At 38.9% G+C, this 1,153,433-nt stretch overlaps 10 protein-coding genes, 2 long non-coding RNA genes and 4 other non-coding genes across 55 annotated transcripts; 6 read left to right on the forward strand and 10 right to left on the reverse strand.

Annotated features, from left to right (window-relative positions):
• Window positions 1-229: 229 nt before the first annotated feature.
• On the reverse strand, window positions 230-41,588 carry SCYL2 (SCY1 like pseudokinase 2). 3 transcript variants are annotated; one of them, XM_037388737.1, is made up of 19 exons: window positions 41,403-41,588; window positions 36,307-36,511; window positions 28,202-28,359; window positions 24,354-24,498; window positions 23,624-23,773; window positions 22,786-23,007; window positions 21,813-21,929; window positions 19,467-19,592; window positions 17,856-18,032; window positions 13,692-13,703; window positions 13,440-13,562; window positions 12,074-12,187; window positions 11,607-11,739; window positions 9,670-9,788; window positions 8,892-8,992; window positions 8,073-8,139; window positions 7,852-7,941; window positions 6,629-6,748; window positions 230-6,052 (listed from the first exon to the last, which is right to left on the reverse strand). In XM_037388737.1, exons 2-19 carry the CDS (start codon window positions 36,481-36,483, stop codon window positions 5,402-5,404), a joined length of 2,802 nt encoding a protein of 933 aa, XP_037244634.1. In that variant the 5' UTR covers window positions 36,484-36,511; window positions 41,403-41,588; the 3' UTR covers window positions 230-5,401. The 3 variants fall into 3 exon arrangements, with proteins under 3 accessions (XP_037244634.1, XP_037244636.1, XP_037244635.1); XM_037388739.1 differs by lacking the exon at window positions 28,202-28,359 and having other exon boundaries at window positions 41,403-41,587; XM_037388738.1 differs by lacking the exon at window positions 13,692-13,703 and having other exon boundaries at window positions 41,403-41,587.
• A 63-nt stretch (window positions 41,589-41,651) lies between these two features.
• Window positions 41,652-56,412, forward strand: DEPDC4 (DEP domain containing 4). Of its 2 annotated transcripts, none has more exons than XM_037389037.1 (9): window positions 41,652-41,768; window positions 42,736-43,162; window positions 43,694-43,845; window positions 44,366-44,552; window positions 46,825-47,051; window positions 49,738-49,880; window positions 50,104-50,229; window positions 51,669-51,747; window positions 54,160-56,412. In XM_037389037.1, exons 1-9 carry the CDS (start codon window positions 41,684-41,686, stop codon window positions 54,375-54,377), a joined length of 1,644 nt encoding a protein of 547 aa, XP_037244934.1. In that variant the 5' UTR covers window positions 41,652-41,683; the 3' UTR covers window positions 54,378-56,412. The 2 variants fall into 2 exon arrangements, with proteins under 2 accessions (XP_037244934.1, XP_037244936.1); XM_037389039.1 differs by lacking the exon at window positions 41,652-41,768 and adding an exon at window positions 41,878-42,165.
• Window positions 56,413-57,418: 1,006 nt separating this feature from the next.
• ACTR6 (actin related protein 6) lies at window positions 57,419-68,763 on the reverse strand. Of its 2 annotated transcripts, none has more exons than XM_037389041.1 (12): window positions 68,529-68,763; window positions 67,865-67,982; window positions 66,041-66,109; window positions 63,951-64,074; window positions 63,015-63,150; window positions 62,869-62,925; window positions 62,096-62,194; window positions 61,831-61,909; window positions 60,948-61,119; window positions 59,887-60,025; window positions 58,963-59,092; window positions 57,419-57,622 (listed from the first exon to the last, which is right to left on the reverse strand). In XM_037389041.1, exons 1-11 carry the CDS (start codon window positions 68,594-68,596, stop codon window positions 58,963-58,965), a joined length of 1,191 nt encoding a protein of 396 aa, XP_037244938.1. In that variant the 5' UTR covers window positions 68,597-68,763; the 3' UTR covers window positions 57,419-57,622. The 2 variants fall into 2 exon arrangements, with proteins under 2 accessions (XP_037244938.1, XP_037244937.1); XM_037389040.1 differs by lacking the exon at window positions 57,419-57,622 and adding an exon at window positions 58,561-58,719.
• A 4,035-nt stretch (window positions 68,764-72,798) lies between these two features.
• UHRF1BP1L (UHRF1 binding protein 1 like) lies at window positions 72,799-134,597 on the forward strand. Of its 5 annotated transcripts, none has more exons than XM_037388459.1 (22): window positions 72,873-73,146; window positions 90,615-90,777; window positions 91,851-91,889; window positions 94,957-95,048; window positions 96,578-96,767; window positions 99,096-99,236; window positions 99,806-99,976; window positions 101,223-101,403; window positions 102,716-102,799; window positions 109,164-109,346; window positions 109,449-109,567; window positions 111,396-111,537; window positions 112,332-112,525; window positions 114,460-115,949; window positions 116,378-116,553; window positions 117,911-118,047; window positions 119,602-119,752; window positions 125,770-126,026; window positions 128,231-128,339; window positions 131,012-131,181; window positions 131,883-132,051; window positions 134,357-134,597. In XM_037388459.1, exons 1-21 carry the CDS (start codon window positions 73,103-73,105, stop codon window positions 132,006-132,008), a joined length of 4,359 nt encoding a protein of 1,452 aa, XP_037244356.1. In that variant the 5' UTR covers window positions 72,873-73,102; the 3' UTR covers window positions 132,009-132,051; window positions 134,357-134,597. The 5 variants fall into 5 exon arrangements, with proteins under 5 accessions (XP_037244359.1, XP_037244356.1, XP_037244355.1 ...); XM_037388460.1 differs by lacking the exon at window positions 134,357-134,597 and adding an exon at window positions 80,632-80,778 and having other exon boundaries at window positions 72,878-73,146; window positions 131,883-133,946; XM_037388458.1 differs by lacking the exon at window positions 134,357-134,597 and having other exon boundaries at window positions 72,876-73,146; window positions 131,883-133,946.
• Window positions 134,598-148,746: 14,149 nt separating this feature from the next.
• Window positions 148,747-590,440, forward strand: ANKS1B (ankyrin repeat and sterile alpha motif domain containing 1B). Of its 9 annotated transcripts, none has more exons than XM_037390597.1 (26): window positions 148,747-149,225; window positions 198,455-198,535; window positions 202,175-202,331; window positions 213,359-213,655; window positions 221,393-221,468; window positions 223,396-223,497; window positions 232,181-232,291; window positions 235,354-235,529; window positions 257,138-257,278; window positions 278,975-279,140; window positions 306,285-306,421; window positions 318,806-318,986; window positions 364,698-365,275; window positions 367,166-367,238; window positions 390,446-390,552; window positions 418,439-418,537; window positions 431,659-431,811; window positions 537,295-537,402; window positions 542,738-542,917; window positions 555,969-556,043; window positions 562,058-562,186; window positions 566,163-566,234; window positions 576,136-576,222; window positions 580,827-580,964; window positions 587,131-587,298; window positions 588,507-590,440. In XM_037390597.1, exons 1-26 carry the CDS (start codon window positions 149,092-149,094, stop codon window positions 588,615-588,617), a joined length of 3,837 nt encoding a protein of 1,278 aa, XP_037246494.1. In that variant the 5' UTR covers window positions 148,747-149,091; the 3' UTR covers window positions 588,618-590,440. The 9 variants fall into 9 exon arrangements, with proteins under 9 accessions (XP_037246494.1, XP_037246497.1, XP_037246496.1 ...); XM_037390600.1 differs by having other exon boundaries at window positions 588,510-590,440; XM_037390599.1 differs by having other exon boundaries at window positions 576,139-576,222.
• Window positions 590,441-601,938: 11,498 nt separating this feature from the next.
• On the reverse strand, window positions 601,939-643,213 carry APAF1 (apoptotic peptidase activating factor 1). Of its 11 annotated transcripts, none has more exons than XM_037390610.1 (27): window positions 643,070-643,208; window positions 641,095-641,236; window positions 640,626-640,815; window positions 639,165-639,362; window positions 635,011-635,194; window positions 631,080-631,192; window positions 630,408-630,539; window positions 629,763-630,001; window positions 629,019-629,186; window positions 627,981-628,112; window positions 624,440-624,553; window positions 623,670-623,848; window positions 621,668-621,794; window positions 619,449-619,574; window positions 618,770-618,901; window positions 616,747-616,872; window positions 615,562-615,723; window positions 615,164-615,292; window positions 614,256-614,375; window positions 613,266-613,385; window positions 610,825-610,950; window positions 610,350-610,475; window positions 608,564-608,683; window positions 608,101-608,226; window positions 607,217-607,342; window positions 606,624-606,770; window positions 601,939-603,549 (listed from the first exon to the last, which is right to left on the reverse strand). In XM_037390610.1, the coding sequence occupies exons 2-27, from the start codon at window positions 641,230-641,232 to the stop codon at window positions 603,406-603,408; spliced, it is 3,744 nt and encodes a 1,247-aa protein (XP_037246507.1). In that variant the 5' UTR covers window positions 641,233-641,236; window positions 643,070-643,208; the 3' UTR covers window positions 601,939-603,405. The 11 variants fall into 11 exon arrangements, 8 of the variants coding, with proteins under 8 accessions (XP_037246507.1, XP_037246504.1, XP_037246505.1 ...); XM_037390607.1 differs by having other exon boundaries at window positions 614,250-614,375; window positions 643,070-643,207; XM_037390608.1 differs by lacking the exon at window positions 643,070-643,208 and adding an exon at window positions 642,807-642,908 and having other exon boundaries at window positions 614,250-614,375.
• Window positions 643,214-643,296: 83 nt separating this feature from the next.
• Window positions 643,297-650,626, forward strand: LOC119149400 (IKBKB interacting protein). 3 transcript variants are annotated; one of them, XM_037390630.1, is made up of 5 exons: window positions 643,297-643,526; window positions 644,172-644,376; window positions 645,250-645,476; window positions 647,108-647,225; window positions 648,114-650,626. In XM_037390630.1, exons 3-5 carry the CDS (start codon window positions 645,283-645,285, stop codon window positions 648,942-648,944), a joined length of 1,143 nt encoding a protein of 380 aa, XP_037246527.1. In that variant the 5' UTR covers window positions 643,297-643,526; window positions 644,172-644,376; window positions 645,250-645,282; the 3' UTR covers window positions 648,945-650,626. The 3 variants fall into 3 exon arrangements, with proteins under 3 accessions (XP_037246527.1, XP_037246525.1, XP_037246526.1); XM_037390628.1 differs by lacking the exon at window positions 644,172-644,376; XM_037390629.1 differs by lacking the exon at window positions 643,297-643,526 and having other exon boundaries at window positions 644,087-644,376.
• On the forward strand, window positions 650,486-656,134 carry LOC119149401 (inhibitor of nuclear factor kappa-B kinase-interacting protein-like). The gene is made up of 2 exons (XM_037390631.1): window positions 650,486-650,545; window positions 651,127-656,134. The coding sequence occupies exon 2, from the start codon at window positions 651,148-651,150 to the stop codon at window positions 651,829-651,831; it is 684 nt and encodes a 227-aa protein (XP_037246528.1). The 5' UTR covers window positions 650,486-650,545; window positions 651,127-651,147; the 3' UTR covers window positions 651,832-656,134.
• A 1,695-nt stretch (window positions 656,135-657,829) lies between these two features.
• SLC25A3 (solute carrier family 25 member 3) lies at window positions 657,830-667,442 on the reverse strand. Its single transcript, XM_037390632.1, has 8 exons — window positions 667,327-667,442; window positions 667,015-667,174; window positions 663,278-663,399; window positions 660,243-660,422; window positions 659,946-660,127; window positions 659,046-659,218; window positions 658,364-658,474; window positions 657,830-658,243 (listed from the first exon to the last, which is right to left on the reverse strand). Exons 2-8 carry the CDS (start codon window positions 667,166-667,168, stop codon window positions 658,083-658,085), a joined length of 1,083 nt encoding a protein of 360 aa, XP_037246529.1. The 5' UTR covers window positions 667,169-667,174; window positions 667,327-667,442; the 3' UTR covers window positions 657,830-658,082.
• Window positions 659,529-659,768, reverse strand: LOC119149491. Its single transcript, XR_005104724.1, has one exon. It is a non-coding gene; the product is annotated as a small nucleolar RNA SNORA53 (small nucleolar RNA).
• Window positions 667,443-672,241: 4,799 nt separating the features above from the next.
• On the reverse strand, window positions 672,242-700,409 carry TMPO (thymopoietin). 11 transcript variants are annotated; one of them, XM_037390618.1, is made up of 11 exons: window positions 697,765-698,233; window positions 687,954-688,080; window positions 686,164-686,238; window positions 682,530-682,630; window positions 677,643-677,762; window positions 677,445-677,540; window positions 676,777-676,887; window positions 675,809-675,913; window positions 675,640-675,732; window positions 675,413-675,507; window positions 672,242-674,198 (listed from the first exon to the last, which is right to left on the reverse strand). In XM_037390618.1, the coding sequence occupies exons 1-11, from the start codon at window positions 698,002-698,004 to the stop codon at window positions 673,907-673,909; spliced, it is 1,455 nt and encodes a 484-aa protein (XP_037246515.1). In that variant the 5' UTR covers window positions 698,005-698,233; the 3' UTR covers window positions 672,242-673,906. The 11 variants fall into 11 exon arrangements, with proteins under 11 accessions (XP_037246515.1, XP_037246517.1, XP_037246519.1 ...); XM_037390624.1 differs by lacking the exon at window positions 697,765-698,233 and adding an exon at window positions 700,313-700,409 and having other exon boundaries at window positions 672,325-674,198; window positions 686,164-686,322; XM_037390616.1 differs by having other exon boundaries at window positions 672,325-674,198; window positions 686,164-686,322; window positions 697,765-698,227.
• A 5,937-nt stretch (window positions 700,410-706,346) lies between these two features.
• TRNAW-CCA lies at window positions 706,347-706,418 on the reverse strand. The gene has a single exon. It is a non-coding gene; the product is annotated as a tRNA-Trp (tRNA).
• A 463-nt stretch (window positions 706,419-706,881) lies between these two features.
• TRNAD-GUC lies at window positions 706,882-706,953 on the forward strand. The gene has a single exon. It is a non-coding gene; the product is annotated as a tRNA-Asp (tRNA).
• Window positions 706,954-707,061: 108 nt separating this feature from the next.
• On the reverse strand, window positions 707,062-707,133 carry TRNAD-GUC. Its single transcript has one exon. It is a non-coding gene; the product is annotated as a tRNA-Asp (tRNA).
• Window positions 707,134-962,355: 255,222 nt separating this feature from the next.
• Window positions 962,356-965,550, reverse strand: LOC119149338. Its single transcript, XR_005104659.1, has 2 exons — window positions 965,415-965,550; window positions 962,356-962,674 (listed from the first exon to the last, which is right to left on the reverse strand). It is a non-coding gene; the product is annotated as an uncharacterized LOC119149338 (long non-coding RNA).
• Window positions 965,551-969,436: 3,886 nt separating this feature from the next.
• LOC119148730 lies at window positions 969,437-993,430 on the reverse strand. Of its 2 annotated transcripts, XR_005104472.1 has the most exons (5): window positions 993,197-993,430; window positions 991,800-991,925; window positions 984,717-991,491; window positions 983,946-984,000; window positions 969,437-971,584 (listed from the first exon to the last, which is right to left on the reverse strand). It is a non-coding gene; the product is annotated as an uncharacterized LOC119148730 (long non-coding RNA). The 2 variants fall into 2 exon arrangements; XR_005104471.1 differs by lacking the exon at window positions 969,437-971,584 and having other exon boundaries at window positions 982,639-984,000.
• Between the last annotated feature and the right edge of the window lie 160,003 nt (window positions 993,431-1,153,433).

Consider the following 1,153,433-nt stretch of genomic DNA (forward strand, 5'->3'; position numbering starts at 1 on the left):
TTATGGGACATCTAGCGCATCAGTTTTTCCCCAGGACTTTTATTCTTTGCATGAAGGCCATACTTGACCACATTTTACATATGTCTGGACATCAACCATTCTAAGAAATGGAACTCAAAATTACATGGGATAAAATGTATTTCAGACAAAATATACAGTGAGAAAGGTTTCCACATAAGTTACTATTAGTTACTTTTACGGAAATGTTAAATAAAAAGATCTTCCAACGTGAAAATATGAAAAGTTCATTTATTTCCATAGGCAACCTCATTCAGAGTACAAAGTGATATGAATTTCTCAAAACTGTTACTGTACCTTTTACATGTTTTTGAAATAACTGATCTAAAAGTTGATACAAGAATAAATTCGTTTTTGAAGAGCTGTCCAATAAATCTGATACACACTAATGCCATGCTATGACAGTTCTATTTATGAATCACAGCTGACACTACAGTAACATCACTCTATAATCTCATGAGAATCTGAATGTTTTACAATAAAACATAAAACTGCCACTAGTACAGAGACTGTACGATTAGACAAATAGACAAGTATTAAATACTTTGCACAAGGCCTGAGTTCACTATAACACGTTTTGATTTACAACTTCATCTCAGAAATCTGTACAGCAGTTAGGATTGTTTCAGAGAACTTAAAGACAATACAACTTCAGGGGTTTAATTATTCTGTTGATAGAAGTGTGAGGCCTGGAAGGCAAGAGGATCTGGTGTATGAATCCAAGGTTTTACTGCCTTGTGTAATTTCCTTGTGAAGCGGTAAAAAAACCTAATGGAAAGTAAGGTACAAGGCAGGACCTCACTTGAAAATCAGCTAACTCAACTGAAATTCTCCAGATAGGTTTCCTCGCAGCTATTTCAGAGTAAAAGTTCACAATGAGTATATAAAATGCAGCATATCTCTTAACAAAGACCAAAAAGCATCACATATACAACAGGGTATTATTTCTGTACTCCCCCTTCCTATATTTCTTTCATTGGAAATGGCACAAATCAGTGATATCCCACCCACCCACAATAAAAAACTCCTAATCAATAAACAAAGCTCACTCTAAAGTCCAAAAACTTCACCTGCAATGAGAGATCCAGTGTTCATAAACTTATGGTTTAAAAACTTTCCTTTTCTGCTCATGTCATGTAGATGACAGAAGCAGACTAAGCATGTAAATTTGTAATAGATAACAAAAGCATCATATAATTCTTAGCCTGTATGGAAGCCTTGTGGAATTTGATTCAATTCTACCTTCTCACTTAATCTTTGCTCTTTTGGTGCAATTGAACTGAAAAATCTAAAATCCTATGATCTATACACACACTCACTTACCCATCTAGAGATATACATAACATTGTAACAGGGGTTATAATACAAAAATTAACACACATTTTTCTTACTTTAAAAGGCCATTGGGGTATTTGTTTCATATAAATGTGAAACAGCTGTTGATAAAAAGACAAAACTCAACAGAAGAGGAATGTTTTAAATAATAAGGCTTGAAATGTTGTGCACCTATACATCAAAAAATTCATCCTTTTACTTGGGGTATTCAGCATCTGTACAGACCTGTAAGGCCCCAACTTTCCCACATTTCTAATTCACATCACCACGGAGAGAAGAAGACACAGTATCTTCATTAAAACAAACTAGGGTATTCCACCCATGTTCCTCATAAAATTTCTCTTCCTAGTTCCCAGATAACTGGTGGAATCCTTTACCTTTCAACAGACTCACTCTGGTACTCCTGTCCTGCACAAGCAGGTTCCACAGGCTGTTCTGTGCCTTATTCGCAACACTTGTGTGATGAAAAGGAACAGCAAATCTGCTCCCTCCTCCACCCTTGAAATGCCACTAGTGCCATTTCATTCCCTATTTCTCTCAAACCAAATGGAATCAACAGTTCTAATATGGAAAATGCTGCTGTCTTGGGTGCAGTCACGTTCCTTTAGCATACACCAGAGCAGTAAAAGCATAACTGATGCTTATACTTGAGATGTGCAGCTATTTCCACTTCTTTCCTCCTTTTTGTAGTAAATACAATAAATAAAAATCAATTAAAAAATAGGGACTTACTCCCTTACCTTTTCCTCTCCTTTAGTAATGAATATAAGTAAACCAGGTGGGCTGGGCAGTTCAGCCCAGACCCTGTTCTAACTTCCACAGCGGAACGAAGAGCTGCTTACAGTGGTTGCACAGAGTGGAAACTGTAAGGTGATGATATAATCTGCCAGGCTTCCTCTTTTCTATCTTTAAATTAGGTTGAATACAAAGGGCAGAAATCGTGTGTAATTTACAGTATTGTTCAAGGTATTGTAAAAAGAACTTATATCAGGTTACTTTTTCAGTAACAGAAATTGCAATTTCTTAATCAGATACCAATTTCAAACCTGTGTTTTCCATTTTGTTTTGCATTAGGGCTAGACAGTCCCTCTGCTTCAGGCCAAGCTAGATGCTAACACAGCTTTCCATCCAAGACCAGAAACAGAAGACAGCTGGAATGCTCACTCTTGTAACAATGTCCCTTCCTTTTACTCTTTCCCAAACAACAACTTGGATGCAAAGTACAACTGTTGCTCTCAAACAATGGTATTCCCTCTGGCCACAGCCTGAGTCTTCCAGCCTCTTGCAGGGCCTCAGAATGACGACTTGTAAGTGGAGAGATCAACTGGACAAGCTTCCTAAAGAAAAACTACTGTAGCAGGAGCCAAGTGACAAATGGCCTTGGTGACTTACCTCTTGCAACTCCTCCTTCCTTTAAGTTAAGAAGGAAGTATTAGAGAACTTCACAAACACCCTGTTTCCTGACACATGAAGTAGGAAGCATTGACAAGGAAGAGGGATTCAACCCTCTCATTTTAACTTATTTTTGCTTTTCTATTTTTCAATAACTGGAAAATTTTGTTATAACTTTTGTAAGCACCCTTTTCAGTTTTCCTTTTTAGAATGACCAGAATAGAGGAACAACAATTGCAGCAAATGAAACCAAAATGATATTCTGAAATATAAATAGGAAAAAAATCATATTACTTGAGCCAGATAAAGATCTTATTCCATAACATTACCACTGCATAGAAGAGCCTCTCTTGATTTGAACTAGTAGGATTTTTTTTACTTTGTTCTTACTAAATGCATTGTATTATCAGATAGCCCATGCCAAAAGCACATACCCCAAACCCCACAGTTTAGGAGGTCTAGTATATAAAATCAGATCAATTTATTTCACTTAATTCTCCCTCCAGTAGGTTAAATTAAAATCCAGTTCTGAAAAGCCCCCAGTCCAGGGGGATCAATGACTGAAACCCCAGATCAGGACACTGACATTTAAGACTGCCTTCACCATGAATATATTAATTTAATACATTGTAGAGTCCTAAAATATGTTATTTTTTAATATAAACTTATTTTCCAAATAATTTAGAGGAATACAGATTCAAGTAATTCTTCAAAGGCTTGCCTTAAGTTACCCTAACGAAACGCAGCTTTCAAAAGTTCACATAAGACATAAGTGTGATTGAGTGTATAGAGTACTAGTAACTGTATATTAACTTCATAAGTTTAACAGTTCTAGTACTGTACTTATGTGTACACAGATACCTTAAACATAACCTACAATGCTTACCATGAATATTAATAGTACATAAGCATCACAATGTGTTAGGTATTGTTTTCTAAACCACAACTTCACTGGTCCCAGGTATTTTAAAATGGTAGGACTAAGGCAGCAGCTATAATACATAAACAGTTATTCAAGAAATATGCTTAACGCTATTACCGCTTAGAACTGTGGAAATATAACAAAATACAAGTCACATTTACAGCATAAGGCCCTTTGGTTTCTTAAGCAGCAAATGAAAGAACAATTTCTTCAGTGAAAGGCTTTGAAAAATAAAGCATGTAGGCTTTCCATAAAAAAGGTGACTAGTTCTTTCCTTTTCAAAATAGCCAGCTATAGTCTTCAAAATATTATGTAAGAAAGCTCCTGAAATTCCTAGGAAAGAAAAAGTTAAAACCAACAGTAGTATCTGACAGAGTAGAGATTCTATCATGGGCAAGCTGAACATACACCTTCCGGGAAGTAGAAGAAACTACTGTTTGGATTTCTGGAGAGCTTTATTAAATTTGAAGTAATACAATAAAAAGGACCTGAAATACCTGTGTATTTACCATATATTCTAGAGCTTACAAATCCACATTTAAGAACTCACTTCATACTAATTTATCCTTCACGAGGACCCGAGTTAAAACAAAATTCAAATGAAACAGTTTATTCCAGTCAAGGCAATTTACGGCAGTTTGCTTTTTCACACAACTATGTGCAACTCGTATGAGGAAATCCTTTTCTATCTTCTCAATGGAGCCAAAAACTATAAAGTAATTAAAGATATTTCTGTGTAACTAAACAGTGTGTGATTAGTTACACAGAATTGTTTGGTTACACAGCTGGGGCAGTCAATGTGAATTTTACAGAAAACATTCTTTTTAGGAGGTTCCGTAACTACTCACAATCTTTTTTCCACACCTGTTAGATAGATACTGTTAGAAGCAGTATCAAATTAGCCAAAACACTGAAATATATAATAAATGCGATCAAGTCACCACATGTATTTTAAAATCTTAAAGTGGTATGTTGCTTTTGCTATGGGGCTGGTAACAGGGATCTGGCATTATGAAAGAGGTTGTAAAACCAGCATGACCATTTGAGCAGTGTTCTCACTCTGTCCAAAACTTGCAGAAAATTTTAAAACAATTTCTTATGCCTCCTGAATCTTGTTGTAGTTCACTGTCACATTGATGCTAACTATCTTATAAAAGAAGAAAGTAAAATTATTTTCTTTTCTTAGCCCCTTACACAGTTACCAGTTAGAGATCTTTCTATGTAACATGGCTATCAAAATTTTTGAGGGGAAAATGACAGTTTGCACCAAATTCAGGCAACACAAATCACCAATAAGAATTTAGCAGATACTGAAAGGACTGGGCTGCAGGGTTGCATTCACTAGCATTACCCCCTAAGGATTTTTAATGAACTTAAACAAAATTTTGTAGGAAATTTCATAGGAGTTGATTGATCACACTTCTGAATAATTGTGAAATACTTAACTTGTTCCTTTTCATCTGAATATGTGCATCCTACCTTCAGCGCTCTGATGTTCGGTAAAGAGACAGGAAATCTTTAGCACGTAAGATGACTTTGCACTTAATGCAATTCCACTGCAGTACCAGGTGAATGCAATCAATATCAGTCTTTTTTCCAGTGCAAAAGTCTTCACTGTGCTGGGTTGAAAGTTTCCCCAAGTCATGCTTTTACTAATCAAAAAAAGATGTTAATCAGCTTACCCATGATCCAAATTTCATCAATCTTTGAAAGAAGAAAACAAAACAAAACATTTTACCCAAAAAGATCTTTTAAGTCATTACTAGCTGAGCTGCTGTTTGCCATTGTGTTTGCTGGCTGTGCAAAGTTCTGAGGAGCAAAGAAAGGATTACCCTGTATACCAAAGCCAGGCTGTCCTATCATGTTCATCTGAGGCCCCAAGGCTGAACTGCTTGCATTTGGGGACCCTTGTGGGGGTACAAACTGATTAACCCACTGGCTTGATTTCTGTTGAGCCAACTGTTTCATGCTAACTTTGGGTTTCTGAGGACCAAAAAGGTTATCTAAAGGAGACATATCTGGGGGTCTGTTTTGTTGTGTCAGTGGACAGATTGCAGACGCAGCATTCATAGGACTGTAATTTGGCATATTGGCAGTTGGTACAATGTTCATCTTGGTTGTTCCTGCTGCACTTGGACCACTGAAGAAATTCTGAGTGGGGGGACCGGCTCCCATACTGAATCCAGCAGTCTGAAAACCCATATTAGTATTTAGTCCGTTTGTTATATTTCTCTTTGTGTTGTCAACAGCTGATGAAAATCCCATGCCAACACCCATAGAAGGGACAGAAGAGAAGCTGTTTGAAGATGCAACTTTAGCTTTGTTGATAGAATGGCTAGTCAAAGATGACATGTTATCTATCAAGGTATCTGTCAAGTCTCTTGTCTGCAAAATAGATAAAATGAAATTAAATACTTTTTCTGTATAACACTCTAGCAACAGTCTTTATCATTGTTCCTGCAGAAGTGGCATTCATTTTTCAGAAACTGGAATTTACTGCATGGAACTGGACACGAAATGTAATTATACACAAGAGAAATAGGTTATTTTTGTTCTTTGCTACTTAGAGCTGATTGCTATACAACTTTAATTTGACAACTAAGACTATACATGAAGTACTACCATAACCACTTGCTTACATACCCATTTCTATACCCCCTTCCCCTTTATATATTTAGTTAATAAACTCTTCAGAGCAAAACCTTTTCCAGTGTGTGTTCTTCCCTTCTTCTAGAATAATGGCCTTCCAATAATAATACTTTTGGAATCTCCTGAAATTTAAAAAGTGGGAAATATTGCTAACAATACAAATGGAAGGCAGATAAATATTTATTATAGTTTTCCCAGCTGTGCCATCGTACCACTAGTGAAAACAAGGGTGACTCACAGGAGGAAAAAAAATGCTAAATGCATATAGCACTTGAAAGAAAAAAGCATCACAGCTCCAGTGTTCTTTCTCACCTGCTTCACGGGAGGTGTTATTGCAGTTGCTTGTGGCTTAAGAGGTTGCTGACTTTTCAGTTTTTGCGCCTGCTCTTGCTCTTTAGCTAACTTTTGCTTCTCTTCAAGTGTAAGTGATGCCTTTAAAAGAGTAAGTACTGATACTAAGTTGCACAGAATGGTTATTCTTACATTGGTATTTTTATTTCATGCACAGCCCTGTCATTTCAATAATATGTGGTAGAACAATATATATTATTTATACAAAACAGAAATGGATGAGCACAAAATCTATTATAATATTAATTATATTGCTAAAAAGTACTTAAATAACTACAATATTAGAAGTAGCATAATGAGAAATATGGGCAGATCTTAAATAAAGAGGTATCACAACAAAACCATTTTAGCGTACTGTTCTTAATGCTGGGCATAAGAAAAAGTGTTCTTCACAGTTTTTGGTTTTATATGGTTACCAACTGGCACTTGATACAGAACTGCAACTGACCATGGAGCTGGAAAGGGAATTTTATTTTACTATTGCTTAAGAGGTTTTTCAGGATTTAAACTCTACTTTTTTTAATGATGAAGGATAAAATCATGAAATCATTCCCCCACAGTCTAAAATTAGCAAGAGGGTTCAGATAACTAGAAATGGAAATGGTAAAATGTAGAGATCCTGGGGAACCATTTACATAATTAGTATCATGAAAAGAATTTCACAATATTTATGCTTATGTTTAATATTCTGTCATGTCATGGTTCTTCTTTGCTTCTTGTATTTATCTGTATATTCATTTTCACTATAACTTTGAATTACATAGTAAATCTTAAGTCTGCTAACTACATGAAATTCTACATTTTATCTTCATCTCTGCAATTTTATAACAGTTGCCCATTTCCATTTTCCTATCGAAATCCACTGCTGAAGTTTCAGTTTCATTGAAATCTATAATTAAGGAGAAACAAAGTGACCAAAAATTTATAATCCTAACTGCTGCCTACTTTGTACAAAGCTATTTTCAAGGAAAAGCTTTCACAGAAATTCAAGGAAATGATTTGAAAATTTTTCAGTGGACCTTCATATGTGATTATATACAGTGCTGTGCTATACAAAAGTAGTTAGTTTTTCTTTTAAAGCTTTAAATACGATAAATACGTTCACATACTCTTTTTATGCAATTGTATCAGCCTTGTATTAAACACATGGATGCAACAGAATCCCAAAACAAAGTAAAACACACCTTTTTCTGTTTTGATGACATCTCATTCTCTTTACTATCAGATCCACTAGTTAGAAGATCAGTTCCACTAGTATTAAATACCTTGTCAATCTGTTTAAGTTCAAAGAAAGAAAATGTAGTTATTTGAAATGCTGTAACTTAACGTAACATAAATATTGACTAAGTAATTTTAAATTTGAGATTTCTGTATGTAAGTAATGCAATAAAATACTGTCACTTACCTGATTACCTGTACTACTAGATCTTGCCTCCTCAGACACACTCATTTGGTTAGCTATATCCAAAGATCTAAATAGTGCAGAGTATAAATATTATTAAAAGATAACTTTGCAGTCACATCCACAACACTAATTCAGCAGTGCAGATTATTTTTCTGCATTTAAACAATAACAAAAAATTGCATTATGAAAGCACTGCCATTTTTATAGAATGCCTGTAGGAGACTGCAAAATTATAATATTCTAAATTGTAAAGGTTTCCCAATGATTATTTCACATGGTCTTAGCTCCTCCTTTTGAACAAGGTGACACAGACTTTAGGTAGCCCAATTTAATTTGTCTCAGAAATATCAGCTTGTATCAGACTCCATAAAACAGCCCTCCACATCTTCAAATATCACAGCCTTCTAAAAGGCTGCAATGTTTATGTTTCTTCAGCATGGTTTATTTCTCAGCAATTACAGAAAAGCAACTTAACATATAGAAAGCAAGACATAAACTGTTCTAATGGAGCCCAGTATGAACTTTTATGTTTAATGAATTAAAAATTACTGACTCTAAAAGAATAAAGTGTGACTGAACTGTATAAAAGCAAAAGATTTTACTCTATAAAGCCACTAACATCACAACATTATTACCACTCTAGGACTTATAAATCTTCTGACAACTGTGCTCATCTGAGGAAATTCTTGACTGCTGAACTAAGAATTACCTAGATTTTTTTTTATTGTTATGGCTAGAGTTTTCTCACATTTGCTAAAAGCTAACTGACATTTATCTCTGCTCACTTGTTCCTTATCTAATACAAAAATAAACACTTACTTCTGTTGCTCTTGCATGACATGAAGTTGCTCAAGTTTTGTTTTATGCTCTGCCTCCAATCTATTAAGCATATCTTTTATCACACAAATAAAAGAATTGAACTGAAAAAGAAATATACAAGAAATTTGGATTTTGCAGTGATGGAATTCAGACACATGTAACTTAAAGGTAATACCTCAAAAAACTTACATTATACAATGCCAGATAAACTGCCGATTTTAAAATAATTTATAATCCACCTTCACTAACTTGCATTAGATACCCAAAACCGAGAAGAGTGTATACTGAAACAGTGAAAAATACGTATGTCTAAAGAAAAACAAAAAGTGGGGCAATGCAGACAAAAAACCCACAGAGATTAATATTACCAGATTCATTTAAAAAAAACCAAAACCTATTAGGTATTCCATTTCCTACTATTTCATAGCAACATGGCTGCAATTCTACATTACCTGCAATATTTACAAACAAAGGGAAGAAACATTAAGATTGTACTTTAGCTTTTAATTTGAATTGTAATTATGTTAGTAGCTAACTGCTTTTGCAGGATATTTGGAAGGTGACAGTATACATTTTGAAACTTTATACCAGTTCAGTTAAATCTACTGAAAAATAACAAGCATTAAACATGCAAATACAGTAATACTGGAAGGTTTTTTTTGTTTTGTTTGTTTTTACAACAGACATACAGCAATGTGTGACTTTTTCTCTGACAACAGTTTAAATTTATTCTCTGCCAATTATGAAGAAAAAGCATGCAAAACAGTCATGTTCCTACCTGATTGAGATTAAGATTGTTCTCAATACTAAGAGGAATCAGATGGGGTAATACTTTTCCTGCAAGTTGTTCTTTGGTAATTCCCAACTTCTTATGAGTAAATGTACATTTGTAAATACCTGGCATACAACATCAAAATAGCAAAAATTGTTTAGTAAACAATGTGAACAAACTCCCAGTAGCTTGCTCAAATATGTATTGATCATCTGAATGTACACCAGCACTGTGTGCAATAAGGGACAACCATGAGCAAGACAGTCGTAACAGCTAAGTACTCATCCACAGCACAAACATATTATAGTAAGAGGCTTTGCTACAGTTCAGAACAAGCGCAAGTCCAAAGTAACACTTGGCAGCTATGAAACCTGGTATTAGTCAATGTATTGTTCTGGTCAGTGATCTGAGAATATGCATCTTGGAACAGACCACGAGCAACTGAGTTACCACAAACTGACAAAGTGCCACTGAGAAACTAAGGGTAGTTCTCTCTCTCCTGGCACATTGAAGTGCCTAGGATTAACTATCACACTGCTCTCTGACTGCATTTTACAAAGACTCTTACCTAGAAGTTTGGGTCTGTGCTACACATAGGATCAGAAATCATGCAGTCTTTATCTGTTCTAAAGCCACTGAAAAAGAATACTGACAGGCATGAGGATTCCAGTGTTAAGCCTACAAGTTCTATAGTGTTTCTAACAGGAAGGTTCCTCTGCTGAAATAGTCCACCTCTGGTGGCAGACACTGAACATAGTAGCATAAAGGAAAAAGAGACTTTCCTTACTTTCTATGGTTAGTATTAGAACAGAGCTGTCAGCTGGCCAAAGAGGATACCACATACAAGATGGAAGGTATTATGATTCCAGAAAAAAGGAGAGCCTGAGTATATAAAATTGATTTCAGCCAATCATTTCCAAACTAGGGTTCACTTATCCACTGTATCCGAGTAGAATTCTGGAGTAATGCAACTAATGTAAAAGACACTATCCCTCATTCTCAGTCAGCAAATACAAATCAAAGCTGTAAGGATTAAGGGAAACAGGCAGCTTTAGATCGGTACCGACAGATGCCTTCTCACTGATTTTAAGCAAATCAAAATAATGCTGCCATCACATACTATTACAATGCTTAATGAAGGCTGTTGCTGGTACAGCTCAACTGTTACAAATGCCTTCTGTCTACTGCTTCAGCGTCAGTAAGAGAAAGGGTCAGTGTCTTCCAGACGGCCATGCAGGCACCTCTGTTTCTTGGCAGTGGCTCTGGTCACCTGGTCTCCTTGAGCCCATTCAAGTTATTGAAATCACACACCCTGAGTTAGGCGAGCACCTGAGTGGCACTAGGAAAGCACAACTGCGAGTAAGGCCTCCCCTCCCAGAAGTAACAAGCCATTAGGCATTTTTAGCTGTTTTGTGAAACCTCACCCAGACTACGCTCCATTTCAGTGCAAAGGCAGCCATGTTTGTTTACATGTCCAACAAAATGAGTCTAACAAAACCTGCAGTGAAGAGCAATAGATTTGTAGACAACCATTTATAGCATCTGACATGCAAGAGTGGTAAGAGAAGGCAACATAACACCTTAAAGTCTCCAGCAAGGTGCTCAGTATCTGAAAAGACGACAGATCATATACTCTTCTGAGGAAAACAGCCTCTCTGGTTGTGTGGACCATACAGACTATGAAAGTGTCACAGCCCAAGAACTGCAATGAGCAGTCAGAACTACACTGGGTCTTGAAGACCACAAATATAGGTACTAGTGTTCAGAAGTACCAGCAATACATAAGGTAACTGAACAGGGGCATACTGAAGAACCAGAAACAAGAAGTTTTTAATAGTCATTTGAGCAATACACTATGTAAACGTTATCAATGATAACACAGAAAGCTCTCAGATCTGCAACATCAAAGCAAAAAAGAGGAGAAAGTTAAAAGCATTAATTACCTAAAATTCCCATTAGCACTGCAGGTTCCTTGGATGGAATTTGTTGTAGAAAAGGTAAAATATCATCAAGCACAAACCATTTATCCAAGTACTCCAAAATCTTGCCTAAACACACTAGTGAGTTTACTCGGACCTGTGAAGTATCATAAGAATTAAACTTTACCATATTTTTGCCTAAGAACAAAAAAAACGTACAAAACTTACACTTAGAAGAAAGCAGGTGCTACTAAAACTACAACGGAACACAATTCAACAATTTCAAAATATTATTAAACAGAATAAGCTGTTAACAACTTTAAATGCTGTTAGACTAAAAAATTAAATGGTGCTTTTATATTTGTAAAGGGTAAAAAAAAGTCTCAAGAAGAAATCAGAGCACATTGATGGGCTTTTCTTTAAAGACAAAACAGAAAGCAAACATAAATAAAGGTAACATTCTGAGGAGATAAAATTATTAGGATACTTACAGCAAGAGAAGAAGTTTGCAAACATGCATTTTTAATTCTTGGAATTAATGAGTTTTTCATTGATGGGTAATCTATTAAATTGGCAAACGTGGGAATTATGTTTAGGCAAAGCTCCTATAAAAAAAAATTCCCCATAAGTTCAAAAAGAAACATGCATGTTTATTACAAAATTAGTATTATATTACTCAAGATCAACATTAGTTTAAAATGTCTTTTTAAGCCTTCCTTTTACAGAAATACTAAGGAAATATTATGTTCAACTAAGCTGACAACCTATCAGACTCATGTAAAACCAGCTAGAATAATAAAGCATCATGATATATATATAGAAGCTTGGAAATGGATTTCAGAAAGAGTATTCACAAATTTCTAATAAAGTATTTGGACAGCAAGAATACCTTGCATTTTCACAGAACACCTTTATATATAACTTTTATTACATCAAACTGTAACATTTTCCTGTATAAGTCAAGCAAACCTGAATAAGTACTACCAACACTGCAGCAGCACAATGATAAGCTGAGAGATAAAAGAGCGTATTCAAGATTAAACATACAAAAGCAACAGAGAAAAAAACCACACCGATTTCAGCTCAATCTCAAAAAATAAGAGACATATTAAGTATATGTTGCAAGTAAATACCTGAAAACCAAATTAATGATGCAGGAAAAAACCTCACACCAGATAATTAGAAACCAAAACCCTTCTCCATAATATTGCAAAGGTTTTGCAAAGGTAAAAGTCACACTGGATTATCCAAATCCTTAATAATTTATCTCCCCCTCCCATTCCTGACTGCCTTTGGGTAACTGGAAGTTAATTCCCATAGAAGAATGATTTAAAGAAAAAAACCACCCAAACCTTAGAAAGGTAGAGAAAGCACAAAGAGAAAAATTAAAATATAGATCCATAAAAATGTCACCAGAAGGTATATTAATATGATTTTACAGCAAATTAGGCCTTCCAAGGTAACTGTCAGCACATATTCTTACCAGCAGAACCTCAGAGTAAGCTACCCCTCAGTGATTGGTAAGGCATGCATGCCCACATAGTTTCATAGTTTCTGCTGCACAGGCAATGTAGTATAAATGCACATTCTACTTTTCTATGGTGGCTAGTAAGAATTTGGGATAAAAGCATGAGAACAACAGCCAAACAGTTAGTCTCTGGAAAATAAGGGAACCAAATTTTATTTTACTAAAACAAATTTTCTTTGTTAAAACATTCATCTGTTTCAACACTCAGGAACATTACACAGCTTTATAATTTTTTTCAAGTAAACAAACATATGAGTATAGAAAAAGTTGGCATAGCACCTTAAAGAAAAGAGAAAAAAAGTTTTAAGTAAAGGCTGCAATTACTATACCTGGATCTGAATTGAAGGTGCTTCCAAGGCTCTATAAACCATTGGTAAAACACTGTTCTTTATTTCATCTGGTGGAGTTTTGGTTAGAAGCAAGTCCATTTTTTGCAGGAAGATCAACAAGATCTATTAGAAGTACAATTCAACAGTCAGAAGTTTTACCTCCAGAAACATTAATTATAAGTTAAAGTGTGTTGTATCATATCATAAGAACTTCAGAAGTTTTCTTATAACTCATTAAATGTGATCACTTACCATGTTGCTTGCCTGAAGGCATGGAAGACAAAAAACACTTTGACATATTATTGAATTTTAAAAACAGCAAATACAAATCAAACAAAATATGCATGTTCTAGACTAATCCTTCTGAAATAAGAAATCATAATGGGTAAGGAATTCCTGTTTCTATTTACAACATGGTCTTTTTTTAAAATTCACCCACAGAAAATCTTTATACATGCATCACTATTGAAAAATCTAAACTTTCAAAAACCTATGGCTCAAATGCTGTCCTCAGAGCATTTGACCATACCTCCACAGATAAAAGCTGTAATCCCTCTGTATCTAGAATCAAAACAGGGATACAATGAAAAGAATATTATAGCTACTATATGCACACAAAATAATTTTATTCTATTTCACATGGGAATTGTGTATCATAAAATGAAAAATCCCAAACAAAAAAAAATCATATCATGTTAACCTAAAAAGCAACACTAGAATAACATATTTACACAGTGGGATTCACCTTGCTCAGGCTTAGCCATCTAAAAGTTAGCTGCTATTCCAAATTACTCATGCAGGCTCAGTCTCCAACAGAGCGAGCTATGTAACAACTCATGACACTGTCTTGATAGGTCAGACAACTTCCTACAGGTGACACTGACTATCCATTGATATCTAGACTCCTTCTCAAGAACAGGTTAGGCTAGATTGATAAACCGTGGTGAATGCTATCGCAATAATAATAAAGGGCCAAATATTTCATAGGAGGGAAAGATTTCAATTTTTAAGCCTAAAAATACATAGCAATCAGTGCTTGTATGCCAAATAAACAGAAGCATCAAAGTGTAGAAATACAAGTGTACCAAGACCACATTACAAGTCTCCCCCTTTCATTTGCTTTCCTTTACAGGGAAGAAAAATAAAATATTTTAAACCGTTGTTAATGTGTTTTCTTATAGCATATTTACAAGTACCTAAACTGTACACATACACACACAGATTCATTCATTCTGTGAACATTGATTCTGATGCAATATCCCCAAATTTGGGAAGATTAGGGTGAGATTGACCAAATCAGTTTTAAAGTTAGATTTTATAATTATTCTTCAATAAAGAATTTTATTTGTCCTAAACTTGGATTTTTGAAACCTACACCCGCTCATAACACTGTTCTCTTGTCTAGCAACCATGTAATACTGTGGCATGACAGTTTCTATGTTAGTTAAACATAACAGTTTTGGAGAAGGATCATTAGATTTGTTTTGCAAATTTGAAAAGGGCATGAATGAAACCTGACTTAACAACTAGTAAAGCTCCTTTAAAATAAGAACCAGATGTTTGAACATACAACAGACTGCTTTTAAGTTAAACATTGTACTACACAGTCATTTAGATTCCACAGAAGTATTTCTACTGTTTTCCACTGGCTGTCAATGCTTTTCAATTAAGGTAACACAAAGCTGAATTGGTTTTGGTATCTACCTGTCTAACTAGAATGTAGTTCACACTGTTCCAATAAACCCTTTTTAGTTTTGGCTTTTTAGGGTCATATTTGATACTTTAAATCTATTTAAATAGAAACTAAGATGTTACAGTCACAGATTCACACATATCATCTAATAAGCAGCAGCGACGGCACTCTAAACGATAATGCTAAAGTGTTTCATTCATTAACACAGAGCCCAGTACTTTTCAGGGTACACTTTGGCGTACTGAATTAGAAAATTAATTTACAGCACATCATATGCTAACTCTCTATGGATTCCCCTAGATATAAATTAAGGATTTGTCTACACTGGGAAGTTATATCAGACTAAGCCAGGATGTTAATTTACAGCTGCCCTGGTTTCAGCTGGGATAGCATTAATTTTCTTCATAGTAGCTGGTACAGCACTGTGTTTTGGATAGAGTATAAGAATAATGCTGATAACACATGGATGTTTAGTTGTTGCTAAGTAGTGCTTACTCTAAATAAAGGACTTTCCCAGTTTCCCACACTCTGCCAGTGACCAGGTGCACAGGAAGCTGGGAGGGAGCACAGCCAGGACAACTGATGGGAACTAGCCAAAGGGCTAGTCCATACCATAGAACATCATGCCCAGCATATAAACTGGGGGGGAGTTGGCTGGGGCTGGCTAATCGCTACATGGGGACTGGCTGGGCAGTGGTCAGCAGATGCTAAGCAATTGCATTGTGCATTTGGGGTTTTTTTCCCCTTTGAGTTTTATTACTCTCTCCTCTCTCCGTTTCATTACTATTACTATTGTTACTGTTACTATTACTATATTTTATTTCAATTCATAAATTGGTCTTAGCCCACAAGTTTTACTTTTTTCCCTGATTCTCCTCCCCATCCCGCTGGCAAGGGGTCAGGGGTGTGGGGGTCGAGGGAAGTGCGCAAGCGGCTTCGTGGTATCCAGCTGCCTGGGGTGAACCATGACAACAGCACACCTGCTACTCCATGCTAACTCCAATAGGATGATATGAATGAGTAGTTTAACTAAATATTCCATTCTCATACTATAAATCCCCTCACACAAAGACGTTGTGAACACTGGATAACAATTTCTTCATACTGAATTACAGCAGCTTCCCAACTCGAGTATCCTATGAAAGCTAAGGAACAGGCCCCTCATATAAATCTAAAACATCTTGAGAGAGCATTTGGAAGAAACACTAGCACCTTCCCTGTCCACCCCTCTCTGTGTGATACAAATACACATTGTTGCCTAGCGCAAGGAGGGTCAGATCTGGAATTCTGTCCTCTGGCATTTTGAACCTTTGCATTTTTTTCCGCAATTCCTGGTATATTAACTTCGAAAACCTGTCCTAGATTACTTAAACTTTGCTATACTAGTAAGACCCTAGAAGTAATAGTGGAATGAGCTATCTAGTACTTAGTGTGCATTAAAAATGTCAACATAAGAATGTAATACATAGTATCTAGAAAGCTACAGAAAAGCTTGGCAAAGCTCACTCTTTATGACCCCAAGTCTGTATTTTGCTCCTCTAATTTCTCAAGAAATAAACCAGCTTTTGTGCACATTATGCTCCAGATGCAACTTTGAGACAAACCTTTTGCAGTGAGGACTATCTCACAAGTCTGGTATTAAAGTTAGAAAAACACAATGTTACCTTTTATGATGAAACAGCACAAATAAGGTATTCACTGGCTTTCAGTTGGTTAGATGTTTAATTTTTTCAAGACAACAACAAAGCTAACATAAAGCCTCAGTATACCAAAGGTAAATGGCATTAAGTAGTTCTAATTTTCTGAGGTACTTTCAGTTAAATATTTGTCCCCTTTCCCCCTTCCCCAGTATGCAAGTTCTCTGATCTTGTTTTCTGAAACTCAGGTCTACTTTCGCACTCCTACATTTATCTTGCCCCTTAAGTGCTCTGCAGAGAAGTAACAGCATCCAGCAATAAAATAAGTTGAACTAGAACAAATGCGTAGCTGTCTTATCTGTGGAGGCACAATGCCTAACTTTGTCACAGAATTCTCAGGGATCATCATGCACGTAGCGTTGACAAAAGGATGTGTTTTTTCCTTTGCAGTAATGATAATGTCTTACTACTTTTACACATGTAAAAAACAGAAAAGGTGTATTTTATTTAGACAATATGTTTGTCAAATAAAATGATAAAAATTTCAAATATTCATGCACAGCCCTCAAATAAACACTATTTTATTATCAGCAATGAGAAGCACTTCAGAGTGTCAAAATTATAACTTTTCCACCTTGTGATCCCAGTGTCAGCAATCTGGATACAAGAAAAAAAAAATCATAGGTTCAGCTACTGGTAGAACATATGTAAATATTTTACTGTACCACCCTTCTCAGATTGCCTACATGAGTGATCAAATAGTTATAAATTTATCTTCTACAACCAACCAAAAATAAGAATTGAGTGATAAATTAAGTGTTTTCTTTTTTGCTAATCTAAACTCATCTATAAATGCAAATATTCCCTCAGAAAACCCATCTAAAGAAGCAGGGGTAGAGGCTTTGTGAATTTCCTGGAAAAAATCTATTTCATATGAATCAAGACTGACTGCCTGGACAACTACATGACAGGCTGGGCAATCTGTGTGAGCTGGAAAAGGGAAATAGAACAAATAGTAATTTTTCAGGGGAAAAAAAAAAACCAACCACACCAAAGAGAAAAACTGTAATCTGAATATTAACATACCTGGATTGGTTCTTGCTGCTTAAAAACAGGACCAAGATCAGGCAGAATGAGCCTGATATATTCTTCTTTGGTGCATTCTTCAGCAATTAGGAGAACGTTAGGCAATACAAAGGGTACCATATCAGGATTCACAAATTCAGAAGTCAAGCAAGGCAAAATTCGCTGAATTATAACACGCTAAAAGAAAAACAAAACCAAGCATGCATCACATTGTACTGCATTGCAGTAAGTTACCATTGTGACAGCTCAACAGCTTTCGTACTAACCTGATACTTGTAAAAAAGCAGGCAGATAACTTTCAGTTTTGAACTCTCATTTTCACCATATACTTTAGCTAATTCACACTGTGCTACTTTGCTTACTTTTCTTGCACTCGAAACGTAACTGGAGACTATAACAACTATGAAGGTGAACAAAACCCAATTAGCTGTACAGAAAATACAAGCTTCAGCCACATAGATGAATTATGAATACGTCATTCTACATGCTTTCTTAAAAAAAGACCCTAGCACCCCAAAAAATTAATCATTTTTTCAGTACCCCATTACTCACTAACCAAACACATAATCCCATAAAACTCCAGGTACATTTCCTAAACTGGATTTTGCTGACAAAATAAGTATGCAGTGATTGTCTAACTGTAGAGTCAGACATCCTTAAGTGCTTTTAAATTCAGTAAAGACAAATACACAGTTCAAGGGTACACTCCCTTCCCTCATAAAATATACTTTCATGATAGAAAAAAAAATTAATGCCTTAAAGATGATTAGGTCGATCAGTGGCTGTCTAAAGTTAGGTGAAACACATCCCATCTATTTCCAAATTCAAAGCATCGATGATTTCTGATCGAAGGAAAAAATTACTAAATTAAAAAGAAGACACTATTAAACATGAAGCCTGAATTTTGCACTGTGTAATTAAAAAAAGGATTAAAAATAAATTTAATGCAATGGTTGAGAAGCTCAGCTATTCTATTATGTATTAAACTAACCCTTTTTTTCTATTACATATGCTTTATGCTTTACATACATTAAAGAATACCACAAAAGGAAAAGGAGTCAGTCTAGATGTAGTGCCTAACGCTACACACAAAAAATCTGTATTGACAGACATTTGCTGATCAGGTTTCTGAGCACTGCTAGCACAAGAAAGCACTTAGTCTATTGAGGGAAGGCAGCTTTGCGTCATCCAATGTTAAGGTACTGCCTTGCTATAAAAAAACTTGAAGCAATCTTATTGGGAGAAAAGGTGGCAAGATGACTTCAAAGAGCTATGATAGCACCTGGAAACAAAAGGAAAGCTTTTTCAAGTGGAGAGAAGACAACTCCCTTTCAAAGTGGGATGAACTACAAGAGGACATGCAAAGATGGTTCCTTACATGTACTGATAGCACAATTTGGCATCTTCTATTTAAAGAATTATTGATAGCTGAGGAGTATTTCCACACCAACTATTTTCTAATCTCCCCGTCTCTTCTACTATGTTCTAACAGTCTCATGGCAGTCTGTTATGGTACAATGCCACATAAAGTCCAGCATTCCAGGATTCACACTGTTAATAGATATTCACATATTTTTTAACTCACTATTTCAAGACATCATACAGACATACCTTAGGTAGCTTTGGCAGAACCTTTGGTAGCCCTTTAAAAAACTGTGATTTCTGAAGGTTATCCCTTTGAAATAATGAATCAAAATACTGAAGTGTCATTGCTCCTACATCATCGAAGAATGGTATCTAAAAATAAGATCAAAAGCTTGTGATCTGGAGGGAGACAACATTGAAACTGTTACAAAGACTCCAAGATATAATCATCTATTTACCTTTTCAGTGTACTACAGTAAACCTTTACAATAACTTGCCTGCAACTAACAATTAGAAAAGTACATTTTTACATACTAAGTAGTATAATATTCTCAAATAAAGGTTGATTATTAAGATGTAATTTTCCTAGCATTTTGAAGAAAATCATGCATGTTATGTGCATCTAAGTTAACTTTTTGTTTACCAAAAAAGGAATTAAAAGTAAAAACCTTGATTAAAACTTCTCCTATGAATAATTATGCTATTTAATATTACAACAAAGCATTACCTATTAGGCCATCCAGACCTAGCTACCCCCCTCTGGAAACTTATAATGTATCAACAAGCATTTATAAGCAATAAATGTGTAATTACATACATTTCCCTCCAATGTTCAGACAACCTGTCCACTATAGTTTCTCCCATGTTTATATTACTTCAGCAAAGAGGGCATAGGCCTTCTTAAGAATTTTATAACAATGTATATATATAGACCAGGCTTATAAAAATGGCACCAGCAAAATACCAGGGGGTTTCATCTATAGCCATGGTATATCAAACTAATACTGATTGAACTGCTTCATCATTAATGAAAGATAAAAATGCGTGATGATAACAAGAGTGTTTATATAAAAATCCATCGCCATATATTCTGCTTTCAGTTAGCAGATGAACAAAAAAGACAGAAGAGTGTCTATCCCAGACCTACACAGACTGGAAAGAAAAGTTCTGCATTCAAAAACTTGCCTGGGTAAGATTCCTCCTTCCCGCTAGGGAGGGATATATTATACCTCATGGGCTTGCAACAGTTAAAAGACCAAGCATGGTCTCTCAAGACTATTTAGACACTAGGTTTTGGTTGAAAAATTTGTGCAAAAGAAAATATATAAAAGAATAAAAAAAATATAAAAGAAAATATAACAACCTTTAAAGAAGCTCTGCTGTAAGGCAGAAAAAGAAGCCAGTAAGAGTACGGCAATAAAGAAAAAAAGAATCAGAAAAGACTGGAGCAGGGCAAGATAGAAGAGAATAATCTATCAGCAAAGAATTCAAGCTAGATTGCACTGCAGACTTAAATCCTGTCTTCTAGATCATACACCAAAATGTATGTGATCATGGAATCCTACACAGGTTAACACAAACTAGTTAAAGCTAGCAAAGTAAACTTGCCCATGACAAGCTCAATTTTAGCTCACATCATGCTGGCCATAACTGCTTTTAGAACTGAAGCTCTAATATTCCTGCCCTACAATTCAGTCTGCAGTACAGATGTGGTAAAAAAAGGCTTAACATCTTTATAAAACCATACTGCTTAATACAACCATTTACAGATGTGTTTGTTGGTCCTTCAGACAAGTGAGTTGATACCCAAGTAGTATTTGCCAATTTCCTCACTTCCCATGTTTCAGCATATATGTTGGCAGAACCACCACCTGTTCCCCCTCCCTTCTTCACTCGCTATTTTCCTCCAACTGTCAAGATTATTAAGATTTCTCTCTCTGCATACAACATTTTTATATGACAGGAAAAGAAGAAAATTGTTTAGCTAAGCAAATCTGTAAGCAGGAACCTGAAAGGTTATCATACATGAGAAAATAGGGTATAAGACAAAGGAAGAATCATGTTTTTAAGTTCTACTTTCAGATAGGAAAGCTGAGGAAGAGTCTGTCGAATTAAAACTTAAATTATCCTACTTGCAATTAATTTTTGCTTTACTACGGCAAGTAAGCTCTGAATATATTTTAAGCTATTCTTCTGCATATTTAAGAATACACCAAAAATCATAAGCCAACAGTTAATCCTTACGCTTATTGCCCTTTAAAATTTTATGGCTTTAAAATCCTTCCAATACAGTTTTAAAGACTGAATTGTATAAAAACATAGCACAGAAAATACTTCCAGCTGTATTGGAAAGCAACAAAATAGTGTGGCATTGAAACATTCTAAATTCTGTCTCAGCAACCTTTTCTTCCATATTAATAAAGGTCAGCATAAGGACAACTTTTGGCATCAGCTAACATCATTATTTCAAAAACAGATAAAAAGTATTTAACATTTCAACTAAAGGAAAACACTTTAAAATAGATCTACTATTTCTACAAGTCCAACACTTTTCCCTCTTTCCTATGACTGCTGTATTTTCCATGAACTGACCTTAGTCATTTGATCTGCGTCTGGTCTGACTGCTGGAGCTACATTTAGGAGTAGCTTTACATGTTCACGCACCTCTTCTGGTATATTCTGAAGAGTACTGGAGCTTAAACGGCTCAGCTGCATAAGTAATTTAAGCACACGCACCATGAAGTCAGAAAATCCTGCATTTAACTATTTTCAATATACAACAGGACTATGTCCTCTTGATGGTCTCTCTACCCACGCCTTTGATATCCCTCTCCTCTCCCCTTTCATAACCCAATTGCTTCTGAACCCTCATAATCTTCTTTCTGTCTCCCAACAGCCTACCCACTTCAGGTCACACTCCCCTATTTCCAACTTCTTGTTGGGTTCAGTTTATCAGAGAACACACCCCCAGTATTTTAAGCCAGGTACATGTTATCATCTGAGATACTGTCTCTACACATTAAAACACAGTACACACTGTTAAGCAATGGGCACCCAAAGAAGTTACGAGAAAGGAAACTTGCATATGAACATACTTTATGGCAGCTGATCCAAGTAACTGTGTTCTGGTAATATTCATAGTCCACAAAGAATGTGAAATAGCTGATAGTTAAGTGGATACCAATTGCAATGTTAAATGATCAAATCACTCTAAACTCAGCCACCTTCAGCATCATAGGTCACTCACTGCCTTGCGTTTAATACTGTTCACCCAACAGGTAAAGAAAGTACTTACTCCACAAAACCAGCATTCAACAGGTTTACAGAGAAATCAAGCGAAAAATTAAATTTGTAGTTTATAAAGATAACACATGTAACCTTCTCTACACATATTTTTATTTTCCATATTTTGCTAAGATTCTTTTTTCTTATAAAGATAGCATGCAAGGTATCAGATTGTTTATGTTGGAGCACTGGTATTGTGTTCTAAATATTTAAACCTATTTTAAAACTAACTTTTCAAATATGAAAATCAATGAATAATAGCCACAAATAGAATAAATACCTGATCCAGCTGTCTACTAAAGCTTTTATAAATATCCTGCTTGTTGACCTCAAAAATTGGTTTCCCTTTATTAAACACTGCATACATAACAGCTCCTAGAGAGTACATATCACTGGCTGTCTCACAGCTCACGGAGAGAATATATTCTGGTGCCAGATATTCAGGATTTGGAAGACACAAGGATGGCAAGTTTGGATCCCATTCCTTACAAGGGAACCTTGGCTACAAGAGAAGTAAAAGGAAGTACATTTACTAGGGATTTTTAGAGAACATTTTAAAAAAGAAACTCAAGCCGCAAAAAATAATAAATCACTCAAAATCCATTTTGAATGAAACAGAAATGGAGTAATACAAAACTGCTAAGATTCTGTGTCCATATCTTAAGAGCGATTAGCTGATGCAGTTAAGTCTGAATATTAGAGCTGGGAAGTGTAATGTAAAATCAATGCACACTGTTAAGAGCAAACATGAGCTCTGATGGGAATTCATTTTAGGAGGCAGCAACCAGGCACTGAGTGGATGCAAAAGACTAAATTAGGTAGCCCACATGCAGGTGAGCAGAAGTGGCACAGGCTTCAGACTCTGTCTGAAACCATCATTAGTCTACTTGGACTCCACTGAGCCAACTCAGGTGCCTTTTTTCTGTGATGACCAAAGGCAGCACTTCAATCCAGACCTGTGCCAATTTATTAACACGTGCCAAAGTGTTCAGACTTCCTGCCAACAAAATATAGAGGTGAATATTAAGTAAATTATTCTGTACTGAAATGCAAGGTCATGAAACTGGTTTCATACAAAGATCTGATTTTGAAATTTAATGATTATGAAGATCTATTACCTCCTGTTCAGATGGATTTGTTGACTGGACACAAAAATCAAAGCCCATAATTTTCCAAGCTCCACTCTTATTCAGAATTATATTTTCAGGAGTAATATTTCCATGGACCATTTTCACACTGCTATGCAAAAATGACAAGCCTTCAGAAACCTGGTAATAAAAAAATCATCATTTCAGTTTAAATATTACCCCAAGTATCCTATAATACATTTACAAAAATTCTGTTCTTGTTATCATGGTTAAACTGGTAAGTTAACTAAGAAATAATTCTTCACCACTATTTTAGGCTATGTCTTAAAAATTATGTATGAATTAAATTCAACACAGATGGGTAATCAGCAGATGAGATTACTAATGTCAATTAACTATCACAGCATAAGAATAATAACGCTTTTCAAAGTTGACCAACGTATTCACCAAATAAAACCTGGGAGCTACTGCTCCTTCACAGAAGATAAAAAAAAGATTCACATATGGGAGAGACAGCTGTAGCATAGATATTTATATGGAAAATAAAAATTCATTTGATTTCATTTTATCCACATCAGAATATGCAAAAAGAGCCTCCAGGGTTCATCCTCTCTTATACAGTGATCAGGGCACTATCAACTCTCACTTCCAATTATCTGATTTACTATACACAGACAAAACTTTAGCAGTTTACAAACTTTATAAAACAATCATTAATACTAAAAGCACAAGAAAATTATACGGACAACCTATGTCATACCTGAAGCAAACCATATTTGGTCTCCACATCATAAAGTTTGTATTCTTTAATGTCAGATGGTAAAGGAGAAGGTAGGTTGTCCCAGCTGCCAAGAACATTAGCTAAACTTGCACAGACTGGTTCTGTACAAAATGCCAAGCAATCCCTGTACAGGAAATACATAATAACATTTCTTGTAAATAAATGTAATAAAACTCTTGACTGCAAATAAAGAACTACACAAACATAGTATTACACATTACCAGAGCACCAAGCTACCTAAAACCATGTTATATTTCAAGTTTGGAATTCTTAAAAGTAATACTATACTGAAGAGAAATATATGAATATCTGAAGTACTCAAAAAAATATTAGAAGTTATTTTATTTTCTAACATTCACATACATCACTAATGATGCACACAATGCTTCATAAAAAGTTTTAACAAAACAATGTTTTTCTTGCCCTGATCCAGGAATATCAAAGAAATAGTTCTTACTATTATCAAAACTTGTAAAAACAGGCTTTTAGCTGTGCCTAACTGACATGTCCCTGAGTGAAGCAATACTTAATGTGGTCAGATAACCATCTGATACAACATTAATAAAACATAAGGTAGCACCTGAATATTCTTTTACTTTGCAAATAAATAGAAAATAATAGCTGCAAACACAAAAACAGTTGTATGAACTGCAGTTTGCATGCTAAGTGACTGTTTTCTACATTATTTTATCTATTATTTATTTATCTTCATGAAAAACTACAAGTCTTTTTTAAGCATTTTTGTGTCAACAGTGATTGAAAAGCACAGATGAAGCAAACTTTCACCCATAAAGTGGACTGATTTTGAAACACGGTGTTACAATCTCCGATTTCAAAGTCCTGAAAACAATGTACTGTTATACATTATCCACATTATTTATTTGTCATTTTTCACATTCTTCATACTGGTTTGCACAGCGATGGAAGCTCTGAACAGGCATTGCACCTTACTTCTTACTTGTTTTAAAGTTTTCTTGAAGAAAGCATTATATGGATGGTAGGATACACTCCTGGTTTAAGGATGAGTAATTCATGAGAACACTAAATACTGCATCAGTATGAACAAAGAAAAGTGAGACTGAGTAACAGTAATAAAGATATATTTTTGAATATAAAGTTATAGGCAAGACGACAGAAGCCTAACTTCTTGTTCATTCCACAAAAATATCACAGAAGACATGATCCCTCAGCATGAATCTACCACACAGTAATTATGTATCTCAATAATTAACAAGCTTGCTCTTTGAAGTAAAGTAAGGCTGATGAAACATGAAAACCTCTTATTACTCATACAGATTTTAATTTTATTTTATTTTCATCTACGGTCTTTCTGAAGGAAAAACAACTGAAAATTAAAATATATTGAATCGTGTCAGCCAACCTGACAGAAATTCTTTGCTTGGTTTCCTCCCTAGCATTCTGTTAACACCATCCCTTTCATGTCTCTATTAACACAACCAGGACTATAAAACTTGTTTGTGTAGTAATTACAAGGAAGAATCAGAGCACAGAAAGACAAAGCCCTTAGCTTATACATTTAGTTAAGGTTAAGGCACAGATAACAGAAAATACCTAGGGAACAGTTAGTCCGTCATTTTCATAACATAAACACTCTGATTGCTGTTGTTTTGAGGGAATAAAAAGATGGCTGTTTATTTTTTACTTTAGGAGCTAATTAAACAAAAGGACCCAAACCAGAGTAACAGAAGGATGGGCCAAATCTAATTAAAGCAACTGAATACTGCAGAAGCTTATGTCTGCCATACAGTGCTGCTTCTTTAACAGTTCCCTGAATAATATCAAAATGAAATGCAGTGTAAGATAATAAAAAGAAAACAAGTTAAAAATAAAAGTGATGGCCAAAAATGTATATGCTTCAGGAAAAACAGCAACAGATGGAATGTCTGGCAAATTAAGTATCTGAGACTCTTCACACTACTACTGTTTTTAATGGGTAGTAATGACATCATGAGTGAACTTATAATTTGGCTTTTTTATCCTTTTCTCCAGTAACAAGTTAAATATAGAATAATATAGCTCATCTGTGCTGTTACTGGAATTCAAGACCAGTTATAAGTAAATTTATATTAAATATTTTGTATAAATAATTATTCATTATATAAATGCATGTAAAAATGTATATATATTTACACTAAATTATGGTGAGTACCAATAAGTTGGAGTAGAAATATTCTAATAGTGGAAAAGCTACACACTAGTTTCAGAAAGTTATGTCCTTTCTTTCTATATCTACTTCAGCTCTGCAGGTACACCAAGTGTCCCTTTGCCCCACAAAAAAGGAATAAAGGGTGAACTTAAGCAGTTTGAAACAACTGTATGTTACTTTGGAGACACAAAAAAAGACCAGGTACAGTCTAGCCAGAAGGAACACATGACAGATTTCTTCAAGAATAAGCACTCTGAAAAAAATGTGCAATTCTAAAGAAATCTTACAGCATGCTTGCACAAGGTTACACACACAAATATTCTAAGCAAATTTTTCATTTATGAACCCCCTCCAAAAACTGTTACATCAGTTTCTGGCACAGCAAGCAACTAGACAGGTTTTGTGCTGCCGGTGTTTCTACTAGGCATAGGGTACTACTACACCGTTAATTTTACTCAAAAGGCTTAAATTCTTCACAAGAACAGCATTAAAGCTTTCTTAACACTTCCAGGTATGAATCATAGCCTCTTCTTCTGAAGTGCAGAGTTCAGGGAAAAAATAATTACAGATACAGCTGCCGAGTCAATCGAAATCGTGTGACAATTTTTGGAAGAAGCCTGGAGAATACTCTTGGGATTCACTTGCATACACTATGACCAAGACGACCCTAGGCCATTTACCACGTAATAGTTTATTTACTGTTGTATAGTACTGAGAGCTGTCTTTAATTTACCTGATTAATCTTCCTTAGGCTTTTGTAAGGGGCATACTGAACCATACAGCCATGACAGCTTTGAACCCTTGCTAATGCGAAATGTGTTTAGTAGTGGAGGAAAGATATCTACGAATAGACAAGAAATCTTCCCCAAGGTAGGCATCACAAAGATGAAGAAGCATTCCTATAGTATAATCAGCTCCTAGAAGCCAGCACATTCGAAAAAATGCAGGTTAACAGACACAATCAAAAACGTAGAAGTTTGGAAAGAAACATAACGTGTATTGCTATTAGGCTACCATTTAGAAAAACTACTTTGGAAAAAAACTTTTGAAATGTCATCATCTTCCTCAGCAGGCTCAGTATCAGCTTTATATTGTAACATGAAAACGTTTTATTTGTAAGATTTTAGTGTGTTGTTATCATTACAGTTGAACAATGGATCTCTAAGACTAACCCATTATTGTGCCTAGTGACCACTTTACATAAACAAGCACTACAAAAACACACATTCTGTCTCCTTTGACTGGCATGTGAGGACCTTTTAAGCACGTATGTGGCCACAACACATACAATTTACCAAAAATCTCCAATCTCACATGCACTAAGTACATAGATCTCATAAATGGAATAAATGTATAAACAAAATTTTGGAAGAAAACCATACCACATTTTCATGTTGTAAGGGTCATGTGTAGCCTTATAGTTACAACTGGACTAAGATCGTGCAAGAGATTATTAATTAGATCAACTATATTCACACCAAAAATGCATCCTATGGCTTGGGGGGAAAAAAGTCTGAGAGTTGATGAATACCATTCTCACATGAGTAAATACAGTAAACTTGCATCTCATCAGATGTATGTGTTGAATGTTCCAGATATTTTAGGTCCAATAACAAAACAGTGATTAAGAAAGTCTGTTCTCAACTTTACTACAGTTTACCTGGATTCTTCCAATGGATGTTGAACAGTAAGTAGACGAGGGTGTCGAAGCCTGGTTAGCTGTTGAACACCTCGTTTTAAAGAATCTATTATCTGATCCTTTTCAAATTTTTGATACTTGTCTATTAGTTTCTTATCAAAGACAAAAACAGCCACTTCCTAGAAATAAACAACAAAATTAACTCAGTATGTAACACAGCCAAAAAAAAAAAGCCTATACACAATTACATAAAAACACACACACATTTTTTTGAATCAACAGTACAATCCCACCAATGCAATAAGTCTTTCAATGTATACATCAATACACGTTGTCCTTATTTTGTCCCAGTCATAATCACACAGGTTACTGTATATAACCTCTGGAATATCTATTTTAAGAGTTAAGGTACTACTGCTCCTTCTCTTACAAACAGTAATATGTAAACTACAACCCATATCTACACAGTGACACAGCAGCAGATCCACAGGACAGAAATCAGCTTGATTTTAAGTAGATGAAAGCATTTACATCAACTATGAACAATTAAAATATTCTGAGCATATCTGCATTCATTTGGCATTAAATATATCAAATGGTGCCTTAATAAATGAGACCCTGTCTCAGTATCCTGTGTCTCAGTGTCCTGCTCCAAATCAGTATGATCTATATTAAACTAGACATTCATGGAAGATAATTTAGAGTCACAGCACTCAATTAATCTGATCAGACCATTCACATGACACAATATTAAGAATTTTTTAATGCTTAAAGATGTGTAAAGAGAAGTCCCAGAAATACAGTAGATGTTAAAAACAGAGAAAATAGTTTTTCCAACCAATCTCTGCAAATGGAGTGGGACAAAATTAAGAAATTTATACAAAACTATGAAATTACAGAGATGGACGTGAAATAAAAAATTAGATTATTTCACCATCTTGGAAGTCATAAGATAAATAAATCAATCAAAGAAAAAGGAATTAAAATTTTACCGTGAAAGAGAGACTTCCTTATACTCCTGCAGCAGTATCATGAATAATAATAAAGGCTAGAAACCAGTAGAAAATTACATGAAAATTCAGTTTTTAGTCCCAAGAGGAAGTCTATGCTCTTGTACTGTGCATTTTATAACCATTATTCTAATTGAAATCTCACAAGAACAGTTACATTATTGATTTTTTTTAGAAAAAAAAGACTTCTAGAAATAGACTATATAAAAAATAAATTCAGTCTAACAGCAAAAAAACTGAGGTTTATTTTTTGGCAGATTCCTGTTTCACTAAGCCATCAGCAGCTGAACATCTATAACTCAATTAACTATGCTTTTCCTGCTCCTATCCATACCAGCTCCCTGCTCCAGCTCTTAGGTGTCATGGATCAAACATTAACATTGACACAAGGCAGGGAGGAACCAATGACAGGGGATGGAAGATATATACTATACCCACTATTTAAAAAAATCCAGTACAAAGTGTGAATGTATTGAGCAGTACATGATCAATAACAAAATTTCAAGCTAATACAGCACTTCTGAAAGCACTCTGTTCAATGACAAGTCAAAAGAATCAGAAAGTGAATGCTTAAATCAGATAGCATGGGACATCAGCAATGGTTTGATTTCACAATGCTTATAAATAAGTTCTGTTGGTGCTTGCTACAATCCTGCATTGTTTGTTTGAAGTTTGACAGAACTTTTACATATCCAAAATTAGCTCACACATAGACTTAGTTATTGTGAAGTGCCAAGAATCAAAATAATTTGAGCTGTGTGACAACTTGCTTTCAATACCTTCATTTTCATGTAATATGTCTGATACAAGAAGAAAGCATACAGCCACCTCTGCTCATGCACACTAAAATGTTAAATATGTTCTGATATTAATAATTCAAAATACAGCATTCTGAAATTCAATTTCATTGAACCAAAAATCAACATTGATTTTTATATGCGGAATTCTATATCAACAATATAATATCTTAACCCTCATAAGTCATCAGATACTGTGGTACAAATGGAGAGCCGAGTCATTGGCCATAGAACACACTCTCCATGCACAAAAAGTATTGAAACTATATAGTACACTTGAAAACATTTAAAAGCATGCAAGGTTTTATGCTGTGTGAACCAAATAACCCTCAAATTTTTGCTATGAACACATTATTTCTATTTTTCCTTTTCTGTTTTACAAGAACTGATACTCAACCCCCAAAAGGAGGGCTACTGACTGTAGCTGATAGTTTCCATGAAAGTAATTACAGGAAATAGAATCCCTTACTGAGATGAAAGCCTGCAAAGGCTTACATAGTAACTACTTCTTTCCACAGAAAGCTCTGAGAGCCTCCACTTTGTTTTTTTCACTTCACAGGTTTGAAGAGTAGCTTCCTCCTGCAGATCACTACTTGTTATTTAATTATGCAGTTGTGTCATAATTCTGACTTTGTGATATAAAAATAATTTTGACATAAAAAGACTAAAATATTTTTATTTTATATATTTTATATAATATAGAAATATATTTTTTAAAAATACACAGAAAGTGAAAAAGCAGAGACAAAACAACCCTTATCTTTAGCGACACAAATTTTCATTCATTATGTGATAGCAAGTATACACACCTTGCTCAACATGCTCTTGTGTCAACACAGTATACTGGTAATACTTGCATTTGGAAATACGGACAAGTATGTAGGAGACTAGACCGACCACTTGAGATCTAAGTGTAAATCGCAGTTCTGTCAACAAACATGAGGTAGCCCACACCTGTCTCACCTCCCATACGTTTAGGCCAAGCATTAACTTCAAAGTGGTGTTAGGTAAAGCTCAGTGATAACAATCAGACAGCTCTATGTTGTGTACCATGCAAGTGTCTGCCAGGATGAAGACTTTCAAGAAAATGTCAGTTGTTACTGCCAGCAATTCAGAATTTTTAACATGAATTGCTGAAAAGATCAGTGCTTAAGTTCTGCAATGCCTTTGCCAAGGAATTAAACACCACCTGTGCAAACAAGAGTAAGCATTGTTTACAACATGTAAGACACAGGACATGGTTTAACTGGACTATAATCATATTAACTCATCTAGAACACAACAGAAAAGTGTGTATCAGTTCTCTTTGACTGTGCCTGTGTATTTCAGGGGAATCCTGCTGACCATTAGCCAAAGTCCTGGTATTCACTGATACACCCCTTCATAAAGGTTCTTCTATCCTTACATTGTTAATCACTAAATGTCCCAATTTTCTTTTCCCAGCTTCTTTGAGCAGTTTTCCTTTGTATTGGGTCTGGCTGAGATGGAGTTACTTTCTTCATAGCAGCCCATATGGTGCTGTGTTTCAGATTTGTGGCTAAAACAATGTTGACAACACACCAGTGTTTGGGCAATTGCTGAATAGTCCTTGCACAGGGTCAAGGTTTTCTTTTTTCCCCCACTCTACCCACACACTGTGAGTGGGCCATGGGTAGGCAGGAGACTGGGATGGGGAACAGCCAGGACAGCCAGCCCAAACTGGCCAAAAGGCCATTCCAAATCACATAACGTCATGCTCAGTGATAAAAACTAGGGTAGCGGAAGAAGGCAGCTTCCAATGTGGCTGCTGTTTGGAGACTAGCTCGAATATTGGTCTGCCTGTGAGATGTAGCGAGCAATTTGCTTTGCTTAGCTTGTTTTCCCCGCCTGATTCTTTCACCTATTAAACTGTCTGGACCTTGACCTATGAGTTTTCTTGCTTTTCTTCTTCCTATTTTCTGTCCCCGTCCTGCTCCAGGTGGGGAAGTAGTTGTGTGGGTGCTTGGTTACTTGTCAGGTCAACCCACCGCATCTTCCACATCCATTTGCAATCCTGCAATCCTTACGAAACACGCACCAGTTTGAAACACGCACTGACAGTTTAAAATATGTCCTTATTTACCCACATAAACACTTTATAAAACAAAGAGAATGCAAAAATTCTGCCCCTGCCTTAGCCAATGCAATTGCTAGAAAAACTAAACAAAAATAACGGAAAGAGGAAAGAAGAGAGAAATAATTCTCCCTAACCAGAAAAAGGCAACCAAGCAACTAATGCATGTGATGCTTTCTGTCCTGCTCCCAAGAGGAAGAAGGCAAGACCTCAGAAAAACACTGTTGTCGAAAAAGATGCACACAAAACTACAAAACATTTCTAAATTAAAGACTCTAAAAGCTGTGGAAATAATGATAATGGAATAGCAATACCTCTTCCTATTCATCTCATTGCGTACTGAGAAAGCACGTTAACAACACCTGTAGAATGTTCAAGCACTATAATGATGAATGCTACAGAAACTGAAATCCTTCTGTTTTCAACGACATTTTGAACAATGTGGAGTAATAATGCCAGAGACTAAGCACAGAACAACAAGGAAGAAAAAAATCCACACAAAACATTTAATAACTACAGCTCCCCATCCATCCTGTGGACTGAATAATGTAGCGCTCTCGTGGAAAAAAATTAAATGTGATCACGTTAAAGACTAAGTCATGAATCTAAAAGCAAAGGAAATTTTAAGGTAGCAGTCAGAGTGCTTGATTTTAGAACATTTATGTTTGTTTTCCCTCTCATTTTTGTTCTCTATTTTAACCATATGCATGCATGCATTTTTTAATGAATAATCAAACGTAGCTCAATATGTAAATACATGATGTTTTAGCAAAGCCTCCCACTGTGCAAAGCAAAAGAGTCTCTGATCTAAAATACTGGAAAGCATTCCAGGATTACTCTGGGTTTTGCCAGAAAAAGATTTTCCTCCAGCTTTTGGGGGGCTTATTTTTAGAAGCTTGCCAATGTTTTTTTACAATTCTGTTCTCCCATTCATTTCATTCAGTCGTAAGGCATACAATACAACTACTTCAGTTTTAAAATGAAATAGCCTTTAAAGTTTGAATAGTAGAAAGCTTTCATTTCAAAGCTACTATATGCACAGCCAAAACAGCAGAAAGCTTACTTACCTACAATTAATATATTTAAGTATTACCACAATAAAAGTTAAACACAACGACAGTAGTCTTTCAGTGTAAACCATTATCTCCTTAATTCTGTTGGTGTTATGACTGAGCTGGCAACAAGAACATTAAGTGACGTTAACCTATTTCTTTATTTATGATTGCACTTTCTAAGCAGAAGAAAGGACAAGTGCCATATTGTACCGGAAAAAAATGTAAGTGCATACAGACAAAGTTAAATCCATAAGCAGAAACATATACTGTAAAATTACCACGTTACTTCATGTATACACATATTGCCAAAAAGACTCATAAATCTTTCAAACAAACAGCAGCAAATCAGCTATCAAATATTATCAGACAAACATATGTACACAGGTAAGTAATTGCCCCATATTCTGTCAGATTGTTATTCAGTCACCCACAAAGTAAGCAAGAAAAGACAAGACACATTAAAAAAAGTAACCATTCAGAAATCCAAGAAAACCAGCAAGGCAGGAACCAGGTGGAACTCTGAAAAGCGGAATAGAATCATACATTTCTACTCTCACCATATATGGAATATTTGTAACTGTCCACTGACTTAAAATAGGAAGCGAATCAACCCATATTTGAAAACTTAACTTCAGCTGACCAGCTTCTGTAAGACTACTGACTTCCATTTATCCTGAGAACAAATATTTCTGATCAGCTCTACTGCTATAATGCTAAAATTCAAAATTTAGCTATTTTATCTGGCTACAATAACTTAAAATTATTACTTGTGTTAATGTAAAGTGACAACAACATGGGCAAATAGGCCCTTAGATCCTGCTTGTCTGATTACAATACACATTTACTGTAAAAAAACTGTTTGTAGCTTCTAACTAGATACACACACTTCCAATACAGCAAATGTGTATCACTTCACAAAAATGACTGCTACCAGTTGGAAAATGACAGTCAACCACTTCCATATTGCCCAGCCAATATTCAAAAGGTACATGCAAAAGAAGTAAGAAATATTGTTAAAAAACAGATATATTGCAATAAAACACAACATAAAACTGTATTGCTGTGTAGTTTTATTCCGCAATGGCAAACTGAATGTTGACCTGGTGTTACCTCACTGGTAGTATTAATAATGAATGGTAATTGCATGTCAAATCACGAGCCATCTGAAATAGCCTGCAGTACAAGCGCTGTTCTATTTTTAATAACTAATGATGGCATACAAATGTACACGTTAGCCAGTGTTTACAGATATACTCCAGGACCACATGTGGTTAACACCTAACTAAACTGCAAAATCAGTGGCCATTCAAAGCTTGAAAAACATGATTGACAGGAACCAAGTTACATACACTCTGTCAATTAGGCAGTAAAAGAAACCACTACAACTCTCCAGACCTTAAAGCTGCACCTGCTACAGGTCAAATTCTTACTGGGCACAAAGATTGTATAAAACCTATCACAACTACCATACCTGCAATGCTATCACTTCTTTGTATAGTTAAATAAGATTTTTAACAAAATCCCAACTGGTACATTGGCTAAATTCAGAAAATACTACAGAGTTCTGCAACAGCTAGACAAATGCTTGAGAACATGAAAAAATACCTGCTTAACATTATTCAAATTCTGCTACAATCAGATCACACATTCTCCACAGATTATTTCATAGAATCTTAGAATGGTTCAGGTGGGAAGGGGCTTTAAAGATCATCTAGTTCCAACTCCCCTACCATAGCCAGAGACACCTTCCATTAGACCAGGTTGCTGAAAGCCCCGTTTCACCTGGCCTCTGAACACTTAGAGATGCGGCATCCACAGCTTCTCTGGGCAACCTGTTCCAGTGCCTCACCACCATCACAGTAAAAAATTTCTTCCATCTATCTAATTTAAATCTACCCTCTTCCAGCTTAAAGTCATCACTCCTTGTCCTATGACTACATGCCCTTGTAAAAAGTCCCTTTCCAGCCTTCTTGTAGGCCCCCTCTAGGTACTGGCAGGCTGCTATAAAGCTTCCCCAGATCCTTCTCTGTTCAGGCTGAACAATCCCAACTCTCTCAGCCTTTCCTAATAGGAGAGGAGCTCCAACCCTCTGATCATCTTTGTGGCCCTACTCTGGACCCACTCCAACAGGTCAACATCCTTCTTATGCCGCAGGCCCCAGAGCTAAACACAGTACTCCAGGTGAGGAGACAGTTCTGCATAGTATATTTCTTCTCTATTTGCTACAGTTTATTTTCCCACCATCTAACAGATTTGGTGTATGTTTTCCGAAGTTATTCCTTTCTGTCCATTTCTTTTTGGTTCATCTGTAGCAAGCTGATTCATTGTCTAAGTGACTCTACATCAAGTTTAACTGAAGGCTTTAAGTTATTAACACTTCTACTCATTGCAAGTTCTATTTACTCATTGAAAACTCTATTTCCTCTCCAAGTCTGAAAAGAGACTTTTCACATTTCTCCAGTACAACGAAATAATTTTGTATAATAACAGTTCTTAAGCTCTGTTTCTGGCAAACCTTCTTCCAAAGTCACAATCCCACTATCATATACACATGTGGCTTCAAGTGAGTCAGAAGTTTATATACTAGTGCTCTAAATTCTAATACTTCAAGGAAACTAAAAGGGAATAATACTGATCTGAAAGCAGCACAGGGAAGGCACGACTCACTTCCTCTACAACCTCCTCTATCTCATGACTTAACGTTTCTGACTCTTCAATTTCTGTATGGCAGCTGAGCAAAAAAAGAGTCCCTTTTGCTGAGAACAAGTGATGGCATACTTCATGATTACTTTAAACTGTAAGCCAACAGTTCTGCCAAAAAAAGCTGCAAGGTAAAACACATTCAGGAACTGATCCATATTAAAACAAACTTCTTCCTTCTTGTCAGATCACCTCTAACTCAGATTAATTCTTGATCTTGGTCTCAAACTGTATGCTCTGAATGCAGAACCACTTCCTTCTCCAGCAGTGAAGGTTTAAAGCAATTATCACCTATGTAGCTGAGAACATTATACTTAAATAATGTTGAGTTCTTCGTTTCATTTCACTTATAGTACTAGCTTTAGCGTTAGTCTGTCCAGTTGGATTTTGTTTTTAAATGCCACTTACCAATTGCTACCTATCAGTCTGTTATCTAATGCTTATAAACTTAGGTCTTTACTTGACAACCCACCTGTTTTGTTGATTTCTTAGTTCCATTGAATATCTTCCAAGCAAGACCATTACCACCACTGGCAATATGTCGGCCAACATCAAATTCCCTGGTAACAGGATTTCCCATGACTGCACTGGTGACATCAGCCGTTACCTTTGTAACGGTACTCTTCAATTTATTCAGCATGGACTCCATTGTCTCAACTGTGCACCAATGTATTATCCTACAAAGACAAGAAAAAAATGCTTCACAGACCTCTCACAATTTCTGTTAACATGAGACACATGTTGAAAGCTGTAACATCCAACCAAAGATCCAACAGGATACAGGAGTAGCCCACAAAAAGAATACTGAAATTTAACTTCCAGGGCTTTGCAGTTATACATATTCACATGCATACACATATCACATGCCATTGCTTCTACTCCTCGGAAACTTGATCACTGTTCATTAGATCTAATAAAGCAATTAAGGACTGAGAAATTCAATCATTTCTTGAAAATAGGTAACTGAATATCTATAAACTGCTCCCATGAAGTTAAAGGTTCACACCCTGTATATCCGTATCAGGCAATAAAGAGAACTAAATCCAAAGGAACCCTGAATTCTATTACTCATGAACTACAGGTTTTCTGAAGGGAAAGATTGCTTAAGATCCCAGACTAACAAAAGAATAGATGTGTATTATACAGAAGACGAGTCAAAAACACATTCTTTCCTACACTGTGCTTGACAAACTATAAGCTCAAAATTCAGTATTTTACCCATCAGATCGCTGACATTACTATTTGTATGACCTAAGTATTAATGACTCTAAGTATTAATAAGTTGCTGCAGGGGAAGGAAAAAAGAAACCATCTTCTCATGCTTTATTTTAACAAAATTGCACAAGGAAGATTTTTAAATCACCTTGCCAATTTAAAAGCTAAAAGACTGTGGCAGCTTACAATTTAGTTCCTCCTCCCCTGTAGTGTGTACTTCCACAGATTCCTGAGTTGTCATAATCAGTTCCAAAAAATCTGACTTGCCTATTCTGCCAGACAGAAGTTCTGAAGCCTATGTCCCATTTATGCAATTGTCTTTGATAATGGATACACAAGAAAGAATGAAGACAGGAAACAAACAGCAAATAAAAGACAGACGTTAATCTTCCTTATTGGTGTGAGAAAAGATGAAGAGAGAATGCACAAAGAAATGATTTCCTGAAATCAGTATTATGTGGTAGATTCAAAAGCAACACTTAAGGATATTTCTTCCTTCTGTCTTTCAAATAAGGTGTGAAGAGTACTATTCCTTCAACCTATAGCAAAATAAACTTAACATAGCACATCAGCAAATGTACTCAAATCTGCAGAAATACCGTTTGCAATTATGGTCTTATTTGTCATATACTCCATTTATTGGCATATAATTTGTGTAAAACTATTTCTTCGAGAACTAGAGAATATCATTCCCATTCAAATGGAAAGACAAGATCCTGCTGTGATGAAGATGTTTGGCAAGTCCCAGTAACAAGGAAAAAAGAAGCAAAAGACATTAACAAATAATCTAAGCACTGGAAAAAATAAGCCCTTCTGATTGGATGTGAGGTGCTTGCTTGTACACATTAAAGCTCTTCCCACTGTATTATATACATTGGCATATGTTCTTGTCTACATAGATTATCTGGCATCTGACAATACATGCATTTATGCCACAGCTTTTTCCAGATTCAAGACACAGATGGAGTCTGTTTCCTCTTCACAGCTACTTAATCTCACAAAACCTGTAGAAACTTATTTTTGACACCTGTATACCTCAATTAAACCTGACTGATATCAACCACACTCAAGTTATTTGGACATGCCCATGTTCTCCCCCTGGTACTATAGATCTGCTTCCACTAGGAATCAGGACAAATAATGTGATTAACATTAAATTAGAAAGATAGGCTTGTTTTCTAGAAGAGGTAATAAACATACTAAAAGAAGTCTAAAGAAGTTGTAGGAGTTACCCAACACTTCTTTCCAGTGTAGATGTGTGTAACTCTATTAACTTAGTCCTAAGCAAATGCTAGCACAGTGTTGGAAGCAACAGAGCTATGCCGCTCTACCTTGATTACTGTGGCAGCTACATCCCACCTTCAGTATTCTTCCACACTGATGCTAGCACAGTGTTGGAAGCAACAGAGCTATGCCGCTCTACCTTGATTACTGTGGCAGCTACATCCCACCTTCAGTATTCTTCCACACTGAAATGTAGAACTGCACTAATGCTGTGGCTCCGTAGCTGTTTCTCCAGTTTCCATGTCAGCTGAGTGACACAACTTTGTGCTACTAAATGAAGAACCAGACTAGGAGTTTTAAGAAAATATATTATAAAAAAGAAAGGTATCTGGCTGCACAGATCTCGATCTTGCAAATACTCAACTTTTAAAATCAGAAATAGCTATGGTTCCAACAGGACTACTACTCAGGAGCAGAACCAGATACGACTACAAGCATGTTCAGTGTGGAGCTGGTCAATTATGGGGACTGAGTTTTAGACACAAGAAGCTGAGTCTGAATACAATGAAATAATCTTAAGAGTAATGATGTACTTGCTTGGTATCTATTAACTGTTTTGTTGAGAACATAGCTGGAAATAAGTTATGGAAACAGAATTCCTTTATTAAGTAATTTTGCTACAGTACGTGACATTTTATTACAATATATTAATTTTACCTCATGAATTGCGCTATGGAAAAATGCATGCAATTCCTAATGTGCAGCCCTAAACCAAACTACTGTTAGCCAATGTCTAATACCCCTATATAAAGGAACTTTTCATTAACCTGATAAATACATAGAAACAAGGATCTCCGAGTATTCTAAATAAGAGCAACAGGTATTTCCAGCTCTCAGAGATTTTATTCTGCAGCTATTCCATGGGGCAAACTCTATATGCTAATGACTATAAAATCAATCCTAATAAGTTTGAGATAACAACAAATCTAATTTATTTGGTTTTAAATCTTGTGCTTTTTGCATTGTTTCATTCCCTTCATGCCATCAAACCTTCTCTAGTATCAGTGCAACACAATCCTGCGTTAGAACTCTCAAAACTAATGAGAGACTTCGCAAAATTAATTGTGGAGATATTATGAAGAAATCTGAAAGGGAGCTTCTCTATACAGGTAGTGGAAAAACGGTGCAGCATTGATCAAATCAGAAGTGCCCTCTACTGTGGGTGACAGACTGACTGCAGTGAGAAGCCTGGAAAAGCCACTAGGTGAGAATGTTAACAACATTCCAGTGTCTGAAGGGTTAGGATTTAAAAATCAAGCCTGGTAGACCCTGTCCAACCTGTTCCTCTCCAGCTTGACAATATGCAAACGACTGTTAAATTTAGCTACTGAGCAAGGACTACTGAGAAACTTACTTCTCAATAAGCAGCCTGGGTTTTAAGTTTACATCCATCTAACTGTAAATTTGTAGAATTCCTCATGTCAAAATTTGGACTGTAACCCAATATAGTGTATTTTGTTTTATAAAAATGAATGTTATTACATAAAAACGCAGTATGTATCAACAGGGACAATGTACCTAGAAAAACCATGCAAAAAACCTCATTTTGGGTATTATGTATAACACCACAAACCATGATGATTTAACCATATCTGAAATATGCAACTTCAGTTCTCAACTGCATGAAAACTGGTTTCTTCCGTTCTTTTAAGACTGAACTACTAATTATAGAAAAATGAACAACCACAGGACAATTAACTGTCACCCACAATGAAAGTTTCATTTCAAGTTAAAAGGTTAATAAATTAGAAAAGCATACGATCTTAAGAGTAACAGCATTCAGAAAAGCAACACAGGACACACAATAAACGTTTAAGAACTTTGATTTCTTCTTGTTTGAATTTCATGGGTAATATTAATGCTACTGATACTAGGTCCATAAAACCCGCAACTAATCCTAAAAATAAATGGTTGGTGTGTTGTTTTCATGAATTCCCCTCACAATCAGTAATGGTTTTTATGCTGATGTACATCAGCAACAATACCTCAGCACAATGACGACTTAATCATTTAGCAGGGTAAGAAGCAACAGTCAAGATAACAATAAGAAATGAAGTGAAACATTAAAATTGTTCAAATAAAGGTAAATCCAGTACAAAGATTCCTCACCATTTTTTCTCACTCATGTAAAACAACTGCATGATTTAAAAGTTATCCTTGAACTAATTTAAAGCTTCATCTGATGAATGTATATGGGCGCACACTGTACAGCTGCGCATCATACACTCTACCAGTATTTGGGCCTGTATCAAGCTGGGACTCCCCTTTGCAAACCAAAGCAACAGGCAGGCGCGTGGGTACTTCATGCCACCCAACTCAAACTTCCATCCCATCCATCTGACCCAAACAACGATGGATTCACAGAAGAAACAGGTGCTAGAACAACTGTGTTCCACCAAACAAAAGAAAAAAACCAAACCCGAACATTTTTCAGGCACAACCAAACTTTCGCACTTGTCACAAAAACAGGAGGATCAAACGCAACGACGCACTGCACAGGTACGGCATAGCTGCCCTCGCTGCAAGTCACCTTCTTGATTTTTATTCAGCGATGCATGCACGGGGGTCTGCCTGGCGCCTGCTAACAGGCAAAACCTAACCTATATACCGCACAAACCCCTGCACTGTCTCTTGCGGGCCGGTCCTCCCGGACAAAGCATTTATCGCTGTTTACGGTGAGACCGGGCTCGCACCGCTCCACCGAGAGAAACTGCCGCCAGCAGCGCGCAGGGACTCCCCGCTTCCCGCGGCCCCGAGGCCGGTGAGCGCTCCCTGCGCGGCGGGCGGGCGGGCGGGCGCCGGCCGCGCTCCGAGGCGAGCGGCGCTTGCGGGAAGGTTACTCGCGACCCGCCGGCCCGGGCCGCTCAGCGGTCCCGCCGGGCCCGACTCACGCCATCACGGCGCCCCTAGGACGGCCCCGTTCCCCTCCACCCCGCAGCGCCGGGCTCCTGGCACGCCAGGTCGCCGCCCCAGCTCCTCCGAAGCCAGCGGGCCCTGCCCTACCCGCGCAATGCCACTAGGCCACGGGCAGCCGCTCTCACCGCAGGGCGCGGGGGACAGGCCTCTTACCTGAGCCCGCGAGAAGCTGCCGGCGCAGCGCCCGGCTACGCGTCGCCCTGTCGGCCCGGCGGGACCGCCTGTCACGCCGGCTCCGTCTCTCGCTCCGGCCCCAGCGCCGCTCCAGCTACTCCATAGCGACAGCGGCAGGCACAGCGCCGGGGAGGGAGGCGGCCGCAGCGCGCCTCACTTCCGCCCCGGAGGGGCGGTGCTGGGGCGGTGGCCGGGGGAGGCGGAGGGGGGCGGGAAGTGATGCACGCTCCCGGCTTCCGCCAGCGGCGCCGGCCGCCCTTATGGCGGGATATTTGACTCCGCGGTTCAGGAGGCTCCGCAGCCAGAGCGAGTTGGAGCCGCGGCGTGGGAGCGGGCGGCGGCGAGGTGTGGGAGGACGGTCGTCCTCGTCTCGCCGCTGACGCGGCTCCTTGTTCCGCGGTGTCGTCGGGGTTGGCGGCGGCTCCGCGCCTCGCCGGGGGGCGGGGCGGCCCCTGAGGGGCCGGCGCGTGCCCGCCCGTTGCACCGGAGCTGCGGGGGCCGCCGGCCTGCGGGCGGGAAGGCGGGAGCTGGTGTGGGCGCCAGCAGCTGCTCCGGGGGAGAGGAGCCTCCTGAGGCTGTGCCCCAGCGGGCGGGGCGCGCTGGGCCCGGAGCGGCGCCTCGGTGTTCGGAGCGGGAGGTTGCGGGGCGCGCAGGTTTAGTGTGATGCAGTGTCGGTTTGGTGTCCGCCGAGCTGAGAGCGGTGTGTGGAGGAGAAACTGAGGGCTGGAGGAGCGTCCTCCGGGTGAGGCTGGGAGAGCTGGGACCGCTCAGTCTGGAGGAGGGACCGCTCGGGAGGTTCTCACCAGCGCCTGCGGGTAGAAGGCAGAGCGGGGACCCGGGCGCTCAGGGGTGCCCGGAGAGGTGGTGGCTGCGCCTCCTTTGGGGGTAACTCAGGAGCCGCCTGGGCCTGGGCGACCGACTCCGACAGCCAGCTCTGGGCAGCCCTGCTTGAGTAGGGGCGTCGGACCGGATGGACTCCGAAGGCCCCTGCCTCAGCCGCTCTGGGATTCTGTAATGAGCGAACGTGCGTGTGTACACACGTACAGCATGTGTGGTAATAACAAAGAAACCTTCCTCTTCTGTTTTTAGTGTATTTTCTTCTCTTGACTCTGCCCTAGGGGATTGAGTCAACTTACAAGAAAGACTGCTTCATGAAGTATTCTCTTTCTCTGTCCTTATAAAATTAAGCTGATTTCTGGATAATTTTTAAACATATATATATCTATAACTAATTTCACAGAGTAAAAATATTTTTTTTAAATCTTCAATTAGAGCTTTATAAACCTGTGAAACTTATATAAATATTTTGCAGATTTCGATGGTCCTTTCCAAGCAACTCAGCTGTGGAATGGTATTATTCATGCTCTACATAGTCAGGTGGAAATCAAAAGACGTAGACAACACCTGAAAACATATAAAAACTGTTTCACCGGCTCAAATGCTGTTGATGTGGTGCTGAGCCATCTTATGCAAAGCATGTACCTAAGCTGCAATGATATTTCTCGGCTGAAGGGAGTCCGTGTATGCCAAGCATTGATGGATCACAAGGTGTTTGAGCCAGTTGGAGCAAAGCTTGCTTTATTCAAGAACGAAAAAGAAACAGAGTTTGAAGACACAAACACTAGCCTCTATAAATTTGTAAATAGCAGTCTTACTCCTCTTCCTCCAAGAAAGAATAAAGGCAATGAGATCTTGTCTCCTGAGCAAATCTGCAAACAGAAGATAAAAAGACTTTCCAGGTGAGCTACTCTGAACTATTCTGATGTGGTTTTGTGGGTTTTTTTAAGTTAAGGTGGGTTAACTGTAGATGAGGTAATGGCTGTCTAACCCAGGTATGAGAGACTTCTGAAAACTACATGCCAGTTCTGAAAAATATGCCTAAATAGCAGACGCTACCTAATATTTCTTGGTAATGTTAAACTGCTTTGATCTTTTCCTTGTTATTTAGAGTAGAGTCTGGGACAGTAGCATAAGCCTAGGAATCATTTTCTTTTGCAGTCAGTTGTGCTGAAATCTGAGTATTAGCATGAATAGGCTACTTGCTAGAAGCTAGTAAAGAGAAATGGAAGTAATAATCAATATTTGGAATCAGTATGCTTCCCCTTTCCACAAAGCAGATGTGAATGATTGGTTTTCTAGCAGCAGGATAGACCCTAGATCCAGTGAAGCCCTAAAGTCCTGATTTAACAGCAGTTTAGGAAGTGACAGAAAGATAAATGTGTCCTGGTTGTATTTGTTATAAATCTATTTCTTTTTTCTCCCCTAAGCAGAACAAAGTGTGAAACAACACTTTCAAACCCCTTAGCATTAGAAGCAGCTGATAAAAAGAGGGTAGAGGAGCTTCTTCGATCAATAAGTGTTCATGCCTCTCTACCTCCAAAGATCATGGTTAATAAACAAACTCATCTGCTTTCAAAAAGAGGTGAGGATTTGATTTTTCTTTTTAAAACTTGATTGTTCTCCACTGGATGTAATTTGAGTATCTCATTTCTGTTACAGACTGCCCCTTAGAGTCCTAGATTTAACATGTCACTAATGACAAAACAGATAAATGATTGCTAAATGGGTAAATGTTCATAGTAAGTGAACTGAAGGAAACAACAACAGGATTATTTTTTTGCATGTGGGTGCTATTCCACTTATGCAAATACCACTTCAGAAGGAAATAGGTTTTAAGTTAAGTATATTTTCTGGTATGTATTACTTGTAAGAGTAGGTTATTGCTAATTCTAATATGATGGGGAGAGAGATGTTCTCTTTAAAGCCGCCTTCCTTAGCATTCCTATTTTGATCCCTTCTTTCCCAACATAGAAACTTCGCACTGCTGTTACCTATTTCTCTTTGAATGCTTAAAACATTCTTGAGTGAGTAAACCCAAAGGTTAGTGTTTTGCATAATATCTTATTTCTCGGGGTCTTTTTTTGTTTATTTTATGGTATCAGTAATAGAAGATGTCTGGAAACAGCAAACTCTACTACGACTGCTGCAGTTAATTGATGTTCCGATTCTAGAAAATATCTTAGTGTCTTCAGTGAAAACAAAACCAGAGGGATTTGGCAGAGAAGAAGACCTGATTATCTCAAATACGTTCCTGGACAGAGAGGTTACATGTATATTAAACTTGCCTGAGTAAGTTATACATCTATAAAATTGATTTGTTAGTAAATGTTTTATTTTACTCTTGATTTAAGATACGTGTTAAGTCAACAAAATAAACATCGTTACACTCGTATACTTGTAGACAGGGGAGCATTAATATACTTCCCTCTGACTTCTCGGAAGTGGTAAGGGAATTCACAGAAAGTATATGTTTAGGATTGGATGTTTGAGGGTTTTAAGATTACGTCAAAACCTTAACTTTCAGTGTCAAAAACACTCCTAGATTTCAGAGCAGGCACTTCACCATTAGGTCTCTATAACGGATGTTAGAACTTGAAAAAAAAATGATTCCAGGGCTTCTTGTTTGCTTGCTATAGTTCCTGGCAGTGGTGCTGTGGAGATACAAAGTCAGTAAGGCATCTACTGTTAGCAACAGAAAAGGAACAGCTAAGCTGTAACACTGAAGAATGCTTATATCATGAGAATAAAAAAGTGAAAGTGGCGTGGCTGTGTGTTGCCAATGCTCTTTTCCTTAAATGTTCTATTATTTTTGTAGTTTTCCAGTTGATCACACTTGGGCTGATCTCTATCTTGGCATGTACTTTTAATGAATGTGTCAGGGCATGTCTCCTCATGTGTGTGTCTTAGTAATGATTGTTTCTGTCAACTCAATACAATTTTTATCTGTTTGTAAGATTGAGGTTAATCCTTGTACCTAAAGACTTTCTTACGGTTTTTATGTATTCTTGCTTTAGGGAGAAAATATGATTTTTTTTTAATGTATGTTTAGAGTTTTATATAAGCTAATGGAACTCCTGATTCCAAACTAGGTTTATTGCTGGATAGCATCTTAACTCCGTGGATTTTTCCACCTGGAATGCGTTGATGAACACTCTTGGGGGGGGGGGGGGGGGCTTTATACTTCTGTTTTACTTGATTCTTGGGTGATTGGTGGGCTTGTGTCTTTTAAAATATCTTACATGTGGTTCTTACTCTGTATTAGTCTGTGTTAAGTGTGTCTAACATTCAGATCTTTGCTAACATATCAGATGAATGTGCATACCTCATTGCAACATTCTGCAATTTACTTAAGTGGGGGGCTGGAATAGCATCTTTTTAGGCAGCATCTTATTCAAGTCTGGCTTACAGCATGCCTGAGAAATGGAAAATTCCAGGTATAAAGAATAGCTACCAGTATTACAAGCAGTTGTAGGATTAATTGCCTCCAGTATGAAGGTGGGGGAGTGAGCATAATTTATATCTCAACTTTCCTGTTTCCAGTTTTCAAATAGCGTCATGTTGTACTTGAAAGCTGTAATCAAATCCTGCTTGCAGTGATCACCCTGTTCATGGAATTGCAACTAAAAGGAGGTCATGATCCTCTTTCTATTTTACTGTTTTACTTCTTTTATGCATCCAAGAGTTAACAATTATTGTTGGCCGCGGCAGTTCAAACAAAAGTTCATCTAGCTGTCCAGCAGCAATGTTTCTGCTCTCCATGATAAAAGTAAGATTCTGTAGGTCTTAAATACTTGTGAGAAGATGCAGACATTTATTGATTCAGCTCAAATTATTTTATATGTGGAGAGGCAGTCCCTCTGCCTTCCACAGTTAATATAATTTTAGATTTCTTCTGTACAACATGGTTGAGTTAGTGACTTTTTCCTCTGACCTTCCAGCCTCTCTAAACAATTGAGTTGTCTACCTAAATTTTAGGTAGATGTTTAGGTACATTTTCTCTCCCTAGTGAAGTCATACAGGCAACAAATGCTTAAGAAAATTCATGCCTTTGTAGTAGGTCATACAATAAACTGCTTCCAGTGTCTTCTGGGATTTAAACTTTTCTTATTTTTCTCAGTTTTCAAACTAATTGTTGTCTTTCTCTTCTGTGGAGATCCACTCGCTTGCTTTTTCACCCTGGTTAGCCCTGGTGGGTTTTCATTGTGTGTGTTGGAGCAGTAGTGTAGTGGTGCTTGGCTGTAAATGCTAGCGGAATCAGGCAAGTGCCCTGGGGTCAGTGGTAGTCTGGCATGATTGTAGCTTGTTTTGATCTGGGTGTAGCTCAGGTGTATTGTCTGTAGCATAGGAAAACCATGGAAGTTGCTTATTTTGGGCAGGACCTTGAACAACTACAGGGAAAGAAGTTAAATAAAACTACTTAATAAGCAACAAGTATAATGCTGGGGTTCAAATATGTGACTATATCTGCATGGCTATTTCTACCTAATTTTCTTTAAAGGATTAAATAAGAACAGACAGAGTGTTTTAAAGTAAGCACTAAAACTAACTTTTCCTTCTGCAGGCTTGACAAATGGCTCTATGCTGCAATTGAATGCTTGGAGTATTTCCCAGACCAATTCATAGTGATGGTTAGTCAGCAGTTACCTCAAAGCACTAACAAACCCGGCAGTCTGAATACATACAAGAAGATTCTCTTTGACATTATAATAAAGTATTATAGCCAAAAGAAGGACTCCCTTCTTGCCACTCAGGATCTCGATATTCATTCAGGAATTATAGAACTTATAGGTAAGAGCAACCTAGAACAAAAAATACAAGTGAAAGCAGTGTAAAGGGTGTAACTTATGAAGTGTTAATCAACTGAATCATAACACTATTTGCAATGCTGTTGGCGATGCACTTTAATTCATAGGTTGGAAGGGAATGCTTAAGGTCACTAGTCAGAACCTCTGCTTAAGGCAAAGACTAATTTCAAAGTTAGATCAAGTTGCTTAGGGCCTGGTCCAGCTGAATTTTGAAATTCTGCAAGGATATAATCACCAACTTCTGTGCGTAACCTCTTTTAGTGTGTAACTACCCTCATTGAGAAAGTGTTTTACCGCTAGTCAGAACTTCCTAATTGTGACTAGTAGCATAAAAGTAATATCATTGCTACAAAGTTTTCTTGTTAACCAGAATAAGCTTTTGTGAGTTCTGAGCTTAGGGCTTTTTTAGTAATCAAAGTTATTTAAAATGATAAAAGGGGCTGCTGAGATGGTGATTCAGGCTGTGATCCCCCTGCAAAAAACAACCCTGCATATGCTCGCAAGTAAAACAGAAGGGTTTAAATATAAGTTTAAGATTAATCCTACCCAAAATAGGCCCTGTTACTTCTTCAGTTCAGTAGAGTTTATGAGGTATTGTCAAAAGTTTCAGGTTTTGGAGAACTATGACAGGCTTACTGATATAGGAGAACAGTTGGCCTGTGTAAAAAAAATTGGAGCAGTGGTGGATCCTGTGGCCAAAACCTCATGGAAATAGAGGGCAATATTTATATTAGTAGTATTTTGCTAAGGAGAAAAAAAAATACTGGATTGTAATAGAAGTCATGTAAGGGAAACTATTGCAAAATTACATAACCCATCCACAAAAAAAGAATGCTAACTTGAAATAACTGATTTGGCTGCTGGTAACTTCTGCTAATTGTTCACTTAAATTAAAGAAGCCATAGTTCATATACACAACTTAAATACAAAACTGGTCTAAACCAATATTATAGCATATTACTAAATTAGAGAATCAAAATAGCCAAATCAGTAGGCAAGGGAAAAGACAGTGTCATAATTACGTTGAATTACTCAATGCTTTAGTTGCCTGTAGGTCTTAGTAAGTATCTGCTTGTTCTAAACTAATAACCTGGGAAATGTCCAGGGCTATTTTGCTTTCTTATTCTTGCTTTAGTTTTGTCATGTTTCCAACTTGAGTAAGACTATCTCACAAGCAGTTTCTAATGCTTTATTATTTTTATTAAGTGATAGCTGTAACTTTAGCGTCAGGAAATTCTGTGTTTGAATGTATTAGTTTGTGTTCTGGTGTCCTCAGCTGTGTTCCAGTTTATACTGGGTCGCTGTTAGGAGATTGTGCTTAACTATTTTACAACCATTTTTCCTTCTTGGTGCTATGGAATAGATTATGGTCATTAGTGAATAACAACTTGGATTCTAATAATAATAATTTTCAAATAGAATCCAGTGCAATTAACCTTACTTTGATAAAGTGCTGTTGTTCTGACTAATGCAAGAGAGCACTTGAACTAGCTGTGAATATCTACATATTTAAAACACTTCCAAAATTAGAGAAGTGCTGCAGTTAGCTAAAGTATGTCTTCATTTTGTTATCAACGTCTATATGATTTCAACTGTGTTTTCATCAGTTGTTAAACAGTCTGATTAAGATGGCTGAAAACACAGATCTGTTGTAAAGGCAAACATATTGCTGCACTTGTTGCCTTTAAAACGAACTGATCTAGAGTACTTACGTTACAGATGAATGCATCTGGTTAAACTAGTCCATGTGGTATATTGAATCCTTTTAGATTGGATTTTTTTCTTTTTCCTATATTCTTTTAAAGTAACTTAGTAAAACTTTAACCACAGATCAGAGAAACTCTTACACTCCAGAAATGACTGAACTTCCTGTCTTCCTATCTGTACTTCACGCCCTTTGGCAATTTGGCAATTCTTTCCTGCTTTGCTTTTTTTTTTTTTTTTTTTGGTCTGCCTTTCTTCTGGTAAAGGGTCACTTACTCTTTTCGTGGTGAAAATCCTGGGCTATTTCTTGTAAAATGTAACTTCTGTCCCACTAATAGGATAGAGGCCAGAAAATCATATGTAGGTTCTATTCCTGTACCTACCCTCATCTTGCTCTTGCCTTAGGAAAGTTACTTGACTTTTTGACTGTTCTTCACTTTCAAAATGAAGTTAGATAGAATTATCATCTAAAGAGGGTTTTATTGGAGATTATTTCCACCTGTAGGTAACAACTAACAAAAAAAACCAACAAAACAAAAAATAAACCTTCAAATACTCAAACAAAACAAACAAAAAAACCCCAAACCTCAAAATAATGAGGAAATTAGAATTGTTCAGCTCATTAATTACTTTGACATGAATCTTGGAATATAATACAAAGATCTATAAACAAACGGTGCAAACAGCACTTCAGTGTTCGCATATGGTACACAGAATATAGTAATGTCTCGTATATATTGTTTAAGCACATCTGTTCTCTGACTAGCTATGGGGCAAAGGCTTTAAGCTTATATTGACTAAATGCTGTATTGAGTCATGTCAGAAAGGCTTTTGAAGTCAGAGAACCTGCTTGCTTTGGAGGTAAAAAAACCCAAAGAATGGGATTAAAACTGGAATTTAAATGTGTATTCTTGATTATTGAAAATGAACAATTGGGCTGGATATGCTGTTTTGCTCCATTACAGAAAAAGGAAAAACAGATCAAGCTCTAGAAGCATCACAACTTTATTTAAAATTATTAGCACCAAATACCCGGGAAGAGCTACATAGACTCCTGACATTCATAGCCATTGCATCAGAATCTGAGGGCTACAAATTACAAAAACAAGTAAGTATCCATAATTTTTAGTGTGGGAAATGGCACTTTCCCATAGTAAAGCTAACTCTTCCTTTTGTCCAGAGTTAAAGTATCCTGTTTGCTGCCTTCCAACGGGATTTGTTTTAAAACAAGTATCAAGATGTTCTTCCCACTGATAGCAGCATGTTATACTTAGTCTTTGCTGACACTTCACAGGTAAATCTAATGCCAAATTGGAGTTCTCTTTTTCTAGTTTGAGAACAGATCGGTGATCATCAAGACTTGCACAAAGTTCATTTTGCAAAATAAGACATTGTCAAAACCACAGGCAGAACTGCTGACTCAGTTTCTGATGGACAATCACTCCGAGCTCTCCAAGGTAGCGTTTTCCTCTATCTCATTGGCTTTGTCATTTTAGATGTTTAAGTGCCATGAAGTGCCTTTTTGGAGATGGCAGGTCTGAGGAGCAAGGTTTAGTGTTCCATTTGTTACAGTTTAATGGTACAGTCAAGCAGGGTGAGAAGCTATTCCTCCTATATAGGAGAGACTATAGAAGACAGCTTTTTGCGAGCTTTGCAAGTCCTTTATATGTAATATCCTCTCTATTTGCATCATCTGTATTAAGAAAATATTTAAAGTGTTAAGAAATCCTCATAGAGGCTTTTTGGCACCTTATTTCTGGTGACTGCCTACTAAATTTTTAGACTCTTTGTCTTTCTCATTTAGAAGTGAGCTGACATACTCCGAGTGGTATATAAGATGACATGCTCTGGTGCCGTAGCATAGATACACAGCTTTGATAAGTTTTAAGAGTTCCTTTGGTATTTTGAAATGTTAGCTTCTGAATAAAAGAAGCTAAATAGAACCTCAAAATGCAATGGCTTTTCTACTTAACTTGATCAGTTATGTAAATATAAAGAAGACAAAATATGTCTGTATTTATGTTCTATCATACTGTCACACATGTGAAGAGATGCAGCCTTCCCTGACTCAATACTGACTTTCTGTATTCAGCCAGTGCCAGTGCAATAAAGTTGTCATGCTTCTCTACTGTTTTCTTCAATTACAAAATTCTGCATTAAAACATTAAACTATACGAATGAATTACCTCAGCTGTTGTAAGATAAGCAGTAGACATTTATTGTCTAGCTACATATAAGCCTAACAGTAACATTGATGTGGTTTCAGTAAAATATTACTTTTAATTCTTATACAACACATTGATTTTTCACTTCTGACCTCAACTGAAGAGACATGGGAGATTTTTTCTTTATTAGCTCCAGTTTAGTTTGAAAGTGTGAAGTTATTAGTGTGAATTTTGGATGTGTTAAATAAATAGTTTTGGCTGTACATTATTAAGGGTTCTGACATGACGGTTAGGGCTTTGATTCGTGGTTGGAGATTGAGCCAGCTCTGACAAATGGAGTGCCCACTGCTTCGTAGCAGTGACAGCAGAGTGGGTGGTGGCTCACTCTTTCACAGCTTCAGTTGAGAACCTTGCGTATTATATAAGCTGGAATCAGTTTACGATCTACACTACAATTTTAGCCATAGTTCATTGTAAAACAGCATCTAGAACACCTTCCTTATTTCTTTGGCCAGAAATATCAGAAATAAAAATACGCATTTTAGTAGAATTGCACTAAAAGACATAGTTTTATCAGAGACTTTGAATGTGTACCGAAGTAAGTGTAGGCATAGATTCTTCTGCAGTTAATTAGGGGGGTGGGGTGTAAACTGATTATCTGAAAACTGTAGATTTTCAAAATACAGAACTATTGCTTTTGTAACTTTTCCTTTGTTTGGTTGTATTTTCAGAGTCCTTTAACTCTTCTGGAACTAACTAGTAGAAGACTAGAGAGTTTGCTAGAAGGACAAGATCCGGATATCAATTCAGGTAGATGATGTGATACACACTTTTATATAAACCATTCTATACAAATTCGTTTACCATCAGTTGATTATAATTTGGAATAGGTTATGTTTTTTTCCTTTATTAGAAGTGAAGCATTAAAGTGATTAGTGGGTAATTTGCTAAATAATTTCATTATCTAAGCAAAATGCTGTTCTCTGAATATTGGAGAACAGTGATTCTATTAATTATCTGGTCTGAACACATTACGCGTGAGTTTTTTACCAAATAATTACTTCTGGAGAAATTAGTGCAAAATGTGCTTCCCAAAGTGCCGTGCTTATGATTTGGTTTGTGAATTTGATAGGATTTTATATTCAGGAACAGCATTCTTATATTTCTGCCACAAGATGCCTAAAAATTCTCATAGAGTTCAGTAGTTTGAGGTTCTGATAGATGTCTTGAGCAGAGAGTGATTTTTAGCGTTTTGAAGAACTTCTTCCTTTTCTGGGTAAGCACAAAAGTTTATTAAGAGCTTAAGATTTACAGAAAGGTAGAGTAGCCTAAAAGGCAGACATTTGTGTACATGGTATTAGTGTTTTCCAGCGTATTTCTTTTTCAAGCTAAAATTCTATTTGGCCTTGCTGCCAAAAGTATCTTTCAGCACTATGATTAAAATGGTTGGCTTAAATAACTGAATTTCTCTCTGACTCTTTACCCTTCTTCCTTTTGACTTCTGTATTGCATTATGTGCTTAAGCCATTAGGGAACTGAGTAACACTGTAAGATACTATGCTGTTTAACACAGCAGCTGCCTGAGAGGTAGTTTCATATACAGAGTCTTACCATTTGTGGTGGGTTCTAGAATGTGTCCAAATTGTTTTGGGTTCAGTGTTCTGAGTGTCGCATATTGTGTAGCCAAAGAATAACAGAGATGAGCAACAGAAAAAGGAATTGCCTGTCTGCAGCATTCTTGGAGCCTATGTGGTCTCCATCCATTAGCACATTGAACAGACATCTGAAGTACAAATCCCATACTATATTCTCCTTACTAAGTTTTGGAGTTTCAGTCTGTAAGTGCATATAGAGTCCATCTACTTGTTGAAATGGGTAGTTTGATCTGATTGTAAGCTCTCCAGCATGGCATATTCCTGCTTTCCTGTGTGCCTCATGTTCTGGTGTCATTTTTCCATTTTCTCATGGAGGAGACTGGAGAAAAATCTTTCCTGGGAGCTAGTGAGCATTATTAGCTGGTGAGCTTCCTGAAGAGTGAGTGGGAGCAGGAAGGAAGGCTGGGGGGGCCTGATAAGAAAAGAGATCTGTGTCCTGCAGGAGGGTAATCCTTAGGTTTGTTGTAAATACAAAGTACTAAAAACAGTGAGGGGACTCTGTGATGTGTGTTAAAACTTCAGGCTGAATCATTTAGCCCAGTAGTTTAAACTGGTTTACTAGATTAAGAGCTAATCTTTTTGCCAGAAGTTGTTAAGCTTTCCCTTTTGAAAGAGCTGTTCTTTCTTGACCCGAGTCTATGAAACAATAAAAAGTGTTTCACATCTGGTGTTTGACAGACTGTAAAAGGAGGGAAGGACATGTGCATGTCAAGATTCTGGCAGTTTAGGTTATTACCACTCTCTGTGTGAAGCCTTAAGAAGATGATGTTTGTACAGAAGGAATAGTAAGAATTTTTTCCCCTTTAGGCAATTGACAGTTGTTCAACCAACTTGCTGTCTAACATGCATAGAAGGAAAAAGTGTCTGTGGAGTAGCTGAATGCCAGTCCTTCCTCAGGCCAGAACTCACCTGCCCAGTGGTGGGGCTTGAATTCTTGCAGGGCAGTACTCTACTGCATAGGTTCACAACTTCTTTTATAGCTAAGTTGTGCCAGAGTTGTGTATCTCTCGGGGTCCAGTTCCTTGCTCTGCCATCACCCTGCACTGCTGCCTGTTAAATCACTCTGCTTCTGGTACACTAACCATGCTGAGCCATCTAGTCGCCTAGAAGTCCCTGAATTCTGTTCCTGATTTCAGAGGTGTGGTTCAGAGGCAACTGTTTCAAGTATTTGTTCACTTGCATTAGGTATTGGGCCTTGCTGCCGATCTGATAGACTCACAGGGAATCACTGGATAGTGACAACTGCAAGGTGCCATTCTTCTTGTGTAGCATTCTTTGTTATGGTTTCTGATTGCCAGAACTGTATTGGCTCTGTCTTGCAGGCCTGTTCACAATACAAAATCATCTGTGATACTGCACTTGTAACACTGCTTTTCAATTTTGTTTTTGCAATTTACATTTAGATGTTTATGCTTCGTGGAAGGCTGTATGTTTCACATAGTTTGTAGAGAACTGAAATCGCATCTAAACTGGAGTACCAGTATACCTATGTTTCTGATCAGATTTTTTTAATCAGGCTCTTACATGTTACGTTAAACTTAATCTGAACCTCTGATTTCTTACAAAGGCTTCACCTTCTGTCAGCGTGTGACAGCTAAAGTATATGAAGATCAAAAACAACAAACAAACCAGCATCTTCTCACATTGGTTCAAGAGATGGTCAATGACCCCACTATTCCTTTGAAGCAGAAGAAGAAATTAATTAAAGAATTCAGAAAACACCATTCTCTCACCTATTGTAGTGGTTGTAAAGCTACATGTGAATTTTGTATTCAAAATGGTTAGACTCAATTCAGCCATTTAATTTTTTTAAAAATGGGAGGGTGCATATGACAATTGTTCCCTGCAAACCATTTTCTTCTTATGTTCTTACACCTTCAGCTACAGAAAACTACAACTATCAAAATTACTATGCTGCTAAAAAGAATTAATCCTTATTAATGACTCTTTAAGCAAAATGTACTTAATTACTTGCACACTGCTTGTTCTGCTTTGAATTCAGGGTTTGGCACTTTTTTCCCTTCCATGTCCTCATGGCTTTCTGGCTGAGCCAAGTCTACATTCAGACCCACGCTTGGGTTGACAGTAAGGTTTTCAATATTTTCTATCTAATTCATACTGTAACCTAGTTTTAAACTGTTGATTATAATTCCTGGGAGTATTGTAGAAGTGTAATAAGTGTGTCAAAACCATTAGGAGCAGGTCAGTGGATTTTGAATCTGGCAGGCAGCATTTGTTAGGCAGGGAAGCTGTGTGTGCTTGCAGCCAGTAATCATAGCCTATTGCTCCTTCCCCACTCTGGCAGACTGAGCTGCTGCTAACTCAACAGTTATGCAAAAGCAAGTAAAAGGTTACATTTAAAAAAACTTGAGAAACAGTAATCTTGGTTTAGATCTCTTGGTGTACATAAGCAATTTATTTTAGCATGAGGATACTTGGATATTGTCCAGTTATTTATCATAAATACTTTGATAGCTTTTATGGATTCATAGGCCAAAGCTAGAAGGCATATTGGCTTGTCAACACATTGATGGTTAACTGTACATTGGCAAGGAAATGTTGATTGAAATCATAAATAAATATGCAATATAATGTTACAGGGTTTAAATTACTTCCTCCATCCTCATGACAGACATCTAATTAGGCATTGGACAGAAATGTAAAATCGAGGTTGGAAGGGACCTCTGGTCTAGTCCTACTGCCCAGCTCAAAGTGAAGTCAGTGCAGGCTGCTCAGGGCCTTCTCCAGTTGAATTTAGAGTATCTCACCTTTCAGGTGAGCCTGGTCCAGTGTTTGACCAGCCTCACAGTATGTAAACAAAAAAAAAACAACCCACAAAAAAATCATACTACCTTATGTTTGGGTAGAATTTCTTGAATTTCAGTTTGTACCCGTTACCTTCTGTCCTTCCACTGGGCACCACTGAGAAGCATCTGGCTCTGTCATCTTTACTTTTTCCCCTGAGCCGCCTTTTCTCAAGGCTAAATAACCACAGCTCACTCAGCTTCTTCCTTATGTGACAGGTGCTCCAATCCTTTGTAATTTTCTTGGCCCATTTGCTGGACTGGTTCTATATGACCATGATTTTTCACTGTGAATATGCTGCTTTAGGTGTCTACATCCTCCGCTGCTCTTCAAATGTGTGGTCAAGTTAGCAGGATACCAAAGCTTTCTAAAAACTAGTGCTCTTTGCTTTTATAAATTGAAATGGTTGCACTGTTAGATACAACCAGCTCTGTGTACAGGTAGTAGGTTGTGCAAAGTTGCATGTTTCAAGTAGCCTTATTTAAATGATCTGGCCTTATTAGAAGTCGGAGAATGTAGTTTAAATCTCTGTCCATGCAGCCCTGTTTATGCACTTGTTATTTGACAGGGACTGTACAATGTGAAAAAACTATTTCTGCAGGAAAAAAGACCAAGTTTCACCTTCCGGGGTGAATACCCTAATTACTAGATTTCAGGGCCTCATATTCTTTTTCTAGCCCTGGGGGTGGGGTGGTCATTCTCACAGAAAAGGGTACATGTACAGAAGTAGGTTATTGAGGACTATGAACAGGTATTTCCTGATCAAGTGCTTCTGGTGTCAAGTAGTGGGAGAAAGGGATTTGAGTTTGGTTTCGCTTTCCCCACCTCCCCTCCCAGTCCCTTTACAGGGTCTCACTCAACTGACTCTGGTAACAGTGAGGGATGATAACGTGGTAATTTCTCGGCTAGATAGACTGGGAAAACTGTATTAAAAAAAAATCTTGCACATTGTGACTTGATTAGAAGTTTCTTGTGATAATGTAAAGATGATAATAAAGCATTACATAAAAAGCGATGGATCTATCTTGTCATTTCATAGTGCTCTTGTAAGAAAGAGGGAGCTTAGTGGGTGTAGAGCCAGGTATCAAACAGCAAGGAAATGCTTCAAGTGGACAGGAGTTTATAGCTGCCAGGTGCTTTCTTCTGTTCATGGGACAAGAAGTCAAGATTGATCTAGTTCTGTAATGGAAAGTAAGACCTCTTTAGAGCTCTGTCTTATTCACCTACCCTGATAGGTGGGTTTACTAATTTTTAATCTTCTGTTGAAAGAAACATGGTTTACATTTAAGTGTAAGGGCCTGCAGAACAGAACAAGTTTGGTGAACTACAGATTACTGTTTTTTACATTGTTACGCTTTGTTACATTTCAAAATTAGGAAAACCTTAGGACTTTAAAAAGTTCTGTCACTTTAACAGTATTTGACACAGAATCATCTGGTAGGGATGCTGGACCTCTCACTCATTCCCATTTATGATTTCTAGCATACAGCTATCAAATTAATTGCCAATATGAATTTGTATTTGAAGTATAACATTTCCAGAGTGAAGTTTACTCTAGCGCTACTTTCCAGTGCAGTCTTAACAAAATAAAAATAATGCCACCTTCAAAGGAAGGAGGGCTTGTATTCAAACATAAATATTCATGTTTGCCTCTACAAAGGACGAGGTTACTTGTTGCTTTTATGGGAACAATGTGCATATTCCCTTATTTTAGGTCCCAACTAAAGCATGCGGACAATATTGTGAAGCAGTTATTTAAAAAACTAGATGTCAGACACAAGAGCCTTTACATGTGGCTATTAAAATAACAGTGTATTAGACTTATTCAGGTCCTGTATTTTCTTACAGAGTAACACAACAGCTGTATCCAGGAATTTGTAGGCAGTGTTCTGATGCATTAATATCCCAGCTGCCTCCTGTGTGGCTCATGTAGCTATTAATGGGAGGAGCAGGGTACCTCTTCCATTCCTTTCAGCAGGTTAGACTAGAGGAAAGCCACCATGACCTGGCAGTCCAAAGTTAAAAAAAAAAAAAAGTCAAGAAGAAAGATCATCCCAGGAAACTTTTTAACGGGGACAGCTCCTCATCAAGATCTCCCATTCTCTGGAGTGTTGGCTTCTCTTCTATGTTACCCTTATGCTGAGACCTCTGTGTAGCAACGGGAGCAGCTCATGAGAATCTGTAATGTTGATCAGAACAATGTGGATCCAACTCCAGGTGCTCATCTGAAGTAGAAAAGAAATGGAAGCCAGAGATGAAGGAATCTCTATCTTAATGCCATCAGTAAGGCCGGGGCTGGTGGTATGCCTTTGTTTCCCATGTTCACAGCTCTGACCATTCCACTACATCAATTACCCTTTGGTCACACATCATCACAAAGAACAATTTTTCAGAAGGCCGTAATTATCTGTTGTGATTCCAAGTGCCCCGCTCTGGAGCTTGCCAAGGACCACTAAAGGGACATGAAATCTAGTGAAGCTTCTGCTTAATCCCTGACAAGAGAGGGAATATGAGACTTCAGCTGAGAATAGGATATTCCTTTGCAAATTGGAGACCACTGAGTGTCACCAGCCCTACTAAAAGGGTGATACCCCTGTGGCCACAAGCTGCATCAGGTCAAAATCAGTGTCAGCATCTAGGCCTCCATTATCTCCCTCCCAGCAACCAAGCAAGCCAGGTGGGGTACCCTATACTAGCACAGCCCTCTGAGGCTTCTATCTGGCCAGGAGCATGTACTGTCGCTCTTTCCGTGCCTGCATGCAGTGCTGCACAGACTGATGGCACAGTAACAGAGCTTCTGATGCTACCTTTGCTCTACAAACAGAAATAATAAGCTGGGGCATTTGTGTTTTATCTAGAATGCCTGGATAGGGCCCAGCTGGGATTACCCAGGACACAAGCTGCAACCTTTGTTCACCTCTGACAGCTGCTGACTTCACCTTTTCAGAAAGGTGAGGGAGCATCAGGAAGCTTATTTGCTCAGCCATTGTTTCAAAACAAACAAACAAGACCACACCCTACTAACCCCAAACCCTTTTAAAAAGAAATTGTTCAAATTACTGCCTTCTCAAAGCAGAAGTATACTTTCAATAGCAGCAGTCCCATTTCAAGTATACTCCTCTCATGGCTATTCACTAAAATAACCAGAAATAAAACTTAGGTATTCCTTATGAGATGTGTTTAATGTCCATTCAATTGCGTGTGCAAATTAGAATAACATTAGTTTCTGGAGAAAAAAAATATTTGATTTCTTCTCACAATGTATTCATGTCACACCAGTACAAGCATTCAGTATTTTCACTGCCTCATACATTGAGGTTTTCTGCAATAAGAATACAATGAAACTATCAGTAGAAGATGAGAACATAATGAAATTACAATGAACATATATTATTTCATAGTATTAGGTTTGTAAAACTTTATTTTTAAACTCTGAAAATTAAGTTTTTCCCAACCTACTTAAATAGAGGAAAGCTAAAACACAATCCTAACTGAGAGATAACAGTTTGTAGTTCAAACAGTTCCATTCTGAGTAAAACAATGGAATAACAATGTATCAAACTACCTATATATCAAATTTCTCTTCACAGATATTGTGTCCATGTTCTTCATAATCTTCTCTAGTTACTACCATGTCTTCAAAATCATCGTTTTCAGAAATGAGCTTTCCCCCTTCCCAAGAATAAGTAATAGGGCTGAAAAAATAAACAAAGTTATTGTTACTCATCTGTAAATTCATTTAAAATAGAAGCGTGCAGTGATGATTTCTAAGACTTTTATTTAGCCATAACTATTTAAAAATATATTTCTGTTTGCTAAATCAAACCATCCAGCTCCACACAAGTTACAAGACACAAATTCTGAAATTCTGGCAGGGCTAACTGACTTTGCTTTGTTTAGAAAACAAGTGCTTCTTTGGAGGCAGGTGTGGAGAGGGCAGGAAGTGGAGATGACTTTGTATTTATACTCTGCACAGATAATGATTCTTTAACAACATTTTAAAATACTTTTTAATAATACTTTAAAAAAGTAAACATTTGTTTGGACTTTCAAGATATACTTGTTTGTCTCAGCTGCGTACTCTCTCTCTGCAAAGATGTTACCCCTTTCGAATCCCTGAAGTGGCTCCTTTAATAATGACATGGTAGCATTCAGGTGCTGAAAGTTCTTCTAAGTAAAAGTCTGGATTCTAATCTTGCATATTTATGTATCCACTTAATGACAATAGTGTCTTATTTATCTGTTACTGAAATCATTTACTTATATGCTTTATTAGCCAAAGTACAGGGCAAGCAAGTGGTCTTTAATTTATTTGGTTTGCCTGAAAATACACTGATTTAAAACATTCTTTTTTTGTACAATTTTGGTTCACTTCCTATTTAAATTAACTCCTTTACTCAATCTGTCTTTTTAATAAGGAAAAGAAATACTACTTTATAGTTTGTTCTGCTAGAAGGACAAAAGTTGTTCTGTACAGTTTAGAACTTACTTTTCAGGAAGAACAACAGAAACATCATAATCAGTTGGAGTAAGACATCGAACTTCAGAATAAACCCGATCTCTGAAGCCTGGAAAAAGGGTGTTTCCTCCAGTCAGAACTATGTTTTTGAAGAAATGAGGCTGCATTTCTGTAAAATATATAAGTAAATCTGTAGTTAGAGACTGAATATATATTTAAAGACTAAAAGTTTTTTTCCCAAAATTTGTTATGAATTGGAACAGAAGTAATAAATATGCATAGAAGGATTTCATGATCATCTAATGGTCACATCAGTTAAATAGCTTTACTGAGAAACACAAGAAAGCGACCAGTCACCCTCTGTTCTTCGTGATTTTTAGAATCTGGCTTCGAAAACTACTGTTTTCTGATGTTGTCTATTAACATTCATGTCTGCCAACACAATGCCCCTTTCAAAAGGGATTTTAGATGATACGTTTTTTTTAAGAGTACAAAATAGCCTCAATACTGCCATACTTATGTGGTATCATAAAACCTATGAAAGTCATCTTTGTAGTAATAACATTAATTACATGTACATCATCTATAAAATGAAAGCTTTAGTATTACTTCTGACAAACAGCAGTCAGAAATGTTTTATACTTTGATGCTTAAATTACTGAGTTTGGTCAGTTTCATTTTTCTCATCAGTTTGATTTTTCTCTTCAGTGAAGAAAGATACTTTAAAACACAAAACTTATTTCAACTATATCCCATCATCAGTGTCAAAGACAGATAGGTCACATTAGAAAAGGATGTTAAGAAGAATTTAGTCTACAATGATTATCTGAAACGAGTAGAAACCAATCAATGAATCACCACAAAACTGCTTTTACCTAACAGAGAATCTCGTAGACAATCAGTTCTACAGTATATGACACAAACCAGAAGACGGAACAGTTCACAACCACTTAGTAACTGGCATATTTAGAGTACTAGCTTCTTAAGACACTCTGGATGCTTAAAAAAACCAAAACCAACAAAACATACCAAACCAAACCAACACAACCCCACCAACCCCGCCTACTTTTCAAAATATTTGTAGTTTGTACCTTCAGGTAAATTCTGAATAGAATAAACAATGGCTTCAGGAATTCCCATCTCTTGAATACCAATATCCGAAGGATGGAAGAGTATTTCTGGAACTGCAAATCTTTCGTTTGTTAGACGAAGTATTTGTTCGCCAGTCTTGTATTTTCCACTTAACACCATCTCTTCCCTTGGCTAAATTAAAGACATGAATAGTAGCCACTGCTAAGAAAAGAAATCACATCCTACAGTATTCAGCTAATCTTTTTCATGTACTGCAGAGGTAGGCAGCATATTCTACATTAAGTCACATTATCAACAAAACTTTTAAGAATAATATGTACTCTGGTATTAAATCTGAAGTGACTTTGCTCTTATCAACTGCAGTTTTGCCTGAAGCAAAACAAAATAGGTATGCATGAGAGTGGCCTTAAAATACTGGGACTGCTTTTGAAACTATGGCCAGCTCAGTAAATGAGATAAAATTGTGACATTGTCTTCATTGATATGAAGACTTTTCAGGCTCTTCTACAACCTGACTTTGAACCTTCTACTTATTCGGGTATTTAAATGAAATTCAGAGAGACTTTCAAAAAAGCATCAAAGCACTTAATATCAAATCCCACTTAACTGAAAAACCCCAACAATAATGATATGGATAGGTTGTTTGACAGAGTACATGCATAGAAAGCTACAAGTATTAAATAATAGAACATAAAATGCTATGCTGGAAAAATAGTATTTAATTTTAATCTCAACTTCCTAAAGAAGACTTTACCAATTAATGCAGATCACAGAAAGATGTTACAATACAGCATTAGAAAAAAGAAATTCTTGTTAATGTCTCTACTAGACTTGTGCAGGGGAACAGTCCGAAAAATACTTCAAAAACCATACTATCATTACCTTACAAAATCCTTTTTTGATTGTGCTGAAGTCTGGCAAAACATAATCTACCATTACAGTATTTTCCTCTCCTTTCAATCTGAAAGAGAAGAATGTAAAATACCACAGAATAAGGAACAAGTTCTAAATTCCAACTATTTTATACTGAAAAGACTTCCTTTGACTTAACTGGCAAATTTTCTGACTAAGAGTATAGTTTTATTTGGTCATACAAATGGATTATTCAGAAGGACAACCTCTGACGTTGATACCATTATGTACGTACTTGGCAATGTCCATGTCCTTGTAAAAGTCTTGAGAAACGTAACACACATCTTCTTTCACTTGATTAATTACATGCGTTTCATCCATAACGTGTAGCTGCCTGTGAAAAATGAAAAAAAATCTAGAAGTGTGAGAATAATTAAGTCTTAGATAATTGACTACCTGTCAATTTTCCACTGGAGATGAGCAACCATAGTTTTCAAATCAGAGAAAGCTACTGTCACAATATCTAAAACTTGTATTCAATTTACAAAAGCATTCCTGGCCTAATGGAGTTTAGTATTTTCCTATTTCACAGTTCAATAAATACAAACATCTACCTGCATTTGCCCCCTGTCTTTGTAACAAGTATAGCCATAATCCTGCAATTAGCTTTACTAGCCAAGACCTTTACCTAGATAAAGTGCCAAGCTAAAGGATCCTAACAAAAAGTTGATCATATTGAATTTTATTTTTTGTACTGATGGAATCAGTTAGTAAACTGATTGATGATCTACTCAGACATCTCAGAAAGTATGTAAGGACTTGTATATTTGTGAGCACACAGGTAACCTCAGCAACTTCAAAAGTGCTGGCACTTTAAAAACTTAACAGCCTAGTTCTTCAAAGAGTTTAAGCTCATCTTAATTCATCTTGATCTTAAGCTTAAAATGGTAGCTAACAGATTATAACAAACAGCATTTAATCTAAAATTCACAGAAACAGTAAGAATATCCCCACAAACTTCTAGCTCATTTCATATCAGGTCTCAAGATGATGATCAGCATGCTTTACCTGTAAGAGATTATCTCCTTTAGATGGTTGGTTAAGAGTTTTCCTCCAACGTTAATCCTACAGAAAAGGACCAACAGAAGGAATTCTGTCATTATTAACTTTGCGCATAGCAAACAATTCTTCTTGAAATACAAGCTGCAGTTTACCTGATGATTGCTTCCTTCTTCTTTTTACTTCTACAATAAGGTACAATGTGTGTAAAAGAGTATCCACTATCCACAATGATACAACATAGCTCAGATGGATTATCCCGGAAATACCTGTGCGCACTAAGAGCTCCAGCTGAAATACAGAAAATTTCATTCAATTTTTACATGAATATACACTTTTAGAATTTACATCGATATGAAAATGTACTTGCTACATATATCAAATGCCTTTCACAGACTTCCAAGAGTGCAATACATAACACTACAGCCAACACATGAACTAATTCTGACAGCAGACAAAATTAAGTCTCATATATGCCCCCATTTCTTCTTTTTCAATAATTTCAGTCCATGTTCAGTTTCTTTTCCTAAAGTCCAAGCAGACTGATCACACCAATACTTATCAAACCTATCTAAAAGACTATCCCATGTCCAGGTATCTTTCAGAAGGGCTCTGATGTTATTTACACATTCCCTGTAAGATACATTTCATGATTGTAATGCTGCATTTTATTTGCTAATACAAACCCAAACCAAACCAAAGACCACTCCCACTCCCCCCCCCCAAAAAAAAAAAAAAAAAAAGGAAAGCTATTAAAGGCTTCATACAAGTTTTTGGTAGACTTTCTCAAATGCTATCCTGTTTCAAAATCTGTTATCTCTGCCATCCTGACTCTCCTTAAATTTCCCACTCTCACAAAAGTAATATAAGCGTATAGCTGGAATTTCTAAAAAAAAAAAAAAAAAGTTTAATCCAGTTTGAGTACACATAGCAGCATATTACTCAAGACCAGGAAGGAAATGAAGTAATTTCTTTACTATCTTTATATATACATGTGTGTGCATATACAGGCATGCACACAAGCATGCTTATTTATTTACAAGGTTAACTTTCAAAATACATAAATGTAAACTAATAGGAGACAGACTCACCATTTACTCTAAGAACTGCCTGAAACTGATATTCTTCAAATAGAATTTCATTCATGGATTCTTGTATTGAACTGAAGTTAAAATAAGGTTCAGTAATAATAATATTGGTATCTACAAAATCCACCTATGAAAATACATTAAGATTGTCATTACACAAAACTTAGAAATTAATACTTCATTACCATATTTTGCAGAAGTTGAAGATCATGTAAATTTGAAGACATCATCACCACTTGCCATATGTTCATAGAAGCTAGGCTTAGAAAGTTCTAGGGTTTTTTAAAGACTTAATAAACAGTGATGCAACTTTATGAAATTAATGAGTAAAAACATGACAGAAGGGAACACCTTCATATATATTCTGCTCCTGCTACCATCCTTACAAGTAGTAATCCAACTTTGTAAAGAGATACCCTTAAAGGAACATTACAATACTAATGTAAAATACCTTACACTAATCATGTCAACTACAGAAGATAAGTCTCTTCTACAGCTCAACACTTGCATCACAAAATCACTTATATAATAACAAAAGATGAAGTCCTGCACAAAGTTGAATCAATAATAAAAACTTCCAGTGACCTCTCATAATGCCAGCAAAAGATCCTGGACCTTGCACATTTACTGATATCTCCAACTCCTGTAGAGAGGATTTTATAGAGTTACTTCAGTCATAACTAGATATGGCCATAAATGTATTACCAGCTGTATCTTTCTGTAGTCTTCACTCATGTCCTCAAAACCATGACTAAATTGAATCTTGTTCCAAAACTAAAACAAAAGCTAAGTATTAAAAGCCAGCACTGTATATTTTTCTGTATGGAGACAAATATATTTTGAGGTATTACTTTAATTCTCAGTACCATTCTGCCTCCTAGGTGTTAGAAAAAACAAAATCTTTCAGAGTATATAATACTTCTTTAAAAGAAAAAATAAATGGGAAGCCTTACTACACTTCCTGTGCTAAATCTAGTTTGTGTGATAAATTAAAAAAATTAAGTATCAGATATTTATACATTTGTCATGGTTTAACCTCAGCTGGTAACTAAGTACCATGCAGCCACTCGCTCGCTCCCCCCTCACCCAGAGGCATGGGGAGAAGAATCAGAAAGGAATGTAAAACTCAAAGGTTGAGGTAAAAACAATTTAATATTTGAAATTAAAGAAACAAAAAGAACAATAATAATAATAACAACAGTAATGATTATAATGAAAAGGAGGGAGAAGAGGTGAGGAATTAAATCCAAAGGGAAGGGAGAAAAGAAAGCAAGTGATGCACAATGCAACTGCTCACCACCCACTGACCGATGTCCAGCCAGTCCCTGAGCAATGAAGAGCAGGCCCCAGCCAACCCCCCTGGTTTATATACCAAGCATGATGTCCCACAGTATGGAACAGCTCTTTGGCTAGTTCAGGCCAGCTGTCCTGACTGTGTCCCCACACCCCCCATTTCTTGTGCCACTCCAGCTTGTGGCTGGCAGGGCCTGGGAAACTAAAAAGTCCTTGACTTAGTGTAAACATTACCCAGCAACAACTAAAACCATCAGTGTGCCACCAGCATTGTTCTCACACCAAATAAAAACCACAGCACTGCACCAGCTACTAAGAAGAAAATTAACTCTGTCCTGGCCAAAACCAGGACAACATTCAATTTATTCATCGGTAGAAAATGGTTTGCCAAAGAGGGTTATTTAATGAGTATGTCTTTTGGCCTACTGATGTAGCTCATCACTCTTTCACATAAACAGTTTCTTGATCTCTACACCACATTGTACCTGTCTATAATTATTATTATTTTTCAAACTTGAACTCTTAATTATATCGATATGAATTTCTTAACATATGTGAACTGAACTCGATATGAATACACAGAAGACTAAAAAAAATAATTTTTTAAACTCATACACCAGAGATCAAAGCAAAAATTTTCTTCAGTTTGCAAAAAAATAAAACCTGTCATATCTAATTGAAGGCCCTTTCAAAGAGAACAGTAAGCTCACCAGCTCTATTTAATATTTGATGTACTTATGTTAATTCCACTAGACAGTATTTAACCTACACAAAATCTGTAATTACAAAAAGGCTTTTACCTGATACATTTCTTTTCCAAAAAGATAATCCCAAACCTGTCTCTGGACATCCCAGTTCACCAAGTAACCCTGTAGAAATTTACAAAAATATATACTGTTTAGAAAATAAAGTGATACTTAAAAACATATTACTAGAAATCAAGAAATGTCAACGGATTAATAGGCTGGCAAAACAAAAAAATCTGAATGTCTAAATTCACATTTCTATGCTAAGGAGTAAATGTTACATAGGATAATGAATGTTACAAATATTCCCCATCAATCTGTTAATTACTACACTATAAAAACAATGCAAATTTTGTTTCCTATATACATTATTCTCTTTGACAGAAGCCTGACTGAGGTTTGACCTCAGTGCTGGGGAAGGTTATGAAGCAGATGATCCTAAGTGCCACCACATAGCACGTATGGGACAACCAGGTGATCGATCCTAATCAGCATGGGTTTATGAAAGGCAGGTCCTGCTTGACTAACTGATCTTCTGTGACAAGGTGACCTGCTTAGTGGATGAGGGAAAGGCTGTGGATGTTGTCTACCTAGACTTTAATAAAGCCCTTAACGCCATTTCCCACAACATTCTCCTGGAGAAACTGGCTGCTCGTAGCTTGGACAAGCGTACTCTTCGCTGGGTCAAAAACTGGCTGGACGGCCGAGCCCAGAGAGTGGTGGTAAATGGAGTTCCATCCAGCTGGTGGCCAGTCACAAGTGGTGTTCCTCAGGGTTCAGTACTGGGGCCAGCTCTGTTCAGGATCTTTATCAATGATCTGGATGAGGGGATCGAGTGCACCCTCAGTAAGATTGCAGACAGCACCAAGTTGAGGGGGGATGTTGATCTGCTTGAGGGTAGGAAGGCCCTACAGAAAGATCTGGACAGGCTGGACTGATGGGCCGGGGCCAGTTGTGTAAGTTCAATACGGCTGAGTGCCAGGTCCTGCACCTGGGTCACAACAACCCCAGGCAACGCTACGACTGGGGGCAGAGTGGCTGGAAAGCTGCCTGGGGAAAAAGGACCTGGGGGTGCTGGTTGGTGGCGGGTTGAATATGAGCCCACGGTGTGCCCAGGTGGCCAAGGCGGCCAACAGCATCCTGGCTTGTATGAGAAGCAGTGTGGCCAGCAGGACCAGGGAAGGCATCGTCCCCCTGTACTCGGCACTGGTGAGGCTGCCCCTCAAATAGCGTGCTCAGTTTTGGGCCCTTCACTCCAAGAAAGACACTGAGGTGCTGGAACGTGTCCGCAGCAGGGCAGTGAAGCTGGTGAAGGGTCTAGAGAACAAGTCCTAATAGGAGCAGCTGAAGGAGCTGCGGTTGTTTAGCCTGGAGAAAAGGAGGCTCAGGGGGGACCTTGCTGCTCTCCACAGTTCCCTGAATGGAGGTTGCAGTGAGGTGGGCGTTGGTGTCTTCTCTCAAGTACCAAGTGACAGGGCAAGAGGAAATGGCCTCACGTGGCACCAGGGGAGCTTTAGATGGGCTATTTGGAAAAGTTTCTTCACTGAAAGTGTTTTTAAGCACTGGAACAGGCTGCCCAGGGAAGCGGTTGAGTCAGCATCCCTGGAGGTATTTGGAAGACGTGTAGATGTGGCACTGAGAGACATGGTTTAGTGGTGGACTTGGCAGTGCTGGGTTAATAGTTGGACATAATGATCTTAAAGGTCTTTTGCAACCTAAATGATTCTGTGATTCTGTAATTGTTAAACTTCACACTGCTGAATGTGATTCTTGTATGATACTACATATAACTTTGCAGTTGGGGCGCAGCGTGTGAAAACCATTCCTTAAAACAATTTACATTTGGCTATCATATTAAACTCAGCATATCTTACTTACTTTCTGGAAAGGGAGAATATAAAAAAGACCAGAGGGATCTTTAATTTCATCCAGTTGATTTGCTGTAAAGGTTTTCAAGCGTGCAGTCTTTGACCTGAACTGACAGTTGGGAATAACGCTGGAAAAGATTGAGAAGTTTCCTATTCATCATGAGACAAGACACTACTTCCACGAGCAGCACACCTTCCGTAACTTTTCCTGCCGTGCTTCGGGTTTAACCCATTTACTGGGGTCAGTTTTGGGGACCATCTCCCCACCTGACACCGCCGCGCAGGTAAGACACCACTGGGGAAAATCAAACACCCGGCCCCGCACTGAGCCCCCGCCGCCCCCCGCCGCCCGCACCACGAGGTGAGCGCCCGGCGCCCCGCCGCGTCCCAGCCCCCTCCCCCGAGCCGAGCCGCCGCCGCGGGCGGAGGGGACGGGGCGACCGTCCCGCCGGGCCGGCTGGCGCGCGCTGCAGGGGCGGGGCTGGGCCGGGCCTCTCCGCCGCAAGCGCAAGCGCGCTGCCGGCCCGGTCGCCGGCGAGGGGCCGAGGGAGAGGAGGGGCGGCCGGCGGGCCGGGCCGGGCCGGCGGCCCGAGGCGGGGCGGCGGGTGTGCCGGGGGGCGCTGGCGCAGCGATACGGGGCCGCCCGCCCCGCTCCGCCCCCCCCAGGCCCTCACCTGACGTTCGCGTGGCTGTAGCCGATCTTGGCGTTGTAGGCGCCGTTATCCAGCACCAGCGTCGCCATGTTCCCCACGGCGCCACGGCCGCCGCCGTCCCAGTATTGATCCGCCACCGCCGTGGGTCTCTATGGTTACCATAGAGTGGAGGAGCAGCGCGCGCGCGTGGCTTGATGGGACGCAGGAGTGCCGCGGCACCGCTTCCGGCTGCGCGCCCGCGCTCACGTGGCTGGTGACGCTGCCGGGCCGCGCAGGCTATTGGTCGAGCGGCACCCGGAAGCTCTCGGCAAAGACTCGGGCAGGGGGGGCGGCGCTGCCGTTCTCCGCGGTCCCCGCGCACCCGCCCCTTCCCCGCCGGGGCCGCGCCGCCGCCGCCGGTCACGCCCAGCGCTGCGGGGGCAGTAGCGAGGGTGGCGGCGGGGCCGCCCTCCCGGCCGCAGCACAGCGGGCACGGGGCCGTTAACGCCAGAGCCCGGTGCGGGGAGCGCGTATGAGGTTGGGGAGGCGGCGGCGGGGGCGCCCGGCCCTCGGATGGCAGCGGGGGGCGCCGCGCGTGTCCCGGGCAGTTCAGTGCAGCCGCTGCCGTCGTGCGGGAGCCCGGCGCACCGGGCGGGGACGCGATGAATGGAAACCGCTTCGCGTGAGGGCTGAGCGTGCGGCTGCCCGCCTTCGCTGCGTAAGGCCGTTAGTAGATGAAAGGGAAAAGACTCTTTAAATTCCAGCATCACCGTTATACTGTTGTTCTAAGTGTGCCGTAACTAGCATTCTTTAAATAGTATAAACCCCAGTGTTATTGCTGTTTGCTGTCACTGAGTGGCTTTTACTGAAGTCTGTCAAATACCACACACCTTTATAGAGTCACAGAACTGCAGAAGAGCCTAGGCTGCTGGAAGGGACCTCAACAGCTTATCTGGCCCAGCCTTCCATGGGAAAGGGACCCAAGATGAGATGATCTGCCACCCTGTCCAACTCCGTCTTGAAAACCTCCGATTATGGGGGCTCCACCATAACCCTGGGGAGGTTGTTGCAGTGATTTGATTCTTCTTGGTGTAAGTAAGTTCCTTGTATCAAGATGAAACCCATCCTGGTGCAACTTCTGCTTGTTGCCCTTTGTCTTCTCCTTGTGAAGACACTGCCCACATCCTCTTCGTAGCCACATTTCAAGTGCTGGAATACTGTGATAAGGTTACCCCCAAAGCCTTCTCTTCTCCAGGGAGAACAGACCTAACTCCTTCAGTCTTTCTTCACAGGGCACATTCTCCAGCCCTTTGATCATCTTCATGGTCTTCATTTGGACCCTCTCCAGTCTGTCCACGTTTTTTTGAATTGTGGGGACCAGAACTGGACACGCTACTCCAGGTGTGGCCTGACAAGTGCTGAGCAGGTTGGGATGGTCACATCTCTGTCCCTGCCAGTAATGCCCCTGCAGATGGAGCCCAGGATCCGATTTGCCTTCATTGCTGCAGGCGCACTGCTGACTCCTGTTGGGCTTGCTGTCCGCTGGCACCCCCAGGTCCCTTTCACCAAGACCACCACACATCCTAGCCCACACTGGGCTCTTTGGGTATGTCCGTCTCAGGTGCAGGATCTTGCACTTGTCTTTATGATTAATTTTGCTTCATATATATGTATTTTGCTTACCATCACTAGTATGTTTGTTGTTAACCAATAAACTAGAAAGTGCATTACAGTTTTGTATCTGTAGGTAATTGGCTTTCCTGGAAATATCAGAACTTAAAAATAACTACTACTGTATATGATGACTCTTTACCCTAACAAGCATCAAATGTCTTCCTATGAGCCAGGCTGTTTAGCAGAACACACAGCAATCTGACTTTAGACCAATCCTCTTTACCTGCTTGTCAGTATCTTAAGGACAGCATCCTTAATCCCTGCTCTAGCAGATACATTCTTTGGTTCTTGAGGAGAGGTCACAGGAATTATCAAAAGCCTGTTTTTCCAGTTCAGGAGTTTCTGAATTCTTTTAAAGTACACTGCAAAGTGTTGGTTGCTAAATGAAGAAATCCTACATAGCAATGTTTATAAGTGCAAAGTAGTCAAGAAGGCTAAGCCACTCTTTGCAGTTATCATATTAAGGTGACAACTGATGACACTCTGTTACAAAGTTCTTCAAAAGGGTTGCCTTCCTCTGTTCAGAGCAGGAATTGGTCTTTGGGACTTTGTATCAAACACCATTTTCACAATAGAGGCGGTCTAATTATCATCAACATGCAAGCAGAAATTCCTTTGCTGGCAAACATGCAGCTGTGATTTAGAGAATCAGTCCAAAGTCTTAATAAACATTGTCTGGGGCTATCCTGATACTAATTTACATCAGGTTCTAAGAAGATGTGTCAGATACTCTGCTCAAACCAAAGGATAAGCTGGGCTTATCAGATGCTCTTCTAATTCCCTGGGGTGGTGGTGAGGTTGATCTGTGAATTTTTCTCCATTTCTCCATTCAGTGTGCTTTAAGAGATGGGAGAGAACATGAGGTCATGATTCAGATCAACCCTGCCAGACAGGAATACTTCTGATTTCCAGTTCTGATGTCAGTGAAGAGCCTCTGGACTTTCTTTTTTCTGCCAGAGTTATGCTTGTGGGATGCTTGAAAACACACATCACAGGTCCTGCTTTCCTTGCCCTTCTATTTTCTGCTTGAAGAGAGGCAGATCCATCATGATTATGAACATCGTTTCTCCAAGATATTGGCAGAATTTTTTGTAGTTGAGAAAATTGAACTTAAACCAGGAATAAACGTGTTAGCTTTTTACGCTGCTCATTGCCACTTTATAAATCTCCTTTAAAGAATATAATGAGGTCAGTATTACACAACTGTCAGAATTTTAAATGCCTGGAAAAAGATCAATTGAAAATGTTCATCTCCTGACCTATTTTTTCTGTTACTGCTTCATGTTTCTGACTTAAAGGTCCTTAGGGTTTTGGTTCATTGCATGTAAATTATGCATCTGTTACGTACATGAGAAGCAAAGAAAACAGTATCTGATGTCTTTCCTCTGCAGCTCTAGACTATATTGTATAGCTGGGAAGGCATCATTCATAGAGAGGTCACACCTGAAAACCTTGTTAGTTTTAGAATTGTTATTTTTTTTCTTTTCCCAATTAATACTACAGTTTAGGGTATTTGGTTACCAGTAGTGAAATTCTTCAAGATACCTTTTATGAATGAGGGACCCCTCAGAGAAAGGGGTTACTGGATGAAAAAAGCCAATACAAGATATTTGGGTTTTTAACTGAGTTTTGAAATGTATTTATTTTTTAACTGAGAATGCTTTTTAACTAGCATAAGAAGCTATTATCTCAAAATTAAAATAACTTGTAGGCTTCATACTTGCCACAGATACCCAGTGACATGTAAGCACCGGGGGCACAACCTGTTTTACAAGTCTGTGCGTTGGAGTAATTGATGAGAAATTAATGTTAAGGGAAAATACATGTATTTTCGTATGAAATTATTGCCACATCATTATATGTTTCTGTCAGTATGCTTAACTTTTTTTTTTTTTTTTTTTTCTGGCCTTGTTCCGTTTATGTGGTGCTGTAGGAGCAGCAGGCATCCTGGCTTTCAGCTGGGCCGACATCAGGCTGTATGAGCACCTCTTCCACCTTCCTCTGGAGGAGTAGAAGGCAGTGTCTGCTTCATTGCTTCTGTGCTTGCTGGGTGTATCATTTTGGAATGATTTTGAGGACCCCAGGTAGAAGCAAATTTGAGGATTGCTTTTTGTAGCTGGCAATTAATATTAATTATAAAACAGAGGTATAAAAGGATAAACTTCTCACTTGGCTAATCAAGGTGAACGTATACAAGAGCTAGAGTAACAGAGTTATCTGGAAAACTAAAGCAACTCTAAATATCTCTCCTGTTTATCACCTCTGCAGGTCACTCGGGAAGAGCCGGGCGTGCAAGTGTTAATGGCACCTGCGGAGCTAACAGCACTTTATCAAAGAGGAATTCTTGCTAGGTAGGAGAACCAGGTGGGTTTTTTGTTACTCATAACGCCTTTTAGTGGCATTTTCTAACAGGTTTCCAACAAGCCTAACAACCGGTACCCCGGGCGCCCAAGGTGCCGGGGAGGCGGAGGCCGAGCCCCCTTGGGACACGCTCCGCAGGCGGGAGGAGGGACGGAGCCGCCGGCGGGGACGCACAGCGCCGCCGTGGCAGCCCGGGAGGCGGGAGAGCCGCAGCCGCTGGCGGAGGGAAGGCGGGCGGCGCGGCCCGCGGCGGGCAGAGGCTGCGGGGGCACGGCGGAGCCGCCCGGGCGGCAGTGGCGGACAGCGGGCCGCGAGCACACGGAGGGCGGGGAGGTGCTCCCGGTGCGGCCGCTCCCCGCGTGGGGCGGTGGCTCCGGCCCGGCCTCCCCGCTGCCGCCCCGCCCCCGCCCCGTCACTAGGCGATGCTGCAGCCAAGATGGCGGCGGGCGCCGAGTGAGCGCGAGCGGAGGCAGCGGCCCCGCTCCCGGCAGTCTCCCCGCCTCGGGCAGGGGGAGGCGGAGGGATGAGGCGCGTCCCCGGTTGCGGCTGGTCGTCGTGAGGGGCGCGGGCCGGCAGGCGCCATGGCGGGGATTATCAAGAAGCAGATCCTGAAGCATCTCTCCAGGTCAGTGGGGCGCCGTGCCCCGGCTAGGCTGGGAGGGGTGAGCGGGGGGCGGCGGCAGCTCCTCCCGGTTCTGCGCCCCCGGGCGGGATGCGGGGGGACCGGGCTTCGTTCAGCCAGTGGAGGGTGGAGCTGGAGCCGCCTCCTCGGGAGGGCTGCCGGAGGCGGCGGCCCGCCGCATGTGGGGGGCTGCCTGGCGGTGACAGCTGCACAGATGGCCCCCAGCCCCCCGGCTCGGTGCCCGGCGGCCCATTGGGGTGCGCGGGCGCCCGCCCGAGGAGAGGAGGGGGCTCGGCCTGCCTGGCGCAGCGGGAGTCACCGAGTGAGTCACCGCCGGGCTCCGGTCGCCCCCCCGGCGGGCAGACGGTGCCCGCCCCCACAGGCCGCCGTACGGCGCGGAGCCGGGGCTGCCGCGGCACCGGGCCCGCGTCCCCTCGGGCGGCGACGGCGCAGCCCCTCGGCTGGGGCGCTGACAGCCCCCCCGGCCCCGAGCAGCCCGTGGCGGCGAGGAGGTGTGTGAGGGGGAGGGTGGAAAAGAACGGGGGACGAGCGCACGCCCCGTCGGTGCTCAGGGGCGGCGGCGGGGGGGCCACACGAGCCGCCCCCGCTCACTGGCCGCCGGGGGAGCGGGCCCGGCCCGCGCAGCGCTGGGCGCCGTGACGGCCCCTCGCAGCCGCCGGCGGGGCCGCGCAGCGGGAGGTGCGGCCGGTTGCGAGCGGTAAGACAGCTTCTGGGTGATGGAGATCACATCTAACGTGCCTCGTGGGTTAAAACGAACAAAACCCAACCAACCAACCAAAAAACCCACTGTAAAATTTTGTGGTTGTCAACGTCGTGTGCTTGAAAGATGGAAAAACTGCAGAAAGTACACAGTCTGATTGATACGGTTTTCAAAAGCCACACTACATATGTCCCCTTTTCTGAAAAGACACAAAAACGTAGTAGGTACTTGATCTGTCCTGATACGTCAGCGTTGTTGTTCTTCAGAGCTTACTTTTATAAACCAAAAAACATAACCTGAAATATTGGTCCTTTATTTGCTTGGTTTTTTTCAAAATGTTTTGTTCTGGTTTTGTGTGATGTTTCTGAAAGGTGTTTATTTTCATCAGTGCTAATAAACAGAAAATCAACTGAGATGAAATGACAGCTTGTCATCTGACTAGTCTGTTGCTGATGCATGGGGAAAATGCAATTCTGATTCCAAATCCTTTGATATCTATTTGCTAAAGATGATGTATGAAGCAGTAATAGAATAATTTTTCTCCTTGACCCTACTCATGAGTTTTGTAGCAGGGAATGCTGGTAAAGAAATCTCGTCTTCACATGAAAATGACTGAGCACTGTACAAATGGAAATGCTGTTATGAAAATGTCACCAGCCTTGAGTCAGTTTTCTAATCAGAAATGTGCATGGAATCGCTGGACTTAATTGACTTACAGAGCTTACTTCCCATAGTGCTCTTTAGCAAGGTGTATGGAAAGAGAAGTGAACTCTAGTCTTTGTGCTACAGGTTAAAGTCTAAAATGTGTTTGGGAACCGGGCATGAGTAACATGAGCTATATTTTGTCTAGTTTTTCAAATAAACTAATGAATTGATTAGAATTAATCTTTTTAATGTTGATAAATTTTTTTGCTTCCTTGTGTGATAGGAGGGTGCTTATTCAACAAGACTACATCAAGCAATTGTGACAAATTTTAGCATTTAAAAAAAGATTAGGGGATGTATCTAACCGTCAGGTCTGCAAGTTAAAGTTGAGGCTCACGATCTGCACTATGTAGACATGGAAGGAGTGTATTTGCTACCTAAAACATAGAAAGTATTATTATTACACCCCATATTATGGGTGTTCTTAATCGCATGATCAGATAATATCTTTTTTTTTCCTGCAGAACTGGTGCTTCAGTGGTTGCGAAAGTTGGTTACGTCAGAAAACCAAATTCAAGTGACATGACCACCTGTAAATCTGGTGGCTTTTTAAATTTCAGGAACTTGGGTTTTCAACAAAAATGATGATGTGGTTCTTTATTTCAGGATTTTCTTTTAATATGTTTTATAAGAACATGGTTAGGGCAGGTTTCACACAGTTTTATTTCAGTGTGGAGCCAAATACGTAAGTAATTTCCTTTAATACAGAGGTGCCAAAGAACACTTTCACTTTGTACTCTAGTACTGTATTGGTTCCTGTTCTTCAGTTTTCATAGTTCCTCAAAACTGATGCCTGCTTGCCATCTTCAGCAAAGCAGGTATTAGTGGCAGGATGAAAATGAACTGGAAGAAGTCTGTATATAATAAAGGAAGAGTGGAAAGAATTACCCTGTTTACTCAATTTACTTTCATTTTTTTATGATTATATTTCTCTTGTATGTTTGTACGAAGCCAAACTTAATACGTACTTCAAAAAACAAATAGAACTTGAATCTTCAGTTACGTAGAAGTACTTAGCTTTTTTGCCGCAAATCACAGAATGGTTCAAGTTAGAAGGGGTGTCTGGAGGTCTTGTCCAGCTTCCCCAAGTCATCGTTGATTTAGCAATATTTGCCATGAAGATTGCTGCAGTATCTGTTACTACTGTGTTAGCAATTTTCAGCTATCTTACTATCTAGATTCTGTATATGTAAATTTATAAGCATTGTGTCATTCAGCAGTACAGTTTCCATTCAGCAGTTTACAGTGCTTTTAGATGAACTGATAGGAACACCGGTGTTGTGAAGGAGCCTTAGCTAGGGAAAATTTTTACGTAGGTATGAGTCTTTAAGGTCTAAGAACAAAATGAAGAGGAAGATCCAAACTGCATTTTGGAACAGTTTTGTTATCTGAATTACTTTTTACTTTTGTAAAAGGTTTTTCTTACTGCTGTGTCACAGCTTAAGAACAATGAAGGTAGTGGAGTTTATTTACTCAGTTTATAACAAACTTGTATATTATGTTAGGATCTGGTGATGAGTTTTTAGCTTTCTCAGTTTTTTTAAAAAACTTCAAAAATATAAGCAGCGTCCTCTGTCTTTAACATGTGTTGCTCCCCTCCAAAGCTGGGGAAAAGAATGGAAAGGAAGGCGGAGGATGCGGAACAAAATACCTCTATGTCGTTGTTCTTGTTCTTCAGATTACGTGGTGCTTGGCGTAGGATATGAAACTATATTTTTCTGCTAAGCTGAAGAGATGAATTTGTCATATGGAGGCTTGAATTTCTGTCAGCTCCATATTGTGTTAAGGTGTGTTCTTTCAAATGGGGTTGGTGGAGTGTCTTTATTTCATAATATATGTGCCCTAAAATGAAACAAGTATCTGGATAATGGCCTTATCCTTTAGAAAGGTGGGAATAAGACACTGTGTCTAGGAGTCTTTTGTGTAGTGTTGGGATTACTTACTCTTAATGTCAAGGTCTTCCCCAGTGAACTGAAACTTGTGTTGAATCTTCATTTTTGCTGTGACATGTTTTCACGGGTGAGAGATTTCTTGTTGGATAGTACCTTTTACTACAAGATTTTCTGTGCATTGCTTTGCTATGGTGATAGCAGATACCCTTCAGCATTACTTTTTCCTCAGACTGTAGGCGTGTATAAAACAATACTAAAGATTTCCAGCAGGACTCTAGACTGTACTACACAATAGTGTTTCTGTTACACTGTCTGTGGTTATAAGGGGATCATCTCCACCACAGGGGTTTGAATCTTGAGTTACTAGGATTCAAGACGCTGACAGAAATTGGGTGTTACTGACACAGACTTGTGTAAGGGTTTTTCAGGTGTTTTCCCATTTTGGCTTTTAGTTATCATTGACTGGAATTATCTTTTCTAGTTAATGAGTGGTCTAACTGAGTCTTCTGTGTAAGCATCTGCAATATCCACACCTTTCTGTGGGGAAAAAAAAAAATTGCTTATCAAAATTTGTCTAGGAAGCATGAAGGAAAGCTTACACACTGTGGCTCTACGTTGAGTTAAGTAGCCCCACTGAATACTACATTCTTCATCTCAATCAGATATTAACTCTTAAGTTTACCAATGAGAAGACTTTAAAAATTACATTCTTTGTTTGAATCTTGTTTGCTGTTTTCACAAAGAAAACAGTAAGAGGCTTAGAAGTATTTTATATGGCTGAAACCCGAATTGTCAGTTTGTGTCATTAATGTTCTGCCTGAACGTAGACGTTCTTTACTTTTACTTACCTGAAGTAATAGATGTGAAAACACTAATATTTCAATAGAAGAAAACTGCAGTAAATTTCATGACAGTTTTTTCACTTTGTAGTTCAGAAGTCATTCTAAAGTGCATATGAAGATTGATTTTACAGATTAGCATATTAATTGAATGGATGTCGGGAATCAGCTGATCCTGCTATAAACAGTGATATTCTACATCATCTGGGACAACTTTACTGCTACCGTGTCCTGCTTAAGTATTTGACCTGCATATCACCCTGCTTTTATACTATTAAGATGTGCGGTTTGGTGAGGGATGTTACCATCTCAAGAAATCTCAGATGACTCCTTTTGGAATCTACCAGTGTAACACCTTTATTTGGTCAGAATGGGCTCGTTCGTTCCTGTAACTAAATGACCAAAATTGTTTGGATGAACTTTGAAACTAATGCTACTAGCAGAAGTAGAATTTTTGCTTATTTTCAGTTTTGTGTATTCTACTTCTATCTCACTTGAATTTTGTGAAAATTTTCAAATTGTTTTAGCCAGCCAATGAACACGAAGTGCTTACTTTTTGTAGAATAAGTGTAAAACGACTTATCTCTTTGCTTGTACTGAAGATTTTATAGTTATTCTACACGACTGACTTTATTGGCTTGTGTAGTATGTGGGGAAAAAACACGTCACAAAACACAATGTAGATGTAACAATCTACATTATTCTGAATGAATCAATCTCTGTTGAATGCGAATGCTTACGGAAATCATTAGCATAATGTCTGTCTTAAATGCTGCACGTAGTGAAAGATGGAGTCTGAAAAAGGACAGGTAGTAAAGCAGAAGTGCTTGAGACAGCAGAGGAGAACAAAGAGAAAGAGCAATTTAAAGTTACATTATAATCCTGTATTAAACTCCCTTATGTTTGAAATTCAGTACTTTTTGTATTTAAGTGGAGACTTCATGCCAACAGTTTTGTCTTTGTGAGTGTGTTGGTAATGTTCTGATGAGCATAAAGGAATCAATAAATGTTTTTTTTTCAGCAAATGTAAAAACCCTTCACTTTATATTATTTTAGTAGCTTTGTGTCATATTTTACTTTAAGCTTTTGTAACAGATCATCTTGTACAAGGCCAAACTGAAATTGCTGTGGTGCTTTATGAAATTATGAAGGTATTTCTGAGATAAACGAGCAATAATGTATTTGCTGGTAGAATTCTTAAACATTATATTTAGTAAGATTTAATATTAAATCTTGTGTTATATCCCAGAAGATCGTTTGAAGTTTTCAGTAGCATTTCTGTTAATAAAATAAAACAAACTGAAAACTAGATATCAAATTCTGTTTATACTATTTTTGCAAATGTGTTATAAATCTGGATGCTGTTTCTGCAGATGTTTTATTTGTATAATGAAAGTTCTGCTGAACTACTTTGAAGTCAGACAACTTACGCATAAGTGATAACAATTAGTGCATTTGCAGAATCAACAGGAATTAGCAGCATTTTACTTGTGTAGTATACAGTCATTTTCTTTAAATGACTCTTAGTTTTACTGGGAAATAAGATTCAGAACGAAAATTATGTTGAGGATTACTTTGTGTTCAAGTAGCTGATGCACTAGTGTGGAGCGTTCTCAGGAAAAAGGGTATCTAAATAAAGCCTGTGAGGATTAAAATGGTGTCTGTCCTATGTTCAAATGATTATGGAGTATGTAAGAATCAAAACAAAGCCCCAGTTACATTTTTTGAAATTTGGTATTTCTACTGCCAAAGCCCTGTTGGGTTTTTTTTTATATCAAAGGTGGATAAAAGTATCTACTAAATACCTTTCACAGTGAGGTACTTGTTAAAGTGTATTTTGTTTTATTTTTTTCTTTCTTCTACAAGCAGATTGGGCAAAGGAAATTACATAATTTCTGATAAAACATTAATGGAATTATAAAGGCATTTATAAATTCTTGCAAATCGTGAGAATAATTGCTAATAAGTAGTTAGAACAACATATCTATGTTTTGGCTGCTTGTGGGGGAGCCCAGGTTTCTCAATCTGATAGCTCCTGCAGGATTTCTTCTGTACACCTTTGTGGAGTTGGTCCTAACCAGGGTTCAGATCCATTGTCTCCTCTTTTCATGAAAGGAAACAATAGGGGAAAGTAAGAAAAGCGCTATAGCTCAGGTGGTGGCTCTTAGTACTTCCAGGCTCCCCTGCATCCATGTATGAGCCTTGCTGTGTAAGGAATGCCCCCAGCACAGGTTTTGTGACAGCTCTGCCATGCAGCTTACTGTATAGCTTTAGAATACCAGAGCTTTTAGTTTCTCGGAGAAGTTGGCTGCTCCTGTTACCTGACTCCCAAGGAAGCAATCTTGGGATCCAGCTACCCAGGAATCTGGAAGTTACGTGGTTGCTTACTTCTGGAACAGTTTTCATGTAGTAGCTGCTCCCATTGCTGGGGATCTCAAGGCCTGAGAAAAATAATAATTTGTAACTAGGTATCTGTAATTCACTTGAGTGTAAATCTCTTAAACACTGGTCAAATATCCCAACAAACTGCCTATCAAGGGCACTGTCCAAACGCTTGCATTTTATTGTACTCCAAAGTGTAAAAGTGTAGGAATTAATTATATTTAGGCTGAGGCATCTTTTCAAAGTGAAAAGAGTTATCAGAAACTTTCTTTAGTTAAATTACTACATGCTTTGCCAAGTTAAAGATTTTAATTTTAAAATTATTAAGAAACTTAATGTACTAAAATTTCATAGCTTACAAGATCAGAATGTTAAAGGTGTGCAGGTCTTTGTGGCACCACTCCAAATTCCAAAACAAACCCAAGAAGTCCCCTTTCCTTACCTCTGTCTGTAGAGTCATGTTTTACTTTTGTGGATTTTGAATAGGTGAAGTTGAGACACGATGAACTCACAAATAATGTGGGCTGGGAAATCTCGAGCTAGGCAAAACAAAACAGTACAGTTGTCTCCCATTTCAAAATAAAATAAAAACATCTTATGCTGTGCCTCTGGGCTATCTTCCTTCACACGTTCCAAATACACTTACTGAGTAGCTCTGAAGCCAGTTTGCTGTATTATATGGACCTGTTCTGCCTGATTAAGATTTTCTCCATAAGCTGTTTATTTAAATAAACATGGCTGCAGTATTGTCGTATCAGACAGCATGGGGTATTCTAATGGGAATCTAGGATTTTACACGGGTCTGTTTCCTGTTCTATAATGTCATGATGTGTAACAAACTGTTGTAACTGCAGTTCTCTTTAGCTAAAACTCTCTTACATTATTGTATCACTCCTTTTTCCCTTTGAACTTGATCCCTTGTGTGTCCCCTGTGTCCCGTTCCCTGCAGCGATCCCAGCTGGCTCTGGTGGAGATTGGTTTGCTGTGAATATCCTTACTACCAAAATGAGTACCAGAAGCTTCTCGGAAGCCCTGGCAACTGACCACTTGCTTTCACCAGGAATAGGGGCCTTTTGTCTGAATACCTTGCCCTCAGGTAACTTCCCCTCTCCCACCTTTAGAGTAAGTGTAAGAGGTGGTATGCATTTATATAAGTTAAGGAGTGAAACTGAGCTCTGTAAAATGTTAACTGGGTTTTCTTTCTTGTTTGTTTTTTGCAACGTGATTCTGCAAAAAAGTAATTGCTTGCTATGCAACTGTGTTTTGGTTTGGGGTTTTTTTTCAAGTCCTAATCTAGATTTGCAAAACTGGTTTGTGAAGTAAATGAACAGTCCCATTATAAACATACCTTTGTGTATTTTTTAAATATAATCTTCTAGGTGTGTTTTTTCAATATCTTTAGACTATTTGACTTTGGCTGTTTATCATGTACACCTACTTAATTCCTTTCCATAACTTGATGTTTATTAATTCTGTATTGGTAGATATGTGAAGGATCCATCAGCGTTTTACCTAGTTTACATAAGAGAACAGCTGAATATTTTTTTTCAAATAGTCCTTATAGTTAATGTTGTATCAAAAAATCTTATTTTGTTATGAGATCTGATTAGTTAGCATTAAGATTATAATCTGCTAATGTCACATAAATAAATGATGCAGTTTCCAAATGGCAGATGATGTCATGTTTTTACAGTGCACCATTATTTCTTGATTATAAATCTATAAAATTATTTTGCATCGAATGGACTTTCTTTGTATTAGGTGCAGAATGTTGTATTTTGAGTAGGATTTAATCGTTTATCAGGTACAAGCAAATTCTCAAAATGTGAGGTGTTATTTTCTTTTGGCCTACAGTGTGCAAGTTGCGTATACCTTGCCACATATGGTTTAGTATATTAAGAATTTTATGTTACCTATTACTCAATGTATGCATTAAGGTCTGTCATGTATATATATAATTGTCATGTTTGAAACAAGATTTTTGGATTTGACAGTACTGACTATTTCTGTGCTTGTGTAAGTGGTATGCAAAAAGGCTCATGGAATGGAAAAGCTAATACCGATCTGTCTGAGGATTTACTGTAAATTAAAGAGAAATTGCTTGAGCAGTATTTTACTTACAAGATGATTATCGTGCAGCGTAAGCTCCTTGTTTATGCACAGTGCTTGGCTATGTCTGAGCAGATGTGCTGCATGACACATAATTAGATAATAGGCGTTGATGACAGCAGCTGTTTCAGTTCTGCCTGTACCCAAAGAGCAACCAATACAGTTTTTCCAAACAGAAAGAAGATAATTTCCTGTACGTATTATTACAGAATTAACTAGAGGAAGCTTAATACACTGTCAAGAGAGTTGGTGGGGCTGTCAGTGTTTCAGAAAGTACGGAATGGGTCTAAGGGGGTACTAAGCAGCCTTTAGAAAGTCAGCTGGAGTGGGAGTCCCTGCTGAAGTCCTTCTGTGTTGTGATGCAATTATTTGGAAGGCATCAGCACAGCAGTACTATTTATTGCTTCACCTTCTAGGATGGGAGAGGTAAGAGGGGTGGTGTGACACTGTACCAGACATGTTACACAGGTATGGGCTGGTTGTTGAGTCAGGGTCCTAATTAGCGATCTAAGGAAAGGAAGATCTGTCTTTATGATAAGTCAAAAGGCCTGGTAAGCGTTAGGTGATTCAGGTCCTGTATAGTGGCCTAGAAAGTCCCACCTGAAGCTGTAGGGCTGAAGGTAGAGTTTTGGACTTGTCTAGTCTGCTGTAACTTGTGGCCAGGTGAGAGCAGTAAGGCCGGGTGTGCAAACTGGGGAATGCCCTGTCCTGCTTCATAGGGTTGGCCCATGAGCACTTTTGCAAGGTGCTGTGCAGCAGATCATGCAGTTATCTCCATGCTGGACATCCAGGAGGCCATGCACGGTTCTCCATCTTGCACTCAACCACCAAATGCACACCTGACAATTCTACGGAAGTTCAAGGTGTGATTAAATAGAGTATGCAGGCATTTGTGTGGAGTGGCCACATTTCTCATGGGTAAAGGGGTGATACCCCTCTCCTGTACATATTGGTGTTGGAGGGTGTAAGAAGGTGCCAGGCAGGTATCATAGGTAGCAAGGGGTGTGCTTGAAAAGTCTGGTAACAGGTGTAGCTGCTGCAGTTGGTATTGCAATTTAGGAGTCCCCTGTGATTCTGTACAGCCGGCAGACTGAGAGAATGGTAGCCCTTGCAGTTCATCTACTGATAGAGGCTTCTTTGGAGGAAACTGCATGGTATTTGGGAATCCATGCAAAACAAAACATTGCTGATATGGATTACTTCCGGATAAAGGCTGGAGATAGCCTGTCAGACCACCAAAATGATGTCCACTGTATATTGCCACTGGCTGCTGACAGTGGTGGTGACATTTTACAGTGCTATGTTAGTGATCTCTTCCTGGTGCAGAATGTGAGTGCATCATTGTTTGTGGGAATTTTTTTGTCTAGAAATATTAAAGTTTTATCCTCACAAGTGTTTATTTGCAAATTAATGTACTGTCAATGTTCTTAAGTAAAGAACTTAGGTGTTTGTGTCGGAGTGCGTCGGGTTAATCCTGCTATGTCGTAGGCATAAAAGGTACTACCTCTCCCTACAAACCCTACAAGTGCCTTAGTTTTGTGGGTTTTTTTAATCCTTTTGAGCTTTTGATTTTGGTACTGTATTCTATCCTGATGTGTTTATGGGCCTTAAATGTTCTGCAGTGAGTGTTTCCTTTTATTGCCTTTAAATGTGTTCCCTTTTAGTTTTGTGTGTGTTTTTGTTATTATGTTAAGATAAACAAGCATCCAGTTAACTTTTTCTGCAGGGTTCATTACTTTGTCATTAATCTTTTTGTTTATCCTCTCTATATTAGTGTTAATATTTTCAGAAATTGATATAGCATCCAAGGTGAGGGCGTGCTATCATATTTTGTGGTGATGTTTAGTACTACTTACCATTTGTTTTTTTATATACATAGAAGCACCTTAACCTTCATGTATCCCAGGCAGTTTTTCAATTATCTCTTATCTTCCAGCTTTATTTCCTAAAAATGTATCTTTCATTTAGAACCTAGTAGTTTTCGTGAATTATATCTTCAGATATTCAGTATCTTGCATCATCAGTGAGCTAGCTGTTGCTGCAAAGCCATTTGCTGATATCTTGGGTTCCTCAGAAGGTCAGTTTTTGTGGACATGATTAATGCGACTTTAATGTTACGTGTCAACTTTTACACATTTTAACACAGCCTGCGGAGCTAAAAGTCATCTATTGCAAATCTTACATAAACTATAGCTAATGGTTTCTGGCTGTGTGAAATACTACTTTAATACATTGCATTAAAATTAGAACATCCCTAGGACAGCCAGGATTCACATAAAGGTTTCTGTTACTTCACAGTTCGCCAACTTTTTCTAGGTCATTACTAAATATATTAATTGCCTTTGGATTTCTGTGTGTCATTTGAACATACTAGATATCATTGCTCTTCTAGTTTTCTGACCAGTTTCTACTATCCTTAAGCCTTTACTGTATAGTTAATTTTTGTAGCAGCCTTTGTGATGGTTTTTGGTTGAAGTTTTTTAAAGTACCAGAAGAAGGTATCAGTTGCTTCATTCTAATCTTTTTTCATAGGTCTGAAGGCTTAAAATAGGCATCTTTTACAGATTATTTTTTTTTTAATTTTGTTCCATGGCTATAATATCCATGCAAAATTCTCATTAGTGCCTTACTGTTTCAATACAGGTCAATCACTTGCTGCATCTGTGAAGTTTGTCTTTAGTCTGTCTGCTGTTCATTTAATGGCAACTGAAGCTTTAGCCCTGTATGACTGTTGTCTGTCTCACCTTTTCTCTCCTATCATACCTGGATCAGGAAGGGAATGCTACTAAGAACTCTTCTGAATGTCATTGTGCTGAATATTACTGCTATGCAGAGTTGTTTTTTAATCTAGGGAGTCTGTCTCCTTCTCACCTAGGACTTTTTGCTCTCTAAATAGATCTAAACATCTTGGTAGTTTGGACTTAACTAGTGATGTGCTGCTGTGGGGAGAAGTATAGCAACACTCTTGAACTTAGTGTCTGCAGGTGATGAGGTTCCTGAGACGCTGATATTTCTTCTGGCTACTGGAAAGAAAGCATGAGAGAGGAAATTGTTCTGTTGCCTGCAGCATGCTATTTGGTGTGATATTTTTTTTTCTTATTTAAAAGTGAGAGGGATTTAGAATTTTGGGTTTTTTTCAGATCAAACCAGTTATCAAAAATGAGCTTTGGTTTGTGGTGTTACACTGGATGAGAGGAGCTCACTCATAACAATGCGCACCCTGGTTATCCCAGTGCTTTGTTTCTGTGGCAGATTTTGTCAAAGAATTAGTTCTGTTCCTCTTCTATTTAAACATAAAGTCTTAATATGAAGTGGTACGGTGAGCAGAATGATAGTAGCTCTCCTTCTCTCTGTTACCTGGAGTCGTGGGAAGCCAATACCTTCCTCAAACTCAATTGAAAAAAGACCATTTTTCTTGCTTCAGAAATCACATTGAGTTCCTTACTGATCTAATCACATGGTTCAGGCAGGTGAAACAGGGAAAAAGAAAAAACCAGTTGTCTTTCTGTTCCATTTCTGCTGTTTTGTTATTGATGCAGTTGCCAGTGCTTGGCAGGCCATGCTTCCCTTTTTCAGAGCCAGTTGTTGTGAATTGTACATCTTTATCCCAGCCAAAACCAGGACAACTCCTTAAAGAGTTAATTTTCTTTCTAGTAGCCAAAACCAGGACAGGAGTCCTAGTTCATAGCAAGGAGGTAAGCAAAACATGTGGCACATACTATGATTTAATAGTCTGTCATGATTAGGACAAACATGTAGGATCAAGTTGCTGAAAGAATTTTATTTAAAAAGCAGGGAAGGCATATGGTGGAGCCAGGTGGAAGAGACTGGATATTCAGTAGATGTGCAAAACAGCTGAGAATCCTGTGTCCAAATGTAATCCAGACTTCTGTTGTTTCTCTCTTAAATCCAGAGATGGAGTTTCTGTTGACGAATATGACAAGGCATCTGGTGTTCTCTCCAAACCTTTGTGGAGTGCTGCTCTAAGCTTCATGTGGTCTGTGGCCTTTGTTATACAAACCATAAGCTTGTGCTTTCAGAGAAGTGTTTTCCCCTGTCTTCTCAGCTGTTCTTGGTTATGTTTTGTTTCACTTCTTGGCCATCTTCTCTGCAAGCACAGTGGAGTGCTTTGTTCAGAGCTCAAAGCCTGCATTGTCACAAACAAAACTTTAGAAAAATAAGTATTTCAGGTAAGGAGAAAATGCATCTTCGGTGTAGATTTTTACTTGTTTTAGAGGAAAAAATAACTGTTGTGGTCCTGACAAAATACAATGATTGTAATTTACTACTCTACATATGATTCTTACTACTGTGCTGTTATTGTGCAGTCTTTCAAGCTTTCCGCTCAACTTAGTCTGTGTTGTGTAAATTGAAGTTGAACTGTCTATCTAATTGCATAGTAATATTTGGTGCGAGCGTGTGTGTGTGTGTGTGTATATGTATGTAACCAAGGGAGCTATGTCAGGCTGCTTGTGATGTTGATAACTTGCTATTTCTGGATTCTTGCATTTAAAGTGTGAAATATTTTATAGCGTTAATCTACCTTATAGAATTGAGTATTAAAACTGAAATGAAATTCATGGTGTCAGATATAGTAATTCAAATCTCAAATTATATGCCTTGAGAAAGGAAGGGTAGTTTGTGAAGCTGAAACAAAATCTTTGAAAACAGTTTTGCTAAGTATAACTTGTGGTATTAGCAAACCAAGTATGTATTGCCTCAATAACAGTGATGTCTTACTGCCACAGCAAAGCAATGTAACAGAAGGCTTTGGTGAACTCAGCCACGTCCTTTATGTCCATTCCTCTTGCCCTCCCCTTTTACTTTTTCCCTGTTCCGCTTTATTTACTTCTTGTACCAAGTACTGGGTATTAACACTTGGTCTGTTCCCTAGAAAAGAAAGATCTCTCAGGAGTTCATGGTATGTTGTGCAGGGAAATGCCCCTGTTATCCAGGCCTCCACTCCCAATTTGACCCAGTTTTTAATGAGTAATTAACTCATCCTAAGGAATGAGCACCAGGGTGAAAAAACAAATGGCAAGCTGGGGGAGAGCTGTTTGCATGTGCCAAGTCAGAGAGAAGAATGTGTGCATATTATGAAGTTGGTGATAATGTTAGTTCTGGGTAGTTATATGAAAAGCTCATTGAGAATGTTTAAATCACGGATCATGTCATGATGTTTCAAGATTTCTAATTATTACATATTCAGAATTCCATGATTCTACCCTAAATGGGAAGTACTTCTTCGCTTTACATAAAAGTTGTATCATAAATATGATAGCCTAATAAGTTCCCAAGTCCAAGCAATTAAGCATTTTAGGTTACCATACTGACACAGCAGTTCTTCAGATAAAGATAACTTGCAAACCTCCAAAGCCATGCTGCCTTCTCCTTTGATTTTTGCCTGGCAATAAATACTAAAAATGTCTCCAACACCAGACTATTAGCATAATATTAACATTTGTTAATAAAATCAAAAGTTAATAGTAACAATTTTGTCAGTGATGATTATACCAATTCATGGCAAGTTCACTAGAACTTGCACTAGACACACATCAGTGTCTGTGGTACGTATTCTCCCCGAGTCTCTGTTGACCAAGTGCAAAGCACACCAGAAAGGAAAGTCAAAGCTCTCTGGCTCACTGGGGCATGTCCTGCTTTGATGTACCATGGGATCCTAGAACAATACCATTTGGAGTATTGTGGTTGCCCCAGTGCTTTTTTAAATTTAATTTTTAATTCAAAATGCTGGGGGGTTTTTTTTTGTCATTTGTCTCTTCTTTTAATTTTGTGTATGAAGATCTGAATTCTTGTAAACTCTAACGGATATGATCACAATGTGTTTTGCAGGGCTAGCTGTCCAAATAGACAAACTTGTAATTTTTTTATTTTTTAAGTTGAGGCCACTGTATAAAACTAAAAGGTTTTCCTGTTATATCAAGTAGTATGAAATGTTTCTGAAGTGCTGAAAATCTTCAGCAAACAAAAGTGTATTCTGTAGAGCAAGGAACTGGCACAAAACCACAAAGTGTTGGCATCCTCAGTGGAAAATTGGTTCTGGACAAGCAGATAGACAAAGCAGATGCGGTTGTTGTGTATTATGAAGTTACTATGGGTTTTGAGGAAATGCCACAGTATCACTCAATTGAGTTCAAGCTGTGGAAGGAGAATGAAGAGATCTGCTGCTAGTGGTGTCTGCATGTGAAATACCTTCTCACAACTCACCTGTTAGAAGTTTCTTTCTTTAACTCTTGAAATGAAGGCTGTAGTCTTCCAGGTGGAGATCCTCTATGTCAGTCTATGTTGAATGAAGCAACATTCAGAGCATTTTTCCTTTTGCTGACTGCAGGAGAGATAACAAATTCAAAGCAACACTCTTGGAAGAATTAAAAGGGGGGGTAAGGTAGAAATGGTGGGGGAAATCATGATCCTTGTTGAGATTGCTTTCCCTGTCCTCCTCCTCCTCCTTGTTGGGAGGGACTGGCTTGTCAGTTTGAAGGATGTCAGAAGGAACTCAAGACTGGCTTTGCTGACTTCGTTCTCATCCTTAATGGTATTTTGGTGTATTTTTCTCTGTCAAGTTTGGAAACCCATTCCTGTAGATCCTCTGGGTTTCACTGTGATGTGTCTGCAGTTGAGACCAAGATGATGGTTAGATCTGTCTCCAAGTTGAGTGGCATTTCTGGTGTGACATAGCAACGGGGAACCCTGAGCAGGACTTGCTCCACAGACTCTGAGTCTCAGGAGATGTTTTGTGTGTAATGGCAGAATGTTTTGGCATTTGCTTGATAAATGTGACTTAAAACCCACAAATTGTTGTTAGTTTAATGTTGTCTCTCATCCAGAACGTCAAGGGTGAGAGGTACTATGATGTGACTGAAAACATTCAATGGCTACTTTTTTTCTTCTAAGTATTTGAACTGGGTGAGTCAGATGAGACTTGTCAATATGATTTCTGAGATAGGAGGCTTTATATTTTGCAGTTACTAATGGGATGTTTTACTGAGGCAGGTTATTCAGCTCTTCCCATTACTCTTTTCTTGTTAAAATGAACAAAGAAGGGTAACCAGAAAATTAAATAATTTTAAATCCTTTGATCTCCTCGTAATGTTTCTGAATGGAGAAGTACATTAGTTGTCAAGCAAAATATATTTGTCAATAGCCTTATCTTAATATATTTTTAGTACTGAAAATCTTCATGAACCAAAGCTCATTCTGGCTGGATTTTTTGTGCCTTGTAAGCAATAAAGAAATGACTGCAACACTTTTATCATAAGAAACAAGTCTAGTATTATTTGCAAATACGTTCTGAATAATTTCAGATGGTATAGTAAAAAAAAAAAAAAATCTGAACAAACTTCTTCCCCTGTGCACCTCCACCTCCAGATGTCTTGATCTTCGGGAGTTCCTTTTTGTGATTAAATCGACAGGTGATGAAACTGTAAGTTTATGATGTCTGGCTGAATGTTTCACAGGACTGTTAAAAATGAGTGTTTGCATTTTGTCAGGCTAGGTAAATGCATTTCCAAAGCTTACCATCACAAGAATGCAGTAAAGCAGCTGGACTGAGAAAATGCGTACCATGTTTCAAGCCACACTTGGAAACTGTTAAGAGGAAAAGCTTGCCAGCATTCTTTGCCTTCTTCACCTTCCACCATCTCCCCCTGAGTATCTGATGTAATAAGGACTTCATAGTTCAGTTAGAAATTGCTTTCTTGAATGGGAAGGAAATACTGGAGTTGCACTCCTTGGGGTATGGCTTCAGGGTGATGTTCCCTGATTTGGGTCAGACCAACCCCAGTGCTCTCTGCCTGCGGAACATCAGTGTGGGGAGATTTTGGTGGGAAGAGTCACAAAGCATAATGCAAATGGTAGTATTTTCTACTACCTAATCATGTAAAATAAGACCCAGTTTGTAAGCAGAAACAATTTTGCATGGCAGAACACAAGTGTGTTTGTGTAGCCTATGCTTCTGCTCGTGGTGAATATAATGCTACAGCTGTTGGTCTGGGGATAGAGTACCCATGATTTTTGTCATGTTATCTCACAAGGATGTGAACCATTTGACAGTCACATAGATTGTTCTGTTGTAGCAGTAAATCATAGTGACTTTGAAGTGTAATGAAACTTATTACATATGTACTCTTAAATAGTTACATTTTTTAGCCCTTGTGTATGAGATTGGCCTTTCAAATTTTCATCTACTATGTACACCATGCTGCTATGTATGTATGAATATGTATGTTTGTCTATTTCTAATTTATTACTAAATTCTAGGATTAAACTTCATGGACATTGTAAATAAAACTTTTACTTTCGAGATTTTAACTGTAAATATATATAGAAAGATACTATTCATAAGGAGTAGCTTTTAGTTACTCCTGCTGAGTGAATTCTAAGCCACTCCTGCTTGCTCTAAGAATGACAGTATAAGGTGTAGAGGGTTGGGATTTTTTTTTTCCCCCTTCCTTTGAAAAACTAAGGAAAAGTGAAATGGAATCAATTCTACCTTATACAGTTTAAAATAAATAGTTAATACTTTTAATCAAGGATTTGTTTTTCTGGGTGATGGACAGATTTCAAGATACCTCATAATATGTTTAATTTTGTTCATATATTTGTAAATGGAGTTAATGAGATGCAGAAATTTAGAGGGAGAAAGCAATTCCATGGTACCATTTCTTTTCAGGATGAAATTGTACCTAAGAACCTAAGATGATTTCCTCACCCCCAGACCATTCCTTTAAGTTAGAGTGGCAGCTATATGTGTGACAGCTGTGATGGCCTTGCGTGCATTTACTTAAGGTGCATGTTTGGTTTTAGGTTCACCAAAAATTTGTCACCTGACAAGATCAACCTGAGCACATTAAAGGGGGAAGGTCAACTGACCAATTTAGAGCTGGATCAAGAGGTGCTTCAGAACATGCTGGATCTTCCAACATGGCTTGCTATAAACAAGGTCTTTTGCAATAAAGCATCCATTAGGGTAAGTATTTTATTGTGCTCGAATAGTATTTAGCTAAGTCTTTCTTTTTTCTTTGTGTCTCTGTAAACTTTCAAGCAACTTTTGTATTAAGGGAAGATTGTGATGAGTGCTTGGTTAAAATTTTGGAGGAAAACCAAAGATGTTACCAGCAGTAATTTCTTACTAATTTCTGTTTCTCATGTGGAAACATGAAATATGTATGGAAGTGATGAAAATAAGTGGTGGTTTAAAAAATTTTTTTTCTTAGTAGAATTTATTTCTGCATGTTTTGAAATACGGGTAGAGATAAAAGCTTGTATTTGCCCATGGTAATTAGTCCACTATAATTATTATTCACTTTTTTGTTATTTCTTCTCTTTGCTCCTCTCTTTCTATTGCTTTACCTCTTGTTCTTTTACTGTTTCTAAGATTATATTTTTGAGGGGTTCTGGTCTCTGAGGGAAATGTGGAAACACTAAATCTAGTAGATACTGCTTTTGTGGTCCTTGTGGCTGCTAAGAATTGAAACAATGTATGACATCATTCCTAGAATATACTCATGAGAGTAGGAAGTGAAGCTGTGGCTTGTTTTTGACAGAAGTAATGATCTGGTCAAACCCTTGCACCTCTTCAGTCTTTTGGGTTTTTTTCATTTTGTTTTTTTTTTTAACTTCCCTCTAATGGGAGATTGTCCTGATTTTTCTGAACTTGATAGTTTGTTGCAGGTATCCAATTATTTGTAGGCCAACAGAGCAAATGTGGATTTTCTTTCCTTTTAAAGCAAAGAATGTGGAAGACAGTGGTTGCTTTTTCTGATGCTTGACAACTCACTATTAAAGAGACAGATTCTGTTTTGTCCCTCTGTTTTCTGCTCAGTGATAACGAGATTTTGAAGTTCTGTTAATGCCTAAAATTTCTGTGTATATAAATTTGCTATACGCTATTTTCAGATAAACTTGATATTTTGAAAGTAGTATTATTATGACTTCAGAAGTTACAAATTTGTATACATAAAACATTCTAAAAAAAATATGCTTTATTTCACTGTATTTTTAATATTTACTTTGCTTTTAGAATAATGTTTTCCCTTGCAGATACCATGGACAAAATTGAAAACACACCCCATCTCTTTGGTGAGTTCTGAGATCAACTCCTAAATATAGTCTGTGTAGCAGAATTTCTTAAATATTTGTATAGTTCTCTTGACTCTAGAAATAACTGAAACATTAACAGGCCTTTACTAAAGTGTCCTCTGGGTAGTGGCAGAACAAGACAAAATGCCTTAATGTTTTTGTTGTTAGGTTTGTTTTCTTAATCAGTGGCTTTGGGTGTCATCACTATAATGTTTGACCTTTAGCTAATATTTGTCAAGTTCTTCAGTCATTACATCTTAATTTGGGTTCACCTGAAGGGTACTTATTTGTCCAACTAACCTTTCTACAAGCTCCTGCCTGTCTTTTGGGGGTATCTTTTCTAAGGACTTTTCTGTTCTACCTCTGTGCTCTACCCAATGATCTCAGTTTACGGGGTTTCTGTAACAGCCTAGGATTCAGCCTGTATATAAATAGGATGTAAGATGTGTAGATAGGACTCAACAATTTAAGTAATGCTAATTCTTGCTTTTTTTTTTTTTCATTTTTTTTTACATATACTAAGAAATCTGGTGGCACCAGAAGTGATTTGCTTGACGATGACTAAACCTTTTTAATGTTTATTTGGGAATGAATATTCCTTTAACTGTTGTGCTTCCCAGTCTTGCAGTGAATTCCTGAATGTGCCTGTAATTCCTTAGTTCTGAGTCAGACTTGGGAAAGGCATGTTTTAAATACTTGATGCTTTTGCTAGTGACCCAGTTGTCATGTACTAATGCCTGTACTGCTTCTTCCTGACACAGAGAGCTTAGTGTGGTAATACTGAGATGGGATGATTCAACCTCTTGCCTGTAAGATGCAACTGCCAAATCAGGAAACCAGTTTAAGCCGTGCTATTCTTAAAGATTACATACTTTGACCTATGGTAGCGAGGCCAGATTGTTTGCTTTGCTCCTATTGAACTTATATGAGCAGTCTTTGAGGCTCAGGTAACTTTCAAGGTCACCTTTTTTACATAAGGCTTTCCTTGAACAAGTGCATTGAATTGATAACAAAAGTTTACTCTTCCGTGGTAGACTGTACAACAACCTTTTTTGCTTCTAAAAGAAGGTGGATTCAATGGCCTAAATGTCCAGCTTTAGACCTGTATTACATCACTGAACTTTCACTGTTCTGGTGGGGACATTTCTGCAGCTGAGAGTTTACTTAAATTGGAATAGCGTCCTCTGTTTGCATAGCTTAGGAGATAACTAGAACCCATTTATCTAGCCAAAGGTACCTTCATTGAGCCAGGCTGACCTTTGTGAAAGTCTGTCTGTTAACACAGTGGCAAATGCTAAGTTACCTTTACTCATAATCAATTTCTGTTTCTTTTTGATAAAAAAATCATTTTGAGGAGTGCTTTGGGGACCCAAGGATGCTCTGCAGCAGTTTTTCCTTTATCAAAGTACAGTAGTTGCCAGTGAGAAAAGAATAGACAGATATCTATGTCCAGGTGTTCTTTGTTACCTCCTATTTATATTATGCAAACTCCTTAAATCACTGCCCTACTGTTCTTTGTACTAGTCACATAGTGAAGGAAATTGTTGCAGAGGTCTTAATTTAAGAAACCTTAAAAGAATGGTCAAACACCCAAAAATGTTGGGATAACCAGGAGAAATCTTGGCTTCCTTGCTGCCATCCTCAAACTAAGGGATTGGGTTTTTTTCTTGGGTTTTTTTTTCCTCTGTTGTTGTTTTGCGAGGCAAGTTATTCATTGAGACAGCTAAGAAAATAATTTAAAGATGTCTAGATCTACTGTTAACAGCTCACACTTCCCTTTCAAGCATCAAAATGTAGTGAAATAAAAATAAATCCAGAGTAGAGAGTTTTATGAATTTGTAGGTAATAGTCAGGGCATTTCATGGGTAAGAGTAGCACAGAAGAATGTGTAGCAAGTGGATTATGAAGACAGGCATAATTAACACAATATAATAATAAAGCCCAGTAGGTAGTACAGGTTGAATTATGAAAAATCTAAAATAAAGAACAAAGCTTTTCAGTGTGGTTTGTGTGCCCTAAGAGCACGTATATGGAGGAATTCAGAAGGGGTGATATAAAGTCAGAAATAGACAAGGAAGTAATATTAGCTGTTGTGTTTTGAATGAGCTTCCAATGGGACAAGATTCAGAACTACAAGCCTCAAAGTAGGAGCCTTCTCAGGTTGTATGTTAAATTTAGGTCATAGGTCACAAACATTGTAAGTTAGGAGATTCTTGGATTAATTCGGTTGCTGGGAATAAGGTTCTGTATTTGGTTTGTTCCCCTTCTATTCACCCACGTTAACGCACATTATAGCTAATGCATACCATAGTTCTACTATTTAAATACAGCCTTCAGTTAAAATAGTATTTAGGTGTCTCATTCACTTATTCCCAGATTCTTTTGTAAGTGTCTCACCTCAAGTACAAAGAATGTAATAATAGCATACACTTTTACTATAATATGTGTTGTAAATTATAGTAGAATATATAATTTTAGAAATTAGTTGGTTTACTAGATCTACTGAAGATTCATATACACAAACAGTGTATACATAGTCATGTATGTATCAGATATATTCAGATTTTGTTTCAAAGATGCAGCACAAAACTTTATCTGCTATCACAAATTTTAGTGAACTATTTTGAAATATTTTTCCATTAAAATTTTCTGAATTTATTGAACCATTTGGGAAAACTCAGGAGGTATTAAGTATTCCACTGAAAGAACAACCATAGAGGAAGAAACCCCAGATAAGTATGCATTAAATCATGCCTCTTTTGAAAATGTGTGTGATGGATGAAAAATATTAGGGGATCAAGAATTCTGTAATCCAATATTTAAATGGGAAGGTCTGCTAGAATTCACAAAATTTAAAAATTTATATGAACAAATTTTAAAAAAAGATTATTCTAGTACGTTACAAATTAAGGGAAAATTGACCTTATAAGAAATATCAGAAAAAGATCCTCAAGTGATTTTTTTTGTTTTGGTTTTTTGCTCTTCATATGTCATCTATTTACTTTATCTCTTAGGTCTCCAGTTGCAAAACAATGTGCAAATGTTTTGTTTTCTTCTGTTTTTCAAGTCCTTGGATAAAGTTGTAATGGAAATGAGCACATGTGAAGAGCCACGTGCCCCTAACGGACCCTCTCCTATAGCAACTGCATCCGGACAGAGGTCAGTGACGATACATGCAATTGATCCAAAAAAGTTTGAATTACTCATTTTGAATTACTAGAAAAGTTAGATCCCCTGCAAATTTCCAGAAGTGTATGGGGTTGCAGCTTGCCGTTTCCATCTTTCCACATTTTTATTTTATTACTTGTGGGTGGAGTTATGTATGTATAGTGATAATGGAATTATCTAGACCCAAGCCTGGAAAGAACGTCTGAACTGTGTATGGAGTTTCCTAAGCATGTTTCATATGGGTGCAACTACTGCATCAAAAATTTACCAAGTTTAATTGATAGTAAGATTTTTCAAAAATTAAAGATACCTTCAATCTTTTTGGAAAATATATGTAATTTTATAATTGGGCTTGGTTTTGTTTTTTGTTTTTTGTTTTTTTTTTTAACTTTCCTTTTTTCTTTGTTTGGTCTAAAAAAAAATCCAGTGTTAAGGACTATTTGTTAGTGTTGTAAGTTCTGTTTCCTTATTGTAGCAGCCAAATTTTCATGAACTATTACATGTACACTGTGTAGCCCAAAACTCAAGTAATTTGGCAGGACAATATAGCATTACATCAGTGATTTCCTTTTTATGGACCCAAAACATTTTCCTGTAGGCATAGGAACCCATATACAGAGAATCAAATTTGATGATTCAATTGCTTTTCTTATTTTAACTGCTGCGTGATGTGTAGTTGTCCATGGGCCTCTGCATCTCCTAGGGTACAGCTTGAAAATCATTGCCATAGAAATTCTGTGTAGGCTGAAAGTTATAAAAAGGAAAAGGAATGACAAAACACATAAACTGTACTTTTAAAGCAAGAAGAAAAAAAACCCCAAAGGCAAAACATTTTAGATCTTAAAAGAATATTTAAAATGTATTTTTCCATTCACTAATCTAAAACACTCAGAACACGTAAGATTTTTATTAAAAATTAACTGCAACTGCGTTATCTTTTTTAGTACTGGAATCCACGTTGATTTGGTGTAGAAATGTAGCCACCATTTCTTTTACAGAATGAAGCAAAGCAAATACTTTATTCAATTTTACATATATGAAAAGTTACTAGTTTTAATGGATGGCATAATTTAGCTTATAGAGATAAACACTAACCAGATCGGAATTAAATAATTAATTTGACGTGAAATACTTCTTATGTATACATGAAGAAGAGTACAATTTCTATGTAATGCTGTAGGCTGCTATTCCTATGTTTGTATAATATAGATATATCTTATACATTTATTTATATATATATATATAAAATAACATGGAAAAATTGTATTAATTTTTCTACTTCGTGGAGATTTATCTTGATCCAAAATACGTTCTTTAATGACTGTTTTTTGAATTTAGGATCATAGAGTGGAAATTACTGTAAACTTGATCAAGTATATTTAGCAAAAAATCGTAACTGGACAATACATTACGAACTTATTTTATGGTTTGTTTCATACTGCATTTCAGCTGTTTAGTAAGTTTAATTTTGTGCCCTTTTATTAGGTTTGTATTTAATATGTTGGCATTTCACTTTTTAGTGAATATGGCTTTGCTGAAAAAGTGGTAGAAGGCATTTCGGTTTCTGTGAACTCCATTATAATAAGGATTGGTGCAAAAGCCTTTAATGCTTCATTTGAACTTTCCCAGCTGAGAATATATAGTGTAAATGCCAACTGGGAACATGCTGACCTCAGATTTACCAGAATACAAGAAGCTCAACGTGGAGAGGTAAAAATTATCTTTTGCTAACTTTTTTTCCTTGTTTTTATCGTAAAGGAGGAGGAATTGCAACCTTATACAGTCTAGAAAACATGCCGTTACTGGGAATGGAGACATTCTGTGCTCAGTAATTTCAGCTGTCCTCTAGGAACACAAGGATGTAAAAATGGTGGATGTAAGTCAGATCAAATGTCATGTCTCTAGTGGTGGCCAAAGTGGATGCTTAGGGAAGACTAGGGCAAGCATACGTACTGTTCCTCTCTTACATTCTCCTCTCCAAGCTTGTGACCGTTTAAAAGTGCAAACTAGACCAGACTTGAAGAGTACTGAAAGAAAAAAGAATGGTATGTTAAATGTGGAAGGATAAGGCATTGTGCTGGGTTTTATTATTATTTCTATTATTTTTAAAGGTTTAACTGGTTAGTTATTTGCTTGTGAGGGTTTGCCTAGTAAGTTTTTTTCTTTAGGTGGTTTTACTGAATTTTAACAAAGTTCCTGTGCAAGAATTTAATATTTTTCTTTGAATAACTAGATCATATGTATACAAAGAAATAATAGCAGTGAAGTGCATACTTTTTTCCTTTTGTCTGGGAGAACTTACAATGGAAGTCCTGGAATGGTGTACACCATTCTTTTGCTTTCTCACATGTAGCCAGGGTAAAATACATATTGAGTGCAAGGTTGATTCTAAATAGTGTGTTGTTTTGGGAGAGACTTATTTTAGCATGCATTTGGCCTTTAGATAAATAATAGGTGTTTCAAATTTTGCCCATTTAGAGATGATTCTTTCAGAACAGATTTTACTCAGAGTTAAGGAGCCTGGTAGTTTCTTTTTATGTAATAAAAGAAACACCAAGAGAATGTTAGTTAAAAATACCCCAAAAATCGTTAAGTTGAAAACTTACATTTTTTTCTCTTTCCTGCAGCTTATCTGTATGCTAATACTCTTGTTAATGAAGTCTAAAGAGGAAGAATTAAAGTTTGACTAGATGGAATTTTGCATTGCCATCTTTTTTGACTTTGTGCTTTTTAGGAAGAATAGTCACCCCATACACAACAGAGCTGTACTTGCGAAGCGTTACTTTTAGTGCAATGAATTCTGGAAACACAAATTTCTAGAAACTAGTGAATGATTTGATAGCAGTATATTACATGAACAAAACTGACGCTGTACTATAAAGATAACTTGCTAAACTACATTTTAAGGGAGTAAGCTTTTAGCTTTGCACTGTAGCTACACTCTTAATGGAATAGGGAATCGCCTTAGATATTTTTTTTAGAAGCTTCCATTCATGCTACATCTCCTGGATGAGGAGAGTAGGTACTCTGCTTATTCTGCAAACAGTGGTTTTTAGGCTCCTTTGCACTGTGCCTTTCCATCTGGCTTGCTTTGTTGTGTGTGTTCCTTCCCAAACACATCAGCTATATTTTACTTAAGTCTTTGCTTATATTTGCAGGATACAGGCTGTACAGTTTTCAAATTGACATGAGGAGAATGACAGCTGAAAAATAAAGACACATGCCAAACAAACACTTCCTTCTTCCACTTTTCTCATGGCTGTTTTTTTTTTTTTTCTTCAGAGTAATGTAGGAAGGAGTTTTAGAGAAACTAGAATTGATGGTTTTTTTCCTCTTGATGTCTGTTCATTTGCTGTTCTCCATGATGTTGCTGCTGGACAATCACTCATTTTCCTATATTTGATTTTCGATATCCAGCTGTACTTGCTGCTCTTGTATCATTATTCTGACATCATTATCCTAACATTTGCTTGCTGTGTCTTCTAGAAATCCATGCAAAGGATTCAGAGCTTGTGGGGTCTATATGGCATGCAATGTGCTTGATGTTTCACTTTCTTTTTTAATTGAAATAAAACACTCCAAAAACCTCTGCCATCCTGTAGCTTTGCTTCCCTCTCTGGTTGGTTTTTTTAGTTATACTAGGATTTAGCATTTTGAAACCAAACTACATAATCTTCTTTTCTTCCTCTACCAAAAGTAACCTAGTATGCAGTAATTGTAACCTTTATTTTCTTCTGAATATTTTAAATGCTGCTTCTAACCTCTGCCTGCTTGGAACTAGCTTAACATTTCTGTGACATTCTGGAGGTAGAGGGAAGGATCAGGGCTTTACATCCTGATACCTGTAAGTGGAATAACAAGTGACTTGTACTTGTTCATATGGCTTTGAATGAAGTATACATGTGTGTGTATGTGTGAGTATATATGTGTGTGTATATATGTACGAATATGTACATACACATGCACACACTTAGGTACAAATGAAACATGTCATATTGCATGAAGGTGCTGTTCTGTTTTTTTTCTTTCTTTTTAAAGGTTTTGACTTTTAAAGAAATCAACTGGCAGATGATCAGGATAGAGGCAGATGCAATCCAGAGTTCTAAGCATGAAATCATGAGTGCTCCAGTTCGACTGATCACTAACCAATCAAAAATTAGGGTCACGCTTAAAAGAAGGGTAAGCTTAAAAAGTTTGAATTTTTTTATTATTTCATGAATTGATTTTTAGCTCTTGCTCTTAATGCATTCATACACATAGCGAGGCTTTTAAAGTTAGGCCATATCAAATGAGAATTGGCTGATCAAAATTTTAAATATTATATGATTGGTAAGACTGTAGAGTTTACCAGAAATATTTCAGGCAGAATTTGAAGATGAAGACCTTGCACAGGTCCTACTAATGAAATTGCTTGATCTGCAGAGCCTTGTTTATGACGATGCATGTTTTCTTACCTCTCTAGATTCAGGCAATATTTACATTACTTACATTTAGAGAAATGCCTCAGTTTAATATCCAGTGCATACCAGATAAATAAAAAGCGAGGCATAAATATACTATATCTTAGGTACTTCTTAGTTAATGAGAGGAGTAAGATTTAAAATAAAAACTGTTTGCTATTTATGTGGAAGAAACTTCCTTTTTGGGAAGGGTGGTTTTGCATTCAACTTTTTTATTCCTTGCATTTAATATTAGAAATGTAAGTATATAATGAACCCATTTGACTTGTTTAAAATTTTATTTTACAGTTAAAGGATTGTAATGTCGTGGCATCAAAACTGGTTCTGATACTGGATGATTTGCTGTGGGTTTTGACCGATTCCCAGTTGAAAGCCATGGTGCAATATGCCAAATCTCTTAGCGAAGCCATAGAGAAGTCAACAGAACAGAGAAAAAGCTTGGCTTCTGAAACAACACAGGTATGATAATTGGTTGTCTCGCTATATCATTATTATATGTTCTAAAATGCAACACAGTGTGGTTAGTTGTGCTAATTTATTTTACAGAATGTTATATTTCCATTCATCTATATATTTTAAATTACATTGTGAATGATTCACAGTAGTATGAAATAGACTGTTTTACAAGATTTTATGTAGTGATGCTAATTTCAGGAAGGAACAAAGTTGTATTTGTCCATGTAAAGTATTTACTTAACAGTTGACTAACATGCTTAGTAAATCTGCTGTCCGAATGTTTTGTGTTTATGAATTAAAAAATAGTAATAAGGACATGCTAAGATAACCTTAGTGTGTGGATAGATATACTTACTATAATGATTTTACGCGCGTGCCATTTGGTTTCATGGTACTGAAAAATTAGCTTTCAGTAAGAGCTTTCCATCGTGCAGCTCTCTTGTTGGAATACATAGTGAAAAATAATTTTGCTTTTAACATGTTTCTGCTGGTGTAGATGTGATATTGCACCTAAGATAGTCTTACATTAACTCCTGGTCACCTTTCAGCATGTACAGCGGACTAGACCAGCTGGGCTGTGTGAGTGTTGGGGGAAAGGAACTTGCTGTCTCTGAAGAAGCAGCACAAACACCCCGATAAAAGATAGTCCTATAAAAATAAACCGTAACTTATTACTAAGACTGAGTAAAGTCATTTTTAAGAATCTCTTGCAATAAAGCTCCTGTATTGTAATGGAGAGTTTAGTTCTTGTGGTGGTCCTGATGATGTGATGTGATTTGATGGTTAGCTGTTACTGAGCAGGGAGGTCCTGATTCTTCAATTCCCTGTACTTGAATCTCACCAATTTCCTGATACTGTCACTAGCTCACGTTCAACCCTACTGTGATGTAGTTTGGGGAACTCAGAAATGACCCCAACAAAAACATGATTGTTTTAAGTTGGTTTAGTTCCCTGAACAGCTTGCAACAAAAGTTAGAAAAGTACTACTGGTGCAAGTGACAGGAGTGTAAAGAAGTGTGGGGAACAGGAGAATGAGGATGCACTGGCATTGCCTCTTTGTGACATCTAGCCATTAGTTCAACTTAATTTTGTTACAAACCAGCACATTTAAATCTCTGTAACATCCAAGGTGAATGCATGGGGTTCAGATTTTTTTCCTTATTTCGAAGGCTTGTTTTGAGTCAGTACAAGGATACTTGTGCTTGAAAGGAAGGATAAACTTTACAAATTGATGTAACTGTTTTTTCAGAGCTCTGCCCCTGCGCCCAGCTCTCAGCAGGTGAAAGCACACCAGACAACAGCAGCACCTGATCAAAATGATGCAATAGTAAAATTGTTTAATGATTTTGATGTTAAGGAAACTTCTCATCACTTAGTAATCTCCCATTTGGATCTACATATATGTGATGATATCCATTCTAAAGAAAAAGGTAATTTTTTTAAGTTGTGTGCCTGTGAACCATAATCATTAGAAGACATTTTTGGGATTACAGTAATGTTAATCAAGAGTCTTTATTTTAGAGAAATAATCAGAATTGTCTTCAGTGTCTGTGGACACATTTAAATTAGCTAGATGCCTCTGTCAAGACAAAATTTCATTATTAAATGGAATTATTTTAGAATAAATGCAATAAAAACTACGTTGAGTGCTAGTAGCTCAGTGTTTTCCTGTCCTAGAAACTGATGCTGTCCGGTCTGATTGTTACTGCTGTTTTGCTTTTATATTGTAAGTTAACTGGGTTATGAAGAATGCAGTGGCAACATTACTGAGGCTTGAAAGGGTTACTATACAATTTGCTTCTGTAATAGTATTATAAAATACAGACTAATAAAAGAGCAGTCCTCTTTGGTTACTAATTTAGAGAATTTTATATGCTCTGCAGCACACAAAGAATGGAGCGAGTGTTTTGTGGTTATAATTTTCTGTGCAATGCTTGTACTTTGCTTTTTTTTAAAAAAATTACAAGCTATTGCATATAGCTGAATTTAGAATCAGAAAAAAAGACAAATGACTCTTCTTTTACACCTTTTAAAAGTGATCAGGAGAGAATGACATCAGTGTATATCCAAGGAGCTGGCTAGTCACTGAAAAATTTAGAGGTGTACAAGGTCTTCCTGAAGAAAAAACTTAGGTTTTAGCAAAGACACTTGTAGACCAGCAGAGCATAAGGTTCACTGGCTAAAGACATATTTCCTTACATGTACTATATCTGCTGCAGTTGGGATTTGTCATTCTTAGTGGGATTTCTTTACTGGTCTTTTATTTTTGGCCATAAAGTTTGAATTTAGCAGTGGAAAATTCAGAACAGAGGACTTTCAGAAGACCTCTTCACTGCAATAAAATATGTCAAATAAAAAAAATTATATTTACAGTATTCTTGAAAGTAAATGACGACTTTGAATGACTGATCATAATCATATATTCAGTGTGGAAAGTTTTGTTTCAGGAAAAACTGCACTAATATGTGTTCAAAGAGTTGCCTTTACTTTTTAATAGCATTTAAAACAATATACAATTTTTTAGTAGTGATCAAGTACAGAACATGGAGTTCTTCAAGCTGATCTTTAGAAACCAGTGAAGACTACTTGAATGAAAATTTTGAGGGAAGATAATGAAGTTGGAAGGAGAGCCAGTGAAGGAAAGGAGGAAGTAGCTATTAGGTGTTCAAAGGAATGCAGCAATGTGAGAACTAACATGCTAAATACAATGTCTGCAGAGCTGAGCATTGTTTTATTTTACAGACCCAAATAGACGTGTTACAGGAGGGGCCATGCAGCTTTCCTTCAGCTATTTAACAGTGGACTATTATCCATTTCACAAAGCAGGTATGAAAGTGAGCATTTGTGAATTACCTGTGAATGTAACTACCTTGCTCAAATACTAAAAAGTGTGTGTGTGTGTGTATATGTATATAGCTTGGATAATAATGTTCTAAGCATTTGAAATACACACCTTTTCATTTCCTTCTGTATGCATACACAAATAACGGAAGTAATAATGTGGGAATCAATTTAATTTCTGTGAATGAGTTACTTCAGGCCAAACGCTTTTCCTTTTCACTGTACTGTTTGGTCAACAAAACGGCATTTACATATTTCTGACATGAATCATGTGTTGACAGAGGAAGACAGTATGGCAGACTGAGAATTCACTAACTGGGTATTGGCAAGAGTCAGTCTGCTAGATGTATTCCCCTATAGAAGCCTTACGTTTTATGTCCATTTCCAAGCGATGTTTACTTTTTTATTTCATTTTGCTAAACAGGAATCCAGCGTGTAGAGATTCAGTTGTATAGCCTTTTATTAAGGAATTGTTATTAAACTGGTGTTAGCAATTTCCAAAGAAGCATTTCTTACAGATAATCTCTAGTAAATATGTTTTTCGGAAATCTAGAAGAAGAGATAAAATAAGTTTTTGCTGTTGAATTGGAGATCAAAGGCAATCCATTACAGTGGGGGATTATGCTTTGTTGTGCTTTTTACTAACACAAACCAGTCAGTTTGGAGTGATTATCCATGTACGTTAAAGATGTGAATTGGCCATAGCTTGCCTCATGTCCTTCTTGTCACTCATGGTTGCAGATGGAATCCTGTAATTTCAGTCTCTTTCATGCATAAGTAGCAAGTATAGTTTTTGCATCTTAAAAAATCTGATTTAGTGTAGGTCAAATAAAAACACACAGCCCTAGAAAAGAATATGCTTAAGAAAACCAGTATTATTTCTTTGCTATAGATTGGTCTAATATGGTTTGAAATTTGTGATACTAGTTTCCTGCCCTATAAAAGTGGGACCTTAAGTTATAGAGGTTTAACACATGCCTGTCTTGTGACCCAGATGTTTTTCATTTACTGTCACTTCTGATGCAGACCCTCACTTAGGCATAGTAGGATCTATCTGTGATTTCTGTGAGCTTCCCTCAGAGAAATGTAGAGAACCAGGGAAATAAATAAAGTTCTTTCTTTTGGAAGGGTTCTTAGCCAGATAGAACCATGCACTGTAGGCTCTTGGATGAGCATGTTAAAAGCTCACTGAGAATGCTTTTGGGTAATGGTTACATGGGACGTAACTCCAACTACGTGAAAACAGAGATGGAAAAGATCATCTGCAGAACAAAGGTGGTGCCTCTAAAGGTAGTATTCTCCTGTGGTCTTAAACAGCGTGCCATACAAATACGTTTAAGTAAAAGGAATCTAGGTCTCACTAATAAGCTATGACAAAAATCTGCTAGAGGTGGTGGTGTTTGATCTAATAGGGTGTATGTGTGGAGGGACAAGGAACATGCCAGAAAGTTTCTTTTTCTGACTTAAGATGTCATAATTTTCTCACAGTTTCGTGGGTGTGGCAATTCTATGGGCAAACTATCATCACAGAGCAGAGAGTCCCTTTACTCAAAGTAAAAGCATATTCATCTTTATCTTCAAAGTTCGAAGGAAGTTCTCTAGCCATGTAGGTATCATGCCTCTATATACTGCTATATCAGGCTATCACCTGACATGCAGAGCATTCCTACCCTGCAGTCAAGGCTCTGCAATATTGCATACTGAAGGACACCGTATTAATATTCTGTAACAGTGGGCAAGGAGGTTGTTTTCTGGTGTTGTACCTTTCTGACCTATGCCATATTTAGAAATAGCTGTTTTGGTATAGTCTTCTTTGAAATTGCAATTAATACTTCAGGAAAAAGCTCTCGACAATTATTTTGCAGATTAAGTACTTGTGTCGTTTTTTTGTTTGTTTTTGTAACAGACCCCACCCAGAAAGACTCTAAAGAGAGTCTTGAGGTATAATTGCAGTGGGGTAAATTTCTAACCCATTGAAAAATCAAGCCTTCCAACAATAGCCTTTCATAGTACTTAACAAAAATTAAGCAGGTTTTATGTCTGTTGACTGCGATAACCCTAACATAAGCCAAACTTATTGGATGTTGTAAACCTGTCTGTAGAGCAGTCCATCACTTCACTTGTCCTCCAGACCAGCTCTCACAGAAACTTCTATCCAGATCCATTATCTGTGCAGCTGATGTGTTCCTGGATGATGATCAGAGAAAGCTGCTGCTGTGCCGTCATGCAGGACATTTTGCAGCACAGGAAATCCGTGGTTGTGCTGTTATATTGAGACAGTATGAGAAACTGGACAGCATTTTCTTCCTGGAAAACCAGCAATAAATTCACGTGATAGCAACATCAATTCCAGCTCCACTAAAATATTGTTTTCTTGTTACAATGTGGTCCACTCTTCATTTTTCACAGATAAATGTGGTAATGAAATCTCCATATATAGAATTGTAGAATAGTTGAGGGTGTAAGGCATCTCTGGAAACTGTCTTGTTCAACCCCTCTGATTAAAGTGGTGTCAATTAAAGTTAGCTTCCCAGGATTGTGCCCAGTTAGGTTTTGAATAGCTCCAAGGGTGAAGACTCTACATCCTCCCTGGGCAATTTAGTCCAATGTTAACCAACCTCACAGTAGAAAAAGCTTTTTCTTTTTAATGTTTCAATTTAATTTATTTCACTTTGTGCTTATGGCCTCTTGTCCTGTCACTGGGCACCACTGAGAAGAAACTGGCTTCCCTCTCTTTATTCCCCTGTCATACTCAGTCATTTATAACATTGATCCCTCTGAGCCTTCTCTTCTGCAGGCTAAATGATCCCAGCTATTTCAGCCTTTCCTTGAGCAGTGTTCTAGTCCCTTAAGTATCTTTGTGACCGTTAGCTGGACTCCCTCCAGTAGATCCATGGCCACCTTGTAGTGGGGAACCCAGAACAGGATGCAGCACTCCAAATATAGTCTTGCCAGCGTTCAGCAAAGGGCACAGATCACCTCTGTTGACCTTCTGGCAGTGCTTTTCCTAAGCAGCCAGCCCAAGGTGCTGTTGGCTTTCCTTGCATCAAGGACACATTGCTTGTTCATATTGAACTTACTGTCTCAGATTTGTGGGTTTTTTTCTGCAAAGCTGCTTCCCAACTGGTCAGCCTCTAGCCTGTACTCCAGATGCTGGACTTTGATTTCCCTTTGAAGTTCATGAGATTACTGTGGGGTCACTTTTCTAGCCTTTTGAGGAATGGTAGCACAACTGTCTGGTGTATCAACCATTCCTCCTAGTTTTGTACCATCTGCAGCAAAGCTTTTCAGGGTGCACTCTGTCCCATCATCCCGGTTATTAATGAAGATATATTGGCCCTGAAGATACACCACAGATGATTGCATCTAGCTGGAGTTAATATCGCTGATCCCAACCCTTGAAGACTAACGGTTTAGCCAATTTCCAGTCCACCTCGCTGTGTCCTTAACTAGTCAGTACTTCATCATTTTGTCATTGAGGATGTTACAGACACTGTTAAATCTCAGCAACATCCGATGCTCTCCCCTCATCCATCAAGCCAGTCATCTTACAGTAGAAAGCTGTGAAGTTCATCAGGCATGATGTCTCCATCATAAATCCATGCATGTGTACTCTCAATCACCTTCCTGTCGCAATCACCTTCCTGTCCTTAACGTATTTTGAAATGGTTTCCAGGATTATTTGCTCTGTTGCCCACTGTTACCTTCCTCCATTACCTCCTTTGAGGTGAAGCTGACTGGCTCCTTGTTTTCATCCTCCTTCTTGAAGATAGGAATGACATTTGCTTTCTTCCAGTCCTCAAGAGCCTTTCCTGATCACTATACAATGATAAACTTTCAAAGATAATTCATAGTGGCCTCCCCATGATATTGGCCAGTGCTCTCAGCACTCGTTCACATCTCATCAAGTTGACATGGACTGGTGTATATCTGATGTGTTTAAGTGTTTCCTGAGTTAATGCTCCTCAGCTGAGGGGAAGGTTTCCTTGCTCCAGACCTTCCAAAAGGTCTCAGGGACCTGGGAATTATGAAGACAAGTGTTACCAGTGAAGGCTGAGGCAAAGAAGACATTGAGTTACCTTGGTCTTCTCCATGTCATTTGTCACCAGGTCCCCTGTCCCATTCAGCAGCAAGCCCAAGCTTTCTCCTACTCTTTCTTTTGCTGGTGATACACCTGTAGAAACCTTTCTTGTCCTTAATGCACCTTGGTAGATTCAACTCCAGATGGACTTTGGCATTCCTAACACCATCCCCCATATTCTTTTTGGGTAACTTGATGCTATTTCCACATCTTGTGCACTTCCTTTTTATCTTTGAATTTAGACAGGAGCTCCTGGTTCATCCACACGGGCATCCTTCTATATCTGGTAATATCCTGCTTTTCAGGGTGGACTGTTCTTTGGGTTGGAGGTGATTCTTAAACATCAGCCAGCTCTCCTAGACTCCTCTTATATACCACAAGATTCTTTCAAGCAGGCCAAAGGCTGCTTTCCTGAAGGCCTGGGCTGTCATTCAGCTTTTTGCCTTGTTCCTTCACCTCAGAATCCTGAACTCCACCATGTCATGGTCACTGCAGCCAAGGCTGCCCATGACCTTCACATCCCTGATGAGTTCTCCCTATTTTTTTCATAAGAATCGGGTCCAGCAGAGCGTGTGCTCTTTTGACTGCCTCTGTTAAGAGGTGGTCATTGGTGCACTTTCAGAAACTGCATGGATTGCTTGTATCTTGCTGTGTTGTCCTTCCAGTAGATACTGGGGTGGCTGAAGTTTCTAATGAGGACCAGGGTCATGATACTTCTTCCATTTGTCTGAAGAAGACCTCATCATCTTCCTAATCAGATGATTTGTAGCAGACATTCACCACAATGTCATCCATATTTGAGTCTGCCCTCTAATCCCAACCTGTAAGCGCTCATCATTCATCCCAGGGCAGAGCTCCAGATGTTGCCACTGATCTCACTGAAGGGGCTATTCATCCTCCTTGCCTTCTTGGCCTGTGCTTCCCAAAGAGCTTGTGTCCATCCCTTGCAGCATTTCAGTTTTGTGTGCTATCTCACTATGTCTCTGTGATCCCAGTGAGATCATAGCTCTGCAACCGCATGCAGATCTCCAGTTTCTCCTGCTCCCACATGTTCCTACTGCTGCATGTGTTAGTAGTGTGCAAGCACTTCAGAGAGATACCTGCCCATACTGACTTCCCAGAAGGGGTATGAGAGCTTTCCCTATAATGCTGCTGTCCTGTAGGTACTTCAGAGTTTATGTGCTTGGGGTGATCCCACTTCAGCCCTGTTTTGGAGAATCCCAGCTTCATGGACTTGAATTTAATATATATTTGCCCTCTTGCTCTCTTCCTGTTTTCTTCCATGTTCCTTTCCCTTCTTCCTTAGCCTGAAGGATATGAATAACCATCAAAAGGCTGTGAGGCAGGAGGGTGGGGAAAAATGTCTCTTGTGATAGGCCCCTCCCTTAAAGCTTCTTCCATGCTGAAATTTAGACTTGATGATTAGTCACAATTTTTTCCCAAAACATTTTCCTATTTTAGTAACAACCATATCTACTCAGTCCCCAGTGTAAGTATCCAAAGCCTCATTAAGTCCCAAATAAAATAAGTTTTCACATGCTGGTATTTAAAGAATGATACACCACTTGACAGAAGTTATTTGTATTGCATCCTTATTATTGAACAGGTTGGTAGACAGTCTTTACGGGGACTGTTTGCAGAGATGTCACTTTCTCTCAGGGGTTTAAATGTTTGACTGACAGAAACATGCTAGGGATAAAAGAATTTTCACTGGGATTGATTTTTAAGGCTGTGTGCGCTGCAGCACTGACTGAATTTACCTTATTTTTTGTGTGCCATAAGAGGTGCTAGAGAGCCAAGACAAAGAGAATACATTTCTGGAAAGGGACCAGGAATTTCTTAGGACACAGTTCTGGAAGGAAAGATAAAGCTTGGAAAAAATGAGCATGAGAACATTGTGCTGTTACTTGGGTTCACTTTTTTTAATGGAACATTTTTTTTGCACATTCTCACATATGACATTAATGTGTCATCAAATTTCTGTGAACCAGAAGTATTCAATGAAGTTTTGAGCATTAGTAACTGGTGTTAAAAGGCGGGTGGCAATATTATATTGTTTTCTGAGTGATTTTGTGAAGCAGTGAGACTTGCTTTTATGTAATATGTAACTTCTGTTTTAACATCTGTTATAACTTCTGTTGTTCTATAATTACAGCATGCAGTGAGATTATGTTTTGAAGAAGAATTGTGAAATAGTATAAAATTGTTATCAGATTGCAAGCGAACTTCCAAGTGAGTTAATATTTCCCCCATTCCTCGTTTTTGCAGGAGACAGCTGTAATCACTGGATGCATTATAGTGATGCAACTAAAACCAGAAGTGGATGGGCCAAAGAATTACTAAATGAATTCAAAAGCAATGTTGAACTGCTTAAGCAGGCTGTTAAGGACCAGGTCACAGATTCTCCTCCCAAATCACCACCCGCTGTATCTCCTCAGAACCTACAAACAGGTACTTTGTTTGCATCACTAATGCTCTAATTCCATGAAATGTTAAAACTGTTCTAAAAAAGACTGTTCTTTTCAATGATTCCATCACTATTCTTTCCTACAGGCAAGGAACAGATACCGAAAGGAACACCTAGGGCTTCCTCTGTATCTTCCCAACAACCAAAGGGCAAACTGATGTCTAGTCCTATTGTGGTTAGACTTGCAGATTTCAATATATATCAGGTACATTTCTTCAAGTTAGTAAAACTGGGGCTATTTTGCCCTTGACTGTTACATAACTATGTTTTTTTAAGGGACGGTTCTGAAGCCCATGGAAATTAATAGAAGTCTTTCCATTCATTATTGGATTAGACCTTTATGGACCTGTTTCTGGTTTGTTAAAGTTTGTGGATATTTTATTACCTTTACATTAAATGATGATACACTATAACAATTATGTTTTTCATCCAAGCTCCCCAAACTGTCACATTTGAAATGTCATGGTTTCATTGTATTGTTAGGTACCCAGGGTTTTAATATGTGGTTTTGTGTTTCATGCTGTTGTTAATTATCTTTTTCAAAGTACATCACAATTTTTTTTTTTAATTATTCTTCCAGACCCTCCCTCCTCCAGTGATATTTTGAGTAGATACTTTATCCATTCTTCCTCCCCCGGCACACGTGCACACACCCTCACCCCCCCCACCTTGTCTGAATGAGTAGTTTTAGTTCTGGTTGTGGTCCAGGTTCACTCTTTGGTGTAAGTAGGAGGGAACTGGAATAAAGGAGGAGTATATCTCATAAGACAGATTATTAGTTATATGGGAGGATCTACTCTAAATTTCTAACAAAATGCTTAGTGTGTGCCTTTAGTCATTGTGACTTTTGCTTGTTCAGGTTCCAGATTTCAATGGCTTTTTGCCATGTTGATTCTGGTAGAGTGGGAGGTTGCAGCTTGCTGCTGGAAGCCTTCAGCTGTTTGAAGTGGTTTTATAATATCATTTTGTACTGTTAATGTTTTCATTTGCCTTCTACTCTTCAGATTCTTGTCTCCTCCTCCCTACACAAATTAATTTTCAATTTTTTAAATTGTCACTATTTCTATACAATTTACAAAAAGATATTTTTCTCAATAGAACTGTTATTACTTGAATTATTGTGTGTGTTAATACAGAGGTGTTTGCAGCTTGAATATGGCTATGTAGAGTGAAGCAGGCTCATAAAGGTTATATATTCATTGTTTCCAGTAAAGCGAATACAAGTAGACATCATTATATATTCAATATTAATACATTGGCTAATTTTGAACTAGCAGTCTGATCTACTAAGTGTTGGATGAAAGAGCTTTGTTTTGACAACATTTTGAAGTAGGGCACATTCCAAGAAATTTAAGGTGAAATGTATATCAAAAGACGATCTCTTTCATGCTTCATAATTTATGTTGGAAGGAAACAGAAATGGAGGATTACTGTTCTATAGTGTCTTGATTCTCCTGTGAAGTAGACCTTCGGGCATAGCTAAGCATATGTGTCTCTGTCAGGTGTGTGCTGTACACCTCACTTAGTATATCGTCGAGAGTCAGCCTGTGTACTGAAATCTGTCCTTAGGACTGTACAAAGACTTCCAAACACTTGTGTAATAAACTTACCTAGCTTATCTATCCCTTATCATCTAGATACGGGATCCTTTTGAACAGACAGTATGCAAATACACCATGTCCTAGCATAATTGCTTACACAGGAGCTGTAGTGTTTGCAGTAAAGATACCAGATCATTCTAGGCTTCTACTGAACACCTTTGAAAATGACTTGCTGCCTCCTGCCTTGCATCAAGGTAGGGGGATCTGGTGCTGTTAATACTGTATAGTTTTCTTGTGAAACTATTCTATGCAGATTGCTTCTACTACACGGCAACTAGGTGCGTCTCATTGTCAGCACTTGGTGTAGTTGGGGATCTACATCTGAGAGCAGTGGAGTGTTACCCTACTAGGGGCAGTGCTTTGCAGCTACAAATGCTTAATGTTTCATAAAAATGTAATGCATTAATGAAATTAATCTTTTATCTTTTACAGGTTTCAACAGCGGATCAGTGTCGTTCTTCCCCTAAAGCTCTGATCTCTTGCAATAAGAAGTCACTTTATCTTCCACCAGAAATGCCAGCTATTCATATTGAATTCACTGAATATTACTACCCAGACGGAAAAGACTTTCCTAGTAAGGCTTTTTTTTTTTTTTTCTACCAAACTATGAATTTTGTGTGCTACTTTCACCTTTATGAAGCTTATTACTGATTCCAGGTTGACAACTGGAAACAGGCAGTGGCTTTCTAAAATTGAAGGAACACAACACTGCTCCATTTCCACGGTCCTTGCTCCTGGCAAACTCCTGTAAATACTATTTTTTATAAACATGGCTTTTGAATCTGAAAAAAATCACAGAATTTTTATTGACACATACATGTATGCTGGAGAATGAATAATTTATTTTTTCTGCAGTTCTACTGTCTGGCTACATGAAAGAACTCAATGACTACGTAAAAGAACTCAGACTATTGCAGCAGTATCTAAGATGCAATGAAGGTCTGCTGGAGTTACTTTTATTAATGTGTTATGGGGCTGGCCCTGTTTTATCTACTGAAATGTCAGTGGATTTCTTGGGGATGGGACTTGAGGAAGGCAGATCTTCTTGGTCCTGCCCTTCCTGTGTAATGAGGACAGTCTCCCTCTCTCCTCAGACTTCATTCTATTCTAATACTAGCTTTTACATTCAAAAACTCAGTTACTTGCTTGGATTGAGAGGAAGAAGCACCACTTTAGGTATCCCCTAACAATTTATTCTTCTTTGGGACCGAAGGACTGGGTTTCCAGTCTTTCTCAGGCATAAAAAGTGGTGAAAATGTAAATCTGCACTTGTGTTTTGGTGGTTTTTTTTAAAAACAACAAAAACCCAAAACCAACCCCTAAATATTTTACTTATTCTCATGATTTTTTTTTTGTTTTCTTTTGTAGTTCCATGTCCAAATTTGTATGGCCAGTTGAATGCTCTACAGTTCACCCTGGATGAGAGAAGTATTCTTTGGCTAAATCAGTTTGTGTTGGATTTGAAGCAGAGTCTTATTCAGTTCATGGCCATGTACAAGTTAAATGACAATTCAAAATCAGATGAACATGTTGATGTTAGAGTTGATGGACTAATGTTAAAGGTATGCTGGCATTGAGGAGTGGTTTTATGGTTCTTTAGAAGAAAACCCTTTTTATCTTATTCTGAAAAGCTGTTAGCAAAGCAGCTTAAGGAATAAATGGAAAAATAAATGAACAACGCACCCACGCAATAAGCAACGCTGCTCTGGAAAACTATGCATCTGTCTTCCATACTTCATCTGTGTCCTAGGGGTATTTTGGTTTTGTGTTGAAGACTTGAATGGGAGTATTAACAAATGATTTCACTATGTTCAATGAAGCTGATGAAGCAGAAGGAAAAAAAAATCGAGCACTGAAGTAAAAATAACTAGCAAAAAATTCGTATTTGTACTCTATATTGATGCAAGGGCCCTCCCTTGTGCCTCTGGTTGTAGTATATCAAAACTTTTTCACTTTGTTAGTGAATGCCTGGAGTAAAGAAGGCAGTTCATCTGAAGGTTTATTTCCTTCTCCAAAACACATTCTCACCGTTTTGTTTCACACTGGCCCTTGGTGGTAGTTCAGGTACACAACTTCTCTGTATGTTTATTCCAGAGGAGTTGCATTTGCTAATACAGCTGAACATCACAGTTTTGCTTCCCTTGTCTCTTCCTCCTTTGGAGGAGAGAAGGATTATAGAGCAGACAATTTGCTCCTGTCCCCCTCAATTTGCATTAAACATTGGTTCAGAGGTAAACAAAACAGTGAGTCTTTTTGATGGTGCCTACAGGAGAGGTTTCAAGGGTTCTAAAAAGGTCAGTGTATGGAGAGATGGTTGTCTTCCTAAGGCTCTTTGTGGATTTTTAATGGAACTTTAAAAGGACATGGTTTGTACTGAATGCAATCAATTGAGAACTAACAACCAGGCAGCTACGAATACGGGCTGAGCTGATATTGAATTACTGCATGTGAATAGCCCACTACACTACAAGGAGATAAAACCGTTCTTAAATCCCTCAAACCTTGATTCATATTATTTCTTTCATCCCTGTATTAACTGCATAATTTTTATTTTAGTAAATGATGAATCTTTTATTATTGGTGTGCTTGATGGTTACATATTGTATAGTTAGTTATTGTATAGTTACATATTTGGTTATTTTGTTCTGAGTCCTTTTATTTACAAAAAAGATGGGAGTGATGAAGCTTTAAGTGTTCTTAGGATGAGTTTTTTACTCTGATCTTTCAGTGGTAGTGTCACTGATGCTAGCAAAACTAGTGTGCCAAGGTCCATATTTAACAACATCAGATACAGGATTTGGCATAAAATATATATTTCTTTTAAAATATAAAATTTATTTTTAACTTGCATTAAAGATACGCAAGTTAAACTAAGTCCAGTATACTGAACTATTTTGTTGGGTTTTTAGGAGTTGGAGTATATTTTTCCGATGAAAAAAATATTTATTATGATTACCAGATAATGGTCACAAAATAACTATTCTGTATTCTGCAATGTTAAGAATGTCAGCTGTGTTGGCACATTTAATCGTTTCCTTGTATCTTAACATAGAAATAAAAATATGGTAGTACTCAGTGTAGTGAAAAGCCCTATTTGACAAATCAGATTGAAAATCAGAGAATTATAATTTGGAGTTCAAAGTTGTAAATACTTGGAACACCTGAAGAAACTTTCTAAGAAGCTGTTTCTGAGTTGAAGAAATGAGACACTTCAGCCTAATTTAGCTGACATAATTCTAAATCCTTCAGATAAGAAAAGCCTGAGATTCTTACGTTTTTGTACAAACACTGGTTTAGATGCCACAGCATCCTTCTTAAAAATGAGAGGAAACACAAATGATGATCTGAGCCAGATTTATCCCTGTTCTGTGTTAGTATACTGGAGTTCTCATAAAATTATATTCATTTTAGCTGTCATGGTTATTACTTTGTTTCTTTAATTGTATACCTTCTTAATCTATATATTTCTAACTAGAAAAATACATTTCTCTTGCAGTTCATCATCCCATCTGAAAACAAACCTGAAATTCATAAAGATCAACCTCGTGCACTTTCCATTCAAAGTTCAGAGATGATTGCTACAAATACAAGATACTCGCCAAACTGCAGGCACTCTGATCTAGAGGCTTTGTTTCAGAACTTCAAAGACTGTGAATTTTTCAGTAGAACTTTCACCACTTTTCCTAAGTCCCAGAAGAATTTTAATCTTTTGCATCCAATCTTTCAGAGACATGCTCATGAACAAGATACTAAAATGCATGATGTTTATAAAGGTTATATCATCCCAAAATTGAATAAATATGCATTAAAGACATCTGCAGCTACTGATGTTTGGGCATTGCATTTTTCCCAGTTTTGGATAGATTATGAAGGAACGAAAAGTGGTAAAGGCAGACCAATAAGCTTTGTGGACTCATTCCCACTTTCACTTTGGATTTGCCAGCCAATAAGATTTGCAAAGTCACAAAAAGAGCTTGTATTGCATAATCAGACAGCTTTGAACATTCCAAAAAGTGAATCTAGTGATCTTGCTAATAGACTGCAACGTAAAAAACTTCTAAAGGAGTATTACAGCAGTGAGGCGGAGCCCTTGACCAATGGCATTCAAACATCAGAGGCTTCAGGAGTGCTTTCTGAAAGCTCTTCCTGTGATGCAGATGTACATGTGCTTGTCCACGTTCAAAAACATGTAAGCGTGCAGATCAATCATTACCAGTATCTTTTTTTGCTGTTTCTCCATGAATCTCTTGTATTGCTCCTGGAAAACTTAAGGAATGATGTAGAAGCAGTGACAGGGAAACCTGCAAAGCAAACAGATGTCTGCATTGGGATCCTACTGAAAAGTGCAGAGCTAGCCTTGCTGCTACACCCAGTGACTCAGGGAAACCCTTGTAAGTCTCCAGTTGTGGAAGAAGGAAGTCCCATGGCATCCCCTTTGGGAAATGGGGAAGCTCTTACTTCAGAGAGTAAATTTGTTGGCAATAAGATAGTGCAAACTGGTATTGCTAATTTTGATTATGTGAATGACTGCAAGCCTCTGAATGCTGAAGTTAATAAAGGAATTTTAATAGATCCTCTTTTGTTTAAATCGGACAGTAATATGGATTTTCAGAAAGGAATGTCATTTTCAGATGATGCTTCAGATAAAGGTTTGGGAGATACGAGTGAAGGAGGAAGCAGTGGACTTTTCAGCAGAAGTGACTCAGAGGAGGTCTGTGGACCTCTGAGTGAGAAAAGTAGCTTGCATCCTAGGGATTCAGCACCCTTTTTAAGTAAGAGAGAAGATTCTGCTGAGTTCTTCATTGATAAAGAGGATGACAAAAACATGCCCTCACGTAAGTTAAGTGAACAGGAAGGCACAACTGAAGGCTGCCCTAACCATGTCACTGACGTGGAAACAGAAATTGGCTTAGAGTCTGAAGAACCTGAAATCGGCAGAGACAAAGTGACTTCAGTTAGAATGTTTGCATCCCAGTCCTCATCAAGGTATAGAAGATTTAATACTAAAGCAATTTTCCTACTATTTGAAAATATTTATCAATCTTGTTGGCCACATACTTTCAGGAGTGGTTAATGGAAGTGAACACCTAGTAGATGAAAATTTTAAAAGTATATAAAGATACAGGATAAGCAGTATCCAGCATTCAATGAAAGCTAAAAGTAACTGTTAGTTAATTGATTTAAACTATAAACTTTCAGTTTAAATAGTATGAAATTTGAAAAAAATATTGATAAGTTTATCTACAGGAATGCATCTTGTTTCTATGCTTATGTCTTTTTCTTGCCAAAGGATTATTGAATAATCAGACATTTCTTGTATATCTTGCCTGGTTTAGAGAATTTTTTTAAAGTAATTTCTAGGTAATTCCTTTAATTTGAAATAATAATTTCCTAATATCTTTATATTTGAAAAGTGCAAAGCCTAAGGAACGCTGCCCGTCCAACCTCCCTGCATTCTCTGTTTCTTACAAGAACATGAAGAGAAGTCCATCACAGGTCTCTCTGGATACCATCTCTATTGATAGTATGATGCTAGAGGATCATTTGATAGAGAGTGATGGAAGTGACAGCCAAAGCTTTCTGGAGAAAGGTAAGTAGGTTTAACAAAGTATTTTTAAGCAATACATAAACATGTTGTTTGTTACTAAAATAATAGTGAAAAGGATGGTTGTGCAGCAAATCCTGGATACCTCACAGCGCTATTTGTGTTAGCTTCTCCAGTCACTAATATCGAGTGTATTCACACCACACCATTTCAGGGACAGCAATAAGGCTGAAGTAGTGCTACTTAATTAAATGCTACTTAATTTTCCTTTCTTAAGGAGACTAAAAGCATTGCTCTGCTATGTTGCAACTCTGAATTAAGCAGAACTGTTCCCTGCTTTGCATAAAAGCCATTGCCTTGGCCGTGTTTACAGGTTTGCACCCTGAATCGGTGTTATGCTTGAAGTGGTAAAGAGGCTTTAGTTTTAAAAGCAGATGAAAAAGAAATGAGTTTTCAGTAATACTTAACCACGCTAATTACCAGGCAGATAGATTTGGTAGTCACCTTACAGAGCAGTTCCTAGCTATTGACTTTCTAACAGCAGGTATTTGTCCCATTTTTGCTCATCTGTGCACGAGTGTCTGCTCCTGATCTGAGGGAGGAGTTCAGGCATGTGGTGATTATGACTGTGTAGTCTGTAGTATTGTGGACTTGTCATTTCTAATGTCATGAAATATGATATGACTTTATTGGTTCTGCTTTTGTGAGAAATTCTACTTTGAATAAAGAATGACTGTGTTTTTTCTGTAGGATTTATTTTCGGTCTAGAGCAGTAATGAGATGAATGCTTCACTTGCAAACCTGTTACATATTTGGATTGTAGGAGTATTCCTGCATGTGCTTATGTGGGAGAATGCCGTAAAATACATGTTCCATTTTAAATAACCCTTATATGTTTCTTCAGCTTGTTAAACAATACTTAACTGCAGGTTAAGTCTGCATGCTTTTTAGTTGTCAAGGAAACACTACCATGATTGTCCTAACATAAGTATATATAGCTTATTTCTCTAAACATAAAACCACAAACATTTGTGCTAAAGGCACTATGCAGTGTTTTGGATACATGGCTTGGAATCTTTAACCTGCGGGATCTATTTTATATTTTATTTGGAAGACTAAAATAGGTCCTTCACAATTTTTTAAGCAGCACATGTAGGGTGCCATTTTGGTTTTATCGCTATACCCTGCCTTACTTGCATAGCATCTAGAACTGTGAATTTCCTGTAAGAGGAATGGATTTGGCAGTTCAATCATAAATGTTTGTTTGATAAGCAGTTCAGCTCATCTTAAAAAATGAGTTAATATATGCATACAGTAACAGACGCTGACTATTCTTAATGTAGAAGTAATTCAAGTTATGCTGTACTAATTTTGTGGTTTTTCTGATGTGTATATATGGAAGGTATTACAGCCACAAACTATCAAAGTCCATCAGAAACTGCCCATGAAGGAGGCACAGTGACTGAAAATTGTGATGGGTCATCTCCAGATGCCATGAGTGCTGCTTCAGAGAATGCGCATGAGAATAGTGAAGAAATGGTAATACTGAATTTCATTAGAATATGTGCTTCAGTAAATTAAACCTTAAAATAGAGTGAAAATGAATGCTCATAGAGGTGATTTTTCAGCTAGTTCTGGAAGCTTTTGTTAGTGCATTATGTAAGCTTATACATTTAGCGCACCTGTATTAAGTACAAATGAAGATTAAAATCCAAGTTACGCTGAGCATTCACTGTCCTAATCTGCTCTATAGCCACTGTTGATAAATGACAGCGGCCATTTTAAAACGTCAGTAAATATTTCTGCTTTAATGCATATCATTTTTTTGTAATGCCATTGTGTTCTGTTGCTCTGTTGAACATAACATTTAAAATGAGGTTTTTAAACATCATTGAGTATAGATAAAAGAAGCACCATAACTGACATCTCTTACATGGAGTTGTTTCCTTAGCACTGCTAGCATTCTGTAGTATTTGCAAGTAGCAGCATAACAGCCGCCCTACTGGGTCAGATCAAAGATGCCTCTTGTCCAGGATTTTCAGGACAACGCCTATTATCTAGAGAAGATTAGAAGAATAGTGCGTGTACAGAGAGATTCCCTCCCTGAGACACCATGCAGAGTCCAGCTTCTTCCATCTGCCTATCTGCTTATTCTTTGCAGATCCTTGCCCTAATCTGTGCTTCTTAAATTATATTCTTATATCAGTTAAGGTCATGAACTGGAAAGCTGAGTATATGGGCCCAAAGTAAAACAGTGAATTTACTAAAATCTGTTGTGTGCTTGCTGACGTATTTTTTCTTTTTAGTAGTATTAGTCATGTAATCCTACCTTTGCTTTAAAACAGTTGTAGATCACCTTCATTAAAAAAAATATAAAAAAGGCAGATCACTTAAATGATTGAAAATTTATTTAAAAGGAACCAATCTGTGCATATAGGTAATATGGAAAACCAGAGATCAATGAGTGTTATGCAAATGCATGTTAACATTTTTTTTTCTGCTTGTAGAATATAACTCAAAAGTCATCAGAGAAATGAGCCCAAAATAATAGTAATGATGATGGAGATACGTCTTCTGATACCAAAGCTGAGTTTTGAAACTGGCTGCTACTTTTTTTGAAAGCTACTGCAATCCAGTAGGTAGAGGAAAAAGGGCTGACTACTATGCAGATAGCCAAAGTTCAGTAGCCTGTCCTGGTTCTTTACCCTGGTCTGATTCAGCACTGTGAATGCTTGGTTATGCTTATGATATGCATAAATTTGAATGCAACCTTAGAAAACTTCAGATGTCACATAGGTGGGGAAAGTCTGTCTCACTTTCATGGCTTTTCTGGCCAGTTCTGAATTGTATTAGTAGGTTATAACTACAAATGCCTGTCTTTGGACAGACAGTTGAGCAACCTGTTGTCAACCCAATGGGTACAAAAAGAAAAGAAGAAATGAGAAAACTTTGTGCTTTCCTGTGAGCAAGAGTAATGGATACAAAGTCTTTCCCTTTTGTTGGTGGAAAAAGTTTAGACAGAACTTAAAAAACAGTAATCACTGTAAACTCAATTTATAATCTTAAATTTTTTTATCTTGATTTTGTTGACAGATGTCTGTTGTAGTTTTCCAAATATTTGGTGTTAATGGTGAAATTGACATCAGAGGTGAAGACACAGAAATATGCCTCCAGGTCAACCAAGTGGTACCAAATCAGTTGGGAAATATCAGTGTTCGACACTATCTTTGCAACAGAACTGTTGGTAAGAACTAACAGTGATATCTCAGTGTTGTGAAACTGGAGTTTGAAACATTTATTCAAAGTAAATAAAAACACTGTATTAGCCCTAAAACAAAAAAGCAGTTTTATGTTAGTACAATAGCATCCTTTTTATGCTGGTTTAGAATATTTACTCTGATTTCTTTCCTGATTGCCATAGATTAAAAGGGAAGGAAGTAAAAATGGAACCATTTCTGATAGTGCAGGTAAAAACATGCATTGCATTGAGTTCTAGTCACTAGTTTGATTTAAAAAAGTCAAATAAGTTGCATTGCATTATGTTAATTGTTTTATGAAGATGGAACTCCCGTACTGTTCTAACAGTACTTTGCTTAAATGTACCTTGGTTGGAAGGGCTGTTTCTTTTCTTCAAGATCTATTTCTCTAGATTAAATTAACATCCACAGTTTAAACAGATTTATAATTATAATCTGCGGTTTAAGAAAAGTTAATTTGACTCTGTGTCAGAGAAGATGAGCTGCAAGGACAGCCTTTTTTTTTTTTTTCTTTTTTTTTTTTTTTTTTAGCTTGATAGGAACACAGGGTGTAGTTTCATGCCAGATACTGTACAAGTGGATCAACCAGTGTATTGTCAGAGCTGTTCTTGGGCATGAGTACATATGCATTCTCTGCCAGAAAACCTAGTTCACATACTGTGAGTTTTTTTTCTTGGCATGATGTATTGGCATGCCGCTTCATCTCACAGTATGCTTTGTTCTCCTCTGCCAGCCTTCCACATGGATTGCTGGATGCAGCTCTGTTGTGCTGTAGGGTTTTTGGGGCAGATCCTTGATGCACCTGCTTCCTGCTTCTGGTTCATCTTCTTTCCCAGGAAACAGCTACAGCAGCTGTTGGCTGCCGTTTATTCCCAACCTTCCAGCAGCATGGATTTTCGTCAGGAAGTTGTGCTTGGTGGTACAGCCTCTGATGCTCTAGGTAAAGAAACTATTTACTGGTAAGCTGAGCAGTTGCCAGCAGCTGCTGCCTGGGCAGCTGTTGCGTGGTGTTGCAGTTGGCGTTTAGGCATCTGAAGGCAAGAAGGAGGTCCAGCAGGGAAGGCTCATGGCTGACCTTCAGTTCATACAGCGGGCAAACTGATTTCTGTTTGTATCTGTCATATCCTCTGTAAAAGCAAGAGGGAGTAAATAGTAAGAACATGACACCTTCCTGCTCTCGTGTATCTAAAACTAGAACCTGCTTCTTCTGGTTCAGCTGATTGAGAGGCTTGTGCACTGGCTGATTATTTTATGGACGTAAGGTTATAATGTGATTGGAATCTCCAAATACTTCCACTTCGTATCTCTTCCTTTTTTTCTTTCTGGTGGGTATCTGGATGGGTGAGCCAACAATACTTTTTTTTGTTTTTTCTTTACGTCGCTGGTTACTCCCGTTCTTTAATGTGCATCTTTCCTTCTCTCCACTGTAGGGCTGTGCTTGCTGTACTGAGGAATCTGCTGCAGCCACTGCTGCTCCCCATCTCCCATGTTTATTCTAATAGAAAAACTAAGGGAGAAAACAGTTTAAAAAAAAAAAAAAAAGGAAAGAAACCATTTAAATGAGATAATGGTAACAAAATATAACTAAAAGACTGAGTGAGCAAAAGCTTAAGAAAATATCCTGGTAAAAGCAACCCCTCCCAAGAGACCTTTAATAAAACTTCGCCAAGTCCTGAATTAAGAATTGTAACCAGTAAACTGAGGAGCCATGCAGAGCAATGAAAAATCAAGTCATAATTACAGTCTACAAAGGTGTTCTGTGTAAAAATAACGATTTAAAACCTACTATACTGTTAATGCAGTAGGTGTAGAAATGGAAAAGTGTGCCTAATAGCTGGAATAAGTTTGAGGGCAATGTGGCAGCTGCTGTACTTCCTGCAGGGCTGGCTGCAGTATGATGCCTTTTATCAAATCTTACCTGGCAGCAGTAACAAAAGAGGAGAGCATGGAGTATGGCAGAGGTACTCTGGGAAGGACAGTGCTTTTGCTGAGACCTTGTCATGCTTGGAAGAGAAGGGAAGAGCAGCTCATAGCCACTTCTGAATTATTTAATGCAATTTTTATTCCATCCTCTCTTGAATTGTGCCTCTTTTAGTTATCTGTAAGATAACCACGATTGACTTGAGGGCTGAAGCTGAACATGTGAGCTTTTTTTCCCCACTGTTTTTCTACACTTCGGTGGATTCTTCTAGTAATGACACAGGCGCTCTTTTCTGGTCTGGAAATACTTAGGGCACATACTGCTTTTTTCTTTCTCTGTATTTGTGGGAAGACTATAGATCCTTGAGGGAAACAAAGTTTCCCAAACCAGTTGCAGAGATTTACTGGACAGAATGGTTGTTGTTCTCCCTTCTGGAGAGTTGCCCTTCCTCTCAAGGACTGTTGGTAGCTAATTATCTTCTGCCTGGACTAGAGCCACAAAAGGTAGCTGATACTTGCAGTGTGCCCTGCCGCCCCCCCCTGCCCGCCACCCCTTTTCTTCTTTTAATGTGAGATCTAGCACTTTTTAAACATTGGAAGGGTTGAATGATGGACTCATGGCTGTTAGTGTTGTGGAAACCTCTGTTCATAGAGGTAGCAAATGGAGAGGTTCTGGTTCACAACAGAGTCTGAAGATTCTCATGTTCATTTACACTTCTTCCCATTGGTCTTGTCAACCCAGACTGATGATCTGTTCGTCTACGCAGACTCAAGTGCCAATAGATATGTGCATATGCCCGGACTGTACTGCTGCACTAAGTCATCCATGAGAGGTGGGCACCATACAGAAAGAGGAACCCAATTAATTTACAGATAGCAAAACAAATTAATTACTCTGTCGGGCAGCTGTAGCTCCAGGCAGTGTCTGTCACATGCTATACTGAAAATTGAAATTACAGTTTTCAGACCTGTATTATATTCAGATTGAGGCAGTATTACCTGAATAAAGTTACTGTCTCTTGCTATATGTGTCTGATTGCACTTGGTCTAGAATGGTTGACTAGCCTGCATGTTTTCTGGGATGAATATAGAAAGTTAATTATCCTTCTCGCTCCTCCTCTTGTCCCACTTCTTTTTTTCTTTTTAAAACAGACATACAAAACAGAAACTGATAAGAGTTGCTCCTGACTGCTCAAAACCTGGTTCCCAGTACTCTTCTGGAGCAGTTTTCTTGGAGATGGCATGTTTAATTATACATGGTATCCATAAGCATTGCATGTGTCTGTTTTCCTTAGTTTGGCTCCCTCTCAGAGGAAGCACGTTGTCCAGGAACATAGGTGTTTAACTTTTCTAGGTACCATATCAGCATCCCCACTAGGGATGTGGCCCACTTCTCCAATTATTAGGAACCTGGACCAAACCCAGTTTTGCCCCAATGTCCTTTTCATCTTGTAGATTCTCTTTAGGCCCTTTATAAACCACAGCTGAAGGTTCCAGAGGCATCTCAGAGTGGCTGGGTCTTAAGTTTTTAAAAATAGTATCACATATTGCATAAGAGGAACTGAACAGGTAACATTCCCCTACTACTGTTTCCCAAGAGCAAACAGGAATTCCTCCTAGGTCTGGTGGAGAACTTGCTGCGACTGGTAACTAGCGGATCCCTGGGGCTTGACTCTAGGTCTGCTGGCCAGTGACTAGGCGAAGCGCATGTGGTACTTTTGCAGCTTTGCAACCACAGAAAGTCTGTCTGTCCATAAAGACAGCTTATGCTCTATGAGCCTGCCTGGAAAAGGATCTAGAGATCCTGATCTTGAGGACAAGAATTGGGGAGAATGCAAAAGGGATCGTTGCGAGGCTGCTGTAACTTAAGTGTGAACATGTTGCCTAATCTGCATAACTTTTATTCACTCAAAGCTGACCTAAGTTTCTGAATGAATCTGACCCAGCATGCTGTCGGTGTGACTTAGTGAATTGTCATCTACTTTGTAGGGGTTTGATCAGTGCTCAGTCTGGTTTAGCATATCAAGAACCTGAATCCTTGAATACTAATGCTGTGAACAGTTGTAATAGCATTGCAATAGTAATTAGCAATATACTAATGATACCTTTTAAAGACATGTTCACGTGCTGTAATGTCTTGTCTTTAACAGGATTCTTGAGTATATCTGTAGAGACTTGATGTATCAAAAAGCTTGTGTCTTGCAAATGTAAAGTGATCAGCAGTGACACCTAGAACTTTTAATTAAGTGCCTTGTATACCAAATGCGTAATTTCAGAAGGAATGCTGATTCTGTGAAATATGGTTTTCCTTTATGTAGAGACATCCAGAATAAGCTTTACTGAAGAGAACAAATGTAACTTGCAGCCCAAGGACTGCAAAAGAAAAACACAGTATGCTTACATCAGATTATTCAGAGTAGGCTCTCTGAAATGGAGGGGTAAAGTACACTGCATTTAATACATTGTGCATTATTACTTAACATTACAGTACACGGCAAAGAAGCCAACAGAGAGGAAACCTGCTCTTCATAGAATCACAGGATAATTGAGGGTAGAGGAGTGGAGGCGATGTCAAGATGGCTCTAGTCCAATCCTGCTCTTAAAGCAGAGTCAGCTCTGAGATCAGGCCAGGTTGCACAGGGCTTCATCCTGTCAGGCCTATGAAAGGACCTCCAAGGGCAGAGACTGCACAACCTCTATCGAAAGCCTGCACCACTGCTTTATTTTCCTCGCCTTACATTCAGTTTGAATCTCTCTTGTTGCCGTTTGAGCTGTTGTCTCTCAGCCTTCTGACAAGCACCACTACAAAGACGCTAGCTCTGGCATTGTAACCTCATCGCAGGTATTAGAAGGCTGCTAGTAGGCTTCCTGTACGCCTTCTCTTCAGCTGTCTGGTAATGGCTCATAGATGCACAAGCAGGGATCAAGAAGGGGAGATTACAGTAAACTGCATGTCAGTAATATGGGGAGAAGAGAAAGAGTAGTATTAGTGAAACAAAAATAGAAAAAGGAAGTCTTGCTTCATCGTTAAATTTATTTTTATCCACTTCTTTTTTTCCAATTTCTGAGCTTGTAAATGTTGGACTTTGCTGAGGGAACCAGAATTTAAACCAAGAAACGTTTTTTTGTTTGTTTAATTTTCTGAAATTTGTTAACAGTTAGATGCTCTACTAATATAAATTGACATAATTCAGTTGATTTTACTTGAGATACTTGGATTTCAGCTATCTTTCAAGTTTCAGTGTTTGCTTCTTAATATAGTTACTGTGAATTACTGTGAATATGCTTTTTGTCATACAGATGATTTCTGTAGGTCAGCCATCATAGTGACAAAATGACTTGAGAATCCCACAGGGTAATTATTTCTGGTGGTGAACCTTCCTTTTTCTACAACTAATGGATACTGGTTCTCCTGTCCCATGTCCCCAATTCCTGGTCTCTCCCCCAGATGTCTGGTTACCTTAAATATTGTATTTTATTTTTAGAACTGTTTAGTTGAATGTTGCAGTTGTTGTCCTTACTGGTTAAAGATACTGAAACTAACAAGAAACAGCTAGGGGTTTTTGAAGGTTCAAATCCACTGCTACCCAAATAATGGTGGTCATGTCCTTCCTCTTACTGCATTGCTGTTTATGTTCCTGCCTGTTACCAAGTAAGTTCCTGAGTCAGGAAATTCTGCCTTTCCAATACCCACTCTCCTGAGAGAGTGAACAGACTTAAATATTATTCTGAATTAAAATTGAAAGAGTTAGTGGACAAGTATGCAAAAATAATTGTTTTTCCATCATCAAGACGCTGAGAAAACAGATTTTTTTGTGGATGATGATACTTCTCCATTATCCTTTTCTGTTGTCATAGTGAGGTACTAGTCCTTGTCTGTACTGTTTATTTCTCTGTAGTACTTTGAAGTGATATACTTAGAAATTTGCTCTGAACTTTTTGCAACGCTGTAATTTGTGGATACTACTTCTGAAGTACTTTTGGAAGATCAGTTGGACAATAGAGGTAGAAGTAATTGCATTGTAATTGCCTTTTTGTACATTGCAAAAAAATCTAATGCAAATTTGTTTTCCTTTTGCAACAGGTTCTGACTGTAAGTCTGTGGCTGGACCATTTAATTCATCACCCGAGATTAGTTTGAGATGGGAAAGTGGGCCTAGTGCTGTCATACATTCTCTGCTGGCTGTAAAAAATGGTTTTCTTCAGTGTCATGTAGACAACTTCAGTGCTGAATTTCTAACATCTTCCCTCACAAACATTCAGCATTTTCTAGAAGATGAAACTGTTGCAGAAGTGATGCCTATGAAGATAAAAGTTTCTAATGCAAGGATTAATTTAAAAGTATGTTAACAATGGGCTATGTGGCTGCTTTAAAGAAATGGTGTTCTTGTTTCTTTGATGATAAACTACTAATCTGGATACAGCTAACTTCAAAGAAACTGCTATCGTGCTCTGGAAGGTCTTTAGATAACACTAAAACAATTTAAAAATCCATAGATTTGGTTAGCTCTGAGGTATGCCTAGCGGGGAGTTTTCTGCATGACCAAGCTATTTATATGAATTAATATTTTATACTTTTTTCCTCCTCTCCGAGTCTCTCTTGTAGAGTGACAGTGTGTGGGAGTTTTATAGGTAAGGTGTACCAAGTTCCTAGAGGCACAATGTGGGTTTTTCTGGTTGGGCTTTTTTTGCTTAGCATAGTAGTGGTTTTCTAATTGCAGAACACAGATTTTTGGAGGTTAATTCTCTCTCCTGTTTAGAGGATGGTTCTTGCAATGACAATTCAGTACAAAGAAGGAAAAAGGTTATGAGGATTCCAGTTCAAACCGCTTGAATACTGTTTCTTAGAACCCAGATTTCATGTTCTGCCCTACCTAGAAACAGATACTAAATAATGCAAGCTTTTCTCACTAGCATAACTTAAAATAGTAACATTAAGAGGACACTTCTGCTCAAGTGTCCTAGGGGATTTTCTTTCAGACATTTAAAGGAGATGGTGTGTTTCTGTGCTGCACAACCATTGAATATAAAGATAAGGATGCTTTTTGGGGCAGGGGTGGGTGGGTGGAGGGCTGGCACGACAGCAGCAGGACAGGATGGCACAACAAAAAACCAAATGTAAATATAATTATAACATTGCTTTGGAAATTAATAATCACCCATATCAACTTTGAACAAAGTGAGGACTGGAATGGCGGCTTCAATTCTGCATCTGGGGCTAAGACTTTGATTCTGCTAAGATCATTCTTGACTGGAAGGGCGGTTGTTTTCTCTATGGTGTTCTACTCAAATTGCATCAGTATTCCTTCCCTCCTGTGATGCGGCTTTTCCATCCCCTGAGGACTCTTAGGCACTGCTTTAAGGCTGTTTCTACTACAGGAGTAACACAAGCACTTTCTGTAAGAGCTGTAGATCTGTGCCTCAAGAGTTCAATGTATCACAAATGTGAATGCCTAAATGCAAGAATTAAAGTCTTAACATAGTCATTTCAATTTAAAACCAAGATTGTGCTGTTTTATGGGCAAGAAGGCAGACGTAAGACAAGTGTTCATGAGAAAGCAGCTGTTTGAGGTGGGGACTATACATTAATAAACTGGCAATAAGAGTCTGCTTGGCAGCGAAAGCACTGAAGTGCTCACTCAGCAGTGCGCACAAGTCATGGTGAAGTTGCTCATGATAGTTGACAAACTGCAAATTTGACATACAGAAGATTCAATTCTACAGAGTTGGGTAATAAAAGAGCAAGAAAATACGGTTCAGATTTACACTGCATTGCCTATTCAATGCAGTATATTCTTTTTTTTCTGTATGAGACTTGATGCAGTGTGTTTCATGGGGGACAAGAATTTAAGAAAGGTTATTTTACTTTTTGCATTTTCTACTGCAATCTCAGTACTATTTCAAGAAACTTTGGCAGTTGTATCTTAATGAGCTTTCTTGCTATATGCCTTAATGCTGATAATGTATAGTTTCTGATCATACTGGCTGTGCTATTCTCCTTGATAGGGATCATGAACTATGAAGACTTCCTGGGGAGACCCCAAAAGAAGTAATTTGTGAAGTTTCTCTTCTGTTGAGTACAGTAATATAACTGAACTGCAGCTGGTGTCATCCCATACTAAATTCTAAAAAGACAAAATCAGCTCAAGAATGATAGCTGTACCCATTCAGTCTTTAAATAGTTCAAGGGAAGATCAGATACTATATAGTGCAGGCTGCTTATCTCTGACTCTGAGAGCTCCTAAGCTAAAGAATGTCTTGAGTTGGGATATAATCTGAGATGTCTGTAAAAATACTTTGAAGTGCTGTAGTCAAACTGTATATATAGAGTTCAACAGACTTACTCCAGAGGTAAATTTGGGCCTTTAATATGATCACCAGGAAAAAAAAATGGAGCAGAAGTTTAGTGGAGATCCCATTAGAAAATTCTACTCTGAAATGTTCCCTTTCAAGTTTAATTAAATTCAATTATGTTTACTTGCACATCTTAAATTAGCTGGTTTGATTTGCTGTTAAACTGATTTTTGAATACTTGTATTTTTTAGGATGACAGTCCACGTGAAAATCTTAAGGCATCTGAGCTGGTACCCATAAAACTACATATTGACATACTCTGGATAGAAAGAAATGATGATGGCTCTTTTCTTATTAGAGGTTTGTATGTTCCTGCACCTTGATATTGTAATATTATAATTGTTATTAATACTTCCCTTTCTGCAGACATGTGGCTAATAATGAAAAGATAACTGATGATAATTTGCGTAAGTTGTGTTGCCATATACCTTAATTCATTAAGTGTAGTCACATAGAGGAAAGCTACATTTTTGAATAGTGTATTGGCTGTGATAACAACCCAGAGCTGAATCAATCTGAAAGAAATAAAAATATGCATATAATTTCATCAGGATCTGCTTCACCAGTGCATATCACTATGTCATGATAAGCCTAAGGTTCCTTTGACTACAAACCAAACAAAGCAATTGCCTTGTTTTATAGATGACCAAGGTGGTGGTTACCTGTTGTCTTTCTGGTTTTGTGTTACAGATAGTAATAGAGAATATTGTGAAACAAAAGACTGTTTGAGAAGTACAAGTAACAGTTTTTATTTCGTGTGTTTCGGTCGTGTCCTGGCAGATCATGGCTGGGATTGCTAAGACTTGTATTTTGACCAGTGATTTAACTTTGTAATTTTCATGAGACACATATACACTTAAATTTTTTTTCTACATGTGTGGGGAAATACTAAATACTTGTAACAAGGCAATACATTTGGAGCTGGAACTACTGTCATCTTTCACAGATATGTCAAAGAATCGTAGAGTTAATCTAGGTTGGAAGAAGCCTCTAGAGGTCATCTGGTCCTCCTTGCTCAAAGCAGGAGCAGATTAGATCAAGTTGCTCAGTGCCCTGTCCAGCCAAGTTGTAAGCATCAAAAAGGCAATACCACAACCTGCCCTAAATAATCTGTGCCAGTGTTTGGCCACCCTTATGGTTAATTTTTTGGTAATGTCTAATTGGAATTTCCTTTGTTGCAGCTTATGTCTATTGCCTCCTGTCCTGCCACCTCAAGACAGAGGTGCTTGAGCATTTGCCAAGCACCTCAGGGAAGTCTGGTCCATCTGCTCTTTACCCTTCCACTAGGTAGGCAAAGGCAGCATTAAGATTACCCCATAGCCTTCTTGTCTCCAGATTTGGCAAGTGCATCTCTCTGAGCCCCTCATTTGTACATCATGTCCTCGTGGCTGTGACTGTTTTGGTGGTCCTCTGCTTGTCAGTATCTTCCTCATACTAGGGAATCCACAACTGGATCCAGTATTCAGATGTGGTCTCACTGGTGCTGAGTATAGGGGCATAGCAATTTCCCTCATCTTGCTAGCTATACCCTTGCGAGTATGGCCTGTATGTGCCTGGTTTTTGCTGTCAGAGCTCGCTCCTGACTCATGACAAGTTGTCTTGTTGACCAGGGCCTACAGGTCATTTCCTGCAATGTTGCTTTCTGTCCAGTTGGTCCCCAGCCTGTAATGGAGCAAGAGGTTATTTACTCCCAGCTGCAGGATTTCACACTGGCTTCAGCTGAACTTAATGAGGCTCCAGTCAGCCCATTTCTCCAGCTTGTCCAGGTTCCTCTGAAACAGCCTTGTCCTCTCAGTGTGTTAGACACCCTTCAGTTTGGTAATGTTCACAGAATTGCAGAGGGTGCGCCCACCCTTTCATCCAAGTCCTGAATACATTACTCCAACAATATGTGATGTATTGTATGGCTTGAGGAAGAGGAGGGTTCAGGCTGATCTTAATGCCCTCTTGACCTACCTGGTGGGAAGGTATAGCAAAGATGGACCAGACTTCTCAGAGGTATGCTGTGGCATGATTCGCTTGTATTTTAATCTCTCAATATTATCTAATATGTTGTTCAACTGTTTAAAGATGTTCAATGCATTTTGGTCATATTTTTGTGCTAAACAAGAAGAAATAGTAATTTAGTGAGAAAATACAGAGTTTTAAGCTCTCTTTCAGCTCATATTTTTTCCTCTTTTTGCTGAAGTGCTTTGATCCCTACTCTTGTCACGGACTGCTCAGGTACAGTGACTTCAAAGACGTAGGTCAAGTGCTGTCTGCACAGTAGTGATTTATGTATCTGCAGTGCTACATTTTTGAGTCCTCACATATGTGTCTGTGGTGGGAGGAGGGGATAATGAACAGAAAACTCTTGTCTATAAGGAAATGTTTAGAAAAGAGAAAAAACAATCCAGAGCATTTTTAGACTAAGAACCATGACCCTTATTTTTCCCCTTGACGTTCAACAGTGTATTTCAACAGGTGTTACAGTTCAGTTATAAATTCTAGAAAGTTTCTTTAATGCAAGTCATTTAAGTTATTTTCTGATTTAAAAACTTGATCCTGCAGGTGTTTATCTCACTGTGTCTTCAAATGTAAATGCAATCTCCAGATTCCATTAGGACCTGGAGACAGTATATTAATAGCAATATTAATAGTTCTTAAACTTCTGATTATTCAAAATGCATATTCTCTGGTGATTATGTTGGTCGGTACAAAAATGTGATAATTTCCTTCAAGCTGGAAGCTACGTATTGCTGGTTCTCATGTCTCCTTTCCTTTCTCTCTTCCTCCAAGAGCGTATATGACTTTTAATATTTTTTTATTATTATTCAATTTGATTTTGGGAGATAAATATAAATGTACTTAATATTACAAGTATATTTGTTTAAGCGGTTTTAATTTTGTGCTGATGAGAATCAAACTTAAAAGAAAAAAAAAAAAAAGACAACTGCCTAAGCAGTACTCCTAAGTATCTTTCTGTGGTATAGACAATCAAAGACTAAATGATGTGTCAAAGATGAAGAATTCAAGTACTGCATTGCAGCAAGCAACTGGACCTGTTGGACATAAAACACAGGACCAAGCCACACAGACTACTTGTGAAATTCCTAGGCCTTCTAAATCAAGCAGGGACTCAGCCGACTTCCTTAAAAATGAGGTATTCAGAATTCCTTTTGACTTCCCCCCCAGTTATGTTACAATCATTAATCATCATAATTGTTAGATTATTTGGGAGTGGGCTTGGGGGTTACTTCTGTTTAGAAATCTGTTTGAGATGTGAAAAATAAGAATTAAGGATATTATAGTATGGTTCAGTACTTCAGCATGCAAAATAAATTTAATACTGCTTTCTAAAGACAGTAATAATACACTGTAGACTAAACCTTCTCCTTTATATCAGAGGGAGTTTTATGAAGGAGTAAATTCCTTCTCCCTCATCCCTGTACAACACAACTGCCAAAGACAAAGGACTAGATTGTTAAGTCAGGCTCTTGCTAATCTATTAGTCATACGTGGATTTTTAATTGATGGTGACAGAACCCACACATCAATTCGGCTGTTTTTTCCACTGCGTAAGAATTCATTCCTGGAGCTCAGAAGCTGGTGTCATTTCCAGTTCACTCTAGAATGGAAATGGCATAGCTAAAACATTGTGTATCTTGCCTCTTGAGCTAACTGCATCAACTCTCTCCATGTTCTACGCTCATTGACTGGGAACCAGTCGCAATTAACTCAGCCCCAACAAACCAGTACTCATCAATGGATGTGAGCATATGGTATTTTAAAAGTTATTTAATGGAGAAAGTTGTCAGTATGCAGGAGTACTAATAACGCTCTTTTCTCACCTGATCCTTTCAGCTTATTGAAGAAAATGAATGTCTTAAACAGGAACTAGCCAAAGCCAAAATGGCTCTTGCTGAGGTCCAAATGGAAAAAGATGCCCTGCTTCATCGTATAAAGATGATGAATGTTGATCATCAGTAGGACAGTGTTCTGCTGGCACAAGGCATCATCAATAGAACGTCAGGTGATGGTGGCATCTAAAATACTGTTTGTAAATTGCTGGAAGACACGGTTATTTTTTTTGTCACAGGGAAATTTTCTCATCGTGAACAAAATGTTTGTGAACTAGTTACTATTCTGAAATTATCATTAAACATTGTAACTTTTTTCAGCCCATTTTAAACTGAAATGACTTTGGAAAAATCAGTTTATACTGTACTTTATTAATTTACTGAAGAAAAAAAATCACATAATCTACTTTTAATATTATCAAAGGAGATGTTATTTTTTAAATGTTTTCAGAAAAAAGTGGATGGCTTAGCAATGAAAGAAGGTGCCTAGGTGCATAACTGAGTAGTATGTACCACACCTCATTAACAAATTGTACTTCTGTTTAAGGTTACATTGTTTTATTATTACTAGAAGGTATGTATGCAGGAGGTTACATTTGCACTATGATGATATGGGCTAGATCCTCTAGAATAGTATAGCTGCTGAAAATTAAAATACCAGCCCTAAACTGGCCCTAAATTCAGTGTAATTTGCCCACGGAGGATTTTAAGAATAATCCTTTGGTGCTATTAAGCTCCATATACCCTTTCCATATGAACTCCTAAAATGCAACAGTAAATGCTGGAGAATTTAAGAGGGCATACTGCTGGACCTTCTTTCTGCACGAAGGTCCACTCCATCTGTACAGCTGATGTAATTTAGACATTCACTTTTTTTTCCTCTCTCTGTGATGAGGATATAGCACTGCAGTAGGATCCAGCCCTTTGTGAAAGGTCAGCTTTGAATCATTTTGCATGCATGTCTGATTTCTGCACAACTCCTCAGACATGCCCAAGGATTTGGTCCAATGTGTTTAAATAAGTAATTTCAATGCTTGTGAGGGGGAAAAAATCCTACAGGGATTCATTAATTGTATATTCTTTTTTTGATAAAAAAGCTGTAGAGAATCATTTAATTACCCAATGAAATTGTGAGATTACATGAAATGTAATTATACAGTTTAGATCTTGGGTGATATGTACAAAGTGAACAATAATTTTCAGCTAAAAAATGGTACAGATGAATAAACTAAAAAAGCACAACACTGTAAAATAGAGAATATGAGTGTGCTTCTGAACAATTTAGGAAATGACGTACAAAACGATACATTCCTGTAAGAGATTGGTTTTGCTAGAAGTAAAAATGACCGAATAACTTAACTAGTGACCTTGAATCTGACAACTGAAAATCTTTTAATTGCTACCACGATTGTTTCTGCTCCATGGGATATTTGAGGGAAGTTTTGTTTGTAGACATGCAGACAAATCTCAAAAAATACTTAGTATCCTGTGGTTTGACTTTGCATATTCAGGCTGTCAAACTCGTTTTAATTAAAACGGTTTTCATTAAAACTTATTGAAGGACATATAATTTACCCTGCTGAAAACAGTTTTTGAAAATATGTAGATTTTAATCAAGAACTCTGTGGAAGAACTGGTTCAGGCACTATTTTAAAGCCTGTCTTATGAAATCCTAGTTGAAACTCCCTTTAATGCCCATGGAAATGTTTATCTTATTCTGAATAAGATGAAAAAATACACATACAACAGTTTCTAATAGAGAAATGAATTATATTTTAAAAGGTATTTAAGACAACACAGTATTAAGTATGAGTAGTCCAATTTCACACAAATAGAGTGTCAGATTCAGGGGAGGTTTCCAGATTCTCAACTGGTATAATTCTGATTGGTACTATTAAAGTCAGTAATTCTTACTCAGTTTATCCCTGCCAAGATCTAGTTAGAATTATTCTGAAGAAATGAATGTATAGAATGCTTAGTAGCATGTCGCTGGAATAATACATTGAGAATTGTTTAATTTTTAAAAAGAAATAAACAGCAATATGAAATGCCTGTCTTTATTACTGCACAAGCTAGTACCTGCTTCTTTTGACAAAAACCAAACCAACCCCAAACCAACAACCCAAATCAGCGAGTCAGATGTTGAAATTCAGGGTATCGCTTTTTAGCACTTCATTATAACTGGGTACATTTCTACTTCATGGCGGTTTTGCAGTTACGAGCATCAGTTCGGAAGAGATCAGTGTGTTTGGTTGTGGACTTGAGATTACCAAGTGATAGTACTGTGTTGCTCAGAAATGAGTTTTTCTATTGAAAAAATGCAGAGGGAGAGTTAGTTTATTGATGTTTGAAAGTACAAAGTTAAACTAAGCCTTAACAGGTTATACTAAACATAGCTATTAAAGGCCTCAGATTAAATAAAAACGCTTAATTAGTTCTCAGGGCTGTGTTAGTGTTCATAACCTCTTTAAATCCTAGATATGAAATGTGTACCGTCAGTAGAGCTTCTTGAATGAATCGCCGCTTTTATTCTGCAAAGATCTAAATGGAACAGCGTTTGGAGAATGTCAATATATGCAGAAAACTGACTCCAGAAGTCTCGCAGGCAAACTGTTACCAAGTTTTATTTTATATTTTCTGGGGAAACTTAAACTGGTCTACTCATTCAGCTGTTTAGGAATACTGTTTTAACGTCTAATAAAGCTTTCAACTTAGCTCACTTTGATGGGGCTGTGCCCTTTCCCAGGCAAGGCCATTGATTCATTATGGCATGAACTGTTCCATTTCTCGCAGTAACTGTTAACTTTGTTGGTAAGCGGCAATTTTAAATCTAAATTTCGTGGCCTTACGGAATTGTTTGTAAAAGGCTATTCCGGTCCCTGGATTAAACCCACCGTGGCTGTGGGCACAGGGCACCACGGTACTGGCTGGGAGGGAGCTGCCTTGGTTTTTTGGTGGGTTTGTTTTTTGGGGTTTTTTCTGCCTAAGTTCTTCTTTTCCTTGTCCCATGAGCCATGTCTGTTTGTATAGTCTCCCCTAGGAATTGCCTTGGAGTCTTAAACTGGGATCGTAATCGGTCTCTAAAGGATAATTGCTAGCTACAGAACACTTCCTAAGTCAGACATGATAATGGTTACCTTTATTCGTAATAAACGTAAGGGGAATGTGATGACTTTATCAAGACTATATCAAGCATCTACAATTCTAAGAGTACAAAGTGTGTGAATCTATTGCAGAAGCAAACTCCTTGCAGTGACCAGATTTCAGGTAAGTAACGGAGAAAATAGTTTCTATATAAAAAATGTGCTTGTATTGGTCTAGTTCGTAAAACATTCATCAAAAAATGCTTGAAGTAGATTTTCAGCTCACTGTTGCTATCTGCGAATTTTAGAGAGTACTTCAGATTTTGATTTGGCTGTTTATATAAATCAGTGTCTTTTTATCTATTGTAGGAACAGAAAATGACCTTGCTGCTATGTTAAGTAGGAAAGAAGTTGTGGGTACTTGCTGTGAAATCCACTAATTCATCCTTCCCAGTAGGGAAATTATTAATTTTTTTTGACACTACCTTACCTTTTTTTTTTTTTTTTTTTTTTTCCTTCCAACCTGTGCCATTTTTGCTGACTAGCTTTTGAAGCAGCCCCATTTTGTCTGCCTCAGTGAAGATACCTGTCACTGTGAACCTAGCAGCAGGCTTTGAAGTGCTGAAGCACATCTCTAATGTATTGAGGCAGACACGTGGCTTTGAATGGTGCCGGCCATCCGCACTAAGCTGCGTTCTGTGTAGTTTTGTGGTAACGTACCTCCTGATCTTGTGTTTCTTATTAACAAGATGGAATGCGAAAGAATGAGCCACACAAAGGTCATGCTAATCAGTATTAAGGGATGGAAAAAAGGTATAATAAAATGCTGTGAATTGTGTTGGAGGAGCAAAGCTGTGTTTCTCAATCAAATTAAGAAAAAGCATAAAGTTTAAGATCAATAGTAAATAGAAGCTGTGTAGTTACAGTTCTATGTATTTTTTTGCATTCTTATATAAAACCTTTAAACTCTCACATTTCTAAAATTATTTTCCATTTGAAATTTTAGTGAATTATTTAAATCTGATGGTCTCCTCATTGCATGTAGAGGGCCAATCCTGTCACTTTAGTCAAGTAATCATGGAGGTATGCAAGTTTCAAGCAGTTTAAATGGCTTAATGAGTATAAACAATGGTTAGACATTATGCCTTTGAATTGTCTGGTTACTAATATCTGCTTATTGGCTACTGTGTATTTTGGATATTAAAAAAATAACAATTTTAATTACGAAAGGTGTTTATGGAACACTTCAGTATGTAAAAATTTTTTGTAACTTCCAGCTTCTCAAATTCTATAGAACATCTTGCAAGCATCTGTCACACTACATGCTAGCGTAACAAGTTGCAGGAAGTGAGTCTTCAAAAATGAAATAAATTCTTGATAGACCTGTGTTCTCTCCCAAAGGGGAAACTTCTGCATCCCAAAGAGATGAATCTCTTGTATTGCCAGCTACTTCAATGGGTAAATATTAGCTTTGTTAAAAGGTCACTTTGGGTTTGTCTGTCATTCCCAAGTCATACCTAGCTAGTTACGTTAAAGTATCTGTATTTTGTTATTTCTTTGCTATCTCCTGCCTTTCTTTTTGTCATCATCACTCATTTTAATATGAGCAGAAACGGAGTATATGTATTTCCTAAAGCTTTCCCCATGTAATCTCAGTATTAAATCTTATGTTGTCTAAGAATTTGAGAGCATCATTTTGGAAGTAAAATTAAGATGCATCACAGCTAGGTAAGAAATCACTGAAAATGCTGATTGGTTTATAAGGTCTGTGAGATAAGGAGTAATGCTTGATCTTCTGTGAGAGTAAGCTGGTAGTGTGGGGAGCATGATGCATGAACTGGTTAATGCAGTTCTAGGTTAGAGTACATTTGAAACCACCATGATTTTATTTGAGTTAGCTACTTGACAAGTATTTTAAACGTTTGACAGAGATGCATGAACAAATGAGCACTTCAGAAGTGGTAGTCTCAGCCAGGAAGTGCTCAGTAAAGAAGTCTCTAAACAAGTTACCTGTGGAAAAAATCTGGATGTCTTCACATTGTTCTGCAAACTCAGTACGCTTACCGTGGAAGGTGCAACTGTCATAAATACTTGTGTCACGTGTAATTATATTGTTCTAGTAACTGTTGGAGGTTTTGAGCACTGGAAAATACCTTTGCAATGAGAATTATCATATTGAAGAATATGATCGTTAATGTTTTACTAATAAGAAAACCAGTGCGTAATCAGTTCTCAGAATTACGAATTGTTCAGTCATTTAAACGCGAATAAAACCACGGCGAGCAGGGCTGTCCGCTCCTCGCCGCCGCTAGATGGCAGCCCAAGAAGTCACTTGTGGCTTCAGTTCCTCGTGGCTACAGGTACGTCCTGCGCCTTCACTCATCCACAGTCCCATTAAACTAGAAAATGTCAGGATACAATTTGCAGTTTTTATAAACTTCTGATGATTCATTTCATAACACGATTTTAAATCACTATTTTTTCACTTTTAATTTAGATAGCTTATCTTTGTTCTACTGCCTTCTTTACAGCATATTAATTTTTCCTCTTTAAATAAATCATATGAACTGCCTGAACATTGTTGGAATAAAGATTCTGTTCCCTCTTTTAGGTTTAAGTAAATTCTAAAACCATATTTTTTTACAGACTGGCCCTTTTATAGTAAAATGTTTATTTGTTGTGCTTCATAATTATCTGTTAAAATAAAAACTTCAGGAAATTTTTCTGGCTTTCTGGAAATTTATCATTGCAGAGATAAACAACTCTACCTTGATATTACCAATGTATTTGTTCGATTTCCTTGGTAACTAGAAAAAAACTGATTTTATTCTACTCATTTTTAATAAAAGGACCATATATAGGGTTTTCCTGTGTATCTTTGGGAATAGCTAGAATTAATCCTTTACAAATGCTCTACCTTACCGACTTTCACCAGATGGTAATCTAATAAGATAGTTTATATTAACACTGTTAACACTATAGTGTGTGTGGTAAGTGATCTGGAATAATTTCTTTTCATATCCTGTTTGGCTATTAAAAATCTTACAGGCAGAATGACTAAGCAGAGAGAAGAGCAATCTATATAAAATTTACTGTAGGAATGGGGTCGTTTTATTTTTGTCAGATAGTTAGAGAAAATAGCATAGAAAGCAGGTATCTTTTCATTCCTCTGGAATCTTAATGTGGTTTATTCCTTCCACTTATTTTTTAATTTTATTTCTAATAGGAGACTGCTACTCAGGATAAGTGTGATGGAGAGGTTTTTTTAAGGTGTCATCCTCATCCTGTAATGCCACATACTAGAATGCATTGCAGAATTAGACAATATACTGGACACCAACAAAAGCACAGACATTTACCTGAACTGATTTTGGGATAGAAATGAGGCTTCTCTGGTGAAACTTAGCAGGAAGAGTTCTCAAAACATTTTTCCCTCATTTGCATCTAAAATATAAGATTCAATAGTTCTGCAGTATTTGCCAAAAAATAAATAAATCTATTTACAGACTTCTTGAGTACTTGAAAATATTTATACAACAGCTTTCTTAAAAAAATTATAAAAAATATATCATCTCCAGCATTTCATTACCTACCCAGGAGCAATGTAAGAAATATGGTAAGTTGCAAACAGTCACTGAGAATTTTTTTAAACCAGTATCAGAGTTAGTTGCTTTAACTGGATTCTAAATCCTTCCAAATCACTAACAGCTGGCGATATCTAATTCTCATGGAAAACTGCAAGTTAAATTTCCAGCTCTTACTCATCTGAAGATATATCTGAGAGTGGCCATGACCTGAGTGGTGAGGTTCTTAAACCTTCTTTTGCCATTATCAGAAGCATTTTCGACTTATGCAACAGAAGAGTATTCCTTTGAAGTCGTAATGTTAAGATTTAAAAAGACTCCTTGAAATGGAACTTGACAAAATGTTTCAGCAGGCAAAGACGATGTAGAGTTAATCTCCTTCACCTTCTGGCTGTGCGAAACATGTCCCCTATTTAGCTGCTGTAAGTCACTGCTGTCAGGGAAGAGGGACAAGGGAGAGTATTTGAAATAAGTGTAGGGAAAAACACTAGAACAAATTCTGAGCATCTTATTCACAAAAACTTGTTCCTATCTGGCTGAACAGCTTTCATCCTTAACAACACTGCTGCCTTTAAATCTACAGCTGGTGAGTCAAGAGCAAGATTTTTACCTAGCAGCAATTTGTGACTTCTAGGCAGTAACAGGTCCCTTCCCCTCCCTCCGCCCACCCCCCTTTTGGTGACAAAAGGTACATTGAGCAACACCGTAGTGCTAGTAGTAGTTGGTTATTAACTGACAAACTGCCATTAGAGTATCGCTGCCAGAATCTCCCACTTTGCTGATGTCCCTTCACTTTAAGGACACTCGGAAACTTTTTATGCCAATTAGGAGAACCTACATAAAGTGAGATTTATTAATAACAGAGGGCTTAGTTCTATCGGATATTGTGGGATCTCACCGTTCCTGAACTCCAGTGGAAACAGGCCTGCCAGAAGAATCTGGGACTGAAGCGCTGGAGGTGGAGATACTGGCTGAAGATAACTGAAGCCACACATACTTAAAAAAGGATGAGGCAGAGCTGTAACTCAAACGTGTCCTAAACATGATGTATGTTTTCACTACAGCCATCCTAACAGGGTAATCTTCCCTGTGAGAAATATGGAGTCATATTAAAGAGGAGAAGGAAGCAGAAAAGAAAGGTGAGGAGAATTTTTATGGAACAAAAAATTGTGGCAAGAAGTGCACAATAAATGAAGCCATGCTGGATACTAAATCAAGTGGTGTGAGTTTAGATGCCACGAAGATGTGGGTACACAATGTGTATTAGATCAAGTGCATTTTAAAATGTACCAAAAGATTCAAAATAACTGGGAAAGATGATTTGATGTAAGAAGTCCTACCTGAAAGAAAAGAAATTGACTTGGCTTCTACACCAAATCCGAATTGTTCCCTTGCTGAAGTGGTGGTGGTGATGAAACAAACCACATCATAAAAAGGTATTAGGCTAACACAGAGCAGTGTCTTCACCGGGATATTGCTTAGGGAAGCAGCAGTTTGATGAAATGTTAATATCAAACTAAAACTGGGCCGTTCCATATTTTGCTGTTTCAATTTTAAAAATGTTTTATGGTATCTTCACCATAAAAAGGAATGATGTGATAAAATAGTAGTGTCACAGAAGCTTACCAGTTTGCCATTACAAAACCTATTTTCAAGAAATTACAGCATGGGCAGGTTCAGGGGTGTGCAAGAAACAAATGTAAAAAAATTCATCACAGCAGTTATCAGATTTAGATGACTTAAGAATTTTCCTGGTTGAATTATTCATCTTAGTTTAGCGATTCACCCAGCTTTAATACAGTTTCCTGTACTTCTGTTACACTATCTCTTTATTGGAGGTTGATCTTTTTAGCTCCAGTTTATGGTATAGTTAATTATTGATTAAAGATTATTTTGCATTAATTATTGCATTTTTTTTCTAGGATGATGCCAACCTATTTGCATATCCGTAGCAGAGTATGTCTGTGTATTCTCTATCCTCTTAAGAGAATATGGAAATAGAACGTTTATCACAAATAGCTGTAAAGTTTTCTTCCTATAGAAAAGAATCTAAAGATTAATTCCTAAATGTACTTTGCTGAATCAGCTCCAGTTAAAAGTGTCATGTATATGCTGATATTCCTGTAATCCTCTTTGCTACCTTTGCTACTGATGCTCTGATGTAGGTCAATATGCTACTGTGTTCTTAAAACATCTGTCTTGCATTTAATATTTTTTTGTGTATGTTTCTGCCTCTGAGAGCTTTAACTTAGCTGGTGAATTAAAATTAACAGGGCTTTTTTAGTCATCTTTGGTTCAGATAAATGATAAGCATAAATCAAATGAATTTGCTGGTTTATCCATAGACTTCACCAATTATTATTTTTAACTGAAATCTATTGCATTGTCTGAAGGCTGCGAATGAGAGAGATGTCACATTAGCAAATGAATTACTTATGCTAATATTTTCCTCTGTAATCCAGTTACACAAGAGATAAATGAGATTTAGAAATTCACTGCATAAATGCATCCTCTCATGCAAAAAGTAATAATTTTCTTCCCTAGGCAGTACAGGACTAGCTTTCAAATTTTAATAAATACCCTAGAATGTTGTTTTGTGGGGCTTGGAGAAGTAATTAAGAATGAAGAACCTTTTTACTGTTGGGCTAACTGAATAAAATATGTCAGGAGCCCTAATCTTGTGCTAGCAGCCAAGTATCATCTTCACAAAATCGCAGTCTCTGGCAGATCTGGTATTAATTGTTCCTCTTGGCAGACAGCAAAAATACCCTTAACATCAGAATCGCTGTGTGGTTGTATATGTACATAGTAAGCAATTATCTCTGTATTTTAACTTACATATGAAGACTACATTAAACTACACTTGCAAAAGGCAGTATTCTGAGTTAAGATTGATTAGCAAGATGATGAGCAAAGCGTACGTATCTATTACTTTTACTGTGTTACTATCAGTGTGCATGTATAGGTAGCAGTCTCCATGCTAAAAGCCAATTTATCAGAGTAACAGCACACACAACTAAGTGTAATACAAAGCAATGCTAAGCCTATTCTAAATTAAAATGTTTGAATGGAAAAAATACATTAATGCGTTTAAAGCCTGTCCCCTGCCAATTTCATTGTATTTCCCTAGTTCTTGTTTAGGAAAAAATAATGGATAAGGGCTTTATATTTACCTTTTCCATACCGCTTACGATGCTTCTATTATATCTCTCTATGGTTATTTTTTTAAAGCTCAACTGGCCATGTCAATTTAGGCTATATCAAGGCTGTACTATAAACCTGATTATACCTCTTTTCCTTTATTGTGCTTAATTCTGATGTAGTCTTTTTGAAACAGGACAAACACAATGGTTTTATACATTGACATAATGATACTCATTTCCTTTCCTAATAATTTCCAACAGTTTTATTTGCCATTTTGATTACCATGTACCATTAAATGGACATTTTCGTAGAAATAGCCCAAATAACTCAAGATTAAGGAGATGTAACAGCAGGTTTGGAATTTTAAAGAGGAATCCCTCCTGTTTTGCAACATAAAATTATTGCTTTCTTTTGGCAATGTTGAATTCCACCTTCTATTTTACTATCTGCTAGAACAATGCCATGATGTACTCTTTCATAATCCGTTCTAGTTCAAGCTATTCTGAAACGTGTTCCTTCGCTAAAAAGCTCGTTACTTCACTTTCTATTTTCTTCAGAGATTCTTTATGAGTTTGCTGGACAGTGCAGGTCCTAAGAGAGATACACAGCTGTCCTGACAACCTCTCGCCACTGTGAAAACTGGCCGTTCTTCCATTTTACTTTCCCTCCTTTAACCAATTGTCCATTCGCAAGAGAATCATCCCTCTTACTTCATTACAGTTTAGTTTCTGTAAAGGTATTCAGTAAGGACCTTGTCAAAAGCTTTTTTGGAAAGTACATACAGTTTATTGATTGAATTGCCATTTTCCATATGCTCTTTGACTCCTCCGAAGCTCTAACAGATATACAAGATGTGATTTGCTTCTCCAAAACCTGTACTGAATCTTCACTATTGTATGTAGCCAGATGCCTACCAATTTGCCAGGCATGGAGACCGGACTCGGTAGTTCTCCAAAGTCCCCTTCAAGCCCCTTAATAGTTACTAGCATCATATTTACTACCTTCCGCTCATCTACTACCAAGGCCATCCGAAAAAATAGTGTGCACCTCACTGTTTTAATTTCATGAATGTTAGATTTTAGGTTCCTTCAGCCTCCTTGGGGAATTTAATCTGGTGCAGAGAAGCAGTTCTTATTTATGAGTTTGTTTAAAATAAAACCTTTTCTTATGCGACTGTAACTTGAATTAGCCTGTAAAGAAAGGCTCTGGTAGTTGAAATGTCACCCAGTTTTTCACCAGCAGTAGTTATGTTTACTCAAAAAAACTTGACCAGGCCCAAGATCCAGTGCAAACTCGGCTAGCTGTATCACTTCTGTTGAGAAAAATTATCTAAGTTAGAAATTGCAAGGATTTGGTAAATTACAGCTAGTACGAGAATCAGTGGAAGATTGTTCTTCATTGCGCATTTGACAGCACATTTCAAATACATTCTGTCTTGTTGGTCATCACGTTGTCTGCGTGATGTATCCAGAAGCATAAACATACCGGAAGGACGTATGATGTGGAAGTGTTTGCTCAACCATTTCTGTAAATTCTGAGGAGTGATTTGCCACTATATAATACAATAGCTATATAATAGCTGCTCTTGGTAGAGACACAAACTGAATGGAAACCCCTGGCAGAATATCTCCAGCTGTGGTATTGCCTTATAACACACCAGTCCCCCCACTGCGCATTCCTGTATGCTGCTGGTCAAGAGCCAAGGATAATGCTTGTGCTCGGTTCTGACAGCTGGCTTACTTTCAGTTGCAGCCCCTCATCACTAGAACGTTTCAGCTAAGACTTCTGTGATCTTCCTTTCAGGCAGTCAAAATCTGATGTGTAGGCAACGCTGCACATGTCTTAGAGAAAACAAGAAGAGGAAAATATTTTAAAGTCCAAAAGAGGTTGCAATGTATCAAAGGTAGAAACAAGTTATTTTTATTGCAACAAGCTGTGCATTGAGCAGTACGTACAGGGAAAGCTTTAATACTGTGTTCTGTCAGTACACGCTGGGTTGGGGCATCTAATCAGCATGCTGCTCTTACCAACTGGTATTCACGTTTGATTCTGCATTTCTCTCTAATGCATGAAAAATAGGCATATTTTGATAGCAAACTGATCTAAACCTACAACAGAGCAGAAGGATTGGATGAATAATGATACTGCTAATCCCACCTGCTGTCACACAAGTAATGCACGCAAAGAAATGTATAGATATACCAGTTAACCTTAGCATCTGCCATCAGAGCAAAATTGCAGTTGCACTGGAAATGGCATGGCTGATGGATTTGACTTACTGTCAGTGCCATCCCATGACTGGTTTCTGAAGGCCCAGCCCTCCAGTGTAGAAACAACCCGCAGCCTATATGTTCTTGAGAGTTTTGAGCAGTGGGATGTGACAGCCCTCTGGGGGATGCAGCACATTTCCCATGGTATGTTCAGCTGACTCTGTGGGTCAGTGTCTGCGTGACAGAATAATAGTTTAATTTCTTGCTGTTGTGTGTGTTCAGAGCACATGAGAATGATGTAGTGGGGTCGGTCAGTGCAAATGCTGAGACAGCATCTTGCTGCTGTGCAACATCACTAAGGGACCATTTCCTTCCATGTTCTTTTCCATTACAAATTTCCAGCATGACAACATGCCTGAAAGCAGGTAAGTGCCTACAGAAAATGTGATCTAGGCAGAACTGTATAGTCAGAGATAGGATTGTTGTGGATAAGTCACCAAAAATGGCTTCTTTTCTTACACATTACTTCATCTTCTACTTAATCTGATGAGTCCAAGCATTCATGCGCTTTTTTGAAAGCACAGCACTGTTGTCACTCTTCTTACATTTCTCATGAGTTAAGTTTAGTACCTTAAGTTTTTATCGCTTTTACAGTGCAGGAGGATTAAAGTCCTTTTGCATATTTCAATGCTAAACTAAGCAGAATGTGAGTATTACGGTGTGTCCTGGTTATCAAATTTAGGACCTGCCCACTCTGTCCATCTACGTTCTGAGCCCATCACTGAGGAAAGGCGGCCTTCAGAGGAAGGCTGATGTGCATCTGGGTTTCATCCTGACAGGGAACCAACACATGATGGGCATTCACACCTGGCCTCAAGAGCTCAGATGGGCTCCTGAGACCTCCAGTTTGGACTTGGCCTCCGAGCCTGATGTTTAGATATGTCCTAGATGAGCAGTGCAAACACGAGGCTAGTCATGGTGGTTTGAAGTTCACTGTGTCTTTTTTTACACTATATATATACTATAAAGAGCAAAGGACAATGCCAAGCCTGAAAAACTCTTGCCACCTGGGTGCATGAGAAATAGTATTTTCTCTTGGGTACTTTGCAGCCTTCATCTGTGACGTACCATGGGTGTACAAATATGAGAACAACAATTAGACCTATTTCATGCTAATTTATTTTCTACTGCCAAACTGATTGGATGGTTCATTCCAGCATTTTGAGCTTGCTCTCACAATATCCATCAGAATTCGTAATAGGGATCTTAAGACTTTCCTTATATCTTTACATGAGAGAATTGATAATAGACAGTCCTGAAATATGATGTTAGTATGTTTGCTGTTCTATACAACTATTTTTAATATCACAGATTTGGTTTTTTTCAATACTTGCAACTCAGTTTTTCATATCCCTTCCATGCTCCTGCAATAAAGAGTGGAAAGTCAAAGAATGTTAGAAAACACCCATTTAATTCGCCTTTAAGTATGGGAGGCTGCAGGAGGAGGAAATGAAGGAGTTGTCACCCTGAAATGAGAACAAAGCCAAGTGATAGCTGCATTGTAAAAATATTAAGTCCCTGCTTATTGCAGTCAATCCCAGTCCTTTCAAATGACAAACCAGTTAAAAGAATTTTTAGGTAGGCTAACTGCTTTCTCCGGTATTTTAGAAAATGGAAGGAAACAGAAGGTAAAGCATATGTACTGTTAAGAGAAATTCTGAGATTGAAGGTGTGATGCCACTTAGACACTGACAGCTGCAGTGGTCATAAAATGTCTTTGCAAATACTAAAATCATAGAATCAAAATTCTGCTGTAGTATGGAACAGCACAGCTCAAAAAGCATACAATGTTTTGAAAGATCTCCTGGCTGGTTTACAAATTATTTTTCTCATCTGTAACTGCTGCAAAATGTAAAGCTATGTTTCTACTTTCTATGTCTAGTTAATGTATTTATCGTACATACAATTTTTAACTCCACAGTGTTGTCTTGATACTACCAGGAAAAAAGAATGTAAGACATTTAAAAACACAAAAAACCCCATTTTTTTTTAAAATTTAAATTTAAAAAAACAGAGTTAATCTGATCTAATAGGTTTGACCATTTACATTCAACTCAGCCTTGGCGTGTTTTTCTTACTACAGTCCACTATCGATTTCATCTCTGGAAAGAGACCAACCCCTGTTCTGAATTCTTCACTTCAGTAGCCTTAGAATTTATCCATGTTTAACCCTTCCATTAAATAGTGCTGCTTAAATTCCTTTTTACTTTTCAGATTGACAGAATAGTTGTTTTCTGCTCTATTTGCTAATGAAATTAAATCCTCTGGCTCTTGCAGTTTTGTTTGGCACTAGGCTGATGGGTTTACTGGACTGTTTTGGGCCTCGCTACATTCATAACATCTTCCTGCATTTGCTGGGTACTGCATGTGTCTCCTCCAGTGATATTTCTATCCCAATTCTCTGTACAGTTCTTCAACAGCTTTCTGGATGATCTTTTCAATTAGAGCACAGTCTTGAGATTTTATTTTTGAGAATTATGTAACGTTTATACTGAGTCATATTTGCCATCTGCTGATCCAGCCACATAAAAAATACAAATTCTTAAAAACCTGAGTTTTCCTTAGTATCTGCTTCTAATTAATTTTTCACAAATGTGCAGGTTTACGCACACACCCTGCCTTCAGAGGATCTCAGCAAATTTGAAGAAATCTATTCATGCAGAGGATACATGTGAGATGCTACTTATCAGGCAATGCATGTGATCACATACAAAATCAAATACAAGGCAGAAAAAAAGGGAAACTACGGCTACCTTAACAGAGGACATCAAGAAGCTTCAGAATGCAGGAGTATTCTTAGTCTGTTATGGTTAACTTTTTCAGAACAAGTCAGTGCTCAAGTGGCTGGTAACAAGATACGTAACTTCTTACTCCAGCTTTAAATTACTCTTTTCCACTGTGACCCTGCTGTGACTAAGAATTTAAACTGTATAATCCCAATTCATGTGATTATAAATTTATTTATTTAAACTATAACGAAACACTTGTGATCACAGAATCAGACCTTCAAATTGCTGTTTGTATCAGACTTTTTCAATCGGAAACGCCACCGTTATAAAGTCTCTCCACCTAATAATTTTATGCCAGTGCTCCATGCCATGTTCTGTTGACAACATTGGAGAAGACATCATTTCTGTCTGAAGTCCTGAAAGTATGAAAGTATATTTCATGCCAAAGTACGTAAATTACATTTTCTAGCTAAAAAATACTGTTTTGCCGCTGTGGATGACTATTGAAACAATAGGTCTTCATGATAATTTTTTCTTTTGTAACAGAAAATCTGACCCCAGAAAGAAATTTCTAATGATTTTTAAGAGATTAAGGTTATTTATTTAGCTAATAAAAGTACGAGAACACCTGTAAAACTGTTACTGAGAGGGACTAAACCAAATCATTTGTGGCATCAACAAGGATCTTTCCATTGACTTGGAAGTACCATAGGTCTGGAGTAATTAACACACTCTATGAAAACATAACATGAAAACCCCGCCTGCCACAATGTCATTTTGCCATTGCTGTGCTTTATATCTTGTGAGCACAGGTCATGGGAGAATGCCACTGGTCTCAGTGGGGGAATGGTGAGGGATCTTACCCGAGTTGCCTGTTGTACCTATAGTTCTAGCTACATCAATTACTAGACCAGGAACACGGGGCTGTAACCTGGCTTTTCACATATGCACAGTATCAAGCGGTGCATTAAACAAGGACGTGCCTATGACCTGGCCAGCACTGAGCATTTTCAGCATAGCTTGTCAGAACCCAAAAATCATAAGGAACAATTAATTCTGGTGCCCTGAAAAAGTCCCCCAATTCAAAAGTTTACGTATCTGCAATCCATAACAGAACCAAGAGTACCAGGAGTACCAGAAGGGATGACTGGATCTGACACCAAAGGGATTGTTGTATTTCCTAACATTAAAAAGCCACGATCCCGGCGTCTGATGGGTGTGCAGTCCCTCCTGCCCGATTCGCCGAGCTACCAACTCAGTTTTGCTCCCGACCTCAGCGGAGCCCGGATTTTCCCTTTTGTCTACGCCGGGTTGCGCAACGAAGCCGGCTCGCATCTGCGCTGGTGCCCTGCCGCGTCCCCGCATGGGGTTAAATCCCTCTTCGGGGGGTCCCCGCACACGCGCACGCACCCCGCCGCGGCCCCCTCCGCCCCACCCCACCCGCAACCCGCTAATTCGCCTCGGGGGCGGGGCGGGCCCCTGTGTGCCTCAGCCCGGACCCCGGCCCGCCCGCGCCCCCCGGCCCGCCCGCCGCGGGGCAGCGCAGCCTCGCTCCTTGCCGCGCCCGGGGCGCGCGCGGCCGCCTCAGCGACGGGAGGACCCGCTCGGCCCCCCTCGCCCCGGCACCCGCGTCCCTCCCTTCCCCTTCCGCAGCGCGACGAGGCACCACCTCCCCGGCGCTGCCCCGGAGCACCTGCGGCGGGCGCCCCCGCCGCCCCGCACGGCGCCCCCGCCGCCGGGGCGATGCACCTGGCGGGGCGGGCGCGGCGGACGCCGCTCCCCGCGCGCGCGCCTCCCCCCGCCCGCAGCCACGGCCGGCCCGCGACACCGCAGTGGAGCGCGAGGCGCCGCCGCTGGCGAGGGGCGGGCGGGGCGGGGCCGCGCGGGCCGGAGGGCGGGGGCAGGCGGGGGGGGCGCCGAGCCCGGGCGGCCAGTGAGCGCGCGCCAGCCGCGTCTCCCCAGCAACGGGCCTGGCAAGTCAGGGCTGCGCCTCCTCCCCCCGCCCCGCCCTTCTCCCGCCCGTCGGCGGGGTCGTTATTCCCCTCAGCCCGGCCGGCCGCGGGCACGGGGGCTGGGGCTGCCCGCTCCCCCGCGCCGTCCGGCGGGCCGGGGCTGCGTGTGCATGGGAGCGGGGGGGTCGGTTCTTCGATGGCCTCGTCCGTCCTCCGTCCCCCCCCCGCGCCTTCTCCTCCACACTCCACCCAGAAATGATCCGGTGAAACTAGGAGGTGGTGATTCTCCTCCCTCCCGCTGCTGCTCTGGAAGGGACTGCAGGAATCTCTGCTCCGAGGCAGGGGCTGGGCAGAGGAGGGCGGTCTGTGGAGGGGGGGGGCCGCTGTGGCCCGCGGTGTAGCTCTCCCGGTGCGCGGCGGGGTGCGTGGGGGGCTGCTCGGTTCCTCGACCATGGGGAAGGACCAGGAACTGCTGGAAGCTGCTCGCACTGGGAATGTGGCTCTGGTGGAGAAACTCCTCTCTGGGAGGAAAGGAGGGATCCTGGGCAGTGGATCTGGAGCTATTCCCTTGTCCAGCTTACTGAGGTAGGGACGTCGTTCCCCATCCGATGCTGGGGTTATTGACCTCCACTTCCCTGCCATCATCATCGCCCCTCTCATCTTCATTTCCATTCCTGCATCCTTCATAGTAACAATAAATCGTTCACTCTCTCGCCAAGTACAAGTGTGCCTGCGTTTAAAGTCACAGGCAGTCATTTTATTAATACAGTGCTACTGAATTTCTTGCCTTCAATGCGTCTGTAAGGTACTTGTTCATTCTGTTACTAGCTGTGGTGCAGAACTTGTGTTTTTTAATGCTGGGCTGATACGCACAATATACTCATTACCCTTTCTTTGATATTTCATCTTCAAATTGCTGCTTTTAATCACAGATGGAAGTGTTAATCACAGACAAGGCGTTGCATTGTGGAATTTTGTGTAAAAAGCCATAGCTTCACCCTGTGCCCTCACCCATAGTTGCTACCCTCACTTGCAGAAGAAATTAGGCATGCCATAGGAATGAGCCTACAAAACAAAGAAAGGGAATGTATATATTATTATTTTTTAATGAGAAATCATAGAGGCAGAGGAGTAAAACTTATGGAGCAGGTTAGGTAAGAGCAGTATCACTTCCAAGGTACCTGGATTTTGTGTGGTGAAACTGGGTTACTGGCCATGTTGGGTGAAAGGACTTAACTTCAGCTATTAGTTGTATCTCAGGCAATCTACAGCATGGCTTTGATGTTAAGTTTCATCATCACAGGCGTTTATGACATTAGACAGTATTCAAGTAAGAGAAGGTCTGCAGCACACAGTGCAATGCTTGTGTTCAGTACTACACTAGGCATAGCAAAAGAATGAACTGAAACACTGTTGACCTAGAACTTGAATAAATGGGGTGTTTGGCTTGGCTTTTGGTGTGTTTTTGTTGGGTTGGTTTTGGTTTTTTGAACGAAAGAAAAGGCCTAGAGAAATGGAAATTGCTTAAATGAAAATCTATTTGTGATTGCGTTGCCAGTACCTCTTTGTCAGTGTATTCCAATTATTTCAGTATCCCCTCTCTGAGGAAATGTACTGTAACTGTCCAAATTAAACCCATTTAAATTCTGTTACAAAGTCTTGCTATTTTAAAGCTGGTTTTAGTGCTAAAAACAACAGTTCAGATACTCATAGTTTACCAAAGTTCTGTGATGCACCAGGTCAATTAGTTACTGCATCATTGTTGAATTACTAGCCCATTGACCAAAATCAAAACACACACTGTGTGATTGCTTTTTGTACTGTACTTGAACAGGTTGCTTAGCAAGAAGTACACCAGGTAATTGGCTGAATTTAAAGTATGAGTCTTCTTAAAATGTGATACACATTTTTCATAAAACAGAAGTTCACTTCAGTACAATGACTAGCCATTTATAATAGAGTTCTACTGTGTGATTTGTGTAGTGATTTTCTTCAGGGCTACTGCCTGTCCTATATTCTTGCACTGTTACTTTCATGTCATGTATCGTAAGTTCTGTACATCCAGAAGGAGTGTATTTGATTGTGTTTTTTATTAAACAGTGGTGTTTTTACTTTGTGTATACAGAACACATTAACCATGTGTTTTGTATATACAGATGGGTCATCTCAGTCATCCTTTGTTATTCAGAATGTAACTATTTTAGGTTGTAAACTCAACTGTAGTCTTTTATTTTGGAAGTGTACTTAGCTTAAAGAGAAATAAAGCAAGTAAAACGTACTGTTTTATTTATGGTATTTCTTACTAATGCTATCAAGAATGCTTATGGCTTCTGTAAACATAACTTCAAAAATTAAAAGTAAAAATTTATCATACAGCTGCTAACATATTTCTAATTTTAAGGAAGGTATTTGAATACATTTGAAAATAATTTTGTGATGGATTGGTGCATAAACATTCACAACCCAACACACAATTGAATGTAATGCTTTTTCGAGGGAATCTTAAGAATTTCATTGACTTCACCAGGAATGCCCAAAGTAGAAGCTACTATCTGTTGTAGAATGTGCTTTCAAGAAATAATTACATGTGCTAGGTATTTTAACATACTTTTTTTTTTTTTTTGAGATGTTGCATGATCTATCTGATGCCAGTAGTTATGAATTAAGTCCAAAATGACATGCACAATTAAGGTTGGATCTGTCTTGGTACACAGCATGTGGAAACAAAAGAAGGTACTAAAAGGGAGTCATACTAGCATCTTGAGCCTGTTTAGGAAATCAACACTTACTGAAAATAGCAAAGTTGTAGAAGAACCGTAATTGTACAGTATGAAAGTTTGATTTTGATGTTGGGGGGATCTGAAGATTTTTTTGATAGAAAATCAATTGAAGAAGCTTACTAGTAGAGCTATACTAGTATTTTTTGCATACAGTTTATTAGGCTAACAACTGCTTTTTAAAGTTATAATAAAGAGAAAGCAATAGAAAAAAAATAGGGACATGTTTTTCTTTTTATAGAATTTTAGGGGACATTGTGTTTGACAGTAACTCCTGGTGATTCATTGATCATAATTATTGCTCAGTTCCTAAAATGGTGCCCCAGAACTGTACCTGTCCCATTGTGCTGAGAAAGGTCCATGTTGTTTCATGCTTCTTCTAGTATTAAGTTGGAAAAGTCCAAGTCTTTCAGCATACAAACAGGCTAATACTGTGCCTGATGCGCTGGTCTGAGTAGCGGTACACTTTCCCTTTGGATTTCTTCTGTGTTGGAGACAACTCAGTTTATGTGGCTGAGCTCTCCATGGCTTGATGCCTTTTTTTGTGGAAATTTGCTTTGCATTAATTATATATCTTGTGAATGAAACCTAACAGTCATGAATTGACAAACATATATTGATTGTTACTTGAACCAAGGAACAAATTATCTGAGCTCTGATCTCCTATTTACATTTTTATAACTTTTTTTTTCTGACTCTTGGTGTATTTTATGGTACTTGAGGGAGAAAGAGGGCAAGCTTTTGTATGGTTGTTTTATGGCTGAACCTGCTGATGTTAATTGTAGAGTAAATGGTGTAATTTTTAAGGGGCTGACTTTTAAGTTATAAGTCATTATATTAAATTATGACAACAGTTCAGGAAAACAACACTGTTCTGGAAGGCTGTTTAAGCACTCATATAAATATATGAATTAATTCTTGTGAGGATTTAAACACATGCTTAAAGCAGAGTATGTGCAAATTGCATAAAAATGATATATGCTTAATTAAGAGGTGATACACACCCAGATACCTGTAATAGAAGCTATAGAAGACCTCATGCCCAAATTGATTTATCTAAAGGAATGACAAAATATCAGTGAGGTTTGGCTATGTGGACCCTATAATTTGTTTCAGTTCAAGAGAAGCATTAAAAAGCTCTGGGTCAGTTTGTGGACCCTACCTCAATCTCCATACTCTGTGCTGGAATGTAAAGATTGTGGGTGAATATACTATGAATTCCTCAGGTGCAAAGGTTAACATAAGGCATTGCAACGTACTAGAGCAAGTATAACCCTCAGTAAACACCTGGCATAGAGTAATTCACTTAAACCTGGGTATTTATTGGAATTTTAGATGCTCATGAGTTTCTGAGGCATCTGCGTGGTCTAATGGACTTTAACAAAGAACCATGGCCTGCGGATATACATCTAAATTCTAGGTGGGATACACTAGGACATCTAAAGCTGGGCTTCTGGGATTCCATTGCCTGGAATTGTAATACATTAGTATATTAACTATATTTCCTATATTAAAAAAGTATGGCTTTTAGATATGTAATAGATTGCAAAGAGAATTTTCACAGATTGTAAAATTATTTCACTGGCTTTTATATTGTTCCAGTATAAACACGAAAACTTGAGAGTAAAATCCCATAGTCCCTCTTAACAGAATGTATCATTCAGTTCCTGTATGCCAAATCCTTAAATGTGCATTAAATGGTTTAACACATTAAAAAAGTGTTTCTAAGAGAACCGGTATTTTTAATTTACTTAATTTCATTATCTGTATATACGTAACATGTTTTTATTGACCAATCAATTTTTCATTATTGGATAGAGACGGGCTTTGTTTCTTTTAAAGTGTTTTAGGAAAAATAACTTTGAAGATTTTCATGTATCTTAGAGACCTTACATCATTTTGCCACCTGAGGTCACGTGCATGCCTTTTTGCCCTACTAATATGTTGCAACCTAAAGAAAAATGCATAGTTCTTGATTAAATGCTAATTTTTAGTCTTTTTAAACTTTACATGTTAAAAAAGCTTTGTATTCTTAACAGGACTGTGGGATAAAATATGAATTAATGTGAACTGGCAGAGAGTAGTAGGGAAGGGTGAATTGGCCCCTTCTTGCTCTTTGTTGGCTGCTGGCATTACACAGCACGGGAGGGCGGAGCAGCCTGCGTGGAGCTGGTTTTTTCCCCTTCTACGCTTGGCAGACTGTGGCAGGGAATGGCTCCATTCTCTGCTTATCCTCCTTTAGCACAGCTATGCCATGTATAGGCCTGGCCCAAGATATTTCTCCTCTAAAGTATAGGAAACCCAGCAAGCAGATTGTCAATCTGTGAGCTGCAATCTGTTCCCTCGTCTGTTTCTCAGAGCAGTGTCTTGCTCATAGCAAAGCCACAGTTTAGCCTGATGGCCTTAGTGCACACTGAGAGCCACACAGACCTACATCTATCCTTGTGCAGAACCCTGTGATTCATTCAGCTTCCTGTGCAAAATCAGATCACACTTAGATATGACTTGTAGAGCAGGAAGTATTTTAAATACTGAAATACCTTATAAAGTTTTAATTAAAATTTTAACAAAGTTGTTTTCATGTTATAATTTAAATAACAGATGGATCACCTAATCAACAAAAATAAAGGTACTAGGTTTATTTTTTATTGAAAATAGTGTTGTTTAAAGTAAGAGAAACTTCCTTAGCTTGATCTTATAAAGAGATTGTATTATATGAGGCTTGCAGTACCGGGGTTCTGGGCTCACATGCTTCTGAGCTCACTTGTGTCTATGTTAGAAGGTATTTTAGACAACCAGTGCAGATAATAAAATGGCAAGTATTTGTTACGTGTAGGTCAATGGGGCATCCAGTTAGCCTATGCTTATTTCTAATCTTAGTTACACTAATTAATACATGGAAGTTTTCGTACTGATGTCCCAAGCAGAGACTCGCATTCCCAGATTCTTTATCCTGTTAGAGTAGGAAACTTAAGTCTTCCGGGGACATATTTAGTTTTATTTCCTTTTGTCTTTCAGTATGAAATGCAAATTAATGATCACCGCAACACTTAGTTTGTGCTGTTTGGTATCAGTGATAGTTAATTGATGCCCTGATTCTGCCTGTTTGCCCTTTCAAATTATGAGATTCTCTTAAAACTTAACCTTTGTTTTGTTATTTTCTACCTTTCTTGGACTTATTTTTATCCTTATTTCTGAGAAATGGTTTCAATCAAAGTTTAGACAAAATTTTCTCTATGGAATTCCTTAGATTTCTTTGCAAGTTTGAAACATTTACAATATGTGAAGTAGCAATACGGGCAGTATCCAGGACATCTGGTGGAAATCTTACTATTAAGGGCCAGGCAATTCACAAAGTTGGTGTAATAAATCTTTCCTAGGAGCTCAGTGTGGTCCTGGATTCACAGCTCTGTATTTAATTTCTGTGGATAAACTTCTTTCTTCTCCTTACTCCAGATCTTGTTTTCTGAGTATTGCTCAAGCATACATTCTATTAATTTTCTAAAATGTTAGACCAAATGTAAAAAATGACCAGCAAGAACTGCAGACCTAGTGTAAAATCTACCAAGGCCATATTATTTGCCCATAGATAGGATCAGGGTATGGGATACAGCAGTACTGGGAGGACTGATGGAGTCAGGAAGACTTGGAAGAGAAATTGTATAAACATGTTAAGAAGAAGGTAAGGAAAATCCCAAGAAAGATGATGCGGCTGTAACTTAAAAGAACTCTTTTAGAATTCTAGAATTCTTAGCCACCAGATGGCTAGCATCTAATGCTACAGAGAGCCATATAAATGCGTTTTGATCTCCATCTTGTTTTCCATCTTGTCTGACATTGATGGTTTTAGTAGTTTGGTAATTCAATAGAATTAATGCTTCTTTATACATTTTTAAAACTGATATATGACATTGCTGCATTTAAGTGACAGTGATATAGCAGAGCTGAGAGGGCTAATAGGTGAAATAAAGTGAATGATGATGTAATCTGAAAGGTCTGCTATCTTGTGATTTGTCAGGGTTGGAAATGTTACGATGAGCAAATGCAGATGCTTTTAAGACAAGCATTTTCACAGTTACTGCACTAGTGATCGAGAAGAACATAACCATGTTTCTAAAAATCTACGTGTAGATTCTTTTGTTTACCTTAGTTTCAGTTTGTATGGATATTCATGGGTAAGTCATTAAGGAGCTGCTTATAGCTCTAGCCCATTGTTTTATTGCCCTAACATAGGCAGTAGTTGAACCATCCTACAGACTGCTTTAATTTATGCTACTGCTATATAATCTCTTAAGGGACAATACAGTGTAGAGTGCAGTTATACTCCCTTTCCTTAGCAAGCTTAGCCTGCTCGCCTGGGGAGGTGACATATACATGAGTTCCACCGCTGGAATTCCGTTCTGCTGTGGAATTTTTCTGCTGGCCACTTTCAATCAGAGTATGCATCCTAATAATTTTTATTACTTAAAGGTAAAATATTTTGACAACTTCTAATGTTGAATGTGTAAGGCATAATAACCAGTGTTAATTCCTGCCTACTGATGTGACATTTTCATGTACATGGATCCTTTTGGGAAGTAGGGAATACATTTTGTTTGAACTTTATAGCCTTTATGGGAAGACTTTTATTACTTTTTAATTACTTTTTCCTGATAATCCTGATAGCATTTTCAGTATGTTCACTTTGCATTTAAGAAGTGATACAACAAGTCTTCTGTACCTAATTTAACACCCATGAATTTCTAATAAGGTACATGTATCTAATGTAAGAAAGGATCTGTGCGATTTAATTCCACGAGATTGTGCTTTTATTAAAATAATTTTACACTATTTCCCATTTATTGCACATACATTTTCTAAAGAAAGAAGAAATGCTAAAAATGACATCTTGAGTGTTATTTGTTTCCAATTTAAAACACCCAGTGGTAGCTATGTTTCTGTAGGTGTCGATGTCTGTGCTGGGTGTCTTAAGTTCCCATTATAGCCAATGGAGATCTAGTCGATACAGTTGGGGAACATATGGAGTGATTCAGCTCAACCTAAAGTAGATATTGTATGATTTTATTTCAAACTGAACCTAACTTAAATATTTTTGTAGGTAAAAATATTTCAGTGAAGAACAGGAGAACAATTCTAGTTGAAGGAAAATGTAGAATATATATAAATGACCACTTAAATAGTTAGGTTAAAACAAAATTAGGGTAGGAATTCTATCCTTGCATATTTTATAGCTGGTTTGGATGAATTCAGAAGTAGTAGACATTAGGTATTGAGGCAGAATCCACATGAGAAATACAGAAAATGCATAATGTTGTATCACATGACGTTTGTTGCAAATGTGCCAAGTGTGCAAGAATGGAATTAGAAAAGCCTTAGCTGGAGTTGAAACTAGTGAAGGATGGCAAAAGCATAACTACATTGACAGCCAAAAAAAAAAAAAAAGAAAAGAAAAAAAAAAAAGTAGAGATACTGCTCACTGGGGCAGGAGACCTAGTGAAAAAACACATGGAAAAGGCAAGGCATTCACTGCCTTTTCTACCTTTTTTTTTTTTTTTTTTTTTTGTCTCACAAGTTTGGCTTCCCATGTTCCTGAGCCTACTAGCAAAATTTGTGTGGCAATGAAACATTGCCTGCAGTAGAGGAAGATCAGGGGAACACTTAAATTCAAGGGATCGATGTTACTGTGAGGCCACTGTTATCTTTGGAAGATCATGTCAAGCATGAGAAGTTTCTGATGACTGGAAAAGGAAAATGTCACGTCCGTTTTCAGAAAGGGCAAGAGAAAGGTTCTGAGGTCATCACGCTCATCAGTCTAACCTAAAGTCCTAGGGAAAGTTACAGAGCATCTCCTCATGGAGGTAGTTTCCAGATACACCAAGGACAAGAATGTGACTGAGAACAGCCAGCATGGATTTACCGAGCTGAAATCATGCATGACCAACCTTAATTGCTTTCTATTAACTGCCTCTGTGGTCAAGGGGAGAGCCAGGAATGGTGTTTTAACTTTACTTTAGAGCAGTCTCTTTCAGTCAAAATGGTGAACTGTGGACTGATTAAGAGGATGATAAGATGGGTGGGAACTGGGTGGACTGCATGGCTGTGAGCGTTGTGATCAACAATAAAGAATGCAACTGTTCATGTCTACTAGAGGGTTTCCTCAGGATTCAAGGGCCAGTATTGATTGCAATATAGCAGTGTAACAGGTTTGTAGATGATGCCAAACTGGAGAGAAACAATTCATATGAAGAATTGCTATTAGGAGGGACATGGGCAGGCTGGAGAAAAGGGCTGGTGGGAGCCTTGTGAAATTCAGCCAAAGCCATTGTGAAGTCCCGCACCTGGGAGTGAATGACCTCTTGCACCGCTACAGGCTCTTATGCTGGAGTTGGATAATTTTTTGTGTTTTCTTCTTTTTCCATCATATTAGTCACTACAAGAACATCAATATCACATTTAGTCTTTGAGTTTGCACAGTAGTAACTTTCTCTTTTAAGAATGGTGTGATTGGTATGTGGATTTTTTCCTAACCCTTCATAGCCCAGACAAATGCTGAAATAGGTTAAGTTGTAAGGTATTCATGTTGTCACAGTATGAGAAGTGTACAAGAGAAAGATTTTTTTAGAGACAGTAAAAAAAGGAGTTTTGTAAATTAGAATTGGGAATATCATCTGGAATCGGTATTTTCCCTCTGCATATTGCCTGAATCTGAAACCTTTGTGGTGTAACTTTCTAGTGTGTTTGTTGCTGGTAGTTCTGAGAGTTAGCTGAGTGTAATGTTTTCCATATTTACTTGCTGACTTGTCAGGATCATTGTTTTCTATTTTTAGATGCCGCTAGATATGAGTTGTGAATCTGTGTGTCTAGTTTATTTTTGCAGATGAAAACACCCAACACATTAGTATTAGCGGTTAGATCCCAGAATCTCAATTAAGTCTTTGGTAAGGTTTCCTAAAAATGTAATTTACACTTATTTTTAGTTTTCAATTTTCTCAAGTAATTATTTATCCACTTCCATATCCTCCTTGTCATCTGTATAGCTAATTTGTCAGATTATGCTCATAAGTAATTTGCAATCACTCTGCTTCCTGCTTTGTGCACATTTATTGAAGAGCAGTATCTTGCATAACCAAGTAGTAATGATCTCCCATGGATCTTCTCACACAATGTGCACAAGTAAAATTTCAGAGAACCAAATATACCAAATGTAGAAATAAGGCATATGGTATATAGTGTATATATATGTTACAAATCTGTTGTTTGCCTGTCACAATAGTTAAATCTATCCCCTCTATTTTTAATTTTATGTAGACTGTGTAAGCCTTGATTTCAGAAGGATAGGAGTTATGACATAAGCAGAAAATTAAGTCTCTGAAAGAATGGAATAGGCATGTGTTCTGGGTGAGGAGATGTGGCTGGAAGACAGGTGGAGGGAGAGAGACCTGAATAAGGGTATTTGGAATGCTTTGGCAAGTAGGCTGTAGATAAAAATCTGAAAAGGCTGGAATGCTAGAAACGGTTGGTAAAGGAAATAAGTATAAGAATTGAGATGGAGTAAGAACTGAGGCTGATGACCATGGAGGTTAGCTCTGATGAGGAGCAGAAGCAGCAAGTTTAGGAGACAAGATACAAGGAACAGGGCTTACATTCAGAATAAAGAGAAAATGTGTAACTACTGAAATAGAGTTTTCATCCAAAGCCTGACATTTTCGTATTTCCTTGCTGTAACAAATATTTGTGTAATGCATTTGCAAACTGTCTCTTTTTCTTTTAGTGCTAAAATAGACAGTGGTTAATAACGTGCCATCGGTCATCTAAGTAGTTTAACTGGAAGAGGTTGTGATGGATAAGATGACACCACATGATGAAATTTCTGGAGTTTTAGTTTACTTTTTATTAATGGTAAAAATAAGATCACTGGTGCAGTTTTTATTTAGCCCCCTGAATGTAGGCATTATATATTTTTTTTAATGACGCAATCCTATAATGTTTTCTTTGGCAAGGTTCTTACCTCAGCTGCAGCCCAGGGTAGACAGTGCTCACTGCAGTTATTCAAGATTTTTTATCCTTAATATTCAGTGTTTAGCCCTGAGCCTTATTTACTGCACACAATTCAAACCCTTCTCTAGAAGAAGAATGATTAAGTTTTCTCCTGGGTTTTTCAGTGGTGTTTGTCACTGTAGTTATCTGACTGCTTCACATCATTAACGAGTTTACTGTCAAAGTACTTCTGTGACTGGATAAAGGTGTTAATATCTGCAGTTCACAAATGATAACTGAAGCACAGTTAGATTATGGTGAGACATACCCACTGACTTGGTGTTTCTAACTGGTGACTACAAGGTGCTCATTTTTCACAGTATTAATATAGTTTAAAAACGTAGGAACGGCTTTTCTTGATCAGAATGAAGGTCCTTCTAGCCAAGTATTCTTCTACAAACTCTCCTAACTGGGAGTTAGGCTGGTCTTAGAAGAACATAGTAGCAAAGCAAGCATATAGTAATACTTCCTCTCATGTACTCTCTCAGCTTCCAAGAATTTACAGCAGCTTTGAGACAGATGTGTTGTTTTTGTATTTAATAGCTCCAGTGGATTCTTCTTCTATGCATTTATTCAATTGCATTCTTTTAGCATTTGTAGCATGTCACAGCAAGGGTTTCACAACTTAATGCAGTATTATGTGAAGAACATTCTCTATAAATTAAATAGCGTTTTATATGTTCAAATGTATAAAGATCTGTTCAGAGGTTTGTTTCTGGAGTGCAGTTATGGGTAGAATCCAGTTCTGTGGTGCAGCATTAGACTGTTGTTCCTCTTCTTTGTTTAATAGATTTAGTAAATACCAATGCACCTTTTAATACCTTTGATTTTCAAAAAGAAGAGTTCTTACTCAGTCATTCCCATTATAGGGGGTACGCCTTCAGCTGTTCCAGGATCATCATTCATTGCACAAGGAAAAATAATATGGAATCATGTAACTGTTAAGGCTAATACATAATGTGTAAGCAGGATGACTTAGCACCAGCTAATAAATCCTTGCCTTTGCAACCTCAATAATTTTTTAATGCACTTTTCTATATATATTTCTATAAATATTTCCACAGAAAAATATGTATATTTTCAACAAAAAAAAGTGTATTTTGAGAATGTAGATATAGACTACTTGTGTGGTGATGAACAGAACATAATGAATTTGGAGATGCCTCTATTAATTTACAAAAACTATAACTCCTGATGGGTATCTAATATCCGCAAAAAATTATGTGGAATTAGAGGTGCTGGAGGATATTTCTTATTTTATTTTCTTTCTTCTTTTTTTTCTTTTTGGCAAGTAATGATATGCATTTAAATAACATTCCCATTATATTACCTGAAACAACAAAGGTGAGACAAGGAAAATCAAACTTTAATTGCTGAAGGTCATTTGTAAAGCTGGAAGTGAAACAGCTGCAGGTAGGGGAAGGATGCTACTTTCCTCTCTTTTTTTGTGGGAAATGGTTATTCAGGAAAGAGCAAGGTCATTCCCCAGTGATAAAATATTGTGTTTTATACATTGTACCTTAGAAAGGTATTCTGAGGCATAAATAGGATGTGTATCATTTCCCTACTTAAACTGGCAAATCATAATTACTTCAGGAGTAAACTTTACAGTAGATGAAGACGGTCCTGGTCACCAGTACTTACTATGTTGGTACTGCTTAACCAAAAAAGAGAAACTTCAGTATTCAGCCTCCATGTCTCTGTCATTCAGGCAAGAATAAATGAAAAAAGGTAAAATGAAAAGCTTATTGTACACTTGCAGGCTCAAGAATTTTGGCATAATGCCGGTGTTGGAGGGCACACCCATCTAGCATGGTCTGATTGAGAAAATAAGTGATTGATTTGGATCTGCCTGTAAGAGTCTAAAAATGTTAGTAATTCATTGTGACATTGTGATATTAGTTTTGTGCACTTCATGAATTATGTTGAAGATTGTCAGAGATGTCTCAAAGACGGAAGATTTGGGTCCAGATGCAGATTTTGCAGAAAATCCTGGAGAAACTGAGAGATACTCAGTATGATGCCATTGTTTGATCTCTTCTAAATACCGAGAAACTGAACTTGGGGAGCGCGTTCAGGCTCAGGCATCAGCTGGGTTTAGGGGTGGAGTGTAGAGGCAGAGGAATCGAGAGTCATGAGAAATGCAGTGAGGTCCTGAACCTCAGAGGCTAGGCTTCCTTTACTCGCCACTCATTATGATCTAGATCACATATGTCCATTATTTAAAAAAAAATACACTGCTCAAAAGGCAAATTTACTTTGAAGAACTGAAAGCATGTACTTAAAAAGCACCCATCTTAATGCTTTCTTCAGTTCAAGCATTGAAGTGGCAAATGTTTCATAAGGTTAAAGTTCCAGATGTTTGGTCAAGTGATCTGTATGTGTATTTTACAGCTGCTTCTACATTTAACAAGCCACTGCTTAATGAGTTGCCCCTAAAGAACAGTAGTTTATTTTTGGATAGTTGCTTCTCCTCTCTAAGTGTCCAGAGTGCCAAAATCTTCATATTAAGATGGAAGTATCTTGCACTAGATTTGAAAATATTGCAATCTTTCTTTTTAAAAAAAATAAATTCAATATATATTTCAAATAAATATAATAGCTTAAAACAGGTACACTTTTGCTGAAAGGAAAGACCTGGGAATGTATAAAATTAAAAGGGTCTCAACAAGACTCAAAAAATATTTAGATTTCAGAAATACTTCAAAGCTGTTAACTTGTGAAAAAAAGACTCAGCCATGCTGAAATAAGAACATTTTCTTTTTATCCTGTATTTTCCCTTGTTAAATGTGTCTCGTACAATCAGAAGAAGAATCTTTGGCTTGTATTGCTGACTGGTTCAACTAGACCAGTGACTTCTTCAGTTAGTGTTTAGGAATACGTTGTATTTGGTTGAATTTTTTAAATTTTTAAAACTGTTTCTCACAAAATACTAGATACTCAACTAATGGCTACACAAAATTGAGCCGGTTTGTGATGTGACTGTTTTAACAATCATAGATACTCAAACTCTTAGTTTTTCTCTTGCTGAGGGTTGTATAACGGAAAAATAGGCTTTTTATTGTCAGTTTCCAAAACATACGTGGGGTTGACTTTAATCATATGGTCTCTTCACTGTTTTGATCAAACTTGAGGGAACACAAGAACTCTGATATCTAGACACTTAGCAACAGTTTTGACAAAACTGGGCAGGAGTTACATAGGTATAAATGCTGGTAAAGGAGAAACGGAAACCTCGTGATCTATTTCCAATGCATAAATATATTTTACCACAAACTGTTGCAACATTTGCTACTCCTCTTGCTTTAAAGCTCACCTGGTTGTAACAGGGCACAGACTTGGGAAACAAGTTTTGAGAAAAGCAAATGAGGTTGCTAAGAAATGTCTGCTTTTTAAATAGCCAAGGGAACATCCTTCGTGTTAGGCTGTCTACTTCAGTAGACAACCTCCAAGGAATAAATCAGCTAATTATGATAGTGGTAAGAGACAAACAGAGCTTTCTTTCCCTTCTCTCAGTAACGAAATATTGTTTTCCTAGGATTTTTTTTCCTCATCATCCCTCCCCTTTCCCAATATAACTGTTTTTCTCCTCATCCTTTTTCTTACTGTGACACCCAGTTGAAAAGGGGGGGAAAGTTAGGAAGTGAAGAATCCTGAAGTTCCTTATGCCAACCTTGAAAAAGAAGACCTTGCTGCAGGTACTCACCCCAAGGCCAGGCAGTCTAGTATGAAAAAATTGATGATCTCAGTTAATGCTTTTGGTGAATGCAGAAGGCACTAGGTTTGACAATGACATGTAAAACTTGAACATAATCAGGACAGAATTCTTTGGGAAGTTTGAAAGAGCAGGCACAGTGATGGGCAAAATAGATAAGACCAGGGATACAGGATTGATTTGGGAAGTGGGGCATGATAAATTCCTGGACAGAGAGGTAGAGATCCACTTTGAGAACCTTCCTCAAAGACTGATGAACTAAGAAGTGTAAAATAAATTTATTTAGAGAGTGACAAGAAAATACATGTGAGTGGTTGGATATTGTCTGGTCTTTGCCCAACAGACCTGTAGCACATGTGAATGAGTATGCCTAGCTACTTGGGACAATGCCGGAACCAAAACCATCAGCTCTGAAAGAAGGCAGAAGGAAGAAGCTGAGTCCCTTTTGTGGTATTTCTGTTTAAATGTGTTCTTGGGTTAAAAAAAACCCTCAGGAGAGAATGAGACAGCAGGCCTCAGGATTACTCTTTAAAGAATGGAGCCAGAGTGTCTAGACCTCTTTGGAAGGAAGTGCACTACTTTGGCTGTTCTTCAATTCGTAGTAGCTAATTACCCAAATCACCTTTGAAAATGACATAAGATGTCACTATTTCTGGATAAGTTCCCAATAAAATCTGAAGAGGAATTAAGAACAATTATTCCAGAAGTCGGCTCATACCACATATCTCCCAAGTTTCACTTGACTTGTGAGGTGCTGTGGCATTGCCGGTAGTTTCAGCAACTGTCATGTAACATGCATTGTTATAGTCTGCTGGGATTCTTGGAAAAGTCCAGAATACAGCTGAAACTTTCCTAAGAAGAATGAATCTTTTGGTAAAATTGACAATTCATTATATTCCTGAAAATGATCTTTGGGTTTTTTGGGTCTTTGGGGATTTTCTTCCTCAGCTCCACAGAAAGCGATCTATATACCAGCTTCATTTCAGACTATTGCACTACCACATTTAATGGGCATCAGATTAGCCTCCTATAAAGCATATGAAACTTTGCAAAGGATTGCTTTATTTTCACTGTAACTAAAAGGCAGATGCTACCTTTCAAAGAAGTTGGATTGACAGTCCCACAGGGAGTTGTCAGGAACTATTTTAAATGAGTGCAGATTTATCAGAGCAGCAAAGAGGAATGTCCTGTCTGTGTTAGCACTGCTCATTGCATTCTTCTTGTAGTGGAATGAAGCTGGGTTAATTAGCATTGATAATACACAACTGTGGGTTGGCTCCAGGGGTGGTGGGTTGGCCGATGTAGATAGGGTGCAGCTGTGGCTGGTTCTGGTAAGTGGTTGAGAGCCAATGAAGAGGGAGCAGCCGAGGAAGAGAGAGGAGGAAGAAGCAGAGAGAAGAGAGAGAACATACGTGAGATGAGGAGAAGGCAGCAGAGGGACTGGCATGAAGAGTATACTGGTATGAGATGGTAAAAGACCTTGTTGCAGCTTGATAGTTTGGAGAGTGCTGCGACACTTCTAATCATACGTGATTTTAGTCTCACGGCCTAACATTCAGGTAATCACAGGTAAATTCACTATAGTTTTGATGACAAATCTCTGCCTTTGCAACTTTATTAGGGCACATTATTGCACATCTAAGCATATAGAACTTGACAATAATATGAATAATTAAATATTTTTTTCATTTAAATTTGGTATTTAAAACACTTGGTTAATGTGTGAATAGTTATTTTCTTTTTAAAAGCATTTTCAGTTTAGTTTTGATGGACGTCATGCAAAGAGTTTTTGGCTAGATTTGAAATTGCTGGAAGACCTGTAAACAAACATATTGCACTAAGATTAGTGATTTGTGACACACCTTAAAAACTGTCAGAAAAAGAAACGATAGCCTGACTTTAACTTCTCATGTGAAAGCTCTCTTAATTTGATACTGCATTGCTGTGCTGAAGTTGGCTGTATGTAATACAGTCCCTGATTTTTCCATTTGATTTTTGAACAGATTTTTTGGTCAGTAAACATATGCTCTGCGTAGCAATTACTGTACCAAAGAAAGGTTTGCCATGTATCCCTGAAAATGATTCTCAAGCTTAAACTGTGATCATTTATCTTTAGCATAACAGCTTAAGACTTGCACATGTAAATATTAATTCACGTTCCAAGTACCCAAAATACATTTTGTTCAACAGCAATGTATTCTGTATCTAGACACTGAATGTATTAATGATACTGTGTAACTGTTAACGCTGCCATTTGTGCTAAATATTACACATCTCAAGTTCTGCTAGTGCTTTGATCATTAGATTCTCTTTTCCATTTGAAACTACCAATTTGTGTTTATGTGTTTCACTGTTAATCAATAGTGAGCTAGCCTGTCAATTTCTCAATTGGTCAGTATTTTCCACTACAGCTTTAAAACTTAAATGTAAATAATTGTTCACTTTATTTTGATGCTCTTTTTCTGTTGAGGTTTGGTATTACCGTCCTCCAGAAAATAAAGCAAACAGGAGAAAACACACTGGAGAAATTTTGCAAATCAGTGAGTGATGGCAATGCCTATAGAGGAAACTTTGAAAAATCTGGAAATGAGCACAGTCACAGTTATAAAATGTGCCCATTTTATAGGTCTATGCTTCAGTGAAAAGAGCAAGCTCCTTTCCCTAGAGGCACACATTACTCAAATGATATAATAACACTGAAGGCTCATATCCTTTCTCCCCCCCACCGCCTGTCTTTTTTCCATAAAGGAGAGGTGTCTGTCTGTATATCTATACATATGCGTGAATGTGTGACATAGCCATGAAGAGCAGCTAGTCCTACTGAACTAGATAGTAAAACTAAAGTGGATAAAGATTTATTATTTTTTTTTTAACTAGCTTTAATGAAGAAATACCAGCTTTTTTCCTTGAACTGCACTAGTTTTTATGGTACTTGTAGTGATCTAAATTTCTCAACATAGAAATGACATGGAGTATAAAAGAATCCAGAGCAGTAGTTAAGCTGATAAACACTCACCTCTGACGGGGAGACTCAGGTTCAAGTGTCTAGTCTGTCATTATCCCAAGGTAGTTCACTAAACACTGGTTTACCCAACAAACACTTTTTCCCTAGTCCAAAGATTATATATAGTTGCATAAACATATTGAAATAGTTAAAAATGTTTTAAACCAAAACTTACAAGCAGTATTGGTCAGGGCACTGGCTTGGAAAACAACGATTTTTAAAGGCAAACCTTAATCTTCCTATCATAACCCAGCACTCTTGAGTTTTACATTCTGTTCTTTCTTGTTTAAAAAAGTAGAAACAATTAAAACCCACTTCAGAATGATTCCTAGTTTAAGTTTTACGTAGAAAATTGTAACCATCAAAAAGTGGAAGTCAAACACTTGGCTGGATTCTAAAGGCAATATGTTGCAAAGTAAGGGAGTGTTTTGTTTGTATTTTATTGAATGCTTTCTAAACTACACTTAGTTATTTTTTGTGATGACTTTTTTTGAATAAGAAATGTGTTAAAGCTTCAATGGTAGCTTCAGAAATGTTAGCACTGTTCGAAGTGAACTTGCAGTTTTCTCTGTGGCATGGACTTCAAAGAATTACAGAACTCTGAATTTCTCAAAGTATTATGACTATTTTTTTATAGACTTGGCAAGAATTATGCAATTATGCATGTATCAGTTATAGATTTGATTTTGTTAGGCTAGGCACTGAAAAAAAATTAAAACTGTTGCCTTTTCAGATGGGTATAGTCAGTCCATTTTTGTCCATAGTGAAGTTCTATGTACAATAATTTTAATCTGCTGGAGTAATTCCTGTTCATATATGACTTCTAGCTGAACTGTTTGGGGAAAAATGTGTTCATGAAAATATGACATTGCTAAAATATGTCAATTTAGAGCATAGAGGTCTCTCTTAAGTATCTCCTTTTCTTTCTCCCCCTTTCCCCCATCTCTCTGTTTCTCTGTCCATCTCTCTTCCCCCCCGTGCCTGCTCACTCTCTCTCTCTCTCTCCATTAATCTATCTTTCCATTCATTCACCTCTTTTTCCACCTCTTCCTCCTGTTTCACACCCACACACACCCGCCCCCCGTGCTTCCCTCTTCTCCTCTCTCTCTCTCCCAGTTTAAATCGTAAAGAGAATCACCTAAAACAAAATAATACAAGAACACAAATCAGGAAGCATTGCCTATTGAGCTGGAAATAGTTAGATGGAAGGATATAGTGACAAAAAGTAGTCTGAAAAGAGGGGAAGATGCCTTTGTTTTAAAAAAAAAGTTACGTTCCTCCCTGAGGATGACCCAATGACAAGTATGATTAGATTAAAGTACAAGTTACCCATAATCCCATCTAACATGGAAAAGCAAAAATGCGAAATAGAGAAGACATGTTTTACTTGGCATATGGAAATCTGAGACTTATAATAATAAGAATAGCAAATACCCTAAAAAATTGCTGGAGTATTTGACTGATTATACTCAAGGTCACCTGATAGGAACATGAAATACTTCAGACATTTAAGAAAAGAGCTTAAGATGAGAATGTCTGATACATTTTCAGAGATAATTTTGATGGCAGCTACAAGTCAAAACTAAAAAAGCTGTGACTGGGGATTACTAGCAGTAAAGAGGGAAAAGTTGTAGATTCATACACATTTAATTGACTTTGGTGACATTACTAGATTGTATTGGATGTCTATCATGTTCAGAAATGCCTTTCTTTTTAATGTATTGTAAACAATAGAATTCAACACTCAGATTCTTCAGATTTAAAATGGAGCTGCTTTGGAATAAGCAAGAACAACAAGATAATTAATGATTTGTATAGAAAAGCAAAAAAAGTGGGGAAAGGTACAGTGACTGGCTGTTTTAGTGGTTTATAACAAACCTGGGGAGATGATTTTGTTAGTTAAAGCGTAAGTATGGATGAGCATATTCTATTTACAAGAGATAAAGATATGGAAGGCAAGTTCTTTATGGCCAGTTTGCAGTTGTCTTGAGAAAGAGGTAATTCACATAATGGGTTAAAAAGCTGTCTTGCAGAGATCGAGGTCATGTAGTTCTGCACTCCACTTCCTGAGCCTCTCTCTTTCTGAAAGATCTTAAGCCTAGGCACAGAGCCATAGAAGTGGGGGGAGCACAGTTAGGGTCTCTTAGACCCAGAAGTACTAGGGAGCAGCATGAAGTAACACCTATATTATCTGTGGATGACGTTATCGGTGTCAGGGTGAACAGAGCCAGCTAACAGAATCACAGAATCATTTAGGTTAGAAAAGATCTTTGATATCATGAAATCCAACCGTTAACCCAGGACTGCCAAGTCCACCACTAAACCATGTCACTAAGCACTGCATCTATGTATTTTTTGAATACATACAGGAATGGGGATTCCACGACCTCCCTGGGCAGCCTGTTCCAGAGCTTAACCACCCTTTCAATGAAGTTTTTCCTAATGACCGATCCAAGTGTCCCCTGGCACAACTTGAGGCCATTTCCTCTTGTCCTATCATTTGTTACCTGGGGAAAGAGACCGACCTCCAACCTCACTACAACCTCCTTTCAGGTAGTTGTAGAGAGCAATAAGGTCTCCCCTGAGCCTCCTTTTCTGCAGGTTAAACAACCCCAGTTCCCTCAGCCGCTCCTGATAGGACTTCTTCTGTAGACCCTTCACCAGCTTCATCGTGCTTCTCTGGACACATTCCAGCACCTCTATGTCCCTCTTGAAGGAGGGACCCAAAACTGAACACAGTATTCAAGATGTAGCCTCATCAGTGCCGAGTACAGGGAGACAACCACTTCCTTTGTCCTGCTGGCCACACTGTTTCTGATACAAGTAATACGATAATCCACACATGGCTCTACTTAAATTTACGTATGTGGAGGAATGACACCCAGCCTCAATCTACACAGACCAAGCTTGGGTCTAGTGGGACTTCTTAGCCCAGGTTTAGTGGCATGCAAATGTGGCTACAATACTTCCAGATCTTGGCTAGCTTTGGAAGCATTATAACTGCATGCAATTGGTAAGAAGTGCTATTAGGTCCAAACTGGTATTATGCAGACAGTTTCTATGTCTCTGTACCCATGTTTGTCTGCAGATAGTCTACCCATGAACTGTGGCATTTGGACTGCATGTTAATGGCTTGTTGTATGTACCACTAAATGTTGTACATTATCACATGGTATTCTTCAGATAAAATTCACTCCCCTTTTATAGTACAGGATGGATGGCACTCCCACAGTTGCTGTTTAGTATTTTATTCTCTCATTGTTAGTGTAGGCTTATGCCTTTAGTGCATATTATGCAGATGTTTCTATAAAGAGAATTCTTTTTCTCATATGCTTCTCAGTAAAGTTTTGCAAACATTATGCATTTATTTTCAAAACTAATCTTGTTTGATGACAGGGCATTTATTACTCCATTTTACAAGTGGATATGTGAAATGCTGAGACATTAAGGTTGAATTATTGGGTAATTTTAGATACATAATTCAAAACGCCTAAAACCCAATCTCTGATTTTGAAGAATATTTGTCATTACATAGCATTTAAAAATGCAAAGCACAATTTCCTCTGACTACTAAGGCAACTGCAAATAGCACTTTTACAGTCAAAACTCAGGATGTGGAGTTGGGCACCCTGAAAGTTACATGCTTAATGACCATTCTTGCAAAGTTAGATTTAAAAGACTTTCCTACTGTAAAAAAAAAAAAAAAAAAAAAAAAGCAACTCTGTGGCAGAAAAAGTCTACATCTCTAGAGCAACGTTGCATTATCCTGCATACTAATTTCTTCCTTTTCCCCTCGCAGTCCTCTAGTTCATCCAGAATACATTCCCCTTTCTGTTAAATTCAACAGGTTCTGTTACCACAGAATCATGACCTACCTTTACAGTAGGTTACATAGGTTGAGGCAGATTTACTGAGGGGAAAAAAATGCATGCAATTAATAGATCATGGAATCAAAGATTATGCATACATAAGGAGGAACTGAAGTCAGATCATAAAGTCTTACTTGGGCTATTTCTTGACTTTTCAGTATGACTTGTTATGTTATTTTCACATAATTGTACCTGTGTAATTTCCTTTTCTTTTTTGTAAAAACAAACTGATAAATTAGAAATTCCATTATCTTTGTGGTATCAACACTCATATATACATTAGGCCTGTGCAATTTTGCATCACAGCTGACCAGCTGCATGGTAACAGCTCATGGGGCTAAGAACCTGAGTATTCATGGACAAAGTAGTAATCTTTGAGGCCTGGATCAAACTTGCAAGCCACTAACTAGAGGAACCTGATGTAGGCCAATAACAGAGATGGCACTTCAAGATGTGCTCCGCAGAACTCTGTGTGTTTTAGTGGAATGCTTGGTAGGAGTAGCCAGTGGTCACGTACATTATTATTTTGCCAAACATGTTGCTGTCATTTGCTTAGTTATCATGGGATTCAGTTTAGGAAAATGTGTTCTAGCAGAGTGTCCAGCATGTTTCTGCTCACTCAGTATAACTTGACTCTTCTACTCTGTCCAGCTGTCATTTTAGCTTTAGCTTTGACTCAAATATCTCGTGCATCTTTGTGTCCTTTCACAGCTCTTCCTTACTCTGGAGGCTGATGCTTGCAGTCCTTTAACTCAACTATTTTCATTCTTTCAGTTCTCTCTTTCCAGATTTCTGGTTTTGTCTGTACTAGTTCGGTCGTCTTTTCTGTCTTCTCATTTAGTTTTATTTTAATTTCCTGTGAATTTCCCTTCACATGCTCACATTTCCTGTCCTCAGATTTTCTCCTGTATTTTCTCCTGTGACTTTAGGACTCCTTTCTTAGAATTCTTTAGTCTGAGGTAGATGTCTGACATGAAATTCCAACTCAAATAAAGTAGTTGTAGTCATAAGCAAAGTAAAATGTGATTTTTACACTGGGGATTGGAGGTAATGCTTAATAGGCATTATTGCTAGGGCACTTGCTAAATTTACCATCCATAAAGAAGAAAAGTTAGCCAGAGAAAGAACTTCCTTGGATCTGTTTTTTACTGATGGACAGTAACTTTTTAGCATGGTTTATACAGGATATCATAATTTATTTAATTCTGCATGGTAAGATGAACAGATTCTTAGAATGCATTAGTGCATGAATAGTACACTCAAGGAACTTGGTCTTTATACAAGGCAATCTGATTATTATAGTAGAGTGTATGGAATGCTGTAATCGGGTAGTATGGAAATAGTTTGAGAAATGCTAAAATAAAATTTAAGAGACTTTTCAAAAAATCATGTATTAAAGTGCATGAAAATTTGTGGATTAAAAACCTGCTGGTTGAAAGAGTAAGAAAGGGCATTCATTTATATAAGTGTGTGTGTGTGTATATATATATATGTAAAAGGAAAAGCTAAACCCCTCAGTAGATGAAGTTAATTTTATTGTTTTAACTAGTTATTCTGGAAAGTAAATAGGAGAATTCCTTTCTGCCATTAAAACCAGCATTTTGCTCACATCCAGCATATATGTATGTTACACATACTATGTGTTTAAGTAGCACTGCTGTGCTGGTAACACATTCAAAGTAGAGAACAGAATCCCAGTACATGGAACACAGTCTTGACTATGAAAGATATATTCTCAAAGTATTTGATTGATAACTAATGAGGGAAAACCTTGTAAAATTTCTCAAGAAAAAAAATATTTCAGAATATGTGATACTGAAATACTTTTTTGTTATATAGGCTGGATGTTTTATTTTATTAAGGATATTAGCTTGAAAATGTTCTCCACATCCGAGAATTTTTTTTGAAAGAAAACTCTGAAAAACTGAACTCATTCCACAGTATGGTTTATAGTTTTCCAAAAGAAAAATAAGATGATAAATATTGCTCTCTATAAGTCTAATAGAATAATTTGCTATCATTTTACTTTGAATATGAAAAAAAATCATCAATTATCTAGAACCTGGGCAGAAAGCATTAATGATTCATGAATCACAATTTATAAAAAAACTCAGTTCCATTTTAAAATAGAATTACAAAGTTAGGTAATGAAAGGAATACAGAATATGCAACATTATTATTTTAAATGTATAATTGTATTCAAGTAAACCAAATGATACTGTGATTTAAAAACCCCCTTAATTATGAAAAAGCCCATTGTATTAGCTTGAATATAAATGATGTAATGGATTAAAGTTTTACTAGATAATAGACTTTACAAATAGAGACCATAAATGATAGTATATTCTATCCAATGTTAAGGTTAGTAGCTAGAAAGTTACTGTAACAGTAAAAGAAAGAGGAAGATGCATTTAAATGTGGCTGACTCCAAAACTAACCTCAAGAAAGTCTGGTATGAAAACTGTCGTGTTCCTCCAACCTGTTTGTTTCCTTTGTTTAGCGTCTTGAAATAAATTGCCACTTGGGGACACGCCAAAGTTTGATTCTGCTGAGTATTTTCATTTTGGAGGAAGAAACAAAAATTGCATTAGTCAAATTGACAGACGCTGAAAAACTGGAAACAATTGGGACATGATAAGACTGTAGTAAACCCTGGATAATCAGAAATGGGTTGGGCTCAATAAAACAGTTTGATAATTAAAGAATATTTATCAGAATGCAAATAAAATTATAAAGAAAAAGTATATAAAGAATACTGAGTATGCAGAAGTTGATACCAGATACTTTATAAAACCCCTCTATATATATACTTCCGTTTATGCTATCAAAAGAATTGAGATATCGCAAGAAAGCTGAGGGTACCTAAATTCTCCAGCAACATATAGTAAGAATACTCCTAATCCCAAACAGTTTACAATACAAAAACACAGGGAAACAAAAGTAATAGAAAAACCCCCAACATTTTATCTCAAATTTTTCTCAAGGCTACAAAAGAAGGGTGTGCCAGAATTATGGATTCTTTTCACATCTTTTAGTACGGGCAAGTGGTTTTTGCCTTTTTAGTGTAGAGTTCCTCAGATGTCTGCGTTTTGTTATTCAGTTCCTTTCAACTTCAGCTTGTCTACTTTCAGTCTTCCCCCAACCTCCCACCCCAACTCCCCTGCAGGAGTTGTTGCATCTTGGTATTTATTTTCCTCTTTGATGTCTGTAATAAACATAGTGTCACTTATGCAGTTGGTGCCTGGGACATGTCCTGGTGCCTGGTTCATTTTGTGTTGAAACACCCAAGGGAATTCATATCTGGCAGTACCTGCAGATAGCTGGGGCAAAATCTGTTTCTTCTCCATGTAGATGATCAAGCACAATATGCCAGGGTCTGTTTTTAACATCTCAAATAATGAACATTTTTTTACTTAAATGGTGTATAAAGACTAGCATGTTATCACTAGCATTAATTTGGACGTCTTTTCAATTTTTTTTTTAAATAATTTGAGGTTAAAGCAGATCCTCAGACTGGTGGAAATTTTCTCATGATAGTAGACTGCTGATATAATATGGGCTGCTTTCACTTGGTAAAATTATGTCCTGCATCTACAGGTTTGCCATTTTATTTACAGAAGCTGTATCAAACCTAATGATAATTTGACTTTCACTATAGTGAAAGTTAGTGACTATAGGCAGCACCTAACATGTTTGTTTATAACTTACGCTTCACATCTAGGTGCCCGTGTTTTGAAACAGTTCCTTATGTTTTATACTGGATTTGTAACAATTGTCCTCTGTCTTTCCGTATTGAAGATGCAATTTGCAATGAAGTTAGAAAAGTGCCTTCAGCTGGTGGTGTTTGAGGCTGAATCTGAGAACTAAAATGCTTCTATGAACCTCAAGAGATATGTTTTACTTTCAGGACCTTACCAAAGCTACTGAAGATAACAGGCTTTTAAACACATTCATAGTATTGCACTGACATTCTGAGAAGAGTATTGTATTTAATGGGCATGTCATGTATTAGTTTTTATTACATTATTCCATTGCAGGTGTATTAGGTTATTTCCTTTTCAGGTGTTTCTGAATATGTTTTGGTTTAGTGCATGATTCATACATCATACAGTTGACTGATATCAGGTTAAGCAAATACTTAAGCAGTCTTAATTTAAACAGCTCTAGCATTACCCAGCCCCCCCCCCCCCCAAACTTACATGCATGTAGTTCGCCTTCTGAAATGATTTTGTGGCAGTTGTTGTCAAAAAAACCCACAGCTTTTGTTTGTCAGGCTTAAGATTGGACAAAATTCAGAAGACAGTTTGAAATTATAATTAATTTCTTATTTTTAAATATATCAACTATTCATGTATTTTTGTTTAGGAATACATCTTGATAAGATTTGAGCAGTCCTATAAGGATAATAATTATTGTTAATGTTTGTCTTCTAGTTTGTGTTATTAATATAATATCATACCAAGTTTTATAAAATCACATTAATGGCAGTGTTTTCAATTGAACTCCAGTTTTAGTTTTAAAGATGAAAATATAAGGCTATCCATTAGTTTGAGCACAGAATTAAAGGTGTAGTAGTTGATTGGCAATTGTAGAATTCAAGATAAACCAAGAAAGCAAGAATTTAATTAAATCTGAACAAATTTCATATTTCGGTAGGCATCCAGAGTCATAGAATTAAGTATATGCGTAAACATCTGCAAGATGGAAGCTTCTATCAAAACTGATTTGTCATGGGCAGAAACAAAGTAGGAGGAAGAAAGTAAAGGTGGTAAGGATAGAAGTACTGAAATGTCATCTTTAAATCTGTAGATGTTCTTCAGGAGCGAGTGTGTAGTGTGAAATGGTAAAAGCAGGGAGGGTTGTTCAGTGAGAGCGAAAGAGTGTGTATGTGAGTAGCTAAGTGAGTATCTTCCTTGGCAGTGGTTGACCCTGTCTTTTGCACTTCATTTTAATTTAGGAAGATAACATTTTCTCTAGACTATTAAATTTACAACGGCATAGTAGGGACAGCTGGCTTCAGGATAATTGGTAAATTTGAACTCTGACAGACCAGGCTGACAGCACCGAGAATTTCTGTTGCATTAACCCTTTAATCCCGTAAGACAAGTGTCAGTCTTCAGAATTCTAATTTAATACAGCTTCCATACTTCTTCTCAGCTTTCTTTCATATGCTCTCACAGCATACTCTTACTTTTCTGTGAATGTTCTTTCCTTCTGAGAGATGCCTGCTGCTCTTTTCCTAGATAAAATCTACACAACTAAAAAGTTCAGCTCCACTCACTTTTTCTGCTCTCTTGATAAGCAAGCACCCTAATGCTGAAGTATTCTGGATCCTTTGACTGTTCTTCTGTCTTCCCTTTTGTCTCTGAGAGATGTGCATCCTTTCCTGCTTCCTGAAAGGAGGGCCAGCAGTAGCAGAACCTGGAATTAGTTGTTATTTGGGTCTGGAAGGATTTCAGATCATATGAAGTGTAGGATAATATTTGTTTTACCCTTTCTGTATGTAGTAATCTATCAGTGTTAAATCCAAGAAACAAGTAAATCATGAAAGTATGGTGCATTTCAAGAATAACTTCTGACATCTACTACAGGAAAAATTGAGATGTCATAATTTTCCTTTGGTGTGATTCCACTTTCTAAAAATAGATGTCTTGCCACAAACTGGTTAATCTAAAATCTATGTGTTACCTATCACATATGTATTGTCCTTTTCATAGTTCCAGGCCTTAGGAAATAGCAAAACTGGACTGCAAAACTGTTTAAATTTAATGAAAAAGAATTTCAGGTCATGGGAACCTGGATGCAAAGCACAGAAGATAGAAGCCTTTCAGCTTCAGCCAGATAATATTTGCTTACAATTTGTTATACCTTTCTTTTTAGAAGAAATCTGGGGAAATAAAAGGGCTTTGCAGCAGTGAATTGAAGCACAATATATAGGCTTCAGTCTATCAATAAGGAAGTAAGATCAAGATTTGAAAGCAAATCATGATGAGTATGGACTTCTATTAAACCATGTATAGAATAAAGAATATAAAATGATTATTCCTTTCTTGAACCATCTTCAGATACTTTAGTATCTTCAGCCCCATCAGGGTATCTGTATTTTCTTCAGGAGGCCGTGTCCAAGTACATGAAGGACAAAGAGGTTGAATGAAGGAATCATCATGGATTTACAGAGACTAAATGATACTTGGTTAACCTTACTGCCACCTGTGATACGAACCTGTGTGCCATCACAGCAGATAAGACTGACAGTGTGCATGGCCAGAAAGTTGAGGGAAGTATGTATTCACCTCTGTTCAGAGAGGTGTACTGTTTTAGACTCCACAATAGAAGACACCAACCGGAGAAAATCCAGCAGAGAGAGACCCCAAGGTCATTAGGAGGCTGGAGCACTGTTGTACAAGAAGTTGAAAGAGCTGTTTGTTTAGTCTGAAGAAGACTAAACAGGATCTTATTAAGGTCTCCTCAACTACTTCATTTGGTGCTGAGAAGAGCCAGATTCTTACCAGGTTTGCATAGCAAGGGGAAGAGGGGTACAGATACAATGCAACAAGAAAAGCTATGATTAGGTATTAGGGAGAAAAATCAAAGAGTAATCAAGCACTGGAAAAGATTGTCAAGAGAGGTGGTGAAATCTCCATGTCTAAAGATATTTAAAACTTGACTGCACAATCTCCCAACCAAACTGATCTAATGTCAAAATTAGCTCCAACTTTGTTTTCCCATTTCAGACAAAGTGGTTGAATCATATGATTCCAAAGGTCCATTTCATATACTCTGAGTCTTCACAGTTACATTCTGTGCATGTTATTTCCAAAATGTGCTTTCTGACCATAAGCATTCTGTCTTTTCTGGCAACAATATCTACAGCTGCCAAGTTCTTTTGGTTCTCATGCTCAGGCGTAAGATTGATCATGAGTAATCATGCCTTCTACTTGCTACTGTTACTCAGCTTCTTAAGCAGTGAGACTCTTGGACAAGAGGTGTTCTCCTCTCCAACTATCATTTTGACAGTCTTTTTTTCTCATTGACTAAGCTGCTTTAATTTAGAAACCTTCCTCATCTGTTACTTTCTCTATTAAGAGTTGATAGAGATGATTGCATGTTCCCTTTGTTTGCAGTCTGTCACTGTTAAAAGTGGCATTGTCCACAAATAATTTCACAGTACAGCAGTTCTGGTACCTAGAAGTTCCTTCAGCTGCTGAAAATTATTTTTCAGTGGGGTTGAGTTTCTGTTACTTCAGTCAGCCTGTTACCTACGTTGTCACAGACACTCTAAAAAGATGACATTGTTCAAATTGGCTTTCTGTCCAGACCACAAATACTTAGATTTTCAGGAGACAAGAAATAAGCATATTTGCAAGTTTGCTTGTGTATTGTCACGTATTGTGATCTTACTTTTGGTACATATCATTTGACCAACTATTAACCAGTCTTATAATTCTTATCCTAGTGATTAATGAGAGGGCTTTATAGCGGTACTAAATGCAGTTCAGCGTATCTTCTATGTTTCTCTCTAGGACGGCCAAAAGCAGCCTAGATGTTACTAATGCATATAGAAAGTATATGTAGGATGGGGTATGTGGTGCACCTGCCTTACATGTATTAGAAAGAAAAAAACCTCCTTGGTTTCAAATGACTGGATGTATTTACTCCATCATTACAATAGGAGAGTTAATCTTGCTGTAATCTGTGTACTGGTGTCTAGTTTTATCTTTTAGATGAAGTTCAGTATAGTTGAAGATGAGAATTTGAATTCTCTGGATTTGAAGAACAAGGAACAGATGCATTTTCTATTATGTGCACTTTTATGCATGGCTTCAAGAGGTGGACCTCTTAGTGGAAAAAAAAAAACCCAAGTAGAATACATCTTCATGTAAAATTCATTTACTGAATCACAGAACAATTGATGTTGGAAGGCACCCCTGGAGATTGTCTGCAGAGGCCAGCTAGAACAGGTTGCCCAGGACCATGTCCAGACAGATTCTGAGTATTTCCAGGGATGGAAACTCCACAACCTCTTGGGGCATCCCACTTGAGTGTTGAACCACCCTTATAGTAAAAAATTGTTTTCTTATTTTGAGACGGAATTTCATGTGTTGATATGTGATGCCTATTGCCTCTTGTCCTGTCACTGAGTATCACTAAGAAGAGTCTAGCTTTGTCTTCTTTACTCCCTCCCAGATACAATAAGGATTTGTAAAAAGCAGATACTTATTGAGAAGATCCCCCTCAAGCCTTCTGCAGCCTAAACAGTCCCAGCAGTCTCAGCCTCTACTCTTACAAAAGATACTCCAGTCCCTTAGTTTTGGAAGTTAAACAAATTATTTTTTTCTCTCGGTAACAATTGGGAACTAGCTATGCCAATGGTTTGGACTTAAATTTGTAAGATCTTTTTGTTTTGATTCCTTTTATCCTGAAAAAATAGCTTTCTTTAAATAAACTTTATCCCTTCACTAAAAAAAAAAAAATCAGGAAAAAAAATCACTAATTTATGTATTACACGACTATAACTTCCGTTTTCACTTTAACTACAAGAAAAAAGAAATAGCAATAGAATGAATAAAAATAGAACCAAATGGTGTTAGAAGCACTGATATGTGGAGAATTGCTGTTCTTTTATTGCCTAAATTATCAACAAAGCAACTTCACTCATTCATCTTCAAAATATTTTATGCATCATTTATGTTTGATAGGATAGTACCAAATGTTGTAAAATCTAACTGTATATTGCTGCCTTTACAATGCTGAAATTACGATGATTTGTAGAGTAACTATGTTGACTTTTGTATAATATTAATTCAAAGTTTGGGTTGATTTCAGTATAGTAATACTTTAAGTGGGCACCTTTATAAGGATAAAATCCATATATTATCTTTTGTAGAATATGAAACTTTTTTCCTCAGGTATGTTACAAATACGAGTTCCTCTTGATGTAGCTCAGTGTCCAAGTATGAAATTTTTTTCCAAAGAAGGGAAATGGCCTTGGGAAGAAATGAGTAATCATACTATATGCATACACTCATTTAGAAAAACCTCCACAGTATATAGCATTTAGAAGATTATTTTATCTTGTGTTTGTAGATTTCTGGCTTTGCTTTTAGCAATAACTGTATTTAAAAAATATTTCAATTTAAAGTAAGTTTACATTATACAGTGCGCCAAGAGATATGTAGCTTCTGACTGTAGATTGTATGTGTATGGATTATTGGTTTTTTATATTTCATTTGAGATCCATGCATTAGCATCTAAGAACTGTGTATTTCTTTTAATTCACAGTGAACTGCATCACTAGAAAGTGTAAACAAAGAGTAACAAAAGACTATTACATTTATACTATAACTAACTTTAGTTATTAGTAGTACTAATCTTGTGGTTGACCAGCACTCTGCGTGAGTAGGAGCAGTGCTATTTTTTTAATCTTTCCCTTCCCTTCTTTTGTATCATTATTCTTCTCTTATTAGCTTGCTTTTTTCTTTCTTTTTTCTCCTTACACAAGCAACACCAAATCTCATCTGTGAGGGCTTGACTTTTGTTCCCTTGTCTCATCGCTTAAGCACTTGTAAATATTATTCTTCCGAAATTTTGCTCCATGCTTGACTTCTGCACACATATGTCTATGCAACTGAAATCAGAACTCATTGTACATTGTGGATGTATGAATTACAGGCACTGCTGGTCAATGTAAAAAAGATGGTACAACCAGCTAAGTAGTCTTCATGTTCTTCTAATGCTTGTAATTACACGATTGAACCAGTAAGAGTTCAGTTCAAATAATTTAAATTTCTGATTTCTTTCTTCTGCTGCTGTTTTTAGTTTATTTCTAATACACAGTATAATTGCATTTAATTTCTTATAGGTGTTTTTGTTTGTACTTATAATATACTTTTTAGGGCTTTAAGTCATCAGAAGAGAAGGGAGAACTAAAAGGTTCAGCCCTTTCTGTTAGATGCTTTTTATTGGAACCAAGTAGTGACACCACAGTCTGGGAAGGAGTCTTTAGGAACATATTTCCAGTGTGCATGGAGGTCAGGACAGTGACCTCATCTTCTCTTATCAGATTCTCAGAGTTGTTGCAGCGTATAGAGGATACTGGAGAAAAGCAGTAAGAATCTTGGACTTACCATAGTTAATGCCAGGGCTGAGGGTGTCACAGCACTCATCTGTGTCCAAAAAAAGAGGTAAAAGTACTTCCAGTTTCTAGTTGTCGATGCCAGAAATGTTAACACTGGAGTTTTTCAGGGAATTATAATATTAAATGGATCATACTGTAGGTTATATGAATGATAACTGGTCTCATTAATTACAAAGCTCACAATCTAGAGAGTATCAGCACAAGAAAATGCTATATCAAGGAGAGCTCATAAGTCTGTAATGTTGCTCTTTAGTGCATGGGGTCAGGGTTCTGCCTCACTTTTCCAGGAAAATACCTGTACTGTTCTGTGCTACAAAGTTTGCTAGCAATTTGGCTACATGAGGAAGTATGCTGGAGAATAAGATTCCCGTGTAATTCTGTGCACATCCAAGCTGTGAACAATGTTTGAAGCATAAAATACTGCTGTGTGTTTAATATGCTAACAGACTGTCATACTTCCCCCCGCTCCCCCCCCCCCCCCCCACTTCCCCCAAACAGGGAGAAATAATAATATAATTCACTTTGAATTCATCAAAGTTATGTTTAGAATAGGGGGACTACTTTTTTGCATGCCTTCATACTGGACATCACTGACTGATTAAAGCATCCAGGTAAGTGTTTTCTCCCAGCCCCTTATTGTACAGAACCATTCTCACTTTCTTTCAGCTTTGGGTGACATATTGACAATAGCCAAGAAACCAGTTCCATTTTTTTGCATAGGAAACCAATGGTAAACAAGCTACTTGCAAGTTTGAAAGAAAACAAGAGATCCATCTTGGTCTTAAAGAAGAGTTCAAGTGGTTAAATAAAATGTAATTTACGTTTATATCAACAGGAGTGATTTGTATCTCTTGGTTTGTAAGATCCTTCTTTCCGTAGTGTGACTTATCCATAGGAAATATTTTTTACTTAAAATTGGTTATGACCAATTCCACTATACAATCCTGCAGTTTGGACTCTTCATGACTCCAAGGGCCTTCAGTGACAGTTTCCTGTTCTCAGGTGGACTGAGTCACTTTTTATCCTCGCTATGATGATTAGGTGCACAAAGATAGCTCTCATGAACTAGTATTAGGTTTTCATTTGCATTTTCTCTAATCTATTGAGTTGACTAGAGTTACTATGCAGAAATCTTACAAGAGTCCTAAAAAGTACGTTCCTCATAATTTCTAAAAATGAGGAAGCTTCTTACAGCTCTTGAAATTTCTGTCAGCTTGTGCTGACACTACCTGGTGTAATTTACTGACCTTTCCTGTCAGAATCCACAGACATTATACACTTGATTTTTGTTTGCTTGTGGTACTGAAAAGTACTTTAGAACTATTTGGACCATAATTTTGCCTGTAAGATTTAAATTTTCCATAACAGTGGCACGTCCCATTCAGTGGCTGTGAAAGGATGCTCTTTTATTCCAAATTCCTACCCATGTCTCTTTCTTTTCCTGGAGATGCCGCTAAGCCTTGCAGCAAAGACTCTCTGGTATTTATGGTAGGCATCTCTATATAAATATGCTGTTCAAATTATATGCCAAATATTTCTTTACCAAATCAAAAGATACAGGAACTTGCATATGGCACTGCCACAATGTGATAGATAAACAAGGAGATACGAAATTCTTCCTCCTGTATTGGGAGCTGGTTAATCTTTCAGATTGGTATACCCAGCGTAAGATTTGAATTCCTAGAAGCTCTGAATGCACTATCAGACAATTTGACCTATTTTAGGCCTGTGAACTGAGAGTGGGTGATTTAGGACAGCATTCTATAGTTTAATCTTATGACCTGAGCCTTCCAGAAGCTGACCTTTTTGTCTTAGAGATCAATAGAAAGTGTCCTCTGCTCTGCTTCAATTGTAGTTAGGGCTTGGAATCTCTACCATTGATTCCTTCTTTTATTAAATTGGCTGACTTACACTTTCATTTTTTTTCTGGGATTCTAGAGAAAGTATGACAGGCTGGCACTATGGAAGTGCCTAGTTCCAGGACATCGTTCATCACAGGTGTGGATATCCAACTCTCACTTTCATCCTTGACCTGTTCTCACAAGACAGACTTGGTCTCCCCAGAAAGAAGAACATCTAATTAGTTGCAGGAAATACTATCTCTGATAAGTAGGCCAAGTTTCCAATGTTTAGCTAGGTCCCTCTCACCTAAGGTGGCTTTTTTCTCCTTGGTTTATGATGACTGGGAAATTAGAAGTGAGAAATCTGTCAGTTTATTAAGGGCTTTGGCTGTCCTTAATTTCAGCTCATTTCGTGCTAATTGGAGTAATTCTTTTTTCCCACCCAGCCACTTCTAGGTTCCTCCTGTACAATTTGGGTGGGAGTTTTTTCTAAGAGCTCCCATTTCTCAATAGAACTTAAATTTGGGTATTTTCCGTGTGAGAATTTTTCAGGTCTACGCCCACCTTGTCTTTTCTGAACCATTTTCTAAAGACTGCTTTTTTTGGTAAGTATTCTTTCTGCTAAGAAGTTGAGGAAATTCATGCCACTGTAGCCATTAACAGTCTTTTCCTGGAATAAGGTCACTTGAGTCATTGTGGATTCTTTTCTTAGCTTGATACCAGAATGAGACTCCTAGACTGCCTTGCAGGTAAACTGTGCAATTACAGATGCACTGCTAGGAATTTCCCTCGATATAAGTGTGCATGTGAAAAAGGAAAAAACAAGAAAGAAGTTAACTTACCAGCAACAGTATATTGTTTGGGGTATTCATGTATACAACTTCCCTTCCCCTTCCCCTCTATCCCAGAGCCAGGCAAAGGGCTAAAGAAGAAGGTGGGGTCCATTTACCACTCCTCCCTTCTGTGCCCGTTGCTGGAAGGATCAAGGGCATAAAGTACAAATACGAGCCACGGACAGATGCTCATCAGATCTATCTGGACCCAAACTCAGAAAGTATTGCTCTTGTATCCTCTAAGCTGATAAATGCTGTTGTTGAGAGACAGACTTCTGCCAAACATATGACAGGAGTGTGAGGCCGCATCTAACTTCAACGTGCCAGGGAACATTTCTGGGTACTGGAATGTGCCATGTGGCATTCTCCCAAGGAATGAGCTACCAGGCACAGCTGAAGAATTAGTATGGGCCTAGAGCCTGATAGACAATCTGGATGCAGCTATTTTGTTTGGAAGATTTGAGTAGTGTAGGTGTGGAGCATTCTATGTCAGTATGACCTCTATGCCAGGAAACAGTTCCAAACATGTTTAATTTACGATTGCTGATGCAGCCCAAGTTCCTAGCTGGTTCAGACTGGAAGTGACAGGGGAACTAACATGACATTCAGACTCTGGCAGAATGGAGAATCCTAACCTGCATACAACCCATGACATAACTTCTGGAAGCCAAGCAGAGCTATAGTTTTAATGATCCAATTTGTACTACAACATCAACAGTATATAAACATTCTAGATTCCAGATTGCCCAGTGCCTTTTTGTAAATCAAAATGTGCAATGAGGACTAAAACAATTGTACCTCTGCTACATGGAAGACAAGTACACAAAACTCCACTACCTAAGCATGATTGTCTGGCAAATTTGGTATGGATTTTAGATTGTTCAGAGTGACTGGGGGATGTGTGAAAGTCTATCAGAAAAACAGTTTCTGTTTGCAAACTTAAAGAAACAGTGCAGTATCAGTTTACCTTTAGGTGAAGATTTTTGGAACCATAGTGGCTACAAAACTAAAGTTGTAAAATTCATCTTGCAATTTAAAAAAGCTTCCAAAACCATCCTGAAATGATTTCATTGTCTGGATTTGTTACTAAATTTTTGTCTCCTACGTGGCAGAACTGTAATCAACTAGGTTAAAATTTGTATTTCACTGTAATAAGAATCTATTCCTTCATTGGCTATTGGACTGTTGAAGTTTTCTGGTTTACAAAAAGGTCAGAAGTTTTGCTTCTGTGGATTTGATATAGTTTTAAAATGTCTACAACCATAAACTGTATCCTGGTGTTCTGTTTCTGTGCCCAAGGAGAAATTAGCCTTCCAGCTTTGTTTGATTAATCTTTTATTGAAGATGGTTACAGGTTGTCTGTGCATTCAGACTATGAACTGGCATGATCAAAGCCTGTATGGAATTATTTTGATCGTGGCTGGCAATTATTTAGGCTAGTAATGTACCCCAAATTAATTCAATGTCTCAGTTATCAATATTAAAGGAATACTGCTGTGGTACAATCTTTTTTCAAATCATAACTGTGTTATAAATGCAGGTATTTAATATAAATCTGGGATGAGCTCTCGTCCTTTAAGATGCCAAGTTTCTTCACATCACATGGCACTCGTTTCAGCTGGCTTCTTGAAAATCCAGAAGAGATGGATATTCTAGTGACTAGGTGTTTTTTAAACTTTTACCACACCTCCCAGACCCCCGCCCTGGGGAAGAAATGTTCCTGGAATTGCGCTAACTTAAGCTGCATCAGACACAGCAATATGAGGTTCTTTGCCTGGATAGTGAGACCAAGGGAGACCAGCCATGAACCAGCAACTAGTCAGGCCTTATATGAGCAGGGCAATTTAAGGAATGAATCTGTTTTTCTGTAGTTCTTGCTGGTTGCTGGATATCCAGCTACTCAGGAAAGCTGACCTGAACAAAGTCTTGGTTTAATTTAATATTTCCCTGGGTGAAGCCTCAGCCACTTTTAAAATTTAATTCCACTAGAAAGTTATGTATATTTTTTTGATGTGACTCCACGTATGCATAGGTGTGGTGCTTAGGGACATGGTTTTAGTGGTGGACTTGGCAGTCCTGGATTAACAGTTGGATTTGATAATCTTAAAGGTCTTTTCCAATCTAAATGATTCTATAATTGTATGACACATAGGTTTTTGGTCAACCTTCAGAACTTGGAGGAAAATGTCCCTCTTCCCACTGCTTGAAATCAGATTGTGCACCCTCTGATGAAATGATTGTTTCTTCATTCAACACAATAATTATACTGTCAAGATTGAACTAACAATCAAATCTACTTGTTGAAAGTGCCCTTAAAATGAGATGTAGAAAAAAATCTTTCTTTCCAAGATGAAACATAATCAAAATTTAAAGTTAATTCAGCATAAGGTAAATTCATAAAGGGCCTGTTTTTCCAGGGGGCATTGGGTCTGAATTCTTTTAAAAGTTAATATTAAGTAGCTTCGAGAGAACCTATGTTGCCAGCCTTAGTCTCCATCATTCTCTAAAATTTCACACCTTTCTAGAGTTTCCATAAACAAGGATCCCATCTTCTCTGCAAATGATCTGTTGAATGACTTAATGTAAACCAACAAAATATGATTTATACATATAATAATGGAAAGTAAGTTGGAATCTGAAGTCTCACAAGTGCACTTCATAACCTTTTTTGGTGTATCACTTCCCCGTTTTATGTTGTAGGCCAATATCCTCACATGTTACATTTATTTTAGTACCTGTGATATTTAGTCAGGGATTGTTCTTTTATTGCTGTATTATATGAAGAGCTAAGAATACAATTTGCATTAAACACAGCTGAACAAATCATAGTAACTATTTCATGAGTACTGCATGTACTGTGCTGCTAATAGTAGATTATAGGGAGAGTTGGGATGAATCATTTTGCATGATTTCCTATGTGGAACTGGGATATCTTCTCCCATGTTTTTCAAAATCTATGGTAGAGGAATATTTGCACCCAAATTTGGGTTCTCCAGATATCTCTTACCAAAGAGGCAGTTCAGAAAGAACATTAAATCATTCCTTAATGGCTGAGTCTTATATTTTACATGAAGGTATCTGCCAAAACAGATTTTCTGTGGAGTTATCCTATCAGTTCTATTTAAGGAGCAGAAAGATGACAAGATTATTCAGTTAACATTCTCAATTTTTTCCCCCCAAGTTTAGCGTTTTTATTTTAAGATTTCTGAAAAGTTCATAATCCATGGGGCTGCAACTGAACAGAGCACTTGCAATACTTACAGACTAGATGGCTGCTTCATTTTCTAGAAAACATGCCCCAGTAGAACTATTTGAGGTACAAAGAATGTTTAGTTTCTTTGTTAGTATTTCATTGTTTTTGTAGAATTAAGAAACATAGTGTTCACTTTGGATACATCTAGAAATAAGTGGGGGGTTTTGTTCTTTTTAAGCTGTTTCAAGCTCTACATCAGCCAGATTTTCCTTTGTAGTAGGAGCTTCTGTGTCATTTAAATCTCTTAGTCTTGGATTTCATTTCTACATTTGATAAGGCTTTTAAATAGAATAGAAACAATAACTCCTAATGGATTTGAATAGGGAATTCTAACATAAATAGACTGCAGATCTAGTGAATATTTTTACTGTAGTTACATTTTGCCTTCTAAGCTATGTGTAATAAATGTTTTTGTTTAATAAAAGGCATCATGTTGGATGAATTTATTTTTTCCGAGTGATCCAAGTGATTTCTAGTACATCTTACTAAATATTTTGCTGATGATGTGATGAATATGACCTTTGTAATTATTTCAGTAATGGTGTTCATGAAATTTTAAGTGGTGATATTCTTGTTACATACCCAAAAGCTTTGGAAGACCTTTGTAATATGTAAAGTTGCAAAACTTTACCCTCTCTAATTAAAGTATGCTATTTGTCTTTGTAGTAATTTTGATAAAGTAATTCCAATCATGATCATAGTAGTCCTTTGGATGCTCCTGAGGTAATTCTGACCTCTGTTGGCAAAGCACAGCAAACTAAATGCGTGCTCAGTAGCACAATTCTGTTTTGATATTATTTATTTCAGACATGACATTGCTGAGAGGAGAAATGAAGGTATTAATTCTATTTTTTTATTGTTGGAAAGCTTTTTTGTCCTACCATTTTTAGTAGCTTGAACATAGGATAGAGGATTTATGCTCAAACTGTCCTTAGTTAATAATATTTCCTGGTTTGGTAATTTTTGTACCAGAGAACACAGTTTCATCCAATGTCTTTCTTATCCAGATTTTCTATACTATGCCAACAACAATTAAACATGTCACATTATAATAGCTCTATGTTTTAAAGATTGGGTGTTGCAAAGAGTCCATTTTAGGTTATGCAGTATGTCTGATACAGGCACCATTTGAGTAACACAGTATTTAAGCCTCTGAGAAAATGTGATCAGTGGATTGGTTTTGCTCAGTTGTACTTACTGCAATAGCTAATTTCACACTAATCAACTTTCTTATTGAACGTGTTAATCCAGTTCAGTAAAGAAAGAAATACTGAATTGATGTAATCTAACAAGTGCTAAGTTGTTGTTTTTCCCTGTGCTGTAACTATAATTTCTATCATATGTTTGTCATAGTTATCTTTATTTTTCAAATGTCTTTCCCAGGTTGTGTTCTTGTTAACAAAGATAATACAATGCTGATGGAAAGAATGAGTGTTAGCCCTCTGATGGAGCCAGGTAACATGCAGATACTCTATGCCAGCACTCTAGCAAAGACATTAAGTGCACCTCAGTTTTGAAACTGTCTTAATCCAGAGAACAGACTCAAATTCTTTAATATTTTAGGTTATGTAGGAAGGTTTTCCAGTACCTTTTTGAATTCACTTTGATGTAGGTTGCTTTCAGTTACCTTATATCTTGCAAAAATAAACTCTTCTGATATTCTGATAGACTTCCGATGTTCCCTTTCTTTGTTCATTGTCTGCTTAGGGCTCTGGAGTCTGACTAATTGAGAAAGTATTCTACCTGAAAGCACAAATATGTGTATAAGTGTGTTATAGGTCATTGATAGACTTCAAGAACCTTAATACCTCAGGATTCATATTTTGGAAATCAGTTGCTGCAGCTTGCACTCTTTCACTGTTCTGAGTTTAGGTTAGGCTTATAGCAGGTTGTCCAAAAGGGTTGGACATTGTTGCTGCTGTTAGGAGGTGCAGATATGGAAGCTTTGGACTGAGAATATGGGAAATCATTTGAATAGCTGATGCAATACCTTGTGGATGTAAAGACAAAATATGAGGCTCCTATATCTGTTACATTCTCATATGTGAAGATAGCTAATGATTGATTTCATTGATGCACGGATTAACATCCGCTGTAGGTTGATTTCTGAATCTCCTTTTCAAATGTCGGCAAAAATTGCAGATGGAGTGTGGGATGGCCTTTAAGAATCAAGAGGAAATGGAATTGCATTTTTGCTGGTGTCTGGTAGAATGTACTTCTGAAGAAATCCAGATTAGGAAAGACTGTTCTGTGTGTCCTAGAGCTATAACAAAGAGTGTCATCTCAGGTTGGTTTCTAGGATGAGCAGTCTTTAATTCTGGAATAAGGTCATAGTTCTAACAGTATCCATATTTCAAAAATTTGTGATGTATATTGTTACTCTTCCCAGTGCTGCTTCCAGTGCCAGAACTTCAGGAATTTTTATTCCACTTAAACAAGTGTCAGTAAGTGTTCCAGGATGCATTATTAATCATTTAAAGGTTTTAAAATCTCCATTTATAATAAATATTGACTTTGCCTGTCTGTGATAAGAATGTGTTTAAAATTGCGAACACCATGATTGGTAGGAATACTGTGTTGGACCTCAAAAAATCTATTCTGGAAAAAGCCCTCTATAACTTTTCTTACTAAAGATTCAAGGTCAGTTGAATTAGGAAAAAGAACAGCTAAAGAAATAGCTGTCCTAAAAAAATCATGTCATCATATCTGCATTCATAAGAGAAAGAGAAATAAGACTTTGTTTCTGATATAATAAAAAAACCCCACTCTAACTTTTCTATTTCTTATTTTAGTGTCATCTAGTTTTTACAAAAGAAGAAGTTGGAGTGGTCTACCTGAGAGTTTGTTCTGTTTTTCCGAAGAAAATACTTATGTTATATACTATACTTCAGTGTATAGATATATCATAGGTATCTATATTCATGTGTCTTACAATCATGAGATAGGCAAGGGCTTTCAAAAACCTTCAGAAGATCCACTTCCATTGCTGTGTTTAAGAGAAAAGCAGCTATTGTTTATACAATGTCACTAAATCGCAGTTGTCTGGGAAGAGTTGAAAGACTGAGCATTTGTTTATAAAGAAAGTTTAATATATGTATGTACATACATATATAGGTATTATATATATACACTGAAAAAAGATATAGTCAGGTATGTCTGATTATTTGTCATTCTCTATTGTATGGCCTGTTACTTAACACAGTAGAGCCCTGTTCTTTGTTGATCTTGATCAATCTATAGATTTTATGCAAAGCATATAGGTCTGATTCATAACAAATGTGTAGAACCCATCTATCTCATATATGTAGGGAGCCCAAACTCCGTGATACAGTGTGTGGAGTTGCTCTCCATAGGAACAGTTAATCTGATACACTTTTCTCCTGCATTAACCACACGGGATCCCTGCAGATTGCTCGGATCACGTAAGATCATACATGACAACAGTTCTAAAACGTTGTTCGCATTGCTTAAACATGCATGATTTTACATATTAAAGATACTGCCTGCTGGTCTGGTTTTGGACTATTTTCGTAATTTAGGTAGTAGCTGTTCTCACAGTGTTCTTGTGCGGGATGATGCCAAATGTGAGTTAATATTTTTTCCTATTGAGATGACTGGATTCTCAAGGACAGAACTCTGGAGTGGATCCAAGGATCTGTCTGACTCATCATTGACAAGCTGGAGTTACTAAGGTTCATGATGAACTAAGCAAAACCCCAGCTTGTCCCTATAGACAACTGGAATGCAGAGGAACCCTGCTGTCATAACTGATGAAAGCTTGCTTTCTTTTAGCCACTCAGGCAAATTGGTCTTGACTGGAAGGATAAGGCAAAGCTAACCAGCATTAGTCAGAAACATATTGCTCTCTGAACATAGCCACAGTATTATGCAGTATACCCAGCCAGCCTAATTCCAGATGAGTAGTCTGTAAAGAATGGTGAAGCTAAGCTGTTAGCTAAAGATCAAATGCTAAGTGACCTTGTATGACAGATTCTTTTCATGAAACATGACTTATTTATTGTCTGTTTCTTTGTGTGACTTCCTGATGATGTCAAAGTGTTTCTCCTTTACATTTGGCATGTTACCTGATGTTTTTTAACATTTAAATGATATAATTATTAATTCTATCAGAATAGAATGGTATACTTTCAAATGAAGTTGATTCCAACACCAAGTAAATGGAGCTCTAGTTCAGTTAAACGTAGCACGTGTGACTTGTTCAGGTTTAGTTTTAGTTTTTCCCATACCAGGTACTTAACTAGAGAGATGGATTGCTCATCAACATGTTTTTCTATGTAGATGCTTTCCCAAACTGAATGTATCTAAATTTGCATGTACTAACATTTGCAGACTTTCTAATCTGCAGACTCCTAGAACACACCTCCCAGTGGCCTAAGTCTGCCATACAAGACCACTTATTTCTCGAGTGTTTTTAATATAGGTGTTCAAAGTTGGCTCAAAAGCCAAAATACTTTTTTGTGGCATCTGCAGAAGCCTACTGTTAATCTTTTTGATCTGAAAAAATTAACCTTCACCCTGGTCTCATGTGGCAGCCAGCTGCTTGTGTGGTCTCAACCTCAGGTACATGCAGACACAGCTGGCTCCCAGGCTGCTTCACCTACTTGCTGACTAGTTCAGCTTGATCTTCACTGGGAATCACAGTCTCACACACCCACAGTCCCTACAGTTGCAGTGTCCGTGGACACACAGGCCCTCTGACCTATGGTCCCACTCCGGTTCTCCAGTTTCTGGTGCCCAGACCCTCATTTGCTCCAGTTGCTAGCAACATAGACACACTAGCCCATCGTCTGACCCAGTTGCTGGCAGTTGAGCTTTCATGTACATACACACACACAGAACAGAGTCCCTCACCCAGGGAGTGCAAGATGTAGCGAGGCTATTGTACTGTAGAGCCAACTATATACAAGTGATCAGCCCTTGTCCCTCTATTTTCTCACGCTTATTCCTCCCCAAATCACCTGATTCCATCCCTTTCCCTGCCTTTGGTTCCTCACCTAAACATCCCGTGGGAAGTCTTGCTCAGTCCCATGCGTCCCATACGCCTAGATAGTAGCCCTTCTCAGCCTGAAATGTGCTCCAGCGTCACCTCGCCTTGATGTGTGTCACCCCTGGACAATGGGGTGGACGCTGTCACAAGACAGCCCTGGGAGGGACCCCAACAGTGTGTCTCTTCCTCCAAGTCTGTAATTTGGGTTCCTGCCCGCTGTTGTGTTGCTGTGCTCTGCTGGCCTGGTAGAGGTGGGCCTTTAATGCACTGACAGCTCTTCTGTGAATAGCTTGAGGATAGCTGGGCCAGGGCATTGCTTGATTCTCCCATCTGCTGTTATCTCTTTGTGCTCCTTTGCGGATGTACACAGGAGCTGTTTATCACATAACCTAACACTCGCGTGCATGAGATGTTGTATGGTTTCTATTTATCTCGGTACTGTTCTAGCTTGTTCTTTTGGTACTTTGTAATCACGACGTCCTCATATACAGGTTCTAGAATTTCTTGCCTCAGAAGTTCCTTGAGTTGCTTCTTACGTCCTAACTCTATCAAAATACACTTTTTTTCAGATCTTTTGTATTTCTTGCAATTGCAATTCTTTGTTTATCCTGAAGTTATTCAAAGGATAAGGCCACATTGACTCTGTGACACAAGGGTCACATTGATTATGTGAGACTCATCGTGGCTAAGGGTATTCTGGATATCCAGGACTTGTCTTTCTCTCTCTGTGTCTGGGATTCTGCCTCTCCCTCAGCCACGCACTGAACTTCTGTCATTTATAATCAGCCTTTTCTTGGTTCTTCTTACTGGAGAAAGTGTGGATGGCAGATTGGATTAATGACTGTACTGGCCTCATCCTTCTCCCAACCAAAAATATAGTTAGTAATAGCAAGAATGGTAATGGGCAAGTATACTAGGTTTTCTATTTGGCATTAAGGTTATTAGTATGTTTTTAAATGATGCCACCCTACTCCAAATTTTTGTCTGGGCAGATGTAGTCTGTTAAATCTGTCACTGTTCTTTTAGCAAAGATATTTCACAAAATTTGAAAAACAATAATTACAGGTAAGATACTGGGTTTTGACTCTTACGTTGTTGGACATGATGCCTTTGTTCTACATGCTTTTTTAAATTATCCTTTTTACTTCCATGCTTGTGTTATCACTTTAAGTGCTGATCCTGCTGTTTGTATATTTGGAAAAAGATCTAACCAACTGTTGTTGTAGCTTTTCATGGAGAAAAGAAGTGTGATCCACAGAAGATAAACGTAGCAGTAGTGCTAAATTCATAATGTGTGTTTATGAATTTTTTCTCTTTTTGTACTGCTTGATATCCATCTTTATGGATATTACTATTACTGCACATATAATTCCTTAGACAGGTTTTCAAAACGAAAACCAAATTCTGAATTCAATCACAACAGATATAGCAGGAATGCTCTGAGATGATGAGCATTATTAAGTAGTTATTGATGCTCATGTCTGAGATTAGATGAGAGTGAATGACACTTCTTTTTCTAATTTCGCATTTCTATTCCCAGTTAACATTCAGAATGGGTTATATGTATACTGGAGGCTTCTACAACAGCTGGGAGGAAGAAACCCTTCTTTGCCTTTCAGAGAGGCATAGAATCACAGATAGACACCCTGGAGGCATCCCAGTAGTATTTTTTGTGAATGTCTGCTCTGTATCCCTAATGGGGAATCAAATGGTTCTCTATATGCTCCTTTCTTAGCTTAGCCCAATTTGTTCTTCAGCTTTCCAAGTTAAAGTGCATAATTCCTTGATAGGAAGGGAATGGAGATATCTGAGCAGAATCTTTGTCTTACACATATCTTACACTTATGCTGCATGGAAAAATTTCCTTTACCTCCAGAAATCTTTATTGCCGAAGAAAGGGGGAGGCTGTATTTACCTTTAATTATTGCCTGCACTCCATTCCAATAGCAGTTTCATCTTACCATGATAAATCTTAAACTTATGGAATATAGGCCGTACCTGTAGTTCTTGTACAGGTAACTATCTTGTAAAACCCTGGCTTTTTGCTGAAATAAGATTCTTTGGATTAGCTTGATCATGCACCTATAAAGAGGAAGAGCAATCAATGGTTTGTCGTCTTCTCTGTTTTCATCATTTGCAATAAATCACATCATACTTGCAAAGAAATTCATTCGTGATAGCCAGCTATTAGGAGACTTCCAGGTAATAGTCTCTAGATACATGGAATCACAGTTTCTCACTGAGATAAGTAAGATTTTGAATAAGCTATTAAAGGAGGAAGTAGCTTATTGTACATAGCTCTACCTCTTGATGAAACCGCTGTGTAGGATTGGGACCTACTTGTATAGGAGCCACTCTAAGTATAGTAATAAGGAAATGTTTTGTAACAAATAATCAAACTCATAATATTTACTGTATTCAATATTTCATATTAAATAGAAATCACAAATGAACGGAATCAGTATAGAAATAAAATCAGTTTAGAGTTCCCCAGTTTTCCAGACTGACACTATTTATGGCCAAGACTGTAAACAGATCAAGGTTACAGAAAAGTAGTGGATTAAGCTGCTTTAGAGCCTGAACTTGAATAACATATTTATTCCATTAATTAGCTGACCATAAATTTTGTTGTGTTATTTATTCTGAGACAATAAACAGCAGGAATCAAAACAAAATAAGCACATTCCACACATTCAAAATGAAATGGTTTTGAGTCACATTTCACGCTGATACAATAAAAATAAATACTTAAAATAAATATTTAAATAAACAATTGGAATTATATATGCAATAAGTTTTAAAAATAGTTAATATTAATTGAATTGATACCCCCCTGCCCTTCTCCTTTTAATTTTTAAAAATTAAAATAGTAATAAAATGCTTATTATTTTAATTTTGAATTGTTAACTCTCAGTTGCTACATGTAACTGCTGTTTTTAATACTGAAAAGATCTGAGATAGCCTCACTCAAGACATCATCTACTTTTGTCAATTTAAGGCCTAAAGCTGCACTTAGTAAAAAAGAATCCTAAAATGCATTTTTTAATGTTGTTTTTCTGTGTACAACTTTTGAGTACTTTATTAATATTTATTAATTATTCATTATGCTTTAAAATATTACTTTCTAAAAGGGTTCTTTCCCCTACTGCCACTAAAAGCAAATATTTAAATTAATTAATTTAAATTAACTTGGCAAGATGATACTTACTATTTTTATTGTCCTGAAGAGCCAGGTGGTCTCTAAGAAGAGCTTCCAAAGATATTGAAGACCTGGGAAAGAAGATGGGGAGAGTAGTGGGAGGGGTGAGGACTAGGCATATGCTAAACCTCTCTCAGCCCTCAACAGGGTTCAGACCCTAAAATATGCAGGCATGAACACCATGCTTTATCCATCTCCTCTGGAGGAACTGATTCCATCCAGACAGTGTCATCTTCTTCATTGCTGCTTCATTTCAGAGAAGAAATAAATTCCAAAGAGAGTTACCAGTTAAGATAAGGTTTAAGTGAAACCAATGGGCAGAGAGATCCTGATGTCATCAGGCAGCTTTCTAGCACTTACAGAATCATAGAATCATTTAGGCTGGAAAAGACCTTTAGGATCATTGAGTCCAACTGTAAACCTCATGGATTTACCAAAATATTTTTCTTTCACCGTAGCAAAACTACCATGTAAAGAACATAAATATTAGTGCATGGATAACTAAATAATAATGAAATAGTATAATGAAAATGCACATATAGAGGGGGAAATATGGTAGAAACAGGTTAAAATTTTTGATGGATATTCTGTGCATGTACGCATGTTTCTTGTACTGTTGACAGGGAGTGTGCCTGTGTGATGATGGTTAGCTGAATTAATTTCTGCTTTCCTTGCTTTTGTGTTCGTAGGTGTGTAACAACAGCCACTTTACAATTGCTTTTTTCCATATAGCAAAAAGCATAACAAAACCCCATATCAATCAATTTACCATCTTTTTTTGTAGTCTCTCATTTCCGTATCACTTTTGAAATGCTACTCTTTGTATGTAATTATCTTCAGCTCATAAAAAGAAAAAAATGTTAATATTCTTACCAAGTAAAGAGTATTTTCAATTAATATTTGATAATCAAAAGGTCAACATTCTTTGCCCACAGTGAGAGTAAACTGTAATAAGGAGGTCTGTGCTTTTGGCAATAGTGTAACTTCAGTTTCTTCGTGCCTCACTTTGGCAAGATATAATGGAAGAAACTAATTGATGATCATGTTTTAATTCAGGGGTTTAATTTGTCATTGACTGAAAACTTATTTTTTACACAAGAAGTAGGTTAAATTACTTTCTTAAAATTCATTAAGTGATAGAAAGGTTTTCCTAATTTAATAATCAACATAGGAAAAAAACCCAACCTAACTTACTAATGCATGTAAAAATAAGAAGCTTGATGACTGACTGCATCAAAGTATTAGGAGAAGGATGTTTTTGAGAACGTTCAGTATTGGCCATAGTCTAAAGAGCTGCTAATCTTCTGTCAAGAAATATTTTTTTCTGGAACTTGAATGGCAGTTTGCTTTGTTCCAGGTTCTCCTTAGTGTTGCTTTCACAGTAACTTTTGAAATGTTTTAATACACAGATTAATATATTTGATAATTCCTTATATATTGCAGGTGTTTATGATGCCAAAGAAGGGCTTTTTCTCTTTCCCCACTCCACTTTGCTTTCAAGTCAGATGCTTTTTACAGAGGTAAAACACCACTAGACTTTTGCCCTGTTGTATTCTGATTACAAGAGAAGAGCTTTAGATTAACGATTCACCACAGCCAGGACTTCTAGGGTGTAAGAACTTCTGTTCACAGACTGTCCAATTTTAATTTGATTGTCAGTTCTTAAAGCATAAATACCCTGTGTATATACTGGACTTGTTTTAATTTTGTAGGAAATAATGTTGTAATACTGTAGCAATGCAAGACCTCCTAGGAGGGGACTTCTGCACTGGCCCAGGGGAAAAGAGATGCCTGTAGCCAAGTCATGCTCATGTCTCCTGTGTTCTTATTTTGATAACCAAGTTCTGATTTTGAGCATGTCTTTCTGTACCGTTCGGGAGCTGACAGCTATTAGTCCATCCATCCCGTCTCATCTTCTCTGAGTCATCTGGATTTAATCACTCTCCTTTGTCCTTTCCCTCCCAACCTGAGTGTGCCGAGGAGCTTCACATAGGTGCATTTGTTTACTCATTAATTAATTTCAAATTTGCATATTTATTTTTTTTTTAAAACCCACAGTATAGTTTCAGTTGAAAAATATTTCCTAAGACTAGAATCAGGAAGTACAACAGTGCATTAAAGAGTGCCTGGATTAAAGTAGAAAATTAGGGGAGAAAAGAACCAAGTTTCTGTTGGGTTGGTTTGGTTGGTTGGTTTTTGTTTTGTTGTTGGTTTTTTTTGGGGGGGTTGTTTTGTTTTGTTTAAAGGCATAATGCATCATGAATAATATATGAACTTACGGAACCTTTCCATTTTGAAAAAAACAACCAACGGGCAAATCCTAACAACTGTAAACTAAAGCAAGCAACCAAGCAAAACCAAGTAAATTAATATTCTGATCATTTATGTATTTGTTACTATTTGAAATATGACTTTCTGTACCACTTTTATTCCTGCTTCATTCTGCTATAAGATGGTACAAATCAAAGGGAGAAAGTAGAATCCAATAAATAAGAAAATAACTAATAAATTATTATGCAAAACTATAAAAGAGGTTATAGAATATCAATAGATAAGAACTTCTTCCAATAGATAAGGACAGCCTGTCTGCCATATAAATAACATCTGTCTATTATGGAGGAGCTATCATTTCAATGACTTGATTTTTATTACTTCATGAAGTTAAAATAATTTATTTTAATTGCAAAGATTAGAGTGACTTTCCTAGCTGGAAGTTGCCCCCTGTAGAAAAGGACATCTGTAGACTTCTGAGCAGATGAAGAAAAAAAATGACTCAATGTTTTGCTGCTTTGCACCCAAGAAAATATTTCAGTCCTGTTCTTCCAAGAAATTAACTTGCGGAGCGAGGTGAGGTACCCAGCACTATGTAGGATTATGCTCACTGCAGAACACAATGTATCATAGAAAAATAATTCTGTATGCATGCAGTATTACTTATGGGAAAACAGCTGCTTAAATTCATGAGCTAATTAATCACTGAAACACTGAAAAAACGATGAAAAGAGACCAGTCTACAACATCAGCATTCCATAGGTAATAAAATACAGGTTCAGTAGTAAAGGATTGTTAAAAAACATACGTTAAGCATAACATGTCATTTTATTGATGTAGATCATGAAAAACGTCAGTATGAAAACCACTGTTTACCTATTAGCTTCAGATTATTTTCTTTCAACTGCAGCACTTGATTCCAAGGTATGAAGTGAAGGGAAAATATGGCTGGCTAATGACTGTTTCACGCTGTATTAGAAGCTAAAGAAAACGGATGGTAATTCAGGACTCATAATCTTGTGTCCTGGAAGTTGCAGTACTAATGATTGAAAATTGTGTTACAGAATAAAAAAGTTGCTTCCACAAAGGATATAGTCAGCTTCAAATGCCACCAGTTAGAAAAAACTTGCTGGTACTCAGTATGCCTCTGGTATCCAATTTCCAGGGTTTGGGGTGGGGACTAGATTATTTTTGGTAGATCAGCAAACACATTTTTCTTCTTTGAAGCAAAAAATCTCACTTACTGTTTTGTGAAGCATCCATAATAGATCATGAAACTGGTTACATGGGGCATAAAATGAAGCTCACTGTAAAATAAGTGCTGTAAAATACAGAAAGGTAAACCACCCCCCCCACCCCCCCATTGCTTATTGAACTTTTGTTTTATATATATGCAATTTATTTAAAAATATAATTGGTAAAAATGGGAGCTTTAACATCAGGCCAAGTAAAAAGAATAAACTTACTGTCCCTTTAAAGGATATAATTGGTTCTTATTAATCTTACATTTGTATCAGTCTAGACTAACTGACCTAAAGTCAACAAATATATACTTGGGAAAAAAGTAGTGCAAAATCAGGTTGTAACCTCAGTGTAATTACCAAAGTAATATTGGGAGAACAGATCTAATTGAAATGAAAGGATAGTTATTAGTCTTTGAGACTGCCCTACATAAAGTTCATTACTGCTATAAAGATGGAACATGTAAAATTATTTTTATAAATAAATTATATTGTTATCAACATGACATTTGCTATTTTAAGTTCTTTTCAAGATAATTTGTCTCTTAAGTTTAATCGCACTTCTTGCAGAGATCTTCAGTACTTGCCAAGCTAAAAATCTGACTTTACAATTGTGCTTTATTTGCAGCATCTGGCGAGGACCAAATATAAACTGCACAGACAGTTCAGGTTACACTGCTTTACATCATGCAGCTTTAAACGGACACAAGTAAGTGCCTCAGTTTTTATGTAGAGTAGTATTTAACTGCATAACTTAAAAATATGTAGCATAGCACTGAGATTTTCACAGAAAGCTGACAAACCCTGACTTACTGAAATAATCCTGTTTCCCATGGGTTATATTAATATAACAATTTTTGACACTGTCATTGAGATCAGCATGTAGAAATGACAAATGGGAAATGCAGTTTGGAAGCTGTTGAGTCTATACTGGTTCTTCCAAATTCTTCCTTGATTTTGAGTTAGTTTATTTTTTTACTGCTGGTGATGGCTCTAGTATTTTTAGCTGGTGGGAAGTTGCAACATAAAATTTTGTAGCAGACTTGTGTGTGTATATACACAAGTATAGTGTGTTGAATGTTTAAGGAAGCAATAGTATAGATTAATCAGTATCAAAGTGAAAGTAGCATGATAAGAATATTTAGAAGCTATACACTTGAGAACAGAAAAAAATGGCTATTACCTTGTATGGGAATTTGTAGCTTCTCCCTGCTGTCCAATTAAGAGCGATTTGTGCTAACTTGAATGTGATTTTGGACTTTACATAAGGTAACATACAAATTCATAATAATAATATGTCTAGTTCACTCATTTCACAATTTTTGCATTCTTCCTTGGAAAAACTAAAACTTTAGGATGTGGTTTTAATTGTATTCTAGAAATCTGCATATTTTCTTTAGACCAGATTAATCTTTTGGTGCATACAGGTTATTCTGTTTTTTAATAAATAAATGAAGTTAAAATACTGTAAAAGTAGATACTGTGCATTTTCTAAAATTTCAGTTCTGTAGGAAGATTCAGAATCATCCGTTTATGTATTTTACCTTCATGGAATTAGGTCTAAGTCCTTAGTGTGGTCTATTAAACTCAACCTTTTTTAGAAAGAGAAAATCACATTTCTTTGGTTTATAGTTTATGGATTATAGTTTCTTCTGCCATTGCACGTTTTTGATTGACAAAACCCCAAGCCTTACCTTGCAAAGATTGTTGGTTTTAGATAGATGGAAATTGGTTTTAGAATGTTTAATACTGAATATAAACCGATAGTTACCCAGCAAAGTAAAAATACTGCTGTATGACTCTGAATGTATCAGAGATTTCAAGTGAGTCCTAGCAATATAAACTATCAAATCCCAAAACGTACATAAGTCAGATAGTGTTTTCAGACAGTGTTGGCCAAACTTCTGCTGAAGTCAGAGAGAACTTCAAGATGTGGACTAAGGTACTGCAGCTTTTGAAAAAGGCGTAATGGTTGCTGGCTGCTATGACCCCTTACCCTCACAGCAGGGTAAGTAACAGTTACTGACATCACATTTATAGCTCATTATATTAAAGTAAACTGAAATATATCATGGGGTATTACATGATAAGTCATGATGGTCCAAGCCATCATACTGATCCTGATGCAATGGTAGCACTGTCAGCAAAAGAATTGGACAGACACCTGGAGGATGTAATTTCATTAGTCGCGACAAATAAATGGCTTTATACTCTGTTTCAGATTTGAAACTTGGTATTCAAAATGAATGTGGGGTTCAATCTTTTGACACAAGGGCCTTCCCACTTAGGGGAAGTTCTTGTCCTTTGAAAACTTTTGGGGTTTTAACTTTTCACACTTTACCTTAAGATGAACTTGAGAGATTTCAAAGTTTTTCAGGGAAAGTGGGAACATAAGATTTAATGACCCTACTAATAATTTGTGGCTGGGATACTTGTTGGACACCAGTGTTCAAGTCCCCGCTCAATCATTGTATGTGTTGAATTCCCTCCTCCTTGGTTATTCTGGGGTAGTTCTGTTTCCTTTTCAAACTATTCTGCTTTATATAAGCAATTAAATCATATCTGGGCCAGGCACTTGAATCTCAGTCTCCCTAAGTAATTTTACTTATCCCAGTAATGTTACTGGGCTAAGGACTCTGTCTTCTCCTCTCTGAAATTTATTTCTACAAAATAAAAAGTTCTGACAGAATGCTAAAAAAGACTCACCCTAGAGAAGTGTGATGGGTCAGGGCATTCTTGAAGGGCGAAGGACACCTAGGTTCTATTTTGTAGCTTGAATCTTGCCACAGACTCTTTCCAATAGTTGCTGCATATTGTTATCTATAGATGTCATTTGCGGCGGGGGTTTTTTTGCTGGTTTTCCTCCACTTCAGTTTCTGTTTCCTTTGATTTGTGTCCCTTTCAAACTACTCTGTATCGCTAGCCTTCATTAGACCATCTACTGCAAGACCAGCTATGATTACATAAGTCTCTCAAGCCTTATTTGTTGTAAAAAGTTTCTATCGGGACTCACTTTTCTGAAACTTACTGTGTAACAAATGTCTTTCTGTAGTGGAACTGTTCTTTCTTGGGTTTTTTTTTTCATGTTATTTGACCTTGTCAGGAGTAAGCAAAGTCCGGTTTAAAGTCTCCCTCAAAGCTTAGATTTGATGACTCCAGTATCTCCATGATATCTTTTGAAGACAATTGGGAGTTTCTTTTGACCTGGATATTTTCACTCTCACTTGCCACATTTTTCTCTCAATAGGCAATTAAATGCTGTTCCATCAAGGCTGGGAGAACAATTGCCTTGGGATTTACCTTCTGTCTTAATTTTTTCAAGGGCTGCTTTTCAGACATAACTTAGGCTGCATTGAGCTCCCCCCAGCACCCCACACCCACCCCCCACCCCCCCCCCCCCATTTTTTTGAACCAGACCAGTAAGAGCCAGTGTTTCCATATTTAGCAAAATGCCTGTAAACTTGCCCACACTGGATCATAGATGCTATAAGTTAATAACTAACAAAGCCTGACTGTGTCAAACTGTGAGAAGACAAATGGAGAGATAAGACAGCATTTACTTTCTGACAGACTTGGTAAGATGATCATACAACACAGCTGTTCTTTACATTTAACTTCTGAAGTACAGGAGACTGCTTAAAAATCAGGGATGCAATATACCAGCTTATACTAACCTTTCATTTAATGTATGATAAGCCACACTGGAAATACTGAAAGGAATATAATAAGAATTAAAATAATAAAAGTCACTTTTTTCCTCACTGCTTTCACGAACCTGGATATAAGAAATGAAAATAGAAGCACTTATGCCCTAGAAGATAGTATATCTCTAACTAGATAATCATTAAATTTTCTTCCATCTTTGAGATAATGCTTTAAAGAAGAAAAACTGCAACTTAAGCCTTACTGCAAGAACTGTGTTCATAAAGCTACCCTCCCTTCTTCCTGCATCTGGAACTCAACAATGATGGTGACGAGTATTTCTCTGCCTTTAGTGCCTGGAAGGTTTGTCTTGAGGCACATGCCCATGGCCTGGACGGACAAATTCTAGAAATGATTTCTTGGCCAGGTGAACCTGTTGAAAGAAACAGATTCAGAGAATTGATCAGAATATTATTGATGGGTATTTGTAAGAAGTAAGAATCATTAAAATTAATAGTCTTTTGGCTATGTTTACTATCTATTTCATTCTTATAAGTGGTTGGTCTTCATTTTTTTAGCTGTTTCGCTTGAAGTACAGGTTTTTTTCTGTTACTCAGAGTAAAAAATTTTGTAATATGTATGTTCATGTGAAAATTTAATAAAGTAAGTTTTCTGACAATTTTTAGATTTACTTCCTGTTTTCCAGGGATATAGTTCTGAAATTACTTCAGTATGAAGCCTCAACTAACGTGGCAGATAATAAAGGTTATTTTCCTATTCACTTGGCTGCTTGGAGAGGCGATGTAGACATTGTGAAGATTCTCATCCATCATGGGCCATCACACTCCAGAGTGAATGAACAGGTGAAGTGATAAAAAAATTTGTGTACATCATCAGAAAGGAGCAACACATATTCTTTAGGTCTGGCAAATTTGTAGCCAAGTTAAAAAAAAAACAAACTGTTTTCCATTGTTTCAGTAATTTCTTCTCCAGGACTGATAAAATCTTCCAATATAAGCATACCAGATATCTTTCTTCTGGATGGCCACTGACCTAAAGGATATTAGATTTTAAAAGTACAAAAAAGCCTTCTGCTTGTTTCTGAAAAATCATATGAAGGCATATTCTAACTATGCATCTTATATATATTGATGTAAATTTGCATAAGCTGTGTATTTTTTTACTTTATTAGATAATAAATTCCTGAAAAACTTTGAGAGAAAAGTAATATTCTTAGTATATTTTGAGTGTACTGTAAGTGAACTGATATAGAGAGATAAATGGCAATCCAGATGGACTGCATGTATGCATATGCAGCATAAAGGACACAAAAATACCAGGAAAAAATTATGAGAGTAATACAGTGGGTAAGGGCAGGATAAATATGTTGCATTCTGTTGTCAAACATATGGCACACCTTCTGTTTTCATTCTGTATATTCTTATATGGTCCATTCATAGGGTTAGTGATATAGCAATAGAAAGAAAGAAGACAATTAAAAACTGACACCATCTATAGTCAGTTGAACCACTTGAGGACTGGAAGTAAGCTGTGAAATATGAGTAGTAACCATAAGCCATTGAGTTTGCTAGGTTAACCAGGATATTACTGGAATGTAAAGGTGGGAGTCGGCTCCAGATTCAGATCTAAATTGTAGTGTCAATGTTGCCTGTATACGCATTGTTTTATTTCACAGAGGTCTAGTCAGTGTAATCCCAGAAACCATCAGGGTTATTCAGGTGACCAAAAGTAAAGCAGCATTTATTGGACTAAACACAGAAATCCAGTACCTTCTAAGACCTTGCAGTAACAGAGACATGTGTGGGCTGGAAGGTATGAAGGAGGATACTCAGAATTTCCATGTCCTTGTGGAGTGGCTGATGGACTCCAGGTAGGGTACCCTACAGCACCTCAAATAGAAAAGTACAATCCAACAAATGAATTGCGCTCTTACTGTCTATATTAGTGTGGCTGGAAGGCAAACTGTGAGAAAATAAGAAATGTTAGACCTAAATTGCATACACTCAACCAGTGTAAGATGCCATTCCTTGAATAATCTATTTGATATTTGAGGTTATACACTTAGCCATTGGAATCCATACGGTAACTATGATATGAATATCAAGTATTAGTGCAGGAAATATAGGAAAATAAAGTAATAAAATACACCCATGTGACAGTCTTCTGGGAAATCCTATAAAATACTCTGACTCATTAAAAAAAAATGCAAACCACAAAATTTCTTGTTCAATGTAAAACGTGGTTTGCGTTGCAGATTAGGAATTTCTGAGTTTCTCATTCTTATCAGCTGCTGCATGTAGGATGAAACCAGTTGCATTGTAGATTAACTTTTGTCAAGGAGAAGGTTTTTTCCAGTTTTGTTTCTGCAACAAAGCAAAAAAGCAACTTTCTGATTGTATGTTATCCATTTGTGTGGAGAGATTCTTTATATTCTACTGATAAAAAACTGGAAGCTATGCAGAAACTTCAGAGAGAGAAATAGTGAAAAATTTCAGTAAGATCAGAAAGAGAAATGTAAATTTAAACCTACTTCTCTCCAAACCCATGTATACATCCAGACTTCAAGAATATTCTCGAGCTACATTAGGTGTGCTATACAGTCTCTGGTTTGACTGCTGGAGCAAATAAGCAGGGATACCTCTGATTCTATACCCCACTCACTCAAACCCAGTCTTGTCGTTAACTTTTCTGCTATTTAAGCATTTTGCCCGAAAATTTTATAATGAAAAATATGTGAGGAATCCCCACAAGAAATGTTTGCCCTTAAGTCATTTAAGGGAATCTTGCTCATATTAAACTTTGAAGTTAAACTGAAGCATACACATTTCTTCTGACCTTGTAAATCCCTTAATGTTCCATTCTAGACAGTGGCCAAACTTATTTTTCAAATTTATCCATTTATATATTTATTACTTTTAGTAAGTGGACCACTTTGCTGGCACTGACTTTCCCCTGCTAATTAGCAGTAGAAGAATAATATCCATATCATGGAATGAGGGAAACACCGTGTTGTTTTAAAGCCATCTCCACCCACGTATCTTCAAATAACACCAGAGTGGTATCCTCACCCTAATAACTATTGTACATTCTTATGAGCCTGTAGGTTTCTGAGGCTTTTGCTTATTTGCTGACATGCTCTATAAGGCAGGTGGTTCTTCATAGCTCTGATAGCTTCTTCCAGATTTGTGGAGCTGAAGCTACAACTTATAAGAAATCCTGGGTAATTTTTCTTCGTTGTTTTTGCTTCTGAGAGCTGGGGAGAAGGATAGCCATTTTCCCTGACACTTTTTCACCACAGCAACTAAAATACTTGTCAGACTTTTTTTTCCTTTTTTTTTTTTTTTGTTTTTGTTTAAGGATCACATTAAGAATGTATATACTTTAAGAAAATAATTTTGTTCATTATTTAAAGATTGTTGCAACTAATTTGTAATACACCTTTGCTTTTAATCTATTAAAATTCTATTTAAACCAAATGCTTCTGAAACTTTAAGTGAAAGTAGTGAGCAACACAACAAAGAAGTAAGCTCATGATGCATAAATATATATTACATGACTTAATGGATTTAATATGGTATACTGTAAATTAATTGAACTGCTTTCTACACATTTAAAATGCAGTTAACTAGCATTGTAGGAACATATCCAGCCATATCCAGCATCTAAAGCTCTGAATGCCCCCTACTGTTCCTATTACATAAAATTGAAAAAAATAGTAAAGAAGCAAACAGTTAAGTGACAATTATTTTATCGGGCTGGTGGAATGTAGAGTGGCAACTCTACACACAGTAAGTGCTTACAGCATAACAATTATGTAAGAATAATTCTATCATTGTTTAATGCAGGAGTCTAACAAGCATGATGTATGTTTTAAATTACAAAATATGGTGAAATTACAAAATGCGTTTTAACTTCATTGATGAAGACTTGAAAATATGTAAAGAATTTAATGAAGATCAAGTAGGTAGTATGAAATCAAGATTTGCTCATAAGTTAATACCAAATACAGTAAAAAGGTGTGCTGTTAACAGTCAAACTACTTACATAGTTACATGCAGTATGTAAGTTACATACTTGCATACTACATACATACTACATTACTACAAACTACTTATGTAAAGACATTGGGGTAGTACAAACATTTATTACAGCAACCCTCATTCTAAAATTCCGTAGTTGATATGATATCCTAATCTATGAAAAATAAATAACAGCCACACAGAGGTCAAGATGTAGTTGTTGGTACTAGTGCAGGAAATTGCATGCAATAAATGTGAATGAGATAATTTCAAGTTCAAAACAAATTTTAAAATATATATGTTCAGAATATACATTATAGTATAATAGTGAAAAATTTACAGCAAAAAATGTGGACACTTCTGAAATTTCTCAGTGGTAGTCTCTGTTTTGCAGTGCTGCCTGTTTTTCTTTATGCATGTGGCACATCTTTCTTTACATTTATATATTTAATATATTGTAAGATTTGCCTGTGCATAAAATTGTAGTTGTCGTCAAACCACTCACATTTCTTTAATGCTTTCTGACTCCTTCTGAAATGTGAGGGAAAAGAGTACAGGATGCATTCATAATATGTAAATACCCAACATCTAACATATTTACTGACTTCCCCAAATCATCAAAATGATGCACAGACATTATATGCTTCTCTCAGTGACACCTCAGGGACTTCCAGAAGTACGATCCAGCTACAAAGTAGCCTGCAGAAACAATACTTTTCAAGTTCTGCCTTTAATGTTCCCCCCCTTCCCTTAAATTGGAGACTCTGTGGATGGATTTCAGAATTTCCCTTGCAGTTCTTACTATATTCATTTTAGAAGAAAAAAATATGAAGAAGCAATCTTTGAGCCATTTGCAGCTATAAATTTGAAGAAAACATTTATTCAAAGTAGTCAACAAAATTACCAAATTGCTTTTTTATTAGGTTTCCACATAAGTAAAGGTGAATTTCAATGGGAAGTCAGTAGATTTGATTTTGATTCACACTGGGTAATTTTGAGGAGAAATTTTCCCAATACCTTTTACAAAAATTGTCTTTTTGAAGAAAATACTGCTATCTAAGCCCCTGTATTCTCTAAATCAAGGGATAATGGCATCTTTATTTGTCATCATACTGTTCTTATATATTAAAGATATCAATGAGAACATGTTCATAGCATCATGGAATAGTTTGGGTCAGAAGGGGCCTTCAAAGATCATCTATTCCAACCCCCATTCCATGGACAGGGATATCTTTCACTATATCAGGTTGCTCAAAGCCTCATCCAACCTGGCCTTGAACACTGTAGGGCATCTACAACTTCTCTGGGCAACCTGTTCCAGAGTCTCGCCATCTTCATCATAAAAAAATGTTGTCCTTATATCCAATCTAATTCTACCCTCTTTCAGTCTAAAACCATTGCCCCTTGTCCTGTCACTACAGGCCCTGGTAAAAGTCTCTCTCCATCTTTCTTACAAGCCCCCTTTATATATTGAAAGGCTGCAATAAGGTCTCCCTGCAGCCTTCTCCTCCAGGCTGAACAGCGCCAACTTTGTCAGTCTTTCTTTATAGAAGAGGTGTTCCAGCCCTCTGGCTATTTTCATGGCTGTCTCTGGACCTGCTCCAACAGCTCCATGGCTTTCTTGTATTGGGGGCACCAGAGCTGGATGCAGTACTACCTCAGGCTGTTGTCCACGATTTTTTTTTAGGCAGCCCAGGACAGGATTTGATTTCTGGGCTCAAGCACATATTGCCAGCTTGTGTCCAATTTTTCATCCACCAGTATCCCCAAATCCTCCTCTGCAGGGCTGCTCCCAATCATTTCACTGCCAAGTCTGTACTGATATTGGGCATTGCTCTGACCCAGGTGCAGTATTGCTCTTGGCCTTGTTCAGCGTCATGAGGTTCATATGGGCCCATTTCTCAAACATGTCAAGGTCCTTCTGAATGGCATCCCTTCCCTATAGAGAATCAACTGCACCACTCAGCTTGGTGTCATCCACAAACTTGCTGAGGGTACACTCAATTCAACTATCTGTGTCATTGGTGATCCTACCAAATATTATTGGTCCCAGTATACAGACCCTAGGGGGACACCACTCGTTACTGGAATGTTCGTTAGGGATTAGAATACAGAGGCTTAAACGGCACTGAGAGGAAAAAATTTGAAATGAAGCAGGGTAACATGCAGTAAAGAATTTCACCTCAGTATCCATTTGTTGCAGACTTAAAGAGAAACATAAAGAAACATAGTAATGTTATAGGGAGAAGGCAATGTCTAACTATGGTATATATTTCTCCTCTTATAACTGATGTTTCCCGTTTAAGTAAAATACTTTTATTTTTATTACATTTCTATTGCAAATAATTGTAAACTACTTGTAGCTCTTAAAATAGTTCTATAAACTGGTTTGGTTCTGCACATATTCTCTGGTATTATTAACTATATAATTTCAGCGTTCATACTACAGTGGGTGATACCCATATTTTTATACCCTTTGGAGCCATGTTCAGAATTTCATTCAGATTCCACTGAAAAAGATCACGTCTCCCCAAATGACTTTTAGTATTTGTTTGGTCTCATTAACGTTGCTTGGAAACATTTGTGCAAATGCAGTCCCTTTTCAAAACTACAGTTAAATCCATTCTTATTTCTGTGGTAAAAATCATCAGGGGTCTGCGTGTTAATAAATATTCCTAGACTTTTGGCAGACAACTTTAGGCATTGGTGGAATATTATTTTGTGACAGGACAAGACCTCATGAAAGAATAAATTCAATTAGGGGTAGTAGGCCTTAAAAAAACTCAAGTTAGCGAAACACATCCAGTTATACGATATAGATCAGGGGTCCTCAAACTTTTTAACCAGGGGGCAGTGGCAGGCAGTCACCTGCGGCTGCTTGGTTTCCCCCCCAACCCCTGGCGGGCGGGGCGGGGGGGTTCTGTAAATACTGGGGGCTGGATTGAGGACCCTGGGGGGCCGTATCTGGCCCGCGGGCCGTAGTTTGAGGACCCCTGATATGGAGGTTCTTTTAGATCCCTAATAAGTATGACCTCTCAGGTTTCTAAATTTTTGAATGTAAACAAAGTTGTGAATAACTTTTAATCAGAGTACAATTACAGTTGTAGCAGAAAAAAAAAAAGAGAATATTTAGTCTTGTCTTGAATGCTTTGATATTTAAATCAGTTTTGAAAATATATCTGGAAAATAAATCTGGAATTTAGGGATGCCTAAATTGTAATGCTTGGTTTTGTGTTTAATAGAATATTTTGTAAGGAAATTTATAGGCTTTTTATTTCTTTCATGACTTTCAAATTAGACAGGTTCATTGATGACGTGTGATAAGAAGGATGTCGTTAGGTTTTTTACCACAGAAACTGTAACAATCTGTGCACCATGTAAAGATCCATTTCCTTCCGCAAAAAGAATGGACAATAAGATCACAATTACGTTTGCAAGAGTTCTTCTCATTCTTGGCTGTGTTTCTGTTGTAACGTTGTTCAGCCTTTGCCCTAGACATCCAGGAAAGGACTTTAATTCCCACTGTAATTAAATACAAGCACATACTACTTGCTGAATCAGTCCGGCAAACTTCCATATTTTTTTCAGAATTATTAATTTATATTGGTGGAACTTCTCAGGAAACTGCTTTCCTGTTTTAATAGGTGAAGTAAGACCATCCTGAGATCATTCCTTTCTCTGTCTTGAATATATTGTTTCTTTTTTGTCTATTTCATTCTTTAGTCGTTAGCACCTTAGTGTATCTTTTAAATCTCTTTAGTTGACTGTTCTTGAGTATATTGAGCTTATAGACTTTTTCAGACTCTCCCGTTACTCCATTCTTCTTTAACTTAAACTATTTTATAACTGAGGCAATAGCACAAAGCTTTTCATAAAAAAAAAACCAACAAAGGCTTGTTCAGTTACTTAACATTGGGATTATATGAGAAATAAATGGCTCAGTGATTTAGAAAGCCTCCCTTTTCAAGTTCATCATGAAAATGCTTAGATAATAAAGGAGTTGAGCATTCTTTGGAAGGGTCTGTTGTAAAATCACTACTTGAGAGTCTTTATTGCTTGTACAGTACTTGCATGGACTTTAGAAGCTTTAAAATTTCCTTGGCAAAACTGAAGTACTACACAACTATGCAGTAAAAGTCCTAAATATACCCACTGTTTAATAGTGGCAACACAAGGACCTATATGATATTCATGAGAGCCATTTATTCTCTTGATATCTCCTGTACCTCTTTACTATCAGACTGCCAAGCTATAATAATTTTCTCTGTAATGTGTCTGGCAATCTGTCCTCTGATGAGTAGGTCTTAAGATACATTCTACATTTTGTGGTGGCATGCATTCTTAGAATTATGTAGTACAGCCTGTGGTATTGACCAGATGCAGTGCTGTGAAGGCACAATTCAGTTCACAGCAACAAAAGTCTAAGTTCTGGCTGTATGTGGAAGAGAACAGATTCAGAGAAAGTCTAGAAAATGACAGGACCATGCCCATGGAGAGACCCATGTAACAAATAATGAAGAAAATTACAAAGCATTAAAGACTGAATCATGATGCCTTCCTCATTTCTGAAAGAGGTTCATTGGGCCATATAAGTAACTGCTTGGTTAAAATATTATTAATTATGAATATTAGGAACTTATGTTTTACACTGGTTTTGCATAATATTGGTCTACTCCTTTTGTCCTACGTTTTGTATGTCTGGGTTCTGATTTCTAGATCTTTCTTGACTCCTTCAGTCTTGGGGTCTATCTTGTAGTTTCTAACATGAACAAAGTATCTGAAATTTCTGAAAGCATTCTAGTCTTTTTCTTCAGCACTATATGCATTATTTAGCCCTTGGATAAAACCTCAGTAAAACCTCTCTTCTTACCAAGGTGATTTATTTTGTGTAAGTAGTACTAAATTGTCAAAGTGGATAAATTCAGAGGACAGTTAAATTTTAATTCTCTATTGGAAAGTTAAAAATCATTCTGTCTTTTATACCTGAATTGAGTTGATTAATTTACATTTCAAAGAGGGAAGGATGTTGTATTAAGTTTTAATTATAGTATCTCTCAGGTCTGATAACAAAACATATACAATGCCAGTTCTGACTGCTTCTGACTGCATGTGTGTAGGTAATTTAATCATCATGTTTGTCCAGGTTGGATTCTGTTTTATTTCAGTGATACCTGGTTCTTTTTAACTTTGAATCTGTTTGATTTGTCATTAACTGAAATGTATCTTTAGTTTGGCAAATGCATAGAAACAAACAATACAAAAATGTTTAACAACTTTCATCTGAAAATCATAACGTCTGCTTCAGATTTACAGATGCTTTTATGCACCATGCTCTTTTAAAATATACTTTTCTTTAAATATGCCCTTGCATGAAAATTCAGGTGGATATTCTTTATTTAGAGAGAGCAAATTTCAGCTTGCTGCACAGCAGCAGTGATTTGGACTGGTTGGTTTCTATGTGTCTATATATCTGTGGCTGAAATTTTGTCCAGTCACCGCACTTTGAGAAAAAGCTGTAGCCAATTTTATGTCTCTCTGAAAATTTAATCAGAATATTTTTGAACTACAATATTACCATTGGCACAAGATTCCATATACTTTATGTAATATCCAGAAATGCTTGAAAAGGATTCAAACATAAGCAGATATTGGATTGATAGATGTTTGACAAATGTATAGTAAATGTGTATTTTGCTATTTACCTTACAGAATGTGGACATACTTACACATCTAATTTCTTTGTGTAACTATTTCCATTGGATATATAAATACAGTAACTGTAGGCAAAAATCACCATAATTGGCCATTTGATGTGCAATTACCTGATTTTCATACTTAATTGTGGTAATTTTACATAGAATTAGGCTGCAATTGCCTGTTCATCTATGCAGTTCTGTCCATGAAATACTGAACAGCTAAAAATAAATTCTAATAAACTATGCTTGTGATTTTGGGTATACCACTGTACATAAAAAAATTGCTTTGCCCAGTCCTGTATAAAGGATACTTTAGAAGTCACTAAAGCACAAAAAGTGTTATCTCGAGTAGTTGATAGAACATTGCAGCCATGTAGTATTGCAATAGTACATATTTTAACCTGAATTTATGGTCTGTGCAATAGAGAAAGACCATGTGGTGGTCTGAACAATGATTCAAAATAGTCATCAAGCCATGTCTGCCAATGGAAACTTCTCACTTTCTACCTGGCTCTTCTCCAGCTTCTGTCTTGCAGTTTAGCAGGAAACATATTCCAGTCTCTGGGATCTTGTGTGGTGTCGTAGACACCTGAAGAGCTTATCTGCAACATTAATTTGTCTCAATGTATTGATCTGTCTCTTCTGTCTCACAGGTTCAACTGAGCCATTTTAAATTACGAGATGAAATCAAAATGACAGCAATGTTGTTAAAACCACAAACCCAAGAATTAAGTTCTGGATTATAGAATTAGAAACACTGTTACCAAAAAGAAAAAAAAGTTTTTCCCCTTTCCACCTTTCTAGATATTACTGTGCAACATGCATTTTCTTAACTTAGCTAGCTTTTGAGTAAGAGGCCATTTCTCTGATTCTTTCACCCTTTCTGTCTTTTGAAAGACAAATCCTTTTTCTATTTTTAGTTCTATGTCCCCAGAATTTTCTTCAGTTGTTTCCTTGAGAAATACAGCCTATGGATTCAGATTTATTTCTTCTCCTTTCTTTAGAATTATATTTCTACCTTTCTTTAGTATTTTTTCTGCATTTACATTGATTTTTTATTTATTTAAATGACACATTAGATTTTTAGCTTTCTACTCTTTCAACATTTTCAACACTGTGACAACATTTTATAAATCATATGTCAGAAGAGGGATTCAGTGTGCATACTTTTAAAATTTATAGTGTCTAGCCTATTTTAAGGCTATTTTAAAGCTTCTTAGAGACTGCGTAAGATATATTAATAATATAGATGACATATAGAAATCAGAGAGCTCTATAAATTATTTCCTTCCTCCCTGCCTGAACTTATTTCTCTGTTTGGGATTGCAAGTATAGAGGCAGAACTGGAAGAAAACAATAAAAGAAGATACTGGTTATTCTCAATATTTATTTATTTATCTATCATTAGGGTTATTAAATAGTGTTTGGGGAGAGACTTGGGGGGCATTGCTTTATAAGGAAAAACTTATTAAATCCACAGCATAAAATACCCATATGCCTTAAAATGCACATGTACATCTTCCTGGAGCCCTGAGAATATGTAGCTGCTTACGTGATATGCCAAGTCTCTCTAATATCTACAGTTGCTATTTTGCCTACTTCTAACTTTTGGTTGTCATCTTGATAGTAACTTCTACGGTGATACAGGAAACTAGTCTTGTGCCTGATGCATTTCCATTACACAGTTTTTCTCTGTAATTTCTACTCTAAAGAAACTGCTATGATTTAAAACCAGTTAAACTGAGAAAAGAGACTTAAACTAAGTGTCAGAGTATTTCTAAGAGAAGGCCTCAACTATGATTTGAGGAACAGTTGAATTAAGGAGGGTTAAAGATTTCGGTATATCATGAGCCAACAGGGTTTTTTGGAGCATGTTATTAAAAATGGATTGGGAACCATGTAGACACACAGGGACCTGATCTGCTTGAAAGCCACAAAGCTGAAGTATTAATTAGTATTTTGTATTTTATTATTAATTAATTAATTAATAGTATAATTTTAATGGCATCATCTGAAGCATTTAACATACATTACCATACATTGTATTGCAAACCCTGCCTGTGTAGTGATTTCACGGAGGCAAAATATAGAAGCCGAGTAGTTCTATTGTGTGATCAAACATGAATTCCTGAAGCTTTTGTTTTGTTTTAACAGAACAATGAAAATGAAACAGCACTGCATTGTGCGGCTCAATATGGTCATTCAGAAGTAGTTGCTGTTCTGTTAGAAGAGCTGACAGACCCTACAATAAGGAACAACAAACTAGAAACACCTCTGGATCTTGCAGCACTTTATGGACGTCTACGTGTTGTAAAAATGATCATCAAAGCATATCCAAACCTGATGAATTGTAATACAAGAAAACACACTCCTTTGCATCTTGCTGCACGTAATGGTCACAAAGCTGTTGTACAGGTGCTTCTGGAGGCTGGAATGGATGTCAGCTGCCAAGTTAGTGTGTAATTTCTTTCTTCCCTTCACTAGATATCATTCAAATGAAATAGCTTCCATTTTTTCTTGTAAAATACACTTGCATTTACTTTGTTAGAAATGCTGTAAGGTGGTATATAATACAGATTTATTTTTTACAATCCAAATTACGTTTTCAAAGGGATAACTCAAGAAAAATGTGTCTTCAAAGCTGAGTGTATATTATAATGTTGTCTTGAGAAATGTATATACAAAAATCATATTAAGTCTCATGTAGATGTATATATATATTTTATTTTTTTTTTACAACGTTGGCTTTAATGATACTAAGCCGACTTTGCTGAAGCTGTGGTCCTTAATGGTCATAGCAAACTGAAACAATGTTTGACTGAAAACTCATTTTCCCAAGGTTATCCCATTCTAAACCCAAAGTTATTAAACAATAATTTTGAATTTTAGCTTTTCTAAACACTTGTGTAAATCTAAAAGAACACACTCTTGCAGCTACCAACTCCAACCTGTTAGCTGTTTGGTGCATCTAGTTCTATGCACAGTAAGTTATAATGGTGTAAAAGGGATAACTAAATAAAAGAGGCATAGATGGGAACAGATACAAGGTACAGCAGTCGTAAATTTTAGCTCCGATTCTTTGTAGTGGAGAGCGTACAAGCCTTTTAATTACAGAGGACCTGATTCTGTTATGTGTAAAGTCTTGCCTCAGTCTTATGATTTTTCTTTATTTGATTGATGGCACTGTGAGTTTTGAAGTGTATTTTATCTTCAGATTTAAAGTAGCCTTCTTTCTGTCTAGGTATACGTAATATGGTTTGAATTAAGGTTGTTCCAGCTTTATATCTATTTTCAGATAAACCAACCAACCAAACATAATTACATCTATTTTAGAGTCATCTCCAGGCATTCTTTACCAATAGGTGACTTAATAATTCTTGTGAACTTTGCCTAAACTTTGACTAAGTTTTATAACTATTTTAAGTTTTAGGTGCATTTAATAAAATGCCTTTATAGACATAATTCCATTTTATATAGAAAAATTACACCTGAATTCCATGCACTTTTGTTACTTCTGGATTCTTCCATCAAGGTCAAAGTTTTTCAACTTTTGAGAAAAAGAATGTGAAACGGGAAAGAAAGGATAGGTTAAAAAACCCCCACAACAACAGCAGAGCAAACCAAAAAATGTTAACATATTTTACAATTAAAAATGGATATTCTCAGATGCCTTGAAAATGAGGTAAAATTGTTTTGCTATTTTTACTAGGTCTAGTATACTTTGAGTTAACATTGTTACTTGCTTCAAACTTTCAAACTGAAACACTTTTTTTCCTCTGGTTTGCTGTTTTGCTTCCAATTCAATTTGGTATTGATTTTCCTTTCTACAAAGTGATATACTTGCATTATATCAAGTAATACAGGCAGGTAATACAGGCAGCTCTTTTGTTTCAATTGTCCTTTACTGTTACTACATCTTCAGTATTTTAGAAAAGTTTAATGCTAAAGCAACACATAACACAACACTTGAATACATGTTTCTTAGTGTGTAATTTCTCTTCTACCTCTAGCGAATGAATGAGGAAAAAATAAGAAACTGATGCCTGAACTGATGCTTAAGAAATCAAATAATTGAAGAAAAATAGTCTCTGTCATGGCAACTTACAGACTGAGGGTTATGTGAGGGTTGAATATTACACAATGCTTTTATGAAATGTGTTCCTCCTCTTATGTAATCTAGATAATTTTAGCACTGCTGTGAATTCTCCTAAGCCATTTCTATCTATAGTTTTGCTAAAAAGTTTTTCACTGGTCTTTTAAAAATACAGCGGCTGCAAATTTTGTACAATCGTCTTTTAAGAAATGAGAGATTTTTTTTAGTTATGCTAATCTGTTTGCCATCTATGCTAAAATTCGAGGACATTTTTTCTCTTTTTTAAAAAAAATCTAATTTGTTTTAAGTAATTTGTATTCTTATTTTCTCAATTATTCTTAGGCAAGGGGGATTTGATTTTATTTTATTTGAATTTGCACTGGGTAATCTTGTTTTTTCTATGTTTGTCCTACTTGCCATAAGGAAATATCATTTATTTATTTTCTCACCGGTATACATATTGTCCGTCAATATGTTCCCTTTCATTCAGCATCTTAGCATACTGGCAAGTTGACTCTGTACATATTGTTAACTTATTACTTCTATAACCTTGAAAAATTCTTTGTTGATGATTACTGGCAACTTAATAAACTGAGCAGAGCATACAATACCAGCCTGTTACTTAAAACTGAACTCAGCTCTTTTAATATTAATTAAATTGCTCTGCATCATTGATTGGGAAAGAGCAATATAAAAAGTTTAATCCCATGTGGTAAATAAAATTGTACACATTCATACATGTTAAATAAATTCAGCTTCTCAGCAGTAAAGAGCTCTCAGAATGTTGAGAGACAATTATATAAGTAGCCTATCAGCTATCACTCTGTAATTATAAATATTTATTTGTTTAAATGGGAAGTTTACTTTAGCCATGTTATCCTTCTCTTCTGTACTCCCTAAGCAGTTTTAATCATAGCAAATATTTGGACTAATAAACGACAGCATTTAATTTTTGATTGAATTAATCACACATTTTATTCATTTCCCAGGTCTATCCATTATTCTTCAATCTGACATTATTTAGAAGTGGGCAATACAAATCTGCTTCATCTCTTTATGCTTTGAAGTTTTCATTTAAATTGAAATATGAAAAATACACAGGTTTTGGTGAGTGATAGATTTTGGGCCCTCAGTAAAATAAGATACTGCACAGTTCAGTGTGTTTCATGTAAACAGTAGTTTTATAATTGTAAATACCTTAAAAACTTGGCCCCTTCTGCTCTACCAACTTTCAGCTGTCCCTGTTTGCCTTCCCTGTCTGTTCCAATAACGATGGCAATTTCCATTGCTTATCACTGTAGTTCTGCAAAGAGCTATGCCCCTTCCTTTTTGCTGTCACTATGTATGGAGGATATTCTGTGAATCAATTTGCAAAGCTACCATTGCATCCTGCAGATTATGTCTGAAATCCATATCAAAATGATAGTAAAATGCCTATGAATAAGGACTATACAAGTGACTTAATTATAAGCTCTTGCATATTTACATGTTTTAAAAAAATCTCCAATTAATAAAACACTTGATACTTTTAAGTGAGCCTGCAAATTGTACACCAAGTTGATTTGTGTATCCTGGTGTTCCTATTTACAATGTCCTTCTGTCCTTGCTTGCTTTGTGTGTCCAGCTGTGACATTGTACCTGTATTTAGCTGTAAGCTACTTGGGGCAGGGACTGTTTTATTATATGCTTAGTGCAATTTGTGCTATAGCTCTGTATATTTCATATACAGAAACCTTATGCCAGGGAATCTATATGTAATCCATTGTTGCAAACTCAAGCAGACTTTACCTCACTGCGTTCATAAAAACATACTAACAGTTTTTGCATTAAATATCACTGTGGAAGAATTTCCAAATATAATGGTAGTGTTCACTTTGCTAAGAAAATCTGATCCAAGGCAATGAAAGCTTCAGGAAGTAAAGCAGTGAATATTGTCTATAAATCTTAAATTTGCTTGCTGTAATATAGACAACAAGAGTATATTAGCGCGTAGGTACACCATTATAAGTGAGAAAGATCTACATAAAAACTCTAGCACATCTTAAATAACATATAGAAATTATTTGCAACTAAATTTTTTGATCCTTCCCCTTTGTGTAATGTGCTCTATTGCACAAGAAAAAAAAAAACACCCAACATTATTTCTGTCTTCAAGTAGTAGGCCACATGTACATTTACAAAGAGTTACATTATCTACTTAGCCAGTCCTGTGAGTTTCTCTTGGCCCTATTCATCCTGAGGCTTAGCATTTTCCCTATGTTAAAATGGAGTTTTGTAACTGAACTCTCTGGTAACAAGGACATTTCTGCCTTCTGGACAGTTTTTGGGTCGAGGGATCTGATTCACTCGTTAGTTATTCACTATTACCGTGAAATCCTGCCTAGGGCTTTCAAGATTTATGTCAGCATTCATCTTTGTGACATCTCATGCAGGATTACACATCTGCATCTTACAAGTGTGCTTTCAATCTCCATATTCCCAGGCTGATTTTAGTACAGTTTCGTGATGATATTTCCCTTCTTGCTCAGAAAATCACCTATGTAGTGGACAGGTAATTCCACTGTTTATATGGCGTGCCTTTCAAATTCCTCTTTTGAACACACTGTTTGTAATATGTATCTAATTTCTGGGATATGGCATTCAATAGCATTGTCTGATAGCTTGGAGTTTGTAAAGCAGAGACTGCCCCAGAATTCAGGGCGGTGCAGAATGCCTGTAAAGCATTACAGGATCATGTTTGGATATGACAGGAAATATCAGGGTAGAATAGACAAAGTGAGAAAGTATAAAATGAAAAAAATGACTTTTGGCTTTGGATTCCTCTCCCAACGCTATGAATTATGTGTGTAGGTGGCTTAAGTTTCTCAACTCCCTTTATGCGTAGCAGAGCTTTGGTTCATTATTACAGAACTATCTTCTAGCTCTTAATTTGTCTCCAGATAGATTTGTTTGCCTTGGACATCTACAGGAAATTTCCTCTTCTTATGTTAGTTTTCATTCCATTTCTTATGAGATGTATGCTTTCGTCGAAGAAAATATTACTTGCCTTTCCTCCAGTGGGGAATTCTGATCAATAGAAAGGACCGCTGCCAGTTCTGATAATTATCGTATCAGGATCTTTTCCATCCCCAAACTGAGTCTGAGAATAGATCCTCTTCCTTGTCATCAAAGCTGTTGATTCAGCATGCTGGAACATTAATCTTTCTGTCTTAAATCGTGCCACAGCAATGGATTCTGGATGGCTGTTGTCACTAAAGTATGCCTATTTTTTTCCATTGGAAAGGTTCCTTATATTGATATTAATACAAAATGATCTCTACAATTTTAGTTAAGGTGCAGCTGGTTTCTGTATCTGCAGTTCATCCTCAGTAGGACTAAAAGTTAGTGCCGAGGCCTCCTATAACATTTGAACTTCTGTGTATTTCACTGTTGGTGTATACATCACTAATTGTTATCCCTGGCAGAATCACAGAATGGTTGAGGTTGAAAGGGAACTCTGGGGTTCATCTTGTTCAACCCCAATGTCCAACCAGGTCACCTAGACAGGTTACCCAGGACCATGTTCAGTTAAGATTTTTAATATCTCTAGGGATTGAGGCTTTATAACCTTCCTGGGCAATCTGTACCAGAGCTCAGTCACCTGCACAGCAAAAAATATTTCTTTATGTTCAATCAGGACCTCCTGTGTTTCAGATTTTCCCCATTACCTCTTCTGTCACTGGATGCCACTGACCCTGGCTCAGTCTTCTTTATATCCTCCTTTCAGATATTTGTACACATTGATAAGATCCCCTGTGAACCTTCTCTTGTCCAAACTAAACAGTCTCAGCTCTCTCAGCCTTTCCTTACAGGAGAGATGCTTCGGTCTTTTCATCATCTTAATGACTCTCCCCAGTGGCTCCGTATCTGTCTTGTACTGGGGAGCCCAGAACTGGACAGAGTACCCTGGGACACCACCTCACCAGTGGTGAATAGAAGAGAAGGTCACCTCTCTTGACCTGCTGGCAACACTCCTCCTAGTGCAGCCCAGGATACCGTTAGCTTTTTTGCTGCAAGGACACATTGCTGGTACATATTCAAATACAACAGAATATGTTCAACTGTAGTGAGTATGTTCAAATATGAGAGAGACATTCCTCTTCCCTCAAAACAGTGAGTGATCAGCTGTGATTGAGCCCCTATTTTGGTGTTCTTTGGCAGGTTACCATGCCAAACTTCTCCCCAGTGGGGCTTTTGAATTTCATCACCTGTCTTTCTAAAGTCAAATATTTTGGAAGTCAAAGATGTACTTCACATCTGTGCTGACAGGGAGCTGTGTTAACAGTAGCAGGTCCACCCAATAGTCTTGAGATTTATTCACGTCAGTAAGTGAAACAAACCAAAGGAATTGCCATATCCACACAAATACTGAAGAGGATAATAGGTTGTATCAAAGCTTTTTTCAAGACTGCTGATGTCAAGCCTTTTCCAGTAATTAGACCTATAGCTGTCAGGGACTTTTCTGAGAATTGTTTTCATTCCCAGAAATTTCTGAGCTGCACCGTAAGCTCTGCATGTACTTTTGTGGTTGCACTATGTCATTGCAGAGTTATCCAGTGTTAAAGTCAATTGCAGTTACTGGAAAACTCCTGTAGATATTGTTTGAGTAAAGGATTCTGAAGCCATCTCCAAATAAATCCGAATATTTAGTCTTCTTGTTCAGAATAAGTCTGTGAATATTCATCTGCATTGCTTCTGAAAATGGAAAGATTAGAAATGGTTTTGAGATATGTATTTCATATGTATGTTCTCTTACTGATTTCCTTCTCCTCTCCATTATACTGTTAGTATACCTGATGTGCTGGATGTAAATGACATTGAGCATGCTCTACTTTATATGTCCATGTACTAAGTATGAGGAAAGATAAAAAGTGAGTGTTCCTATTATGGACATAACAAAGAGTTTTCAGGCTCAGTTTGTAGGACATATGTACACTTACTGTGTGCTCACATCCCATCTGAGGATCTCTGATCACTTATAAATAGCCTGTCATTGCATCACTGTAACAGTGGTGCATTCTGATACAACTAATAAATAATTACTCACTATTTTATTTCAGAGTGATTTTTTTTTTGCGTATTTTTAAAGTCTTTCCACCATAGCAAGCGCAACAGTGCATTTGGATAAAATGTAAAAAAACCCCAAATTCAAGCAGTAAAATCTTTTAACATTTGCCCACAAATAAAAACCACTCAGAATCTAATTTATTTTCAAAAAAAAACCCAGGGATGAACCAGAGATTCAGTGAGATTTAGCTAGTGCTAATATTATTGTATGGAAAGGCATCCTGTTCAGATTTTTCAGTAACAGCCAGCAGTATAAAGTACTAAGGAAAGTAGCTTGTTAAGAGAGGTAGTTTGGGTTTTGGTACTGTAAATGTTATTTGAGCGAAAGTCCATTCACAAAGAATTTTGTGTCACAGAAATTTTCAAAATCAGGTTCACAGACATCTAAGGTATAATTTAAATGATGTAAACACAGGCATCTAATGCTGTTGGAGGTGCCTTACGGTATCCAAGACAACTGTATGGGGCAGGTATGACGCAGGTCAATTGTGAGCATCAACTGAAGCATCAGCTGCAGGTCAGGTGGGGTATCCTAGGGCATCTCTCACCATGCAACTGAGTCGACCTTCTAGGATGTGATCAAGTTTCAGATTAAAACACCTAAGTGTAGATGTCCACATGTAAACTGGCTGACTGCAGAACAGCTATGTTTCATTGAAGGTATTGCCAAGATTTTCACTGCCTATAATAGGAGTTTAGAAATTTTACACAAATGCAGGGTTGTTAATTGGGAGTTGTGTTACTTCCCTACTATTTTTTTCTTATATAGCTATTAATTTTTACAGTAGAACTGATAGCATTTATATTGTTATCTTGAATAATAATAAAAAAATGATGGTAGTATTTGTTCTTGCCCATTCAGTGGTTTTTTTTGTTTATATGAAATAGAGGGGAAAAATAAATAGTTCTTTTCTAAATGTGTTCTTTTCAAAAGGATTCATTGGTATTTTAATTTGCATTTTAAATGTCACAACATTTTTTTTTTCTAGACAGAAAAAGGGAGTGCACTACATGAAGCAGCTCTATTTGGAAAGGTGGAGGTAGTACGCATTTTGCTTGAAACAGGTAAATCTGATTTACAGGAAACGCTGAACAGATACCAAATAACTGTTACCTTTCTCAGCCTTTGCAAATCTAATCACATGTACCCCTCCTTAAAACAGTGTTCTTTTAGAATAAGAAATTACTATACACAGAGAAGAAAAGGAATGTTTTTACTAAGACTCAGAAATTCCATATATGACACAGTATATGTCACGGTATTCTCAGGATTAATGTATTCTGAGAAAAAAATGGCTACATAAAATTTTGTTATTCGCTCTGGAAGACAGCCAAGAATATTCTTTGATCTAGAGGCCGGAAGACTCATGTTCATATTTATTTCCTTCACTTAGCTATTCCTAACAAACACATCATCCTGCTTCCTCCTTTATTTCCTGGATAAACTTTGAGTGCCCGTGAAGAGATGGGAAGGCACTGTATCTGCAGGAATTGTATTTTCCCTGAAAGGACAGGAGAACAGGTATATACAGTCCCAACAAACCCATCTAGTACTTGAGTTTCAGAATTGTTGCAGGTGAATTACTTACCTAAACAATGGTATTCTCAGATAAATGAGAAGACCAATGAAAATGAAAATCTCTAGAAATTACCTCTCTGATTTCTAGGGATTTACACTAAGGGATCATATTGATCTTTTTTATCAGTGCTTGTGGGGTTATATATTGCAAAAGAAGGTATGTCCTACTCACAGCTCCTCATTTGAATCTTAGCTAGTGCATACCTGATCTGAAATCTGTTTTCAGAAGAAAAAGTCCTTCCAAGATGCTCTCCTGTTTGAATGAACAAGGACATAGAAAGGGATCTTCACCTGCCCTCAAAAAGGCAGGGCCTTCTTATGCTAGTTCACCTAAAAGAGGAAGGTCTGGAGAACATCACACAAACATAGGAAGCCCTTAGACCCAGCTAAAGAGTACCTCTTCTAGATTAGTACACGTTATAGCCTCTGACAGAGTACAGTTGTACAAGACAGTGGAGGAGAATCTTCACTGTGAACTCCAGCCCCAAATGCTCTGCACTTCAGCAACACTCACAGCTTTCTGCCTTTTTTATCTAACAATCCCTTTTTATCTAGTTCTGCTTCAAAAAAGACTCAAAAGATGTTATAAGTAGCTACTGCAAAGGAAGGGATGTAAGTTTTGGTGTGTCTGGCCTCTGAAAATCATCTGCCACTGCTAATTAGCCCAGCAATATTTTGGCTTTATTGTTAGTGAGAAAACAGATAACTCTTTCACAAGACAAATACCAAAGTAGCCCCTACAAGGCAAAGGTGGAGAGTCATGCAGGATCATGTCCAACAGGTTCTCTGAGACCTGTAAAGGATTATCCTCAAACTTATTTATACTTACGTTCACAGTCTGAACAGTCTGTGAGAAAATGCTCTGGCTGTTCACAGAGCCCTTGTACTACATATGGGCATTCCAGTCTACTCAGATCATGAATTTTGAACATGTCACGATGAAATACAAAACTTTTAAGGTTAATAACTTTTTCAGTATTGCTTCCAAAACACATACTGGTACTATAGACTAGAAAGTCCCCAATGAATCAGAGCAGTTTGGGGAGGATTAGAATCCAGGAATGTAGGAAAAACATGTAGAGAATTTCTTCATTTTATAAAATATTATTTTCAGGATGGATGTTTCTTAGGAACAGCCTGTTAAAATAATCCCAAGTTTCATTTAAGAAGCTTACTTTATATCCCTATGGGTTACAGAAACATAAACCCAATCCATGTCAGCATGTGAATTTTAGGCTACTCAGGCTTTGAACAGAAATGGATGCTGTACTTCAACTATAACACAGCTGTTAATCTGCTACATTTGTAAAACTGCTTGCATTCAATTTGCCAGTTAATTGCATCTAATATGCCACATTTATAATCCAAAGCACTTGGGGTTAAAATTCCACCACAGATCATTTTCTTTTTCAGGAATTGATACCAACATAAAGGACAGTTTGGGTAGAACAGTTTTAGATATTCTTAAAGAACATCCATCTCAGCAGTCACTCCAAATTGCAGCTCTACTTCAAGGTAAGTCATATTCAGTTATACATTTGTTAGAGACAAATCAGAATAGCATGGAGGAACATTAAGGTATATAGTAATTCCTACTCTTTAAATATTTCATTATAGAGATTTTGAATTAAAATGACAGAATTCTTGCTTGCTAGATACAGAAAAATAAGTGGTTGAATATCTGAATTTCACAGTAAACCCTTTCTTTTTTGCGGACATTAGACATTAGCATGGCATATCACTTACAGTTCTTTGTACATTCTTCATTACAAAGTAACATTGTAATATTTCACTGCAGTTCCATTAAATTGTGATGTTAAACTACATTTGAAATGCTTGATTTGTTCATAAATAAAAACTATGAGTGAGATGGTGACAAATTTTCAAAACATTTTATTACATTTTTCTAATTTTCCTTAAATTACAAAAAAAACCCCCAAAACCAAAACAAAAACAAAAAACAAACCAGGCTGTAGCTCTTGTCATTATAGCAGAAATAATATAATTTTGTTGTACATACATTTATTCTCATTCCTCATCTTACTTTCATGGTGTAAAACTGATGGAAGTTCATTGTTTACCTCCAGTTTTTACTCTAGAAGACGGTGGTAAAGTGATGAAACATGAGCTAGTACATAACTCAGTGTTAAAATCATTCCTTCTCTGGAATTTGTTCCCTGCATTTGCAGATTAGTCTTTCATTAACTGTGTTTGACAGAGGAATTCCCTGCAGGTATCATTGCTACATCTCCACCTGTATTGATTATTCCCATCTTTAAATAAGCCATTTTAATCAGTTTAGTGTTGGTTCTACATATGAACAAGCTGATGCTTCAGTCTCTCACATGATTGTATTTCATAATAACATTTCCTAGAGAAAATGAGGTCACGTGGCCACACTTTGTCCCTCCAGTTTTAGTTTTTGAGTAGCTTCCAAACTTCCAAACAGCTCCAGTAAGGTTTTTCAGTGACATGATAGAGCAAAGATACAAAGCTTCTATAAGTATAATGAAAGTTTTGCAGGTTAGAGGAGAGGTATTCTTTTAAGGAGCTGATTCATATTATTGCTGAACTGAATTAACAGCTTGCCTTGAGGTCTTCCTCTCTCCCTCCTTCCTATTTCCTTTTTCCCTTTGCGCCATTCCCACACTTCCTCCTCCCCGACTTCCAGCTACATGGTTCACTTCCATATTCCGAGCTTACAGGAGATTGCAAAGTGATCTGATTCAGTTAATGAACCAGTAATATATAAATTATCTAATTTATGATAGTACTTTTATTTAATAGTATGTAACAGTAATAAAAAATAGGATTATAATTACATAAGTACACATTTGTTTTAATGAACTTGCCTCGTGTTTCAGGTCCCAGAGTTAGTTCTGTCCCAGGTAACTGGCAGAAATGTACATGCATCAAAAATTGCGGAGGAAGATATGGGTGAGGGAAGCAGAGCTTCCCCCTGTCAGCAGAAGGGAGTTCCTAATTTGACTCAGACTGTAGGGTGAAACATCAGCCTTTGTGTCCTCACTGAGCTGCAGTGTAAACATACCACTTTGTAGAGGAAAAGAGGGTTCAAATCATACTGAAACTTTTTCAGTGGCAGGAAAAGGGTCAGTCAGAGCTTCCACTTTCTCAGGTATCCAAATCAGTCATCCTTCAGATAATAGTCTCAGATTCATTATAATGTCCCATCACCAACTAAACTAATTTTCATTTTAGTATCTCTGTATTCCATTTTTTCCTTAGTGTGAGAACCTTGCAGTCTTATCCCCATTGATGATCAAAGTTTCTTCAAAGTACCCTTGCTCTATGAAAAATAGAGCACCCAAACCCCTCTCAAGGGTTTGTCATGTTAACGTACCTGTTCTTAGTTTTTACCACAAAAAAGAAACATATACATTTCAAGGCTTTTTGGTGTTTTGACACACAATCTTTTTCATGTGTACCTTGAAAATATAAAGATGACTGCTTAGGAGTTTCAGCTCATATTAGTATGATGAAACTGTGCTTGTAACAAGCAGCTCTTTCTTTGTGCTCTGTCTGCCTTATAGTCAGATGTGATGTGCAAGGATGAAAAACATTTACAAAGATGCCATTCTGAGTCCTAAGACAACTGAGGAACCCCTTCAGAACTCCCTTGTGTAACCCACTGAGATTCTCTTTCATCAACAAAGGATTCAGTGAAGGTTTAACCATCAAAGATAAAGTTTGAACTCTGAGCTGAAGTTGAAAAATAAAATCAGGAGTGGCAAGATTCAGTACTAGCACTGCTGGTGATGCAGTAGACCTAGCCTCCTCTAAAAAGCCAGCTGAGTGTACTCTTTGCTAAAGTGTAGGCATTTATCCTGTTGTAGCTGAAAAATCACTGAAGCACTGAGATTTTGGGAAAGCTGAATGTACTGTAATTGAGTTCAACTTCAGTGGGTAACGAATTCCATGCAAAGAAAGGGCAATTACTGAGAGTGTTAGTGGCTTCTGAATACATTCCTGTTTAAGTTCCTGTCTTCAGATGATTATCTCAAGAAGCTTACATGTCTCATTCATGTAGGCTTTAAGGAAAAAGAAATTAAATTAATGATGTCAGACAATTGCCAACCAGATTTTGTAAGTTTCTTCCTAATTTTTTTTCTTTATGCAGACACAATGGCATTGAATTGATCCTTTCATGTTGTTGCCAGGATAGAGTAAGAATTTATCACCTAGCATTCTCATTAATTTTTACCGTTTCCCCCTTGCATTGTTTTGAGTGTTACTGTACAGTTTATAGTATTAACATACTACAATCTTTGTCCCTGCCACAAGACATCAGTTTTAAAAATTTAAAACAAAGGCTAAAAAATGCATACAAATAGACTGGAAGAAATGGAGAAGGAAACAACGTGACTGGTATTACTGGTGGGCCTGATAGGTAGTGTTCTGCCTTAATTGCAGAGGGGTAACAGAGTTGTAAGAAAAGTTTTGAAAGAAAACCAGTTGAGTTTGAGGTTATTCATGAGAAACTTCGTTTCAGGAGAAGAGAGTAATTTATGTCTTTAGAAGCAGTTCATGGAGGCAGTAATACTAAATCTATTCAGCTGATACTAAGACCTACAGGACTGGCAGCCTCCTGCAGATGAGGCCTCCAGAATTTAAGGATTGTGAATAGAAGTTTATATTGCTGTTCTCCCTTTTTCTAAGAATATTTATAAAACTACTTTTTACAGATTATAGGTTAAAAAGAAACAAAACATTTTGCCAGTCAGGTTTCAGAAGTGATTTTTGTAATCTTTACTTTACATCTTTTCTCACTATCCTGAGAAAACAGTAATTGAAATGACTGCAAAAAATTTTTTTGTGTGTGTTTGCAAAGTCTGCTATCTTTTTGGAGATTTTGGTGTATTATCTTGTAGAGGAACGAAGGCAGTGGTTTGATCAGCATTGATAACATGCAGCTGTGGCCTTGCCTGGAAGGCAGCAGGTTGATTGGCATGGATGATGTGCAGCTGTAGCTCGTTCCTGCTAAGTAGTTAAATAGCCCTGAGGATGGTGGGAGAGGGGGTTGGATGGAGGAGGAGTGGTGTGGTCTGAATTCTGGAGGAAGGAGATACAACACAGGCAGTAGAATCTGACTGATGGTAAAAGCCTTGTTGTAGCCTACTGGTTTGTTTATGCTGCAGTGTTATCTGATAGAAGGAAAATAAATAACAAAGTCACTTTAAAGAGCAATGTGAAAAAGGCTAAGCTATACACCACCTGACTTTTTTTACTGCCTGTTGATAATAGATGGAGTTATTAGAAATGACAGTTCAATTTTGAATTCTTTGTCTTTTACACCAAAAAAAAAAAAAGGCCCATCATTTTCTGTGTCTTGCTCAGGTCTGAGTTGCACTGAACTCAACTAAAAATACTTATTACCTTTTAGATTCTTTATGTGGTAATGAGGAAGCAGCTGCTTAGGTATTATGTACTCAAAGAGCGGAGAATTAAGAGTGCTGTGCCAAGTAAGGCCAGCGTACTGAATGCATTTCATGGGTGCAGTGAAACAACAGCATTCAGTGCTGAAGCAGTTAACAGTATTGGCACTTAGGGCTTTATAATTAGACATTGAAGATAAAAGGGATGTTGCCAAGGCTAGTAGGCCTAAAATTAAACCAAACAGCTGTGTTTTAGTTTTAGCACATGTGAACATGACGCAGGTGCATGCTTATACCAACTCTTTCCCCACAGCCCACTATGCTCTCTATTAGAATCTTGCTCTTTTGCTATTTCTGGAAGCAGAATTTTTGTTACTATGAAAAAAAGATATAGTAGATAAACAGATGAAAAATGACACAAACCCTGGGAAGGCACAATAAGCTCTGCTGCATAGACAGTATGGAGGGAGATGTAATGGAAAGCTGCTTCCTTTCTCTTCTGCTGAAGCTGCTTAAGAACCTAACATTGTAGAAGTTACCATAATATTCATAAATGGAAAATGCATAAGCAGCTGCAAAACTAGGGCTCCTTTCTTCTCTCCTCTGCTTAAATAGCTTTGGTGTCATTAGCACTGGCTTTTGTGTATTCTCACTCTCTCTTTCTCTTCCTTGCTTTCCGTGGACAAGTAGATCTTCCATTCCCTTGAGTGCAGGAGGCAAGCCTCACTGGAGGGACAGAATAGGTGTCCAGTCAAGGATTTAATTACAGCTGTGTGGGATGAAAAGGACTGGGATCTCATTCCCCTTTTGTTGTTGGATTTTTCCCCAGAGACTTCTCCACTCCTTTTATAGGCTATTGTGCAAAAGCTATGTTTATGAATTAATTTAACTGCTGTTTCGGGGACTGAAAATTTAGCTGTGCCCTTACCCATCTCAGGATCATACCAGTACTTGAGAGCTTGCTGCTGTTTATTTTCCCTGAACACATGCACAAAAGTCTCCTTATGTGCCTATAACTTAAAGATCTACTGATTTTAGGTTTCTCTGGAATTAAGTTAAACTTGAGTCATTCAAAATTGTCTTCTGAAATTTAGGAGCCTGAAGTCAGCCCAGCCTCCACCTCTGCTCGTCTGTCACCTTAGTACATCTGATGGTAGCAGTTACCAGTTACAACAGTTACAGCTGCTGCCTGTAAAGAGAGGAGGAATTGGGTCATGAAGCCTCAGGTGGGGTCCTACTCAGGGGAGCAAGTGAGCTGTTTTGGGAGGAGCTTTTAGAGAGCTCAAGGGCCAGGGCAGGACTCGGTGAAGCTGCAGGATTCTCAGGTAGGTTCTGGGAGAGCCCTGGGGAGGGTGCTCTGAAGATGGCTGCCCTTTAGGAAGACAGAGTGAGGGAGGAGTCAGGATCCCCCTGAAGGAATATCGGCTGTGGAGAGGAGTGGTTTCTAAACTAGTTTTATTCCTCCAATCTAGTTACTTGGAGAGTTTCCTGTTTGAAAAGGTGAGTGTTCTGATTTTTATTCTAATCAGATTTAGCTTCTTTAGAGTTTGAAAATCCTTTTTGTCTCTTTAGGGGAAATTATTCTAGGGAGAAGCTTTATGTGAAGCTACCCCATGGCATGGCTGAAGTAGGCCCTAAAAACAGAAGGGATAGGAGTTCATACTTCATTTAAAAGTAACAAAAAAAGCTGTGTTTTTTTTTCTTTTCCATTAAAAGGAAACGTAAAAATTTCTCTGAGGCTAATGTAGCCATTACTCTAAAAGCCAAAGCTTATACATGAAGCAAAAATCTTGACCCTGTCACCTCACTGAGGAATTAAAACCTAGAGGAGCTGAAGATAAAGCAAGCTGTGCTCCAAAGCCTGAAGCTTTACGGCCCCTGGAAATTCAGCAGCAGCTCCAGCTGAGCTGGGCTGTGTTCTCTTCATGGCTGACCTTCTTGGTTCTGGCTGCTCTGTGGAGAGGCAGCTGAGCTTTCCTATGTGTGTGTTAATGCTTTCCCTTCGGCTTGGCTTTGGCCTAAATGATATTACAGAAACTGAGAAAGCTGGAGTTCTAGGTGTTTGAACTTGGCAGTGATCCTTTCTTAGGTTTATATTCCCCACTGCTCTTATTTCCACTGCTGTGTGACCGCTTTTATGCTATTACTTCTTGTGCACGTGGCCCTATTTAGATTGAGTGGGGCTGTTAAAATAAGATAACCATACGAAAGACTGCTACTAAGCAGGCAAAGTTTTTGAGATTCTTAGTATTAATCCTCACTAAACTGTAATCTGCCATTCAAGTCAAAAGAAGTGAAATACTGCATTCTTCCCAAAGCAACATGGTGAGGAACCATCTCTGAAGTGTGTATTAACATCTGGTTCCTTCACCCCTTACATACTAGTCATTCGAAACATGGAACGTGATGGCAGTAAGGTGGTGAAAGAAGGGTTATGAAACTGACAGATTGTGTCCGAAACAGCCTTTACTCTCCCCTGTCATGACAGGCTTTTCTCAAAACTCTGTGAGACCACAGCTGGGGGAACTGTTGTGGTCATTAAGTGGTATAATTGACCAAGCTTGGCTTTGTTCTGAATAATCTTAATTTTTTTGAGGAAAGTGATAGAATTCACAGCAGTCTCTCAAGTACACTGTACTCCGAGCAGTTGATGGTAACATTATAATCTTTTTCAGTAACTAGGCAGGCTTTGAAGATTAATTTCTTGCCAGCTGCAGGTGAATAGAATTTGGTTGCTGGTGAAAGCATCCACTGCTTATGTGTACTTTGTCTTTGGCCCTTGACACAGATCACCTGTTTGGTGTTTATTTCTTTGGTAATATTGTGGGTAAGTATACATCTGCCTGGACTATAACCCTCTCGCAGCTGAGTCCATGTCTTTATTCATCTCATACATATCTGGTAGAATTTTCAATAGTATAAAAGCAGGTTAGGAGTAGAAGTCCCACAGAAGTCCAAAATTTTAAGGGTTGCAGTCTTACAGGGTTGGCACACTGCTGGCCTGTTCTAAACCTCTAAACACTAGCCTGTACTGGAACTTTTGTAGAATTTTTAAAGTAAGTATTTATGAGACTTACATGGAACCTGGGATTCCCTCAGAACTAGCCTTCAGTAGGTAAGTGCATTGGTCTGAAAGTGGGGCCTGGCAGAGAATAAAAGTAGAGTACTACTCTAAAACTACAGCCTTCTATGAATATTGGACAGCAAGGCCAAAGTCCTCCACAGTCTCCCCTGCAGTTCCTTTCCTAATAATACCTGTATTGAATCAATAACTTTAACACTCCTACGTGGAACTCTATTTTGGGTTTGCTTTTGGACAGTTGCACAATTATCAAGCAAATATTTTCAGGCATGAATTCAATTTTCTCTTTTATTTTTCTTCGGATCTAGCTTCTTTTATTTCTCCTCCATCTTGCACATTAACTTGACAAATAATATAGCTGACAGAGCTGGAAAACATTGCAGGGCCTTTTGTCATGCTGATGATTTTCTCATGGTCTCTTACAGATAATCTTTGCTTCTTTGCTTTCAGCACTACACAAAAAAATAAAGTACCCATTTTCATATGAAGAAAAGTATGACAGATTATCCAGGGGACCATTGCCAGCCATCGAACTTAATATATGTCTTTTTCAAATCAAATGTTCTTTTAAAAAAACCTGTAACAACCTGCAAGCATTCTGAAACTGTATTTTGCTATTTCCAGGTTCATGTTCTTGGATGTCTATTGTATCGGAGATTGTATTTGGGTTTTGGGATTTGTTATGTAATAGGAATAACAGCAGGCTGAACAAGTGTGTTGTGGACTGTAGAAATTAAAGTGGGGAGATTTCACTTCCCAGAAACTCTTTAGTCCTTTAGTATGACATTAATGAAAGCAGTTACTGTAGTTTGCTTTTGTGTGTGTTGCAACATGTATTGTACTGTTGTGGTTAACTACCTGGTACCAAAAAGAACTTGTTTAAGCAGCTTCGGAAAAATCAAGAAAGTGCAGATGCAGAATAACTGACTGAACTAAGAACCAGTCACTCTGCTGGAAAAAAAGTGCCGCTATTGCATAAATTAATCTATAATGTATTATTTACTATTTGTCCTACAATAACCTTCCCTGAGGTTTTGGTGTTCCATTGCACTAGGCTGTGTACAAAATCACACGAAAAGAATTTATATATTTATACAAAAATAATAGTAATGGCATTGAAATTTAGCATATTCATCATTCCACGCTTTTCTGTTCTTATACGTATCATCATGAAGGTTTGATAAGGGAAGTTTTAAGGAGGAAAAGCACACAAATTTTAGACTACTGCTTTTTAGAGTGCTAGTTTTAACTAATTTTTTGGATTGCGTTCTTTTTTTCTCATGTAATGTCTCTGTGCTGCAAGCAGAATATTTGTTTTTCTTAACAGTATCAACGTATCTACTTTTTGAACTTCCTGAATATCTTGACTAAAAACTCTTCACAGATTTTGAACAAAAGAAGACTTTTTCATCAGTAATAATATAATAGAACAGTTACATACATATTTCAAGGAGACAGGAAAAATACAGGGATAGTTGCAACTCGTTATTCCTACAATGAGACTTCTGCAACAGTTTCAGCAGATGAAAGAACTGGCCATTATAGTATTTTATAATACTTTCAATGAATGATTGCCTTGCAGCAGTGTTTATGAATAACTACAAGGTTGTACTATGAAAAATTGGAAAGGCTTTAATGAGAAATGAAGTAGCTAATATGCTTTTGGTTGGAATAAACACCCTTGATTCAGCAGTTTAAGCGTATGTGTATCTTTAAATTGCAGAATATATGGAAACAGGAAATGCAAGTATTTCAGAGGAACGGCCACTGGAATGCACAGAACATCAGTCTTGCGTTTTGTCCCCAGAAGTTCCGCCGTCTCCAAAGGCTAAAAGTAAATACGTGTACTCTGTGGATACAGAAGCTGTACTGAACTTCTCTTTAGTACTAGAATTATATTGCTAAGACATTCATACAAACATACAAAATGAAAAAGAGATTAAGAAAGTTATTGATATTAGAGAAGGTTTTTTTCCACCATGAGTTACCTATCTTGACTACATACACGGTAATCCGTCATAGGAAAACAAACAACTGTATTCTCAGAAAGGTCAAGTCACTGAGGGATTAAAATACATTACATAAATTTAAAAGATTTAAGTTTAAATAGTCTGACCTTATACATTTAATGATCAACAAAAACAGAAGGATACTAGTTACGCTGAAATACTCAGCAGGCATTGTTCCCATTCAAGTTAAAGATTTAATCTACTTTTTCTTTCCCAGCAAGTACCTCTTCCAATTTTGTTACATTTGGATGCCTCTTTCAAAGATCATGTGTGTACTGCTCTTCCATTCATTTTCTAACGTATCTTCCATAAACCATGACTATCACTGTTATGTGCACGTGCTTTCATATAACGTTCTGATTCACTCTTCATGCACCACAGCCACTTAAATTGGGCGTTATCCGGCTCTTTCATGAAAACAATCCTTCTGTAGAACCAAACCTAACTTCTGTAATCATCCAATGTAAATGTAATTGGCTGCTGGCAAATAAGTAAGCCTCTCTTCTTTGTTGTGTTGGAATTTTTTTGTTGGTTTTTGGGAATTTTTTTTTAAATACTTTAACAGAGAGAGTTTTCATTCATGAGAGAACTAAGCTTACTGCTGCAGGCCATATTATGATCTTCATCATAGTAAACAAATAGTGATAGTAAATGAATGCGTTAGTTCCATTCCTGTTCCCCATTGGGGTATTTAACAGACATACAACGTAGGAAGATAAATAGCTCCTCTGAGATTAGTAGAATCATGAAGTCAACTACTGTATGCAATGAAAATGTCTGTCCTGAAATTGAGTAGTAAATATTTTTCAAATAGTTTTTACTACTTAATGATAAGTTCATGGTCTCATATTCCTTCTTTCCATTTTCAAGGTGTAAATACTGTAAAACATGTTAGCTGGTTTTTGCTTGTCTATTGTGTGATCTGATTGTAAAGGAAAGAAATTTTACTTGATTGTGTTTCCTATCCATCTGTCTGCCATTCTCTGACAATCGAATTTCAAATAATTTAAACCAAACTTGGAAGAGGGAGAGCAGTATCAGTTACCTTTCCTGAAAATAGGTAACTAGATAGAAGACAGAGACCTTAATTAGTACCTGCGCTGAAAGAAATAGGCAAAATGTTGTCTTTTATGTACTCCTGGTAGGAATCAGCCAGCCAGTTAGTGTACACTTACTCACAGGTCAGCCAGCACCCTCGCAGTTCCAGTTTTGTCACACAGAATTCTTTCCTGCCTGGTAAGAAATATTGCAGGCCATACATGGGAGAACATGGGACTGGGGACATGAACATAATTCTGTAGGAAATAGTAGTCCTCTTTCTTTTTAGAGCACTTTATCATGACTTTAGAATAGTTCTTAGTATTTAGGTATTTTGCTTACAATTTTTATTTATTTTAGTATTAATCTGGAATAATTAATTTTTTTTAAATTAAAAAGCATAATATAAATACAGTTTATTATATCTTTAATTTACAGGTTTTGTGTGAAGTTAACATTAAGAGTAACAAGAGTGTTGAATGCAAAATTTCTTTTACTTAGATATGAAAAGGCAATTAGATAGTTTTAATTAACAACTTCTGTGCTTGGCTCTGAAAATTTCAATCATAACTGGCCATACTTGTAGCTTAAAAATACTTCAGAATATTTATGTTTAACTAGCATGACAAACAGTGACTGTGAAGAAAAATGACCCAAAAAGACCTCTAGACCAAGCAGATACAATCTTATCTGGAAGTTCTTAAGTTATATAGGAATGTACGTATGTGTGTTGCATGTGTGCTGAGCTTAATTTGTTCAACTCTTTTTTTTTTTTTTTTTTTTCCCCCCGTTTTCAGCATTTTGTTTGCAAAGATGGAGTAGAATGGGTTTATCTCTGTATTTTACCAAGTCTAAGAACTGTAGTTTCCAACAACATGAGTCCTGTAAACCTAGTCAAGAGAAGGGTTTTCTTATTTGCACCTGGAAAAATTTGTCTTTTGCTCACATTTTCGTTCCTATTACTGAAGACAGCTGTGTAACACATGCAGTAGATTATCAGAACCTAATGCAGTTGTTCATAACAAGTAGCTTTTTACTCTGTGGAGGTCTTGCTGCTGCCAGTAGGCTACTTACAGAAAACTTAGCACTCAATGTGATTCTAGTACTTATTACTACTGGTATTTCTAATAGGGGCCCTCATTAAGTATAGACATAAAAAGCCCATTGTTTTACTAACCTGGCAGATTTCTTAACTAAAGATATCTGATAAATTAACACCACAACATGAAACACAATGCAGATGAACTAAACACGGGATTTTGATAGACTGGTGTAGAGAGGCATGTTTTAAACTTTTGCCCTGTATATCCTTCCACCATACCATGTAATCCTGTGAAGGTGAGAAAGAATTGTTTATGAAACATAGCTACTTTGATGGGACAGATGAGCATTCTCAGAGCCTCGGTTCCAACCTACTTGCAGTTTATGGAACCTAGGTAATGTATTGATCACAGCAGCAAATGTGAACTCAGTGCAGAGTGTGGGACACTGATTTTGTATGTTTGTAGAAACTTTCCTTTCCTGGATTAATTTTACATTCTTGGATACATTCTAGCTAATTTTCAGGATTAGAAAACAGAGAGAGGGTAAGTATATATTATAATTCATCCTAATTAAATGCAACGTGTAGGGGAATGCAGAGGCATGTAGGTTACATCCGGTGATTACCATTCTGGAATGAGATGCTGTTATTTTTGAGAGGAAAATCATGCATGAAGATCACTGTTTGGATGATAAGGCATGGAATATAATGGATACTCATAAAATTTAAAGAATGTACATTTCCTTTTTAGGCATAAGTTAGCCCTGGTATTCTAATTATTGACTAATGGTGTGTCTGTTTTTAAAGGTGAAGCTGTGACTGGAGAATTATCAAAGCTCTTAGATGAAATCAAATTGTGCCAAGAAAAGGAATACTCTTTTGAAGATCTGTCTCATACAATATCAGACCATTATCTGGACAATTTTAGTAAAGTATCAGAGGAAGAACTTATGACCAGTGGAAGCCAAACCAAGCTTAATGTAGTAAGTAAGCTGGGATACAAAGATAATATATTCAGTTATATCTGCTTTATTTATGGCACATTCAACAAAGAAATAGTACAAGAGTGAGAATAGTATGAGTCCAACATTATAATAGAAAAAAATTACAGCATGTGCTCCTTACAGATTTAGAATTTTATGTTTGTTTTACAAAGATACTGCTTACCACACCTCAGAATGGCTTTTTGTGGCACCGGTGATATGAGCACAAGTTCAGGGGAGTGCAAGGAAAGGTTTTTTTGAGAAATCAGCTGAAACCAGTATTCTCAGTACTATACTGAAGACTAAATGCTTGCAGAATCTGATCAGAAGTGCACCCAAAAAGAAGCAGCTAAATATCTCTAGTTACAATTCTTATACATTTTATTACTGTATAGCTTTCCCAGTAGACTAATAGTATTAAAGACTGAGTTTCTAATATTGAAAATTGTTGTGATTGTGATACATCAGTGATTTCCAACTGAAATTGAAAATATGTCTTAATTATTTCTAATCCTGTGAATAAAGCATTCTAGGATTCTTTTTTTCTGTAGTGTAGCAAGGCTTTTTTTTTTAAAAAAAAATTGAATTACCTTCCTCAAGAAGTAAAGTAAATGGGATTGCCCAGGGATAACACACAGAACAGAGGGAAAATGCTAAGTGCTAAATTTCCATTAATGTTGTTTGTAAGTTAAGAAAAAGTATGCTTTCATATGTGGGGAAAATCGTGGCAAGTTAAGTATTTTTAATTTCTAGAGGTTTTATTACAATATATGTAGACAGAATGATATTTAAGAAGATGGTTAGCTGCCTTGAAATGCAGTAGATACTTTTGTAAAGCCCTTCTAGATGTTTGAATGACTAAATACATAACCCTTATTGAAGGCAGTCTGAACAAGGTACTGATCCCATTTAAACATTTTTGTACATTTTTTTTCTAGTGTGTCTCTGTATTTAGGTGCTAACTGCTATTTAAATCTGTTCAGCCGCTGTTTTGCAGAAAATGTAATCTATGTAATTCTGTCTACTCAGATTGAAATTTTCACAGACCTAAATGAAATACATTGTGAATAGGAAGTACTCAAACACTAAATCTGTAATTTATGGGCAGCAGGCAAATACAAAGGTAAATTAGGTAATACATTTTTTGACATTTAATATATTTGTATATCGAACTAGATGTGAAATTAAATCTTCAGAAATGGGGACTGTTTAGAGCATGTTGTGGCGCTCTCCTGCTAGTGCACCCAGCTTTTCTTTCGAAGAAAACTAGACTCAAGATGATGGGTACACAATTCCAATGTGAAGTCAGGATGGAAGACAGAGCATGTTTTTCCCTAGAGTAAACCCAGCTATGCAGGCTTATATGGAGAGGATTCTTTGGTGTAATGTGGAATTTTCCTGTTTGATCTAAACCATCTATTTAATCAAGTATTTTAAGGTCACTCAGTCTGTTCAGTTGCTACCTGTCTGCTTTGCATCAAAAAAAGGAAGTTGCTCCCAGTTTTGACACAGTGTCTTTTAGTTTGGGAGAAGTGCTGCCTTCCCTTGGTGTACAGACTGCCTGTATAGTGCATGGGTGATATGAAAACCCACACACACTGTAAGGAGCCATCAAAGAACAATGAGGAAAAAGCACTACAATGAAGAGGTATGTTTAGCTCTGAAAATGGGTGCCAAGGTGAATGCTGCCAAACTACTTTGGGGACAGGACCAACAAGCATGGTGGTAGAAGGAGTGTGACAGTAGGGTGATGGTTGAAGAAACTTAAATGAATATTTATGTATAAGAACATGGAGAAACAGAAAGAAGGAGAGAAGCTGAGACATATATAGATATGGAGAGTCAGAAATAGATTCCTTGGGTAGGTATTAAAGAAGAGAAAGATTCTTACAGCTTCTTCTGTCTTCAGTTTTCTCCTCCCTGGGAAGCTTTCATAAAAATCTCAGTAGGGTAAGTGAGATCTTCTCTGCTGTGTGCATTCATTCAGCTTGCATTCATTGCTGCTGCACATCCCAAAATACTATGGAAGCAGGGGCATCACAGGAGTGTGGTAACACTGGAGCACAGAGTCTTTTCGGCCTGCAGGACAGTGTTGTTACCACCTCCAGCACAGGGCTGAGAAGTGCACCTGGTGTGCCTCTACAAGTGAGCAGTTACTTCAGGTTCAGATCAGCAGTTCCCCCCCCGGCTTTCATTGCTGACTGTGCCAGTGTCAGGTCTGAAGAGCTGTAGAAGTCAGATCCCTGTTGGTAATGTCAGATGATCTATTTCCTGGACAAATGTTGGTTTCAGAGATGACGACTGGTACAGGCTTTTCGATGACTTCTGTAGTCCAGTGATCTGAACAGGTTCCAAAACCCAGGTCAAGACACTTCATGACTCTTAGGAAGATTCTGCAAAGGAACTGGCTTCTCGGAGACATCTGCATTTCTTGTATTATGCCATTGCTCAGAGAAATAAGAAGCCAAGACTGGGGAATTTCTGTTTGGAATAGTAGCTTGTGGGTCAAAAACTTCTCAAATTGGAGCGAGGAGCATCAGGAGCCACCTCCTGAGGATGGCATAGGCATGTGAAAGAGAAAGCATCAGAAAGCAGAGTATTTCAAAGCGTTTATTTTAACAACTGGTTGTGGTACTGCTCTGGCTAAATAAGGTTTAGATTGATTTGAGACTGCAGAAGGAAGTGTCTGTCTATCTAGAATCCACAGCCTGGAATTCTCTCCTGAATCTAAGTGGCAGACTTTTATTTGGAAGAGCAGGGCTCACTGTTTAGTGTAAGAGTAGTGGGGATATTTGCTATTTAGTGTGGTAACTTCACAGTGACAGGCTTAATCTGGAAAGTGAAAGAACGGTGTTCAGTTCTCCCTGTGGCATAAGGGTGAGTTTTAGTGTGACTTTTATAGTCTCTCAAATTAAATCAACTGAGCATCGACCTGTTGATCCCCTCCAGTATTCTTTCTGGATTTTACAACCACTGGAAAAATACCAGTGCAATGCTGAGAGTAGGACTTGGGACTCTCTGTTCACTAGCAAATGCTATTCCTTTTCTGGCCTCAGATGTCTCACATTATTTGTTGCCCAGTGATAGAGCACCTGTAGAAAACCACATTTTCTTTTGAAGAAGTTGTGGGTTGGAACTGTCCTAGGTCAAGGACAGAATTTTATCTATTCTTCCATTTGCTAGGTTATTGGACAATTGCTCATCCAGCCACATAGCAAGTTGTTCTGCTATGTTTGGACCAAGGGACTTCCTTCTTTTCATCAAATTTTACCTTGGAAACACCATACACTTTATTACTTAATATATGTCTGTTGACCAGGTGTGTGATGTGTGACATAAGGCATTAAAAAAAAAAACAAAAAAACCCAGAGGTTTTTGTGCTTACAGTATTTTAAAGTCAAATAGGAAGTAGAGTTTGCACAACTGAGGTTGGGTGAAACTGAAAAAAATTTATGGATGAAAATTTTGGGTTTAGTCACCTTGATTCTAAATTACTAGTCATCTCTGTGTTGACTTTTAAGTTTCCTCAGGACGTGGAAAATATCAATAGGAAAATTGCAGGTAAGGATCATGAAGACGGAGGCATGAACATCTGGGAGGGGGAGGGTACAATGGAGCAGTAAATAAAAGTCAGGACAATAAGAATAGACACTGTGGTGTAGATGTGGCTAGGAACACATCTGGAGGAGAGTAAAAATGCCCCCACAGAACGCTTTTATTCCAAAAGCTGAAAAGGAAAGGGGGAATTCTTAGGTTCTGGAAAGGCAGACTGCGTTGGCTTCCTGAATGAGGAGAGCAATTAATGAAGAGGGTAAAAACTGTCTCTGCTTGTTTGCTGAACAGCACAAAGTCAGATGAGAAGTTAATGTGACCTTTTATTTGAAGAGTACATTATAAAGAATAAACAAAAGTCAACTTTAAGTGACACTGGAAACTTTAGCATTTCATTGCTTGATTTCACAACTCTGGCTGTGTTTCAATGTACTTCCGATATGCTGTCATGCAAAATAATTCCATGTTTCCTAGTCTGCCTTCACTGGTCATTAAAACATGTTTTATGAGACATCAGGCAGTAAGCCCCTGTTCGTTGCCTCCACAGAATTAAAGGGCAGATTGAACATAATTTTGCAACTGGAAATGTGGACTAGTATGCTACTTTGGAGAGAGATCTAAAAAGGCATTTATATGCCTAGGCATCATTTTAGTTTAGGAATTGCCTGTTTTTCTCAAAGGCTTATACACTAGGTGGGGTTGATGGTGGATTTGTAGATTTTTACTCCCAGTTTCTGTCTGCCTTTTTTCCCCGTTTTGGTCAATGTGACTTGAATAAACTCTTTAGTTCCCCTGTATATGCAAAGACATGGAAAACCCTGATAGCTGCTGCACAGGTGAGCTGGGAAAACTTTATGTATTGTTCGGTGCTGACATGGAATGGTTTTTCTGTGTTTGCTAAATACAAAACTTCCCCTCCAAATAACTAGGATCTGATTGTTCAGAAAGTCAGAAAAGTAGCTGTACTTCAAAACATGTTCCAGAAACATAAGGCGTGGAAAAAGATGTAGGAGAATCCTTGCATGTATCATAGTTTAGTTAACTTATAAAAAATTAAGCTGTCTTAAGTATGATTGCTAGCAAAATCAGCTTTTGACAATAACTTACAGTAGTTTCAATTAAAAAAAAAAAAAGTCTAATTTAAAAGATATTTATTTTCCAATAGATGGCAGTCTGGCTCAGTAATTTCAAGAACAAAAGCAGCCATCTTATGTAAGAATTTTCCATCTTTTTTTTCATTGCTACGCTAAAATCATGGATTTTTAACACAGTTGATAACACAAACAGCTTAAAAACAAACACCTGTAATTCTTGTAAGGGAAAAATTATTGAACATCATGGCATACATTTAAACTACAAACTAAAATATCAAGGCTAAAATTAGAGGTGTGTTATAACATGGAGTTTACACATAAAGTGTGTATTCAAAAACTCTGTGTGAATTCATGAGCAAGTAAGAAAATTTAAAAAGGTATAACATTCAAAGCAGGGATCCAGAAAATTTGTGGGTGTCCAGAACATGAACAGAAGAATGTCAGAGTGTATATTGTGAGGAATCTTCCTGAGCTCTTGCAAGTAAATTGCTCTAACTTAGATTCCTCTGTCTTTGGAGTACTAACATTGTTACGGTTTCTTGTCGGGTTTGAGGTTTCTGGGTATATACTCATGTAATTTGAACAAATTATTCTAAATATAATATTAAAACCAGAAATATGCTGTATTTATTGCAATGTATTTGCTGGTTGTTTATCTTAATTTAAAAAAATTTGGAAAATATAACTTGGGCTTTTTGTCCTTATAAGAAAAATTTTTTTCCTGTGGATATCAGAGAATGATATGTTACTTTTTATTTCCTTTGGACAGCCTGTGATTGCAAAAAAAAAAGGTTATTGATAACTTCTGCACTTTCATATGTGTGTGCATGAGTACATACATATTTGTAAGGTGTTTGTATTGGATATAATGCATCTCAGTCTTTTCCTTTCATAAGCTTGATATTTTGTTTTAATGATTTTTTTCTTATAACTGACTCTTAAAAGACATTCATCTTATTCTGTATTCAGAAGTTTATTCCAGTCCTTAAGAATGAATTTGAAAAGCATGTTTTCTTTTCACTTGGTAACAAGTATGATTCTCCATATTTTTTAGAAGTCATCAACATTTCTGAACTAAACCTAATTTTAAAATAAAAATCTGCCATAGAGACTTAATGAAGCTGAAGCTTCAAATTGAAGTATTTTCTTCAGATCAGTTCCTTTAATCTTGTGTAGTAGGTGGTTGCTTGCAATGTTTGTTTTAACATTTGCGCTGTTGTGTTCAGAAGCATAAATACATAAACTACATTAATGATTTGCAAGTGCAAATGCAGTATCTTACTGTCTTTGAATATGTGACATGAATTTAGATGAAAGACATCGTTCCAGAAAGTGCTTTTGTGCATTTACCACCATAGTATATGTTAAAGGATTTTACTTAATTACCTGGAATAAATCCTAAGAAACTTAAGTCATAAGGTGCCCCTGATTTTTTTGCTTACAGAGTAAAACTAAAGATAGTAAAACCATGTAGCATTATAGTGGCTGCACTACATAGGGATTTCAAGGAAGTGGCAGCAGTATATCTGGTTAAATTTAATGTGGTTATATAATAAAGGCTGGCAGCAGTAATTTAAATTTAAACATGAAGAAAAGTTCTGTGTAGTCTCAGGAAAAAGAATTGGATTTCATCACAGGCATATAAATGTCAATTTCCACTTACTTTTCTCATCTAGAAAGGGAAGTTGATACGTACATTAAGAGAGAGTGAAAAAACCCCACACTTTAAAACATCTTATATTAACATTGCTGAAAACAGTGATGCTACATAATCAAAGAGAAGATCTGCTTTATACTTTATGTCAGAATATCAAGAAGATGAGGGTATATAAAGGCAATAAAACTGTGGTTGTGTTTGGCTTATATGTAAGGGGAGATCTGAAAGCATAAAATTGTGTGTTTTTGAAAGATGGCTAAGAATTAATATATTGGAGGTGAATATAATTTATTCATGGTCCTTTATATAAGTCAGTTATTCAGATTCATTTTTTTTCTAAGGCAAAGAAAAATTATTTTTTATAAAAAGTGCACTTTTTAATTTTACAAAGTATCACTGGGATTTGTTGAAAAATATTGAGGTAAACTATTTAGTAAAATTATTCAATAATACTGTTGGTTTGGGTTTTTTTGACATAACATTTAAATGAATAATGGTTGGGCTAAAATATTGTAATGCATAAGAGTGGTCAAATATGCTGGAGTAAAGTGATTTACTATTTTGGATCAAATGGGGTAGCCTTTAACAGCCATACATTTGCATATAGGCATTATTGAGAGAGCAAGACAAAATTCTACATGACAATGATGGTGAGCAAGCCAGAAGTATATACAATGGGTGACTAATGAGGATACATTAAAAACACATTCAAGAACAATTTTGTTTAGTTATTCATTAGGGAATAGTAAGACAATCAGGCCTGATTATTTGGGACTCCATGGAGAGAAGCAGATAAATTTTATGTTATTTAATATAGTGACATTTATTGAATTTGATAATTCAGCTTTGCTGTATTTTGCAGGTATTTATGATGTGTATATATATAAAAAAAGATAATTATACTGAGTGTCAGTGTTTGGATTATTGTCACTTTACTTAATTTCCCCTTTATAATAATGATAGATAGTTTATGTATTGCCAAACTTCAATATTGCAAGAATTTTGTATTAAGTTGCTTTTTAACTCTTACATGTAATTCAGTTATGAATCTTATTTGGCAAGCATATACTGACTCTTATTTCTGTGAGAATTAAAAATATGAAGGCAATTTCTTCCAGGTTAGTCCAGTTTCTAATGTGCAGTGGTATTTCCCGCTGATTAGAACTGTTGTTGCTGCTGTTTTTTTCAATAAGACATTTATAAAGCAACATCCAGTACCAAACATCCACTTGGTCAACAGAATGATATACTTACTACAAGCCACTAAATTTCTAAATTCTATTTAAGCATGAGCTGGATATTGCAAAGAAACAGAGGGAAACATACTGACTTCATGTAAATTTTTTTCCCTTCTGTTAGGTAGTTTACCTAGCCAAGGGAAGTTCAGACATTTTTAATGTATCCTTTCCTGGCTTATGTCCTATAGCTATTCATATAGGTTATATTTTATATCTATGCGTTATGCTATGCTTCAGTACAGTGTTGTAAAGATTTCTGTTAGAGGGATCCTAACAGCAGCTGCATGGAACTTGACACAGAATAATTTTCCCAGTGGCATGTTTCACAGCCAACTAAATTAGCCTGCAGCTCCCTGCTGCTGCGATTTCTGGTAGAAGTATTTCTAAACAATCCTCCAGTGTGCAGCATAGACCTACCCTGTGAGATAGTCAGCACTTATTTAAGAATATAAAATCTTGAAACATGACAACACTTGGTATGATTCAAACTACATGGAGTAGAGTATAACTAGGGGAAGGTGCTGGCCTAGCCACCAGTTCATCTAATCTGCATTAAACAGTACCTACTCCTTTTCCACTGGAATGCTTTTCTGGAATATTTAACCAGTCTGTGCAATTATGTATGTGTGTGGCAAATTCCTTGACTATCAGATACTTGCAGGAAAATAGCTTACAGACAAATAAATCTCTCTGAATGCTGTTACGCATTTAGCTTGCACTGGTGAATCCTAAATGTATCTAATCCTTTTACTCCAATCTGTCACATTGTTTACTGCAATGACCCTGTATAACTGTGTTTTGCAGGACACATGCTCAATGTATAGACATCTTCTTTTATATGCTGAGTATATGCTTCCATTTATTCTTATACAGTAAAATTGGACGGAGTAGGAAAGAACAAATAGTTTGCGCACACCCACCATAACTTGCAATACTTCAGGCTTGTCCTTTATTAAAGCTTTCTTTTGCCTGACTAAGTAATCCTAGCATTTTCAAGTTTATTTTGTATGTAAATCTTGCCATGCTACCAACCACTTCACTTGCCCTGCTGCGGACTCTTTCGACTTAGCTAAATCTCTTTTACATAAGGATCTCAGATATGGGTGTAGCATTTTTTCCATATAAAGTAATTACATTCTAAGCTTTTCAGATCAAAGAGCTTGTTTGTCTTTATGGCTATAAAGCTGTATGTAAATTCGGGGTGCTCTGGAAATGATTAATAGTATTTTATCTACTCAAGAATCCTGTTGGACAGCTATGTTTTATTAAATTAACCATAGTAGATTTTTACGGTTTTTTTACAATTAACTGCAGAGACTGTCATATATTGTAGTACTGAGCACATACATAATTTGAAGACTAACCTCTGTTTCATTATGCTTAGATTAAGACCAAAGTAATCTACTAATCTCAACAGGATTAGCCAGGATCTGAGGTCTCTATCAGAACTGATCTTGAGATGATCTTCCCAATATGAAGTATATTTGTTTTAATGAAATATCTTTTTGTGTGTGTGTGTGTTATTCAGTGCTTCAGAGAACCTTCTTTTTCATCCCTGTTTGTGCCTTTTCTTTTTTAACATCCCTGAGCTGCCTGTGCCATCGTGGACACTATCGCCAGGCTTGCATAGCAGAACACTTGTCTCTTCCATTTCTTCTATACGCTCACTGCCCATCATCCTGTGAATATGTAGTATGTACAACATGACATCTGTTTTTAAGCTACGGTCTCCAACTTCATTCTTCTGAGTGAATTTCAGTCACTTCTGAAAAAGAGAGAGAAGATAATACCATGAGATTTCCACCCAGGCAGGTGATTTTATAATATTAAGCTCAACTCTCTGTCATATTATTACAAACCCAAATCATCAGGGGGGTGGATGACTTTTGCTGTTTCTAGAATATCGGTCACCAGAGCTGTTTCCCTCAAGCCCTGACCTTCCCTAGGCATCTGCCAAAAGTCTGTCATGGACTCCTGCTGGGTATTCACCTCAGGTTTCTCCTCTTCTCAGACTTTTCTCCAATGTTCCAGCCAGAATCAGGTTTTCAACTTCTCCCTCAGAAGAGAGCAAAAAGTTCTTCTCATCGTGATCTTACTTGGTTCTCTTAAAATTACTTTTCTCCCTGGCTAATCAGAGTATCACCAGTAGGGGTGCTGAAATTCCAAAGGTGGGATCCATGTATCTCATGTCTGTTGATGTGCAGGGTGCCTTTTGCATGGGGCTAACATGGTCGTGCCTTAAGGAGCAGCAGTTAAGTGTCAGCAGCTACCCTGTAGTATCTATGGTGCTGGATGCCTATGCTTGGCAGCGGAATCCCAGCTTGAAGCACTCAAGACAATTGCATACACGTAGGCATCTAGTGCTATTCTAGTCAGTAGCTGAGACACCTACGTGGGGCTGACAGATGTGACAGAGGATTTGGAAAGTCAGTTTTCTGGGGTGGCAGTTAGAGGCTAAGCAGAGTGCCCAAAGATAGACGCTGAACCTCAGTGTAGAGGTAGCTCAGTCAAGAACTAAGTGTCCCTCCAGTAGCTTGGCAGTGTTAACATTAAGAATTGAGAAATATTTGTGAAACTTTAATAATTACTTGGTTTATTGCATCTGAGCAATGGACCATGTAACAATTTGGTATGTGGTCTATATGGAATATGAAGGACTTCTCCAACGTTTAAGTATGATTAGATTTTAATTTCTGAACATATTTTTGCTCTCTTGAAAAATTACGTTTGATAGTTTGTAAAAGCTTGAGCTTGGATATGTGGGAGATTTATTTTCCACAGTCATATGTAGATATTTACTCTAGGGAAAAGATACCTGAGTTAAAGCATTCTTTTTCTTTCTTATTAAAATATACTCTTTTCTATCCTGCAATTTTAAACAAGGAATACATAATTCCAGAACTTTTTAGCTTTTTATTTTTCTGCATCATACAGAGGTAGGTATTTCTGTAATATTTCTAGAACTCTATCAATGTTGTCAGCAGGTACCCATGCAGATTTGATTGTATTTTTTTAATACATAGTGACCTTGGAAAAAATAAGTGTTCTACCTACACAGCAGGATACAAAAAGTAAAGGGGGAAAAAAATCTTTAATATCTTTTGAATATACCTGAAGTCAACACTGATTTCATGTCTACTCTATTAGTATAAGGATAAAGTCATTAAGCCTGGAATTGACAGTAAAGCCTGATGATCACCATCTGATAGGAAATGCATGAGAAGAGAACCATGTGGGCATGTGTCTGAGTTGTTTTCTGTAGTGAGGGGAACAGCACAGTTTTATCCCTGTGGTGTAAACAGAAAATGGAGCCTACTAATCCATCAGAGCTATGTGAACCCCTACAGGACCTATTAAAGGATAAGTGTAAATGTATGGTTTCACTATATTGTATTCTATGATTCTTTTGAAGTTGAATAAGTAGGTAGTCTCTTAGCAGCAGCAGCCCCAGTTTCCTTTCTTTGCTTCTTCTTAGTAAGAGGTATACAAATAGTGCTAATGGTAAGTATTCTGCCATATTTCACAGGGCAAAATGATCACCCATGATAAGCTAATACAAAAGAACGCTTTCTTTAAAGATTGTCTAGTAGCTGAAATTAGAATATTGGGCAACTTACTTGGACCACTTGTTTAATTTCATTCTGTCCTAATGACAACAGATACATTTATTTTATGATTGACATACAAAAAAGAGAGTATTTTTGTTCTTAAGTCTTGAAGTAGTTGACCTCTCATGACAAATCTTAATGGCATTCTGTTGGCAGATTTTTTCAGTCCCTGTGAATAAGCTCATCAAGTATAAAATGGATAGCAGAAAAATATATTAGACCAGATTCTTATACCTCTGTAAAATATAAGAAGAGGAGTAATTCAGAGTTAAGGGGCAACTGACTGATATTTACTATGCATTAGAAATGTTTGCCCATGGAATTAATACAGATCAACAGTGTGCTATAAATGCACCTCTTGTCTTTTCTGTAACTTCACTATACTGAAACCCTTGGCTGGGTTCAGTGGTATAAATTTTTACTTTGAGATTAGAAGCAGAAAGTAGGATTACTAGACCATGCATGCATCTGTTTTTACACCAGTTTCTTTACTTTTCTGGAGGGATGCAAGAACTGATTTACACCGTTTTTGATAATCTAATTTCTTTGCTCTTGGCATCTGTCATTCCTAAACTTATTTTAAGTTTCAGTTTAGTGCCATGAGGGAAAATCTCAGAAGAGTCTCTTCAGTTTTATTTGCTTCAGTAGTTATTTGAGATTGAGCAGTTTCTATTAATACTACTGCTATTATTTCTGTTGATATTGGTGCTCTGCCCAGTATCTATGGAATATGAACTGTTTACAGTTTGCAAAGAAAAGCAGCCTCAGGACTGCTTGTCAGTCTTGACAAAAGTAATATTAAAATGTAAAAATATTTTATTCCTATGCTGGTCTTTCTTTCAATTATTAATAGTTGATTCCTTATGGTTATTGGAGTATTTACTACCTTGTCTCTGTCCAAAATAGTACTTCCTTTAAGGAATCTCAATAATTTTTACAGATCACTTATTTAGCCATAAATACTTCATAAGAAATAGTGTATTACACAGAAGTTGTAGATGAAGGCATGTTACTGACAGAGTTGTTCATCTCTGTTTTACAGGACCCTTAGGACACTGTATGATGACTGGCTGAAGAAAGAATTTAATTATTAGCTATTCAGTTGTCTAGGAGTATGTCTGAAAAACAACAGAAAGGTGTGCTTGTATTCGGTAGATGTGTACATACTATGTTGAATCTACCACAGGTAAAAAGAACAATAGAGATGAGCTAGTACAGGAAGAGCAAACACTATCCTAAATCTTCTGGTTGTACTGGTTACTGAGATGACTGCAGTGTCTTAACTATATAAGACAGGAAAAAGCAGCAGCTTGCAATATGTGAACTTCACACTGGCACGTTTTCCTACCAGCCATAGCAATGCTTTTGCTTTCCTAGTGAAGATGATTTTGAATTCTGCTTCCATCTGCCACGTAAATCAGGCTTCCACCTACCATGTAAATCAGGCTGCATTGGGAGCTGTTGTCCACTTGATAGCATTCTGCATCTCTTACGGGGTGTGTGTGTGTGTGTGTGGGGGGGGTGATCCTTTTTTTCTAATACCTCTAGAAGTGTCTGGGCTCTTGCATGTTTTACTGAGGTCAAAAGGTAGGTTATTATTTGACTGATCTTTTCCAGTTAGGCTTTCAACTTCTATGCCCTGTCAAGATGTTTCAACTGCTTGTCAGCTATTCCACTGCATTGTTTTTGTATTCTATTTAGCACTTAGGTGACAGTATGGCAAACTACTAGTCGTTTCTTACTGATGGATCTGTCTAGTACAGACATTCTTCAAGGCCTTTTTGATTATCCACTCTTAACCAGCATTCATCTTCAGATTCTGTATATAGTTCCTCTTTAGATTGGCTTTTATTCAGATACAATTTTTCTCTTATGTTCTTCATTAAGCCAACAGCAACTTAATGGAATAACTGCATTTTCAGTAACAACCTTTTACTGAGAATATGTATGCTAAATAAAAAACTGCACTGGAGGAGTAATAAAGTGGTGACTTCTGCCTACTCACTTACCACCTGATTTCCCCCCTACTTTAATTTCTGGTCCTTCTGCTCTATTTCATGACAAATAATGTATTTTCTATAAGTTTCGTCATTCTGCCACCCACTTACCCACCCTCTCTTTCACAGCTTTAAAAAAAGAAAAATACATGGTTTACAGCTGATTTGCTTTGCAATTACATTGCACTGAGTCTTTCAAATGTTACATGGTAACATTCAGATAGTATAGGGATGGTAAATACAGAGATGCCTCTGTAGTTATTACTCCAAGCAGGATTTTCTTTCTGTGACATTTAAAGCCAAAAATGCTTGTCTTTACTTTGAGTTATATTTGTACCTTTATGCAAAAGTAAATATGCTTAAGCTTTTAATTTTAAGCTATTTAATATTCCTACAAATATTAATACTTGATTTTGCTTTTCTGTAGGCTCCTATACTCTTCATTATCAGACTCCTTTTTCAGCTGGTACATGAGTTTTTCACAATGAGTCACATTTTGGAATGAGTCATTGCATAGTGATTCGGGGAGACACATAAGCCTGTCATTAATATGAGAAATTCCATTAACATAATTGGAACTATTAATGTGCTTAAACTTCAAGAGTCAAAAAAAAGTTACCAAATTCCTGCATTTTTGCATGGTCTACGTGTGTGTATAGCCTTCATACGTACCAACTTAGGTCAAATCTACTATGCCTGTGGGATGGAAAGGCATCCCTAGAAATATATTCTTGTGGCACAGAGTGTCCTTGCAGTCAGTATGGCTTGCTGGGTTGAATTCTGTCTTGGGGCTTTATGCTTCAATGTGCTAAGTCCTTTTTTCCTTGGTCAAGCAAAACACTTGACATGCTTTGATACTAAGTGTTTAAAATTGATGCTAAGTGTGCAGATAGTCTGATCTGTGAATATTAGGTATGTGCTTAAAGTTAAACAAATGCTTAAAACAAAGGTTCACTTTATTTTACCTAATGTTAAGAGGGACAAATTCATTTGGAAGGCAATTCAGTCCTGTCCCAAACACAGATAGTAGGATGGAGTAAATTTGTTGTTGAAGTGCGTTAGAACTAGTTTAATCCCAAGATTAAACAATCCAGAAATTAGTTTAGTCCATAGATCAGGGGTCCTCAAACTTTTTAACCAGGGGGCCGGTGCACGGATGCAGTGGCAGGCAGTCACCTGCGGCTGCTTGGTTCCCCCCCCCCCAGCCCCCGGCGGGGGGTGCGGGGGTGTCTGTAAATACCGGGGGCCGGATTGAGGACCCTGGGGGACCATATCCAGCCCACGAGCTTAGCTTTCAAACAGTTACAACTAGTTTAAAAGAATGATGTTCTAAGTGCTTGTTTGAATCCGGACAGTGCATATTGCAGCTTCAGGCAGCTAATGCTTCATCCCATTAATTTCACACTGAAAAACAAATGCAGTATATGCTTCCCAAGATACTTAAAAATGAAACCCCTGTAGGCTGCATCTACTACATAATTCTTTACAAATACCTTTTTATTATTGTTAAGTTGTAATTAATAGAATAATTTAGTGTTCCATTTTCTGCAATTTTTCAAGTTATTGAATTCTTGAATTTTCTGTCATTTGAAAATCTTCACCTACATGACAAAATTAAACAGGAGTTAGCAAAGAGTGAGAACTCTTACTGAAATGCTTTGAGGTGTCTTTTGCTTTGCACTTATGATATACACACAGAATATCAGATCACTAAATATGACTGTCCTAGTAGTGGCTTTATATATAAGATGAAATGCTCTTTGTATTAAGATTACCACACTCAGTTCAAAACTCTTATGTTTAGTGAAAAATCAATTAGCCAACATCAACTTTTTTATGAATAAATGACACTCCATTGATGGGACTTTTTTTTTATGGTTATTTTTAGGAAATGAAAAGCTATCTTAAGCCTTGAAAAATACTAATTCCTTCATCAATGGAAGAAAATTTATCATTTTTAGTTTATGCCTGGGTTTTTCTGATTAATTAATAGCTTGATAGGTTTTAAAATCCTATGTATGCATCCTTTTATGAGAGTAGTGCAAAGATTTGGTATTGTATTGTTATTATTTGTTACATGCAAGAATTTAAAAATTCAAATATATGGGCCTGCTTTGAATACATATTCAGATATTCATTTTATAATCTCATTTTTACTTAAAGTTTTGACCTTATTCAGTGTGCATTGTACTTGCCATCTACTTCCAGGGTGTGTTTACTGCATACTGTCAGATCTTGCTTTGAAGACAGCTTGATTAATTTCTGGGCTGCTCGTCATGATAGGTGTCAGCAGCACATGCCCTCTGAGGGGCATCAACTATGCATTCATGTACTTTTCATCATGTATGTGAATTAACCATGTTTCCCTAAAGTTACTACATTTTACTGCTGTTACATATAGTCACCATGACTCTGCTGACTTCAAGTTACAGGAATTTCTTCCCAGGCTCAGAGGTTACTGTTCTTGAGTTCAAAGCATGTGACCACTTGAGACCAGTTGGGTTTTTTGTTTGTTTTTAACAGAGCCCCAGTCAGAAAATACGATCACATGCAGCTTGGCTGATGTGCAGTGGTGTAGAGGTCAAGATTCTCCCTTTCTGGGAGGGCTAGGGCTTGGATTTTCACAACACTTAAGTCTCACATACCACTGAAAATGATCACGGAATACGCTGATTCCTTATGTAGCCTGGCACTTCTGCAAACTTGCCTTCACAATTTCAATATGACCAGCAAATAAGGATACAAGCTTAGTGACCGTCTCAAAGAAGTTTAAATGCCGTGCCCAGCATCCCACAGGGATTATAGCAGAGGCAGGTAGAGAGTAACCTTCTCCAACATTCAGCTGCTTTAGGTACAAAACCATCCTTGTTCTCTTGGTATTCCCTTGCTGAATACAGGAGGTGCAATCAAACTCTAATGAGAGTCATAGTGAATGAAATTATGAAAGCAATGTAAACTAGGAACATATATGTGAAAGAATGGCTGCAGGTGTGCAGTGTAAGGTGAAGGACAAGATAATGAGGGTGGGAAATGGAAAAACACCAAGCGGGGAGAAGGCTGCTGGGGGATGTGGGAAAGGTGTGCCCAGGCCACCAACGCATTTTACTGTTGTTAGTCTGCAAGACATAGCATGTGTCTTGTAAATGAGGCTCCTTCTTGTCAACATCATTACTGAATCCCAGAAGGGTACATTTGGTTAATGTAGGGATGCTGCTGTGGAAAAATAGCAACTGATGGTGTTACATTTCATGTCCAAATGCTGCTTTTTTTTCTCTTCTGCATCTGTCAGGCATTTTCCTCTGGGAGCAGCCTGGGCAGCAGCAGGGGGAGCACTGAGAGCACAGGAACGCTGTCCCAGCTCCGCTGTCCCTGGCTTGGCTGCCACAGCTGTTGGGAATGACAGCAGCAGAGAACGACCTGCTCATCCTGATTTATAGAGGATATTCAGGGACAGTTTCCCTCTCTATTATTTCTTAGTATAAGTAAATCTAGAATATTAGACAACAGAACTGTATTTTTTCACTTGAATTTCACAACATAATTACATATCCTTTGGGCAAGGCAAAGGAGGGATAGAGGCACAGCTTTGTAATCCAGTGGTTAGGATCATATGAAGTATTTGCATGGTTTTATGTCTGAAAAATTATTTCTTTAGAAGAAACTACTTTGAAGTCCTACTGACTTCATTGTTCCAGACTGAGTGGTAGCATTTAGCTTATCAAATGTCTGGTTGCTTTCTACATTCCCTAAGCAGAAGGAGATTGCCTTCTGGATTTCATCTTTGCTGCTCCATTTTCAAAAAGCTTATTTTCTTAATCTGTGATATACTGCAAGATAAATGAAAAGTTAACATTAGTGTCTAAAACTATGATGCAATAGCAAATGGTATAGGTCCTATTGTTTTATATCTTTAACATTTTTGGTGGCGTTATCTTGCTCTAGTATATACTGTCTAAAAGGGTATTTGCGATACTTCTGTAAACAGATGATAATTATGATGAAACAGAGAGGCAAAAAGTAAAGAAAGATTTTGATGTTTTGTTTTAGATTTCACTGAACTACTACAAAAAAGTTTCCTCTGTATCCTGAAATGAGGGAATTAAATCACATTTTGCCTAGCAGTGGTGGCTTACAAATGTCAAGGGAGAAAGCAGACCAGTTTTCATTAAAAACTGAGAAAAAGAGGGAATGAAAGGAAATAAAACAGTTTGGATAATTTAATGTATTTGCAGAGAAAGCTTGTCTAGAAAATGAGGGCATATGGTAGTCAGGAAATTGTTAACATCTGTAAAAAGGAAGGCCAAAACTTTACATACATTTTATACACAGAATAAAGCTTCTTGAGCTGTGAACTTTATAGCTTTAAGTAATAGCTAAGATTAAAGGTGCTCTCTTTTTCTTTTCCTGTTGACTTTAAGAGCAGAACAGTCTTTCTCTGCTTTTTTTGTCTGTACTCATCATTTTGCCTGGTTTGTTCTCTTAGATCAGGAGAGAGATGTCAAGTTGTTGTGTACATACATACATATTCTGGGAGAACAACTAGCCTGTGTATAGAATAAAGTATCCTTCAGTCTAAAATATCCTACTGGGCAAACTTTGCCTTTTATGTAGTTGGGAGACATGAAGAGGAAGACTTCTATACCTAATTTTTCAAAGATATAATCTAAATGCTCATTAGACAATCAAAGGTGTTGTGTCAGGCTCAGTAGAGTCTGAATAAAAATTGGCACTAATTGTAATGGTCCAGTATCCTTATGCTGGATCTTACTGCTCCCATACTGCTATACTACTATTCTCTCTTTTATGTACTTGGAGAAATAATATAGTGTTAGTCTCTTACTGCTATAATAAATTTTTAATACTTAATTCAGCGTTCCAGGAAAACACAGAACTTTTATTAAAACTTTTGTTCTGTATCTATGTCTTGTGGCTTCCCTACCAAATTTTCCTTTATACGTATCATGTCTAATATCTTTTAACATTTTCTGTCTGGGTTTTTTTGGGGATGTATAGTGCTTATGCTCATGTTTCTTCTAGCTTTGGCAGTTGGCCTTTTTGAAGCTTAGTGTTACAGTTTATATTGACTTCACCGTTTCATAATGTCAAATTCAATTAATTGAGCAACTATGATCTAGGTGGCATTTTTTAACTGCATTTACTTTTTCTTTTTAATCAAAACAGGCATGAATAAAAGGTTCTCAGTTGTGTCTTATTTTTCTTTAGGTGACAGAAATCCCTTCCTCTCTATTTATTTATTTCTTTTTTGCTGAGAAGTGGGTATAAATAACTGTGGTTTTACTAAACCCCTCCCTACAGGGCTATTTCAAGGCTTTCCAGCATTATACACAAAATCAGATTTTCATGTCCAGAGGATCTCTAAGGAGGCAAAATTAAATTATACAACAACAGAAAAATGAGGGAGCTCTGGGAACGGAACAAAGACTAGGGGAGAATAACAGGAAACTGGGTGGTCTGGGTTGGGAGTTTTGTGGGCTTGTGTGACGGTTTGAAGTCCTTGAATCGATTGCAGATCTCTCTGTATCTCACCTGTCTCTTCCAGGTGCTTCCCTCTCCCCAGGGTATGCACACCCAGTCTACCCCATTTAGGGGACTTCTGACTCCCCTTTCTCTCATGCAGCTATTAACTCCTTCCCTCCTCTTTGCAAATGCAGCTTTCCCTGCAGCAACTCCCACTTATTCCTTTGTGCCTGTTGTCTGGGAAGAACTGGGCTTCTGGCAGCACGGCACGGATGGGTGAAAAGGGTGACAGCAATAACTCTTTCTTGACCCTTCACATACGTTTCTCCTAACGCTTCCTTTTTAGTGCTTTATCATAGCAGAAATCTGGGCAAAACAGAAATTTGTCATTCAGTATAAAAAGAGCCAACCCTACTCTGCAGTAGTTTGTAAACTAGCCGGTATCATGTTATTCATACCTGGATTGTCTGGTTGCATAAGAGTACTAGTCAATTTATTCCAGTAGGGTGTCTAATGAAGTCTAAAATTTACTGTTCCTTTTTTGAATGTGTAGATGATCTGACTGTCTAATATTTCCTGTTTCTTACTCATATTGATATTAATTCAAATTACTGTGATCCTCACTCTGTCTTAGGCTATTTATATAACATGCATCTAATAGAAATAATACAACTCCTTTTCGTTCTGCTTGTGTACATTTTCTGTTGTTCAATAATATCTTGGTATGATTTTTTTTGTACTCCGTTCCTGTAACGGCTAAATACTCATATGTTCTCCCTTGAATGATTCAAATGTATTCAGTTTCATTATTCATCTTCCTGTAGTTACGTTGAAAGTTTCTCTTTGGTATTATGCATATGTATTTTTTGCCTTTAGAAGGTGTATTGACATTTTTCTGTGACTTTTGTCTTCATTCACTTACACTGGTGTGTAAGGTCACAGCTAATGTGTGTTCCCTGCTCTCCTGTACCTCGCACTGCTGCAGTTCTTTGCCTTTTGCTCCAGGGGGCAAGAAGCACTTTATTCTCTGGTGCAACAATTCTGAGATGTAAAATATAAACGTAGGGCAACCACCATGGAAGATGGCATCATAAATATAGAATGGAAAGACCTGTGGTCTGCTTCCTTTGTCTATGCAAATGCATAGAAGTAATAGTTGTTCCCGACCTACACTCTGCAGAGTTAACCCAATCCTTTTAATAATCTGTCTAAGAATATTGGTTGCTATGGCAACACATTCTGTGTTACCACTTGACTGTCAAAATAACCTCATGAAATATCATGCTAAGAATGTTTCAGAAATCGACTTTTAAAATAAAAAGTAAATAAATCCACCTAAGTTTAGAAGATAGGGCTAGATTCATGAAGTCTGTAACAAGGGAACAACCATTTTCAAAGCGAGGGGAGTCAGAGTAGTGGAGATAGGCGTATTGTGTTTCTCCTCTTTGGTGAGTAAGCTGAAACAGAATTTAGAAATATTTTTTCCGTTTAACTTAATGGTATACCAGCCACATCTGTGTAGAAGAAGTTAGCACAAGAGTCAAAGGTTAAATGATCCTCAGATGTTACAGAATTTGAGTTACTGCCTGTCTGTGCCGTGCCTTTGCTTCTTTTACAGTTTCCATCAGCCTGTGTTCATCTTTAGAACTGCTGCTGTTTCTCTGCTTCTTTCCCCCTGCTACTTTTCCGTCACCTCTGCATTCCCTTTCTTGCAGCAGACTCCACACATGTCTTTATTCCATTGGCTAAAATAATCTGCAGCTAAGTGGGGGGGTTTCTTTATTTTTATATGGGCCTCATAGCAGTGCTTTAGAGCTAACATTACCACCAGATTAATAGATATGGTGAGCCATCGTCTTGGACAGCATTATGTTAGTCAAGCAAAAATCCAGCTTCTTCTGAAAAATTGTTTAATACCAACAAGCATTTCTAAAGACAGCATTTAGTACCTGAATATCAAGTAGGCTGTACAAACAAATGTCAAACAGGCTAGAACAGCTATTGCATATTCCAGTTTAAATATGGACAAAGAATTTAGATGTGAGTAAAATTTAATTTGGTTTTTTTGTTGTAATTTTTTAAACATGAAATTATAAAAATCATTCATTACTAGCTTAACTTTCCTCCTTCTCCTGAAATCAATAAAAGTTGCCACTGCAATTCATTCAGTTGGGGTGGACTAATCCTGTGTAGCAAAATAACATAAATAAATGGGAACTGTCCACTCTTCCTGTTTCTGGCTGTCATAGAAAATTAGGATACTGGTTTAAGCAACAATCAGCATTATTCCTTTCTCACAGATCAATATGGAAGCCTTAATGCTTGTATCTGAATGACTTCTCCTAGTACCTTTCATCCCTTCTAGCTGATGAAACAAAATAAGACCAGCATTTTTAAGTAAAATTTTTGTCTACAACATAAGCTAACACATTTATTGTTGGTAAATATAAAATAAAAATGGAAATCTCATATTTTGATTGAATTGATCTTTTTCTGAAAAAATCATGGACCGATCCAGGCAAATGTGATGCAGCTGTATTTTTCTTTTCTGACCATAACAGATGACCACTGAAGCAAGTTCCCCTTAGCTTATAGTATTTTCTTCTTGGGGTTATCTGGATATATTTTTTTAAATCTTAGTTTTATTCTCTGTAGGATATCCTAAACTTAATGAAGTTAAAGCAAATTGTAAAGTAAAATGAAGTAGAAATTGCCAATTACTTGATATTACATTAAAAATACGTATTTATTTTCTGTATATTATTATGTTCACTCATAGTTAAAGTATAATTGCAGATAGATCAATATGCATCTTCTTTACAAAGTGTGATTTTCATACAGCAGATTGAGTCAAATAGTTACTTTTTATTAAAATGGCAGTTTAACTTTTTGAATTTATAAATGGGAATCTGTTAATTTAGTAGAATGTTTCTTTACAGTGTATCACAGTGTTTAATTTGAATGTACTGTTTCTTTATGCACAGAGGCCCTCTTCAACACGTTTATCACCAAGAGAGGAAGAAGATGATGATGCAGATGAAAATACTTGTGGTCCTTCAGGTTTATGGGAGGCATTGACACCTTGTAATGGATGCAGCAACCTCGGATTTCCCATGCTTGCACAGGTATATGTTTACCTTTTCATCACAAAACTTGCTAACTGTAGAAGAGCTGCTTACTCTCTTTGCCTTACATTTTACAGTAATTTCTTTCTAATCTTGACTTATCACCTTCTGAACTGTTACCTTCTATCTTAATTTTAATGCCAAACCTGTTCTAAAATTAAATGTTGAGGTTTGGTCGTCCTGCTGTGATATTTATCCACATTGGGTTTAATACTGAGACTGTTTGAGGTTTATTACCATCACTTTAGACAAATAGTTTTTTTGTTGCATAGCCTTTTCTTCTGATTCTGTCTGGGAAGAAATTATTAAGTCACATAACTTCCTTTGGGATAAGTACTCTATTTTTGACCACTGTCTGATTAATATAATGACATCTTAGCTACATTCTTTATAGAATTAGGGACATCATGCATAACTCAACTGATGTAAGAATATAGCCAGACTACTCTTTGAAAATTATTTAAGTTGAAAAAACAAAAATGCCCAAACATTTTTAAATGCTCATGATAACACAGCAGAGAATAAAGAAAAATGGCTAATTTACTAGGGTCTAAGTCCCAACAGTTCTCTGAGCAGACCAGTCTGCAGTATGCACCAAGGAGCCTGAAGTATCCACCAAGGCATGCCAACAGCTGTGTCCTGTACAAGTGATATTGTATTGCTACAGAACAGGATGATGCTTATTGCTGCTTCTGGGTCTCCCTTCTTCTCTCCCCCCACTATAGTTTAGCGCACTCATTTCTGTAACATTTTTCCTGCGCTTTTCTTGTAGCATTGAATGAAGGCCTGCCAAACTTCTGTTTATAAATGTCTGGTTTTTTCAGTTGCATCCTTACTTGGCACTGCATTTAAACAGCTTTGTCAGATTCTGTGTACCAGATTAGAATTGCATATCCTGTCTCACCACACTTTATACACTGTTGCTTTCATACTGTGACTGTACGTTTTATTCCCTTTAGTCTCGTGGGACTTGCACCTGTTTGAAGTTAATGCTAAAGCTTCCACTGCAGTCAATGGAAGCAGGATATGGCAACTAAGGCACTTGAATAACAATGAGCACTGCCCTATCTTTTTATAAGGGGCTTTTGTGTTCCTTTTGCCTTTCAGTAGCTGTTTTCTACTTCATACTATCTATCATTTTAGACATTTGGCAAGGTGGAGAGCTGTTGGATTTATCCTTATTTACAGTAAGAGTGCCCTAGTTACAAAATCCTTGGGTTTAAGAGTTTTTTTCAAAAAATAATTCTTAAATGGAACTTTTCTTATTTAAGTATTTATCACTTATGGTTTAATTATTGTTAAACTTTCCTATGATGAACATATATGCCATTTTAGACTTTTTTCCTAATTAAAAAAAATAAACTTTTTTTGTTTCTTTTTAATGTAAGGTATATGTAAAGTATGTTACAAAATTGAGGCATGCATTTGATAAACAGAAGAAAGTTAGCTTTGCTGATTGGTGTCTTTTTCCTTTTCATAAAGAGATCCATTTCATGAAAACTAGAATTTTTAAAATAGTAACTCCTGAATTACTTTTATTCATTGTACTTAAATTTTAAACTCAACCTTACAATAGTTCAGATTTCTTTCTCTGAGAACTATTAAAATTTTTAATTATGCATACAAAAGAGTATATTCATCCTACGTTCATTCATGAAATGACAGATTGCCTTTCTACATTGTTTCTCTCCATAAAAAATTGAAGACAGAGGTAGTTTTGGGGTTTGGAAAATTTTCTCTTTATGGAAGAAAGGAAAGAGAAAGTAAGTTAAAAGAATTAAGAAAAAAACAAATTGCAAACTAGTGAATTCAGCTTATAAAGTGTTACCATCAGTGTATGCAATCTTTCAAGCTGTTCGCTAATCTGTTGGATCTTTCACATTTACTTCAGAATGCAGCAGAGAACATCTTGTTCTGAGGGATCAAGAACACAAAGTATTTATTTCAGTTTTTAGAGTAAGACCAGTATCTTGAATTGGTCTAACAAATTATGATAGATATAATCTGCAACAGCATGTTTTAGGTAGAAGTGCAAAAATGTGTTTCTGATACTCATGCCAGACTACTAATGTTTCAGTAAATGCAGACTTCATAATGAAAAAACAATAAGGGTACTTGACATTTGCCTTAAAATCCATATGCTACTAAAAGATCCCAAAATAGGGAGAGGGGACTATCAATTACTCTTGAACACAAAGGGCCAGTTCATTTTTTCACTTCTCTTGTAATTAAAAATAGATTTTACAGTTATGCAAATGTATTGTGTTTACACGTCAAAGGAGAACAAAGATTGATTCTTGGTTTATGTACACAGTTGGAGGTGCAATGGTAAAATGAAAGTGAATTTTAGGTGAGACTATGACACTGTCCATCTGTGACCTAATGAGCTAACAATTTTCAATGTGCCAAAGAAAAAGGCAGTTATCTCCTCAACAAACTTGATTTCTTTATTGCACTTAAGCAAAAAGGCTTGACTGGGAGGTACTTCTGATGTGCAGTATATAATTTCTGTCTGTACTGTGATGGGAAGTGTCATTTTAAAAGGTCTGTTATAGAAAGTTCTTTGTAAATTGTTCTGCAGATACCATTTAAAACCTAGAAGCAATACAGCAATTCTCAGAATAAGCAACTGTCTTTTACAGTCTAACAATTGGTGAAGTCCTGGAAGAGTTTGATGGAAAATCTTTGTGTCTTGTAAAAATTTCAGGGTTTTAGAAAGTAACCAATTCTACATCGAAATGGAGCCAGCCAACAGCTTCATCCACCCCAAAAAAAAATCCCCCTCCCCCCCCAACAAACAAACAGCAAGAATATCCAGTTGGATTTTGAGAGACTGAAAATTAAATGCTTTTTTCTGTTTTAGCAGAATGAATTCCATTTGTAGGTTATGATTTATAATTAATGTGGAGCTATTGCTTTTTTCCTGAAATTAATCTATCTTTTGGGGCAGAAATCCCGCCCTTTGTAAAACTGTTGCATATTTTTGTGAAAAATGTTGACTTTCACAAATGATTATTTTATATCTGAAAAAACCTTTCTTAGGAAATTCCTGGTTCTATATTTACTGTCAGTCAGTACAAAAGAAAAACCTTTTTTCCACCAGTATAACTAAATAACTATCTTCTACAGATTCCAGAACTTCCAATAGCCTTAAATAGCAGCATGAAAAAAGTTTTGAAAACTTTCACAGATGTAAACCCCAAAAAGTGCTTCTACAGCACTTTCAAATTCTAGCATTGCAGGCTTCATTGGAAACAATTTACTCTGCAATGACATGTCTGTTAAACTGATAGAAAGCTTTTACAAATGGTGTGATACTGCTAGACTCTCTTCCACGGATCTCCATTCTGAATGTAAAATCTGCCTACAGTAACTGCCAAGATTTCTGATGCTTTAATGGTTGCATTTCTGGCCATCATATAAATATGATACTAATGAACTTTCTTGCAAGAGCTGGAATAAAAGAATATGACATTTCATATATAGTTTTCTCTCAGAGTAGCCACAAGAATAGGAGTTATGTGACAAAGTATAACTTTTAGCTGGAGAGATCTCAATATGTTGTAGGTAAGTACTAGAAAGAAAACTGAAATGTGATCCTTAAAAAATATTTTTGAGCAATCCCTGCTAATTATAAAAAAAGCTGGAAGAATTGTAGTGTCATTGTTATTGACAATCTTAAATGAGGAAGCTTTAGTCAAGAGACTGATAATTCAAATAAATATCAAATAGGAAAGTTCAGAGGTAGAAATAGCATAATCAGCTTAATATGTACATGGTTGGCTTCTCCCCCTAATATTTTTTGGTAAAAGGAGTTTGAATTTTGGTCCCTGCTTAATGTTTGTGTGTGTTTATGATTTTGTGGAGTGCCATAAGCAGAAGACTACAGAGTTATGGTTATCTTTGGCTGCTGCTTTTTAATCTGGTCAAATTTCAACTTTTATCAAACTTTTTTCAGCGTAGTAAAAGGTTTAAAGATACCCCTCTATCAGAAAAGCCTATAATCTAGGAATAGATAGGGTCTGTGGGTGTGGATCTCTAAAACAGAAAAATGAAACTTGATCATATCTCCTGAGTACTCTAATTTCTGTATTATTTTGTGCAAGACAGGCACTTCTACCAGCCTGGATTAAAACCAAAAATAAATCTAAAACAACCCTTCAGAACATATCTAGCTGTTTCCACTATACTCTGGAAGAAGTCTCATCCAGTAGGGATGTGATCTGTTTTCTATGGACAGGAAGACCACCAATTCCCAGGGAAGGCAGCGTGCGTCTATCTAAATAGTGTATTTCTATCCAGACGGTTCACAAAGGTTCAAGGGCATGTTGGTCTACCTTGTTTTAGTGCAAACTGACACTGAGGCAAAGTCACTTAAGAGAACTTTGAGACATGCTGAGATAAAAAAGCTGGTCCCAGATTGCCCTAGTACAAGCAAAGACTGTGTTTTCTTTTATGTGTGTAGATGAGCTACACCAAGTTCTGCCCTTCAATAGAGGAGCATCCAGTGTGCACTGGTAAAAAGACAAGATGGAACAAAAACCACAGGGTGTGTTGGTTTCTGCTTTATTCAGAGGAAAAGGTTTTAGTATGTGGGTATCATCAGGGTGCACTGAGGACTGGTGACTCCATGGGGTGAGAGCATCAGGAGCCACAGGGGCTGCCTGTGGTGGTAGGGCAGGTCCTCACCAGCTGGAGCTTGTCCCACTGCCCCTGTGAGGGGGCCACCCTCAGCACAGCACATCAGGCAAGTTCATGGTGCTGAGGCAGGTCCAACGTCAAGCCAGAAAGTCAGTCCACACGTTGGAGTTGGGATCAGGCCTGGTGACATTAATCAGGCAGCAAGAGCAGATCACCAGCATGTCCATAGTGATAAGGCAGATCTGAAGTGAAGCTGGGAAGTCAGCCTGCGAGTCACGGCCTGCCAGACACGGGCACAGGTGTGGCACAGAGATGGTCATGCCTGCAGCTTTTCTCCAGTGGGAACTGAGGGCCCAGGGCTGAGCTGAAATGGGGCTGCTGGGCCTGTGGGCACAGGCATGGGTAGGGGCCCCCGGTGAGGCTCTGCAGGGACAGTAAGACCTGTTGCTGTACTCAGCACTGCCACAGATACTGGTAAAAGTGATAAAATATATAAAAAGGAAGCTGATTTGAAATGTGCTTGTTACTTGACCGGTTATTGCAGAAAAGAAGAGTAAGACCGAGAAGGAACACTTAACTGATATACTAGGTGGCTGTGCATGCACTTCATAGACAGGTTCTCCATGTATGTGTGTGAACATATTTCATCTGCATTTATATCTGCATGTCTTGGCTGGCATTTGTATAGACTGAGTATTCTACCACGGGATTTTTTCTTGAAGATTCCCAGTGCTGCACACTGCAAGAACAGATAGGGTTTGTAAAAACCTGTGTTTGTGTTCTTATAATGGTCTGTCTATGTGGTACCAAAGTCCAGGGACACAATACTGTTAGGAGTAGGGTCTGAACTATGAAGAGTGCTATGCATGTTTGTCTACTCCTGGCTCTCGCTTCTGCCTTACAGAGAAGACAGAACCTGAACTTCTGCAATCTCATTAGATTTAAATGTGAAATAGTCATTAAGAAACTTGGGTCTGGAGGTTAAGGTGCTGGAATACTTCAGCCATTTTTCCATAAAGCTTCTTTATGGCATAAGCTTAGAAGATTGAACAAGGGAGAGCTCTTCTCTCTCCCACTTTGCCTGAACATGATTTTTGGTAAAGTAGTAGGAAGCAATTTGAACAAAGACCAGTTTGGCGAGGGCATTTGTTTGCTTTATCAATTGGTTAAGGGGCACAAGGTAAGGAAGGGGTAAGGAATGTGATAAGGGTAGAACACTCTTGTGTACCAGTGATAGAATTGTTTCTTGGTCTTAATCTCCTATTTTGCAGTGTAGGTTAATTTACTAATCAGGTCCTAATAATATATTTATTTTACAAAGTTTATCAGTACCCACATACATACATACTCACATTTTCTTTGGAATGGAGCAGCTTAATCCAAATGTATGAAACTTTGTAGTTTTCATTTGATTTTCTTTTTCATGGATAATGTGCTTCGAGTATTTCTTTGCTAAGGGGCAAACGGGGCCTGATGTACAGCTATAAATAGAGTGCCATCTGCAATGTCAGAGAGATGTGTGGTGCAGTCCTGTGTGATCGTAGCAGTATTATCAGTTTAAAGCAAGCAGTCTGTACACCTTAATCTTGACAGCCCATGCCAGCATATTTTCCTAATTGTGTAAGTTTAGCTATGTCCCATTAAAAGATTCCGCTGGATCAGCTTGACTGCACTGTCTCTTGAATTAAGTGTTGTATGAATAAATTGAAAATCCTGACAGTTATTGCATATGTTTGTCATGACAGCTGACCAGGAACACTGTATTTGTCTAACTATTACAAAAGTAATATCTGTAGAGAGAACAGTGCAGTTGCTATGGAAAAACTGAACTTCGATTTAAAAGCCATAAGTATAAATCATGTTGCCAGTTGCCAGGAAGCACAGCAATTTGCAAAAATAAAACAGATATGGAAAGTTTACTTAAATATTTAAAGGAGCACTATGTTTCTGGCTTAATGTCAGATTTTCACCTTTTTAGAAGCAATGAACTTCTGAGATACCTTCACATTTACTTTTAAGACTGATCTATATTCTGCTTATACAACTCCAGGATTCCTAGAGGTAGGAACTCTAGCAACTTTGTCACAGGTTCTCCTATGGAAATGTCCCAATACAATGTCTTCTACTTAGAGGGAGGGAAATGAAAGTGAACTCCTGACTACAGTTTTGGGAGATAAACTGTATGTGATACTGTTTCTTTATCAGTTTAGGCTGTAATAGGCATATTTAGAGTTTGGACTTTGATGATGGACATCAGTTAATAGGGGTTTGAATTTCATGTCCAACTTCCAGAAGTCATCATGTCTGTCTGTACTTATTATATACTATTAAAAAGTAATTTTTAATGGGAAGGAATTTTGTATTGTGTTTGTATTGTAGAAGTGGGTTAAGGTTATTTTATAGAAAGCCTGACACTGAAAACTATTACGGTGCAATTATGTTCTGGATAATGAGAGATGAATGAGGAAATTAAGGAGCTAACTCAGTTCTCACATAGAGATCAAGTCTATTCTTGAAAAATCTCTGTAGTGATACTCTCTGGAGAGAGACAGCAAGACTCTATGTTGTCTCTTTCTGGAGAATTTTAATATTGGGAAATTTATTGGGCATTATTTTTCATTTTAACATATTCTTCCAGTTTGAACTCCTATTTTCAGTTGCCTCTAAATATGTTTTTAGATTTTAAGCTCAGTGTGAGTGTTACAGTAGTTTTTTTAACTCAGAGGAACGAGTATAAAAGAGGGAGTATTTCTTCTTTGCTCTTTAATAAAAACAGAGAAAAACAGAGAGTGTATTTTTAACTATACACTATTGGCTAAAATATTTTAACAACTTGGAGCCAAGAAATGGTGTCATCCTTCAATTCACTAAAAACTATACCTCTCAGTGCATTAAGTGGAAGTACATTTCAAATCAGCCTGCTAAAGAAACAGATTTGGCTAATATTGCTTGGTGTCGAAGTTCACCAAAATTAGAAATAGAAAGCCTTGTGGCATTATGTAATTTATGTGTTGCAGGGGAGGAAACCTGTTATCCTGTTTGGTGAGGTACTAAATTCATAGGTTATGATATGGACATGGTAGAGAGAGAATTATTTTCCAGGGCAGGCCAACATTAGCCAGGATAACTTTAGTATACGGTATACCTGGAACATGAATAGCCAGAGTAAGATAGTTAGATTATCGATAATATTTTCCTATTGTTTCTAACCTTCAGTGAAATATACGATTATTTTTTTTTTCCTCTTGATTTAGTGTATTAAATGATGAGTTTCCTTACATGGGGTTGACATGGAAAGCTATGTTACCCCTTAAAAGATGTTTCCGTTAAACTCTTGATTTGTGATGTTGTCTCTTCAGCAGTAAACTGTTTTATTGGTAATTTCAGGAATACACCACCCACCCACACTCTGAAACAGCTACTGAAAAGTGCAATATGTATTCTGTCTAGAAAGAATCAGCAGCTGATGATTATACCATGCTGAACAGTGATGGGAAATAACTGTACCGAAAAAAATTATGGCTAATTTTAGTGCTATGCTATATTTTCTGATTGTGTTTTAAGGAATGAAGCCGAGCATTTGGTTCTTGTATATAGGTATGTAGCTTCTTAATTTCCAATGTTAATTTACAGTTGCCCATGACTTCAGATGCCTTGTGGCAAACGCATTTTTACTGCAGTAGTTGTACAATGTGGACACCACTACACAGTATGCGATGTAACCAAAGATGTTGTAAACTGTTTATCCTTGGGTATTTTCAGAATTGACTGGACAAGGCCCAGAGTTACCTATTGGTTAAGATAGCTCGGCTTTGACTGAACATTTGGAAGAGATGACTTCTAGGGATCTCTTTCATATAACTATAAACATCTACATTCTATAATTCTCTAAAATTCTAGATATGTGACCTCAGATGAGCTGATTTCTTTAAAAATTGAGGACTGACTCCACGTTCCTCAGTTTGTAAATTACTGTTTGTGAAAGTATGGCTATCCCTGTCCAGCACTGTGTAAATCTGGGCATCACTGGTCTGTGTCATCTCTTGGTGTGATCGTGCAACAGCAAAATTAAATGGGATGAGAGAAAGAAGAGACATTTCAAACAATACTGAAATTGTTGATATACATCAGTAATCATCTGAAGTATTGATGACCATACTGGTTTTCAAGATGGACTTTACTATTAAAGATGTTCAAATTAACGTAGAAATTAATGTTGAATTGATCACTGTCACATTCCTAAATGAAATATGGTAGTGATCAACTGGGAGGATCTTAAATAGTATAAGTATGTTATATTTTGTTATTTTGTTGTTTGACATTTAGTGGTAACCATAACACACACTTTCAGGGACTGTTTTTGCTTTCAGTACTGCTTGACAAATTATGGGAAAATGGAAAAAAACCCCATCAGTTTGAATTGCGTAGCAAATGAATAGCAGTAATGCATAGCAAATAGTCTTGTATATGAAAGAAGTTCAACTTTGTATTAAAACCTTCATGTTTGAACTTCAGTTGCTTCAGAACAGAAATATTAAAGCAGTATGCTGAAACTTGAAAACCTATGTGGAAATTCCTGGTTAATCTGAGCAAGTTGGGTTTAGTGTTCAGTATTACATTTTGTGGAGGAAAAGCCATCATAGATACTTTATATTTGTTTTTTCTGTGATAGTGGCAGGAGGGAGAGTTTATGGACAAAAAGGCTGGTATTTGAGGTATGTGGAGTTAAGAGATCAGCTGGGTGGTGGTATCTGGGCGCTGTGATTACTACATGGATTTACTACATGGATTAGCTTTAAAGTCATGCTGTGGTAAGGTTGCAGTTCTGGGAAGGACTGTTTAAAGGTACTTGACATTTTGGGACTTTTTTGGGCCTAGCAACTTTTTTTTCTGGTTTGGGTTTGTTGGGTTTTTTTCTTATGATGGTGTATAAATATATTTGAGAGCCACTGACAAGCTAATGCTGGAAACTGTGAGGGATTTTTTGTTCTTTTTTTTCTTCATAGAGTAAGTCCTTGGAGAAGTCTGTAAAACTGATAAACCTGATTTCTTTCTGAAGCAAAGACCTGACTAACAATGGGGCATTTAAAAAGAACAACTTTGTAGTCTGTGACTGTGAATCCTCTTGCTGTACAAAATAAATAGCGTGTCTTGGCTTTAATGTCATGTTTGGCTGTTGTATTTCACTGAATACTTTTATTACCAGTACCTGTTATAAAGAGTCTGAAAATGAGATAAATCCTGATTCAACAAATTACTTAAGCCTACTTAAGCATAAGTATTAATGTGCTTAGTCCTGTTTGGGCTTCCATACATACAGATTTTTATCAGGAGACACTTAATGGGTTCACAAAAATCCAAACCCAGTCTAAGGCTAAGATTTTCTTGAAATCCAAAACTAATTGCTATGATTTTTTCACTATTAATAATTCATAATTAAGATGAACTCATGAATTGGAGGTCAAATAAAATGCAACTGAAGTTAAGGAGAGTCCATATTTGAGATACCAAAGCGAAATACGTAATTAATATGTAATACGTTGTCACATGTTTTCATGATAAGGTATTTTCCATTGATTTATTGATAGAAAATATGATCTGCCAATTCTAGTCAAATACATCTTTTCACTTGAAGGTCTCTCGAAGTCAATTCAGCTAGGAAATGAGAAACGTTGTTCTATGTTTTCCTACTTAGAATGATGTTAATAATTTGTATTGCTGTAGAATACAAATGCTCTATTCACTTAGCAGAAGCAATAAGAAGTCCTGATCCATAAAATGTCTCTATAATAAATAGAAATAACAGTAATACTACTAATAATATAGGGAATAATTGTGTTGCTTTAGAAAAAGGGGGAGAAAACTTGTAAAAACCCTTGTGTCTCTGTATAACCAGAACAGTCTACCAGGCATTTTGCAGAGTACTTCAACATAAAGGATCTAAGTGTGAAGACATTGAGGTAAATTAATAAATTGACAGTATGAAGTTGGCTATATTATTTTTGGAGGTGATATATATATATTTTTATATATATATATATCACCTGATATATATTTATATATATATATATACCTGATCTTTGATTCACAGCATTTTATACTGTGAAAAAGAGAGAAAATAAAATCTTTAGGCAATGTAAAGTCCAATTTAATTCTAACTAATTCTGAACTTAGCAAAATTGTGTCCATAATTCTCAGACAGTGTTTTAGCCTACCTAATTGTCTAAGTCCTTAGCTTTGTCTCTGATCAAGCCTTTATGTTTGGCAGATACTTAAGTTCCATATATACATAAAGCTTTTTGAGTAAACTGTTGTAATCTGTTTGTATGTGGCCAGGTGCCTAAATTCTGCCTTATTCAGATTGGTTTTATAGAGTTACTGGTTTTGCATTGTGATTAATAAATAACAATAGCAGAATGTTCATTCAGAAACCCATCTGGGTGCTGTGCTCCCTGTATCAATGAGAAAGTACGGATATCTCTGAAGATGTTCAATTGATTGCTCTTTTATGTTGAACTGGAAGCCAGCCAGTGTGAGACATGAAGTAGAGGGATGTGTCTTACTACATGCCTAGCTTTTGAGTTGAATTTGTGTGCAAACTAAACACCAGGGCACTTACAGAAGGTACACAGCTGACAAAGCAGAAAGCCTGCCTTCACTCCTTTCTGCCCACATCTGAAGTGGACAGATTTGAGTGTATCTTTCTTTTTCTTTTGAATGTGATAACATTATATTGTAAAGTAAGTGAAGAATTTTTGAGCTACTTCTTAAGAATAGCTTTATTAATATCTTTCTCCTAAGGACATCTATTTCTCATCAGGACTTTATGACCAAAGAAGAGCTGCAGACACTCTGCAGTTTGGATTGTAAGTGGCTAGAATCTCATTTTTGACCCAGAAAGACCCACTGCCAAGTGTTTCCTGTTGTCTGGCTTTAGGTGGTTCCACATGACATGCAGGCTTTCTGAGTAGCAGATTTGTTTCTGTGACCAGTTCTGTTTCCTCATCATGAAATTGTAAACAATCTTGAGTTTGCAAATTGCCTGAGTGTATGTTAACTTTAAGCATTTACATTGCTATTTTGATTTGTTGAAAAATAAGAAATTGAAGGAGAGCAATAGAATCAGTAGGCAAAGTTCTGTGTAATTTTTACCATCTTGTTTATGTGAAACACTGACAGTAGTTTGTTCACATATGAAGGAAGGTCACACAGCATTAGTAGAGAATATCTGTAGTAAAAGTATTACATACAGCTGGTATGACTGCAAATCTGGGGTGAGAGTCCTTAATGGTGGCCAAATAGACATATGATTCTGCGGTAGGTGTTCTGAAACTGGAATCTTGCAGTGAACCTATAGAAAGCTTTCTAAGTTCAAATTCCACTGCAAACGTGACATTGGTTCCCTTATAATCCTTATTCACTTCATTTTATTTAATCTCCACATTCTTGGTTTCCATTATGCAATAACTAAGGCTGAGTATTTGCAATAAGCAGATTATCATACCATAGAAATCATTACAGTAACAATTAAAGCAGTAGAGCTTTGACATAAAACAGTGGGATTCCTTATGTAAAGAGCCATAAGGAAGTAGCATGTTTATAAGCTGACTGTTTCTTTCCCCTTTGGTGATGAGTAGTGAGTTAAGTAACTGTGCTGATGTATTCTCCTTGTATTTCAGCCTTAGCTAACAGTTCAACATGGCCAAGTTGGTCCTCATAAGATTGCCGAGTATGTAGGCAGTATGATAAGATAGCACTGGGTGATGGAACTTCTTGTATCCATAAAGTTAAATATCTGTCTTACAAATGTTAGTGGATTTTGGTACATTTTTGACCAGGAAACAGCAGAGTTCATAGGGTCCAATTCAGAACTCTGGTTCTGAGCTGTGGTTTGAAATAGGAAATTACCAGGTTCTTTAAAAACATAGGAGATAAGGACAACATTTTATTAACATTTATTTACTACTATTGTGTGTATTTCTCCTGTTGTAATGGAATAATTTATTTTACAGGTTTAAAATACTGGTTCTAACTTACAGTATGAATTTACTTTCCCTCTGATTATGTCTTACTGTTAGGTTCAGTTTTCACACTGCTGAAATACCGTGCTTACGGTAGGCGAAAGTTATTTGGTCCTATTTGATTAGAAAGTACTAACTTTTACAAACTTCGCATGCATCCTGGGACCTGTAGAGAACGATTTCAAAATGTTCTCCTGTTGATTTTGTATCTCATTTTCTCTTCAGTTGTGTACCAGATAAAGGTGTGATTCACAACAAAGTTGATAATTTCTGATAATGTGACTCTCAATGGCTTTAATATTTGGAAGAACATTTTATTTTTTGTTCTGCTTTACTGTGGGAGCATGTGTTAGGAGGGATTTCTTTTAAGAGATTATTGGCTTACACTATTACAATAATAACTTTTATATCAAACATAATTAAATTTTTATTTCTTCAGTATCAAACCAGAAAACTTTTAAACATGGGAGATTCCCTTTCCTGCAATAGCAAATGTTTATTTGTAACTGGTTTTTATTGTGCAAATTTGTGAAAGTATTTACATGACTTCAGAACAAGATGCATAGGCATATAGAGAATATTTTCTAAAAATGCACAGATTATTCATGACAGATGATAGATTAACACACTTTAGTGGCAAAGATTTCTTTTCAATGAAAATGTCTCCCATAATGTCTCATTTTAGTGATGTTAGCTGCCCTCCAATCAAGTCAGTTTACAGTCCTAGGGTCCTTTTCTGCTATATGTTAATAGTGAAAATTACTATTCAAACAGATGACATCTTTTGCTTGCAGGTATTCAATTCCTTTCTTCTCTCCACAGCAACCCATGCATTTTTCATTTACTGGTACAGTAATTGGTAGAAATGAAGCTATAAAATGTGAGCAAATTTCAGGCTGTCTGCTTAACATAGTGTGTTAATTTTTTTCTGCAGTTGCTGTTTAGTAAATACTGGTACCACTTCAGGTTTTTTCAGTATCTAACATTTCCTATGGTTTTGGCCCTTATAATATGAGGGAATATTTTACTTCATGTTCACTGCTTCTATTGGAAACCCAAGACTGGTAGGTTTTTGTAGAGTAGGAGACAAAATTTGTTTCAGAGCTGGACCACACCTATAGGTGTCTCAGCTGGAGAGAAGCAGCATGAATGATTCACTGCCTTGTGGTCCAAAGGCAGAACTATAAATTCTCATTAAACTCTTCCTGTGCGTATTTCACACCTACTCTCAGGCACATTCAAAAATTTTAACACAAAGTGGAAAATTTCTTTTATTGGCTTAGGGGAAAATGATTTAATGGTGACTTTAAAAAAAATCTTGTGATGCTCAAAATGAATCTGTCAGTTGTTAGTCACATACTGTTGGGATCATTGGGATCCTTGTAAGTCAGGAGATCTGCCACTCTTTCTATAAAATTGTTGTGATCCTTTATTACAAATAAGAAAACCTTCTCTTTTTTTCTTTCTCCCCACCCTGCCCCGTGAAGAACTCTGATTAGTTAACAAACTGATATGCCTGTCAAAGCACACATGTATTTGCCAGTCTCTGGGAAAGTGGAAAGCAGTTTCTTTTCTCTGGCCACAGTCAATACCAGAACACCCTTCCTCCTGCTCTTCTGTGGTTTTTGAAGTTGACCCTTGAAACTGTGACACTCTCCTGAGCCTATTCATTCACTTTCTGAGACACCTTCTGGCCCAAACTTCTCACTTTCTAATGCATTATTTTCTCTCTTACTAGAGAAAGTGTTGTGTGAAAATAAATGTTTGTATGGACTCTCCTTCATATCTGAAGTTCTGGCTATGAAATAATACCAGAATATTTTGACAGAGATTAATTAGTGGTTTTATTATCATACTTAGTAATGCATAACATACTTTATTAAGTTTTTTTATCCTGATTTTTTTTATTTACCAAAATTTTCTGCATGTATTAAGCCAACTGCTGTGTGTGTGTTGTGTGCATGTCTGTTTAAAACCTAGGCGTTAGAGCATAAGCAACTGGCAATGAAGTATTGTTCCCATGGAGCTGAAGTTCCAGCTCATTTTATCTTTTTAATACAATAGCATTTATTTTAAATAGGCATTTTCCTATAGCTTGGTATTCAAACAAGGTGTTCTTTTGTTTAATCTTGTTCATGAAAACAGTGGGGAAAAATGGGAGGATATTTAACCTGGAAATTACTTTCTAGTTTATAATTGCGTTTTATTCAGCTAACCTAAGAATCGTTTGTTAAACCAGTTATTGTATTAGGCTGTATTGCTACACACAACCATTAACATTTGCATAAACCAGATTATGTAGACTTGTAGTATATTCTTTGTCACAGTGAGTTATTTATTAGAGGAAGCATCTGCTCTTTTTCATGGCCTGAATGTTGTATGCATGGGAAAGCATGTAACATGACTACAACAATCTAACTTCATTTGATATTCTGAGTATCTGCCAGATGGAATTATGAAAACGCCACATAAAATATAGTGATACGTTTCTGCTGCTGAGGTTAACGCTGCATTCGTTATTTACCCATGTTTTCGTACATTTATAGTTAAGGCTACATTAGTGAGTTTTGTATTGTAAAACTTTGTACGGACCTTTAGCTTTCAGGGGTTGACATCTCTAGAATTTTCATATGAAATTTTAGATTCTAAACAAGATATGTGAAAATATGCATTTGAAAAGGAGAAGATAAAACTACATTTGGGGTGCTATGTAAATAATGCTCATTTTTTCTCAAACACAAAGTTTGAAAAAGCAGATCTAACTTTTTTTAATGGTTTCTGAAGAATTATGCATCATCTTTATATTTCTAACAATATAAATATACAGAACAACAGATTTAGCATTTTTTTTCAAAATTAAACATTTTTTCTTAGCTCTGTGGAAGGCTTACTGAAAGGTTGTTTCAGGTGCTGGAGGAAAAAATTATTTCAGATAATTCTGTACATGTATTATTCCTACAACGGCAAGCCCACTATTTCTGATGCCTGGGGAGAGGGTAAAAGAGAATACCCTTTTAAAATCGATATTATAAATACTCTGTGCAGACCAGTGGAGATCCTCCAGTGTCATTACACTTAAATGAGATTATTGGGGATTTTCCAGATTCCGTAATGTATCATGAACCTTATTATCTGTTCTGTGACAAATTACATATTCAAGTGTTTCTAGCTGACATAACAATGAACATTTATCATAGCTTGACTCATGAAAAATTATTCTAATTACACAATACTATAAAAATTACTTTGGTTAAATTATTAGTAATAGATAAGTGGGTTTATTCGCCATAAAATTATAGTAATATTCCTAATTTCCTTCAGTGGAGAGGCAGTCAAAATAAATATTTCACCATCTAATTGTGTTTTTAGGTTATGACGACACAGGAAATACTTCTAATTGTTTTTGCCAAGTACATTATTGTGACAAACTCACACAATACCCTTCAGGTTCAGGCATTCTCCCCACCGCTTTGCTGCATGCCAAAAAACTATCCTAATTATCTTCAGTCGCCAGTTAGGACTTTTTTCTTGTTTGAGTTCTTGATTCCTCTCAGCAACTTCGGTTACTTATCATGAATATTTCAGTGTGAAGTGTCCCAATCCAACAATGTTATACATCAGTCTGCTTAAAAACATAGACAAGTATGTTTGATGCAAAGACACTCGGACTAGATATAAGGAAGAAATTTTTTATGATGAGGGCGGTGTAACACTGGCACAGGCTGCCCAGAGAGGTGGTAGATGCCTCATCCCTGGAAACATTCAAGGTCAGGCTGGATGGGGCTCTGAGCAACCTGATCTAGTTGAAGATGTCCGTGCTGGTTGCAAGGGGGGTTGGACTAGGTGGCCTTTAAAGGTGCCTTTCAACCCAGACTGTTCTATGATTTTATGACATAAATGGGATAAATGCAACAGTCATTGCTCACTCTCATGGTAATCATCAGCTTTGGGTGATGAAGCATTTAGGATCAATAATTCTCCTAAGTTTTATTAATAGAAGTATCAGAGCACTCTCCTGAAGAACAACTAGGCACACCTCCCACTGTGGTGGAGGAAGAGCCATAAAATCAATAATTATAGCCATAAAGTTTTCTTTAAAAGTTTATCTGAAAATGTAATTTAAGACCATTGAAACTGCCCCCTAATCATTCCATTTCTAAACCTGTGTCCTTAACTTATATTTTCAAGTATAAAAATGCCTAAGATCATTCTTGCTCCCCATACTTTCTAAAGAAGTGATTTAGGGCTAAAATAACTGTTTCTTTTATATGTTTATGATTCTTATTAGGTGTCTTACATAAATTGTGAGGACGGTTACTGTTTAATGACAAGGTAGTCATAGATCAAAAGAGAGACTTAAGCAAATCCAGACCTAGTAAGTTTTCAAATAACAGGATATGGTGTGGCCTTCAACTGTGAGTAGCCTAGGCTCCAAGAGATCAAAACAACTGTTAATAAATTTAAAATTTATAAATAAGTTAATCATTGTCTGGTGAGACACAACATACCTACATACTTTATCGCTGTGATGAATGAGTGTAACAGCACGTCTTTGAATAAGTTTTTCTTTGATTTGTTGGTCATCGGGCAGTCATGTCTGACTCTGATCTGTTGTCCCATGTTCCAAGAAAGTAATAAAACTTCAACTGACATGATTTCTACAGAAAGGAGATGGATAGTATGAAAAAAAAATCAGTTAAATACAAATTCTATCTTGTCAGAATGTCAGTTCAGATTAGATGCCTACTGAGCCTCTATCATTTTATTCTGAGGTCATATAAACATGAAGTCATATATACTGCTTATATCTCAGTCCTTGAGCATACAACATTCAGCTTGAGTCTTATAAGGAATGCAGGATTATCTAGAAAGCAGAAGCAAGAGTAGCTAGAAGCTTGGCAGAAACATGGAAAAAAGGTCTAACTTAACATCATGTAGTTTTTGAAGATATGTTATGGAATATTGTTTCACACTTGTATATAAGCATTTGCAATTCCCATATAGATATTTTAGAAGCAAATTCATTCCCACTGATCAACAATCACATCCTTCCCCTGCCCCTCCCCCCTCCACCCTGCCCCTTTCTATTTTCTAGTCCTGTTTAGGTTCGAGATTACACATGATAGTTATTTAAACATCAAGCAGATGCTCAGGAGAGACCCAGTTGGAGGTTTCTGAGTAAGGGCTATGTGTGTCCCTGGCATGTGCTCAGCAACTTTAATCTCACTTAGCTGTTTCTTTCTACAAGGCAAAAATCTAATTTATATTTTATTAGTATGGGCAACTGTTCTCTAATGCTTTCCCAGTGACTCACCCACACTCACTCCTCTTTTTCTGTCACTTCTATTGTGTATGTGCTTTTATCCTTTCCACAAAAATACTTGTTTTAATATACTGGCAGCCAGCACATTAATTTTATGAAGCTGTAATTTCAAATAAGAACTGATTCTGACTTGATAATTGTGGTCAGTTACATGTGTCATCTTCAGCTTTTTGGAATAGTTTACAGAAATTAAAGATTAATAATCTCAAATTTTAAAAAATAAACTCAGATTATTTTTTATTTTAGAACTAAATATTTTTCAACTATAGTTAAAAAGTGTTTCTTTAGACAGTTTTATTATGCAGATGAAAATATTGAGGACATGTAGGATTATTGTAGTTACTGCTCATGGCAGTGGGTGAGGTGAGACAACAGAACTGGTATTATTGAGAATGCTGAAGAGCTTTTAATCTTTGAAAAAAAACCAGAATCACATTGCTTGATGCCTGATACTTGAAGAAAATTTTATGTCATCTACTAACATATAACTTCCATTAGTTTAGAGTTTAAAAATTTGCTCGGCAACTGCAAAATGGAAAAACCAGAAGACTTTACATTGCTTTTTTCCATCAATGAGCAGTTTGGGTTTTTTTGCTACATATGCACTTTTTAATTGAGGCTTATCATCTTCATTTAATCAGTTGATAGAATTCCAGACTTTTAAAAGTTTTAACAATTATTTTTTTACTCCAGTTTATCTGTTTGGCAAACTATATGTTTGCTTTATTAGGGGGAGATTTAGGAAGAATTTACTTGTCAGTAATTTACATTCCAACCATTTTCTCAGTAACCCCATAATTTTATTTATTCTTCTCTGACATTTATATTCTTGCAGTGTTAATTGCACAATGTTGAATAACATTCAGAAAATCAGGTTGAATGTTAAGAGCAATTAGGAAAGGAGTAGAATACAAAAGAGGGAAAATCATTATGTCAGTATGAATACCTGGTAAGCCCTTATCTTGAATGCCATGTGAAAATCTGATCCCTGTAACATCACTGAAGACTGAGGGTGAGGGATGACAGGGATGGTCAAAATCCTGGAACAGCTGGGTGAGTAGATTAGAAGTTCTCATTCCATAAAGGAGCAGACAATGGAAGTATGAAAGTTCTGTGAAATCACAAGGAGAGGGTAAGTAAAGAACAAGAATTTGTCGCCTTCTGAAGTACAAGTATTAGGGATGCCAAACCTGGTGAGATAGTTTGCATGCATCCCATTTTGGTTTTAGCTGTAAAAAATGACACGCGCTCTCAAGGCAACCTAAGGAAGTAATTTTATTAAGTGTGGCTGGTGGACATGCAAAACAAAGTCAGCACCTTTTGATTATGAAGTGTGGAACCCACAAAGGGTTGTAGGAGTATAACTACATGGTCTTGTGCTGATCTCACTGTTCTCTGGGCCAGCACTGTTGGCTGTCTTTATAGACAGAAATTGGGTGGCATAGATACCAAGTATGATCCAATGTCTATTCTTACGTTTCATATATCAATTTTTTATGGTTTTTGAATGTAGCTGAATTTAGGAGCTGAGCAGTGTTTCACTTCAGTGTTTGGTGACAGTTTTAAAGCTGCAGTATTTGTCAGCTTCTCTAGCAGATTTACTAGGGTTTTGGCGTTCTGACTTACTTTTATAGAAACTTCCATGTACAAGGATTAAATTGAAGTCTGCTGTTTTAGTCATTGCTTTGGTAAATAAATTTTTGCCTCTGTCTTTTTACCGCAGGCTAAAATAGACAAGGTAGAAATTCCTCTTTTTTCAAGGCAGGAAGGAATCCTCCTCTTGTCTAGCAGTTGCACTTCTGCAGCTTCAATGACTCCACATTACATAGTGGTCTAGAGAGAAATATTTGCTATGTTTATTGTGATAAAAAGACAGGAATATAATACAGAGTTAATAGAACTGTTATTTTTAAGTTACAAAGTTTTTAAAGTCATCTTTAATTTAAACCTAAGTTTTCACCTTATGCACATTTATTCTAGTAATAAAACCATGTATTTGTATATTTCTTGATTTCAGTTGTACTGTTCCTAAGATCCATGTTTCATTTTATGCAAGTGTTATTTGCAGGATTTAAAAGAAATAACTTTTTTTTTTTAATATAGGATAATTTTCTGTTAACTTCATTTAAGGAATGAGATGGCTAATGTTAAAAAAAACTATTGGAAGCTGCATTAAGCCCACTTAACAAACTTTTCCAATTGCTTGTTACGTCTTTAGAGTCCACCAGCTGTAACTAGTTACTATTAGTATGTATCAGTAAGATTGCTAATGCAGAGACCTCATACTTGGACTAGACATAAACAGGAAAGGGCTGAAGAGGTAGAAACATAATCACATTCCTCTTTTAGGCATATTCTTTGAACACTGACAGGAATACAACTGATCTTGTATTGTTTGCTAGTACATACTCATTTTTTATTATAACTGCTTGTTAGTATTCTGTTTATTTTTTCTTTTTTGTATGATTTCTTTTCCCTATTCACTGTTTCCAGTATTCATTTGCAAGTTCTGTGTTCAGCGGTGGTTTAACCTAGGATTTAAAATTTGATTCTACTGAAGTAATCAAATAGAATTTTGAAGTGGAGCTCCTGTTGTTGCTATCTCAACCCTGTCCTTCGAGAGGCCTTGAATTATTACCAGTTTATGAACTCTCATAAAAAACAGGTCACAACACAATGAGCAGAAAAAACGGCAAGGATTTCAGTAGTGTAATGATCCGCTAACAGTATAATTTACCTAAAAAAGGGACAGTTATCTACAGCCATAGTTTACCTTAGATAATGTGAGCTGTTCTTTTTCAAGAAATTGTTATTCCACATCCTGTTTTAGTCGTCATAATTTTCAGTGATCTTCTGAGTAGCGCTATGATAATATCTGTCAGGGTTCTTTCTGGCCCTTTGCATTTTTTATATTTTATTTACTTGCAGTGCTTGACTTTCCCAGGCATCCATATGTCCATTGTAAGAAAGATGCGAGAATAATGTCTTTGCCTATGCAATTGGTTTCTTCTGGGATTAAAAAAAAAAAATCACAAATCAAGAAACTCTGGTGAAACTGTATGTTATCTTCTCGTTCATGTTCTAAATCAGAGACAATCTGCTTGATTAGACAGTTTAATGTCCTTTTTTCCCCTCCCTTCCTCCCTCAACATTCACTAATGATGGGAATTCTCTACATGTGTCACTGTTAAGAGACCTTGCACCATTATTGCTCTTCTGTCAAATACAGAGCAGTAATTCATCTTCATTCACAACCTGGGATTCTATCATCAAAACTGAGATCACATATCTTTAGCTTTCTTATATATAATATAAACAGTTTCATATATATATATATATGAAGTTAACGTAATTGTCATTTTCATGAGGTATAATTAAAAAATTTGAAGAGACATCCCCTGAATTAGAACCTAGCAAAGCAGATATGGCAAGAGCGGTTATGTTGGAGCTTTTGCTAAATACCAAGTTTGATGGATAAAGACATTTCTGTAACTAAACAAGAACTATATTACACAAAAATTTAAAGAAACAAGAAATGTAATCTTCTAGCATGCAAGTAATTCTTCCAGTCTGTTACAATTTGGTTTCAGTGGAATGTGGGTTTTAATTTGCTGAATTTTAAACCTTGCTAGCCAGAGTTGTTGAACTTAGTTCTTTTCCTGTGTCATCTGAGAAATATCTCTCTTACCAATTTAAACGTTTGCATTTCAGGAATCTTATACAAAGAAGAGAGGTCATGCATTGGAAGCAATACCTTCTGTACCTCTGGATGCAGTTCCTTCAGAAAATGACAGCAGTCTTTGTGATTCGATAGACATAGCAGTGACCAAAAAACCTTGTTCCCTAGAGATAGCAAGAGTTCCTTCCTCCAGACCAGGTAAATGACTAAATAATCCTTTACACAGTCTTTGGTGTAAGTGTAGTGTCATAGAAGATACAGAATTATATATAGAAGGTATAGGTTTATATTTTTTAAGAATACAGTACTCTGTTTAGTTATCACAGCATGATTGTAGTCTTCTGTTAGCTACCCTAAGAGCTTAATATCAGATTAAAGATTAATAGCAAAATGATGTAAAAGGGAAAACAAAGCAGAGGTTTAAATATTTTTCCAGATAAATGTAAGATTGCAAAAAGCTAAACTAGAAATAGAACGTCTTTAAGCCCAGCCTTTCACAGTAATCTATTTATCAACCTGTTTCTGTTCCTTAATGAAGTGCTTAGCAACATTATGCAACTAATTCAAAATTTAAATTACTCTGTATTTTATTTCTGTGTAAAGGAAGATCTGCTCTGTTTTTGACAATGAAACAGTAAATGAGAACTGATAGAAATATTAAATGACAGTTTGGTAGACAGCTTTTTGTATTGTACAGGTTTGAAGAGCAATGAGTTACAATAGTTAAAAAAACAAAAGAATTATGCTGAGTTAGATGAATGATATTTGTAAGCATTCTGTTTATATCCTCCAAAACTATATGTTCTCATCCATTATCTTTGTTTGAATTCTTCATTAGTTACCACCTGGTACAGGAATTTCAGAATATAATCATTCCGCTATAAGTAATTGGACTGGGAGTCTGCTTTGACAAATGACAATCGCAGCAGCAAGACCTATCTGAAACGGGCAATTGACTTTTTGACCTGTGCTATCTTGGTTATGAATCATGATTTAGGAAATATACAAGAATGATAGATGATTGTTGACTAACATCATGTTACCTATCTAGTCTGTGTAAGGGTAAGCACCTTCTTGATTACACAGCTGAGCTAGTATTGGAAGAGTGCCAGAACTATATCAAGCATTGTATGTAAGGGCCAGATGTTATGATACAGATTTGGAGTCTGCAAGGTGAGGTAGAGTGGGTCATAATTCCTACCTCCCCGTGAAATTTGGGCTGAAGAGGGAACCTGCATTATGAACAGTGATCTAAGAGGTGGAACAAAATACAATAGCATCTTTATAGCATAGTTGCACAGAGTTAACCAGACTCTGACTCAAACTTTAATGCTTCTACTCTTGTAACTGAAAATTTACTTTGTTGATTTTTTTTGGTTCTGGTAATCTAAAAAAATTAGCAGACTGTGCAGGACAATATTACAGGTTGTTCAGTAAAGGAAGAAAATGCAAAATTATCCTTGTTTTTCAGACTTCTACTTGATTAATCACCATAAACTTACTTAGTGCGATGGGAAGGCTGCCATACCCCTACCCCATAAATTGGCCAAGGGAGTTCATTATCTGCCTCAATGGTAATGTGGCTCAACTACAAAACTTTCCATTGTAATTACTATTAAAAAAAAAAAAAAAAAAAAAAAAGAGATAGACTTTTCACTAGTTCAAATACCAGGCTTTGGAAGCGTGCTGCCTGCTGAACATAGGCTTTTTTCTTAGATGTAGTAAGACCAGTATGAAAAACAGATCCTAGAGGATATTTTTAGGTCTTAATTTAAAAAGATGTTTTGTGTATTGTTAAATATGGTGTGTATCAGAGGCACAGAGAATAACCAAGGAAGCTGTAGAACATTCATGGGGGCACCCATAATCTTTGTAATATCTAACAAGGTCAATGAGTTGACAGTACAAATGTACTGTAATTCCTTCTGTCTTGGTTTTCCATATACCACTACGATCTTTTCCTTGGTATTTTATTGGGAAGAACATTTGGCTGTATAGATAAGCAGATTCCAAAATGTGATTTTATTTTAAGCTATAAATGTAGTAATTACCTAACTGGCCTGGTTTGTAAGCCATATTTGTAACCATGTTGGCTGTTATTTTATACTACAGAGGCCCCAAATGAAACAGCAATGTCACTCACAGTTATAAGGTACATAACACTATGCATAATTGTATGTGAATGTCAGCCTGCCACTTCACTTCATACAGATTTATTGCCTGAATAAGTTATGTATGATTACAGAGATCATTCGTTTAAACAAATATCTAATTTGCATACCTTTTTTTCCTGAATTTCCCTGTTTTTGTATCACTAAGACATGCTGACTTTGGGAATACTTTTCCGAATTGCTATACTATGTCATGTGTAGAGTTCATTTCAGAGCATGAGGCAGCACTCTGAACATAAAATTGCATCTGTCGCTCTCCTTTCCCTAGGTGGTAGGATATTCTGATCAACTCTCCCCACTGTCTGGGGCATTACTACCTCTTGGCAGTAGAAGTGTGACTGACTGCACTCAGTGATTGAAAATTCTCCTTTCCTGTATTGAGAGGAAAGGTCATTCTGGCTAGCCTTTCAAGCTGTAGGACTGCATGTTGTAACTATTATCTGCTCTGCCAGTAAACTCCTAACAGGTTGGGAATAGTCACCTTGCCAGTCATTGTTCTCTGATCTACTGGGAAAAAAACCAGACTGCTCTCTACTTCTCCATACTATTTTTAATTTCCTGAATCTTATCCTTAACTAGTAAGGAATAGCAGAGCGTGAGAACTCCATGCACCAAATGGTAAAAGATTGTTACATGTAAGGGAGAAAAAATGAACAGAAGGGGGGAAAAAAAGTCATTAAGTTTGTTACTTCCACTTCTGAAATCCTCTCTTGTGTAAGTTTTTATGTGTGCTTGCAAAAAATTAGGTTGATATAGGAAAAAATGTTACATTATAGGTTTATGCTGGTAGTTGAAACAATTGCTTCTAATTAGTACTGATCTAAGAGTAAAGAAGACTGCATGTATGTCTGAGTTCAAGTTAAGCTGCTCTTCGTTTCTGTGATAGATTAGTAGGACAGTTTGGCAGACTATCTTAACATCTCTGTCTCAGTATCTCTGCTTTTAAACTAACAGTTAAGACATAGTAAGAATATTCTGAAGTACTGCACTCTGAGACATAATTTTCTGTTAAGTAAAATACAAATTTGGATTTAAAATTTCATAAATCAATCCCATAAAATTAATTTCATAAATTAACTGATTCATGAATCAATCTTACTGTCCTTTCTGTTGGGCTATTCCAGAACAGTATCCTCCTTCCTGAAACTAGATGTTTTTCCTAGTTATGTTAACATTTAGACTACCCTTCAATTAAAAAAAGAAATCGCATGACATATTTAACCTTGGAAAATAACCATAAAATGTTACTAGTTCATAAAGCATACATTAGTATTGTCCTTTTGATCTTAAGGTTGTAATATTTTGTGAACTATAGCAACAAATCATGTCAAAAAAGGTGTAAATTTCTAATAAAAAGCTAAAGCTCAAGGCACTGGATAATTCTAATGGTAAAGTCGGTGTTGTCAAGTATCTCCATTAAATTAGTGTGGTTTTGATCAACTATCTGGTGTCTGCAATACTAGTAGCAGAAGTTTAGGTGCAGCACCATGCTGTATTTGGGCCTGTGCTGTTGAAGACCCTTAGAGACTTAATTTGCATCTTTGGTAGCTTGGACATTTTGTACCATACTCCATGGTACAAACCCTTGTCCTGGTTTCAGCTGGGATAGAGTTAACTTTCTTCCTAGTAGTTGGCATAATACTGTATTTTGGACTTAGGATGAGAATAATGTTGATAATGCACCGATGTTTTAGTTGTTGCTAAGCAGTGTTTACACTAAGCCAAGGACTTTTCAGCTCCTCATACAACACCACCATGGAGTAGTCTGGGGGCACAAGAAGCTAGGAGGAGACACAGCCAGGACAGCTGACCTAAACTGGCCAAAAGGATATTCCATACCATAGAATGTCATACTCAGTACGTAAACTGGGGGTAGTTGACTGGGAGGGGCCAATGGCAACTCAGGGACTGGCTGGGCATCGGTCGGTCGGTGGTGAGCAATTGCATTGTCTATCAGTTGTTTTATATATATTCTAATTCTTTTGTCGTCATTATTAATACTAGTATAATTATTTTCCTTTTATTTTCTGTCATATTAAAATGTGTTTATCTCAACCCATGAATTTTACTTTTTTTTCTTTTTTCCTAATTCTCTCCCCTGTCCTGCTGGGGTGAGACACGGGTGTGAGGGAGTGGCTACCTGCCACATGGTGTTTAGCTACCTGCCAGGTTAAACCATGACAATGTCATACACTTTATTTAGTAGAAATATTGAATGAAATCTGAGCTAAATTACAGAAGGCATTTTCTTCACTGGAGTTACGTGTGTGTCCATACCCAACAGAGAGATCAAATCTCTTTTGGTCTGCCTCTATAGTTTCTACTACAGAAACTCCCTAGGAGTGAGACCAGGTGGCAGTCTACATGGTAAATCTTTAATAATAATGAATGATGGCCAGTACTACTTAAAGTAACTTTAGGTCTTATTGAGTATCATTATGAATTAGAGAGGACTTTTCAAACTTTTTTTTCTTTGTGAATAACTTGGTGGGAAAAAAAATCCTCATTTGGGAAAGTTGATCTGTCCATGCTGATGAATGAAGGTTTTAACACAGTATCTCAATAACAGGAAGGGACATTGCTGTCTGTAAACTGTACAAAAATCATCCTTGATTAAGGGAGTGCTAGTTCAAGGACCTATTTTTTTTTCCAGTTATGTGCAGTGTGGGCTGTAAAATCCAGCTGAGAAATGAGGTAGATACTTAGTGACCTCACTTATGGTGAGCTCTCAGCCACCGCAGTCAGCAATTCCCAAGTCAGCAGTTTTAAAGATAGCTTTGGTACAACTACTCTACCCAGTTACATCTAAGATATGGCTTATGTCAAGGGGATAAAGATGGCCTTAGATATGTAATGTGTTGCCACTGGCCTGTAGCAGGCAAGCGCAAGGCGAGGAGTTGAAACATAAAGGAAGAGATACCTCAGCAGCTATACTGGTCATCTACCCAGCTAAATGTACACTGGAGAAAACTTGCTGTTGTCAGTCATGATGTTTTTTTATTTAGAAACATTACTTAATTTGCACTTAAATGCCAGTAACTTGTAAGGAGGATCATGCAAGATAATAAATCTGTAATTAATTATACCTTTTTTTTTTTACAGCCTCATAATCACAGCAGGGAAAGTAACAAAAAATGTTGGTCACTGAATTATTACAACATATAAAACTGTCCCCAAGCTGGCCTATCTACTGTAGCATTAGGGATTTTTTGCTTTCTCAGCCTGGCATTACAGTGAAAATGAGCCTGAAAATTTGCAGCCAGTGTGTCAGCTCACCTCTTGCATTCTTGTGTCTACTGTATAACACTGTGTTAGCAGTCTCATACAGATATCTAGGAGAGAGTCCTTTGGAAACCTGAATTGAAAAATAGCCTAGCTATGGTAACATTTTAATCAAAATTAAAATATGACTCTTTACATAGTTTCCAAAATCATTAAATACTTGGGTTGGTAAAATGCTATTTATCAGGTCATCAGTTTCTGATCAGCTTCAGTAATAAATCTTCACAGTACCTATTCTGAATATTTCGACATTTCGGTTATCCCGATTGAAACAAAGATAGCAAATGCATCTTTTCTTTAATGAATTTCTGCCTTTGCTTTTGTGCAGTTATTTTCTAGCTATAGGCAAACCATTGCAAAGTGACCACAAGAAGGAACCATCACACTGCCAGATAAACAAAATTGTCTGGATGAATGGAAATTCAAGAGGCTAGTCTTAGTCACCCATACTTCATCATTTTGAAACTATAATTGATCTGAAGGATCATGCACTAACCTTTCTGAAGTCCACTCACCCAAATTGCTTCAAGCAGAAGGACTGCTATTCATTTAAGCGCACTTTTTAAGCTGGAGATAGCAGGATACAGTGCACTTAAACACATGACCTACAGTCTAACTCCTCAGGTTTAAATACTTTCAGTGATCAAGAAAGGTTATCTTAGCTGTGCAGAGAGAAAAACATTATCAAGTAGGGAGTCTCTTATCAGAGTAACTGCAATATGTAACAGCTGGTCTAGAACTGTCCGAAAATAGCTAGAGTCTATGAAGTTTAGCCTAATTTGACACCAGTGTTTCTGAAGTAGTTGATTGTCCATGAAAGCTTTTGGTATTGTGGTTCATATTTAAAATCTTTACTACCTACCTGCCATGAGTGCTGAATTTCCTAAGTACTGAGTCTCAGGCCTGATGTATCAGGGATTGGGAGGCAGGAGCAAAGGGAGCTACCATGGCTGACAGGGCAGGGGCCTCACTAGTCAGGGCCCTATCTCACCACCCAATGAGCAGGGCAGAGCTAGAGATCGTGGCAAGGTTCAGCTAGGAGCCTTGATGTTCAAGCAATTTTGCACTCATGAGACAGATCTAAAGTCAAGCTAGAAAGTCAGTATGCAGGTCAGGATCAGGTCTGGTGATGGCCAGGAAGTCTCATGATGGCAAGACCAGGTCCAGGGTCAAGCTGAGAAGTCAGCCCATGAGTTGGGGTCTGGATGCACAGGCATAAGCCCAGGACAGGCACTCCGTCAGTATGTCTCAGGCAGGAGCCACAGGCCCTAGGCTGAGCTGAAATGGTGTCTTCAGGAAGAGGGATGTGATTGGAAACCTCAGAAGGCTGGTCAGGGTCATTATAAGCTTGTTAGTGCCTCAGGTCAAGGCATGATGTATGAATGACAATCTGTGTCTCTTATTCTTCTCTCTGTTACTCAAGGAGACAGTACCTCCAAAGAGTATAATTAATCTATACGTTGAGTGACAAATGAAGAGCCACTCGGAGCTTGTCAGTAAGGAACACAAAGCAAAGGTGTGTATTGTAATGTGAGCTACGCATCACTTTGGTGAAGTAGGTAACTAACAAAAGTGGCTTGTGTTTCCATAACAACCTAATAGCTGAAGTCTTTCTTAGGCAACAAGTGGTTTCTCTTCTAAGTGGTTTTTGGCCTTGGAGAAGTGCTCTCTATTAAGTAAAGTTTCCCAGTTGTCAGGGTGTTTTGTACAGTCTAATACCCCTTTAGCACAGGAAAAGATTCATAGGCCATGAGAATGAGTAAGAGTCTCACAGTGCCCTGACATGATGAGGGTACTCTCGTTAAAGGTAGAAAAGTTAGGTTCTAGCCTTTCTAGTTCCTTTAATAAACTTCTCAAGATACATCTTAAAAATGGCTGAGGTTTTGTGCCTGTTACTCAGAAGTCCATTTCTCCACTGATTTCTGTGCTGGTGATTAACAAGCCTCTTAATTTCCAACCTCATTGTATCCATGGCCAACTGAAGTCAAGACAGAGAAACTCTAACGTACTGCCTTTGGCTAAGTCAGGGCTCTCCAGCAACTCTTCAAGAAGCAATTCTGGGCAGCCTTGGAATGATTCTGAAAATCTCTTAGTGCCCTTATGCATATCTACATAGTACATAGTACTGCCTTGTCGTGGTGGCTAGAGGACTTCAAAGGGTGGTAAAGTGTTGCATAGAGGTCTTCCAAGGGTGTGTGGTCTTTATCACAGTATGTTCAAGTTATTTTGTCTTATTTGGATAGGTATGCATCCGTTTAGGTGTTGGACTTTATAGAAGTCTGGATGATATTATCTACATACTGTGCCCTAATATACTTAGCTTTTTCTGTGTAAGAAGAGGAGAGTGAAGTTACAAGGATTGTAAGATGACCTGAAGTGGTTGAACTGAAAAACAGATATATTTTTTCAATTAAATGTTATGTTTAGTCTATCTGGAAATATTTTTTTGGTTTGTTTTCCTGTTTATTTACCTGGGTTTTAGTAAAATGAACTTTAAAGTGAAAATTGAAAAATATCAAACAATTTTAGCTGTATTTTTCAGTCAGTACCTTACAGTGAAATAAGACGTCCAGCCTTAGTTATAAGACCTATACATACTTTTTCTCTGCTCTTCTTGTCTTCCTTTAACCTGTGTTGGGGCTATATGGAGAAAAATTGGCTATGGTACAAAATTTCTCAATTTACTTCTTTTAACAGGTTAATTTATAAAGATGTAAGGATGACATTCAGAGCTTCAAGACACAAATCTTTGCCAGAATACAGTGTATTGGAAACCAACCTAACCTTCTCCTGTTTCACTGATGACACATTTCTTATTTGTCATTCCTACTGCCACAGTATAGAGTTCACATGGCTTATCAGGAGCAATTTTGTCTAATGCACTAGCATATGTTTGCAGTTCGGATTTTTTAATTTCACGTGGCATTTTAATAAAGATTAAGGGAGTGCTAGTTGGAAAAAAATGTATAATAGCTCTTCATGCATTTTATTGGTTTTTCTTCTAGTACAACTAGTAATAGTTTTAAGCACCCTTCAAAAATATAAAAGAAAAAACTCTGAAAATTATGCCTGGAGATTTTTTGCTGATATAGTTGTTCCTATAATAGAAATTTTAAATTTATAGTTTATTTTCTATTTTTAAGTATTTTCTGGCTTTTTACAGTACATTTTATTTTCTCTATGTACAAATCCCCAAAATATGGGCAGCTTGGGAGTTCTGTTTCATCATAATAATGCTTTCACACTCATGTTCTGTATTTCTGTAGTTCTTGGAGTACAATTAGGATGCTTTATATTAGCTTTTTTAGTACTATATCTCTTAGAGGAGTACAGTTTACCTGTGCTTCTGGTCCTTGTTGATTAATGTTTTGTTGGCAGGTGTTATCAACCTGCTGATTTTATCAGCAGGCCTTCAAGTGATCTGAGTCTCGGGCTGGCATGTATTCCTAACCTCACTGATGTTAGGGCATGTTTTGTCATTGACTTCAGTTGTATTAGTTTTTACCGTGCATATCTTCTCCCAAAAGAAGGGTCATTGTTAAAATTAGGAATTAGTCAATTAATTATTGATATGACATCAGGAAAATTGTATGTCTTGTAGTATAAGATGAAAAATGAGATACTACCATGAGAATATTTGCCTTTTCTTCTGATTTCGTCTGAAATCAGGAGAGGATACCTCTTCAGGTATTATTACACTGTTGTAGTTGGAAGTGGCTGTAGATGGGTCAGGGTGGTGTGCATCTCTGATTTCTGCCCAGTTCGCTACCTCCCCCTAAAATCCCCTTCTGACAGCATGTGAAAACTATGACCCATTTTAATTATCTTTGGGTAGGTTTCAGGAAGTGAGACAGACAGCCTGAAAATTCTTTCTACAGTGAAGTTTGTTCCTAGATAGTTCAGGTGAGTCGGGTTTCCGATATCACCAGAGAAACAGATACAGGTGATCTATATATACTTTATGTATACAGGTCCTGTTCCATATTCTTTCCTGATTTGGCTGTAGGCTGCTGTTGGTAGAGGTACACCAACAGTGCATATATCCCCTATTTAACATTTAAAGAAGAAAACACATCCATGCTTTATTATTTCAATTTCTTGTACAATGTAGGAATTGGATGTCTTGATAGAAGTTACAAAGGGGGATGAAAAATAAAATTTAACTCCTGTGATGCAAAATAAGTGCTATTTTCATTTGGCTATGACTTGAATTATAAATGTATGAACAGAACAAATAAAAAAATGAGAGAAGATGAATGATAAAAGATTTCAATAATAGTTCATCCATTGTCTGCTTTCACTCTAAGCAGTCCTGGGCAGTGAGATAAAGCCACAGATTCCCCTTACACAGCTGCTCCCAGAGTTATTCTATATTTTAAACAGAACAATTTTGTGTTTAGACAAACCTCTGTTGTTATAAAATTCTTATATTAAACAATAACTAGAAAATTGGAACCCTCCAATTTTGCCATTACTTGAGTGGCAGACTAACTGGTAAACACTACGTTAAAAATTGATTCTTTGCTGTTTTGGGAATAAAAAAAAAAAGTCCTGCTTTTTTGTTTCATTTCACTTGTCTTTTGGAAAAAGCAGAATTTATGCAGCAAAGCAAAAATATAACTTCAGTATCACAAACTGGGAAGCAGGCAGTGAAAGCATTTGGTGATCATTGTTTCTAGTATACTTTCTTCACTGATTATTGCTCATTTAACTGGCAGCTTTCAGAATCCAAAGAAGAGAGTATTAAAAGTAACGAGGTTAATTCAGGCTTTTTGACCCTCCTCCCACCCCCAATGGTATTTGTGGGACAGATGGGTAAAACTGTTACCTTTTGGTTTTGTTTATGTAGTTTGGAAAGAGGAAATGAGTGATGTATACAGTGGATACTTCTCATGCACATACATACAGAATCATTCATTATTAACTTTTTAAAATTGCCTCAGTTGCAAACATGGACCACTTTGATAAAATTTATTAACACAAATGTAATAGTAACCCAAATGTATTATAAAAGTGAATATCAAATTAACCCTATTTACTTGTATTAAACTTATAATTTCACTTAAAAAAACAGGTTCACTAGTAAGATCCAGTTTCTCTGAAGCAATGCTAATATGCATGACCTGTCCCCCTTTTGTTTATCATTAATGGTGATCCATATCAGCTGTTCCATTATTCCTGTTGTCAGGCTGAAAGCCTGTAACTAAGGTTACTCCATTAGCTTCCTTTTAGCCTTCTTAAATCTTATTAATATTCCAAGAAACAGCACCATTTGTTGGGATGACTTCTTGTCAGATCTTTTTAAACTCTTGGATAAAAATTAAATAGATCTGTTGATTAAAAATTTACAGCTTTAGTAACTCTCATTTAACATTCCCTTTGCATATTTTCTTATGAGTTTGTTTGATATTTAAAGAAAATATTTTACATCTCTGTTCTTTTATAAATGTGGCAGGAGATATAATATTATAATGTGCCATAATTTCGTTTGTTCCATTGTCCATTTCTCCCACTTCTTTATGTCCTTGATGCAGCAGAGGTCTTGTGGAGAAACAGCATTATAATCATAATTAAATACTTCTTCAGAATGCATAAGCACAGGAAGCTTAATTGAGGTTGCCCAAGCCATGTCAATGCTTACATATCACAGCTCTAATGTACTTTCTTTTACAACCTTATCATCCCTCTAAGAGGTTTTTAGTATATAATTAAAGATAATTGCTCCCCATCATATGCTTGTCTGGATAACATCTCTGATAACATCCTTAACAATGAAATGCTATTCTTAAAAACACTCTTGTCATTTCTGAAGTTAAAGCACATGGGAATGACTGATACCATGTGACCAGTTTGTTACGAAAATACATGCAGGTCTCCACCCATCCAGTATATTCCAGTAAATATGTTTTTGTTGTTAAAGTATTTCCATTTTCCAAAGGATTAGCTTACATTTTTTTTGCAAAGTGAGAAAAAACAGGCTGCTGCTTGACATATGTTAAACAGTTCTGATGATTCATTACTTCTTATTATTGCTCATAAAGTACAGTTGAAAAAAATTAGCTTTCAGGGGAGTTTTGGGCAAGTTTTGCAAATCGGTGCTCATCAAATTGTATGTATTCTGACCTACACTCGGTTTCATCCATCCCGGTGTGATTATCATCTAGAATGATCTCATTATATACGTGACTACATGCTGTCAAACAAAACCCACTTTTCAAATCAAGACAATAATTCAAAGGAATGTCATTATTTTGAGTTATTTTGCATTTTAAAACCTGTTTGAAAATTTTATTTAGCACGATTTAAGGTTTTCTTTTTTAAATGACTATTAGTTGCAGCATCCTTTGGAAGTACTTTTGAGTCAGGGGTGAAATAGACCATATACAACATACTCCATTCTAGTAAGTAATGCTACTCTTCAAAATGCTGCTGAGATTGTTTTATAATTGAGCAGATGGAAGTGATAGTACCTTTTATAAGTGGCAAGAATTTAATAGATATATGAGGAATAATATTGCTATAAAACCCAAAAGATTGCTAATATCAGTGCTAATAGTATAGCTTAATCTTACCATTAATTTGTTTACATTTTGCATGCATCTGGTATATTCTAATATAACCTTGTGTAATGGGTATAGCACTGCATGGAGATGTTCAATAGGCATTTAGCTAATATTATATGTCTCCCGGTGCACTTGTAAATTTTCTACAAACCTTACATTTAATTTTCTACAAAGCTTTTCAAGTTGAATCTTACTCCAAATTAGAAGTTAGAAGGACCAGTTGACTTCATACTTTTTATTCTGTTGTACTCAAGACTTTACATATTGTCCTATTTTGCATTAAGATGAAACGGAGTCCTAAAACTCTAGAGATCCAGCGCTCAGGAGTTAGTGCTTCACTTGACTTAATGTCTATAATGCAATAAAGTTGAAGTACTATAAAAAAAGCCAAACTAGTTTACAGATACACTGGAAATGCGATATAGCTATGTCTTGAATCACACAAAGAACTCATCTGTCTTATGTGAAAGATTAATTTCTCCACTGTTTGGTCTCTCAATTTGAGATGATAAAGCTGCTCAGCTCTGAATGATTAATCATTAGACACTGTGAGATACATATCTTAGGATCATCGAGACATTCTCAGCTGTCACAGAAATTATGACATTAACAATGCCCCTGATCTCTCCTATTCCTTGTGTAATGTTTCAGGCTTTTTTGATACTTTGTATTAAAGGTTGCAAGTTTAATACAATTTATTAGGGAGTGTTTTGTGACTTGCTGTAGATGGTGAATAGATGTGTTGTCTACAGGTGCCTTGTAGCACAGTTAACGATTATGTGGTTGCCTTCAATTTAGGTATTTGATTTGATGAATTGAGCAATCCTCTCTATTTCTATGTCCCATATCAGGGCACTTATCTGGGATGTAGAGGATCAAGCTGAGAACCCTTAAGTACCAGGCTGTAATATGCGTGGCTAACCTGTATCACAGGATGTAAGAATTCTGTTCAGTGCTGGGCCCATGTTTCACATCCTGTCTGCGTCCCAGCTCCATGTCAGACCATGAAATAAGAACTCAGTCCCTGTCGCGCTCTGTCAGAATAGAATTGAGCTCCAGCAGAACCCAGGAACTGAATGATCAAAATACCAACTTTGTGGGATATCTGCCCTGCAGTCTTTGTCTCTTTTTTGCTATTAGTCTTTCTTCCTTGCAAACACATACCAGGGCTTCCATCCTGCTTTGAGAATTATTTCTGATTAAAATATCTGGAAAATTGAACATTTTGCCAAGAAAATCAGTTTGAATTAATCACTTTTTATATGGTGAAAATAATTTGTCGAAAGATTCACTACCAGCTATACACTGCATTCATACATTGGTTTGATGGCTCTGCTAACAGACAGATACTGAGGTCTCTGGATCATAGCTCTGCCTGCTTCCCCACCCTGCTGTCCGTCATTTCTTCTCTGTAGGGATCATCTATTGCCACACAGTTATTGTGCTTTTTCAAATACTGTAGTGAAGAGGCACTTGGTTTGATATGAATGCAATTAATAACCTTGCTCTCTTTTATATAGTTCTAGTAGACCTAGCATAGCAATAATTCCTCCCCATCTACTCACCACCAAGCAAACTGAAAAAGTTTTGCTGGTCCTTCTGACTGACAGATTTTAGGATAACTTATTTTTGTGTCTGACTGCATCAAAATTGGACTATGATTTTAGTTTATGAAATACAATTAACTGAATATGCATGCTAATAATTTTACTTCAGCATTGACCTGAATCAGATCTGAAAAGATTCTATCTTTTAGGATAAAAAAAAATCATACCCTATTTCTACTGCCTTTGCTGTCCAGTAAGTAACAAAATAAATGTGTTAGTTTTGTGAAAAAAATGTTACTGTATTTAATATTTCGGTACCTTTAAGTGTGTTCTACTGGGAGCTCACTTTTTGTGAAACTATATGTTTTATGAGGGTTTTTTTAATAAACTTTTCTACTAACTTTAGTACATTTGGAAAGCAGAAATCTTGGCGTAGCTTCCTCAATTTTTTTAAAATCAAAATATTTGTGAAAATATTTAAGCAATTACTAAAATAAACCATTTTTGTACATAATGAACAGATTTATTTGTTTTGTTCAGTGTCAGAGATGATTAAAAAATAGAAAAACATTGAATTCTAGAGAAGGTAATCAGTGTTGCATTCTGTAAAAAAAACAAAGATTTTCTCTCGTTCTATTTTAAGTTAAATAAAACCCAGTAATTTGCTTCCATTTTCTCAGCTTCTGTCTCCTTTTCTGCATCTGCTAGTCCTGATGGCAGTATGTAGCTGGCTGCCAAAATTTTTCCTTCTGTTTCTTTACAGACATTTCATTTTTGCCCTTTTTATACCTTTTTCATTTTTGTGCCACCTCAAAAGAAAATTTGAACTTAGCAAGAGATGTAGGATTTTGCTATATATAACAATAGGATGGGAATGCGTTTGTGTTGCCAATCCACAAACATAGAGATGCATCATATCTTTACTAGCAGCGCTAATAATAGAATAATTTTCTACTGTACCTTCTCTTTTCCTTCTTTTCTGATACACCTTCAAATATTGCAGATTGGGAAGAACTCATATGAAAGAATATTTTCACAGTTGCTTTATTGTTTTCAGAAAGCAAGAAAAGTCTTCAGAAGAACCATTTCATATTTTTTACTCAAGGGCAGGGTGTATTTTTCTTTCTATAATACAATGTCATTATATGCAGTAGTATCTGTTCTGGAAGAGGACATTAAAAACAGCTGTTAGTAAAAATATTCTTTCTGCTCTAGCTCCAGCTGTTCACTTCATGTCATTTTTCTTTTAGATATCATTCCCTTCCTGCTGGAAGGTACATAAATAATATGGCACAATTAAAACCAGTTCCTTACCAGTAGTTCTGGGATTGAAATGAAATTCTTCTCCAAGAGCATATCCATTATTTTTACATCTATTTCTCTCTCACATTATGATGAAAAAATATCAAAACTTTCTATTAATATTGTGTAAGTAAAATTTGCAAAAAATCCTTTTTTTTTCTGATCAGTTTTGTCTTTCAGAGTTTTTCTCATCCAGCCTGTAATAACTTCAGCAAGGATTTGCCATTGTTAAATTTAACCAAAGTGTTGAATGCCTTGTGAAACAATTGCAAACAAAGATGACATTTTATAAATTCTTTGCCCAATAGTAGATATTGGCCTGATAAACACAGTGTGGAATGAGTTTGTGACTTCTGTTCTAATAGAATAATAACATTTGCAATAGGAAGTTGTTAGTGGTTAGGAGTTCTGGCAGTAAGAATGACAGGAATTCTGTGAATCTTGCCTTTGATTTTGGCTAAATACCTGTATTCCACTGTAATTTAATTGTAATTCTTTGTTGTAGTTAAAGCTATTCAACATTTCTTAACTTCAAGTCTTAAAGCCATGTTTTTCTCCATAAAACTTGGCAAGAAAAGCATACTTTCACTTAATTCTGATCCCTCTTTTTGGTATTAGTGGCTGGATGGGATCAGCTACTTTGTTTCTGGCCCACTGTGTTGGAATATTCCTTCTTGTCTGAATATAGGGATCTGGCTCTGTCAAACAAATAGGTCAAAGCAGCATGGTCTAGAAATTGTGATTTATTTGTTTGGTATCAATAGCATACCTCTTCAATATATGTGAAGTTTTCTGCTATCTTTATCGTTCCTCTGTATAGTTAACTACAGCTCTTAGAAATTCCAAGGGTTTATCCAAACTCTGTATCTGTGGTCTCTGTAAGAAATGTAGTAGGTAGTGTTAGTGGGAATACTTAATACGAAGGATTTAAAGAAATCTGCAAAGCTAGTTTGTGGATCTTAGAGAACCCAAAACTAAAACAAGAGAAAACCACTGAGGCAAGCTGCACATTGTGGCGCTAAGTTAAATATGCTGAAGCATATAGAAGATTCTAAACAGTCAGAGCAGAAGTAAATCCTGCTTTGTCAGTCAGAAGGTAAACATAATAATGTGTAAATATGTAACTGTTGTAACATATTATGTCATCTAAATTGCAGCATATAGAAAATAATGCAGGAATATTAGTAAAAGGGATAGATTTTGAGTTTTTAAAAAGAAAATGTTAAATATAAATAAAAATATGTACAAATAATATATGCTATAATTGTTTGGGCATGTTAATTATAAAAAAAGATAAGTTGTAAATTAAAAAATTACAATCAAGTGTTTGGGCTTTTTTTAGTTACTAAAAACTCTAATGCTGTAGTGCCAGAAATTAGGTATTAATGGTTGGAAACTGGATTGTGTTATTCGAAAATGATCCGCAGTATTTCCTTTATCTTTCTCAAATCATTTGGACATTAACAGGACAGCAAATTGGACTAGATAGCTGGTCCATTCTGGTACAAATGTTTCCATATTGCTTTCAAAATAAACAGCAAAGGCTTTTAATATTCCCTGAATTCTGACTGTGTATTAGTAGTGTGCACTATCTGCTGGACAAACTATTTATGCTTAATAAGTGTACTGTTACACTGGATACAATATACATTTTGAGTTTGGAACAAAATACTTTTTTCCAGGTAAGTGTATATTAAATACAAAAATGTAAATTTTTAGAGTGAGTGTTGAGCTCTCTGGAGTCACTCAAAAATGTGGATAGTTTAAATAAGAATAACTACGTATTGAAACATTTTATAACAACATTTGTAGCTCTCTGGTTTTAAAATATTTTGGTTAGCTTTCTAACTTCAGTATTGTCATAAAGAGCTTTATTAACTAATTGATATTTCAGAAGAACTGAAGCCCATGAAAATATTTTTTTTTCCCCATAAATAAATTTCCATAAATTTCAAAATCATTGCAACAAAGGGTAGATGCATCTTGGAAAGTTTATCTTTAAGACTGCTTAAATTATTTATTAACTGAGCTTGATCCCGGAGGAGTATGGTTATCCTCAGTATTATGAGAGCACTTACTCTCATCACCTTTTGTGGTTTATATTCTAAGATTATTTGAAAATGTAGTCTAATTCACTAATCATCTATTGCATTTGCAATAGTAGAATACTTTGCACAGCACAGTTTGGTTATTCCCTTTGGATTATAGGAGAAGCCTTGTGAGATACTAAGGCATGCATATGATAGCATTCAGTGGCCTCTCACTGATGAGTTAAATTTAAAAATAAGCACAGACATCCCTAATATGTAACATTTGAAAGATTTTTTTTTACAAGACAACAAGGCATTCCAGTTTTTACTGAATGACTGAAATAAACAAAAATATTTTGGCACCTGTAAGGACACTCTATGCTTTTCACTGAACTTCCAGAAACATGATGACTACATGCTGAGACAAGGCAAATGTAGAAATTATAAAATATCTGTCATAAGCAAATGCAGTCATTTCACTACAAAGCTTTTAAACATGGAAAAGCCAACACACACACACAAAAAAGAACATTAAAAAAAAAAGTATATGGCAACTGTGTAGCTTTGTTTTTGAACGCTCAATTAGACATCAACAGCTTGCAGAGGCAGTCTCAAAAGGTTACTCAGGAAATGGTGGAAATCACCCATCATCTCTCATTAGTACTTAATGAGAGATGTTTTTCCAGACAGTTGCCTAGTATTACAAGGGTTATGCAAGCTTGAAGCAGTTCCAAAGTCTATTTGTGCAGGTGGGTGATTAGAGGAAACAAAAACTTGATAATAGTTATACCCAACACTCATGGATGATGCAGAAACAACTGAGCAGACCCCCTGCTGCCACTGGAAGGCACTTTACTGGTAATTAATTCCAAACACAATCCCGAAATACCTGCCATATCCAAGATTAGGCCAGTTATAGCTTCAAGTGCTTTCAACAAGACAGTTGCAAATATATATTTATAATCCTACTCAGAACAATGGTTATTCAGGTTTAAGTGTGTGGGAAACAAAACAAATTCAAAAGAGCGAATTCAAACGGTTTATTCCAACTGTTCTCTCTGTGCATCCAGTGTAGCTACCTACTGATTCTGTTATTCAGTATTCCATCTGCTCTTTTGGAATGCCTCTTGTAATGTTCATTCCTTGAAATCCTGAAGTACATGGTTGTCCTTATCTGTAGTTCCTAGATTTATGCCATGTTGGGTAGTCATGTAGGAGAGAAGATTTGCTTTGGGGATTTAGTCAAGTTAAAACAATTTTAAAGCTGAATCCTATACTATGGAAAATTGCCTAGTCCCTCAGTTGGGGCCACTATAATGTGAACATTTTTACTATCTGCCTGGCAAAAAGGAGATTTTATATTTTTTCCTGGATTTCTGTATGAACTGCAGCCTGGCTTAATTTACTGTATGCAATTGCTGTGAATCTTTGCAATGGGTCCACCACTGACAGGAGACATTAAATTTTATTCACACGTGCTCTCCAAGAAATCTTACACATGGCAGCTCTGTACCAAATCAGGGCAATTTGTACTGTTTTGTGACATACTCTGGTCAGTTTTGGATCTTTGTTAGTTTCTTCCTACTTGTTGGCTTGGGCTCCTGCCTTGTAAATGCACTGCTGGTGGAACCCAGCAGCCTAGATTGACCCATGATGAATGAACTTCACCTAGGTAGTGCTGTCTCCACACAAAATGTTCAGATGTATGGTTTTAAGACTTGCACTGAAATCTGTCTATGGGTATGTTTTAGTGTAATGGGGTGAATCTGCCTTAGAAAGGGTTAATAGTGTTTTAATGAGCAATCGGTAAGCTTCAGGAAGATCATGGTGCCCAAATTCTCTTTACCATAAGGAATAGGATTCAGATGATCCTTCGTGTGGGCCTGGGGTTCTCTCTCACTTTAGATTAAGATCAGCAAAAGTATTAAAGATTCCCTGAGGCATAATCTGAGCAAGTTTCTTGGTCTTCTGCTCAGCGTAAGGATACCAGCGTATCCCTGATAAAACTTCCATAACTTTGATTATCCCATGAATCAGAAAATACTGGTTTATATATCACTCTAGTGCAGTTATAAGTGGAAGCCTTCTTCCATTCCAGTTATGAAGTTTTTTAAAGGACTATATGATCATTCCCCCATTATTGAAGAGCACTAAAATGTACTCCTTATGGTCCCATCTGTGATGGGACCTACATTAACCTGTTCATTTCTTAGTCTGTCAATGAAACTAGCCCTCTGGGGGCTGTGACCTCTGCAAGGAGATGCATGTAAATTCAGTCACAGGTGACTGATCCTCCAGAAACAGTACTATTTCCATATTATCTTCCTTCTATTCTCTACTAAGATTTTGATTGTGGTTATGATTGCTTTCTGTCCGAGACAGGTGATTAGCATTGCCATGTTCTTTCCAGAGCTTTGTGCCTCCCCATAACACATTGGATGTTAAGAGGACATGTAAATTGTACAGACAAAGGCATTCCAACATTTTTTCTAAAGACAGATTGAAACCCATAGAAATTGCCAGACTGGTTAAATGTTTCTGTAGTAGTTTTCAAATAGTCTAGCAAATTAAGTCTGCTATAGCTGATCAAACTTAGGTCTGTCTTAATACCACACTAAAAAGCATTTTCATCTCAAGACAACACCAAGCCATCTGTAGCTTTATTCACATTGTTGCATTATCCTGATGGTGGGGTGTCCAAAACAGATGCAGGGTTTTGGCCTGCCTTCAAGTAGTTTGAAGATTTGCATGCAACCTTCCACACTGAGCAGAGCTTGAAGAATAAAATGAAGTTATTTACCAGTAATAGGGTGTCTTTGAAGTTGTTTTCTATATATATGCAGGTGCGTCTATATGTATATATGTGCACATTCATTTTCCACCCTTCTTTTTCTTCTCCCAGGGTTGCAGTGTACGAATCTATCCAGGCCCTGAGGTGATAGTATAAAGCTCTACAAGGTCATAATAATTAGACTTTGTGCTTTAAGTATTTTGTTCATATGTACTGTTATATTTTCAGAGGTTTTAGAATTTAGTGTGTGTATTTATACACACCATTAGATGTGTACCATATAATCTAGTTCTAGATTATTACTGGCCCATACCTCTAATATATGTTAAATATATGTTTCTTCCATTCTTATAGCAAGTTGTAAATCTGAGCATATATAGTATTTATGTGACTCCACAAATAAATGGAATGTGGAAATAGACTGAGTATACATTTGCATTTTGGTTCAGAGCACTGGATGTCAATTTGAAGTAAATCATTGTTCCCAGTTACTGTTCATTGCTTCAGTCACAGGCTGGTTTTGGAGTACAAACCAGACTCCTTTTTGATCTGAAGCTCCATTTCAGGTGGATACCAAAAGTATAGGGTCCTTCTGGAAACAGTGAGGTACATGTGTGGTGGGGGTGTTTGGCAGAATAAGATGCTATGTAGTGCTAAAAATTCAAACCCACATGTGTCGTAAATGGAGTGTTATGAGGATCAACTGCTTTGATCTGCTGATCCATTGCCATTACACTATGTTGTAGAAATAACGGATATAATAGGTAATACAGGTGTAACTGTAGATTTTGAAAAGGATGCTAGCATGTTTCTATAATGAAAGTGATAAAATACAGATTGACTGTGTGTTCCATTGTGAAGATTTATTTCTGAGGTGAAATCTAATTATAACTATATTTCTGGAATATGGACCGACTTTGGGCTTTTGATATTTTGCTTGCTGAGATGTGCTAGGAAGTGTCCTGGCTGGCCTACTTGGTATCTGCCCAACAGTCAATATTGTGGCATTAGATAGATATAAATATAGTGCCTTATTTTTGAGTACATTTATGAGAAAAATTATCTGCTAGAAAAGTTCCAGTGAGCAGTTTGTCCTCACAGTACATGGATAGCTGGATGAAAATTTTGATGAAGCACTTGTTGAACTGTGGCGATACAGTCTGTTACTATCCATAAGGGCATTTTTCTCTATGCAGCGTACCATATGAAAAAAGACAATCATCTGCTGAGTACTGATGTCACACAGCACAGTAAAAGACAAAGGTCCCAGTGCATGATTTTTTTATCATTTCAGTTAAACAGTTAACATTTTTATGGTTTTGTCTGACATCTTAGTAGAAGATAACAGTAAAAGAACACCATAGTTTCTTTGACAGTATATGAAAAGAAGAAAATACTCACTTTCATTTTACTCTCTCCAGACTGAAATCTGAGTGATCCTTGAAAGTGTAAAGCAGTCACTATATCCATGAACTGGAGCTCCTTGCACTTCTCTCTTTTGTTGACCTCCTGTTATCCTTTACACTTCAGAAAAAAATTTCTATCGTTTTTTACTGTGATGGTAGAAATAAATTACCATTTTCACGAAGATTTTTGGAAGCAATGGTTACAGTTTTAAAGAGTGTGAGTTGCAATTCATCCCTTAAAATTTTGGGACCCTGATTCAGTTGCCAATATATAGCTGTCTACTAACATTTGAAATGCTTTTGGGTGCCCCAAGGTGATGCTTTAGAAGGGCAGTGAAATTCCATAGTTCCTGAAAGCCTCTTGCAGATGCTTTGAATTTCCTTGGACCACTGAGATGGCATTAGTTAACAATGCTTACGTGGTAGAATCTTGCCCTTTATGTCTGCAATAGAAGTGTCTGAGCTAGCTATCTAGACTTTATTTAAAGCTAATGCATATCTTAGTATAATCAGTGAAGCTTAGGGCTTGTTCTTCTGACCTAGTATTTTTTCAGGATAATATATCTAAATATAGAACACATTCTAAATTCTAATTAACACTGTTTTAATGGGGTTTCATTGACTTAAAGAGGAGTTTAGCATGCCCACTAAAATGTGGCTCTATTTAGAGAAATCCCACTTGCAAGTCTGAAGATCAGTTTCTGAATCACTCAAGACTAAGAACAAATTAATGCCATTTCTTTGGATAGCAATTTAGTTGCTAGCGTATGAATACTGAAGTTTACCTTTAAGCCCTGCAATTTGATTCCAAAAATCAATCTTACTAGATAGACATGTATAACACATTACATAATATCATCTTCATTTTACATGGAAATCCTTTTCGTACTGAAAGACTGCATTGCAAATGAATCGCTGAGTACTTATAACGTCAGTGATAGCAGACCCAACTTTCCTTCCTATGAAAGGAATGGTTATAATGTTAATTCTTATATTTTTTGTGTGAGACATGAGGTTAGTGTATATTCATAGTTAAACATTTTTATGAACAAGATAACTATGCTTATATTAATTAGGCTTCAGTAATATTGAACTGTATAAGAGATAAAACTGAACACTGCACAAAAAAACATCTCTCTGTTTTGCAGTTGTATTATATATGACAGTGTGGTAAAAATAGATTTTGTGAGATGTTTGTCTTGCTCCTTTCCTTCTCTTAATGTTCTCATTAAAAGGTGCTGTAAAAATAAACATTGCCCATATGAAATGACTTAAAAACTCCTAAATTCTTAAAGTAAAAAAAGAAGAATTATGTGAATTAGTTCTTATTCAATGCTATTCAATTTCTTTTTATCATTTTGCTGTAAGAGTATATAAAATAACTGTTGGTGAAATACGGAATAACTGGAATAGATCAGTAAAAAACTAATCTGGATTTCTAGATTTGGTGGAGTTGACTCAGTATTAACAGGTTTTAGTGTAACCGAAATCAAGCCACTTGTCTATAATCAAAGGGTGTAGCTCTAATATAAATAATGCCAGTATGGCACGAGAGTAAAAATTTTGTAAATGGTGTTAGGAACAACCTGACTTTCAACTTCCAGGCAATGATGTCATCATTTGTGATTACAGTCTTTTGATGTATGCTGTCTAGTGCGCACAGGCAAGTTGTATGAAGCGCTAGTGTGACCATTCTTGTAAATTCTGAGTCTTGTTTCTACTGTAAATATTTCAAAAACTGGGAAAAGTAGCAAATAGAATTGTAGAAGTCATTGAGATTTGGAAATTAGGATGTGGAAACCTGTCTAATCCTGTGAGAAATTTAAAAATCACCATCTTTTTTCATATGTCCATGAGATGGTGAGTGGTAAACATGATCAAGATGGCATTGTAACACTTTCTGTCCTTTAAAACCTTGTATGCTGAGCCAATCAATCAACCAACCAACAAAGCAAATAGGTAAGATTTGCCAGGATATAAATAAGCATAGCTATTTTTATAGTCCCCACTAACAGAGCCCAGTTAATCCAAAACCTGAGTTTATCTAACAGTTTTAAAAATATTTTGGTTATTCCTGACATGGAAAACATAACGTAGTATATTTTCTTTATCCTACCCTATTCTATTTCCTTTGCCCTGAAACAAAGCGAGTGGAGGGTGGGAAGTCCTAGTAACCATTTTTAAAAGTCAGAATAAGCTCCAATTACATAATCCTTGTGACAGTTTCTCATATACGATGGAGACAGGAGGAAATATTGTTAGAGCATGCTGCAGTTCAGTAATTTTTAGCTGCCATATCATCCCTGGAGCCTAGTGTTATCTGACTTGTACAGAAGCATCTCAGCTTATTGCAACTTGAGCCAGGAACTAGAAGAGAATGACAGCCATAAATACTTCCCTGTCGGCCCCATCTATAGCACCGACCAGAAACTCAGCACGAGAGCTGATCTTTCCTAAGTAAATTTGGTAGGTTCGCAAGTTTCCAAGTTCTTTTTGCCAAGAACTGTTCCATTGAAACTGTTAGTATTATGATTACCTAAAGGGAAAAAAAATGTTTGCTTTAGTTTTGTTACCAGAGAGAAAAGAAAATTAAAACATAATTATTATGTAATTTAATTACAAAAGAAAATATATTCAAATAAATTCTTAATGTAATGATGAGTTTTGTATACATAAACAGAGAGGTTGCCCAAATTGGTTGCAGGAATTAATTTGATGGTGATATTCTCTCTCTGACAGAGCAGACCCAGGTAGTAAATCATTATTGGCTGCCTGATGAGAAGATCCTACTGTGAAAATAAACAGCTGTCCACAATAAAGAAGTTGTTTACAAGAAACCATTACATGTTAGACACTTTATTCCCTTGAGAAAGGCATGAAGGCATGAAATACTGAGCAGTTGGGGTTTTTTTCTGGGATGTTTATTTCAAAGAGAAATATTTTGGATTTTTTTGGCGAAGCTGTATTTTTAGATTCTAAAAGCATGATTCTTTTTTTTTTATTACCGCTTTATTTTGCTTGGAGGGAAAGGCTGTTGCTACTCTGTTTTGAGATTGCTGCATATTATGTATGTTCCTGAACTGATTATAGTATGCACACACTATAGCTGAAGAAGTTTTTCTCAGCCCTATCTAGTGGGGCATATAACAGCCCTGCCTCCCCTTATGAATATCTTCCAATAAATTTTCATTCCAAGAATGTCACTCCGTCATTTTGATGCTTCTTAGATGTGATTGTATGTAGGGGCAAACCCTAGGCTTCGGTGACCTGTCATTGAACAGGGTCAACAAGAAGTCTTTCCTATGGAAAGACCAAAATCTTGCTCATATAACTTGACCCTTTTGTTACCCTCTTCTGCATATTCAAAGTGTGCATAAACTAAGCTGAGGTGACTGTCAGGAGGGCCCTGAAACAGAATGAATTGGTGAGCAGAAACTGTATTCGTTACCATCAGCCCAATTTGTGTTTCTAACTGTCTGTCCTTTGAGTGATGCATATTTGAGATACTTCTACATCTGCGAAGCTTCCTGGTTTCACTTGCAAGGCTTTCATGTGCTAAATAGCTGAAGCACAGCTGTGCTTGAGCTTAAGTGCAGCCACACAGGCTTCATAGAGAGGACAGCGACACAAAGGCAGGGCTGCTGAACTGCCAGGGACTTTGTGCTCTTCATAGGTTTCACTGTTTGTCAGAGACAAGCGTTCTGTTTGTTTCTCCCATCAGTAAGAAAACAAGTGCACTAAGTGCACTTAGCTAGGCTGACATGAACATTTCACACTGGAGGTTATTAGCTTCCTAGGTGGTGCCTGGATTGCTGCATGCCTGGGCAGCAGGAGAGCCCCTGGTTTGGTATCTCCACAAACAGTGCAAGGCTGTCAAAGCATGTCTCTGATTCCTCAGCCAGGTAAGTTAGTTGATAATTATCTGTTGATGAGTCTGTCCATAGAGTGAAGGAAGATGATATTTAATATTTTGGAGCAGAAGAGAATGAGACTTTCAGCTCACTTAAGATGCTCCTAACCCTCATATTTAGCCTTCATCCTCACTATGAGATTTCCAAAGAGCAGGGCAAGGCCTTGGTGGGGTGTCTTCTTGTCAAATCACTGTCCCTCCTTTGATGAGCTAGGCTTTCAAATCACAGGATACTCATTCACATGCTGCATGTGAACAGTTTAGCAGTTAAATATCAAGTCAGACAGGAAAGCGTAAGAGTTAAGGCTTTCTGGAATGCCATCCAAGATCTTCTGTCAGGGATTTATCATGAGGAGTCACCTTAAGTTCCTTTCTAAGGCTGTGTAAAAGTTTGATTCATCATATTAACACATATGTATTACTTTCTGAATTAAATTAATTCAGACCCAAGATTTCTGTGCACACTTGTGATCATTCAGGAAGAGCCCTTCCATGTGTTAAGATTGCATACCTAAAGGACTGGAAGTCTTGATGAGATGTTTTTCAAAAAAGTTGGAATTGTCTGTTTCTGTCACAGGGAGGGTTCACTCTGTCAGATGTCAGGTTAACAGCTGAGGTTATCTACAGGGTTTCTCCTTTTTGGATATCTGCCAGACTGCCACCTGAACTTTTGTTTACACTTTCTTTAAGTGTAACAGTATTGCTGAAATATTCCAGCCTGATATTTGCTTTAGAACAACAGTTTGTTCGTCAATATTTGGCTAGAAACTTTAAGATCTCACGCTACAGTTGTGTAGTGTTTCTACAGGGAGTAATACTTAGCATCATCCATGCAATGAAAGTAAGTTGGAAAGGCCATGAAGTTTACATTCTTGCAACTATTCCTCTTTATCCTATGTTAGCTATGTGAATGTAACTGGGTATTTCCTTCCTTTTGATATCTCTGTTACGCTTCCAAGAATTCTTTCAGGTCAGTAGGGCTGTGAGGGAGAAGCTTCTGTCATTGCTTTCACGAAGGCATTTGTGCCTTGCACAGGTGGAGGAGTTTATGTATGTTCCTGCAGAATTTGGTTAGGCAAAACCTCCCCAGCTTGTAGCACTGAGGCTGCTTTCATTTGAGTTCGGGTTTTTTTCTGGAGTGGATTCAACCACTGAGCGAAAGCATGTATTGGAGATCTACCTCAATTACAAATAAATAGGCTTTCTTCTGTGAACTCTGCAGGCTGTCAGATGAGGCCCACAGACACGGGATTTGAATATAATCATTGTCTTAATGCAGTGCTGCAGGTGTTACCGCACATGTAGGAGCATGGAGCACATGTCTTTGTGACCCACAAAGAAAAGTACTCTGTAAATTCAAAGGCACTGTAAAGACCACCAAAACCATGCAAAGGCAATGATATTTCCCCTAGAATCTGAGGTAAAGCATTTCTTTAACAATACAATTCTAAAGGCATGAAGTAATGTGGAGCTTTTGGCCTCCTGCTAAGTCATTCTGGTGCTTGGTTACCATCACAGCTGGGAAGCTATGCCTTATTTCATAGTCCTCTTTATCCTCTGACCTGACTTTCACTAGCTTTAAATTGTTCAAACAGTGTTAAGAACATTTAGAGAAGGTAAGAGTGATATTTTAAGTCCTTGTAATGGTCCTTCACAGTGCCATAAAATGGCAATAGCATCACAAATGATGTCTGAACAGCAGTTCCCCCATGGACCTGCAAGCATGTAGACATTTTTTAAGCCAGCTGTAGGTTCTCTGGCTGAGATACTGCTAGAAAGGTAGCTACTGCAGTACAGAGCTCTATGGAGGATGCAAATGTCATCTGAGGAGCTGAGTATATTCTAATGTAATTGATCTTTGCTGATCAGTTACATTGCTCACTATGTGCAGGAAAGTTGTCAGTGATGGCTATTAGTGTGCTCTGAGTCAAGTATGTTTTTATATAACTTGTTGGACTGGTTCATATGTGTTAAGCTTTTCCAGGGTGAGATATGAGTTGCATTACAAAGCTCCCTTGCAAGTCACCCCTGTTACAGTGACAATACTTGGATTCACAATCAGTTAATTCAGGGTAATGAAAGTAAGTATGTGTTTGGCTTGTGCCTTATTTTACTTGAGTATTAAGAGAGTGCACTATCCTGCCTTAACATAGAAGAAACATATGAGCTGACAAAATAACTGCAGGTACGTAATATATTCCTTACCAAATACATGTAAATTATAATAGGTTTTGTAAGTTGAAATAGTGTTCTGAGTAGCATTCTGTTTTCAAAATAATTTTTGATTTTAAAATATGTGAAGTATTTGTAAGTTCACATAAATGCTATTTTTATTCACAGATAATGCACCTCAGGTAGCAATTACCGCACCAGGATCTGGTAACCATAGAAACAGCTCTACAGGCCCAACACCTGACTGCTCTCCTCCATCACCAGATACTGCACTTAAAAACATAGTGAAAGTTATACGTCCTCAGGTAGGTGATCACCATAAGCATCCTCTTATTATTTGTATTTTTCATTTTAAAAGCAGGCTATGATGCATGTATTCTAAAAGGATGTTATCACTGTACAAATATGAATAGGTCAAAGACAGATAAACAGAACACAAAATATTTTTTGTACTTAGGAAGCAATCTTGATAGCAGTAGAAGGTAGAATATTTTCTGAATGACTCCAGCAATGTACAGAGAGATATCAGCACTAATGATGAATCAAGTCTTTATGTAATGTATTTTCAAGTACTATTGGTTTTCTTTGAAGTTTATGTTCTGTTTTTATCAGTATTAATTCCCTGTTACTTTTTCAGGGTTTATTTCCTCTTTCTTTATGTCTACTTACATGGTCCCATTATGTTACTTCTTTAGTTTACCTTCTTGTATAGGATTGCTTCTTGACTTTCATATTTCTTAACTATATATATTTCTAATAGGTAAATAAGATGCCTAATGCATGGAAAACTTGAGCGCCCCTTGTAATTCTTTAAGGAGTACAGCCTTTTTAAAAAAGTTTTTAAATAATTAAATCTTAGTACTTGATTCAGTAGTATAGAAGTAATCAGCGTAGAGGAGTTCATTTTAGAATCACAGGATCATAGGATAACAGGTCAGGAGATTATCTAGTTCCCCTTAAAAAGGTGTGACATTAGGTGTGTCAAAGCTAGCTGTGACAACAACACACTGAACTGACTAACTGTGAAACATTTTTGGTGTGAATCAAAAGAACTTCTCTTCCTCTCCTACCAATCATTAGGTTCAAATGCAGCCATCTTTTCTTCATTCCTGAGCTGATCTCTGCAACTAAGTCACTTTACTGTTAGTGGATGCAGGCTTTGTATCATCAGTATGTTGATGGTATTTGTTTTACTTGAGAAGTAAGCTGATGGATACAGGGTATTTTGGTAAGAATTACATAGGACAGATTGTTTTGGTGTCACACAAGTGAGCATATTACAGTGATGGAGATAGTTCTCCCTTTCAGTACTTATTGGAGCACACAGTACAGAGGGTCTTTCAGAATTAAAGGTAATTACTAGGTACACCTCCCACCTCCCTTTTGTATCTAGGAGCCATTGGTTTCCTGTGGCTGACACTGTCAATGCACAGTAATTCTAATGACTGGCTGGTGCAGACCATCCTTCCGACACTACAGTAGTTTGGATTACACATCCTGGTTTAAATCTGGATTGAAGGGACTCTAAAATAACAGCTTCTTCTCCTTTTCTCTTTTTATAGTTCTTTCTTGTTTTACTTGTTCCTGTAGTCTCCCCGTCCCTCCCACCCTACATCAGTATAGCACTGAAATGCCTCCTTTCCTCTAAGATGTTTTTTATAGTAGGTGGCAAGCAAACAGAAAGGTATTGGAATTGTTGGAACAAGCTGTTGTGTGATAGCTTATTGAAAATAGCATTTAAAAAGCTGTTTCCATCATGATATTGCCAACAGATGGACCCAGAACAGAATGGTGATGTTCTCCTGCTAGTTAACTCTGAATGGATTCAGCAGATTCTGGGGAGCTATTTTCAAATTTACATCATACCATTTACTGACTCCCAGTATTCTCATCGTTCTGCAGAACAAAAGCTAGATGTGCAATATATATTATCAGAACTTTATCACATTTACTAAAATGTCTGTCACATGGCCCTACATGTGGCATACTTCCTATGCAGAAAACAACAGCAGAAAGGCACTTGTTCTTCATGTGTGTTGTAAATCCACGCACTAATACATGAGAAGTTGGATACAGTATAGCATTCGGATCCCATCATGCTTCTCCTTCCTCCATGTGCTTTATGCACATTCCTTCAGTATTCTTTTGGTTTTGTTGCTTAACTAATCACCTCTCCCCAAGATCTCGACCCAAGAATTTAGACAAAGAAATTGTAGGTGTTTGCAATGTGATGTTTACTAACCACGAGTGTTAATTCTGCCTGCATATTTAATTCCTTTATTCCATGCCTGCTGCATTCAATTACATGGCAAGCTCTTTGAAGGTTAACACAATGGGATTCTGTTCTTGACTGACCTGTCACCACTCATGTAAAACTAATGAATAGCGTTAAACAATGCGTGCAAAATAATTATTTTTCTGTTGTCTGCCAGAGCCCCTTTGCACTCTTCTAGAAAAAATAAACAGATTTTAAACAGATCTAAACCAGAGATCATGTAAATTTCCAAAACAGCTGTCATACCTTTCCCCTTTTCATGTCTTCTGCAGCTAGCACAGGAAGGCACCAGCAAAAAGCAGAATGGGAACTCTTCAGCAGTTAGTTTTGCACTAGGCAGGCTTTGATAGCTTGGATGAAACTGCCAGGGAAGTCTGGCCTTCCAACTCATACTGTTATTTTCATTTATAGCTTTACTTATTTTTCCTGGAGTATTGTACATATAACAGTTTACCCACAGTGAGGAGAAACACTGTGGTTCTGTGTAAGCAGCAGCAGAGGGGACCAAAGATTCCTTCCTCCCACCAGTCTGGTGAGGGCAGGCAGTGGCAGAGTGGAAAAAGAGAAACCTGGTGAGCTGAGTTTGAAGGCAGAGGTGGGGGTCATTCTGCCTCCTGTTTTGCTTGGCCTTTTCTTTCTAAGACTGCATACAAGCTCACATGACGGCAGTGTACATACATGCTTCAGCACATGACAGATTTTGAAGATGTTTGTATGAATGTGAGGTTTAGCACAGCACAGTAGCCTCTTCTCTCCTGTTCCAGATGCTCGTGTACCAAATGCAGCTGGCGGCAGGGGATGCAGTCAGCTACACCTGCTATGTGGGGTCCCTAAAAAGGAGGGAGGTTGTGATGCTGCACTGCCAGGCCATGGGTCTGAAAGTACCACAACTGGGATGTGAGAGACAGGAGCAATCTCATACATAAAATATGAATTCTGAGGGGCCTGGGTCATGGACAGTTAAGGGATTCCTCAGAGTTCAACCAAAAATTATTTTGTCTTTCTCCTTCTAGTTCTTTCTTAACCTGTCCCTAATTATTCTCCTTCTTGTATTACAAACATGCTATCACAAAATCTGGCTGGGAATTTCTATTTTCTTCCAAACCTTTTCTGTAAATTTATCCTTCAATTTAGTATGATGAATTTTGAGGTAAGAAACATACAGTTTGTTGTGACCCTGCCACTTGACCCTTATGAGATCTCATTGCTCTCTAAAATCTATCTAAAACTCTTTTTGGATACATCTCAACTATTCAGTTCAGTGTACTATTACTAAAGCTGAAGGCTATTTTAATTGAAATGTGTATCTCCCTGGCACAGTGCAGCACTCTAGAGAGATACTAACTCAGACCTCAGAAGCAGTATTAAGTTCAGTGCCACCCACCTCTACTGCTTCCAGTCCTGAAGAAGCTAGCAAACTCAACAGTAATTCAGGGTACTGTACGCTCTGTTTTCTGTGCACCTTAGCTATGGCTTGTACCTGTGATCTAGCATTTTGCAAATACATGTCTTGTTTTCAAATTTTCACAGGGTCAGTTTCTGAAATAGAAGTTTGGTTGAAAAGTTACGTATATGCAGATAAGAAACAAACAGAATTTAGTTCAGGGTTTGAATCACTTGATCATTTTTTTCTGGATTGTCCAGACAAGCCTTAGTAAGTTCTTAACTCATGAATTGCTAATTACTGAAGGCTTTGAGAAGGTAATACAGTTTCAAGGTAAAGAGATATGCCTCTGTGAAGTATACTAACAGCACATGAGAGAAAAAATGAGATGTGGTAGGAGAGCCAAGTAGTTTAATGAGTTAAGTAAAATCTTCTGAAATTTTAGTCTGTCTTTCAAGTTTTAACTTAGTTTTTTTTAGTACATATAGTAAAATATAACTTACCTAATCAGACTGGAATTTTAGAAAGTGGTAGTAAAACTGAGGTTGTTCTACCACAAATCCTATAGCTCTTGGTCTGGATGGAGGCTGAACAAAATTGGGCTTGCATGTGACACTTCATGTATTTTTTGTATTAGCCACTCAATTTAATAAGACTCTCCTTATTTATTTGTTCAGCTCCTTCTGAACAAACAAACTATATACATAGAGGGAGGAAGAGCACTTTTTTTCCTGAGAGACTGTTTCTTTTACCAGTGCTATTCACTTGTGCTTTATTGGCCAATTCTCATAAAATTGAATTCTGACTTCTCACCATTAAAATTCTTTATTAAATGTAATCCAGCATTTCCGTATTCTCTTCTTGTCTTTCTAAGATATATTTCAAATGGCTTACTGTAGGTACAGCTTTTGATGTCTACACGTGGATTATTTAAGTGACTCGGGACTTGGGTTTTATCTATCATGAATTAAGTGTTTTCCTCACTTTATGTGAATCACCCAACTCCCTAAGAGTGTTGTTTCAGTGATATAAAGAGAGCTTCTAGTAGAAAGACAAAGGAACAGAGAATTTCAGTGGTATGAGCATAATAAAATTTCATCATCTTGTTCTTGCTGGTTTTATTGCTAAGATCTGGATAATCTATTCATAATTTTTTTTCTTGTGGGTTTGGAAGTGCTGTCTGTACATTAGTCATCATTTTTTTTCTATTTATCTTTATTAACCCATTTAAACAAAGTTACAATTCCATCTGTAGTTCATGGTTCCTCTGGCTAAGACATCTAGCGATATAATAGAAGATAATAGTTTAAATGTTAGAGGACAAAAGAAATAGCCTCGTTTTTCTGCAAGTGGTAATAGAATCCTGCAGGACATCTGTAATTTCTGATAGACTTACCACATTTGTTTGGGCTACCAGGTGTGCCTTGCCTAATGTACAACTATTTTGTGCAGGCACAGTGAGCTGGTGTACCTATGTAGATGTAGTTTGTCTAGGCCTAGGGAAGGACAGAGACCATGACATTCCACCCCCTACAGGAGCCTGGACGTGAATGGACAGACCAACTACAGGAGACAGGTGCTCCAAGAGCCTCTCTGGTTGACCTAAAGAGTGATAGTAATGTACACTCAAGGAAATTATATCTCTTTTTGCAGCTAGGTGTAGGAATTTAAACAAGAACAGTAAATGACAGCTAAAAGGCAGCTCGGGAAAATCACAGTTCCAGAAAATACATTTTCAGAAGTGTTTGTTCCATAAACAGGACATTCAAGTGGATGCGTGTCACTTTTTCCCCATGGTGAAATAACCCTGGTTCCTCCTTTATGCAAACACCCTACTGCAGTACTCTTGGTTCTTCCCAAATGAAATGCACCCCTTGTCACACTTAGCTTGATTTGGCACATGCCTGTGTCTGCAAACTTGGTGAAATCCCCACTGAAGTCTGTTGCACCAGTGCACAAATGTGTGAGAACTCTGTGATGCATCTACTGAACTTGTTTTGCAACACTAAAAATCTGCTTTGTTACATTTTATCATAAAAAAAGGACGGCTGGAGAACACAGTTATGCAATAAATTTCACCACTCACTTTCTGAATGACAAGACAGCTGGGGTGTAAGGTTGTTCTTTCTCCTATGAACTGCTTTCTGTGCTCAGCCCAAGTTACAACGTGCTCAGCTAGGCAGGGAATAACCAGGAAAACCACCATGGAGAAATACTGTTCAGTCATACTATGCTTCCTGTTGGGGTACACACTTCTTTTTCTGGTGTGTTTTGGTGCTGGACTTTGTGCAACCATCTGCAGTGTCCATGCTTAGCACAAGAGACAAATAAAACCTTAAAAAGACTTTACTGAGTCTTACCTCCAGGGTAAAAGCCACCCCTGTGTACATGATTTTAAGTTCTGGCAGATGCTAAGCATTTGAAAGGTGCTGAGCATTCCCAAAATCCACTGAAATAAAGATGTATTCTGTGGCCCACGGATGGGCAGTTTTAGCCCTCATCATTAGTGTGTCTGGTCTGGAGATTTCTCCTATGTTGTGTAGTGTTTCCAAGGTTGCATACATCTGTCATGGCTGCAAGCACTTAAAATAGTGGACAGCAGTCAGTGGCCTTAATTCTTGGTATTGAGATATATTTCAGAAAATTCTCTATATATTTTTGTTTGTAAACCTTTAAAAGTCTATGCAAATCTACCACACACAGTTGCGATATCTTCTCATTCCAATGATGTTGTAATGAATGAACAAAGAAAGAGACAGATAAATAAAGCTCCTAAATAGCCCTTACAAAAAAGGAAAACATTCCATTTTCCGACTGTTTTACTGAAAATAACAGTTTTTTAATATCCAAAAAAACATTTTTATAGCTGAGGAAAAATGCATTCCTCTTATTTATCAAATTTATCTCTCAAAATCTGGAGCACATTTCAAGCATTGTTTTCCCAGGATAGGAATACTGGTGTATTTTCAAAATCCGGGCACATCCGACAAGGAGGGGAACAGCTACGAAGGTTTTTAGCATTCAGGACTGCTGTACCTCACGACCCACAGCTGCAATATAGTTGCAATTAACATGAAAGTAGAAACCAAGGAAAATGGAAACTGGGAGAAAATCTGTTTTCCCCCTTATTTATTCCCAGTCTGATTTATCATCTGAGGTAAGACCAGAGGGGGAAGATGAAAGGGGGCAGCAACCATCTGACCACTGACTGCAGTGGAGGACTCCTAAAGGAGTTAGTATAACACGCACGGAAGAGTACATAAAGCAGTATGGATATATGCTACCTAGAGTCACACTGCATGACTTCCTAATCACAGGGTACAGGAAAGAGCTATGTGTTTGTGCCGTCCTTGAGTGTGTCACTAACAGTGAAGTGATCAAAGTATGCTGATGGGCCATGAGATTACTGTAAGGAAGTACGCACTTGCTGCTCACCAGGACGCAAGAGGTGTCTTTCTCTAAATTAAAAATCAGTCAAACAGAAATTTCTAGGACTTTGGCACTATGATTCCATTAAAAATGAATTTCATTTTAAAACACATTATGCTTTTAGTAATGCAAAGGATCTACGGTTAAAAATCAGTGAAACCATTTATCTCTGGGGTTTTTTTCTTTTTTTTTTTTTTCTTTCTTTCATTTTTAAATTCCCATGATCTTGTAAGCTCCCTGTTGTGGCTGCTTGGGATATATTTATTGCCAGCCACTGTAATTTCTGCCCTCTGCTCTTGAACTCAATTAAGATGCTGGGAAGTAAAAACAAGAATGTCGAGATGGGTGCTGAAACTGCCTATGTTTTATTTTTAATTGTAGTCATAATTTAAGATAAGGTTCTATGAAATGAAAAGAGGGAAAATTATATTACCTTATTAAAAAGACTATGTCTTAAGCTTGTTTAACGTGGTATTTTGAGGCTTGACAGAATAATTGATTCAGGGATCTAGTAGTAGTTCAGTGCAGTCTTTCTGCACTGTATTAGGTAACATAGATGAATCAAACCAAATCCAATGTAATCTCCAGTTTTTGCAGTTTCAAGGTTACTTGATCATCGTATTTCAGATTCTATAAATCATGTAACTCTTGGCAGCAGCATTGACTGATAAGAATGTATCAGGCCTGCTGATTTCTGCAAATCTGGGTCGTGAGGTACAGCAGTCCTGAATGCTAAATTATGAATGTTAGGGGGTTTTATATAAGTCTGCATGAGCAAAAGAGACAAACATAGAAATGGAGATGAGATGTTGGGATGTTGAGGCAGAGGACAGAGACTAAGAAGCTGTAAAAGTGATGTGAGAGTTGTGTTTGAAAGGGAGGACAGAGGTTAAAATTGGATGCATTGAAGGACAATGAGAGGATTGTATTGAGTGACAGATATAAATCAGTGGGGGATGGGACCATTAGGGAGTTCATTTGAGAAATCTTGATGACAAAAACCACAAAGAAAGTAGAGAAGGAAATTTTGGAAGACCAAGTAGAACTGGAGCAGCTAGGATACTGTGAATGGTGTTGTAGAGTCAAATAAGTAGTTTTGGAGTGAATATAACAGTAGATAGGAGAAAACTGAGAAAAAGAAAGGAGTGAAAGGGAAAATGAGTGTGTAGAGGAGAATGAGATCTTAAGAAAGAAAGAAGCTGAAAGGAAAATTTCTGAGGAAGGAATGAGTTGATCAAAGAATGAGAAGAACGGAAATTATCTGGGCAGGTACCAAAATGAGGGATTTGTGCGGCCACATGGCTACACTCATACTGTGTTGTGTGCGTGAGATGAGCCTGGGCAAAGGGGCTACAGCTTCTTACTTTCTTTGATAAGTCTGTGTTTTGTGTGCTAGCTAGAATTTAAGAACGTAGGTTCAGTTCTCTATTCTGTCATTCATTTTCTGCATGGTATAGTGCAACTGAAACCTTTTTTTACATTATGTAGGGCAAGTGGAATTTGGCAGGATTTGCCAAATGAAGGATTTCCTCAGGGTCATTGGTTCTTGTTGATTTAATAAGCCACACATCTGTCCCTTGGGAGAGCTCTATACCCTAGTTCAGCATCTGTAAAATAGGGCTAATAGCTCTGGCATAGTGCAGATGAGTGTTGTGAGAATTACTTCCTTAAAGACTGTGATGGTGTGATGTACACAAATCCCAAAGATAAAAGAAGGTGGAGTCATGAGCTTGTATTGCAGAGTACTTCAAAGCCGAAGAAATATTTTGACGTGAAATTGAGAAAGGAATTTTGCCCTACTCCCTCTCCTAAATGCTGTGAGAAATATTTGAATGTTTCCTTGCATCCTCATAGTCTTACATGCTAGTCATGGTAGCTTTACAGGATTTGCATGCAACTTCCATTCATGGGAGGATTAAGTCCTTGTCTTCTTAATAAAAAGCAATTCAGTATGAGTATTTTGATGCCTTTCCTGTGTTTTGCAGTGTTCAGAGTGGTATCTTTCATTGATACGCATTCAGTACTGACTTCACAGGAAAATACTCTTCTTCTTAGACCTGATTTGAAAGCTATTTAAATATTCTTATTGCAATATTTTAGAAGATTTGTTATTGATATATTTTTGCTTTTACATTGATGATAAGGTTTCTTCATTAGCCTGATTTGGTATGCTGTTTTAGCATAGTCTAGGATTTTCTAGGTTGATATTATGACAACTGAAATAATAGTCACAAATAAACATTTTAAAGTAAACAAAAGCAGTCATTAAAGAGATTTACATGTACCAAGTATTTTAAATACATGAATGTAATGAATAAAGAAAATCTACTTAAGGACAAATCAGCATGTGGCTATGTAGCATACGTACTGGGGCGAAGTTAAGCCATTTAGTAAGGGTTATCTAAGTTTGTCCACACCTTTTGAGTAGTATGAGAAAGACAAAAAAGCTGGCTTTGATACAAAGAGTGAAGGATACATCATCTCTTTGGACAGAGTTTTGTGTTTGTACAATCTCCACAGCTATAAAACCTTGACCACCGACTACATTTCCTGGGCATTATGGTATTCCATGTAGTAAATAATCTTAGAATTATTCAGGGCCAGCCTCAAGAAGTCTTTGTAAATGTAATTTAGAAGTTGCTTTGGCAGATGCAACCCAGGAAACCAAGGTACAAGACTTCAGTGACTTGTATAATTGCTGCCTACACGTTCTGCCAGTGGGGCTGGAATTTGACTCCAGATTCTAACAAATGAAGTAAGGTTTCTAGAGTGTGTCTACGCATGAGCTAGAGGTGGGATTCAATCTGGGACTAAAACACCTATGCTTTCATCTCTATATAAGAATATCTGTCTGATTTGGATATCTAATCTCCCATCATGCTCATTTGAGGTGCCATAAAGGGGTCTTTGACATGCACATGGCTGCCAGATGTGATATGGGGCATACATGGGGGAGACCTGCACTCTTCTGAATGGCAGCTGAAGGCCAAGTGGGATGCCCCAGGGAATCTCCAGTGATAGTAGATACCTGCGTTAAGGCAAGTGAGCTAATATAATACCAAGGTGACAGGTGAGGTGACTTGTTCTCTGACTAGGTCTCAGTTGACTCTAAAGGGATCTTAAATACCTACTGTAGATGTTAATAGCTATGCTGCAAATTTAGTTATCTAATTCTGAAACTAAATTTTATCCTAATTTTTGTGCACGCTGTACTTTAGAGAGACACAGGCAGAGGGATACAGTCAACACAAACTACTGCATCTCCTAGCATGTATTAATGAATATTTAGCATACTTTAACAACGTAAAATTTTACGTGACCCAGCAAAGGTGAAAAAGGCTGCTCTAGTTAATACAAAAGCTCAGGGCTATATTCCTGTGTAACTATGTACAAAAATTACTGGCATATGTTGACAGATGCCAATATAATATAGCAGAAGGTTTATGCTGTAGAGCAGTAGTGGCTTTGTGAGGTTCTGTACAGAATTCATAGATTGTAAAGATGTACAAAACTGAGATACATTTCTTTGATGTAATAATAATGATGTCAAAGCCTAAAGTAATATAGGAGGTATTTTGTATCACCCAGGTTAGCAGATGGTTGCCTGTTATCATGAACAAAGAGAAAACATGTTTTCAACTTGGAGGTTGTAGTCCTGCAAAACCACAAAGACATTGCTTGGGAAAGGGCCATAAATATGTTTCTAAATGACTGGAGATCTTTTTCAGTTTTAGAAGTAATTAGGTCATTGATAAATTTGTTGTCTAGTGAAAGTGTGCAGTTTAGCTTTAATTAACACAAATGAATATTCTGGGTCTCATCAGAGAATTATTTTGGCTCAGGTCCCAAACAATGACTTGTAACCAGACTGTGATGCTGGAGTCTGTCCCTGTTCATTGAACTCTCCCATGAAATTACTAGCCCTGGGAGTCAGTCTTTCAAAGCAGAAGCTGTTTTTCATTATTAAAGAAACTAAATCCCCTCAACTGACCATAGATGAGTTCCAGATGAGTGCCCAAATTTACCCTTTGCAATTTTCCTCAGTTTTAACAGGACACAGTTAATTCACATGGTGCCCAACACAACTTTAAAAGCAATCAACATTACACAGATCTAAGTCTAATATTTTGTCTGACATTTCAGTAGAAAAAGTGATTTTTTTAGTGAAAACAGTCTGGTTCTGTATTTGTAACTCAAACTTTGCAGGACTTGTAACCTAAAATGAAATAGACCACAAACAAATTTGATAATTACTCCAATGGGATAGATTGCATTTTAACAGGTAGTTTTAAGTAAGGGTTGGTGAATAGCTTCATAGTCCAAGCTTATTGCTCCCAGAGTAACAATTTGGTCTTGACACTAATAAATAGCAAATTCTTGACCTTTACAAATATTCTGACCTTTTAAGCCTGACATGCAACAAGAAGAGTTAAAGCATCCTTTACTCTATTTTTCTGTTTACTTTTCCCAGCTTTATTTATCTAAGGCAGCAGTTCCTGAGAGGTTTTTGACTGTCGTGAAATAAAAGTACAGATAGCTATACACCTGGATGCAGAGCCTCTTCTGTTTTGGAAGAAATGATTAACGATTCAAGTTGTTGGTCTTGAAGCAGCAAGGAGCATCATGGAGTTAGGATATTTTGACTATGGAGCCAGATAAATGCTGCAACAGACTATGTAGCGTGACATTGCAAGCCATCATCAGTGGTCTGTGGCTTATAGTCCATGACATCGAGCACTAAGATTGTCTATATCAATAAGTAGTGCAGTGCAATAGAAACAGATCTGTGTGGTGAAAAAGTTGCTGCTGACCTGATGATTACACTATATAGATTTAATTGGTTTTAATCTGGGCTAGCTTCAGTGTGGTCCTGTGGTCAAAAGGCCGTAAAGGAACATTTTTTGTGCGATCCTGGAATGTACCTTAAAAAGGAATGTTTCTAATGCTCTGAAGCTGCTCTGCAATCCGAAGCACAGCCATTAAGTGGGTTCAGTTCAGAGGTTCACTTCAAAAGTAAATGTTTGATACAAACCAGTATCAAGTTTTTCACTATTCCACGAAAATTCACAAAGAAAGTTTGATTTTCATGTATGATTTTTAAGCTGACACTTTTTCCCTAAGCTCTTAGACATTTCAGTCTTTGAATACTTAAGGCAGCACTTCATAAATTGTAAACAGCAGAGGGTTGCTTTTGAGTGATGAGTGCTTGGTATTATTTTCTAAATTTCATTATACAGGCGTCAGCAGTCTAATTGTTTTGCAAGATGTACCCAGCAATGCAGCTGGTGAAGACTTCCCTTTCTTAACAAAAGATGATTACAATTATTATATGCAAGGCTGTAAAAGCCTATTTTATTTTGAATTAAGTTGATTAGAATGAAGACATGCATTTTTTCTAATAAAGATTAATCCAAATTTTGGAAGGAAACTCTCTCTACACACCATATTTTGTCATATTAAATGATTTTTACTAGTATAACCTTTGAGCAAAATAAAAACAGTAAAAAGAGAGAAGCCCTAGGTAAATTTATTAAATGCCAAGTAATGAAAACTGTGGAAAACGTCTGCATTTTTCACTCCAAATTTCTATTTTTCTTGTAGCCCAAGCAGCGCACATCAATAGTATCTTCTCTGGAATTTCATCGAATGAATCACAGCCACAATTATTTTGAAATCACCTCATCCGTTGGCTGTACAAGTTTTATTTCTACTCCTGCAATCAGTCCAGCTAATTATTCCCTTGGATCTCTGGAATACAGTGTTGAAGAGAGAGAGCTTCCAGGTATAGAAACAAAAGTTTACTTTGCCTATCACAAAGTTTTATAAAGCTATAGGTCTGCAGGTTTAAGCTGGTATTGCTGTTGTCTTTGGTAGTGAAATATGTTTATCATAAATACACAGAATTATTCCTGATTTTGTTTTTTGCTGCTCAACAAAGGGTTCTCATGTTTCCTGACCAATATTACTGAAATACACTTTTTCCTGAATGTTATTTTTTGAATGAAACAAACTTTGCTTTACAGAAATGCCTAGAATTTTGGTTTTGTAGTTTTTGAAATTGTGGTGATTCAGGTACACATCATCATTGTGTGGTCAGCATACTCTAATATGAATTTTAAGTTGGAAAAATGTAATGAGAAATCATTAGGTAACCGTCAGTAAAGATGAGGAAGGGAAGATTTCTAAGTAACCTGACATTGTTTCTGCAGTAGTAATGGGATTCATTAAAGTAAAACTTTAATATATTTGCTCTGATGATAAGAATTTAATAGACTGTGTGCTTGTAACTGTGAAGATTTTATCTGTATATAGCTGTTTACATAACAAAAATGCTTTAAAAAGGATTAAAATATTTTCTTCTTCACAGATCAAAACTTCAGGAGCAAGTAAGTGTCAGTAACCTATGCATTTAGCTACTTCTGTCCTTCACATTTCATATGCAAGATGCTTTATTTAGGATAAACTTGTAGCAGGAGGGTGTAGTATTTGGGGAAGCTGATATATTAAAACAAATATCTAATAGATAGTTTATGTGATCTGCAGATGGAGTTATTTCCTTTAAAGGGGTAATTAAGATATCAATGGAAGTAAATTACTGTAAAATAAAAAAGAATACAAATGTTGAATTTCAGTGTGAACTTATCAATTGGCTTCTGTAGCACTGGTCTGCAAATGAGATGAATCCTCTACATTTCTGGTTGGTAAGGTTTAAGAAAATTCTGAAAACTTCTGCTTTTAAATGATGAAAAAATACTTGGATCAAAGGAAAACTATATTGTAAAAGAACTGTTGTGAAATAAGTTAAAGAGTGAGAAATCCTGTCTGTTACGATGAAGAAAGAGTTAAAATGATCAGAAATTATTCATATTGTTTTTCTCAGACTGGTTGTCATTATCTTTGAAACTAAACCATTGTGCTTGTATTCTTGGATATAGCAAATCTTTTTGAGTCTAACTAGAATTAATTGTAATGGTATCTTTTATTCCTAGGTCTGTGGTCATTTGATTCTTTAGGGGTTTGAGTGGGTTTTGTTATTGTTTTTTCTACTGTAAATTCTCTTCAGTGACCACAATTTTATTCTGGGTAGTTAAATGATACTAAATATGTCTTGCTGTCTAAAAGTAAAAACAAGGAAACAGAACATTCATTGGACTTACATAATTAACTCCTCCAGATTTCTGCTATTGCACAGTTCTGGTTAAGTTCTTCACAATATCTAGATTTCCTTTACTTTTATCTTCTTTGGTTAAATTTACAATGGACTGTACTCAGAAACTTTTAATCACTGTATTTAATTTGTTCTGAAATTGGAACTATAATCATGCTTATTAGAACTGTGCATTTCTAATTTGTGGATGATTTGATTTATGGATTAAGTGGAAGCTGAATTTCCTCTTGTCTCTGCCTAGAAAGCTCAGAAAAAAGTTCTGGGTGGCTTCTACAAGTTTTTCTAGAATACAGTTTACCATAAGTAAATCTTTTAGTTTACCATCAATAAATGAAATAATTATAGTAATAGTGCAGTTCGCACCCCCCCCTTCTCAGATGTTTTCTATCCTAGAATTATTTAAGTAATATATAGGATCACAGATTAGACACAATCATAGTCTGAATGACAAAAATCAACATTTAATTTTGCTCATTAAGGTCCTTTCAACTCCTTAATGATAGATGAACTGTAATTCTGCAAGAGACAAGGAGTACTAATGTGTAAAGAAAATAACAACATACAGAAAGAACAGATCAGAATTGTCTCTCCTGGAAAAGTCTCTGAAGCTTGTCTCTTACCCAGATTATTAAAAGCTGAACCTTGAATAATGATGGCCAGCAAGAAGTAGCGGGAGCAGTGTTCTGCTACAGCTTTTTTTCTGCTTTAGCTAGTTGATGTTTCACTGAAAGGTTGCTTGTTCCTTTTCCAGATCTAGAGTAAGAACAGTCACAATTCATCATATGTCTTGATTATAATCCTCTGAATCGCCAACTTGTTCTGAAAATTGATGGAAGATCTACATCTTGAAAGGATGGTTAGTTCAGTAATAGTTGAGGATTTTTGCACATTTGAGTGTTTCCTTCTATATTATATTATTTGGCATTTATGTGTCTTTTTTTTTTAAAAAAAGCATCAGCAGCAAAAAGCAACAAATAATTTCATCATGCTTATTGAGGTCAAGGGTGTTCTGGCTGACTGGAAAGAAACAATACACAGAAGGAACCCATTTTCACAGTAACTGCAGATAGTAGTTTTCTGTTGCCGTCTTTGAAACAATCAGAATGCTTTTTACAGGAGTTCTAAATCAGGAACTGCCATCTAAATAAGGCATTAGTATTTCCTTACTAGATTTCAGTGCTTTTTATGTTTTCTTAAGGAAACCTGCAGTGGTTTGTTATCATTCAGATAGGAGTAGGAGATGAATACAACAAAATAATTATTCTAATTCTAAAATCTTTATCATTTCACCTCTGCCTCAATAGTCTGCTACCAAAAAAGAATCAACCTCTTGTAATTTTTAGTGGATTAGAGAAAACTCCTTTTTATGTTTGGGGATCACAGTTTTACTCTTGGCATTTGCTAATTCCCTACATCCCCTGATTTGAAACAGGGATCCTGATTTTCAAGAAGTGTGTTTCTGTCAAGTAGAAAACCACTGAACTCTACCACAGCACTGTATTAACCGACTGACAGCATATGGCAACATTTTCTGATTAATTAGCTGGAGATCAGTCCACATACAATGGTAAGTATGTACTTTAGCTTTGGGGTCAGATGGTCTTGTAGTGTTAGGCAAAACCATGTATGTTGCCTGCATGGATGGCAGAAAATACCTTAATATCAGGTTGCCTGCAACTGAAATGTAAGGATAAAGATTCTTTTATTTGTTTTGAACTTGAACTGGTGGAAGAACCTTTAGCGAGTTGATAGAAACTCTTCTCTCGCTCCAGTAATACACAGGGCAGACTCTGAGTGCAGCTGTGGCGTGTCCTACTTTCACAGCTTCATTTGCAGCAAAAACATTGACTTCATAGAAGTGTTATCAAATTCAGAGAGGATGATCATGCTTTTGTAGTATTGCACTTCACTTCAAGTTGGAGGTCAGTGGATCCAAATAATGTCGGCTACTGTCATTAAACTTTCTATATAAAAGTCCATGCCATTGCACGAGGAAGTAATTACTGTATGTAACTCTGTCATGGCAAGATGCTAGTCATTTTCTTGATCATCTGAATACGTATTTAGTATGTGTTATCATACCAAACACCAATGAAAAATTAAAGACTTGATAATCAGATGATAGTTTCGTTTGTGAGATGTTCCTCATGTAACTGACCGTGAGCAGACCTGTAGATGTGCAAGATCATTCCCTCCAGAAGAGGGCAGTCTGGGCTTTCAGACTGGGATCTCATCTCGTAGCTCTGTGCCTTGGTATGTGCCTCTCGGAAGATCTTTTGAAAATGTAAATCTTCAAGACTGAAGGCAGCAAAATTGTGGCCATCTTGGTAACGTCAGCTTGGTACAATCAACACTGCAACTGAAACTGTCATTCTGGATTATTTTATTTTTCATTTCTGCTTGATCACTTAAAATAATGGATCTTTCTCTAACCTGTATTAACTTCATTACGTCTTCATGTACCAAGCATAATTGGGCTGTGAAATGAAAAAGACAGTTCTGCAGATATTCTTGTTCTGTTTCAGATCAGAAAATAGATCTCTACTGAGATGCATGTATGCAGCAAAAATGTCAGCAGTTGTCTGTAGGTAATCTCACAGCAATCTTTATTTTCAGCCCATGAAAATATTTAAATTTTCAATAAATTCTCTATACCATTCATTGTAAAAGAGTATACAGTATTTCTCTCATCTTGTTGTGGTATCTAAAGGTATTCACTGAGTTTATATCTTAGTTATAAAGTCTGTCTCCACTGTAGGACCTTAATGTAGCTCTCCCTTTTTACATGTCTAGTTTTCTGGCAATGAGTAATGTTATTTCATTCATCTAAGAAGGCTACGGTGTTCCTTAAAACAACCCAGAATGTACAATTCAATAATTCAATCTTTAATATGTGGATTATAATTTTTTCTCTTCTAGAATGGAAAGGTAGTATTTGAGTCACACCTCAGTTTTCTTCTAGAAGTGTCTTCAGATCTTTCTTTAAAGTAAATATCTGATCAAATTGTTTTGTCTCACAAGCCCAATTTTTCTGAAGCAAAAGCAGTCCTGCATTTAAAGATCAGCTTGCAGGTTTGTCTTTCTCTTTTGAGAGAATCAAGATATTCAGCATATTACTGTGGCTGTTAGTAAGTATCAGAACCTTGGTTCAGAGGTCTGGTCTAAAATTCCTGGCTATGTTGCACTCTAGATACAATCAAAATTTATTCTTCTGGAGGAGTGTTCCTTTATGTGGCATTAGCAAAGCTGCTATTTGAAATAGGTCAACATTACTTTCTCATTCAAATATCTCATTTATTAGGATCTGATATGAAAAGATCAAACTGTGATGTTTATGTAGACTCTTCAAGCTCTCTTTCTTCAGTTATGAAAAGTTTTGGAATTACTGGAAGTGAAAAACAAAAGAAAAGGAATCCAAAGAAAAAACAAAATATTTTTTATTGCTAGAAGGTATTTTTAGGTATACTGTATGTAAGTTCATGGTACACTTTTTCTGTTAACCATACCTTGCTAATTATGAAAATAATGCATGGCTTTCCAGTGATAGAGAAAGGGGAAAATATTGGCATGTAATGAAATAAGCTAATCAACAAATGCTGGTAAATAAAGCATTCCCATCTCCTGTATATGGAAACCTGCATGTCTAGTGAGGGAACATTTGAAAAAACTGGTATTACAAGCCTGTACCAACCTATCATTGATTGAGAGCTCTTCTAGATGAAATGTCTGAGAAGGTCAAATTCAAGCCCTCTTTTCTCTGGTTTTTAATTTTCTTCATCATCTTCTTGATTACAATACAACAAAATCTGCCAAGACATTCTACAAACCAGGTTAATTTGAGCCTTTTCGTGTGTGAAGGTTATCTTTTTTTTTCCCTTCAATTTAAAGCCAAGTTCAACTGAGTGCAATTAGTGACATATTAGAGCTATTCCAGGAACTGCTACTGGGGATCATACTCAGTACTGTCTCAAACAATTTCTCTTTTGTTGTAATTAAGTTGTCCAGCAGATGTAGCATATTAAGGTCTCCTTATGTTGCCTTACTTTTTGCTGCTTCTAATTCCAGCCTTTGCATAGTTACCCAAGGCAAAGATAGTCTGTCCCACGGTAACAGAGAAATGTAGGGTTAATTAATATTACAAATTTGTATTTGTTAAGTGCTAATTGTCTTTTCACCTTCCAGTTTCAAAACAACATCATGCAGCTCATTGTAATTATATCTCACTGTTACAAATATGTCAACATGGAGTGTATGATATCCAAAAACCTGACAGCATAAAGACCCAAGTGAGGCGATTCCTGGAAAGCTGTAGATGAAACAGACTCCTGTCATTCCATTTGAAAACAATACATCTTTTTGCAAGAAACTGATCTTCTGTACTAGTGCTTTCATAAAATGTTAGATACAATAAACCCCTAGATCCCATGCCACCTGTACTTTAAAATAATCTTTTTGGAGATAGTTATATCTTTCCAACTTAAACTTTATGACAGTGTTACCTAGCTCTTCAGTAATGTTATCTTTCAGTCTTGTCTCAGGCTTAAATGAATTATCTCGGCTAAACCCATTTAGCAGCTGTTAGTTGAACCTGCTTTCCAAACATACTGTCTCACATGTCACTAAGTATGTGGACATTCTGATTGCTAAGTCAATAGTAAACTAGTATGAAAATAAAACAAGTTGAAGCAGGCATATTGAAGGAATAAAACTGCAGATGGGTGTCTAAGCTCTGTTGTCACATATAGCATTGGATGTGTTAATAAAACAAGAAATTACATGAACAGCTAATCTCTTTTCAAGTTAAATTCTAACCATCTGACCACATGTGGATAGGCACGTGTTGAGCAGTGTGCGTGCCTGTCTTTTATTCAAATGGCTATTCCTCAGAGGATTTGCTATTTTCCCCTGCATTATTTGCTTACTATGAATAAAGCCAGTTAGTGGTGGGCAATACAGGGGGAAAAAATCCCATGTAATGTACAATACATTTACTAATTTTGAAAGCCTATATTCTTAGGCCTCACTCTGGCAAGCAGTAAGGTAAGAAACAGAGCAGTGCTGTGATGATGCTGGAGATGAGAATTTCTTAGATCCTGTTCTAAACTTGGGGAAGATTTCCCTCAGGATCCTTAGGGACACTGCGTGTTACACTACAGTCAGTTTCAGATATTAGCTGTTTCTTCAACTCTTTCTTTGCCCCTCAAGTAAACGTAAAGTAATCTAGGCATGTTTGCGTACATGTCTATTTACACTATTCAAATCTATCACACTTCATTTAGTTGCACATGTCCTTTTCTTTTGTGAGATGACAGAACAGTCATGTAACAGTGGTTTGCCACAACAGAAAAATGTTTTCCTGAAGGAGCATCAGAGATTAAAATAGTAATCCTATAAAGGATCTTTAAAGAGCTTCTTTGGAGAAACAAGTTATGAATGAAATTGTTAGAAGCAATGCAATTTTTATTATATATATATCTGATGTGCATTTTTTCAGTTATAACAATTATCCTGACATGTAAGGTCAAAAGAAAAAATATTTTCTGTAACATTTCATTTACAATCCTTAGCCATTTCTAGAAGCACAGTAACTATAGGCAATACTCGTATTTGTCTGATTGTCATCTTAGTCAACTCTTTGCTGTTTTTGGTTTGTTTTGTTAGGTTTTTTTAATAAGCTGGAAGCAAAATAACTCCTTTACTTGTAGTGGGACCATTTGCAGAGATAGATTGTTTTATTCTTTAGGCTGTCAGCATGCCTTATATTGTTCCTTTATCTTTCCTTTGGACATTTTGTAAGTAAGATTGACCAAGCTGCAGAGGGACGCTCAGGAAAACTTTGTCAGAATTGCCATTGCAGGATATGAGCGCTATGAGAAAAGAGCACTAGGATGTTTCCGTCTTCAGTTCCTCACAGTGTTGTAGTACAGTTTTCTTGAACTCTGTGAATGAATTTAAACATTGTAACATTATTTAGAATATTCTATCCTACATTTAAGTCTATTTTTCCTTTCTTATTATCTTGTCCTCTTACTCATATTTAATCGCTTTTCTACTTCTCATTAGCAGAAAGTTTTATCTTTTAGAAAGCTTTCTGCTCACCAGATATATTTCTGAGCTGAGATGATTAGAATTGAAGGAAATGGCAAAAATGTGTTAAAAAAAAGTGGTTTTTTAAAAGAACTTTTAGTCCTCTGAGCATATTTTGTGATATCCTGTTCAAAAAAAACCCCAAAACCAATTACATACCAACCAGTAAGAAAGAATTTTATCTTTTTTCTTTTCTCCTAAAACCACTCAGAAATAAAAGACAATTTCTATTTCTCTTTCTTACTCTCTGTGCATCTAATTCAACTACATCTTTTTCTATTTGCTGTTTCTTGCTATCCAATTGTAATGCTACTGTCATTTGGTGTAATAGATCACTCTTTTTATGTTCCACACTGCATTTAAAAAATGGTCTATATGGGTGGGAAAACAAACTTTCTATACCTTTTGTGAATATCCAACAACTAGGTTAGGGTCAGTCTTACTCACTAGCTAATTAAGTAGGTATTTTAAAACCAGCTTGTGTTGAACAATGTAAAAAAGACACATTATCAGTGTACATTGCAGGTGGTAGTTTTCTTGTGGAAAATGAAATTTTGATGCCATTATAGTGAACAGAGAAAAGTGAACCCAGATCTCCCTCACTTTGGAATAGCTGGTATCATTTTGTCTAAAATGCAGGTGGCACTGTGAGTTCCATTATTTTTTTTCTAACCTTGAAAATCCTTTTTTCAGCAGGAATTAGTCAATAAATCTGACACGTTTTCATGAATGGTTTCAGAATGACCAAATAGATCTTACTATAAACCAAGGTGTAATATTTATGTCTCTTTCTTCCTGTGTTATTGAATAACTTCTATACAGTAGCTAGCTCGATAGTTCATCATTAGATAAGAATTCAAAAAGATACTGGCAAGTTTGAAAAAAAATTAAAATATTCCTTGCTCTGAGGAGCATTTCTGTGCTCTGGCAGAAATAAATAGTTGCACAAATTCAGGATATAACAAATAATATAAATTAAAATTTTCAAGAGATATGTTTGAAAATCTATAGAAACACTGCATGTTATACTTAATTTTGGACTTGTTCATACAAGTTCTGTATAGGAGTGTTCATTTTGTATTTCTAGTTGTAATGTAGCTCTAATTGTAAAGTTGTATAAATTGAAAGGATTTTTTTCCCCATTTCTATTTTTTACATAGAGAGAGAGTCATTACCTTCTTAGAGTTATGTAGAGGAAGCATTAAGATTTTGGACTTAATCAAATGAAGAAGATAGATGCAGATGGCCATGTCTGGGGAAGATACAAAACTGTACTCTGAAAATATGTCAGAACTGTCAGAGACCTAAATGAATAAATTCTCATAAGTGTAATAAAAACAGAAGGATATTTAAAAAAAAAAGCATTAGGAAGGTTGGCCTGAGTAAGACTAAAGTTTTCTCTACCCTGTATCGTATTTGACAATGACCAAACATGAATGCCTTTGGGGAATGTGTAATTGCAAAAAAAATGCAAAGTGACACCTCTTCAGAACATCATTACAGCTTTCAGCTATTCACAGGCCAAAGTCCTCCTAAGCCCAAGGTTCTCATGGATGTTTCCTAGGTATTACATAACCTTACGAGATTTTTTGTTCTACAGATTTATCCATTAAACCCATGTGTAATTTCTGTACACACAAAATATTGCAAGGAGTTTCACACTTAACTAAAATCTAATCCCCATGACAGGATTGCACTTTTTGTTCCAATCATTTAAAAAATCAAGCTTGACTAGTAAGTCCATTGTTTATGTTCCAGAGATTCATTTGTGTGACTTGCACCCAGCAGATTGTGACACCAGGTGATGCCAATTGTCTGCATTTCAGCAACACTGTTCGGAGAACTTAGATTCTCAATTCCTGAGACAGAATAATTTTCAGTTGTGGCTTTTTCCCCTAGTTATGGATATTTTTCTTATATTAAGAGAAGCCCTTTGTAAATAATTTGAAGGAAAAGTCTTATTCCCACTTTTGTTGATGTATTGTAGAGCTTATTAGTGGCTATTTACTGTTTGTACATTTACAAGAATGAAAATACTGAAGACTTATTCTGTAGTGGCATTATTTATGTATGTTATTTCCTAATATTTAAGTCATGATGAAGTACCCTGTTAAGAAAGGACTGTGGGTCAATCTTGTTCAGCTCACAAGGAATAATATTACTGATCTCCTAAGAATTTTTTTAAAAAAGAAAATAATTAAGAATTGCTGTCTCCAGACATACCTCATAGCAATGGCAGGACTCTCTATAATCTTCCCTCTCCAGAAGCCATATTGGCAACAGCAGAGGCAACACGCATCTCGTGTCATCAGAAAAATCAAACACAGACTTGTGCGTAGTCTTACCAAGCAGTTTGTGTCATGCTTCTTATGATCAATAATTTATAATGCTATCTGTAGTCTCTTTTTTAATGTATTGGATAGCTTGTAACTATGATAATAAGATCTGTGCTTCTGGTATCAGTCAGGCTGTAAATGGCTTTAGAGAAGTATGTCCTTGCACAATTGTTTGCAAGATCCTTATTTGTCAGGAAAGAAGAATCTCCATGCAAAACCTCAAGCTATATGTGAAAACCCAAACACACACAAAAAATAATTTCATTGTAGCATTTTTAGTGCTACTTTCATTAAAATTAGTTTAGATTAAATTCAACTTAGTTGAATTCTCTGGAGCCTAGTATGCTTGCTTTTTACATTAAAATTTAAGGTTTTCTTCAAATATAACGCTCCCCTGGCAGCTCTTAATTTATCAAGATATCAGGTACATGCATATATTCATGCTTGAGAGCTGTCGTACTGTTACACATAGCTTACATGAGCTGTAAGCAGGAGAAAGGTAGCTGTATAAAACTATATTCAGTAATAAAAGTATATTCAGTTTTAAAGTTTACTGGATTCCATGGAATTCTGTAAACCAAAACTATAATCCAATAATAATGCAATATTTCAATAACAATAATTCAGTGACAAATGATTGAAGCGTAATTTTTTTATCTAGTTTTGGTGTTTCCATAGCAGGACAGTGGGGTGGTTGTTGGGGATTTTTGTTTCTGATAAATGAGTTTGAATTATGAAAAAACTGTATTTACCTATGCAACAGTCCACTAAGAGGCAGTTTAATACCGTTATTACTAAGGCAAAAGTAAAAACCAGCTATCCTTCACATGAATCCTGTGTATCATTTACTTGCTGGATCTTAAAATACTGTCTTTGAATGTTTAGTGGCACCTTAAAAATGTTGGAAGAACAAACAGTGTATTTTCAAAAAAAAAAAAAGTCAAGAAAGGTATGGTGCTCACATTGAAGCCCATCTTCTCATTTGATTTCAGCCAGAAGGAATACAGCTCATGCACTCTGCGATTGCTCCAGGATGTGAACCAAAACACAGTAAATGGGAACTGTCAGATTTCCCAGCCAAACTAAAACACTAACATAGACAAACCAGAAAGCCTTCAGTACAAATCAGCTCCTATTAACCATGAAAGAATCAGAACAATGAAAATAATGAGAAAGGAGAGATTCTGAATATTTCAGCTATAGAAATAGCTCTAATTGTCTCTTTTACCACGTCGAATATCAGAAAGCCTGGCTGAGATACAGGATTTGTAAAACCAAGCTTATTGGTTTACTTTTCTGAGATAAATTCCAGGAAAGTCAATTGTTAAAACCTTAAATATTCAATTATTTGAATCACTTGCTGTTTATTCAAGCAGTTACAATTACCCTACCTGCTTGCTAGCTCGCTCGCATCCCTCTGAAGAAGTGAGATGATATGTATAATTGCCCTCTTGTCCCTCCTTCTGTAGAAGGTATCCTATGCCATCTTCGTAGGCAAGAGGAATGCAATGCTCAAAAAGAAAGAAATGGCATAACAAAACAAAGAAGAAACTATTAAAAATATAGATTCAGGGAACAGGGAAGGATGTTTTTCCCTGTATTACCAGGCATTTTTCACGAAGGTAAAAACATACATTATTTCTTTGGAGCAACATGGACTGCATGGACTATACTACCCCAAGCTTTTTTGTAGCTTAGGATGTAGTTTTATATCATGACCACAGAATAATAAATACTCATCATAAATTTCTTTTTCCTATTGTATAATGATATATGGTCTGGCCATCTTTTCTTTTTCTGAGTGATTGACTCCCCTGCAGAGGTTACCATACTCATGATTCCTATAGGCAAAACCCCCTGACAATCATTCCAAGTCAGTGGAACTGACAGCCCATATCTGCCTACATGGTGTGTCTGCATGTTGTCAGGGAAGTCCTTCTTGGACAGTGTATCAGATAATTTAGGCAGGCAGCTATGTTTTGATCATTTAACAAGTAGCTGGTCCTCACCTCATCTGCTGTATTTTGAAGCTCAAGTGACATGTTGCCCCTGATCATGTAGCTATTCTTCAGAAAAGGATGGGGAAAAGGAAACGTCACTAATCTCAATCAAGGATAAGGTGAGCAACACCAAAGTACTAAGTGCCTTGCTTAATTTTGAAGAAAAATTTTGGAACAGACCTTTTTAAAGTTCCAATCAAGTGTCATAGTTCATTTCAGGAAATAATCATACTTACAATTAATTACTTCAGGATTTTGGAAAATTCTTAACTGATACATTCTTTCTCTCGAGAACATCCTTCTACAGTATAGCAGCAATTGAAACATTATCTATAGCAACCGTAGCCATGGGGAAATATTTTTTTCTCCAGCACTGAAAGCAAACACTATTACAAAATATAGTACATACAATAATATCAAATCAAGAATATCTCATGATGGTGCTTACTTGGAATTTTGATGAAATATACACTCTTAATTAATATTTTAGTTTTTTAATGACACTTTGAATTTAATAATGTCATGTATTTTGATCTAGACTACTCTGCCTTTACTACTCTGTGGGTGATATTGGGTTGCCTTAAATACTTATCAACTACATAAATAATCAGCACAACTACTTTAAAAAGTCTCATATAGTTGTTTCCTTTCATCATCTTTCTGGATTTAAATAATCACAGATTATTATATCTTTAATATTTTTTTAACTTCTCATTATAATTAGATACCAGGTTGTGTTTTTCTTATGAGAGCTTTATTTCTTTTTATGGGAGCTATATGCACTCTTAGAACTTACAAACCAAGCTTGATTATTGGATATGCAGTTCCCTTCTCTTTTGTTCTTTTGTGTCACAATCAGTAAGACCACACATGTTACTAAACATCATATTCATATACTGATACTGAGCTACAAAATTTTGACCAAAGAAAAACCCGCCCTTCAGTCTGTATATAATTAAGTTTTGCCTCAGCAGCACAGACAACAGATCTTGTGTGATTAGCATCCTATCTAATTCAGCTTAGCAAATTCAGCTTAAAGAAAAGATTACTAAATATTGTCATTAAAATAGTATTGAGGAAAAGATACGCAAAATAGTAAAAAGAACATTAACTATATTTCATAGGTATTTGATATTAGTCCTATTTTTAGTCCTAAATCTTGATAACCCAAGGATAACAGTACTGACGATATAAAATAAATTAAAAAATTACATTTTTGAGCAAGTAATTTTTCTTCTAATAGAAATGTATTTCTTAACATTCATTATACCGTTCCCTGGAAACTTGAGAGCTAAGCTTTAAATAAACTAAAGATATGGTAGTAGGACCAGTGGTCCTCTTAAGTAAATGTCAGTGATATGATTATAACTAAATCTGATGAGTAATTTAAAAGTATTTTTTATTTTAATTTAGGAACACTGTCACCTGTCAAAACTGTGTGAGAAAGAACATGAAAAATGAGATAGGTCAAAAACAGAAGAGGAGGAGAAAGCAAATAGCGAACACCTTGGTGGTTAGAATACTTATTATCTATGCTTAAAATCCTTCTTTCAAGTACCTGGGCTGAGCAGGGATTTGAATCTCTGTTTTCCACCTCACCAACAAATACCTCAAACTCCTGGTCTTGTATGTTCATACATTCTCTATTTTCATCCAGAATTTTTCTTTAGCTAAGAAAACTTTTGCCAGTAAAGCATTACAGAAACCAACTACACCTTGTGAATCTTTTGTTAGATAATTAATATTTTCCACCAAAAAGAGCAGAAAGTTATGTGAAAAATTCCTAAATTATCCTTTTCTGTAACACCAAATAAATGCTGTTACACTATCTTACAAGACAGGTAAAATAAATGGCTACTGTTTTTAATAGATATAGTGAATTGTTCTGTATGCTACCACTCACTCATAACCTGAAAACCAAATTAGACTTTTTAGAAAGGAATTTTAATTACATGCTGGAGTTACATATTCTATATTATTCTTTGGAGTCACTGTATAGACCAAAATATGCAAATGTATTTTGCAAAATAAAATGTTTGGTAAGATATCTATGGTTATGACTGTCTTCAGAAGATGTTATAGAATATTTGATACTGACAATATAAGTAAGAAAATGTGTTTAAAATGCTGATTACCAGTTAAAATTATCCAGGGGACTGATCCAAAGCTTATTGGTATTACTGGAGATATTCATACTGAGTTTAGCAGATATCAGATAGAGTCAGAGTCCGACCCATTAAAAATTACTAGTGTGGAAGAGCTCTTTCTTTCTAAAAACACTGGAGGCAAATACATTAGTTCAAAACCAGTGGGATATCATTCTGAACTAAATCTATAGTTCTAAAGTAGAACATGTGCATGATAGGTCTGAACAGTGATTTAAAACAGATTTGAATTGGACTGGCATACTTAACTGACAGGACTTGGGATTACTGTGTGCTCTAAAAAAGCATTTAAATCTGCATGCTTCCTGTTTTTCTAAGGCTAGAGATCAATTTGGGACATTTTAGCACAGTACATCACTTATTTCTGTTTCAGATTCTAAAAATTGCTTTGAAGTGTATGCCAGGAGCAAAATTATTTCTGCCCATAAATGAAATAACTCATTCTCTGTGGCTTCCTCAGATGTGGAGTCAAATCTCGGCTGAGGAAAAATATCATTGTAAAAAATAGAAGAACATGTAACTCCTAATTTTAAGTTTAGCATTTAGCATTCAGAAAACATTATGGGCTAAACCGTGGTGCACAGTCACAAGCTCTTCTGACGGAGGTGCACCAAAGATGATCTGTCTCAGCTGGGCACAATCTGCTCTGGGAAGTAAGAGAAAGACGGTCTGTTGTCCATTGCACATTATGCCAATGAAGTTAACTTGAATCCTGCTGGATAGATGGTTATTAGAAAAGCATGGGGATCTTAGAAAAATTTGTGCCATATTTAGTATTTTTGGCCCTTTTCTTGAAAGTGCAAGTTCATGCAAAATAATTTGAACCTGTTACCTCCTTGCCTGATATTCTCAGATACGTAATGTATAACATGCCCAAAGAAAAGAGGATTGGTTTATCTCTTCTGTCTCTAGCATGAAAAGAGTTCAGGGAGAGTTGCTGTCTGCTGTTCTTGAACAGTTGCCTTGCTAGCTGGTGTAAGGTCTTACGGCAGGCTTTCACACATACACAGAAGATTAAGAGCAGTACACAGTCTGGACCTGTGTAGATTCAGAGCAGTATATAAATAGAAAATGTAGAATTATGTGGTACTTGAAAGAGACATCTAGTTCAGACCATCACAGCTATAGCCACGTTACTACTATCTGGTTTTCAGAATATTTTCTTACCAATTTCCTGATAACTCTTGAATTCTGAAATACTTATGAGATATCATTGCAATGGAGCGTAATGTCATCATCGCTGTTGCTGAGGCTTTCAGGGTCAATTTTATCTTCCTATGTTAGTACAGATCATAAGAAAATTTCATATAAAGTGAAGGCAGGGCATGTTATCATTAAAGATAGGGTCCATAAATCATGCTGGAGACAGTTCTAGAGTTGTCCAGGATACCAAAAGGATTTGATCAGTGGCTAAATGGATCTTTGAAGCTATTCATTTTGCCACCCTTCTATTCACAACCTTCCGAGATCTAGTGCCAACCCCACAATCCCTTCCTGACCTGAGGTTGGATGGGCATCTTTTCTTTTAATGACCCATCGCTGGAGCTTTTGTCTGCATAAGACATTAGTGAATTTGGTTGATGATATAAAATCTAAACTACAGTTGACAGTAAACATATTTAATATGTGGAAATTAATACAGCATTCTCTTCTAAGTGTCCAGATTTCTGGAATGATTAAACTGGATGTACAGATAAATGCTTTAGAATACAATGTATGAGAATGTGTAATAGGCAAGAAGATGCTTATCCAAAATTTGATTGTTTAATGATACTTGGCATAATGTTTGGGAAATGAAAGTATACAGAATATTCTCTTACGGGATTTATCTTTTGGTGACTTCGAAACTCTGTCTGGACCCAGAAGTGCACAGTAAATGTGAAGGCTCTTTTGAAAAGTATGGTTAACAATAGAAATTTACCTTCCCAATGAGGTATTTACTAAAGCTGTTTGAAGCTCAAAGCCTGAATAAGCAAAACAGATGCAAAAGTTGCCCCAATTACAGTTCAAGTGTGATTCTGCATATTTTTTTATATAATTAGATAGCATATTGGAATTATAGAATTGCGTTAAAGAAAGACTTGGTGAAAACTGTGCTGCCCTGATATTTTGCAGTTACTGAAAATAAGTTAAGTGTGAAGCATTTCCCAGATGGTAAAAATTCACTCCAAGGAATTTAAATTGATACTCAAAATGTTGCTGTGTTCACAAAGCTCCTTTTGCATCTTTAAAAAGAAAATTGCAATGTACTCTAATCACTGCCAATTGTACTATAATTTATTGCAAGGAAGATTAGATGAACATAAAAATTGCAGGTGGAAATTTGATCTCTCCCTGCATTACAGACTTGCAGTATATCATCATCTTTCAAGTTTTGACCTATTTTTGCTATATTATCATGAAACTGAGGTTTCTTCAGGGAAATATCAGTAAAACATCATGCCCTTATGAAACAACTGTCAGTGTTAATTTAGTTACAGAGTCATTTCCTCCAGTGTAAGCAAGATTTCTTATAATCTCTTGATGCAGTATTAGTTTCTAAAAATATTTTTAAACAAAGGATTCATTATTGTGTTTGAAATATTTGAGTCAGTTTAGGATAGCAATCTAATATAAACATTTCTTCAGACTCCTTAACAATGCAATAGTCTTACCACTTTAAATAGTTTTTATGTCTGAAGTACTGGACTTCTTTTTTTTCAAATTTTGTGTATAATTTTGTTATCTAACATTTTATATTTATGCAAACTGAGTCAATGCAAGTAGTGCTTCCTTGATTAAGGAACAGAAACATAAAGATATAATTTGGTATTATCAGCATAATAATCATAACTAATTCATATAATAAATGGAACCTTCTTTGTCAAATGTGACTTATATTTAAAAAATAATTAAGTACCTCCATAATTAAAATATGTATAAACTCAATGCTGAGAAAGATTCTTCTAAGTTACTCAAGTACTTACTTGTACATGCTTATGCATAGACATGTTTTCCCAGGATTTCCAACACAGAACTTCAGTGTTTTGTGGAAAACAAACGAGCAAAAGGACTTCAGCTGTGACTGATCCTAGTTCTCTCCTCGCTTATGCATCATTACAAAGGTGATCACAGTTTCATCCATATGGGTCACAATAGTTTGTCTATTTAAAATGCTAAGTAAGGGAAGTATATTGTTCAATTTCTATGGCAGAAAAATATGGGATGCTGCTCATAAGTCTGCTGAATAGTTTCTGTTGTGTTCTTCAGAGGTAGCTGCCTGTTAGTGGTAGTTAAAATGTGTTTTATTACTTGGATCAAAGCAGTCGTATGAATGACTGTTTCTACTTATTAATTTATTTCTGTGCATTTTTCAAGGAGAATTACTGCTTACATTTCTGTGTACAGCTAGTACAGCATTGTGAAAGCAAGGAATATAAGCCTTTCAGTTTGTGATACTGAGAAATTAAGGTGCTGTTTAAAGGAGATGGTTGTTCTGGTTTAGGGTTTTTTTGAAGCTGACAGAAATACTGGAGGAAAACCTGAAAACTGGAGAGGTAAATCCAATTAATTTTATAAAACAGCCAAAATGGGGCTCTGAGAACAACCATATTTTAAAACAAAAAATAATAATACAGAGGTATTAATTTCCATTTATCTCAAAAGTTGAAATACAGATCCAGACTTCTTGAGCATTTATATAAAATAAAGAGAGCAAGACAGGCATATATCCAACAGTAGAGGAATATGTCTGATTATAAGCTAACCTGTGACACAGCAGTAGACTAATATATGTTTTCTCTTTAAAGAGACATAAGTTCACATCTACATTAAGTATAAAATATGAAATACAGCCACTACAGTAGGAGACATTTATTATTAGATTTCTTAGTAGTTGAAAGCAGACATAAAAAATCAGGTAAGGATGCTTAGCATGTAGCTGAGAAACAGAGTTAAATGCTGATTTTTAGAATTTTACATTTAAACTAAGATATGCAAAGATAAGCTGTTAATGTCTTTGATATCTACTTTAATACTTGCCCCATTGCTATGATTTAGATTATTCTTTGGTGTTTTTTGTTTTGAAAATTACTTATTCTAAGACATAGTTGCTGGGAATTAATCAACTGTTTTCCTCACACCCTTAGCACTGATATCTGGTCTTTAGATGGAGCCACTCCCTTCTAAAACAGAAGGAATGACCATGCATCTGCTTTTTTTCTAATTCAATTGAATAGGCTAAATAGTGACCTCTTGACTGTGAACCTGTGTCGACTCTTCAATTGCTTGTGTTGTCCTTCTACCTTAACGCACCCTGACTGTTACTTCCTTCTGTGTCAAATGATACTCATTTGTTCAAAATAAATTCAGAGTATCTCTTTAAGATACAGCTATGGAATGATTGCTAAAATTAGAGCTAGCTTTATTGTAAATACTACTTTTAAAATACTACAAAGGAAGCAATATTAATGCTATAGTTAATATTCTTTACTCCATTACGAATACATATTGAAATAGTCAAAGTATATGTTACTGTTGGTTTTTTCTTTTTTGGTGAGACATCACCAGAACCACATCAGCAAAATGAAAGTTGCTACCAAGACTCTGCTGTGACTACCTTGATTTTGTACAATAGTACTAGTGTTTAGATTGCAGTGATTTTAGAAAGTCTGTGCTTCGCTGTTAACGTCAGCTGGGTAATTCAGCTCCAGAAGAGCTTACTTTAGTCTTACTGACTAAAACCTCCTGTGAAATTAATAAAAGAATGGCTTCCATAAATCTTGAATATATATCACAGAAATTAATCCAAAATAATGTTTTGCTTATTATGAAGATGTTGCTAAGTATCAGTGAGTATTTTTGTCTGAACAGTGAGTTTAAAATTCAGCTTCCTTAATGATTTGGTGCATTTTGGAAATAATATGAGTTGCTGATATTTGTTTTTGTCCAATTTTGCTGGGATAAAATATGCATCAAAACTAGACAGTTTCTGATCTTATGTAAAAACACACTACTTCATAAACAGGATACTGATTCTCAGTTAAGTGGGTTCCCATTCAGTGAGATCACTTTTTCCATGTTTTGTTGCATTGCAGCCGATCTGGGTTGCCTAAGCAACCAGTAGAATACCAGCACTGAAACGTGGCTGATGCTTTCTTCCTCACTTCTAGTCTGAATGCAGTCAGTGCTGTGCAGAGCTCCCCATCCTGAGTGTCCACATAAGGAAAGCATTGCCCATCACACTTCACAAAGCATCAAGTGAATACCTCCTGTGCACTAGGCAAAACCTGTGCAGTTTCATGTTGAAGAATCTCCTAGGAAATATGAAGCTGGAGCTGTTGTATTGGATGAGGTCAGAGAACCAAGGATGCGCTTCTGAGGACATGAAGCTTCATTAGCTCTGTTCTCATAGGGGAAGTTATTAGGGAGAAAATTAGAGCACTGAGAATTGCTGTGACCTGGTGGGAGCTGCACACAGGATATGCATAATGTAGAGATGTGCAGACAGTCACAGGCTCTTGTTATAGCTTCGTGTTCTCCGCATACAGCTCAAGTCTTGCCCAAAAGATGTGTAGCTCTGTGAAGCAGTGTTCCTGGGCAGAATATTTTCAGGATTCCTGTTGGTGATTGTCACATTTCAGCTACTGTTAGATAAAGACACATTTAAAGTGCTTCGCCTCTTGGATTAAACAGAAAGTGGACGGTAGACCAAATACTTAAACAAAATGTTATGGTCCAATTTGTTTTGCTGCAAATTGAAAACACCAAATTGTTTGAAGTACGTCTCCTACCTCTGCTTAATCTACAGCAAAATTTCATTGGTAGACTATGTTGAAATATGTGGAAGACCAGAAGTAACCATGTTATGTTCTTAATTTGTTCTTAAATGTATCAATTAGATAAAATACTCTTTAGATCAGATACTGCAATATGAAAAACACAGACATGATACGTGAAAAGAATGTGTGGGGTGTTGAGTTTATACAATGAGAAAAGTTGAAATTCTTACACTAGCAGTGCCTTTCTTGGCTTTAAGTACTTGATAGCTCACATTTATTTTTGAGGCAATTTTTGTCATGACATTATTTTTTTTTTTAATGAATATTTTCCGCAGGCTTGTAATAGCCAATCTTATTTACTTCATTTTCAGTAAAAATTGAGGCAATAAGAAGATATTTAAAGGTGCTTATATACAGTGAAAGGAAAAATGAACTCTTATTCCTTTTTTATTTCTTTTAGTGGTGAAGAAAACAAAATGTGAATTTAGTATAAATAAATGGAGTGTAACTTTCCTGCACATGCAGATAAGGAACTCTGACGCTTTTAGCTCATTTGTTTGAGAGCACAGTTCTGGTACCTGGAGGGAGAGATGATGGGTTTGAGGGTTCCATTATTCCATTCTTCATCTTCCATCAGCTACGATCCACAGAGAATATTTTGCAGTCCCCAGAACACTAAAACACTGTGAGAGGGGCTCTCTACAAGTTTTTCTTCCAGAGCCAGTTTGGGTGTGAGTATGAAAAAGCCATGTCTCTGTTCAACATGTCTCTGCTACTAAAGAACTGTGTACAAAGGCAATTTATTATTTGAGAACAGCCCTTTTGCTGAAGTACCTGATGATTTTGCTTTTTGCTTGTATAAACTATCTCTTCTTTGGGTGGGGTGGGGAGGTATGTCTTCTAAAATACTTAAAGCTAAACTGAAAATCCAGACCTGTGGCTATTTTAGTATTAGGAGAAAGTCTTTAGAGAGGCAGCAATCCATGTAGCAGTTCCATATGTGAGTGGCTTTGCTCACACACAAAGTTGAGATTGCCTGGTCAGCTTGAATGAATGAAGTTACTTATGTACATAATTAGGTACAAACCTGGTCTGTTTCTGGAAAAACTGTCAAAATACATTGCTTTTCCTTGAAAAAAAAATGTTTTGCCACAATTTAAGTTTTCTGAACACCAGTAATTAACATAGGAAAAGTCCAGCCTATTTAAGAGGTAATTGTTAGGATGTAGAATTGACTGCAAAATTAGTGCTGTTGGGTTTTTATCATATTACTAACCTCTTATACATGAGACTGAACAAATCAGTTTTATGCTCCTGATTGCTAATGAGAAATATTAATACACTTACTGTGGAGGAAAACACTGATTAATCACTTGCAGATCACATTGAAAAAAAGATCTATACTCAAATCAAATGTAAATACAAAAAAAAAAAATGTATGGCTTTAGTTTTCAATATTTAAAAACTTAATAAACTGCATTTAAATCGTGCACAGGTATGCATTCTGTTTCTGAACAGTTTCATTCTGTGATTTGCTTTTTAAAGACTTGTGTGTCTTCACAATGTGACTTAAGTAAATGTAATAAACAGAAAGCTTTGCATCCTGTTAAAACTCTACATATTAGTAATGTGAACAGAATAGAAAAATGTAGTTTAATATCATACTTTTTATAATACATACTTAATATAATAATACTACTACTTCCAAAATAAAGACTTAAATTGCTACATATCTATTGCTGAAAAATGCCAGAGAATTCTGGCGGTTATAATTGTGTATTTCTAGGAAAAAATTAGTTGCTTCTAAAAATACTTTGACAATCTATTTTATTTACTAGCTGTTAATTAAAGCCACGCATTTTAATTGTAATAAAAAGTATTAGCAATAAAATATTAAAAAAGAAAACCACAAAACCCACCAAACCTAAAGCAAATGGCCATGTTAAGAAATATAGTCCTTAAATTTCTTCTAAGGCAGTATCACATATTCATTGACCTCAGTAGGCTTTGTACAAGGCTTCACATGCCAAAGTTAATGGCAGATTATCACCATTTTATTTTCTCAGAAGCAGAATTATCAGAAAATCATTATCCCATAGTCATTCATGCTCTCTGTGAGAAACGTGGCACTTTGGAAATAATTAATATTATATTGAAAAGTGGCATGTGTTTGCACTATCTAGATTAGTCAGGAACTATTGTAACAGCTTCATGAATGTCAGGTATATTAGAGGATCCTCTGGTTATTTTCACCCAAAGAATTCTGTAGGGATGAAAGAGCCAAGGTCATCTGAAGTATTCTTGATCTGTCCTGCCAGTTTACTGCAGTGTAAGTTCTGGTTTTTTCTACTTTAAATTTTAAATTGTTTTGAGGAGCTGTTTTGGGACCTGTAGTTCACGGCATGTCTGCGGATGGTCTCTGAACATCAGTACTGATGTTCTGCAGCACCAGTGCCTGTTCTTGTGAAGGGCTAGATGCAGTGACCCTGTCCTGGGTTCCTCTGTGCAGCCTTTGATGGTGGTGTTCCTCCATCAGTGTCACATTCTCCTCTTGGAACTGAAATTAATGGATGGTAGTTAATATAAATGGATGGTAGTTAATATAAATGACATGTTTTGGTTCAGTGCAAGCATCTTCTCTGTAAAATTTTAGCCGCTATTGGAATAAGAAAAAATGAGTCCAGGAAACCCAGAAGACAAAGACCTGGGAATAAAAAGCAATCACTATGAGTTAATATAAGTGTTCTTTTTCCCTCAATCTAAAGACAAACAGATGGCGCTCAATAAAGAAAGGGCTTTGTAAGGTAGCTTGATAATCTTTAACACTAATGATAGGAGTAGTCATAAAAATATCTTGTTCTGAAATATGTATTTGTATTAATTGTTTCTTATACCATCTTACAAAGGTCAGTATTGTCGGCATTTTACAATATTTCTGTATTGTACAACAAACATGTGAAGGTAAAACCAGCTATTCAGGAACTAGAAGCAATTAATCTGTAGACCTCTGTGGGGACTAGTTAGTCCTGAAAGAGAGCACTAAATGGACAAAAAGCACTAAATAGACAAAAATTATATTGACAAACAGGACTGTATCTCAGACCTGAACTTTTGTTTTTGCATGACATTGCACTGTGCTATTAGGCTTACAATTGCATTCAGAGTCAGATAAAGCACATTACACAGCTGTGCAGCATTGGTGCTTGGTGTGCTTGGTAGGGATGTACATAAGTGTTAGAAAGCGTAGGGACTGAGTCAGTATCTGGGAAGATGAAATGTATAGGAGAGAGGAGGAGGCAGATGATATGGATTGTGATCATAATTTGGAGCAATGAGGGGAGACTGCATGGCACAGGGTTGATACCTTGTTTGGGAAGCTGGAGCTGTGCAGTGGGAGGGTTAAGAACAGTGTTTTAGATGGAAGCTTCATAGATGCATTGATAGTGTCTTGACTCTCATATTTTTCTAAGGTTAGCTCTTATAACAGAGTTGGGTATAAAACCTTAAATGAAGTGACCTTTTATGTGGAATTAAATTCTTTAGGTACTCAGGTGACCTTAAGTCATATCAGGCTCTAAGCAATAAGCTCAATGACAGCCTAGTTACCTAGATATGTGTATAAGAGATTTATAATGTTTTAAGACAGTTTCCTCAAAATCTCTCCTCTAAATAAATATTGCTTTGTTTTTTAGAAAGCTGCCTTGTCAGTGGTCAGCTTTGTCATAGTTCGTTAGTGAGGCAGCCACAGGTTCTGAAATAAGGTCATATCTGCTGAGATAATTTTGGGATTTTCAGGAGGACTTGGTTGCCAGCATTAAAGAACATAAATACAGTTTTTATTACAAAAATCTGATGATGAATAGAAGTCTGAAAGCTAAAGGTGTTGCTGTGGGAAAGATCATAAAAGGGTCAGATTTTTAACTGAACCTGGCAATCATGACAACATTGCAGACTCCTGGTACAATTTTTTCTCCATACTTTTCTGTGTGCAGCTGCTGTAAGCACAATGAATAAACTTTGAAATGAACACTGTATGTCTGGTTCCCCTTCCAGAAAAAATGGCTTTCAAGGGCGCTGTTTGTCTTAAACAGAACAAAACAGTAGATTGTCTGACATACCAGTCTTCTCTGTTGTAAGAATACTAGGTACCATCTGCTTCTGGTTATAATTCATTGTATCACACTGTGTGAAAAGTCGTATCTTGCAAAATAATATTTAATCATTTAAATCTTTTAAATTCATTCTATTAGTGTTGAACCTTAATCATGAAGCTTCACATTTTCTTTTGAAGTATATGTGCCTAGAATTAACACATCATTATTATAGCCAAAGGGCTTTATAAAACATTCTCTAATTTTTCAATTTACTATATATATAAAATAACACTTTGTATATTCTGTAGTTAAATTTATTTTCTCATATATTCAGTTTCTTTCATGTTAAAAAAGATTCCTACAAACATTAGCAAAGTATAAAAGCACAGTATAAGCATTTTTAAAGGACTTCTGAAAAAATCAGGATTTATGGTGAAGTCTGATAAGCATCTTAAAGGATGCTGATAACACTTAGCTCTCATATACTGCTGTTTTCATTAGTAGTCTTAAAGCCCTTTACAAGGATTGGTATTACTACAGAGAAGGAAATTCAGGTAAACTAATACTAAACTGCTTTTCCAAAGTCACCTGGTAAACTGCTGAAAAGGTTAGGAGTAACTCTTAAGTCATAATACGAAATTTTTACTTCCAGACTACAGTGTTTTATTCTGCATTCTGGTTTGCTTTAGTTAGACAGTCTTCCATTAAGAGAAATAGGTTGCTTTTAATAATTTGTAACATTATTCTCAAGCATGTTTGAAGTAAAAATATCAAAGGTTGGTATTTTTAAAGATATCTGAGCAAGCCAGGCAAATTGAGACAAAAATTAACTCCCTTAGTCCTTCTTGGAAGCCCCAGTATTTTACTTAAATTGTAGAAAATATTCCTACAAAAATTGCAATTGTGCCACCTTGCCTAGCTTGAGAACTGGTATTAAAATACAGCACAGCATAGGCTAATTTACTCTGGGGTTTGGAGCAAGTTTCACAGCCTGTTCTGTGCGCTGCAATGATACTGCCAGATTCCTGTAACTATGTGGGTGGGTTTTTTTAAACTACCTTGGTCTGTACAGTGCACTGTAGTTATTGTGAATGCAGTTTGGTCACATCTTGTCCCTTTAAGTAGCTTTGGTTTTACTCCTTTCTGTTGACTTTTCATATCACCTGTTCCTTTTCTCCCCTTATGATTCAGCTGCAATGTTAAATACTACTGAGAGAACTTGATGCAAACACAGATATTTAAGTTACAAAAAGTGATTTTTGTGGATTTTCTGTAGGCATGCAGGTATGCAGCCATTAAACAAGACCGTGTTGAAGTATTGATGTCTGCAGAGTTTTTGGCTAGTGTTGCTTATATTAATACTTAAGGCAGAGGTGTATTTTACAGAATTTCAATACATACCCATATTGTCATTAAATTAGTTTTCATCTTTTACACTTTTTCCATCATCCAGAGAGTCTTTCAGACAAGAAGCAAATTTGCCATTAAACTAGGTAATGAAAACATTGTCTATGTGTCATAAACAAGGTCTATGTATCCTCTTTTGTTTCTAAAAGGAGCAGTGTAAACTTATTTTCCCTCAGTGGAAGGGAAATTACTGCTTCAGGTAGTTCAGATTTTTCACTGGATACCACAATTTATGTGTGAAAGGGCCAATCTCTTAGTAGAATACTTTCAGTGAACAGCTGGCACACAGTAGCATTTTATACCATTACAGCTGTCTTTAAAGTGATTTTATGACTCAGCCTTAATTTGATACCAGGGCTAGAAGCTTAAATTATGTTCAATTTTTCTCCCTTCATTCTTCAAAAAATGTTTTCTTCAGAAATAAATTGCCGACATCTTAATGTCTTGATTTACATAATTCTTGACTGTATAAAATTCTAATAAATAACTGCTCTCTTTCAAGAAGTTCCTCTCCAGTGGCATATGTAAAATTCAAGTTTCTTGCTAAACATGTAAAATCTTTATTAAGGTGTTGATTTCATAGGTTTTGAACATTCTACTGTGAAAAAAATAAATCAATTGAACTACATTTTTATTCCAACACAAAATGGCTTCATATTGGTGAATGTAGTTGAATCATCACTATTACTCAGCTAGTCTGTGTCACGTGCAGATATCTTCCAAGAAAGCACCTTTGCCTTCCCAAATTCTCAAGCAAAAGCAGTTGTCACTTTGAAAACTACTCTTAAATTAGGGTAGTGGCAATTTGACATGATGGCAGATCTATGAGAGAAAAATTTACAATGTACTTACTGGTGTTACAGATTTGCAGTATGCCCACTGAATTTGTGAGAAGGGATTTTTTTTTTTGTAAGAAGATAGAAAACTTCAAGCTGGAGGCAGGATTATTAGAAACAGTGACTTGAAGGCCACTCTAGAGAGTGGTGCCTTTTGTGCCAGATGTGTCATTGGAGTGGAATGTGAGAGAAGATAAACTACATCTAAAAAATTATTGTTGGTGGCTCAGAGATCCCAGCTGTCGATTAAGTGCTCTTGATACTGTTGGAAATTCTACAGTAAAAGCTCTACAAGATATCTTTGTGTTAGTATTGTTTAGTCCCATAGAGGGTGTGCAAGGGATGATAGCAACATCTAGCACCCATTTATGGCTGATGCTTTCAAATCAATCATAGTGTTTATACATGAAATTAAGAAAGAAGTCTACCTAGTTCACCAGTTTCTTTTAAGAATATGTGGGAGCCTAATTGTATTAACAGTCTTTGAAGTTGTACAGGAATCAGAATAACAGTCTCAGGCATAACACTTCCAAACTTTTCTTGTCAGCGTTTCCATTTTCTAAAGAATGCAGCAGATAGGGTGTGCAATTTTGTAGCTCATCAAATAACCTTTTTGTCAAAAGGCTGAAAGGTGTTGTGAAAAGGCTAAAATTCATCCTTAGGTTTTGTAATAATCTTTAGAGTGATACTACCCAATGACTCCTTTACCTGATTAAACTGTTTTCCTTTTTTCCCTCCATCCCCATCTGTTTCTTTGGTGTAACCTCCATAAATACTTTTGTAGCCTCATGAGGATGTAAGATGAAACTTTACATTTTTAGATTGGAGTTCTCTCTGTAAAGTTAGCATAAGGAAAAGTAGGTTCTGTAAGCATACACATTATTATCTTCGAATTTACAATGTTTGTGGTGCCAGAAAATAAGTCTATGGAGTAATGGAGAATGTGAGGTTTTGTCCAGCATAGGCCACCTCTCACAAGGAAGTTATGGGTTCAAGAAACAGGTCAAAAATGCCTTTGGTATTCTGTTCCTTTACTTCGATTCCTTCTGTCTTTTCAGACTGTTGATTGGTTGAGCTTTGCCTCCTTTGCATTTAGTTTTTCAGATATTATTGGAATTCTTAAAGATCTTTCTTCAAGGGCCCAAAGTGGTGACTGCTCCTTGTGTTGGTCCAGAGATCAGCTATGGTATCGGTATCTGCTTCCAGTCATGCTGGAAGCTTGGCTTCTAGCTTTTTACTACCTGAGCTGTGTACTGTTTCTTTGGGTTTGGGATGTTGTTTCTTTGTTTGTTTTCATATGGGTTTGGAGACTTACAGTGACCAAAGGAGAAGACTTGGGACTGAAGATTTTGAGCTGAGGCCCATGAATACAGTAATATTTGTTCAGGAGTCGAAACACAGACCATACATAAGGTTGCACAGCAAAGGAATAAGCATATAAGGACTGAGAAGGTATTTCTCATAGCTTTGGAAAAATTTTGTCTTCATGACTGAAGGTTATCTTGGCTTCACTGTCTTTATAGCCTGGTTTACAACTCAGAACAGCATGTCTGGGCTTCCCACATGACATACCTGAAAGGATTGCTGAACGAATATGGAAAATGTTAAGAAAACTCACTGTTGACATAGCTAAACGTTTGAGGTAAATGAAGCTTTAATACAGAAAGACATCTGTTGTCTATGATAACAAAGAGAAACTACCTATCATAGAATAACTAAAAAGTATTTTGGGTTATTCTTTCATTTTTAATTGAGCCAATATATAGTTTTTGAAAGGTACTTTAGCTACTGTAGACTTGTCATTGATTTTTTTCATACGTTTTCCCATGATTGTTGTGATTGTGATACAACATTATTACGACTTAGTCCAGAAACCGTCTATGATAAATCTGTAGGTCTGATGAAAGCAGAAAAATCAAATGTAATACAAAAAATAACGTCATTGTTATTTGTGTGAGAAAAGTTTCATCTAAACTTGATTGACCTCTGGCAAGGAACACAGTAAAAATAATAACTCCATACAATTCACTTAATCTATACAGAGATAGCCAGCTGAGCAGCGTCCAATCAACGAGTATTTGAAAACTTCAGCTTGCACCTGAGCAGTAACTTAGATTTGCAGTGGCTGTGATAATATGGGAGAGGAACATGGCAGAAATGAAAGACAGAGAAATCTAATTTCAATATCTTGATCAACTGAGCTTCCTGACAGGGAGATACAGGTGTAGCAAGAAGACTGAAGGCACTTGCTGAGCAGTGCTATTCTCGTAACATGCACTATTCTTGAATATTTTTTATTTCTCAGGAATTTTAGCTCTTCTTTAAAATGCTCTCTTTTTTCTTTATTTTTTCCCCAAAAATCATCATGTAGCTTTTTTGTACATTCCATTAGGAATGCAATGTGAAATAAAAATTAAGTGAGATCATAAGGGCTTTGCCTTTTAAAAATATTTCAATAAACATTAATATGTGAAAGAATGATCCCAAGTTTAAAACAAAAAACTGATTTTCATATGTATTACCCTTGGAGTGGGGACACTAGCTGATCTGTACAATGTCTAAGGACTGAGTTAATCTTTTTTAACTCCTTTGTGTCTGCTACTGGGTGTGCAAATTGTTCAGGGACATGAGCCTCCTTATTCTATGCTCTTATACGCCGGTGTCCTTGTTTCAACTGGGATAGGGTTAATTTTCTTAATAGCTCGTGCAGTGCTGTGTTTTGGATTTGGTGTGAGAACAATGTTGATAGGATACTGATGTTTTTAGTTGTTGCTGGGTGATGTGTATACTAAATCAAGGACTTTTCGGTTTCTTGGGTGCTGCCAGTGAAAGGGCTGGAGAGGCATGGGAAATTGGGAGGGGACACAGCCAGGACAGGTGACCCGAACTAGCCAAAGAGGTATTCCACACCATGGGACATCATGCTGAGTATATGAACTGGGGGAGGAAGAAGGAAGGGGGGGACATCTGGCATTATGGCATTTGCCTTCCTGACTAACTGTTAACGCATGATGGAGCCCTGCTTCCCTGGGATGGCTGAGCACCTGCCTGCCTGTGGGAAGTGGTGAATGAATTCCGTTTTGCTTTGCTTGTGTGTGTGGCTGTTGCTTTACCTACTGAATTGTTCTTATCTCAACCCCTGAGTTTTACATTCCTTTCTGATTCTCCTCCCCATCCCTCTGGGTGAGGGGGAGTGAGCGAGCGGCTGCATGGTTCTTGGTTGCCAGCTGGGGTTAAATCACGACAGCAGGACAGGTACAAATGGCACTTTCTGACCTTAAGTTTATGATTTTGAGTTACCAGCTGCTGTGTGTGTGATCTTTTTAAAGACATTGTGCCATACATGGTAGCTTCAGGAGAAGACAGGCTATCACTGCCTTAAACTCTAGTCCACTTTAACCAGCTGAGAGCCTTTGTCTGATGCCTACCTTTAAAATTCATAGAATCATAGAATGGTTTGGGTTAGAAGGGATTTTTAAAGGTCACTTAGTCCAACACCACTGCAATGAGCAAGGACATCTTCAACTAGATCAGATTGCTCAAAGCCTCATCCAGCCTGACCTTGCACATATCCAGGGATGTGGCATCTGCAATCTCTCTCAGTGTTTCACTGCCCTCATCATAAAAAAATTATTCCTTATATCTAGTCTGAATCTACCTTCTTTTCATTTCAAACCATTACCCCTTGTTCTATTGCAACAGGCCCTACTAAAAAGTCTGTCTCTTTCTTATAAGCCCCTTTAAGTATTGAAAAGCCACTATAAGGTCTCCCTGGAGCCTGCTGTTCTCCACACTATCAACCCCAGCTCTCTCAGCCTGTCCATATAAGAGTTCCAGCTCTCTGATTATTTTCGTGGCCCTCCTCTGGACCCACTCCAACAGGTCCCTGTCCTTCCTGTGCTGAGGGCTCCAGAGCTGGAGGTAGTACTCCAGGTGGGGTCTCAACAGAGTGGAGTAGAGGGGCAAAATCACCTCCTCACTATTCATGTGTCACATCTTGTTATGCAGTGATATTTCCAAACCCATAATGAAGATGAAATATATTTACTTGCTCTGAGTCAGTCTCTCTGTCAAGATCCTGACACAGCTGGTGAGTGAGCCAACCAGGGGAGATGCCCTGCTGGACCTGCTGTTTACAAACAGGGTAGGACCGGTGGGAGATGTGGTGGTCAGAGGATGCCATGGCCATATAGTGATCATGAGATGATAGATTTTTTGATTCTTGAAAAAGTAAGGAAGGGGATCAGCTTTAATGAGACCAACCCCATTACTCTGGCTTCCAGAGGGCCAGCTTTGGCCTGTTTAAGTGCCTGGTCAACAGACTACCTTGGGAGACAGTCCTGAAGGGCCAAGGGGTCCAGGAAGGCTGAGCATTCTTCAAGAAGGAAGTCTTAAAGGTTCCAAGGCAGGCCATGCCCATGTGCTGAAAGACAAACCGGCAGGGAAGAAGACTGGCCTGGATGAACAGAGAGCTTTGGCTGGAAGTCAGGTTGAAAAAGGAGAGTTTATGACCTTTGGAAGAAGGGGCAGGCAACTCTGGAGGACTGTAAGGAAGTTGTGAGGTTATGCAGGGTGTAAGATCAGAGAGGCAAAAGCCCAGCTTTGAACTTAATCTGGCTACAGCTGTAAAAGATAACAAAAATTGGTTTTACAAATACATTAGAAACAAAATGAGGGAAAATGAGGGCCAAGGATAATCTCCGTCCTTTATTGGATTCTGGAGGGAACATTGCCACAAAGGATGAGGAAAAGTCTGAGATACTTAATGCTTTCCTTGTCTCAGTCTTTAACAGTAAGACCAGCTCCCCTCTGGGTACCCAGCCCTCTGAGATAGAAGACGAGGACAAGGAGCAGAATGAAGTCCCCACAGTCCAGGAGGAAACAGTCAGTGACCTGCTGCTCTGCTTAGACGCACACAAGTCTATGGGGCCAGATAGGATCCACCCGAGGGTAATGAGGGAGGTGGCGGAAGAGTCCTGGGTTAACAGTTGGACTTGATGATCTCAATTGTCTTTTCCAAGCTAAATGTTTATGTGATTCTAAGATAAATTAAGGAGAACTCATACCACAAAAAGGTTTAAAGTTCTTACCTGTCAACAGGAATTCTTAGAGGGTTAGCCATGTAGGGAGAAAAATCATATTGCTCTGCAATTCTTCACCTGAGAATTGCAAAGTAAAGTTGTACAAAGTGGTCTTTCTATTTTAATAGTCTTTATCAATGAATTGACTTCAAAAACTGGTAAAAATTACCAGAACTTAGAAATCAGTGATTTATGCTGAATCTTGTTTTTCATGTGGTAAAACATTGCTGTTTTGGCTTTAGGATAAAGTATGTTGTAGCTGAAGTAGAAGATTCCAATTTTAAGAAGCAGGCAGTTACTTTGATTCAGACTTCTGTACTGCTCTATGGTGATTACTGCATGTCTTGGGCTGCTATAAAATGATAAAAACAATTAAAGTTAAGATTGATTAGAGATGTTTGGAAGGCACTTGCAAATTACAGACTTATAGTCTTTTTATTGACAGCCAGACTGCAAGGTTAGGTGAACTTAAATCAAGTTTCACTTAAAATTTACTTTCATTCTTCACTGATCAATTTCATATCTCTCAAGTTAATTTTGGTTTAGAAACGCATAGCATATTTCCTCATGTACTTGTAGATGGGCTTTATTTCTTAAAGTTTGTCCAAGTTGTAATAAATATCCACAGAGAAATTTGGAAGAAAGGAAGTTGCTTTAAAAAAAAAGTTTATATGCTTCTTTTCTCTCCACAGATTCATTATTTACCAGTAGTGTACCTATCCCAATTACTTTAAATTTTGGTTCACCCTTTATTCTCTGAGCAGAGAAGATTTTAATTGCTTAATGCCATGTTTTCCATCTAAAGACTTGAAGAAAATTCCATTACCTGTTTAACTGGGCTAGCAAGAGGCCAGTATACGTATCCCAGTGGGTAGTTCACTCCTTGCACTTTTGGAAATACCTAATGCATGTCACTTATTCCCACCACCCTCATCAGCCCTGTTTCATTTAGGTTGGTGCATATAGGCAGAAAAATAACATAAGCTCAAGTGCTTATAATACTATAATTTTCAAGGTAACCTCTTCCAGGAGTGACCATCTTGACTTTTTTTGACTGTGCTTCTTTACTTTAGGTGCTTACATGAAAACGCTTTCAAGACACAAGCATTGGCTAAATACTTGGAATTTCATCTTTGTATCTTCATGAGATTTTTGAAAACTAGTAAAAATCATAAAACCCCTTTTCACATTAAAAAGTTTTTTATAATTTGAGAATCTCATTAGAATTTTCTAGGTTTAGAATATTTGGTCTTTCGGATGGCTCCTTTCTTTTCCTCTTATTCTCTTTTCCCTTCTCTGTTTTTTTTTTTCTTTTCTTTCCTGTTATTACAAAAGAAGAGCAATACAGTGTTTGCCCACTTTTAATCAGAAAAGTGATTTAAATGTTTTCATTTCTCATTATTTTGTATAATAAAAGCTTTCAAAAAAAAAAAAAAAGAAAAAATGTCTGCCAGGTTTTGTTCTGGTATCTGATACAGTGCTGTCTGATATGTTGAGCTGCTAGTGATGCTTGTTTGCTTTTTTTAAAGAAAGGTAAAAGTGACTTGTGTAAATTTCTCAGGAGACTGTGATCATTCAATTTCCAATCTATTCCAAATGAAGAATAGGGTAATCAAAACAATTGTAATATTGTTTCTGCAATTATTTGTTGATTATGATTGACTTAATGAACTCCTTCTGCATACTCAGTTCTTTCGAGTGTGTTTGGTAGGTTAGACAGTTTGCTGGAGCAGAACTTTATCAAAGAAAACACTGGAAGAATCAGTGTTACTTTAAAGCATGTTGATCCTGAACCTCCACCAATTTGTGTGGCAGCAACAGCAGGCTTCAGGCAATGCAGGAAATTGCCTTTTTCAGCAACGTAATGTATACCTATGTTAATTTTTCTACAGCTGTCAATGTAATTGAAATATACAGTTGTTTTACAATTCATTTGAATCATGAAATATTGGAACAATTAAATTCTGCTACATGACTTCTCAGCAGAAATAAAAATAAGAAAACAGTAATAATGGAGCATTGCCAGCACCTGAAAGACAGGAATTGATTATTTGATGACTTTGAATGTTTATTAAGAAATAATTTGTATGCCACAATTTACCTCAAAAGTAACAGTGAGAGCCAAAGCATGTAACACACTCAGCACAATGGACCAAGAAGGTGACTTTTTTAGAAAACTTCTCAAATGGGTTCAAGAGCAGAGGGGCTGAAGTTTAATAGACACAAGACAATGGTTTGGGTAGCACTGGGTGGGTGGAGGCCACAGTTTAGAAATACCCTGCAGAAAGACGTGTTGAGGTTTAAACACAATATCAATGTGTTAATCTATGGAAGTAAGAGACAACTTAGCACCCAGGTTACAGAACGATGCAGGCAAGAAAACAGTAGGTCTGTTCTTTCCTACTGTGTTTGTATGTCTGACTGATGAAGAACTTAGCCACTCTGTCATTTGTAATAACTCCTCTTTAATTTGGGGGTAAGAGGGGAAAGGAAAAGAGAAGGAGAGAGTGGAGACAGGAAACAGAGTGTGTGCAAGGAAGCTGAGTCCAAGAGCTCAGACCATTTTTCTGTAGTGACTGAAAACAAGTATTCCAGAATTGACAGTTTGAAGCAGGTCACTCACCAAAATTAATAGGTAACTGCTGACAGTGAGTCCCTTTCCAAAACAGAGACAAAAGAAAGAGACATCCTAAAAACTCAAAGGAGAAATGTGAAGCTTTTGACTATGACATCCAATACTGAGGAAGTGTTTGAAATCATTGTCTGGGGGATACCTCTATTACAAAAAATACTGAGGTTCGAAAGTTTGTTGTCATGTGAAATGAAAAAGCAACATTTCTAAGTTTTCAGTGAGACAGCTAAGAGAAATATAGTGTGTTCTTTCACTTTACCCATACAAACTTTTCAGTCGGGAACCACACCGTAAATAGGAAGAGCCATCTGCTTCTGACTGACCACAGCAATCAGAGCCAGAAGAATGGGGGACTGTTGTACCTAAAAGGCAAATGGTGGCTCGCATACCTTCATAAGCAGTATTTGACATGTACAAAACACTGGCGTGGCCAACAGACAAATCCATTGCTGCAGACAGAACTTCAATGTTTGCTGTTTTCATTACAAAGGAAGTCCAAGTATCTCCTATGGACCTCCCAGTAGAGGAAAGTCCTGATGATCCACTGGATTAGGAATAAAATGATTGATCCAAGGAGGTCAAATAGATTGTGATCTATCCATTGAAAAAAATTGCCATCTCTGTCATTTCCAGTCTCAGCTCCCCTGATCTTTGAAGGAGACAGGTGAGCTTACCAAATCGTTTCAAATATAAGTCTTCTGACTGTTGGTTCATTCTACAAAGATTTTTAGGATATTCTTCTAAAGAAGAATAAAAAACTTAGATGATGGTGATCCCCTAATTATTTCTCTGCATTCATACAAGTGTCTCCTTCATAGTATCCTGTCTGAAGAGCAGTCACAGTTGTACACAGCTTTTAGGAAATCTACTATTTTTTTGTTTCTCCTCTATCCCTGCTCTCTCAGCTATACAATCCTGCTTTATGTTATGTTATGACTTTAAACTGTTGCATGTTACAGTTCCTAAATATGGATCATTCCATGTTATTTTTGAGCTTTCCTAGTTGCAATTAGCTGCCATTTGTCAGAGTTCTCTCTCTTGAGAATCCGTTATGGCAAGTGACATCTTCCTCAGCTTCATCTGATATTTCCAATTGAAAATGCGAATCCCTAGTTATGAGAGAGGTGAATCAAGATAGAATTTACAGAGGTGAATCAAGATAGAATTTACAACTCTGTCTGCAGGAGGTGTATGTTTATGTATCAGATCACCTGGTATTTGCATGGGACTTCCCTGTTGATGCAGATTCTGCCCATCTACATATCTACATACAAGATCACAGTGATCCATTTTCTCCTCACCTGTTCCTCGGGTGAAATGTAAGGACACTTGCTTAAAGAATAGAAATACATATATGATCGGAAGACCAGATCTAACTGATCTGAGTCCTTAGTTCACAGTTAAACGTAATTATTTATGTTTGTCAGTCTTCCCCATGCTGAGTGAAACATAAGTAAATTAGAGCAGAATGAAGCAATAATAACATTGTAGGCCTATCTTGCTTCAGATGTTTCTGGTTTCAGGACCTGATGAACTCATTTTAACCTATCTCGAAGCATTTATTTTCTCTGACACTGTAGATAAGAACTAGTTAACTCTGAAAATTAGTTGCTAAGTCCAAAGTATCTAATTACACAGTAAAGAACTTTCATGTACTTATTAAAGATATGCCAACAACTGGATAGGGTTCTCTGATCAAGATTTTTCTACAACCTACTATTCCTGATATTCTGATCAGACTGTTACCTGAGCCAAATCTGGGCTGTCAATTATGGGCCTATAATAAGATAATGCCCACCAATATTAGTGTATTTTCTGATCCCTTAGACTCACATTGTGTTTTCATATTTACGGTTTCTAGACTCTTAAACTACTTTATTCATGCGTGTCTGTGAGCCTGGCGGATGTTTTTGAAAGCTATACTACTTTAAATCCTTTTAGCTTGGTAAATTAGTTTGCTTTATTAGACCATGCTAATATTTATAGTTGTCATGCACATTATTCCACCTAAGAAAATATTCTCAGTAGATGTAATCTATTTGAAAAGCAGAGATATTTGGTACCTTAGTGGGCGATCCACCTAATGTGTTTCAGAGAGGAAAGCTGACTCTTACATTGCAGAGAAGTTTCATCCTTTTGTGAATGGCGGAATTCTGTAGAACTAAAGATGTTACCAGCACCTCCTTGTCATTGCACTTCTTTCATAGGTGGCCACCCCTGGATCTAGCTTCAGCAGAAGGGCTTTGTGAGAAATTTCTAATCCATCTCAAGCAAAATAAACCAGATGAACTCAACTACACTACCCAAACTAGCACAGCCGATTTGCCTTAAGCAGAACAAAGGCCGTTCTTACAATGAATGATACCTTCTGCCTGAAGAGCAGTAGGGTGGGTGGTTGTGTTTTCTGTTGCCACAGCTATTCACTAAGTGAGACTGTGTCCTCTAACTTTCACATGATCCTAACAGAAGGTAAATAATTCAGAATTTCTATGTGCAGCACTTAAGTTGTGTGACTTTTCAACCAGTTATGTGAGGTTTTAATTGGATTAAACTGTGCCTCTGTATCAAATTCTGTCATTCAGAAACATGGATGGCAGACCCTCTGTTTCTAACCAAGAATACTGACCTATATGTTGAAATATCAAGGAAATGTCTTTGTGAGAGTTTCTGACCGGCAACCAGTAGATAATTCATACACATTTTTGTAATAATATTTGTTATTTTTCATTTATTTTTATTTATTTAGTAAGAGAGCTTAGTAAAAGTGTCATTTGTGATGGATTCTGGAAGTTGAAAATTGTCTTCTGAATTCATTCACTGCTCTACCATGTCTGACCTGTTGTAGTCTAATGCTTTTTTCCCCCTACAACTAAATCTGAACTTGAACAAGTGCTTTCCTGCTTCCTAGCTACATGTTGACTCTCCTAGCAGTCATAGTTAATTCATAGCAGGTTAATTCCATGTTCTGAATGAACATATGTTTCCAAAATGTCCTGAGTGGATATCTGAGGTCAGCCAACCTTTCATGATGTGTTCCACTTAGGTGATCCAGCTTCTTAACTTGATGGCTAATTTGGTAGAAGTATCCAACAACCATTACCTAAAATGCTAACAATTTTTCAGTTCCTATCCAAGGTAAGTGTATCTGAGTCATTTGAAGTGGGGTATATGCACGTACGCAATTATTTATTCCACAGTAATGGATTCTTTGAGATACATTGTCTACGTGGGTATTACCATCAGTGCTCATTGTCTTCTACCATTTGAACCTCTAAGAAACAATTCAAATGCCTAAAAAGAGATGTCTGGACCAATTTGGACACTCCAGATACTATTATTGACCTCTTGATACTTTTCCAGAAAGACTCAGGTTTCAAATAAGCTGTGTGTCACATCTGTCAGCCCTTGCAGTCACCTTGGGGTACCCTACTGTGTCTAAAATGGCCATATATGTCTGGGTTTAGTCACCCGAACCTCTTCACTTCTTTTCACAAAATCTGTTTTTAAGCATCCTGTGTGTGACATTTTTAAAGTAACTACAGTTATTTGTGAAAAGTAAACATCTTTTAGAGATTGTCAATCTGCCTAGAAAATCAGTATTCTTAGCTAAATTCTTTTGCACATAACAATTTAGATTTTTTTTAAGATCATTTATATTCTGTAAATACTTTTCAAAATAATTTATATGGTTTTTCTTTTATATTTGCAACCCCCAAATAAATCATTAGGGGAAAATAAATATAGAGAACCTATTTTTTATTCCTTCATTTTCCCCACCCAGTATTTATAACAAAGAAGAGGTTTTATAACAAAGAAGAGGTAGTGAGTTGCAAGCTTACTAAAAGACTATGAAAAAACTATGATTTTTAGTGATTATTTTAAAACCAGTTGCATATAAGTGATTATATAAAATTTCAGTAAGTGTTCCACATAGAGTTGAAAAACTGCAGTTATGGATGTAGTCTTCTATGACTGCATGTATCTACATCTAGAACTGGACTATAATTCTACAGCTAGAGGTATTGTCTAGAATTTTTTAATATGTATACATTTGATGTCCTTACAGCTTTGTTTCTACTGCCTAAGAAGCAATTTTGTAAAAGTTGAATGAGGCCATTTGGGATGGAGGGGGCTTTATTTTGCATTCTTTCTTGTAAAAACACTTATTCCATTCTTGCTGTCTTTGAAACATAATTCTAAGATGAAAGCGTAGATGGGCTTGTGGACTGAGAAGAGGCAAACTACTTTGTATCATCTTAAGTATCTTAAAAATACTGCTGAGACCAGAAATATATACTTTAACAATGTTAGGAAGAGATAGAAATGTATGATCAGTGCAAATACCAGAACATGTATTTTGTATACTTTCTGCTTTTGTCTCATGCTTGTTTTTACTTAGGCAAATTAATTTAGTTGTTACTTAGACAAATCCTTCTTTCCAAATAAAAGTGTTGAAATTGTTGAGCAGTATCTCTTTTTGGAAACAGCATTCTAAAACCCATCCATTATTTTTCCAGTCACTTTTGCTTTGACAGTAAGTTTTGTTCCCAGTTGGTGGAGGACTTTGTCATTCCTTCTTTGCATGTGGTGTGTGAAATATCAGGAGTAGAACAATTAACAAGATTTCATTAGAGTCTTCAACAAAAAGGATATGGTTTGAGGAGCTCATCTGTCACATTCATATTGCTTTGCACTGATTTTGGTTAAGTGTCACCAAATTTTCCTCTTCTGTTACCCTTCCCTGCTGTACTACATTGTCAAATTAACATATACTTTCTGAGCACAGCCACAGCCCACTCAACTGCTAGCTCTCTCCTGCAAGAAGAGCTTACCACAGAATTTCTCAATGCAATTATATGTGATCTTTCTGCAAAATTACATTTCACATGAATTTCCATTCACTTCTCAGAATTTCTTATGAAAGGTTGCTTCTGTGTTATAAAGAAATACCAGTGGTTTTTTTTCCTTTTGCTGCTTGGTAGAGTTGAAATATTCTAGTAGAATTTTAGCTTGAAAACGGATGTTGAATTAATCCAGTGTTTCACCTAGAGGATGTTGAGCATTGTTTCTCTGCCTGAAATATTTAGTCAGTAAACATGTTAACGTCTCAGTTTTCTGAAGGATTCTTATTTTGATGAGCAGGTATAAGGCAGATTCTTGTGCTGTAAATGTGGTGGTTCATGAGAGGCTGTCTGTCATTAAGACATCTAGGAACCGTGCCTTATATAGTCACACAAAAAGAAATCCTCATGGAAACAGCATTATGGAGGTGGCAGCTGCAGCTCTGTATTTTTGTCTAGGTTGAATTTTGCAGTTAAAGATTAACCCTTTATGTGATCTATGTAAAAATTACATTATGTCTCTCTCACATACAGAATACACTCTACAAGTATCAAAACAAATTTCTGAAAATGTATGGGAGAGTCACTACATTTCTATAAGAGTGAAAATTAACTCTGTTTGCACCAGATTACACTGCTATTGCTGAAATTTTGAGCAAGAACTATATTTCAGTATTATAATGTAGTTAGAACTAGCAATAATTACCAACTAATATCCTTCCTCACTGAAACCTTTTTTCTTCATTAGAGGCTGGCAAGCAACGTTCAGAAAACTTCACGGAATTGTTTTTCCCCAAAAATCTTTCTTACCTTTTGTAGTTCCTGATGGGTCATTGTGAAACGATGAATAAAATGTGGACAGTGAAACTACCAAGTTAGTGATAGTGAGGCAGTAAAATCCTTCAGTACGCAGTCAAGGGCAGACTGCAATGTTAAGGGGTTGGATTGGCAGTTAGGAAGCTGGTAAGAGCAAACACATAATCCACAGAGACTTTTACTGTGATGTGTAAGGGACTGTGCGTCTTTGAGAAGCTGGTAATGGGACCTGGGCACAAAGCCTGGAGACTGCAGGCACCAAACTTGCAAACCTTCTGGTGGTTTCTTTAGATTTGGGAGGAAGCAGAAGCAGAAACAATAATCTGCCTGGACACCGTTGCTCCTTTTCTGTGTTGTTGCTGGTGACAGCAGAAGCCTTTATTAGTTGCTTAGTAATAGTGTTGTTATGTCTCCCACACAGGTCCATGGTACCTCGCTATAACATTTACTAGAGTGAGAAAACATTGCGTTGCCTCATCAAAGATATCTGCAGCCAACATGCTGCCATCACAGAGCTGGAGCTTAGTCAGAGCACCACATTGTTTGCTGTGTGAAATAATGCCTTCCTGAATATTGCTACTTAAGTTTTTAAATAATACGAAATTTCTGTCTTACGTCTTTTCTTGCTGATCATCTCATTTTATGATATCACTTTGGCCATACAACCGATAATCATCACTCCTGAATGTATTCTGGTGTGTCCAAAGCAATCTTTACCATGAAAATAAGATGACTTCTTTGCTAACCACTCTTGTATGAGAGGGAACTCTCCAAATATTACTCAACTGTGACTGTTAGTTTTATCAATCAACTGAGTGTGTGGAAAAGGGAGTTGAGAATACATTTTTTGGCAAATATTACACATGTGCAGAGTGTGTTGCTAAAAACATCCCTCTGGATCAAATGAAAACAGAACTTGAATAGAATAATAGTGCAGGTGTCACAATACAGTTGTTACCATAGCTATAGAACAAATTTCTAGTAGATTTTTTACATTAGAAACTTGTTCCATGGCAACAGCAATGCCTATTAAAGATGTAACTCTGTCGTTATAATTTATCTGTTACAGCTCTTTTCATTACTATTATTAACAACTGTTTTTCTCCTGAATGTACTTTAGTTTTGAACATGAAATCTCTTGAGATGCAAATCCGAATAACCTGATTTCCAACTTAAAATTCACAGTATTTAGTGTGCTCCTGATTTTCTTAATGTGCTCTGCAGCCTTGGTGTCAGATTCAGAAAATAGATATATGAGCTTGATGAAGCATCTGTAAATTGTAATTCTTAAATACTGAAAGTGAGAAATGATATTCCACAGAGTTCTATATATGTACCACAAGCAACTGTGCTGGTGTGCACCAGTGTGTAAATAAGTAGCTGACTGAATTGCAATCTGCTGCCTAAATGCCACTTTGGTTGTATATAAACTGGTGATAATAGCAATATGTATCTGTGGCTTTGAGATTATGACAGAACTGAATTTATTTGTGGTTCCAAATGTGAATGTTTTCCATGCAACATACACACGCAGCACTATCACTGTGATATTCAGAAGTAATCCGCTCAGGTGGGTGAACTGTACATGCACTTGTAATATCACTAAAGATCAGTAGAAATGACATATGTTTATGATTTAGTGTTTAGGATACTATTTACAAGTAAAAAGATAAGGTGATAAGAAAAGCAGTATTTGGTGAGGAAGCAAGATCTCTTTCTGTTTGTTTGTGGGTTTTTTTTGTTTTGGGTTTTGAGGGGTTTTTTTAAGATTACAAAAATAAATGTCCTTGCAAAAAGATAAAAGTAATTTATCATAATCAGAAAACTCTCTCCATTGGGATTCAATCCAGGAACTTGAACTTCTCCACCTATTCTCTCTCTGTGGTATCCCCATGCTCTTTCTCAAAGTCTGTTCTCAGAAGGCTTACTCAAAGTCTATGAGAAATCAAAGCTGGTATCATCAACCTACTGTTGATGAGTATAGATCTATGCAATGTAATTTCCTATCATGTCGTTTCTTAGTGCCAGTTAAATTGGTTGAAATAAACAAAAATAAAGCATCTAATGAAAAGGTTCAAAAGCATATGATAAAGTTAGGGGATAGAACACGATAGGAATGGAAAGTCTGAATTTCTCAGATGTATCAGTAGATTTAAGATTAATTCTAACCACACAGGACATTGATCATCATTATAGACAATTAGAGGGTTTTTTTTCAATGCATAGCAGTATTCAAAACAACAATAATTTTGATATGGTTCAAACCAGAAAATAATACATAAAATATCACATTTTGTGCATCACTACCAAGCCTCAGAAGAAATAGTGATTTCAGTATTGGTTGTCTTAAAATTTATGGAAGAAATATGCAACAATAAAAAGACAGCAATCTCAGATATGGGCAATTACTTAAATATTGTTCCTTAGCTTTTAATAAAATAGCCTATTTTAGCAAGGATATTGAAGTGTCCTTCTAAAAGGAAGTAAGTACCCTTCATTAACTGCATTATGAAACTAAAATAATAATACAAATCTGTATTAAAAGAGCCTTTAGACTTAACAGTTACCAATTCAGAAGTCAAAAGTTTCAGACTTATAATTGGATCATCAGAGTGTTGGTTGGAAGGGATGTCTGGAGGTCACCTAGTCCATCCTCCTGTTTGGACCAGGACTGTCATCATGAGATCAGGCATGACTTTTCCCAGCCAGGCCTTGAAAACCTCCAAGGATGGAGGTGCCACCTGTCTGGATAACCTGTTCTAGGGCTGCAGTGCAGCATGCAAGGCAGCTTGCTTTTTCACCGTTATCATGACCACATACTTTTTTCCCCAGTCTTTTTCATTGCCAATATAGATGTGGTTTGCATTGCTCAAAATCATGGGGTGAAGGTGGCATAGCTATGAGACCTTTGCTTTCTTTGTCATATAATTAACAAAGCTCTTAGTTAAAGCAAAAGTTATCAAAGAAGAGAACTGACAGCTGAGGCAGTTGAATGTGGCAGGTAACACTCTCTCTGCCAGAGCTTTTGTTATCCTGATTAAGACAGACCAAACTTTATCCAAGTAGGCAATAGCAGTGGTCCTTGTTTTTTTGAATGCTGAATTTGAGACATTAGGGGTCTGACTTATAGAACTACTGAAGTCAATAGCAAGTGTGCCTTGAAAATACTTATACAATGCTCAGTACTCTGAACAAAGCAAATCTTAATTGGATGACCAAAATTTGTGGACATTTTCAGCGTTATCTCCTTGTGCCTTATCTTCCATTTATCAAATTAGGATGTTTATCACATTACAGCCTCACCCTGTAGAGATACATGAGTTTGTATTTGTAAACTCCTTAGGTAATGGGCATCATAAAAATTCTGAGGAGCTGCTGAATAGCTTGATCTTGAAAGAATAATGTGAATGCTCTGTAGTAAATAGGTAGTAGGATCACTCTTTTTGAGTAAGGAGAATGTAAAATGTTGAAGATTTTCTTCTCCACTGACCAAACTTCATTATGAGTACTAAATGAAACAGGCAGATGGTTTTTTTTAAAAATGAAGGTGATGATATAAAAAGTGAAATACAATGCTGCTAATACATAAGAAGACTAAAGGTTGCACAGGGAACCTTTGTTTTCATCTTTCCTGGCTTCTTTAAAGTGTTTCTGCGGGTAGTTTAAGCATGAGTTATACTTGTATTAGAATATGTGTACTTACACATGCACAACAATAACTGTACTGAACAATGAAGCTGAAAAGGTTCATACAGTATACTTAGTCTTTGCATACATTGCGAACTTCTGCCACTTCAACTAACAAAATAACCAAAAGTAATGTTTTGATGTTATCACTGCACCATTGCTAGAAAGTCACACACACTCTTTCTAGTGGTCACTACATGTATTTACTGATCACAGAAATGGAGTTCTCAGAAACAACATCTTTTATTTACAGCAGCAAACTGAACAAAATCAGGGCATAAGACAACATTGGTGCTTGGCAATCTGCACTGTTAAACTGTTCTGTGGGTTTAGGTAAAGTTTGGCTGGTACTGAATAGTACCCACCCAGACAGTACCCAGACATCGCACAAGTTCTAGCTGGGGCCAGAGACCATTCCCAGTAATTGTTTGGATGGGCCAGCTCTGTCTTGAGAATGAGGAGAGTTTGGCTTAAAGGACATGAACCTAGCAAATTCCTTTAGATCCTAATAGTTGTTGGGCAATTTCATCTAGTAGTATACATGTAGGAAAGATATTGATGATATTGTAGATATTAGTGCAATTCTTGCAGCCCAGGTAAGCTTTTCTTTTTCCTGATTTATTCTTCTCTCCTGTCTTGTCATGACAAAAACATTGAACTCTTACATGAGTTCGATAGACAGCTGTAAGACACATCCCTGGAATAGCACAACAGGATTCAGTTCATGATTACGACATCTAAATGTAGGTGTCTGAATGCAAACTGGATGCTGTCTCCCGTTATAGTCACGAGCAGTCTAGTCAACACAGTTAACGGAGTACAGGGAGTGATTCAGCTGACCAGCCACAACATACAGCAAGGGGCATCACTCTCTAGGATCCACCGACTTTCTCAATCTCATCCCTGGCTATGCTGGGAGCTTACATACTTCTTACCCATGTAGATACATAAAATGAGATGTCAACCTGGATCAAGAATCCCAGCTACTGCGTTTTTCATGTAAGGCTAAAACACCAAAGGAAATCCTTATTTGCATAATTATTTTCTCATTTTAAGTTTACCTTCAAAATTGCTGGCATGCAATTAATTTAGCAACTTTCAGAAAGCAAAGAAAGTGAGAATGTTCCATGGCTTCCTTTTCCCCTGCCTTTTTTTCCCCAAACCAACCTTTCTGATGTTACTGATTCCTTAAGCTCTGCCATGTCTCACATTCAACCTTTTGCCGTAACACCCCTCATCTTTCTAGCTGCAAAATGGGTTAAGTCTATATTCTAGTCAGTTGTTTCCCAAAGAAGAAAAGTAAATTTTCTTAGGTTGCGCTTCTAATCTTGATTAGAAATTGTATCATGATATTTTGATTAATAAGAAGAATATGTAGTTTTACATTTTTAAGCTGCGGACTAGTAAAAGAGCTGATGGTGTTTTGAAGTACACACCAAAATCTTTCTTCTGTCATTCATATAATCAAATACTATCTCTTTTTAGAAGTGATATTTTGAGATTTGTGGGGTTTTTTTACTAGTAGACATTTTAGCAAATAGGAGGAACCTGCTCAATTTCATTGCAGATTATGACATGATGCTATGTTTGATTCCTTCTGGTAGCTAGTGCTGTGCGTACAGTCCTGCAGTTAGAGTCTACATATGAACATACAAATTCTAGCAAAAATGAGATTAATGTATTTAATGGGGTAGTTATAGAAATGCAACTGTTCGTCGGGACACAGTTATTCTGAGTAGAATATGGTAACTCAGTGCCATGTGGATAGAGTGATAATACCTACAGCAATACCTTAAATGAAGCAGCACAGGTAGAAAAAGGTGTGTCTATTTTTTTTTTCTTCCTCCTAGTCCTTACAGCAACAGGCATAAGAAAACCTATAAATTTCTAATAATCCACTCTGAATTGTGCCAAAAAGTCCATTTTTATGCAGTTCCTTTTGTGTGTGTGTGTGTGCTAAATTGCACATAAAACTTGTTTCAGAAAGACTTTGATTTCCTGTTCTTTTTCTCCAATGTTTACAATTACTCTGCATCTATTCTCAAAAGTTCCCAGAAATAAAAACAACACTCAGATCTATTCTTTAAAGACTGTCAGTAAAAAGGCATCATAGTGTAAACTCACTATTATTATAATGACTATAAAAAGAAAGATTACTAACAATACTCCTGACAATACTAGTTCTTCATGTGTTTTACTACCTACAAACTAGCTTGCTAATTCATCATACTAAACTGTATAATTTGTACACATTTCAGCTCAATAACAAATTAAAAGAGACACCATCAAGTTGATGGAATAGCAGTGACCTACTTTATTTTATAAATTTGTTTTTTCCTGGGATTTATGCGTAGCGCTAAGTGGTTTTGGCTGTTTTTCAACCAGTCAGGATAAAACAGTCAAGTTTAAGGAGAGAATTGTTTTTTAAGAGACTAACAAATCAATTCATGGCATAAGTATCTTTTGTTTCTGTACATAAGAAAAAACCAAGTAGCATACAAAAATGTTTTTGCAGAGAGTGTGGGTTTTGTTGTTTGCAGTATTTTATTGCCCTGTTTTTTTACAAGGTACTCTCTTGTTTCAGGATATCTGTGCCAGGGAGAAACATCCACTGAAAGTGAGCTTCCTGAAGGACACCCTGCTGAACAGTTTGCAGGTTTACTTCATGGATCGTCGCCTGCGTGTGACCCACCTGATAATCCACTCCAGCTGTACAGCAAAGCAAACCAGTGCAGTGGTCCACTAGAGAACAGCATTTTGAGCAAGAACACAGTGCAGCAGCTACGAAAGGAAGGCAACACGGATCCTCCCGTTAAGAAAAAAAAGCCACCAGTTGTGAACAGAACCATATTCCATACTAAAACTAAACCAGCAGAAAATCATACCTTGGTTGGCCCATCAACAAGGATAAGTGAACAATGGGTTATTACCACTGGGGGATTTGTGGAGCGAGCATGTACACTTGGGAGAATACGATCTTTACCAAAGACTTTGCTTGAAATGCATTTGTGCAAAAATGTTTCAAAATCTGATTCTAATCTTATCACCCATCCGCCAAATGACAAAAAGGCACGAAGCAACTGGAGTGAACCCACACCAAGCCAACAGTGCTCCAAAGGGAATTCGGAGAGAACACCTTCCTTCACATCAGAATGGGAAGAAGTAAGTTTTGTTCATTATTAAGTACAAGCGAATATATGGTATTGTGAAAATGCTGTTACCGTTTTCCGTTTCAGACATGAAATAGCAAGTGACTCTTCCACACTGCAAATCCTCAGATGTAGTGCATGATGGTTTGACAGCTGGCACAAACTGCAATGCATTTCTGTTCAAAATGCTGCACACATAATGAAGTCTATTGTTTCTATAGTGAATGAGGTTAATCAGAAGTAATTCTCAATTTGTTGTGGCATTGAAATTATTTTCTACTAAATTTTTCAGTACTGACACTAATAAAATTTGTAAATGGTAAATTCTTTGTAGCTATGCCCATTATTTACATATTTGCTAAGTATTTCCCACCATGGCAATGCCTGCCAGCAAGAGACAAGAGAAAATAACAGGGATGGAGAGTCTTAAGATTTTTAGGTTGATCATGCATTCTACAAGCCCTCCCTATGTAACATATCTTCTAACTGGTATGTAGTCTTTGTACAGAATGCTTGGCATATACCTGACCCTTGTGTGAAGTGGGAATACACTTATAGCTACAATGAATTTGGGACTCTGAAAAGAAATGTCCACACTGAGTTTGTAGTGCCCATGCTTGCTCATACAGAACACTCTTTTAGTTTTAGAACCAGATTTAAAACAATTTTTAGAGACCTTATTTTAAATAATAATGTGCTAAATTTCAAGAATGTAAATGATTCTTCATAGATAAAAAGCTCCCATCTTACTGAGATATATTAAGAGTGACAAACGTTTAGATCTTTACTGCTATTACAGAGAAGCAAACATTGCTATTTAAAACAACTGCTATGGGGAAATGTATATATCTCCAGAGTGCTATATTATTTCAGAAGGATCCCAGGGCTTGTTTGTGTAATTATTTTTCTAGAAAAAGTTTCCAGCTCATCTAAACGTCTGGTGTGATAGGGCATCTGAAGGTAGTTTTTGTTATAAAGCAGATACTTTCCCAGTGGAGAGGTACTTAGGATCCAATTTTGGTCTTAATAACTTGGATACATTATTATGAAATCCTGATACAAGTCAGGTCTAAGTTTGCCTCTTTAGGGGGACATCAAGGTTTGATTGTTTTGAATATAAAAAAAATAAATTAGTTTATTTAGAAAAAGAGGGTAAGAATCCTAAATCTGCAGATTCTGACATAATCGCCAGATTTTCTTCTGTCATCCGTGACTAATACATAGTTTCTAAAAAGGACACAGATTTTCTACTATTTCTAATAATAAGGTCAGTAAAACCTGGTTCTCTGTGTCTGCCTTCTCAGACACAACCAGCCCATTGATTTATTTTTTGTTTTGTCCCCTTCTTATGGGAAATAAAATAAGTATAATAGTTTGACATAGCAAGTTCAATGTAATTTAGAAATGTGCAAATGAGTTTTGGGATCAATGTAGTGCTGTTTCACAAACTGTATCATTCTGTGGTATGTGGGGACACAGCTATGCTTCATACCTATTCAGTGGCCTTGGGGCAGGTGGAAAAAAGGGACCTAGGAAAATCTCTTGAAATCTTAATTGAATAATTGGTTTTTTACTTTTATAACACAAAACCCAATATTCTTATGCATTAATATTATTGCTTAAATAGACATCTAGTGATTATACCAATCATCAGTATGAAAGGAACCATACTGTAGAAAAAGAAATACTAGTCTCAGGCTTTAGCTTTTGCTAGCATATAAACATTGCAAAATAAAAATCAAAGTGGAGAAATTAATTGTCTACCTTTTATTTTTGCACTTTGCAACCTTGACTGTTGTTTTCCTAATGAGAGTAATAATACCATAAATTTATGCATGAAAAACTGAAGCAAAATGACAAAGATGCAGCCCATCAATTGTTTTCAATGTTCTCTTTTCTGCAGATTGATAAAATCATGAGTTCAATAGATGCTGGAATTAATACTGGATTGGGGGAGATGAATGATCACAATACAAGTAAGGGAAAAAGAACTAACTTTTTTAATTTTGACTTAACTGTCTATAGGGAAACTGTGGATAAGATATTGCTAAGTAACCCACTGTGTTGAAAACCTTTGTATGTATTTGGATAACCATGAACAGAATCAATGTTGTTTACTGTTAGAGATGCATTAGGCGCAGTATCCTGGAGCTGTTACTTTAAATAGCATATTGGAGTCATTAATGTTGTTCTGAAATCTTACCAGAAAAAATATTCCATTAATGTCTTCATACTGAAGCCTTTCTACTAGGGGGATATTTTCAGTCTTTTTCAGCTGAGATTTTGTTTGGAATGATAGGACCCTGAGTATATATAACCCAATAGCTGCTGACGGTTTTTAAAGCATTATATTATCTAATTCTGCTTTGATCAAATATTTCTGACAGCCAGTGACTGGTGTTAGCAATGATGGGAAAATTTGCAAACCTTCCCTACTGGTGAATTCTAAGAACTCTTAAGTCATGCCTACCCTCTTGGTATGTCAGCATAACCCTGTGCAGCTGTGCTGATAAGAACTTTGGAACTATTTTACTATGTTTTCTTCCTAACTCATGGAAAGAAAACTGACTTGTATGTCTGAATTATTTGGTCTTAAGGCAGAGCTATGTTAAGTCACCTGTACTGGTACAACCCTGCTAGAAATTGCATGCAGTTACTTGGGTTTATGTATTGGGCAGGAGACTACATACCTTATCACTTTTTAAAATTTTGTTTTAAAATTTATTAATAGTTTTTATTTTTATTTTATTTTAATAATTTCAAATTCAAATTTTAAAAATTGTTTTATTTTATTAATTTTTTAAAAAGTATTTTAACAAGCGTCCATTTCATGGAGCATTATATTTGTACAGGACAAAACTGTGTCTTACCAACTGAATAGTTCACACAACTATTTTAACGGTAGCTGGACAGTGAGAAGGGAATCTAGGAAAAAGAAAAAATAACTGATCTGAATATCAATATAATTGCAGATAAGACAAGCCGATTCAGATACTTTTTTCTAAAACAGTAAGGGACAATATCATGCAAAGTGCCAGACATTATCCTGGCAGGCTATTTTTTCTTTCTGAAGCTTGCTGTGTTAAAAGAGAGAATTATTCATAGAGAAACTCTAGGTTACAAGATAGTTACTTTCTGAAGCTAATTTAAGTAAGTCGGGATTTGCTGCTTACTATTTTTTATCATGGTAGTCATATTTGGTCTGGTTGAGACAGAGCTAATTTTCCTCATATGTTTTGGCTACTGCTGGGCAGTGCTCACAAAGCATCAAGGCTGTCTCTCCAACATTCTTCCTTCATCTGTAGGCTGGGGGTGGGCAAGATCTTGGGAAGGGACATAGCCAGAACAGCTGACCCCAGCTGACCAAAGGGATATTCCATACCATATGATGTCTGCTCAGCAATAAAAACTAAGAGAAAGGAGGAGGAGGCGGGCATTCTTTATTACCACATTTGTCTTCTGGAGCAACCACTATGCATACTAAAGTCCTGCTTCCTAGGAAGTGGCTGAACATTGCCTGCTGATGGGAAGCAGAGAATAAATCTGTTTTCCTTTGCTTGCCTGTGCAGCCTTTGCTTTTGCTTTATTGAACTGCCTTTATTTTGACCCATGAGAGTTTTTTCCATCTTATTTTTTCCCCTCATTTCCTGCTGAGGAGGGGAGTGATACAGTGGCTTGGTGGGCACCTGCCATCCAGCCAAGGCCAACCCACCACAGTCGTTTCTGGCACCCAAGTTGGGGCTCCAGGAATTCGAGATAAAGATAGTGACTGGGAGAGGTAACAGGCAGAACATGGACTGAACAATGTTAGTGAGTGGAATGATTGTGGGGAATTTCTATTGTTGTAATTGTGGTGAATGGAGGAGGGGTGGATTCTGTGTAAATTGTCTGCTTTCCTTTGGTGTTGTGATGATTTTATTTTGATTTTGGTGTGGGGAATTAATTTATTTTTTAGTGAAGTTTGTGAAGAGTGATGAATGTGGATTTTCATGGTAATTTTTAAATATGTGATTCAGAGAGGCAAGGAGTGGAATTTATTTGGTTTGTGTGGCAATGTTTTGGTAGCAGAGGGGGGCTACAATGGTGGCTTCTGTGACAAGCTGCTAGAAGCTTCCCCTGTGTCTGGTTGAGCCAATGCCAGCACGCTCCAAGAGAGACCCGCCGCTGGCCAAGGCCAAGCTCATCAGTGACGGTGGTAGCACCTCTGGGATAACATTTTAAAAAGGGAAAAACACTGCTGCAGAACAGCAGCCAGAGAGAGGAGTGAGAATATGTGAGAGAAACAACTCTACAGACAGCCAGGTCAGTGAAGAAGGAGGGGCAGGAGGTGCTCCAGGAGCCAGAGCAGACTCCCCTGCAGCCTATGGTGATGAAGACCATGGTGAGGCAGCTGTGCCTCTGCAGTCCATGGAGGTCCACTGTGGAGCACTTAACCACCTGCAGCCCATGGAGGACCCCACACGGGAGCAGGTGGGTGACCAAAACAGGCTGTGGCCCCGTTGGAAGCCTGCACTAGAGCAGGCTTCTGGCAGGACTTGTGGACCCATGGAGAGAGGAGACCATGGCTGGAGCAGGTTTGCTGGCAGGACTTGTAACCCTGTGGTGGACCCACACTGGAGCAGTTAAAGAACTGCATGCAACCCATGGGAAGGACTCATGTTGGAGAAGTTCATGGAGGACTGTCTCCCATGGGAGGGACCCCATGCTTGAACAGGGGAAGAGTGTGAGGAGTCCTTCCTCTGAGGAGGAAGGAGCAGCAGAAACAACATGTGATGAATAGACTGAAATCCCCATACCCTCTCTCTCTGTGCCACTGGCAGGGGCAGAGGTAGAGAATCTGGGAGAGAGGTTGAGCCTGGGAGGAAGGGAGGGGTGGGGGGCAGGTGTTTTTAAGATTTAGGTTTTATTTCTCATTACGCTACTCTGGTTGGTAATAAATTTAACTAATTTCCCCAAGTTAAGTCTGTTTTGCCCATGACAGTAATTGGTGAGTGATTCATCCCTGTCCTTATCTTGACCCACAAGCCTTTCATTTCATTTTCTCTCCCCTGTCCAGCTGAGGAGGGGAGTGACAGAGCGGCTTTGGTGGGCACCTGGTGTCCAGCTGGGGTCAACCCACCACAGCAGTACACAGGCACAAAATGCAAAACCAGGCATCCACTAAGATGTTCAACAGCAAGGAAGAGCTATGAAAAGGAGACAAAAGCAACAGTATATGTATGCAAATTTGCATAACTTGGTGATGTACAAGTACTACTCTGTCCTTTCCTATGAATGACCACTGCTTTTTCTGTTTTTTTCTTTTAAGAGAAGAAAATATCTCACAACTCTTCTCATCAGCCATTTTGTGGCTTCTACTGCATGCATTATTTTTCTTGGCATTCAAATGTGGCATTTGGTTTTTCAGCTCTTTCATTTGGCACGAGTTCCACTCTTTTCTTTGCTGCTTTTCCCAGAGGGGACTCTTGAGTCCCAACTTCTTTTCTGTTCGGTGTGCAGCTTCCTACAAACCAACATTTTTTTTTCTTTCTGTCAACTCCTTAAGGGTCTTTAGCTAGTGTAGAATGATAATCTGATTTTTCCTTTAATGAAGAAATCAAGCTATGTGCTGTTAATCAAAATACAACTACAAAATACAATGTTTTAAATCAATTTTGCTGTACATGCAGACTGCAGTAAAGACATTTCATTCTGCTATAGAGCTGGCTATATGCAGCTTCACATGTATGTTTTCCACTTTTCATTCCTTTATGCCTTTTCCAGGTTCAGTCAAGCGTAGTTTAGGCAGCAAAGAGAAGTGAATTATTATAATAACAAATGCATTACATGACATCAAACATGTTATACTTCAAGTACATTCTTATATTTTTATTAAAAATGTAATAGGGTTATCGAGCAGAAAATCTCAGTGTTAACATACTGGAGTAACCAATCAAGTGGAGCCTTATTACAGTGTTATTTATATTTTTAACAACAGATTTTACTTAAGATTTTAGCTTGTGTTAATTACCACTTATTAACTACCACAAGGCAATACACAGGTTTTTCTTACTGATAATACAACCTAAGACATTTTTTGATAGGTCTTTATCCCCAAGGAAGGGGCTGCTTTGAAGTTATCTGCAGCAAATCAGCTTTGTGTGTATGTGTGTGTGTGCTGCTTCTATTTAAGCTCCTATAGTTTATTGGCAAGAAGCATCTCAGGTGCCTTGGTGTTCCTCAGGGATACCTCACATAGCCCCCGTCTAATTACTGTCTGGATCTCTGTGTGTTTAACTTACAGTTTTATCTGCCCAAGTGTTTAGTACTGAGGCCCTAAATTCCATCTCAGAACTTCTTATTCCCCTTTACTCTTCTTCCTGGCTCCACACTAAGCCAAATGTAAAGATCTACTCTATGCTTCGGAATAAAAATTAAGTAGTATGGTATCAGGAAATATAATTTTGAAATACTTCATCAGTGTTTATATATATAAATATATGAGGTTTGTTAGTTTTATATGAATATATGTACAAAAATATTGTACAATAGAGACGAAAAATAATGTATTTAATGATCAACGTGTACAAGTCAGACATTTTTCTTAGAGTTGAACCGAAAGCATCTAGATTATGGAGTACTATATTCAGGAAACCACTTTTATTGTCTAGTAAATTTTTAGCAAACAGTAAAATTTGTGATAATACTGAAAAGCAAATGTAGCTTGATACGGAATCCTTCATTTTAGTATTTACTTAGTCCTGTATGTCATACTATACTTCCATGGTTTTATGAGCTGTTAGTAAAAACAAAAATACATTAATTCAAGCACAAATATTCTTAATCTACCAGGCATGAAGAGCTTTTTATGCTACATAGTATCTCATTCTCAGTGAAAAATATTTGAGAGGAAGTATTTCATACATAGTTAATTCAATAGCTCTATTTAGTATTAGACAATGACATCTTGTGATGAAATCCTTGAATGGATTTACAGGAACTTTGGCCTGTATTTTCCTATTGGTGAAATCTGGAAAGACTTCTTTTAGATCTCCAGGGGAATCTGTTAAGAAGCAATTAGAGGAGCAGTGAAAGGAGAGAATCAAAACTGGCTGAGTGTGGTCATGAGAACTTTATCCACAGTGTGCTTTTGGAAACAAAAAAAAAATAAAGCAGAGCTTTCAGTTTGGTAGCAGTACAGGTACCGGAGGAGTGAACTTGAAACTAGAGAGAGGAAGATGGCTGCCAATGTCCTCTGAGGGCATGGGGCATTCAACATCTGAACAGCTTACCACTGAAATCAAAAGCAGGAGTGCTGACCAGGGAGCAAGTAAGAACTAATCTCAATGATAAAAGACAATTAAAAAAAACACACTAGCCCAAAGCATACAAAACCTCTGTTACCAATTGGAAATAGAATACGGTGCTGGCAAGTGACCTTCTGCTCAAAGTGATGTGGAGACATCTGCACCACCTCGCACTTACGTTATAGCTGGTGTGCCTCTTCACAAAAGTCCAAACTTGCCAAGTTGCAAAGGATTCTACTGATCACTATTATATGATAAAGGATACTAATGATACTGGCAAGAATGATTCTAAGCAAATCAAAAGTGCTTATAAGGTTCTGTGGCAGTGGATTAAGAGGTTGAAGAGTCAAGAAATGTTGTCTCTCCTCTCACATCCAAGTCAAGCAACAGTCAGAAACACCCTAAATATAACTATGTGGCTTCTATTCTGAGAAAAGAGAACTTTAAATTAAGAACCATGGGGTAAGGACAAAAGTCTTCATCTTAAATAATGCAAATTGGACATAGGTCTAACGCCCGAGAAAGACAGGATTGTTTAAAACAATATTAAAGAAGTGACTAGACAAAGAGTCATGGGTCAGTTCACCAGATGTCTTAGCTATCTGTATGCTAATGGTAGATGAAAGAGGAACAGAGAAGAATTAACAGAAGTATTAATCAGGAATAGACAAGAATTAATTGAAGATTATGGCAAAATTGGCACTGTAGAGAATTTATCATATATATTACACTGGTAATCCCGTCATGTAGAGGATATAACTTCTTTAGTAAGAAGAAGAGGGGAAACATTGGCTTTATTTCAAAAAATATAATGGTTGCTTTGAGATCTCAAGAGTAGGATTAGTTAGTGCTGTTAAATATCTGTTGGTATCCAGGAAAGCAGAAAAGGACATGGTTGTTCTTGATAGGTCTCCAAAGCCTTTGGACTTTATTGTAATTGGAGATTTTCATTACTACGGTATTTGATGGAAAAGAAATTATATTGACAGACTTGCAAGTGAAGAAAATTCTGAAGAAGGTAGATGTCAATAAATTCGGATAATTTATTTTAAAAAATCTCTACAGTGCAAGTTAAAGAGAAATCTGTGCATTCTTCAACAGAAAACTACTAAAGACTATAGTACAAGCTTCATCAATGTGAAGAAAAGGAAGTGTAAAAGAGCAGCTTAGCTAAATTTTCATTTTTTTTCTTTCACCTTCAGACATAAAGAGGGAAATTTGAAATTTCTCTCTTTAATAAGCATGGTAGAATAACACACATGTAAAGACAAGTCAGAAGTGCTGAAACACTCAGTGACATGCAACTAGCAAAAGAAATTAAGATTTAACATAACATAACTATATTTGTACATTAATAGGTAGAAGAAGAACAAAGAAATCTTTGGTACCTAGCGAGGTTATGCAGGAAAGGAAAAGCTGCCCATAGTAGGTGCAGAGAAGGCAAAAATGTACAATGACTGTTAATCACACATTTACTGAAAAGGTCATCGGTGAGCATATGGCATGTACAGCTAATTCTAGGGCTAGAAACTCAATTGTGTATAAGGAAAGAACAGGTTATATAGGTTAGGTATCTTAAAATTGATTTAATGAAATGTATTTTGTGTTACATAACTGTCTGAAAAACTTTGACCTGGTAGTAAGTCTCTGTGAGAATTCTTGGAGAATGGATGAGGTATCAACAGACTAAAAGAGAATGATGTAGAACTTATCTTTAAAAGGGGAAGGAGAATGTGGGGAATTATTTTCAATTCATAGAAAAGTCACTGAACAGAGAAATTACTAAAAGTAGCTAGAAAATAGCAAAGAAATAAGAGACAACATGGATTTGCCAAAAGCAAACCTATTAAAGCAATCTAATTCTCTGCTAGGAGCAGATACCGGATTTTGTAGGTAAGGAAAGAGCACGAGATGCCCCATATTTGGACTTCAGTTAAGGTTTTGACATTGTCTCATGTGTTTTGCTTGTAAGCAGATTAAGGAAACATGGGCTTGGTGAAAATAATGGTAGGTCAGACATGAATCTTATTCTTAACGTCTAAATTCAGACTTCTGCAGTGTAGACTGCATTGAACCACTAATAATGAGTTAGATATGCAGGCACTTCTTAGCTCTTGTTTATCATCTCTAAATGTCTGAAGCATGGCAAATGGGACTAGAAGTATGGATAATGAGGGCCTAGAGGACCTTCTCAGATGTAGCTGTCTAAAACTAGCTGAAGTGAATCTCACCCCCTTCTCCCCAGGACAAAATTATAAAGGCAATATAGTGAAGTATCCAAACAGATTACTAGGGACATTATAAACCCATTACATTCAGCGGTGTCTTAAAGAATCCTGGCTATTTTCCAGAATGAAAAAACTAATGGTCAGTATATAAGTGACCTTGGCTTGGGTCAGTTGAATGGATTAGGTCACTGGTTTAATTCACTTTGAGTCTGTTTTGTAATGATTCTGTGACTACTGAAGTAACATGATTTAAGTCAACCTGTCTACAAGATAGAGTAGTCAAGTAAAAAGAAGAAATACTTCAATTTCATATATTCTTTGCCTAATTATAAACAATTCTAAAATAAAAATGTCTTTCAAGGCATGCATAGCAGTATTTGTGTGTTAGTTGGAGCCCAGCAGCTGTTCTGAGGTGTGTGATTCAGAGTTCACTTATATTTGCAAGTCTTTTGAAAAAGAATAATAAGAAAAATAATCTACTTGAGAGATTTTTTTAAACATGAGTAATGGGTATCATATCATCATCATGATTAAAGCAAGAATTGTTTCAAGTCAGAGAAATCAGAATAATGACAAGGAAAATAATTGTTGAAGGTCATTCTATATCAAAATAACGTGCTGGACATTTGAAAGAACCACTTTTCAAATATGTTCTACCACATGGAGGGTGATTTACAGTTTTTTAATTGTGCTAATCATGAATTCTTTTTTGAATGCTTTCCATAATGCACTATCGAGTTGCTGTGTGCATACAAGTTGATATTTCTTTGGTCAGCTGAGCTGAGCATGTACCTGTCCTCAAATACCCTCATTGTTCCACCTAGAGGCCTACAGGGTACAGTTTACTGAATTATTTTTAGTTTCTTGATCTACGGTTTTGGCTTGGAACATAATATACTGGCAAGCATTTTTCTTGCAGCTGAAATAAGCAAATTTCTTATTGCATCTATCAAGTTTGGATTTTAAAAAGTTTGTCTGTTGCCCTTTTGTGAGAACAGTGTCTTTCCCTGTGCCTGAGATAATCTTAGCATCACATTCAGCATCAATGTCTAAATATCACTATGAAGGCTCCAGACTTTGCTCAATGAAGCTACCTGAGTGAGTGCCTTTCAGAGATTAATGCTGCTTGTTATTGGAAGAGGTATATGCAAAAGAATTATACTGTGTAAAAAAAACCCAAAACACACTTTCAAGGAAGCTAGCAAATCTTCTGAAATATGTGCTTTGACAGTATGTACTATGTCTACAACTTCAGAGACATCTATGTGTTGGCTTTTCTAGAGCTACTTTGGAACCAGAAGGACTCTGGAACACTGACAGCTATGCCTGAATCAACTCAGCATGAGCCTTATCTCATCTGAAAGTAGCAGAACTGCGGTGGGTTGTTCTGTATTCAGAATAAACCCTACAACTCCACTGTATGTCAAGTGTTTCCACAAACAAGACGTTATTGCTTCTGTGTGTGCCCACTACATATGCATGTTTCTGTGTCACGTATTACACATTTAAGGCCAGGGACTGACACTAGGTAATGGAGCACTGGATTAGAATACATTTTGTAATGTACTTTCTCTGAGCTTTTATATCGGTCTGAAAGCTGTAGGCAGTCATCATACAAAAGTTATTTTATTTTGCCTAGTTTACTGATATGACTGAGGCTGTTGTTATCAAGGACTCCTTCACAGTACGGGGTAAATTGCAAGAAATTTTTCTCTTCAGATTTGTGAGGGCACATGAGTTTGAGCACAAAGGTTGGGAAAGTAAAATAGACATTAAGTTCAGCAGACTAGGAAAAGATGGAATGAGGTGGGGCCACAGCCCATAGCTACATGCAGGGAGTAAGAGTTAACAGTGTGCCCTGTACAGCTGTAATGTAATTGAAATTGTGTAGACCTTTGACTGCCAGAAGCTACATGCTCAGTTTCCTCTCTCTTCCATCTGTTCCACTGCCACTACTCAGACATGAAGCCTTCCTCTTCCCTATGGTTCTGCCTATATTTTCACTCAGAAGTCAAACTTTCTTTTAACAAATGAAGCCTTCTTAGGCTGGCCCTTTTCTTTTTGCTGCCATATGGTTGCAGTTTTGGCAAAGTGGTTTTCCTCTAAAGCTGTTAATATCCTCCCTCCCTCAAGGGCAGAAAACAGATAAAATATAAGTATTTAATTAAGGCAGAATTTTAATTAGATATGTGTAGGCATGTTGCCATAAGGCAGTTTTCACAGTGGTAAGTTATACACTTCAAAGTATATACTTTAATTGTGATTTAGTGTCTGTTTTGCAGCAGTTACTTCCCTTTTTTAAATCTCCTTGTGGTTAAACTAAGCACTTTATCGAAGTGGATTTGATTCATAGATTTTAATAAAATGAGCCGTGCAGCCTCTTACAAAGTGGGAGACCTCAGGCTTACAGTTTTGAACGCACAACTCTAATTTTGCAATAGCCAACCACAACGATCAGACTGTAAAATAAGTATCACTTTCCTCCCAAATCCCACCTTCCCATTGAAGCTGTGCAAAAAGACCAAGATATCTGTAGCTTCATAAAGAGGGGGAAAAAAAGAAAAGGCAGAGGGAACCTGAATCTGTTGCTGATGGAAGACGGACCCGATGAGAGGAGACAGTTCTAGCAGCTGGTATCTGCTCCCAGTGCTGTTTGATGCCTCCTCAATAGGAAATGCATATGCAGTTTGAAATTTTTCAACTGTAAGTCTATGAAATCTTCACTGTCAATTGTAGGACAGCACTGTAGGGAATAGAGCCACACATTTGGGTTTGATTCTGCACTTCCTTGCATCTTATTAGCAACTGAAAAGTCAACATGGAAGTTTTAAGTTGCAATGGCAGAACTGCTGGGGGATATTTGTGTAATTGAAGTCAATATGAGACGTTGTGAAAGGCAAAGGTGATTCTTGCTTCAGGCAAAACTCTTTTGAGCTATTCATGTTCTCATACGAATGTCACTCACACTCAGTACCCAAAAGCACAAGATATGTATGCATGTATGGCCAAGTTTTCTGTCCGTGGTCACTTGTGTGTGACATGGAAGGCTGAGGATTGCATTCTCATTGTATCTGTTGGATTCCTTTTGATTAGCAGTAGTGAACTAGGTTTTTTGATAGATGTTTAGGAGTCAACAGTTGCTATGGTATGGTCTTTTTGATCCAAAAATTTATTTACTTCAGTAGTGCTCATTGGTTTTGCATCCTTATCTTGGATATTTTAGGGCTAGAGTCTGTCTTCCTTCTGGAGTAACAGGAAGATGAATGCCTAATGCAATGTACTGTAATTTTGTTGCTGCCCTGTGTTGTGTAGGGTCTTCTGCTGATAAATCATCTGTCCTGTCCTTTTATTAGAGCACACCCCTTCTTGTCTTGATAGAAACACATTCCTTAGTGTTTTACCACTGTCAGCTGTGTTCTTGGTTATCAATACAGACCGTACCTTTAACCCCTCATAGCACTGTTTCTTCTGGTGCTTTCACACATGCATTTCTTTTAATGCGTTATTCCTACCAATCTTCATATTTCTTATAGAGATCTCTGCATTTCAAATTATTTCAATGGTAATTTCAATGTATGTAATTGCCTAGATTAAAAAGTAGTGGAGAACAGAAACCATATGCCTGTAAAATACATGGAAGTATTTTGGGCATTTATATACTGAGAACATGATAGTCATAACACATTGCATGCCACTGAACTTACCCCAAAGATCATATGAATTCTACAGAAAAAAATCACAAGTAATTGGATTAATGTTGTGTTGACTTCTGTATTGTACAAAGCTAAACAAGAGATAAAGATGTGTCTATTTTAATGATTCATTGAATCCCAAAACAAAACTTACAGAAGAATAGGCAAACTGCAAGATTTTAGCTATGTTTTATAATAAACACAATGGGAGTTGGATGAAAAAAGCTGCAAGCATGTATTTTATTTGCAGTTATTTTTGTATTCCTATTATATTGGCAATTTTACCCTGTAGCATCATAAATGTAATATACAGCTATATGCTCTTCATACACCACTTAATCAGAGCTGTGTTTGAAACAAAAACAAATGAAGACACAGACTAAACTGAAAATACAGTAAAAATGTAAGTCATCAGACCATATCTACCCATGTAGTCTATAACTCTGATGCATTTTCTTTTTACATTTCCACTCTCTTTGTAAGTACCTGTTGACACATACCTTTTATCTCTGTCCATGCGTTTTGTGTTCAGTGTTAGGCTTCTTTTTCCAAAACTGTTTGCAAAGTAATTCCATCATTATACCCACAGACTTGAATAAATTATTTCTGGCATACGTTTTCTAGAAGGAATAGTGAAGATTGACAGCAAACAGAGGGACTTAAGAAAATGGAGCTATAATATCATAAATATTGACATCCATCAGTGAGTAAATGTATAGCCTAATTCTTGTCAATTTTTTGTAGTCTACTTGTGACCGTCAGATCTTGTCATGCTAAATTCAGATACTCTGCAATAGGACTGCTTGAGCAAAGAAATCTTATATAAACTCTCTTTTAATTGGAGGATTAACATGTAATTTTGATTATTGGAGGATTAATATGTAATTTTGACTGACTTAATATACTGAGACTTTTCAGAGGTATTTCCCCACATCAGATAATAACATTTTAGTGAAATAGCATAGGAGATTCAGACCCAATTCTGGTACTGGTATTTTTTCTTTTGGAAAAATTTTAAAACTTGTCAGTCTGGTTAGTTGTACTGTTATTTCTGAGTAACCAAACCATATGTTTTCTCACAGAATTAATACAAAATTTGTATTCTTCCTTGGAAAGCATATAGTAAAATATTTGTCATACCTAAAGATACTTTTTTTTTTTTTTTTTTTACTTTGGAGAAAGAGTTAATCTCAGAAAGAGGAGTATGCATACTAAATCCCAACCATCTCTTCTTTCATTTTGTTATTAACCTAATATCCGATCATTACATTCTGCTGTCAAGTATGGTTAGAATAGCGGTCTATATGACCACATACATGAACAATTTATGTGCAGTTTGAATATACTACTCAAGTCTATGAAAATTGCAATATTGTACTTAACACTGTTCCTAGAGCCTTGTTTCAGTATTTGTAAAAAATTCTCACATTAAATAATTACCCTTTTAAGGAGTGAGAGCTATTGAGTTATAAAGAAGGCATGCATGTTAATAAGTACATATGGCACGAGAAAGACCTGTACCATACTTACATACGTAATATTTGTTTTGAGACAGACTGCAGAATGGTATGAATACACAGAATGCAAAACTTAGAAAATCAAATTTTCATTGACTTCCAAGAGCATGAAGCTCAGAAATATTGACAAATAATAGTAAAATGGAGAGTTAAGTATATGATGTTTAAGCATGTTTGGGGACAATGCTAAGAAGAACCATATGCATTACAGTACAGAAAATCAAATTCAGTGAATAAAAGTTATTCTTACATTTTAAGTTTGGATATACCTGTCTATGACCTAGCCTTACAAGAGTGCACCGATACAAACAAAACCAGGTCAGAACTCAAATTCATTGGTTGTGAAAGTTGCTTAAAAATAGTATTACTCAAATTACTTCCTGGATTCTATTGGTAGTAAATGACTCCCTAACTCTTTAAGTGGATTTGAAAACAGTTCTGAAGATGATAATATTAATGCTACATTCTACTCTTCCTGATCAATTCTCTCCTCTGTCAGGTCTATCCCTGAAGTCACAGAGCTATTCATACTGTATCTTTTTGCACCATGGGGTTGAACATTGTTGAGCTGTGTCCATCTAGATAGGAGATAAAAGGATCGACAGAGGTAGACTGCAGTCTACAGAACTTGAAAAAAAAAAAAAAGGATTAAAACATTTTTCAAAGTTACTCCCAGTAGGAATGAGGTCTTGCCTGTTTCTCCACTGAACCACAACAGTCCAGGGGGAGTACTAATCTGTCATCTCTACAAGGACAGTTTGGCTGTATTTCACAAAGTTAATGCCAGGGTGTTTGTTGATGTGCCTAAAAAGTGACAGCCTAATTGTGCCCTCATTCTATAATGCTTTCATAATAATCCAACTGTAATTTCAGAGGTTAAGAGATATTTTTTCAAACCATGATAAATGCCACGAAAAGAGTGATTATTACTTCAAAGTTTTAGAAGTCACTTGCTTAGGTTCAGCTTCTTCCTTGCAGCTTAATCTGAACCTTACAACTTTGAAATCATTTATATCCATGTATATTAATATTTTCTTCAATTGATGTCACTAAATAGAACAGCATTTATTCCTTAAAGCAAAATCAAGTTCAGTGCCAGGTTAAAATGTATGCAGAATAGGAATTAGCACCTCACTAGATTTAAAAGTATACGATGAAAGATGAGGCTTTCACAACCAGTAGCCAGGAAATACTTTAAAGAGAGCAGAGAGTTCCTGAATTCTAAAATAGACTATATGAAAACCATAATGTGATTACTAAGGGCAAATCTCTAACACTTTGTTCAATATCTCTAGTGGTTTTGAATAAGATGATATAGGTACTACTCTTACAAATGTGTTAGGGTTAGCAAGTGAGACTATGATGAAATTTATCTTTCATAAATTATGTAGAGATCTAAGTCTACTAAAAGTGAATTAATAATGGTTTCTTGAAAGTTTGGCTGATTCACTAATGTTTCCTCCTTAAACTAGTAGTCTTCAGACTTAAATAGATATGAATCCTTGGAAGCTCACATTTCTAGTAATCACAAGAAAATCACATGCTAGTTAAAAATCTTTGGCTTGTTAATAGAATTTACAGCACACAGAGTTGTTTCTAGTTTTAGTTCCACCTACAGAAAATGAAGTAATTTTGAATATTGAACTAACTGAAGTGTATTCATTTGCTTTCTAACTCAGACTGTTAACCTGAGTTCATGATCATAACACTAGAATCAGTGTTTTCTTATTTCATTGCCCTGTATTGAATAAGATATTGTATTTGAATGCCTGCAAATCCTTCAAAAATATTTACTATTGACTACTTACCACACCTACTTCATAACCCATGATACCAGTAACTTCCCAAAATTTTTCTACTTTTATCCACTGCTGCCTTTAGCTCTTTATTTTATATTATAGCGCTATTACAAATCTGAGATGACTGAGGTTAAATTATCAATTGCTAACATGAATTTCCATTAAATGCTAATAATAGCATTTAGTGTAACATTGTGAATTGTTCTGGTACCTAAATAGATAAATATTTTTTTTTATGAACTCTGCAATTTGACTGTTTTTCTATTTATGGGATGTGGTGGACTGTCTCAGTTACTTAGTGCTACTTCTGATTTCTGGTAGCCTATTTGAAATGCTTTATAGAGCATAATTCCAAAGAATAAATTATCTTGTCAGTACACAAATCACCTTATTTGCATATGAATATGAGATTCATATATAGACCAGCCATTCTTTTCAAATTTATGCAACCAAAAATCCATGTTAATGGGAGTTTTTAAACAGTGAATAGCAAGGAACGTAGCTAAGCAGCTCTAGACCAGAATTTAACAAAGTAACTGTAGGTGTTGGGTTTGTTAAACCAGCTCTAGTTTTGAGCTTTTTTGTAGTATAGGAAATAATCATTAACACGTTAAAAAACATTAATGAAACCAGTCTGACAAGTACATTTTCAGCTAACCTGTACCTGTAGGACCAGTTGAGCTCTTGTTGAAATCAATCAGCCGTGACAAAGGAACGATGGAAGGAATGGTTCCTGGATTACAGTTTATTAAACTTGACTGGAAAGTTGCATTTCTATCATTCTGATTTCTAAAATAAAAAGCCATTCAGGGCAACACCATGAAAGGTGTTTGCACTCTCTGTAGGCATCAATGCGGGTTCCTGAAACAGGATCCTAGGCTCTGTCTGTGGGTAGGGGAGGCCGGTTCAGAGCTCAAGCTCCAGAGGTGGGAGAATGAGGGTTGAGCAGTCGACATGAGGGAGCTCACAGACAGGATGAACAGGGTTTATATAACCATATCCATATGCAAACAGTCCAGCGAGTTGCCAGAGCTGTGCCAGCATGCCACCCACTCAAGTTACATCTTTATTATTCATTGAAAGATGCCGCAGTTTTCTTTTGGTGCTGCAGAGCCTGTGTTAGCAGGGAATGAGTATTACAGGAGGTGTTTATAGAGTTTTTATGTAATAAAGCAAGTTCCTATTGAGAACCTGACTTTTTTGTCAGGGAGCAGAGAGCTGGCTGTTCCCTAATGGCAGTGAGCCGTGCCTTCACCTACAAGGTGCAGTCCCATGGATCTACACCCAGTGGGCAGAGCCAGGTACTGGTAACATGCTCCATTGACTGCTTCAGACAGGCCCCTGAGAGACGACTCATATCCAGGGTCCATTGAGGGAGCCAACCAGGAGCAAAAGGAGATTGGGTCAGAGATAGGAATAGAGACAAAGCTGTAACATGGGTTTGTAGTCTAGGCAGGGCTGAAGATAGGGCTGGGAAAAAAGCCGCTATGTATGTCTGAGGGGTCCATCCAGGAGACAAACAGGGTAGATCCAGCATCCGTCCAGTAGTTAGGGCCAGAGGCAGGGCTGGGGACTGGCACTGCTGGGGCATTGCTGGGGCAGGGACTGATGGCCCCAGGCTGAGCTGAAATGGGGTCATGGGCAGGGTGAGGGAGGCCTTGGGAGGTGCTGGGCATGGACAGCAAGGCCCACTGGTGCCCTCAGAGCCCTGACACCTCTGGTTTTTATCCTTTATTATACTTTTGTCTGATCATATCAGTTAAACGTGGTAAATTGTGTCTGATTTTTATTATCTATATTTATATACTGTATTACTGTTTTCTGAGAGTTTGAGTGTTCTAGGAAAGAAATAGGTGAGGGGTAGTTCAGTGTTATTTTACAGTAAAGAGCTTCAAGTTATCTTTGCTCCCATTTAAACATACTTTTCCCAGTGCAGATTCAGAGTATCATCTTTACAATTAGCTGCTGGCTAACACTGAAGAGCTAATGCAGGTAGCAGGTACTGTCCTGTATCTAATCTATAAAAATGTTGAAGTAGTTAGGATTATCTCAAATGCCTAAATCCAACCTAGTCTCAAATCTAGGCAAATCTCAGGGGGGTAATTCAGTTTCATATGAGTAATTTAATTTTAAAATTAACATTTTTTACCTGTTTTAAAAGGCTTGACAGGGGAAGTGAGAGGAAAAAATAAGGAAAAGGGAAAAGGCAGATGTGAAACAAAACAACAGATTTTTGTAGCTGCAGATAAAGGATGACAAAAGAGGAAATGATCAGAACTTACAAGAAGAATAAGTAGAAGTGAGATAAATAGGGAGTAGAGAACAGGAATTATAAAACGAAGCTAGAGAGAAGAGGAAGGAGAGAAAGGAATTCACCTGATCAGCCGTTCAAAGGAGGAGTTCAGTCTAAAATCTGGTTCACTGGGGGCAAGGGAGCCTCTGAGCCCAACTAGGCAGAAGAAAAAAGAAGACAAATTGCCACACTGTCTCAGGTTGAATCTGATTTGTAAAATAACCCCAGGAGAAATCCTTAACCTTCCAACATGTATACTTTCAAGATTTGTAACTTCAAAGATGTGATAGTTTACTGCAGTGTTAGCACAGGTGTCTTGTCTTCACAGCTCTCCACAGGACCTTGCAGCAGTTACCAAATCTAAAAAATTACAGTTACCATTTAACAGCTGTATTTAGCTTCTTGAGATACCTCTGTGCAGTGAGTGTTCTTTCAAACCTTTTTCTAGACCAGTTTCTTCAAATATTTCGCTGTTACCCAGTTCTGCTTGTTTGCTAGTCCGGTGTTGCTTAGCACAAAGCTGTACAAAGATTTGTTCAAATATAAAATTATGTAAATTTGTTTTTGTGGTGCCAGGAATTATAGCATAAAGGGTTCAGCTTGCGTAGTATTTTTAGCAAGACTATGTAGTATACATTTATATATATACACGCTTCGTATACTAGTTTTAACAGTAGTCTAAAATCTTTGCTGAATTAAATGAAATATTTTATTGGTCATGGTGTCATGTAAATTTTGAAGTTTAATTTTTTCTTGCTAGATGAAAACAGTGAAAATGATTACTCATAGGTGGTGAGTGTAGTGTTACTATTATCCTGTAAAAGTTCCTGAGGCAAGCAGAGAAATGGCTCTAGAAAACTAACTCCTTTTTTCAGAAATGTTAACTTTCATTGAAGCCACAATAAGGATGTACACATTTACCCATTGGATGTCAAAATGATTCCTGAAAAAATGGCATATATATATTGCTCAGCATCGTAGCAATGACAGTCTTGAATAGAGCAAGGTGCCCCGAGTCCTGGTCCAGTGGCTGTGCTCTAGAAAACAGATCTTTTAATTTCCCAGTAAGATCTGTCCCTCATTCACTGAACAGGATGGTTTCTGAAGAAGACTAAATCAAAGTTGCCAAAGTAATCATCTGAACATGAAAAATATCCTAACTTTGAAGGGTCTGTAATAAATGTATGTTTCATGGTGGAGTGGAATACATTGACTGAGCTGTTCCTGGGTAAATAATACATCAACAGTCAGAAACACAAACTCAGAGGCCAATGGGGTTCACAAGGTACAGTTCGCTGTTGACAAATCATCTGTCAAATAAAATGAATTGTCTTTGCTGACTTTGTAGTCATTATAGATACTGTTATTGTACTTCCATAGTGGTAGAGTTGTAATAAATATTGGTATAAAAATCAGAAAAGAACTGCGAAGATGATTTTCCTAGTCAATGAAGGTTGTTCCATTACCTTGCATTAGCTGTGGTCTGAAAATTATTTTTGTGCATTCTGAGCCACAGGTAAGCAATGGAATGCAACCTTTAGATTACAGATACTAGATAGTGTTATTTAAATTCAAGCTGTTTCTATTGATTTTGTTTTATTTCTGTATATGCCATGAAAAATGTCTCTAAAAGTACTTTCAGGAAAATATTCAGCATCACCAAACATGATCATCCAAAATGGCATCATCATTGAAAGAGCTAGGCTGCTGACAGAAGTTACAGATTTTATATGTCATAAGTTTTTTAGAGTTTTATGAAAAAGATCATTTAAAAACTAAGCATTTTGAGTAGCCTAATAATATAACTGAAATGCGTAAGATAAAGCAGAACCTTCCACACACTTCTTGGAACCTGGTATACTTCTCCCTTAATAAACTTTCTTTAATTATTTTGGTCTGCTGGATGTTAGGCATAGTTTTTCTCATACAACATCTTGTTCCTAGCTATTCTTATCTCCTCTCCAGGAATACATGTCGTTAGATTAGTTTATTCACTGGAACACACAGTCACAGTAACTCTGCTGCTGTAGCACAAGTTCTGTCATAATGTCAAGAGATAACTTTTTTACCCAGCTGAAATCATAAATACAAAGAGGAAAATTATATCCCATTTAGTGTTGGACAAAGTTGAAAGCTTTAATTAAAAAAAAAAAAAGTGTTTACAGTACTTGCTCTAGCATCAATTTCTTCTCCAGCTCTGCTAAACTGGCTGCCAATTTACTTAAAAGGTTCATCCTTTCCTATTGTGGTTTAGTCTCCACTCAGAAATTTCTTGGTCAATAGCTACTAAAATTATCCAGGGTTTGATTGCGTAACACCAGATGTGTTTAGTCATGTTCACCTAAAAAAATGGTTTATAATAATCTATTCATGATAACTGGGAAAGTACCTCCTCTACAAATAATCACTGCATTTCTTTCTTTTCCTCACTCAAAAAATAAAGAAAAATCAAGAAAGAAAAATTCACATTGTTAATAGTAGAGACAATAAAATAGAGACCTTAAATTCCATTGCATTTAGAGCAAATTTGTCTTACAGCATGTTTGAAATTGTATGCTCTCTGGTATCGCAGATTCAGTCAATTCCAAACGCCACAATAAAGATATTCTGATTCTCATTGGGAACGAGAAGTCTTGTAGAAATTATTGTATAGCATACCAGATGGCATCTTTTTGCAGACATTATTTCACTGTGCTTCTTCTATTGCCTTGGAGAAGAGAAAACCAAGTATTGCCATCTCTGAAAGAGACTTATGTGTCAGTTTCCCATACAGGAATAGGTACATCTTTTTTGATTGTGGTATCACAGAAGAATTATCATGGGATATATGTTCTTTGAAATCATAGGAAAGCACAGTAGGATGTGACTGTGTGGCAGGTGAGACCATCTCATACAGGCTGCATGACATTTTTCTTTATCAGGACTCGCTTTAGGCATAGGCAAAGTAGGCATTGCCTGCAGCAGCACGCTGCTGGGGCCGGCACTGAATCACAGGCTAGCAAAATGAAGAGATAGCCTTCTAGTCTCAAAGCAATAGCACCTCCTCCAGGTTCCACTTGCACTGGCTCAGAAAAACTGTCCTAGAAGCCCCCCTAAGGTAAGAGTCCTAGACTGGCAAAGAACAAGGAAATCTAAAGAGCTGCAAGTTCCCATAAGGAAAGACTTGCCCCTAATCCCTGCATTCCTGGCTCTGCTCTGGGCCTTCCTTTGCCTTCCCTACTGCCTTTGGTGGAAGGAGGAGGGAAAAGAAGTCTTGCAGATAACAGGATAATTTAGCAATGAGATGATAGGGATGAGGACAAGGCAGCAAGCTGACTGTGTTTCTCCTTATTTTCTTTCCCCTTGCTGAGCAACCGTATGTTTTGTTGATGGGTTCAGACATGCAGTTACACTGGCAGAGGACAGAGTTGGAGCAGAGTGTGCAGTAGGACCTGCAGTGCTATAATCATCCAGTGCTGAGGCCATGGAGATAGTTAGACATAGCACCAACAGCTACATGAGGAAATGTGTCTGGGGAGCCACTCAAAAACATAATTTGCCTACACTGTTGCTAGGCATTGAGCCAAGCACTTCTTATCACTGGCAGCATAACCCATGCTTTTTATAGTAAGGTAAGGAAAAAGCAGTTTGACCATGAAAGTGGTATATTGATTATTGGCTGTGCCTTATTGTGGACTTTTTTGTTGGTGGGGTCACAAGATGGAGAGACATTTGTGTCTATGCATGTATGGGAGATACAGGAGCCAAACATGCATAAACCTTTCAGAAACTGGGATTATGCTTCGGCAGGTCTTCTTCTGATACCATTTTTTCTGCTTGTGGGGGAAAGGGGAAGAAGTCAGGAATCCTTTTCAAAGAAAAATTCATGATTTTTCAGTCAACTAAGAAAAATTCAGCAAGGATTTAATTCTCATCTTGTTTAAGATAATTTTGTTCTCAATTTGTTCTCAGAAGTGCTTGCCTAACCTTTCAAATTTGCTTACCCACGAAAAGTCTACTATATTTCAGCTAAACAGCCTACCTTACAGTCTTGCTACTGACTGGGCACAACCCTGAAGGGGTTATGCTCCATCTATGTACAAAGATAGTGATTCACAGTAGAAAACACTCTGCAAAATGGGGAGGATTTACAGACAGGTGTGAACAAATGAATTATTATCATGAGACCTAGATTCCTACCAATTTGGTATATCTACTTTCGCTGAGGAAAAATTAATTGCCCATTAATCCATTTGAAGTACATTTAACTATTTGTGCACGCTGTACTCATGACAAATATGTGTTCTATATTGCATATATTCACATGGTATTGTTATTAAATACTTGAGAAAATTCCTAAACATTTCTTCAGTAATTACAGATTTACCAGCACCTGATAAGACTTCAGTACTTTTATTAGAAACCTAATGAACCTTTCATACTCCATTAGTAATGTATCAAATCAGTAAGAAGACCTGGAGTAATGTAAGATCTCATAAAAGACCTGCCTTAGGCAACTTGCCAACATCATGAAAGATCTTCTATGGCTCAAGTAAAATTATTCTACAAAATCATTATGAACTTCAGTTTACATGAGATGTTCCACAGATCCAAGCAGCAGTATTAGAGTGAAGGATTTAGTTTTAGTCCAAGGACTAGTCAGGTTGGAGTTGAAACTCTTACAATATTGTTAATTTTAATCATCCAGCTAAGTTTAGAGCCTTTTCGGCGACTGCTCAGGGATCCTCAATGTGTCATTTGCAGAGACTTTGTATTATAATGTGTCGGTCAGACTGTAGGTTTGGATTTCTATGAGACAGTTTTCTGCCATGGTATCATCAATTCCAAATTATGCCCTTGACATATTTATAATTTCCTTATGCCTAGAATTAAAATCCTCCTTAGAAATGGTCATTTCTTGAGATTCACATTGAAAAAAAAGAAGTAAATAATGTGTTCAATAAATGAAGTTCTACTGGACAGTATTCTTTTTCCCGAATATACCCATTTTCTGCCAAGTCCTTTGATCCTGTTATGAAAAGCAAAAGTTTAGTAAACATTCCTCTCAGAACAAAGGTGTAAAATATTTCCATCTTCAGAGAAACTGTCTCAAAAATGGAATATTGATGGAAAATACAATGTTAGGTATTTGGTTTCTTGTGCAGAAAATGAACCTTGCTTTCATTTTAAATTCATCTTTTATTAATTTTTTTCAGTTATAGTTGATAAATATACATTCTCACTAGAAATCATGCAAATCTTATATGTCTGCCAGCTATCATTCACATTTTCGTAAGAAAAGGATGTAAATTTAAAATTTTATTTAGTAAAATATTATTTTAATTATTCAGTTGAAATGGTGACCTTTTCAAGTTGAATTATTTTATGTTGGCATGAAGGTTTTCTTGTGTCTTTTAATATTTTATGGTTGAAGAAATCATGCAGATAATCTAATTACTTTGACTAAAATTGTTGTGTGTTTATGTCTTTTGCTGTACTACAGGAGAGAAACTGTGAAATGTATTCATTATCGATTCATTAAAGGGTTTTGCTATTCTATAAGCAGTGATGCAGACCACTACCTATCTTGTATTAAAAGGGGAAAAGGCAAGGCATAGTAAACCATGCCATAGGCTATGGTTTATATATTGCACATCTGAATGTCTTGTGAAACATAAAAATCTACAACAAACAGATATGTAAAGCGTAACGGGTATGAAGATTCTATTCAGATTTAAGTGCTCTAGGTTGCTTTTGAATCTTGCTATTTTCTGCATTTGTTTTGACTGCTCTCATCATTCAAGATTGACGCTTGGATGGGTGTGTAGGAGGAAGCAGCAGCAGCAGGCTTACAGCTTGCAGACAAAAAAAAAAATCTGCCTTATCTGATGGCTATTATTGAAAATGCGAGGTGTAGCCTAGGCTGGGTAATGAAGGGGAGCGAGCGAGGGGGAGCAAGGAGCATGGAGCTGCATACTGATGAGTGTAGGAGTACTTGATAAAAAGAATTCTTGCTGCTGGCAGTGCATTGCTCATTGTGGAGTATTCCAACAATCACATATAACGGAGAACAGCTTAGCTGACAGCTTGATATGCTTTTTTTTTTTTTTTTTCCTACTGTATGACGTACTGGTCGGTAGTAAAGATTAATAACTAAGACATGTAGAGCTAGGATCAGATCTTATGCTATATACTGCCCTGTAAACTATGTTTTACTTCTGACTTTTCTGCTTGCTGAAAACATTAATCTGTCAAGCTGGCGGGCTCCTTTGATACCAACTTTCCCAGGAACACGATGTGGCAATGCCACCTCTCAGCCCAGGACTACCGCTATTATCCAGTGGATGGTTATTCGTTGCTTAAACGCCTCCCTCTTCACCCTCCTACAGGACCCCGATGCCCTGTCCAGACAGTGGGACAATGGTTGGAAAATATTGGGCTACCTCAGTATGAAAACCACTTGCTGGCTAATGGATTTGACAATGTGCAATTTATGGTAAGAAAGCTTCTGTGTATAGCTGTGTATATACACTGTGGCTGCCTTTTTTGTCTGTCTCATGTACTCATAAAAACCTTAGAGCTATTCTGCATTGCACTAAGATCTGTTTAGTGTTTCACTCTTCTATGTGTAGCTAAATTAATACATAAGCTGTCCTTTTACAAACTTTCAAACTGTACACGTTGCAAAATATTCTAGCCAGAAATATAGTAAAAGAAAAACTGAATATTAAGGTTCTTTCTCCCTCTCATCAATCTTCAGATAAAAAAAGAAAAATGCACAGTTCTTTTAATCCATTGCAGGATTTTCACAGTATGTAAAAGCTGTAAACAACTCTACCTGCAATACATCACATTATTATTTTTATTTAAACATTAACATCATTGTAATAATAATTAAATAGCATGCAATGTCATTCTTGCATTGAGAGGTATTTTGATAACAGAAAATTATTTAATGAAGTGTACTCTCTATGCAAGTGATTCTGGATGTGTCAGTTAAAAGATTTTGCACCTTAGATAATCAGGCTATGGGATTCACTTGTTGAAACTTACGGCCTGTGTGGAAAAGTAATGCATTCATTTTAATAATTCCATTTTCATATTTTAACTCTAAGCATTTATCAGGAACATATGAATGAAATAAAATTTTATGTACTTCATGGTTTACAGTATTACCATGTGGTGTAAAGTAACAGAGACCTGTCATGCACAAACTTTCCATTGAAATGAATATTGACAGTAAAGAGAGGAGCTTACTTGTGAGGTTGTTACATAATCACTTTTCTACCTGCTTCAGTATTCCCATTACCTGAACCTCTAGCAAAAATCCTGACCACATTTCTGATAAAAGTATCAGAGCTTAAAATATTATTAATCACCTCTTTTAAAAGATATTTTTAGTACCCATGTATATCTTGGAACAGTTCTAACTTTTCATAGCTTACATCTGCATATTAGAAACAGAAGTGAAACAGCATGACTATTATGACTATAAAATCATCACATGGGTTGTGGTTTTCCTATTTAGTTTATTTTACCAATATCATTATATGCTTTTGCGTACCTGATTGGGAATTTAAGGCACAGACCTCGTCCACTTCCACATTATAATAGTGTAGTTTTCTTCCTGTTTTTACATGGCTGCCGTGTGATCTTTTGCTTATATCAGTAAAAATCATTTGAATCTTTACCTTTAAATTTACTTGAAAACAAAACTGCAATGGTGTGCTGTCAGCCCAGCAATGTAAAAAAATCAAAAGTGTGTTTCAAGCTACAGTTTCCCGAAATGTAACTGCATATTCTTATATATGTTGTAGCATTAATTACATAAGTAAGTGATTGTGTAGTCTTAAAGAGATTACAGAAGGAAATTGTTCACAAGAGGCTGTAGGTGGCATAACAAATGCAGATGGGCACACCTACCACAGGTACAAGATGAGCACCAGAGGAGCCAAAGAAACTGCCCGGGAGGGCTTTCCAGTCATCCCCTGGCTGTGAAGGGGCCTGAAACACATTCTGGGGAAATCTATCAGATTTTAATTTCCTACATCTTTTGTACGTATACTTACGTAAACATACACATTATATATGAGATACTAATATTCAATATGCAAATCAAACTTTTCAGGTATCAGGCAGATTAAGTTATGCCTGTATGCTTGTGTGTTAGCTAATATTTTCCTTTCTGAAGCCTTTTCTGAAGTGGTTTGTTTTTAAATATATATTGAAGGTAAAATACATAATTACTCTTTATATTAGTTGGGGTAGCATGCAAATGTGGATGCAAATTTGACTCTTAAATGCAATTATTAAGTAAGAGGCTGGAAAATTGCCTAGTAATAAAAAATGTATAATTTCAATAATTTAGTAATTCATAATTTATTGATTTTACACTGTTCATCATGCTACTACATACTTCAGGTTTTGTTTGTAGCATAAATTGAATAGTTCCCATATTTTCTTGGAGATAAAAATTATCAGAAGACACCAAATTATTTTTATATTATTAACATATCAGCATTATGTAAGGGAATTCTCTCCTGAAAATTTAAATGACTGTTTCAAAAAATATTTTCCATTCTAGCCAAAATGTTAAAGAGGAAATTAAACTTGGAAGTATATAGGACTATGAAAGAAGAAAGACCTGCTATGCTAAGAGAAAAATTCAGATTACTCCAAACTTACATGTGTGGTAGTCTTCCTTAATATGAGAGAACTGCTTTACACTTATTAAAGGGGTTTACATATTAGGCTGGTTTTTACAATCTTATTAAATTAAGTGTTTCAGATAGGTTAGCTACTTTACACTGAAGAACTCTAACACTTCAATGCAGTAAAAATCAGTTAGACATATTTCTTCTTCATTCTGTACCATATTCCTGCTTTTGTTTTTCTGGAAGCACATTCTGACCTGCATTTATTCATTCTGTTGCCTAAGCAACAACCATCACACTCCGATTAAGTATGATTTAGTAGTACAGTTCTTACTAGATGTTCAGAACAGGAGAGGGAATATCACAATGATATAATTAATGTCCACGGAATAACATACATCTGAGAACAAATATATCTTCTTTATTCTACTCTCAACAGCAGAATTCTATTAATTACATTAGCATTCTAATAAAAAGGTATTTGTCAGATAAAAAGATTTCATGGTTAATCATTTGTTATATTGATTAGTAGAAAATAACTCCTTGTGTTTAGTCCCCCTTGGCCATTAGGAAAGTTATTCACTAGACGACTTAGAATTAGGAAGATTTATTTATATTAGATGAAGTGTGTGGACTTTGTGGCAAGAAACAGGCTATTTCCTATTAACTTTACAGTATGAATATCTTTCCATAGCTCATTGATATATATGTATTAAAAATATGTTGAAACACAGTATTAAGATATTAGTTGTGTTTTCATGAACTATATTTCTACAAGTGCAATTCCTACCCACTATTAGTGTTGTGCAGGAATGACACTTGCATAATATTAGTAGACCCAAGGCAGATGCAGTCCCAAGACTTGGTTCCTGTGTGCTTGGAGGAGTAGAATCATACTTGAATATGTGTGTGTATGTATAAATATATATATATATGCAATCATTATTAACTTTGATTTGTTGTGTAATAGGCTGCAGTCTCCTTCAGATGTAAAAATTTGTAGTGACTTTGTGCAGAGATACTCTGTATTTGAAGATGCAGATGATCTTGCAGTTTCATAATGTGAAGGCTATATTCCAGTTAAACTAACTCTAAAGCACAGCAATTAGATCAATAAATAGCAGTGTATAAACTAGTTATAAATAAGGAATCGAATCAGTGAACATCTTTTTGATGGATAGGTCCCACGGATGTCCCTGGGACAAGTTATAATCTTTATGCAGACTTGCAGGCCTACATAACTTGGTATGCTGAGAAAAAAAGTTAAATTGAAGAGAAACAGATGAAAATATACAAATGTGCGAGGTCACTAGATCCTTGCATGCATCTTTCTAAAACTCTGCAGTTTCATCAAAGACTCCATTCTGGATTCACAGAGATAAAAGCAGTTCAATCAAATCACTGCCCAGTGGGGACTGGTTCTGATTAAGGACTGCATATGACTATCTATTTATAGGTTGTTCTAATAATTTAAGATATTGTGAAATGTTATCACTTGCTTAATATTGCAATTTAACGAAGATAGTATCTCTTAAAAAGATTTATAAAACATTGTATGAGAGAAACAGGGACAGGCAACCAAAACTTAACAGAAACATATGAAGCATTTTATTATATTTTTTGGCATCCCAAAATACTGTTCACTAGTAACAGTTAACCTGAATTGGCATTAGATACTGGACTTTCACTGCTGCAATGAACTTACAAATATGCACTTCTACCCCTTCAGGTACTTAAATGGCTAGCACTGCCTGAGGATCTGAGTATTACCTAAGTATTTTTTAAAATCCTCTGGTTTCCACCGTCGGGAAACTGAGGCACAGAGTGACTGCAGGGTGGAATTTAAAACTGCTTATACATTTGAGATAAGAGGCACTAGTTCTTAAAATAGCTGCTAACATAGTGTTTAGCAGATCAACAGTTGCTTAAACATAGGTATCTAGTACCAATTGAGATACTGTAGGGAATCCAGGAAATCCAGACAGAGGTGACAGATATTACTGAGGACCAGAGACAGCCAGGCCTTTCATGATTAGCAGTTGGATTCCAGGTGGGATGCCACCGAGTATCTCAGATGGCTCTAGAGTCCTGAATCTTATGCAGCTGAAATGAATCTTAAATGTTGTAGGTCACACAGCACTTGTGTCATGTCTAGAAACTAAATATAGATGTCTTGAGTTTCCACCTAGTATCTTAGCTGCATATGCATTTCTTTTCCTTCTCATAATTTTCAGTATTTGTATTCGTCCTGTGAATTACCTGCACAAGTATTTACCTAGTTTCACAGTCCTGGGCTTGGACTACCTTCTCAGCTACCCTTAGCTGCCTGTTTTGGATATAGTTTTGAGTTAAGCTGTGACTTTTCTTTCTCCTTCCCACCCTCTCTTTCTTTGTTTGTTTCTTTTATTTCATTTTTCACTAGGTCTGGAGGTTTATTAGTCAGCTGAAGTTTGTCTGGAGACTATCCTCTCATGTGTCATTGCTGGGATTTGCTGTCCTGGAATACCCAGTAAATCTTCTTGCCTTTAATCTCCCTGGAGGATCTTAAAGTCTGTATCAAATATAAAGAACAGAAGAAATTTTATTTCTTTAGAGTGAAATCCACCTGAAAGAAATTCTCTGTGTGCATTGTCTCCAAGTCCTGCACTTGAAGAGACCATCACAGCTTTTATCCAAAAATACCTGGTACAGAGACTGATGATTTGGGCATTAGATGAAAGCTTGAAAGAGTGAGTCAGTCTGCCAACACCTTTCTTTAAATTAGCCATACTGCAGATGATGAAAAAGGGGCCAATGTCTGACAGGGGTTCTAGTCTGTAGTGACTTCGGTGACTTTCAGAAGCCAACTCCCAATGTGCTTAGGAGAGCGGATTTACCTTTGCAGCATCCAGACTCTGAGCTATCCATGCCCATAATGGCTACTGCAAAGACTCATCAGGGCACTCATGCATCATCTGAAGCATAAGAAGATTTAACAAGCATTGGCTGTGTGTAGCTTACCCAGAAATTAAGAACTGTTTATGGCAACTTTAAAACTGGCAGTCAATGATATGCAGCAAGCCAAATTTTTAGCAGGGTGGAAGGAATGTTAGTACCACTGATGCTAGAATAAGCTGTGGGTTTAAGATTTTCTGTACATCTAGTAAAATCTTAGGATATATACCTGGAACCAGCTTCAATCCCTTCATCTTCACCTCACTTGCAGACTGCAGGATGTACTTTTAGTTTTGTGGCAGATCTGTAGAACTTGACACTAAAACTGTGGAGCTCCTGTCACTGCCAGTACGGCCGTGGCTTCTTCCCTGAACAAAGTGGTTCTTTGTTACTCTTCTCTCTTCTGAGTCTTCATCTCCTTCATCTCAGTAACCTTTTGCAACTGCGGCTCCTGAGGCAGGCCAACTCTTCCCTTAGTCCAGCCTGTTAGCCAAACATAGAGTGGGGCAGAGATAAAGTTCAGGTATAGACATCTACATGTGTACCAGGCAACGGATGTTTAGGGCTCAGTTCAGTTGACCACGTGTCAGAATCACTTGAGATGTTTTAAGACATCTGTGTATGCCTGGAATATATGATACAGGATCTATGGAAAACCCATACCAGTCTGGAGCTTCAGCTGGGTTCCGGGCAATGTACATGTTCAGCACCTCAAATGAGTCTAAACTCGTATCTGTGGGCAACTAGATAAGCACCTAATCAGCCATTAAAGCCAATGGAGCATAGAATGCAATTTAGCTGACTGGCTGACTATTAGGTTATTTATTTTAGGATAAATTAAAGTAAATGTATCTGGTCAGCTAAATCACTGTCTAGGCTGTATTGATTTTTTTTTTTTTACTAGGTCTTCTTAAGCTATCTTGTAGACACAGAAATTTTGATGGCTCAATTTGGGCTACAACCCATACAGGGTTCACCAAAAAAGGAACATTTTTTTTTATTTATTCAAGCTTTTTCTCCTCCCTCAGAACATCCAGCCCTGAGGCTTCAAGATCTTTTTCATCCTAGTAGGGATTCTTGCTGTAAAACCTGCAAATTAGAGCTCAGGTGGGTGCCGAAGATGAAGGTTGTGCCTGTCATCCTGCAACAGTAACAGCTCTAACAAATAATCCCATTCCATGTGCTCCAGTCAATGCTTCCACCATGGTATTCCTCAAGCTGGTCAAGAGACAGAAGGGCTTATTAATGTAGTCCTCCATATCACATGTGTAAATAATAACTTGCTCTGCCTTTCTGTCTTGAGATCTCAGAGCATTCTTCATCATCCTGTGTGAGTGCATGCAGATCTGTAGAGGCAGTTCTCGTTCCCCAGTGGAAAGGGATTTTAGAGGAATCTTCCTCATGTTTATATATCTGTATATATCGCATGTGTGTGAAAAACACAGGCACTGTAAGCTGGTGACTGATCCTACACTTGACAAAGGACTTTATGGGAAGTTGGCAGTAATGATTGCTCAACAGAGGAAAGAAAAACAAGATAGAATTTTTTGTATTTCACTTGAAGAATTGATTCATAAGAAATCCATGTCCAAACAGACTGTTGACTTAATTAAGACATCCTGGGTATGGTGGATTTCTTGAGAGTCAGAGGGAGTATGTTTTAATCTAAACCTGTCTCAACAATTGTATCTTGAAGGTATAATCAGGGATGGATCCATCTGCCAGTCTGCAAGGTTCTGCTAAGTTAACCTTTAGGTGAGGGTTTTCTGGTTGTCTGGAATACTTGGCCATCTCTATTTAGTTGTTCCACACAAGGTTGTACATACAAGGCATATAGACAGGGCTTCAGTCTGTACACTTGGTAGACAATCCAGGTGCCAGTATATGCGCTGGAATGTCGTTCCACTCACCTCTGCCGTTCAGGTTAGTGATATCCAGTGTATATGTGCCTCTCTGGGAAGCTCACTCTACTGTAGTTTGAGGAAAGAGCTTGTCCAATGTACTTATCAATGTAGTGGGTTCAGTCTAACCCTCACTAAGAACAGAGGGCCAAATCCAGATGTTGAAAGCCATTGTATGTAGTCACCACTAAAAGTGAAACCATTTCATGATACATAGCTGTGAGTACGGTACTTGAGGACTGGAATTAGTCCCATCTGTTCTAAAAATATGTTAAATATTAATGTTAAATGTTGTGCTTGAACTAAAAGACTGCCTAGCGCAGAGGCTGGCTTTCATGCTGATGTACAAAGCCTGATGAACTGTATTCTGAGACAATTCTGAGGAATTGTCTGTTGGCCCTGAATACAAGTTTTAGAGAAACTAGTAGCAGATATATCATCTGAAATTTAGATTGTTAAAGCAGATTAAAATTTTAATGATCAGTATAAAGCATGACATTTTAATAACTCATAAAATAAGAGATGCAATGCCGATACAATGTTCTTGCTATGTATCTATTTAAGGCTAAAACCTTCCAGCTGATTTTGTTAGCAAAGCAAACAATGCTAAATCTTCAAGAATTAGAAATGTCTGTGTATAGAATGATGTGTATAATGCTATTCTTCATTACTAATGAAAGATATGAAAAACACGGCAATATGTAAAGGTCATTAAAAGTAACAAAGTTTACGTGTTAAGAGAGGCGAAAAATCTGAGGTTTTGCTCTTCAGAGTAAAAAAATGAAGATTCAAAGGACAATTAGTTTATAATTGTATTTACATTGTAGGTGCATAGTGGAAACCTTTACAATGGAAGGTGATGGTAGACATAAAAGAGTGGCCTGTGTGTAACAGCTTCTGTAATGAGCTTACTAATAACCTGTATGTTACAGGTTATTCTTAGTTATTTCATATGGGAATGTATCTTAATAATTAAAAAAATAATAATAAAAGGAGTTTTTAAAGGAACACATTATACAGTTGTGTATACTACTGTTTTAGAACAGCATTGTCTGACAAGAAACAATTAAATGAAAACTGGACCACTAGACAAATTAATCTCAATGACAGACTTCCCTGACTAAGTTAAATATGTTTGAAGGACACAGCAGTACAGAGGAGCTTGATTACAGATACTTATATGGATTCAGGAGGAGTTACCAGGTAAAGATTAATGGCTACTAAACAGATGACTGGAAATAATCAAAAGATTCTTGGACCTGTTATCCTTTATGAAGGAAGACTAGATGATGAAAGAAAAGCTGAGGTAGTTATAAGATCAAGTATTAATGCAGATGAAAAAAATAGAAAAAATCTAAAATAAAGAGAAAATACATCATGAAAGAATAGATAAATAACAAAAATACAAAAAGGAATAAAAATGAGGAGAGAAAATGACATTTCATTAACTATATCAGTAGAATACATTCAGGTAAGGGTTTATCAATATGTTGTAGCTAAAAGGATCTTGACATTAAGTTATGACTACCACTAGAAGTCAGATAAAACCCATTTTATATTTAGAAAGAACAAAGTATGAGAATTAGTGAAATACTGTGTTAATGAAGACCATTGAGATATTAGAGAGAGAGGGAGAGAAAGAAAAATATACTTCAAGCAGATAAAAAGAGTGCTTGGTTAATTAAAATATCTGAATCATCTAGGTTAGGTGGTGTTTGATTAAGAGTCTTAAGAAACTGAAGAGGACATACTAGATCATCTTTAAAAACTCCTGGAGAATGAATGAATTATTAGAGGATAAATAAAATACAAATGTAGTACCAATATCTATTTCAGATCACAGGATTTGCCCTCAGTATAGATTTCCAGTCTCCTGACCCCTTTGTCTTCAACCATGCAACTAATGTCTTATTTCTGTCTTTCACCATGTAACGAATGTCTTAGGAAGGAAGGAAATGGATGGTGATGTTATTAGCAATAGTTACTGTCATCAGTAATGAGTCTGGTAAGGAGAAAGTGGGGAACAGCATATCGCAATGGGATATAATGGGAAGAGAATAAAGCTAAATGAAGTAACTGTGCAGTTGGGAGATGAACAAATTATTTAAGGGAAACCAGTAAAGAAACAGTTTTATTGTACAACATACTGTACCTCTCATCGTGTAGATGAGAAGTTTTCCTTCCCTCAAAAATAATGAAAATTTTGACAAGAGAGACAGGCTTAATTTTGCTGGTAAAACTACAGCTACCTTTTAAAAGCTCTTCTAGAATGATGTACCAGAATAGCCATGCAAGCAAGCCATTCTAAATTTCCTGGGCACCTAAATTTTCTCTCCTTCAGTTTAGAGATCTTCCATTTTCCCATACACTGGTGAAAATGTTTCCTTCTCACACACACCATGTCCATATATTTTTTTATGGTACCAATACCCCAACATCAGTTTTAACCTTCGGAATGACAAAAGCAATGAAACCTGTGAAGCCCTTATCAATATGCTATCCATTCTGCCTCCCCATCACAACACGCTGTCTGTTCTGCCTATTCACACATGCACTCACACACACACACACACACACGCACACACACATTCAGACATTAAACAAAAAGGGAATTAACTAAGGTGAAAAATTCCATGTGCTCAGAAATAAAGAGCTGGAGAGTTGCAGTACCTGTGCAACCTCAGTTCAGCCCTCACTTTCATATGCCTTATGATATAGTGTTCAGTCACAGGTTTCTTGACTAATTTTTTCCCTCAAAATTCCTTCCTCATTTAGCGTACTGAGATTTTAGTATGCACAAGCATACATTTCAAAGCACTAACAGTTAAAAATAAAACTTGTTTTTATTTTTTCTAATGTTGCATTGCCTAATGATTTTACAACCTTAACCCAATGGTTGTGTAAAACAATGATGAGACCCCTAAACTGCCTTCTCCTCTCGTTCAGCAGTGGCTTACACTTATCTAGTATTGTTTGTCTGGAATATTAGAACTGAGTTAACCCTCTAAATCACTTACACATCTAAACATGCTTTTCATTTGCATTTATGTTTTAGAAACTGGGTTATAAAGAGTTAGGAAAGATAAAAGGGTAACACTTCAGATTATAACTTTAGACAATTAAAAAATGATATATTTTGTTAGAAACAATTTTTTCATGATTTTTCAGAAGCAGAGGTCACCTCCAAAAACTTTGCCCAGGTGTTTTACATGGGTCTAAGCACAGGTTCAGTTCTAAGAATGTTTGATGTTCTTGACACTCAATGGGAAAAAAGATACACTCTTCAATGGCTGAAAGCAAGGTAAAGGCCTAGTACAAACAAAGCAAACTGCCTTCTCTTAACTATGATTCTATTCCACATAAGCATGATTGGTTGAATTAATAAGCTTTTATTCGTCTTAAATACAAGGTCACACAATGAAATTCAAACCCTGTCTCTGGTCTTCTTGGTCCACTCCTGACTGAAATGTATTTTCAGGAAAACAAGTAATATAAATGCCACTTTACTTCCCAAATAATTTACTTCTGTAGACTCTAAAACACTAAATTAAAGATTTCAAACATTTTATTCACTATGGAATGTATTACATTCTGTATCTTTTGGTGTCCCTCATTAAGCTCCAATCATTGTGCATATGGGATAAAATCACCATGCAACAATACATTGTATTTGTTTTAGACAGGCTAGCGCTGATGAAACTAAGAGTATAAACACTTGTTGTACATACAACCCATGACTTAAATGAAATCTTGTGTTTCAGACATTTATTAGTATTATTTTATGCAGTATTTTCTTGAATTATTGGAAACTGAATTATTTAATAACATTATTGAAGGGAACAACAATATGTTAAATTTGCAAGATGTACCATAGCTGCTCTAGATTTGTGTTGAAGGTCTTTCACTGGATAATAATTCTTTGAAAAATTTGATCTAGATGGAAGTTTTGAAGTATAAAAGCCAAAGTATTTGCCCAGGTGGCGAATGTGTAGGGATAAGGTTACTGTGGATTCAAATGCTAACAGTCAAGTTTAAATAGTGAAAACTGGAATAGCACAAATAAAAATAGGCTGGATAAACACCTATCAAATGACCTTTCTGATATAAGTTGAAAACGGTATATTTTTCTGACTGCCTAGTTAGCAGCCATGAATTGGTAAAGAGTGGCCTTCTCTGCACAACCCGCTTTTGCAGTTAGGGAGAGGGGGAAAAAAATCTGCAACTTATTCACTTGACTCTTACTGCTTACTCTAAAACCAAATACATGTGCATCTTAAAATCTCTGAAATGATTGATAGCTTCTATTCTTCAGTAGCCACATTATTTAACAGCTTTTTCAATGTTTCAGGTATGCTCTCTCCAAACAGTTCTCTTTTTAATTACATAGAAAGCCCACTTCTTGAAGTAAGTTAAGATGGCGTTTATAAAGAAATAATAATTCTTAGCTGCTATGCTGCGTTAGGATAAAAGATTGCACAATACTGAGTTGGTTTTTAGCCTTGATCCATTTTTAAATATAGTATGAATATTATAGTTCTGTTAGCTTCTCTGAACTCCCTAGGCATCCCTCTTGTTGCCAGAAAGGAATTGTAAATTGACAATGCAAGTTATTTTATTTCATTTTCCATCTCTCTTGGAATTTGGAAATGTGTCTGTTCTGTCTATGAACTTTTTATTTCCTGACATTCTGATTTCTCAAGTACTTGTTTTATTGCCTGTAGAAATAGTAGATCTTCACTTTCTGCCCAGAAAAATAACTTTATGCAGCAAGAGTGGAATATTATGCCAAAGAACCCAGATACAAACAAATCTTTGTTTCCCTGTAATATCAGGCTTTTTGTCAGCAAATTCTGCTGTCCTTGCTTGTATGGTTTGATTTCTCTCTGTCTCCTGACTCTGCTATGTCTGTAATACCATCTTGCTTCATATATGTATTTGCTTAAAATCCATGCTGTTTCCTTCGTGAACAATAGGAAATGGAGACTCGGGGGAAGAGAATAAAGGAAACACTTGCTAGCACATGCAGAAGAAGCCTTGTCCAGGGGGAACGCATAGGACAGTATATCTGTCTTTTCTGAGGTCCACCTTTTGATTTGAATTATGAGTTTGGGGAAGACATTTCTCTGTTCCCTTAATAATCTAGCTAGGAATTTATGTAATATTGCTGGCCCACATATATGAAATCAAGAGAGGATCCTGGTATAGAAGTATCTGTATATTAAGAGCTAGTTTGTGCTTGTGCCTGTCCTTTGATAGGTTTCTAAGTACCTGTAGTTGGAAAGCACAGTTTCTCAGGAGTGAAACAGAGGTATCTAGATTGTCTCAGTAATCTCACTGAGTACCTTCATTTAAGTTCTGAATAAATTCAGTAGCAAAGGGTAGACTCAAGCTCAAAATAGTGCAGAAAAACAGAACAAGTATTTAATACTTATTAATATGTTTATTTCTCCCCCCCCCCCAATGTATTAGGAACATTTTCTGTGTATGAGGTAGGTATATGCAATTTATCATTACTTTAATGTTCAAGTCATGCATTTTATTACTTCTACAAGCCAAAGTCATGGCAGAAGCTGTTTCTTAGTGTTCTACTTGTCTCTCCTGGAGCTATCCAGGTGCCGCGGTTCCTTTATCTTTATTTCTGATTCTTTGTGTCTGACCCTCTCCCCCGAAATGCATTTGTGTTTCTGAGCTCTCTCCCTGCCCCATCACCCCTGCAGGCTAGACTCTTCTTGTGCTCCCCATGTCCTCCTTTTCTCCATTTCTTCTTTCCTCAGTAGAAATTACTTGTATCTTTTTTGTCTCCAAATCCAAGGAAGGAAGGGAAGAAAGGAAGAAAGGAGGGGGATAAAAGAAAAGAGAGGGGCAAAGGATATGTGCTTCACACCTGAGTTTTACTGACTTAAAACATTTTAAAATGTTTTAGGGAGTCCTGAACAAAAGCAGAGGGGCACGTAACGAGATGGTTTTCACAGAGGTGTTCTTGTAATTCTTTGAGAGACAGCCCTGGCCCAACAGAGCTGGTGCTGAGTGAGAGCTGGTTTGCTTGGCTGGGCCTAAGCTAAGCTGACTTCTTGCAGAAAGCTGGCTGTGCTCTCCAGCATGATCTGTAGTACCATATTATTCAGACTTTGCCACTTTCCAAGGTGTCTCATGCTTCTGAATTACCTGGACACCTAGCTACAAGTTGTGGTGAGCTTTTCCGATAAAAATGTTACACTGAAACCCTTTGATGCTTGTGTGCAAGGGAAGGGATGGAATTTGGATTTGCTGAAGTGTGAGTGCTCGCAGCTAAAACTGAATTTGGCTGCTGTTGTCCTTTGAATACATATGTAGACCGATACTATATATTCAATGAAATGGAAGAAAACAACCCCTGCATTTAGGCACTGAGAACTAACAGATTAAAAAAAAAAAATTAATTCTTTATTAGTGCTACTTTAATTCTCTATCTGTATAATGGATATAAAAATGCTACCTTGCCTTGAAGGAGTCTTATAAAATACATTAATTCCTAGTTTGGAGCTGTCTAATATTATTTCAATCCATGTCTAAAAAAAGTCTGAAGAAAGTGAGTCATTCTTACTGGTGAGGTCTTCAATGGAAAACTATATATAAGACATGGACCCACACACAGAATGATAAAGGCTAAAAAAAGAAATATCAGCAATCTTATTTTGTAAGTACCATCCATCCCCCTGCACTGAATTAATGGATTATTCAGAAATGTAATTATACTGTGTGTATGATGACAGGTAGAACATGTATCCTGGGGTGAAGGGTGGGTAGCCAGTGTTGAACAGTCTTCATCCTGGTATTTTGTAGCTTTGTGACTTTGCAGCATTCCTTTAATGTGTAGTGATCAGCAGCTATTTTCTATTTTATGCATTAAAGTAACTTTTCCTTTTAAGAAGGGGTACTGAAATCTAGAAATTATATCAAGTGAAGTTACAGTCTTCCACAATCTTGTGTCACTAGATCAGAAACATACAGTTTTATTACCCAGTTTGTTGGTAGCACTTGTCTGATTTGGACCCAATAGTAGAGGAAAAAGAGACCAGTGAGCCTCACAACTGTGCACCAAGATCATTAGGAGCATTTTTTATCCAAAAAAAAAAAAAAATTTTGCTTACAAGGAAATCTGCAAAGCATCAGTAAAAGAACTGCTTTAATTTGGATAGGGACAGGCCCAGAAGACTCCTTAAACGTTAGTTGTTAAATGCAGTGTCCTTCTATACGAAGGGGATTGGTGGAAGTGCTCTTCACAGTAGCATCAGGAAGAAGGATGCCAGACCAGCTGGGCTGACTTGCCTGAAGGTTTCCTTAGGACTGAAGGAAATGAAATAATAGAGCATCAGATTATTGGACTCTGACAGTAGATATCCTAACATGAGTACTTGGAAAATCAGCTGTGTAGCAACATTCCAGAATCCCTTCCATAGTGTTTTGGGGCTGGATCAGTCTGTGTATGGTATTACTACCCTAAAAATATATCAAGCTGTCCTCTTATTAATTTTGAACATTGCTAATTCAGATTTTTAAGAAAATGCAGTACATCTATGGGAATAATCAATCTCTCAGACAAAGAAAAACAGAACAAGTTTACCTTTGTATAGAAGATTCGCGAAACCAAATACTATGTGATATGCAGCAGGGATAATTCAGAGTTCTATATAAAGGTGTTAGGACTGTCTGTATGAGACCAATATGTGACTTTTAAGTTTCACAGCTAGTACTTCCTTTGGCTGGAGACAAGTTACAGTTCAATTTCTGAGAGCAGGCTTCTTCAAATGCATGGATTATTTTTCTTATATTCACTGGTAAAAAAAGATCATGCCTGCCATTATATATGTCAGTAATTTATGAATTGGTATTAAAATATCATGTTGTGTGAGTATTTGTAAGTTCTGACTGCTCAGTTACAGGCAGAAAACACAGCACTATGGTGGTCTAATTACTGCTTTTGTGTTGTATCTGAGATAAACAATACAAGAATATTTGCAAAAGAGTGAAAAATGTGTAAATAGGGCAGAGAATATGAACAGAAAGAAAGGTCACAGTATTAGAACTGTATCTGAATACAATATGTGGATTGGGAATAAATTCCACAGGGGGAATAAACAGATATGAAGGGATGAAGGGAACAGAAAGTAGAGAGTTTATGGTTTGGCTCACAGAGCCAGAAATCTAATTTTGCATTTTTTGGTTTATTTATTCAATGTGTTTGTTTATTTTTACATTACAGAATTATAAATGTTATTGTTCAACGGCCAGATACTTTAAAATTGTGGGCAAACTGTTTTGATGCCTGTGGTAATTAGTATTTTATATGAGATCCAGTCAATAGCTACACGGGACTTTTTTTAGGTTTGGGGTCACGGTATTATTGGTGACATAGCTAGACCATGCTACATGAAATGCGATTGTTTAATGCTATAAATATATCGCCATGGGTTGACAAGGATATATTAAGAAATGTAGTGATTGAGTGATTGTATCAGTGGCTACCCAGTTGTTTTTGAAAATGGAACCTTTAATTTTTAGACAAATTTAGCATAAATAGAATGTCTTTCCCTCATTTTTTGGGCTTGTTGTCCAGTTATACCTCATTCAAGTGTTTTAGAGATCAGTCAGTAAAGGACAGAGATTGAAATACCCCTTCATGCATAGAAGGTATGCTATTCATAGGGACCTTGACAGGCTTGAAAAGTGGGTCCAGTGAACCTCATGCAGTTCAACAAAGCCCAGTGCAAGGTTCTGCACATGGACTGGGGCAATCCCCAATATCAGTACAGACTGGAGGAGGAATTAGGAGCAGCCCTGCAGAGAAGGACTTGACTTAGGGATACTGATAGATGAAAAATTGGGTAAGAGCCAGCAATGCACACTTGCAGCTTAGAAAGCCAATCCTGTCCTGGGCTGCATCAAAAGAAGCGTAGTCAGCAGGTCAAGGGGGGGCAGTTCTCCCACTCTGCTCCACTCTAGTGAGACCCCACCTGCACACAGCTTTGGAGTCGCCAGCACAAGGAAGACCTGGAGCTGTTGGGAGTGGGTCCAGAGGAGGGCCATGAAAATGATCAGAGGGCTGGAGCATCCCTCCTATAAAGACAGGCCGAGAGAGTTGGGGTTGTGCAACCTGGAGAAGAGAAGGCTGCAAGGACACCTCATTGCAACCTTCAAATATATAAAAAGGAGGCTTATAGGAAAGATGGAGGGAGACTTTTTACCAAGGCCTGTAGTCACAGGATAAGGGGCAATGGTTTTAAACTGAAAGAGGGTAGATTCAAACTGGATATAAAGGAGAATGCTTTTTAAAATGTGTGTGGTGGGACACTGGAAAAGGTTGCCCACAGAAGTTGTGGATGCCTCATCACTGGAAGTGTTCAAGATCAGGTTGGCAACATGAAAGATGTCCCTGCCTATGGCAGGGGGGCTTGACTAGATGATCTTTGAAGATCCCTTCTGACCCAAACCATCTGTGAATCTGATTCTATAGAATCATAGAATCACAGAATCATTTAGGTTGTAAAAGACCTTTATGGTCATTGAGTCCAACCATAAACTTAAGGCTGCCAAGTTTACCCCTAAACCATGTCTCTCAGTGCCACATCTTTTAAATACCTCCAGGGATGGTGACTCAACCACTTCCCCACGCAGCCTGTTCCAGTGCTTGATAACCTTTTCAGTGAAGAAATTTTTTCCTAATATCCCATCTAAACCTCCCCTGGTGTAACTTGAGGCCATTTTCTCTCATCTTAGCACTTGCTACTTGGGAAAAGAGACTGACACCCACCTGGCTACAACCTCCTTTCAGGTAGTTGTCAAGAGTGATAATGTCTCCCCCCAGCCTCCTTTTCTCCAGACTAAACAACCCCAGTTCCTTCAACCACTCCTGAAAGGATTTGTTCTCTGGACCCTTCACCAGCTTCATTGCCTTCTTTGGACACGCTCCAGCACCTTCAGTGTCTTTCTTGTATTTAGGGGCCCAAAACAGGACACAGTAGTCGAGGTGCAGCCTCCCCAGTGCCGAATACGGGGGGATGATTCTAAGTATCCTTTCTTCCACATAGTCTGTGAACTTCAGCCTGTCATCATAATACAGTTTTGAAGGTATTATAAAGCTCTTACTTTATTTCTTGTGGAATATATCATCCCAAAGTTTATTTCTAAGGCTCGTCCAATGCTTCTGCCATCTCTGCAACGCATAAAAAGAAATAAACTTTGCAGTTCAGAGATGACTTGCTACAATCTAGAAAAGGATGGTAAATCAGCTTCCTCAGTTGCTAAAGAGCAGCTGAGTCTTACGTATCCATTGAAATCTATGGTGGATTTGTATTTAGCAAAATCAGGTCTTCTGCCTGCTATATATCCAGCACTTAGTCTCTAGTGTAGCTAAATGCCCATATGCTTAACTTTAAATTAGGCCAAAGATGAGACTGAAAAAAATTATATAAGACAAATTATTTATGTATTTTGCTTTTCTGGGCACTTTTGGCCACTAGCAGAGTCACTGAACTGGTGAGTTAGAGAGACCTTTGATCCCACCTAGTATGGTCATCCTGATGATTCTTGAGAACTACAGCCTTGGTTCAGATTCTCTAGCATGTTTCTGAGGAGTGTCTGCCTGCTGCTGAGCATAGGCTTCATGGTGCAAACTAGTCATTCTTGAAGTTGCTACATATGAAGCAAAATGCACCCTGATATGATGCCGTAGTCCCTGCATGACACACAAGATGACCAGATGAATGATAATTAGTCCTTTATGAAAATAGGAAAACACATCTCCCAAATCATTACCAGAGAACAATAGCACATGTAGTGACATAAAGCGCATGGGATCACATCACAGCGATCTGCTGGTTGCCATGGTGACGGGAGTGGGCCTGCAAAGCCAGCCACCCGGCTGCTGAATTGGAAGGGATAAGAAAAACACAGCCCACTTCCCATGCAAAATGAATTACAAGAACAAGCAAAGGAAGAAAAGAAAATTGTCAACCCTTAATCAAATGTTCTTTTATTTTTAGAAAGGGTTTGAAGAAAATGGATTCCATCTCTGCTTACCTTTTGGGCTTCAGAGACCTGGCTAGTAGTAACTCTGCACATACTATGGAAATAAATCACAACGGTTTGTATAAGAAAAATCATATGTAACAGAAATCTCATCTATGTGCAGTGGGAGATGACAATACCTTATTCGATCCTATTCGTTGGGCCTGCCTTAGCAACCAAAATCTGTACAAATACATTAAAATAGGTCTCAACGTAACAACTGTATTTAGCAGACAAGCCTGACTGCATATTTTCCCCACACACTTTCAATTTTGACCTAGAGAAAGTTAGTATATTCCAGTTCCTTATTAGCTTACAAGCTCTCTTACCTTTTACTCTTTCTTCAGCACTACAGATCCAAAGCAGCATGGTGGAACATGAAATGCATTTAAACATAGCAAATCAGTGACACCTAGAAAACACCCTTCATTTTTCCACTATTTCTCATTTGGGGAGCTGCTTCATATTTTATTATATTTAGTAATATTAAAGAAAGCAGCAAGTTCCATTGACCTACCAGCCTCCGTTTACTAGCAGCTAGGTGCTGAAAATACTGTGGGCACCTTAAAGTTGGGTAGTGCCTTCATTTAGCAGCACACAGAGTGGACTCCAAACAGCCAGATAAGGCCTCAAGACCATATTAAAAATGCAGTTAGGTGCAGCAGTGGTGAGCATCACCACGCTTGGCTCTACAGTTCCTGCCTCTGGGAGTGGTATCCCCGCAGCTGAACTAGGCACACAAGACCCTGCATAACCTAATAGGAAGAGAAAGGCAATTCAGAAAGGGGTTTACAATGCTAAGCGGAGGAAGCCTGTAAGGTGCTCCAAACCAGGCATTATATCTGAAAGTTTTGTCCTCCCTTTGAAGCCTTGCATTAGACACCATTTGGAGGATGGATTTCCCATGCTGCTCCCTGGATCTTGACATCCCAGTCATCACATTAGGATGAAAACAGCTGGCTCACTGTTTTATTTCAAGTTACAGTATGCACATGAGTCTGTAGCTCAGAAGTTAGGATACTTGGTTGAAATAAATAGAAAGTCCTGAATTTTTTAGCTTTTTCCCCTGCTTTTTATATTTGGCAGCCACTGCATGTAAACCAGAAACATTTCTAGCAACAGCACAAGACTGATTTACCACAGCCAGCTGTCACTGGTCTAAAGGATAATATTCCTTTCTGGCTTACTGACTAAACTTCACAGCAATTTAGTTTCAGCAGGACAAGTGAATGATTCCTCATTATTCCCAGAGTGCCCTTTCATATCAGTTGTTGCATAGCTTGCCATCTTTTAAGGAAATTCAAGTTTGAGAAAGATAATGCGAATCGGATCTCCTGTCTTCTGCATGAATCCCCTAATAGCTGGACTGTGCTATGGGAAAGAAAGATAAAGCCATTCTTCCTCATTCCGTCACATTTTTAAGAAAAAAACATCTGCCAATTTGTGCTGTGCCTCTGTGTTTCTGCCTTGGGCATGCTCTGAGACTTCCTACCAGATCAAGCTCTGATGGCATCTAAGAGGATGAGCCTGCTTTCTAGACTCACTCAAAGGTCTGGCATGGTTCCTAAGCTTCTCTGTCTGCTCAGAACAGACAGCTCGAACACTGGGCAGCCCAAAGGTAAAGCTGCTGGTGTGAGCCATGCTCAGCTACAGGCAGGAGATGAACAAGCACTTCCAAGACCTCAGCTGTAATTTTGAGGCATAAGTGTGTGAAGGCTTAAGCATTTTCTTGAGCATGTGTTTTCCTTGCTGGTATTTCACAGACTCTTTCTGTGAATAAACTATTTTTAAGACATGGATCCTGCTCAGAATTTTGCAGTCAAAGTCTTTGACTCTGTGTTTTGTACTCTCCAGGCTGGTTTGGATGGCTGGCATTTTAAACAACGTGACTAGGGTTGATAAAAATGTGAGCTAAGAGATACTTCTCTGTGACACTCTAGGAGGTGAATAGTTTTTACATTTATTTCAAAACCATTGGTGTTAGCTCCAAGGTTATATAGAATTCCATGTTAGATGCAGAGCAGGTATTCAGCATTTTTGTTATGTCTGAAAATATCATGTTTGCCCATTTCTGCACTCCCCAAATTTACACACTTAATGCAGAAAGGAATATTTTGCTGAGAATTTAGAAGTCTGTTAATTAGCTCACAGTAATATTGATTTTAAAGTGGGTCCCTTGAGAAATTTGGCATCTAAGCTAACTAACATTTATCTCAAGTAATCTGAATAATGGTACAATATAGACTGTCTGGAATTTTCATTACTTGAAGTGAAATTATCTTCACAATATACATTTAAGAGATTAAGATGTAATTTAGGTAAGAATTAATAATTATTTTATTGAATTGTTATGACTAAATAAGCAGACAGAGTTGGGTCAACAGTGTTAGTAATTAAGCAGGCCAAATGCGACATCAGAGGTAATTTTTTCAATTGCCACCTTATCTGTGCAGCTAATTTGCATGTGACAATTGTGTTGGTTGTAATGAATCAGTGCTACAAGGAAGATGGGATAAAAATAGCAGGAATTCTTCCTACAAGGATCCTTTTCCCAGCTATCAGTATTATTTAATTGTCACCATATTTTAATTAACTATTACTGTTGTGTGAAAGGTCTCTGACTACATGCTTATTTGAATATCAATATTTGAAAAGCTTTTGATGGCACTGGTTACTTCAGGTTCACTTCTGAAACAGCTGAATGTGAACCAGAGAGAGATCTTTAAAACTTCAGTAGAGTGGGACTCCAGTCAGTTTAAAATTCACCTTCTATCTTTATGCATAGTTTGCAAATGAGGGCTCTGAATTGGATGTCTAGGAGTGAAGTGGCCTTTTTTTAGTTAACATTTCAATAATAGTTTATTATTACCTCCTGACTAACTGACAGTAACCTGGAAAACTTTCTTCCAGTTTTCTCTTTGTTTTTGAGGGGGTTTTAATTGCTAAAAAAGTCATAAATATAAAGGCTGACAATAGAGCAAGGTGTGGATTGAGAATGAGTGTGAGTATCACTAGTTTAAAAGCAAATTAATTTTGGAAAAACATATCAAATTATTATTTTGTAGCATGCTTGGTCCTTTCTTCCTAACATTTTATAATCAATTGTTTTCCCCCAAGGCAAGATTTCATGCTTCTGCAGAGGATTTTTGTAACATAGTCTTATCAGGTTTGTAGGTGAAATAACAATTTCTGCAGTATCTCCAGGAATCTGATAAATCTTGCTGACCTGAAAGTACAACTTAGGCATTTCACTCAATAATCATTCTTACAGATCTTGTTTTCATGTTAACAGTGGCAATACTAGTGAGAGGCAACCTTTCCACTCATACCGAAGCTTGCTGAATTCTGGTCGTTTGCCAGTTCTTGTTTGGAAATGAAACATGTGACACATTGCCTGAAATTTTTGCACTAACAAGAGGCAGTGTTCATTACTGAAAGCTACATTTCTTCTGTCATTTCTTCCAAGTCTCTAAGAACTAAGGTCTTTTTCTTTGTGGAAAAGCTATGTTGCAGTGAAAATTTATAAACCTTCTGGCATATGATTTAGACGATGAAAAAGAAAAGTTCTGGTTATGCAATGTGTCCTTAACCACATTGTGAGATGCCTGTACTTTGTTCCCAGCCAGCCAGTTTAGATGTCAACTATTCCAAGGGAATCCAGTTTGGAAGGATATTAGGATTAGGTGGGTGAGCTGCAAAGTAATTCAGACTGAGGAGGGGGCTGTTTTAAGGGAGCTGTTGAGGATGTGCTTATAACAGTCCTTGTTCCCATTAGTACCAGGTGCTTGATCTCTTCCTTCCCAGTGGAAGGTGGTAAGAAAGAACAGAGTTCTGCAGTGCTGTTGGTCTATTTTCTATCTCTGACTTCAGTCTCCAAGCATGTATAATGGAAGAACATTCCCATCTGCTCCTACCCTGCTCCCTCCTCTCTTATATCTGAGAGAGCAGAGAATAATGGTGCTCTCGGATACTGCAGCTAAGTGTACCATCTTCCATATTCCCTTTTTTCCTTTCTGTGCCAGGTCATATTTCCAGCAGACCTGTAAGCCCAAGTGTGAGGCCTGTTGCCACAACTGCATTCAGATCCCCCCAGCTGTGCTCCTACAGCGTCAAGTTCCATTCAGCGAGGGTGAGATTCAGTGCAGTTCACGTTGGTAGAGATACTGGCAAGGCACTTTTGAACACCCACCAGGCCTTGTCTGTGATACACCGTGATCCTACCCATTGCTATGTGTTAGGTGCCACTTGTACCACCAGGATCCCTACTGATCTCATTATGTTGATGATGTGGCAGATTACTACATGGGTGGCTGGGAGAGGGCAAAGGAGAGCATAAAGTGCTCCATGCAACAGGAGTGATGCAAGCAGCAATGCTGCCCCATCAACACTATACTCACCTCAGAAGTCATCTTTCCCTTACCCACACCAACCCTGTTCTTGGGCAAAGCAATTTCCGGTACACCAGAAGCACAAAAAAATTAAGTTGTTGCCACCTCGCATAGCACTTGGCACCTCCAGCTGAACTTGGTCTCAATAATGGCTGCACAGCAAATTAATTCAACTTAACCTGGTGAGCAGCAGCTCTGGCACCAGATGTACTGCTTTTCCTCTGCTAGCTGACTTAGCTGAGCATAGAAAAAGCTGGTTCAGTTGGCATTGCCAGCCTTTAGCCAGAACTCTCCCCAATCTTTTGCTTCTTACTTATTCTTATTTCTTCTATTTCTTCAATCTTTTCTTTGTAAGGGAGAAAAAAACCTTGAATGCAAAATTAATTTGTACTGTGTCTTTTTTCAGTCAGTTTTTACTCCATTTACATAAAGTGATGCATATGCATTTGCCTCCCTGTTGAGGGTTTTTTCCCAGAACTTTGCAATGAAAGTGTATGAAATCACTCTCTAACCTTTATCCTTTATTCGGTTTTCAATCTGTCAACCAAGATGAAGAATAATAATAAGACCAAAAAGCATATGCAGGTGGTTTGTTGCCCACAGTCCATCTCTTCCAACTTCAGTGGTTGAGTTTTCAGATAAGTCTAGTGATTAGTGATATACCTGCCAGCTGGTTTAAAGCTTCTCTACTATTTTACTTAAGTGAGAGAATCAGGCATTGGAATTTTTCACCACAGGTCTCCAGCACAGAAAATATATGAAGGAAGATTACAAACATAGATACAAAAAGGAGGCAATGAGAAACATACAGTCGTGCCTGCTATCCTATATGTTCTTCTAATCACTAAAGTTTATCTTCAGGGTTAAATCTTCAAACCACTTTTGTTCCTGCAGAATGTAGGATGCGCATTGGTCTTTTTTTTTTTTTTTAAGAATTTTAAAAATTGTTCTCATTTGATAGTAGATGAATTTGTCAGTAAGTTTATGAATCTTTTGCTTTGATGGGATTTTAGAGGTTCTTTGAGCTGTTTAATGTATTAAAATTAGACTATTTTTATTAGATTTTTTTTTGCTCTAGATCTGACATATCCCAGATTAAATTGTTTTCTAAAGATTCCATATACATCTATCTGTACTCACATACATTTGGAATCTAGTATTAGTCTAATCCAGCAATTTTGGGAAATAACGTATTAACTTTAGGGCAACTGTATTTAACTTTATTGTTGACTGTATTTAACTTTAGGGCAACAAAGCTGGTGAAGGGTCTGGAGCACAAGTCTTATGAGGAAGAGCTGAGGGAACTGGGGTTGTTTGATTTGGAGAGGAGGAGACTCAGGGGGGACCTTATTGCTCTGTGCAACTACCTGAAAGGAGGCTGTAGGCAGGTGGGGGTAGGTCTCTTCTCCTAGATAGCAAGCGACAGGACAAGAGGAAACCAGGGGAGGTTTATGTTGGATATGAAGAAAAATTTCTTCACTGAAAGTGTGGTCAGGCATTGGAACAGGCTGCGCAGGAAGGCGGTGGAATCACCATTCCTGGAGATATTTAAAAACCACACAATTGTGCTGCTTCAAGACATGGTTTAGTGGTGGACTTGGAAGTCCTGGGTTAATGGTTGGATTTGATCTCAAAGGTCTTTTCCAGCCTAAATGATTCTGTTATTCTCTGATTCTATAACTTCAGGTGGAGAGTGCCAGAGGTGATTTTGTGTGGAACAACCCAAAAAAATGCCAATGAAGTATTTCTCTCATAGAGTACCATTATGTACTTTGTTCTGAACCTATTTATAGGAACTATCTCAGATTTTGGCAACATTTCTGGTTTTTTAAAATTGTGTTGTTTTTCATATGCCTCCAGTCTCCCACATGCAGAGTCATTTTTCCTTCCTTCTTGAGCCCAACTGTTCTGTGAAACTACTGCCTCCTTACTCAGGAGATTGGCTTCCTGTATTGCTTACAAGGAAAAAAGATGATATTCCTGAGAGCAGTGCAGAACCACAAAACCCACGGTGGGTGGGAGTGGGGGGGTAGGGGGGAGTGGGTCAGCTACCCTTTTTCCTAACTGGAGCTTCAGAAGCAGGTTCTTTCTAATTCATAAGTAATACTTATGAACTAACAAGACAGGAATTTCAACATTGTAATCTGAATCTGTCCTAGTATAAGCAATTTTTATATATTCTTACTGCTTTAATTTCAAGAAGTTTTCCTTCCAAAGGAAAGAATATTGCATATAGCCTGAAGTTTTCCTATAGACTTAAGAAACTACAATATCACAAAGCTTCTTATGATTTTATTACATAATAAAAGCATAATAACCCCAGTAGAGATTGCTGGCCCATATTTCCCGTTATAAGAACCTGTTTTGTATGTAAACGAATCGAAGATAAATCTTTAGCTCAAATTCTCTAGGCATCTACTAGAATAATTTCTTTTTGGTGAGTTTTCAGCTAATGTAGCTCAGCTATTTTTAAAGCTGAAATAACGTGAAAAGACAACCTTGCATTCATATTAATTGTAATTACATTTACTATGTCATCTCTGTAAAGTTAATTGAGGTTAAATTTGGCCCAGCTTATAATAAAAGTGTGCATAGCAGCTAAAAGCAGGGAGAGAATTTCTCCTCGTCTCTGTTCTGCCACAGAGGGAAGGTAGGTTTTCCTCACTCGCAATGTAGGAGCCTGTGGAAGGAGACTAGAGTAGCACAAGAAGAGTAATCAGGTAAATAAAGAATCAAGGACTAGGATTAAGGGGAGAATGGAAGCTGACACCAAGGAGGTAGGAATATGGGGGGACTGTTTCTTTCTTTTCACAGATATGACTGCAAAACAGAAGCAGCTTTCTACTACTATCAGTTTACTCCTCTATGTTAAGCAATAGTGGATTATAGTGAGTATCTAAAGTTTCCTGGTTTGCTCGTGTGGAAACATGAAGAGCTGGTTCAGCTCCATGGCAGGAGACAATGAAGTCTGATTTACAGGAGAGATAAGTGTCTGCTGCTGACTCTGACGGGAACACACAGCAAAAGCTCCAAAACCTGAACACATTGAAAGACCAGGTTGTTGACTACTTAGGCTGGGAACAATGACGCAACATCAATTCCGGACTTCCCAGAGTTTTAAATATTTGATTTTGTAACCTTGGCATACTTTTAAAAATATGTAATATCAACTGCAAAGAAAAAAAAAAGTAGTAATATATAAGGAAAAAACATCAGTAAAGAATTAATAAAATAACACTTTCTCTACTATGCAGCAACTATGGGCAAATAGACGGGATTATTCCTGTGCTAAGTGTTAGTTGGATTGGGTTTTAAACATTGCAATATTTGAAACTGGATGTCAAGGTTACTGGCACCAGTAAACAGTGTGAGGTTGCCCAGTGACAAGTACACCATGACTGTGCGTAAACATCATGCAGCGATGAAAGGTGAAATCTGAAAAACAGTAAGATGAGGTGAAAGCAATAGCTGTAAAGACAATAATTGCATTTGTTAAAATTAATAAAAATGTATAGCCTTTGTTTTGGACTGGATCCTAAGTTGGCTCAGTTTCCTTAAGTCCATTTATGCTAGCTATTTCCAGCAGCTGAAGAATCCAGCCCAAAATGGAAGAATTTTTTCCCCAGTTCTTCCCATAAGTTTACAGCCTCCCTTAGGTCATTTAAAGGAGAAAGGAAGAAAGGGGAAGTTATATTTTGTATGTATTTACCAGGGGGATGAAGGAGGTATTAACCCCACCTCATCTCTATCACAGTTTGCACAGCCTGTGCTGCGCGCACTCTTACACCATGTGATCTACTTAAACTGGCATGATTGCACAGCTTCTCCCTTTAGAGCAGGTCTCTGTCTGCCCCTGTTCTGAATGCTGCAAACAAATTCTTTCAGGATATGATTTGCAGACTTGTAGCCTTAAATTATACCACTTACCATGAAATATAATTTTAAATGTAATAGCTTTGCAAAGTTTGACTTAAAAAGATATCCCCTAGATTTTGCAGGATGCTGTACAGAGTAGCTCTTGACAGTCCTCAAGAGTACATCTGTAAACTAATCGGTCCATCTGAAGTAAGTGAAGATTTAGCAGCTGAACAGGGTGAGGTATTGCATATTCCAGCGTGCTTTTGAAAGCAAGCCATGTTGCTGTGGGACGGGAGATTTGATATTCAGAAAGAATTTGTTATTAAGCCCTGATTCAGCAAAGTATTTAAGCATGTTCTGTTATGTGCCTATTAGCTTTTCATTTTGCTGCTGCTTAAGAGCTTCACTGAGTCAGAAGCAGCAAGCCAAATGGAAAGGTGGAGTGAAGTTTTTGTGGTTTTGCTCACATAAAGCCTGTTCCAGGAAGATGTTAAATCAGTACAAATAATAATTCTTCCTTCTAGCAAACTGATGTCATGAGACTCCAACAGAGGTAAGGGTTCAAGAAAGGTCATCTGTTTTTTTGCAGATTTTGTTTGCAATTGTAGTAGTTAGAAGCTTTTTAACAGTATTTGTTGTTTTTTTTTTAAGTGAGGTTTTCTCTGAAATGAGGTATTCTAGAAAATGGAATACAAGTTTGCCAGCCTACTTTGAACTATCTTGATTTGATCCCTGGCTGAAATTCCCTTTTTTGAGCTACTGTTGTGCTTCATGTGATTCCAAATAATCACTGCCTGATAATCAAGTAACTCAACCTTCAAATGCTGAACTTACTATCTAGGTAGTGTCAAACTGCTTGAATTTAGGAGTCATATTATGCTGTTTGTGTAACTATAGGTCCTCTCCTACTGCTAACAACTCCTAAGAATAGAGGCTTAAATTGTGGGGGCTCATTTTATAGAACTTTTTGGGCCACTATTTTATGTATTGTTTGAACAAGTGGTCTTTTTCAGCTGTTTGCTTGTTAGGAATTATTTGACCTGCCCACAAGCAGGGATGTAAGAGCAGTGACTTTACCTGTTAGGATTACAAAGTTTAGGGGCATGGGGACTGTATGGGGTTTGTTGACAGCGTTCCCTTTCTTCACCTTTTCTAACAAGGAACTAAATAATTTTATCCTCAATGACTCTTCTCATCTTATTCAGTGTTAAGTATTTTCCAGTCTGGAGAAAAACAAACATCATGTGTAGCTTGGTGAGGTAGGAGCAGAATTGAGGAGCTTCTGAACATTTCTATAGTCTTGTCCTTCGTTTCAGTTAAATGAACAAAGGTTCACATCTGGTATTTAGCTTGCATGAGAACTCCAATTTCTCCACTGGCAGTGCTGCCAGCAGTATGGTAATTGCCCCTGACTTCAAGCATCTTCCACCATATTTTGTCATCATGAGAATGAATGCAATCATCAGTAGTTTATGATTCTTATCAGATACTATAAGTTAAGAAAAGTGTTTTCTTTTAAATGCAGCAGAAGGACTTGTTTCAGGCTATTGAAGGCATCTGTTATCTTTTCATTTTTATTTCACTTCTTTTTTCATTTTTAGGGAAGCAACGTAATGGAAGACCAGGATCTCCTGGAAATAGGAATCCTTAACTCTGGACACAGACAGAGAATACTCCAAGCAATCCAGCTTCTCCCAAAGGTATAGTTTCTGTCATTATCCAAGCATGGGAACTAACAGTTATGGCTTTCATGTTATTTAAAACACTTTTTTGAATGGAGGTAAACATCTCTCTACTGTTTTTGTAGACATGTTTTTTGCATATGCAAATGTGGTATAAAGTAATGTCATTGCATTGGACTCACTTTATATAGATGTAATAGACAAAGTGAAGGAGAATAAAATACATAATTTGAAGTGATGGCTGTTTAGAATTTATTTTAATTATTTTTGGCTTTTCAGTCTGTTTTTGGACTGTCATTGCATATGTGTGAATGGGGTTGTCAATGAATCCCAGATGTTTGTCTTTACATAGCAGTTGGCCGGGAAACACTTTGCCCCTTATGTAAGTACTCTTAAAAGCCTTGAATGAAACGTTGTTTTCCTAATACCTTCATTTCATGTAAGATGCAGAGGCTTCTTGCAGTTTCTGTGTTTGATTTGCTACTGTGTACATGAATTTTGCTTCTCAGCTGTGGACAGAGTACATTGCAGTCATTTTTCCGATCATTTTTGGTGCTAGACAATTTAAACTATAAATCAGTGATAGAAAGGGATTCTTCTTACATTTTGCACACCAGAATATATCAGTGGAGGCTTCTACTAGCATTCCAAACAAGAAAGATAGTGGGCCTAGCATGAAAACTTACTGTTTGATTTTGGAAAACTGTTTAAAGAGAGTGAATGAGGGGAAATAGACACCAGTAAGGCTTAGAGGGCTGCCACATGTAATGCAGATACTTAATGCAAGATATTAGGGCAGAATAAAACCTAGTGAAAAGTACGTGGAATGTTCTGGAAGCAGCATGTGTAGAATGGTTGAGGTAAATAGAGATTAGTCTGCTTGCAGTTTGTTAATACTGGAGAATGAGCATGAAGCTGACATTGCTGCAAGAGGCTTTTTGACGCATTAAGGCTTACTGGATGGATCACTTGTAAAAGACAGCAAGGGATTTTTGTATGGGAAAAACATGAAGTTGTGAACAATTTCCCTGACAGGATGCATTGGTCAATCCATATACACTACAATATGAGTCTTTGCTCTGAAACACCAAAGATAATTAAAGACAATAATATTCCACATACCTTATTAGACAAGTGAGATAAATGGTAGAAGTCATAGGTATATAAAAGTAGCATTTGATGAATTACAAGAGATATTCAAGGTTTAACTATAAAGTTATTACTTTTTCAGCAATGCTGTTATTCAAACAGAATTTTTTAATCTTAATCCCTGCTCTTAGCCAATGATAGATTTTCTCTATTTTTCATACTTCTTAGAGATCAGCTTTCTTGTATTCTTGTTTAAATTTTTCAAAATTAATAAATAGATTGTTAATATATCATAGTTTTAGCACTATCTGCACTCTAACTGATGTTTATGAAAACATTGTTAATAACACCTGCTTTTGTGAAGTATACTAATGCTGAGACCAGATTCTGACTTAAAATTCCAACTGAGGTCTTTTTAAAATGTGCTTAATGTGAGAAAAGAGGACAGAATCAAGATTTAGAGATACTCCTGAAACCAACTGAGGACAAGATGGTTATGCAGTTACTTGGAAGAATCACTATCTTTGGAACCAAAGATAATTAATAAAGAATGGCTTGACGCATGGGCTGAATTTTAGCAGCTTCCCCACTGAGCTAGAGAAAACGGTCCTTAAGGACCACATTTTTAACATGTCTTTGATGCAACAATGTTACACCAAAACACAAGCAGTCAAAGCTGAAGCTGTGTGTCACATTTCTTCGCTTAAATGACTCAGCAAGGCAAGAGAGCTTACACAGTAAAATACATAATTTCCTATTCAAAACTGAGTTCTTTTGAAGGCACAGCTGTCAGAATAGTTATGGGGCCCAAAAACTGGGATCATGGTAAGTTTTATCTGATGTAACCAACACTTGCTGTATTCACAACAGCTTGCTGAAGATCTAAAAAAATTTTCACATCCTGCATGGAACCATGAAACATTTCTGGATATCTGTGGATAAGTTCAGCTCTGTCATCATGCATTCAAAATAGTGAATACCATCTAAATATTTTAAGATCTCAAACCGTAATTGGATTCTCACTAATTTGAATTTCATATAGATAAAAATTCTTTTAGTTAGTTTTGAACATCTACCTGTTTTCTGTTCCTCATGTAATTTAAAACTTGATGACTCCTTGTGTTTTAGTACTTAATAACATTGCTGATGATGTTATTTTTTAGTTTTACTATTTATGTTTTGTGTCTGTGATACTTTTTAACTCAGATTTTGAGGTGGAAATAAAGTGCATTAAAAAACAACTATGGAACAACACTTCCTTAGAGCCATATACTCAGACAGTATTGAATAAGTTGAGGGTAAAAATGAAGTAACAAATCTATTGTCAAGGTTTTTAAATACTCTTTTTTTAAAAGCTTTTTTTGTTATTCTCATCAATATTCATCTCTGCAGCTGAAAATGCAACAGGCATTTAGTGGCTGAAAAGAAAGACTTTTTTTCACTGGTAATTGCTGGCTTCCTAAAGAGTGATGAATTTCTATATTTCAAACATGCATAGCCTATTTAAGAACGACTTTCTAGAGCTCGAAGGAGTCTTAAATAGGAAAGAACCCCACATATCTGTCCAAATATAGATGAATTAATCATTGTAGTTTCTATGAACTGTTTAGCCAGTGTAGATAGGTATGTTTACCCAGATTTCTCAAAATATTTTTCATTGCTGATTCTTTATTTGAGAAGGTAAACCTGTATGTTTGTAAAAGTTCATCAAAATCAAAATCTTTCAGTTAGATTTCTGCTTTTCAAAATACCCTTTATTCTTGTTGGATTAGAGCTAGTAGCCCAAATGCTCATCTTGCACTAATGCAATTTAAGTTATTCAAGTTTCACATTAATATTAACTACAGCACTTTATGGCTTATTATTATTAGATAAGGCTAAGACACTCCAGTAGAAATATCATTTGTAAAGTTAATTCTTGAAATGGAAATACTTTACACATGACATCACTCTTAGAGCATATTTCGTAGCAGAGATTGATACTGCATTTAAGATTTTATTGTGTGAAAAGAAGTAAATCAATAAATGTTTAGAGAAGGATTTTATGTGTTTTATTAAAAGGAAGTTCAGACACATTGGGAGGTAGAGATAATGTCTAAAAACTTACTGAATTTGCAAGTACGAGGACTTGAGAAAAAAAATTGATACTGAGGAAAAGAATGTGTGCAGGGTATGCTTCATTGTCTAAGAAAACAGTAGCAGTCACAACCTTAATTTTAGCCACACTTAAGTGACATAGGAAACCTAAGGAGCATTGTCAGTTTATTTTGGCATCCAAAACCTATGTGCAAGTGATTTCTCAATGGGTTCCTCAAAAACTAAAAAGGTTTTGAAAATGAGAATCATCCTAGCTTATCTGAGAACTTAGATAAGAAAAAAGATCTGGTTTGTGTGGGATGCTCAGTGTATGGCTCCTTCTCCCAGCACATAATGGGAACACATTCTCTCATTTGACAGATGGAAGAAGGATGTTAGCTGAAAGCAGGTTTCTCCTGGTTTCACAGCTATTCTTAAAGTGTGCAGCTTGTTCCTCCCTGCAGTGCTTCCTTCTTGTAGCAGTGGTGTGCAGGCAGCCAGCCTCACCAGCCAACAAGTAAGATATGAGCAGGCTATAAGCCTGTGCTCTCTGTGAGTAGTGTTATATGAGCAGTAAAGCTGTGCTTCCAAAAGTGTGGGATCTATTACTCATATGTAACACTTTTGTGCAAGCACAGTAAGTCTGGCATTTAGGAAAACAGAACTACCAGGCATGTGCACATTAACTGTGCTGTGTATGTAACAGAGAAAGACCACATCATATGTTTGCTAGTGATATATTGCTATTGGCTTAGACATCCCAGAGCTTAGCAAGCTGGTTTGAATCCTGGTGTTTAATTCTGTCATTTAGCACAGGTAAAAGGTAGATCATTCTAACTTGCATTACTAAAGACAGTGTCAAAACTAAAAGATGCTGCAAAGTGGTACCATAATGTTTATGAGTCTGGTTGTGACTCCTTGGTTCTGTTCTGCTGGCAGTGAAGATGAAAAACAGCATTGATAGGAAGTGCTTTCTACCCTGCTTCCTGATACCTCTGGGAATTATTTTCCTGGTTTGGAAGGAGGCTGCTCACTTGCTCATTACACTGCTGATAAGACCTTTGACCATGAGGACAGAAAAAGGTGTTAGAATCTGGCATAATACATGAATTTTTCAACTCTGAAACACAAACGTGTAGTCTACGTTATGTAAGTAATGCAGCAAAATAGGAATGGATCAGTAAGACACAACAGTTAGATACATCCATGCTATACTTTGGGGTGTTTACTTCAGTACTTCAGACTAGCTTTAAACTAGCCCTATAGACCAAATATCCCCTCCATGCATGTGCTTCAAAAATGTCTTATGAAAGCAGTCTCACTAACATATTCCTTCTTAACTGACCCTACCAGTGAGCCTGTCTAGATATGATGTCCTGTCATTTATCTGTATCATGTAGATAACAAGTAGCATGTCACTGGTCCTGCCACCATTGCCCATACAGTAAGTCTTACTTCTTTTCCTGCTTCTTTTATACTTTCTTATTTGGATTGGCTCCACAATCCCTATTGGCTGCTCTAAGAATAGCAGGCAAGGAAATATGCTATGTGAGAGGAAGCACTATCCTCTTTCTATGGCAACTAGACTAAGAGGACAACCTGAATGAGCTGTCTTAGACTTTCTGCACATCCTTTTGTCTGAGAAAGAAGACATGGACAATTGCTTTCTGGGAGTCTTTGCTGGTGTGGCTGTTCTGCCCCAGGTCTTCACCCTTCATATATTCATGGGTTCCATAAGGGCCACTGATAGGATCCACATTCCCATCTGCAACCTGTGCAGAGGCAGCTATAAACTACAAAGACTACCACTCAGTTGTCCCACCTCTTTACTCATTGAGGCATGTCTATGAACATATTTTCAGGTCATCAGAAGGACTTCTGATACACATATGGTCCATAATTCCAGTGCTGGATTCAGAGGAACAGTAGCATCTTCTCTATGGGCAGCAATAGCATTAGCAGCATCCGGGTACCACCTGCATCATAGGAAGTGCTATGCACCCACTGCATCACCAGTCATGAGACCATACATGACTCGAGCAAGCACCCAGTTTAACTGTAACTCTGTCACATGCTGTGTAAAAGGAAACTGGGGCTTTTGCCATCTGCCTCCAAGATAGCAGGCTGCATGGCAGACTGGACACAAGTATTTCCAATGTTTTCCCGAAGTACAGGTCTGGGCTGTGCAGAGCACAGCTCCTGTGAGGACACAGTGAAGTCTTTTTAACTTTTTATGAGACTGAAATAGCAAAGAGCAGTTTCTTCGACACCTGTAAGCACGGCCCTCTGTTCTCTTTGAATCTTCTCAGAGCATCAAGGATGGCACTTATCTCCAGGCTGTTGCACATTCACAGATGAAGGGAAGACCAATGAGGATTGACTGGAGTAGGGCAAGGAAAATATGACTAACTCTGAATGTCTTTTGCAGTGTTTCAAATGTAATGGGAAGATTACAAGGAAATTGATCTCTGTTTCCTTGTGTCATTGAATTTCTAGGCCCACTCCTACCTCCACACAAAGGGAGTGAAGATGTCTTTATGGCCTCTGAGGCTTACTGGCTTCACCTATTCACTCCTCAATGGCACTGGGTTGATAGATGTGTTTATTCTGCCTGCTGTTGTGTGGCTGTTAATTTCTGTCCCCAGTGCTATCTGGAAACTACGCAGGCCGTTTCACTATAAAAACAATTCCAGTTGGAGTTGCTAGAAGACAGTTGGTGAGATGGGAGGAATGAAAGGCTAACAAGGCCTGTGTAAGTGACTGCCTCGACTTGGGGAGGAAGGAGGAGTAAGACCTAAACACAGCTGAAGAGTCAGGGCTGACTAGGTCAGAGGGACTTTTCTATGTTCCCTCTTGCCAAGAAACCCTCCTCTATGTCCTCCTCCCCCTCCTCCAGAGAGAAAAGAGCTTTTGTTCCATCCTCTCCCACTCTTCATCTTCATGATTCATCTCTCTCTGCCTTTGGTTGACACAAACCATTCAGAGAATGACTCTCCCCTTTCAGTCTTACAATGGGCTGTTAGTACCTTGTATTCAAGACATTGTGCCCCAGAGGGTCCCCAGCTGGACCTCTTCAGTCTCAGAAACTATCTCTGCCTGCACAGCATGCTGTGGTCAAGTTCTTTATAGCTGTCCACATGCAGATGTTCAAAGGTCTCCAGAGAGGCACCAAGGTGGCCTCTGGAGATGCCATGAGCAGCCCATGGTTTATAATCCCTGCTACCCAGCCCCAGAAAACAGGTTTGCTAGGGGAGACATCCAGCATTAAACAAAAGCTAAATATTGTAGCGACCAATAACACAAACATTTTCCTGAGGGCTGGTACAGCCCACCATGGACTAGCAATGACAGAAACTGGCTGGTGTGGCCTATCAAAACAGGCAGGAGCAGCACTTGCAGTTGTGGGAAGAACAGAAGAGGTTCCAGCAGTCACCACAGTCTCTTGCAACTTGAATATCTAGAAAGGGTCTGCAAGAATGAGATGCATGAATGCCTAGCCACAGAAGCAGCATTTCTTCTCAGGATTAGCCCTGCCTCCTTCTTCATCTGTTTCTGGTTGCTTCTGCAGCTAACCTACCAGTCACTGCACTGAAGCATATTTAGACACCTCTGGACTCCTCACAGCAGTCATCCTGATACTGACACCAGATTATCTTGCTATCAGGAAGCTTTCAACTTTCTTACAGCACAGGTTGATGAGCAGCATCATTTCCTTGGGGCTCTAGTTAACACCCTATGGGATTTGCTGTGAAGCTGAAGAGACTGATGGGGTTTTTGACCAGCACAAAAGGTAACATTAGTAAAAGATGGATGATAATAAAATCATTGTAGAAGCAAAAAGAAATTCAGCAAACAGTGTTTTGAACAAGACAACAGAAAGTGAGGCAATTAAACCAGAAAAAGTATCAAGGAAGGAAAGGATGCAAGTCATGAAGAGTTAAGGGCAGATGTCAGCAAATACAAAGATATATCTCCACATTTTGTTGTGTGTTCTCTCCCACTGAAAGACTCGGTGGTAAAGTTGTCAACCGCTTGATTCAGATCTTTGTGTCCCTGTTAGGGGTTGAAATGTGTTTGGTGCATGACTGGTGCACCAAATCTTATGGTCTATGTTGCAAAATAGAGACAATCATCAAGTTACTTTTAAATCTGTGGCACCAAACCATAGTACAGTTGGGCCAAAAAGGTCACCACTAGTTCAACCCCTGAGTGGGATAAACAACTAAAGGTGCAGTTGATAGCATCTCATCTAAAGTAAACCAGGCAGAGCTACTCAGGATCCAGCACAGGATGAAAGTTTAACTTTGGAGATGTCAGTCTGTGGTAATATCCAGTTTTTGAAAGCATGCCTGTCAATCTGTAACTCTATGCACTGAAGTACCAACAAATATCCACAGGACTGCTTTTAGGAATTATACTCATAGAAACTCATGAGATCAAAGGCCATAGCTTCCACCAAGTCCACAAATTCCAGATTTAGTTCTTCTTAAGATTACAATACATGCAACAGAACTGTCCTGAATTGCATAGACCATCCTCAGTAACACTGAATGAGACCTGTTCTTCCCTGGTCCCAGACATTTTGTCTGTTGAAGAACTAGGAAGTCTTTGCAGTCTTCTGGATTTAGATCTGTTTAAATTTTTACAGAAAATAAATGTGCGTGTGCATCTATTTGCCTTTAAATTCAGAAGACAGATTCCAACTGCAAAAAACATAGAAAGAGTACCTATTGCAATGCTTGCAATCTTAGGTAGGAAACTCTGAACCCAGTTAGTGGTATTCTGGATTCACCATCAGGGCAGGATTCTGAATCAAGCAACACTGTGAAGTGTACATGCCTGTACTGTCTTTTTATAGACTTTCTATATACTTCCACAAGAAGACGGAAGGCTTTTGATTAGCAGAAAGAAAAGTCAAACATTAATAGAACACAAGCTTCAATAGTTAACTTATTAAATGCGTGACAAGGTAGACAGATTAGAAAACCAAAAGCTTTATATACAGCTCTTCCTCACCCATTGCGTCTTGCAGGCAGGTCCCTGCTTTCACTCAGTGCCTTTCTCAACGGGAGCAAATGCAAAGTCTTCTCAGCTCCTTAGGGAGTTGTGCCCATCCCCTGTGAGAGCTGCCTCTCTTCTGCTGACTGCAAGCTCAATTTCTGCACAGGTGCTGCAGGCACCAGCTCTGTGTGGTGCCCCTGTGCCAGCCAGGCCCTCTGGTCTTCAGAAGTGTCACTCTTCTAAACCCTTTATTTCACTGCTGCAGAGGAGGAATGAGGCCCTCTTCCAACAACGTGGGTCCAACTGATCACATTTGTAAAGTACATAATATATAACAGACAACTCACAAAGACAGGGAAAAAAGAACTGATAACTTCCCCATTACAATCCAGAATTATTTAGATTGGTAGTTGATAGTTCCATACAAGTTTCCAAAAGTGCTGCTTAAATCTCTTCGATAAGACAGCAATTTAAAAGCAAGCAAGGTCTTTTACAACCAAAATGATTCTATGATTCTATTATATGCTTGCTAAGAAGGTCTTTCTTGCAAAGCAACACAAGTGTAAATTCACTGTAATCATAGCCATCACTTAAAAAGCTGTGAAAGTCAAGTCATGTCTTTTTCCTTATACAGCAGATAAAAAGTTTGATTCTAACACACACAGTGTTAAGATCCACCAGATAGCAATATTACCTGTAGAGAAAATAGCATTAGTTCCCCATCTGTCTGAGAGTATCAGGGAAAACCAGTAATAGTTTGTGTTACTGAATTCACCTTGATGCTTCTTGTGCATATGTAATTACTTTGGAGCTCCGTTCATGTTTATTTGACTATCTTTCAGAGACAAAAACTCAGGTACCTTTTATCCTAATGTGAAATACTGTATAATTGTAGCAGTGATGCACCTGTAAAAAGTCTATGTACACACTCTCTTGTAAAGGATTTCTCAACCCGTTAGAATGCTACTTGACTCTACTATTTTATTATGAGAAACAGCTCTTTCTAGCTTCTGCTTTCTATTCATTCCGAAGGAACTGATACTAGTGATAGATCAATAGGACCCTGGAGAGAAATCTCCTATGGTTTGTGTCTTCTTCCATGCCTCGTTTATATAATATTTCCTTAAACATTTCTCTTTCTCTAAGTCCTATGGGCTCTATTCCTAACCTTTTCCATAGTCAGCATGCTGAAATTGTCTGCAGTGAAACAGCTAACATTGATACTGTTCTTTAACGATAACAACTGAATGAACTAGTAGCAGTGTCTGCGGAAGAACAATACTGCCCCTGTTTAGGAGCAGTTACTACTTGAAATCTGTAATGACTTGAAGCTTAGAGATTTTATACTGCTCTGCATCAAATAGTATGCATGTAGCTGCTTAGACGTTTGACACCACTGGTGCATGTGTGGTAGCTGGTGCAAAATGATTGAAATATTGTACATGGAAGTGAAGTCAGTAGGTAGGAAAAAAATCAATCAGCAAATAACATCAGCAAGAAAGGCTACAGGGTGCTAATGATCTGTGAAAGAAGTCTAAGATCATGGAGCAGTATAAAAATTAAAAAAAAAAAAAAAATAGTTCAAGAGCCATGACCTGTTAATCCGGACCGGGATAAGATGCAGTTAAACTGGATCTCTAGCAGCACATCCAGACAGCTACTTCAAAGTGGTCTGGGTTTTTTTTATTTAAAAACTACATAACATTTTATATGAAAAGCAGATACTATTAATGATACTATCACATCTAGATTACCAATCTGTCTGTCAATAAATATTTGAAAGGAAAACATTCAGCCAGCTATGAATGACAGTTAGTAAACCAGTTGATGTTATTAACAGACAGGACAAAACTTTCCATACAGGAGGATGGATTCTGAAAGTTTATTAATTTTCATATATTAGACACATTTTAGAAAATCTGTTTTAGATAGAGAGTGGTTCTTGGTTCATGACAAAAAAAATACTGGTTTTGTGCTGAAACTGCTTGCAGATACTCTAGTTCTAGGATTAATTTTCTGTGATAGGAGCAGCAGGAGGGGGCTGTCCCTCCAGGGCAGGTGGGCTGGGAGCTGAGGGGAGGCAAGTGGGGCAGGCAGGGAGCACCAGCACAGGGTGGGTGGCCAGGGATGGTGGCAGTGTTCGTGAACAGCCACAAATCCAGGGCAAATCCACAGGGACGAGGGTGGGACAAGGTCAGTTCAGGAGGGTGAGCCGGTAGGTGAGGATCAGCAAGGTGCATGTCCAGGCACAGATGTACCTACAGCATAGCTTGAGCAAGTGTCAGGGACCTGGATCTGAGTTTACATGCAGCTCCGGTGGAAGGTGGGGTGGCCTTAACCAGGCTTTTCACTGCTCTTTCTTACACAGGTCTGGTCCAAGGCTATGCAGCTTCACGATCCCCGTTGTGGCCTTGAACACAGGGAGCCAGATCTCTGGGACAGGGAAAGGGAAAATGCTTGTAGAGCCTGCTGCTGCCCAGCAACAGGCCTGTGCATTTCATGTAGGCTGTTGAATGACCTGATGACAATTTTATCTACTGGCACCAAATCCAAAGAGTGAAATTTTCACGTTTCATCTCTTCTGAGCCTCTTGCTTACTGGATTGTTCACCTGTGCTTGCTTGCCTGCCGCCCTTTGCAACACACAGTAGTAGAGTGACATCTATTTTAACAACCCTTTTGACAGAGATCTCCAGTGGGAATTGAGAATTCAGAAACTTCCCATGCTGTGTTTGCTTTTCACAAAGGCTGATGGGTTACCAGAATTACAGACCAGACTGCACAAGTTTTCTCAATCAGCAGGGTAAAAAACAAACAAACATGTTAAAATCAGGATTTATTAAACAGAAAGATCAAATAGTAATAAACAAAAGAAATTATTTGCATAATGTGCCCCTTCTGGATACGCTGAAAATTGTTTTGAAGGTGCTTCACTTTTCTATGTTAGGGAAAGGAAACAAAAAATACCTTCTATCTTTCATAAGTCATGAGTTCCCTGTGGGATCTGTACACCTTCTTCATGTCTCCTCTGTATTACATTTTTTTGTTCTTCAGTTTATTGGATCCTTTCTTTTCAAATGCCTGTTGTTTAAACATACCTAATTTCGAATCAGTTCTTGAAATAAGCTTCCCAGGAGTCAGTGCTCCGAGGGTCCTACAATGTTTTTGCAGTCTGCTGGACAGACTAGTGTCAGTCTAAAATTTGAAGTAAGTCTGAAGGACAATGAAAGAAGAATTTGCCATGCTTTTCACATCTTAAGAATTTCATTCTAAATTAGGATGAAACTAAATTTCAAAATGTTAAGTTCAACAACAAATTGAACTCTCACTTTCTAGTGACTCCTTTGTTACAGAACTGACCTGAAAGGTGATGATTCCCATTGTTAATTATGTGATTTATCTTGTCTCTCTTTTATGATTTAAGATAATGATTTCACTATATCATCTAAATATTTCCATTAAGATTTTATATCCAACATCTGCAGCAAAAGAGCAAAGAGTAAACTATCATATCCACAATGCAGTGTGCCTGCATCTCTCTCTCCGATACTGCAGGAAACCAAGATCAAGATCATGACATGCTGGCTTTCTGCATTTGAACAGACAGATCAACGAACACTACTGCAGTTTTCAAATGCAGACTATATTTTTTTTCCTCTGCTTTGAATTCAAATTGTATTTCAAATAAACTCTGATAAATAAATCGGTTCAGGCAAGATACTAAGATCAGAATTCTCTCCTTTTTAAATTACTTTGTCAGTCACTTCAAACAAGCTCAAATCATGACATTTCTGCCACACTTCCTTTGTTTCTCAAAAAGCAGGAATGTACATAAGCCGGCTTTCACCATGAACGGTGTCTCCCTTGCACCATCAGGAGATGCAATGCAAAACACAAGGTTTCTAAACCTCTAAAGCTTAACAGTTTACCAGTTCAGTGTATTACCAACTTAGCAATAGTTACACTTCTTCAGAAAGATGATATGCTTATACTACTATTGCAAATTGAGGCTATAATTTTTTCTACCTCTACTACTATTGCAAATTAAAATTCATAAAAACAGTAGCGCATAACAGGCTGTACAGGCAGAGGCTTTAAACATTTTTATCTTTAATGGCTAGCTTGAAAATCTTCACTTGTGTCTCTCTGCACTGAGAGGCAAATGTGAAAGACAAACTGCAGCTCTTTACTTCTTAGTAGCTTAACAAAATTCAGAAAAATAAGATGCCAGTGGTATTTCTTAGTTTTTTATTTTTGTTATTATGCTTTCTGTGCTGATGTTGCTATATAAATGCAAGTAATACGCTTCTGTGTATGTCATTTTGTCAATTCCATTCCAATAATATTTGGTTCAATTGTCCAATCTTAAGCAAACTTTGAGACAGAGCAATCTAAAATGTTAAATTCCCAGGAGTTCCATAAAAAATATGGCCAGGTGGAGGAAAGAGACTTTTTTAAACATCCCCTGAGGAAGGAAAAATATAGTGCAACTTCAACCATTATGAAATATCTGGTAACCTAGTAGGAGAGGTAAATTAGGAATAATAAAACCAAGGCAATATGTTTCACTTGCATTCTGATACCAGAAGATACATTCCTCAGACTAATTTTTTCTCCTTCTATGAAATCTTAGTGCAAATCTGACATTTTTGTGCAGTCGGGATACTAATAATGTCTCTTTCACCCTTTTGCCTTCCCTCACTTAATGGATTCTCTGATGTCTCATAAGAACTGAACTCCAGCTACAGTCTTAATATACTCTGGTTTAAAAGGCAAACATCTATAAGAATCCATTGAAAATTTAAGTTTTATTAGTGCTTTTGCTCACAGAATTGCTTCATGTACTAATCATTAAAAGAATGTTGATCAGAGAATAAGATCACTCTGACCCAAAGAAAATAATACACATAACTGCTGTTCTGGAAAACATTTAATGAGTATCATCAGTAATTCTTACATGTTCTTGTTTTTCAGATGAAGCAGATCGGTCATGATGGCTACAACCCCACATCTGTAGCTGAATGGCTGGATTCCATTGAACTGGGTGACTATACCAAATCCTTTCTAATTAATGGCTATACATCGATGGACCTTGTGAAAAAAATCTGGGAGATTGAATTAATTAATGTAAGTTGATCAATTTATAGCAGTAGTTCCTCCTAAATATGTTACAGTACTTGTCCTTACATATCAAAGAGAAAAAACAAAAGCGAATTGCACTACAAATACTGTCATCAAGTACTGTTACTGATTACAGCTTTAATGCTTATACCTGGGTTGACTGTACCGTTTGCTTCCATTTGCTTTGCCATTGTAGTATTCAATCAGCATGATTGTGTCTGCTTTCAGGATGCTGAATGACATTTAAGAATGTATTTTGGCAGTTTAGGGCTACAAAGCATAAATCTTTGCTTTTAAAGTGCATAGCAACAGTACTTCTTGTAAAGATACTTACAGTTCACTTTTCCACATGCTTTAGCTAAATTAAACATAAAGAAGACATAAATATAGTTAATAAGTTATGCTAAAGGAAGAAAATATTTTATTTAATAATCACTTTTATTTGAAACTTTATTTACATGTATCAGTTAGATTAGATGCCCACATATGGGCAATGAAAAACTTAATGTGGACTGCACTGCAGAGTAATTTGGAATGAGATGAAATTTGCACTGTTACAGTGAAGACATTGACAGTACAACTTTGCCAGTGGAATTCTCATGTAAGTTATGCATCTGAAACTGAGTTGTTTCCTTTTATAAAAGAGAGTTGATTATAGCTTTGGATCTGCTGTGGCTTTTGCAATCAACTGTGTTGTCAGTTTATCTGAACTTTAGGGCTATCTCTCCATGCAGAAAAGCCCAGTATCATATTTTATTGGCTCTTCACAGACAAAAGGCTGTGCTTTTCCTTACATTATAGGAGATACTGCATCTTTGCCTCTAATTAGTACCTAACTCCCAGAACAGTCAAAGGGCTACCAGTAACCATAAGCAATCAAGCATAAGATAAAGCATCTGATAACAGCTTTATACCGGGAAACAGTTTCCAGTGTGTCCCAGGCTGGAGAAATTGAGAACATAATGATAGTGTGAAGCTGTGTTTCAACACAGTAACTTGTGCATGATGCGCAAGCAGGTATAGCCCAATACCAGCATTTAAAGGAAAGGGGAAAAAAAAACAAAAAACAAAAAGAAAAAGAAAAAGAAAAAAAAAGGTGGTATTTCATATTACCTGGAAGACAAAACCATTGCATGTTAGAATTTCTTTTCTTGCTGTCACATTAATTGTAATGTTGACTAGCACAAAAATGTAGAAGAGTAAAGACCAAACCCTTACATGTTATGTCTGTTGTATTCAATGTATGTTGTAGGTGTATAATTGAAATCAGGATATGATTGATGCTATTATGGGTGTCTGCTGCTAAACTATTTATAACAGATTTTTTTTTTCTGTAAGTGGCTGGAATTTTAATAACTGGGGACCCTTTGCTCCAGAAGCTAATATAGATTAACAGCTAGCAATGAGGAAAAAACTGGAAGACTGTACTCATATTGTTTTTGTAACTTAATTTTGCATCCCAAACATTTTGCCACAATCAATTCAGAAACAAATTACCCTTTAGCTCCCCCAAGTGGATCATTAAAACCTCATTAAAGGCTTGTGGTTTGATTCCAAAGGGAAGTACCTGCACTGCAGTTAAGAATACACTTCTGTGAAATCAGTATAAACCAGACCAGTATATATTCCTCTAATTTTAAAGCTTAATATCATGTTCTTTTTGAAGGCCTGCACCTCTTGGGAAAACACTCCCTTTTGCCATGAGTTGCAAAAAAAAGCTGTTAAATAGTTGTTTAAGTATTTGTATAGATACAGATACCTATAGAGATAAATATTTCTCCCACATGATATAATATTGGATTATATTGCTCAAGAGCATAGCAAATAAAAAAGTTTTACATTCTCAGAATTTCTATTTTAGTGCAGTCAGTAGGTATTTGATTCCCACCAATCAGTAGTAGCTAACTATAATGATATAATGTTCACTGAGAAAATATGTAGCTTAGAAAAGTATTTACTGTTATTTCGCTGTTTCAGTTGAGGGGAATCTTTCAGAAATGGACAAGAAATTGGTTTGAAATATTGTGCAGTTCTGGCAGAACTAGATACTTATCCCTGACAAGCAAGCCTGCTGCCTGAAATCAATTTCAGAGGTCTCATTTCCCATTCAGGTGATGGCAAACAAGAACTTACTACAGAAAGTTTTTCATAAAGGAATGCATAAAGGTCACAGCCACTAACTCTGGAATAGGACTCCTATCTTGAGTAGGTCAGAATGCAGGTACTTGAAAAATAAGAAGAAAAACAGACTCAGCATCCTGGGAAGAATTCAGAGTACCCTTGGTATGGAGGCTCTTGGTGTTTAAGTTATAGATGGAGCAAGAAGTTTCGTTTGCACTTATGCCAAATACACAATAAAAATGTATAAAAGGCTACAGATATGGTAACTTTTGTCATTTTAGCCATCATTTTAAACAGGTGCAGCCACTGAATTTGACATAAAAGCCATTCCTGTTTTGGTGCAAGAAATCCCTTAGTTCATATTTGGTGCTTCTTCTGTTAAGCCATTGGGTAATCATCCATGGCTTCTGAAGGGTTAGAAACAGATTTGAAAATAGAGATAATATCTTCTGTTAGGTAAACTAGCATAGCTGAAAGGACAGAGGAGAGAAGGGGTCATTTAATTTTTCACAAGTCCTTCTTTACATCTTAAAAAATGAAAATTCTTTACTATTTTCTTTCTACACTTTTTGTGATCATTAACCTACATGCCTGTTGATGAATTTCATGAAGTTTTAGATTTTTTCTCCTAGATCTAAACTAGTAACAAGGTCATCCTTTATCATAATGTGTCTTAATATACTTTGAGTATTACTTGTCACATGACTCTGTATTACTTGTCACATGACTCTGAACTTCCATGTGTGATGCTGACCAGGATACTTTTCTTCTACTAATCTATTCAATTAAATTATTAAAGCAAACTGATCATTTTTTGAAAGACAGAAAAAAGAAAGCACATTCTGAAAGTCTCCCTGCAGCTGAATGAAGCTAGCCTCCCTAAATTCCCTTTATAAACTGTAAAGTATGGTTAAAGAAAGGATCAGCCAGAGGGTGATTCCGAATGGTTAAATTATGGTTAATTATCTGGATTGCTTCCGAGGGGACTTTGTCTCTCCTTACTGGCACACAGAGGTGCTGAGATTAGCTTTAGTGCGAGTGTTGATCTGCTTGAAGGTAGAAAGGCTCTGGACAGGCTGGGTCGATGGGCCAAAGCCAGTTGTGTGACATTCAACAAGGCTAAGTGCTGGGTCCTGCACTTGGGTCATAACAATGCCATGCAGCACTACCTGCTTAGGGGAGCATGGCTGGAAAGCTGCCTGGTGGGAAGGGACCTGGGGGTGTTGGTCAGCAGCTGCCTGAACATGAGCCAGCAGTGTGCCCAGGTGGCCAAGAAGGCCAACAGCATCATGGCTTGTATCAGAAGCAGTGTGGCCAGCAGGACGAGGGAAGTAATCGTCCCCCTGTACTTGGCCCTAGTAAGGCCGCATCTTGAATCCAGTGTTCAGTTTTGGGCCCCTCACTCAAGAAGGACACTGAGGTGCTGGAGCGTGTCCAAAGAAGGCAATGAAGCTGGTGAAGGGTCCAGAGAACAAATCCTTTCAGGAGTGGTTGAAGGAACTGGGGTTGTTTAGTCTGGAGAAAAGGAGGCTGGGGGGAGACATTATCACTCTTGACAACTACCTGAAAGGAGGTTGTAGCCAGGTGGGTGTCAGTCTCTTTTCCCAAGTAGCAAGTGCTAAGATGAGAGAAAATGGCCTCAAGTTACACCAGGGGAGGTTTAGATGGGATATTAGGAAAAAATTTCTTCACTGAAAAGGTTATCAAGCACTGGAACAGGCTGCGTGGGGAAGTGGTTGAGTCACCATCCCTGGAGGTGTTTAAAAGATGTGTAGATGTGGCACTGAGAGACATGGTTTAGGGGCAAACTTGGCAGCCTTAGGTGTGTATAGTTGGACTCAATGACCGTAAAGGTCTTTTACAACCTAAATGATTCTGTGATTCTATGATTCTATGGTTCCATGATTACAGTTAACCTTTGTGAGTTACCTCTTACTCCCATAGGACACTGGAATGAGCAGAGCTTTTAATCTTCTTATCTACCTAAAAAAACCTGTTCTTACTCTATTTCCAACACTTTTTAAACATCCTTGGAAGTTACCATCTAGGCAAGCACATTTAAAAGAAACTGCGAGGAGAATATGAGAGGGGGAGAAGGTCTAGGACACCAGTAGTAAAGGCCAACTTCCCTCAGCTTCTCTGGTTCTTCAGCTACCTTATTGGCATTAAGAAACAAATTTAATACACATTTTCCTGCAATTTGTTGCGAATTACTCTAGCAAGGTAATGTCTGCTCTATCTTAAGTACTAGTTTCTTTCAGACTTTAGGTATACGTATATAGTGTGCGTGTTTCTTTAAGTACAAACAAGCAGCAGTTACTTAAAGCATTTGAATTGGAAGAGTCATTTTAAAAAGTTATTCGTGTTTCTTGCAAGCTTCCACCAGCATTCTCAGTCCTTTTTTAACAAGCCAGCTTTGAAATTTAGATTCTGTTTTACTAATTCATTTATCATTTAGATCAAGAATTTTCCCAGATCCATTTGCTTCATTATTTTCTCATGTTTGAGCTTCCTGGGAAGATTTCTTCTTATTTCCTTATGCTGGGATTGTAAGTATTCAGAATGCCTTCTCCCAGGATTGGCTTTCCCAATGCTTCTGGTTTTGTCTCCCAGGTTTCTTGGCTCATTAGAGAGATCAGATTCTGTACCCAAATTCAGATATCATTTATATGACTCTGTAGCTACATGGAACTTTTCTGAAATAGATATAATCTGCTGAAAAAAAAGTCCACTATGTTCTGAAATCCCCTAATTCATCCAAAGTGTGCACCTGTGCTTTAAAGTATAAATGTTCTTCTACATGACTAATCATATTATTCTTGTCTGTTATACTGTATTACTTATGTAACCCTCCCCCTCGGGGAGTCACTCTGTTCAGGGAACTTTCACCAAAAAGATTCTTCAGGCAAGATATAAACAGCTTAAAAGCACAAAGCTAGTTATTTATCGTCTAACACACACAATACATTGTAGGACTAATGAACTAGGCATTAAATCAACCCCCACCAAATGAGTCACTAAGTCTAATGGGCAAATAGTCATCACTCAGGTAGGGGGGGGCTCGCCTCTGTTGCTCCCTGGAACAGGCTGATCTATGATGTTGCTGAGTTGCTGTCTTCTGATTTCCCTTTTTTTCCTTGGGATTTTATACCTTTTCATGTGAGTGCTGTTATGCTTGAATCCTTGAGGTGCCAGTTTCCCCTGTCCCAACAATCTTACGTCTCCAACTTTACCTTTCTTACCTCGCATGCTTCCACCCTGTGCACTCTCTCACAGTTCCTTCTCATGCCCTAGCAATTTTCTCAGAAGAAAACTGAGAATGGTTGCACAGCTGTGCTGTACTGAAACAAGGCCTTGAATCACAGATAGCCAAAGTCCTGGGAGAAGGGTTACATGTAAGTGGCCTGGTTTACGTTTCTTCTCAATTAGTTTATCCTGCATTGTGAGCTTTTGTTTCTGTACATCCATCTTTCACATGGATGATTCAGTCTTTGTCTTCTGTGAAATTAACGTTTACCAAATGTTTTCTTGAACTCAATTACTGTCCAGATTTTCAGGTTTTGGGGAAGTGTTTTTGATACTTTCTCACAAATTGCATTCCTGGTTCACTTTAGGATATAATGATTGCTGTTCAGGATCACATCAAAGATACTAGAAAGATAAAATAGCTACCAATGGACTGCCTTCCATTAGTTTATGAATAAACACTTTGGACTCTCTACAACATCACTGACAAGTTCCACAATTTATTATTTACTGTGTGAAAAAGTGATTGTTTAATTTTATTTAAAGCTGCTACATGATTCACTGCAGTCTACTAGATTTTGTACTGCAGGAGTGAAAAAGCATGAAAATGGCCACGCTGAAACAGATCAGAGGCTCTACACAGCCCACTGTGATGTCTATAAAAATGACCCTAAATAGATGGCCAGGGAAGGCTACATGGATAGGACAAGCATATTGTGAGTTATCTGCGTAGCATTTTTCTTATCATTAATATTTTTTGGCTTAGGGGCTTCTTGAATTGGGCCAGTTCTTCCCAAGTGGTCCTTGTCTTTTTTTACCTCAAATGATTTATTATCGTCATTGAGTTTTGTGATCTTAATGCTAGTCTTCTTTCCTACAGAATTTATAAATATACTGAACAGCAGAGGTCCATTCACAGATCACTTCAGGAACTCACTGGAAACCTTCTTCCACTCTGAGAGCTACAGTTTCCTGGTTTAACCAGCTATTTATCCATGAAAGAACCCTTTCTTATGGCTTAATACCATGACTTGGGGGGGGGGGGGGGGGTGTGTGTCTTAAAAGGCCTTTAAGAGTGGATTCATCAAAAGACTTCAGAAATCCAGGCAAACAAGCAGATCGTCAACCTTCTCTACATATTTTTTGAGTGTTTCAGAGAACACCAATAGTCTTTTGAGGTGTGAGGTGCCTTTACATGCAGTCACTTTAACTCTTCCTGGTTATATTTATCCATGTGTCCACTACTAGCATGCATTATTAAATTCCTACTGATTTGCCTGGGAAAGGCTGAGAGGCCAATATTTTCATGAATCTTCCATGAAATTCTTCAAAAATTGGCATCAATTATGTCATGCTCAGGTCATCAGATAAGAAGAAGGTTTTAGGGGGAAAATTACACATCATTGCTAGCAATTCAGGAAGTTCATCCTTGAATTCCTTCTCTATCTCTTTTGTGCTGTAGTTCATTATACACGCTTCTATCATTTCTCCTTTTAGCCATCTCATTTGCAAACTGAAGAGCCTTAGTCCATTTAGCCATATCATACTTCCAGAAATCCTTGTTCTGTATCTTTCTAGTCCTTCTCTGTACAGCTCCAACATGCAGAATGCCAGCCGTGTCTAATTTCAAAGTCAGAGTTACTTTATACATACTTAGTTTGAGCCTATAGCTCTAATAGAAACCACTGTATTAGTTCTGAAAACTCTCATGAGTCCTTAGCCAGCTAATGCACCTACGATGTCAGTACAACTTACAGTCTCTGCTTAAAGAACATCAAAATGGACCACATACTACATTCAGATTCCTTGACCAGGTTAGTGTCTACCTTACCAGCCTTTCCATCTGCTCCAGCAAAGCAGACAGCAACCTCACAGCTTGACTGGGTAATACATACCAAATGGATATATTTTGTACAGTGCTCACTTGACAGCTTAATTTCCCATGCTCCATAGCATGAAAAGATGTCTTTTTCTTAGGAGGGCTGTCCTTCAGATTCTGTTTGACAAATTACTCTGCAACTCTTCTTCTCTTGTTACTTCTTAATTTTTAAAGTGTGCCACTTTGCAGATGTGGTTTTTGAAGAGGAATGAAACATTACATCTCAGTAACATATTTTCAGACATTGCAACTGCAAACCTGCAGTTCCTGTTCCTTTTCCTCTCTACCTCAGAGCCTAAGCTAGCTTTCAGATCACTGAAAAGAATTAAGAGTGCTTGGAGCCACCATCCTTTCTAATCTCCCAGAGATACTGCTGACTGATAAAAATGCCCATAGCTCTGCCGGTAGTTGCTTTCTAAATGGCTCCAACAATTCTGATAATCAGAAGAACTTTCAAGACCATGAGTCTGCATTAGCAATCAGCTGTGGGATCTCAAGTTATTGGGTAGTGGTAAAAATAACTTCTATAGTTGTTGAGTTTAGAAAAATCTCTGTATGACCTTCTTTGTTCGCTCTTTCCAAACATTCAGGAGCATATTACTAGTGTACTTGATTAAGAAAGTACTTGAAGTTAATTATGTGAACAAATACTTTTAAAACAGCCATGCACATGTGTGTATGTATGTATTTATATATAAATGTGTATAATTGAACATAAAGAATTCACCAAGCTAAGTGATGGATTATCACATTTCTAATGCAAATGCCACTTCTGTAGAGACAACCGTGTTGATGTACTTGTGCAAAACTAGAAGCCTTGTATTTCACAGTTTCTAGGTAACATAAAATGCTTGAGAATGTTTCTGATATCCTGCAAAAACAAATGTGCCGGTTGTACTGAGGAACAGATATTTCTAGCCTTTGAATTTTTTATGGGAATTTTTAAAATTCTCTGCCAGGCAGACTGAACTTTGGGTCTTCTCCCTCATTAGTAAAGTAGTAGTCTATATATAAGATACATTAAGACATTTAAGTAAATCTTGTGTACTACTGTATGGGGGGGGGTGGTGTTACATAACTACACGTTTTGAAATGCTTATTGCACAACCTTGACTGGTGTGAGGAAATATGAAAGAAACTTTCAATATCAAATTCTTTGGCTCTTCTGTTTACAAAACTACCCTAATTAATATAAATAATAGGACCAAATATTAAACATTTTTTGACAACAGGATCTTATAAGTTTCTGTATTTCAAATCAAATACTCTGAAGATGGGTCTGGAACTGAATAGCTTTCATCACGATGCATTATTTCTTCATGAGGTAAGACGTATATGGATTTGCTCAGTTGCTTCTACATTAGAACGATGCTGCAAATTACATTAATGTGTCAGCTGCTACAGTTGTAAATACAAAGGATAACTCTCTAAATGACTCTATTTCCCTTTGAAATGGGATCAGTAGGTTCATTGCATGTACAGGAAAAGTTATGTGATATGCAAATAGCAAATTTTTTCCTTTCACAATAGTTGCATAGATTTCATCCAGGGCACCCACAAAGGTCTCAAAAGGGTTTCAATAATGCACATCTTTGTTTCATTTGCAAGAATTAAATTTTTACCTGTTGCAATCATACAGTAAATTTGTTCCATTGGATCTTGCATTTGAAAATTATTCTTTTTTCAGTCAGATTCTTTATGTTTTAAATACTGGTAGCAGCTCCATCAGTCAGCTCCTAAAAGAATGTGGATGTAACTGATCATTTAGAAACTGTTATGTTGTCATATTGCAGTGGCTGTTTCTAGAATTCTCATTCCTCAACAAATACATGTGCTAGTATTGTAACTTTATAACATGTTTAACTTTTAGGTACAGTTTCCGTCTGTAACATTTTGCATAGGTGGTAATCACATAGCCTTTGAGTGATTTGATGTGCAAAGTTCCATCTTTTCCTTATGGTAATGGAAAATACTTTTTAAATGCATCATCCTCTTTCCTCTATACTGTTACTTAAAAAAGATCAGGACACACCATAAACCATGGCGACTTCTTCAAACCATCCACTCTGCCTCTTACCACTCCCACCTTGGATCGTGACAGTGCTCAGACTAAGGAGAAGTGGGAGGAAAAACATTTCTTTTAGTTAAAATACAGTACTGTATTCAGTTTACAATACAACATGGTAAAGAAAGAAAGAGAAAACATTTGCACTGTGAACATTCTCAAAGCATGTATTTTTTGGTAGCATAATGATCCTTTTGTAATCCATCTGGTGTCATTTTGCACTAGAGTTTATTTAAATAGAAGACATTATATAAGTACTTTGAAATAATTTCCCTAATTATGTATTTATATTTCCTTCTGTTATGGAAATAATAAAAAAAGAGTGTTTTCTGATGAAAAAGTGATAGTAAAATAACCGTGTTTGATGAGTAAATCTAGCCATTGAAATTTGCCGATTTTTGTCAGTTTCCCATTTCCTTCCTTTATTTTTAAATGTAAGGATTTTAGTAATATCAAAATGGTATTATTTATCACTTTTACCTCTTTTCTGAAGTAAATCTTTGCTCTTATGTTAGAATTCTTAAAAACAGAGCCTTTTTCCCTTTCTTTTTCTCTTTTTTCTTTCCTTCTGCCCCACGCTCTCTCTTCAAAACAAATTATAATCAGGTAGTGATTGGCAGAAATTTTTAGCACCAATAATCAAAGCTGAGCAGTTTTAGCACCTATTGTGTTCCACCTGCAGGATCATTTTCTTGTCCTATAACACACTAGGTAGCACAAATGATTGATTTAATAAAAAAATTATCTTGCATTATAAAGCAGCCTATTCTGCCTAGTGCTGGGGAGGGTACTGTCTCTGAAGTATCCTAACAAAACCACTCTCCATTCATGCAGCAAATAAATTGCCTTATCATCTGATTTTCTGTCTAAAATCTTAGTAATCTATAAGAAGGTTCATATTTCAAGTTTCAGAATGTGTTCTCCTTTCCAGGGAGTACAGCAGAAGCAGCCCAATGCAAGACTTTTATTTCCTTTAAAAAAGCTAGGAAATAACCTCTCCTCCCAGCCCACAAGTTCTCTGCAAAAACAGGTGAAATAAATAGTCACTAAATATTTTGTTGTCCTAGGCAACAACTTGTTCTGCCTTCAGTAGCTTAGAAAAGCCCTAGACAAAGAGTTGTATTCTACCAGCTTAACATTTTCAGTGCTGGTGAGCCAGCAAGAAAATTGGATTTCTGTTTTAAAATAATGTCCCTTTACAGATCCTTTAATCTGAGATTAATTTAAAAATTTTATGTACATCCTATTTTGAATGTGGAGTCCCAAACGTGCAGTCTTAGGATAGCATCCTTCATTACAGTAATAATTGTAGATTATAGTAAAAAGTAGTTCCTCTAAAATAATTTCATTATGATTTAATTTTTCTTTTCTAGACAGTATTTGTGCTAGTTTTGCTGAAATAAATTGCTTGTTTTGAATGCCTGCATTTGCTGCCCCCAAAACCTACCTCACATAGTTCTATTTTATGGCTTTTTAAAACAGATTATGTCAATTGAAGGTCAGTGAAAAATACCTGAAGTTCATGGTAGATAAGAACAAAGAGGAACACAGTGATGTTAATGTTGTAAAGCAATACTTTGAAGAAATTTGCAGTGATAAAAATCATAAAGAAGTATCCTCTGTTTGTGAAGAAATAAAGCTGCAGAATTTATTACATAATGTTATCAAGGACTGCAGTACTATTTTGATTCTTTTAAAAGAATACTGTGTTTTTCAACTCACTCTCCCGTTCAACAGTGTGCAAGGCAGAAATCATTCCTCTTTAAAATGTTTTAAATCTTATTTTTTTTTACGTCTGTGTACTCGTTGCTTTATAGGACATTGTAAGGAGTTGGTATTTCCAATAAAAATCCCCAAGAGTGTATCAGTTCTTGACTAGCATAATTTCTCTTCTGTTCGCGGCCGGGTTTAGTAGTTAAAGGTATAGAGGACTGAATGGCAGTCATTTTAGCTATAAGGTTGTTGAAGATCAGAAACATCTTCCCTGTACATCAGATTTTGTAACATTCTCAGGTGTAAAAGCAAGTGCAGTGCTGTGCTATATAGACCTATCAGAGTGATTAGTGTGCCAGAAATAGGACAGCAGCATTATCACAGGTCTTCTGCTTGATTCTTCTTTCTCACATTGTTCAGAGCTAGCTTGGACATTTGCTGCATTTGTATTGTACAGATGCAGTCCTGGATGTCAAAAAAGAGTGAAAAAAGGCATAATGAGATTATTAATAGAAGTAAGGTCAGAATTTTTGCACACAATGAAAATGAGGGGAAGTAAACAGTTATAAAAGGTTCTGTTGCAGCCTACAGCTAATAGAGGTTGAGTCCTTCAAGTCGTCTTCAAGGATTTTGTCCTTCATTTTTAACTTTCAAAGGAATAAGGTTTCAGTCACTTTTCATAAAGGGCAATTCAAAATTCTAATAGCTAGTGGTGCCGAACAACCTTTCATATCCAGTCTGTGTTATTTCAAAATTATATAACATTATCTCCAGTTACCAATTTTCTACAGATGTAAATAACATATTGGCGGCCCCAGTGTTTACACCGCTGAAACAGTTCTTGACAGATATTTGTGATCCCTTTCATAATGATCAAGTCATTGCAAGGTTATCTACATTTAACTCCTGATTTATATTCCTACCTCAGTTTGTACTTTTTCTTATTCATTACTTATTTTAAAGACTGTTCTTCATATCATGTAGAGATCTTAAAAACGCGGTATTCATCCAAAAGTAGTATGTTGTATGTAATTTGAAAAATAATTTGAGAAAATGCAGTTAAAGAGGTTTTTATGTGCAATGATGTTCAAAATGGTATTCAGATGATGAATTGCAATATAGCTGTCGCAAACCTGTTACTCTGTTAACAGAAAATGAGAGATCTTTCTAGATTTATGGAGTTCAAAACAGAAAGTCAGTTTCAAAAACTATTACAGTGTTTTATCTGTGTTTTTTCATTGATGAATCAAGCATCTGATTCAGATGCACTTATGACAGAAGCTACTGAAAAAATATAGTTAGACCTTACTTATACTTTTGTTCAAGTACTGAAAGCCTGACCAGAACCTGTCTGAGCCAGAGTCAGGTTACATGAACATACTAATCAGGAAAGGACATACATCAGTTTTCCAAATAGCAATTTTTATCATTCTAGAGGAGTCAGCCCAAGCTCCTGGCCATCGTCATTTTCTCAGGCTCTAGGCTCCATGCTACCATTTAAAGCAAGAAAATCAATAATCATAATAATGTGTAGTTGCAGAGGAGCTAATGACTGTCTGGCAGTCTCTATCATTAAAAGTTTTCTCATCATCCCCTCTTCCACGTGCATGATCTGCTTGGAGATGGAAAACACAGTCATAAGGTCTTCCTTTAAAACACTTTACATCTCCAGTAAGCCACAAAGAAATACATATGCACTCACATGCACACATAAAGCAAAAGAACAATTATGCAGAGCTAAGTATTTTAAAGCATTTGTGTTCCCACATGCAATATGGTTCTACTGTGTTTTCAGTGAACATAACCAAACACAAGGTAGTTTGTGCTTTCTGTCTTATGAGTTAGATTTATGTAAGATTTATGTAAGCAATAGATAAACATCAAAGCCATAGCTGAGGAGGATGGATGGCAAAACACTGGGCTAGTTCATAAATTTACATTTTTAAAGAGTAGTGATAGATCTACACTTTAGAAGCTGAGCAGCAATTTGCAAGCAGAAATAATTCTTCTTACCTGGTTTCAATAGCAAAGTATACAGTAGCACCAGTATGTGACATTCACCAAAAAAAAATTAATTATCTTGGATTATCTAGTCTGATCTGTGAACAATTTTTTTTTGTTGTTAATTTGTGGCTCCCTGGGAAGCAGAAGCATATTATGTGACTTAATGTGTGAGAAAAAAAATATTACAGCAGTTTAATATGCCTCTAAGCATATGGAGTTGTTGGCTTTGGAAATTCACTAGAACTGAAGCATGGAAAACAGGCACTGAGAACTGAAGAGAGTTAGAAGTAAATGAGGGAGTAATATGTAAGGATGAGATGGCAAGAGTGGGAAAAAAACTGCCATTAGATGCTAATGGATTTAGCAAGACATAATGAAGTAACGTACACAGAACATATAAGTAACATATAAACCAGAAAAATATTAAGTCCTTTATGTCTGTCTAAAATGTAAAGAAATTACTACATAGCTATAGAAAGAGTTGCAAATATTCAAAAGTATTTTCACAATTGGGTTTTCTATGTTTTCCTTTAGTCTTGAAATGAACTTGCTGGCTCTTAGTGGCAGGGAGTCATCTTTATGGAGTGATAGAGACCTCCTATAACACTCTCTAAAATATGATCTAAAATTATAGTTTATCTCAGTATTTTGACTACTGTTATTAATAAACAATTACAGGATATCAAAATTATAATTTACAGAAAATACGAAAGATGACCACATATATATTATAAAAGAAATAAAACACTGGATAGTATTTCAGGTAAGAAGATTTGTGTCAAGAATACCTTGATGTGAGAAAGAGTTTAAAAAAGATTCTTTGAAGATGTTTCATTTAAGCTAAGGTTCAGGGCAAAACATTTTCCTGGGGATTTTGGTATAATGTACTTCAGCTTTTCACCATAAGATTTCTAATGGTCTCTGGAATTCAGATAAGGAAAAGAAGCAAACTGGCTGCTATCTTCTCTGCATTTCCCCGGGGGTTTAATACAGATTATTCCAATGTGTCAAGGATAAAACCCCTTCACTGTTTTGCAGGAGACACCGTTAAGCAAAATGGATGAGATTTTGTGTTTATTGCTGACAATTGTTTATATTTCCACAAGCAATGGCATTTTAGCATTCCATGGTTTTGTTCTCATACAGGTTTTTTTTCTGTGTAAGTATACAATGAGCTACTGTATTTTTCTTCTCAGAATCAAAGAAGATATTGCTTATAATTTAGTACAGACCCATTAATAGGGAAGTGAAGAATTTTATTTGGTCCTGGAATTCACTTACTTTGTATAACTGTGCATGTAGCAATTATCAAGACAGTAAATGTACTCAGAGGGTCTGGAATATAAATCTGATGGGGAAATGTCAAGGTAAGTTTAAATGAGTAAGAGAGTCAGAAGTGTGTTTACTAATACTGCAAAAATGTGCCATCAGAATCAAAACGGACATAATTCTGAGTATCTGAAGTCTTGTACTTGGATTCAATCTTTGTCTTGAAAGTAGCAATTTTTAAAAAAAAAATTAATACCTTTCCCAATTATCTGTCAGAGTGAGTGTAGGATGATGCAGTAAAGGAGATATCTCTGTCTAACAAATCATTTAAATGAATTGTAAAAGAGATTAGTATTACTGATAATACCTATAGTCAGTTTTTACGTGCAACTAGTAAAATAATAATAAGAATGTAGTATGCTTTATTTTTCTCAGAAGCTAGCTGACACTTGGCTTTGGAAAATACTATGTGGAATCAATTCTTATTGTTCATTTCTTCTGTTTCATCCTTTCTATCTCAAGGGCAGTTTTCATGAAAATGCTTCAGAGCTCTGTTTGCTCTCACTGTGAGTTTCCCACCTGAGTTCCTAATCCTGTTTAGCTAACGTACTGAAAGTAAGTTGTCATGGTCCATAAAGAACAAACACTGGTCAGCGCAATGTGCATTCTGGGGCGTATCTGGAGGCTTTGTACCTTTGGTGCTTTCACCAAAGCAGTCTTGCAAGCAGCTGAGAACTTGGTTTGGCAGTACGTATGTCGGTGTGCATGTGTGCATGTGTGCCTGTAAAGTTCTGGAGGAGTTCTGTATCTCCTCATAAAACTTACTTTATTTACTTGTATTTTAGTAACCCAGCATGCTTATTCAGTCCATTGTTTGTCATGAGGCTCTTGAGGATGTTTTAAATGTGTGGACTGAAGTGACTGTTGCCATAAGGTGCAGTGAAGTGTTTACATACATAAAGCTGTATACATAGTAATATAAAAAAAGAAGCATTACACAATTATTTAATAGGTTGATATGATTTAATATATACATATCCAATCTGCTTCATGTGTTATGTTTAACTTGCTTGTGTCATTCCTCCTCTGGCTTTTATTATTTAAGACTTTTCCTTTGCCAGCCTTCGTATGGTACTACAGCACAAGCAAAAAAAAAAAAAACGCAAGAGCAATTATATTCTCACAGTGGTTTGACCCAATCAGTTTCTCTCTTCCCATGAACAAACAGAAGGAACTTCAGTTATATTTTTCAGTATTTTAGAGTGCATCATCTAACCAACCATTCCCAAAATGCTTAAAGTTTCTGAAAAGGGTTTTGAAGAGCATCTTTACTAAATTATGCCAAAAAAAGAGCCATGTTGGGCAAAATTCATAACTGTGTCTTTCACCTATGCATTAGATTAATTAGTCATTTTACATATTCCACTCATTAAGTGGATGGAAGTGTAGTAGTGTAGTGCATTTTTGGAAGAGCCTATGCTTTTCATATATATGTGTTAATTTTTAAGTTCCTTGCAATGATTGGTGTTACAGTACTCAATCATGGATATACTGGAAACTTCTCAGATTATGTTCTTTACGCTAAAACAAATTGGCTTAAGAAACAGACACTGTTTTTCGTAACAGTATCACAGTTCTGAAAAGAAAATTTTGAAATAAATTTTTCAAAATTTTAAATTCAAATTATAAAAAAAAGTCACATTTAAAAATTAAAGTATACAAATGTATAATCTTGAAAATATATTTCCTATAGCTAGATGATCACTTGAAATTTTAGAATTTGAAAAAAGTCATTAGTGTTTTCTTTGACCTGTATTGAACATGCTAGGTCATATTCTACTTTAGTGAAAGATGGACCTAGGAAGGGATAAAATTTCTGTTGCTGGTTTTATCAGTGAAGTTCATATTTATGACTCAGACATAGTCATAGGAGATACATGCTTAGTTTTTTGCTATAATCATTGAAGATATGCAGTCATTTCTTTGATATGATTCATGTCGTCCTGAAGTAAATGCTTAAATTGCACCAAATGAGTCATGCCTTAAAGGTGCTTATTTCTTTCTGCTAAATTAAAAGGAGCCTTATGTGAGTACTGAGGTCTATTGTGGATATTTTATATTCCGTAAGATGAATATCACTCTAAATCTGGACATGGCTTCATACATGAGAAAACGCAATAGAAATTATTGACTAAAAATGTGATACCCAGGAAAAATAATAAGCTATAGTCAGGGGAAAAGAACAGTCCCAGTATTGAAACTTCTGAGATTAAACTTTTTATGCTTAGAAATCTGTTTCTCAGTTGTGGAAACATACTGGAAAGTCTTGGTATACTCGGAGAAATTTATTGTAGCACACCATCATATACCAACACATTTTATCATTACCAACCACTCGATGTACCAGACTGCTAAATACTACCTACTCCTTATGAACATCATGTATCATACATCTGGATTTTTTTCAGTCCTGCAACTATATCCTTCATTTACTTCTGTGGCATTTGTACCATGACTTCTGTGGCATTTGTATCACAAAACAGAACAACTTTTACCATATCCTTTTAAACCCACACTCTTAGCTATATATTGAAAACACAGCCAAAGTAAATAAATTATTTTTTTCTGAGATTTTTGTAAAAAAGTCTAGAATAATCCCATATGAAACAGATTTTCAGGTGCTCTTTTTAAATTCCTTTGTTCTATCCAGGGCTTGTGTTTCTTATTCAGGCACAGTAAGTCCCATCCAAATAGCACCAACCCTGATTTTCTAACAGCTGTGCTCTTTACAGCTATGCCTACAGATTTGAACCTGTGTGCATTTCCTAAGGATAAGTTTCATGTAAGATGATATTTTGTAAACTTCATTGCAAGATAATAAAAATTAATTCTCTCTTTGGCAGTTAAACCAAGAACATGATGAAAATATAGCTCTTTATATCTCCCAGGTTCAACTAATATATCTGCTTTACATTTGAAACCTAGAAAGCTCTTACATTTTTCTAGTGTTTTCTTAGAAAATGTGTATGTATATGGCAAAGAAGGAATGAAATTTGACAATGCTTTCCTACTCACGGAAAACAGAGGAGCCATACATGCAGAATCACCAACTCCTGCCCATATTGTTGAGATTAGTTTGGAATACAAAAAAGTTTGAATATGATTCTACAGTTATAAAAAGACATGTTGTCAAAACATATTTCAAATTGTCCTTGATATTTCTGTGCATCATTTTTGTACAGTTTTGGACATATCACAAGAAGGATACTAAGATGTGCTTGTAGGAACTGAGAGAAGAAAAAACAAAAAGCTCACCAGACAGTTGAGAAAGCCAATTTAGAAGATACCAATAAAAGGATTGAATAATGTTACCAATACGGCTATGGAGTACTGGAGGAACATGACGGAACTTTATAGGTTTGAAGTGCAAAAACAGAAGGGTGTCAGAGTAATGTATTCAAATGTTAAAAAAACCAAGATTACATTAAAAAGACACTTTTAAATGAATTAAAGGGAAAAAATTGTGACATATGAAAAGATAGAAAAATGTCTATCAGCATAAGCAGTGTAAACATCATCCTTTGATTCATTTAAAGCAGATGAAAAACAGTGTACAATAGAGTAATATCCCTGCATGACAGGAGGACAAGTCAGAAACCTAGCAGGAGTCCCCCCAGCCCTAACTGCCGTGATTCAGTGGCGATACCACATATTAACTTTCCTGTAAAACAGTATATATTGCTATACGGCTTACAAGATGGCATTTTAGAGTCATTGTAATAAATGAAAATTCCACTAGGTGGTTCTGGTGCTCTTCTAGCAAGGATCGAGAATGTTAGTGCGCAGCAATTCTATGTTCTTTTTTTTTTGCATTTTTTCTTCTTTTGTTTTCCTAACTATTCTGATTATGTCAGAATACAAACATTTAGTTATATTCTGAATGGTGGTATTAATAACATAGTTCTTGATGGAGGATAAAAAACCCTTGGTCAAATAAGACCAAGGTAAGAGACTTTAATATGACTTTAATATTGTGTAATTCCTTTGGTAGTTAGTATTTATCAGTTAAACTGCTAGAGCGATGTTTTACTTTAGCCTTCGAAATTAACTTACTGAACTTGTGAACTTGAACTGTAATCACAATGGACTTGTAATTAGGGTGGGTTTTTTTATATAAGGCATCATCAATCTAGTAGAATTATAAATGAGTAAGTTTATGGCATGTAAAACATGGTTATCATCTAAGGTGGTGTGTCACAACAGAAAATGAACAACTGTGCAGTCATGGGAACTTTTTTTGTATAGGCTGTTGCTTAAGGTAGGATATTAATTTAATCACATCTCTGCTCTAGAGCTCTGCTATGGCCCAGTGCAGCCACTCACATTTTTATTAAAATCAGCTTATATTTATCACCTTTTCCCTTTGCAATTTCTCTGTTTCACAGATACCAACTACTCTTTCTCTCAGCTGGCCTGAGATATGCAACTCGAATATGCAGCTTGCATATTCTTAGCTTCTATTCATCTTTAAAGGCTGCTCTTGCTACTTTAGACCTAGAAAAAGGCCTTTGTGGTCAAATGCCTGTATCTCCCAAATGTGTCAATCTGGTCTGGTAAAAGGTGTTATTCATTACTACAGATCTTGCCCTTTTGAGTAGGTTTAGACTGTGGTGCTGGTTCTACAAAACAGGGGGTGTGGGGGGGGTGGGGGTGTTATTAAAAAAGAGCATGAGAAGTTTTTCAGTCTTTTTTTCCATTTCTGGTGTCACATGTTATTTTTGCTACCGTGTTATTAATGCTAGGTAACTACTCCAAATATTTCCACAAACAGACTACAGAACTCATTTGCTTCAGCTGTGTTTGCATTTTTCCTAATACACTAATGAATGAGTTTCATAGGAGCGTTCATGGGAGAAATTGACAGTATATTATGGAGAATATGACAGAAAATAAAACAGAACAGGTATCATAAATTCCAAGTCTGCCCACCAGAAAAACAATTCTAATAATTAATGTTTTTTAAACTACCTTAGTATATGTGCTCACATGTAGGCTTGTATGCAGCATATATAAGCCTATGGACAACAGCCCTGCTGAGCCATTAGAAATCATTGACCCACAGCTCCACAATACTACACAAACTCCCATCAGACCAGAAATGAGAGCTTATATCATGCACTACAGACAATTATAATTAATCTGCCATTGTTTTTCCAATTTAAATGTTTAGTGCTCAAAAATAAGTCTTTTTAAAAAACCCTAGATCAAATTTCACAAAAAGTGGGAAGCAAGAGGCAAGAACGTTTCATAAATTCTTCCATTTCTTCTGCCCTTTCTAGTTCTTGAACTTACTTTTTGGAAGAGAAGGCCAGGTTGGATGGAGCTTTGAGCAACCTAGTCTAGTGGAACGTGTCCCTGCCCATGGCAGAGGAGTTGGAACTAGATGGTTTTTAAGGTCCCTTTCAACCCAAACCATTCTATGATTCTTTGATTTTACAGTTTCTATAATACAATCACTGCTAATTTGTGCTTGGGCCACACTTATCTGAGCTCATGTTTGTGCTGGTTTGTATCTAGGGTTTAATCGCACTCCTTCAAGTAACATGATCATCATCTCCGGAACTTATGGATACTTTCTACAGGTGAAGTTTTTATTTCTTTAACCCACTGTTAAGAAAGCTCGTAAAATCAGGCTGTGCATTTGCTATTAAAGTTGCAGAACATCTACTCATCAGCTGTATTCATCTGATGCCATGCCACACAATGTATGCGGAGAACTTAAAGTGGATTGGTACCCTACTTTACCAGAATAACCTTCTTTCTTCTTTTCATGGTAGGTGTAGAATGGGATCTACTTCAGTTATTGAAGACTAGAACTAGAGGTATTTCCTTGTACACAAGGACCTCCAAAGACTGCAACAGCAAACACATCCAAAAAACATTCATCAAGAAGAGTAAACCAGTTTGAAAAGCGTTATGACATGTTTAAAAATGCTCTGATTTGTCTGGCAGGCATAGAAAGCTCCATCTTTCTATATAAAGGAAGAAGGTACCTTAGCAAAATGTTTATCAGAATAAGTGGTACACTTTTGCTAAAACTCATACTCATTCTTTCATCTTGTCATAGACAACCATCCATATCAGAAGTATGGTAAAGGTATGATGTAAATATTTTTAAAGCTCTGGAAAGCTCATCTAAAAATGCCACGCAAATAGAAGAACAAATGTGTGATGAATTGTGATTGGTTTAAACACCCTTGTGACCTCTGTTACTCTAGACAGACATAAGACGACTTAGAACTAGATACTACAACACAGAAATGTGTATATGGAGAGAAATTAATTCTTTTTGGAACCAAGCGTTTAATGTAATGTAATTAAGCACTGAATAGCCAGTTCTGGGTGCAGGAATGTGTGGATTTGCGACATTTATTTCTGCCAGAATTTGTTAGTGAAGCTGGAACAGATGTGCCTTTGAAATACCAAAAAAACCCCTACTCAGTCTTCATGATTAAACCCCAGAATCTCATGAGTTAACAACTAGTGGAAGTTTACTTTTCAAATGTTTTGAATACTGTTGCTTGACATACCCAGGGGCTATCATTGTAACCAATCCAAAGGCTTTTGTGGGTGTGAAGAACTAGCAAGGAGCATTCTCTTTTTTTTTTTTTTTTTTTTCCCAAGCAGTACAATAGGTGAAGCAACACTACTATGCTTCAGTTCTGCCCACAAGCCCTACCTTAAACAAAGAAATAGTACATACTTTTAGAATGTCATTATTCATGGTCAATGAAATTTACATGTTATGTGAAAACAAAATAATTTTCTGCCAAATCTGGACATTTCAAGCTTGTCTTATTCCTCAAGATAAAGAAACAGAGGTGAGTTATGTTGGCACGAATAACTTTTTCATATGGTTCATAAACGGTATTACCAGAATTGATCTCAAAATCAGAAGCCTTAAAGTACATTTCTTTCTCTTGGTATTTCAAAAGAATTTTTCTATTATATCTTAAACAATGTTTGTCATTATGCACTTTATTTCTAGAGTAACCTCTTATGGTATATTGTTTCTCAGGAGAACACATCAAATGGGACAGGTCAGCCTGGCAGATTTAGAATTGTCTTGTTAGTTCTTTACACACCAAGACACCTTAGCACAGCACTAGAGTCAGAAAACTTTCAAGAATGGTTTTGACTAGAATTCCAATTTCACACATGTTTTGCAAAGGCATTATTGTATGCATTTCCATCGGGAGCACCCAGGGTATTACCTCTTAAATTCCACATAAGCTTCTGTTACTCCTGGTGGGTTTGTACTAGCTGTAATAACCAGCAAGTAACTGACATAGCCTCTCTGGCTTATGGTACATTACCAAATTAATTGTGACTTCAGGGCAATGAATTCCCCAGCTATGTCCATATTAGTAAATCAATCAGCGTCCAAAAAGTGTGTCCAGACACTAGAGCACACATTCAGAAGGACCCAAGTACCCTTTTGATGTGTACCAACTAGAATTGTTCCCAGTTCCCAGACATGGTTCTGGAGCTAGGATGTTTTAGAGGCCACTCCCACAGCAATGCAGCCCCTCAGCTTCGCAGAGTCAGAATTTACTAACACCAGTGCAGCCCATTTCATACAATTTCATCTTGATATAAAGGAACATTCCTGGACATATTTAATTTATTGCTATGCCTGTAGATCCACACATCAGTCTCAGAGGGTATCTCAACCCTGACAAGGGTGTGAACTTATATGGATGCTGTCAGCCTGAAAATTATATTTTTCAAATATATATATATATATATTTTTTTTTTTAGAATATTGTCCTTTTTTGGTTAATTTGACTGTAATTTTGGTTTTTATGCTATCTCATTTTTAACAGTTTGCTAAATGTTCTTAGACCACCATAAAGAGGCTGGAAACTTCCTAACACAAAGGAGGTATTTAAAAACAATTACCAGTAATTTAGTAGGAAAGGTCAACAATGGTATGTGAACAACTACACTTTTCCACTACACAGTCTTCTCAAGCCTAGTTCTTAGAATATTTTTTGTGAAGAACTGCTTGAAAAAAATGAAGATGCTTTTTTGCTTCTTCCTCTATTTTTCCACTCATTGCATTGTGTCCTAGTATTCCAGAAAAGGCAGGAACATTTGTTTCTTCAGCATGATTTTTACCCTGATATAAGGTATATACATTCCTTAAACCACCTTAAAAATCTCCTGTGCTATCTGCAGTGACAAACGTGTATATTTAACTCCCAGTCCTTTTTGTCTCATTAATAGCAAAACTCATCTTGATTACTGTCTTGCCATAACAACACTTCATATGAAATTCTAAAGACTTGGATCTCAACAGGGAGTTTTAATTAGTGCCAAAAGTACTCCATTTCTGTCTTTCTCACAATACTGTCATACAAGCAGCAGATGAAAGGTTTAAATTTTAATGTGTACTCTAGCCTACCCCTTTGATTTGTGCTGTAAATACTATTTGGCAGCCTGCTCTTATTACTGTGTTTTACTTTATTATTATACATAACTAAAAAATTACTATAAAAGTTGATACAAAGTATGGGCAAGAATGACCTAGATATTTGCTGTGATATACATCTTCCATTATCGTCTTGTTTCTTTCCAACATTTTTGCTCTTTTTTTGGCAAGTTCACATTCTACGATATCTAGGTTTTTGGATTGCTTTCTAAATTTGACATCAACTGTAAATTAAAGCCTGCTACTTCTTCCATTGCTCACTCTGTAGACATTACTATATTAATATTGTAAACTCCTCAGAGCAGGGATCACCTCATTGTCTGTGCAGTGCTTAGCACAGTGACTTCCTGACTCATGATGAGGGTTTCTGTCCACTCTAGCAGAAGAAAAATTAGCTATGTCTGTATTTTATTGTGGGTGATTTACATTTTATTTCCATTTGGTCAGGTAAAAAGCAAGGAAGCCAGACTCTCCCTGCTGTCCCGCATCAACAGGGGGGCTCTGATTATCCGCACAGCAGTGCACAGATGTGATTTCAGGGGTCTCACACATCCTGGCTTACCTGGTGGAAGCTGGTTTATCCTTTAGAACTAAATAGTTTAATCCCAAGTTTTACCCAGGGGTATACCTGTTAAAATCCATCGTATCACAGGTGTGTGTGTTGCTGTCAGTAACTGCGCTACCCAGGTATGGCAGCACAGGCTGCGGTCACGTCTGGGTAACTGTTTAGTTGGTGCTTACATACGTCTCAGCCCGTGAGTGACTTCCATCAGGAATCTTTTGCCAGTCTCATGGTATGGCAGGTATGGCACAGGGAATCCTGGCACCGCGCTGGCTGTGCCATGGCGCTTCAGCCACCAGCTGTGCCTCACGGGTGGGCAGCAGGGTGCCATGCGGGCAGCACCCCCCTTATCGCCACCGCAGCGCCTTTCCCTGCTACTGGCAGCGCCTCAGCTGGGAGTGACACAACTTTTCTGTAAGATGCTGAAGGAAGTTTAAAATCGTAGCAAAGCCAAACTAAGCTGACGTGTAATGCATGCCACAGAGATCCATAGACTGTTTCAGGGAGTCACTTTGCAGAAGATTTAAAGCAGTGTCTTACCATTTCTGATGCAAAGGAAATAATGGATCTTGATAATAGAGAAACAACAAGATTTAGCAAGAGTCCAGAAGTGTGGGGTCCCAAAGGCCGGGGGCTCGCTGGGACCAGGGTGCCAGGGGCTCCCCAGGGTAGGGCCTGGAGCCCAGGTGCATCCCACCACCACAGCCAGGGGCAGGGCAGCGGGCGGGGGGGGGGGGGGGGGGGGGGGGGGGCAGGGCAGCCCCAGGCACCAGGCACCTCCCTGGGGACAGGAGAAGGCCGAGGGTAGATTGGCGTGTTGGCCCATGGGTGGGTGTCAGGATCAGGCACAGTGGGAGGACAGAGGTCAGACGTGGCCTCAGGATGGTTGTGCAGGGCCTCACTACAGCAGTGTCGGGGGGCCTCCATGAGCCCCTGACACCAGAGGGGACGTGCTGTGGGCCCTTGTCAAATGTGTGGAGATAACTGAATGCCACAGGACAGTGGCATGGTGCATAGGGACTCCTTTTCTTGCTCCAGTTATTAAAATCTTCTAGAACGTAATAACCTTGCTGCTTACATAGTTTAGAATATATCAATAATTTTATTTAGTGTTTCCAGATGGTTTAGATCTTTTGACAGGTTCCTGTATTTAGATGCAGCGGTCTACTTGCTTATGTCCTTTCTGACAACATCTGGGTATAACAGGATCACTTTACTGAGGATCACTGGTGCATAGATACAGCAGGTTACCTTTTTCTATTGATTCTTTATGATATAGGTAATGATACAGGAACATTTCAAGTGTTTCTACTCAGAGTAATTTCTAGGATATCTGACTTCTACTTGTCTTCTTTGTGTGTGACAGTTTAAGTCTTTTAACAGAGTTGTATATGAAGCATGGTGATTTGGTTCTTGTTTGTTTAGTCTACACTTCTGTAAATTAATTTCAAACTTAGTCATAGGTTTCTAGATATTAAGTTGATCAGACTATGCTTGCTGGTAGAAAGCTGACACTTTCCACAAAATATTACGTCCTTACCATTTTGTTATTTTTCAGTTTCAAGTATGAGAAAATAAACTATGTCAGATGAAATCTTGTGTTTGTTGTTAACAAAGCAAGATATTTGTTAGTTATCGTAATATTTAAGTTCATGAAAATGTAGATAGATGATTTGGTAATTTTAATCTTTGATATCCTTGCTACTTTGTAGGCACTCTCCAAAGTTGGTGGAGGGAAACAGGTACCTCCCGTGACTAATTATACTATGCTAAACTGGTGGTTTATTTTGAGATGGTGCTTTTGGCCTCTACTGTTCAAAGGCTACCATATGATGGGGAATAAAAATTGCACTAATATCCAGATTCTGTGTTACTGAGCTTTGTCCTGATGAAAAATTACCTCTTTGCCTCTGGTATTGATCTCTTTTGCAGTGGTTGGGGATGAGAGCAATGTTTGCATCATAGCAGTGACCAAGTGTTGAGTAATATGCCAGAAAAGTTCTGAGCTTTGTGAGTAATCAAACCTGAGGGGTGTGGAGATCCTCTGGGCTGATTTGGGGGGAGGGCAGGAAGCATTTTAGAATGTTTCTGATCATGCCTATAATCAGCTTGAAGTGATCCAGGAGCCTCTTGTAATCAAGTTTCTACTACATTACATGCATCATATATGTTGAAGAAAGGAATGTTCTTACCCACTAACAGAAGCAAGCAACAGCCAGAGAAGTCAGAATCTATGCTTTTGGAGGCTGAGTTTCCAAGGGTTTTGATTCAAGGGGTAATTCAGAGGGCAGGAATTTTCTTCTAAAATGATTTGAAAACAGCTTATCTTATTTATGAAGGAAAATACTTTCACTCAGGAAAAGGTCGTGTATACTGAAGTTGTGGAGAAGTTTCTGAATTTGAAAATTGATACATACTCCAAAAAATGTTGTACCATTTGATATTTCTGCAACTTTCATGCTGACAGTATATAAAAAGTTTGTGGAAATCCTCTGGTCAACACTTCTTGCTATTAAGTAGTATTTACAACTTTGAAGCTTGAATATTTTTCCTTCCTATTTTCAGCTCCCTGAAGAACATTGACACACTAGCAGAGTATATGATCTTTTTAAGGATTTAAGGAAAGCAGTTAAGTCCTGTGTGTGATAAAATAGTATATAGCAATTAGAAAGCCATCAAGGCCATTCTCAGCTGATGGACTTAGATTGGGTAAGGTAGGTACAGGTAAGGTTAGAGATTATTTAAAGGAAGATTTTTGAGAAGGCTAGTCATACAGAGGCTGAGTTAGACTGCTAACTAAACATGGTTAGGGACTCTTCTGGTGGGCTTTGAAATTAAGTGGCATGAGCTGACTGTTCAGCAAAAATCTCATTCTTACCCCCCCAAAAAACCAAGTAATCATGTCTTAACTAGCTAGTGAGAATGGTGCCTGGAGCAGGCTGTCCTGTGAACTATGCCTCAGAGAGTGCTAATTGGCCATCCCAGGAAGAAGTCTACCAGTTAATTAAGGTGGATGATCAGCAGTGTGGTGCCTGGGCTCACTCCCTGGCTCTGCTCCACTGAGCAGTTTAGCCATAAACAGAAGTATCCTTTCTGGAGTGAGCAGCTTTTCTCTGCAGGCTTCAGGCTCACTAATGGGCATTGCTGATTGATCCAAAGGCAAGTTGTGATTTAGTCTCATTCAGTGGGTTGTTTGTCTGCTTGTCTTGCTTTGCTTTGTAACACAAATTGATGGGGCCCCTCTGTTGGAGCATTGGCAGAACCTGGTACCTGACATGGCAGGTAAAAGACCAGCTTACCTCACTCTCTTTCATCCAGTCTTACTGCATTTCTGTTACTAGGTAAAGACAACTTCTGAGCAACCTAGCCAAGTAATCTGGTTCTGTGTGTACAGAAAAATTCCCTGGCACAAAGTCACAAGTCCCATCATACTGGAAGAAAAAAAAAAAAAAAAAGTAAATTAAATCTTTGAATATGTATACAGCAGCTTATCAAATCCAGATCTCTGATCTTCTTCTCTTGGGTGCAATGGGTGAATTAGATTTCCAGCAGTCTGTATTTGTTTTTATGAGAACTATAATTCTTACTTTCCCTGCTGCACAAAAAGGATTATTTCCCCAGAAGAGCTTAGAGAAAAACACCAGGCAAATATAAAGCTGTAGTCCCAGACCTTAGCTTTTGTTCAGACTTTGCCCCACTTCACTTTTCTGTGCTATAGTACTAGTTCCAGGACAATATGACTCTTCCGGCATCTGGATGGTTTACAGCAACAGGTCCTTCCAGAGCCAGGAGGAGGCAAATGCTTACCTCTTGAGGCTTAATGATTTCATTCTAATTAATTAGCTGAGTTTTGCAACCTGTATTATCAGTATTTGTAGATAAGATTGTTTCCTTTTTACCAAAAGGCCTATTTACATGTCAGTAATGACTATATAAGCCAGTTTTACTAAAATCCTCAACCAACCAACCAGAAGATGCACTGGCTCTCTTGCATCCTGGCGGAACATTAGGAAACACAAATTCTCATTTTGATTATTCCAAGCATTCATCAGGTATCACTCAGAAGTTGGTCACAGCAACAACCGATGGGACTGAATACTAAGCCCTGTCTTTCCAGGTTTGGAAAAAAAACCCTAATCTCTGTGGTAGGATGATACATCTGCTTTTTCCTAAATGATTTGGAATAGATTGTGAAGTTTTTTGCATTTGCAGAGCCTACTATGTTATTGAACAGCACCAAAGAACAATCTCCTGTATAATGAGGGGAGGGCAGGTATTACAAAAAGCATTCAAAAGGTGATCAAGAGAAAGAGCACACCTGTTCTGGAAGGGAAAGCACCTCTCTGGACCTGCAGGAGAGCTTACTATAAGAAGTGAAACAGAGAGCTATCGAAAAAAAATGAAGCCACCAGACAAGGTATTTTGCTTTTTAATGTCACAGCTCTTACGGTGTGTGGTTTTTGTGGGAATAGATGCTATATTTTATAACTTCAGCAGACAGAATCCAGGACAAGATATATTGGTTCATTAATGTCTCTACCAGTCACCCACATAAGTCAATTACGATATCCTTGATAGAACATTTCATTGTTTTAAATTTCACTTTAAGAAGCTGCTGGTTTTTTTAATATGCAGTTCTGGTGTAAGAAGTATGCTGGCCCCCAAAATGAAAATTGAATCACATTGTTACTGTGAAAGATACATGCCTTGCAGAATGTGGTTATTCCAGAGAAGAAACAGAAAACATTAAATCCATTTACTAGAAAGTAACTAGCCTACTTAATTATTTGTGGCCTATCTACTATTTACTATTAATGAATTTACCAACATGTTTAGATGATGGCACTGGAATAGCTGCATATCCAGTTTTCAGTCTGTAATTGCTTAGTTGGCTGCTTGACGTTATTAAGATTTTTTCACTGTGCTGGTTTAGTAAGTTTGACTCTTGTTAACTGAATTTACAAATACTGAAAACTAAAGCTCGCAAGGCCAAGAGGTCGTCCACATCTTTTGTGACTGATACTAACCAGTGCAAACAGGACCTTCTGGATTAGGACTGAGTGTGCAGGTTTGCAGTATCTGGTGCTGTACTCTGATTTGGTCATCTAAAAAGGAGTATTTCCCTAGAGGTGATTTATCAGTATTAAGGTTGAGGTCCTCAGAGGGTCTAAATTAGTGTTGCTTCACTGCCAACTTATCTTTCACATATCGCATATATAAAACTTGATGAGAAATGGAGTACACAATATCACCGCTAACCCCCTCATACCTTTCTTTTTTTTTTCAAGATGTTGCAGTTGAGAGTGAGAAGACATTCCCTATGGTCATACAACACAAAGAGGCCAGAGGAGATGTCAGCTGCATAGCAATTGAACTTTTGGAAGAACAGAAGGCTGAGGGACCATGTCTTCCTCCTTTTATACAAGGAATCATGAAGATAGCCTGAATTGTGAAAGCTCAGGAGAATAAGGAAGGGGAAGAGAGTAAGCAAGAATAGGATGTGAACCCCTTTGACTTTCCATAAAGATTGCATGTTCAGCATATCAAAACAGTACTGAAAAAAAAAAAGAGGATCAATAACAACAAAAAGAAATATTGCAGAAGACAGTAAGATAGAGAAAATAATCTCCTAGGAATTTTTTTTTTTTTAAAGAATGAAGACACTTAGCAAAATACTTAGCCAAGTTGTCAATTTTCTTGGATTGTCAATATCCCTGATCACGTGTGTTGTACATCAGATCTGAATTAGCAGAGAAGCAGAACACTTCTGTCCCCTGTAAAAGTGGTAGGAAAAAAGAAAAAGCAAAGGTGGAAAAAGATTTTCTTTAAAACCAAAGTGCCTGTTTTCCAGCATAATATGGAAAAATAACATGCATAACAGTCCTTCCTTCTACAATGTGTGATGTTCCATGAGTATCATGGTTCAGCTTTTTGAGACTAAAAAGCTCTGAGAACCTTCTGGAGGAATCTGTACCCTCCAGAAGGCAAAGTCCTCCAAACTCCTGTAACATTTCCTTAGTGGCTTCTCTCATTAGAAACAAAAATACAACCAACAAACTTCTTTCTTTCCTGCTCTCACATGAACATAGGTGCCTGTGTTTTAAGTCATTCAGGTTGCTGTAATATATCTAGATTTTTGCTCTTTAGAGAATGGTATCCATGTTTGTCTCCACACTGTGCTTTTCTGTCGGCATGCCAGTCTGAAGCAGCATATGCCTGCCTGTTTACCATGCATTCAGCATAGTGTGGCTGGTCTTTCTTCGGGGAATAAAAGTAAATCTTTCAAGACATCCTGAACTTTCAGTTCTTGGTAATCTTACTCACCTATGACTTTAGGAGAGGTAAGCACAGACATACTCTTTTTGTCTGAGTTATGTCAGGACCATAACAAAACATGAAGAGGGAATCACAGTTAGTGAGCAAAGACTAGTTTTACTTTGAAACCATTTCTTTGTTTCCATAGGCTGCTTGCCCTTCATGTTATCCTTCTATCTTATCTTGGAGAAGTAAGGGTGAATGAGGAGAAGTAACCTATTGGCAAATTTTCATGTTATTATTTATGTCCATTGGTGAATCATGAAACTGAATTACAGGACAGCCCTGAATTACAGACATAATCAGTTTTCACATTTGACAACATCCATTTTAATAATTTAGCTCATTAATGAGTGCCATCTTTGCAGTGCATTGCAGTGCTCTCTCTGTCTCTCTCTCTTTCTCTTTATGTTTTACTCTACAAAGTAAAAATCTGCCTGTGTGAGATACCTGATACTGTCTCCTTTCTTCCTGCATTACTGTCTCTCTCAGGCCATCCTCAGAGTGATCTACTTGAATTATGGCTGTGAATTTAAAAATTGCAAGTGCTGAAGTAAAGATTACTCAAAGAAATTGTTTTTAATGACTACTAATGCAGTTGTTCTACCTTGAATTTAATGTAATTTGTGTTTTGTAGACTTGAGGGAGAGCAGTCTCCTTACAGTTTCATGGGTAGAGAGAGAAAATATTCAAAAGCCCTACTGTGGGCCATCATCCCCAAAGTTCAAACTGCGGTCCTGGCTCTCATAACAACTTTCCTCTTTCCTCTGGAGCAAATCTTAAATACATTTCTTCTGGGGGAATTCGCAGCTCTTTCTCAAAGCACTATCACATTAGCCATTTGTTATTGATTAGATGCAGAAATATTAGCACATCTCCAATTTAAAGGCTGCTTTTCTCACTCAGGTTTCTTTCTGTCTCTAGTGACTACCCAGCGTCAGGAAACAGTCTTAGTGGAGGTTAAGTGTTCCATGCCCAGACTACTTCACTGATTGTAGGTCTAAAGCCATACTGTTGGGTTGTTGGAGCATATCTGCTTGGGCTTGTGTTATGATTTAAGGCTTCATGCTAAATTAACAGTTTTAAAAGTTACAAGTAATTTTTCTGCACATTGATTCAACAAAGTAAGCTTTTCTTTTGATGCTTCATGATCTGTTTTCATAGAGGTGTGTGACCCTATTGTTTATCCAAATATATAGTGCATATTGATTATATGCAAATAATCACTTTGTCTTTTTTTTTTTAACAAGAAATTACCAGAAAGCTAAAGCAAAAACATTCTTACAATAAAGTACGTTAATGGCACAAAGTTAATTTTCTTCTGTTTGTATTGTAAGTTCATCCAGCATGCTTCCAGAAGTTGTAACAATGCTGAGCTCTTTAAAAAAAAAAAAAAATAAAAATGGAAGACACTGTAAAAATGACTGATTGTATTCTGTCATACCTAAAAATATATGTAAATAATATAATTGTGAGGAAGGGTCTGAATGTGGCTACTGTGAGTGATACTATTCTTTCTTTAAAATATTTTTACTCTTGGTTCATAAGCTTGGTATCTGATATTGGTGATGACTAGAAGTTTCATATAATTCATGGTGAATAATGGATTTAATTAGGTTTAGCTCTGTTTCTGCATGTGATTTTGTCATGAACATCTTATAATTTTCTCAAATGTATTCAGGAGATAATTTCTCTGAGTAAGTTTTAGTGTATATATTGTTCACAACTGCAAATATTTGAAATTCAACATCTAAGATGTTTAAAGAGCTTTGATTGGATGTATGAGTCATGCAGTATTTTTCTGTTCCAGGACTGGTTAAAAGAAACTTATACTTTTTTATGACTAGTCAAATTTACAAGTTCAAAATTTGCTGTGTTCTTATTCTTTAATATTAATTTCTAAAGGTCCTTTTCTGTGAACTATTCTATTTGACTCCTTTGCCTGAATAGGTACACAGAATTTCCCTCAAAATGAGTCCAAACACAGCCATGGTAAAGGCAACATTATTCCAAGTAAATATTTCTGGGAATTCTACTCAGGTAGATATGTCTCTCGTCAACTGGCCATTTCACATGTGCTTTGACATACTTTGTTTGAAGTGATTTTATGACTGCAGTATTTAGGCCTTGAAAACTGGAGGGAGGGAGGAAGGTAGAAAAGATCATTTGCAATTCTTAGGTATTTTGTGCTGTGGTTAAGGGAAGGCATTTAGTGGTCCTTAGTGTCAGAGTTCATATAATCAACTCTGAATACTAGTTCAAAATGGCTCAATGCAACTATATACTCATTTTTTTCTACTCACAGTTGCCCACTCTGATACAACTAGAGGAAATAGCCCTTGAACTGATACTTGATTCTAGAATAGGCTTAAGAGGTATATGTGTTTCTCTTACTCTTAAGTTCTGTAACTAAATCGAAAGTGTATTTCTGACATATGAGTAATTATATGTAGTGATTAAAATTCAAAGCTCTGAGCCACTAATACCCTAAGGCAGCTGTTCTATTTTGCTGATACATCATGCTGAATTAAGCTGGTCACTTTTGGCCTGCTCACCTAATTCATAGTCCCTAATGGAATGAAATACTTTATTACATTTTGGTTGACCATCCCTTTACCTCTAATAATTTGTGGAAGAGATAAAAACAAACAAAATCTATTGATTACATAGTCCACAGCTGTGTGGTGGTCAGTATAATTTAAAAAGAAAGTTATGCATTCATTATTATAGATTCATACCCCTGACATCATTAGAGTCACATCCAGAATGGCATTTAATGTCATGTACACCTGTAATTAAATTTATAAAGATGACTTCAGTGAGACTAATTCAAAATTCCAAATATGCCTAAATTCTTTCTTGACTTGAAATATATAAGAATTGAAAATAGTCGTGATATCCACTATGGCTCTTCCTGCTATGTGGTAACTAAAACAAGCATATACTAGTCTAACCAGAGGAAATTACCTATTTTACAGCAAGCTTTTAAGTGTTTCAAAGAGTTCATTCAACCCAATCCAACGTTCTGTAAGTTTGATACATCAGAACCATTTATTCATACATCTTAATTGCCAGCGATCTTAAAGACTGTTTTCAAATAGCATTTCAGGGCTACTATCCGCAGAACAATTCATAAAGTGGTGTCTTAAGTAATATCAGTCGGGTTTACTGAAGTTGGTGTATTTTAACCTCCATTTTCATTTACTTCTATAGTCTCAGGTAGAAATTAACACTGTGTTTCCAAAACATATAGCAAATACCACTTTCAGTCATATATTCTCATTTCAAAGTAACTGTTAGCTTTCTGAAGAGTTACTCTGGAACTGCAGAAAGGTAAGAGAGGGCAGAGTACGGCTAGAGCTTCCACAAACTACTATCCCTCTCTTATCTGTATATCTTAGTTGCCTGGTTTTTATTTCAAGTAGTTAACAGATGCTCCTTCTGGCAACCTTACACAAAACTATGAAGCTGTTCCTAGTAGATAAATTATTGTCTTGAATATGCAGTAGATACAATTAAATTTGTGTTATTTTTCCAGAGCTATTCCACCACTTAGAACAGGTAATGCTCTGACAACAAACACTATCTTTAGAACCAGATGATCTTTTATAATTTGCCCTTTGTAGAGATGTGCTTAAAATCAGCAACACTAGCAACCAAAAAGAGTAATTATACCTTTCTCCTTCTCTAACTATGTCAATTCATTTAACAAAATAAACACAAGGATATCCCTTATGTTTTATGATGGCTTGTTCTTCTGCCTTTTTTTCACGCAGAGGGACAACCATACCTTACATAGGATCCCAGCAGGAAAAACCCTAGAAATTACCGGAAGCCCTGCCATCTGTTGGAGCATAGCAGAATGGGAGCTCTCATATATATAGGAGGTTTGGGTCCATCACCTCTTCTGCACTTTCTGTAAAGAACAGAAGATAACACACAGCCCTCCATTTGAATTTTGGGTAAGCCTCTTTAACATAATTCTTATACAAGGATGTTGCTGGCTTACCTTACCAAACTGAGATCACCAGTCTGTGATCACCATTATTTTATTATATTAAGTAAAAATGAAGTAGTGAAGATGTAGCAGACTAACTGGCACCAAATGAACACAGGTTTTGCAATTTTTTTTCATGTATGAGCTTCATATTCTGAGACAATAGGTAAAGATCATTGTTGTTTACCACTGTACAAATTTGGTAGTACAAAAGGAATACAAAGATTATTTCCTCAGTTAATGGCTTTTCAGAGATAGTATCCCGCTGACAAGCCTTCAACGAATAGAGCTTTATCCAGTATTCCTGGCCTTCCACAAAAATACTGTGTCTGCTTATTTTTTGCTTTTTAAAAACAAAGATGGAGCAGATACCATAGGCAGAATTAAATGACAGAAAAGTGTTTCCTGTGCAGTCCCTTTCACTGTACTACTTTAAACAGACTTATCATAGATATCAAGATAACCACTCTCTTTTTCAGTCTGTGTAAAGAGGGCGATAAGGCATATTTGTTATGAAGGAACATACAGATCAAAAAATAATCTTCTGGCAAACAGTGAAATAAGAGCACAGTGAAATAAGAGCAAAAAGGTCACATTAGACAGCATCTGGGTGGATTGTGACAAGGAAGAAATGGAGATGAATGACTAGACTTAGATAAAAGATTCTCAGAAGTGTCTTACAGTAGAGTGATCATCATTGCAAAGGTGATTAAAATAGCACACTTAGTCATGTTGTATCCACTAATCTGCAGATAGAACATTATTATACAGCACTTATTCACGCATGTAGTGCATGAAGGCAGAATTTTAAAATGGTACATTCCATTTGGCTTGTGAGTCAAGCAAAGATTATGGAACACCCATTTAATTGCCTCTGTAATGCCACAGCTGCAGTATGTGTATTTCTGCATTCAAATATTAGAAGCTACTTTCCTAGCTATTTTAGCTCATTTTACCTTCATTCTCTTCACTTCCCTGCTAAATCAAGCAGCCCAAGGCCTACCGTAAAAAATGGCTTTCTGCAGCCTTCCAGAGGGAGGTGCATCCTGCACCCAGCTGGTCTGCAATAAATTAGAAACCTCCAACATTTCTTCTTGAAAAGGAAAAAGCTTCCATATTCTGGCTGAAGAAAACATTGCTGACATTCTTAAATGATAAACAGACACTGATCTGCTCATGAAATCTTCCTAAAATATTTTCATCAAATTTTACTTAGCAGTTATGCTATCTAGTCTGTCCAACCATCTCTTATAATTCATGGAATTAATTCCTCTGATTCTTAATCAGATGAATGATCTGAAAATTCCTGCATGCAGCCTGCATCCTGGAAACCTTAGACTACTAAGAAAACTTAGACACCGTTGCATTAGTTGTAGTTTATCTTTTTTCACATCAGTTTTCGAAAAAGATTCTTCATTTGTGATTGTTACTGGTTGTTCTCCTTTAAAGGCAAGGTGACCCTGAATATCCTGCAGCCTCTGAGAAATCTAAGAAAATAGTTAAGTATTAAAAGAGATCTTGTCCAAATGTCTCCAAGGTGAATAAACTATCCCATGTACACCTTCTTTATGCACTTTATGCTAATATTTTATTGTGCACATGGAGACTGATTAAGGATGACAAGATAGTCATTTAACTGAAAATATTACCATCATAAGTAACTTATTTAGAATCTGAGGATGAGAATGTAAAACATAGCAAGACTATCTTATCCTTGATACATTAAATTTGAGAATTATTTCAAAACTAGAAGAAATAATTGACATTATTATTGAAAAAATATCTATAAAAATATAAAAATTAGATACAAAAATATGTGAATTTTCCTAAGTTCAATACTTCTGTTTCTTGAAAAATCAAGGTAGTAGTTAAACATGGAACATAATCTTAGAGGGAGCTGCAGTCCCTGATGTAGATGGCTCTGTGAAGCCCTAACTTCTAGGGTATTTGAAAGACACTGTGGCAACTTACCTAGTGAGAAGCAATATAGTTGCGTTATTGCACTCTGCTTGCTTTAATTTGTTCTGCCAAGAGTTGTGTATGTTGGACAAGGCACGTGCTGTCTCTGGTGTGACTATGATGCTGCTAGCCACCAGTCTGTTGTGTGCTGAATTGCGCTGCATAGCCATAATTTAAAAGATTTCTTCCTGGATAAAAATATAAAGATAAGCAATTATAAAAGATTTTCTTATTTCATACTTTATTCTGAGTAATATTACCTGTTCCTCATTCTAGTCTTCTTTTTTCCTCACATAGAGGAAATTCTGGTGTAGTGCCTGGGAAAATGATGTCAGGTGTCATCACTCCCAAATCCCCTGTGATACCCAGAAGATTTTTCAAGATTATCTTGCATAATTTCACTAATAAGGGACAGCTGCCTACAGAACACAAGTATAAAAATTAGTCCTAAGCTTGTATATACTTTAATATGTTTCAAGAAGTCTTTTAATTGATCCAGTTTTTACTATAGATATTGATTAATTACAAATCCAAATATTTTATGGGTTAGACTCAGATAGTCATGTCCTTTTGACCAAAGAAATGGAACTATTACTGATATTCGCTAGTCCAGAGATGACAGCCCACTGTAGGGAGCTATGCCAAACTGCTTTCCCTAACTGACAACATCCAAGGTAAAGAGGCAAGATCTTTTTCTCTCTTCTTCCTCCTCTTCATCTGTGAAATGTATTCAACTCAAACAAGAGATTGGCCCCTTCCCAGGGGATCCAGAACTTAATTTCCCTAGAAGCTAATATTCCTCTCTGTTCTGCAGCAGAATCATGAGTATTATTCAAGAGTCAAGATACTGTCTGTTCTGCCAGAGAAAAGGAGTTTTTTGCCAAATCTTAATCATGAACCATATAACCTAATAGTCTATGTTTAGAAACTTCTCTTCCAGATGGTGCACATTTCCTTTTCTCATCTTAGGATTTCTGCTACTCAGTTGGACTGTTTATGTTATTCCTTCCTGGTTTTCCCTTGGTTTCTCTCCAAATAAGACTCAGAATTAGTCAATACAGTGCCTGAAAAAATTCAAAGTAATTCTCAAAGTCTCTCATTTGCAATACGTAGTCTGCCTCAGACTAAAAAGCAGTATTTTTAGATACTGTAGTGCCATTTTCCCCCGATGACTCCAAAACTATATCTGAAATTATAAGTACTCTGAATGTTCTGTCATTTCCTTTTATTTGAGGTGGCAGTAATTTTGATGGATTCACATTGCAAGGTTACATTTTGGACTTCCTTGCACTGATAGAAAACAGTAAAGTTTTGAAAATGAGAAGTTTGAAAGGCATTGTTCCTTAGAGACTGGACTGGCAAGAAAAGAAATGATAAATCACTATTGCGTAATAGGAGCATACAGGAAAAGAGAAAAAAAGTTCAATAAAACTCCAAGATTACTAAAAAATGTTCATTGGAAAGGCAGGAGAGAGCTTTTTTTATTGTTGTTTTCATGGAAGAAAACATTCTATTCTCTTTCAGAGGTGTAGAATTTCTCCTAGAAAAAAATAACCAAGAAGCAGGCAAATGAGCACAAATACTGCCATATATACAGTGGGGCACATGCTTTTTTCTCTTGGGTAAGTTAACCCACCTCAGACTTGTGAAGGTGCACTTGATCACATGGTAGCAATGCTGGGATGCTGATGAGAGCCTTTACTGCTGTCTCTTTGCCAAAGGGAAAGTGCTGTTGTACAGGAGCACAGCACAAATAGCTTTACTTCACTGTCACTCTAGAAGCTTTAAGAACGGTGGTACACTGAGCATCTGAGAAATAAGAGTGAAAAGTAAACATAGACATAAAGATAAGCAAAACAATATTTCAAGAGAGAAGTGGCAGCAGGAGTCAACATGAAGTCCAACAAAACATCCTTAGTAAAACCTCCATCTATTCCATTGCTTTGGCGTCTACTTATAAAAGTGAAAGAGGGTTGCTTAATGTTAGAGTGTTATTGCTGTTTCCAGTCCCTTTTTAATGCTTAGGACTTACAGCAAGATATTCTGATATGACAGATAATTGTAGAAAATGGCTCATGGAGCACAGCACAGTAGATAAGGATTATTAGTATCTTAGAAGAGCATCATCAAATTAGTAATGAACTATATAACTTGATGCTCTCTTGATAAAAATGGTAACAAAAATGAATCATGGTAGCCTTAAGTTATCACAGTTCTATTAAATCTTTGGACAGAGTCACCAAGGATTTAGGTTGCCATAGGTGGGATTTTTCTCTCTCCCCCTCCTACTGTCCAGCCAGTCTGATCGCAGTGGAAACCACCATATGGTGAAGGCTGAAGTTATTGATGTTTGTATGCTGTCATATTACTCTCCTCCTACACTCCTTTACTGGGATATTGGATCCTAACTGGTTTTCACTCTGTCTCTTCTGGGGCTTTACAACACCAGCTCACAGCTGCTTCAGCATTTGTGAGGGAGAGGGAGGGACACAGCAGGCTGTGGGAAACGGTATATTTCAGGCATTTTATATCCCTTCTGTAGGGTAACTATGGAGGTAGCGTCTCCCCAGCTTTCAGGAAACATTGTATTAAGAGGTCGAAGGAGCAAAAGCAGATGAACAGTATTGGACTAGAGAGTACTGTACAGAAAGAACCAAGAACAAGATTCATGTTGTGGTGACTGTGATGCTACAGTAATATCAGTGCCTAATAATTCTGGTGCAGTTTGGTAATGCATCCTTTTAAAACCTGAGTGTTGTTAGTTCTGTAGTATGGTAATATAAGATGACGTTATGTCTACACTGATGAGGATATTGGGTTTTTGAGCAGCAAGGAAGAGTGAACTCCTTTTAGGTCATACATACACATTCCCATTTTCTTGCAGCTAGATGAACTGAGGAATTAGGAGCATCATACGGAGCCTGTTCTTTCTTTTTGGATCTGCAATCCTTGAAAGCTGACACAAGCTGTTAATACCAAGTTGTTAATACTGTCATTTGATGACTCTGGAGTGGACTACGTGAAATGTATTTCATGGCTGCCATTCTAGCATCTGTATTTGCCACAAATTGTCAGTGTTGTTGGTTAAAGACTTTGTGTACTCAAAGGCAAAATTATTCGCATGTCTGTGGAGCCGATGCTTCCAAAAATGGTTTGAAGAGTGCTGGCAGGGCTGTGGGGAAGTTTGCAATGGGAACTGATACGCTGATCTGGTGGAGGAATGTGAGCTTGAGAGAATGAGTAAAATGACCAAAAAAGGTCTGAAGAAATACATAGACTGTTGGAAGCAGTTAAAGGAGAAAAGCCGAGTTGAGTGTGAACACGAACAGAAAAGGAAAATATAATAATAAACTGAATAATAATTACTATAGGAAAAATCAGAAATAACAATTCACAGGACAATTAATAATGAATAGGATCAAAAGAAGGAAATTTTCAAAATTACTATATAATTAATTGCTATTTACGCCCCTGAGAGAATATTATTTTAAACTTTATTTTCTTCTCTAAGCTAGTTACTGACAGATACTGTATACCTAGATAGATGGATCATATTTTTTTCATTTTTATGGTACCTAGCAAAATATATTTGAAGTATATTTTAACTATTACAGATAGTTTTTCAACTTTCCACTTATTATTTGACAACCAAATATTATTTTTAAAAGGGTATCTTTTCTGGCCACAAAAGTCTGTTTACTTATTTTTTAACCTATTAATAAGGTGATAGTGATAAATCAGTAGCTGTTGATAAGATTCTGGTATGGCGCATGACTTTTTCTATTATTAAGGACAGATCAAGTTTCATATTATAAAAAACATTTTCACATGTTCATAAATTCACACTTAAAATCAGCAATACTTTATTTAAAGGACATCCAGCAAGAATCCTTTTTTTTTTTTTTTTGAATGAACCTAGTTTTACTAAGTTTCAACTTTTGCAGGCAGTTCTTCTCCTCTCATTAGAAATTATGATGTTAGGAAGCTGGTATCTCCTGAAGAGTGCCTTGAAGAACAAATATGTAATGTTCCGGACAGATTGACACATTAAGGGATTTTTCCATGGTGAATATTGAGATATCTACTGAATAAAATTCCTGAAATTGCGATCAAACTCCACTGATTCCTTCATTCTTTCCCCTTAGCTAGCAGTATTTTCAAGTTATTTCACAACAAATTTCAAAACATTATTTCAAAATTATGTTAAACAGCAAGAGGGAACATCATTAATTAACACTGCAATTGATATGAACAGGTTGCCTGGATAGATTTGCAGTCATCATGACTGATGACGTTGGAAAGCATGGAAGATCACTAGAACCTTCATGCATCAAGAAGTGAATGGAGGTGAGACCAGGCGTTATTTATACAAGATATTTTTCTGAAGTGGCTTTAGCTGATGGGACAAGACTATATTTTTGACAATTCAGAACACAGAAGTATGAACACAGAACATGGGCCTGGCAACCTAGATGAAGCTGTAGCTTGAGCTGTAATAGGAGCACATTTTGTATCTGAAGTGTGAAAAGTGTTTAGCCGATGCCATCTAGAAACCTGCTGCTTTTCCAATTGCATCAGCCTATAGTCAGCCATTTTAATGTTTGTAAATCAACCACTAAAGGTGTTTTAATAAGGGCAGATACTCTGATAAGTCAAAATATGTCTGCACTGGCCATAGAACTTGGAGTAAAAAAGGTGAATTACAGGTTTTAGTCTTATATAGTCATACATAGCTAATATTATCCCTCTCCCCACTAATATTTGCAAAAGACACTGCAAGTTCTAGCTGATTAGGTATGACTGATCCATTAATATTAAAAAATATCTGAAAAGTCCCATTGTTCCATGACATTTTGAAATTTCACCCCGCTCCACACAATGAAAAATAAAACTCTTGCCTGGTACGGTTGTTAATGGTGCTATAGTTCCAGACCTTATTCTAAAAGATCCGCCTTGTTTCATGCTTCCCTGTTTCAGAAAAATTAGTGCTATTTGTATGCTGAAAGGTGCTACTTGCATCCAAATTATGGAGTGATATTCATTTCATATGCTAGATGTTTGTTGTGTTTGTATATCAGAAAGATGTTTACACAGAGGTGATGGATGGGGTCCAGATACAGAGAGTCTTTCAGAATGCTCTCAATAGGCTGCAAAGCTGTTTCTTCAGACATCCTCTTGGGCTTTAAGGTCATGACCAAGTGAACACTATGCGTTATTTGTAAAGCAGATTTTATGTTGTGAATGGTTAATGTTGTGTATGAAATTATTACACAGTACTGTATCTACTTCGGTTTTGTTAGTAAAATACATTATTAGGGAGATACGTAATTTACTGGCATTTTTCAGTTAGATGGATTTATAGAGTAATCAAACCATAGCTCTACTATAACAACATAGTAGACTGGAACACTAAAGTAACATAGAAATAGTCAATGTGCAGGATGAATGCGTATTTGTGCAGCTGTGGACCACAACAATTTGTAGGGGGGACCATAGCTTTTCTTGTTAACATGGAGAAGGTCTGTCTGTCCCATGCAACTAGAAGAATGAAAAGGCTTTCAGTGGCTGTGTTCTCAGCAGGCTTCAGGGCAGGGTTAGATAGGCCAATACACTTATGCATTGTCAACCACTATTCTTCAGTGAGCTCACCTTCGTTGCATCATACCCAGCATCCATTCCTGAATACAACTTTTTCTGTCTAGTTTTACTTTTCTTCACTATTTCTGGCATTTTTCTAGTTCTTCTCACTCATTCTTCTCATCTAATGTAAGTCTTCTTTTTTGCTATTGCTCAGCTGCTGACTTGGAGGCGTAGCTGGGTTTTGTTAAAGCAACACAATTCTCCTCCTTCATTCCCTTTCTCATCCCTTGGAGATGTAGCAAGGTATTAACTACTGATACGAGTTTTTCCCCCCTCATGTTGTGCTGTGATTGGTACCAAAAAAAGAAAAATTTTTAATTCCCTTTCTGTAGTGTATTTTCCAGGAAGAAAAGTAAGATTTTAAAGTGTTTTTTTCCATTCTCGTATGTTTTCCCTGCAATATAGTCTAGCAATAGCCTTTCAATGACTACCACACATCTTCCTAAGCAGAGGCAAAAGATTAAAAAGTAGTAACTTCACTTTTAACCCATCTAAGACAGGATGTCCTTACATTTAAGGCAGCACCTGCCAGCATACCTCCAGAATTAAAGTATGCTCTTAACAAAAAAAAAGCACAAATGGGAAAGATGCACTGCATTTATACTGTTTGAGTGTCCTCTGTACAATAATAGTCACGGGATGCACCATCCAAAAAAGACTCTGTTAGTTCCTACAAATTCATTCCAGCTCTTCCTTTAAAGTTCTTCAGTGCTCTGAGAAGAAGGATTTAGCAAATGGCATCCTCAAGGATGACCAATGAGTGTTAAGCAACATTTTCCTGCCTTTTGTAGGCAAGGATAATGGCATAGAGGATCAAGTCAGCAGGGAACAACACATATGCATGAATAGGCTCAAAGAGATCTAGTTCAATGAGATATATTTAACCTTTTCTTCAGCCCAAAACTGCCAAAGATAAGCTGCCATTATCAGATTCTTCTGAACTGCGGGAAAATACATTGCACTGGAGAAATGCTTCTTCCTTTTAAACACATGATTAGGTATCTTACGGTATTGCTAATTGATTCTCTATGAACAAGATAAGAGATACGTGAAATTTTTTCGTTTCTTCAGCTGTGTTCTGCCAGTGATACCAGATGCAGTTCATAAACAGGACAAGAAAATTTATCACCCAGGCTCTGTTATTATACAGGGGATAAAGGATTTAAATGGTCCTTGAAAAACCTTTCTCTTTGAGATGTTAGAATGATTTATTCCAGAAAGATACTATGGGAGCTAAACGTTTAAAGTAGACCCTGCCCAGCATCTTGATCCCATGTGAGTGCTAGTGCAAATGCATTTCTGCATATTTACTTTATTTAAAGGGTCCAGACAAATTTCTAGCATCTGTCAGAATATCACTGAGCAGCTGCAGCACATTATAGCCCCACAGACAATAAATTTACTTTTGCACATGATATAGTTTAAAAATGTATGAAAGGTCTTGTTAATTTGCACTTACCAGTAAAAGATGAAGTTTTGTCGTGGGAATTTAATTTGGCAAGGATATACCCTGGATTCATTTGAAAACATCGTGGAATATTTTTTATTTCATTGATCTATTTTTTAACAGCTTTCGTAAGACTCATGACATCTGCAAGGTTAGAGGAATTTGCGAGCTATGGTGGCAGCTGCTCTTTTTTGAAGAGTAAAACTCTGCTAGAATTTTTTTGATAAGGCAGACCCTGACTATCATATTAGTCTCACCAAGTTATTTGCAATTTATATTTCTAAGACTGCCTTTTCATAAAAGAGACTATAAATATACATTTCAGGTTAATCAACAGTTAATTAACAATATGAATAAGAGAAGTTTCTAAAACAACCTAGATATGTATTTCTTACAATTATGTTTTATCTCCTGTTCTTACGGACAACTATAGAAAGATACTGTATCTCAGTCATTATATAGGTGGATTAGTCAGGATATAGAAAAAGGATATAGGGCAGTATCGCTTCTTCCTTCTCCAAGAATTTGGATTAAACTGATGACAGCAGCAGTGGACATATAGTTAGCATGTCTCTGACATATTCCTGTTCTTGAAGGATATTTATTCATACTGTACAAAACAGTGTTAATTATATCTGGCTTCTAGGTCAGCTCCTTAGTTTGGCAGAATTGTATTTCAACACCCGTCCAAGAGTGATTGAAATATACTGTGATTGGCAGTGTATGGAGAGGACACCTGAAGAAGGAACACGTTACGTATTCATGTACTTTCAGGTTCCCCTGACCTTACCTTTTTCGGGTGGGAGGGAAAGGGATTCTGGCCAGAATGTTAGTAAGGTCAAAAGAGGTCCCCAAAGTGAAAAAGAGCTGAGACATTGGAAATACCATGGCCTTCCTTTAGTGGCCTGGCTTTCAAGATAGACATAAATTCAGAGAGGAGGGCTAATAGGGGCACACAAGGCTGTTAAAAGGAAGTCCTGGAGTATCTCTTAACTGATTGAACACTCTAGAAACAACCTCCATTTTCACAAGATGGTGGTGAAATAGGAGAAAGACTACCTATGGAGCATGCAGCCAACCTCTAGATCTCCTTGCTTGAACTTTTTTTTTTTTACAGCCCAAGCTCCAAAGCAAAGTAGCAATTATTTCATTATCATGATGTATATATATCCTGGCACAAATCTAAGTGTTATTTACAAGTGAATTAATACAAGTTTTATTTACATGTTTGTTGAAAAAAACATTTATATTCCTTGCTATAATAATATCTTGTGCCTTTATATGGTTTTTAAAAGAAAGCTTAAAATAATTTAACCTCAAGTGTGCAGTTTAGTTTCATTTTATATGTAAGAAAATCTTATTATCTGTATAAGTTCAGGGCTGCACCAAATTCATGACCTTATGTTGATTTTCTACGGTATATTTCTTGGACTTCTTTTCTTTTGTTTTAATATATGGCCATGGTAAGTTCAAGGGCATTAGTATTTACTTCTGAATGTGTTACATTGCCAAGTGGAAAAATGAGGATCCGAAGCAGTTATAAGATAGGACATAGTCAAGCAAATCAGAAAAGAAGGGAGAAGTAGTAAATTTTGATTTACAGAGAAGGGATTAAAATATGTAGTGGGGAAAAAATGTCACCATTTTTACTGCTCTGTTTTCTTGCTTGAATAACACTCTGAATGTGCTTTAGCATTAGGAAAAAAACCTGAGCAGCTGAAGGACTTAAGGGCATTGGAGTCTTGGATATATCTGTTTTCTGTACTGTCATTACTTACAAAACATGGCGGTAGCACAGAAGTTTTCAAATGCTATTCAGCAAGCACTAATGGAAGACTTAATTATTTTAAAGCATTTTGTACATACTGGATTAGAGACTTTTTGCAGTATTGTTACTTGGCTTTCTCATAGGCTATCTGATGTTGGGACTCTCACCAGGCTGAGGACAGCTGAAAGTAGTTATTCTCTTGGCTGGGCTCTCTGATGGCTTACATGATCTCAGAGACATGTTTGATGTATTGCAGGTCAGACCCAAAATATTCTGCACACATCATGGTTCTGTGGTGACTGCCACGTAGAAATCTGGTCCAACGTCTCATGCAGTGCATATGGAAATATATTGGTGCACTGAGAAAGGGTATTTTTTCTTTGGTGTTTGGTGATTCACCCTGAACACTTTGACAAGGAACTTGCCAGTTGGAAACAGGATTTCTGTGTTTGCTCCATTAGCTGTAAGTGCTAGGACATACATGAAACAGAGTTAAGGATGTGCCTCTTCTCAAAGGGATGAAACACCAGGATCTTGTGTCATGGCTGTTTAGAAGCACAGGACTTCTGCATGCAGAAGTGCAGAATGATTTGCCATTGAAGAGTTTGTCATGAGCTAGAATTACCAACTGCCAGGTTTTGAATATGTCTACATTTAAATAAGTGGTGTGGGACAGAGGATGAAGGGATTATAGAATTAAAGAGAACACAGTTCTCTAAGCAGAGCAGACCAGATGTGGAGCAATGCAGTTTGTGATAATAGTGGTGAGGATTACTTGAAGAGATAATTGAAATAGTTATAATAACCTACCTCAGGATGAAATAGACCAAGGTAGGACACAATTTTACAAAAGGCAAAAATGACCACTTTGTTTTATGAAAATCTTCAATGGATAAAGAAGACCTGCATTTTGATAGAAAAGACTCCATTTGCTGAAAGGCTTACTTTTAACTTGTAAGGGGGTTAAAAAAACCCCACCACTCTATAGGTTTTGTGTAATCAAATACACTGTCTGGGGTAGAGTTAATTCTGGCTGGGATTAAACCATGACAGTGCATAACAGACATTCAGGTTTTGTTAAAACTTCACAATTCAGTATAATCATTCGGGAGAAGCCAGCAAAAGCACTTCCACAACAACTTCAAAAGCATCTCTTAAATCTGGAGGAACTAGCTATTAAAGAGTGTCAGCTAAAGCACTAACATAATACTGTCAATTCAAGTCATGATCCAAATAAAAAATAATGTTTCACTTTAGAGCACTTTAAAATAGTTCCTCCTTCCTCACACTGGATATACTATCTGATTAGCAGAAAACTGTTTACAGAACAGTTCTTTATTCCAGTAGTTAATCAAATAATATGAAAATTTTCAGCAATAAGTACCACTGTTGGGGTTTTTTTTTATAATTCAATATAGGCATCATCCAAAGCCCATGGCAGCAGGAAGAAAAAGTAATGATATCTTCCTGAAACCCATCAGCTCATTATGGAATTAGTCTCCCTGGAGATGACATCTGAACCCCTTTCTACTGAGTTTTCTATTGCAAGCATAAAGTGAGGGTGATAATAAATATAGCTGTTAAAGAAATTGGTCTGCTTTATCAAATGCAAGTTTGTTTACTTTTAATTAGAAAAGGGTTTCTGAAGAAAATAGGTCTGTTTATTCTTTGTACATCATCAATTTTTTTTTGTTAATTAGTCTCCATTAGCATGCTCTGTCTAGTTTCTCAGCTAACTCTTGTCATGCTAGCAACAGAATGTTTCTTTTTGAAGATGTTTGTTATTGCTGAAATTTCTGCAAGAAGCCATAGTAGTGTATATTTTACTGTGAAAGGCTGCCATCCCTAGACCTTGAGCTAACAGGTGAAACTATTGAAGTTCTTTCCAGTGATATTCTGCCCAGTACGTGCCCTGGAACTCTTTCTGGAATTAGAGAAAGACCCACTAAAACATTACTGTTATTCTATATCCATAAAAAACACAGTTCTTCTTAAAAATCAGTATTAAATAGAAAAAAAATTCTGATTATGAACTGAACTAACAGTCAAATAAAGAAGAATTCTTCTGCCTGCTTTAATAACTTTTCTTTTCTTCTTATTTTTTAGGTTATTGTTTTCCTGCTTCAGGACAGTCCTCCCCTCCCCTTAATGTACCAGAATTGCAGGGCTTAGTCATCTCTTCCCCTTCCTCTCCTCCCCCAGTAACAGAACTTTTCATTTATGCTTTCATCCTTTCAAAAAACTAAAGCAACATTTGTGTTCTCCTCGTGATTTATCTGTAATCCCCTGAAGTTCAAGGAAAACTTGAGCAGAGTATTTTTCAGAATATATGGGTAATAAAATGAGCCTCTGAAGAGCTTCTCAGGTTCCCAATTTAAAATCCTTGCTTCACTTTTTCTGCTGTTGTGGACAAGACCCTAAATAACTTTTTAATGTTGATCACTGACTCCTGATCTAGGAAAACAGGATTCTCTTGAGAACCCATTAACACCATGTAGTTACCTGGAAGAATTACTGCTGGGCAATACAGACACCTCCTCACCTGTAGGGATTAAGCATTTTGGCATCTGCAGGCCCATCTGTCTTTAAATTGAGAAACGTAGGCATGAGGTTGATGCTAAATCTTCATGATAAGGCAAAGAAAGTAATTATCAGTGGGCCATGGGAGCAACTGTCAACTTTTTTGGTTTTTTAATGGCATGTGCATGGTTTCAGGTAAAAGCAAACAGTAGCTTGAAGATTTTCATTTGTTCAAAAACGTTACCAGACTAAAGCCATTGATCGTATATTTTAGAATGCTGCCGCTCAATTTAAGCTATTTTAGAGGATCCTTGCCCTTGGGATGTCCAATCCAGGTATCATTAAATCCAAGTGTCATTAAAATGTAATGAATTAGAACTCACTGACCATCCTTTTAAAAGCAGTAAAACAATTAAACGAAGCTGCTTAGAGTTTGGTCCAAAAGACAGGAACTCAGGGTCACTGGCTTCTCCACAGGTATTGATGGAGGGGGACTGGACCTTTGTTCTAGTGTGATGGGAGGTGGATCCCTTAGACATTTAAATCACTGTTTCCCCACAAAATATTGCTGTTTTCACTTAACAGTTATGTAAGAATAAACATTTCCTATAGTAAAGAGAGATAATGTGGCAGAAATTCAAAACCCAGCTACAACGAAAAAGAAATTATCAAAAACAGTTTGATTTAAACTCAGTATGCCACATATCACTGTTGGCAGCGCAGATGTATTCTGTAGGGATGAGCAGCCATTCTTCATAATGTCAGAGTGCTTGCCCTGGGAACTCTAAAGATTTCAGTTCTGCAAAGCGCTAAGCAATTCCCTAAGTTCCTGTGGCTCCCCCTGGCTTGCTTTAGGTCACCACATTCAGAGGTATAAACCCAGAGAGAGATACTGTGCCCCTGCTGAAACTGAGACTGTAAAAGACAGATAATAAGAAAAAGTGACTGCTAAACAGAGTGTGGAGAGGAACTGATAATGCTTTCTACCGTAGGAAATTATCTGTTTTACTTGGTATGTTTTATATTTAGTATGCGTCCTGGTGTTTTGACTGCTTCCCTTTTATGGGATGTATTTGGTTTGTAAAGGGTGTCAGTTACTCCCTACGCATTTGGAAGCATAAATGCGAGATGTTTCTGATTACATATAGGTTATCATTGATTAATGTGTTCACTGAAGGATCAAATAATAATACTTTACATTTATTAGTTTACAAAATACGATCATTGTGGCATACTAGTGGATGCATCAGAAATAACTTCTAGCATCCTTTAAATTTGCACTTCACACAACTCATCAATTTGTGCCATTGGATGCACTGATTTTTTTCAGCCTGACTTTCAAAGTGTTTGTGGTCACTGGCTAAATTACTATTTCTTCTGAACAGCATTTCCTTTCCAGAACTTGAATTTTATTTCACAAAACCTAAAAGCTGTGTGGAAAATAAATATATGAAATATAAGCAAAACAATGCAGCAAGCCTACCTATGTTTGCACAGAGTACTTAAAAGAAATTCTTAATTTGATGTTTTGAGAGTTATGAATAGCAGTTTGCCTCTAGTATTTAACTCTGTCAAATGAAGAAAAAGGGAAGTGAAGGAGTACAATCTGAAGGTTACAAATCTTATCTGAACAGCAGCTCATTATTGGTACAGGTATTTGGACTTAGGAATTACTTCTGCTTTTTACTGTCATTCAAAAGGAATGAGGTCCTTCTGAGCCTTACCAGGAATAAGGTAGACCAGTGGTAATTGGCAGAGGACAGAGAACACACATGAACATCATTTAAGAGTACCTTCTGCTGAAAGTATCCTATTACTTTGTTTCCCCATGCATAGAGACTGGGAGAGTCAGGTTTTTTCCCCCCATATTTCTTTACTGCCGTGAAAGTATTTGAATTACACACATTGGTAGAATTATCACAGTAAATTTGAGATTAAATTTATACATTACTGAAATGGGGAAAGAAAATAATGAAGTGAGTTATCTATTCAGATAGGAGCATTTGGGCTTTAATGATTTATTCTGACATATCCAGGACTTGCCTAAACGTCACTGGCAAAGGCAAATCCCTTAGATTTGTGGGGTTTGTTGTGTTGAATGTGGGGTGTTTGTGTTCTGTAACAGACCTGGACATCATCCCTGCTTAGATTCAAATACCCCATCTGCCATTTGGGCATGAGTCCTTGAGGCATGCCTGCCTTAATGCATGACGGCAATACATTCGCCAGAATTTTCACAAGATTAAGTGTGCTGATTAGAAGGGCGCTGTAGCTGTTCTCAGAGTGATTTATAGTTAAAGAATAACATCTTAAATGAGCAACATTAATTTCTGGTAATTATTGTGCAATAACAATGCAATGTGGCAAACATTTCGTCATTAACTAGGGTAGTTGTTATTGCATATTAGAGTTTGCTTGAGATTTTGTATAACTTACTGATAGGCAAACATTCACGTGTTCATATAGAAATTACAATATAATTAACATAAATGTACTGTATAATGCTCACATCTAATTGCAAATACTAAAAGGAACAGCAATTTCAGAATAATATGATTGCAAATTGTCAAATAAGGTTTTTCCATTAAGTTAAAATAACTTTTTTGAACTATATTTTTTTCTATTTTGAGAAGCCTTTCAAAGTTACCTTCTGCCTTTCTCGGTTACGATGAGCTGAATTTCTCTTTAAATGGTAATTTAATTTTTTAAAATGGTAAATTAAAATGAAATCCTTCTAAGTAAATGCATCAGTGTCTGAAATAATTTACTTATTAAAAGACACTATATAAACACCCCAGAATGAATTGGCCTGGTGGCACTCCATGTTTACTGAACTATTTTATATCCTGCTTAGCAAGTTCCAGAGTCTGAAGGAGTCAGTGGGGAAGTAACTGGGTAGCTGAGCACAGAACTTGGCTCGCATAAATTCATCATTCAAATAGAGAAATTCACCTCAATACCAGCTGTGAACATTGAAGGTAGAGTTTATTTTTTAACTTAGAATTAACACCAAAATATCTGCAGGTCTTATTTCCTTGGAACTTGCATGCTGCCTTGTCTCTTTCTTAGAATCACAAGTAATTAAAGTTGGAAGGAACCTCTGGAAGCCATCTGGGCCAAATGTCTGCTCAAAGCAGAGCCAAGTTAGATCAGCTTGCTCAGGGCCTTCACCAGTCAAGTATAAATATCTCCAGGGATGGAGATTCAACTTGAGCTTCTCTTGGTAACTGTTCCAGTATTCTTTTACTCTCATTGTGAACATTTTTTTTCTGTTATCTAGTATTTTTAGTATTGCGACCTGTTTCTGTTGGCCCCTTATCTTATCACTGTGCACCTCCAAGAAGTGTCAGGTTAAATCTGCTCTATACGCTCCTATTAGGTTGCTGAAGACAGCAATAGCATCCCCACTTACCCTTCCCTTCCCGGGACTGAAGAAGCACACTGAACAAGTTCTCTTGGCATCTGCTTTAGGGAGGGTTGATGTGCGAGTGTAACTGCTTGAGGCTTACATGCAGCTTTACTGACAGCTCCTAAGTGTGGACACTGTCCAGCTCCTTCCTTCCTTCCTTCTCAGTTATGTTGGTTGAGAGGCTTGGAAAGAAACAGGACCAGAAACATGTTTTCAAATACTGAAGTCCTCAGATACAACTGGGAATATACATTAGAACCTGAGGTTTAATGTGTCACTGCACCATTTATGTTCAATGGTATACTTCTTTTACCATAAAACAACCATTTCATATTAAAAGAGATTACTTTCATAAAGAAAGACAAAAAAAGCTTTTTTGAACTTGTGTACAGTTTCACAAATATATCAGATTTCTTCCTAAGCATTTAAAAAGCACTGTGTTACTATGCTATCCATGCACTAGCGTAAAGAGATGTAATCTAATTTAAAAGCTTAAGTCTAGCAGTTTGTGCACTTGGGTAGTAAAACTCTTCTCAGCAATGGCTCGTGCAGATGAGCAGTTCTGCTTTCAGGTCAGGATTTTACAGGTATCTGCTGGAGGTTATTTTTCCTGCTCAACTTTCTTTGGTTAGTTTTGGGCTACCATAGAAGTTTGTGCTTATATGTGGTTTCTTTAGTTGTCTATCTGACCCCACTACAGCAGTAACATGTACAATACAGCAAATGTCGTATTGGAAGCAGTTCTGCTCTAAAGACAACAACTTTTCTTTCCTTCAGTCCTTCCAGTGACTTCAGCAAAGGCTCAAGGAAAATTATATCCTTCTGCTTTTATTTCTCCTATCATCTTAATAAGAAAGGAATTAAACAAAAACCCAGGATGGTTTCTGTTACAATTGCCTCAAAAGTTTAGATTGTGATTTTTTTGGTAACTACCTCCAGCACTTTGTCTTTCTGTGTCCTCTCCAATTTGGGGAAAATCCCAAGGATTTTCTTCAATATGACGAACAGGTGAATACCATTCCTTCCCTTCTATAGCTAGCATAAGGAGTGAAGTGACTTCCTCAGATTATGCAGAGTCTCTGGCAGTATAAAAAGTTACAAGACTTGTCAAAAGTGGCTGCTCCATTTGGTGTTGTCAAACAGCAGCCTCTGCCATGAGTATCAGCACAATTTGTCGTGTTCTGGCAGGAAATAAGCTGGGGGTAGTAATTAAACACCACAAAGTAGCAAATTGCTGTGTCTGCATTTCTTTTCTCATTTGCTTTTCCTCAACTGTCCACTACATGTCAAAAATAACTCACTTTCAGACTAGTCTATTAAGCTTCATTATTATTATCATCCAGGCTAGCTAATTTGTACCAATTCCCTTCCTTGTCTTCCTTTTCAGAACATTAAAAACACTCCATTTCACAATGACATACATTTTCTGCTTTGCCCTTTGTGCAGCCACAGTTTACCCTGGGCAAAGAGAATTTCTCTTTGCTCACAAGCAAAATTTTGGGAAGGGGAAGAAGAACAGGGAAGAGAACATGGGAATAGGAGCGGGAAGGGGACACATAAATGAATATGGGACTTTAAGGAGAACAGCCATGACAGGTGCCTTCTGTGTCCAGAAAACCCTCAACAAATAGTCAGTGTGCAATGTGATTTTATTTAAATGTCTGCTTTTCCTGCTGCAGAGATGAATATCAGAAATTGACATGATCCTATTGTGTGTAGCATACTTATTAAGCACTATTGTCTACTTCTTCCTTTTTGTCTTCCTGCTCCGGCTCTATAACTCTATAACCATTTGCATTGGAAGCATCTGGTTATATTCACTTTCTAGTCTTATCTTCTGCCGTAATTCTGTTGTAATTTCTTCAGCAGTAATTCCCAGTGGCTGTAGCGGTTGGCTAGGTGTTAGGTTTTGTCTTTTGTTCCTCATGTTGTTGTATTTATTGGTCAATCTGATAAAATAGTGGCTTCACTCAGCTTTATAAATGCTTTATTTAAACCAAATCAAAAATTTTATTAGACTATAGCATGGATTCTGTCTGACTTTGAACCATCTCTATAGAAATGGGATGCCAAAATGATATCAAGCTTTATTATGAGAACAACATTGTCAGAGAAATAACAAAAAAACTATGGCAGAGCAAATAAACCTTGGGCTTGAGAGACTAAATACAAAAATTATAAAGCATTAAGCATATCTGGTTTTACTAAGGGCACAAATTTTAGGAATATTTGTGTAACTTTTCATGCATTAGTGGTAACATCATAGTTTGCAAATTACTTAAATAACAAAGAAGAATAATTTTCTTCACAAATGAATAAAAGCCAGCAAAGGCATACAGTATCAGTGAGGTAAAGTATCATTGTGCTACTGTGTATAAGACTGTTGTGGAAACAGACAAAACTTTCTCATTTGGAAGTTTTTAATCTACACTGGACAAGAACTAGGAGGAACAGCCTTGTATTTGCAGAGAGTTAATGGGACATGAATAAATATTTTCTCCAGCTATTACTTCTATGAATGAATTTACTGCAGGAAAGTCCAAAATGTTAATGAGAAAATGACAAATTGTTGACAGAAAATGACAAAAGAGATAATGCTTCAAATGGTCACAGATACAGACACTGATCGTAAAAAAAAAAATAAATATGATGTTAGAAACCTAAAGCCATTGATGCAATATCTCATAGTGGTTAGGAAAGTAAACGAATTACAGCGATGTGTCAGCAGAGCACAGGAGCAATAACCAGAAGAAGCTACTACACAGAGATCCAGTAAGACAACCCTAAAGTACTTTGCTTGGCCAGTGGCACTATATTATAGACAGAAATTAGGCTTGTAAAGATGAACAAGCTCTTACCTATGAGAGCATATTGTTATGCTGATGTTCCTTAGGAAAAAAAAATCAAGAACATTCCCTGTTATAAAATTTTTATACAAAAAATGTAAGCATGTTCAATTCCAGTTTGCAAAATTTGTCTCTTAAGTGTCTTAATTTGAAAGTCTAGTCTCCATTTGGGACACTAATTTATGGACCTCAAATGACTGCTGTTTGGGCTTCCATGAACATCACCTTTTTAGGGTTCCTACCATGAAATTTAGGACAGAAAATGACTGTATCTTGGATGCCAGTCTTCCTCACTGTTTACAAACTCCTTTTCACATTTCCAATTTATACTAAATCTTGAGATACTGTTCCAGAGGTGATGTTACTGTAACTCTTGCTCATATTTACCATGATTGCTCTTTTATCCCAGAGCCACTTTTTAATCCTTTGTTTTGTAATACAATTTGTCTTGTTTATTTCAGATGTTAAAAGGGTGTGTTATATTGTAATTTTTACTGTATTCTATCATGTTTTTAATAACATCCAGAAACTCTACATTTATCAGGGGAGTTCTCATTTGGCAGTTAAATTATTTTTATCATAAAGTGGATATTATCAGACTCTTTGAGAGGAAGCATGTGACTAAAATAATAGGACAAAGATCAAAGCCAGCAGCTACACAGAGTTTCTTGAGAGGTATCCTAACTGGAAAAGAGAAGCTGGCTGACAGCATTTTTTTGTACAACTAATGAAAATTTCCCAAGAGGTTAAACCTTCTAATGGTTTGGAAGATGTAATAAAAATGCATTTCAGACTAATACAGAGTTCCCAGCAATATTTCATATGTATTCAGTTTCCCTTTACTGCTGGTACTTTTTCACCACCTTAAGCTTCTGTCCTGCAACCATGCACAGAATCAGTCCTGTTTATTTCAGTGCTTATTCCCAGAAAAACTATAAAGTAGGGTCTCATTGCTGCTGGTTTTTCTCCAACCTTTTTTATTTAGATGCTCTGATCCTTTTAACAGTATTTTTGTATTTTATCACTACTGAAATTTAATGTCAAAGTGTTTGCTTAATATGATAGGATAACTACCTGTGAGTGTCCATATTCCTTTACTAAAATGCTTCTAGACAAATGTATTAATTAAAATTCCAGTAAATTAGTATAACTGGTAAAATCTTAGTACATTTTCACCAAAATTCTTGATATCTCATTAGGAGCTTTCATAAATTCTGACTTGTAATTAAGATCAAGTGCTTCATACAATTATCTGGAATATACTCACCTCATATGTATTTTAACATTACTACAAACTGATTATTTTTTAAAAATTAAAATAACTTTTCAAAAGAAGTTTTAAGTGCAGATCAGAGAATGTAAGATACAGAAAACAAATGTGGCGAATAGGCAGAAAAAGAAGGGTAAGTAACAAAAAATCTGATAATGATTAAAGAGTTAGTGATGTATCAAATTAAAAAAGTATAAGAATTACACAATTTAGGTAATTTAGTGAATAAAGTGAATCAAATTATCAAAACTAAGAGTCAGTCAGCAAATTTTATCTGCTTTCTGGGAAAGTTTTAAAAAAAGTTATTTTTCCCCTTACGACTCCAAGTAATTAAGTATAATGTTTATATAATACGGCCTGTGGTTTGTATTCTAATTTGTTATTTACTCACAAGGAAGAGCACCATTCATTAAACAACCAAAAGCATTTTGTGCAGTGTTATGGGTTTTCCTTACAGGAGATCCATCACAATAAAGAGGACTGCAATTATTAAGATCTGACAACTACACAGTCCAAGTGATAAATTTAAAAGCTGTTTAACTATGATTCCAGTAGACCATAACCTGCAATAATCTGTAAAAATATAAAACACTTCAACATTTTCATCCTGTATGGTCAGTTCTGAATGCATATGGATTTTCAGAAATCTTTAGAGGCCTATCAGGAAGGTACATATTACCCCAAATACATGTGATAGATTTCTCAGTTTCTTGTTTTTCTGAGTGCAGTGAGGGATGGCTGCTCTGTAAAGGAGGGGGTCCGAGGGGGAGAAATAGAATACCAAAAAAAGAATATTTTTGTTCTGAACTGTGAAATCTCCTTACTCATGCTGCAGCAGAGTGTAGGCTGTCATCTGGGCCAGTCTTAGCACCCTTTTCCCTGATATTCAGAAGAAAAGATCACATAAAAACTGAGGCAAGGATATTGAAAAAGTCTGTTGTGTATGAAGTTGGCATCAGCTGTTTTCTAACTGCTTTGACGCTCATGGTTTTGGTGGGGTTTCTGTGTCATTAAATCAGTGCTTTATAGCGCTAAGAAATATGCAACTGTGGCCTCAGATTGAGTCACCATTTCCAGGACCAACCATGTTCAGATACTTAGAAGCCGAGTGACATTTTCAGCACAGAGAGACAAAAGTGTTGAGCAGCTAACTGGTCTGTAAGAAAACGATGCTCAGGCGACACTCATTTAGATGTGCTGGGGAGTTCCTTGTCATTTAACACACCCAAAATGTCTTACAGTAGTATTTGTGCTATCTTACTGATCCAGTCTTTCCATCAGGGTCAGGAACTTCTTTTTCAGGGAAGCTTCTTACTGGAAATTCATTCTGGGTGTAAGATTTTTTTCCTTTCTTATCTCAAAACTGGCCTTCATTGGAGAACCATGACAACAATTAGTTAACTCATCTGAATCACTTTTTCCTCAGCAGTCTTGCCTGGGGAATAAGAACCGTAAATAGTTCTTGTGACTACCTTCATTTATCCAAACATGATAAACCAAAGTATTTCCATGAAAATGAATCATCCAGTTTCTCTTTCTAACTGAATTACTTTTCTCCTGGAAAGGCAATCTTCTGCTTCATGAAGACTACCCTGACCCCAGCCTGGACTTCTGGCTTTTGGCAACTCTTTGCCCAGATCTTAGAGTTGGGCAATATTATTAGCCTTTGCTGCTCTGTCATTGCTTAAGACCTAGTTTAAAGTATCCCATGCTGACCACAAGTTTTTCATTTAGACAGAATCTTATCCTGATGCTTTCATCCTTTTCTTTATTTCTTTTTTACCCACTACAAGGCTGCTTTACTTGTTACAGCTTTGGGGATTTTTTGCCTGTTTGGCAGTAGGCCTAGCTAGAGAAATACGTGAAGTCTGCCACTAGACACTACTGTAATGGAGGTAATGAAGAATACAGGGAAAGGAGGAAAAGAAACTTAATGTTTTGTCCTGGAATATGAAAAATATGGAGCAACAAATGAATTTTTCAAGTTTGAAAGATTACTGGGCTTCCATTCTGCTAAAAGAGGTAAGGAAATATACTTTATTTTATATTTCTAAAATATCAGCAAAAGTTAGTTTTTCATATGAGAACTGTAATTCTGGAAACCAGCTATTATAGTTAGGTCTGAGTATACCTGTGGAAAAAGCTAACGTAAGTTTTCACCCAGTAACATACAGGATATTTCATTCCACTAATCACTATTTCAGCTGCTGCTAACATAAGGAAGAGAAAATGTAGAGATATTGATTTATCCACTGTTGATTATGCAACAGCGGATGCAAAAAATAATTACAGATAACACAACAGTTTGTGTTTTTATAAAACGGTATGCAAAAATAGTAAAGCTGAACTAATTTCTACATAAATCCCAAGAAAGCAGTAACTTCTAAAGAAAAGCTAAAAAGAAAGTAAGTAGATTTGTAGGAACAAGTTTTCTTCACCTTAATTGTCTATCAAAAACAGATTGAGCATCTTTACTGAGGTATTAGCATATTTTCCCTTTTATTTTTACCCAGGAAGGTTCTGTTCCTCTCTAGGTTCAGACCTACGAAAAGTGTTTTGCTTTTGAATAATCCTGTAGTTGTGGTAGGTTGCTCCAGTGGCATGGCCCACTTGCTTTAATCACTATGCCACACTGCAGATTGGTAAAAAGTAATTTTATTTTTTTCTGTAATTCCATTATTCTTTATTTGCTAAGATCTGTAGTGGTGTGCATACAGCAAAAATGCAAGGTATTAGGAAAAAGAAATAGAAAAAATAGGTTCCAAATTTGAAAGTATTATGAATGTTATTAAGATTTTCTATTTGAACTCAATATGTTTATTTAAGATTTTCTTTCATTAGGTTCTTTAGCAGAAGTCAATAAATTGTTAAAATTGATTTCATGTTATAATTGGCTTTAGTGATTTGGCCTCTAAAAGATGTCACTTACTTGATAAGACACAGTGTTTTACTTGAGTAAGTACCAGTTGATATATCTGTTACTTAAATACTGCAGAAGGTTATAAACATTATATTTATTTATCAACAACAAAACTGCCTGTATCAATGGTAAACAGAAGCAGCTTGATTTCATGCTCCAGATTGGAAAACAACTTCAAAATGCTGATTATCCCGGAGTTACCTTTTCTGATGCCGTGAAAGCTAATGTTTCATTATCACCACCTGCCATTGCTATTATAGATTCATAGGTGAAGATAAAAATTGTAACCAGTGAATCTTCCCATATTCTAATGAAAAAATAACTATCAAAATTGTGCACTATTGAAGAAAAAAATAATTTAGCAGGGTTTCTTTCTGGTATGCCCAGGTTCCGCTAAGTATAACAAAAGCAGTATCCATTCAAGATTCGCTGATATTTTGCCCCATTCCACCTGAAACAACATGAAAGCAACAGAATGTCTGAGAAAAACTTGTACAAAAAGGAACTCAAACCTTTTTGCTGTAGGTGAGGTTGTATTGGACCCCAAAGGTATAGGTAGACTTCAGGCTGTTGGACAAAAAAACTTTCAGACTAAACTGTCCAGAAAGATGGATTACCAAAGAGTTACATTTTGCTGTGCTTATACTTAAGAGTTTGCAGTTTGTTTTGTGCTCATATTTTAATATAGATACTGGTACCATTAAAAACTGGTGAATCAAGCTAAGTCATGCAGCCAGCTGAACTCCTCTCTCTTTTCTTTCTAATTGCGGGGGGCGGGGCAGGGGGGATACTTTATCATCTGACAGAATTTTGCTAACAAAACTCTGAATTGACCTGGCTGCCTTGCTTATGTCTCCTTCTGGGTAGCCAAATCCATTTTCTAAAAACTCCAGCCTCCGATATGTCCATTCATCCCATCACAAATGGACGAATAGAAAATTATGTCACATCTCCTCCTGAGAGATTTCTGTCTTTGAGGCCCTTTCTACATCCCTACTGCCATGCACACCATGGAGTGCTGATGTAATGCTGAAACCATATTCATAAAAACTATCAGACCTTCAGATTTAATTAACAGCTAATTAACAGCCCTTCTGGCCTTTGTAGTTAATACTACTCCAAATTAAATAAATAATTTGAATAGGTAATTATGAATGGTATTTAAAAATGATGAGTTGAAGCATCTATAAGATTTTACCTTGACAAAAATGTGATTGCTAAAATTGACACCACCTAACACATATTTGGGAGGAACAAGTAGCACCTAAAGAGAAAAAAAGTGTATTCCCATTGTCCACAAAAGCTCATTAGAAAAGAGAAGGAAATTGGAAAGGTCTCCAAAGAAAAGAATATGAAATGGAAGAAGGAAAGAAGTAATTTCTTACAAATGTTTTTAATGGATGAAAATATGCAACAACCAATGCCAGTTCCCAGGGACTGGCCTTTGCAGGCATGCTGGGAGTGATTGTCCCACCACAATGTGTATTACAAGGTTGGGAACTAAGTAGACACTATCATGAGCAATTCAATGTTATAGCACTTTATATTTAATTTGTACAGCCTTTCAAAACTTGTTATTTAAGAACCCAAATGTATTCTTTCATAATTTGCCTTTTTGGTCTGCTTTTCATTTGCTCATGCCCATAAATCACCATTTTCTGTTTATAAGGTTACACAAATGTCCTTATTATAACAGTACTTGAAGCAAAACATTTATGAAAATGAATGGTTTGCATACATAGTTGTAAATATATATAAGTACCTAGAGGGTGGTTAAAATACAGTATAATTGTATACAATACAAAGGTGTAAATCAGTCACATTTTTGTTGCCTTTTAACTAAAGTTGTAGGTTATTGAGACTACAGAGTTGCTTGGGCTTGAGGTGACCTCTAGGGGTCACCTGATACTTTCTCTTATAAAGCACTGGGTTTATTTCTAAATTATTTCTAAATCACCCCAAGAAATCAACGACTCCTTGAACAGTTTTTCGCTTCAAGCTAGTGATGGCAGACTCTGTTTTGCATATGAACACTTACTTGTTCAGATATTACGGACTTTCCTAATGTGTAACCTGAATTTTACCTTCTACATGTTAAATGAGTTCCTCGGTCTTCTTTGATTAATCCAAAAAATGGCCTACTTTATGACATGATTTAATTATTTGTAGACAGTTCCTGTTATGTCATTTTCCTTCGCATGGCACCTCCTTAACTCTATAATCCCACATAGATCTTGTTTTCCTAAACATCTCCGTTCAGCTACAGTCTACTCAGCTTCCTTGGCCAGAGCACATCCTTTTAAATACTGTGTCCCTAGACACTTCTCTGATCTTTGATCACTGTCGAGTACCGCATAGCCATCTTGCTCAGTATTTGGGTTGTGCTTTTGCAGAGCGAGTGAAAAATAACATCTGAGCCTAAAGGGAACCCTACAAATGAGGAGGAAGAAAATGCCAATATAAGGAGAAAATTAAGAGTGATGTTAGGAGGGGCAGCAGCCGGGAGAGCTCTGAAATTCACTCCCCTGGCTTACTCGTGTCAGTCAGGTGTAACCACAGAACAGCAAGAGCTGATCTTGTTCTGAGGAGCTCAGAAGTGTGCATATTAACCCCCTTCTTGCATACAGGTGTTCCCATAATCAGAGGCAGGTTCCTTAGATCATCCTCTTTGCCATAAATTGTCTTATGGTATGACATTCCAGTATCTTAATATAGAAAAATTACACATTTCTCTCTTTTGCAGTGGTGTGAAATATTACCATGGGATCAATCTATATTTGATCCTGGGAAAAGAATTAAAGGTCATTGTACATTTGCTTTGCATTTGTTATGTAGCAATCCCTTCTGGCCCTAAAAGATATGAAATTTCTGAATCATTAATGTGGGTGTGTATTTTTACAATGTTTTGTTTTGTCTTTGATTACTTCCTAAAATTTAAATAGATTTTTTTTCTTACAATTATAAAATTAAGATTTTTATCTGGTGAATATTATGTAACTTTAAATTGTCTTTTAACTCTGATTCATGGCAAGAAACTGAAATCACAAAATATGTAATGGGGAAAATATTCTGAAATATTTTTTGGACATACCCAGATGTTTGTTTTGATTTTTCAGTCAAAACAGAATAATAGCATTGTACTTTGAAAGCCTCTCGCATTCATTTTCACGTGGGATCAGTCTTTATAGACATACTTTGTAATAATTCGTCGCCTAGTGACTCCTCTGATTCACCATGGTACTTGTTCAGAAGGAATCTCGTACTGTAGTGAAACACAGACCTTGAGGGACTCTACTCTTCTGGGAAAAGTAGAAATCTTAATTATAGATCCTGTGAGAAAGTCACTGGTTCGGAAAGATAGTCAATGTTTTTTTGACTCAGAAAAAAAAAGGAAGTTATTAAAATGGAGTATTTAATTTTATTTTACTTATTCAAAACACCATTCCAGGAAGAAACTCTTTGACTAGATTTTCCAAATAAAAACTCAGTATTTTAAGAAACTGCATTTATCAATATATTAGGATATCCAGATAGGCTACATACTATGATACTGTGTGTCTTTTGATTAACTTCTGACTTTTTTCTGATCAGTTTACTTCGTAATCCATCTATCAATCTGTTAATAATAAATCGACAAATTTTACACTGCAGAGTCTCAGAAATAGACCGTTTGTATCTTATATTTGAACAGCACAAATACATTATGGCCACCATTACAATACAGTAATTATTTGCAGCATGGCCTTTGACACCAATACCAATATTCAGTATTTCAATATTTTAAATATGCATATGCATTTTACATTGCCATTAAATATACATTTGAAGCCATATATTCAGTGTTGTTATGCATTCTGCATGCACACACGTACATTTATAAAGTCTAGGAAAGTTTCCTTTCTCTTCAAAGTTGATCATCTCATGGTATTTTCAGACTAACCGTACTGTCCAGCTCAAAATTAGTTTTCTCAACTAGCCTTCTCTCTCTAACTCTCTGTGAACCACTTATTCCTTCCTCTGTGACTTACAAGTTTTAAAAATAGTACCTTTACAAGAGGAATAATAGAACAAAACAATTTTTATGATTTCATGCTTGCTTTTTCCAAACAAAGACCACCAACTGGCCAAGCCAGGCGTCTCTTTACTTCAGTTCAATACTTCATTATTGCTTCCTTCCTCCCAATAAAAACATGAACAGTAACATTCACATACATTCAATTCATGGGTCCCTGTATAGTTATCTGATTATATATAATGCTCTGTTCTATAATTCCAAGGTAATATTCCACTTTATACATTTCTTAGTCAGGATTAACAGCAGATTTTCACTCTTTTTCATTGCTTTGCTTTCTGATCACACATTAGATTATACATGTTCATTCTTCTCTTTATTTTCTTTTCTAGTTAGTCAAAAGTAGAAAAACCATTGTGATCACAAGAATAAAATGGATCTAGGTACTTTTCCTAAATTTCCTTGTTTCTTTTGAACATTTCAGGAATCACTAATCAACATGCAACCAGATTATACTTTATGGATATTCCATATGGAAGATTAAAGACCCTTCAAACTAGATTCTGTACAGTGTTTTAGAAACTATTTTTGTATATTTTTGCATCAATTTGAGCTGCAATGCCTCCTCACTTCTGGGGTCCTTTTAGTGAAATAAACAGAAACAGCCTCAAACCTGTACTATCTGAAGCACTTCCTTGTGCTGTCTTCTGCTTCAGAGAAACTGTCTTTACAAATATTCCATGTTTATAACCACCACACCATCAGTAATTGCCCAGCTCAGTTCTTGAGACTTTATTCAAAGGCAGGTTAAGGTGGTTTGTAGTTACTGCATTCTTTGGCGCTCTGGTACTAGTACTCAGCAAGCAAGAACCAGACGTGTGAGTCTGTATGAGAGACACACCTCTATTTGCCCATTTGGGTGATCTTCAGAGACTAAATTTCTTCTTTGATGGATGTTTAAGTTGTTTTAAAAGACACAGGAGATTGTCCGGGGGGACGGTAGGAAGCATAATATATTTTTGCCCGTGAGAATTCCCCACCAAACCCTGGTGCACCGCAGCACCTGCAGAGACTCCAGCAATTCCAGAAGATAGCTCCAGTTATCTGTTTGGGTTTGGGTCCTGCAATAACTGCACGCCCACACAACTTTATTTGGACTTACTATTTCCAAAGAGACTGTATTGTCCAAATTTATCACCTTCTTTGGACTCCTCTCCACCATTGGACAGTTTTAAGAATAAAAATCAAAGTTAATTCTGAATTATTGCTGAATTAAATGTTGAAACATAGGCTCTTGAGCTTCTTCTAATGATGAGATTGGAATTAAAAGAAATGTATGAAGAAAACCCTGGTTTTAGTATAATAGCTAGATTTCTTTCTAGTTCTTAACTTTTCTCCGCTAGGATATTTAAGCTATCAGAAGTGTTTGTCCTATACAGCAAGATCCCATCCTCTGAGTGCTGACCCAGAGCTGAAAATAAAGCCAGCTTGCAGGACTGGCAGTAAATTCCCCATGAGATTTCCCTGTTTGAAACAGCATTCTGTTAGCGTTCTGTGTTCAAAAGATGACAACTTCCTTTCTCTTCCCCACTTTAAACTTCGAGGCCCTGCTTCTTACCCAAGCCAACACAGCTTCTTCATCTATCTTCAATAAGCGTATTCCCTTTGTCTTGATTTGTTACAGCACTGTCGGAAGTGTTGCAGTCTCTGTCAAGTTATATATCATGAGAATTATGTACATATATTTTACCAAGTGCATAGTCTTCATTGTGTTCTTAACTTTCCTTAAGGACCATGTATAGCACATAACTAATAACAGACTTCTGTTTGCAGCTCTCCCTCTCCCCTGAGTCCTTTTTCACCTGTATACTCACCCTTAGCCAGCTGTTAGGGTCTTTTGACATCTCATTTTGGCAAGTATAATTTACCAGTAAAAATTTCTATAACTTTTTTGTTTATCTATTGGATTCACAATATGATTTTGCTTGCTCAGTAAACATACCTAAACAATTATTTTAGCTCAGTATCTGAATGCTGTTGCATTTATGTGTGTTTATAATAACCTACGGTATGAAGTCGATCTGCTCAGTCTGTAGTCAGAAAATTCAAAGTCAGTGTATTTGGTTCTAAGAAAGGATTGTAAAACCAGTCCTATTAATTATTTTAAATCATTTTATCTTGCTCTTTACTAAAGATCACTTCCCTATATGCAAACAAGAATGAATTTTGTCTTGTTCTGACTTTCTAGATCCCTTGATAGATTATCAGCCATTAAAGGGTATGGATATCAGCCAAGCAGTTCAAATTAGCAAATCTTTATCTCTAACAAAGAGTCAAGTTATTATAACACAGAACTTTTCAGCTGTACAGAAGTTACTTGAACAATCGGGATATAATATTTTTAAATTTTACTAAAAAGAAGCTGCTTCAATTTATTTTCAAAAATAACTTAATTGCTGAAGGACAATAATTTTCTATTACTAAAAATTCCCAGTATGAAGCTGTGTTTATTATCAATGAATTTTAAGTAGAAAAAAATTCCTTCTTTTGTTCCAACAGTTTTCATTTTCCATGAAAGGATGTGTAACATTGTTAGTCAATAGGAAAAGTAACTGTTAGGGGCCATTTTGTTTAAAATCTATGTCTGTTTTGACTTGTTCATCAAAGAGCAGTATGGTGATACCCATTGTTTGAGCGTGGGAAATCTGGGCTGTAATTCACTCTATGGATGTGATAACTGACTTCTTTATTTAAAATGGTGTTTTATTCTATAGAGTAAGATGATCCTTTTCCAGAAATAATCTAACCCTCCGATTTCTGAAATCTATCTGTATAAGACATTTCTGTTGCTTTCACATGGAGGTGACTCAGGTCTAGAGTCTGTAATCATGAATGTTTATGCCTACAGGTGTTTCCACAATAATGAGAAGTGCCCCAAAGTACCTGAATTTAAGGTACCTATAGATAGAAATACAAGTATAGGAAACCAGATCCAGTTCTAGCCATCCTCTAGGAATGGAGACTTCCTCATTGTGCTACCCCACCGGTCAGATATTTTTTTGATTTAGGCAAATATGACAATGGTAGTCTTTTCCCATAAGGCTAGTTAACAACTAGCCCTGCTCACCTGAAATCACGTAATACACCCTAGCTGAACCCCTGCAGCTCAGCCTAAGCCACTGCCAGGTTAGGAGAATCACATGGTACCTACTGTTCTCCCACTTTTAGGATTTAGGAGTTTCCCTCTAGCATCACATCAGCTAAGAGAACTAGGACCACAAATCAACTGCAATGGATGAAGCTTGCAGGAAAGTATAGTGGCACCCAAAAAATTCCAAAGCCGTACACAAGAACAAGCAATTTGACAGGATTTCCCAATTGCTGTAAAAGAGAAAGCAAGCTGCTTAATTCCTTACAAGAATCGTGGCCACCAGAGTAGCTCCTCATAGTCATCTACACAGATGTACGGATAAATGAAGTGTTGGACCAAGCTTTGATCACTGTGATCAGCACATCAGCATACTTTGCTGATCAGTTCAATGAAAAACACAGGGAATTTTTAAGAAAAAAAAAATATATTTCTGATCTGAGCAGATCCATCCACTGACAGTCTGGCCTCAACATACACATCTAAGATTTTGAGGCTTTCAAAAATATTTGCTAAAACTCATTAAATGCATCCCTGTACCTTCTAACTGGATCTGCATTGCTAAAATAAATTGTTAATCTGCCTGCAGGACAAGACCACCACATTTGTTGAAACGCCCAGTGGCCCACGCAGCCCTCAAACCAGGACTGCAGCACGTCAACAGTCCCCACGTCTCACACCCCATTTCTGCCCAATCTGTAACATCCACAAGAACATTAACTGAAAAAAACGGCCTGTTCATGGCCATGAGGGAGGCAAAATTTTTCTCTTTATAGTAACAGATCTCCCTGACAGAACAGATTGTGGAGTATCCTAACATACATTCCTGCTATGACAGAGGTGAATGGTCCAGCACTTCATTTATTTTTATCTTTACTTACCTGGTCCTGTCAGGACGCAGGGTAGCCATTGTTCTCTTGGATTCCCTAACAAGAGCAGGGTGAGAGCATCAGGTACAGCTGTCTTGGCTGATGACCGCATGCATGATGACTGCATGCAGGTGCAGGTATGTCTCACTTGCTGCTGACACAGCCTTGACACCCACACAGCTACAGGTGGTCAGACCTTAGGGTCTGGAAAGGCATCCAGGCAAGATGCAGGTGGAGTGACTGAGCGGGCGATGTACCTCGTGCTGAAATCATGCAGATCTTCTCTGTCAAAACAGTACAGCAACCTGGGTTCACGTTTGCCTCCTCATCGAGCTTCTAAATTTCTAAAAATGCCCTTTCTGTCACCACCTTGCTAGAAACCTTCATCCTTTCCTGGGACTTCTTAGTTGTTACACACTTGCTTCCTTCATGCAGAGCTGCTATAGTCTGCAATATGTTACAATCAATGGAAGTAATGAGGTTTACGGCAGGTATAGAAAACAGCTGGCACTTCTACCACGCTCTGCCAGCATCACATTGGGCTCATGCTGACATCCCTAACTTGTTCCTCCTCTGGCTTAGCAATTCCATTAAAGTATCGGTCCTAACTCAGAAAGCTGTTAATGGATCACATCCCACCTATACTAAAGATCTTCCAATTTACAAAGCAGATCACAAATCCACAACAAAGTGAGTTGGAACTGCAGAAAGTCTTGTTAGCTGGAGGGATAGAGATGTGGAGATCCAAGGTATTGGGAAAGTTTGGTCAAATGCATAAACATTTGACATTTCAAGGAAATACTGCCAAAATGTCGGCTTTGAAAAGATCTGTTGATGTCAGAACACAAACGACACTGACCATTTAGGTGTAATATTTTATACTGCATTAACATGTTTTGAAAAGTTGAAAAAGAAATGTTTTGAAATGGCAATTTTCATATTTACAGTCTAAATCTTTGGAATTCTATTTAGGAAACATTGCAAAATGTTTGTTTTCTCCTCATCAGGATGAAACTAAACTTTTGTATTCTGTTCAGTCCTTTTCCATATGGGCTACATCACATCTATGTAAATACCAGACTGCATCTATAAGATTTTATTGAAAAAAAATGAGCCATGCAAAGCAGCAGAGAGTATTTCGTTAAAATAACTTTCCAAACCTCATCCTAAGATGTGCTTTTGAATTAACGCTTAGAGTTCCCTGACATTAATTTGGCAGGGCTAATTAATTAAAATCAGTTATGTTACAGAAAACTGTATCTCTTGGAGCTTGCATTACTACTTTAAGCATTCAGCTCTTAAATACTCAACAGTTGCTCTTAGTGATTCATAGAAAAACTTACTCTACTGCCTTTACTCACACGGGTACTGGCGCATTCACTATGTTATGGCTGTCTTGAGTCAATCCAGCTGACCCGTTACACACATCGCTGAGCTCGGTGGCCATGTGCATGTCCCAGCTGTGCTTTTTGTAGAGAAAGGGTGTTACCAACGCTGTTTATAACCAAGAGAACCATTTATGAATGTGGTCATTTACTTCTTGAAAGATTTGCTTTTGAAAAAATGCAGCCCCACACTAGTTTAAGACCTAATTAACGCTCTCAGGGACATACACTCAGAGCCTCAAATAGGATTTATTTTGGTGCCTGAAGCCATCTATGCTTGACGTTCTGTATAAGCACATGCAGTTGGACATGCCAAACAAAAGGGCTGGTGAATTAGGTTTCTACATTTAATTAACGTGAGGTCTCCGAGAAGTTTAGACTGTGGGCTCCTATGTGTGCTTGGGAGGTTTGCCTTGCTGGTGTTCAGCTGCAGCTTCTGCATCATTCAGCCGTGTTCTTCCTCTCGCAGAGGCTGGAAATCACTGTGAATTTCAGCACTGTGAACTGGCTGTGTAAAACCGTGTCAAGAGAGTGACAATTTTTTCTTTCACTTTTTTATTTAGCCTCTTTATTCCAGGGAAGACAGAAAAGCTCCTTGAGACCTGGTAGCTCCAAAGGCAGGACCAGGGCCCGGAGCACCCCACCAGCTGGCTTCTTGGACAGGTCTGTGGGAGCAGGCCAGAGACACGCCGGCTGCTTTAGGAACTGGCTGCTCCCCATCACTTTGGCTGCTCCCCATCACTTTACCTGCCGTAAGAGAGTGGGATTTTTTGACACGGTAAAACGTTCCTTCCAGGCTCCGCTGGCTGAGCCTGTCAGATAACGTGCTCAGCCATCAAGTGTGTAACTTCCTCGGGGGAGCGGAGTAAGAGATAAGAGCCACCATGGGGGACCGAAAGTGCAACTCTGTCCTCTGACATTTTGTAAAGTTAAATTGCAGGGGCGTTATCTTTTGTATTTTATTCCCCTGATGAGACAGCGCGGGTGCTGCTTAATGGGATGCAGTTACCGAAGTAAACAATCCTGTGGGATGCTTGTTTGTTCGTATTAACGCACGGATCTGAGCTCGGCAAAGATTTATTTAGACGCTAGTGTTAAAAAAGGAAAAAAGTGGTTGTGTCGAGGGACCAAGGGAAGGCGTTCGCCAGCCGGCGGCAGGGACGGAGTTTCGCCGGTGGCTCCCGCGGCCCCCAAGACACCCCGGCCCCGCACCGCGGCCCCCGCCAGGCCCGGGGCAGCGGCGCCCTGCGGAGCGCCCCGCCGCGCTGCCGGCCCGCCTGCGCGGGTGGGCGCGGAGGAGAGGCAGGGCCCATATCCATAGTAACGGCGGGGGCAGAGGGGAGGCGCCGCGGCAGTTCCCCGCCCGCCGCAGCCCGCGCGGCGCCGGGACCGCACCGAGCCGCGGTGAGCGCGCGCGCGCCCCCGCCCCGCTCCGCGCTTCCCCGCGCCCCGCCCCCCCTCCCCCCCGCGGGCTGCGCGGCCCGGAGCGCAGGCGCGCGCCCCCGCGGAAGGCGGGGAGGGGGGAGGGGGGTGCCGGCGGGGGCGCGCGCGGCGGCGGCTGGACGGGGAGGGCGGCGGGGGCTCCGGTGTGCGCGGCTCCGCGGCGCTCTCCCTGCCTGACTCACCGCGGGGCGCGGGGAAAGATGCTCAGCGCGGAGGGGTAGCGGCTGCGGAGCAGACGTCGGGGCCCCCTCCCTCCCCGCCCCCGCCGGGCTCGGCAGCTCAGCCCGCCGCCGCTCCTAGGTGAGACCGGGAGGCAGGGGAGGGCCGGGCGAGGAAGGGGGGCCGGGCACGGGGCCACCGGGCGCCGCCCCCGCCCCGCCGTGCGGCCCGGAGCGGGGTCCGGGGCCGGGAGCACGGAGCGGGTCCCCCTCCCGGGAGGAGACGGGCCGGCAGCGGACCCCGGGGGGCGGGCGGGAGCCGGCGGCGCCTGCGGTTGCCGCTTTCGCAGGATTATGTCAGCCCTTGCCTCGCCGGAGCCCCCTCCGCCGGCGCTGGGGCGGGCGGCGGCGGCGGCTCCCGCCCGGCGGCGCTGCGGGGCGCCGCGCTCCCGGGGCGGGCGGGGGGGCGGCGGCGGGCAGCGCGGCGGCCGGAGTCCCAGACGCCTGACGGAGCCGGTGCTGTGGGCTGGTGAGTTGCCACCGGGCCGGCGGGGCGGGGGGCGGAAGGCGCGGCGGGCAGCCGTGCCTGCCCCGTGTGCTCCCGCAGCGCGCTGCCGAGCGGAGATGAACACCGGGGGTGGGGGAGAAGCGCGCATCCACGGCGGGGGCTGCCCCCGGGGGAGCGGCAGCGCGGAGCCCGCAGCTGCTGCTTTCGGGGGGCTGTGTCACTGTTGGCGTTGCAAACCTCGGTTTCCTTAGGTCTTGTAACTTGGCCGCGACGTGCCCTGGTCTAAAACTTGTCGAGCGGGGTCTCGGCTTCAAGGTATCGCTCCTTGCCCTTTCGGTTATTGAAGGAACGCTAGTTGAGCGAAGTGCTACGGTTGTTTCAAAAAAAAAACCCCAAAACCACAACAAAACCCCAAACCCCAATAAAGGAGGAAAAGCAGAAGTGTGTAAAGGTCAGAATGATGGTGTTTGCTTCAGTGTCTCCGAAAAGGCTCATGTCCAAAAAATGCGTCTTAACGAACAGTTATTTTACCTTGTAGCGAGAAGGCAGTGTTGGTATGGGGAGAGAAAAAAATTCTACCTGAGCATTTCGTTTGGAACTCAATTTGCTGCACACGTGCAGTAATGGTTTTCCTGAGGATTTTTAGCATGTGGGCTGATGCATGTTGCCATGTGCCTTGCAAAATTCCTTCTGCTCCGTGAGCAGTGGCAATGTATGCCCACATGCACAAAATCAAGGTGTGCTCCATGCCATTCTCAACAGCAACGGCATTAATGAGGAAAACTACAGCGTCCATCTGTGGCAGGATTGCTGATATCGTAATGGTTCCTTAAACAACATTTTAACTTATTCCACAAACTAGCGTTGGAAGTAAACCCTGACATGATGGATAGTAACTTCTTATTTGAATGTGTGTTAGGAACGAATTTGTGCCATCTTCTGCATATGCCAAAATATAAAATATAATAATCGGCTAAAAAAGAAACCCAAACAACTCAGGGGAAGTTTGTGTGTGGCAATAGGGACATTTCTTCCTGAATAAATATGAATACAAGTAAGCATTCATGTAAAGTTGGTACTTGTTTGCCAAGTACAAAACCTTGATCCTGCGGTGGGTAATTACCATAACGAGTTAAAACTCCTTTCTGATGGCATCCTAAAAATTGCCATGATACCCCAAAAATAATGGGGAGTCAGTGGTTTTAGCTGATGAATTTTGGTCTGGTGACAGTTTTCACTAAGAGCCCCATTCTTCTTGATACGTGTATGTTGCTCATACAATGTGCAGTCGCTCGCAGACCCTCTTAACCTTACACACCTGAGAATTTACACTGCAAGAATTTGTGCAAGTGGTTGACACATGGTAGGTAGATGAGAACTGGAACTCACGGATGTATTCAAAGTAAGCTCTGCTTTCTGCAATATTGGTGAGCTCCTTTTTATTTTTTTTTCCCCAGAGAAAGGAGATGTGGTAGTCAGGAAGAGATAAATTTATCCAGTAGAAGGCAAATTAAAATATACTATACATATTCATTCTACTTAGAAGGCATTTAAATGCAGTACCCCAAAATTAATTCAGAAAGCTGAGGGCCTGATGCTTTTTCTCTTAGCGGTTTTGGGGTTTTTTTGGGGGGCGAGGGGGACAGGGGGATGACACCTCTAACTGGAAGTGGGTACAAGAGTTAAGGAGGGAAGGCAGAGAATGTGAAAATTAGGAACGGAGCTGTCAATGAAGCTGCCATCAAAGAAGGCTGCACTGAACTAAGAAACTAAAGGAGATCGGCTCTAGGTAAGAGTTTTGCTACTGAGGAATTTGAGGAGGGAGCTGTGACCCAGGGCAGTCATGATTCGGCTTACATTCCAAGAGCAAGACATTTCAATGTCAGAGGAATCAGAATTCCATGTTGGAAATGCTCATTTTAATTTACTTCCATCAATTGCGAGGGTGCCGATTTTGCTTTGTTTTAACATTGAACAGCTGGCATTTTGGTAAGGATCTTTGTATTTATTTATTAAATCTTAGTGATAGGCATAATGAATAATATTCTTCCCAAATAGTAAGCTTCCGCCTTGCTTTCAGCAGACTGAGAAACTGCCAAGCCTTGGACTTAAGCTCTCTTGGCTGTTGGTCCTGAGAGAGCTGCTCTGCATGCAGACTGGAAGTTAAAGCAGAGATGAGAGAGAGTGGCATAATTCTGGGTCCAATCTTATGCATTTGCCAAATACCAAGCGTGACTATATTACATTTATAAGACTGGACTTTTTCCTGATGATCCTATGATCAGAATGCATTGCTTACTAAATGCTGAAAAATTATATTAGTCTTCGAAATCAACAATCGCTGTGATGAACTGGCGAGTTTTCATTCTGACAGATATGATTTGGGATTGTTTTCACATTTGGGAACATGTTGGTTTATACTAGTTCACATTTTCAATGTTGTCTTCACAGTTACATGAGCTATAAGCTTATTTTTAAGAAATCACAGTCAGATTCTAGAGAATAACACCTTCAGAAAATTGTATCAGCCTGGCACTCTTCGCAACCCAATGTAATTGTTCCCTTTGTGTAGGCAATAACAGAGGGCTGCTTGTACTTGATCTTTTAGTTCATGTGCCAACTGTGCCAGCTTGTCTACAAGACAGTAGTCTTGGCTCCAAGTATCAAAGGGTTATGCTTCAGATAAACCTGACTTTGACAAGGTAATCAAGCTAGGGAAAGCATTTCATTGTCACAGTTTGATTGCTGTCTCTTTCCGTATTCTTTCTGTATTTTTTGCCTTTGCGGAGAAAAGCTTCCAAATGTGGTAATTTCAGTAGAGTGTTTGAGTGTGTTAAACTGAGAATTCTGAGCACTGAGATTCAAAGATGCAGGTCTTCACATGCTTTATCCTCAACAGTTTAGCTCTGTGTGTTACCAGTCTGCTCTCTTGTTCGAATTGATCTCAGAGATCATCGTGGTTTATGGATTACATATAAAGACAGTGGGGTGTTTTGGGGAGAGCTTTGGTGGTCATACTGCTTTTGACATGGAGTTATGTGCTGCTCAGTGATCTGGGAGAAGAGGAGATACCTGATGATGGGGTTTTTTCCTACCTGTTTGCATACTCTGGAGCAATAGAATTTTTCTAAATGTCCTTCAGTCAGCTAGGAAACATTTTTTCATCTCACCAAAGATTCTTCTTTTAAATAAGCCTCAAATTTGGGCTGGGTTCCCTCTCACAAGCTTGAGCATGGTGTTAAGGAAAGGAAAAGATATTGCTGACATTGTCATCCCCCAGTGAATTTCTCTGAAGTATCTTGCAACATTGCAAATGTGCCCAACTTCATGTTAGCTGCAGGTAGCAATTGTTTTATCTAGCGTAAGGGAGTGATGATACTACTGTTGAAGAAACCTTAACCAAAGGAGAATCATCAGAGAGATAGCCTTTCCTCCTTGGTAAAAGAATATTGATTTTTGGTTGAGAAGCACTGGCAGACCTCCTGAAGGTCTCTCTCCTTGGATCACAGAGTGAAACAAGTTGTTGTCATCAAAATGTTCAAGTGCAAAGGAAAAAATCTGTGACCATCTCTGGTCTTCTTCCGTCCCCTCCTTACTGCCATTAGCCTCCTACTAGTGGGATATTTCTAACTCAGTTGACTGAGCAACATCTTAGAGAATTTTGCAGTGTCTTTCTTAAAGACATGATATTTGCACAGTCCTTTAATGGCCCATTCCTGTGGGGTTGCGTAGTGTCTTTGTGATACCTCTAGAGAAATCACAAGAACATACAGGATGCTGTGTTATCGGTGTAACGATGATACCCAGCATTTGTCTCTTTTTTCATTAGGACTCAAATCCTAATATATCTGTGCACTGAGAACTGAGACTGGGTTTAAGTCAAATGGCTGAAACTCAGTTGGATTGAGACAACGAGGTAATGAGCAAGGACAGTGTATCTAGGGATCTTCTAAAGTCTCTGGCTGTTCCATCACTTGAGGGCACTTGCTCAACATTCTCAAGTGGTCTTCAATGCTTGGACACATTCACTCCAGATGGTTAAGATTTGTACTTTTTTTCCCCCTTGTGGACGTTCATATCTTGTTTCCAGGACTTGCATGATCCTTTGCTGAACAATTACAAAGAAGGACAGTTTTCCTTTGAGAAAACCAATTGGAAATTCCAGCTGGTCCAGAACTAAGTAACTGTTACCATCCTGTTTTTTTCTAAATGTAGCGCACATGCTATATGCTTGTCAGAGGTGCCTGAAATAAGTGTCGGGGGGGGGGGGGGGGGGGGCGGCGGGGGGGAAGCCTTAGGAAGCTTGAGTTAGAAGTTCTTTCTCCCAGGCATTGCCTTTGCAGTTTGCTCTTTCTAGAAACATGAAACTGGGATGTGTTAAGTAAAGATCTCTCTCTTTGCTTATGTTTTTCCAGCTTTTTGATGCAGGAAATCCAAGGTGATTTGTATGAGGTTTGTAACATGTAATGGGTTTGCTGTTCTTCATTCTGTCCCTGGTTCCTGCAATCAGCAAACATCCAAAGAGGTTTTTCTGCTATTTAGAGTATTTTCAGTTCTGGTGCTGTAAAAAGGGTAAATGTGATAACAGATGCAGTAATAGCAGATTAAGTCAGCAGGGAATTTTGCCTGTGTGACAGCAGTTTTTAGCCCATTGTTTAATTTCTGAAACACTTTTTCTGAAAGGTACTTCTCCAGAATGGAGAATAAACATTTTGTTTTTCAGGACATTTAAACATGGTGAAACATGAAGGTGATAAACACTTGTTTTGCTTGTCTGACTGTTGATGATCATTTAAACTCTTCATTGAGATGGCTCTTCCTCCAGACTGCAGAGTGGAGTCAGACCTTTAATGCTTCTGGGCATTTACATGTATGCCGCCTTGGCTGGTTCTGTGTACTTTGAAGTAAAGCTTTTGCAAAGATGTCAGTAAGAATATATGTCTCTTTTACCAAGGGTATACTGAAGATAATTTCTTTCATGTATCTGTTTGGTGAAAAACACTATTACACATAATATCTTTTGTTTCTAAGTGTTGTGAGTGATGGTAAAAGCCACTGGTAAATTGGTAAGCCACAAAAATAGTTGGATGTAATTATTCCTAATACAGGGAAACGAACAGTCAATTCCAACGTTCACTAAGATTTACATGATGCTAAAATGTGTGTGTATGTGTATACATGTATAATAGGAATAACTTTAATTATAAAAATTTCACTGCTGTAATGCGTGATCATCTCACTGTTTTAGGCTTCGTCTTACCCTATTGAAATTGATGTTAAGGTTCTCATAATTTTAAATAGATTCATAAAAACTGCTTGTAGAAATAATTAGCAACTTTGTACTGTTTTATAAAGTCTTAGATAATGTCACTTATTGCATAAACAAGCATGCTGGGTAAATGTCCGTTTGCAAATAGTTAAAACACTTAAATTAGACAATTTTTGGTTATCTCCTGAAGGATCCTGTAATCAAAGAGCTGTTATACCATTGTCATGCTTTGTTAATGCTTTTATTTTCCAGGTATGTTTTCAGAAGTAATTCTAAAATCTAGGAAAAGTGTTGCTTTGTTAATAGTGCAGTCATCTGGAAAGCTCATTATTAATAAGTACTAAATTGGTTTGTGAAACACCTGCATTATTATTATATGATCAAAATACGTAGAACTTCAACATTCTGTACTAATATTTATAAACCACCACAGAGGTAAGTGGCTATTGGAGTGAATTGTCACACAGAAAAATACTTTAACAAAACCTAAGGGATGTATTGTGTGACTCATTTGTATATTTTACTGAAGCCATTACAAAACTGAATGCAAGTTATTATTTTTCTTTAAAATCTGAATGTGGTGGCATTCCAGCTCTTAGCACTAGCAAGAAACAAGAATTCAAGAATTTTCACAGACCTTTGTGAGTACTTCTCAATCCTAATCCATGTTATGCCCAGTTCAGGTATCTCAGAAGTGAAGACTGGCTCTACAGGAGGCACATCATAAAAAGATTTCCAATCCTTATCTTCATTTAAAAACTCACAGTAAAAGTATTAAGTTTAACCAGTGCTCACAGGTTTAAAAATCTGTTGCACTAACCTTTTCCTAGAGTTTTCCCCACTGCTTATTAGTTTAATTAATGGACTGTGCATGTGATTTTTACATACTCATGCAAAATGGCAATGAATCTTTAATATTGTCTGAATACGGCACAGCTGCACTTCTTGAAGCACGAAAGTATGGGATGAGTGCTAAATACTATGACTATTTCCTGCTTGGATTCTTTTGACTCTAATTTTTGTTGTTTGAAAGAGTATCTTTATGACCCGTGTGAGAGGTTCACAGGCCCTGTGCCTTAGCACAAGATACTGATTTTGGGTTCATCATGTGGTGCCATCACTTGAGCGTTTCCAAACTGCTGCCTGCACCCAGCAATGTCAGCACACAGCCAAACAGCTCCATACTTGTCCTTTAAATACTTTGTGTATCTGTTAGTCACGATCACAGCACAGTAATAACAAGTATTTATTTAGTGCTACCTACATCATGTTCATTTCATAAGCATCCAACCACCAGTGCAGGATAATTTTGGGGCTTGTCCTGGATGAAATATGCCCTTTAGCACTTGGCTGCACCCATTCCTGCTCTCTTTTTAAGGCTTGCTGTCACCATTTTTGCTCTTTACGGACCTGTTTGGGACTAAGTGGTAGCTCTGCAGTGGTGATACACACAAGGAAGCATAGGGCAGACCTCAGAAGGTTTCACTCAGAGATTTTTGAACAATGTTCTCTGCTGATGTAAATTGTCAGAGCCCCATTGTTTTCATTGACTGCACAGACTGAAGATCATGTCTCACGTACTTTTGTCTGGTGTAGTCTTCCTGGATACTAGGAAGAAGGACAAGCAATAGAATATGTTCAGTTAAACTGCAGTGAAGAGGTATTTGGGCAGCTCCTGTCACACTTCTCTGAAGGTAGTAAACATTCCCCTATTGCTATCATTGTCCTGAGAGCCCCAACACGAATAGAAGTCCCATGGACTCTTGCTAAAGATGCCATCTTTTAATGTGATTTTTATTTTCTTTATTTACTTTTACTTCATTTGCATTGACCAATTAATTGACTGAAACTTCAGAGAAAATGAGATGTCTAAGAGGAAAGCTTGCGACCAATATTTTACATCTTTGTGACCTAAAAAATTAGGCTCTAAACTTCGTAATTCAGTATGTGTTTTTTCAAAGGGAAAGGTGCCTTTAGAGGAAGCGTTAGTGTAATTGATACTCTCTGTAAATGCCCAGTTGTGGAAATGGGAAACTAATGTTAGGCAGTCCTAAGCTGGAAAGCGTGGCTGTAGAGTGTTAGGTTTCCCTTTGAACTGTATTTCATTAAATATGCCATGTTCTATATATACAAGCAAGTGCCCTTCCTAGGTTGAGCGTTTTGTTGAAATCCTTTGATCTTGGTATTTAAGGATAGTGCTGTAGGACTCTATTTCTGTAATAAGAGTGCTGGTAATATTAATTAAGAAATAAATGAAATGTAAAACATAAGCTAAAGAGCAAGTCATGTCCCCCCAAAAAAGCATTTTTTTCCTGTTTAAATAGTTGACTGCATTGATACTATATTTTCTTTGTTATGTATACTGAAGACTGCTCCAGTCAACAGAAAGTTGGGAAGCTTCTTTATTTTTGAACCAAGTTTCCGAATTATTTTCATAAGTAAAGAAAAGCTACTGCTTGCTTCTGCTGACTCTTGGTACGGGGCAGCATTGTACGTGTGTGGTTCCTGAGGACTTGGCAATGCCCTACTGAGGACAGTGAGTTGGTCAGACTGGGAAGTGATTCCCCAGCTTGCTTCTCTGTGGTGTCAGGTGGGTAATCTATGCTGGGACCTTTGGGAGAGAGGAATCCCTTTTTGTCTGCAGGGTATAGCACAGGATTTGTTTTAAAAAATGCCTTTCTTGCCTTATGGTCTAAGAACTTAGACTTTGTATGAGAAAATTTGTTTCACAAAACCAGTTTAGAACAGAATTACTGTAAAAGAAACAGTCTAAATTAGAAGCAGTGAATAAACACAAAACAGCAGTCATCTTTCCATGTTGTTCTTACGTTGACATACACCCTATTTTAAGTTATGTAACTTAAGTAATAGGATTGTTATTTGATTGTTATTCATCATCTCATTATATCACTGGAGGTACAAATACTCATGTAAAATAAAATTTCTTCTTTTCTAACCAATGTTCACTTTTAGTTCTCTGTATGTGATGATGATTTTATACTTTAATGTAAAACGATTCATGGAAATAATCCTGTGTTCATACATTATACAGAAGCTACAGTTGCTATTGCTAGGGGCTGATGCGTCGCATTTTATAAATCTTATTTTTAGAATATCTTATTTCAGCCACCACAACCTGTTCTGTTTAAAACCCTGTTATGTTGATCCTAATGCAGTGATGACATAACTGAGAGGGTGAGGATGCTAGTTAAAAGACTAGTAACATTCCTGATGTATTGATGTATTACTTCATTAGGAATGTAGGAAAACATCACAAGTCAGGTGCTCTTGAAGAGGTGGTAATAGCAAGAAAACAGTCAATTTGAACACATAAATTCAGTTGAATTTAGCACTTTTAGTTTATCTTATGTTTTCTTCCTCTCACCTCTCCCCTGGTTCTTTAGTCTGAAGTTTATATTTTTATATTATGCATCTTATGCTTCATTATTCACATCTACCATTTCCAAAACCGAACTCCTAACCTTTTGTCCTGGTGCCTTTGTGCTTCGTGGGCAAAGGAGAGGTGGAGCTGCCCCACTGGAGCGTGTGTGGAGAATCCCTTTGACTTGCGGTCTCCAAGGTGGATCTTGCCATCCAGCTTCCCATCATTCTTCCTGTTCCTGCTCTCCCACCTCAGCATAGGGCCCCGCTGAAGAGGATGAGATGATGGTCTAGATCTCCCAGCGCGTGGAAGAGAGTGGGTGGTTGAAGCTTAGCTCAGCCTTGAGGCATCCCCACGTCCTACAGCTTCCCACTGAGGATTAGGGGATTGCAGTGTAACTTGCTCAAGTTCCTCTGTCACACGTTGCTGCAGTGAGCACAGGGTCTGGTCCAACAATATGAAAATTGACATAACTGAGTTAAGTCTGAAGGTTTTCGTGTTGCTGCGGTCACATATAAAGCCGTTGTCTGAGTTTGGCTCAAACTTTGATGGTGTGAGTGAGTCTGTGTAATCAAATTTGAAGGTATTTATGTAATTACTGAATTACCGTAAGTATTAAGAGAGCTGTCATGCATTACTATGCTATAAAACCTGATACCTTTTGTAGGCTGTGACACATGGAGTGTGTTTGTTTATACTTCTGACATATTACAAAAGATTGTGTGATGCATTCAGAAATTACATTGACACTATAGCAATCTCTGCCTCCCTTTTCTACACGGCACTTCCTAAGAAGAACGTCAGCCATGGTTTTCTGTAATCTGAAAAGGGATAAATGTTGAGGTAGTTCATCATAAATAAAAAACTTTGATACAGTTTTTTCTATTTCTTGAAGCTCTGACGAAGTGGACTCCCTCCTAACTCTGCAGTACTTTTTCAGGCTGTGAAACTTGGAAGTTGGGGACGGTAAGCTTGTTAAATTGTGGACAGGAGTAGCTGAAAATGGCAATTTTAATGTTCCCTGTTTGTGTTCCAGAAAAGATAGTGATGGCAGAAGAGAATAGAAGCGTCAGGTCTGCAGGAGAGATTCTAGATACTGTAGTAATTGGACTAATCAAGGCTTAAATGATTACAGTTTTTATTTGTATTCTGCTGTTCTCTTCCACGGACCAGAATGTGGTAGGCATATTCTAATGTAGAGTTTGGTAGGGCTGCTTTGAAACATCATATTGCCTCTTAATGGTGGGGTGGGGTGGTTTTACTTTTCAGGATACAAGACTTGCTGAGCTGTATTTGTGAGGATTCTGCAAATATGTTACTTTCTATTATACTCCAGGTGTAGGCTTGGGAGTTTGTCATGTAATCCAAGGACTCTGAATAGGGCTTTAGTCCACCCTCCCTAATGCGTCTGGGAGATATTTTTATACCTATGTATGTTTTTCTTGGGTGTGTAAGATACTTCAACGTAACAGGGAGTGTGCATATTAGATCAAAGTTTTTTCAGTGTGTGTCCCTTCTGTGTCCTGACACCAACTTGAAAGTGCAATATTCCTATTATTTAGCTGAACATCCACAAATTCCTGGAACTGCTGTGTTTTGTATTGCATACATGCCCATAGCATTGCAGTGCTTGGTCAATGAGAACATTCTGGTAGATGCCACTTGGCAGAAAACTTGCCCAAATGGCACGAAGCATGAGTGGCTCAAGGCAGGTGATAAACATGGCCCATCACTAGCCCTGTGTTGCCACAAAAGACATTGCAAAGTCGTATCTGTTTTTTCAGCAGGAGCGAGTGAAAGAGAGGGTCTCAGAGATGTGTGCTCAACTAAAGCAAATGCTCCTTCGTGAAATCACTCTGGTTGCTCTTATTCCCAGCTTTCTGTAGAAGATTAGAAAAGATTATGCTAGTCTGCTACAAATAATCCCAGTATCAGTCCACAGGTTTTGATTTTCTTAGAGCAGCAATTCAAATACTTCTGCTCACTGTAGTGGATCATCTGTCTGAGGCAAGGATGTTTTCTACCAACCAAACCAAGGCTCTGTCAGCAATAGGGTTGATTGCTCTTCCAGAGTATAACAAAACCCACCGGAAAGCAAGAATACTTTCACTAGGAGCACTTGGTCCGTGATGAAAGTGGAAATGGTTTTCTGGATGAAGTAGATAAGAAATTGAGTGATGCTAGTTTCAAACACTTTTATGCTAAACTACTGACCTCCTCTTAAGTAGTCCTGAATTTCTGTCAGCTCAGTAAGAGCCCAGGACTTTCATCTGTCTGTTTAGGATAATACTATGAGTACGATTATTCCACAGTTAAGAAGTTTTTGAGGGATTTATTCCCTGTGCTTGCTCTGCTGCCTGAACCGTACCTATCCTAGGAGTTGATTGCAGTATTTATCAAAGCTATGGAGCCCCCATTTGAGCCATCTGTAGGTGGTGGTTGTGCCATCTGTCACTAAAGACTGCCTTCCAGAGGGAGAGACAGTATGCGCAGACTTCGTCATGCAAAGCCTGTAGGGTATGGTCTTTGATGTTTGCTTTATCCTTGTAAGATGTATAAGTTGTAGTGTTTCACTAACTTCTAAAATTTTTATTGCAAGAGGCTTCTGAATGCCATAGTAGCTGATACTTTATCCTCACCCATCTGTATGCATTACGCATTTTACTGAGCTCCACTCGTTCCTCTGGGAGGTGAGCTATGGTACCTAGTTGTTAAAGTCTGCAGGAATGTAAAAAAAAAATCAGCAAAACCAAGCTGCAAAAGATTTCAAACTATTATAGTGCTTGGAGATAATGATAAGAGCCACACAAAGTGAGGTGCCTTTGGGTGCAAGCATATCACTTTCCAAATATTTTTGCTATGAATTATCAAGGATTACAGCAGCAGCAGCAGATGTTCAAGGCAGCATGATATAGATTGTGTATGCTTTTGTGTTATGATTAACTGAGCCAATATCCTTGTATACTAAGAGATAGGTGACTTCAAAAAGTTTCAAGAGAACATTTAACAGCATGTTTTGGGAATACTTTCACTACAGATGTTGCTACCGGTAGCAGCATTCAAAATTTTTGCGTGGTGTTTAGTGATTGTCTAATTTATGATTAGCAGTGGTGGATTGTGATTAGCCACTACATTTGAAGTGAAATTTGTATTGTCTTCAGATGTATTTTATGTTGGATCTGGGGGTGGTGTGATGACCTAGACAATAGTGAATGTGTGAACAGCTACCTACTATGAAAACTGTGGGCCTTCAGGACAGCAATTTTCATGACTTCATATTCTCTCTATTGCACAAGCTTATTGGCAGTCCTTGTCGCAGTGAAGGGTACGTCTTCATACTGTGTGGCCATGGGGCTGTGAATCCTTCTGCTGCCTTTTTCACATTGGAGTAACGCGTGGACCAGACGTGCTGGTAACCAGAGCGTTCAGAGGCTGCTGCTGAATTTGTGTGTTGCCTGGGACAGTAGCTCGTCCATGCAAGTAGGACTCCTGAGCTACCCTTGCTCACTGTGACCCACACGGTGTTGGCAATCTGTCAGAAACAGACATAAACAATGAAGTGGTGGGTTTCATAATACATATGGGTTCTTTTAATGCAACACAAGGAATAATTTGTACAAATGAGAGAACCCTAGAAAGAGACATTGCATCAGTAAGAGGTGATACTGTGCATTGCTACGTTAAACAGGAAAGGAGCTGATTTAGCATAAGCAAACGGACTTTTAAAAAAGCCCCGTGATAGCTATTCCTATTCTAGCGCAGATCAGATGTAGCATTAAGTGTCTGTCATGACTTGTATGTGTAATGTCTGTGTACTTACATATGCATTAATAAAATATTCCAAAAAATGCATAGAGAGAACATTACATTGTCAGTAAGAGGTAATGCATGTTTAATCTAGACCTGGCTTCTGAAGATACTCATGAAACGTAGAGGATCAAACATTTTATTTAAATATTGTATTTCAGGGCATCTGAGTGGATTGTTCTTTGTTCTTTATGGATGTTCTCTCAACATGAAACCAAGGGGATATATAAATATATATATATATTTCCGTTTTTTCCTTTTTTTTTTTTTTGGCAGTGTAGCAGGGACTTGCTCAGTTGCTAGGTAACAAGGTATTGCTTTATTTGCAGGAGCAGTAGCTGAGTTGATAGAGGAGGCAATGATTTATCCAAAATATATTAATATATACTATGGCAGTAATAATGATTATTGAAATGGCTTATTGTTATGTGCTCCGTGCCATGGAAAAAAATATAATCACTTCATTAGAATATTTTCTCTGCTGTGTGTAGGAAACCTGTTTAATTACTAAGAATGTCCAGTTATTTAGTGAAGCAGTAGAATCTGTATCATTTAGTGTCTTAAAATGAGTTATAGAAAAAAAAATACTCCCAGAAGTAAAGTGTTAATGGAAAAAGGGGATTTATGAGGAGCAGTTATTTCCCTAAATTGTCCATTCATACCTTTTTTTGGCCTTTCACAAACAGGCTTGCTTTTCCAGCAGCAATACGTTTTTCTCCAGGGACCAAGACCAAACCTGTCAGTCACCAGGGCAGAAGCTGGCTCCTTCCCAGTGGCAGGCTGCCATCTCAGTTCTGCCTCCAAGACGACCAGCAGGTGGTCTGCAGGCCGCTCCACCGCCTCCTTTCTCATACAAGTCTGGAAATTCAGAATGGTCAGAGTTGCCTTCAGGGCAAATGCTAATGCCACCTGCTTCCACTGCTGGCACTGTGACTGGCTAGGTGGTGCTGGATGCTGTGTCCGTGACCAAAAATGTCACTGCTGTTCATCTTGTTTGGTTTTGCTGTTACTTGGGAGAGGGAAGCATACATAGATAGTCCTAGTGGATTCCCCATCATCTTGATGCTCTTCTTAGGTCAGGTTATTCTTAGCCAGGTAACACCTTCACCCCTGTCTTTTATGTGAGATGTTTTAGCCAGGTCTCACTGCTGTTCATGGATCCAGGAAGACTACGTTTGAGTGTGTGGAGCAGGATTTCTGTGGTCATGTTGAAGAAGAACAGTTGTTCTTTCAGGATGATGGAAGCCATATTGGCTTAGAAGAAAGTTGTCATCGGTATTAGCCAAATTAACGAATGTTGTATGGCTACATTTTTTAGTATTGTTCAAGTCATCCCTGCCTAAATCGTCGACGCCTTTCCTCCTTGCAGGGACTGAAGTTTAATAATACATCACATGTATAATTCTGCTGGTTTTAGAGCAAACATTGACCTTTTCCCCACTTCAGTCTGTTTTTAGCACTTGCAAATCTTTTTAACCCACAAACTCACCTGCTGGACTCTGAACTTGGTTCTCAGACTTCCACGTATTGCTCCAGAAATTTGCAGTTCACCTCCACTTAGGTGTTATTCCTCATACGGATTTTATAATCCTAGTGGATTTACCTTTCCAAAGGCTATTATCTATAGTCCTGGTCATTCAGTTTGTTTTTTTTTTACAGAGGAAGATCCTGCTTTATTTAGGGAGAATTAAAGTGTTGTTTATCAGTCTGTGATGGAGAGCAAGATTCATCTACAAGCAACAGTTGATGGGCAGGCAAGAACAGGATAATAAAGATGGCAAAGTTGATCTCAGTGTGCCTCACCTGTGCTAACAAACATTTGCAGCTGTGGATAACATTATACTGCTGCTTGAAAACCGATTTGTAGCTTTTATTTTCTATCATACATGATGTTATCCCTTAGACCTCTGATGACTTCTAACACAGTCATTCACATAGTTCATAAGTAAATAGCTGCAGGCTTGGTCACTGTTTTAAAGAACTGAAGTATTCCTGATCCTTTGCCTTTCATTTCAGGAAAAGAAATGAATTAGATTAAATAAAAAGATAAATAAAAAGAGGCAAAATGGCACTCTCACAGTATCTGGCTTCTTAAAAAGTTGCAGAAAATAGAGAAGAGCCAAAGCACAAGAGAGTTAAAAAGAATAAAAGTTAGAAAGCTATTTCTGTATCTATAAATTTAGAAGATTAAAAGAAATAAAAGGAAAACAGAAAGGACAGATTAGAGAAAATGGGTGCAGCAATAAAAAAAGTGCAGCAATTACGCTTCAGCGTGAGTCAAAAGGACACACAAGGATGGTACTCTTCTGTGAATCATCAAAGGGAAGGTATGTGGAGCCATTGCAGGATGAGGTCTTCAGAATATAAAATTCTGTTGTCTTGACGTTAGAGGAAATAATTTTTTTACATTTTCACGTACTATCATGTGCAAGCTGTGCATTAAGGAAGCTTATGCATCCAGGGCCAGTCACAACCTGTCTGCTTATCCTCGCCTTCACTTTCAGAACATTCACCTCTTATGACAGCACCTACAGCTGCAGCTTGTTGGTGCTTGGTGTGAAGCTGCCTTGGGTGCTTTATCTTGGCAGTGGGAGCATCCAGAGAGTCCTTGGATCGTTATCATCACACAGAGGCATACTAACCTTGGCTATAGGACTCCCTTAACTCCCCAGATACAGTGAGCTTTGTGTACTTCATGTCACGGCTGTTTAAAATTCCTCGGTTGTAACAATCAGATTCAGAGAGGACAACATTTGCTTGCTTGATGTTTTCATTATATGAACATTCAGGGTCATGACTTGGTTCTTCCCTGAACAGATGATTATCTGTATGACTGTTTTGATAAAAATGCTTTCCTTTTTGGATAAACCATCAAAGAACTGGATTGTTTCTTGTTTCAAAATGCTTTAATATGATTATATGGGTGTGTTATAAGTTTAGAAACCAATCTGATGCTTGCTTGTCCTAAGCAGCAGAGTTCTCTTTCCAATCTCAGTTGAAGGAATCCTGTGTAGAAAATCTGGATGTGCATGCTTAGGTGAGAGAAATCACTGAAGACAGTTGCTTAATTAATCACTGTTCTGACATGAGTGTGGAGTGACATTCACTCTACATGAACATGATGTCATTTATGTGGACACAAATGCACAGCCTAGGTTTGTTTCGCCCAGTTATGTTTATGACTGCTGAAGGACAGAACTGAGTCTAAATTTGGTGTGCTTTAACTTTTCTGTATGTAGCAAAAGAGTATTGAGGGTAGCATGCTCCTCTTATTTTATGAGGAGAACAATGATTAAATAACTGCAGTTATGTTGAAGTTACATAAGGAACAAGATATGAGTGTCTTGCTCTGAACTATTACTATTATTAAAAGACATGTATTTTGGAATTTTTGATCACTGATTTACTCCATTGAAGTTCCCTTTGGGGGAATACTTTTTAACCTAAAGAAGTATGGGTTTGCAATTGCAACATCAGTCTTTTGAAATTCCAAATGGATTGGGCATTTGAGCTGGAAGAATGGTTTATTTCAGAGATACTAAGTTCCCACAACTGTCATGAAAGTGAGTAGAGGCAACCCTTGTGATAAATAACCCTTGTTGTGGTGGGAGTATCATGTCTTACAGTTCTGGGGCTATGAAAAACTGCAGGTAAGCAAGTAGTAGAGCCATGATGGGAAGCTGGAAATAAATATGGAGGGGAAAGGGGTACAGAGAAAGGAGAAGTTCGGTCTGGGTCAAGGGAAGGATTGTGGAGATGTAGGTGAAAATCTGCAGGAAAATTTATTGTTACTCATGCTACCGGTGGCACATGTCAGTCACCAGATGCTTCTTTAAATAAGTCGCTGTGTGATGAGTGGCATGCTGGCTTAAGTAAAAGCACTTGCTGGGTTGCGGGTAGCTTCTCATACTGTTCTCACTGTGCCAAGTGCCCTCTGGTAGTGCGATGTGAGTGATAAGGGCCATGAGCACCGAGCGCTCTCGTCTTCTGCCCAGGGGAAATGTGTATGCCACAGGGTAGCTGGATATTTAGCAGAACGTTAGTGTTTGTGGGAAGGGTTTTCTCAGTGTATGTGTTGCTATGTAGTGGCTAGAGAAAGCAAAGGCAGAGAAATACACCTTCCACCCGGAATGGAAGGTAGCAGAGTGGCATGATAGATGGCTGTGTTAAAAATTCACTTTTGCTTTCTCGTCTCCTTTTAATCAGATGTTTTACTGTTTTACAAGGATTAACATTTGCTAATCCTTGATTGGAAAAAGAGTACATATTTTTATAACGTTTTTTTCCTTTGTATTTGTGATCAGCAAATGCAATGTCACTTACGTAATCATAATAATTTTTCACTTAACCTAGTGGTCCATGAGAAAGTGTTGTGATTTTCATAGATATTGCCATTAGTTTATGAGAACAAAGATCACTATAAGGAGACAATGTGGAACATCTGATTTTAGGCTTGCAGAGAGTGAAGACTCTGAAACACGTCTTACAGTGCCTGGCCGGACTGCACACAGGGTGGATGTTTTTTATGGCTCTTATTTCACCTGTTCTGGTTGTGTGGATACAGCAAGTAAGGCCAGGATGATTCTGTGAATAAAGCATGGCATTAGGATTTAGGAGAGGGGGGTTTCATTTCTATTAGTATGCCAAGTTTTATCTGCAGCCTTAAGTTTATCGGTTAATCCACATGTACTTCAGGTTTTCATTTGTTAAAAAGGAAAGAGAAAATCAAGTTAGCTGGTTTTTTTTTCCTCTCCTGCACTGATAAAAGCATACAGTTATATTGTTCAATAACTCAAGGGCCACACTATCAGCAGTAAAGAATGAAGTGACCACATTGCAACAGGGAAAGTTGAGTCTATATAAAATTAAAGTCGATGCATTAAAACATAGGTTTATAATCTGATGTTTAAACTATGGTAAGACTCACTGGAGTACAATAAAGCTTGATCATATGCAATGTAGTATAGGGGATTAAATTTCATAATTGCTAATAATAAGTAATCCTTCTGCCTCCAGGGCATATAGAAGGTTGAAAGGCAGCCAAACCACTGCATTTTCATTGTGTCAGTCTCCTTGGCAGTTCTCTATGGAAGCATGTTGATGGGCGGGAGGGAGGTTAGGAAGACCCTGTGGGTATGTATGGCATTATTGTCACGCTCATAAATTACGCAAGTCCTCTGAAAAGTGGGTGCACAGTAGCACATGCTATATATCCTCCTGGGACAGTTCAACGTGGCATTCTGCTGGCTCAGGGGATTCAGTTATTTGCTGCTCTCTCCCTCTCTTAATTTCATTTGTGAGCTTATTTCACAGGGGTCTATTCTACTCTTAATGCTTCTGCGTAATTTTCCTGAATACTGGAAGTATATAAAAGCAATGAGAAGAGACTAGACCCCTGAGCCTGGACTGTGTTTTCACTGTGCTAAATTCTTGGTTTACCATTTATAAGCTCTCACTCTATAAAACCTGTGCTGCTGCGCTAAGATAAAATGTGTAGGTTTGGATTTCATTTTTCTAAGAAGCAGGATAATAGGCATAGAAATGATGCATACAGCAGCATATCAGAATGGTTCTGTGTTATATTGCTGTATTTGAAAGTAAAGCTAAAAGAACAAGTCTGCTTTTCACGTTTCTTTAATCATTTTTTAGCATGCTGTGAAATAAAACATACTCTGTCATGTAATTTTCTTCTTAAATCACATTCTCAATGCTGTTCTTAATTCTGTAGTGAAGCATGAGTCCGTGTACTTTGCTCCCTGCTTTCTGCAGTCCCAAACTCATTTGATGTTCAGTTTACAGCACTTTTTAATTTCACCTTGCTGGACTGTATCTTCTCTTGTACTTTGGCATAGAGCGGTGGAAGTCCTGGATGCCTGAGATGCAAGGACAAATCTTACCGAATCGGATGCATCAGGTTCCCTTCGCTGCACCATGGGCACTGTTTTTAAGACATGGGCTGCTTTAGCTCTGTGTAGGGCTCTGCTCTAGTAAAACACAGGTGTTAACAAAGCAGGCTGGAAAGTTTGAGAGTTGACAACATAGGATCAAGAGCAGCCATTAGGAGAAGTAGCTACATCTGATGCATCTTAAGCTAGTGTATCACTAACATCAGACCAGCAGATCTGCAGTTCTTGTTTACCACCGACACCAACAGCCTGGGGGGGGGGGGGGTGTGTGTCCTGTAGGGTTAAGAGGAAGGAGAGACATATCAAAACGGTAGGTTGTGCCCAGCTTGTGTCAGGTCAGCCTTAGTTTTACAGGCTGCATCAGTGGGTTGGGAGGAGAGGATTGGCACCAACGACAGTGTCCTTTACACCTGATTCTCAACAGAGTTCTTCACAGAGCACAGCCAGGGAGAAATACTGCCATACAACTTCTCATTAATCTTTGCATGTGGTTTTTGGGTTTAGTAGTTTGATTACAGTTGGGTTGTGTCCAAGCCTTTCTTTGCATCCGATTATAAATTTCTTTTACCTAAGTGAAAATTAGAATCTTTCATGACACGGTGCTGTGAAAAGCTGAAGATACATTGAAGGGTAACAAAGTGCCATGTTCATTTTATCTTAGGGACCACAAGGTAAAAATTGTCAAGTTTTGAAATAAAAGATTTCTCCTAACTACAGGATACATGTTGCCTGCAAGTCTAAGCTGGTGTCTGAAAGGCTGCCTTGCTCGCTTTCGCATGGTAGAAAGGATTCTGCAGGCAGTATTTATAGTAGGGCTGCTCCAGCTTGTGCAGGCTGTTCCTGTGTGTAGAATTTATAAGTTCAGTTGTCCTTTAATTAGCGATTATATAGATGATGAAAAGCTAGTCACCTCAGGGCTTCAAATATCATAGGAAAATTAAGATGCGGAGTTTTTTTGCTCCCCACCCAAAATGATAATTTCAAAGCTTTCTATGCAGTCATGGGGCTTACGCATTTGTCTTCCTAACATAAGCCAAAATTCAAAAGTTTGTGGTTTTGGGAGGAAGATAGACTTTACTGAGACTCATGATGAAATCACATGAGTGAGAGACTATATAAACAGGATCTGCTTACTTTCACCATAAATGTGCCGTCTCTGAAATGGAAATAAAAAGAAATCTTAGTATTTTTTTCTAGCTGTGAGAATAAGGAGCTATGAGATCGAATATATTTGTAGGGTAGGTCTGCTGAATAAGAAAATACTATTTTTACACAGCTTTCATTCTAGCATTTCATTTTAACTATGCCCATCCTTTTCAGTTCTGCAATGCAGTGTAATCCCTATTTTATTGGAATACAGCGTGTCCAAGTGAGACACTGGCTTCATTGCAGTCAATGGTATTTTGCCATTGACATCAAGAAAACCAGGTTCCCATTGTTACCAGTAAGTGGTGAATGAAAGAGACTCTTTCACTGGCATTAGATCATTGCAGGCAGGTAATTTATAGACTTGTGGAAAGTATTTTAAATAGTATCAAAACCCTAATGTGTGTATGCTTATTAAGTTATTAAACAGTGTTAAGCTGATATTCAGTGCTCATTCAGAAATTAAAGCTTAGGTTCCTTTGGGAACAAGGGACTTGGACCAAGAACACAACTGTAAATCTACACAAAAGGTAAAGTGTTAGCTAGGAAATAAACATGGGCAATTTCAACAGAGAATTCAGGCAGTGAAGCCCCAGATGTCTAGCGCCCTGGTACTTCTGGCAATCTGAGAAGGATTCTTGGTGGGTTCTGCTGCCCCGGACAAGTATATAGGTCCATAGGCAAGAGGAGAGAAAAAAAACCCCACTAACAAACAAAAAAAAAGGTATTTTTATTCTGCTTGGAGGATTTTGTTGTTAATATTTAAGTTAATGAAATGTCTGACCCATTGAATTATTTTTCTAACCATTTATCTAACTTTAAAATGCATGAAAAATTCAATACCCTTAACATAGCAAAAATTATTTAAATATTGTGTGTTCACTGAGTGCATAATAATCTGCAGTATATAGATAACTTTTCAGTTTGCTGCACAGAGATTTAGCTGTGCAACTTTGAGCTAAGTTAAAATAATGATGTACATTTTCCCATTTAATTTTAGATCCTAGTTTTCAGTATATGGGTCAGCTCCTTAACTCAGTCCTGCATAAGTCTTGTTGCACAGAGCAGTCAGAACTATGATCAGGTCTTCCATGTTTTCATTTCTTTAAAACACTAAACTGTAAATTGAGTGTTTATATGCAGAAATATAGATGTGTCCAACAGCAGTTATTGTCTTGCTATCTGCACAACAAAATTTATGTTTACCCTCTGAAACAAATTATTTTTACTAGTGATTCTTCTGCTGATAAACCTCTGCAGTTTTTTTAACCTTTCAGGAATTAGAGTTTAGAGAGAAAATGGTTGCTTTCTTCTCATCTTAATCTCAGTTGTAAAGTTTAACAGGTTTTGCTATCTCATTTGCCCATGTACCTTCTCTGCCATTGTGAGGAACGTTTTAGCACACTAGCTTGTGCCTGCATTTTTGCTTGCCTTGATTTTGAACTTGAAATAGACAGTGTGAGCCTCTGTGAGCACATCTGAATAAGTAACTCTTCAGTTGCACACCCCAGGAATACAAGGCTTAGCTCCCAGTTTGCTCTGGTGTGGAGCAGTTTGCTGCTAATCAAATCCAGGCCTTGGTGGTCACTGTTCTTCAGGCATGTTGTGGCTAGCGTGATGCCTGCTACCATCTTTGTACACGCAGGTGTGAATGGAAAGCAGCAAAGAAAAATGCCCTGCAGCAGTCTGAGGGTTCCTTTGGACATTTTCCTTTCCAGCTTTCTATTCATGTGTGTGCGTACAAAGACGGTAACACACGTCATGTCTTTTTACATGTCCACATACGCACTTCCATGTACTTGCACACCAAGTATTTGGAATCTACTCAACGAATCATGCCAATTCAAGTTTTGTTACACTCTCCATTTCATGCCTTAAAACTACACCTTTATGAGGAGGTTTTTCTTGAAGATATGTCAACATGGGTCACTGGAAGGTACTGCTGAGGGATACCAGCCCAGGTCCTGCACACAAAGTGCTATATATTGAGGGGGTTTGTACTATTTATACATGGAAATTCCTCTTGCCCTCAATTTATATTTGATGCAGGCTTTGTTAATACACATTTTTTTTATTGCACATACAGAGTAAAAATGTGGCTGAAGTAACAAGAATGAGTGACCGCCCTTGCACAAATAGAAGCCTGTATATATATATGTGAATGTATATACTCAGTACACATCACCTGGCCCTTAATCTTAACAGATGGTATGAAGTGGTGAGCTGCTAGGTGAATATTACCCTTTTCCCTTTCCTGATTTTAGGAGATACATGTGGGGGAAAAAAATTGGCTAGTGTAGGCTTTTGGCTATTTAGTGTCCATTGAAAAATAATTCCATGCAGATCTTATGGTAGACACTCTTCATTGTGCTTGTCAATTGTTTCACAGCTTTACACATTTTAAATGAGATAGCTGGACTATGCTGCTTTAGCATTTAAATGAAGCCAAATTAGTATTCTGTCAGCAAGCAGAAGGGGGTTTTATGCTAGAAAGGTGTAGGAGGGAGATGGATAATGACGGATTAAACTTGCTGATACAAACACATGCCATATTTTCTTAAAAATATGAAATTCTGAACCACTGAAGCTTGTAAATTGTGAAAGCTGACCCTAGATGATTTTAATATATATGCCAATTCCTGGGGGCTTACAGAATCTATTAGCAAAACATTACAATGGTAACATACAGAAGTAATTTTTTATATTTTCCAAGTATTTATTACATCATGATGCTGTAATCTTTTTCAGTTTAAACAGTAAAAAAAAATTATCCTAGTGAAGAGATTTCATGAGATTTTAAACAGCTAAAAAATAAATGCACAATTAAAAAAAAATCCGTAGCAGGAGCCCATGTTCATAAAATCACTTCTTTCTTCAAAATATTATGAAATAGCTATTCTGCAGAATGCTTCCTATTGGTAAAACATTTGTTTTCTCTATGAGTTTTATCTCAATAAAGAATTAAACAACCATACCATGCCTGGTAGTATACCAAGTTGTCCTAGGTCACAGCTGATGAGGCGAGCTCCTTGCAGGGCTCCTAGCAGCACCACTTGTACAGAAGACTCACTGTACAGACTACGAAAGAATAGAAACCTATGTGGGTGTTTGTTCTCTTCGTTTCAACGGTATCCTAGAGGTGCAAAATAAGGACAGAGATTGCTGAAGAATGAGGCGGTCTTTTCCTGCAGTCTTGGGTGCTTATCCCATAAATGACATGCATAATAGACATTAAATATACATTAAAAATGTTTATTACATGGATATTTCACTGCTTATGGAGGAGAGCAGATGCTGTTATATCAAATCTGATTTTATTATCAATCCAACAGCTTCCTTTCCACTTTTCCCCGGGCTTTTTACCTTAGTCATTGGTCAGCAGTTTTTGCTTTTTCTTTTGTTGTCATTTCTTCCCGTCACCTCTGTAGTGGTCAGCTGGACAAGGTGGGAGTATGGTTGCAAATGCTGATTAAATTGCTGAGCTAGGTGGGAGGCAGTAAAGAAATAAAGGGGGCCTGGCGCAAAGCTGCAAGGGGAAAAGCAATTTGGGGTCTGTTGAGCTGAAAAGAAAGCTGTGAAGAGAGAGAGGGAGAAGGCTGACAGATGAGAGGGAAGAAAGTTGGATTTGCAAAGGAGAAAATAGGAAAGTTATCTGAACAGCCACAACAGACAGACAAAATAATCTACTCTGGTTTATCACAAATGTCTTGTGGATATCACCTACTGGTATCTTTCAAATAGTTACCTTTTAATTTTACTGTAAAATGTAAATCCTTCCATTAGCTGTTTCTCATCTGATTACTATAATGACCCGTTTTCTGGTCTTTCTATTCTTCTCCTGTGTTATTCATCTGCTGAAAATTTCTGGCACTCATTTTATCTTTGATAGGTTCCAAATTCCCATTTTACTTTATTATTTCAGGAGCTTGCATTGGTTGTATCCACAGTTAAGAAGTGGATTAATAAAACTTAACATTTGCATTTTGAATTCTCAACAGATGTAATTCCTTGTACAGTTGGGACTTGCTTGTAGCTCGTGGTGTCTCCCACCGTCTTGTTTTATGATTTGCACATGGTGTTTTGTCATTTATTTGTTTTCCCCTTTGCTCCCTGACCATGGATGCGGAGGAATCCTGTGTGAGGTCTTCGTTCGTGCTGTCTGTAGCACAAATGTAGATTGTCGTTTTATATAGTTGTAGCTCTCTCTGAAGGTGTTTGTTGCTGCCTGTGTGTCCTGGTGACAAAGCATGCAGTGATGCGTTCAGTTTGACTCCCAGCAGCGCTGGTCTGCAGCATTGGGGCTGCGGGAAGCTGCGAGGCAGCTCCGAATGGGAAGGGCACGCCAGGGCGGCAGCGTGTTAAAGCGTCCCGCCATGCTTCAAACACAGGGAAATACGTGTGTTAAAGCGTCCCGCCATGCTTCAAACACAGGGAAATACGTGTGTTAAAGCGTCCCGCCATGCTTCAAACACGGGGAAATGCGTGTGTTAAAGCGTCCCGCCATGCTTCAAACACGGGGAAATGCGTGTGTTAAAGCGTCCCGCCATGCTTCAAACACGGGGAAATGCGTGTGTTAAAGCGTCCCGCCATGCTTCAAACACGGGGAAATGCGTGTGTTAAAGCGTCCCGCCATGCTTCAAACACGGGGAAATGCGCGTGTTAAAGCGTCCCGCCATGCTTCAAACTCCTCCATCCCACAGCCTCCCAGCACGCTGGTTTGGAACTGGCACTTGTGTCAATCCCCAGAGGGTCTGCCAGCAGAGACACATGTTCTGGGAATACATTTCCAAATTTCAGGGTGCTAGTGAGTGCACCATGCTCTGCTCTCTGTTTTCCAAACTGTGATACGGATTTTTTATCTCCTGGGCAGCTCTGAAGCACCAGTACATTTAGTGTTTTCTTTTAAAATGTTTTGTTAACTTCACATATTGTTCTAAATCTTCAAGCATGAAGAATCCGGAGAATTTTTCCTAGTCCATCTGTGCTGCACTTTGATGGGAAAAGCTGACTGCACGGCTCTCATGCTGGTTCTGTCCTCTGGGCCCATGGCCAGGGAGGGCACCCATGTCCTGGGGGCTTGGTGGAACACCAGCACTTGGTAAATTCCTTGTGATAGGTACTAATTCAGAAAAGATCAGCTGTCCCTATCTTGGACCAAATTAGGGTGAAACACAGAAAGTTCGTGAAAATTAAGAAATTGGCTGCAGCTGTGTAAGCCAGTGCTATGTGTTACAGAAATATAACATTTCAAAAGCATATTTTAACCTTTTCCTTAAGTGTTTTTCTTTCCTACTACTGAAGTAACACAGTCTTTACTTTCGGTTGTGTGCAGAAATTTGGTTTACTGACGCTGTTGTGTATCTGTGAGAAATCTGTTAGATAAAATATGAACGCAAATCATGAATGGAAAATGTCCTATGATTCAAAGGTTCATGTTACAGCAGAAGCAAGTAAGTTTCAATGTCAGTGTTGTTAAAATGAGAAAAGCCTTATGCTTCTCTGCGTCCAGATCTGGATCACAAACACAGGAAGAATAAAAAAATCCCCAGATAAACAAGGTGTGTACTTGAATGGTAGAGTTTCTGAAACTTTACTTAATTAACAGGGACTAAATTTAGGCTTACTTATTCATTTGAAAAACCCAAAATGTTAGTTAATTCTTTAGTACAACTCAGAAATATATTTGAAGTTTAAATCAGTCGTGTGAAGATATCCTTAGTGGCTACACTTGAGACCATAGCAAATACATAAGTTACATTATTATCTAGTTGTCCGTAGCAAGAGGGTTTTTTCTTTTGTTATTCATATAAATCTACTCTTCTGATTCATTATTAATCGTAGTTCATGTGGTGACTTGGTGTATAAAGTTCATGTCAAGATTTCTTACGTTATAGTGAGTTAATGTGATCTGTACTGCAGTGCATTTTTGTGACAAGATGATGTAGAAACTTACTTGGCTTCACAATAATGCTGCTGGCTATTATGGCTAATACTATAAATTAATAGATATAAATAAATATACATATAAAATAATCTCTTTTCTGCTTTAACATTTCAAGCTCTAACAAAATTAAAGGTCTGCAAACTTGTCGTCCCAAACAAATGTGTGTTTTCATGGCATTATTTCTCATCTGAAGGGTGGTTATTTAATGTTGTAGTAACATTTGTAAAATAGGATTAAAATAGAGTATGATCTTCCTATCGCATAAATGGACGGAATTAGTTATATAAGATTTAATTGAAGAAACATGAAAGTTATTTCTTTTGGAAGTACAGATCACATGAAAGAATGGAACGAGCTCTGAGTATGTTACTGAACAGCAGTGCTGGGTGAATAATCTGGGCAGGAGGAGTAGAGCTGCTGGATATGTGACTGACCATCAGTCAACAGCGTAGCACAAAAAAAGACAGTGATATGGTATTGTTGTGCATACTAACAAGAGGAGTGTGTATAAAAACTTGTAGATTTCTGTCCCCTGGTGTGGTTCTCTTAAGTCTCAGATGGGATAATGTGCTTATACATTGGATTCTTCATGTCCGGTTGAAACAGATTTAGGAGGGAGAGTTATTCTTGGTAGAAGAGTTTTGCAAAATTGCTTGTATGTTATAAATGACTCACAAAAGAAGACTTCTTTTTTTCTGGTTTACGTTCTTTATTTTTAAAGCAAAAATGTTATGTGTTTATATTGCTTTTTAGATGAGGGGAAAAGGGATTGTTGGCTTTTTTCTGCTCATGTTGTGCATTAGAAATCATGGCTGTGTCTGAGCTTGTATCCAGTTACCTAGTGTAATGAGCATGTTCCTTCTAGGGGGAACAAGACTGAGAGCATACGTAACTTTCTGCCAAGATGTAAGTGGATGTTATAAAGGAGATACTGATGAATTATTTTCATAAATCAGTGAGGACAGAACAAGAGCAAGAGAAGAGGCAATTTAGGTTAAATATTAACAAAATAATAATTCAAGAATCAGAATTGTTGATCATTGGATTAAGGATATTTCCTAAATTGCAATATTTAGAACTATAAAAAGGTGTAACTAGACATTGGGGAGTTTCTTGACAATATTAAGAGTGGTGTGGGAATTACAGATGTGATTCAGGGCCTCTGACTTGTTGTGCCGTGGGGCTGCTGTCCTGCAGTTAGCTGCATCCACAGGTCTGCTAAGTCATTTCAGTTTTATGCAGGTCCAAAAATCCCCTTGTGTAATGCTGTGCAAAATAGACTGCTGGTGTTACTGCTGCTGATGGAAAAAGTGGGGAACGAACTCCTTGGCACGATCTTTTCTTCTTTCAACTTTATTGCATGGGTTGGATGGGCCTAAGATAGAGAACAAGAAAAGCAAAGCCTGAGCCATGGGAAATGAGGTTTATCCTCTTTTTGACACTCTGAAGACAACTTTCCTTTTTCAGGAACTTTTGATAAAGCTAAAGAAAAAAAAGAGCAGAAGAGCAGAGGTGAAGAAAACATGCTACACTGCCCTCTACGAGGAGTCCTGTGCAGCCCTTCTCACTGAGAAAATTCAAATAGAATTTATAGCAAGCCTTTCCCATGCTAACCCATTCACTGGTGGGTCTTGCCAGAATGCTTCATTAATAAAGCGTCATCTGCCCAAACTGTGGAATTCAAAAAGATACACACATCTCTATTCTTTTTAGTTTATAAAATAACTTTTAAGGACAGCAAGTTTGAGATGACTAAAGCTTTGCTGGTTTTCACTGTTAATATGAAGTTCAGTTTATCTTTTTTTTAACTATAGTACAAAATCAGCCTCCTGTTTGGAGAGCTCTTCAGTACAGCTTGCCCACTTGCTTTATTCTAATTTGGTTATGTACAAAAATGTTTCTTCCTTAAGACAGACTATAGTTGAATGTTTAATGAAGGAATCTGCATAAGAAGATGCGTACGATCTGAATGGCCTTGTGGTTTCAGTTTTATCTCAAATCATGCAGACAATAATCTTTTATGTCTGAATTTGTCATGTTGCTCAGAGCCACAAGGGAAGAACTTACTTGAGCTGTTGACGGATGAGTATTTTTGCCACTTTATTTGTATCCTTTTGTAACCCCACTTTTTGATGGTGTTCCTTCCTGCTCTTACCTCAAGGCATGAAAGAAAAGATATTTTGAGAAATGCTTTTGCTATCCCCTTGCTGCCCCTGGCAGAGTTAATCCAGCCATCCTGCTGTGTTTATAGAGCGTGTTCTCTCCCACCCACAGTGCTTCCTCCTCACAGATTAAGAGTCAAAGTACAGCATGATGCCGGCTCTGCCTATGATGTATGATTCTGCTCTGCCATGGTGGCCATTGCCTTTTTTTAAGATAGTAGTAGCATTGCTACAGTTGTGATGAGATAGAGGATATAAATGAAGCAAGGATATAAGGGAGAGCTAATAGCTTTTTTCAAAGTCGTATCATGTAGTTGGAAAATGGACAAGATTTGATGTTCAGAATCTGACAAGCAACATCACAATCCAAACCAAATGTGGGTTAGACAAAATTGCTCTTAATGTATTTTAATTATGCTAATCAATCAGACTACCTGAAAGAAAACAGTATATTACTATAGCTGCAGTTGAGATTAATTGATAGCTTTTACATATGTAGTAGCTTCTTCCATTTGATGTTAAAGGATGAGATCGCTGAAGGCGGAGGGGGGTGTGAAACCTGGGGAGAGGGACTGGTGCCATTTATTTCAAGCCTTGATTTTCTTCTAGAACCTGTAGTAATTGTTTTAATTAGTTTAATTAAATTGTTTAATGAGAAGATTGTAAACCAGGATAGTATAAGATAACGGTGAAAGTAAGTTGATGGAGGATCTTCTCATTTATTATTTTTATGCTATGGTTGTATGTCATGCCATAACCTATACTGAGGTTATCGGTCATTCAAAGTTTATTCTTTTGGGGAGTGCCTTGCTGAAAGAAAATTGATGAAACTGGTCAGGTAGCTGTTGCTGCAGAGCAGGCAGAGCAATGATTGAGGACCCTCTTCACATCACGGTGTATATGTAGGTGCATATTTTCCGTAAAGTAATGAAATTAAGATCTCAATAGAGGTGACATTCCTGGACAGCATAACACATGGTACCCAAAATAGAGTCAACAGCCCCTATACTAGCACATCACAAAATGTGTTTTACTTCATCCAGTGGGCCACACGCTGACAAATAAAGCAGTGTGGCTGAGGCTGAGCAGCCACGCTGCAGTAGGGTGAATCCGTAGCAATTACTGGTAAGACAGAAAAAGTTACGAGAAGAAATATACCTTTCATAAAATGGCTACTCTGTCTGTGACAGGTTTTTTGCAGTCCTCAGGGAGAAAATGGCAGACATCTGATAGACAAACTAGAAAACTAAATTTAGTAACTGCTGAATACTAAAAAGCATAGGCTCATAGATGGTGGTTTCTGTTAAAATGCTGGCTTTAGGGTTCTTTACAGATTTTTATTTTTTAAAATATTTTGGTTTTTTGCTAATTGCCCTCTTTTTTTTTTTTTTGGGGGGGGGGGTGTATGTGAAAGAAGCTCCAGTTTCACTATGGGGGGTGCATTCCATGTTTGGCTTGTACCACTGTAAGCAAAGGCAGCTGCTGAAAATGAGATTTACACCTCTCCCTCTTCCCTCCATCCTTGGTTGTACTTTCCTGCCCATTTGCTGGTGCCAGTGTTAGTTTTTCTGTGGTCAGGTCAGGAAGTAGGTGAGGAGCTGGCAGTGTAGAGAACTGCTCCCTGCCCACCTCCTAGGTCCATTTTTAAGGGGATCCCTGGAGCGAGACCCCTGGGAGGTTGCTCTGCTGCAGCTGCTCCCACTGTGCACCCCAGCACCCCTTCTGCTGGACTGAACCCTGGTATTTTTTTCTGCAGATCTTATTTCTCTAAGGAAGTATTTTCATGCAGTTTGGCAAGACTTATAGGACAATTTACCTGTACTTGGCAGCGAATTGGGATGGGTTGTGTTCTTAGCATTATTCTATCAGTTCATACTAGTAGAGCATTGGCATTGCCAGCGATGGCTCTTGTATCAAAGGCTACAAACACTTTTCACTTTTTATCTTTACAATACTTTTACAGCTCTTTCCTTTAAAAAGTGGATAAATATTAATGCTAGCAGTAGAACAATAATGCATGATCAAGTCTGTAACTCTGGGATATTTAATACTTTAGGGGATAAGCGTATTTTGGATTGCTGTGTGTGGTGGTCTGTGAAAACTGCTCCATAGCACAGCCTGAATGCAAGCCATGGGCAGCCTCTGTGCATAGATTTGGCTTGAACTGGATATTCAAGGGTGGAGCCCATGCTTTAAATGTGGACATTTTGCAATACAGAAAAACAATTTTACTAAACTGGAAATACTTTAATGCAATAATAGGTTTTCTTGCATACAGCTGGTAACTTGCAAATACACTAGGAAACTGAACGTGTTCTGAATAACATCTCTTAACCACATTTGTTCTGATCCTTAGTCCAGGTTCTCCTGTCCGGTATTTGGCTTTTCTTTGTGTATGTTGAAGACATTCCATCTGCAGTCATTGTGTACCTGAAAGATGTTGATGATTTAAAAAAAAAAAAATGCATAGAAGGACCTCCATTAAATTTTAGTATTAGAAGGAGATATTTTAACACCATCTTAGGTTTTTCATTACTTTTATTGGCATTTTTATCAGACAATATAATTGCATGATATCTAAATAAACAATTAATTTTCAATTCTGGTATATTAATGTCTGTATCATTAACAGATTTCATTCTCATACTACAGAGTTTACATTTTAATGACTGCATTGGTTATAACTGTGAGCTAAAGTAATCTGCATTTTTACTCCAAGCAGCAAATGACTGTTTGCTGCTTCTGTTATTATGAAAACATTCATTACTGTATGTTTTTAGAAGGCTTTAAAAAAAAAGCTATTTATTTAGTAGGCAAATGTCCTGTTCTTTAAAAGGGCTTCAGTGTGGGGTTTTTTTTTTTTCTTTGGCTTGGAATTAAGTCTGTGATGAAATTGAAACAAGATCAGAAGGATCGGTTTTAGAGCTGTTAAAATTTTCTATAGAGATTTGTATTTTATCTCCTATTTCTCATTACACTACCTTTATTTCATACTTGTGTACATCTATCTAATGTGCTTTGCTGATAATTGTATACTTAAAAATAGATAAATTATTAGCTCGTTATGAAAAGTGTTGTAGTACCAATAACTTTAATTATAATTTATCTGCTATGTAAATTATCCTGCAAAATATTGTGGGATAACACATTGGTATTGCAATTGTTCTTGTAGTACTACATGATTAACATTGAAGACCTCAAGGAGGTTGGCTGGGAATAATACTCCTGGTCTCTGACCACACATTTTCCAAATCTGATCTAAATCAGTGGCTGGACCTGTCATTAGCTCCACACAGAGGTGGAGATGAAAGTCACCAGTGGAAAGAACAGTCTTAAGAAGTCCATCCTCCAGTACTCGATTTGTGAATGTATTCCACCGTTCAAACTGTCCAATATTTTTTCCACTTACTGCCTGTGAAAAATAGGAGGAATATTTTCACTTTTTGTACAGACCTGCTTAGTGCTTGCTGTTTTTCACATGAATAATATTTTCAGCCTTGTCTAGTAGAAAAGGTAATCATTATTGTAATAACCTTTTAGTTTGTATGTATAATGGACTTTTAGGATTTCTGATCTATGGGTTTTTGAGCCTCATGTAATAAAAATGCACATATGTAATATTTTTCATTACATCTGAGGCTTGCAAAGTCATTAAACTGTGACTATTTTTTAAAAAAGGCCATAAATTTAACTTCTATTTTATTAAAAAATTGCTTTTAAAAAGCAGTTCAGCATGTAGCCTGAGGAGCATGTATCCGCAGGAGGTAAAGTGGCCAGGTCTCAGTATTGGCCAGGTCTTGCTTCACTGTATTTTCCTGATTTTTATTAATGAAAAATTAACGAGTATTTTTCCACTGAAATATTGAGGGTTATTGATTACAAGCACAAAATTACTATTATTTTCTTTTATCTTTAGTACAGCCAGAAGTACTCATGCCTGGTATTTTCAGCCAGCCATTTCTTAAACTAACGAGAATTTGAAAAACCATTTAATGACAGAAATAGCTTGTCTGGCGAAGTCAGGACAAAACTTCCAGCATTCTCGGCAGTACCAAAGGCTGCCCTGAGAACTTCTGCAAAAAATGATAAATTCTCACCCACCCGAGTCTGACCTGGGATGGCAGCAGCAGAACAGCATTGTAACACCGCTGCTCTGGCAGCAGGTGATGTGCAGCCATGCATCTCAGATGGGTGTAACAGCCTGGGGACCAAAATTACCTTTACTTGGAAAAGACTTTTGGCCTTTGGCTTCTCAGTACCATTAAACTGGAGATCTGCAACTAAATTATATATTGGAGGGGGGGGCAGGGCAAAAAACCCTCAGTTGTTCTTGATAATGTATAGAAATGGGACTTAACTAGGCAGCCATCTGTCTTTGTGAAATGCTGTCACCAAGACAACTGACATCTGTTTCCAGTTTGGTAATTAATTCAGGGGGATAATGGTGCATATTTCATATCATCATGCTATGAAAACTTAAGTCTCTTACAAGTGTCTTCACAGGTGTAAGAAACAATTGCTTCCACTGCAGGTGTTGAAACCAGAGAAGTCACGCACCTAGCAGAGGTGCTTCAGAGCCTCCTGGTCTCCACATGCCTGTGCTTTGCTGGGCAGTCAGGGCTCTACAGGAAAAGCCCTGCACTGTTAAAAATAGCAAGGGTTTGCAATAATTTAGGGTTGGGAGGAATCAGCAACTGTAATCAGGATGAGAAAGAGCATAAAATATCCCTATGTGAAAAATGCAACAGTTTAATGTAGGTGGGACTGGATTTGGCCGTGTCTGGTATTGGTAGACCACCAGTCATTCAATATCACAGCTGACGCAGGCATATTTATCTTTCAAAATACACCAGTTACTACACTGTGTAATCTTGCTCAGTATGTGGGGTATGGGGGGTTTTTGCCCTTTTTTTGGATAGTCTTTTGGTTGTTTTATTTGTTTGTTTTAACTGTTAATCACTGACGGCAGTCCTGTATTTAGCGTTTGTAAAATTTTGAACAGTTGTCCATGCTGGGGATTTGTATAGCAAGTGTATTTAAACCTTTTCCAAATTTTCAGTTAAACCAGTCATGGTGATCAGATGAGCTGTACTGTTTGGGCTGGGCTCACTTCCTGGGTGTTCTGGGCACACGTGTCGTGTGCCACTGGGCACAGGATTAGCCCTGTGGGGTGGCATTGTGGCAGGAAAGTGGTAATAATCAATTCATCCATCACCTGCAATTCCAGATAGCCTGGAGTTTATTCCAGTATGACTAGCAGTGAAATGGTTAATAAAATTGAATTTAGTTAGCATTTGTGGCCGTTCAGAAATAGGAAGATCACACCTTGTTGGCTTGCATTTACCATCTTTTCTTCTTAAATTCTGGAGTGTCTGATGCTGCTACCAGAGAATCACTAGTACTATTCTGACCACTCTTTGGTCTTTCACTTTGTAGCTAGTTCCTAGTGTCTGATTGCTGCTACACATTTAGTCCAGACCGCATGTGCTATTATGGTACTAATTTTAGCCCATACAGTAACTTTTCAGATTATTCCAAAAGAAAGGGAATTGATTACTTGAATTTCAAGAATCTTTATAATACTCATTTAAAAAAAGGAAAAATGGAATTATAAAAATACAGTATTGAATCATATTGTTCAATCAGAATAAAAGATCAGGCAGAAGAATGTTGCAGAAATAATGCTCAGTTTTAGATTGAGTAATTTGTTAATTCCAGCATCTGCACATACACAGTCATCGGGGAGTTATTGGGCTACATGTGGTTGTTTTTTAAAACATCTGTCAACTAAGTCAGAAATGTAAATGCAGAGTGTTACATTGGTTACATTTGTGGGTTTCTTACATTTCTTAGTGGAATTTCATTTTGTGTTGGAGACTACAGAGGTAAAAACAAGATTAAATTTGTGTGCACGTATAATTTCTTCAGACAAATGACTTGCGCCATTCTCTTTTAATTGTGTTACAGCTTCAAATATAAGCAAATGTATGAGATGGAGTTGTATTATTTTTGTCTCAGATATACTGATGGTGGTGTGGAAAGATGCATGTTATATACATGCTTTTTTTTTTTTTTTCTTCTTTTTTTTTTCCCCAGTAATGAAGTAATAGGCTGTGGAGGGCCTTAAGTTACTCTGGACAGTTTTGTGACACGTTGTAGCTGATTCCTGCAGTCATGCTGCAAAGCTCATTTCATTGTCCTATATGAAGTAAGCGACAATCCACTTGACAAAATGCTTCACTGTATAGCACTTAGGTGCATTGTATTGACTGTCCCTGCAGTTCAGTGTTACTGTGTTCACTGTTACCTGATATATGGAAAATATTCATGGGGAACTAACTTTTGGCTAAATAAGTGTAAGATTGTTATCTGATACACAACATTAACATATTTCTAAGATACTGCTTTAGGCAAATTTGCCATTGCATACTGTTGACCTATATTTGTGATATTTGACATTTTTGATAGGTACTGTCAAGGATAATCTATCACAGAACAAGCTTTCAGAGTTTTAGGGTGTGTGTGTTAAACTCTTGTAAATCAGATAGTGTTTCAGAAAATGGTATTTTATATTTATAAGTCGAGTAACAGTTTTTCCAAGTAAGAAAATTACTAGGGAGTCCATTTCCAGAAAAATGCAGCTGTCTTCAGTTAACAGAGTATGTGGTCCGAATAAGATTGGGTTACAGCTGCCTACTGGCTGAGGACCATACATTTCTGTGGGTTTCATCTTTAAATCCCTACATACTTCAGCTTTGGTGTGACCACCATTTTAATGGAGAAACAAAATGTGGAATAAGCTTAGCAGAGTTTATGGTGTTTAAAGATCTGTATTGCTTTCAAATTGAGCACAGTTTTTGAAATAATATAACCATTTATACCTGTCTGCTCATCTCTTACGTGTGAAGTCCCTCAAGACTCGTGTCCTTTTCTCTCCTGTTGTTCAAGAGCTCTGTGAAGTCAAAGAGAATTGCTTTGTGTGGTTTGTTATAGCTAATAAGTCAGTCAGAGCACTGAGGACCTCGAAACAACCCAAGAAATATAGCTTGACTCAAAAATCTCAGGGTAAATGCTCTTGATTATGGGGAAGCATTATGAAAAAAGCAAGTTCACTGAAGTGCGTTACCTGAGTAATCCTTAAAGCAGCTGTAGTGTGTTCACGTTTCATATAGTTAAATACAGAGATAAACAGTGCACCCTTCTGTTTAACATTCAATGTAAACTGAATACATAACTAAGTCTTCTGCATGCCTCTGGCATTTTTGTGTGTGCTGTGCTATCTCAGCTTCACTCGTGCTTCACCAGATTTAGACTAATAGGGTAGCACATAGCAGGCTTGTGGGACTCTGCAGCTTGGAGCTGCATGGAGCAGCAGGGGCTGCAGCACCCTGAGAGCTGCCTCGCAGAGGAAGCCCTTGATCTGTTTCATGTCATAGCCCATCGGTTTGTAGATCCAGGCAAACAAGATGTTCTTGATGTTCCACAATATCAGATAGCACAGATGTCCAACAGAGGACATGTGGACAAATTCACATGCCCATGGATAGCAGGCAGGAGTTGACCCACCAGAATGATGACGGTGGATTGCTGTGCCGTATCCCAAGATACTGGATCTAAGAGATGTTGTAGGGGAGTTGATGGGGTCTGGGTTCTGTTTGGTTTGTTCTCATGAATGGTAGCTCTTAGTGGTACTGCTTAAACTGAAGTAGCTGATCACTTAGGAGGTAGAATTTTCAGGGCTTTTGGGGGACTATTACTTTTCCTAGGTTGAGTGAGAAATTCCTCTCGACTGAAGGGTGTTGACATGTGGTGGTCCTAAATATAGTGGGAAACGCTGTCTCCTGAGAGGGAATGGCGGCAGCTCTGGTATATGAAACTATATATACATTCTGGAAGAGTTACGTGAGGACACTGCTGATTGCAGAGCAGAGGCTTGCTTCCACAGTTAGGGCCGTGTTACACTTTGAAGTCATTGTAGCCATTAAAGAATAGCCTCAAAATAAGACTTTTGGTTTTTGGGTTTTTTTTTTTTTTTTTTCCTCCACTAATGCTCAAGTTTCCAACTTGCTGCTTTGCCTGCTCTGTTTTCCTGAGGGCAGCGGTGGTTGTGTATGTGGCACGGACACAGATAGATACAAGTAGGGAGTAGTTGCAGTAAATTTGGAACACCTTTTTGGCAGTATTATTGGAGTTTGGGCAAGGACCAGGTATTTGAACCTATACGCTGTTGGTCACATCTGTGTGCAACAGAGGATATATCCATTGTATTTGATACAAGTAATAGGCCTCCAGGACAAAGTCTGTCCATCCTGTGTTTCTTACGCAAGGATGAATCTACATGATAATGCAAACTGTATGAGGCATTTGGAGATCACCTGTGGGATGATGAATAGATTTAAAAGTGGTATTTATTCATTGTGTAGTTCCTTTCCTCCCTTTTTGCCACACACACACACACACACCCTCAAGCATTCCCTGGCTGCTCTTTACTCTCTTCCTCATCCATTCCATGAATCCCTTTAATCCACATCACTTACTGTTTGCCTGCACCTCTACGTTTCCTTCTCCAGTCTTCTCCTCCCCTTCCTTGTTTTCACCCCCACTCTGCTGCCTTCTCTTCCTGTTTCATTTTCCTTTTCTCCTTACTCATTTATAAGCCTTTTTTTCCCCCTCACATGTATACCTGCTTCAGTTTCTTCCTTCATTTTACAGGGGTTTTCCTGTTTGATCCCACCTCTCATTTTCTCTGCTGATTGTTTGCCTCGCACTGTTCTCTACCTGCTTAACGCACCTAGTGGACTAACTTGTTAAAACGTTTAAAGAGAAAATGGCTTCGCTCTGAATGGGTTTTCATTTAATGATTGCAATGTGTTCTTTTCAGTTAGGCATTTTTGTTATTATTTCAGGTCTTAAAAATCAGCTTGATTGGCCACCGGAAGCGCGTTCTGGCCTCTTTGGGAGACAGGCTTCACGAAGATCCTCCTCAGAAACCACCTCGGTCAATAACCCTCAGGGTGAGTCCCCATGAAAATTTGTTTGTGTTTCTCAGAAAGGCAGCAAGTGTTTTATAACATCCACATGAAAACAACAGCCGTTTCAAGTGGGGTTCAACTTACCTCACTTCAGAAGTTTACAGTGTGGATGCCCTAGGCTGACCTGCTCAGTCACACCTCCCCGTATAGTCAGCGGAGATAAATGGACATTTTTACAGGATGATTCATCTGACCTGTTTCAGATGTCTACCTTAGGATGAGATAAGTAATATCTTAGAAGTACCAGCTTATCTTCTTTGCTCAAGAAACTAGCTCAGGACCAGGTGTGTACAAACTGCACGTCTACCATTTGCCCCCAGGAGTCCCAGCCCAGCTGATCAGTATTGCGGAAGGAGAGTTACCATTTTCCTTTCATGTTTTCAAATGCTTGCACTTACTTTTCAGACATATGCTTTATGCTTTCTTCAAGGAAAGCCTCTTGAAATTGCGAGATATAAATGCCATTAAGATGTTTCTGTCTCAAAAACTTCTGTCCTGTTTATAATTTTCATTGTATTCCCTCTTTCACAAACCTTGTTGCAATGTCCCTGGGGTTTTTGTGCACTTGGCCAGATTTAATCTCCTCTCATTTCAGCACCTTCACTTGGTTTCCCCGATCCAATGCCTTTGCTCCCTTGCACTCTGTTACCCTTATCAAGTTGTGGTCTGATGACCCGTTCCTGCTGTGTTCTCTCCAAGGGAGTTCATATCAAGACTTTTGATATTTTAGGTCACACCTTTTGCATTTGATTGGATCTGGTTATTTTCATGGGACTGCATTTCTGACTGGAGTATCATTTGGGACTAAATTTTCAAATGTCAGAGAGTGTCTGTGCATCCAAGTTAGATTTCCTTGTGTAAAAAGAAATAGAGAAAGACAGAATGAGGGCTTATTTTTGCATACACCTAAAATTTCTGTGACCAGCCTGTTTTCACCCTGCTTATTCTCAGATACCACGTATAGACATTTTAGTTCCCCTCCTCCAATTCAACCTATTCCTAATGACATGTTGAAAAAGGTCTCACAAGTCTCTAACATCCTGCTCTAAGGCACATTGTGCAAATGTGGGGATATTTTTCTTGTATTTTATTTTTTATGTATTATGTGAATGATTCCTGATACATGGCAGGTGTTAAAACACTCCCAGGAAAGAGGAATCATTTGAAAGTCACACATTTTTTTCTCAATACTTTCAGTGAGTTGAACTGGGGAATTAGTTCCTCTTCAGAGGGTGGAAAATTTGCCTTAGCCCATGGTGTTGGTTAGGACTGCATATTCTCAGTTAATACTGTAAAGAAAGCTGGATGTCCTCCATCTGTAGTCAAAATGATAAAAAGTAGTCTGCTGCTCCACAGCTAGGTCTACGGATGTGGGCAAGTGCTAAGTGTCATTCATCACCTCATGGTATTGGAGTCTTCACAGAGAATCCCGTAGAGGAGGACATGAGTTTGGATTAAGGTTTTCCTTCTCATCAACTGCTACTATGCCATTTCATATGAAATGAAGACATAGTATTTAGTCTGTAGTTTGCAATAATTTTTAGCTTGAAAATTGATTTAAATAAATCGCTGCTACTGGAAGATCAATTTAAATAGAATCATGGAATGGTTCGAGTTGGAAGGGACCTTAAAGATCATCTAGTTCCAACCCACCTGCCATGGGCAAGGATGGCTTCCACTAGACCAGGTTGCTCTGGATCAGTAGAAAAGATAGCTTGTTGTTTAAAGAGTCTACTTTTAAGGTCCCAAGGTCAACCTAAGCATGGTTAGCACTTCATCTTTTTCAACTCTTTTTGTATTAGCCTTTAACCATTTTTTCCCTCTGAAATATTTTAAATATTGAAGGGGAAAAAAAGCAACAAACATTAAAAATATCCACAAAATATGTTACTGCCGTAGTAACTGTGTACTAAGGAAAAGTTATTTTGATTTCAAAGTCAAAAAACTTCAAAGTTAGAAAATGCTTGATCTCAGGTTACTGCTGTAATCTTGCTTTCCTTCCTTGACTGCATTACAATCTTTAATTAGGGGACCAGTTTCCATGTTAGTCATGGAACCCCCATCCTGACCTGGTCAGCATGGGAGGCTGGAATTTAAACTGAAGGAACAACTTTAGGCTGAAAATTTGGAGAAGCAGTGCTACAATAGCAATGACAGTTTAACACGAGAATTAAATCACTGGAGAGAATTCCTCGTTTTAGGAACTGGTTAGACAAACATCTGTGGGACATGAGACGTACCTAGGCAGCCCGGGGAAGGATCTCTTAAGCTCCCTTCCAGCACTGACCTGCATGTGGTTCCGGCTTTATGCGACCGGCAGGACTGAGAGGTAGGGATGAAGCAAATTTCAATAGTGAAATATGTGATCAGATGTCCCTGCAGGGCATGTATCCATGGATCCATAACAGGGTGGGAACATGATACGAATGCCTTGTGACTAACAGTAGCACGGTACTGAGGCCATGGTAGCACCTGCACAAGCATCCGTGGCTGGTCTGCAGATTTATTAGGGAGATCAGAAAGTAGGTATGGAGTTAGGAAGAGGAAGGAAGGAAGAATGGGAGAAAGATTCATGATTAAGGGAATAGCTGTAGCTATGAAAATACAGATTTATACCTGCTTTTGCCACAAAGCCCTTGGATAACACTTGGTAAGTTATTTAGGCAATTGCCTCATAAACAGTCACTAATTGTACGTTACCGACATTCTGCGTATTTGACTGGAGTCTGGAGTCTGATTTATCCATGGGCTGAGCACACGCTGCTGCAAATTAGATCAATAGATGTGGAGTTTTGAATATAAGCACTTACAAAATCGGTAATAGAAATCGTAATTGGACGGCCAAAGTGACTGATATTTTTTAACCTTTGTCTGTTTGCCTCAGGTCCCCCACACTAAAGTAGCGATTACAAAATGCCAGAAGTCACAGGGTGTGGTGAAAATGAATTGATTGACATTTGTAAAGCACATGAGTGTCATGAAAATGACGATATTAGTCATCCTATCTTCAGAGCAGGATTTGAATAGAGTTTAGGGAAGGGGCTTGGGGCCACAAAACAAGGTGAGAATAAAATACTGACTACACAATAACTGGTGATAACACAGTGCTGAGTATATGACAACATGCTGCACAGTTGAAGATCCATCTGTGCTGTGAAGAACAACTTTGAGAAAACAGTGTAGAATCATGCAATTACATACTATTCCATAATGCAGAGGCACCATATTTCTTTTATTTCTTGACTTTGTAATGCTTGTCTTTATTGCCTTGCCAGCAGTCTTCCAGTTTAGATCTCTGAGTGAACTTCTGCTTTATATGCAGTTTGATAAAACGTGAAAAGCTTCATGAGAGCTGGAATCTGTGTGTCCGTTGCACGGTCATCTGTCACTTTGGCGTGCTGATGGCCCTGTCAGTCTGCTAACAGTGGGTGAACAGCGATTCAGAGCAGAGGTTGCTACCTGGCTGAAGCAGCAGGTAGCAGTCAGTAGACAGGATCTTGTTTGGTGCCCCTGTACTCGGGTTATTTTCAGGGCAGAGGTGTGTGCACATCTAGGCAGAGTTGGGCCCATGGAGGGTGGGTTTTAGAGATTATGCCTCACCAAACCTTCTGAGCATGGGCAGACGACAGCTTTTCAGAAGCTTTTAACTGGGCCAAATGTAGGTGGATTTTGTGAAGGAGGGAAAAAACCTATTCCTAAGAGGAAAACACGCTTTTTTTTTTTTGCCCTGGGAAACATCAAGTGCTTGTCTCAAATCATAGGAAAGCTAAAGAATTAAAAACCAAAAATAATCCCAGTTAATTAAATGTTGCTAAACAACTATATATCCCTGACTCACTGACTTTAGTCAGCCAACATAAAAAATACTAATCTGTTACCGTGATTGCAAGGAATAATGTCACATAGACTGCTACGCTTCAGCTGTTAACATCGGATGTTACTATTACTTGACCACATACAGAGAATTGCAACTTTCCTTTCCATTTGGAATAGATTACAGCTCTCTGATTTCTTACACCAGGTCTTGTTTCTGAACAGCAATGGAGTAAAGTACCTTGATGCTTTTCAGAATTAGGTTTGCTTCAATGTAGTCATGCATGAAATGCCCACTTTGCTTGTCTAAATAAAAAGGCAGGTGTTTTTACCATCCAGGCACACTGAAGCAGGTCTTTGCTTCCTCTGATATCTTCAGGTCCCTTCTTGTTGTGCAGTATTACAGTAATAGGTAATTTAAACAAGGTCTGCACTGTGCAAACACATTCCTGGGTATTTTCCCTCCAAAGAACTTATTATCAGAGAAATCTCTAGTGTCAGATAAATTGAGCCCAGTAACCTAAATCACGAGAGAGGAACATGTTTCCCTATCCAGTTGCTATGACAGTGTTTTACAGTCCACACTGGGGTGCTGTGTGTGCAGGCTGGCTGGCCAGTACACTGTAGCACTGCCTCTGCTGGTTGCAGGCTCCAAGGCAGGGCTGAACGGTGTGGCTGGGCACCAGTGTTTGTAATTGGTGTTTGAACAAGTGATGTGATGTGCATGAGAATAGGTGTGCCCAGACATACATATAGTGGCTGTCTGCGAGCAGTGTGATGGCAGATGCTGGTAAAATGTATGATTGAGAGGACACATGTTGCCATTTATTAGATGGAGTTCACGTATCAGTTCGCTGTAGTATTTGCACACTGACTGATAAAGGTCACAGTTCAGCACAGATTACAAGCCTGGTAAAGTATTTGTATTCTGATGCTTTCATGCATTCTAGGAATTATTATTTAGCTTGTGTCTGATATCCAGTACTTCAGGTTAAACGGATGTTTGGCAAGACCTATAAAAATTGCAAAAGAAGTGTCTATATTTTGTAAATGTTCATGCATTTCTTTTTTCCAGCAAGAGATGTTGCTAGAGTTCAAATCACTTTCAAATCATTTTCACTGCTCAAGAGTGGCTGCTCAGAAGTGGTGAGAATGTATTTCATCTTACAAATAGCTAGTCCTAAATCATGGGCTTTATTTGGGCCTTGACAAGAAGTAACTTACTGTTTTATCTCTCCAGCAGTCCTAAAAGAGAGTATGTATTACACAAGGAGGTTTTGGAGAGGGAATTTGCCACTAGTTCATGTAAATAATGAAATTATTTTTCCTTCCATATAGGCTCTCCACCTTAGCAAATCTCAAAAGTTTGTCCACAGTAACCTCTACTTCAGGAATTGTTCCTTAATTTTTTTAGTATGAATAATTAACACGGACTTTTAAATGGGTGGTTTGGAGTCAGCAATATGCTGTTCTTCTTACACTGCATTTTTTCCTCTCTGTCCAGGAACCCAGTGGTAACCACACTCCTCCTCAGTTGTCTCCATCACTTAGCCAAAGCACTTTCACTACTGGTGGCTCCCTGGACGTTCCCCACATTATCATGCAGGGCGATGCAAGGAGAAGAAGAAATGAAAACTATTTTGATGATATTCCCCGGTCAAAGCTGGAGAGGCAGATGGCACAGGTAGGGTTAAAATTATGCCGTTAAAAGGCTGCGCCTTGCTGCAGTTGGCTACAGAACTAATCCTAACCATAGCTGTGGGTCATATATGAAGGCTGAAATGTAAACTGCAAAGACTGACAATTTTTCCAAGTTGTCTGTTCCAGTTCTGTATATTTCAAATAGTGTAAGTTGGTGTGCAGTTTCTCCCCTCTGAGGTAGAGTTTTGGGGGTGTTCAGGTGCCTGGAGGCCGAGCTGAAGGTGCCTCCTCCACACCAGAGCATGCAGACTTCCACTGGCACTGACTCTGCCTCTTGCTTCTGTAGGAAGGTGCGGGTTCCTCAGTTTCTGAGCAACCTAGATAGAAATAAGCTGACGTCAGTTCACTGCCAGAAACTCGGAGGACTTGGGGGATGGTGATTGCTGCATTTATTAATGGAGAGGGTCAGCATTCTGCTAAACTCAGTGATCTGGGGATATATCTTGAGTGTTTAAAAAAAGATTTAACTGTGCAACAACTCATTTGATTATCACAACAGAACTAGACTCAACTGGATGTTAAATCAAACTGTTCATGAAAGAAAGCCTAAAGTAGTCTCCATCTCTAAATTTTTTCAGCCAGGCACAATAAGAACCGCAGTAAGAGTACTGATAATTTTAAGTCAAGCAAATGTTGACTGGAGTGATGTCTTGTACCATTCTAAAGGGCGGTAAAGTTAAGCTTGGACAGCTTGTTGGCAAAAATGCTTTAGGATTAATTCGACTGTTTTTTGATGGTACATCTGATGGAAGACAGACAGGTCTGAAGCCATGTGGTGCTTTGCGGCATGTGTTGGAAACAGGGCTTTGACTTACCGTCAGAAGCAGATGGGCAGCCAGGGCAGTTCCTGGAGCGACTCACTCCACAAAGGAGCAGGTCGCTGCGTGCTGCCCTGTGTGAGGCTGCCCAGCAGTTCTCTGCCTGCCACAGCCCAAAACAGAGCCGCTATCCAAAACTCAGACTCAAAATGGCAACAGCTATGCAAATAACTGTGTTACAGTTAACATAATGAACAAAAGGCTGCAGTCTGTCAGCTAATTGCATGAACAAGAAGTAATTAGATAAACAAGCAAACCAAGGTGCTGTTGTTACCTGGGAACACAGAAACAAATTGGATTCCATTTGTTCAGAGGACGTTTCTCGGGAAGTGAAATTGCATTTGGTTGGGTGGGTCTGTTTCCTTGCCTTTTTTTAATCTCCTAATTTTCTACTATATAATCTTATTGTACAGAATAAAGGGGAAAGTTGCCTAGTGAATGAGCTTGTTTTCAAACCAAAGTCTGCAGGGTTTGTTGTGTTTTTTTGCAAGAACAAGGTTGAGTTGAAATCCAGCAAGGAAAAGCCCAGTTCTTAACATGGAAATATTTCTTTGAAGGTCATGAAATTTGGTGGTAGAGCGTGAAATGCACACTTGCTCATGGCTGAGTAGACTGGTTCATCTACTTAGTTGATTTTATCACTTGGTTCACAAATCCCTGTTCTCACTTCCTTTTTTAGTCACCAGCATTGGGGGAAAAAAACTCAACAAAACAACCCCAGAAAAACATACTAGCAATTCTTCCTGTCTCCTTTTGACTCTTTTCTTTTCCTGCTTGAAGTCCTGATTTTTCTAAGAGGTATGATACGCTGTCATATATGGCACCTGGAGATTTTCTTTGTGCTGTTAAAAATAGCTTTTGCAGGGCTGTGATATGTTGCATATCCAAAGGGAAAACTGAGCAGTTAGCACTCACACCACTCCAAACTGCTTTAAAACCAATTAAGTGCTGAGATTTTTTTTTTTTTTTTTTTTTGAGTATGTACTCACTGAGTGACTTCAGTGCCTTCTCTCTAACTTTCACTGTGGAATATAGCAGTCATCCTTTGGGACTCCAAAGAGGAAAATGAAGTCAGATGAAATCCATAAAACAGCATTTTGTGTTAGTCCCTGAACTCCAATCTGTTTGGAGTCTTTCTCAGCTGTGCCCCGAAATTCTGCGCGCCTGATGTATGTAAAGTTCCCTTTGACTTTAATGGGAAAGTCAATGACTCCCTCTGGTGATCATTCTCACTAAATTGGACTCACCCCATTAAGAGGCTAATCAGGGATTTCTTGAACCATTCTAGCCTCTAGATTTTTAAATTTATTTTTTGCAATATGTGCTTTGCTAAAAGGAATTCTATTTCCTTCAGTCTTTTTCCCCCAAACCCTTTTGACATTAAAGGTAAAATATTTTTTTCTGGAAAATAAAGGAGATTCAACTGATTCTTAACATGAGCTCCATGGTTGTTTTTTTTATCTAGCAACTTCCTCCTTGCAGTTTGCAGGTTCCTTTGCTTATGTCAGCTCACCAGCAACTTCTGAGATACTAGTCCAGCTTTCCAGCTAGAATACTTCTCAAAACAGAATGATGTAGAGGAACTGTTGGAATTGCTTTGAGGATATTCTTTGTCTTAACCCTTTCTTTGCTAGGCTGTTTGCATGCTGCTGTATGTATCTGCATGTTTATTGGATGCTATAGTAGACAGATGTGCATAAAGACATCTTTGATGGCTGTGATATTTTTTTAAGGGTTTTAGGTGTGTGTTCATCATGATGAGATTAATGGGTATTTTTATGGCCTTGAAGAGAGGTGCCAACATGGTATTGAGAGCTTATTCATGGCATTGCTTTCATGAACTTAATTTTATTTCAGAAATGTTAGGATGAGGCCGGTTTTAGCCTCAATTTAAAATCTAAGAGAAAATGGTGAGATCTGATGTTTCCATCTTCACTATGGCCTGTGTTTTCACTAAACTTTACATGGGAGTCGTTAAGCATGTTGATCTTTGCATCAGGTATCAACCAGTGTTTGTTAAAACAATGTGCACATCAGTTTAAATCTGTTTTCCTTTGATCTGCTAAATAAGCTTAAACAATTCTCTAAACCATAATCAAATCTGCTTGTAAGCAATACAACACTGTTTCCTGGAGGAAGCACTGATTTAAATTTACTTAATGTGGGTGGTTTTGTCTCAAGGCCAGCATGTACCTTCATTCACAGTTCCCTAGCAGACTGTTCGTGACCTAAGAGGGGAAAATCCTAATATAAACAATGAGTCTACCCAATTTAGATTCCCCACTGCAATGGGTTTGGTCATCCAGCTCTGCAGTTGGTCATCCCACTTGGAAAGTCTTTGACGTCTGTTTGGATAAAACACAACTGCCGAAAAGGTAATACAGAAGGTTGTGAGATGGTTTGTTTCCCCCCCCAAAAAATGGGGGGGCAGGGAAATCCGGAAAAGGTTGAGTAGTCTGAGTCATCTTTGACTGTGGATGTTGAATTCTGAGCCTGCAAACTGTAGATTGGTACGATCAAATTAACGTAGCTTAAAATAGCTGAGGTTGTTCCTAAGATTGCCTGTACCTTTAAAATAGAACTGAAATCATGCAGGCAAAGCCTAAGGACTTTGGAACCAGAACCAATAGGAGAAGTCCTGTTGAGGGGACTGGGCTCTTCATTCACCCCTGAAATCACGGAGAGGAAGAAACAGATATTTGCGGGGAAAAGCTGTGGAGGTTAAAAGGAAGCATAGCTAAGTTCATTAAAATACACCAATTAAAATGTCAGGTCTTTGGGATCTGTAATTCTCCAGGCAGCGCAGAAGCTTTAGGTACTAGCTGCAAGCATATCCCAGACTGCTAGCCCTGAGGCTATTGCTATTTATTGCCTCAGCCGGTGACATACGGTGCTTTTTGCCACAGTGGTCCATAAGGCCTCTTGTGGTGGTGCCCAGAGCGCTGCAGCCTGGGGCGAGGGCAGAGGGCATCCTCCCCACAGCGGGTGGGCAGGGAGGTGTGGGGAGCACCTCTGCCCACGCTGCTTCTTGCAGAAGCAGAGCTGGGTGAGGCATCACCCCAATGCTGATGCACGCTCTCCCCAGAGGACTGAACCCGCAGTGCACCCCGAGATGAGGGAGATCTGTCATTTCAGGAGGCGGTGGGTGGGTGCCTCGTTAGGGCTCAGGGGAAGGCTCCGGGCTGTGTCTGCCTCTGGGAGGAAAAACCAGTAATGAGTCAGAGTAAGCTTCCTGGTAGGATAAACCTGGTTGCGGCCCATATGGGGGGGCACCCTAGTGGGCTGTGGTGGAAGGAAGAGAATCCTTTAAGATCTCAGGGAGATGCAAAAGTTACTCACAAAGGCTGGCGGGAGAAGTTCGTTCCCAGAGATGCTGAAGCCAGACTTAATTTTGAAACCTTTCTGGATTCTTCAGTCCCATGGACTGAGGGCTCTTGCTGTGTTTTTTTTTCCCCTAAAACACAATTACTGAAATGTGTTTTGTCATTGTAATGACTGGGTAGTAAGTTTGAAGTAAAACTACCCCAATTATTGGGATTCTGCCTTGTAGCATTATTTTGTGAGATACAATAATTCATTGCGGGATTAGGACTGGTAAGCAGGAGACAGTCATTCAAACAGAGATCGTACCAGAGATCCTTTCTCTACAATAGAGAAAAAGTGTAATAAACACAAGAGATAGAATTAGCGGAGGCAGATTTATATGAAATAATTCTGCTGCTTTGTGAAATAATACCTTCAACGTAATAATATCTTCAAAATACTTCACAAATACTAATGCATTTATATTTCCAGTCCACTGTGGGTCTATAAGGTTTAAAATTATGTCTTTCATTGTACAGCCAAGAAAAATGAGGCGCAGGGATGTTTCAGGTTGGCTAAGATGACACAGGAAGTTTGAAGGAGCCAAAAATAAAATTCTTGTCTTGTAAGACCCACCCTTTGGGTTTCTAACTTTCGATCACAGTATGACGTTTTTTTATTTACTTGTTTGCTATTTTCCTGTCTCCTTCTCTGCTTCAGAAGGATTGAAAGGTTACAATGAATGAAGGAAAATAAGGGTGCTTAAAATGAGATTATCTAAGAAGCAATGAAGAATGGGTTTTATCAGTGGTTGAAATTACTGGTGAAATAACAGAATTCTTTACTAGTAGATTTAAGAAGCAATAAATACAAAAACATGCTTGCCTAGATTATTTCATTCTGTTACTTCTAAGTTTTCTTACTTCTGTTTTTTATAAGCATGAGATAGCATATGAACAGCCAGCCATTTTAAAGACAAGTATGTAAAATCCAAACAAATTGCTCTAAGGTTCATATTTTTAGGTGCATTTTATTTTTAATACAGAAGGATGACTGAACTGTGAAGACCTTGAATTTAACATCAAAAGGAAAATGCTTAACTGAATCTATTTTTATTGAGTGGTATAGATGTTACTGACAGTTGTCTTTTTAATTCATATAGATATTAATGCCATAGACGGCTGTTATCTTGGAACTGTAAATTTCAGTGAACTTTCATTTGTGAATCCCTTGAGTATTGTGTATTTAATGGACAAGTAAACTGATAAAGACATTATGGAAAATCTAAGTAATTTCTGCCTGAATAGAAAGATACAGTTTTTTCAAGAATGTTACAGAAGCTAAGATTTTAGAAATAAAGTCATGGGATGTGGATCATACCTACATGCTGCTTCAGCATATGAAATTAAGGAAGCTGCTTCTATATTTGGTATTAATGATCCCAACTAAAGCCATAAATGCTACACCAGGAAGGGGACAAATATTCTTTCAAGATGAGGACAGATGCTGTATATTAATTTACTGGTTTTCACACCCAGTCTTGTGAGCTGGAAGCTCTACATTGGAAAGATTGTATGAAAGCTGAACTTGGATATCTAACATTTACATTTTTGAGCTGCTAGAAAAAGCTTGAACCTAGAATTTGGGGTGCTCATCTGAAAGATCCAAGTCTGTTGTTGTTGGGGTTTTTTTGCTAAAATGTAGATACCTCTACCTAATGTTGAGGGACCAAAGTCTCATGATTTTTATCGGTGGTATTCGTCCAGAAGTTTGTATCCTCTATGCAGGGCTAAAAGGCTGGGGTGCACTTGCAGCTGGCAGCGCTAGCAGAAGGGATGTTGTCACTCAGAAGAGGCTCGGCTGCTCGGCAGTGGTCACAGGGCCAGAGCTGCGGCTGGAAAGCTTCACCTCCAGGTGCTGTGCAGGGCAGCCGCAGCCCTGGCAAAACCCCTGGGGAGACCCTCCATCGGGCCTCCCCAGCAGGAGCCCAGCTCCTGGGTTGCTGGATTGAAATAAAATGAAAACTGTGTATCAGAGGAGATCACCGTCACATGAAGGAGGGTGTCGGCTGGCTAGGGAGAAGCGCAGCTGTGTTGTTGGTCTTCTGTCACCAGAGAAACATGTGTGACGTATGGCCCTGCATGTGGCGGGAGGTGGAGGTGCGTGGCACCTGGAGCACCGACCCTGGTGTGGGAGGAGGCTCCTCTCCCCCTGCTGCGGGCTGGAGGGGACAGTCCTCGCAGGCTCCCTGTGGTCCTGGGCTGGTTGTCTCCCTGCCTGGGGTGTGCTGGCCATGGCGCACACCTTCTTCCGAGACCTGGCTGGGTGCACTGACCTGGAGCGTGCTCACACCGGTCACCCGCCGCCTGCCTCCAGGAAAATCGTTCCAAGATGGCTGGTGATTTTCTGGAAATCTTCATATGAAGCATTTTTCAGGAGAAGCAAAAGAAATAGACCAATGCAAAGCATATGTACTTAATCTAGTAAGAAGTGTTATTTCTAGTTTCTGCTTCTCTGAAAGTACTAATTTCAAATTTCACTCTCTGTTTCTGAAGATCTTGTTTTCCAAGGAGGATCTGTGGTTATTCTTGCTGTTAAGACAGGCTCTCCCCAGAGCTTTGGGAACCCTGAGGGAAGCAGCATCTATTGAGATGGCACAACTGCTCTCCCACGGTTCTGAAACATTTGGAGTGATGATTAAAAAAGGGGCCAGGCAGCCCCCTTCATCCAATTTTCATTTGTTTCTTTCAGCTGTTGCACCTTTAAAGGTTGCTCACCATGCCAAGAGTGATTTTTCTGGGATTTGATCCAAAATTCTCCTTGTTTCTGGAGCAAGACAGAATTATAGTTAGCAAGTTAAATAATGTGCATCAGAGGGCGTGGGGCTTGCTGCTGTTTCTCTCTTTCCCTTCTGCACCTTGCTGGAGCTGCAGCACCAGGAGATGGGAGTGATTTCCCGAGGCACAGCCCTGCAGTGAGACACAGAGGATGAGGCAGTGGGGGAATAAGCCAGGAGGTGATGATTGGCACCTCCCCTTCTCCACATGAGCCGCCTCTGTGACATAGAAGTGCAAGAGAGGGTGACCTTGCTGAGGATTGGTGGAGAGGGCAGCAGGACATCAGGAGTCACCAACAACCTCTACTCAGACCAGCTCAGAGGTGAACAGACCATCGGGGCTCACGTTTACCTAACCAGGGCCATGCCCTTCTGTTTTCGAGATGTCTGCTTATTGTTGTTACTCTCTCCTGGATTCCCTCGGTGTGCCTCCATCCTTCCTGAAGTGCAGCAGCTAAAATTGGATGCCACCAGCCTTCACTGGTTGCTGCCTTGTATGGCACAAAAGTTCCTTCCCATGTCTTACAATATGCTGCTTTTATTAAATACATGGCGGGGGGGTGTATTTAGGAGAAGGAAATTTGGCAAAGGGCCACCAGGATGGTCGAGGGCTGGAGCAGTTGCCCTCTGAGGAGACTGGGCAGTCAGGGCTGGCTGGAGAAGAGGCGGCTTTGGGTACTAAAACCAAAATTGGAGAGGCACTGACTGGAGGCCAAGAGAAACTTCTCCATGATGACAGGCAAGCAGGGGGACAGGCTGCTCACAGAAGCTGTCCAGTCACTGTCCTTGGAGGTTTTCAAGACCTGGCTGGATGAAGTTCTGAGCAACCTGGTCCCATCTCACAGCTGATCCTGCTTTGAGCTGAGGTTGGAGTGGAAACTTCCTGAGCTCCCTTGCAGCCTGAATTGTCATGTGATTTATTTGCTTTTTCTTTTGCAAGACTGCTGTATATAATTTGAAGTATACTAAAACTTCCAGGTCCTCTTCTCTCCCCACCTCTGTGTTAAATTGCTCTGCTAATTTCTTTGCTATTTTATTTGTGTATATAATCTTATATTCCCAAGGAATGCTCTTTATCTTGTTGAACTTCATCCAACTGATTCCTGTAGTTCATCAAATCCATTTTCAGTTCTTACCCCATTCTGACAAGTCCCTCGTGTCTGGGTGCTCCCTAGAGACCCTGAGCGCTCCTCCAAGCCAAGCATGGAGCAGGTCATTGCAAATTGCCTTGTCTTGTTCCAGGCCAGTTGTGCTTAAGTACAGGTAATTATCTAAATGGTGCATTTCAACTTCTTGTGCAATCACTGCATTTTGAGTCAGACTAGTTTGTGTATGGGGCATGTCATGTGTTGCCACATCAGGAGTCACACAGTCGTTTTCTAGGTCCTGCTGTGCTTCTCTTTGCTGCTGCTGATTTAGTTGTCCAGTTTTCCAATAAAGGAAGGAAATCTGATCAGAGATGATTCATACTGAACAACCTCATTATAAACATCTTCCATTTTTCTTGGCCTGCAGAAACTGTCTTGGGGAGCACATGGCAGGCAATATTGTTCTTTTTCTCTGTTATTCTCAATAATATGTACATAGATACAGATACACACATATGTGCACATATTCCTAAGTGTTTATTTTGGGTGGCCAGGAGCAATGGCAGAAGGTCTCATAGACTTTGAGGACCAAAGGATGGTGACTGAATTTTTAAACATTTCTAGTAACTTACTGGTCCCTGGAGTTAGGCTGGCTGTTACTTCCCAAAACATCCTTTCCTCCCATCTTAAATATTCTTTTAGACCTTCCAGGGTCCTTTCAGTATCTTCTGTGACTTTCTGAGGATAATTGCTTCTAGTTTAGGTAAACCTTTAACAACTCCTAAAGTGCTGTCGAGTGAAGTTCATTAAGCTGTGTGGAGCAGTCACAGCCTGACTGCCTTCCAGCCAGCTCCTGCTCCTTCTGCATATGCTGTCCAGGTGTTCTTTTCTGTTGCTTTCCTCCTTTCCTCTCCTTAGAAAGTATATAATTTCCATGATCAATCTTACAGATTTGTGATCACTTTCAGTACAATTACTTTCTGTCTTCAGATTATCAACCAAGTCTTCCCTGTTATAGGGCTGAAGCCTAAGTTAAGTTCTCCTTAGAGAACTTTGTTCACCTTGTGAAACACTAAGTTGTCTCCAACACAGCCCACTACCTTAAAGACTTATATATGTACTGTCCTACAGCTTTTCCAGTAAGTATGTGAGTAATCAGAAAGACTCAAAGCAGATGGAAGTGTGCAAACGCTTTGGAACACAATTAGCTACTGACTTTACTACAGGTGTCTGAAGTAATTATGCCCTATTTTCTCCTGTCTTGGAGGAAGCTAGCAAGAACAGTAAGAACTATTATTAAGCAGGTTAAATTAAATAAACAGGATAAGTGAAAATGTCCTTTAACAATTATTTTAAAAGACAGTCATAGAGTGGTAAGGAGACCATGGCAGAACTGCGATTGCTGGGAAGGGAGGAGGATGAGTGGAGACCAGGTAACACGGCGCCTCACCTCTCTACCTCCCTCTCACACCAGTAACCAGCCACCTGTATCATGGGTAGCCGATGGCAGGAGCTGTGCAGCTCAGGCCATTCCCTTTCTCCCATCCTTTGTCCCTCCTGCCCGCCAGAGTTGTCTCCCACGGTGACTAGGCATGGAAGTCTTTTATGCATGGGACATCTACACCTATCACAAAAATGGTACCATGACAGCAGTCTTGTTGCAATTTAAGCATTTATCTTTTGGGAAGAATAGGATAAGTGCATGTTTTGATGCTGGTTTTTTGCTGCTCTTTACCATATTGCTTAGGAAAATGTTCTTTATTAAACTCCTAGAACCTCTGTGTCAGTGGTATTAAGTGCCCAAGTGTGTTTATTATGGTGGAAGCAGATGCACAGATTGAATTTTTCCTTCTTTTTGAGGGCATATGTTTTTTGGAAGCTGAAAATCGCGAGTGTTTGAAGCCTAATCCCTGTTCTCCCTCCTACTGCCTATTTTCTGGCCTCAAATACTCATTTAACCTTTTTCCTTTCTTTGGTTCCTTGCTCTTCAGCACAGGGGTATGCAACTTTAAATGCTTCTGGGGATTTTGTAATTCATTAAAAAATTTCAGCACTTTGAAGACATAAAATATGTATAAAGTAAATGCTAAATATTTTTACAGTGGTGCAAGGAAAAGGTTGGTTTCTGAATTTGAATTCATTACCTTCCATAAAATTAATGTTCCTTCAGTACTGCATTTCAGTACCTTAGTCATTCAAACGTTAATGAGAGCAGAACAGAGTAATGAGTTTTGCACTGCTGCCCTTCTGACTGGGCATTCATACAGTTGTGGGAAATTCTTGGTCTCTGCTGGTCCTCTTCATTAATTGTTGATTTAATAAATCAAGTCACCTCTGTTTAAAGATGATTTACCTTAAGCCTACATCCTCCAAACCTGTAGTTCTGGAGGTAGGTAGGTCTGCGTGATGGGGGCAGTTCCCTTAAACAGTCTTTGGAGCAAGCAGAGACCTGGACCCAGAACTTGTTTCTTGCAGGTGAGTGCTCCAAACATCTGCTTTTATGCACTCTCTCCAAATAATTAAAAATAGTAAGAAGGGCTTCCCTTCATTTATAAAAGGGGTTGAAGACAGCATATCTTCTGCTGCTTTAACCTGTGAAAGAGGAAGGTGAAATACATAGATGTGAATTCCCACAGTCAGAAAAAGGCATCAGATTAAGACCTCCCAAATCTTACAGGGAATACACTAACCCCTGAGTTTTTTGTTTGGGAGAAGATGAGCTGGGGAGGGGGGAGAAGGGTGGGTACCATTGGTATGTATAGGAAAGGATTGATTCCCTGCCCTCATTTTAAATGGAGCAACTTAAAGATTGCGTACACACAGTGTCACGTTACCTGTTCCTGAGTTAGCACCAAAGCAGCCGGTAGATGTATCCAGTGTATTTATGCATTCAGGTGCTGCAGCACAGTAGGGTGGCTGTTGCAGCCTCACTGTCAGCACAGCAGCCCTGTCGCTCTGTCGGGTGAGCCCCACACGCCTCTGTTGCATGGGGACAGGCACCAGCTCCTGGCTGATCCAGCCAAGGCACCACACCACTCCCTAAAGGCAAGTCCGCAGGAGGGGCAGGATTTAAGGATGCACCTTTGTCTCCAGACTATCGAGATGGTGAGAATCGGCTGCACAATATGATGGCATCATGGCAGCCCCATGCCAGCGCTGGGGAGAAATAAAACACCTGCTAGCGTATGGTGCTGTGCTGCCTTACTTTGCTGCTTTCAAGACCTCAGTGAGTGTGTCCAAATAGCACTGCAGTATGTTTTCTTGATTACCATATGCTGGGGGATGCTGCACCTGGCATGGAAATGCCTTCTCTTTTACCCTTCTTCTGCAAAGCAGGGGCACAACCTCGTGTCATGGATGCCCATTTACCAGACTGCCCCCGGCAAGCAAACGTTGGCATCACAGTGAGGGGCATGGCCAGAGCATCCAGAGGTTGCTTGACATACAGAAAAAAAGGTCGTTAGTGCAGTGTCCTAATAACGGCACTGCAGAAGTAGCTGGAGCGGTGTTTGCTACTGGCCTTGCACTGAGAATATGTGTTCACCCACATGGAGGAGGGCTGTTCTGTAGCAAGTTGCAGAGATGAGGTAAAAGACTCTGAACCAAAGTCAAGGTTTTTATTAGCTAATGCTATCAAAATGCAGAGCCCTGCACATCATGAAGGAGAAGCAAATAACTTTGAGAACAAGATGAAGGAGAAGAAATTAACAGATACGGGAAAGTTTTAAGTTACTGAAGCTAGAGGAAGGGATGTATGCTCTTGCATTTCTGATCATGAAGGAAATAGGGACAATCAACAACATTAGGCAGCCTGCCTGGCAGCATTTGGTAGTCAATCATGAGAGGATGCCAGCCTGCCCTGACAGTAACCAAGCGATAACCTTGTCTGTCACCAGTCAAGCAGCCAGGTTTCAGGCTACAAAAGGTAAGAGCAGGAGCCATATTTCTAAGAAGAGTTGCAATTCTTTGGGTTGTTTTGAGTATTGGTGCTAAATTCCCGCTGCTGCTGCTGACAAGAACCAGCAATGCACATTCTTGCTGTTGTTAAATTACTGATACATTAATTGCTATCTATTCTGGATGCTGCAGTTGCATTTTTCATGCGTGTTTATTGCCTTTTGTTGCAGCCTGCCAAAGATACTGTGGGCAGATCCTACATCTGATGCTTTGTTTTAGTTGCCTGGCTACTGTAAAATGTTATCTTAGCTCTTGCTGAGGTGTCACAGATGCTTTCTTGATGAGTGTCCAAACAAGGAAATATGTAAAAGATGCTGGTGAATGCTGTGCTTGCCTAGTTCTGATGCTTTTGCTAGAGATGCTACAGTATGCTTACTTTGCTTTGCTACTATCTGTATGATAGTGTAGAAGGTAGACTGAAACCTTTAATTTACGCAGCAGGGTCATGGTCAGTACCAAAGGTAGTATTATCTGTATCTTTGTGTGCAAAGGAACTGCCGTTGGAAGGAGGTGGCGGGCAACTGCTTCAATTAATTGCAATGCATTCTTTTCTGGTAATTGTTACAAAGAAAATGTATTTTTCCTGTTGACTGTATTGCCAGTTTTTCCCCTTCCTGTTTCCCTGTGAGAGTCTCCAACAGAGAGAGATTCACATCTTAAAACTTAATTGGGATGTTGACTTCAAGTTTCTTTCCTGCCAGAAACTGAAAGTAACCAATATTTCTTCTGCTCTCTGCATTTTCTGTTTATGCCTGCATAACTTTATCTCTTTACATCACCAGCCAGCACTTCTGACCAAATTGTTTTCTTGTACTCAGTCTGAAACCTCTTCTGAAGTCTCTGAATAAACCATGTTTCCTTCCAGTCAGTCCGAAAATATTCTGTCAGCAAATAAATAAAAAATTACTTTTAACAGCTGTTTTACTTCCTTCTTTAATGTTATTGCAAGCCTTTTCTTAATGATTCTTGCCTTTTGGCAGTTGTGGTGCATTAATATTTACAAGATGAGATGTAGTTTTCTGTTTATATTAGCAGTCCTCTGTCTGTGAGATCTGGACCAACCAGAATGCAGGATATCCTTTCTCATCGATTCATCAGGTTCATAATGTAAGATACAGTGATAAATGGCTATGTTGTCACTCTATGGATGTACAGTCTGTTGCCATGGTGTTATCTACGGGTGTCATGTCGCTGAAATGACAAAAAAAGTTTGTAACTTGTCTGCCCTCTTTCGGGATTATGTGTGCGCGCATTCGTGTATCGTGCCATGTGGTTAGCATATGTTGGCTGTATGGTGCACATACAGGACATGGGGGGATTGCCAGCAGCAGTCTCGCTCAGGGGGAGCTTTGACTTCTGTTCCTGATGTTTTTGTTTGCTCACTTTTCCAAAGCAAGAAACCGTGTAAACAGCTCGATTTGCACAGTTTCACCCCCACAATGTGTTGTGCTGCCCTTTCTGTGTTAACCTATAGGCTTTGCCTAGCTGTGGAACGTGCCACGGTGTGTGCAGAGGCACTTTTGGGGAATTAGAGGTAACACTGATGGTGCTTTGAATTTTCATCGCTTGTGTGACAGTCACATGTGCTGTGCACATGAGAGCAAACTGGCTGATCTGTACTGCAGTGTGGTAAGGACAACAGCCCGTCGTTCAGAGTAGGATTTCAGAGGAGCTGTAGATTTCTCCTGATTTCTGTCATATAACTGCCTCCGTGGAGCATTTCTGCCACAGAGGGGCCATTTTGGCTACCGAGCTTTAGAAGCTTTTAAAACGTAAGTACGCCATAAACCTGTTTCCATTATTTCAAGTTCCAAAGGTATAAGGTGCTAAAAAGATTTCTCTCACTCTAGGAATTCAAATGTATGCAAACAATGAGGATTTGGCTGGTCCACAGAACATTTAAAATTATTACAGGGAGAAAATTATTAATTTTTCAGCCAGAACCATTGTATCTATGTGTGCTCAAATTCATTATTGTCATGGTGACTAATGCATGTTACAACTAGGCATTAGGCTTTAACAGTTGAAAAGTTGTAAGATGTGGTCCCTGTTAAAAATGACTGCATTCAAGCCACTCAAAACCAGGCCCTTTTTTTTTCCCCTGTAGCATGGAGGGTGTTTAACTTGACATTTTTATAAAAAGATGATGCGGGTGTTAGAATTTATAGAAGTTGTATTGAGATTACTTCTTACCTGAGTCTACCTCTGCATACAGGTGCCTTTAATATGAATGAAATACAGTTCTCAGGGAATGGAATGAGATAGGAAAATCTGCAACAATTGTAAAAAATTACCTAATAGTAGTAATCTGCTTCTTTAGCGGTTCTGACATTAAGCATCTGACCCTTTCTACAGCACTGAGATGTGCACATCTGCCTATTTTCAGGGTTGTGAAGCATTGCAAGAGCATGAAATACTGGTCTTTAAGGCTATGACCTTAATGGTTAAAAGTTGTCACTGTAAGATGATTGAATCTTTACCACTCTGGCACCTGACTTGAGACCGTTTTGTGATTCTTTGTAAGATAAGTTCTTTATCTGCAAAATATGGAGGAAAAAAAAAAAACTTCTTTCTCAAGGTGACTGAGGCCTGAGAGAGGAAAGATGCTGGTTAAAGGCATGGGGAGGTTAGAATACTAAAACATAGGCAATACAGCAAAAGCCACGTGATAAATTGCACAGCTGTCTGATGAGCTGTGAAGTTAGATGAAGAATAAATTATCTCTTGCCTTTCTACTTCATCAAAGAGATAAAAATCTCCATACATATATTGTGTCATAAAAAATACATAAGCTTAAATGTTTATTTCTTGTAATTGCAAATTAAATATTCAAACCAGGAAATCCTTATCCTATCAAACCTATTTTTAAAAATTAAATCAAACATCATAGTTGGTTCTGCACAGCAATTTACAAATATTTCTATACTGCTTGGAAGTGGTTTAGGTGCTTATTGAAGGTCCTGAATCTCAGTATATCACCCATGAGTTGTTCCGCACCAATTCCTCAGGTACAGAACTACTAGTAATTCACATCTCTCTACCCTAGACTTGAGGCTTGTTGTTTCAAGTCTTCTCTAGGTCAAAGAAGTTTCTACTTTGTATTTTACGTGAAGCTAATTGCCGTCATCGCATCCTAAATCTCACAGCTGCTGACTAGAGTCAGTCAGCTGAGGAGCTCCTGTTCTTGCTGTAGAGATGTTTAGGCCCAGATTTATGAAAGCAGTTAGCAGTCTAAATCTTGTTTAAAAGCCCTTCTTACCCCACCCCACCCCTTTTTTTGTTTGTTTGTTTAAAGAAAAGTTAAAAAAAAAAAAGGAAATGAAAGGAAATTGCTTGGGGAATATGTAATAGGAATTACACTTTTAAACATCTTCACAGATCTGGGCTTTGGAGACTACCCTTTTATAACTCAGTTTAAATAGGTGAATGAATACTTGCAATAGTGTGGTTTAAAAATCTAAGGAGTTTTGTAAGAAACAAAAGGAAAGGAGACCAGAAGCCACTTCTGCTGAATATTAAAAAAAACCACTTATGATACAATTACAAAAGAAAATTTTATGACTGTGTATAACATGTCACCTTCATCCATCCTAATAATCTATACCTACAATGTTTAATTTTATGCAGCTTTTCTTAGTAGCTGCTCCCTTTGCAAGACACGTTGAAATACACGAAAGGTCTTCAGGTGCAGTGGTTGGTCAGCAACAGCAGAAATCTTGTATCTCTGTGGTCCCCTAACCTCAGCTGTATTATCACAGAATCATAGAATATCTCCAGTTGGAAGGGACTCTCCTATAAGGATCATCAAGTCCAACTCCCTGCTCCTCGCAGGACTACCTGAAGCTAAACCATGTGGCCAAGAGTGTCGTCCAGATTCTCCTTGATCTATGACACGTTTGGTGCCATGATCTCATGTTCAGATCATCCTAGAGACATGTATGGCAATCTTACCAATTCTGTTTTGTCTGATTTAAGAGGACTAAGTACTAGGATGTTTGTATATGTTGGATATAAATGAGTGGTCTCCACACAGTCCCTCTCTCTGTGTCTAATATGCTAGTTGTATTAGCCTGGTTGAAGATTATTTCTCATTTCCTTGTGATTGTTGCTTCCTAGCTCCTTTATAAAACAACCAATATGAGAGGGAATCACTTTTCCTCTTGTTACTGCCCTTCATTTGCAGACAGAAACAATGCAGTTCTCCATGCTTTTAGTATCTTCCATGCAAAAGGGAGTCAGACCATAAAATGATGTACTTATTGTACTCCTCATGTACCCTGCTACCCGTTTCCTGCATGTGAGGAAAGTCACGTGCAGAGCAGCACAACGAAAGGTTTTGGAGCACTACTCAGCATCACTTATTCCATAGAAATTTTGGTCCTGTCTGGTCAAAAGATGTAATTCTGTAGCTTGTCTGTCCTGGATTTACTCCAGTTCCATCATAGTAACCTTTTGCTGAATGAATAAGATGTACCTCCTGAGATGTGCTTCCTTACACAGAACATGCAGGAGTGTATCTTTATTAGGAAAAAAAAAGGAGGACTGTTTCAAGTGGTCTGTTAGCTATGACCTTGGATAGTTCATAAGAGACAGATGAGCACACTGTGAGCATTTGTGATTGGTACAATCCATCTTGTAGTCAAATACGAACTCCACTAATAAGGATGCAGATCCTTGCCCCTTGTAATATGATGGAAACTGTATTTTATAAGGAGAACTGATTCATTTCCCCCCAAAAAAAGTGGGAATCAAATTCACACTTCAGATTAAATATGATAGAGGGTTTTTATACGTTAGTGGTCAGAAGGATTCATTTCTGTGGATACGGAATGCCAAAAATTGGAGCAATTGCTCCTGGCTGTTTTCCTTTAAAAAACTGGTCTTATCCATAGCATATAGGCAACTTTAACTAGGCAAAACAGAAATTACAATACTGTATAATTTGTAGATGTGCTAAGAGTGCCAACATTAACTAGGTTTGACTTGTTTTATGATGTTCACTTGCTTGAAGTTACCATATTGGCAGGGTAATGTTGATGTTTCCAGATTTATCTCTTGCTTTTCATTGCAGAGTTGTGCAAATGCGTGTCATTTCATTATTTTGTGACACATGAAAATGATGTACTTGTTTTGTTTACTCTGTCCTGATTTAATTAGTGCGCTGTGATAGTTTGCCAGACTTTTGAATGTCTTCGATAAGATACTTCTCATGTGGTTTTGATGCTTAACTTCTTTTTGCTTTAGAAATCTTAACTTCTAGCCATATTCTATGTGAAATGCTGATGACAATTTGTCATGGTTTAACCCCAGCCAGCAACTAAGCACTACACAGCCGCTCGCTCTCTCCCCCGCTTCCTTCTTCCTTCAGCTTTATATGCTAAACATGATGTCATATGGTATGGAATGCCCCTTTGGTCAGTTGGGGTCACCTGTCCCGGCTGTGCCCCCTCCCAGCTTCTTGTGCCCCCCAGCTGCTGGCTGGTGGGGTGGGGTGAGAGGCAGAACAGGCCTGGGCTCTGTGTAAGCCCTGCTCAGCAGCAACTAAAACATCCCTGTGTGTCAGCACTGTTTCCAGCACAAATCCAAAATATAGCCCATGCTAGCTGCTGTGAAGGAAGTTAACTTTCTCCCAGTCAAAACCAGCACGTTTTCTACCCCTTATTCCATACCATTTATGTCATGCTCCAGTACCACACTATCCAATACAGCCTCATTAACCATCCCCTGCCCGCCTTCCCATCCTTTGACATAACACACAAATATCGTTCCCATAGACTGTGCATCACCCCTGTAAATTGTGTAACCAGCACACAATTCCTTGCCAGCTTCAACACGTAGTTTAACAGTATGACATGCATAGAAAATACACAGAGGTAAGTGCAGGTGAAGAAAGAAGTAATGTAATCCAAATTGAAATAATCATATAGGAGAGGGTAAAATAGTTTGAGAGAGAACAAGCAGGGTATGAAGGAGGATCAGGAAGCAGAAATCTGATTCCCAAAAGACACAGAGGGAAAGAGAGGGAAATTCAGAGACGGGCCAGACCAGACAGGGTAGGGGAGCAGTGGAGCTGGTGACAGATGGAAGAGGAGGATGACTCCATCCATGGGTCATTTTCCGTTAAAGTGAGCTGACACTGGTTTGGTAGCGTCCCTGGTGTTGAGGACATGGGTAGCATGGGCACATGTGACCCAAAAGTAGGAGAGATCAGAGTTAAAAAATAACCAACCTCAAAATAAGACATTTTTTTGCATGGACCTGCAAGGTGGAATTTGCCCCCGAGGGCCCAGAGGTCAGTCCAGGTCCGATAAAGCCATGTCAGAAAATACGCAATGGCAGGTGAGGCCCAGACCAGCACTGCCATGCTGGGGACATTCCTGTACCAATGTCAGCATTGGCTTTTTTTGGAGGGGGGAAGATTGTCCTGTGACAGGATTTGGCAGCAAACTGCTATCCTTCCGGTGTTCTCTGAGGACTTTGAGGAAAGAGGAGCGATGACAGCTCAGGAAGGCAATCACCTATATCAATGAGAATGGTAAAGGTAGAAGGGCAATGTTAGTAACTCTACAATGAGACATCAAGAGATGATGATCAAAGTAAATATTCGTAAAGAGATTAAAGAATGCCTCATACATTTGAAGAATATATAATAAGTCTTCAGATCAAAGCCAAGTCTCCGTTATTTAGCCATTTAGGAAAGTTAGTTATTGGTTATATGTGCTGGATAATGGAAGACTTACTGGCTATGTAGAAAAGCTTGTAAAACACATAGTGGAATTTGTGAATGGCATCTTTGTGCATCTTGTGATTTTTTTTTCAAGTACTGTCATCCTCATATATGTATTCTAAACAGTTATTTTTAAGGAACATTTCTGGTGCCTAATGATTTTATTCTCCAAACAAATAGATTTAATTAAAGCCTCATTAAGCACTACAGTAGATGACTTTGGATTATAAAGTAAATCATGAAAAATGTTGTAGGAGTTGTATTCCCTTACTTTAATAACATGGTTCTATGTGTAGAAAATAAATTACTGTTAATTGAGCACAACAGTGGGGGGCTACTTTATGGCAAATTTGCTTGCAACTTCACTTATATCTGGAACAACTGTGATTTTCAGACAGGAGACTGGGGAGAGCCTTCAATTACCTTGCGACCTCCAAATGAAGCCACAGCATCAACGCCGGTACAATATTGGCAACATCATCCAGAGAAACTCATCTTCCAGTCATGTGATTATAAAGCATTTGTAAGTATCGATAAGTGTAGTGGTTTGATCTGGGGTAGATAAATTAATCTTAGATCCTGATTTTTTTTCATTTATAATATTTTTTCAGTCACTATTAATGGGATAGGATCTTCTGAATACTGTAGTTGTAATAAATGAGAAACAAGGATGCACAGTACTTTTTCTATGAATTTTGTGATGTATTGCAATCCATGTAGCCATAGTATCAGAGAAATTACTCTATGAGTGAGTGGCTCAGTGTTGTAGGAGTGGCGGTGAGAGCAAATGCCCCTATTTCTCATCTGTCATCACAAATCCCTGTCTAGTACTTACAAGAAAATAATAAAACATAGTATGGGGTCCTCATGCCTACATTAATGCTTTGTTCCCATTAGTTACAGTAATATTGCCTTGCCTGAATTTCATATACCTCTTTTTGGGGGAAGGGAGCTAGGGAAGATGGAGATCAGGGTCCTGAAGCACAGTGTTCTCTGGGTGTTACAAAGGCTTGTGAGGGAGAGGAAGGTCTCCTGAAGTACAGCAAGTCATATTGGAAGAGTTTTTTATGTTTTTTTTAAAAGAAAACCACTGTTCTGAAGCCTTGAGTTCCCTGTCAACAGGCAGGGGGACTGGTGCTTCTGGGGAGCTGAAGAGGTGCCTCAGCCCACCTATTTAAACTCCTTACCTTTTCTGACTTTGCTGGAAAGCACTGTTACAGTTGCTGAAGGTGCTTCCCAGACCACTGTGTCCTCTTTGGAGGCGGCCACCTAGTGAAGTAAGGCTGGCTGACATCACAAAGGGGCTCAGTAGTTGTAGTGCCTTTAGCATAATAGCTGGGGGTTAACCATGTAGCCAGGACATGGGGTTTAGATCCTTTTCACCTGAAGGGGCTTGGATCCTTAGTGCTTTTTAGCATAACGCTCTGTTCACCAAACGCCAGCCCATTTTGGGGGAGAGCTGAGCGAGGGCTGCTGGACTTGATTTAAAGCATATCTGGAAAGGTAGGAATTGGAGACTAAGTGAGACAGAGCCTGGTTCCTGCTGAGGAGGAGCAGAAGGGGTGTTACTGGCCTGTCTTGCTTAAGCACATCAGTATTTTCCGTCAGACCTTCCTGGGGCAGAAATTGCTTTGAATGCAGTGATTGTCCCTCAACAGTGACTGGAACTTCTGCCTTCCTCAGCTAGCCACAGTCAAGGTCCAGCTCACTTGCTCTCGCTCTTGCTCTCCTCCTATGCAGCACCTCAAAATGAAAAGGAAGCTCAGTGACTTCTAGTTCTTTAAATATTTTTTATAGTTTTCAGTGAAGTGAACAAGTTTATCTCAAGAGTGCCTCTTGTGTCATTACTTGATCCAGCAGTAAATTCATAATCAGATGTAACCTCTGCAGTAAATAGGAAGATGTGTGGATCATTAAAGAAATGAAGCTGGGATGACCAGGAATATCCAACTTACTGGTGATTAAGAAATCACCAAATCAAAATATCCAAGTTACTGGTGATTAAGGAAACGCCTTGCGTTCCTGAGGACCATGCATCACTGCATTATCTCAGCACCCTGAGCTGTATTGACCTCAGCTTTATAGAGTAAAACGCTGACTTGGAAGTTGTAATGGGGGCAGCTTTCATTGCATGCCACAGCTCTCAGCTGAACTGTTGGATGTGCTCTGCATCACTCCCACATGCTCTGGGTCTTTGAGAAGGAATATTTCCAAAAGCACAGCCAAGTGAAAGGAAAGCAAAATTCCCTCCTAGAATTTAAAATTTTCCTGACAACTAAATTGGACAGTACTTCTGTCATTTGCATGTCTGTTCCACAGTCCACCCTGGGAAGCATTTCTGAATGCCTGCAGCTGAGGATTTTTTGCTGCTATGCAGATGGGACAGGAGCTGCCCATCTCTTATCTTTCTTCTCTTGTTCTGCCGTGAGCAGAAGAGCACTGTTTTTTTTCCCTGATGCGTGACCAGCTGGTAGCTTAGTCCATAAAAAAATAATAAAATAATGTAAAAAACTAAATTAATCGCATCCTTCCCAGACAAGGCTAAGGATACCAAACGTGTCAGACAGCAGGATCCAGAGAAAGATACAGTTGAACTCTATATTTTTGTTTAATTTTGTAAGTTCAGAGCTTGCTTTAAATTATTTGCTTTTTTGCAAGGGTGATATCAAGCCGTCCCATCAAATTAATGCCCAAAGCCCTATTCACGTCACCATCAAGCCCCCAGCTGGACTTGCAGCTGCTTGGTTTATGAATCTTTCACATCTGCAGTCCTCCAGGAATGCCCTTCATTTGTTCCTTTCTGCTTGTGCTTATCTGGTAGTGTTGGTGTTGCTCACCCTTCCATTTATAATGCCCTGTAAAGTGTTTCTCACTAATTACTCAGTTGGCTGCTGTCTGCATTGAAATATTCATGCATTTTCTTGCAGGTCAAAGATTCCTGTGGTACACAGTGTGAACTGAAGGCTTTAAAGAAAATATCTCTTGTTTAGGTCAGGAGACCAGAAAGTTGACCAGCACACTTTCTGTTCAGTTCCAGCTTGCGTTCAGCTGTAACTGAAGCTATTTTTGATGAGTTGTTGTTTAACATGAAGCTGGTTCGCTATCTGGTTAGGACAGCTTAGGCTGTTTCCAAGGGGAGTCAGTGCAATAGAATGAAAGGGGTCAGGCAGCGGTGGTGGGCTGCAGCATCCTCTGAGAAAAGGCTCCTGCCCATGGCGTGCACTCTCCTCCTGCAGCTTACCTGCCCTGTTCTCAACCAGTGGCGTGACTCCTCTTCAGCTCTGGTGTTGCTCTGACTTAGAACTGAAGACAAGAGAAGCCATGGTGGTGTGCTGCAGTGAAGGAGGATGCAAAGGGAGACATCTCTATGCCTGGGGAGAAGATGTAGGGTGGCTTGCTGTCCTCCTCCCCGTTAAGCCAGGCTTCCATGTGACACCATATAGAAATACAGAAGCATCCGGTTTGCACAGAGCGATTCGGACATGTGCACGTCCACAAATGCACACGCCTGTGGCATCTATAGGAGAAATGCAGAGCATGGCTCTCACGCAGCTCTGTTAGCTGTGACAAGACTGCTCACTGCTAGGTGACAACAGCAGGGACGAGCAGCCAGCTCCATATCCCTGGAGGAGCAGTGTCATTCAAATGTGGGGTAGACATGTACTGAGACCACAGAGGAACAAATCCAGAGGAGCAGAGCCTGCTGTCAGGGTGCAGGAGGGCTCAAACTGTCCTTGCCAGCAAGTGGCATTGTGAGGAAGAGGCAGGTAGGAAAGGAGCTGTGTCAGTGAGGCACTCTGCCTTGTGTCCCCTTGGAGGTGAGCAAGCTCTTCTGAGAGTGCGGTGGCTTCTGAGAGTGAGCTGCACCAGGACCCAGCACCAGCACCCTGCTGCCTCCCCTCACCCAGCCCCTCTTCACGTCAGTAAAGGCTTCAAAATAATAGTTCAGGGTCAGCCTTTTCTTAGGAAGAAATAATGGTTTAAACTACTTTTCAGTTCAGATTTATTTACTGTTTGCTGACATCGGGCTCTGCTATTTGCTCATAAATTAGTTACAGATTGAGTACACAGAGGTTAACATCGCTGCTGGCCTTCACGTCCACGTGATTGCACACATAGCAATATGAGTTTGGCAGATGGCAGCTAAAAAAAGCAGATTCTCTATTTTTTAATCAAATGGCTTTTTTAAGATGAAATCTGTAGTATTTTCTTGTTGTTTGAGTGACTAAGGTGATAAGCTAGAAGACTTTCAAATATTGTTTCAAAAAGCTGCATCTGATTCAGTACACTTGTAGCTGTGCGTTCCTGTTTCATAGGCTGATTAACACACTGGTTCAAATGATTTATCAGAGAACTGCAGAGCTAAAAAAACCTCTAAAGCAATATAGTAAGTTGACTGCTACCACTATGGGTTTTTTAGGCATATTTAGTGCATTTCTGCAGATGTTTGTCTGTTCTGGAATTTCAGTTAAATTAAATTTAATGGATTTTTATTTTAGTATTTAGGTTCTATGCTGGTAAAAGAGTTAAGAGGCACAGAGTCAACACAGGATGCGTGTGCAAAGATGAGGGTAAGTTAGTAAACTTAGTTTCTCTATCATCATAATATTAAATCATAACAACTTCTGAGTACTTTTACTGTGCCCTTTTGGCTTTTATAATGTTCTGTTACCCATTTGTTTTCCATTGCTTTTGCACTTACATTGGTATTCAGTAGGAAGTCTGTTCTGTCTTTTAACTTAATTTCAAGTAATGCCAAAATGTAAAGGTAGGTCTTTATTTTGCACATTGTATCTCAAAAAAACCCAAATGTATGCATTATGTTTTCTCTTGGATCTTCATTTCAAAGTACTTCACAAGCGCTTTTAAATGTGCCCATACCATATTGCTTTTATGAACAGAATTTAGAGCTCATGTATGATAATCTAGATTGAATTTACTACGTGAAAATATATACTAGTAAATATATTAGCATGTTACCAAAGCCATTGCTTTTTGCATATGGTCTAATCCTACAGTCACATAAACCTATGGATGCTTTTACTCACATGACTATTCCTGTGAATTATGAGTTACTTACATGCTTATTGATTGATTGAAGGATGAAAAGGGATCTAATTCAGTTTCACTTGATGGTGGAAAAGCAGTTAGGTTTCCTTCAAACTGGTAAGAATATGTTTTCTTGTGGCTCTTTGGCCTGATACTGGTTTGTAGAAAATTAGTGAGGCTCAGTCTATCTCCAAGAAACATACTGCTGCTGGAAACTCAAAACACGCCACAGGCCGACTACACGATTTATTCCCAACTGCAGTTGTAATAAGAGTGCACCTGTTCATAGAGATGGAGAACATATCATGGTCTGGTGTGATTAATTAATGAAGAATATAATTGTTTGGTAATCTGTCAAACATGTAAAATTACATAGGCGAATGAGTGAAATCCTTTCTTCTGTGGATTGTAAGTCTCTTATGCAAGGTGCCTCTGAGCACTAGATGAGGCATTCGGATCAGTTAGAAAGCTGGAGATGCGTAAAATTCATGCAATCAGACAACCATTTCCTATTGGTTACATATCTGCAGCACACAGACTTTTGTACAAGCTGTTTTAGCTAAGGGCTGGCAGTAATTCACGCTTACTGGATTGCCTGAAGATCTGTGGCTTTTCAGCTAATTACATGCTCATCATTCCTTACCTGGGCTTAAGCTCCTCTGAAAAAAACCCAACAACTTGACACAGTCACATACACGTGTTCTGGGGAATTAATTGAGACTGCAAGCATACCATCTTGCAATGCACTCGTTTTCAAACTGTCAGGCTTAGCAGTTCAATTTTTTAGGCATATGCCTGTGCAGATCTTTGGGCAGAATTTGACACCGTAGTAGCATATGACCACGTCAGTAAGTTGACTGAACTAGGAAGCTTACCATCAAAAAAGTCTCTCTAAATACTTTATAGCCACTTTAGGATTTTTTTAAAGTAATTTGGCAATTTTAAATTATATACCTGAGAAATTAAGTGTTTGAAAACAAATTTAATTCAAAGTACAATTTTTCTGTAAAAATAATGGAGTTGCACTAGTAGTCTATAGTGCCATACAGGGCACATATAGTACAGTGACAGGTTTTATATACATTTATTTTTTACATTGTCTTTTGAAATCATTGTGCTGTGAGAATGTTTGTTTTCTGGTTTGAGGTGTTTTTTTATTGCAAAGAACTTTGAATATAACAGTTTTTAATCAGGATTTCATCTGTTCTTTCTACGTAGTCCTTTTAATCATATTCCTATTCAAGTCAGAAGTGAAAAACATTGACTTAATGGGAACAGATTATTATTTTAGCATAAGTTTCTCAGTGAAAAAAAATGTATCTTTTTTCCAAAACGTTCTCTCTCTGGTTGCGTTCTGAAAGTTGGTGTCTGTGAATTGGGAGTCCAGATTGTCCTGTCATCCTGAAGTTTTGCTGTGATATTCATTATTGTATTTAAGTACCACTGAGTTGTCATTGAAAATGTGGCTTCTTTTATAGTAACATTTTACTTTGTATGTACTGAAAGGGACATTTCACTTACAAATCAGTGAAAAGCTAGATATATTATTTGACTAATATATCATAGATTATTTGACTGCTTCTCAGGTACTGAATTCTGTCCGCTTGTCTAGTGTCTTTAGAGTCAGTACGATTTTTACATAGGGTTGTACTGACGTGACAGCAACATTTTTTAATTTTAGTATTTTATTTGGTTTTCCATTTATATATTGCAAATCTATAGCATGCTGCAATCTGAAACATGTTATGGGGAGTACATCACATATAACCTTGTACAATGTTGAGGTCCTTCCCTGCAATTTTTTAGTCTTTCTGGAGTCAGCCACATACTGGTTTTTAAGAAGTATATATGAAAATCAGGTACCTAATTTTTCCGTCATTGTGGCTTTAGATTCTCCATCTTTAACCTAATGCTGCTCAAAAAAGTTTTAATATTCACTGGATGTCTTCCAGTCGGCAGATGCACAAGGACAAAAGAAGCCTATCAGTGAAAAAATATCTTAGTCTTCCTTAATTATTCATAGATACAGAGAAACAAAAATGACATGTATGCTGACTGCAGATCCCTCACTGTTAGTTGTAGATGCTTCCCGTGCTTTCAGTTATTGCAGTTGATGGTTTTGTTTCTTAAGCGAAGCGTCATGTGGATATCCCTCATGTCCCTCCACAGAGGGGCTTACAGCAGCCTTCTCCTCTTACAGCTTAAGAGTGAAGGGAGATCCTAAATCTTCTATAATGTAGTAAAAAAACCCACACAAAACACCCAAACCAAACAAAAAGAACCCCAAAACCTACGAACCTCTGACTTAATAACTCTTCTTGGCTATCCACAGTGCTTCTCAGCATTGTGTAGCAGTGTGCTCCAGGAGCAGGGCAGATGATGGATTTGTTTGGGGAAAATCCTGCAGATGAATAGATTGAGCTCAGCATGGGGGTCAAGGTTATACATGCGTTTTGTTCCCACCCAAATTGCCGGCTCTTGCAGCCATCCAAAATTATGAGTATTTGGCAAGGACTCTGCCTATTAGAGGAATTATATTTTATTTTTCCATTCACATATTTGCACTCTAAGGATGGATTTATATTTTATGGTTTCCTATTTGTTTCCAGCTATTTTCTCTCACAAACTCCCTCTGCAGTCGACAGCACTGTCTCCTTATCTCCATTCCCCACCTGCTGTAAACTGACCTTTGCTACTTGGAGATTAAATCTTGCTGTCCTGGCCAGAATAGATTTATTAATTATATTTGAGAGATACCTGCAAGAACTTAAGAGTTTTCATCTTTCTCAGCATGAAATAAGAAATATTGGAAGTTGTGTTTTCAATCAGATTATTTCAAATCACCATAGGAACACAAAAGTGAGAATAAAATTAGTTTACATCAAAATTAAAAAAAGTTTAACGTTTAATTTGAATTAAGAAGAGACTTGTTCTCCATGGTGGACTCCATCTGGCATTAACACATCTGAATTCTTTGACCAGGTAGGAAGGGGCCACTTTTACTGGCATGAGCACAGCAGAGCAGCAAGGTAGACTTTTTTCTTTGCAGTGATGTTAAATCACTGATGTTGCATACACCAGTTGCATCAAACCAATCAGATATTTATTGCAGCAGTAGACAACTTAGATTTTGTTCTTGAATCCTGCCAACTTCCTGAATATTAATCTTTCTTAAAGGTTTTCTTGTTAGAAAAGAGGTTCTTACATTTCAAGTCAAAGTTCTGGGGAAACAGCAACGTAATTCTGTTCACAAAGCAGGTGTTTAAATGTCTTGCTGACTTAAGACCAAAATGTCAAAGTTGGAATTGTTACAAAATCTGCTTCTCATATGTCAAGAGAGGAAGATGAAGCAGAGTTGAGTCTTTCACTGAAAACAGGCAGGATCTGGGGCATTCCTTCCTCATTTCTTCTTACATAAAGACAGCAGACCTGGATAAAGATGGCAGTCTCCCTTTCTACTTTTCAATCTCCATTTAATTTCTCCCGCAAAAGCAGAAGTGTCCTCCACAGGCCCGCTAGTGAAACTAGTCGGGCAAATACCATGTCAGGATCAAATACTGTATGTGAGAATTTAGATTCTTTGGTCTCTGTTCTCTTGGGACTTGTAGCTCTGCCTCTCTCACTGACCACGGCTCTGGGAGGGCCTGCAGTGGAACGGGCATGTGGATATTACTCCAAAGGAAAACGAAGTGGTGGGAGGTCTTAAAAATGTTCAGTACTTACGCACATGCACATCCACATCATGTCATCCCTTGTTCTTCAGAGAGTTGCGTGCGTGTCCTTGAACTCTGTCTGAAAGGAATCCGGAGTGCAGAAGGGATGTGCTGGCCTTTCAGCAGCAGATGTGTGTGTACAGATACTGCAAAAGCAAAAAACCTCTCATTCTCAAGTAGATGAGTTGCAGGTGCATCCCCAGTGCAATGTTCATATTAATGATGTAGCTTGGAGGCATCCACTAATTGTAGAGAAGTAAACAGTCTTGTACCACAGGGATTACAGATGCTTTCTTATTCCAAGAAGTATTAAATTATGTCAGTGATGCATTTTTAAGCCTTTTTGACTGAGAGAAGTTAGTAAATATTTGTTACAAGGCAGATTGTAGTTTCAAAATCGGCTTCAGAGCTAACTGGTCAAATGTGAACTTTGACTTTTTATTTCAATTTCATCTCATGCATGATATAGTTAAAGGGATTCACTCAAAAAGAACTGTTTAATGAGGCTTTGTACACCTTAAATAAGTAACAGACTTACAGGTATGATAGTAGGTGGTGCCAGTACCTGTTTTGAAATGTGCAGTCTGATGCTATTTGGGATTAGTTGCTACTGGTGTGGGAAAATGTTCGGATTCTCATAGTAAAGTGGATTCTAGTACATAATTGAATAGTAATATTGCCAGCCACAGTCTTTAGAGAGCTATTAAAAAGCAGTATAGGACAGAATTAGCAGATTAATTTGGAAAAGTAAAAAGCAACATGAAAACTTAAGATTTTACAGGCTCATAAACTTGTGCTCAGAATTTATATACGGAATTGTTAGTGACTTGTCATAGTTGAGTAATGTCTTTTTACTGTGTATTTGCAAGATCAAGTATAATTACATATGCAGTTAAACCTAAAAATGAATGATTTCATTTTGGCCACTGTATGAAAGCTGAGTTATCCAGTTATAAAGGTGTATACATAAGTACATTAAAAATGGTCAGCGTGGCAAAGTAGAAGTCCAGTGTATCCTATTTCCTCTTGCCAGGAGATAAATAGATGAGATTAAAGCATTTTGAGGGGGCTGAATTACACCACGTGCTATAGTATATCAACAGAGTTTGTGAAGCTTCTTACTTGGACGCCATTATACATGTGCTCCTGAATTTCTTACTCAGCCATTTTGTGTGTGCACACTGCAGGGGTATTCAAAAGTGTTGGACTAGTGCTCTCAGTTCTGCACAGAACAAGGTATTGCAGTAGAATCCTGTCTTGAAAAGGTTAAAGGCCCTTTAGGGTTATAGGTTTTTTATTTGCATGCATTTGCTTTTTAAAACTGAACAGCTAGTCTATATTGCTTTATTCATAGAACAAAGTCCACTGCCTCTTCAGCCATTGTTACTTAACTTGATTTGTTGGGCACACTGGCTGGATAGATCTCAAATTAGTTGGATTTTAGTTTATATTCTAATTAAATGTCTAGCAGTTCTACACAGCCTTTAACTGAAAATCAAAATACAGGTGGAAATGCTTTACCCACTTAAGAAAATTTGTAGTACTATACTGTGGAAATCTGGTTAGAGTCCGCTTGCAAGTATAGTGCTTTTTCAGTGAAACTAAAGAAAAAGCATAAACAAGATGAGAAGCAAGCTTGCACCCTCTCCCTCTCTATCTCTCTGGCACCATTGCTCTTGCATTCCTTTACAACCAGTTTCAAAAGGCAGAATTGGGAGCAGCCCTGTCCAAGGCTGTTCAGGGCTTTGGCACAGTCCTGCTTAATGGCAGCAGTGGGTTTAGATGCAAATTCAGAAGGGTATTAAATCCAGACCTTTTCTGTAAAAACAAGCACTGTAATAACTAGGCAATTATGCAGAAGGTGCCTTCCACCTCCTTCCACTGGATGGGTCTCCATTCTGGATGCTGAGGGCATGAACCAGCTCCATCACAGAAGCTGCAACAGAACACAGGCAAGGCTGCTCTTCCTGATATTCTGAAGAAGAGGCGGCTCTATGTCTTTTGGGGGAATCTGGGGAAGCTGAACTTATGTCACATTAGATTGAGGATGGTGATGCTTTCTTCCATCTTCCTGTTGTCTGCAGTCAAGCCTGCCTTATGGTTCTTGAATGATACATGGCCTACTTTCACATAGTCATCTACCTGTCTGGTAGGAAGTATTTCAAAAGTGGGACCAAAGCTCAGACTCTCTAGCATTGCAGACTGTGCAGCATTAAGACTCCTCGCTACAGGAGTAGTGCACTTGAGACAGGGCCTGCACATCTGTCCTTATGTAGGTGACCAGCTGATGAGAGACAGGCACTGGCAACGAGCCTAGAATATGCTTGCTGTTCATCCAGATGATTCTCCTGAAGAAGTGTATTAAAACAGAGCCAAAGTTACAGTCAGAAATGATGGAGTTCATAGGAACTACGACCAGTTCCAGGCTAGTGAGCACTTGCCCAAAGACAGGGTCCTGTCACTGTGATTGCTTCTACATGAGATAAAATCTAATCCTGCTACTATGGCATGAACATGCCTTGGAGCATTAGACCATATGTCGGCATGCACATGACATCCAATGCCAGCCTTCAGCTGTGGCTCCTATGACTTTGGCTCAAGTCCATACGCTTCCCATAGAGGCACCAGATGGACAAGAATATTTTGTCATCTCATCATGTCCTCACAGAGCTGATATGGTGGCTAGAGCCTGAAAAGCCCAAGGAAAGGGAATACTGACTCCTGCGTCCCATCTTCTTCTCAGATTCTGGGCACAGGCACAGGCAGAGATGCCCACTTGGCTTGCACACAGGTGTGAAATGTCTGACCATGAAAGCTGTGGGACTTAATCTCAACATCCTAGAATGTAGAGCCAAAGCACTTACAGTGCCCAAGCGAATGGTATTCATACAGTATCTCTGAAAACTTACGTTACACATTCTGGCAGCCACCTCCTCCATTAAAAAGAAAGGAATGACAAGCAAATAGTATGAGCTCACCACGACAACTCAGAACAGTTGAAGTCTGGAAAATGCTTGGAAATAATAGTCATATAATGGACTTCAGGTACTGTATCACTGAGGGTCAAGCAGGGAGAATCAAGCTGTGTGTTTTTCATGATGGCACTATCATAATAACAAAGGGTGTTATTCCATTGCCCAAGTGTTTGTTCCAGTGGGGGTACAAGTGCAGAATTGTTTCCCCAAATCATGTTTCTGCACGAGACTGCAGATTCCGGAATAACTTTGCACAAATCCTGGGGTTGGTATGGATTGCAGCCTGATAAGGGACATCTGCTCCTTACCAGCTGAGACAGTTTGGCTTAATAAATTACAAATGTCCATCAGTCTCTGATTCATTTCCTAATTTGCCAGCTGTAATTCAATAGTATCTTGATTAGTTATTTCACTCAGATACAGTCTTCTGGCAGGTCACGACCTCGATTAAATACTAAAGGTCAAGTCTGCTCTAGACAAACCCAGATGAACATGGAGCAGATAAGGAAGATGATTAAATTACAAACTACTGGTCTAGATGAAAGAGGACTCCCAGATAGTGCAAAGCAGCCTTGCCACCAGGAAGCTTCACCTTTATGGCAAGTGGAAAACAATGCAAATTAGACCAAAAAAGCTAAAATAAATGAACTTATAGCCATGTTTGCATAGTGTGTTGGAGGAGGAGAGGAATTCTGCTGCTAAGGAGGCGAGGAAGGAGATAATTACAATAATCAAAATGGGAGACAAAGAGCTCCTGAGATAGCTGTTGGGATAGAAAGAAAGGACAAAGCTTGGATGATTGCTGGGTTGGCAGATGATTAAAGTGATGTTGTCATATTTGTGAATATTTTGTGTGGTTATGAGCATATGTGAGGTATATTGCTTGTTATTCTGATAGTTGTATGTACTGCAGCTTCCATACAGTCACTGTCATGCTTTCTGTGCATTGAACTTGAATTTTATGAGAAGGCTTATCTGAGATCCGTTATAGTGACACACACCCAGAGGTATGTACGTGCTCTGCCTGTGGCAGGGATACTGTTTCTTTCTCCAGTCAGTTCAGAGACATGCAGATCGGTTTAGTGTCTTTCTTCAGATTTTGTTAGATTCTTCAGGATGTTTTACCATCCTTTTTTTAAAAGTGCCTAGCATTCTGGGTGAAAGAAGCTTTCTTGGGATAAATTGACACTTGATTGTCATCATGAGTCTCTTGACATTTGATACTGGGAGACGCAACAGTCCTGTCTGTACACGGGTGGGTGGGGCTCCACTGGAAACTTTAATTATAAGTTTTAGCCTTTGTGGCACGGACACTAATTGCAGAACATAGCTGGATCTGTAGCTTCAAATTTTATGCTGGCAAAAATGGAGTCTCATTTTATTTTGGAAGGAACAAGATCTGATAAGGGGACTTGATTATGGGGGGTTTTCTTTTAAGCTTTTGGTTTGTTCCCACGGGTTAGCATTACCTATTTTTCAGACATATTTTTTCAGATGCAGCCTGTGTTTTCAAGCTTGTGTCTGTACTGTTTTGTTTTTCTTGAAGAATACAAACCCACCACTGCTACTTTTGTTCAGCTGCTCTAATTACCTTTCTAGGTGCCAGTTCTGGGCCTTTCAGTGTGTTTACACTCTCACTCTGTGTGCTGATATTTCTTCATATTTAGCTATAACTGAACTTACTCCTTTCAAAAAATATTTGACTGATCTCTGCGATTGTTTGCAGATACTCCCATGAACGGGTGTTCTCTGGATGTTACCTACTTTATTTATCTACAATAGGTTTGTATAGGATAATCTAGTACGTCATGGCCTTCTGCCTTAAAAGAATTCAGATCAGCTATAGACTGTTACACCATATTTGGGGTTTTGTTTGGTTGGTTTTGTGGTGGTTTTACTAAATTTAATCTGTAAACTAATCAACAGGTTTTCCTGCAGAAAACTTAAATCTGTCCCAAATATTCGTGCAGTCTGTTCAGCAGGAAGTCTCTTTGCTGCAGCCATCACACTGAAGGCACACAGAAGTAGACTAGCGTAAAGGAAAAAAATAGCCTCATAGGAAGACACGAACTGTAGGTAGGAGAACCTGGCACTGAGGGAATACAGAATAAGCCTCCGTGCTAATTCATGTGTAACGCAGCCTCTAGTAGCAGCTGCACTCGAAGAAGTGCAGACGGTCAGACATGACAAGATACAGCGTTGGACTGACAGATTGACTGGCAGGCCTAGAGGGCTGCAGAGATACCTCATGTTCACAAATACAACTGCAAGAAGGGGAGAGTGTGAAATATTTCTAAATAACAACTAATTGCAGCAAAGAAACAGTATGATGAGAAGTACCACACTGTTGCTTTTTACAGCTGGGAAGGGAAGGGCAGCAAGAGGGGGGGGGCAGCAATGAATGGGGCATTTCAGATAGATGTGTGTCTTAAACACGCATGCTTTGGGAAACTCCTGGTCTTTTTAAGCCTGGCAAACTTATTTCATTCTCTTACCATTATGCTAGGAAAAAGGAGAATTTTTTCCATCCTCACAACAAACTGTAAAGCTCCTTTTAGTTTTGTAACTACAAGGCAGCTATTTCAAAAGCCCAGAGTATAGTCAGCTCAAGAAAAGGTCAAATATTTGGATAAGTACCTTTTGTTTAATTTACATATTTTGTCAGAAGAAGAAGAGAGAGAGCACTGTTCTTGCAATGCAACACAACTCTAATAACGTCTTTATTTTGATTTCAGAAGTCTACAGAACAAATGAAGAAAGTACCAACCATTGTCCTGTCTGTCTCTTACAAGGGAGTTAAATTTATTGATGCAACAAATAAGGTATGTGCGATTCTTCAATATTAGCTTTTATTTCTCACAAATAGGAATACCTATGAGGCTGACTCTGTTAAGAGCACCAGACCAGAGAAGGGACAGAGATGCACCTTGTGTTTTCCTCTTTTTTCTCTTCTCTCCAAAATGCATGTAATGTCATTGTCATTCTCCAGAAACTCTTTAAGTGAAGCAGCTTTAATGACTCATTTGGAGAACATTGTGTCCAACCTTCTGCCATTAGAAGGCGAGCTTATCACAAAAGACATTTGGCAGGGAGCCTCTGTGGAATCCTTTACCATATTCTTCCTTATTCAGTTCCTTAAATATGCAGAATATAGATATAGATACAGATATCTGTTCATTAATACAATTTTGGCCCCAAAAAAATTAGATGTCTCAATGAAGAATAAAGGTGTAAGGTTTTATCCAGGGCCAGCCATTGTAAGAATAAGAAACAAGAGCCTTGAATATCCTTTTCAAATGTCATAGCCTCTCTGAGAGCTGTTTTCCTGGTACTAGCCATTTGAGTCCCTGAATTGCAGCAGCTTCTTAACAGTTGCTATTCCATATTTTTTTCATCTTCCTGTGTGGCAATGTCCTGTGCTTTGTTTCTTACATTTTAAAATACATCCAACATCTATTTAAAAAAAAATAAAATTAAAAAAAGCAGAAATTGAGAGATCTGAGAACACAGTGATGGATAGAGCAATGGGTTATTGCTTGGCCAAAGTAGAACGTACAAGCTGTGTGAGCAGGAGTAAAGTAATGCATGAATTTCTCTTCTTTGGAAGTCTAAAATGGCAAAATGCAGTCCATACTAATGCTTGCATATGAATAAGAAACCAAATTTTCTGTTATGTGACTAAAACTCTCTAAGCAATATAAAAAATAAATCTGACAACCCAGCTACTTGACCAGGTTAATAATGGATATAACTGCTTTGTGTTGCTGAACATTCAGACCACATGATGCATTTAACTCAGGATCCATCAAACTTGCCAAATCAGTGACATTTTAAAGGCATTTAACTAGAACTGGCTTTTAAGTGAAGGAACGAAAGCAGATTTTTGAGCTTCTGCTAGAGGTTGGAAGCCATATCTAGGGTTACAAGATGGCATGAAAGAAAACCAGAGGTGAAATTACTGTTATGTCACGTCTGGCATATTTGCCAGAGCAGAGAGGCCAGGGGTTCCTGTCAGCTCATTTCACTTCCGTTGATTCAAAACTGAGCTTTTACAACCGTCAGTTCCTTTATGTTCTTTGATGGGCATAAATCAGGACATGGTAATGCTATGAACTCTTAACTTGGATAAGGATGTTTTCAGCCCTTAAATCTCCTCTGTAGGGCAAAGAATGTAACTGCAATGTCCTTAGGTTTACCAAAATAATCAGGAAAACAAAAGGAGCTTCCAGTATCTCGTTGTACAGTGCATGTAATCTTACTTAAGATGGAAACTTGAAAAAAGTTTGTCAAATTGCATTAGGTGGCTCTAGACCAGTCCCACTGAAATCTTATGCCTAGTAGTGCAATAGATGTATTTGATGGAGGTAAATAATGCCACAGTCCTGTGTTTTTTCTCAAGTGGTAGATTGCTTTCTCTCCAGTTCAAATCTGCACTGCCTTTCCCTTCTGTAAAAACCAGGTAATAGCCTGCAACTCTCCCAGGAGCATTGTTTTCATCCTTGTCCACAGTGTGCTGTACCCAATTCCTTCAAGACCCAAAACAGATTAGCACTAAGGTGAGATCCTGTTCAGACTTGCACTGCTTCCGTATAAGCTTATAGTTGACAGCGCTGGGCACCACTTAGCAATAAATGCATACTTTTTAATGACAAAAATAGCTAGCAGTTTTGTGCTTGAAAACTCAGCTCTCATGGCTGTTCATCCTTTTCCTTTATGCCACCAAGCTAAGAATTTGTATTCCAAGTCGTAGCAGGCAAAGCTTCAGGTGACAAAGGGGCCCTGGCCTCATTCCACAACAGCTCTTTCAGTGGCACCTTGAAGCTTGGCATGACACCACTTTGACATGACGCCATTTCTTTGCAAGTGAGGCCAGAAAGAAATTGCTGCTTAGGAAGAAGCAGACTTGCAGAATTTTCTCGTGGGTCACAGATAACCCTGACTTTGGGATGATTTCTGTCGAGGGGGGCGGGACTGGCTGACAGAAGATAGGCAAGCAGAAGAAAGGCTGCTTAGCAAAAAACTGATTTCTCCAAGGTATTCCCTTGGCAGAACCAGAACCAACTTTCAGCTTCCCTGCTTTTTAAGAAGCGCCGGAGGTTTCTCTCGCCAAACGGAGTGACAGTTTTTAGAATGACGAGTGTACAGTGTTAAGTCAGCGCCTGAGGAGCGTACCCAGAACAGCAAGCTGATTCATAGTAGTGTAATTTGTACAGAATAAGACTATGGGTCGACTGGAGTAGTGACCCTAGGAAACAGTAAACACATGCACTTGAAAACACATTAATTTTTAAAGGAGATCACAGAGGATATCCTATAAAAGTTAGGGAAAACATGTTTAATTTCACTACTAATTTTCATCCAGAAGATTTAGTTTAGGTATACTTTATTTTATTCAAAACAAACTTGATATGGGAATGTTTCCAAACTTCACTTGGTTTAAAGTTAAAACATTAAAATAATCTCTGTGAGTATTGTCTCAAGTGCAGAGCTCCGTGTCAACCCCAGGTCACCTAGGGTTCAGAATAGCAGAGTTCTTCTCACATACACTGCATAAATTCAGGTGATTACTTTGTGGCTCATGATTTGGCATAAATACTTCACATGATTTTAAGATGTTCCAAGCTTTAATTCTTTGTGCTTTCTAAACTACAGTGTTGCCAGTACAACATCAATGACTGTATTACAGCTGTATCTGTGGATATCTAAATCCCTGCGTTTGGTATAATTGTAATTCTCATCAAAATCTTTATTGAGGGTAAAGGTTATCAATTTGGGAATAAAGAAAATAAAACGCTTAAAATAATGTAAAAAGCCAGTGGTTGTTAAGTAGAGATTATATGTGTCATTAAACATTGGCATATATTGAAACATAAGTACTGGTTTTGTCATTTTTATGAATAGTGCATTAAACAGAACTAATCAAGTATGTTGCAACAATTTAAGATTAAGAGGATTATTTCATTTCTTCAGTAACAGTTTCCTTATCTTGGTTTTTCCATAATTTGCAATTTGGAATGCTTTTTATTAAGATTTTTCCTAAGCCATGATTTCTTCAATTACATATATTAATATGTCTTTTTGAAAACTTGACACATGCATGCAAAGGGGAAGTTTGCCACTTAGCGAATGAAAGAAGATATGGCAAAGCATCTTAAGTGACTTAGTTGCATATATTTCCTGTTCTTTAAAAAAAAAAAAGGGGGGGGGGGGAAGGAAAGGAAGTGGGAAGGAAAAGAGAACGGTGAGGGAAAACCGGCGATGCTCAGAGACTGTTTTAGCTTGTACAGATGCCACTGAGGCAGCAGCAAACGGCAGCTCTGTGAGGGAGACTGGGACCTACAGGTGTCACGTGTTCTGTGGTGCAGTAGCAATGTTACGCTGCAGCAGGCTCGTTCACTTCAGGGTTTTGTGGAAAAGCCAGAGCTACAGCCAGCAGGGCCACAATTCAGAAAAGCGTATAAGCTAACGGCTAAGTAAATTCATATTCAATGAATCATTCTTCTGTTTAAATAAATGATTTGAAATGCGTGTGTTGCTGAAGCAAGGCCTAATCATAAGCCACTCTGCAGTGTCTTCTTCTCTGGCTTCATGGTTCCTTTGGCCTGAACACAATAATTACATGTCAGCAATTTATGTAATGAATATTCATAATTTTCTCCAAAGCTTTAAGACAGCTTTTTTTTATTTCATTGGACAGACATGCGCCACCTTTCTCTCAATTGTATGCTATAGCTTACATTGGCTGTTGCAAGTAGTGTTGCTCGGTGCATGAATGGTTTCATTCTTCTACATCTCTCTTACAGGGTGCTGTGGTCATTAAGTGGAGAAAAGTTGCCAGATCCTCCTGTAGTTACCTTTTTACTAAGCAGAAGCCTTTCAAGAGCTCAGGGTTTCAATTATAAGTGATGTTTGATGGGTTTTTTTCTCTTGAAGAAGTGTAGCTGAAATTTGTCAAACACCACATGCAAAAGCCTGGATATTGAGCCTGTTGGATTTCACCAAATCCTGTCTGGCAGTAGACTGAAACATTGTCATGTAGTGATCATTATACAGAAAACCAGCAGCATCGTAAGATGCTTGTATAGTGCTTTGAAACTGTATTTGTAGCTGTATTCCAGGAAAGATGTCTCTTTGTCATAGGATGCTGAATAAACTGTACAGAACTCAAGCAGACTGACAGAGAAGACTCTAGAATGTCATCGTTTCCTACCAGATTATTGGCAATTTTAAATATCATTGGAGAGGATCAAAATTCCAATAACCTGTGTAAGACCACACACATGGGATGTATTAAATCTCTTCTTACTAAGAAACTTCAGAAATACTTCAGTACAGCTGATGAACATAAATGCAAATCTAAACCCACACCTTTTATGGCTCTTCTAAATTTAATTCAGAAACTGACTGAAATATTTTTTTTAAACAGAATATTATTGCTGAACATGAAATCCGTAACATTTCCTGTGCTGCACAAGACCCTGAAGACCTTTCTACATTTGCGTACATCACTAAAGACTTGAAGACTAATCACCACTACTGCCACGTATTCACTGCGTTTGATGTGGTCAGTTTATAGAAGATTCTTCATTTAATAGTTCATTGTAATAGTAATAGTTCTTTAGTTCTGTTAGAACGTTTTCAGCGTATATATGGTGATGAAGGAAAGGTATCGTTCATTTACCACATGAAAAGACTAATCTACTATGGGATACTAAAAGGATATTTCTGTAGAAGAGCAAAGATTTTCTTTGTAATTATCTCATTTCCCATCTGAAATAACTCACCTCTGTACTCTTAAGCTGTTGCCTATAAACTTAGCAAGTAGCTTTTCATACAAGTCTTGGCATGTAATTCTTCTAAGGTAAGCTATAGCCTTCCACGAAGTTTGTAACAAGTTTGGCCACCCATTTTGAAGTCTCGGCGCACACCAAATAAGCAAATCAGAACTTCATTAATATGCATTACATACAGTGCTCAATCCTGGTAAGAGGTAGGTTCAGGAAACAGCTTCAACGAAGTCTGCAAGGCATCCTGCATTTTTGACTGCATTGTAGTGCCTGTGCAGTCAAGGAAGGATGGATTTGGTGATGTCCAGCCTTTTGGCTTTCACCCTCGTGTGTCCGTCCAGTGCCAGGCAACAAGGGATGAGAGGGCTGGACAGTACCTTGTTGGGGGGCCCTTTGAGCCTGGACACATCCCACCTTCATGAAGCAAATGTGGGCTGCTTTTTGGACCAGAGGTCAGATGTTACCACCAGAAGTGATTTCTTCAGTTTTCTTACCCTGCTGTTCCATGACTTTTAGTGTTTCAGTGTTAAACTGGATCAGTCCCAATAACTTAAACATTTCTCTAAATATTGTTTAGACTTCAATACATTGTATTACATAAACTGGAAAACTGAAGCTTCCTGTGCAAATGTGTAGAGAATGCATGAAAAGTTTTGTATTTACTTTAACCAGAGAACCAAAAGACTTACAGACCTGACAGAGACCACACAGGTAGCTAGTTACAAATCTCAGGAGGTCCTAGGAATATTTGGCTACCACACTGAATCTGAAAGATTTGAATCATCTGTGATAACAGAGATCTGTGCATTGTCCTTCCTGTGTTCCTGTGTAAGAGTTTACCCCTGTAATAGTCAACAGATTATTATTACTAGATGGTCCCTCTGTTCTGCTCTGTTCTCCTCTCTGTCACATCAGTGGGAGTTTTAGTTGAACAAATAATGCAGATATGGAATTTGGGGAAATTTTATTTTAGCAGCACCTGTACCTTTTCAAAAAGATTGCCTTTATTTTGAAAATAGCAAATTAATGCTTTCATTCTTACTTGTTCCAATTTTCTTCTCTAAAAATCTCAAGAATGTTATTTCAGACAAGTCCTTGCGGCTCCTGTTATTTTGGTGGGAAATGACTAAGTTCTTCCTATATTTATGCTTCTCAGATGGTAAAGCACAGACTACTAGTGTTTCAAGAAATCATGACCACGTATCAATTCATTAGTCATGCTGTTTTCAGCTAAATTTGGTGAAATAATAAGTAGTGGTTCCAATGTTTAGGACTAAGAGAGCTTATTGTCCAGAACTGTCACAAGTACTTGCCCTTTAAGCACAAGAGAAATTTAAGATGCTATTAAAACTTAAAGAGTAGTTAAAGAACAAATATTTTAACATAATGTGTATGAATTCTTGAAACATGCTTACATTAATATAAATAAGTTAAAAAGAGGTGTCGTAACTGAGGCATTGTATTTGGAACTGGGGAAGTAGTCAACATTGCAGAACAATAGCACGTAGAGTTTAAATAACAAGATGTACAGGAAGGTAAGTTAGAAGGAATTTTAGCATTTTGGTTCAGTGGTTCTGTTGTATAGATTCTCTGCTGACATTTTAGTGTCCACAGGGAGTAAAAAAAAAAATTCAAAATTCTGTTAAAAATAGATAGACCATGGTCAACAAGATGTTACATTGTATAGATTTTAGTGATAAGTGAATCAACTGAAATTAGACTGAGTGAGGCTATTATTTCTCCCAATCCATTTAAATACTTCTTAATGGCTTCAAAGTACTGCAGTTTCATTTATAGTTTTAATAATCAAGCACAGACATAGACCCAGGTACAGCAGATGAAATTAATTTTCTCTTTGCTTTGCAAAGAAAGAACAGTGAACCAGGAATAATTACAACATTTTGCTCACTTCTCATATCTTAGGAGGATAGTTTCATACTCCAAACACTTTAAAATGAATGTTTTAAGCAATACAGAAACTTTAATGTCTAACCGTCTTAACTTAGTTTTCTTCTGCACCATAATCCTCAGCGGGGTGTTACCTACTCAGATATTCTTTTTTTGTGTTGCGTTATTTCTCAGGATTGAGCATTTTTGATGCAAGTACAAGCTTCATAAAAAATAGCTGGTTATTCAGAACGTAGGCATAGAGTAAATCAAATTTTCTATTTGAAGTCTAACACTTATATTAGTCTGATCTTGCTAATAGAAACAATCCTGCCCGTTTGTCAGTGGACAGAAGCCCAGTCGTTTAAGCAAAATAACATTTAAAATGTAGAAACCCACAATAAGGTGTAAAAAAGGTGTATCTTAGATCATACATATTATGATAATGCAATATATGCAATGGTATGCCAAAAATTTTGCTCTTTTATGGCCTTCAGTTTCTCATGAAATGTGAGCAAGAACAATTTTTTGCAGATAGGAAAGCGTTTTAGTGTAGCGACATGTCAACTAGCAACATTACTGATACTATTTAGGAGTGACCGTACATGTAACTTGTCTACTCAGAGTTAAAATTCTATAATCAATATTGCAAAAACATGAGAATTAATTAAAGAATATTGAAGGGGACAAGATTTGGGGGAAAAAAAAGAGTATTTATTGCTCAATATTTGAAATTCACTTCACTCTCATTCACTTATAAAGCAGCCCTAAAATTACCAGTGAAGGATTCCCTCTGGAGAAACAAACCATCATAACAGTTCCTATACCAAATTCTAGTTGGTATAGGGGAGACATTCAAAGTCATCTCCATCAGATATTCCTTCATTGCCCAATGCACCTTTGAACAGAAGACAACTAGCAGTAAAAAGAGTCAGTTAAAATGTAAGAAAACAATTCGCCACTTTAATAGGTTGGCTGAGTTAAAGCAGCTAAAGAATCCTGACTCAGACTTGCACCGAGGCATTGAATTGTAACATTACATGGCAAACAAGGCAATTGACCTCAATTTTTCATCTCCCAGAAATTGTTGCTTAAAGGCATTAGCTTACTTGCTTTCCTTCTCTGCTGTGCCAAGCAAGGAATGGGATTGTAGCAGCCTCAGAAGCACCGTGGTCCTAAAGAGTTTTGCCTCCTTCCTAAGGAGCTTGATGGGGCACTGTAAGGGTCTATGTCTTCTGCAGTGACCAGGGGGTCTACAACTTTTGTGCTAAGCATCTTTTAGGGAGGCTAACCCGTTTCCTCCCTTTTGTGCCACATGTAAAAAAAGTCAAATAGTCTCCTCGCTCGGTCAGAAGAATTTCTACGACTGATCTTGTAGTTTGGTTTTCCACCCCCATCCCCAAGGAAATCCTGCTCTTACCTCTCCATTATAGCTCCGGCAAGAATCCATACCAACTCTAATCCTCATAGTCCTCTCCCAGTAATACAGGTGAGAACTCCCTCACACCAAACTACTTTACTTCTGGCTTTTTTTGAAATACAGTTTTTCATGTAGCTTTTATTAAATTTTACAAGGTACCATTTTAAAGCCCTCCTTGCCTCCATTTGCAGACTTCACTGAGGCTCTACCGCAGTACACAATGTATGACATTTATGTACAAATTACGGTTCAGTTTATATTTTGAATATTGAACAGAATAGTAAATGTTTTGGTTTATTTGCTATATTTCAAATATTTAATAACCATGGAAACATTTACGTGTTTCCCATGGCTGTCAGGCTCCTGGCAGGCGTATATTTTTTCATTATACAGACCACAAAAGAAAACAAATTATCGTGGCTTCAGACAGGGTGCAGGACCCAGACTAGATTTATGGCTCAGCATGGCAAACCCTTTGCTTGTCTCCATCCTTATCTCAGAGCTTTTCAGGCCTGTCTCTCGGTGACATTTTGTATGCCACACTGGATGGTGCATTTTGTCAGTCCCACTGGTATGACAGTCTGCATTTTCTCCAAGTCATTACTACACTCTGTCCTGTTGATGTATTCCTTAGTAATAATAATATCCACTGTAGACAATCCCATGATGATGTAGTACACTATCTTACTGTCACGACAGCTGATTAAGATGCCTTTAGAATAATATGCTTGTCCTACTAATAGGCATGCTCTGTTTCAAATAATACTATTCTGTACATTTTTAACAATTACATTCTGTTGGTCTCAATTCCATAACCAGCGTTCTGCTGCAAGCAGGGCACTTCGTAATAGTCTCTTTAGTCTTTCATTTATTACTCCACTGGCAAACTGCATCTTCAAGTGTTTCTCGGTCCTGGCCAGTTCCTTTAAGCTAAAGGGGAGACAATGTGGAGACTACTGCTATCAAATCAGGCAGACATTTTTATTGGGGAAGCTATGAAACCTTGGCTAGCTTGCTGTTGTGACTGCAGTCATACCAGCTGAGAGCGTATCCCCAGTGGGGGAGTATTGTTTTCTGTCTGACCTAACACAGACCAGAGCTGGCACCTTTATAAGAAGCTCTTACAATGAGCCAAATATGCTGAATTTAGCCTGTACTATCTCCACATACATATGTGATAACAAAGGGATGGAATTTCTTCATGACTACAGTGAAATTATTGGGTAGGGCATGAAATAAAATGCTTATCCTTTTAACTGTATTTTAACAATTGAAGGGCAGATAATGTACTTTCAAGTGTCTTGCATTGCTTTTTGGCTTATTGCAAGCTCAGTAGTTAGACTTGACTAGCTAAAGAGGTATCTTATTTAAAATCATATTAGAAACATGGGAGTTTTAAGGGATCACCTAGTTTTAAAGCAATGCAGGATTGCTTCCATCTATGGGCTATAGAGGTTGAGGAAGGAGCGGGTAACTTCTGAATCACATCAAACACTTATGAATTATTCTAAGGAGACTTTAGGACGTGAGGAGGCAAACCTGCAGGCTTGCGTTTGGTCTGCAGGTGTTTAAAACATTATTGCAAAGTTAGCAGCCTAGAAATAGGCTCTGGTAGGAGCCTAGAAATAAATATACCAAAACAAACCCACAAACCTGAAGAAAAATTACCATAGAAATTCACTTGCAGTTTAGGTTAAGGTCAAATTTGAAATTCACCGCTGCTTCTTCATTGACTGTACTGAAAAAGAATACTTATAAATGAGGAACCAGGGGGTCAGTATGTTTTATAAGTGTTTTGACAGGTTTTTCTTCCACATATGCAATGAGAACTTATACCACCAAACTGGTCTTAGTCTTAAGAGCCTGACTTCTTTGGTCACACACACTACCCCACCCCACCCCCCAGCTTACAGGAGTATTCTGACATGCCGGTTTAAGCTCATTTTTACTTCTAGAAAACAAAAGCATGAGAAGGTTTCCCCAGCACTTGAAACATGTATCTAAGTGGAGCACTGACTCACCATGCATAGGTGCACTGCATCTGTGAAGCAGAGCATGCACCTGTGACATTCACTTTTTGTCCTTCTGGAAGCTGCGCATCAATGCTGCATCCTCTTTCCATGCTGTTTGATGAGAGCACAGAGCATCCCAAGGTGCACGCCTGGGGAAGCAGCACATCAGGCTGCTAGCTCTGGAGGAGGACAGGTCAGCAGAAGAGTTCTGAAATAGAGCAAGGCTGAATGTCAAATAGGTGTAGTAGTGCAAAATGGGTGGGATCTTGAGAGTAGCAGGTACAGGGTGAGCTGGGAAAGGAGGGGGGTGGGTGGCAGTTAATGTACTACTTCTAAAAAGAGGTGACACATACTCAACCACTGCTGTTTTCATGTTTAGTGAGACAAGGTTTTCAAGGTTGTTAGAAGTCATTACTTTCAGTACAGTAAATTACATTTAGATTGTTCTTAATCAATAAGAAATCAAATGACGGATATAAATATTACAGAGACTAAGGAAGTTATTAAGCTGTGTGATTGTAATTTTATACATTACAAATCACTTCTGTAGAGTACTACCCCACTTCATGTATTTGACAGTAATTCAATCTCACTCCAGTTTTAACTGTTTTTGTTTTGTTCCAGAATTTAGCTTATGAAATCATTCTTACACTAGGACAAGCATTTGAGGTGGCCTATCAGCTCGCACTACAAGCAAGAAAAGGGGGCCATTCTTCAACCCTCCCAGAAAGTTTTGAAAATAAACCCTCCAAACCTATTCCCAAACCACGTGTTAGTATTCGGAAGTCAGTGGTAAGTGGAAGGTAGTCATGCATGCAAAAAACCAAAATTCAGCTATACAGTTAAGAGCTGATATACTAGAAGCTGTATGAATAAATATACGTGTTGACTCAGAAATGCTCCATGTCCCACATGTGCCATCTCTGCTCCTCAGCCAGTCGGGCTGCCTCACTGATGCACAGGCAGCCGTTTTGAACAACGGCTCATTTCAGATTCCTCCAGTTTAAGATGTTGCTTGGTTAGTGGTGTGCATATGTCTTTTATAGCAATTGAGGAGCTTTAATTGATTCAGTCTAATTCCAGCGTACTCTGCTTTTCTTAAGTGCTGAGGATCACAGCCAATGCATCCCTCTCAAACTCTCCGGTTCCATGGACTTTCCTGATCTCTTATTGAGAAATAAAATCTTAACCAAACTTGTTTGGTACACGATCACTACATATGTATCCTAATCAAATTACAAATCCAAATCAATTTACAATTATCTTGTCAGACCAAGCAACTTCTTTTCTTACCTTTTTTTTGGTTTTGCCCCTCCGCAGACCCTCCTGTTCCAAAACTAGTGTTCAATATATGTTTTCAGTATCTTCTTTGGAATCCCAAACTCCAAAGAATCCAGGCTTATTGGAGCCTACATATTGAGTGTCTTTAAAGTGCCCTCCTGAATTGCATAGATGATAAATATTATTTTATGGTAGAGCTTTAAAAAAAAAAAAAAAAATCACGAAAACTGTTTTAAGTCAAATGAGAATACAAGCACAGAGTGATCTGGGAGGGAAAGGGGAAAAATGATCACACACTGTATCATACTCACTGGCTATAAAGTGAGCAGCATACTCTGTGGTACTTAATTTTATCGGATGAGAGGAAGGGGAAAAAAATGTATGACTGTACACTTTGTCATCCATTGCCACAGAATCTTCCTCCATAAAATTTTAAGAGCATTTCCTGATGCCATCATCTGTCTCAGTAGCAAAAGGACGTCGCAGGATCAAGCATGGCTTTGACGAACTATGATGCCCTGTAGCCTGGGGGTAGACACAGCTCTGGTCTAAACAGGAAAAAAGGGCAACCACGAGTACATGGGAGTGTAGACCACTGTTGTAGGACTTTGTTGATACAGGATTTGTTCTGTCTTCTGTTAGTTTAAAGAAAAAACTTCTGCTAGAAATGCTGTGCACAGAGATGGTAACCCGTCTGCGTGTTTGCATTTGTCTTAAAGCAGATAGATCCATCTGAACAAAAGACTCTTGCGAATCTACCATGGATTGTTGAACCTGGACAAGAAGCCAAAAGAGGCATTAATACCAAGTATGAAACTACAATTTTCTGATACAAAACTGTCCCCCTGTTCCTTGTTGTGCCTTGCACGCCAAGCAGTCACAGCACAGCCTTTCCTTTATGGCAACATTTCAATCCAGCAGAGAGGAAGACTGCACTGTATGAGTGGCCTTGTAACTAACAAAAAAGGCTGACAGTCATTTCTGGTGATGTTCTTCTTCCTGCAGCACTGACAGAAGAATGACACTATATGAAGACTTTTAAAATTACTGTCCACAAGAGGAGTGAGAAACCTTATTTTTCACACAGTTCTCCCTTGTGACTCTGCCACAGTGCTTTCTTTGATTTCTTATTTTAGAATTCTACTTTTTAAAAAAAAAAACAAAAAACAACGAAAGGTCTCTAAACTAACACTAATGCTGCCTATGAGTAGAATATTTGATTGGTTTTTTTATTTAAATCTTGGCAGTTTTTAATTAAAATAGAACCAGAATTAATAAATAGAGTATTTGTGAAACCACTGAATTGATTAGTAATTCCTGTGTTGAATAAAGAACTCATTAAAGTGACAAGAAATTAGGCACCCTGATTTCTGTGTGCGCTGGTTTTATATGTAATCATTGGTGTCCTTTGATCCTCTACAGAAATAGGAACCTCTTGCATTGCAACAAAGGATCTGTTTTATGAATGGTTAGAAAAAGGTATTAATAATGCACAGAAAACATTTATTAGATATTTTTATGGAAGAGAAGTACTATAGGAAAACATATGAATATTTATGGAAGGAAGCCAGATTAATTATGACAAATATTGTTTATTTTAAAGTTAAGTAAACCACTGCTATTGCAGCATTATGAAAATCATGCGCGTTGCAGCATCAGTGCACTAGATGTTCTGTGTGATCAGTCTGGAATGAAAGTGGAATGGTCGTTCTACTACACCTACATATAGTTTATGCAGTTCAACATTGCTATAGCCATGAATTCTACTAGTATTTTTAAAAATAAATCTCAGTGGTTCTTAAAAAAAAAAAAAGTCAAACCCATGGATTTTGCTTTCGAAATTTCTGTCACAGAAAGCTTGTTTGGAAGTGTGTTGATAAAATTCTACTGCAAAACATTTTCTACATAAAAACAGTGAGTAAAAGAAAAAAATTCCAAAGTAATAAAAATGTTTTCATGGAACAAAATAGTTAAGCATTTGTTTAATACTTGATTAAATAAGATTTACTTACATTTTCTTTGAAGTGTTTTAATTTTTTTTAATGTCTGTGGAGTATTTGTATAATACCATGATGTATATTTATGTAGAACTGAAATTATAACAGTACAAATATCACTATAGGAGAAAAATGACATTTTAACGTATATTGTTCTATCCAGTCAAATTGTGAATCATTTTGAAGTTCATTATAGAGATATTGATAAATTGTGTGGTTGTCTTAATGTTTTTTTAATTATTATTTCATATCCAGCTGAGGTTTTCCGTTAGAATCATCAGCTGGTAAATTCCAAAAAATGGATAATTGAACTTGGTTTAAACCTGATAATTGTATATGGTTTAGTTAAACCTAATCATAGCGCTGAGTGATGACATACTTTTAATACAGTATTCAATTTACTTGAACAAAATAGTTCCTTGTACATATTTTTGCCTATTCACTGTTGATATGTACGTAGTCAACTGACAGTAAAAAAATAACACTAAAAATATGGTACCAAAAGGAAAATTGTATAGGAGAACAGTAAATAGTAGCCTCACTGCAACAAATACTTATGTAAATATGCTTGGGCTTCCAGTTATAAATTTTGTAATTTTGTCATTTATTTATATCCTATAAAAGCACACAAAATAAAATGAAGTTGTACAGTCCCAGTACTCTGTGCATCATTTTATCGTTGCTAAAGGAAATGAGTGGCTTGATCCAAAGGATACTGAAATCAGTGAAAGGTCCTCCCCTCCCCTTTCCCTGATTTCATTGGGCGTTGGAACTTGCCCTGTGCAAACCCAGGCACTGCTGTGGAGACAGTTTTCATTTAGAATGCAGATTTTGTTTACAGCTGGTAAATACTTCATACTTCAAAGTCCTCAATTAACTGGTTCTTTGGTGAACTACTGAACTGCTGACTTCCCAGGTTTAATTGCACCTTGTAAAGACTCGCACAGGGAGTTATGTTAAAACACATTCACTTCAGGCACCAAAAGTACAAAGTAGCCAGATTTTCAGGCTATAAAACTGGGGCACCTCTTTCGTAGCTGAGTGACCCCTAAAATTAAAGGATGAGATGGGAGCTGCAGCACAACTCTAAGCATAAGTGAGGGAAAGGAGTGAAACAACAAGAACTGGCAACTTTCAGGAAGAATTTGATCTAGGTTCATCAGAAGTGGCAAGCAGGCAAGGTGGCACAGTAAGCAGCTGAACTTGTTTGGGAGAGATAATTGGGGCAAAATAGACTGAGGATAGCTAGCAAGACTGATGAAAGATGAGACAGATGAAAGACTGGTGGGGCAGGGAATGAATATGAAGGGAAAAGTTTTGGGACACAGTGAGGCAGTGAAAAATTGAAGCCCCCACAGAGACATAAATTGAAACTGGAAGGAGCAATAAGAAGGCATAAGGCATTTCTGTATTTGCAGAAACCTGGGACTTAGCAGGACACATTTCCCTCACTAACTGATACCAGTGTAATCCAGTTGGAGAGAAGTCCATGGGGTCCCCTCTGGCATGGGACAGCGGTCCAGTATTCCTTTCTTCAGATCCAAAATGACCTCTACAAACCCACACTAACCCAAAGCCGTTGCCACTTGATCTTTCTTCCTGTTTGGTCAAGGTGACTTTCCATTCAAGTTCCTAGTACACTAGAAGTGTGTAGGCAGTAAGGGGACAATGGTCACTCTTAAAAGTGAGGGTAGGGAAAAAGCCAGGCACCTTCAAAAGATCAGATAGTGAGGAAAATTGCTATTCTTGACCTCTAACTCAAGGTAAGATGGCAGCAGAGACAGTGAAGGAGAGTATGTGAAGAAACTGGAGCTGCTGGATGTTGCAAAACCAAGAGTTAATTGCAACAACTGCCTTACAGCGGGAGGGTGGCGAATGGGCAAAAGAAGAGATGACACAAAAGTAGATTGCATTTGACATTAGAAGATGGGGAAATTAGAATCAAAGTGAGGTAAGTGTGTGTGACAAAGGATTTTGAGAATTCTTTGGGTAGCGAGGTGTCTAATAGGCAAGGTACAAAAGCTGCTGCTGGAAGGAGGCTTAAAGACTGAAGAAACTCCTGAGGAAACAACAGGGAAATTCTGTGTTGCGGAGGTGGAGGGTTTCCTAAAGCAGATGTGGCATTTCAGACTGGACATGGTGACTCCTCCAGCCTAGCCTGGTGTTCATTAAAAGCCAGAGGAGCTAGCAGCTAGCAGGAAGAGACACTCAGCGTATCTGGTTCCGGGATTCTGCCAGTAAGTTTATGAGAGGTTGCTTCTGTGGCAGAACCACACACGTGCTGTGCCATCTCTAGCCAACATCTCGGCGTCGACAACTGGCATGGCCATAAAATGGTGACCATTAGGAAGAGAATTAGCAGGTTGTGAAGAAGGTTGTGTCTGTCCTTTGGAAAAGAAAGCAGCATGCTAGACAACTAATAAACTTTCACACCCAACTATGAAATAATTTATAGCATCCATTCTAGATTAAAACAGGCACTTTGTGCCATGTGCAGAATTATCATGTAATTTTGCCCTAGATTTCTTTCAGCGTGTGCTGTTCAGCTGTCCTGCTTCACACTTCACTGGAGGAGGATGTCTAAGATGTCATCAAGAGAACAGTCTAGAAATAGTAACTGCAACTGCCTCCAAACTACCAGTCCAAAGAACAATTGGCTCTATGGAGGAACTGTGTGGCAGTGACAAGCATGTAAGTGCAAGACATGGCATGAAGATTAAAGACAATATTTAGATGTGGGCACTTGCCTAAGAAGAGGGCTATTTGTTACCTCATGTAAAAAGACTAGCTGAAGAAAGTGGGAGGAAAAGAGGACTCATACTTCCTGGAAACGTTGGCAGGATTTTCAGCTCATTGGAAAGCACAGAGGGATAATGCTCGGGCTTCTACTGAAAAGCTCTGTAACTGTGTAGCACACTCTAACTTGTTTAAGCGAACCAACTTACTTGATAACTGCCCCTACTGCTGTCAAGTCTGCCCTTGAATACACTGGTTCTAGTTAACCTTCACACCTGTGAGCTGATAACCCAGGCTGGACAGAGGTTGATCACAAGCTCAGCTATCTGAAGCAAACACGTAAGATTCACTAGTAGCCAGTTTACACTAGGACGTAGATTTTGTAGAACTGGTGGATGATTCCTAATGACTCAACAGTCACACTCATTATCGTCATTCACCAGTCCAAGCACCGCTGTCCTACTGACGAGGCAGAAAAAGCAAATCAGGGAAATGGCCTTCGGTCCTTGCCTTTCAGGAAGGACACGCTCCAAATGCAGGAACAGAGAACAGTACCTCCGCGCCTGGCTCCTGCTCTTGTCCGACACCACAAGCAAATTTCTCTTCAGTCCTGCTTGACATTTATATGCATTTGCTAGTGCCACATCTTTCACCCTTCCACTGTGGAAGTCAGGTACCTGGGTTATCTTTAAGAATGTGGATCTGGGTAAAGTGGTAACAACCAGATAGACAAAAATGCTATCGGGATGTAAACAAAACAAAATTTTCTCTCTGCTTGCCACCAAGAGCTTCGAAAAGAAAACTACTTTTCCTATCAATCAAGAAAGCTGAATTCAAAACACTTCACAATGACATAAGAAAAAGCGAAGCTTAGACAGAAACCAAGGGCCTTAGACTTCTTCCTCATGCACAGGAAATATATCACAGATGTAACATCATAAGCTCAATTGTAAGATACACGCCTTTTTGTAAATTTTTTTTTAATGGCAATTCCTACCTTCAAGTTGTTAAAAGAACTGCTGAAATTCTCCAGATCCTTATCCAAAGCTAAATTTATTCTAACATTAAATCCTTTTAAAAAAGAAAATGAAAAATACACACACAATGTTAAGATGTTAAGAACGGGTCAGTGCTTGAGAGAACACGTCCAAACTTGAAGGCAGTATATTTATTATCATCTTTTCTAAACATGTAATAGAAAACTCAGAAAGTCAGAGTGAGAGAAAGGAAATGGAAATACGCTCCAGTACAGACAATATCCAAAGAGCATTAACTTTATCGTGTAGTGACACCATGAGGAAAAAAGAAACAGACTACACTAATTTTAAAAATGCATTAGATGCAGTGCAGTCTTCATTCTTCTACTTGTAATTATTGGATAATGATAATTGCTAGGCTGCAGAATTAAAGACTGGGGCATGTCCTAAGCAAAAATATCCTAGTGTATATAATTGAGGCTAGCACTACTTAGTTCTTGAGTTTATGCTGTAAAAAAGATTAATGTTTTTTTTCTTTAAGTTACCTTTATATATTTACACTGTTGTACACTGTCTGGGAGGTATCAGTGATGGATTAGGTGAACAATTCTGCATTGGAATTCTATGAATCTACTGAAACTTCCAAGTATCTTGGACCACTGTGGGTGGGTAGAGGTTAATATGAAAAGATGTTAGATCATTCACCACGTCTTTCTCTCTCTCACAGCCATTACATTTCACTCAGCTATACTTTTACAAGTAAAGCTTCAAGAATCACCTAGGCCAAATACTTCAAAAACCTAGAAAATTAAACTGATTGCTACAAGAAGAGACTACTAAGGTGCCATCATCATCCCCAGTCCCTGATGTGGCAGGAAAGCCCTTAGGCAAGAAATACCTAAATAATCTCAGCTGGTGACACATACAGCCTGCCCCCTACACCACACAAAAAGATCAGGAAAAAAATCCCTGCCAATCTGACTTCGGGGAAACCTGTTTCCCAGTCAGAAGTCTAGTCATTACATGATGCGGTCTGCAAAGAAACTGCACTAGGAAAACAAACAAAAACAAAACAACAAAAACAAACAAACAAAAAAACCCTGTTGCACCTGAAGGCACAGATCACCTTTGTTCAATACTGCACCTCCTAAAGCAGCCAGTTTCAAAGGAAGGTGAAAAAATTTAAAGGTCAAATTTTACAGTACAAGAATCAAGCTCTTGCTGATCCACAGCTGACCAACAAAAAGTGTTTCATTACAGTCACTCTCCTAGCACAGGCTATGCAGACCTGAGGCAAGGAACATTATCAGAGGGTCTCCTAAATTCCTTTCTGTACCTGTTTTTAGGTGAAACGTGAAAATCAAGGGAATTAAGATCTTAGCTTTATAATAACCCATAACATTTGAAGCATACAGAACAGCTGGGAGCATTTAAGTAGAAACAGAATGTTTTTCTGAGATGTTTGCTTAGACTCAGTTTTGCATACAGATGTAGAAATTAATAACTAATTCTCTTGCTTTACATGATTTTACAAGTTTGTTTTCCTTCCAGCCAACAGAACTCCTTGTTCATTTTGCCAGCCAGGCTGACATATCCTGCCTCTCTCCCACACATCACAAATACATCACTTCTCAGCTTTCTCTCCAATTTAACAAAACAAACTCAAACTTTATACTGCAAGACTTTTGGCCAGCCCATGGATCCCTTTTTGTCATCCTCTTCTAAATTTTGGTTGAATTCATTTTGTCCCTGAAATGTCAATACCAGGGCTATATGCACTACTCCAGCTGAGGTCTTGTTAATGAAGTGCACAGATCACTTCCTCACGCCTTCCAGACAGATCCTTTTCACATACTGACAGGCCCTGCTGACATACCTCTGCAGACACTTTGGGGCTTGTGTGGATGATACCATCCCCTTTCATTCCCACACCACCATTTTCAAGATACTGTCACTGGCATTCTAAAGTCCACTATGTATGACAAAGCTATACCTCATCCATAAGGTAACAAAAACATTCTGTTGGATATTGAAAGCAGACATGCATCATATTTTGATATCTACTTATTCTTGCAAATCACCCTTTAGCCAATTCGTATCATCTGCAGCTTTATCATCGAAGGTTTTACAGATCATGGACAAAAACATTACATAACGTTGTACCAATAATACAATCCATATTTTAATCCATCTACTAAGTTCTCTACTAGTGCTATAGAATAGAAGCTCCTCTAAATCTAAACTTGGTGTGATAACAAATCAAATTCCCTAAAGAAATCCAAAGCTCATGTATTTACACTGATGAGTTTAAAAAAAAAATCACAAGCAAAACAATTAGAAATCTGCCAGTGACATTTGCCAAAACCAGTCTCTCATAAAACCACAACAATTAGCAACACCTAGAAAAATCCTTTGGTGTTCAGACTAGACTGTTTCTCCAAATCTGCCATCCACTGTCTTACTCAGGACTGTCTTCAGGTCAATAGCTGCCTTGCTCACCTCTTCCAAAACACCAGAATTGTCATGATTCACAATCCTTTAGAAATTTCTCATTTTTTCAAGGTGTGATGAATTTCACCAGGCGTGATTCAAAGGACACTTCATCTTATCCATCTCAGACATTTGGCTATTTTTTGTTTGGACTTGCCGATTCAGAATTACCTGGTTTGAACAAATGCATCCTTGCCACCTGTTCTGTTAAGAACACAGATTTCCTGTCCCTGTGATTAATATATTCCAAATATTCTGTCTTTCCAACATCATATTTCACAACTGTGTCACTGTGATCAATGGAATAAGCTGCTTTTTGTTAATTGTATAGGTTTAATACTAAATGACCTCTCATTTACTTTGGTTATTGATATTTCGTTTGGTGGTGTACAAAGGCCTATTGGTTTCTCTTATATTTTACTTTGTAATTTGTACTCTAAAATAACATAAACATCTGATATATTTATCTGTGTTTCATTGCAGCTTCTACACCTCTTTTTAAGGGATGTCATGTAAGATAGCATCTCATTCAGTGGGTTTTGTTGTGTGGTTTGCTCGTATTTTTTCCACATCTCTGGAACTGTGATTCCTTAAACCCCTTTCAATGATTCCCAGCTTTAACACATCCTACATTACATCAATGTTCCCAGCTCCACCAAAAATTGTTTTGCTGGAATGATTCCAAATCTGTAATTCCCCAAGCAAGGTTACAGCCTGGTATACATGGAACATACAAGCAGAGTACAATCAGTGACACCTGGAAAACATGATTTTTTATACCTTGAAATCTGATTTCATAATTTGATTTCATAATAAAGATTTTATAAAGGTTTGCTTTTCAAGAATGTCACCACTGATCCAAAGCCAAATGTGTGGGTGTTTTTCATCTTGCTATAGTTGATTTAACTTGTAAAAAGGAGACTTAACTTCCTCTTTATAGTTTCTTTGAATTACATAAACATTCCTGTGAGCAAGTCAGTAAGAATTTATGACAGATTTAGAGCTGCCTGGTGATAATTTATGAGTACTTTATGTTGGCCTGATTACCAAAATGTTTGTTACATGGCTTCACTTGTTTAACGTAGCAAGAATCTGTTGGGAAAAAACAACTCTGAAAGGGAAGGATAGATTGAGGTACCCAGTTTTCAAACTCTGCTCAGTTCTTAAGGAAAAATGCCAGAATTATTTGAATATCCTATTCAAAACAGCCTCTAAAACTGCCTTAGGGGAAGAAAAGCAAAGTCCAAGAATCTGCAAGAGCAAAACTTGAATTTCAAATGGAAAGCAAAAAGTGGTTAACTGTTTCTGTCAGTCACTGTACAAACACCATCACTACAGTTCACCTTTAACATGCCACTTCTACTGGATTAGCTGTGCTACTCATGTCTGACTGCAGTCACTTAAATTTTGCCTTTACTTCCTCTGGGAAAGAATTTTTGCAGCCCTCCCATTTGGACCAAGTGTTTGGGTTATAATACCTAATTCTTCTGTTCTCGCTTTGAAGTTTTGACTATGTTTAAGAACTTCTAGTTTTTCCCTTCAATGAATCTCATCAGACACAAATGGACAGTCACCTTAGGAATAGCAAAAAATATTTGAGTGTGGTCATTTCAATAGGGAAACCCACTTCGTTAAATGCTGCACAAAACACATTCAAAACAGAAGACAACCAAGCTCGAAGCCCCTCACTACTTACAGTTATCAATTCCAATTTAGACATCCAAACTTTGCTTTTGTGAGAAAGAAGAAAAAAAAAAAATCAAAAGGTAAGAAGTCTTGTATTTGCTGCTAACTGCTCAAAGTATTCACTGTGATCAAATTCTCATTTTCTGGATAGGTTCCATCTTAACAAAACACACACATTGACAGATGCATTGTATTATTCTAAAATAAGTTCTAAAATTATTAAATATAATAAAGCCATGACAGAACTCAAATAAGGAATAAAATGAGTAATGCAAAATGGAGGTAGAAGCTGCATCAGTTGGAGGCACCATGGTTTAATTTTTTAAAAGCAGGAGATGTAATTTGTATGCAAACTAAAAATGATCTATACCTACATCATTCATCTATACTAAAATGAAAAACAAAACCCACACTGTTAAGACGACAAAACTCTAAGCATTTCTAAATCTCACATTAAAAATATGCCATTCCTCTCATGCACTATTGCAGTCCTGTTAAACCAAAATTGTATTTTTCAGTGTTTCCTTAACATTTTTTCCTACACTACTGCTGCCAAGGGGCTTATAAACAACAGCCAATACTGATCATGGTATTAAAAGATGAATTTAAGTGGTTCTGACTGGGAAGCACAGAAAGAAATGTCCCTGACATTGTGTCTCTGGGACTGTAAAACTTGGTGTGAAAACATGACAAGACTAAGATTTCTTAGCACTGGAGTAAGAGTTCAAACCAGCAGGCTACAAAGTCTTAGCACACATAAACCTGAATATTGACTCTGCTGAGGAAGAGGAGCATGGACCAGTTATTATCATCTTTGGAGAATACTGCAGACAAATAATGTGATTTTTAGAACTACAGAAAATCCCTCTTCTCATGTGCTAGAAAATGCAAGTTATCTATAGAAACAAAATTTGCTATACAGCTAGTAGAGAACAATTGAAAGAGCCTATTGCTTTAGAAAAGTGAGTAATGTAAAATACCATTTTTTAAAAGTATTTTAAATATTAAGCATACTTTGTGTGCATTTATGCATTTAGAAATAACACATGCTTTACCTAAGTACTGTTGTATTTGCTTTTACCCAGCTAGCTTGCGTAAATTTGTCTTTGCCTCGTTTTGCGTATTTTAAACATCGTGATTTTCAAAATTCATCCGAGTTCATATGTTATTAGAGAAGCTGGACAAAGCTAAAGAAATAATCACAAAGGGACACAAATTAACTGAAAGAAGTAAATACGAGAAGAAATGAAAAATATACACATGAACACAGAGTCTGACTGTGGCATCCCAAGTAAATACTCAGATGAGCACAGAACACAAATCCTCTTTAGCCTGGAGGACTTGAGTCTAACCATTCTTGGAGCACTTGTCATACATACAATATATGGTTTGTTAAATGGAAACAAGCACAGGAAGCTAATTTGTTCTGTAAACAGTCAGGCCCCAAGAGAGAAACTGCCTATTGAAACACTTTTATGATACTTTAGCTTACTCCTCCTTCTGAATAAGCACACACACGCTACTTAAATAGTTCGGCTAGTCCATCACACTGTTGTGCCATACCCCACAAGTGTAACTGTAGGAGATGGCACAGGAGGTGCTGAAGCTGCCAGTAACACATCCAGACTGAAAACCATACTCCTTTATACTCACTGGATCTTTCAGGATGCATCCCAACAGCCCTAGCCTAGGCCCCTGTTAAATGCAGCTGCAAGGTTTCTCATAAAAAGCCCCCTTCGAAGAAAGGTGTGCAGTGGGTTAATTTGGAAATTTAATTGAGTTAAGACCCAGGAAAATCCAACACCCCTCCTCCAAACCCACCACTCCCCACCCCTTCGAAAAACCCCACAGCAACACGCAGAGGCATGGGCCACAGCTTCGGAAGCGCTGAAAAACACGGCTCAGCCTGCGGCAGAGCTCAGAAACAAGCCCAGTCTCAGCTTAACATCTTACTGCACATTGGCAGAGCTGGTGATGGTGTGCCAGTCCTAGCTTGAAAAAGCAAAGTGAAACAGCACAAAAATCACACTGAAAGTGTTCTGAGTACCTGGCACGCTCCCTGTTCTCCAAACGGTAAGGTTCATTTGGCTTCTGCTCTTCTTGCAATCACAACAGAAATACGGCGTTCCAAGTCCTCAGAGCTCTTGGAAGCTCTCTCCATCACCACCATCTATGAGCCCAAATAGAACCGTGTCTTTATAGTACAAAAGGAGGAAAGCAAAATACAGAGAAATAAACCTGAGCATGTGCCATCCGAGGGAAATACCAGACAGCACCCTAGCCACCAGGCTGACGTTGGCACTCCTTGGCATTGCCATGGCACCTGTACTTGCCATGAGGGAGAAAGGGCAACCAAACAGTTTGGTAAGAGGGTCATGTCCTACTAGCAATTGCAAAATCATACCTGAATTCTCCGTGACCTACTAGTATTCTGGATTTACTGGCTTCTTGAAGGGCAGAGTGACCTCCCAGCAACATTCTGTTCTGGGAGAGCAGAAGGAACTACCTGAGTCAAACTGCTTTCTCAGCCTGGCGTTCCCCTGAAACCTGCAAAGGCATCAACTCCTGTACAACTCCTCAGGAGAGCAGACACAAGGACACAAACTGTTGTAGCTAGACACAACCTGGGGAACTGGGTCCCATAGAGAGGCTTCACTAAAAAAATCAGGGGGAAAAAATAATCAGCAATTTGCACAGCATTCTGTAATAGGGAGTTTAACTGCATCATTTTCTAGGGGAGGCAGAATAATTTTGGAGTGGAGGACATTCCTTTACTGGCAACCGGTTACCAGTTCCAGCTCTACCCACACACTCCAGCACTACAAGAAATCCATAAACCTTTACATAGAAAAAACCTCAGGCAACTAACTCTACAGTTCCATTTCAACGACTGTTTAAGATAGGAGGGGCGGAAGGGGAACACTGTAGTTAAAGGAATGGTACAAATCAGGGTAATATAAAGCATCCTCTTGAGCAGCTCTGCTGCATGTGGGTACAATTCCTTGTTGATAAAGGAAAGAGAGAAAGAGAGATTTGTGAAGGGAGCTGTAGGTCCAATTGCTAAAGTGAAGAGACTCAAAACTTCTACAGAATCTGATAGGCATCATTACTAGGAAATATACCTAAAAACTGTTTACACAAAAGCATATAATTTCAGTTAAAGAACCAGATAAAATTGGCAATGCTCATTAGTTAGATCTGAATGCAGACTGATTAAATTTGATCTGGCATTACAAGAGATAATGGAAGCATTGATGTTCCATCTACATAAAAATTGCTTCCGGCCAAACTTTCTTTTGTTTCCTTTAAAATACATAAAACATCAAAGAGAACAGCTAAATCTGATGACACAGCAGGACTATTTTTTATTACAGTAAACTGCCTTAACCTTAAATATTTTAATTAAGAAGTTGCTGTCTTGGTTGGCTCCTATTTTAATACTTTTTCATTTAAGTTTTGTCACCTTCTTCCTGCGAATCATATCTGTTCTTTGGCTCTTCACTTTCTCACCATTATTTCTCTTCTACCTCAGCTACAAAGACTTAAAGCCCACTCCATACGTTTGCACATAAATGCAACCATCCTGACTCTGTTAATACCTCCTTCTATGAAGTACAGCCTCCTCAATTCCAGCAACAAGTATAATGCTTCTGTGTTGTCATTCTTGCAGAATAATTCAAGAAGGCACCATTTACCTCATTCAGGCTTCTGTGCTACTTGCTTCCTACCACTTCAAAACCGAAATCATCTATGAACTCTGCTCATCCACCATTCACTTTCTTCATTAAACCATGCTCCTCCTATCATCACAGTTTCATTAGCATTGTCACAAACGACAACTTTCTGCCCTGATTCCTCATGTGAAACATTTATCCCATATCTTTTTACCTGTTTGGGACCCACATGGTCCTGTGCAACAAGGACAGTACGGCCTATGCAATCAAGGAACACTGGCTGAGAAGAGCTTCTGGTTCCTTGAATCTTCAGCTACCCAGGGAGGGTACTGATGAGGTCTGTACAAACTAGACAGTAGAAGCAACTCTGTCCTGAACATTGCAGGACATGCTGCAAGACTTCAGTTTCTTTTTGTTCACTTTTTCCTCCATCCTCATACTGAATACTGTTGCTTACCTGTCAAACTATTTTTCATGTAGTTTGTAAAGCAGCATTATGTTTAGATTGAAAACAAAACCACAATAACACATGATAAAAGAGGCAGCAATCCCAACCCCCACTCCATAAAAAAACCACCAAAACATTCAAGATTTCAAATTGATTTACAATTTTGGCCAGTATTGCCTGGATTATCTTTATTCAATGCTGTACATACTTAGAATACAAAACATCATGTTTTTTCTATTGAATTTCATCGCTTTACATTTCTGCCAGCAGTATTTTGATTATACTGACCCGTACTCAATGGCACCTTAGAAATGGTGGAATTTCAAGTTTAAAAAAAGAGGAAAAACTGATGATTGTCAAAACCAGGAAAATACTAAGAACATGTATCAAATCTTCTGAATTGCATGTTAAAAAAATTACTAAAAGTGAGAAATCCATTATTCAGTATCAGTTGAGACACTTGCTAATGTACTTTTTACAATCAAGTACTTAGATGAAAATCACCATATTAATGCTTGTGCAGTTGCTCAGAGCAGTTGAGAGGCAATTCACTAGAACAACGCTTACATACCTAAGAAAAATTGTTATCTGGTTATTCACAAAAGATAGGTCAAGTATAATCAGTACAAAACATCAACATTTCTACCCTATATGGAATCTATAACTAGAAGATTAAAAAAATAATAATAACAACATGTTACCAGGCAGGAGATCCCTGTGCATAGAACCCCATGTAAACAAAGCCGATGACAGTAAAATGTCTCCACAGTACAAAGCGAATGCTGATTCCAAAAGGATAAATAACTAAAATTCACATCTTATATTTCTCAATATATACCCTTTTAAATCATTTCCATCCTCAGTTTAGCTGGTTAGCTGCATTCATCCTTTAACTGGAAATGTGGCACAATCTCATCCACTTCAATTGCAATACCCTTTCAGATCTTGCCTTGAGAAAACGAAGGCTCAAGATGTTCCCCTTAATAGGAATAGCTTATATGTGTTACAATGTGCTTTACCTCAAGGTTAGAAGCACGAAGGTTCTTACTGCCAGTGGGAAGCACTGCTGCTGTAAACTGAACAGCTACTTGATTTGTTTTGAACATCAAGCACGAAGATAGCTAGTTGCATTTTTCAAATGAATGATGTCCCTGATTCTTTCCATTCTGTACTAAAGGAAAATCTTTGCATCACAGTAAAAAAACCCACTTTTTTTTGCATCTGTACAGTTGTGTTCGTGGCTAGAGAGCATTTAGCCATCAGCCTTAGCCCAAGATACAAATTCAAAGTATTATATTCCTCTTATTTCTTCACTGCCATTAATATTAACTTCAACTACTTTGAATAAATCTTAATATAATTTCCTTACAAAACTTAAAGCAACACACTTAAGATGCAAATAGAAACTTGATTATAATAATGCTTACTAAAAACAAGATTAAATGCAAGTTCATTTGAAAAAACACGCATAAATGTACATACACATGAAAACATCATGAATACAACAACGAAATATAATTCACAGCTTAACAAGTTCACACAAACATTTAGCAGAATTTTTTCTCCAGCTTAAAAAAATTAATTATCTTTTAAGCTGTTGAGCACATTAATCATAACCTCTGTAATACATAAAGAATGCCAAGATTATCTACAGTCACATACACTTTGAAATTAGGAGATACATGTATTGACTTGAGGTTTGTTCCGTTTGTGTAGAAGGTTTGTAAGGACTCTCCAGTAGTTACATTCCACCACTATAAAAAATAACACACTTTCAGTTAGTTGAGGGAAGCTTAGAATACATTCTATAAACAGGCTTAGCATGACAAGCCCAGTTGACGGCCTTCCCAAAGAGAATTAAAAATACAAGCAATCGTAAGTAGAAAATGTTTAGGACCAGTTACCAGAGGTATAAGATTCCCAGATGAAAACAAACTTCAAAAAGATTGAAGCTGTTCAATTTCAAGAAAGCATACAAAATAGTAAATTCAGGTACTGTCCCTTACCGCATTACAAAGTGCAATCAATAGACGTAAACTGTAACATGTCCAAAATTGAAAAGACTATGTATTTTTATATAACCAAATGAACACACAAAACACATAGCCAATTGAAACTATACCTGCATCAAGAAACTTAGCTGGACTCACAAGATCAGTCACATATTTGAAACCATTTGCAGTTTTTTTTAGCAGGACACTTTTTTTTCAGTGAGATTAGATTTTTTTTTTTTTTTTTAGAAAATACACTAAGTACTAATAACAAAGATATGAAGAAACCTTTGACCATCAGTTTACTCCATGAACACAGACTGAAATTTCTCATTTATCAGAAAAACTGTAAGCCAATGCAAAACTGAACCAAACGCAATCCAGCACAAAGCTGTTACCTGACTATTCCAATATGAAGTCTGCCCTCTATTCTTGCAACATTTAAGTGCAGTAGCAAAATATCAAAACAGATTACCTTCAGCTTTGATCATCTATAAAAGGTAGTATTCCTACTTTTTAGCTTACTCATCTCATGAAATATGTAACATTACAGGTAATGTCTGCATAATACATGTTTGCAACTACACAGCTACAATGTTCATATTAAAAACACCTTTCCTAAAGTGTCTATTATTTGATGAAGACCTGGGGGGGGACTGGGGCTGGGACACAATGCCAAAATCAAAAAAAAACCACATCACAAAATCCAAAAACTGATCTTAACTAACTCTTGAATCTTTGTTGTTGGATACATGATCAGGTGCTGGGCCAGTGGATACCACTCACACAGCAAGTTGAACAGTACATAGCCAGATGCACCCCATCTATGAATGACTCATTTGTTTAAAGGTAACTTCCATGTAACTCTACAATCCAAACTGCGTACAGTTTTTAGAGGTCCACTTCCGAAATGTTTTACATTTTCACTGACTGGCATGTCCCTACAAAAAGGGTACGTGTGTGCGTTTTCGTGCACATCATACAAATGTAGATCTTGCAAGAAAAGCAGAAGTACAACACTTTGAGAAGACATGGTGATTGAATCTATTCCCAATAACTGGAAAAAGGCAAACACCATACCCATTTTCACAGAGGACAAAGATGATGCTGGGAACTACAGGCCAGTAATTTTCACTCCACTATCCGGGATTATTACAGAACAATTTTTCTGGAAGCCATTTCAAGTCATGTGACAGACAAGAAGGTGATCGTGAACAACTAGCACATATTTACCAAAGGTAAATCATGCTGAACCACACAGCTGACTTCCACTGGCAATAATGGTGGCTCTGCAAACAGCATGGCAGAAGCAGTGAATGTGATTACCTCTCCAGTTTGACTACAGGAACAGTATAAGAGAATGTGTTGAAGGCTTGGCTAAAGTCAGAGTTAAAGACCGGATGGGTGGAATACAAGGTAGATGACAGAGTGAACTGCTAGATTCAAAAACTAGCAGTCAGCAGTCCAGGCACTGTGTTGAGCCCTACCCTAGTACAAGAAATACACTGAGAAACTGAAGCAAGTCCAGCATATGGTCATTGAGATGGCTGGACACCTAAAACAGATGTCACAGAAGAAAGAGAGAGCAATGAATTTGTTCAGCCTGAAGAGAAGGCGGCTAAATGCTGCCCAACTACCAAAAAGAGGGTTACAGACGACAGTCAGACTCTCCTCTCAAGGCCCTGAGGCACCCCTGTTGGAGCAGGGGACAAAACTTGATGGGGGACAGCCCTAAACAATTTTACCTAACCGTGCAAACTACTTCTAGCAAGGGGCTGGACTAGATGAGTTCCAGAATCTGCCAACATCCTAAACCATTCTATGACTCTAAGAAGCATCACAACACCATACTGCATAACCACAAGACAAAATGGGAAGGAAGCTAGAAACAAGATGCATGTCTTGTTCTTTAATATGAAAAGAAAGATGTTTTTGATCTCCTATGTCAGAAGACGTTTTCAATGCTAAATTAGAAAATTCAACAATCTTTGTTAAATGGTTACTAACTGACTTCAAAGGATTAGTCTGGTAGCACATTCAATGGCTGAACACTGACTAATAATCACCTAGCCTACAGCACTCTGTGAGATGAGAAGTCCACAACCTGTCATTTCACATACAAAGTTTCTAACAGGTATTAGCTATTACACGAGGGGAAAAAAATAAACTCCTGAAATTTACAATTATGAAGAACACATCCACAGGCTGAAAGACCGACAACCTCTTCCCCTTCCCCAAAAATATATCTGCCCAGTAGATATATGAACCAATGAGATTGATGAAAAGACTGATTTCCTCAGTTTCAACATGCCCTCTTCCAAAGATTACTTATATAATGTCTTTCAGGGTAGAAAATTATCACCTGGAATTCCTTCTGAATCTCTCTTTACAAAAAAATTTAACGCTTAGTATCTTTTAAAGAAAGAAAAAAAAAAAAGAAAAGAAAAAAAAGAAAGTCTGACAGATCATTTTTCTGCTCATTATAAAGAACACAACTGCTGCTGAAATTCAGTGGATATTAAGGCAGACAAAAATTACTGGGATCTTTCATATGAAAGTTGTTAATGAAAGACATTGCTAATAAAAATGGAATATAAGGAGTTCAAAAACAAACTCCAAGTCTGAAGCCTGAATTCTTATGAAACCTTTTTCAGGGGGCTCTCAGATTTGAGAAGAAAGAAGTGAAAAGTGCTAGACATCCATGAAAATGGAGCAGCTTTGTGTTACGTAAAATGTTTCAGGTCTTTCTTTGAATTGGTCTGCATTTTCCTTTAGAATTATGAGAGTATTGCCATTTAATTAGGTATGTTAGGATATTTTATTATTTCAAGGCTTACCTTAAGATAGCCTCCAGATGAAACAAGCATTTTACTGTCAGGAGAAAATGAGAGGTCTGTTACCCAACCACCATGTGTTGGTTCTCCCTCATCCACAGTAACAGGGGAGCATAAGTGAAGTAATGCACCTGTTAAAATGTCCCAAATCTAAAAAGAGAGGGAAGATTATTGTATAAGTAAACTTAAAGGGGGAAAAAAAAAACACTCTCAAGTAAGGAAGGCTCAAATATATTTTTCTATATTAGAGAAAAAAAACATTGTAAATAAGCATTCTACTTGAAGTGACAGAATAATACAAAAAATTAATTCTCCTCTTAGAACTGTATCATACAAGGAGAATTTAATTACATATGCAATTCACAGTAGAATTACTAGTAAATCATGTGAATCAGTTCTGCAGCATTCATGGAACATAAATCTATCAATACGGTTACTAACTACTGTCTCATGTGGCAAACTGCTATTTTCAACTTCCCGATGTTCACTACAACGCTAACAAATTAGACATGCAGAACACAAAATATGAGAATTTTTCTCTCTGTGAACTGACTATCAACTGAATTATAAAATAAACAGCAAAGTAAAAGCAGTACCCTTATTTCTCCTTTGTCATCTCCAGTGGCCAATAATTTGCTATTAGGAGAGAAAGTACAGCACCGCACACAGGCTTCGTGACCTTTCAGCTCATGAAGAACAGATGAACTTTCAAAGCTCCATATCTAAATGTAAAACATTACAGAAGAGTGAAAGATAAGTTCAAAAACTATTATGACTTCTTTCTAAAACGGCACCAGCACGTGTGCACATTTATAGACGTATTATACTGTAGTCTGTTTTTCTTTTCATCTGAGTCACACAGGAATGCATTTGCTACAAGTTACTGAACCAACTGCAAGTATATATTTTTTTTTCCTTAGGAGATACTCTTTAATGAAACCAATTCATTTACAAGGAAGTTTAAAACTGTTCATAGAAATATGATTCAATCAATTAATTTAAAGCTATTTTTAAAAAAATCTAATGGGATGCTTTAAAAATCTAATGGGGCAGCACCAAAATATTAAACAGTTCACTTCTTTTTGCACCTTGCTTCTGAACAGGAATACCAGAACCTCTGGACAGCACTTTCACCAGAAGTTTCAGAAATTTTTCTTAGCTTAGGTTTCCAAGTTCAGATTGTTAGGCTATTAACAAATCAATACAGACAACTAAACAAAGTGTTCTGCACAAACTTGTGCATTAAATGTGTATTTTATTTATACAGTCACCAGGACAGTCTCCAGTTATATCCAAAAATCAATGGTGAATGACTATAACAGCTTTAGAAACATGTTCACAGATGCAGGAAATTTAATACTAGAAATACAACATGATAATATGCATAATCACTAGTTAACTCAGAATAAAAAAAAAAAAACAGCATACATTTCAGGACAAATAAGGCATTGTTTTTATCTTTGCACAAAACGTAACCTACCTTTGCAGTTTTGTCAGCAGAAGTAGATGAAAATTTACTACCATCAGGTGAAACAGCACAGGAAAGAACAGTACCTTCATGGCAAGCAAAATCTTTTTCTGTGTTTCCAGTGGTGATACTCCAAACCTACCAAATACACAGGAAAAACAGGTTACTTTGTAACACTGTGAATAACACTGTGAAAAGGTTAAAACACCCGTGTCTTACACAACAATATATAAAACTCAGCTACATAGTTCTAATATGGCCAACATTTTGTTATACTTAGTCATACAGTTAAAATACAACAAGAGTGTAAAACTTACTAGGAACAGAATAATCAAATGTGACTTAAAAGTCAGCTTATGCTTTAGGATCAATTCAATAAAATGTGCGCCAACAAAAAGTGCAGGAAATAGCAAATGTTAGAAGAGACAGTAAAATGTATTTTATGCGATTTATCAATTCACAGCCTTTTATTTACCTTAACGGTTCCATCAAATGACCAAGAAAGAAGTTTTGAATTTTCCAGAATTCTGAAATCCTTGATTGCTTCCTTGTGCCCTCTTAGAAACACACATTCATTCAACTGCCAATTCCATACCTAATCATAAAGTTGGAATACTTTTAAAGAAAAGAACTTAATGGCAAACACAAGAAGAATAAATTAACTGGTTGATTTTTAAATCACAGGAGTAGTAAAAAGTTCTTATGGAGGTGTCAACTAATTAAAAGGTTAAATATTGAAGATATCCATAGTAGAGATACTGGAGATTGAGGATGTCATAGTATTTAATAGTCAACCTATGACAGAGTTCCCTATAATACACACATTATCTGATTTTCAAAGTGAATGCGATGCTTAAAATTCACTGGTAATTTGAAAAGAAAAACAGTAATTTTCTAGGCATCCCAGAAGTTTTGGGTTTTAAACCTTTGATTATTGCAACAAATAGACTTCCGTCATCTGATAGACCTCATGTTTTCCATAGTTAAATTAACTTTCTTTTATATTTTGAAGCATATTTTTAATCAAATGCCATTTTGCTTTGGATTTTTATAACAAAATGACACTCCTATTATTAATTCAACCACTCCCTGAAAACTGAAGTAGTGTCATTTCATTTTACAGAAGCTATTAAGCATCGATTTAAATGACAATAATTTAATAGTTTTCAAATTAATAGATTTTCAGCATCAAAGAAAGAACAGAAAGTGAGGTGTTCAGATGAGAATCCTGGAGCTTTAACTGAGGCGCTGTCCACTAGAGGGAGCCGAGGACCCAGAAAAGCTACCCACTTTAGACCTGAAGGAAGGATCCAAAAGCCCATAAACTTGTGACTTGTCTGGACTGCTTACTTGACCACAGAGACAGCACTCACCCTGGTTTCAGATCGAAACAAACACCAAAGTGGGATGCTGCATAGGTTACGTGTGTATCAGCAAGTAGGTAGAACACTGATGCTGGAACAGATTTGCTGAGCAAAACTGGGCTGAAGACCAGCACCCATACGTGTTTTGGAGGTTTTATTTCAAACCAGTTCAAGTTTGGTTGTGTGGACTTAATGCTCATTAGTAGCTGGAGCATGTGCTCTCCTTAGTCATCCTGTCAGCATGCCTGCAACTGCTCTGTAGTGCAAACTAAAGCACAGTAAGCATAAATGACCAGGACGTTCACTTGAAAAGAGCATCCCTGAGGTGAGCTAAAATGTTAATACAGACACACCTGAATCCTTCCCCAGAGCCAGTCTTCCTTGCTGAGAGGCAGAACTTACTAATCTGAGACTACATTAGTGTAGCCATTCTGTTTTCAGCTAGCATCTGCATTCAGCACTGTACTGGACTAGTTGGACACATCAGGCTGCTCAGAGATTGGTCTTTTTACCTCATTTCAGACAATTTACTTACATTTCAGACAATGTAAGCAAGCCCACTGACAGACCTACCACATGTGACCCAGAACTGGCTATATCTTGAACCTTCCCTTATGCAATCAGAACTGTTATCTTCTTTGAAAGTTAATGTTCCTTTCACCCATCTTTAAGGAATTGTTGCTTTTCTATCATCCACAGTATTAAAAACAGAAATTGTGTAATATTCATTATCATGTAAGTTATACGTAGAGTCTACACCTCCTACAGTCCCTTGGCCCAAGATGGAGCAATAGAGAATACAGTAGTCATTTACTGAGTTTACGCTATCCATAGTATAAAAGATCATTTAAAATAAACCCTATGTTACAACGTAGTATTTTTCAGTATCTTCCAAACCTGTATAACTGAATCATGAGCACTTGAAATGAGAGTCTGACAATCAGATGTAAATTGACAATGCTGCACGGATGTCCTGTAGGTGTTCTGCGACTTCAGGACTTTCCCATCCAACAACTGTAATACCTTTAAAACAAAGAATGAAATGATTATTTTTTTTTACATAATTGAGAAAAAGGAAGAAAAGAACACGCAAATTCTTTTTCAAATAACACGAGATTGTAAATACATAACTCTCAGTCAATGGACTGGAACAACCAATAATTCGTATGAACTTAGTCCTTGGTAAAATGAAATTCAGAGATACATTATTTGCTCTACCCTTAAATTATTGTCATTTAGGCATCCCTAACAAATGTAAAAACTTTAAAGTACTATGTTGAAGTATATTATTGTAAAAAGTCATTCAAATGACAGGGTGTTTAAGATTTAATAATTTAATTTAGGATTAATAATTTAATTTAGAATTTAATACCTTTATTGTTCCATTCTCCTGTCCAAAAGCTGCAAATTTAAGATCTTCACTTAAGCAACAGCAGGAAATGGGGGATTCTTGAGCCGCTGTCTGCATAATAACACTGTCTGTATTTCCACTGATAAGCTGCAAGATAGTAAATTAATGAAGTTATTACTACATTTTAAAATTTAAACTTAAATTACAATACCTAATTTTATTTATTTATTTATTTATTGTAAAAATACAATACCTAATAAAGCTAAGAAAGAGAAGACTGTACAAGTTTCAAACGGTAAAGATCAGTTATTTTCATAAACCAATTACTCTGAAGGTCAGTATAATGACCTTCATTGAATGCTCCCTGAACAGGACAGGTTTGCAGAAGGAAACTAATCTTGGTGTTAGAAGGCTTTTTACAGTTTGTCTGACTACAGGAAACAGTAATTCAAAATGCTGCTACCAAATTTCAAAAGCCACAGAGTGAGCTCCATGTTCAAATTTACCTTGCTCACTAGATTATACAGCTCATACCAAATGGAGCACAAAATATTTTAAGTGCATCCTCTAAGAATGATTTTAAACTTATTAGCACACAGAATATACCAAATCTCAACTCAGTATCACCCTCAAATCAATTCCTTAGGGGAAAAATTAAAATCTCTAGAACAAAATTATTTACAAAGTTTAAGTTTAGAAAGATACAGTGTGAAGTGTTTAAAAATTAACATACTGCACATCAAAAGGTGACCAGGACCCCAATTCTGAGATACGACAAATTAGAAAGGGTATAACAGCACAGCTGCAAGAAAAACGTTTAGAGATGTGATAGCAGAGATATACTGTTAAATTACAGTACACATCCGTAATTACAATTTGTCTTTTCAGTCAATTTCTCTTCTTGCTTTCTAAGTCTTTGATTACTACCAGAGAGTCTTTTCACATGACTGCACATCTACAGGACATCAGAGTATTGTATTTACAACAAAAAATCTAAGCACTAGGAAACGGTTCATGTAAAGTTACCACAGAAATAGCAATCATAGATAAATAGATCAGGTCTACTGATTCAAATGAGAACCAGGCTACACCATTACACAGTAGTCACTACAGATTTTACAATTCAGGAAGATTTAAGAGTAGCTGTTACTCTAAACTGCTCCCCACACATAAACAGGCATAACTCCATTTGCTGTGGTTTCTCTCCTCTCCTCACTACAACAGATGCAGCTTATTTTTTCTCACATATTTGTTCACATAGATGTTATTTCAACAATGACCACTTTCTGTTGGCTCAAAGTCTGAAATCTTTTTATCGCCAAGGCCCCACTGAAGACACTTCAGCTATTACCACATCCACATTCACCACTGTTCAAATACCACCACTATTCCACTTAAGGTTTTTTTAATAGGACTTTTAGGTAAGGTAAGAAATGGCTAACTTGTTGACAGGACAGATAAAAGAAGTAGCAGCCTAGGAAAAGCTGAGCATCTCTAGGACTAGAAATAAAGGCAATGGCCACACTGATTAGCCAGGATTACATAATTTATGTGTTTGCCTTCGGCCACATTAGGAGAAAGGACATGACCCTACATAAAAAGATTATCTGCACAGTGTCCTTCAGTGCAGGGCAGCAGAATCTATTGCAACACTCATCTACCTATACATCCAGGAATAAGAATTCACTGTTTTCACAGCCCAGAACAAAGTCATTCCTATTTGGATGCTGCTTTAGGCTGAACACCTGAAATCGCTACCTCACGCCCAGAGATATGGCACTGCCTGTTTTGTGGGTTAACATGCAACGGGTTTGTGTAAGGAGCATGCTGCAACAAATAGGAAAGTGTTCCCACTTTTAAACAGTTACAGTCAAGTAGAAGCATAATCCGAATCATTTTGCTATCATGAAACAGAAACATATTCTGGCTGTTGGGGTACTTACTATTTGGTGGAGGGGTCCAGAGTAATAAGCGTATCCACTATCAGTATTTTCTTTCTATAAAAGACCCCACACTCTCCTAAGGCTACAGACAAACCTAGGTTCACACCTTTCATTCCCCCAGTTTGAGATGATTCCTTTAGTTATTACACAGGAGTTCCAATGCATTATGTACATACGCTGTGTAACACCTGGTCTATACATGCTGCACACACTACACACTGTTGTGCACATCTAAGCCACCGAGAGCCCACAGACTCCCCAGTCATGAAGAGAAAGCAGTTTTGTTCCTCTATCCAGCTTCACTTTTAACATATGTGGAAATTTCCCCAAAAAATTGACGGTTTGCTTACTAGGCAGAGTTTCTAGATATAAACATGTTATCATACATTAAGAGTCATCTGCTACACATTTGACTGTCGAAAGCCATGGATAAGCAGCTCTTTCAGTGCTTCCTCTGCTTCCTAATGAGATTTGTTGATAACATTCAAAAGTACTAACAGACTGACAAATACAGCTTACTTGTAAATGCTTCTGATTGTAAATTGCTAAAATCATCACTTCACCATTGTGAAATACAACATCTAGTTCACTTTTTAGTACAGCATCAGAAGACTTGCACACCTTCTTTGTTTCCCAAATCTGTTGAAAAACACAGTATTTAATTAGTTTTATTAAAGGACATGCTATAAAATTTGCTGAGTATGAGTACCTGTAAACCAAAGTCTTACAAACTTGCAAGTAACACTAGTTTTTTTAAAATCAGTGAAAATTATGCTTCTGCTATTTTTATTTACTAGGGAAGATTGTACAATTACTACAGTGATTCCAACAGATGAAACAGAACTAACTTCTTCCAGGCTGCCTAGTAGACTCCCCTGTGTTTAGAGTTGTAGCTATGAAGTCCAGAATTTTCTAATCCAAAGAAAAGTGTTAAAATTGAATTACAAAAAATTACAAGTACAGATTTCTATACTTCAATTGCTTTCAATATTTCAAGAATATGTTAACTTGGGAGAAAAGGAAAGGTTACCTTGGTAAACTATAGTTCTACTTTCACAGGTTTTAATAAGGCAGTACAATTATAGAAATCTATCCGAAGTATTGACACACAAATATCTCTAAAAATGAAATTAATATCAAGCCCGCTAGAATCCACAAAAAACTTCACAATTCCTGATTCAGAAAAAATCTAAAACAAAATAGAAGGTTACAATTACTCTTTAACAGCTACCAGAGTTAAAAAAAAAATCACATACGGTACATCTAGATAAATAGTAAATAAAGTAAAAAAAGCCAGGTCATTTTACTGTATACCTGAATAATTTTACAATTTTATAACAACTTTTTAAATTTATATTGGCTATAAATATATGTAACTACTAGATACATAATATAACTATAGTATATATATAATTTTAGAATAAGGAGTTCCTTAAATGAGTAATTTCATATTATATATATATACACATACAATTTTTTAAAAAAAGAAAGATGTCACCTTACACGTACTGTCTGGTCATCAGACGCTGTCAGAAATAAAGATCCATCCGGCGAAAATGTCACACAATGGACCCAGCTCATGTGTCCCCTGCAATATGCCACTTTTGATAAAGACTTAATATTCCATAACTACAATAAAAATTCCAAAGAAAAACTCAAATGGATTTTGATTGCATTTACAGGGAAAATAGTACAAAACAAAAAAAGGAGTATACTTAAATTATTATTTCTTCTAGTATTTTCTTACTTCTCATTTTGAAAACTGATGTAACAAGAACTGTGCCTGCTTATCACATTTCGATGGTCAGGGAAAGTTAATCAGCAGCCTCTTTGACTGCTACAATTTTAAAAGACAAAGGGGAGGGGGGGGAAATATCACTCACAGTATAAAAAAAAACAAAACAGAGTTCTTTGATCAATAGTTGCAAAACCAAAAAAAACCCACCACCAAACAAACAAAAAAAAAAACCACAACCAAACCACTCCCAAACTGATACTTTACAGGCTTACTCTATCCATGCTAGTCCCAAAGTTATTCTAGCAGTTTCATGCCTTTTTAGTGAGTTGCCACATTCTGCAGCACCATATAGAAGGAAGAGAGGGTTTGGTTTGTTTGGAGTTAAGCAACGCTCCTGAGAATGACAAAAGTAACTTTAAATAAATTTAATAGAATAGTCTCTTTATATAAATGTGAGTTCTGTTGACCAAAATGAATGTGTAACTTTAAAATGTTATTCCCAAATGGTATTTTACATTTCAGAAGCAAACGAAAATTAAACAGAATGAAGCACATTGAAAGCCTGCTAAAATAGCTACATTTGTTTTACCTCTGCACACAAGAAACTATTAAGACAAATGTAATATTTTATATTGCAAGTAGTCTTCCCTGGTATACTGTAGCAAAAACAATCACTTACTTCAACAGAACAGTGAGACAACGCGACTGCTACTAACTCATCACCAGGACAAAAGTCACAGTATTGGATGGTACTGTGATGGCTTACGATGACTTGTGTTAACAAATCACATGTTTTAACATCAAAAAGCTGTGAACACATAATTTACCATAGTTAGCACCCAGTTTGAATGACTTCACTATAGACATATAGTTTATATGCTCAACAGTGCACATTCTTGAATTCTGAAAGGACTTCCCTCAGTCAAGAAGTTTGTCACCCACATATTTTTACTTTTCACACACTTGAAACCATGCATCTTTTATCTGAAACATCTTAATGTCCTCAAATTTTAATCATAATTTCTACCTACATTTTAATATGCTACCCCCAGAAAATTACTGAAGTGAGGTACTTACCAAAAGTTTATTTTTAGCTACCACCAAAATCATGTCACCATTTCTGGACCAAGAACAACATTTTACCAAAACCTCCACATCATCTGCTTGCTCATCTGCATTTTTGAAGAAATCTTTTATGTCAATACTTTTCACTTCATTTCCTGAGCGTGTTTCCCAAAGCTGCAATAGAAAGTAAAGGAAATACACAAAACCTCTTTTTACTAAGTGGAAACAGAATACAACAGGAGAGTCCTAATTCCAAATTACTTCTAGGAAAGACAACAGGTCAAGGGTACAATACCAAAAAGCCTTTGCTACTTTCCCTGCTCAAGAAATAGCATTAGAATATTCACAAGGCTGGATGGCTTAGACAAAAAGAAAAAAAAAAAAAAAACACAAAACCAGCCACCCAAACTAAAAAAAAAAACCCAACAAAAATAAAAGATTACGCTATAGCAGAACCCTTTCCCTGGGTTTTTCCCTCATATCATTGCTGTCTTAACTTATATTTAGCAGAAGTATAAAATCAAAAATAATATCTGCTCTTCAACTTTATTAAAAGTACACTCATCATGAGAAATCTGGTATACATCTGCTTTGCACCTTAATTCACTGAGGGACCTGTCAAAAATCTATGGAATATCTCTGTTCCCTCCACCAGTTTTCCTTCTGAACTTGCATAGTTCTACTGCAATCAAAGGCAATAAGAATAATGCATTCTGAGGAAAAACATAAACCTCTCAATTCTCTTCTAGTGCATACAGGAAAAACAGCACATAGAAACCGCTTTTAATTTTTATGTCTAGTGATGATTCATTTTCAGAGATGACAGAACTTTGAATTAACCTAAAAACTTACTAGTCTTTTCTTAAACAAGTTTCACCACCTCTCCTCAGGTTTTTTTAACATTAGTGGGAGGAAAAAAAAAAAAAGATGGTGAAAAGGACTCAAAATGAGGCTAGCTAGAATTAATTTGCAACTACAGGCATCCAAGTTGTTTTTTTTTTTTTCCTGGTACTAGACAAGCCATTTCAAAACCTTGCATCAAAAACTGGACCAATAATCAACTGCTCCAGGACTTAATCCATTAAAGTTGATCATGCAGACACAAAGTCTTCTTATACATATTTTAAATTCTACTTTAAAAAAAAAAATCATTATCATCATCAAAACAAACAGTTGATTTAAAAATACACTGTGTACCTTTACTGTTCCATCTGTTGAGCAGCTAGCAACATATTCATCCTTTGGTGAAAATCTACAGTGACTGACGGAATTTTCATGACCTATCATCGTGTTTCTACAATACTCTTTGTTCAAATCCCAAAGCTGCATGAGAAATAAATATGTAAGTACCATCATATTAATGAACTATTCTAAGACAGATTGTTCATGATCTTTCAAAATCATGCACTGGCAACCACAATCTCAAATTTCTTTTTCTTAGTTTTACCCACATGCTCAGGGACTTGATGCTATGCCTCAAGCTACACCACAATTTACCTCCATCTGCCAATGTGCATGAAAACTATTAACATCAGAATTACACAGAACTACTTAAACTTTCTGTACAGTGCAGACAAGGCCCTTGGTTACTGAAAGTTACTCAGTTTCCTCAGACTGAGGAAGAAACTTCCTCTTGCTTTTTTCCCTTCCACCTCTGAAGTTCAGAATTATGTAACTTGCACATAATAACAAAAACAAAATCTCAGGTTAACCTTGGACAGCCTAAACATCATCCTTGCCACATCCATACTAACAAAGTTAAAAGAACATTCCATATGTTTTTTTGTTTAGGGCTCCCCCTCCCCACCCCTCTCATCACACACAGTTTTCCAGGCCTACAGCCCACACTTCCTTTCTCTGTTTCCCAATTTCTTCCCTTTCTCCTACATATATATATTTTAAAAAAAAATAACAAAACACACACCATCTATTTGACTGTTCAAGTGAGAGCTTGGACAGTGTCCTCAGGGAAAAAAAAAAAAAAAAAATCAAGCCCTTTTGATTACTGTGCATACTTCAGCTCTGTTATTCATTACTCATGAAAGTGTTCAACTGTCTTCGGTCTTGATCACTTTTTTTACTGTAATTGTGGGTATTTTAAACAAGTCCCTTCTAAATCTACCTGTTCCAAGGTGTCAGTTTCAGACAGCAAATACATCTCCTGAGACATCCAGGAGGTCAGCACAAAAACCTTTTCTTTCCACCTTGACGTCAGGTTGTATCTGTATTTTACCTTCAGTTTACACAAACTGAAGCTCTTGCAAGAACTCTTCCAATGAGACTTCATGTTGCAATTAAAACACCTCACATCCTACCAGCTACAGCTGGAAGTGATAGCTGTCCCTCCCACTAACAATTTCACTCCTTGCTGTCTACTCCCAACAGGTCTCTTGCACTAGAACTGGGCAACTGAGTCACTACAGGGAACTGAACAAGCAGAAAACCAATCCCACCAAACAGAAATTTTTGCAGTTGACTCCTTGAATGATACCACTGCAGAATAAGATCAGCACATACACTGCAACAAAAACAAGAACATACAGCCAGGGCATCTTCAGTGCCAGTTAACTATATGATTTACCTAGTTGCACTGTGCAATTGCACTCTTATTTGCCACAGTCTAGGTCTTACTTGATCTGGTTTCCCCCCTCCCTCAAGATGCAGACTTCAGTTGCCCAGTTTCTGCTCTTTCTGTGTATACATACCGCCTCCCAGTCTGAACAGTGCCAGCTGGTTAACCTGACAAACCTCTTGCTTTGATTACTGTTCCTGTGTTGGCTTCCACCTTCGTTTCTTTACTATGCCTGAACAATTTAATCAAAAAATGCATCTGCTGCACTTCCATAATGCTACCCTTTTTCCCCCCATTCTTTCAGCATCCGGTTTTTTACATTATTAACGTTTTCAATCCTAAATTTCTGCCTTAATTTTTCTTATGCTGTTCCCCTCCCAACCTCTGAAAGTCTTGCCAAAGCCCTCATTTTCATGCCCTACCAATAGAGGACTTGCCCATTCTCCTTTGCTGAGCATAAACACTCATGTACTGCCTTGATGAAATCTGATTACAGAAATGTAGTTGGTACTCTTAATTTGTTGCCGTCTCTCTTATACCAGGCCCAATAAAAAACCTGTAATTTGTGCTGTTTAAATACATTTATACATCAACAATTATTCTGTTAAGACAAGCAGCATGAGAATAATCTCAACCTTTTCCACTTACTTTGATGAAACTGTCATGTGAGCAGGTAGCTAAAAGATACTGACCACTTCTGTTATTGAACTGGCAGCAGTTGACCTGCTCTGAGTGTTCTTCGTATACACGCCTACACTGGCCTGTTCTTGAGTTCCAGATCTAGAGAGAATTGAAGGATGAAAAACTTTTAAATATATTTAAAGCAATTCATTTAAAAAAAAAAAAAAAAATCTGTAAACGATGCTGAAATACAGATAAAGTCCTAAAACACTCTTAATAACACCTCTATGATTCAGATTAGAATCTGATAAATACTGGAATTTCACCAAGGTTTTGCTACAATACTGAGGAATTAAAAATTCCAAGTCAGTCACATGTAACAGAAAAATAACATGAAAAAAAGAATTACAGATACACTCATGGAGAAGTGTATTATGGAGAAGACTGGACTCACACATTACATTCTACTTAAAAAGAATCATCTCACATTACAAGTAAAATAAGTGGTAATTCTGTAAGCATGATGTTATCTTTTACGTTATATAACAAGTGGGGCTCTTCTGTTTGGTAAGTAGTGAATTATCCACACAAGATTTACAACAGTTCAAAAAAATTTAGTCTTAACAATCTGCTCTGCCTGAGTTGGTTGAAACTGAAATTAGAATCATAAATTTGAAAAAAAATTGTCTACTTTCCATTTCCTTACCTTCACTTTTTTATCAGCTGAACAAGTTGCTACAAATTCACCATCTGCAGAGAAAGCGCAACAAAGTATTTCATCATCATGGGCACTGATCTCCAGAAGTCTCTCGCCACTTTCCGCTTTAAACACCTAAAACAAGAAATAATAAAATCTTGTAACTTGCATATAATTTTAAATCACAAATATGGGGTTTTTTTCCTCTCGAACAGCTCTCTATATAACCTTTTCATGAAATCGGGTTTATTTTTGAAAGCATTTATAATTTCAGGTAAAATTATAAAAATATTCAATTGGAGCTTCAAATTTGTAAGGATAGTAGAATTTGTTACGGAGAGAAACAGTGAAAACTGGCTTTAAAAAAGATTTGTTTGTAACATGTGTCTCAATTATTTTTTCCACCATTACTCTTTAAGCCTAAATCCATGTCCTTTCCCAGTATTTTTTTTAACAGTAACTACAAAACACTGTATCCATTAAAAAAAATCTATTCTTACAACAACAAATTCTAGGTTTGGCTTTTTTTTTTTCATTTTATTTACATATATATATAAAAATAAATAAAACAAACATATACATTATATCCTTGTGTGGAAAGTAAGAATTTCAGCAGCAACTGATGATTTGAGGAACAAAAAGTAAAGAAGAAGTAGTGAAAAATCACACAGGATAACAGAAGTCTCAGTCCTGAGCTAGTCATAGGCAACAAAAGGACAGTTGGGAAAAAGTGTCATATTTATCAATTTCCCAAAATGCTGGGGTTTAACTGTACAATGGTGGTGGGAGGAAAAGAAAAAAAAAAAAAAAAAAAAAATCAGGTCTCCCCTTATATTCTTAATTATTAACACAAATCACAAGGCATTTTTTACAGCAGCAATAGGACTTCCCCACTTTTTCCTTTACTTTTTCATTGGTATTTCTGTTCGATGACAATTAAATGGTTGGTATTTGCTCAAAAATAGAACACAAATACCGAAGCAACAGGAAATCTACATTTACAGTAAATTCTATAGAATATCTGTTCTTAATCTAGCAATTATTATTTTTTATTTTACAGAACGATTAGAAGCAGCCTTGAAACTGAAAAGCTCAGGCCACTATTAGAAAAAAACATGAATAAAATTAAACAATGAAAAAGGAATTATTGTTAATTTTCCTATTACTTCTTCAACAAAAGTTCAGTTGAAATGCAATTGCAATCCAGAGATTTTAATTTTTTGGGTGGAAATGAAGAGAAAAATAAGCAATCTGCATTCTCAATAATGAAGCCATTAAGTACAGAAGCCCAGCACAGTAACGTCAGCACAGCATAAAATGAGTACATCCACCAGCCACCTCCTATAGTTGATGTCATGATCATAATATTATAGAAGCCAGCAAACAAAATAAATAAATAAAACCACAGTAACAACACATTAAGTAGCCAAATGAACAGCAACTAAGCACCACTAATGTTATTACTTTAGTACTCAACTTATCAAGCATCCAAAACAACAGCAAAGGCTTGCAGAAAAGTTGTTCTTTTCCCTTACCTTTGGCTGTCTGGAATATGGATACTTTAGCAGGTTACTGGCTGGCTGATTGCTAGTTTTCTTGAGAGCTGGTTGGCTCCCCTCCAGGCAGACTGCTGGCAAATTTATATTAGTCATTTCCCTCTCTGTCTCACCTAATCCACTTCAGGCCCATTTCCAATCCAATACTGTCTTCAGCTTCAGGGGTTCATTTTTCTCCCCAGATTTATTACTATTGCATAAGACAATTTACTAAATAAACACCAAAGTAGAATAATGTCCATTATCATCCCATAGAAATACTAAAACGTCTTACCGTTTCTCATTCTGTAGGTCCACAGTGAATAGAAATAACATTTTTGCACGCAAATATTAAATGTGCTGGGGTACATTACTTAGGCTGCAAACTTTTCTGTATCATTAAAAGGCATCTCACATTCATGTATTACAGCAGTAAGGATAGAAGCCCTGAAACCACACAGTTTAGCTTTCGATCTAGAAAGTGATGCTTACTACTCTAAACATGCAATTTGATGTTTATGTAATAATACTGGAGACAAATGATTGAAAAGGATGTATGTTTTAGATCCCTAATATCTCCACATAACAGGGAACAAAAAAAAAAAAAAAAAAGAAAAAAGGCAACAAGACTGTTAACAAATGTTATCAAAATGGTAAACAGCATCTGTTTTCACTCATGCATAGGTATCTTACCTGAAGTGTTTTATCAGCTCCACATGATGCTATTCTTTGTTTATCCTTAGAAAAGCAGGCATGGTAAACCGCATCTCTATGTGGACGAACAACCAGGCGGTAAAGGTTTTTCAAGGATTTTTTATTTCTACAGGGTAAGACAGCTGATTTTAGAGGAGTAGGATTTCCTAGTGCCTTTTTACTATTCAAAATCCTCTATAAAAAGATAACACTTTTTCACACATCTTGAAGAGCAAGCTTTATAACAAACCATCCAACCAACCCACTATACCTTACCTCTCGCTCTTCATGCTGAAGTAGTAAGGGAAACATGAATTCCAACAGCCACTCAAGAGTTTTTATTGCCCTCTAATAATAACAGCTTAGAGATCAAGAAACATAGCATGTGCATGAAAAACTAACATGCTACTTTATAGGCAAAGCTGTTGCACAGCAAGACACAGTCTCCCTAATGACATTTCATGATCTGCTTTTTTACAAATACAAATGTCTTCCTGAGAATTCTCGTTCTCCTGCAGGATCCTTTTCTAGCTTATTCAAAAACATCTGTAAATTTTTAGTAAATTTATTCAATTTTCACAGCAAAAACTCAATTCTTATCACTATATATTTGAATAAAATCTATGACTATCACTGCATTTCAATCAGAGATTAAGTACAGAATCTAACACACCTTATATGACTCCTGACTCACTTTAACAAAAAATTAGAATTGGTAGCAACCATAATCATCCTGTTTAGCCTAATCATAATACAGAAAGCTGTCACTGTAATAAGATATTTCTGGTGTTGAACAGATTGTTACAAGATTAATTTTTTTCTAAAGTCAAATGAATCAATGTACTTCAAGTTTTTATCATTAACTGTTTTCAACCTTCAGGCTTAGCATTCAAATAACAGGTAAAACATCTCAAAACAAAGTAGCTGCACTGTAGAATGAAAGCAATTTTTCACTGCAAAATACTGACTCATCTAAGCCAACATTTTTTTCTTTTGCTTATTTTAATAAAGGTAAAATTGCTGGTCAAAAGAGCAGTGTATTCACCTACACATCCTAAAACCCACTTTTAGAACCTTACTCTAGGATGGGAGACATCTGTCTCTAGTTCTGCTGATTTCAGTCATGTTCTTCAGCCTAAGTCTCCCACATCCAAAGTGAAAGCCCTGAACTACCTGGAAACAGACTCTTCTGAATTATGCCAGCTTCCAAGAGTTTTTGTTAGAATCTGTCAGCTATGCAAAATGAAACAACCAAATATTGAAAGAGAAGACCTAAATTAAAGTATGCCTGGATTAACCTTCCTGGTTATTCCATAATTACTTGACACAGGATCATTCTGTTTTGTAACCACCGAGGACTGCAGACACCAGAAGAGCAACATCAAACAGAAGAATCTAACAGAGACAGTCACATGGTCAGATAACTACTGGACTATGCTGGAAAAATGTTTAGATATGTATACTTTTTCCTTAAACAACTTCCAAAATATGAAAACAAAAAAAAATTATTTAAATAGAAGAAATGTGAAGACTGGGTAGAGATTACAAAGCATTTCGCTATTGTCCATCTAATTTCAAAAACTTTGCAAGTTAGCACAAATGCTCTCCTTTTTACAGTGTACATTTTACTAGAAAACCTAAAAACATACTGTAACATACCCAATACTTGCACTACCATTTTAAAAAAATAAATATTTAGAGACGGTTCAAAGTATCTTACACTCATCTTTGTACAGTTATTTAAAAGGAAAAACCATTGAGTACAGAGTAAATCTACTGCTCTATTTATTTCCATGTAATTATTACTAATTTGTGGCCTTACATATCCAGAGTTCCCCTCCTCCCACAAGTTCTTGAAAATTGTTTCACCTTCTTTCCCCAGAAAAAACACAGCAGTTCTTAAAGGTCTTTATATTAGCCATATATTGTATTTAGTTGTACATTACATCATTTTCTTGGATCAAGAGACCAGCATATCAGTAGATGAACTGCAGCTACTTACGTCCATTCCAAATAAAATGTTCCTGTTTCTCTTTGAGCATGTAGCTTGGCTTGTTGATACACCTCTGATGTCTCTGGTTGGCAAAGACCCAGCTGTATAATGTCAGGAAATGGCTGTCGTCCAAGAAGGTGCCCATTTAAAGACAGAAATTCCTGGAAGTTCTCACGTATTGTGCTATCCTGTGTACAAAGCAGACAGTATTTCATAACATAGAAAGTGGATTTATTTCCTAAGTGCCCTTTGCTTTTTTGATTTTCTATACAGCTAATATTCTTACAAAAGCACTTAGTTCTATTTTTTTTTTAGTTCTATTAGCAAGTATGCATGATAGACTGAAATATTTCATTATCCTATTCAAGAAAGCATATTATCCTTATTTTTCAAATAAAAGATAATGGCAACAGTGACTTATTCACTGCACATTGACTGCTTATTATCAGAAAGACTATTCCAAGCCACCAACAAAATTCCATACCTCCTGAAAAGCAGAGTACTACACGTACCCACCATTAGGTATTGTTGCTCACCTCAGTTACTGAGTTCTACAGTCGATTACTTTGGCACATACTGAAGTTACAACTAAAACTGAAAACTAAGTTTTCTTCATTTTTTCCTTCTCCAGGTTAAAGTTTAACTTAGTACTGGTTTTAAGTTTCAGGTTTTTAAGCTTTCTATTTATCTCTCATATATACACACATCCAACAAAATGCAATTGCAAAACAGAAAAATATGTTTGGAACAGACCGATCATTTACCTTTTAGCATCATACCTTTTGATCCAGGACTGAACTATACTCTACATATTCATGAATCAGATGAGCAGGCCCTACCAATTCTGTTTTAGCTTTAATCCAATCTAAAGAAAACATAAGATCACGAAGTTCCTACAAGAAATAAAAATTTAAGTTCAGAGTGTAAGTTTCACAACAGAATCTACTTACGGGGAAAAAGAAAAGCACAGGAAATATATTAGGTATTTAATAGGCTTCAGTGCAATTGTCTGTAGATAAAAACTTAGGCAATTTCCTGTTTGCTGCGTCTTACTCTATAAGGTATGAAAATTCTGGATATAGAAGGCCAAGCTTGCTATTTTAATGCAAAAGACCACTCTTTGATACAGCTAGTCGGAGAAGGGATAGGAATACAAACCAAACCTTGACTTCTATAGCACACAAGACCTGGTTTAAGATACAACTCTGAAAAAGCTTCTTCTGGTCCAGTCTAGCAAAGATCATTCTGCTAATAGCGATCTGCTGTTCTTCCTAACAGTTGCTGAATTTGAATGAAAGCAAAAAATCTGTTATAGTTACATGTAATTAAAATGAGAAGGCTACTTAAAAGGCAATCAGAAACTGCAAACAGAATTATTAGAATAGAATATTTCTGTTGGAAGGAACTTACAATTACCATCTAGCCAAATTGCCTGACCTATTCTAGTCTGACCAAAAGCTAAAGCATGTTAAGGGCATTGTTGAAATGCCTCTTGAACACTGACAGGCTTGGGGATCAACCACCAAACTGTTCCAGTGTTTGACAACCCTCTCGGTAAAGAAACACTTCCTCATGTCCAGTCTAAACCTCCCTTGACACAGCTTTGCTCCATTCCCACATATCCTATCACTGGATGCCAGGGAGAAGAGATCAGCACCTCCCTCCCTCTCCACTTCCCTTCTCAGGAAGCTGTAGGAGGCAATGAGGTCGGTTGCCCCTCAGCCTCCTTTTCTCTGAACTAACCAAATACAAAGTCCTTACTGCTCCTCGCAGAACATTCCTTCCAGCCTTTTCACCAGCTTTGTTGCCCTCCTCTGGACACAGTCAAGGTACCTTAACATCCTTCTTAAATTGTGGGGCCCAGAGCTGCACATAGTCCTTGAGGTGAGGCTGCACCAACACTCAATATAGCAGGATAATCGCCTCTTGTGACTGGCTGGTTATACTGTGGTTGATGCACCCCAGGATGCCATTTGTCCTCCAGGCTGCCAGGGCACACTGCTGACTCACATTGAGCCTGCTGTTGGCCAGCACCCCTAAATGAGCCCTTTCGGCAGGGCTGCTCTCCAGCCACTCCTCTCACAATTTATACTTGCGCCTGGCATTACTCCATCCCAGGTGCAGAATCTGGCATTTGGACTTGCTAAGTTTCATCCCATTAATCACTGTCCAATGCTCTCCAATCTATCTAGATCCTTCTGCAAGGCCTCTTGCCCCTTAAGAGGTTCAAAAGCACTTCCCAGTCTGGTATCATCAGCAACCCTGTCAATGGTGCGTTCAACTCCTGCATCTAGATCACTGATAAATATGTTGAAAAGGACTGGCCCCAGAATTGAACCCTGAGGAACACTGCTGGTGACCAGTCACCAGCCAGATGTAGTCCCATCCACAACAATCCTCTAAGCCCTGCTGTTTACCCAGTTCTTCACCCTGAACACCATGTGCCTGCTCATCTTGCAGATGGACAACTGGTCCAGAAGGACGCTGTGAGGGACAGTATTAAAATCCAGAAAAATACATCCAACCGCCTTCCCTTCATCCACTAGACAGGTGACCTTATCATAGGAGGATAGCAAAGTAGTTACACAGGACTTTCCCTTTGTGAATGCACGCTGACTGTGCCTGATGACCGCATTATTCTTTAAACTCTTTTCAATAGTATGCGGTATAATCTTCTCCGTAATTTTTTCAGGAACTGAGGTTAGACTAACAGACCTGTAGTTCCCTGGGTCTTCCTCAGGCCCTTTGTGGACTGGAATAATCCTGGCTAGCTTCCAGTCAGCAGGGAACTCCCCAGACTCGCAAGACCTTTAGTAGCTGATCGAGAGAGATCCCACCATAACATCCGCTAGTTCCCTAGTACTCTGGGATGAATCCCATCAGGCCCTATGGACTTGTGAACATTCAGCTGATACTGCTGGTTCCTTAGAATTTTGCTATCCGCAAATGGAAAGTCACTGCTACCACGCTCGTGGTCCTTCAACTCAGGGGGACGGGTAGTCCAAAGTCTGTCAGTATTATTAAAGACTGAGGCAAAAAAAGCATTTTTTCTTCATCCCTATTAGTCAGATGACCATTTTCAAGTATTGATCCAATGTTTTCTTTAGACCAACTCTTGCTATTAACATATTTTTAAAAAGCCGTTCTTGTTAAAAAAAGTACTGGCTGGGATCAGAAAAACCACTTAGAGACAACGTTTCACAGGCTCAAAGTATATTCCAATTTAAAATCAGTAAATACCGCAAGGATTAAAAGATTATCATGGTTAAACAAAGAAAAAGAATACCTCACATATTTGTTAGCTTTCCAATAAATAGAAATCATGCCTAAGTAATGAGAAATAAGCAATACAAAGAGCATAAATTCTAAGAAGCATAGAGTCATAATGAGACAGGCTAAAGAAACTCTAAGAAGCTTATTCTACAAAATATAGAGAAGGTATGTTTCATTTTTCCAATAGGTTGAAATTAAAGAGACTGAGATAATAAAGTAAACATGATCCAAAAAACCCTAGATTTATAGGAACCTTCATAATTAATGCGGACTACAAATTGTGAATATACAAAGTGTATTTTATATGACTAGTCAGATGAATCATCTCAAAAGACGTTCAACTGAAAAAGTTTGAGTACACATGAAATAAAGCAATCAGCAACCAGGACCAAATGCTATTCAGGGCAAGAACTCTATAGATGTTCAAGTGAAACTACTAAAAGTATTAGTCTTCCTGCATGATCTGCATCTTATACTAGCTCAGTATCTAAAGAACAGCAATTTTTTAAAGGCACCAAGGCAATCTTGGAAACAAGAGATCTGCCCATCTAACTCTTTCTGGATATTTTGTGGCTGTTGAAATCTGGTAATACAAAGAATGAACCTTTACACACAAATTAGTATGACATAAGAGGAAAAACCTCACGACTTCTTTGAAAAAAAGTATCTAATTAATCACATTCTCTGAAGAAATCAATTTACTTCTACTATCATACCATAAAGCAAGCCTGGGTTTTCAAAAAGCTTTAGAGAATATTTCTTATCAAAGCTTCTTAAAAAGAAGAAGAAAAACACAAGCTATTATGATACAAAATAAGAAATCTTCTCAAGAATTGGCTGGAAACATGAAACACAGGGTAGAAATAAAGTCTTTTTCTTAACAGACAGTGATTATCAGTGGAGCCTCTAAAGGACTCTGTATTGAATGTTCACCTGTCTGGACAAAAGCCTGAGAGAAGAGAGGTTCAGGTGGGGAAAAAGCCTGAGGGGAAAGGCAGTGGTAATGGTGGGCAAGGAAGGAAACAGATGACACAAGTCAGAACTCACCTTCTGCATGTTGGCACCAGCCATGTGATACGCTAGAAAGTTATACCAGTACATGCAATCCTCTTGAGATGAAACAGGCATGTTAAGTTTGTAATGTTTCTTGTACTGATTTACTATGTTTTTATGTAGCTCCTGCAATGTGAATCAAAACACACTTTCAGTTAACGCTGTACCAAGGTACGGGCTGGTTTCAGTATCAAGGAATTAGAATTATTATTATTATATTGTATGTAGTCTTAAGGAATACTATTACTATTATTTCTCAATCATAATACGTCAACAAACGAAATAAGGAAAGCTTACCTTCCAAAATTGTGCATTTAACCTAACTTATTGATTAAGACTTCACCAGAAACATTTTCTGGATATTAAAAGACAGAAAAACAAGCTGTTAACCTTCCTTCTTAGACTGAGAACAGCTATCAGATCACTCTCCACATTAAATGTGTGTAGCTAACAAAAAAATACCCTTACATATGTAGATCTAAAGCAAGTCTAAAAACTTGCCTTTTCTTTTTATCTATGCTTTCTGTCCTGTCCTTCAGAACTGATAAATTTATTTGGCCCAACTTACAGGTCCTCTCCCTGCAAGTATTGCCCTAAATTGAAAAAAAAGGAGTAAAAAGCACTCCTCTGTATTAAAGAAAACACATCCTGTTCTGGTAGAATTTTGATGGCTTTGGAATCATCAATGGAACATTCCGTCTCCTGCTGGAAACATCTTTGACAAAGAAATAATAGATATAGAGTCTTCTCTCAGGTTAGCTTCTTAGCTCCAAGTGGAAGCATCATGAAATCACTCCATAGTTTCAAGTTGAAAATAAACGGTTTTAATTTTAACTTTTATTGTTATATATATAAATATATAATTAATTTAATAAATTAAATAAATGTAAGAAGAAAAATACTAAGTTTAACTACATTATGAACCTATTCTATGAAGGTTCTGTGGACAATGTTTAACAAAGGAACATTTTCTGAAGAATGCCCAGCTTCAGAGAATGAAGTTAAAAGTAAGTTGATTATTCAATATCCTACCTGAAGCTGGTTGCGATTCTTCTCTGTGAGAAAGTCAAGTTGAAGATCATGTAAATAATAATGGAATGATTTCCCATTACGATCACAAAACAATAGCGATTTGTTAACAAATTCCTGTAGTATATCTTCGACTTCTTCAGTTTCCATATCCCAAAGAATACAAAGAACCTAAAAAAGCACATTAAAAGAGAAAAGAATCAGAACTAAAGGATAACATGACTTGTATGAATATCATAAAAGGCTACCAATTAACTGACAACAACACACATTTTAACAAATAGACATATTACAAACATTACAAATGGTCATATTACAAATATTACAAATGGTAATAAATTAATTTTATTAATAATACAAATTCTTCCATACCAAACTACAGGACAGATAACTTGTATTATCTCATCTTTTGTCTATTTTTGCTGATTTATGCTGATCATACCTTTATCTTAAAGGAGACAAATTTCACACAACAGCTTTTAAGCCTTCAGAGAGCTTAATTACAATCTAATTAAAGAATTGAATATGGAATGCATATTAAACATTATGAATACATTTATTCAGTTACGATTTTTTACTTTCAGTACTGACAATAAGTCATGATACAATAATGGACCCAATCTAGCAATTGCTATTAAGGTATGTACAGCATAAGTTATATGCAAAAATTATAAATTTTATGAATTCTTTAAAGTTATTGTTTGTATCTCACTAAAAATGATGAGATTTCTGCATTGCTGTTATTACCTTAGTAGGTACTTTAACATCTTTTGGGAGGATAGAGAGGTCTTTATAGTAGTCTTTGTAATTGTCATTCAGTTGCTCAACACTTATGGACATTGCTTCATCAAGAGCTTCATAATCATAAGAAGAAGATTTTCTTATTCTTTTGAACTGCTTATTCTGCAGCTGTTTGAGATAGTATTCCCAACGATTAGGGAAGTCTCGTAATAATGCACCTATTAAGGATATCACAAGAGGAGAACCTGAAGGAAAAGATTAATTTCATCTTAGAGGTTTTCAAGGAACACAATCCAATAATTTAGTCAAGTGGTTTAATACATCAGGTAATTTTCCCAATACATTGATTAAATTTTTGAGGTGTAGCAAACCGACAAACAGAACATGTCATCCATGTAGACACCAGCAAACTCACCAAATTTAAGTGTAATAGGGGGGTGGGCAGAAGATACAATTAAGAAAACTACTCAAAAATCAACATGAGACACTTCAATTTAGTTCAAAAAAAACAAAAAGCATTTAACAAACACTTGTGTTTTACTTAATCTGTACAGTATTAAAGAATGTTCCCTCCTCTATTTGTAAGTCAAAACCTAGAAGAAAAAAAATCCATTCAGTGGTAAACAGTATGTTAAAGAGTGGCAAGTATACCTTTGCATTCCCTTACAAGGCAGTTAGCTTGCTCTGGCAGTTCTGATATTTTCATATTCACAAATAAAGATAAAATCTCCAATCCTTTCTCATGTGCTAGTCCACTTTCCACATGAACCTCATATTTATTGCCTAGACACAGAAACATTGGAAAAATGTAAAAGAACATTAAAAACCCTACGGAAATTGTGAGTATTTTCCAAGTAAAATTTTGAGCAAAGGACCTGGTTCATTGTTTTTTGTGTGTAGTATTTTATATGCTTAGTACCGAGAAGAGTATAAATTCTACTTTAGCAGAATCAAGCTTGCATTAGAGAGACAAAAAAATTAGACTATGACCTAATAATTACAACTGCACTATGGGCATGTCATAGTAGTGACTGCTCAATAGTGTCGAGATAATCAGTCTAACAGCAGCAGTGTCACAAAGATTAATTTATCCTTTTAAGGATCATTGCACTCTTCAATGTAGACATACAATTTTCAGGATAACATGTAACATTTATTGCACAAAGAATATAACATCTTACAGAGCAGAATTCTAAAACTTTGCCATTTGTGCACAAGCTGATAGACATAGATTCGATCAGATTCTTTCTGAAAGTTCGCAAGAACAAAATGCATACATATGCACACATAATCTGTGGTGCAGGAAAGGAAACTGTTCCTTACCAGACACAGCATCTGTTATGCTCCTGTCCCTGCTGGTGATAAGAACCTGACATTGATTATCAAATGCTTTTAATACCCAGGAATCCCAGATGTCATCCAGGATCAAAAGAGATCTAGCGCAAAAAGAAATATTGTAGATTTCAGATCAACTATTAGTGCTAAAATACAGCATTTAATTTTAATAATGAAGTAACGGTTTCAGAATTTACAATGTATCACTACATAAGTTTTTATATTAATACGCAAAATATTTTAAGATGGCATTAAACACTATGCAAGAAAGCTGAATGCAAGTATCTCAAAAAATCAAGATTTTACCATTTATTATTTTATAGCTATAACTGAAATGAAAACAATAGTTTTGAGAAATATTTCCATTAGTAGATGCCAAGAAAAATAGAAATATTTACTGTTTTCCAAGTCATCAGATATCATAAATGAAGAAAAAAGTTGTCCAGGACTAGATAACAACTCTGCTTGACACAGGCCAGTGATAAGCTTTGTGGGAGAAACCATTTCAGTTTCCTTCCAATTCAAGAGTTTTCAGGTTTGTTCTTTCATCTTCAGAAAGCTCTATGAGACTAATCCTCTAGTGAAGGAACTGTCTTGGATGATGAGGCTCTTTTTACATATACAACATTTTTGTACCTACATATTTGAAACTTAAGGCTAGTCACATTTGCAGGTGACTACATGGAATCTCACCAGAGTAACGTATAGTAGACTTGCCCACACCTGCCTATTTCTGACAAAGAAGTTACTGCAAACTGTTTTTAAAAGGTTGGTTCCAAGGGAGCAAGAAGTCGAAAAGACTGGCTGGCAAACAGATTTATAAAAAGAAATAACAGTTATTTGTGTGTTTTGTGGAGGAAACAAAGTTCCTGAAACACAATCCTACAAACAGATTACATTTGCTGACTTTTTTTTTTTTAAAGGGATGGAATTTTCAGCTACACTAGTCATTGGTTAAATTGCCCAGTTAACACTGAAGCATGACAAGAGTCCCCCGTTTTTTTTCAGCTAAATGACGCTTATGCCATCAATGCCTATAAATAAGGATTTTGTCCTTCATAAATATGTGCATACACATCATACCACATTTTCAATGTTTTATGTGAGTCTTAGATACCCATATGTCATTTTTATACAATTCCTCTATTAACACCCATTTGATAAATGCGAGGGTTTTCAAGAATACTATCATAGCCATATATTACTAATTTTATGGTACTTTCACACTTGAAAATATGCTGGGCAGCATGAATAACAGCTTGATTTTATTTTCTAATTAATCTGAGAATTTCAAAGTCCTCCTAATCTTTTGATGCCAGTGACTTTCTTCCTCAACCACACACACAGATTTTAAGCTCTAATTAGAATTATTAAAAAAATTAAACAAAAACAATAAACCCAAAACACTCTGAAAACAATCACAGGAGACTTAATTCTGAAATATTTCTTTAAAGAATACCATAGTTTCAATTTCTTAATTCCAACGAAATAAATAATGCTATTTTGCTCAGAAAGTTTCCATTCAACTAATATTTTAATCACAAGAAACGTACTGGATTCACAGTTTGAATCCTTTGACTAATACTTTATTCCCAAGAGATATAGTGGGTTGACTATTTGAATCCAGAAATAGATGAAGTGACTTTCTGTCACCAAAGAGAAGTTCAGTGCACAGCAAGCTCCCCCACAAGCTGCAGATCTTGTGAAGCTTTGTTTTCAATACACTTGCACCCTACACACCTCACTCCCTAGTACGTTCCCCTTTACCTCCTCCCATGCTCACTATGATTTCTGAGATAACCCATCATCATCAAGACTTTCAGTTTGTTTTTATGACATTCTCACATATACCTAGCAGCAGGATGCAGCACAGGCTGTGTAGCATGTTCCCAGCTCACGTGTCCATGCTGCACAGTTAGCAAGACAACAAAATGTCTCCCTTCAATTAATTCTGTATACCCCTTTTCACCACTGAAGGCACCTACTTGGATTTCTTTTCTTTATCCAACTGACAATTTTCATGAACTTACACAATTTTCAAGGATATGATTCCTACAGTTCCTACCTTTACAGCAATTTTGGCAATACGCTCAAAGGGTTTAGGATAGAGGAGAAGGGAAAGAGCAAACGGGACTAAGATGAACACTATGAGAAAAGTTTTATAATCAGTTCTTGTCCCTGCAGTCCCTGCACTTGAGGTACAATCATTCTCTGCAATACTCCTAACATCTGTTACTTTATCTTGAAACACATTAATGAACATTCCCAGGTGAATAGCATCCTACATGAGATAGCTGGCAGTCTATAAGGAATACACTGCCACAGCTGCATTGAAATGCCCTCCAATAAAACCAAGTGCCTAACTGTTTCCAAAGCTGTAATTTTCTCTTTTCCCCTCAGTTTCCACAGAATACAGATGCTCTTTTGACAAAACACAGAAAGTACCTCTTAAATGAGTCACTTTGTGCAGTACAAACAATATAGCACAGCATAGTGTATCAACCATGTTAGGTTGTCATGTTACTTGACTGTAGAGTAGCTGCCAACTTCTGCAACAGCTCATTGCCATAGCGACACATACACCCTAAAAGAAAGTAACACAGTTCTCCACTCAGAAGGAACTGTGATGTTTTGCATAAATTGAACATCCAAATTTTTCTGTATTGAAGAGATTTGTTTTGTTTGTTAATGAATAAAAAATAACAAGAATTGTATCAATGGAGACAACCAATTAACATACTTCAGGGAAACCTGTACTTTCAGTTTAAAGTGTCTTGTTTGCACTTTTCATATAAGACTTCCACAAAAATTAAAAAATTTCTTGTGGAAGACCTGGCAGCGTTTTTCAAATCTTTTCCTCCTGAGAATATTTTTTTTCTTGTACAAAAATGCCAGTATTCTTCTACTCTATGTCATCTATAAAGATAATAACGTTGGAATATTATTCCTGATACATTTCACTCACATGCAGGCTTGTTTAGTTTAGTACAGATCTTCCCAGAGAGTAATGAAATCCTCAACTAATAACTACAGCTATTGCTCAAAGATGAAAGAAGTTGTGCAGTGACTGAGACACTGCTTGATTAAATCAAGTCACTTCTCCTGAAGTTTGAAAGCAACTGGTTTCTTGGCAACCAATTATTGATCATATCATGAAAACATGCTTTCATTTTGATAAATCTAGACCAAATCCTTTAAAATGATATCGCCTGTTCCGGAAAGAAAAAAAATTTTCTGCAGTGATACACACCCTTTTACTGCTGTATGATCCTTACACATCAGCGAAGCGTTCTATGTACATGAAGAGAACATTGAAAGTTAGAGCAATTCTTATTTCCAACTGTTTGTTCCCAACTTCCATTATTAAACAACTCGTATTTTTTCAAGCAAATGTGACTCCAGCACAGCTGGTTAACATATTTCACTAGCAGAAGCCTTATTAGCCTACGACATATATACATATCCAGGACAAGACTACAATGTGTCCCTTAAGTTACTCCATTAAAAAAATACATCTAAACAGGAACAGACTTACACTACATGTGTTACACATCTGCCTCTAACATCAATTTATCCTTCAGGTTTTGTACGCTTATCTGGACCTACTTATACTTTTATCAGCAAGTCAGTAATTTAGAAAATTCTAAATTTAGAAAATTTAGAAAATTCTAAAAGTATTGTTAGCTTCACCTTGAACAACACTTCATAATTATCTACAGTAAAACAGAAAAAAGAGGAAGCAAGAAGTGAAAGAGTTAGGAAGCAGGTTTACAAAAAAAAAACCACACAAACAACAAACCACAAACTACATGCCACAGACACATGTAACCACAACACAGACACCACAATGATTAGACCGAAGTTAGTTGGCAAAGTTTTATCAGTTAAAAAAAACAGTGTTCCATTTTACTGACATTACCTGGAATATTTACGTAGCATCAGCAAACGAAGACGATCTTTAGCCTCCTCAATGTTAAGTGGTGGCCTTTGTGAGAGGGTAGAGTCATGCTCTAATCTACTACAGAGATTCTGAAGTTTTATTAGGAGCCCTGCTTTGTCCTGTTTTCCAACAGAGATCCAGTGAACTCCTCCTGGAAAGTAATCTAACAAAAAAAGCAATATTAATCATGCCATACATTTAAAATCAGAAATCAACTAGCAGTTTACGACAGCAATCAATAACTCAATTTCAATTAAAATATAAAACTGTAAAGTCTGTTGCAAGCCAGCCTTGCAACTGTACCATTAACACCGAAGGATGGTTCTAGAAGATCACTACTTTTTTATTTTTAAAGGAACAGGCTCTGTAGGGCAAGTTCCAATGAAGAATTCGCACTGCCACTGACGCTGTCATCCCTCCTCCCTACATGCCTTCCTACCTGTCCCTCACCAACCCCTTCTGCATCCATCTTCTTGCTAGTCTGACTTAGCATTTACTTTTTCAACTTTGCACTACTGTAAGAGTTCAGAGTTTAGGATGTGAAAATTATCCCAAATCAGTGAACAAGAAGGCATCTAGAAAAGTCAGCTGTAGCAGAGAATGCTGTAGTCACTATCTCTAGATCACATTTTCTAATGTCCAAGTCCTGCTTTCTCCATCAAGTGCCCTATGCAGGAGGAAAAAAATAATAATCATTAAATGGTTTCATTTATCTTAGAATCGTTTAGGTTGGAAAAGACATTTAAGATCATCGAGTCCAACCATTAACCTGGCACTGCCAAGTCCACTCCTAAACCATGTCCCTAAGTGCCACATCCACACATCTTTTAAGTATTTCCAGGGATGATGACTCAACCACTTCCCTGAGCAGCCTGTTCCAATGCTTGACAGCACTTTCAGTGAGGAAATTTTTCCCAGTGTTCAATCTAAACCTCCTGCGGTACAACCTGAGGCCATTTCCTCTTATCCTATTGCTTGTTACTTGAGAAATGAGACTAACACCCACCTCACTATAACCTCCTTTCAGGTGGGTGAGAGCTCTAAGGTCTCCCCTCAGCCCCTTTTTCTCCTGTTTCCCTCAGCTGCCCATTGAAGGCCTTGCTCTCTAGACCCTTCCCCAGCTCCGTTGCCCATCTCTGGACACGCTCCAGCACCTCAGTGTCCTTCTTGCAGTGAGGGGCCCAAAACTGAACACTGGATTTGAGATGCGGCCTCACCAGTGCCACGTGCAGGGGGACGATCCCTTCCCTTGTCCTGCTGGCCACACTGCTTCTGATCTGATACAAGTCAAGATATTGTTGGCCTTCTTGGCCACCTGGGCACACTGCTGGCTCACGTTCAGCCGGCTGCCGACCAGCACACCCAGGTCCTTTTCTGCCAGGCAGCTTTCCAGTCACTCTTCCCAAGACTGTATCACGGCATGGGCTTGTTGTGACCCAAGTGCAGGACACGGCACTTCTTGCTGACCCTCTTACAACTGACCTCGGCGCAGATCCAGTCCAGATCCCTCTGTAGGGCCTTCCTACCCTCAAGCAGATCAACATCCCACCTCCAACTTGCTGTAGTCTGCAAACTTACTGAGGGTGCACTCAATCTCCTCATCCAGATCATTAATAAAGACACTAAACCGAGTATGTTTATGAGAGCCCTGAGGAACACCACCTGTGATGGGCCACCAGCTGGATGGAACTCCACTTACCACCACTCTCTGGGCTCAGCTGTCCAGCCAGTTTTTGACCCAGCAAAGAGTACACTTGTCCAGGCCATGAGCAGCCAGTTTCTCCGGGAGAATGTTGTGGGAAATGGTGTCAAAAGCTTTATTAAAGTCTAGGTAGACAACATCCACAGCCTTTCCCTCATCCACTAAGCAGGTCACCTTGTCACAGAAGGAGATCAGTTAGTCAAGCAGGACCTGCCTTTCATAAACCCATGCTGACTGATCACCTGATTGTCCTGCACGTGCCACGTGATGGTATTCAGGATCATCTGCTCCATAACTCCCAGCACTGAGGTCAGACTGATAGGCCTGTAGTTCCCCAGATCCTCCTTCAGGCCCTCCTGGTAGACGGGCATCACATTTGCTAACTTCCAGTCAACTGGGACCTCCCAGATTAGCCAGACTGCTGATAAATGGTTGAAAATGGCTCAGTGAGCACTTCTGCCAGCTCCCTTGGTACCCTTGGGTGGATCCCATCTGGCCCCATAGACTTGTGTGTGTGTCTAAGTGGTGTGTCTAATCCATTTCCCATTGGATTATGGGGGCTTCATTCTGCTCCTTGCCCCCATCTTCCACCGCAGGGGGCTGGGTAACCAGAGAACAACTGGTCTTACTGGTAAAGGTGGCATTAAGTTCCTCAGCCTTTTCCTCATCCTGTGTCAGTACGTTTCCTCCTCCTCCTCTTTTTGTTGCTAATGTATTTATACAAACATTTTTAATTGTCTTTTACAGCAGTAGCCAGGTTAAGTTCTAGTTGGGCTTTGGCCCTTCGAATTTTCTCCCTGCATAACCTCACAACTTCCTTATAGTCCTCCAGAGTTGCCTGCCCCTTCTTCCAAAGGTCATAAACTCTCCTGGTTTTATGGAGTTCCAGCCAAAGCTCTCTGTTCAGCCAGGCCGACCCTCTTCCCCACTGGCTTGTCTTTTGGCACATGGGGATGGCCTGCTCCTACACCTGTAAGATTTCCTTCTTAAAGATTGCCTGGCCTTCCTGAGCTCCTTTGCCCTTCAGGACTGCCTCCCAAGGGACTCTCTCAACCAGTCTCCTGAACAGGCCAGGCTCTGCCCTCCCAAAGTCCAACCCAGCATTTCTGCTGCCTCCCCCTCCTCACTTCTCCGAGAATCAAAACCTCTATCAATTTTGTGATCACTATGCCCAAGATGGCCTCCAGCCATCACACCACCCACAAGTCCTTCTCTGTTCACAAACAGGCCCAGTGGGGCACCTTCCCCCGCTGGCTCCCTCACCAGCTGTGCCAGGAAGTTACCTTCCACACACTCCAGGAACCTCACAGACTGTTTCCTCTCTGCTGCACTGTATTTCCAGAGACATCTGCTAAATTGAAGACACCCCCCCCCCATGAGAACAAGGTCTCTCCCAGCTGCTTATAGAATATTTCATCTGCCTCTTCATCCTGGTTGGGCGGTCTGTAACAGACTTCCACCATGATATCAGCCTTGTTGGCCTTCGCTCTGATTCTTACCCATAAATACTCAACCCTATCATCACCCTCATTAAGCTCTAGACAATCATAGCACAGTCCCTAACGTACAGGGCTAATCCACCGCCTCTCCTTCCTTGCCTATCCCTTCTGAAGAGTTTAGAGCCATCCATTGCAGCACGCACTTGTGCAAGTCATCCCACCATGCTTCCATGATGGCAACTATGTTTCACACTTGTGTCATTGTTGCGGGCTGTGCAATGGCTTCCAGCTGCTCCTGTTTATTGCCCGTGCTCCATGCATTGCTGTAGGTGTGCTTCATTTGGGCTGTTGACCCCACCACCTTTCGCGAGGAGAAGCCCTAAATCCTACGTGACCATTCTCAGGCTTCTGTGGTTTCTAACGTATCAATAACCCTTGTGTCTTTGCTGCCACATAGATCTCCATTCCCTACCTCCAGTGAGATGGCACACTGAAGGACCTCACTAGCACATGACCTGCTTTAAGCTAGTGGATACTAGTGTAATCACTCCACAAATGCCTGCCATCATTAAAATACATGCAAAAGTTAAAGCAAGATTTTTTAAACTCACATAGCAAGGAGAAGAGTCTGAGGACTTAACAAGCAACGCCCAAAAGGAATATAAACTAGATATGATTTTTTTTCTGTTAGTGCAAAATAACTTCAAGTTAATTAAGGATGCACCTCCTCTCATAAACCAAAGCAGATTCCAAGGTGAAAAGCTATTCACAATCTTTTTCCATAAATTAATAAAATACTTAGTGGTCCTAGAGCATTCAATGGTTATGATAAACTGTAAGTCACAAGTAAGTATTTCAGAGGCAACTATGAAATTTATAAACCTAAATCCCAAATTACTTTCAAGATGACATAAGACACTTTACCATGTATGTCCAATATGCATATACCTGTAGTAATTTTTATTAAAATACAGATGTTTTTCTAAAAGTACCTTCCAAGAGTTGATGATCCCTTAAAGCTTCTGCTGTTAGAACTGTCTTCCCACAGCCTGCCATTCCATAAACCGTGACCCATCCTGGATCACTTCCCAAGCAGCACAGTTTCTGTTTAATAGCATCTACCAGTTCTGGCCGAGTGACAAACACAACTGGTCTCTGTGGTACACCTCCTTCGCAGAGAACTGTCTTAACTAAAGTTAAAACCAAGAAACACACAAAAAAAGTAGTCATTTCTAAATGTGATGCCTCATCAAAATAAACCAAACAAGTCCCCAACCCAAATAACTAGTGGGCTCCCCCCGACCTCATGTCCTGCACAACTGCTCTAAAAAGTACTAGACTCACACCACCAAACAGTGAAAAAATATTGCTTTTTAGAAATAAATTACTTAACAGGTAACTAGCCTCCCACATACAATACTGTTCCAATTAAGAACCACATAGGAGGCAAGCTAGTTACATCAGTCCCTAAAAGTGAGAAGATAATTAACAGCTCGAGAAGAAACTACGGCAAACACAGCTCAACATTACTATACGCAACAATCAAGTCACTTTCTCAGCCAGAAGTTATCACCCCATGGATGCAGCAGAAAAAGAAAAAAAAAGCATGCTGTGTAAGGCTTTTACTTTGTAGTTACTTTGTAGTTACAGCACAGTATTGTGGTTTAAGCAAGACTTCCTTTGATTTGAACTAAGATGGCATGACTTGCAATAGGGCAGGTAAAACACAGCAGGAAAGGAAACGTGCACTTTACCTGTCCACTGCTGGCCACAAAGCAGCTGTATTATATTGATAACTTTGAAATTTGAATTTTGAAATTTTGCAAATTCCACATGCCTATGACACTTCTTAAAACACAGAGTGCCAGTAAATATGGCAGTCAGTCATATGCAGTTAGAAGGTTCTTCCCATTAGAAAACACCCATTTATTTAATGTCACTCAAAGATGATACTGATGACAATGTAGGTAAAAGGATCTTATGTAGCGTAACTGAAAGCTCTGGTGAAGAGAATTAAGCAACCTGATTTTATCAGCTATTGGAATGTAGTCTGGGAGATTACAGATTACTCTTCAAGATAAACGTCAGAATTTTGGAGGCTACAACTCTTTATGTTAGATTCAACTTCTTTAATATATACAACTAAGTCTTTCACGTACAACAAAAATGTTACAATTTAGAGAAAACTGTGAGAGCCTCAGGTTTCCCATCTTTTAAAACAAACATTACTTATGAACATTTTTAAAGATGACCTACAAAACTTGTAACTGTTGTAACTCTCCTGCCATAATAAATATATGAAATACAGGAATACCGACTACTACACTACCAAAACAAGTGAATACACCAGTATTCCTTTTTCATTGGAACAGGTATTACAGATAGTCACTTGGAAATAAAAAAGGCAACTTGTCTTTTCTTTCAGGCACAGGGATTTCTGTATTTACACTGACCGTGTGAAGTCATTCCATCCATTGAACTCTTCCTGTTACCAGAAGAGACAGCAGGGATGCCATCCTGAAGAAGCGCAGCGAGATCTCTGTACCCTTCATGAAGTAGTGCATTATAAAAGGATCTATATGAATTATTATCTTTTGTAAGAATAATGTTTATTAGCATAGCTGCTCGCTCCTTCTGTGTACTCTAGAAAAAAATATTAAAAGGTATGTTATACAAAACTGAGACCTTTAGAAAGCATCTAATTATCACTCTGTCAATTAGACTGTTTACAGTTACAGAAACAGCCTTCAACTTGACCAAGCCCTTATCTCAACCTTATGAAGTGCAATAAAAACTGCATGCTAATCATTCACTTAAGAATTTGCTGAATCCAGGAATGAGATATACAGAAATTACTACTTTTAAAAACGATGAAAAAATATGCAAGTAGACTAGGAAGATAAATAACAGAGACAATTCTACCTGTTGTTTCACTCTCTCCTCCTCCTGTAATGTTAGTACTTCATCAGAAATCATATGATCCATAATATAAGAAGTCTTGATGTCTTTTTCCAATGCTTGGCGATTCATAAGTAAATATTTTTTACTCTTGGCATCCATATTTCTTCAGTGTGAAAAGAAAAGGGGGGGGGAGTAAAGTCAGAACCAGAACATAACTTACAAGGAAAAAAGTTTTAAAATAGCTTATGAATCTTAGTTTTAGTCAGAAAAAGTAACAGAGCAGCTGCATTAGTGTGAATTAATGGAAAACACAGTGATTCTTCAGGCAAGCTCACACTATAAACTGTAGAAAGATAAAAAATGTAAGGTTTTTTCACTTCCTCTCTTGAGAAAGAGACCGTTAAATTAATTTAGTTATACCATTTATGATTCAGTAGTCTAGCTTGGCTGGACAGTACAGCAGCATCAAGAAAACACTAGGGAAATCTAATATGCCTTTTCAGCAGAGTAAAAAAAAGGCATATTGATCGTAAAGTTGTAACAGGCCACAAGCATTCCACAAGTGAATATGAAGAGTATTCTTGAGATATTGTTTAGATGCCACATACTATTACATTTAATAAAACCATCCAGCTAGGCATTATTATAATTAATCTGACTACAGTATTTCTTGGATTGCTCCACCTGGAGGCATATGAAGCAGGTATAAAAAGAATTTCAATCTTTAACAATTAATTAGACTCATATTAAAACTTTTGTGCTCACTACATGAAGTTTTCATTAAAAAAGCAGGTATGTACTGCTAATTCTGGAAAAGAAAAAACCAAGTAGTCCTTTTCCACATTTCTATGATTTTATGTTTATGAACACTTGCAGAACTAAAGAATCACTGCACAAGCTTCTCATGTACTAGGAACTTGGTAAACGTCTCTATGAAAAGGTCTTCACCCCACCCACTAACTACATCGCTCAAATTTTTTAAGTCCTTGGATCACACGATTGGGACAACAGAATGAGAACGTGAACCGATCTCACGGCTGACAGCACTGGGCAGAAATACAACAGAAAATAAAACCCCCGTGCACCAAACGGCTCGAGAACTCGATGTTGCCTCCAAGTTCAGGCCTCCATACAAGCACGCTCGGATCTCCTCTCGTGAGGGAAGCTGGAGCCCCCCGGAACGCCAACAGCCGAGCTATGCCTCCTCGTGTCCGACACACGACCACCAACCCGCGTTCTCCCTCGGTCATGAAACCAACTGCAGAAGGGCAGAAGGTGAAAACTCCTGCCTGCTGCATACACGTTTTCCATACCCCTCAGCTGCCCCCGACAGCCCCAAACGATCAAAGCGCTCTCTCCGGTCGCACTCCGGCGCAAGGACCGAAGGCTCCGACGGGGACCGCGCGCCCCTCCGGGAGCGGCTCCGCAGCGGCGCGCGGGAGCGCTCCCCCCTCCCCCCGCGGCGGCCGGGGGCGCGCGGGACACGGCGGGGGCGGGGGCCGCGCCGAGCGCCTCTTCCGCCGCACTCACCGAATTTCGTATTTCCACTGACACTCAGGCGGTTAGGGAAGTCTGCCACCCTACCTACCTTTTACCCCACCGCACCGGTTCGGAAAGGGGACGTCAGCCGAAAAAATGTCCAGGTTTAAAAAAAAAAATAAATCGATCCGCACGCGAAGCAAATACAAAAGGAAAGCGCCCCCGCCCCGCCAGCACACAGCACAAAGGGTTACCTCACACCTGGGCGCGCCTCGCCGGAGCCGCCGCGACCAGCCGCAGGGAGAACGAAACAGAAACCGGAGCGCTCAGAGGAGCCGCCCGCCACCAACCCCCACGCCCGGGCTCGGCCCGGCCCCGGCCGGTTCCCCCCGAGGCAGGGGGCCAGGCCGCCACCGCCGGAGCCGCGGGCTGAAGTCAGCCCCAGGGACGCCGCGGCCAAACCGCCCAGGCTGGGCCCTTCCCAGTCCGTCCCACCCGCTTCCCTCTCCCTGCTCACCCGGCGGGCAGCGCGGGGCCGTCGGGAGCCGCCGGCAACAAGTTCTCGCCCGGCCCCGAGGAGGAGCCGCCACCCCGCACGGAGCAGGCAGCGCGCTGCCAGCGCTTCCTGCCTCGGGGCCCGGGGGTGGGAGCCGGCCCGCCCCGCCCCACCCCGCCCCGCTGGCCTCCCCGGCGGCAGCTCGGCCCCGGCCAGCCCCGCGCGGAACAAAGCCCGGCGTCCCCGCGCCGGCGCAGAGCCGCGGGCCCGGCAGTGCCGACCGCAGCCGCTCCACTGCCTCAGCGGGCGCGCGCCTGACGTGGCGCCTCGCGGGCGGGGGGAGCGGCCGCGGCCGCAGCGGGCGAGGGAGCAGCGCTGGCCCGGGCCGGAGGCGGGGCCCCGGGGCGGGCGGACGCGGCAGCGGCGGGGCAGGCTGGTCCTCCCCGCCTGGCAGTCGAGGCCGGAGGCAGCGCCGAGGGTAGGGAGGGCTCGCCGGCGGGGGTGCCCGGCTGCGAGGGAGGGAGAAGGGCGGGAGCGGTGGGAAGGGGAGTGGCGCCGCGGCCGGGCGGTGCCCCGCAGGCCTGCGCCGAGGGTGGGCGAGGGGCTCCTGGGCTGGGGGGGTTCCTAGGAGCCCGGAGGGCGCAGGGGACGCGGCAGTGCCCTGGAGGGGAGGAGCAGACGGTCACTTTCGGTCCCCCGGGCCGAGCGCGGACAGGGCTGAGGCGGCGGCCGCGGTGAGGGGGTCCGGCAGGGTATGGGGGGGCTGCGGTGAGGGGGTCCGGCGGGGGGGGGGGGGGGGGGGGGCTGCGGTAAGGGGGTCCGGCAGGGTATGGGCGGGGGCTGCGGGGGGGGGGTCCGGCGGGGGGGGGGGGGGGTGCGGTGAGGGGGTCCGGCGGGGGGGGGGGGGCTGCGGTGAGGGGGTCCGGCGGGGGGGGGGGGGGGGGCTGCGGTAAGGGTGTCCGGCAGGGTATGGGGGGGGGCTGCGGTGAGGGGGTCCGGCGGGGGGGGGGGGGGGGGGGCTGCTCTCCGAAGCTGCTCTGTTCAAGTCGAGTTGCTGTTCCTCTATTAAACGCTTTCCCTGACTACTATTCATCTCGCTCTCTTGTTTTATAATTTTAACTAGATGATACGTACTCTGCCTCCCAAAGCTGTTTTAAGTTACAAAATACCATTTTTGCTAATTTTAAAAATTTTTTTGAGAACAAGAAGGGGTTTTTTATCCTACGTACTTCAACCTCGGAGTGTGGTTTCTGGTACTGTGACTTCCAGACAGCGCTAAGCTTCGTGTTTCTCTGACAAACTAGGTTTTAAATAATGTAGGTGACTGTGTAAATATCTCTAATACTTAAATACTTAGACATTTGCCTACGTGGCAACACTGCCGAAAGAAGCAGAGGATTTTTTGTCTCAAATAGTGCTAAACCAAATCCACCAGGGATCCAGTCTATTTTGAGCAATATGGTGGAAAGATTTTAGGCTTGAAAATACCACTCTTACTTCCACTTGGATGGTTAGAGTATGAGCTTTTGTACTGTTCAGAACTGGGGATTCATATTGCCTGAATCTATTTGGACCTTGGGTTTAGTAAAGAGGAAATTACACCTTTATCTAGACACATTATTTCATTATTCTTAGTATTTTTTCTGGTAATGGCTTTGTGTTAACTGATGTCTATGGCTTTACAGATTACATGAAATCATTGCAACAGAACTGTTTCTAAATTAAAGCTTGATTTGCAGTTCCATTTTTAAAAAATGAAAAAATTAATTTTCTTCTTTAATGTGGAGTAGGTAATTAAAAAAAAAAAAAAACAGAATAGTGAAATTGCTGATGAAATTGTGACAGTAATCAGCTATAAAAAGAAATACCATGCTTTTAGTCCCTGTGATTTCAAATATATCTTCAAAATGGCTTATTGTACAACCAATGAAGGATTTCTGGAACAGTGAAATTAGCTAAAGTTTGAAGTGTCGGTTCAGTTTGAGACAATATGAAAGCAGTGCTCTATAGTACAGAAAAAAATTCACAAAGTCTTATGAAAGTATTATACTTTACAAAAGTTCACGTAACTGGAAAACTACATAGTAAACACTGAAGGAAACATTTTTGGGGGTGTATTTGTGTAGCAAAATGGGCAAAAGGTTATATTTGATGATGTTTGTAAGTAAGCGGTCCTTTTTTGGTCTTGTTTTTTTTCCTAGCATACTCTTGCTTCTGCTTTTTAAAAACACAAAATGTCTGAAGTTAAGCAAAGGAAAAAAGGTGTTTCTTTGTCCAAGACCAATGAAGGTTCACAGAAGGCTGAGAAACACAGTAATTGTGGGAAGCTGGCAAGTCCCAGGACCAGCAATAATCGGAGCTCCTTTTGGATGGACTTGCGGACAAGCTTAAGCATAATTTCTCTTGCTGTTTGCCTGATGCTGACCTGGTAGGTAACCCTCTAAAGTGCACTTTAATTATTTTTTTAAATATTCTATACTGTATTCAATCACTGGCAATATGATTAGTTACCTTTGAATACAGTGGGTTAAGTGACTATAGAAAACTGTTAAAGCTAGAAGGATCAAGAAAAGAATAGCAGTATTCACAAGTGTGGAAACATGGGTATACAGTGAGGGATTACAGAAGCTCGATCTGTTCTGTCATGTTGAAAGTTTTAAAAGGTGCCTTGCTCATGAATTGTAAATACCTGCTTTGGAGACCACATCTAACTGTGAAGAGCAACTTAATCTGACAATAAAGGATAACAAGGCTTATTTGGCAGGTAATAAATAATTCAGCAGTGGCAGTGAAGCTTTTCTGTAAATAATTTGCTCAGCAGTGTGGTAAATTGTTCATCAGGTGGAGTCTTCAAGTAAAGGTCAGATACCTTTTGTGAAAGATGTTTTACAGTATCTTAGCAGCATCAGGACCTTAATTCCTTCAGAAACTGAGCTTCATGCAGAAACGATACGATGAAACTCTCGGAGCTCTAGTGCAAGAAATTGGTCCAGATAATTACACTCTAGAGATCTATCTGAAAACAAAGGTAGAGTTTGTTCTTATTTTTACATCACCTAGATTTCACTATCTAAGTCTTTGAGAAGCAGAACAACATAACAGAACAAAATCATTAGCAATGCTTCTGCACTCTGTTTTATGTATATCTGTTTTGCATTTATCTCTAGCAAGCATTTCAGTTTTTATTGCCTAACTTAGTCTGTATAGAATATTGTAGATCTTTTGAAACTTCTAATTGCTATTCAATATACTAATAAATGTCAATTTAAGAAAGCACAAGTATTTTAAACTCTGTTGTTCTCAATAAAATTGTTCTTACTGAGAGGACCCGTGCACAGCCTACAATAAACCTTGTTTTGGGATTAATAAACATCCAGCAAAATTCAAGCGGTTTTGCTTGGTTGTGTCATTTCCTTTTTAACTGGACAAAGTGCTTACAGTTCAGAAACCTCCCAGGTTCATAGTAAATGAATCTAGAATGTATGTAAAGTACAGGACTGAGACCTCTACTGTCTGTTAAAGCTAGCATTGTTGTAATAGTAACTACGCAAACTTTGCCACAATTCACCAAAGGTTTCTGGATGGTTACAATTAAACAGTGTCAGAGATAACCAGCCTTTCTAAATCCAAAGGGTTTTATGCATGATTTTGTGATGCTTTGCAAGAAAGTCCAAATTATTTTGGGGTTTTTTTTCCCCACCAGTTAAATAATACTTTATCAATAAAATATATTGTGAGGCAATGCATTATAAGCGTGTAATGGCCTCCCCACATCAGCAGTCTTATCAGACATTTTTCCTTTTTGAGTGGTGTACAATGTAAAAAAGAAGTACATCTATGGACATTTCCTTATTTTTCTGCCTCTGTTGGAAGGTGACTCAAGTATGAAGACAAATCAACTTCATTAAATCCCAACATTTTTTCCCCCTCATATTGATCTAACAAATCCTGTGAACATAAATCCCTGCAGTAACAGATTGACGTGAATCAGGTCCTAGAACCCTTAATATATGCTAATTATGTAGTTACATTTACTATTTATTTACTTGCAATTTGCAGGTTCCTATTTCAGCAGTCAGGTCAATTTGCTGATATGGAAAAAAAGTACAAGTTCTTACAGCAAGAAGCTGTAAAATTCCTGGATGTGGAAAACAAAGTTAACTTAATTTCTGAAAAGGTAATTATTAACATCTTAATTGGATAGTCTCTGGTGAACATTTGCTGCTGTTTTACTTTGTTGTCATTTAGTTAAATTGAACTGATTTTTAAAATAAGTTTTCATAATGTGTTCTACTTGTGTGTGAATAGGCCTTTGGTGAATATTTCATATCAATCCATGCCATTCTTCAAGTGTGTGAATATAGTGGTTCTATCTGTGTTATTTTTAGATGCTAAACTATTTCCAAAAGCTTATTTTATGTACATACTTCATTCTGCCAGTACAGTTCTGTGTCTAATTCTAATATACATTGATTTGAGGAAAATTTACAGGTGTTTTTACATAGTAGAACTGTTCAAATAATATGAAGACATAAGGAAGTAATAGTAATATTTATTGATTGCTATTTTATTCTTAACTGTGTGACATTATCAAGTAAAAAACTTGGGCCTGGCTGCCAAATTGTCCCTTATATCTTACAGATAATGATGAGAGAATAGCATGGCTTATGCCAGTGATGTTGGAGCACTGATCTCAATGATATCATTTATACATGATTTAATTTGGGTATTTATATACTGCACTTCAGATTGCAAGATGTTGCATAGGATTTACATAGTGTGATATATTAAAAAAACAAACAAAACCACCATGAAAAATAAGGAGTTGACAGCAAATAAAATAGCATGTATTCTATAGAAATTCAACAACAAACATACCTTTTTCCGTGACTTTTTCATGCTAGGTTTATCAACAGTATCTTAAAGATGAAATATGAAAACAACTCCTATAGGAGCTTTGTAACAAGTAAAGTGATTTCTAAGGGACTTTAATGTCTGTTAAATAAATGCAAATGGTTTTGTTTCGTTAAGTAGACATGGACATTGTTTTGTGTTATAAATGCAGCTTGAGTCTTCTGAAAGTATCCTACAAGAAGCTGCCTCATCCATCTTTGTGATGACTGAGTTTGAGCAGGAAGTGTCTTCTCTTCATAACATCATAAATGACATTCAGAACAATGAACAGACTCTCTCTATAAAGATGCAGAACATTAATGAGAAGTTAAAAAATGTTACAAATTCCTGGAGAAGAAGCTTGGATGAAATGAACACAAACACTAGCGATTTAAAATCTGAAGCAAAGTTCATACATACAGAAGTTACTTCCCAAATTAATGAAGTTGACCAAAGAGTTAAATCCCTTTCAGAAAGAGTAAGAGATTTGGAAGACAGTACAGCCAGAAATATTAAAACACTAAAAAGGCAAGAAGATGATGAATTCTCTAGAGTTGAACAAAAGTTGGACTTGCATGCAAAGGCAGTTGAAAAGCTAGAAGAAGAACAGACTAGTCTGGTAGCCAAGGACACAGACCTGAATCACAAACTTGCAAACTATGAACCTAAAGTTGAGGAGTGTAAGACCCATTTGCCAACAATTGAAAATGCTATTCACTCTATTCTTAGATTATCAAGTGAATTGCTAAGTAAGGAGAAAAAGATAGAGGACTTGGCAACACAGCTATATACTGTGGAAAATAATATGCTGAAAACTGTTTCTGATACAATGGTGATGCAAAAGGTTCTTGAAGGCATACAGTACAACAGCAGCATAATGAAAATGCAAAATGAAATAGTGGTTTTAGACGAAGCAGTGCACGACATAATAGTATCTTCAAAATCAAAAGAAACAAATTTAGAAAGCTGTAACTTAGGAAATGACCAGAACGGGGATAAGTGAATTTGGATGTAGAAATTGTTCTACATCTCTTTCTACATGCTCTTTCATTGTTGAAAGAGCACTTTTATTATAAATAATGTGACTCTAACACATGTGAAGGATGCCTGAAATACTGTCATTAATTTATTTGAACAAGCATTGGATCAGACTGAAAGGCAGACTTAAAATAAAGAGGCTAGAGAGCAAGAAATACTGCATTGAAGGAGGAGTTATTTTCTTAAATCTAGGATTATTTTCAGCTTATTTATTAACAGTTCATTTTTATTAAAAAGGAATTTGAAGCGAAGTATTTAGATTTAAGGGGGAAAAAAGTCAAAACTGGAGACATCAGATTACAATTTATATTTAATTTTCACTACTTAGTTTTTTATATTGTTACTTAGTGTATTATATTCCATGGACTTGTAGCTCAGTGAAGAATTCCGTTTGTATTGCTAGGTAGATGTAGATTTGCCTTGCTTTTAATGCATTATATACCATAATGTTTTTGTGCTTATGGTACACACATGGCTCAAGGTCAAGAGTTGTTACTGGGATTTATGTATTTTATTATGTGCAGGAAAGCACCAAGTACATTTCTAACATCTGAAGCTTAGGTACAACAGCGTTACAGAGAACACTAGTAAAGTACCCCTTACCAAGAACCTTGTCTTGTACTGGTATTTATAAGCAGGGGATTACATAGCAGCTGGTATTACCTTTTACTTCTTTGACCCCATGCAGATAGCCTGCTTAGACCTTATTTCTGGCTTTTTCAAACTTCTTAAAATCACTGGCATAGTTTTTGTTCTGCCATTGAATGCGTCAGACTACATATAGCCTGATATTAACAGATATTCTTGTTAGATTCTTCTTCCATCACGTAATTTGCAAGTTCAGCATGATCAGTCACTGTATTAGTTTGGGGATATTTTTCTTTTTTTTGTGGCTTTGTTTGCTTGTTTTGGTGCTGTTAGAAACAATTTTAACCTTTTCTTCTATAGAGTGTTCTCTGTTAGGCATTACATGACAGGTATGGTATTGCTTTGCATTTCAAAGGGGGGGGGGAACCAAACCCAGAACTTAAGTGTCACTGACATTGACTGGCATTGTTTCCCAAAGCTGGGTGAACCAAGAGCTGCAAAAGCAAGTTAATGAAAGCCACGGAGTTATCTGCTTGGGGCAGGGACTATCTAATTCACCCATGGAACTAAATAGATACCCCATAGGCCTGATAGCTGTTCATTGAAACTGGATATCAGGACCACCATAAAGTTGTGTCAACAGACTTATGTCTTGTTAATTTCCTATTTCTGAAGTTAATAAAGGAGATTGCTTAGTAGACACTATGAACACACAACACTTAAAACCTAAGCCTGATAAAGTTAATTTATTCTGGTTTTGTATATTCGTTTATCTTGAACTCTCATGAAACCTTCATGAAACGGTCCATTCAAGAGACTATTACATTTCTCAGTGTTACAAAGTCTACCAGTTTCATATATTTATTCCTTCTGTATAGATTTGTATGTTTACAGTCATATTCAATAAAAATATATTGTAGTGGGCTGCCCTGACCTGGTGCATGATCTAATTCAAAATAGACTGCTCTTCCAGAACAGGTATGGAATAAATAATTCAATGTTGCATTAAAAAATACTATTCTGTATGGAAATTTTTTTAAAATACTTTCCACAAGTGTATTCCAGTGTGTTTCTACTCTGTACATTTTTGGGGAAGGGTGGCTAAGTTACTAGTAGTATGCTCCCCAATTTCAAATCTTTCATCAACCTCAACCCTATTGAAAACTGAATATACGCTAGGTTGAACAGGAAATGCTGATCCTTAGAGGGCATTAACTAAGAAACCAGCACAACTTTCTACAACCTAAATGTTGGTATTTTGTTCTTAAGCAGACAGCTCTGTGCTAGTGAGGACTGACCAACACCAATCAAAAAGTTAAAAATACTTGTGTCTTTGGTGAATTTTTTACTACTAGTGTCAAGAAAATGATTAGTATGAAACTAATTATAGCCTCAGAATATGTTTCAGCTTGCCTGTTTGGTGGATATTTTGGTCTCAAAGTTCTACACTGATGTATTTGGGACTGCAGAAGATAGTATCACTCAGGTATTTTCCCTTCTTTTGATGCAAGTTGTTAAGCTAGAAATCTTGTCAAATATTTTTATTTGTATCCCTCTAGTGTGAAAAGACTTGGAACTTAATGGAACAGCTGGAAGATCTTCAAATAATTTCTCACATTAAACATCTGCAAGAAGATATTTATACAATGAAAACATGGTGTAGCAGCATAATTAAAAAACAAGAAGAACTGCAAAACAATTTAACAACCCTTTTTCATGCAGTTTCAAGTGTTGAACAGAATGCAGCTTCTGTAGCAAAAAACATAACCTTGATGATTGTGACAGTAAAAACTGACATAAGGCGCATTTCAGGCCTGGTCTCAGAAATGACTGCACTGACAGATTCTTTGCAAACACTAGAAGATAAAGTAGAAAAAGGTGAAAAGGCAACAGTAAAAAATATAGGTGACCTGCTTACCAGTAGCATCGATCGAAGCACAAAACTACAAAACTTGGCATCCAGTAACGCAAGAAAAATCGAGCAAATTAAGACATCATTATCAGAGTTAAGGAGTGATTTCAACAAGCATTCAGATAGACTTTTGAATCTTGAAGGTGACAGAGCAAAAGTTCTAAAGACTGTTACATTTGCAAATGACTTAAAACCCAAGATGTACAAAATTAAAAAGGATTTTGTCACCTTGGAGCCATTAATAAATGACCTAACACTGAGAATAGGAAGATTAGTGGAGGATGTATTAAGACAGGAGAAGGAGATTGCTTTACTGAATGAGAAACTGGCCAATTTAACAAGTTCAAACTGAGATCAAAGATATGAAAGATGAAATAACCAAGATTTCAGACATGAATTTAACACTGTGAAATGCCACTGCCTAAGGAATAGTAGTGTTTGAGGAGTATTAACTCCATCATATGCAGTACTAAACCAGACAATATTTAAAGGCTTCTTTTAGAAGCACATGAAAACTTAACGAGGTTTTTCCTCTTTTGAGAAGGACAGAAAAAGTCATACTGATTTCAAGGGACAAGCTACAAATGTGCGCAAAACCCATGTGTCTGTGCATGTATTTGTCTTTCTGAAGGATGACAGGTGCTGTATTTAATAAATTGCTTTTTTGTACAATAAAACAATGTTAAAGCATAAAATGTTCTTACTTTTAGAGCTTGCTTTCATGAAGAAAGCAGGACCCAAGACTGACAGATCTTCAGCTTTCGTTTCCTGCACCAAAGGAATAAAATTGTTTCCAGATAGTTAAGCAAGGGTTAGTAAAACTGCAGTAGCCATTTAATATGTCTCAATATATTCACTCTGTGATTTTTGTACACTATAGCACTTTCCTTTTTGTTTTTAAATAAGCAGTATTTTGAGGTAAATGCAGTGAAGCAAGCAGTGCCCAGAAACATTGCTGATGCCTTGCAAAAAGTTTGTCACACATTTAGATGGAATAATTTTTATAAGGTTTTATGTGAAGTTTTGTAATTTTAAATCGTAATTAGCATGCACCACTGTTACGTCTTTGAAACACAGAACTCTATATGGGGACAATGCTTTGAAAGACCTACTAAACCCTACTGATGGCTTTCTCCCAGTGTCACGGTATCTGTTCAGGAATCCTAACTGGTTTCTTAGTCTGTAGAATACTAGAGCGAGCAGCAGAATTAACAAAGAGAAGCTACTTATGTCCAAAAAGGTTAGACTGATATGAGCCACTGGCAGTATTTCTGTGGCAAAGAGCAAGAGTTTAAGACATGTGGAAATGCAGCACACTGAAGTAACAAAATATTGGGAATGAGTTTAGTAGAGGGAAAAGGGAGGAAAGTACATTAAAAAGGAATAAAAATCGCTATTAAAAATAATTAGAGATACAGCAATACAGAAAACCCCTATAAATGAAACTATATAAAGAAGTCTAAGAACACAGTAAAGCCTTTACAACTTCTCAGTTGTTGAGTTGGTCATACCTGAACATGCTGCAGCTACTAGACTCTTATTGTATGGAAGATACAACTATTCCTCTCCCTCACTATTCTCATCGTCATTCAGCGCTCTGCCTTTTGGCCTGCTTCAGGTTGCTGGTTTTCCATACCTTGCTCGCTTCATCGCCCCCAGTCAACCTCAAATGCTTTTGTTTCATCAGGTTTTCCTCTTTTTGGTATACGTCCATTCCTACCTCTCAATTTTCTTTTACCCTTTTCTAGTCCATCTGACAGACAGCTAGAATAAACCTGCCAAAAGACAAGTTTTCCTGGAAAGCATCCAGAGACACTACTTACCAGCCAGTGTCCCTTTGCTCTTTCACACTTAAGCAAGCCCTGAAAATAACCAAATTGCATTTGAAGGAGACAGAAAAATTAAAGAATATCCAGAACTATCAGCCATACTAAAGCATGTGTTGTGTATCATACCTGAGTGTATATATATATATATACACACACACGCCCACTTACATACCCCGTTAAGAGTTTGGGTGTTACATAATACATATATCTCATTTGTATATTAAACCTGATACTCACTAACTCACCAGTCCTGGGGTGTGGGGTTTTTTGTGTGCAACCTCATGTTAGCCCTGTGAAGGAGAGCACTTGGTGCAACAGACATGGCTACCCAAACACTGATACGGCGGTGTTAGAAACCGACCCTATGTCTCTCACTATGGCCCAGTTGATGCAGTTAACGGCTACCAGTGGATTAATTGCATCTCATGGGCTACAGTAATTTTTTTTTTTTTTTTCACTTTTATGAATGAATCATTTGTGGTCGGTAGCCAGTAAAAAAAAAAATCTGGAGGCAGAACTGGAGAACCAGTAAAGCACTATCTACACAAGTGAACTGGAAAACATATTCCAACTGCACAGCCTTTCTGGACGGAAAGGGCACACACTCTCTTTGGAACAGGAGACGGAAAGTAAGCCAGGAAAAACAACTGTTGATTTCACTTTCAATCCCTAGATGAATAACCTCCAAATTTTAGAGCACATCTATCAGTGGAAACCGAGCACACAGTCCTGTTCATGGTCTCCATGAGAAGTTAAGCATGCAAAAAACATTACAGAACCATTAATTCCACTTTGGCTATAGATGTATGCAGACCACCCACCCTTCCTTCCCAGGAAGGGCAGGTCCAAAGCATTATGATCCTTTCAGAAATGTTGTTGCTACAAGCAAGAGAGAAAAGGTTTGTCACTGAGCTCCTTTACTTGAAAAAAATAATTAAAAAAAAAAAATATCTGTGCCTGAAGTTGTCCTCAGAAGTAAGGTGAGTGATCAGTAGTTCTCCCACAATCTGCACAGGTACTACAAATCTCCATTTGCCCCTCAAGCACACACCTCACTGCGCTAAAAAAAAAAAAAAAGTTTTAGAGTGGCTTTGTAATTACACTGGTCTAAGGACAGAGGCAAAGCTCTTTCTACAGCAGAAAAGATGCGGCACAGAGTGAGGTATTCGTCATAAATTTAAAGCAGACTACTAACCTCACCTCCTTGGTTTAGTACTGTGTAGTGAAGAGTATCCGCTCAGTAAAACTACATTCCCTTACTTCATGACTTGGTTCATTTCTAGGTGCATTCAATCATACTCTCTACAATTTTATTAAGTGATTAAGAGATTCAGGTAATAATGAAAATTGCAGCTATGCTATTTAAAGCATATAATCCCATGCAGCCCAACCTGTAGTGATAGTCAGGGTATCTTTGCTTTTAACTTAGTACACAGGTATAGAACTAGCCCATTATATTCTTGCCATGTACTATATTCTTGGGAGACAGATTCTTGGGGGAGGAATCAAAAAAAAACCCAGCAGTAGCATTACATGATCAATGCTGAAAAATGAATGAGCAAAGTAATTCCAACACATTGAATCTACTTTTAGACACCAGAATATGAGCTCAACCAAGAGTCTTCTGGAGCAACATCCTCCCACATCACTTGGAGTTACATAAAACATATTCTGTAACAAGGCCATGTAGCTACAAAGGTCAGCTATTCAAGGTACTCCATATTTGCTATAAAAAAAGCAGGATTTTTATTGTTTTCACTGTGAACTACATCATTTCTATGTAGAAATGTAAATGAATTACAACTATTTGTATTATTACAGCCCGCTTTAAAATGATATGCAACAAACATTTCAGCAAGTATCAGAACATTTGATCTGTAGTACAACCTGATACAAACACAGGGTGTGAATGGAGCTGTTATTTATTATATAGACAGTAGGCTTTAAACCAGAAAGCCGATCTCGGCTCCAGTTAATAGCATGAAAGGATGTTTCTCCTTCATAAAACAATATACACAAGCAGCATATACATAATCCATGTTTTACAAAGCACTTTGGGAGTTTAGTGACTTGTCTGGAGTTACCAGAGTTCAAAATGGAGTGCTCCTTTTCAATACAGGGCTTTCCTTCCAATGAAAGCACAAGTCCATCAAAAGCACCACTGCTCCCCTGCCCCATCTTCTCAACTTTCAGAAAACGTATACCACATATTACATTTAAAGCAGTTACCAATGCCAAAGTTGACCTTTTCTATGCAGTTTAATACAAAAGTTTTCCCACTGAAGCTTATTTAAAGTACCAGTGAGTGGCTCTTTAAGCAACAGCATTCTGTATGTTAACCTCATTTATCTCAATCATCCAAACAAGCCTATGGCTAGAAGCCTATGGCTGAACGTCAACAAAGTCAGCAGCTGCAAGGCAATTCTCTTCCCCTCTTGGGTTTCCCACTGAAACACAACACTAGAAGTAGCACTTAGGATATTTTCCCTTTCTCTGTTACAGAAGAAAAGGGGAACAGCTAGCTGCCCCTTGTATTCTTAGCTCAGATTTACCTGTGATAAAATTATCTGAGCATCTTTAAAAAGTTTCAGGTCTACCCTTGAGCAATGAGAACATGGATTTAAGATTCCCTTATTACTGCACATATTTAAAACTGCATGTAAGTGACCCAATTCTAGAGAAAAATTGTGCGATTTTGCTCCACATACAGAACGACACAAAACAGTCTTGATAAATTTAGTGACTACCTCACTGCATGAACCAAGTGTGTCTCACTTTTCTGACAGCCTTAAAATTTGACAAAGATGCTCCACTTTCCCAGGACTAGAAGGAACTTGAGATGTTTTCCAGCAAACAGAGTCTACCAAGTTAAAAGATGCTTTTAAAGAAACTATGATACTCAGTACACAAAAGCAGCACTTTTTTTTTCCCCAACAAGCTGAACCACATACAAAAGTTAACTTCAAAAGCTGATTTAATGTCAATGGTCTTAATACAAGGTCAAGTCATAGTTAATGCTCCTCTGCAAGGAAACTCTTAGGAGCATTTAATGGTTTCTTAAGTAATTTCTAAGTTTCCCAGTCACAACAGGGCAACAAGATCTATGTACTTGTATCACGAAATAGGTTCAATTCAACACCAAAGTACTTGTACAGATGTTTTAGACTTGGAGTTTGACTTCGCTGTATAATGCAGTTAGACACCAACCACTCTTAAGAATTTGTTTACTGTCATGGTAACAGAACATAGAGCAGTTTTAGATTAGGTTTTACTCCGCATTTTCAAAGGCAGCAATCCAAAGTAAGGCTCAGTTTGCTTATTTAGCATAACCATCCAAAACGTTAAGTTGGAGGGTTTTCCCAGCGGTAAAGAAACCCAATGCTATGTAAAATGGTAGCAGGAATATCAGACTCCAGTAAGATGCAGCAGTCTGTATATTTATGCTACTCCAATTGCTCTTTTGACTCTGAAGGACACAAGTAAAGAGGAAGGAGCAGTGCAACGTACGTGAATGCCAAGCTAAGTTCAATATCAGCTCATGTGCTGAAAGGCAGCATACCCAAACACTTTTGCACAGAAGACGCTTAAGCTCCAGTTCTACTAAGATATCCATACTGGATACAGTGAACCCTTTACGTACACTATTGGGCAGTTTCTGGATTTTTGTCAGAGCTGGTTCTTGAACAGGCAAAACACAGAAGGCAGCATGCTCATCTTTCTGAAAGACTGGGAAAAACAGATTAATTGCCTTAAAACCTTGGTGTGGGTATGTCCTCTTGCATGCCTAGGAGCCTGTATTTCTTCACACCAAGTAACATCCAAAAAAATTGGTATGACTTCTTGCACCACAGAAGTGAATGGTTCAGCCAAAACTTGGCATTAAACTAACTGGGGGGGGGAGGCACGTGCAGAACCAAACTACAGGAGTACCAAGAGTAGGGAAAAAGCTGGTAAGTTTGTCAAACTCAACACTATAAGGCAAGCCATTTTTATTTTACTGTAAAGCTGTAGTAAGCTTTTAGTGTTGGCTATCTTGAGAATTTTATTAAGATCAGCATTTCTTTTGTTAAGGTAGCAGCTACTGTTTAATGCCACAGTACAACCAAAACAACTGAGTTCTTTGGTGTGGTTCAAAGCCCACAGAAGCAGAAATTAGTCAAGTAAGTGTAAGATATGTTGGGATGACCACCCCAAAGCAGAAACAGCTCTATTATGTGTAAAGTTCCTTTTACGTCTACAGAGAACACTGGTATTGTGACTAGGACACCCCATCAGACTGCAGTCTCATCTCAGCCATTCAGCTATTCTACAGTAACAGCTTATTATAGGCGAATAAAATAGTGGACTCAAGGTGCACAGAACCGCAGTTAAGTTTCTGCAGTTCTGCAAGGATAGGTTCTTGGCACTTCTCTGTCAACAGTGAAAGCCTATTATAGTTCCAATTGTTTCACAATTCTCTAGCTCCTAAAGTGTAGAATAGGTTAATTTTTTAATTTTTAATATTTTTTTGGGGGGGGGTGGGGTGGGAGGGGAGAATATTTGAGGTATTTGCTGCTATGAAATGAAGCTTACGTATGCAGTAGTAAACAGACACTAAGCACTCTGTTTCTCATTTATTTCAGGCAATGACAGTGGTAGAATTTAAACCCTCCTGCGGAATGAGGGCACAGCCAATAATGACATCATATAGAGTTTGTTTTCTACATAGTCAAATATATAAAAGTTTCATGAAACTCATCACTGGGACAGCCAGCACAGTCAGTCCATGAGTTGTCTATTCAGTTAGACCAAGCTTCTTCTTCAGAGATTCTGGCATTTCAGGTGGAGGTGGACGAGGCAGTCTGAAATAAACCTTCACAGAATCGTAGATGAACCACTGTAGTGCAGTCAGCGTACCAATCATAATGATACGGGCAAACAGACCCTTCCATACACCTGTAGAGCAGAACATAAAGCATAAGTAGTGTAAGAAGCCAGGAAAAAACCAACAAATCCTCCCCCAAACACAGAACAGAAAAAACACTTGATCCAAAATACATGAAAGTAAGGACGTACCTTTGAATCCAAGCCTCTTAAGAACCTGTGAAGCAGAACTGCCCTTTTCTTTGTTCAACACAGACACCACAGAGTCAGCAGGATGGGAAACAATTGCACAGAACACACCAGCTGAAAGAATAATTTGACATTAGTTCTGTGGTGTTTTAGCTGTACCATTACTCTGTACACTAAGTACAATCAGCTGAAACCACACTTTCTAATAAACTGCTAATAAATTGCACAGAAGCTCTATCAAGCCTCCTGGTATCCTAAAAGGCCAGCAAGAACATACTTATAATGTGACATGAATATCTGAAAACACTCCAGTTCTGCTCTTGCAGCACCTCTTCTTCTAAAACAGTGTCTTTGGATATTGAAAAGCCCCTTTCCATCTAGATTTCTTTCCTCTTCCTTCAACCTTCCCCAGCCTAGCAAAGATTCAAGTTTTTTTCCACTTATATCAGCTGCAGTTTCCAACCCTGGACATTAACATTGGTAATACATAGGAACAATTAAGAGTATCGTCCTGCTACAGACCCATTTTCTACTTAGCGACTGAATATAGTTTTTTCCCCTGCACATTTTGAAGTTACAAGTAAATTCTGCCATTCTAGTTACATCTATTTGATATTCTGAAAAGGGACAGGCTTCTAGGGTCAGGGAGGTCCACTAATAAAGTGTAGGATTAAAGACTGCTTACCAATATAGCCTGCAACAAATGTGACTACCAGCTGTTCTCCTTTTGTACATTCACTTCGTGGCTTGGGAACAACGTACTTGTAGAGGGCTTCAACAGTACGTTCAAAGCAAGCAAATTTCATCATTGTATATGGAATCTGTCTCATCCATAGCGGAGCAACACCTTTATAGAAACTTAACCAGAGAAGGGACAAACTCAGTTTCATTTTCTCCAGTGTTTAAGGTGCATTTTTAACTTGGAAAAAAAAAAAAGCTAGCTTATTGTTGCTACTGAGAATATAACTTCTAAATACTGTAAGGCCCAAGTGTCTCAACAGCTACAGCACAGAAATGTGTTTTATTAGTTCCCAAGTACTAACTTAAAAACCGCAACACAAATTAGAACGTACCCGACCCCTACGCTGCACAGCTGTTTTTGTAATCACTTTTCAGATTACAATGCATTGCAGTAATGCAGCACTGCTACTACAAGTGCAGCAAGGCTCATGTCTGCATACCAGCCAAGTCCCGATAGTGATAAATGACTCGTATATTTACAGCCACTTCTATCAGAACAGAAAGCTAACATGCAGTTATGTTACTCTTACATGCCAATGACTCAAGCATCTTTGACTGTACAACCAAAAAGTTGCTGAGTATCTCTGACTGGAACTGCTAGAAACTGAAGTTATCCAGCAGAACTCAGCACAAAGATACTCACAAAGATGGATCTAAGGAGCATGTGAAATTAACTGCCAGTTCAGCACAAATTCCCTGAAGTATGTTAAGTTGTTATCATGAAATACAAAGGTCAAAAAATACAAAAAAGCAAAAGCCACAATTAGTTTTAGCAACAGTTCTTCATAAGGAAAAACTACTCAACAAAGAATCTGAATAAAAATTAAAATCAAGAGATACTCACGCCCAGATGCCTTCTTCTCCAAACATTTTAGGTACAGCCTGCCGCAGGGTGTTAGCATATCCAGGCTGTGTCTGAATACGAACTTTAGCAGCTTCCATTGGAGCCAGAGCAATGTCAGCAAAAAACTCTGCACTGGCAGATGCGGCTAAATATAGCGAAGTACGCCACAAATATGCGTTCTCCTGAATTGAATTTAAACACACATTTTTATTAATAAATCTTGCTTTTGTGATTACTCTGCATTACTCATACTATTATGTTGCAGATATATAGCTTCGTGTAAACCACTAGGCTTACCTCTCCCAGCATGTTGCCATACAGAATTTTGAAAACTTCATAGAAACCAAATTTACAAAGCCCCTGCATGGAATATCCAATAAAGGTTGGAGCCCATCCCTTAGCCAAGCCACGAACGCCATCTTCTTTGACTGTCACTGAAAATCCATTGAAGATGCTCTTGTATTTTTGTGGATCAACCTAAACAGAATAGGCAGTTAATTGCTTGATATAGCTTAGTATTTTCCCTTGTCACACCCCCATCTGAAATACAGAAATCTTAAAATTCCTCATACAGCTGGCTTCCTAAGGTTCCCTGGACAAACAACGTACTCACCACAAGCTTACATGAATGTAACTGTAATCATTACTTGCTAGTCTCAAACCCTTATTTTAACAGCCAATACGCTACTCAATACTCGGGAACCACCAAACTGTCTTAATTTTGCTTTGCATTTATTCTCTGGATCAACAATATGACCTTCTTTAATGAAAAGATTTACTGAAATCACAATCTTAACGCTGTCAGTAGTATACTGCTATAATTATGTTTAGATCAGAGTCTTTAAAAATTTGATAGCTTCTGTCAGCAATCTCATCCACTCTGCACATCACACCTATGTACACTCCAATGTCACCACAAACCAAGCCTGATGAGTCACCTGATTCTTAACAAGAAAAGGTTATTTGTCCACTGTTAGCTTGGTCCCTCCACACAGTCAGACTAAGATGGGAGCAAAGCAGATCAAAGAGCACTCAAGAACTTCTACACTTGTACTCTGACTTCACAGTAAAGGCTACATATAAATTACTTCCTGCACACAAAACTGAGTGAGATTTCATTAATAACTTATCAGAAATTTAAAAAAGACCAACTTGAGTAATTCTGTTTCATGTGAAAGGAAATCCTTTAACAGAAATTCTTAAAACAGGTCATTCTGACAAATTTCAAGTCACATCACAATGGCATTTTTCGTATTTGACAACATCCAACATCTCCTCAGAGGATAAGGAGGAAGATTAACAAATTAGCAGTCAACCAAAGCTTTCAAAAAGAGCTATGAGACATGCATGCCAACTGCAGTGACTGATATTTGTCTTGCAGTCTGGCAACAAACTACTTGAAAACTAGTTCACCTAAACATGTCAATTTTAAGAGAGTCATGATTTCTGAAAATTTGATATTCAATCAGGCACTGTAAAATGAGACTACGTTCATGTCAGAATCACGCTTAATCATCACCTATGTAGAAAGTGACCCCACTTTTTAAAAAGACACGAGAGGGCAGGCAACAAGTTTCTTCCTGGAGAATCTAGGAAGAATTACTAACACTCTCTGTACTGGATCCGTAAAGATATAAATGCTGACAGGTTTGACAAGGTCGAACCTGGATTTTACATGAACCTTCCTCTTGCACCTTCTTCTTTAGTACTAGAGAAGAAGTGGAAGTATCACCAGCCTTACTACGTAAGCAGCCCAGGACTGGTAGCACAAGCCAAGCATACCCACCAAGCAGCTGAAGCCTGGGAGGTATGCGGCCTTGTGTAGTGCTTAGGCCTTCTGCCCATTAACCCAATCTGCAGTCAGATTAAGAACTGTTCAAGATGCTACATCGTCTTTAACCACGATCAATCTCCTTCTCAGGAAACTCAGCCTGAGGAATCAGTATGATCTTGGACTTTCAAGTCCACCACAGCAGAAAAGTGCATTTAAGCTGCATTTCTAGAAATGGAAATCACAGCTACAGCTATTCCCTCCTAGTAGACATATGGAATTCCTAACCAGTTAGCCTGGTCTCAATGCAAATTTTGTAGAAAGCAACATTTTGCCCTCATTTGATGCAGCCTGTTTGTCTGAGTGTTTACAGAATTACTAGTTTGAGACCAGAAGTGTTCTCAAGCATGTGAAAAAGCCCCTCTTGTAAAGAATGCTAAACACAGGCTTTCCACAACACATTTTTAAAAGAATATCACATGCAGTACTCCAAATGTGACTAGCAGGGCTGACCAATTCATAGTTCCCTCCTAATTCCAGTAGTTGCACAATTACAAAATCACCGCTTTATATAAATAATCAGTTGACAGCCTATGCAACAAGGAAGTCATTAACTACTCTTATTTCCAGGAATTTTTAAGTGTGCTTAATTTGCTCTATTCCTAAGGCACAGATTTGCCTGAAGAAATCCACTAGGCTGTCACTAGATGATTTTAATGTGGAAGCTGGTATTGCAAATTAAGTGCAATGTGATGACACTCAGTTCAATCAAGAACCACTTCAAGGAAACTAGCCATGAGCACTGATGGCCTTACCAATACCACATAAAGTTTTACCCATTCTTTTCAAAGTGACATCATTAATAAGTATCCAATCTGTAAGCCGTGCATTGATATCCACAATGTTAATGGATCAAATTGTACATGCATGTCACTCCAGGCTAAAACCCATAGATCTTCAAAACAACAAACACATTATTTCCTTTCTCTAAAAGCACACGAATAGTGCTGGACAACCCACCACCCAGCAAAGACTAACATGGTGGTGGGTACCTTTTAACAAATATAGTCAGTTAAACGTGCCTTAATAGTAATAAAAAATAGTTTGTCCAGATTATCCTAAATGCCTCTGCTTTTCTTGAAAGTGGTGCAGTAGACTTGATAAAGCAGCATTCAAGTTTACTCACTTCCTGTCATCCAGAAGAGACTGCATCCCTACTGTAAACTCTTAACATGCTGGCTACACAGAGAAACAGTTTAGGAAACGTTTAAGTTAAGACAAACCTGCATACGACAATTTCACTAAATCCAGAGGTACAACAGCAGTATGTGTCAGGCCACAACTTAGGACCCCACCAACGCCACAGAGAGCATAAAACTTGAGCGAGCCATATTCACAACTGTATTCTGCAGCAAAAAATAAAGACACACCATGCTTTTACATGCAGTGTTGGACAATGAGGTCCAGGGGGTAGTTTATGCCTCCATTTCATTAGTAGATTAAATACACCACACTAAACGTGCTTTGTCAGTGTCACCACATATCAACATGCAGAACAAACCTGCATTCTGCATTTAACCAGGTCTAGAGGAACCAGTGCTGTATGTGTTGTTCCACAGCTAATAATCCCACCAAGGCCACAAAGCATAAAGAATCTGCCTGAGCCATATGCACAGCTGTAGTCTAATTAATTGGGGAAAAAAAATGCATATATATATGATCAATCACAAATGGTAATAAAGATCAGGAAAGAAACAAAATCGACTCAGTGCTACCTTCTCAAAAGTATTAAACTGAAATAATCCCCATACTATGTTATTCAACTGTGTGTTATACTCAAAAATAATTATTTTGCTTTAAATTAACACCTTTTGGACTGACAAGATTTGATTCTAAGCCTTCAAAATTGAGTTTGTTCCTTTAAAGAAAGCAATACCAGTCAAGTTTTAGCTCACAGCACACAAACCACAGAAATTAGAACCAGAAGCTGCTAGCAGAAATTATGACAGAGTTGCAACATCCAACATTTTCTTATATCAAGGAATTAAGCAAGAACAGCATTTCTCTATATTCTGGAGACAAAGTTTTTTGGTTAAATATTCTGACAGTGCAACTTCTGTATTTAAGTAGAAACCATATAGATCTATGAGATCAGTGTCAGATTTTTCTTTATGCAGATATATTTTCAGGCATTTTTCAGTTTCTTCACATAGATTTTATTTTCTTCCAAATACAGAATCTCACATTTATACAACTTATGTTTAATGAAATTGCAGAATATTACTAAATTAGTCATCACATTCAAAGCTCATAAACAAGGTTCATTAAAGAATCCTTCAGATCATTTTTAATCAAAGGATACTTCAGTTGCACTGTTCCATACAGTACTGTGTATAAAAGCATGAAGTCTTGAAAGAAGAAGTTACTAGTTTTCACAAATTCCAATTGAGCAAAATCACTGGAACTGAAAAACAAGAATCAGTTTCCCTCTTTTTTTTTTTTTTTTTTGAAGAGGCTACAGAGGATATGATTACATTAAACATTCAGGTTTACAATTACAGTAAGAAACAAGCATAATGTGGCAGCACAGTTCTGCTACTATGCTTAGCATTTAAAATATATAAGCAAAACCAAAACTTATAAACTGAATAAGCATATAGAGAACAAGAGACTATGTAGAAAATATTCCCCAGAGTAGGAAGGGTTAATATCTACGTTCTTTTGCTATTAGATCTAGTGGTGTTACTTCAATACAATGGAACAGACATTAAAGTGTTACACCAACTCAGTAAGAACCATATCCAGAAAAACACTAATGAAAAAAGACAACAGAACCCTATCTTATTCAGAGCTTCTTTGCCCTGTCTTTTTGCTTCTGAAATAAATTCCTTTATAAATGTCAACAAAAAATTAAGTTACATTCAACAGAGCATCAGTTAAGCCTGGTAGTGTTATCCAGCTCGTAACTTTGTTATTGTAAAGGAACTTCTTCCCCAAAACATTCCAGATTTTACGTTACATGTCACATTCACGTGTCCTCACCTTAGTCCTCAAAATTAATCATCAAGACAATAAAAATGTTGGGTTTTCTTTATTCTAAAATAACAATACCAAATCATAGACACTGTATTAAGCTTAAACTTAAAGCAAGAGATCAGTTAACAGTCAGAATAATGCATAATGTATTTTTTTTAATTGAGATACTGCTTAAGGGTGTAAGTATGCTGGTCTTAAACTTACATGTACCTCTGAAATGGTCTGGATATGCTAGCAGATTTGCCAACAGCAGTAATATTCTGTCTACAACTTGCCAGAACAACTGGTTAAACAAACACAAACAGGCTTGCTATGCAGGTGTGATCAGAGAACAGGCTCTGGGTCTGTATTAAGGGGCAGCTCTGTCTGTATCTTTGGGTCTGCAGCAGCACCAGTCCTGCAGTAGTTACCATGCTGACCAGATACCAGAAGTGTTTGTTCACACTTTGTCACAACAATTTATTGTTAGAAGCCATACTCCTCAAATGACAAAGACAGACATTTGTAGAAGCTACAGAAAAGCAGAACTTTATCCGCTTTATTACAATGCTATTCAGACTGACCTGTCAGCTAGGTATTTGAAAGCAGTAATTAAGAAAAGCAAGCCAGTATCAATTAGGCTTGAGCTCTTTACAGGTACTTAAGTTCATAGTGGTATAGCAGTATTAGAAAAAAAAAAAGGTATAGTAGATCCCAAACTTTCTATTTCAGAGAAGTCAAATCTCCTGAAAATTGTTACCTGAAAAGAGAATCAGCTAAACACGTAATACAGAAGGCAAGAAAGTTACTCTAACATACACAGACACTAACTTAAAATACCTTGAAGCTACTCAAATGTAAATATACAGTACAAAACCATGTCTACTCTGTTAAGACAGCTACATCAGAACCATGTTATTTCTCTGATTCTGATCTGACACATTTACAAGGACAAATTCCAAGAGCAGATCATAAAATGCTTTGTCTCCAAGCTGCATTATGACTGATGCCCTGAGCTGAACTCAACAGGTCTTGTGGTTTGTGCTGACTTTGTGTGACCTTGCACAAGCTCAGTTATCTTCTGCAACATGTTATTCTCCCAACACAAAGGCTAGAGAAACAACTGGTATGTGAAATAATGAATGCAGCAGAAAAGCCTGCAAAGATGAAGAAACTCTGGTCACCTTCACCGCATCTGCCTAAAAACAGGATGAAGATTAAGCATAACACTTCTAAGAAAGAAGTGCGCCTACTGAATATAATTAGTATACCAACGCACGACTTAGGGCCTTAGCTAGCTAGCAACAAGATTACTACACTGAAAGCCAGAAGTACTTTCTTGAAACTTCATAAAATCCAACACCAAGTTTTCTCTTCACCTATTGCATGAAAGGTCATTCAAGAGCACTAACATGCTTCTTCTAAAGTACTGTGATTATTGAAGTATCTTAAGGAAAGTACTTTATTTTTTAAAAATACAGACAGAGATGCTTGTTAAGTTATTAACAGCTTGGAAGAATTAGAATATTAACATCTACCTCCGCTATTAGAAGTATCACCAAGGTCTGACCTTTGGAAGTCACAAAAGTGATCAGGAAACACACAGGAAGTACTTGCATTGAAGTCTAAAATACATCACTATCTTCGACAGCAAAGCTACCTGGTGTATGCCCTGCAACTACAAAGGAAGGGGGGGGAAGGGGGAGGGGAACCAAACCCCAAAACAGAACTACTGCAGGCACCTCTAATGTATGTGGATGTTCAGCTGTGAATAAAAGGAAAAAAAATAGAACCAAAAACATGAAAGGAAACAAGAATGGGAGAGATGGTCTTTCAAACCCATCCAGATTCACATGCTGCTCTTTTCCACCGAAGAAAGAAGCACCGGCCTACAGCCTCAGTCCCCGAGGCTGCAGGCCCAGCAGAGCCAGAAAAAGCACTCTCATCCCCAAGACAGTCTCCATCGGGGATCTCTGTAATTACTCGGAACTAGAACCTTCTCGTGTCCTTTCCCGGTAACACCGCGTCCCTGCTGCCACTCAGCACACCACCGCACGGGGAGCGGAAGAGGCTGCCAGCGCCTCCCCTGCCCGTGCCCTTCCTCGTCCTCCAAGCGGGCGCGTAGGCCCAGCACCGGCTCTCCCTCAGCCCGACCGAGCCCAGCCGAGCGCTAACCCTCCCTCCACCGCCCCGACAGGCACAGGCCCGCGGGAGCGGGGACAGCGCGGGGACCGGTGCCCGCACCGCCCGCAGGCCCGGCCTGCGCCGCGACCCTCCCTCCGCTCTCACCTTCAGCGGCGGCCGCGGCCGCCAAGCTCCGCCGCGTGGTAGGCGCCTCCGCCGGCTCCGCGCGCTTCCTCACCCCATCCTGGGCCGGCTGGAAGTGCGGCGCGTAGAAGGGGTTGAGCCGAGCGAGCGGCGCGATGGACGAGAACATGGCGACCTGAGGCGGGCGAGAAGAGCAGAGCGGCGTGGGTCTGGGAGGCCCGCCAGGGGCCCGGCCCCGGCCCCGCACCCGCCGGGCGGCCCGTCGCCCCCGGGGCGAGCAGCGGGTCCCGCCGGGCGGGCGGGCGGCCCCCACGCCGCCCCAACTCCCTCCTAAGATGGCGGCAGCTCGGCGCGGAGGCTGACCGCGGGCCCGGCTCCGTCACTTTGTCCTTCGCCGGCGCACGGGCGGAGCCGCAGCCCAAGAAGCTGCAGGGCGATTGGCGGAGGCGCGCTGCCAACCCGCGCGGCGGCGCACGCCGGCCGAGCCCAACGCCCTCCCGCCCCGCGCCGGGGGAGGGGGCGGTACCGCCCGTCCCCGGGGGCGGGCAGGCGGGTCCCGGCGGGCGGAGGCCCGGGCAGCGGGGGGAGCGCGCCGGCTGCGTCTCGCGGCTGCCCGTCGGCGCGCGGCCCGGGGGCCGGCCGCCCTCCGGAGGTCGGGCTGGCGCCGCCGCTGCGGCCGGCCCGAGACACGCGGTGGCTGGTGGCTGACGGGCCGCCGGCAGGGAGCCGTGTCTTCTCGGGCGGGCGGGGCGCCCCCCCGCGGCAGCCCTGTGCCTGAGCTTCCCCTCCCACAGCCCGCCCGCGGGAGCTCGCTGCAGCCGCCTTACAGCCCAGGGCGGTGCCACACGGAGACAACCCCCAGCTCCCGCTCTGCGGGCACGGCACCGCGCACGGCCCCGGCGGGCCAGCCTCGATGCTGCTCTGCGGCAGCTCCAACCGCACCCGGCGTTTAGGATTAGTTTAAAGAAGCCCTCGCCATCGCCCCCGGTTCCAGTTCTGTTACTCGCACCGCGCAGCGCCGTCTAACCGCAGCCCAGCCGAGCCGCGAGAGGCGGCTCCCTCGGCAGAAGGCGCCGCTCACCGGCGCGGTCGGGGGGACCGCCGGCAGCCGCCGTTGGCCTTTGCAGGGCAGCCTTGCCGGGCACCTCGGCACAGCCGATGCTTCAGCAGCCGCAGCCGCTTGCAGAAGAAGTGCTAGTTACCGGTGTGTTAAAAGTAGAATGATACTTAACACAGCACGCATGCTCGGCCTTAGCTAACTTCAGCTATTCCTTTTCTAACACAGCACGATTTCACTCATTTTAGTGGATTTACATAGTGCAAAACTGGCGCAGCACAGTTCAGCTCTCCAGTTACTGGAGTGAAGAATGCCCAAGTTTTCACCGTCTTGATCACGTCCCTTCCATTTATAGTGCTCTTAACACGTCTGCACAGAATACAGCAAAGCAGGAGGCACGCACTGAGTATCCCAGCCACTACACTTCTGGGCACAGAGCCGTAACGCAACTGATGGCACATCTACACACCCACACTGGAGAAACACCCCTTCGGTCAGCTCAGCGGCTCCTGACAAACTTCCCTGGAGGACAAACTGCTACACCAACCTTCGGACTTGGCTCTACTTGCTCTATTTCACAACAGTTGATCCAGGCAGACTGTCACCAAGAGGCAAAAATGACACAAGCCTAATAGCACACTCACAGAAGTCTAGGTTGGCCAAGTTCCTCTTGAGTAAACTAGACTCCAGCTGCTGAGTAGGAAAAATGCATTCTTTAAATACTTACATTCAGCAACCCAGCGAGAGCCTGAAGTGCTGTTCCCTTCACAGCTACTTGGCAGCAATCAGTACAGGCCAGAACTGTTCGTGTTGCCATTGCTTGTCCTACTCTACTCACCTGCACCTAAATGACTTGTTTTTTTCTAAAAGCCAAACACTAATACTTGTTTTTAATTATGTAACCTCTAAACACAACTGAGGCTTGGGCTCTTATCTTGGAATTACATGTAAACGATTGCAATTCTTGCAGACTTCTAACTTTTAATGCATCTAAAACCTCTGCGCCTTCCAGTTATGAAGAATGAACACATGACTTTTTAATATATTTATATACATATTATGGCAATTTGTGTGCACAACTAGTGCTGACACTTAAGAGGTAGTCTGTGGAACAATCCGTTTCTTTGATTTCAGCTGACAACTAACAGCTGTACTATTAACAAGTACTATTCAACAGCAGTCTTAACATATTCCCATGAAAATACAGAGATAATCTATGTTCCTGCTGAATGCACGTCATTTTATATAGCAAATATCTTCAGCTTTTCCCAGATGTGAAAGAATAAAGTAGCAATAGCCTGTAATTCAAACCATATAGATTGATCCGATTTCTGACACACACTGAAGGTAGTAATGAAGACTTGAAAGACATCACCTTTTGGTGTCCACCTCTGTCAAGATTCCCAGTAAGAAGAGCTACTGTAAATTAAATCCATCTTTTTCATCAGTAGCATTTCAAATTTTGGGAGTTTAGTAGGAAAACGTCAGTTTGGCAACTCAAAAGTTTTCCTAATTACATCTATCCTTCCATTATTAACACCCATCACCCAGCCTCTCCATTCCCAGCCCAGCAGCATACAATCAAAAAAATCGTAAATTACTTCCTGTCTTACAATAACTTTTCACAGTTCTAACATTTTGGTGACACCTTTAAGCAAAATCAAAGCTCTTACAAGCTTGTACACCAGGTGACTTACTATTTTCAAAAATACACAATGAGATAGTGAGATAACCATCCCACACCTTTGATGAGCAGGTTAGCACAACAGCATCTGCTTACGTACTCACTCACTGTAGCACTACCAGACCATGATTCTAGGGAATCAGTAACAGATCACTTCAACGCTCTAAGTAGGTTTCACAGCCCTAAGGGAAGCCTTAACACTGCAGCATCTCCCTTTAACCGGATCCAAACTAACTAGGTTGAACAACAGCAGGTCACCTCCTCTGAACACTGGAAGCAGTGAAACCTCTCCTATTCTTATTAGCCACTGCCTCATCTGATAATCTCTTTTAGCCTAAATTCTCCCCAGACAACTACGTTTTTTTCCCTCATAAACATATTTTTTCCCCTAAATAACAGATAAAGAAGGCAACACAGACAGAATTTTTAACCACAAATTACCAATGCTGACAAAGAATTTCAAAGTGAGGTAGGACAGAAAACATGAAGAATTAATTCTTTTCAATCTATACATAGTACTTGTAGGTGTATATGCCAATTTAGGACTATTTTGCAAGTTCCATCAATCTGTGAACCCTATGCTGTATGAACACATGCATGTATGTATACATATGTCACAGTTTGCTCTTGCACTGGTGCAAAGCAGCCTGGTATGCTCCCTGAGGAAAAAGAAAAGCAAAATTCATAGTGAAGCTTTAGACAAAGATAGGAAGACTTACCAAACATACAGTTAAAGCTATATTAACACAACAAAGGGTATGCTGAAGCACCAAAGTTTGTAAACATAAGATTTAAAATTATACATCACAACCCACCCCTGTATCTGTTTTGATCAGATGAAGTTTGAAAAATTTTTAAAAAGCTTTTCAGCCCAATATGCAACTTCAGCCATCACAAAGCAAGTCAAATACACCACACACAAGACATGCCACACAAGGTTCATTTGCAAGTATCCATTCTTTCTGCTGAGCAGCCTCCTTCGGACACGCTACTAAAGGCATTCTTTTTGTACTCAGCTTACTGATATAACTCTGCACCAAACTTGTTAACATTTTTTTTAAAAGACACTGTGTCCACAGAACCATCTGAGAAGGTAACTAGTAGGAACTGAAGATTTTAACACCATGATTGCCCTAAGCTGTGCCACAAGAAGCAAGCAAAAACACATAGAAGCAGCCTAGGAGAGACCCGAAAGCATTCTGTAGGGCAGTACTGAGCGTACTGCTAACAAGCAAACTTGGAGAAGAAAAAATTCCATCACACTTTCTCCTACTTAAATACAAATCAATACAGACTCCTCAGACTGGATGCGTGTTGAAAGATTAACACACAATTTAGAGGGAACGGCACAAACTCTGCATTAGCTCTAATTCAAACAAGACAATTCAAGATCTGCCATGTTTTCAGCACATCATTCTAAGCAGCAACCAAAACCAAGAAACATTTGTCATGCCTATTAACTTACACAGGCTTTTTTTCCATACTTTTTTTATCCCTAGCTCTAAGAGGGACTTAAGCAATATCTACTATGTTAGAATTCAAGAGATTTTTGCAGCTGGGATTTGGATACCACTACCAGTCCATATAACTGCTCTATTTTGTGATTGGTTTCCGAAAGTTTAACCTGGCTCTGTCTAGAAGCCAAGATAAACTAATGGAACAAAAGCCAGATTATTTATAAAAAAAAACCCAAAAAAACAAAGAAAAACACACACCCCACAACATGCAGCTCCTATTGCTTTAGCACTTTGCTACAAAGACTACAGCATACTCCAGTGTAACTTATACAGCAGCATTTAGAAGGTTTTAAGCACATGTAACTATTCAGCTAGTAGCACCATTACTACATGTGTTACTCTTACAACATTAAAGCTTTAGAAATGCAGGTAAATTCATATTCGGGGCTGGTGAAGGAAGAGAGGGAATAAAGAAGGAACAGATTATTCTCAGGGCTATCTCACACCATTAAATGCCTCAGGTATAAGCAGCTCATTCATGTCTTGAAGATGCATTATCTTCCAACTACAACTAAGCTACATGTAAGTTACTTTGACAAACGTATAAAAGTCTTTACCTTCTGTGAAGTAACACTGAAGTTGACAGGGTTCTCCAAAAACAGTGCATAAATGAAAGAATGATGACATTTAATTGCATTGCAGTTCAGTTTGGGGTTTGGTTGGTTGGGTTTGGGTTTTTTTGGGGTTTTTTTGTCTTTTTTAATGACGCTAATAGTATCCCTGAAGGAGATCAACTGAAAATATTTCATGTAACTAGAAGAGAAAGACATATTTCATGTTAAAACATATAGCAAAGTGAGGTAAAAAAATAATTTCAAGTGAAAAGGAAGTTCCTTAAGCACTGGAAACCAAATGAAGACTAGCTTCTCCCCCCACCCAAATTAAAGGTCTAACACAGGCTAAAGGATTATGGTGCAAAACTATTATTATAGTGTAAGTATGACGAATATTCCTCACATGAAGTGTTGACACAAACCACTCTGGTTTCACAATTGGATTTTTTTTTATTTTAAGATGGAAGATTGTAGCAGCAACAGACACCACCACTGATACATCAGTTGTCTTGCTTTTGCTGCTTTTCAGCAATGCATTTATTTTGATAAGGAAAATCCACACACTTTAAAATCATTTTTTATTTTTCTGTATTTTGACACTAAAAGTGAATGTATTATGTTACAATTTTCTATAGGATTGACACAAGTTTAGCTATTTGGATTACTCAAAAAAGCAGATTAAAAGAAAAAAAAACATTAATCTTAACAGAGAAAAAAACTATTGCTTTGCTACAAATTACCATGTTTGTCCCAAAGTTCACAGAAAGTAAAGCTTCCTCATAGCTATAGTCTATACAATAATTGTACCTAGAGTAAAAAGATGCTGAATATTAACTAATATTCTCAGCTTTTTGTAAGTAGCACTTTAAGAATAAGTAGTATGATTTATTGCGATTTTGTACCAAGCAATAAGACTGAACATCTGTAGGCTGCAGGTTTAAGCACACCAAAGTGTATACATTCGCTTTAAAAAAATTGTTGCTTATCGCTCTTCACTGGTAGTAGTAAAGTCAGCTGCCTGCTCAACTAAGTTACACAATAGTGTTTCAGCATGCTTCCACTGAGAAAAATATTCAACTGCATAAAAGTAGTATATCTCACCTTAGAAGATGAAACTGTAGCAGAAAATGCAGCAATGCCCTCTTCATACAAGAATAAAACTTCATATGGAATTTTCACACTTTGAGAATACTTCTCTACATGAATATTCAAAGATAATCACATAAAGCTGTGTTGGAAAGACCTCGTTTTTAAAGAAAAAAGACGACAGCTAAAGTCAGAATTTAGACTACTTCAGATAACAACCTTGACCCAAAAAAGTATTTTAGTAGCAAATTATATTGATGCAATTTTTATTTTCCACGCATATTACTAATAAATAAGTTCCTCTAAGACATCTCTTGCCAATTAAGATTTGTATTCAGCTCCTACAACACTAAGCACTAAAATGAAGGGATACATGTAAACGATGTTACGCTTAAACAGAGTTACTAATGATACTAAGACTTTTACAGAAATGCAAACAGGTTTACAGTTACATTTACTAAAGTTACAGTAACCTACAGAAAAGGTTTGTCATTGTACTCTCCCTACATCCTAAGATACCCAATTCTGTTACACTGTTACTGAAAAAAATGCATACAAAGATGCATTTCCCTTTGTCACGTGTTAAAATCCTCCTCCACAATAATCTATAGAGACAAGTACAACTTCTTTTCTGTACAAAGGAAAAGCTTTAAAAACACAGCTTCACATTTTACTACATTTTTGCCCTCTCAGCTTCCAAGTTCTTGCAAAAACAAATATACAGTTTCTCAAAAATGAATTTAAAGGATGTCCACATTAAAAAAAATAAAGCCTACAAAAAAGTTTGAAGATCTAAAAAAAACTGTATTCCTATGGCAAAGTGATCTCCTACTAGTCCGAAGTCCACAAAGTTACTGATGTCCATTTAATATTACCTTTCTTCATTTATCCAATTTATCAGGTTCCAATCACATTATTTGTAAGAAGTCCTTGAGCCGATGAGAGGGCAGAAGAGTTCTCTACAATTAGAAACAGGAGATCAAATTGGGTGTGCCTTTCAGAAAGATACTCATTTGGCACCACCCCGAGAGACCATATTCAGGTATTTAGAGAAAGGATTTCCTTGATTAGTTTCCATAGACTGATAAACCAAAACCAAGAAGACTGAAATAACAACAAAAAGAAGAACTTTTATCCACAGGGGATGGAGCGTTTCTTTTTTTGTTGGTGGTTTCTCCGACTTGATGTCAGTTGAGGTACCATATTTTGGAGCATACTTAGAGAAACTTTCCTCCATTCTGAAGTCACTGTGCTCTATAGGTCGGCTAGCAGCTCCCTTGATTGGTCTGCGGCAGCTAGCACTGTTAGTAAAAAAAAAAAAGTTGAAATATTGCATATTTGGAAGAGCAATCTAAGGTACACAGGAAAGCTTTAGTGTAAAGAACTACAATTTCTTTCTACTGAATGCAGTCCCCGAAATATCCATCTCAAAACTCCAACATGTCTATCTTTACTAGTTGTAAGGTTAATCATTCAGTATTCAAACAATCATTTAACAAAAAAACACCTCAAATGTCACTTCACCCTACCCACATAATCAATGGATCGTAACTGGCAATAGAACTCTACGGAAGTGTCTCTCTCTAGTTTCATCTTTATAACTTATGCAGCACCCACTGGGATTTCTAAACCTAAGATTGTTCCTGGCCATTAACATATCTACTGATGGCTAAGCCAATACACAGAGCCAGGAGGCAAAGTAGTAAGGGTTTGCCAAGTAAGTAGACATTGCCAAGTCCCTACATACGAAAGAGTACACATGCATGTTTTTTATTAAAAAAAAACAGTATAGATTTGAAAAAGACTGGATAGACCTCAAAACAAGACAGAAGAAAGCTGAGTGGTGAGCAGATACACCACAGTAGTAGTAACCGGTACATATGTTTTCCTGAGGGTAAAATTTTATGCATTGCAGTTTAAATTGAAGCTATAATGTAACATGCTGGAAACACTAGAGTTAATCTCAACTTTTTCTCATATTCTTTAAAACAGGACAAAGTTTTGTGAATCACTTAACTAGCCAGAAGGTTGCTTCAATTTTTGGTTTAAATACCAAGTTGCAAAGGAAAAATGGAATAGCCCTTCCTAGTTGCCATCCTTATTCATGCTTAGAGTACTCTTTGACCACAACAGGATTGCTACTTAAAATTAAAAAAATAGGGTATCTGAAATTCTTTCCTAATTTAACAGCAAGCCTAAAGGCATTTACATCTAGCCAAAAAACTTAAATATTATGAGCCATTAGAGAAGCCCCTTCCATTTAACTTCCAGCATCCAGAAATTCAGTAATGATTCCTACTATATTACCACCCTGTTCTCCCATCCCCAATTTAAATAAAGAGGAGACTCTTGGATTCAATCCTATGTACCTAGAACAGAAGAGCTAGGCGGTCATCTCAACTGTCTTGGGCCAGAGTGCAAAAATTTTTCCTCAGAAATCTACCAATATAAAGATACTCTTCTGCCTAAATAGGTTTCTCAGTTGTAAACAAGCCCCCATAAACCTTAGAAATACCTAATTCCTGTAGGTGTTGATACTTCATAAGGGAACATTTCCTTAAGAATATCTCTTTCTACTCTTCCTTCTTCTGTATGAGTTCTCTCCAGCACCTAGGAAATGAAAAACAGTTATAGGCCTAACAGACCACAACACAACAATCTCCTGCACAGATTCTCAGTGACCACAACCACGTGCAATTTGTAAGAATGAGTAAGTCACCCAGTGACATTCAAGAAGCTTACTTCTTGGGTTTTAGAAGTTAGTTTAAACTTTCTTAGTGGCAGCTGTCTGGTCACTTTTGGTGTCTTAAAGCACTCCGTGCTCTCCGCAGTTTCCTTTAAGATAAACAATATGCTGCATAAATACACCTGCCAGCCAATGATGCAGATGATCAAAAGAACTAACCATCACCTCCATCATGGCTGTGTTGAGTAGATCACAGGATTGGTTGTGGCCAACATGATTAAAAAAGCATCGACGTGGGCAATCTGTCTCTTCTTGCTGTAATAAACAATGCTACAGTACAGTAATATACTAACTAAAAAAAACTTAAGCAGTTAAAATAAAACACCAAGTTTTCCCACAACTTTCCACTTGACAACTAAGTCTACATTCCAGTCACATAAAAAAAAAAATAAAGCAAGCTATTTCATAAGCCCCAGACCCACTAGTAGAACAGGCTTCACAAGTATTAATACAAGTTTTATCTAAAGTAACTACACAAAGAAATGAACTCCACTTAAATTCAGCCAAGTAATGTAAAATTCAACAATAGTACAGTACTATATTAATACAATTACATTATACTGGCAAGTGCTTTAGTTTTCCAAGAGAGACTTAATTTTGACAGCTTAATAGGTTAACAGAAAAAGAATTCTTTCTTTCCTGGTAAGGACAGGAATGTACAGATGCGTTTAAAATTCAGTATTTTGGTCTAAAGTAATCCTACTATTTGATAACCTAAATTAAGGAACTTGTGGTTTTTCAGGATAGGCTGATTTACAAGATCAAGGTAGACAAACCCAGTTCAGTTCTACATTTGAGTTATTCAAAGAATTTAAAAGAAAGAAAAAAATTTCTACATTTTGCTTAGAAAACAGCAGCACAAGGAGAAATAACACACCAAAAACATATCTGGCTTAGGCAAAAAAGAAAACAGCAGGATTTCCACTCTCCCACCACCACCTGCCAAAATCTGAAAGGGGCAGATAAAATTAAGGTTTATTTCTCATCCTCTATGCCATGTACAACACTATTGTTACTAGAGCCACCTGGGCAATGCATCCTCCATCCATTCTTACTAGAGGGGTAAGCACATACACACAAGAATCTTGTTCACAGAGAGTAAGCAAGAGCAATCTAAGTTTTAATTTATTTACTTCAGCTGTCATCAAGGGTTTCTTTGGTGTTCTTCTGGGCATTTCTGAGAGTTCACTGATTGACAGTGTAGGAGCTGCATGCTTGAAATTTCCAGGCACCCTATTGACAACCTGCCGAGATTCAAAATTGTTCAAACTCAGAATCAGCCAAAATACAAAAAAATAAGGGGGTGGGGGGAAAGGTGGCAGAAGCAAACAACAAAACCTTTATGTGCATTGCATATATGCATGTTAGGAGTTAACTCAAGAAGGTTATCTAACAGATACTCTGAAATAAGCACAGCAAACACATTGCTTATCATTCCAAGTAGTTTCTTTTAAGCCATTTAGAAACATAAAAGCTATTTAGCTCACAAGAAAAGCCAACCTTAAAAGCAGATATTCTGCATGTACTTAAAAAAAAAATCTAAACTTTTAAAGCGGTTCTTTCAACCCTCCCCACAAACAGATATCAGATGGGACCCAGATGTCTACTCAGTCCCATCTCAAAGTGAACAGCATTAGGTACTTATACAGATAAAAAAATATGTGGTTTCAAAGACTACCAAATAGTCTTACTTTCCTTAAAAGTCTATCTGTTCACAACAGAATGATTCTGTCAGTAAAGGTATATTACAGAAGAATACCACTTGCATGATTTATTAAACGTATTTACTAAGCATATTTACTAGGGTCTCGTTGCTTGCAGTCAATATAGTTTCAGCTATGGGAGTACTCTCTGATATTACAGCATCATCTACAGGCAACTGTGCTGTAGCATCCACCTGTTTGTTTAAAACAAACAAAAGAAAACAATTGAATAAAATAGCCACTGGGACCCTAACAGTGAGAAAAAAGCTTGTCTATTATAATAAGCCTCTCATCACCCTTTTCCTTGGTGTTCTTCTTGACACTCTTGTAGACTCCCTAGAAAATGCCTGCAGAGGTCCACTTTTTGAAGATCCACTTGTCCAGACAGTCTCAGTAACTCCATCTTGAGAAAAGGTCTATTCAAGCATCAAACACATTATCAAATACATGAAAGCCAGCTCTCAATATTGGATACCCACAACCAAAAGCCAGAATAGCATGCATACTCCAGAAGCAGTGTGTCCACAATCAAAATATAAAAATAGTGCATCCTAATATATTCAGTAATGAATAGCTAACTAGATTATTAGTGTTGACCACAATACTTACATTAAGAGCACGTTATTGTTCAAATACAGAATTGACTAAATAATGCCCAACAGTAAAAAGTGGTGATTCATTCACTTCAGAGTGAGCTAACTAATGCTACAAGTAGTTACATCAAGTCATGGACAGCAGATATAATTTCCAGCCCATTACATTACCTGCCTACACACACACAAAAAAAATTAATCTATGAGCATAAGCAGAAAGCATCACCTTGGCCTCTACCCAGACAGGGGGCTATTCTCTCAAGCGGTGATGGGAATAGTTTAGCAGAGCCACCTATATTTCAACAGAAACTAATCTCCAGCCACAGGGGACAGCAGGAGATATTTTATAATCTTAAAAATTTCACAGAGATGAAACTCACAATTTCCACGTAACAGTAGGTTTAACTGACCAAGCATGGCACAGATCTTTACAAATATAAGTAGCAACATGAAACGTGAAACTTAAAGGCTGACCACTCCCTACGCCTTATTGCAAGTTTTATGCTCACAGAAAAAATCCTCCTCAAAACTAACTTCAAACATAGACCAGGAGAGAAAGGGAGGTAGAGGCCTGGTTCTTCTAGATTATATACAAGATTCTCCTTTTCACTTGGTTAAGTTTAAAAGTAAAAATTACTGCTTTGTTAATACTGAAAACTTTGCACATTAACACTTCATGCATTGATGCATTACCAAGTTTTTGGAGGTCATGCTCAGTGCCAATGAAGTTATACAGACTAGCGCAACTGTGTCACTGACAGGTCTAACAGCAGAAATAACTTCACTGGGACAGTATTAGCCCTGAAACATGTTAAGAGAGCAGGCTGGAAAGTGGCGCGGGGCGGGGGGGGGGCGGTGAGAAGTCTAACAATGCCCTTATCCACTCCCCACTTGTATCTTAAAGATACTCCCGTGAAACTAGAAGCTGAGCAGCTTCACAATTCTTAACATCAGTTCTGTATTACAGCCACTGACATACCCAGCAGAGGGAGCACAAGTGTTTTGCTTTACATCAAAGCCACTGAAATACTTTGAAAACCACATGATATGTATTTCTTCTACACAGACTAAGACCAAACAGATTCAGATGTTTTGTATAGAATTGCAGATTTCAGCTTAAGTCTCCAATATTCGTTTCAATTCAAACGGCATTCTAATGAAGGATCTCCCAACACCAGACACCAGCCTCCCTATTAAGAAAAGTTTAACCTGCAACCTTCCCACCTCACTCTTGTACACTTTCTCTTTGAGAGGGGTTTTTCTTCAGCTTAGAGAAAAACACAAATTTCAGAGTGGTTCCACTCAAACAAGCTGTAAGGCAATGCTCTCACCCTACTAATGGAGGGCTCCCCTGCCCCAGGCTGTTTGACTAGGAACTAGTTCTATTCTAATAAAAAGTTAGAAGTACTTCAATAACAGCCTCTCTCCTTAGTTCTTCAGATGTTTGTCAGTCTTGTGTTTTAAGTACCAAGTTTCAAGTTTTTTTTGCATGAAGTCTAGAAAAAAAAAAACCCAGTCTACTGCATTAGACCCATCCAGACCTCAGCAGAGTATACTCAACAGACAAAATTAAAAAATAAAGTTGTCTACAGTTTACAGTTATCCTCATTGTCAATTAAGCAGGCTCTGTCTGCTTATCCCAGATACCTGAACTAAAAAAGCCCTATTAGAATGTAATACTCATGTTTAGGTACACTAGCACTCTATATAAGCCAATAAAGGTATGACAGTGTGGGGTACCTAAGTACTAGTCTGCACATGCTTTTAACTGTCACATTACCCACAAGCAGTGAAGCTATAGATTGAGTCTACCTCAGCTATCACCTACCAAATTTATTTGGTGTAGGCCACATGAAATTTGTATGCCTGCAGCTGCAACACTGCATGCTTTTATTTTTAAGAAGCCCAGCTATCCAGGTAGTCAAAAAACCGCAGGGAGGCGTAGCAGAACATCACTACACAAAGTCTGACTTTATGTTGTTCAGCCTCTCTCTCCAGTGCCATTCACCATGGGGCCTTAGGCTCAGTTTTGAACTGTAACTGTATGTTCACCTACCTGAATGGAAGGGGACATTAAAATTAGGGTTGTTTTCCAACTCCTCCAGTTCTCCACTATTAGGAGGCGATTAAACACAAACAGCAGAGCTCAAATTCATCTAGCCCTCCACTGCTAACTGACTGGTAAGACCCGTAAGCCTGCTCAACCTCCCCACCCAATTCCTTCTGTGCCAGCCTGCTTAAAGACTATTTGCATTCTCTCTTTAAGAAAACAGCAACGTCCATCCATGCGAAATGACAATCTTTTCAGCTGTGTACATCTGGACTAAGACTAGTGGTGCACAGGACCCAGAAATGACTAGCAAGTCTGCTCACACCACGATACCAACCAATTCAGTCCCACCACTCCTCAGAGCCACCACAGTCTTTGAGCCAATGCCACGCAGTGCACAACAATTGCATGTAATTTTGCAGAATGAGTACGGTCACTTGACACATTAGCTGCAAACTTAAGATTCCAATTTCACAGGAAGAAGAAAAGAAAAAAAGACATCTTCCCAATCTTACACTTTTATTCTCAGCAAAATATATGACTACACACATTTGCTGGCCAAAAACACTGAGTTCTCCTTGGCTTCAAGCAGCTGTAAATTTTTGTTGGGAATGGGTGGGGTTGGTTTGGGGGTTGGTTTATTGGGTGGGGTTTTTTTGTTGGTTTTTTGTTTGTGGTTTTGTTGTTGGTGGTTTTTTTTTTTTAAACACAGCAGTCAGGAGTTGAAAGGTTTAACAAGCTAGAGTTAGAACTCCTGAAGAATTTGGCATCATTTTGAAATCAGATAATTTTTTGATTAATCAGGCAATATTCCTTTGATTAACTACTGGTAATTAAAATATTTAAGTCACAAAATATTGCATATGCACTGCAGACGCAAAAGACTTCAAGACAAAACACAGTAATGACCTAATGCTATTACAATTAAATTGGGATGACAAAAAAATGAGTAAGCACTCATCACTTGAAAATGCCACATTGCTCTATCTCTTCCCTTTTATTCTGTAAATGGGTTCCTGAAGACTAGGAAGCTTTGCTTGTTGATAGCTGCATTAAATACCTCTGTTACACTGAGGCTGGCAGGGATTTCTGGGTAAACAGCAATTTAGAAAAAATTAATCCTTAAAATAGAAGAACCTAAGCTTCAGATGCCCATTATAAAGACCATCATGAGCAAAAGTCACATGACTAGATTAAGGAGTATTTTGTGTGTTGAACTACATATTTTGATTTGTAGAAGTGAAGTCCATTCAGCTTGTTCTCTGAAAATCCAAATAAAAATAAGCAGAACTAGTTACATATCTCCATAACTGTGTTGTATTGCCCAAACTCACATAGCAGCGTGTTACCTGCTCTATGCATAAACATGCTTTTGCTATGCATGTGTCTTACATCCACACACATACAATCTCAGTCGGAAATACTGGCATTTACCATAAATCAGTGAGTGGGGAAAGTCACTGAGCTGCTAACGTACATCAAGCTACTAACAGGTCAGATTTTGAGTCACTGAACATTTTCTGTGCAAGTCCTTTATTGTAGCACACGACCACTGCTTACTGGTCAGACAAATAACACTGTAAAGATCCTAAGTCACCTAAGCTGGAGAACAGGGTATTTAGTGACGTTGCCACATCACAAGGACAGATGAGCTACCAACTAACAAATCCAGTATTCAGCCCGCAATTTGAAAGCCTGAGGTGCTTCAGAAAACCCCTCTTTCACCAAGACAACAGAACCAGTACTATTTTAAGTAAAGGGTAAGTGGTACACACAGCAAAATTTAAACTTGCTATTTTTCTTCTTAGGAGAAGCTTTCCATCAAATTAACATCTACTCTAGTACAGCTGCTACAAGCATAGCTGAGGAAAAAAAATAATATAGATAACTAGTGCATGTGTGTATGCACATACACTTCTGTATATGACCATATTTTTATACATATATAGAAGTACATTACCTTCTGTATTACGTTTAAATGACTATGTTTAAGTGATTAAACGTAAGTATTTAAAATGCATACATGTATCTATAGCTATCAAACAAGACAAATATGTATGTATATGTATTTAAAACATTTCTAAAATAAACCAACCAAAAAAATAATAATCAAAACACCCAAAACTTTTTCAAACTTTTTTTTTTTTAAAAAAACTGCTTCTTTTAGTAAATCAAGTTGTTTACAAACAACCAACCGGATGACATCAGCCCATCTGACTTAAAAACCTGTGAGGTTTCCAAAACCAAACATGTTAAGGCTGCCTATTACTTTTCTCTAAGAGATGCTACAGCAGCTGGCAAGTCAGACAAACAGCCTTTAGCAGACCATAACTTTGAAAGTTATCAGACAGGCTAAACACAGCAGCTATAGTTAATTCAAAAGATTTTCATGCTGTATTAGAATGGGCTTTCTGAAAGAACTTCTAAGAAACAGCACAGCCCACTTAGCTGAATGTGATTATGTTAAAAGTAGTAAGGTGTTTAGTGAGCATATCACCTGCAGTTAGTAGCTATTCCAGATGCCACTAAATTAAACATACCTGGTTGTGTTCAACAACTCTTCTTTGTTTGAGTGCTACTGGAGTCTTCGTCCTGGCTTTCAATGGTTCTCTCTTCTCAAGCCTCAGTTCAGTCTTTGGCTCTGTAACCAGTTTTAATATAACTAGTTTCTGTAATACTACTGGTTGTTGTACTAGTTTAAACCAATTGTATTTTAATAAAAATTCATTTTAAGAGGCAACATAACTCTGTTATTACTTACCATTTCCTTAAAAAGTCATGAGACAGTTTCTTAACTGAATGTAGAAGAACAAAGACTTTTGAAGAACAACTTTAAAAACTGTTTTAAAACACTGACCCAAGTATTTCAGTTTTGTCCTAAAAGTCCTACACTTCAGAAAAGCTTTGACCAATCCAACAGTTCCGTTTAGGAACTTGTATCAAGCTGCAATTACTTCAACCAAAGTACCATTATACTATTGATTGTAGTAAGGGTATTGAAGCTTTTCAACATTGTTTAGGCTGTTATGTTTCATCTCCTTTAAAATAGGTCCTCTTATATACAACTCCTTTTTGATGAAGAAGGGTGAGTGGCTAGCAATCATTTTACCAGTAAGAGGATGTATTATGGTCACCCCCTCTTCTAAAATTCTAATAGCATTATACCAACTTAAGAGTACATTTATAGAAACCTGTTCGGTTTTGGGGGGGTTTGTTGGTTTGGGGGGGTGGGGGGGTGTGTTTGACTTTTTGGTTTTTGGCAGGGGCAGAGTGTATGTTTATCCCCCCCCCCCCCATCTTAACAGTAATTAGAAGAAGCACATGTAAGTGTAAGGAGATAGCTGTCAGTTGTGACTGGGCTCTTGACTGTCTTGAAAATAAATAATAATTCTCTAACACCCCTTTTCCCCCTGACAGTGCAAGATATTAAAGCTCAGAAACAAGTCCAAATATGCAAGGGAGAACCATCAAGTTCTTGGTTCTAGTTTAACCCTTTCTGTCCTATCTCCATAGATGTTCCTGTAAAAACAGAAAAGTAAACCACCCCCAAAACCAAACCACACAAAATAAGCATCTTCTAACTTTCCATTCAAGACACTCTTTAAAGCCTACAGTTTTTACTTTCTGTAAGCTGTATGGTGTGGTTTAGGTTCCATTTCCGCCACCCCTATACTTTTTCAATATAAGTTTGATATCAAAACTGCAAAAACTGCACCCAATACTAATCTATCAACCAGCCTAAAGTAAGTCCGTAAGGAACAGAGCATAAAAGGGATTGAGTAATACACGATAGACATTAAGCAAAAAACTACAGAAGTTTAATACACAAACATTCATACACCTTCCTATAGTAAATAACTACTGTGAGCACCATAAGACAAAACTGCACTGAAACATAAAAACGCAAAGAACACTAGAACACTTAATATGGAATTCTACCTATGAGATTTCCAGGCTCCAGTCTGGGCAAAGTGGACTAAAGAGAACAGTTTAGTAGCAAAGAGTTTCTTTTTCCAGAACAAGCACCTGGATCGCTGTGCTAGCACTGCATGACCAATATGGGACATGAAGGGTTTGAGACAATAACAGATTTGATTGGAATGTGCTAGTTTGAATTTATAGCTGTTATTGCTGTTTAGCTGTTAAGGGGCAGGTTTCTGTGCTTATCATGGGGCTTGCTTGCCTTACTGTGTATTAGTCTAGTGCTTGTTAGTGGCTGCTGCTTGCTTTCGCTGCTTGCTGTATTATCATCTTACTGTGCTGTGCCCAGGAACATTCTGTTAACAGCAATGGTGATGTGCTGGGGCTGCCAGGTGGCCAGGGCATCGCTGCTGTTCCTGTGCTGCTGTACTGGACAGGCTGGAACTCCAGTGTGTACTCAAGTCAAAGGCACTATGACCTGTGGATGAGTTCATGTGGGAGTAGGACACCCCAAAGCCCCTGCAGCCGTGACTAAGTCCATGCCTGAGCAGGTATATCTCAGAGTGTCTGTGGCCATGGTTATGGCTGTGCTGCAGCAGGTATGCCTCTGAAGGAATTCTGGCCCAAGGACAAGTCCGTATTGGAGAAGGTACACCTCAAAGCATCTGTGGCTGTGGATGAGTCAGTGCTGCAGTAGGTACACACTGAAGCATCAGTGGCTGTGCGTAAGGTCATGCTGGAGCACCTCAAACTGTGTGGCCATGGATAAGCCCATGACAGAGCAGGTACAGCCCTGAAGGGATTGTGGCTAAGGATAAGGCCACGCTGGAGCTGATTTACTTCTGAAAGGACTATGGCTGTGGGTAAGGCCACATTGGAGCAGGTCTACGGTGATGGCCCATGGATAAGGCCATGTTGGAACAGGCGCACCTTGAAGTGACTGTGGCTGTGGAGGAGTCTGTGCTGCAGCAGGTATACCCCCGCAGAGACTGTGGCTCATCGCTGAGGCTCCACTTGGATTTATCCACAGACTGCAACCTGCTCCAAGCCAAAGCAGGGGCAAGGGGAAGAGTTCATTGCAATGTTAAACCCTACGGGGTAGTCCGAGGGGTCCAGGGGTGGAGCCTGTAATGGATATACCTTTAAATTGTTGTAACCCATGATTTGAGTTTCATGTTATAGGAATGACTGTAGCAGCAACCACCTGAACCACTAGAGGACAAGCCTTACAAGAAGCAGTGCAAGTGCAACAGTGACCTCACTTGAGCTGGCTTTGATGCCCAATAACCCCATACAACCTCTATTCTCCTGAGTGACCGCCATAAGAGATCACGTTTATGGAATAAATGAACTCAATGGACATTTTGTGGACATTTTATAGACATTTCTATAGGGGTGGTGCATAGACTAGGGGAATGATGTTTGTGTATTGTATCAAAGGATGGGAAGGGTGATAGTGGTTAATGAGGTTGTATTAAAAAATGTGTGGCATGACGTAAATGGTATGGAATAAGGGGTGGATACTGTCCTGATTTCAGCTGGGATAGAGTTAATTTTCTTCTTAGTACAGTGCTCTGTTTTGGCTCTGATGTAAGAATAATGTTGATAGGACACTGATGTTTTTAGTATAAACATCAGCCAGCAACAACGAAGTCAGGATTTTTCAGTTTCTCAGGCCCTGCCAGCCAGAGGGCTGGAGAGGCACAGGAAATTGGGAGGGGACACAGCCAGGACAGGTGACCCAAGATAGCCAAAGAGGTATTCCATACCATATGACATCATGCTAATTATATAAACTGGGGGAAGAAGAAGGAAGGGGGGTACATTTGGTATCATGGCATTTGTCTTCCTGAGTAACCGTTACGTGTGATGGAGCCATGCTTTCCTAGGAATGGCCAAACACCTGCCTGCCCATGGGAATAGCGAATGAATTCCTTGCTTTGCTTGAATGTACGGCTCCTGCTTTACCTATTAAATTGTTCTTATCTCACCCCTTGAGTTTACATTCTTTTCCGATCCTCCTTCTCATCCCGGGTTGGGGGGGTGTGTGTGTGTGTGGAGTGAGCAAGCAGCTGGCTGCATGGTGCTTGGCTGCTGGCCGGGGTTAAACCATGACAATGACTCACATGGTCTACAGCAGTATCTCAAAGCCTAACCTAAAAGCAAGATCATGCCCTCTTTAGATATTTCTTCTGCAACCATTACTGATACATGGTTTGAATAGTTGACATGCAAGTTCCGCTTAAGTCTTACCTTCTTCGTTGTCACTGTACTGGTCAGAATCATTACTTCCATTCTGTCTGGTGTTCTCAGGAGCTGAAGAAATCTCTGGGAAAGGCACGGGTGCCTTTAGTTCTGGACCTTGCTCCATCAGTTTCAACAGTTTTTTCTCATAAAGTTTCCTAGTAGTAGCTATAACAAGGAGGGATATATGCTAAAGACATAGTTTTCATCTTTCCTGACATGATTGCTAGAACTTGGCTGTTATATATTCCTTGGGAATCTCTAAACTTGTGGGTTGTTTTTTTTATTTTTAATTAGTCTGTATGGTCTAAAGCATATACCTCTAGGTATATAATTCTCTACAGCTTCTAACTTTTTGGTTTAAGAGAATTCTTAAAATAAACTTAGACCTGTTACCACACTGAAAATTACAAGCATTTATCTACAGAAAGGGAACTTGCTTCTTTAGATGTTCCGTTTCATATGCTGCAAAACACGAGTTGTTACGCCTTCACAAAAAATTTAGTGAGGTTGATATTGCAAGGGCAACAGTTTCCATGCAGATCCCACTGTTAAGCCTATTACTCCCTTCACCTTGGGATTAACATCCCTTCCCTCTTAGTTTAACCTTTGCCCTGTTGGCAAGTTCAGTCCAATAAGCATCAGAGGCAGTGCAAGAAAGCAGCAACTACAAAACTTCCTGTTCGCTGCATCTGGCCGTCAGGTTGGCTCACTTGATCAAAGACAGCTGTTAAAAGCTCAAAGGCATCAAGTCTAGCACACACTTCCATGTCAGGACTGTGTTGGCAAAAACATGTAGAGGTGACTGAGCTGTTATCTGCAGAGAAGTCTAACCTCAGAAGATTTCAGATAAGAGGAAGCCACTCTTAAAAAAAAGAAGTGGCAGACTCAAAAGAAACAGAATCCAATCCCTCTGAGGCTTTTACTTAGACAAAATTTGAACATCTTTCCAGTGGACTGCATAGGTACTTGAATTTTTCAGAAGACTTGAGCAGTATCCAAGAGGAATAGGTTGAATGGGAAGGCATACAGAAACAGCTAACAGAAAAGACTATGCATAAGACTGAATATACACAGGACTCCAGGCTCCATCATTGACACTTCCATCCACACAGGGTTTCAAGAGCGTTCCACAGAAGGCTCAGCACACTAAGGCAACCATCTTTTTTTGAAGAGTTGTGAAATGGAAGTCCCCTGCCATTAGGACAGTGCACAATCTGAAAGGCAAGGCGCTTTGATCCCGCTTCACAGGTGAGTGCCCAAGCCAGGAGATTAAGCTGGGTTCAGGACTTCTCCTGACATAAGTTAACATGCAAGATAGAACACTACACTCAAGGAGCCAGAAAAAAAAAAAAAAAAAAGCAAAGGAAAACATTACTGCACAATGCAGTCAGTAGGGAATGCTCTAGGGAAGGGGAAGTTCCATGCTCTCATTCTGCTCTCAATGCTATTAGGTTATTATGTAAGATGTATTTCCTATGTAAGCAGGCCCCAGATCTCAACCCTAGTATCAGAAGATATACTTACCCCAGCACTAATTACGCAGTTTCAGAACAGAAGTTGGAACATCTCCAGCTGGCCAAGTACACCAGAGGAACAAACAGTGGACTTGCCTACACTGCAATCCTTCAAGCCTTCTCAATATAACTACTTCAATGAAAACAAAGCGGGAAATAGGACTGTAATAGTATTGGTACTAAACTTAGTACCTGTATCAGAGAAGCTTAAGAGTGCTCAGAACTGAGGTTTAGTGAAAAATTTGTTGAACAGGTAAGTATTTGCTAGTTCAGTTGACCTACCTACAATCGGGCCAGGATTTAGTCCATACTTCACAAGTTGCTCTTGAAGATCTTCATTACTCATCTCTGTTACATCTAGGTCATCCTTCTCCTCTGGCCTGGGTTTGTCAGTTTTCTTTGTGGCTTTCTGTAAGTGTGGGAGGGAGAAACAGCATTTTCAGTTAATAAAACATCTTTTTCTTCTAAGGGAACAGGAAGATAGCAGAGTCCTAAATACAAACCCACAAAAAGTAATTATACTCCCCCTCTACACCATTAAAGCCTATGTGAAACCATTCAAACATTTACACCTACTAAACAAACATGCACGGTTCTCCTACCTATATAAGGAAATACCCATTACAAGCCTCCTATAAAGCGAAAAAAAACCCAAACAAAACCTGCTCATTCTAATCCTGTTTTTTAATATGAAATCCAAGTATATAACAGGATAGGACTTCTTTCCTATGACTGGAGAAGCAAGTTTCTAGCTGTTTCACCATCACTACACTAGGTTACAAATATTTATGTTCCATTGGGATTTCTTCTCATTACTCTCCTACCTAGTAGGTCAACACTTCTTCCTCTAACGATAAAAGAAAGTTCTTCAGTATCTACACGCTCTCAAGTAAATTCTCAAAATCCCCATTCCACTTACCCTGATAATCTCTGTAAGATTACCCAATGTTACAGAGTGAGTGCAAGAAAGGCAAAACCATAAACAATCTCCAATTTTCAAAATCCTGCCTGTCTGCTTAGGCCTCTGCTACTGTAGCTCTAACGAATCCCAAACCCAACTCTGGCAACACTACTTGAACAGTTGGCAACACACTACCACCACATACAGATGGTTATCAAAATAATCTGCCAAGATGCTACTCCTAAATTAGCAGTTTCCACTATATCCTAACAGAGTGATCATAACATTTGTTCAACTTGGGAAGCCTCAGTTACTACAATAGGCATTTCAAGCTCCAAGATCTGCAAGAGTGAGGAGCTAAGACAGTAAAAAAATATGCTTAGGATCTGCTTGCTCTCAACTAAGAGAGATACTGATAATACTTTGAAATAAGTTATATTCTACAACTTAGAGATACAAACACAAACAGATACAACTTCTAAACTTAACATTTTGTTCAACTTAGCTGCCCAGAAGACCTATCTGGGTTTTCTGGTACTTATCCAAGACTAAAATTCCAAATACAAATGTTGTAACAGTCACAATTAACAGTTTTCTTCTTGCTGTATTTAGTAAGGTATCACTAAAAAACTGTAAGATGACTGACATGAGTCAAAAGTATCTAGCTAGCCATTAATGCCAGTTCAATATTGGTTTGCATGCAAGCTTGGTCTGGCCTCAAGTCTCTCAATATTTTAAAGCTGAACAAGGACTGTTTGAGGATTTCCCAAATGTAACTGACCCCCTAATTATATCAGATTTTCCTCTAACTCCTGGATTGTGAAAATCCCAGCATGATGACTTAAAATCAGCTGCTAAAAAGCAACAGAATTGCAAGAGCTCATGCTATTTCTTAATTCTAATAAACACGACTCCAAGCAGTCTGAAGAAAGAACAGGGTCACTCAAGTGGCAGATTTGACTAATGACAGATAACTCTACCAATCATTCCATTCCTTTATCACATAAAAATCTAATTAGTTTTTGAAGCAATTGAGCCTACTTCTGTAGTACACAAAAAACAACCAGCCTACAGCTATAGGAGACATGTTTACTTTCAAATGCATTGGTCATAACACTGTTTCAAGTATCATGTTAACAAGAATTTCATATTTAGTGATTTTTTTTTTCTTGAATGACTGAACTACCCAACCAGTGGAAGGAAGTTCTAAAACACATGCTGTGTTTTCTTGTTGGGATCTGTACTGACAGCTCTGGTGTTTGCACACATCAGCAAGCAGATTAATTAAGATGCTACTTCCATATTTCAGAAGAAAACAACTACCCTGGTACAGGAAATCAGCATTCCAATGGCACTTTCAAGAAACTGGAAACCTAATTTAACATGTCTCTACCTTGGCATCACTTTCAAACCATAGAAGAGACTATAACAATATACACTGGAAGAACTACATCATATTCTACTAGACGTGTTACAGAAATCTTAGCCACAAGAAATCTAACTGCAACTAATGAGTAATACAGTCCTCTAACACCAGTAAAACTCAAATCTCATAATATCTTTATGGAGCTTTTTTCCTTCCAAGTACCATTTAACTTTTTCCTACAGGATTACCACACATTGAGACCATCAGAATAGTCAGCTTCAGAACAGAAGAGGGGCAGGGAGGGGATGAAAAGTTGAAGGTAACGTGTTCTTCAGTAATATGGCCAGATGCATTTATTACCCTGTGTTCTGTGAGGTCTTCAACTTCTACTTTTTAATAGCTATTGTCCTTAAAGCAGAAGCAAAATGACATCACTTGTACAAGTAGAAAGCTGTCATTTAACAACTCACTGGTCCAATAAGATCAGTCCCTAGAAGCACCAGGCAGAATAGAAGAATTTCTCTCATCCTTTGGCTGTGGTATGACAGCATTAAACTCAGCAATGACATTACCTGTAATTACTACTGCTGTGCATCATCACAGCTTATCCATAGGACTACCCCCGAGACAGATCAAAAGAGCTAGCTTTAAAATTATCATTTCAAATTAAAACAAAACAAAGAACCCAAACAAACAAAAACCCACCCACATTTTCCTGGTCTGGTGACCATAAGTGAAGTTTAAGTTGTCTTACTGTGGTACAGAGGTAAAGTGTTTAAAATGAAATTGCAGCAAACATTAGGATTTACTGAAGTAAGGTGGTGCGGCTGACCACTTTGCACATAATGTAAATATTCCTGCAACATTATACCCAGACCAGTAAAACATTATCTGAAGTCTTTCTCATTTCATCCAGTGCTAGCAGCATTAAAAAAAATATTTCTAGTCATTGCCATTTTCTAAAACACAGAAGATGGAAGAAGATCTGCGTACTTCATTTAACAGATTTGTTCACACCAAAGAGATGGCAATTTGGTAGTGGTATCTGTCAGGCTCAGCTTCAGAGTAACTAGGACCCAACCCTTCTAAAAAGTACTGAAGTTAATTATAAGCATGGGGCTCCCACACAGCATTCTCAGTTCCAGGGCCACAGGAAAACACTAGCATAGAAGTTGTTCACCATCTCAGTGTCACCTCTTGATAGCAAAAAGCTTTCACCTTCTCTCACTAATGAGAGGAACAGAAAATGCAAGCGATGAGAAGCTATCCCTTACATTATCTTTGGCATTCCCAATGAATAGAAATCCAACAGACACAGACCAGTTTATCAGAAAAACTGTATGGGTACCTCTACTAGTTCTAGCACTACTCTGCCAAAGACAAATCCAAGTAACATCTTGAAGAAGCCATTAAATAATATAACAGACAACTATGGGACATCATCAAAAGAAGCATTTTCAAATCCCAAGTTAAATGGCACCTACATTAGGATACTGAAGGACTTTAATCCTAAACAGGTGCAGCTTCATCACCAGAAGCAGAACGGCTCAGGGCTTCTTTACTATTTCTCTGAATGAGGTTAAGACAGGCTTTTGTACAGTGTCCTCTCTGGTAACAAACAACTGTATTTCTCTCAGGGGAGGGAAAGATAAGGAACTGCACATGCCAAGTCTCAACAATAGACTTATACTGTGAAATACAGAGGTCTCCATTCCCCTTGTACTTTTTATTCTATCACACACAAACATTTCCTGCAGTAGGATATTATTTTTTTTAAACCAAGTCCTACTGAAATTTTTAACCTGAAATGCCTGGAGATAGTATTTACCAAGAGCTACAGGACAGACAAAAAACAATGGAAAGGAAATTATGCATAAGTAATTCAGAGATACTGATAACACACAAGTTTTAGAATTCTCTACATGTTAACCTTAGTTAGTAAGTGCCAGACTTAGAATTTCCAAGCCTATGTATGGTAACAGTCCAAAATTATAAGAGTAGGGACTACTCAACCCTTCCAAGCCCCTTCTCTCCTCAGACACGAAATTCCATGTTACCCAGTGAAGGAAACATACCCACTCTGAAAGAAGATGAATGCTGCATAGTAAAGAGTTGCTTCCAGAGAATCTAAGTGAAAGAGTGAAAACTGAAAACAAAAAACAAATCAAGAAACCAAACTAACAGATGGTATCATGGCTCACAGTCAACTGAATGCTGATCTGAAGATGTGGCTTGTTTATGTGTCCCTGCTGAACAATTGACATGCACTGCTAGACAAAAATTACTTCAACAGGATTATATTATTTAAATAACCACTGTTATCACACCAGCACTCTTAACAAGCAGATTTCCCTGGCTGGTAAGTCTAGAACTGCAGAAAGTCTGAAGGTGTAGAACAACATGGCAGGACTTCTCACTGCAGTGGGAATTACTCACCTCACCCCTACTGCTCACAGCTCAGACATCAGATGAGTGCCATTTAAAAGGCCACAAAGTTGTTAATCTATATTCTAGGTCACATATGTACAGCACATAAAAATTAAGAGATGCAGCCACACAGGGAACATTCTTCTCTTCCTTCACCAGGTAGCATATATACTTTAGATTCTCTCACCCACACAAGCATGCACTTTCACCTTCCACGTTCCTAGTCTTCCTGAACTTCCTTTTACACTAGGGAAGGGGGTTGAAACCATACAGTTACCTCTGCTACAGATATTATCATTACGACACCATTCTGACCACAAAGAGCTGAAGCTAGCTCTTGGCTTGCTTGCCTTTTTTTTTGTTTGTTTTTGGAGGTTTTTTTGCTGTTGATTGAAACAAAAAACACATCTTTACCTGATAGGCCTCTTCTATAAGCTTTCAAACAGGCTCCTCAGGCCCAGATGCCCTCCTCATACCTTCATTAACAAAAGTAATGAGGAGACATCTAACTGATCTTTTTCAACTCATGACTTTAAAAGTCAAAAATATCAGAGTGTTTCAGAAGAGATTCTTCCAGGACATTAAATGCACCAATAAGCCAAGTCATAAAAACCTACACATTCTAAGCTCTGCACAGCCCTTGTTTGGCAACAGTGTCAAGATGATATTTTTGGTATGTGCTTTAAAACAATACTCCTAAAGAGGCAAAAACACCATTTCATTGTTATTTCTCCTTTGAGCTATCTGTCCTGACATTCAGCCCATAACTAACCAGGACCAGGAGCATTCAGATGCAGATGATTCCCTCCCCGCAGCAAAAAGGTGTCTTGCATACCAACCACTGTCCCGACATACCACTATGCTAAACAGGCTTAGGAAAAAGTTGCTCAAAAATATTACTGGAGCTGGAGAAGCTGACTCCTCCAAACAATATTGTCAGATTGAGGCCCAAACAAGCATGATTAAGTGTCTCCTCTCCTGGTAAGAGTAGATGGGCAAAGTGAGCCTTCTGCGTGCACCCCACCCCACAAAAGTATTCACTTCTTTAAGTGCCCATATTTAAAATTACACTTTTAAATATATCACAATAAAGACCTTTCAAAAAAAATTGGCTAACATTTAATTTTACTTTTAGTGAATTTAATGTATTTGACAGCCTTTGAAATCACCTTCTACAAACCGGACTGCATTTTACACAATTGGAGGGGGGTTGCTGCACTGCATTACAAAGTGTGAAAATGCTGAGTTTCACGGAGGGGAAGTAAGATCTTACTAGATTAAGAGTCCAATTCATAACTTTGGGTGCCAGGAAAAAAAAAAATGCTAACTGCCTAGAGTTTGCTGTCCCAAAGCATGATGGTTTCAAGGCCTGAAAACAATGCAGTCAAAATAAAACCCCGTAAGTTCTGATCTGCTCATACATACATGTTAATCATCTGTATCAGAATAAAAACCCCTATCAAAATAAACCCACATGAATATAAAAGAAACAGAAACAGCATCACTATGTATGCATGACACTTGTCTCACAATATCTGAACTTCACATCACCAGCATATTAAGATTTTTATTTGTTCTGAGAAAGGTATAGGTCGGATGTAGTATTGATAAAGCTGTGCTGGAAAAGTGATGGATTTAGAAGACTTAATTTGTGGTAGACCTAAAACTGGTGTATCGTCTCATTGCTGCATAGCTTTTATCAACACAAAACGTGCACCTAAATGCACTAGCAAATGTCCAGAACTTAGAAAACAAGAACACTAAAGTGACAGCGTAGACAGTTTAAAATAACAAATTACTACAGCGACATCAAAACATTGTCAATATCAAGAGACCTGGTTTAGCTTTACCATCTTTGAATAGCCCTGTTGCGGTCATTGGAGAGTACTCCTCTGAACTTGTCTCTCACACCCATCTTAAGGTAAACAGCCCTCGCCCCGCCTTCAGCACCCGTAAGCCTGCGGGCGGATCGAGGTAGGTAGAGGTTCAAACAGCAGCAACCGCCGCTTCCCCCTCACACCGAGACCCGCGGCGCCCCGCGCGCCCCCTGGCGGCCACTCCGGCCGGCAGCCCCGCCCCTCACCCGGGCACCGGCGGGCTCGGGGAGGGGGTGTATGGCGCTTGGCATTACAGCGCAGTGCGAGCGGACCCAGAGCGGGGGGGGGGGGGGCTCAGCGACCGGCAAATCCCTCCAGTGCCTGACAAGACAGGCCCACCCTTATTCAGGCCAATATAGTAACCCGATTACAATAATTTTTTCACACTAAAAGCGATATAAACAATATATTTCGTACATCTTTGAGAGTCTATGCCCATCAAGTAAGGACAGACTGCTTTCCGACTGTGATCCCAACCTTTCAGACGACTTGAGCAATAGAAAGGGATTGTAAACTTAAGTCGTTTGGGCTTCTGCAGGCAGACACAAAGTTAAGCACTTGCAACTCCTTCGTTGGTATTACCACTGAGTAAGCACAAACTTAACGAGACTGCACCTCTCACTTGTGTCGCTCTTCTCTATTCAAAAGTACCCATTTCTGTGCTCGAAGAATTATTCTGGCCCTCTCCGACGCCTCTCCCTCTACACATTCATTCATTTCATCCTGACAGGGAGAGCAACTCTTCACTACCAGACCAGTTTGCTTGGTTGGTTTTTTGATTGTTGGTTTGTGGGTTGTTTTTTGTTTTTTTTAAAGGACTGTAGATTATTAAGCTATATCCAAAGCAATATCAAAAAGTAAAGAACAGCAGAAAGCACAGTGGGACAGAACCTTCCAAAACGCAAACCTATGTTAAGTGCTCTTTCAAGTGTTTTTGCAAGTTAATACTAGCCTTGACTGAGTCACCTGAAGAGACTTTTGCAATTTTCAAGTTAAGCAGTATTCAAATTTTTAGTGATACAGGAAACACTGAATAGTACAGCCCAAAGTTTTTAATCCCGCAGAAGATACCTTTGTCATACAGTCAAGCATTTTGGGGCTCTAGAAACACTGCATAGCTGAACCCCTGTAAGTTTGAAACTGTTGGTTTCCCATACCCCCCTCAACGTACACAAACCAATACTACAACTTCCAAGACATGCAATATACATAAAAATTGAACTAATAAAGCATTGCAATTCTGTTACTCAGATATCAACCTAATAACAGAAAGGGCCATGTTATTATACCAGTACATTTTAGAGTACTTTTATTTCTTTATGCACCCGGTGCAAATTGCTTCCTGGTCCTTTTAAATATACACTTAAAAGCAATACCTAAGATAAAATAACAAAGTTACACAGAGGAGTAAGACAGAGGTTGCTGAATCCACCTTTGTTTCCAGAGCCTACAAGGTGACTTAGAAGAAGTAAGCGATTCCTTTATTATATTCCTCCTTTCTGTTTAGCCTTGCAGTCCCAGCTTCTTCCCTTTCACCCCTTATTTCTCATTTCTTCTCTTTCATAGGTCTGAGTGCTTTCCCTCCTGTCCTTCCCTTATGATTTCCCTTTGTTTCCATACCAGAATCCCACTCCGCTGGATGTAAACTTCCTCTCCCTTTCAACCGTTTTGGGGCAAGTTACTCTTGAGAAGCATACGCTACTCTTGGAAGGACAGCTGATCAGGGAAGCACCCTTATGCCAGAAGGCATTAACAGGGACAACAGCTACTCAAAATACAAGCAGTTTCAGAACTACCTAAGCTGTGCTAAATAGACAACGAGCAGACATCAACCATCTTCCCCCCCCCCTTTTTCTTTTTTGGGGGGGGGGGGGCGCGCACAACAGACCCAAATTCAAGCAACTGTCACTAGACTATCTGCTGAAGTTTTGGAAGTTATGAGGATACAGTGCTCTAACATTAGCACACAAAATTAGCAGAAATAGCACAGAACCTTCCAGACAATGTTAACGAAGTGTAGGAGTACCACCCATTCTGCAAACAAAGTCACCCATAACTGTTTATGCTTAAGCACTGCAGAAGGGAAAAGAAAAATCAGATCTACAAACTTCAGCAGTTATGTGACTTTCCTTCTCCTTCAAGTGTGAAACGTCAGATTCAAGCTCGTCCTATTCTACTCAAAAGCACCTCACGAATGCTACAGGCAGACCATTATCTGTAAATCAAAGAAGTGTCCAATTCACTGTAAGGTTTGTCCAGTTAATGACAGTTAAGTGTTTGAAGCAGACAGATGTTAAAAAGAGGTAAATAATTTGGTCAGAAATCTCTTCCTCTTTCAGTCACATTTTTCAGTTTCTTAATTCAAGAACCATTTGTTGGGGTTTTTTAAAAGGTTTAAAGTATGAAAGACCTTCAAAGGAGTCCCCTTCTCTGCAACCTTTTTACAAATTAGCTTTGAAAGACAGTATTTGAGATACAATTAAATAGATGTAGTATCACATACATTACAACTCCAGTAGTTGGCAATCGTTATTCAAGCCTTTTATGTGAAAACAGACACCTCTGAATTACAATCATGTTAGAATTACGAATTAAGATTGCTTTCCCAATATATGCAAATTTACAGACTGCTTATTAAAAAATTAAAAGGGAAATCACATTTTCCGCAAAGGGAAAAATTACAAATGGCACCCACTCCCCTCCTCTTTCCTTACATGATAGAAGGAAGTCTAAGCAGCAGCGGCACTTTGTATGAAAAAATACGCTTACAGGTGTAAGAGAGACACCTACATTAAGCAGACTCTAAACAGTCCGCTTCATTAGACAAAATAATCAAGCTGTTCCCTCACAGCTTCATCCTTTCAGCTGGAGATATTTACAGAGAGTACCGCTGCTTCAGTACAACCGAGACAGCTGACGGGAGTCGTCTTAAGTAACCTGCAGCCTCGTGCAGAGTTTCTCCTGCTTTATTCCTCCAACACCCAAGTATTTAACTTACGAGACCGCCCGCCAAATGGCAGTAAAGGCTTTCCAGTTTACGGGGGGGGGGGGGGGGGGGGCGGGGGTGTTGTGTCGCGCTCCACGCGCGACCGAACCGCCCGCCCCCGGCTTGGAGGAGCGCCCCGCCGCCCCGACACCGCCGCCCCCGAGAAGCGCACAGGCGGGGGCGACCCGGCGGCTGCCCCGGTCCCGACCCCGCGCGTCCCAGTTCGCCTCCCGGTGCCGTGCGGCCGCCTGGCAGCGCGCCCCGGCCCTGCCGCCCCAGCCGGTAGGGACCGTCCCCGCCAGGCACGGTCGCGCCCTCAGCCAAGCCGGGCCGCGCCTCAAGTAAGGCGAGGGGGAGCGCAGGCGGGAGGACCAGCGAGGAGCCGCAGCGCCTCACGCCGGCCCCCGAGCCGCGGGCGGCAGGTGGGGGCGGACAGACCCGTTCGGGCGGGAAAGCGGGCCCGAAGCCGCCGGGAAGCCGAAAGAGCGCGGGCGGGGGCCGGGATCCCGGCGCGCCAGCGGGGTGGCGGTACTCACCCGCCCGACGGCAGCGCCGCGGTTCCTGGCGCCGAGAGGCGTGAGCTCCCGCTCCTCGTCGCTGGAGAAATCGGGCTGCGCGGCGGCGGGCGGGTTGCGGGCGGTAAGGTGCTGCAGGTAGAGCTGCACATACACGTCCTTGCGCTGCTCGCCGCCCGGCAGGCTCACATTGTTAGCGATCAGCTCGCTCTTCAGCTTCTCCTTGGTCAGCACCGACGGATCCGCCAGGAACTCGGACATCGCCGCCGCCCTCCCAGGAGAGGCACCAACAAAGCGCGGGGAGAAGGGGCGGGGGGGGGGGGGAGGGAGGAGAACTCGCCTGCCCCGCGCTAAGGACCCAGCTCCACCGCGGGCGGGAGCGCACACCGAGCGCTTCTCCCAGCCAGCAATAAACCGCGCCCCGATTGGCAGAGGGGAGAACAAAGCGGCCCTACCATTGGTTGTCGGGCAGAAAAGGGGAGAGGCGCGCGGGACGCACCAGCGTTAGTGCTTTGCGCGAGGGATAGTAACGCAGTTTAAATTCGGCTCAGGCGGGAGAGGCGAAGGGGGTGGTGCTCGCGCGGGGCGGGGCGGGAGCACGGAGGGGGTTCTCCCTCAGCTTCAGGCGGCGGCTGCTACCAGCGCTTGAGGTGGGCGCCTCACAACAGTGCAGCTCCCTTTAACGCTGCCGCGGGCTCTCCCCGGGGTCTCGCCCTTTCCAGCGACAGGCCGTTCTCCCCCGACGGGACAAAGGGGTGGGAGCGCCCCGCTGGGCTGGCGGTCCAGGCCCAGCCTCGCGCCTTTCGTGAGGAGCAGGGGAGGCGGTGAAGGAGATCCCTGTAAGCTGCGGTGATCCCTGTGACCTGCGGTGACATCTGCTACCGGCTCTGCCCCCGCCGCGGCTCCTGGGGCACCGGCTTCCCCGGCGCAATCCGCCCGCCCAGCTCGCCGCTGCCCTGCGGCTTTGTGCAGCGGCGGCCCCGCCGGCACCCGGGGCAGCTGTCAGCCCGGGGAGCGGAGCCTGCCGCCGTCGCTCGCCAAGTGCTTAACCTCACGCAGTACGTTAGCTACCAGGCCTCAGGAGAAATCCGGCTAACCGGTAGCGAACCTGTTAGCATAACTATTCTTTTGAAAACTCACGTGAAGGTGCTGAGGGTTATTTTTGTGGAAGGTAGTTTCGAGGCACATCAGGGACTCGCACTGATGCTTCTAACTGAGGAATTGGCGTGGTGAAACAAAGTAATTAATACAAGGGAGAAGCTTAGCTCAGGGAATTTTATTTACCTTGTAGTGCAAGTAGTGATATGAGGTAGCCATCATCTGCAGTTCATTATAATTTATATCTGAAAGTATTTGGTTCTTGGTGTTGTATATATTTAACATGTTCAGTTTGTTAGACAATAAGGATGAAAGATGGGTAGAAACTTCTTCCATTGATAGCATACACATACAAAGCCAATATTCATATACCAATGTGGATTGACCACTATCACTTACTTTTAAGCCTGAATAAAACAAATTAGATTATTCTAATTTTTTTTCTCAGCATACCTTACCCAAAGTTTTTCCTGGAATATGGTATCACATGACAAGTGTTTCAGAAATGATTAAAAGAAAATTTAATTCCTCTCCCAATTTGATAGTAACAATTTAAATTATAGATAGTATGTTTCACCTTGAAAAGCCTCTAGATGCCTTGTAAAATAATTTTTCCCTCACTTTTAAGAATTTACATCTTATTCAGCTATGAAACCATTTGCAGACTGATACAGCATAGTTCAGAAAGGCAGCAGCAGAGAGATTCTTCAGCTATCATACTGAACTAAAAAAGGAACAACCTCAATTGATATCAAGTCTAAAATGTTTTAAAGCAGGGAATGTTTAAAATGTTTAAAGGGGGCAACTGGGTCTGGGAAATTTTAACCAAAGTTAACAGTGGAAATACGATCTAAAAAAATGGTACAGACATCATCTAATAGCCCCACAGACAATAGTAGTACTATAGGCCTGAAGCTTGTTTTCTGACAACACTTCTTACAGGAGTGCAGCTGACATTTGCAACTCATTGTACTTGTTGCATTAAACGGGGTGGAGTAATTTGGCAGAAAATAAACCCCCTTGCCTTCTAACTCTCCTCACCGAGGTGGGAGGTTAGACATGGCTAGGTTTAAATTCTGAGTGATATCCAATTTACCATTATCAGTCCAGTTGCATTTAATATGTATATTAAAATACCATGGTTCTGGATACACTAATAGCAGTCTGTACCGCCAGTCCAGTCGTGCTCATGAACTAGCATGACCACACTCTAGGGTTCGGTCACATTCAATGAGAAACTGCGACAACTAGCTACTTAAACAGTGCAGTTTTATTTGTGCAACAGAAATACAGGTTTTTGGATTGCTGGTGATAGTGACTGTCTGCAAGAAAGCACGTGCGGATAAAATGTTATTAAGTATAAAACACACAGAAAAGTTACAAACAATACAGCCTGGCTATAAATGTCAAAGGGTAACTCTCTAATAGGTCTTTCTAAGTTTCCCAAAGAAATGCTTAGTTTAAGTCTCACCCAAGGCGTCCCAAGGAGGGGAGAAGAAAGGCTCAACCCATCAGCCGATCCCAGGAGTCAGTCTCAATGGTGTCTTCCCCCCTTCTCCCCTCATTCAATCACTTTTTATACTTTTCTTTGCTCTCAGGTGGAGCTTGAGTGACTCTAGCCATACATTCCTTTACTATGATTGGTGCAAAGTTCTCTCGCTTTCACTTAAAGATACAGTTCATTTTAAATTTACTACGCATGCTCCCTGAGCGGGGGATTCATCCTCTTCGGGGGGGCCATTTGAGTAGGAGGTCACAATCTCCCACTACCACAACTATTTTACCCTAGTCAGAAGGCTCCTTATTTACATTCTTGTTGAGCTCATCTACATCTGTGCTAACCGTCCCTTCCTGAAGTGCTGAGTGGGCTGAGCTCCCGACCTTCTCTCATAGATAATGAGGCTCCTGCTTGTGTCTTCACCACAGTCGTTGGCCCAGCAACAGTCATCTTCTCATGGCAGCTGCTATGCAGCTTATCAGCTGTGTGGTATCATCAGGTTCCCAATCCTGCAGGGAGTACAGCAGAGCCTGGCCACAATGTCTCCACTCCTCTCCACCCTCCACTGTTCCTCCAGGATAGCAAGTTGCGTTGCTTAGGGAACTGTGGTGATCTAGATTCCGTGCATGCCAACCATCCTGAAGGTGATAGCTGTATTTTACTCTAAAAAGCTTTCTGTAATACTACACTTCTATTAGGACCCAATTTTTCTCTAATTCCTCCCCTCAAGGTGATTTTCCCACAGTACTGTTCAAAATATACAATACAGTTGGTGCTTTTCTTATGAATGACCCTTAGGAATGGAAGGAACAAACTCTTGAGACTGAAGTCAGTTTACACCTTTCAATCTAAGAACACTGATGGTAAGTCTGGTTTTAATGCATTAAGTGCAGTTAAAAAATGCAACAGCAATATGGTATGAAGTACCAAATCACTACAGTTATGCTCTCAGTTCAGCTTTGGTCACAAAAAATGGATGGCTTAACTGGCTTTATCTTGGATCTGTATTTTTTGCCTTTTTGCTGTCAGGCAAAACTGGCATACAAGGATAAAGACAGCAGAAACTCAGCATCATGTGTTTGGGCTACTTGTTCAAAATCCAGTACAGTGGTTGTGGAGCCGCACCCTCAGATTAACATTACAGTTCATATTTACAGTCCTTTTATGTTTTGAAAGTTATTTACCCAACTGTAGAGATATATATTATCTTCTGTGAATGATTTTTCTCCATTACATTGTTACACTGATATAACTCCCTTGCATGGACACTGGATTCTTTTATTGTCTCACATTTAGCTGCTTTCAAAGAGACAAAAGCTAAAAAAGCATCAATAAGACTTTAGTGTGACTGTTTCAGAGAAGTAGGCTTCTCTGGGAAGCCAAGTCCACAAAAAATCCTTGGCACAAAACTGTCCTTTATTTCCTGGTTCTACACTTTCCATTGTTGCTCCTTGGGAACAACAGGCATTCTCCAGGCAAGATAAAGACAGGGGCATTATACGAGATTATACGAAATTAATATGAAAAGGCACCAAAATGTGCACATACATAATGATTAGTACTGAAACCTGCAACTATCACCACAATTAGACCTGGATACAGCAGAGAATCTGCAACTTTATTGTTTGGTTTTTTTTGAAGGAAAGAAAGCTTGCATTTTGTAGCATAAGGCATCAGTCAAGGGGGATAAGGGAATGAGTTCATTATGAACAAACTCAAAACACCTTTCTAATGTTTTTACAGAAAACAAACACCCCAAAACAACAGTGGTCCATATACCTATTAGACCAGTTGTGTCTTAAAGGTTGGAGGTCAAAACTGTTGTTTTGCCGTGCCTTCTGTGAAGTAAGATCAAGTTCTGTATTTTAAAGACCAGAATACCCGCTCTACCTGAGAAGTAGTGACATTTTAGCTCTTGTCAGTATAGATGGTGACAAAAGTGAAGTTTAGGAAAAAAGTGCAAATGGTATGAGACTATGGCCATTTTCAGTGGTTGAAAAACTGCTGTAAAACTTGCAGTTGTAAAACTTGCCTAAAAATGTAAAGTATGCTGAAAGCAGAAGCCAGAAATCCTTCCTTTGTAGGACCCTCCCAAGTGTCTGGAATTTGTTAGCTTTCCTGAGCGTGAGAAAGAGATTTTCAGTCATACAGTCATCTTTGACATGAAAACACTTAATGCCTTCTGAACTATCTCAGATTTCTAGCTCTGAGTTACCCCAAGTTTATGATTCTTAACCTCTAATACCACCCATAAAAATGAGATGTTTTATTTTGCACTGCACTGAAAAAATGAATTTTCTGTATCTGTGTTTTAAAAAAAGTATCCTAAATTCATTGGAGGGTTGGGATAACATGTAATCCGTGATGAAGTATGGATGTACAGTTTGCATTTGCATGTAACATTTGCCTCATGATACATAATAACGTTGTGAAGGCTATAAATCCATGAATGGCAAAGGCATTTAAGGAAGTGTTAGTGATGTGTCCTTGTCTTAGACTGAGCTGATAGGGATAGCTTCTTAGCTAAAGGAAATGTAAAAAACCTATATGAAGTATTAACTCAGTGTTGATGCACAGCGGCTTTCACAATGAAAATAATACTTCCTCTGGGAAAGGCGATAGAAACTGGAAAGCATTACTATAAATAAGCAGTTGACTAATCATTATGGCACAGTGTAACTGTACTTTCTAGAACCGTTCATTTCTTCTCCATGTTCTTGATTAATTTAGAAAAAATCGGTGGCTTTTTAATAACCCTAGCTTTCTTATCAGAAACATCTTTTTTTAAGTATACTCCAAATAGAAATGGCACAGTGGTAAGAAAAAAATGTGCCTTACTCTAATGGAGCACATCGCTCTAGAGCAATTCTCTTACAGAAGTTGTATGTCCTCCTGAACTTGCCAGTGGATGTAGTTTCACTAGGGGGACAGGCCAGATGACTGCTCACTGGCATCCGCGGGGGAACGCTGCTGTATCCGTGTTTCCTGACTTGGTAAGCAGAGGGGTTGTTGCCCTTGTTGTGAATACAGGGGTGCCCAGCACTGTGGGTGGTCTGTACAACCATGCCCAGGCAGGGAAAGGAATGTGTACAACTGAGTGGTAGAACTGTTTTAACGCTTCTTACTGCTGACACTGTTGATAGGCAAAGGCCTGTACCAACAAAGATTGAAAACTGAAGTATCAGCTCCTACTGAAGTATCAGCTCCTACTGAAGTACACTGACAGAAATAAAATGAACAGGACAATTTACAGGGCAGTTTCCCACACTGAATCATTTCCAAACAAGAATTATTTGGAGATCTATTTCTATCATATACAGAGATAGTGCAGAAGCTGTATTCACCATATGTAAGCTATTACCTTAGCTCCAAGATTTTTGAACCTTATGTGGGTTTAAATTATTGCCTATATTTAGCTAGTATCAATTTTGTAAGAGAAAACATCTGTTAAAAGATCACTGAGGTTACAAAATGAAGTATTTCAAAGTCAGAAAGGGACAAAAGCCCAGAAGCACACGTACTGTAGAAATGCTGGTGAAAGACAAATACTCAGCAGTGTACTTCGGTGCCTTGGGATTAACGGAGTCAACTCGACAAAAGAGCTGTGAGAGTAAAGAGAATTATTATCCCCATTTTACCAATAGGAAATCGAGAGGGAGAATTTGCACATAGCTAAGGTGCATCTGATTCTTTCATTTAGTTTTGAAATGTCACTAGATTATTTTTATTTAGGGACAGTTGGCTCTCCCTCCAAAGAACAACTGACGAAAAATTTAACGGAGCCATTGGTTGCTGTTGAGAGGGATTATTCTGCCTTCCATCCTGTCCCAGACCCTGCACTCCTGACACGCTCCTTGTGTTAGATCTAGTAGTTGTGCCACCAGATCTGCATGCTGAGCCAGCAGCTGCTGCTGCACAGTGTGATCCAAGTGGGACAGGGGAAACATGCAGGCAGGGATGGACAGGGCAGAACAAGACTGTTTTGTGACAGACTGCACTCATGTTACGTTAGGTATATTAGTGTGAAGCCACACCCTGAAAACTGAAAACTTCAGCTCCTATTAATAGATCTTCTGTGTTGTCATTAGATGCTGCAAGCCAGAGATGCTGTCTGGCAACGATCTGGAATGCTTAGAGCAATGCACCTGCTTTGGCAGCTGTACAGGAGTGCAAGCAGATCGCCACCGCTTATTACATCCAGCTCTCTGATGGATGATGAGGCAGTGGCATAAGATATTTTGGGGGGCCAGGGAAACATCTGATAGATCATGCATCAGATTATGCATTAAAAAAAAATAATAAAAGGACTAACCACATAAATGGAAGTCTAGTCAGCATAGCATGTGAGGTAGTCCTCCTCTTCTGTTTAGATCTGGTAAAATCTGAATCAGCTGAAATACTGTGACCAGTTCTGGGCATTTAAAAATGCAGCTCATTTAGAAAGACTCCAGAGGCGAGCGATACAAATTACCAGAGGCCCAGCAAACACAGTCTATTACTCTAGAACAGCTATGGAGAGGCGTAACAAATTCCAAATAAGTAAGAAGTACCTATAAAAGGGGAAGGGAACAAACTGTTCTTCAGTGTAATAGCACGAGGGCTGGACTTAAGTTATGGCAAAAGAGGCATGAAGGTTAAACTACATATAGTCGCGTCTGTAGTAAGGGGTAGCAAAGCAGTGGAACAGAGGACTTAAGGAAGACGCAGAATTTCTGTATTTGAAAGGTTTTAAGGGTATCTGGAATAAATATTAGCCTGTAAAACCGAAAGTATTTATCTTTAAAACCCCCACATAATTTGATGACTCTGCTGAGTCTGGTTCTAAGACTTCTGTATTCTCTTCCTTTCCTGCCACGGTTTACAACACAATTCTAACAAACTTAGAATTAATTGTATCTCGGGTGTATTTTTCTCTGTCCCTCAAACTCAGGCCCTTGGACAAACTACTGTTTCCCTCCTAATTAAATTTCATTAAGTGTCAAACTTTTCAGTCCATCCAAATCACTAAAGCATTACCTCTAGACTCACCATCTCATACCTAGATCAAAATCAAGCGCCTTCTGAGCGCTTCTGCCTCTGGCACCTCAGCAGCCTCTGGCACCTCAGCACGTGGAAATGGCTGCTCCGAGAAAACTTCTGCCCCACAGACTAAGCCCACCACCCCCCAGGCTCGCCCCAGGCTCCCTCCCCTCACGCCCCATCAGGGTTTTGTTTGCCTTCAGGGTTCTTAACATCTGCCTGAGCTCCTGCCCTGCCCGCCTGCCTCCCCGGCTGCACTTCCACGCCTCGTGGGAACTTGTGTATTGAAAACAGATCTCCCTGCCATGCTTTCGGCCTCTGTCTCATGTACAATTTAAAGTTACGCTTTCCATACCTCTGACTTTATCTCATTATTTCCATACTGCCTGTTGTCTTACAAACTCAAAGTAGATCTTTGACACGTTCTTGCTTTTGGTGTTTCAGCATGATGCTAGAAAGCCCTGCACACACAACCACCACACGCAAAGGCACGTCTATTTTGTGCAATGGCATCTTTGCCGTTACACGGACACGGCACTAACCGTAAGCCACCACCCCCGCTCCGCCCCGCTCAGCGCACGCCCGTGTCCCGCGGGGGCCGCCGCTGCCCCGGGCCCCGGCTCCGCCAAGGCGGGAGGCGACTCCCGGCCCCTCCGCCTGCCCCGCTGCAGGCAGCCGCGGTGCCCACGGCCGGGACGGCGGGCAGCGTCCTCCATTCCGTTCCCCTCGATGCGCTGCCTCGCCCCAGCGCTTCTCCCAAACCGCGGCTGTCGAAAGCGAGAGGCTTTCCTGGCACCTGTTCCTCGTGTTTCTCTCGGCAGGCTGCCTCGTCGCTGACACCGCTGAGACGGCCCTCCTCTATAGTTCTGTTTTCCCTCTCAGGCTCAAGCAAGAAGAGGAGAGCCTAAACTTTAGGGAAAAAAAAAATAATAACATCCCGCCGTTTCTTCCGAGGTGAAGCCTGTGAAAGCAGATAGAAAAAGAGAAATGACCCCGACGTGATTCGAACACGCAGCCTTCTGATCTGGAGTCAGACGCGCTACCGTTGCGCCACGAGGTCCTGCTGGGCACTGGCACCCAGAGCATTAGAACTCGCCCACAATGGGCCGCCGTCCTCCGCCCCGCAGATACGGAGCTGGGGCCGGGGCAGGGGCGGAAGACGACCCTTCTCACCCGCAATGGCAACGGCATCGATTCAGTCGCGCCCCCCCGCGCCGGCCCCTCTCCTCCGCCACTGCTTCGCTTTCCGCCTTCCCACGCAGTTACGTTAACCCTCCCCACGCCCGCCCCACTGCTGGCCCCAGGCTGCAGGGCCTCCCGCCACCCCGGTGGCGCCGAGCTGGCTCCCGCCACATTGCCGCTGTATGCAGGCTCGTGGGTACCGGTTCCCGCTGCTCGGAGATAGTTCCGTCCGCCCTTCTGCCGAAACCCCTCCGATGCCATCACCCACCAGCAGGGAGGGGTGGGTGGCCGTGTGGGCTTGTGCATAAGAGGTGTGTCGCGAAATGACCCATCAAGACAGTTCCTCGTTAGTATAGTGGTGAGTATCCCCGCCTGTCACGCGGGAGACCGGGGTTCGATTCCCCGACGGGGAGGTCGCTCGTTTTCCTGGGCGGGCGCATTTTGGCGCGCGGGCCAGCGCCATCTCCCGCCGAGGAATTCGGGGAAACAAAAAAAAAAAATACATACGCGCGAGCGCACCTCTCCCCGTCGGGGAATCGAACCCCGGTCTCCCGCGTGACAGGCGGGGATACTCACCACTATACTAACGAGGAGCCGCGGGGCTCCCGGGCCCCGTCGCAGCCGCTCCGCGGGGAGGGGGGTCCGCCCCGGCTCCGCCCAGAGCCCCAGGGTGGCGCTCGGGGGGCACCGCAGCCCGCGATACCGCCCGCCATCGCCGTGAGCTGTGCGCCGCCGCCCCCGCAGCGGAGGGGGCTGTGCCGGGCGCTGCGGGGTCCCGACGGGGGGTCGGCGGGAGGAGAAAGGCTGCCCCGTGGCTCGTGTCCGCGTTTTTGCGCACCTTTCGTGCCGGCGCGGGGGGTGTGGGTGTGTGGGTGTCCCTGTGTCCCACCCGTGGGCTCTCCTCTTCCCTCCCGCCCCACGACGGAGCCGTCTGGGGACCTGCGCGCGCGGCCCCCCGAGCAGTGCAGCGCCAGGGAAGCGCCCGGCTGCAGGCGGTGCGGGGCCGGGCGGCAGCTCGGGTGTCTGGGCATTTTTGCATCTCGTTCACGCAGACAGTTTCTTTTTACGGGAACCTGAGAAGCCCTACCGTCAGCAGTCCTTGGAGTGAAGGGGCTCCAGCACCTGCTTCTGACCTACCTAAAAAGGGAACGAGAGAAATGGAAACCAATTCCTTTGAGATTTGAGCGTAAAAGGCAGAAGGACACGCACTGACCATATGGCTTGATACTGACTCAGTCAGCAGTAGCATGGTTGTGAGTTTGAATCACGGTGACATTAGACAGGAAACTATTTAATTTGCTGGGTTGTTAGATGCAATGCCATATAATAAACAAGCGAGTGGAACAACCAGTGTTCTTTTTTGATGTCTCTGCTACTGCTCGTTTTCTCTTTGGACAAAAAGACCCCAGCTTAGGTTTTTCAGACAAGCATAGCTAAAGAACAAACAGCTGTCTGTATGTAAACATCTAAATACAAGTGACCTGTAAATGAAGCATTTTTAAAAACTGGCCTAGTCATTTAAGGATTTGAATATAAACTTGTTTCTCAGTGGATGCAACAGATTCAAATTTTGTCCTGACAAGTGAAAAATAACAACTGAAGCCTCATAATAATTTCATTACTTTAGAGGCAGTGTAATGAGATGGCCTGGTAGGGCTGTGATCAGGTGATAGGCTTTAAACCACCCACAGCTGGATCGGGACCAGTGTTGCTAGGCTGGTCTAAACCTGCTGTGCAGGTTCAAATTTTATTCAAAAGCTGTTGATGGTTAACTTCAAGTTAGGAGACTTTCTGGTGGATCAAACATTGCCTGTTTGCATTTTGAGGGACCACTCGCACTTCTTGTATTACCACCTGTTTGCATTTTGAGGGACACTCGAACTCTCAGTTCCTGCTGTTCCCTGATCCCTGCCGTCAGGTAGCTGAGGTGTGACCACCTGTATAAGCAGTGGTGCTTGCTGCAGTCAGACCTGCCTTAGCTGCTGCTCTTTGCCTCAGAGCTGGTTTTGCCTCGGGTTCCTGCACAGACCTCTCCTTGGGCTGTCTTCTCTTGGAACAAGACTTCCACTGTCTCCATAACATCTCATGCAAATTCTTGGCATTGCTAAGCACTTTCAGAATACCGGAGCTAGGCTCACAACAAGTTGTGCGGCCATTTTGTTGTACTCTTCGGTTTGTTCATGGGCGGCAGAAGCAGGTCTGGCTGGGAGTTCTGGACACGCTGGAGATATGGGAAAAGCCTATGGTGCAACAGACTCTTGAAGCACCATTTGGAATGGCTCAGTACATTGCTGTGGGTGTTTTTATTAGAGAGCAGCTAGTTCAGTAACAAGAGTTCTTGGTCATACCTCAACTCACCGCTGTGCTTCTGCACACCCACTCCCGTTTTAGGACAGCTACTTCTGACTGCACCAGCCATCTCATACATTCTTCACACTTTCTTCCAAGCAGGGCAACCCTGAACCAAGTGTGCCAGTCAATATGCCGGCACATACTCTTGCACAGCCTCCTCCCACTCCCCATTTGGCAGGGAAAGTGAGCATACCTACTAAAAATACTTACTATGGCCTGAGCTGGTGATGGCAGTTCTTAACCCTAAAGAAAGGTTGACCAACTGTCCTGCTATGGCGAAAACGATGATCACCTTTGTTTTCTCAGTGAAAACTCTATGTACTTCTGAAGCTAGTCTTTTAAAGATATCCTTGTGTATCCAAAGCAAGAATATGACTTATGCAAAGCTGTTTAAGAAGGGGAGCAAGAAGAGACACTGAGGTATGAGTCAGCACAACAGAAGTGCTGTTTTGAACTGGATGGAGTATTCAAAGGCTGCAATGACTTGCAGTTACAGAACAAATGCATTCCCTGTTGATTTGTCACAGGGACACGTAAACACAAAGCAGAACAGGCACTAGGAACTAGTATCAATGTTCCAAAGTCTGTGAAGCACCTGCCTTCTTCTCAGAATCTGCATACAGCTATGCCACGTGTCTGGTCCTAACAATCTTGTTCCATGCTTTCGTTATCATTGCACCAGCTTTGTGTTCAGCACCCACTAGAGATTTGCTCCCTGGAGCAACAGCTGTATGCAAGAGGCCTTTTATGACCATAAGCAGGCGTTGGGCAGGGATCTAGCACTGGAAGCTAGCGGCTTACTTAGCTGAACCTCTGCTTGCAACTTAGCCAGCTGAGTTTGGAATATCATCATGGATGCGAGATTCCACAATCTCTTTGCCACAACAGCTTGTCTACCCTCACTGTGAAGAATTCCTACCCACCCCACCAGACACCTCCCCACCCTGACCCTTACATCTGCTTGGAATTTGCCATGTTGTAACTTGATCAGTTGCCTTTTGTCATTTTGCTGTGCACCTCCAAGAGGAGTCTGGCTCCATTCTCTCTATTCCCTCCCACTGGGTAGCTGAAGGCAACAGTTAGGTTGTCCTGTAGGCGTCTCTTCAGGCTGAACAAACCCATCTTCAGCCGCGTCTCCTTGTCTGTCACGTGCTCCAGCTCCCTATTCTCTTGGCGACCCTCCATCGGACTCGTTCTAGTTTGTTGATATCTTTCTTGTATTGCAGTGCCCCAGGCTGTGCACAGGTAGCCTCACAAGTGCCAGACGGGAGTGAGGGCAGTAGTCACTTCCTTTGATCTGCTGGCTATGCTGTTACTAATGCAGCCCAGTATAGGATTAGCTTTCATTGCTATGAGAGCAATTGCTCACTCAAGTCCATCCTTGTTGTTCACTGGGACTCCCCAGGACCTTTTCTGCAAAGCTGCTGTTTACCCGGTTAGCTCCTGGCTGTTGTATGGGTTTATTATATCCAAGGTGCAGGACTTTACATTTGCCTTTGTTGAATTGGAAGACATTCATGTTGGCCCATTTCTTCAGCCTTTCGAAGTCCTGCTGAATGACAGCCCTGGACTTGAGCGTATCATTTGCTCCCCTCAATTTGATGTCATCCACCTGTGTCACCTGCTGATATTTACTTGCCTTAACAAGGAACGTATATTGTTACTGGCACACTGAGATTCAGCACAGCTGATACCATCCTTGGCAGTGTGATCTGGGATGGATCCATGCTATGGCAGCTGCTCCTACTTCTCCTGCCATGTAGAACTACCCGTGCTTCTAGCACTATGGTTGCCTAAGTGCAATGCTGAGACTGTGGTTTCCTTTTGCAGATCTCAGATGCAAACTGTGAAGTGCAGCAGTGCTGCTTTGGAGGCACTGTCTGGTCCCCCAGGCAGAAGGCTTGGCTGAACAAAATATCCTCACAGTGCAGCTGTGCAGGCATCCCGGAGTCCAAAAGCAGTGGATGTGACACAGTGCAATGCAGGATACCAGCAACATGGTCGTGGGTGCTACAAAGTCAAGATACTGTCTCTAATTTTAAGTAGCCACTTAAAATTTGGCCATGTAATAGTGTCTTGAACTAGATCAAGCCTTTTACATGGGGCATCTCTCAGTATAAACTCTTTGTTGAACCATACTCTGAAAATGATGCCTTCTATTAAATATTGTAAGCTTTCTTTTTAACATAAACAACTGTATGGATGACTGTATTTTATTTGATTACTGTGATTACTTTCAATTTTCTTGAGATAGCTTTTGGTTAGCTTCATATATATGCATACTTACAAATATATCTACTTCAGATTAGTCAAGGTGAATACCGAGTGACACCTGCTCAGTGTCACCTCCAAAACACTACAGCCTTCTGAAGAACTCCCCTGATACTGAAGAGTAATATGGGGTTTTGAAACTAGAGTCGATGAAAGAAGCTAGGAAAACAAATCAGTTGTCATTTGGTTTAGATTTGTTGTACAGAGGTCTATTTAGAAAAAAGTTAGAGGTTCAAACTGATGAAAAGTAAAAAAGCTGCAGAAGTGGTTTTGCCTCTTCAGCGTTTTATGGAGTGATCTGGAAAGTGTCAGCAGGGGGAATGGGCGAAGTCTAAGATGAAATGTTGTCAGAGCAGCTCCTTGCACCAGCAGTTCCCTCCAGCTGTAGTTGCCACAATGAGCTGGGTGGCCGGAAAGAAATGAGGACAGTCCTCAGGACCAGCAGTTGCTGACAGGTAAGTTCTGTGAGCAGTTAGTTAGGCACTCATCTCCTTGCCAGACTGTAAAATGGCACAAGTCAGTGCCATTCAGCCCAATGACTGTAATTTTATATTCAGTGGGGGGAATAAAAGAGTGTTCTATAGCTGCAGAAATTAATGCTTCTAAATCGGTGTACAAACATAAAACTTAGATGAGAAGTGGAGCTCTTCACTGGTGTGTGGTCTTTAGGATGCCCTGATCCAGAAGAGCAGCTGCAAATTGAATACATTTGATTCTGATTAATCTTCATAGTTATCTAGTACTCTTATTGCTGCCCATTCACACACATCCAATGCTTCATCTGCTCTATGTGTTCTGTTTTCCATTTAATTTTTGCCTGTACCCTCACTTTGTGAAGTTCGCAGCACGGGACTTGAGCTTTTCAGTAAGAATGTATGAATTATCAGATGGCGTATTAATTTACAGTACTTCTTTCTGTATTTTTTGGCCTTGTACAATTTCTGTCTGGTGTAATGGATTTGTTGTGCAAACTGTATGACTCAGTGATGTCTTTTTGTGCTAATGTATTTTGATCAAGGCTAAACTGAAGTTTTAGAAGTTATTAGAAAAATCAATTTACATCACTTGAGGGAATGAGTGAACAGTCATCCCATGTACAATCAATGGCTGAAGAGCTGAATTCAAGGTAAAGGGGACTATGAGATTGTATGTCAGTGCCTGGAGGATTACTGGGAGGAAGGACTTAAGGGGCTTTCCCCTATTAGCATGCCTATTATAGTTTATACAGTACTAAATACAGCCACACAGCTGGGCAGCTTCCTCTCCGTGTTGCATCATGTGAACTGTCTAATAAATGGAGCCTTTTAAAAACTTGTTGGAGGAATCTCAGGGCCTGAAAATTTATGTCCTGAGAACTGCAAAATAAGATAGACAAGAAGTGCCCATGCAGAACTGCATTTTCTGTTTAAGTAAAAAGCACTCTGAAAGAAAAGCTGAATAGTTGAATCTAGCCATTTCTATTCCTATGGCATGGTTTGAATCCAATGGATACTCCCAATAAGAATAGACTCCTCAGAGGGAATCTGCATTCTAATCACTTTTGCCCTCAAAAGGGGTTGCCAAGCAAATGTACTGATGAAATACCGTAAAAAATTGGAAAATTAAAACCAAGAAAAGTGGAGGCTGGCTGGTTTTAATTAATAATTTCAACTTCAGAAGAGTAAAAACCCTGAGAGATGTCCTGCTTAGAAATCAGAGGATAGGACTCAGTAATTAAAAGGAAGAAGATCGATCAAGTTTGTATGCAGAATGCATCTCTTTTGGTGTATGAGATGTATTGTTTCAGAGTAGTCTCAAAAGAATGTTTATGCAGTAAAGCCTTTAGAGATGTATCAGGACACTCCAAAACCCGAATAGATTGTGTACTAATGTAAGTATTCCTGTGTAATGCCATTCGGGGTACTAGAATATGCCTACCATATGGCTACAACAATAGTCAAAACTTTCTAGCTGTGCTGAAAGACTGCAGTGGACCAAAACAATTCCACTGTTGGTCTGACTTGGTCTGAAATATGGCATTTCTTACAATCTTGAAATTGTCAATAATTCGCTTCAAAATAGACCAATTATGTAGTGTCTAAGAAGGAAATTTCTACAGACAAAAATGAAAAAAATCAAATACTGTCATATGCAGCTATAATATAACTATCAGGTCTGACTCTTACATATCAGTTCTAGGAATAAAGAGCTGTCATTCAAAAAGAGAAAAGGAATTATGAACCTAATAAAGCAAAACATAGACATAGGAAAAGCATAGGATAGCAAAACCCACAGAAAAATAATACAGGAAAAGCACCATAGACTGAAGTTAGGTATCCAAAACAAAGACGTCATGAGGTAAAGGCATCACAGAAAGCAATTAACTATACTGCGAAGAGCATGGGGAGTTTTTTAAAGGTATTGGCTTTACAAAATTGTAAATGAGGGAATATGCAATGAATTTAACTTCATCTTAGAAAGCTGATTATCACAAAAATGCATTCCAATGCTCACCCAATATAGTTAATACAGACAAGTACAGGCCAAGTGAATACTATGGGGAAACTGGACATCAAAACCAAAGATGAGCATAGAGAGGAGGTGTTATTAAAACCGAAACCTCTGTCCTTGCTTAAGGTATTAAATTAGAAATACACAAAGATCCTGCAGGAGACTTGAAAAAAAGTTGTATGCTCCCACATCAGAATTCACTAATGTCCCAAACCTTGAACAGTGCTTGCTGTGCCCTAAAGTTGACAGATTGTATTGCTGTAGTACTGAAAAATCAGTGGGTTAAAAAAAAAAAGAAGTCAGTGTGCTGAGCCAAGAATGAATAGAATTCAGTTCAGTTTTTGTCTAGTAGTTAACACAAGAGAAACTGACCTCACCTTGAAAACACCATCAGAACATGTCATGGAAATATAAAGGGAAATTTATTTATGTTTTGCCACTTTTATAAAGATTTTGAGAAATTTCAGCATGACAAACAGATATACGTCACTGAAATTGACTCACAAAAAATACTGAGGACTCACAAAATCCAGAGTTTAGAAAACACTGTAGTTGAAAGAAAAAGCAGCATTGTGAGCAGATATTGAAACGTCATAGTGCATCATCAAGGTGCATTTCGTCTGTGAAGGTATTTGGTATTAAGTAAAAAGCATAACAAATGACAGTTTGGAATCTTCTAAATGCCATCTGAGCTTATATGAATGGAGCTTATATGAACTATATAATATCTGTTAGCAATCTTTCTCTAAGAGTTCAATTAGAGAAGACATTCAGAGCTTGATGAATGTTTTGGAAAAAAAGTATGATAAATGTTATAAACTCAAAAGTGCTAAGAATAGTCTCAGCAAAAGACAAAGTTGACAACTCATTTATTTTAACAATCAAGCACTAGGTCATAGCTACAAGCACTCTAGTGATTTGTAGTGCTGGCTTCACTGTGCGTTCCTGGCCCTCTGGTCACCACATACTTCACTGCATTTACTATTTCATTGCATTGTGCATGGGGAACAGAAGAATAGCTCCTTTTCTGGACAAAACTATTGCTTGAGGGGGTCATAGTTTCCTCGCTTCTCCTTTCCTTAGGATACAAGGGCTACATGGCATGGAAACCACATTCTTCTTTTCCTTACTCAGGGGTGTGCTCCAATGATTGCAGTAATCCATGTGCACAAGGAGACCCTGGGAAATCACAAGTGGTCCTCATGACTGATAAAAAACATTAAGGCTTAATTCTCATTTCAGTAGTTGGGTTTTTATCCTTGTCATGTGTTGTTCTATTGCTCTCACTTCAGGCTTCTCCACTCTGCAGTCTTTCTGTCCTCCTTTTCACTATTCTCACCAACCCCTACCCCCGCCCTCCCTTTTGTTTTACTCTTTCTGCTTAACAAGAAGTGCAATGCCCCATGTCTTGTCCCATGGGACTGCAAAATTGCAACTTGAAGGCTGGAGGAAACTTCTTGTTCTGTTCAGCCATGCCAGGAGAAGATCCTGGGATTGGCTTCTTTTTTGACACAATTTTCAGTCGCTGGTTGAGAAATGGAAGGGAAGCAGATAGGCTTTTAGATTTAGCAGATGAAAGAAGGAAGATGGTATAAAATAAAACATTAAAAAGCCCTTACAGAAATTAATTGCCATTTCCAATGTTATTCGTAATAGAGAAAAGCAAATGTGCACATTCACCAGAGATTGTTCAAGATGTGATGGATGGTTAACCATCTTGCTCAGTTGTAAAAGCCTGACACTTAAAAAAAGACACAGAAATGAATCACAGTGCACTTTAAAGTTGAAACAAGAGATGAATATTTAAAGTCAGTTGAATAGCCAAAGCTAAAAATGAAGAACTGTTGAGAATGATGTGCTTAGAGCACAGCTGCTTGAAGTAAGAGCTTAACACTACTCAGTATCTGCAATACATTGCCTGACAATCACCAAATTACTCTTAATCCTAGTAAAATCAACGAAAAAGCAGCAAGAGGAAAAAAAATACTGGATGCATTGCTAGGTAGAGTCAGATTCAGAGAACACAGGACATTTTACAGCTTTCTCACAGCTGATATGGATGGGAGATGGTTATCTGCAATCACTGGTTTGGGGATGTCAGTTCAAAGAGATGAGAAAAAGGCTGGGGAACTGGTGTGGGTTAAAATGTGAAGGGAGACATTGTCAAAGTGACAATAAACAATGAAGGTAAGGGGTTACTAAAGTGAAGTGCAATGCAAAATAATTCATCTATTCCTGGGAAAAAAACATATAAGCAAGGGTTTTTTTTTCATTTATATCAACGTTCCTCATTGTGTGTGATTGGAATGTGGGGATTTTTACTTCAAAAAGCACAAACACTGTGCTTCAGAACAATAATCTTTATTTCTTTGTTGTCTGCTATTTTGCAGGATAATGATCTTTCCATGCTTTTTTTTTTTTTTTGCAGAAACCGGAGAATTTCTAGTTCGTAATTGCATTGGCTCCCTCTGGTGGCATTCTGAAATGCTCTGCTTTATAGTCCAGTAAAATTACTGATGCAAAATTAGTTCGATAGCAGAAATTTGAGGTTACTATTTGATGTAATTGTTATATTAAAAATACGAAAAAGAAATAACCATATCTCTTAAATCCTATTCATCTTACACAAAATCAGCTCATAAAATGAAATTCTAGCAATCTGGGTCAAAATGGCTGGCAAAAACATCATTTCCCCTCCCTCACATTCTCTGAACTGAATTAATCAATAGCATTTTGCTAGTATGTGTTTGGAAAGGAGAGGAGTTACAACAATGTCTTAACTATGGGACTGGCTTGTTTCACTTGGCAGCAAAAATCAATCAGGCTCTTACAGAAAGTTTAATATGAGAATTTTCATTTTGAAATTAAGGCGCTTGGCAGCTGTTGCCACTGGCATCCTGAGAGTTCTTGCCAGAGCTGAACCAGATGTGCAGTTAATGCCTGTTTTTGTCCATTTGTTATTAATAATGAATATAGAAAAGTCAGAAAAGAAAAAAGTAAAGAGGAGTAGGAAATGGGGAAGCAGTTAGATCATTTCCCTTGTTTGTGCATGTGGGAAGGACCCACATTTTGGGAATTTTGCAAAAGATTAAATTAGCCAATTTGCCTAGAGTTAGGTAACTCTGCAGTTGCTCAGTGTAGCCAGGCTGACTGAAAGGAACAAAATTATTATAGTTGTATCATTACTCCATCCCAGTCCCCTGTCTCTGCAGTGTAAGTCCTAATTAACAAATGTGGTTTCCCAAATGAGTGAATGCTCCTGCCCCTTCTTTTACTTAATAATAACTGAGAGTTCAAGGACTATTGCTTGGAACCAGAGATGGAGAGTATTTATTCATCAGTTTGACTCTGCTTTATGAACATTCTTGGGTTGATACACTGATACACTTTTAATTATAGCACTTCAGAAACTATGGAAAGAAGAGAGGAAATGGCTAAGTTTTTCTGTGGATTAACTACTGATACTGGAAGAAATTGTGTAAACTCTTTAAATCCATGTTTAATGGATGAGGGGGCCACAAACTGACGTAGTTTAAGAAAATTAAGAAAAAGAGAAATGCTAAAGATATATTTTAGAACCATTTTTTTTCTAAATGGCATGAAGGCTAAACCTTTTGAAAGGACTTCAGTGCTAAATACAAATAATATTTTGCATATCTGACAAAATTCAGCAGAAGATATTAAATTTTTGCCCAGTCTGACATGGGCAAAGCCCTCATCCTACAAACTCTTCTGCTTAAGCAAAAGAATTTAAACAAACTTATTAGATAACTTGCTAATGAATTTATTACTCTACTGAATCTGAAATTTGAGCTTTTCCGAATTTTTTCAGACAGTTTATTTGGGTTTTCAAAAAACCCCACAACCAACAATACTATGAGTAAGAGCTGTACATTTGTGAAGAGTGTATACATATATGTCTACCACAAAATGAATAATTTCTATGATTCACTTACTAGTATATTTAAGCAAAATAGTCTGGTATTCTTAAGGCCTATTTACATAATTCTGCACATCTGCAAGTTCTTGGAATATTTCTTTAACCTGTAACACACACACCATCAGATAAGCAATATATTGCATGTGTCAGCATGTTATTCTAAAATATTTAATACGAACTTTAGTATTAGTAATTCTTGTTTCTTCAGATGAGGAAGTCCTGTGTTATTCAGCAACTTTTTTTCCTGACATTTCCACAATGTTCATTTGTTTTACATCTACAAAACCCAGCAGTTTTGGACGATGACCTTTTCTTTTTAAAATCAATTGAACCAGTAGTAAGTTACCAAATTTTAAATAAAGCTAGCTTCTGAGCCAAGAAAGAATATAAGAAATTTCAGCCATGTTTAAAAGGCAAAAATGGCTGAAACTGTGCATTAAGAATGGAAAGTCATTCATAACTTCATCATATGATTAAAAGCTGAGCTTGACTATTTATAGCTAAGCACTGGCAACAGCAACATGTGCTGATGAGAGAGCCTAACTGTTAGTACATTCCTAGATTAGTTGCATGTTAATGAGGCCTGTACAGTGCAAGAAAAGGGATGACAAATGAAGATACATTTAGAAGCCAAAAAACATGTTTAAATTGCTTATATACACAAAATAGTAAAACTGGGGGAGAAGGAATTAAGTAGGTAAAAATTTCACTATTTGTAAAGCAACTCTGCTTCCTATAGATACTTAAAAATGTACTCATAAAACTTTGAAAATTTACTTCTAACCAGTAATTATATTACCGGGTTTAGTAGTAGTTAATTACTGTTAATGAATAACCCCCTTGTTAAAGAAATAATGATTAATGCATTTAGAGTGTATATATTCCTGAAGGTGCTTTTTTAAACAAAGGAGAGAAAGCAATCGCTTTGCAGAAGGGCTCTGTTCCAATACAGTGCTGAAACCAAGCTTTTTAGTTTCACTTCTGTCTTAATCTGGGTTATATTAAGGATAACATCAGGATAACTGGCAAGCACCAAGGCATTAGACTGTTGTGGGTGTGTCAATCCTTAAACCTGGCTAAGGAATAATTTTTACAGTGCCCATCATGCTTCTAGGGTACAGTTCCCTAGAAGATTTCAAAGCTGATGGGATGTAGCTTTGCAAGACTATTTAGATCAGTCTGGGAATCTGACCGAAATATATGTATTCAGGGCAGAAGATATATTAGAAGACAGATGCACTAATCGACCAATCTTCTGGTCATCACTTCCATTTAGAAAAAAATCCTTAGGATGCATGGGAGAGAGTTCCTAATGTCTGACCAATCCTGTAGCATAACATCACATTTTCATAGGATGAAAGATTAAAATACCAAAATGAAACAGTTTTTTTTAGGTAAATGAATTGTGGATATCCTATTACAACATACATTCTTATGATATGCTACTTCCTGTAACTGCAGAGTGTAGCAATGTTTTCCCTATATGTGGAAGTGAAAGAACAACTGTACTCAAAAATGGTCACTACAGGGCCAATTAATACTATCCCTGTTCTCTTAACCAGAGACACGCTTGTGTGTAAGGTTTAGATCTAGATCTGAGTTTGCCTACAATTTAGGGAGGGACAGAAGAGCATTGCAGCTCTGCAGACCGGATGCAGAACTTCAGCCGAGATATTTGGGAGAAGGATGTTGTGAATAGATACATATCTCAGATTCAAATACCTTTGTGTTTCAGGATGCATTTAGAATTTGGGTGTTGCCTTGTGCTAGTTCCACATTTAAACTTCCTCTGTGGTAAAACAATTACTTGGTTTGAGATTTTGCTGAGTGAAATAAAGAGAATTCATAGCTTTTGAAAAGACAGAGTAGTGAAAGCTATGTTTATAGAGAGGAAAAAACACACAGAACTCATTGAAAGAGGTTATTAAATTTGGAAGGTCGCGACTACAGTTTCTGCAGCCCATAAGCCACATTTCCTTCATGTGTTCAAACGATACAGCCAAGAGACAGTCGTTGTGCAGTGTGCTCTCTCCCTTTGCCAGGTCACTTTCTGAAAGGGAAAACAGCATGAAGTTACACATCAAGAACGGCAGTTCCATGGCTGGATACGGTACAAAGAAAGGATGGGGATAGGTGGCGGTATCGGGGCGTCCAACAACAGCAGGCATACCATGCACATTGTCAAAAGTTCACTGTCAGAGATCTCAGCAGGTTGACAGGCTTTTGCACCTACATTAATCTTCTCACCCTGCATGCACATAACAGCAACACCCGAATTGCAATCACTTACCTCCTAGCTCCTAACTGCAATACTTAATGAGAATACTGTGAACACGCCCTCCCTATGTAGGCAGTTGTATGGGTTTTGGCTGGGATAGAGTCAATTTTCTTCATAGTAGCTACTATGGGCTATGTTTTGGATTTGTGCTGGAAACGGTGTTCGTAATACAGAGGTGGTTTAGTTACTGCTGAGCAGTGCTTACACACTCAAGGCCTTTTCTGCTTCTCACACCACCGAGCAGGTAGGCTGGGGGTGCACAAAAAGTTGGGAGGGGACACAGCTGGGACAGCTGACCCCAAGTAACCAAAGGGATATTCCATACTGCATGATGTCATGCTTAGCAATATAAATGCTGGGGGAAGAAGAAGGAAGGGGAGGGGGGGAAACACACGGACGGACGGGGGGACACATTGAGAGTGATGGCAGTTGTCTTGCCAAGAAGCCATTACATGTTATTGTCATGGTTTAACCCCAACTGGCCACTAAGCACCACAGAGCCTCTCACTCACTGCCCCCCCAGAAGGATGAGGGAGAGAATCAGAAAAGTGAGAAAACTCGTGCATGGAGATAAAGACAGTTTAATGGGACAGAAAAGGAAGAAAATAACAATAATGATAAAAGAATTAGAATATAGAAAACAAGTGATGCACAATGCAGCTGCTCACCACTTGCTGACCAATGCCCAGCCAGTTCCCAAACAGCACCCCCCAGACAGCTTTACCCCTGGTTTATATACTGAGCATGACATCGTATGGTATGGAATATCCCTTTGATCAGTTGGGGTCAGCTGTCCTGGCTGAGTCCCCTCCCAACTTCTTGTGCCCCTCCAGCCTTCTCACTGGCAGGGCCCGAGAAACTGAAAAGTCCTTGATTTAGTATAAACATGACCCAGCAACCGCTAAAACATCAGTGTGTTATCGACATGATTCTCATACTAAATCTAAAACACAGCACTATAGCAGCTACTAGGAAGAAAATTAACTATCCCAGCTGAAACCAGGACAGTATCCATCCCTTACTCTATACCATCTATGTCATGTTCAGGTCCCATACTTTCCAATATATCCCAATTGATCACATCACTTCTCCTGTCTTTTGGTATATACACACAGGTGTTATTCCCTTAGTCTATGGGCCTTCCCTTTAAACTGTTCATTGAGTTAATTTAGTCCATGACTTTGGGTTCTGTCTGTCATAGTAGTCCTTCAGGGCAGGAGAGATGGTGTGTGGTGTTGGACTGTTGCATGCTGAAGCCAGTTCTAGTTCCATCACCACTTTGCTTGTCCAGTTCTATCATCAAAACTCATTCATTAATCTGGGTAATTCTACTATAACACCATTTATGGCATATAGCAACCATAGTAGTGATGACATATAGTATTATATAGCAATTAACATCATACAATTCAAATCATTGGCCATTCTCACCCAGCATCAAAACCCTTTGAGGTACACATTGGACTTCCCTATCCTTCCACATTACCCACCAAGTGCACCCAGGTCCTTGAGGAAAAAAAAAACCATGAATGGGTTCGCCTTTGTCCGAGGCAGGAATAACCCACACTGTCTTCCCTATCATATTCTTTATGTGCACTACAGAAACTTTATCCCCTGGTCCATTACAGGAAAGTTTTGGTTGGGCAGGGCCAGCCCGATCGGTAGATTCTCTAGTGTAGACTAACCAGGTGGCTTTTGCTAAATGTGTATCCCAATGTTTGAAAGTCCCACCACCCATTGCTCTCAGTGTAGTGTTTAACAGTCCATTGAATTGTTTGATTTTCCTGGAGGATGGTGCGTGTTAGGGGGTGTGCTATACCCACTCAATGCCGTACTTTTTGGCCTAGGTGTCTATGAGGTTGTTTCAGAAACGAGTCTTATTGTCTGACCCAACTCTTTCTGGGGTACCGAGTCACTGTAAGACTTGCTTTTCAAGGCCCAGGTTAGTGTTCTGGGCAGTTCCATGGAGCACAGGACATATTTCTAGCCATCCGGTAGTTCTGTCCATCATTGTAAGCACATCGCACTTGCCTTGGTGGGTTTGTGGGAGTGTGATATAGGCAATCTGCCAGGCCTCCCCCTATTTATATTTCAGCCATCATCCTCCATACCAGAGAGGCTTTAACCACTTGGCTTGCTTGATTGCAGTGCATGGTTCACATTCATGGGTAACTTGTGCGTCCATGGTCAGGTACACCCCTCAACGACAAGCCCATCTATACGGTGCATTCTTTACTGGGAGGGTGGTGAGGCACTGGCACAGGTTTCCCAGAGAAGCTGTGGATGCCCCAATCCTGGAAGTGCTCAAGGCCAGGCTGGATGGGGCTTTGAGCACCCTGATCTAGTGGATGGTGTCCCTGCCCATGGCAGGGGGGTTGGAACTAGATGGTCTTTAAGGTCCCTTCTAAGCCAAACCATTCTAAGATTCTATGATTCTATCTCTTTCTTGATGGCCTCAGGTGTCATGGGCCCACTGTGCTTAATTCACCCTAATTTTGCCAATTCATATCCGAGTCACTTCCATCTTAGCAGCCTGATCCACCTGCTGGTTGTTTTGATGTTCTTCAGTGGCCCGCCTCATGGGTACATGAGAACCTACATGACAGACTTTTACAACCAGGTTGTCTACCCAAGTAGAAATACCTTGCCACAATGCAGCAGCCCAGATGGGTTTATCTCTGTGCTGCCAGCTGCTCTGCTTCTGTTGCTGCAACCACTCCCACAGGGCATTTGCCACCATCCATGAGTCAGTATAGAGACAGAGCTTTAGCTTTTCTTGGTCAGTAATGTCTAAAGCTAACTGGACAGCTTTCACCTCTGCAAATTGGCTTGACTGACCTTCTCCTTCAGCAGTTTCTGTGACTTGTTTCATAGGACTCCATACAGCAGTGTTCCACCTCTGAAGCTTTCCCGCAATATGGCAGGACCCATTAGTGAACAGAGCATATTGCTTCTCATTTTCTGGCAATTATACAGTGGGGCCTCTTCAGCAGGTGTCACCTCCTCCTCTGATGACATTCTGAAATCTTTGCCTTATGGCAAGTCCACGATCACTTCCAAGATTCCTGGGTGACTGGGGTTTCCTATTCAAGCCCGTTGTGTAACCCACTTACTCCATGTAGCATCAGTTGCATGACGCACAAAGGAGACCCTCCCTTTGAACATCCAGCTGAGCACTGGCAGTCAGGGTGCTAAGAGGAGCTATGCTTCATTACCGACCACTTCCAAAGCAGCTGGATCTCCTTCATATGCTGCCAATGTCTTTTTCAGTTGGATCAGCACAGTCTGGATCAGTCCATGGCAAATGGTAGGGCTGTGTTTCCACCCCTGAGGCAGTCGATTCCAGGTGTATTGGGCACCCGTCCAGGTGAAATCAAACTGTGTCCTGCACTCTGCTGCCAAAGGAATTGAGAAAAATGCATTAGCAATATCAGTTGTGGCATACCACTTCTGCCTTTGACTCCAGTTTGTGTTGAAGTTCTACGATGTCCATCATGGCTACACTCAGTAGTGGCATGACTTTATTCAGATCACAATAGTCTACTGTTAGTTTCCACTCTCCATTAGACTTTCACACTGGCCATATGGAACTGTTAAAGGGTGAGTGGGTTCTGCTGGTTCTGCTTATCACTCCTTGGCTCTCCAGTTGATGAGCTTATGGATGGGAATTGGGGAGTTGGTGTGATATTGCCACCAGTGCACCACTGTGGTAGTGGTCTGCACCTGTTGTTCTTTGACCTTCAGCCACACCACAACAGAAGGGTCTTCTGAGAGATGGGGCAAGGCAGACAGCTGCTTGATCTCCTCCATCTCCAAGGCAGCTATACCAAAAGCCCACCAGTACCCTTTTGGGTCCTTGAAATACACTCTCCTGATGTAGTCTATGGCAAGGATGCACAGACCCTCTGGGCCAGTTAGGGTGCTTTTGCCACTTGTTCCCAGTCAGGCTTACTTCAGTCTCCAACACAGTTAGCTGTTGTGATCCTCCTGTCCCTCCAAAAATACAAATGGATTCTGCCTCTTTATAGCTTGAGGGCATTAGGGTACACTGTGCACCCATGTCCACTAGAGCCTTATAGTCCTGTGGGCCTGATGTACCGGGCCATTGAATCCACACAGGCCAGTAAATCCAGTTGTCCCCCTTCCCCACCTGGCTGGGTGGAGTAGTATTCCCTACTCACTTCTAAATACAAATCAGAAGTCTTTCGTTAAGATCTGGAGTAAGATCAGTCCTTTTTCTTTGTCTGGGGCACTGTCCAATGAAGACCGGAGCAGCAGTTTTTATGGAAGAACCCCCTTTTGTCATGTACTTGTGCCTCTAGGATCAAGGTAGATTTTCCACCCGACTTCCTCATGTCCTCTTTGTGGTCCTGCAGGTAAAACCACAGGGTGGCCTGTGGTGTGTACCCACTGTATCCTCTCTCTTGAGCAGAGGAATGCCTACTCCCAATAGCTGAGACACTGCTCCATATAGGTGGGGAGTAGGACCTCTCCTCTTTGAGTTGCTGCACCAGTTTGTCCACAGCTGAGATGTAGGCCCGCAGGGAGGAAGAGAGGCTTTGTACTGTTGGAGTTGGCCAGCCAATTCATCCACTGTTAGTCCCTCTCAATCTTTCCAGGTCATTAACGCCAATAAAGTTGGCATATGATGATGGTGTGCTCCATACAAACTTCTGCCACATAGGTCATATACACTTGACTTTATGTGGGTCTTTGGACAACTGTTCATTGTCCAGGTCATCATAAATCACCTCTGGCATGGCTAACTCTCTCAGGTACTAGACACCTCTCTTCATGGTGGTCCACTTGCCTGGGTGACTTGTAACATCTTCCTTGAAGGGATACCTTTCCTTCACACCTGACAGAAGCTGCTGCCAGAGGCTGAGCTTGTGCCCCTTTTCCAATCGCTTTGTCAATGCCTCCTTCCCTAGAAAGGGTTCCCAGCTGCTTGGCTTCCCTACCTTCTAATTCCAGGCTACTGGCCTCATTATCCCAGCATTGGAGCAGCCAGGTAACAATGTGCTAGCCTGGATGATGGCTGAAATTTTTCTGCATATCTGGCAGCTCACTTATGGATAGAGATCAGGTGGTTCTTTCATGGGTTCTGCCTTTTTTCCTCCTCTTCTTGTCATGGCCTTACTTCTTCACCCCTTACAAAACAAGCTGACCTTTGTATGTATTTCTTCTTGTGTATAGGGGTGACTGATGCTGGCATTGGTTGGTTCTGTGCTTCAGCTGCAATGCCTGTTGCAGGAGCTGGAGTAGTTGCAGTGTCTGTCACAGGGTTTGGAGTAGCTGTAGTACCATCAAGGTTGGAGTAGCTGCAGTGCATGTCATTTTGTTAGTAGATCCAAAGACCTTATTTTCCCCTTGAGGGTACTTAACAGTGTTGAACAGGGCTTGGTAGCCATGGGCTAGGCCTCAGCACATTGCAGTGATCTGTGTCTCTCTGGAATTGCCAGGGTTACAGCATACTTTTCCAAACATTTTACTGTTTTTTCCAGATTCTGCACTTGTCACCGAAATCTCGGAATGAAGAACTTATCAACACCAGTGTGATGTAGGTAAGCAGACACTTCTTTATTAACGGCCAGGTGCGTGAGTGAGTTCTCTCACGATCAACGCACACCAAGTTTCAAAACCATACACCATACATAGAACTTATTCATGCATATTCTTTAAGTATTCATGCATAATCATAGTATTTCCCAAAACCCATTAACATACTCTCCTCCCATATCCGGTTCTGTGCAGTAAAGGTTAGAAAGGTCCAGAAATGGGTCTGGGGTACGATTTGGGTAGGTAGTATGTGAGTCGGTGGTGGCCATCTCCCCCTGCCGGAATTACCTTTTACTAAAGTTCACGGTTTCTTGGCAGGTAACTACAAGTTGTTCCAGTTGACTCTCCCCAGTTCCCATTAGTTCTGTATTCTGACATTTCAATACACTTTCTACATACAGAAGACTAGTCAAATACAAAGAAATCTGTAAAATCCCAAATTTGTTACCTAAGTTTTAAACAATGATTCTAGCCCATTCTTCTGCCCTTGGTACAGGGCTGTACAAAGGATTTCATAGCAGCTTTTGCTGTGCAACTACAAGTTTCATTAAAATATATTTCTTATTCCAAATGATTTTATAAAATCAAATAAAGTCAATTAATTCTAACTTATTAGCAGATCTGTAACACACTTGTTCAGGGATGAAGTTCCAAGACATTGAAGGTTCCCGCTGTCCTAAATACTTGCCCATACTATCCCCCACACCCTGACACTCATAACTATCTGGCCTTGGGGCAGATCTCTTGGTGGTATTAAATAGTTGTTTAACCTTAAACAAGACCTGGAACATGTTCAGAAGATACAGCAATAAGATCATGCCGTTTTGAAAATCCCAAGGATATTCAAAATCTCAAGAGCTATTGTAATTAGCCTGGAGGAGAAAGGAGATGTCTCTTTCATGGATTGGGTCTCTGAGGAGAAAAGGCAAAAGCTTTAATTATTATTAGTTTCCAATAGATGGCTCCCGAAGTACAGAGATGACAGCAGTGCTGAGAACAAGTACCAGATTAATTTCATGATGAGCAATTCTATTATATCATAAGCCAGTGTTACAAAATACAACAACCTTAGCCCAGTTCCCATGGGTGATAAACAGCACAACAGGGAACATGAACTGCAAGTAAAGTGTTACATAATGCAACTTCAAGAACAAGCACACCAACTCTGAGAGCAAATAAATCAACATTGTGACCAGTGACTATTAAGCTAATATAATGAATGCTTATAATGAATCTGTTCTAATGAATTCTAGTCAGATTTGTCATATCGCAAGCTGTTGTGCCCCATGTTGAGTGCCAAAAAAGGACTGTGTGGTTTAACCCCAGCTGGCAGCTAAGCACCACAGAGCCTCTCACTCACTTCCCCGATCCACAGTTGGATGGAGGAGAAAATCAGAAGAGAAAAAGTGAGAAAACTCATGCATGGAGATAAAGACAGTTTAATGGGACAGAAAAGGAAGAAAATAACAATAATGATAAAAGAATTAGAATATAGAAAACAAGTGATGCACAATGCAACTGCTCACCACTTGCTGACCAATGCCCAGCCAGTTCCCAAACAGCACCCCCCAGACAACTTTACCCCTGATTTATATACTGAGCATGACATCGTATGGTATGGAATATCCCTTTGATCAGTTAGGGTCAGCTGTCCTGGCCGAGTCCCCTCCCAACTTCTTGTGCCCCTCCAGCCTTCTCACTGGCAGGGCCCGAGAAACTGAAAAGTCCTTGATTTAGTATAAACATGACCCAGCAACCGCTAAAACATCAGTATGTTATCGACATGATTCTCATACTAAATCTAAAACACAGCACTATAGCAGCTACTAGGAAGAAAATTAACTATCCCAGCTGAAACCAGGACAGTGATGGAGCCCTGCTTTCCTGGAGATGGATGAACATCTGCCTGCCAATTGGAAGCAGTGAATGAATTCCTTGTTTTGTTTAGGTTGCATGCGTAGCTTCTGCTTTACTTATTAAACTTTCTTTATCTCAACCCATGTGTATTCTCACTTTTACTCGTCTGATTCTCTCCCCATGCTGCTGTGGAGGAGTGAGTGAGTGGCTCATGTTGCTTATTGCTGTCTGGGGTTAAACCTTGACACAAGAGAGACAGGGGCAGCATTTCAGTGTTAGGCTAGCAGAGTGTTATTCTGGGCTGCCTACAGTGTCCAAGGTCAGGTGGGATAAAGGTAAGCTTGTTTTACTGAGAAATTGTTATTTCTACTTGTTTCATATCCCCCTCCTTGTCCCAGGAAGTTAATTCCTAAAGTTTTTCATTATTTCAGCAACACAGAAATATTATCTACCTTGACCCATTTTTTTCTTTCTTTAAATGTGTCTACAGGAAGATGGTCATGCACGAAAGCTTTATATTCTTGGTGTATTATTACTAAGGAGATGGTTACACTGGGAATGAAGATTGTTTTATATTGAAATATGTTTCATTAGGTAATTTAATTGATAGATTTGGTGCTACCACAAGGCAACTCCCAAGAAGAGGGAATATTTTAACTGAATATACTATGTATAAACACCTTCCAAGCCTGTATGGTAATTGCTCATCATTATGTCTGAAGCAATGGTCTTTTGGCAGGAACTTAATGACTGTTATTCCATTGGGTAAACTAAGGCTCTGGTATTCACTTACTGAGTTATTGTCTTAATTCTTTGTGTCTGGATGATCACAGAGAATGTTATTAATAATAGATTGGAAATGAATAAGAGGGTCTATTCATCAAAGACCTTATCCAAAGGACATATGAACTCTGGCTTGCTGGACTGATTGTTTTATGCAAGTGATAGTGTCATTTGTATAGCAGATGCCTAACAGGAGTCACTGAAGAGTCACTGAATCCCATTGTTCTCGGAGAGATGTACGCATCTTACTATCTTTGCAAACTATAAAAATGAATTTATAGAGTACAAATACCTTTTCAAAGATGAGACCTCTTTTCATAGATGAGACTGCTTTCAAGCAACTAAAGATGTGATATGGCTTGATTTCATTACATGACTATCCCTTGCTTTCTCAATGCAGATAAAGTGGAATAGAGAAAAAGTTTGCAGCAGAAGGTAAGAACATGAGAAGAAAGACTCTAAAAGGGCTTGGAATTATTGGTATTATGAAAAGTTCTTCTATCATGCACCTAGCTATGGTACCTAGATTTTTCTGAAGGGAATAGATTTCTTGTTGTCTTTTGAAGTGCCTTAAAATTGTTGACCTTTTATGTACTCACTATATGCTTTTCTACAGCCTGCAATGGGGGAGGGGTTTTTTGTTGGTCTTCAGACAGCATAATTTTCTCCTAGACATAGCCATTTATGATGAACTCGCAGGTGGAGTGCATCTTACAGAAGGAGAGGTTTGGAGGAAGGCATGGGAAAGTCAGACCATTGGTGTGCTGCAAGTGTTCCCCATTTACAGTGTTTCTTTAAGAAGTCCTATAAACCGTTTCTCATTTTCTGGAGACCCAGTGTGTTAAACTCCAGGGTGGTATGTAATGGATTGCTCAGGGATGTAAACACAGGACATAGGGCATGTGCTGGGTATATTGGTCATTTTGCAGAGGAAGAGCTGAGGTGCTGCTTTTGCCAGTGTTTGTTAGGGCCTAATTTCAATGCAGAGACAAGGAAGATAAGAGCTACAATGCAATGCTGTTGCATCTTTTTTTTCCAGGACCTCAGTCCTGAAATACAGCTCATACAGAGACTGTTGACAAACTGCATTTACTTACATGAATGCAGAAGGTGAGAAAGGTTGTAGCACTATATTGACAGTGAAATTCAGGCACTAAGGTAAGACCTAACAAATAAGCAAACCTCATGCAAATATTTAACAGTTCTACAGTTCAGTTTTAAGAGCCTTTAATTTTAAGGGCTCCTCATGATATTAGCTTGCAGAGTGCATGAACTCCTGGGACTGTACTCTGTCTTGTGAAGCCAGCAGCAAGTAGGAGAACAGTAAAGCAGTATTTGCTAACAGAAGAGCAGAGAAGTGTGGTGGGACTCAGACCACCAACAGTGTTGGATTTACAGCAGCAAATGGCATGAATAGCAGTTGATTTTGTATTTGGAAATGGCCATGGAGAATTAAGATGAGAAGATGACAGTAAATACGTTTTACTGCCATTCACAGTATTTGCAGTGGCTGAGGGCATATATGCTTCCATTGAACCTGAAACTTCCATCAAATGTGAAATTTGTATCCAAAGACTAAACGTGCAGAACAGGAACTCAATCATTCAGTCAGCCAGATTGTGGATTCCATGGAAAAGCCATCCCTGCAATATATATCAGTAGCTGTATTTGATTGGATATAGATATATAAACGAGATAATATAGGTAAGAAGCTATGAGTGGATATTGTCCTTGCTGCACAAGGGCAGGTGGCTCCCTGGAGCTGGGGTGCCAGGGGCTCCCCATGGAGGTTGGGATGTGGCAGGACAGGGCTTGGCAGCCTAGGCGTGTCCCACCGCCCCAGCCCGGAGCAGGGCAGCCAGGGGGGCACTGCCACATCCCCAGCCTTGGGCACTGTGTACCTCTGTGGGATGGGCTGAGGCCATGCTGGGGCATCAGCCAATGGATGTGGGTCAGGATCAGTCCTGGTGAGGAGCTCTGGTGTCAGACACATGCCTGGGATGGCTGGCCAGGACATCTCCATGGCACTGTCTGGGGGCCTCTCTCCTGGTGGGAAGGGGCTGTGCTAGCTCTGTCTTGGGCCCCGAGCCCTCCTGCCAGATCACCGGACAGTGGGAGGATGCACTCGGGACCCTTTGAGATCTATTCAGTAAAGGCACTACAGAACAAGTGGGGGAACAGTGTCAGCAGGAAACAGAGTTTATCACAGGATTTATAACAATTAACAGGTAGGAACCATACCCTATGGCAGGGTCAGGAAGGCTGTATAAGAGCTGCAGAGCAGGTGAGGAGACATTGTCAACTGGGCCCATTGCTCGAGTAATTAAATGTTATTAAACGTAAAGCAAATTACATCTAGCAAGGTAAAGACATGCTTCCACGTCATGAGCATGTCTCTGTAACTTGTCCCTCCCTCTCTGCAGCTAATACATCTGAAATGGACAGTTTCTGTTAGCTCTGTTTCAGCCACTGAAGGGGAAAACACCAGGACTGAAAAGAAATAGCATCATTACATCTGCTTAAACTAGCACAGGGCTAGTCAATGGCTAATAGTAGGCAAAAAGTACAGAGAAATCAAGGACATCAGGATGGGGTCCAACACGCTAGTCAAACTATCCAGCCCCTCCCCTTGGGTGAATACTGCTTGATCTGAATGATTATGTGATTTTCTGATGTAGATTCCTGGTCTTCAAGTACAACTGATGACATTCTTTTCATAGGAGAGAGAAAGATTAAGAAAGGACTGATTTAAGAACATGATTGCAAGTTTCAATTATTTCTAAGCAGCACTATTGCAGAATATTGACTTGAAACAAGAGACTGAGGAGATCTGAGGCCTGAGTCTCAATAGTCAATGATGTGAATGAAATACACTCAACTTGTCATTAAATGTGAATACCATCATCAGGCAACAACATAGTGTCTTATGCAAACACAATTTCAGACTAAAAGAAAGGCTTACATTGTCTGAAAAGTCTCATTTTTTTCCAGCTATATGAATCGCAAAAATAAAAGATGTTATCTTTATTACAAACCATGACACCTTGAGGTCTCATAAGAAAATTATCTATGATTGAAATACTGGTTAGGAATATTTTGTGGAATTTATTCTCCTGCTAGCCATTGATTTTTAATTGTATTGCCACAGTACTTCTGAAATGAAAATATTAGGGAGATAGTTCTCTGTAAATATGAATTTCAGCTCCCCAAATCTTCTGCATCATTGTCGTGACATACCTGGGAGAGGCTAAGCTGATGGTTAATGAGAAGAAAGAGGTGTATGAACCAGAGTATTGACAAAAATCATTGACAAATGGCCTCTAGTCAGAGCTCTTGAGGGGTCACGACAAAGTTGAAGTGTTAGTCCATGATACTGAAATAAACATCACAAGACTGAAGTGATCAGAAAATACAGCATCTTGCTTGTTTCCTTAAGAATGAGCTCAGCATCTCCTCAAGTAATTTTACTGATTTCTCAGTCCTCGGTGCAGGACTCCACCTACTTACAATGCTATAAATCTGCAGAAAACCAGCTGCAAAATATGTCAACCCTCAGAAAAACAGCTGCATCATCCTGCCATGCCCCCTTGTACACGTAGCTCTTAGGAATCCCAAATATAATAATTAGATACGTATAATCTCCAAGTCTAAGCTCTTATTTCAGTCTCATGGCTTTTCTTCACAGCTTTCCCAGCATCATCTTTCCATCTTCATTTCCAGCCATGTCCTCAGATTGTGTTTCTAGAGTTGTAGAGTGAACAGAATGCATCCTCATTGAATTTGCATATCACAGCAGATCAAGGGGGCTGTTCAATACCCTTGAGGACTGGACTGCTGTTCTGACAGGCTGGAGGGATGGACCAACAGGAACCTTATGAACCTCAACATGACAAGTGCAAAGTCCTACACCTGAGAAGGACCAGCCACTGGCAATGATACAAGCGGGGGACTGGCAGGCTGGGAGGAGCTCACTGCAGAAGGACCTGAAGGTACTGACAGTCAGAAGGCTGAACATGAGCCAGTGATATGCCCTAACATCAGGGAAAGCATCCTGAGCTGTAGTAACAGGAGTACAGCTTGCAGACTGAAGAAAGTCTTTATCTATCTCTACCAGCATTTGTTAGATCACACCTGGATAGTACATGTTTTGGGCTCCTCAAAACGAAAGACTTTCATAAACTTGAGCAAGTTCAGCAAAATGTCACCATGGCAGTCAGGCTGGAGGACCTGCCCTGTGAGTGGAAGCTGAAGGAATGGGGCTTGTTCAGCCTAGGGAAGAGATGACTTCAGGGGACCTAAGAGCAGCCTTCCCATACCTACAAGGAGGTGATTGAGGAGGTGGAGCCAGGATCTTCATAGCAGTGGATTGTGGGAAGCCAGGAGACAAGGGATGTCCATTGAACTGAGAGAGGTTCAGATTGGATGTAAAGAAAGCCATTTTCCCTATGAAGACAGCCAAGAAGTAGGACAGGAGCCCAGGGAGGCTGTGCAGTCATCACCCTTGGAGGTTTTCAAGATCTGACTGAATAAACACCTGAGCAATGTGGTCTGATCTCATAGCTGACCCTTGATTAATCAAGAGGTTGGACTAGAGAACTTCTGAAGGTCCTTTCCAACCTGCATTATCCTCTGATCTTGTGAAATCATTCCTGAAAACTCTCCTTTTCCCTCCCCTCCATGGGTGACTTGAAGAGGGTTTAAGGCAGGCTACAAAAAGACGTGTGGCATAGGAAGAAACTAATGCTTTATTTCAGGAAATTACGTTAAAATCTTATGATTAGGTAAATGGAGGTGGAAATAGAAGAAACCACAGGAAGAAAACGCATGCGGCAAAGTATTTTGGAACAGAGTCTGTAAACAGTTATTCATGTGAGCAAGGACTAATAGACAGCCCTGATTAGTGTACAATTGTAATGGGACTTCATGCTGTACAAGATCAGAATAGTAAAGTGTTCCATTATGGCAATTATCTATCAAAGGGTGAAAGCACAATAGATGAAGTTGCTAAAATACTTCTGTGTTCATTAGCCTCATTATGTTGCAAATGTGTTATAGGGCACTATATGCTAATGCTGTTCCTGACAAACAGAAAATGTTAATGGAAATGATAGAAAGACGAAGTATAAGGAAACCAGTCTATGTTCAGCCATTATAAATCCAAGTACATATTCAGCCCACAAATGCTTACCAGTGGGTCTGTGGTCAACTTCCAAAACCTTTTCATCTGAGCCAAGTTATGAGGGGATTATGGTCATGCAGCATCTTTCTTGTGATATGATAGATCAATAATATTCTAGTTAGAGCCAGGACTGAACAATTTTGATTTCTAATTTAGGGAAACTAATAGCTCTTAATTTGACCTTGAAGATTATTGGAAGGCAAACAAATGATCAAGCATGGTCAAGCATTCTTTTAGGAAAAGCTCTTTGTAATTCAAGATTTGTAAACTGAAAGAGCCAAATAACTTGGATTGAACTGAACTGCAGCTTTTTAGCAAGGGAACTTAAAAATATGTCACCTATGTGCAAGGATATGGGTCCTTGTTTTCTATCAGAAATATGTCTTAAGGTTTTGCATTTAATTATGTTTTATATATTATATGCATTATGTAACATTTTATGAAAGTAATTACTTTTGGTTTGGTTCAGGAAATAAGCCTTTAACTCATCAGGTACCAGTGGATTCAGATATGTTTTAAGAATTTCACCATTGTCCTGTACAGCTGAGTCAGGATTTCAATATTTACCCATGTGTCTCGGGACAACAGGAGGTACGTATAAAACCTTACCAGCATGGAACACATTCCTTCCATAGTGCTACTAGTTAACAAGCCAAAGGGAGAAAGGACTATTCCCCAGCAATTTCTCAAATCCTTCCAGGGAACTCCTTCCAAAGCTCTAGAGAGACCTTCAACACTTATATTCAGAAGATCTAAGGGTTCTAATTATAACCAGTTCTTCATCACTAACACGGATGAGGCAGAGAAAATGAGATCTCAGTGTGTTCCTTCTGTTTTTTATTCACCTGCAGTGAGTGTCAGAGAGATAAGTGGCTTCTATTGATTGCATATGGCGCCACTGTCTCAGGACACTAGGAAAATGTTATATGAACAGTTGATTTGTGTAACCGATTTGTTCTAAATTTGGTGCTCATTTCTGGATTAAAGTCTCAGAACACAGATCTGCATGTGCAAACTCTCTGGAGTTATTACATTTATGTCAGGAATCAAGCACAGTAGTTGGAGTGGAATAAAACCACAACAGGATAAAAGTGCATAACAACAGGAAAAAATGAAGAGGTAAAAAGGAATCGGTTGGTTTTGAGGTTAGGGGAATGGGACTCTATGGCTAAACCCAGCTGGCCAGGAGGAAGAGAAAAATAAGAGAAATAAAAATACGTAGGAAAGAAGTATTGCCAATTAAGTTTTAATATGATTTGGGCAAGAAAGTAGCAATGTTTAATAGAATCTAATTAAGCTTGAGTGTATTAACTGGCAGGGGTAAAGATATGTAAGGAGGCAAGTTCTCAAATAAGTAGCACATATATTTGCTGTTCTCAACAATGTATTTTCTTCAAGGATAATTTCAAAATCCAGCACTGTAATTCCAGCAGTCCTCCCATTTCCTGGACCAGATTTTCTTCCCTTTTTTGTATCTCTGCATGCTTTAATAGCTTCAAAAATGTTGCAGAGGGGATAGTTAAACTGTTCAGTGGTTACACCTGCAGACAGTAGTTAGGAGAGATTTTCAAGCTGGGAGAAAGAAAACCAAATTTCTGAATAAAGAAAGAAAAAATAGCAACAGAGATCAAAGTATGCTTTGGGGCAGGCTGTTTTTTATGATTGCAGCAGGTGCAGCAAGTGATGCAGCTTTGCTGTGCAATGAGGGTAAAATAGGCTACTGTGCACAATCCCAAAGGGCCTTGGCATATGAGTGTCACCTAAGCAGCACACACTGACTTGCCATAACTTACAGGGATTGCAGAAGATAGTCTTGTGACAAAACTGAGGATGATGGGGGTCAGAGAGGCTTATCAAATTCCCTTGAGCTTTTCCTAAAGAAATAATATCACCAAAGTGACTACTCCGGCCTTTAAACCAGTGCAGCTTCTGTGAGTAGGCTGAACCACTGGATAGTTTGGGACAGAAAATTTCTCCTGTCCTTTGCCTAGTGTTCAGCTGAGAAATTCCTCATTAGTGAGTACTAACACTGGTGGCTTAAGATCCCAAACTCCTCATAATACATATTCTCTGTCCAGAATGTCCAAATGTGATTTTTCAGCCTTGGCCAGCTCATGCACTATTGAAGTTGCTCTGCTGCTGCTGTGGCGAGTGATGGAGCAGCACTGGCAATGAATCTGTGTGGTGATCTGAACCAGCCACCGGAGCAATGTGGTGGGACGGACAATCCTGGGCCAGGGCACAGAAGGATTCAGCTGTCTGTCTGTCTAACCCAGCCTCAACTGGGAGAAGGAGGTGGTGGAGCTTTGTGGATCTACTGTAATGACCTGTCTGTGGACCAGTGCTGGATGTCCCTTCTCTTCAGCTATCATGGGGGTTGTGCATTGCGATATGGAGATCTTGGTATGCTGCTTGTAGGCTCTGAAAGATTATGCACATTGAATAATGTATGTGTTACATTTGATTAAGAAATCCTCATATGATATTGCCAAATTCCATTTTAATTGCATTTATTTTGAAACTAAAAACAGTTTAAAATGTTGGATGATTAGGATGCACTTAGAAGAGCAGACTCTTGAATATTATCCAAACAGAAAATGCTAGCACTTGGGACGTAGTCAGTTAGCTGCACAACTTGCAGTTATGAGATCAGAGCAGTTCAGAGAAATATTTCAGAGTTTATAAATCTATACTCCAATCACTGCTCTAGCAGCACTCTCTCTATGTTCACAGTCAGAGGAGCATATATGCCTAACCTACACTTTTTGAGCCAATACGATGCTAGTGCAGTTTCATATACTCTCAGCATCGGTGTCTATTGGAGCCAAGGGCTGCAGTGGCTTTGACTGTGCTCCCTGTTCTGTTCAGGGCTGCATAAAACTGGGGGGAATCAGGATCAGATATTCAGCTGCTCTTGATGCATTTTTCCCTACCTTATATTCATGATGTTAAGAACATAATCCACATAGTGGCCAGGTGGCATGAACATTAAACCTTTCAGGTGTCCTTTTAACTAAGACAAATAGCTTGTCAGTTTTGCAAGAAACATGCTCAAAGAAGGCATACAAAGAAACCATTTTAGTTGAAACTGGAGAGGAAGATGCTATGAATTTGAAAGTTCACTTTTAAGGATCAAAATAGTATGATAAAAGCATTTACAATGTAATTGTCCAAGCCAAAGCACATTCTTTGGGAAACAAGACAAAACACTGCTCTAGCTTATTACTCAGGACTGACTGTTACACGTTTTTAGTGTGACTGTAATGGATCCTTTGTCATTAGCAGCCACATGTGCAGAATATGAACACAGCAACCTGGGAGATAATTAACAGGAACAGAACACAACATGACCAAAACCTGATCCCTCTCTGCTGTATTGTATCATCCCTTCTGGAAGGCATACGATGTGGTAATATCAACAAGTATTAAACTAGGGCTTAATCTCAAGCCTTAGGCTCTGCCACCTTCTGCACTGATCTATAAATCATCCTTTCTGCTTAGCAGAGCTTGCTTGGATATTAAGAGGATGTTTATATCTAAGCTTCAAAGTCAGCACTCACTGATAAAATTAACTAATCTACATCTCTCAAAGCTGAAGCTAGTTGTTTATTTTTAGATAGAACTATTTTTCATCTGAAGATGCTGATTTATCAAAACTGAAGTGTTTTATGGGAAGATGTTTTAGCAAAAATTGAATAGAGCTGTCTGCTGCAGAGGCACGTGTGAGAACCTGCCAGTTTGACTAAGCAAGGGGCAATGGCAAGTTGAGACCACGCAGTCCTGGAGCCAGGCATGTAGCTCCTTGAAAACTCAGCTTCTATGTTCTCAGTTTTAAGTATCTTGCCTCAGGGCTGCCAAGAGCCAGCAACAGGGAAATTCTCAGTGTTCAGCCCTGAGCTGCCCAGCCATCCCAAACACTGGTGTAGCATGGCTTGGCGAATGTGAAGGAACTTTGTGGAAAGGTAAAACCACAAAGAGATCTGGACTTTTGAAAGCCACGATTTTGGAATTTCTTTGATGTGATAACTTGAGTTTTTAGTCTGAAAAAGAAGAGGCTTTTCTACATTCTCTCAGCAGAAAAACTCCTGTCTCTAGACAATATTATCTGCAAATGTATGTATACAGCATTAGCTTCCCATTTCCTAAGTTGTTTCCACAGGGCTTCTTAAACCCTACCTGTTTCAAACATGGAAGTACAGGTTCTGAGACACACAGCAGCAGTCACGAAGCAAACATGCTAAGACAGCAGCGTGGTATGAACTAGCTAAATAGAAGTCCCACATTGCAGTTACACTGCTTTATGAAAGGAGTCTAAGAATGCATGCATTAGTAGATGCCATTCTCAGGAATTTTGGAGTACATACACACCCCAGTCCCACTCTTTCCAGCTCTGGGTTGCTGCATTTAAAACTTGCATTTTCACCTCATTCTATTTGCCTTTGGACAAAGCACAAACTGAGAGCATCTGCTCTGTTCCCTTGAACAGTGACTCTAAAGATCTAGGGTCAGAAGCTATGAAATAACTACTCTCAATCCCCTGAACAAGCTTGCTATTGAACTGACTGCTTTGTTCTTACCCAGGGAGAGTACTCATCCTTCTAATTTGCTTGGCAGCCAAGCCACAACCTCCTCCTATTCAACATACTCTGAAACTATAAAACATTGGTTTGAATAGTGTTTTATAGTGAGGAGTTATATAAAAGAAGAGAGACACTGACAAAAGCAACCTAAGTATTTGTCTACATAATTGCACTAGTATAATTACACTGTTAAGATAATACTTGTATAACTTACCCAGGATGAGTGTCTTTTTTCTTTTTTTCCCCTGCAGCTTTGTATCTCTATTAAAGCAACATGATGATGTAAGTCTTGGCTAGACTACAATATTGTGCCTGCTAGGACCCGAAACTTTCATTATTTAGGTACTCTAACTATTTAGGTAAAGAATGAAAATTTGATGCATCAGTGTCTCCTCTCAGATCTGTCCTCCTGTCTTTACAAGCATTTCCCATGGTGTTCAGCCTGATCTGCTTGCTGTCTTGGTGTCTATATTCAAGATGCTTCAGAACCTGGCCCTAATTTATCTAAAACATCCTATAAAGTGCAAGGAGGATGACTGCAGTGAGCAACCTCAGGAGAGTAGCAACAAGTATCAAGAGGGGGCTGTTCACTTTCCTGAGGCTGCTGGCCGTTGGTTTACTCTAACCTCATATTGCTTTCCCAGTCATCACACAGTCATACTGAAAAGTCTGCCATGATTATCAGACGTTCCTTGAAGTATGCTGGGAAATAACATATGGATTTTCTTTCTTGATTGGCCCAAATATGCTGGTTTGAACAGTGGCAAATTGGAAGGAATGTGAGAAAAATGTTTATGAAGAATTCTAATTCCTAGTACATGCTCCTGGCTTCTGATAATCTGAAGTTTATGAATGTCTAAAGAAAGAGTTTTTATGGTATCTGTGTTTCAAATGAGCAGTATTCCTATCTTTTTATCAAACTAGAAGCCTGACTGGAGAAGTGGAAGAGTATACAGGGATTCTTCACTTTTGGTCTATATTTTGCTTCTTTAATAGGAATCAAGTTTTCCATAGTCCATGTCAGGTTGTGAGGTTCTTTCTTCTCTCAACCAGGATTTTGGAAAGCTCGTATTCAGGAAATATTTTACTGTCCTTAAAGGTTAATTATATATGGAATTTAATACTGACATAGCAGGAACTAGGATTAACCCCTTTAAAGTTCAAAGGTGAATTTTAGATTTTATAACTTCCCTTTCTATCTTTCTAGTAATTAAATGATTCATTTTCATACTGCCCATGATACTTTTACATCTGTGTAAGCGTTGCTTCTACTGGACTCTACAGCTGAAATAGTGTCAGTTGTATTTCAATTCCTGTTTAAATCTGGGATAATGACACCACATTTCTGCATTTTCCTCAATAGTGAAAGATATTTGACTCCCAAATTATAAAACAGTTGGTCAAATTTTACTATTTCAGTATCACCTATAGTCCGTTTTATATCCTTGAATATAAATATGTTTTTAAAGAAAGCGATCACTGTGAATGTCATGTAACGACACATGAACTTAGTACTGGAGCTAAATCTAATGTGGCAGTATTTCCACAGCTGTGGGAGAAACATCTAAAAAGTTGAGGCAGAACTACCTTTTTTTGTTGTTTGAGTACATGAAGTTGAGTAGTTCACAGTCAGTGGATGTCATCCATTTTGGGCTTGGACTCATTGGACTATATCCAAAAATAACTGACTTACTTTCCTCCACCTACTTGTATCTGCCAGCGGGGACAGAAAAGTCTGGCTGCTGAGTGCAGAACCTGAGCACTGTTAGCTTAAAACTAACTGGAATTTAAAACAGATGGTGACCTATGTTGACACTGACCCTCAGCACGCTCTCGTTACTTTTCTTGTCGTTCTTATGTGGTGGTTGTGATATGACCCAATGTACAGAAACGTTGCGTTTCTTTATTTTGTGCTGTCCCCCCTGCCCATCACATGTTGCCTCTGGTTTTATACTGAATTTTCAATCTTTCTGGTTAGGGCTGGGACTGTCGGAACAGGCAGGAAGATGGGTATGAATCGAAATCAAGAGTTAATTAATGACACAATTAACACTTTTCCAAAATTTCAGTACGGCAAATGCACTATTTGATCTATCATTTTTAGTATAAAGCCTTTCTTTTATCTGATTACATGTGCAAAGCCTTGCGGCCCTGCTCCAGTGAGCGATGGCACCTGAGGTATGGTGGGAGTGTGCGGTCCCGGTGACAGGGCCTGCGACCTGCCAGCTAGAGGCTGCCGTGCTTTCAGCGCACGCAAACCCAAACTGGACCACGGTGGGGGAAAAGCAAACCATCACAGCTATTAAGCTGCAGAGTTAGTCTAGCCCTAAGGCGATTCTGCGCGCTGCGCGCCCCTGCGCGAAAGCCTCTTTCAGGCCGGCGTTTTGGCGCGGCGCCGCAGAGCTTGCGCTGGGGCAGCGAGGACATCTTGCGGTCGGCGTGGAAAACTCGCCCTCCCCCGGGAGGCTGGGAGCCCTCGGCTCCTCCCGGGAGCGAGGCACCGGCCGGGCCCCGCCTGGCCGTTCCGACCCCCGGAATGCGCTCAGCCGCGTTTGGCAGAGCGGAGCGGCCCCCCCGACCCGCCAGTGGCGTCCGTGCGGTGCAGCGGGGCCGGAGGGAGGCGAGCTGGGAATCCCTGGCCCCAGCTGGGGCTGGGGAGCTGCGGGCACCCCGGGCTTCAGAAAAAACGCGTTTCTGAGGTCGACGTTCATTGGCAGGGATTTCTTCTCTCCTGGATATACACCTGGGAGCTGCAGCCACCAGCCTGAACAAAGTCACTCCATGCGTGGGGCATTTTGTGTCGACAGGGAAGCATGCAGTCCTGCAGCTCGCACCAGGACACCGGGGTAGAAACTCACCTTGAAAACGTATCAGAGGCAGAGGAGTGGGACAAAGTCTCTGAGGGTGCTGTTTGGCATTCCATAATCACGGTGTGATTAGTGGGATTATAGCTGTGAGCTCAGAGTGGGGCCTGCAGTGTGGTTACACCGACCTGAGCCAGGCTGGCCTTGCAGGGCAGCGAGCCAGGCAGGCCAAAAGGGGACCAGGGCGAAAGGGGACTGTCACAGCACTCTCCAAACTATCAAGCTGCAACAAGGCCTTTTACCATCTCATACCACCATACTCTTCAGGCCAGTCCCTCTGCTGCCTTCTCCTCATCTCACCTCATCCTGGGCATGTGTTCTCTCTCTCCCTCAGCTGCTCCCTCTTCATTGGCTCTCAACCTCTCACCAGAACCAGCCACAGCTGCACCTTATCTACATCGGCCAACCCACCTCCTCTGAAGCCAGCCCACAGCTGTATGTTATCAATGATAAGTAACCCAGCTTCATCCCTCTACAGGGGACCAGAGCAAAAGGGGACCAGGCCAAACGGGCCCATTCACATGCTGTAGAAGTCACTGGGTGCAGGAGGCAGCGGGGGTGCCCTGAGAGCAGTGCGGTTTGGTGGGCTGGCTGAGAAGGGCTGAGCAGCGAGCCCCTGGGGCTGCCTGCCTCCTGCAAAGTCCAGTCAGAGCTAATGGTGTTGCCAGTCCTGCATCCATCCTGCTTGCCCTCACACCGACACACATTAGACGCTTGGAAGAAAAAGGCAATAATTTATCAGGGATGGGACTGTCCTGTGTCTGCCTGGGATGTCCTCTGCAGAAAGCGGTTTGCAGGTGCTGTTACTACTCATGTCAGACATGCCGAACATGTGCTGCACAGACATTGCACAGGGACCAGAACAGTACACTCATACTATGGGAAATCACTGAGATTTCTACTCACAGCTTTCCTTTTGGACCATGTGCAACACTGTGCCACCCCATTCTGTCTACCCAGACACATGGAAATCCCAAACAAATACAGCAAATCCTCAAAATCCACTGGGTAATTATGTCCAGAGGGAAGAGGAGAATCTGGGGAAACACAGGTGTCTGTCAGTTTTAGTCAGGGCTACAGAAGGATGGAGGAAAAAAGCAAAATGGAGAGCAGTGAAAAGCATGCTGGGCATTTCTGAGAGCAGGTAATAAAAGCCCTGCTCTGTGTATTAAAAGGTATTAGCTAAACCTGCACTTAACTGTCTGTATGCTTTCTCCCCATTCTTCATAAGCCCGTTTGGCTCAAGGAGTATCTGCATTGTGTTTCTGCAAAGTCTACTATAACGACACTGATTTTTATCGATTTTACATCTAGTTCTAAGAATAGATTGAGAACTATCAGCTGCCACATTGTGACACTATAGTGTAGAAGTAGTGATGCTTCTGCTGACTGAACTTGGTAAAGTCTGCTTTGTATGGATCTGACAAAAACAAACATGGAAAAAATGTAGAGCCTTGTGTTTTAGCTCAGTTTAAGTCTGTATATGGGGTAAGCAGATGGACATGTGACTGTTTTAATCACAGCAATCAAACAATTATTTTGATATATCAGCTCAATATAATAGAGATAAATCTGTTGGAATGATGCTACATTAGGTCATTTGTTGTCCAAAGGTATTTCATTTAAACTTCTACGCCACAATCCTGTTTTCTTTGCTGCAAATCCCACAGTGGATGGTCAGACATCCAATGTGCTGCGCACAGCTTTCATTTCAGTGATTACTACCATCTAAACAATTCCTTCCACTCCCCTGTGGCACCATCTGTATTATCATGATGTAAACACCTGACCATCTAATTTTCATATTCTTATAGAATACATAATGCAATGAGTTCCCTACCTCTGGCATTACCTCAGCAGGGCAGAAATAATTACAGTAACACCAGTAATATACTTACTGGCCACAAATTTTGCTGACATGATTTGGCCATAGCAGCATGTCCAGCTCCTACTGCGTTGTGCAGCTGAAAATTGTGGACAGAAACTGGAAGTCAGTCTTCTGATGGAGATTTCTGCTTTCTAAGAGGCCACCTCGAAATCTTCATCCTTGCAGCTTAAAATAACTTGAATATTTATTTAGAATTCTGTACAGATGCAGCTTAGCTGCTGAAGAAGTAGGAGCTATTATTAATCTGTCTTCAAAAATATGCACAGTAATACCAATGAAAAGGAATTTTCTGGTCAGCCCACTTCCATGCAGGATTCAGTTTCAATAAATAGTACTGGCCTAAGGGAGACAACTTTTGCCTCTGATACCGGTATGCATACAGGAACACGAGCAATTTTGTTTTGTAACTGCATTTTCTTCCATTTCTTGTTTCATTTTTTTTTAATATTATACCCATTTGCTACTGTTAGAACTCCTCATATGACATGGAAATGCAACATTTTCTTGGTTTGTCTTTGACCTTTGAATATTAAGTTTTGAGTTGAGTTTTTAAAATTAGAATAGTTTTGCTTATTTTGCAGGTGGAAAGACTATCCTACTAACAAGCCTGTTGGCCTTATTTCAGTTCTAGTCCTCTATGTTTATCATTCACAAGGCTCCCCAAGACCATGTGTGTTTTTCTCCATGATCAGAAACAATTTAAATTCCAGGACTATTTTTAGTTTCTTTTTCTAATTTCTGTATTTTAAATTTTTTTTTCTCAGTCTGCACAGTTTGCTTCTAGAGTGGATTGTATACATTTCTCTCCTCAAGAGTGAGATATTGTGTATTTCATTATGAGACAAAATAAGAGTAATCTGCAGGTGATCTTTTACCAAGGCAAGAATGGCAACCATAGAAGCTGGAAAAGCAAATGTGAAACCAAAGTGCAACAAAACAAAAGTTCTTCCAGTTGCAGAGAACAGTAGCTTCTCTAATAGTCTGTTATTGTCCAACTTGCTAACATACAGAGCATATCTATCAATATCCACATATTTAACATGTCTAATAACATTTGCAACAGAAATTTTGTTTTGCACAGTCATGCCCCAAATGTATCTTTAGGTATATCCTATATCCGTCCCACTAAGTTTGGGAATGGCTTTCTTTGTACATCGTGCATTTAAACTAAAAGGAACACTTGAAATTTGACAGTTCTGTCTCAGATTTTGCATAACAGATCCTGTGTATTTTGTAATGTATTTGGCCTAGGATTCAAAACTAGACAGCAGTCGAATGTCTGCAGTGTACAATTGTATGTAGTTTGAGTCTATGTGCTTTCACAGGAAAAAATGGTGTTTCATACTATACTGCTAATCCCCTACAGGTAGGGAAATAGTTACACTGGTTTAGCTCACCTGTAACATGACTTCCATTATATCCATCCTATAGCTATCACCACAACTTTCCACCATAACAGCACAAGAGTCTAAAGCACGAAGTGGTATCGGTGCGTGGCAGACACAGCTGTTGCAGTTCTTTCAGAAGCATTGCCTGGGGCTGTCTGCTTTGCCCATCCAATGTGGGAGCTGCTGTAGCCGTTGCATTAGTGGGCTCGGTGTAGCTCAGAATATGGTACATTATAGCTTCCCAGCTGACATAGTTCATAGCCTGATACATCAGTTTGCACAGTTTTAGTTAAATGATAGGAATAGTTTAAGCTGCTATACTGGAGTCTGGAGTACAATAGCTAACAGCCATTGTACAGCTGCTTCTGTTGCCTCACCTGTGGGCAAGAATCTTCCAGAAAACTATGGGACAGAGATCTGCAAGAATGGAACTCCCCATATATTGCAAATCAGAGCCCTTTGGCATATTTGAACCTGCATGATGATTTTTCAGAAAATGGTTGCCACCACTGCTGGTCGCAGAGTCTGCCTACGTGAGTACTGGTGGCTGGAGCAGACCACTGACCAGGCTCTTCTCATCCATCGGTGGTGTTAATGATGTGTCATCAGAACTGTCTGAGACTGTTTTGTAACAAGCCACTGCACTTTAATACATTTTTTTTTTATTTCTCTGTATTAAAAAAATTGATTTTTGGAATCAAAGCTTGTAGGCTATTCCCCCATAATGTAAATGAATCACTTTGGTATTCCTTTTTAGATGAATCCAGCAGTTGTGATAATGACATTTTTGAAAGTGGCTGCTGCCTAATGCTGTGTAATTATTTTTAATAACGATTGATCCATAAAATAAAATTAATACCATTCTTAATACACATCCTAACTAGAAGCAGTGATGATGTGTGTGCAGAGCATGCATATCAAGAAGTGTCTGAGTCTTGTTTCATGGGGCATATCAAGCCCCTGGCTGGTGCAAAAGTAAGTATTCTTCTTTGGCAGCACTGGAATTTCAGCTGGTTATCAGTGGCAGAGAATTCAATGATCCAAACAAGAGTCAGACTCCAAAGCATACTATAGAAAATAAAAAGTAGAACAGTATTATGTGTGGATATTTTACTTTTATCCTAAAGAGTGATTGAAAGGAAGTCACAAGGAACTGAAATAGTGCTGGAAATCCTCTGTAACCAGAGATGTTCTCTGCAATAAAGCAAAACGCAGTTCTGGATAGTTTTTCATGTGTAGGATCTTAGGCCAGTATAACATAGTCCAAAAAGACTAAATTATGGCACATTTTATAAATGAAAGGAAACATGTGCATAACTTTTTATTTATAAATTGTCTTAAGAAAATGAATACTGCACCCACTTGGTCAAACACACTTGGCTCAAGTACTTAGGTACAGGACATACCTGAAGGAAGCTATTATTAAAGACAATGCAAGGAGGTTAGGATGAGTCAGAAGAGAAAGAAGTCATCTCTTTAGTCCTGAGTGGGCATAGATCAAATGTAGTAAGTACCTAATTAAGCAGTATCTTTTTTTGCTATGGGGTGGAGAAAGAACAATCCTTTCAGCACTGTGAAATATTCATGTCACCTGCTATGACATGGTATCTGTGCAGGCATTTTATTAAGCAGCTTCACCACTGGGACAGTAATCTAGGCTGATTCCTGCCTGTTACTGTAGTATTCAACTTGTGTCTTTTCACAAAGTCCAAGAATATTTCTTTCTGTTGTTGCTCTTTGATGGAAGCTCTATTCTCCTAGAATCCAAAGATCTGCTGAATACAGGCATTGGTATTCTTTTTAATTTATGCATCTACTGGTTTATACTCTTCTAAAAAGCATTGTACATTAACTTTAATTTGGTATCAGGTCTTAACAAGAGTCGTATTTTAAAAGCAACCTGTTCTACTCATGAGTACAATAAAGTGTGCTCTCAAGAGCTGACAGGTGCATTGGTTACAAAGACTTTCCTGGCCTATGACATTATCTTGCATTAGTGTGTGAACTGCTCCCAGAGGCTGCCAGTTAAAAGGGATCAGTTCAGCTGTGACCTACTGAGCACGCACAGGACCCAGCCCTTTGTTTGCAGCCATATGCTGATATCTGAAAGACCAAAGCACTTGAGGGATATTGCCAGCAGAAGAAAGAAGGTGGGGTTTGTACGGGTTTTTTTCTTTCTTTCTTTGCTTTTTTTTTTTTTTGTTAGAGGTGCAACGAAAGGAAACTAATACAGTGATAGAAAGTGTTGCATCTTTAACATTACCGATAGTTCTCCTCTGCAAACTTTTGGCGGCCTTCCTTAATGAGGTACCCTAGTGCTGGAGAGTTCCACTCCAGCCATGGTCCTCCTTTGTTGGGACACTTGCTGAGAAGCAGAGTTTCTACGAGTAAAAACACTACCTGCATCTGTAATTGGTGGCTTTATACCAACTGGAGAACCAGCCTGAGTGGAGAAAATCAGAATCTAAAGTCAACAATGTGTAGTTTAGGAGAAGTGAATGTATAAGGTGATAATAAGGGGAAATCAAGCACAAAATGGCCAATGCCTGGCATGGTAGCAGAGCTGCAGAACAAGGTCTGAGGCTTCTACTGGCTCACAAACTGAAAAAAAATCAGTCAGGGAGACACTATTGCATAGAAAATCAGTCTCCCTCTGGGATGTATTAGCAAGAGTGTCACTGAACTGAGCAGAATTTACTCTCTGCGGTGCTGGTGTGACATCATTTGAAGAGGTCAAAGCACCACACATTAAAAAGAAGACATTCCCCAAAAGAGCAATGAGAATAGTCAGAGGCAATGAAAGAACATTATTTGTGAGAAATGAAAGAGGAAAGGATTTGTTGCTTTCAGAAAAGAGATAACTGTGATTGGGGACAGGTAATGCTGATAAACTTTCAACCTTGTAAAATTTAAAAGATTATTATGAAGAGGGCAGTGGTCAATCATTCTCTCTGCTCATCAGCACAGACCAGATCAGGAAAATAACAGCTGAAGTTTCAACAAACACTACTTTGGTGAAAAGTTAGGAAAAAAGTCTAGCTACAAAGGTGTCAATGCTCTGGAACAGGCTATTGAGGGATGTTATGTCTTCTACCAAAATTTTTCAGAGTAGCTATATAAATGCATGCCTTTTCATAACAGGAGGCTTTACTGAATGTCATCAGATCCTTTCCAAGCCTACAATAGGAATGCCAGTAAAAACTGCAGGCTTACCTCTGTGAAAAAAAGCCTTTTCAAACTGTTAAACTACATCAGCGGATAGCGTTATCAGGTCCTCATCTTGATATGGCCCACTGCACTGTATGCAGGAATACCTTCATGTTATGAAGTTTTAATATCCTTGGCAGTTGTGAAGGTTTTTCAAACTACCAGGTCAGTTCCCATGATAAGCAGAACCTACAAAGAGCTGCTTGCGTGACACCCCACTTCACTCTGAGACATGGATCAAGATATGGACTTGCAGGACCTGGAACAAACCTGTGAAAACTGGGACTGCCAGTGAATGTAACCATTGTTTCCCAAGTTTGTCTGCAACCTGACTCCTTTTGAAAGCCTGAATCTATTTTCCTGCCTCCTGGGCTGTGTCTGAATTAAATAGAGATGAGCTGAAGGACTTAAGGCTGGCAGCTTGGAAGGCAAATAATTCTGTGCCTGGGACTGTAACCAGGCAGCTAGTCAATATCAACTTTAGTAAATAAGTAACACTCACTGCTCTCAGCAAAAAAATTACTTCTTTCTCTAAAAGAGCACATTCTTGGAAATCTATACACAGAAACTCATTTAGGAACTTTTGAGACAATTAATGTACATCCAGCTTCCCTCCCCAGCTGATTACAAAATTTGAGCTGCTCAGAAGACTGCTGCAGCAATTGCAGCAGGAAGAGTCAACATCACTAGAAATCTGTACATAGCACATTGCACGCCTTTTTTTTTTTTTTTTAGCTGGGGACAGAGGAATATGCAGTGCTGTTTTGATAGGACAATGTATATATGAGAATAATTCGTATGTGATGGAAAACAGGCTCTCTTATCTGTTATAACTCTTGTTTCTTTGGCAGGCATAAAAGGATGAGGGGTGCTGGAAGGTACAAGCAAAGAAGAGGTTCGGATGCATATTCTAAATGGTGTGATGGAAATGGCAGGAGAGTCTTGTTCTGCAGGGGCTCTTCAGGTAAAAGGTGACTGTTTAAAAGTCATTGTCCACACTTCTGCTGTCACCTGGGGATCCCAGGGCAAGTAAACTCTAATCTTTGTCTGACTCTTTAAAACGTATTGCTAGAAACTGAAACACACTATTTCATGCAAGAAAGGTTTCCCACATTTTGGATTTAGAGAGTCTGATTGCTGAAAGGCTGCTTTCATACAGCCTTCTCTTCTAAAAATTGGTTTTCCCCAAATGATTCCAAACTTTCTGAAATAACCTGACAAATCCTAATTCCTGTAGAACTTTTTTCTCATTTTTGGTGTTATCATTGGTAAACATACCTCTAGGCTGGTATTAAGTGGCAAACTTTTGACGTACTTCTAATAACTTCAACACCTGCCTTTTTTTTTTCACAGGAGAGTAAATCCTGCTGAAAAATGTTTATAGTGATCATCATTTCAGATGCCTCTACAATAAGTCCAGAGGACTTGAGAAAAAATGTTGATCTTTTCTGTTGGCCTCTGTAACTGCAGCGAGTCTGACTGCAGTAAGTCACAGCTCCCAAAAGGGCTTTGATTATATAGATTCAAATGCAGAGAGAGCAAAGATAAGCCCAGGAGTTAGAACCCACTGATTCCTGCCTTAAAATTAACAATCACAAAAGCTGTACCTATTTAGAGCTTTGATTTGACTAAGTCTCTGAAAGCACAGATCAATCATAGGCACTGTAAGGAAGCCAATCACTATAATGTCTAAGTGAGGATAGTTAGCCCAGTCTCATTGTTCCCTGCATTAGTCTAGGGATACAGTAGGATCAAGCTCTCCTGTTAGACTCTCAGCCATTCCTCCCTTTGTATCTACAAATGACAGACAAGGGACAGAAACAGATATGTCTTACAGTCCACAACAGCATATCAATATCCCAATCTGCATAGCACACAACACGGGTCACCTTGCAGATGGATTAGTGTGCCAGCTCCTTGTTGCAGCTAGGTAATACAATGAGTTATGTAAAAGTTAATTAGCAAAGCAAAGAAAGCAGAGAGCCTAGAAAGGCTCTGATGATTTGTATAAATACTATAATCCTCTGATGCTCTGCAGATTTACAGAAAGACTCATGGATTCCCCTTTATGGCAGAATGTAGGGAACGGGTCACTGCTTAGTGAATTTGACTCTTTAGATTCATAGCTGAATAATCTATAAGGCGTACTGATATTGTAAAGTTGGTCATGGGGAAAAACCCTCAGACTTGATTTGAAGTTTTAGAAAGCAGGCATTCTTTATTACAGCGCTGGGAGCATGGAGGAATGTTTCCTCTGAGCGTGCTTACCAAGTTACTCGAGGGCACACATTATATACAGTAGAGTACTTGCACATTCATAGCATATTACACATTCATTTTCATTCACGTACAGGATTGGTTACAAGTTTCTTGCTTCTAATGCAAACTAGTGCGCATCCTCAGATAGCACGACTGAAGTTTTTTTATCAACTATACATGCTCCTGAAGCGGGGTTTTGCCCTCTTTCAAGGGGGCTATTTGAGTTGGGGTTACGATCTCCCACTGCTACAATAACCTCTGTCCTACTTTCAACTAATTTTTTGTGTGTTACAACACTTTATCATCTTGTCTCCTCTTGTGGCCAGAACTTTCTCACTTGGAGGCTTCTTTCTGCATAATCTAGATAACAGTGTTCTTATCATTATCTGGTCTTTGTTTTGCAAGGTTGACTCCCTTGATTAGAAGTCTGTTCATCATTTTTGACAACTTGACAGTCAGCTTGGCCTAAACTTTGTGCACAGATTTGTTTAACACTAGCAACCTTCCCTTAACAGAATGACATAAATGTATGTACAGTGGTATCTCTAAAGTGGTATCAATACTTTTAAGACAGGGTAAAGCTTCATGAATCAGTCCCAGAGCTAATATGTTATTTAGTGTGTTTTTGATTTATTCCATGAAGATAACATTTTACAGCATGGTCAGACTGCTCCTGAGTTGGGCTAGGCAGGGCAGATCTCCAAAAGGAAAAACATGAAACAGTTTGGGAGTACAGGCCTATTTAAAGGCTTTTAATTTCTTTGTTTTACTTGCCTTAGTATTGCAATCCTCTAGTTTTATTTTTAACAAAATAAACTACATTATTGTACTAACTCTTTTATTGTAGTAATGTGTGACCTTTAACTTAGCTGCCATACACAATCCAGCATGATACCACAGACAGAGCAAATATGTGTCCTCAAGGTCTTGTGTCCTTTGGAGGGGTACCATGCAGTCCAAATGCTGCCACTCTATAGAGCAGAGGAATAAGCTTTAATCTTACCCTACAAGGACTGCTTTGCAGCTTGGTGAGATGAAGACTGTACTTGTGGGCATCTGTTTCCCTTCATGGGGGTCAGGACTTCCTTGTCACAGGATTCCAGACATAACAGTGTGATGACTGTGTAGGATGAGAAAACAGGTCTACACAATCTGGTGGAGATTAGATGAATGTGGTGATAAGAAGAAAGTAGAACAAGGTGGTTTACGGACCTGGGAGAAGAGCAGAGCTGCTTAAGTTCTACCCAGCATGGCCTATGACTCAAAGGAACTGAATCATAGTAATAACCAATAGTTTTTCTCAATCTCTTTTCCTATGGATTAGCACTTCCATTGCAAAGATGCAACTACTGCTGCTGATGCTTTTATTAACAACCAGCAGTGTTCGCCACAGAAATTAAGACCTTGGTTAAATTTCTGCAGCTGTGCTTCTAATTTCCTCTGTCTGAAAATCCCAGGGTAGCTCCACAGAGGAACAGGGGACTTACTAGAGATAACGATCAAATGTGGTCCCTCCACATCAGTGCTGTGCGTGGGTGACAAAGTTGCAGAAGGAAAGTCACTATCTGCCCATGCTCTAGATGTCCTCTGCTTTACAGGGGAGTTAGTTCCCAGGGGCAGTATGTGCAGCTTTCAAAAGATTCAGTCCTCTATAAGAGGGAAAAATCAGTGGTGGAATGGGATAAAGGGGAGTGAGCTTAACGTTCAGCTAGAAAATGAGGTTTCAGTGTCATTTCATGATGCATGGTCTTTGGCTGGCCACTTTAGCTGATTTACTTCACTCTTTTGGGCTTTCACCCCTCAGTTGCAAACTCCTCTTTTGAAAGACACACTGTAGATGCAGAAGTGAAATTTTTTTTCCGAGACCTAAATGACAGTACAATTAATTGTTACAAGAAATGAATGTTTACTTAAAATGTGCACAACTTTAAAGAACTACAGACCCTCGGTATTTGAACTTTCTGTCTAGAATTTTGGTACTAATGCAGAGACCACTGTGGTTTCATAAAAGAGGAATGCTATAATCCGTAACATTTTTCTCTCGTACAATTTTTTTGTGGTAGGGTTGGAAATTGTACCAGCAGCCACTGGATGGCAATGTTTCACACGCAATTTCAGTCTCAATGGTTTAACAAGACTCAGAGTGCAGGTGCTCATCTGATTAAAACTTTCATCCAAATCCTAGTATAACACATTTCAATTCCATGTTTATATCGCTGACAAAAATTGAACTGACAGTTGTATTATTGAGAGGCTACTGGCTCTGCATAGCCAAGGTTGAAACTTGTTTTCCATTATAAACTCAGTCTTGGCCTCACCTCTGAAATTCTCATTAAAGACCATTCCTCTTTCGCGTATTGGGCCCACAATGAGTAGCAAAGAGAGTTGTTTTGTTCACATTTCAGATAAGTTAGGCAAGCTATCCATTTGGTCCAGGAATATGGACACCCAGGTGTTGAAATATGTTTCAAGGCTTTTTTGCCACACTGCAGTGTCTCCTCCGTGAAGCTTCCTATGAAATTCAGGACCCTGACAACACCATGTGCTGGGGCTGAAAGGCTCAACAGATAAAATGGGAGGTGAAGCTCTTCCAGCTGAATTCACCCTTCTTTCCTTATGTTTGCCTGCAGTGGAAATTCACCTAACATTTCTGCACATTCTCAGAAAATGAAAACCTAGTGACAAGTAACACAGTGACAGGTGCAGGTATTCTCAGGAAGCAATTTTTTACACTCATCTGTCAGTATTCGTGCTGACATCCAGCACTCACACCTGGATTCAGCTAGGAAACAAGCACAGCGCAAATTGGGTGACTTGGCTGGCAAATTACAGCTGACCAACATGGCTCTGGAAGGAAATGCTGAATGCTTAGAGAACTAAGGCAATGTATTCATCTACTTTTTTTTCTTTTTTCTCTTTTAAAAAGAAAAATGTAATGCTTTGTGAGACAATATGAAATAAATTAAAGAATCCTGACCATTAGAAGTATTTATGGTGAAAAAGCAAAACAAAAAATCACTGATGATATTGTTTACTTTGCTTCACTTACCACGTAACAAAAGCCACCTTTCTGTCTATACACCTGCTCTTATTATCTATTGCTGACCAGCACATACCTGACAGGTATGTCATATGCCAGGCAAGAAAACAGAAAATCACTGTTCAAAGGTTCTTGTTTCAGTAGTAATTGTGGGAATCATGTTTACGGTACATTCCTTCCTGTCTGAGCCAATTTAATATGGTGTTTACTGGGTCTGAGGAAACCAACTCCCTCAGAGGAAGATTGTCTCTTGAGATGTTTATTGATGCTGCAGTCCTCCAGGAATGGATGCACTTTCTATTTTGCCACCGATTTTGAGCAACAAGCTTTTCATACCTGTGAGAATTTGGAATTGCTCTATATGGGAAAAATCCAATCTTATTCCTATATTGGCACAGCCTTTGAATCTTCTGCTTTACTTCTAAAGATCATAGAGAATGCTCCTAGCAGATTAGGTGTAAGAGAGAAAAAGGTACACAGAGAGGAGGACTGAAAGCCTGATGTTGCTGTGGAAGAGAGCTAAGGTTAGAACTACACTTGAAGATCATTTCCACTTTCAAGTATTGTCAGTCTAGCCTTACAATGTGTTCCCTAACTTTGTAATAGCTCTCTCAAATTTTACTTCTCTGATACTGGCAGGCACTTTCACGCTGTACACAAGCTTGTGCCTGGGAAGTACAACACTTTTTTTCTTTGCTGCTGTGTAGAGCTAAATTCAGAAGGTGAATCTGTGTTTGATCAAGCCATTACAAACTTGGCACTTCCACCTTTTTTGATCATGGACGATGACATGCCACAGAAGTACATAAACTGTTATAACACAGAACTAAGGTATGGCCAGGCAGTAAGGCAGAAAATAAATTAGACTTACATTGCCTAGACCTTGCTGAGAAAATGGTGTAACCTAGTCCTAGCAGTAGCATAGTGATACCATTTGCGTCACTGAAATTCATTAATAAGGTCACCATTTCCCAAAGGAACTATTGCTTCAAGTGTTAGTAATCTGAGTGTGAATATTTGTTTTGACAGGACTTTAATCAGTTTGCATATATTTAAATCAATTATTTCAAAAGGGAAATATTTTAAAAATAATTATAATGGTTCACGCAATTAAAGCAGATTGTTAAAACCCTGAACGCTTTACCCAAGTATGTTTTACAGGCTATATCATAAAGGAGTTTTTGTTAACAAGCATCTGTTGACTGCCTAGGAGCTTGGCTTCTTGGCTGATGCAGTAGGTCAGTCATACAGAAAAGGTAACTCTCAACAGCACTCAACGGCCGTTTGCATAACCTGCTCAAAATACCCAGGGTCTGACTTTAAGTGTATGATTTTATTGAAATGAGCGAGTTCAAGCCATAGGTCTAATATACAGCTGCAGCTATGCATGCAGATCTGGCCCTGGGAATTCATGTTACACATTCTGTATATATGAAACATGCAAATAAAGATCACCTGTTAACATTGTAGTCTAAATGCCCTGCCCAGCATCAAGCAGGACCTCTTTGACAGGGACAAGGGAATGCTCTGTGCTACTGAAATAACAAAAGATTTCAGTAACTTTTTTTCCCCTTTTCACAAAACATCAAAGTTTGCCTGTCTGGATCAAGAGGGAATATTTTATTTTGGGACCTTGAATCAGGACAGACTGCATATTGACACATATGGGTGCAAATCATAATGAGAGTTGTCCCAGTGAATCCCTTCAAGTACTGAATAGTTCCCAAATTAACTATGCATATGCTTGAAGCTAATCATGCAGATTTAAGTCTTCATCATCAAGCTTATGTGTCGACACAGGAGTTCTTTCAGTGTGTTGTGGTGGGCTCAGATTAGGCAGAATTCCAAAATATGGTACCTTCCATTTTACATTTTAGCAAACCTCTTACCGAAGTCATCAGGACTTTTCCTGCATAAAGAGTGTAAGATTTCCCCACTATTTGTGGTAAGGCAAACAAACTAGTAATTTTCTCCTGCCATCAAAAAATACATTTCTAAAATATGCTCCCCACAGAAATGCATAGTCAGCTCTTAACAAGAAAATGAAATTAAGAAAATGCAGAGAACAAAGAACAATACTTTCACAAGTAAAACTTGGAGGTGACTTTAGGACAGAAAGGAGGGTACTTAAAAGATAGTCTGGAAAACATTTTTACTCACTTATGAGAAGCTTCTGGATACAAGCACTGTATTTCCTATGGAATTACAAAAAACTTCTGGAAGTTAATGCCCCAGTATAAATATTCTAAGAGGCAGTAGTCAGAGTTTCTTAGAATGAAACTTTCTGTAATACATTGTTGCAGCACTCTCCAAACTATCAAGCTGCAAGAAGGTCTTTTACCACCACATAGCAACATACCCTTCATGCCAGTCCCTCTGCTGCCTTCTCCTCACCTCACCCAGGGCACATGCAGGCAAGCTAGCACGCACTCTCTCTCCCCTCTTTGCTTCTTCCACCTCTCTTCCTCAGCTGCTCTCTCTTCATTGGCTGCCCAGCCTCTTACCAGAACCAGCCACAGCTGCACCTTGTCCACATCAGCCAACCCACCACCCCTGAAGCCAGCCCACAGCTGTATGTTATCAATGAGAATTAATCCAGCTTCATCCCTCTACAATACATTATCGCCTAATACAGAAGTGGTCCAGAGACACTGAAACAGTACACCAAATGAGACTGGAATTTTTCAGTGTCATAACTTTTATTATGCTATGAAGTCAACTACATGTGAGAAAGATAGACTGATTTGAAAATGCAGTGAATTCATCATATAAATTGTCACTATTGACATTTTTTGCCAATATTAATGACATCAAAGTGACTTGAGAGATTGCATTTATTTCCTATCAAATATGACAATATCCTGATACTTCCTCCACATCAGATTTGTTAATTTTCTATGTACTGACACCTGTTTAGAGATAATAGTTGTCAAATCCAAGAGCTCATCAAATAATGGGAAAAGGAGAAGGAAGAACAGGACTGCATGGGAAGACATGTAAGACCTATAAGATACTGTTTAGTGCTGTGTGCTTGTAGAGCTGGGTGGACAGAAGGATTGCCAGGATGGAGATTCGACTATTCCAGGACCTGAGGCTTTGAGGGAAACATCAAGAAATGTGATAATCAGGGAACGACTGACCTTTTAGACAAACGTCTTACTTTGCTTCATCAGCTGTTGGTTCCTCAGCTCTGCACAAAGATTGAGATTAGAAGACAGTTAAACTCTTTAATGCAGGACTGGTGTTTCCCCTCCAGGCTGCTTTAGGAAAATGGCACTTCTCTCCTCAACATGCGACACCTGTGGGTGTCAGGGATGTTGACACCAGTATCTTGTACAAAGGCCTTTTAATGGAAGAGCCAACTGAATGGAAGTGTCACTAATGAATGCAAGCCTAGTCCTCTTGGTTTGAGACTGAGCAAGGGCTGGAAGACACCAGCAGGACTCTGGGCCTATGGTCCTTCAAAGCTGGGGAGCAATGGCTCCTCTGCTGGCTCCCCTGGGCTGCTCTATACCTTCATCCCATGTGTGATGCCACCACCACAAGGCGCTCTGTCCCACCAACCACTCAGTGTCAAACTGATGCAAAGATACAAGTGCTTCTGCAGCTTTTCTTCTCTTTGACCAGAAAGGGAGGCTGTGGGCAATAGAAGTGTGTCAGAAATACATCCCTTCCCAGCCTTGTGACAGCTGTGAGAGGAACAAGAAGACCACCTCGCAAGAAGATGGGGAGGACAAAAATCCTTGTGAACAGAGGAGCAAAAGGGTGGAATTTGAAACCTTGTGCCCCCTGAGGTCAGAGGCAAATTTCCCAGGAAATCCCATGAGACCAGTCCTTCTGCATCAAGAACAGGAGTCAGAGAGACCCAGAAGCTTGAAAGTGTTTACAAGGAAGCTGCCTTTTTGTTTTCTTAGTTGCACTGCAAATTAAATGTGGAAAATATCAAATATTTTGTGCCTTGGCAGAAGCTTGTTTTTCCCCATGGGAAAGAAAAAAGAGAAGGATTCCTTAGAAAACTTTTAAAACTGAGAGGATGCTTTCAGGTTTTGTAAGCCAAAGACCAAATGTCTTGAAGGCTGAAAGGGAATATTTTTGGATTTGGTTATTTTGTCAGCAGCAACCATGTGTTTTATTAGAAAACAAAAGCCTTCATAGCTATTTTATGCACCTTCATTTCCTAGCAAAATGTTTTCATCCATTTCTTTTCATACCCTTGCAACAGTCTCCATTAAACTCTGCTTTATTTTGTTGTTTCCTGCTTTCATTATTTTAGTCCACACACTTTTGCAAAGTGGAGCTACAGAAATGTTTTTTTGGCAGAGAACCTCTATCAGATTTATAAAGAAGGTGGCTCAAGCGGTTTCTCTCTAGTGTCAGAGAATCAAACACTAAATGGTTGTGTCCCCTCTCTCACTGCTGCTCTCCTGCTTATATCTGTGACTTTGGATTTGCATCCAGCTTTCAGAGGAGACAAGATTTCTGATTGCTATCTTACTTTGCTATAGTGTATCTCCAGCTGTGGCATAATCTCTAGCTGTGATACCACTTAGCAGTTCATATTTTTTAAAACAATTCCCCAAATTTTAATCCAGTTAATGGCTTCTCTTAAATATCCAGGAGAATTGTACTGTTTCCTAGCTTTGTTTGACAACATCTTGAAAAAACCTTTAGCTGTAAATCTATAAAGAAAGCCTAATTTCCACCTGAATTCTAGACTCAACGGAATAAAAAGAAGACTGTATACCTGTTTTACTGATGACATGGGAGAGACTTGAAGAAGATAACCATTGCAGAGACTGATTCTGCAGCTTCAGCAACTTTGAAAGTAAGTAGGAGGTTTAAAATCACCAGCTTCAGCATTTTCGGAATCTAAAAAACTGTGAAAAACATCTTTCAGTCTGGAGCTACAGGGGACAGCATCTGTTACATTATGATTTATGAATGATGATAAGAGAAGAAAGAACAAGCAAAGAGGTTCATATATTTGAGAAGGCTTTATTTTAGATCTGAGGAACTATTTCTCATATGAAAGAAAGGAAAATTACTGTGTCATGTCCAAGAAATGTGTTTGTTATAATACACCCGGTTATTTTTATAAAAGAAGAGTAAATTTTTTTCTTAAACCAGAGGATACACTCTTTGGAGAACCAGTATGGAGACATACTCAGCGTACACAATCACAGCCTGCTTTTGGTTGCAACAGAATTTGAATTGATGCCCTGGGAGAGCCAGAGTATAGCACTGCAGTGGTTCCTGAAAGCTCCATCAGCAAGAATCTCAATCTTTTGATTCGATTTTCTTTTCTGTGAGGTGCCACATGCCTGTTGTGCTGCATAAACAGACAAAACACCTTCACTGATCGGGACAGTGAGAGGTAAAAATGCATGATGATAACACTGAAATGCTCAAACAAGTTTTCTTTTGCATTACCAGCATTAGCTTGTCTGAAGAGGCAAAGCATTGAGAGGCAAAAGCTTCTAATGATTAGTCCTACTCTGTGTAAGGAATTTACATCTTGGTTCTTGATAGCAATTCAATCTTTTTCTACAAAATTATGCTGATGATGGATTTGCCAGCAGGTCTGTTGAAGCCACTGGGGATTGCCTGGATAACTCTCTAGGGCAGCTCTGGTAATCATACTTGAGTTGTGTGATTGTTAGGGAATTATCATTTTAAAATGTAATTTAAAAAATTCTAGACAGGAAAAAGACAATATTGTTTAGTGAGTCCAGACCTCTACTATGTCTTGCTTGTCCTTTTCCTACATTTCTGAGTTTTCCATCCAAACTACAATGCACATCACCACCATTACTTTTAGTAGTTACTTTATTTGTATGCTGGAAACTGAGAAGGGGTATCAGTGTGTGTCTTATTGCCCCACTAAAACATTGCCTTTGTATCAGCATGCCTGGAGTTTGGTGGGTCTGGGGATGGTTGATCATCAGACATTTGCACACCTTGTTAGCAGTTCCGTAAGAGCCTCACAGGAGAGATAAATGGTTTTGAGGTATTTTTCATGAGAAAAATAACAGATCACTGTGACTATAGTCACGCTAAGGTGCTCCAAAGACGGCTGAGTCCTCATACCAATATGTGGTCCATGCTGGCTTTGCAGGGAAACCCTTTGATGCCTGTAATTAATAGCTCTTTTTTCCAGCAAAGGGTTGGAACAACATTCACCCGCCAACACTGGAGAGAGGATAGGTGAAAACTGCTTATGCACAGCACCTTTTCTTCTCAGCAACATTTTTTTTTTCATATTCAAAGCTACCAACTGAAACAGAGCCATACACTCTGGAGCCTGTTGGATTGCTTTGCCAAGGGACTCTCTTGTTTGTATAATGGGACCAGCTGGTCATGGCAGGTTATGTGATGCTGGCAGCTGCGTCTTTTCAAACAGCTTTAGTGGCTCATAGCCCCTGCCAATTGCAAGGTTGAGACACAGGGTCCCTTGGGAGTTCAGTCTTTATTAAGCAACATGGAGAAACCCTGTTGTTTTAAAAATTTTGAAGCAAATTAGAAGGGTGATTGACTACTTTGTGGCTAGCTCTACCAGCATTTCTGTTAATCCGGAGAAACATCAGTGAACAAAAGGGAACAAAGTGGGGTCTACTTTTCATATGTTTTTAATAGTTAAGAATTTCTTCCCAAAATCTTTTCTGCATTGGGTAGCTTACAAAGAGGTGTTGCAAACATTTACTACTTTCCAGCCTAGTGTTAATTATGTAATTCGCATGCATTGTTTCTGCTCTCTTATTGAGTGACTTAGGTAATCAACCATGTCAATGAAAATTATAACAATCAAACTTAAATGTGGGGTTTTTTTGCTTGTTTTCTGAATATCTTAGAATTCAAAGGTGAAAATCAATGTTTTGAACATCAGTGGAAGTGAAGCTTGACTGCATGAATATTTACTGACAGCAAAGTTGTCAGATTGGCAAATCATATGAATGAAATTTGGGTTTGCTTGTTACTGTTTTTAATAATAACTGGTTGTGTGACAGTATTACTTAAAATTCTTTCAGTGTTCAAAATATAGAGAAAGCATACAACCAAGTGATAGCTTGAACTTCAAAGAAATTACAATACAACCATAAAACACAGGGGGTTTATTGGCTTTGGAACAAACGGTTACAGAATTTCCCTCTTTTCTCCCTGTCTCCTGTCTCTCTCTTAGGCAAATACACTCATTTCCCAATTACAAGAACCACTGTAAAAAAACTGATTTAATGTTACCACTATGTATTCCTCAAGATAGGACTGCATAAAGCTTTTAATAAAGCTTTTAGTTTCTCTAACTTCTACAAGTGATTTGTTTTAGACTGAGGAGAGGAATCAAATCACACTGATCACATTTCTGTGATCTCAAAAGATTCAGTTATATTTCTGATATGCTCCAATAATTCATTCTGTAGATGGATCTACGAAAAAAAAATGTCCTCTCTCAGAGCCAGCATGGAAATCTATCATCTCTAATAGTAGTATTGGTACTTTATATAGCTAAAAGGGTTGGGTAAATATCCGTAAAACTTTTCCATGTATATTAACAACCTTACTGTTCAACTCTAAACTGTGTTTAAAACCTTCCAGCTGGAATAATCACTCAAAATTGAAACTTTGGCCACTGAACTTTCTGGCAAGGTTGCTTATTGAAAGCTCATATTTTGAGTCAATTTTCATAAACTAATAAATTCATAAGTAACAAAAGTACTGAATTTAAAAAAAATGTGAGCTTTTAAAATAGAAATATTAGTCAAATTTTATCATATGTAATCAGGGCATAAAAACATGCCAAGAAAACTATATGCTTAATCCAAAGGGTTAGAACAGACTTTTCAAACAGTGAATCCCTTACGGATTATTCAAGCATAAACTGCAGACAGGGAATTATTTTTAAGAAAGTTTTCAATATAGTGTTTGAAATAATGCATATGTTAAAGAAATACATGGTCAAGTAATAACAAGGGCAACAATTGTATATATCTTCTCCTCTTAGGAGAATAATTTGGCACTCAGAGGCAGGATCACCCTCAGAATTACCAGCAAAGTGAAAGAAAGCTTCAACAACCTTTGCTAGTAGTGGCTAGCAAAATGCATGCTCCTACATTACCTGATGTGGTTATGTTACCTTTCATTTAGAGCCAAGGTTGTTTCCATCCACGCAAGGATCAGTTTAATTTTTTTTTTTTTCACCTAGTAGTTGAAGACACTCATGACACAGGCATGCACTAACTGCAGTGTTAGAAAAAAGTGAAGTTCATAACCCCTAGCAAGATCACAGTAATGAACCATATGAAATCAGAGTGAGAAGAGACAGATGATATGGAGCCTGGTCAAAAGCCAAAGGAAATCGATGGCAGACCGTCTACAGGCTTCAGTGGCTGGGATTGAAACCAGGCCATCTAATCTCAAGTCTGATCCTCACTTTGTCTGTAAACTTGGGCAAGTTATTTCTACTTTATTGCCTTTGTTTCTTTCTGAAATGGTTGTGATGCTTCAGTTAGTGTTTCAGAAGAGTATCAAACCCCCAGATGAAAATATGGACAATTCCAGAAATATGAACCGATACCCACACCACAAACATACGGGCTTTTTATTTTAATTGAAAAGAAGTAGCAGCAAGATGATGATATGTATAAAGTGTACTGTAAGTGCAGTTAAAATTCCAATTTACAGATTCAATTAGGAAGAGTATTGCAGGAGTATAGATGAAATATCTAAGAGTACCAAAAAAAAGCAATAAATCATCCAAACCGGCCAAATGCCTGCCATTTGAAAACTTTACCCCATATATGCAGAAACCCCACAGGTACTGAATATATTGGCAAAACAAAGGGAGAGGCATATTTCAAAGCAAGCAGGTGCTTGCAAAAATAAAACCATTCAGGGAATCTTGATGAATAACAATACGACTACTTATCAATTACATAATGAAGGAAACATTTTTGCCAAGGGCTCAGTACTAGTGCAACTTAGCAAAACTGTGACCTAAGAAAAAGGAGCATTGTCAAGATGCACATCAAAAGATTACCGGTTTTCATATTAGGATATTAAAAACTTCCCTTTCTGAGTCTGAATCATCTGTATTTCTGGCTCCACAAGAGTGCTCTACTAACAGCTAATTAATCCTTCTGGTTGTTCAAATATATATATATAACTGCACCTTTTTGCATAATTTTAGCCTTACCATTTTTGCAAATGAGGAATAATTTACTGATAGAGATTAAGCCAAAAGGACATTTTCATTGAATTAGGATGATTCTTAAAACTGTGGTTTAGAATTGTACTGATATTGGGCAAAGCATTGCTCTGCAGTTAGAAAAAATTCTGTTATCTAGTATTGATATCATATGCTGAAATGACAGTTTTCTTCAAGCTTTTCTGTGTTCCTGAACCATCTGTTTTCAGGCATGTTCTTAGGTGCTCTCACTGTCTTGTGTTTGCTACATGCAAAATATTCTTGGGCCAGTAGGTACATTTTTCACAAGTGTATTTCTGCCAAGTATTTCCATGCAGGCAGAAGTACATGTCTTTTTGTCCAGTAACTGCAGGACTGTACACGTTCAAAGCTATTTTTATACAGAGCAATTATCGCTATATTTTAATAATTTGTATTTTAAGAATTAGTTAAAAAATCTAATTTTAAAGTTACAATTTTTTATATATATAAATTTTATAATGTAAGATAGATCTATAAAGCTACACTGATGTGAGCTAAAGCCATTGTGGTATTTTACTAACATTATTTGACAGCTACATAATGAAAAGTATGTATGATAACATTTAATTTTTTTAAAAGGGTGGAATTCTCTATATGTTAATGAAATCCTGAAAAATGTGATTCATTTATTTGGATTTCACATGGACAGAGGCTGATTTATCCATGATAATGTTGTAAAACCCAGAAGGATCCCATCTGACAGCTGTTGAATAGCGTACATAAAAGACGGGACATGGGAGCAGTGAAGTCCATTACAACCTATATTGATGCTCCCCTTTGGCAATTTTACTATAGAAATCACGACTTAGTGCACCTGAAGATAATTACCTTCTCACTAGAGATAGTCCTTCTGTACTGGGACAATGCTATACAGACAATGGCTACAGGACTGCTTTTGTCGAGCTCCTCATGCAATCTGTTATTTGACTGACAAAGAAATTCAAGAGCAAAAGTTCAGGTTTTTACAAGTGCTAGTTGTAAACCCACAAGTTAAAATTCTCTTCTCATATGTGTCAAGATACTCCGTTCTCCCTCATAGAATCATCGAATGGTTTGGGTTGGAAGGGACCTTAAAGATCATCTGGTCCCAACCCCCTTGCTATGGGCAGGGACATGTGTGAGCCATCTCAGAAGGTGAGTAGCAAAGAATAATGACTATGAGAGCAGTGATGTGGCTTTGAGATGAGACTTTTGCTGTGAGAACACTCAGTTCATTTAAACAGAAAAGGACTCGTTATCCTGCCACCTGTGACAAAACTTTAAAGGCTAATTTCATTTCAGTCCTTTTGTCTGCCTGTGGAAAACTAACCGTTCTAATTCCCATTGCTCTCATTTGCCTGAACAGGGTAATTTCAGGCTCTCCATTTTCAGATTTTAAAAACAATTAGACCTTTGGGCATTGCTGAAGCGGCAAACCTCTGCTGGCAAGTTTTACAGCTAAACTTTCATACTTGAAGGGTTGTGGAAGCCTACAAAAATAAAAACTATCCAGCATCTTCCCCCATGTGGGGTATTGCTTAACTTACTGCTGTTACAACACTCCCTGCCCTGATGCACATGTTCTAGATTTGCTTTTTCTCCTTCTGGAAGAACAGAGTGTGAGAAGGAGTTTGTCAGGAAAATGTAGGGCTCCAAAGCCCAGTGTGGGATCAGAAGTTTCCTGCAGGCACACACAGGCCAGGCTCTTTGCCTCCCCTGAGCTCCATAAACCATCTCCAATACTCTATAACAAACTTCAGTAGAAAGAGCAGAAGCCTCAGAAGCTACTTTTTGGCCCTGGAAGGGAGCAGGCACATCAGCACTGATGTGCATTTTTCCAAAACAAAGGAGTTTGTCAGGTGAGAATGTCTCAATGGTCCTGAAAGAGGTCTATCCCCAGCAGTACTAAGGGAAGTAAAAAATAAAGTATGTCACGTTTTATCTCCATGCCACTTTGTCTCACCCTGGTTTTAGAGTAATACAGTCCCTTGATCTTTTCAAATGCTGAAATATTTTGATAATCTCATCTGGCTCCCAACAGACACAACTGCACGTCTCAGCAGGCAAACTTGGGACTGAGCAACTGAGTACAGTGAATGGAGCTCTCACTCCGGAGAGGTGCCGGCATTGGAGCTGGTGTCATGTTCTTGATGGGGTGTGGGAGTGAGATTGGGTACCAGCTATGCTAGCTGAGACTCTCTCTGGCCTCGGGTCATATTCACTAGGGTCGTATTTTCGGAAATGCTTTGCACCTGTCACTGGGACCTGTTTTTTAGATGTGCTTCCAGGTGAGCACTAAGAAAAGCAGGTAGACTTCAAAAAGGCGCAAACTCCTGGGCTGAATTCTTCTGAAATTCTGGCTGCATTTGTGGGTGTGATTATTTGCAGATCTTGCTCTGAGAGCTTTTGAAAGATGACTCCGACTCTTGCCGTAAAATAAGAATAACAGCTGAGTTTAATTTTTGCACATCTAAGGAACAGTACAGGCAGGTGCTGCCTGAAATCTTTCCTTTCTTATCCTGTTGATGTCTTTACTCAAAAGTAATATGAAAGTTGGTCTACCTGTGCTTATTTCATCCATTAAAGCAAGCCATATCTTAAGATGGTCTGCTCAGATAGGATCTAAGCTGATAGCTCAAAGCCTCTCGGGAAGTTACGTGCCATTTTTATTCTGTTCTGTAAACACATGCATGAGACAGCTCCTGGAGGAGTAACTTGTTAGCTACACATGAATTGTCATTTTGGTCTTGTCTGGGTCAATAAAAAATTCTGAGAGATCTGCTAATACACTGCAAAACCTGTTAGTTGAAGATAGTAATTCTGGAGTGTCCCCTCTGGGTACTCTTCTGGTTCCTGGATAGAAGGGAATCAGTCACACAGGAAGATATTAACAAAAATGAGAGACCAATAAATGCACCTGTCAGTGTTCAGCAACAGCTAAAATTAATTCACAAATCCAAACAATCTGCAGAAAACTGAACACAATTATATAAGAAATTAAGTTATACAGTTGCCATGACCTTTAATCAATCATTCCAGCTGTTAATGTTAATTTTGTGATCTGAAAATCATAGTTCTATTTGCATTTTAATGGCTGTTAAATGAGAGTCATCAGGAAGAAATAGTGGCAGCTTGGCCTTTTGATACCAAGTTCTTCCTTCCTAATGTGATTTGGAAGATTTGGAATTCCTGTTCAGAAGAGGTTTTGTTTCAAACTGCAGCAGGCATAGGGAGCCAATTTTGCAGAGGGAAACCAGGCAATTCAAAGCAAAATCCCTTTTTAATCCAACTGTAACTACGAACAGATCATAACAACAGGTAAAAAAAGCTATAAAAGCAACTTCAGTACCCCCATACTAACAAAAACTCTAGTATCTTTTGAAAACCCTTTCACAGACATATGCTGTTTTAATATTTTTTCCATCAGCAGGGTCTTTGTACTTAACTAAGACAAATTTTTGTCAAATGGAAAATGAAGCAAGACCCAGCAAATGCAATAAAACCACTAAATAAACAGGCATATTAGGTTTAGTTCAGTTAGTTTATTTTGTATTTACTTGGCCAAAGTGTTGCATAGAGGGCTGTCTTACAACATAAATACTACTGATTGGCTTATTTTACAGATAAAGATGTTAGTGGTATTGCATTAGATCAAAATTCTATTTAAATCAGAATCCCACTCTGGAATAACTGTAAACTTGTTGATTGCTTTAATTTTTAATAAGATCTAAATATCTGACAGCCTCTTGTGCTAGTATTTTCCATTTTAACATTAATACATTTTCTTATTAATAGAAAGACCGTCATTGTTACATGACAAATTATTTGTATGCAAAGTGCACAAATCTGATTAAAATGTTATGTTCTGCTTAAATCTTCATCTAAATCTCCTAGGAGACAGTCCCCAGGTGGATCTTCTTTGGTTAAAAAAGGAGGTCTCGGAACTACATGTTCAGAAAGGAAAGCAGTGAGCTGCAGACAGATTTCAGCAATTGCAAAGCAAACTCGGTATTAACAATGAAAGAAGAAAATGGTTTAGCTCTATCCAAAGTCCTTTTTATTTAAAACAGGTAACTTGTAAGAGGAAGAAAGTTTCAGCAGATGTTTTCAGGCTGAGTTTCATAAAGGATTGAATAGCAATAGGAAAGAGGAACATTGATAAATGCCCTGCCTTTTATCACACAAGTAGGACTTCTGTCCATAAAGGCAGTCTAATTTGAATGCATTGAACAGCACACCCTCTTCTTTCCCCAAGCAGAGAACCTATGCATTTTCTGCTGCTACATTACTTCTTCAAATAAAACGTGTACAGGTGGTATGCATGCTAATGGGGCTGATCTCTCAAGTCAGAGCACCAGCTGCTGAAGGGAATTGTTGTGGGGCAGGACGACTCCCATCCTTACTGTGACAAGCCCTGCCTGTGCTCTTATGCAGGCATACTGTTGCCCTTCAAGCCTCCCATTTTAAAAGCTAACCAGGAAACAAGGCAGCTCCTAGCTTTGGCTGAAACATAAATCAAAAGTAACAGTTTCAGGATGCCAATGTTTTGGTTTTCCTGGACTTCAGGAAATTTGCTGCTTCAGAAACCCAAGGATTTTTCTCTCTGGCCAGTAATGTTCTAGTCCATAGTATGGCTTTGTACAAAGTCAGTGCAGCTGTGTGTGCGTATGTGCGTATGTGTGTAAATGTGAGTAAGCAGCAGCATGCTCTGCACAAATGGGGATAGAGATCCCTAGTCTGAAATTCTGGTTCCCCAGAAGCTGGTGAGAGATTTGCCACCAGTTTTGGTGGAACCAGGCAGTCACCCTGCAGTCTGAAGTCTTAGTCCAGACTAAGAATGGGTGAAGTTCAGGGGTCTGAGGGCTTCTCCACACTGGACAGACTTAAGAATGCTTGGTGTGAAATGTCTGTTGCAGGCCTTGTTGCTTTAAAATAGAAATAAACAAATCTCCAAAGCTTTAGAGGTTGGTTTGGCCAGGTGTTCAGGAGGTCTATGGCTAATTCTAAATCTCAGCTCTGCATCTCTTCAGTTAACACACCAGTTCACAGTTCTCCTGAGTACAAGCTGTGTCATAGCATTCCTAGTAATTCCAGTTCCAATCAGGTTAGAAATAAAAGAACCTCGCCCCCCTCCCCCCCCCCCCCCCCCCCCCGCCCCATACTTTAGGATTTCTGTGCACATCAAATAAATGGATACTAAATATTTTTCAAGAAGAATGGCATGTGGAAGGGATTCACCTACATTTTTTCCTAAAGAATCAGGCTGCTTCTTTTTTACCCAACCATACACATCTGTCCTGAATTTTCATTGCTGGATTAAAGGCATTAAAGAAATCCCAACAGAGTGATATTTTCCACCTGTTGATAATCCTTGGCATTTAAAATGTCATTATTTTATTTCTGAGACAGAGCTTTCTCAGGAAACCCTCTATGTGGTGTTTATCATGCAATACATATCATGTTCCTCAACAAACTTCAGGAATCAAGCCAGCAGATTAGCTCTAGGAGAACAGACAAATCTCAAAGGTATCTTTATAGCTATATTGCAGGTCAGAAGCCCAGTGCAAATGGGACCCATTTTGTTGCTCACAAAATGCTGAATTACAGGAAATGTCTGCATTAATATCCTAAACAAATATATTCTTCCTGTTATTCTTGATCATATCTTATTTGTATTGCCTTTTAAAAGTCTAGATAATTTATTGTTAAACTGAAATGGTTTCCTCAAATCAGACCCTGGAGTACTATAGGGCTGGTTTCACCACTCCCCCCCCCCCCCCCCCCCCCCCCCCCCCCAGTAATCAGGACTTTAATTCTCTTTTGTTCTCTGATTTCACCATTTTTTCTGCACCCATCAAAATAGCTACCTGCCCCTTTCAGACATATTAAAGTTTAGGAAAACCAGATATCTTTCAAGATATTTTTATCATGATTTAAGACATTTCTAACACTTGTAAGTCAGGTTTATTTGTAATGATCTAGCCTGGGGACTAATGCATAATGCTGGCTGAAAAATCTTTACGCAAAAATAAGCCCATTTTCAATTTCCTTTCTGAAAGTGTACCAGAAGCAATGAGAGATGGTGCACAGTCTGGGTGTCATGTACCTTCCTCCTGTTCACGAATATGCTTTTTTTTTCCTTGAGAAAACTCTGACCAGCCTTGTTCCATCTGATTGTATCTGTTTTTTAGAAGCCTTACATCATTAAAATGCACAGATAGGAGTTGTGTCCAGTTCCCCAGACTGCTGGCAGTAGTGCTAAAATACACACAAAGGCCATCTGGCCCACAGAAGATAGTTTCCGTAGAAATAGATTTATGCTGAAAGATTTATGTATACGAAGATAACTAAGAAGATTGTTGAGACTGAAGGACAAAGCTCTTCTTGGTGGAATACTGACTACTGGAGGCTTTATTGTGACAGCAGAACTGAGTTTCCTCATGTTCCCTTTGGGAAGACAGGTTGGTTGTACTCCTGATTCCGTATTGCTGTCCTAAAGGGAAAAGAGGAGAGATTTGGGGATGGGTGTCTTCCTGGTCAGGCAGGAACTGGAGAATGATGATGGCAGAGCATGAACAGAGCCTTCTGCTTGCACTCTTGTAGCAAAGAGCAGAATCATGGCCAAACCCTGAAGGCAGTATTGCTGAGACAGCTGACCCTACATCCAGAAGTGAAAGACAAGAACTGGCCTTTTGGCTGATGGGCAGCTGCCTCCAAAACTGGTATGGGGAAGCTCTGTTGCAGAATCCTTGCTGGATTCATTAACTCTCAGCTTCTCACTCTCCTCACTTTACCCAAGAAGTGCTCTTGGGCTCTCAGCAGTGATTATTTACAAAGTTAGTAACCTTACCTGTTATGATAATTATGAAAAATGAGTAAATAGTAGATGTTTAACCTGGGCCATGCTACCAGATCCCCCAAAGTGGAGGTAACCATTTTCTTAGTCACTTGGAAGAGTTTATCACATCTTGTTCAAGTTGTATGTCTGGAATGGCTCTTCGTGTCCTCACTGAATGACTTTCCAGATGACAGGATTTCTCATTTGCCTCAGGAATGAGTCTTTGAAGATGGGTTTGGAGTGTTAGGCTTTGCAGACTTAATGGTAATAGAAAAAAACTGGAAAACAGTGTAATAAAGTGAATGAACAACAAAGTAAATGACAGTCAAATAAGTGAAATAAATCTCTGAAGAGAAATGATGTCTCAGCAGAGAACCAAATTTAATGGAGGAGAGAAATTTATTGGGAACTTAAACAGAATCTGCAGGAAGGAAGGTTAAAGCGAACTGATCAATAAACGTTTAGAAAGTTGCCATTTCCCCAAGTCTCCTAACACTCACAAAGTCCTAATCCCTGTTTCTTAAGCTGTATAGCAGAGCTGAGGTGGCAGGACAAGATAGTATATCTGGTCTTGCGCTGGCAGACTTAAACAAAGTTCCCTATATTTTCTTCATCCCTGGGACCTGCAAGTAGGCTAAACTGATTTACCAGAGCTGAACTTCTGACAGAGTAGCCCCAGAGGCTATAAAACAAGCTTGGGTTTAGCACTGTTATTCAGAAAACTGCATTTAATAATTTAGGATGCAGATTATTTCAACTAGAGGTATATTTTAAATAGCTTTCCTGATTTTAGTTTTAGACTAATGGATAGGAGCGTATCACAAAATTGTAATAAATATAACTCTGCATTACATGAAGCACTATTCATAAGTTGCTTCTAGTGACAATCTTATTGCTCCTTATAGGTGAGACCATACTACAGGTGTCACAGGTAATTTCTGAAAAAAATGTTCAGAATATTTACTGATAAACCCGATAGGATTATTGTTTTGGATGGTAAAAGTCAGAAATAGTCTCTCTTCCAAATCTTATATGACTGATCATAAAGTGGTTAAAATCCTCCATCACTACAGAAATATTTACAGTGAGGTGCAAGTTTATCAGCACAAGAATAAATAAAATCCATTTTAAATGAGGCTAACATACAACACCATGTATGTGAGTATTCCTGTTTCGGAAGCTTTTGCAGTATGATTACTCTCCTGTTACACAATCTGGAACATAAATAGACAGCATTAGGAGGAGCTTTTCATTCATTGGCGTAATAGTTCAACCTGTTATGGAAATAACTTAGATTCATTTGTATTCAAGGGCTTTGGAAGGACTTTTATGTAGAATGGTGCTCAAATGCAAATTTCCAACATATCCGAATTCACTTGACATATTTTTCTCTTAAAATGAATTATCAAACACTAGGTTAATATTAGGGGGGAAAATGCATGTTTTAACCAGCAGCAGTCATGTTATTGTGGAATGGTATTCACATACATCCTATTACCATGAAAATGTCAGATATTTTCTGTATTTATTTTGCATATACCCAAGGATATGTGTGTGTTTTGTTGAACATGTATCATTTAAAGCTTTAGTCCTGCAGCAGGGCAGTGGCAAACAGCTCCATGCTTAAATCTGAGGGTAGCCTGTTGACAGACAACTTCTGAAAGTGATCTGAAATCCAAAATGCTTATGTGAACCATCCTGAGAGCTGCTGCATCTCATGAGGATGTGGGACATAATTCGGCATCCAAAGCAGAAGTCATAAGAGGTTGCTTTGCCGGAAGATGAGTGGGTGCCAATTAACATGTCCTCTGAAGTGCCTTTATTTTTGCCATTATCTGATGCCCAGAAAAGGAGGATGGACAGCTACAAAGTCACTCAGGTCAACAGATCCAGGCTGTTGTCAGATGTAAAAATTAAGTGTAATGTTGATTCCTTGTTCAACCCCTATGCTTCATTGCCATCAGGAAGCAGTAGAGCCCAGGAGTCACAGCTTCCAGTCTCTATTGATACAAAGCCATGCTTTCATCCATTCAGAAATCTTAGAAGACGTTAACTGCTGAAGTTATCTTGGCTCTTCCAAGTCAGAGATCACAGAAAACAACAGCTGAATAAAAAAACCTGCCTGTAGAGAAGACTAGGGCTTGTATTTTCTTTACTGGGAAGCTTTCAAGAAGTATCGACAGATGCACCAAATGAAGATATCTTCTTTTCATTGTAACAAGCTTCTGGTCACCCAGAATGTCAGAAACTAAAACCGTCATAGGATACAAAACAATGTGATGGTAGGTTGGAGGATTTACTACACTGCCAACAGTAGTGCGTTCATCCATCATGGCCTTAAATCTACAGTGGATTATCTGAATTGGCTTCTTGGCTCATTTCTTTTGGAGATTTCTGAGGGTTTACTAAAATATCATTGCTTGTGTACATTCACAGAAGAGTCCAGTATTTCTGTGAAGCTCATTAAAGGCACATGGGGCTCTATATAAAGAAATAAAAAATGTAAATGTGAAGTTGAGGACCTGCTTCAGTCAAGTAACCACAGAGAATAGTGGAGGAAAACATAATAAGGCTCTGAAAATCCCACTGCAGAAGAGCTGACATACAGCCAGGACAGGGGAAAGGAATGAATTCTAAATTTCTTTTTTCTGCATGCTGAAATATTTTCAACGTGAGTCTAAAATAAGCCTTTAAACTAAATTTTAAAATACCACTAAATAGTTCAAGGAAGTTTCTGTGAATATAACAGATCATACTGAGGATCCAAAGTGTCAAAATCAATCCGTGAGTCTGTGCTGCCACCACTGCAGCTCAAACAGTAACGTCCCTCAGGCACTAGCTGTGTCTTGGTCATACCCTACCTATAGAGTGCCAGCTACCAAACCCCAATATATAGACGGCCGAGGAAACAAACATGGTCAGCACTTTGAACAGTTGCCTCTTAGAGGGCACAATAGCCTACCCAGGAACCTCCAAACCACCATTTTCTGGAGATCTCAGAAGGACTCAGATTCCGAGGAAGCCGAATACACCCTGTTTACCCCAGCAGCACAGAAGCTGTGTGCAGCGGCACTGAGTTGTCACCTGCCATGTTTATTCTTTTATTCTTGCTCTGCTTGTGCTGCTCAGGCTCAATGTCATGTATCCTTTGGGATCCAAAAACTAGAAGATTTAATTGCCATAGATTTGATGTGCCTCTGCTGAGAAGGCAGCCTTTCTGCTCTCTTTTGTGCGAGAAGCAGCAAAGATTGCAAGGAAGGGAGGAAAGGAAAGCCCTTTTCTCCCAAAAGGGGGTTGGTTGACTGAATGCCGTAGTCTTCCCCACAGCTCTGTCTCACCATCTTTCCCTTCTCATGATTAGTCCCTGATCCCTCTCTACACAGCTGCCTTGGGGCTTCCTACAAGTTCTCCCATTGCCTGCTTATGCAGGATGTCAGGCATTACACGCTTTCCACAGTTTCTCAGGGGATGCTTCTAACCACAAGCGGTTTATAGTTGAATGTGTATTTGCAAATTGATAATTTTGCATCATGTTGCAAGAGGCTGCTTAGCCCTGGGCAGTGCTGTATTAGGAATGGCAGTAATTCCCCAATGAGCTCCTGAGCAGGAACTACAAAGACTGCAAGTAGAGCAGAGAGCCAGTGTTGGCAGCCTCGGAGGGAGCTGCTGACAGCCCAGAGCAGCAGAGCAGGACTTGGGGTCCTGGGGCATGATGGACGAGTTACTGTAGCCGACTGAGACATTCCCTTTCTTCCCATGCACTGCCTAATGAAAGGAAGAGTCTGACCTCTGGGACTGAAGCCTCTCCTGAGGGTGCAGACAACCACACTGCAGTCTCCCAGCCTTACTCTCAGTAGAGAAGTCCAGCGTACCACGCGTGTTCTGTGCACAACATTCAGTCTCAGCAGGAAAGCACAGCTATTAGCTTTCCCCTGTGCCAACGACAGCTTTGCTGTCAGGTAACCTCCCAAAACTTGCAAGTGGGGACATAGGTAACTCTTCCCCGCCAGCTATAGAGCTGCTTTCCCACAGCAGCAATCATGCCTGAGGGCTGCAGTGCTACTTTCCCCCTGGACAAGAAAATATAGGAAGAAAGGGGAAGGAGATAGTCTAATTAGGGAAGCAACTAGGACGGTGTGAAAGATGAAGGATACTAGGAAGGAAAATGTAGTCTTAAGAAGTCTCGTTTGTGTTAAACAGTCCTGGAGCTGCCTGGGAAGGGAAGAAATTGAATAGTTCATGCATCAGTACTAGCTGGATAGTTATTGTGCAAAAGGACTTGGAAATTCTCATTGATGAGAGGAGGTCTGATGTAATTGTCATTGCAGAGCATTAACAGGGTGATTCACGTGAGTGAAATCTTCGAAATCAACGTGTAGTTCTTGCAAGAAGGACTGAGGGGGACGGATGGCACCCTGCACCAGCCTCTTTAATGTCATCAGTAGCTGGAGGAGTGTGAAAACATGTAAATGATAAACTCCAGAAGGGATGTTGGAGGAGTGAGAGGGAATGAAGAGATGATGTTTGCTACAAAACACTGAATCAAACCAGAAAGTAGGACGAATTGCTCCTAAAGCATCTGTCTGCACTGCAGAGTGAAAACTGCGTTATTGTAGGGAACTTAACTTTGGAAGACCTCATGCAGCTGGTAGTAAGACTTTACGAGTTTCAGAGACTTAATATTTCTCCACACCGCCCCCCCCCCTTTTTTTTTTTCCTGTCCACATAAGGAGTTTGCACTTGACAGCTATTTGGAGACTTACTCTAACACATTAATTCTAGGACTACAAGTTGTTATTACCTAAGGCTTACAGGGTCTGGCTACATTCATTATGAACGAAGGATGGTCCTAACTAGCAATATTTATATTTGGAGCTTCACAGAACTGGACTTTTCATCTTTAAGGAATATTAAGAGAATTTGACTGGAGAGTGGATACAAGGCAGAAAAAAATGCCTGAAAATTTGGAGCTGTTTACGAAGTTTGCTAGTTGGGCAAAAAGCCATGGCCTAGAGTCAAGAACAAGGACAACCTTGGCAGAAGGCTCAGAATGGCTGAGAGACAAAGCCCGTGACAACAGGTTTCTTAAGCACAAAGGGCTGTAAAGGGGCAGTGAACTGTTGCATGGAGACAACCACAAAATATGGCTTCTAGCACAGCACATGGATGTCCTTGGATATTGGCAATTTTTCAACAGCCCATCAGGCCTTTCAGAGGGATCTGCTGCAGAAGTCCATCTTCTAGGAGGATGACCCTGGCTGAATGGCAACGGTAGCCCATGCAGCAGCAGTGTAGGGCTGGCCTCAAAGACTTAACAGCTGCCTTCAGCCTGACATCCAAATTCTGACACTGGGAAAAACAAGTATCTTCTTTGGTATCCCTACAGAAAGTAAACTTTCCCCTTTGTGAACCGTGAACCTGTGTTTGAAGTAAAAACAATTTTAACAGGAGGAGGAAAGGAGTATTAATTTAGGGGAAAAAAACCCAACCCCGAACAGCAGTGGTGAGTCAGCGGTTCAGCTGTACAAATAACATGTGAAACATCTGCCTACGCAGTAACCTCCAGCAGTCTTTTGTCTCCCTCTCCTCAGCAGCCTGATTGACCAACACACGCCTGCCCTTTCACAGGCCACTTTCCTCCCACACTGCTTTTTGACGCCCCACTCTTGGTCTAGCATCATTTGCTGACAAAGTCTGTCATCGGGACTCAGGCAGGCTCATCTAGAAATGGTATTGTGTTTCTGTGACGGGGTCCTATGCTGTTTGTCCCTGAATGGTGATTTTCCAGGTGACTGTCATTACAGAAGCTACCCTCTGCTAGCCTGGTCCAGTCCTGCGCACCAGCTGCTGCCCGTAGCAGCGGACTGCAGCAATACAGCAGCTCTGCAGGGCTGCGCTGCCTTCTGCAGCCCCACGGCCCGCAGTGGCCCTGCTCTGTTCCCATCCCAGTCCAGAGGGGGGATGCGCTACGCAGGACTCGCTATGATCAGGTTATTAGGTTGCATGGTGGGACCATGTTTTCCCAAACCTGTCCCTACTCTGCTTGTAGGGACTCTGTCTATTTAAAATTATTTTCTAGCCTGGCAAAAAACATCCAAACCAGGTTAGTTGTTAAATCACCTTTTGGGGCCCAGTTTGTGCTGGCCACACGAGGCTGCCATTCTGAAGGGTTCGCTGTGGGGCTGTGCACAGCTGGCAGCTGGAGACCCGCTCGTTACCCCAAACTGCGACCAGCCACGCAGGCGGAACTACAAAGCCTAGCGACGCTGAAGCAACTTGCACCGGTGCGGTACTCCCCACCGCAGAGAGCCCCGAGGAGCTGAGACACCTCGGCGGAACCTGTCGGAGCTCAGCCTTAACTCACCGGAAAGTTGGGTCAGGAGAGGGGGAACAGGCTTCGGCGCGGCGCCGACCCGCGGGGGTACCGCCAGCCCGGCCGCCGGCCCCGCCGCCCCCCCCCACCGCCGGGCGGCAGCGGCGCGGGGGCCGGGGCGCCGCTCGGTCACTAGGGGGCGCTGCCCGCTCAGCCGCCGCGCCCGCCCCGCCCGCAGCCTCCCGCGCTGGGCAGCGCCGTGGTGCTGGTGCCCGTGGAAAGGGAAAAAAACCCAAACGAAGCACCCCCCCACCCCCCCACCCCCAACGGAAACATCCTGCTCATGTAATGCGGCAGCCCGCAGCCCCGTAAAGCCCAGCTCGCTTCCTGGTCTTCGACAGGGAACCTAGCACATCCGTTTTTCTCCCTCCGAAGCTGGAGGAGCCTTTCAGGGAAGAGCCTCGGGTGTGATCTCTGTGGGGTTTAGGGACTGGTTTCTTGCAGTCCCTAATAGGAAATGAGAAACAAGATATTTCACTTTGCATCAGCGTGCACTTGCATCAGCTTCTCCCATGTGGCTACTGCCAAGATGGACTAAAACTTCACACACATGCATGTTCACCGGGGTTTCAGCTGTGTCTAGAACAGAGCCAGGATCCTCCACGTCTCCTAGTTCAGGGTCTGATCAGGCATTTGACATACAGAGACTTTCACACCCTACTCCCTGCCCTCTTGGGTGAAAACTATGTCTGGTTTATATGAACTTCTTTATGCTCATCAATAATACCCCTTATAAATACCCCTTTCTTAAAGAGGAAATTGTCCTCCGTATAGCTGTTTTTCTCCATATAGTTGTTTTTCTTATTTATTTTTTTTAAAGATTTATTATATATGGAATACTGAAACCTTATGAGTGTGTACAATGATGTGAATAAATTGTTATTGTTTTGGTTTTTTTTTAGTAGAGGTTAAAAAACTGGCAAATTCCATTAGCATGCCTTTGTTTCAGATGTGCTTGCTCCCTTTCCATTTTCCTTGTTTGAATACTCTATGATACATATTAGCTAGCAAGACTGATAGGTGAAACAAGTGACATTTTGAATGATTACAAGAGAATTCTCATCGGAAGTAATTTTGGAATTAAAAAGCATTAGAGTTGGCATTGGAAAACTCTTACTGTAAGAATGTCATCTAATCATGGAACAGAAAACTATCATCTGATATGCACTATCAATCAATACTAACCAATACAGCTCAACAAAGAATGTTGAATGCTGTTGTAAATTTCTCTTGAACAAACTATAAATCAAGAGTATATGCCTAAATTATATGACAAATAAATTCTAGCAGCGAATTGCACTGAGGTAAAAAACTTTTATATTGTTTACCAACAATTCACAGAACAACAGCTAAAGTCATGTACTCATTGTGAAAAAAAAACCCAGTCCTAACTTTTTGTAAATAGTTTTGCAATTGCAATTACTTTTCCTGAAACACAGTATCCATTTTTGGAGATAAGTAATTCTGATTTGATGAGATTCAAAGTAAAAGCCCTCTATTCTTCTAAAAATGATTGTTGTGTGCATGGTAATGTTGCAGAGTTTTGATAACTGCCTCACTGAATGCATATTGCATGAATATTAATATAACAATATATACTGGTGGTTGTGTGGGTCTAGAAATTATCACCTTCTCATATAGATAGGAAAAATGAAATATAAAAAAGTTTTCCAGCTTTTGCTGAAGTTGGGAAAACATGAAAAGACATAACATTGACAAACTTTAGAAACACTGTAAGAAGTACTTCTGGTGCCAAAAGGTGTGCTTGGGGATCACAGCCTTGCTCCTAGTCACCTTGTAACATCCTCAACAACTGTGTTAGCCTCCCTATACAGCAGATGCATAAAAGTGCTTGCCTTGAGATAGAGTCCAAAGAACTGCTCTGCTGTGACAAGGTGAAGATAAGCACCAGCAAACACTAGCAAATAGTGCACCGTATTGGGTCTGGCTGAGCCCCCCAGCAGCCCTCATAGCGCTGTGCTTGTATTGGCAGCTAGAAAGGGGGTGACCGCACACCAGGGTTTTGGCTGCTGCTGGGCAGCACTCACACGGCATTGAGGCTGTTTCTCCAGCCTTCTCCCTGTCCTCACCAGCAGGCTGGGGGTGGGCAAGATCTTGTGAGACATAGCCAGGACAGCTGACCCAAACTGACCAAACAGATATTCTGTACCATATGATGTCTGCTCAGATGTAAAAGCTAAGAGAAAGGAGGAGGAAGGGGAAGCATTCATTATTTACGTTTGTCTTCTGGAGCAACTGCTATGCATACTGAAGCCCTGCTTCCCGGGAAGTGGCCAAACATCACCTGCTGATGGAAAGTAGAGAATAACATCTTTTGTTTTCCTTTGCTTCCATGTGTGCAACTTTTGCTATTGCTTCATTAGACTGCCTTTATCTTGACCCACAAGTTTTTTTCATTTTATTTTCTACCCCCATGTCCCCGTTCTGCCGAGGAGGGGAGTGATAGAGTGGGTTGGTGGGTACCTGGCATCCAGCCAGGGTCAACCCACCACATGCACATGTCTAAAGCCTGTTCCTCTCTTGGGCTTGAATATTCAGGAAGGCCCTTCCTTTCTGGAAATAGGCTGTTGAATCTCCCCTGTTTGTGAAAACCACATGCAAACTTCTGAATAGCAGGATGCTCTGACTAGCTTGCTCCCGAGCTTTCCATTGGATACTGGCTACTAAATACTTCACGACTAACCGGGACCTCAGACCACATATTTTCTGTTTTCAAAAAAAAACCAACCTGAAGCACACAAAGAAAGCATCAAGTGTAGCCTTTTCCTCTCCCATTTCCAACAAGTATTTGATTATGCTGTATGGAGCGGAACATGCCCAGAGCAGAATTAGTCCAAACCCAGCCTGAGAGACAGTCCAAAATGCCTGTGGTTAGGGCAGCCTTGGGGCTGCAGGCAGCGCAATGGCTTAATTCCTTCTGGTACAGATGAGGGATAGCAGCAACCCAGCTGAATCCCTGAAACAGGGCATTGGTGCCGGTAAAAAAAGCACCCTGGGAGACCTCCACTGTGGCAAGTCTTGCAGAAAAGCACAGCCTCTGCTTTGGGGGTTCCAGCTGTGCCCTTGTCTGAGATGAAGTTGAGCCACTCACTGGTGCTGGGAGAGAGGCTTCTCTGGGATGAGGCAGTCAGATACTGGACTAGAAAAAGGTGGTGTTCAAACAATAAAAAGTACAGCCTTCAGGTGCTTCCAGTGTAAAGGGAATGAGACTTTGGAAGACCTGAGTTTTGGAAGCAACATGTCAGTGCGTGGGTGGATCTAGCCCTCTGCTTTCAGGGAAATAAAATGATTTTTTTGTTTGAATGCAGGGGTAACTTATTAATGGAAACATGACCTTGATCTTACAACTGAAAACAAAGGAATGAAGAAAGGGTTTGATGGTTTGGAGTCCCGTTTATACCTGGGCCACTCCTAACTGGGGCAAATATTGTCAGACTTCAGGCAGGATGAGAAAAATGCATAGGGAACAGCTTAACCTTCTTACAGCCACCGAGTAGGTGAAAAGATTTAACAGAGGGAGCCAGTCTAAGTACGTTTAGCTCCTTGTGCAGTCAAGGCATTCTAGTTTTATTCCCCCCCAAAAAGTTTACATACCAGTCAGAGATGACTTGTCATCCCCCACCCCACTTTGGCTGAACCAAATTGCTTTAGGGTATATCAAAGCTGTTGTTCATGATAGCTGTGCTGCCCGTACGGGTGCATGCCGTTAATAAATGCGCTAATAAATACATCAAGCACTAAGGTTTCCTTAGCTAAATGAAACAAACTTCACAGAAAAAAGCTTCTTCAAACATTTTTATCTTCACGACACTGAAACAGAGCCTATTTAAAAGTGTTTCAAAAACAGAATTGATGACTCAAAAGTGGTTTTGAGATACCATGTTAAATGTTTTTCCTGCACAAGTGCTTTAATGGGCATACAAATAGTGATGGGACAGGGCCATAATATTTTATACAATAAAAATTCGTTTTGCAATTCATGGAAATTTTGGCCTGAGCAGTCTAAGGGAAAAAAATACAGAAGAAATTTTAGCTTATACTGGGAAAGAACAGGGTATCTCTTCCTCTGTTGTGTGGGCCTCTCATATCAGGATATCTTTTCCCCTATGGGCTCCTCATATCGCTGGCTGAAGGAGGGAGCAGAGCAACTCCCTCATCAGGGCTCTGCACAGGGGCTGGGGGGAGAAGGGAATTTGATCTGGATTGCTGCTACATGGCCACTAACGCTGCTGGTCTGGGAGGGGAAATCCTCTTCACTGCTTCCAGGACTGGCCCAAGGTCTCTCTGCTTGAAAGAAAAGACAGAGGGAACTGATCTGAGATTATCTGAGTCACAGTGTTGCTATTCCACATACCTGAGTTAAGACTTCAGTGCCCTCAGAGGCAAAGGGTTAGGTAAACCCTCACCTGATAGCCTTCAGAGAATTTAGATATATTCAAAATTTCATAAATTATTTTAAATATGAATATAGAAGCTAAAATACAGCAGATAAAATAGAACCATAGGTATCTGTCTGGGCCAATCTGTTTTTCTGTACACACACATGGCAAATGCAGATATTTTAAAACATACATGTGGTTAAAATGAGTGTTTTCAATGTATTTTAACTAGATTTGTACAAGAAGAGATTTGCTGTTAAGACAACACAGGAAAGCTCAGTTGCTAGACACTGCCTCTAGCTTAACAAAGCTTTTATGACAGTTTCAATTCTGAAGCAAAATTCTACCCCTTTTTAAAGAGCTTTTATAAAAAGGAAATGAAAGTCTTAACAGCAAGCAGCTATTAGCTCCTGTGACAAGGGCTTAAACACTGATGATGTTTTATCTTTGCAACTGATAATGACATTGGAAAGTGCCAAGGGTGTGTTGGTGTGCGCATCCTGTGGCCTTCTCCACACCTACTAAGAGAAGGAGCACCGGAGTTTTCAAGAGCCTGGCAGTATCCACTAAACATCCCAGTGAACCCAGACAGTGCTTATTATTTTAGGCATGTCATCTTTCCATGTGGGAGTTGTCACTGCAGGCATTTATGGCTCTTCTGTCATTAGACACCATCATCAGATGGGAGAGTCTCCTGCACAACTGCTGGTGGGTTTGCATTAGACTTTTTAAACATACAAGTCCCCCATGTGATTATTCAGATGAGCAATCAGGTGATTCATTTCCTGTTTTAGGCACCTACATACAGAGCAGAGCATCCAGACTGTTGCTGATATTTGTGTTTGCAGCTGCTTGTAACGGGCTCACTCATTAGGGCTTGTGCAGTGCCGTTAGCAGGCAGATTGTATTACTGACACAAAGACACCCTTGCCTCAAGGAGCCTACAGTCAAAAGCAGACACCAAGATAGTGAAGGCTACAAATATTCAAAAAGTACAGGAATGAGAGAACGAGGGCTATAACACTGAAAGATTATGAGATATGCTTGTTATGTTCACCTCTTGCTAGCGCCTTGTTGTTTCAGTCTATGCTGACACCTAACCTGAACAATCTTGTGGAAGAATCATGTTCTGAATTCATATAGCTTCTTGTGATAAGCTGTTGATGTGCTAGTGGTATTTTTAAGACACAGAGGAGAAATGTCAGAGAAATGGGAGCCCGATTGCACTGCAGATAGAATATTCTAATCAGCGAGCAGCTTATCAGCATACTTATGGGCAGCAAATGCTTTACAAATCCCGGGGAACGCCAGCTGAAAATCCCCATCATTACTGACATAACTTTCTCGGTAAGCCTTCTCAACAATATGAACTGTTGTTTATACTGAGAAGCACTGCTGAGGTTCAGTGGAAAGGTGTGCAGAGCTTTTTCCCCCAAACAAATGAAGCGCTGGATTCATGGGTGGGAAGCAGACCTGCTGGCAGTCACAGCTCTTTATTTTATTCAATGGTCACAGCAAATGACACCCTTTCATTTTCCCTTCCTGCCCTTCATAGTACAAAAGAAAAACTTAAACCTAAACGAGCTATTTTTATTTTTGATTAAATCTTTCTTTCCCCTCTCCAGATGGTACATGCAGGGGCAAACATTAACCCGAAACAAAAATGAGCAACCAGAAGCAAGTGTGCCATTAGCTCAGCTCAGTGTCTGATGTGTTTATTTTTAGTGGATCTGTGAAACAGACTGACAAGCAAAATCTTTTGCTTCACATATCACTTACAGAGCTCCAGTGAGCAAGCACCATATGAAACAGCCACTGAAAAAAGCTTCAGCGAGGCATGGCTATGGGGTTTTTTTCTTTTTAGGCACAGATACAGTCGATCAAAATCTTGATCAATGAAAGAGACTGATCAGAGACAAAATTAAGATAATTGCATTGTAACTAAAAATTGTCATAAGAGATGTTTTATGACACAGTTTAGCTGAATTAGACACTATTGACCTCAGAGTGGTTTATCAAGGCAGGAGAAAAAATGAAGAGATACAAGTACTGTGCATATAAATGGTAAGCTGCGTTTTCCAACTTCTTTCCAATTTCTTCAAGATCAGGTAGGATGCTTTGATTTACAGTCACCAAAATGCAAATTTCAGACTTTCCAGCTACCGTCATGTGTGAGCACAGCAGAGCCAGGAGGTTCATAAAGAGATATTATATGTCTTTGTCTATGCCCGTGGACCAGGGCAGGGCATGGGTCTGTGTGTTGGCCTGGGATCATTCCATACTGGAAGCTGTGTAGCAAGGTCCCTGACACGGTTTTGGCCTGTGCTAGTTAGCATCCCTCCCAGGTTTCAGATGCAGCCTGAGGGTAGGCACAGGCTAAGGACCTGCACAACTGCAGGCCAGATGTGGTCCCTTGTTTTGAAAAAGGAATTTAGCCATACAGATGAGAGCAGTGCTGTGGCAGTGGACCTCTGGGCCAGAGAACGATCCCTATTTACTAATATGGATATGCCTTGCAATATCAGACAGAGAAGGGAAACACACTGTCTTCTGCACCAAAACCAATGTTCCAGTAATTAGTGTTGGTAAATGGACTTTCTGGCTATTTCGTGGTGGCTACGTTAGCGCGCTCCACTGTGATAAACCATCTCAGCAGGTGTGGCCAATTTGAAAATACTGGCTTCCTTTGGGCTAGTTCCTGAACTGGACATGCAGAAGGATGCAACATACAGAGGGATGCACACTCGTCCGATGCGAGCCACCTCACATCCAGAGATGGTGCGGGTATGCCATGGTGCTGCAGCTCACGGGAACAATCTTAGTATCCCTGTGTGGAGGTTTTGGCTTGGGACTCTGCTAGCTGGGGGAAATGGCTCTGTCGTGCAGTGTCCCACCAGCAGATCCTTTCCCAGGCTTTCTGTGTCAGCTGGGAAGTGACTTCTCTTAGGTACTTGCACACTGAAGAGCACCGGGGTGAGAGGGGGCAGATGAGAGGCTTTAGCTTCTATTGAAGTAATAGATAACAGGAGTCACTAAGAATGCAAATTAACTGAGCATCAATCAACATGAAAGTCCTACTCACCTTGAGAAATCATACCTCAAACACAGGCAAAACTGAGATGTTCTCTGCCACCTATGACTTCATTAAACCAGTGAGGTTTTCCACTGTATTTGGCAAATACACCACAAACCCTTACTGAGTTCTCTGCTGCTTTCAAAAAGTGACACCTCTTGGGACCTGGAGTCTGCTGACACAGATGTTACAAAAGACTTTTTGTAGGATTGATGGCAAATAAAATATTCTGCTGCTTATTGCAAGCCTTTTGACGGCATAATTATGGGTATCCTTGCTCCAGGCTTCCTGACTGATTCCCACCTGACAGACAGCCTCACAGATTTTATGCATCCAATGAATGCATTGGCACTTTCCCCCATATTTCAGCATAAATCCAGGAATGGAACAGGCACCAGGCGACTGTCTGTTTTTAATCTGTTGTACAGCTTTAAACATTCCTGTCTCTTCTGTGTTGTTACAGAAGGTCTCACTCTTGCCTCTCAGCTTTCTGAAACAGAAATAAAGGGCTGCGTCACAAACATCAGAAACAAAAGACAAGAATAATGGCTGAACCAGGGTGCTGTATGTGTACATCAGGGTGAACAATTCAACATGATGTTTTTAGTAAAGCTAGCTTAAAAGGCAGTGGAGAGAAACTAGAAAACCAGGGTCTTCTGTTCACAGCACCTAAAACTTCCATTAGCTTTCTAAAGGCCTCCATTTCTTTTAGGTTCAAGGTGCTCTGGGAACAAAAAGCACTTAAGAGAAACATGCTGCTTTTTAAATGGCAGTGGCCAATGACAGACAATAACAATTTGAGGAAGGACAAGGAGCACTTTTCTGCAAAAAGACAAGAGCACCTCTGAAAAAAACAGGACAACCTGATTTTTCTGTGCTTATTTTAGCAGGTTGTTCCAGAGCAGACCTATTAAAAATCTCCACTAAATCTTATTTCCATGGAGGAGCGGTATCATTTGTGATCATGAACACCATCTTTAGCTTTGACTTGAAGCACTCTAAGCTACTTTTACCTTATCCTTTGTGACTTTAATTGTGCAATAAAGTATTGTTAGTCTCCTCATGTGGCACTATGCTAGGAGATAGCTTTCTGCTTACATCCCTCTTTTATTACATCTTCAGCTTTTCTTTATCTTATCTTTCTATAGCTATTGCATCTTGATACCACTCTCATTTGTTGTGGCAACTCTCTAGCTCAGCTTTCAAAAATCCCTCTCTTTTCAAAATAATTTTCATGCCTTGTCTAATCATCACTTCCCACAGGTTCCATTTGGAGGAACAAATTTCAGTGCTAATGTGCAGAGCGCAACGCTCAGCTGCCTGTTACACTTGTGCAACCTGTTGAGATCTGAGGAAGGTGTACTGATGTAACAAAGGCAAGTTCAGCTCCTTATGCTTGCAGTCCCCAAAGCCTCCTTGCTATTTCTCCAAAGTGTGTATCCTCAGACATCTGTTTTTCTCCCACATGCCATGGAGCCCCAGGGAGCGATCCTTTAGCGTGGGTGCTGCTTAAAGTCAGCAGCTGAGGACGCAATGAAGAGTAGAGGCTTTTCTTCTTCTGATCTTGTCCTTAATACAACTTATACCTCTGCATTTGTTGTTACTTTCTCCTGGGTAATGTAAAGCCTGATAACCAAGTCTGTAGTTGAGACCATCTAGTAGGTTTAAAAAATAATGCTGCTACACTAATGTTACTTTTAATGTAACTGTCATACAAAAGACAAAATATTTTAATTTTACCTCCTAAGCCTTCAGAGATCAGGGCTTCATCCCCTTAAATCACACTGAAATTTGTAATGTTAGCATAAAGAAGGTGGAAACATTCAGCTTAATTTTGACCTTTCAGAAACCAATGGAGAAGCTAAAGAACTGCCTGAATACATGGCCTGGAGGTGACAAGTAACATGTAATTAATAGTTCCCAGTTTATTTCTTTCCACTGTACTGTGTGGTACTTGTTGATATAGCTGAACAGCTCTCTTCCCATAAAGAATGTTATTTAGGAGAGGTGCTGTCTAAGCATGGTTCAGAAAGCCCTGAACTCATGCCTCACATACGGCTATGGAAGAGGGCTTTACCCATGCTATTGCAGCTACATTCATGCAAACAAGGGCCATAACAATCCCTTACTTTCATCACGAGGGAACACATCACTCCATGAGGTTGAAAAGGGATAAACTGTTATTTGAGATTTCTTCTGTTATTCTTCATCTTCCACATTCTAATTTTTCTTCACCTTCCTAGTTGTCAGAAAAGCTTTCTGTTTTGTAAAGAGGGGAAATGCACAGGTGCAGCAGGAGGATATTTAAGAGAATTACAGCGTTCCACTTGGCATAGTGCTACTGCAATTTTAATTTCCTATACAGGACTTGGGCATAACAGCTCAGAACTCTCGATACCCAGGACTGAAACCTGCCTAATCACAGTGATACCTGTGCATTACACTCCCTGTGAGAGCTCTGCTTTCCCAGGAGCATGTTCCTGACTCTGAAAGATTTGAAAAGAAGCCCACATTTCTGCATTTTAAAGAACTCCACCATACCCCCACGGAAATAGCACTGCCATGCAGTAAGGCAAAGGTGGTGTGATAGGATGTATCTCTGCTCCAAGGCTCCAATATTTCATTCAAGAAATGTGGTACATTGTGAGTGCTGGCTAAGGAACATGGTGGATTTCACACTGAACAAAGGACCAAAGGAGCAGAATAAAAGTCAGTGACAGAAGACTAAAGTGCTTTGCCAGGTTGTAGTTACCACCAGTAAGGCACTGAGTGGTAGTCCAGTAGGTAGAGCAAACAGTAGCAATTTTTCCAGTTTTCACTGCCTGATACAATGCAATGAGGAATAACTGCAAACTGTTGTGTGAGAAGTGATACTGCTTCTTAAGACCAATAGTGCATGATTTTTTTAGAGCATTGAAGTACATTTGTACAGCGGGGCTGCAATGCAACATCTGGAAAGAGCCACCACAGGGGTTGTCAGAAGCCGGCTCCCTTGCAGAGGGAACACCCAGGTGCTGCAGTGAGAAAAGCCAAAACTAGTTACATCATTGTCTCCATGGAAGTCCTAACCCTGGAAAGACTCCCCTGTACAGGACCTCTGATGTGATGTCCCAGCACTGCTGGCTACCAGGCCTAGCAGGTGTTTGCCACGAATGGGGAGTTTCTTGGGCGGAGAGTCAAAATTAAAAGGCAAAGCACATATCAGCATGTACAGCCTACCATAAACATTGACACTTTTCAAAACTGATGAGACAAGGAGACAGCAGGGAAAAAAGTTGTAAATGTAGCACATTTTGGAGGGAAGCAGCAATGGCCAGAACACAGTGGCTAGCGCTGAGCTCTTTCTTCAGAAGCGGAAAGACCCGGTGAAGAGCAAAATCACAAATGTTCAATCCCGTTAAGTGAGCTCACAGCAGGAGTAATTTTTAAAATGAAAAGCATGCCCACTGTTCAGAGATACAAGTAGGAGAATGGCAGGGGAATCTACAAAAGGAGAGAGGTGATGAAGAAAGACAGCAGGAAATCAAACTCCGCTCAGAACAGCAAACTGCAAAGTTCCAGCGCAGTCCAGCCTGAAAAATAACAAATAAATTCTCCCCAAGGTGAATAAACTGCTAAATGCATTGGGAGAAAAAGAATGAGTTGTACCTACAGGTGCCTTGTGGCCCTTTGAAATGGTAACAGTTAGAAGTCTGAATGTAATACAACCCTCCTTTTCTTTCGCTAATTCACATTATACATGCTTTTGCTATAGCAACATATGGAATAAGGAGTTTAGCAACTTGGAAAAATCATTATATCTCAAACAACCTACATTGCATTTCATTTTCTTCTGATATATTAAACCTCTGCAGGAGGGGGTACCAATTATAGACCCAAATAACTGTAAATCAGATGTTCTTGCACTACATTTATACTTAGGTGTAGTAAGTGAAGCCAGAAAACAGTGTATTCTCTACCTTAATCAGAAGTTGTCTACTTAAGAAAATATTCTTGATTTGTAGGTGCTCCCATTGTCCACTTTCATTACTCATGTGCAGAAATTGCTCTATTGCTTTAGCATGGAATATTAGCTTTCTGATAAGAAATCTTGCAATGAGTTGTCTATATTTTACCTTTGAAATTTCTGTGTCATTTGTGTTAGGAATATCAAGAATTGTTTCAGGTAGATAAAGTAAGCAGATTTGTTTTGGATTTTTTTTCAACTTTATTGCCTTCACCAAGTTCAGATATAGCTATCATACCCTTTTTCAAAGTTTGAGATGGTCTAAACTCATTAGAGATAGGAGCTTTGATTGGTCAGGCATGGTACATGGCCGTGAGGACTCAATTAGGAATGCAAAGCCACTGCTCAAAACAAGAAAGATGGGGTGATTTCATTAGTATTGACAGGCAGGTCATGGAGAAGTTCGCCACAGGAAGAACTCATTTAGATAATAAATCCTCACTGGTGTTTACAAGGTAAGCTTTAATTCCTGTCAAAAAGAAAAAGGAAGGTTTTCTTCTTTTTCCAATACTGAAAGCGACTTTAGGATTTAATGCAAACATATTTGGATTATGGGATGGTCAGCAGTTTCACCAGGAAACTGGACAAACCTATCTAGGCAGTAATTTTCAGTAAGTACAGCACTGCCGTGTCACTTGTGCTTCAAGTCCTAGATATTTCAGTACTGAAGAGAACATCACGATTGCAAGGCAGGTATGTGCTTGCTACAGGTATTTGTGAATTCTTCCTGACCAAATGGCTTGACTTGATTCAATAGCAGAAAATCACATCTAACTTACTGCCTTCAATTAACCTGTACAAATTGCTTAATAATCCTAAATCATTAAAATGTTCAAAATGATGACTTTGAATTTATATTTCGGGCCATTTTCATTAATACCATTTCATGTATGGCCAGTTAGAGAATTCTGGCAAGGAAAAATTTGTTTTGGGATGGTATTTTCTCAGTTCCCACAGGTGTGGTACTTTTGGTTGGTGTATGTCTGTAGGTGTCCTCTTCCACTGTGGGCAGCGGACTGAGGATGTGCCCATAGTGTGTAGGGTGGTCACTAATGAGGTACTCAGCAGCACATTAACCAGGATTCTGCAGAGCTGACAGAAATGAGGTCTGGTCAAGAATAAATCCCCTCTCAGCAACTTGTGAAACCCAGCAAAGCCACTGTGGCAGTGACTGTAAATAGTCAATGCTTTACTGATTTTTGGTCAGTAGAGCTACATATTTCAGGACCCTTGCAGGCACTTTTGGATTCTTACTTCAGACTGCCCCCCTTCATGTTGCTGCTGCCTTAGCTACAATAGCTGGCAGTTTTCTGATGCAGATGGCTAATCTACTGCTGCTGCCCTGCAGCAAAACCCAGAGGAGAGCTGAATTTCTCCCAAGACTGATTTTCCAAGTAACTAAAAGGAGCACCCAAACTTGAGGAATTTTTAGGAGGGTTGCAAACACAATCTGTTGAGGTAGTTTCAATTACAAAGGATGAACTGTCTCTACAGCTGAAAGTGATTGTCCTGGTGGTCTTCAGCGTGCTGAAATTAAAAGTTATGCTGAACTTCAAAACTACTGGCATTAACAACTGTGCACCCAAGGATATTCATGACAGTTGCATCAATTTGGTGTGTGATCAAGATTTTGAGATTGCTATGATAATTAGGTTGGTAAGTATATGCCCAGGCACGTAATATGTCTGGCTTTGAAAGTAGGCTGAACATGCAAAATAAGCACTCTTGTTAATCCCTTACTTTGTTTAAAGCACTGGAGATCACTAGCTGTACTGTTCACTTTAGTAGGTCGAGTAGTGCCCTCTACTCCCTCCCTTCCTCCCTCTCTCCTTCTTCCTTCCTTCCTTCCTGATAGGAGTAAGTTGTAGGCAATATTTTTTTCCAGAATGAGGTGAAAGCCAAATCAGGGAAGTAAGTGTGCATGCATACCTGTATTTATACACACCACAAGGCATATACATATATCGTGTTCAAAAATACACATGGAAAGGACATGGTTCTTTACAAAAGCAAGCCCTTAGAACTTAGGAAATACCAGAATCAAGTTTGCCTGTGCATGTTTAATTGAGTTCTGTTCTGTTTTTGCATTACGAGGAGTGCTTGGTCGTATGGCTACACTGCTTTTACCCACAGGTGCCTGGGATGGATTAAGATCACTTGCTGGGCAGCTTTTCAATATTCTGTTTTATCTTCATAGTTCAGCATGTGGCCCAGTGTCTTGGGGACTGCACTCTATTCAAGCTGTGTTCTGGATACAAAATTATTAATTTTAGCAGCAGCTTTTTTGGTGGCAGTCACTGCTATTGTTTTCCAGTGGCTTGTGAGCAGTAAGATGAGGAGACATTGTTATCCTAATTTTTCAGGTGGAACAAAAGGATGTAGGAAGATTAAAGTCCAGAGTTTCCACTAATTTCAGCCACCAAAGATCTCTGCTAATTACCCTTGTGGAAAGCTGATAGTGTTAGCAATAGTCTTCATGTGGTCCAGGGCTAACGAAGCCTCGCTAGCAGCCACCATAGCTATCTGCTGATGGGGGAGGTGCTGGAGCCCTGGGTGCCACTCAAACTCTTGGAGGCAAATGTGCCATAGATGGACACAGACTCATTTGCTCAGCCCCTCCACAGGAAATGATTCCTGGGCACCCAGCTCCCCCACTCCCCATCCTCGCCTGCAGCTGAAAAGGGCAGCTTCGTCCCCCTGCCACTGAGAGCCAGCCAAGCGGGGGCTGTGCTGCTGGCCCTGGTGACCATCTCCAGCTGAGCGGCAGCAGCCTGGGCAGCGGCTGTTGGGCGATGCAAAGGCACCCCAGTGGGGACTGCGCCCACAAAGCACAGTGTCTTTGGGAAATTTAACTACCTTCCTGTGCTAAGCATGCTCAGACTGTGACCTTAGGAAGGTGCGTAACATGGACACGTTTGGGCTCATTTGCACTGGAGCAGCAAATGGCCTGTTAACCTTTCAAGAAGATGAGGTATATATTTTCCCTTAAACTTGTTCTTAGAAAAAAAAGAACAGCCTGGAGTTGGAGATTTCCTTAAGTATATAGTTTTCAGGAAAATCTGCCTGAAACGCTTCAGCCCAACAGGTTAAAGTCTAGCAAAATTTTTAGCAGATGAAGCAGGGAAATCCTGGATGACTTTAATATTGAGTCGTTCTTATACTGGCCTTGCTGCTAATAAGAAGGTGTATACACACACACGTATGCTCCCACACACAGACTACATGAGTATAGACAAGCACAATAATTAGCAGGATGCTGGATGCCCTCTCATTTACTTTACTTGTTCTTTTCTGTAGAGCTTAATCTTGGAGACAGTTTGCTTTAATCCTGAGCGGATGGAAACGGCAGGAGTTTGTATAAAATTGGTGGAAGTTTTCAGCCACTGAGAAGGGAACTCATCAGAAAGCAATGCTGAATAAATCCAGAGGAATACCATGGCATTAATTGTGCACCGTGCTGAGCATACCTACTGCGGCAGAAGGTGACTCCCACCCCAGTGATGGATGGGATCCTGAATGAACTAGGACCTCCTCATGTTTCACCAATGCAGAATTGCTTAAAGCTTCATGACATGGACTAATTCAAATTAATTGAATTTAAATGGTAAACATAGAATCATACAAACTACTGAAGTACAAAACAAAGGAACGCACTACAGTCTCTCTTTTTTTGGAAGCATGGTAAGACCTTCAGAGGAAAAATCATGAGACATGGAGGGAAAAAATAATCATTTGCCTATGGAAAAAAAAAAAAAAAGGTGTTAGGTCTTTTAGAAAAGTGACCTGCCAGATGTTTTGTATATTAATTTTATCTTTATACATAATCTAGGTGGGGGTAATGCATGTACCAGTAAGGGCTCAAATTCACAAGGAGTCTGAAACAATAATTTAATCCTCCTGAGATACGTTGTCAATGTCAGGCCTATGCTTTTTATACACATGTAAAATTCAGTGGAAACCACCTTAACTGTTTTCCTGCTTATTAAACAGTCTTCCAAAATCTATAATTCAGTGAGACATTAAGCAGTTGGCATTTGTTGCTATACAATCCCATTCCACAAGCCCCACTGTGAATTCAGCAGGGCATTCGGTGCTAGCCAGCTTTTGTTATCAGTAACTCTACATGAAGTAACTTGCATTTTCCTGCTAATGAAACAAACCCAAGAATAATAAACTTGTTCAGTATTTTAAAACATTAGTTTGGATTACAGCTTTGAGATTTCAGTGCGGAGAACTGTTGAGATGCTCTCAAATTCAAGTGTCTCTCATTCCTAAGTGCCTGTATGCTTTTATGTCCTGCAGATGAACATATACAAGTTAAAGCAATGTTTAGGCATCAGTAAGATAATATCACTAAATTCTGATAGGGGATCTCAAATATTCAATGAGCTGTATGTATATTAGGGAATTAAAAGTTCAAAAGGTAGACTAGACCCTTGGGTCTGAAGATGGTGAGAAATACAGTCTGCAAATGCAAGGTAGAAAGATCAGATCCTAACACAACACCTCCCCTTATCTTCCTAGTGTGATCATTGCTTTTTAGGAGCCTTATTTTTGCAGAATGATAAAAGTTTTTGCCCCTTATGCAGTTTATTGACTGGTAAGCCTGCCAGCTGTGCGCTGGTCACAGGCACTGACTTCAAAAGCCTCTTTGGACTTAGAGTATGCTGAGGTCCTGACATCTCCTTTATGGCCACCCATGAGTTTTGTGGTGCCTGCCACTGCCTCCCCTGCCAGCTGGGCTGAAGGAGCCAAGTTTTGTTCAGCGAAGCAGTTGGCATTGCTCCTGAGATGACCAAAGTGCAAGGGATGCAAGTTGCTTGGACACAAAGCATCTGGGCTGGAGGTGGTGGCATGGGGCTGCAGCGCTTGGGAGCGCCTGGCACAGTGGGGATCATGCTGGGTTGTCACTGGGCATTCCTGGGCAAGTCCACCTGGCTTCTGGAAAGCTCATAACGGGGATGATGAAATGAGCCAAAGGTGTTTTAAATTGTAGCTTCTGGCTTAACTTAGTCCTGTGCTTTTGAGGGCATCCTTGTACTGTCACTGTGCCCAAGGTGGGTCTCTTCATCCTTTTTTTTCTTTTTGTTTGTTTTCTTTTTGGTTACTTGCCTGAAGAACAGTGTATTAACCCTCTACAATGACACGTAAAACCTGACTCATTTCTCAGATTATCACAAAGCAAAGGGATACAACATAGTTTTTGGAAAACCACAGCTCTATCCCACTTCCTTGGATTTTGTTGTCCAGCTGACTCCATCCTGCCCCACGGAAGAAGGGAATTAACTGGATTTGTCAGCATGGTTGAAGTAACATGTGATGTCCCATTAAGCTAGATAAATTCTTTCAAATGGGAAGAATTTCAATTTAGCAGTTAAAATACTGTTTTGGGGAAGCAACTGCTCTGAGTTTGGACTCTGTTAGTGGAGGAGAGCCTGTATCCCACAATCAGTTATATTAGCTGAGTTTCTACTGCTGAAACCAGGACAATTTTTGCTGCTTATCTACAGATGGGCAGGCCAGAGACTTTTGCTTTTCTGTACTTATATTTTTCAGCTTTTTTGACTAGATGAATTGCCCAAAAAATGCTGCTGAAATCATTGTCAAGAACCAACTGCATGTATCTGCCATTTACAGGAAAATGCTCCATCTCCCTCCTTTCTGCACCCACAAATGTGAGATATCTTATCTGCTCTTTTTGTCAAAGGACATCAAATCAGAGGTAGGAGCACAGTTTTTCAGGGGGAGGGAAGAACTAGTCAGCAAAGTTACAGAAGCTGTTGCATGGGGTTTATTTTGCCTAGCACAACATTGTGCAGCAGAAGGTTTCCAGGCTGTGCAAAAATACGCAACACATTAATGAATCTGATGTTTAATGAATTTTAAAATTAATTTGTGCTGGTGCAATCAGTTTTTTTATGGTATTTGTGTTCACAGTTTGTTGTGGAAGTACAATGACAGGCATGCAGATAAAAGCTGGATTTAAACCAGCACCTTCCAATTAAATATTTGTCTGGTGACTACACAACAACCCTGTTGTCAGGAAAGATCAGACAGGTGTCTGAGGACATGGTGTAAAGGCAGCTTGAGGGTTGAAGTTCTGCACTCTGATGCATGTGAGGAGAGCTGGATCTTCTCACTGTGAAAACCTAGACTGTGGTGGATGGGAAGCAAGGAAAAAGGCCATGGACTTCTGACAGTGAAGGGCTGCAAGGACTCTAAATATGCCAAGGCAGCAGGGTCTCTAGACCTCAGGTTTGTCCCTTGGTCTAGAAAATGAGGGTTTGTTCCCATTATGGAATACCATGGACACAGATTGTCAGCCCCTGTGTGCAATAATTGTAACTTTAAACTATCCCGTTTGGATGAGATTCCTTAGAAAGCAGGTTATTAACTGTATGTATTGCTCCAGCTGAGGACAAAGAAGAGAGCTGTATTTTAGGAGATGTTCCTGAATGTTAGGGCATAGGAAGGTGTCACCCGTTGCCTCAGGAAACGTCAGGATCACTGTGCTATTATTTGCATTATCTTATTTGGTTTGGTTTGGTTTTTTATTTTGCAACATACAAGGATGAGGAGTAGTTGCTGATTTTTAGACTTCTTCGGGGAAGACTATCAGATTCTTCTTATCCTTTGAAATTGCCCTGTTGTATGGCAATTTCTGATATTAAAAACATGGAGTAAATTTTTCATTTGCCAAAATTCTTTTGCTGGTCTCTTTTTGTAGATCATTTGGCAATGCATGGATAAGATATGTGCAATACATCCCATCAGTCTGCCTGCCATGTGTGGGCTAAAGTGCAATTGTCCATCAGGAGACCCATCTCTGTGGTAACCTTCAGGACAGTGCAGCAGCTTTGAATAACCTTCAGCCATGCTATCATTGTTGTTGTGTGTTGGAGAAGAGTTCCTAAGCTTCCTGAATTTGTGGATATGTGGGACAATCAAAGTGTCTTTCTCTGTGAATTGTAGGCACCTCACAGAGACCCTCCTTTCCTTCATGCTCTTGGCCACCAGCAGCTGTGCAGAGGGATGAATGAGGACCCCCAAGTCACTTCCCAAGTCACTTTCCCAAGTTTCTGCCATTGCAGAAGGGGACTAGGAAAACCCTTTGTGAGTGCTTAGTGCTGAAAGAAATTCTTCCCTGGGTTGCTGAGTGTGAAGGCATAGGTCATTCCCATGAGAATGATCTTATTTCCTAGCCCATGAGATAGAGTTTCCTAAGTTTATTATAAATCTTGGGGAAAAAAATGGAGAAAGCGCCGTAGACATTGAGGGAGAGAAAAGAGTCCTTCTGCTTGCCCATCCAGCCCCAGACTCCTTACAGACAGCATGAACATTGCAGGACTAGGAGATATCCAATACAGCGAAAACACGGGCCAAACCTTTTCATGTCTGTCTATGTTCTCATCTATGTGTAGCCAGCTGAAGACACAAAAAGCGGATATTTTTATTATTTCCTCAAAGAGGAGTCTGTTTCTTGGCAGGGAAAACACATGCTGAGACACAGTAAGACAGAGTCCACCCATGCCAGGAGCAGCAAGGAGATGGGCTTGGAGCAATGTCCACATCCAGCAGTGAACATCTGTCTGAGCCACTGGTGCTGCAGGGATGGGAGGGTAAGTGGAGGGGCTGCCTGTGGGCTTGGTGCTGGGCAGGAGACCTGCCATCTGCTGCCTCTCTATAGCTGGTGCCCCAGGCAGCCCAGTTCTGCTCCAGGGGTTCACAGACCTCCCAGTGCTGGGATGAGAGACTGCAAAGGGGTCTTGTCCTCTATTATCCTTTGAAACAGGGATTATCAGTGCTAAACATGCACAGCTATACTTCTGAGCAGCTTCACTATTCCCATTTTATTGCCTCTCTGTGGAGGAGGCTGCCCAGCCCTGATGCAGTTGCTGGAGTGACTGTGGTTGTCTGACTTGTTAATTTTGCCAAGGGCTAAAGGGAGATTGATCAGAAAGAATTAAGTCACGAGGTTGATGATACAGACTGGATGGCATGGAATTGGCATGGTGTGAAAAGAACAGAACAGAACTAAGCAGAACAGAGTATATTTTTAAAGCTGATAGCTGCTTCACCATCCTATTCCCTGGCCTCCTGATCCTGAGGCCGACTTCTCTGCCGTGGCAGAAAGAGCAAGAGAGGTTAACTGTGGAATTAACCACTCCTCATACAACCAGCACAGTTTCTGCACCAGAGAGACATGCAGAGAGCAGCAAAATGAGCGATTTTTAAGGAAAAGTGCTAGTGTGGATTCCTGGCAGGGTGGGGGAAAAAAAGGGATTTTAGTCCTCTTAGACTCTGGGCTACTGTTAAGTGGCTTTGGGGCACCTAGTCCATGCAAACAGGAAGACTTGAGATATGCAGGGGCAGCTCAGGATGTATTATTTAAATGTCAGAATTGCATGACAACTAAACAGTTAGTTTGTTATCTAAATAAAACCGCAACACCCTGATTTTAAGAGCATCCCCTGTCTCAGGTGGCTAGCCAAAGAGCGCTTTTCTCATGAAGCTTGTGAAAGCATTGTGGAGACTTACTTGTCAAACAATCACACAACTGACAATGGTATCACAATAACCAGACTTCTATGGCGCTTTGAGGTCCTCCCCGAGGACCCTGCTGCAGGGCAGAGGGGACGTGGCTGGGGGCAAGTCGCCCATTCATGAAAAATTTTCTGTGGTTTAAAAATTTTGTTGGTGAAGAAAAATGGACCAAGACACTACTAAACCTATTCTATATGCACAAGGCTATAAAAATCAGCTCTGTACTTGCTTTGCATTGCCTGTCTTTCCCCCCATCCCTCTTTGTCATTCAAAGTATGCTCATAGGAAACTTCAAGAGAAGCTGCCAACAACATTATCAACATCAGGAGAGACAGACAAACCAATGACACAGGATGTAAGTGAAAGGATACCACTTGAGAAAAGCTACACAGATGGTTTTATAGATTAAAAAAGCTGGCATTTCTAAAGCTCAGGATTGTTAAAAACAGAGACAGATAGAGGGGGAGAGGGCGAGAGAGAGGAGTAACTTATTCAATCCTTCTGGTTTGATATTTCTGTAAGGCCCATCTGTACTTTGCAAGAATGGGTTTGTGCTTTTGGTTGCACTCCCAGCTTGTTCTTCTTGGTGTTTATAGACTATCCCATATGTCAAGTTCTTCTTTGCAAAGCAAGTTGATAGCTCCTCGCAGCAAGAATTGTTCTGTTCTGGGACTGTGCCAAGGTATTTTGCATTTATAAAGTGATTTACAGTCCAGAGAAGTCCTGCAAGGAATGACTTTTTGTTCCTAAGGCAGAGGAGCACTAGGTCTCTCTCCAGGCCTGCCTGCTTTTTAACTAGAATGAGTTCTTAATTATAGCCATTGTTTGTTCATTTCCTCTTTGCTTAAAATTAAATCACTTATTCTAGCAGTTACCAAACCATGGTCTCTTGTATCACATCAAACAGTGCTTTCTAGGGTGCTTTCCACTGAAGGCTTTGGGAAGGGAATGTGTTCTGAGAAATTTGGGTAGTGATATATTTGAACAAAAGTTCTAGAAAAACAAACTGACTGTCTCTTTCACAAGATTTCTGGTATTACCAGCAGTGATATTTCAAAAAGCAGATAAAAATTGTAAGAGGACCCCATGAGCCTTCTAGAATATTTGCCCAAAGTTGCAAGGTTTCAGGAATTCTGACTTCTGAAGAAACTACCTCAAAAGGGCCATCTCCTTCCTGCTAAGTAATTTACGTCAAATTGGTGTTACTTCCAGGCACCCATTCAGTCAGCACCTACTGGTCCCATCCCTCCTCCAGGCTCTCCTGCCAAGCGCTGCACCCACACATCCCCCAGCTTCGCCACACAGACCTAGTGTCTCGCCTACGGTCTCAGCCAACAAGAAGGCAATAAAGAGATCGAGAAATAATTTCTTCTATCTCAGTCCCCTGGCTAGTTTGGCTTGTGCTGAAGTATCACTTTTCCATATATATGACATTTGTGAAAGTAATAAAATTGCTGCTGACACTAGAGCACTCAAGGAGTCACTGCAGGCACAAACTGTCCTTGGGTGACCTGCAGCATCTTGCACAAAAGAGGGGCCATCCCAGGCAGCCATTCGTGGTACTCTGTTTCATAACCCAAGCCAAAGTAATGCTGCATCTCTGTCAGTGTCTCTGTTCAAATGTTTGAGATCATGGCAAGTGTTTGGTGCAAAAAAACACTTCCAAGTGAACAAATGTTATTTTCTTTCTGAGGACTAGAATGGAACGAACTTCTGAGAAGTAAACAGACAGAAATGTATAGATAGACAAATGGGTGGATGATAAAATTGGTCCTTTACTCTGATCTGTTTCTAACGTATTTAAAAATAGCAGCTTTGGAAGATGGCACTTCCTTTTACAGTCCTTTTCAGAAGTAATAAATGTAGTTTGCTAGAATTTTGATCTAACTATTTAATCACTACATTACCTTTTAGCAAAGGTTTGACTCTCATCATTAAGTAATTCACTCAAGGTAACAAGTGAAGTAAAACCAGAGTGATAGAGTAGTCTCAGATGTAAGCCTTACTTTACAATAAGGAACAGTGTGGTTAGGCTTTCTTCAGAGGTTATTTTTTGGTGTGTTTCTTGCTTTGCTACAGCTTGCAGAAAGCAGAGATTACAGTACCTATCTGCTGATCAATATTAAACTAGTGGAATAAAGTGTCAAGGAGAAAAAAAAAAATTGAAATCATACTACATTTCAACACCAACAGAGAAAATCCCAGCACTGTTAAATGGCAGCAATAAAACTAGCAACTGTTATTTAGTTTTAAGTAATGAACCAAATAAAAAATACAAAACTTGCTACATTGCTTCCCAAATGAAGCTTATTATACTGCTGCTTGAATGTTTGTACAACCTTTAATTTAAACATTTTGTCTTCAGGTCTTAATAATAGGCATGGGTAGTTGCAATTTACTCCCTCTTCAAAGGCAAAAAATGAAAGAGGAAAACAAAATGCCTTTAACAGCTCACATGTGAACAGAAGTGGCTCATTCAGCCAGAGGAGGTTGGTAGGGTTGAAAGTCAGAGAATTTCACCCCATGATTTATCTTTCAGCCAGGTAAGGGCAGGATAAGCATGTGGGCTTTCCAGAGCTACTCCCCCAGTGAGAAGGAAGAGCCATTCATCACTGTTTACTGGGCCTTTGTTCTGCTGCAAACCCTTTCACAGAAATATAAAGAGTAATTTGTGTTTCTCAAAAGGAGACCAACATGCATTCTCATAGATGCTTCAAGGATTTTTTTTTTTATTATTATATTTTAATACATAAGCAACCAAGGAAAGCATTTAGAGGTGAATGTTAATATATTCCACTCCTCGTGGCCCACAGGATTCTCAATTCTCAGTTCATTTTTTTCATTATGCATCCTTTGTTTCAGGAATTACTGTGATAGTTTACTGGTTTGAAGGATTTTAGAGCTGCAGTCATAAATAGGAGCAAATCTTACCCTTGAAACTTGAATGACAAAATAATCCTATTTGAAACAACTTCTGAGTGGCACATGGAGGAGAAAGAAAGAAATTAATCCCCTTTTTTCCTGTACATGACTACCTTGAGCTCAAGCTGCTGTTTCAAATTGATCAACTGATAAAATACCAAATTTTAAAATGCCTGGCTTTGATTTTTTTAATGAAGGAACAGAGGTGGGCTGGGGTATTTATTCCTGGCCTTGGGACCTGTTGGATGCATGACAGTCTGTTTCCCCCCTCCCTTTGGGGCACTAGTGTTTATAGCTCCACATGCAGACAGAAATAATTTTGAAAAGTTTGGGTTCAGATGCTCACCTGCAAGGTAAATAAGGAAATTTTCCTCTTGGGTGACTTTTGATTTCTTTAAATATTTTTGTTTGGTTTCTGGTGTGCCTTTGTAGTGAAGCATGGCTCGTTATTCATCCTGCTGTGCTGGAGGCAGGACCCGAATTGAGGTGATGCTGCTTCGCAGGGATGCACAGCCACCCTCCAGGCACCCGCTCGCTCCCCTGGGTGGCTGTGATGGCCAGGTCAAGCCTGGGAAGGAGTATTTTGGGGAGGCTGGAGGAGCCAGGCACCCCCCCCCCCCTTTACGGCCTGGGACTTGGCTCAGCCATGGCTATGAGGGTTTTTCTCTGAATCCATCCTTGCTCTTGCTAGTCCTGGGCAGCCAGGAGATCTCAGCCACTTCCCTCTGTGACCCACAGCCTGGCTTTTGGTGTGATATGTAAAGCTAGAGTCTATGAGCTTTTTACAAAATACTGGAGTGACATTTAATAGGTCACAACATACAGAAAGACAGATTAGAAAGCATTGTATAGCTTTTAGTGTTAATTTTTATTGTACCTATAACCTTTATCCTTCCATATAGGAAACTTTCCCTCCTGATGGTCCCATCTGTACTAAAAGTAGAAAAAAAAATAGAGTGTCCTTAGTACAGTAAAGTAAATCTGACACAACATGATACCATGAAAGAAGATGTTTACATAGTCAGGCCCTGACTTGCTGCACCTCAGCAGCGTGCAGAGAAGTCATGAAGCGACTCGCCCTTCTGCAGGGCCGCCAAGGACGCTCTGCACAAACCTGATGCCACTTGGGCTGAGATCCCAGTACACCCCCCGAGTATTTACATCTACATTAAGGGGTCCTCTGGAGCATGCTGGGACAATGCCCATGCTTCAGACTTTGATATCCTTTTCCAGGTGTGCAGAAACCTTCAGGACAGGACAGGACAGATTTCCCACTGGAGCCCGTGACAACGACACCTGGAAAATGCATCCTGAAATGATCTTCAGAAGAATTTGGATTTGTTTGCTTTTGCAAGGGAAACTGAGAGAGAATATGTGTTTAGTAATGAGATATTATGGCAAGGAATGCATTAGAAGCCTAGCACAGCTATATAGTGCCTGAGGTAAGAGAATATTGCTGGAACGTTATCAGTATTTGCACATATATAACGCTTTCCATCCTCTAGGATCTGTTTCAGATAGACTCATATAACCACTGTAAAATATATAGATGTTACAGTTTTTTCCCCAGCTAATGTAGGAAACAGCTGAGAACACAGTATGCATTTCTGTCTTCTTTATTTGTTGCATTGAGAAGTTCTAACACTTTCAAACTATCGGTCAACCAGTAATGTGTAAGCTGCAAGAGGCTGGCCATAAGAAGTTAGGATAGGAAATTATTTTTGAAATTATGCTACATTTTTTTTCCCTCAATCGAATTTAATTTAAAGGAAAAATGTAATTAGAAGGATATTATTTAACCCTGAGTGTATACAAGGCAAAGAGATGGTTCTTGCTGCCAGCAAAAAGACTCTTGGGATCTATCAAACATCAAATGTTAAAGATAGACTCTTTAAAAACTAGGACCAATTAAATATCCAGACAGACTACAGTTTAAAAGAAACCATACATTTCAATCATGTATGAAAATTTAAAAAAGGTTACCTATAGTTATGCGGACACAATTCATTGCTGCTTAGGCTGAGGGACGGAGACGTTGAAGAAAAAATGCCAGGTCTTTATGGCAGATCAAGAAATGTAAACCCTAAATCTAACCGGTTATCTAATGAAGTTCAGAAGTATTATGTGATTGTAGATAGTCAGAAGAGAGCATTATAATACTACTAAACCTCAAGTGCTTACTGTTCTGAGAGGGAATCTGCCTTAGGGAAAAAATAACATATACACACACACATTTATGTACTTCTACATTTCTGCACAAAGCACAGGAAACTTTAATGATAATCCAACATTAATGTGGAAGACCTGCAGCCACATCAAGTAACCAGGAGTGTGTGGTCCACAGCTGGAGGTACTAAGCCAGGCTGCAGTCATCATAATTTTCCTAGTAATTCATTGCTTCTTGTTAACCAAGGACTGTTGCATACCTTCATAAACCTGGGGGCCAGCACAGCCTTGTTCTGGTCACCCAGCACAACACCAGTACATAAGCCAGGGAATTTCAGGCAGTACTTTCTACACCTTAAGATCCTTCTTCCTTACCTTAGAGCAGGGGATATCCTTGGGACCTCCAGCAAACAAAGTAAGCACTCACCTATGCAATGATTTTAGGAGATGTTAGCACCTCCCCCCAAAGGGAAACAAAGTCGATCTATCTTATTAGTAACTGCATAAGCAATATAAAAAAAAAAAAAAAAAAAAAAAAAAAAGAGAATTTCAGTACAGTTGATAAAATTGAAGAGTCTTCTATCTTTTGGGAAGTGTTTCTGAGTGTGGCTCAGATCAACCATGATCAAAATACATTTTTATCCTCGGAAGGCAAGAGAATGCTTTTGTCTCGGGCCTTTGCTCGATGACAAAGGTTAGGTTTTTGCATCTACAGATCTGACCTGAGGCTGCAAAAATGCTCAAACAGGAGAATGGGGAAAGCAAGGAGGAATTATCTGCAGCTAAAAGGCAAGCCTCTCAACATGGGTTAAAGCTTTTTTGCTTTCAGCTGCTGTCTCTCATCTCATGTTGTCTGATCTAGCATCTACCTGACAGTCAAACACCCTGCAAAATGAGGTATAACAAAGCCAGGAGACAGAGGGGAATTGCTTCCCTCTACATCGGTGGCTTATGCTCGGTGAATGCTGGGGAGGAGAGGAAGGCATGGGAGTGCAGTCTGAAGGCTTTGTGCCTTGCTAGGTGAAAAAGGAAGAGCCTGAAGTTGGCAGCCTTGAGGAAAAAGTCCAATATTTATAGGGGCCACAGAATAGGAAGGGAAATTACATATTGTGAAGGAAGAGACCCGCTGTTTAAACCAGGAGAAAGGCAGAAATGTAATCTTGAATGAAGGATTTCCTTGGAAGGAAAAAGCAGAAGATGGTATCCCTGTTTAGAAGATAGGACCAACAATAAAGGCACACCAAGAAAGAGTTGCTTAGTTAGGGGGAGTAAAATAATCACAGCGGGAGAAATGATGTAGTTTGCACCTTAACAGCAAGCACTAAATATAGAAGGTAAATGAAACTTTTTAAGAGGGACAGTGGGACTCAGTACTTGTTACAGCTAATGCTAAGCAATATTGATTTACCCCACCGGGTATTAGTGAGTATTAATATTATGTTGTTAGCAAGCCTTCAGTACCACTGGCAGGACGTAATGCTTTTTCTGGGATAAAATAAAAGCACTCAATTTCTAGCCCTACTAATTTTATATATTCTATGAACAACACATTCACTTTTAAAAATAAAACACAGCATGTAAAAGTAGTAATTTACAGCTAAAGCAACTATTTTCTGGTGTTCTCATTAAGCCTATTTTATGCACCTGTCTTCTATTCACTCTTTTGAAATTGTAGACCACAAATAAGTGTACTGGGAGTGAGTAATTAACCATAATTATTGTGTCTTTGTAATAGTTTGGGATGTTGAGAAGATTTCTTACATGAGGATGTCCTCTGTGAGGAGAGAAATATTCACAGTGATACTGAAGCTTATTACTTGAACTGCATGTCAACAGCAGCCTGCAGTAAGGAGAGCTAGAAAGAAATAAAGACGGGTGCTTGTGACAGTAGGTTTCACCAAGGACAAATCCCAATATGGTTTAATCACTACTCAGTTTTAAATAATTTTCATGAAGTACTTGCATTTTTGTGTCTGCTAAAGGCTTTGATAGTTACAAGCTCTTTGATTTCCTAAATTTGCTATAACGGTGTGTATGTTTAAATACATCTGTATGTATAATGATCTTTAATGTCACTGATCCTCTGTGTAATGAATTAGACTTTTCACTGTTGTAAACAGGACTGATGCGAGATTAATAAACCAAGCCAAAGAGTATTGATACACAGAATTGATGTAAAGCAGGTTAGAGGAGAAGCTAATTAACATGCTTGAGTGATTTACAGTCTAATCCTATACAAAACATTAGAAAACAAACTTGTGAGCACTGAAACAATGAATCCCAGCTGAAGTATTAAAAGCAATGTTTCAAATTCTGCCATGGTTTGTCCCCTCAACACTCCTTAATATTACACTAGGTATGATTTTGCAGACTAAATATAAGCATTGGTATCTATTTTAAAATTGGATTTAATGTGAAATCTGTTCTTCAGAAGGATTTTTTTAAGAAATGAGTGGATTTCCCCATCAATTTGCAAATCTAAACTATTCAATTCAAACAGTAAGTGCAACAGTGTGAAAAGCTATTTACAGGTCTGCAGCCATCTCTGGTTTCATCAATTTGTGTTTCAGTCTTTGTTGTTATTTCTTGTTTCTTATGGACCTCCTGGGACAGCTTCTTGCTTGAGGAGAGAATGTCAATAGCTCATTCGTCCTCCAGGATGTTTCCTCATAACAATGAGAATATTCCCCAAATTTAATCTATCTCTTTTGCATATATTCTGTAAAATCAAGGAACATAAAAAAAGATATTTCAGGAAATGTGAACATCATCTGTATAAGGTTGCTGAGTAATAATAGTATGCTTTTGCTTGGTTTGTATAAAGGGATATTAAAATAGATTATAACTTTCAAAAATCCATTAGTGGAATTCCAGACCGTTTGAGACACTGACTTTGGAGTAGTGTAGATGCTAGACAAAGTTCATCTGAGGAGGGCTTTTTGCTTGGGTTTGTTGTTTAATTCACCAGCATATTCATCAAACTTGCAATTAAACCTTGTGTACCTGTAGGTTAGTCTGCTGGAATATCTATTTAAGAACTAGTTTATATTTTCCTGGTTCCATAAGATACTTATAGCCCATGCAATATGAGGATGCACTGTCTTGTTTGTAGCATTGTTTTAAAAACAACAGTAAGGGAGTATGAGCATGAATGCAGACAGGTATTTGTATTCTAGTTGGGTTCTAGAGACATAAACTTGAGTTAGGTGGAAAGCTTAATTCTTCCAAGATATAATATATGGAAAAAGCACCTGTTCTTTGTCTCTTTACCTGCAATTGATAAGAAAAGATAATTTCTTTTGTTTAGGGCATGTCTACCAGGGGAAATTAACTACGATAGCTATTCTGGATTAATTCTCCACACAGATGTGAGGTTAATATCAAAGAGAAAAAGGGCATTCTTATATCAGAATTAGAGTGTATACATAAGGGAAATAGTCTTGCAGAGTTTTCCACTTTTTGTTCGTGCCTGAATTTAATCCAGATTACTTTCCTTACAGGCATCCTGAAAAAAACCCATTCTTTTTGTCTTTAGGAAAAGAACTTAGAATCATAGAATAGTTTGGGTTTGAAGGGGCTTCAAAGACCATCTAGCTCCAACCCCTCTGGCATGGGCAGGGACATGTTTCACTAGACCAGGTTGCTCAAAGCCACATCCAACCTGGCCCTCAACACTTCCAGGGATGGGGTATCCCCAGTTTCTCTGGGCAGCCTGTTCCAGTGCCTCACCACCCCCATAGTGAAGAATTTCTTCCTAATAGCTGATCTAAATCTACCTTCTTTCAGTTTAAAGCTATTACCCCTTGTCCTATCACTACATGCCCTTGTAAAAAGTCCCTCACCAGCTTTCCTATAGGCCTCCTCTGGGTACTGGAAGGCTACTGTAAGGCATCCATGCAGCCTTCTCTTCTCCAGGCTGAACAGCCCCAACTCTCTCAGCCTGTCCTTCACAGGAGAGGTGCTCCAGCCCTCTGATCATCTTTGTGGCCCTCCTCTGGACTTGTTCCAACAGGTCTATATCCTTCTTATGCTGGGGGCTCCAGAGCTGAGTACAGTGCTCCAGATGGGGTCTCACGAGAATTGAGTAGAGAGGGAGCATCACCTCCTTTGACCTGCTGGCCATGCTTCTTTTGATGCACCCCAGGATATGGTTGGCTTTCCGGGCAGCAAGCACACATTTCCAGGCCATGTTGAGCTTCTCATCCACCAACACTCCCTGTTCCTTCTCCTCAGGGCTGCTCTCCATCCATTCTCTGCCCAACCTGTATTTGTGCCTCGACCCAGGTTCAGGATCTTGCACTTGGCCTTGTTGAACTTCATGAGGTTCACACAAGCCCAACTCTCAAGCCAGTTGAGGTCCCTCTGGATGGTGTCCCTTCCCTCCGGCATGTTGACCACACCACTCAGCTTGGTGTCATCAGCAAACTTGCTGAGGGTGCACTCCATCCCACTGTCCATGTTGCTGATAAAGATGTTAAACAGCAGTGGTCCCAATACTGACCCCTGAGAAGCACAACTCATCACTGGTCTCCACTTGGACATTGAGATGTAGACCACAACTCTTTGAGTGCAACCATCCAGCCAATTCGTTATCCACCGAGTGATCCATCTATCAAAATCATGTCTCTCTAATTTAGAGACAAGGATGTTGTGTGGTACAGTATCAAATGCTTTGCACAAGTCCAGGTAGATGACATCGTTTGCTGTTCTCTTATCCATCAACGCTTATCTGGTGGATAAGGCCACCAGATCTGTCAGGCATGATTTGCCCTTAGTGAAATGATGTTGGCTGTCACCAGTCTCCTCCTTAGTTTCCATGTGTCTTAGCATAGTTTCCAGGAGGATCTGCTCCATGGTTTTGCCAGGCATAGAGGTGAGACTGAGCAGCCTGAAGTTCCCCAGATCTTCCTTTTTTCCCCTTTTAAAAATGGGGATTATGTTTCCCCTTTTCCAGTCCATGGGAACTTCACCAGACTGCCTTGACTTCTCAAATATGATGGATAGTGGCTTAGCCACTTCATCCACCTGTTCCCTCAGGACCTGTGGATGAATCTTACCAGGTTCCATGGACTTGTGCACCTTCAGGTTCCTTAGATAGTCTCGAACTTGATCTTTTCCTACAGTGGGCAGGGCAGTTCTTCATTCTTCCAGCCCCTGCCTTTGCATTCTGCAACTTGGACGGTGTGGCTGGAGCACTTGCCAGTGAAGACCGAGGCAAAAAAGTCATTGAGTGTCTCAGCCTTCTCCATGTCCCAGGTAACCAAGTCTTCTGTTTCCTTCCAGAGAGGGCCCATGTTTTCCCTAGTTTTCCTTTTATCACTGATGTACCTACAGAAGCTTTTCTTGTTGCCATTGACATCCCTGGCCAGATTCTACCAGGGCTTTAGCTTTCCTAACCTGATCCCTGGCTGCTCTGACAATTTCTCTGTATTCCTCCCAGGCTGCCTGTCCTTGCTTCCGCTAACTGTAGACTTCCTTTTTGTGTCTGAGTTTGTCCAGGAGCTCCTTGTTCATCCATGCAGGCCTTCTGGCATTTTTGTCTGACTTCCTCTTTGTTGGAAATGCTTTGCCTCTGAGCTTGCAGGAGGTAGTCCTTGAATATTAAGCAGCTTTCTTGGGCCTCTCTTCCCTCCAGAGCTTTACCCCATGGTACTCTACCAAGCAGATCTGTGAAGAGGTCAAAGTCTCTTCTTCTGAAGCCCAGGGCAGTGAGCTTGCTGTGTGCCCTCCTAGCTGCCCCAAGGATCTTGAAGTCCACCATTTCATGGCCACTGCAGCCAAGGCTGCCCTTGAACTTCACATTCACTACCAGACCCTCCTGTTGGTGAAAACAAGGTCCAGCATAGCACCTCGCTGTAGAGGAATTATAGAGGAACGAAGGCAGGTTAATTATCATTGATAACATACAGCTGTGGGCTGGCTTCAGGGGTGGTGGGTTGGCTGACGTGGATAATGTACAGCTGTGGCTGGTTCCTGCTAAATAGTTATATAGCTCTAAGGGAGCACATGAAGAGAGATCTGGAAGAAGCAGCCCGAGAAGAGAGAGCACCCTGGGTATAGGAGAGACATAGAGAGGCCCTGGGAGAAGCAGGTGGCCTGGATGAGGAGAGGCTGGCTGGAAGAGTAGCCTAGAGAAGGAAGATTCCAAACACAGCAGAGGCAAGAAGCAGGGTGGACTGGCTTGAAGAGGATGAAGAAACAGCACAGACAGTAGATGAACTTTTGAAACCTTGTGGGGGATTGGTGGCTGTGCTGTGGCAAGGCATGGGAACTATTTTTTGAAGTTAACCTGGTATGGGATGGTAAAAGCTTCGTTGAAACTGGCTAGTTTTGCTAGTGCTGCAACACCTTGACTTGTTGCCCCCTTTATCACTTGGAGGGGGGAGTTGTAGTCAGTGCATTCCAGCAACCTCCTGGATTGCTTACATCCTACTGTGCTGTCCCTCCAACAGATATTGGGGTGGTTGAAGTCCCCCATGAGGACTAGGCGTGTGAATGTGAGTAAGCTCCTATCTGCCTATAGAGGGCCTCATCTACTCAGTGTTCCTGGTCGGGTGGCCTATAGCAGACCCTCACTACAGTGTCACCTGTCCCTTCCGTCCCTAATCCTGGCCTATAAGCTCTTGGTCAGCTCCTCATCCATCCCCAGGCATTGCTCCATGCATTCCATCTGGTCATTGATGCAGAGGGCAATGCCCCCTCCGCATCTCCCCTGCCTGTCCTTCTTAAAGAACCTGTTTGCTTGTATTCCAATACTCCGGAAGTAGGAGCCATCCCACCATGTCTCTGTGATGCCAATAAGATCATAGCCTGCCAGCATGCACATCTCTAACTCCTCTTGTTTATTTCCTATGCTACATGCATTTGCATAGAAGCATTTAAGCTGGGCTCCCAGTGAAGCTGAGTGAGTGGCTGCAATTCCTTTGTGTTGCTCTTCAGGTGCTCTCTTGCTGACCTGTGATTCCCCTCCAGTCTTGGGCATCTGTTGCTGGCACTAGCATCAAACTGGTAGGAGTAGGATGGATTGAGCTTCCCCTCCCCCAGCAACTTTAGTTTAAAGCCCAATTCACCAGCTTCATAGTAGTTCCTCTAATCCTGAGTCTGAACTGTGAGAAAAGGAGAATTATCTGTAAACTTATTGCCTTTACTTGCTACTTCAGTTCTTATCTGTTGGAGTTATTGAGCATCAGGATGCTTGGAACTGCATGCAACAGACATAAACTCTGTGCTGAACTCAAAAGAAAAAAAAAGTGAAAACAATAAAATTATGTTCCCTGGAACAGATCTATAACAAAATAATATTGAAGTCATAGCTGAGGTTTGGTGTTATAGTAATGCATAGCAACTGAGACTGTGACTTCCCTGTCCACATCTGTACATATTTGTAAAATCCATGAAATTGCTGAACCTTTTATCTTCTGATACTTTGACAGGTTCTTTCTGTCTTTCTTAACATAAACGTCTGCTTGGCAGAGAGACCAGATTCTCATATTAGTTACATGATTATCAGATAGCTTATTGTAGCTCAACCCAACTTTCCAGCCCCCTTTCCCCTGAAACAAAAAGCCTCTAAAAACCTATGGGAAATCAGGTGAGAAACTGTATTAGAGAAAATCAGTTCATATATATATGGACCAACAACCTTTTGACCTTACTTGCCAGAATACACACAATAAGGGCAATTGCCAGCACTGTTATTTGTTCTCATTTTATTAAGCCTGTTTTTACAATAGGTGTTAGAGATAAGTACTCTGATGGCTATTTCTCCATATGTCTGGTTTAAATGTACAATAAAACATACTAGATGGTGTATCCATTAACACCATATAGTGACGAGAGTAGCAGATTAATGTTAAACACTGTGTTAAAGGAGAAAATGTTTCTAAAGGGCGTTTGCTTGGGTTAGTGACAGCAACTGGAAATAGTAAAGAATGAAACAATTAAAGAGATTCCCTTCTATTGACATATTTTCTTTTCTTCCTTTTCTTTAATTTCAGGATGCTTTTGGAGTCAGAATAGTCAGGTTTGGTGCTTCTGGTGCTATGCAATGGAGTTAATTTGTTTGTGCTTCCAGAGCTGGAACGGAATCACAGATATTCTGTCTCTACACCCTCCTCACTCCCTCATTATGTAGAGACACTCTCTGCCCTTGCACATTAGTTTATTTTATACACAAGGTAGATGCACAACACCACGACAGCTGCACATAGTTGTCAAAAAAAATCAAGAGTTTTTCTGTGTTTTCAGTATTGCTGCTCCAAATTTTTGCCATTGAAAGACTCTTATGTATCCCAAACCTAACTGTTGGACCTACGCTGCAGAGAAACAAGTCAGCCTTTAAGCCCCTGGAAAGAGTCAATAGTCTTTAATTCTAAGAACCCATGACGGTTTTTATGAAGCACACTTTTATATTTTCTACTAGACATTCTCTCTCCTTTTTTTCTCTCCCAACAAAACACTAAACACTATTGTTTCTGTGTGCATTACTTTTTTGCCGTCACCACGATCCTGGTTATGCCTTTCAGCTTTGGTGTTCTGCCTTGCCTTTTTCTATAACTCCTAAAAAATAGTCTCTAGCTACTTATTCTTTTTTCTTTTTTTTTTTACCCCTTTCTTGGATAATTTCTTCTTTCTGTCTCTTCTACCAAGTATTTTGCAACAACAACAGTATCTGATTAGTCCCTGTGATTTCCTTTCCTAGTAACTTGTATAGAGAAAACATACTTTGACAGATACTTCAGGCAGATAATGAGGATTTTGGTGGTGGGTGGTCATGTGGTGCTTGAAATCCCCACTGTAATGAATAACAGCCTTTCCCCAACTGGATGTGTTCCATTTCACTTTGTTTAAATGTCTGTCTCAGCTTTACAGACTATAGAGTAAGACCGAGTTCCTCTGAAAGGTTTTCAATTAGCACTGTGTTCCCAAACTATCAAAGCAAAAACGTATCAGAAGGGGCGGGCGAGGGGAAGCAAACAATTAACAATTTTATTTCAAAAGCCTTAAACCGCTTTGGTTGCTTAGCATAGCAAGAAACATCATTTGAATGGAGCCTAATGAACTAATTTTGACAGTCCTGTGCTTGTCAAGCATTGTTTTTTTTACCCTTTAAATTGATACAACGCATTACTTTTATTTCTAAGCAGTGAGCAGAAATAAGTGAAACATTTTAATTGAAAACTGAGCTCGTATATTCAGCATAAGAAAAAAAAAAACCCACAGAAGAAAATGTTTCCTTTACAACAGCAGATGATGAAAAGTTTTCTCCTCTTCTGTGAGAACATGACTTGATTTTTGTTCCTTGGTGTCAGTGTATTGCATTCACTCACAATGCTCCAGAAATTTTTTTTTTTTTAAATCAATTTCAGATGCTTACATTCTTTTTAAATCTCAGGGCATGGGATGGTAGCACAACACCTGCCACACAGGAGGCTGGCCTCTGGATTTAAATTACTTGATGAAGTGGGAGCTCCTGGCACAAGAAGGGTAATTATATTGATTGAAATACAGCCCTGTGAGACCGGATGACTGACAACTGCCTGATTGTGGCTTTAGGAGATGGCCTTCTGCAGTGTCCCATCAGGTGGGACCAGGAGTGGGCACTGCTTCACTGAAAGAAGAGACTTCAAGAGATTAATGTCCTAGTACCTACACGTAGATGTGGTGCTTAATGATATGGTTTAGTGATGGACTTGGCAGTCCTGGGTTAATAGTTGGACTTGGAGATCTCAAAGGTCTTTTCCAACCTGAATGATTCTCTGATTGTATGATTCCATGAAGAAATTTGGTGAAAAGCTCTTGTCTTCTGCATTGATAGATGTTTCCAGTATTGTACTGCTTCTCCTGGGTATGAAAACCCATGGGGCTGATTCCCAAGTCAGCCAGCATTATTCCACACCCACATTCTTCAGCGGGAATGCAAGCATTTGTTGGGTAAAAGAGGGGTCTTGAATTTATGGAGGTGACTGTTTTCTATCTTCTCATGCCTCATCCCAGTCTGCGTCTGGGATACTGGCTGAGGCTAGTTTTCCATTTGGAGCAGCCATTCGTCATCACCTTGAAAAGCTTCCCAGCAGACAGGAATTTGGAGAGGTAATCTGAGTTTGACACTGTTTTCTTCTTTTTTTGACAGCTCATCAGTGTACCCCATAATGTTTAGAAGAGATTTTCAACACAATGAAAAGCTATGGTGTCACATTTTCTTTAATGGATCTCCCTGCTGTGTAGAGTGGGGCTTATTTTTACTTGTAATCACCCAGGCACCTCCTGAAACTCCAGTGTTTTCTTGTCAGCTCAGATGTTAAGGTAGGTAACATTGGTGTGCTTTTCTCCTGAGCAACTGTCTTGGGCTCAGCTAAACTTTTCAGCATAGTTAGCTGATTAAAAACCAGAATTATCACAGCTGACACTGGGGGTTGAGATTAGGGAAGGCAAGCAGGAGTTATGAGCTGACTCTTAAAATCAACGTAAAGAAGTTGTTAATTCCTGTGTTTATCTTCTTCAGTTTCCCTCAATGCATGGTGACCATTTGTGCCCTCAGCGTTGCATGGACATTTTCCAAGAGACTGGAGAAGCCAAAGAGGGTATGAGTGGAGCTTTCAAACCCCACATGGGTTTATGATAAAAGAAAAAGGTGAGTGAATGCAGGTGCACTCAGAGGAAGAGAGAATGAAGGAACAGTTACAGTAAGACAAAAGGGAGTGGATGAAGTTGTCATGCAACAAAGTGGGAACTGGAGACATAAAACCAGAGGGGAGAATGGGTGGGAAAAGATGGAAATCCTCTGCTGTGACTGCCAAGAGCACCGCTGTATCTGCAGTAACATGTCCAAACTATACTGTATGGACTGGAGAAGGAAGGCCGTTTCTTGCCTTAATTACCCATTTAATATAGAAGGAAAATTTGTGCATGGTTTTAGGGGACGATACTGTTCTGTTCAACAACTTTTTTGTGAAATGTTTTTTTGAAGTGGTGCAAATTTTACCTGGTCATGGGAATTTAAAAATATAGTCTGAAAAGTTAGGCATTTGATGCACTGAAAGATTAGAGGAGCAAATTGCTTCATGTAAAGTGATGAATATGATGCACTCCATTTATAGCAGTTATATTTATAACAGATATGTCTTCAGAATAATAAAACAGGTTTATTAGACAAAGTTACATTTTCTGTAAAGTCCATTTTCTGCTGGTGATAAAAGTCATTAAGGATTTCCTGGTCTTTTTTAGTATTTCTTTGTGACTAGTACTTCTCACAAAATTCTTGCAAATGTGCAAATGCAATTCAGATAAGCATTCTGAAACAGGTGCGTTCCATCTTCTGGATAGAAAAAGGTAGCAGGAACCAATGTCAGTGTATAGAAAACTGGTCAGCTTTTGCATTTCCTAACACATAACTGAATGAATCTTTTCCCTGCAAACCAATTCTGTAGAAGAAAAGTTTCAGGGTGTTGCTGAATAGGACAGTAATAGCTACTTCTTTCCTCTCTGTCTTAAAGTCTCAACATCTGGCAAGTTTACCTTGACTTTCAGCAATAAGCTTCTTTCAAACAAATATCACTTTCCCTGGGTATTGATGGATGTTCAGCAAACACAGACAAAGTCAAAACCCAAATGCACAAACAAATAGTAGTTGCATGTTTGAGAAATGCTGTGAGTGTGTTTTTAAAGTACGTGACAACAGGTGGTGTGATGGTTTGGTAGTATTGAAAGCTTATAATGGGAAGAAAGTTTTGTAGTACTGCTACTAGATACAACTTTTTATTGAAGTCTTACTACGGCTGAACAAGAAATTAATCTATCGAACTCCTCTGCTATTAGCTCCCCAGACCAATATGTAGCAGCTGGACCTAACACGGGCCTTTCACATGCTGGAGAATATACCTGCTTTCACCCAGCCAGGGAGGGAGCATTAATACTCTGCAGCAGCCAGGAAAACATGTATGTGCTACCAATTAGGAAACCTTTCAAAGTGTGGCTTTGCAGCCCATCTGTGATCTGCAGACCTCAGCCTGGGAACCATTATTCTCTATTAATGGCACCTGGGGAGCAGCGGGGATGGAAAACTGTGGGGTTTGAGGGAGCAGAGTCTATTAAATACTATGGCAACAGGTAGCAAAACAGTGTTCTCCCTTTCTCCCTTACTAATTAGTAGCTGTTAGCATCTGGAGTTGACTGTCTGTTGGTGGATGTAATTTGCTGCACTCCATCTTGTGATGGTGCACGGAAACTAAAGGACAATGCAAGCAGCAGTCAAGCCAAGAGGCAAAAGAAATGTTAGGGATGAGCTCCTGTATGCTTATTTTGCAATACCATGTTTAAAATAAGTCATGCTCCTGGAGGCCTGGGAGTAATGTGCCTAACACAACAATATTTTCTACCCTGTCTGAATTTTTTTGCTTATATTCTTTGCAATCTTTTGGTAGAAAATAGTCCAATACTGGTCTTTTCACTTGTTTGAAAATTCCAGAAAATGTATTGCAAAGAAAACTCCCATGGTAGGTCTGAGGAAAATCTTTCTCCTTAACTATTGGTGATCCAAATCCACTGGAAAGGAGAGGTCTCCAGGCAAGCTCTGGTTTGGTGGCATACTATTGGATTGCCAGGGAAGGCCTAAAAAAGATAGACGTACAGGGCCAAGCTAAAAAGAAGATTTTCAGACTTAAATATTGCACGTACTTGATATATGTGAAGGCAGGAGTGAAATTAGACCATGCTGCTCAATTGCATTGGTATTTATGCTGGATTGTATTAATCTCTCTCATTCAGCGCTCGGTTACTACCTGGCTCAACAGAGCCAGTACCAGGGTTTGCCAGGTACCACCCTGACATGATAATTTTTGTCCTTACAAAAAGAGCAATAATTGTTGTAAAGGCCTGGTGGTCCAAAGCGCGTTCAATCTTCTGTCTACTTCAGTAACCAAGAGACTACAGTACAAGTTAGTTATGTCCCTTTGTAATACTTTGCAAAAACCTGTACATTTTATATGATCCCAACCCGCATGAATTTATTCGTGGATTTGTTTCTATTGTAAGAAGTTTCAGTTACACTTATAATAAGATATAATAATAATTATATAAATCTGTAGAACATGGGTTGTTGCCCTGGCTTCTCATGATATATGCCAAGGTGCAGCCCTCCGAGTTACATCAGCTCTTTGTCATTAACAGATGGACAATTTCTAGTGATTTAATAAGTGCACTTATGATTACTCCTGTACTTATGTTTTATTTTGCTGCTTTATATGGGTTTTGAGTTTGGATGAATGATGCAGCAGCTCTGCAGGAAGTCAGATAGTATGAGGAACTGTAACAAAATTGGAATTTCTTCTAATTTCAGAAGTTGCAGATTTATTAGGTAAACAATATGTCTAAATAGAAGTAAGGCATTTCCATTTTTAACCGTGCCTAAATAGAAGCTCCAAAGTTCCAATATCATTAGCTTTGCACAAATGGATTTTAATTTCCCTCTGTGTTTCTAATTTGTGTACCAACTTGACCTTGAAGGCCTGCCAAAGAAATAAAACTATCTTCTGAAAATGCAAAAGAAATTACAAAAGCTATGGGAGCTAGGTGATGATGGGCATTTGAAAATCCCACTAGATACCCATCTGCATTTTTAAGCACCTAAGATAATTTTTTATCTTCAAATCTGCAAAACAATCAGTTGCTCATTGGCCCTCTGTGGTGACAGATTTAAAGATCTGCAGGGTTTGAAGCAACATGAATTGCTGTGTTACACAAAGGAACTGAAATCATAAACTGGGACAGGATGCAGGAATGACTCAAAAAGTCTTGGGTAAAGCTTGAGAAGCAGGAGCTCCACAGGGACCATAGGGAAATACTTGATCAGGAGTGTTTTTGTTATCGTTACTGTTTCGTTGGTATGTTTTACGCCAGATAATATTGTAATTTTTTTCCAAGCCCTAATTCAGTAGTTCAGTGTATGGTAGTGGATTAAACTCTATTGACACATATGATAAAGCAACACTGGAGTATTTTTTTTAAAAAAAACCACCTATGCTGTTGAGAGCAAAGTCTTGGGATTCAGGCATTGTCTGTGAGACATGCAGATTATAGAGGGGAGAAAAAAAAATCTATACAAACCATACCAGAATAGTCTGAATTATTACACCGGTTTGTAGTGCCCAAGTAATTGAGAAAGAGAAGAACAGCAGAGAAAGTGCAAATGAAGTGAAGGTGAAAGAACACAAAATTAATTCTAACCATTTCCCTTCTCTCCAAGTCCTGCCTGTGGTTTCTCTACATTAAAAAGATATTTTTGAAGTACCATCTCATTCAACAGATACATGATACCTATATCAAAGGTAGCCTAATACTTTGCAGGACTAAGTTAGATATTCCCAGCTGCAGGATTTTTCTGTCTGTGATTATGGAAATTCATTTGTACTGCATTTTTAGCTCAGTGGCTCATTGTGCTTACTCTATTTTTTTTTTGCCTGCAAGAACAATGACAATCATTTTATGAGAATGAAGTTGTAATTCACTTTTTCAGTTCAATGTTTCCCCCCCGGTGTTCTTCTCTGAGACCATCTGAGGGAGCTGGGCCTGGATGACACTGCTTCACCACTCTGTCTCTATGAGTGCCACTGGCATCTTGCTTTTTCTTTGTCTGAATATTTAAGATAGTTCTTCTGAACTTCCAGCCAATGTCACTTTGGAGCAATTTTTAAAACGTATGTAGAAAGCGATTATCTCTTGACCAGAATGACACACGTTCTGAGAAGCAGTTCTGAATTTCCTTCATTAATATAGTCTGATGTGGGTTTTAGAAATCCTATTTAAAGAAACCAGATTAGTGAAAGCCAAATAAAAGATCTCAAAATCTGGCATGTATTTACATTATCTGTGGAACAATTAAAAGGATTTTCCAGCAGATACTGTTTTATCGATATACAATGTGTGTCATGCAAAACAATGAAGGACAGACAGAGAATGACCCTAGGTGGAGAAAATTCAGTAATTATACAGCTATGAATGGCAAACTCTATTAGTCTTTTAATTGAGAGCTATTTAAATTTTTTTTTGCTTCTTTTTTGAAGGTAAACACATGGAATTTTAGCCAGGTTGTTCAATGTGTTATTGCTTCTTATATCTACAAGGTCTTCAACAGACAGCATTGTCTTACCCTCTGATTTGCCTTGCGTGTTAATTTATAGACGGAAATGAACAATCTTTATTTGCTTTAATTTAACCAGAAAGGCACAACAGTCTGCCTTTGGGTGGAATTTATGATAAACTTTTAGAGGAGCACACATGTAGTCAGAATTTAGGATTAAATAGTGTGACGGTGGGACAGGTAATTTATTACCATTGTTTATTTACTGTACCATTTTGATATGTTCTGTATCACAGTTGGAGGTAGATAAGCAATAATGTGGTGAACTGTGATGCATAAAGGCATGAGCATTCCTTAAAATATTATTCCATGAGCATTTCTTAAAATTTCATTAGAGAAGTACTGTAGTTGTTACAATCTTAACATATTTACTGAGTACTAGAAAAAGCAGGGCTGGGTCAATATGGAAAGTTAAATTCTGATTTTTTGGAGATTTTAACTGCACTGTCTTATACTGCAGGGACAATTTTTGCATTCCATTTACTTGATTTTATGTATTATCTTTTTAAAACAGAAATGAGAAGAAAAAGAATTGTCATTGCTTAATATTATCATAGGGTTGTAACCATTAGCCTTCACTGAGCATGACTATAAGGAATAGCTAAGCTGTCATGTAGAACATCAGCAGGACTATGCCCTACCATCAGCCTTTGCTGGAAACACCAACATGTGGCATCAGCCAAAACAAAAGCATGTGCCTTGTGTATGGCGAGAGGCATTTGCAGCCTTCTGTGCTGCAACCGTCTCTGCACAAGAATCAGAGGAAGAAGAGAGAAGCAATGATGGTTGGAGAAGGAGCACCAAATAGACTGAACAAGTCTTGAGTGCACAGCCCCAAGAGAAGCGATTAGAGAGAGCTTTTTGACTGAATGGGAACAGAGATGGCTCCTAAGGTTCCCTGAAGAGCATTTTTCCAGGGGTGCAGAGCACAAACTAGGCTCCTGCCTGGGAGCTCTCCCATGCTCCAGGTGGGGAGTTGCTCAGCACCAACCACTATGCCAGAGGTGGGCACAGCTGTGAATTTAATTGAACCCACCATGGTCCAAGTGAACCAGGAGTACTTAGAGTACAGCTAACCCGCTGTGGCTTTCTTAAGGAGTAAGGCCGAGTTATTTCAGAAGTGCAATGCACCTGAAGTGGATGTTTATTTCTCTTGACACATGACATTTTTTAGTACCTTTGGTAGCCTTTGCTTAGGCACTCCAGTAACTCTGACTTAAAATGGAGGCACTGGCAGATTTTCAGCACACTTTGGGTATATGGTAGTGCTTTCAGGCAGGCAGTTTTGTGTGTGGGTATGAAGGCACCTGGAAGATTGCTTTTGGTGGCCAACACAGCACACCTGAGATGACCATTCACGTTTGTCCTACAGACCCTGCAGTGCCTCCAAGGGCAGCTCATTTGTATTCATGCTGCAAGCTGTCTGGGCTTCCAACAAGTCTGATATCTATCCCAGAAGCACTTACACCACTGCTGGCAAGGACTTCCTTACATTTTTTCCTGTCTGTAAGTGGTCTCCAACATGCTCACCTGTAACACTCTCATGCAGCCTGGAATGAATGGCTGTGATGCTGGACGAGGTCATCAGTGTCCACACTGACCACCCTGCATCAGTGCAGATGAATAGGCTGAGGCTTGCAAGACCAAAAGTGGGTGAATGACATGGGAAGCAGGACAATCCATAGAGCTCACAGCAAGGGAGTGAGTATGCCATTGCCAGAGTCAAGCAATTAGTGGATTTCAGGGACTTTTCAGCCGGTGCCAGCTATATCTTGCAGTTAGCTGCCTGAAGACCCCTTAATGGGACCAAGTGATCCTCCAGACTTGGGATGATGGACACTGAGGTGCTGACTGCAGAATGAAAAATGAAGCCAGATGGCTTCTGGATCAGGAGATACATTGGCTTAATTTCTGGTTCCCATCAAGGTCTGGAACTGGGCATATACTCTCTCTGCAAGGTAGCTACATTAGACAATTAAGGCACAACAATTTGGCATGAACTATGACCACTATCGTAGAATCATAGCAGAGGTCTGCAAGCCTGTGTGCCATCTGGCGTGCTCTCTTCAAAGTTTTTGGCTTTGTTGTAGTTTTGGCAGTTAACCCAAACGGAAATGGTCATTGAAATCTGAACTTAAATTTCTTGCCAGCAGACCACTGCTTGCTCAACCTTGAGATAATGACAGATTTCTACTCCGTTCCTAAGCAGTGTAGGTGCAATGGAGAGAAAGTAATTTTGTGGTTTAAAATGCAGTGAGAGGACATTAATTTCAAGCTGTGGCACCCTTGTGACAGGACTGGGGAGATTCACATAGCCCTCAGACTGGAGGAGGGCGTTAGTAGTAAGGAAAGGACATCACCAAGTCAAGAGGACGGAAAAGCAGTGGAGGCAGGAACATTGATAGTGCAGACTGAAATGAAATCCAGGCTCTTCCTATAGCAGGGCTCTCTGTATGCTAACATGGGCTACAATGATCCTCAGACCCATGTCACAGGTTTCTCCTTTTGGCTGTTCGCCTTTTCACCCTGAGCTGAAGTTCCCTTGTAGGGTTTACTTTAAAACAGAAATGACATTGAATTATTAACTGTAACAAAACCCAATAACACCCCTTCTCTCTCTCCCCCCAAATCCCAATGCCACAGTTAGAGTTTACAGATTGCTAAAGAATGTAAATAAAAGTAGTTTGGTTTATAACAGAGAACTGTTCTCACTTCATTAAGACAAAGCAATCTTTCATGTGTGGATGTGATGAGACACCTACATTGTCATCCTTTGAATTGTCTCAGGGACTGTTTTCTCCATACTTTGATCTAGTCCTGGGCAAAGGCTGTGGGATGGCATCACAGAGAGCTGGAACTTGGCTCTATTCTGCTTATATTTAGCTGAAGCTACGAGCATGCTCAGAAGTGATTTTTCAGATTTTAAAACATTTTTTAGTGACAGAGGGCATGGTAAAGACTTGAGGTACCAAATTCCTTTTTCGCCTCATTTTTTTATTGAAAAGATTTGACCTCCCAAGTTCCTGAGCAGTCTTCGTGAAGTCAAGTCAGGGACCACCTCAGCTAACTGGACACACAAGTCCATGTGGCCAGATGGGATGCATGCAAAGATACCAAGAGGTCTGTCTGATGTCATTGCAAGGCCTCCATCACCCTTAAAAGACTTAGATCAGAGGACGTTCTTAATCACTGGAAAAAAGCCAATGTCGTACCTGTCTTCAAGAAGGGCAAGGAGGATCCATGTAATTAGATGCCATGCAGCCTCACCTCAGTTCCTGGGAGGATTATGAAGCAAATTTTCTTGGATGAATTGTGTTATTTCTGAGCATGGGCAAGATGAGAAGGTGACTGAGAAGAGCATGGATTGACCAAGGGAATACTGTGCCTAACCAATCTGATTTTTTTCTGTGAAGACACGCACGGATCTGTGGATGAGCTGAAAGCAGTGGAGGCCGTTTACATTGTCTCCTATAGTATTCTTACAGGCAACCTGGTGAAACACAGATGGGATAAATGATGAATAAAAATTTGAATGGACTGCTGGGCTTAGACGGTTGTGATCAACAGTATGAAGTACAAATGGTGGTCTCTCACTGGTGGAGTCTCACAGAGATTGATACCAATGCGGAGAACATTTAATGCCTTCATTAACAACCTGGCAACTAGGATGGAGTGCACCCTCAGGAAGTTTATAGATGACGCTAAATGGGGAGTAGGAGAGTGGTTGATATGCTGGGGAGCAGAGCTGCCACTCAGAGACCTGGACAGGCTGGAGAAATGGACTGAGGGAAACCTCATGAAATTCAAAATAGATAAGTGCAAGGTCCCACATCTGGCAGTGATAATCCCTTGTGCAAGGCCACTGCAGGCTGGGGATGAAATGGACAGAATGCAGCTTTGCAGGAAAGGACTTGTGGGCTTTGATGAGCAAAAGTTGGACATGAGCCAGCAGGAAGCCCTCAAAGACCAACTGCATACAGGCTGTACTAGCGATGATGTAGCTAACAAGACTAGAGAGGGAAGCTATTGTCTCCCCATACTTAGTACCAGTGAGACCATACCTGTGGTACTGTATCCAGTTTTGGAGTCTCAAGTGAGAGAAAAATACTGACAGAGAAGGACTGCCAGGATGATTGGGTACTGGAGCACATGATGAATGAGGCGCTAAGAAAAAGTGCATTTGTCAAGTGTGAAGACAAAAAGGCTGCCTGGTGATCTTAGGGTAGCCTTCGTCTACCTGGGACAAGTGTATAGAGTAGATGGACCAGATTTCTCAGAGGTGCTTAGTGGCAGGTGAGAAGCAATAGACTCAAGTGGCAGCAACACAAATTCTGACTGGATATTAGGGAAAAAAGAGACCTACAGTGAGAGTAATAAAACATGGGATGGGTTGCTTGGAAAGCTGTGGAACGTGGAGAAAATTGGAGACATTGTACAAGGCCTTTAGCTAACCCATGTCAGATCTGCTTTGAGTAATTGATTGGTCTAGATGACCTCAAGAAATCCCCCAACCTAAATTATACTGTGATTCTATGATTTTACTATTTTTGCCCTGCAAGTGGCTAAATGAGAGGGGACACAAATGAAGGAGCAGATGGGAGCAGCTATTCAAATCCATTCCAATATGTTCTTTGAGTCAGAGGAAGAAGAGAATCGTAGAGAGAAGTAATACATTTTGCTAGATGAACTGATATAGATGTGAGAGAAAACCAGATATATCTTTTATTAGGTTTGAAAGAGAAGTGGTGCTTTTCAAGCTGAGAACAATTGCTCTAAATTTTATGTTTATATTTAGCAGTGAAAAAAGGTAGTAGGCACTTTCAAAGGAATGAAGAATTCTAGACTAGAACAGAGAAACATCTGTAGTATAGAAATAGACCCTCAACAAGACAAACTTATGCATTACCCCTAGCCCCCCCAAACTTTACCTTCAATAACAAACACTTCAGACATCTTCACAACTGGAAGAATGTGCTCTCACAATATGCTGCAGGAGTCACTATGAAAAAGAGATTCTAAATAACTACCAACAAGCCTAAGAAAGCTTCATCATCTGGACTGAAAACCTAGAATCCCTATTGATTTCTACCACAGCTTCATTAATCACTTTCTGCAGAAACACTGATTTCCTAGTCGCAACCAGCAACATAAATAATAGACAGAATACATCCAGAACCAAGATCAGTGCACCTACCTCTGCAATCATTTAATCACCAATCAGTCATTTAAAACAAAACAAAAAGATTGGGCCATACACTCAGATCCTGAAAAAATGGTGTATTAGCTTTGAGGAAATCTTACAACATCTACCCAAATGACGCCAGGGCTACCAAAAAACGATCATCGCTGGTGAAGAAATCCTGTGAAAATAGATTCCAGCTTTAACCAAACTACCACAATACCATATACAAAGTCTCTTAATTTAAAAAGTCACGTCATTTGCATGCAGCTGCCTGGATAACACCCAGCCTTGAAAACAATACTAAATTATCTTCCATACTTGAAGAAAGTTGGAACTTATTTCCTCCTTGGAAAAACTGGCAGCATGTTCCGTGTCCCCCACCTCCCCATCTCACTAAGTTCATTGCCCAAAGCAAGTTTCCTGGAGATCAACATGCACCACTTGTTCAGGCCATTGTTCAGGAAGACTGGGAGTTTTGGCAGGAGGCCCACTTGGCTAAGCAAGGAGCTTCTTAATGAACTAAAATGCAAAGCACATAAGAAGTGGAAACAAGGGCAGACAACAAAGGAGAAGTATAAAGTACGGCTCAGACATGTTGGGACAAAACCAGAAAGACCAAAGCCCGGTTGGAGCTGAAACTGGAGAGGAACATAAAAGCTAACAAGGTGCAATTTTGCAAGCATGACAGAAGTGAAAAGAAGCTCAGAGAAAATGCATGTCCATTTCTGAATGGGAGAAAACCTAGCAGAGGACAGTATGGAAAAGGCTGAAATACTCAATGACTTTTTGTCTCAGGGAAAACTTGCTCCCAAATCTCTGTACATACCAGTGCCATATGGGAAAGATGACAGCCAACAGTGTATTGAAATCCATAGGGGTAGAAGGGACTCCTCAGCAAGCACTGACAGTTATGGCTAGTATGTTGAGAGGCTGCTGTCATTTTTGAAAAATCGTGGTGTTTGGGGGGAATCCCTGATGGCTGGGCTGATGTTACACCCAACTTTAAGAAAGGCCAGAAGGAGGATCTAGGAAACTGTTAGGCTGATCAGCCCCAGTTCAGCCCTTGGGAAGAAAGCAGAGCACATCAATTTCTGAATGCAGGAAGGACAGGTAGCATTCAGGAGCAGTCAATTTATCAAAGCAAATCGTAGTGATGGAGGTGAAATTGGAATGAGTGCTGGGCTGAGGTGGGCTCATGATTATTTCTCTCTTTTTGTAACTTGTGAGGCCATATCTGGAACACAAGTTTGACTGCCCCATTTTTCCCCTGTGCCCTCAGTATAAAGAAAATACTGACATGTTAAAGTAAGCCTTGGGGAGGGTCACCAGGATGACTGGGAGGAGCACAGTTTGTTCAACCTGGAGAAGGGAATGCTACAGAGAGGTCTGAATGTTGATTTCTACCACCTAATGGGAAAGTATAGAGAAGGCAGAGACAGACACTTCTTGAAGGTGTCCAGCAAAAGTACATGCTGTAGAAAAGGCCATCAGAATCATCAGAAATATTCAAAGCTCTGTTGGACAAGTGCCCCTGATCAATCTGATCTCAGATTTGAAGTTAGTCCTGCTTTGAGCGGAGGTCTAGACTGTACGATTTGTGTTCACTTCCAACCGAAACCGTCCACGTTTTATTGATTCTGTGTTGAGACAACCCGATTCCTTTCTGTGGTGAAAGGACTGATAACATGGATACAGGGAGAGTGTTAAATGTGGCCTTGTATCTTTCTTGTCTGGAAACTGAAGAAGTATGAGCTGGAAGAATGGACTCCTAGATGAACTGAAAATTGGCTGGTCACCAGGCTGAAAAGATAGTAATCTATGGCTCAAGGTCAAGGCAGCAGCCAGCAGCAAACAGAGCGCCCAAGTGTTTGATAATGAGGCTGATACTGTCCAATATCTTCATCAGCAACATGGATGATGACACAGAATGCACACTCAAAAAGCTGAGGAATGCTTGATGGCGTGCACCGTGACAGTCTTGAGTGTGGGGCATATGGCCAGTGAAGAGAGATCAAAGGAGCTAGGTGTAGTCTGATAAGGAGGATCCATAAGGGGAGAAACTAAGAGCAGCCTACAACAGCTTGAAGGGGAGTTACAAAGCCAACAGAGTCACAATCTTGTAGTAGATAGCAGGTGGTATAAAACCGTGCAATGGCCAAAAATCACAGCTTTGAAGGTTCAGTGTGGACATCAGGAATGACTCAATCACTAGGAGCATAGGGCAACAGTGGAGCAGGTTTCCCATAGAGGTGGTGAATCTCTGTCTTTCTAAGTTTTTCAGTACCTGCTTGGCTAGACAGAGCTACAAAGTCTGATTTAGTGTTTGCCATAGACCTGCTTAAGGAGGACTCTGGACTAAGTGAGCACTTTTCCAGTCAAATTTCAATGGCTCTGTGACCCATACTACATCAGAGCAACACATGGAAGACTCATCAACATGTCTCCATGACCCCCACACTTGCACTGCTACAGAAGCATCAAAACCTCTGGTTCCTGCAGAAGCACATCCCAGAACACACTATGCACTGGCCAGTGAGACAGATGCCCACACGGTCTCCATGGCAGTAAAATAACAATAACCACACACTGGAAAAACTCAGAGATCATCAGTGAAGGACAGAAGCTCCCAGTTAGCAGAGGCACTTTTTTCACAAAATAGCCACTCCACCTGGAGCTGCTTAGGCCTAGCTCTCCAGGGAGATGTACAAAGTGCCTTCAAAAGAGGAGTGTGGGAACTAAAATGCACACTCCCGCTGGACACAAAAATTTACCAGACTAAATAGAGAGACTGGCTTTATGGCACATTGTAATTCCCTCCCCCCCCAAGCCCTTCCATCTTTCATTGACAATGAATTACCCATCTTTTTCTCTTTTTGCCTGTTAGGAGCTAATGACCTTATGAGCTTTTTCCTTGCTTACACCACTCTTAGCTCCACAGGTACCAACAACTTTTTTGCCCAAAGAGTCTAACTATTTAATGTAATCAAGTTAAACTCAGGCAAACTGTTAAGTCTAATAAAAGGTATTATCTCCCCCTACAAACCTTGCCTCATTTATATCCGTAGATTATCCTGCTATAACAACAATACCACTTTTCAATTACATAATTTCTAAGAACCATCTTTTAAAAGACAAATGCACAATCCTGTCTTTTGCTACTACCCATTTCCTGATATGGAGGTGCATGCCCAGACTCTGCCTGTAAACTGAATTTTCTGATGGAGCCAGATGATATGACAAAAGTTTAATTTGCTCCCATTTGCAGTGCTGCAGCTCTTAATCCTGATATAGGTCAAAACCTACTTCTTACAGTCTGCTGAAGGCTGAGGTAAGTCACCCATTGAAAGTTACCTGTTTGTCTTTATGAACTGCATCAATCTCAGACTTGTCAGTACAAACACAAACAAGACTAGGTTGTAGCAGACTTTCGTGCTCCTGGAAATTGCAGACCTGAGCAATTTATAATAGTCAGATGGTCTGTCATGCCTGCATTCTTTAGGGCTGGTGATCTTGGTAGGCAAGGAATCTTTTCAAACATTTAATTTTAAAATTTTTTACTGATCTTGAATCAGCCCATTAGCTAGTTGTTGAAAATAAAAGGGAACTTCTGAGAACAAAAAGGAATCACAGGACTCTCCTGATGGACTGTAATCATGTCACCGGCATGTCATTTCGATGTAAGACTAATCTAAGATGAAGGCCTGTGTATAATTCACATATTGCATTAAAGAAGGATTGCAGCAAGCATTAGTTAAACCACACTGAATTCTGTAACTTTTGTAGTTGTTTATAAACCAATTAGACTCTTGCTGAAAGCCAGTACCATCATTGGAACTATTCCCAATTTTCACTTTCAACAGTTTCACTATAGGTCAGAGTTCACTATAAGCTGCTCCACTGTATAATGAACTAAGCCAGAGGGGTTGGCTTAGTAGTCTAAGTATCGCCTTTGAAATATCCAGACACCCTGGAAACAAAGGTTTAAATCCCAGCAGGGTTGACTCAACCCTTCCACTTTTTGAGACAGATAAATGGTGTGCAGTGCGATAGACTATCTATGGACCTCTCTGATAAGGTGAGACCTGAAAAAGATGCATGTGATCTACTCTCTGCACACATTAAAGGGCTTATTGCCTTTTTCCTAAGTGTAAGTTTGTTTCAAATTCTTGGCCAAAATTTTCAGCTCCAAGAGTTATGCAGTTCAATCTGTATTACTTATCTGACTATTGCCTCCTGTTTTAGAGACAGAAATGCTCAAGTGAGACTGCCTGCACTTCAGCCTGATCCAAATCCCATCAAAATTAAGGTTGTTCTTGTAACCTTTATAATGATTTTTTTTGGCGCAACACCTTCAAAAAAATACATCCTGGGTGTCCCTCCCCCAAACCTATTAATGACAATCCTTGTAGTACAGTATATCAGAAACACAAATGCATGTGCAATACCATATATTTATGTCTTCTTAGATATGCATCTGTGCACATACCTAATACAAAAATGAAATCAAACAAATGTGACTCAGTCCTAGATACCTCAGCCCACTTGTCCCAGTTGTGCAGCACATTAGCATTCATCTCACAGTGATTTGCCTACAGAAATTTTGCAAGATGAAAGTTTGATGCATAAGAAGAATCTCAGGACAGAGCGGTTCCCCTAGCAACCTTGCAGCTGGCTCCAGCAGCCCTGACCCAGCTACAAAGCTCTTCAGAAGCTGAGGAGACACACTTAATGACAGCTGGATGAAATTTGGGACTACTGATAAACTGCCTTCTTATCTGGAAATCACCTTTGAGGAATATTATCTTTATTGACTTGCTTTAAAAAAAAAGGCCACAAACTGCTGCTACAAATTAGTACATAATAATAAGCAGCAATACCAATTTATTAGTGTGCCCTCCCTCTCCACCAGTAAAACACCTGGGGCACTGAATAACGGAGTAAAAATAAACACAGCATAATTAATTAACACTGATTACACTCCCTCCCTTCTGAACCATCTCAAATGTAGCTGTTTAGTCCTGTCTGGCTCGCCCATGCCTCTCCCCATGCCACTTCCACTGGGGAGCCCCTTGTTGCATTTCCCAGTTCCCCATTGCCTCTGCAAGCTCTGGCCTTCCCTCATGTCTCAAAGTCAGCTTACAACTTTGTTCTTTCTCTATTTCTGTCAGTTATGTTCTTGCTTTCCATCCCCTGCCCCCATTTTGTGAAAAAAGGCCAGTTTTGTCTTTTGTTGGAGGGGGCAGCAAATGCAACTGTGTTGTGGTAGTAAGGAAATATTTAGAGGATAATGTGCAAATATTGCTGTGATTTCCCAGGTCTTGCTCTCTGCAATGCTAAAACCAAGTATTATCAAAAGTTTGGCTTTTAATGACATATTCACATGGTATTTCTGGGCCAGCCCTGAGCCTCCTGATTGCCTACCATGTTGTCCAAGTTAAGAAAAATCAAACACCTCTCTCCATAGAGAGGCTGCTGGCACTGGCCTCTCTGCTCAGTTACAAGGTGCTGCCTTCTAGCCAAGTTTCAGCCTGAGATTTGTATAGCTTCTCCACTTCACACTAAGGCTGACTCATGGGCGAAGACAATGTTTAGCTGCTAAAGACTGAGCCAGAAAAAATTTGGTGTTTGTGTGTGTGCAAGCTGAACAGAAGGAAGATTCAAGACAACTCTGTCACAGAGCACAAGAAAAGCCATTCTCTATAGGTTACTTATCATCAGGATAATGCTAACAAGATGAGAATATGAAATTGTTATATGTCAGGGGAAAAAAAAGCCTTTAGTGTCTTAACTTTCTCCAGTGTGCTCCTTTCCGTGCTCAGCCCCTCTCACCACATGTCGATCTCTGCAAGGATTAACCAGCAAAATCCCCAATGCACAAACTCATGAGAACTCATTAACACCTTCCCCCCTCTTAAAAATAAAAAGAGAAAAAACTCCCTAAGTTCTAAAAAACAAAATGAAGTTTTGTTCTATGTTATAGTAGTTAATACGTGTTGTAAATGTTACATGTTGCACAAGTTTGAATGAAGCTTGTAGTTACCTCCGTTGCGTTATTCACATTACTATTAAGACAGAATGGTAATGAAAAAATCTTAGCAAGATTTATAAAATTCTGATGGGGATGGACCCCCCAAGTCTTCAAGATAAGTTACCTATGTAAACAGAAAATCTGCATGTCAAAGGAAGATATGCTCTTTCACAGCTTCTGTTAGGCAGGAAATTGTAAAAGTTGTGGCTGAAAAATGAGCACTGTGTACCTGTGCAAGACTGTGGCTGGAGATGTGACAGTGCGTGTGACAGCAGCTTCAGCATTTGTTCATGCTGGGATGAGCATGAACCTCCTTTCCACAGATTTGCATTTTGAAGGGGTTGCTTGTAGGGAAGACAAGCTGTTTTAGGGCAAATACACTCAGCTTAAACCACTACTCATTCTAAGCTTCAATTCTGCATCTGTAGCTATTCAGAAATAGATATAAGTAGGTTTAGATTAAATGCTGATAAATAGATGAAATATGCTTCCACATCTTATGTTATTTAAAGTGATTTTCCTCAGCTCACTTGCCAGCCTCCAAAGCTAAAAGATATGCCTTATTATGAGTAGATACACATACACAGTCTGTAATTTTGAATCATCCTTTCACCTTGAGATCAGCTGCGCAAAGCTCAGGCACAGGCAGAGCAGGTAGTTGCCTTGGATGGCTAGCTGTCGGTGGCTGTAAAATTATGATTGGCCCTGGCTGTGGCTCTTTTGCCTGCTTTTGCCTGTCCTTTCTCCTGGAAGGGATGGGGACCAGCTGTCTGAGCCACCCTAGCTACCCTCACAGCAGATGTCTCTCCCTACGTAGGTGGATGAGCCACTGTCCTGTGGTTGGGGTCAGGGTGTGGTGCTGGGGAGCGTGTGATTTCTCCAGGGTGGAAAGAGAGGGACAGGCTCGTTGCACTGCCAGTCTCCATGTTTTTACCGTCCTCCCCTTCCCCACGCCATCTGTGCGAGGGCACAGATTCACGGGGAGAGGGGAGGAGGAGGGAGCAGACTCACACTGCCACCCAGCACCACTGAAAGTCTTACGTAGTCTCCCCAAACCTCCCCAAACCACTGAATCTTTCCAGCCCTCTGCACCACTCAGCCCTCTTCCTTCTCTCCCTTCTCCCCAGGCATTTCCCGTTCCTGGTCCTTGATACCTCTCTTCCCCAACTGACATGTACCTTTCCCCTATGCTGCATCCAGCTGTCTCTTTTCACTCTGTGTTTGCATGCCCCCACCTGTGCACTTGACATACACATTCCTGACCTCTGAGCAAAGTACTCCTTTTCTCCCCCACCTCCGACGTCTTAGCTCTGCCCAGTGCCCTGCCAGCCCCAGCTCTGTCGTGAGGCCACAGGGAGCAAACCAGAGCTGTCAGCTACACACCAGCCCCACAGCACCATGATGCCAGCCGTGCAAAGCTCTGGCCACGAAAGCCACTGCAACAAAGAATTTACAGTCTCAGAAGACAGGACAAGCAGAGACTTGTGAGAAGGGAAACAGGAAAGCAGAGAGAGGAAATATGACAGCCTAACACAGAGGACATCAGTAATGTCTTCAGAGCTAGATGTGCTAAGATGGACCTGCATCTCAAAAAGAACAGGGTATGGCTAGGGGACCATCACTCATAGAAAGCAGGGTTACCAAGATTTTGTGATCGACCGTAGGGAAACATTGAATTTAATCCCCTAAACACCTAGCTCAAATGGAAAATAATTTAGGACACTACAGTCTGAATAAAACATTACAACTTAATAAATACCCACAGTGGTCTTCTCTGAGTTTATAAGCCATGGCTGTTGAAAATTTTAGACTTTCAAGACAAAGACAGAGGGATTGACTTCAGGGATATGTCACCTCTGAAGCAGACCAAAATAATTACAGAATAAGTGGTGAAATATACAGGACAGGAGAAAGGACATCCTTGCTAGTACACTGCTCTAAATTCAGTGTGATTGAAAAGACTTCAGAAATATATTGGTAATTTTTCATGGTATGGAAACTGAAAGAAAAAAAGAAATGCTTCTCCTCAGATATCCCAGTTCTGTGTTGTTTTGCTGATTAGAAACAGCCTAATTTGTTTTACGATATAATTTGTTACTGTACCATGAGGTTCCAATAAACACTTTAATAAACATAATCCAAGAAGTCATCAACCCTGGTTATGTCTCCATAAAAATTTATGACAGCATCATTCTGCCAGGGCTTCTTACTGAAGAATTTAACTTAGATGGTTATTTATGACTTTTGGGTAGGGAGGGACATATTTGTAGAACAGTTGGATGCAGTTGACTAACCACATCAGCCCCACATGTCCATAGAAGCAGACGTTTAGACATTTAGACTTTTTTTTTGATATTTTATGCTTCCTGCCTCCCACAATGGCCTGATGCAAAAAGGGATGAGCAGTGAAGTTGTTACAAGCCTGAGCCTGAGCTCCAGCTCAAGCCTGTGGATGGGAGACTGGCTCTACCTCAACACTGCCCTGCTAGCTACAAGAGCTGGTACTGGGGCTGGTGAGTGACTCTTTCTGGACACTGGAAGCTGAATTCCAGTCCAGACACTCTGTCCATTGCTTTATGTATATCTAGAACCTGCCTGATCTTTATGGTTGAAACACTCATGAGAAAACGCTTGAATTGACTTAACCCCACAAGTCAATTCTGTTTGTTCCTCCCAGTTCATAGTTTCAGTTAACAGTTTTGCACCAAGTCACATTGGAACAGTGAGATTATTTTTGTATATATCTTAGCAATACTTAATGCTATCAAATACTTAAAAATAAGCTTTGGTACAAAGGCCTTCACAGACTACAGGAGCAAAGGAGTAGCTCTGCCAAGGGGAGTGGAGGCTGGACCTGCCCATGTCTGTGGGCTTGGTGGGAACCAACAGCACCAATAGAGCAATTCATAAGGAGGGGCACAAAGCCAATAAGCAAGAAAGAAAACAGGGTCTTTCTGTTAGCCTTGGTGAGAAGATCAGAGCTTGTAAAAGTCTGATACCAGTGCTCTGGGCAGGTGCTGGATGTCCTCAGCTCCTGTTCATATCTCTGTGGCAGGTGAGCCTGGGAGCCTGGGTGAGCCCTCAGCATCACAGAGCACTTGCCCTTGGGAGCTGCTGCTTGGAGCCTCCCCTTTTTAACTTCTATTATTCTTCAGTTTTAGTTGCAGCATGGAAAAGTAAAATAGAAGGGATTTGATGCATGCAGAGATAGTTCAGTTTAATGGTAGCAACAATCTGCCAAATTCCCAATAGTAATTGGCCACGTTTGTCTCCTTAGCTGAAAAGAGACTGTCAGGAATATGATTTTTATAAAAGATAGCTGGTTTTATACCTCTTTATACGAAGTAGACATTCTCGGCATAAATCAGCATTAAAGCATTTAAACAATAAGTTGTTAACTCATAAAACAGTAAGTCAGCTTTCAGCACAAGCCAAAATCAGTCACTGTCAGGTTCTGCTCACTTGGTAGGAGTCTCCAGGCAAATTCTCTCACATCTGTGCCTTAAAAATAGATTTATCTCAGTCCGTGGGAGATTTAGCTCAGACTGTCATCAGAAAGAGGTCCATTTCCAGGCCATTTTTATAGCAAAGTCATACACACACAGGTGTGGGGTTTTTATTTGTTTATTGGCTTGCCTTTTTTGTTTTTTAAAGGAAATGTCACTGTTTTATTTTTCATGAGTATTGCACCACAGAGACCAAAAGTATACGGGCTTCACCACAGTGCCTTCATTTGTAAGTCCTTCTATGGCTCAGTATATGACTGTTCTTTACTACATTGGCTTATGCAGCTTTTTCCTTTCAATTTTCTTAGCATTACTTCCTATGGTACAGCTCAAGACTAAAAATAAAGGATAAAATGACAATAAAGGCTCCCAGGGAAAAACAAAAGGGAGGAAACATGAAAAGAACTTGAGAAGAAAAGGGTACAAAAGCACAAAGTACAAAGGAGCCTAGAGTTGAAAAGATTATGGAATTAAGGGGAAAAAACGTGCTAATGTAATCTTAAAAAAAAAAAAAAAGAGAAATAATTCAAATGAAAAGCCATCAAAAGGAAGATAAAAAGAAGGAACATTTAAAAAAAAAAGGGAGAAATTTTTAGACAGCCTGTTTAACCTGAGGGAACAGCCCTCAGGAAAGCCAGATGTAGTTTACTGAAATTATTATCCTAATAAAATGTGTAACAGAACAGAGAGCACCATAACAACACTTTTAATGGAGAACAGAAAACCATGTTCTCCCTCTCCTTTCATAACACCTTTGTTTTGAGTAGATCATGAGCACAACTTGCGCAACAGGTGCTGGCATTCCCAGCTCGTTAATTCTCTGCCAAAATAATGTCCTTGCAGCTTGTCCTTATTTCCCTGTGCTAAACATCGAAAACGCAGTTTTCTCTCCCTATCAAATGGGGATATTATTTGTGGACCTGTCTCAAGCTGGGGGGAGAGGAGTGGTCCCCAAGTCCTCCACATCTGGAGAGAGCAATGGAGATGCAGCCCTGCAGGGCGGGAACAGCGTCCAAAGCCCTGCCTGCCAATTGCCCTTTCCTCAGGTTCATCCCAACAGGTAGCTGTAATTATTTATGTGGTGCTCTTAGCAGGGTTAAAATCAAATGGCCTTCTGAAGGCAGAAGGAGAGAGTCGGTTCAGCTTGGTAAAACACAGTCATTAATTTTCTACATGATAATCTTTCATTACAGTGATATATTTAAAGCTCAGGAATCTCTTTTCCCCCCTTATTCAAAGCCCTTATTTACAGCAATGTCTACATTTCCTAAAATACTACATTTTTGTCTGGGAATTGCTATGTTTCTCTTAATTTCAGAAATGAGCTATTCTGAAAGATTAAAAAAAAAAGTGTTACACGTGTTTAAATGATATCAATATAAAAAAATAAAAGAGTGAGGGTTCTCATCAGCAAATTCTCATTTCCCATTTAATTTCACTTGGGGCCCAAGTATAAAGTAGTTGAAAAGGCAGTTAGATAAACTAGCAAAAGAAACATCTGTCAAGGACTATTACTCACAAAGGTGTAAACTCGATTTTTTGGCTTAAGAAGCCACTAATCTACATCACTAAGACTAATGGAAACTGAAATATCACTTGGTTCTCATCTTGACTTAATCTTGCTTTAGACCAGATGGAGCTGGTCTAGATGCACCATTGCATGCAGCTTGCACTTTCATGTTATAAAACCAGAGCACAAAGAACAAAAAATACCTTTAAAAAGTATTTGTCATGGAGATTCCATTGACATATATTGCATCAAAAGAGACAGATCGTCACTGCTAGACACACCAGTAACAACAGAGAGTATGAAGTCTACGTTTCACATTGCAACAGAGAGCTCTGTCTGGTTAGAGAAAAAGATGGGCGATGGAGCAACTTCTCATTAGGTCTGCACACGTGCAGGGAAAGGTCTTGGCAAGCGAATCAGAGGGCTACAGAAATATTCAGAAGTGGTGACTGCAGTTTCCAGACAGGCTGGGTAGTTGTTTCTGATGTTCATGAAAACTTTATCATCATGGGTTACACACAGCCAAACCCTATCAGTGCTGACCTAATCATTGCTGGGATGGGGATAAGGGAGAGGGAGCAAGGCTGAAATCAGAGGAGCCTAGAGAGCAGGGAAATTGAAGGTAAAAATAGACTGCTGCCAAGCTGTGTTTGACATTCCCCACATGCAAACCCCTGGCAGTTTAGAACTGCACAGTCAGGAGCAGGTATAAAACCTCATTTCTGACCGTGGTCTGATGTGGAAGTGGTGTTGTCTTTGTGATGAACCCAAGCTAATAAGCCCTGGGAATACCATTGTCCTTCTCCAGGGATGGCCCCAGATGCCTGACCATGTCTTGATTCCCTTCTCATTGCTCCTACCAAAGAAAACAGTACTTAGACTGGCGTTTAGTAAGCCCAGAGGGATCTTCCAGTAGTAGGAATTCCTTCATTTGTAGCTGCCTTTGTATTAATTTTTTCACACATTTATATTCATAACATGTATGTTGAGGAAATGGAAGCGATAAGAAAGCAGGTGTAGCATAGGTGGGACACTAATCAATTCTCCTGTGGCGAAACACTCCTCATCACCACTTTATCTAGGCACAGCACTTCCCGGGTTTATCAATTTTGGCTCAGTTTACCGGGAAGAAAATGCTCCGTCATGTGCAGTGCCATGTAACCAAGATGTGCAGTCAAACTGGAGCAGTAATGAAGATGAATTGCACAACCACACTCTGTATAGCTCATCAACTGATGTATGTTTGGGTAACATAGCTTATCATATCCACTGGAGAGAATGAGGGGTGCTTTGTGAGATGCTCAGGAATAGAAAAAAAAAGTCTGCTAGAGAAACTTGTTGCTAATCATAGATGGATCTTGGTGAACTATTTGGCAATAAGCAAAATGGGACCAAATGGGATGCAACAGGCAATTCCTCCCAGAAGGAGGTGTCTTTTGGGGGCAGAAGAGCAAATTTTCATGGAGTGGGCACAATCAGAAGACGTTGGCTGGTTTACTAGTTTAGATTTCCAGGCCTGGGACTCCACCTGGCCATGTGAGTCTATTAATGCAGGACTGTGTCTCCCTCAGTTAAAAAACACAGTCCTGTCTACCGGCATTAGTATAACAAATTTGTGGAAATGAAAATACATGAAGCATTTCCCAAATGGTCATGCATATGGTTATGCTTGACTTCAAAGCTGAGTGCATTACTATGACCTCCCTCCCCAGAGACTCCTTTTTCCCAAGGGAAGAAATTTGTGTCTCTGTTACTTTTGCACCTTTCTTTGAACACATCTTAATGTTCTTAGTGTTAATTCCATTCTTCTTTAGCAACATATTCTCCTTTATATAAGAAGTCTGAAAGCAAACTCCCACGTGAATGATGGTGTCAATATTCCCCTCCACAACCTCCTTGTCTTTAAACAGTAAAACTGTTGACACATGGCTCAGAATATGAATATTTGATCAAAATGAACCTTCAGTGATTCCAGAAATTTCATGTCCCCAAGCGTCTTTTTGGCAGATGGCCAGTAATCATCTACATTTTTTTCCATTTGGATCCACCTTGTTTCAGGTTTAATGCCCTTAGAATAGAACAACCATTATGGAAATTAGTTAGCAGCTGCTGTACATCAATGTTTAGAAAATTAATATTACCCACATTACACAGCACAGAAGCTGAATTTTAATGAAGCATGGAAACTATAAGCAAATTGACCTTTCACCTCATCAAAGAAATAGTCAAACACAACTTTGTCTGAGAGAACTTATAATTTCCACCAGAATTCTCTGGATATGATAGCAGAAATATACTATTTTCATTATAACCAAAGGAATTAAATACTTCTGCAGATTAAAGATGACAATAGAATCTAAACTATTGTGTGTTCTTACTGCTAAATTTTAGAAATATTTTCATAGTCTTATGACAGTGGAAATTACAATACTTTATAATAATAGATCTAACACATGAAGAGAAATGAGCAGATATATGTTGGGAGGAAAATGGATCTAAGCAGTCGGTGGAGGTTTCCCCTGACTTAGGAGCCATTACCAGCCCATACCAAGAAGGCAGCAGCACCAGTCCCTTGCTGGCTTTTTGGTTGCTGGCTTCTTTGCTTGGCTGTTTTTCATCACCATTTTTGTTTCCTTTTTATTGAACTATCCAAAATGTTCAATTCTGATCTCTTTAATTTAGATTGTATATCTTCTGTTATATTTTAAGACAGTTATAACCAGATCACAGGAAAAACAGAAGGGGTAAATTTATTATACTCAAGCAGTGTCTCATGGACATTTTAATTTCAGCTAGAAGCATTTGGTTAATGTATTTTTCTCTCTTTTTTTAAAAAAATAATTGCAAATCCCACTTAGGAAAACTTGCAGGGTGTCCTTCTGCAGAGACTTCCTAAAACAATTTTGTAGCCTGATTAGAACACTCCTAGTCTGTGTTCCTGTGTATGTGCTTGTGTGGTGGTGTGCATTTTGTAAACATGCGTCAAGACGGCCAGTATAAATTTACCTTAAGGGTACATGCATTCTACAAATGGCAGCTAGCACAAGAAAGTTTTCTGATGGATAATTACGCACAATTTCTAGCAGAACTTTTTACTGGTGCTCAAAGTTAGAGTAACAGGTCTGAAAGCAGTAGTGGTCACATTTAGTTTTTAGTCACATTTTGTTGGTAATAAAAAAGCTCTGAAACTCTCAAAAGTTAATAAATGTAAAAAAACCCAGGCTCATCAGGAGGACATTACAAGACTCAAATAACTATAAAATAAACTGACTTACCTGGATGCATCAGGAATCCTGCTCTGTGCATAGGGAATAAAATCAAAAGAACTTTGGAGGAAGGAGAAAGTCTGCTTATCATTTCCTTCAGACACAATGCTGATTAGAAGACTGCAACAGAACCATAAAGTGCTGTAAAATTACTTAAAGGTCATCACATGTTGTAATAAACCGTAACCTAATTTATTTTTTTTAATGCTGACATGAATCTGCTGAAACTAGAAAAGCAGGTAACTTTTTCAATTAATGTCAAAATGTTCCATTTTATTTTATAGGTTGTTTTACCCATTCTAAATTAAAATGATGCTTTATTATGGCATCATTTTATAAGCCCAAAGAGACATTTTGACATTTAGCATAATCTTCCAGAAAATCAAAAGAGAAATGGTTGCAAAAGATGTACTGAATAAAACACTCTGAAACAATATGTAAGAGAGATTACATTATAAACAGGAGTAGTGATTAAAGTATTGCTTTTTCCCCACTTCAGACCGTGGGAGTTTATTTCCCCCCACCTTCTTAATACTCTTCAGCACCATCTTTGAAATAAAAGGCAAGCATCTTACAAGAGAGACCTTTTAAAAGCAATAAAAATCCTTCTCCAGCCTTCATTTTTGTCTCGTTATTTTACCTGTAACTATTTGATGACAGTTTAGTGCAGAGGTATTATGGATTTAAACTGCAATTTATGGGCAGTCTCTGCTCCTTACGGGGGCACCGTGGGTGAAGAGATGAGATATAAAAGCTTGAATAGTCTCACTTAAAGAGCCTCTTTCTCCCAGCCCTCTCTGCAGTTGGGCACTCGAGCACCCCCGTTCACGCCCCCACAATGCAGCAGCAGGAGGATGCTGTGGCCCGTCTCCCACCACCAGCCTTTGTCCCCTGCTCGCCTGCACCTCCCCACGCAGCTGTAACTGCTTTGGTTCCCCTGAGGAGGTGGCCACCCTGTGTCCTGGCACTGGCCCCCTCCCTGGCTCCTGGCCATGGCTACCACTATGCCAGCCACGCACCCCAAACTTCTCTGAACCCAAGGGATGTTTGCAAACACCCCATAAGGGTTATTGAAGCCTGATGCTGCAGGGATTAGCAGAGTCAGTCCCTCTTAATTGAAAGATTTAATTTACTTTTGAGCCACCTTTTAGGTGCCCAGAGCAGTCCTGGTTTCCTCTGTGTGTCTTCAGGAGGGCGTTTCCCCCATTCCCATCCCCACCAGAGACCCAAGAGGCGGGAAGCAACTTGGGGAAGATGCTTTTTCCTGCAGGCAGAGGTTGGAGGAACAGATGAAAGGCAGTGGCAATGTCTCAGCCCCAGTAGGACCTCACTGTCTGTGGAGCTTCATCTTTCCTCACTGGCAAGGAAAAGGGAAGTTATACTTCATTAAGTGTTAATCACTAAGTGCTGGCACAAGATCAGCTGCTTCCAGGGACATGGTAACAGCTCACGGCTGCCCAGGAGGAAGCATTGGTTCTTGGCTGCCTGTGGACATGAAGCGTTCTAAAGTACAGGATATTTGTGTGGAGGCAGCAGTCCAGGACAGGTGAGGGATCAGGTGAAAGGGAAGGCCAGTGCCAGTCCTGCCCGGGGGACCACAAATGTCTGCTCAGGGCCAGAGATGCCCTGTGCCGTTCCTTGGAATGGGAAGAAGTGGAAAGAGCAAGTCACAGAGGGCTGGACACGCAGGGGGAAATCGTGAACAGAACACACAACACCCACACAGCTGGTCTGGGATCCCCAGGCAAACTGTGTGTTGGGGAGTGTTAGAAATGGGACCAACAAGACCTACAGTCTGTGGGGTAAGACACCAAGGCCAACCACCCAGAAACATCATGGATGACGGGGGGGTGGGGTGGGGTGGGGTGGGGTGGGTGCGTGCAGCTTGCGCCTGGGACAACTTGCTGTTTTCTTGCATGAGGAAGAAGCAAGTGGAGGAAGAGCCATCACACTCCGGCACATGCCTTGGAGATCTGGGGCTTGAGCTCAAGTCAGTTCGGCAGGGGAAAAAGTCTCAACCAGTCTCAGCACCATAGGAGGGGTATCTGGCTGCTGGGCAAAGGGAGCGGGATGAGGTGGATCATCACCATCTCCTGCCAGCTGCATTTTATTTGGGGTTTGGCGTGATGAGACCACCAAGTCCCTGCGTGCTTTTCCAGCTTACAGCAGCAGTTTTCTTTGGGAATTAAACACTGCCAAGTGATAGGGCAGCAAAACCTTCATTTTGGACAAAGGAACTTTCATCTGCAGTGAATTACCTGTGGCTTCCTTATACACTTCAGGTATTGTCTGCTCTGGAGGTGGTTACTGGAAAGGCATGAAAAATACACTGCTGGAACAAAAAGAGAAAAAAAAAAAGGCAAAATAGACGGTGTGTTCATTGCACAGCAAAAGGTGAATGTTAGAAGAGAGGGCATATAATTTGAGGTATAGGGCTGGAATCGCCATTGATCTAACGAGCCTCACAAGCTTCTTTCTCCCTGTGTGTTAAATCACTAGATCCCTTCCCCAGAACACCTTGTAACACACAGCCAGCCGGTTTTCATCTTGAATGATACACTTGCAAAATCTCCAGTAGGTCTCATTAGCAAGGAGTTGCTAGCATTTGCAGATGTGCTGGATTTAACTAGTATCTCACAGGCGAGTTTTTAATGTCCTTGTTATGACTGCAACTGCAAATTCGAAAGATTATACATGCCAGCTCCAAATGACTGCAGCTTTCTGCCCACCCCCAGGAAGAGGACAGCACTCACACTGTTTGAGGTCAGTCAGGACACGGGGGTTTCTGCTCTTCTGTGTTCATCAGAAGGCAGAATCTGAAGTGCCAGTTTTGTAAAGAACTCTGTGTCCAGTTCTCCTCCAGCCCCAGTGCTGAACTGCCTGATCAATACTAAATCTAATTTATAATGATGGCCCCTGTGAAGCTTGCAAATGTTATGTCAACATATCTTAATAGCTTTGGCTTCCTGAGTAGCCTTGTTAGCTGCAACCTTGTCTGCTTCTGCCACTCTCTTAACTACTTCCACCTATGGAGCCCCATCTGTAACGATGATGACCACTTCTCCCATCCTTCTTGCTCTCTTCTACCAGTGGAGGCTTCCACACTGTCGGTTCCTGTCATGCGAGAGCTGTCTGAAAAGCACATGGAAGAAAAAGAGAAGAAGAGGGAAGAAAACAAAATTAAATCCCCTGCCGATTCTCCCCCTCCCTGCAACTGATGAACCAAAGAAGGAAATAATTGCTACTCTCTTTTAATAACGGCACGTTTACAGAAATTTCCATAAAGATAATTCAGAAAGGAATGCATGGATTTCTTCTCTGTGGGGTGTCCAAAACGGTTTGCATTGTTCTGTAATGTAATGTTATTAGTGCTCCATCTAATTTATATTTGCATTTCCCTGTCTCCAGGGCAAATTTTTACAACTCACTTGCAAAGTACTAAATGAAGAAGTGCTGCAGTGCTAAAGAACTACATCTTCTAGCAAGCTTTCAAGCCATTCATTAATTGCCAAGGGGCCGAACTTGAAAGGTGTTGAAGGACTCCAAAGAAACACTGAGTTTTCTCCATCTTCATGTAGAGCAGAGAGCCCACAGCACTGCAGGAGGTCAGGAGAAGTGGTTGTTCATCACAGCTGGAGCATGGAAACTAGAAATATATGCATTCTGTTCCTGTAGCCTATATTTGCTATAAACGGGAAGGGTTGGCCCTACTTACCATTAGAAGGTTGGTTGAAAGTGGAACAGAGGCGGATGAATGATAAGCGACAGCTGGAGAATCAGTCTTCCTGAGGTGTCTCATTGTCAAAACATGTGCCACATCCACGTGCATGGCCGGGTAGTTTAGGCAAACCAGCTTTCACTAATTGGATACTTACAAACACTTAAAAAGCCCCAGTTATCGCAGGGCTTCTCCTGCCAGTTAACTGTGTAGGCAGAGTCTCTATCTCAATGGAACAGTACAGATGAAGATAGGAAATAATATTAGTGTTAATAATGAATTATTCTGAAGTAGCTGTAAAATCTCCTTTATGTGCACTGGGAAACTGGTGCAAAGCAAAGAGATGTAAATGACTTGCCTAAAAGTCAGATGAGAAATGAGTGGCAGTGGGGAGGAGGAGGGGACAGATCCCCTGAGTCTCAGTCACATTCTTCAGACTCAAACAATTTCTTGCCTTTCAGGTATCATCGGTATAAAAAAGTATAAATATCTGTACATAAAAACCTTACATAAATTAAATACCACCAGCGGATTCTTAACTCAGAGAGTGAGCGTATGCTATTTCAAGAATCTGCCCAGCATCTCAGGTCAAGCTAATTTGGATATAGCAACGCAAGCTGCAGACATGCCTGAATAGTCACCAAGGAACAATGGTTACTCTTTTCTTCCAGAAAAGAGCTCAGGCTTCACAGCCCATGGAGAATTTGTATTAAAAATCACCAGGTCTGGGAGAGAGAGAAACATAATGTGAGCTTTCTGTTCTAAATACCTGATCAGAAGACAAGGAAAGGAAAAAGCTTTCTGGGCAGCAGAAAGTCATGATGATTTCTGTGCCTGTGATGCCAAGGTGGCTGTTTGTTTTCTAATGAGAATATTATAGTGCAATTAAAATGAAATAAACTTATTCCACCTAGTTTTTAATGTCAGTAACTCCAGGCTGCAGTTTATGGCAAACTGTCCACACAACAGGGAAGCTGCACCTGCTTAAACATCAGGTCTTCATTTGGCCAAAAATCTTTACAGATGCACCTTGGATTTTGTTTTTATAAGATGACTTTGCATGCTTCACTGGGTGCTCATCTTTCAGATATGTTTGCGAAGCAGAAAAGTGTAATATTTCAAGTCTTAACCATGTGTCTTAGTTAGCATCTCAAGCCTTATGTTCCAACATTTTTAAAAACTCTTAATTGATTCAAGGTAAGGAGTCAGAATCACTTTTTCCTCAGCAGGGATTCAAAGAATCCATCCACCTGTTCAAAACAGAGCATGAGCCAAAATTTCATGTTGGAGTGACAATTATCTCTCTCAGAGAAACAAAGGTGTCCTGTCCCCTCGCTTTTGTTTGGTCCATCCTTTCCACTCTGTAGTGAAGGTGTGATCCCCAGAAACAGTCTTCTGCACCGCAGCAAATGTGGCAAGTATCATTTGCAAATATTATGCCAAATTAGAAACAGTAGCAAGAACGAAACCCAATTTCCACTTCAGCAGCCTGAAGGTTAGGTCAGAGGGGAAACAATGCAGACACTTGTGTTTATGAATATTGTATGAGCTCTAACACGTAATGAAAGCTGTATTTTAAAAATGAGGTAAACGCTGGTCAAGAGAATGTCCCAATACATAACTGTTTGGGCTCCAAAAATACTGAGTGTGGCTTTCACAATGGAAAAGGATGACATTTATCTCGGAGCCGGCCTCTTCCTCTGTCTTTGTTCTCTCCTGTATAGATCCATCTCTCTCTGCTTCTTCCCTGTTTCTGTCTCTCTGATCCATCTCTCTGGCTTTATTAGTCAGCAAGCAATTTTCTCTTTGGCAGGAGGGTTTCTGCATGGCAGTGATAAACAGCTCCCCACTCGCACCAGTGAGATTCCTCATAAGGAAGCAAAACCTTATACACCTTCCTCACAAAGCCTGTCTCTGTCTACTGGTATCCTAAGGGCAATGGTAGTGGACAAACACCCTCTAATAATGCTTAGGAACAAGTACCTGTGATAAGAATTTAATAACTAGGCCATGTTTTCAAGAGAAAGACCAGAAACTCACAGTAAAACATGGAAACTGACCTTCAGCTCAACATTTACAGTTTCTACAAGCTGGGTACCTGCAGGCTTTGAAAACAGCTTTCAGGTGGCCCAAAGCCTGGCTCTGCAAGAAGGGCACCTGGATGAATCCCTGAGGATCATGCACTTCACAAGGCAGAGCATTACGTGCGCTTCTTCTGAATCTCCTCTCTGGCTGCACAGTTGTGTGCCCATGCTCTTTGAGGGCTTTCCTTTTCCAAATATTTTCTTCAGGTACAGTCCTGCAGTTCTGCCTCAGACAAAACCCTTGCCAGGGTCTATGGATTTTGCTGGGCTAATCAAACAGCAGCCACAGAAAGGCTCTTCTGCTGGCCGAGTCGTGTGCGTGGGTGCCTGTGCTCCCTATCTGCTTCAGTGCAGTATCTGCTGGCTTAGTCTGGGATGCATGTAGTGGTATCTTGAGCTGATGCTGTGCTCAGAGAAAAATCCACCGATGTGATGCTTTCAGCAGCACAGGAACGAGCAGCTGGTGCCTAGCAGTCACGCTGGGTGCCCTCACAGCCACTGCTTCAGTGGCTGGCCATGGCCACAGATGGCTGGGAAGTTTTACCTAGCTCAGATGAGTATTTGTTAAAGGCAATCTGCCTTAAAAGTGCTTGAATTTTCACACAGGTTAGAAAGGGTGAGCAAACATTTGCAAATGAACCCCCTACAGATCCCAGTCTAGACAAAGTCAGTGAGAGGGAAGGGGTGTTTAAATGGGATCTGGAGGATTTGGCCAGCAGCCAAGACACTTCTTCGCCATTTGTAGCAAACTGTTAAAAATAGGATAAGGTTCAGAAGGCTCAGATCTGCCCTTCAAAAAAATCCAGATAATTGAAGAGTTTCACTGACATGTTTCTATTTCTGTTGTCAAAAGGAAAAATAAAGCTAATAGTGTTGGGGTTTAATAACAGAATATCCCCAACATACAGGATTTTGATTGGAGGTATACAAGGTGGTAGGCTGCTGTTACGTGTGCTTAGCAAATAGTGCACATTGAAATCATAACAGAAGGGCTGAGGTACAGGCTAGGTATGCCACAGATTAAAAAAAGGGGGAGAACTATGACATCTTTTATTTCTCTTCCACCCTGCAGGGATTTAAGAACAGTAATAAGTAAATAGGTTTACAGCTGTCCACGGATGAGGGTTTTTTGATCACCAGTATGACTGTATTTTACAGATCTGATACGTTTAAGACCAGGGTTTTTTAATGACCAGAACTGGTCCACATTTAAGCCTTAGTATCTCAACAGAAGTTCAAGATCACCTTCTAAAACACTGACAAGAATGAAAGTGGTAAAATACTCATTATGGTATGTGATTTGCCGCCTGGAATCCTTATTATTGGTGGCAGTCAAAAACCAAAAAAAAATACCCATCTTAAAATGGCAGCTCAGTGTTATAAATAACCATTCCCTGTGAGACTTTTGAGAGATATGCATTCAGTTTACTGAAAAAAACATATTTTTCTTTCTGTCACCAGAGCAGAGGCAATATAGCTACACACGAACATACTGCATTCTGTCTCAAACATTTCCCTGGAGAGTTTCCAGTTAAGTTCTTATTCTACAATTTTTATAGTCAGCGATAATACATAAGGTACAGAAATAACACAGTTTAACTTGAAGCTACCAGGCTGAATCTCCACTCCTGATCAAAGAATCTTGAATTGACTTTAAAACTGAGTGAATTTCATATGGAATTTATGGTGCAGAAATATGTAGGGATTGTTTGGATGTCAATTTTATAAGAACATTTCTTATGGTAACTGAAGCTGCTCTAAATTGAATTATGGAATATGAAAGTCCTTAAGGTTTATGGTAGAGTTTGAGACTGCTGAAATGAAGACAAAGAACTTGAGATAACAGGTGTGTCAGCAGCACAGAGGCTAAATATGATCCATTTTGATGTAAAAATCAAATACAGTATTTTCTGCAAATATTTGAATTCCATTGTAGGTGAGTAAATACTAGTTTTGTATTAATTCATACAGAAAAAAGATACTTGCCTCTTTGATGTTGAATACACTGCATTGCACTATAAAATTTTAGTACTGTTATTTCTTTTGCCACTAGTATTTGTAGCATTTCATAGTTATTACACCAATAAACTCCTTGGACATGAAAATATGTTCTGTGCCCTGATCCCACAGAATCTGTTTATGCATTTCACTCTCCTGAGTTTGTTCATTAGAGCAGTAATTACTTACAGGAGCAAAGCTTGCTTTTTTAGGTCCTAAAACATGCTACTCTACTCTAATTAGGTTCTTTGAAGCTAGCGCATTCTGTAAATAATTCAAACGTATCTGATTCATGAAAACACGTCCAAATGCCCTGTAGAAGTAATTTCATACAAAACAGAGATTAGGATACCAATTCCTAGATTTCTGCCTCTTCTGAAGCACTGGGACTGCAACAGGGACTGCTGTTGCACTGGGAACTTTCAGGTCCAAGAAGTGTCCTGGTGGCCCAGGCACCTCTGTGCCAGGCAGGGTGCAGCCTCAGCTTCAGCAGCAATACAGCAACTCAATGTTAGTATGGCTCAAACAATCTTTCAGTTTTAATGCAAACTTCATACCTGTATCTAACCATTACTGAAGGGAAAAGGATGTGGTTTTGTCAAGTAAGAAGCTTAGCTGAGATTTTGCAAAAGGCTATGAGATGTGCAGTGGATATAGATAGGAATGAACCTTGGATGCTTGGAGAGGTGAGGTCCAGGCAAGTGTCTGCTGAATGCTAAGTGTGATGATGGGTATTGCATTTAGTTACCACAGGAACAGGTACTTTTGAAATAAACCAGAGATATTTAAGGTTGGTGCACACGGTGCTTTTGAAAGACACTATAATGGAAACTCTGGCTTCCCCCCACCCCAGAACAAATGCACCAAAGGTACCAGCCACATACAGCAAAGGCAGCAGCCAGGCCAACCCAGCAGCGTGCTGCCAGCTAAACTGGAACTACTTCGAAGGCATAAAGGTTGCTTATTTTTATGGCTCGTCTAATCTTTGACTTTTCTACTAAAAAGGCATTAACTACTGCAGACTGCAGATTGCGGTAGCTGGGGTTTTTCTTCAATCCAGTTTCTGCAATGGTATGACGCAAGCAATCCCATTTCTGACATTGCACTAAAACATTCACAGGAAAATAACAGTTTGTTGTTGACATTAACTTAGGCTACAGCTGAAAACCAGACTCAAACACCACATGCTTCTGAACCAGCAAAGTTTCAAACTAAGCTTTAAGCACACACATACTCTCTTTGGTATTAATGGGGCTGTAAATATGCTTCCAGCTATATGTGTTTAAGTGTCTCAGTGGATCAGGACTTCACTGAGTTCTCTACCTTACAGACCTTGTTTTCAAATACAGCTTTTCCACTTTCTGCTTTTATGGTCTACAGTACCTCCTTGAGAAGGCAAAAAAGCCCAAGCAGGCATAATGTCTTCTAAGTATTAAATGTGAGTATAGAAAAACAGCAAATAATATACAGTAAAGTAGAAGTTTAAAAAATTCTGATACATTGTTTATAATGAAAAGAGAAATGTGATAGCTTAAGATGCTGTATGAAAATGTTTCAAAAGCTGGATGGAATTACTTGCATTAAAAGTACAACTCTGTTTTTAATTCCATTGACACATTTACATTATTTAGACATTTCTAGGCCTTTACCTCAGAAATATTTTGTGGTCACGTCTTCTCAAACCATGCTTATCCACCACAGTGCTGGTGCTGATACCTTTTAGTTGGTGGGATCTCAACACTAGCAGATGTGTGTGAGTGTGTACATATGCTTTACACAATCAAAGTTTATGGGAGTAAAATTGTGCAAAGCAATGGTAGAGTTTTCATTAGAAAGATAACCCTAATAAGACAAAAGTATTTAGTGTTTAAATCTGGGGAAACAGATGAAATGTTCATTTACATCCTCTAAAGACCCTTCTTACTTTCCTCTGTGGCCTCTTTTCAAGCTCCAGCCAAGTTGCCACATGGCCATCTCTGAGAGTTTGTGGACAGCCAAGATATCCGCAATGAAAGCTACCTGCCACACAGACACACAAATGCACAAAAGCTCTGCAATACATTTATTGAACATGTTTTCCTGCACAAAGCCAATCTACTTCGTTCAGCTTCACTGTAGAAAGGACAGCTGAAGCACAGAGTTATACAAGAAATTCTTGCCACTTACCTCATCAATAAAATCACAGGACAGATGGGGTTTTGGGACCTTCTAATTATATCCTAAAAGCCTCTGTTCACTCAACCCAAGCAGCGTGCAAGCGCCCACATCTGTGACCTTGGGGATAACCAGAGAGTGTGCCGCTGTGGGTGTCCTTCCACTTCTGCTGTGTTGTGAGATGGATGCTGGCATGTGCACCAGCCAATGCTCACCACAAGGAGGGGATCAGGAAGATTTTACGAAGGGTTATGAAGTTATAGTGGGGATGGATCCCATAATTTCTAAGGCAAGAGCTGCCCCACTTCTCCACTACCAGAATGATACTGGCTTGCACAATTAGTAAAGTCATCTACAGAAAGAAATGTTGCAGTAGAATTAAGCAGTCTAAACATAATGTCCTAAAAACTCTGAAGTTATCTGTTTAAAATCAGCTATGTTTTAGGAGTCAATGAAATACAGCAACCTTTTAAAACGAAGCTGACCTACAACTGCAGGATAACATTTTGCCGTTTTCTCTTAAAAAACCAAACCCAAGTACATAATTTTGAAAAATAGTGGGATTTCAGTCTGCTAAATTATTAAAAACAGCTAAACAGATAATAAAAAGCAATATATGAATGATCTACATTTCAAAAGCTGAAACATAGCCATGCTGTACTTCATACAATTAGTTTTGCTGCAGCACTTATCCTGTGCAGAACTTAAGAGATCCACTTTAACAGTGAACTTTCCAAGTATGTACTTTACAAAAGGCCATCTAATTACACAGCCAATTAAAACGATTTGTTTGTTCATGATGGAATCTAATGTAGAGATTTGTTTTCTTCCGATAGATACCTTCTGCTAAGAAGCCAAATTGGCACAACTTTATAATTGCACTAGTTCCACTGGGAGCTACAAAGAAGTTTGTGAAGCTGATAATTCTTTAGTGCAAATGAACTAACAATAAAGACAAGCCACTTATAAAATTTTCCACTGCGAAAATTCAGAAACATTGTAGCATCCAAAGAAAACATAGAAGATTAAAACCCTCAGGACTGTATTATTTTACCATCTTTATTGTTTACTTATGCTATAATATTTATTATGTTATTATATTACCATTTATATTATATTATCAGCTTTATAATTGATGAATTGATGAAATCTTTGTCATGACAATTTTAAGACCAACAACCCGATATTGTAAAACCTTGTTCTTTCCCAGGCAAGATACCAAAAATGCTATAACAATTGTCACACTGACAAAGTTTTTGCCTCTATTGCCCAAATAAACCCATTAACAATAAAAGCCAACCTGGGCTTAAAATTAAGTAACTCATATGAACAGGCTTTAAAATTGCTAGAAAAACCTAGAGAGCCTTATAGCCTTTACTTGTAATGAATGTGAACAGAACTTTGCTATGAGGCGTGCAGAGCAATATGCACCCCACGCAGTGTAGCCTGTTAATCAACACTGCAGTATGTACAAACCTGCAGATTAAAGCACAAGACATAGAGGGAACAGGAGGGATGAGGGTGGAATTTTAAAACAAATTAAAGCTAAAAATGAACCCTAATGAGTGTGGGCACAGTTTCCAAGGAAAAAATAGGGGCTTCTGTAGCTCACAGCGGAGCTGACACTGGCATGGAAGCTTACCTGGCATCATTGCTGCAATGGAAGCATTTGTGAAACACTCAGGTACTTTTTAGCTCTGATGTTTGTTTTTCTTTTTTTTTTTTTTTTTTTTTTTTTTAAGGTGTGTGTGTGTGAAGCAGCAGAATAAAGGACCATCAATATGATCAGAGACGAACCTGATCTCCCAAAGCTGGTGGAGAGGTCGATGGTCCTTGTTGCAGACTACATCACCACAGAGGAAATGCTGAGAAAGCCAGGCATGAAAGACTTGTCATCCTTCTGGGCACGGGTGACTCTGCAGCAGTGGCAGCAAACTACTTTATGGGTGCCATGACTCTCCTGCAGCTCTCTAGGGGATGAAAACAGACGGCTGCTGTTGGCAGTGCTGGGGAGAGGATGTGACCCCTAATGGTACAGACAAGTTGTATTTATGGATGACCAGAACCACACACTGTCCTCTTCAGGACAGTTAACATTTCAGGAGAGACAAAAAAATAAGTACCAGCGCTAAAGAGAGAGAAAGCCATGGTCCCTTTCATCCCTTCTCTTTACCCTGGCAAACCAGCCCAAAATTGAGGGAAGTGAAGGAGGTCTCCGAAGGGCTCCGATGAAGGGCTGTTGCACACCTGGAAGATAAGCAGAGCTCCAAGGGTGAGACACAGGTTTCGTCACAAGTGATCTGGTGGTCCAGACCTGAAGGTTTTGTCCACGCTGCAGTATTAAGCAGAGAATTATGTTCCCTTTTCCTAGAGGTAAAAGTTTGGTTCAGAAGATTAAAATTAGGAGCTAAAATGTGGTGTATGCTCAGATACTTCCACAGGTAGGAATTTTTCTCAGGGCATCTAAATTGCCTTGAGCAGACCTCCTTTTAGGGCCACAAGTATGTGGAACTAGCATCTCCCTTACCTTGTGATGTTACCATTTTTTGAGTCAGTGCAAAGCAGCAGTCAAGTACCACCAAGTCAGAAGTGGGTATCATTTCATCTTGGCTTGGTGACTCTTCAAGGTGCAGAAGCAAAGGCAGTTTGTTATGGCATTTGAGCTGTTTTCCTTTGGACAATAAATGCCGGTTTGAAACATCATTATTATTCTTATTGGGGATAAAATTAGAATTTAAACTTGAAAATATATTACAGTGGCTGATGATATAATAAAATGAAGTTTTGGAGCTGATGAATAGTTTATACCAGGGATGCTCAAACAAGATAAAGAATGGAGTTAATGCTGAAAAAAATGAGCTGGTACATCTCATTAAGAGCTTACTGCTGTATTTGCATTTTTGTTTAATACTCAGATCCTGAAGCACTGCAAATGAGCTGTAACTTTGCAGTCTTTAAAAAATAAATAAAGATTAGATAAATGCAGATGCTATGCAAACAGTTGATCATCAGCAGGCTACTGAGCAGCTATTAATGAGTGCTGGAAAGTTACACAGGTGATCATGAAAGACCTTTGCAGTGAGACTACTAAATGCCACAGCGATGTGTAAGTTCCTTCTGATTCTTCCCTTGAATTTGTCATAGAGGCTGTATGAGGTAATCTGAAGTTATACCTTGTTAGCTGGGGAAAGATGATGAATCTGTAGGTGGGGAAATACATGTAGAATTGCAATCATCTAAAGAAGAGACAAATAGTATAATTGCACAATGCCTGAATTATTGCAAGGGAAAAGAAATAACCTTTTCTATTATTTCTAGTTCCTCTTCATTATCAAGTAACATATGAATATCTCCCACATTCAGGATCATACTCAGATCTTCTAAAAATGACTCATGCTATATCAGATGAGACAGTTGCTCATTTATACCCCAGATTACAAAAGCATTTTAAAAATCATTCTTTCACTATCCATTTATTTGTCTTCCCCACACTTTCTTATTGGCTGTTCCTTATGAAAGAGATTTATAGTTTAAAATTCCATCTTATCTATTCCCTTCCTTTTAATGAGTAACTATAAAATAAGCATCATTTTCCTAATGTGCATTTTGAGTGTCAGAAATAGGCAATTTAAATGTGAAGCTTCAAAACACTATTAATGCTGCAATTTAGTGACAAAATATCTCTCAGTTTTCAGTGCCTCTTGCCACATTTCTTCATTTCAGTGATTTATTGTATTATTTCTCTGCCTGTAATAGTTAATGCCCTAAGTAGCCGGTTATATTTTTGTATTTCTCCCCACATTAATACATTTCGGTAATGGCTGGCTCTACCTTTGTTTGACAATCAGCCAAGAGGAACGCAACGTAAACCCCTCATCACACCGGGCCCTTCTCGACACCTTTTTGAAACCGTCTCTCCATTCACCGACTGTGTATGGCTCCTGAATACTAACTTGGAAAAGCTCAGCCTGCCGTAAATGGCTCCGATCTCGCCAGAGAGCACCAACCACTGTTTTCTCCTCCTGATGACAAGGGGAAAAAGCTGTCACAATGTCTAACATGAAAACCTCAGTAATGATAGAGATTAAAGGGTTTCTTGATGATTAGCTCAGCTTCGTCTGCTCCAAAGCCTTTAGAGAGAATGAACTCTGTCTCGAGCAAAGCACTGTTGCTCAGTGAGTTTACCAGTCTCTCGTCTCCTCTCAAACACGCTACGAGCACAAGTAACTTCTTAGTAGTTGGTGTGTGGCATGCACAGCTTCAGGGTGCTGGATTATATGCCTGCCTGCATGAAGCACAATGTAAATAATCCAGCACCCTGCTGCTATTTGAAGATATCAAAAAGCTGTTCCAATTTTAAATATGCATTCAAAATCCAAACACTATACCACCATGCTTGCATTAGGTATATATTTGTGCTGAAAATGTTTCCAGACAGCTTTACAGAAACAGGTAATTTGTGAAAATATACTGTGGTGCTCTGAAAGCTGCAAAAGGATGAACTGTGCCTGGCAAAGCCCTCCCACCGTCTTCTTGTCTTCTCCTCCCAAACATCAAACCTGTAAAAACAGTATAGGTACCCTCATCATACACGTATTGTGTGTGGTGCAGGGGTGGCTTATCATCAGTATTGACATTTAGGGCTGAGGAAATAACCCCCAGAGTGAAGTACCTCTCCTAGTATTTGTACTGCAGATCTTTCCTTGCTCTGTGCCCTAATCAAATATTGCTAAACGGCTGACACAAATGCATTCCAGTGATGGTGTCTTCACAGACAGCTAAATCAAGTTAACAGAAAAAATTGCCCCTGGAAGAATACCAGTTACCACAAGTTTGGTCCTGAATACATGACTCCTGTGCCCCTGCAGACTGCAAAACCCTTTTTTTTGAGATTTTTTCCTGTAGTTGAAATGCTTGCAGAAATACAGGATTACAGTTCTGGGGGATAAGCACAGAGAAAGGATAGCCCACTCCTCTGCCTGAGCATTCAAAAAGCCTATGGAGGGTTATTTCTAAAAGAGGACAAAGCTGTTAACTTACTGATATAAATAAATAAATAAAAAAATATGGCCTTATTGCGGAACTGCATGATTTATTGTGATTAACATCTCATTTTGGTGCCACAAGAGCAAAGCACTGGAAATTTCCTTAGAGCTTGGTGGTATTTTTTTTTTTTCCTTTGTGGAAGGATAATGTCCCACTGATCCAGAAGAAGATGTGATGGACATGTGTCTTATGAGTGATGGGGAAGGTAATTTTTGAAGTAAGCTCCCCCAAGGGAGAAGCAATTCTGAGGCATTCAGGAAAAACAGGTATAATTAAACCTGTAAAATCTACCTAGGCTTGTCACATTGTTCAGGAAGGACCCAAACAACTATTTTCATCATGTTTTAATCTTTTGTTCCACTTAGATGTATGTTTGTACAGTATTTAGCATTGGAGCACACTTTTTTTCTACCCCAAGCTACATTTCTGCAAGGAGAAGGAAGCCCATCACTTCAGCATCACTTTAGCCCACCACCCAAAGCCAAATCACTCTCAGGTTCAGTGGAGGTTGGCTGGATAGGAAGATTGTTAGTGTAGCTTCTAGGCTATGGACTGGACAACCCTCTGGAGTGGGCCTTGCATGAATGTCCCAAAACTTCAAGATTCTGAGCAAAACATGGGGCACCCAGGAGCTGGAACACCCTTGCCCTCTGGTCACTATACAGGTGACCAATTTTATAAGACATATGCCTGAAGTTCTGCCATTATGATCCCAGGTTATATCCACCTACTATTCAGTCTCACACTGAGTTTTACCATAAAAGGACTTCAATTTGCATAGAGCCTGAAACAGTAGCTTGAAAGACATATATTCTCCACCTGCAATAAAATAAAAAATACTGAAATTTTCTAAGAGAAGTATGAAATGTCATTTTACTGAATGAGTTCACCTGAAAGAACATATCAACCAGAAAATTGTTCTCTACATGCACCTGAATGCTCTTTGATTGCTGCAGTCAGTCATAGACCATCACATTAGTCTTTGAAAGAAGAAACTGCAGATTAACCGCAGAGTCTTGAGGACATTAGGCCAGCAGGGCTTAGGGACACTCTCAAAGTTTTTCTCCTGCCTCATATGGTGTGGCACTGCTGAACACTTTGCAGTTTAACTGACCACAGAGGAGAACTGTCAACTATTTTTCCAAGTGGTAATCATGACTCTTTTGTGGAGAATAAAAGAGGGACATAATAGGAACAAGCAGTGCCCTGGAACAAAAGGATGAAGCTGGCCCATCAGAGAGCCGCTGTTTCAGGCACACATGCAAGGCCTGCCAGCCCAGCCTGCCCAGTCCTTCGGGCTGGTCCTTCAGCATAGGAGCACTATCTTTTCCTGCTTCTCATCTGAAACAGTCATTTATCTTTTACTTATTTTAATTATTGGCTAAATTGGTAATTTTCTTATTCTGGCATTTTAATTTTCTTTGAAGAGACATATTTATTAAAGAAAAAAGTTACCCAAATCATCATCTTGTATCAGTGCCCCGCAAGATGGGAGCAGTCTTTTTCCCTTTGAGTGAAGTTTGCACGATGTTCTGAAGAGAGAAAAGTCTGAATAGCTCAATCTATTGCATCCAAAAGGCACATGGACAGTACAAAAAACATTTCACATTTTTAGCACATTTTCCAGTGGAAAAAGAAAATCTGGAAATAAATGTGGAATGATGTAGTTCAAGTTTATTAAGTCTACTTGACCCTTATGTCATATACTGACATTTTAATTTTACTGCCTGACATTTAACAAATCCTTAGCAGTCCTGAAAAAGTTAATGATTAAAAAAAAAAAGGAGAAAGAAATCTCTCTGCATAGTTAAGTATATGCAAATAAAATAAAATAATTAGCAGCACCTTTTGTTTTATCATATAAAAAAGTTCACTATGGTGATTTTTAATTGCACATTTAGCATGTATTCATCCATAGCCTTTTGACTAACATCTTGCCCTATTTATTTAAGTAGTAATTATTTCTTTAAATAGTAATACTTATAAAAGTGTTAGGAAACAAGGAGAGACTTACGATAATAGCAACAACAACAAATATATATATATATATATATATATATATATATACACTCTTTTAACATTTCTAACATTTTCAGATTTCTCCCTCTTCACACAACTGACCTGGGGAGCCACTATCACTGGAATGAAAGTACTACGATGCCTTTGCATATTTCCTACAATAGGATCAGGTCCCTCCCAGCTATTTGCAAGAAGTCCTACAGGAACAATTATGAAATACTCTCATTCATTTGGCACAATGGCATATGGAAATTTCCTGCAACACTAATTACTATGGTTGCAATTTTTAGCCAAAAGTGTCAGTGTCTAGGTTTTAATTAGTCTGCATCAGGATTTTAAAACTGACCTTCTATTTTAGTTAATTAATTTGCCAGTTCTTTCCTTCCCCCCCCCCCCCCCCCCATTTTTTTTTCTTTCAGAGAACCCTGTCACATCAGTTTTTAGGAGATTTTAATTAAAAAGAAGTCACTACTTCCAATGCTAGCAGAATATCTAAAAGCAGTTGTTAAACATTTTTAGCAAATAAAAGCTGTGAGGTCATGTTCCTGTTGCTTCAGAGTGCCTCCCCAGCCATTGCCCATGAGTGGTAAGATTGCTGGCCAGGTATCTGTGAAAGGCAGTTTGCAAAATGTAAAAGAGTAATGGTTTTCCCCCAATTAAGTATTCTTCCCTATGTTTGCATCAGCACTCTCTGCTGATGGTTGTTTCTTTACAGGACTTTTTTTCAGTATTAATTAGACATCTGCTTGAATCAAAATACTAGGAACCTACACACTGAAAGTCTTGGAAAGTTTGAATTGTCTCAATGTCTCCAACGAGTGTCTGAGGCCGATTTCTCATTTGAACTGGAAATCTTGATACAAATTCAGTTTCAGAGTTATAAAGACAGGACTGTGTGAAAGATTTTTTTTTTTTTTTGGTTCAGTTTTATCTTGACATGAGCCAAAATACGCCTTTTATTCTATCCTCTTTCTTTGTGACAGTTACTCTACTGAGAAGTTACACATTACTCTTTCCTGTGGAGAAAATTAAAAACAAGCTATCTAGCAGTCCCAGCTCTGCAGCACATTCCAGCTACTGAACTGTGTCATACTGTTTTAAAAGAAGAACTATAGTACATCTCCTGAAATGGAAGCAGCTGTGACTTTTTAGGTGCAAAGGAATCAATAAAAGGATAAAACGTACATGGACATGCCTGAGACTGCTCTTGACACACGCACCCAGACACAATTACGAGCTGTAGCGTGCTATAATGGTAGGGGTTTTACAACTAAGATTTAATCACCAGGAGCATGAATGTTGTCAGCTAACCTGTGCAAACGAACGCTGTGTTTGTGAATGCCAGTGCACTTATGTGTGCAAAAAGAAAAACTTTGGCTGGAGCCATGAATTTGCTTCGAAAAAAGTGTATGAAGTTGGGTGAAATTGTTCAATAAAACAATGCGTCTTCCAGTAATTCCCCTTGCCATGTTGCAGTGTTGACATACCTAAGAGAAAAGAAGATAGGTCTGTAATTAACATGGAGTAGTAATTACATTTCTTCCCCATCAGTAGTGTTGCCCTGGAAGGACCATGTGCCTCACTGTCAGCCCTTTCTGCCCTGCTGGCATAGAGAGACTAGCCCTTCTGGCTCCCCTTGACTGGTTTTGTGCCCAGCTTCAGCTTTGATGAGTTCTTATCTCTTTTTCCATATTTCTACCCTGTCTTTCAGACCCATTTTATTTGTTTTCAGAATAATTTTCCTTGTCTTCTTTTTTAATTTTTTTTTTTTGTTCCTAGAAAAGAAAAGAAAAGCAGGTTATTTCCATTAGAATCATTGAATCTGAGATACTCCCTTGGACATAGACGCCACATCCTGGGCACTTTTCAAAGACCATTTCTAAGGCCTACCTAGTACACTCCAATGAAAAGGATAAGGAGCTCCATGTAAGACAAGTCATATCAACCTGTGGACAGGTAAGATTAACTTGGTTTTTCAGTAGCACTTCAAAAGCTGAAGGCTCCCTGCTAGGTCCTGCTGCATGCCTTACCATGTTCCCACTGTATGACTTTGCTAGATGAGCTAAGCTGTCCTCCTAGGTCCCTTCCAACCCTAACCATTCTGTAATTCTGCCATCTGCCAGTGAGTAAGTTTGATGGCGAGCGGATGACATGCTAGCTTCAGTGAGTTTGCTCAGTAGAACATGGCTCGTCACTGGTGAGCTATGAATATGTTGTCAACTCACTTTTCATACAAAACCTCTCTTGGATATCATGAAATCTCCAAAATGCAGGAACTTGCATCAGGTGTTCCATAATTTCTAGGTATTTGCTTTTGATGTTGCCCCATTATTAATTCATCAAAACGGGCTCTCTGGACCTTTACAAACAGCATGTCTGCTTCCATTTCTTGGCAATGAGCTTGCCTGAAGACAGGAATTCCCTTCAGATATATTTTTTCTCATGTTGCTGGTTTCTTCCTGCAGCATTGCGTGATGCTAAGCTCCACTTCAAGGACTACCAAAAAAGTGATGAACTGCCTCTCCTGTTTTAACCCGTTTTAACCACAAAACACATCCTCTTGACAGACAGAGCTGGAGAGGCTTAGCTTCACATGCAACTGAAAGAGGCTGCGTGGTTGCAGTGTTTGTTGACTTTGTCCTCCGCAGGGGAGGGTATTTCATAGCTCACACCTTTAGCTGAATGTTTCACAAGCAGCATCACTAAGTTTAAACCAGAGAATTTCTCTCCCTTTAAAACAAGAATCACAGGGAAGTTAGCGCCTTTCAGTTGCATGGTAACTGTTGATCATTTAACAGTTCAAAGCAAGTTCTCAATAACATCAAATACAGACTTTGCTTGTTATTATACGCTAAATGAATGGGTGACTATTTCTGTCTCAGAAACCAGAGAGCAGCCTAGCAGTAATCATTTGTGAAATGAAATTAAGCTTACAGGCAGCTAGACCGAACACCTCATTTCTACACTACCATTAGCAATTTTGACTTTGCATTGTACAACGTATGTTGTAAGGGCACAATTTCATTAACCTGAACATATTTTGGGCTCATCAAGTTAAAAATCAAGCAAGCAAAAGAAAGAAGAGTCAGTGCATCTTTCATAACATTTCTGCTGTTAGAAGCTGAAAGGCTTTCAAGAATTGCCTGAAATCATTAGCTGATTTTCTTGTTACCTTTGCAGTCTGGAAGGAAAGTTCCCTCTCTACCAGCTTTGACTGTCTACAACTTTATCACAAAGGACCCAGTAGACTTCCTGTACCCATAGCTGCATTAATTTTCATGTTCCTTCAACAGCTTGAGGTGCTTGTTCTGCCTTCAATAAAATCACTGCTTACCAATCAATAAAAAAAACAGAGAATATGAATCTTTCAAAATCAATAATATGTACAATAATTACACAAATATGCTAGTGACAGCCAGAGTATCAAAGCAAATCCCAAGACCCATGACCTCAAAACCTCCAGAAACTAGCAGAAAATGATGCAGTTTTATTCACTTGTACTTTTGTATAAGCCAGTGTCAAGATTAGGTGATGAGTGGGTGTATTAACTCTTCAGCCTATTCCCTCAGCTTCCACAAAACAGGCTCCACTTAAATGCAAGGATTTTCAGTTTGATCAAAAACTTTCTACTGCTGGCTGCCGATTGAAATGGCAGAGTTCAGACAAAGTGGCAAAGAACAAAATAGTGTATGTGAGTGCTAATGCCTAACGCTAGCCATTTATGTGGTACAATAAGGATTCACGAGGCAGCCTTACAGAAGGAAAAGTCACGAGGCTAGTTAGATGTGATTGCAACAATGCAAGCCAAAAGCCACTTGGTAAGTTCACATTCAGCAAGGAGCTAGTCCCTTGGGTGAAGGGCTGGGGTTCTCCTTTCAAAACATGTTTCAGTCATATTAGGAAGTTAACTGGTGGGAGCTCTAGGGAATGCACTGCTTCCTAAATAATACATCGGTGTCATGTTTTTAAGAAGCCTGCAGTCTTCAAGTTCCAAGATACCAAATCGCTTCCATGTAGCTGTACAACCTTTGCAAATACAGAGGCTCTTCTGAATCTGAGGTGTTTACATTTCTTAAAGCCTTCACTAAGCACTCATTCTGAGCTCCACACTTACATCCATTCACTTTCTTACAAAGTACTAAGAGTGGCAATAGGAAATGGTAAGAGATAGGGGTGGCTGGCACAAAAGTGTATGTTTTCATATTTGCCCACACTGCAGCAGCAGTGCTTGTTCCAGTCTAGCTTCAGTTTCTGGTGTTCTTACTTTCTACTGGGTTGGTGAATAAAACTGAAAGACCAGGTAGGAACTTTGACCTTCCTTGCTTTTGGCGATTTCCTAAGTACAGCATAATGCAGTGGACACCATCAGCAACCCAGTCCCCCATTTGTTGGTGAAGCATAATTTAAAATGGACCTCTAAACTGCTCTGCAATTTCCTCCCTTCATGCATGCTCAGATCTAGGAATATAAAAAGCACCTTACAAACAGCTTTTCCCACCCACCAATCCTCTCCACCTTTTTTTTATTTTTATTTTTTTCCTTGGGAATACAAATTTCTGCTTACATCTTTACAGAGTCACAAAAATACATGGATTACATTTAGCTATTTCAAACTGAACATGCTGTCCAGAAAGTATGCTGAAAAATCCCTTCTGGGGAAGGTGTAAGAAGATTTACATAAGCAGCAGCCACAGCTTGGTCTTTCGTGTATGTTGGTGCCCAAAACTGTTGTGGAATAGAGGCAAGGTGAGAAATGGAATAAGATGTAAAAAAATAAAAAACCCAAAATGTTTTAAAGTATGCCTATATTGATGTCTCAAAGCACCACATTAGAGCTCAGGTTTATCAGCAGGAAACTGGATACACTGATATCAAACAGCAGCTCTAGCCTGTCAGTCAAGAGTTCAGCCAAATCTTGTTTATGAATGTGTTCAGTTCTTAGAAATCCTGTGGTGATAAAGTGAGCTTCGATATAGCCTGCATCTCCTGTGTCCTTGGCCTCCAAGGAGAGCGATAAACTTGTGGGAAAGGAAACTTTCCAGAGTTATAAACATCTGCTCTTGGATCACATTTCTACACAATCAAGCCAGAGAAGCTATAAGTTGGATCAGACAACAAGACTAAACATGGATGTAACACGTTCAAACACAAGAGAAAGGGAATCAATTTGAAGTAGTAAATGATAAAAGGAAATAAAAGTTTAATGTGATGACTATTTTATTTCATGATGACTTTTTAATTCATCCATGGCTTTCTCTGCTATTTTCGTTGTTCTTAGGTCTTGCTTCCTACATTACCAAAGCCTCTGTTTGTATCTTCCCCATTTTTCCTTCTCATTTTATGTTTTCCCGGTATTTTTAAGGGCTTTGCCAGCCTTTACAGCCAGGAAAGACTGGAAAAGGCACACTAGAGAAGCCAGAGATGTAAGCCTTTAATCAGCAGGAGGGAAGGTTTTTCTGAAAGACTGAAAATCCAAATAAAACCTAACTTTTCCTCAGGGATGGGCATTTGCAGTTGTCTTATTATCTCAGGGCCTTATTCTCCTACTCGGGTTATTTTGTGCAGTGGCCTACACCACAAAAAAAGTCAGGCAAGCAGAGATGAGTGTCCGTAGGGCTCTTTTGACATAAGCGTGTTTTTCTTCCTGCAGTGTCGGGGCTCTTCTGTGAAAAGTTTCCTTATTCATTTCCACAGTAGGATTCAGGACCAGAGTCTGCCTTGTTAAAAGTTCTCGATTCCATGAAACCACAGTTCTTAGGGTATATATATATCTACACACATACATGTATGTGTATATATATAAAAAATCAAGTACCAATTTGATGTATTTGGTTTCTTCTTCAAAGCTATGGAAAGAATAAACCTGAGTTTAAAGATGCAGGCAAATAAACCCCGAACATGAAAAAATATTAAGTGAGATCATATCTTTGAGCATAACTGTCAAAAAGATGCCCTTTTAGATGCTTTTTTTAGAAAAAAGAAAACAAAGAATTATGCACAAATTTATTTGGCTTGGTTTGGATTTCCAGCTCACAGTAGCAGTGTACTGCCATATTACCACGTAGACAGAGTGGCAGATCTGTAAACTGGAGAAATAAGATTTGTAATTAAGTCCTTGAAAAAAATGCCACAATTCACCAGCAGGACTCTTTGCAAAGAATTTCATCTTTTTTTAACCAGTTCTAATAAATGAGGTGACAGATGGCCCCAGATTCAATACAAGGTTGCACTGGCTCAGGGGGCTCTGCTTGTTCACGGGCAGCAGCTGAACCCCAGGACGGGGCTGCACCCTGGGAGGTGTCTTTTGTTTTAGTGGGTAATGCTTCACAGTTTTGTTGTTTTCCTCCCGCCCCCCTCTTTTTTTTTTTTTTTTTTTTTTTTTCAAATCCACACAATGTTTTGAAAATGATTCCTCACTAGGTTTCCTTTTTGTACCGTTGGCAATCGTTTTGACCTCCTCCAATTCTTATGGGAAAAGGTTTGCATAGCTTTTCCATAATGACCTCCTTATCTGTGCAGCCAGCAGCAATACTGGCAGTGCTGGAAATCGGGTTTGCTAATTAAACTAGTGCTCCCTCTGTTGGCTGGATGTCAGCGCCCCGAAACAAGGATTTACGCAGCCAGGGATTGCATTGATTTACAAAAAAGCCCATAAACAAACAAAAAAAAACCCCAAAACAAACAAATTCGTATAATTTTGAACTCTTCACAAAATATGATTTCTCCTTTTTGAGTGTGCATGCCAAGACTGCTTCCTCTCCCTTTGCATTGACGTCAGTCAGAAATAATTCAGAGTTTGAAGTTTACCTGGCAAAGAAGAGAAATAATTCAGACCTGTCATGTCCTAAAGCTGTTGAATACTGAATGAAGGCTGAGAATGGAAATTATTCTTTGTCATTTTGGGCTGTGCCCAAATTCAGCTCAGGAAGGTTTCAGAGACAAAGCTCAGCACCTGTATTCTACCTGGAGTACCATCTTTCAAGCAGGTCCACAACTGCAAAAGAGTGTGGATGAATACTTGCAAATAAGGTTAAAAAGGAAAAAAAATGTATCTTGTTCAAGTTGTTTAAGACCCATATTTCAAAGCTGCATAGCACTTTGTGAAAAATATGCAGCCCAGTTTGCTCAGATCTGAGGGTTATATGGTCTCAGTGGTTTCCCCCTCACTTATTGAAGAAGAATGAAGAACTTTCCACCAAGGAAGAACTAAATTACACATCTGGAAACTGATGGAATATTTCGGGTCCCTGTGTTTATCTCACTTGTGTTGATGGAAGATGAGTCAAAAAAGTGTAATGAAGTTTTGCCCTCCATGGTCTATTATGACACAGTGACAAAGAGTCTCATTATTACTGTTCTGTTTACAAGGACGGGACTAGACTTTTGAAAAACTGTGATTATGCAGACTTTCTACAAAATGCTGAATATCTTCACTAAATTACAAACCTTATGTTTCAGAACTAATGCTGTTCTCCATTTCAAGAAAGCTGCGTGTATCAACTTTTTAATTAATTACTTACCTGGTGCTCTGTTGCAAGATAAATACATTAGGGGTTGTATTACTAGCAAACAACATTATCTTGTATGCAGCTGATTGGGTTGTCAAGCACCACTTGCATTAGAGGAGAGTGTCTCTGCTTCTTTGGCACAATGGAGTTTAGAATAATTTGAACTTCAGAAACTGAAGTGGATGCAAGACAAACTAAAAAAAAATATCCCAATACATATGTGCTTCAACTAAGCTCATGAATTCCTTTAATCCTGCCTGTGTGTAGGACACTGCCACCTGCAGCAGCGTTTCATGGCCGGGTTCTGGCACGGGCTGCTTTCCTGAGCCTCTGACCCGCTAACAGAGAGTTCTTGCACCTCATCCTGTCTTGCTGGATATGAGCTACATTCACATCTATAAATCCATTCCTGAACAATTCCATTGTTCACCTAGCTAGCTCACTGAAAAGATGTCCCTTGTCTTTATAGGCCCTTAATATTTTTTCCTTACTCTATATTTTATTCTATTTCTCTCCCATTAAAGCTATTTATCATCTTTGTTTGAATCTCAGACTATTTTATACTTGCTCCCCTTGTTCAAAGCTTTTTCTTTATTTGCTGCTGAAGCCATACATTCTGCCAGCCCCTCCCCCTCCCCTACCACCTTCTTTGGTGTCAATCTTTCTTTCCATTTCCCATTTGTGTTAGCTCAAATCTCGCTGAAATAGTTTCTTGCATTTCAGGTACCACAGGGAAGATCAATACCAATTAGGAGAGTATATTGTAATAGAGATGTATCAAAATTTTTCATTCTTATAGGCCAATTTTATTCCTACTGAAGGGTAAAATAAGGCAACAATTTAGTGACAATTCCCTTTTCCTGATCAGGGATATATATCAAGTTAGCTAAGAGCTTTGCAGGGCATGCTATGTTTGCCTACAGTCTTATTCCTTCCTATCAAAACACTTCCTCTTAGTTACTTTTGGATATAGAATAATGTATTAAACAGACCTTGGTTCTGACCTAACTGTATGAAACAGCTAATGCCTGACTTACAGCCCTGAAAACGGTTGAGAAATTATTTTAATGAATGCATATAAGGGGTTTTTTGGTATCTTTAGTGGAAAAAAGGTATAATCACAGTGCTGTTTTCTTCCTTCTAGGCAAACGCAGAAGTCCCATTCACTTCCTTGGGGTGCAAATCCTTGGTGTGGGATTTGGCTCATACTGCTGTCAATATGGGCAAGGAAGGCAAGATACATAGTTACTAAGCTTTTAAGCTTGGGTATGATTTCAGAAAAGCGTCAAACTCCGCATCAGAATGCTCCCTCAGCTCCTCGTGGAAGGATACTTGTCTCGTTTTCTTTAGGGAAGGCATCTGTGGAGATTACATCAAAAAACCGACAGGGAGACCGAGGAGTCCCTGTATGTCTTCCACCACCAGGAGGGGCCGTAGCTGCAACCAAGAGCATGTCCTTGACTTGCACCACACCCCTGTCTTCCTACATCAAAACCAAAAATGGCTTAATTTTTTTTTCCATGTCGTTGCCAAACCCCCAAACCCAGTGAATGCGCCGGCTCTCCCTCCACAAACTCTATTTAATGGACGGTGTAAAGCACCCCACGCTGTCCCTCTGCTGTTAAGTGCACCTCAGAAGGCAGAACAGAGCCATAGCACAAAATAAGGACAGGCTATGCTGTTTACTGCAAATGAAATGGGGGTGGGGGCTGGGCTGGGTTGCGAGCTTTTCACAGCCTGGTATTAAAAGGTAACTGTCTGCATCTCCACTGCTGTCAGGAAGAGCTATTCTCTAAAGCAAATGGATGCCTGACAGTGTTTATTCTAACATCTGAGTTTAAAATAATGACCTCAGACTTTAGTTAAGCATTTGAGAAGCAGCAAATTAAGATTTGCATTCTCAGAGAAATTACTGGAACAGGCCTAATCTCTGGTCTGCCAATCAGGCAGGGGTAAAACATTAAAGGAATAAATTGCTGTCTCCAGCCCTCCTGCCTGCCTCCAGACAGGCAGACCCACCATGCCAGGAGAACGTGCTTTCCCCAGGCTCGTCCTCCAAGATGGGCACTGTTCCACAGGAAAGGCCATTCTTTTGCAACGCGCAGTAACAGTTGCAGGGGGCAGTTTGCACATGCAACATCCCCTCAGTGCTCGCTCTAGCCCAGCAGCTCCCTTTCCCTCTGCTCCCAGGCTGGAGCTGGCTCCTTCTTTCCCTCTGGAACTTTGCTTGTGTGATTTTTGCCATCACCAGTGCCTGCAGCTACACCAGAGTAACAGAGCAGAGATTTAGTCCATGGTTTACTAACAATTCGCAGGCTCCCTCTTGAATATCAGTACTTCTGCCTTGCTTTTGTTTTGCCCGCATCTTTGATTTTGTTTGAACAGCTTTGGCAGTAATTCTGTCAGCTACTGTCTCTCTCCTCTCTGCCTAGCACAACTTTTTTGTCACTCCTTGTCTCCACTGCAACAGTAGCAATGTGTTGCCTATCTGAAGTATCGAAATGTGTCCACGTCACAGATCTCAAACTCTCTTCTCCAAAAACCTGCTGCTAAACTTCAACCAAAAATGTGCAGTAGGCAAGGGAAGAGCCTGGACTGCAGCATCAGAATACTTGAAAGCCTCATCACATTCTTGTTCCAGTTCATAAAGCTACAGTCTAGGGGGGATGGGATGGGATGGGGGGCAGAAGTGGATGAAGTTTGGACATTTGAAAACTGCAGCGTGACTGGTGCTAGACCAGTCCATCTGATGGTTCAGGTTCTTTATGCCTTGCTCTGAGAGAATCGCATGGCTCCATTCACACATGAAAAAAAAAAAAGCAGAAGACAGAGGGTTGGCATTGTGATCTGAAACACTGTGCTGTCTGATGCCACTGACACTCTGAGTGTCACCGCAGCCTACTGGGGCAGGAGGCAGGCAGCAGGGAGAGAGGGGCAACAAAACCTGGATGGAGGTGAGCGCACAATGTTTTCTTACTGGTACTCAAGATTCCCAGTTGTCAGTGTTTGCTGGACAACTGTTCTTCCCCTGAAAATGACTATTAACAGTTGCAGAGTATGTACAAATAAAATGAATGGTAATGTTGATTCCTGCTTTGAACTGCACTTGGCAACTTGCTGTCTTCTGATTCCTTGTCAGGCTTCCCCTGCACAGGCTCTCTCTTGCGCCTTACAGAGACAGGGACCCACGGTATGACTGCCAGGCTTTCAGGGCCACTGATAGCCTCTTCAATGCTTAACCCAAGGTTTTGCCAGTGTTCAAGCCTTGCAGGCTCTTTGATTTGCCATTTATTTCTCCACAAATGTGCAATAATCAAAAAGTCCAACAGGCTTTGCAGAGGCTTCTAAACCTGCTGCTCTTACACATCAAGACTGCACAAGAAATAAAGACATACATGCAAAACAGTCAAATCCCTACCTGCTTTTCCCTATTTAAGTTTTCTTATCAATCTAAAGTGTCAGATTTTTTTAAAGCATTCAGGAGGCACCTTCTCCATCCTCGGTGCTCCTTCTGCCTCTTTCTTGGGCTGTGAAATAAATCTGTCCTCCACAGCTTCCCATCAGGCTCCTTCATCCCTAGGAAAGCTCATTCAAATCCCCCACCATGTTATGAGGTTATAAGTGGACTGGCTTTTTTAAGCTGGCTAACCACTGACCAAGAATGCTTGATTTCAAAGAAAATTGTCAAAGTGTAACCTTTCTCCATAGTCAGTCCCCTTTTTTTTTGTCTCTGAAATGTTCCCAAGCTGAAGATGAAAACACTGGAGAAGGTAAACAAGGCCCTGACTCAAAATGTGAGTTGCATGATGGGTATAGGCTATATATATAATTATACTATTGAGTTTGGGAGCACTTCTGACTGAGAAATAAAATGGCAGGTATCAATAGAACAATAACAGAGTCAGTGAATATAGAACATTTAGTTTTAAAAAATTAAACAGAATAAAATCAGAATATAAAATCAGAATATAAACCTAATAAATTTAGTTATGTATTAAAACCTAATAATATTAGTTATGGTTCAGAATTTTCAATAGAAAAGGTTTATTAAAAATTTCCCAGCTATTCATTTTAGTGAATCCTGCTGTTTACCAGGACTAGTTTTAATTTCTTTTTAAAAGTCTTTATTTCTTGAAAAAAAACCCACCTTAATTTCTTGGCAAGAACTTTTCTTGCTGTTAGAAATGCTTGACACCAATGGTCTTTTTCAGTAAGCAATAAGCTAAAATAATTGTGATAGGGGCAAAGGTATAGTCTTGCTTGTGTATTTCAATTTTCTGTTAAATGCATGTTCTGTTTTCCAAGAGCACTGACGTAAGGAGTAGAAATAACAACTCTTCCAAAATGTTACCTAACAATTCTAAACCCATAATTTCAGAAACAACAATTCTGAATTTTATATGTAACTTTTAAACTCTGTCCATTCATTGGTGATGTCCAGGAGTCTGTTTTCAAACTGTGGAGTGATGGTAAGATACAGTGGGAAGCAGCTATCTTTCAAGGAGTGGTGGGTATACTGTGTTATAGAAACTGAAAAAATTTAAAAGCAAAAGCAGGAGAGAAAGAAATACAGCTAGAATCCTTGCCTAGGCTCCATGGAAGGTTTTACACTCAAGGTGCATAGAACCAAGGGCTCTTTGGGGGCTGCATTTGAAGGGAAGAAACAGTCAGTAGCTGCCTGGTAGCTATCTCAAGAATCAACCAGGACAGCAGATAGAAAGGGCTCTTTGGGGGCTGCATTTGAAGGGAAGAAACAGTCAGTAGCTGCCTGGTAGCTATCTGAAGAATCAACCAGGACAGCAGATAGAAAGAGTGTCATGCAACTTGTAAAGAAGGATTTGTGTGGGATAAGGCCACTGAAAACAGAGGCAGAAGAAAAACACGCAGCTAAATCTCATACAGTCTATAGAAGTTCTAACATGATAGGCAAGGATGAACAAGTACATTTAAACCTGTAAATCACCAATTAAAGATGCCGCAGAGATGCATCTGTTTCTGTTACATTGTTTCCTCTTGGAGGTGCTCTGTGTGATGTACGCAAAGATTTTGCAAGTGCAATGGCAAGGTGCAAACCAAGGGAAAGAAAGGGGTTTCTGAGGTGAATATTGTCCCCCTATTCCTGTGTTTTGCATAGTTTGAACCAGCTTTCTAAGGGGTGTTTGTGCAATCAACAGAAGAATGGTGTGCTTTCTTCCCTCCCAACTTTCCAAAATAACACATTAGATGGTGGGGAATTAAAATTATTAAAGCTCTGAAACTTTTCTACATGCAAATACTCTCCAAAATCTAGAATCCAAGAAAGCTGAAACCTATTTTACTTTTCTTATTTTGTGTCTGCCAAGTGAGTTCTCTCATTAATAGATCAAGTGTAAATAGCCTACACAGTTGGTTCTGGTAATTTTCAAAACATGCTATAAATAAATTTAACTATAATCTCATGATAAGTATGACTGTATGAAGAAATAATAAATGATACACTCTGTAATGCATCTTCAGATGATGCTGAAATATTTTATTGCTGTAGCAAGATTCATACCATACATCACATGGGGAGTAAAGGGAAGATGTTTTATCTTCTCCTTTTGTGCCCTACAGAGAAGCCAAACCATTTGCAACAGACCTTTTGCAGGTAGCTGAACTCATTTTCTCTGTCCACATTGGGGATTTAACACTGTGGGCTGGGTTCAGCCTGGAGAAGGTAGGGACAATTGCCAGGGACCAAATGTTGTTGTTTTCACATGTCTATGACTTCTCAGAACCACCTGAGATAGAAGAGTATGAAATATTATATCTAAAATTGAGAAAGCGTGACTCAGGGGGTTGATTCTAAAACACGGAGTTTGGAAAGGAAACTAGCGAGAAAATTGGCATAGTAGGAACTGAGGAGCAGTGGGTGTAGAGACAAGGTGTAGGAGATGAAAAGTTGCAGAGAAGTCAGCCAGGCTCCACCTTTTTTCCACATTTCATGACCTTTTTTATTCATTAGCAGAACTGAAACCCCAAATCCCAGATGTGTACTTCCTTAAGGTTGCTCTGCTCCACAGGCACTGCTGTAACTGCAGCCTCCAGAGACATGCTTGAACCCATAGTAAATGAGTTAGCTTGGATAATACTATTAAACTGGGACAGTGCAAGCAGCACAAAATGGCACAGACATCTAAGCATTTGCACAGATTTTCAGGCAGGATTTGCGGCTCATGCAAAGCACATGTAAAGTCCTGTGTTGCCATGACTGCCCTTCCAGTAGCTTCCAGCTAGGTCTGTGAGCATCAGCAGGACCAACCCAGTCTGTCAGCCCTCAGGCTCAGTGCTGACAGCAATGCAGAGCGGCACTTGCCTGACTCTTCAGAGTACAATCGCACAGGTCTGTAATGCAAACTGTAATGCTCTGTACCTCTCGTCCTCATCCAGCACGGCTGGTGAGCTAGGATTTTTTTCATCCCTTACCAAAATGAACAGCCTGCAGCGACATCTGAGCTAGACTTTACTGCAGTCTTCAGAGTTCAAAGAGCCAAAGTCACAGGGTTCTTGAGCAATGGGCATGGAGGAGACAGACTTTTCCTAATGAGATAAATAAAAGAAAAAATGCTGATTTGATGAACAACTGTTATGATGGAAAGCCCCACATGATGAACCGTTTCCCTACTGTGTTCATATCTACATAAAATGGCATAAACATCCACAGATCTACTTTCTAACTGTATGATATTACATTAACATACATACATATATATATACATACACACAGAGATAAGTAGACGGGTAGATAGATATATAAATAGATATATATACATGCCTGTGTCTTTTTCCTGAAAGTGGTTAGAAGCAATTAGTGGACAGATGAAGCAGCTGGTTCTTGATTAATCCAGGAAACTTGTGTGATATTTAAAAGGCATGGAAAACACTACACAAAATGTGCCAGAATCCTGACCTTTTTCAAATGTGTAATATCTTCTCAGTCTTATGGGATACCTGGATGGAAGAAAAGTGATGAGGAAAGCCTTCTGTCATATTTGCCTGGCTGACATGACGTGTTTGCTTGTCCCCAGCAAGAACTGCTGCCCATCCATTTGCCTACCCTAGGATGGAGCATACATTCTTACTCTACTTGCAGCTGAACACAACTATCTCAGATGGGTTGATTCAAACAGCCCAGTAATTCAACCACCTGTGTGATCTACAAAGGGCCAAGTGAACACTTCTCATCTTTGTAAAATTATCTGATTACACATTACTTCACACCAAGTTCAAAGGCCAAATCCTGCTTAATGAAAAAGCTTCCAAAATCAGGGCTAATCCATCTAAGAAATACATCCACTAAGTTTCTCATTGATCGCTAGGACTGCGCCACTGAAAAGCCATGGTTTTAAAGTGATGTAAATTGAGGACACAAGACTGTCAGGCGAAGCACTGGCTGTAGAACCTGCTTCTGAAAGAAATCAGATTGAGCTGAATTGCATTTGAAATTAACCTTTTTAATGCAGTCATTTTTTAGGGACAGTACTGGTAACTAAAGTGCCCATGTATGGCGAGGAAGTCAAAGGAAAGAGGAAGAGAGAGAAATAAAGTCACACAAATGGTAATTCTTTCTTTTTTTCCCCTAGCATCAGGAAATAACAGGGTTGTGTCATCATGGGAAAAGCCACCTGTCTCACAGTATGTATCTTAAGGCAGGATTTGCTCCTTTTTATTGCTACATGTCCCCTCCATTTCTCAGCTCTTAGTACAGCTAAGTTTTCTGCTTCATGTTGAGACCATCCTTATTTTGCCACCTCAGAGCCATTTCGTAACATATGGTCTATTAGGTGTAGACGTGCAACCGCTTGCATAACTTAAGGCTTGCTGGAGTACAAATACTTAAGTATACAACAGATGTACAAATGAACACGCAGACAAACGTGCTGTGGATACAAAATGATGTTGATACTGCTCAGACTCAGATTTATTCTGCTTCTCCTGTGGTGTACACCTGTCTTCTGCTGGCAATACATGCAGCTCCAGCCAGTGAGGCTTCCTCATCCAAAACTAAGCTTAGATATTCCTTCCCTCATTAGCGCACTGTGACTCCCCCTCCCACACCTCATTTGCATTGGGCATCTATGTGTTCATCAAAGCATTTCATCAGCGTATTCAAGACATACCCCCAGTAGACCTGAATGTGATACACTGAAATGCAAACAAATAAACCTCGATGAGCAAACACAAGTACACCTTGTGGGATTGCAACAGGTTTTAAACAAATTCCCAGAAAGGAAATTAAAAGTCATAACCCCTTTAGTTATAAGAAAGTGAGTCTTTTTGTTACTTCCTTCTGACAATTCATCATCCCCTTTAAAGGGTGCCATGTTACCGATGCCAAGAAGGGACCTTCACCAAAGGACCCTCAGCTGTGGCTTTCAACCAGAGGGAGCTATTCCAAAGGTCAGATACTAGCTCCTGGCTCCTGCCCCTTCGCTCTGCTCAGGCAGGGCAAACTTGATGGACCTACTCACATCCACCTGGGAATTACCTGAGGAGCCTTCATGGGGGATAATTCTGGTGCGAATGAGTTTACACCATCTGCTTTTCCCCCCGATGTAGATATCTGGGCAAGTTCAGGGTAGTCCAAGTGCAGAGCCTGGTATGTTGGGCTCCAGCAGTCTGGAAGGGGGCCTTCAGGGGCCTGAAATGCACAGAAAGCCTTAGACCAGCAGAGAAATGAAAATATGTTATGAAGCAGATAATCCAGGCAAGTAGTTGCAAAGCTCCCTTGATTATTCATTGTAAAAGATAACTTGTATCATGGACTGGAAAACCAAGGGAGTTTTCACCCCTTAATGCAGCACTACAGCTTCAGGTTCCCTCGCCTTCAGGTTCTCCCATAGCCCTGCCACCCCAGTACTCCACTGCACACTACATGTTGGGGCTGGTCCTGCACCACTCCCATTCTTCCCTCACTGGGGTCACACCTTTGTGTGTTTAGGATGCTTTTACATCTCTGACAGTGCAATAACTCTGTCAAAATGGGTTTACAAGTTGTCAGGGAGCAGGGGCTGACAGACAATGCAAATGCAAGAACATGATTTCCTTGGGACTTCTTACCTGCATGAAATCAGGAACCTCTTTCGTTGTCTGCAGTAACCAAGCAGATAGTGTGACAGAAAGCAGGCTCTGAGGCAGTAGTGGGTCTTTTACTAGCAAATCTTTCCTATTTAGCATCCTCAATGGCTTTCCTGCCAACAGTTTAATCACCTTAGAAAGGCATGGATCCCTCTGACAGTAAAGGATACTATCTAGAATTACCTCAGCTGCTGCTTCCTGTGGCTATATTGTCAGACATTATCAGCAAATATTTGCTTGTTATAGACTGTCATTGGGGGAAAAAACATGCCAGTCTTCTTGCCTTCCAGGTAACTAATGCTTTGTTGTTTATCCAGCAAAGACTGTTGTGCTCGAATTGTTCTTTCTGTGTATATTGCTCATCCAGACAGGCTGACAAGTGACAAGCTGCACCCACAAGCAGAAGTAATTCTGAGTATATAAAGGAGCAAAACCTTTGTATTTAAAATGGCACGAGTTTGTTTTCTCATTGTCCCCACCTGCTTCTTCCCAATCTCCATCTCATGGTTTATACAGAGGGTAGGGTAGTATGAACATTTCTGACAATGAGAAGCCTTATTGTTCCTAAAAGAAAGAAACTCTGCTGTATTTGTTAGAAAATGAGGGATTTTGGAGCAGGAAAATTACATGCATTTCAATCACTGTTTCCCAAGTCCCGTATAAATTGATAAAAAGATTCTACCTAATGCTTTAAGCTTCTAGTGCAATTTCACTTTGAAAATATTAAGAAATATTCTATAGTTTTGAGAAAACATCAGACTTGAAATCACCCACATTTTTCCTCTTCTATTTCCTTGCTCTTTTGAATTGTACTAAAGAAAAGCTGAAGCCTTTATTTTATTTGGGTAAGGGTAAAGACAGAGGTAGGAGCTCCAATTGAAATGCAGACACTACCTGCCAACTTTCATGCCTCTCTTTTGAAAAGCACAGAGAGATCATAGGCTGAGACTGCTATGTAAAGTTATAAAACAATGTTAAACACATATTACTAGAAAACAATATCTTCAGTACAGTAGTGTGGGTAATGATTGGTTTAAGCATTAATTGTGAACCATAATAATAATAAAACATACAAGAAGTACCAGTACTTAATTAATGGCCTATTCTTTTGGTAAAAGTGAAGCTGCTTTATACCTTAGGTGTATATAATTAAGTCTATCATAAAGTATGGTTACATTTGTTTCATAATTGAACACTGTAATGGAGCCTCCATGGCTAGCTGTTATTTTACTTTTCTTTTTCAAATCTAGATGTTTTTAAAGGTGTAGATTAACTGGGCTTAATCTTAAACAACAGAAACTTCTTTTAAATTCAGACATATAAGACATGAACAAGGAGAATTTGAAGTCTTTCTAACAACCAGTATTAACATGAGTCTTGCAGAAAAGTGCCTGAGTCTATTACACCCTCTTCCTCTAAACACTGACTGTATGTTAGAAAAGCATCTTCAACTGCATTCTAACCTCAAAGTCATTTGCTGAAAGACAAATGATTTTGTTTTAGTCCTTAACAGCCAAGAACTAAAAATTTATTTGAACCTCTTTTGTGCTGGCTTAAATACTGATGATATTTTCTGAAAAACATGAAAATGCGTGTTGTGCCTCTCTCCCATATAGGCTTGCCTTTCTCATGCTGTAATTCACTGCAACATATAAGCCTTTATTCCTTTTCCTATACAGGGAGTCATGTAACTCAGAGTGTTTTCCTGTTGTGACTGAGAAGATGAGGAATTATAAAAGACTAACACTACAATTTAACGCTTCAGAGAAACAGTGTATATCATTACTCCTCTGTAGCCAAGCACACTAATTAATATTTATTGCACCTGTCAAACCAGTAGCCATGGTCAATCCATTGCTGCAGCAGTTCAATGGGAGGCTGGGCACCATATTTCTCCTTGGCAGGCATGTTTAGGTCATCAACAAAGACAAAAGCCCTTTTCCCCAGTGGAGCACTGTAAACCCTCTTCTTTCTCCTGCAAAATTAAACCATTAATTTTATTCATGTTAATTTTCATCTTACTTTGAAAAAGCCGGATGAGGGTGGGAGTAGGGGGAGGGAGTGGAGGGACAGTGAGAGTAAGAGAAGAAAAGAAGAGAAGAAAGAGAGAAGGGAAATCACACACTTTCAGGGGAGCCTGCCTGACATTATTATTAGAACCAGTTCTTTTGGAATCCATGACCTTTTATTTTTATCAGATGTGCCGTAAAGGTCACAGAAACATGGGGAGGACATAGTTATAAATCCACATGGAGTTTAATCAAAGGTGGCATGTTGTTCTGAAGTAAACAAGATAATAAAACTATTCCAGTTTAAACAAATAATAAAAAAAACCAAGAAAAAGAGGAAAAGAAAGAATCTTTGTTAAAGACTGTCAACCAAACTCTGATGTAACGTGCATGTATCAATGGAATTAATTAGGCAAGAGAGATTATAATAAGCAAATTTCAGTGTTGCACCTACAGTAGGCACTTTGGCACCCTGAGTGAAATGCTTTTATTTCCAGTCCTGCACCCCGTTCCAAAGCATGTCACGGGTGCGCAGTGTGCTGCCAGGGAGCCATATTCACTCCAGCTAATTGCAAGACAATGAGAACCTGAACTAAAGGCAACTACAGAGCAGATTGCTCCAGTTCTGACAGCCTGTATCCTGATTACACCACTAACACTTGTGACACTGTGAAATAGCCGTATAAATGGAAGAGAACTGAAATATTACTACCTGCATTTCAGCATGTAGTATTGACCACAAATTTTAATTATAGGCCTTGCAAGAATTCCTCCTTTTCTTTTCCCCTCAAAAGTACCTGGTTGGGCTGTCAGCAAAATGCTGCTGTGCTCCAACGTGGGTACTAGGTAAGCTAAGGAGTCAAAAATAAGACATTGTTTCTGCTTCTACTCAAGCTGAACTTGTGCTGGGTCCCTGGGAAATGTCTAGCACACCCAAGAGATGGGAGGGCAAGGTAATGCAAGGACAGGAGGCAGTGCTGAAATACCAGCCACCAAAAGTGAAAGTGGTGAAATAACCTGAAAACCTACTGGCTAGAGGAGGAGTAAAGTGTTTGTTTCTGCTAAAGAAGACGTAGAGCATCTTAGCAAAGCTCAGTCCTGCGGAAGTCCTTGTGAGCACTGAATCAGATGCTAAGGTTTATAGAATGTATCATTATATTGTTAGTGAATAGGTATTTTAACGTTGAGGATGCATATGAATAACACCATGCTTCTCCCTGCAAAAGACCATGGGCTGGGTTTTCCGTAGATGTGCAATACTCGGAGAAATAGATAAATGCTTTGAAAATCTTGCTGGCTGTCTAAATAACTCTTTGAAATAAGAACTGGCTGTCAAACCTACTAAGGTACATTTTAAAATCACTTTAGCAGTTACATGACTCAACAGATGTCTAAATACCTTAGGAAATACAAGCCTTTATGGTTAGGTATATAAGAACAGATGCATACATATTTTGTCTCTTACTAAGGCTTGTAACTCAAACGGGTCTAGATCCACAGGGAAGATTTAGGTCATGCCACACATGGCGTTTAGGCACTCTGCCTTCTTAAGGAAACCACAGACCCAAGTTGGATGCTCGAGCTTTCTGCATACAGTGGGGAGAAGAACAGGTTCAGAGCTACCACTTGCCAATGCCACCATCCAAGGACCTTGTCTACCAGGAGACTGCAAGTATCAGAGCAAGGCAAAATCCCATTTTTTAAGGAGAGTTAGGCACTCCTCTGCTCTCATTTCTCATTAGCCTATGTAATAGCTTGTTGCTTGATACAAGAAACAGGAATTGTGCCAGCCCCAGGAAAGTGCCCTGGGTAGGGCAGCTTTACTGAGAAATGGCATCAGTCCCTGCCCAGGTGGATGGGTGCCTTGAGCCTGGGTCCCCAGCTCTCACCAGGGGAAGCACAGGCAGCCAGGGAGCTGGAGGCAGAGCAGAGAGGTGGGCTGTGAACAACAGGGGGCTGAAATAAGTGCTAAGTGCTTGCGTCTGTCTTGTGAGTCTAACCTATATTTCCTGGCTCTTTAATTCCTCCACAGGGTTTATTACACCAGGCTGATGAAATGTATCAAGAACTACACTGTGGGCTGAATGTGGAAAGAAACCATTTTCCCTGTGCAAATAATTATAGAACTAATTCTTGGGTCTTTTGTCAGCTGTCTTGCCTCTGCCTTAAATGTTGTTGGATGGTTGTAGTGCCATAAAACAAATTCAAAATAATACTTGAAATTAATACAGGTTGATTTAGATGACCATTTAGTTTATAGCCCTAGTTAAAATGTCAGGGAGATTTAACAGAAGATAAACTTTGTATTTGGCTAGAATAATTCTAGCAGCTCAATGCCTTGTTTTGAGGGCCTAGTGTTAACAGCATTTTTCCTTTTCCCTGACAAATGAACTGTTAGTTAACCATCAGTTAATTACTGACAGATAGAGGTCATATATCAGATAATATTTTGTAACAGAGAAATACAGAAATTAGATGCAGAAAAGGCTTCTTACGTCATTCATGTCCTTACCAATATGGAGCTGGTTTGTACTCTATGCTTCTCTACAGTTCATTTTACATGACCTAAGAAATGCTGCTTTCATTGTTTCTCCCAGAGTCTATTCATTAACAGGAGGTTTTTTTCTAATATGCAGCTTAAACATTCATTACCTTATTATGCTTCACAATGAACTGAATTCAGTGCTTCCAGCATATAGTCATAATTTTTACCTATCAGCTGGAAGTGTACTCTACTGTATGAAAAAGTCAGAATTATCACACAGCTACTGCCTGATAAAACATTACTCAAAGCCTGTAATGTTTTCAAATCTTGAGCTATTAATAATTTAACATAATTAATTCAAAACACTTCACTCAGTGTGAACCAGAGAGAGACGATGGGGAAATGATGCATATTCCATCTTTCAGGGGTGGAATTAAATATGGAAAACAAGGAAAAGATAAAGAGCTGCCAACACTTACTTGGAGTGTAATTCACCTGTTTTGAACTTGCTATAAATTTAGTGTTTCTAAGACTTTCAACTAACCTCACAGGCATAAATAAAAAAACCCTTTCCCCTATCAGAAGTAAACAATTTAACATGGTTAGAGCTGTTTGTCAGGCGTAAGAAAAAAAGAAAAATTAGCAAATGGGGGACATTTTTCTACAAAGGGAAGTAACAATTAAGCAAATGAACAGTCTTGTAGAAAATCTTTTAAAATGCAATACACAGAGATTCCTTCCTTTTTTTTGTTATTGTTTATCAGCAAGGAGTATTGTATCACTAATGGTTTTGTTTGACTAAACCTTCTTTAAAAGAACCTTGTTGTTGCTCTTTTCCTGAAGGACTTGCTCTTTTAATTTTATTTATTTAAATCAAGGCTGGACCCAACCTTTATTTTCCTGGTTGGAAATTCTTGCTGTTAGAAAGAACTGCAGGTGCTAAATTATGGCACAATACATCGCAGCTGCAGAAATGCACCTGGAAAAAATTAGGCTAGTAATGAAAATTTCACCTGAAAAGTGCCAAATTGGAAGTCTCAGAGATTGAATGCTTCCATTAAGCCACCACTCAGGAACAAACCAAGTAATAAATATTGAAACTTTCTTTTTTACTTTGACCATGAGGACTTATTTCAGATGTGTTTTGCTGTATATTTGGGGAAAAAGGGAAGAACACAGAGAGAGCATGTTCATCTCTCATCTCCATTAAATCCCTAAGCCAACCTCTGCTGCCAATAGAGGTACCAATTAGTGCTAATGGTAGTAGACACTAATAGTGTAGACACCTGTCACTATCTATTGAGCTGGGACCGTCAGTAAATTCACAAAGGCCACCAAAAAAAGCATCTGGAATAATAATAATAATCATTTTGGTACCAACCCAATCTGAAATTAAACTGTTGATTCTGAGGTAAAAAGCTGAGCAATGTTTTTTGAAGATACAATAATCTAATAAAAGTAATGCATATATATATTTATATATGATTTTTTTTTTATTACAGAAACACACTAAAAATGATACTGGACTGGTTACCATAGCAACAGTGATTCCTGCACTGCACGGACCAACAATCCTCACTATTTTGGAGCATTACAATGGATTCATGCTTTATAAAAAGAAGCATGAAAAAAAATGGCGAAACCTAAATATCCCCTCTAGGCAGTGGCAGGGCCTGTGTGGGGAGAGCAATGAACCCCGGTCAGTCTTGATCCCCTGCACAGCTGACATGCCACTCGTACCCACACAGGCAATGTTCAGGTTCTATTTTGCATGTAATAATGTCGTAATTTTGTATGTAATATATCATAACGCAATGAAAGGTAGCCACCTTTCATTTTGACAAAAGCATGCAGAGTCTGTTGGCTTCAGCACAGGGGCAGTTCAAGGGCCAAGCCTGAGCATGTTGCCAGGCCACCAACTGATTATTTGGTGTAAGCCATTCCATTAAATGCTCCCTTCCCTAAAAGTGGGTGTGGGAAAGACAACTCCCCCTACAATGTGAGTCATGCTAAACCAGCTATCCAGATGCAGGACGTGCTGCTTGGCTTGGGAACAGGAACCAGCACCTGTTGGTCTTGGGGGAGCTTGTATTTCCTGCAGTTATCCTGCAAGCACTCCAGGCACACTGTTAGTCTGATAACAAGCCCATGAAACACTGAATGTTAGAGATTACATGTAAGCATGATAGAGAAAAATTAAATCCATTAAAAATCCCTGCCAGGCTGCAATTAGCTATTATTATTTTTTAATTCCTTGTAATATACACTGTGCATAAGAGAAAAGCTAATAAACATAAATGAGAGTGAAGTTAACAAACATTAATTTCCATTTTAACTTAGGCCTCTTGCTTGGAATAAATGGAAGTGGTAACTCATATAGATGAGTAAGGTCTGTTCTGAAACATCCTGGATCAGGGAGCCCTTCAGAAATACCAACAAGATGCCATTTGTGAGGGACTTCTCTCTGGCAATGAAGGGAAATGCCTGCAGTACTCAGAGCAGGTAATTTTCCACCATGTGGAACAGCTGGACAGCCATGAATTCTCAGGCAGTTTCCTTGCATCGAAGGAAAAGAGGAACTGGGAGTTCGCAGGGTTTCTGCAAACTACTTCCTGGTTAAAGCTGAGCACAAAACAAATCCACAGGAATATGTTTAGATAAGCAAAGACTTTTCCCAAAGACAGACATCTTTCATTTTCAGTTCACAAAGTACCTTTTTAGATTTCTGCATGTTGGGATATCTTCCATGAAGCTTCTCTCTATATTCTAATCTTTTGCAAGGCTGCATCTTGGGGCCAGCAGCATGCGTCAGTTCTGGCAATGCCCAATGGGCCCAGCAATGCCAGTAAGAACAGTCTATTTTCTTCATCCCTCTCCTGGAAGAAGCACAGAAAAGGTTTGCATTAATCACTGAGTCTCCAGGGATAGCTAGGATCTGGAGTTCCCTTCGCTCACCAGAGGACTGTGCAGACAAGCATGGAAAAGTGCTAGCTCGCTCCTTGCCTTTCAGTACAGCACTTCACATTCCCCAAGCAGGCGTGAAGTGACGTGCTTAACAGTGCAACCTGCCTATATGCCCTGATGGAAAATATTGCTGGAAGCAGCTAAGTTTCCACTCAGGGACCTAAGTGTACACCCTGAAAAGTGTCTCTCACTGTCTGTGAGAGAAGTTACTTGGCAAAGATCTCCCTCATTTTTTTCAAGAATTAATTGAATGTGGTCACCAAGGAATGGTGAAGCAGCTCAGGCAAAGAACTTCAAAACAGAAGCTGTAATCAAACTACAAAAATTACTCAATCCACATTTGCTCCAGCAGGTGGGTAAACGCAGTCTGCTCTGAGAGAGGCAGAGCAAGGAAAGCTGGAAATTAAGTTGCTTCCCCAGCCCCTAAAGAGCGTCTTTCCCCACTTCATGTTCCAAGCCAGAGTAGTTTGACTGACACAGAAGAGAGTGCACTGCAGTCCTCACCTCCCCCTTACTGCCCTGCATCAGAGGGTTTGGACAAGCTACAAACCAAGCAGACGGGGCAAAGAAGTACAGGTGTCCTTCCTCCCGCACCAGCTGAAAGAAGGGCAGTCTAATCTTTGTCATCAAAGGATGAAAGAAATCTCATTTTTGAGAACACACTGTGCACTAACTGTTAGTCCCCTTATTTATTTGACTGCTTAATTCAGTACGTGACTTCAGGCATGTAGTCAGACGTCTGGTGTTCATTTTCAGTCAGTTGACAAAATGCCTGGAAGTTTGAGTCATTTGATCAGATACTCCACTGCAATAATCACTGACTGAATCACTCTGACAGATCCAGGATGGGTTCTCCTGTAGCTGATTTCTTTATAGACCAGAAAGTTGCCTTATGCTGCATGTAGCTTAAGCACCTCTTTGATCAGGCAGTTTGGCAGTATTTGTTATGCTGAAGGTACGCAGTGCACTGCTGTCACAGCCTCCTGCTCCCTCCTCTCTGCCTGAAAACCAGGTATGACTGACTCCTTCCTCTCTTCTCTGGGGCCACCACCTCCCTCCACCCTGGTCTCAGCTGATGACTCTCTAGATGGGCCTGAATTCATTTGGCTTCCTTCATCTTACTCCAGTACTTCTGTGCCCCCGGGAGAGTCCTGCACCCTGCATGGGCTCCACTTGGTCCTCACCCATGAAAATCTGCACTGGAGATGTTTTGTGGGGGTTTTCCTGATGCCATGACCACTCAGAGCCTTCTCTTAATAGCTAGGCTGCATTTTCCAAATTGCTATATGTGTTTCCACACATCTCTTTCACAACACCCACCTCAAGATGACAGCTACCTACACCATGTGGACCAAGCTGGGTGCTGTCATTCCATCATTGACTTTTACTACACTAGAGTGTGTTGATTTGTACATAAAATGCAATGTGCTTTGTGTTGAAGCTTCCAATTTAGTGGCAGATGTTTAGCAATTAAAAAGTTAATAAAATACAAACAATGACCTTTCTTACAAGAATAGTTTCTCTGTTCTTTTTTTTTACAAGTCTCTGTGATCAACTGGAAATCTTAAAACGAAACTCTGCAACATCTGTACTACAGTTTGATTTCATTCCCAGGAAGTGCATACGTTAAAGATTCACTGACTCTCAGTAAATGTTTCTGAAATGTTCTCTATGTGCTTCAGTTGAGGGGACCAAAGTAACTCTGGGAAACTATGCTACAAGTTGTACCACTATGATCCTGGCCTCTAACAAATAACCCTGAGTGATCCTGGCCAGGCATAATCAGGGAAGAAACCTTATCTAGTCCATAAAACTATCTAAGCTGGGTAGCTGGTGTTTCTCATTCACAAAAAGTACATTTATTTCACATAGTTTTGGAACACCACATTTCAAGTTCTTCAGCAGCTTTTGGCTCAGAAGCAGATCCAAAAAGTGCATGAAAAGCATTTTTTTTTCAAAATATTTAACAGTTTCTCCATATATATATTACATTTCTCAGAATCTGCATGTTCTCACTCATTTCATAGCTAGTCCGCTGCAATCCATCGCCCAAACAGATGGACTTTTCAAATAACTTTTATGAACTGGAAAATCAAAATGAGAGTAATCAAGATCTGGCAATTTTTGACTATCTGTTCAACTAGCACTTTCCTGGAGTCTGGTATACCCCAATCTTGCATATATACTTTGCATAGGCTGAAAACAGTCCCCCCCTGATAATTTTCTTCATCTGAGAGAAAATTCCTGGTTTAGTGTGGGCTAAAATAGTGCAGGTGCCTACACCAGAGAGCACAAGCTTACGGTGACCTTGCCAGGATTGGGACTGATAATTTTTGGATGTTTAGTTATTCCAAATATTCTGCCTAGACTACCTTAACATTATCTTTGATGATAACAGTTCAAAAACACAGCTTAAAGAAAAATATAAATGTAAAACAAAAATACATTGAACAAGTGGTTTTATCTTGACAGATATGCAGAGACGAAAATGTTCATGACTTGTGAGCCCCTCAGCAAATACCCTCATGGCATTTTCTAGTCCTCTGTACCATTGATAGGATATACTTCTCCATTCGCTAGAATCTGTCAGTTTTCATAATAGCATTTATCAATCTCCAGTGTGCATAAAAAATTATTCTTTATGTAGCTGAACTATTTATGTTACAGCTGAGTCAAGATCTTAGTTTTGTTTGTTCAGGGAAGATGCAATTATTACAGTAAGTTTTAACACCAAAAATATAATCTATAATGTTCTTAACAACTCAAGTCTGTGCTAAGCACTTTCAGCACTTTCTCCTCACTTTTATTTATTTTTACATTAATTGATGCATGATGCTGCCCACAGATCTCATTTCTGGTGCTTGCAAATACAAAGTTTGAAGTTTTGTCTAGGCTGGCTGGCAAGTAAGGCTGTCCATATTGAAAGGTGCAGAATACGGTATGAGCTCCCTTTTATCATGCCAATTAATGTTTGACTTGTTTGTCTGCCATGCGATGAATTAAAAATGCATGATTTAGATGCTGGAGAGCTAACCATTTTCTAGATATAATCCCCTGGATGCTGCCATTCTTCCAGTTGATCTTTTTGCCCTCCATGTGTTGGAGAGTACCATATATAGCCTACTGCTTAGATCTTTCCCTAACAGATGGCTCTCTTTACTAGTTTGGACCCAATCTGGTGATTCCCTTTAATATACTTTAGACTGAAGAATATCCAGGGACAGGCAGCTGATTCATTTTCCTAAAGCAAAAGCAGCTAAGAAGATGAAGTTAAGTAAACGTGCTTTCCAGACTATGTGCTGTTCTGTATACCGCATAAATCAGAATATTTGTCAACATCAATTAAAGTGTAGTTTCCCTAGTAATAAACATTACATGGAGAAACAAATCAACTTTCATTTATTCTGTCAGAAATGGAAGGAGAGCATTTCATATTATTTTGTGGATAATCTCTATGGAGTAAACTAAGCACAATTACATATTTGATTTTAATTAAAACTCTGGGTACCTTTCGAGTTTAGTTAGGAAGATGTCCTGGGTATGATTAGCTGAGGCCTGTGCTGAGAAGTTAATTTGACATACAACATATTTTTCATGAGGTAACTGTCACAGGAAGTTGTTTGTAATAGCTGTCTTTCCCAGGCCTGTGGGGGCAACAAAAAGTAATGGCTTATCCTGAAGCAGCAACTTCTCCTGTATGCAGTACATCTGCATAACAGTCCCAGTGGTGCTCACAGTAATGTCATTAAACTGGGAGAATAAAAGAAAGAACCAAAAGATGCAGATAAAGGTGTTTCATTACCCACTGTACACAGAAGAACAATAGAACTCAGTCATAAAATAGTTTCGGGTCACAATAAAAGCAAAACCCACAGAAAATACCTGGGAATGACAAAGGAATTACAGTTTATGAGCAGTGGGCTGGGTGGAATTGCCAAGTTGGAGACTTAAGCACAAAAGAGCACTAAGAAATCCTGTTTGGTATTGAAGGAGGGAGGCTATTATACCAAAGCTGGTAATGAGAATGCAGTGTCGTTAACTGTTTTCTTTTACAATATTTGACACCAGGAAGGCTTAATGCTATGTTGTTTTCTCTTCAAGCTACAGTTTTCCTTTGCTAGAGTGTGAGAGCAGAATTCTAATGCCAGTATACACTGGGAAAAAGGTCCTCACTGTTGTGCTTTGTCTTTTCCAATCTCTTACACTTTAACTGGAAGGTCATTTCATTTATTACACACAGAAAAGGGCAGGAGCCAGGCTTAAAGCTTGGTATGTACTCGTATATCAAACTGGCACTTACTTTGTTCTCCCTTATCTGGGTTAGCCTCCTGCCCTCATTGCTGCTCTAGGTGCATGTGTCTGTCTAGAAAGAGGTCAAAATGACCTCATTGCATGCACTCCTCCTTCACACCCTTCCAAAGGAGTTACCTTAACCTGGGGTACTGGCGGCAGAAGTGCTCTGCTGATCCACAGGGGCATTTTCTAACCTCAGTAGCTATCCCTCTGGATGAGAAAGCCATGAGGAATGTGTGTGTCATGCAGGAGGTTCACAAAGCAATTTCATCTATTCACAGCTGGCTTATTAAGGGAATCTAGCGAATGGCAGTATCATTGAAGCATTATGTTTCCTGCCCTTTTCCTTTTGAACATAACTTTGAAAATGTTACCAATATAAGCTGATAGAAACCAATTGCTGGGGTTGATAGCTTGTCACTTATGTTTCCTGAAAACCAGAAGGTATTCACAGTCCTCTCTGCTGGGGTCCAAATTGTGCTTTGAACAAGCATGGCTGTACCTCATTTTCTGTGGCTGTCCAGTGCTGCATGCAGTGCTGCGGCTGCACGGCCTTCCCCAGTGTGTGGGCTGGTGGGTCTCCTCACAGCTCAATCTGGCTGCAGCACAGGTACCAAAACACTGAGCAGCCAGTGTGGGCTCTGGTACGGTAACTTAGGTCAAGGTGTGGAACTGCAGAGGACTTAAGAAAGAAAACTCTCATGCAATGCTGTGTTTTTTATATAACTCTCTCTTTGGTTGAGGGCAAACCACTCAGGCCTCCTCCCTTGTTTGTCCTGGATTAGCACTGACAATGTGTTTGCACCACGCCGGCTGTATTGCACGCAGCAACATTTTGCTAGACAGCACGCAGACACACAGCTAAAGCTAACCCACCTCCTGCAAGAGCCTGTGCTATGAAGCAACAAGCCAGATAAAAACTGGGAGGGAAAGTTAGGAGACGTTGTGTGATGTCCCAGGGTCAAAGTAGCAATGCTGGGGCAAAAAGGTTAACAGATCCCCATCTGCCTGTGACTCACTCCAGGGTCCCTTCCAGCAGGATGCTGTCGTGAACAGCAGAGGTAGGTAAGACCCACTATCATTTAGTGGTGATGTCTGTAATATTTATAGAGAGCCATGGCCAAATATACAAAATAAATCAGTGCACAGGGATCTAACAACAACTTTTTATTTCAATGAGAAGCCTTTGAAGCTTTTTAAAACTGCAAATTGAAGAGGAAGCTGTTGGCCAATGTTCCTGCAGTAGAATATGGCCTCTCCTCTGGGATTCCCACCCGTTTTTGTAAAAAATGATATAGTTCTATTTGGAGTCTGTCCTGAAGCACTGTCTCTCTAATCAGCCCCCTCCCTAACCAGACGCTGGCCCTGGGCCTGGCTGTACATTACCAATGGGCTGGAATTAGACATCCTTGCAGATGGGTAAACATTTTCAGTATTGCCTCAGCCCTGCATAAATCACATATCAGGGGCCTTTGTTACGCCCTTTAGATACAGAGCTTGAAGCTGCCATAGAAAAGAGGAAAGAGAAGTATCAGGGAAGAACAGAAAACTTCAAAGACTAATTACCACAGACTTTTTGTGGCTCCAGAGATGCGCACTGTATACACCTGAGTGTATACAATTAAGCTGTGAATTAGCCAGTTTGACCTGTACAATATTGGTAGATGTCCTTACAGATTGGTTTCACTCCAGCCAAATTCTCAACCTAAAAGGTTAAATATATAATACTCCATACTGTCAATAATCCATTTTTCCTGCTTTCAGCAGTAAGAAGAAGGTGAACATACAGCTAATTAAAATACATTTGTTGAAAAGGTCATGCAGTAAGCAGCAGTTCAGCTGAATAGAAGGATTATGATCCTATTCACACAATCTGGTGACAAACATACTGAAAACGGAGCCCAAGATACAATTAATCTGTTTTGTTGTCACAGAATGGGAAAAGGTTCAAATTTAAGAGTATTCAGGTTCTGAAAAAAATCCCAGTCCTCATGCTCTGGTATGGTGGTAATAGGCTATGTCCATGTTTTTCACAAGGGATTTAAAGAGTCAGCTGCTCCAATTCTATTCAAATGCAGTTTGAGCATCTCATTCACGTTCCTGTAAAAATAGCAGTTTACTTTACAGAAGTAATTTGTACAGTGCAGTCACATATTAGTGACTTCTACCTCCTGGCAAATAACTAAGCAATTAAAATCTATGCTCAGTTTGAAACCACTGATCATCTCCTTTTTCCTGGGAGAAAACTTACAACAAACAAAGTTGTGTGTGCCTACATCTAAATGTTCTGCTGTGGAGTCTGATCTCAGTTCAGGAGTCTGATATTTGACTTTATCAAAGACTGGAACTGTTTTATGTTTAGATTTCACCAGCCACCGGAGGAATCTAAAGGTACCTCCTCTGCATGAATGTATAAAAAAAGAAGTTGTGAACATCACATTTTTCATGCTATTCACTGTTCTGAGTCAGACACCTCCATGACGCCATAGGCCTGAGAAGATTTTTATGCCAAGGATAGTTGAACATCAAAGAGAAATAGATTACATTCATCAGCCTCTCACATTATCCAGAAGAGGTTTGAAAAGCCACATACTTGTGCTCCTTGTGATCATTACTTACCCTGGGGCTCTCTGTTGAAGTGCCAGCTCCCCATTCCAGTCAAATTTTAACACCAGGGCTCTTGCAGGAACTGAGGGAGCTCAGCGGCTCACAGAGCCTTTATGCACGTGTGACCTATGAGGTGATGCTGTAGGACTGTAGGTCCCATGCATTCCTGAACAGTCAGCAGCATGCCAGGGAAAAAGAGCAAAGGCTTCTCCCTGCATGGGAATGCAGAACAATAAAGGAGTGAGAATATGGTACCTACTTGATTATATTCAGAGGTAAAAATGCAAATAGGCAGACGGCAATGTTAGCCACAGGTACTGGACTTGCTGAAAATAAAAGGCAGCTCAAAACAAAATCTGTTTATAGTTCTTCAGGTTGAATTACAGGAGGTTCAAATTCATTATACAACTACAAAGACAGACAGAATATGGAGTTTCAGAACACCCAAAATAATTCATGAAAAGGCAGATGGTCAATGACCAAAACGAAGAGTTAGCTTCAAAATAAAATGGACTAAAAGCCAGATCCCACCGTGCTGAACTCGTAGCTGCCTTCTCCTGCTGAGATTCCAGACCCCTCATGCTTTGCTGGCATAGGTGATCTTGAATGTCATTATCATGCAGGGCAACACCAAGCAAAGTTTTGCCCAGCTACCTCTAGAATTTGAACCAGCCTTGAAAAAGAGGGCAAACTGGCACGAGCTACAGCACTTCTGCACTGCAGTGGGTAAACAACAGATCCAGGTCCAACACAGCACAGTAGAGACTCAGATAGCCATGGAGCACCCTGTGCAATAACTACACCCTAACTACATGACATACAGCACCATTTCTCCAATTGAAAGTGCATCCAGCCTGGTCTCCAATGGCACCACAAAACCATGGGTCACACAGGCATTCTCATGCGCAACATGGGCTCAGAAATAACCAGCATGCTGAGCAGGAAGCTGCCTAGAGCTAATTGGCACATGCAGGTAATGACAACAATAGGTCTGAAGTCCTGTCCCTCAGGCAGAGGTCACCACACCAAAACTCTTTCATGAAGTCTGACATCTGCAGTCTTTCTTTCTTCCCAGGGCCTGAGCAGGATCTCAGTTCCTGAAGTAAATTCCACTGCCGAGGTAATTCTTACTACTTATTATTCTCCTTCTCTCACAAAGGCAAGCTCAGGAAGATGTAGGCTAGCTTGGGAAAGGATGCTAAGCAGCTCCTAAGTTGAAGTTGTGCCACTATATAAAAATAATGGAAGATAGGTACAGGAACCAGGAAGGAGCTAATGAGAGATATTTAAAGAGCAAACTTGAAGATGATATAAACCCCATAGCTTAAGGAAAGGATGCTCAACCATGAAAAAAGAGGCCTGGATTCCAGCACTGTTTGATCCGACAACCCCAGAACAAGCACCAAAGTGTAGGGTCTAAAACCCCAAGGGAGCCTTTACACCAGTACAGTCTATAGCATTAGACACAGCCAACAAATCATCTCTGAACTTGTTCAGTGCACACTGGCACAGCGTCAGAGGCACCTCTGTCCTTGCCCCAGAGCAGTCCTGGACCTGAAGGCTAGAGGATTTGGGAGGGCCCTTCAGGCAAAACAGAACTGAGCAGTGATCAGTCAACCACTTGGCAGTGAGCACAGTAACCACGAGCAAAGGTTTTACACTAAGGGAAAGGTGAGGCAGGTGCTTTCAAAGCTGTTCTGAAGGAGGACACAGCTGGGTTGGCCTCCCCAGGGAGCCCAATCTGACTGCCCAGGCCTCTGAAGGCTGGTCAGGCTGGCCAGAAGATGACTCTTCAGAGGGAAAGGCTCCTCTGGGCTTGATCTCAGGTTGGGGATGGGCTGCTCAGCTATTTCAAAACAGGGAAGTTGATAGGGATTAAGCAGAGTCTTTAGGCATTTTCAGAGTCAAAGGTATAAAATAATTAACTAAAGTAATAATAGAGTGAAAGGAGAAATTCTATGAGCAATGCATCCAAAAGCCGGTTTCTTTCCTGGATTATCTCCTCTCTGACAGGACATGACTGCTGAGTGGAGATTTCTGAGACCACAGCTGGGACTTGCTATTTCCTCCTCTCTGTCATAGAGTCTTCAGTGTCTAATAAGGATTAAGCTCATGCTGCAGGCTTTCTCATAGTGGGCACACTAATTAAAGTTTTACTCCTCTACACAGCTGTTTATTTTCATCAAATGTGTGTAATTTAAAATGTTTAAGTCTGTCATCCCACTTTCAAATCTGGTTGAAACTAAGTAATGAGTTCAAAATGTACTTGAAGAGAATCTGTAGCTGTAGGTAAAACAAATGTATATGGGATGATCACCTCAGTCTTACTTCCTTAAGAAACTAAGAAAAAATCCACAGTACCTATGAAGTTTAAGTACTTCCAGAGGCAGGTCACAGTGAAGAGGAGTTTTTATCTTTTGGAATCAGATGCCCAAGTTTGATTAAGTCTCACCAGAAGATCTGTTTCTGGGAGTTTTTTCTTTATTAAAAACAAAACAAAACAAAACTAACAAGCACTCCAGAGGAAAGGACTCATTTGTTTTCTTACTGTGTTGAATAGAAATCCTCTTCTTTCGACCCACATGACCCTGCATAATGTTAGCTGTACTAATTGTAAACAAAAGTCACAGTGTCAAAATAAAAGGGAGATGAATTAGCAACAATAGAGCTCATTAAAGCTTGTTAATCTTTAAGAGGATGGGTGCGATGCAATTGGAAGAAAGGCTATGTGGATAAAATATTTCAAGGGAATATATTTCACTTCAAATAACAAAATATAATTAAAAGTGAGGAGTTAAATCAACTGTCAAAAGCACAGTTACAACTGTCACCCCATCCCCCCCCCCCTCTTTTCTTTAAATTTTAAACACAGTGATGTTCTTTTGCCAGCTTTCCCAGCCTGTCTCATCTACTGTGCTCTGCTCTGGTTTTAGCTGCAGGCTCTACCAGGCTGGTTCTCATTGCTCTGAGGGAGACTGTACCCCTCCTATATTTTCCTCTTTTTTCCTCCTTTGTATCCAACCTCATGTACTTAGCTACCAGGTCACCTTCGTAACAACATCTGCTGCAGCTTTCCTTTTCCTCACTGACCCCTACTTTCCTTCCTTAGCAAAGCTGGCACTCGTTTTGACAGCCAACCACAAAATCTACTGTTTGCAAGTGACTCTCTCCTGTCTGTAAGCCAAACATCCAGGACCTGTTTCAGTCCCTGAAAGATTTCTCAGCCTCCTTTTCTGGAATGTTTCTGTTTTTATTCTCGTCTCGCCTGCAACCTTGCAGTCATAATATTTTATCAACTATGGGTTCTTATTCCCCTTCCTATTTGAGATGCCTGAACTTCTGTTAACAGTGCGTTTTGTGGTTTGAGTGTCTTCTCTTTTCCGCTGGGCACAGTAGTCTTGTGGTTACAGTTTAGGTCCTCAGCCAGCACTGTGCTCTGTTCCCTGGACAACCTCTGCTATCACTGCAGTGCCAGACTCATCTGGCAGCCTGTATGTAAGGGAACCTGGGAAGTGTGAGCTTAACGCTACAACATCTGCACCCACAGCATACACTCGCCAAGAGGATTTTGCTTGTCTCCCTTTGCATTATTGCACGCTATCTCATCTCTCAGTTTAATGCTGCTTCTTCTGGTACTGCCTATCTCAGCTAGACAGTGGGCTCCTTGAATCACAAGCTTTTATGCATATGCTATCTAAACAGTACACATACACTCAAGGTGTTTCTTCCTTCAAACATAAGCACATACATTACTCTCACAGGCAAAATAGGTGCTTTCCAGGGAGGAGAACAGGACTAAACAGCAGCATATGGTGATTTTCCCACCATATCATTATTTCTAAGTGCTCACAGTTGTACTGCGGAGCTGTGGTTTGTAACCAGACTGGGTGCTCACGCACGTGCACCTGCATATGTCTGAATACACACGCAGAGAGCTTGAGTGACCATTGCCAGGGCCCTGAGGGGAGTGCCAGCACCAGCTGTCCCTGTCTTGACCCCTGGGGCTGGTTCCCTGCACCCTGCCCATGTCCCAGGACCCCATTTCAGCCCCCTGGGGTCATCAGCCCCTGCCCCAGTGAGGCTGCAGCAGGGCCGCTCTTCCGCCCTGCACAGCCCTGCCTTGCCTGGCCATGGGACCCCTGAGGAGGCCTGGAGGCCCACACCTCAGCTTGGCCTTGGCCCTTCCCCATGGCCCTGTGAGGCCACCCTGAGCCCAGATCCTGACCCCCAGCCCAAGGCTGATGTCCTGGCCTGGCCTCAGCCTGTCCCCAGGGAGGTAGCCGATGGCCAGGGCTGCACTTGCCCCAGTGACCCCCAGCTGCCCTGCTCCTGGCTGGGGCAGTGGGATGGGCCCTGGCTTGCCGGAGAGCCCCTGGACCCCACAGGGCTCTGACAGTTGTATCCCAGGGTCCGGCATTTTCTGCAAGCTTTCACAGGGAAAATGGTGGGAGTGGTTGGATCTCTGCTGCAAGTGCTTGAGGCCTGTGCCCACACTGAAATAACCAGAATATGTCAGGTTTTCATAAAATATATGGAGTTTTGCTACTTATATCTGGGGAGGGCTTTTTGTAGTGGACTAGTGCAAAAAAACCCCAACCCACCCTACATATTCTGGCATCTCATATTTTCCTTGCTGTCAGGCTTACCGTGCTGCCTGCTACGCAAGGCTGCATCAAGCCTGATGCTCCTGAAATGCCAGGCTCCCCCCTCCTCAGACCGGCAGCACACGATGCCTCCCATGTTTGGCTAGATGCTGAACTTGACTTTAAATAATAGTTTCCTCGACTTTAAATAATAATCACGGAGGAATCACCTAATAAGCAACGTGTTGTGAAACTGCTATTCTATTAAAAATCTCTGTTCCCACAGCCATCAGCAAATGAGTTTTCTGTCATTTTTTTACAGGAGTCACCTATTACAAAGCACCTCCGGGTCTACAGGCAGCATTTGAAGTGTGCCTCATTGACCAGAGGCAGCAAAAAGATTGCCTCTGCTGATAAACTAAATGCCAACTGTGCTGGTAGCATACACTTTCTGGAAGAGGCACAAGCCTCATTTTTCACCCTGCCGAAAGAACAAGCTCTTTGTGTTCTCCCTCTCTTGGCTCAGAGTAACCAGCTTCCACCTAAGCAGTGGAGCTACCTGAGCACCTCAGGTCCTCAGGGCTCTGGACCTGAGCATCAACCCATCCCTTTTTCATGCCAGTGGCATTGCTTCATCTCCTCTGCTCAACGGACCTGCTTGTGGTGGACTTCGGCCTCGGTCCATGCTGTCATGTCCCACATGTAGAGGAAGGCCTGTGCCAGCACTTGCATGAGCTGGATGCTGTGGTAGGCCCTCCATAAAGATGTACCTCTAGACTGCTGTGAGATCCAGTGCTGGAAATGAACGCTGGAGACTGTGAATCCCCTAGGCATGGTCTCAGCTCCTGCCTCCAACATGGCAATCTGAACCAGTCAGTATCTCTTGAGCAAAAAGATTACATTTGTTAAAAACTTACTATCCCATAGCACAGGCCAGAGCAACCTCTGTGCCCCAAAAGCCCTCTAAAGAGCTGGGACCAGCAGGGCACTGGTGTATTATCTGCTGGCTGCTTTCACCAAGTAGGGGGGCTGTTGTAGGCACAGCTGGCTGTGAAATTAGCTGGGATGGGGAAACAAGAGAGAATCACAAAATAGGCAAAAGGAAAAAGAGTACAGAATTTACAACAAGTATTTCAGTCAAGGGTTTGTATGCTTGTATCCTGTCCCAGCTTCCTCTTACTTATTAGTAATAACTCCTTAGTAACAACTCCTGACTTGAGGAATGGGGAGTTGTCTGATTATGTGCATATAAAAGGTCTAGCACCCTGTGCATGCTATATAAATAATGCATAATATTCCTAATGACATGACAATACTATTCACAATTTTCACAACTGTCATTTTTGTCCTAGCCAAAGAGGCAGGCAGAAACCTCATCCGTACTAAATGAAAAACACCATAAAAAAGAAAAGTATAAACAGAAACCAAAAGAAGCAGAAGTATCCTTCTTTCTAACATATATGAATCTCTGACCCATGAGTTGTAAGCACTTTTGTTACAGGCTCAGGTTTAGGGTGTGAAATGGCTAACTAATACTCTGCCTAAACATAAAGAGTTCAGGGGTCCCCAGAAGCTGCCTGTTCAATTTATAGGGGAGAAATAGTGTACCAGCCAAGGTAAAACCTTTAGTTCAGTGATATTTATACTGTCATCTTAGGCCATCTTTTAGATGAGGTATAGGTAACAGCAGTAACAAAGATTATTACTGCAGGTTAATTGCATAACTACAAGTGTGTACAGTTAAGTAACACTGCTGTGATCATGGATCTGCTTGCCCAATATCACTATATTTTAATAAGCTATTTTGCAGCATGCATTATGATTAATGAATTTCTAGGTGAATGGATTAAAATATAGTGATTAATTGCAATATATTAAAATGTGTCTGCTAGCATTTCTGTATTAGAAAGGAATTAGGGTGATTCTTTAGTCTTCACTTGTGTAACGGTTTCTAAAACATATTATAGCAACTGTATATGTGATAGTTTTGGAAAACTGGAAAGAGCTTCTTTCAAATAAAGCTTATCATTGAAATTTAAATAATTAACAGGGAAGAAATGATGCCATCCTTTTAGAGCTTCTGAACTGTGACTTTTGGCATGGGTATTCTATCTTTGGGGACATTTGCTTTCTTTTAAGTCATACCTTTGTGTACTAAAACAAACCCACCTTATAACATCAGTTCAATGAAGCGCTTGAATACCCCATGTCTTTGCTACTGTCCTATTTGTAAAGTTTTGTATAGGCTGATTTTTCTCATGAGAACAGGGAGTTTATGATTATTTCTGGCACATTCAGAAAATACCTTGTGTTAAGATGCTCATCGTTGTCTGGCAACAAAATTAACTTAAATCAGTCACAATTAAAAATGAAACTATTGACTATAAATAATACATAAATAATTCAATTATTTTAAATACTTATTATTTTTGTGAAGAAAAGAATTAAATTTTGTCTGAAGCCTTGAAATTTTATTAGCATCACTGTTTTAATGAAAAGATTATCATTCACCCTGTTTTCTGATTAGAACTATGTAAAAGAAACACACACATCCTGATTCTTCAGTGTTTTTTCTTTCTGTCTGATCATAAGAACATGAATGGCATTTTCCCTTTGGCTTTTTGTTTGTGTTTTACCTTGGTGCACATAAGCCACATAAAAACAAAGGCCCAAATAACTATTCCAGCCCAAGGATACAGACTGAAGACTAACAAAGAAATTATTCTGTTTTCAAAAGATTTATATTTCAAAGGATGATGTGCTATGTTGCAAGTACAGCTGATGGAATACTTTCTCCTTAAATATTGCATTCTAGTCTTAATAGTCAAAAAGGTGCAACCCCTCTGCAAGATATTGACGAAAAACTCCACTAAATTGTTTGTGCCACCTTCAATTCTCTGAACAGTGGCCCTTTTAATATTTTTTATAACAGGAGTCATAGATCGAGACTGTAGCATACTAATGAGTCTAAGCCTATCAATTACATTTTGCTCTCCATTTCAGATTAAATGACTGTCTTTCTACACACTCATGCAGCCCACCCTCTCCCCACACCACGGTGTCCTGGTTTTCAAAAATAGAAATAATAACAATAATAATGTACTGTATCTTTCCAGTTAGCTACAACTCTGTATGCTTTGTTAGGCTAATGATAAAGAAAATGCCTGAATCTCAATGTTATGGTAGCTGCTTCCTGAGGATAATCAACTTGCCATGCATCTCTGATGCTTTGCACAGCAGAACAGAGAGATAGGCTTTAAGGAGTTAGAAACAGAAAAGTACGCATAGAAAAGAAAAATAACCCACAGATGAAGCAGCAGAAGAAAGTTGATGGGTAAACCCAGTAGAACTGCTTGGAATTTTGCACTTCATTCTTTTCCTCTGGAAAATACTTTTTTCCATGAAATGTCCTTTCCATTATTTTCCTTTTGAAGACAGTCCCTTCCAGTTTGCTGGCTCCCTTTTCTTCACAGCCCTGGTCCAGAAGACAAGTGGGATAAGTGCTCTCTGCACACCATTCACCCCAGCTGCTAGAAAAGCAGTGGCTTGGCGTGCTCAGCTTCCAGCAAAACATGGAAATATTTATCTCAGGTTCACCACTTGCCTGCCAGATGCAGATGAGCACCCAACTCTGCAAAACCATTACGCCTCCTTTGAGCTCATACCCTGTACATTTGCAAAAGCAAAGAGGTTGAACCAGACCCATGCCTGTCATTACCTACCCTCCACTTCTGTGTGCCTGGCCTCCATCTTAGCCATCAACACTGTACTTGGTATTTTATTAGTTGTGTCAAAACCATAAGTACACCAGCTTGGGACTTCCAAAATGGTAACACAGGCTTTGCTGTCAATAGAAAAATGACTCCCAGACCAAGTCTTAGTCTCTTGGCTTTCACGAGAGATGGGGAAGCAAGAGAAAGCAAATGATGCTGCAACTACAGGCTACTTTTAGGAGAGCCAGAGGCTGGGTTTATGTACAGTAGCTGTAGGAAAAGTTTGACAGAGACTTGTAAGAGATGTTCATAATATTCCACATGTATACAGGAGAATCATGGGCAGGGTTATGGCAGGACTGCAAATAGACAGGTTGCATAAGATCAGAGGTAAGCTAAGGCCTCTCAGCATGCTTGTCTTCACACACACTTCACATACATTCAGTCTCTGATCTGTAGGAAATGCAGTGTGCTTCCAAGGGGTATTTCTCACAGCTCTTGCCCATAGCCTAGTTCATTCCCTCCATACTGAAAGGATATTTTATGCCAGGGGATGAGTGTTTAATCCTATGTACCTGTAAAAGTCTGCCTGGCTCTAGAATCGGATAGGATGCAGAAGTCTGGGGGGCTTTGGTGTACCCATCTTTATAAAGGAGAGGGTCACCGTTGCCCTCTGAAGCCTTCCAACACTCACCTGACATGTGGTAGCAGGGAACTAGTTTTAGGTTGATAGTTTCACCAGTGGCCTGTGGGTGGTTGAGGTCTGCATTGACGTTTTGCTGATGGAGACCTTGTGCAACTGGGGACTGGAGAACGCACTGAGCAAAGAAATATCCCCATTGCTTGGTGAGACCCCTGTCTATTTCTGTGCATAGCAAGAGGACAGGGCTGGGGCCATTCTGGAAATTTCTCCTTGCCTCTAAGTGCCATGGCCTTGCAATGCCCTTGTCTCAGCTGCAAATGTCTCTTCGTTATTATTTAATGAATTTCTCCTGAGCATAACACACATTTCCCTTCCTTTCTTTTCCCTTTGCCTCACCACAGGTAGATACTGCCCTGTGCAAATTCTTTTGCACTGCTTGCAAAGCAAAAAGAAAACCACCTCTCTCCAGCCTGATAGCTCATGCATGAAGAAAGGAACACAGGATTCTGATGATGAGTTGGCATGGTGCTTGAAGAATGGATGCAGCAGCCCTCAAATTGGCTGAAATTAATGAAGGAAGGTGGCTGACCTATACTGTAGAGCCATTTGTGGATTACTTAATGATGATGAGGAAAGGTAATAAACTGGCTGCCTAAACCAGGTATCTCTCACCTTGTCCTGAGCCTCTGAAATGCTGAAAAGACTGCATGGGAAGGATGATTCTATTTCTCAGCTCCCTTCCAAGGCTGATAATATGTTGAACTCTGATAATATACACAACTCCTTGCTGGCTGTTGTACAAATGTGCTGGTTGGTCAGAAAGGACCAGGTACCTAATTTCATTCCCATCTAATTCTCATGTGTCCAGTCCATTTAGAAAAATCCTGGGCCACCTTCTAGTACAGATTTGCATGATGACTCTGATTATCCTCTCTGCACAGACTCCAGAATGAGAGCAGAATTCATCCAACTGACACACAGGAGGGTGCATGATTACCCTACTGAAATTACTGGCAAAACTCCAGATGTGGGAACCATAGGTAAGTTTTAGAGAAATCACTGTTAGGTTACAAGTTCACTAAATGAGTCCCACTGGTTTTGAATCAAGCACGTATACTGTAAGAGAACTAAATGAGTTAACCTACACTGGGGTTGTTAATTTTGCCTGGTAGGCACAACTGAAAAAAAATTACAGGTATTCTGTTGATCCCCTCAGAATTCAACCACACAAACTGCTGAACTGGCACAGCTACAGGAGGGAGCAGAAAGACCTCCTAGAGGAGGGAAAGGGATGGAGACTTGGTGGTTTGCACAGGAAGTTTTATAGGGCACATCTGTGGCTGCTGGAGGATGACTGTTCCATCAGGCAAGACCACCTTTGACAGTTCTCCATCCACCCTGTTCATCCTTCTTTCCCTCCAGGGTACCGGGTGCCAAATACCAAATCTGGCTTTTTGGCACCTATGGAGAGACAGGATTAGGAGACCTTCAAAAGAATAAGCAAAAGAAAAAGGGATTATTGTTTTTGAAAGTGATCGTTGGCAGGCAGGTGACCACCTAACAGCTCTAATTTGGACTTGATTGAACAACATTGTTGAAAAAATGAGTCCTCAGGGGCAGCTCTGCTTTGATTACAAGTGCAAAGAGACATCATGGCCAGTTGCTGTTTGTGTTTGGCTTCAGTGGGATTAGGATTTCACCAGTGAGCCTGTTTAATTGGCATCTACCATATCCAGATACTTTTTACATTTCATTCCATTCAAATCTACTACTGTCAACTTCCAGTCAGGAATACAGCACCAGCTGCAGCATTCATCATAGTTAACTCCACCACAGAAACAATTTCACTCTCAGGTAAAATCTTACTCAACTGCATCAATAACCTATCCTGAAGAAGCCATTTGCTGAGAAAGGTTAATTGACAATCATAGCACCTGACTTCTATGGGAAGGTGGGAAATGTAGATATGAAAAGGGTGGACAAGCACCAAGTACAAGTGGGAGGATACATGAACCATTCAGAAGTACCAGAAACACCTGAATGCTAAGGATGGAAAGGAGTTGATCAAAGTGGTATCACAGGTAAAAGCAGGAGCAGTAGTAGGATCATCTTTTCAGGAATGATACATTCACAGCTAAATATAAAACCAAGCTTTGATAATGAAATTTGCTATATAGGAGAACAGTTTTTCAAAGTAAGCCATTAAGCCCTGTCTCCTGAGACCTTAAACCTAGACTCAGAAAGTACCTTATAAGGCAGGGACAAAGTGGCCACAGCCTCCAGTATGGAAAAGATGACCCAATATATCTTTTTCTTCCATAATTTCTATAATGCTATGAGCTTTCATATTTTGAAAATAAAATTCATTTCTGTTCATGGAATGCTGCCACTGCCTGTTGCCATGTGAAAGTAGAAATCTCTCCCCAAAAAGTTTCAGCTGCCCTTTATTGCAGTCTTTCGTCACTGTCACATCTGGGTCTTCAGGCTATCTGCACCAGGAAAAAAAAAAGGTTATGAATTAAGATTAATAACAGGTTTATTTGAAGGGGTGAAAATGCAATAGGATGCATGATTTTTAGCCTGTAGCTGTTAATGCAGCATCTTACATACATTGGCACTCTTTGCCTATGGAAAACAGGAATACTGTTTCTGCTGATACTGGAAATGCAGTATGTTCACAACACTCTGCTCTGAGAAGACAAGTAATTGTTGCCCAGTTGCTATTAATAAACAAAGAAACCCTGACTAGGAGTATAGCAGTGCTTTCTGAGACAGGCATTTTTTCCAGTTTATCTAACCTACCATATTTTCCTTTTAGCACTCTTGAAATGCAGTGTGTCATTATTAAAACGAATTAATGTTGAAATGGAGTAGAACAGTAAAAGAAACAGTGGGAATGGAAAGGAATTCTTGATTAAAACAGGAATGACTGAAGCTAGATATACTACAAAAAGCTTTCTGTGGAAGAAACCTGCTCTGTCTGTAGCAAGTGACTTACTTCCCCTTAGCACTTACTATGAGCTACACTCTCAGAGACAAATCAGAATTTCAGTAGGACTCAGTAGGGCCAGAATAGTGACACAAAGGAGAGCTGGACAAACAGCTGTGAATAAATTCCCTGAACATTTCTCCTACTCCCTCTTCCCCCTCCACCCCGCCAAAAAATCTTCATCCTACCTATTTACTCATTCTTGTGTATTGCTTGCTAAGTAGTTAGTCCAAATTTCACAGAGCGAAATTTGTTCCATTGGGAAATAAATTGCTCAGTTAGGGGTGAGGAAGGGGAATGTTTTATTACGCATCTTGGAAAAGGAGATGTGTTCAGATCATTAAGCCATTCTTTTCTCTCCGGATAAAATCAGATCAGAGGGCACTGGAGGCATGACAGCAATGAGAGCAAAGATAGATGGACTTATACACAGATGGGATGGATAGACAGATATGACAGATGCTGATAACACGATTTTAATATATGGGGTAGAAGAGATTACAAAAACTACAGTCTTCCTTTGGCCAGATGTGGAAACTGTTTTCTGGAATGTTACATTTGGTGTTAAGAATTCTGTAAAAGCATTAAAGTGATCTGATGTATATGATTTATAACAACTATAAAGAAGCTACCAGCCTGTAAATGGAAAAATGGAAAGGCTCCGAGGAGCAGAAAATCATGGGACAACAGAAATAATTTGAAAAATATTATCCTCAAGTAATATAGACTTTCTCACAGGTATCTCCAGAGAAGAAACTTCTTACTGAAATATACAGCAATCTTGTATCTGGTCCCTGTAACTGATTACATCATCTGCTATATTTAGAATACCTCCAGTGTAACCATGGAAACTGCTTTTGCTTAAACTCACGTTATTCCATTCAACATTAGTTGACACTATAGAAACACTTTTGGAAGCTCACAAAACAATTAGTGTATCACTCTTATTATATGCCTGTATATATAGCAATATGGTTTTTGTCTTTTCTTGAAGTACGCATTATGCATACCCAGAGATGTCAGCTTTCTGACAAAGATTACAAAGAGCCAGATGCATGGCAATGGAGTGAGCATACAAGACTACAGGAAAATTCAGAGTACATCCTCTGTACTTTGGTTTTAGCCTAGTTGCCTAAGGAAAGGGCTCATACAGTCACACTGTACGCACATGTCTGTGCGTCTGTCTTTCCCACACAACTTTTGAACTCAGGTTTGACCAAATTTGACACAAACAAAAAGATGAGTTTTTTAATCTCCCATAAGGTTTGCAAAGATAAACTACTACGCAGAGGGAAGTCTTACCAGTGATCTCACAAAAAAGACTAACAAGGGCAAGCCTTATTAGGCCTAGTAGAATCTACAAAAAAAAGGCTGCATGATTTCTGCAAGTCATGGAACTACTTATAATAATGATAATAATTAGAAACCCAGTAAAAACCATACCTGTACATTGGATCACGAAAGTGCAAAAATACTTTCTTTTGTTTCTTTATAAAATTGCAGCTTTGCAGAAATCATGAAGAAATCTCAAACAAGTATCAGAACTTCAAACAAATACCAGAAAACCTACAGAGGAATTCAGAAAAACACCTAGAAGCAGAAGTCCCAGACTGAGCCTTCCAAACTGGAGGCAAAGAGCTGCAATCATTTCGATATGAAATCACTTTAAATTTCTGCAACTGATCTTCTGAGATTAAAAAGTGAAGTTAGTACTAGGAAACAAAGTACTACAAGATAAGTACAGATGCACAGTTTTCACAGTGCAGTAACATTGCCATGAGGTTCCAGATGCATCTGTGATCTTCAGCATATTTAGAATTGAGCTATAAATGAGAATGAGGTGACCACATTTGCAGACTATGGTTGATTGTGAATAATTGCAGAAGGATCTACTGATATTATGTGGCTGAGTGATAAAATGGTAAATGATATTCCGTGGTAATAAATATGAAGCAGAGTACATGTGTGGAAAATAACTCAAATTATACATGTAAAGGGATGAGCTCTATCTTAGCAATTATTACTCAGGAAGAGATATTGGATTTGTAGGCAGCTCAGCACAATGATGGGTAAAAAAGACAAATCAGATATTCAGAGTTATTGGAAAAGTTATCAGAGCAGAATAGGAAAGACCTTATTTCACTTATGAATTCAGGGCAAACACACAATTTTATGACTGTGTGCGATGTTAGTAACCTCAGAAGTGATGTGAGAGAGCTGGCTAACACAAGGAGGAAGAAGAAAACAGAAAGCCAGGCTACGACATCCTTTCAAGAAGAGAATAGATAAGAATCCCTCAGCCTGGAAGAGAGTCAGCTGAGGAGTGGTAAGATTAAAGCCTAAAGAGACATGAATTGTATGGAGAAGATGAAGGGGGAGTGACCTCCTTCACACCGGGGAGGGGATGAAACAGGAAGAAGGGAAATGACCTTGACCTCAACTTCCACTTCATGTGAGAGTCCTACTAGTGGCTTGTCTTTTACGTCTGTCCCAAGTCCTGTATCCTTCTCTGAGTGGTGCTAGCCAAGAATGCATCACCACATAAAGAGACTGCAGGAAAGCAGAGGAATCATTACAGAAGTAGGGAGGAGAGGTTTCTATTAACTACATATCTAAATGGGCAAACCACCAAAGGCATTGCTTTTAATCCATTGGAGCTTCATGGGTAGTGTGCTGTCACTAACAATACACCATTTCTGCAGTAACATCATGGCAAGACTGGCTGGATATGAGCAGCACAGCACTTGCTTTGAAAAGACTATAATTTTTCAGCATTTTCACCCTTTTTCTCAATAACAGCAGCCAAAACTTGCTGTTAGCTACACCTGTAATTACCAAGTTGTGGCATGGGACCAGACCTGTAGAAGAAAATGGATGGTGTTGAAGATCTCACATCTTCAGTACATGATTTGGGGAAGTGAAGATACTCCATCTTAGCTCTAGTTAAGTACTGTGGTCTGAAGGCAGCAGACCCCCTGCTGCCCCCTCTGGTCCCAGAAGGGCAGCCAGTCCTTCCAGCCCTGCTCCAGGGCTGTCCTGGTACCCCGGTTTGTGCAGTCAGGTTGTAAAACAGGTTACTGAAATGATCTAAATTAAAAATAACCAAGCATAAAAATCTATGCCAATTAAAGCTCTGCTGCAGAAGATGGCCAACAGCTTGCCAGCTACTGGATGGGTTTTCTTCACGTGACTTCTGTGGGAAAGCAACCAAACAGTTTTTCAGCGCAGTGGATGAGCAAAGGAGGACAAAATGAAATGATAGTGTCCAGAAAGGGACACCTAAAATTCAGTCCTGCAGTGTTGAGTGTTGGGGTCCCTTACACAGCATGGATCAGAGAATGAGTCCTTTCTGCAGGGAGGAACTCTGCAAACCCTTGATGGTGGCAGATCACTCGTTACATTCCACAAAAGCTACTGAATTCAGGAAATCCAGAAGTATTTCACATTGAAAGAAAGTTATCTTACAGGTAGTAGATTGATTTTCAAACAAAATGACTCTGTCAACTTTTATGTTTTTAGCAAACTTTTCCCAAGGCAGCAATCCTTGTTCAGTTTTGGGAATCTCAAAGATGCTGTCTTGAAAAGCATAACCTTCCAAAATATTTTGCGAATGTTTCATGGTATGTCCACTTGTACCAGTGGAATTCTTAAACAGAAAAATCAGATTGTTTCCAGCATCCAAAAACTAATTAGGAGGGGAAAGTACATTTCAAACTGCAAATATTCCTTTTATACTCCCAGAGCATTACAAATTGAATGACAACTTGATTTTCAGCCCCCACCCCCTTCTTCAATGTTAAAAATGTGACTGGAAAATAATATATCACCAACCTGAAACCTTGTTTTACAAATACAAGTTTTAGCCTAAGGCAATAGTTTCAAACAGTCAAGTGGGAAATCCTGAAAATAGGAGCTGGAATATCCTCTTAGAGTGGAGAGGCACCCTGAACTTATTGTCTGCATGCTGATGTTTTGTAGCATCTTATTCTTTCTAATGGGGCAGAGATGATTTCAGATCTACATTAATTTGCTAAGCAAAGTCATTAGACACCTCCAAGTCATTTGCATCTCACTTTAATCCTTCATTGTAACGTAGACAGTTCCATAGTCCCACATAATATGAACCAGCTGAATGGATTTCAATTTATCAAGAAACTATAAATTGCAAAATATCAAGCTGAAACGGCAGTAACAAACCCAGTGATCACTGTCCCATACATTTTAAATTGTTATTTAAGGCCTCCTGGGAGATCAATGTTGTATAACCTATTTCTCAGGATTCCTGTCAGCTATATGAACTCTTTGCAACTGCTTTCACTAATATATTATGACTTGTTTATGATACTGAAGAATAAGTGATGGGATCAACATAGTCACAGTGAAATGGGAAATGATGTGGAAATTGTCTGGAAAAGGCATAATTTTCTTTCCTTGTCTCTATATGCATATACTGAAGGACTGCTATTAGCCTATCCTGCAGGCATCCCATTTAGGTCCCTCAAACAGTGTATTGGAATGTAGATGTTCCCTCTTTGTGAAAAATGCAGTATCTGGGATAATAATTGGCTCCTGAACATTAATCACCAAATTAAAACTCAAGATTTAAGTTTAAAATTAAATTTAGAGGTTACTAAGAACACATGTCAGCAAAACCTTAAATGTGTGGCTTTCTTCACAGATTATGTGGCTGTCAGGCAAGCAATACCCCACTTGACATCAGTTGATATAATACTCATTTTGACCTCCACTGTGTCCCTGCCTGCCCCTGCTGATGCATACAGCTTCCAGGAACCAGGAAATTGAGTACCTCCAGCAGAGATTTCCTGCTCCAGCTGCTGCAGACAAGATGGATCCAACAGGTTCTTTTAAGGAAGTAACACACCAAGTTCCCACTAAGCAGGAAATTTGTAATTACACCTCTGTTAATTGCCCACTTCCTCACCCACCACTTCTCAGTAAGCCAAGCCTTATCAGCAAGGCACCGGAGAGAGCAAGCCAAAGGCAAAGTCAGTCGCCCTTCCTCCCTTCTGTGGGAGCAACTTCTGATAAGGAGGCTTGGAAAGCAGTTGTGGCTAAAAGTGTCAGGGACAGCAGCTCTGGGACCACTGCTGGCAAAATTTCATACCCCTTCTTTCTGCTGCTTCTCAAAGCCAAGCTCCCTTGCTCTGTGTTCTACTCCTACATCATATCTGTTCAGATCCTCATGTGCCACCCGCAATGTTGTCGGAACCTCGGAAGCACATCTTTCACTCTGACAGCAAAGGGAATCATGTCCCTTGGGAGGCCACTGTATGCAAGCTGTTTTCAACATTATATCACAGATTTCCTGAAAGGCTCATGCTATCAGTACATTACTCCACTTTTGCAGAGGACATAACTGCAGCTGAGAGCTTACTGGTTTTCTCAGAGATTTCTCATGTGAGTTATATTTTTAGCTCAGGAATACATTTAAGTATATACTGAAGTCCATTTACATTACTCTCTAGGGCTACACTATTAAAGACTTGTTTTAAAGCTCACTTTAAATCCTGTTGATTAAAGTCCATGCCTGTATAGCTTTCTGAGTAAAACTTTGCCAGACTGGAGTCTTCTGTATAACATGGATGACTAAAAAATAAAATGCTGTTCAATATAGGCACCCAACAGAGCAAAGAAATATATCAAGGGCTTTCATACTTGGTGTCAGGCACGATCAGATTCATTTTGAGTCTGCCCTCTGAGCAAAGAAAGTATCAGCAAACTGAAACTGTAACATATAAAATAAGAGAAATAAACATGATGGCCTCATCTGATAATGAGAATTCAGTATGTTTTCTGTTGCACTCCTTTCCTACCCTGACAAAAATTCTATTTGTTTTCCACAAAGCATTAAAGAATAATAAAACCATTTGTCTAATAATGAACAGTTTCATTTCCCGTTGTTTGCAATGCCTTAGCATATCCTGCATCATTCCTACAAGGTAGTGAGTTTTGTGATCAATATGGTCCCAACTGTGCTTCTGTGACAAGGTGCTTTAAAAAATTATGCTCTACTGTCATTTCCCATGCAACTCGTCTTCTCCCTCTTTCTTCCCTTCCTGCACAATGATTTGCAGGACGCAGCCAGAATGAGATATTTGTAAAGCCATCACCTTACTTCATACACACAGATGCACAGGACTCTCACAGCAGAATATTGTACAGTGCATTGAAGTAAAAGCCATAATGAGAAGAGTTAAATTGTAAGATGTATTGCAGTTAAATAGAAACGATTAAAGCCTTTCTCTTTTCTGTCACGAGACAGGGTATGTATCTTCACAGTATTATAATTCAAATAACTATTGAATTACAATAGTTAGCTTCAAGTTCTGATTCTTCATCTGGTTATCTGTGTCACACTTTTATAGTTAAGTTTACAATTAACATTAAAGCAAAGTGTTGCTTTGACCTAATGGAGAGAGAATTTGAACTTTTGCTCACCATTATGATTGTAACTTGCTCACAGCACTTCATCACAGACATATGCACACCCAGATGTGCATACACACACCGCCTAATTCAAGCTGTCAACAGAAATGCCCTGTCTACTGATAAAACATGACCTTTTGAGGGTGAAATATTGCAACTATTTAATGGCATGCAGTCATGCACATTAATTTTAAGAAGCTGGGGCTTGGCTACAGGTGGAGCTACAAGGAGCAAACTGGTCACAAACCAGGATTTGGCAAAGCCTCCAAAATTTATAGACGAAGCTGTCTGCAGTGCACAAAGGTGAGGAGACCTTCAGCTTCACAGCCCAGTTAAACCAACGCATTTCCAGCAGCACAATCTCTGCTGCCATTTGGACTTGATACTGACTCAGCCTGGACCTACCAAATACCCATCATGGTTTTCTGCAGCATGGAGACATTTTTTCTATATGCTAATGTAGCACAGGCTAACAGTGCTCAGTGTACCCGAGCCAGCTCGGGCTGGGCTGGCTCAAGCACAAGAAACAGCCTAGTTAGAAACAGCCTAGATGAACTATGTGTTGTTCCTCTCCTGTCTGGCTAAGAAGCATGTGGTATTGATACAGGCTTCCTACCTAAGCAATGATTTACTTTCTCCTTACTTAGCATACCAATTCAGTCAGGATCAAAGTACTAGCTGACACGGCTGAAAACTAATCAGCTTATAATTTGCACAGGGTACCGTGGTAGTATTGTACATCATTAATAAATATGACAAAAATCAGACACCTCTGCTTGCTGATCATTCACATTACATAGGAGCTTGACTGAGAATGTTATTAAATAAAATATCTGTATTTGCTCAGAATCGGGAACACTTTTTCCCATTTTTATTTTCAGGAGTTCTCCAAATCTTTAAAAATATAGCAGAACAGTTGCTTTGATTTTGTAAAATGCCAGCTACCCCTAAGTGGCTTTTTTCTAGATTATGATAAGTATTGACAGGCTTTCTCATTTGCAACTCTAGGGAAGTTCCGCAAATCTTTTTTTCTAAGTCAATAAAGATCAGGCTATATGCAGAGGAAATGGGATGAAAAGTGAAGCAGCTGAAGAGTCATCAAGTGAATCGCTTCTTTTCAAAGATCTACTAAATTAGAACAAAATTTTTGAGATACTGGAAATCGCTCAAAAAAATCTTTGAAACAGCTTCACATCCCTTCAGCAATAAAAATATTTTGCAAAAGGCAATCTGAAAAGCTCATTTTTCTCCTCCAACTGTAGGTATGAGTGGCTTTGAAATATTTTAGGAGGGGGCAAAAGGCCCTCCTAGCAATCCCATGAGTTTTCTGGGGAAACCAGTCAGTAACTCAAAACCAACAGAAAATTTAGGATGTTGTCAAAGCACAACCCAAGGGGGTAATCAGGATGCTGTGTTTCTGCAACTGCTGAATGGTGACACCCACCTTGTGTCACCATCCCACCATGGTAGTCTCCCACAGGCTGGTCTTGGGGGGAAGCTCACCTGCTTTTCATTAAGCCTTTTGCCCCTCTGATGCCAGCTGTGCTGCCAAGTCCTGTGCCAGACTATTCGCTTCCCCTGCACAACTGTTTTCCCTTTGGCTGCCGGCCAGGCCTATGTTGCTTTCTGCTGTACCTGGAGCTTTGTAGTGCATCTCTCCTGGCTGACTTGGTGTGATCAAAGGCAGCCGCCGTCTGACACGGTTGGCAGTTTCACTGCCGACACAGAGATGCATTTCATAGTAAACTGAAATTGGGGCTTTCGATTACCATGTCTGGCTAGTCTTTCTCATTAAATTAGCAAATATCAGCAAGAGGAATAAAATAACTCAGAGAAATTACAGGGTCATTAAAGGCTAATATCACGCATAATATGTTTTATAAAAAAAAGTTTTGGCTTAGGAAGATCAATTAGCAAAATGAATAGAATAAAATAATCTTTTAAGTGCAAACATCATGGAAAGGACTGAATGCTTAATAATTTCAGGCCATGACAAGTAACAATTGAGAATAATGTTTGTCTCAAGCATAATAATACTAAAGGATATTAGCCATTATAACTGGAAAAAGTGGAAGAAGAAAAAGAGTTTGGTCTGCTTTGATATTTAGGATGCAGTCTTTGACTTTGTTAAGATAAAGTTGAAGAAGGAATGAATTATTCATGTAAATGTTGCTGTAGTAACAAGCCAGCAAATAAAATAATGAAAGCAGCTCCTTGTTTTTAAGGGGGAATCTACAAATTTCAGCATATTGGCTCCAAAAGTTCAACATTGTGTACACTCTGAGGCAATTTAACTTATGCCTTCACCTGTAACATATCTGCATGATCCTGATTCCCTTCATATGATCATTTTTAGGATTCAGGGGAGTGCAGGAGCAATTGCCTCAGTAAGCCCCATGCCACATGAGATGGGTATTTGAGCATCACCCAGAGCCTAGTCCTGCAATAGGTGGAGATGTTTTTTTTCTTTTCTTTTTCTAAAAATTTAGATATCTCCATTCAAAATCCTTTATTAAAAAAAACCAAACAAAACCAAAACCAAAAAACTAAGGCCAAAAAGCAACACACCAAATCAGGAAATTTCAGTGCAAAAATGATAACAAGAAGGTTTTCAAATAACACATTATTGTGGAACTGGATCCATATATATAGTGTAGCATTTCCAAAGCAATTAAATCAGTTAGAGTGAAACCAACAAAAGGAATAGAGCAGGTTTTTTTGTGACTAGTGAAAATCAGAGCTCTGTGCTTGAAACATGAACTCCTGATCGGTGTCTGAGGAAAATTCAGCACCTGAAACTGTTGCAGCTGGCACAGTGAGATTGGGTTACCTGAAAAAAGACAGTGAACAAGAAGAGAGCATCCCAAGCCTGCCAGCATGGGGGACAGTGGGGAATAGTGAGATGTGAAAAGGGTGAACCCTGGGACAAGGGTTTCTGCCCCAGACACCCAGCTGGGGAGCACTGTGGTGTGAGGCGGTGGGCAACACCTGACCTTGTCATCTGTGGGGTGTGGACCCTGGCCTGGGACACACACACACAAGACTGGAGGCTAAGTTGTTAACTCACCAGAGCAACTGTGGTGCTCGGGACACTCACCTGGGAATGGGAACCCCAATATTTCAGAAAGGACAGGCCTAAATGACAGCATTGGTAGGCTGTCTGGTGGTCTTGAATGTTCCTGCTGGTTTTCAGAGCCCTCAATGACCTCCTCTGTGGAGCATGCGCACAACCACTCCTCGCAGCTGCGGGCGTCCATACTCGTACAAAAACATTTGCTTCTCTGTGTTTACTGTTTAAAATGGGGTTATTGTTCATCCAGAGAACAGCAATACAGTTGGTGACCAGGTCACTACAGGGAACACTCACTAGTCAGCATGGTGTAAGACTTGTTTTCCTGAAAGTCGTGGGTTTAGTCATGTGTGCTTTGGCTTATTTTGCAAGTCTGTTTCTATTCAGCTTTTTCTCATGTCATTAAAAATCAGCTCAGCAACAGTATTTGGCTCTGTAAATAAACCTGAGGCTAGGCTAGGAGCAGTTTATACCAGTTTATACTGCCAGAGAACCTGGCATATATTCTTTCATACTCTCTCCGCCCCACTCCCCCCCCCATCCCTACCTCCTGGCTTTTTTTCCTGAAATATTTCTTTATTTTAAACAGCTGTACAAAATATCAGAGAAGCCAGAGTGCAATGTGGTATCTTTGTAGCACACCACTTAATGTCCCAGGTGTAATCATTGATACAATCTTTAGCAGTGGAGAGTTTAAATAAGGCTCAGATTGATGTTCAGGAAAAACTTAAATTCTTCTGCTTTCTAAAATGTTTTTTAAAAATATATATATCTTGTTTGGCCAGAAAAATTAATATGGATAGGTGCTTTCAAACACAGCATCAGTGTATCTTCAGTTATCTTCTGTGCCTGGTGTTTTTCCTTTCATTATCATCTAAGCTTGGCTTTACAGACTACCTTACATCAGATCATTTCAAAGCAACATCTGTTGGTTTCAAGGTTAAGCTTGCTGTTATAATAAAGTACTGCTGAAATGTTAGCTCTCTATAGAAATACCTTGGCCAGGGCCCACTTTATGCACAAATTATTGTCTTGTAATGCTAGAGGAAAAGATAAGCTAAATTACAAGGATATTTGTTTAGAGCAATCACTTTTGTTTACAATAGCTTCAGTCTGAGAACACGGAAAGATCTGGGTTTTACACTATTTTTGAGTCTGTGTTCATTTAACAGGGGGCTCCTCCTAGCTTCCACACTTCCCCAGTCAAAGCACCAACATATCACTCCAGCGCAGTGACTGCATCTCATTAGCCAATGCACAGGGCAGGCAGGGCTGGATTCGGTGGGGCCATGGCCATGGCTTGTAGGGGATCCCCATCAGTGTTCCATGTCTGGAAACTGCCAGCAAGTGTGAGCAGCTCCAAGTGGACCCCCAAAAAAGGTGCTGACAGATTATCACAGACCCATTCCAGGGAAAAGGCCTCAGCTGGGGCAGGACTGACTCAGCAGACAAAACAAAAGTATTTTTGTTGCGTTTATGGTGGTTATTTTCATTCTGCTGAATTTAATAAACTAGCGCTAGACAGACTCCTGGCAATTTTTATTTTACCAATGTACCTGGCTTGTTATACATAAAACTGCCTTTTATTCCACCTAAGGTTTTTATTAGATCAACTTGTGAGGGTAGCGATGCTTGTGAAGTAGGCAACTACCTAGGCATTGCCACTGCTACATTTGTTTTTTGTGTCAATACCCCAATCTCTGAGTGGGGCAGATTAATGCTTGTACCAGACAGCTCCACCAGGATCATTGGTTTCAAAAATTCTCCTTAGCAAATAGAAGTTTCATTAGAGGTTAGAAACATAAATTGGTGAAGTGACAGATTCTATGATATGATGGAAGCTCAATTATAAGTGGATAACATAATATAACAAGTGCAGATGAAATCCTATTAAGGTCTGAAAATCCAATATCTCATCTTCCTGACTTTTAATTGATCTTTACACATATTGTCATTGCAGTCAAATATTTGAAATGATTTCTGTACACATAAACAAATGTAAGCACATTAACTCTGTTAATAATTTTAACAAGTAATTTGTATTTCCCATTAGACTGTCTTACAATTTGCTTTACTATAATTAAAGATATCATCAGTGATAAGATTTAATGTGTTATTTAAAGTCTGCCTGTTTATAAGATATGCTTTTATCATTAACTGCAGGTTGATAAGATCCACACATACCCTCATTAAGAAATTATATTTTATGTCTAAAGCAAATAGGATGTTCAGGTAGGGAAGAACTGCTAATCTTTTCTTAAATCCTAAATACAGATCTTTCTTGCTAAGGCTGATCCGTGGTAAGTCAAGCAAGTTCATTACACCATGGCTTTCAGTGTGCTTTACCAGAAAAGCAACAATTTTGCCAAACCGCATATTGTTCACTTGCCATAAAATTACACATCTCCATGGTGCCTAGAGTACTGATGGGCAAAAGAAGTTACTCACATGAAGACAGTTACGGAAACTTGCTGTGAGGTAAACTCAGCTTTTGGGTGGGATGAAAAGCCCAAAAGAATGGAAGTCCTTTTGCCTGCATTTCTCAAAGCCAGACAGTGGAGGCTTTCAAAGACCCAGCTAGAGAAACAAACGGGATACATGCAATATAGGACACTGGTTAAATCCTCTGCAAATACTTTGCTGCTGCCGCCCTTCCAAATCAGACACAAAACACCTCTTCTTTATTCTTGGCTAATACAATGGGACTTAACAGACTACCTGCCTCTCCCCCTGCTCTGTCTTGTGCGATCATTATGTCCCTCTTAACAGCAGTGTTCTGAACTGACTTTTGAGATGATTTCTTTAACATTACTTGCCAAGAAGAGAAAAAGAATGAATATGTGTTTCCAGCTTGAGGTTTGAACTATTTGCTTGTGGTACAAATGTGACTTTTGGGAGTCTTTCTTTAGATATACCCAACACTGCCACTCCGTAAACAAAACCAGCTTTTGATACAGGTATGACTAATCCATTGCTTTAGTTCAGTAAGTGGAGCATACGTTCGATTCCTAATCAAACAGCTGAAATTACCTTGCAAGGCTGCAAAACTGAGGAGTGGTTTAGCTTTTTTTTGTATTTTTTTTAAGGTTATAAGACTCTTAGAAACAGGTAAATAATGTCCTAGTGAATAAACTGGCAGAGTAGATGGAGGTGAAAGTAATTTTTCTTAGTTTATTTTTCACTTGTGGTTTGTTTGGAGGGTTTTTTTGTCCTCAATTTTATTTTAGGGGATGAAACACTTATTCCCCAGCCTCATCACCTGCTGCTTTACTGTTCTTATTTTTGCACAGAGAGAAGGTGATTTGGACCTTAATTAAAATTGGAATCACTTCTCACCGTGGAATGATGTTAAACATTCTGCTAGCAAGAACTGGCATTCAGTAAAAACTTGCTCTTGCTATTATTTTTATGACACTTTCAAGATCCCTCCAGGAGTTGAAAACAAAGATTACAAAGACATCACTGGCAAGTAATAGATTGATTCTCCTCCATTCCACATGGCATACAAAACAGCAAAATCATTTGCATCCTCCTTCTCTGAGATCTGAGCTACCCTTCCTCTGTAACTTACATTTTCCAGATTGTTGAGAACAGAACGTATTCAAGTATAACATTAACTGAGAACTGTTTAACTATTTATGCTGCTATAATTTTGTATTGATTTTATGTAAACTTTTAACCAAACACAGATTGCACTGCTTGAAGAAGACTTTTGGGAGTTCCTAATAAATTGCCTTTCCAATCTTTAATGGAGCATTAGTAATTATCGGATACAATGTGATTTAAAGTCATTTAGAAGCCACAGAACAGTAGCTTGAAACAGTACATTTCTGTCTCACTAACAAGTTGTGTTATACACAGTTTATATCTGACAAAAAATACTAGAAAAAATGCTGACAATAATTCATCTTAATTGTAAGAATCTATGTGATCATCATGATATCATATGCTATGTAGTACTTTCATCATTGACAACTTCTGTAGTAATTTAAGCATTTCTACAGGAAAAAGAAATAGCACAAGTAGGGTCAGGTGCAAAACAGAAGGCACCTATTTTCAACAAAATCTTAGCCAAGAGAAAATAACCAGGCCCAGAATAGGTAAAAAAATGAACGAAGACATACTCCTGCTTGAAATAGTCAAAATGAAAATAGTTTGCCCGCAGAAAGACCAAAACAGAGAGCGAGCTGATTATTCCAAAGTTAAGACAGAAATTCTTGTGATGACCAGCTCTTTAGACTTTCCCTTCAGTTGTGGGTTAACAGCCAAGCAAACCCAACGAACATGCATCACTGGGTAACAAGGATCATTGTTGGTAACCAGAAGCTGCTGTGACGCAGCAACTGGACACAGATGTATTGGAGTGGGATACATGAATGGCTTGACAAGTCCTCTGTGTCTTATCCATTTTGTTTCCAGCCCTGACAGCAGCTCTGATACTTGCTTCAGATACAAAAAGCTTCAGTAATTTTTCCATAGTCCTCCTGCTGGTTGCCTGGCACAGCTGGTTTAAGGAGACTGTGCAGTGAATCAAGGATGTGCTGGGGAGAGAATTCACTTCTCTGTGTTGCTATTGCTTTATACTTTGCTGTCGACAATCCCCATATTTTCAGCAGCCTGTACCTAAGGCAATGACTTTCTATTAGGCACCCCATAGCCATGGGCAAAGGCCACATCACCTCAGAGCTGCATACAGGCCTAAGAGAAAGTGTTTCTCAACCCTTGTCCCCAGCATGCTAGGGAATGCTAGGGATGCTACAGCCTTCAGTTCATTCCTCTGTCCCTATCACAGCTGACTACATTCATAGCCTGCTCACAACGCTCACTGTCCTTGTTCATTACTGCTCCTTTCTTCACTCCTCATCCTCACATGCCCCCAAGCCCCCCACCCATGTCCCACTCAGCTGCTGATCCCCCATGTCCCAGCCTCCCACACCTGCCTTTTGAGCACCCAGCTCCCACCTATACATATTTCTCCATCCAGTATCCAAATCACTCCTTCGGTCTCCTTTCCCCGTTAGCTGCTTCTACTTGGTATATCTGGCTGTTACTGCCACTCAATTCCCTTTCATATTTCCACTCTATCCACAACAAGCACTGTCCAGGTCTGCAATAAATTTCATCTAACCCATTTCTTGTTCCTTCCATCAATCTACCCTGATGCCTTTTATCAGTTTCCTCCCTAGGGAATTACTTGCCCTTTACTTGGCCCCTATAACGCTGTTGGAGTAACTGTATTCCTACCAAGTCCACCCATCTATCTTCAGCGTTTATGGTGCTCAGGTCATTACAGAGCGTAGGTACCGCTGTCTTTGGAGCTACTTCCTTAAAGCTCAACCCATTAATTAGATATTCTTACTAGCAGCCTCATGCCTTTCTCACTACCTCATATATACCTTTTGATACTTTTACCAATCTATGAACAAAGAAACAAGCCCTCAGGACTTGTATTTGTAGGTGTCCTCTGCCAGGCACAGCTGAACAGACTGCCGTGAGTAACAAAGCTCCCCGCTTGCTTTGCAGATTGCCAGATCCCCAGGCCTGATGCACAGCCCATAAAAATCCATCCATTGACTTGACTGGTCAATGACTTGGATCTGCTGCCTTATCCCTTTGTTAGGTAGAACAGACAGGAGCAACATGATTAAGCAAACATACTTAAGATTTAGGAGAGGTTTTTTTTTTAACTGCTCATTTCATGGTGTACCATATCTCATGGAGGTCATTGGCCTGACTCTAGAAAGCAGAAAACCCACAAATATTCCATACAGCACTCGCTGGTGGAAAGAAGCGCAAGCATTCACAGCCAGAAAGCAGCTAGCTTACCTCATCCATTACCTCAATCAGCATATTCCCATGTGTGCAGGAACCTTCTTAGGTAGATCTAAAATGAGACAGTGATTGATTATGGAAGGAACTGTTATATAACTTAGACATTATCTCCGTTTCCACAACCCTAAACACAAAGTTCCAAACGCATTCAAGCGACAAACCAATTTAAAACCAATTTGACTCCCAAGACAATCACAACAGAGAAAGACTTTAAACTGAGCAGGTATTACAATGCAATTAGCACAATTAACCCTTTGTCACAGCAGCAAATCAAGAATTTCCACCTCTTAGTGTTTCTTTAAAATGTCTGCAATTGGAAAATCGACTTCCAGCAGGGAGGAGTTAACACTATGGCAATCTCTTCCTTACAGATTTTTAACAGTCACCAGGTGGCAAAATCTGTTTATACACCATATGTTTGTAATAGGATCTCAATTTGTAAGATACAACATTAAATTTCTTGAATGAATATACTGAAAAGAATAGCATGACAACTGGAGCCGCAATAACATGATGAAACATATTAAAATCAGTGTTAATATAATAATCAGCTGTGTTTTGTTCCATATGGCAATTTATGGTAACAGTTAAGTTAAACCCCATCTGTTTCTTCAAAAGCTGAATGTAATAAAAGAAGAAAGGTCACATTCATGAACTTCTGCCTCCAAGTGACACTGTGTGTATTTAATAATGAATGTATAGCTCACTGGTTTTCTATATATATGACGTGTGCCAAGTTAAAAGGCAAGTTTATTCTGCATGTAAAAAGTAGCAGTTTTGGAGAGATTCTCGCTCCCTGTCTCCGAACTTACTGAAGAGCCTTGAGGAGCTGCACAGATGCCAGCAGAATGGTCAACAGCAATGTAAAGAGCAGACCTAAATTTTTCCTGCACTGAAGATCCTGTCATCTCAGGGTACACCTGATTTTGCAGCTATGACAAGACAAATGGTATATTCCACACATCTAACAGGTGTGCTGTGCTACCCTTCTGCTCGTACTGAAATGCGCTGACAGTATAGCAATGGAGAACATTTGTCTTTATAACAACTGACAAGATGCATGATTACCACTGTAAGGGTATCAGGGATAAAAAAAGGAAGGCACTGTCCATAAGCCTAGTTATTAGTCACATGCTGAAATGCTGACCAAGTCTAGGAGAGTAGGAATTATTTGTAAAATTGCCTTCAAAGAACACTGTCTCCCCACCCCACTTCCAATAAACAGATCAAACAGATCTCACCTGCACCGGCTTTTCGCATACTTTTCTGAGAATTTCTAGTAGTTTTGTAACTTAGCGAAGTTCAAACTAGTAATGGCCACCTAATATCACATCTGTGGCTTTATTTCTTTAAACTTTGAAAAAAACCTAATTATTACTGTGATGGATTTTTGTCAACTCAAACATCTCAGAAGAGTTGCTACCTCTGAATTTGCCCACTGTGGGCAAATTGTTTTTGAAGGCAAACCTCTCCTGGGGTACCTTTGAGGGAAATAAAATTATCAAGCCCCATGTTCAAACAGGGCATTCTCACCTGGGTCCTCAACTACCTTACATCTTTTACTCCACTGAGATATGTAAACAAAGAGTCTAGGTTGTCACTTTTGTCACACACATGAAAAACAGCCTATCAAACACTTCTTATGTCAGCACTTTAAATAGTCCAGCATTCCTCAGCTGCCCTCCCTAAAGTGGATAGATTCCCCACTTGCTGCCTGGAAGTTAACCCAGAACGCAACCTTTGTAATTTCTATAAATACATAGATCCGTTAATATAATCCTGTCATTGATGAACAGATACAGTGTCCTCTGCAATGTACAGCCAATTCACTGTGTAAACAGCTCTAGGTTTCCCATTTGGATCCCGGAGCCGAGACACAGAAGGATAAAAGTTTGTGTAACATGGGAGACCCCTGTCAGCTACATAAATAAAGAGGATCAGGAGCATAGTTTACTCCTACCAATTATTATCTAAGCTTCACGAATTGTCTCCCAAGGCACAGTAAAGGCAGATTGTGGGTTTTTTCCTACCTATGAAAGCATAGTTTTAGCTGAACATTTTCCACCCACAACTAAATCACACATACAGCACAGATAAAGTACACAGGCAGGAGGTCGTCTGGTTCCTTCAAGGATGTGGATTATGAAAAGATCGAAGGTCTCTTGCAAGATCTTCCCCAAGTGATGATATGTTCTTCTTGGTGAAGATGGTCAGTATGAACCAGCTCAGCTGCCCTGGCTTTATACAGCCCTAACTGCATGTAGGAGCACCAGCCACCGCTGCTCAAGGCAGAGCATGGATGTGACATTTGAGTCTCCAGCATGGTGGATGTTGCTTTCAAGGTGTTTTCCCTGAGCAGATGTTAGCAAAATGGATAATTGGAAAAAAATCTGTCTTTGAAAAAGCTCTAAGTCTCAGCATCGCTCAGAGCCACGCTTATGTGATTTCGCCTACCTCCCCACAAGCCTCGTTTTTCTTTTGCCTGTCATCTCTGTATGCTGCTTGGTCAGGTATTTTGTCTTTATATCTCCCTGCAAAAGGTACCAGTAAACTGTTCAACCAGGCAAACATGTAACTAATAAATAATAATCAATTTGGAAAGTAGGTGTTTAGACAAGTGGTAAAGAGTAATTTCTATCACAGGCAGGTATTACCTCAGGAGAGCTGTTGTGGCCTGTCCATATTCACAGTCCTGCCCTGTTCTTTTTCATTTATGATAGAGTAAAACAAAAATGAATTTAGAGGGAAATGATATCACTTCTATGCCATTAAAATTGAGATATTAACCACAGAAGCCAAAATATGCAAAGACACAACTGTCATTTTTCCTGACACCATGCAGTCTGACATAGTGTCAGACTCAACTTTGAATTTCCTGGCTTTGGTGGGTTCTTGTTCTAACCCCGAGACATCATTTAAATGTAGTTTGTCATTTCTGAATATAACTGTAACTCTTATATTATCAATAATAATAGGGTACCTTCTGCTCCTCAGGGGTAAACTCTCAAACAAATGGCTTGTGAATCAATAAATATGTTAGTGTGCTGCAGCTGAATTTATTTATTCATGAGATGCTTATCTCTCTGTAAATTCTTTAGGAAAAATCCTTAATCCTACCATACTGAATTGACTATTTATCAGTTTTAAATTGGACCTTATTAATTTTTTTCTATGCTGAAAAATGTTTTTCACTCAATATGTCTTTGTACAGAATTAAATTTCTTTCTGTCTCCCTTTTCTCTCCCAGGGACTAAACCCAGTGGTGGAGGGTGGGAAATAACAGATGGCAACAAGCTCCCATATACAAATCTGCTGTGTCTGAGCGTCCTGTAAGCTCTTTTTGCAATCTACTTGCAGAAGCCTGTATGCCACAGCATAAGCACAGTCACATTTGGCTTCTCACTCATCGGTGACAGGCTGAGCTGTTTCTCTCTTTGTTTTATTGCTGGCTCATTGGCAGCTGCTGTAAGTAGAGATCAGCTCCATCACAGCCGAGCACAATTATATTTATAGGGTACAAAGGTACTTACAAACCCTTAAGCATAAAATTGAATTCGGTGCTAAGGTTGTGATTCAGGTTTTACCAACTGACTGTGGCAGGAGATGTCTTCTCAAGATCTAGGAACTAAGAAAACAATGTTCTGCTGTGGGCTTATTTGAATAATCTCACCACTCATTAAACACAGCTGCAAGGCAAGGAATGACAGAGTTCAAAAGCAAACCAGAGGAATATATTAGTAACAAAATTATTGTCTTTAGGTATGTTTCCCCAATATTCCTCAACATAATGCCATTAATTGCAATAGGAACAATTTCGTCATTTGCAAACACTTGAAAAGGTTAGAAGAGTACTCTGTGCTGATAGCCTAAATGTCTATTTTTAGAAACCCTGTTGCTAGAGAATTTCAAAATATTACACATTTTGATTAAGGACCAAAAGAGGGATTTGGTTTGGGTGTTTGTGGCCTATTTAATTTTACGTGATTGGTGAGCTGTAAAGCCCAGGGAGTGTGTTCTTTTCTAAAAATGGCTGTTGATGTGATTTAAAATATATTGCCTAATCCTAATATTTTCAAGAGGCTACAGATTGCAGGAAAAAACCCAGCACTTAGAGAGTCACATAAGGTTATGTTTTGCTTGTGTTTTTACATATTATTATCATCAAGCTACTTCTCTGGCCAAATGGCATGTACTGACACATCAGAAATGCACCAGTCTCTGCCTTTTTTGGCAAATGTTCCATGATACACCTGTTAGGACAGGCAGCAAGCACAGCAATGGGGCAGTCTCTCTGAATTCAGTTCCTGTGATCAGAGGGTGCCAAAATGCTTCAGGGCTACCAAAGTGTTGATGTCTCCAGTGCAATTTTCATCACTCTCTTTGGCAAATAAAATAAGCTTTCCAATATGGCTCAGGAGATTGGAGTAGTGTCTTTTTTCTACTCTGCAAATAAGAACTGCTGCCATTCTTTAATATTTATCAACCTGAATCCAGAGGGAAATATTCAGCCTCTCATTTTCCAGAAATTGTGTTTTTCCTCACCCAAAAAAGCTGCTGGATTCTACGAGGCAAAGAAATTCAAATGCATTTGATTTGGGAGAAGGGGGATATTACAAGTGCTTGGAGGACCATGTGGCAAGTGGCCATTTTTCAGATCTGCTATTGTAATCAGAAGCAGAGTGACTGGAAGGTATTTTCCGTGAAATAACTCTCTGGACCTAAATCCAGGGACTGGAGCATTGTTTGTGAAAACACTGTCATTTTTAAAAGAAACATACTTGTTTACACATCATAAAAAGTTTAATAGATACTTCTCCTTTAGGGAGAAGTGCAGACAGCTAGAGCTGAAGAAAGCTGTTTTACGAATCCTTCAGGTGAGAAGGAGCACTGGAAACTGAAAGACTGTAAGTGCTAGTTGCGGAGCCTGTCACTTTGAACTTTTGTAAAACTTGTAAAGGAAATGCTTCATACAGAGGAGGTATAAGTACTCCCAATTAGACCTTGGCTTACACAGCACTTAGACACCTGCTTATCTTTCAGCCTGTGAGTAGTAATGTCAACTCCCAAAGGACGTGTTTGCAGCTGAGCACGGTCTTCAGCCTGGACAGAGACGAGGACCTGGTACAGCGGCAGTGTGCCATGCTGTGCCATGTGTGCTGCACCCCTGCTTCCCCTCCTTTTTCAGGCCAGAGGGAAAATGACCCCTCCAGGCACAGCGGTCGTTCTGCAGAGGAGATCGGTGGGCACATAAATGAAGTTTGATCATAGCCACTGTTGATTTAAGTCCTGTTTTGGTCCTGCAGATGCTTTGCTTTACCCTGCAAAGTCATTCACAGGCAAGTTTGCATGAGAAAGACCTTTATTAGCAACAAGCCAACACCAGATGCATTTAGCCTTTCTGTGTGGGAAAAAATGTCATGAAAAAGAAGAAAAGAGAATATGCTTTTTTTTTTTTTTTAATGGAGAATTAAAAGCCATGGGCCTATATCACTGCACAATTTAATTAGACTATTTTTCAGTGGTTTGTTTAGTTCTCTTATTTATATTTAATGTGGCTGCAAACAGCAAGCAAAGAGTTTGGTTCACGAGCATAATGATGCATTATGCTAGTGACTGAATTCCTGAGACTTTGTGATCCTGGCATTTCTGGTCAGGTCAGCTCCTATTATTCAGTTTCTGGAGTCACATGTGAAGAATATTAGCATTTCTTGTAACAAGGGGAGGAAGAGCACACCACCAGCACACCGGTGGATGCTGTTGCTAGGCAGGAACCAGAGTCCTGCAGTGGGGTTGTGCTTGCTCCCCTCACATGGTACCTGGTGTCATCACAAATTACTGCAGATGGATTGAAGAAAGCAGACCCGTATTCTCTGGAAGGACAGAGCATAAAAAACGGATGGAAGAAATGTAGTGTTAAGAGCAAATTGTTGCCATTACTTGGCGCAGTCGCGTTCATCCCTAGCTTTCAACATGTTTCCTTCTGCTGGGAGGACAAACAGCACAAAAGGACAGACAGACATGGTTGTATCAGCAGCCCTGAACAGCTCATTAGCCCCTTCGGCCACAGGGAGAAAGTATTGAAACTGAAACATACACTCAAGCATTCAGGTTTCCAGTGAAAGAGAACTGCAGGTGGCTGGATTTGGAAATCCTTGCCCTCGTCATCCCTTATCCCTGTTAACATGGTTTGCTGCCCTAGAGTTTATCTGAGCTCCGAGACCTCTTCAGACACCAGGCTCTAGGGTAATATTTTCCACTTTCTGAGATGGAGAAAGCAGAGTTGCCTGGGGCATCTGCCAATAACACAGGAATGCGACAAAGGGGATTTACATTTTGGTTTTCTGGGCCTTTGTTTTTACTGATTTTTTTTTTAATCAAGCTCTGATCATCTAGTAGATGAGGTACTGATTGGTTTGTTTTTCTCAAATTGGTTAGATTCTGCAATTTGCAGAGCACATTTCTGTGAGTATATATAACGAATGTTGGATTTCATTGAACAGGAATGGATATTTTTAGCAAATTTTTTGAGGATGTGTAACAAAAAGGCAGGCTGACAATGCTGTGGCACCTTTGTCAGGGTTCTAGAAAGTGAAAAGACCTATTGAGAAGTCTCAAATATTAACTCATGCTTCCAACTAATGCAAGAAATACAACTGGAATAAGGTAATAAAAAAACCCCACCAAACACAAAACCCAACCACTTCTTAAGCAGAAAAGTTTCAAAATCTTTGTCCCAGAAAAGAAATAACTCTCAGGGACAATTAATATTCCAAACAAGTCTTAGATGCTGTTGCAGTCGCACCATACAATATTGGTATAATAGATTAGACTCTGAAAGAATGAAGGCACTAAAATCAGATAATCTAAAGCAGCTCACCATACACGGGGCTTTACATCCAAAGCTGGTGTTGACATACTATTCAGTCTTAGCTGGAAAAAAGGCAAGCAACTGAAGCCTACTGATGGTCTTGTGTTTGGATAATTTTTTTGCCCTCTCTACCTATCTGAAAAAGAACTATACTGTCTTTGAAATGAGTACATAAAAATAGAACAGTGGAAAAATCCATGGAAGAAACTCGGGCTGAACCTGAACTCTATTTTAAGCAGAGGAAGGCAAAAATCTCTGCATGGAATATGGGCAAAACTTTTTAAGAAGGCTGATTAACATCTTGCTGATCAGACTATGTAAAACTGTCAGATGGATTCAATGCAATACTTTCATAAAATCAGCATGACGTATTTTAAAAACTAATAAAATGACAGACAAACTCAAAACTTATAATGCATTCTGGGGTTAGCATACATGTCGCAAGAAATTGGTAAATACTTGCAAGCAATTGGTAAAACTAGGTGTGCCTGGTGTGGGTTATAGCCAAGGAGGCTGTAACCTGTGGTGGGACTTGTTTTTTGCACTGTCTCCCTATGAAGCAGAAGCGTTGAAAACATAGCCTTGCCCCAGTAGCAAACAATGGAAAAGTGAAGGTCATTGACAATATGGGACTTTACCTTGTGATTAGGCAGGCCAGTCAAACCTTGGAAACTACACAACACAACTACTAGATATGAATGCCCCAGGATCACATGTACAGAGCTTCGTTAATGTTGGCATTGCTTGTCTGGAGAGGACCACCTGGCAGAAAAGGAAGAAGATTAATTCAGACCCTATGGGTGGTTTAATATGAAAATAAAGAGAAAATTCTCAAGAGGTGCTCAGAAATTTCTTAGGACTCTGCCTGAGTCTGAAGAGCAATCAGAATTACTCATCCCTTTCTGTCTGTATCTAGAGTTTCCAAAAAACCTGTTATTGAAACATGACCTTGACTTCTATGTATATAATCATTTCCAAGGTCAGGGCAAAATATTGCCATTTCACAGAGCTCCTTAGTCCATGCAATTATGTATGAATGTACATGATAACAATAATGTTAGTAAAAATAAAGAAAAATGACATGCACTGGAAATGCAGTCAGGCAGACTGACTATACTTTGCATACAGCATTTGCATAAATGGATTGCTTCACAGCTTTACAGTGGCTATGGAGCAAGCCTATGTAACTTTTTAGCAGCATCAGCAGTGCTGAGTGACATGTTAGGATGGTTTATGTTACACAACTGAAATAATGTAAGTCCAGAGATGCAGTCTGCAGTAAGCCAGGCTGGACTGTAGCCAGGACACTCAGCTAAGTAATGCTACTGGAAGCCCATGAAAAGCAATCCTGGGATCTTTAATGACTGCAGAGAAGCAAGCTAACCACTTTGCAAGTCATCTGAAAAACAATTCATCGTCATAGTGGAGGCATTCAGTTTCACGGCTAAGGCACTGTTGGGCAGTTGGGAGGTCTTGGTTTAACTCCCCACTCTGCCACATGTTTCCTGTGCAAAGGTGGGAAAGTGAGTCCATGTCTCCATGACTTCGCTTTCCCCCATGACACACATAGCAGCAATCAGCCTTCATTTCCCACAGCCTTGGACTGCTTTGTCAACAAGCAGAAAACGGGATTTGACACAGCGTGTTTGTACACATCCATCCTGATGTGTCCCTTCCCTTGGTGGGGGGCTGTTCTTGCTCTGGGAAATGACCTTCTGAGGCTGGGGCAATGTGGCGGGACTGAGCACCGTGTCCTGTGCATGTGGGAACACACATGGTAGAAAGTGACAGGTACCCCAGGGGGTATTCACAAGAGTGACCCTGACAAGGAATGCCCTGCTGGAGGCTGGACCACTGCACTGATGTCTGTTCCTGCAAGGAGGTCCCCATGTCAGGCACACCTTGGTAGAAGACCTGGGCTTCACAGCCGTTGCTGAGGCTTAAAAGCAGAACAGATGTCTCAGCACTACAATGCAAACTTGTGAGGAAGGAATAGGACCAGAAAGAGTTTGGGGCCAAGGCTAAAAATAAGTAATATTTGATGAGTGTGGTCTGGGAGCATGGGCAAGAGCAACAGTAGCCAGATGTTAGAACAAGGGCTTGTGAAGAACAAGTCAGAAATACTGAGGAACTTGCTGCTAGAGATACCAATCTGGAATTAAATAATGTTATGTATTTCAAAGGAGGCATAATAAAATCCCCAGATACATTACTGTAAATTGTCTAATTTTAACCCCCTAAAATATTCATATTTCTAAAATAGTCTGATATTTAACTCCAGAGGTAGGGCATTCAAAGATTTAATTTATTTGGGTATAGAATTATAGGCATTTAGTCTAAATCAAGAAAGACAACTGTAGTTCTTGCCTAAGAATAACATATAAAGCTTTAAACTCATTTAGACTAAAATTACCTAATCACAAATTGCCAGCAAGCTTTTGAAATAGGTACTACTATATGATATGAGATATGGAAGAAAATACTTCAGAATTAGTCATATTAAATAATAAACTCAGCAGATTAAGGAAAAGAAAATGGAAATAAACAGGCACAGTTAGGAAACTGAAAACACAGAAGACAGTGAACTAGAAGGACCAAGAAACTGTTCCAAACAAATACTTTATCATTGGAAATGCAGCCAACAAAATTGTTACATAAATCTGAATTGGTTTGCTAAGATGATGCAGACAGAGAAACATAGCTACCTGAGTTCTAATAGTTAATATCATTAACATAAAGCAAAACTGATTGGGTTAATTTGAACAGCCATTTGAAACCTTTGAATAAAGAAACTCTCAAATGACAAGCATCTACAGAAACATATTTGCAAGGTCAAATATTATATAGTTGTTATAGGAATATAATGAATTGAATGGTTATTTCTCTGTTACCATAAGAATATTTGACAGATATATCAATACTTCTCTCAATTTATATGAGCAGATGAAATACTTAAGCTAGATATTGAACATGTTAATCTGTACCTTTTCATTCATGGAAAAGGGTCATTCTGAAAGAAAATTAGACAGTCTATGCAAAAAAAAAAAAAAAAAAAAGGCAAGCTAGAGAAACCAAAAAGCCAGTTTAAAACCAAGCCTCACAGTTTTCAAAATAAACATACTAAACAAAGGAAAGCACATGTGTTCAGACAGCATTATGTGACAAATTGCCAGATAGGAACCCTCAAGGGCACAAATGAAGTGTCTTGGGATCCTGCTGCTTCTTCTGTGTCCGTGTGTATGGATCTAAGACGATAAGAATGAAGTCAGTCTTTAAAAGCCCTATTAAAAGTTCTGTATTAGTTTTTCCTGTCCTGCTTGGAATTCTCCATTTTGTTGAGCGTTCAAAGCAAAGTAAGGCAAAACATCAGAAAAGTGGCAAAATGTGGGTACCAGGTGGAAGAGGGGAACAAACAGATGGACCCTAGAGCAAGCGCTATTTCAGAAAACTAGACTTGGAGAGAAGAGCTAACTTCTGTGGAACAGCAATTGATAAATGATCTGTAAGCCAGGAAGTTGTAGGCATACTCCTTATACATTTTAAGCAGAAAGGCAGGGATACCTGTGGTGTCTAGTGGAAAGACCCCTGAAGCCAACGGCTGTATGTCTAGATTCCCTCTCAAATCAATGGAGTGAATAAGCACTCCAAGGGTAACTTCATTTCGTCCTACCATAGGTGACTGGAAATAGGTCGGATTATTCACACTTTAAAAACTGCTTATTTCATTCATGTGGATAAGAGAGATCTGGCTGATATAGTCTACATGGATTTCCAAGAGACATTCAGCAAGGTCCTTCTGCAAAGGCTCCAAAAGTAACTATACAGACATGGGATAAAAAGGAAGATTGTTGCATGAATAAACAATTGATCAAACAATTGGAAGAAAGGGTGAGAGCAAATGGCCAGTTTTCACAGTGGAGAGAAGTCACCAATTGAGTCCCACAGGGACTGTGCTGGGACTCATGCTGTTTAACATATTCTTAAACGCTGTGAAACAGAGGGTGGGTGGTGAAGTGACAAAGTTTACTGAGAATTCTGGGTTATTCAGGGTAGGAAAGTTGAAAACCAACAGTGGGAAACTGTATAAGGACCTCTTAAAGCTGAATGAATGGGCATTAGAACTCAATGTAGAGAAATGTACAATGAAGAAGATGAGGAAAAACTTCTGATATATAACTGTACAATTTTATCTGATATTACCATTCAGGACCAAGATCCTAGGCTTCTCATGGATAAGTAGAAAATTCCTTGAAAATGTTGGCAAGGTGAGGAGTTACAGTTAAAAAAAAAAAAAAAAAAAAAAAGCCAACATAAAGAATTATCAAGAAAAGAATACAACAAACCAGAAAACAACATTATGTTTTGAAAAGCAACGGCTGAGGGAGTTGTATAATAGAAGATGATGAAATTGTGAAGGGCAGGGATAGACTAGCCAGGAAAGAACTATTTGCCATCTATTCCTGTACAGGAACAAGAAAACATCAGTTGGTACTAGGAGGTGGTAGGCTCACAAAAATAAAATAAAATAAAATAAAATTAAAGCAAGTTGTTCTTCACACAGCTTATACTTCAGCTGCAGAATTTCTTGCGTCAGGTTGCTGGGGATTTACACAGAAGTTTACATGGATTCAAAAAACCAATCAGTCCAATTAAGGGAAGAAAAATTGTTCAAGGGTAATTAAATGTAAAATAAATCAATAAACCCCCCCCACACCCAACCCCTCCCAGTATATTGGTTTAGGAAACCACTGGCCTGCAACTTGTAGGATGCTTGGAGAATGTTTCAGTATTATCATAGATAGACAACAGCTTTTCAAACTCAGCCTTTGGCATCTGCTGTCAGGCACTGCCAGGGGTAAGATACTGGGTTTTTCTCAACCCAGTTTGCCTGCTCTTACATTATTTGATGTGAATACAGGGACATTCTTGACAAACCTTTGTCTTCTGTGCTACAGTGATTTCCATGCTCAGTGCTAGAGTTATAAAAGTACCCTAAAATGTGAAATAGAAAATTGAGTAATTTCAAAAAAGGACAAAATACAGAACAGAACAAAACAAAATAAAAAAAACCCAAAGAAGAGTATTTGGAAGAACAAGCACACACCCCTCTGTAATGGTTACCAGATCTGCAAAATGTGTGAGCTGAAAAACAGAGAAACTGAGAGTGACAATGCAATGAGTCCTTTAAAAGAAATAATAAGCTCAGACTGGGCTGCACAGAAACTAGTTCCCTTGACTACCGGAGACTTTTGGAATGGAAAAAACCCAGAGGTGACTGAGAGAATGAGCAAGTGCAGAAAGAGGGGAAAACAGACACTCCAATTAAAAGGCACCAAGAGAGTCTGAAAAAGATTCATGAGGACACCTCAGATGGTGTTATGCAAAAGACTGGGCAACAAGCACACTTTATTGGGCCAACATGAATGCACAGACAGTAAAAATGGTCAGAAATCATTGCCACTGTGCAAAGTACCAGAGACAGAAGCACTAGGAGGCTATGACAATTTGTGATGCACCCAGCAGAGCTTGGCAGCAACTGGCAATTGATGTATTTGAACGTGGAGGAAACCACCACCTGCTGATAATTGATTATTACAGTTGTTCTTTTGAAACTAACAGAAGTAAGCAACATGTTAGCCAGCACTGTAGTGAATCACACTGAGGTAATAGTCACCAAACACTGTATTTGAGATGATGGGTCACCATACACGTTGGAGGAATTTTGAAGATTTGTAAAGTACTGGAGCTTCAAATGCAGCTGGTAGCTCTTATTACTGGCAGTCTAATGGGGGGGCCAATGCTTACAAATAGCCAGATACTAATGCAGACAAGACCTTCCTTGAGGTTTACTGACAAGCTCTTATGGAATCAGATGCTTTACTGGCTGGGACGCTAATAAGCTGAAAACTCTACTCATGAAGTCCCATGGCATGCCCCTTCTACAGCCCAGAGCCGCAAATAACAGCCAAATAGGACAGAAGGGAGCAGACTGGGGAAGGAGGCAGCAAGCCCAGCACGATCATTCAACAAACTACAATACTGTGCTAGGTAAAACTCAGAGATAATGACATGGCTGGTGGCATCCTTGTGTGGAAACAGTACCTGTGGAACAATTCATTTTATCTGCGACACAGGTAGAAAGTGGAGAGAACCAAGATTAACATCAGATGTTAAAAGACAGTTCTGGTCATGCAGCTGCTCTTCTCCAGTAATAATCTGATTCACAATGCTGAAACTACATCTGAGAAAACCACCAGCTACAATCCCACCATGGCTTTAATGGCACTCACTGTGCAGAAGGCAGATGACTCAGATCTGAGCATCAAGTGATACTTGAACTATATTATGCCACTCAAAAAGGACAAGCCCCAAAAGCTGACATCCCAGTGCTATGATTACACAGAAACATTGGTAAGAGCATTTCCAGTTTTATGTTGCTTTCATGCACTGTTAGGTAACTGGTGTAACATCATTTACAGAAAGGCTCTTAAAATTACTTCAGGAGATTGTTTCCTGCTCACTCGCTCTGCACAAGTTCAGATGCTGAGAACAGAGTATTTTTGAAAAGCCCAAATGAAATCAGCCTGTTTATGTGTGTGGAGCATCATTCAAGTGAGCAGTCCAAATAAGACAAAATAAAGGGAAAACAAATAAAAATGAACAGTTACATCCAAAACAGAAATTCATACCTGTGCTCTGGAAGGGTTGGGGAAGATTATATGGCTGAGCTGGATCTCTTTCATTTCATAGTAGGGTAAGAGGAAAGCTTCTGTTATACTGCAGCTGTGTCATAGATATTCCCTCATACAGACATTGCCTCAACCAAGAATTAAGATAAATTAAGGGCATTTTGAATGTTACAAAGCAATGCATTCATAGAAAGGTTATTACCATACTCAGCACAATGATACACTGCAAGAATCAGTCCCTTCCAGTGCAGGAGCGGGTTCCTTTCCATGCCCATAGCTCTGTGTCTGGGAGCAACCTGGCTGATAAAAAGAAGGTATGTGAGATGAATGGCTCTTTTGATTCCCCCATCTCAGCTAAATCTCCACTGAGCACACTGGGAGTTTAGACATACAAAGCAGATGAAGACATATGTAGCCACCTAAATTTAGGCTTTTTAAACTAAATGTCATGCACTATGACTATTTCTGTTCTCCTTTGTGGCTGCCCTTATCCTCTTGCCCCTATTCACCTCAGTTAAAAACAAGCAAAATTGTAATTCATGTAAATTAGCAGAAGCTAACTCTTGTTTCTTTGTTCATACAGTCTATCTCCAGTCCTCTTGTCTATGTCTGACTGGAAAACCCAGGAACAGTTTCTTTTTCATGCATGCCAGAATACAGCATAGTGGGGTCCAGGAACCAACAGGTTTTTTGGGCTGTATCACGATATAATTTTATATTACTGATCTCAAACCACTGTTTACATAGGAGATCCTATGTGATGTCAGAACAGCAGAACTTGGCTCTTCATGATGTGTATACTTAGAATTGCAGTGTGACATCTTCACTTGGCAAGCGTCAGACAAGCATATGAAGTCAATCGTATATATATGTATATACACACCTATATATATGTATAAATGAAGTAATTGTGACTGTGTTTATCTAATTTCTGTTCTTCTTAATTACAAAGTAATCATCCATATTTTGCATAAACATCTGCAATCGCATTAATTTTTTTGAAAACATTATGGTCAATTAATTTTAATTAACTGTAATAAGTTTTCTTGTTGTTGTTTTCCTAATAACCTCTTGTTCTTCCAGCTTTCTTTAGCCCTAAGGATTTTCTTTAGTTTTCTCTTCAAATATTGATGAAACCCTGGTTAGTCTTCATATCTGACAAGATCATAACTTGATGTGTACTGTTATCCATTAAAAATCACTTAAGGCAATTGCTGTTACCACTGTAACATGATAAACCTGACAATAGACTGTTAGTTCAAAAGAACCCAGTAATTTCATTTATTTCCCATTCCTCAAAACATCTGCAGTGACGTGAAAGAAATGTCAAGTTAAAAATAACAATTCATGGGTCACGGTATCAACTGTGATTTCATTACTTTATGTCTGTGAGCAGACGAAAGCTGCTCTGGCATTCAGACTTTAGGTAAATGAAGAGAAGCTTAGTCTATTTCATTTTAAGATTATCAATTATTCAAATACCTACAAAGAGTCTTCATTTTCCCCACTTTCCTAAAATGAGAACACAAGATGGTCTGCACGATGGGGGGCAGGCAAATGCTGGTGGGCTCTGCTTGCAGTCTGAGCCTGCAGGGTCTGCATTAACCTAGAGCAGCACACTGGGAGCCCATGGCTAGTGTGGTGCAGAGGGTGGCTAGCCAGCCAGCTGGGGAACCTGGGACATTGGCTTAGCTGCAGTATTTTGCCAGTGTGGCTTCCTGCATTTTGTATGGGAACCATATTGCACCCTGCAGACAAATCTTGCCTGTGTCTGCCTGCACTCTCCCATGAGGGCTTGCCTTAGCCATGGGAGAACTGCTGCTCAAAAGAAAGATCCCTTAAAAGAAGGGATCTTCCAGGTCCTTTCTAAACACGTTGCTCCCTATGCTGACAGTGAATTATTACAAAGCAGCTACCTTGTCACTTAGAAAAATTAATATATGAATACAAACTGAAACAGCTGGCAATCTGACAAAAATCCAGCAGGGGAATCTACAGGTAACACCTTCCCCTGTCTATACATTTATGGCGGTTGTATTGCAGTATCTAGGACTGACAGGACCTGATAAGCTCATGTTCTGCTCTGAGATGCCTGTGTTAAGAAAGAATGTGAAGTTTTATCCTTATTTCAGAACTGTATTGCTTTAAACTAGCAAACCTTCAGGGCTGACCTTACTTTTCGGGAACAAAAATTGTAGTCCTAAGTGACAGACAAAGCTGAAATCTAGCCAAAGAACTAGTATTTCAAGATATCCCTTGATTTAAGCTATCTGCAAGAAAAATGAAACTTAAATACAAGAGTGATATAGGCACTTTAGAAATCCCCAAACAAAAAGGGACAGACATTCAGAGATACAGACTGCTATAGGTGCCCATTTCAGAACGTATCCATGTAATGTCACTGCCCAGCATTTGGGAAGAATGGATCTCATATATAAGAATGACACAGGTAATAAAAATTTAAAACATTCACAAGCAGAGAAAATCCATAGATGGAGAAGTGTTTCACCAGGGTTGGTTTTTTTTTTCCTGAAAGCATCATGTCTGCAGCTAGTGGTTGAGTGCATGCACAAATTAAGTTTACAGATTTTATAAAGCAATTCATTCTGCTTGAATGTAATAGCAGTAATTTTTCATGTAAGTCAGCAAAATACAATCCATAAAGGAAAAATACTGCCATTATTTTAAACTCTATTGTTCTTATTCAATCCAAATGTGAACTGAAGCTAAATAATTTACTGTGTAAATTTCATTTTTAATTTTATGCTATTCCAAAAGAAGAGGGAGCGAGAGAGAGGAAGAGAGAGAGAAAAAAAAGAGAGACAGTGAGAGGGGCTTCAGAGCTTTAAATCCTTGTATCCTAATGTCTCAACAGTAAAATAATCTAAGGAGCGTGCTTCAGCAAAAATGATTGCTGGGATCTATAATAGGATTGTTATAACTCAATAGTGTTTTATAAATTTTTGATTCACTGCGAGTTTTTGACAGCTTGCCAAGTTCCAGTTTTTATCTGATCATCTTTGCATTAATAATACATTACAATAAGTTTCTCTGAAAAGTGGCCACTTTTTTTCTCACTGAATACCTTTCTTTTGCCAGGAAAATATTGACTTGGGTTTATAATCAATTCCTGTTTGGCTTGATCATGCTTAGCATGAAACTAAAATATTTGCTGCTAGACAGCTGCCAATACAAATGTCATCATTGTTCTACTCTAACAAATTCCATCAGTTGCTAAATGATCTGCCTTGAAGGTTGCAATATGTAACAGACTGAAGCCCACAGCTTCAAAGACACCAGGATGTGAGTAGTTGTACTTACATGAGACTCCCGTTCCCTTGCTTCAGAAACACTTCCTCCCAGCAACAGCATCCATTTCCATACAGTCAGCCTCTGAGTCACCTGTGGCTTGCTCACTGACTAGATTCAATCAAAGCAAAAATACTGAATAGAAGAAAAAACGTCAAAAATTATTTTAGTCACAATTCCCCACCTTCTCAGACATGAATGAAGATTTATTTTAAAGAAAAAAAAAAAGTCCATTAGAAAAAGGACTTATTTCTCAAGAAATATTTCAGAAAGAAGTTTTCAGCTAGGTGTAATTCATGCATCCTTACCTTCGTACATGATTATATTTATGTACAGATTAATTATGCTTGATCGATATTAGGAAACAAAATTAAACAGAATTATCTGACAAATACTTCTGTTCAACCTAACTCTGTTAACTTGCTTCCTGAAGGCTTAATACAAATTACTTCTTCCTTTGCATTAACATGCCGTCTAGAAAGCCCCATCAGGTTCTGGCACATCAACTCCAGTCCCTGAGTTTCCTCTCTGGGGAATGGAGCCAGGAGTCCTGCAATTCTCTCTTTCTGCCTCCAAAGTTGACAGCACAGCTCTCAGAAACGTCCAAAATTGGTACTGAGCCAAAGGTCTACACTGTTGGCAAGAGATTACCACATCACCCAAACAGAGAAGACAAATATGCACATCTCTAGAAACTCCATGGTGCTGATGGAGAGTGTGTACTCTCAGAACAGGGAAAGCTTTGCCACATCCTCAGCTACTCCCATTGTTAATAAGGGTAGTGCAAGTGGCCTATCTCAAGCCCCTAGATGAGGACTGCCGAGTGAGAACCTACCTGGAGGATATAAACATTGGAGTCTGGCCTAAACAAAGCTGTGTGGAGGTCCATCTGTGTGAAAGGCAAAACAAGCATGCAGAAATGGCACACCCACAGAACAAATGGCAAACACCTTACCCGATTCTCACAGTGCCACCCTTCCTGCCATAGATGCCACTTTGACAAGGTTAAATGCTCTGAAACCTTGTGTGCGCCTGCAATTGATATGTGTTGTTCAGTTCATGCCCAGCTTAGATATCCAGAAAAAGTGAGGAAATGAAAAACAGGCATGTACAGGCACTGCAAACATACAGATTTTTTATGTCAAAGGATGCCTTAGAATTTTATAATGTCATTCCTGATGTCCAGCCATTCTTTTTAATTAATTATTACCTTCAGGGTGTCCCATAAAAAAAAAAAAAAAAAAAAAAAAAGAAAAGACAATATGAGTTTACATTTAAACACAATTACACATTATATTTATCGCTTAATATAGTAAATCTCTCCCCTAGGCAACAGGCAATTGTTCTGAGAAACACAATATATGTGAGCTGCTAAACTATGCAGGGCCTTTAAAGCATTGCATACATCTATAGTGCCCCAGCAGCAATGACACTGCAAATTGTAACTTAACAATATGCCCTTTATGAAAGTCATCTTCCTAGATCTGGTACATTACACGGCTACTTTCAAAAATATTTTTTGCCTTCCCAAAAATTTAAATCCCTTTCAGAAAAGCATGTGAAATTTTGTCTCTGAAAAAGCCAGGTTTGGCAGTCCTGTGGCACATGAGAGAACAGTGCCCCAAGCCTCAGCATTAGTGATCTCAGAGAATAAACTCCCTTTATATAGTTTCATCTCACTTAGGGCAAACAAGGGAGACAAGAATGTGAGTTTGCTGCAGCTGCTATCTCCTGCCTGGAAGTGGCTGTCAATCAGCTTGAAAGGAAAGGAAGATACATCCCTCTCATAGCAAGACACAAAGAACTGAATACAGTAGGAGCCCACTAAATCAAGATAGCAAAAAGCATCATTTGGAATTAAAATCAGAAACAGCTGGGCACTGACCTTCTTTGACATCTGTGATTAACCAATACATCTATGACAAATCAGTTAATGGTTGATAGCTGGTATACCTATTAGGAAAGTCAAACAACAGAAACAAAATTAAATTGAAATAAATAAGCCTGCACATATACATCAGTGAAAAAATTGCTCTGGAATGCTGCAAAACCACTGCTCATTATTTTTAATGTATGCTTTCCATTTGCTAGAGGTGGGCTTCCCACTCCTTAGGTTAGGTGAAAGTGGCAGATGGATGGTGCTGCGGAGAATGCTGAACACATGATTGACACATGGGACTGACTTAAAAATTACCTTTTGTCTCACCAAACACTAAAAAGATGAGTTTCAGATTCACTTACATCACTGCTTTTCGCAAAGCCACAACAGCAACTCCATCACTGATACAGCATATAATGCTTCCCATTCCAACACAGGTAAGCATAACCTACATGGCAGCAAAGGAAGTCAGGAAGCAAGAAATACCATCCTGATTTCCCTTCTGACAGTATAATTTGTATTTTTCAGATTTGAAAGAGTCAGTGAATTTACTGAGAAAATGGATGGGAAAGAAAAAATTAAAGCTCCCACTGTTGTGTGCATACAAAATGAGAAATATCAACCCAATGCAATCAAGCACATGGAAAACAATTCTGTTTATGCAATAAAAATAAACAAAGAAGTTCATTCAATCTGGGCTTTCCAAACTCTGATTATGTTATATCATACATCGTATATCTATATCTATATCTATATCTATATCTATATCTATATCTATATCTATATCTATATCTATAATCTATCTATCTACCTATCTCTCTATATATCTCAGATATTCTTCCAATAAGAAGGATTAGTTGGTTTTGGTTTTATTTTCCACTGAAACATAAAAAGATGCAGCTGATCCCTGCAGTGTGTGTGCCTTTGCCTATGAACGCTCACCATGACTTGACCTGAGGTAGAAAGTTGGTGCCTTGCATTTTGTTGCACAGAAGTAAACTTTTGGTTTCACCACAGTGAAGAAAAATGAGCAGAACTGCCACTGGGCTGCAAAAATACATCAAATATTAGCTGGAAACACATAAGCAGGAATCACTAATAAGAACAACACTGATTATTCACCTCATCACTTTGCCAAAAGAGGAAGATGCTTTCTGTTTTGAGGGTTGTTTTTATTTCCCCCTGTAGAAAAAATCGTTCTTCCATTAATGTACACTGGTCATGACATTGTTGGTTTGTTTAGGTGATTTCCTAATGCTATGGATGTCTGTGAGGCTTCATCCTAGCGTCTTGACAACTCATTTTCTCTGACAGCAATCATTCCTATCACAAATGCCAGTGGAGAATGCTACAATGGAAGAAAAAGTGAAATTCGGCACTTTCATAACCACGCGGCATTTTTACAGTGATTGAAGGTCACGAATCAGGAGTACACAGGGTTTTGTATGGCTGCAGCAACAATAACAGTGAGTGGCTGATGCCCAAGAAATCACCTTTTATTGTTTCCTTTTGTGTTACACAGATCCTTGTGTTTTACTGTAAACTGACTTGACCTGTGGTGAGGTATGTGCCACCTGAAAATCGATATCATGATCTTTTACCCTTTCTCTGTACCCCAAGTGAAACAAAAGGAAGGTGTATTTTCTTCTCTTTTTTTTGAGAGAGACTTCGTTTGAAGTTGTCTAAGAAACTCAAAAGGAAGCTGGCTCCATTAAGAGGAAAAGCATTCAGAAACATGAGTTTTTAATCTATTAAATGCCCATCTGACTTATGCAAGTGAGGAGGGGACCAAACCTCAGGTACTTATCATAAGAATATCACAAGTTCTCCTCTTTGGCCTGAGGCAACAAGGGCATTTCACTACAGCAGTGTATCTCAGGGTGTTTTGTTTATAACAAAACTGCCATATCTCAAGATGATCCCTACTTGGCTGTAAATCACACCTCCTCTAGCTTCTGACTCAGTCCCTGAGCGTACAAAAACAACAGAAAGAAACCAGAGTGGTTTTGAGCCACATAAATTTGTATTTTTAGTTGCAGATATTGGACAAAGGCTCAGTTTGTTTTCTAATTAAGCCAAACCAGTTTGGCCTCTCCTAATGCCAAGCCACTCATGTAGGTCCTTGGTTTTCCATGTTCACAGTGTCTTGGGGAAAGAGGAGCATGTTAAATGCATGGCCCTCACTTTTGGTCAGAGGTGCTGGGAAGCAGATGATCCTTTAAAAAGCTGCAGAGGCTGTGTCCTTTTCTCCTCTGTATTTCTTACTCAGCTTCTTTGTTCTCATATTTCTCTGCCACTGGCACCAGAATTTCCACTTTAAATGGCGCTTTAACATAGATATTCCCCTATGTCTGCCATTCTTCCTTGGACTAGCATTTGCATGGCAGATGGTGCAAATGGCCCAGCAAATATTTACTGGATCAGTGTTAGAAAAGCAAAGCAAAGCAAAACAAAACAAAACAAAACAAAAACACCCCAGCTGCCAGACTGATGACTTTCTGGCATCATATTGTGTGCCACCAGTCACCAGGATGGGAAAAACACCACGGGAAGATAATTGATATTGAACTTGCTGGATTTTTCAGAGTACTTTTTGAATCTTGTTGCTTGGAGCATCCCCAGAGGGGAGGTGCAAGGACAGGAACTTTTCCCCTTACTTCTCAGAGTCTGCCTTTTTCATTGCTTAGGTGAAAAAGAAGTATTACAACAGATTAATGTATTCCCCTTTCAATTAAAAACCAGCAATGCCTCATATCAGACTTGTATTAATTACAGAAAACAGGTTGAGTTCCTTGCAAATGGAGTCTGCTGAAACTCTCATGGCAAGGTCTGGGATAAATATGTTAAAAATTTAAACAGTGATAGAAGTAGAGGGAGGTGGTCAATGTTAAGAATAACTTACTGCTTTTGGAGGCACTTGCTAAGGTTTATCACAGGAAGAGCAGAGCAGTGAAGTACCTGCCCAAAGTTGCTTTTTAATTGCCAGGTTTTAATTGCCAGGTTCCTGTCAATCACTGCTCCTCTATTTTGCCATTTCCTTGGCAGCTGAACTAATTGAGTGCGAACATCTTTGATGGTGAAGGACAATGAAATGCCAGGAAGTCTTATGGAGCAAAACCCCTTCTCTCCACCACAGTGACACTCTCTATTATATTTAGTGGTGCACAATCAGTGCAAATTATATTACTATACAAGATGAGGTTATTTTTTAACTAAGTTATATGCCCCATAATTAAAAAAAAAAAAAAGTCAGTTAAGATTCCAATGGAAAAAGAAAGGAAAAGAGGAAAAATAAAAGCTCAAAATATCTGGGCCACCATTCTGAAAAGTCATTCAACAGAAGGTCAAAGATTTGTATGGAATGGGACACAACAGACGAAGATGGAGCACATCTGAATTCTTGTTCCAACTGGAAGTCCAAACCACCTGAAAATCAAATTACACATATTCTACAGTTTAGTTGTAATTACAGTCTAAGGAATTTTTTAATAAAGTATTTGAATATACATTTATTTTAAGAAGAACATGTTTTCCGCCTCCCATCGATCTCTCAGGAAAGATTCATTTTCTCTTTAAGCCTGAGAGCAGGAAAGGTAGAAAAAGAATGTAAACGCAACAAATATCAGGAAAGAGGAGAAAGAAAATTCAGTCTCCTGTAATTGTCTTTTGCCCATTTATCTTGCACTGTAAACCATGAACTAAATGAGAATATGCCATGAACCAGAAAAGGGAAAAACAATACAGTCCTGATTAATCTACTTCACCCAAAGTTCTCTCCTTGATCTTATGGCATTTCAGAAGACAGTGTTCATTAGTTGCCAAAGCTAAAAAAATGTCATCATATCATCAGTAGCAAAAGAGAAGTGGAGAGGTCCTCCACCAGAAAACCAGTGACTACAAAATCCTTGCACAGAGGCCACAGAGGGTAGGGCTGGTTTGGGGTCCTCTCTACAGCAATTCTTTCTTTGCATGACTTTCAAACAAATCTTGATTTCCAAGACTCATATGCTCTAATGCAACACCTGGGAACATGTGTATTCACATCTGAACTCTCTGATACTCAAAACTGCAGCATCAGATATAGGCATTCATGAACAGTGAAGAAGTTTAGCTACAGACACTATTCCATAACCTAGCAGATCCTCCTTTCTTGCTGGGTGGATTCATATAGTCTAGAAAATTAATATATTCTTATATAGAAAGAAAGTTCAGAAAACCCTCAATGAGAATGGTCTGTTTAAAGGCATAGTTCACAGACTGGCATGATGGATGCAGAGATGGCAGAACAGGGTACTCAAAGTGCTTGAAGGCTCTGACGAGCCAAAAGAGAAAAATAAACAAAAAATGGCAAAAAGAAGCTGGCTTTGAACCTCATGCCTCTCTGCCTGCTTCTTTAAAAGCTGGTCACCTGGTTCTGCAGGTTCAGGGGTTCACGTCTTGCATGCCATCTAATCTTAAACAAGCATATCCAGATTAAAAAAAATGTATAATTTACCCAATTGGCCTGTACTGATTTATATTAAAAAAATAAAATAGACCAATGCTTAAGGAATTTGTCAATGTTTCAATCATCTTCCAGCTGCACACCAAAGAGATTCTTTCTCCTGTCATTTCTACGATTTCCTCTCTCGGTGATTCCTAAACAGAGGCTAATGTCTCTGAAGCACCTGCAAACTGCCACCTTCTTAAGCCAAAAAATCCACCAAAAGGTATTGGATATTGGATTTCACTGGCCCAGGATAGCATATCACCAGGTCTTTATGTTAACTCACGGCTTTTATGTGGTAAATAGAAGAGGTTAAGCAAGGAAAGTGAAGATCCAGTTTTTGTGCCCAGTTTCCTTCTTGTTTTAGAAAAAGGTGGTTTAAAACTGCATGTTACTAGAAACAGATATGCTACTGAAAGCTTTAAGGTGCAGTATGCAGGCAAAGAGTCCAGGGTTTAAAGGAAATATCATTTATAAGGTTCAGATTTTGTAAGCAAATCTGTTCATTATATCATTAAGGAAGAAGCCACGAAGTCACTGAGCAGCTCCCTTGCTAGAGGGACCTGGCAGAGCTGTGCTGAAGCCTGGGGAGGGGTTGCTGGGGGAAGGGTCCAGCCTGGTTTCTATATAAGCTCTTTTTGTTCCTCTGTACACAAGACTTGCGATGGACACCCTTATACATGGAGGCCTGCATGTCACATACATCTTGTGCACATGTACATACATTCCCATGCGTATAAATATTACAGGAGAGGCTAGTCACAGCTTCTGTAACTGAGAGTGACATTTGTCACCCTTGTGACTTGTAGAGACACCACAGTGTTTTCACAGAGCTTTCACAGGGACAGAAGTTTTGTGCCGTATGGCTACCTCGAATCACACTGTTTTTTGAAATATTCAGCCACAACTCTCAGTAAATAAGATCTGGGGAGAAGACTTTGCTGCCCACCATGGATAAAGGTCTTCTCTTGAAAAAAGAGCAAGCAATTCAAATGAATGTTAAAACCAAGGATAAGTGGAAATGTTGCAGTCCCTACTTATAGAACAGGCTCAGTGGACTCTGCTCTTCCTAGGGTATTGTAAAGATTCATTAAAGTTTGTAACATGTTCAGACTGAGTGAGAACTGCAGAACAGTTGAGTAGGAAATGAATAATTCTGTCTTTAGAGCCATGCCTGAGCAGTGTGCAGTAAATAAGGCCTGGGGCCAAACGCCAAGCAATGAGGATAAAAGAACATATTGAATAGCTGCTCATTAAGTGAGCACCATCCATCCTGTGCCCTGCTGAAGCAGGTGTCCTGGGGAAAACTAATAGTATGCAACCTTGCAATTAAAACTGTATCAGAATGCATATTCACCAGGAAGCAAAATTAAGGATGCCCTGAGAAATTCAGTCTGATATTGCTTAACTTTTGAATGCTAAACTTTGTAACTTTTATGTTCCTTTTGCCGTATTTTTCCCCTCCTGTTTTCTGTATTTCAAGAGGTAGAGATATATGATAAGAGAAAACAGAATACAGTCTTTCTCACCGCACATCCAAACAAGGATAAGAATGACTTCAAGCAAACGGACTGAAACTGAAGCCACTGCATGTGTCTGAAGAGCCCAGAGCAGTGCTGAAAGGAGGAGAGGGGTAGGACTGACAATCTGTAAACAAGGTAAAGAAAGTCTGAGGGCCAGGGATCATCAGCCTGTGGCCTGCAGTAATAGGTACTGATGCACATCGGGGTTAGATCCTGGTACGTACCTTTTCTTGCCTCATTGACAATCTGGTTATATTTCATTACAAACTTTACCTAGAAAATATTTTATTAAATAAATTATGTGTTCTTTGACTACCTCCTACTCTTTCCACAATTCTCTTTCTATCTTGTTCTTTCTTTCTTTTAATCATGTTCATACTATACTGATGCCAAAGAAACTGTAAATAATTTTCCATGTTTATTCTCTCAGTCTTTAAACACCTTTTCTCATTTTATACCTTGGGGTGATCCTACTTGTTATCAGCATTTTTTCTCCTGGATAAATTGATAGTCTCTCTATACCTATGCATATCTACCAGTGTGAAAATGATTGGAAATTACTGTAGATCTACTTTTATATTAACATATACATGCATGTGTGCATATGCACACATATCTTTTATACATATATAAAATGGATATTAAAAAAAAGCTAGTGTCACAAAGGCAAGGTCATGGTAGCAAAATAAGTAACTCCATAAAGTGCTTTGAACTTGAACCACAAAAATTCTTCCTCTTTCTCTGTATTGCCCTTTCAGTGTAACTATGCTTTTCATGAAATGCAAGTTCGTTCCTTTGTTGACCTCCAGATGTTCTGGCTGAGCAAAGGATGTCCCAGTACTCTGTCCCCATGCAGAGCTGGGGCTGTTCCCTGGCAATGCGGGAAGGGAGGTGACCTGGCCACAAGACCTGCTCCTATCAGGGACGTGACCCTCAGGTAACCACCCTGCAGACAGACAGAAGGATTGAGGAAATCTGTTTTTAACCACCAATGACTAAATTCAGCATCCTCAGCCTTCACCTTATGGACGTTTTCTGTTTTCTACACGTCAGACCTCACAGACAAAACTAATTACTTCCTTATGAGCGTTTGCTCATGGGATTTGTCCAGGTGCTCAACTGAAAATGCAAATACCTGGTTTTGGTTTTTTTGGTCAGTGGTATCAAAATGGGAACATTCTGTATTTCAAGAGGAGAAATCTGTCTTTTGTAACTGAAACAGAACAAAGTCTTAAAATAAAAAGATTAGTCAGGATGAGTTTGGTACAATGCTATGGGTGATGCTCTGTTTGTGTTAAGAAAGGAATGAACTCTGAATAATTAGAAAAGGTAAGGTGGGCACCTGAAGGAGATAAGGAGACCATCAAGTCAGGAAATCACTGAACAAAGAAAATTGAAAGGTCTACTCCACCTAGATCCCACCTATTGTGAATGAAATGAGTAGGTGTCAAAATCAAATGACTATGTATGTAAAGATGTTGTGTAACGTCTCACGAAAACTGTATAAAATACCTAACTCTTCACTGAAAACTTTGGAGCTAGTTTGTCCGGTGTGAATCGGCTAGCTCCCCAACATTGCATGAAATAAATACCTTTGCTGCTTAAAGACAAAACTGGTCTCTGAGCAGTAACTCTGTGCCGGTTTGGCACCAATTTGGTGAGCCAGGCAGGAGAACTCTCTGCTGGTGCTGGAATCCAGGGGCCTGGGGACCCTCGGGGCCCCCGACTGGATCTTCTGTTGGTGAGACTCCCCTACCCCTCGGCTTCTCACACAGGTGGACAAGGTCGTCTGCACAACACAAAAGGTATTTATATTTATTCTTTGTTTTGAATATTTGATTGTCTTAAGATTTGGGAAGCTGAAAACTTCCTTTAGGGTGTCATAAGATTTGGGGAATTCCTAGAACGTAACAACTGAAATAGTGCTCTGTGTCTTATTTATGTGTTGTCTTGATACATGTTCAAAATTAGAGTTATGAATCCCGTGCAAAAAAGAAAAAATATGTAAAAAATTATTCTGGTAATTCTAGGTGAATAGCTGAGAACTTAAAATGCTGCTTAGGGCCAGAAAAATTAGAATTTGGTTTTTGGTGATTGTTCATTGAAATACGTACTTTGTGTTGATAATGCGAGCTGTCAGCGTTCCTAGAGTTGTATGTAAGTGCACGGTACCTTGTAACATACTGCCTGTGTGACTGAGGGCTGCCCGGAGAGTGTGGGGTGTGTGAGAGACGCGGTGTAACTGCAAAGTGAGTGGGGAGCCCTGATCTGCATGTCCATGTTCCCTGTGAGGGGCTGGCCGGAGACGGACGAAGTGATTGAAATAATAATAAAAAAATAATAAAAAAATCAATGTATGAAGTGTTGGAATGCATAATTAGAAATTAGAACGGTAAACTGTGGACAAAACATTAGAACTAACATCATTTGGGAAAAATACAAACTAGCCTCTGCACTTAGTGTCGTAGGTGCTGTCTGTATACTCAAGCAAAGCATGGCAAGTGTCTAAGATATATTATCTCCTCCCCCCCTCAAAAAACCCCCCCAACAACCAAAAAGCAAAGAAAGAAAGAAAGAAAGAAACAAAACCACACACAACCCCCCCCCACAACCCCACAAAAACCCAAGAAATAAGGTTAAATAGAGGTCTTGAACTGTGGTGTATGCTCTGAGATAAGTACGGTGCCTCCAGTAATAACTAATACATTGTAGACAAATATATCAGACTTATTAGGAAGATGGGGGGCAGACCAAGCAAAGACATAAATACCAAAACACCCCTGGGATGTATTTTGAAGCATTGGAAAGAAACTGGCGGAATTCCAGGTGGAAATTTGAACAAAAAGGCATTTTTAAAATATTGTCAGAATTGGTGGCCTCTGTATACATTAGGTGATGGTGAAAGATGGCCACCCGAAGGAAGTCTTAATTACAACACAATTTTACATCTTATGCTGTTTCTCTGTAGAGAACAGAAGTGGGATGAAGTAATGAACACAGATATGTTTGTGTGGCAGAAGGAGTGCGGGATTAACACCACCTCATCCTTTGATTATGGCTCTAGAAAAAGGATAGGGAAAAACTGAGACCTAAACTAGAAAGATGTTCTTGTTGAAATTTTTGTGAAATACATGATTGCTATGTATTGTAAAAAAAAGAGCTCAGGTTGTGGTTCCTCCTGTGGAGCAACCAGAATGAAGCACATTGGAAGACAAAAACTTGCACTAATGTAGGACCTGAAGCAGAGGGTTGAGAGTCAAGGACCCTATGAAAGTGTTAAAGTATTGGGGTGACCTGCTCGAAGGTGCGCCTGAGTCCTGCTGGACGCATGGCAGGCCGTTTGCTGTTTGTCTGCAAAGGCATGATAAATAACAGCACAGACTTAAAGCAACAAGTAGCAGATTTGCATTCAGGGTAAGAAAGAGTTAAAGCAGAAGTGCTGTTGCAGAGGCAGGCATTTGTAACCTGCAGAGCAGGAAGAGCATCTCCTGTCCCAATCCTCGTGATGGTGAGGAGCAGGGAGTTGCTTTTGCTGACAGTGGAACAGAAGGACCTGAAAATGTGACCCCAATTGCTGCATGAATTCGTAATACAACAGGACCGACAACTGGCCCCTTTAGGGCAGGAATGGGGCTGGGGGTCTGACAAGAATAAAAGCGAATCTTTGATGGGCAAATTTAGATTCTTGGAAGTTGGTTGTGAAAGACTATCGGGATAATCTAATAGGACTAGATAGAGATTCGAGTTGATTGTTACTAGGTAATTGTGATGTAGAAGAGTTGATAGAAGGAACAGGGAACCTTGATAGAGAAGAAGAGTTGGGTCGTGCTAAACAGGCAGAGGAGGAATGTCAGGCAGAAGTGAAAGAGTGAATCCCTCTCCTGTGGGCCCGGATCAGTGTGCATATTGTAGGGAAAGTGGACACTGAAAGCGAGATTGCCCTAAGCTGAAGAACCATCAAGGGGTTCTGGTGACTGGTTTAGAACTAGACTGACTGGACCTGGGGAATCTACCCTGGGGAATCTACTCTAGTGGGTCCACTGATTAAATTAAAGCTAGGGACTAGAGAAAAATAAAGTGGAATTTTTTTAGTGGATACAGAAGCAGCTTATTTGGTGTTAAACTTCAGTAAGAAAAGAATTTGTTACAGTTGTGGGAGCTGCTGGCCACCAGGAAAAAAAATCCTGAAACCTTTTAAGTACAAATTAAGAAAACAAATAGGAATGCTAAATTCACCAAAATATTTGTTGGGATGAGATTTATTAGAAGACCTAGACGTCTAAAGAAGGAGAAATTGAACTGAAATTTAAAAGATGATAAATTAATTGAAATCTTTAGCTTACCTTTAATTCAATAGAAAAGTGGAAAAGAGGACCTCCCTAAAGTAAAAGAAATCTTTAACCCGGTATATCTGGGAATAAATTCCAGGTAAGGCAAAAAATGCTTTGCCTGCTACAGTAAAAATGAAAATGGGGAGGCCTGCCTAGTTCAGATAAAACAATATCCCTTGGTCAGCAGGTCTGTGGGGGATATTGGCACAAAAATTGAAATAAAATACACTCTGTAGTAGTTCTACTATTAATGGAAATCTGTGTGTTTTGCCATGACAGTGACTTGTTATGGGATGTGCAGATGAAACTCTGCATTGACTAAGAAGTACGAGGAATAAGGTTGGTCAAGTGCCTCCTACCATAGTCAAGGGCAGGACTGGGTTGGCCTATGTGTTTGCCACCAAGAAGAATCTTTAGCTCCGCTGTTGGCTGCAACCCAGTAGGCGCTGAGTGGTGGGAACATATGCCATGCCAGACCTTGATGTGAAGAATGACCCCCTCTGTTATAAGAGGGTCATCCAGGAAGGAAGAACATAATAAGACCCATTGGGGCACTGACTCATAGTGTAAATATTTAGACTGACAAAATTGTAGGGAGAACATGAATCAAACTGGGACAGTTCAAAAAGGAAATTAACCAGGAGCAAAGCCAGTGGCCAAGAAACAATATCCATTGAGGTTAGAAGATAGAAAGGGATTGAACCAATAATTGAAAACTTGAAATTGGGACTTATAATAGAATGTGAATCAGACTTTAACACCCCAATTCTCCCAGTCAAAAAAAAACCAAATGGAACTTATAGACTAGTCCAAGATTTAAAGGCAGTAAATGAAATAACTAAAAGTTTGCACCCCGTAGCAGCAAACCATATACGCTTTTAACAAAATTAAGGGATAACTTGATTTGGTTTACAATGTTAGACTTAAAAGATGCCTTTTTCTGTCTACCCCTAGCTTGGGAAAGTCAAAAGATTTTTGCTTTTGAATGGGAATCTGTCAATAGGGGTAGAAAGATGCGACTAAGCTGGACGGTTTTACAACAGGGATTTAAAAATAGTTCCACTTTGTTTGGTAACCAACTAGCCAAAGAATTGGAACAATGGCAACAGCCACTGGGAGATGGCGTTCTACAATATGTAGATGACTTATTAATAGCGACTGAAATAGAAGAAGAATGTGTACAATGGACAGTCTCTCTTTTAAACTTCTTGGGTTTAAGTGGTTATAGAGTCTCCCAACAGAAAACACAACTGGTGCAAGAATGAAGTCTCTGGTGGACAGCGTTCCCTGGGAACGACAAGGAAGGAAGTTATCTGCCAGACACCCAGACCGGAAATGGTGAGAGATCTACGAACCTTTCTGGGAATGACAGGTTGGTGTGGTTTATGGATATATCAGTATGGACTACTTGCAAAGCCTTTATGTGATCTACTGAAAACAACCAGAAACAACATAACATGGACTCCCAAGACATCAAGGAATGGCTTTAGGAGTCCTGGCTCAGCAATTAGGACCATACAAAAAAGCTGTAGCATACTTCTTCAAAGCAGTTGGATGAAGTAAGCAAAGGATGGCCTACCTGCCTGAGGGCAGTGGCTGTAGTAGTAACCAGGCAATCCTAGCTGAATCAGATGACCTGACCGTACAGGTAACTAACATTATCAATCCAGCTTCATTCCTAGAAGGAATTCCAGCTAAACCGGTTGTCCATGATTGCTTGGAGACCATCGAAGCAGTATACTCCAGCTGCCCAGACCTTAAAGAAGAACCATTCAAGGATACAGACAACTGGTTCTTGGATGGCAGCAGCTTTGTAAGACAAGGTATAAGGATGGATGGCTAAACTGTAACCACCACGGAACAGGTAATTGAATCAAATCCTTTGCCTCCTGGGACTTCAGCCCAGAAAGCAGAATGGATAGCCCTCACCCAAGCTCTTGAACTGGCAAAGGGAAGGTGAAGAAATATATGGTCTGATTCCGAGTATGCCCTCACTATCATCCATGCCCATGGAGCAATCTGGAAAGAGCAAGGACTATTGACTGCTCAAGGAAAAGCTATAAAACATGCAAAGGAAATCCTGCGATTGTTAGAAGCCATCCAACTCCCGACACAAGTGGCTATAATGCATTTTAAGGGACACCTGAAAAGTATCACCATTCCAGAAATAGGTAACAGGAAAGCTGATGCAGAAGCTAAATTAGCTGCTGCAAGAAGCAGAGAATTATCAATAGCAGCTCTAGTACCAGAAAAAACAGACACAAATTTTCAGCCAGAATATCAACAAACAGGCTATAAGTGGATACATGAAAATGAAGGTAAGCTATTGGACAATGGGTGGAGTCAACTGAAAACGGGACAATTAGTATTGCCAGAAGAACTAATATGGCAATTTGTAAAAGCAGAACATGATAAGACTCACTGAGTCTTAGACCCACTTTATCAGCATGTAAGAGTCGGAGTGGCAGGACCACAATTAAACAGGTCACATCTCAGTGCTAACTCTGCCTGAAAAATAACCCAAATACTGGAACCAAATATAACAAGGGGAAATAAACAAGGGACAATTCCCAGGTGAAATTTGGCAAACTGATTTTTCTGAACTTCCAAGAAAAGGGGGGTACCGCTATCTCTTAGTTTTAACTGGTACATTTTCTGGATGGCCTGAAGCTTTCCCATGCAGAACAAGTAAGTTGAGGGAAGTCGTTAAAGTTCTGTTGAACTAAATCATACCACAATTTGGGGCACCTAAGAGCATCTCTTCATACAGGGAGGGGCTCACACTTTTGTGCACAAGTCGTACAAGCAATAAGTAAAACATTAAAAATCAATTGGCAACTTCATATACCCCACAGAACCCAAGCAAGTGGACAAGTAGAAAAAATGAACCATCTTATTAAACAATAAATTGCCAAAATATGCCAAGAAACAAATTTATATTGGTATCAAGCTTTACTTATTGCTCTAATCAGACTGAGGGTCAAACCATGATCAAAAAAGAAGCTGAACCCATATGAAATCTTGTATGACCGACCCTATGTGATTCAAGTAATAAACAGTGAAGCTCTAGATCAAATAGGTAACCAGTATGTGTATGGTTTATGTTGTAACTGTAGGGAAACAATTAAATAAAAATGCTACAATATTATTAGAACACCAACCTAAGTAACTTGACTATAAACTACATCCATTTAGTCCTGCTGATTGGGTATATGTTAAGAATTTTTCAGAAAACCCTCTGCAAGAAAAGTGGGACAGACCCTTCCGGGTGTTACTGACTACGTTCACAGCAGTATGGATAAAGGAGCAACCCACTTGGATTCACTACTCCCGAGTTAAGAAAACTCCTGAGAAACCATGGTTTTCCAAACGAGGAGGAGCACCTGCTCTCAAGCCTTCTCAATGCTGATTCTTGGACTTTTGATAACTTATCTCAAGCTCCCGTTTTAGAATGGCCATGGTCTGATGTGCAAATTATCAAATCACTTTCATGGGTTAGGCACATGGCTCTCAATGAACCTAGAGCCTAACCCAGATCTAGCCATTTAAGTTTTATCTAACAACAAATCATATACACAAGACTGGAATAAGACTCAGAATTTGTTAAAGGTGTTAATATAATAGGACAAGAGACAAAACAAGTCAAGCTAATAACACCTATGAAAAACCAGTCACTTACATTTAGTCATATGGAAGATACAGACAATAGTGTTTGGGGGGGCGGGGCGGGGGCGGGGAGGGAAGAAGGACCAGTTTCTTGCCTGTGGCGTAGTGTTAAAAAGGATAAAAGAAACAAAGTCCAGTGTGAGCTTAAACTATTGTTAGATCAATCAGTTTCAGTTATGTGTTTATGGGCTAGCAAAGACAGAGGTGCTTCTGAAATGTTTATCATTAAGCTTGAAGAAAGTCCTACTACTAAGCCACCTATTAAAGATCACCAGGCTTGGTGGCAACTAGTAAAGTTCACCTGCAACCCACAACATGAACAAATTGAAGCAAAAGAACAGATAATCTTTCCTGTATTGACATTAGGAGCCATACACCAAAAAGTCATTGTCAGATCCATGGACCATAATGTTTGGGCAAGTTATGATCAGACCAAAGGCAAATGGCAGTAGATTAGCATTGAGGCATGTATCCCCAGAGAACAACTGGGATACATCTGTGAAAATGCAGTAATAGAGAATGAATATCTATGTCTAGATATTGAAAAGGCTATGTGTACTTTTGAAATGTTTCCACATATTGAAGCCCAATCACAAGCGTGTTTTATGTAGGAAATGGATGCACATGTGTTTGAACTTCTTGTGTTAACATTAATATTGATAATTGTCATGAAATAGCGAATGGTACCAATTTTTGTGTGTGCAGTTTTACTAGAATTATAGGCTGTGACTTTATGTTGTTCTTGTAATTACTAGACAGTTAATTGAAGCTGACTAGACTCTGTATCACGATGTACCTAAATGGGTATGATAGGCATGAACATCAGTCTCTTTAAAGCAATGCTCAGACACTCCAACACAGAAAAACTGTAAACAGAAAGCCCCAGTGCATGCTTTGGCAGGTAAAACATGACTCTGAAAATTTAAAATCTATCTTAGCCAATGCAGAAAAGTAAGACAACATTATTGGTTGGACATCTTCGCAGGACATTCCTCTAAAGCAATGCAAGTATTCCACTATTTAATACATCCCATACTAATCACGTTTGGAGGAATGTTCCTATTATTGAAAGTCTGTTTGTGGTATAAACTAAATGCCATAGTTAATAGAACGCAAATAATATGGACAATGATACATGTATACCAAAGCCGTTTGTCTTTGAAACTTGATGAAAGTATTCGTAAGTGTCAAGAAAAGGGGGGAATGAAACAGAACAAGGTCTTAAAATTAGTCAGGATGAGTTTGGTACAATGCTATGGGTGATGCTCTGTTTGTGTTAAGAAAGGAATGTACTCTGAATAATTAGAAAAGGTAAGGTGGGCACCTGAAGGAGATAAGGAGACCATCAAGTCAGGAAATCACTGAACAAAGAAAATTGAAAGGTCTACTCCACCTAGATCCCACCTATTGTGAATGAAATGAGTAGGTGTCAAAATCAAATGACTATGTATGTAAAGATGTTGTGTAACGTCTCACGAAAACTGTATAAAATACCTAACTCTTCACTGAAAACTTTGGAGCTAGTTTGTCCGGTGTGAATCGGCTAGCTCCCCAACGTTGCATGAAATAAATACCTTTGCTGCTTAAAGACAAAACTGGTCTCTGAGCAGTTACTCTGTGCCGGTTTGGCATCGTAACTCACTCAGAGGAAAGAGCCACCTAGCCACTTTCTTTCAGGACATAAAGACTGATTTTTTCTGAACTATTCCCAACCCACCTTGGGCTTTTCTCAGCTTTAGCCCCATCTAAGGAGCCCCTGATTTCTGCTTCCAGTTTCTAGGCTGATACATCATTCTTTAGTAATATATTTCTATACACCACATATTTTATCTAATAACTATTTCAGAAATAATTTTAATAATTGCTTTTTAAATACAATGTTTCCCCACCTACTTATTTATAAACCAATAAGTGTTTTAGTACTCCAAATGCTATTTTATAGGCCTTGAGAGAAGAGGAAACTTAGGGAAGTTACCAGAATTATTTCTTGAATATAATAATTCAATAAATTTCTAATATTTAATATTTAATTCTGGTGTATGTTCAGCCCCTTTGAGAGTCTCCCTTTTCCTAAGAAAACATTATTTGAGGTTAAATCTAAAGAGGTTTTGGCTTTCAGCCTCTAAAACAGTTACAGTCTCTTAACAAAATGTTGCACATGCTGAGGCTTAGGGCTAGCACAGTGCAAAGGTAAAATCGTATGAGCTGGAAGAAAAAAGGAAGGAAACAGTTCTGTGCTTAAACAGTGCTGTGCTTTTATTCCTTCAGACAAGTATTTGTGAACAGAAGAACTAATGAAGATGAGTTTCCAAAATATTCGTGTCTTCTACTTGGTTTGCCTGGTGGCTAACAAACCGCAAGCTGCAAGCAAAGCCTTCCCTGGAGCAGGGGGGTTCACGTGTGCACAGCGTGCTGCAAGGATGTTCCACTTGCACAGATTTGCTGAAGTCTAACACAGGATGGGATCATGCCACAGCCTTCCCTCCCGTGTGAGACACTCCAGAAGTCTTGGTCCTCTCCTGCTCCTTCTTTTTGCTTAAAACTTGAAGGGTTTTACGATTATTTACACACACACACACCCACACCCCCCTCCCTCTTGTCTGGAGTATGGAACACAGAAGCTCTTCATGGTCTTCATGGTCTTTGGTGCAAGTGTGCCATGTACCAGAGCAACACATGGGCTTGGAAATGAAATCTGTACAGAGGGAGAAAAGGTAAATTCCTGTTCTTGTGTGAGGATCACAGGTCAGGCTGCACCATACATAGGCAGGAAAGTGTGAATCTGACTGTGAATGTGTTCTCTGATCCCTGTGAATCTGTGGCAGATCTGATTGACATTGACCGACTGGTTCACAAGACATCAGACACAGAAACATGCAGACAGCATAACAGAAGCCTCGTTTCTGAAGGAAATCAGGGTCAATATACCATTAGCCTAGAGAATCTTTGGGATGCATTTGAAGTACTGGGAAGGAGATGGTTTAATGTTCTAGATACAAATCACACAGTCAATGACTGTCCCACAGTCTCCTTCAGCTATTGGTCACAGCAGCGTCACCGAAAGCTTATGAGGCTGAGTCTTAAAAGTCAGCAAGAAAAGCTCAAAGAAACCACAATGAAATTGAAGCACTACTTTCCCTGAGGTCCAAGCACAGTCAAAAATTGCTCCGGGTTGTGGATCTTCAGGCAGCTTGAAATGAAGTGTAAAAATTAAGCATGCACAGCAGTTACCTCTGAAAACACTTCTACCAATTTAGTGTGCAAATGCAGAAACCTCAGCTGAGATCCACCGTCCCTGGTAGCCAACGGCCTTGTGCCTCCATCCGATGTCTCAGGGCCCGATGGCTGTGCTGGCTGGTGCTGTGGCAGCAGAGGATGTCAAGACATTTAGGTGATTTAAATAACTTAGAGCCAGGCATATGAAAGAAAAAGAAAAGGTACAGTTAGACAATAGAGAAAGGCTGTAAGTTACTAGGGGGCATTGCTCTCTGGTCAGATCTGTTTGACATGGGAAAGTATGGTCCCAGACCTCTGGACTTCCCACAGCCTGACACCAAGGAGCACCTGCCCACTGGGATCTTTCCCCTGCCCCTGCTGAACTCACTGCAGATAGCAATGACTACTGCAGAGGTTCAACAAAACTCATTGCATTTGACAGCTGCTTGCTGGATATCAGATGTGTGGTCAGAGGTGCGTTAACCAAATGCAAAACCAAAGTCAGGACCTAAGTGCTGTGGGGAGAACTGCAGGTTTAACAGGGGAGGAAGAACATGAGGCCAGCATGAGCAGAGCAAATGCAACACAGTAAAGGTAGAGAGGAAGGAGCAGCTGAGCTTCGCCCTATGCCACTGCACTGTGGAGCGACAAGCACATGCTTCACTGTGGTCACTGAGGACCCAGTTCTTTGAGCAGCTGCTACTGCAGGGCCAAAGAAGGGAAGAACCAGAAAGTCTGCAACTGAGGAACTTCCTTGCCTCTGCTTTGGCTTTATAAAGCCTGCAGGCAGAAGAGAAAGGAGCAATACCAGTGATCAAACATGAGGGAGGGACAGCAAGTGAGCAGATGGCTGGCTCCTCTGTTTTGCATCCCAGCCTCCCCTTCCTGTGTTTAGAACAACAAGGAGCATTTTTCAGCAAAGCTGCTGGGAAGAACATTTTCTTGTAGCTTGCTTCACCTGATGCTGGGTGTGGAGTGGTGCTTTCCTCACAGACCAGCACAATTGCTGCTGACAGTTCTAGAAAGCCACAGAGACAACAGGAAAAAAACCAGGAGGGGTGAGGTGGTGGAAAGCTGAATAATAGCAATAACAATAATAATTATTATTATAATAATGCCCAACACCCTTGTTTATGCTTAATGTGAACAGACAGCGCAAACCATAAAACGTTGCTGCATTTACCCAGAGAAGGGGACTCTAACCTGAAGGGGTAACGAGTGGCCAAGGGTAACCCTGACTGTGCAGGTCCTCAGACATACCTGTGCTCTGAAGGTACATACATCGCTGATCTGCTACATCCAAAGAAACTAAGACATGCTTAGCCATTTTTTGTTCACAGTGCAGTAGCATGGCAATTGTGTTACTTCTTCTTAAGATGAAAGGAGTGAAAGGACAGAGGGGGGGTCGTGAAAGAGCAGTTCAGAAAGTTCAGTCTCTTGTTCTTACTTGTTTCTTCTTCTCAATGTGAGACCTTTCCAAGAAGGGTCCTTTTGTGAAAAATATTTTTGTGCTTTGTAGTACCAAATTCCACTTTAAGCACATTAAAGTTCCAGCATAACACACCTTCTACATACCTGCTTAATGATGAACATTTATTTAAATTGCATCCTTAGTCAGCAAAGGATTCAAATCCCCTATGAGCCTCAAGGACTTGCAATTACTTTTCAGGCTGGAGAATAATATATCAGTGCAGGAAAAAGAGACCTTGAAAAACAGCGATGTGACAAATGGAATCAGAACGGAGCCTGAAAGGTGCATTTTTAAATATCAACAATAAAAAAGTCATGCATAGTATATAAGGGGAACTGTCTCAGCACTGTGTACTTGGTTATTATTATTCTTCTAACATGTTAATAACACCCTTGTCATCTGGACAAGACATACTACAGCTCTATATTGATATTTTAGCTCCAGGCAGCTGGGCCATATGGAACAGAAATGTAAGGCGTGTTGTGGGTGCTGTGGGCCAAATTGTCCGCACCAGGATATTCATCTACATAGCCAGCAAAGAGCTTCACAAATGCAGACTTGGCATTTGCCCCATGGTAATGAAAATTCACAGTTTGGTATCAGCAAATACAGCAAGTGCAGAACACATCCCACAGACTTTATTAGCATTTGAAGGTTTATCATATCACTGTGTTCAAAGAAAAAAGACAGAAGTATCACAGATGAATTTCACTGACAGTCCATCCTGTTCTAGGGCATGAAGTGAAGCTATTTGTTCAGCATTACAGCATTTTAGTTTAGATATTGGACACCCCACGGGAGCCCATTATATATCTATCTATACAAATGTGGAGCTGTGGACTTTATAGCATGAGAAGATAAAAAGCAGAGCAACATCTGAATCAGATCTTAGTTTTTTCAGAGTGTTTTAAAGAATGGTTTATGTATTAAAAGAAGCTTGAATATTGGAAATAAACAAATAAATTAGCAAAACTACATAAAGAAAGTCACTAGCTGATGAACAGTCACTTTGCTTCTCAGTTAATTTTATCTCTTACATGAGAAATAAGTTAGCTTATACCTCAATTTCTGCTTTGCAAAAAATAGAAATAATTAAATCATAAGTCCTATACCAATGGAAAAATTTAATAGAAATTTTAATGAAAGTACAAACTACATAGGGTTTGAACTCAATATCCTTGACATATAATGCATCTATCCCCCAGACTAAACAGCTTTTGGTACCATCTACAAATAAGATGCATGATTTTCACAGGCTCTCCTGAAGAGCAGAGTTATTATTGCTCATTAGATTTTGCTTCTTGATTAAAAAATCATATTAATTAAATGCAATTAAATTAAATTAAGTTAAGAGCTGAAGATGCAGCTATCCATTTATTATTATTTTCTCACAGTGTGGGCCACAGTCTAACAGAGTGATCACCTCCTTTCCAGCCTCCCACGATTACACAACATCCCTGGAGCACTTATAGTAACTGTGTGCATAGAATAGACACATTGAGGAAGTATTTACAAATTCTCAGTTTTCTTTAGTGAGATTATTTTTTCATGAAGAAAATTGTTTATGAGGCCCTCTTCATCTTTTTTAGTTGTGTTTTCCTTTGAATTGTTTTTTCTTTGTCTTGCTGTCTCTGAATTGTCTTTTCTTTGTCTCGTTGTGTCATGTCTCCTTGCATTGCACCAGTCTACTTCACTGTATTCACTCTAGAATTCCTGGAAACCTTGTGAAGGAAAGACATCTCTGCTGATAGCTACTCTTACTGCATCTGTGTTATATGATCATTGACATCGTGCGTTTCAATGATCCTTGAGAAGAGAGAAGCAGAGAAGAATGGAACAGATTCCTCAGAGTAAGAACAAATGAATTTTTCTGGGGTCTTGAAAGCAGGTTCACTCATTCAAAAGGCACTTTTTGTTTCATGCACAGACTCCCGAGCGAACTTTAATCAAGCCACTTAAAGACTAGAGGTCTAGGATAAGTCCATTTATCTAGTGGGGAGCAGCTCCCATGCTGGCAGGGTAAGTTGGCCCAGAGGAAGCTGCAGCAGGCATGGGCAGACTGCTCCTGCATGAGTTCCTGTGCCAGGTCCTTCTGCCCTGCCCTACATAGCCTGGCAGTATGAAACATGTGGGCTGTCCTGCTAAACTGGAGCTGAAGAAATGTGCAGGGTGCCCTGAACCATGACACAAGAAAAGGTAAGCCACTTGGCCCAGCAGTATGGAAGTGGGCAATGGAGTCCCAGCTGGCTGAAGAACTAATAGCAGGTGAGGAGTCTGGGGCAGGAAGAAAGACCTGCACCAAACAAACCATTTCTTGCCGGCTAAGTCTCAGAGCACTCCCGTTGTCAAACCTGCGACCTCATTAAAATGAACATGTTCTCCATGGATTTTTACCTTCCTGAAAATATGAGGAAAAAATTTCTATTATTTGTGGTTCTTTGTGACTGGGCAGTCCTCATGTGGGAGAGCTGAGAGCCTGAGCTGCTGCTCCTACAAAACTAAAACCAGTATCTTCATTGATGAACACAGACATGCCACAAAATTACACCAGAGCCAGTTTTTTCAACGTGCATATAATAGAATGTGGAATGATTTTCTGCTGTTATGCTCTCCTTCGCTAAGCTGGCACTAGCACTCTGCCTTCTCTGAAACGCCTGCTACTCTCCGGAGCATTCATCCCCCACCCCATGCTCCCACCATCTGTGAAAAAACTTCTTCCTATATCATCTGTCTCACCCATTTTCTATCCCACTTCAGTTCACTGCTGGCAACATGTTCTCTCCCTTGCCCTCCTTAATTCCTTTTCCTTTCTCTCAGCAATCTAATTTTATATGTTAATATTGTTATTTAGTGTTGTCTCAGGTTCCTGGATCCAGGTTATACTGTAGTAGCTTGTTGCATTGCATTTGCCACAGTATCTTTTATACATTATGTTTTTATCTCATATGGCAGATTTGTTTCAAGGACATTATGAAAACAAGTCTGTTCATGATTATATACTGATGATTCAAGACACAATTTTGTTTTCCTCTTGGAAAATCATGTTGGCTAAATGTCTTTCTTTTTGATATCTCTGGACAGCTTCTGCATTTTACTCCCTTATGACAGTTTGTTGCAGAAACAGATTAAACTGTACTGCAAAATAATCTCTTTATACTATCCAGTTCACAGCAAGTTCTAGCAGGGACTGTGCTGAAAGGAAGATGCATTCTGTAAATAGAGGAGTCCGTAACAGTTTTTCCACTGATATTTATATAGTCAGAAACATGGGATTTATGCTCCACCCCATAGCCAAATCCTGTCCAGATCTTCAACTCACTTAACTGTACTATTACTCAGGGACACACCAGCCTGTAAGTCAGGGCAGGAACCATCCAGAAAGGCCAGGCCATTGCTTTACAGACCAATAGATATGCACGTGTACGCCTACAGTCATCCTGCCCACTTCAGTCCTGCACCACAAAGAATTTCTGAACTAAGGTGAACAGTAGCCAGGCACTTCATCACAACCAGCTCCTCAGTCTTTTGCTGTTCACTTATTCACATTGAACGCTGCTGGTTAAGACTTGCTTTTTACTCATTGTCACATTTTAAAATAGTTTTAAGGGTTTATTTCTAAGGTTTATTTATAACATATGTTCACACATGAAGCAGGAATAAAAAAGCTTTCTAGGTGTCCATTAGTTTTAAAACAAAACCCTGACCAATCTCCTGAGTCTGAGAAATCAAATTGTAAGCCTTTCAGGAAAATTGCACTATAAAATAGGCCACGCATGAAAATATAATTAAAGTGGTTAGTAGTTTTCACTACAGGAGCCCTGTTCTGCTCTCTGAAACACCAGCCATCGCTCCATTCATGTGAAATTGGATCAAATCTGCCATACAACTGCTCCAGAGTGATAGCTCTTGGGTATATGAAAACGTTTTACTCTATGTTCATCCATTAGACCTTTTCCTTCCTGCTGTTCAAGAGTCCAGCAAGTACTTTCAAAGCAGAAGGTTTTGCACCCTAGAGGACTTTCCACCAACATAAAACCATACCAAACTAGCACTTGTTCATAGACCTTTCAAAGAAAAAAAAATCACATTTATGGATATAAAATGTTTAACTAAAAGATAATTCAGTTTTCCATGACAGCAGTTACTATGCATAGTCTAAATTTCCCCCCTAAAAAGACAAAATTTGTATCAAGTCCTAAGAAAAGTTTGTTTGTATGTTTGTTTTCTAATGGAGGATGGCAGAAGGACTGGTAGTAAAAACCGTAAACTTCGAACATGCCTTACATAAAATTGATTCAATATATAAAAAATATACAAAGGTAGCAGACCCACTAAGGGTCTTTCCTAAGTAATCACAACTTTCCTAAGTAATGAAGTGGGATATTGGGGAAGGAAGGAGAGGAGGGTGGATTTAAAGGAAAGGTAGGTTTTCTCCAGGGATACCCTTTTTTGTTTCTAGAGCTTTTGCCCTGGAAGTCCTTTTATCACCTTACTTAAACAGTGCATATACATAGTTCAAAACAATTACTGCTTAAAGATACGGCAGGCCATGTATGAGTCCACTGAAATGCTTTCATATTATTTTCTTAAACCAAAGAAATCTGCACTCACATTTAAACGTATTCAATAGAAATATCTCCTGGTTTGTATTACCTAACCAATGAACCAGGGAACCATCTGCTGATTAATTTTCTGTATGATTTCCCCGAAGGATATATTCAGGATGCCATGGTCAGGAGCTGGTGAAACAACCCCTGGGAAGAGGTCAGAAATGATGCAATCAGAGATCAGAATGCTGTGGGACAGGCACAGAAAATAAAAAAAAAAAAAAACCACACAGGTAAGGAATGTGTGGCCAAGGCCACCACTAACATAATTATTTTAGCTTCTCTTATTTAAATATTCTTTAATCCTTCATCTACAATTAATAAGATTCACTATTTTAAAAAGTTCAGAGGGTTCCACATTTATTGCTGAAACATAAAAGTAAAATTCTGGCCTTTCATCATCTAAAATACATATAAAACTTAGTGAATCAAAAGTCTCTTTCAAACATCTCTGAGGGTGACATGTTAAAAAACTGCCAAAAATGAACAGTTTATTGTTGAAATCCCACCACAGAGTAGCGAAGATATAAGCCAAGATGATACTCAGTGATATACTGAGCTGGCATCAAAGACAGTGAGCATTCTGTCTATTTTGGAAAATATATTTTCATTTAAAATAAAAGGTAATCCATTAAAGGTGCAAAGATTATCTTTCTCATACCTAATAGTGTCAGACAGACTGGATGCATGGGAGGACAAAGGTAATAAGTACAGGGAAACAACCCCAAATTAATGCCAGATATTGACTCTCATAACAGCAATGACAACAACAGCAAGGTGAAAAAGGAACTGTACATATATATTTTGTGTTCTTTTAGACACAGATGAGATATTTGCACATGCAACTCTCACAAAAAGGCTATTTTCATAGCCCTGGATCGCTAAACAAAGTCCTGTTTAATATACAGAGATAAGCCTGGTGAGGTATCTAAGGAAGATGAGAGCCTGTGTGCCTTCCCATTATTAGCCTAGCACAGACCTGTGCTGGTCTCTGCCTGTGCGCTGGGAGCTGAGGCAATGCGGCCGGTCCCAGCAGAAAACCGTTGCATCCTCTGCTTTTCTTCCAGCCGGGCTGCGGGGCGAGGCGACGCACCGTGGGACAGGCCCTGCTCTGATATCCCCGGCTACCCAAGACCTCTGGCCAGGAGGCTGGTGCCACTCTGCCCAGTGAGTAGGGGGTGTGTAGGGGTGAGTAGGGGGCATGTAGGCACCACCACCCCTGCGGGGCATGGAGCCCACTTTGCTGACCAGCCTGCCTGAAAGACTGCAATACGGAAGTGGAGAGGGAAGAGCCAAAAGGGCTACAAAATGGGGTTCCTGGTCTGACCGAAGCCAGACGCTAATGAGAGGACACTACTGTGCTGCAGGCACAGGGACCAGCTCCAGAGCTACACTGCCATAGGAAAAAAGATGCTTCCCATTCATCTCTATGTAGTTGCTTTTGATCTGATTGTTTTTAAATCTCTTGTATAGCCAGGACTATCTCTTCCACATTAGAATGTCTTGTTGGGTAGTGTTTATGGAGGGAATACATGCAAAAAAAATCCATCTCAAACAACTTAACAACAGCAACAGGATATTGTTGTTGTTAATAACAACAATAATCTTTATGTTAATTTTTTATATATATATATAAATATATAAATATATAAAAATAAGTATAAAAATAAAAGAGAACCTTCCCTGATTCTGTTTCAGAATACTGACTGCAAAAGAACTTGTACATCTGAAGGTTTGTCCTCCCCCCTCTCCCACCCACCCCCAACCACCCCCCCCCCAAAGGATATTTCTTCTAAACTTGTTGCTGTCAGAATGACCTACAGAGTGAGCAGTGGTGCTGCCTTGAGACATTTTGGATGTGGCATTGTTTAAACATAAGAGGAGACATCATTACTCTTCATAATTTCTATTTTTCTTATTGTATATAGAGAGATAGATGTAGGCACCCAGGAAAATAAATTCATCTACTCTGGATACTGATCAGTCAAGCATCTCCCTCCAACAGTGTGTTTGAAATTGAACCAGGAAGTTTCTGCATTTTAGAGAGGTTTTCACCTGTAGCTTTGAAAGCAGATGACACTCTACATGGATCCAAACAAAAAAACCTCTTTGGTGCCTCTCTCTGCACCTTAGCTTCCACCTCAGCCTCCCAATGTGCAGCATCAGAATGAGGTAGGGTTAGGGAACAGGGAGGGAGGCTCAGTCCTGCTTACACCAACTTGCACAGAGAGGGAGCCTGGCAGGGGTGTGTTCCCTGGGACCATTAAACAAGCTAAGGGGACTTAAATGGTGATATTGCAGCAATGGAAGAAAGCTGGCATCAGCAAGCCGTTGTTTTTCAGTGGATTCCTGAATGACCATATCTCTTCCACTATTGCAGTATTTCTACCACTGCAATATAGAAGTATATGCTGTGTATCTCTTTTTAATGATGTACATTTATATGCAAGGACAAAGAGTAAAACACAGTGTATATGCATATTGTTTGTTGGATATACATGCCAAAGACTCTCAACAGTGAGTTGTTTCTGGTTGTTCAGTTTAATGCATTTAAATAGACCTGATATGAACAGTTAGCTTTCTGAGATGTCCTAATTTGATCTCCCCTCTTGAGCGATCAGAGCTAGACGGGGTTTCACAAACAAGCGGTTTGAAGGAACACTCCTATTTCAGATAAAGTATGATAAAACACATTATTCATATTTCTAAGATTGCAGATGCCATATTACTCCAACACACAAAAATGTCTGAAATCCAAATTTCAAATGGCAAAACCCATCTTGTTTGTCAGTCTGCCTTTAGTCCTATCAGAGATTAGGTTGCAATCATGCCCAAAAGAAACAGGTGAAAACTACTCTGTGATCAAATTGCACAGATACCTTGAACTAAACTGCTCACTGTCCCATTTAAAACACTCAGGTTGCTGCAAGGCAGTATAAACACACTGAACAAAGGTTGCATACCTTAAAAAAATGAATTTATTACACAATAAACATAATTCAGATCAACAAGGAGAATGGCAACTTCCAGAAGTAAAGCCTGTCAGTCCTCCCCACTCTATACATACAGATGTGCATCCCAGGGAAAATAACAGTTCATAGCTTCCATTAAAATATATATTTAATAACTCTACATGGCTGTAATGACACTCTGAGATTTTTCAAACAAAAAAATATTTCCAAATGCATTTCAAGGAGTAAAGGCTACTAGCTAATTCCCTGCCAAAACAAATTACCATGCCACTTCTCCATGCGTGTTCAAAAGCAAAATGGAGATGAATATGAAACACCAAGTCTAAGATCTATTTTTCAAAGTGTTAAAGCCAACACATGAAAGTGAAATATTTCTTAGTCTCCCTAACTATAGATCCACGGCATTAATGCAAGACAACGACTAAAAGCTATACCAAAGCATTTAAAGGCTAAAAAACAAGCAATCTGTTTTTTTTCAAGGAGAGCATAATAAATTAGCTGTAGAAGAAACAAAAGTGTTCAGAATTCTAAAGAAACTAAAAAAAACCCCTGTCTGTTAGACACTGAGGAATACCTAAGTGTGAAATTTCAAACCCCAAAATATCTAATTTACTTCTTTTTTAAAAATGCCTGTTCCTCTTAGGAATATGAAATAAGGCACATGCACAATAACCTGAAAAATCTCAAGAAGATGCAGAGACAGATGGAAATGTAAACAAGTTTGAAGGATCTCTGCCAAAAGTCTGCTCTAATCCACTGTCCAATCATTAAAGAATAAACAGCACACCAACCCCTTTGTTTTGAATGAATTACAACCTGGAATTACTTGGCAAATACACAATGCAGAATGTCATGGAAATAAAGAAATAGAATCTAGCATAGATGGACATATTTGCAAGTCATCTCCTTCTGCGTAAGATCACAAAAAGGTAAAAAATATGTCTTTAGGACTCGGCTAAGAGTATAGAAGACAAACTTTTCACTTTTTCCTCCATGGCCCTGGCAGCGGCAGGTTGGAGGCACTGCAAGTGGCAGGATCCATGAGAAATTGGACTGTCTTACAAAAGATGCCTTGGAGCTGCCCTAGGGACCTGACTTTGTCCAACAGGCAGTGAGCCTCTGAGGACACTAACAAATCCTGGGGCAGCTAGTCTTCTGGGCAGCCAGCACTCCAAAAGAGATCCAAGGAGCAGCTTGCTGCAGCTGTGGGTGCAGGAGACATGAGGTTGCCATCCTCATAGTTGAATCTTAAATGTAGCATCTTTATAAGGTATGTAATAAAGAGACTAACTCTTCCTCAGATCTAGCCCCCTGGTAGTTTAGTTGGCCAATTTCCCTCCTGTGATTTACATCTTTCTCACAGTAAAATACCTCTTGTTTAGGAAGAGAAAACATCCTTAGCAATTTCCTATTCAGTTCACTCTCTTGTGACAGCATGCTTCCTAAATCAAGGGTTATCACTGGAGCAGGTGCCCAGCACGGAGATCATACTTCATAAAAAGAAGCTATAGATGTCTACAGTGCAGAGAACTGGACTTGCAATGAGGCCATCAGTATTCAGTATCCCTCTAACTAGTTTTGTGCTCCCAGCAGTCCCCTCCATTTGGTGGCATCAGCAACACCTACCAGGAACTGGCTGGCTGGACAGGAAAATGTACACATCGCTTTTAATTACAGGATTCATTAGCTAATAAAATTAAGTTTGATCAGCAAAGAAATTCTATGTCCTATTTCTCTCATAGATTAAACTGACTAGATTCGCAAAGGTAAAAGAATTTCACTTTTGAATTCCCAGTATCTGCAACAATATCCCAGACACTACTCATACACATATTGTACCAACTATGAAAGAATGATTTTTTGCTGACAATAGGCATAGAAAAGTACAAGATGTCCCTCTTATCGACACCAGCATATAGATTGGAAGTAATTCTATTAGGGTCAACATGAACATGTCAGACACTGCAAATCCATATCTCCCAGGGAGAGAAGAAAGCAGAGCTGGAGGTAGGAACCCCATAGGAGAGTAGTAGCTAATTGTATTAGGAAAATATGGTATGGTAGGGTATAAAGCTTTGATTATATTAATGTATACATACACATAGACAATATGTATCTGAGCAAGAAAATAGACTCTCTTATTCATCTTTTGGTGAGGTCTGTTAAGGACCTATTAGTACAGACCTGTTTTCTTTGTCTAGATTCATCCCCAGCTGTTGTTCCCTTTTCCAGGGAACTTCACCTCCAAATTAAGTAAATATTAGGATCCTTTTTCTGTAATTAGTTATGCTTGCATATGTTTTCTTTGTTTGACAGAAGGTGTGGCTAAGCCCAGCTGAAATGGCTCCTTCCCACTGTACGTCTTCTAGCCCTTTGTGTCAAGTAGGTAACTTTCTGTGAAAAGCTGCTGCCTGTGCTCTCTGAGGCAATGGCAATCATGTCTTTATTTACCAAATACATATATAATCCTGTCCTTAATTCATCAGCAGGGAATATCCAAATACAAAGGGGTGTCTGGAGGAGATGGGTGTGGAAGAGGGTGATTAGGGAGAAAGTGAGCAAGATTCTCCAGAGACCCTATCTTAATTACCAAGGTCTGTTCATTTTCCATGCAGGAAATAGGCTAAGACATCTAAAATGCCCTTCTCTTCACACACATATCCCAAAAGCAGCTGCTGGAGTGGCTGATACAAAGACGTGGCATTCGGATGCCTTGCACAGCCCAACCATGGTGCAAGGCAAGGCAGATGAGATGTACGGTTCTGCTCCATCTCCTGACACCTTTCTTGTCAACCTTCTTCCCATGTCCTCTTTCGTCCCTCTTGGAAAGCTTTGCCCCTTCTGTTGCTATTTCTGTAAAAAACAAAACATCTACAGAGTTCGAGGGTTGTTTTGCGTGACATTTTTGCGCATCATAAGTGGGAAATGTGTTAAATTATCTGTTAACTTCAGTAATTGAAACACGCCGGCTGGGTCCCATGAGTTGTGGAGTCCTCTCACTGGGACTAACAGCAGCCTCTGAGCTGGAAGCAGAAGCTGGGAAGAGCTGGGAAGAGCAGGCAAGGAAGGCGAGGGGCAGCAGAGAGAAAGGCTTGGTGGGGAATTCAGAGAAGCTGGTGCAGGTCCCGTCATGCCTGGCATGGTACAAAGTACCATGCAGAGCCAAGGGCAGCTGCCCCCCTCCCCAGCTGCAAACGAAGACATGATACCCACTAGTTTTGCTGCAGAATAGGGAAGAATGAACTTCTAACAGTTTGGAGGTCATTTCACTACGTGGTCCAGGTGATTAGCTGAGCCCCTTGGGCTAGCAAGACCAACCTTAAATCTCATGTAAACAAGCTTAACTGTGAGATGGTAAGTGTTTCTGCTCCCCCTTCCCAGGCGGTGTAGAATGGTTTGAAAAGACAATGACGCTTTGAAAAATTCATAGAACTGAACTTTTCAAACCTGGGAAAGACTTTACTTCATTTTCACTTGCAGATGAGAGCTTGTAACATTTCTTATTTCATCAGTCATGTTGGGCATCCACACACAGATAAGTGCAGTATTCGCTAAGCCTTACAGGCACTCATTTGGGGTGGCAATATTACAGCACTTGGTATACATGTCCATGTATTAAGGAAAATTGATCTGCAGCATTTTTCTCTGTATGTTCAGCTGATCCAATCTAGTGTCTATCACCCCCTCTCTCAGTCCCAGACACCCAGTGTCATTTGCAGTAATAAAAATACTAAGATAAGAAGAGCTTCTTATTTGTTATCCAGGAAACAATCCTGATTTCTTAATTCTTAAGGCTTTCATTCTGCTTGAATTAGTTGTTGACAGTGACCTTGCTTTCACATATATTTTTCTGAGTAAAATTTGTGAACAAGGAATCTCTCACACGCTTATGTTTTTACCCAAATCTCTGATACATGGGCTTGTTTGCCCAGCTACACATACTTTACCCAAATGCTCAACACCTCTTTATTCCATGTTCTGCTGAACTCCCCCCAGGTTTCTCTTAGAGCCACTGAATTTTACTGCTGAATACAACCTGTGAACGTTAGCATCTTACCTTGTTGTATGGCTGTCAGCCCTGTGCATGCAGATGTTTCCACTGTTCTTTAAACCTTCCCAAATCGTGTGACCCTGCCATTGAAATCTGCTGGAGTCCGCAGTGGCACCGGGTTTATGTATGTGGGGAATTACTTCCACAGCCTAGAGGGGCTAAGCAAAATAACCCTGTTTCTTAAGGGGTCACAGATTTCAGGCACCAGTGTGCTAAAATGGGAGATGCTCCCTCATTCACTTTACAAACCTCGCCAGCAAAGTCTTATGAGACAGTAGTTTCCCAGCTTTTAATTGACACATTCCTGGGACTGGTGAGGAATAGTCGCAGCGCTCCCATGCACGGCGGCAGCACGTGATGGGGAGTCCAGTGGTTCCTTCAGTGCAGCTGGGTGCAGCATTGCACACAGCTTAGGTAGCCCTGAAACATACTAGGTTAAGTGTGTCTTGTACAGCATGTATCATCACCACAGGGAACTTACCCACCCCTTCCCAAACCACATCCGCAGGAACAGGTTGGGAACGAGCCCCAGCTGGACAGTCTCCACTGGCTATCCCAAGGACAGCTCTTGCTCCCCCTCGCACTGTGGTGACAGGGACAAGATTTGACCAAGACAAATCCCCCACTCTGCAGAAGCCATGCAGTTAAGCCTAAAAATCCTGGGTGTGGAGAGAAACTCTTATCCTGCAAAACCAAAGAGCTTCTCTGATGGGTGAATTTGATTCTTAAGTTAAGACCAGAAGCTCATTCCCCTGTCGGGGAGGTGACTTGGTGAATCCCATTAACTGCTCATCTCTCCCAGCTATCTGCAGGTACTATCAATACACCTTCCGCAGCCTCTCCTGGGATAGATGAGACACTTGGCAATTAATCTGCAGGATCTCAAGCAGAAAATTATCTCTCTCTAGAACGAGCAAACCCTGACTGGTGTCCATTTTAAGACAGTACAGAAATGGCCGCTATTCCCATGAAGTCCTGAGCGTGCAGCCCCCTCTCCCGCTCACCCACTTTTACTCCTTCTGGGATTTATAAAGGTGAGAAAGGACAGTGCTGTTGTGCAGAAAAGTCACAGCCTGAGTGCGGCCAGAACTGCACCCAAATCTGAGCAGCAGCTTTCACAGAGCCACCTGACTGTTACTGCCTGCATCTGTGTGAAAATGCTGGATCCAGCCGGCTCTCTGGAGCAGGGGATGCAGAAAATGTTTTCTTCTTAATTTTCCCCATGGAAAACATTACCTTTTACACATAAGAATCAGGAGCTGCATGTGTGCAGATGAGAGACAGAATTTCTATTTTCTATATGCAGAGAAAGCATTGAAGTGAATATGTTTTATTGAATATTTTGATTGTGGGTCTGGAAAATAGGATCTATTCCAAGTGACATCTGCCATTTAAAACTTTAGCAACGTGATAACTAAATAAAAGTCAGTTAACTTTTAATTTATTTTTATCAATTTATTTTCCAGAACCACTAAACTGTACTCCAGATTAGATAGTGCCCTCCTCAGAATTTAAAGTATATCATGTTAAGTTCTTTATAGATACTTGGAATTTCCTTGCAAAATTGAAATCTGTTGCAATGAATACTTATGTTCAATACAAGTAACTATGCCTCTTACCATGCAAGTCAAGAAGAAAAATGAATTTTAACTGCAATGAACGTTTTTCTTGGAACAGCCTCACAGGAATATAAAAAAATGGTAACAAAATGGTGATATAAAAATGAAATTCATGTATACAAAATGAAATGTTAAATGCTTTACTTTCTGGTTAATATTTATCTAAAATAAAAATTCTAGCTTTCTGTGAATACTGCAATCTGCTTTCAGTTACTATGAATCTGGTAACACCTATTCTAAAAAAAATTTTCTTTGACTGTGGGGTGGGAACTTTGTAATTTGATTAGGTGTGTGAATAATAAAGAAGAGCCAGAGCAGTGCAAATCTGGTGCTACTGATTCATTTTCCCCACTTCCAGGTGAGGTAGTTCACAGCACCCTAAGCAGCTTCAAACTTAGATTCTTAATGAAATCATGAACATTTCTTTAAAGTTCCCACAAAAGTGGCTAATTCATAATCAGGGCATGAGCAAAAAATGTCTTTTGTCTCACTTAACATTAAAGTAACATTAATTACTCAACATTAATTAATGTTAATTATTTTACCAAAGGAGCTTTATTCTCCCAAGTTCCCACTCAATTAAAGCCTCACTCATACTTTGAACAGGCCCTAAAAATAAACCAAAACAAATTCCAGAACGCCTGTAAGTGCTCTCCTGTCTGGGAATGTCCTGGCAAAATCTGTCTGTGTACCCATTTGAGGTACTGCTATTTCCTCCAACAGCAAGCATCCCGAGTACCTCTCTGTATCAAATGTATTTACTGCCCCACCTCTCTGTGCCATTACCCTATGAGTCAGAGAAACAAAGCACAATGTTTGTCTGCCCTAATTTGAGTAGCTAAAGTTAGATGTCACCCCAGGCTCACCTACTGAATAACCCTCTGGAAACATCCCTGTGCCTACCTCTCCTACCAGGGCAGCGCGAAGTCATTGGCTTAGACTTAGACATCTTAATATTAGATCAGAGTCAGATGAAATGTAGCCCAGACTAAGTGATTTACCTAAAGTGCAATACTGGGAAAAAGATTGTATCTTTTAAACCCAATTAGCTACTAGACTATTATTTCTCTTCCCCAGTTAAAATGTAGCAACAGCCTTTGCTTCAAGTAATACTTAGACAATTTACATTTTTTAATGCCATAGCATTGCTGTCTGATTAACTAGATAATGATTTCCTCATATGGAAAAGTTAGAGAGCAGTTTGCAGAAAAAACACCTGATTTATATAGTATTTGGGAGATGTAGCTTTTTTTTTTTTGTATGCTATCATCACTTAAAATGTTTCTAATACAGAATTCATGGTATCTTTCAAAATCAGATAAGATTTTATTATCATTATATATAGATATGTGTTCATAATTCTGTTATTGCCATACAACTATTTGGGGTGAATCTCAGGAGATGTCAGTGTCACCCATTTTTATATACAAGATTTGGTTGACCACTAGGGAAAAAAAGCCATTAATCCTTTCTAAGCTCTTTATAAACAAAGCTTCCTTGCAAGGTCTTAACTTAAAAAGCTCTAAGGATTTAAAGAGGCATCACATCAAAAATATCCTCTAGCTACTTGAAAATTGAGAATGCCTGATGTCCCCGGTCCAAAAGATGCACCTTCCCAAGCATGGCACAACTAAAACCAACCAGAAGCCATGTGTTTGTAAACAGAATTTACAACAGATACCAAAAAGGCTGTATTTAACATGTATTTAACAATATTTAACATATCAAAGAAGTCATGTACTTCTTATGTTAAAAACAAGGAACAAACACTCAGAAAAAAGACTCCTTAACCAGACACAGTTTATTGTGCATGCACTTGATGTTAGGGAGATTTGTAAGTAACAAAAATCCTTTGGATAATGCCCCACCTCTACCACGAACTCCGTATTTGTTCACTTCTCAGCCTGGGTACAGTAACCCTTGTCCACTTTCTGGTCTGCAGGTCAGTGTGGTAGTTGTTGGCCACTCACCAGCAACTTTTTAATAGTTGTGGAAAAGATGGCTCTGTACATACTGGCTTTAGGAGGCTTCATATATATGATACAGCTACAACTCTAAGAGATAACCCCTTTCCATCATTATTTTCATCTCCCACTTTGCAACTGTAAAACAAACCAAAACATCAGCTCCATTAAAATAAAATAAAAGTTACTCAAGTCTGGCAAATTGCTGCTCTTGTAGGTTTACACCTTCAGAACACAGGTGCTAAAATTTTTTTCAAAACTGTAACAAGAGACTGAAATTGCTTCTGCTTTATCATCCATAGGGTGGATCTAAACTGGGGGTTTCATGTCAGGAAGATCCTTGATTGATTTTAGAATAGAATCTTCAATGTTTTATACAGGTTTTTTTCATACACCAGTTGAAGTAAAAAGTCAGCTCTGATTGCACAATTGCCTGCTAAGAAGAAAAAGAACACAGGGAGGTTTTTTCAGACATTTATTTCTAGTCCTTACGAGTCTCCTGGTATGTCATTATCAAATGGGAGAAACATGAACTGGAGATATTAATGGCTTTGTTCTCATTTTCTTGTCTTAAAAAAACCGATAAGACAAAATGAACTGAATTCAAACTTGGTGCAAGCCTCACAAATTTACATCCAAACTGACGGTAAAAATACATAAAATGAAAAGCTTCTACTTTGATGACCTACGCTGTTCATCTTGGATAGAACTGTCTTTTATATCCTCCTGGACATAATTTTTTGTAAATTCCTGTGTTAGGCTGTTTGTTAAACTTTTTCATCAAAAACTGCTAAGCTAAGAAAACATAACATTTTATTTGATATGTGAATGAAAACACACTGTAAACAAGATGCAAACTTTAAAATTCTTCCTTGGAGAGTTTCCAAATCCAACAATGAAGCACTGAGTCATTTATTTCCTTAGTTAAAAAATGCATTTAGACTATAACACTTTTAATTTCCAGCAACAAATGGCCTCCTAAAATAATTTTGATTTAAATGGTCGTATTGTCAACCATAATGGGCCATACTATGTCCGATAAAGTCTCCACTGAGATACGATTTCTGAGATGCAGAGATCATAGTTTCTTTAAATATAGTGGAAACCCCGGTTCAGGGTTTGGCTCTTGCAAACGGCACTTTTTTCTGCTGACTTGCTAGGGTGGTTCTCTTCCCAGAAAATCTTGCATAGATTTTCCCCGAGGAAAACACCAAGAAAAGTATTTCTGATTGTCCCAAAACAAGAGAGGGAACATACTACGTATGGTCTTAAATCAACCTGACAAAACTTGCCTTCTTTTCATTTCTAAATAACACATCATAGTAGTTTTTTAACAATAATACTATTGCATAGCATAAACAGGAAATCAAACTTGTTAATATATACATATAGATACCATTTCACTATACACTATGTATTTATATTCCTTGTCAGTATATATTATAGCTCTCATAGGCATACCTTCCAGCCACACATTCAACACCACGTTTAATACCTGTCATTTTGTTTTATTCCCTCTCTTCTCTTCTCTCCGGGGGGAAATCAGGGAGTGCAGTGGAGTGCCCAGTTTTGTCAGGGCCTTAGGTTTGGTTGTGGTTTTAAACATACATGTTACTCCGTGCTTGCGTCAGGGGCCGAGAGGTCCAAGAGGTGTTCCTTGCCCCAGAGCAGGGGGTGAGGATGTGGTCAGTGCTCCTGCAGAACAGCATTCCCTCCCCATTTCCCAGCCTGGCACCCCAGAAACTGCGCAGAGGAACTTTGTAAGTGAAATCTATGAACTCATGTGTAAAAAAGCTGCTTTGAAATGCAAACCCACAGCATCAACGTTCAAGGAGGTTTTCTATTATAAAACAGCAGTTGAGATGTCATGACTGAATGTGCTAACACACTTGAAACTGAAATAGTTTCACAAAGTTGTTTTCCCTGTAATGGTCAGAAAAGGTATTTCGGCAGCAAGATGGGGGAAGCTGGCTCCCTCACTCTACCAGTTCCTCCCCAGAACAAGTAGACAATGTGGAAAGTGAGTATAAAATAGGCAGCTCCAAGTAAAATGACCTCTGCCACCATCATGACAAGTTAATTTTTGCAAGCTGACATCTCTGATTGTTTTTCTGGGAACCAACACTTCCTATGTTTGGAAATTAACTTTCAGATTTCCAGTGAGGGCAAGGACAGATTTTACTCTTGTTACCCATAGGTTGCAAGGACAGACCTTGTAAAAAGAACTAAAACTCTGGAGCTCATTTTAAAAGTATATCTGATATAAAACTAGCCATTGGAATACATCCAATTTATAATCATAAGACTGGAAAACTTTAAATTAGGTCAAATTTCAGCTCCAAATTAAAATGAAAGCATTCAAGGGCTTAATGCATACCAGCAAGACACGCAATGTTGCATTTGCTTTCGCACTGGCTACTTGAAGGCTAAATTGATATTAAAAGCAAGAATGTTCAATAAGTGGATTTATTTTTAATCAAGAGTTGGTGTTTTCTTTGCTCATCACTTTGTGCTAGAGGGCCATGAAACTATCTCAGTAAAATTGTCAGTGCTTGCAGTCTCTGTAGCCTACTCCCCAGTGAAGCTGAGCTACTTATTTAGCTGTAAAAATGTTTCACTAGTTGGAGGTTCTAAAATTACACACGAAAGAAGAAAAAGGCTTGATAAATCTCTCCTGAATATAATGGCAAACCTCAAGCAAGTTGCCTTTAAAAAATGTATTTACCAAAGATAGTTCAGCTTAGATAAAATATTTGCTTTTCCACAATTTAACAGCAAGTTTAACTGCTAAAAAGAAAATCTGGTGAGTTGCCACAAGCCACATAACGAAATGGTGGCTTTTTTTACAATAGATGCTAAGAACTCTGCTGATACCCACATTTTCAGCCTTCCCCAGTAGACCATCCTGACACCCTACTGGGGATTGGTCCTTTTCTTCTTCCGACCTAGAGAGTAGCAGTGGTGTGAGGAGAGAAGTGATGTGCCTTGCTCTCTGTATTGGACACATCTCTGAAATGAACCGGTGAAAAATGAAATGAAATAAAATGAGATAAGATAAAACAAACACACAAACAAACAAACAAACAAACAAACAAGTTAGGAAAAGAGACCTAGTTAATGGCTAAATAATTTCTATTTGGGTTATGCATGAAATATTCGGCCTTTGGAGCAAAACAAAGGCTTCCCTAAGCTTAAAGAGCAAGCAGCTTACATATTTGTTGTTTCTTTTAAAATTCCTGTTTTATGACAGTAAGACTAGTGAGCTCTCTACTGTGAACCCACCTCTCAAAGCCATTTCATCAAAGTAGCAAGGTTACCTACTGGAAATCTAGCATCAAAGATACAGTGCTTTCATATAGGGCAGGGGCAAAAAGTACAGGGAACACATTGTTTCCAACTTAACTGCAGATAGGAAGGAGGAAGTTCAGGGATTATTTTTACAGTTGTTTTTCTTTTGTATGTGTGTGAAGGCAGTTACACCAGGAAATTAAAAAAAAAAAGTGAAAACCAAACCTAAAAAACCCAAACCACAACCTCCCTCACCCCTAAAAGATCCCCTGCTAAGTTATCCCTACACCTGTTCAAATATATCTCTGTCTTTCCCCTTCACCCACTTTAAGAGCTGGAATGGGCTGCAAATATTAGACAGTTTTTTGGATAGTACAACAGAGAATTGCTTGAGGTAATTAATGCAAACTTATTTTCCACTCTGCCCAAGGATACAAAAAACAAATGTAACTAACAGATGGGCAAAACAATAAATATTCTATTTTATTTTGACTTTCAATCACTTTCTCCATGTTGTATTAAAAAGAGCTTATATAAACAGCCCCTTATTAATATGAGCATACTAAATACAATCTATTGCTTAAAACTGTAATAGGCAAAAATAACTTACTTGAGATGGAGCTATTAAATTATTGAAGTTAAGGTAGCAGATATAAAACTTACTCAGAAGTTTGGGCTTTTGTTTTGTTGATTTTTACATCACAGACTATCTTGGTTAGGAATGTGATTTAAAAAAAAAAAAAAAAGAGAAGAAAAAAAAAAAACCAAAGAGGAAGCAACTATTAACAAAGGGAGATGGGCAACTACTCAGCTGGGACTGAGGTCTCTCTGCCCATACACGTCTGCAGCCACTTTCCTCCTGCTGCCTTCAGGATGTCGTTCCTCTCCCATCAGCGATGGTCATCTCCACACTGTAGGGAAGGCACCCACCAGGGCAAGGTGTCACCCCCAAAGCTGTCCTGCCCAGAGGTTGGGGATAGGACTCAGGCTCCTGCCTGGTTTGGGGACGCAGCCCCCTGGGGCAGGACAGCCACCACAGAGGCTGCTCTGGGCTGGGACTGGGTATGGTCCCTCCTTGTCCTGCAGAAACATCCAAATTCAAACACTTCTACTTTTCTCTGGGGTAATGATGTTTTGGGGGATTTTTGCTTGACCATCAGACCAGTGTTTCAGATGTGTGCTGGGTTTCTGTGCTGAGGCAAGGCACTGCAGTGGCTGAAACACCCCAGCCCACCATGTCTCTGCCCCCATCACCTCGCTCTGAGGATCTGCATCTCTCTCTCTGTAAAAGACAGTGCAATACCTGTTCATCATTTCTTACCTTCAGGGATTATTTTTTTCCTCTGGTTTTCTTTTTGAGTGGTAGTTTATTCAACACGGTGCTTGTGAGTCTTTGATGGTGTGAGGTAGAAAATCATCACACAAAGTGTGTGACTCCCGGCAATCTGAACTCTGCTTTTAACACAAAGCAACATTAGCTTTATCAAAAGACATATTGTTTCTACCTGCAGTTTAGAAACTTTTTGTTTTCCTTTTTCCAAGCCATTCCTTATGTTTCTTTCACCAACTGCCTTTCAAGAGGAAAGAATATAGTTTTCTCCCTTCAGATGCAGACTCCCCAGACAACCCCCACTTACCCTAGAAATCCCTGTTTAGGGTCAAATTTCTTTCTTGGATACTTGATTAAGGACTTTCAGAAAACTCAGTGGGAGTTGCTTTCAGGCCTTTAAAGTCTGGCCGTGCTGCAGGTAAGGAAATACAAAATTCCAACAGAAGAATCCGCCTTTTCAGGAGAAATCCTTTTAAACACTGAAGTTAACTAGATGCTTATTTTTCCATTCACATTCAAATGTGGCAGTACACTTAATTATAGAAATGTAACTCTTCTTTTAAACAAATAAACAAATAAGGAAATAAACATGGTCTTGAGCCTTGAGTTTAAAAAACCAATCTTTCAACATGAGCTGCAGGAGGAAACAAAATATGGGAGGAATTTTCTGTGTGGAAAATATTGCACGCTTTCACCAGGATGAAATGTATACACGGATCTTTGGTCATCAATTTGGGAAAATTATACACTTGAAATAAATACCAGCATAGTCAAATATATTGTTGAAATGCATGTGTTTCTTTTCTTTTATAAACATATTTGCCCCACTACCCAAGTAAAACTTTCACAGACATTTAATGACAAATAACTAAAAGCTCTGAAAAATTAGTGTGCATTTAGATCTAAAATGGCCAGGATAATGAACAATTCTGCTACATTATCATCTCGGGCCACTCAGAATATCTTACACATAAAATAAACATGCAGAAATAAAGTGAGGGAAGAACAGATTTTAAAGTGGATTTTGATATAAATCTGGCTATATGTCCATGAAGAAAATATCATTCTGACATGTAAATTGTTCACTTAAAGATAAGACCATTGTCATAAATGAAACAACTGTCCAATAAAGATTCAATGTTTTAAAGGACTGTAGTCACAAAAGAAAAATTAATTTTAAAGCACATATATTCTATATGTTTTGAAATCCTCGGTGAAGTAAAACAATTTAAATAGTTATTTTCATTAGTTTCATGCTGACGTGCATTGCTAAATTAGCAAGGCAGCATATAACTCCTTCAAAAATAATGGTCAGGCAGTCTTTAAGGTCAGCATTTCAAGTTGCTTTACTACATATATTTTAAACATTTTTATCAAGACTGCTACTGCAGAGCTAGTGCAGAGCTTTGGAGGGATGACCTAAATCCTCTTCTGTCTTCTGCATTGTTAGCAAAGGTGCTGGCAAGCATTCCCAGAGCACACTATTTGCTCTGCATAAAATTTTAAGCAGCAGAAAAAGGTCCAGATCCATTTTAAGATGTTAGGTCTTAAGATGCTTGGTGTTCAGTCTTCTAAACTGAACATGTGTGGTATAAAAGACAGTGAGGAGTACATTGCATAAGAATTTTAGGAGTGTATAGTAAAAGACTATTTTTAAGCATAGGACAAGTGTAAGGTCCTGCACCTGGCTCAGGGGAACTCCAAGTATCAATCAGTACAGGCTGGGAAGAGAATGGATGGAGAGCAGCCCTGAGAAGGACTTGTGGGTGTTGGTGGATGAGAAGCTCAACATGGCCTGGCAATGTGCCCTTGCAGCCCAGAAAGCCAACCATATCCTGGGGTGCACCTAAAGAAGCACGACCAGCAGGTCACAGGAGGTGATGCTCCCCTTCTACTCTGCTCTCATGAGACCCCATCTGGAGTACTCATCTCTGTGTCCCTCAGCATAAGAAGGACTTGGACCTTTTGGAACAAGTCCAGAGGAGGGCCACAAAGATGCTCAGAGGGCTGGAGCACTCTTCTGTGAAGACAGGCTGAGAGAGTTGGGGCTGTTCAGCCTGGAGAAGAGAAGGCTCCATGGGCGCCTTATGGTCTGCCAGTACCTAGAGGGGGCCTACAGGAAAGCTGGTGAGGGACTTTTTACAAGGGCATGTAGTGATAGGACAAGGGGTAATAGCTTTAAACGGAAAGAAGGTAGATTTAGATCAGCTATTAGGAAGAAATTCTTCACTATGGGGGTGGTGAGGCACTGGCACAGGCTGCCCAGAGAAACTGGGGATACCCCATCCCTGGAAGTGTTGAGGGCCAGGTTGGATGTGGCTTTGAGCAACCTGGTCTAGTGAAAGATGTCCCTCCTCCTGGCAGCTGGGTTGGAACTAGGCAATCTTTAAGGTCCCTTCCAACCCAAACCATTGTATGATTCTATGATAATTATTTTTAAAGGATAAAAATAGATGTTTTCATACTTCATTGTTTTGAAAAAAAAAAAAAAAGTCTATAAATAGCTGACATTTCATCCCCATAGTCTTGATTATCAAGACAACTTGCAAGAAAAAATGAGATTTCAGCATTTAGACTAATTATCCTGAGTTGTCTTTGAAGCTTTCAAGGAAAAAAGTATTGAAAATGTTAGAAACAACAACAAAAAAAGAGTTTAGAAGTTTACTTATGGAAGTAGGTAAACAGCAGAACCTACCCAGGACAGTTTTAGAGGTTACAAACCAGCTGGATTTGTGAATTGACATTTGGAAAATGAATAGGAAAAGTCAGCTATTCCCTTCATTGGTAAGGAAAAATGATCACAGCATGCTATTCTCAAGGCTGCTGTGTGAACACTTGCACATTACAAAAAAAACCCAAACCACAAAACAGTAAATTTATACCTTGCACAAGAGAATGTAATATAACAGCAGTGAAAACCGAACAGCCTTGCAAGCTACCATAAAATAAACAGGTACCATAAAATTAACAAAACCAGACAACCGTCATTGAGACACACACCAGAAAATGTTTGACTGATGGGAAAAGAATTAATGCACAAAATTTACAAGACCAGCATTGGGCAGTGTATGGGTATGGTGCAAGGTTCTCTTAGGACTCTGCATGCTCAATGCAATGCCTTCAATTAGCCACATTGGAGGCTGTACATCTTTTCAGAATGGTGGAAAAACTGGTGATGGTACTGGAATCTATTTTACCAATATTTTGAATGCACAAAGATCGATGTGTCAGAGTGGGCTGCAGGTGAGGGAACTGGTTAGAGATCAGGCAATCACACATGCAAGCAGGATGGATCTTCCCTTACCTCCATGTCAGTAAAAGAGAAAATACAAACTGTCTTGCTCTCGTTGATTTTTGGTTTGGTAGACAGACTGGAAGTGAGCACCTGCCAGTAAACAACATTTGTCTTTCTAAAAATCAATGTTTTCAAAAGTGAGAGACGATCTTGTAATAGAAAAGTCTTTGCATGCAACACAGGTCACTATTGCAGACCTCAGTGTGACAGTTTGGGTAGTACCTCTGGAAGCAGATATTTGCCCTGGGGCAACTGAGAAGGAGGGTTGCATCAGGCAGAATCTATCCTTTTCCTCAGATGTGGAAGGAAGGGCTAATAAGCCATCTTCTGAGGGTGCTCAAATTTCAAAATAACATTCCTACCATTGTCCCAGAGCAGGCCATGTGGCTATGAAGATAGTGTTAAATCTGAATCCTGTGTGCATGCTTCAGCTTCTACAAGATAACGTAGAAATAAGAAACTGAAACTGGACTTTAATCAATGGCAGAGAACAGAGACATGAGGTCAGGAAGCTGGGAAAAGAAGGGTGCTGCTGGACATGGGGATACAAAAATTGGCAATGAGAACATGCTGGGGTTCAAATCAGGCAGGTGTAGGGAGGCAAAAAGAAGAGACTTATTTCCTGTTTTATTTACCTTATGTGAATTGGGAGTAAAGTTTTCCTTTAAGGTAATTCCACCAGTTTCTTTTATTTATAAATGTTAATAACAAAGCAGATATTAGATACCTTGAGTCCAGCCACAAGCTTAGTGATGGGCTGAAGAAATTTTTGCATCAATGAATACCACCTTCTTCAAGAATACTTCATAACGTGACCAACTTTGCACTATCTTAGCCAAAGTATGTGTGAAACAGCTTTCACTTGTGTCCTGTTTCTGCTGGCTATCTGGAGAAAACCAGATTCATCCAGGTTCACTGTCTTCATGATGATTGCATGCCTCCTTCACCCTCATGTCCAAGCAGGACACCTGGGTGGGTGGCACCCCTAGGATGGGTGGCACCTGAGGGAAGCTCCAGGAGGAGAATGACAAAGAAGTGCTGTTGATATATACTGTAAGATTTGCGCTGCTTATTTTTCTACAGCTCCCTCATAGCTACTGTTTGCAGACTTGGAATCATGTTACTGATTCAGGCACTGTAAAAAAAAAACAGAACACAAAGGAACAGATTAAAGAAAAAAGAAGAAAAATAGCTGAGGCTAGTAATCCAAACACTGTATTATGAATAACAAACATTGTTGGGGTCAGAAAGCAAAAGGTTGGATTTCTCCCTCTTAGAATATTTATTACAGAAATTAAATCACTGGGTTTATCTCTAGTTTGGGGAACGCACTTGCAGAAAAGATGAGTTCACTTCTTTTGCTGTGTACCAGCACGATAATGTTCTATTTCATTTGCCTGTTAGAGTATTACTTTTCTTGTGATTATTGCTGTGTCAGAGTGTACTTTCTTTAAGCACGCAGAAGCAGCATAATATCTTTCTATGAAATGAAAGAAATTCTGAAGTTATTTGAATTGTGTGATCCATTATAGTGTAATATCTGGCCTGATGCAGTTGCATATTAGCCAGCTTCCTCTGCAGTCTGAAGTTGTTGTAAATACTTACCCCTGTGACACAGTTTCAGGCCTGTAACACACCAGTAGTGAACTTATAGTCATTAAGATGTTAGCACTCAGAATTCTATTGGAATGTTTTATTTCCCATTTCTGCCATTTATTCTTCTCTACAATGTGTCATTAAGAAAAATTTCAAGTGTGTGACTTTAAAAATACTTAGAAATTTTAAAAAACCCACTGTGTCTTCTGAATATTCTTGTGCAAATACTCCTACAAAATTAAGAGTGACAGTATCGGAGCTTTTGAAGAGCAATTAAAGATGATGAGGCAAAAATTTAGATCTACTCATTTTAATGGCAAAATTCCTGATGGAATTCCCAATGGTTTTCCCTACAGGACATTTACAGTCTCTATGTTTTTATCTCATCCATTTTGACATTTACAAAGGAATTAATAACTTTGAGAATTTCTAGATTCAAGAGTGGGTGACAGCAGCTTAGTTGAGCTTGTTGCAGATGAGACTGATGTCATGGTATTGGAGTGAGGGAAGAAACCAGACATGTTGAAAAGATGATATTTTTTTTTGCAATTGAAGACTAGAGACTAAGAGCTGCATTAGATCTGAGCTCTTTTTAGGAAATCAAAAAGCCTTGGAAACCCCAGTTTCCTGACTCACAGCTCTGTTAGCTGTGTTAGCGCTCTGACACAGACACAACTGTCCTACTGCAGCTACAGTGACAATGAGCAGTGGCTGGGAATGATTGTGGGAACTGACCAGCAACCTGAACCAGAAGATACCTACTGTCCTTGATGAATTTCCAGGCACTGATCTAAATATGCTATAAAAGCCTTCAAATTATATCAGACCATTCAAATGTCTGGGTGGCCTCTACCAAAGTTATCCTGTACCAGTTCACTCTGTTTGTGGCAGCCTATGTGTGCAATTCCTTAGTCAGGTATAGTGTCTTCTGGTTAGATAAAATCTTTTGCCATTTGTATGACATTTCTTTCTTTGGAAATAAGTTTCTTCAATGGTTTGGGGACCAGAAATACCACACAGGTAATAGCTAGACCTCCTAATGTTTTAGTTTCCAGTTTGAAGACATCTCCAATTTAAGCTAGGTCACAGAACTAAAACCAACAAAAAATAATGATAAAAAGAGAAGCAAAATCAACACCGGAGAGTTGTAATCCTCCAATCAAGTATATATCATTATAGCCAGTGTATGATAATATATTAATGTAACATAATATAATATATCATAATGGATCAAACAAGTGCTAAAAAATGCATTTAGGACTACACATGTATGCAGTTTAACCCTAACCTTATCTGCACACTATCCCTATGTTAATGTAAGAATCCAGGTTCTAGGTGACCTTACATTAAAAGAATGAAAAAAGAATATCCTTTTGCAAGCATGAATCCCATTTAAAAATAAAACTATATAGAATGAGCTAAAAAAATTTCAATGGCCAGCAACAAACCTTTTACAAAAAAGGAACCTGTTTTTTCAAAATAAAAACAAGAAATATTTTTCTGGTTGTTGATTAGTGGCATGCAGAAGTTACGGTGATGTTAAGTATCCTAGTCATCCATTCTAATTAAAATTTAAATTGAAAACTGGGTTCTAATGAAGAGGAGCTTAGTGCTGGTCTTGAGGGATCTCTTGTCAGTGGGCAAAGGAAAGAAGTGCACAAAGGCAAAAAAGATTTCACTCGGGCATTTACTTGGGGTATGCTGTACTTTAATACAAAAAGGAGTGCATGCTGCCTTTTTATTGCAAAAGAACCAATGTAGGAACAGTTGCTCTTCATGGTAGTGCAATCTAGTGAGAAAATCTTTCAAAGTCTAGCAGAGGAGCAAACAGCCATAAGGAAGAAATGATCCTATAATTTCATCCACCCTAGCAAAGTTGTTATGCTATTGTTCCTTTTGGATTGCTTGACAGCTCCACTCTGCCAGTCCACACAAATTGCTGATAATAAACATAGTGGGGGGTAAATCCAGAAATATCTTCCTGCACCTGCACCTGCTCACACCCAGTGTCTGAAGGGTCAACATTTGTTGAACAGCTACAAAAAGCATTGAAGGAAAATGCAAAAGAAGCTCTTCAACACACTTTGGGTTTGAAAACACCAGTACATTTGTTTTGAAACTTTAAAATGATGTTTTAATGTGCTACTAAATGTAATAAAAACAAAAATCAATCACACCCTTAAGCTAACAAATTGCCCAGTGCATTGGAAAATTCCCTATGCATCAAATGATAGCCTGCTAAATGAATGAAAATGCTAAAGCCGTAGCATCTTCCAGAAATAGCTATGTATCTCTAATGGTCTAATACAAGATAATGGAAAATACAGCAAGCGTATTGTGTTTTTAAAGCCTGTTTCAGTGCTACCTCAGAAGCAGAAATTTAAATGAATGGTTATAGCCTAATTCAATGTCAATACCTTCTACCAAGGGTTGTCAGTAGCTGTGATTTAGAAAAAAATCAGAAAAAAAAAAATGAGAAAAATGTAGGAGCTATGAAAGATCAACCAGATCACCTCAGTTTATACAAGAAAAAGTTATTCAATATTTCCTCATATGTACATTTAATTATGCTTTGTGCAAGTGCAATAAATTACCTTCTTAAAACCTGGAGCTCTCATTTGTTGCAGATCCCTCCTTGCAGGTTTGCTTTATGTTTTTGGTTGCTCCCCCCTCCCCAGCAAGGTAATAAATGTGGTAGTAAAGCAGCCTTTCTCTCTGGCTGTGAGCTTTCTGTAGATGAAAGTTAACTCCTGTCTTTCAAAACACTGTGAGTGGCAGGTTGCATACCAGTGCCGAAGAGAAATCTTGCCACTAATTTATCATGAACAAAATACAATGTCTCCCCACAAACCTCCCTCTGACACTGTGCTCAGGAGGTTGCAACAGCAATATTTCTCTGGCTATATTTACAGTAGAGAATGCAGAAACCATAACAAAATCACAAGGACAGATTTGGCATAGACAACAAGTTGAGTTTGATTAAAATGTACTAAAATTGTATTATTCTTTTTTGTTTAACAGTAAGCTTCAGTCAATGTTGTCTAATGTCAGTACTGTTAATGAAGTTGTCAAGCTTGTCACTTCCGTTGAATAACAACTTTGCTAAGAAACTGGTACTACAATTACCTCCAGCTCTATATGATTAAATTCATCAAAGCACACCAAGGCTCCAGATTGTGCCAGACCTTTGAAGAATTTCCTGATGGCTTTGTATTCTTGTCCATCAGAACAGTTCAACACAATACAATATTAAGAAAATAACTTTAAAAGTTTGCATTTTTTTTATTTAAAATGTATAGGATTTGGCAACATTTACTGCCTGTAATTTGGCCTCTTCTACCACCAGACCCCAGTCCCAGAACTTCCCTTTATTTATCAAATATCAGTCTGTAATATAAAAGCAACTCATGCAGTTCTTAACTCGATCTTTCACAGTAGCATGTGAAATGCATTTACACACAATTTTTTAAAAAAATAAATCTCTAACAGCAGGAGGACAAAGTTAAAAGAGGAGCAGCAGCAGTTTTATATCCACCCAACTCCTGCACTTGAATATGCTTCTCAACATCTCTCAATCAAAAATCAATTATTTTAAAGCACATAACTTTCAGCAAGGGGTGGGGGGTGGGAGGGGGGTGTGGGAAATATTTTCAATCTCCCTCTAAAACTAGGGAGCAGGTGAGGTAGGAATGCTTCTTCCTTGAAAAAATCAATGGGAGAAAAGAAGTTCCTGGATTCCTCGCCTCTCTCTGCTGACACAAAGAACCCCCCCCACCCCCTCCCCAGGGTGAGGTGATGGGTTTCACCACAAGGCACTTGAATGAGAGCTAACCTCCTCCTCCATCCTCATGTCTTCCTCTCCCACCAGGCTGCCTGGTAACCTGCAAAGGACCAAGCATCCCAAGAGGAGCCCTGTTCCAGCTGTGTAGCCCAGGGGAACGTACCTCTTTGGGCATGCGTGGCTTGGCACTTGTCCTTGCCAGCCTCTGGGGACACACCAGCAATATAACAACACAGGTGTTCCCCAAACTTTTCAAGTATTTTTTTTTGCTTTGTGTTTTTTATACCATCCTGGAAATGAATATGCACCACCTCCTAAAGACCAAGCAGGAGGAATCACCGCCCACAGATGCGATTCTGTGGAAAGTAAACTACCTAAGAAAAAAACCAACCAAACAAACACCATAAGACATGAAAAATGTAAAAATAAGCACGCTGATGTACACTGTGCTGGACACACACTTGTTGCGCTGCTGTAGCTGGGCTGAAGAGTGCAGATGGTGAAAAGGTAAATGCTGTACCACTGATATCAAAGGTGATTTGACAACCCACAGTATAGTCTAAAGCACAATGCTTGCTTGGGCTGCATATACTGTCCAGAATAAAGTTGTCAATGCAGACATTACAACGAAAGTAAAGTTCTGAGTTTGCATTGTAAGCTCAAGACCACAATGTGATTTCCAGACACCTACTCACACTTTTCCACAAGTAACCACCTCTTGTGGTTTGGAGAATGGGTAACACAGATGAATGTCCAATGCAGCTGCAGAGGAGTTATTTCCTCCTAGTTTCCCACTTGCTGCACTTCCCTACCTGGCCTGTGCTTATAAATAAAACACATCTAAAACTCTCAGGTTTATACTTCAAGACAAATGGAGTAGAAAGAGTTTGACAGACAGATCACCTGTGGAGCCGTCAGACTCTGGCCCATGCAGGGGCAGAAAGCACCAAGTAAGGTCTCACCCGCCACTCTCAGGAACCTCCGAAGTTTATTGGTATACAGGAGATGCATGAACAGCCCAAAGGGTCATACCAGTAGCCCTTCTAATCCACCAGAGGTCAATCTGCATGTGAGCCAGTAAGCAAGCAAGCCACCATAGATATGTATTAACAGGAGTTATCTGGTCAAGCCATAAAATTTTGGGAGGATCAACCTGTTCAAAATAGGATCAGAGACAAGACAAAGAGAGCAATGGATTAAAGTCAGTGTTTATCTTAGACCTCTGCATACCAATACAGAAGTATGTGGAATAAACAGAAGACTGAAGTCTTCATACATGATCAAAATTAATGCTGACTTGGCCTAAGAGACTCAATCCAATCACCCTCTCAGAATTATAGCTGATAAGAAACTTGCTCAAGAAGTACAGATAAAAAGGAAGGATCTGATATTTCAGATATTAAGGATGCATTTATTTGCTCTGAGATCCCAGAATGCAGAAGGGGTTTGAGCAGCTGAAGAGCTCTTAAGTAATGATTAAAGGGAGATACATGGTGGTGGGGAATCTATGAAAGTTCACCAAAACAGAATGATCTGGTGGAAGAGGCTTTTATGAGCAATAAGCAGAATCATTTAAATAAAAGGACTTGGCAGCACTCAAGCACTTCAGCTGTGCAGGCAACTAATGGAAACTGGATATACGTGGACACAGAATCCCGTTCTTCCTCAGATGCTCTGGTAACAACTGCTCGATACAGATGGCGGAGAAACCTCCAGAAACAAAGTATTTCTATATTTGATTCTGACTAATGGCATGAGTCATTTGAAAACATGAATATAGGAAACCACTCAAGTGAGCATCATTATGGAGAAAGAACAGCAAAACAGAAACCAATGCACTTCAAGATATTGATGATCTTGAAAAACTGACTGGTCAGCTCTCCAGGAACCGAGCTGAAAGGGAAAAATAGTCAAGAAGAAATGGCAGCTCCTTTACATGACTGTATAAAGGACACAAGTGCAAATCGTAATACAGAGAAACTGAGGGAGAGAGTTCAGTAAACAATAATCTTTCCACTGAACAGGAATAGTTGAAGACATACAGAAGGCAAAAATTATGTCAGCTTACAGAAATAGTAAAGGATGATAGAGATAGATTCGCAAAAGCATGAAATGAGATACAACTATGAAGTGGCATGGCGCGTAACTAGAAATCATTCGAGAATATTAGTAAGAGTAGGAGATGAAAAAATATGTTGGAAAACAAATTGCAAAGGAAAAATTATCAACAGGTAGTGATAAGAAGGACAAAACTTACAGCTTTTTTGCATTTTACTGGAGAGGATAGCCACAACATGGCAGACACCAATACCAATGTAAATAGGGTAATAACAGTTTTATTATTATATTATATATATTATAGTATATATATATATATATTATTATAACAGTTCAATGCAGGCAAATAAGAGGTTAAAAAGTAGTTACCTCAATCATTGTATTTAAAGATCTCCCTGAAGCAACTTCAGAATCATTACCCATGGTCTTTGAGGATTCATGGGTGACTACTGAGATACTAGAAAACTGGGCGGGGCCAACAGAAAGCTAATATTTATACAGGAAGAGCCAGAGAATTACCAGCCCAATTTCAAATTGCCTACAAAGTACTGGAACAAACAAACAAAGGATTTTTCATAAGCCCTAAAAAGAAAACAAGGTAAGCAACAGTCTGAGTTGATTTGTCAGGAACGATCACATCAAAACAATCTAATTTCTTCCTGTGACAGCAGAATGACTAGTTGATATGGAAGCTATAGTAGATGTCACACACCTTCTTTTCAGCAAGGCTTTTGACACCGCCTCAGGAGAAAGCTAAAGAAAACTGTTCTGGAGCAATTTGTTTCAGGTTATGTATAATGTTGGAAAAACATAGTTTAAATGTAGCTACCAGTAGCTGATTATCAAACAGAGGACTGTATCAAGCAGGGCTCTGCAGTGTATTGCACCTGACTCTGCTGTTCTCTGATATTTCCATTAGCTACCTGCATGAAAGAACTTAAAAAGCGTACCACCTTACTAATGCTAATAACCAAAGCCCTGTTGTTCCAAAAATGCTGTCACACAAGGTCAAGAAGCATAAAGATGCTCACAAAATAATCATCCAGCACTGAAGAATCTCTGCTAAAATATTGTGCTGAGTTTTGAAGAAACTGAACAAAACTGCACATCATTGGAGAACCTCTAGAAAGAGAAATGGGAATGTTCTGCAATGGATGACTCCATGAGATTGAAAGACATAATAACAAGCACCCAAAAAGGCTTTAAAAACAAAGAGAATAATCTATTTTTCATTACGGTGGTGGATGAGCAGGCTGTGGAATGCCCATGCTTTGTTCTCAAAGACAGACAAATGTGCATGAGGACACTTGGCTTTGTTGGTCTAGCACTGTTGAAGACAGACTAGGATGATCTTGAACTCTTCTCTCAGTCTATCTTTTCCATGATTCTAAAATCAGAGAAAGGTGCAAAGCATATGAGCTAATTTCTGAAAGAGAAGTTTGTATCTTGCATTGTCAGTTCTAAGGCAGCAGGCACAGTGCAGTGCCATGGGGACATACCCAAACTCTCTGTAAACATAGCGATCTCAAGTGCCTGGAGTGACAGAGAGTGCAATTCTGGCTGAGACTTCTGCTCCACCTCTTGCTTAGTTAATTCAGTCATGTCTGCACAGCACTCCTTTCTGGAATGAAGACATTCACCTGGCAACTAGCTCATGCCTAACGACTTCAGGTTTTACACTCCAAATAAAAACTGTGTGAAAAGAGCATCCTATCTGGAGATAAGATGGAGGTTTTCATTGCTCATGCAAATGTTCCATACTTGTTTCAGTTCCCAGGGTTTGGAAGTATCTTTAGTGACTGGATATACTGGTTAAAATAGTATGGGGTTTTTGTTGTTGTTGTTGGGTTTTTTTTTTTTTCTATAAGTTCATTGTTTTCCAGCTCTACTTTGTCTTCGCACATAAGTTGTTAAGCAAAAGGGTACATGAGTAAACTGCCTTTTCTGGGCAATGCCCCTTCCATACATAACAGTCCTGTTACTTTGCAGCCTCTTCTGATTTCAAAATCATAGAATCACAGAACAGCCCAGGTTGGAAGAGACCTTGAAATATAATCTGGTCAAATCAAAATCTTACTCAGTTTTAAACTGTGCCATAAATTTGTCTTCTTAGATCTTTCCAAGACAGAGTTGCTTGAGCTGAGGAGCAGCATGGAGTTGGAGGAAGAACAGAGTCTTTTCAAATCACGGCACTGTTGTCGTTTTCAGTATTATTCTGTATCCAGTCAGTTAGATAACCAGTTTTGTTGGGTCACTTCTCAATCGACTGCTTCACGCTTGCATATCAAGGAGAGGTTTACCGTGACCTGTCCACAGTGATACACTGGTCTTTTTCCTCAGTGGTTACAGCTAATTTCAGAGCAGTAATGTGCATAAAAACCTCTGATTATTCTCTCTGAAGCCCATTAGCCTGTCTTTTTCAGCTGTGTTTTCATTTGCCACTGTGCTGCCTAGTGGGTTTTTTTTGGTCTGCCTGAATTTCACACTTTGCTTCATCATGGCACAAGGCTGGAGGCCAGTGGGGGGTGGCAGAGGCACACAAATCTCCTAAGAGTGGGGCCTGAACAGCAATGTCTTAACCTAAGGAAAAGCCAGGACATCACCTTGACTACTCTAGAAGTAGACCTGGGTTTGCTCCCCTCTGTGGGTCTGACACACGTGACTACTCTGATAAAGCCACTTCCAAATACCTACAAAATTGGTACTTACACCAGGTGAGGGAGCTAGCCCAGTATGTGTTACCAGCTGTTCTGAGCTTTTCATATCCTTCAGCCATCATTTCTTCGCATTACATTTTCCCTTTTGTTCATTTCCCCACTTCCTTCTGTTACTGTATGAGAGCAGAGTTGTGGGTAATCCATTTTGTCATTTTTTCTTCTAGATCTCAATTATTATTTCTAACCTGCTTTGCTTCTCTGTCAGCATTCCCTCTTGCTCCTAACCTTTTGTTTTCTTCCTTCTCCCATCTGCTCAAGACCGATTTAAATGAATCCATGGGAAATTAATGTGCATGGAACATTTGCCTGCAAAACTAAAAGCAAGTGACTTGCTCCACTGGCACTACATTTCTATACTGTATATGCTGCAGAAAACTACGTTCACGTGGCCAGCAAGTGCATATATCTGGAGACAGGGAGGAAAGGTGAGCAGAGCTTTTTGTCCCTCACAGAAGCAACAGCCCCAACCGTACCCATGACAGGGGCTCAAATGACTCCTTAGAAATGTCTCAACCAACAAAAGTATTTAATCCTGAGCATCACATGACACGTGAAATGGGAAATCCCACATTTCAGTCTCTTAGACTTTCTAATGAACTACCTTTCTCTGCAATGTTCATATGACTGCATTTTCTGAACCAGCAATGTCTCTCTATAACCTCTTTCAGTGACTGTTTTGTCTCTCTCCCCACCCACCCCCCTTCATGCTTTTCTCCCTATATTGTGAACGCTCCTCTGGCTTCTTAGATTTTCCTTTTACCTAAAGCCTCTAGTCTCTTTTCAACTCGGGAAGATTGAAGAGTTATGCCATTTTGTGCTGCTTGACAATTGACATCCTCTGAGAAGTTAACACTTTACTGTTGTTGAGCAAGGAGTGCTGAATAGCTGAAGTATGTCTGCCAGGAATGAAAGAGCAAGTTACCAAGCGCAAGCATGCCTGTTCTCCCGTAACAGTTTTTAGCAGTTACTTTTGACCACCAGTCTGTGACTCTCCTCACCCATCTCCATGAAGTACAGGCTGAGAGCAGCAGCAGGGCATCACAAACAAGTCAGGAAGCTCCTTTCCCCGCGAAGCCAGCACTGGCCTGAACGGGTAAACAAGGACCTACGGCAGGGATTTCAGTAGGTGGTTTGGGACACTGGACTGGTAGTTAGCCCGATGCCATTTTGTTTAACCAATAGAAATAAACATGCTCTTAAAGTTAAGCATACACCAATGAGTTAAATTAGCTAGAAATTTAAAATCAGCTATGGGATATTTTGCTATTACATATATGTCTATGTTGGGACCTGTTTCTTTTCATTTGCATGTGTTTATGTACTTAAGAAATATTCATAAGCAAATCCTCCCTCTCCTACATGTTTATTTTCTTAATGAAAATGTACTGCAATTTGTTGCTTTAGAAGCACTGGACTTTTACCTGTCAGATACAAGAATTTTATATCATTTACTTATGTCCTTATTTCTGTATTTCCTTCTGCTTTTATTTTGTTTTAAGATGAAAAACTACCAACAAAAGATATCCAAATGCCATCTGAATGTATTATTAGAAAAGGAAGCAAAGCTCCCTGTCACATTATTATATGTTCCCAGCAAATACTAATAGCTGTTTGTATGCATAATAAAAATATGTATGTATAAAACATTGTATATAGAGCGATACAGCAATGAAAAATATCCCTCTGGGGCTTATAGTGTTATTGTCTCAATGAAATTCAGATCCTCTTTTCTCCACTAATTTAGCAGCATAGAAAACCAGAATCCTTCCAGTCCCACACTGTGCATCAGAAAGGCCTGTGTACATAGACTGTGTTTCTTTAATCAGTGTAAATTCACCCTGCAATTTTCTCTCCCCACTGCTACCCCCTTCAGCAACAGCTTAATAAATAAATAAATAAAATCTGTTTAGCTGCTCCCTGAGTTGAGTGCAGCCAGACATCCTCTCTAGGTCTTTAGGTAGATGAGCAACCGTGCTGACTCCAGTGACTCACATACTTGTAATTATGTGCACACAAGGAATCTACATCCTTAATTTGTTTTTTGCCTCCTGTGGTGTTTAAATCATGAGACTTTTTTTTTTTTTTTTTTTTTTTAACCTGCTTGTTCTAGTCGGGTCTCAGTAAGTTTCTTTTTTCACTGTTCTAGCTGCCTTTCCAGGTGCTCCAAAGTACAAGTATAAGGCTCCCACCAGAGTCCTTAAAGAAGAAATATTTCCAGGGTGAGTATACTATATTCATAAATGAAACCTAACCTTTTAAAAATTACACTGTCAGAAAAAACCATTAGGCTGTAAAAGAGTTGAAGTAAACATTAGATTTTAATATCTACTGCTGCTTAGATTTTTCTGAACCAAAAATCCCCAGTGAGCACTTAAAACTTCATTACTACGCTGAAAGGTTGTGAAAGGCTATTTAAAGGTTTTCAATTTTGCTGAAGTCTAGAGGTTATTACGGCTTGAAAGAATACAAACCCTAATATTACATGGAATGAAAGGAATCAAATTTATGTTCTCATCTCCCCTGTAGTTTAATCCAGTTCTATTAGATTCAATGGAGAAAATTAGGGCAGGTTGAAACTTTTCAGAAGGCTGATGAAAAATAATATTTGGTCATTGTAGAAAACATTTCTATCTATTACTCACACTCTAAAGGATATTCCTATCTCTCAATCCCACAATCACAACTTATAGTGTTATCAGCCTCCTGCTCAGAAACCTATGGGCTATGCCCTGCATAAGACTCATACCAAAATGTCCAGAATCACACAAGAAAAATGAGGATATCTGACCACATCTCAGAACTGAGATTATCTATAACTTGATATGCAGGCTTTCATTATAAATATTTTAAGCTCTTTTCTTCCTTTACTCAATTTGGGAAGGAATACTGAGTGACTCAAATGTTATGGGCTATCTATTATCATATCAGACAGCTATAATGGAAGTTGACCGAACAGTGCAGTGCAAATTATGATAAAGAAGAACTTTTATACTCATCTACTGAGCAGTCCATCAGACTTCAGGTTTGGTCAGTCCCAAGTGCTAAACGAAGAAAAGCATGTGCTTGGTGCACAGCTGTGATTGTATGAAGAGCTGTTTGTCTCCAGTCCTACTGGGACTGGAGAGACTGGTAACCCACTTCATTTCGGTGCTCTGGCCATTTCAGGGTCTCAAAACTGAAAGAGATAGGGACACAACTACAGACATTTCCCTCAAATTCTGCTATCTTAGCATAAAACAGTGAAAAATACTTGTAGTTCTGCTTAGTACCAACCATACCTGAATGTCTTTATGCCCACGTTTCTACCTTGGAGCCAACATACTGCCATTTATTTTAAAACATACCTGATGATGATTGCTTAAATGCTTGTACATGGCTGTAGCTGTTTTGTCCTAAATCCTGGAGGGTAAAAAAAAAAGAACAAAGAAGATAGCTAAACAGTAGTATGCATTTAAAGAAACAAATCTGTGCATTAAAAGAATACCCTTAGTAGAGACTGGGTCCCTGTAAGAGGAAACTACTAGACTGCCTCTTAATGGCTAAAGTGTTATCACCCTCTTAGACATAGCAGTCACAGTGCAGTTGAGAAGGGGAGAATAAGTAAGAGTCTTGGAGATACTTCTTCCATCCTTTGCTTGCTGCTTTGGGACACGTCTGGAAGCAGAGCACCCCATGAGCAGCTATGTGATATGCTGGTTATCTCACTCCTTGAAGGACCACTCTTGGATGTATGACACACCAGAGCGCAGCACTCTCCACTGCTGCTCCTCCAGCAAGCTCTCAGTAAGACCAGTCCTGAAGATAAGCAGTACCCACCAACAAAGCTATCCTGAAGAGAGCCTCATATATCCATATTACACCTTTCATACAACACTGTTCCTTACTGTCTTGGAGATGTTCAGTTCCAGACTTTGGTCCTAATTAAAAAAGGGGGGGTGGAGAGGTACTACAAGTGTTGCCAGCCCTAACCCTAAAACAATCTGTGCCTTTAACTTCTTCCTCACCCATCCTTTGCATCACCTATTGGCTCTTTTTTTTTCCTTCAGAAATCACATGATTCTTAATGCAACACTTGCATGAACTGGCAAGGAAGCACAAAGTGGTTTGGGACTCACAGAACAAAGTAGTGGGAAGGGAACTCCAGAGGTCTTCTGGTCCAGCCTGCCACTCCAAGGGGGTCCAGCGAAGGTAGGTTGCTCAAGGCCTCCTCAACTTGAGTTTTGAATCTCTGGCATGGAGAAATCACTGTCTCTGCAAGCCTTTGGGTGTAAGAGTATTTGCCTATTTTTATATAGGAGTATTTCCAGCTATAAAGATGCAGAAAGACATACTGTGTTTCCAACAATTATTTCCTGTCTTGAAACCCAGAGGGCGTGCAAATAGGCAGAATGCTACTATCAACTGCTTAATGAGGTATAGTGGTTTTAAGATGCAAATTGCTCTTCAATTTCAAATCTTAATTTCATTCACTTGGGAGAATGGCAACTTGCACTTAACACGTGGACAGAAACTTCTGTTGGCATTTTTCAGAGAGCACTGGCTGTTACAAAAATCACTTCTTCAACACATCGTTCCAAAATATTCATCAACATTTCAGAGCTGATACATCTTCTACATCAATCTAATACATCTTTAAATTTTTGTTAAGTCAATAGATGTCTACTCTTTGTTGGTAGGAGAGTTAATCTTCATATTTTCCTCACATAATATGTGCCAGAGCACAGATCCTGCTCTTTCCTTTATATGTGTTTAAAGACAAGTTACAAAAAGGAATTAATTTCTTAAATATTGGCATGTGCACAGTTTTCACCATTCTTGTAAAGGTCAGTGAGTATGTTGTCAGTGGAGCAGAAGCAAGTAAGTGCTCCTTTGCCCGGGAAGGCAGGTGTTATTTGAATCGTTCTTGCTAGGCAATTTTCATCTTCCTTTGAATTTATTACTTGTGTCAGCATCAGTGACTATAAATCAAGCATGAGTTGCCTGTCCGCATGGACATTTCTGTTGTCTCCTAACATAGGAAGCTAATGAGGAGGAGGAAAAGACATTGCAGAGGGGATGCAGGTAGGTGTGCTCCCAGAAGGAGGATGTGAGGACAGTATTTGTCCCAGCTCCCACACATTTCAGTGCAAGAGGCATGGTTTGAGGTTTGCCTTGGGCCATGGACTTCTCTGCCCAGCAGCTTCTCAGCTGTGGAGTCCAGCTGAAGTTAGTGTAAATCAAGATTTTAAGAGAATCTAAATCTTACAAACAGCACTTGGGATTACACAGGAATCCAAATTTTTTTTTTGCATGCCCTTTACTACCACACAATGATCACATTATTTTTCAGTCCTCAGAAGTACTCAAAGCTTTAGGACAGCCACACCTTTGCTCATCTGGTTCTGAGTCTAGCCCAGTACCATGCCATTGGCACTGGCTACCTAACCAGCAGCAAGTATTCTTTTGGCCTGACACTGTTTCAGGTCTCAGTTCGTTTCCTTAGAGTTCTAAGCAAGCACAAACCAAGTTGTGAGATCAATGACCTCTGAGTCCTTGGTCCTCTGAAGTAACTGTCTCTTGCAGAGATGTGATGGCTGGCAAAATCCAACCCTGAATCCAGTGGGGCTCGGCAGTGTTCAGCAAAAAGCAGATGAGTATACCACATACAGATGCAACACACCAAACTGAGAAAAATATAGAAGTTTTTAGTGGGTTTTTTATGCCTCCAGCAGACTTACTTTCTTTTACAAAAGAAAACAAGTAGAGAAAGCAAGCAGGGTCTCTGCTGACACCTTGTAATTTGCAAGTAAGAAACTTTGTGCTTTATGCTCAAATCTCCTGATTAAACTGAGTTGAAAGATACAGTTTCAGGCTGTTTTCCCTTTCGCTTATGGTGTTTCCAGAATATGGTCCCAAAATACACATTTAAAAATTAACAGGAGCTGAATGGCTAAGAAATGAAAAATGCATCTTAGCTTTAACCATGGACTGCAGCAGATACGTCCATAGGTTCCTCAGAGAAAATGGCACATATTTATAACACTCCAAATATTTCTTCAAACAGTTATAAAATGGGATGCTAAAACACACACGCACATGGAGAAAGGCAAATGAAGTCAGCATTACTGGGCTAACTTTATAATACAAAAATCCATCAACATTAGCTTCATAAATACCCTTTACTGAGGAATCAGCAGTTTCTTAACATATCCAAATGCTTTGGAAAGAGCTGTTTCTCCCATCAGTGCTCAAATGGTGCTTTTAGTAAACTCAGCAAGAGGTCTGAGAATGCATCCAGGAGGAGACTTCAGCTTTGCTCTTGGTCTGAAGCACACATTTCGTTAACTCAGGGTACAGATTCTCTGTGCAATGCTGTCACACGGGTTCCAAGCGGTGACTTTGAGGGGCACAGCTTTAAGGGGTTAAACATATTAATGATGACATACTGACGTTTCTAATGCTAATGTTTAAATGGAATCTAGTTGATTAATGAGGTCTTTCATTTGCAGTCACTACAAAAACATTTTTTTTTATCTTACTTGCACAGTCTACAGTACTTTCAAAGACACTGGCTGCTCATTATGAATAATCACACAGTGTTCATGAAAGAAGAATACACTGAAAATGACAAAATCCCCAAGTTATTAATGTGCAAATATTCAATATAAAGTGATAATTATTTATAAAAAACACTCTGAAATGTTGTAATGTCATTTGTATAATTTCATGGTGGAAAAAAGAAAAAGAAGGGATGCAATTTTATTTTTTTATCATGTTTCTAATATTTGCTATGCCCAGGATTAATTTTCAAGAAAAATGTAAATCTTCTTTTTAGACAGCTGCTTCATTGAAACTTAAAAAAAAGAAAAAAATAAAGAAATCAATTTGCTTTAAAAGAGTAAGAATATAAACACCATACAATTAACTGTTAATGATGTTGTAAAGCTGTTTCTTAAGAAACATATTTAACTCCTGATATTAGAACTAATCCTCAGATTTACATTAAAATATATTCTACTATCTCAATTTCTGTTCTGACATTCAAAGGTGTCCTTTTTCTCTGGAAACATATTGATACAGAATCATTGCAATAGCCTGTTTTGTGAGCTTCTGTGTTTCAGGTATTAAAATAATAACAAAAAGAAAGCAAGCATGGGAACGTGTTAACATCAAATTTAACAAATTCAAGGACAGAACCTTTCCACATGGTGCACATTTAACCTATAGAAGACTTGAAAAATAAAAAGCGTCTTGGAGGCAAGGAATAAGCTTCAAGGTGGGAGTCAGTCTGCAGCTGTTGAAAGCAGGCAGGGAACTTATTAGGGCAGAATAAACCATGCCTGCCTTGTGAAAGAATCCGTACCCTTTCTATTGAAGTAGCTGGTAACAATTAGCCACACGAATTTACACGTTGAAATGTAGGCACCTAAATTTGTACCGATTATACTCCATCTATAGTACATCTAAGGTACCCACTACCGCAGAACATGATCATCTAAATTATCTCCTATTCATGATGCTTTTTTCTTAGGAACAAAGTAGAGAGACTAGGACAGTGAGTGTGACATGCTGCAGCATGTCACGTGGAGGTATAATGAATGAAACAAGCATCTGGCCTGGGTATGTCATGGTTGAAGTAATGCAAATCGCAGCCTTGAGAAAGCAAAAGGTTCGAAGCCAACAAAAATAATGAATTTGTTTAATTTTCCTGTCGTGGAGCTATTTGCTGGCATTTGTTTGCTTATGTGGCAGTCAAATTTAATATACAACAGTACTCCTTGACATACCTAGGTCTAGGGCTCAGAGATTTCTAAGAGATTTTTTCCCCTTCCCAGACACAGGAAGTACACATACTTTATTCTGATGCAGATCTCCACCTTTCCACCATGGTCCTTAGTGATACCAAAAAAAAAAAATAGGTGGGATGGGCTGTGATTTGAAAGTCATTTTAGCCTCTATAGGGTTTTGAAGGCCTTTGAAATGTGTTCTGAGTTTCACATAACACCTTTACTTCAAAGCAATGAAAAGCTTAAATTAGTGTTGCTTGAGAACATTTCAAGACTGATTTTTCTGTAAATTAATTTCTTGCACTATTTTCGCTGCTTTTGGCTTGCAGTAATTTAATCAGTCTGTAATCTTCTATCAGTTATCATGCCATGCTATAACGTTCCTTTACACTTGAATGGAATCTCTGAGTATGCTTCCAACCTATTGAGGGGACACATTCTAGGTGCTGCTGGTCCCAGATTTCATGTTTCAGCATCTGAGAAGCACAGACATGATTAAAATAGGTTGATGTCAACTTTAACTATTCTATTTTTCTCATTATGTGCACTGAAGATAACCTACCCTCACAGACTCATTTAAAGTCCTATATTCAATTGATAGTTGGTTTATGTTTCAACAGAGATTGTTTGGAAAATATGGAGATTCCTTAGATAAGATTATATGAAATATCCTAAAAGGAAAAAAATAATTCCTGATTGTGCAGACCAGTTGCACAAAAAATTGTTTCTGGCTGTAATTTTTATGTGTTGTTTATGACAATTTACAATAGGCTTTTGCCACAAATCCTAGGCAGAATCTATCAATCTTTCTGCCATAAAGTGAAACAATGCTTCACTCCCTTTGTGTGACCCTGGTGCTGTAATATTTTTCTAATTAAGATCACTATAAAATTCATTTTTCCTCTACTTCCTCCTCCACATCCCACTCCAATTTTCTCTCAGAATAAGAAGGCTACCGTTTCTGTCTACTACCAACATAAATCAATTCATAGCAAATAGCCTAGTGTGATATCTATTAACTTGTCACCAGGGATAAAATTTATTTAAAAGTTAAGAAGTGTTTTGCAATATGAAATGCTACCCAGTGCTGCAGTAAATAGTATATGCTTCCTTAATAAAGCACTTTTTCAGGCACCATTTTTGGAAATACAGTCTACCGGTACTGGAAGACTGGATGAAATTCACATACCATGAACATCTTTAGTGATTAGTGTCCCAGGAGTAACAATTACTATTCTAGACAGCTTGCCTTGTATTATGTCAACAAGATTTTTCATTGGTTTACTGTCCCTTCCTTTTTTCTTATTTTCCCAAAGAAGCAAATAGATCACCTTTTTTAGATAGGGACCTAGGAAAAATACAGAGCAGATGGATAGTCCAAATAATTTTCTTATACATATCATAGCATGGAACTCAGCTAATTCCATCTTTCTTTTCTGCAGGTTTTATGATGATTTGATTTTCGTTGCACAAATATGAATGTATCTGTTAATCAACTTTGGCATGTGCAAAACTGTGTAAGAAATCTTCCCCTATTTTCTAAGGAGATTTAAAAAACTCTGTTTGGAGGAAATCACCCCACTGATAGGTGTATAAAATAAAGTAGGGTAAAATATGCACTACAACATTTGTTTGCCTAGTCAAATCACTTGTATTTTTCTGTTTTGCTCTGTTTATTAATATCTAATGAGAAATAAGAAAGAAAAAAAGACACAGAAAAAGAAAACAAATGACAATAAACCAGTATTTCATCAGATTACTGAAAAAAGGGAGAAAATAATTCATCTCCAAAGACTTACATGAAGTTTTTTAAAGATAACAAGCGTAAAGAAAATAGTTGGTATTGTATGTTAAAGTTCTCTTTAAAATCCCATTCATTTGTAAAGTAGAAAACATTGCTGTATTTTTCCAGTTCCATGTACCGCCCTGTGTTAACTTCTCCTCAGAGATGTGTTGGATAGGTCATTTGCAATTTTGCATAAAATGGAATGTTTCATATTTCCCTTATCTAAGTATGATTCATTTAGCCACTAAAATTGCTATTGAAACCCATTTTGCATCATTAGCTGATATTACTAAATCGTTCAGCATGCTCAGAAAACACAACCATGGGAAAACATATGTTCATGTGAAGCACTTTTGATAAGCTGTTATAAAGAGAGTTCCAGTACATAAACCCATAACTTCTGCCTATAAAAGGAAATGTGCAACAAGTAGGCCAAATCTTGATTATATCTCTGATATTAAAGCTGCAATTTTGGTTTATTTTGCCAACATTTGTCGTGATTATGCCATCTGTGAATGACCCCTTTAAACTCCTCTGCAGTCCTGCACAAAGTGAGAAAGAGCCATTTTAATGGTTTACTTCCATTTCATATTTAGTTTTTGTTTTAGACATTCCCAGTTCATGAGTTCTGGCCTGGCCTAGGAATAAGGAGATGCTGGGTTTCCTCCCAGCCCTCTGGCCTGACCTCTGCCCAGCAGCCATAATGCAGCTTTGGGATGAGGGGATGCTCCCTGCAGCACAGGTCGGGGGGGGGCAGACCAACTGGCTGCCTGCAGCTCCGGAGAATTTCCCAATTAACAGAGTGTGGTGGATACATCTTGTCCTTGCTTGTAATAGTCAGGCAAGGCAAGAACCATCTCTTTCTTTTTCATCATAGTCAAGCAAGGCAAGAACCACCATAAAACATTTTTACAAGCAACCAGTTGCTATGGGGTTATCATTTTTCTTTGAAAATCTGCAGCAATCATATTGATTCTTTTCTGAAAAAAGATACAGGAGAGCCAAAGCTATGTGTATATGTTCCTTTGACTGTATGATCAAAGCTCTTTAAAGTACAATAGGGTCTCCTTTCCAGAAATCCAGTTGGTGAATTGGCATAATTTCTACCTTGCAGGTTTTTGCATGTTAAATCAAAAGACAGAGTATTTCCATGATACTGTCTGGACCGAAGCTGTGATTTGGCATCTGGCAGCAGATCTTCTGTGGCCAGTCACTGTCCCATCCAGCCATCCTTTCCAATGGTTTGTTCCTGGCTGTGAATCATTGTGTCCCTGCTGCTGTGTTTCTGTCCATGTGGTCAGGTAGGGTAGAGAACTCCATCCAGCTGAAAAATAACCTCTGGAAGTAAATAAACAAGAGTGTTTACTTTCCAGCCTGCTCCACTGCCTGCATGGAAAAAAATCTGTGCCAGCATGGGACTGCAGGATGAGGAGAGAGGCATGAAACACAGGGCAAGAGCCAGCAGCAGGGACAGCTACTGCTTGTGCTGGTGAGGCCACCAAAAACTGTTCAGCACGCTGTGCCCACAGCACCGTGCCTGTCGCCTATTTGATTTTCATCATCCTCTCTTTAATTGAAGTTCTGCCTCCTTCCTTGTATTTCTCAGCAAGCGATTCCTCAGTGTGTAAAGGCTTAGCTCCACTTACCACTAATGCCTCTACTGCTCTGTGCAGAGGGAAGAGCCAGCACCCACTCGGGCAAGTCAGCAGAAATAGCTGTCCTTCTATCTGGTCAATGGCACCAATAGGCAAACATTTCTCCACTGTGTTGATCTACCAGCAAAACAAACTTCTCACGAAACTCAGTTAAATATAGCAAACCCACTGTTTGCCTTCCTCCCTGAGAGATATCACAAGGACATTTGGAAATTAATCTGAATGGCATTAAGTGTCTTTCTGACACAGGGTAATGATCAATTCACCAGCAGGTAACACACACAGGTTGACAATGAGGTGCCCTTACAGAAGTGACAGAGGGGAGGTGGTTTTAGTCTTCAGGGATCAGTACTTCCCAAAGCCCTTTCCCTTGTGTTGCATAGGTCCTCCACAGCAGAGGGGAGCTTCCATGGTTTGGTTCAGATAGGATCCTTCCAGCAACATTTTGCAAGGCAAGTTGCAGGCACTAGGCAGTGCTCTAGCAGGCTGCCAATGATCGGTTTAGAAACAGTACCAGCACAGAGAGCTAATTTGAAATACTTTAAGTGGTGAGAAAATGCTCAGAACATCAGTATCTACAGTACCCAACTCGCAGGCACATTGGAGAGGGAAAGGGCGTTGGCAGTAGGGCACCTCGGGCCAGGAGCAAGTTGCTGTCAAACACTTTTGAGGGTTAAGATGACCCTTCCCGTGTCTCTCTGGTCCCTGCAGCACCAAGGTGAGACAGAGACAATCCACAGGTGATGAAAAATACAGCACTTTTACCTAACCTGTGAGTCATCAAAACAATCTTATTCCTTGACTTCTGGTGGGGGAGGATAACTCCTAGAAAAAGCTGATGATGGTATGTATGCACACAATGTTTGCTGGAGACTATCACCTTTCAGTACAGGCACACAAAAACATGAGAGATTTGTAAAAAACATTGAAATGCCACCACTGTATGAACCTCCACAAATCTAACTGAAAGATTTTCTCCTTTCCAACAGCATAGCAGACTCACTCGGTACAGCTGCCTAGGTGCTATTTTTGTATTGTATTGCTCAAAATCATTGTGTCTCACTGCTGAGAGGACTGTTGGGCAGTAGGATGAAAGAGAAACAGTGATGCTGTGTCTGAGGAGTCATTTTAAAAGCTCCGTGAATTTAGTGTAGCTCCACAGAGGAAGGTAGTGTTGCTAGCTGACAGGATACTCTCTACCATTAATTAAAGCCTGTTTACTTAGGGATCATATCTTCATGCAAAGGAAGAGAATTATTTTTAGAGAGATTTCACCTTTATTGCCATTGAATGAAATTAACGTTAGCTGAATGGCTCACACAGAAACATAAAAAGCAAAAGCATTTTAGAGTGTCAATTACAAGCATAATGTCTGGAATGGCTCTCACCAGCAAGCAGCAGCTACTGGCCCTTGTGAAATGACTCCTCAATGCCCTCTCTTTCTGCTTCCCACCGGTGAATGTGCTGGCTTGTGATTCTTCAAAACAGCTCATTTCACTGCAGACAGAAGCAAGCATGATTAACCCACTGTCCAGGCTGACTAAAGCTATCCATGTTCATGGCAGCATGGCTACAACCCCAAACCTGCCCCCTTTGAAAGAAATCGTTACACAATATTTATTCTAAGCTCTTTGCCTGGTTTTAGGGCTTACGTTTTGATGAGCTGGAGACGTACCTTTCCCTGATGAAACCAGTCGGTTCAGGGACAGCTTTGATCTTTGCATGTCTTCCATCCAGCAAAAGGATTTTGCAAACAGTAACCTTGAAGGAAGTTGGCTTTCAGCCATGAGCAGGAGAAAGTAAATATTACACACCAGTTAAGAATTTTATGGAGAATTTGGGAGTAAGACTTTGTTTTAATAGAAAGCAAATTTGGGAGAAGTGAAATTTTTCTGTCATGTTTCAGTTTCCAATGTGCAAAATGAAAATGAAACAGATTGGCTTATGTTGGATTGATCCATGCAGAACTAATTTAGTTTGCTAAATACAATTAAAATATCTTGTCTCAGGACAGTTCAACATTAATCTTTCCCTGAGCTGCCACAGTGCTTCGTGGGAGCTACAGTTTATTCTCTTCTGAGAGGCAGGTTACCTGACAGATCGCATACCTTATGGTCCACACAGTTTTAAATGAGGCTGGAAAAAATAGAGATTGCTTCGTTTAATTTCATTTTGATATGTTACCTTTGGTTAAACAAAAAACTGCAGGGAAATTTTGGATGAGAATTTAGGAATCCACCTGTCTGGAAAACTAAAAATTCTTTTGTACCATTGTCTGCAAAGTGCAGAAGTAGATTGTACCTGGCCCTCCAGGCAGGTGGTGAACCTGCTGGCTCTCTGGAAATGAACGGCTTCTGCGGGTAAGTTTGGAGAACCAGGACAGCGATGCATAACAACAGCTCAGATACCTCAAAGCGAACCAGGAAAACAAGCTCAAGGTACATAACCCAGACTTTTACACTGCAACACTTCTGTGCAGAAATCATCCACCGTGATTGCCAAAGGTGTGATTTTATTGCTCTAAAAGCTCTCTGAATTATGCCATTCAAGAATAAAGGCAGCAGCTTTCCCCTCGAAACATCTTTGCACAGCTGGATACCTTGTCATTGAATACTTTCCTCTCAGGTTTTTTTTTGCCTTTTTTTTTTTTTCCCAGCACAGTTTCAAAATTGATCTCTCTCCTTTCAATAAGCTCAGGATTTTGAAGGGTTCAGCTGTAGAGGTAACAACCAGTTTTCACCACTGAAAATGCAAGGGTGGAACAGTACACACTTAGAGTTTCAATGATTTATTTTCATAGAAAGGCTATTTCTTTCTAGGACACTAATGAGTAGAAGCCTGTATAGGAAAAAAAAATTGTCATACACAGGTGGCAAAGAAATTGCCGAAGAGTTTTATCCTTTAGTGAAGGCATATTAATGCCAGCCGTGGTTACCCCAGGCTGCTGGCTGAGCTGAGCCAGGTTGCTCTGACCGCTCCCACCGGAGCTCTCTGTCCCAGGGAGACAGGGAGGGCAATTCACACAGGGGAGTCGGCGGCTGCTGGGCACTGGGAGCTGAAAACTTCCAATTGATCTTTCTATTGATCTTCTATCATGGGGCTTTAAAACCACTTAGTGGTTTTGGGGTAAGGGGGGTGGGGGGATGTTACAGTTTCATAAAAATCTTCTCTGATTAAATGGCAGTTTCATTATTTTGGTGATAACTTTGGATCTATGCGTGCACACACACAAGCTCCAGCACATACTGTTTACAAGATAAGAAGCTTAGAGATAAACAGTTGCCTTCTTTTCACTTCAGCTATACCACAAGCAAAGACAAATACATAATGCAACAAATCCCCAAGCAGTGAAGTCAGTGAAGAAGACTGATTTACACCAGCTGAGGACGTGGAGCGGAGCACTCACTTTTTTCTTGAGGGAGTATATTCCTCATTTCTTTCCTAGGATTTTTCCTGCAGGCTGTGTGGATCATTAGAAATGAACCAATTATACAGAATGTTTTAAAGATATTTTATTTAACTAATGACGTACTTTTAGTTTAATGAATACCACATGGCAGGCTCTACATTACACTAGATGGAATTAGGTGCTCAGCATGAATCAAGAAATGGCATTTCCCTTGCCTAACATGTCTACTTACTAGCATCTCACTGCAGGTGTCTTTTCTAACTTCCACGATGTAGTAACTTGCTAAATTTTTTTGAGGGATTCTATATCAGAATCCAGGTAAAGATCAAAGTTTAAGTTTTACTTAGGAGTTTGTGTCCCAGTTTCAAAATAAATTTATCCTATATGCCCTTATGTCTCACCAAAAGTCAGTCACAAGATTTTAAGTGCTCATTGTATTGAAAAATTAATTTAGATGTATCTGAAGACCTTATCTACTGTCCAGTGCAAAATGAATTTTATCAGTGAACAAATTATTATGTTAACATTATTGTCATATTATTTTTAAACCTTTGTCTGGTCACAGCTTAATGTTCTGTGCAAGTTCAGCTTCATCTGCACTTATTGATTCAAAGTGTTGTTTAAAAAGAACTCATTAGTAAATATATTCTCCTGTCATTCTCACTTGTTCACTGCAATCACAAAACAGAATTAATTTCAGCAACAATGAAGTCCAAAAATATAGCAAAGAATAATGACAAAGCTCAGAGAGTATAAACTTCAAATCATGATTATCCATTGATGACTGAAAAGGTATTCTATATTTTAAATACTAATATTTGTGGACTTCTACTAGTGGTAAAAGTACTGTGCTATAAATAGTGCCTTTCTGAAACAGCATATTGGCAGACAGCACAGTGGGCATGATTCTGATTTGTCTTTAGTAAATAAATACTGCAGTTTACCCTGCTGTGATTGACATCTCTGTGGTAATAGTCTCTATTTCTAAATTTATTTCACGATTTTCAGTGCATTATCCCTTATTTCAAGTCTGCTTTAATTTGCCTTCTAACTATTTTAATAATATGTAAACCGGGGAAATGGGAGCTTTTCTCCTCCTGTATCCAGAGTTTGCAGATATCCCTCCTACCCAGGCCTGAGAAAGCAGGGGTGCCAGTAGGCAGGAGATATGATACCAAGGGGAAAAGGACAGGATCCGCCTCATTTTAATGCATCACCTCAGATCCCATCCGATATGAAAGAAGTCATCCTAGAAGGATTAACTATGGTTTGAAATATTACCTCCCAATCAAGAGACATGTGCATGTGCAGGTCCAGACAAAGTTTTCCACTTGTGCTGAGGAAGTAGAGGATGAGGATCTGAGAAAGACAGGATTTTTCTTTGACTGAATAGTTTAAAAGCTGTGGATGCTGGATCCGTGAGTACTCTGTCCCTTCCCTGGTCCCTACCCCTCTCAACCCCTTTTAGATCCTCAAATGTGGCCCTTGAACTCACACAGGTTAAGGAAAAAATGCTACATTTGATAGTAAATTTGAAACATCTTCCCCAGGCTGTCAATTCAGGCTTGAATGAGCTGGAGAGGACGTAGGGTGCCATGTTGTGATGGCTGTCCTCTCTACTTCAAGGAAAAAAGAAGAGACTAAATATGGTGCTCCATGACTGCCTCAGTTAAGATGAAATATTACAATTTTGTTTCAATTTTTGCTGAGACTGTAACTATGAGAACAAAACCTATCAGAAGAGAGGGACTCAAGGGAATGGGAAAAAATGTGAGAGAAAGTGTCTGAGACCTGCACCCACATCTCTGTTCTAGATTGATCTGTGCATGAGATCTGGCTTCCTTCCATTGCTCCATATTCCCTGAAACAAAGGTAAAGCCTGAATACAAATATTACTGACTAGGATGTGGAAGAACCCATCCTAATCTCTGACGGAACCAAGCAGGCTGTGTGCCTTTTAAAACACAAAGAGATCACCTCTGTGGAAGGAACCCACCTGCCTACTGGAAGCTCAGGGAGTGTGAGCTATCTTTAGCATTTCCTTGCTCTTCTACTAGCCATTGCTGGAGACAGACTATTGGATTTGGGCATCTTTGGTCTTACCCATTGTGTCTTTTTCCACGCACTTAGAGGGTCAGGGTTGGACTGTAAGCTCCATCCTGGATCCGAGAAATGTCTTTTTAATAAAATTAATAAATTTAAATGGCAAATCTTGCCTAGTCATGCATAAAATCCTCCATTTCATGAAATTTGCATTTTACAATAAAAAACGAGCTCTATGAAAAGACTTATGACACCATGAAATCCCCACATACTTGTCATGGAATCACAGAAACACAGAATGGTCAGGGTTGGAAACGACCTCTGGCGATCATCTAGTCTAACCCCTGCCACAGCAGGTTGCACAGAATCGCATCCTGGCAGATTCTGAATGTCTCCAGAGAGGGCATCTCCACAGTCTTTCTGGGCAGCCTGTTCCAGTGCTCTGACACCCTCAAAGTGAAGAGTTTTTCCTCGTATTCAGAAGAAACTTGCTGTGTTTCAGTTTGTGCCCGTTGCCCCTTGTCCTGTCACTGGGCACCACTGAAAAGAGCCTGGCCCCATGCTCTAGACACCCACCCATAAGATACTGGTATACATTGATGTATTGATAAGGTCCCCTGTCAGTCTCCTCCAGGCTAAACAGGCCCAGCTCTCAGACTTTCTTTGTAAGAGGGGTGCTCCAGTCCCCTGATCATCATGTAGCCCTTCACAGGGCCCTCTCCAGTAGTTCCCTGTCTCTCTAGAACTGGGGAGCCCAGAAGTGGGCACAACAGTCCAGACACAAACTCACCAGAACAGAGCAGAGGGGGAAGATAACCTCCCTTGACCTGCTGGCTACACTCCTCCTAATGCACCCCAGAATACCATTGGTCTTCTTGGCCACCAGGGCACACTGCTGGCTCATGGTCAGCTTGGTGTCCACCAGAACACCCAGGTCCTTCTCCCCAGAGCTGCCTCCCAGCAGGTCAGGCCCTGGCCTGTACTTGGGGTATGGGGTTATTCCTCCCTTGGTGCAGGACCCTACACTTGCCTTTTTGGAACGTCATTAGGTTTCTCTCCCCCCAACTCTCCAACCTGTCCAGGCCTTGCTGAATGGCAGTGCAGCCTTCTGGTGTATCAGCCACTTCTGCTGGTTTATACCATCAGAAAACTTGCGGAGGGTTCATTCCGACCCTTCATCCAGTTCATTGATGAGTAAGTTGAAGAAGACCAGACCCGGTACTGACCCCTGGGGAGCACCGCTAACTACAAACCTCCAGCTGGACTCTGCGCTGCTGTTCACAACCCTCTGAGCTCTGCCATTCAGCCAGATCTCAGCCCACCTCACTGTCCACTCACCCAACCCACGCTGCCTGAGCTTACCTGTGAGGATGTTATGGGAGACAGTGCCAAAAGCCTTGCTGAGATCAAGGAGACAACATCCGCTGCTTTCCCCTCATCGACCCGGCCAGTCATTCCATCATAGAAAGCTATTAGGTTGGTCAGGCATGATTTCCCCTTGGTGAATCCATGCTGACTATTCCTGATAACCTTCTTTTCCTCCACATGCTTAGAGATGACCTCCAGGATGAGCTGTTCCATCACCTTGCCAGGGATGGAGGTGAGGCTGACTGGCCTGTAGTTTCCCAAGTCCTCCTTCTTGTCCCTTTTGAATGCTGGAGCGACACTGGCTTTCCTCCAGTCCTCAGGCACCTCTCCTGTTCTCCACGGCTTTTCAAAGATGATGGAGAGGGGTTTAGCAATTACACCTGCCAGCTCCCTCAGCACTTAGGGGTGCATCCCATTGAGGCCCATGGATTTGTGGGTGCCAAGTTTGGTTAAATGATCTCTAACCTGATCCTCCTCAACCAAGGAGGAGGTTCTTCCTTTCTCCAGACTTCCTCTTTTGCCTCCAGGGTCTGGGATACCTTAGGGCTGGCCTTGGAAGTAAAGACTGAAGCAAAGAAGGCATTCAGTAACTCTGTCTTCTCAGTATCCTTTGTCACCAGGGCACCCACGTCATTCAGCAGCAGGCCCACATTTTCCCTAGTTATCCTTATCCTACTGACGTGCTTGAAGAAGCCCTTCTTGTTCTTGACATTCCTTTCCAAATTTAATTCCAAACAGACCTTAGCCTTCCTCATCACATCCCTTCATGTTCTAACATTTCTATATTCCTTCCAAATGGTCTGTTCCTTTTTCCACATTCTGTAAACTTCCTTCTTTTTTTGACTTTTGCCAAAAGTTCCTTGGTCATCCATGCAGGCCTCCTGCCCCCTTTGCTTGATTTCTTACTCACAGGGATGGTCCCTTTCTTGAGCTTGAATACTATCCAGCTCTCTTGGACCCCCCTACATTCCAGACCCCTACCCTATGAGGTCCCTGCAAGGAGGTCCTTGAAGAGGTCGAAGTTAGCTCTCCTGAAGTCCAGGCTTACAATTATATTTGTTACCCTACTTCCTTGGCAGCTGGGGAGAATCAGAGGTATCCTCCAGAGGGATTGGACTGGATTTTTCTCAACCCTACTGAATCCTTACTTAGAAACAGCACCCTCTTTTCACAGCTTAGGAGAAGGGAAAGTAAGGAAAAGCTGAGACCAGTGGTTTTGTGCCTGAAATATACCTTCTGTAAGATCATAGAAGGCAGCTGTGCTAACAGCAAGTGACCCAACAGCACTAGAAAAGGCTTCAGAGAAATGTTAGCCATGCCAGGGTGCCTGCCACGTACCCCAGGCCTGTTGAAGAGCTCCTCAGGCTCCAGTGCTTTCCTAAGAAGTCTCCAAAGGCCTTTATTGTCCCTACACTGTCCCAGTGCTACAAGGTGAACGCAGGGAGCAGAGGCAGGGCTAACTGCTGGCCAAGATACTTATGTAATATCTCATTAGGATCTGTGATAAACACAAAAAATTGTCAGACTCATACCCAGCAACACTTCCTTCCCAACATTTTTGTTGTTGTGGAAGGTAGGCATGACCAGACTGAACATCGGCTTGGTCCCAACCAAGCACCAGTGTCTTGCCTTGACCAGTCAACAGCTTAGCTGGTGCCAAGGCAAGGACAGGAACCCTGCACCACAGAAACATTTCTATGTGCCAAAGTATACTGCATTTCTGATACATAAGATTAAAACCACTTTTATACATACGTTTTGAACACTGCTGTATTAAAATAGTTGGAACACCAATCTATTAAATAATGTTACCAGATAAAACATTTGTATTTCATCTTTGTAACTATAGAAGCAATGAGAAATCAATGAGCTACAGTGTGAAAAATTTTATTTCTGTTACATGCATGAAATCGAAAGGTCACATGCTGTGAAGGATCGTAATGGTCTTAGGAAGAGAGAACAGTCCTCCACTGTTTTAGAATTACAGAATCATACAATGGTTTGGGTTGGAAGGGATCTTAAAGATTGCCTAGTTCCAACCCAGCTGCCAGGAGGAAGGACATCTTTCACTAGACCAGGTTGCTCAAAGCCATATCCAACCTGGCCCTCAACACTTCCAGGGATTGGGGTATCCCCAGTTTCTCTGGGCAACCTGTGCCAGTGCCTCACCACCCCCATAGTGAAGAATTTCTTCCTAATAGCTGATCTAAATCTACCTTCTTTCCGTTTAAAGCTATTACCCCTTGTCCTATCACTACATGCCCTTGTAAAAAGTCCCTCACCAGCTTTCCTGTAGGCCTCCTCTGGGTACTGGAAGGCTACTGTAAGGCATCCATGCAGCCTTCTCTTCTCCAGGCTGAACAGCCCCAACTCTCTCAGCCTGTCTTCACAGAAGAGTGCTCCAGCCCTCTGAGCATCTTTGTGGCCCTCCTCTGGACTTGTTCCAAAAGGTCCAAGTCCTTCTTATGCTGAGGGACACAGAGATGAGTACTCCAGATGGGGTCTCATGAGAGCAGAGTAGAAGGGGAGCATCACCTCCTTTGACCTGCTGGTTGTGCTTCTTTAGGTGCACCCCAGGATATGGTTGGCTTTCTGGGCTGCAAGGGCACATTGCCAGGCCATGTTGAGCTTCTCATCCATCAACACCCACAAGTCCTTCTCCTCAGGGCTGCTCTCCATCCATTCTTGGCCCAGCTTGTATTTGTGCTCGAGATTTCCCTGACCCAGGTTCAGGATCTTGCACTTGGCCTTGTTGAATTTCATGATATTTGCATGGGCCCACCTCTCATGCCTGTCAAGGTCCCTCTGGATGGCACTATGTTCCTTTGTAACTAGAGAAAGACAACCAGCATACAGTGCTAACACATTTTATCATTAATCAGCATCTGCAAATGCCAAACTTGTTTACGGAACTTACAGTTGTATGTTATCTCTTACAAGCAATGCAAAAAAGTAATATGCTTCACATAGATTATTCCTTGTAATTCTACACTGCTTATTCACAGAGATAACTCTCACTCACTTTGTCTTCTCATTATCTAAACAGACATGCCTTTCCTTAAGTCATCAACAGAGGTCATCACACAAATGCCCTTGTGGAATATTCATTAATCAAACAACTAATTTGAAATGGATCTTCAAAGCATTATTCATTCTCCATCATTCTTCATACATCAATTTAAATGCTTTATGTGTATAATGATTAGGTTGATGTTTAATTAATTGTGAAAATGTGAATTAAAGCTAAATTACAAGACAAATTATTCCACAGCACACAAAAAGCTTAATTCCCCACTGTTAAGTTTTGAAATCTCGGCAAGATTCCACAAACACCTTTTCCAGCTTCATAGTGTAAGATTATAGAAGATAAATTGGCTACACTGTTTAATAAAGGTTATAGTGTCAATGCCACTTATTTACTTTCTCCAATGGCAGAATAAACAAAGGTTAATGAAAATACACATCACCTATTTTTAATTAAGAATAAATATGTAATTTGTTATTTGAGAAGCAACTGAGAGTGCTCAAGACAGGGGGAGATACACTGGAACGTTTTGCTCCAGAGAATTCATCTAAACTTATAAAGTCCTGAGAAATAATAATCAGTTTCTCAGAGATCACCAAAGATAATCCATCATCTACAAAGTATGAAGCAAGATGATACACTATGTGATGTACATGTCTCACACATGGCAAAAGTCAGTTGTTTTTTTGACAGAGTAGCGTCCAAATTGCAGTATGTTAGTTACATCTGTCCTATTTACAAACCAGTGGCTTTAAAGTGGATAAACCATTATTCATGTTCCTCCCTACAGGTTTTCACACATTGTTGCTCTTGCAGAATGGATACTTCTTTTAAATGCCAGGAGTCATAAATGCCAGGAGCCATAAATGGATGGCTGATCTCAGTACGCCGAAGTCTGAAGTACTTTGGAATGCCTTCTGCTAAAATATATAAAGTAACAATACAGTAAGCTGATTTATAAAAAGAACTTCCCAAATTTACACATGAAAAATAGTAAAATATTTGTATGTAACAAGAATGAAAACAACCTAAAAAAATTTATTTCGTTATAGCTGAAATACATACGTATATGTACATAAATATAGGCAAATAGTCTATATATGGCCAAAGAGGTCCATAGCATGATGCAGGTTTAAAAAATAGTTATGGTAGGTAAGGATCACATCTAATTTTTATTACAAAAGTAAATGTAACTTCTAAACAGATTTATTTTCCACTGGTTATTTAATGGAGATAGGACAAAAAAGGGCACTCAGATTAAAATTTTTTCTTCTGCTCACACAATGAATATGACAAAAGCTGTGCAAAAGGCACGATATTGAATTCAAATGACATCAGAACAGGGAATGCATTTTACAGGGCAGGGTAACAGCAGCTGGCCCCATTGTGGCAAGGCAGCAAGCACAGGCATTTGTTAGCCATGTTCTGAGCCTTACTTCTTGATTAGAGTTCACATACACTCCAGCAATAGCATCTAAAATCACATCCTTCAGGCCTATCCATATGCAGTATTGCACCAAAGTAAAAATTAAGGTTCCATTAGATACATGGTTAAATGTATTGTGCGATAAGGCTATATTATCGAATGGATGATGTCTGAAGGGTAGGCAGGAAGATTTGTACAGGGCTGCTTAGAATAAGGAGATTTTTTCTTTCTTCTTTTCAAAAGCCTATATGAACAAGTCTGAGGTGCCTCCGTATTTGTACGGCTCAATAATGAGAAATACTGAACACCTACAGCTCTCACTGACTCAGAATCAGATGCACATCCAGTAATAAACCAGTTCTCTTAGATTTACTTTCTGTAAGCAATCAAGGAAAAACACTGACTTTTACAAAACACTGCTATTTCTGCAGCAAATCCTTGAGTGCACAGACCTAGGCCACCAAAGCAATATGAATATTAAGGATGCTGACTATTAGTCAAGATGAAATTTCAGATCAAATTAATGTCAAAATACAATGCAGAAAAAGCCAAATAGTCAAGCAGCATCTCATTAATTTTGCTGTTTGGAGAAAGTTCAGTAGAGGTTTTCAGATGAACCAAGAGTTTTCAATTTGCTCAGCTGTCTTGAATAATAAGTATCTTTTTTTCTCTTCTTTCTGTTTCATTTTGGTGTTTCTTTGGTTTGGGTTTTTTTTTTTGTTTTGTTTTGCTTTGGTTTTTTTTCTTTCCCTCCAGCTGGGATAATAGCTTTATGGTCTACAGGCCACACATGTTAAGAAGCAGCAATGTCCAAATTCCAGTTCAGCACATCACAACCATTAGCAACTGATAAACAACATTAATAAACCTCGTCTTATCCAAGTCAAAGCAGATATCATTCAGAAGATGTAAAATACAGTAAAAGAGATTGAAGTATATGTCTAGTTTTTAGTGATTTATTTATGAAATTCCTGGGGGACATAGCCACACAAAGGTCTCAAAGCTGTGGTCTGTGGTAAATAGTATGTCATAATATATTTAACAAATGATAATTCAAACCACAGAAAACTACAGAAGGAAAGGTTCAGAACATGTTTCCTAGCTAGGAAGTTACCAAACACTTGGTTTTAACAGTTTTGTTATAGCTTAGGGGTAAAGTCACTGCTGACTCTACAAATAAATAATTCCTCTTCTCTGTAGTAACAAAGTCATTTGCTCACATTAAGATTGTTCAAATCCTAGAAAAATTACAGGTCAAGATGTAGAAGTTTCCATGAAAATGTCCCTGTGGATTGTCAGACACTAATGAAGGAACCGTTTCATATATGGCAGTAAGCTTTCAGAAATTATTCAGAACCGATAACTATAACAATAAAATATGAGCAAAAGAAAATTGATCTAACATCAGTGAAAACCTCAGGTGCTATAATATGCCGGCTCTCATAGTTAATGACTGAAAAATAAAGGGAAATACTCTACAGAATTCTGTATTTGATTCTGTAGTGCCAAGTGTCTGTAACTGTAAAAGGCCCACACAACAGCAATCCTATGCTTCTCAAAAGATCATTCTCTCACTTGGTACTGCTGCTAGGATCAGCACTTACAGAGTCTGCCAGAATCTTCCAGCCCCCTATTCTATATACTTACTGGCACTTTTTAATGCCATAAGCAATCGTTTCCTTCCTTTGATGCTCAGATATGCCAAGTACTATATGGGAAATGCTATTATCAAGCCTTATGGACACCTCTTATAGTACATCTCGTTCTGCTTCCTGCTGCATATTACAAGTGATTTACTCCTTACACACTGCTGCCAGCCTGAAGCCTGTTTCCCAGAAGTTTAGCTGCATCACCTTTCAGTGTCCCATGCTACAATTTATAGGATATGTACTTATAGGATATATATTTTCATTGCTGGCTGCTTTTACTAAGACAACTCCACAGATGATCCACTAGTTTCCATTTTCACAAACACCTGAATAATGTTAAACATCGGAAAAAAATTGACATGAATTTATTTCGGGTTTGGCTAGCACATCCTATTATGCTAGCAAAAGCTTTAGGCTGCAAAGTCTGTCATGCTGTGCCTGCTCTCAGTCCAAATGCTCAGAGAAGAATGATGTGTGTGAAGTAACCCTAAGCTATGGATTTGTGTCAGAGGAAACCTCTGAGTTTACCTTTGACTATTGCAAAAGGCCCATGCCAAAGTCCATTAGGGCTCTGCTCAGGTTATCTCTTAAATAGTTGGGTCCCAGCTCTCCTTTTCTTGTTCCCCCTTCCTTCTTTCTATTATTTCTACTAACTTTCTGAAAAAAAACCAACCCTACTGCAAAACAACAAACACACAAGCCATACAATCTCATTAAACCTGCATACAAAGTTCATCATATGCAGTGATGAGGACTGCAGAAATGTCATTCTTTACATGCAACAAAGATGCTTCAAAATCGTAACCACATATCTGACTGCCTCCCAGGAGACCATCCTATAACTTGTCATATTCACATTAATTAATTCAGGGCTCAGGGCTTGTTTGGTTTGTGCTAGACTTATTTTTTCTTCTTCTTTTTTTCTTTTTTTTTTTTTTTTTAAGGAAAGGCTACTGGATGGTAACAATGAAAAGGGCAAAAGTCACGTAGATAGAGTCTTCTGAAAGGTCAAGCCATTAAGAATTTGCTTATATCTTTTATTGTGTCTGCACTTTTGCTACTGATATCCAAAAGATGAGTCCCAAAGCTGAGCAGGAGAATCAATGGTCCTGGTCCCAGTAGATGCCACATCAGCCTCCATTCATCTGCTCTATGTACGGCTTCACTCAAGGTTCTCACTGAAATTACCTCCAGTGTTTTCCATCACAGCCCTTTCACTCTGTGTAAACAATTCAAAATATCAGAAGCCATTAATACCTGTTTTTAAACACTGCATCCTTGGAATCTTTGACTACTCTGACAAGAGTGAATAAAAATGTAGATTTAACAACATATTACCAAAAACCTTGCAGTGACTACAGTGAAGTACAAGGTATACTTGCCACCAGTCCTCCAGCCATTTTGATTGTCTGCTCTAAGACTTTTCCATATTCTTTTTATTGATTTAAGAAGAAAGTATTTAAGAACACCTATATTCCTGCTACACACAGATTATTGTCTGATAACTATCATCAAAAAAAATAAAAGACCAGTTTAATCTTATTTGCTTCTTGAAAAATACCTCCTCAATCAAGAGAAAAATCAGGACACGAGATGATGAAATAAAACTCTTTTAGAAGAAAACATTTTTACCAGCAAGGAAAATAGCCCGTTCAGTTAGCTTTTACTGTTCAGTTGTTAGAACTGGTCTTGCCTGCAGACTTCTATTTTCTCCTGGATCTCCAGGAAGATAATTCTAGCTGATGACTTGTGGAGCTCCCAATTCCCACCTTTTATTCTTTAGCAGGCAGTAGAGAGAAACATCTTTAACAGCTTAAAGCTTCAGTTCCTTTACTAGCACTATTATTTGTCTTCAAAATACATTTTTCATCACCCATCCAACATAATTTCCCAGTGTTGGTGCAATACAATAGCAAAGTCTGTGGTTTACTAGTACATGTCACATTCCTTGCATTTAAAATATTTGCCACTGAAAACTACTCTCTCTCAACAATAACCCCATGGAAAATGTTCAATTCATCAACAAAGTAATTATTTGCAAGGACCTTCATTCCATAAAACAGTGGAAAGTGTTTCAGTCTGTCTCTCTCTCCCTCCATCTGTTTTTAAGACAAATAAATTTCAGAAGCAAGAGATACCTGGAAAAGAGCTCTGTATTTTACTTACAATCAGCAAATTTTCCTGAAGACAGTGAATTTAATTTGACACACTCACTTTTTTTAAAAAAAAAGGTGATGGGGGTATTTAGTAGCTTTTGATAACATCAAGATGGTGATTTTGGGATACCTATAGTAACTTACCCAAGCTAGCAGGAATGTTGCTTTGGCACCTCATACAATCCAACCCCTGCTGTTTTTCCTTCCAGAATACCCTTCACTGATTTTAGCTTTGATTTCTGCTACTCTGAAAACAGCGTCAGACATTAACCTCTTCCAGGTTAATCATGCAGCCTCCGAGGTCTGTTATTTGCCTTTGGTGAGATGAAATGTGAAGGTCTATGGATCTTAAAGAGATGTCAGGACAGTCCTAAGTGCAATGTCTTTCAGATCTGCAGCACAGTACTGAGTCAGCAGTGTCTCCAGGCTGTGGACTGCAAACCAGTACAGGCACCAGTTATAGGTCATTTGCAGCTGCTCCCTAGAAATGCCTAAGGCCTCTGCAGGAGGTTATAGAAACTTTGGAAAATAAAGGTTCCTGGGGTTCTGTGGTGAATTGTGAGGAAAGGTAACAGTCCATGAGCCAACAGCATCCCCCAGGGCATCTATGTCAGATGTATTTACAACTGTTGCAATTCTAGTACACTCAGACCGGTCATCTCGGAGCACGGCATCAACATTATAATTGCATCTTCTTTACCAGTCACAGCTGACCTGAATCTCAGCCTTAGCACTAGGCTCACCCTGAAAACAGCACCTCCAGCATCTATCACCCACCCCTTGTGCCACTGCCAAGGACTGGTCTTTCCACCATAAATGGTTAATGCAGTTTCCCAGCAGTGTGAGGCAACCTGATGGTCAGTCATCTGGGGATAAAAGGATAAAGCTCTGACATGTGTGTGGTGTTAAATACTCCAGGGTCAAAACTGGACATGAACACAGATGTACCCACAGAAAATGCTTGTATCAGCAGAAGTTATTTTGGTTTTAGTTCCCATGGGGTAATAAACTGCACTGGCAGAATGTGCTGTGGTGCTGGCCTGATGGTATCTGTTCTGAGTTACAGCTTCGGGAGACAAAAAGCTCATACCCCTAGCAGACAGAGTTGCAGCAATTAAAAACCTGCAGTCAAGCGGAAGCCTAGAACAACAATAGCAACACATGTACACAAAAGGTGATGATCTTTTGCTTTTGTGGACCTCAGGCCAGCTGGGAGTGTGCAAGGGAGGGAGACTGGTGCCAATACCCCGAAACAGAGTCGCAGCTCTCCTGGCCACCTCCCAACCTACTCACACACACAAACACACACACAGACACACATACACATTTCAGCATTATCAACACAGCTGCTCCTGCACCACGCAGCAAACCAGCCGGGGGTTTAATTAGTTGAAAAATTAACCCAGAAAGTGAAGAGGAAGAGAAAGTTGTGGGGTCTTTTGCCTCAACTCACAGAGCTGTCACATGCAAGTGGCTGAGCTGGCACTGCTGAGCAGGAGGACACTCCCTTCGGGGGGCATTCTCCTGTTTTGTTAGCAAACGTTTTGCACCATGAAGTCACAAGCTGTGACACTGCTTTGTCCCTGTCATCATTTTGATGTATCATATAGTTGCACTGTTAGTCTCCCTTTCTAGTCAGATGTGGACCTACTTCCATTGCTGGACTAAATGCCCCCTGCTCAAAACAGAGTGCATATTTCGAATTCTTTAGCACTGTAGAAGCAGGTTTTCATCACTACATCCCATTTCACTGCTCTCTACCTGTTTTGGAAAGGGGGTGGAACTTGTATATCTCTTTTTAGACATTTTACCTTTAGTTGTCTAAGTACAGCCTCAAGGATCTGCATGTGTGTCACAAAGCCCTTAGAATATCAGTCAGCAAAACCTGTATGTAGTTTCAGGCAATATCTGCCTTTCTTCTACTCCTGCAGTCTAACCAGACTTTCACTTACCCAAATCACTTCTACTACAGGAACACAAGACACCGGTAATCTTGTATCCTTGATTCCTCCTGCTCTCTTCCTATGTGCTGCATAGGTAAATGAAAGATGGACTGTCTTACATTGCTGGGGTGCCTTCCATCATTTTCAGTGCACTTCCACCTCAGAGCAGGGCTTGGCTGGAAGGCTCCCTTTGCGCACCACAGACACCACCTTGAAATTGCCAACTACGGGAACATGGATATCTAGCATCAGAATTGACCTGGACAGGATTTAGAAACCATTTGAACAATGACAAACTGCAATAACAAAGCCATAAGACTTCCAAAGCAAGTGATGTGGAAATGCAGAAAGATGGGCTGCCCTTAGCTGCATTGGGAATTCTTTTGGAGGCTCTGTTAGGAACTTTAGCAACCACTGAGTTCGAATTTCAGCCTCGGTCACCACATCCATCAGGCCAGTGTTGCATCCTCCTGCTCTGGACTACAGCCATTATCTCAAATATTTGCTAACAATTCAAACAGAAACGTCTTGGAATTACTCTATATATCACACTATTCTAGTTTTTATCTCATTTACCTGATCAGTGATTAAAGCAATAAACTTCTGAAAGTCAGTGGAGTATGAGAAAATACTTAATAAATGGGGCAAAATCCCACTTAAACAGCACCGGCAATACCTGCTGGAAGGAAGCCTCTAATGTTAGCAGTTAAATTCTGGAGAAAAAAACTAAAAAATGAAAACTTGTTAGGATTATCTGTCCTGTATCCCTTTAGCAGAAAGCTAACTGTCATCTATGTAAGTCAAGTGGTACTGGTTATGTTGTCAGCTGTCATGTTTAGGATTAATGCATAATTTTGTCTGTAAGTTAAAACATTAAAGAATTAAATAAACCAAAGGGCAGCAGGCAACCCAAGTGTAATAGCTAGCATTAATGGAAAGACAACATAAGTCTCACTGCCTCTTGGATACCAGATTTTTTATAAAGTACAGGTCTCTCATACCTTCCATTAACTTCAGTGAGAATTGCAGGTTCTTAAAACTTCCCAGTTTAAAGACTGGAGTCAGAAGCTTTCAACAGCAGTGAGAATCTCACCTCGTATGAAAGGCAGAGGTAAAATGTTGCATTGCTCAGTAGGCAACAGGTTGGTGTTACTTTACCAAATACAGATGATGTCTCCTCACAATATAGTCCACCAACTTCTTCATTCCTCAAACACCACCTATGCCAGAAAGGCAGTCCTGCATAGGCTGAAGAATCTCTGTACACAGAAAGCAAGTTGCTGGATTCAGAACAGGAACAGGACTTTTATTGGGAGTATTTCAGGGTTCTAAAAGCATCAGGCACTGCAGACACTCAATGATAAGGAGGTTTGTGGTGATCACAAGTAAAGTTGGGAGTCACAGGGAGACCTTAGAGGGTCCCATTTTATTCCCCCTGCAGTTACAAGATAAGATTAAGTTTTTCCCCTTTGCGAAGTGAGTCAGTATCTGTTCTGAAACACTCAATGAAGTCCTCTGTTAACCTCGCTGCTCCTTGCCATAAATTTTGGCCTACTGCTAAGGATGAATAATAGTACGAAAAAATCCAGAATAATTCCTTATGTCTCCCACTGCGGCTTGAAAGAGCTATCATATTGCAGGTCTTTTTTATTGAATCTTAAGACATTTAAGGAACGATTTAGGTGTCATGCTTTGAAAAGGATATTGGACTGCGAAGAGCATGCAATTATGAGGTACTTACCCAGATGTTGACTCAAGTGTTTGTTTTTGATATTTGTGTAGGATATGACTTGGCTGGCTCCTGTCTACTCCTGAGCAAAAGCTACTGAATGAATGTGCAGTACAACAAAAATAACCAAACCAGACAAAAAAAAAAAAAGTGCTTTATAATTTAAGTAGTCATTGAAAAGACTGGATAAAACCTGAGGATGGAGCCTTTTCTTTCATCCACTGTTTTCTCTTACTGTCATGAAAAGATACTACATCTAAGTATTCAACAGAGACTCATTATTTCAGTTAAGTAATAAATAGCATGTCAGCTTGACGTGCTCAAGGAATGCTTCAGCAGTATCTTTGGTTTTCCTATTGGAGGAGATATCAAATAACAAACATTTTTTTCAGGGTGAAAAAAGCAAAAAGCATTACCATAAACTAGTCTGTACCATACAGCAGACAGAGAACAACTCTTTGTCTCTGGCTTCTGTAGCTCTGTACCAGAAGCAGCTGTGAGCGTGGAGCCCAGTGTGGCTCCTCCTGCTGCCAAGAGCCCCCAGCCCCCAGTGCTCCAGTCAGCACAGAAGTTTGATGTGGGTTTGAAGCAAAACAAACTCATCAATGAATTTTAGTGAGATAGCAGGAAAAACTGTAAAAGCATTGAAAAGAAAGACCACAATAATAAACAAAGGCAATTTTTTTTTTTTTTTTTTGGCAGGGAGGGGTGTGTCAGCCAGTTTTTTGGTTTTGCATGGTCTCTAGGATTCTCACATTTACAAAAAATGTCTCAGTAATGTCTCCTTTGTTCCCAGACTTCTTTTTCCTTCTCATTAAAGGGAAAAATCCACAGTGCTATGAGTAAACACTAAGACAAACAATACAGGAATGTTAACAAAATTTTCTAAAGCTGAAGAAACCTCAACTCATATCTTCAGATACCTGAGTGCCAGGTCATCTGGATTCAGAATTTGGTCTAAAACTATGGATCAAGGTGAAGACATCAAAAAACAACAAAACTGAAATTGCCAAGTTTTGACCTCTCCAGAAGGAGTGTTTCTGTCCAGGGTACAGTCAACATCCCTGAGAAGCAGCAGCAGAGCATGAAAGTGAGTTCAAGGCATGTTTCAGGGAAGAGGTAAATGCCAAACCTCAGGTGGTTTGTGCACTGCTAACCCCTGCCCTCCTCTCTGCACTCCAGGAAAATTCTCTTGAAACACACACTGTGCAGTGAGCTGGGGAAAATTCCTACACGAAAAGTAAGAGGGCTGAGGATGAAGATGAGTAACATTCAGTCAACAGCAGCTGCTTGGGGAGGGAGGGAAGGAAATCTAGAAATACGGATTTTTTGAATTCTTATTAGGGCAACTGACCAACAGGACTCAAACCCAGAAGCTGGGAAATGTGACAGCCTCCCTTTCCTCCCAGCTCAGCCTTGTGCTAAGGGCTAGGGCTGCAGCTGGCTCCAGAGCAGCTGCTGGAGGGATGCTTGGAGCACCCCACCAAGGCAGTGCCACACAGCCAGGGACTAGCATGCCATCAGTAGTGAAATAACTTTGGGCTGCATTACCCTCAAATGAAAAGGGATGCCGCTCCTATTGCTGGCAGCAGAGGACCTGAACACTCACAATTTTAATTGTGCTCACTGTGCTGCAATTTAAAGACTTGAAGAGACAGATTTCCAATCTGTCTTTGCTGACCCCGAGACCCTCCCTATTTCAGGTTCACTTTTGTGCATGTACCTTAGGTCAAACAGATTCGGAAGTCTCTCCCTCTGTGTGACCTAACTGCTCACAGAATTTAATTTGTGGATTTGTCCTGGCAGAATAAGAGGTCAGCTCCTGAAAACCCAGCCTTAACATGTCCTGTTGACAGCCTCTCAGATATTGCCTATCTGCTACCCATATCACAGCACCTGTATTCTCTCCTTATAACAGTAACAAACCTCCCTTCATTCTCTAACCTGTCATCTTTTCTCCCTGTGAATTTCCAATAACATCCTACAAAACCATCAGAGGCTGAATGAAAGAGCTGAGAAAATATTGCAGCTGATGTTATGCTCCTGCATAATCCCCTAAACCATGGCATATATTAATATAAATCTGTAATAAGAATAAAGCCCCGGAACAAAACAGTACAGGTTTTCCCTTGTTTGTTTGTTTGGGTTTCTCTTTGTCACTCCATGTATGTTAATATAAAAGACTGTAAGCAGCGGTACACGACCAGTGCATTACTCTCAGCTAATGCGTGCCTATGAGGCATTCCAGCTGCTCCTTCAACCTGAGCTGTTTTGTAATGCATGTGAACCTTGTTTGAGCTGGCATGATATAGTATCTGAAAGAGCAATTTAATGCAATCTCTCATCTATTTCACTGATTGCAACCATTTAGTGCAATCTTAAAGAAAGATGATTAGAACTCACTGGTTCTTAATGTTTAATTTATTTACATTCATGTCTGCTAGAGAGCCATTTCATTCATCTTCCAAATGATAGCATAAAATCATTGAAAAATGATGTCCAATAAACATTATTATTATACTGCTGTCCTCACTAGCAGATAACAACTGCTGTCATTCATAACACTGATTGACCTATATAGCACAGGTCTTTAAATTCTAGCTGTAATAAAACACAATACAGGCATATCAGTTCTGTATTGGTGCCTGGCACAGTAACAGATTTTTAGTTAAAATAAAATTTAAGCAAGACTGGCATTGCTGTGCAGGTAGGTGGAAGTACAGCCACTCTTCAAAAGAAAAAGACCCGACACATAAATGTCATATTAGCTGAAAAGAAAGGGTGAATTTTTGGAACCATGACTGCATCCTAATTGGCACTTCTGGTGTTGCTGCTTGGTGCAGAGGCATTCATATTAAGCTGAACAAATGCCACATTTGCATTTCCGATAAGTGCTAGCATTTTTCACATTTCTCATGCATCTCTTGTTTAAATAAGCATATCTGAAAAGTTACCTAATTTAGCCTGCCAAGATAAGTTACTATCTCATTCTCATTGGCAGAATTGTGGTATTCTTATAATAATAACCTTGATTCAAGGTAAAGCATCCTGCCAACAACATTTGGGAAATTAAAATAAGAGCAACATCAAAAGTTATAGTGGCTGCAATGGATAACTTCTAACAAAGCAGAAAACAATAGCCGGTGCCAACAAACACAAAGTATTTAACGAAGTTTCTAGTAAATTAATGCATTAATGAGTGTAAACCTTTTTTTTTTTTTTACATAATGCAGATATTTTATAATTGCAATGTTATAAATTGCTGAGGGTTTTTTATATGGCAAAAAGCAATATTCACATATAATTACTTCTTTCAAGGGTACTGTATTATTATGAAAGAAGGTATACATTTTTCCTGATGGAATTAAGGTAATGAATAAATGAAAACTCATTCCAGCTGTGCAGTGCAACTTCTAAGTTTCTAGTAAAAATATTGGAAGTATAACTAAGTTACTCCTGCATAATGTATGGATATATACATAACTATATAATAAATAAATAAAGGTATAATGTTTTAAATCATCCCCCGCAAACACAACACTCATTAGACCTATCAAAGTGTTTCTCTAACAAGGAATCTGGAATTAAAATGCAGCGCTCATTCAGGAAGCAACCATGCAAAATGGGCACTTTTCACTTACACAAACTAAAACGGCATGTTACTTTTCTTGAAGCTCCAACACTGAAAGATAGAGACAGATGGAGGGTTGGATGGACTCTGTTCTCTCCACATCACACCTCATTGCCAGCTGAATTGCTTGCCAGGTTCCAGCCTGTGACACATGGGCAAACCCTGGATGGTCAGTGAGGTTGCTCAGGTATTGCTGCCCTTTGACTGCCAAACTGATACTACCAAACTGGTATTACTCAGGCAAACTGAGCCTAACTCCAACTTCAGGCTGAACTTCCACAGCTGAAAAGTAAAGGAACAACCCATCCCATTTGATGCAGGTTGAAAATACTGCACACAAAATTAATCAAGGACCAAAAAAAAAAAAAAAAAAGAAAAAAAGCCAAAAAAGCCAGAATCCACTTTAAGTCTCTTTTCAGAGAACAAGCTAATGATTTTAAAATTTGGATATTTGGGAATTCACAAAGGAATAACTAAATGAGGGTTAGTAAGTAGTTCCCACCACTGTTTTTTACTATTACCCTATTTAATATTTATGCTTGCTGGTATTATTTCTGTATATACCCCCACACATACTCACACTGTTATGGCAGAAGGGGGTGAGGGAAGAGTCTGAAGAGAAAGCTGGTGAGCTTGGAGATCATGACGGCAGTGACATGGGAGCATGACCACAGGGATCCAGGGATTGCCCGGTACTACTCTCAGCACTGCAGAGCGATAGCTTTCTGCAGGGTTTGCACCCTGTGAGCACCTAAACAGTGGCCTCTATGAAAGAAGGGGAATGATCTTATAAAGGTGCACTCTCTGCTCTTCCATAACCACAATCCCATACTCTATAAATGCCATTTCTATGGCATAACTCTTGAACAATCAATCTCTCTGAATGGAAACATAGCCACTTACACAACTGTAAGAAAACAACTCAAAACCCCAAACAATCAACTCCAAACATGAGAATTTCAGTCCAGACTCAATGATGGACAAATGGCACTGGCATTTCCTTATAAATTTTGTGTTTATCTTACCAAATTTCATGGTTTCCTCTTAAAATATTGGGTCTTCCCTTCTCTAAATAGCCCTTCTTGGGACTGCTGGAACCAGAGGTTCACAGTAAGACTGTTCAGGACATGGTGCAGCCACTTCCCTTTTCTAACCACTGAAGCAAAACTCTTTGGGTATCAAGAGAGCTGTGGCACCTTTCAGAATTCATACTCAACTTACATTGTATCAGCAGAAAATGCTTTTCTGATGTCCTCCCAGTGTACCTAACTGCTATATGCTAGCCTGAGGTGGCTGGGGTGGCAGGGCATCAGTTCTGGAGGTATCTTTGTGGTTTATTTCTCTGGGGTATCTTTGTGTTTTAGTTCTCTGGGGGTTCTTTAAAACCCAGTAAAACTTGCTTGAAATGCCTCGGCATACAATGACCCAGTGGTGCAGTAGAACCACCACTGTGCAAGGAGCATTTGCTTTCTACTGGAAGTAAAGGTTCACCTGTTTCTACTGAATTTTGAACAAATTTCTTTGCCTTGGCAAGAGGTTAAGAGTTCTTTCCCCACTTTCATCCATTTTGCCAGAGGACGGAGAGAACAGCTACCCCAGCTGTGCTGTCTCTCCAGCATGGTGTATGCATGGTCACCAAGAACAGCTTTCAATAGCTGGATGGCAGTCCTGTCCTGAAGAAATGAAGCTATGCTAGATACTGTAAAAAAAGGAGTAGACAATGCTTGGTGTGAAAAAAACCCCACCAAAAATATCTGTTTCTCCATTTTCCAATGACCATTATCACTGCTCCCTGGATCCAGTTGGACTAAACCATCCTGGTGGCTTCAGCTGTGCTTGTTCCTGCTTCATCACACTAGCACAGGGCAACAGAGTGGATTCAAAAAGCTCTGGGACCATCACTGTACAGATCATCACGACCTTCCATTAATACGATGTGCTTACTACTACCCTGAGTATTACTCTGGTCACTACAAATGTGAAGGGGCTTTCTGATAAAAACAGATTTTGGTGTCAGGTTAAAAAAACCCACAGTACAATAGGTTCAAAGTATGTACAGTATCCAGCAGAGATGGGGAAGCAGCGGAGGCAGCCATTAGTCAGCCAAGTTGCTCTGAACCGGCAAACTCCAAATCAGGGATGTGCAACTGTACCCCAAGGAGGGACCCTCCCTGCTTCCAGTCTCACACAGGCAGCATTCATACCTTTAGCTGCTATTCCAGCCTTCCTGACTGCTTAGGCTATGGACACATGGACATGTTAACTTTTGGCAAGCTATCATGATTTTTAAGAACTGTAAATGACACCCAACTCTTAAAAGCACTGCAGACTTACCTGAAGAGCAGCAAAAATATCAGCAGATGAGTCAGGGCAAATCATGTCACACTTCCAATCACTTACTTGTGCCGTGTAATTTGCTCCAGGTTTATGGCTTCAGTGTCAGCTCCTTGCTCAGGGGTGCCTAGTCTTACAAAGTCTGAGCTAGTCACACAGCAAGATTTAATGTCGGTAACTCTACCTCCCAAATTCTTGTTATGTATGTGCTGTGGATAGCACAGGATGGAGCAGGGAAAAGGCAGCAACTGCTCTCTTAAGCTCCTTTTGAAGCTTCTGGTATTTCATGGCTATCCGAGCGCCAATTAGGACTCTGATTTAAAGTTTCAGCAGTCCCCAAGGACAATAGCAGCCACAGCAGAAAAGTAAATACTCAAGTTTTCCTTTGCCTTACACTGATCAAGGAAACACTGATACCAATACATTTTCCCATTTCTCTGCGACTATTATTTGCCACCAGAAAATAACTTCTAACCAACAGAGTAGAGAGAGTCAGGCAGAATGGTGAATTGGGCCCAGTATGTTTTCACAGGAAACAAAAGAAATTATGATATTGTGCCAACCAGGACAAGGCTGCAGGAGTCAACCTAAGTGGATAATTCCTTTTATCTGATCACCTCTTACACTGTACGCATAAGCAGAACAGTCCCTCTTCTCACTAATTTGGCCCATTTTTTCTCAATGCTTCTTTAGAAATTATTGGGAAAAGCAGTAAATTATGGGCCTGGAAATCTACATGTTTCTGTTTTGTACAAAGCGTTGTGACCTTTTTCTGCTCTCCAATAACTACAAAGTGTCTTGCTTTTAAAAGTTCAGGCTTGTCATGTTGTTAATCCTGGATGACGACAAGCACACACCGTATATTTGGAAGATATTGATTGGAAAATAAGAATGATATTAACATTCAAATTGATTAACCTTTGCAGGGATATCATATTATACTGACAGAAGATGGGTTGGACATCAACAGTACTATTCCAGGTGTCTGATTGAAATGCTGTGATTCACCATCCCTACAGTCACCCATTTCTTCCTCTGGCTCAGGGGGAAAGCTGGCTTCTTCACAGCATCTGCTGCCTCTTCCACTGTTTCCTTTAACATGATTTAAGGCATGACACACACTTCCAAACTACCACCATCCAAGCAATGGTGCCAAGGATGGAAGATGTGGGTAGTAGAAAACCTTTCCCAATCTGCCTAGGTTCTGATGGTTTTCACTCCTGGATGGCTATTCATGGGAGCATCCTGCAGGTACGGCCCCACCTCAGGTGCTGGAGCTCAGCCCAACGAGCTTCCCAATGTACCTTGGCTGTGGCCACATCCACCACTGGGCATGGCTGGCAGGGGATACTGCCAGCCACTACCTCCTGTGGAAGATCAAATATGGCTTTTTGAGTGCTCCATTGGTGTTTCAGCACAAAGTCAGCCATCTCAGCTTAAAGGCAACTGTGCCAGTCTCACTTCTCCAGAAAGCAAGGGAAGGACCAACCTGCCTGAAGCTATTCCCTAGCCAGGCACAGAGTCCAGCTGGAAGCAGCAAAACCTTCCTTATGCAGAACTAGAGGGTAAAAATGGAAAAAATTGCTAATGAAGATACTTGTAAAGCCTCTAAGATTTCTGAAATTCACCATAAAAAGCAGTAAAAGTATTGTCATATCTGCCATTCAGTTTGGGTACCAGAACTTGGGTTGTTAGGAGTTTTGATTAAAAAGAATTTATTTATGTATTTATTTTAAGAAAAAGCTCTTAAATTGCTTCTTTTAGAGGCAACTGCACCTCTTTTTTTTTTTTTCCCCTGGTTTTTTTTTTTTGTTTGTTTGTTTGTTTTAAAAAAGAATAATCAGTGGCCAGGAGTGTAAAACAAAGAATGAGAAATCTCAGGTGCTTGAGAAAGGTAATGAAACTTGGTATCTATAGTAGTAGGAAGCAATATATTTTTCCTCATTTCCTATTCTGTGTGAGATGGGGCTTACACTGTGATATAGGGCAGTATGAACCAGAAGAACAAGAATTGACACATCTTGGAAAAAGAAATAGGAATGAGTGAATGGGAGCTGCCCTGCAGAAGAAGTGTAAACTGCAGCAATTTTATTGCTATTGTATGTCTTGAAAAGGGGACAATCCAGTGTAGGTAGGCGGGGAATGATAGGGTACATTAATTCAAATTGGAAGACAATCTACTTCACATAGATTTCACAAACAGAAGACAACCTCTATTTATCACAAAAAATTATTTTTATCTAGGTTTGTGCAGCTTATGTTATCCTCTATAAATGGACAAATGATGCCATTCTTTTCATTACCTAGAAAGTAGCATTCAAGGAAATAAAGCTCTGGCTAATAGCTACATAATAATAAAAAAATAAATAAATAATAATAAAAAAAGTAATATGCAGGAGAAACCTGGCTAGACTTAAAGGGTATTCAGATTCTTCTCCAACCTATACAACAATTGCCTTCTTAGGCTATAAATTGTGAGAATGAGAACAATTGGAATCTGAAAGTGCTTTTATGATTACCGCTTACTGTTGTGGAGCTGGTATGTTTTCAAAGGTATCACCATTACATTACAAACTCTGATTAAAAAGACGAAACATAAGAGTTTTATTTGTAAGTAATACTAAATAATATTCTGCTTCTTTCTATTGCATATAAAAGCTAGATTAGAATTTAGAAGTTGTATTGTTAAGGCTGCTGTTGTTAGCCAGACCAAAATATTACAGGAATGTTGACCAAATCATATATAAGGCACTAAAAGTGCATAGAGTTCAGATCCTGTTTCTACTTAAATGAGCAAGCACTTTGTCCTGACTTCTAGAAGAAGAGGTGAATCTGGGAACTGTGTAGGCAGTGACTCATCCAGTATGGGTCATCTTCCTTTTGTGTATCTCTACTGCCAATCTCCACCCCTTCATCCTGGGTTTAGCCCTCTAATGGGCTCCAACAATTTAGCAGAGATTAAAGAAAGAACAGGACATCATCTCCTCACTGTGCTAAACACCAGGTTGAGGAAGGGAAAGCCTAAGGAACACTATCCCCAATCCACAGCATTACCAGAAGATACTTCCTCCTAATCTGCTTTTGGAGTACCAGGCAACCAAATCACCTAATGAACCATAACCAACAGTGCACACCAGCTGCTAAACATACCACCTTGTTTTCCTTTTTAAATTCTTGGGGTACTTCCATATTGTTAATTCTTCTCTAATTGCAGTCATGGTTATTGTCTCCTGCTGTATTAACATGCCAGTGTATTTGCAAATCTTTAATAATTTAGGCACCATCTGACTGACCATATTCTGTGAAGGCCATCACTGCTTCTTTCATTTTCTGCAGTTGCAATGTATTTACTCCTGGGTTACCCTTTCTTTTCTTGTACCTTCCTCTTGGTCCTAAATTCTTACCCTGATTTCTACGCCTAGCCGCTTCCCAATGATCCTATGTATCGTCCTCTCATAAATATAAGAAGAATATCCATAGATTCCACTGCAGTGCCCTTCCATCTAATAATAACATCTAATAAATAAAGGAGCTAAGGGCCAATATGCATATAAGCAAACTGCACAATCCTGCATCTAGACATAATGTGACCTGGTGGTGTCTTGCCCTGCAAAGAAAGTAAGAATAAGAAAAAAATACCATATCTACATCCCGAAATTTCAGTGCCTGTGAAGAGCCTCCAGTCTTTCATTAGGCCATTTTTGACAGTAAAAATAAAATGACTGCTATTCCAAAATGAGTGGTGGAAGTTATGATACTCTTCAAATTCATGAATAACATCATGAACTTTCTTATTGCAGTTATTTCTCCTCCTTCCATGAAGAGTCTGCTTTCAACATAGGCTGAGCCAGGACATCAAATTTCTACTCCCTTCCTCTACCAGGACTGAAAAGCCCCATCCAAACCCCTAGATGAAATGTTGCCAGCCCACACCAAGGCCAGTGTTCTATGTGTGCTGCTGAAATCACTGCCAATCTGGTAACCATGGTAGCTTTCTACAGTGTTGAGCTGCTTTAATGAGTAGCCCCAAATAGTATAAAACTGGGGCCCATGATGTACTACTGACAGCTCAGCTTGTAACATTCAGTGTGGAAACAGGTCAAATTCAGCTCCGTTTCTTCCCCATGACTGTGATGATGTTACTGAACATCCATCCAGTATTGGTGTGAACTAGAGACAAGGTTCGAGAGAAAACATTTGCTGCTCCCTCCCCGCTGCCCCCTGCCCAGCACTAGCAGCTGCCAACACATAGAAATATCTGACTTGCAGTCCAAAATCATCCACTGCTCTTCTGAAAACACCTCCAAAAGCAAAAGTACTGTGAGAAAATTCCTGCCTTTTATGCATTATGTACAAATGAGCATATTGTTACTATTCCCCAGCACATGTTTTGATACAGAAGTAGTGCAAGAAAGGTGTATGTCCTCCCTTTCATGACTATAAGCCAAGAGCCTTTAAGCTGCAGCTTTCTGATACAAAGCAGCAGTCACAACACGTTTCTCACCATGCAGGACAAGCCTGGTGCTTGCAAGAATGACAGTACCTGTGCAGTTCCCAAGGGATCAAGGATTTGTCTTCCAGCTTTGTCACTGCTAGGCTGGAAGGAGACTTTTCTTGTTTTCAGTGGGTTAAGAAACAAAACCTCTTTGTTTCTTAGACCTGTATTAATACAACATATTAAAATCTCTCTTCAGTGGGCAGGGCTTCTGGTGTTGCATTGGCAAGGTTGCAAAAATATTTTGATCTTCTCTGTCAAACTTCTTTCTGGAATGTTTGGGGGTTTTTATAATCTGCACTGACTTCCTGGATATTTTTTTATTTATATAGTTATATATATGAAACTATTGATATCTCTATGTAGCAACAGATACAGCTCACGTATTTCTAACAAATGAGACTGTGTTACTGGATGTATACCACGAATTGCCTGGCCATACTACCGCAGAATAGTATGTTTTATCATGCAAGTTGAGAACTAAATTGTTTTGTTCCCTTGTTGACTGCAATACACACAAGAAACTCTGTAAACTCCAAATTACAGCTGCCAAACTTTTGCACATTGCCTAGTCAATTCAACAAAAATAAAATGGATTCTTGACATCATTATAATCTGAAGCAACCTGGAAAATGTGTGGGTGGAACTGATGGAAAGATGGAGAAAGGAAGAAAAATGCACCAGGATACATAAAACAAAACCACATCTTCCTTGAAGTTTACTGCTTACATGCCCATTGATGGAGAGGGATGCAGCAGCTGAGACAAATGATATAGTGTAAATCTGAAATCAGTTATGCTTGGTATGCTAAGGTTGGAATGCCAAGGTTTCAAATCTACATTAATGGCCCCCACATATCAGTTTTTATACTAGCTGTTCAAAGGCCATGGAATCACTATATCAAAACACAGTCAGTCAAAAATACAAATGACAATTGCAAAGCTCTCTTAAGAAATTAAGATGAAAGGCTCAGAAGCTCAGCAAGTTAGCAGACGATACAGCCAAAAAGTCTTCTTTCAGTCAAAAGAGGAAGAGTCTTCAGTTGCTGCATCTGGGAAAGAGAAGATATTCTACCACTTTTTGCAACAGCTGCCCAGAATTGATATAAAAAGAGAACAACATTGGGTAGTTAAGGGTCAGTATCTGCATATTTTCTTACATTCCATTATGGTGGGCAAATTCTTTTTTCAGCTGGCCGAAAATATGAGGGAAACTTTTTAAGGAAACTGTGGACATACCAGCTCCAAGCATTTAAAAATCACACATAAAGACATGACCTTCAGGAGTCATTAATTCATCTTAAACATCTGAGATGAAGACTTATTCTCAGTGAAGTAGATGGCAGATTTGATTTCAAGAGAGTATGGATTCCACTCTGTCAGATTTCCTAAAAATGTTCAGGTTGATTTAATTCTCAGGTCAGGTTATTAAGCCTGCAAGGTGCATTCAAGTTACATTTTCAATTTTTTAGAAGAACTAAAAAACAACAAAACTTCGATTTTGGATGACCAAAATTCCATTTGAAAAAAAAAAAAAAAAAAGAAAAAAAAGAGGCACAGGCCTGGAACTTGGAAATATGCCACATTTGAGACACACAATGAGGCAACACTTCCACGGTTCAGGGCTGTCAAAGCCCACCTAGTTAATAAACTTTAGCAGGAAGGAAGGGACTAGTATCGTAAAGTCTGCTAAAATCTGTTTTGTTTTGTTTTAAGTAATGGGTTCTAAATTAACCCAGTAAAATAAAAAGGTTGAGTTTAATTTAAAAAAAAAAGCCATTTTAAGGTATGGTAAAGGAGCTGCCCCCCTAACGATGTATGCACCAAGGTCTGGAGTTTCAAAAAATCAGGGACCAGCTCTACTACCTGTCTTACCAATGCAGGATTTCACCTGGGGATAAATTCTCTCTTTCCCAGGCAGCTCATTTTTGCCAGCAACCTTTTTTGAAGTTGTGCAGTGCTGAAAATTCTGAAACCACAACCTGTTACATTTATCAATGATCAGATACAGTGACAAGGAGCACAGTTTTGTACAGAGCAGTCAAATTTAGAGAACAGAGGAGTGCAACAGGCTGTAATATATTTTTGTTGGAAACGTAAATGCTATGCACAAACACACAAATTTAGGTCATTACAATCTACCAAAGTGGAGATTTTGTAGGCCATTAAGAACCAAAAAAACAGGTTTTCATCCAAAAGCTCTGGAAAGACAAAGCAAACCCTTGCCAAAAAAGAAAGAAGGAAAGTATTTTAATCCGTCCACCCGAAACTTTACTTGACTTATCAATTTAGAGTAGCCCACAGGATTACATGAGGAAACAAGAGTCCCCCAAAACGTGCTCACATTGGCTGTGAGATGCACTAGTAACTTGTAACCATGCTGCATTGCTTTTCTTCTCTGTTTCTCAATTTCTGTTTTCGTATTTCTCAATAAATCTGATTAAATTGTGCTTGCTTAGTGAAGGGCAAAGGAAAGAGGAGATCGAACTGGCTAGGATTCAAAAGAAAAGCAAGGAAATGAAAAAGACAAGAAATAGAAGTTGGGTTATTTTTCTTAAAACCTTATGTACCCTATGACACTTAACACTGTGCAACTTAAAACAGAAAGGGTTTTTGAAAAGCTCAGAACAAATACTGTAAAACAAAGCAAAAAACCCCAGCTCTAGATGAAACACTTTTCTAAGCTTTGTGTCCAGATAAAATTGTGATAGTATAAGCAGAGGCACGGGTTAATTTCTAAGTTACCTGTTAGACTCCAATCTGTTAGATTCCAATCTAATCAGCCATGTAACTAGCTTAAAAATTGGGAAGCTTTTCTCCACTTTGAAAAGTTACAGAGTTAGACATCAGTTCTTCATACTGCTGTATAAGCCTTTATGTCACGACCACTGAAAAGAGTTCTTCTGAATACACTTCAGACACAGGCATGGAAACCAAATACAGAAAGTAGAGTTTTTTCATTTAATCCCCTGAACAAGAAATCACAGTCTGAGAGGGGAGGTGAAACTCAGTTTTCAAACCCTACATTCGTTCAGGGTGCGGTGTTACGGTCAATTGTGTTGATGGCTGTCCTGTAAAGGAATTTGTGAAGGATTTTCTAAAAAAAACCCCAACTAATAAAGAAAAATCCGCGCCACTTGATCAGGTTCACCGCCACACTTTTTAGCTGACTACTCCATATGATCTTTTGTCTGTCTCCACTCCTCCCCGTCTGTTCAGATGGAACAGTGCCCACTTGCAAATTGGACAGTCCCTGTTGCAGAGATGGCAGATGCAGAATGAATACTTGAACAAGAGGAAAAAAAAGTAGCTTACAGACACTTCTGACTGCCAGTGAGACACAGCTGCATTGCAGAAAGCACATTAAAAAAAAAAAAAAAGTGCACCAAAAACCCAAGAAACAATTGTGGCTAACTTTCAAAAAGACGTAGCTGAATTACAGTTGCGAAGTAGACAATTGCCTCCTCAGTCATGGGTGTGAGTGCATTGGCAGGCCAGCAGTTACTGGCAGCAGAAATTTATTAAGAGTTAAGATTTGCTAGATGCACTGATCAAAGGAAAGAAAAGTTTTAAGTGGGTCAGCTCAGAGGGTGCATTATTTTCAACACCCACCACAATGCCAGAGGAAGCTCTGGCCAGCAGTGGTTTACCCCCGTTAACATTTCTCACGCTTCTGCTCATAAGGTAGTGATAGGCTGCAAATATCAGTAGGACTGAGAAGTAACATTTCCTTCATTTTTTATGGCACTAGAGCCCCAGGAAATGGCACTTGCCTGCACATTTACTTCATCAGATACTGAGACTGACATTTTATTCAAACCTATCCCATTTGTTTGTCAATAATTGCAAAGTAGTATATTCTATTGCACAATAGAGAAATGAAGGAAAACAACAGGGACATGAGGGGAACACCCAGGCAGTGAAGAGTGCACCCAGGAAAGCTCCAGACCCAGTGATGCTCCCCACTACCACCGTCCAAGAGTCTGTGTCTGTAAAAAACATTTCTCAAATTTCTTCTGGTCTCTGTGGAAATGGGTTCAGGAAAACACAAAAAGTAGCCAGTCAGATACATAACCAGGGTTGTCTTGCCAGAAGGTCAGGAAAGATGTCTAGAAGAGGAGAGCAGCTTTTGCTGATGGCTGAAAAGGTGGTGATGACCCATTGAGTTGTCGCTTTGCCAGGATGAGAGGTGAACTTGGACCACCATTTGACTGTTTTATGACCTCAGTGGAAGTTCATGTAAGTAGCTGAGACAGATACTGCTTAAATTCTAGGCTAAGTGGTAAAATTTTTAGGCTCAGTCTTACAAGGGCGCAGTCCCAACTGATTTCAGTGTCCTGCTGAAAAGCCCAGCAGCTGCTATTGTTTCCCCCCACCACTACGGCTTCAACTCCATGCCCTTTTGCCTTAAATCGCTATGAAAAGGACTGGACAGAAAATATATTTTTAAACAGGGAACAGTCATTAAATGCTAAATTTCCACCAACATAAGTCATTTAGTATTAATAATTTCGCTACATAATTAGCTTTGCATAACAATAGTAGCTGGATACCCTCACACTGTAATAAGCAACAGGCTATTCTGCCCTGGAGACAATACAATCAAAACTGACAAAAGAGGAGAAAAAGGATAATGTATGGAGAGATTAAGAGAATGTCCCAAGGTCACACAGCCTGTGTGCCAAAGAGGCTGGAGCTGAACCCAAAGATGTGGAGTTACACCAGCAGCTGCTGTTACTTTAATGTTCCTAAAGCAGACAGCCCTAAGGAGGCACAGCAAGGGAAGGTGTATTACGGATCTAACTTCCACCTGAGGATTAGTTGTCCCTAAGGCTAACCAAATCGACCAGGAGAGCAGGGTCTGATCCATCTGCAGTTTAGAAGGCGGTCTTTCATCCATCAGAGCTCTGCAGTGAAGGCTGAAAGAGTAAACAGACATCTCCGGTGGCATCATTTAGTCTGATGGTTTAGACTGTCTCTGTTACGAATGCTACCGAGACAACGTGAAAGGAGATGAATGTCACAGCAGTATTAACATGGAGTGATGTTAATGTTTATTAACCTAAAAGGTTTGGGGAGCATTAAGGAATAAAAACAGCTGGGTGTCCTGCAAAATCTTTTTCCCTGCCAAAGCATTGTCTCAATTGACTGTTTGTCACCATAAGTGTCACTTACACGACTGTTTCTGGTTTTGTCCCTGAATGTCTAAGCATTTTAAATATCCGGTGAGATAAGGATACTTCTTTATTTATGTGATGACAAAGAAAAGGCAGGAAGAGGTAGCACTGCTTATCTGCTTTTTTATTGTCAGAGTATTAGCAGGTTATCATTATCTCTGAATGCTATAGCAATTTGATTTTGAAACTGGTTTCATTTCTGCCCTTTCCACCTCATTTCTCAGAACATTTGGAGTCACATTCTCCATTGATTCTCTTCCTCTGACCCTACGGAGATTGAAGAGATACTTAAGCTCAGGTGTAATGTTCACTAAAAACTCAAGAAAATCCTTACACACTTTCTCCATCAAGGCTTTGTTTTGATCAGTCTCCTGGCCTATTTATAATCTACTCAACAAGTTACATACCGAAATGTGGTAGTGGGTTTTAGTATATTTGTGAAACTATTCAAGGGCTGATTATTAAGGTATGTTCAACAACCACCTGCTACCAAAACTCAATCATAAATGCAAATAGAACTTGCAGTCAACAAATTCAGTCATGTTCCCTCTGCCATGCTGTGAGCAATAGTACATTGCTTTTTCTTTCATTGACTGAATCTTTGATACATAACTTTGAGCACCATCTTTTAGAACTGAATATAACTTATGGTTTTCAGTGTTGCCCTCTATATTTAATTGAAGGTATATGTAGTTGAAAAAATTACCTTTAGAACACAAAGATGCTAAGGTGCATACTCTGCACTCCTGTACTTGGGAGGAGAGCTGGGCACATCCTTGCAGTACTCATGAGTAATTATGCCTGAACAAGAAAGCTTTAAAACTGATCCAGTGTCAGTCAGTCAGTCAATGACTTTGGCTAATAAATCTGGGTCACCTACAGAACTTATGACAATAAAACCATGCCCTTCATTTGCAGCACAATTTTTGATCATGTCCCTGGGTTTGGGCAGGACTTTGAACAATTTTCTCTGCTTATGAAGGTTGTAATGGCTTGTAGAAAATGAGTCGCTTTTCTGCATTTTTCTGCATACCACAGAAAATTATTAATTCTGGTGAGCTCTATGTCCTTGTTTTGAAGCTGTTTGCCTGTTTTCTTTTTTTCCAGTAATTCATAGGTAAAGGAATCGCTCTGTTACTGCACCAGAAACATCTACGGAATGCATAGATTTTATTTCATCTTCATCACTTACACATACAAATCATGTCTTCACCATTGAACAAGGGTTTTATTCAAAGTAGATATCCTAAGAAAGAAGCTTCTGCCATCAGTCTCTTCACCAGTGTATTCAGATACCTACCTTCAGATAGTCTGCCACAAGTTACAGCCAGTACTATACCGATATTATTTTATATCACATCATTAAGAATCACCATAAACCAAAAAAACATTCTCCTGCAGCCCAGGCAAGGCACTAAGGACACAACACAATTGACAGCAACTTCACTGCACTGACATAATCTTTTTGCTTGATACCAGATTATCTTTAAATCTAAATCACTCAAATACATAAATGAATGAGAGACCAGGGAAGAATCTGATTCTTTGTAGGTGAGAAACTCTGCTACTGATATCACCAAGTCAGCCAGGAGCAAACCAAATCTTTTCAACTCAAATTGTCTGATCTGAGGTGAGTTCTCATTTTTAACAAGACATTTACTAAACTTCTGCATATATATAGAAAGCTAATGTACTTCTTGAGAGATCAGTCATGTTACCATCTCAATCTAATTAGAGTAAATTGTCCTTAAAACAACATTGATTTTAGATTAAAGCTTTCCATTGTATTACCAGTAGGCAATGTTTCTCTTATTTAACCCTGGTGACAGATAATGTTAAATTCAACAAAAAAACCTATTTATTAAAGAGCATAGTTAAACCAATTTTGACTCTTAAAAGAGAAAGTTAGTTAAATTGTGCTGATTGTTGTATGAAATAAATATAATACATGCTGTTATAAGGGCAAAAGTTGCATAATGCTTTTTTGTTATTCATAATGTTGCAGAAACATTAGAAATATCAGAAAATGTTTCTGCTGCACAGATGAGATTTATTTCTCATCTTATCTTCAGGTCATGGTTTAACTCCTGTGCTCTTTTTCACTGTTTTGTGATTTTTCTCTAAAGCTAGGTAGAAACTAGTGTTTACGCATCTGGTGTCATGTCCAGTTAAGAACCTAGTTTCTTTTTTCCTAAAATGTACTTTTTCCGAAATTAGTTCTCCTGAAATGGACAGTCTAAACCAGAAGATCTTCCAGAAGATGAACCTTTCAGTCGACAGCACATGAAATTTGGTAAGTTAGTTTGGCACATCTATAAACAGAAAATCAAGTGCCTCTTCCCCAGTAGTTTGAAACAATGAGAGAGTTTGCTTCAGTGCACCAGGAGAATAGCACACATGGAGCTATTCCCACTTCCATCTTCAAAAGTACATCAGACAAGTGCAAATGGGAAACCGAAGGCTGGCACTAAGCTGAGACCATTTATTCACACCAGATGTCTGCCAAAGAATTCCAGGTGGTCAGCATAGATACTTGCCCATGATTTTAAATAAGCTTTGATTCGAAGCAACTGAGGAAAATATTTTTAAAAAATATACTGGCCCACTTGTGGATTCAGTAGCTGACAACCCAGGCTGCGAATGCATATTAAAAAGTGATGATGTTATGACCAAGTGGTATGTTATGTTCCACTAGCCCCAAGACAAGGAGGGTGATCAAGCCACTAGAAAAAACCCACAAGCATGGAGAAAATGAGATACTTGGGAAAAGGGCTAGCAGTAAAGAGGGAATAACATTTGGCTTGACTCTAACTAAATATATTAGCATTACTGGAGAAACCAAGACAAAGAGAAGCAGTTTCCAGAAGTATGTTTGAAAGATGTCTGATCTTGAAGCTTTTTTGTGCATTCAGAGCATGCCTACACCTCCAGCTACACTCTTAGTAGACTGTAATAGCGGCACTTCCACAGGTAACGAGTAAATTCCAGTTATTACGATACTGTTTTCAGTTCATCATGGTTACAATCCATACTTTCTTGCCACAGCTTATATGAATGATGGAGAATGTTGACAATTTTACATTTACTATCACTTTGGGTGTTGTTTTCTTGGTAATATAGGAACTTACCGTAATAAAAGCAGTCAATGTGTATTGGATGTTTTCATTCAGTACTGTTTAGTGGGCATCTGTTCCCTAGACAAGTTCTGGAAAGCTATTCCTGGCTGCAATGAACACGCACAGATTACCCCTCCTTGCTGAGATCCAAAATGCATTAAAATAAAAAAGTTATGAATACAATGTTTTTAGATTTTTTCATACCTCGTCACCTCTATGAGTTACACAAGAAGCATTTCATGTGACCAGGCCACATGCTGCTGCAGGGCAAACAGGCGCATGACCACAGTCACTGCTCAGGACTGAGATGGAGAACTGCATTGGTAGCACAGTGATCGTGCACCTGGGGGCAGGGACAAGTGTGATCATCTTCAAAGCACTTCTAGTAAACCAGTGTCTGATTATTGTTAGTCCTCATTCTCAATGGTCTCATCTCCTCCTCCACACACACTTCATCTCCACACACTGGCATAAGACAATTTTGAAGGCCATTTATCCTCTGAAGTTTTTTTTCTCATCCATAAAGAAAACAAACAAAAAAAAACGAACCCCCAAAAAAACAACCAACAAACCAAAAACCAGAGGTTCACTCCTCTTGAAGAGATTCTTGGCAGAAAACAACACTTGATTATAGCCTTGCTATTTAATTAAGATGGCTTACCATTATTTTATGTTTTAAGAAAAAAAAATACCTTTAAAGTCCAAACACACTGATACATGTTATTAAATTTATATTATGCTACATGTAGAAAGGAATGGAAGATCCTGTAAAGGCAGAACCCGTGCCTGGATCTGAGTCTGTGTGTTTACTGTCAACAGCACTTACATCCTGAATGTCTGGCTAAGCCACCAAAGTTCCCTACTCTTGCCATACTTAGAAACAACTAAAAATGGAGCCCTTAAATGCCAAATCTATCATGGGCTGTTCTTCTCACATGCCAAGTATATTTTTCAGGGTTTACATAACTTTTGCTGCCACTGATTTTCAACAACAGGCCTGATTAATTCCTATGAGTTTTTGCTAAACATTAGGTAAGTCATCACACAAAAATGCAGAAAAATGAAATAAATAGTCTGGATGTCAGTGAGCTCTACTTCTGATTATCATTTCCAAATTATAATCAGGCAGGTTTAAGCAGTCAAACCTTTCTTGAGGGTAGGAGGAAAACACCATCTGCAACGCATTCAAACCAACTCCTGTCCTGTGCCAGGAGTGACCGCTGGGACCACAGACTACTGCCTCCTCTGAGTCAAATCATCTTACCCTTCCACTTACTGCCATGTAAGCTGGGTAAGGTGGCATCACTGCACCAGAGATCATCCTGTGACAGAACTGCTGTGTACTCACACCTATGGTTTATTCTGATGAAGCTAAAGGGTTTTAACTCTGGGTTGGACCCCCAACCCCACAGGCTGAAGAAGGGTTGAGGGTCTGCTGGGCCACGCTCCATCCAGCACCCTAGGCGAGGAACCACCCATTGGTCCTAAAAATAAAATGCACGTATGTGGGAAATGAACTGGCCACTGCACTTGGATCAGGATATCCATGGGAAGTGACACCAAGAAGCACAAATTCAAAAATAAAATGAAACACATCAGCTTACAAACCTCTAAACATAACTTTTTTTAAAGGACCTTCAAAAGACTTTAGTGCAAACAAGTGAAAAGTCACTCGTGTCTCACAAAACAACAGGTGGAGAAAGTAACACTGATTTCTTGGTGTTATTTTATCTTAGCATTTAATGTTTGAAGATACTGCTACACTTAGCTAGCAAAATAGTCTTACAGAACCAAGAATCCTCCCTGTTGATGAACTGCAGATCAGACATAATGGGGTTACATCATGTTAATTCTTTCAAGAGTTCCACTATCTACTCACTGCCACTCCTCTACTGGAAATAATTGCAAATGTTCTAGTGCCAATACAATTATTTTTAAATTGTCAAAAGATAAGAAAATGTTGTGCTGAAGTTCATTTTTTTAAAAGATACTTTAAAGTTCTTTGTAACAATTCCTTTTGATTTTCACTTCTTCATTTCCTGCCAATTCTTACAAAATGTTTCACAAGAAAATGCAACTGTCTCAGACTGTGTTTGCAGAGTAGATGATGTACATATAATGCTTATCTTCATAAACATATAGATTTCTAAAAAGAATGTTGACTAACAACATGAAAAAATAAGAAACCTTTAAAATCAGTTTTAACATCAACCTTTTCCATTTCAGTAGCAGCTACTGTTCTTTCCACCCTAAATATACTCATGGATGAACTTCTGGACCAGTAGTCACTGGATATTGTTTTCGAAATGACTGAAGTACACTAACTCTCATTGACTTTCAGTTTTGCTCAACATGGCATGCCCCCTGAACAGTAAGTGACAGATGTGTCTACTGTCCACAGTAGGGCTTAAAAGGCATCAGTGCCTTTTTGACAGGATTCATTTTCCCACCTAAAATGTTCTGTCAGACAGAAGTTGGCAGAACTGCCATAAAAACTCCTTCTTGGATCACAACCATTAAAACAGAGCTTTTAGAAAGACATCTGGATGGCTTCAGGACCTGGTATGTTACCCCACGTCCAAGAAAACCAATGCATCTTGCTTACTGATGGATTCAGGAAGAACCCAAAGCTTTGAACTCCTTCCTGTGAAAAGAGAACTAACCTGCTGTCCTTTGAACATATAAGTCCACTTTGTTTTATTTATGTGATACTATTTTAATTTATTCTGAAATAAGGCCCGTTTCTAGTATGATGAAGCATTTCCATGCCTATTGCCCACATAGCAAAGGGGCTGGCCTTTTCCACCAACCCACATCAAAGGGAAGATGCAAAGGGATTTTGCAAATTTTATGGGGCTAAATGACCATCAGCTTTATTGTACAGGCACAGCAAAGAGAGGCCCCAGGCAGCAGCCAGGTGTGGCCCCCCAGCGTGGCCCAGGCAGAGGTTAGGGCTGCAGCAGGGCTGATGTTCTTTCTGATGCTGACAGCAGAGCGCAGCGCATCAAACCTCCCGGTGCTCCTGGTACAAGCAGTAACCAGGTTGTCATTGCCAGCATTATGCCCATATTGAGACCTCCTGTAAAGGCAGAATACTTCTCAGGAAATCTCTGGTTAGTTTAACGCTCCTTAGCGCACAGTAATCAATCCAAGAGAGTGAAGTTAATGAATCTAACATTAAAAGGTAAATTTGTGCAACCGTGTCATTTTTCATTGCAAGTAGCCTCTTGCAACCCTCAGACCTTGTGCACTAGCCTCTGTGGGAAAGACAGCCAGATCTCCAAGGAAAATGGACCATCCTGTACAAAGATTTTAACAGCTGGGGCACGAAAGAAAATCACGGTACCTGGCAACCATCTCTCTATAAATGTTTTCTTTCAAGTTGGATCTGCTAGGAAAGCTCCCTTTAAAGTTTGATGAGCAAATGCTGATTGCACCATGGAGACAGTTTCTACAAGTTACCATGAGGTAGTAAGGAAGAAGGCAAAGATCTGTAATATTCAGGGGACGCCTCCCTCTGCTAATCAGAGAAAGCTGAAAAATCAAATACTTGCTCAGTGGGCAGCTGTTACTGGGTTTGCTTTTTAGTTCAGTTCGATAAATTGACTTGCTTGGTTGTTTCTAAAGCAGATTATTGTTAAAGTGCTTCTTGGTGAACAGCACCTCTTGATAGCATTTTAATTAAAATGAATATGTGTCTCATTTATTTTTTGGGGTCTAGTATGTGACACTTCAGAATACTGACAGTGTCAGATGCCATCTTCCTCAATTAATCGGTATATAATTATTCTCAAATGGCTGGGAAGAGTGCAATCTTTTCCTTCGTGCCACATTTACCACTTTGATACTCACTCCATTGGTAGTGCCCAGTACAAAAGTCATGCTTTCCCTGTGAGAGGAGACACCAAGTTGAACTTGCAGATCAGGCTGCTGTTGCCTACACTCATACTCGTCTCAGCAGCAGCACCTTGTCTGCTGGCTACACCAGGCAGCTGCGTGCCTCTGGCTCCAGACTTCAGAGGGGCAACACCAGGCACGAAGGGACACATCCCTGTTCCTGGTTCAGCCCTGGAGGAGACGTGCAGTCTCAGCTCAGAATGAGGCATTTCTGGCCAAACCGGGCAGTGCCGCGTAAGGACATCACAGCTGGTTGTGCGTGCAGGTTGGCAATACCATCACCACGTTGTGTGGGATCAACACGGACATGTGAGAAAGAAAAGAAATAAGAACACCAATGCAAAGCAAATGCAGCCAGGCTCACTAATCTTTTCTATCCTAAGAGGTCTAGCAGGAGCTTGGTCTGTTGAGCCAGAGCTCCAGCCAGGGCTGTCACTGTGAGGCACTCATATGCAAACCTGAATGCATGTAACTCATGCTGCTGCATTTAGGAATAGAAGTAATATCCTCCCACTTCTACATTAAGGAAGCTGAAGCACAGGGACTGGGTCAAAGACATGCAAGAAGAATCTCTGGGCAAACACAGCAAAAGGACGTGGGCCTCCCACGTTTCCAGCTACCACATGAATCACTGCATCAAGTTTCCCCCTGGTATTAATGGTAAGTAGTCAGAATCACTGTTTTAGTTATCATACCATGCATCCTTCTTGTAAATATATATCTAATTCCTATCAATGATAGATTGTCCCTTCTGGCCCTATCTGCAGAATAGGGACTATTCTTTCCCTTTTGTACCAGTCATGCTATGCTAAAAAATAATTATTAAAAAACCATGGAGATCATCCTGCTTCTTTAGTCCTGGCATCCCCCTATCATTATAAATATTTTCCTACACTGTTTCTGTAATGAACTATTTGTTCATCAGGGAGCTAGCTTGTAAGCTGTAAAGATCAGAGCTTTATTTCAAAGGGAGGGAAAACATTACAGCGTTTCATCTTATGCGCATTTGTCGTGGTTTAACCCCAGCTGGCAACTAAGCACCATGCAGCCGCTCTCTTACTCTCTCCTGGTGGGATGGGGGAGAGAATTGGAAAAGTGAAAATGAAAAACCTCGTGGGTTGAGATAAAGACAGTTTAATAGGTAAAGCAATAGCCACGCACACAAGCAAAACAAAACAAGGAGTTAATTCACTGCTTCCCATGGGCAGGCAGGTGTTCAACCCTCTCCAGGAAAAGAGGGCTCCATCATGTGTAATGGGTACTTGGGGAAACAAATGCCATCACTCCAAATGTCCCCCACTTCTTCCCCCAGCTCTATGTGCTGAGCGTGGCATCATAGAGTATGGAATACCCCTTTGGTCAGTTGGGGTCGGCAGTCCTGGCTGTGCCCCCTCCCAGCTTCTTGTGCCCCCCAGCTGCTGGCTGGTGGGGTGGGGTGAGAGGCAGAACAGGCCTGGGCTCTGTGTAAGCCCTGCTCAGCAGCAACTAAAACACCCCTGTGTGTCAGCACTGTTTCCAGCACAAATCCAAAACAGTCCCATAGTAGCTGCTGTGAAGGAAGTTAACTCTATCCCAGACAAAACCAGCACAGCATTTAGGTGAATCTATAACTCAGTTACAGGAGCTTACTAACAGGCACTAATGCACCAAAGCGGTGCAGCAGAATTTAGACATTTTAGGCATCTCCAGAAAGAGGTGTAGACTCCATTCTGCAACACACATATCCAACCATCAGAGAAGTTACTCTGTTTTCAGTGCTTATAAACTTCCTTCTGCTGCAACCCTGCATTTGTGCAGGTAATTTTTTTTATTATTATTTTTTCTGTTGTGGACACCTGGCCACTTGGAAACATCTAAGCCACAAAACAGCTGTCACTGTAAAACTTCTGGTTACTCTGAACCAGGGCTGGATTCAACCTAACAATGACTGAGAGGTGAGAGATTTAGTATCATCTTATCAATTTTCTGAGCCATCTGGTTCCAAATGTGCAATTTAACAGTGCACCATTACCATGGAGAAGCTAACAGCATTTATGAAGTTTAAGACTAGAATTATCCCCGATAAAATCCTATCAAGTCCAGTGTTATGTGTTTAAAATGTAGCTACCATTCACAGTGAAGCAAAGATGGCTGTGTATCATTAAATCTAATGCAATACAAAACAATGCTCATATGGAAGTGAAACCTCATCCAAATGTTTGATCTGATGTCAAAGTAACACATGTAAATGAAGAAAAAGATACCAACACAAGATAAAGAATTTAGCAAGGACGTGTGTACAAATCTCCATTGGAGTGCTTCACTTTTCACACACGAGGTAGAAAACACCTTCTCATGTATTGCACTATCTGCGTGTAGTGCCATGAACTGCACCGGTATGAGACAGTCTTCAAAAATGGAAAGAAAGAATTTAATAGGTTGCTTTCATCCAACTCACTGCTCTAATTGCTGAGTGTCCCACAAACTTCAGCTTAGAGCAATTCCTGCTAGGATATCCCTTTCAGCCTTCCTTCTTCCACCCCTCCTTGTGCCCATTTTCCAGAAGGGGAAATGAAGCCCAGGTGCCTACCAAGACCTGCTGGAGATCACACAAAAAATCTGTAGCAGAGGACTAAGCTGACGGACTTCCTCTACCTCCAGGCTTGCGTTCTTGCTGAATGACTGTGTGACTCCTCATTCTCCTTCTACAATGTACACATTATTTTTATGAGTTTGGGAGCTTGGACTTCATACTGGGTGGGTAGTCCTTGCAGTCATTAGGAAGCTCAATAAAAGTTAATACACACCTAGGAACGGGAGGCCTATCCTCCAGATTGGGCTACTGAAATAGTAGTTTAATATTATTTAATATTATTTAAGATTTTATTTGAACTTTCAGTAAAATATTCATTCCTATCCTGATCCTACTATAAAATTCTTTTTTATGTAGTGGTACTGATTTTCAGACTCTCACGGTTTTAAAGTAGGCCAAATGTTAGGTTTAAATACCCTGAAAATGTCTTTCTAGGAGATAATAATCAGTTGAATGTAAAATTGAGCTTGAAAGGTAATACATCTGTATGGATCAGTGCAATTTTGAAGACTAAATTATGTCTAATTAACTAGGCTGAGATAGTGGCTTTTTCCCCACCTCATATTTCATTTCATTTTTAAAAGTCATAATCTATACATTTACCAGCTCTCCACCTGAAATGCGGGGGAGTGCTGCCTGCAGAAGGCTCCAAAGCCAGACCTAAGATATCAGGCTCTGCAGTTCCTCACAGCTAAGAAATATGTCAAAAACGGCTCTCTGTTGTATCACATGCCCGACATTGGCTTTCAAGGAAGGATTCAGCCTGAAAACCCCTTTGAAGTGGAACAGAAACTTTGAAGGCAGCATCAGAACAAAATCACGTTCCACTCTTCACATCTGTCTGTGCACTTGGCAGATGCCGCACACCAATAATTTAAATTAAGGCATTTTTCATTCTCAGGCTTTGTGATAATTCCAGGGCATTTCCTCCATCATATTTGTAACCTATTCATTACACCATTTTACTGCATAATGAAGACAAATGCCAACAGTTTAGCAACAGATTTGGATAATGACAAGATGTACAGTAACACAGAGTAATGTGACCAGGCCTGCAAGTTCTAATTGAATATTTTTCTGATACCGCTTCCATTAATTTTTCTTCCTGTTTCATTTCGCTAGCCATTTTACATGTCACCTGCCCCCTTTCCCCTTTCCTCCTCAAACCGCGTGCTGAAAGCATTTTCAAGAAATAGATTCTGACTCAATTGTGGAGTCAGGCTTTCTCCTTATCAACATACACGGCTCACTTGCCGATGAACCATTGAGCTTCTGATGGAGGAAGCAGCGTACATCCCAGGCGTGGTACTTAATTGGTATGCTGGCCCATGCGAAGCTATCTGATTGCATTCAGTAACTGGCAGGGACAGAAAGCATTTCCAAGGGAAATAATATCTAGCTGTGAATGTGGAATATGTGTGTAAGAACTGAACAGTAAACACCAGCCTTAATTTTAATATCTCACATTTTGCAAAACTTAAAAAAGATGAGTGCTCTGATATTCAAACAGACCCCCGCGGGATAGGAATGTTATCATAAGAATATTATAGAAACCAATGTAAAATATCCAGCTGCTCTGAGAGTTTTAGGGGCATCAAATGTTTTTGAATCACCATTTTCCTTCCACAAATGAAAGTATTTACCTATTAACAGCAGCAAAACTATATTATTTCACTGGGCTGCACGACCACAAGCAACATTGCCTTTCAGTTTAGGCTTTGATATGTTAGTGCTTAAAGTCCCAAACAGCCCTTAAAAAGCTCCAAGGTGAAAATGTAAACCCATAATCCAGCCCTAAATGGTCATTTAAAAAATGATCATCCCAAAGCTCAGGAGTGCCTTTATCTGTTTATGAGGCATTCCAGTTAAAATAGTTATACTAGGAATGTGGGGAGGATGATACCTATTTAATTTTATGGTGGTTTTCTCTCTCTCCAGTGATAAAAGGTGTCTGGGACTGCAGCAAGAGCCAAATCCTGTTTGCCTTATTCACACAACCAGTCACACTGGCTACAGTGGGACTGTGGAAGGGATTTGGCCTGAACTCTTATTGTGTCAATTACCTTTCTTTACAAGCTGGTTTCTCTTTTTGTCCTACTCTCTAGCCAAACTGTTACTCATACGCTTCCAGACGAAATGTGTGAGACAACAGCAAAGATGTGAAAGCAGCAAAAAGAAATATCAACTCAGATCAGTGGGTTCAGATTAAAAACAAAACCTTGAAAAAACAAAACTTCTTGCTGACACAACTTTTAGGGAATTGGTCCAGGAAGATTTATGTGGAACTGTTTAGACAATACCTGTTTTGTTCATTCCTTAGAATTTACATCTGCTTTCCCAGAAATAAGGAGGAAAGAATTTGTGATACTCAGACGCAATTTGTGTGCAAATCTTGACCTTCATAAAGATGCCCAAATGTTCACAACTCGATTTTTTATTTACTTTTTTTTTTTTTTTTAAGTAATGTGTGACATAAAGAGAATTAAGTGCCTGTCTGGCTGGGCAGTCATTTAAGCTGGGGCAATAAGTAAGCTCAACCTTCCAGAACTACGCAGCTCCTTCTTTCAAACCTGTCCAACGCATAGCCCCATGAGCTCATGCTGGGAGCTTTTCACACCTCAAAGCTAAATCTCTGCAGTCTTGATCAGTTCCTGGGTCAGGCACCTCCTGAAGCACCTTGGGAGCGTGGTGCTGAGAGACAGTCGCTGCCTTGGTTTTGTTGGAACTGCTGCTGCTGTCGAGAAGGACCTTTGCCACTTCAGACACGCACCCCCACTTTCTCAGCCTGGTTCCAGCTTTGCTTGCCAGCTTCTTTCAGGCTTGCTCCTGAACATAAATAAAAAAATTCAGTTCTCCGATGCTCTCCCTTTAGGGCTCTCTGCTCCAGGGTAAAGAAGAGAAGATGGCATATCCTGGCCAATTTCCCAGGCTCCACTTGAATCTCTCTGCTTTTGAGGGATGGGGAGAGGGTTGTTCTGTAAACTCTTCTTTTTTTTTTTTTTTTTTTTTTTTACAGGTGGCAGAAGAAACCTCAGCAACCTGGACAGCCTAGCTCCTTGTAGAGCCTGAGATCTGTGACAGAAGGGGATCTTAGCATCACCTGAGGGATATGCCTCAGGAAGAAGGAAAAATTTCTCTGTAAAAGCCCAGACCTTCACCCTGAGATACCAAAGAGCTTGGCATGATACTGGATCCTTTTCCGTGAGCCTGGAAGAAGCACAGAGAGGGCCTGGGAAACTAACAGACCTCGTGAACAACCAAATTTCTTCTGCTTATAATCAGAAATCTCACTACCGTGCCCCCCCCCACCCCCCCACCCCCACCCCCCCAAAGAGAAAAAAAAATTCTAAACAGAAAACCCCCACTATATTGTTTCTGGTGCATGAATACAATGATTTAAACACCTGTTATTACTGATTCTTTCAGAAAATATGTGGATTGTATGTTTATTTGGGACCAAGTCTCAGTCATCCTCAGACCTTGCAGATCCCTTCCTTCCTGTGGAATAATAATGGGGAAAGGTGCAAACCTTAAATGATATTTTAGTATCAGAGATAACAGCAGCAAATTTCCTCAATAGCATAAATCTTCAATTTACCATATTCAATCACATAGTTTTCTTCAATGCTGCACTTTAACGGACATAAGGGACAAAAGATTCAATACACAACTCTGCACCCTTTGTGCCCTGTTCTGGATGTGAGTGTATGCTGCAGCGATTCAAGATGTCAAGTCTAGCTGTCAAGGGAAAAAAGAACAGAGACAAATGGTCACCCTGTCGCACAGTCGTGCTTACTGCAAACTAAGCACAAACATGGTATTTAGAGCCGTAACATCTGAATAGGTTACAATACACCTCTGAATGAAGGAAAGTTTCTGTAATTAAAGGATGAAGAAGTTGACAGAATTTCTTAGCCTTCTTGTACAACACTTTTCTAAAAGACAGAATTTGAGGGCGATTGGCTTCGCCTCAGCAAGGTATGGTGCACAGTGAATTGTCTGATGCTTCTTCCCCAGTATATTTTGCCAATTTGATCACCAGTAGTAAATTGGGTGAACTTTTGAATTTCAATGCATGAGACTCCTCATGCGTCAAGACGAGATAATTCTGTGACTTGGATGATTACTTCTGAAGGCAAAAGGCCAAAGTTTTCTCCTTGAACTTTACATATGAATTGATCAAGTCAATGCATTTTACATAGTTTAAGGTACCTCCCTGCTTTGCCTAGCCACATCAAGCGAATACAGTGGTAAAAAGCCATTTTCTTTCTACTTGCAGAACATATTAGCATTTGAGAGGGAAATGTCTATAAAAGACCTTATAAAAGTCTTCAGAAAATCCATTAATCCCAGACATTTTGTCCATAGTTCCTTGCAGTGCTATCGGAGTGTCTAGGCTATTGACCTATAATCCATTAATAGGATTTTTAAGAGTTTTGTTATGGTTACTCTTCAGGAGATGAGTGAACAGATGGATAGGATGGTCACCCCTTTGCTATAACCTTTGCCTAACAAAGCTGATTAATTCGGTCTTTCTAGTTGATAAAGCATCAAGTGTGGCTTTGTCTACAGATAATTAACTAAGATATGAGGCAGAGGAGTCAGAGGAGGTGAACAGCAAAGTGAACTCTCTAGGCTAAATCCAACAGACTGGGGACTAGAAGCAGAGGTGAGGTAAACGATGCTGTAAAGTATAGGTCAGTAACCACCACTGCACTAGCACAAGCGTTCGTGAGCAGCGGCAAGATATAACCTAGCAAATAAGCAGGTAGCGAGCCATGCCAGACACCATGAGCACTAGCTGGAGCTCTGACACGGTACCACCCCTGCAGCCCAGTATTTCACTCACCGCTCATTACACTTACCTTCCCAACACCTTGAAGCTGCCTGAAGACAGTCCACCTGCATTAGGTGGCACTGAACATGTGGCATACGGTAACACCCCTGCCCTGCGAGTACAGGGGCAGTTCCAGAGCCAGCAGAGCCACAGCTGCAGATGCCCTGCAAACCCCCACAGGCATGGTTCCCTCCCTTCCCATTTGCTTTTGTTTGGCTGTTTGGAGTATTTACGTGGGCCTGCACTGGACTGGAGGCTAGCAGCTGTCTGCCTTGCCTCATTAGATGTGAGCAGTAGGGGTTACAGCCATCTACCACACTTAAGACATTCAGAAGCTCCCAGACACATAATTGAGTCTTGGCTCCTTTCAACCCCAAAGCAAGCTAACTGCAGTCAACAATGATGAATAAAGAAAGAATTCATGCCTGGTAAATAACCTGAAGTAGAACAGCTGCATTGGGAAGGGGACCAGCCAAGTGAATTAAGCCTCCCATGTTCCTTGCTTAGCCTTGCTTTTCTCTCCCTGACCTACAGCTGAATACAGCCTTTTACTACTGCTCCTCATGGCTTGCAGCTGCACAGTTCTGAGCCTGCCAGGAGCCTCTTAGCTCTCCTCTGGTCAGTAGTAGGGAATTTGCACCACCAAGGCAGGTACACCATGGTGCTGCCCCCTTTACCTGCTCCTCTAAAGCCACATCTGCCTTTGTTGGCATCTTCCCAGCTCACCTCTGAGGCCATGCCAGCGAACACCACCGACTGCACGCTCGTAAAGCACTTATTGTAATCAAGCACCTTAGGAGGCAGCCTCAGCCACCTTTTTTTCAGCAAGGAGGTGGACACAGCAGTAGGTTAGCTGGTTCACTGCCTCACCTTGCAGTGGGAAGCGGAAGGAACACACAATCCCTGCCTTGTTGGAAAACTGGAGGACAAACTGTTTTTCACATGTTCGGTTTTAGACTAACACTTCTAAGTGTTGCATCTCATAAGTAGCTGTGCACAGGTTTCCATTCTGTTTCTGAACAATAACAATAAAAAAAATTCCTTGTGCCAGAACACCAATTTATTTTTTTTTAAGAACAGAGGCTGAAATTTTATCAGTACTGAAATGGATTGTGCGAAAGCACTGGGCTACAAATCATGGAGATTTTCACACATAAACCCCAAACTCTGATTTATAAACTGTTGATCCACCTGTGAGATAGTACTATAGCTACCCAAACATCTGCTTTGGGATTGCAGAATTTTGCCTAGGGCAGCTCCCAGAAATAGCCCAGTACTGCTAAGACAGTCCAGCTCTAACCCCATTTTATGCTTATGCATTGTCAGACGTCACAAATGCGCAGCCCTCTTCTCACAGGCTAATTGATAATTGAAGGTTTCTCCGGGGTGGTACCATGCTGAAGCTGTCTCACTGAAAACAATGAATTATGGTTCAGTTTCTGCCCCAAGATCTATTTAATGTATTTTATCTCTTTCCATTTAAGGTAAACTACCTAAGCAGCCCATAGCAGAGACCAGAAAGCAAGCAGATGCTCTGAGACACTGGTCAAACTGACACACAATCCCTTCCATGAGGAGCTATGATTGACCTTCTGTAGTAACTTTCACTTTCTAGAGCATTTTCTTAAAAGCTGAAGATTCAACTTTAGTGCCACGCAGGTAAAGAAGAAACTGAACTCAAGCCTATCTTGTCCTAGATGAGCACTTTGAACACCTAAAAAATGCATAAAAAGGAGATAGTGACACTAGTACGGGCACAATGTTTTGCAGTTAATTAGACATAGGAATCCTATCTGAGCCACATTTTAAAATCCTACATATCTACATACAAACTTATATTCAGGATAGTATATAGACCAAATTTCAGGAGAGAAAATTTCAGGGGACATGCACAGTTAAGCAATTTTGAATAGTCTGTTATGAATGTTTAATGCATTCCTGTCTAGCAAGGGTGTACTTGCTTTCTTTACTTCAACGAGCAGTGTCACCAAAGAGGCTATTCATGTGAGCACCGCAGCATGATTTAGCCCTATCTGTTTTCTAAAACTCATAGTAATCATGATACAAGCTTGAAAATCACGGCTGACTTGGATATTTATTAACACAATTATATCTGCAACCCATCGTAGACTGAACACAATTTTGGTAGTAATTTTCAAATCATTAGCACACTGTTTTAGTAACATCTTCTCTTAGCTATTAGACAGGCTGTCCTTGAATTGAAGTCATTATCAAACACTCCATTACTGTATTGTTTTGCAGCATGCATTTAGTATATTGGATTCTTTTGTAAAGTAAATAGCCTCTACATATGAAACAAATCCACATATATCAAAAAAACATAATTATAAGGCATACTTTGAATTATATAAAATATTTTCAACTTTTACACGAAATACTTCTAAATAATAGAATTTATTGTACATGGTTAATTATAGCAGTGATGTCTATCTATCTGTGCTAAAATATGGCATTTTAATTTTCTATATCACATCACGGATGAAGCAATTCTGAATCCGAGATATCCCTTTATGGGATCTAAGTAGAACTCATAAGTTACTGTGGCTTTTAAATCTCATCTATATTTCTGCAGGGGTGGGGGCAAACCAATACCATGTTCAAGTCTGTAGTCTTCTTCAGGTAAAATTCCTGTTCATTAAAATATTGTTAGGGTGTTTTCACAAGAACAGTGCCATATGGCTAACTTCCTCTGGAAGAACAACTTCAGTTTCGGGTATTTCCTAGGGTAGGTAATTTTTCTCTTTTGGGATTTTTTACAGAAAGCCAACACAGTGCTTCCATCACACTCCTTGTCTCCCTCAGAAGGATCAGTCCCTGCATCATGGCTTGGAAATTCTGTTACTTCAAACTTTTCCCCACTTGAAACTAAAAAATGCCCAAAGCAGTACCTGAACTGAACCAAAATCCCCAGATGCCAGTTATCTCTCTCTACCTCTCTCCCAACCTAAGAGATTCAGAGAGTGTGAAGGGGTTCTGGTGAAGACAAGGAAGCCTGGCTGGTTAGAAGCACAGTACCTTAGTTACCAGGGTACCTTCACAAAGGAAGGTACCAAAATGAAACAATATTGTCACCAGCAAGCTGGGGAAGAGAGTGATTCAGATACCTGTGGGAAGAGCTCTGCCATACAGCATGCAGAACAGTCCTGTATCACAGTATTATCTAAGGACAGGAGTGACAGCAAGAGGTCACCTTTCTTTTGATTTCTGTTTGGCACTATGTTAAAAAATACATTCACCTTTCTTCTTTGTGATCACTGTGTTGGTACCAGGCAGGTTTGTAATGCATCCCTGAACAATGACCATGGGTCTTCAGGCAAGATGCCATGCTGCACCTGAGATGGATGCTGATATGGATTAAAAAAGGCTTGGTTTTGGAGCCTGAAGGAACCTGAAGTGCCAAAAGGGCTTAAGGTATGGTGGATGCTGAAACTTTGCCTCAGTTTGATCCTCTGTCCAGCACAGCGGCTCCTCCAGGCTTGCTTTTCCTCACCAAAGTCTTCAGAAGGATCCCTTGGGTGGCAGCTTTGCTGCACTGCACAGGGGGAATCTTTGCTGCGACACCCCTGGAAGATAAACCTCAGGTCTTTACTTCCTGCCTTTTAATTAGAATTAAGAGTTTATATAAGAAGCAAGGGTCTCTTGGCTCGTAAGTGTCCTGAACTGTGACTTTCTCTCTGGACTGCTGCTGCTTATTGCTGCCCTGATCCACACCCGGGGAGCCCACACTGTCTGCATCCGCAGGTAGCTCTGCAGCCAAGCTCAGGGAAAACCTGTCCCTGTGCACAGGCCACTGTCTCTGGACGTGCTTTCTGTAGTGCCTACAGGCCAATTTTCTGATCAGCTGGGAACCAGGGAAGCTTGCAGAGAAGACCATTGCTCAGCAGGTTCAAAACAAAAGAAATAAGCATGGAAATTTGGTGTTTTCATTTGGAAAGAATACTTAGCTCAAACCTGCCACACTAGAGCCTAGGTTCCACCTCTAGCTTTATCAGAACAGTGCTGAATAATGTCTGGATTAACTTAATCTGATAGCACAACGCAGAGCAGCATCATGTGGATGAAATGCAAAAAAGCAACATCAGACCATGGGACAATGGTAATAAAGACCCGGGATTTCTCAGCAACTTGTAGGCAAAAGAGGAGCAAAGAGATGAGAAGCTGTACCCCTGCTTGTGCATTTCTTGTCTTTTTCTGTTTTGCAAGGCTGGTGGCAGGGGAGCAAGTTCAGCACAGGTGGAGTTTGCCATGGTATTCACACTACTGTCTTCATTTGCAAATTTTTGCCCATGCACTGCTCCTTTGAGAAAGACTCATTTAAAGACAAGGCTGGACAAGGTTGTGTGGCTACGGCAAACCTACTTTGCTGTCATTGAAAAAAACCAGCAATGGAAGTTCCAACATGGCAGCAGAAAAGCAAAAATTATGGACAAGTTCAATAATGAAATTTACAGAAGGTGTTCACTAACTGAGCCGCTGACTTTTTTCTCTATTCCAACTATAAAAATGGAAGACCAGTGGAAAAAATAACATCCACTAGAGCAATATTTGGTTATAAAAGTGACCAAAAAAATAGGTTGTCATAGCAGAAATTCTTATCAGAATGATGCAAAGGAAGTGTTCTGTAAGAGCTTGTTTTATAGCTCTTGGAGTCCTAAGAGCACTACTGTGCCTCATGCAATGCAGACAAGGAATGACTCTGCAGCTGCCTATCAGAAGAACAACTTCTTATCACTTTGATCCCTTTTCAAAATATTTTAATGCATATGTCACGCTCAGTAGGACACTTGGCTGAAAGCTGTGGTTGGACATAAATTTTCAGAATATGAATCAAATTAAGCTTCCATGTACTAAAAGCTGAAATGGTCCTCAGATGTCGTGCTTATTTCCAGTTTTCTTCTCCAAGGTCAGAGGAACTAATAGCTTTACAGGTAAATTTGTCAATAAGCAACTCCTCTCTTGAGTTGTTTTCAGTAAAAAATTATTTTTCTGTTTAGCAGACTTCCTGAAGTTAATATGCCAAACACAAGAGAAAATGTTTAGGGTTTTTTGTTTGGTGTTGTTTTTTGTTCTTTTTTTTTTTTTTTTTGGTTAAAAAAATGTTTATTAAATAAATCTGATTTAGCTTCCTGTAAGGCTTCCAATGAGAATAACATTTTCGAAAACTACATTTAGAGTTTTCATTTGGCTGTGTACTTTTACTGCTTTTAGCAATCTCCTCTAAGTTGTCCCTGATTTGAAAGCAACTGCAAGGGATGAGGAGACTGTAAAAAACGGGAGAGACAAAGTGAGGCCTTGGGATGAAAAACATCTGAAAGAAGCTTTTCTTTTTTTAATCCAACCTGCATTACTATTGCCTAAGAGATTCATGAGAAAATAGCACAGTTCAGTAATGCAATATACTATTATGTTAGGTGCCCAAACACATAATTGTACATTGCTGCAGAGATGGATATCCTCCTAGAAGATGAAAGTTATTTTGCATTCCAAGTTACTTATAAGATTTTTTTCTTTCTCTACTTCTATACATCAGCTCTAGAATTAGTTTCACCTTTCATGTTGTTATCTGCTGTGCCATAAATTCATGGTGATCCCTATTCCTTATTTATTCCTTATTTCAGTGCTCTATGTCCAACTCCCCCTGCTGAGGGCAGCCTCAAGAACTCTCAATAGCAGCAGGGGAAAAACAGCAAGTCAGGCACAGGGAAACAGAGTCTAGGAGCAGGTTGTCCTCTGGACAACCTCAGCTGCTTGCTCCCATGTTGGCAGCTCTCAGCACATTCCCATGAGCAAGGTCTTGTAATGAGAGGAACACATGTATTTTACTTCTTCATTCAGTTTTAGGCAGATCCTTCCTGGAACCAACAAAAAGTTGATGGATTTGACCAGGAATTCACACTCTTCCAATTAATAACATATTTCTACCCCTATTTAGCTGCTGTAGCCAATGGATCTGGGGGATTCCTGTAAGCAAGATGTGGAAATCTGTCACAATTTCCATCCCTTTGGGTATTTCCTACTTTTCCATAGCAGTTCCCATCTGGCATAAGTTTGAGAGATCAATATTATTGCACATGTTATAATGTATGAACTGTTATGCTTGGCTAGAGAGGCTCCCTTGATTTATTGCCCTAAAGATGAAGTATCAGCTATTAAAGTTTGTCCTAGCTTAATGAGATATACATCTCTTTAGTGTATTAGATGCAGTAATATCACGATAAATATCCATGTCTGGGATAATCCTGAATGAACCATCACATACAAACTTACTAAGGTTTTCTAATATGCCAGTACAGTATTTCTTCTCAGTTTAGCACATTTGAAATGCCACTGAATGGTGATCTACATATTTACTGAATAAATTACATTTTACATATTCCTCATGCTGTTGCTTCATGGGACTTAATTTTTCTTGCTGCACCTTCTGAAACATCTAATGCCACGATCTCCTCTGTGCTATCTGAAATCTCCTCATCTTTGTTAGACTATGCTAAATACTGTTTATAATTGTGTAAAAAGCAAAATATACATATTAGACTTTCTACAAGTTATAAAATAAACATCGCTTTTCAGCACTGCATATTTTAATCCAGAGGAGCTGGAATTTCCACCAAAGTGAAACCTGGGACCAGACAATCCCATGCTATGATAATATGACAAGGGTAAAAGCACGTTTTCTCAAGTGGGATGAATACCTCTGGACATCATTGTCTTCTGGCCTGCTACATGATGGGTCTAAATATAGGGAACACAGAGAAGAATTAGTGTGTAAAAGAAAGAAGACACCTGTTCAACTCAAATGTACCTATTCACCTATCAAATATAAGGTTAGGTGGGGATGTGGGGTAATCTAAACTATTAAAACAACAAAGAACTATTTATAAAAAGAGATCCGTGGGATCTGTAGATATGACAGGACTGAGGTGGCAATCTCACCAGCTGAACTTCTGGTGTGCATGACTGAATTTTCAGTGTCTGTTACTAAGAAATCATTGCACTTTTCCTTCTCTCTGCCTCCGTTCAAACTTACACAGTTCATGTGTGTGGAATATGACATGGCAGGGCACACCACTGTTGACAACCCCTCAGAAGAATTGTCTGAAACACAGGTTGCACTATGATGAATAGTAACTGGCACTGTTTTGGTATTATTCAGTTTCACATTCACATGAAACAGAATTACAACTGAGAGTGTTAATTCATATGTGCTTCAAGACTTATCTCCCCCTGCCCAGTAACCACTCATCAGCCAGCCCCAAGCAATGTCTCAGAGATGTCTACCACAGCAGTGCCCAAGGGGCCCTGCTCCCAGCTGCACAGAAAAGATCTGGGAGTGCTGACATTCTGGGATGACATGGGGCTTCCAACTGCCTGACATGAAGCTGTTACCCAACGACCATATCAAAACAAGCTCCAGCACACCCAATCTCCCCAGACATGACAAACATTCTAACTGTGCCATCTCCAGGAAGCCATGAGGAATGGGTCAGGTTTTCAGGGTATTCTGCCTTCCATTAATCAGAGAATTGCCAAAAAAACCAAACAACCAAACAAAAAAACCAAACCAAAAAACCAACCACCATCCCAAAAAACACAAACCAAACCACTAGAAGAAAAAACAAACCAAACACCAAAGAAACTAAAAAGCAAAAAAAAAAAGGCCAAACTTCTTCATTCCAACAGATCGATGTTTTTGTTGGACAGCAATAGTTCCAGGGTCACAGGGGACAATGCTCTCACTCCTAGTCATGATATTACTTTCAGGGAAAAAGTGCTTGCAAGACTGCTGTATTTTGCATTTGCAAAAGGTATCACTGAGGTACCAATGGAAAAGATGCTATCAGAGACTAAAGCAGTAGTACATATTAGTATTATATTATTGACCTGGAAAACTGAGAGATCTGTTACCTTTGGTAGTTAGCTATAGCCAGGAAAACACGAAGAACAGCAACTCACAGGAATGGTCACAGGGGAAGGTAGGATCAAATGATGTGGTATACTTTCATACCAGGATCACTATGTCCTGCCAAATACTCTAGAAAGACACTAGCATCTACCTTGATTCCAGGTAGAATCTTATCGTTAAGAGAACTGAAGTGGCCTCAACACTACAAGACACAAAAAAAAGAAAACACAAAAAACCCCCCACCATGGACGTTGGGGGTTTTTTTTGTTTGTTGGTTTGGTTTGGTTGGTTTTTTTTAAATCTTTAAATACCAATACTGCATGTTGGCTTGATGTTTGAATCTCTCTGCAGGTGCTGTTCCAAAAAAGCAGTGTCTCTGGAGAATTAATAACATATGATCACTGAAATAACTTTTTGCAAGTTCTTTGAGTGTCTGTAATTAACATGTTAAGCTGCACTTAAAGAGTAAAGTATCATTATCCACATAATAAATCATTTCAAATTACTGAATTATTTGTCTGTACAATTACCCAGGTAATTATCTAAACTTAACTAATAAAAGGTTTCATTAACTACCACTTACTCTGGATAGAACTAACCTATTGAGCTTTCACACTCAAATGCATCCACAATGCAAAAAATATAACACAAACACTATAGCTATTTTAAAACTAAACATGAATTATATGCTGAGCTCAGTTCATTCTGAAGCTGTATTTTTGTTACATAGGGTGCATTTCTAAACTGAGCTAACTAGAGATAGGTACTGCAATGTAAAGCATAAGAAAGGAACTGAAATTTTTGCCAAAATGTTATCAGCCAAGGTGAATCTTTGGCCCAAGATACAAGGTTGCAATTGAAAAGAATTGACCTGAGGAAAACTGCACATTCAAGCAAGTTTTCATACCAGCGTGGCTATATTCGTTTAAAATCAGTGCTTTTCTTCAGCAACATTACAGCCTGCTAAAAGTCATATGCATGGTGGTCGATGGTTTTGTGCTAAGACAGAGATGAGATAATAAAGTGAGAACTAAAACTGACAACAAGGTGTCATTACCAAAGGGCTGGGACCAGTGCTTAAGGACGGGCTTTCTAAACAGCACAGGTGGCTGATTGTACACATGCCACTGCTCTGAGGGCAATGAAACCTGAGGGTCTTGCTCTTTCTAGAGCTGAAGCATATCAGATGCAGATATGTGAGCCAAAGGGGATGACCTTAGCTCTAGTGCCATGGCTTTAATAGTTTTACACTCAATGACAATTGCTGTGTGATCTCATTATAGGTAAGATGTAAAACCTTTGGGAGGTTTGGTTGCTTTCATTTTAAATGAAGTCAGTAATGACTTTGTCACAGCTAGAACTTGCTCCGTCTGCAGGATTCATGCATGCACTTGATACTTCACTATGGCCTCGGGTTCCACCACATAATCCAGCTGCCACACATCAGCTGAGCTGCAGTAATTCTGCCAGCCCTCAGCAAACGCAGACTGAAATGATTGAAGTGTGATAGGTTTGGGGTGTAAGTGCAAAGTCGTATTTCCTCCCATTTGCAGCACACTAAAAGCATGTACACAGACAGCTAGAACACTACAAACATTCCCTCTGCAGCTGCCTCAGCCATAATTCCAGCGCATGTCTAAAACTTCAACCATTAGAGCACGTGAAGAGATACGCAATGTTCTATATACAGATTCCCTTGCCATTTATAAGTTGCACAATCACATTCTTCTCCCCACAAATCTCGTTTCTGTTTACATGGCTTTCCAGGAATTAGGCACAGAAATACCTTTGTTTTTCTGGCCCTGGGAGCCTACCTATTCCTAAACTTCATTCACTAGCCTTTTCCTTCTAAGGTGTTCCAGTCACAGCTCCACAACTTGTAAATGTACTCTATACATCCTAAATTTTCTGACTTCTCAAAACGTCACATCCCAGAGGCATTACTGGTGGTATTCATATTTCTAATCCATCTGATGAGTTGTTAGGATGCTCAAGACTTTGCCTAAGAGCTGTTGAACTCACACCAGATACCTGAGGTGGGATCCATGGAGAGGGAATTCCTCAGTCTTCCCAACTGAAGTTGTTCCACCTGTCTTTTTAGCTGTGGAGAAGGCTAGGATCTGAGTGTCAGTTTCCACTGGGTTTGTTATGCAAACTGGGACATAGAATTAATGTGAAACTGAAGACTTTATCTAAATGCACATAAAAGATTGCATCTTCTTTCTGTTGAGAGTTGTAGTTTCTTACATTCCTAAACACAGAATTGGGCACCTTTGCTTTCTTCTTTGTCCTTGTGTACATTATTTCATAAGTTTTTAAACCCCCAAATTCCATCATATGAGCCAAACGTAGTTCATTAATACTGCTGGAAAGGTTATACTCAGTGCATAGATCCTCATCTCAAACTAGCATGGAACTGCTGAAATTTCTAAGTAGACTGTGGTTCTGAGGTTTTGCTTTTCATTTGTTTGGGATTTTTTGTTTGGGTTTTTTTGTGGGTTTTTTTGTAATCTGCCTGAAAAGGACTCCAAGCATAGAAAATTTCAACCTCAACAAGGTATTGATGACTGAAAATGAAACCAACATATTATAACATAAAGGGCTGCGCAAGTTTGACTTCAAGAATCACTACTTCAGATGAATGAAATTATAGAAATTATAATCATATATAGACTTTCACAGTGTTTTTCATCCTTTGATTTCAAACTGCCTTATAATAAAGGCCTATCAGGAACACTGGCTTTACCTCAGCTAGAAAAATTGTCAGGACAGACGTGGCTATCATACAACTTCCAATTCAAGCTACAGCCTCAGAAAAAGCTTGCTAATTACTGGGATCTTGCTCTCACTCTCAGGAAGGGAAGCATGTCAGGTAGGAGCATCACCTCTGAACCAGCCATACTGCCTGGAAACAAACTTTGATTCTTAGACACACAAGCAGAACCTTATAACTTGGAGGCATATCTGTAAGTGCCTGGAGGCTGAACAGGACCCTAGCATTTCTTCTTCCCTTGGAACGTGAAAATGCACATCTTCACCTTTGTAAAGTTTGGCCCCCCATTTTTCTCTATTCAAAGGTATTTCTCTGCCTTGAAAAGCACAAGAGATGGAGTTAGGAAGTTATAGTTTCCTCTAACAGCAATTGTTCATGAACTCACCATGCCTCTGAAAGTGTGCCTGGAGCTCACAGAAGCCCATGTAAGTATTTTGCTGTATGTCAGGAGCAGCCTGGAGAGCTACGCTCCATTACTCATGCAGGCATGTGGAAGGAATTTTTTGGAATAGAAATCCTGCCATGACAATGGAATTGTTGCATCCATGTCCTCACACTTGTGTAGCCCCAGACTGCTGCCCACAGCTGTGAGGGAGGACACAGGCCCCTCTGAGGGCAACTGCCAAAGCAATTTGACTCAATTGTATTCATAGTATTAGAAAAGACACAGGCTTGAAATCAGAAGTCACATATCCAACACTGCCAGGGGTTTCTGCCATTAAAATGTATGAGTACAAGAAACTGAAGGTCTCACTCCATCTATGTACTTGCTACCTAGGCTCCACCAAACTCATGCTTGAGAAGCAGCATGTTGCAGAACAGCCTGTATCACTCTAGCAACACTCATGAGGTGTTTTTCAATGGACAGGACTATGCAGTTACATTGAAAGCAGCATTGTTTTGTCCAGCTGCTGCTCATTAATGACATTAAGTGCAGTTAGGCAATGCATTTGCTCCCTGTGTCAAGCTGATGATGGCAAATGACCTCCAACCTACCTGGCTATCTCTGAAGTGTCCCCCAAAATTGCTGGAGAATGTTCTCTACTTCCACCCAGGGCAGCAGAAAACTGAACATTGTCACAAACTGAACAAAGACACCCACTATTCTGCCCAGCTTCCTGCACTCCAGAAAATGCCAGTGGTGTAAGGGTTAAGAGCCTCTCTGACAGCAAACTAGTCAAGTCATGCTGAACTCTTCAGTCATACTGTTGTCAGGCACAAAAATGTATTTTTCAAGATTACATATCTCTATAGGTTATACTGTCTTTATAAGAAACTGCATTTACACAGTAGGGGAATTTAAGTTGGAAATGTGACACTGCTAACAAAAATCTGAACTGGGGGAAAAAAAATTACCCAGGAAAGAAGCACCTTAAACCTTTCATTTCAAAGAATCTGTGCTAAGCCTGAAGAGAGCAAATAATGAGCAATGAAAGGAGTCTTTGTTACACCGTGATTTCAAAGCTCTGCCAAAATGTCAAATAATCCATTTAATCAATCAGAAAATTAAAGAATGTGGTAAATTCCCAAAGTAGTTTAAGGCTTCAGCTGTGCCAAGTAATTCAGCTACTGCATAAAGCTTATGTCACAATAGCAATTACTTAATAAGTCATTTTTGTCTAACTGTGTTGATGTAAAAATACAATTTAATTTTCAAATTATTTGCAGCTGTACTCTTATTTGGATACAGCATGCAGTACCTCAGGTGTTTAAATTTGTTGCTTCAAGCACTGCTTTAATTTTTATCATAATATATCCTTCAAAAAGTTCCTATTCTCTCAACACACTAAGAAATAGATTTCTCAAAATGGATGTTCACGAGATCACATAAGAAAAGGAAGACACTGTCTGCCAATACACATACAAGACTCATTACACACCTCTGACACCAATAACAAAACTCTTGTAATTTCAAATCCAGTTTCTTTATGGTGTTTACATTTCAAATTTTGTGATTTATTTCAGGACAGAGTTTAACACTCTTGAGAACCCTGAATTATCATGAATTAAATTCTGGAAATGTAAAACAGGTTACACTGAACATTTTTTACATTATAGACTATTTATTTTCTATCCTCTCAAAGGACAAATTTGACAGAGTGGTTACAAAGGTAGATTTTTGCTTCTAACAAGCCTAATAAAATTACAGAACCATTTTGTTAATGTGAAATCAAATACAAACGTTTTATTAAAGTAAAAAGTTCGTTGAGTATTCAGATGCAATATGTTAGTTCAGAAAACTCGAGAATACTGTCTGCCAAAATAATTCGCTACTGTTCAATAAAAATTATGAAGTTCAGCTTAAATTTATTAAGCCTTTAGTTTCATTTCCTACACATTTGCATACAGATTTCCACGAATTTCTTCTGAACCCTACCTTGGGTCAGTGGCAAGACATGCATACTATGTCTACCTGTAACAATATGGACAATACCTGTTTTTCTTTTTTATCCTTGAAAAATGGAAATGCTGATATTCAAGAATCATAAACTCCATCAATTATATACCTACACTTGGGTTTTTAAGGGAAAAAAAGCATTCAACACAGCAAACAAAGCTTGATCTGCACTCATGACAGCAGGTGGTGAGCGTCTTTGTGATCCTGGAGCCTATTAGCATGATCTCCTTCAGTGACTGGATGAATAGGGACCTTCCTTTCAGAAGCCACAGTGAGTTTCACAAAAGCTTCTGAGCAGGGGAGGGCTGGAATGAATCCAGAGCCGTGCAGCTTTCACTAACCCACTGATCCTTTCTTTAGCTCCCCATCTCCACTGCGTACCTACCTCTCTCTGCCCCCTGTGTCTTGTTTCCTGGTCTAGTCTCATTTCCTATGGACAAAGACTACCGTCAAGATAGTAGAAGCATCCTACAGAAATGTATTGAAGTGGCTGTAAGTGGAGAGCTCCTTGGCATGACTAGGATTTGCACTCACAGAAAATTCTGCAGAAAATTCAAGAACTTTGGCCATACAGTAAGCACCAAATTTGTATCAACTCAGTATGGTTAGTCTCCAGATTTTCTCAGACTAGGACATCTCCTCACAGCTCCCCTTCCAATGTCCTTCAGAAGCACAAGTGCTCCAGTGCTGAAGAACCAAGGAGACACCACCCTTCTTGTAGTTTCCTGTGGGCGTAGGAAAAATTAACCTAGAGAGCAGGAAATGTAATAACAATAACAATCCTATTTGTCCCAAGTAGGTTTACGACATAATTTTTTTTCTGTAATGATTCTTTGAGTTTCCCTACTTGCTGAGGTTCCAAAAGTAACCAAGATACCTTATTCAAAATGCTGTTTCAGGTTGCCCAAATCTATTGAAAACTTAGGTCCAACCAAAGCTTTTGATTTCAAAGTTGAAAAAAAAATTCTCCTCAAAAAGTTCAGCTGTCCAAGCAAATAATTAGGAACAAGGACCCCGAGTTCTGTCTAGAAATGTGGGTAATGACATAACAAGAGGTAAGTTTGTAAAGATATGTAATATTTTTAAGTAAACCATTGTGTTGAGCTGGAAAAATGGATAAAATTCTGATTATATATGCCTTTTTCCATGGAAAGAAAATGCTAGTTTTATTTTAGCAATGACTATTGAAGAGTAGAAAACCAGAAACAAATGCCCCCTGTGTTGACAAGGCAGAGAGAAATATCAAAACTCATATAACATTTGTCAGACAGTCAAGTTTTGGGTGATAGTTTGTAATTAAAGAGTGTATGACAGGGGACTGGAAAGTTGTAATACACTGTGTATAATATTTTTTAAGAAATCAAGAAAAACAAAGACAATTAGAATACATGCTAAATATTGTTAAGGGTAGTATAGCACCAGCTTGGTAAGTCACCTTTCAAAATAATCCTAGGAATTCAAATAATACTGAAAAATTTGATCAGAAAAAACTTATGCATCTTTCTCTCTCTTTCTCTGTGTATAGATCCTTCCACCCCTAACCCCACAAACTGAAATCGCACCCCAACCTTGCCTCATAACATCATACCTATTTTTCCAAAACTCAACATGAGGTTATGGATGAAAAGTCAACTGATACTCACATCAGCAAGACAATGATAGTGCTAGGAGAATAGATAAGTGCCAGTCTCCAGAAACAGCCTTTCCAATTTTATATTTATACAGCTATTGCAAATCTCTCTTCTTCCTCCAGTGGCATGGCCCTCCCAACAGTTAAAAAAGTCTTTCATACATCCAGATTGAATTCTGTAATTTATTCTCCATGATGCTACCCTTGAAGACTGCTGTTTCAGCAGAAAACAACTGCCCTTGATTTTATATTCCTGGCACTGGAAAACACCACACACTACTCTTGTTTTCAGGGATTTGCACCATTTCACAGGTGATGCTCAAGCTGTCTGCATCGTCCTAGAAAGGCTTAACAACATCCTGCTTGGATTTGAGACTGCCAAGAGGTTGCTTCTCCTGAAAGCTGCTATGTCTGTTACCTAAGCCAGTATTTTGAAGGCATAAGTTGCATATTGCCTTGCTCTTGACTCAGGCTGATAATAAATAAAGAATGCATACAATATGGACATTTACAAAATATTAAACAAAATAGTAACTTTAACATTTTACCTCTGTGACAAGACCTTGCTTTTTTTTTTCCTGACGAGTGACTACATTTTAAACATACATGCACACACTTTTTACTCAAACTGACACTGACAAGAAAAATACTCTCTTCGTCATCATGGCAAGGTGTGACTTAACACTTGATTGTCCAGTTCTTATAACACATAATTCAAAGAGGTATTTCTGATGTCATGTCGCAGGATTTATAAGAAAGTATACTCCTTGCTCAGACAAAAAAAAGGAAATAAACAGATCAGCTCCACCCTGGAGACAGAGGGAAAGGAAAGTAATTAGGGTAGAAATAGTATTTTTTTTTCAGGAAAGAATAGACTGAAGAAGGTATCTACAATCTCTTTGGATAAAATACTACTACTACAAAACCAACCAACCAACCAAAACCAACAAACCCAAGCTGACACTCTCTCCTCCAATAACAAAAGAAAACCACATGAGAAACCCAAAAACATGTTTAAGGTGTGACCACTCCAGGACATGTCATTGCTCATTAACTCCTGGGTTGAACACTCATGGCACTTGGAGTTGCTTATGAGGTAGTCAGTGGAGTCACACCAGAAGACATGCCATGAAGAAAAATACCAAAGTGCAATAGCACTGACAGGCCATTCCAGTGCCTAGTTTACAGGGATGTATTTACCTCCAGTGTTACTTCAGAGGATTGTAACTTTCCCTGCATTTCTCTCCATACATTTCAGTGTGACACTTTATGACTTCTATTTGGAAAATCAGATTTCCAAAATCCATGCTTAAATTTTTACTCTTATCCTACATGCCATTAGGCCCATGGGACAAATAAAGTTGGCAAGATGAAAGCTCCTGCAGGTATGCTGACAGGCCTTGTTATGGCAGACATGAACTGGTCCTGCTCACGCTCCAAGGGAAAAGGTTTTCTCCCAGCAGACACAAAGCACTGTAGCTGCATTAGCGTGACACAGAACCAAATCTTGTTTTTTTCAGCACTTCATCCCAGAAACACAGGCAGAGTAAGCCCATGTCCATGACCAAAAGGTCAGGGAGGCACTCTGTATAATTTCTTGGGGGTGGGTGGGGGGGTGGGAATGGATATAAGTCTTTACTGGTTGAATCTCCTTCAGGTCATAGAAAGCATGTATATTATTCCCTGAGTGAACACAACACACCAGTTTGTACTATTAGACATCCCTCGCATGAAGTGCAGGTATGACAGTAGCCCCAGTGTCAAAACCTGCCTTTTGAAAGTCAATTCTGAGTTCTCTCCCTTAATCCTTACTATTAGCCAAGGTGGAGGCAATTGTTTGCAAAGTGAAGTTTATGCTGTGCTAATAAAGCACAGTGCCTCAACCTATTTATACTGTTATCTGAGGGTTTTAAAACAGCATTAACTTATTCAGAGAGTACGTACATTGAATTGTCAGAGTAGTTTCTGCTAAAATGCACAGTACTTGTTAGCTTCCTTTGACCACTGCAGAGCCAGAACTGCTACAGGACAATGAGCTGGATTCTCCTCATCTGTTAACAATTAAGTTATTTAACAAGTTCCAGTCACACCTATGTAAATTCATTGAAAACAATGGCATTCCAAAGGAAAAAATCTAGAAAGACTAATGGGTTGGTACTGCTTAAATTGAGGACTTAATTTTTGGTCAGTAGAGACCTTCCAAATAGGTGCTGACATACAGGAAGAGCTCCATTTTCCTTTTAAATGCCAAGCCAAATGGTTGAACATGGTATCTTAAAGGAGTACTTCAACTTGAAGAAAATTTGACTCTGGAAGTAATTTGGAGACAAAATACATTACTGAAAATATACTGTACGGGTGGGACTGTAGACTACTTTTCAAAGTATATTCTGAAGAAAAGATGAATTGCATATTATTTAAGAGTGACAATATAGTTTAACCACAGTTCATCATTGAACTGGGAGAAATGGAGAAGATGAGTACAGGAGCCCATGTGAATTTTTTTAAAGAAATTTGTCTCGGCTCTCTGAAAAGTAATTACCAAAGTATAGACTGAAAACACGAAGACAACTTTTATCTTAGTCAAATACAAAGCTGAAAAATAAGCCCAGTTTATTCTCTTGGCAGTACACCCTCGATATTCTTGGAAGTAATTTTGTTAAAACATAAGGAAGAAAACACTTAGCCTTTTAACAGGAGTCTGAAGGTAACTTTTTTTACAGGTTTTCATAATTTTTTCTTCACATGGCAGCAGTGAAGCAAACCAGTATCTACCATCTTTGTAAGCCCAAGTAAGATTGAAATAGTTGCCCTACAATGTCTGTGAATTTAATCAAGGTTACATTCCCTGTGTGTTGTTTGATTTAAACCAGAAATACAAATTTATAATAAAAATGGTAAATACACCTCCTGCCTAATTATTGCTGGGGCTTTTCACCAGATGATGTCCTTGGTTATAATAAAGAGAAAGTACTTCCTAGCAGAAAAAAATTCACAACTCAGAGAAATAATAAAGGAGTCAAAGTACCAAAAAATCAGTAATATTTTATTAACATATGCTTCAGAAAAAGAATACAGAAGGAAAATTGTAAATAGTTGCATCAGAATAAAAAACAGTCCCCAAAATATTCTCAGTGGAAACTGGTACCCAAGGGAGAAGCAGACAGAGCAGTAAGGCAACACGTGAAACGGCAGCACTGTAAGGAAATTGTCAGAAAATGTTTTCTGCCCCCAACACTGTCAGCCTTTATCTCAGTTCCAGAGAGAGAAAAGATCATGCACTTTTGGAAAGACACGTAAACAGGGTAAACAATTCCTTTTTAATCCCCAGATCATCTCTCAGACTTGCTCTCAAACATGGAAATAAAGAACCTGGACCACTTGCTGATAGGGTAGACCTTGCTTTGATTCCTTTTTAAATTGCAAGCATTTAGAAATCCATTGGCTCTTTTTTGTATTCATTTTGGCATGTGTTTATTAGCTATATTAAATCCTTAGCTTAGTGTTTCATATACAGTGTTATCTTTGGCAGAAAATGAAAGATGTATGAACAATCTAAACACTGAACACTGATGTAAAGATGGACCAGCTCGTTGCAAACTGATTTCCTCTTATCAAACTATGTGGGTGAAGGATGAAGAAACAAAATGCAAAAACATGGTAGTCAACGCGGTGACATACTAAATCATCTTCCAATCATTCTCAATAACTCTACAACTACAGCATGCTATCCTGATGGCCCCATCTGAGTTGATGATTTTTCACAATGTATTTCATGGCTTCCATCCCTACATGAGACTTTATTACTATCACATAGGAATAAAAAGCCATAAAACACTAGAGTGAATTTATCTTGATCAGATGCAATACTTATTTTCTTCACATGATTTCACCACCATTCCAAAACTAACCAATGATTTCATGCTACATCACTGAACATTTTAAACTACATTTCAATGACAAGAAAGACACTGACATGGTTACATCACAAATTAACAGAGCTTTAGCCTGTAAACACATTCCTACCTACGAGAATCAACAATCACAAGACACAACCATTTAGTTCACTGATAAAAGACAGGACACCACAGAAAAATATCACTTCCACATACATCTTTCAACACATAAGGAAAGACAAGAGACACAAAAGAAACTGGTATAGATTAAAGCTATGAAAGCACCACTACCAGCATCTTTTTAAAACTATTTTCCATAGTAGCTTCCTGGCATGCATCATATAAAAAAATCAGACTCCATCACTAAGACATCTTTAAGACATCTGAACTTAATTGGAGAAACAAAGAAAAATACCCTGCTTATGGCACTGAAACATCTACTACCACAGAGCTCCTAGCTAGTATGACTCACTCATCCCTAGGACTTCTACCTTCTTGGCTACAATAGATTTACTATAGCTCCAAAGTCCATATTTCTCCTGATGAAAGACCAAATGAGACAAATTATAAGATACCCTTATTTTCTAAGCCAGACTATGATACTGAGGTCCTGGTCTGAAAACAGTTATTTATTAATGTAATTACTATTCATCTTCTTATTACTACTAATTGGCCAAGTTGAAACACAAGTCTCTAGGGTCATTGGAAAGTCAATACAATAATTTAACTGCCATTTGAAAATAATTTTGCTTGTACACTTGCAAGCAAACTAAGCTGCATCAGAAATGTCTTGTTAAGCTAAAAGTCTCTGCTTTACAAAAAAATATTTTACATTTTCCCACTGGCATGGTACCAATATTAATTCTGATCTACTGTTGACACTAGAACTAAAAATTAACTCAGGTTTGATTTATACACTGCTATCCTTTCTTGCCTACCAAATCCTATTTCTTGCATAATATAATGTTGATAGCATAGAAAAGAGCAAGAAATCATTAAATGAAAGGAAGTGCATAAATAAATTCAATTATCATGCATAAAACATGCAAATGATTTAAAGACTGCATATGAAACTCTAGTTTATATTCATTAATCTCAGGTTGCACTTTTGAGGGAGAAAGAGACACTAATCGGGTCCAGATTAATGTACTCCCAAACCTTTCAATTTGTTTTTAGGTGAGAGTTAAATGAGATGCATTAAAATAAACACAGCTGCTCACCTTCCCCAACCCTGTTTCATTTGTGGAAGAAGGGGAAAACTAAAAAGTGTATTGCAAGCTTGGTGTAGTGAGAATTTGGGCTTTTCCTGTGCTCCTTAGGACTGCCATTTATGCACTGCGGCGCCTTTTTTTTTGTTGTTGGGTTTTTTTTGTTTTTGGCTAGGAGGATAACTTTGTGCTGGAAACTAGTCCAACAACCAAACTAGTGACTTGACATGGAGAAGAGGGCGGGGACTATTTGAGCTTGCCTAAATCCTGCTCTGTTTTCCTCCCTTCCCTACCTGGAATGATGCTGCAGATGGAAGATTTTGATCTGTGTGCACTCACTTTTAAAAGGCACTCATTCCAAAGCTGGCACGTTGGTACTGTGTTGCTCCTTTAGGTGGGAAATGGGGATTCATGAGAGGACTTGAGTAGTTCAGCTTTGCTCACCCAGCCAGCAGAAACACCATACATAATGGGGGAAAACCCCTTTGACCCACCACCTGCTCTGGGTTTCGCTGCCCAGGGATTCTCCCTAGCCTCCACCGAATTAGCTGAGTATAAAAGTAGTGGTTCCCCAGCTCCTCCTTCCCTCTCTTGCTGGAGCTGAGTGCCAGCCCCTGCCGCTCACCCTTGCACAGAGGGCACCTGGGGACAACTGACCAGCACTTGCAACAGCAGAAAAAGAGGAAGTGGTGTTCCTGAGGCTGATCCCGCCCCAGGAGAAAGGGAAGCACGTGGGAAGGAAAATGGGTTTTTGGCCCGGAGACAAAAAGGAAAGGAAGGGCCCATCCCATCTGCTGGCAGAGGAAGGTTAAATAAAGCAACCAAAAGAGAGGTCACCAAATCAATTTTGTACTGAAAGCGATGAATTTGGATGAGAGGCCCAAAGGGGAAAGGTTAGGGTTTTATCAGTGACATAATTTCTCTGCCCTTTTGTCAAAGTGATTGGAAATTAAAGTCCTCCGGCACAATGGGACACACTTTCTGCAGGGTGGGAAGAATTCAAAACCTTACATTTCTTAGATTCATTTTTAGATTTTATCCTCCTGAACTACAGACATTACACTATGAAAGCACAAAAACACACACATGTAGACTCAAACATATATTCACATATACGGTTTCAGACACAGACCCACTCCTGCTGCCAGCCTGACTCTGAGAGCTTTTTATTAAAATTAATTTCTGCACGTTTGCAGATGCTAAATTAGTTGCAATAAATAACAACAATAAGGCTAAAATCTGTCAACATCTTGACAAATATTCAGAGAGCCATTTAGTTAGGAAATATGCTTATGATATTCATTGCTCCTAAAAGAGAAAATGATTATACAGTAACTAAACCCTAAGTAAGAGCTAAAGATATTCACCTCATGAAGCCATTTCTCAACTAGCCCCTTGGCACTTGCTGGAATTATTCGCAGCACGAGTTCTACTTTTTCATTTTCTGCTGACTCCATGTGGGTAATTTCTTTCTCGTGATTAAAAGTGAGCTTGGCAATTCCTTCAAAGCATTTCCTTAGGTGTGGTTGGACATGGAGTGGATCCTTTGTCTCAAAAAGGATTCCTGAGAGATCATTACTGCATCAAGAGAAAAAACCTGAAAAGAATAAAAAATGAACTTTAGAGGTATTTATATAAACATATTTTACACCAACACCAACAGAAGACAGATGAAATGGACTGTTTACCTTGGAAAGAATAGTCTTTTCTTTGCCAAATAATCATTCAAGGCCTTCCTGAATGTCATCCAAAAGCGATTCTGCCTCCTTCAACTTATCCAGCATCTGGGACTGTGAGATAACCCTCGTGGCATTGGTCTCCTTCACTGACTCCTTCGTTATTAGCCTCCTGGTGGGTGAGATAGAATACAGTGAATGTAATAACCATACTTCACACAACAGGCTCTCTCTCTCTTTTAAATTGAAAATCCCCTTATTACAAAACAAGGGGTGTTCTTTTTCTTCTACCTTTAAGTAGGACTGCCACATTCATTGCTTTTTACAAAAACGCAGCTGCTTTTTAAGCTACAGATAAATAGAATCTGCTAGGCAGTAATTCTGCTCAGTCTGAATGCATTATTTTCTAAGTCACTTTGGCGAGGGACTTTTTATTATAAACTGGAATGAACAAGGAAAGTCCTTTTCGCAACTAATTATGACTGCGCTTTGTTCTATACTATTAACTTACAATGCCAGATTGATCAGCTTTCCCCCCTCTCCCCCCCCCCCCTTTTTTTTTTTTTTTTGCTTAAGCCAGTTCAATAAATTAATATGTTTTTTTCTGGGAAATTAGAGAGCTAATTATTAAGATTTTATAGGCTAATGATGAAAATATAAATAACACAGAACAATAAAGAATGGTGTATCAATAACATTCACACAATCCCTTTGATGTGCACCATGCAATCTCCCATTTTAACACCACTGATGCATGGACGAGAGTTACTGTGACTCAAGCTACAGAATTTTTTCTCATGAAGATTTGTTAAATTGGATATTTTCCAAGAAATAAGGAAAAAATAGCAAAGCTGAAATACCATTTTTCATATACCTATCCCTGGCACCCATTTTGTTTTCCTACCATTAGACTTCCAATTTGTAAAAATCAGGAATGACAGAATAGAAGGCAAAGCTATAAAGACATTAAACCAGACAAACATCAGGACTTGTGTTGCTGCTTTTCCCACTATAAGACATAATGTAGCATGTTTTATTTGAAAAATAGTTGTATTTTTATTTTTTTTAATCAGCTAAATTCAAGATTGGCTTGCTTTGCAGAGTTTCATACTCGCCAGTAATACCAAAAACCAGAATATAGTTTTTAGGTTTCACGACCTTCAGTGATACAGAATGCTTGGCTTTGACAAAGGAAAAGATACTCAACTCCATTCCAAGTGGACACAGCACATTTAGCTCAACTGTTGTCCATGGCTTGTAACTACCGGTACACAAACACTCCAATAAGTGAAATGTAAACATTAGATATTGCCACACCCTTACTTTTATTCAACATATACTGAATTTAAACATATAAGAAAGGATTTTTTCTCCTTATTAACTGAAATTTACTTTCAATACTTATGAGTTGAAAACCATCAGTACACTAGAAAGACCTGATGACAGAATTGCTTCTGTCCACCACAGGATTACAAATTAGAAAGAATCCTGGAAACAAGAACTTACTCAGTGAAAGAAAACTCACACTGCCAGTGTCTTAATATCCTACTTGCATTCAAAATAATCCCATCCCTATGTATTTCTGCCTGAAATATTATGAGGGGGGTATTTATTACATTTTTCAAGCACCTACTGTAAGAAGATACGTACTTACAGCCAACAACAGCCTCACTGCTTTGAGATGTAAAAACTTGCTGCTTCCATGAGGAATTTCTGAGTCCTCTGATACACTTGGCAAACTATGGACCTTTTGAGTTACTGGTCTCCACATCTGGAGGCCAACCTGGATGCTGGAGTGCCAGGAGAAGCCTAATTCATGTAGAATTAAGTACAGCAAAACTGTCCTACTAAGCAATAACCTAACCCTACATGTATCAGTGGGGCTTCTAAGATGTGAGAGTAAATGAACACATCCACAAAAATATTCATTTAACTGACTACATTTTATTTTAGTACCAAGCTGAGTGTTTCTGTACACTCAAAACATGTCCTTTCATATTAGTTTTGAAACAAGGACACTATCTAGCATACAGCCAATTTAGGTATGCTATATTTTGTACTAAAATAATAAAGGAATTTTCAAAGGCTTATTGCTTGCTTAAAAATATATCTGGATCTGTCCATTTAGCAACACTTCTTTTTGCAATGTGATCGTATGCACACTAAAAGAACTGTGAATGTGAGAAGGCTTGCCAATGTGGGGTACTGTTTTCCCTAAATTAATTTTGGAATTAAAGATGTTCTCAACAATCTTATCGCCAACTTCCAGACATATGACTGGCCTTTGTATTTTTGACTATCCTGCTTTTGACATTGATAATATCAATGGTGCACAATACATTTTGATTAAAAATGAACCTATTTTTTTTCATCTGTTTCAATTGAAGACAATTAAATAGTCAAATTGCACCCTGTGCTCATCCTCTGCTAAGTACTGACAGCTTTTCACAGAAGCTAAGGTTATGGTGCAAAAATAATTAAGTGACTCAACAAATGTTACAGCCCTACTAGAGGCCCATTTACACACAGGGACAAGATCTATAAACTCCCAGTTCTCTACTTTATTCACCTGACTATGTTTCCCTTCACTTCAGAAAGGAGAATCAAAATGAAGATGACTTGGGGAAAAAAAACACCAAACCACCACGTAACTTTACCAAACCTCTTTGTAGCTACTGCTTTGTCTTGCAACTATATGTAAGTTAGCTGCTTGTGCCTTCCAATTTATTTCCTGCATTATTAAAAGCAAGTGTTTTACAGGTGCTTTATGATATGGAAGCACTTTCAATATTCTGCAGGTCATTCAATAGCACATCAGATATAACTAAACACAGACACAATACTCTGGGGGAAGTGAGAGCAGCAAAGGCCAATTTTTATAACTTTCCCCTGCCTGAAAAGAAACAAATCTCTAGGTCCTAACCATACGGGGAGTGAGTTAACAGCCAAGAGCTTACCATTTCCTATTGATAGCTCTCCTCATGCTGTCCTGGCGTTAATTGTGAATGAGAATTTGAAGTCACTACTCCATAATACCCTGCATAAGTCACAAAAGTCACAAAAGATATCCAAATGAGTTGAAAGAAAAGCATTTTCTCCTAGATAAAAAAAAATATTTGACATCAAAATACCCTAATGAATATTTTGCTAAAAATGTCCTTTACCTGTTTCCAGTTTTACTTCATTGAGTACAGTGGGAAACAAGCCATGCACAAATGCTTGTTTGCCTTTCTCACTTGAATGATTCACTAACTTACTGGGAGGCTGTGTCTCTATTGTTCCTGAGCTCACATCATAAAACCTAAACAGAAATCAATTTAAGACAATGAACTTTAAACTTTATTTCCCCCCTCAGTATTCTAAAGTGGAACGGCTAAGTTGGAAAAGTTTTAAATAATGAAAGTCACTGAAGCCTAAATCACATACAATAGTGAAAGCTGAGATGTGAGATGGAGATGAAATCTAAAAGCTAATTAAATTCAACAAGAGTCTCTCGAAGGCAACATACCAGCTTAGCCTCCCATGCTAATATTTCGTTTTGAAGGGTGCAGTAAACGGAGGGTCTTTCATGGCTGTAGATTTCACAATGTGATCCACCAGCTAAACCTGAGGGAGAAAAAAAAAAAAGATTAGATGCATGGATTACTGTACTGAATAGATGCCAAGGCCAAGATAAAAAGAATAGATAAGTTAGGGCTTCTGAGGAGCTAAATTTGAAGCCAACCAGCAAAATGGATTGAACCTTATTACCTCTAGTCACTGAGAAATTCCCTAGACAGTTGGATGTAATTTGAAAAGGTCAGAAAAAAATTTCCTTCACAGTATTATTGCTTCATGGTTTAAGGCTGTACGTTTGTGAGATGCCAGCTCTAATCATTTTTATTGACTTGCTTTAGAGAGACAGACAGATGCACAGGGAGGCAAGACAGATGGGTAAGACATATATTACCTTTGTTTCCTATTCTAAAACATATCACAGCATTAGGTATGTTTTAATGTTAATCATTTTAGTTTATCATTTGCCATCTCTAAGAAGAATGCGATCTGTTTCTCTAAGTCACCCACAAAAGGGGGGGAAAACACCCTGTGCATATCATTGGAAACTTGCAATTTTTCATATCTGAGTATTCATTGAAATCCACGTGAATCTGAAATATATAACTGAAATTCAGTAAGTGTAATAGGATTTTCTAGACAATTTTAGGTATGCTCTGTTAATTTTTCTATTCACCTAAAGGGGAGCAGTTCTCACTGAACTGATTATAAGAATGACCTTCAACATACTGACAACCTTTTTTATTAATGTGGCTGTCCTAGAAAAAATCTCAAAACAAAGGCTCCCCCCAAACTCAAAAAAAGAGCCCCACCCCAGTCAAAAGCATTTAATTCTTTCACTTAGCATACGCAGGTGCTTGTAATCAGATAGGAACATTTGCAAGCATATACTTACAGTCAACTTTTTTGTCATGCAATTAAAATCAAAGGAGATTTAGCAACACAAAAGCAGAATTATCCACCCCAACCCCTGGAAATGCTTAATTAACATTAGATTTGCTTTTGCTCAGAAGACATTTGTCTTCCATTCATAATACAAACATTGGTATTCACTGTACCCTGGCTCAGAATGCACTGCAGAGGCAATTTTAATGGCCATTAAAGTACAGCTCTGTGAGTTCCTTTACTGTATTATGTTTATGGAGCTTGCCTGAAAGCTGACTAAAACTGTTTCCACTTGGGTAAGAAAGCCATTTCCATATGGTCGTGTTCCCTTCCCTCAAGCCTTATGCATTCAGAGAGTAACAAGAAATTGCAGCAGAAGAGTTGCATATGTATTAAATTCTCCAGAACTTTATAGCTCTGAACGGAAATCAGAAAGGCTTAACGGTAGCAAGGAACAAAAAGCACAGGGAATTGTTCTGCTAACGGAAGCTGATACCTTTCATTGAAATGGGACTGTTCCCCAGTAGAAAAGATTCACGGACCATTTAAACATCACCCCTTCAACAATTTAGCAAGCTTTCAAAAGCAGACATGAGCACCTATATATATGGAAAGGGGGCTGGGGAGAAGTAATCACATAGTATATTTATAACAACTAATTTAGACTCTATTACTCTTTTTTTTTTTTTCTGTTGTTTTTTTTTGTTGTTGCTTTTTTTAATGAGAAAACCCTGCGGTTTCAGGATGATCCTGAAACAGAATAGGAATTTTGTTTTCTAAGGCCACAGATGAGTAACAGAGAAACCCTCCAGTTTCTGCAGCAACATGACAACATTGTGATTTTTTTTCCTCTAACTCTTTCTCCAACAGGAGCGATAAAGAAATTAAGTTTTGTCATCCTCCTGATCTAAGCTCAAAGATGAATTCATGTACCGTATGAATCTTTTTGCCGAAAACCCCACCTTATTCATCATGCAAATAGGGAATGTTCAAGACACAAACATTCAATGTCAGAGACTCAATTTTCCAAAGAATATTCCTCCAACATTTTTTAATGCCATTTATAACACAGTAATGTGATGCCACCTCAGTCTATCTTTGAAAGACCCTCACTTCTTCTGATTCCTTTCTTCTTGTCTCCTCAAGAGCAGCACGTGTTAACAGACAAGTAACATAAATCCTGATTCACCATACCAGATGTAGAAGGGAAGGATAGCAAGAGTGACAGCACTTCTCTGACACTATTAGTAGAATCCACTGCCTGGAGGGCCCAAGACACACCGGTAAGAACACATTGGCTTGGCTTGAGATTCAACAGTTCTAGTTCCCATGGCAAAAGGGATTCTGCCTTTTAATGGTTTTGTTCTCCCCTTGTCGATCATTTCTTCACAGTGGCATGGGCCATTTTACCTAGCTTCTTAGAAGTGATGCTGCATGACCTTGCATATTGTCCCCTCTCTCTAATCAGCCAGGATTCAAAGACCACTTAAGGAATGGAGAGACTGGCTTTAAGATGCTTAGTATAACATCCTTCTCACTCCGAGCCAACAAATATGTGGGGAAAACTGGGACTGTGACAAGACAACCAGCTTATGATGCTCTATCCAGCTCTATCATGATGCTGATTACCTAACCCTCACTTACTGGCATCAACACTCTCCTTTTTATAAGACTGCCTCCCATCTGTGGCTTTTATTTGCCATGCTGATGGTAAGATTAAACAAAATTCAAATTATTGTTAACTTGCACTGAAACAATAAGGTTAGTTAACCACTGAAGCAGATTGCTCAGAAAGGTGAGAAATTTTCAGTTACTCCTATTCAGGGTCTATTTTTAAACAATATTCTTGCAGTTCAACCACAAGTTGTTCAGTTAGGTGCAGAAATCGCACTTCTTTCCAGCTTTTACATCTATAGAACTGTGACCCAAGTGGAATGTCAGTTGGTGTAACAGGATTGCATCACAGCGGTGATCTGGTAGAGCTTCTTTCTTTTTGTCTTTCTATGTGTGACCAGAAGACTGCAGCTTTTATAAATATTAAATTTGAAAATAAAGACCTCACAGTCCTGTGTCCTAACAATGACAGAAATTGTAGCTGTCTTTGCCTTGTGAACATTGGATTACTGAAGCCTGTTCAGTACATTATTTTAACTGTAGCCAACGAAAAAATGGGAATCCACACAATAAATTCTGTTTTCTATTGGAACCACATACCCCTGTGAGCTACAAGACAGGTATTCCCTGTCCATCTTTCATTAGCTGACTTGAATGCCTCCTCCCCTTCATTTCAGAGGTGAAGCCCCTCCTCCCCACACATCTGATATCAAAGTGAAATGCCATTTTGTCTCCCTAACAAGCCAGACATCACAAGACTTGAGGGAGGACTGGATTCTCCTTTCTGTTTTACCAAGTCTAGAGGTTGCCCATGCACTCTTCAACTGTGTTCTGATCAGCAGAAATGCCCAAGCTGTACCCCTCTTCCTAAAAGAAAAATGAAAGAACAAAAAAAAATATACAAAAAACCCCACAACAAAATGTGAAAAAACAACAAAAAGCTGGCTACAGAGCATGTCCCAGACACAATCCTAGTTTAAAATGAGCTCCAGCGTCACTTCAACATGCAGCAGGCCATGTTGCTCACCAATATAGTGTACACAAAAGAATTAGGTAACTATTTTACAGATAAGGAAAAAAGGCTGGAAAGATGGATATGAGCGCCATTACTAAAATTAAATCCAATAAGCAAAGTTAGCTGGTAGCTACCAGTTTTATTACTTCCAAGTACTCCAACAGATCTTCTCCTTTCTAAATGGAAAAGGCTAAATCCTTTTTTTTTTTTTTTTTTTTTTAAGCTCAATATAGAAACAGTCTCAAAGAAAGCACAGGAAACATTCCAGCTTCTTACATCATATTGGGGCAGCTAAGCCCGTTTTGTATTCTTCAGAATGTGTCTGAATAGACACAATCTTAAAGGTCTTTTCTGACATAAATGGTTCTATGCTTCTATGTCAGTTAAACATTTACTCCTCATCTGCTGTCTTAAAAGCCACTCTGTGACACGCATAATTTGAACCTGTCATTCTTGCTACACAGAAGAATTAATGCACTCTCAAATACTAACTCTCAAATTAATACCCTCATACAGCCAGTCCAGATGAAACAGAAGTTAGAAATGAAAAAGAAACAAAGTGACTTGCCTAAAAACTTCCTTTTATCCCTCCTCCACACATGCATGGATATACAGTCTTTTAGAAGAGATGAAAAAGAGCATACAGAGAAATATACTGTGCAAGTAAGGAATCAAAGCTTCTACTATAATGAGGAAATGGGGAAAGAATTAAGACTGTGTGTAACATTTTACAACACGCTGACATTGTTGAAGGCATATTCAAGTTGTGTAAGTTCAAAAGGAAAAGGACAATCATGGCAAAAACATTTTAAAGTTATACAATCTAACGGGGAAAAAAAGGCCAGGTAATGATAATAACAAGATTTTATTTTACACATCTGAGAGCTCATGTGCTTGGAAGAAAATATTTTGTTCCACTGGGAATTTGGCTGAGCCTTCTTCCTTCTTTCTGAAAGTACAATTTCCATTCTCATACCCAGAGAGAAAATTAACATAAAAACAGTCTCTGATTTAAACATGGTCTGATACTACTCTGGAGACTAATAAGCATATAGAAAATTCGCATCTAAGAGAAAAAGAACTTTTTTGTAGGATATTTGCAAAAGGACACTGGTAATTGTTGGAAAATGCTCCAAATTTTGGAAGAATGGTCAACCAAAGTGGCATTGGAAAGAGAAAGTACAGAAAGGTGGTGAGAGTTTTTATAAACTTCCTGTGTGATCTTCGCAGCCATTTGGATGGTCTATGCATTTCTACGTGCATACACATATGAGTATATCAAATACAGATAGAAAAAGACTTGCTATACTGTGCAAAAAACAATTTTTCAGGCAGGTCTTTCAACTAGTCTAAATGCAATTAAGCATATTTTTATCCGGTCATGCAATTTTCCTACTGAGAGTTTGTAGACTTGGGAAAGCCATTATTCAAAAATAATGTATTTTATAGTAGCTATTCCCAAATAAAATGTCCCATGATTATGACAACATAAAGATGCCATGCACAGATTGGTTAATAACCACCACAGAGGCACCACTCAGCACATATATACACGCTTTGGAAAGAATCAAACTAAATGCAAATATGTGTACTGCTTATCCTACTTCTCCAATTGTGCAGCTGATAATTGATGCCTGAAATAGGTCATTAATATACAATCTAACAAGAAAATTTACTGTCTTATGTTGAGGTTTTATTCATTTCATGACAGTTGTGTCTTAAATAGGAACTAACCCAAAGCATGTATATCATAGGTTTACACATGTGCACATACACACACAAACACACACACAATATTTACTAGAAGAGAGACTTGCAGCTGCTTTGATTTAATCATCAATGGCCAGTGTAGACGGAGGAAACAGAGTAATACATGAGGGAATTTTAGGAGAGATGTAGTGAGACTGGAGCTATGCAAGGACTAAAAGAAGACAAGAACTTTCGATTTAATATGATTGACAATGGAGCTAATAGAGTTAATTAAGAAAGGGATTTATTTACATAGCTTGAGTCTTCCTTTCTGGGCATTCCTCCTGCACAGACATGGACAACCACATGAAAAGCAGAGTATATCTAATCTCACAGAGAAGATGGTACTGACTTAGGCTATATTATGTAGGCTATATATGTAGGCTATATTATAGAACAGAGAAAAATTTAGGAAATTTAATTTAAAAATAGATGTAGTAAATACAAGTGATGAGAAAAAGAAGAATTTTTTGGTTATCAGTCTTGATTTGATGGAAGTTGGCAGATAACACACAGTTACTGCATTTGCCTTTTTGACATACATATTGGTGGCTTGTAATTTAGATGTGAAATAAACTAATGGATGAAAAGCCAGTAGGTTGAAGCTTAATCTGAGCAGAAGGGAGATAACAGTGCCTAGTAGAGACAAGCATGTGGAAAAGTTCACCTACAAAATGAGTGTGATTAAAAACATTACACAGAAATAGTTGATTAAGTAGACGTTTGCAAGTCTTTTTGAAATCGATACTGACACAAGACAGAAAAAAATATTCACTGTTGGTGATAGTACTTCTAGAGGTCAACAGTCGCCTACTAGATTAACGCTTTGGTTTTGCCTATTAAAGATAAAAGATCTTTTCTTCAGGTGCATAGCCTCACTCATATGCTATTAAAAAGAAACAGCAACTATAATAAAGCAAGACCAGCCAAAAACTCATGGCCAGCCCAAAGATCTTAAAGTAGAAAGAAAGAAAATATGATCAACAGGAGAAATCAAAATTACCCAAATTGTGTACCAAGCGTAAGGAGAAAGGGCCAGAGAGGAAAGATGATCAGGGTAAATGGTGAGGCAAGATATAGTCACAGTACAGAAAGAGAAGTTAGAGTGAAAGGAAAAATAGCAACTGGACTATAAGAGAAAAAGAGCCTGGAGAAGGGGGCACAGGGAGCCTGGAAGAGACTAGAGGAATCCACTTCTGATCAAGTCCTGATAGATGAGGTTTTAAACAGGGACCTTCCATATCAATGGATATTTGGAGCTGGAACATGACTATAAAGAAAAAGAACGTTACATCATTACATATGCTCCTTTTTTTTTTGGGGGGGTGTGTGCATTAATTGCATAATGTTATACAATTAACTTCAAAGATAGAAAATATTTAATTGATTTAAATTGTATAGATTCATTGGAGAATAAATATATTCACTTAGTTTAGCAACAAGAGACTGCGCAAGAGATATAGACCAAAACTTACTTTAAAAAAAGTTCAAGTAAGTAACTGAACTGTGCTTTCCTGTAAGCGAACTGTAAGGTGTTCCTGTAAACTTACAACAAAAGACTATTTTGGAACACAAGCAGACCAGATCTCAACAATTCAACATTTCAATTCAACAATTTCAATTCAACAATTCAAAAATTCAACATAGGATAGATATGAAAAATGTTAAAATTATTTATAAAAGCAGAAGATGCTTTTTGACTTGCAGTCCATAAACATATTTCCCAATACAGCAATAGCATGCTCCTTGCTTTGAGAAGTACCTACACACAACAAAGGGGTAGCCAACAGAGACGGTACTGGCACACTAATTGCTTTGAAGACCAGAAGCTTTGCACTCAGTTTGCAACAGCAGAAACTTTGAATCCAGTGGAAATATCAGAACAAAAATAATGAGTATGTACAGTCACTCAGTTCATTCACAGAGCAGTAACCACACAAAACAGTGCCTCATCTTTCCTTCCAAATCGACCCTGTATGACAAGAATTACAATACAGACTGCATGCTGCAATAGAAAAGACCATAAGCATTCTTCAAGTATATCAGTAGCAAGTACAAAGGCTTCTTCAAGTGCATCAGTAATGAAAGGAAGACTAAGGAAAATGTGGGCCTGCTGCTGAATGACGTGGGTGCCCTGGTGACAAAGGATACTGAGAAGACAGAGTTACTGAATGCCTTCTTTGCTTCAGTCTTTACTTCCAAGGCCAGCCCTCAGGTATCCCAGACCCTGGAGGCAAGAGAGGAAGTCTGGAGAAAGGAAGAACCTCCTCCTTGGTTGAGGAGGATCAGGTTAGAGATCATTTAACCAAACTTGGCACCCACAAATCCATGGGCCTCAATGGGATGCACCCCTAAGTGCTGAGGGAGCTGGCAGGTGTAATTGCTAAACCCCTCTCCATCATCTTTGAAAGGCCGTGGAGAACAGGAGAGGTGCCTGAGGACTGGAGGAAAGCCAGTGTCGCTCCAGCATTCAAAAGGGACAAGAAGGAGGACTTGGGAAACTACAGGCCAGTCAGCCTCACCTCCATCCCTGGCAAGGTGATGGAACAGCTCATCCTGGAGGTCATCTCTAAGCATGTGGAGGAAAAGAAGGTTATCAGGAATAGTCAGCATGGATTCACCAAGGGGAAATCATGCCTGACCAACCTAATAGCTTTCTATGATGGAATGACTGGCCGGGTCGATGAGGGGAAAGCAGCGGATGTTGTCTCCTTGATCTCAGCAAGGCTTTTGGCACTGTCTCCCATAACATCCTCACAGGTAAGCTCAGGCAGCGTGGGTTGGGTGAGTGGACAGTGAGGTGGGCTGAGATCTGGCTGAATGGCAGAGCTCAGAGGGTTGTGAACAGCAGCGCAGAGTCCGGCTGGAGGTTTGTAGTTAGCGGTGCTCCCCAGGGGTCAGTACCGGGTCTGGTCTTCTTCAACTTACTCATCAATGAACTGGATGAAGGGTCGGAATGAACCCTCCGCAAGTTTTCTGATGGTATAAACCAGGAGAAGTGGCTGATACACCAGAAGGCTGCACTGCCATTCAGCAAGGCCTGGACAGGTTGGAGAGTTGGGGGGAGAGAAACCTAATGACGTTCCAAAAAGGCAAGTGTAGGGTCCTGCACCAAGGGAGGAATAACCCCATACCCCAAGTACAGGCCAGGGCCTGACCTGCTGGGAGGCAGCTCTGGGGAGAAGGACCTGGGTGTTCTGGTGGACACCAAGCTGACCATGAGCCAGCAGTGTGCCCTGGTGGCCAAGAAGACCAATGGTATTCTGGGGTGCATTAGGAGGAGTGTAGCCAGCAGGTCAAGGGAGGTTATCTTCCCCCTCTGCTCTGTTCTGGTGAGTTTGTGTCTGGACTGTTGTGCCCACTTCTGGGCTCCCCAGTTCTAGAGAGACAGGGAACTACTGGAGAGGGCCCTGTGAAGGGCTACATGATGATCAGGGGACTGGAGCACCCCTCTTACAAAGAAAGTCTGAGAGCTGGGCCTGTTTAGCCTGGAGGAGACTGACAGGGGATCTCATCAATACATCAATGTATACCAGTATCTTATGGGTGGGTGTCTAGAGCATGGGGCCAGGCTCTTTTCAGTGGTGCCCAGTGACAGGACAAGGGGCAATGGGCACAAACTGAAACACAGCAAGTTTCTTCTGAATACGAGGAAAAACTCTTCACTTTGAGGGTGTTAGAGCACTGGAACAGGCTGCCCAGAAAGGCTGTGGAGATGCCCTCTCTGGAGACATTCAGAATCTGCCAGGATGCGATTCTGTGCAACCTGCTGTGGCAGGGGTTAGACTAGATGATCCCCTGAGGTCCCTTAGGGGGATAGGACTAGATTATGTCCTGAGGTCCCTTAGTGATATTGGACTAGATGATCTCCAGAGGTCCCTTCCGAACCTGACCATTCTGTGATTTAAGGAAGAGATGCAGAGAGACTTTCTGCATTTGCAACAGGTTGGTCTTTCTGCTGTAGAAGAAAAAAGTGAAATTCAACAGGAAAGGTTGAGTAAGGAGCAAGACACATGAGTTGAAACCAAGGATACATATAAGCAGTGCTAGAAACCATTTCTATTCTTTGATGGGCTTCCTGCTAACCAGAGCTGTAATGTCACTACATCATGTGGGGATGTAAGCCCTACGAAGGTGGTGCTGAATGAGGAGGAGCTAGAATCGCCTTTTCTTTTCTTCCTCCTTGATTCATATCTGCAGTTTGTGTGAGGTACATTTCATCCGAACCAAATCTCCTAAGATGGTTTTTAATATAATGTTTACATCCATAGCTTTCACGTCTTCTGCTTTAAAGCATTTCACTCCCAATAGACAAAAACCAATGTATTTTCCATAAGAATATAATGACCACTCACTTTTACTGCTGAAGATTTTTTTTGAGAAATAATAATGAAACAGGGAATTAGACATGACACTATTTTATTTTTTTCCTACATGATTTTTTGTCTGTCTTAGTTGAGCGTTGACTGCACACCTTGTAAGACACCGGCTAATTTTGGAATTAGAGGGCAAAGCCAAAATAAAGAGGTAATAGCATCTTACTAAACAGTATTGGATCTCTTTACTAAGCAATCTTGTGCATAATTGTAGAATGCATAGTTTAAATATAGCAGGTGGCAGCTTTTGAGTGTCAGAAGATACTAAACACATCTTTAGTTTGCTGGATGGAAATAAGAATCCGCTATAATGCTAGGCCAACTTTTGCAGCTGCGTCATGTAGATGTCCTGAGTAGCAGCTGATCAACCAACTGAATTAAAGATTACAGAAAGGCAGAAATATCATTTCAGTTCTGTATGTTTTCAGAAACTGTTCATCTGCTATTGCTTCCACCAAAATTCTGGCCTGAACTCCTATTCTGAAGGCTAAAAGCAAATATTGCACACTCTCACTGATCTTGCTCTCAAACGATGGTTGAGTAAAGGTCAAAGTTTGGGGAAATTTTCTGCATCAAATGCTGCCTTTCTTAAGACCATTATGTGGAAGTTGCTACCTTATTCTATTTTAAAAAAAAGCTGTGGTAGATTATTTTAGACAATGGATTAATCTTTTCTTCCATTCATCTACCAGTCTACTTGAAGATCATTACCTTCCTAGAAGAGCTTACCTCTGAATCATTTATTCCAGTATTTTACCAGTGAAAGCAATCAATGGATGAAATTTTTTATTAGGTTTTCAGGCTCCATCTTAAAACTAGTTTGGATTTGTGTGTCTGCCTCTTTCCCTTTCTGTGCTCCAGAAGGTGATGCTTCTCTTTCTTGTTTACTCTTTCAGCTACACCTTGCATAACGAAGTCAAGCTTTCTTGAGAGTGGTGGAGTACTTGTCAATAAATGGTCTAGTATAACACTTTATGACTCAGAATTCCTGATAAATATGATTTATTCAGGATAAAAGCTCTTTACTAGGGCAGAAATCTGGACTGAAGAGACAGTTCATTGTGGAGGATCACTCATATTTTACAGCAGTAATAGGAATGAAATGATTCTTTTATCATAGTGGTCCAAACCTGACTCACACCACTATTCTCCTCTTTTGCCTGAGTTAATTGCCAGCAGAACAATGCAGGTATCTGTGGCTGACTTATTTAGGAATATGTTCCATCTCTAAAGCCTAAACCGATGAAGTACAAGAGGGCATGACAAAAGGATTCAGGTTTAAAGCTTAGGAGCTTAGATAATTATTTGCAGAAAATATGATCAGTCAACTTACACAAAACCAAAACTATTGAACCTTTTGGAAAAGGAGCACTGTGCTCCTAAAACCAAGCAACCAGGCCAAATTCTATTTGTCATAACCACGGAATAAAAGTGTTGAAAGAGGTCTCCCATTGCAACACACAAGGAAATAGATTCCAACCAATTTAAGTTGAAAGATCTGACACCTGTAACTATAACCATAGCTACGTACACTGAATTGGGACCATTACAGATATCTTGACAACATTTATGCAAGAACTGTCCAAATATGAAAATCAGAACATTACAACTGTAACTATTATTTTGGTAAAAATAGTTAGGCATGGTACTTATAATCCTTGCTTTGCATTTTGACAAGACTTTTTGGGAAAAGTTTCTGATGGAATTACTGAGTTTCACATGGGAGCTGACCTCTGAATATTTAAGCTCTGAAGCAAAAGAATAAATGGACTGAAGACTGGGTATACACGGTACAGATGCTGATCTATATTAAGAACACATTAAGTCAATGTATATGCCCTAGATATTCTTTTACACTAACTTTAAACATAATTACAATTTTGCATCTAACGATTAAGAGGGATTAACTGCATTATCTGAATATTGAATCTGTACTGTTCTAAATAAAAATGTGAAATTATTTCTATTTCACAACATAGTTTAGTGTAATCAAGAGCCTTTCCTCAATAATTTGAAACACGAAGCCCAATACTCCTCTTATATAAAAAAATGGCATAATTTTGTTATTGTTGCAAAAGGAAAATCTGTTTTGCAAAAGATCTCTGTTACTGAGATCTGTTTAATCTTTCTGTTATTTGGTTTTGTTACACTTACTATCTAGCTTTATTAAATTTGCAAAATAGTTTGTTTATCTTCATTCTGGGAAAGTAGGTGGCTATAATTTGCAAATATGTTGGTCAAAAATAGACCAGTTAGATGTTCTTGGCTGGCACATTGTCAACACACACAATGAGTTCCTCCCTCCTCTCGCTCTCTCACACACTTCTTTCTCTCTCACATGTACACACTCAAAAATATCTCCAATAGAGTAAAATACCCACATTAATACTGGAAGCGATGGAGAAGAACCCCGGCTGACATCCCATCTGTTCCCATGAATTAAATTTAGAAATCATATGTAATATAGACATTTCTGTCTGAATATCATAAAGCCCTGACACATTCAGGCTTTCATTAAAAAGCTCTGAGATGTGACTTGAATAACAATCTGTCTTAGCTAATTAGTATTTTCAGTTTAGCATATTCACTTTCAGACGTATTGCTGTTTGCACATGGTAATTTAGGTAAACAGAGCCCATCCACAGCTGCATCAATTAACACTGCTAATCAAAACTGAATTCAGGTAATTAGGCACATTTATGCAAAAAGTGTGTAATTTGTGGGGAAAGCTAGATTCTTCAGTAATATTTCAATAAGTAGGAGTCTCTTTTTGCAAATAAGACAAAGAAATAATGGTAAATCAGCTCTAACATATATGTGATGCATACTCAGTGACAAATATCTAAATTAAATCTCACTAATTGGTCTGTATTTTCAAAAATTGGACTATATTTTTTCATATAAATGTTTTCCTCAGTGTTTCTACATGGAAGAGTGGATTCATTTCTGACTAAAGGTTTAGTGATTACTCAAACAGGACTTTAAAAGTTAATGTTTCCTCAAGCAGTTTTTGAACTGTTGAACATAATGGCCCAACTTGTTCTCATTTCCAGTCAGGCAATTTTTAATGAAAATTCCCTCACTTCATTTTCAATTTAATTTCTTTAAAGAGGGCATATTTTAGTTTACTTTAAAGAAAAGCTTCTAGAAATTTCTCCCACCACCCATTTACAAAATGTAAAGTAGTAAATACTTCAAAAACATTCTGCCTTGACCTACAAAGTTTTACCAGAAAAACTACAGCTTTCACAACCTTTCCCTCCCCTTCTCCTCACCCCAATACCAGCATTTGAAACCCTTCAAAACCTACAAAAAAACATTAAAGCAGCATAATAAACTGTATCTTCACAACAGAATTTTCATTTCTATTGAAATGGAAAGAAGAAATGTTCATTCTAACACTACACTCCAAAAGTTTGCATATGCAGCTATTCAAATTCAGCTCTGTTATGTGCTCTTTCAGAAAACAGCAGAAGTCTGATGGACAAAAAATGCAATTATCAGCTTGCAGCTAATCTTCCATGATAAAAAAAAAAATGCCTATGCAATTACTGATTTTTAACAGAAGCCTAAAATGAATCTATCTACTTTCACTTTCCCCAAAAAATAGATAAGACAAAATAATTTTACTTCCAAAGTATAATACATTTACTCAGACAAGTCAGCATGTATCTTCTGCCCTGATTTCAGGGTAACTTTGGAGGGGGCGCCAGGGGGGATATACACAATACATGTTCATTGTGTGTAGATTTTCAACATGGAATATGTAGCTTTTGCTAAAAACTTCAGTGTAATGAAAATAAAATTATTTAAAACTTTAAGGTCTAACGCTACATAGCTATTGAAATTGAAGTGTGTTTTTCAATCAGACACAGTACAGTGCATGTATAACTACTGAGAAAGTTTTCTCTATATGGAAAAATGCTTAACCCACACTGCAGTTAAAAGGGTATTGAACCTCCAATTTTCATTTAGCTATTGGCAGAGTAGAATACTGAGAGAATATTGACAGAGTTCAGTAGAAAAATAAAGCTTGTGGAAGTGATAACATTTTGAAGTATTTTCTATTCAAATAATCACACTGACTACTGTTAATGTTAGAATGGTGAACATGAGCATTTCTAAACAATTATCAGACCAGCTAAAAAAGTACATGCCATCCTTGCTGGGGGCAATGGGAAACAGTGTTACAACTTCACCTTTTTTCCATTTTTCTGTTGCATGACAGAAACACTCACCTATGTGTCACACCACACACTAAGCTGCTGTCTGATCTCTCACATGGCTTATTAGCATTGATAGACAGCAAATATCATCAAAGCAATCTTACGTGATCTGTCTGAAAAAACTCACCCTGCTTGGTAAGTGCTTCTTCAAAAGAGCAAAACAGAAGGTGTAATGACTAACAGTGTTTATTTTAGATGTTATGCTCTATAGGAAGTGAGTACAGTGACAACATCCTAGCCTCCCTCTCCCCCACCCACCTTCTTAGTAATGTTTTACCTAAAGTAGTCAGATATAGTAAGTATTCCAACAGACTTTCCAGAAATATTTTACTACGCTGCCCTGTCTCTCCTGCCTGACTACATCAGTAAGTATAAACAGACACATTTAGGAGCATCTCTTCAGTTAACACATGATGCATCACCTATTTGAAAGCTTCACATCATGCTAGAGTACTATTTCTTGCAATTTGTAAATTTTTTTTGGTGTTGAGGTTTAATAAATGTATGGCAGTATTAGCTGATAACAGACAAGTGCATAATGGATATGTCAAAAAAGAAAATATTATATGAAAGTCAGCTGGTACAATAGGAATTTCTCATATATGCATATGCAGCCCTACTCTCTTTCCTCTCCTGCATTGCTCTGCTGTAAAATATGCAAACAATGGGGACAGCTAACTACTAAAATTAAAAAAACAAACCAAAACAAAAAAAAGTTACGTGCTACACACCTACTATTGTTAACTAAAATATGTCAGATACATATGACTAAAAAGATCCAATAAAATTGGTTTCCTCAGTTTAAAGAAAAGTTTCATCCTACTCCAAGCACTCAAAAGCATTCCAGGAATATAAGCAAAACAATAGATATTCAAAGTTCATATTTATTTTGTCTATAGAGCATGCATTTCGTTATTCGTAACAAAAACTGTTGAAATGTTTAATGTCCCCAGTATTCATAGGGTTAAATAAGAACATGCAAAAATTTTAGTCTGAGAAAAGCAGTAGCAAAAGCCCAAAGCCAACAATTAGTACTCTACACCTTATAAGAGGAAAAAAAGCTCAATAATTTACAAATGTTGAAGGAAGTGCTAGTTCCGTAATTAAAAATCAGGCAGAGATCCTTTTGGCAAATGGATCTCTTTGTTAAACATCCTACCAATCCAAGCCTGAAGGTATAATTCAGTACCCTGGAGGATCCCCTCTATACTTCTGCCAGCTGTTCCATTTAGGTCATTCCACCACAAGTTTAGCTTTTATCTATTCCTCACTTTCTTTACTGGGCCCCAGAAGCAGCAGCGCATCTCTCTGAAGGCTGTTTAAAGTGTAAATGAAAAGACGAGGCAGAAGTGAGCTGCTACCTCAGGGTCCTTAATTTCTGAACTGCGATTCCTTGGACTTCCCTACCTTGACAGATGCAATATGAAGTCTTCCTTGATGAAAAGCGAGGAGGAAAACTGAATATGGAATGCAGATACTATATTCATTATAATTTTAATGCTTTGCAGCTGCGTGAAAAAACAGCAAATTTTACTAGGCAGAAAGTCCACTCAAGGCCAAATGATTGCAGTAGCCCTTCAGCCCAGTTCCTGGCATTACTGCTGCTGGCATGCAAGAACAGCCTTCAAAGAGCCATTTTATCTCTTTCAGGTGGTCAGAGAGAAGTGGACTCCAGGGGCCAGGGGGGGCCGGGGGGGCAGATGTTAGTTTGATCCAGCACGCTGTGTGCCAAGGACCATGATGAGCCCTGGGTGCAGACCTGACCCACTTGCCCCCCCTTCCTGGACCGGCAGGCAAAGGAAGGAGCCAGCGATGCTTCAAGGGCTTGTTTATGCAAACTGAACCGACCTCAAGTAACTAAACGGCTTCCAATGTGCCACTATTTTGGTGCAAGGCTTTTTAACGAATGCATTATTACTTTCCAAAAGCAACAAAGATATGAATTTAAAATGGATCCAACTATAATGGTTCTAGTCAGTGTAAAGTTAAGCCCTTAGGGAGTCACTGTAGTCCTCCAGAACTGCTTTTAGACAGTATGCTGTTTAATAACAACACACTGATCTCTTACTCAGCAAAAATTCAGTGTAATTCATTACAAAACAAACCACTGCCCTGACATCCATTTTTCTATTAAAAAGAAATAAAAGCAAGGCAGGTACTCTGTGAGGAATTTCTAAGTGTTCAACTTTTAATGAAAGTTTCATAAAACATGCAGCAAGCGTATCTCTGAGGCCTTTCCAATTTAATATTAATTAATAAAGTTTGCACACACAGATACCAACTCTAATGTGAAACAGAATTATAAAAACTATTGCAAATTAACTCTTCAGGTTTTCAAAGGCTGTTCAGTAGCATAGCCACGGTGACTCCGATGACCATCTGCATGACTAGATATGCAAATAACCAACCCCACAGGATTTAGTCAACTGCAAGGATCATGTCCTGACCTAGCCATGCAGCATGACGTACCAGCTCCAACCTAAGGAGCCACCTGTGCACATCTAGTAGGAAGGACCGGAATCACAGCGTTTAAGCAGCGCAGCAATTCGCAGACCTGCACTTAGCCTGCTCTTGAGGAAGTGCTCTGTTAGTCAAAAAGTGCAGTTCTGCATGCTTGTAAATCTGACTTTGAAGAGTTACGGAGAAGGAAAAACAACACAAAGAACACCACACACGCAGCTTTACATCTAATTCTGCAATGGCTCGCACAGGTAAGCAACCCCGCTCTGTCGAGCTGCCTGGCAAGGCTGGGCAGGAGCCCTCACCTGTCTTACGCTGCCCGGTCATGTGCATGTCGGCCAGCTCAAGGTCTACGCTAGCAGATAAAGCATATCCACAGTGATTTTCACTGCTTACCTCGCTGACATGCTTCCATGCACTCCTGACAACATTCCTGCATGTGACGGTTCATTGCAGACAGCTGCTCCCAAGTTCAGCATTCCCGTGGCACGGCTGCTCCAGCAGTGACGAGCAGAGGGAAGGCAGGTTGCCACTGGCCAGTTCTACCAGCGCCCAGTCGTGCGCTGTCTGCAATCACATCTCACTGAGTGCAAAAGGAAAATTAAAATATTTTTTTTCTCGTACACGTGAATGACACAGCATACTGTTCTGTGTTTGCATTTAAATTGGACAGAATAATTTACCACTGGCTTTTAATTTCAGAAGGGTTAATCACCTCAGCAAAGGTCAATCAAACTTTAATCTCCAATAAAATTGCAGCAGCTTCAGTCACCTGCAGGACATTTATTATATTCTTATTTCCATGCAAAAGAATGCATCACTAATCTTCTAAGTCTTTACATTAGCACATTTGCCATTAACATTTTACTAAAATTATTAATTCCTCTGAAACTATTACAAGAGCTCATTTCTACACATCTCAGAAGATAATCCTGTTAAAAACCAGCCATATCTACTGTGACATTGCTTTAGTTGTCTGCTCTAATCCTCACAACTGTTTGATACTCCAACCAAGTTCTAACAATGCACAAAGTCTCAATTAGACAAAATATTACAGGGTTTAGTTTAGAACAACAATATACTGTTTTACTAACTTAATCTTCCCTATTGTCTGCAATCACAATACTAATCTATTTTGTCACTGTTCACAGCATTTTCTATTCAAAACAAAATATAGATTTTTAATTTTGCTTAGCAGCTCTTGAAAAGCAGTATATTTACAAGGGTAAGTTAAAACCTGGAATCCGTTACTTGCGACAGGAATAATCATGATTACAAGAATATTTTTCTGGCTGGAAAAAAAAGTATTTCCTCACAAAACAGAATTCTCTTTTGAGGCATAGCCCATTACCAAATAAAGAAAAAAAAAATTTAAGTTGGTACTTCCAATTTGGTCTACTGATAAAAAAATAATTTACCTGCTACTAAATTGACTGAGAACAGCAAAATATCTCTGAAAAATTCAAGTCAGGATTAGTTTTAAATTACCATTGCAATAATATCAGCTCAAAACTAGAATATGACTTATCTCTAAATAAAAAACTTTAAAATATAAAAAAGCGCATCCCCAAACATGTTTTTAAATAAACATCAGGTTTGTTAGCTATACAGCAATACATTCCTTGAAAAGTCTACTGTAACGATTTCAGCTGAATGCTCAGAACTAGTTTACATGCAAAGACACAGAAAAGAGCAACAGAAAACTCAAGGAGAGCTCATTACAGAACTGAAATACAATGCAAAGCATTTATTTCCCAGATTTTAGAAACTGGTAGCAAAAAGTCAAAATTACTTGGGCAGAAAAATACTAATACCACCAAAATAAAAGGGTCTCCCTTATCCTCCTACCATGGCCATATTAGCTGCTGTGAAAAAGAGAAGGAGCCATCATATGCCATCTCTCATGTCTATTTAAAATGGATTTTTTAGCCATAATAACATTTTGACATACCGTAATGTAAATAAACTGTTCTTTCCCATCCCAATATTTCCTTCTCTGTCTCTCTGTCTCTCTCTGTCTCTGTCTCTCTCCTCTTTTTGTTTTAATATATGGCACACAGACAGACACACGCCCCCGTCACTGTCAATATGCACACTCATTAGCAATATGTCAGGCTGGCATTTCCAACACATACTCCAGAGCATAACTGAACTACCACGCAGCACGCACACACACATGTAAAAATACAAATGCAGAGAAGAAGAGCTCAGTGGAATCATTTTTAACTTGGAAAACTAGGTAAATGTACAGAAGGAATAAGTGAGATTCGCAGGCAATATTTCACAAAGGTGCTGCAAAGTGGATCTCCAGCTAACGGCACCGATGCTGCTCTCATTTCACACACTCAAACACACACAAATACGTACATACAAAAGCGCATATTTTAGCAAGATATTTTAATCCTGAATTACAAACACAAGAATACAGGGTTTTCCCTGGGGTTTCTCTTGCCTTTTAGATTACATTCCAACTTGAAGCAATGAATGACAAGATACATTACAAAACATAAACCTGAGCTGAACTACGAGTTCAACTGTCAACAGCCTTTGTAGTTCCTCCAGCGGAGAAAATTAGCTGCGAAAACAACTGCATTAATATATTTTTTGCAAAAAGCATCTGGCAAGACAGCGAAGACCACTTAGAAAGGGTGAGTAGCACTGAACTACGGTTTTGATTATTTGCCTTTCGATGCACTGATGAAACGTATTCTAGATTGTTACAGCAACTGCTTTAAAATATGACAGAATAGCTTCACGTGGCACCTTGAAATGAAAGGTAGCATCAAAGGACCATCTACTTCATTTTTCAAAAGAACAAACAGGGAAGAAATGTACGGGGAAAGAAACATACCTTTAGTTATTCCAGCGAACGACTTCTCAGCATATCTATATAGTCCTGTGGCTCCACCAGTACAAAAGTCGACACTGCAGCGCTTGTGATCTCTGTGACAATGGCATCATACTGCCAGCAATTTTTTCGATTAAACTTCTCAGACATGGTAGCAACTTTGTTAATTATGATATTAGCCAGCTGGCGGGTACAATCAATCATCCACTGTAAGAAAGCCAGACAAAGAGACATCTAATCATTGCAACCAGAGCAGATAAATTTTGTTCCTTTCTTATACGTGTCACAGATTCTATCCCTCCTGACCCTCTACACAGCCATCGACTGTCAAATTTAGATTCAGCAAGCTCCCAGCTTTTCTTTATCCTTGCCTTAGATCTGAAACTCCTGGTTATCAGGAAGACAAGCGTCACCAGCTGTCTCAGAACAGGAAGGCAATCAGGTGAATAGTACTTATTATCTCTCATTGCCTTCTGAGGAGTGACAAGATTGATTTTGGACCAACACCACATCCAGATCTCAGGCACAGCTACTACGGTGTCAAGTCTAGAATGCGGTGCAAACGTAAAGCCGACCTCAACCTTTATTAATACTGCATACCAAAAGTTTGAGGGTTGCCCCTTTCTTTGTTGGTTTGGTTTAGGGTTGGGTTTTTTTTGTTTTGTTTGGCTTTGACTTTGTTTTTTTCTCACCAAGAGAACTCTTAAAGTGCACTTTTTTTATTTCACAGCTGCATTAGATACTCCCTTATACCAGGCCTCCTTCCTCCCACCTCAAAAAAAACAGGCAAGCCAACTGCACCATTACTCAGGGGACCGTGTTTCACAGTTGGATAGTCTTAATTGGGCCCACAGAAGCAGTTAGCTACCATTAAAGGCTTCTCTGTATACATCTTCCTCTCAACTAGTCTGATCGTGTATAAATCCCCACTAGTGAAGCCTACGCTTTGAGAAGGTTAAACATGCAAATACATTATAAGTCCAAAATATAAAAGCATCCTAACAAAATTTGAGCTGATAGTGAATTTCCGCATCACTCTGGGAAACAATAATATGTTTGGGCTTTTCATATACAGTAGCATTGGATAATCTTGTGCTCCTGCTGTAAGACCTTTTTTTACAACCAAATACATTGCAAAGTACTGGAAGATAGTTCATATAAAGTAGAAACAACAGTTACAATGGAATAAAAGCCACCACAATAATGCATTCTGGTACCAAAAAAATCCCAACTTGGTACATGTCAAAATGCCTGCTGACAATTCCATTTAACTAATTAGAGCAGAATACATTAGTCAATTAATACAAATATAGAAGGACATGCAAAAAATTTTATGACCACTTTTGGATTCATGGTACACTGGCTACCCTGGTACTTGGACCAAAGACTGCTTTTCCAAAACTGTATCTTTTCAGAAACGTGATCTTATGTTTACTTCACGTTAATTTAAGGCTAGTATCCAACAATACTGCGTCAGTCTTGAACAAGAAGATGCTCTGGACTTTGCAGCATGAAATTATCCCTGTTTTTAGTAAATCCATTCAAAACAATAATACTTTCTTCAAAATTTTACATACAATTCAGATAAAATTTTCACATTTTCTTAAAATCCAAAAAGAAAACGGCAGCTTGTGAGCCTAACAATCATACCCTGACCTCACTCCCTTGAAATTACAGTGTTGCCAGAACCTGCTTTGACTTTCAGAAGTCAAATTTTTCTTTTATGTAACTATCTCATCTGGAAAGTTTACAAGGCCAAATACAGGAATCGTTATTGCATTCATTAGTGGTCAAAACACAACTAATTGCTTTCTGATATTTGTTGGAAAGGATGACGGCAGGAAAATAAATCACATCCTCAAATGTAATGTCATAGCTGCAGTCATTTTGGATGACTGATGAAGTATTCACCTGGTTTCCCAGACAGATATTGAACATTGTGCCAGTTCTGTGCTGCGACTTATACCCAGTCTAAGTCTAGATCTAACTCAAGCACCTCCACACCACATTGTCACCAATGAAACAGCAGACATGCTGTTAGAAAGCTCAGTCCTAGCCCAACTAAAATGACTAATTCACTTTATTAAAATATCTACCACTGAGAGGATTTTACTCAGAAGTTAAGGAAGCCCTTCGTGCATTATTCCCTCTCTTTTCTGTTGCTGTACTCAAATCAGATCCTGCTTTCTTTAGACAGTCTCTAAATATGAAGAAGTAGTCTTGATTCTAGCAGAGCTTTAAGGCAAGAGGAAATAACTGAGTGTAGCAAATGAACAAGGGACTTGGGAAGGACACAAAAATCGGGGGCTGCCGTAACAACTGATTAGTTTTTCCAGAAAGTGAACCAAATGCATTAGATACATGACTACCCATAGCAGTATCTCCAGACAGCCACCAGCATATAAGCATATACCTGACCAGGTTTCTAAGCTGTCAGAACAGATCTGAGCTGGTGGAACTGGAAAACAGGCAGGATGGTCTCTGACAGGTCCAGACTGACAGTTAAGAGTAGCAAGAAAGAGAGACCCCACTTGGTACCCCAGCAACACTTACATTTATTAATTTTCAATAAATACATTAGGATTTTTTCTCACTCACACTTTTTCATTACTTCAGAGTTCACTGTAGAAAAATACGGAATTAATCTCACCTACCCTCAGCTATTAGAAACAAGGCAAGCAGGCTGATCATCTATGCTCTCCTCTGTCACCACTAGGATGAACAAGAGCATGACAGGTTTCTGCCGAGCATAAATTATTAAACCAATTCCATACTTGGATACTGGTGGAACAACTCGTCCACTGGATGTACTGCTCTTTCTATTAGCTATCACGGAGACTACAAAACTGGTCTGAATTCAGTTTTAACCCTGCTTGGAGATGGAGTTTGGGCTAGTTGACCTGAGATCTATTCCAGCCTGAATTGTTCTATTACTCTATAAACTGGCTAACACAAAACCCAACATAGTATAAGTTGTCAGATGATCCAAATTACATGAATTACATGTGTAATTCTTTCAGGAGGGCAGGGCAGCTCCTCTGAGTATTTTGGTCCTCACCTTCCTCAAACCTTTTGAAAAAGCAGCCATTTTTCACTTTCTTTCCCCCTCTACTGAGACCAAAAAAAAGTTACCAAATCATCTATAACAACAAGTTCAGAGAAAAGGAAACATATCAAAAGGGATTATACAAAGAAAGTACACAAACACCTCCACGCAAGCAACTAAATGACATACCTGGTATAGGAGGAGAAAAGGAAAGTGAGTGGTAAAGGAAAGTAAACTCAGGGTCAGGTAAAAGAAAAGTTTCCTTAGCAAGGAGGGAGGTACAGCAAAGGATAGGCCATGGTTAACCTAAAGGACATTCAGTCTAAAAAAGCACGAGCCATGACCATAATAATGGTGGTCCAGGGTCAAAGGAGAGGTTTATTCTGGTAAAGACAAGAATACTCCAGGAATTCCATGATATTTGCTGCATTCTCATAACACAGAAAATTGCCACCAAAAACCCCCAACCAAAAACAACCTAGAAGGAAGTATAGGAAAGAGTAGGATCCATGACCTACAGTAAAAAAAGAAAAGAATATTATAAAACATTTTTATCAATAGTCACAACAGTATTTTACAACCCCAGACTGACATAAATCCATTTAGTTTTAGTTATGTATACCTATTCATAAGCTTGACCTTAAAAATGCCTGTCTAATAAACCTTCCATTTGTACTCTCTTATATCCTATAAATCTTCCATTCAGTAACTCATTACAAAAAATTAAGGGAAATTAAGGAATAATATATGTCAATTATACATTTAAAAATAATGGGCAATGTAATGAAAGGCATACTTTTCACATTGTAATCCAGTGGCTTTTAAATTAACTTTTTACGTTCAGTCGCCGCCAAGTAATAAGGAGCCTATACATTTGACTGTGCTAGAACACAGAAACTAGGGGAAGGAAAGGAACAACACAAGGGCATAAAGCCAAGGCAGGATGGTGCACAGATGCTGGTCAGCAGGTTTAGGGGAACACATGTGGCAGAGCCCGGGTCTGAGAAGCAACATCCCTCTGCGGTGAACATTTCCTAAAGGCAGGAGCTTCGAAGGCTCAGTGACACACTGACCCTCTTACTCACCGATTCACCCCTCACTCCAAGAAACCACATATGTAGCTACAGACAGAGAGCTTATGGTATAGTTTCTCATTCTGGCACACCATATGCATCAAAAATAGCCACAGATACTTATTTTTTTAAATTTTGTTTTTAGCAGTGCAAATCAAGTTACTCTGCATTCTAAACTGCACGTACATTCCACTGAAAAGACTGAAACCATAGAGTTCCAGAGTGCAGAACAATGCCTGCAAAGGTCATGCATAGCTTCTCACGTAGAAAGTGCCATGAAGCAGATGTGAAGAGGCCACAAGTTGTGTCAGTCCTTAGCACAAAATGAATAGAGGTGAAATATTAATGCCTTGCAAGAAAAACAATCTTGTTTACATTCTAGGAACTGACCAAGAAGGAAGAACAGGAAACAGACCATTTCTCCACGTGCATCACGATAATTGTGTCCTGTTTTATCTTGCTATAGTATTGTCAGTACACATGAACTAAAGGACTTTTGTTCTATTCTGCTCTGGCCAGCTGCAGGCAAGCCTGAAAACAGTGATTTTTTTTCCTTGCTAGTCCCTCTTTCTTGCACCAATGTACTGTTTTTCTGTTACCTACACTAGTAGTCAGACATACCTCTTTTTTAAACTGATCAGTAAGAATATATACTCTGGCTCAGATACCAGCATCCTGTCTTTGACGATGCCCGGTAGGAGGTGTCCAGGAAAACATGTAAGGGCAAGCACAAAGCAATTTTTTCTTGGCATACACTCTGAACTTCTTCCCACCTATGGCATGTAAGTTTACTTAGTATATGAAATGTCAGGATGGCTTAATGCAATACATTGGACAAGACTTCAATACAGTTCTCCTGTGTTGCAGAATGACAAAAATTAGCATCAACAGTTTACAGTTAAATAACTGAAAACATATCTGTAAAACAGGAAGGCTCACATGAATAAGAAACTAAGACTGAGCTGAAATCTACAAAAGTAATTGTATCTTATTTAAAAAAAAAATAAGGCATTCATTCATATGCAGACTACTAACAAATCTGGATTAGAGGGTTTTGTTTGCATCATTTTGTAAACATGAGACAATACAAAACTTGCATTGTCTGAATGGAAATACATTTTTCATAAATAAAGCACCTTCCCAGAGAGCCCCTCACTAGGTCATGTGAGACACCCGAGCACCACGGCTCCAGGAGCTGGCAAGAGCTCTTCCCTGAAGGCAGGGTATGCACCATTTCAGAAGAAACTCCTACAGAAATTAATTCCCAATTTTGTCGTTAAAAAGCCTTTTCTAAAGCCTGAAGCCTTCTACTATGCAGAAGTTCACACCTGCAGTAAATTGGAACTGGGACGGCAGACAGACACATAGAATGAAAGAACAACTGAATTAAGCTTATCCTGGAGACAAAGAACACAAAATATGTTGGGGAAAATATACTACCATGTTAAAGCAACACGATCTCTTTAGATTATATGGTACTGATTTCTAATGTGTCATTTTACATTTTTTCCCCAAAATAAAAGATGCACTTACAGCTGAAGTATCCTCCTAGAAGAATCCATCTTGTCTGAATAAAACTGAAAAATGTAAAACACTAATAACGTAGCAGAAACAAACTCTGGTACATGACCCATTAGAGAAGTCCTATCTGCAGTGATCCAAGCAAAGTGATGTAAGCTAAAATACCCAACTGACAGGAAATAAATAAAAAAAAACCCCAACAAAATCCAACAACCTAAACCACTAAAATCATCTGTTTATAATGCATTTTTAAATAAAAAGTGAAAGAGTTAATATAGTTACGTTTGGGTATGGATTCACCAAAGATAGGTCTCAAATTGTGAAACTGCCCAGGACGGCCATTCAGGATTTTAATAATTTTCTAGATGGACTTAATGAGCTTCTTTCAATACAATTAGTTAATTTCCTGACAGATAAGACTTCACACCTGATTAATTTCAGAGCAGTTAAAGGGCAATAGCTCTAAAGGCAAATTAGGAAAAAGAAAAAGAAAAAAACCTAGAAAGCCAAGTCAGTAATCATTTTTTTCCCCAGATTCTAAATTTCTTTCTTATATACTCTAAAACTGGACTCTGCATCAATGATCGTTATCTACTATTTTCAATATTGGAGGACAGCAAACTCTTACAGCTTATCTTATGTCAAGCAGTACCTAAAAGAAGATCTAACAGTAAGAGAAGCATAATTTTGGGGTTTGGGGGCATTTTGTTTGTTTTGGGGGGGAAGATATTTATTATACCATGCAAAAGTTATCAAATTATCTTTTTTGCAGCAGCCACAGATGTAATTGCATCATATCAGACTGAGGCCCTTTTATTTATTTTTCATTATTATTATTATTATTACTATTATTATTAATAATAATAATACATAATATAATATATAATGTTATATTAATAATATTAATAATAAAATGTTTATTTATATTAATAATATCTATTATATTTTTCATTACAGAAATTACTGTTAGGAACAGTGGTGTCTACCTATTCCAGTGAAATCAAGCCTAACACAAGTCATTTTGGGAGGCCAATTTCAAAAATGCACATTACAAAGTCTTGCAATAAGGAGTACATGACTGTGATATACATCACCAAAGTTTTTCAAAGCAGCCAAAAGGACATGGATACCGAAATCTTCCACGTGTTCAAGTCCATTCTGCATGGTGCTGTGTTTCTACTAAATAAAGCCTAACAAGTTAAAAAGGAAAAATGTTGCTGTTTCCCAAAAATGAGTGGTTTATGCTTTTTTTCACTTTCTAAACATAGTATTTGTACAAAGATATTAACAGATTCCCATGTATTGTAACTGAATGGGTCATATGTAGTTGACCAAAGAAGCATCACTGAGAGATCCGTCTCCAGTTAGATATGGAGGGTTCCCCATCATGTAAAATAAACCTCCCTGGGCTTCACCACACCAAGCAGGGAGAACGAACAACACAAAACCCACAAAAAGTTCAATGTGCACACATTTCTTATTCCCAAAGACAAAATATGACCAGTATATGGAGTAAAATAGGAAACAGGTCTGCGTATGCCACGTATGTAAGATGCTGGACTGCAGTGAAATATATCAAACCTCTTCTGAGCAGACTCCTCAAGATTTTAGCTGTTGCAAACCAAAAGCTCTTTGCTCACTTGAAAATGCTCTTGCCACTGTAGCACTAATGATCACTAGAAAAATTAAATTCCTACTCTCACTTAAAACTGAACTCTGATTTAAATATCTTTGAGACGGGAATTTAAACTCTATTGAATAAGTGCAGGAATCAAACATGCCATTATAAAAAGCTCTGTTGACAGTGCTAGTTTCAACTAAAAAGTATTATAAAAAAACTGATCCTTTGCTGGTTTCATTTGAAAAAGATTAATCCCTTGTGGGTTGTCATATTTAAATTGGGGGTGGATGTGGTGGGGTGGGTAGAAAACCCAAACCCTAACTTGCTCACCTTTAACTGAGCTAGAACATGGAATGTTCAAATGACCTTACATCAAAACTGCCTGGAGCAGAATAAACCCACCGCTAATGAGAAGTATCGCTGCTTAATGGTACCTAAGGAGCTGTCTAATTTTGAACAGGAATTTAAAAGGGATGAACTTAAATATGTGCTCCTGTGTTTGACTGTCGAGGTGCTACACCGCAAGAAAGTACTGCATTATAGCAGTTCTGCAGAATACTGCTCAATGCTGCTTCAGTTCAGGTGTCGATACTCCGCAGCAGACTACTACAAATGTATATACTGTCACATCCTATGATTCTTTGGTTTTTCCCCTATTTATCACAACCCGGTGTGGTAATCTGCAAGTTTGTAAAGAATCACATTAATTCCATTTAAGAATTCTGATTAAGGCTATAAAAAGCAAAGTGCCAATCCTAAACAAACATGGCACTCTGGGTTTTTGCCTGTGTTGTTAAATACCCATACCAACTTAATTATCATTATGTTAAAGTTGTGCAATCAAATTCATTGCATATAAAAAGGCATGCCAGAAAGAACAAAGTAAAATTGATGGATTTGAGTGAAAAAAAAAAAAAAAATAAAATGAAGCGCTAGCTAGGACTTAGGAAGATCATGCATTAAGATGAAAGATGAAACAGATGCAATACACAGCAAAGATCAAAGAGCTCCATCAATTCATTCTGAGAGTCAAAATCCAGCTGAGCATGGGAGCCCTGGCCGCATAATAAGAAAGGTTGACTAAAACATAAGGATTAAACAGATGAGCTGTCTCCAGTGAATGTATGGCATAGGAAGCCCTGCTGAGCCACTTGTAAAGACACTTTGGAATTGTACACCTGCTACTCCACAGTGAAACCTACAGGAAGCCAGGCTGGAAGGAGACAGAAATCCACTAATGGACTAAATAGCTATCTTTAAGAGAAAAAAAGCAAAGTGTCGATACACGAAAACGGCAGCTAACAGATTTGCTCTTTCCCCTCCATTTAGTTTATTTACCAAATATTTCCATCAAAAATGACTATAAAGGAATTGTTACTGCCATCCTCTTGTTCCCTTGAAATAAAAGAAAAAGCACATAGTTAAACTGTGAACACAACCATCCATATATAGCAAGGTCAGCCTAGGATTCTCAAATGAAAATATCTGCCTCAGTATTACTGGTTTGGAACCTCCTTTTGTACTCCAGCATTTACGTTAAATAGCCCAAGCTCTAATAACTTCTGTGCTGCAGGATCAAGTCTGACAGTCACTAAAATTTGTATTATTCCTAATATTGATGGCATTTTAAATAATGTTATATATAAATCTTCACTTTTCTTGACTACTCATTAGATAGAGATGGAGATATTTCAACAATCAAAAACTAAAGGTAGCAATTAATTTATTTTCTCTTATTATCATTGGTAATGAGAAACAAAACTAGGAAAAAGTTGTTAAGAACAGGTAAGAAACACTATTTAATTGAATGTATTAATTCAATTAACTCTTGTATTAAAGTAAAATACCTGTGGTGTGCATTTAGCCGTAAACACAACCCTTACACAAGGAGAAAAACATAGCACCAGCAGTCACTCCATTACTCAAAGGAGCTGAACTGCAGAGGTTTCTAAAACCTCCACAAAGGGTTCAGTGTTATACACTACACCTTGTTGCAAGGAACAGATAAAGCAAACCCTCACATCAGAAGATGGCAAACCATAACTTAAAACAATTGGGGAACAAAGCCAATTGAATGTATACACGCTCACCAGTTTCTTAAGGCGTTGCTTTCTGCTAGATGTTCAATTAATGTCAACTGCCTGCTACAGGTGGCTCTTTATTTATTTTTTAAATGAATGTTACTAACCTGCTTGTCCCAGAAATGTTATTTACAATCACATCTTTTATTCTTGTTTTAGTTGACAGGACAATCTCTTCAAGGATCTGGCCAGAGCTGATATATTTGATTTTCAGGTTATCTACTGCCTGCAGATACAAGCACTCTGATTGTTTACAATGCAGGAGTAATTGGTAACCATTAAATAACTCCAGAGACTGATTTAAGAGTCCTTCACCTACTGCATAAAAGTAGGGCTTCATCCCACAGTCCCTAATCTGGCTAAATACTTAAAGACTTCACTATGAAAACAGGATATTAAAAAATTAGCAAATGAAATGATAATGTAAGTCATCAATCACATGCAAGCATTATATTCCGTTTTAATGATTTAACATGGATTTATATTTCATACTGGAAATTAAAATAAGAAACAAGCGTTTTCAAATATCTCATTACATTTCCAAAGTTAGTTGTAAATATGAATTTGTATAGCATAGTTTTAAGCAGAATTTCTACAGTGTTTCTTTCAGCACACCAAGACAAAATGAGAACGGTAAAACAAAATTCAGCAAGTATTCCTATGAGGGATTTTATGTGTTGTTTCACTGGTAATACATTACTTCCTGATTGCATATATTCAAGCTGTGGATAATATTTAAAACAACTTTTCAAAACATCTGCCTAGCCTTGAGCAGTCAAATGGAATTACTTTGCTATAAACAAATCAGGCTAATTTTCTGTTTCAGCAAAAAGTCACAGAGCGCATCTTAACTTTTATTTTCTGACGCCATTTTAAGGCCACTGAACTTTACTGCTTCACAAAATGGTGTGGAAGCCCAACGGTGTTACGAACACTCTGACTGCTGATGGAACTCCTCTGAGCTTAGCACTTTGTACTGGAAAACAGCTAATGAAATACGTCACTAAAGGTAATTACGTACCAGACATCACCATCACGGATGCAGTCTAAATCAGGTGCTGAAGCATGCTGCGCAAGGCCACCCAGTTAGTACTGCAGGCAGCTCACCATGCCCACGTTCACCACAGAGCCCACATTCACCATGGTGTAAGGAGCAAGGTCGAGATATGCGGCAGGACACGGGGTACCCCGGTTCTTCTCTGCCACTGCAGCTCCTCTGGGGAACGCTGCACTAAGGCTTCTCCACCACTTCTACACAAAATTAATTTGGGTCTTACAGGGTTGAATGTCAGTGCCACCCCACCAGTGCAGTTCCACCTGTTCGTGGACAAAAGGGAACACTGGTGGCAAAGCATGCATGCTTGTGCAGGACTGTGGCTGCTTTGAGGACTCACAGGATACTTTCCAGCTCCGTGCAAGCCTAACCAGCCTCTCAATCCCGCTCGGACAGGGTTCTCTTTTCAAAAAGAAGAAAATTCACAGAAAACTAAGATTGCTCCTAAATCTTAACAATGCCAATCGCCTGACCTCTTGGGGCACAAACACGTTTGTTAGCGCACTGTGAATCGGTCAAGAGGAAGCCCAACATTTTACAGTTTACAGCCAACCAGTGAATGACACCAGGAGTCCTGCAAACCCCAGGTGCACGTCCTGCAAAAAATCACGTAAGATACTAAGTGGAGACTGAGACAACTGCTCTTCCAAGTAACGTGGTAGATATACTGTTACTAAACTTTACCACCCATGGGAAAATCACGATACCTTCAGACTGAATCACAACCGTTTTCACAGAGACGTTTCAAAGACATTTCTCTTGAGAGAGAGCTGCCACCTTGAAAAATTTCGACCTGTTTCCCCAGCTGTTTTGGTACTACAGCTGTCATTTAAAAGGTCATCGCCATTCTTTTTTGTAATGAAGGCATTATTCTACTTTCTCTTCCTTTAAATACCACTGGATACTTTTAGATACATTCTTGGACTAACTTTTGGACCGGAAGGATGCAGTAGGAAATTTTAGAGCAGTATGTGAACAGTTCAGAAGCTCATGACAAGTCAAATGCATAAATTGGCTCTTCTGTAATTTTAATCATTCAGCTCTATGCACGTTCCACAGCGGGATGTGTGTACTTGTTTATTTGTTTCACTTTTTATTTGAATACTACACCCTTAGGTCCTACTATCAGTAGTTTTAAGGTTTTTTTCCAACATATATGCATATAGATTCAGCAGAAGGGAAACAATACATTACCTCATTCTTTCAAGTAAAAAAACCATAACAAATTCTTTTTAAGCTTTATAGTTCACCTGGGATTTTAAAAAATATCATCTGACCATGTAACTACGCTAAAGAAATGGAAGAAATGCTCTCGCACCTAATCCTGAAACATTCTTTGTGTTTGGACCCAAACCAGACCTGGTTTTGGCTCAACAGTAAATAAGAACTGTGATTACATACAACATTTTTTAGGGAGGCAGGACTAAAATTTTCCAAGTCATACTGACACATCACATGTGCAAGAGACACACAACTAATTAGTTTTGCATACTACTCTGGCTTGTCTCTGTAAACTTAGTTTGCTGGATTTCATTTCCTAGACTGAAAATATTCTTCATATTTCTTGGTGGAGAACGTCAGAGAATAAACTAAATGGAAAATATAGTGCCATTTTAGGGACTATAGCTACCAGTGTATTTTTTTTTCTTCACTGTTCTACCTTTCAGTTTGCTTGAAAGTCCTACAGCCACTGTACTTTAATCTTAGTTTTTCAACTATACATCAATCAGGAAAATACATTTTCCAAAATAAAAAAGTATTAAAATTGATACAAGTTTATTGAATGAGAGATTAATTTTACAGTCGTATCACACACACAAAATCCTGCCCTTATGAAAGTGTCCATAAAAAGGTTTGGTTTTGTTTAAAGAAAAGACAATGCACAAAAACACACACAAGTTGTAAATGCTATTATAGCCAGCATGAATTCTATTGTTATAATTTGCTTTAATACAATGTCAGGAATAATCTAACTGTGTCAAATTCAAATATTCAGTCTCATCTTGAAACCTCGCTGTCCATATGTCCAACTTCATTTAAAGAGTGGGTAAGGTGTGAGAACACGGGTAAAGGAGTTTGACCTACAGTTTGATTCTGCAGCAAAGGAGATAACAATATGAGATACAAATGCAAATGAACAAAAGAAAAAACCTAAAGAAATTAATTTCCTTTTCAGTTTAAAATAAATGCCCCTACACAAAACCGGACAATATTTCCTCAGTCTTTCAGGTTCAACTCCTACTGATAAAGACAGCACTGCAATATTCACTCGTACGTTACCATGCATACATAAATCCATAGAAAAAAATCTTAAAGCCTTAAAGAGTTCAGAGTCTGAGGTCTTTAAAATGGATCACTAGCATTTCTTCAAGTAATTTCAGACACCAGATGTTATAAATACATTTAAACTTGCCTCACTTCACCAATGATCATGCATTTACTGTAGTTTTCATTATATCAAAAATGCTTCAGCTTCTTCATCAACAGACGTATTCATTAATTTCTTTATTAATTTAAACGATTTTTTTCCAATTTTTTATAAGCTCCAAGGTTCTCTCAGCAATATTGGCTCCTTCTCTGTTCCATAAAATTGTAATCAATCTCTATTATTGTCATGAAAATGGTATTTGTCACTTTGCTGAGAAAAAAAATAATCAATACGTCTTTCAGGGCAGAACAGGCATTTAATACTGTGAATTGATGCCTGTTAGAGAAATTTAGCTTGCCAGCAGTTTGGGACAAGCTAATAGAAAACCAGAAAATTCACTGAAGGTTGACAGATGAATATACAGACATGCCACAAAAATTAATATTTGGGCATTTTGTATAGCCTGTCATTTCCTATGCTGGAGAGAAAATAGATTTAGACAAGCAAATCCCTAAGGAAATCCTTTCGGCTTTTAAAAGGCAAAAGCCAAAAGCATGTAAAAAAATAAATTCTTCACTGTATTATTTTTATGTTTATATATGCTTCTTGAAAAATAAGTATTCTGAAACAATCTTCCAGTTAAATAGCTTGCTTCAGACATGATACTGAATATGAAAGCACTGCTGAGTGATAAAATAGTGCAAAGTCTCTGAGGCAATACTGAACTCCTTGATTCTTCTAGAGAATACACATTACAAAAACAAATCAAAGCGTTGCTTCAAAAATTAGTACATAATCTGCACAATGGCATTGCTCAGTAAAACATTGTCATAACCTATATCTAGAAAGGAATCCAGTCATACTTTTAATGACAAATAAAATACTCTCAAAGGAGCTGCTAGAATTATTTGAACCTTATTAATAAAAAGTTACACTTTAGGAATGCAATCCTCCCTTCTGTCTACTGCCATCTGCAGAAGCTGTCAAAACACTCCTCCTTCCAATTACGCGCTTTCTGTCTTTCACTTGCTCTACGATAAGCCTGTAATCTGTTTAATTCCCTTGTTTGTCTCGTTTAATAAACAATGCCTTTAAGTTGCATGGCTTGACAAACCCAGCACCCACAACAAGCAAGCTGCAGTTTTGCATCCCTCCAGGAGAGCACCAGCACTGCTGACGACAGAGACATTACACCGTCCACAGCAGGAAGGAGCACAGGGCACCCGGTTTGGGATTTTTGATGCAAGGCTACCACTCCTTGAATTCCATTCTTCCTAAGAAATCCCCCTTATTCTGGATTGGATATAAATGGGACACCCTCTTCAGGGACCTGCAGCTCCCAGCAAGCTCTAACAGCATGAATTTTAAAACCTCAGGTATCCACCAGATCACAGAGCATCGAACGTGTCTCTAAATGCCTAAGAAGGCAACCAGGTGATTGCTCATGGTGAAGCAATCATGCTCTAGTTCCAGAGACAGAGCAAACAAGCCTAGCATGAGTGCTGTTTGTGGAAGAAGAACAGTTTTGTCATCATGTGCAAAACAGCATTCTTGGGCAAAAGGAAGGTGATGCTACAGATGCCAGTAATTTTACATAGCTTCTGAACAGTCAAACACCCGTGTTCAAACATAGGAGAACAGAAGCTACAAAATTTAACGCCTCCTTGCCTGTAAAACTCAAATAAGACCAGGCAACAGGAGCCTATAGTAAGGTGGACATTGTTGCAAACCTGTATCTACTATTGCCTTCACCATTCTGTCATGGATTTAAAAATACCTGTGTAAATTAGAAGCCCCCCCTGTCATGATGGCGCTCCTTTCTGACGGCAGTGGTGCTAACGCTGAACTACTTCGCAGCCATCAGAAATTAACTGTAGAAAGTGGAAGACTATTAATATTACTGAGGTTCTCCAAAAATAGGGAACTTAGTCGAATTTTGTCCTCATTTGTAAAAGAATTTGACCTTCAGCCTGACAAAATTCAGGCTGAGTCTCTGCCACAGCAAAATTTAAGCTAAATGATAAAAGGAAAATAAATTTCTATTGAAACATTATCATCAACAATTTTTCAAGTCTAGTAGAAGGCAGACAGCAACACTATCTGCAAAAGTTTTGCATTCGTAAAAAGATGTCATACTTCATAGGAATTTGGCAATACTAACACAGGGGTCCCCAAAAGCCAACTGTATGTTTTTTATATAATAACTGAGTTCCAGCTGCTACAGTACATTGTAGGATCATGCAGTAGGTGGGAATGACAAGAAGTCACTGTTGCATGACACCGTCAGCATTTATATTTATGCTTTGCATGAGTGCAAGCATTTGTAATTCACCCTTGGAAAGTTAAAGGGTTATTACAGATGATGACAGAGTGTTGGTAGAGCTAGTTCAAAGTGGGAGATGTTTTGATATACACTGTCAAGTCTGATGCCTCAGATTTGCATGTGGTGAGAAAATGAACACACGTGTTATGCCCTGGAAGTTACATATGTATTTTTGTCAGAAGTGCAAAGCACAGTTCAGTGTAAATGCAGGTTGCTACACATTTACCAACACTGGAAGCACTTGCAACATCACTGGCCCCATGTGAATGCATACACTGAATCTGTTTTCACCGTCAGTTGTGAAGATACAAGCACAGACTCAGTATTAAGCATGGATATTTTTCCACTGTGGTGGACCCTGAGGGAAATATTCCCATTGATTTTTCCTTGGGCTTTCTAAGATAATTTGTACAAGACTGATGGTGAATTTGAATAGGTTTGAAAGCACAATCCCACTGAGGAAAAGGGTAAAAGGTATTTCCCAATTAAACTCTTTCAGATTAGCTTACTGACAAAGGGACATAAATTTGAATCCACAGCACATAATAAAAATTAGATGAGCTTTTACTGAATATGGTAAATTTGCAGATTTTTTTTTTAATTTCACAGAGATTTTTCAGTCATTTCTGTATGACCAGCCAGAAGTTCTGCTGTATTCATAGAACAGACTACCAAGTAACAGCACTGGCAAAGAAACTCACCCTTTACTACTTTCCCCAGTCATCAAATGAGAATTAAACCACGAAAACACTTCTAGCACTTGTTATTAATGCAAATACCATCTGTAGGAATTATGATCTACTTTAAAGTTTTCTTCCTCATTCTCCAAATACAATCTTTATGTAATGTTTCCTCTGAAATACGAAGCCTTTTCAGGGTCTCTGTGAACATTTTTCCAATAAGACTCAATAAAATTATCATGTAAGGGCACAATCCTACATCCACTGAAATTAATAAAGAGTGTACACCAGCATTAACAGGACAGGAAGAAAGGCTAAAAAAATATTAAAATGCAGCCAAAACCAGGGACTTTCCATCTAACATCTGGCCTCATTTACCAGAAGTGCCAGTCACCACCATTAAATAAAGGACAACTTTAGAAAATGGCTCCAGCTTGATTCCCGTGCAACTACAGTGCCCATTAGCATCAGCGAATACTTCTGCTTCAGATGGAAAAGTGTTTTTCAAAAACAGCAAGTAGGTATCATCTTGATTTCACATTTTTCTATTAATCAATAAAAACTATTAATTGCTAACTACTGAATCACTACTACTTGAGTCTGGATTTTGATTTGTATTATGTAACAGAAGGCTTTACACCATACAGCTTTTCTTCTGAATCATCTCATTCCCCTCCCTTCATATCTGCAAATGAACCTAACTGATCATCAGACAAGGGTTCATACAGTATTGAACAAAAACCCATGATGAAAATAAACAATCTTCAAATTCCTTCTCAAAAATCTTACCTTCATGTCCAAGAAAACTATGATAGGTAATTGCACAGCATGCCCTTTAAAAACTAAATGATTTAGTTTTGAGAAAAGTCTTTGAATGGATTTTTTCATACAGGATCTATTTCTGCTCTGGTTTTTGTGAAGGGCATTACCCTGCTTACACAGTAACAGCAAAGAAAAGGTGGCCACACTGACCCACAGCTATGAGCAATTAAAGGCAGCAGCGACAAGCTCTAGCAAAGACTAAGTTGTCCTGGTTCTGCTGTGCTTCCCCCTAAAAAGTGTGCTAGGACTTCTCATTCGGTGTTGTCTATTCAGTTAGGAGATTAGAAGTCAAAGAGTCCCTAAAGTTGTCTGTCTGCTGCACTTACAATGGCATACACCAGCATTTTACCTATTTTGATTTTTAAGTAAAATGCCTGCACTGACCAATTAGAAATGCAGACAGGCATCTGACAGCAGCAAAAATGGGCTATGCAACACTCCCGTCTCCTCCCTAAGCTTCTTTTCTTGTCTTCACTTAAAGCCTTCAAAAGACGTTTGCGGCCAAGTCCACGCCTGCCTTTTCCTCCTGTTCTGTCCTGCTCTGCTCCCTGCTAGCTGAAATGTAAGCCAAGGAAAGGGCCAGCCCCCACAGACACCAGCAGAAGGAGACAACCACCACCGCTGAGCAGAAGGGACAAGCTCCAGTGGGTTCACCCACTGCCTCTTTGCATCCACCAAGAGGGATCCATCAATACGACCTCAGCCCCTGCCAGAGCACAGAGGAGTGAAGGAGATGGCCACTGATGATAAGAGATACCACTGTGCACTTCCTAACCTCTCTCACTTTCCCAAGAAAGTGATTTCAAAACTTAACCCATTAAACACCAGGCTGCCAGATAAAACCACAACTTAGTAAGCTTCGACAACACTTCTCCTTTGCATATTACTGAGAAAATGTTGAAATCCTTTTTGGTGCTATGTGACAATATAAGCTGTTATAAGCCATTTTTAGTCTTCTGAATTGTATGAAAAAACACACAATATCCTTGAACTTCAGGTTTGTATTTATAAAAAAAATTAGTTTTATATGAGTATAATTAATAATTAAAAAGTGTTTAAATGCACAAGAATTTTAGCACCTGTATTTTTAATCCTGAGTGATCACAATTAAAATTCAATTGTTCAGACTTCCTGTATTTTTTAACCTAAATCTTCTGTGAATTTAAATTTGGGGGGGAAAGCAACCCACTGAAACCAAACCTGCAAATAAACCAAGTTATCAATGAATATTAATCTACATATGTTGGGTTTTTTGTTTTGTTTTGTTTTGTTTTTAATGTATATGTATACACCTACATACAAGCTATCTGGTCAGGTCAAAAAGAAGTAAATGAAACTTCTCTATTGGTGATTTCCATTGAAACAATTATACTGATTTTAACGACTGTGTAGGATAAGGGAGAATGGATCCAAGAGTCAAACATTAAAGCTGAAGGCCAATAATTTTGTTGGCTCTGCCATAGTACCTGGTGGTGTTTGACACATTGTGCAGCTGCATTGGTACATTGACTACCTACTGCGGACATCAAAGAAGCTGATGCACAAGGGAAACCCTTAATATCCAGAGACATTGGCACCGATTGCACCAAGGAAATCCTCCAACAGGTCAACTGGAAAATACTTCATAGCAGCTCAAGGCTAGTTTGTACCGTGCTTGGACAACTGTGCTGCTCGAACAGCAGCATTTCATCCTATTTAACAGTGGTGTTTTGGATGTTATCAGTGTCACCCTGATGTAAATTAAAGTTTAAGTTAACTAAGATGGAAAATTATAGTTCATGGAAGATTTAATGACAGTACATGTCTTCAGATCACCAAGAATATGCCAGAGCCATCTAATTCTAAGCCTATAAATGATTAAAATACCTTGCCATGGAATTAAGGCTAAGAATTCATACAAAAACAAAAATATACACGTAGCTTTTAAATAGACTAGTAGTTAGTCCAGAACCGTTGACATAAGTTCAGGGGAAAAAAGCAAGGCAAACAAACTGCTGTGAGCAGGTTAAACCAGGAAATACAGAAGTAAGATGACCAAAAATGCTTTAATTTTGGACCATTTATCTGTCTTAAGTAAAAGGAAAATATGTATAAAAACAGTCAACTTGCTATTAATTTCTTAACATCATGAATGCTGAAAGTTTTTAAACACAATCATATTATACTTACATGACATTTTGATTGAGCAGAATCAAGACACTTTAGATGCTGTAAATTCCTGTATTCTGCTCAGCACACTTTTTTAAAGTGGAACTTGAAATCTGAATGCATCAAGTGTTCTGTGCCTCTGCAACTGTTAAAAATTCCTAACTTGAATCCCACATTAAAAAGTTGACTGTTTTTGCTCTACAATGGCATCAATTCACAAAAAAAAAAAAAAATAAAATTAAATAATGTCACGAAACACTATGAATAGAAAGCTTATCTATAATTTAAAAAATTAATTAAAATTCTACTAAAACAGGTAAATATAAGATTAAATCACAGCATTAATTTCCTTCCTCTTTCTGAACACCAATAATGCTATCCATTTCTGTATGAACTAATCAATTTGAAGAGCAGAAAGATGCTAAAAGGTATACATAGGTGTGAGAACGGAGTACTGTATTTATACAATACCTGCCTTGTGAGCCGGTTCTTACTACTATTACCCTACTAAATGTGAAAATATACTGTTTCTTTTTCTTTCTTTCTTTGTATCAAAAGTATCAAAAACTTACAATTAGATTCTTTGGTGTTCTTAAAAATTTTATCAATCTGTGTCTCAAACATCACTCAGTCGTTTCTCTCTTAGCTGCAATGTAGGCAAAAGATGTTTAATTCACAGTTTGACTCCTCACTACTTGCGAGAAGCCCACATGAGGACTTGTGCTTTTGTTTCATTAATAATAGCAAGAGACAAGGTGGTTGTCAGAAGCTCAAGGAGAGCGCTTTCCTGTGGGCTCTTCTCAGTGAGGCTCTGCTCGAACTGGGAAAGCGAGAGAAAGGAGATAAGGATCAAGAAAATGGCAGAGACCAATTAGTCAACGCAGCCTGTCAGAGCAACCCAGCACTGGGAATGAAGAAGTTGTCTCACCACACACCAAGCCACAGGACCAGCAGGTGAAAAAAATATATATTTGGGCAACATAAAGTAAAACATTTCTCACATAAAGAAAATAAAGGGAAGGAAACTACCTTTTGTATGAGGTTGTTGACAAAAACATATCAAAAGAGAAGCACTAACTAGCAAGTCAGGAACTGATTAAGACCTTGAAACTGTGATACTGGGATTATGTGGAATATGAAAAAGACAACCAAGAAAATGGGGTATTTGGAAAAATATCACTGCCAAGTACAGCATTGATCTATTTGTCCAGCCTTCCGACATAGTGATCTTATCACTTCGCTCTATCTGCCAAAATAAGCCGGAAAGGCAGTGAAAAGTGGCTGCAGCAAATTCCTGCACAGAATGCCTTCTCACAGAAAACTTGCTTAAAGAAAGGGAGAAAAACATTTTAAGACTGGAGAAATTATGGCAAGAGGTGGTGGTTGGGAAACAATGTTTAAAAAAAACCCAGAAACATAACTGTGTGTGTGTGTCTGTCTGTCTGTCTGTCTGTCTACCAAAGCAGCAGTTTTGAAAAGTAAGATGGAAAAACCCACCTCTGAACCAATGCTCCAGAGCTAAGATCCTCATAAAGCTAGGATGAAGACATACTCAGATATTTAAGAACTCTGCAAGATGAGACTTCACTTCTTGTGAAGTGTGTGTACCATTCATTAGGCAAATAACAAAATAAGGAAATATTCCCTTTTTTTTTTTTTTTTTAATTTAACCATTGAGGGCAGAAAAGACAAAACTGCTTTGAGCCCACCAGTAGTAAATGCTTTCATTTAAAGAACTAACTTCTATGAAATAGTTCTTGTAAGAGACGTAATTAATTTCAAAGAGAAAAAATATACTTTGCAAAATTAAAAGACAAATAATTGGATGAGTAACTACTAGAACAATTGGCGATTCCTCTTTGCAATGATGTTTTGAAGAAACTCCCTGATTTTCCATGCCCAGTCAGATCAAAAGTCCTCTTTCTCTGAAAACTTATTAAAACTTACTGGACTTAAACCAGCCTTCCTTGATCTCTTTACAAAGCCAGTTTTAATCCTGCTTTAACTGCATGAAAGAACAGTTTCTGTTGTTACAGTGCACATAGAAATGGTACATGACTGAGAAGGCACAACACTGTTCTCCCTCTATTCGCCTGGTTCTGATCTGTAAAGTAACAAAGAGACACTGTGGCCAGAGGATAACACTGATACTAAGCTCATTTCTTAAGAAATTAAATGTAGAAGTGTATAAACGTAGAACACACAAACATCAATTATAAATAAAACCCATCTTAAAATGCTCCCTCTATGTATTCCCCTGCCTATATATATTCCCCACAGTGACATACTCTATTTCCAATTCTGCTCAATGGAAATAATTTGAACAGGGACTGACTTTGAGGTCTTCCAGATTTAGAGTAAGATTTTATTTGATTCAGTGGTTTTTAGCCTAAGTATTCTGACTCATTCAAGCATCAATAAGTTGCAGGTGATGGGGAGCAGAAATTATGTCAAAGCTGGGAAAAAAAATCAGTTTCAAAAGCCTGAAGATGTTGTTCAAATCATGATAAATACATTATGTGATAGTAACCATTTTCTATACAGTTTCAAAGGCTTGGCTTTATTTGGCACTTCAGTGATTAAAAAGTTAGCTTGTTAGGGCCCTAAACGGCTTGTACTATTTCAGAGAAGTATGGACTGAGGCAGTTAAAAAGAGAAAGAGCATCTTACATCCATGGCTGTCTCTAAAATTAATTTAAACATCAAATAGATGTAAAAAAACATACACATACATATTTAAACCACTCTTTCAAAATATCAGGACATCTGTCTTGTAGGAGTTATTGCTCTTGGTGAAAATACTCACAGCAGAACAGGGACTTCTGATAATTAGTTGAGTCAAAACAGGCCTACATATTACAAACAACAAAAAATACAATCCTTTCTTACTTCTGCCTTCTATATTTTGGGTTGTTTTTGTTCTCAAACAACAAGGCATTCCCATGGTGGTACCCTGCAAAGCTGGAATCTCTCCTGTGACTTTCAATCATAATATCACAAGCACATTAATAATGTTATTTCTGACTCAAAAATTTTACAAAAATGTAAAAGTGGTAGCTCTCATGATTAAAATAAAACTAAAAGACACAAGCAGGCTACAAGCATGCAGCAGAAGTGCTACCACCCATGATTAACCGAGTAGAAATTAGTATTCTCACATGGTGCTTCATTGTGCACTTGCAAGAAATAATACCAAATAATTCAATAAAGCAGTAATTAAAAACCTGCCTCAATTCTCCTGGTAGTGTGGCAATCATGCTCCCACAACCTCGCAGCTGAGCACGGAGAACTCAGCTGCCTGCACTGCACTGCAGAGAAACAATCCACCCACCACTGACTCCTGCTGTTTCATAGGGGATCCAATTACTGGTATCATTCTGACACTAGAGATTAGCTGATTGCCAGTTCAGTGTGCTTACAAAATCTTATGTGTCACAGGAGGCCCTTTACTTGTTTCTGTAAGACAAACAGTGTTTTTTCTAAATCTATTAAAAACCCACTAGTATATATTCTCTCTCATGTGTGGCACTTCAGCCCCATCCTGTTGGACTCAAAGCAAATTCCCCCTTTAAAATTGCTGTACAACTAATGCGTGTGGCAGTAGCAGCAAAAATACATGTTTAATTGTGCTTTTCAAAGAAGAGACTTAAAGAGAAGCAGCAGCCACATATGCCACTATTTTAGCACTCAGAGAGACCACGGATCTGTTTGAAGTCTGAGATCACGATTAAAATTTTTCCTAATGAAGAAATATTCATAGAACTTTGCACTGATCTTATTCCAAACCTAAGAGCACACTGCAACAAGCATTTGTGAAAAACAATGGCTTGATTTCTACCAGAAAGATTTCTGTTAGAAAGTTGTTTTTAATCTCCAATGATGTTAATAAAATTAATTAGGGCTGCACAATATCAGTCAGTTAAATTCTGTTATTACTCAATGACAATACATCAGTGGGGCTCCAATTCTCTTTTCCTGTTCCAGCTGTTGAACTGAAACAAAAAGACAAAATGGAAAAGCAAACTACAAGTAGGGCAAATTAGTATCTAAGCATGAAAGGTCAGATGCAAAGAAAAATAGAGAAGAAAGACAATGATGAGCAAGAAATATTTCTATTTTCTCACTGCCAACACTGGTATTCCTACAGGCAGACATTGTAATGACTCTGCTGATTATTCAAGTGTCTAGACTGTATCTACATATGAGATACCAAGAATACCCTCTTTAATGCTCTGATGAACTTTACCATCCATTCTAGAAAACAATGTCTTCATCAGCTGCGACCAGACACATTATATTACTTTGAATACCTTAGGATTTTACTGTAAATATCACCATCTCTAGAGAACAAAAGTTTAAATTGATGTGGGAAATGATGTAATGCCATGTAGACACAGAGTTAAGAGGGACTGTATTTGTTTAAGCTCCTATATAAAAAAAACAACCAGAAGGGCATTTTTCAATCTCCATTTTAATTAATTTCAACAAAACTTCCTCAGATAAAAATGGAACTTCAGCCATAAACTTCTGAGCTTCAATTTTGCCCAATGACAATACGCAAAATTTTGTTCCAGATTATTAGAAAAAGACTTCATTCATAACATATGAACAAAGAATACTGCCAAATAATACAAAGCCAGAGTTTAGATAGCATTAGATATGCTGCATTTTCACAAGTTGACTATTCTCTTAACACCCTTGGGAGAAGAAAGCTATGGAAAATTGCTGGTCAAAAGCATGTTAAAGCTTTATTTTATACCCTAACAAAAGTAAAAAAAAATATACAATCATAAAACAGTTTAGGGTAAAGAAGCTGCCTCATTTCAGAGTTTCTAACCTCATTGGGTCCCAAACACAGCATAAAAACAGAGCTGGGCTAGGCAGGGTGGGTAGGGATGTCAGAAGCCATCTCACCACCCCTCTGCCCCCAGCAAGGATCTCTAACCTGCCTCTGACAGATGTTTGCTCAACTCATTCCCAAAATTTGCAATAGAGGTGCTGCAGCATCTCAAATCAATCAGCTGCTGTCCTTCACTAACCTTACCTTTAGAAAGGTTTCCCTAATGCCTAATTTATATGTCCCTCACTACAATTTAAGTGCATTATTATTCTTGTCCTGTTCCCCATAGACAAATAGGGCAGTTTATTACTTTCCTCTTTGCCACAACCTTTCATGTATCTGAATCTAAATCTTCAATCTTTTCTTCAACAGACTAATTCTTCCAGACTGTGGGCTTTGTGAAAGTTTTCTAGAATGCTGATCCTCTTGGTTGATTTTCTTTGGACTTGTATGCAAGTCATGGACCAACGATATGCAATTTTAAACACACTAACTTCCACAGTGTTATCCTCTTTACTGCCAACATACACAAACGGCACTTGCTCACTGCACTTAACACTTGCTGAGTGCTGCTGTTTTTAAACTAAAACTGTCCCTCAGCAGTTTTTACTAACAAAACTGTCAAATGGGCAATAAAACCAAGTATCTGCCTAACTTAAAATCATTGACCAACAAAAAAAAAACAACAAAAAGCCCCCACAAACCTCATTAATTCAAATTTTGGGCTCTGTTCCGTGGTGCAACTTACCCTTGCATCATTATCCAATGCATACTGTGTCTAAAGTGTACCCTTTCATTAGCTACATTTCATTAGTAGGTTGACAGACATTTCACATGCACCCATTCCAAGTGGCTACTCAAATGCCAGGCAAAAAAATAAATATCATGTGCTCATGCACCTGAAAAAAAGTTACTTCCATTAAGCAAGAAATGTAAGTGCAATATATTATGAAGATGACTAGTTCCTTTTCAAAGAGGTGACAGTGAGCTGTAAGCAACAGGGATGTACTAAATCAGAGGGATCCCCTTGCTCCTCTTATCTCACACTGGTTAGGTGCCATCGCTCCTTTGGCTCTTGCTTTGTCAGCCAAACTTGCTAGCCAGTGTCCCCAAGGCAGAGCTGCTGGAGCATTCAATCTAAATCATCAGAATAACAGTGATGATATTACATGTTAAGCATAGGTAATTCTTTATTAACCATTAATTTTAAACGATGTTATTGAATGATGGCACCCATTGTTAATGAAACAATGAGCTTCTGACTAAATAACCTTCACCAATTCAAGTTCTATCACTAGCAATTAGCAAGTGATTTTTTTTTTTCACTGAAGCAATACTACTCTCTCCTGACACTTGCCCTAAGTATTTTACTATACCCTGTTGCCAGCGTGATGTGACATTAGCAGAGCGTGAGCATTCCTGCACGCTGTTCCCTACTAGTCAAAGCTATCCAGGAAAGCTGAGCATATGTACTGCAAAATAGAAATATATGTATGAGACAACACATTCGGAGTAGATTTGCCATTCTGTGGCACTAAACATTTCCAACCACTTATCAACTGTAGAGTTGCTATTTGCATTTTGTAGTCTATACTTGAAAGCATTACAGCTGCCTGTGGCAACAAAGGAAATGCAAAACTTGTTGGAAGAAAATAAATAAAATAAAACAGTTTCCTATGGGACAATTCAAAGTCTCACCTCATCATCCTGAGACATCAGGGATTCTGTGTTGCCTCTGTTTTTTATTAATAATGCAGCAACAGCCTTTCAACCGCTCTTTCTGAAGAGAAGCTTTTTCTTTGGAGGTGATATGAGTCATGTGATTACCTCACTCATCTAGAGTCAAAGGCTAAAAACAGATAGAGGTTCTCACTATCAACTAGTCTATAATTTGGCACCCAGCGAGGCAGTAATAAATGGGTGTTTATCTACTCAATGGGGAATTTCATTCTGCTCTCCACCCCCGAAGTCATTACCTGCACAATAGGAATGAGCAACAGAAATTCACAACATAATAAACTATTACAGGCTTACTGCTTAAACTGCATCTCAAAATAATTTTCTATACCGGAAGCTATAAGCAAACTGTAATCCACAACATGAGAACTTTGTTGATACGATGAAACAAGCGGCATTTGCATCTCCTAAGAGCAGAGAAATGTTTTATACTCCAGATAAACAGTTTCTGCTGTTCTTAGTATTGTCTTCCTTGGTGAAAAAACATTAAATACTCCTCATTTTCCTTTCTTAGAAGACATTTGAATAAACCAGTGTAATTGAATAAAAATTGGATAAGGGTCTTTCTGTCTAACAAAGTTGAAATACATTTTCTATCGTGTTGAGAAAAGCTTATCTGCTTGACAGGGTAAGTAATATAAAAATATTGTTCAATCAACTTGGTATAACATTTATACTTATGCTTGGAAAGCATATTGCCAGTAAGAAAAGGAATAATACTTTTAATGTAATATCCAGTTAAAAACATGCACAGTAACTTACTCTGAAAAACAAAAACTATTTTTCTAGACTTGGCAGATTAATAGGGAAAAAATGAAAATACTTGCGAATCAAAGAACACTGAAAATGGTACACAGTCAAAATTCATATTTCTAGTCCATTTTTTTTTGTGAAAAGTATTGTGGTACCATTTTAAAACTAAGGTATGAAAAGCTAGCACAGTTTCAAGTAATACTTCTCCATGGCCTTAATCTTAACAACCTAGTTTCTAACGAGTGTTATATTTCTTCGCGCATGAAAAGCATAACCTTTTTTTTCCTTTTTTTTTTTTTTTTACATATTGTGGAGGTATTTCAGTATAGAAATCTAACATAATCTACTCCATTACTGATATCACTGAAGTAGCTGTGTAGTCATCCTGTGATCCTATGCAAGAAAGCACAGTAAGAAAAATAGGTAGTCATTAAGGGAGCAACAGAAGCCACTTGCATAAATTACTGTACAGTAATTCAAAACAATAGAAGGACAAGATATGTTTGAAGCTTATGCTTCTCTGTTCTTTAAGCCTGCCCAAAACTTGAGAAAGAGACCACAGGGTAGCTCCTGTTTAAGAGAACAAGTCAGCATTTCTATTTTCTAAAAATAATTCATTTATTTTAAGCAGCTAATTTGCTCTCTCTACTGTTTCTTACTACTTTTGGGTGACGGGACTAACTCCTTTAATGCTAAAACAGGCAATAGACCATCATAGCCCAACGTGCTTTTTTTTCTTTTAAGTCGCAGAGGAAACTGAAAGCGATAAGTATGCAATACTTTCTCCAACTGGAAGGAAAGGAGTTCCTTCTAAAAATGTGTTTTTACAAAAGCCTTATGTTTCCTTTCCTAAAACTTACCAACACGATAATTTACATATTTTAATTTATTTACTTATTTTTTGTCTATAGGAAATTAAAGACCACTGAAAGGAACAGACAGCTCCACAAAATTTACAGTTAAGATCAGGTTCTCATCCCAGAAGGTAACACCTACATGCTCAAGTTGCACAGCTCCTGCCAGTACAGATGATTTCGGTCACCATGAAATGGTTTCAGCTCACACCCTGGACTTCCAGTCCTGCCTTCAGGTTCAGAATAGTTACAATGAAATTATTTCACATTATTCAAATTATTTCTCAGGCAATAAGATGTGTTAATTAGATGTTTCTCTCCACATGCCAATGGATAGGGTTCTCCACAATTATGTTTACAGTTGTCATTCTCAGCAAAGGACTCAAACAAAATGAACACAACTTTTATCTGCAAATCTCAGTATTCCCATACCATCAACCTTTATATTCTGTCAGAGTAGAGTGCAGAAGCCTTTTTTCCCTTTTTTTGTGCACCTTTAACTAAAAGAATAGTGGATTTCAGTCTCTAGCCACAAAGCACGCACCTTTCATTGACAATACAATTGCAAAAGCTTTATCTTGCACCCGAGTGCAATCATAATAGCTTAGAAACCAAAATTCAGGGAAAATATTGGAATTGTAAAAAAAATTAAAATCTATATATTGTCAGATATGAGGCCTGACTCATGTTCTTTCAGAACTTGACTTTTTTATCATACCTTGACTTCTACCAGTCACTGACTCATGATTCATCAGAAATTAATCTATGTTCAAAATCAGCATTCTTTCTCTGTGCTCTCCAGTACTGGCTATCTGAAACTGGACCTTTACTAAGAAGCCGTCAGAAAGGCTGAGGGAGATATGGAAACGTGCAACAGAGAGTAGAAGAAAGCAGGATGAATTAAACCTAAGCATTTCTCCTTGTTGGTGACTCTGAACATTTATTCTTGCTCTAAGACTCCCAAGAAGAGCAACATGGAGCAGAAAAAATCCCTGACATTATTTTTTAATAATTATTTCAGGACATACTAATTAACTGTGCTCTGCCAGGAGAGAGGAGTAGATAACCTAAAATTTCAAGATCTTCAAATTAAGAATGTGTGTTAGAAGGCTGTGTGCACTATGGAGGGCAAGCGCTGACATTTATTTTGTATAATGGTGCATGTCTTGAGGATAATTGCCAGTGGAATATTATCCCCGCTCCACATGTCAAATATTAATGTAAAATCAATAAGAAGCCATGCTCCCAACATTTTTCACGCACCTGTGTTACCCTCTGGAGGGTGCTGCCATGCTCAGTGCCAGGCTCCCCCCGGATGCTGGCAGCGGCTCGCTGCAGCCGCCCTCCCCAGCACCACCTCACTGCCGGCGGTCAGCAATGGCTCAGCAAGCCCCTGGCATCTGTAGAGCAAAAGCACAAGGTGAGATGACGATTTCTGGTAACTTTGCTGCTCTGTCAGCAAGTCTTGAGAAATAGAAAGTATAAAGGTTGTTTCCCACAATATAGGTGACATCCTCGTTTGAAATGACACAGTTGGAGTTGCTTTGTGACAAGCCTGGTGTTAAGACATGACAGAAATAAACCCACATGAACAGCCATCCTGCCAAATACACTTAGACTCACATAAAAGCTTCACTTGATAGCCCCCAAATAATTATTTTTTCCCCAAGAACATGGTTTCCTTTCAAGCTCGTTATAAATTAAGCTTTTCTTCACTTTACAGCTGAACCAGGTCTTTTATCAGGCTCTACACTTCAATTTACCTCATGGCAAGACACTGGGAAAAACTTCAGAGTTAATCAAAAGTGTCACAATTATGAGGGAAGAAAACCCCAATGCACTATTGTTCTCTGCAAACAAGCCGTAGCAGATCTCCCTCCTCGTTTCCACTCTCCTGTAACACCGCTCAGGCAGCTGTTCCTCAGCTCAACATTGCAAAACTGCTGGTCTCAAAGGAACTTCATTTTCTCAGAAAATGTGCATCCCTGTAAGTCACTGGCACCTTTCAAACCAAGATTTGAAAAGACTCATATATAAGTTAAAAGGTATTTGAGTGTGTAAGGGTGCAGTTCTAACATGTTTCTTCTAGATCAGGTATTTGTATACCAACCTACTATAATGTATACAGTTAGAAAATTACTACAGTCTATCACCCTCAATCTAAATTACACCAGCTAAGGCCATTTCCTACTCCTGGTTGTTGATGTACCGAATCATTGCTCCTAAAAATGGTGATTGTAGTGCTCAGAAATACAAGTGAATTCCCATCTGGATCTTGTTCCTGGATATGTTGCTTTATGGAATGGAGCTCAGTTATTTCTCTCCTTTTTCTCCACCTCAAGCTTCCAGAGCTCAAGGCCAACATTTTACTGAGGCACGTGGGAGAAAAAGGCAGCTAATTTCCATGGCACAGATGGAGAAAAGATCATAACCACAGCTCCTCACCTTCACTGACTGCAAAAGATGCCATGCTCAGTTATCACTGCCAGGATATTAGGTATTGTCTAATCAAACACCACCAGTGAGGGGACTATTCAGAGAAGCAGCTCCTGCCTGCCTAATTACTGAAGATGAGGAGGCAAACATGACCCCAATATTGTATGAAGCATATGTGGCAATTTCTACTGCTTCCTCAAGCAATCCACTCCACTCTCCCACTAAAACTCAAAGCCAAGAAACTTATTATCCTGGACTAACATATTTGTGTATTTTTTTAAAAAAAAAAAGATTTTCAGAAGAAAAGAGATCACTGTGGAGAGATGACAGCATGTTCAGTCTCATCTGTGGATGCATACTGGCAGCAGATCCTGTATGGGGATGCCAAATGAACTCACAAATTTGCAGGAGTCCATGTAGTTTGTTGCCTTTCCTTGCATAAAACAACAGCTTTTACAACAAAGGCCCTTACAGACTGGAACTAAGCAGGCCTAAGGTGAATTTTGAACCTACTGAATTTGTGTTGTTGGGTGATGCATAGCACGTGATGTGAAAGTCATCTAAAATACGATGGCACACACCCATTTCCTTACCATAAGAGATCTTTTCTGTTTTAATCAATGCTCACGTTTCTGAAAACAGACTGCAACTTTTCAAAGATTTGAGAGTATTTTATAAATCACTGCACAGACAAGTCATTCAACGAACCACTGAAATGCAACTTTGTTTTGGATGGATGGCAGAAGAGGGTGGGTATAAATTATTGGCCTATGACTATACAGGAATTTGGCCAAAAGTAAGAGCTTACCATTACAAAAAGAGCAATTATGTGCTTTTGTAGCTGAGAGAATCCTCGATTATAGATGCGTAGGAGAACAACCTCCACAGAAAAAAGATCTCAACAGAGCTCATACTATAGGCTTTACAGCAGTGAAGAACCAATCAATCCCTTCTTGGAATCAAACCCATGGTTGCAGACAATATAAGTATTTCAAAAATCAATGCTTAGATATAGTTCTCCCTCAAAGGTCAATTGGTGAATGTAGGACATCCTGCTGAAACACTGGCTTACCCACACCGCTTTTGAAGAAACAGTCAGAGAATGGAATATCTCAAGCAAAAATTACTGTATAATGAAAATAGGGCATTTTTTAATACATGCAACATTTAATCAAGCTAAAACAATTACCATATATTTATATTAACCAATAGTTTCAAAGTGCTAACTCAAAACTGCCCACCTGAACCCCACATGATCATGAGCGGAGATGTTAGCCCCTTCCTATCCCTAACTATGAGGCATGGGAATTCCTCTGTGGTCAATTGCAAGTATCATTTGTCTGTGTACTGGTACCTACCTAAGTAAAAAAGAGCTATCGAAAGAAGCAATTCTGCCAGTGTTAACTGGCTATAACGTTAAACATTTTTGACATACACAAACAAAAAATTATTCCTATATCCAAATACAGCAGAAACACAAACTGCAGGAAACAACTCCTCCAGTCCTCATAGAATATGCATTAAAACGTTCAACAAAAGATATTATCTCAGCTAGTACATTTACTATTAAATTATTGATGAGCTACTTCTATTGTCATTTATACTTGAGTTACTAGAAATTAAAGCAAATACTAAATTCCTCAATACAGCATGTCCGGAAAAAACATATGTTCATAGGCTCCAGGATTTCCCATAGTCCCAAAGGGGTTTTCATAACCTCACAGGTATCTTCAAGTCCTAGAATTTGCATTCTGCTTCCCAGCTCAGCTTGCAGATGTTTAAAAATACATGCAACAAGACAATTTGCTTTTGGCTACGCACCTAAAGAGGTTCAAACATCTGAATTATTCTGTCTGAGGTCAACTACAATATATGTGCCCAATTAGGTTGAAATCCATCTGGGAAGAGTTATGAAATACCGAGATCTTTGGTGCTTGGGAACTTGTACCTCTTTCTGACCAATGCACATCCCCTCAGATCCTCTTCCAGGAAAAGGACATATTTACAGGAACCACATCTGAAATACAAGCTTACGCTTTATGAATTTGTAGACTTGTCTTTTAAATTTTGCCATGCAAACGGATACAAAAAGCGGATTATAATAGCAAAATTTTGTAACAGTCTTCATTGGTTTCTGGAATACTAGAAGACAAAGGATGTACATGCCGTCATAGGCACTTGTGTGCCAACAAGATTTGCAATGAAGATAAAACACAGGCTTCTCTGGGCTTTAACAATCTGTATATCTACACTGTTTAATACAACCAGAAAATATTTTCCAGGAGTTCAGGATCAAGGCATATATTCTGCTAAAGAGGTATACACCAAGGATAATTCCACCAAAATGTTGTTCTACTGTAAAGATATAGTACTCATTATATATTTTTTCAATTTAATTCAGCTAGTTATCAAGAGAATTAATGTTTATCACAAAATGTATGGAAATATTTTTTGCACAATTTTTTGCACAATTCAAAACTGTTTGACTAGTAACTCAAGTGACTCTTACAATTTATACTCTAAAATAATTTCACATAAATTTTTGCACAATTCAAAACTGTTTGACTAGTAACTCAAGTAACTCTTACAATTTATACTCTAAAATAATTTCACATAAATTTCTAAGTGATGGGAGATATTTTAATATCATAATTATCTCCTGAAACATTTCAACACAATTAAGGTAGAGCTAAACAGAACTCAAGTGGTTCTGCTCTTCAGGGATTCACGTTTAAGTAAATTCCCAACCCCCAATCTGAAAGCAATCTTTTCTTTCTTTTCTCCTGAAATAGATAGCACCAGTATTAAAACTACTCTTGGGAAAGGACAACTCACAACAGAATTATCGATAAATGAAAATGGTAATAAAATCAGCGTATTTTTTCTTCACTAAAAATACCAGATTACAAAACCCAAGTAGGAATTTTAAACAACTACAGTTAAATAGTTATCTGCCTTCAATACTGTTAATCTCTCTCCCACTCACCCCAGCCAATCCCTACCAGCTCCCCGGTCTTATCTTACTTCTCCTTCCAGGAACAGAACACAGAAAAATCAAAGAACAGTGGAGAATGGACTGAGATGCACTTGTAAATATTTGTTTCAATCCTGAAGAACACAACAGTATAATTCACTATGTGCCAGCCACGGTTTTTTTCAGAAATAATCAGCATAGTATCATAAACCTGGAATGTAAGCCTCAAATATGCTTTACTGGACTGATTCCAAAATGCTCGAGACTGCTATCTATCAAGAAGGTATGGAAAAAAAGAATTTGTGTTAAGTAATTTCTGGTATTTGTTTATTCCCTAACTACCTGAAATCAAAATCTAAATAGATTGTGTTCAACCAAAATCCTCTATCTGTAGCAGTATGAAATTAAAAAGAAAAAAAAAAATCACATCCTCCTTATCAGAGAGAGAGGAAGAGTCAGAATCTATTAAATCTATCTTGTCTGACACAGAATTACATATGTGATGTAAAAATCTATCTTGTCTGACACAAAATGAAGCTGGTCATGACATAAATTTAAAGGACACAAACCGTCACAAAAGTAGTAAGGAACACTGTGGCATGTGGTTTCTAGAAATATGAAATTGAAACATCAGTTGGATTCATTCTGTAAGCCGAGCGTGCAATGATAAATACATAATTCCTACCTCAGACTTGCAGAGCTGCCCAAAAAACAGAAGACTATTAAAAGATACAATGTTCCTGATCTCTATTGTTTCCTAACAAACATCTGCACATTACCTCCTTACCCAAGTCAGACTGGAGCCTGAATAATATAATCTGACAATCTACAGTGCATCCTTTAAAAAATAACAGAAATATACACTGAAACCTCCTGTTTCTGGAGAAGAAAATCTAAGGCCCCTAACCTGCAAGAAGTCATGCCAGTACCCTGAATGCTGTCCTTGACCATGGCTCAGAGCAGGCAGTTAAGGAAGAGTATATAAACTAGGACATAATCCTCCTGCTTTCTGTTAAATTGGAGATTTAAAGTGAACTTGAATGAGCAGCCTACATCTGGGCAGTTATGTTTTATAGCCACCATGGAAACTCCCCTTCATGAACCTCCCTAATTCCATTTTAACTCATTTATACCTTTGTCCTCCTTAATTTCCTCTGGCACCGAGTTCCACTACCCAGGTTCACCGTGCCAGGAAGGGTTTTAAAACTTGCTTTTCATGGGCAGTCTGAAGAAACCTTAACTAGCTCCTCTCTGGTCGTCTTCTCCTCACATATCCTGGTGGAGGGAGAGCCAACTCTGAACTAATTGTACCATGAGATAGACTTCTGTTTCATTTTTTTTTTTCCTCCCCAAATTCTTCTTTCAACCTGTTCGGCTTGTTGTGAACAGTTTTGTGTTTTGTTTTTTTTTACAGCAGTAAATCTCTTCTTCAAAGAAACTCCCTCTCTTCTCCCAACATGCTCCTGCCATAAGACTCACGACTGTTCTCACAGTCAACTCTGACACGCCATTTTGGTCTCTGGAGTCTTTCAGTACCTCTCTCCCCAAGCTGACACTTATACCTAGACGTAGCTGTATCTAAATTAGCCATAATATAAAACAACCATTCAGGAAAGCCCTCTGATCGGCTAGGTGATTCCTTTATGTTAGCATTGCCTTTAACCTGGTCAAAACCGCCACTTTATATATAGTCCCCAAGAAAGCTGGAGGGCTCAGGGACTTGCTCAGAAGTGGTAAAAAATTCCTCTGAGGTGAAGTGCATGAGCACTAGCAAAAAGAATACCATGGAGGAAAAGGAACTTGATGGAGGATGATAAAAATAAGACACAATTTCTTTAAATTGGAGAGAACTGATGCTAACTGAGCTCCTTTGCCTGAACCAATGGCCAAGGGAACACATTTGCCTGTATTTCAGCAGATTCAGAAAATCACAGTGTGACATGGAAGATATGATAGTTTTAATGAGATGACATTAAGAAGGGAAAAAAATAAAACTGAATAGTAGAAAACACCATCAGTTAGTGAGATTTGTTAAGCTAAGAAACAGTCCTTTCTGTCACTGCAAGTTGCATTTCTAAGAATGTTTAAAGATGGAAAACACATTTAAAGAGATAATTCCACATAGGGAGGAAAAAGAAGAAAAACAAAACCCCACCAGCAACTGAACAGGTTGGGTTGTTTCCACTTGTACTATTAGTGATTCTTTAAGAAAAGCTCTACAAATTCCTCAGCCTGAAACAATCTCTACAGAGTTGCAAATGCTGATAGATGGCTATCATATACTCACAGGGCAGACAGCCCCTGCAGAACAGGGATAATTTGTAGGATGAATGGTATTAGGTCAAGTTACTTAAAAGCCCCCTTCTCCCTCTGTTTCTCTCCATGGGCACTATCTTGCATGAAGGCGATATTCCAGAAGAACAATGAAATTTGTAAAGCAATAGAGGGAAACCTCATAAGGATGGATTTAAAAAAACTACACAGAAGCAGAACCAAGGCTTTAAAAAATTGCTTCCTAACTCTTTCTTCCAAAAGAAACATTTGGAGAAAATTCTAATATTTGCTCCCCACACACCCCCCCACACACTCCACACTGCAACAGTAGTACTATCATAAGTTAACACTGTTAACATGTGATAGGACCTATTGCACTAGTATCTAAGAAAATTATATCAAAACTGTTATCTTTTTTTCCCTTAGTGTGACTCATGCCAGCTGGACTAGTCTAAATATTATTAAACATCATTAAATATACTACAGTTGAGCTTAAGTCATGCCAGAAGCGCTAGTTAAGAAGAAAAGAAAAAATAATGTTTTAATAAATTATGTTCAGAGGCTGTGGTGGCAGGTGCTACCCTAAGAATACCAAGACTTACATACAGTCTCAGTTATTCTCCTCAAACGGATAGGTACATCTACCAACAATTCTGGCAGCATTTCTATACTGCTGTCACTTGGTAGAAGATTTAGAAGGCAATCCAGGAAAGCCTATGATTTGCTATAAAATTAAGAAGTGCTTTGATCACTTTCCAATGGGAACTTCCACACTTACAAGACTAAATTTCATTTAGACTGTCCCTGGAAAGTGACCTGCTTTCTGTACTGCCAGCAGTATAACCCTGCTTTTCCTGGCATCTCTAAGAGATACTCAAAATAACGAGTCCTTGTCAGCACAGCGCTGAGGAAGACAGCTATTATGAATAGAGTGATTACTTTCCAGTAGCAAAAATCTACTGAAAAGTGCTTTAATATATTATGGTATCTACAACTTTGCAACACTCAATATTTTTATGAATATTCTACACTTGTACCTGTGTATATGTACAAACACTCCAAGCTATAGCAATTGATGTGGTTTGGGTTTTTTTTATGAACTAATGATGTTTACAGACTTAGAAGCTTTTCAACAGTGACAAATGCAGTATTTTAACAATTGCATGTCAAATCTACCATGCCTCTGGGAGGACAAATCAGCATGTGTTACGTCTACAAGTCTGCAAGCATAACTGTTAAGTATATTATAATCAACAGGAGGAATGCAAATTACATCAAAGGGAAAAATAAAACTCATAGTAGATAGTAACCACGGCCTTATTTTCCAGAAAAAAAATACTAAGATGCTGAAAATTGCTCATACTTAAATCACTATTAATTAAAATAAGACTTAACTACTTATTCCACTATTCCCTACTCCCTTTCCTCTCCCTGCTCCCACAAAAGACAGAAAAATCAACACGTCTGTGTAATGGAAACTTATACAACTTTCTGCAATTGACATACAGAGGTGAATTAAAATTCCTTTGGTTTACACTAAAGTGGAGCTTCAGTTTTGGTAACATTTTTTTTTTCATTTTTCTAAAGGTAACTGAATTTTCCATATGAAATTTTAGAAAAAAATGTTTACGAAATGCACAGAGAAAATAGTTCAAGTGCCTCCCTTGTGCATATGACTTTTTCCAGTAAAGTAACTTTTCTCCTTCTACCTAAGCAGCCACTTTGCTCTTTGCCCTCATTCATCCCCACAAGCAGATTTTTTTCTTTAAAATTTTGGAAGTGCCTCTTAACTGAGGCATGAAGGGCAGGAATTTATTCCTTGCCACAGAGCTGAACTTCAGCTAGATCACCCAACAGAGCTCCCAGTTAACCACTGTCTTCTGATCTTTGCCACCACTTTCTTTCTCTAGAGAGCTTTGTCAGCAGCATCACCCAACCACATGGTCACAGACATGGCCATTGGATACACCAGCGGCCTTGGGGAGCAAACCAGACCCTGAGTACAATATGGAGAGTGGGAATATTCCTGCACCCATGTGACAGGACAGAGAAGGCAGCATCCCACTGCCTCCACTCTAGGCTTCCCAGGATCCCTGAAGGCATAAGCCAGAGGGACAGGACAGGACGGCTGAGTTTGAGGAGAGGCACGCAGGTGCACAAAGACATCAGCAAGTTGGTTTCCTTGTTCTACTTTAGCATCTGCATGGACGGGAACTGCAATACAACAGTAAGTTGTGGAGTTCCCACCTCTGTTGAATGGTTTTTTTTTTTTTTTCCTTAATTCTCAACAGATTTTAAAAAAATTACTAGGAAGCTGAGTCATAATATTCTAAAGGTTAATACAAGCATCCAAGAGTCACATTAACATAACAACAGCAAAAATCAATCCACAATGAGATTGAATACACTAAATTCAGCCTTAATGCCAGCTACAGCCTGTTGTATCAATTCTCAATTTTATATAAAAAAATGATACAATTATAATTTCCCACCTCCTAAATCCTTCGAGGGAAAAAAATAATCTCAGCAATTTAAATAAAACAGAGGACTGACAAATAATTCCCTTTTTCACTAATACATAATAACCTTCTTCTAAGATCCTTCTTGGAAAAAAACTTCACAAATTTTTTCTGGAAGCATTATGGGTCTACAAAACTAGAACTTGCCAGTGTAGGGACAACACTGGGAAGAATGAAAAGAAACGGAAGAGATCAAAAGGAGTAACAGACTTAGATCCTGCTTGCAATATGGGTACAACATACCAAACAGTATTTTGCAGGCAGAATTCTGCCAGAGTTAATATCTAGTGTAAGTTCATGGTTTAGAAAGCCCCTTTGTGCCATCCTTGAAGTCATTGCATTCAAAAGGATAAAAACAGGAGTGGAGGAACACCTTTAAAATGCATTTCATGTTTTCTTCTAGTCCAAAATTACAATTACTACACACTTTATAAGCCTGCAGCCAGTTTTAGTAAACTGCTACTTACAGCTCATGCATGACAGCTAGCAGATGAAAGTGGTGAGTGAGAGCTCTCATTCATTGCTGCTAGCAACCCACTGCCTTTCTGATCCCTTTCTTCAGAAAGATTAGGTGGGGGGAAATAAGGTAAAGGGTTATTTTTAAAAAGTCCGTATTTTAAAATCACCATCCAGGAGCTGGTTGAGTTGAGCTCTTATTAGTTGCCTCTCATCTCCCACTTCTGTTTCCATAGAAACCTCAGCAGCATCGCCTGCCTCACTATCCTGAAGTCTTTAGATTCAGTCAGTGCCAAACCTGGCTGGTCAAGCCAGCAGAGGATAATGGCAGCACCGTCTCAGTGCCGAGGTCCACATTGCTGGCCTCCCATCACGTGAGGACCATATTATATAAAACAGAGAAGTCACCTCTAGCATACTGCACAGACTGGGGCAGAAGACTGATGCAAATCCCAGCTGCTTCCCTCTTCTCCATCACCCCTGGACATATGCATACATGGACTGGAATGAAGGATACATCTCAGACCTCATAAACTAAAGCCCACAAAGGCTGGAAAATCAGTGAAGTCGAGGGATATTGATCTACATAATCAGCACAGCAAAAGGCAGCCAGCTGCTAAGCAGGGGACTTCAATTCTTGTTCCCTTTTCCTCGCTTCTAAAGAAGTGTAGTGGACAGTGCCAGGAAATGGACTGAGAAAAAAATTATCTGACTCAGTATTCAGGGGCACATCGGAACAACACCTGTACTGTGGAAAAACATATTTGGAAAGCCTTTTGTCCATGGTATTTGTCTACTTTAATTAATTCATCTAGGAAGAAGAACACTCCTTCTAGTGGCAGTCATTTGTTTTCTAGAGAGAAGGTACTAGCAATTAATTTGTATTTATTTATTTACTTAAATAGTCTGCAAATGAATCTTCACCAACATTTATTTTTTTTTTACCTGCTGCAACTTCTCCATCACCTTTATCCCAATTGGAATATACCCAAAAAAGTGACATTGTGAGATGACAGCTATGAGTCACCAGGTGACCAAAACTGACTAGTCAAATGCAAAAGAAGGTACTGCTCACTACAGACTGCCCAAGGGGGCTACTAAAAACCCCAGGATGGTGAATTCCTCTGACCAAAAGGAGCAAACATGTTCAGCAAGACAGTCCCTCAGTATGGCTTCCCCTGCCAACCCCAGTTCATCTCATTTCAGTTTGAGTAAATCGTTCTTAAAATAAATCTCACCTTCTCTCAGGCACACTCTCTTAGGGAGAAGTGGGTTATGGAAACAAAACCACAATAAAGACTGCCACCAACATGCTAACAAGGGAGCCTACAGAAACACTCAATACTGAGTAAGAGGTGGCAAAATCTGTCCTATGGAAACCCAAAGAAAGGAGGGGACTATCCTTACATTTCTGAGAACTACTGCAATAATATCTGAACAAGAATCCTCCTCTTTGTACCTATTAGGCCCTGCAGACAGTTTCTGTTCAAGAGATGTTCCCACGATGTGCCAGACGTTCTGACAATCCAGAAGCAACAGAATTGATTTTTTTTCCAATGTATTAGAGCTTCAACCTCTATATGAAACATGTACTTACTGAAAAATCAAACCATACAACAGATTTGGAGTTTTGGTGGATGTGGGTAGGCCTAGAGGTTACACAATAAACTTGATTAGCATGTGACTATATATGAATATACACCCACAATGTGTAAGTTATAGATACTCCTTATCTATTGTTCTAAATGACAAGCTAAAGCAAACTAACAAACCAAATGTGTACCATGATACAAGAATTCATTTGCATAATTAGATTTTATTATATCTAGAGATGTGAAGCATTTCTAAATATAAAGAACATATAAGGGCAAATACTAGTTTTTAAGCTAATTTCATGGATACGGAATGTGATAGACTGAATGGAAAAATGTTAGTTTTGTGCAATAACAGTTTTGAACCAATATGCTGAACACAGCAGCAATCACAAGTTATTTCTCAGGAACACCGTTACTTTCTATGGTATCAGTAGACATTCATCTACATTGGCAAAATTTTGTGTCCAAGCCACTTGAGTTTCTTCATCCAGAAAGCAATTTTCTAAAATTGTGCATGTCAACCTAACAGTAAATAATTTGTTTTCCAATAACACTTTTCAAAAGTATAGTTTGTGGGGCAATAATACTCAGTATTATGGATTATTTTTTAAATGTCTGTTGCATCTCACTGAATGTTAAGTGTGAATTTGGTTTCTTACAGAAAGAAGGTCGTGGCTTGCTCAAATCAGCTTTCCTGGTGTGGGACATTACAGTTCTCATGTGGGTTGATGCAACAACCCTACCAAGACATGCCAAGCTGATCATTTCATTTGACAGACAAACTGACAGTGCCCCAGTCACACTCACTCCCTTTCAATTTGCCATATTTCACCAGTGACAGAAACCAAGGTTAGGTCTATGGTTAAATGGAAAAATGAAGGCTGGTTCAGTGTCCAACAATTAATTCCTTTTTCAAATCTACAGTTTCCAGCTGATGGCCAAGTAAGTCTGAGAGGCCTCAGTTCTCCATTCCCAGATGCAAAGGCCCCATCACAATAACAGGAATTAAGATTTTTTAAGAAGATAAGAAGATAGTAAACAGTAACAAAAACAAGATTGCTACAAAAGTTATTTGTAGAGATCACATTGCTGCCTATACAGTATAGCTGATGTAGTAAAATTTAAAAATTCAATGCAAAAAGCTGAGAATAACACTACAAAAATGGATTCTTTCAGATCCACGTCAATGCCATCAGCAATGAATACACTGCCACCATTTTCTGATGCCACAGACTCAGAGGAAGATGACAGCTGCTATTGAAGATAAAAATGATTTTGCAGAAGTGCTTGAGGAATTACTAGCAAGAAATGAAAGAGCAAACTTCTCCTACCTCTTTAAAGGAGAGGGTTGGAACCCATGTAATCAATAACAGCAGACTGAATAAAAGCAAAAGAAGCTAAAGGAAATACCTTGATGGGCTAGAGAAAAACCCACAGAGCTAAGAGACACCTCTGGAAAATGAAACCTATCAATTTTAGTAGTGCACTTGTGATTTAATCACAGATGGCACACTGAAAGAATTGAGAATTGAATCTGGAATTTAAAAGGGTCTCCATTCTTATTCAGGTGTAAGCAAATAAAATCTTTAAGAGACCGACCTATAGACTGATCCAAATGTTTTTTTGGAAGCAATAGCATCACCAGTCTGGAGCAAGAACCACTGTATCAGATCCCTTTCAAGATGCAAGCGCAGAGAAGAAAAGCATCCTGATCAGAACGCTTTTTGACACTCAAAATCACCAAGGCAGGTGTCTTTTGCTCCAGAAAGCACAGGAGCAAGAGAGACAGCACGGTGTGCCAGAGCTGCTTTTCCACAAACACAGGTTTTTAGCTCCCGCTGAAGCTCCAGTACTGCCTGGGCCAAAAGGGCTGAGCTGCCCTCTCCAGCCTCGTGCCGCCTCACAGCTGCCTCTGGTACTGATGCCAGGGCGTGAGCAGCCATGCAGTCAGCTGGAGCAGGTGATTGATCTGTCTGAAAACTAAGCCTACCAGGAAAAGAAAAGAAAGATTAGTTTTCAGTTGATCAGCAAAGCTTTAGAAGTCATTTCTACAACAAAGAGAAGGCAGGACGGGGTCAGCTAAGCTGCTTCAAAGGCTCTTGCCCGCTCCTTCGCGCGCACACAACCACCACACAGCTGAACAGGTGACCCTGCACCAGGTGACTCACCACAGCCGCCTGCGCACGCAGCCTTCAGAGAGGTGTGCAGGGTAGGGAGGGCAGCCTACCCTGCTGTTCAAGCACAGTCATATTACTGAGCAGCTGCCCCAAAAGATCTCCAGCCAAAGAGATGATAACCACTTCTTCCTTGCATTTTGCAGAGAGAACACTATGCCAGCCCCTATTTGGGGCCTGAAAATATTTGATATAATTGGTCAACAGTATCATCAGTATGCCTGAAGGTGATGAAACTGATAGAAAGAGACAAAGCAAACTGTTCTTGCTTGGCCAGACTCTGGCAGAACCTATTGATTTATGGCAAACAATATTCAGACAACTTTGAGGGTTTATTCTGGCTGCCACTTTATTTCAGCAAAATTGATGCTATTAAAATCTGTAATTCTCAAAACCTGGAAACTGACCACTCTCTCCTCTCTCTCTCTCTGTACATACATACATATAAACACACAGAAATTAATCTTAAAGATTATGATAGAGGGTACAAAATTGTCAAACAGCAGGAGAGGTACTAAAATTAAGGTTGATGATGAATTCAGAATTAGACTTCATGATGCTGTGTTTAATTATACTACTTTTCTTCTCTTTTTGAAAGGACGCCTATCTCATTAAGTGTGCAGGAAGACTTTACTGAGTAATGCATTATTTAATCTGAATTACTCTGTTCTCAAGCATCTTCAGCCTGCAAAGTGATGTACAGGTAATAGCCAGGATAGAAAAGATGTCCAGTGGAGAGGAGGGCTGGCATACTGATGATACCTGGCTCAACCATCAGATGTTAAAAGGGTTTGCTCAGCATCAAACTTAAAAGTCCTCCTCTGCAGGTAGAATTAAAACCACATGAGACACCCAGATCTTGCTTCCACCCTCCATGAGACTTTAGTCAAGAAGATATCTCAAGAAAGAGACAAAAACGTGAAGTCTGGTAGCCAGTCAAGACACTGAGGTGTGGCAAATTATGTGGGGAAATTAAGAACAGGAATACATTAGTAGTCCTAGACCAATTAGTTACATATAAATGCATGTCTGATGATAAAAAGTGACAGTGATAGAGACAAACGCATGGTGTTTGCTTGTGTGAGAGACAGAGGACTGCCCCTAGCCTGTGCTCAGGTGGGTGACACAGTTGTTCCAGGTGAAGGGAACAGAAACCAAGGGCTTTTTCCCCGATAAACCACTGATATCTCACTTGCCACTTGTGGTCAGGGGCACGAGCAGCCTGGGTAAGCCAGACTTCATCTAGGAGCTACCTCCTTTGGTGTCCCCAACATGTGATCTGTGCCAAAGCTGCCAGCAAGTTCAAAGTAAAAAACAAAGAAACAAACAAAATATTTAGTTTATAATGCCTTTACACTGTTTTACTGGTGTGTGATCTACTGTAACCTGGTATGGTGTAAAAACAAAAGAAAACTTAGTCAAAAGTAAGCATACCTTCCAGAAATTTATTTACACACAGTTTTGGCTTCATTCAAAATTCTGAAAGTCATGGAAATCTGTTTTACATGTCATAGCTTGCTCACTGTGGGTATATGTGAGAGAACATGCATACATCTTACAAAAAAACACAAGGAAGAGGAAAAAATACCCACAAGATTTATGCACTGAGTTACAGATTATATTATGACCTATTCTTCTGCTTCTCTTCCAAAAGTGACTATTAGTTAACATTGTTAAAGGAGTCTACAGTGAATATATCCAAAATAGGTACACGCTATCAGCAAGATTACATGAAAAATCGTGCATTTTAAAGAGGAAAAAATACAGGTTTCTCCACTGCTACATCTTTATTTCAAAACCTGGACTATAAATTAGCCAATAAGGCAGCTGTTGACAAGAAAGAATGATTAACTTTATTCACAGGTGACCACTGATTAAAATAAGCTTATAAATATTTCCTATTTTCCTGCAGGAATTTGTAGTTTGATGGATTTTACTTATATTAAGTTTCATAAATAGAAAGTCTCCTACAAAAATTAAACCTGCAATACCAGTAAAGGAAACTTGTTTTATAAGGTGAAGGGACTCCCAAAAAATGCAGTGATTTTTTTTTTTTCCTCTCACTTTTGTACTCCACTGAGGTAGTGGTGATGTTTTTGCCAGTTAATCACTATTTTATATTGCACTACTGAAATGTGAAGATATAATATCTGTATTCTCTTCTTTTAATTAGAATTCTGGAGCTCTGAAGTGAGCATTTCAATTATTATACTTGCATTTAGAAGAACAAAATGTAACAAGAACAAGAATAAGGACATACTGTGTGTCGATCCTACAAACCCTTATTCCAAAAGCAATTTCTGCCTCTGTATGCAAAACCCAGTTAACTTAAATACAGGTGTGAAAAAGACCAAAGATATACACCCTTCAACAAAACTTTCATTGTTGTGCTATCAAATTTAAATTTTTCATAAGATAAAAGGACCATTTTTTCCTTACATTTGTAGAAGCAAATAGTAAACACTGAAATACAGTCCACTAGTCACAATAAATTACTTCTGATCAGTATTTTAAAATGTATTTCTAAGACATTTCTCTTTCAATATTTAAACATTTAAATAACCAAGGTCTTTTCCCTTGGTAGTCCTTAAATAAAATGGTAATTAAAAAAATAATCAAAAAGTCTACTTCCAGGTGTGCAGGACTGGTTTTACAGTTTCTTATTGTATAAACCAGCCAGTATATAAACATTGGACTGTTACAAAGCACCTTTACAAGAAGAACATCCAGGTTAGTTCTGTAACTAGCATTTCAGACCATTTTTAGCAATAGCTACTAATAACTGTTACTCTTAAAAGCCCTGAAGCAGTAGCACTATTGTGAACTAACCCCAAGGAACTGCCTCTGCAAATTCTGCTATCAATCTGACGCTGAAAAGCAGCTCGGTAGTTCAAGAAACCTTTGTAAATTCCATCTCTCTGAGAATTTATTCCGGTAGCAGTTATCATCTACACAGTACACTGGGAAAATCTGTCACCACTGTAGATTCAAATTTTAAAAATTCACCTCAGGAAGACTAAAAATTGGCTCAACGGGCTCAATTAAAATACTAAACTCACTGCAGCCTATTACTGAAAATAAGCTATGAAAAAAATCAGGCTTCAGGAAATACTACTTTTACTTCCAATACACTAGCTTAAAAATGCATACAGCTGAAGAATTATTTTTGTTGCACATGTGCTTAGCTATACTGAACTCAATTACAGCAACCTATTCCTTCCATTTTTAAAGAGCAAGAGTTTGGATTTTTAACCAATATATTTATAATACTGTCAGGAACTAAAATCAACAATTGATCTGACTTTTCCCTCAATGGACTAGTATATCTATGGTAGCCAATTTAGTAGAAGCCATATTAACATCCAGCTCCATACAGTTTTATTTATTTATTACTCTAAAAAAAACCAAAACAAAAAAAAAGAAAACCAACCAAAAAACCCACAAAGAAATCAGCAGAAGATTCTGCTTCTGCTATTGGGCATTCGGTATCACATTTGCTTTAGTGTATGTACAACCTGAATGACTACCAGCAATTTTCAATGCAACAAAATGATTACTGCTCATATTATATCCCCCACTCTATATTCTCAATTACCTTTTAGAACAGCTCCTACTGAAAGAAATTCTAAATATACATGAAAGACTAAGCACCATTAAGAACCACACAAGTAGTACAAGTCTGGTAGTAACAAATAGCTGATATTCCTTGAATACAGAAAACTTGCCTAAGAAACTAGGAATTTCCTACAGCCAAGCCTGTAGTAATATACAGTTTATTAGACTGCAAATACTTTTACAGTAGTAATAACGAAGTGGCAGGCAAGCAGAAAAAATTGTATTCCTGACTTTTTAATATCTGGACAGAATAAATATATTCATAATTGATCAATTATATATTCAAGCGGGGGAACACAACGCTGGCCTTTCATTGTCAGTTGACATACAGTCTCATCACCAGACAGCACAAATGAAATGCTAATGGCAGAGAAGATGAATGCCAATTTCCTTCACTTTGCTCTAAGTTTCAGTGGCTCTCTACAATAAAAGATAGCTGTTTGTGGAGACTGGCTTGTTCCATACCATTAACTCAGAACAAAACATATTTTTAGTGGGACAGCAGTGTTTACTTGTAAGAACTGATGAATTGTACACCACCATTTATCACTTGTAGACAAAGACATTCAGGCACAATTTTGGACATAAATCAAGGTACATGCTCCTAAATAAAAAAGGGATTGCTTAAGTCCCTAAAACTGCATAGATTGAGGTCAGATTGGCCATAGCAACCAAGAATGGTACTTAGGCCTCCAGTAAGACTTAGCAACCAATAAATGAGCTCAGATCTCTTTTCATCTCCACTGGTGTGAAAGCCAAAATTAAAAAGATTAGATCACGCTGCACCCATCACAATAGACTTCACAGTGAAAAAGTCATTTCTAGCCTTTGATTCACATCCAATAAATAACATTCATCCCTTCCATAATGAACAACTTTCAAAGTAAATTGAATCTCCATAGTGCTGCTTTCCCTTGCTGCACCGTATTTACATAACAATATATCACAGGAAGCTCAGAGCGGGTCTTGCAAATGGAAGACGCGTCTTTAGGGTTGATTACACTATATTCAGCTTTAAAATGCTTACCACTTAAACATAATGCCCTGTAGATTATAATAAATAATAAACAACGCTTTACATCTTGTGATATGAAACTCTGTCATGATTTCAATATGGAAATTTCATAGTAAACAGCTCCCTCCCCCTTCCCTTTCCAGTCCTTCCATTTGAGGATATTCAGCAAATTCTACTTTCCACGAGCACTGATGATACTATCTGTCTAGCATTTCCAGGAAAAGGGATAGTACGTTATTTCATTTTTACTGCCTCTTTTCACACTGTTGTTATTCTCTTTTAGATATATATTTCCAAGTACTCCATCAATTCTTTTTAATGCTCCAAACACATTGGTAACCTATTACTCCAATGTCACACAAAGCATTAGGTATTGCTGTATTTCCTCTCCCTAGAGCAGTAGTTATTTGTAGATAGGTGAAGCTGATCACAGTTGCAGGAATCTAACACAGATCTAACACATGAAATCAGAAAACATATCCAGCAAATGTTTGCGCTGTATTGTCACAGTATGCCCTGTATTTCCCGCACTCAATTTGTTATTATTAAAAATGGCTCATCATTCCTCTCTTACTCCAGGTTGCATAAAGTGACATTTAAAGCAAAGTGTTTGAAAGCTATATATGGAAACAAAAATTCTACACCTAATTAAAAATATGCAGAAATAATTTCAGACCTCTGCAGCAACAACTCATGTAGATTATACTATTTGAACTCAGCAGGGAACCTCATTAATTTTTAAAAGTCTCTGACCCCGGTGCAGTTAAGGGTGTAAAAATAATTACAAATTAGGGTTGAGGGAGCACTGTTTTAATATTGCATGTGTGCTATCAGCCACACAACGATTTATTGGATATGGATATTTATTATAGCTAAGCATAATTTGAACATAGCCAAAATGAAGTTTCATGGTTAATTTTAAAAACGCAAACGTTAGAAATGTTGTATTTTTAAGAACGTAACTATAGTAGCCCCCGCTTCCAAAGGAAAACCCTGCCTGCTTCCTGCAAACATTCTCGTAACACAAAGCATGGCAATTACCCATTTAAAAGCTAGTAACAGCCTGGATACGGCAGTAAACTGAAATATTTCTATAACAAGGCACATTTGCAACCTAACAATTTCTAACTTATTTAGCAGGCTATAAAATACTTGGCTGAGGGTATAAATATTCTCTCTTACCTAAAACTTGTCAGAAGAAAGGTCCTTCTCCATTGTTGTCACCTCCAGTGCCCCCTCTTGCCACCATGGAGATTGGTTCTGCTATGTTTATTGCTCTGTGCCTCAGTTACAGCCGTGACACTAATCTGCCTGCACAGACCTGCAAAGGGGTGCGTGTGAGTGTGCTTGTGTGTGCCTGCGTGCGCGTGTGAGAAAGGAGAGCCTGCTGACTTCAGGACTGGGAGCCTAAACCTCAGGCCAAGTCAAGGCTGAATGAAAATGATCAAAGCTCTGTCCCTCATCAACAGAGTAGACAAAATTTCTCGCCCCCACCCCCACCCCAATGAGAAATCGGGCTGTCATTAGGGATTCCCACTAAAAAGCCTCTAACAGAGGCAGACCTTCTCCAGATTGCTAGTGCCTGCCCAGCAGTCCATGCAGAATACAGGTAGCTATTGTTCCTGAGACAGATATGTAGCCAGCCACTCAGACTCTGACAGATCTCAACAAACCAGTGAGCCTGCCTTCAGTTTAACTCTTTATTTACTAGCGCTTTACTTTTTACAAAGATCTCCTCTTGCCCCGGAGAGGGAGGGGCAGGGAAGGGGGAAAAAAATAAATCAGTAAATTGTTCTGGTTTTGTTAAGAACATTGTTTACAATTTTCAGATACATAGGCAGTAAACCTATGCAAATTTAGGACCGCTGATTTTAATTTTGAATGCTCATCTAGTCTGGTGTTGGACAACACAGCAACAGCACACTTCAGCAGTACAACAGGATTCCAGTTCTGTAAGGTCAATAGCTCTTGCTCTGCCTTCCTCGGAATTCTCAAATTCAGGGGGAAATAAAGCAGTTACAATAGATAACATGCATCTTTGCTCAAATATTCTAGGAGAAATTTAGTGCAAATGCTTCAGCGGTTTTTCCGCCAGAAATCAGTTTTCAGCATTGACTGGAAATGAAGTTAACATCTCCGAGAGAAAACTGCTAGAGCAAGTAGGTAGTGAGCCAATTATTTGGCATCAGAAGCAGCAGATACTCATTTCATTCTTGCAGCAGTTTTGTATTTTGATAAGGAGATTTTACTTGCACAAAGAGGGGTTTTATTTATTTTATATGACATGGAGGTTAAGAATTTATTCACAAAGATATTGTCAATGAAGCTGTTAGAGAAAAATCCTGACATTTACACTCTGTATTTGACTTTAAAGGAAGTAAAGTGTTATTATATGAAAAGCTAATGATTCTGCATTCTGTATAAATATTGTATAAGTTCAGCCCAGGTGCAGACTTCAGCTTTAAAACACTTTTTTTCCCTTCCTCTCTTTAAGCCAGTTTTAACTTCATTTCAAGCAGGTTACAGTAGAACGCATATGTGTATGGGTATACTTGCCTTAGGATGGGTGGGTTGGATTGTTTTAAAGCAATTTTAAGGTGTGAAGGTAGAAGATTACCAGAGAACTTTTCACATGGCAACAAAATCAGATTTATACAATGCAAGTATGTTTGGGTTTTTTAATATTTCAGATTGCTAACCAAGTGCAAATTAGAGATATGATGTCAAAACCACTATTTTAACCTGGCAGAACCTATAAACTCAGAGAACCCTCCCTACCCATTACATAAATAATCATTTTACCAGCAACTTCAAAACAACATGCTAAAAAAACTGCATGTGTTTATTTTGAAAGTTGACATTGGTCATTTCATAGTGTTTCAAAGCAATCTTTTCCACATGTTTGAGAATTTAATTACACTCCTACAAAAATGCCAAGTGCCCAGTGCCTTTCAAAATTCTTCCAGTGCAGTGAGGAAGCAAGCAGACAAACAGGAAAGCAAATGAATGTTATTCAGCGTAAAACACCCTGTGTGGCAGAATACCTCTAGACTGCCAGATGTGCTTTAATGAACCAGGACCCCGCATTCACAAACTCTGTTTAATTCCAGAGTATCTCATTCACATCAATTGGAATATCAGTCCTTAAGGACAGAGATATCCATTGGACTGCACCTTTTATCATCGGCTTATCTAAATGCCTGGCATTATGTAGAAAAAAGAAGCTTTACGTTATAAATATTTTGATAAATTAATAGTGTTCTTAGCTAAAAAGATTAATTTATTACAAATTCTGAAGCATTCTGCACCAGTTTCTGTTTTGAGCAAACTGGTAACAAACTGTTGTCACTAAATTGAATTCAAAATTGCTGGGGAAATATATGCCAGGCAGATCCTCTGCTGCTCATGTAGAGCGTGGAGGAGAGAAGCTGTGCGAGCCCCTCACAGGTGAGGATGTGGTGGTGAAGCCATAACACCAAAGGGCTGCGGAGTACACATTACTGCCTGGACATGTCTACCCTACACAGCACACATATACCACTGCAAAATGGAGATCACCCATACTGCACCATGGAAAGAGAGGTCTGAAGCCCCGTTGAGGACCACATGACAAGCTCCTGAGCATGGTCCTATTCGATTCAACCTCTGGTTAGGCCTCGCTCAGTGTAAAACCCTGGGACATTTCACCCTGAACCAAGCCTCCCACATGTCTTCCAGTGCCAAATTATCCTGGTACATCCTCATCAGCTGCTGGCTTGGTATCTATATGAATGCACACGCCATTCAAAAACAACACAGCATTAAAAAACACAAGTTTATGGGAGAGTGATAAAGAAAACTTTCTGCAGTGAGCTCATGACAGAGTTGGGCACCTCGCAGGAAGACAGAAAAGTCGGCGCTTGCTATGAAGGTGTGACCTCCTCCTCTGAAACCCTCCCTGTTTTTACTGGAGCAATCCCCAGGCTGTGTCCATGATGGAAACAACTGTGTTCAGGTTTTGACACAAGAGTGGAGAGAAGTGTTCTGCCCCAGGACTTTCTGCACGTTCTGGAAGTTGCCTTTGAGTGGGAAGATGGCCACTCTTCCCAGCGAAGTCTACCCCAAGTCACCAGTAACAGGTGCCTTGCTATAAAGTAAAAATTATGAGATTTATGTAAAGGGTGATGTTTGTTTACACTGATCGGTGCTAATTTCTTTTTGGTTTTTGTTTTTAGCCACAAAAACCACACAAGCACACAGAGGGGCAAGGAAAAGGGGGCTGCTTAAGGGGTAGGAAAAGCAAGGCTTTTTTTCCTTTTTTTTTTTTTTACTGGTACAGCTCATCTAATAAAAGCAAGCACATTGGATAATTAGTCTCATGTACTGTAGGATATTTGAACAGTTTGAATTAATTTGAACAGTTTGATTTGAACTGACCATAAAGAAAGCCAGGTATGTCCTGTATAACAATCCTGTGTCTGAGAAATTTGCTTGAGAACAGACTGCTGAAGTCATTTCATGCAGCTAACCCACACGGCCCCACTTTGGTGAACAAAGCCACATACTGGTATCAGATTTCCATTTTCCTTTGGAGATTGCATTTTAATGATTCTTTAGTATATATCTTCCTATGTAGAAATTATTCATACCAGATATAAAAAAAGCACAGTGTTTTAGTAATTAACTGTGTTATAGAGGTGAGATGCACATAATGTATTCAAAGTACGCAACCTCAATTAACCTTTTGCCTCAGTTTGTGAAGAAATCTATCTATAAAAGTGAGCTCTCCCCATGATTGAAAATCAGTTTTACAACTTCACATTGTCTGTGGCTAGTTCCCCATGTAAAAGCACACAACACAAGGAGATCTTCATGAGCTGAAATTCAAATTTAACTCACTGTTATTCTTGATCTTAATTTCCTTAATATAAAAGCTACTGTAAAACATCATATGAGAAAGAGCTGGTATTTTTTTAAAGCAGAATATATTTATTTAAAATGTGGTAACTAGACTTTATTTATCTCAGAAAATACTGAAAAACATGAGATAGCAAACATAAAGATATAAAAATATTTAGACTGGAGCCAGTGCCTGTTTTGCTAGGATGTGGGCAAGTACAGCATGTAGATTAGAAAAGCATTTACAATTAACATAAGCTCAGATAGGTTTGTACACTGTAGTATAAAATAACCAGGAATTACAGTTGATAAAGTATCCTCATCCTTCCTAAAATTTGAGAATATATACATACGTTTTATATATATATATATATGTTTATATTATTAATAAAATAGCTTTTCTTTAAAAAGCTGTGCTAAAAAGCACAACTTTTTTCCCACCTCAGCTCTTTCACAGAAACATAATTAGGGTATTGCATTCTCCACTAGATGCTTTGTGAAAGCAAATGTCAGGGATTACGACTCAGCAAGATAATTACTAACATTCTACATAATAACATAGGAAACCAGCATCAGAGGTACATTTCATCAGTTCATGTTCCTCTTACAGATTACACTTTTGATACGTGATCTGTTGGGAAAAATGAGTAAAGTTGAAAATACCCTTTTTTTTGCTCCCCCAGTTACTTTAGAGCTAACACCAGCAGACCAAACCACTGTTCAAATAAATGCTTTCCCAAATACATACTTTGCAAAACCTCCCACCATTCAGCACTGTGCCCAAACACTTACTTAGCTAACTGGTAGCACACCAATTACAGCAACAGGGCATATTCACACATTTTTGAGTAATTAAACCACCTCTTTCAATGAAGTTTACTTTTAAAAATCAATCTTATACCCAGTTTCATATCAGGATAAGAGATAAATAGAATAAATACAAGATATTTCCTTATAAAAACAAACAACCAAAAATCCCACAAAACCCACCCCAAACCCCCAAAACACCACCACACACACACCCCGCCCCCCCGCCCCCCCCCCCCCCCCCGCCCCTGTGTGATGAACATGAACAGAATCTTTTCTCTTGGTTCCTTAAGTTTAAGTAGCCAGACTACGTTACAGATATTCCAGTTTGACAAGTCACTTGTTAGCAGGAACTTATATTTATCAATTGTTTTAAGCAGCTTAGATGGATTTGAACCTACCATTTTAAGCACTGATCCACAGGAATTGCTGGTTTCAAAGGGCCATAAGTAAAGTAGCTGGATGGAGAAAAACTAGTCAGGACTGCCCCTGTAGCTTCAACCTGCCGTGGATAGTTTTCTTCCTTGGAATCTTTTGATAAAAGTCAGAACACAACATGATTTACTAATGTAGCAAAGTCATTACACTTCAGAGCTAAAAATGTTATTGGACTTCCCTCCAGCTAGTGCTGTTTAGGGAAGCCTTTAAAAAGCAATTTAATTCCATTCCACAAAGTCAAATTTTCTCCACAGATAATTGGTTTCCATTATATGTATAAAAAGGTGCAATGAAGCCAATATGTCAAACTGTATCTTTTTTTAGGATTTATGTTTATTACTGAAAGTGACCTGCTTTTGCAAGAACTATATTGTCTCTGTTTTTCTACTGTTAACCTGAAATCTTTACTGTTAATAACATAAGCACACACTATAGTAGGATTCACCAATATACTATGAAATCTGAATATAATCAAGAATTCTTCTGGCCTCTCATATTTATAGCCAAATAATTTCATGCTGTCATCTGTCATAGATCAAATCTTCATATATAAACTTGTTAAACAAAAGTTAAAACATTCCCACTGTTTTGAGAGCTTGAAACACTTGGTTGGAAAGTACTTGCCTGGCTTGGGTCATTATCAGTATATTTTAAAACTGCCATACTAAAATAAATACTAAAGTCTGTTAATGTGTAAATATATACAATATACAATAACATGTATTACTACTGGGCATGTTTATATTCAAAGAGCCTAGGAAAAACAGTGCTCTTTAGAGCACTTGAAACATCAAACTTGCAAAGCTTATACACTAATTACAGCACAGCAACAAAACAAAGAAATCCAAAAGCTATCAAAGTTGGAAACAGAAAATCTGGCATTAAATCTTTCCATAATCAAAAACCTTCACAAAAAACACACTCGTTCAAACCCTCATCCTGTTTATAGCAGATACGTATGACTAAAAACAAGTTAAAGCAACCGAATTCAATAAAAATACTTACCAGGTACCTCATCTTGCTTAGAATTCATGTCTTTTTCTCCCTCTTTTTTTTTTTTTTTTTTTTTTTTTTTTTAAATAAGACAAGGTTATTTAAATTTGCAAGCTGAATTAGTTACTGTCCTCCTGTTCCTGCAGCTCTTCAGTTGTAGGTACGGAGGAGCCTGGCTGTATTGTTTAGAGATAAAGAGAGTGGCCTGTGTGAGCCAAGATATTCTGTACTGTCTGAGGATCTCTGCAGTGGTCTTAAACTCCTCCACCGAGACAGGTATTTTTTGCTGTCTGTTGTCCAAACAGGTTCATCAGAGCTCATACAGTCACCTTCATTTTTCAGTCGTGGAGGCCCTATGTGCTGAGAGGAGAGAGGTTTCTTTCTCTCAGTATTTATTTGCTTTTGGATTGGAGGAAGAGGCTCTGAGATTTTCAATTTGAGATCAGACAGGCGCATGCAATGGGACGAAACATAGTTTTCTCAATTGTGCTCAGAATAGTAGTCCCTGAGTTCCCACAGTCAGCGTTCCCAGCTCCTTAAGCTTCACGGGGAAAAAAAGATGGACAGTTATATATATATACACACACATAGGCACACACAGACACACACACACGGACACACACACATTTTAAATATATTAGTTTTCCCCCTTGCAGCACTGCAGTCTCTCTATTGTTGAATAATAACTGTATCTGAAAAGAAAGCACTTAATAAGGCTAAGGTCAGACTGCTTAGACTTGGCATTTGCTGCGATAACAAATCAGAAATGATAGCATCGTACAGATTTATGAATTTTTTGCCCCCACAGTCACAAACATCAGACGTTTACTTTATAAAGAAAGCTTTTAGATTCTTCCTGCAGTTTCCATAGTGATTTCATTTTTTCCCTTTTATCACAGATTGGCTGAAGTACTGCTACCCTTTGTGCTTTAAAAGGCTTGTGCTACCAACTGTCGATATAAAGGCACTGTAGCTAAAGCACACATGCAACACACACTGTCAAAAATAATTGAAATAGATAAATGTCGGCTAAAAAAGGTTTTGGTATTTTCTCTGCTTGTCCTGAAGAGTACAGTAGAACAGTATTTCATCTGAATAAATGTAATTAACTTGAGCCAACCATACTACTGTTCCATTTCCAATAACCTATGATACTTCTGTTAGAGCACTCATCACACAAAAAATAATCTCTTCACAAAAAGCTTGCATCATGCAAAATGCCTACACTCGTTAGATATAAACAAAAGCACTTCCATTCGGGTTTTGAATCTTTTAAAGACAATGCTTATGCCAATGATATTCTTCCTCTTTCTAAAAAGTTTATTCTTTTAGAGAACATGATGGTTTAAGGAACAATTACACTGTTTCTGGCAAAGTAAACAATGCTCTCTCCTGCTGGAAAGAAAACCACCTTTCAAAGTAAGCCTGAAGGATTAGTTTCTATTTAACCCCTTGCTAAGCAAATGAGACCGTCGTCTCCTCAACAAAACAGAACTCAGATAAGTAAACACTTCTATTCAGTTATCATGAATTTAAAAATCTAGTCTTTAGACTACAGAATGCAAGCACAGTATTTCCCTACTCCTCTTTCAATCAGCTTAATAGAAAGTAAGCGTGTGGTTAACCCTAGCCAGTTGCTCCAGTCTCATGAGAGTTTCTATTCTTTTAAGTCAGAAATGGTCTAACATTAAAAATAGTGAATTCATATCATGTGGCGATAAGTATATTACAAAAACTTTTAGAGCTGGAAATTTTCCGGAAGACTATAAAAATAATGAGATTCCTTAATTTCATACAAAATTGGCAAAGTAAATGCAAAATTCACAGGGACGAATACTTTAAAACCTTCAGTATACAGTACAGTTAAACACAATTTAATTTAGAAAAAAAGGGGGAAATCGGGCAACTTTCTTTTGGATGTATTTATGACAATGAAGTATTTCCAAACAGATTATCTACAGAAAACTACCAAACTCCCTATTTTATTGTTATCTGTTCATAAGGGGAATTATACAACTGACTTTTGCTGTTGGGATATTAAAATAAATTGTTAGGCATTCACATCCACTAAACAGGCACTAACTGTGGGCCTAAAATATGTTAATACTTACTGTCAATAAAGTTTATTGGAAGAAAGAGTTTGCAGCACAATGTAAGTGAAGGACTACATGTAAATCAATTACCAATAGTGATTTAAAATAAAAAGCAGACAGTTAATATGTTGATTACTGACATACTCCACAAGTGGTCCTGGCCAAAACAGATACAGAGAGATGCAGCAGTTTTGGAAAAGATGTAGGTGCAGCTGATGCTGCCTCGGGACAAGAGGGTGGGCTAGCCAAGCTCCCCAAGGTCCTGTTACCCCTCAGTAAGCAGCCACCAAACTGTCACTTGTAGCAAACCCAACAGAATGTGGACCTACTCTTCAATCTATTTTCCACCACAACTATCTCAAGGGTTATTTACTAAGCCAGTTAAGCACTGCATTCAAGTAATCAACATCATCTGACTTAGGATGATAAATACTGTCTTTGTGCAGATTTTTCATGCACTGATTAAAAAAAAATAGCCCATGCTAAACATTAGTGATTAGAATTCTGACTTTCTGATAGGGTTATCACTTCTCACACTCCCTTTTTTAAACTTTGTAGTTATTTTAAAAACCTGCATGCACACATACCTTAACACATACCTGAATCATTCTAGGAAATTCTCTATGCAATAACAGAAAAACACTGTTGTTGTTTAAAAATAACTCATCAATAAAAATAAAAAAATAAATAAAAGCAACATGAAAAGGTTTTGCCCTAGAAAAGTAAGGATGAGAAATCCATCTTTTACAATACAAAAATCATCAAAGCCAGTTTCATGCTACCTAGAAACACTAAAATCATGTTCTCACAGGACTTTCTTTCTAAATTTTACATACATAAGATGTTCAAACGGCTCCTGCAAGATTCCCAGGCAGCTGACTTTCTGAGGATTGTATAAAACTGGTGAGTTTATCCACTGTCTTTCTCTAAGCCAGAACACCCTCAGGAAATTATTTTTATAAAATGAAAACACAAACTAAGTATTTTTATTTTTTTTAAACACTGGGGACTAAACAGGGCATTTGAAATGAAGAGTTGACTAACAGTCTAAGTTAAAAAAGAATTTCATGCTCCTTTACACACGGCTCTGTATCTTCTCCTTGGAGAAAACTCTTAAATACAGCAGGAATGTGCTAACTAAAGGAAGCAAATATTTGTTGCTATGCACTTTTAGTCAAATCTCTTTTAGTATAAACTATTCTTTAGGCATGCACCTGACAGGCATCCAGGACATTCACTCATTCTCTTCATCAAATAAGAAAAATAGGTCAAGCTCAGAGTGTGACAGTCCTCCCCCCCTCCGCCACACACTCTGCAGGTAGACCTCACGCAGACACTGTTTGTCTTTTAGCTTAGGCAGAAGAGGCTAATACTTTTAGATCTCACAGTTATTCATTCAAATACATAGTAAAAAAAAAATAAATCTAAGTGAATTCTCCTTCCTGAGCAGTTCTTCAGCAATGAGACTCTTCTCATCCTCCAGACTAGGGAAGAAGGGATAAGGGGAACAGACCACATAGCCAAAGAAACGGACTATATAATTACTGGTCTCCCCATATCACCCTTCAAACTGCCCCACAAAAGAAATGAAAAATACTTTTCCAGTGTCATTCCTGGACACATAGTGAGGGACCACATTTGCCTTTAAAAAAGAGAAGAAAAGTCCTTTGTTTCACTCGCCTAGTGTTTTCTTAATTTTTCTTCTGGGGAAAAGAATTATTACTTTCTCAGATTTTCCAGGATCCTCCTCCACACCAAGTGTGTTTATTCAAAGACTAAAAGAAAATCTGCAACCTACCATGAGACATAAACTACAAAATGTTTTAAAATTTACAGTCCCAGTTCAATCAGCCAAAATCTCTGCAGTCTTAAATCAGAGTATTTTAAGTTGGAAGGGACCCTTAAGGATCATCGAGCCCAACTCTCTGCGCCTCACAGAACTACCTATAACTAAATCATATGACTGAGTGTCATCCAGATGCTCCTTGAACTCGATCACGCTTAGTGCTGTGACCAGTTCCCTGTAGAGCCTGTTCTAGTTATCAACCACCCTCTCATTGAAGAACCTTTTCCTAACAACCAATCTGAACTTCCCCTGATGCATCTTCATTCCATTTCCTTGTGTCCAAATGAATCAACTCCTGACTTGCTTATCCACCAGCTCTAAAAGTCAGTAGTCTATTTTCTACCAGCCAGTGTCAAAAGCCAGTGACTTACGTAGTGTCAGGAATTCCCTATCTAAGGTATCAGTCCAGTCATTTCCCGAGACAGAATAACCAAAGCTCTCCACTATCCAGAATTTCAAATTTTTGGAAAAAAAGGGAAGCATTTTAGACTATCTCTAAGGTCATAAAGATGTTCCTCTTGTGCAATAAGTGCAATCTAAGAAGCCACTTGCTACATAACAAGAAAAGTAATTGTCAAAGTACAGGAGGTACAGCCTGAAGTGTCAGACTAGTCACTGGGAGCTAGTTCTAAGCTCCTAAAGGACAGTTAAACACTCGCTTTATTTGGGCCAGTGTTAGAGAATACATAAGTTCTTCACTGCTTTGTTTTCAGTGACATCTCAACTTGCTAAAATATGCAGATACAAAACTGTTTGCTGGAAATCTTCCTTAATGAATGAAAGCATCAGATGCATCTAGAAGAGTGCCAGCTCTGAATCAAGGACATAACAAATTGCCTATGCCAGTTCAGTAGAAAATTTGCACACAGATTTTTTCCCTTCAAATACAGGGAGAGACATAACTGTGCTACATAGAAAATGCTTAAATGTGTTTATCCATTCATCGTAAAAAGACTGTTTTCAGACATTGCAAATTTTTGCTGAAAGACAACTAACCTGAATTCCATTGCTGGAGTACCTCACAACTGCACCAGGGCACAAGTGCACCCTCTCATCACTGGAAGTCAACAACTAATCACCAAGAGATAAATCCTTTTTAAGCCATATCTACTTGCACATTACATAGGAGTGCTCATGCATGACTACTTCTGTACACGCATGCACCACAGCTGTGAATGCATCTATCTGCAGTTACTACAGTGTATGCATTAAAAACAACCGCCACCGATTTTGGCACATCAGCAAGATACACACATTAAACTCTTGTCTTAATAACACCTGAGCATCTTCTAAAAGGGCATACAGCAATATGATTCATACCTATCATGCTATTTGGTCCTTTCCTTTTCTTCATGGCTGAGAAGAATGAAGAATTAAGATGAAGGGAGCTTTTTTTTAATGTAATTGTTTTCTACATATTGTGTATTTACACAGGCAAGGTCAAAAATGTTCCTACTGATAAAAGCAGAGATTAAAACAAGATTTACAGTGATTCTAAGCTCCTGGAAGAATCCCAGAGTCTTGACATGAGCCCCAAGAATATTGTCTCCTACAGAGATGATGATTAGCACTACCAAAGAAACTTACATTCCAGCAAAAGAATGACACTTTTAACCACATCTTCATCTTGGAGCTTTAGGCAACCTTTAGACTAGAAGAATCTATGCAAGGAACCTGCTCAGAATCTCTGACTAAAGTAAGGTTAATGTTAATTACATACCATAATAGCAAGAAGTGGCCTGAAGAAGTAGTAGAACGGTATTTAGAGAAAAAAGACAATCACACGCAACAAAAACGCACAGAGACATGGCTAACTTTGCAACAGACATAGATAAAGTATCTGTAGTTCCTGTGTCAAGAAGGCTCCTCCTAAAGTCCTCTAAACTTTGCAGAACATATACTATTCCTCATTTCTATGACGCACCTTTTAGTTGCATTGATGGAATTTTCCAACAATACCTCTGATGTAAAAAAAAATATCTTTGCAGCAGGTCTGAAACAAGAAGAGAAAACAAAGAACTGCAATGCTCATCTTCCAAGGAAAGGATCTTGGACCTACAGTCTTTCATGACTGATAGCAATCTGATTAAACATGAGAAGGTAAAAAGCCAGGCACCCTAAAACCCCAGCATTTTACTCTTTGTCCTCCCACTCCAGAAAATTAGAATCTGTTTTTACTGTGTAATTTGTTTTTACTTACGAAATGTTGAAAGAATGCCAAATGAGTGTGATTTTAAATTATGTTCTTCCTTTATACTAGAGCCCGAATAAAATAATTTAAGAAAATCTCTGAAGAAAAACATTTTATATATGTTAACACAATAACAAGCATATATTCTTCGGAAGGGGAAGACCTGTACAACATTTGCATTTCAAAGACTATCTCATTCAAGAAAACTGATAATGTGCAAAGCTCTACCAGTTTTATGCAAGTACAAGTTAGCTCTCTATTAAGATGAATCATAAATGTTTTCAATAGTTATTTTGTTAAATCCCTTATTAAGTTCAGGAGAGGCTTTGTGAAAATCTAAGGGAATCAATATTAACCTTACCCCATAAAGCTGTGAATTAAGATCCAAACTTGATCATTTTAGAATGCAATAGATCTTTTAAAATAATACTTAGCATTTATAAGCTACACTAATTAAGCTTCAACATGCCTGTGAGGCAGGCAAGTAAAACCTCATTTTACAGACAGACACATTTAGAGTAGACAGAAAGGTTATGTACATTGTCACTGATTAGAAAGAAAAATCTCTGACCCATAGTAGGAATTCTTTGAGCAAATTGTCAGCACACATCCACACTGTCAAGCTTCTCCTTAAACAACTTACATAGTTTGCATTAAATGTGAAACAAGAAAAAGTCAGACAAATACAGAAATGTGAACATATTCTCAAGCCAAAAAACACTCTGGACAAATAATACTAGAATGGCCAACAGCATGCCTTGGCTTACTTTCACTTCCTCAGAGTTCAAGGAAAGACAAAGGTGGAAGTCAAATGCGAAGACATAGATAAGTATTGATAATTATAAAAATGCTGAATTCTGTCTAGATCTATCCAAGGACTTAAGAACAATTTTCTTATTAGAGTTCTGTGATTACCTGTGAGTCAGGTATAGTAGGAAGTGTCCACAGAGGCAATCCTGGATTCCACTGAGCAGAAAATATCCCTCAGGGAACTAGTTTGCTCTTTTCTGAAGCAAAGCGGAAAGCACTTGGCGTTCTCTTGGATAGAAAGAGGGATCTATTTGTGGTGTTTGCTCCCATCTGGAAGAGTGACTTGATTACTAAGTCTTTCTAAACTCAGCTGCAGGAAGAGCTGCTCCTGTTAACTTCATCTGGATGTAGCCTGTCTAGTGCACACACTGCTGCAGAAGTGACAAGCAGGTGAATGTGCCACTTCCAATGACAGATTGGCCTCTGAGCTGAAGGATCTGAAATACACTCCATTGTGGCAATTTATGTAACACACCCACAGTGGCGCCGTGCTGGGAAAGAAAAGATTTAAATGTTAGTATGACAACTCCGCTTAAGTTCTTTTATACATAACCAGATCTCCACCTGCATGCAAAGCTAAACATAGTAAGATTAGCTAAATTCTCCAACATGTTTTGGAGGTATCATTCTGTAGAAATGCAAGAACTGGTGTTTAAGAAAACATGAAAAATCATCTCTGGACTCTACCTTCAGCCACCCCCATCTCCCACCACTCAAAGTAGTCTTATGCTCAGCCTGGCAAACCAGGACTACTGGAATTGGAAACAAACAAACAAAAAAATCAATAAAAAATCCAACACACACCCCCCAAACAAAAAAACCACAAACAAACAAACAAACAAACCCACCAGGTATCTCAGGTCCAAGTTGCACAGTGTATATTCAAGTATCTCAAAACGGTGCCTTGAAAGTTGAGATTGCATTACCTGAGAAGTACAGAGACCAGACAATGTCTTGGGGTCTTCTTAAAATGAAAGAGACTTAACCTGCAAAGAATCTGTAGACATTCTATTGGTCTTCTTAGTTAAAGTAAAGTGGTATTTCTTTCAATTTATTCACACACACTTAGGATTTAGAATCAAGAAGGCATAGTCTGGGGTTTTGCTAAAGAAAATTGGATCTTTTAATAATCTACATTTTCTTCTGCTAAAGATATGGAAAGACTCATTTATTATGCCTTCTTCATTGAGTTGCTGCTGCATTTATTAAATATGTCAGGCAAAGTAGAGATGAAATGGCAAAGTTTTGCATGGGCTAATAAAGCTCAAAGCAGAAACATATGCATTTCCATACTGATTTTGATTAAACCAAATCACAGAAAGCAAGCATCATGCTAAAATTTATTTGCTGCCTCCTTAGGGCTGCTGTCACCCTTTCTTGCTTCCCTCTTACATTCGTCAGGAGAGCAAAATACCACAGATGAGGTTGTATAAAGGCCACATTGAACCAAGAGACTTGAAAGTTTACAATTCTAGCATGCTATAAGACAAATTAACATAATCTAAGACCAAGATAATTTTACTTTTCTGATATACTTTTTTTAATGACACCTGCTCTGTTTCCTCATTTGGTGGAAGGACAATCAAAGAAGGCAGAAAGGTACTGAAAACGTAATCAAAACCTTGAGGGAATTTGAAGCAACTGGCCTGCATAGGCAACATTCATAGAGTTTGTAAAATAAACACAGCGTAGTTTGTTGATACCAGAAAGTAGGGAGTTCTTCCATAGCTACACAGAGGATGCCACCTTATTTTGGTCAGAGTTAATGCAGAGTAACAGGGAGCTGGACTGCTGGAAGGAGTAAAGGAATAGCACAACAGATTCCAGCCCCTGTCTGGGTCATACTAGAACAGTATTCCCTTGATACAAGGAAGATTTGTTTTGGCTTAGACTTTGTGGTATTTCAAGGCTGGGATATGAAACATGGTTCAAGGGTAGGCTGAATCTGACAAAACCTAACTCTCAAACTGTTGCTCATGCCTCTAAACCCATAATGATTCAAAATCTTCTCTGAACATTATTCGAAGAAAGCCTAAATAAGTTTACTGCACTTCTGTGCTGGTACTTGTATATTCTGAAGAAGATTAACGCCTCAGCTTTATATTACATTTGCATTCTATGTACTCGTTCCATGGAAATAATGCATTAAATAGTTAGCATATAATTTGGGTGCATAACAGCAAAGCGTGCATCCTACTCTCAACATTGGCTTCCCACATTAAAATTGTTGCTAGACACTGAACAGATTAAATACATAAGTGAAATATACTCATTAGCCTTAAAACGATCATAACATATCTACATCGTATCTTCAAATTGCTTTTCAAAACCTGGTTTCTATTTTTATAATCAATTTCCTAACTACATTCATCATTATGAAAACAAATCATGTAAATCATACACACATTTTTGCCTCCTTGTGACAGACATTGATTGAGAAAGGAACAACTAGTTTCAACCTCCAGTAAACAGCTGGTATCCTTAGATAAGAAAATCTCTGCACATGGCCAAGCTTCCAATATTGTGAAAAAATTATGCAGTAAAAAGAAAAAGACAACAGAAGCCTCAAGTGCTTACAAGAGACAACATAATTTATAACCAATATTCATAACATAACTTAATTAGCAGGGGGTTTTTTTGGTATTCTGTCACTAAAGTGCAACCACAGCTTCCTTTGGCATCACTGGATTTGTTCCTGGGAAAATAAAACACATCACATCAGGAAATATCTGACTTTTGGTATGAGAAGATCAGAGGAGAACAGTTGAAGGATAAACTTACGCAATAATTAAGCTTTGATATATGACAGTTCAGCCTTCATGACTCATTCATAAGATCTGCATGTTCTGAAAAGTCAGAGCCAAGTTCAATCCCAATACCATTTTAGCAAGTATCTCAGGGTAGAAGTGGAGTGTCTGATTGTCATTTTAGCATAAATACTGTAAGAGCAATTCAAATATGTTTCTCTGCCTAGAAATCTTATCACTGTATTTAATAATTTTATTTAAAGACATGCCTTTCACGAAACAATGACTCATATAAAATTGGGCAAATACATTAAACAAGGGCAAATACAGACTAGAACTTGAATAGGGATAATTGTTGTTCAAAGTCACATTCTGGCTGATTCGTACGTATAATTTATAAAAGGCCAAGAAACTGGCTTGCAGTGACCATACATACATTTCTCTCTAGATAAATTCACAACAAAAATATCAATTAGTGATGAAAGAGTAAAAAGTAGGGATTTCTTTTTGAATGAAACCCTTTCCCCTTTTTGTAAAGAAAAGAAAAAAGAGATCTAGGAGATGTTAAATAACCTCCTTTAAAAAAACAAAACAAATATGTATGTATCTTTTGCCAATGTAAAAGGAAAGCTGAAGAACGTTCCACATGTACTTAATCTAGACTAGGCCTTCACAATCCTTTCTAAATAAGGGACAGAGTACGATAATCTCCTTATTGGCTCGCCTCTTGCTCCAGGATGCCAGTTAAAAAGAAATCACCAAAGAAGCTGCTGTCCCTTCTATGCAGTACACCATATTCTTGGAAGGCTAGGCAGGAACAAAAAGGCATGCATGGTACTCCTTCAATTAAGCACTCAGGGCAGACAAAGTGGCCTTCGGCTCCCATAATTAAAGAAGAAAAAGGCAGTTGGCTCTCAGGCCATAAACTCTTGCTGAAAGAGCAGCTAAGATATGAAAGAAGCAGGAAGAACTAAGGATCCAGATAACAAAGCTTAGTAGAAAGAAAAAAATAAAAAGAACAAAAAAGAGGGACAAAGAAAAATAATGCATTTAAATAACTATCAAAGGGCATTTTCAACCTCCTCTTTTGTTTTTTCTTTAACTCCTTGCTCTTTTCCATCAAATTAAATTTATTTTGATTTTTAAGTAAGCATAATCCCTTTTCAGAGACTGTAGATTATTTCCTGTTTTAGAGCAACAATGTAAACTATTGAGCTTTACACATGAACAATAATAAATCACACCTCCAATATTTTTGGTCAACAACACCTGGCCATAATTCCAAACACATTTTTGTTTATACTGTATCTCATGTCATTCTGGAGGCACTCTGGGGTTTTGTGTATATTGAAGTCAGGTAGATGCTAGTTCATAATGGCTGGTTGCAAGATATGTTTTCCATACTCTTCAGGAAAAGAGCATTAGTCAGGGCCTGCTTGTGGGATAGGAACAGGGATATGGGACTTTATGAGCTTGACTATTGATAAACATCTTAGCACTAGAACTTTCCAGGAATACCCACACACATAAGGCAGCAGGAGGCAAAAATAGGTTACTACTACTATCACTGAAGAAATAAAACCCCAAACCACAATCTCCTTTTCTTTGGGTTACTTATGAAATAAGGTGATGTTTTCGCAAACTATAAATCCAAAAAGGAACAGGTGTTCTAGTGATTGCATGAAAAAATCACAAGAATTCTCTAAAAATTTTTTAAGGGGCCATGAGGAGGTGGAAAGAAGGAGGCGATTGAAGGCATATGGCATCATAATCGTTCTTTACCTATGCAATAAGCAGAGATCTTTAAACAGAAGCTTCCTTTACAGACTCCCTACAATGATACACTAGTAGACTCACTTGGTCCAACACCTCAGCTGGAAAACACCTAAAGCTTGCTGGTGCCGTTGTCCTGCACAGAGATCCAAAGGACGATACCAGACCGAAAAGCCAGCAGAGAAGAAACTTGTCCTTCATCTCCTGTGCTTTCCTACGAGAAGCATCTGCTCACACTGTCTGCCAGTCTGTTCTGCAGACCCAGTAAAAATGTACAGCTGAAGAGACAGACTTAATTTCAAATGCATTAAATCATAGCCAGACTGCTATTTGGCATAATGAGAAAGAGCTTGCCCACTCCTTTTCTGTTTATGTATAAAAATGCATTTGTATTGCCTGTCATTATTTGGACTGACTGACCTTGCGGGTTTGCATTTTTTGTTTTGTTTCTGTTCCTTTTTAATGTGCATGCTGGAGAAGAAAATACTGCACAGTGTGACACGGCGGAAGACTTGGATCAGGCGAGTTCTCTGGTTTGTTAAAATAGTATATCATCATTGTGTTGTCCACAATGGGCTGAACTGCTCTTTTACCTTGCTCCTTTCCAGCATATGTAAAAAGAACTGATTAACTGCTTTCAGCAAGTGACATTTATATGTCATTCCCATAAGCATTTTAACACATGCTCCCCATGGTATTCCAGTCCTTGGAAGTATTGCATGATTGCTGTGGCACTGCAGCTGGAAGGCTGAGCAAAACTTCTTCCAGAACATTAGCTTTCTGAGGAACAGGAGCACATCACCTGTGAAGGCTACCTTCTGTCTGATATCTAACACTAGCCAATGCTACAGAGGTCCTTTTCCTGAGGTGAACACAACATATGCACAACATTGTTGAAACCAAAATGGTAATAAATACCTACAAGGACACTGGCCTCTGCATTCCTCAATGTTTAATGATCTTTACGATTGGCGATGGTTCCAGAAACCTCTCGTGTGGGAGAAAAGCTGTACCTCATGAATTAAGAAGGCCCCCACAGAGAAGGTCGTGTGTGTGCACACATGCATGCAGGCCATATCCAGGACTATATATATGTATCTATACTATACAGAGATATATACACACATACACCCTAGTGTTACACTTACAGCCAACAAAAGAGTCATGCAGCATCAGTTTGGGATGACTTGTCTATGTTTTCACTGAGACTTCCTCCTCTCAGATGGAAAAACCAAGAATTCTAAAGCACACCAGCCAAAGCAAAGGAAGGAAAGTTGTACCTAAAATGTTTACCATGAAACCAAGACAGTTATGAGTAACTCGGTGTGCAAGAAAGATGGAAACAAGCACCAGCTGCCAAAGACGTGCAAGCTGATGTAGGGTGAAAAAGAAGGATTAATGCAAGGGAATGTCAACACAAGGAGCTGTAACTTTCTGTGTGGAGTACTGAGGTTTCTTCTTTCCCCTTACTCAGCATGCACACAGTGGCAGATCAGGCAAGGCTGACTCTGAAAGGAGTTTCTAAATTATATTGTATTACCTGCAGAGTCTGTTGAGTAGAAAGTAGTCTGATTTGAGTTTATAATCCCTGGAGACACACATTTAAATTCAAGCCAAAGGTTATTCCCTTGGCTTTAAAGTTTTCTATTGCTACATCTGAAAGGAGAAAGTTTTGGCAACTGAAATTTAGATCTTTGAGAAAAGAATAAAAAGACACTGAATAAATGTCTCTGAATATAACACTGCAGGGGTCCTCCTCACAGACTGAAAGATACCCAAATAACAGTTCTAGACCTGTCCTTTTTTAATATTTTGTCTGTTTTCTTGCTGAAAAAGGTAACCTCTTTAAAAAGGGAAATTCACCATCTTTAACTCAGTTTTAGGAAATAAAATGGATTACTTTAGTACTAATGAGCAGAACCAAAAGTAACCATCCATCTGATGAACTTGAAGGACAGAGTCCTGAGGGTACATTTTTTAAATGCTTGGCCTTCAATTAGCCAATCTTCTTTGGAATTACTTTGTTGAAATATATCCCCTTCCATGAGCAATATTAATAATGTTGCATCAGCCTGTTTGCTATGCTTTTCCCAACGGAAACAAAGGAGAAAACCATTTCTCTCTCCTTCCTTTCTTGCAACAAAACAAAAATCAACAAATGTAGGTCTCCTCCTTATTGATTAGCTACTGGTTGCCTTCACATCCATGAGGGAAGGAAGCAAGGTCTCTCAGTTATTCACTCTTCATATCTTAAACAACACAGCTTCCCAACTTCTACAGAAAACAGATGACACCAAGATTAGGTTGTTTATTGGAGTTTGTGAAGCTTAAGACAGGACAGGAAAATTTACTGTTGCAGGGAGCAGCAAAAGTTTCAAACGCTGGATGGGAGTTTCCCTCTGAAATCCAAGCAAGGTTTAGAGTTACAGTAAGTCTCGTGCAAGACTTGAGAATCTTAAGGCGTTTTCAGAAGCTGACTTTTCTCCAGCTCAGTTTTTCTTTCTCATCTAGTTTTCAGTGGCTCTGCTGATGATAGGAAGTCTCACTGTATGGGTTTCAACGGTGGCCGATACAGCTCTCTTTGGGAGAATTGCCCGCTTGTGCCCATTCCACGAGTCCTGTCCCATCCTCACACCACTTCTCGGCAGGGAAGGCACAGCCAGCCATTAAACTTTATTTTCATAGGTATGCTCTCTCTGTAGAGACAGACTACGTCAGAGCCCAGAGTGACAGGGTAAAGAGACACCCCGCAGTCTTTCCCCTGACCCGCCCTGGGCTTTAGCTGCTCTGCTCCAGTCTGGCTCAAAGAATGGTGTCACTGGGTGAGCCTGCATCAGCTGCTGGGAGAAGGGCTGTGAGAAACCTGCCGCTGCACCTCAGCTCAGGAGCTGGATTTAAGCTCCAGCCCTTGGCCCTCCCTGTGCTGTGCTGTGCGGTGCGGTGCGGTGCGGTGCGGTGCTGCGCGGTGCGGTGCGGTGCTGTGCGGTGGGTACACCTGCGCCTTGCTGGTCCTCACCCGCGGCTCCCGGCTCGCCCTCACCTCCACCAGCCCTGGTCTGGCAGGGGGGTCCTGGCCCGGGGGAGGGCCGGTCACCGCGGAGAGGAGACGCGGCAGCAGAGGGCAGCACACTCAATGCTGAGGGTCCCTCCTCAGCCCTCACCGGTGCAGAAAAATCCAGAGAAGGGCTTTAAAAAGCCTGCTACACGATCTCACTGCCCAGCTTGCACTACCCAGCGCAACTCACGAGCAGAAATACGCAGAGTATAGTTGAACTCTGTGCCAGTTTTAATTGATAAACTTCACCTCTATAATTTCTGTTACGTACATTGGCAAATAATAATTATGGGTGATTAAAAAAGACTGTTGCGTAGGGGGGTAAAGATAGGTGAGCCGTGTGTGATGGAAGGGAGGAAGGTAAGCCTGAGATGCCGAGCTGAGCGAAGCATGGGATATTGATTGACTCGGCTGCTTATTTCCTTGCTTTTTGTATTTTGCGTTGGAGGGATACGCAGACTAGCACATTTCACTTGCACTTGATGTCATTTTCAGATGCACTGTTTTATACTTTCATTTAAAAACATATACACAGTTAAAATTAAGGCTACATTAATATCATGGGCAATCAAGACTCAGGAAATGAAAACCTACTTCTACTAATTGAACTTAGCCAAGCTGTACATCCCATCTTTTAACCATTGCTATTAGTACTGCTGAGCTATTGACAGCATACAGAAGGCAATGTATAGCTTGCCAGAAAGGGAATTTCTTCCTTGCAGAGCAAAACAAATGGTAATACAATAGGCATTAGAAATTAAAAAAAAACAAAACAAAACAACCCACCAAATATTTGTGTAAAGCAGCTGAGCTAGTGCCACCATGGGAGCATTCACTTTTTCATTTCCTGACCTCAGAGTGTCAAAAAAACCTTTACCTTTATTAGAAAAACTAATCCAAAAGTTATCAGCTCTCCCAATTTTATTTGTTTCTCTTCCATGATGCAGAAAAGCATCAGCACAAATGAGACTGCTAG

This window comes from Falco rusticolus, chromosome 5 (assembly GCF_015220075.1).
Source record: "Falco rusticolus isolate bFalRus1 chromosome 5, bFalRus1.pri, whole genome shotgun sequence".
Lineage (NCBI taxonomy): Eukaryota > Metazoa > Chordata > Aves > Falconiformes > Falconidae > Falco > Falco rusticolus.

Excerpts from the sequence above, each read along its gene's own strand:
- SCYL2 (XM_037388737.1), bottom strand. The coding sequence starts at position 36,483 with ATGGAGTCCATGCTGAATAAATTGAAGAGTACCGTTACAAAGGTAACG. Across the intron at positions 23,774-24,353 it reads CCAAATATGGTTTGCTTCAG|GTTTCTGAAGGCTTGTCATT; the intron begins GTATGACATAGG and ends TTTTATTACCAG. Across the intron at positions 11,740-12,073 it reads TGCAAACTTCTTCTCTTGCT|GTCCGAGTAAACTCACTAGT; the intron begins GTAAGTATCCTA and ends GATACTTCACAG.
- DEPDC4 (XM_037389037.1), top strand. The coding sequence starts at position 41,684 with ATGGCGGGATATTTGACTCCGCGGTTCAGGAGGCTCCGCAGCCAGAGC. Across the intron at positions 49,881-50,103 it reads GCTACAAATTACAAAAACAA|TTTGAGAACAGATCGGTGAT; the intron begins GTAAGTATCCAT and ends CTCTTTTTCTAG. Across the intron at positions 50,230-51,668 it reads ATCACTCCGAGCTCTCCAAG|AGTCCTTTAACTCTTCTGGA; the intron begins GTAGCGTTTTCC and ends TTGTATTTTCAG.
- ACTR6 (XM_037389041.1), bottom strand. The coding sequence starts at position 68,596 with ATGGCGACGCTGGTGCTGGATAACGGCGCCTACAACGCCAAGATCGGC. Across the intron at positions 66,110-67,864 it reads ATATTCTCCCTTTCCAGAAA|GGTTACTTGGTGAACTGGGA; the intron begins GTAAGTAAGATA and ends AAATTTCTACAG. Across the intron at positions 62,195-62,868 it reads AAGGAGATAATCTCTTACAG|GCAGCTACACGTTATGGATG; the intron begins GTAAAGCATGCT and ends CATTTTTCACAG.
- UHRF1BP1L (XM_037388459.1), top strand. The coding sequence starts at position 73,103 with ATGGCGGGGATTATCAAGAAGCAGATCCTGAAGCATCTCTCCAG. Across the intron at positions 99,977-101,222 it reads TGGCTTCTGAAACAACACAG|AGCTCTGCCCCTGCGCCCAG; the intron begins GTATGATAATTG and ends CTGTTTTTTCAG. Across the intron at positions 109,568-111,395 it reads CAGATTTCAATATATATCAG|GTTTCAACAGCGGATCAGTG; the intron begins GTACATTTCTTC and ends TATCTTTTACAG.
- ANKS1B (XM_037390597.1), top strand. The coding sequence starts at position 149,092 with ATGGGGAAGGACCAGGAACTGCTGGAAGCTGCTCGCACTGGGAATGTG. Across the intron at positions 232,292-235,353 it reads GCCGTCTCCAAAGGCTAAAA|GTGAAGCTGTGACTGGAGAA; the intron begins GTAAATACGTGT and ends CTGTTTTTAAAG. Across the intron at positions 279,141-306,284 it reads AGTTCCTTCCTCCAGACCAG|ATAATGCACCTCAGGTAGCA; the intron begins GTAAATGACTAA and ends TTTTATTCACAG.
- APAF1 (XM_037390607.1), bottom strand. The coding sequence starts at position 641,232 with ATGGATGCCAAGAGTAAAAAATATTTACTTATGAATCGCCAAGCATTG. Across the intron at positions 639,363-640,625 it reads GGATGGAATGACTTCACACG|TTAAGACAGTTCTCTGCGAA; the intron begins GTCAGTGTAAAT and ends TTTTAACTTTAG. Across the intron at positions 606,771-607,216 it reads ATGACAAAGGAGAAATAAGG|ATTTGGGACATTTTAACAGG; the intron begins GTACTGCTTTTA and ends CTCTCTTTTTAG.
- LOC119149400 (XM_037390630.1), top strand. The coding sequence starts at position 645,283 with ATGTCTGAAGTTAAGCAAAGGAAAAAAGGTGTTTCTTTGTCCAAGACC. Across the intron at positions 645,477-647,107 it reads GTTTGCCTGATGCTGACCTG|GTTCCTATTTCAGCAGTCAG; the intron begins GTAGGTAACCCT and ends TGCAATTTGCAG. Across the intron at positions 647,226-648,113 it reads TTAACTTAATTTCTGAAAAG|CTTGAGTCTTCTGAAAGTAT; the intron begins GTAATTATTAAC and ends TTATAAATGCAG.
- LOC119149401 (XM_037390631.1), top strand. The coding sequence starts at position 651,148 with ATGGAACAGCTGGAAGATCTTCAAATAATTTCTCACATTAAACATCTG.
- SLC25A3 (XM_037390632.1), bottom strand. The coding sequence starts at position 667,168 with ATGTTCTCGTCCATCGCGCCGCTCGCTCGGCTCAACCCCTTCTACGCG. Across the intron at positions 663,400-667,014 it reads GGCCGCCGCTGAAGGTGAGA|ACTACAGCTGTGCATATGGC; the intron begins GCGGAGGGAGGG and ends CCAATTAATTAG. Across the intron at positions 658,475-659,045 it reads ATTTGTTGCAGGCTATATTG|CTGGTGTGTTCTGTGCAATT; the intron begins GTAAGCAGTCTT and ends TTATTCTTTCAG.
- TMPO (XM_037390616.1), bottom strand. The coding sequence starts at position 698,004 with ATGTCCGAGTTCCTGGCGGATCCGTCGGTGCTGACCAAGGAGAAGCTG. Across the intron at positions 677,763-682,529 it reads GAGTTGTTGAACACAACCAG|ACCTTTTCTCAAGATGGAGT; the intron begins GTATGTTTAATT and ends ATGCTTGAATAG. Across the intron at positions 674,199-675,412 it reads TCAACACCTACAGGAATTAG|TGCTAGCTGCCGCAGACCAA; the intron begins GTATTTCTAAGG and ends TTTTACTAACAG.